The sequence below is a fragment of the Vipera berus genome (genome assembly GCF_964194415.1).
Source record: "Vipera berus genome assembly, chromosome: 2".
Taxonomy (NCBI): domain Eukaryota; kingdom Metazoa; phylum Chordata; class Lepidosauria; order Squamata; family Viperidae; genus Vipera; species Vipera berus.
Genome location: NC_138203.1, coordinates 242,994,091 through 244,147,523, shown reverse-complemented (window position 1 = coordinate 244,147,523; position 1,153,433 = coordinate 242,994,091). Strand labels below are relative to the sequence as shown.

The window sequence follows — 1,153,433 nt, the reverse complement described above, 5'->3', positions numbered from 1 at the left end:
TTGCTCTTCGTACTTCTAACTTTTCGTAAGTCCTGGTTAGTTGGTAGATGTCCTCCCCGTAGAGGTATGATATTTGTTTTCGTAGATTCTCGCGGGTGTCTGTATGTGTAGGTCTAGAGTCTCGGGTTTCTTCCCGCGTTCCTTTCATCTTCAGAAAGTTGTGGCGACGTTTCGACGAAATCCCATCCGCACCCAGAACAAAAACTCTCCCACACAGAAGACAGAACAAGTCAAGCAAAAGTGCTATCACCCAAGCAGAAGAACGCACACACGAACCTGACTGACCCATACCAGAGATGCATGGCGGGTCCTCGAACTCGGAGCCAAGCCAAAGCTCTGGAGGCCACTACACAGCCCACTCCTCAAGACACCAAATCACAACACTCAGGATATTACGACACAACAAAAAACCCCACCCATTCAGAACACACCCCACCCAATCAGAAGACAGCCACGCCTCCAACCAATCGGAAGACAACCACACATCCACTCAATCAGAAGACAACCACGCCTCCACCCAGTCGGATGACACCCCCACCCAATCAGAAAGCAGCCACGCCTCCACCCAGTCGGAACACAGCCCCACCGGCAGTTGGAAGGAAAGGAACAGACAGACCACGCATTGCTCCTGAAAGCAGCAGGAGGAATACTCCGGCCTGATGATGACGGATGGGATTTCGTCGAAACGTCGCCACAACTTTCTGAAGATGAAAGGAACGCGGGAAGAAACCCGAGACTCTAGACCTACATATATATATATATATATATATATATATATATATATATATATATATATATATATATATATATATATATATATATATATATATATATATATATATATATATATATATATATATATATATATATAATATGCTTGTTAACTATTTAGATTACCTTGCTAGGCCCCAAACATGGGACAAATCTTATTTCCTGTTTCAGCCTAACCCAAGGCCATCTACAGGCAGTAGCCACAGCAGTGGCAGCTCATATTTGTGTAAATTTGTGTATATATATAAATTTATTCAAAGAACATATAGTGCAAAGAGATAGAAGACTCAGCTCATGCAAGAAGATTTACAAACGGATTATAAACAATGACATAGCACAATTACCAAAGTGATTCATTGGAACATCTGTCAAAAATTTCATGTGTCAATAATGAAAAATTGGTGGGAACATAGAGTTGAAAAAGTAGTTGAAAATTAGAGAAAATATAAAGAAAATAAAAATTGAAAGATTATAGCATAAATTGGCCATGGTGGTCCTGGGGGTTATGAACTATATCGAAAAATCTTGGATGGTACTTAGAAAATATGTGCATCAGCAAAATTTCCATCTGCCAATCACAAAAGGCCACAGTGCTTGACTCTGCATTCATTACTCCAATACATTGCAACATTGTAGGTTCTTGGAAAGAACTCCATGCATATGAAACACCAACACCAACTAAAGAAACGTCAGCTGTGATTTCACATATTGAGCCTATAATACTAATACAGCAACAAGAAAAACAAGAAAAAGAGCTTGTCTATGGGTTATCACAAAAACGATACATTCTTTCCCTCCTCCAAGAATTTCAGTCATCAGTCTAAAATAGCAGAGGTGGTTCTTCAGATATGGTGGACCTAATGTGTTCAGAGCCTAAATTAATGAAAAGTTGAGGAGGACGCAGACTGAAAGAAATACAATCAAATAAGCCTGTGATTAACCAAAGACATTTCAAATTAGGATTGCAAAAATGTACATGAGCGTTAGAGGATTTTGCCTCCCTTTGGTGCCTAGCAGATTTTTCAGTCCACATACAGTAGCTTAGTCTTTGCATTATTCTAGATTATCTGTGATCTTCAAGGAGAAAAAGAAAGCCTAGTTTTCAGGATTTTAATTACAAGAAAATACTTTTTTTTTCAAACATCAAAACCAACTTTATTTTATCAGAAAGTTACAATTATACTTTTGGGGAGGAAAGGAAGGAGAAGGGATAGAAAGAGCCATCCATTGTGAAATTCCTCAAAACACAACTGACATTAGCACCTATACAGTTATTGAGAAGTTAATGGGACTGTTTGTTGTTTGGGCAAGATTTGCTTTTAATGCACACATTGTTTGAACATCATGACACATTTCAGAAAGAAAATAAAAAAAGATGGTGTCTTTCTTACCCGTCATTCTGAACTACAAAAGATTGTTAGTGAAAGTAATGTTGGTATGCCATAATATATAAAAATGGACGAATATTATCAGCTAAAAGATATATAGTAAGAGTGAAACCCAGAGTGGTAAGAGTGTTAAGGCAGAAGTAATTATTGTACTTGGTTCAAATTCTCATGAAGGGCCATAAGGTTCACTGAATGACCCTGAACTCTTCAAAGAATCATCAGATTGGAAGTGGACCCAAGAGATCATCTAGCCCAACAAAATATACTGAAGTGTTCTGTACTAGATAGTAAGTAAGATAAGATAATCTTTATTGTCATTTACTGTGGGCACAATGGAGCACATCAAAAATGAAATTTAGTTGCCCGCTCTCAAAGTGAGACACATACATGACACATCCCCAAAACATACTACATATGTTTTGTATGTTGTGCCCACAGTAAATGACAATAAAGATTATCTTATCTTACTTACTATCTAATACAGAACACTTCAGTATATTTTATTGTGCTAGATGATCTCTGGGTCCACTTCCAGTCTGATGATTCTTTGAAGAATTCATCAGATTGGAAGTGGACCCAGAGGTCATCTAGCACAACAAAGAGAACTGATGGTTCTCTAACCTCTGTTTGACCTTCAGTGAAGAGGAAATTGCCATTTCATTAGCCAAGCTACCTCACTGATTTGTACCTTAAGAAAATTTCTCCCAGTAGCTAATTTGAATCTAGTTTCCTATATTTTTACCCTTTGTTCTAATCCTGCCTTCCGAGACAAGAAAAGCAATTCACTGTCTTCTGCAAAACAACACTTTAAATAATTCAGCACTTCTATTGTATATTTCCACAGCTTTCTCTTCTCCATATTATATATACCTGGTCTGGCTAAAGTTCTCACACGATATAAATATCATGTTGACAATATTTGTTCTCCAATCTTCTAGGCCCTCACCTGCTCTTGGGAATTATCAGAGATAACTGTTAATAGTTCTTCACTTGAATGTAATATGTCTGGCCCCAGAAACTTGAATTCATTGAAATTTTCTTCTCCTTATCTATTTTGACTTGAACTCCCTTATTTCTACCAATACTACTCTGTATTGAAGTGGGAGGGATTGAAGTATCTTTCAACACCTATGTGATAAACAGCATTTCTCCCTCATGAAAATGTTGCTTCTGTCTGGGCCCATCTGGCAGATAAATTGGCTGGGTGAATTCTAGCTTCTACTGTAGCTAATAGAGAGATTGCTATATTTACCAAGCACAATTTTCAATGAGCTGAGAAGAATCTATCTGTCTGCCTATCTATTTACTGTCTATCTATCTATTAACTATCACCTATCTAACTTTAAATGGTAGATAAAATCAATTGAAACTAGTGCTGATTCCCAATCTCTCCTTCTTCTATCATTTTTCCCCTTGTTGTTGTTAGCTGCGAAGTCGTGTCCGACCCATCGCGACCCTATGGACAACATTCCTCCAGGCCTTCCTGTCCTCTACCATATTCTGGAGTCCATTTAAGCTCACGCCTACTGCTTCAATGACTCCATCCAGCCACCTCATTCTCCGTCGTCCCCTTCTTCTCTTGCCCTCCATCTTTCCCAGCATGAGGCTCTTCTCCAGTGAGTCCTTCCTTCTCATTAGGTGGCCAAAGTATTTGAGTTTTAGCTTCAGGATCTGGCCTTCTAAAGAGCAGTCAGGGTTGATCTCCTCTAGGACTGACCGGTTTGATCGCCTTGCAGTCCAAGGGACTCGCAGGAGTCTTCTCCAGCACCACAGTTCAAAGGCCTCAATTCTTTGGCGCTCAGCCTTTCTTATGGTCCAACTTTCACTGCCATACATTGCAACTGGGAAGACCATAGCCTTGACTATACACACTTTTGTTGACAGGGTGATGTCTCTGCTTTTTAGTGTGCTGTCTAGATTTGCCATGGCTTTCCTCCCCAGGAGCAAGCGTCTTTTAATTTCTTGGCTACAGTCCCCATTTGCAGTGATCTTGGAGCCCAGGAAAACAAAATCTGTCACTACCTCCATTTCTTCCCCATCTATTTGCCAGGAATTGAGAGGGCCAGTTGCCATGATCTTGGTTTTCTTAATGTTAAGTTTCAACCCAAGTTTTGCACTCTCCTTCTTCACCCGCAACAAGAGGCTCTTTAGTTCTTCTTCACTTTCTGCCATTAGAGTGGTATCATCTGCATATCTTAGGTTGTTGATATTTCTTCCGGCAATCTTAATTCCAACTTTTGATTCATCTAGCCCTGCCTTTCTCATGATGTGCTCTGCATATAAGTTAAATAGGCAGGGCGACAGTATACAGCCTTGCCGGACTCCTTTCCCAATTTTGAACCAATCAGTGGTTCCGTGTCCAGTTCTCACTGTTGCTTCTTGACCCGCATATAGGTTTCTCAAGAGACAAATAAGATGGTCTGGTACTCCCATCACTTTAAGAACTTGCCACAGTTTGTTATGATCCACACAATCAAAGGCTTTAGCATAGTCAATGAAGCAGAAGTAGATGTTTTTCTGGAACTCTCTAGCTTTCTCCATGATCCAGCGTATGTTGGCAATTTGATCTCTAGTTCCTCTGCCTCTTCGAAATCCTGCCTGTACTTCTGGTAGTTCTCGATCCACATACTGCTGAAGTCTAGCTTGTAGGATTTTAAGCATGACTTTACTAGCATGAGAAATGAGTGCAATGGTGCGATAGTTTGAACATTCTTTGGCACTGCCTTTCTTTGGAATTGGAATGTAAACTGATCTTTTCCAATCCTGTGGCCACTGTTGAGTTTTCCAAATTTGCTGGCAAATTGAGTGTAGCACTTTTACTGCACTGTCTTTTAAGATTTTGAATAGCTCAGCTGGAATACTGTCACCTCCACTAGCTTTGTTGTTGCTCAGCTTTTCTAAGGCCCACTTCACCTCACATTCTAGGATGTCTGGCTCGAGGTCAGTGACCACATCATTGTGATTATCTGGGACGTTAAGCTCATTCTTGTATAGTTCTTCTGTGTAATTTTGCCACCTCTTCTTAATCTCTTCTGCCTCTGTTAGGTCCCTGCCATTTTGGTCCTTTATCATGCCCATTTTTGCATTAAACGTTCCCTTCATCTCTCCAATTTTCTTGAAAAGATCTCTGGTCCTCCCTATTCTATTGTTTTCTTCTATTTCTTTGCACTGTTCATTTAAGAAGGCATTCTTATCTCTTCTAGCTATTCTCTGGAATTCTGCATTCAATTGGGCATATCTATGTTTTTCTCCCTTGCCTTTCGCTTCCCTCCTTTCCTCAGCTATTTGCAAAGCTTCCTCAGACAGCCATTTTGCTTTCTTGCATTTCTTTTTCTTTGGGATGGTTTTGGTTGCTACCTGTTGTACAATGTCGCGAACCTCTGTCCATAGTTCTTCAGGCACTCTGTCTATCAGATCTAATTCCTTAAATCTATTTGTCACCTCTACTGTATATTCAACAGGGATATGATTTAATTCATACCTGACTGGCCTAGTGCTTTTCCCTACTTTCTTCAGTTTAAGCCTAAACTTTGCAAGGAGAAGCTCATGGTCTGAGCCACAGTCAGCTCCTGGTCTTGTTTTTACCGACTGTATAGAGCTTCTCCATCTTTGGCTGCAGAGCATATAGTCAATCTGATTTCTGTGTTGACCGTCTGGTGATGTCCATGTGTAGAGCCGTCTCTTGGGTTGTTGGAAAAGAGTGTTTGCTATGACCATCGTATTCTCTTGACAAAATTCTATCAGCCTGTGCCCTGCTTCATTTTGTACTCCAAGGCCAAACTTGCCTGTTATTCCGGTTATCTTTTGGCTTCCTACTTTAGCATTCCAATCCCCCATGATGATAAGAACATCATTTTTTGGTGTTAGTTCTATAAGGTGCTGTAGAGCTTCATAGAACTGGTCAATTTCATCCTCTTCAGCACTGGTGGTTGGGGCATAGACTTGGACTACTGTGATATTGAATGGTTTGCCTTGGATTCGAACTGAGATCATTCTGTCATTTTGAGGATTGTATTCCAGTATTGCTTTTCCTACTCTTTTATTGACTATGAAGGCTACTCCATTTCTTCTGAGGGATTCTTGCCCGCAGTAGTATACCTGATGGTCATCTGAATTAAATTCACCCATTCCTGTCCATTTTAGTTCGCTGATACCTAAGATGTCGATGTTCAGTCTTGTCATCTCTTGTTTGACCACGTCCAGCTTTCCTTGATTCATGGATCTTACATTCCAGGTTCCTATGGAGAAAAAATCTTTACAGCATCGGACTTTCCTTTCACCACCAGACACATCCACAGCTGAGCGTCCTTTCGGCTTTGGCCCAGTCGCTTCATTCTTTCTGGCGCTACTAGTACTAGCCCTCTGCTCTTCCCCAGTAGCATATTGGACGCCTTCCGACCTGAGGGGCTCATCTTCCAGCGTCATATCGTTTTGCCTTTTGGTACTGTCCATAGGGTTTTCATGGCAAAGATACTGGAGTGGTTTGCCATTTCCTTCTCCAGTGGATCACGTTTTGTCAGAACTCTCTGCTATGACCTGTCCGTCTTGGGTGGCCCTGCACGGCATAGCTCATAGCTTCATTGAATTACGCAAGCCCCTTCGCCACGACAAGGCAGTAATCCATGAAGGGGATTTTTCCCCTACCTCCCTCTTTTTTATTTTTTCATCACATTGCCTTCTCAAATTGGTTTAGAGTTTGGGATTTTTTGCCATTATTTTTGAGATTTATTGTTGTGAAATTGAATGTTCTTGTTTGCCATTAAACACTTCCCATCATTGTGACCACTTTGACTGAACTTTTTTCTTGATCTGAAACAGCCGTATAGAAATAATTCTTCTTGCAGAATTTAATTGAATGGTCTATTGGCATGGTGATTCTGTAATGAAAAATGAGGCAGTCATAGACATGTTTTAGTTGACTTGCACCTAAGCTTAGAACATGAAGCTCATGCCAATACCTTCTTCTATTATAGAAAAAAAGTCTTTTTAATTAACCCAATTTTTTTGTGAAAAAAATTGCACAAATAATCTTAATACATCATTATTCACAATTATGTTTTGGAATCAAAGCAAAGGTTGTTAGAAAATGAAATGTAAAGGAACGAAGAAGCAGATTATATCACAATCATACTTGTGCTGCAAAGAGACTGTGAATAATAAACCAATACATGGGATTTATCCTGAACAAATAAGGAAATTAAATTCTAATATAAAATGGTGAGTTCAAAGGCAAAAGAGAACTTCGAGATGAATTACTTTACATTCAATTTTTGTATGTACACAATGTGCAACCATTGTAGCAACTTTTAACTTGACAAACCTATCAATGCCTATTAATATTGTAAGGTTTGTTGGCAAATAAAATCTGAGACCCTCACGAGCCAAAAGAGAAACCCAGATGGAGGCTTCAGGAACAGGAAAACAGCTTTTTATTCAGCCGAGTGAAGAAGCTGGGTGGACAACCTCCAGGCACATGGGCAGCAGCATTCTAGGGAAGAGCCACACTCGGAAGGGAGGAAAGGCTTCATTTTTATACAGTGTCTTGCCCAATTGTAAATGCATGGAGCAGCAAAGAAACAATTGATTGGCTTGTTAATGGTAAAACAATCATTACACGTCATGAATTCATTAGGTGTCATCATTTCATATACATCCAGGTACGTGACTCCCTTGTTTAAAGGTAATGGTGTTTCCAGCGCAAGCATAACGTACACAAGTGAGTTAGTGTTAATTTGATCCGGGTCTCGTTCAATAAGTTACAGTATAATACCTTCACATAGGGATTTGTTAAAACCAGATGGATGTACCGTATTTGTTCTTCAGAATTTAACCCAACAAAAGTGAATAATAAATAGAGAAAATTTACTAGAGATTAGGGAGATGACTGGTCATTAAATAATCTCTCTGTGGAACCTGAGGTAACATGTGACATACCCCAGATACAGTAGTAACCAAACATAGTTGTATAGATCTGAAGGACCTCATAGTTCACTGAAGAAGCTTCTTGGATAAGAAGTGAAATGTTTTCAAAGAAAAAAAACAACAAGAAAGTTAAGTTGCCTTTTGGAAAGTCACCTTTGGAATAAAACGTGGACCCATATTAACAACATTTTAGAGGCTACCCTCAAAACAAAATCCCTTTGAAGGATACTTTGTTCATCAAAGGTCTGAACAAAGTACTCCGCTGAAGCAATGCTGGGAACAAATTTGGCATGTCGATTCTACCTAGCATTGTTCACAAGCCAAAGCTGATGAAAGCAGATCAATCCCACTGATATTGTTTACTGAGATAAAACCCTTCCCTTCATAAGTCACCTTAGGGCAGTGACCAATTCGCCTGTAGGCCTAAACATCAAACTCTTTTGGATGAAGTATCCACAGACAATACAAATCTCACTGTTTCCCATGTTGCAATCTTCTCTATCCCCCCCCTCAAAAATTATCTTATGGTAGTTTAGAAAATAAAACAACAGCAACAATGTAAAAGCAGTGGAATAAGAAGAGAAATGAAATACAGGTAGTTCTCAATTTACAACCACAACTGAGCCTAACATTTCCACTGCCAAGGAAGGCCTTTGTTAAGTGAGTTTTCCTCCATTTCATGACCCTTTTGCCACAGTTGTTAAGTGAATAACATGGTAGTTAAGACTATTAGTCTTCTCCTATTGACTTTGCTTCTTGGAAACTGGTTGGGAAGGTTAGAATTTCATAATTTGCTTTCCAATTTTTTTTTTACCATCCTTGCCCAACCTATTGACCTCTTTGAATTCTTAGCCAATCATATGCATTTAAAAAAATGAGGAAGACTATGCCTTAAGCATAAAGTGAACTTAGTGACTTTGGGCGAGTTCATGTTTCTCAGCAAGGAGGTAATGGCAAAAATCTTGCCAAGAAAACTGCAGGGACTCGTCAAGATGTTTTCAGAAGTCAACATTTATTTATTTATTTATTTATTTAGTTACATTTATATACCGCCCTATTCCCTGAGGACTCAGGGCGGTTTACAGGAAATTAAAAAATCCACCATACAAAAGTTAAAAAACCAAATTAAAAAATATTAAATTGACCCTGTATACTTAAAACCCCAATTAAAAATTTCTCCTCAGCCTGGGCCTGAGAGTTCAAAGAGCCAGGTCTTCAGGCCCCGGCGGAATGATCGGAGGTCGGGGGCAGTCCTCAGCTCCACCGGCAGCTGGTTCCAGAGGGCAGGCGCTCCCACTGAGAAGGCCCTATCCCTGGGTGTCACCCGCCGGCAATCTCTCACCGGCGGCACCCTGAGCAGACCCTCCCTGTGGGAGCGCACTGGGCGAAGGGCGTTTGATGCCGGCAGCAGGTGTTCCCTCAAATAGCCCGGACCCAGGCCATGTAGGGCTTTATAGGTGATAACCAGCACCTTGAATTTCACCCGGAGGGCAACCGGAAGCCAATGCAGCTCGCGGAGTAGAGGTGTTACATGGGAGTATCGGGAGACCCCCATTACAACTCGCGCGGCCGCATTCTGCACCAGTTGAAGCCTCCGAGTGGTCTTCAAGGGCAGCCCCATGTAGAGAGCGTTACAGTAGTCCAAACGGGAGGTAACAAGCGCATGAGTAACTGTGCGTAGGGCGTCTCGGTCCAGATAGGGACGCAACTGGCGCACCAGGCGAACCTGTGCAAAAGCCCCCCTGGTCACGGCTCCTATGTGGTCTTCAAAATTGAGCCGTGAGTCCAGGAGGACGCCCAGGTTGCGAGCCCTATCAACGGGGGGTAACACCTCACCCCCCATCATTAAGGATGGAATAACTTGGTTAACCCGAGATGCCGATATGCACAGCCACTCAGTCTTGGCGGGATTGAGACGAAGCCTGTTTCTCCCCATCCAGACCTGAACCGCCTCCAGGCACCGGGACATCACGGAGAGGGCATCGCTGGGTTGGTTCGGGGTGGAAAGAAAAAGTTGGGTATCATCAGCGTACTGGTGATACCCCACCCCGAAACCACGAATGATCTCGCCCAGCGGCTTCATATAGATGTTGAACAGGAGAGGCGAGAGGACCGACCCCTGAGGAACTCCACAAATGAGAGACCTCGGGGCGGATCTCTGCCCTCCTGTCAACACCGACTGCGAGCGGCCCTGGAGGTAGGAGGAGAACCACCGTAAAACAGTGCCTCCCACTCCCAACCCCCTGAGACGCCGCAGCAGGATACCATGGTCGATGGTATCGAAAGCCGCTGAGAGATCTAATAGGACCAGGACAGAGGAACAACCCCTGTCCCTAGCCCTCCAGAGATCATTCACCAGCGCGACCAATGCCGTCTCCGTGCTGTGTCCGGGCCTGAAGCCCGATTGGTACGGGTCCAGATAATCAGTTTCCTCCAGGAACAGAGGGAGCTGATGCGCCACCACACTCTCAACAACCTTCGCCAGAAAGCGAAGGTTGGAGACTGGACGATAGTTGTTTAAAACAGCCGGGTCCAAAGCAGGCTTCTTGAGAAGGGGTCTCACCACCGCCTCCTTCAAGGCGGCAGGGAAGACACCCTCCTTCAAAGAAGCAGTTATTACTGCATGGAACCAGCCTCGTGTTCCCTCCCGAGCCGCATAAGCTAGCCAGGAGGGGCACGGATCCAACAAACAGGTGGTGGTGCTCAGTCTCCCCATGATCCTGTCCACATCATCAGGGGAAACAGGGTCGAACTCAGTCCAGATAACATGCTCAAGACCGCCTGATTCCTCCACGTCAGACTCTGCCCAGTCAGAGTCCAGACCGGTCCGGATCCGAGCGATTTTGTCCGCCAGATGATGACTAAACTCCTCGGCTCGTCCCTGCAAGGGATCCTCTCTCACCTCCTGGTTAAGGAGGGAGCGAGTCACCCTAAACAGGGCGGCCGGGCGATTATCTGCGGACGCGATAAGGGCAGCAAAGTAGTTAGACTTCGCCGTCCTTATCGCCGCAAGATAAGACCTTATAAAGGTTCTTAACTGCAATCGGTCGGATTCGGATCGGCTGGATCTCCAACCGCTCTCTAGACCTCGTCTCCGACGCTTCATCTCCCGGAGCTCCACAGAGAACCATGGGGCCCAACGGGATCTGCGCCGGGTCAGAGGTCGCATGGGTACAACGCAGTCAAGTGCCCTGGTGGCAGCCGTTTCCCAGGCCTCCACCAGAGCATCGACTGGGCTGTGGGTAAGGGTGATAGGTATCGGCCCAAGCGCCCTCTGGAACCGATCCGGGTCCATTAGGCGCCTGGGGCGGAACCACCTGGACGGTTCCGCCGCCCAGCGGCGGGGGGTGGCATGACGGAAAACCAGCCTCAGGAGGTGGTGATCTGACCATGACAGAGGGGTGATGGACGGGGAACCCCCTCCCAGATCATCCAACCACTGTCCAGACAGGAACACCAGGTCGAGAGTATGATCCCCCTCATGAGTCGGGCCCTCAATAACCTGGGTCAGGCCCATGGCTGTCATGGAAGCCATGAACTCCCGCGCCAACTCCGACGACCCTCCCAGTGACGGCAGGTTGAAGTCACCCAGGACTATAAGCCTGGGGAACTCCACCGCCAACCCTGAGAGGGCGTCGAGCAGCTCAGGCAGGGCTGTTGCCACACAGCTGGGCGCCAGGTATGTAAGCAACAAGCCCAACTGAACCCGAGGACCACATCTCAAGAGGAGGGATTCACTCCCGGCCATCTGGACAATGGTGGCCTCCCGGGGACACAAAGTCTCCCGAATAACCACTGCCACTCCACCACCCCTGCCCTGAGCCCGCGGCTGGTGCAGCACCCGGAAACCCGGTGGGCATAACTCGGTGAGAGGCACCCCTCCCTCCGAGCCCAGCCAAGTTTCCGTGATGCACGCTAGATCCGCACATTCCTCCTCGATCAGGTCACGGATGAGGGGAGCTTTGTTGACTACGGATCTAGCGTTAAAATAGACCAACCTGAGCTCAGGGGCCTGATCACCCTCATCCCCGGGTAAGAGGGTGCTAACCGGAGGGTCGGAGCGCGCCACCGCTCGGAGATAGCGGGGGCGCGATCCCAGGTGTTGATATGGCCCTCCGCGCAAACACCTGCTGCCTTTCCCTATCGCCGTGGGGATTTGAAGCCCCACCCCCACATTCCCAGAACCAGCAGCCACCTCCCCCGACCCCGTCCCGTCGGGACCTCTAACAGGTCCAGACTGAATGCCGGTTAAAAATTCCCTCCCTCCCCTCCCCTCCCTCCCCCTCCCTAACCTTTTAAAATAACCGGCTAAAAATTTTATCAGGGGCCTCTTAGTACGTCTCCACTCGAGGCCCCTAGTTAAGCCCAGCCACCTCTCGGAACCCCAGCAACTGGGTCCGTCATCAAGGGGAATATTAGAAAAGAAGGCTGGTCGTATCCAAGAGGGAGAAACCCCTCTGAGGGCGCACAAGTCCGAACCAGAATATTGTAAACGAGCCATGAGATGGATCTGTCTATATGAGCCATTGTTCACAAATGGGGTCAGAAGTTATTAAGCTGATGGGATGTTAGTTCAGATGTAAAGAACATTAAGTCCGGAACGTGTCTTCATCCAGCAGTCTGCCAATCCGGCTCTGCTCTCACCTGAGCCGGTCCAGACAAGAGCTCATGACTGTCCTCTCACCTAGCCATGAGAAAAAAAAAAAAAAAAAAAAAAAAAAAAAAAAAAAAAACATGACCTGAAGATGAATGAATGAATAAATGAATGAATATTTTTAATTGTCTCTGGTAATGTCCAACATGTAGTTTGTTATTTTAATAATCTCCACCTCCAAATCAGTTTGTCAGATGTGAAGGTGTAGTACCTGGCACAAATGTATATAGAAGAAAATGTGAAAAAGCCAAGTTACTTTTCACCAAATAAACACAGTAAATTTAGTGTATTAAATCAGGAGTTTCCCCTTACAGCAGTGGGTCTTCAAACTTGGCCTTTTTATGACTTGTGGAGTTCAACTCCCAGAATTCCTCAGCCAAGGACACTGGCTGAGGAATTCTGGGAATTGAAGTCCACAAGTCACAAAAGGGGCAAGGTTTTTTAAAAAAAAATATAGCAAATTTTATAATTTATAACTTTGGACAAGGTGTTAACGGTCTGAACAATCCTTCTTGTCTTACATCATTTTTGTGTTTTATATACATATATACACTTTATGTACATATCATTTATATACAGTTATAGAATATTCATTCTTATCATTTCGACCCCAAACCACCCCAGTGATGCCCTCGCTGTGATGTCCCGTTGCCTGGAGGCGGTTCGGGTCTGGATGGGGAGGAACAGACTTCAACTCAACCCTGACAAGACTTTTGTACTTTTGTAGTTTTAAGATATGCCCTGTTCACCGCCCTGAGTCCTTCGGGAGAAGGGCGGTATAAAAATTTAATAAATAATAATAAAATAATAATAATAATCAACCACCTTATTCTAGTAATATGTGAAATCAACATCCTGTGTGTTTCTGTTGTGACCTTCCTTTCTGTTCCCGCCATAAATTAAACTTATTCCAAATTTTGTAGTAATCTGACTGATCCTTATTTTTAAGAAGGCTCCCAATTTGAGTTCTTAAGACTAATAATTGCTCCTCTTGTAATGGGAGATGCCTTCTTCCAAGGATTTCCACCTCTGCAAAATGTGATAGCTGCTTTCATTCAGTTATTAGATTTTCCTAAGCCTATTTTATCTGTTCTGCAAAACTATGAATGATCACCAAAGTTAGTACCAAAGAATCACTTTTCCTCTATCCCTCTGTTGTCATCTAGTGATCATTTATTTAGATTTTCCCAGTACACATATGCAGCTCAAAATCTTCTGATTTCTTCAGTTTTGAAATCCAACCATTCTGCCAATGGGGCGTTTCTTCCTCAACCACAGCTGCAGAGGGATAAATATTAACCTCCTGTCTTTCACTTCAGGATATGCCTCCAAGGTCTGTAACTGACTTGTTTTCACAACCCCCCCCTTTTATTTTTACAAACGTTATTGTTCTACACTACTTAATAAAAGAAAAGCACAGAGAAGAAGCAACTCTAAAAATACTATAATAATGAACTACTGTACATGACAAACGTTCCCCCTTTGTTGAAACAACTAACAATGAAAATGTTGTTAAACCACATACATCAAAAATTCACTTCTGGAATTTCTTCCTCAGGTGTTGTACAAAAGCCATGGCTTAGGAAAGAGAAAGTCCTTCTTTGATTCTTCCATAATCTAATAACCAACTGCTGAAATGTACTGACAGATACAGCCTCTCACATACCGTATATTACACTAATATGCCGAGAAACAGTCTGTTTTAACAATGCCATAAATCTTTTTTAACAATAATTCAGTGAAAAAAGAAATTAGTAGGTGAAGCATCCGTGGTGTGAAAATAAAATGGTTAAAAGTTTAACCTGCTTAATTTGCTATTTAAAACTGGTCACATTAATATTAAAGCCCAGAAGCAAAATCTCAGTAAATAACTTGACTATGGCACAAAGCTTTGGGACATTACCTGAAACAAGGCAAATGTTTTACTTAAATTATAATTTCCTCTTGAACAACTCTTCCATCTGAGTTATAGCAACATGATCAAAGAATAAATCCACCTTTCTCTGACATGCTGCCTTAGGGTCTTACAGAATTATTATTTTTTCCCCTTACTTTTCATTTTATCCCATTCTCTGTTGCTTCTATTTGCGAATGATGGCTGGAACAGGAATGGATGCATACATCTTCCTCAGGGCAATGAGATCATATATGGAATGTGTGTTTGCATTTTAAACATGCCATAAACACCGATTAGCAAAATGTTTAACTTACCTCACAAGCTTGTTGCATTGATCAGATACAATAAGATTAAAAGTACTTATAGCCCTTCTGTGCTCCTTAGAGACAAGCTCCAATGAAAATAACATAAATAAGAAATTACATGAAAAAGAGCAAGCAAAAAAAGACGAAAATATCACCCTTTTATAGCCTGAATGAGATAGTTCAACCCCCACAGTTCCTGTCTATTTAATTCTAGATTACTAGCACAGTGTTATCCCTCAGGCTTTTTAGTGAAGTTTGAATTCTTTGTACTTCTTGCCAAAAATATTGTTTTCTTTTGCTGGAGCAGAATGCATAATGTTGGGGTGGTTTGACCTTCCTAGCATAAAAATGGAACCCATTCTCATCCAGAAATGCAAAATGTATGGCCTCCAAAGTCTTCCACTCCACTCTATGCCAACCCCCAAAACACCTTCACCTTCATCCCCTTTTTATGTCTGTGTTCCCTTTCTCTTCTCTTTCTGCTCTTCTCCATGTTTTTTCCCCCTTTTAATTTCTCCCCATTGTCCCATTTTTGTTCCTATTCACCTTTCCTTGGCTTTTTCCATCCCCCAGGAATGCAGCCCTGTGAGCTCAAGATCTAGCCCCACTTCCTGCTTCCTGCTCCCTGAGGAATTCTGGGAGTTGAAATCCGACATCTCAAAGTGGCCAAGTTTGAAAAACACTGATTTATGGCATGCAAGACAGAAGGCTAGGAAAGATTAAAAGAAGACACATATTCTTTTACCCAGGGAAACTTGCTGGCACATTAAGAAACTTTCTATCCTGGGGTGTTGTTTTTTTTTAGATAGGTCAAATTTGGTAGCCTAAAATTATGCAGGCCCCCACACTGAAGCCTTTTGCTGAAAATTAAAATTTACCATTTGCTAAGACCATTTCTTCTTCTTCTTCTTCTTCTTCTTCTTCTTCTTCTTCTTCTTCTTCTTCTTCTTCTTCTTCTTCTTCTTCTTCTTCTTCTTCTTCTTCTTCTTCTTCTTCTTCTTCTTCTTCTTCTTCTTCTTTCTCTCTTCTCTCTTCTATTATTTTTCCTTAATTGGTATTTTTAAAGATTTTTTTTTTATTCTGCCTTTATTACTTTTATAAATAACTCATGGCGGCAAAACATACCTAATACTCCTTCCTCCTATTTTCCCACAACAACCCTGTGATGTGAACTGGGTTAAGAGAGCATGAATGGCTCAAGTTCATCCAGTCAACTTTTATGCCTAAGGTAGGACTAGATCTCACAGTGTCCTGGTCTCTAGCCTGGTGCCTGGTGCCTTAATCATGGGACCAAACTGGCTTTTAATATTTTAATTCTTAAAACTGGCTCTTAATATTTAACTGGAAAAGAACTACTGCACATAAACAAATGACACCTTCCCATCTGAACGTAACTGCCAAACAGTTGCAGTCTACTGCAATATGTAGCATTTGTACAATATACAATATACTATAGAAATAATTAACACTTTGATGATTTAGATGTTAAACTTTTAAAGATGAGGAAAAAGTTTATATCAGTTTTAACTATGATTCTGAGATGTTAATTAACAGGGTTGCTTGAATTGTACAATTAAAATTAAGTATGGCATTGATAGACTTGCAAAATGCATTGAATTATTTTGTAATGTAATAAGGCTTGCTGTATTAAGCCTGATACTTAATACTGAGGTAATATTTTATTAATATTAAAAAGAGAAAACCAAAAGAAAAAATAAATAAGAAAACTCTACTGAAAAAATAAATAACTTTCTCCTTCATTACACTCCAACTGATTTACCATATTTATAAACATTTAGACCCACTAGAAACCATAGTGTAAGTGTTTGCATTTGCCTTGCTGCATGATCCATTGTATGTATGGGAGACATTCTTGCTTAAATTTAGTTAAACATCTGTTGTGGATGTATGCTGTTAATTTTGCTCTTGCTGCTAAATCTCATGTTTTTTTCAACTCTCTTTCTAAAGTCTAGATTTGTGGTCAACTTTGATGAAGTGACCATATCAGCAAAATACGTTCATTTTTGCATGCAGAATATTCATGATGCAATTTCTTTGTTACAATTTCTGAAAAGTTTTTATTTCCTTCTGTTTCTCCAATAACAAGTAAAATACAGTAAAATGTTAGTGGAATCAGATCTGAGGAATGCCGTGTGAGAATATATGTCCCCATATTTTGCTATTCCTCAGAATATATCTGCAATTGAACTGGGCAACAAACATTATGCCCCTAGATACTTGGTTTTCAATAGAATGGAAGGCCCAGCAGATCATGACACTGTTCTGATTTTAATGGGCCCTCATACAGTAAATCAACTATAAAAATATAGATTTATCATCTCCAATCATTTTGCTTTTCATTCTTTCTGGATGAATGACCTACCAACAAAGTGGTTGTAATCCTGGTTCAGTAATGTGGACATACTTTTTCCTGTACCCTGGGGATAGGCTTTGGCAGATTGCAATGGTGAAAAGAGCATACAGAGAGAGAGAGAGAGAGAGAGAGAGAGAGAGAGAGAGAGAGAGAGAGAGAGAGAGAGACAGAGAGAGAGACAGAGAGAGACAGAGAGAGAGAGAGACAGAGAGAGAGAGACAGAGAGAGAGAGAGAGAGATTCTATGTTTTGTCCTATTATACATCTACTTGGTTGCTGTGAACACCAACTGAATGGTACATAATCAATCAAAAGCAATCCTGTTGCGATGAGCGACCGGTCAGGGTTCTGGCTTCAACTCTTAGAGCCCCGTAACAGGGGTGAGAATTTGGAGAAACCCTCGCAAGGGTGGACACCTTGAGTAAGGAAGGATCTTGCCTTTTACCACCGACCAAGTATGCCGGAAGTTCCGACGGTCATACTTGGGAACTGCGATGATTAGGCAGAGTTAGAGACAGAGTAAGACAAACTGAGGCACCAATACAAGAAGGTGAGGGAGCATGGAGTGCTCGGGGTGGATGGTGTGCCCCCCCTAACAGCTCCACAAACCCTCCTTTTATTAAGCTGTTTCATTTGGGAGGGGTGAAGTACACATGAGGAATTAACACAAAGGAAAAACATAACTCATTGCATACATCTGCTAATGAACATATGTGAGGTCAAAGGAAACAATAAAACATAGTTTATGCTAACAGAGAACTGATAATGAAGAGGGTAAAGGTCATTACAGGAAACAATAAAGCATAGCTTATTATATTACAGAGAATACAAGGGTTGTCATAACTTGAAACATAACTTGAAACATATAAAAGACAAGTCTTTGTTATAAATGAAGCAAGGAGCAAAGGTTTATCACAGGAAGGCAGAGGCCCTATCTTGAAGCAAGGACAACTTCAGGAAAACTATATACTGGGCAATTTAAATGAAACAAATCTTTGTTGTATACACATGTGAATCAGAGACAGGAATGTGGTTGTAAATAAGAAAAGAGTTTTATCACCAGAGGCAGAGATGGAATGCAGGAATGTAACTTTGCAAATGGGGGGGAAGGCAGAAGTGTTAAACTCTTTTAATATGGGAATCAAAAAAGGTCTTTTGCAGGCAGAGGAAAGCAGATTTTACACTTGCAGAAATATTATCACTGGAGACAGGAAGGGAGAACCTTGTAATTTTTAATATAGGAATAAAAAAGGTCTTTTGTAGGTCTGGGATATCTACAACTCCTCTTTTTCTGTTTTTTAAAGCCAATTACTGAGAAGGCCCCTCAAAATCCAGAACTTTCTCTTCTAGGATACTTACGCTGGAAAAAGAGAAATCCTCCGACAACTCCTGTGCCTGCGCCAGTATTCCTTTCAAAGAGTGCTGGTGTGAGGGTGTATCAGTCTCTGGGTCAGAAGTGAATTCTAAAAGAGGATGTTTGTATTCACTGTCAGTGTGTTTCATCAACAGAATGTCATCGCTAATGCTGCTCAGCCTTCGTTGTAGAAAATCTAAAAGTTTACCCATAACACATGGGCCAATTGCACATGCAAGTAATAGTAAAATTAAAGGACCAGCTATAGCTGAGAGAAGGGTGGTCAGCCAGGGAGAAAAGTTAAACATTCCTTGATACCAAGTATAATTCTGCCATGGAGTCAAGCACAATCAAAGAAATACTGTTAGTAATACTTCTGATAAAAATAGGCAAGACACAAGGTAAAATAATACATCCTAATACAATCATACTAATAAAAGCTACAATAGCTTGTAAACCAGGTACTTTGGGAAACCAGGAGCCAAGTAATTCCTGAAAGTTGAAACCATTTCAAGTTTGGACAGGAACATGAGCTACAGAGTTCACATAGATGATGATGGTAGACTCGTTGTTAACAACAGGTTGTTCCTTCTGGGTCCATGCGATGGGCAAAAACAGTGTGAAAAGAGTCATTTTTGACTGGAAGTAATGTCAAAGGTGTGAGTCATTGTAAAGAACTGGATGGGATAGCTGATGAAGTGGAGTTGACGTCTGGGGTAAGCTTTCAGATGGAATTGTGTTTTAGTGGCATCAGTCAGTGGTGTAAGAACAAAGCTGAAAAAAGTCACAAACCATGCTGTCATCTTTAATGGGTTCTGCAGTTGTGTTTGTGGAGGCATGATACGGATGAATGTGGCGACCTGGGATCCACAGCACTTTGTCTGGCAGTTGAGCAACTGCGTAGCCTCTTCCCCAAGTGAGAAGGTCTGCAGGGCCTTTCCAAGTTAGGTCTGGAAGTTGGCGATACCAAACTTGTGGTTTAGGGAGATCTGAAGAAGAAGAAGAAGAAAAATGCTGCTCTGCAGCTGTGGTTAAGAGATAGCCAGTCAAGTTAGAAAAGTTTAGAGTGTAGAGGCAAAGATTAAGACTTTCATGCATTGCTGGGAGGTTGGGGTTTCGTTTTCCCCTGTTCTGATTTTTATAATGATCTAAAGCATGTTTCAAGGTTTGGTTAGGCAGGGCCATAATCTGTTTTGAGTTCTTTTGGACATCCCAGCACTGCAAAGGTCCGAATACAATAATTAATGACATGATTAGTGGCTTCACCCCTTAGGGGGGTGGCCATGATGAATCCTGAAAAGGTATCAATTGAAACATGAAAATAAACTGCTTCTGCAAAGCTTTGGAATTTTGATGAAAATATGAATGACTTTCCCAGGGGGTGAGGGGTTGCAAGGAACAGGCTGAAGGTCCGGAGGCAGCCTGATATGCAACATTGTTTCCCACTTGCAAAAAACCTGGAAAAGGCTGATGACTAAGAATGTGAGCGAAAAAAAAATAGGATGTTGGTGTTCAAAAAGCAAATTTTGCAAGGTTAAAAAAAAGTTGTAACAAATCTGGTTGAATGGAGGGGGATAAATAAGATCCATAAATCACTTGCATTGTGTGATAAACATAGGTTGAAAGGAAAAAATTTGACAAGCAAAAATTGAAGCAGCCAGTTCAGCTTTTTGAGCTGACCGCTGGGGTGTTGTTTGCTTGGTTAGTGCGAACAATTTGCATTGCAAACGATAATCGGGTGGTGGGTGGCAAGAAACCTTGCCATGCCAATCAGCTAAGGAAAATTGCAATTCACTTGAGGTTTGAAAAAATGATTCCCAAATTTGCAAAGACATAAAAATCAATTGAGCTAATTGTGCTTCTCTGGTTAAAACAGAAACTTTGGGCGTGTGGGATAAATGAATCCACTCCAAAATTTTCAATTGGTTAAACAATAGCAACATTCGACTCCCATCATGCAACATCTACCTCTCACTTTCTGCTACTTCCCATGTTTCTCCCTATCTATAGTACATTCTTGTTCCTTCAGCATTCTAAGGCTTGTGTTCACAAATCCGTGCAAACCAACTTAAAAACCACTTTTCTGTTTCTCCCTTCTATATCTAGTCATTCACTGCCCTTCTGCCATTCTGGCCTAACTTCTGTCTTTTTTGCTTCCAGCTTCTATCAACGTTCGCATGAGCCAACTGTTTCTCTTAGCTATTAATCAATCCTCTACATTTCTCTTCTCCAAAAGTATTGAAGTTTCCATAATCATATTTGGATTCAGTGTATCTTTATTAACAATCTCAGAGCCTGTTGTAAGGCATAAAATCCACAGGTTAGTGCTGATTAAGGGAGGGAAATTCTCCCAGATATCACCTTCTATCAATGTGTCCTGCACACAGACACAAAAACATCAAAAACAAAACAAAAAAACAACAAAAAAAAACAAAAAACAACTCCACAAAAAGATCAGAGTAATTTCTTTTGGGTGATGTTTAACTAAAACTCAAAGAATTCCAAAAACTTCTTTTGGGTGATGTTTAACTAAAACTCAAAGAATTCAAAAAACTTGTCCAACAAAGAATCTCTCCTCTTTCGAGTAAAAAAAATTGCAAGCTGAAACTGCAAGAGTGGGCATCAAGCTTCACATCCACCCCCCCTTTTTCAGACTGGAATTCTAAGCAGAGAAAAAAAAATGGTTAAAAGGACCAGCCACCCCCCCTTCTTCTGGCTGTCTCTCCCTTTCTGACTCTTAAAGTAACACAGCAGGGTTGGGGGGGAGTAAAAGAAACTTTACAAAAATCTCACCACCAAAAAAAAATAAATAAAAATAGTTTGCTCTCCTTTACATGCATTTACTCTCACACATCATCCATGGCTTTTACAACAATAAAATCTGCAGTTTTCTGTTCCTTTCACACACACTCACATTTACATATCAGCAAATTAACTCATTCACTTCTATTCTGACTGCTTGCATAAACAATTTCACATACAAAAATTTCATTTCATACTTTCTCCAGACAAACCATACATTATTAAATAAGGCCTTTTTGTTTGGTGTTATCAGAGAGGATTTTGACCCTCTTCCAAGTCTTGGAAATAACACAGAACAACACAGACAGACATATATACACAGATACTATTAAAACAACATTTATTTAGACATATGGCTTGTCCTACGAGAGGTGAGAAAAATCATGAGTTGATTCCAACCGAACATGGTTTCTATAGGGCCCTTTAACCATCTCCCATTTTTCTCACCATTCCAAGTCCAAGCTTAATGTTCCAAATGTCCATATATATACATATATATATATATACATACACATAAAACAAAACAAAACACACATATCAATTTGGGGTTTTAGGCCAAAACAATAATCCAAAGAGCTAGATTAAAAGAAAAAGATAGAAAAAAAACTTGATTTTATTTCTTTGATTTTTCTTTTTACAACAACAACTACTTCCTATTCTTTGATTTGATAGACCAGAATGGTCAATTTAGTTTGGCTGGGAGCCTGCAATGGGAAGCTAGATCCCAGAAAACTCCAGGCAGTTGAAATCAACAGGCATGCCCCTGGACTTTACTGAGAACAGCTCGCCCCAAGAGGCTCTTTCAAGCCCCACATAAGCCAATTTTAACAGGAGTTATCCACAAAGTCTGAATAAGCCTGATTGGGATCTTGATAAACTTTTGCAAAACCTTCCTGTATCAAATTAAAAGCCTCCCTTGGGCTTTGAGCCTGTTGGTCATTAGTAATGAATTGTCCCGTGCCAAATAATTGATCCCTATTTACTCCTTGAGGTAATACAGCAAGAATTTTTTCTCTATTTCTTTTTTATTTATATTCAGATTCCCAAACAAGATATTGTGATAGAGTCAAAATCATGTTAGCTTACCTATACTTATTAAAAATCCTTACACATAGTTGATGAAGTCATGATGCAAGGGTAGATTGGTTAACCTCCGGCTGCTGGTGGCGGCAAAAAATTAACAAGATAACAAGATGACAAATCTTCCTCATAAGGAGGGGGAAGTGGAGAAACTGAAAAGGCTTAATGAAAAAGAGAATCATTAAGAGGAAAAGAAATGTCCCGGAGGCATGAGCCATAAGCATAGAGTGAACAAAAGGTGCCTCTTGAGTGAGGAGAGAGATTTGGAGAAGGAGGAGGAGGGAAGGGGGGAGGGGGGGTTTAGAAATGGCAAGAAGCTCAGAGGCTTTTTCCTCTTTGCCAAAGGGAGAGACAGGCACAGCAGGGCAAAAATAAAAGGCAGAAGAAAGATTCTCTGGAGGCAGAGCAGAGGGGGGGACATGCACAGCAATAGGAGGAAGTTTCTCTGATTTTTCATAGGGTGGGGGTGGCACGGATGAAGGCAGAAGATCAGAAGAGCGATCAAGAGGTTTAGAGATAGAAGATGTTAGATGTAAAGGAGATGGCAAGAGTTTTAATGCTGCCATCACGGCTTGCCATGCAGACAGAATGTCAGCAGGCGCCCTGGGATGATTGTGAAGATATTTACGTAGCTTTTCCCAGGTTATAACAGACAAAGTGCCTGATTCTGGATAAGCCAGACAATTTTTGTTAATATATTGTAAAAGTTTTGTTAAAAGTCTCCTTCCTACAAGATGGACCATGGTGCCATTGTGTTTTTGAACAAAATTAGCCTTCTGCATTATATTAAAAAGTTCGTCCCTATGACCTGACAAAACTTTGAAAGGTGATGAGCCCGTTTACTCACGAGTAAAGCCTTCTCCGAGGTGCATGAGAACAGGAATGCAGGTAGCACACCCCTAGACAGGAGTCGTACTATGGAGTTGAAGCTGAGCGATCCAACGGACGAGCCCCCAGTTGTTGCGATGAGCGACCGGTCAGGGTTCTGGCTTCAACTCTTAGAGCCCCGTAACAGGGGTGAGAATTTGGAGAAACCCTCGCAAGGGTGGACACCTTGAGTAAGGAAGGATCTTGCCTTTTACCACCGACCCAGTATGCCGGAAGTTCCGACGGTCATACTTGGGAACTGCGATGATTAGGCAGAGTTAGAGACAGAGTAAGACAAACTGAGGCACCAATACAAGAAGGTGAGGGAGCATGGAGTGCTCGGGGTGGATGGTGTGCCCCCCCTAACAGCTCCACAAACCCTCCTTTTATTAAGCTGTTTCATTTGGGAGGGGTGAAGTACACATGAGGAATTAACACAAAGGAAAAACATAACTCATTGCATACATCTGCTAATGAACATATGTGAGGTCAAAGGAAACAATAAAACATAGTTTATGCTAACAGAGAACTGATAATGAAGAGGGTAAAGGTCATTACAGGAAACAATAAAGCATAGCTTATTATATTACAGAGAATACAAGGGTTGTCATAACTTGAAACATAACTTGAAACATATAAAAGACAAGTCTTTGTTATAAATGAAGCAAGGAGCAAAGGTTTATCACAGGAAGGCAGAGGCCCTATCTTGAAGCAAGGACAACTTCAGGAAAACTATATACTGGGCAATTTAAATGAAACAAATCTTTGTTGTATACACATGTGAATCAGAGACAGGAATGTGGTTGTAAATAAGAAAAGAGTTTTATCACCAGAGGCAGAGATGGAATGCAGGAATGTAACTTTGCAAATGGGGGGGAAGGCAGAAGTGTTAAACTCTTTTAATATGGGAATCAAAAAAGGTCTTTTGCAGGCAGAGGAAAGCAGATTTTACACTTGCAGAAATATTATCACTGGAGACAGGAAGGGAGAACCTTGTAATTTTTAATATAGGAATAAAAAAGGTCTTTTGTAGGTCTGGGATATCTACACAATCCTAATTACTCTATCTTCTATTTGCAAAACAGTCCAACTCTACTCAAATTTACTTGGAAGAAAGCAAAACTCAGCATACTCAGCAGAATTTACTCTGTGAGTAAATATAATGCATTGCATTTACTGATGCCCAAGGTTTTAAGGCTGGCTCTTAGTCTTTTGTAGGCCTTAGACCAGGGGTGTCAAACTGCTGGCACATGGAAAAAAATGTGTCATGATATGTCGCAACACATCACATGACATTGCGAGTTTGATGGGCATTATTATTAGGAACGATATATTTGTCTATGTATCATTCAGCTTTCTAAGTAACATCAATATTTTGAAATCCCATTAAGCCTTATGTATTTCATATCCAAATATTCACACAGTTGCCCTTAAAAAGAGAAGAAGAAACAATGTGAATTTATAAAAGATAATAAAAAAGGAAGACTTTCCCCCTTTTTAAACTAATGTTTTGGAGTACTCTGGTTGGCCAAAATTAATATTATGGAAGATGGTTGGGGAGAAAAAGAAACTGAAAAGTTAACACACTTTCTAGCAGAAATTGCAAGCCATGGACACTTCTTTATGAATATTTCATTAAAAAAACTATAAATAATTCTGTTGGAATTTGAAGATCAGAGAGCGACTACTTGGATGATGTAGGGCATTTATGTAAGATTGGTTTTGCTGTACCTATTATAAGAAGTTTAATTTATGAAGTACAAGTCATAATGTGAACAAAAGCAACACCATCAAATGTCCCAGACTGATTGTAACGTCTTTTGATTTGAATTGAGGCATGCATTAATGTGACACCTCTACCCAAATGGAAGAGGCACAGTGGCTCAGTGGCTTAAAAATGCTGGAGATGGTGTCTATTCTGGTGGTTCAAGTCCTAGCACCGCATGGCAGAGTGAGCTTGCAATAGACTGCCTAAAATGGCCAAATATCCCAAATAATAAATGGACATTACAAATGGTGAGGTTCTGAAACCTATAGGAACAATTGTAAATTATCAGAACATTCTTTGACCTGAGAAGATTTTGTGTGGGTGATCTTGTTTATATATACTGTATATATATGTGTGTGTGTATATATATATATATATATATGTGTGTGTGTGTGTGTGTGTGTGTGCATGTATGTGTATATACCCTAACATATACATATACATACATACACACACATACACACACACTCATAGACACAGACATTAGTTACCTTTAAAGATTCCACATATCTCTTTAGTTTTCATCAAGTTTTTTTCCTTTTAGTAAGGAATTGGTATCTTCTAGAATGTCTCTTTCTATTGCACAGGCCAATCATTAGGGCTACATCAGTGTGTTCCCATTTTGCATCACCTTCTTGATGCAGCTGAGATCATTATCTTTCAGCTTGGTTCTTAAATGGCCAGCTTCTGTTCTGCAACATGTAACTATATCTTCCTAAACTCTATTAATCAGAATAGAGCTGGAAAGGACCTTGGAGATATTCTAGTCCAACCCCCTGATCAAGCAGGAGACCCTATACCATTTCAGACAAGTGGCTGTCCAGTCTCTTCTGAAAAACTTCCAGAAATAAAGCACCCACAAGCTGTTCCACTGGTTAATTGTTCTCACTGGTAGGAAGTTTCTCCTTAATTCCAGGCTGTTTTTCTCCCTGATTAGTTTCCATTCATTGTTTCTTGTCTTTCCCTCTAGAGCTTTGGCAAATAAATTAGCCCCCTCTTCTTTGTGGCAGCCCCTCAAACACTGGAATACTGCTAGCATGTCACCTTTAGTCCTTTTCTCTAGACTAAGGTTCCCCTGCACATGCATGCTAGTCGTTTCCGACTCTAGGGGCCGGTGCTCATCTCCGTTTCAAAGCCGAAGAGCCAGCACTTGTCCGAGGACGTCTCCGTGGTCATGTGGCCGGCATGACTAGATGCCAAAGGCGCACAGAATGCTGTTACCTTCCCACCGTAGTGGTCCCTATTTTTCTACTTGCATTTTTACGTGCTTTCGAACTGCTAGGTTGGCAGAAGCTGGGATGAGTAACAGGTGCTTACTCTGTTATGCAGCACTCAGGATTCGACCCACCAAACTGCCGACCTTCTGATCAACAAGCTCAGCGTCCTAACCCACTGAGCCACTGCGTCCCATTTCTCTAGACTAGCCATACCCAATTCTTGCAGCTGTTCTTCATATGTTTTAGTCTCCAGACCTTTAATCATCTTAGTTGCCCTTCTCAGCACTTTTCCCAACGTCTCTATGATCTCCAAAGAAAATCTATGCAGTGGACTATTTTCCCATGCATGGAAATCCATGCCTCGTCCCATCCTCCATTGCCGGAATACAAATCTTTCTATTAAATTTCACAATTTACCTTTACCTTTCTTAAACAACCAATCAAATAAAACAGCAGTACTGGCAGCCTCCCCTTTGTTTCCTTCCTCAGGAAAACATGAGGTATTAAACTATTGCTTCCTGTCCCAGACTTCCTAGCCCTGGGCTAAAGTGAACCATCACTTCTTCAGCCCCACAAACATAGAAGCTCTACATTACAGCTTACCATTCTGGTTGCAGCTGTAGGGGAAACTGTAAATCTAAGATGCCATGTGATGATCCTAACATTTCATGGGAATTTATATGCTGAAAGTAGGTTTTCTTGAAAGGCAGGCAGCGTTCTCTTTTTATCGACTGCTCAGATGTTTTATGAGTCAGAGAAATTCACACAGTCTACACTGAATGCATGCAACTAAGGGTAGCATTTGTTTCCCTTTCTGTGTTGAGTTTGTTGTTTTGTTTCTCTGTAGGAACTTTGAGGTGGGGGAAAGAGTAACAGACCTAGCAACTATGCTTGTTCTTGCTGCCTTCTCTGAATGCAAAATGTGAACTAAACCTTAGAGAAAGAGCAGGGTAGGGCATGAGATCAGAAGCAGTGATGTTGATGGTGGCTGCTGCTAAGCAAGGCTGGAGTTAAGTGTAGGGAAGAGAGAAATCATCAATTCTGTTTGCTGTTTTTTGTGGGTCTTTTGGTTTGTTTCGTTTTTGGTGCCCTAAACAAATGGATCTGTCATGATCAGTCATCCTCAGTAACACTGCCCGATCAGGAACTTCTCTGCAAAACCACCCCACCAAACATAATTAAAAGACAATGTATCTCTTTACCCTGATGTTAAACCTAAAGAGGAATATATATATATATATTACAGCATTTTGCTAGAGAACTGGGGGACAATTTTTGCTAGAAATTGCATTTATTAGCTAGCTTCCTTAAAAAGCCCAAACAAAAGACTTCGTTTAATTCAGAATAATTGAAAGAAGAGAGAAGGACAGAAAGAAAGAAAGAAAGAAAGAAAGAAAGAAAGAAAGAAAGAAAGAAAGAAAGAAAGAAAGAAAGAAAGAAAGAAAGAAAGAATTAGCTTGTATCCTGCACCTTGTGTTGTTCCGATGTGGATATTAGAAACAAAAGAAATGACTTTTCAAAGTATTCCCAGGCAACAGAGAACTGTTAGGCAGTGTCAGGAAAGGATATAAATATCATCACTCATCTCTATATTTATATTATATTTATATTTATTAAACTTGTTATTAAACTAGGTTTGATGAACAACACTGATGTTATTAAGGGGTCTTTTTAAAGGCAGAGGTGCATCTCCTCATCACTGCCTGCCTTTCTTTCAGCATATTCTCCTTTCCAATGGTATTTTAATTCAGCCCTGTGCCTGCTGCTGCTTGGCCAGTGCGTATCCAATGCCACTGCCATAACCAGATCTTCCCTGCCTACCTGCTAAACTGATGAGACAGTGCAAAGGGAAAATGAGAAGCCTGTTGCCCTGAGATCTCTCACACTTTCTGGTTGAGCGGGTTGATGCTTGTTATAGGTGAGCCCAGAAACACCAAGACAGTCTTTCCTTTCCTTCTATACCAGGAGCCATGATAGCACAGTGGTTAGAATGCAAGTATTGCAGGCTAATTCCGTACACGGCCAGCAGTTCAATCCTGACAGGCTCAAGGTTGATTCAGCCTTCCATCCATCTGAGGTTGGTAAAATGCAGACCCAGATTGTTGGGGGCAACATGCTGACTCTGTAAAACATTTAGAGAGGGCTGTAAAGTACTGTGAAGTGGTATATAAGTCTAAGTGCTATTGCTATTTGCCATCTGCCATGTTTGATGGAAACAAGAGAGAGGGGGGAAGGGGATGGTGGGTATTCACATCTCTTTTGCAGGAATCTATTAGCAATCTTAATCTAGGACTGTGTTTTTGCATGGCCTTCAAATGACAACCTTGTAATGTACCTGGCCAAAGTCATTTTCCTCGTTTCCTGTTGCCACAAGATAGGAGGGGGCGAGAGATGGAAATTTTCTATTAAACTAAACAGTTATCTGTCCCATAGGAACCAAGGTCATTTCTGTTTCCCTCAGCTGGGGAGGATATCCTAGTGTTGGAAAGCCCACTTGGATATGTTATTGGGGAATGTAGTTGATTGCATAGACAGTGGGGTAGAAACTGTAACTTTGTATTACTGTTGATTTTGGGAGGGGATTTTAGTCTCGGTTTCACTTTTGACCGTGCTGATACTTTGTATCCAATAAACATGTTCTCAGAGGAAAATACAAGCCTTGGAGTTTTGTTTTAATTGGCCTCATAGATCGGAACCATGACATCAAATTCCTTTAAATTAGAACAAGCTTAAGAACCAATTTGGTTTGGTTAAATGATGATTACATCTTGGGAGATTCATGTTTAATGGCACAATCTCCATCTGGTTCCATTCTTTATTATGGAAACCCAGGGATTGTCTTTGGCTAACTACTGTCTAGCAACTTACTCTCACAGGTTTCTTATTATGGGAAAAACTGGAGGAAAGAGTTCTATGCAGAATACTCCTAGGGGAAAGGAAGGCTTTGAATCAGATGCCCTTTTTTACCCCTTCTTGCTTCTAGAACTGTGCAAATGGCAAGATTGAAATTAATCTTCTGCAGTGCATGGATCAAAAATATAGAGAACGTGTTGGTGGGACTCCAGTTAAGTATATGCTTCCTACGGAGAAGATTCCACGATTTCTAATTTTATAAACTCCAGATAATATATGGTGGAGATTGAAATCTTAGAAAGCTATAGCCAATCATAGTAATGCATACTGTGTTACAGCGATAATTGAATTGTTCAGCTGTAAGATCCATTCTTATAGTATTTTCCCACTGTCATCTACCTTTCCTTCTGTCTGACTGTATTTCTTTCTGCTGTGTGAGAAACACTTGCAGGTGTCTGCATGTTCTGCTTTGTTTTAGGTGTAAGCTCAAGGCAGTTGATCAGCAAAATGAAGGGAATAGCAAGCCCCAGGGCAACAGGTCCATTAAACTCCATTAGAGTTTCATTTCATGAAAACCTCTTGCGCAGGGAGATTTAAAACATTTATTTCACAAGCAATTGAGAAATCGCTTTTATTTTGGTTTGTTACAGTGGACAATGTAGTTCTCAGTAAGTCAATAAAAGAGGGTGGGAGCATATATTCCTTTCATAACTAGAACTCTTGAATGAAATTCTCTTTCTGTGTCAAAGCATATGGATGATTTTTGGAAGACCATCCTTCAGGTAAAAAGAGATTATGTCTCAGAAGCATGCATGTGTCTTCTGCTTCAGATTGTTTCGCAGTTATTGTAAATAACTAAATAATTTAAGAAATGTGTATGAACAGTACTGGCACAGAATAGTAGGAACATTTCAATAAGTGTACCCCACTTACTGGCTGATTCTGTTTTTAGCTGTATTTGTACATATTTCAATATGGTAAGTTTGTTTATACAGAGTATTTTGTTATTTAACGTTTGATGTATTATAAATTAGGCTAAACTTTTCTATATTTCCCTTAGTTTCTTTACTGAATCTTTAAACTGTGCCCCAGTTAACTATTTGTTCTACAACAGTCAAGAATGGTAGAACAGGGGTCCTCAACCTTGGCAACTTTTAAGACTTGTGGACTTCAATTCCCAGAATTCTGGGAGCTGAAGTCCACAAGTCTTAAAGTTGCCAAGGTTGAGGACCCCTCTTGTAGAATGAATTCTAGCTTTTATTAAGGTAGATTTTTGCCCTTTATTCCTATATAAGAGGAAAGTTTTGCTGTACGCAAGCATACAGTGAGTGAGGTCAGCATTTACACTCTCTTAACTGAGATGCTAAATGAATCAAATCTCGGTTCTAAAACTTTTAGTTTATTATCTAGCTCAGAAAAAAATGAGCACATGGATCTGCAGTATTCTCATTCAATAATTAATTTTGCTTTTTTGTTAAAATACAATCCTTTCATGTGTTTGGTACACATAGCACACCACTTTTGTGGCCTTAAGGAACTCTGGCACAGCTCTATAGCTTTTCCCTTGTTTTGGTCTGATCACTCTTTTAACAATTTCCTGCTATCTTTCTTCCTGCCTTAGCTTATATTGACATTCTGATCATTTTGAATGTTACAAAAGAAACTCAGCTTTCTCTGGGCTGGATGGATTATTGCTTCTTTATTTTCTCTGGATCTGTTTGCAGTGGAATTCTCTGGGCTCATGCATAGGTCAGCTACTGAATAAGAAATGATCAGCAATAATACCAGAAATCTCTAATTTCCAGCAGATTCAGAAATCAAGCTAAACTCTATAGATCTAGGTTTATTTACAGTATCTTCTTTTGTATTAAAAATATCAAATTGGACTATTTTATTATATTTACAGTAAATACAATAAGATATGAAAAAAAATAAAAATAAACAGCTAGAAAATAAAGTAAATAATAAAAACTACTTAATAAAAAATAAAATAGAAAGGCATCAAAGAGGGAAGGGCTAAGGAACCAGATTTGCAATTTATTTTAAATAATTCATAGAGTCATATAATTGAGTTGAATCTCACAATCATCTAGTCCATCCTTCTACTCAATGCAAAAATCCATTCAAACATCCCCAACAGTCACTATTGAAAAACTGGCATTTAGATGAAGTCCTTATTGTTATGCACAAACTATGACACTGCTTAATAGTGCTTTATTTTCTTCCTGGGTCTCTTAACTTCCTATGAAATCTCTTCCTGGTTACATCAGCCAGCCCTGTTAAATCTGGAATAGAGCTCATGCTGTGGGTACCATCAACTAGGGACCTACATTTCATGGGTCCCAGAAGATGTGCCATCTCTGCCATGGCACCTGCCTTATGGAACATTCCTATGGAACATTCATATACACATTATATATGGATTTTTATATTTTTTGAATCTACTGTTTTTATATCTGTTGCTGTATCCAATTGTTGTGCACTGCCCAGATCACCTTTAGTGAGATAGATAATGATATAAACATAATTAATACATTTCTTCCTATTGGTCCCTGTCCATCTCCCAATTTCCACAGAAATTGATTTTTTACACCTTTTTTTTGCACATGATAGGTTTCTAGGTAATTTTAAAATTGTGTCACTTCCCTCTTTAATTTTCTCTTTTGAATTCAAAAGATGTCTGGCTCTTTCAACTGTTCCTCAGATTCCTTAATATTTTCTCTTTGAATTTACTCCATGTCTTCATACTTTGTTAAATTGTAATATCACAATTGGTCCAGTTATTAATTCATGGTATTTTGTGTGCAATGACCCTATTGTTTGGTTGTCCAACCAACTGCAAATCTACTGAACTGTAGTACCATTTATCTTGTCTACAAGGGTATCATGAGAGATCTTGTTAAATGCTTTGTGAGATCAAGCCACACTATATTTATAGTTCTCTGTCACAAAAAGGATTAACATGCTCTGGGGGGATGAGGAAATGGTAGCATTCCTTTCCAAATGTAAGCCCTACTGCTTCATAAGTTGACACAGAGCCTTGACCAATGCATACATAAACTAAGTGATCTGTACTTTCTCAGATCCTCTTTCTTTTGAATTTTGGGACAATGCTTGCTCTTTCCCAATCTTTTGCCACTTTGTGAGTTTTGCAGTTTTCAAAGGTTAGATCCAGTAATTCTGGGGTCACTTCAACACCAGCTTCTTGAGTATCATGCAATATAATTTGGCTGGCCCTTGAGATTTGAATGCATTGAAGGTAGCAAATCTTGAACTATGTCCTGTAGGGGATGATCAGGCTGAGCCAGAGAGAGGGATCAAATGCATTGTCAGTCATGAGTCCCTCATGAGATCTAAGTCCAACCCACCTTGAATTTTTTTTATTCTTAGCTCTCACTATTTTCCCTTGACTGTTAGTAGTTCAGATTCTTGTAGAGCATTTAAGCTTGCAATAAATCTTTATATTCATTTCAACTGCCTGAATCTCCTGATTTTCCCCGATGCTTGTCATGTCCCTCCCCTGCTTTCCTTCATCATATTGTATACCCTTGACTGAAGATTGGGATGGACGTCCTCTTCCACCAAGCGCGCAGCTTCCAGAGGGACACACAGGGAGTGGTGAGGGAGGAAGGGGACACCCACCTAGCCAGCCAGATCAGCCAAATCAACCCTGGTGATCAATGGGGTGACAGATGTCACAGCCAGATTGCCCTCACATCCATCCTTCATTATATTGGAAAATATGCCTCCCTCTTTATAGGTTCAATAAATTGTAGTATTTCATTTACAAATCGTACGATCATCAGATGGAATCTGAACACTTTTCGTATTTGTTGCAAAGCAAATGAAAAATAAGCACACATTTTTTAAAAATATATTGGCAGCAGAGCTATGTCATCCTTTTGTTAAACACACCTGGAAATTTCATGGCTTTAATCACAGTTTGTCACCTTGGTGAATTTCTTGGTCCCCTGACTGAAAATATATTCTTGATTTCTATTTTTTGACTCTCCCTATCCCTAGTATTCTTAGACTAATATGAAAGGTAGCTACAGAATCCAAGTGAAAAGGAATGATTTCTTATTCTTGTTTTATTAATTTGACTCCATACTGGGTTACTTGAAAGATTAAGTGTGTAATGCAAGACCTGTTTTCAAATGGGTTCAGATACTTATAACCATCCTTGCTAAATCACTTTTGACAGTTTTCCAGTTGCCTCCATTAATAAATACCATTACTGAACTGAGTTCCACAATCTTGAGGCAAAAGGGAACTATTACCTAGCATACTAATATATACCCAACAAAACTGGTCGGTCATCTAACTCTGATGTCTCATAAAGAGAATGGCTGTGAACATATACACTAGCAAAGAGTAGAGCCATTGATAAACAGGAAAGAAAACAAAGTTTAATCAGGGCACTGTGAGATTTGAAAACTTGTATGCATGAATACTGTGCATATCTTTCAGAAAAGTGTTATGAAACATGCAGGTTTGTGTAGAAATACGTTTCTGAATCTTTAAAGCAAATCTTTCTTTTCCAGACTATCACATAACTGTTTCATCTTAGTTGTCTCTGCCTGCATATCTGTTTTTTCCAAGTGTCAAGGCACTGGTCAAATGGTCTGGCAATTGGTTTTCTTGCATCCAGAGAATGAACACAACAGTGAATGAAGAAATTTTAAGCTGTATTATTACTTCAAGCAAACAAATTTAAAAGCATGACGTGAAAAGCATGCATACTAAGCAAGGTGGAATGACATAGAGTTACACCCAGTGGTGGGATTCAAATGTGTGAACAACTGGTTCTCTGTGTGGATGCTGCTTCTGGAAGTCCATTCTGGGCCTGGGCAACAAAAAAATAGCTACTGGTTCTGCTGAAGTGGTGCGAACCAGCTGAATCCCACCACTGGTTACACCAGAGTTAGCCCATTTCCACAGTACTCAGTCCTAAATTCTGTGCAGAAGCTCCCAGTTTAAGGGCAAATATTATGGCTCTATGATTTCATGTCCATGCTTCTGTAGTCATGAGACTGCAAAACTGACCTTGATCGAGTGGTCCATGACTCTACGACAGGAACTGAAAGTTGTGAGACTGTTACATATAAGAAAGGTTTTTTGCAGGTATGTCAAGAGTCTCTCTCCCTTTTCATTATTCAGCATGCAAGAGTGAAAAAACAAGCATGTTAGCTCAGAATGAGCTCTAAACTTTTAGACTATTTTTAATATGAAGGAGAAATCAAAACATATCACTCCTCCAAATACAATGGTCTTCCACATTGCCACCACAACATCCCCTTCACTTCATATTTTTTTTAAAGTTGTAAAGTAAACACTTTTGAAGGATTTGCACAACCCTGTATATGCCTCTGTGCTTACACACATGCCACATGGGAATGAAATCAGTGGTGGGATTCAGCTGGTTTGCACTGGTTCAGCAGAACCGGTAGCTAATTGTTTGTTGACTTCAGCAAACTAGCTGAAGTCCTAGCCTTTTTTCAAAAGGCCCAGAATGGACCTTCGGAAGTGCATGGATGCCACTTCCGGAAGTCCATTCTGAGCCTTGGGGGTCTGGGGGAGGCTCCCAGGTCCAGAATGGCCCACTGCTTCTGGAAGTCTGTTCTGAGCCTCAGGGGCCTGGGGGATGCCCCCCGGGCCCAGAACGGCCCACTGGAAGTGCATGGACTCTGTTTCCACAAGTCCATTTTGAGCCACAGAGGCCCAGGAGTGGCCTCCCAGACACAGAACAGCCCACCAGAACTGCGTGGACTCCATTTTGGAAGTTCATTCTGAGTCTTGGAAGACTGGGGGAGGCCTTCCAGGTTCACAACAGTGCACTGGAAGTGTGTGGACGCCACTTCTGGAAGTCCATTTTGAGCCTGGGAGGTCTCCCAGGCACAGAACAGCCCATCAGAAGTGCATGGAATTCCAGAAGCAGCACTCAAGACAGGGATGTCCTTTATCCCCATTACTATTTATATTAACCTTGGAAGTATTGAACAGAAATATCAGACAAGATTTTGAGATTAAAGGACTGGAGATAAAGGGTCAAAAATATAAATTGCATGCATTTGCTGATGACTTGGTCTTCATATTGGAAGAACCTCTGGAAACAAGCACAAAATTGTTGGCCACAATAGAACAATATGACGAGATTGCAGTCCTGATAATAAACAGAGAAAAGACTAAAGTTTTGACAAAGAATTTAACAGAAAAAACAGAAAATGCAACTTGCAAGAAAAACAAACCTTCATCAAATAGTTAAAAAAGTTAAGTACCTGGGAATTTACCCAAGAGCAAGATGCATAACAGTAAAAGAGGACAACTATACAAAATTATTAAAACAAATAAAACTGGACTTAGAAAAGTGGAAAAATCTTCAACTGTCAATGCTGGGGAGAAAAGCCACAATTAAAATGAATATCTTACCGAAAATACTTTTTTTAAAATTTCAAACCATTCAGGTAAAATTAGAAAAAGCTTTTTTTGATGAACTGAATAGTATAATATTGAAATTCATTTGGGAAGGGAAAAAAGCACGAATCAAAGTGAAAATGCTACAGGAAGTTAGAGAAAGGGGAGGATTTGGACTCTCAGATTGGAAATTATATTACCAAGCAGCTATTTTAACGTGCATTAATGAATGGATAACACTTGGAGACAAAATACTACTATACCTACTGGGGCATGACCTGCAGATTGGCTGGCATGCCTTTCTGTGGTATGGGAAGAATAAAGTGCATAGGTATTTCCAGAACCATGGTATAAGAAATGCACTCCTCTTAGAATGGGGAAAAATGAAAGAAAAAAATTATATTAAGATACCTGAATGGCTTTCAACAATGGAAGCCTTTGCTTACCAAAACTTAATTAATTATGATAAACTTGTAACATATAAAGATTTACTGGACAATGAAGGAAGATTGAAATCTAGACAAGACTTACAACAACAAGGTATTGACCTAGCATGGTGGCCATATCTACAAATCCAATCCAGATATGAAAAAGATGTGAAAACAATGGGGCTCCACAAGGAACAGACAGAACTTGATTCTATATTGCTAAAAACAGATGAAAAGCTGATTAAAAAACTCTATACATGTAGATTTCTGCTTAATTTAAAGATGGAGGAAGAACAAGTTAAAGAAACAATGATAATATGGGCAAAAAACATTGGACATACTATAGAGCTTGAAGAATGGGAAAAGTTATGGGACAGAAATATTAGATTAACCAAAGCTGTACCATGTAAAGAAAATTTGTATAAAATGTTTTATAGATGGTACATGACACCAATCAGACTAACAAAAATGTTTAAAAATACTTCAAATGTGTGTGTGAAATGTAATCAAAGACCAGGTACTTATTATCATATCTGGTGGTCATGTCCTAAAGCTAAAAGGTTCTGGCATAAGATACACGTATGGTTGGAGAAGATGATTAAAAAACAAATAGAATTTAAACCAGAATTGTTTCTGTTTGGAATGATAGGTCCCAACTATGGCAAGGAGAGCAGATACCTAATGTTACATGTATTAACAACAGTGAGAATTATGTATGCCCATTACTGGAAAAATGAAAAGTTACTGACTGAAGAAGTATTAATTAAGAAAATATTGGATTGTGCAGAAATGGATAGAGCATTCAGTTTACTATAGAACTTGGAATATATTTTATCAATGGCTAGATAAGCGAGTTAGAGAGAAAGGAATGTGATATGTAATTTTGAATTTATTTGAGTAAGAAAAATACTACACATTGAAAATTTAGTATTGTTTATGATAATTTACTATAGTTATTATTGTTATCAATTATTACTTTTACCATTTTTATGTAAATATATTTACCCAGACAATATACTGTTTGCCAAATATTGAATGTTATTGGGGGAAACCCCAACCTTTACCCCAAGTTTCCCTCTACCTTAACCCTAATTTCCACCCCCTTACCCCCCTCCCCAACCCTATAAAACTATTTTTTTTTTCAAAAAAGAAGAAGAAGAAGTGCATGGGCTTCCAGAAGCAGCACCCATGCAAAGAACTAGTTGTTCAGCTATTTGAATCCCACCACTAGATAAAATATATAGCAACACCCATAAAGCTAAGCTGCATCTTTTTTTCTCCTTGTCAGTTCACACCTTCAAAGTAATAATAATAATAAACCTTTATTGTCAAAGTACAACATGTATACATTGAAATTTAAAGGAGGAAACTCTCTCTACACAGTTCTCTCTGGTGTAAAGTGGGGCAGGTTCCTCCTTTTTTCTCCGGAAGTCTAACACCATCTCTTTCGTCTTACCGATGTTTAGGTGCAAGTTGTTGTTACTACACCATATGGATAGTTTTTGTACCTCCACCCTATATGCTGTCTCATCCCCACCTGTAATAAGACCCACCACAGTTGTATCATCTGCAAACTTGATTATCGCAGTGGATGGGTCAGATGATACACAATCATAAGTGTATAAAGAGTACAGGTAGGGGCTAAGCACACAGCCCTGTGGCGTGCCGGTGCAAAGCTTCAGGGGGGTGGACAAAGCAGAGCCAACCCTCACTGTTTGTAACCGATCCCTAAGAAAGTCTTGAATCCAATCGCAGATGGCGGGGGAGAATTTCAAGTCAGTCAGCTTCTCGATGAGAATGCTTGGCAAAATGGTGTTGAAAGCTGAGCTGTAGTCAACAAAAAGCATCCTGACATAACTTCCAGGCTTCTCGAGATGACTTGCTACAGAGTGTAAAGCAGTAGCTATGGCATCGTCTGTCGACCTATTTCCCCTGTAGGCAAATTGATGTTTATCAAAGTCCAGTGGGAGGCATGTCCTAAGATGTTGGAGAACCAATCTTTCAAAGCATTTCATGACTACAGACGTTAATGCAATAGGTCTTTAGTCATTCAGGCACTCAACTGCAGTTTTCTTGGGGACTGGGACAATGGTAGCTGCTTTCAAGCACGATGGTACACATGTCGTTTGCAAGGAGATGTTAAAAATCCTTGTCAGGACCCCTGCTAATTGATCGGCACAATTCCTGACCACTATCCCCAGCACCCCATCTTGGCCTGCAGCTTTGATGGGATTCACAGCCTTCAATACAGCTCTCACTTGGTGTTCACACAGGGTGAGTGGCTGAGAGTCAGAAGGCTGGCCAGCAAAGGCTACGGGGTCTGGTCTTTTAACCTCGTAGCGGGCAAAGAAGATATTCAGCTCCTCAGCCAACGAGGCATTGGTGTTTGCCATGCTCCTCGTGCTGCCCTTATAGTTGGTTAAGTGCTGCAGTCCCTGCCATACTTGCCTCGGATCGTTGATCGCTAAATGGTTCTCCACCTTTTGTTTGTATTGTTGTTTTGCCATCCTAATGCCTCTTCTGAGATTTGCCCTGGCCTCTCTGTATCTGTCCCTGTCCCCCGCCTTAAAGGCAGAATCCCGGGCTCTCAGGAGGATAAAAAAAGGCAGGATAAAAAAACCTTTAAGAAAATAAATAAATAAAATTTGTTGCATATCTTTCTAAACATATTGGTTTCTGTGAAGGGTTAAATTGGGGTCTGAACATCTGTTGATGTGTTCTTGCAAAGTTTTCACTTTAAATGCATTCAGTTGGCTAACTCTCCCAGTTTGTATGCATGGGAAAAATGTTTGAAACAAGAATCCATGAATTACTGTAAATTTGTGTTTGGCATTCTAAAGCAGGATATACCAATTGATGGGGGTGAAGCAGGGAGGACCCACAAACATTTTACCTGCGTCAATGATTCTGGCAAAATTTGACTCAGCTATGAGAAAGGTGTTTATATTTTCCTTCAAAGGAACAATTATGTGTATCCCCTTTTTCTTTCTACCCCAAACCACCCCAGTGATGCCCTCAACGTGATGTCCCGTTGCCTGGAGGCGGTTCGGGTCTGGATGGGGAGGAACAGACTTCAACTCAACCCCGACAAGACCGAGTGGCTTTGCATACCTTCATCCGGGTCTATTCGGATATTCCATCTCTTTCTATGGGGGGTGAATTATTACCCCCCCCGTAGATAGGGCTCGCAACTTGGGAGTCCTCCTAGATTCGCGGCTTACCTTGGAAGATCACATGGTGGCTGTGACTAGGGGGGCTTTCGCCCAGGTCCGCCTGGTGCGCCAGTTGCGGCCCTATCTAAGCCGGGATGATTTATGCACGGTCACTCACGCGCTCGTGACCTCTCGTCTAGACTACTGCAACGCTCTCTACATGGGGCTTCCCTTGAGGACCACCCGGAGGCTCCAACTGGTACAGAATGCAGCCGCGAGGGTTGTGTTGGGAGTCTCCCGATACTCCCATGTGACACCTCTGCTCCGTGAGCTGCATTGGTTGCCAGTTGTCTTCCGGGTGAGATTCAAGGTGCTAGTAATGGTGTTCAAAGCCCTCCATGGCATGGGGCCGGAGTACCTCAGGGAACATCTGCTGCCGGCATCAAGCTCCCTGCGCCCTGTGCGTTCCCACAGAGAGGGCCTCCTCAGGGTGCCACCGGTCAGAGAATGCCGACTGGTGGCCCCCAGGGGGAGATCCTTCTCTGTGGGCGCCCCGGAGCTATGGAACCAGTTACCGGTTGAGCTCCGGACGGCGCCCGATCTGCGCTCCTTTCGCCGCGATCTGAAAACATACTTGTTCGAGCAAGCCGGCCTGGCCTGAGGGGGGATTGGTGTTTTTTTTTTATCATTTTTATTGGGGTTTTTACTATGTATCAATTGTATTTTAATCGGGCATGCATTTAATTATCTTTTAGTTTTTGTAAATTTCTGTGTTTTATTCTTGCCCTGTACACCACCCTGAGTCCCCCGGGAGAAGGGCGGTATAGAAATATTAATAAATTAAATTAAATTAAATTATTATAGCTGTTATTATTTTCTGCATATTGGTTCAACAAGTACAACGTTCCACAATTTTATGAACAAATGTGGGAGACTTCTAATTTCCAGCCTTAATCGATTTCTTTCTTCCCTTGACCTTGCCTTAGCCAACCTATCTCACATAATAATTCTTGTTCCAATCATATATGAACCTATAAAATAAAAATACCCCAAGCTAAATACAGGGGTAGTTCTCTCCTGTTTTGTTCTTTGTTTTGCTTAATATATACTTGTAACACCCTTGCTGAAAGATGTAATGCAATGTAGCCAGGGGACATCAGATTGGATAAAGTCTACCTTAAGACCAGAGTAATCTTCAAGGGTTAGGGTTAGGGTTGTTCATACTGTTCTCAAGTATTAGAATTTGTAATAATAATCTTTTCAAAAAAAATCATCATTTGGATCTGGTGGCCCTTCTTTTTTTCACAGCATGGCCATCTTTAGTATGGACAATTGCAATGTGTTCTACATGGGGCTATCTTTGAAGAATATCCAGCAGCTACAGCTAGAGCAGAATGTGGCCATCTGAGCAATCTCCCAAAATGGTGCATGTTGCTGCAGGAAATGCTTTAGGTGCTGGTTTGCTTCTGGGTCCAATTCAAAATATTGGTTACACCTTTAAGTCCCTATATGGCATAGGGACACATTACTGGAGGAAACATGTCACCCCTGTCCCATCAATCTATCCCACCCCGTCAGTTAAAAATAACAGCCTTCTACCCTATTGCCTCCATCCTTTGGACTACTCTCTCCCTAGAGGTGAGATGGTTAAATTTTATATGGTTTTTATGCTTTTATCTGTCAACTGCACAGAGCCACTCTGAGATGGGCAGTCTATAAATTTGATTAATTACTAAATTAATTTCACTTTGAAATGTTTGCATTGCTAATGTAACATCAGTTATAAATAGTAGAATGGGCAAAGCAAACTGAGAAAGAGAAAATATAATTATACGGACAGCTTTGTTTGACAAATATAACATCAATGTAGCAGAAGTGTTGCTCTTTTTCAACATGAGTCATTGTATCATTTGTTGCAGTGGGCTAATGTCTCCTTAAGTAACACCAGCTGCCTGCAATTAGTGCAGGTTCGCATCCCACCAGGCTCAAGGTTGACTCAGCCTTCCATCCTTCCGAGGTAGGTAAAATGAGGACCCAGATTGTTGGGGGGCAATTAAGCTGACTTTGTAATAATGCCGCTTGGGGTGTGTGTGAAAGCCCTAACAAGCAGGCATATACATAGAATGAAGGCTACTGCTAAGCTTGTAAGCCACCCTGAGTCTTCGGAGAAGGGCGGGATATAAATGGGATTAAAATAAAATAAATAAATAAATAAATAAATAAATTACTAAGGTACTCTGCCAAAAAAGCACCTTATTACCATGGCCTTTACCAGTGAGGACAATTAACCAGTGGAACATATTGCCTTCAGAAATCGTGGGTGCTCCATCACTGGAGATTTTTAAGAATAGACTACAGTCACTTGTCTGAGATGGTATACATTCTCCTGCTTGAGCAGGGGGCTGGACTAGAAGACCTCCAAGATCCCTTCCTGCTCTATTCTATTCTATTCTATTCTATTCTATTCTATTCTATTCTATTCTATTCTATTCTATTCTATTCTATTCTATTCTATTCTATTCTATTCTATTCTATTCTATTCTATTCCAATTCTATGAAAAAATCTTCCTTAGCAGCAAATGTTACAAAACAAAATGAGAATATTTGAAACTCATATCCAGTCCATGATAAATGAATTATATTAACTAAAGAGTTATGGCAAAGGAATTTTAATTGTTTATTTTTTGTATGAAGCTGGTTGCGTTATACTGTATTAACATTAGCCATTTTGATATTTGGATAATTCAGATCTATGCAGCAGACATTAGAAGCATATAAATAAACCAACAGATATTAATTCCTCTATGTATCTTTTCCCAAAAACTATAAGATTCTAAAGGCAACATAATTAAGCAAGCTTATTTTGAATCATGCATTGACCAGGGAGAAGGAGTTTAAATAGTGAGAAATGATTAATGTATTTTTGATCTCTTCCATTTTTACATTAACCTGGCTGGGACACAGGGGATGCAGTGGCGCAGTGACTTAATGATGCTAGAACTGCCAGCCAGAAATGGTCTGCACTCCAACACTTTGAGCCAGGCTCCATACAACAGAGTGAGCTCTCATCGCTCGATCCCTAGCCCCTACCCAGTGGTGGGATTCAGCCAGTTTGCACCACTTTGGCAGAACTGGTAGCTAATTTTTTGTTGCCCAGGCCCAGAATGGACTTCCGGAAGCAGCATCCACACAGAGAACTGGTTGTTCACCTATTTGAATCCCACCACTGTCCCTACCCATCCAGCAATTCAGAAGCATGCAATAATGTGAGTAGATAAATAGATACCACTTTGATGGGGAGAAATCTAGCTGCATTTGTGTACATGGAGAGCAGAAGCCAGTGCTGGATATGAGGCAATGCAACATGAGGCATTGGTACACCACTGTGGTGTACCAAGGACAGGCACTCAAGCACCGAATAGAATGAACTAGCAATTTAGTTTGCTAGGACTGCATTGTGTCTAGCATTTGTAGATTTCCCTGACATTGTATGCCATACAATCAATCAATCAATCAATATAAAGACAGAAATGTGAACTATTTTAACATTTTTTCAAAAGACACATTGGAATGTTTGTATCCTAAGATATGCATTTTGAACGAATTTAATATGATAAATATTGTGTGCTTCGTTTATTTGTGTGTTGCAGTTAACATCATGGGGGAAAAAAAGTATTTCCCTGTGTTTTCTTACCCAATTTGATTAAAAGAATTTGCTTTGAAAGCAGTATTGTGTTGTGTATTTTCAGCTTGTTCCTTAGCCAATGGGGACATTTCATTGTACAAACTCTATAAACTATCCCTGGTGTCTCTCATTTCAGTCCTACACAAGGATTAGGTTACATGAAGTTACAAGCATTTTATTTCATTTCTGTCTTTTATGCCATCTAAGCAAAAATGCCCATCATCAGAAACTTTAGATCACTATTTTGTGAATCCTGCCAAAAAAAGAAAGAAATTCTCAAGTCCTAGGGGGATTTCTCAGAAGAAACAGAAAGAAGATATTTGTTGAGAAAAGGTAATAGGCAGTGCTAGGATTTATACAGCACAGATATTATGCATCTCTAAGGATGAATGGGATCAGGAAAATGTCCATCAACAGCAGCAGCATTGGATCTTTGAGCCTTCAGTGACAAGAAAATGGACTCAGCAAGCAAGAAGGCAGAAACGAGGAGGCAAGAATCAACAATATCACTGTGATGTCAGCTGAGTTAATGGAGATGTGCAGTCCTTGGAGTGAAAGCCTAATAGGCAGTCATAGTAGTCCTAGGAATTTATGCCAGGGTGTATAACTCTATCACTCTACCCAATTTACAACTTTCACCAGTGTAGCCAAATGCCTGAACTGGCTTGTTTTCTACCCTAGCATACACAAAACTCTGAGTATGATTTTTTTTTAAAAAAGAATAATAATGTTCAGAATACCTCTGTGAACAATTTCTGACTTATCTGATTGTAAAAGAAGCTAACATTTTCCTTTTATTTGTTTTAGCTTGGCTACCAAAGGCATTGAATAACGAGAATAATATCTTGGAGAGAAGCCTTGCATTGTTTCGTTCTTTTTAAATGTGTTTTCATAGAGTTAGGAATGGCGGGAATCCCTGAGCAACAGTTCCATGTATTATAAATAATAATATAGTGGTGAGTTTAATTTTTAATAGGAGGAACCGTTTACTGATTTAAATATGATATTGTTCAATTAATTGCATATTCTTCCCAATTTTATGAAGCAAAAAATAAAACAAAATGTAGTATTACAGAGGGAGGGAACCTAACAGCTAACTTTGGGAACAAGTTTTTGTCTATACCAGCCAAAATCATACACATTTCCAGAAGGTATCTGACATTTAGATGAAACATTGGAGGAGAAAAGGATATGAATTTTTATGTAAATCAGGCTATCTGAAAGACTGTATTGTATTATCTCTTGCACTTGCTTCAAGGATGTCAAGAGAGATGCTTCAAAGCATAAGAAGCAATGAATGAACTTGACAACTTGAAATTTTGGAGAGAATTACTAATCATAGGGCTACATTTAACTGACTCCAAAATGAGCAAAGGAGGAGAGGGGTTTTTGCAGAGATGCACCTTAAAAATACCAGGGCTGGAAATAATAACACTGTGCAATCTTAGCTGACTTCTGAATAGCATGAGCCATTCTTGCAGAATAATAGTCAGGTTATTAGTGAGCATCACCTTACCAGGTATATTCCACAGAGAACAAAATCAGCTCCGAACCAGGAACCACCCATGTGCAAACAAGCCCTTTTTTTCTGCCACTCAAGGAAAGAGCGAGATAGCAGCCACTTTCATTATTGCTAGGTTGCTGAAGGCAACTAAATAAATTCAGAGATGAGGAATGATGCAAATCAATTGGTGCAGCCAGTGCGTATCAGGTGAAAAGTGCCCTGGGACCCATAATTATCTTCTTTGTCTTCCATATGCCAAAAGAGTAAAAGTGATATTTATATTGCTTCAGTGAATCAATCATTCACTCAGAGCAAAAGGTGTTGATCCTTGCCGAATATTCTTACAGCAGTAAATAAGGTATGTTGTACAGACATTTTGCTTTTGAATAAACAAATGGGCACAGTTAACAGGAGTTTCCCAGGATAATTTGAAAGGGAGATATTTTTCCCCCTTTTAGGTCTAATTTTGTATTTGGATTGATTTCTGATTGATGGAACATTTAACAAAGTGTAATAGAAGCCATTCTATGGTGAGCACCTTAAGAGGCCAAAGTGAAGATGAATGGACAGGGGTCTGTACTTGCAATGCTTTGGACATGGTTATCTGCCTACCGTTTTTATTTTTATTTTTTGTCTGAAAGATAGTCATGGCAACTGGACTTCTTTTTGTTTTTGGTTTGAAATGTTTTGCTGCTTATTTCAATAGCTTCTTCAGTCTGAGCTAGTTTATTAAGCGGACTCCGTATTTGTCCTCCATAGTGGTTTCATACCTCATCTAATCCGAATAGGCTGCCTAGGTGAGTAGGCAGAGAGTCTTTGGGATGTAAATGTTTCAGCTCCTAAATCCTTGGGCGAGTCATATAATATGTAATAAAATTATTTTTATAATATAATAAAGTAATATTTCCATGAATAATAAGAAATAATTTGACCATAAACGTACAGTATCTCTTAAAATACATATCGAAGTTATTAAAATTTCAGATTATCTATTAATATCAAAATATATCTCAAAGTCTTCTTTCATAAGGTGTATATTTTAGCAGCGATGTTTTTAAAGACTATTTTGAACTAGTATAATGAGTTTTCCTCAAAACAATTGATAATGCTAGTGAAATATTATTTGGTTCATAATGTTACTATTACAATTATTTACCTGATTATCTAAAGAATGACATGATGGTTAAGATACAACAGAAATGGTGGGGAGTTGAAACAAGCAAAAACCCAATGGTCTGGTTGTGTCAGGACCCACCCCAAACCACGTCTTAGGAAAACAAAAACTCTTGGAGTCAGTTCTAGTCCAAAAGGAATCTTTACTAGGACATGCTTGGTTGTGGGGATACAAGACAGGACTTAGTATTGTTTTACAAATTGAAATTTTATAAAGGGTACCCAGTTCAACCCCCCTTCCCTCAACCCCATTTGGTCAGCTCCCATCCTTCTACTTTGTGTCATCCCTGTCTTGGGAAAAAAAAGGAACTTCGAATCTTTATGGTTATTGTCTTCTTCCTCTCCAGAATTAAAAGAAGACACAAGCCAGAAGCCTTCTCCTCTAACCCTCCCTTTTATTTCCCCCAGTTCAAAAGGTTCCCTTGGCCTTTGAAATAACCTAAGGCAGGTTGAATCCACATATGCTCCTCCTTCCACGGGAGATGGCAGAATCCATAGGGGGGGATAATGTTTTAAACATATATTTATGAATGTGATATAAATGGATTCTGACAGGTTGCAATGAATCCAAATGCCTTCATATATCTAGCAAGTTAAGTTCTTGTAAATAAATTTGAAGCACATTCCATACACAATGCATTCAGCAAGTTTACTTCTGTCAATTTTAAGGGAAAGCTGAATGAAGCTGAGGGTTGAAGGAAAGCTGAATGGAGCAAGGTACAGGGATATCCTCAATGAAAACCTGTTCCACAGTGCTCAGGATCTCAGACTGGGCCAAAGGTTCACTTTCAGATTTTTCTTTTAATAAATCTACATACATTTCTAAAATTCTCTTTTGACTTTGTCATTATGGAGTACTGAGAGTAGATTAATGAGAAACAAATAGAATTTTAACAACCAGTATCAGGCTGCAGCATAACAAAATTGACAAAAGTGAAGGGGGTCAGAATACCTTCTGAATGCACTGCATGTGATCAGAATTTGTTTGAATTAATACTAATCTTTATAAAAAGCTCCGATACGTCGTGTGACATCACGTGATGTTGCGAGTTTGACATGTCTGATATATATATATATATATATATATATATATATATATATATATATATATATATATATATATATATATATATATATACACACACACACACACCAAACTTTGCAGAAGTTGAGAAAGAACAAATCATTAGACTGATTTATACAGTATGATTTATACTGGCCATGCAGTTAAGATTGCAGTCTTAGTCATTTTTTTTTAATTTGCATCTGTATTTGGCTAGGAAAACAACCTGTCTATTTGTGAACTGCCATCTGTTCAGGTGACATAAATCAGCCTTTAAGTGAAAGCTGTTATGCAGATTATACCTTATGTCTTTAAAGTTCTTAAGAATTTCACTAGAGCACTGCTTATTGTTCAGATCGTGCTTTATTTTCTGGATAGCAATCCACTGTATACAAAATTAGACATGTTAATAGTGAAGATGATGAAAGAAGATACTGTCAAAAATGTTCCAAGCTTGTTTTGGGGGGAAGATTGCCTCATTTTTTTATATTATAGTTCCAGTAACTTTATTGATTTTTTTTTTGGAAATGAAAATTTGGAGATAGAACCTCCTAATGGTGAGCCTAAAAAATGCATCCCTGATAATATTTTCCATACACAACTATCCCAATTAGAACCATCATGAATAGAAATAAGTTTAACAGACCAACTGTCACAGATAAAACTTTGGCAGCTACATGCATCTGTGTTTCAACTTGCCTTTAGAGTAAGGGTGTGGGAATTGTTACTTTCGAGAGGGTTAGATGGAGAAATGAAACTTCTATGATTCCACTGAAGAACATGAGAGCCTAAAATCTTTTCAAGGACACCATAACAGGTGTGGATTTGAAACAGACAGTTCCAATAACAAAGTGAACTTGTTTATATGGACTATATAAGAAGTTGGGGGTTTGGCTGGGAGAATTATTGTTTAAGTCCATGAATTGGTGTTGAGATCACAGAGTTAGTTTTGCTTTGATGTGACCATGCAGTGTATTCAACAAACAGTAAGATTTTCAGAGATGAAATGAACCTCAACATTTATTTGGATTCTCAAATTGAATGTTGACACCAACTTAATAACAGACTGAAAATTCCAAAATCAAGAAGTCAGGAAGAGAAAGTTATAATGTTACAAGTACATCTACTTTCTTTCTTTCTTTCTTTCTTTCTTTCTTTCTTTCTTTCTTTCTTTCTTTCTTTCTTTCTTTCTTTCTTTCTTTCTTTTTGATGTTGTTATGCTCTATTCAGTAATAGATATGTAAGCATCACTTAGTCAACTATTCCATTTCATAACACCTTTAAACATAATGGCCTTATAACAACAAAATAATTGGGCATATTTTTGTAGCTACTAGCAATGAACCAAAGCTCTTAAAATAACAAGAAGGAATTTACAAAGAGAAATCTCCTTTTTATAGCCTATTTTATCATTTCAAAATGTATTCTTTTCCCTGTAGTTAGCAATGCAAAGTGAAAAATATTCCTCTGAAATATGAATCTTGTATTGATTATCCAACCAAATAAAATTATAACTGGCAGGGAGGAAATAATGACTTAGAGATAATAGTGGCTGTGAGTCAAATGAGTTATGCAAATGTCTTATCCCCCAGTAACAATCTGATTTTGTCGAGATTCTTTTGAGCTTTCACTGGTGGATGACACAACAACAAAAGACATTTATTTGTTTGAAAAGGGAGGAAAAACATTCAGCTTTTTCTTCTGAAGGCTTTCATATATTATAGGCATAAATGAAGAACAAACATTCACCTCTGAGGCCCTGTCAGGGGAGAAAAAGAAACTCCCAAAGCTTCACAATTAATTTCCTTCATTTGAACTTTAATTATTTTTACCCTCAAATGTCTGACTGTGTTTAAAACGCTAGAAAGATGAAATAAGGGGTAAAGAACCATTTAGGCTACCTTTAGTGCTTTGGAGAAAAAAGGATAATAGAAAAACAATTGATTAAATGATCAATTAAAGAAAAGGCTAGGTTTAGCTGGCATAACAAGCCTGTTTAAAATCTTCTTTAATCTAATTAAAAAAGATGTGGACTCCCAGCTCTTTTCTCCACTTTAGATCAAGCAACATTAAACATTTTGGGTACACCTATAGCTCATGGCATAAAGCCTTTTAGAAAGTGGTTGTCTCATCCGAACAAGGATGGGGGATGGAAAAATCTGTTTGGAGACAGGGGGAAAAAAGTAAAAAAAGTTTGAAACAGATTTTTCCTCAGTTGCATAGTTTACAAGCATATTGTTGTGAATATTAATTTCCTAGATGTGAACAATTTCAATTATTTATTTTTATTTATTTGTCACACTTCTTAACTGCCCATCTTCCTCTGCTTTTCATTCCCTGTTAGTGATAGTTAACAAGGGCTTTTGTAATACTAGGACCCAGCTGGCCTAAAGTGATGCAGAGAGGTGTAGCAAGTTGGTACAGGTGATACACACTACCCTCCTCTTCTATTATTTTCATGCCATCTGCTGTCTCCCTGTTGACCAAGGCAAGCTCCTTCAAGTCCTAGCCAGTCCAAAGACACAAAACTGGTTCAATGTCTGCACAGGTTGATGGCAGGAGAAGAAATACCATTTGGCCAAGTTACTCCTTTTTTTTTGCTATTACATGAAACAACTTACCACCTGCAGTGAATCTGAAGTAAAATTTCTACCTGAACTGACCTGGGGCAGAGATAAGAGATATGCCACATGGAAAGTCATGCATTCTTTTAGGGAGGCAAAGATACCCAGCATGAGTTTCTTTCATTGTTCCAGAGCTCCTACCTACAGCCTGTCAGCATGGCCTCAGATTCTTCACCTCTCCTCTTCCTCAGGTACATTAGTTATTTAGGCACCATTTTAAGGTATATTGAAATATATTTCCCAGTTGGTTCATGAGCTGAGCACATCAACTGTATGGAAAGAAACCCTGGTTTAAAATAACAATGGTCTTTGGTTATGGAATCAGCTGGCTAGTTAGCAGAATGATTCTCTGAACTGCCCTGATAGGGGTCAATTAGGGAGGAGGAGGAGGAGGAGGAGGAGGAGGAGGAATGAAAACGGTGAGGAAATACAGAAAACTGAACTCTTTTATTGGAAGAGACCACAAACTCTAACATATCTCCCCCCTTTACTAAATAGGTTTAGAAATGAATGTGTTTTACTGTAGGTTTGAGAGGAAAACATTGTCACCTCTCTCCACCACCCCCATCTGGATACACTAACAACAGACATATCTCCTACAACTGACCCCATCCCATTGGGTCTCCCACCTCTGATGATCACAGAAAATGATCTGCAAATCTATTTCACAGACAAAACCCTGGAAAAGCACCAGGCCCAGACAAGATTACTCCTTCTTGCTTGAAAGCTTGTAAAGCTGATCAATTGGCCCCCATCTTCACCAGAACCTTTAATAAATCACTAGAGATGTGCTATGTTCCTTCTTGCTTCAAATGCTCTACTATCATCCCAGTGCCAAGAAACCCTCCATCAAAGAACTGAATGACTACAGACCGGTTGCTCTGACATCCGTAGTTATGAAAACCTTTGAAACGTTAGTAGTGCTGGCCCACCTGAAAACCATCACGGATCCCTATTAGACCCCTTGCAATTTGCCCACCGAGCAAATAGATCAGCAAATAATGCTGTTAACATGGCTCTGCACTACATTCTACAACATCTTGAATCTCCAAAGACCTATGCACGGGTCCTTTTTGTAGATTTCAGTTTGGCATTCAGTACCATCATTCCAGATATTCTTCTCACTAAACTAAATCAGCTAGCCATGCCTGACCACACCTATAAGTGGATCATAAGCTTTCTAACAAACAGGAAGCAGCAAGTGAAGCTAGGCAGAATCACATCAGATTAGTACAATTAGCACAGGGCCCCACCAGGACTGTGTGCTCTCTCCACTTCTCTTCTCTCTCTATACCAATGACTGCATCTCTAAAGATCCCTCTGTTAAAGTACTGAAGTTTGCAGATGATATAACAGTGATTGGCCTCATTTGAGCCAAGAACGAATCGGCATACAGATAGGAGGTTGAACAACTAGCCTTGTGGTGTGGCCGGAACAATCTTAAACTGAACACACTCAAAACTGTGGAAATGACAGTAGACTTTAGGAGAAACCCTACTATTCTACAATCTCTTACAATACTAGACAACACAGTATCAGTAGAGAACTTCACGTTTCTGGGTTTTATAGTATCTCAAGATTTAAAATGGACATCTAACATCAAAAATGTAATGAAAAAAAGCACAGCAAAGAGGGTTCTTCCTGCACCAACTCAGAAAGCTCAGACTGCCCAAGGAGCTGTTGATACAGTTCTACAAAGGAATTATTGAGTCTGTCATTTTCACCTCTATAGCTGTCTGGTTTGGCACAGCAACCAAACAAGACATAGTTAGAACTGCAAAAAAAAATGCTACCAGCCAGCCTTCCACTGAGCACCTGTATACTGCACGAGTAAGAAAGAGGGCTGTGAAAATATCTACAGACCCCTCACATCCTGGACATCAACTTCTTCCCTCAAGACGACACTATAGGGCATTGCACAGCAGAACGACTAGACATGAGGACAGTTTCCCCCCCCATGCGATCACCTGCTTAACAACTAATTCCTACAACACTGTCAAATTACTTAGTAAAGCTGTATTACTGTGATACTCCTCATCTTTCCTATTACTTATTCTTATCTTCTTATGACTATAACTTTGCTGCTTGTATCTTACTATTTATATTGTTTGTTTTTTTGTACCCTAGTATGATTTATGTTGTTTGCTTAGCTAGTACTCTATGACTATCACTAAGTGTTGCATCTTATTATTTATGATGAATGTATTTTCATGTTGTATATGATCATGATTATCACTATTACTTGTATGTACACTGAGAGCTTATGAACCGGAAACAAATTACTTGTGTGTCCAACCACACTTGCATTCTAACCACTGCACCACCATGGCCCTTAACTATCCACCAGAGTCCATCATATGTCTTCCATTATGACACTTACAATCAGATTCTGCTTACTAAAAGCAATAATCTTACATATGTTCACTCAGTAGGGCTTACTTATAGTTAACTAGGTAAGCACTGAACTACAATGTGTTTCAAGAAGTGACTGATAACTTCTTTCTCTTAAAATTCTGCTCTATGTTTTCACCAAGAACAGGTACACAAAATATAAATGCTATAACCTTTAAAGAAATCCAGCTTGGAGGTGTAGAACACTAAGCCGGTTTAATAACCTCCAATTTCAACAGAGTTATCATGGTGGCAGACCCCAGTTTGAAACACCTCTGAGACAGGACTCTCAATACACCACTTAAAATTTGTGGACACTATTTGTGTTCTTTTCTTCCAGGTATATCTCTAATAAAAACACTCTGTGAACTTGTTCTGAGCATCTGGAGGGGAGAAAAATTAATTATGTCATTCTCTTCTTTCCCATATGTCACACTGCTAGTTTTCATAAAGTGTCATGTGAAAAATTAGTCTTTGAAGAATGCTTCCTTTGACACATTATGATGGTGTAATGGTACTTATTTTTTTTTTTCACATAGTAAGATAATTATTAAATGTTACATATTTTCAAAAGAATTACCAAATCCAGACATGTTCTTTGATGGCTTATCTAATTAACATACACATTTAACATTCCTGTGATTACTGTTATAGAATGAACATTAATTTAAATTATAAAGAATGCTATGCTTCATTATAATATAAGCATTTATGAACTATGTTTCAGCTGAGAACTGTACAAAGTGTTCTTTCTCTGTGTGTGTCTGTCTCTCTGTCTCTCTGTGGTGTGTGGGTGTGTGAGTGTGTATGTGTGTGTGTGTGTGTGAGAGAGAGAGAGAGACAGACAGACAGACACACACACACACACACACACACACACAAAGAGAGAGAGAGACAGACAGAGAGAGATTACCAAAGAGGAAAACTGCAAGCAATGAGATGAGAGAAAAATGAAACACAAAAGTATATCCTGTGAAACTTACATTAAAGCTTCATAATAGTATCTATTTATCACTTCTGACAAAGAAAGGGATTCTGAAAGTCAAAAAGCAAAGGGGAAATTCCTCTTCCCCCTACTAGCTCTTTGCACACTCTGCCCCATGAGTGGATTGACTCTGTGGTAACAGAGCAGTTATCAGAAAATGGGCTTATTGAAAAGTTGTATTGAGTGAACATAAATTTATTAGTTTTACTCAAACTTCCTGGAATAGAGAGATTACCAAAGAGGAAAACTGCAAGCAATGAGATGAGAGAAAAATGAAACACAAAAGTATATCCTGTGAAACTTACATTAAAGCTTCATAATAGTATCTATTTATCACTTCTGACAAAGAAAGGGATTCTGAAAGTCAAAAAGCAAAGGGGAAATTCCTCTTCCCCCTACTAGCTCTTTGCACACTCTGCCCCATGAGTGGATTGACTCTGTGGTAACAGAGCAGTTATCAGAAAATGGGCTTATTGAAAAGTTGTATTGAGTGAACATAAATTTATTAGTTTTACTCAAACTTCCTGGAATATATCAAGAATCTACTCAGGGCACAAGGCAGAGGAGGAGACATTTCTCTGCCTTGTGTCCTGAGTAGATACTTGATATATTCTAGCAAGTTTGAGCAAAACTAATAAATTCCTCAATGGTCTTTGGAAATCTTTGCAAGCTAAGAAGAAATGGCATTGTTTCCAAAAGGGGAGGATGAGAAGCCACTGTCCTTGAGAAAATCAAGGACTTTATAGAGAAGCTAAAAGAAATTGGTATAAATCAAACCACTTGGAAGGAGAAATGCTGAACAAGTAAGAAAGTGATTAAAGAAAGACAGAAAAGGAAAAAGAACTGTGCAAAAAAAGAAGATTTCCTAGAATATAGGCTGAGAAAGAAAATAATAGGCTTCTAGAAAGAGTTGCAACTAAAACTTAATTAAAATAAAAATAGATTTGTTGGTAAGTTTGTATGTAAGTCGATGAATTCCTAAAAGAGTAAAGAAATAAGATCTAACAATGTAGCAAATCAGAATTCATAACGGGTTATCTAAGCATCTAGTTCATTTTTTTTATTTTGGTAATAAAAGCTATGTATCTTTAGAAAGAACCTACTGTACCTACAGAAGTAAAGATGGAATTCAACTGGAATCTGTTGACATTCCTTCTTGGTATTATGTGGTCTATAATTGAGTATCATCAGCATTGTGTGTATCATCTCCACATTCTGTGTATCACTCCCAGTCTCATTTCCAGATCTTACTATTGCATTGTTCTTGAAGCTGTTGTTTCCCTCTCACACAAAATTTAGTTTCAAACCTTCCAGATAATGTTTGCCAAGTACTTTCCAAGCATCATCTTTCCAGCTTTCCTAAAAATACTGTGGACAACCAAGAAAACATATCAATGGATCATTGAACAAATCAACCCAGAACTCTCACTTGGGGCACAAATGATCAGAATCAAGTTATTCTACTTTGGGCATATTATGACTCAGGTCATTGGAGGAGGCTCTAATGCTGGAAAAAGCAGAAGGAAAAGGAAAAGGGCAACCTACAGCAAGGTTGGTGGACTTTATTACATAACCAATGAGTAAAATATTTGGAAGACCTAAAAGACCAGGTTAGAGACAAGCTTTGGAGTAAATGTATATACCTGATCACTATGAGTAAAAAATGACCTGATGGCATATGTTCAATCAAATTAGCCTCATTCTTAATTGAGCATGACAAAAAATATGTACATAAATGTGTTTATTTTGGGAGATGTTACTTTTTAGTGGGTGTGAGTTTTATTTTTATTTTAAAAAAAAACATTTAAAGGATTTTTAAGTCATGAAGTATTTTAAGGCTCATCAGGTTAAGGTGCAAAGGAGAAGTCAGGTCTCTAAGAGGAGATTATATTCGCATTGGAAGCAGCATACATACAATTTTTTAAACCCTTTGAAAAAGAGAATGCTATTCTATTATTTACCATGGCAACTGCCTATAAAACCAATCTTTCTTTTTCTTTCTTCCCTTAAATTTGCCACCTGAGAATTGGAGGTGGACTGAATATGTAAGGTCATTTTGTTTCAGCTGTAGAATGTATTATTCAAACTAAAGTAATATCTTATGGAGATAAGAGGTGATCCTTGGTTTTACTTGGTTTAGGGTTTAAACTGAACTCCTACTATCTTACTACCCTACTTCTATGTCATGATTTTATGATTCCTCAAAATAATGCACTAAAAATGTGTACACAGTTCTCTTAATATATGCATTTTGGCACACACTTCCTCCTAATTTATATAACTTCATACACATTACCTGTCACCTATAATTCTTTGCAAAACTTGAATTAATTTTGATTCAACAAAGTTTGAATGAAATTAAAATGTAGGATCCTTGGTGCTATCTGAGCTCAGTTGTGTATTTACATATGTTTCATTATCCAACTAGCTAACACCTTCAGATTTAGAATGGAACGAGGTTTGTTCTCTGTTTTAATATAGTGCTTTGACAGTGTTGGTGAGAGTGTTTTTTTCTCCTTACTGATAATTTCTTGATTAGGCTGTTGTTCATTGTTTGATAATTTGTCTGAGATGGTATTTCCTTGATTAGGGTACTGGCTACTGTTCTAAGTACTGCATGTTTACTGACATTAAAGTAGTGTAGCAATTGCATGAATTGATGTTAGGGCCTGCAGGAAAAGTAGCAAGCTCTGAATTGTTTTGTAGCCATTTAAACTACTGAATACAACCTACAGTATAGTAATTTATATATAGAAGGAATAGCACAGGGGTGTTAAACTCTCAACGTCACGTGACATGAAGTGACATATTGTGACTTTTTTCCCCGTCGGCAATGGGGTGGGCACGGTTTCGCCATGACGCAAACTGCCGTGGGTTGGCAGTTTGACACCCCTGGAATAGTGGATGATATGATGTGATATGATGATCTGAGTGATGTGACAGCTGTTTGACACTAACATGAGCAGTCAGTCAATGTGTTTTATCACCTCATTAAAATCTGTGCCTAGCAGAGTCCTTTCGGATTGCTTTGTGTTTGATTCACTTTTTTCTATTAAAGTTGCTCTTTTCTGTGCTAATGACAGGGTCCATGTCTGTGTTGGTGCCTGCCAATGCAGCTAAGACAGTATTTTTAACCTTGGCAACTTTAACATGTTTGGACTTTAACTCCCAGAATTCCTCAGCCAGTAAGTTCAGGTTCACACATCTCAAAGTTGTCAGGGTTGAAAGAAAAACTAAGCTAAAGGATTGGATCATTTCTCTGAATCTGAATTTGGGTTCCAAGTAGAAAAGTCTGGTATACATTCTTGGGTGAAAGCTTTTACATTTTGCATGATTGGGGCACATTTACTACATTTGCTATTTATTTAATCAATATCAGGCTAAAACCCACAGGTCCTGACCTAAACATGCATTGTTTTCAAGGATCATGGGTGGCAAAGGTATGCATGCTACAGTATTTGTTCCATGCCAGTTTCTTTCTCCCATGTCCTGCTAACTCTGTGGCAATACATCACATTGTCTCAACTTGGTTCTGCTACTCTGATGATTAACAGCACTATTTCTTTAGCACCATACGAAGGCTGGCATAATAGAAAAGCAATTGGAAAAGTAAGAGCTTTTTAATATAGTTTGTAAATGTTTTTAATTTTAAGTTGGGACAAGGCACTTTCTGCATTGGTTCAGCTCACTTACTTTAACCTTGTTACTTTGCTTAGTAGAGTGGACATATATTTTTTTTTTGTGGAAAAATAAAGATATTCACCTGCAACTTGACAGGGCCAATGCCTTCTAAAAAAACTACAATCTCTACTGATTTTATCTCATTTTGCCCCAAAGACGAAGTAGCTGCAGACATTCTGGTGCTTCTCTGTTACAGGCAATAGACAAGTTTGCTTTAAACTAAATCTCAAAGGGTCTCAAATCAAATCTGTTCTCAAGCCTCGTCCGGAGAGCAGGAAAATCAAGCAACCGAGACGAATGCTGAGTTCTCAGGAACGTTTTATTGAGCAGAAGCAAACAAACTCCAAAAGGAACAAAGCCAGCGTTGGCTGCTACCCGCATCCAACGCTGTTAAATACACGTTGCATGTACACGCCCACGGCCCACCCAACCGCACCCACATCCGCCCATCCCTTACTTAACGCCCGTTCCTCCCAGGCACCTCCCTTTGTGACACGTCCCGACACCCGGCACCCTCCACCCCCCAGGTGAGTTCCCTCGCACACGCCCGCCCCGTCGCCGCCAGACGCCACCCCCACACCCGTCCCCAGAACCGGCACCTCCCTCCCCGACGCTTCAGACGCTGCTCCATCCTGCTGCTCGCCCCCCTTCGCAGGACCGGTGAGCCCCTGGCCGTATTGCCTCAGAGATGGGCTTCGCCCCCCCGTTTCGGCAGCCCCCGGGGCCCAGTCTGGTGTGCCTTGTCCGCCAGCGCGCCGAGAGCCTGGTCCACAGCTGTTTTGGGCCCAAGGCCCTGCGAGGCCACCGTAGCCGGCAGGACGAGGCCAGGCCCAAGACCCTGCGAGGCCACCGTAGCTAGCAGGGTGAGGTTGGGCCGCAGAGCGCACGCGCACACCACCGAGGCTCCAGCCGGCTCAGCTCGCACGTGTGCAGGTGCGCGGTTTCCAGCAGGCCGCCGTCGCTGCCGCAGCCGGTGGAATGTAAACGTGGCCCGGGCCCCGCCGAGGACATCGGTGCAGGAGAGGAGCATTGGAGCAGGTGCCGGTGAGTGTCGCACCCGTGGTGCCGGCGAGCGTCGAGCCCATGGGGCACGACATGCCTCCCCTTCTACCAGGGCCCCTCCTGCAGGGGAAGACATAAGAGGTAAGCAACTGTCCACCTGGTTCACGGCATCCACCCGTCCCCCCCTTGGTTTTCCAGGGTGTACTCGGTGGAAAGCCCGCACCAGCCGAGGGGCATGTACATCAGCTTCCCCTACCCATGTCGCCTCCTCTACGGCATATCCCTTCCACCTGATTAGGTACTGGACACACCCCCTACGGACCCTAGAATCAAGGATCTCTTGAACCTTGTAATGCTCGCCGTGGGTGGGCCCAGGCCCTCCCTCCCCTACTGCTGTTGAGGCTGTGGTAGCAGGCTTCAGCAGGCTACTGTGGAACACCGGGTGGAGTTTGCCTAGGATCTTCGGTAGTTGTAGCCGTACCGTTACGGGGTTAAGTACCTGTACCACCCGGAATGGCCCGATAGATTTGGGCCCTAGCTTCTTACAGGGGACGTGGGCACGTAGATACTTGGTGGACAGGTAGACCAAACCCCCCACCTTTGGGACTGTGAACGCTTTTCGTTTTTTATCGGCCTGCTCCTTATACGTTACCGCAGCCTGCTCTAGCACCTTTTTCGCCGCACCCCAGGCCTCCTCAATCTGTCTCATTCACTCCTGAGGCTGACAGGGGGCTCCGTTCCCCGGGCTGCACTCAGGGATGGGACGAAATCGTTGCCCGTCACCACTTTGAAGGGGGAAAACCCCATACTACTATGAACAGCGTTGTTATATGCTACTTCCGCAAATGCCAGGAGGTCCACCCAGTTGTTTTGCTGGTACGACACATAGCAACGTAGATAACGCTCAACAGCGGCATTGGCCCATTCCGCTGTGCCATTGGTGCTAGGGTGGTATGCTGTGCTGAGCCCCTGGGTTGATCCGATGAATCTAACAAATTCCTTCCAGAAATGCGCCGTGAACTGCATACCCCGGTCCGAAATGATACGGCGCGGCACCCCATGTAAACAGTAGATGTGAGTTACAAAGAGCCAAGCCAATCGACGTGCCGAAGGCAATCCTTTGCAAGGAATAAAGTGGGCCTGCTTAGAAAACAAGTCCACCACTGTCCAAATGACATTATGGCCTTTACTTTCAGGCAATTCGACAATGAAGTCCATGGCAATGTCTTGCCACGGACGGGTAGGGTCGGCCACTCTCTGTAGGAGGCCCAAAGGTTTTCCCACCATGGGTTTAGTGGTAGCGCAAACGTGGCATCGCCGTACATAGTCCTCCACCGTCTTCGTCATGTGTGGCCACCAAAATTGCCGACGTGCCAAATGCAGGGTTTTCAAAAATCCATAGTGCCCGGCTTGCTTGGTGTCATATAGCACTCGTTCCCGCAGAGTGGCAGGTACATAGATCCAGGTCCCGCGCCAGGCCAAGCCATCACGCATGATCACGAGCTCTGGGTGAGTCTGCAGCCAGTCGTCCCCCTGAAGGGCTTTCCGGAGGTCCTCACAGAGCTCGTCCTGTGCTGCTAGGGCAGCATTCCCCTCCCGAGCCGGACCTTCGGTAGGCACAAGCGCCTGTACTACATCCTCCCTCTTACCTTCAAACTGCAGCATACGCGACAGTGCGTCCGCCAGGAAGTTTGTCCCCCCCGGAACATACTTTAATGTAAAGCGGAATCGCCGAAAGTACAGCCCCCACCATACATGCTTGGGCGAGAGCCGTCGGGGTGTCTGCAAAGCCATCAGGTTTTTGTGATCTGTCCACACATCAAACGGGTGGACAGCCCCCTCCAAGTGATGTCGCCAAAGTTCCAGTGCCCAGCGTACCGCGAACGCCTCCTTCTCCCATATCGCCCAGGCGCGCTCTGCGTGAGACAATTTTTTAGACACATAGGCACATGGCTGAAGCGCCCCATCCTCGTTTCACTGAAGAAGGACGGCTCCGAGAGCGACATCGCTCACGTCTGCTTGGACCACGTAGGGCAGGGCAGGGTTTGGGTGCCGTAAAACCGGTTCTTTAGCAAAAAGAGCCTTGAGTGTATCAAAGGCCCGTTGGCACTCTGCAGTCCACCCCACCCGTAATCCGGGACGTGGTTGTACTGTCAGCTGTCGTGTACGGAGGAGGTCCGTGAGCGGCAGGGCTATGGCCGCAAAACATGGTATTAATTGGCGGTAGAAGTTCGCAAAGCCTAGAAAACTTTGCAACTGATGCCGCATCCGCGGAGCCTGCCATTGCTGGATGGCCTCTACCTTCTTTGGGTCCATTTCCACCCCCCCTGCGGAGATCCTGTACCCTAAATAATCGAGCTGTGTTCTGTGGAACTCGCATTTGGACAGCTTGACAAAGAGCCGTGCGTCCCGCAACTTAGTCAACACCCGCCTGACCAAGGCGACGTGCTCTTCCAACGTCTCTGTGTAAACCAGAATGTCGTCCAGATAGACCAGAACCCCGCGGTATAAGAATTCATGCAAGACTTGGTTAATCAGTTGCATGAAGACAGCAGGGGCTCCCTGTAGCCCAAACGGCATCACCCGAAAATGGAAACTCCCCAGAGGACAGTTGAATGCCGTCTTCCACTCGTCCCCGGCCTTGATTCTGATTCGATAGTAGGCCTCTCAGAGGTCCAGTTTGGTAAAGATCCGGCCTTTAGCCAGATGGGCCAGTAGGTCCGTCATTAATGGGAGCGGGTAAAGGTTCTCAACGCACACTGCATTCACACCGTGATAGTCCATGCACAGCCTAAGCCCACCGTCCTTTTTCTCACGGAACAACACTGGCGCCGCCATCCTAGACCATGCTGGCTGAATGAACCCCCGCTCCAGGTTTTTGTCGATGTACCGCCGGAGTTCCTGCATATCTTTCGGGGACATAGTGTACATCCACGTCCAGCAGGTCGGAGTAGTCTCGGGGTACCTGGGCCTCTTGTGCTAACCCACCCAGGCAGGCCCTCTCTCGTTCCCCCATGTGTAGTGGTCCCAGGAATGTGTGCTCCTGCGGAGGCTGTGGGCCCAACCCCAACCGGAGATGGCGGCAACCCCCCTCCCACCAGATCGTAGGGCCCCACCGGTCCAACCATGTGAGCCCCAGGATGACTGCCTCGGTCATGGATGGTACCACTATAAACCGCAAAGTCTCCCAGTGATTGCCCATCTCCAACCGGATCGGTTCGGTGACGTGAGTGATAGGTGCCCCCCAAGAGAGACCCATCCACCTGTTGGAAGCGTAGGGGGTTGGCCAGCCGCCTTATCGTGACCCCCAGTCCAGCCACCACTGCTTGGCTCATAAGGCACCGGGTGCTACCCGAAGCAACGAGGGCCTTATACGCCTTCTTCTGACCCGTACGGGGACTGACTAACACCACAGGGAATACAAAGGGACAAACCAGAGCACTCACCATTGGGTCCTCATCTAGGTCCTGGTCCTCCGGACTCTCGTACTGTGCAGGCTGTGTTTCCGCCGGCGTCTCCACCCGGACAGGAGCGGTTGGCCTGGAGACATCCCCGCCTAATTGGTGAGCAGCTCGTGTCCGCTCTGCGGACCTCCGGGTTCCGGTCCCTCATGCTGAGGAAACAGAGGGGGCTGGCCGGGCAGGAGGCAGTGGGCAATCGGCTGCCTGGTGTCCCGGTTGATCGCACCCGAAACACCTCAGGACAGCCCCTACTGGCTGGGAGGGAGGCCGCGTAGACGCCCCCAAGGGCCGCTCATCCGCTTTTGTCTTCTCGTTCGGCCGTCGGCTTCCAGAGGGAGGTTCGAACCGTCCCCGCACGTCCCCCGTCCAGCTCCATGGCCACACGGTACCACTCTTGCAGCCACGCCGGGACGCCGCGTACCACACAAGCCCGGCGGAGAGCCCCGTCCAGGCCAGCCCTAAAAGGGTGGACGAGGAGACGCTCCGGCCATGAGCGCAACTTCCCGGCCACCTTACGGAACTCCCTCACATACTCTACCGCAGGTCTGCCTCGCTGTCGTAGGGAAAGGATGTCGGCTTCAGCCCGCTGCACCTGGGAGATGTCCTCGAAACGGGCCCGTAACGACTCCAAGAACAAGCCAACATCCCCAAGCTCCCGAGCGTGGTCACTGTATAAATCGGCCGCCCAGGCCGCTGCCTCTCCTTGCAGGCAAGCTGTTACTGCCACCACCATAGCCCACTGGGACACGTAAGCCTGGTCATAGTGGTCCATGTGACCTATCACCTGGCCCAGGAACATCGCCAGGCGGTCGGGGTGTCTGTCGTAGGTAACTGACAAAGGTGGTGGTCCCCATACCACTCCGGGTCCCCATGAACCCACCTGCGGCCCCAAAATGGGAGAGGCTCCAACTAGCCGTGTTGTTGGTTGGCCAGGCCTGTCGTCCGTCCCTGACCACATCCCCACAACACCTCGGCCGAGGCCTACAGGAGCAGAACCCTCACGGGGCACGCCAAGACCAGGTTGGTTCTTGAAGGTTGGCGCATCCAGAGGTGAATGGGTCAGCCCCGCCCGTCCTGCTGGAGCCCCAGCAGGGGACCATTGGCCTGGCTCCTGGCCACCAGCCTCCCCAAACCTGGTCCGCAAAATGTCCATAGTCCGATTGCCTGGGGTGGTGGAATAACTCCACTCCTCCCAATCGTCCTCCATAAGGCACCGCTTCCTCCAAACTGATGAGGGTCCCCTCGGCTGGGGTTCGTGGGCCTCCTCAAAGCCTCTGTGGCCCAGGGCAGGGCCCAGCCACCATCCTCTGCCGTGGCTTTGGCTTCCTGCCTCCCTCGACTCCACTGCACAGTCCTCGAGTAACGACAGCCACTGTCTAGGCCGAACGCCGGAAGCGCAACCTCTCCCACATCCACCGTCCTGGAGGAGGCTGTACCAGCCCCGGCCCCCATCTCAAGCCCGACCTCCTTTTCAGGATCAACCGCTGGGGCGGCCCCCTACAATCCCTCCGCCATGACAACTCACCCACTTGTCGCTCGGAAGGCAAGATGAAAGGGTGTGAACGCTGGCTTTCTCTCAAGCCTCGTCCGGAGAGCAGGAAAATCAAGCAACCGAGATGAATGCTGAGTTCTCAGGAACGTTTTATTGAGCAGAAGCAAACAAACTCCAAAAGGAACAAAGCCAGCGTTGGCTGCTACCCGCATCCAATGCTGTTAAATACACGTTGCATGTACACGCCCAGGGCCCACACGACCGCACCCACATCCACCCATCCCTTACTTAACGCCCGTTCCTCCCAGGCACCTCCCTTTGTGACACGTCGCGACACCCGGCACCCTCCACCCCCCAGGTGAGTTCCCTCGCGCACGCTTGCCCCGTCGCCACCAGATGCCACCCCCACACCCGTCCCCAGAACCGGCACCTCCCTCCCCGACGCTTCAGATGCTGCTCCATCCTGCTACTCGCCCCCCCTTCGCAGGACCGGTGAGCCCCCGGCCGTATTGCCTCAGAGACGGGCTTCGCCCCCCCGTTTCGGCAGCCCCCGGGGCCCAGTCTGGTGTGTCTTGTCCGCCAGCGCGCTGAGAGCCGGGTCCACAGCTGTTTCGGGCCCAAGGTCCTGCGAGGCCACTGTAGCCGGCAGGACGAGGCCGGGCCCAAGACCCTGCGAGGCCAACGTAGCCGGCAGGGCGAGGTTGGGCCGCAGAGCGCACGCGCGTACCGCCGAGGCTCCAGCCGGCTCGGCTCGCACGTGTGCAGGCACGCGGTTTCCAGCAGGCCGCCGTCGCTGCCACAGCCGGTGGGATGGAGACGCGGCCTGGACCCCGCCGAGGACATCGGTGCAGGAGAGGAGCGTTGGAGCAGGTGCCGGTGAGTGTTGCTCCCGTGGTGCCGGCGAGTGTCGAGCCTGCGGGGCGCGACATCTGTTTGACCATGGATCACAACTCAAATTGTATCTTCCCCTCTTCAAATCTCAACTTTCTAGTTTGAATCAAATCACAATTGATCTAAACAGCCTGTCTTATGCACTTCTTAGCAAACATTACGTTTGCAAGCAGTTTCCTTTCATACATTATGTTTTTTGACTGCATTTGGTTCAATTTTGTGAATTGTACCACAAAACCCCAAAACATATTATTTATACATGTAATGTGCAAGTACAGCAAGTATGAACTAGATATGTTCTTGTTTAAAAAAATGCATGTTTGACTTATTCCTTTTCTTCACTGCTAGTAGTTCTTGACTTACAACTATAATTGTACAGCCAAAATTTCAGTTGCTAACTGGTATGCTCACTAAGTGAGTCATCATGTGACTGTATCCAATTAAGTGAATCACATGATCATTAAGTCAATCCATCTTCCCCAACTGATGCTGCTCATTGGAAACCCGCTGGGAAAGATGCAAATCAGAATGACATGATCACAGGATGTTGCAACTGGTCATAAACATAAGCTAGTTGCCAAGCAACCAGATTGGATTCACATGACCACAAGGATGGTGCTGTGACAGTCATTACTTTGAGGACAGGTTGTAAATCACTTTTCTGAGGCTGTTGTAATTTGAAATCATTATTCAACAAATGGTCGTAAGTTGAGGTCTACCTGTAATAGATCTGTGGTATGCAAAAGAAGTGAAAGTCCACTACAGTAAGGGGAATACATTTTAATAATTCCAAGCCACCTATTAAAACACAGTGCTAGAAGAACTAACATGTAACTTCTGCTTTATGAAGATATACAGTGAATGATACTTTATAATCATTTGCCTCCCCCCCAATGAAGTAACTGTGATGTTTATTCCTGAGCATATACATTTCTTAAAATACAGGCATATCTGGGCTCAGTTGAGCTTTTTGTCTGACCTGAAGCCCAGGGATTGCCAATAGAATTGTTTGGGCTTACACCACTGAGGTGCTTTAATCTGCCAACTGATCCCTTAGTTTCTGCATCTACTCAAGAATCCCATTAATAGGGGGCTTCCGGTTTGCATGTGCGGCACTTCTGGACATGCAGGAACAGCCTGCTTCCTGCCATCCGTTTCTTGTTTGGAGGACCCTGAAAAGGGTCAAAAATCGCCCTGGAGGGGCGATTACCGAGAGGAGGACTTTCCTGCGATTGCAGAAGGGTGGCAGCCCTCTGCTGGAATCCGGAATCATCTCCTTTGGCCCGAAAAGAATAGACCGGTCATAAAGATGGCCGATCATTAAGCTGCTCCCTGCCAAAAGCCAAAGCACTACCTAGCACTAAGAAGCAATTTGGAGGACCTGGGTGAGCTTTTACCTTTCTTCTTCCCTAACCATCTTCCTATGGGACTTTCCTGAAAATCTCTTTCCCCATCTTTTGAGAAAACGGTGAATATTTACTTTGGGAACAAATCTTAAAGCCTCAAAGCTACAAAAGAACTTTATATAATTCAGCAAACAAATTAAGTTATTTCATCTGTATTTACTAAAAAGCTTCTATTTGTTGCTGAGAATCCACTACCTTATCTTCTCTCTAAGCTGTGAATTAAGAAAAAAATTGGACTAATCCTACAAAAGTTGTATATTAATTTGGAAAAAGAAAAGAAAATTCTTACATTGCATGTTATATGTTACTGATGACATCTTGTGGCGAAACCTGGTACAGCAAGTAAATTTCCTTTTTTGTTGTTGTTGTGAGAGCTCACTGAATAACAGAGCTGTCCTTTACACTAAGATAAGGGTGGGAACATCTGGCACTGAATACAACTCTTCAGGAGGTGGAAAATCTTTGACTATTATTAAAACAGCCTCAATGGAAGATTTAACTGCAAACAACGCAATGGATGAATACATCCCACCACTTGATTATAAACTGATACCAGACACGATTTTGGCAATGACAGAGCAAATTAAAGCCAAATTGCAAGAAATATCTGACAACTTAAAGCCACCAAATCAAATTTTGACTTTAAATGAGGAAAAGATAACCCAAAATCAAATAGAAGTGGAAACTAACACTAAAATAGGAGATTTCAAAGAACAAAAAAAGCGACCTACAGAAGACCTTAAAGTCCAAACTTTAATGGAAACTACAAAACTTGCAACCCCAAAAGCAGCAGCACCTGAAGAATACAACACCATGACTGAAGACACTAAAGGCCTTCAAATACAATATATTGAGAATTCAATTAATCAAAGGACAATCATAATACCAGCTACTACTTTGTACCTAAACCAGATAGAATTGGAAGAACAAGAAGATCTGACTGATTTAATGACAACTATATTATATCAACCAGCAAAAACTGAATTATCAAAGCAAAAATACGATGGTTACAGAGGGGGACATCTTCCTTGCAAAACTGACATTTGGATACACTCCCTGGATTCAGATAAGGGGTATAGGAAGAAAGGAAGATACATTTGAGATTTTAAAGGTGCCAAAAGGGAAGCATGATTGGCACAAAAGGAAGGCAAGAGTTAGAATTTTTTAAAAAAACAAAACAAAACTGAACTTGTTTTGCTTTTGGAATTCCTAAAGATAGACTATAAAAATATCTTTTTTATGGATTAAGGGGAATCCCTAAAAATATAACTGATTTTACATTTAGCTTTTAGATCTGTAAAGGAAAACAAATGTAAGCTTTCAGAATATAACTCCAAACTATATTTTAGAACCTGGAATGACCTATCAAAAGATAGTATTTTAATAATTGATGTATGGTTAAGATGACTTATAGAATATTCAGTGGTTACTTTTGAACCACAGTATAGAATTTAGAATTATATATATATATATATATATATATATATATATATATATATATATATATATATATATATATATATATATATATATATATATATATATATATATATATATATATATATATATATATATATATATATATATATATATATATATATATATGATAGTATTTTAATAATTGTTGAATGGTTAAGGCAAAAACATACTTCTAATAACTGGTGATTTGTTAAGATGAAAATTAGACTTTAATGGTAAAACATAAGAATGCTTTGTAATGGACAATATAAGTTTTGTAGACAAAAAATTATTCTTTATTGAAATAGGGAATTGTGGGTTACCCAAAATCAAGCTTTTTCCTATATACTATAGGCCATTTTAGAATATTCTATTGCAATTAGATAAAATTTAAAAACAGGATATTGATATGTATTACTGAAAATATATTTTAAGTTTTGTTGATTGACTAGGTTACAACTAAAAATGTACTAACTTGCCTATTTTGACTATGTAATAACTAAGGGAAGTAGAGAGGGCATCTCTGTTGATGTAACCTGAACTATTTACAACTGGTTATTTCTTATTTTAACTACCCAACCACCATATTGTTTTACAAATACACGTATATGTAAATACTAAAAAATCAATAAAACTTGTTTTTTTTAAAAAAAAGAATCCCATTAATAGGGATCCCTAAGGACACTAAAAAGCTGGTAATATTTTTATATAAATATATCAAATGAAACAACTTAAAGCCAGCTATGTAAATTTTTTAGGACTAAAACTTCTGTTTTGTGCACAACAAGCAACAAGGTAAATACTTCAAATCTGTCAGTAGAAGAAATGGAACGCAGAGAGATTTTCCCTTTCTTTTCAGGAAAGAGATAATGAAGAAGATTTATAATGTCAAGCAAAGTCCACATGCAAGAGTGTGCAAGTATGCCTTATACATTTGAAAGAAAGAGCTTGCGTTTAAGTAAATTTGGCACTTTCTAGTTTAGTATGATAAATTCTACATAAACAGGGAAAGCATGTTGGTAAGAGCTTTGTCCGTCAGATATGTGATGAATCCTTGAATGTGAAATAGTCACTAAGGAAACTTGGATTCCAAATATTCAATTAACACAGCCCTGGAAGAATAATGATGCTAAAGCATTTGTCCTCTGCCTTGGAGTTCAGAATGAATGACATCATTCTTTTAGTGTATCACTATTTCTCACTGCTTCTATTGTAAAGTCAGCAAGCGCTTTATAGGGAAAAAGTATAGTTTGTGAAAATAGCTATTTAATAAGAAATATTGTAGAAAGAGAGGCAGAAAAGCAGAAGCCCAAGAGAAAAGCACTCACACAGTCCATCAAATGTCTATATGCATTCTAAAGTGCATTTGTACAAGAATGTAAGAATCCTTTTTTTTAATAGGGGTCGCTGTGTTTTATGTTTTCTTTTCTTTTTTGTTTTCATATTGTGGTTTTAGTGGGTGAGACATCCATAACTAGTGTAGTTGAATTAATTACCCTTCTGCCATTGAGACTGGGAAGCTGGGATGCCAGGAGTGGGAGATGGGAAAAAATATATATAATGACAGGCAATTTTATGGTCTAAGAATATCTGATTCCATACATTTTCTGAAGCTGGACAAGTTCAGAAACTAGATGATTAGAAATTCAATACAGAAATTGGAGTAACGTTACCCTTTTGATATGATGATGTTTGCTTATTTAGTTAGGGTGCATATGCTGGTCTTTCATAAATTTCCAAGATCAGACTTCAATAACATTCAGTGGAAAACATACATTTGCTAAAATGAGTATTTAAAAACTGCAAAGCAACAACTATGAAGCAGCAAACTACATTTTCCCCCCCATTTAATATGGAGTCAAGAAACAACTTAAAAAAAAAGATCTAAAACAAGATCTTCAAAGAGCAGCATAGTTACTGGGTAGTTTGTCAGTGCACTTCTGCATCTTTGCCATTCTGATAAGTTCAGCCTATCTAGAGTATATTTTAAGTATTATTAACAAGTAGAAATTATGTTCCATCAGTTATTTTGCCACAAAAATGGAAGGATGCTTTGTGGTCTTTCAAAACAGCAAGACATTTATTATAATTAAAGTATCAGAACAGCAACAATTTATTAATTAGTGTAATGGAATCATGTTTGAATGTGAAAACAACATGCCAAAAAAGGGAAAACAACAATGAAAAATATGGTTTTTAGGAAATTATGTTTCCATAAAGTCAGTAGCAAGCAATGTTATTTTGATAGCATGCTTAAAATAAAGAAGCTAAGTAAAATACTTTTCTTAAATGTAGGTGCAAGTGGCAGTAAGACCTATGTACAACTTCTTACTATGCACCACTCCTAGATCGAGAGGCTTCTTTCATGGTCACTTATGCCCTGCTCACCTCCTATGTAGACTACTGCAATGAGATCTACTTGGAGTTTCCCTTGAAGAGTATCCAGAAACTTCATCTGGTTAAAAATGTGGTGGCATAAGCAGTGTGATTTTGGTAGAACACACATTACACTTTTGCTTCATGAAATGGTCTGGTTGCCAGTCTCTTTCTGGGTCCAATTCAAGATACTGGTGTTGTGCTTTAAACCCCTTCATGACATGGGGCTGGATTATTTGAGGGACTGCCTCTCTCACATTTCAACTACCCATCTCACTAGATCCAGCAGAGAGGGCGTTTTATGGGTCTCATCGGCATGCCCTAAGTGGTGCACCTTTTCTATGGTGGTGCCCACATTATGGAATATTATCTCTCCTCCCACAAGGTAAGATTGGTTTCATCATTTCTAAGCTTCTGATGGTCCCTTAAGACCTGGTTAGGTCAGCAAGCCCTGAGGACACCAAGGGATGGGTGAATTTGTGACTTTGCTCTATTATTATTAACATCCCTTTATCTGTTATATCTTTGTTTGTTCTGTTTTATAGTTTTTTAAAAAATATATATAATTATTAATGATGTACTTTTATGTACTTTTATTCATATGTTTTAGCTTTTGTATGCTGTCCAGAATTGCTTTTGGTTAGATAGGCAGCTGTATAAATTGATAGATAGATTGATTGAGAGAGAGAGAGAGAGAGAGAGAGAGAGAGAGAGAGAGAGAGAGATTAGCTAGATAGAAATACATGATAGATGATGATGATGATGATGAAAATCGACAGATAGACAGATACATAATAAATCTAAAACTCCATCTTTAACCACTGAGCCATTTCCCCCTCCTTTTAAAAGAAGTGATACATGTAAATAAGCAGAAGATATTAGTTGATCTATTTTTAGATATCTTCTAATTGGGAAATAATCAAGACTGCTTAAAATGTAAAAGACAGTGGTTGCAGGATACAATTCCACACAGATCTGACTCAGTGCATATCGTAGCAGAAATGCTACAAGTGCTCAACACATTACCTAATGGTACAATCTTTCCTAGAAGTATGTGCTATTGAACTTAGAGGAAATCCATGTATGTAAATTTACTAACAAAGTGTGTGTGCTGTTACACAACACTATTCCTCCCCCCTAAAGGCTTGAATGCCAAAAAAAGTTTGACATATTCTGCAAAATCTTTTTCAGTCATGAATAGACAATATTTGGTCATACCTTTTCTGTCAAAATTATTGTGATTGACACTGATGACATAGGTAATTACTTCATTTATTGATCACTGGATCTTAAGCAAAGCAGTTTATGAATGAGACAGGCTTTTCAGAACAAAAGAACCAAATAACTCAAGTGGGACTAGCATTTTAAGGAGCTCAGCTCTCTTCTGACTAGCTGTGCTCACAGTTTCCATAGAGTTCAAAATCTTTGGGATTTAAGAGTTTTTTTGCCCTAGCAGTAGCATGGGAAAGCTCCCAGTTTGAGAAGCCAGGCCGCTTCTAATGATTATAGTGGAACATGGTCCCAGCAAGTGAATAGGTGCCTTGAAGTCCCTCTCTGGATAAAAGGGAGGATCGCTCATAAGTGTTCCACACAAAGGCTACCTAACAGGAGACTTTAAAACAGCAGTCTTCAGCAGATTTTAGAGCTCTGGGAACCGGGGAGTCAGCTTTGGCCAAGCCATGGTTTGAAACCTTCATATCAAATCCAACATTGGATTTGCTTAATCACGTCTTGAAAAGACTTATTAATTGATTTTTGGACATTAAAACTTTCAGAATGATAAGTTTCATTATACTGGATGATTCTGTATCAATCAATAGCAAGAGAAATTATATGTACATTTAAGACCTTTTTTTAAAAAAAGTGAAATAAACAGCAAAAAGGTAATTAGAACATTAATTATGGAAAGTTACGAATAGACTAAAGGTGGAAATAAGATTTTAAAAATGGCTACCAGAATAATTTCTGTGGATTATTTAAAATCCTACTAAAATATGAAGATATTGAAACAAAGTATAAGATATTTTCTCATTGGAAAATGTTATGGATCAAAGAGAAACTGTTGGAGACTGGCTGAACCAGAAGGAGGTGTCAAGTAGGACATTAGTCTGGAATCCCTACATGGGCACAAGAGGACAAAGTCTGACCTCCCCTGCTTGAATGCTGTAAAATCTTATATAGTCTTACCCAGTGCTTTTTACCCAAGTATCAACCTTCAGTCTGAAAAGATTCCTGTGTATAAGTTTGAACAATAAAACAGCTGATTGAATTCTTCATGTGTGAGTCTGATTAATTGCATCTGACAAAAACATGATAAGAGAAGACTTTGAGGGCTGAACACTAGAAGCGATCAGTTACACAGTTTTACACTCTGACATTCCTAAGTGGTGAAAAGCTCAGCTTTAATTTGGTTATATTTACTTGTAGAAAAAGTGAGAACATGGAAGATTTAATGCTACTTGAGCAGGCATTATCATGCTTAAAAAGCACCAAATGACATATCATCTAGTATATGTTGTATAGCCAATTTGAAAAAATCACTACCTACATCATTCACTATCCAGAAAATCAGGCAGATTGAACTGTGGGAGTTACAGTCAGTATTACTTCTAGGTAACTGTAAAATATAGTGATAAATTTTGTGAGGGAGCTGGCTTAGATAATAGTTAATATCTAGAAAAGTTGTGTTTCAAAACAAAGCAAAATTCCTTTCTTTACTGTAATAAACAGGACCCAGATTGTAGGGGGCAATAAGCTGACTTTGTAAAAATGCCGCTTGGGCCCCCCGAAAGCCCTAATAAGCAGGTATATACATAGAATGAAGGCTATTGCTAAGCACATTGTGCTTTAGATTGTAAGCCGCCCTGAGTCTTAGGAGAAGGGCGGGATATAAATGGGATTTAAATAATAATAATAATAATAATAATAATAATAATAATAATAATAATAATAATAATAATAATAATAATAATAATAATAATAATAATAATAAACCTTTATTGTAAAAGTACAACATGTGTACATTGAGATTAGCTGAGCCTCCCCCCCCCGTGCTCTCTCCCCCCAACACACAGTGACAACAAACCCTCCATCCTACCACACCATGTGAACCAACTACACCACACACCGGCCTCCCAAGTCAATTCTGCATAAGTTCACAAAGATTATATCCCATTTAAAAGCCTAACAGCCCATGGATAAAAGCTGTTCTTCAGCCTGTTGGTACGGCTGGCTATACTCCTATATCTCCTACCGGATGGTAGGAGAGTAAAGAAATACCGTCCAGGGTGTGAGTCATCCCTGAGAATCTTCCTCACTCTTCCAAGGCAACGAGCCCTGGCGATGTCATCCAGTGGTGTCAGGGGACAGCCCACAATGTCTTGTGTCTTGTACATATCCAGGATAACTTATTTTAGGTACAGTATTTATAAAATTGCTTCATCATATCATCATCAGTATTTTACTATGAATATTCTAATATTGTACATAGTTTGTATGATTACTGTTAACTGCTCAGGCTCTTTGAATAATACAGAAGAACATAAATTAAATAAAAATAAACAGGGTAGGAGTACTCCAACCATTCATTCCTCTTCAATCAATCAATTTATAGGCCCACCTTTTTTGTAACATCCCATCAGGCAAAATCTGAAAAAGGTATTTTATTTAGGTTATTTGAGTTGGAAACAAAATCAAGAGTCAATCTAGTCTAGTGGCTTTGAACTAAAAACCAGGAGATTGTGAGTTCTAGTCCTGTCTTTGGCATGAAAGCCAACCAGGTGATTTTTGGGCCAGTCACTCTCTCTCAGACCACAGGCTTGGGTAATCAATACCTTTCCAAATCTTTTCACACACACCCCCACTCCCCCCAAAAAAGTGGACCTGACACTTGCAGCAAAAATGCTAGGAACAAGAATTGGGTTGGAAAGAATCAGAATGTGTGTATCTGCCTAAGCATTCAGGCATATGATCTAAGAAAATGTAATTAAGAATTATAAATTAGTAATAAGAGTTGGAAGCTTAATTATCTGGAATTTATATGTGGTTCCTTTGTCTTTGTCTTTATTTCTGCTTCAGGATTATACATTTCCCCCCTTGTTTGTATAAACATATTTATCTCAGTGCTCACAAGATATGCTCCAGGCAGCTGCAACTGAAGTGTAATTTTAAATTTTGGGCAAAATAATAATAGTAATAATCCTACGAACATTTCAGCTTCATCAACTGAATATATAATTAGCAACATTGCCCTGTAGCATTTCCTTACAATTTCAATTTTGATCTCATGGATGTTTGTTTGTTTGCAACTGTTAAAATAGCCTTTTTGCTTTGTTTCAATATCCTGCCAAGAGTTTTAATATAATCATGCCAGCTGAGGATTTCTACGAAGTCAACCTGGCTGAGGCACGTTCTGACTCTGGAAGAATAAATTCTTGTTAGCACCTTGGAGAGCTCCATAGCTGGAAGCTGCAGACTGGTTTAGCACTCAGTCGGGGTCCGCAATTGCAATGAATCCTCCCATTTGGCTTATTCCACGGAAACATTTGCAGATGGCTGCATTCTGACCAAATACATTTCAATCTTCCGTGTGTTGCTGAACCAAGACTCGAAATATTCTGAGTATTTTGGCCATAGGGAACAATGGAAACACTAAAGAAACTTTTTGCTGCCTTCATTTTACCCTCGGTTCACTAATATAGATGGAGTTTTGTTTCATGCGGAATGCTACCAGTGAGTCAGCTTTAGTGGGGAGGGGGACTAGCAGAGAAAAGAAAATTAAAATACTTTTGAAATCTCCCATTGTGGATGCACTTGTTGCGCTGTCTTCCTAAGCTGCCTTCACCTGAAGTCAGGTACTGATGTATTGTTCTTCTTTTGCCATGGGAGTAGGCAGACTGAAAGGAATGCAAAGAGAAATTACTAGGCACTCTCTTCCTACCTTTTAAAGAATCAGCTACTTTAATTTCTCACACACTCTCCAAGGAGAAGAAAAAAAATCTAGTCAGTCTATTTACACAAATTAATTCTTTCAAAAAAAATGTTTTAAAATAGAACTGCCTTAATCTAAGCTGTCTATGCCTAAATTTAATCTTGCAGTCAACAAGAGACCTGACCTGACTCTTCTCCCTTCCCTTTATTTTAAGGGTTAAACTGCAAGATCTCCACTTTCTTCTCTACCTCCTTCACAACTTGGCTGCCAAAAAAAGGGCAACAAGAACAAAAAGAATATCATTTTCTACCAAGTAAATGAGAATATTTCCCAAAGAAAACAAGAGCTGCTGCTTGGGAGAGATGCCTAGAAAAAGACAAAAAAAATCTTGCCTGCCATGAGACTTGTAATCATGAGTTACTGTATGCATATACCCTTGCTTGGTAAAACAATTCATCTTTTTTTATACCCGAAATATAAAATGGATCAAGAAGCTGTAGCCAACGGGTGAAGCAAGAAGTTCAAATGTACTTCTGCAGAAGGAGTATGGCTTATATCCATGGTGCTCAGGAGCACTAAACTGACTGAATACAAATGTCTTTTTCATTTTTAAATACACTCTGAAATGGCCACCAACAGAAGGGAAAAATAAAATGCATAAAGCCTTTGAAGATGAAGACTAACTGCATTTCTAAAAGCTCAACAATTTTACATGCAAGAAAAAAAAGGATACAAAGAAATGTTTTCTCATCTTTATTATAAATAAAATAAAATAAATGAAATAAATTATAAGTAGAATTGTAAATTTTATAATCTGTCCTAATTGTCAAAATGATCTCAAGTTCATTTTTTTTGTTTTACACAAAAAGTCCAAAAAGGACTTTTCAGTCAGCAATAAACATAGATGTTATCATTTATCTAATCAAGCAGGTCAATTTGAGGATCTCAACATCATCCCAATCATTCCTCCACTGTAAATATTGCCATATCTTTCGAACCTGGGCCAACTGCGTCTTAAGCAGTTTTTTTAACCCCTAGGCCACAGGCTCTCTCTCTCTCTCTCTCTCTCTCTCTCTCTCTCTCTCTCTCTCTCTCTCTCTCTCTCTCTCTCTTAGCTGAGAAGCAAGGAAGATATGTGTGAAATGTTTGTTAAGCATTCAGAATACACTTGCTTAGTCCCAGACACGGGACAAATTTTATTTCCTGTTTCAGCCTAGCCCAAGGCCATCTACAGGCAGTAGCCACAGTAGTGGCAGCTCATATTTGTGTAATTTTTTTTTGGCTTGCTAACAAAGAATAAAGGGAGACCGATATTTATTTTATTTTATTTTTATTTATTTGACTTATATACCGCCCTATTCCCATAGGACTCAGGGTGGTTTACAGGGCAATTAAAACCATACAATACAAAAGTTAAAATAAATTTAAAACAATTAATTAAATTTAAGCCCAAAAGTTAAAACTTTAAAACCCAATTAAAAACCCCTCAGTCTAGGCCAGACAGCTCAAAGAGCCAAGTTTTTATGTCCTGGTGAAATGAACGGATATGTATACACATATACATACATACATGTATATAACCCCTCCAAACCACACAATAAGCAAACTGACACCCACTATAAAAACATGGCACCACCACAAACACGAAGCCGAACAAAAGCAGCACAACTCACCAGTTCAGGTCTAAGGCTGGCAGCTGAGACCAGCCCATCCACTCAAAACACATCCCCACCCAATCAGAACACAGCCCCCATTCAAAACACACTCCCACCCAATCAGAACACAGCTAACCCCCCACCCAATCAGAGCACACCTCCACCCACAGACCACACCCCCTCTGGCAGTTTAAAAAAGAAGAAAAAAACAGCCACTACCACACACTTCTCCCAGAAGAACGAAGCTGAAGCCACCAGCCTGAGGATGACGGATGAGATTTCGTCGAAACATTGCCCTGATACCTCCAATTCTACGTGGGAAAAAACCCGAATGACCAAAGATCTACATACAAGCACCCACGAAAACCTCAGAAAACACACACACATATATATATATATATATATATATATATATATATATATATATATATATATATATATATATATATATATATATATATATATATATATATATATATAATACATATATTAATATTTAAAATGCTCTAAATCAATGTATTTGAACACAAAAACCTCTAGCTCTTTTTCCATGTCTAACAAGCATGATAAAATTCTTCTTCTTTACATTTCCAATATAGATTTGAAGTACCTTTACGTATTATAGATATGTTTTTTGTGAATTATACTAACGGTATATTTTTTATGAAAATGTTATTTTAAAAATTATAACTTTATGTAAATTTCAACCTTTGAAACCACCTATTTAATCCATTTTATCATACATTTTTTCACTTTTTCTTCTGTTGCAAATTTTAATAAAAGTTTATACATTTTAGCAACCATATATTCTTCACTTGTACACGATTATATTTGAAAGTCAGTCTCAGAATATTCAGTACTATAAATTCTTTTGTCTACTTTGAATCTTTTGGATAACTATAACTATAAATAGGAAAACTATTGACAGCTGTCCCTCTGAATCATAAAATGAATTCTCTTGATTTTATGTTGTATTCCCCTTGGTAGAATTCTAGTACCTATGTCAGGTAAACCTCAGATAAACCTCCAGGTGTCCTGAACAAATGTCTAAAAGAATGCAAATGACTAGCTGTCTGCAAGGAGTATAATCCTTCCCTTCCCACCATCCAGTCAGAGCTGAAGAAGCTTCTTGGATGAGAAACGAAATGTCTTCAAAGGAAAAACAAGAAAGTCCAGTTGCCTCGCGAAATAGCATCTTTGGGACAACTATGACCTGGATGACTGAGAATCTCTATAGACATTCCATATTCTAGTTATTAACACTTTTCAGTTGTTCACTGATGTATTTCTATACTCATCTGATATATATGTATGATCTGTCATACATGAAACCTGCATGTTCACAACAAACACTGTCTTTTCCTTCATCCCCCACCACCTCATTCCACTTTCAATCCAATCAGTCTAGTTCACTCTATAGCATTTTATGAAATAAACATAGTTCACAAAAGTTTATGTCCTTTGATAGATATTGTAAATAGGTAGGTAGGTAGGATGCTTCCAGACTCCTCCTGTATTTATAAATATGTAATAGTTCTTTCCATTACATTATCCCAAATATGCTCTCCTGTATTCACAAATCAAAGAATCACATCAAGGTGGGTGCTATTGACCTACTTATGCCTCATACAGGTGTGTGTATGTAGAATACAAAACATGAGAAAGAGAGAGAGAGAGAGAGATGGTGTGCATCAGTAAGTCTTTGAATAAAATATGATGTTATTTTGGATGTACATATTACAAACTATGAAGAGAAGCCTGATGCATTGCTTACTTCATTGATCCATGAATTAAAATAACCTGCTTTGTGACTTGCCATCATTTATTCCACCCAGTACTGCTACTTAAATAGTAGCTACAGCTATTATCCAGATAACTGGGTCTTATCTGACAGCTTCCTCAATCTGATCTCATCCCATTATGTTCTCATCCTTTGCCCTATGAATAGCAGCTACCATTCAGCTCATGTTCACTCTTAGTACATTTTTTGATCCTTATTTTACATTCATTAAGCATCTGCCATGGTTTGAAAGCAAGAAAATGGACACTGTGAAAGATGTTCCTATGGCACTTCATCTAATATATCAGCTCAGTATAAACCAGTTTAATGAAGAAAGTTCTGACAAACATCTACAACCCCATTTGCATAAAGGATGGATTATTTCTCACTGTGGATTCTTTCCTTAATGTTGCCAGCATCTTGTCAGATAATGGTGAAGCATATCTTCTGTTCTTTGAAAGAAGGATAGAAAAGCCTTGACGATTCAGTTATTTCCAGTGCTTTTTTTGTTAAAAAAAAAAGTGCCAGAACTCACACATGTCATACAACCCACCTTGCCTACCCTACAAGGTTTACCTTTGTAGTTGAAAAAAAAACACTTCAATTTTTAGTATATCTAAAAAAATGGATTTTGTTCAAGGTAAGTTAAAATAAATATTAATGTTACCATGCACTCTGTGGCTTTAAATTATAAGAAGGGATTTTATTAATCTTTTGGGACATTTACTACTGGCATACCCATTTAGTTTAATGAGTGGAAATCTCAGCTTTCTATGTGGAATGAAATTGGCCCAATAAAACAAAATTTAGTTGCTTATCAAAGATTGAATTATTTTTAAGAAGTTGTCAAACAAGGTGTAAAAATTTACATTTGGAGTTTAATATGGATATTGACCTGAACAGATTACTTTTAATTTATCTTTAAGTTAAACCCAATTTAATAAATAGATCTGATTAAACCTCATAGGTACTGTAGATCTACCTTTACATCTGACCAATAAATAATTAATATATATTATTAATAAAAATAAAACCTCCAAATCACAAGACATTGGCTTTACTCTCGTTCTTCCCCTCGGCAGTTTGAATATAAAGTATAAAAGATGTAAAAGAGACATGCCAGCCTTTGAACTACCCAAGGAACCGAAACAGCAAAGTTTCACTGTCAGGTAAGCTTCCATGCCAGCCGCCTTTCTTTCCTCTTGCTTCGCCTCTTTTTAACCTCGTACCCCACCTTCTGTAAGGGAAGGCAAAAGGCTCTCTCACCCTCTCGTGAAAGATGGCCTCCGTGTTTATGTGTCTCCCATTGCCACCATTGGGTTCCAAACCACGTGGTCCGACCCAGCCAATCAAGCCACTCTCTGGCTCTGGTGCTCCAGAGCCTCATGGCTCCTCCTAGAGAGGACTCAGGGCAGTTCACAGGGCAGTTAAAACAGTACAAAAAGAGAATAAAATGGAATTGAATTAGTACAAGCCCACAATTCATAATCACAATAAAATTAAAAATTAATTTAAAATTTAAAATTTAAAATTTAAAATCCCTCAGTCCAGGCCAGACAATTCGAACAACCAGGTTTTTAAGTCCCGGCGAAATGAGCGAAGGTCGGGGGCAGTCCAAAGCTCCATCGGCAGTTCGTTCCAAAGGGCGGGCGCACTCACAGAGAACACCCTCCCCCTGGGAATCACCCACCAGCAATCTCTAACCAGCGGAACCCTAAGGAGGCCCTCCCTGTGGGCGCGCACAGGACGATGGGACGCTGATGCTGGTAGCAGGTGCTCCCTAAGGTAATCCATTGAAAAAAAGGTGCCCTGGTTATTTCTGTAACAAAACAGCATCACAGCTCCTCAAAGAAACACTGAAATGAGTATTTTAGTTCCACCAAACTGACCAACAGGGTGGCAACAGGGAGACTGACCTACGAGTGTTAAGAAAATTATATAGTGGATCCTACTGAGACCAGATTTGAGAAACATTGCACTGCATTTCACTGATGAAATGAACAGTAACCAGAATACAGAGGCTGATTAGTGACCACCCTCCCCTGGGACAAGAACTCTTTTATCAAGGCCAGTGAGGGGTTATTTTTACTTTCTAAATGTTCTAATGGTTCAGAATCTTCTATCTTTTTTTTTTACTTTTTCTTTTTTGAAATCCTGGAGTATTTACAGTAGCATTGAACTCTTTCAAAGATAGGGCTTCCTTCTGACATCTAACTATGTAGCAATTTAAGTGCCACAAACAGTTTAGAAAGTAAGGGTAATCTTCCAATAGAAGAGAAGCTTCTAAGTGTAACCTCTCCCATCTCAAGACTGCTTTGGTGAATTTTTGGGGAAAAGCTTCTCTTGGCTGTGACTGGATGGACTACAGCTTTATTTCATTTCCCCTTTATTACTTCCCCCAAACAAAACCTTTGCTATGGCTAGACAGGGTTAGCTTCACCCTTCCTGTTCTAATGAGCTGGCCTACTCACCTAGGATCCCTTGGGCTTACTTAAGCCTTTTCTACCAGTTTCTTATGGCTTAAAGCAGCATATACTGTAGTCCTCATATTAGTTTGCCCACATTGGGAATTTTGTGAAACCTCAACTTGGTTGTTCTTTGTGTATTAGGCAATGCAGGGCAGAGGAGCTGCCAAGCTTCAGGTAGAGTTCCTGCTGAATGTCAAGCTGAACTAACAAGTCGAACTCCAAAGAAGAGTCTAAGAGTTGTGACTGATCCTAGCTGCTGGATGTCAGAGCTATGGTTAGTACCTTTCACTGGCTTTAGAGGGAGCTCTTAACAATAGTTGCAACTTCAACACCATCTTTCTGGCTTCCTTTCTTTGTTAATGATACTTAGTCATTGCTTCCCAGTCTCCCGTTCAATTGCAGTTTTTCCTTCTTTGCTTGTCTTCCCAATCCCTAACACAGCCTCTGGGTTAGTTTCTCCATTTTTATATTGAGGATAAGAAGGGGGCAAGGCAGGCTAAGGTAGCTGGATGTCAGAATATCCTTGAAAGGTCAGGGTGTGGCCAAGCAAACTGGCTATGCATGCAGTTGCACCTATGAAGAAACTGGAGGTGGCTGTATCTGCAAATGGTAGCCAAATGTGGCATTCACTAAATGAGGATTACCTATATGGCCCATAACTTCAAATCCTTTGGATGGATGATACAAACTTTACTATGGTCCTTAAACATTTATGAAGGCCTCCAATCCATGATAGAGAATAGTTCTGTTTTTCTCATAGACCATATTTTGGGGTTCATACACTAGTTATAGACATGAATAGGAGTCCCAAATATTCTGTCTTCCTTCCTTTCTTATTTAATCATTATTCTGCTCTTTTATTTTCTTTGTCTTGCATATAGGTTTCTACCCATCTATGTCACTTTTTGCTCCCTCGTTCACACTTCTTTTCCCATAGAAATACTCAATTTGCAATCCTATCTATGCTATTTATCAGAGCACAAACAGATTTTCTATCACTGTGTAGTCAGCTTTTTTTTTCTTTTGTCCTGGGAATGTGCTATAATTTGCATCCAGTGAATGGGCCATTGATTTTCTAATTCTGGTCTGGGTAGTTCCTATGAAACTTCAGAAAAGTTGGGAACCACAGTTTTAGTTATTCTCAATGACCTCCCCTGTAGAGCATCAATATCTAGCTGGCAGCACCTAGACAACCTTTGCTGAGCTTGGAAAAGCTAAGCCCAGTTGGATATACTTAGTACTTAAAAGATCACTAGGGTATAACAGGACTGTAGGCTAATTTAGTTGGGGAAAAAGGCCCATCCTAGAAATAGGTTATTTCTTGTTGCTGCCAGGAAAACAACATGAAGTCGTTCAGAGTCAAGCTCATTGCAAATAACATTTTAGCTGTTTACTATATCCTGTGATATGGCGATCAGAGGAATGGATAATTATTTTCCTTTCTCCCTGTTATTCATATGATTTCAAATCTCACGTTTTATTACTTATAGAGAAACGTGTAATTTCTTATTTATTTATTTTTTTTAAAAGTGAGTAGAACTATTATTCCTCCATAGAGACTGAATATAACAGGGACGGGAGTCTTCAGCATGGAGAGGAACTTGTGGTACTCACTGCCTTGTATCTATTACAGATTTGGTATCAGTCAAAAATAGTAGCAACTTTAATTAAGCATCATAGATATAAAAAACAAACTGAATAGTTAGGAACCTAAGTAACAGAAAATAGCAAGTAAACATGATCTGCTATCCTGTAACATGATGTCCCAACTATATTTGGAGGATTATAGGTTCATCTGAAAAAGCCTGAAATTGTAGCACATAAGGACTTTTCACATGCAGGAGAAAGGAAGTAAAATAGACCAATGAACTGACAAGAAAAGAACTGGAGTTGTTGGACTTAGGAAAAAGACCAGGGCTGGCAAACTGACAGACTTAGGATGTTTGGTTCATCAGGTTCCAGAATAGACTGAAGACCACCTAAGACTTTTGGAAGGATGGACTGTTACATTTGTTGAACACGTAGGAAGTTTACCTTCAAAAAATGCTGTCTGCTTGACCAGAGAGGGAAAAGAAATCCTGAAGAAAACCCGAGAAGACGATCAATATTCTGCTAGCCACAAAATATTGCTAGTTAAGTGTAATTAAAACCTTTGATTAGCTAATAGAGGGGGAGAATTGGTAATTGCTATATACACTGAGATATAGATTAAGTTAGGCACACATGGACATACGGTAGTAGCAGAAATTATATTTTGCAGGCTGGAAACTAATTAATCACCGGACGATAGAAACATGTTATAACTTTGCTGCTGCATTGCAAAGCCAGCTTTTTAAAAAGTCAAAACCAGAAGGCAGAGGGAGAGACGGTGTCTGTTTATTTGTATGGCTCCTAGAGAAATAACTGTTCCTTTTAGTGGTTGCTGTTGTTGTTTTAATCTTTGAAATATTTAGATAAAACTTTTGGTTATCAAAAAGATCTCTGAATGTCCAAGTTAAGTTGGCTTACTTTATTTAATTGTTCATTTCAACCAATGTATATACCTGCCCAACTTGCACACCATGACTTTAAATATTAATTAAAAGTTAATTAACCTAACACAGTTGCTACGATCACTCACAATGTTTTAATATGTTTGCTAGCAGACGTCATTGAAGGCAGGGACCCTGATTTGTTAAAGCATTGATTCGTTTATTTTGCCGGGACCTGAAAACCTGTCTTTTTGAGTTAGCAGGCCTGGACTGAGTGGGTTTTAAGGTTTTTAAATTCTAATTTTAAATTTTGGGGCTATTGATTTAATTTTATTTTAATTTTTATATTGTATTGTTTTAATTTTGCCCTGTAAACCACCCTGAATCCTTCGGGAAAAGGGCGGTATATAAATTGAATTAAATAAATAAATAAATTGAAACCCACATTCATAGTAGCACTGTGGATCAGAACATGACTTCCCTTCAATCAGGGTGCAGGAAAGGTCTCCTGTTGACCACAGTAGCTGTCGGAATCAAATCAATTCATGCAGAAGTTTCAGTTCTGTAAGTGTTGAGACAGAGCAAATTTCCAATGTGAGGTGCTATCTTGAATTACTGCCACAGTTTGTTTTGGAGCAAAACAAAAGACTAGGATGTCTGTGTGAGAGAAAAGAAGGAGAATCATTTTGTGAGAGGGAAGCCCAGTGGTACAAAACTGCATGTCAGTTGTTGTTGTTGTTTCTGTATTGTTTGTTTTTTATTGTTTAAACCACAGGTGGGTAAATGTATAGAACATAAGAAAAGACACTTAACAAGGGTATAACATCTCTGTTGAAGAATCCCCACATCGGGGGAAAAAATAACTGAAATTCATCCATTGGGTTGAGATTGATCTATAGTTTGGGCAGGAACTGGATTCTTCCCTTAAGGCTCTAGAATTTAGCAGCTTGTCAGTGTTTAGAGAAAAAAGACTTCTAACTTCATAGAAAAGTGTGGAACACATCTGAAGAAGAATTCAAGATAAAATCTGCCTTCACTCACAGATGTTAAGTGTTCTCTGAGGTTTAGTTAACATAATATTTTAAATGCTGAAATTAACGTGGTGCTTGGAAATGCACTGCTAGAAATAAACACAAAGGAGAATATAAGATCTGTTTTCTGTCATGGATATTTATTTGATTATTCCTGGTTAAAGAATGCAATAAAGTGTAACAGAAGATATAACATCTGGAGGTTAGTCTATGTTCTTGAGCGTGGGCTAAATAGGACTGTGCTGATTCATAACTTACAAGAATAGAAGAAAGTATTCTTTAATCCAGTATCTCAAAATTGATAATGGTCAAAGAAAAGCATTTAGAAATTCAACTTTCAACAGAGCCAGTTTGGTGTTGTGGTTAAGTTGCTATCTTACAAATGAGGAGAATCTGAGTTTGTAGTCTGCCTTCCTTAAAGTTGGGTGACCTCAGGTCACTCTCTCTCTCTAAGCCACTGAGGTCAAACTTACCACATCACGTGATATGTCATGATGTATTGCAATTTTTTTTACATTGCCAGAACTGGGGTGGCCGTGGCCTCCGCAAGATGCAACCAGCCTGCAGACTGGCAGTTTGACATCCCTGCTCTAAACCCTTCAGAGGGTTGCTGTTGAGTGGAAAATAGGAGGATGAATGGGTATTAGAATAACAGAATAACAGAATACAGAGTGGAAGGGACCTTGGAGGTCATCTAGTCCAACCTCCTGCTCAGGCAGGAAACCCTGTACCATTTCAGACAAAAAGTTGTCCAATCTCTTCTTAAAAGCTTCCAGCATTGGAGCATTCACCACTTCTGGAGGCAGGTTCCATCCGTTGCTTCTTGTCCTGCTTTCAGGTGCTTTGGAGAATAGCTTGACTCCCTCTTCTTTGTGGCAGCCCCTGAGATATTGGAACACTGCTATCATGTCGCCCCTCGTCCTTCTTTTCATTAAACTAGACATACCCAATTCCAGCAACCATTCTTATATGTTTTAGCCTCCAGACCTCTAATCATCTTTGTTGCTCTTCTCTGTACTCTTTCTAAAGTCTCAACGTCTTTTTTACATTGTGATACATGAACATTAGGTATGTTCATCACCTTGAGTTATTTATAAAAAAAATAAAGATGAGGTAAATATAAATAAATTTCCCAATTACAACAATATATAAACTTTAATCATATTATATACTGTAAATTTAATCATGTGGCTAATGCTACAATGAAAAGCAACAAAAATTATGGAATAGAATTAATTTGACACATCCCAAATACTCATTTTTAAGTAAAATACCATAACTGACAATAACTTTTAATCTTGCTATTTAACTCTAATGAAACTCGCAACAGTTTTCACAATTAGAGACATATTAAAAATGATGCACTATACACTGGGCATGAATATTGATTTCTATCAGCAAAGGGTTTTATAACTTCTTAATTTACATTTTAATTTAGTTTTTCTTTTATTTGTGTTTCTTCTCTCTACTGAAGCTGACAATAAAACAATTCATCCCCAAATAATTTATTATCAGATAATTAATATATGAAAAGATTTTAAATGGAAAATACATAGCTAGACAAAAGGACAACATTCTAACTTTTGTATTAATGATAACTATTTATCCAATCAATTAATTGTTCAATCGCTTTCCATTAATTGGGAAGTGAAAACAAAGAGGGGGATCCATTATTTTTATATGAAATTCTCAGAGATGGTTCTTTATGGGATAGGATGCTATTTGCCAGAATGCATATGTATGCCCAAACATTTCATTCAGAAGTCTTTTTAAATTTTTTGCACCCTGTAAAAAATATATTTCCCTTTACAAAAAAGAAAAAAATGAAAGAAAACTGTTAGCAATGAAGAAGCAAATCAAATTCTTCCATTTGAAAATTTTTGGTATAAGTTCTAATTAGCACAGAGTTTGGTATTAAGAGAAAGGGAAGCTATCCAGCCTGCCAGCTTTGAAGTAAACCCAAGATGGGCTCAATTACCAAAAACAAAAATTATAGTGGAAAAAAAAAACTCAATTAGAATTTAGTATATGTAGATTTATCTAACTCTGTCAGCTTTTAAGTCCTCAATTAACTCATTGGTGCTGAGTCTGGTTTCCTCTTGCTCAATTATTCAGTGAATTATCTACCTGCTCTATCTTCTGAGCATTCATACATAGACTTAGAATGGAGAAGAAACCCCTTGGTTTGCCTGAAACTCGAGGAAAGATCGCCAATGTTTTAACAGCAGTAGACAAGGTAAACCAATTTTTCTGGCTTTCTATATGTCAGCTTCCAAATTCATTTTCTAAGCAGCACTCTTCCACAGACTTTCATCTACACAACAGTCATTCCAGTCACACCAAGTCCCTTTTCATTCAGGAATGCATGCCTTGGAAGTTGCACATAGGTTTACTGATTTGCGTCACATTGCAATATGCTGATTTTTGTGGTGTTAATATTAGGTGAGGTTGTACCTAAAATAAGTCAACATAATATAAAGAAAACAAGTGACTGACAGTCAAAATGGATGCACTTGTATATGTGCAAGCTTGTATATTCAAAATTACATGATATGTAGAGAATATTTGTAGCTCAGGGTTGAGAACCTAAGGACCTCACACAGATATCACTGAATAAATGCAATGGTAAGAATGCTTTTGCCAGTCTGAATATGACTCTTTCTTGTCATTATCCTTGTGCCTGGTACAGAGTATTACAGAGCATTACAGGTTCAGAATAGAACACAAATTCCTATATTAGCATTATTATGACAGAGCATCTGACATATTCTCCTAAAAATAGAAGGCATTTTACTGGTTTAAAAAGAATGGAATTTACTTTCACAGATATTCAGATAGGCAGCCCATTATTCTCATAATAAGTTCTCAAAGAGCAAATGGGTTCATTTAAGATTGTTATTTCAAAATGCTAAGTTTAGCTAACCACAATGTTATTTGTCTTTTGCAATTGAAATGACTGTTGCAACCATCATACCACAGTCTTCATTTAGCAACTGCCTTACGTAGTGACCATTTCAAAGTACAATAGTGATGAAAAAAAATAACTTTACAACCAGCCTTCACATTTGTAACCTTGGCATATTTGTAAAGCAAAATAAGATCATAAGGATAATCATGGTTTCATTTAACAACTGGTTCCTGTATTGACAAAGTGACTTGGTCCCACTTTTGATTCCTAAAAAAGAAACTACCTTGAATGCATGTTGGATGGATAGCAACTGTTGTTTAAAACCCTCATTAATTAAATGCATGCTAATAAGTCTCCACTCTTAATGAGCAAAATATAGATTGAAATGGCATTAATCAATATATAAGATGTAAAAGAAAAAGCAATATATATTTTCCTTCAATCTGTCCTAAGAAGAAAAGAAAGATAGAGCCAATTAGTTATCCACATGCATGTTTTTTTTCTTTTAAAAATATACCTGCAGAAATAACTGGTGAGATATCTCTGTCTCTGTTATAAATTCCTCTTTGGGGATTTATAACATCTGACAAGGTATTGTTGTTGTATGCCTAACAGAAGAAATATGTCAAGTCAAAGACTTACATGCAGGCTCTTAAGACTTAACTTTGGTAGCAAATACATTCTTAAGACTTTGGAATAATTGGATCAGATCAACAATAAAAAAGTCTTTTTTTTAAAGTCCATCAAATTATATATGATGTGTGTCATTGTTATCTTGTTAATTTAAATATTTGCAAAGTTGAATATTATGATTCTGTTTTTCCATGATGATGACATAATTTCTTTTATGTGGTGAGTTTCATGTAGAAAAACTATCAATCTCAAAACAACATCAAACTGAATCTAAAAATAAAACTTGCATATATGCCGGCTCTAAGGAACACTTATCTATCAAATACCTAGAGTATTATGCTATTGTAATAAACAATTGTGCAGTTGTGATGTGCATTAGATAATCCCTTCCTTCCTTCCTTCCTTCCTTCCTTCCTTCCTTCCTTCCTTCCTTCCTTCCTTCCTCCCTCCCTCCCTCCCTCCCTCCCTTCCACCAGACCCTATCCTAACCTACCCTACCCTACCCTACCCTACCCTACCCTTCCTCTTACTTTTTAACAGCTGGAGACTTGCTTTATGATTTCTGTGATGCTGTTTTGATTACAAAAAGGCTGATCTGACTATTCTAAGCTCAGAACAAAATGGTATTCCAAAATGATGTCAGAAATGTGATACAATAGAACCTCTGGGATATTGTTATACTAGCATACAAATGGACAAGGAAAAGCACACAGGACGAGATTTTGATCATTATATCAAGGAGAATATAACATCAATCATTACTAGAATGTATTAGAAGTCCAGATGTCTCCATAGAGTTATTAGATCTGGGATTAATATTCTTCCTCCTGATCAAAAGCTGAATGTGATCTTGAGTTGGTTACCAGTGAAGTCTAGAAAGGAAATGTTCTTGTAATAATGGAGTATTAGAAGACAATAGTAATGAACTGAGTATATTCTTTCCAAGTCTCTCAACCTCTCCCATTGCCCCTCATTCCCCCCCCCGTGCTCCTTACCTGAAGCTCCCATCACTTCTGACTTAAAAACCTATGTCTTGGTTTACAGTGCCAAAAGGCACAGCTGAGATTGATCACTAAGTAATGCAGTCACATGTCATCACACTTTATGGCCACATCACTTAGTAACAGCAGTCTTGCCCAACCCCAAAATGCCATCATAATCCAAGGACTACTATTATAGCAGGAAACCTAAAAAATGAAATTAAAAAGGATTAAAATAAACAACAGAAAGTAAGTATAAAACTGTAATCTAAAAATCTAAAAGAAAATTTAAAATGAAAAGCTTGACTTAAAAATGAAAGACTTCTTGGATATAAATGAAGAAATCTGTCCATAAACCTAGGACTAAATGTAAATGGTATCCAGCAAACCCTAAGAAAGCAGATTCAATTGTTTTCAGTTTGGACATACCTTATTTTATAATTTAGAATAGAATAGAACTGGAAGGGAACTTGGAGGTCTTCTAGTCCAGCCCCCTGCTAAAACAGGCGAACCTATACCATTTCAGATAAGTGACTGTCCAGCCTCTTTTTAAAAATTTCCAGTGATGGAACACCCATGATTTCTGAAGGTTAATTGTCCTCACTGTTAGGAAGTTTCTCCTTAATTTTACCTACAACTATAGAGACTCTGGCTACATTCTGTTATCTCAGGCTTAGTGTCAACTATCAGACACTGTGCATATTATTGGATTGTAAATCTTATAATATTATTCAGTGATGGAATAATCAGGGCTCTGTGAAGCACCTATAAAATTGAAAACAGAGAAGGACATGCTCAATAGATTCAATGTGTCCTAAATTGTAGAGCTAAGGCTGGTAGGAAGATTACTGAAAACCTGTATATATTCTTCACATCTATCTTTTCTACAAAAGATAATAGGACAGATACCTGAGCCTTTATTGATCTTTTTTTCCCCCAGGGAGAAAATTAGAACAACCAAAGCAAATTGAGATAACAAAAGAAGATATTCTAAGATATCTTTGAGACACTGCACAGTAACAAATCTGAGTCCTGATTGCACTCATTCAAGAGTTCTTAAATATCTCAAACACAGAGTTGCTGATTTTCTAGATACAAATATTGTACAATGGTTTTTTGTACAATGTGGACTCTGTGCCAGGAATATGGAACCCAGCTAATACAATGTCCACTTTTAAAAGGGACCTTTCAAAATGACTATTCATTTGGACAGTCTTCAAAAGAGATTGAGTATATTAAAGGGAAACAGGTTTATCAAGAACTATTCTGAGTTTCAGTACTACTCCTAGATTGTAGCAGCATGTGTCCAAATACTATCCAGTGGGGCATAAGGACAATATGAGGTATTTACCACTTGCAAGCATCCATAGAAGCATATGGTTGGCTGCTGTGAGAATGTGAAATTGTAATTTTAAACCTCTATTATATCATTTTACATGCCCACAGTAATGGTGCAGATATGTAATGGGTGAGTGGTCACTTGCCTCTGTAAAACAATATGAAAAACAAATTGTTGAACTAAAATGGGGTTTAGTTTAATCCAACAGGTTATTCTCACTTTCTAATGAAAGTGAGAATATACAAATTTAAATCTATACAAATTTAATAAAAGTAAAGTAAAGTAAAGTAATGTGGGCGAGTCTAGTCCTATTCTTTTGTGCTGTTGTTATTTGCTTTCAGAGTGCATTTAAAAATGGCTTGAACTAGTCAGAGGAACGTTGGTGCATTTGTACACAGATTGGCCATGCTTGTCTTGTTGTAATGTTAGTATCATTCCATTAAAAAGCTCTTCACTCTCATTTTGGCAGTCGTCAACCACCCTTTTGTGTAAGCAGAACTATCAGTGAAGATCAGCACAGTGGCTTTTGCCAGGTTCAGAAAATTAAGCCAGATTCGCCGCTTGATCATTCTAAGTAGGTGGAGTGGCAGTGCCTAGAATAAAATTGGCCATAAGGATGATGTTTTAATTTTTGCTTTGGAGAATAATAAGAAAAACCTCATAGGAGTGAAATTAATTACTGTTTGTGCCTGCCTATCTACCTTGTTTATTTATCTTTAGATGAAAAGAGGGGCTGTTGGAAAGATACGTTAAATGATTTTTTTTTCTTGCTGTTAACAATGTGGTTAGCAATGCAGGATTTATTTAAAGAGCAAAAATGACTTCCATACTGCTATAAGAAGCAGGCAGTGCCAATAACAGATGCTAATATAAACTAAGTTATTCTTCAGTACCTGACAACTAATATAGAGATTTGTTTTATTTTTTTAAAAAAATGTCTGGATTGGCTAATATTTCTGCAAGGTTGTAAATGTTATTCCTTTGGAAAACAGCCAATCTCACATGTTTTTTGTGGGATGTTTTAAGATGAATTCTTTTGTCCTGAACTTAAAGCATGTTTTCTGCTTTGTGCAGATCTTTAAGCTCAATATCTCTGAATGAGCAAAGCACAGAGTTGTCACTCAGCCCTCTTAAGCTATTTGAGAGTATAATAAATTCTGAAGCAAAATTGGGAAGTTGCTTCTCAGGAGAAATAACAAGGACTATGTATTCCTACTTGACAATCTAGAAACAGTCTAAACTAAGCATTGTTCCTAATAAATATTAATGGCTCATAGGAGGAATTTGTGCTTCTCTGTTTGAAATCCCTACAACATTAAAGCAGAGAGTTTCTCAGCTTCTGCATAGTTGAATACCAGATAATACTTTAAGACTGCTGTGAGAGCCAGCTTGGTGTAGTGGCTAAAATACCAACTTAAAAACTGGGAGACTGTTCATTCTAGTCCCACCTGGATAGCCAACTGGGTGATCTTGGGTCTCTCAGCCCTAGGAAGGAGGCAGTAGCAAATGAAAAACCTCACTAAACTTCAGAGATTATTCCAAGCAATAATAACAATAACAACATCAACAACAACAACAACAACAACAACAACAACAACAACAACAACAACAACAACAATAACAATAACAATAACAATAACAATAACAATAACAATATGATTTAAAGACATTAAAAACCCCTCCCACTCCTGCTAATGGCCATTAACTTTACATGGGTCTAAAAGCTGCTAGACAAATATTTGGAGGCTAAGGTTAGAGTTGATAACTATATGCACTTTCATGATTGGAAGCAGCAAGCCTTTCAATACCAATGACTGGAAATAATTTCAGAAGACTGTTGGCTGTTTTGGATGATATAACATTGGCATAGCTTCACTATCAATTTCATCCAGCAGAGATTTTATGAAATTATGTTGAGTGCCAGACCTAGATACCCTGCTGGTAATTCACTATATTTAATCCAATATTGTATATCAAAGTGACTTCCAAGGAAGCAATGGCAAACAGAAGGTGGCTTCGCTTTTTGCAGAGCTGGTAACAGTGATGGTACAAGGAGCTCACAAAGAGATTGGTGCCTCAAAATTCCTCCCTGGATAAAGGGGAGGACCTAGGTTCACCCATAAGGGTCCCATACTAATGCTTCCCATAAGGAGACTGTAAAACAGCTGTCTTTGATGGGTTTTATAGCTCCAGAGGTCAAGTGAAAGTCAACTATGCCTAAGTCGCAGTTCAGACCTATCAAACAGGCACTTGCTCACTTCTTTTCTTAATTACTTCTGGAAATGGCTTGTTAACTGCCTTTTGGAAATTAAGAAACTCCATAATAATAAATTCCATTACACTGGGTGATTCTCCTTTGATCCTTGGTGAAAGAAGTTCCGTGTAATTTTAAGAACTTATTTTTTTATTCTGTAATAAACTGCAAAAGGGTGATTAGAACTGTAATTTTTAAAGTTTCAAATGGACTAAGGGGCCAGATGGATTGGAAATAATATTTTGAAACTAATTATAAGAATATTTCCTATGGGTTGTTTAAAAATATATGAAGATTTTGAATCTAAGTGTAAGAAATCTTCTCATGGGAAAATGTTATGGATTGGAGAAAAACATGGTAAAAGGAGACTTTGAAGGCTGGACACTAGAAGAATTCAGAAAGAGCTAAAAATATGATTAAAGGAGAAGAGATCCCATAATGTAGAATGGAACAATGTATTTTAGCTTTGGAAGAATTCAAGAATATTTTGCAACAATGCATTCAGAAAATTCTCTTAAGATTGTGTGCTACTATAAAACTGGTTTAAAAAGAGATAAAGGAAGATACAACTGAGAACCTGGTTGTTTTGGATATGGGTTTAAAAATAATAAGATAGAAGGATAAAATGATAACATATGCTGCAGGTAATCCTTGATTTATGAATGGCCTCTTAGTAACCACAAATTTACTTAAGACCCAATTTCAAATGTATGGTGGCTGAACACACACATATCCCTGTGGTCATATGATTGCATTTTAGGTTATTAACAATCAGCTCACCTGTTTATAATGTCCAGCAGTCATTTGCCCATGATTTTTGACAGTTTCAGGCATTTATTTCTGGTTTCTGCCAAAAATGCCCATTAGGTAAAATGAGTTCGCTTCATGATCACTGCAAAAATATAAAAATCAGCTCCAGTCATAGGGCAATGCCCTTAATGACCAATGAATTGCTAATATTATTCAGAACTCAATTACAGTTGTAAGACAAGGACTAGGACTTACAAATGAAACTGGCTGATGATTTAAAAAGTAAAAGGGGTACACAATAACATTAGAAGTGTGACTTGGAAAAATTTCTTGGACTTACAAAAGATAACTCCTGGTTAACTTGATGGAATGGATAGATGTAATTGGGAAGAGGATAACATGACACCATGTCATGTAGGACTTTACAGATCATTACCAGAACCTTGAATTGGACCCAGAACCAAACTGGTAAGCAGTGCAGCTCACAAAGTAGAGGTCTAATGGGTGTCCTTCTAGGGAACACATAGCTTACCATGCTACTGCATTTTGCACCTAAAGCTTCTTGATACTCTTCAGACTAACCTGTAGCTTGCTTTGTCAAAAGAACCATTAAGAAAAAAGTAGCTTTTTTTGAAGAGGGAAAAATAAGTAAATGGTTGGAGATACTGAACTCAGTGGGGATTGAGAAACTGGTCCTACTTTTTCCCCTTCACTTAAAAGTTGGAAACACTTCTTAAAGAAGTGTTATAAGGAACAGTTGCTGGAACTGGGTGTGTCCAGTTTAATGAAGAGAAGGACGAGGGGGGGGGGACATGATAGCAGTGTTCCAATATCTCAGGAGCTGCCACAAGGAAGAGGGAGGAAAGCTATTCTCCAAAGCACCTGAAGGCAGGACAAGAAGCAATGGATGGAAACTAATCAAGGAGAGAATCAACCTAGAACTAAGGAGAAATTTCCTGACAGTTAGAACAATTAATCTGTGGAACAACCTGCCTCCAGAAGCTGTGAATGCTCCAACACTGGAAGTTTTTAAGAAGAGACTGGACAGCCATTTGTCTGAAATGCTACAGGATTTACTGCCTGAGCAGGAGGTTGGACTAGATGACCTCCAAGATCCCTTCCAACTTTATTATTATTGTTGATGTTGTTATTAGCAATACATGTATATTCAAGCAATAATGTGCACCATACACATTCAAACAATTCCACTGTCCTTCCCCTTGCCAGCACCCCCAAACCTTGGCAAGATACCAAAGCCTTGTAAACATGTTGTTGAGCAATTTCTCACCCTTTTCCTCCTCCTGGTTCTGCTGAATATGTCTTCCTCTAGCTGCCCATCTGAAACTCCACTCTGTTTCTCTTCCTCCCTGGCTCAATCATCCAAGATATGCTTTTACCTGACGCACATGATTCTCTTCTTTCCCTTGACCATCACTTAGCCAAGATGTGCCAGGCACACTTCTACATGGAGAGACCTGGCCCACAGAATCACCAAGAGTTGGACACAACTGAATGAATGATATCATCATCATCATCACCATTATTATCGTCATCATCACGACCACATCTGTGAGGTATAAAAAAAGTCAATATTGTGGTTGTGGCCAGTCCAGTCAACACCCCACCGCCCTGTGCGCTCCCACAGAGAGGGCCTCCTCAGGGTGCCACCGCTCAAGGAATGTCGGCTTGTGGCGCCCAGGGGGAGGGCATTCTCAGTGGGTGCGCCAGCCCTCTGGAACTGCTTACCAACTGAAATCCGGATGGCCCCCGACCTCCGCACCTTCCGGCGCGACTTAAAGACTTACTTATTCCAGCAGTCCGGCCTGGCCTGATAACTCTGATAGCTCTAATTGGGGTCCCAGTTTGTTTTGTTCTGATTATTGTTTTCAATACTGTTTCATTTTGTTGCCTATCTTACTCTGTACACCGCCCCGAGTCCCTCGGGAGAAGGGCGGTTTATAAAAACAAACAAATAAATAAATAAATAAAATAATTGAAGGTTCATGCCTCAGTAGACCATAGGTGTTGACATACATATTAAAAGGGCTGGCCCTTAATCAAACATTCATGACTGTCACCTTTTACTTTTTGATACCTTTCCACACTGCCTGGACATTCCTGGTGTGAAAGGTTGTCTTTCGTATTTCCCTCTTTATTCTGAAGTAAGCTTTTTGCCTCTTTCACTTGAAATTTTTGATTCTGTGTACCTCTTATCCTTAAGCCACCTCTTCTAGGAAACTGTTTTCTTTGTTTCTCCTTTTTCTAGCCGTTGCTTTCAGGCTAAGTTTCGCTTCTCTTCTTTCTCTATCCATGTTCAGCATAATCCTTGTGCCAAGTGCCTGGGACCTATCGTTTTTATATCCTTTCTCAATTAAAAGTTTTGTTTCTCTTAAACTCTTGGGGACAATTTTTCCCCCTATCATTTGGGAAGGCAGTTCTGTTTTCCTTGCATGCTAGTAAGAAGCCCCGTATCACTTTCTTGTGAACTATTTATCTTTATTCCTTCCTATTTACCATGTAATATCCAAGGGTCCTATTCTGACACCTTCCCTTTACATTTCTTGCTACAAGGAGTCCTATCACCTAAGTTTTCTCTTTTTTCGCCTGCCTTTATTATTTTTATAAATAGCTCAAGGCATACCTAATACTCATTTCTCCTCCTAAATTTACCCAGCTGACTTTCATCTTAAGACAGGACTAGAATTCACACTCTAGCCTACTGCCTTCACTGACCAAATTGGCCCTTGCTTTTCCTTGTTTATTTTTCATTTCAAATGTCTACTGGTTTATCCATTTTCCAGTTTTACTGTAAGTGTTTTGCTTTACTCTGTTTTAATTATATTATTTTATGTTCATATTCCATCTATTATTAATTAGAAAAATGAATAAGTTGAAGCTTTTTTAAAGGTGGAATTTCAGCTCACATATTAGGATTTGTGATTGCATATGGAAAAGGTTTATATAAAAAGTATAGTAGAAGTTTTCATATGTCTCAGTCTCCTGATATCCCCCCCACCCCCGCCTTTGCCTTATCTTCCAAATTGGTCCTCACTCCAATCCTTCTTAAATGAAAAAGGAGCTATGAAGACTAAAGACTGATCCTGATTTATATAGATAAGAAGCAATCAAATTTAAGTGAATAGGCAGACTTCAAGGTGAACGAGGACAAAAATGCTAACATGATGCCATTGATAAGCTAACTCCACCAGAATGAAAAATAAACCAAAGAGTGACTAAATTTACGGTGTGGTGGAAATGAAAAAGTAGTAGCAAGAACAAAGGTTGTCAGCAGTAAAGAGGAAAAAATGATATAAGGTATTTGCAGAAACCTCTGGTGTTACATATGAATTATAGCAGAAATTATTTGCTTCATATTAGGGCTTGACCTTTCTTCAACCGTGGACATACTGAATCTGTGCTTCTGAAGGTAAGTAATAAGCTACAGTTATCTAACTGACAGTCATTCTCAGAATTTGCAAACCTGAATATTAATGAAGGCAAGTTACACATTTATTTGTATTTTTCTGAAAAATAACCAGGAAAGCTAGCAGCATTGAACAGATCTGGGCTGATCTTGAAAAAGCTAAGCAGGTCTAGAACTGGTTGATAATTGAAAGGGATTCCACCAGGAAAACCCAGCTTTACACTAAACTGAGCAATCTAGGAAAGATCAATGGAAAATCACCTCTGTGCAGCTTCTAAGAACACCTGGAGTTAATCCTGACTCAAGGAAGTCTTTACATTTTTTTTTAAAAAAATCCCTACTACTATCCCACATAATTTTGGAATATTTTCATTTGTTTTCTTGCTTTATTTCTTAATTTATTTATCCAGTGTATTTACTATCAAGTCCATAGACCCTCATTAGGAATATTCAAGAATTTATTTTCATTCCAATGTACTCTTTGTTTTTATAGCTGCATCATGTTAATTAAATTTATTTCATTTTTAATTTGTTTTTTTAACTTGCACATGTTTTATTTGGGTGCTTTCTTTTTCTTTCTACTGACATTTAAAATATTTGTAATAACAAAGCAGATATAATGAATGGGGCACAATCTCATACAATTATTTATAGAGGCCTTAGCTATGAGAGTAAGCCCCACTGAATTCAGTTGTGTGCTTTCTATGATTAGATGCCCTCTATAATTAGAATGTCTTCTCTGATTAGAACCAAGATCTTGCAAAGCTTGTAAAGCTAAATGATAACTCCAAAGTTCCATCTATGATGGTACACAGACAATATTTTTTTCCATTCTATCACATGACCAAAGTTTTAAAAAATAAGCCCAGTGTTATTATTTAGAATCCAGAAAATTAAAACCGTCACCATCATAATAAACATACTTTTGCTACTCTCAAAATATACACTATTTTTTATGTAAAATTCATTTTCACACAAATATAAGAATATTTTCATCCATTGCTTTATATATCTTTTTATCTTAAAGATATATTTTGAAATCTTTGTTTTCTTCAGAATAGTAATCCAAGTATTTAATAATTTTGGGACAATAAAAATAAATCCATTACAATCTTTGAAAACTTATTTAGGTAAGGACAGATAAATTGTGAGAAACTAAGTATAAAATACATCATAGTTATAAGAAAAGAAACCAAATGCCATCTGCATGCAAGCAATATCATTCTAAAATTCAAGTAAAATCCCTTTGATTTCACATGTTTGTTTTATTAGGCATGGCAGTAGTTCTAATACCAAATTAAAGGAGATCAGAGGTATCCTTGATGGATATATTTCATTATGTACATGATAGATAAAATGCAATCCTCATTGCGTTTTAATTACTGGTGAAATAATTTCTTTAGTACAGGGCTTTTCAACCTTTTCACCCATTGTACCACTTTTAGGATATGGCAACCACCAGTCACCTAGCAAGGTGTCAAAAACTTGATGACCCCCCTCCAAAAAAAGGGGAAAAAAAGTGATGAAGTACAGGTAGTCCTCAACTTACAACAGTCTGCTTAGTGACTGTTTGAAGTTACAATGGCACTGAAAAAAGTGCCCCCCAAGCCACTGCCGAGCAAGACACCTGCCTGCCCGCTTGGCGGTACTCTTCCTCCTGTCCGAGGTTTCATTGTTGTGAGCATTTCTGTTGAGGATTGGCAGCGGGGGTGGGGTGGTGGAGGTGTTTGGTTTTTATTCCCCCCCATCTGCTGGGTGGTTGCAGCAGGTTTTGGTCACTTCACATGACCCTGGGATACTATGACCATCATAAATATGAATCAGTTGCCAAGCATCTGAATGTAAATCACAAGACCCTGGAGATGCTGCAACATTCCAGCTGATCGGCGCTTCTTCTGGGCTCAGAAGTGCCAGGATCAGCACTGAGCTCCAGCTGGAGCCTGGTGCTGATCCTGGCACTTCCACTGAGCCCTGACAGCCCCGAAGAACTGCTGATCCTGGTGTTTTCGTTGAGCCCTGACAGCCCTGCAGCACCAGCCATCTCTCGCTCAGGCTTGTGCAGTGCTGCCACCACCAGCTTCAACTGGTGCAGAATGCGGCCGCGCGAGTTGTAATGGGGGTTTCCCGATACTCCCATGTAACACCTCTACTCCGTGAGCTGCATTGGCTTCCGGTTGCCCTCCGGGTGAAATTCAAGGTGCTGGTTATCACCTATAAAGCCCTACATGGCCTGGGTCCGGGATATCTGAGGGAACACCTGCTGCCGGCATCAAACGCCCTTCGCCCAGTGCGCTCCCACAGGGAGGGTCTGCTCAGGGTCCCGCTGGTAAGAGATTGCCGGCAGGTGACACCCAAGGATAGGGCCTTCTCGGTGGGAGCGCCTGCCCTCTGGAACCAGCTGCCGGTGGAGCTGAGAACTGCCCCCGACCTCCGATCATTCCGCCGGGGCCTGAAGACCTGGCTCTTCGAGCTCTCGGGCCCAGACTGAGGAGAAATTTTAATTTGGGGTTCTTTTTAATCGACTACAGGGTCAATTTAATATTTTTTAATTTGGTTCTTAATTTTTGTATTTTGGATTTTTAATTCCCTGTAAACCGCCCTGAGTCCTCAGGGAATAGGGCGGTATATAAATATAACTAAATAAATAAATAAATAAATTCCCCTCCCCCGCTACCACTTTTCTAGGATGGTCACGTACCACCTGCCAGGTGCCAATGTACCACAGGTGGTACCCATACAACTGGTTGAAAAACCCTGAATTAGTAATTACTGTGTACAAGAGAAGGATTTAGATTTTTTTTTATAATCCAAAAACACATTCTATGGGAAATCTAAACTTCTTCAATACTAAAAACTTCATTTGAACTATGTCAAAAACCATTTCTGCATCCAACAAAGTTAACCACAGATTGTTGTCTATCAGCATATACAACTATTATATCAACCAAGGGTCTTATGTTATCTGATGCTTGACATCCTTTCATGAAATCATATTGTGTAAGATGAATTATTGCCAGTAATATCTCCTGAAATTTTCACACCAATATTGCTGTTAAAAAAAAAAAACTTAGAATCAACATTTAACAGAGATATCAGGTAATAACCTGTAAAATGGATACAATCCTTTCCAGCCTTCAAAATTACAGTGATGAAAGCTTCATAACTTGAAGCTGACTGGACTTGATTTTCATAAGATGTTGGAATATTTTGAGATGTATAGGAGCTATTTTCATATTTCCCTATGATTTATACCGGTCTATGGTTATTTCATATTCTATGATTTATAGCTTTTATTATGAAGCTTTTATTAATCTTACTGCTCAAGATTCTAGTTTAATTAAGTCTAATTTACAAATTTATAAATAAAATCAACTTGTTGCTGTTTGATTTTCCTCTCTTAAATAAGCCTATATTTACTTAATGCAATGTGTTATATTTCACAAGGAATATTTAGCAGGATTCCACATCTATTTTTTTTCTAGTCATAATTGGTTATATAATGACAACTCTTTATAGCAATACAAGAAAACCTGAAGATAGACTAGAAAGAATGAATAATGTCTGGGGAAAAATATATCTCAATGCTTTGCTCCCAATGTTTCAATGGTACAGAGGTAGAGGGGAGATGAGATGAGAGTTCCAAGTGTTCCTGAAATGTCCAAAGTGAATGATGGGGTCCCATCTATCTTTAAATTTTAAGAATCTTAAAATTCTTTAAAACAATGATGGCCTTGCTGATAACAAATCTCTCAGTCCAGAACATTTTTCTGCCTAATATTTGATGAAAAGAACAGAACAGCATAAAATAGAATAGAATAGAATAGAATAGAATAGAATAGAATAGAATAGAATAGAATAGAATAGAATAGAATAGAATAGAATAGAATAGAATAGAATAGAATAGAATAGAATAGAATAGAATAGAATAGAATAGAATAGAATAGAATAAACAGAGTTGGAAGGGACCTTGGAGGTCTTCTAGTCCAACCCCCTGCTCAGGCAGGAAGTCCTATATCATTTCACACAAATGGTTGTGCAATCTCTTCTTAAAAACGTCTACTTGTTCAAGCATTCACAACTTCTGGAGGCTGGTTGTTCCACTGATTAATTGTTCTGTCAGGAAATTTCTCCTTAGTTCTAGGTTGCTTCTCTCTTTGGTTAGTTTCCATCCATTGCTTCTTGTCCTGCCTTCAGGTGTGTTGGGGAATAGGTTGACCTTCTCTTCTTTGTGGTAACCCCTGAGATATTGGAACACTGCTGTCATGTCACCCCTCGTCCTTCTCTTCATTAAACTGGACACACCCAGTTTCAGCAACCATTCTTCATATGTTTTAGCCTCCAGACCCCTAGTCATCTTTGTTGTTCTTCTCTGCACTCTTTCCAGAGTCTCAACTTCTTTTTTTTTTACATAGTGGTGATCTTAGTAAATTAAATTTTAATTAAAGATCAGTATAAAAAATCAATTCAAAAACTTCCCAGATATCATGGATCTGCCCCCAGGCCCCTTTCCAGACATGAGTTCAGAGGAGGAGGATGAATTTGAGTCAGCAGAAGAAAGATAGGAGCCAAGTGATGGCCTGGGTCATGGCTCAGAAAGTGCTAACCTGAAAGAGCAGTCTAGTTGGGTCGATCAGATGAGTATCAGGCTGAGGCTGAGTTAAGTGAGGCACAGCTGTAGAAAGTTGGCCAGGAGGCTTCAGGAGAGGACCGGGAACAGTAGAGTCCACACATCCTCCTGATCCAAAAACACTTAGGGCAAAGAGGAGACAGGCACAACACCAGTCAGCTAACTCATGAAGAGGCAAGCTCGCATCTTGTGAAAGGCTGCACTGACGTCGCCTACTTAATCCTGCCCTGAAGACCATTGCTGGAGCAATGTGCCCAGTTCTAAGCCTTGTGTACTCCTGCCGTGTATCCTGCCGTGTTTGACTCCTGGACTGCTTTCCTGGACTTTGTATGTGCCTATTGGACTTGGTTACCCAGTGACTCTGTCTGTGCTAAGTTCAAAATCCGAAACTCTGCAACAGGAATGCTTTCTGAGGAGCTGTTTGGAGGGTTTGAATAAACACCTGTAGGACTCTTGTTGTACTTGTCTGTGTGTGTGAGAGAGGGGAGCAGAGCAGCACACCAGAATAGGCACTTAAATGAAATAGACTATGAATACCCTCTCTAACGTATTGTTGAGATATTACTGTTAGGTCTCTGATGAAGATAGTAATATAGATTGTTTCATTTTGTTTAGATATTGATTTTTTTTTAAAAAAAACCTGATTCATACAAACTTAAATGAGAAATGGTTTGTAGTTAACAAGCCCTATTCCTATTTTATTTAGGAATAGTACAAAGCATTATTTGATGATTTTTGAATTTACCTTTATCTCAAAAATTGCCATACATTTGGCTTACAAACTCAGCTCATGACTACTAAAATTAATGTAATTTCAGAATTATGTTTTTATGCATTCAAAGTTCTACTTGAGATGATTTCGTTTGAAAAGCATTATACTGCAGTGGAATGAATTGAACAGAGCTTTCAGACCTTTGTGACAAGGATGAGTAATTAAATTCCAACATTACAATTGGCACAATAAAAGTATTAACTAGCTATTAATTATGCCAATTCAGAGAAAAAGGAGGATTAATTATGAAGAATATGATATAAATTTATTGCAGCCATTAATTGGTTCTGAAGTATCTCTTGTATCAATTCATGCTTGATTATTAAGAAGTCTTCCACCAAGTGAATGTCTTCCTTTATTGCTATTAAATTTATTGGTTAGAGTAGGTATCAGTTCTGCAGATACTGTTCCAGTTATCTAACCTATGCCTATATCAATTAGAATGCTTAAAGTCACAGTTCAGAAACACATGGAATGTTCACAAGCTCCCCATTTTTGGGTTAGAGGCTATTTGATTGCATATCTATCTAAGTTTGATATGTGCATATGTATGCATACACTCACAGCCACACATGTAGCTGCTGAATCCTGGTGGCCTAGGAATGTATGCATTTCTTTATGTGAATTGCCATTTTTAAAAGATCAAGAAATGCCTTTATTTATTCTTCACTTAGGAGATTGAGTTGTGTGAATGGGAAAAAAACTTGTGGCATTTAGTAGCAGGGTTGATGTAATTAAGTGTTTTGTGTTTAGTTATTGGGACAGGGTAAAGAGTTCATAGGAGCTGTTTCAAAATCTTGTGGTTAGGGTTGCATGTCCTTTAAAGGAATGAGATGTTGAGGGGGATACAGCTTTTATACCAGGGGTGTCAAACTCAATTTCATTGAGGGCCACATCAGAATTGTGGTTGCCCTCAGGGGGCTGGGTGGGCGTGGCCAGGGTGGGCATGGCCTGCTGGGTGGGCGTGGCTAGAGTGTGTATGGCCTACTGGGTGGGCATGGCCAGCTCTACATCGTTCGCATCAAGGGTGCCTATGGGGGCCTGGGCAGGAGTGGGACAGAACTGAGGGTCTCTGGGCCAGGGCCAAGGCAGTGGGGGCTGTTCCCTCACTGTTTCCAGGATGGCTTCGCAGGCCACATGAAACCACTTCGTGGGCCAGATCCGGCCCCCGGGCCTTGTGTTTGACATGCCTGTTTTATACCCAAAGTCTGAGCAATAGTCTGTCCTGCTTGAACTTAAAAAAATCTCTGCTGGATTTAGCAAAGTTGCAGAATGGAATTAATTCAAAGCAAGATGTCCTTTCTCTGGGGATTCCCCCTATTATGAATTATAGTGCTAGCTAGCTATTCTGTGAAAAAAACCACCTATGGATGATGCCAAACTGAATTTGATTGTGATACGCCTAACCATTGGTTTGATTCCTCTGGTTTTGTTGTCTTTCCCCTTCAACATGTTACTACCTACACAGTGGGAAAATATCTGCCAGTCACAGAGCTGCAGCCCACAATAAATGGGTCTGCCTACAGGACTCTGTGGATCACGTCTAAACTCCTTCCCTCCTTTGCTTTTCCTCCTTCATTCTATTCTATTGAGCAGCAGTTTGAATCATGTTAAAGAGCAAGCATAGATCAGAGTCATGAGTCAAGAGTTGAGTCACGAGAAACCCTTTTATTTAGGACTTCCGTCCCCTTTCTTTCCTTTTTTTTAATTTAAGCAAAAGATACTTCCTTTCTTTTTGCTTCATGCTTTGTTGGGAGGCAATAGGAAAGGGCTGAATCCCCAGCCCTGCACAGACCTATAATTGAGTAGATATCCTCTTATATTTGTGGTTCTTCAGTAATTCAGACATTTCTGTCTCTTTGTGATCAAATCATTTTGCCAAGACAGTCTGATCACATTTTGGTGTTAGAGTTAACTTGCTTTTCTATACATTTTCCTGCTGGATGTAATTATAGGGAAATTAAGATTCTTAATTCATGCAAGGACCTGGTACCAAGTGTTCAGTCTTGCAGTTGAAGGGAGGGTGAAAGTCAGATGTATAAATCATATTGAGAGATTGATTTTTATCTCAAATGCTATGAATAGTACAACTATATTCGGTTTATCATTCCAGCATCAAAAGCTACTTATCACAGTGGAGGAGACTGGAACAAGTAAACAAAGCAACAGAGAAACTTGGTACAGAACAGACAGTGGAAAGAAGAGCTAAACCACAACATGTCATGAAAGAAAAAGAAATCATTAGGAGAAGAAAATTTCCACCAGGTAATAAGTGATTGTACAAAGAAGCAGATCAATGTCAGACATGGGACTCTGCGGGAAAAGAGATGCTGAACACATTATTTGGACTTTCCTTCCAATAACACAAGCCACCTAGGGATGAAATGTGCCCTCACTGTTGGATCCTTGAATTGTTCAATTTCTGGTACTATGAGAAAACCAAAGACTGGAGGCAGTGGGCAGAATAATGAAGAGTCCAGTATGTCATAAATAGTATTTGAAAATATGGCAGTAGAAATTCTTTTAGAGTCAGGAGAACAGATATGTTTAATATAGGGCTCATTGTTGAAGCATTTCTGTCTTTTAAACATATGCAAATAAGGATAATAATAGATTCTTTATAATTATTCTGTTCAGAACATCTTTCACAGCACTTAGAATCATAAAATTCTGATATGCCTTTGTCTACGCTGTGTGTGTTCTAAATTATGGAGGAGATGGTTTGCTCTGAAATTAGCTGTGTGCTTTCAGACATTTCATTACCTGACTAGGTAACATCATCAAGGCAAATAAGCATGGAATTTGCTCACAGTTTACATGCAATAGTTTGCCCTACAAGCTTTTGGGTGTGTGTGTAGTTTTATCCTTGATTGCCTGATGTTTGGCTTGTTTGTTTGTCTGCTTATCTGGGTGTTGGCTACTGGAAGGGATATGTTCTGGTCTTTTTCTTCTTAGCTTATTATTATTATTATTATTATTATTATTATTATTATTATTATTATTATTATTATTATTATTATTATTACATCTAACTGTGATTTATCTTTATATGTTTATTGATGGATGATTTGTTCAAATGCCAAGTTTTCAGGAAATCCCTAGAATTTTTGGATTTAGTTTAATTTAGCTTCCCAAATCAAACTCTGATAGAGTTTGTCAGTGGTATGCTGACATACCACTGAAGAAGTCAACTCTGGACCTTGCCTGTTAGAGAATTATTGGCCAGTTTTCAATCTTTCTGGCAAAAGTTGGAAAGGGTGGTTGGACAACAGCTAAAGAGATTCTTGGAGGAAATGGATTATCTGGACCTGTTTCAGTCTGGTTTCAGGCCAGGATACAATACAGAAACCAAGTGTTGGTCACATTTGCTGATGTGAGCCAGGATAGGGGTGGTGCATCCATCCTAGAGCTCCTTGATCTCTCTATGGTTGAAAGCCACTGAGAGAGATCAAAGACATTACGATGGATGCACCAGTCCTATCCTAGTTCTAGTTCCACTAATATATTGGATTACGGCAAAGCAGTTCCCAAAAATATTGCCAACAAAATTACATGGACTTGTCCAGGAAGTCATCAGCAGTTAGGATTGATTTGAAGTCTAAGTATAAAAAAACACACACTAACTGAAGGTGGAAAAATAAGGAAAATCATAGACATTTATGAAAAAGTTAAGAGACTAAAATTTTTGTAGTGAACATGCATTTTGCAGCATTCTAAGTTCTATAATTATTTGTGGTGCTCTTTAATGCCATTTAAAAAGATTTAGCTGACAAGCTGCAATTCAATTGTCCATTTTTTAAAAAAGAACACATTCCAAAAAGCCTGTTATACTATAGATGCAACAACAAATATTTTTAAAAATTCTTGCTGAATATTTAAAGTGTCTAACTGTTGAAAATCAGTTCTGTCACATAGAGCAAAGGTGCTACCATTCTTATGAAACCTGCTTGCTTCAGATAAAAATCACTCCAGTTTCATCAGATTCTGTCCTCAGGCAACTAAGTTACCCATACTGTTGAAATCAAAGGAAAAAAAAAAAGAGAACAGAACAGAAAAGAAAAAAAAGCACTAATATCAATGAAATTTGACAGCTTTGACATTGTCATAAATATCTAATTTGCATACAATTTCATACTTTTCTATTCAGATACAAATAGCAGCAGCATCAACATCATCATCAACGACACTTGTACTTGTGCATGTTAGGTAATGATTTGGATAATTTCCAAAGCTTTGGATAAGGCCAACAAACAGATTTGTGATCCAGGCGAATGGAATGGAATGCAATGGAATGGAATACTTTATCTGGCCAAATGTTGTTAGACACACAAGGAATTTGTCTCCATTGCAGAAGCTCTCAGTGTACATGTAAAGCAGACATGTCAAACACAAGGCCCGGGGGCCGGATCCGGCCCACGAAGTGGTTTCATGCGGCCCGCGAAGCCATCCTGGAAACAGTGAGGGAACGGCCCTCACTGCCTTGGCCATGGCCCAGAGACCCTCCTTCTGCCAGAGACCCTCAGATCTGTCCCACTCCTGCCCAGGCCCACATAGGCACCCTTGATGCGAACGATGTAGAGCTGGCCACGCCCACCCAGTAGGCCATACGCACTCTAGCCACGCCCACTCAGTAGGCCATGCCCACCCTGGCCATACCCACCCGGCCCCCTGAGGGCAACCGTAATGCTGATGCGGCCCTCAATGAAATTGAGTTTGACACCCCTGATGTAAAGCAACAGAGTAATAATAATCATACTCATGATACCAATAAGAGGAGCTAGTAGATGAGAAGGATAATAATAACACTACAGCTGTACAACAAGGATATATATTTAGATATAAGACAATACTTATATTGGATTAGGTGTTCGGCAGAGTGATGGCAGAGTGATGGCACAAGGGAAAAATATTGTCTAGTTGTTTTGGAATGCAGTGCTCTATAACAGAGTCCTGAGGGGAGGAATTGAAAAGTTTATGTCCAGAATGTGAGGGGTATTGTAGTTATTGAAATATTATTCAAACATAGAGATAAATATTTCTCATTAAAAATGTATATCAGTGAAATTGTTTCTTTTTCTACTAAGTTCAAGAACAGTTTATTAACAACTCATGAATATGTTATGAATGTTTCAATGCATGCTTTATAGTATTTAGGATACTAATTTTATAAAATTCAGTCAATTGGCAGTTTGTTACAGAAATATTGAAATGATTTTACGATAATCATGCATAAATTAAATGCAATATCAGGTGATAGAGATCGTGTTATAACACAACTTCATTTGAAAGTGCAGATTCTTTTATTGCTAGCATATTGTTTTTACGCCAGCTACTCTGTTATCCTTTCTCTGTCTTAATTTGGATTTTTGCCACTCGGATTGCCACAAACCTAAACTTATTTATTGTTTCAGGTGTGCTGAAAAGCATGCAAAGCATTCACTTGGTCAATTTGGGGAAATTTGATTTATTTGTAATCTCTGTTGATTTCCCCCATTTATGAAACTGACTGGCATACAATTAGGTTAGAAAGACAGGTTAGAATCTCTCACCCAGTGGTGGGATTCAAATATGTGAACAACCTCTTTTCTGTGTGGATGCCGCTTCTGGAAGTCCATTCTGGGCCTGGGCAACAAAAAATTAGCGACCGGTTTTGCCGAAGTGGTGCGAACCGGCTGAATACCACCACTGTCTCTCACCCCATTTCTCATTGTTTCTGCCACCATTGCTATAGACACCATTGTCTTTTCAACTGCTTCATTTTTCAAGGAGTCCCTTTAGATTGGCACCTCAGCAGAGACCTCCCAGGAGCAACCTCATCCCATGTTCTTGTTCTCTTCACACTCGGGGGATCAAATTGAGACTCATGTGTCTTGTTCCCTTGTCTGTCAGTTCATCGGTGACATTCACAATGCTCTCCTGACATGATGATGACATAGATGATTACTAACAAAATTATTTGTTTTTTGCCAGCCAGAAACAAATAGCAGAAATGTCAGTTGAGGCCAACTGTTCTGAAGACACATGAGAGAAAAGGGAAAGGTGCCAAAAAGAGTAGTTTCAAGGTGAACAGGAAAGCACCTGGTAGAAACATGATTGTTTGATAATTCCCTCCCCCCCCACACACACAGAAGAGTGCATTTGTTTTTGTGGAAAATGCATTTTTTTAAGACTTAGAATTAATTGCCTCTTGCAACTGACACTTTACTGTCAAGCTCCCCACTTTCAATATAATTTTGCTTGAAGTCCTGGGAGTTTCCAGATCATCATTGTCCGTGATAATGATTTGTTTTCCAGACCATGCTGAGCAACATATTCTAGAACTTTACTATTTTTGCTCATTTAAATTCAAGAGGTTTTTTTTAAAAAAATAATATTGCAATTTATATGTTGCTATGTTCTAATCAGCTCTGGGCAGAATATAACAAGAACAATAACAACAATAAAAGATCAAAGACAACAACAGTGTCACAACACTGGTTTTATCTACCAGCATAGTCCCAAATTTAATACCCCCAAGTGTTCCACCAAACAACCATGTTTTCACAGCCCCATTGATTTCATCAGGGATGTGGCAGTTAGGGTATATTGAGGTAGATTGTGTATGTCTGGGTCTTCATTACTTGACTCCTGGCAGCTAAACAAGTCCTTGCATTTTCTTGGCAAGATTTCTGAAGTAGTTTGCCCTTGTCTTCTTTCTAGGGTTGAGGCAGGACTACAGCTCATGGTCCCCTTGTTTCTAGCCTGGTGCCTTAACCTCTACATCAAACAAGCCTTCATGCTAGATTAAACAAGTGCCATTTTCTGATTTACAGTATCCGTAATTCAAAAAGATTTTAAAATGCACCTTCCCTACCATCACTTTGCCTACTTTATCTCCCAGCATGAATCCTCCAGGGTACGTTATGTCAGATTCATCCCTCAGCAGTGATCTAAGAGCCTTGTGACACTTTTCAACTCCTTAATTTCTCCCTAAACTGCAGGGAGTGCAAGGCAGTGATGGGCCAGAAGAGGCTGCTCAGGCACAGTCCCATCCAAGGCCTCAACCACCTCTTTATTTCAGACAGCAATCAGGACCTCAGCTGGATCAGGCAGCAGAGGGTCAGGAAAAAAAACCCAGTTCCCTCTGGAAACCTTGTCAGGTCCATCAGCCTCCAGGGGTGCAACCAGGTTATTTTGTTGTTCCCTATTTAAAGAAATTCAATATAATTCTGGGCTGTCTGATCTCCTCAGGGTACTGCGAGATTTCATATGCAGTTGGTATTAATAGTAAGAGAAGTTTTCAGATTGCAGGCAACAACAACAAAGAAATCTATTTTTTAAAGAAAGAGAGAGTGCATTGCATCTGTAGAGATTGATGATGATGATGATGATGATGATGATGATGATGATGATGATGGAAGGGAACTTGGAGGTCATCTAGTCCAACCCTTTCCTCAGGCAAGAAACCCTATACCATTTCAGAAAAATGGCTGTCCAGTCTCTTCTTAAAAACTTCCAGTGCTGGAGCATTCACCACTTCTGGAAGCAGGTTGTTCCACTGGTTAATGGTTCTAACTGTCAGGAAGTTTCTCCTTAGTTCTAGGTTGCTTCTCTCTTTGGCTAGTTTCTATCCATTGCTTCTTGTCCTGCCTTCAGGTGCTTTGGACTCCCTCTTCTTTGTGGCAACCCTGGAGATATTGGAACACTGCTATCATGTCACCCCTCGTCCTTCTCTTCATTAAACTAGACATACCCAATTCCAGCTACCGTTCCTTACATGTTTTAGCCTCCAGTCCCTATTAGCTTTTAAATAATTAATTGAAAATTGAATGCATACTTCCAATTAAAGCTGATTAGAATAATTTTATTATGTATAATACATCTCTGCCTAGCCTTTTTTCTCTCTTGAACACACATAATGTAAACCTGTTATAAAAAATATAGTTATGACCTGTGATTAACACAGAGAGTTTATTACAAAATCTGGGTGGGTGTACGAGAAAGAGAACAAGCATGAGATTAAATAGAAATAAGCAGGAAAAAAAGAAAGACACTGCTAGCTGATCAGGATGGTCTATCAGTAATGAAAATGTCACTTTGCTTCCTTTAGAGATCTTCTGAACAATTAAAAAAAAACATTTTAGAATTGCAACAACCTCTGATTCATATTTGCCTCTTGTGATATATTTCTGTTCACACTGGGTTGCACTAGTAGCCTCCTCAAATACAACAGACTGAGTCAAAAGTGCTTGATGCATATTTTATTTGAAACAGCTGGGAATTTGGTTGCACTCTATGAAACACGATTCGGGCTCCATGAATTACTTGTCACTTCAGCAGTTTTTCTCTCAGGTGAATCTGTAGGAAGGTCTAATTCCATCTTTGAGTTCCTGTTTGGAACTTGTCAAAGTCTTCAATCAGCAGTTCAGGTCAGAGGTCTATGACACTTATTAGCAGCAGAGTTGACTTCTCTTATTCTGTTGATTCTCGATCAATACCCAGTGAAGCTTTACTCCATCAGCAATCATTGGCAAGTCAGTACTAATATATGACATGGGTTTTGTTTTTATCACCTTACATTTATTCAACAAAGTTTGAATGTTTCTTAGGTGGCGATTTTGCCTTCTGATCCTTCAACTTACTGGCATGCCAGCCTTAATTGGATGAATGTATTTAATGAATATTTGAATTCCATTTTCTGCCTTTGGATAATTTCCTTTATTCAATTCTTGTAGGGTAGGCAAGGCAGGTTGTATGACATGTGTGAGTTCCGGCACCTTTTTCTTTTACAAAAAAAAGCACTGGTTATGTTCATGTAGATACTTTGAGTCAAGGAACTCTTATCTTTATATTCAATTAAAGTTATATTCAATAAACTTTAGTCATCAACAGAGAATTATGATTTTAACAATAAACATGAGTGACATCAGATTTTGTGATTTTTAACCTTAAAATCCATGAAGCTATGCTAACCCATAATGAGGTTTGACTTTGCTTCATGGATTTTATGAACCCAGAAATTATGGCTTATTCCAAAAACCATTGTCAACATTATACTGAGAAACCCACGTCTTAGACTTACTTTAAGCAGACAAAACATGTCAGGAACACACTTTTTCATACATATAAGTCCGTTGACATTCTAATTGACTAATTCATATCAAGTTGGACTTACTAAAAATTAATAACCCAATAAGTCACAGTATGATTCATGCAGGTAAGAGGTCTTTATTGCTATCCTAGAAAGTGTTAGTCTAAAATATATTTCTTGACAGCTGATTCTGGTACTATTGATAGTCAAACTTAATAAGCAGAAGCTACCTGCCATTTCAATATCTTAATTGTCAGTTCTAAGACTACTTGCTATATCTGCTTTCATTAGTATGGTCTCTTTATATTTAATCTTGGACACATTTTTTCCCCACTCTGCTACTTAACTTTCATTACTAGAACTTGTAGCTCATTTGCCTTTTCAGCTATCGTGTCATCAGCATAGAACAGGTTTCTGATGTTTCACTCTCCAATTTAAAATTATTTTATCTTCTTCCAATCCAACTTCTCTCAATATATATTCAGCATATAGAAGAGTATACTATACAGCCCTGGCTCACTTCTTGGTGGACTTTGAACTAGTTGGTTTTACCATGTTCTGTCTAGAGTAGACAGTGGCTTCCTGTCCTATTTACAAGTAGAACAGTGAAATATTCTGGGTTCCTACACACAGGCAACACCTTGATATAGCTGACTAAATCAAGTGCTGTTCTAAGAAAAATGAAGCACATACATATTTTTCTTTGGTACTCTGGCTTTTTTAATTGTACAGTATGGATCAGCATTGTCTCTTTGTTGTCAGACTTTTTAAAAACCAGCTAGAACAGGGGTGTCAAACTGCCGGCCTGCGGGCCGGATGCATTATGCTGAAACTGTGTCCACCCCAGCTCCGGCAATGGGGAAAAAGTTGTGATACATCACAACATGTCACGTGATGTGGAGAGTTTGACATCCCAGAGCTAAAACATCTGGCAATTCTCTTTCAATTTTAGACTGAAATCTCCACTGGCTAATCCTAAACGTTATTTTGTTAGTCTGTGAAATTAAAGATATTGTGTAATAGTTTGAACATTCTGTTAAATCTTCTTCATTTGGTAGTGGTATGTGACTTTTTCCAATCTGTTGTCCACAGTGTCATACTTGAGGCTTGCAGCAGTTTAGTTTCATAGCTAATTATAAATATAAAATTTAATTGGATACATTTTATCATCAAATCACATTAATAATATGCTTCAAAAAACATAAGTTTGAAGATGCAAACTGTTCAATTGTATCTGCTTTTTCCCCTAATCAAAAGCATATTCTTCTTTTTTTATATATAAAAATATAATATAAAAGTATTAAAGTTTCCTCCTGGCTGAAAAAGAAAAGGAAGGAATCTGTTAGCAGCAGTTAGTGGATCCCATTAAATTAATTTAGCCTAAGGAACTGAAGCTTAATAGATAAAATGCTCACACCTTGTGTAGCATGAGTGCTTTATCTGTGTTTTGGTTTGGTTTGTAGTAAATCATCCTGAACAGTATGGATTTTACAATTTAACCAAATTACCTCTTACCACAGAACATTTAATGGCTATGAATAGGTCAGCTATAATGTTACATTCAGTTTCCAATCTAATCATAGATAGTGCTCTTCTTAATCATAGAAAATACAGCCCTCAAAACATTGGTTTCATGAAGGTGCATAATACATATCAGTTATAGCCTAAAATGTTAGAGGTTGTACATAAAAAAGATAACAGTAGTTCTTAATTCTTCAACGATTACTTCTAAATTATGTAGTCCTTATCTATGCTGCATTTATTCATGAGCACTCAGGATTTATTTATTCTTTTTTGGGGGGAGGTGGCTGGTTTACGTGACAAATCTGTCATGCAGAAAATGGCTTACATCAGGCATTTCAAACTCGTGACGTCACGTGACATCGCGTGACGTATCGTGACTTTTTCCCCATTGCCAGCAATGGGGTGGATGTGGTTTCGGCATGATGCATCTGGCCCGTTTGACATGCCTGGCTTACATAGTGACTCTACTATAACATAACCTATCTTTCACATGTACATGCTGTGTTGTTTAGTGTGCTGTTCCATGATAGAAATTCAGTGATGAAGATCTAAGAATGTATAGTTTCTGTTTTGTTTTCTTTAAGTAAAGATGCCATTCATCTAAGTTTGATAATCTCCCTTCATTTGTAAAAACAAAAATCCTAATTCCAGTATTGGAATATACAAATTTATGCCATGGCAATGGTGCATTACTTTCAGAATTAGTTATGTTATCTGTTTTTACTAATGCCAGTCTTTGTGGTTTGAGGCCAGCGTGTTTCCTAAATCTATCTAGGGAATTGAGTAATTATGCTGGGAACTTTCTGAATGCAAATTAGAAGCCCTATTCCTGAACTATATCCCTTTTTCTTGTCTTGAAAACACTGACACATTTTTTATTTGTTTGTTTGTTTATTTATTTAATCTCACCTTTTATTATTTTTATAAATAACTCAAAGTGACAAAGATGCCTAATACTTCTTCCTCCTATCTTCCCCACGAAAACCATTCTGTGAGGTGAGTTGGGCTGAGAGAGAGTGGCTGGCCCAAACTCACTCAGCCAGCTTTCATGCCTAAAGTGGGACTAGAACTCACTGTCTACTGATTTCTAGCCTGGTGCCTTAACCACTAGACTGAATTTGCTCTCCCAGTCTGTGAAAAGTAACACTGGAGTTTGTAGAAACTGTCATTGCAATAGAATACAGAAAAATGTTTATATCTCACCAAAGTTTGGGAGTTACTTTATTTTTATTTATCCTGTCATATTGCATAGTATATATTTTGTATTACTTGAATTTTCTATTGCCCCAATGCTCTTGGAAATGCACATTTTTCGTAAGGTTGAAGATTTTGAGTCTGGAAATATTATTAGTGTTAATAGTACCAACAGCTTCTGATCCTGTTTGAAAATTGTCTACTGTTTCTGGAATTTGTTAGAAAAATAGATAAAGCTGTGCCCACTTCGGTAGCACATATACTAAAATTGGAATGATACAGAGAAGATTAGCATGGCCCCTGCGCAAGGATGACACGCAAATTCGTGAAGCATTCCATATTTTTTAAAAAAGAAAAATAGATAAAGCTGTCCAGATATTGTTTTTCCAACCGTGACAAAAAATCATCAAAAAGAAACCATTCAAGAAACCACACATGTCAAGTGATATATGATATCTGCCACGAATAGGAGAGAATAGGAGAGAAACAGATAATGACTAAACTATAGATAGGGCAGTTTTTACCAAAAGCCACCTCAAGGAATTGCTGATTGTCTCTGAACTCTTCTGGAAGAAAAGGTAGAACAGAAAAGTAATAATAGATACTTGCAAGAGAAGCTGTTTCTGTTAAAGCAAATCAGCTGATTGGGGCAAATAAATCCTTCCTCTGTGCTTTGCAGAGGTGTCCCTATTTGCCTCTATGATCATGTGTGGTACCTAATCAAAGAGCATCAACCACAAGTTGCTCAGACCTAAGGTCTATGGCAGTGGATTTGTATTATGAAGATCCAGATTCATAAATTCATCGGGGTGATCCAGATTCGAGGCCTTTCTTGATCCCCTAACTGTTGTTGTTATTTCCCTAACGCCCTTCAACTGTAATGCTACTTGGACTGTTGTGCTTGCTAGAATAACAAATGAAGCTTGGGTATCAAATATGAAAACATGTATGCCATCCTGCTTTAATACCAAAGTGTGCTTTAAAACAAAGTAAGAGGTTCTACTCAGGAAGGAACAGATATAAAGCCTTGCTTAACTAATTATAAACTAGAAACGTATCTACTTTTTAATAAATTGCATTGCTACCACAGTCTACCATCTCTGGGTCTTGAATCCAGTCTGTCAGCTTACATTCAGTATATCTCATCCTCTTGTAGAAGCAGGCATCATTACTGATGTTGATATTATGGCTATTATTTTATGACTCAATTCTTCAAAAGCCTTCTTCAATATTTTTGTTGTTATAATGTCTTGTACCATTTTGTACACTTAAAGATCTTTAGATCTTTCTAGTCTCCAGTTTTAAAAATCATGACATTGTTTATTTTTATTGTGTCTGGCAAAAATTAAAGCATTCCCAATTTACCTGGACCCTTAGTCTTTTTAGAACTCTGCAAAGATCAAAACCTTATTGAATTTTTTGCTGTTCATTCTTAAGCTTATGGTTAAAAATCTACTTTTGTTCAGGATTGAAGGCAAACTCACTTGACATTTTCAACCTTGTCATCCCTAAGGTCTCTAATAGCTTAGAAGCAGTTAAGGAGCAATGTCTGAAAGTGTTTAATAATTCAGATGAGCAAATTTAGTGTCTTTTAAAAGGTGCCCACAATGGCTGCGAGCAAGATGGCTAATCTTGTTGTTTCCCAGCACCCAAACCTATCAGAGACCATTATGTGAGAAGCAGTCATTCAAAGCACATGCAGGTGATCTCATCTCTGAATCAGGACAGGTTCCAAATACCCGGTGTTCTATCCCAGCCTACGTATGTCTTTGTTACTTCACAAAGACAAACCCCTCTTTTAACAAGTAGGCTGGAAAACCAACCCCTTTTATTTGAGTTACAGACCTGCTAAATTGTCCCAAAAGCAAAAGCAACAGAACACATTTTCCAATGGAGAATTGTTCAAAACAAAACAGAACATGAGTCAAACAGGAAATAGTTCACTAGCAAAGGAAACAAAACATGATCTCTTGAAACTGGAGTCCTTTGCAAATGGTTGCCTTTAGCAACCAGCCCTACCCAAGGTGTGGCTTTTCAATGCCTTCTCCTCCTCCCTTGGAGTTGCCCCATTTCCTCCCTCTGTCCTACTCATGTGGCCTGTCTGCATTTACTAGTCATGCCGGCCACATGACCACGGAGACGTCCTCGGAGAAGCGCTGGCTCTTCAGCTTTGAAATGGAGATGAGCACTGGCCCCTAGAGTTGGAAACGACTAGCACACATGTGCAGGAGAACCTTTACCTTTACCTTTTTATAATGTCCTCCAGCTGTGCATCCTCAAACTCTGACACAGCTTCTCAGCACAGCCGGTTCTCATCCTGAGCATGAGTGGAGGGGCCAGGTTCTTCATCACTTTGTAAGTCCTGTAGCTCATCAGAGCCTTCCTCTGACTCTGATGGCTCCCCAGGCCCCTCCTCCTCCTCCTCCTCTGATTCCCCGAACTCAGCTGCTGGGATCACAGGCTGGCACAGAATCACAACACTCGGTGTTGTGTACATAGTTATGGGAGTGGTTTCCATTCGGCGGGAAACCTGAGTGCAATCATTGGCTGCTACTTCCCGCCGGGAGATTCTAAGCCGGGGATTGGTTATGTTTGAATGGAGTTAGTATTTAAGGCAGGGTTCAACGGCTGCTAGCCAGTTGACCCATGTGAGTTCTAATAAACGTTCCTTGTGTGACTTCGCTGTCTCCGCTCGTCATTCCGGACTTAACAGTGGCGACGAAGGTGGGATCGACGGCAGAACAGCGAAAGAACCGCGGAAAGCCGACAGAGCGAAAAGCGGGAGATTTGAACCACAGTCAACCGAGCAGCAAGCAAATTAAAACAACAGAATGGCGCAAGTCGGATCCCTGAAAGAGTTTGACCCTAACTACCCTGAAGACTGGGAAGAATATGTCGGACAAGTCGAGGGGTACATGCTGGTCAACGGGATCACCGAGGACAGGAAGAAGGCGGCAGCGCTACTATCAGCGGCACGCCGGTTTACCGGGTGGCCGTCGGCCTGTGCCAACCCCTGCCAGTCTCCAGCGTATCGTATGCCGACCTGTTGGCGAAACTGAGGGTCCACTTCACCCCTAAACGGTCGGAACTGTTCTGGTGGAGGATATTTGAGAAGAGGAACCAGCGGCCGGGCGAATCAATACAACAATTTGTGGCAGCAGTCCGAGAAGCAGTCTTGCGCTGTAAATACGACAATCTCGAGATTCGCATCAGGGACCGAGTGGTTTTGGGGCTGCGAGACGAACAATTGCAAAACCGAATCATCTCGAAGCCCACCGGCAACCTCCAAGAAGTCTTAGACGAGCTACTCACGTACGAGACTACAGGCAGACGCGACCCCCCCTACAACAGCTTGGCCGCCTCAGCCGAAATGAACCAGGAGAGCCATGTGGACGGTGGGGAGGTGGACTACCAGTGGGAAGCCGAGATTGCCGAAGTAGCCAGAAGGTTCGGGAAGATGGCGCCGAGACCGCTACGAGCCGAAGGCACAGATCCGAACAGAAGGCAACCACCACCAGCGCCGCAACGACCCCAGAGGGACAACCCCGCCAGACCTCGAGACCCAGAGACCCGGTGCGGAAGCTGCGGCGAAATCACCAACGATCGACTTGCCGATTCCGAAACACCAAATGCCGAGGGTGCGGGAAAACGGGCCACATCCAGGCCATCTGCAGAAGCCGACCGCGCGACAACCGCCTCCACGAGCTCGACGCTTGGGCCTCAGGTGAGGTAACCCCCGAACGGAGTGGCGGAGAGACCCCTAGGCCCAAGGCACGCACTTCCAACCCGGGGACTGGGGCGGGGGTCAACCACGTGGGGATCCCTAGACGAAAATACACCCCTAGAGTCAATCACATTTTGAGGCCTAAATTAAGAATCGAAGTCCTATTGCAAAGTGTCCCTTGCAAAATGGAAGTGGACTCCGGGGCCTCAGTATCTATAATTTCTAGGGACACCCTTAGATACATCGAAACCAGAAGCGGCCAGAAAATTCCCCTTAAACCCACCAAATTACAATTAGCCGACTTCCAGAAATCACCCATAGAACTAGTGGGAGAGGCTACCATCAACGTTAAATATAAGGGGTTCAGTGGAGTATTAACTATTTTAGTCACCGAGGGCCAGAGAACTAGCCTTGTAGGCCTTAATTGGTTCTCGGCCCTAGGCATTTGGGTGGGGGGAATTAACACCATTCAGAATAAAACCCTAAAATCCGTCTGCGATAATTTCGCAGACGTATTCGACGGGTCATTAGGGAGGTACAAGGGACCCCCCATTAATTTTAACTTAGACCCCGAGGTCAGGCCCATCAGGCTTAAGGCCCGGAGGGTGCCTTTCGCCCTCAAACAAAAAATCGAGGCCGAACTAGATAAGCTAGTAGGCCAGGGCGTCTTAGAACCGGTAGAAGGGGGCCTGTGGGAGACACCGATCGTCACACCCCTGAAACCGAATGGGGATGTGAGGATCTGTGCCGACTATAAAGCTACCCTGAACCTCGCTATGAAAAAACATGCTTACCCGGTCCCGACGGTGAAGCAGGTCCTCGCGACGATCCAGGACGGCGCCATTTTCGCCAAGCTCGACTTGGCGCAGGCGTATTTGCAACTTACCGTGTCTAAGGAAGCCGCCGAGGCTCAAACAATAGTTACCCACAAGGGGGCGTTCCGCGTTCACAGGCTTCAGTTCGGGATAGCTGCAGCTCCAGGCATCTTCCAGGAGGTGATGGAGAGAACCTTGAAGGGCATTCCAGGTGTATGCCCTTACTTTGACGATGTCCTCATCGCTGGAAAAACTGAGGACATCCTAGCTGAAAGGCTAGAACAGGTACTGGGAAAATTCAGGGAGGCAGGATTGAAATTAAAAAAGGATAAGTGTTGCATAGGGGTAAAATCAACTGAATTTTTAGGGTTTAGAATTGATGCATCTGGCATCCACCCTACAGAAGGAAAAATTAGAGCCATAAAGTTAGCCCCAGAACCCCAGAATAAGGCGGAACTACAAGCTTTCCTTGGCTTAATTAATTTTTATCACACATTCCTGCCTCACAAAGCAGCTATTGCTGAACCCCTACATAGACTTTTAGATAGGAAGACCCCCTGGCAGTGGCAACAAAAACACAGGACCAGCTTCCAAACTTTAAAGGACATCCTGTCTAGCAATTCTACAGTTACTCACTTTATAGAGAACAAACCCATATTCTTAGTGTGTGATGCTTCCCCTTATGGAGTGGGAGCAGTTATTAGCCACATGGATGAGCAAGGGCAACAGAGGCCTATAGCATACTATTCCAGGACCTTAACAAAGGCGGAACGGAATTATGCACAGATTGACAGGGAAGCATTGGCCATAGTGGCAGGCGTAAAAAAGTTCCACGATTATCTGTATGGTAGGGACTTTACTATTTACACTGACCACAAACCCCTGCTAGGGCTATTTACCACCGATAGACAGACTCCACAAATAATGTCGCCCAGGATGCTACGATGGTCAATTTTCCTTTCCGCTTACACTTTTTCAATCAAACACAGGCCGGGCAAGGAGATGGGGCATGCTGACGCCCTCAGCAGGTTACCCCTAGAGGATACAGGTACAGACCCCGCACCTGTGGGACAAATTATGTCCCTACAAGAACTCTCTGAGTGTCCCCTAACTGCCAGGGACATTGCAGCTGCCACCAGGAAGGACCCCATACTCAGCAGAATAGCAGCATGGGTACAAGGTGGGTGGCCTAGCAAAAGCCCTGACCCCAAGTTCACACCATATGTTAGAAGGAAGGACGAACTATCATCACATGTTGGGTGTCTATTGTGGGGCAACAGGGTTGTCATACCAGAGAGGCATAGAAACACAGTAATTGGGGAATTACATGATGGGCACCCGGGAATTGTGCGTATGAAGGCCCTAGCTAGAAGTCACGTATGGTGGCCAGGGTTAGACACAGACATAGAGGATAAAGTTGCAGGGTGCTACCAGTGTCAGCGTTCTAGACCGGAGCAGGCACACACAACGGTACACAAGTGGGAAGAGGCCAGGAACCCGTGGTCTAGGATACATATTGACTTCGCCGGCCCTTTCCAGGGCCTCACATTCCTTGTAGTAGTAGATAGCTACTCCCGGTGGTTGGAGGTCGTGCCCGTTAAGTCCATGACATCAGCAAAAACCATACAGGTCTTAAGGGGACTCTTTGCCACTCATGGGTTACCTGACGTAATCGTCTCTGACAATGGGCCACAATTCACATCTAATGAATTTCAGGACTTCCTCAAGGCCAACTGGATTAGACACGCGACTTCAGCACCCTTCCACCCTTCCTCTAATGGCTTGGCAGAACGGAACGTCAGAACAACCAAGGACGCCCTCAGACGAATAATCCATGGTGACTGGCATCAGAGACTGGCTCAGTTCCTGCTGGCCCAACACACCACACCATGTGTGGCCACAGGGAAGAGTCCTGCTGAAATGAGGTGGGGCAGGCGATTGATAACAAAATTGGACAGACTACACCCTGACAGACTACCTGCTGAACACGACCCGGTTACCCCAACCAGGTCTCTGAACATTGGGGACATGGTGTGGGCTAGAAATTACGGACAGGGGGACAAATGGGCACAAGGGGTCGTGATAGAGAAAACCGGTCCCTTATCTTATTTAATTGAGGGGGAAGGGAATCAGCTGATTAGGAGACACATCGATCAGTTAAGGAAAAGGGCCCCTGAAGGTGTACAAGCCAACACAGAGAGGGACAACGCTACAACGAACTCTACACCTTCCCCAGCCAAGGGTAACCAAGCGCCAGGGGGGAAAGGGAGGAGAATACATTTCAGGGCAATTGAAGCAAACCCCCAGAATTGTAATGCAAACCCCCAGGATTGTAACGCAAGGATAGAAATAGCGCCCCCTGACAGCACACCAGGGGCATCCAGTCAACCCAATGTACCCCAACAACAGCAGTCACAACAACAGCACAATCAGGAAACACCACCTGGGCCATCCACACTCACAATAGGGTCAGAGGAGGTAGTCACCGGTGGAACCGAAGGAACCCCAGCAGTTAGCATGGCCAGCAGATATCCAGTCAGGCAACATAAACCCCCAAGCTATCTGAAGGACTATGTCAAATAGTAATTTCATCCAGGGGGGAAGGGGTGTTGTGTACATAGTTATGGGAGTGGTTTCCATTCGGCGGGAAACCTGAGTGCAATCATTGGCTACTACTTCCCGGCGGGAGATTCTAAGCCGGGGATTGGTTATGTTTGAATGGAGTTAGTATTTAAGGCAGGGTTCAACGGCTGCTAGCCAGTTGACCCATGTGAGTTCTAATAAACGTTCCTTGTGTGACTTCACTGTCTCCGCTCGTCATTCCGGACTTAACACTCGGTCTACTTCCCAGGTTCATCATTCTTCACAGTAGTCATCAGCTTCACTTTTACTGATGTAAGGTCACTGGCCCTTGATTAAACCTGAGATATAATGAGATCCAATCATGAAAGACTCAGGCAGAGGCTTCTTAAAGAGACAGTACTTTTGATTTGATCAAATTAACTCCTGGGTGAAAACATAATCTGAACATTGGCAGCAGTTGCGTTCAGAAGTGCTATACCTTAGAAAATTAATGGCATCACTTTATAAACTTTGTTAGCCAATCAACATCAGACAATAGAGTTATTGCCATACAAGGAATACATAAATCCTTCCTGTACACTCCCTTATTCCCTCCTCAGTACATCACATCCGTGGACTTGTTTCCCACGCTTGCATGAAATTGGTCCCTGACACAAACACTGATTACAGAAATGAGATAGCAGCAGTTAGGCTAGGCTACACAATTTGTTTCTTTTTCTAGTTCCAGTTACAAAACCCTTACACTGAGATATCTTCAGTCTGGCATTCCTCCCCCAGAAATCTCCCCTATCGTACCCTTCAAACTTTCACAGCCACACTCAACTTTAGTTGAATGTTTGTAATTGTCCTTATGCTTGACTTTAATTTGCATTTAAGAAAAAAAATGCCTTGTCATGATGGGAGATTAATGTTTAAAAGTTTGATTTAAAGATGCTGACTGATATATTTGTTTCCATCTCGATATTTGAGAGTATAATTTTTGAGACGGCGCATCATTGCTGGGCTGTACTTAAGACACCAACTGGCCTTAATCTGGGCCTGGTTTGGTCTTTGATTATATGGAGAGTAGGGCAGCTGATATAGTTTCATATGAGCAGTAATGTGAGTACACCTCCCTTTCAGATTTCTGCTGAATGTGCAGGTGGTCAAGGAAAAATAGGCACCTACATCCTGTTTTCTGTTCAGGGTGAACATTCAAAACATTCAGTGGAATGTTTGACTATAGTGCTATAGTTATAGTAGGAACTAATGGCAATCCTACCTGGACACCCTCTGGACATCTACAAGGCTGAAAGGACAATATCTGGATTTCCTCCTTTTATTGATTTGTTGTAAAGTCATCAGGCAAACAGCTGAAGCAGTGATCAGTTTTCAAGCTGAATTGCCATGATCTAGTTTTTCCATTTCTTTAGCGTCTCCGGCTGGCATCTTCAGAGGGAGAGTGAGCTACTTTGTATTTTACCTCTTGGCAACTCATAGGCAAGTGAAGAGGGACTCACAGGCCTCTTGTATTTGAAATTAGCACGGTGGTCCCTAATTTGGACCATGTCATTGGAGTCTAAGAAGGCTCATTCCTGATTGTTCCTCTTCCTAGAAGCCATGTAGATTTAGATTACAAATTTGAACATTTTTAAAGTTTGGACCATGCCCTTAAAATGTACTTTTTACAATGTGCTATCTTTGTAGAGTTTTCCCCCCACAGTTATAAGTAAAGGAATGAATATATTAATATATGTCTTCATAGGAGCTTTATCCTCATTTCATCTTTTGCACATTCCATATTCATTTAAAAGTCCCTTTTGAGAAGTATATTGGATGCTGCATGATAAATTTTCTTATTTCATGTGATAGGTCATATGAAACAAATCAAAATAAAACCCTTCAAATAGCACTTCTTCAAGTAACTTTCTTTTAGGAACTGTTAGAAGCTGTGTTTGGTTTTTTGTTAGGATTTTTTTTAAAAGAGAATATAACTGGAAGGCTGATGGAGTAAAGGACATGAGTTCAAAATAGCTCAGGCTATTATAATGAAGATATGAGAAAAGTTCTTGATATTTTTCTTTCATTTTATTGTAGTTATTAGCAACTTAATTAACAGTGAACTTCGGAATGAAAGGCTACCTTGCAAATTGTATGAGACATGCTTATAAATGAGGAGCCCCTTAAGAAAATTATGAAAAAAAAATAAAAGTCTGCCAACAATGAACTATAAGCAGACAATGGAGAAATAGACATGCTCTGATTTGTAGGCACAAAGAAATGTGACAGGAAAGATCTAGAAGTTAATTATAGAAAAATCTTCCTAGTGGAGGCACTGTGGGTCTCCATTTTGTTTCTCTGCATGCTTCAGGTATACCTACAGATGTTAAATGAGACTTTTGTTGGACTACTATCACTAATATGAATGTAGGCCCAGACAGGGTTTGAAGTAATTGTGCCAAGTAAAGTCTGGATCTACCATGGTCTCCTCATATTTAGTATATCATGAGCACAACTGCAGACATGAAAAATAAAAAAGGGACCTTGGAGGTCTTGTAGTCCAACCCCCTGCTCAGGCAGGAAACCCTATACCATTTCAGACAAATGGTTGTCCCATCTCTTAAAAACTTCCAGTGTTGGAGCATTCACAGCTTCTGGAGGCAGGTTGTTCCACTGGTCAATTGCTCTAACTGTCAGGAAGTTTCTCCTTAGTTCTAGATTGCTTCTCTCTTTGAATTAGTTTCCATCCTTGTCCTGCCTTCAGGTGCTTTGGAGAATAGCTTGACTCCCTCTTCTTTGTAGCAACCTCTAATATATTGGAACACTGCTTTCATGTCACCCCAGTTCTTCTCTTCATTAAACTAGACATTCCCAATTCCAGGACCGTTCCTTATATGTTTTAGCCTCCAGTCCCCTAATCATATTTGTTGCTCTTCTCTGTACTCTTTCTAGATTTTCAACATCTTTTGATGAGTTTCCCATCTATATTGTCATCCAAATCATTGATTAAGATGTTGAAGAGCACTGGGCCCAGAACAGAGCCCTGGAGCACCCCATTACACACTTCCCCCCCCCCCATGTAGATGCAGTTCTATTGAGGACCACATGCTGAGTATGGCCAGTCAGCCAGCTGTGGATCCATCTGTTGGTGATGCTGTCTAATCCACATTTTTTTAAATTTTAGCAAATAGTAGGTTGTGATCTACTTTATCAAATGTCTTACTGAAGTCACAGCATTCCTCTGGTCTACTAATTTTGTTACCTGGTCAAAGAATGCAAAAAGATTTGTTTTTGGCATGATTTGTTTTTGTCAAACCCATGTTGGCTTTTGGTTATGACTTTGTTTGCCTCTAGGTGTTCACTGATTCATTGCTTGATTATCTTTTCTAGAATCTTCCCAGGTATTAAGGTCAGGCTGATAGGTCTGTAGTTTTCTGGATCCATTTCCCCCCCCCCTTTTTTGAAGATGTGAACTACATCAGCTCTTTTCCAGTCCTCTGGTAGTTCCCTAGTGCTCCAGGATCTTTGAAAGATATAGTTCAGTGGTTCTGAGATCACATCTGCCAGTTCCTTCAGAACCTTGGGGTCTAGTCCATCTGGTTCTGGTGATTTGAACCTATCTAGGATGGGCAGGTGCTCACTTACCATTGTTTTGCCTATTTTAACTTGTGTTTCTAATCTGTTTTTTATGGTACTGTTTTTGATAGGTTGGACTGTTTCTTCCCTTTGTGTAAAGGGATTATTTATAAAGGGAATTCATTTATGATAGAATGTTTGTGATCCTAAAAGTAATTGCCATAACCTACAAATTCTTGAAAATAATGTCTTCCTCCATGCTCAATCTTTGTTAATTTTGAGACCAAGCATTTGACCATAAATTGAATGAGCATCATTGTAGGATCTGTTAAATGTTATGAAAATTCCACATTAAGCCATCAGTTAAAATGGTTAGGGACTTCTCAGTACTGTAATCATGATTCCCTTCTAACTATTCTATTTTATCTATTATAGAAAAGAAAGAATTAATAAGTGAGACAAGACCTAGTTTCACCACCTCCACCACCAAATATCATGAATATCTCGTAAATGCAAATGGAGAGGGGTAATAGTATGAAAACCTGAAAGACTTGCATGAAAGCATATGACTCCAAATTATGGGAGCTGTCTGAATCTCTCCAGAGTGATGGTGCCATATGAGCTACAGATAGTCCTTGAGATATGACCACAACTGAGCCCAAAATTTCTATTGCTAAGTGAGACATTTGTTAAATGGCCTTTCTTGTCACAGTTAAGTGAATCACTAGCACTTGTTAAATTAGTAACATGGTTGTTAAGTGAATCTGGCTTTCTCATTGACTTTGCTTGTCAGAAGGTCACCAAAGGTGATCCTATGACCCTGGGACATTGCAGTCATCATAAATATTAGTCAGTCGCCAAACATATGAATTTTCAGCATATGACCATGGGGATGCGGCAATAGTCGTAAGTGTAAACAATGGTCCTAAGACACTTTTTTCAGTATTGTTGTAAATGAACTGTTGTAAGTTGACAACTACCTGTACACTGGGTACAGAGAAATCAGATTTAATAATTGTTAAAAGTTATCTTGCAGATGAGGCTCATCAGACATATACTGTATACATATATAATTCACAGCTGAGTGTGAATTCTTTCTGTGCTGTTATTCTTTTTTCTGGTCATGAAGCTAATATTTCTTAGGGAAATGTGGGGTGAGGGTGCTGCACAATTGGGTGAGTTCCTGTTACTTACCCCAGCTCCTGTCAGCAGTTCTAAAGCATGCAAATGTGGGTAGTTAAAAAGATATCACTTTGCTGAGAAGGTAACAGAGTTCTGTGTGGCATACAGTCATGCTTGCCAGAAGACCACAGAAATGTCTTCAGACATCGCTGGCTCCCTCTGCTAAAGAACAGAGATGAGCAACCCCCCCCCGAGTCTGAAATGGGCAACATAATTCTTAATTCAGGGGTGCAATGTGTATGAACGAAGATGACCTGCGTAGAGTAGGAAAGATAAATATTTGAAAAGAGGTGAAATTTGATTAGGAATGAATATATGGTATTGGTGTCATTTTGGTTCTTGTTGGTACTTAAGTCAAGGCTGGATCTAACTAAAGGAGGCTTCCACATTGCACAGATATATGGATTTACATACTCCTGTTGAATGCACTGAGGTCAGGGAAAGAAAAAGCAGCACCCTGACCTCTATCCGTGATGGCGCAGTGGTTAGAATGCAGTACTGCAGGCTACTTCTGCTGAATGCCAGCTGCCAGCAGTTTGACAGTTTGAATCTTACCAGTTCAGGGTTGACTCAGCCTTCCATCCTTCCGAGGTCCATAAAATAAGCACCCAGATTGTTGGGGTCAATATGCTGACTCTGTAAATCGCTTAGAGAGGGCTGTGAAGCAGTATATAAGTTTAAGTGCTATTGCTATTGCTATTACTCCTTCATGCATTTATTTTATTTCATTGCAAGCCTTGAATATTCCTGTCCTCTTCTCTCTTCTTCCTTGTCCAGAAAAGAATGGCTAATAATGTGTTGTTTCTTAGCTAAGATTGGCTTACGCTCCCATACACACAAAGCCCAACGAGCAATGTTTTAATTTAAACATACAGTGCAGTGGTAAAGGATGTTTTGTGGAGTCTTGTGTGAACAGATCGGTGCACTTACATCAGAAGTTTTTTTTTTTTTATTTTTGTAAATAAAATCTGCAGACTAACCACAGCTTTAAAAAAGCAACAGACACATAGTTATATTAAGCTGCAGCAAGAAAAACAACCATCTTCTGATATCTTAAGGGCTAAATTTATTAGTCTTCAAAGTGGTAGAATCCTTTGTTGTTTTAGTAACAGAGTAACATACTCTGGCTGGTCAGTGCTGAATGCTCTTTCAAGAACACCAGTTAAAAATGAGAAATATTAAAATTGGATGCCACGGAAAAGGATCTAATATTAGATTTCTTTCTGATATATCAGCTTTGGGAGTTGCAGAGCTATTTGTTTCCTTCCAAGGGAAATAATTCAGTGACACAGATCCACGCCTGTGGTCTGGAATGACAGTCTGGCCATAATTTTATCACCTCATATTCTGTTGTTGTGACATAGGTCATGCATTCAGAATGACAGAAATTTAACTGCTTACATATTTGATGGCTGCTGATTTTTGTTTCCTTGTTACACTACATATAATGTGCTGATATGCATGATATACCTTAATTCATTCATCATATTGGGAGACAGAGGAAAACAATCTAACCTTGCAGCTTGACATCCAGTAGACTTTTCAGGCTGTTCGGTGAAAGACACATATGTTAATGCCAGCCTGGAGATGACAGCTATCATTATCTATCTCTTGAAAATGACTTTGAGGCACAGCATTTCAAAGCCTTCTGCAGTCTTTTAATGCTTTGAACCATGAGAATCAACTTCCCCCACACACACAATTAAAGCAAATCTTACGCACATTACCATAAAAAGGAAATAAATATTTGCCCATTTCTTTCTTTCTATATTTAATAAACTGATTCAAGTTGTGATCTATTCATAATTTCCTGGAAATACATCTTTCTGGGCAATTAAGAAAAAAACAAGAAAATTTCTAAATCAAGAATTAAATCTGCACTAGTCAAGAATTAAAGCTGCAAAACTGAAAACAGAGTCCTGCAAATTAGCATAAGCTGAAAAAATGCAATAACCTATAGCCCATAGCTAATTAAGACATGACATAAAACAAGACTGGGGAGCATCAGGATTTCAGCCCTCACACAGGCTTAATATAATGTGTACAGTTTACAACAGAAGAATGCAGACTGCTTTTAATGGAGAAATGATTGATTCCAAGGAGTCTGTGAACTTTTGCTATCTCTTTTCAATTACTTTTAGTCCTCTTATAATTTCCCTTGATAATGATATTTGGAGGTTGATGCCAAATATCATGTAACAAAAGGTTGTGGAAGGATAAACTGCTCTGAAATAAGAAAATATTGTGAATGACTGTCAAGGTCAATGTTTTTTTTTCTCTCTGTAATGATCTGAATGTTAGATACACAGCTTAAGCATATGGGCAATAGCAGAGAAAAGGGGGGGGGAGAATAAAATGAATCACAACTTCCAAACTGGTGAGTAGGTTTTGAAAAAAAAGAAATACATATATGAGAAGCCGGAGCAGTAGATAGAAAGAGATGGAGTATCTTCTATGTTGGGCAGAAAATGCTCCTGGAATGAGGGGTAACCAGATGGGACATGAAATTGAACAGGCAGGGACTGTGTAGGAGACGAGCAGGCTGAGCCAAGGGAGGGATTAAATGCGTCGTCAGTCTTGTGTCTTTTCACGCCCACAAGACATTTAAGTCCAGCCCACCTTGAATTCCACTGACTCTTATCTACCACCAATTTGCTTTGACTGTTAGTAGTTCAGATTTTTGTAGAGAGCACACGCTTTCAATAAACCCTTATATTCATTTGAACTGTGTGGACTTCTGATTTTCCTGTACCATCATTCCATGGTCAGTAAAATGTGGATTGTTGGGGGCAATATGCTGACATTGTTAACCACTCTGCGAATGCTGTAAAGCACTATAGAGTGATTTATAAGACTAAGCACTATTGCTATTGCTGTTAAGAAGAGACACTGAAATCTGTTCTGAAGATACATAAGTGTGGGAGAGTAAAGAATATATCAGACAAGTGGCACAATAAAGTAAAGTGAATCACACATCCACTAAATACATTTTACAATAAGCTTGGGTAATAACAAACACCACTGTGCACGCACTGTTCATACACTTGCTTGCTATGTATACTTGTCTGGTATAATTTCTATTTATTTTGACCCCAAAGGATGGCTTCTACTCACAAGCAAATAATCATGGTTTCATACAATTATAATAGTGACAATAATATCTGGTGCCAACAATGAAACAGCAATCAAATCCCAAAGGCCTTTTTGAACAGCCACTTTGTCATAAGCTTCTGAAAGACTCTGAATATGAGGACTACCCAAAGAAGGAAGAATGAACATTTTCAGGTCTTCTCATAAACAAAGACCTCCATCAGCTTCCTCTTTCCCTAGAACTGGCTTTATACAATATGAAAAGTCAAAATAAACAAAATATAGTGGCTTAATTGGATGATCTATTTAACACAAATTGCCAAAACATAATATGTCTTGGTTGGCTTTGCTGTTGTAGTTTATGAATCATTTTTACAGTTTATTGGAGATAGCTGACCTTTTTAGCTTAAAGTACTCCAAAGTCCTTTGTCAAAACAAAATTAGGAAAGAGGAATATTATAATCAGTGATCTTGGAAGAATGGCATAATTGAAATCTGATGATGTGATTATGAAATCATGGATCTGATAATGCCTGAGCCAAGAACTGAACAGCTGAATGGGGTTGAAAATTGTTTATTTCTTTAAGAGATATTTATTTAAGTTCCCTCAGCTTCAGTCAAAGGTTTTTATTTGCAGAGAATACTTCCACTTTTAAATTAAATGTTGGTTCAATATAAGGCAATTATATCAATTACTTAATTGCCATAATAGGAACCTTATGTGCAGACTTATCTTGGAACTGCCATGATTCCAAAGATGGTGTGAAGCAGCTGTTAGATTCATAAATAGAAAAGAAAATAAATATTAATAACTTATTGATATTTGAGACTTTTTAAAAAAGTCTTGGTTGTGAGGAAATTGATTTTTTTTCTTTACTAAAATCATTATTATATGGAGATTAGATCAAAAATAGGTAAACAAAAAGCTGAGAATGTTATCACTGGCTATTCTAAAATGAAAATTAAATGTCTGTGGCAACTTATTAATAAAGATAATTTCATGATGCATTTATAATGTGCATTAGATTCTTTTTAATCAATAGCAATATTTTGGTTTCAAACTAAATGTGAAAAGTGAGCAGATGGCTTTGGAATGAAGATATTTATTGGGGATATTTAATGAATGAAAAGAATTTTTCCTGTTTCAAGATAAATCCACATGGCATAATGGCTAATTCTCATCAAGACTAGGTATATTCATGGATTTAAAGACCTATCTATCTATTACTGTAGGCTTATGTTGAATTTAGTTCACCTGGTAAAACCCAAATTCCCTAGCCAGGTCAAGCATCAATGAGAAAAATGATAAATCCCATGATCCTTTCTCTTCTTTTGTCTTTAAAATAGATATAGATATAGATTCCAGTGAATTAAATGATATGATGAAGAATTTCTCTCTCATACTATATAATGGCTATGAGCCAAGGCTGAATTATAAATTGAACAGCTATCATTATCTATAATTAGTGACATGGTTTATGCATTGTCCTTGAATTTGATTGGGGATAATACATAGGTATACTCATGCTGTTTTTTTTGTGTGCCAACATCATGGATATTGTTTGCTTCTGCCTTCTTTCAAGACGTGGTCTTCCTTCCTTCCTTCCTTCCTTCCTTCCTTCCTTCCTTCCTTCCTTCCTTCCTTCCTTCCTTCCTTCCTTCCTTCAGGTTTCCAGTGATGGGCCTCTCCTCAAAATATTAACCTTGCAAATCTCTTACAGCTTGAAACAAGGTGCATATATAAGCAAGGAATGATTTGTGACAAAAATGGTTTGAATATGAAGATGGAGGATTCTGTAAAAGGGTCCTTACAATTCATTTTAATTCATACTTACTATGACAATCCCAACTTAATAGAATAACATGAGCACTAAAATTACTGCACTGGTTTCCTGTAGGTTCCATGCCTAATTCAAAGCACTGTTGATGACCTACAAAGCTCTCTGTGAAGTAGCAGTGTGTCATCTCAGGCATTGCTTGTCAAGGTTGAATCTACCACACCAGTAAGAGCACTGTGAGAAAGTCATCTAGAGTTCCCATTCTAAGTGAGCTGCTGTGGTTAGAATGCAGTACTGCAGGATAATTCTGCTGACTGCCGGTTGCCTGCAATTCAGCAGTTCGATTCTCACAGGCTGAAGGTTGATTCAGCCTTCCAAGGTCGATAAAACGAGGACTTTGATTGTTGGGGGCAATATACTGACTCTGTAAATAGCTTAGAGAGGGCTGTAATGCACTGTAAAGCGGTATATAAATCTAAGTGCTCTTACTTGCTATTGCAAAGTGAGAAAAGGGTGAGGGGGTAAGGCAGAGATCAGATAGGACTTCTTGATAGCTGCCCCTACATTTTGAGACTCCTTGCTGCCAGATGTTCAAGTAGTTCATTACCTCCTGCACTTGTAGAGCTATTAAAAAACAAACAAACACTGTTCCACTGTGGGCTTAATGTTTATGTGACCACCTGAGGAATTTTTATTCTTTATTAATTGTACAATAATTAATTAATCCATTTTTGTTTTTATACTGCATTTTTATACTGTATTTCACTCCTATCATAAGCCAGACAAAGTCTGAGAATTGAGCTGTATTACAAACACTACAAACTATGTGACTAAAAATGAATGAATGGGGATTATTTACATCTGGGGGTTTCAATGTCTCAGTACTCTCTTAAAAGGCCAGGTGTGCTGTAATGGCATGAATTTATATCTATGCAGAATTTTATTTAAACTGGGTTTTTATAAAGGTGCTGCAATGAGTAACAGAGCTCAGCTATTGTTTCCTTACTGTGCTTTGGCTGTATCTCTTTTCTTTTTTGAATTAAATGGTTAACATTTACATAAAGCTGTTGCAGTCAATGTAATACTATAATAAATGTTGAATTGTTCATCTTTCTTTAGTTGTTGTAAGTACAATGCAATAAGAAGTAAAATAATCCAGAATTTCTAGCATCCCTTTACACTTGTGATAACACAAAGTTACAAAATAGTCTTGTCATTTCTCTAACGCAATTCAAGACACGTACAGGTATTTTAGAACAAACATATATCTACATATTTGGATTTAATAAATTATGTTTGATACCCTGAATTAGAAAAGAGACACAACAATTGGTATTCCGCCCACAATTTTATGTGTGCAGAGAAAAAGAATCTTTTGACACCATTAGATGATATTTAATGCTGGAACAATCCAGATCCATGAAAAACCTCACTAATTGGAAATTAAAACTAAACAGACCATGGAATTGGACGAATTCTTATTTATGACTCAGAAGTGATAAGTCCCTAGCTGTATTTTAATGGAGGTGAAAACAAGTGAGATTGTCACTTAAGATTTCACTTCTATTGATGCTGGAAGAGATAGGTGGCCAAAACAATATTTGGGTGTTTATGTGTATGTGTTGGTGTACATGTGAAAACTAGAAATTATTACAAAAGAGAGTGCCAAAATCACACTGATCCCAAGATCAATGCCGGAAACTTAAAAGTAAGAATGGGGAAAACTAATACTATGTTTGTTATTGTTGTTGTTAGTTGTGAAGTCATGTCCGACCCATCGCGACCCCATGGACAACATTCCTCCAGGCCTTTCTGTCCTCTACCATCTGCAGTCCATTTAAGCTCATGCCTACTGCTTCAGTGACTCCATCCAGCCACTTCATTCTCTGTCATCCCCTTCTTCCCTTCCCCTCAACCTTTCCCAGCATTAGGCTCTTCTACAGTGAGTCTTTCCTTCTCATTAGGTGGCCAAAGTATTTGAGTTGCAACTTCAGAATCTGGCCTTCTAAAGAGCAATCAGGGTTGATCTTCTCCAGGACTGACCGGTTTGATCACCTTGCAGTCCAAGGGACTCACTGGAGTCTTCTACAGCACCATAGTTCAAAGGCCTCAATTCTTTGGCACTCAGCCTTTCTTATGGTCCAACTTTCACTGCCATACATTGCAACTGGGAAGACCATGGCCTTGACTATACACACTTTTCTTGGCAGGGTGATGTCTCTGCGTTTTAGTGTGCTGTCTAGATTTGCCATAGCTTTCCTTCCCAGGAGCAAGCGCCTTTTAATTTCTTGGCTTCAGTCTCCGTATGCGGTGATCTTGGAGCCCAGGAAAATAAAATCTGTCACTACCTCCATTTCTTCCCCATCTATTTTCCAGGAATTGAGAGGGCCAGATGCCATGATCTTGGTTTTCTTAATGTTAAGTTTCAAGCCAACTTCTGCACTCTCCTTCTTCACCCGCAACAAGAGGCAGGGTGACAGTATACAGCCTTGCCAGACTCCTTTCCCAATTTTGAACCAATCAGTGATTCTGTGTCCAGTTCTCACTGTTGCTTCTTGACCCGCATATAGGTTTCTCAAGACACAAGATGGTCTGGTACTCCCATCTCTTTAAGAACTTGCCACAGTTTGTTGTGATCCACATAGTCAAATGCTTTAGCATCATCAATGAAGCAGAAGTAGATGTTTTTCTGGAACTCCCTAGCTTTCTCCATGATCCAGCATATGTTGGCAATTTGATCTCTAGTTCCTCTGCCTCTTTGAAATCCTGCCTGTACTTCTGGTAGTTCTCGATCCACATACTGCTGGAGTCTAACTTGTAGGATTTTAAGCATAACTTTACTAGCATGTGAAACTAGTGCAATGGTGCGATAGTTTGAACATTCTTTGGCATTGCCTTTCTTTGGAAATGGAACGTAAACTGATCTTTTCCAATCCTGTAGCCACTGTTGAGTGTTCCAAATCTGCTGGCAAATTGCGTGTAGCACTTTTACTGCATCGTCTTTTAAGATTTTGAATAGCTCAGCTGGAATACTGTCACCTCCACTAGCTTTGTTGTTGCTCAGCTTTTCTAAGGCCCACTTCACTTCACATTCTAGGATGTCTGGCTCAAGGTCAGTGACCACCTCATCGTGGTTATCAGGGACGTTATGCTCATTCTTGTATAGTTCTGTGTAATTTTGCCACCTCTTCTTAATCTCTTCTGCCATTTTGGTCCTTTATCATGCCCAGTTTTGCATTAAACGTTCCCTTCATCTCTCCAATTTTCTTGAAGAGATCTCTGGTCTTCCCTATTCTATTGTTTTCTTCTATTTCTTTGCACTGTTCATTTAAGAAGGCATTCTTATCTCTTCTAGCTATTCTCTGGAATTCTGCATTCAATTGGGTGTACCTCTCTTGCCTTTCGCTTCCCTTATTTCCTCAGCTATTTGCAAATATTCCTCAGACAGCCATTTTGCTTTCTTGCATTTCTTTTTCTTTGGGATGGTTTTAGTTGCTACCTCTCATACAATGTTGCGAACCTCCATCCATAATTTTTCAGGCACTCTGTCTATCAGATCTAATTTCTTAAATCTATTTGTCACCTCTACTGAATATTTGTCAGGGATATGATTTAGTTCATACCTGAGTGGCCTAATGCTTTTCCTCTACTTTCTTCAGTTTAAGCCTAAACTTTTCAATGAGAAGCTCATGGTCTGAGCCACAGTCAGCTCCTGGTCTTGTTTTTACTGACTGTATAGAGCTTCTCCATCTTTTGCTGCAGAGCACATAGTCAATTTGATTTCTGTGTTGACCATCTAGTGATGTCCATGTGTAGAGCCATCTCTTGAGTTTTTGAAAAAGAATATTTGCTATGACCATTGTATTCTCTTAACAAAATTCTATCAACCTGTGCCCTGCTTCATTTAGTACACCAAGGCCAAACTTGCCTGTTATTCCAGTTATCTTTTGGCTTCCTACTTTAGCATTTCAATCCCCCATGATGATAAGGACATCATTTTTTGGTGTTAGTTCTGTAAGGTGCTGTAGGGCTTCATAGAACCGGTCAATTTCATCCTCTTCAGCACCTGTGGTTGGGGCATAGACTTGGACTACTGTGATATTGAATGGTTTGCCTTGGATTCAAACTGAGATCATTCTGTCATTTTGGGGATTGTATCCCAGTATTGCTTTTCCTACTCTTTTATTGACTATGAAGGCTACTCCATTTCTTCTGAGGGATTCTTGCCCGCAGTAGTATACCTGATGGTCCTCTGAATTAAATTCACCCATTCCTGTCCATTTTAGTTCGCTGATTCCTAAGATGTCAATGTTCAGTCTTGTCATCTCTTGTTTGACTACATCCAGCTTGCCTTGATTCATGGATCTTACATTCCAGGTTCCTATGGAGAAAAAATCTTTACAGCATCGGACTTTCCTTTCACCACCAGATACAGTACATCCACAACTGAGCGTGCTTTTGGCTTTGGCTGAGTCACTTCATTCTTTCTGGTGCTACTAGTACTAATCCTCTGCTCTTCCCCAGTAGCATATTGGATGCCTTCCGACCTGAGGGGCTCATCTTCCAGCGTCATATCGTTTTGCCTCTTGGTACTGTCCATAGGGTTTTTATGGCAAAGATACTGGAATGGGTTGCCATTTCCTTCTCCAGTGGATCACGTTTTGTCAGAATTCTCTGCTATGACCTGTCCATCTTGGGTGGTCTTGCACGGTATAGCTCATAGCTTCATTGAATTATGCAAGTCCCTTTGCCACGACAAGGCAGTAATCCATGAAGGGGAATACTATGTTAATGCATATAATTAACTTTTTTTCTCCCCTGACCCTTTCTGGAAGAGTGGAGGAGCATGTGTGAAAAGTATGGAGAATCTTTTGTGAGGCTCGCTTGTTCTTGCCTTTTTATTTTAAGAACCTTGTATGATGAAATATGGCATGTGTTATTTGTCTGGTTTTGTATCTTGGTCTCCCCTTTAACTAAAATGAGGAAGGTATTAAGCTATGCAAGGCAGTTCTCACTAAGTCAGATGCAAATGATTTCAAACCGCAGTCCTTTGTTCTCATAATAAGGGGCAGGAATAAATTCATGCTTAGGGCCATCGTAGCATCCCTGCGGTCACTTGATTGCCATTTGCAATGTTCCTTGTTTCTCACAAACAAAATTAATGGGAAAGCCAAAGAGAAGTTGAAAGCCACAGTCACGTGAAGTCCTTGTAGTGCCAACAGAAGTGAAGAGTAGAAAGCTGAAAAGCAAATGCACATTTGTAACTATTATTATTTTAACCTTAGGACCTCCCCCCTCTTTTTTGATGCATCTAACAGTTTTCATCTGCTCCTGATTAGCATGAAATAATCAGAACATATCAATTGTATAATATTTCACCCACTTGGTTTACGATATAATATATATATACATGCATTAGCTCTGTGCAAGCATATAGGTTTTGCTTCTGAAGGTCCTTGCCTCCATGAAGACAATGCTATTCACCTACTGAAGTACAGTAGTGGCCTGATTCATCTCAGTGAGGCCCTGTACATAGTTTCAGGGGGATATTTCAGCATTGTTAATAGTCAGAAGAATCAGAGGAGGATGCTATGCTTATGTTTCTCCTACCCTTTCATACCTCTAGAAGCTCACAGGAACTGTCAGAGGAAGCTCAAAAGTAAAACACCTTGTCTGTGCTTTTAGGAGCTCAGGGCTGCATTAGTTTGTAAAGCAACTTCAAGAGGATATTTTGCTCAAAGGACTGTAGAGAAACATCCTGTAGAAACCCTGCAGGTTTCTATAAATATTATATCTCAACAGAGAAAACAATAGATTCACCCAGTTCTTAATTAGCTTTTAAAAAGTGGTTCTTGCCATTGCTGCATGCATTGTAGTATATGCATATCCATATGGAGTTTAATGGCAAGTATCAACATAATGATGAATTAGGTTTTATAACATTCTTGTACTTTATTCAGTTCTATAAATTCTGAATGTGCAAGGCATACTGGACTTTCAAGACAACTGGCCTTATAATGGATCAATGTGAAGGGAGTTGGTAGGTTACATCATGAGAAAATCTTGTATGTCATTTTTCTATTGTAACTGGAACCATCAGATCTGTCCTGAATAGGGAAAATTACTGAAATGTAGAGCATAAATATGTTTATTACTACAATAGAGAAGATTCTTTGAAGTTTTGTGTTAAATAAAAGGCTACTTGTTCTTCTCTGGATTATAAAAATATAAACTAATTTACAGAAGCTTATGCATTACAAGTAGTCCCTGGCTTAAAAGCACAATTGGGACTGGCATTTCTGATGTAAGGTGGTATACTTGTAAAATGAGTCATCCCTTGACCAGACCCAATTTTATCATACTTTTTATAGCAGTCATGAGAACTACACAGTTAAGTGAATCACTTGCTTATTAAGTGAATCTGACTTCCCCAATTGACTTTGTCAGAGGCACCTGAGAAAGTTACAAACAGGGATCATATGACCACAAGTTACTGCAAACAAATGAAAGCCTGTTACTAAGCACCTGAATTACTTTATTATTGAATTACTTTATTACTGAAATACTGAAATACCACTTTATGATGTCTTGGCAAGGAAACAATTGGAATACTGCATCCAGTTTTGTCCAGAAAAGACCAACAAAGATGATCAGGGGACTGGAGGCTAAAACATATAAAGAACGGTTGCTGGAATTGGGTATGTCTAGTTTAATGAAGAGAAGGACAAGGGGGGACACTATAGCAGTGTTCCAATATCTCAAGGGTTGCCACAAAGAAGAGGGAGTCAAGCTATTCTCCAAAGCACCTGAAGGCAGGACAAGAAGCAATGGATGAAAACTAATTAAAGAAAGAAAGAAACCTAGAACTAAGGAGAAATTTTCTGACAGTTAGAACAATTAATCAGTGGAACAACCTGCCTCCAGAAGCTGTGAATGCTCCAACAATGGAAGTTTTTAAGAAGAAACTGGACAGCCATTTGTCTAAAATGGTATAGGGTTTCCTGCCTGAGCAGAGGGTTGGATCTCCAAAGTCCCTTCCAACTCTGTTATTCTGTTCAATTCTATACTATTCTATTCTAAACAACAAAATCAAACCTTATCATGGTTTAATTGGCCAATAGCTATTTACATTTGCTTATAATCACTTCTACATGGCTGACACGATTACAAAACAGGCCTGTAATCTGCTGGAACTATTTATAGAATATTTATAATTACATTATCAACCCACTCTGTTATCTATACCGTATATAAAATAACCACATGTATTATTAATTATCCTATTACTGAGGTGTACAAATATATTGCAGATGAACGATGGCACTGCAGTGTTAATTGGAATCTCCAGGAGTGTTATGGGACTTTAATGGCTCATTAAAATGCAAATAAATAAATAGAAAATTGCATATAACCTTATGAGGAATAATGGGTATTTTGCTTGTTTATTGGTAACTAATTTAGTGTGGATATAAAGGAACACTCCATCATAATTATTCTATAGTTATATTCAGGGTATTCCCAAAACCCTCTTTCAAATTTTACTCTTCAGTTTTTCATGTTTAGTGAAATCACTTTGATTTCATCAAAGTAGATAATGATGTATTTATTCTGCTGTGAGGCTTTTCAGGCCACCCAATCTATCTTACAAGCCTTTACAATGTACATTGAAAAGAATTCAGAATGCTTATGAGCTCTGAATACTGGCAATAGCTGTTCTGCACTATAATCATAGCCAGTCCCTATAGAACATGCAGAATCATTGTCCAGTGTTTTTCCCCCATCCTTCTGACCTCCAAAGTAGCCAATATCTGAGTGTCCTTTAAGCTTTTCTGCAGTGTATATAGTATCTGTCCCTCACCCATGCATCAGATTGCAAATCAATAAATATTTGTCCAGTCTCCACTCCAAATGATTTCTACCCCACATTATCATAATTAGCACCCTTGCCTACCTGTCTTATAATCTATATTTTGATGATTTAAGAAGTAAATTGCTACTTAAAGATGAAGAGATGGTGATATCCATGATGACAAGCGTTAAAGCCTTCTCTGAGTCGAGTGGTGGAAGGGAAAAATGAAAGAAAATTGGTGGTAGGAATACATGAAGAAGCATCAAAATTGGATAGTGGATGAGGCATTATGTGGTTAACCGAAAATGATGCCTAGAAGGGCTCTTTATTTCATATTTCCCTTTTACTGGTTTTAAGCAACTAGAAAAAAAACTAAAGCTGCATTATAGGAAGGCTGTTGCACATACAAAGTATTTCACATATATAAAAAGACCAGTGGTGGGATTCAGCCAGTTCGCACCAGTTCGGCAGAATTGGTAGCTAAGTTTTTGTTACCCAGGCCCAGAGTGGACTTCCAGAAGTGTCATCCACACTGAAAACCGGTTGTTCACATATTTGAATCCCACCAGTGAAAAAGACAGTACAATGTTCATAAAAGGCAATATTAAGAGGAGTACAAAGACCTATGTTTAGAAAAAAATAGGTTATGAAAAGGCACACTAAAATAGATTTTAATGCTTTAATATTTTTATTGACTTTTTTTAGTCATATCTCTGCATCCCATTGTCCAGGAAACTTCTTTCATTTTCACTTCAGAGAAATATGTACACGTCTTTATAAAAGGGGCAAACAGGACTTGGGATTTGTTTGAAAATATAAATATGAGAAAAGTCAAAACTGGTAGATTTATCATTACTTAAACAGCCCCAAAAGTACAAAGTGATCTAATAGATATATCACTGGTAAATGACTGAATAGAAAATTATAAAAAAGACCTTTTGAATATTTGTTTTTTTAAAAAAATATTCAGTCATTTTATTATTGGATCAATAAGATCCAGTATAAGTTCAAATACTCAAAACTAGTGGACCTTATTTGAAAATAAATGTGGATTTCTTATCCAGTAGTAGAAAGACTATGAGACATTGTTTATGAAAATTTTACTTAGTATATAGGTTGTATACAGATTAGTATGTAAATTACCATAGCATTTTCAAAGTATGCTATTTAGATTATAAAATAATGGTTAATATGGAAGAATCTTGACTGCACTAAATGTTCCGATGATAACTTTCTATCACCTGCTAATTTTCCTAAAACATGAAAAGTGTGTATCAGTAAATAATTTGGTTTTCGTATCAATCCTATAACTCCATTTCAGAGATATGTAATAATTATTGGTCATCATTTCATCAACTAATATAAGAATGAACCTTTCTATCTGGTTATAACTATAAATTAATGTTTATCTTTGTTTCTTGTACTGGGCTGTAGAAATTTTGCATTTCCAGATGTGCTGTAATGAAAATAGAGACTATGCTACTTGAGGTACTGAAGAGTATTTCAGCAACAACCAAAGAGCTTCTGAAGGCTTCCCATCCTACATGTACTGGATGCAATTCACGATATCACAGTATGTCCACAGAACAAGTCTTTTATGTCAAATCTCACAGCAAAGTAGCTTATGCTTCACTAGGAATTTTTAAAGTATTTACTTCAAAATGCATATTTTTTTAACAAATGTTGTATTTTGCAATAACTGTGTTGGTGCCATAAATTTGCCTTCTCCAGTTTGTGCCTTTCAGATATTTTGGAGTTCAATTCCCATTAATCTTCCAGCCAAGATGGAGCTTGAAATCCAACATATCTAGAGGCTACAGTGTACGGGAAAGCTGATAAAATTCATCAATATTTCACTTACTTAGTTCAAGGAAAGCTAGCAAAACTGAGAAATCCAGTTCCTACGTGAGGCAAAAACTAGATATAATTGGCAAGTAACCTTTAATATTTGAAAACCCTTGTATGAAGATGAGAAAATGGAGAGGCTTTAAATATGTAGAGCTAGTAGATTTTTAAGACGGTGTAGAAACCCTATTACACAGAGAGAGAAAATGTAGAGGGAGGGAGATTGTGTGTGATCTTTAGGAACTAAATTATGAGATTTTATTGACTGCATAACAAAATAATATTTTAATGTAGACAAAAATAAATGAATGGAATAACAGTGTTTTTCTCTGCATACTTGCATAAGGAATCTGTACTTGCACACACCCACATACAGACACAGCCAGCAAGTCCTGCTAATTCTTCTCGTTGTAGCAGGGGATTGTTCCTGGGAGGGATGCATGAAGAATGCAGAGAGAGAATGTCAAGAGTATATACTCCAGTAGGGTCACCCAAAGAGTGAAGATCATACCAGCTGTCCAGCTAAAGTAAGAGGCACCTATATAGGGCAGCAGTGCTAATAGGAAGCTGCCAGAAGCAGATGATCATTTTAGTAACAATGGCAAAGGCAACAATTTATTTGGCACAGAAGAAAGCAATGGGAAATGACTCTGTATTTCTTCCAAGAAAACCACACAGATAGAAAATATAAAATGATTGATGATATAGTGCCGGATGGTAGGCCCCCTTAGGTCAGATGGCACTCAACATGCCACTGAGGAAGAGCTGGGGATCTTTCAGAGTATTAATGGTGTTTATAACTTGGCTAGATTAAAGCATTTGGGATATCTAATTGCTAATGTTGCCATGCAGAAAAAGAAAATATGAAGCTGCAAGGACAGAATATGAATGTGTGTGTGTGTGTGTGTGTTTGAGATGTGTTTAAATATTAGTAGCTTGGGTTGGTAGCTGGGCTGTTGGTTTGATTTTTGGACTTGGTAATTAGGTTGCAAACGTTTTGTCTCTGTTTGGGGGGACATCTTCAGTGTGGTTTGAATTATCAAAACCTAAAGAGCCAACAGAAACAAATCAAAGAACAGGCATCATATACCAAGTTCAATGCAACAACTGTGAAAAGAACTATGTGGGCCAAACAGGAAAAAAAGCTATCTACCAGACTCCAAGAGCACTCCCTGCCTATCAAAACATATGACCCATTTCCCTCATGTCTGTCCACAATTATACTCAAGCAAAGTCAAGAAGAGAAAGAGAATTCCTTGAGGCCTGGTTTTCCACCAACCAATCAGTGAACAGACACATTGACATCAACCCTGCCTTTGACATCAAGCCATTGATGTCATTGACATCAAGAACCATTTTAAAAATCCGAGTCCCAGGTACGTATATTTATGTAAAAAAGAAGACATAATGATCTCCGGGACAGAAAGTATATTTCGCACTCAGCTTTCATTAGCCACTGCTAACATTGTCAAACAGTAAGCTAACATTAGAGACACATTGTTTTTATAGCCCTTTCACTGTCAATAGTTTAGCCATCGAGCGTGTGATAGGTCCATCGGTTTGCCGCCCGCATGTAATTGGATACATCACTTCCGGCTCAGCTGAGTTGTTTAATGTATTCATAGCCCTCATCGCCCCACCCCTGCCACCTGCTTCCTAGGCAGTGTGCACCTGTCCCGTGATGTCAAACTGTCCAGCATTATCCCACAATGGCCCCCACTACCATGGTCTGGTGTGCTACTGCTTCCTCATGCAACTGGTCTTGCTGGTAGCCTCATGGTCACGTTCACAGCATCAGTCATGCTGGTTTGTTTTGATCTCATAGCTGGTCTGATCCATCTTTCCATATCACTAATTGTCATAGCCCCCAGGTGTTTGGCTCTGTCAGTCAATCCATGACAAGGATCCACTATAATCTTTCCATGGTTTGTCAGGCTGTCCTGAGTATCACAAGGGAGAGGTATTGTCGATTCTCACATTCTGGCCTCTTATGTGATTTACCGTGATGCTATAGTGACTGGTATGCGGGCAGCAGATGTGATATGGAGGGATAGACCGGACCGGCTACGAGATCAAAGGGAACCAGCTCAACTGATGCTGTGAACGTGACCATCAGGCTACCAGCCAGACTGGTTGCATGAGGCGGCAGTAGCACACCAGACCACTCTTTGACAATGTTAGCAGCAGCTAATGAAAGCTCAGTGCGAAATTCCAATTAAAAGTCAATAGACATTAATAGATGATTAGGGACCTAACTTCCTACTCTCCTCTGAATATGATCATAGTAAACATAATGAACTCAATGAAATATTAAATGAATTGATTACACACTGTCATTTAAGACATTCCTGACCTGAAATGGACTCCAATTGGACACCTACAGTTAGAAGATTATACTGTTTACTATCCAAATAAGAACAATATTTAACTACAATGCAATCAATGTCTGAGTTACTGTATATCAACTAGACTTAGTGGAAATGAAGTCTTGAAAAATTTGGTTGCTATGATGTGTCTATATCTACAAATATCAGAAACATGTAAGGAATACTTTTCCCTGTGATACTCCATGAAACAAAAGTTGAATTTTGAAGAAGCAGGATAGGAAGATTATTGATGTCTTTGAACTTTGGTGTTGGAAAAGATCTCTGAGAATACCATGAATAGCCAAGAAAACAAACAAATGGGTCATTGAACAAATCAAACAATAATGTGCCTGAAATGTGATAATTTGAACTCTCAATCATGGTAGGCTCAAATTATCATGTTTCAGCCACAGTATGTGGCTCTCTGAGTTTTTAGAATTTTCTAATGCTAGGAAAGAGGGAAGGGAAGAGGAGAAAGAAAATGGAAGGATTCAAGTGGCAATGAGTATGTCATCAGAAGACCTGAAACACCAGATTGGGCATAGATCCTCCTGAAGAATTAAGTCTCTAGGTTATAAAGAATCGACACTGACTTAATGACTCAATCAATCAAAATGACATCCGAATCTGGGACCAACCCTGTTTAAATGATGTTGGACTATTTGTAAGTATAGGATGAAGTACTACTAAGGATATTATAACTTGCCTTAGAAATTTGATAACAAAGATGTGAAAATAAATACTGCTTTCTTGTATGTTCCGTGCTGTGTCATTTTAAGCTGTTTGAAGATTCACTGCTGGAGATGCTCCCATTTATATTTAGTGGGACTAACTGTCAAGTAACTCAGATTCAGAAAATCCCTGATGTTTTAATAGCTACATTGGCAACGGTTGCTTTTCTTTTACTGTGCCGTTGCTTTGATTTGACAGGATCCACAGCTTTTTTATAACTAAATACAGCTGAGTAAAATGGGGGGGGGAAGAGGAAGGGGGAGAATAAAATAATATGCAAGATGCGCATCAATCATCATTCAACAGCGTTATTATAGTCTGATGATTCTGTATGTCAGTAGGTGTCAGCATTCAGTTACAAGTAATTGAACAGTATGACTTAAAACTTGTGGCAGCATTGCCTGTAGAATTGATGCCAAGCTCCATGCATACTACGGTTTAGAACAGGATTTGGCAAACTGGGGGATGCTAATCTACAATGCATTCTTTTTAAATAGTTCTTTCATTCATGATCACATACACGGTTTATCCACATTAAAATAGTCAACTTTCTCTGTTGTACTATTGCCTAGCATCCATTTATGGATTTTCACTTGGTAAAAGAAGTTCAGCTTCTATATTTCACTATAATTAATGACCAGGCAGAGTGTAATAATATATATATTATAGCTCAACCTACAGCAGTTCATTTAATGATGGTTCAAAGATACAACGGCACTGAAAACGATTTATGACTGTTTTTCACACTTGTGGCATCCCCATGGTCACATGATCTAAATTCTTGGCAAGTGACTCATATTTATGATGGTTGTAGGGTCATATGATCACCTTTTGCAAACTTCTGACAAGCAAAGTCAGTGAGGAAGCCTGATTCACTTAACAACCATGTTAATAATTTAACAATTGCACTTAACAGCTGTGACAAAAAAGGTCATAAAATGGGGCAAAACTCACCTAACAACTGTCATTCTTAGCAACAGCATGTTGGGCTCAATTGTGGTTGTAAGTCGAAGACTACCTGGAACTTATTATAATATTGTGCTATGCCATGCTATGCTATGCTACCCTATACTACACTACACTATACCATAATATACTACACAATACTATACTATACTACACTATACTATAATATACTATGCTACACTATACTATTATATACTGTACTACACTATACTACACTATACTATAATATACTGTACTACACTATACTATACTACACTATACTATAATATACTATACTGCACTATATTATTATGTACTGTACTACACTATACTACACTACTCTACACTACACTACACTATACTACACTATACTATACTATAATATAATATAGTAGAGGATGTTGTGCAAACCATGCCTCAGAATTTCATAAAGGTGATGAAGGGGTCTGTCATTACTACCCACTCCCCTTTTCCATCTTTGCAATAATAAGCAGGTTGCATGGGCTTACACACCAGACTGGAGTAACTGTAATTAGTATTTTTCAAGGAACAAGAGTGTCGCACTTCCTCACATTATAGCACAATATGTGAAAGCATCTGTTAGCAAGAACAATCTAATTTCTTCACCATTAAAAAAAAAAAAAACAGCCACCACCTCTCCTTTCACTCTGACCTGTGGCTTCATTCTACGACACACAGATTTGTTTTAAAAATGCAGTTACCAAGTGGCGGTTCCAATTGTGTTTACACATCTATTGCATCCAGCAGTGGCAACTGCTGCTTGTGAGCAAACACATAGAAGGAAAGAAGGGATGCTGTCAAGCTTGCTGATTTGAACACAAAGGATGTCTCTGTTTTGCAACGCTTCCCCCTAAGTATAAATCAAGACAAAGGGGTTTTGGATTCAAAATTGTTTTTTATAACAGTGGGGTTTCCTTGAACAGTGACAAGCGATGAACAAAACAGTTTAATTTAACCAAGGCTCAATCTGGTTTTAGAGCGGTGTGTGGCTCTACAGAGAATGGATGGCACTAAAGAAAGGGAAAGAAGAGTGTCAGCATTTCCATTTGAAAAGTGGATGTTATTATTAATTTGCAGTACACTAAGCTTGAAATAATATAACTAATGCTCTCCTCTTGAAGGGTCTCAGAAAATAAAAATGTAGCTTCTTTCTCCCCCATTTCTACAGATTTTCTTCCAGCTCCTTTTACAGTGCTGATGCTCCAAGACAGAAACTCCCTTTATTCTCCAGGACAGTCTCAACTCCTATGTGCCGTATTCTCCTTCCCTCCTGAGGCCCTCAGTTGTCCCTAGATTCTAGAAATTGGCTCATTGAGCACATTTGAATCCCTAAATAATGACTTCATTTGCAACATTAGTGCTCTTTGTTCCAACTTTTTTTAAAAAAAAAACTAACCATCTCCAAGCAATGTGGCAGTAAATGGAAATCCATTATAAGCTACTTTAAATCTGTTGTATACTAGACAGTGTCAAGTTCAGCTTCCATGGTACTTATTTTTTTTTAAAAAAAATATTTAACACAGGAGTTAAATATCAGGTATCTCACCACTTCCTAAATATCAGGTATGCCACCCTTATCCCATCCAGGATTCCTTGCTGAAATTCAGCAACAAATTAAAAAAAAGTTTATCAAATTTATTTCATGTTTGGCTGTCCAAAATTAAATATGCTGATTTCTGGCTAAACATTTTACACCTACTTTAGTGACCCCAATTTTCCAAAATGCCAAAAAGCGAGGGGGAGATGATTCTAGCCATGCCTGTTCCAATGATGATTCCAGGTCACTATAAAATTTATATTTGTCTTCCTTGCCCCCCACCTCTCCCCCTTTGTGTCTACACCTTTGAGGCACTATGGACTCATAGGGTTTACTGGGAAAGTCCCTACAGCTATTTTGAGAAGGGATTTGTCATTTCTTTGGGTTAAGAGAGAGTGACTCGCCCAAGATCACCCAGCTAAGAAAGAACTAGAACTAGATCTCCTGGTTTCCAATCTGGGTCCTCAATCACTGGCTCTCCTTGCCTGTTGCAGATCCTGATTTTTAAATTGTTCGTACAGTAATCACCACTGATGATATAACAAAATCATTTTAAAATTATGCCTAGTGTTCTTTTATTTTAAAAGCTGTCTCAGAAGTGGAAGCTATACATTGCTCAGTGACAAATTTTGTGCAAAGCAGAATTGATCAATACATTCATTCCCAACATAAGGTACCTGGTGGCTGTGAAGTATCCTTTTGGATTGCTGATACAGTGTGATTGATCCATATGTGCAAATGCTCTTTTTTTGCTTTTGTTTTTACTTGAAATGTAGTGCTTCAGGAATTGGACATGCTCAGTGTTTTACATTCAGTAACTATATTCTTCCTTTGATATTCTGGGGGATACATTTTTTTTAAGATTACCAGTGTGATTTTAAAAAGTATTGAGCTTCATGGAATTCCTCTTGGAATTTGTCAGTACTCTTTATTCTTATCCCTGGAAACAGCTGGCCAAAAGGAAAATAAATTGCCAACCTACACTGGATCCAGAAATAACATGAATTCATCAGCCACATGTTATTGCAGTGATATCATGAAAATGATTTTTTTTTGCTCTCTTTCTCAAATCGCTTCCCTTTCTATGTTTCTTCTTTGCATCTATGTTATTTTTTTCTTCTTTCTGCTTTAGAAACCAGCTTTCCTCAGCAAGATCCCTAAAAGCCAATTCTATAAGATTCACTCTCTAGAATCTAGAGGATTGTGGCCTTGGTACCTTTTCCCTGCTTTGCATAAAGAGATTATGAACTCATAGCCATTTGACTTCCTCAGCATCCCATTTATATTTCAGTTTTATCAGCTGATTTACTCCTTCCAGACTGAAGATGAATAGCTGGCTTTGTCTATTTTAAAATCAAAACAGAGTAGAAACGCTGGATTAATCATATTTTATGCCAACCCACTTATCTTCATCACCTATAGCTTGGCCCTGTCGGGAGTGATATGTGTGCAATATCCTATCAGCTGGCACTCCCTCACAGCACAACATTATAGGGGTGTTGCTTATTCATGAATTCAACCTTGTTTTTATAACAAAACAGTGCAGGTTGTTTTCAGCACCAGATCAGCTGTCTATATCACAAGCCTGACATGAATAAAAGAGAATCACAAAAATATCTAGCATCTAGGCCCAAAGCTTTATATTCAAGCTTTATATTAAATAAAGAACTTATTTAAGCTGATGCCACACAATTTACTATGTATATGAACACTATATAATAAACCCAAGCAGTAAATTCTCAAGATTCTTCCAAACTCTGCAAATCAGCAGCAACAATAACATAAAAAAATGGCTAGCAACACTTGTTTCAAAGTAGCTAGCAACACTTGTTTTCAAAGTGCATTAAAATGTACATTAGATTTAATTATATTTTTACAAATCCAGCTCTTTCACAAGATTTATGGGGAAATTGCCATTTCATAAGAAGAGTAAAGCTCAAAAATGAGATTTTGAGGGGACAATGTGATGAACCCTGATGGCGCAGTGGTTAAATTTCAGTGTTGCAGGCTAACTCTGCCCACAGCCTAGAGTTTAATCCTGATGAGATTTGAGGTTGATTCAGCCTTCTGTTCTTCTGAGGTCAGTAAACAGAGACCCCAGATTGCTAGGGGAAATATGCTGACATTGTAAACTGTGAACAAAAAACTCAAAATGGTGTGTGTCTCTCTGTGTGTGTCTGTGTGTGTCTCTGTGTGTGTGTTTGTGTGTGAGTGCGCTATAGCTATTGCTATTATTCTCAAGGATCTTAGTGACAAACCCTTCAACCTGGAATGACAAAATCATGTCCCCTAGAATACCTAATACATGTTCTGAGACCTAAAAGGCTTGAAAAATGCAATTTTGTTTCTCAGAAGAATTTCTCCCATATAATCCCTTTAATACAAATCAAACTGGTTAAAATAAAAACCAGATGGATTTTTTTTGGCATAGCAATATGTCAACAATCATTCTACGCTATGTGTTACTGAGATGTTATGCTAAAATCATACAGAATTGGCTAGAAATCAACCATCTTCCACAAAGATTGAGTTCAGTAACAGCTGGTACCACCCAGTTATTGAAAAACAAAGATTTCACTGAAGTTTTCCAATTCTCTGCCGATCACAAATCCAACCACTTGCTAAAATCTGATTTTTCGTTTGTTTTCCTTGATGAATAACATTTCAACATTATTTTGACATAACTCAATTAAGCAGTGCCACTTGTTACAATTGTAGCTCAAAATACCATAATATTAAGATAAAAGGCATTGCTGAATGCATTCTACTAATTAACCAGCCCCATTCTCATATGAGCTATCCTATGAATTAGGATCAAAATGATTCATAATAAAACAGTTTCCTGGAGATTAGGTGAAGGAATAAAACAGAAGATACAACAACAGTGGTTGGTTTGAATTATATGTGCGTGTGTCTTTGGCTTCTAAGGTTCCACTCTTTGTCCAACTAATACAAATCTAATTCTACTGGCAAAAATTATTTAATTTAATTAGTAGTTGTTCTCACTAGTCAGAAACCAAAAATATATAGAATGCTCCCCTTTAAAAAATATATTCAGCATTATAGTTCACACTTGGCAAGTTTCACTGAATTTGCCACAGGATTTGTAGATGACATCTGAAAAAAATCACCAACTTTATCACAAACAGAATCTCTCACTATTCAGTGCTTCAGAAAAATAGATGTTCTGCTTAAGGAACTTTAAGGGTCATTGATATGTCCTGCTTAATCCAGAGCAAAGATGGTCCACTCTTTGTCAGGAATGAATTGCCCCATCCTCAACCTGTCCTCAGTCCACTAGGATAGCAACTTCTGCCCATATTTTTTTTTTTGCAGGTAGTGTTTTTCTGATTTTTTTGCCAGCACAAGTGGTGCTGTGCATTGCTGAACTTCATTTTGTAGTAGACAAATACTTCTATTTCAGTTAAGGATAGTGCACTGTGGCTCTGATGCCTCTTCTCCTCCAATTACTGATTATAGTCCTCCACGGTCTCTCCATCTTGAGTTGTTTGCCCTCTTCTGAAGAGACTACCCTACCTTCTACAGTGGGCTGGTGAAATGCAGGACATTTCCTTTTATCTATGTTAACAGCTTCACCAATGCATTAGTGAAATTCTGGACTTTTAAAGTTATTTGCATTATAAGCTTATCTGCAAGTTCTTTACAAATCCAGCTGTGAAAAGATAGATCTTTCTTCCTTTCTTCCTTCATTCCAGGTGAAACTGACAACAATTCTGACATTTTCCCCTTCCAGGTAGAGTGCTAGAAAAGAAGAAAACCATGGATCTTTCTTTCTTTCTTTCTTTCTTTCTTTCTTTCTTTCTTTCTTTCTTTCTTTCTTTCTTTCTTTCTTCCTTCCTTCCTTCCTTCCTTCCTTCCTTCCTTCCTTCCTTCCTTCCTTCTTTCGTTTCTTTCTTTCTGGACAACATTTTCTTAAGCATGCTACATTTGCAGACAATTTCAATATAAGAGAAAAGGAGCTTAAGGGTACCAAGCAGAAGAATACTTAGTTTGCAATGTTAAGCACTAGTCTTCCTCCGATAATGTCTTGGTAAGGCCACACTTGGAGTACTGCATCCAGTTTTGGTCACCACGATGTAAAAAAAAGATGTTGAGACTAGAAAGAATGCAGAAAAGAGCAACAAAGTTTATCAGAGGACTGGAGGCTAAAACATATAAGGAACAGTTGCTGGAATTGGGTATGTGTAGTTTAATGAAGAGAAGGGTGAGGGGTGACATGATAGCAGTGTTCCAATATCTCAGGGGTTGCCTCAAAGAAGAGGGAGTCAAGCTATTCTCCAAAGCACCTGAGGGCAGGACAAGAAGCAATGAATGGAAACTAATCAACCTAGAACTAAGAAGAAATTTCCTGACACTTAGAACAACTAACCTCCAGAAGTAGTGAATGCTCCTACACTGGAAGTTTTTAAGAAGAGACTGTAAAGCCATTTGTCTGAAATGGTATAGGGTTTCCTGCCTGAATAGGGGATTGGACTAGAAGACCTCCAAGGTCCCTTCCAATTCTATTATTATTGTTATTGTTTAATGAAAATCCTGAGATTTCCAGTTCCAACACATTTGGAAGTGAGGGAAAAACATTGTATGTACTTATCAAGTTGCTCAGTAATCTGTTTTTTAGTGGTCTGTTTGGCATATTGTACTGTTAAATTATGATACATTCTTGGCATTTTATTTAAATTCTCATTTTTCCCTATGGATATCCAGAATAAAACTGAAATTTTGATAACGTTGCCCTTATCCCAATCGTGATGATGGCCACAGAACAGCCATTATATTGTTTGATATCATATCTTTAAGTATTATTCACATCAAAATATCAGATGATCTGCACAAAAACTATAATATCACATCAGGATTTAACACTTCATAGCACAATTTCAGACAATTCATTGAAGATTTAATGTCTTACACAATTACAGAATTAGCTTTATGATAGTTGAAAGCAAAGTTCTGTATTCATAAGAACTTCAGGCTAAAAATCTTCAGATCTCTTTTATTTTCATTTTTTTATTAAAGAGTTTTACAAAAACAAGATTTTACAATACATCCCCAAATCCCACCCACCCCAAACCACCCCCTTCCCCCCCACTTCCCAGAGCTAAATACAGGGTTATAGTTATAATAATCATATTCTAACTAAAGATTATCCATAATATAAAATTAACCAAATTCATAATGTGCTTTAACTCCCCTTTAACATAGATACATACAAAGTACTAACACTAAAATTAATAACAATATCCCTCTAAAATCTACTCATAAGCTAAATGGAACTTTTTAGTCCCATATTTATTCTGAATATAATCTATCCATCTCCTCCAAACTGAAATATATCTTTCTTGTGAATGATCCTTCAAATAAGCAGAAATCTTAGACATTTCTGCAAGATTCAAAACTTTAAACACCCATTCTTCTATAGTAGGCAAACTATCCTTCTTCCAGTATTGTCCCACCAGTAACCGTGCTGCTGTTATCAAATTCAACATCAAATTGGTTTGTTTAACATCACAATCTACAACAATACCCAATAAAAACAATTGCGGAGAGAACTTTATCTTTCTCTTAAAAATCTTTTGAATGTTCCACCAAATTTTAACCCAAAAAGCTTTTATATTTCTGCAAGTCCACCACATATGAAAATAGGTGGCTTCTAAACTACCACATCTCCAGCATTTAGACTGTAAGTTAGGATACATGTTAGACAACCTTTTGGGGTCCACATACCATCTATAAAACATTTTATAAAAATTTTCTCTTAAATTTTGAGCCTGAGTAAATTTAACATTTCTAACCCAAATTACCTCCCAAGTATCCAGCGGAATTGGTTCCTGAATAGGACAAGAAAACATAAGTTACTCTTGGTTTCAATATACTCAATTGAAAGTTAGGTGGAAGTTGGATCAGAAGGTTGGCATCACAATTACAGATGAAAATTTAGTAAAACAAATTAGAGATTTAAATCGTGCACATATAAAGAGGATATATAATGTTTTAATTGAATTGGACTCGGAAACGGAATTAGTTAAAGATTGTATGATAAAAGTGGGCACAAAATATTCAGATCTCTTATAAGGTAAGTGATAAAATATTCTGTAAGGATTTGATCTGCTCTACCTGGAGCTGCCCTTGAAGACTATTTGATAGTTTCAACTGGTGCAAAATGTAATGATGTGGGCAGTTATATGTGGCCCTGGAATGGCACACATTACAGCTGTGCTCCATGAGCTACACTGGTTATCAGATTGTGTCCAGGTTCAGTTCAATTCTGGTAATGACCCATAAAGCCCTAAATGACATAGGCCAGTTTATTTGAGGGACTGCCTCTTCTGGGTTACCTCCAACCTTCCCAACAGGACCAGAAAGAGAGGAATGTGACCCCAAATTTAAAAATGAAAAAAAATACTGATTACTTCTCAACCACCGGTCCTGCTAAGAACTGAATATATAATTTTTTAAATAAAAGATTAATAAGATGTGAGTTCCAGCACCATTTTTCTTACAAAAAAGCACTGTATATTGTTTTTTTATGATAACAATCTTTAGTGCTCAATAAACAGCGTGTTGTCTGGGTTCATATATTTAAAAACAATAATAATTAATTTCTATAATTCAATAGTCAATATATTAGTCAATAGTATATTTCCTTGATCTTCTCTTCTTCCAGTAGTATTCTCCTTTGTCAACATTAAAACAAATATAATTCTTAATATTTTTAATCCACACAAGTTTGGATATAAACATTTTCTTGTATTTATACAGATAACAATAACATGCATATATAACATGTTTTCTGCTTGACTTGTGTTTCAATTGTATTTGTAAAAGTCATCTTATTAAGTCACTATGTATCCTGTTTTTAAAATTCTTATTTAAGCTTAATTTCCCCTCAGTATTCAAATCATTCTTATCAGTCATAATTTTCTCAAAATTAAAAGGTAAAGGTAAAGGTTCCCCCGCACATGTGTGCTAGTCATTTCCGACTCTAGGGGCCGGTGCTCATCTCCATTTCAAAGCCAAAGAGGACATCTCTGTGGTCATGTGGCCAGCATGACTAGATGCCAAAGGTGCACAGAGCGCTGTTACCTTCCCACCGTAGTGGTCCCTATTTTTCTACTTGCATTTTTACATGCTTTCGAACTGCTAGGTTGGCAGAAGCTGGGACGAGTAACAGGCGCTCACTCTGTTACGCGGCACTCAGGATTCGACCCGCCAAACTGCCGACCTTCTGATCGACAAGCTCAGTGTCCTAACCCACTGAGCCACCGCGTCCCTTTTTCTCAAAATTAATTATCTTTAAATGTCCAAACTTTTCATTCACATACATCATCCCAATATTTTTACATTTACTATATTATAAGAAATACTATACTACTTATATATCATATCCCTCTTACTGTAGGGTCCTTTTACAACCAAAATTTATCTATTCTTTTAACCATATTCAAACAAGTGTTTACCAGTACTCCATCTGGTAAGTCAAATCAGATCTCTTGAATCTAATTCTAGCCTTCTTCTTTTGTCAAGTAGCTTTCCAAGTCGGTTTATTCCTCTTGCCAGGAGGTTCTTGTATTTTTGTGAGTTTTGTTGGAAGTAAGAAAAACAAGTTGAGTGGGATGTACGCTTTTTGTCTCCCAGACTCTAATGATTCTCCTGGCAGCTCTATAATCCATTTTGTTGGATCTTCTTTCTTATCCTCGAATTTGTTTTGAAATCTTGAAAGATAAAATATCTTCCATTTTCATTGTTGTGGCAAACTCTTGTAGATTTTCTTCTGTTTTTGTTAAGTTGTAGTTCTCTTTATTTGTAGCTTCCCTATTTAAGTCACTTTCTTCTGGTTTGTATTCTATTATCTGATTTGTTTATGCATTCTTTATTGTCATTTTCTGATGTACAGTGAATATTGCTGCTGAATGATTTGATTTTCTGTTCTTAAATTGATTATGGGTAGCTTTTTATGTTTGTATATCGATTTTTAACTTCTTTTTAGTGGATTGTTTTTGCCTGCTGTGAGCTTCCCAGAGTAACTTAGATGAGGTGAGTGGCCAAAGAAATAGAATACATCATCATCATCATTATCATCATCATCATCATCACCACCATCCTGTCCTGAGTTTCAGACTGACCCCATAATAATCTTCCAGCCAGCTGAATTGTTACTTCTTTTACTATTTTAATGCCATTTGCTTTATTTTATGCATGCTCTAAACAGATCACATGTAATGTACAGCACATAATCAAGGGACTGTCACACAAAGGAAGGCACTTCACACATCTCTCCTAAGGGAACAGGACCAGATTTAATTTCTTATGTTATAGGAGCTGGAAGGTACACGAATAACAGGATAAACTTTTTATCTAGTTTTGCAATAAAATAAATTATACATGGCAGAAGGGCTTTCTCATGCTGGAAGATTTTGTGCACAGTTTGGATAGCTATCTGCTGGCAATGGTTTAGACTTGTATGTTCTGTATCAGGCTAATTTAGCTAGACAGTTTATTTTACCCTTCTCATTCTCTGATGTGATTAGATTCGATTAGAAATAGTCCATGAAGCACTCATCTGAAATCAGTCAGATGGTCATCAAGGCAATATTATATTATATTATATTAAGCAGAGATATCACCCTGTCAACAAAAGTGCGTATAGTCAAGGCTATGGTCTTCCCAGTTGCAATGTATGGCAGTGAAAGTTGGACCATAAGAAAGGCTGAGCGCCAAAGAATTGAGGCCTTTGAACTGTGGTGCTGGAGAAGACTCCTGCGAGTCCCTTGGACCGCAAGGCGATCAAACCGGTCAGTCCTAGAGGAGATCAATCCTGACTGCTCTTTAGAAGGCCAGATCCTGAAGCTAAAACTCAAGTACTTTGGCCACCTAATGAGAAGGAAGGACTCACTGGAGAAGAGCCTAATGCTGGGAAAGATCGAGGGCAATAGAAGAAGGGGACGACAGAGAATGAGGTGGCTGGATGGAGTCACTGAAGCAGTAGGCGTGAGCTTAAATGGACTCCAGAAGATGGTAGAGGACAGGAAGGCCTGGAGGAATGTTGTCCATGGGGTCGCGATGGGTCGGACACGACTTCGCAGCTAACAACAAATTATATTATATTATATTATATTATATTATATTATATTATATTATATTATATTATATTATATTATATTATATTATATTATATTATATTATATTATATTATATTATATTATATTATATTATATTATATTATATTATATTATATTATATTATATTATATTATATTATATTATATTATATTATATTGATACCATAACATGCTATTTAAATTGCATTCTGTCAGGAAGTCTCAGTGTTTGTACTCTTCAATGTTACATTTTATTATTAATTCTAACTAAAATGTGCTTTTTAACTGAGCACTTTGAAATCTCACTGTTTTTACTGTTGTGTCATTGAAATTGATCTCTAGACATATGCTTATTTATTCTCTGTAACCTCTGCCTTGTGAGAAGAGCAAAATTTTGCACTATATCATATTCAGGCTCATCCTGTTATAGAAACATTTGGTAGAAATTATGCAGGGAAAAAAGTGTTGGATGATATTTTTTAGAGATTTACACAAATTAGGACCAGAATATTTGATGATCTGCCTTTATTATTGTGGTTGGTCACACAGTAGTCAGATGTTTAGGCTGGATTTGGTATTTTTGTTCACTTATTTAGTTCACTTCCTGTGGCATAGGCAGATGTTGTTTTTTGATGGTGTTAATGGTACCATCACAGGATGTAAGCTGTTCCAAATAAAGCTGCCTTTTGCAATTGACTGATGGTGATTTTGTCAATGCCGCTGGTATCCAAGTGGTGCTCCAGATGTTTTACAGTCAAAGCACCTATCACTATTGGATGTATCTTTGTTTTCTTTTGCCATAGTTGTCTATTTCTATTTGCTGGTCTTTGCATTTTGTGATTTCCCCAGTTCTTTCTCTTCTATTCTGATGTCTCCAATACTGCCACATCCAGTAGGCAGACTATTTTTGAGCCAGGTCTCACCCAATCTGTACTTATGCATTTGATTTTTCCTGCCTAAATGTAAAACTGCTTTTCTCCACATTAAAATTCATTTTGTTGGATAGGGCCTATTATTTAAGTTTGTGAGATCTTTTTTGAATCCTGAGCTTGTCTTCTGGGGTGTTGGCTATTCCTGCCAGTTTAGTGTCATCTGCAAATTTGATGAGTTCTCCATCTATTCTCTCATCTAAGTCATTTATGAAGATATTGAACAGTACTGGGCCTAAGAAGGAGCCTTGTGGTACCCCACTTACTTCTTTCCATGTGGATGTAGTACCACTGAGGATTACTCAATGAGTATGGTTTGTCAGCCAGCTACAAACACATCTGGTGGTCATGAGAACTGTTTAGCTCTGGCACTATATTTAATTCTTTCCATTCCTCCCGGCTGCCACATGTGTTTGTGTATGTGTGCATGTGTGTATGTTATCCTCATTTGCCTTATCACTTGCTTCAAAGTATATATGCTGCAATTTATCTGTCAGAGGAGACCAATTAGCAATATTATCATACAGTAAACACTTCATTCATCCTTACATGGAAGCAGGACTAAATCCTGTTCTGTTGATAGGACGATCACCCACCCATCCACAAAATACTTTACCGTAATTTTAAAGGTAGGAGGTGGTTACTGATAATAGAAGATGTTGAAAACAAAGGAATCAGCTGAAATGCATATGGCTGCAGAACTCCCAGCTGAAAAGCACAGATGCTTTTGAAGAGTAACCTGAAGATTTACAATCTCTTGGGAGGGTTTATTTCTCTGGTGAATTATTCCTTTTGAACTTTATAAATATGTCTTTTCTCTTTCTCTTTCTGTAGCTATATCTTTCACTTATTGTATCTTGATCCAGTTGTTGTCCTTATTTGGTTTTTCTTTCCATTCACTTTTTAGCTGGCAATAAGCAACAATAAGCAGAACTAATCAAGGAGAGAAGCAACCTAGAACTAAGGAGAAACTTCCGGACTGTAAGAACAATTAACCAGTGGAACAACCTGGCTCCAGAAGCGGTGAATGCTCCAACACTGGAAGTTTTTAAGAAGAGACTGGACAGCCATTTGTCTGAAATGGTATAAGGTTTCCTGCCTGAGCAGGGGGTTGGACTAGATGACCTCCAAGGTCCCTTCCAACTTTACTATTATTATGATGATTAAAAAAAGGAGATATATGTTTATTTTCCATTTCTTAGGGAATTTTCTGCTAAGGGTTTTTCTCCTAAGGGGGATCTAGTATTTGGGGGAGTTCAAAATAAACTGGAATCATGTAATAAAAAGATATTTTTTTTGTTTCCCCTCTCCCCATGATCAATAAATCTTTAATTCTTCCTGTAATACATTCCATATTTTTATTATATCACTCAAAAACAAATTTACAAGTTTAAAATACATTTATTTTGTAACATTAACAATTTTATGAATATCAAACCAACAACGCAGTAATGGGACAAACACAGAGTATATGAACTTTCACCCATTGTTATCCTAACAATAGAATATATATTTTTTACCAACTCTTTTTCAATATTCTTTGAGGTGTCCAATAATCATGAAAAAGGTGTCTGAAGCTTTTAGGAAATTTATTTAAGATTCTTAGCAACTGATTGATTATATATGAACTATTTCAAATATTTATTCCTTTAAGTAATAAATTTAGCTGCATTTTACTAAATAATGGACTTAGAAAAACTATATAGTCATATTCATTTTAAATCCATCTTTTTTATTTTTTGAAAAGTATGTACAGTGAATTTCATGAGTTTTAGATGCAGCTTTCAGGGATCTCACAATGAGCTAGACTAGAAACTGCTATGAATAGACTTCCAAGGACACAAGCTCTTACAGGAAGATTTATTTTGGAAAAGCTAATGTAATCATTACAAAAGAATTCCGGCAACTGCTGTTTATCAAATACAAACCCTATTTATAGTGAAATCAAGGTTAAATTCTTGGGCTTATTTTTCTCTTGCTTATGCAATGAAATTTGAAGTCATTTGTTTTGGGACATGAAGAACACTTTCCTTTTGTTTCTTGATATGCTAATGCATAGTCTGGTTTCAGACTGTTTGCTCATGGTCTTCTAAGGACCAGCTCTCCCAGGTGAGGGTAAGGATAAGGATAAGGATAAGGATGGACATGATATCATCCTTTTTGTAGGCAAGGCATATATACAGGTAGTCCTCAACTTAAGACCACAACTCATTTCAAATACCTGTCGCTGAGTCAGACATTTGTTAATTGAATTTTGCCCCAATTTACAACCTTTCTTGTCACAGTTGTTTAAGTGAATCGCTGCAGTTGCTAAGTTAGTCACACGGTTGTTCAGTGAATCTGGCTTTCCCATTGTCATTGCTTGTCAGAAGGTCGCAAAAGAGGATCCACATGACTCCGGAAAACACTGCAACCATCATAAATATGAGTTGGTTGTCAAGCATCTGAATTTTGATCAGATGATCATGGGGATGCCGCAGTGGTCGTAAGTGTGGAAAATGGTCATAAGTCACTTTTTTCAGTGCCGTTGTAACTTTGAATGGTCACTACATAAACCACTGTAAGTCGACGACTACCTGTACTTCTCTAGCCTCCTAGTCATCCCCCTAAGACTCTGTTGGGGTGAGTTGGAGAAGAAGGACAGTATCCACTCCATCCTAAGGGTCATGGGCAAAGTCATGCCTCCAGAAATCGTGGGCGCTCCATCACTGGAGATTTTTAAGAAGAGGCTAGATAGTCACTTGTCAGAGATTGTATAGGTCCTCCTGCTTGAGCACGGGGCTGGACTAGAAGACCTCCAAGGTCCCTTCCACCTCTATTCTATTAATTTTCAATTCCTCATGACCCCATATAGAGATTTTCTGCATGATGATCTATCCCTAACTTTTTCCTTTCAAGTTTCCCAATAGTGTACTCATTGCCACTGTACCTGAGTCGATCAAATTTGCTGCTGGTCATCCTTGTCTTCTCTTTCCTTCCATTTTTCACAGCATTAAAGCCTTCTCCAGACAGTGGATCTTTGCATGACATGACAAATGTAGGATAGTTTGAGCCTGGTCATTGGTGCCTTGAATGATTTGTTTCCTTGGTTTGTTTCCTTGGTTGTTCGCAGCATTCTCTAGAACCTTCTGCAACACCAAAATTCCAATAACATTTCTATCTTGCTTCTTCAAAATCCAACTTTTGCTCTGTTGAATATTACAGGGGAAAAACTTTCTGATCTTAGTAGGTTCAGAAACATCATGCCATTTGAATATATTTCCAAGACCTTCATGCCTTCTCTACCAAGTGCTAGTTTTTACTGTTTTTCTTGATGCTTGTTACATTATCACTGATGGTTGATCCCCAAAGTCAAAAACTATCTACCCACAATTTTAACATCTCCACTGCCAATTCAAAGGCTGGTTATTTTACCTGTTGTCATTAGTTTGGTCTTCTTTACAGTATATGTAAATATAATTCCACTTTTTCACAGTGCTCTTTGGCTTTTAGTAGTAGAGCTTGCAATTCTTTTGCATTTTTGACTATCAGGGTCAACACTTTCTCCTTTTCGATAACAGGGATATGTGACAGTCATTGCTTTTCTCTAGACATCTGAAACTTCATCCTTCAGAATTTCTGAAAAATATTACATAAGGATTTCACCAAACATCAGTTACTTCCTTCAATATATCTTGGATGCAGTTAGTTTGGCTTTGGAAATTTACAATCATAAATAATTCCCTAATCATCAGTGTTAGATTTCCATCTTACGCTTTCATCCCACTCTTCACAATTTCTTTGTGTTACACATAGTTTTGTTAGATAACCTACTTGGTTTCAATGTTTTACTGTTTTTTTTTCTTTTCTGTTTGCTAAACATTTTGCCTCTTTCATTGAGCAACTGGTACACTGATTCTTTTCTTTAAAATATTACATTTGTTTCATGGATGATGCATTGGTTGCCCATTTATTTGGAACATATTTAATGAAAACTTTTTTTATTCTTAGCCTCCTTTGCTAACCTCAATTCACTCTAGATTTTTACTTTCCTGACAACACCTCTATAGCTCCATGCAGTGGTAGGATTCAGCTGGTTCATGCCAGTTCAGGAGAACTGGTAGCTAAATTTACCTGAATTTGGAGAACCGGCTGGCTTCTGGAACTCCAGTCTAGGCCTTGGAGGCCTCCCAGGCCTAGACCAGCCCACCAGAAGTGCATGGATACCACTTCCAAAAGTCCATTCTAGGTATTAGAGGCCTGGAGGAGGCCTTCAAGGCCTAGAATGACCCACCAGAAGTGCATGATGCCACTTCCAAAAGTGTGTTCTAGGCATCAGAGGCCCAGGCCTGCATCACATAATAGAACCGGTTGTTCAGGTATTTGAATCCCACCACTGGCTCCATGCCATCTAATATTGTCATCTGGCCTTCTTTATACTTTCTGTATGTGCCTTTTTTTTCATTTTCAGATCTTCACTAAGTCCAGGGTACAGTTTGAAGTAAAGCTCAGTTTCCTTTATTTGTTTTTTAAAAAAAACACATTACAATATTACTTGGTCACTTTATTTCAATTTTTCTGCATCTTCTATTTCCTCAACTAAGTCTTGTATCAATTCAGTGACAACTAATCCTTTGTTACATTCCTCTACCACCTAAAGAAGAAGATTGTCAGCAAGTAAAGTCAAGACCAGGTTTGGCAGATCTTTCCTCCCAACAGATCTTTGTGTAATCACAATCTCTCACCACTATGACCTGATGCTGTTTTGAAGTACTCGCAGTTTGCTTTGGCGAACATCGCCTCCATCTCTCTCTTAGTCCAGACGGTGACAGTAAATGCCAACAACAGCATTGATTTTATTTATTCCACCACTTATTCCATTCCAGATGCTCTCTGTAGCATTGCCAATTCACTCATTTGTTTGGAGGCTGTGAGAAATTGGATAGGAAGGGACAGGTTGAAATTAAATCTGGCAAGACAGGAGTGCTGTTTGTCCAGAAATTATCTGATTGTTTACTCTGCTTGTTACACAGCTTGGAGTTACACTTGAAGGAGCAAATCTGTGCTTTCTTGAGGTTGTCTTTAGCTAGGCAGTCTTTGTTCATCTATAGTTGGTGTGCTACTTGTGTCTCTATTTATTACAGAATGCCCTGGCAATGTCCCTATTACCTTTAAGATGGACTACATCAATGTCCTCTGTTGGGCTGCCTTAAAAAAGAATACAGAATGCTGTACTTTACTTTACTTTTTACTTTTATTAAATTTGTATGCCGCCCTTCTCCCGAAGGACTCAGGGTGGTTAACAGGGCATATATAAATAACAATACAAAAATTAAAAAGGAATTAAACAAGTGCCCAATTAAAAATTACAATAACAATAAAAGACCCATTAAAAACCCTAACGTTCCCCATCAGGCAGTAGTCATTTCCTTTCAGGTAAAAATTGCTGGACTCATATAACATAGTTCATAATTTTTTGGTTGCCCATAAACTTTGGATTATAATTCAAAATATTAGTTATTACTTACAAAGCTGTACATGGATTGACAACTAGGTGCATGCAGGACCATTACTCTGAGTCATCTCATCCACTGCATGCTTCCTACTAGGGATGTTGAAAATCTGCCCATGTGAGATTCAGGGATTCTGGATTCAAGAAAATAATATTATTATGGTTTGTCACACAGTCAGCCAGATGTTCAGACTGGATTTGACATTTTTGTCTACCTATCAAGTCCTTTCCAAGGATCTGGGATAGGCAGATCTGGATGTTTGATAGTGTTACAGATATCGTCGCAGAATGTAAGCTATTTTGAGTAAAGCTGCCTTTTGCAATTGACTGATGGTGAATTTGTCAATGCCAATGGTGTTCAAGTGGTGCTCCAGGTGTTTGGGGATTGCATCCAAGACAGCTATTACTATGTTGGGAGGAACTCCCCCATTCAGGCTGTTCTAGCGGGGATTTTTGCAAGAGGCATGGAGAAGAACAAATAGAACATGAAGCTAGCTAGCCAGGGATTCATGCTGAATTGTCACTCAACTTTAATCTCCCTGATTAAACCTCTCTTTCTGATAGCTGGCTTCACATTCTATTTGTTCTTCTCCACGCCACTTGTGAAAATCCCACTGGAACAGCCTGTATGGGGGAGTTCCTCCCAACATCACCGCTATTGATACTACTTTTGCTTGCTTTTGTCACAGTTGTTCTATTTATATTTGCAGGTCTTTTTATTTTATTATCTTCTCCAGTTCTTTCTCTTCTCTTGTTCTGTCTGCAGGTACTGCCACATCCACTATTCAGACTTTTTTTGTCTTTCTTATCGATAATTATTTAATCAGAATGCTGTCCTCACAGTTCTGGCTTTGTATGCATTTGTTCTTAGAGCTTGGTCTTATGCAGCCAGAATTAGCCCCTCTGTCTCTTTCTTCAACTTTTTTGTTCTTAGCTATTGCCAGGTCTTGTTATCATCTGCTTTCCCTGCTATTTTTTTAAACATTTATTGGCCACGTAGTACTTTGTCTTTCCATGCTTCCATTCTGTTATTCATTGTTTTTTTTCTTGTAGGCCAGTTGGAACGGTTTCTTGTAGGCCAGTTTGGAACACCTTTACCAAATAAATTCAGTTTTCATCTCTTTGATTATTAATTTATTTATAGAATTTATTTGCTGCCCAACTTGTAACAAAATGCCTCTTGGTAGCTCCCAACATTGAAACCCTAACTAATAAATATCTCTAAAACAATAAAAAATAGTAATCCAGATCAAGAAAAAAATAAAGTTAAAAGATGGGAAGGGAGGGAACTGAAGATTGGTCTGAAATGGTATAGTATTTCCTGCTTGAGCTGAGGGGTTGGACTAGGAGATCTCCAAGGTCCTTTCCAACTTTATTATTCTGTTATTCTTCCAGAAAAAACCCTATTTATTGCAACATTATATTTTTACTAGGAAAGAGAAACCAAAACATAGTGTTTCTCCACTCTGCCCTATTCATTATGGGAATGGATCATATTATAGAACAGGGCTTTTCAACCAGTGGTATGGGTACCATCTGTGCTACCTTGGCACCTGGCAGGTGGTATGCAACCATCTTAGAAAAGTGGTAGTGGGGGAGGGGAATGAGCTGAACTGGTGGCAGCACCACAAAAACCTGAGCAAGAGACGGCTGGAGCTGCAGGGCTGTCAGGGCTCAGCGGAAGCGCCAGGCTCCAGCTGGAGGTCGGCACTGATCCTGGCGCTTCTGCTGAGCCCAGAAGAAGCGCTGTTCAGCTGGAATGTTGCAGCATCTCCAGGGTCTTGTGATTTACATTCAGATGCTTGGAAACTGATTGATATTTATGATGGTCACAGTGTCCTAGGGTCATGTGAAGTGACCAAAACCTGCTGCAACCACCCAGCAGACAGGGGGAATAAAAACCAACCCAACCCCACCCCACCCCTGCTGCCAATGCTCAATAGAAATGCTCACAACAATGAAAACCTTGGACAGGAGGAAGAGTGCCGTCAGGCGGGCAGGCAGGTGTCTTGCTCGGCTGTGGCTTGGGGGGCACTTTTTTCAGTGCCATTGTAACTTTGAACAGTCACTAAGCGAACTGTTGTAAGTCGAGGACTACCTGTACTTCATCACTTTTTTCCTTTTTTTTTTGGTCATCAAGTTTTTGACACCTTGCTAGGCGACTGGTGGTACTCGGATGTTGCCATATTCTAAAAGTGCTACAATGGGTGAAAAGGTTGAAAAGCCCTGTTGTAAAGCACTAAGGAATGGTATATAAGTCTAGGTGTTCTTGCTGTTGCAAGAACACCTAGACTTATATACCGTAGTACTCGGATGTTGCCATATTCTAAAAGTGGTACAATGGATGAAAAAGTTTTTTTATTTTTATTTTATTTTATTTTTTTAATCCCATTTATATCCCGCCCTTCTCCGAAGACTCAGGGCGGCTTACAATCTAAGCACAATCAATGTGCTTAGCAATAGCCTTCATTCTATGTATATGCCTGCTTATTAGGGCTTTCGCCCCCACCCCAAGCGGCATTATTACAAAGTCAGCTTATTGCCCCCAACAGTCTGGGTCTTCATTTTACCTACCTCGGAAGGATGGAAGGCTGAGTCAACCTTGAGCCTGGTGGGATGTGAACCTGCACTAATTGCAGGCAGCTGGTGTTACTTAAGGAGGCATTAGCCCACTGCTCCACCAAGGTTGAAAAGCTTTGTTATAGAAAATATGATAAAGAAACCAAGGGGTCTATTTTATTCAGAAAACAGCAATATTAGTGCATAACAATTTCTCCAAGTTGATTTCTGCCACAATACAAACTTATAATGCTTAGGTGTTATATGGAAGGATCGTTATACAGAAGATCAGTATGATTTTTATTTCGACCCCAAACCACCCCAGTGATGCCCTCGACGTGATGTCCCGCTGCCTGGAGGCTGTCCGGGTCTGGATGGGGAGGAACAGGCTTCGACTCAACCCTGACAAGACTGAGTGGCTGTTCGTGCCGGCATCCCAGGAAATTCCGATTATTCCATCTTTGGCCATGGGGGGTGAGCTATTACCCCCCGTAGATAGGGCGCACAACTTGGGGGTCCTTCTAGATTCACAGCTCTCTTTAGAAGAACATATCGGAGCTGTGACTAGGGGGGCCTTTGCCCAGGTTCGCCTGGTGCGCCAGTTGCAACCCTATCTAGACCGGGATGCCTTGCATACAGTCACTCATGCACTCGTGACTTCTCGTCTAGACTACTGTAATGCTCTCTACATGGGGCTGCCCTTGAAGTCCACTCGGAGGCTCCAACTGGTGCAGAATGCAGCCGCACAAGTTGTGCTGGGAGTCTCCCGATACTCCCATGCTACACCTTTGCTCCGCGAGCTGCATTGGCTGCCGGTTGCCCTCCGGGTGAGATTCAAGGTGTTAGTAATGACTTATAAAGCCCTACATGGCATGGGTCCGGATTACCTACGGCAACACCTGCGGCCAGCGTCAACTTCCCTCCATCCAGTGCACTCCCACAGAGAGGGCCTCCTCAGGGTGCCTCCGATCAAAGAATGCCGATTGGTGGCCCCCAGGGGGAGAGCGTTCTCTGTGGGCGCGCCAGACCTATGGAACCGCTTGCCGGTTGAGCTCCGGACGGCCCCCGACCTCCGCTCCTTCCGGCGCGACTTAAAAACATATCTATTCGAGCAGTTCTGACCTGGTCTGATGGGTTAGGGTTGGGGTTTTAATATGTTTTAATATTGTTTTAAACTGGGCTAAATATTTAATCGTTTTTTAACTTTTGTATTCTGCTTTTTTATATTTATTGCCCTGTACACCGCCCTGAGTCCTTCGGGAGAAGGGCGGTATAAAAATATAATAAAATAAAATAAATTTATTTTCAGGACAGTTCCGTGAAAATATTTTTTTTGAAATCTAAAAATAATAAAACCTTTTCATTGCTACAAGAAAATGGACACTTAAGAAGCTTAAGAGTTATTATCTAGAGATACCAACTGCAGGAGAATAGAAAGACACATTATTTGTTTTAATAATCATTTTTGGCATTAGACAGTATTAAAAGACTCTCAGTAAAAAGTCTCTTAAAAGACTCTCAGTCTTAAAAGACCCTCCATTCAGATACATTAAGTGTGTGTAATTGATACATGGGGAAAAATAAGTATGGGGCAATGCAAATAAGTATGTCTACTCCAAGGAAGCTCCATCACAATATTGAAACTGTTATAGCTGTATGAGACTTCTCAAATGTGTTTATTAAAATATACAGTAAATTCATGTACTTATCCATATCATCCTTGGTGTACAAACAGCACAGTTTTGTAGAGCATCACAAACTCATATTACCTGTTATAAACATTGTATTTTATTCTTTGTATAAAATATAGTAGAATTGCCTCCAAGATACAAAATAATCCAATGTCTTCTCTCTTTTTAAATCCTCTTTCTTCCATCTTTTTAATCATGCAGCAAAGCCACACAGGGATGCTGTCTGTTTGCCACTGCGTGTGGTCTTACAGACATATGAGTAATTGTTGAATAAATCTTAGATCAGAATGTGTAAATGTTTCTGAAACTTTCGTTTATTTGAAGTTTGAGATGGGAGTGGGGTGGGTGTGGCATGTCAATTTATTTAGAGACAAAATGCACTTCCGTTGTTTTTCTTTCCACCCTTTACAAATCAGTTTCTTGCACAGAATTACCCAGTGCCTTGTCCTATGAGATTCTTGCAGACTAATAAGTTGTACACAACTGTTTTTCTTGTACTTCAACTGTCTCCAAAATATCCCCTGCATAAATCTGAGAAATATCCAATACACTGATAGCTAAATTCAATTCAGATTGTACTTCAGCATTTTAGAAAGCAGGTCATTCCCCCCCCCCCCCCAAAAAAACACACTACTTAGAATACCTCTGTTTCAACCCAAATTTCAATCAGGCTGTTGGCTGGAGAGGTATGGTTGGGGGAGATTGGCAGGGGTCATTGGTCTGATGTTCCATTCTTAACCTTTTTTGTTCTGTTGATTCTTAGACTGCATTCAGGGAACACATTTATTTTTTATGGTAGTAAAATTTTATGAAGTTTCTCCTAATTGTGAAAACATCTGCTTCCCTTGAAATTAATCCAAATTTTTATTCTCCTGATACAATGAAGATAGATACAATGAAATCCACATCTGGGCTGTCAGCCAGGTAGGCACTAGGCTTAAGTAATAAGCACAATTATCTTACTAATAAACATCAACCACCTTGTTGGCAGATATACAGGGTAGTTAAATGTAAAGTAGTATTAATTACTAACTAGAAAAGATTCTGTCAGAGATGGATAGAACAATAAATCACTGTGCACATGTTCAATATCACAGTGATCTTTCCTTGTGTGTTTTGTCCTGGGTTTTGTATTTTCATTCCCTCACAATCTGGCAGATACAAAAGACTAAGCCAGTTTTCACAAATATACATGTAAAGTTTAAATAGTTATATCCAACAACAGTGAAAACCTCTTACATTTCTTTGTATTCCATCATCTTGTCAAGTTGTGGGACTTATAGTAGGAAAGGATTATCTTCTGATATTTGTCCCTTAGGTGTATCATTCATCCCTCAAGCTGATTCTCTATGAAGGGAAAATCTAGAGGTCAGAAACCCACAAAAGAATGTGGTGAAATGTGGTCATAGAGAAGCAATATTCTCAGCCTTGGATAATATTCTAGTCACATACTTACATTCTGCTCACCACAGGATAATAATAGCTTGCTAACTGTAAATAAGGGTTAGGTCTCTGACATTACTTCTCATTACATTACTCAGACAATCTGAAGTTTTTTCTGCTGTTAAAGTAGTCTTTTCTCCCATACCAATTCTTGATGTTCATGCTGGTTGTGATGTACAGTAATCAAGGGTAAAAATTGGCCCATCTCCAAATGGTTGCTGAAGTCCATCTGCTTCAGATATATGCCCACTGCTTGTGTAACATTTTACAGTGATATATATTGTGGGGAAAAGAGAAGGAAGAAGGAGGATTGTATGTGTTGAGTTATTTATAAGATAACAAAGGCGCGTTAAAAAATTAAATTGAAAACAAATGAACCCACAGGTTTCTTCAGAAATATTGCCAATAGTTTTTGAAATTCACGCCTTCCAGATCTATCACCCAATGTATTCCATATTCTAGAAATTCACACTTCAGCCAACTAAGGGCATACTGAACTAATTGCATTGTTCTTTGTTTCAACTTTGGTCCATGAAATCTGCCTTTTCATCAAAGTGTTCCCTTTGAGGTTTGCATTTCAAATGGAGGTGATCAGACTCTCCACTTCCATTGGGAGGCAGATACTTATGACTTTGACCCCTTTGGACTGATCATTGGCAAAGCCTTACAAAAGATCTGGAGACGTAAGTATAAGGCAACTTATCTCAAAGCTTTGTATTTCATTATAATTGGAATCAATCACTCTGCTGTGCTGTATAGAAAAATGCAAAATAATATTAATTAGGCCGTAATGTGTTAATGGAAGGACAGTCATTAAATAAGTAGAACATTTCTGTAAAAAAGCCAGAATATAAATAATAGAGGAAATAATACATCTCAGCCCATAATTTTGGTTAATTTTAATTAAAGGTAAAATACATAGAATGAGAACTGGACAGAATTAAAGTTAATATAGTAATTAGTTTTGTTAGTTTATTGATTTGTCAGATTTGCAAATAAATAAAAATAAGTTCACTGCATGGTGCAGTGATCTTTTTAAACCATCATCAAAGAGTACAGAGAAGAGCAACAAAGATGATTAGGGGACTGGAGGCTAAAACATATAAGGAACGGTTGCTGGAACTGGGTATGCATAGTTTAATGAACAGAAGAATGAGGGGTGACATGATAGCAGTGTGCTAATATCTCCAGGGTTGCCACAAATAAGAGGGAGTCAAGCTATTCTCCAAAGCACCTGAAGGCAGAACACGAAGCAATGGATAGAAACTAACCAAAGAGAGAAACAACCAACAACTAAGGAGAAATTTCCTGATAGAACAATTAATCAGTGGAACAATCTGCCTCCAGAAGTTGTGAATGCTCCAACACTGGAAGTTTTAAAGAAGAGATGGACAACCATTTGACTGAAATGGTATAGAGTTTCCTGCCTGAGAAGGTGGTTGGACTAGAAGACCTCCAAGGTCCCTTCCAACTCTGTTGTTGTTGTTATTAATTAAACATGAAACTCAGTCAACTGAACACTCAAATTGACTGGCACTAATGGATGACACGGGTTGCTGCCAGCATCCTAGATATCAACCAGGTATCTCCTTAAAATGTAAGATGTTCTGAGTAGTGCAGGTTTTTGTAGCTTTGCTGGAGTGATTGCAGGAAGCTGCAATTTCTTGATGTATTTTGCAAAGCTTTTGGACATAGTTCCCAGTGCCCCGATGACAATGGGTATCACTGTTTCATTCATAATCACACAGTTTTAATGGCCAGGTCATGGTATTTCATAATTTTTTCCAGTTCTTTTTCTCCTACTCTGGCATCTCCTGGTACAGCAATATCAATCAACTGTACGCTTCGGTTCTCTCCGACTGTGATATCTGGCGTGTTGTGTTCCAAATGGCAATCTGCCTGTATTCGGAAGTCCCTCAAGATCTTCACCCTCTCATTCTCAAAAACAACAACAACAACAACAACAACCATTATTATTATTATTATTATTATTATTATTATTATTATTATTATTATTATTATTATTATTATTATTATTATTATTATTATTATTATTATTATTATTATTATTATTCGCATAGTCAGCCAGATGTTCAGACTGGATTTGGCATTTTTGTCTACCTATCGAGTTCTTACAAAGGACCTGGGATAGGCAGATGTGGATGTTTGATGGTATTATAGATATTGTCGCAAGATGGAAGCAGTTCCTAGTAAGGCCACCTTTTGCAATTGACTAATGGTGAATTTGTCAATGCCATTGGTGTTCAAGTGGTGCTCCAGTTGTTTTGGCATTGCACCCAATGTGCCTATTACTATTGGTACTACCCTTGCTTGCCTTTGCCACAGTCTTTCTATTTCTATTTGTAGGTCTTTGTATTTTGTTATCTTCTCCAGTTCTTTTTTGTCTATTCTGCTGTCTCCAGGCACTGCCATGTCCACTATCCAGACTTTTTTGTCTTTTTTATCGACAATTGTTAAGTCCAGGGTGTTATGTTGCAGGTGCTTATCTGTTTGAATTCTGAAGTCTCAGAGCAGTTTAACTTTATCATTTTCTATGACTTTCTCTATTTTATGATCCCACCAGTTCTTGCTTACAGGCAAATGATATTTTTTGCAGATCTTCCAATGGACCATTGTTGCTACTTTGTCATGCCTCTGCTTGTAGACAGTCTGTGAGATCTTCTTGCAGCAGCTTACCAGGTGTTCCACTGTTTCTTCAGCTTCTTTGCATAGGTGGCACTTACTGTCTGTTGCTGTCTTCTCAATTTTGACTTTGTATGCATTTGTCCTTAAGGCTTTGTCTTGTGCAGCCAGAATTAGTCCCTCAGCCTCTTTCTTCAACTTTCCTGCTCTTAGCCATTGCCAGGTCTTGTTATTATCTGCTTTCCCAGCTATTTTTTTAATGTACTGGCCTTGTATTGCTTTGTCTTCCCATGCCTCTCTTCTTTTCTTCATTTGTTCTTTCTTATAGACCAGTTTGGTCTCTCTGGTAGTCAGTAAGCCTTCTTGATATACTAATTTTAGTGTATCTTCATCATTGTCCTTCAAATATTCTTCCAAAGCCATTTTTTCTTTTTCAACCATCTGATGTACTTGCAGCATTCCACGTCCACCTATTTGCCTTGGTAGATAGAATCTGTCAATGTCACTGTGTGGATGAAGGGCTTGATTCCTTGTCATTATTTTTCTGGTCTTCCTATCCATTGCTTTTAGTTCTGCTTGAGTCCAGTCCACTATTCCAGCTGTGTATCTAATTACTGGAATTGCCCAGCTGTTGATTGCCTTCATAGTATTTCCTCCATTGAGTTTGAACTTTAAGATCTTCTTCATTCTCTTGATGTATTCACCTCTAATCTTTTTCTTGAGTTCAGTGTGCTTAATGTTGTCAGCTTGAAGGATACCCAAGTATTTGTAGTAATCTTCCTCATCCAGACTCTTAATGTTATTTTCGTGGGGCATCTTAATTCCTTCAGTTTTCACTATTATTTTTTGTTTGATAGTAAGTGTGGCACATTTGTCCAAGACAAACTCTGTCGCAATATCTGGGCTATATATATGGACAGGAGCAGCAATTCTATTTCAGATTATGTTTTTCCAGCTTCAGATTATCCATGTAAAGGAGGTGGGATAGTCTGGCAGATGTTTTTGATGTTTGATAGCCATGTCCTGAGTTATTCAGTATTGTTGACAGAGGAAACAGTGCAATAACAAATAGTAGTGGTGATAATGAATCCTCTTGAAATATTCCTCTCTTGATATTAACCTCTTCCATTCTCTCACCTTGACCTGAAACTGTATCTTCCATTGTGCCATCAATCTTTGTACAAATTTTCTGATGTTTCTACTGTTATTTCTAGGCACTTGATTATCCATTCATGTGGCAGAGAGTCAAATGCCTTTTTGTAGTCAATCCATGACACATTCAGGTTGGTCTTCCTTTTCTTGCAGTTTTCCAAGATCATTTTGTCTATTAGGAGTTGATCTTTTGTTCCTCTGCTATTGGGGCAGTTTCCTTTCTGCTCGGGTGGAAAGAGATTGTTTTCAACAAGATACTATTGTACTGCATCAGCTACCACATCAGTTAGCAATTTGAAAGTTGTTGGTAAGCAGGTAATTGGCCTGTAGTTTCCTGGTGTTACCCCTTTTGCTGGATTTTTCATTATTAGGTAGATTTTCCGAGTTGTTAGCCATTTTTCAATTTTCCCTCCTTGTAGTATATTGTTGAACTGCTTGGCAATGAGTGGGTATATAACAGTTAGATATTTCAACCAAAACCCATGCAGTTCATCTTCACCTGGTGCTGACTAATTTTTTATCTTCCTTGCTCTTTTTTCTACCATTTTTGTTGTTATTACTAGTGCTTTCATTTCAACTTCTGTTTTATTTGCATCCACCTCTTTTAACCAAGCCGCATCCTTGTTGTGTTTCTTTGGGTTATCCCGTATCTGCTTCCAGAACTGCACTGTTTCTTCCTTGTCAGGTACTGACTGATTCAGTTTCTCCATTGATGGATTGGTAGAAACATTTCTGATTGGATTGAAATTGGAGGTTCTGCCTATAATTTGCAATTCGAGCTTCATATCTACTGATTTTCCTGGCTATAGCTGTTATTTGCTGCTTTATTATTTCCAGTGCTTCCTTGATCTTCCTTGTTTCTAAGTGGTATTTTTTGATTAGATATTCTTTGGACTTCTTGTTTTTCAGCTTCTTTTCCTTCATCTGTTCTAGCTTGCTTGCGTCTGATCTTAACTTGCTGATCTTATTTTCCAGTCTAACTTTCCATTTTTGTGGGGCATTGTTTGTTTTTCTTCTTTGTTGATTTTGCATCCCAGGTATTCAGTTATAACTGCAGCTGTGCTGTACATTAGTTGGTTTGTTTCTTGCAGTGAATTGGTGGTTATACTTGATATTGCAGTATTTGCATCTTTTCATGCTTGTGTTAGCTGTTTCTTTGGAACAAGCTTCAATGCAGGCAGCCTTATTCTGATGTTTTTGTGCTGTTCTAGATGCTCAGTTATTCTTTGTTTCAATTTTTTTTATTTCTTTAGTTAGGATTAGGATTTATTAAATTTATATGCCGCCCTTCTCCCTAAGGACTCAGGGTGGCTCACAACAATAAAAATTAAGAGACATAAAATACAAAAATTAAAAAAGAATTAAACAATGAATATAAGAAATACGGGACAATTTAATACAATAAAAACCAAATTAAAAACCATGGTCAGTCCAGGCCTGCTTGTTGGAACAACCATGTCTTCAGGTCACAGCAGAAGGATCAAAGGTCAGGGGCTGTCCGCAGCTCCGGAGGCAGTTCATTCCAGAGGGTCAGTGCACCCACAGAGAAGGCTCTCCCCCTGGGGGTCGCCGGCCGGCATTGCCTAGCCAACGGAACCCTGAGGAGGCCGACTCTGTGGGAGAGAGCTGGGCGATGGGAGGTTGACATTGGCAGCAGGTGGTCTCGCAAGTACCCCAGACCTATAATAAGAGATTATTATTTCTTTGTTTTCAATTACTGTGTATTTGCGATGGGTAAACACCTTTTCTTCCAGTAGTTCTGCAGCTGCTTGCCCTGGTTGCTCAGCCAACAGTCCTGAGTTCTGTAACTCATTTTTTCACCAGATATCCAGGAACTTCAACATCTAGCACGGACCTTGTTAACCCGGGTGATGTCCTAGCTGGTATGGCATTCTGAAATTTACGTCCCACCATACTTTTTTATGGGAGAGACACTCTTTGTCTGACTCCTCTGATGAGACCTGTCCAGTATGGTTGAACCTCTGACATAGCTCTCATCTTCCTCAGAGTATACAAGCCCCACAACCACATCAAGGTAGTGCCTCATTGGGGGATTATTATTATTATTATTGATCATCACACAGTCAGCCAGATGTTCAGACTGGATTTGGCATTTTTGTCTACCTATCGAGTTCTTACCAAGGACCTGGGATAGGCAGATGTGGATGTTTGATGGTATTATAGATATTGTCGCAGGATGAAAGGAGTTCCTAGTTGTTGTTGTTATTATTATTATCATTATTGTTATCATCATCATCATCATCATCATCATCAAATGACATAATATCCAAATCATGGGACAAGAGTGTGACCTTTAAAACCCCCTAACATATTTCATTGCACAGATGATACAAACTGGAAAGAGCCTCCTGGATGGGTACTTATGCACAAATTCCCTTCTCTCCCCTCCCCTTTCATGGAGGGAGTGAGGAAGGAAGAAATAGGGAGGAAGAGGAAGGGAAGAGAAGAGAAGGGAAGGTATTGGAAGGGGAGGGACGGACAGAGGGACGGAGGGACGGAGAAAGGAAGGAAGGAAGGAAGGAAGGAAGGTAGGAAGGAAGGAAGGAAGGAAGGAAGGAAGGAAGGAAGGAAGGAAGGAAGGAATCATAATACATAGAATAGTCCCTCTTTCCACAAGTCCTGATGTGCTGCCACACCATGGCAGTGGTGGTGTAGGAAGTGTGTGTTCCTGTGAGGAATGATTGAAAAACACTGGGAGTGTGTCGAGTGTGCATATTCCTAGCAGGGTCACCAAAGGTATGAAAGTTATCCCAGCTGCCTGGATAAAGCAAGCAGATACCTGTATTAGACAGCAATGATATAAGAAGATGCTGGAGGCAGCTATTACTTAAGTGACAGTGACAAAGTATACAATCAGGTTAAGGCCAGATTGTCATAGGCAAAAATCTATGTGGTTGCTAAGATTTTTTTAAAAAAAATATTGCAAATTTTATTATTTAAAACTTTGGACAAGGTGTTAACAGTCTGACATTCCTTCTTGTCTTACATCATTTTTGTTTTATATATATATATATATATATATATATATATATATATATATATATATATATATATATATATATATATATATATATATATATATATATATATATATATATATATATATATATATATATATATATATATATATATATATATATATATATATATATATACACATTTTATGTATATATCATTTATATACGGTTATACAATATTTAATCTTATCAACCACCTTATTCTAATAATATGTGAAATCAGCATCCTGTATATCTCTATTGAGACCTTCCTTTCTGTTCCCACCATAGGTAAAACTTATTCCAAATTTTGTAATAATCTGACTGATCTTTATTTTTTATTTCCAAAGTTAACTTGTCCATTTCTGCGTACGCCCAAATTTTATTTATCATTTCACTCTTGTCAGGTATTTCACTATTTTTCCATTTCTGGGCGAATGTCATTCTCGCTGCTGTGATAATGTGTGTCATTATATGTAACTCTTCTTTGGTATATTTCTCTGTTGTTATGCCAAGTAGGAAAAATTCTGGTCTATAATGTACTCTCCGTCCTGATATTTCTTCTAACCATATCCATATCCTTTGCCAATACTTTTGTGGCTTGTTACAGAACCACCAAACATGAAAATAAGTACCTAATTCTTCGGAACATTTCCAACAACTAGGGGATATTGTTTTGTACATTTTGGCTAATTGGGCTGGAGGGAGATGCCACCGGTAAAACATTTTATATAAATTTTCTTTATAAGCGGAGGCCCACGTTATCTTTTTATTTCTATCCCAGAGAGTTTGCCATATATCAAGATATATACAGTGTCCCAAATTTTTAGCCCATATCAGCATTGGTTCTTTAACTTGTTCCTCAATCATTTTATACCCCAATAGCAGACTATACAATTTCCTTATTTGTTTCTCATGTGGCCCCAATAAGATTTTATCCAATGCGGTTTTTTGCATATTTATCCCCCACTCTTTATCTTTCCCATATCGTGTTTCTATCTGTAAGTAAGCCCACCATTCCAATTTTATCCCTTGTTTTTCTAGTTCCTGTCTGGATTTCAATTCACCCACATCATTCATAATATCAGTTTTTTCCCTTGCCATATAAAATTTAATGTCAGTTTGTTTAGGTTCCCGAAAAATTTTTGATCTAGTTGTATAGGAATATTTTGGAACAGGAATAAGATTTTAGGTAGTACATTCATTTTTATGACAGCAATTCTCCCTAACAGTGAAAGACTCAAGTTTCCCCATCTTTCCAGGTCTTCTTTTATTTGTTTCACTATTTTGTCGTAATTGTCTTCTTTGATTGAAGTGCATCTGGCCGTAATAGTAATTCCTAGATATTTTATCTTCTTAACTATTTGTATATCCATAATCCTAGCCAAATTTTCTTTCTGTTTATTTGTCATATTTTTAACAATCATTTTAGTTTTACCCTTATTTATTTTCAGCCCAGCGGCTTCCCCATATTTATCTAGTTCTTCCAACAGTTTCGGTCCCAATTGTGGATCCTCCATAATAAAGACCAAATCGTCCGCAAATGCTTGAAGTTTAAACATTTCTTTTTTAATTTCTAATCCTTTTATATGTGGTTCATTTCTAATTATCCTCGTTAGGACCTCTAGCATCAATATAAATAGTAATGGGGATAAAGGGCATCCTTGTTGTGTTCCTTTTTGTATTTGAAATTTCCTGGTTACTTCCCCATTTATTATTATTTTAGCTTCCTGATTAGAATATATTGCCCTAATTATGTTTATAAATTTTTCACCCATACCCATATACCTAAGTTGTTGATGTATAAATGACCACTTAACGTTATCAAAAGCCTTCTGGGTGTCTAAGAATAATAACGCCATTTGTTGTTCACTATGTATTTTGTAGTATGCTAACGTATCCAATATTATCCTAATGTTGTACTTAGTTTGTCTTTTGGCTAGAAATCCATTCTGATCCACATGTATAAAATCATTTAAAAACCTTTTTAATCACTCAGCTATAATTGTTGTAAATATCTTATAATCAGAGTTAAGTAAAGATATTGGTCTATAGTTTTGGACTGATGTATGGTCCATGTTATCTTTTGGGATCAGAACAATATTCGCCTCTGACCATGACTTTGGGATTTTTGCTTCATCCAGGACTGTGTTAAACACATCCAATAAAGGTTGTCCTAAGATGTTTTCTTGTTCCTTATAAATTTCTGTCAGGAGGCCATCAGGACCAGATGCTTTATTATTTTTTTGTTTATTAATGGCCGTAATCACCTCTGGTTGCTAAGATTTTACAACACCTTGATGGCACATAATCAGCCAGCCAGCCAGTCAGTTGGTCAGTCAGTCGGTCAGTCGGTCGGTCGGTTGGCCATCCATCCATCCATCCATCCATCCATCCAGTCAGCCAGCCAGCCAGCCAGCCAGCCAGCCAGCCAGCCAGTGATCAAGTCACACAGAATATCCTGCTAGTTTACATCAACTTTTTATCTGGTAAAAGAATTACTACTTGTTATACAACAGGGAATAAAGAAGTATTGGCAACTGCTTATTTTATGTATTCAAATGACCTGCAGAAGAACTCAGTAATCATTAGAGATGATACATATGAGCAACAGTGCTTAGATAATATAGAGTAATTGCTAGGATTATTTTACCCCTGGGACAAAAAGTGACAACCCAGTGTTCTTTAATCTCACTGGGCTGCAATGAACTCTGAGATAATAACTATCTTTTGTTCAATAGAACTATTTAGGCAGTGGGTCAGCATTCATTTTTTGTCAATTACCCATAGTATGTTTCCTGGTTTACAAACATCAATCTCTGCTGCTAAGAAAATCATGACGAAAATATTTAATAGTCTGCAATAGATTTTTTGAGGTAGTTTCTTTCAGATGCTCTCTGAAAGCACTGGCTATCAAGGTTTTCTTCCTTTAAAGTAACTTTTGAAAACACTGAAGAATTATTTGGCTTGTTCACATTAATTCTTTTTTTTATTAAAGAGTTTTACAAAAAAAAAAATACAATACATATCCCCAAAACCCACCCAACCCAAACCACCCCCCTTCCCCCCACTTCCCAGAACTGAATACAGGGTTATAGATATAATAATCATATTCTAACTAAGATTATCCATACATTAATTCTTGACTCAACAGTGAAATGTTCAGATCAAATCATTCAAAGCAGAAGGAATTATCACTAGTCTTAATCAAACTGACTAGAGATTACATGCATGTGGAAATAGGCACCTAACAGTCAGTATTTCCTTTCTCCTGTTTTGAAGCACTTTTTTTTGAACTCCAGCAGCAAACTTTACTTGGGACTCTTCCCAAGAAGGAGTATGTTATTAAGAACGCCTGCTATGTTTAGAAAACAATCACAATTGTTTTCAGTATCTTTCATTAAGAATAAAGGTAAAGGTAAAGGTTCCCCCGCACATGCGTGCTACTTGTTTCCAACTCTAGGGGCCGGTGCTCATCTCCATTTCAAAGCCGAAGAGCCAGCACTTGTCCGAGGACGTCTCCATGGTCATGTGGCCGGCATGACTAGACGCCAAAGGCACACAGAACGCTGTTACCTTCCCACCATAGTCGTCCCTATTTTTCTACTTGCATTTTTACGTGCTTTCGAACTGCTAGGTTGGCAGAAGCTGGGACAAGTAACAGGCGCTCACTCTGTTACGCGGCACTTGGGATTCGGCCCGCCAAACTGCCAACCATCTGATTGACAAGCTCAGCATCCTAACCCACTGAGCCACCGCATCCCTATTCATTAAGAATACAAGTATATAGAAGTCCAACAATTCCTTTTCCATCCAATGATTTTGTTTCAATTGCCATTTGGGTAGCATTGCATTTAGGCACAAGAGGAGAAGAGTCCTATTGGTAAGTCAACAGCTGACCCAATGGAGCTTTGCATGCCCATGTGGAAAAGACTGAAAGGGACTATGGAAGCTGCACTTCCTTCTCCATTGACCCACCCTGCACACATATCGATATGCCCCAGTCAGTCATGAATGCCATGTAAAATTATGCAGTCCTAATTCCTCAAGTGTCTACCCCTTAGTTAATATGTGGCTGTAGTTTGCTTCCATATTTTTTGCCAGTTTGTGTCAACTTTAGAATGAGCATGGCAGCAGCCATTTTTTCCTTCTCATTTCTAGTTGACACATAGCACAGAGAGAGAGGGGTTGCTAGCTGATGCGCTAGACAAAACAGACTTTCTATTTCGGACTTTCTCTCATGGGAAACAAGGTCATTGGCTGCTCCCGAGACTGCAGACTGGGCGTTTCATTAAAAGGCCACCAACAAGCTGTATGGGGAAACGTAGTTTCTTGCATAGCCTTAGGGGTGAGATTTCTTAACTTTGTATTGGGGAATTGTTATGCACCCCTTCAGACTTGGTTTCACTTTTGAAGTGCCGATACTTTGTATCAATAAACATGTTCCTTGAGGAATTGCAAGCTTCAGATTTCTGCTTTGTTTGTCTCTGTCTGTCGGGACCATGACAGTTTGTTTGCATGCACAGCACGCTAGACACAGTCAAATTTGAGTTATTTCATACATGATTGATGGTTTATGACAGATTTCAATGATTACATATGAAAATGCAGGATAGGAGAAGGTAAGATAGACCAATATTTGGGGATTACTAAAACACTAAAAAAATAAAAAATATGCAAGTGAGAATCCAGGCTTTCATTGATTATTGGGCAAAGTCAGGTGATTGCTGGTCACTGTGGCTTTTGGCCTTTCTTCAAATGGTTAAGCACATTTTTTAATTGTACAGCATTCTCAGTAGCATCTACAGATGTTGGTTTATCAAAATGCCTGAAGAGTATGCATATTGCCATATGTATTAACTCTGACAGTTATGTAAGCTTCTTGTTGGTTCTTCAGGAGCTCAGATAGACAGTTCAGTCTTTCCCTCTTTGTTTCCTGTCATTATTAGTATGAATATAAGTAAATCAAATGGTAATTTATCCCTCTGGCTCTGTGAAGAATGATTGTAGAGGAGGTATAATTTGGCAGCTATTACAATGATACTAATATCAACAGCAACAATAATTATAATAAACAAGAAAAGTTAAACAGTAACACAATATAGAATAAAGTTGGAAGGGACCTTGCAGTTCTTCTAGTCCAAGTCTCTGTTCAAGCAGGATATCATACACCATTTAAACAAGTGGCTGTCCAGTCTCCTCTTAAAAGCCTCCAGTGATGAAGCACCCACAACTTCTGAAGGTTAATTGTTAATTGTTCTCACTGTTAGGAGTTTCTCCTTAATTCTAGCTCTAAAGTGAAACTTTGTAGTATCACTTCTTGGACCTTACTTCTTACACATATGTGACCAGAAATGGCTGTCCTGCCATTTTTTTGGAAATCAAAACAGAAGCATCAATATTATGAGTTTAAAAAATATATTAAAAATAACAAAAAAGATGTACCTTTAGTGACTAAAATGCCCAAGCAATCATACCTGGATGGAATAAAGTATTTAATCCTGATACTCACAAATAGCTTCTAAGCTATTAATTTAAGGAGATTGGATACAGATAAAAAATGAACAAGACCTAACGGAGAAAAAAAATTAAAATGGAGCAAGGCACACAGACAAAAGGAGTTGGGAAAAAACTTATGGCATTTGTTTAGTTATTTATTTGGCTGCCGAACACACAAATTGCAACTGTGGATTGCTAAGGTAGGATTAAAAACATGAACAGGCTATAAATATAAAAACTGTACAGCAAAACATAAAACAGTGCAAACTGAAGCCTAACCCAACATGATCAACAATACAATCCTTTTACCAGACAAGCACATTTAACCTCGATGCTCAGAGGGGGAAAAAAAAGCCTTATGGAAGATTTCACAAATCTTTGGAATATGCCACTAATTGCAATTGCCAGATGGTGGTGGTCAAGAGAAGATGGAGGAGACCAAAACATGAGTGATCATGAGCAGATATTCCTGATCCAATTGGTGAGCAAAACAAAGTAGCGCAAAGATCCCCTTGGACCAAGTTGCCACCAGCAGACTGTCAACGAAGAAGCAAAGCTAGTCAAATCCACACCACTGCAACTGTGTCTCATAGCTAAATTTAGCTCTTCAATCAGTTGGGAAATTATCAAATGTGGAAGGGAAAATACTTTATTTAATTGGAATAAAAACAGCCATATTTGGGGGGAAATATTGTATTAGCCAAGATTTCTGAACAGTTGTTCAATTTCTATTCTTCTCTGAATTATAGGCAAGGGGATGGTTATTATCCATGCCCAGATTATCACTTTGGAAATGGCACCTGATTATTCACAATTTAAAAGAGCGTTTATTTGCTCCTGTGATATTTCATTAAACATTTAAACAATTCTTAAATATGAAATCATATTGAAAGCTCTGCTTCTCACATATTGTTTCTAAGTATGACTTGTCCCCCACAAAAGGGTGTTTATTTATTGGAATCTTGTGGTTTCTGGGGCAATTAAATTCATTTCAATTCCAAATTAGGAATTGAAGAAGTAAACTAGCTGAGCTGAGAATACAGAAATATGGAAATCAAGACAGTAAGAAGAAACTTCAGAAACAAATCCCATTACTGCTTAATAGAATTTATCCACGGTTCAGTCCTTCAACTTGCTGAAAAATGAACCCCTGAAAACGTAGTACCGGTAATTAAAGTGAATGAAATGCACTTTACACACCCACCATATTGCTCTAATCTTACCAGGGAAAATACTGTACATGATTTTAGATATTATATTTACTTAACAGTCTGAGAGTAAAGGACTACAGTAAAAGAATATGAAACAGTACAAGGTTAGAAAAGGGAAGATCATTGCTGTCTCTGCTCTATAATTTAGCAACTGCTGTTTTTACACTTCACAGTCAGTGATGAGTGAATTTACAAATCATATATGAAGAAATCAGAAAATAGCTTAGTGTTTCACTTTCAGAGTCTCAGTCCTTCCAGATATAGAAACTCTTTGTTTCACCTGAAACACAAAATGATTTATAGTCAGTCTCTATCTCCTTACCATTAATAAATACTTAGACCATTCCCCCATTTCACTTTTTCTTTCTTTTGAATTTAACTTACAAAATAACCCAAACTAAAGTCATTCTCTCTCTCTCTCTCTCTCTCTCTCTCTCTCTCTCTCTCTCTCTCTCTCTCTCTCTCTCTCTCTCTCTCTCTCTCTCTCTCTCTCTCTCTCTCTCTCTCTCTCTCTCTCTCTCTCTCTCTCTCTCTCTTGCTTTCTCTCAGTTAATACACCCTGGAAATGCAGGATGAAATATGACAGAAAAGGCTGCCTGGTCTGACTACTATCAATAGGGAAATAGATTAAAATCAGATTCAGGTTCACAAGAACTAGCTCAGTTATTATTATATGCTTCACTATTTGGCAAGGAATGTATAAGATTCATTTTAAAAGTATTGTGCTGCAAAAGGCATGCTGGATTTGTCATTAAGAAATCATCTTCAGGATACTTCAATATCTTCAGTTTGCTTTCTATGAAAACAAAAAAGTCTGCTGTGGGGGAAAAAAAACAAGAATGGGACATTCACCTCCATCACATAATTCAAGAGTTTGCAGTGAGGAGGAAATCTGCACACCCAATGTAGGAAAACCTCAACATTCATTCACCAAATTTTCATTAGCTTCAGCATTCCCTTGATTTCATTGCTTCCCTCATGCAACTTCAGCACTTAACTATAACTTAAAATATGACATGAGACAAACTCTGCACTTTCAATAGCTCATGGTGGACATTGTATCAGTTGTTGAAGCTACTGCTTCAAAAGAAGCATTATCTCTGATTCCAGGCTTGGGCCAAATGACTCAGACACATTTCAAGAAAACCATTTGCTGTAGAAACAATACAATTCTCTTCATAAAAAGGAAGAGGAAGATTTGCCCCAGTGAATTGCTTCAGGCCTATGCTTTGAGAAAAAAATCCCCCCTCCCTATCTGCATTGTTGCCATAAGCTCAAAAGCCATTGTTGCAAAGCAACTCACGTCATTTCATTGTCCATTCATCCAACTCCTGATTGATTTGGATTACAATTATAATTCATGTCAATATCAGACATCAGATATTGGAAGTGACTCCTGAACAAGAAGCCTTTACATTTGCTGTGAGGATTTTAATTATCTTCACTCGTGTGTAGATTAGTTATGTTTATAATTCTTTCCCATCTTTATCATCATCTCAAAGCTAGACTATAGCATGACAAAATTATTTGTATATATGGTGCCTTATTTTCATCATAGTCTTAAATAACTTCAATAATTAGAGTTTTTTCAAAGTAAGAAAGTCCTAACACATCCCAACATAATCTTAGCTGGGATTCTATCCCATCTTTATCTTTCTCTATTTCTCATCAAAGATAATGCAAATTCTCTATTTCTCTGTTTATGCATTACATTTTATAGAGGGAGATCTGTAGAATGCCATGAAAACCACTATGAAGTTTAAATGGGAGCATGAAACTCCCACCCTTTAAATCAGACATGTCAAACACAAGGCCCGGGGGCCAGATCTGGCTCGCGAAGTGGTTTCATGTGGCCCGTGAAGCCATCCTGGAAACAGTGAGGAAACGGCCCCCACTGCCTTGGCCCTGGCCCAGAGACCCTCCTTCTGCAGAGATCCTCAGATCTGTCCCACTCCTGCCCAGGCCCCATAGGCACCCTTGATGCAAACGATGTAGAGCTGGCCATGCCCACCCAGTAAGCCATACACACTCTAGCCACGCCCACCCAGTAGGCCACACCCTCCCAGGCCATACCCACCCAGCCCCCTGAGGGCAACCGCAATGCTGATGTGGCCCTCAATGAAATTGAGTTTGACACCCCTGCTTTAAATCCTGGTTTCCATCCCACACCCCTAGCTAAATGCTAAATGAAAACAACAACAACAACAACGATTCACATAGTTTACATATTCTAGGATCCTGTATACTGAAATACTAATACTTCAAAAAGTAGAAGTTAGAGTTCATGAATTACTGTCTTCTTGTGTTGAAGGAGCTTGCATATTTCAATGAAGCTATGAGCTATGCCATGCAGGGCCAGCCAAGACGGACAGGTCATAGCAGAGAGTTCTGACAAAACATGATCCACTGGAGGAGTAATACCTCCCTAAAAAACCTTGGTCCAGCTGGCCCGGCTGGTAGCACCTCATAAGGGCCCCTTTCCAGGGTTACAGAAGAAGATGGTCAATGGTTTTGAAGGCGGAAGAGGGTTCTATGCCCCAATGGCAGATAAAATGGCAGAACCATCTTCTAGGAGAAGGGAAACTCTGATTTCAAACCTCCACTGCCTTGTGGCTATATCTACTACTAGATATAGGCTTCAGGAGTCAACCTCGAGGTAAAATCTGGAGCCGGAGACCGGAAGCAGTTCGTGACTGTGTACAATCACATTCTGGTAACTCCTGCGATGCAGCTGGAACTAATCATATCAGCTTCACCATTCCATTGAACTATTTCAGCGATGTGGAGAGGGGGGATCTGCTGCTTGGGTAACAGTCTATCCTCCATATTAATCTACCCAGGCCTTGTGCTTTGGAGAGGACACTACAGCTTTGTATACAGCCTTGAAACAACATGGGAAGTGGCAGTTACCAGTTATAAGACTTTGCTTGATTGGCATAGAGTGTGACGCCAGGGGCCAATTTCGACAGTGGGAGAGGTCATTGTACCTCACTGGGCAGCTACCGCCTGCCTTAAGCTGGGCAGCCCCCAGCCAGTAAGGTGCTGCTCTGCCATGGTCTGTTAACCTCACAGGGTACATGGGGTTTAGGGTCAAAGCCGACAAGCAGATCAATAACTGCACCAAACATAAGAAAATTTTAGCCCTAAGGTTGGGTACTTGGAATGTTTGGACAATGACCCCCAGCCTTTCTGATGATTTGCACGAAATAGGTGACATATGTAAGACAGCTGTCATTGACATGGAGCTGAGCAGACTGCAGATGGACATCAATGCCCTTCAAGAGACAAGGCTGTCAGATTCAGGATCTGTTAAGGAGAGAAACTTCTCATTCTTTTGGCAGAGAAAACCATCAAATGAGACTAGGGAATATGGGATTGGCTTTGTGGTCAGAAACACCATACTAGGATTCATTACTCCACTTGCTGCAGGAAACGAAAGAATTCTGTCCCTGCAGCTCCACTCATCAACAGGGCTGGTTACTTTTATTAGCACATATGCACCGACATTATCAACTTCAGTAGAATCCAAAGACAAATTCTACGACGATCTGGCTGCTACTATCAAGAAAACCCCTGAGAAAGAACCACTGTTTATCCTTGGCAATTTTAATGCCAGAGTTGGAGCTGATTATAGTTCTTGGCCCACTTTTTTAGGTGACAAGGGGGGCTTTTCCCCAGGTTCGCCTGGTGCGCCAGTTGCAGCCCTATCTGGACCAAGATGCCCTATGCACAGTCACTCATGCTCTTGTGACCTCCCGGTTAGACTACTGCAATGCTCTCTACATGGGGCTGCCCTTGAGGACCACTTGGAGGCTTCAACTGGTGCAGAATGCAGCCGCACGAGTTGTTATGGGAGCTTCCCGATACTCCCGTGTAACACCTCTTCTCCGAGAGCTGCATTGGCTTCCAGTTGCCCTCCGGGTGAGATTCAAGGTGCTGGTGATGACCTATAAAGCCCTAAATGTCTTGGGTCCAGACTATCTAAGGGAACACCTGCTGCCGGCATCAACTTCCCATTGTCCTGTGTGCTCCCACAGGGAGGGCCTTCTCAGGGTACCGCTGGTTAAGGAATGCCGGTGGGTTATTCCCAGGGGGAGGGCGTTCTGTGTGGCTGCACGAGCCCTATGGAACCAACTACCCACAGAATTTAGGATTGCCCCCGACCTTCATTCATTTTGCCAGGAGCTGAAAACCTGGCTCTTTGAGCTGTCTGGCCCAGACTGAGGGGTTTTTAATTTTTAATTGGATTTTAGATTTTAATTTTTATGGCTTAAATTTAATTAATCATTTTAATCTGATTTTAATTTTGTATTTTATGTTTTAATTACCTTGTAAACTGCCCTGAGTCCTACGGGAATAGCACGGTATATAAACTCAATAAATAAATAAATAAATAAATAAATAAATAAATAAATAAATAAATAAATAAATAAATAAATAAATAAATAAATAAATAAATAAGGTCAGTTCATCATTGGGAAGATGAACGAAAATGGCCAATGCCTGCTGGAGTTTTGCTGCTACTATGTAATTGCTACTAGCAATACATTCTTTAAAACAAAGTCTCAACACAGAATCTCTTGGAGACATCCAAGATCGAAGCATTGGTACCAGCTCGACTTGATTCTTACCAGGCGCTCCAACCTTCCCAGTGTTACAATCACACGCAGCTACCAGGGTGCTGATTGTGATACAGACCACTCCTTGGTGTGCAGCAAAATAAAACTGAAAACAAACAGATTGCATCACTCAAAGAAGGAAGGAAGACCACGAATTGACATCAGGAAGACCCACAATCAGGGCAAAGTGGAGGAATTTGCACAAGCATTCAAGAAACTCTCCCAGGCCCAGCTGAAACAAATGCATCTGAACGATGGGAATATTTCAAGAATGCTCTTTATAACACCGCCTTGTCAGTATTTGGTAAAGAGATCAGAAAGACAGCAGATTGGTTTGAAGCCCATTTGGAGGAGCTGATGCCAGCCATCGAGGAAAAAGGGGGAGCTCTAATTGCATATAAAGCCTGTTCCAGTGAGCACAACCTACAGGTTCTGCGAGCTGCTCATAGCAAAGTCAAACACCACCAGGCGATGTGCTAACGACTATTGGCTGCAGCTTTGCTCTTGGATCCAGATAGCAACTGACACAGGCAACATCAAGGGGATGTATGATGGCATCAAGCAGGCCTTACGTCCAATACAGAAGAAATCTGCCCCTCTGAAGTCTGCTACAGGCGAGGTTATCCAGGACCGAGCACAGCAGATGGCATGCTGGGTGCAGCATTACTCTGAGTTATATTTCAGAGAAAATGGGGTAACTGAAGAAGCATTAAATAAAATTGAGTGCCTGCCTGTCTTGGAGGAGCTTGACAGTGAACCAACTTTAGAAGAACTAAACGCAGCCCTGGATTCCCTTGCCTCCAACAAGGCACCTAGGAAAGATAACATCCCTGCCAAAATTCTTAAGTGCTGCAAAGAGAACATCCCCACCGAACTGCATGAAATCTTCTGAATTTGTTGGAGGGAAGGTGGAGTACCACAGGACATGAAGGATGCAAATATTGTCACACTGTATAAGAACAAAGGCAACAGGGGTGACTGTAACAACTACTGTGGCATCTCTCTTCTCAGTGTTGTAGGGAAGTTGCTTGCCTGTGTCATACTGAAGAGGCTCCAGGTGCTTGCAGAGAGAGTCTACCCAGAATCACAGTTTGGATTCCAAGCCAACAGGTCCACTAGTGACATGGTATTTTCCCTTAGACAGTTGCAGAAGAAATGCAGGGAACAAAGACAGCCACTTTTCATAGCCTTCATAGATCTTACAAAGGCTTTTGACTTGATTAGTAGGGATGGCCTTTATAAAATTCTCCCCAAGATTGGATGTCCACCTCAGCTCCTCAACATCATCAGGTCCTTTCATGAGGAAATGAAGGGCACTGTAGTTTTTAATGGCTTAACATCAGATTCCTTTGACATTCGAAGTGAAGTGAAACAGGGCTGTGTCCTCGCGCAAACTTTATTCGGGATCTTTTTTGCTGTCATGCTGAAACATGCTTTTAAAACTGCAACAGAGGGTATTTATCTCCAGACCAGATCAGATGGAAAACTCTTTAATCTCTCTAGATTGAGAGCAAAGTTTAAAGTCCAGCTGAAATGCCTATGGGATTTCCTCTTCGCTGACGATGCTGCCATTACTGCTCACTCTGCCGAAGACCTTCAACAACTTATGGACTGTTTTAGAAAGGCCTGCCAAGACTTTGGACTAACAATCAGCCTGAAAAAAACACAAGTCATGGGTCAGGACGTGGATTCACCTTCCTGTATTATAATCTCTGCACAGTAACTGGAGGTCATCCATGACTTTGTGTACCTCGGCTCAACCATCTCCAACACTCTCTCTTTAGATACTGAGCTGAATAAATGTATTGGTAAAGCAGCCACCACATTTTCCAGACTTACAAAGAGAATATGGCTTAATAAGAAGCTGACAAAACATACAAGGATCCAGGTCTATAGAGCCTGTGTCCTGAACACACTTTTGTACTACAGTGAGACTTGGACCCTTTACGCACACAGGAGAGAAAGTTAAACACCTTTCATATGAGCTGTCTCTGATGTATTCTTGGCATCACCTGGCATGACAAAGTTCCAAATAGTGCAGTCCTGGAGTGTGCTGGAATTTCTATCATGTATACACTATTGAAACAGTGATGTCTATGCTGGCTTGGGCATGTCATGAGAATGGCTGATGGTCAGATTCTGAAAGATTTCCTGTATGGAGAAGTAGTGCAGTAGTATAAGGATATCTGCAAGAGTGATCTAAAGGCCTTGGGAAGGGACGTTAACAGCTGGGAAAACTTGACCTCTGATTGTTCAGCCTGGAGGCTAAAGACACAGCATGGCCTTCTCCAATTTGAAGAGACACTTGTGTGGCAGGCTGAGGCAAAGAGGCAGTCCCGGAACCAGCAAAACCTGGGGGCTGGATAGGGGACAGATTATATCTGCCCTCATTGTGGAAGGGACTGCCACTCTCAAATTGGCCTTTTTAGCCACACCAGATGCTGCTTTAGGACCTCTTTCCAGAGCACCATACCATATTCTCTTGAGACTGAAGGATGCCAATGATGAGAAGTTAGAGATGTAGCGATAGTTATCAACAAGACTGAATAAACACATGGCTTCTTCAAGAGATGGATCATCATTTCTCTTTCAAGGCTGGCAGTGTCATGTCCTCTCTTAAAACAAACCCTCATCAAAACAGTCTTTATTAATAACCATAAGGCCAGAAGTCAAAAATAGATAAAATATAAACACACATATGCATATCTAAATGAGTCCTGCGGGAGAAGGGCGGTATATAAATAAAATTATTATTATTATTATTATTATTATTATTATTATTATTATTATTATTATTATTATTATTATTATTATTATTATTATTATTATTATTATTAAATATAACAAGATAAAAATAGAAATTAAAGGAAAAAATCCACAATTTTTCAATCACAAGGCAAGTTGGATGGTATATATAAGGACAAAATTGAACAACTGGGAGGATATATTTGGATTTGTCAGAGGAAAAACAATAAAAAAATAAAAATTGTGCTCTCTATCAGAGAATTTCTTCAGGATACATTCATAAACGTTATCTGGGATTTGCTGTGCAGAGAGTGGGAAAAGAGTACATGGTTCAGGGATTTTACTGAGCTATGCCCACAGAGATAAACACCCTGATGGACAGAAGACATTTCACCTAACTTGGCTTAAGTAAAGCCATAACAAAATAATTGAGGAAAGATAAGAAGCTGGTCTGTACCATTTTTGGAAAATCCTACAAGGTATGAGACTGGAAATCAGGCTTAGATTGATTTGGAGTTTTGGAGATTGATTTGTTCTAGATACTCATTCAATACCACTTTGTTTTGTTAGCTGCAAAGTCGTGTCTGACCCATTACAACCCCATGGACAATGTTCCTCCAGGCCTTCCTGTCCTCTACCATCTTCTGGAGTCCATTTAAGCTCATGTCTACTGCTTCAGTGACTCCATCTAGCCACCTCATTCTCTGTAGTCCCCTTCTTCTATTCCCCTCAATCTTTCCCAGTATTAGGCTCTTCTCCAGTGAGTCCTTCCTTCTCATTAGGTGTCCAAAGTATTTGAGTTTCAACTTCAGGATCTGGCCACCTAAAGAGCAGTCAAGGTTGATTTCCTCTAGGACTGACCGGTTTGATTGCCTTGCAGTCCAAGGGACTCGCAGGAGTCTTCTCCAGCACCATAGTTCAAAGGCCTCAATTCTTTGGCACTCAGCCTTTTTTATGGTCCAGCTTTCACTGCCATACTTTGCAACTGGGAAGACCATAGCCTTGACTATACGCACTTTTGTTGACAGGGTGATGTCTCTGCTTTTTAGTGTGCTGTCTAGATTTGCCATGGCTTTCCTCCCCAGGAGCAAACATCTTTTAATTTCTTGGCTACAGTCCCCATCTGCAGTGATCTTGGAGCCCAGGAAAATAAAATCTGTCACTACCTCCATTTCTTCCCCAGGCAAACACTTTAATCTACCCCTAATCAATGCAAAGACACTAAATGGAGCATAGATTGAGCAGCAGTCATGATACATTTGCAGATCAGCAGATATATTTTCCTTTCCACTTTCTTAACAGTGTGAGATATTATTCCACATGTCACTGTTAGTCCTTGTCCAAGATCCCATCCATATGAGTATGAATGATGTTGCTGCTGAAGAATCTAGAAAGTATATTATTTTCTTCTTGTGCCATATCCGTTATCAGACATTGGCAGTCATGTTGGCGATCCTGTTTTTATCATCAGCTGCACCAACAAGTGCTGCTGAGTTTTGTCCAAACCAGTCCCTTAGATTTTGAAGCCATTATGTTCTTCTCCCTGGACTTCATTTTCCTTCAGTCTTTCCCAGGAGGATTAAATGGAGTATGCCGTATTTTTCTGGGTGTGGAATCAGATGTCCGAAATATTCTAGCTTTCATTTTTTAAATTTTTTTGATTATTTCCCTTGGCTTTCCCAGGCAGCTTATCACCTCCTCCTTTCTGATTTTGTCAAACCAGCTTATACGTAACAGGGCCTGTAAATCCACATTTCAAATGCTTCTAGCCTCTTCAGGTGGCCTTCTGTCAGAGACCAACTCTCTACTCCATAGAGCAGGATAGAAAAAATATAACATCTGACAAGCCTGATTTTGATTTCTTAGGCTTATGTCAAGACTGCAGAAGACCTTTTTTCATTTTGAAGAATGCTGTTCGAGCTTTCTCTATCGTTGCATATTATGTATATTCTTTTAGCCATTCTTTCTCATCTTTTTCCTTCTAAGTCATATAATTATGCAAGCAGAATAGTTTTGTTGATGCTATTTCCCTGAAGACATAGTGTCACATGTATGTGTGATTATAGATACAGTATTTTCTAGTTCCCAAATAGTATTTTGAATTTCATGTAAACTGATGAAGGATCAAGACTCAAATTATGACATTCACTTAGCATGGAATCTCAGCCAGAGACAAGTTTAGTCCCAAGACGGCATTTCCATCAATGAATTACATGACTGAACTTATGTAAAGTGGTGTAGCCCATTGCTGGCTGAACTCATTCCCCTGCCTGTAAACCAGAGGTCCCCAACCTTTGGGGCACCAGGGATCGATGCCATGGACCAGAGGGGGTATGGTTTTGAATACTGCCTGCATCCTGAGGATGGAGTTTTGCTTGTTTGTGCGGCCCACTTGCTGGCCTGATGCAGACCGGTGCCGGTCCACAGACCAGGGATTGGGGTCTCTGCCTGTAAACAGTCACTTCTCATTTTGGAGGCTAAAATTATGCAGCATAGGTCCAAAGGCTGGAGTTAGTCAGATTTTGAGAAAATTTGTATGCCTTGTTCTGCAGTGTTCAGATACATACTCTTTCTTGCCTGCTTTCACTATAAAGGCAGAAATTGTAATCCTTTTCTGTTGTTGTTTTTCCTGATACAGACTTTATAATTATTTTTAAGGTAGTAGGATTAAAGCTGAAATCTTGCACACAACTATAAACCCCAATAAGGCTTACTTCTACATAGACATCCAGAGAATTATTGTTTATTAAAAAAAAACATTATCCTACCCTATTTTTTTCTTCATCATCACTCTTTGACACTATTTTGTAGGTTCGAATGGCTCTTTGGTTAATAAAAGAGAAAGCAATTGACACACAATCTGGGGAAATTCAGTTTCTTCATTTCTACTGAAGAAATTAAGAGGCATAAAACATAGAATAAAAACTGATTTATTGTACCATTGAAATAGAATTTAGTTCCTAGGAAATAGAAAGTGTCTAGACACAATTTTCTTCACTGTAGTTAGGAAATGAACATCCCTATTATTAACATTCATAATGGAATGAATGGAAATTAGGTGTTTTGTTGGCTGTGACCTTCACTGAAAGTCAAGAACCTAGTTGCATTTAGTGTCATTGGAAACTTTTCCTGAAACCTTCTGCAATATTGAACATATTGTTTATTCATTTCTGTCCTGAAAAGAGGTCAAGATCATGAACTCTCAGATAAAAGAGTAATTAATGAAGAGATACTTAACAGCATGACTGTTATGTATTAAATGTTATACTGTTATGTATTGAGTGTTATACGATATGAAAGTGTAAATAGTCATGAGGTAAAAGCAGGCGGCAGCTTTTGACAGCTGTCAAAAGCTGCCGAGAGCAAATACGCATGCGCGGTGGCTTTGACAGCTCTTAGCTGTCAAAGCGGCCGACAAACTGCGCAAGCGTGGCAACCCGTTGACAGCTCCAAGCTGTCAAACCAGCTGCCGCTGATTGGACCGAGCTCTGCAGCGGGAAAAGGGCGATACGCGGATTGGACACCAAGCCTCCAGCTGGGGTATAAAAGAGAGGTGCCACCTCACTGTCAGCTGTCCGGTTCCTCACCAATAAAGGTTGACAACTTAGCCAGCTGTCTCAGCGTGGTCCTTGCCAGACACTTCAATGACATGTTTAACTCTTATTTAAATTATTTTATTTCTTCATGATGAAAGCTTGATTCTTTGATTCTTCAGAAGGATGGAATACACAAATCTTTCATTGTGGAACTGAATGTGGCTGAAAGATTTATCTCTAGCATATATCAAATTTATCATATTATTATAATGCAGACTTCAATAGTACACAAGAACATAAGCACTCGTATCTTACCTTCAATTGCCAAAGCTGCATACACTTCACCTTTACTAAATCTGTGTTCACAAATAACCCCTTGTTTATTGAAATATATGGAATCTGAGCACAATGATTGAAAGTGGAAGTGAAATCTCTGTGTTGACTTTTATTGATGACATTTTTTTTCAATGGAGTAGTGTTTCTAAATAACCTTAATAGGCAATATAAGGATTTGGAAGCTGCAACTTTCTTACTCAGATAATACCAATGAGGGGAAAAACAACCTTAGGATTTTTCATTCCATAAATTTTGCCAGTTTTGACAGAGAAACTGTCAAATGTCTTGTTATGAGTCAGAGATTCATGAGTGCCTACTTTATTTTCTAATGTATGTGATTTTTCTGCCAGAGATTACCATTCTAATCAATAACAAACACAAGTAGACTGACCAATATTTTTTCCTTTTTTCCCCATTTTTTAAATCTTAAATTTGATTTTTATAAATTTGAGATTTAAACAAAAACAACACATGGAGATCTAACAGACTTTACTTTTAATAATGTGTTTGCTAAAAATGTTGTTTATTACCCACCTAGTAAGTTCTTTGAAAAGTACAATAGAAATTCCCATGGAATTTCCTTATTTAGCACAGGTTCCCTGGTAAGGAGAAGGTAATGTGACCAATTAAATCTGATCTTGACTCCATCCTCTTCTAAGAACCATACGACAAAGAACAGGGAGATCCCTTTTTGGCAAAGACAAACAAATTGGAAGAATATAACTCCAAATAATATCTGTAGGCACTCAGATACTGAAAGAATATCTGGTGAACCCTTCTTGTGCAGGAAAGTTAAGGAATTAACTTTCCTTAACCATTGTTGTTGTGGTTCTTTTTTTAATGAGGATTACAACACAAGGGAAAAAAAAAACCAGAATTCTGGAAGTCAACAACTGGCTACCAGAAATTAGGATCAAGAAGGGTTTGGATTCTGTTACTGTAGTCTATGCTATTTTACAAATGGAAGAAACAAGATACATCTAGTAAACCTGGAAGCTGGGAGAACACGAAACAAGAATGTAGGTGTCAAAGAGTACTCCTTCAGCATTACCTTCTAGATACAGCTAAAAGGATGGATTAAAACCAGTACAAATACTTCTCCTAAGGCTAAATCCCAAAATGCATCCAGAAGAATACCATGGTCAACATAATCAAAAGGAAGATGCAGGAGAATTAGCAAGGCTGCACTCTTACTATTTATTTTAATTTAATTTAATTTAATTTTAATTTTAATTCCATTTATATCCCGCCCTACTCCGAAGACTCAGGGCGGCTTACAAGCTTAGCAGTAGCCTTCATTCTATGTATATGCCTGCTTATTAGGGCTTTCACACACACACCCCCAAGCAGCATTATTACAAAGTCAGCTTAATTGCCCCCAACAATCTGGGTCCTCATTTTACCTACCTCGGAAGGATGGAAGGCTGAGTCAACCTTGAGCCTGATGGGACGCGAACCTGCACTAATTGCAGGCAGCTGGTGTTACTTAAGGAGGCATTAGCCCACTGCTCCACCAAGGATTTTATTTATAAAATATAGATGCTGTCCATCTCACTATCCAAGGGAATCTGTGCACTTTTCCACATGATACACACCAATATATGGTGTGTATCATGTGCCAAAGCAACCAAAACAATGAGTCTGGAAAATCAATATATTTCAGATGTATTTGAGTTACAAGGTTACCATATCCAGAAAGCCTACTAACCTCATATAAACGGATACATATACCTTCATAAAATACAAGATGATATTTCTTTCTGTCCACAATTCCTTGGATCAATCATTGGGGGGGGGGGGAAATAAGCATTGTCTCCAAACCTTCAACAAAGCAAAACCTGTTTTTGAAATATCCATTGTTCACTTCCCTCCTCATGCCATTATTTTTCTTCATGTAAAGATGAATAACATATCTCTGCACTCCAAAGCATCTCTTTGCCAAAGCAGAGCTGCTACCATATGAAGCTTCCTCTTTTAATCTACGGTATGTATCAGGTCAGAGGTATAAATGAGGCCAATCCTGTCCCCAGCCCACTTCTCTCAGGTAATCATGTAACATCATATATGGCAAAGAGGTTCTGAGCTTTCCTCAGGGACTTCAAGTGACCTAGAAAATATCTACCTGAAATAGAACTAGTTCACATAATAACAAGAAACTAGATCGCTTCATATCAACAAAGCTGCTTTTAAAATATCATTTCAAACCTCAAACGAGGTAGCTTTATTTCCACATTATATGGGATGTGGTCTCAGAGAATAAAGTCTCAGCTTCTTGAAAACTTTTTTGGTCTTAAATGGGCTTTCCTATGCTGGTGCCACTTTCTCCTTTTTTTTAACAAAGTAATTGGACCAAAAATGAAAGATTGGCTCGTCACTTTCATATAATTCCATTAATGTATTGTCAGGACATCATCATATTTTCTGTCAGCTTTGATTCAATTCAATTTCCACCTTCACATGGATCAGTGAAGTTCTTGACAGCTTTGGTCATTGTAGTTGAAGAGATGGCTCAGCAGCTATGGATGCCAAACTGTGGAATATCATTTTCTAACAATGTATGGTATCTAAGTGTGTAATTGGCTTCCAACCTCCAGTGCTCCATTTTTAGGCTTATTCTCAGCTCTCCAGACTAGTTGTTTTAATGACTGAGAAACCACCTATCACTTGTTTTGTTTTATTATTACCATTCTTTATTTACTTTCCACTGTTTCTGGAACATTGCACTCTATTTGATATTTTTTTAATAATTATATCAATGAAAGGTCTGCTTGTAGAAATAGATTTTTCCTGAAAAACACCCTGATTTGGCATTACCGATTTTTCTCTCCCTGCCTATCCATCTACACAGGGCTACCCTGACAGGCAAAATTTTGGAAAATCTCACTTTATGCTATCGGTGTAAAAATGTGCTATGATCTGACCCAGAAAATGGAAATTCTGTTGATGACCATGGAAGATATTTGTAAATGAGAGAATGGATTAATGAATGAATTAATTTAATGGAGATCGATGAGGCTTCAACGTGATGTATTTGGGGCAGATCAATCCTTAATCTGGAAAACAAAAAGAGGGGGGGGGATTTTTCAGCAGAGGCCTCATAATTTTGGAATGAATCCTTATCACTTGATGGTCAGGTCTTTTTGTGGACTTTCAGGAAAGATCTGAAGTTCCTTTTCTTATCAATGGAATTTTCACACTGTATTTCGCTTTCAAAAATGCTACTTCTTTTGATTGGTTTCTGTTGTTGTTTTATTGATTTATTTCATTAATTTTGTGCTCTACTTTTGAAAGCTTCTACTTTTAATTCAGTATAGAAATAATCAGGAAATCATGTATCTATGAGGTATTTGTAAAGATGCCCACTTTCTTATGTTTTGCATTAGACTTCTAATTTATTTGGGTTACTTCCATAAATCAATGTACAATTCACTCTTGCTGGGATGAGGTAGGAACAAGAAAGGCATGTATTACTTCAACAAAACCTAGATGTTTTAACTTACTCACTAGAATAAATTTTCCCTTAGAATTATATCTGCTATTTTATGAGTGGATTTTCTCTTGAAAAGGTTTTAATTCAATATTTATACTGACCTGATTGGTCTGCTCCCTCTTTTAAAGATTATACACCTTTCCCTTTCTTACGCATCCAGTCAATCCCAATTGTCCAACTTTTTTCATTTTTTCAAAAATACCTGAAGATGCCAACTATGAAACTTTCAAGATGTCATATTTAATGTGGTTCCTCTTCCTAATATTTAAAATGAATATTTAATTTTGTACAAAGTGCATCTAGAGGTTAATCTCCCACTAATGTTGCTGCAGTCAGGGAAGAATTGAAGGGATATAGGAAATACTCCTTCAATTCAACGATAGCAACATTTTCTAAAATACCTAATACAGGTAGTCCTTGACTTACAATCCTTGATCTAGCCACCATTCAGAGTTATAACAGCACTGAAAAAAGTGAGTTCTGAATGGTTTCCACACTTATAACCATTGCAGTTTCCCCATGGGACAAAATTTGGGTGCTTGGCAACTGGCATATATTTATGACAGTTTCACTGTGCAGAGGCCATTTGATCACCATTTGTAAGCTTCTCAGCCAGCTTCCAACAAGCAAAGTCAATAGAGGAAGCCAGATTTGCTTAACAACTTCATGATTCTCTTAACCACTGCTTAACAATTGTGGCAAAAAAGCTTGTAAAATGGGGCAAAACTTTTGGCTGAATTGTGATCATAAGTCAAGGACTGTCTGTAGTATCCTTTGCATTTATGCAAAATCTTGATACACTGAAATCATCTTCTGCTCTCTCTCTCTCTCTCTCTCTCTCTCTCTCTCTCTCTCTCTCTCTCTCTCTCTGTGTGTGTGTGTGTGTGTGTATGTGTGTGTGTGTGTGTGTGTTTATTGCACATTTGATACTTACACATTTCATTTATGCATGGCTTCTGCATAAAGGGCAATAAAGGGGGAAAAAGAGCAATGTATCAGATTCTGCCTTGTGTCTTTCGCTTTTATTTCTAGTAGGTGCTCTTTCAATGCCAGGATTGACAAATTATCTAATAACAGAAAACCAAAGGCAATCCCCTGCATTCGATTTCCTCTGAAGCGTAGATACAAAGCATCCTAGGGCTGAATCATTAGTACATAGCAAAAATGTTGTGACTACTGCTTCCTTTTGTGTTCTGCTAAAATATCAACTATGTAACAGAAGGAAGACATTAAGACAAATGAGGTTTTGCCAAATGGGAAACGTAATAAAAAAAACTTAGGGGAAAAAAACCCTCAGCTCATACTTTTAGTAGTGAACTCAGATAAAGATTCACTTTCCAGTTATTATCTTTCAGCACTGCATGATATTGCTTAGGGAGCATGGAGAAGAGTGTGTGTGGGTGTTGGGTGGTAGTTCTATGGATATGGGAAAGTAGCTTCCTAAACTGAGCAATCTCCCTGTGTCCAGGGAGGGGACACAGTTGGGGGAGTATATTGTTGAAAAACTAATTGGATCCACCATGACTGCACTGTCTACCTTAATCAATAAATTCACCCAAAAGTCCTATGGTCTTTCCAGTAATTCTGAAATAACAAAGACCAAAATTGTGGGAAGTTAGATTAACAGGTCTTGTTAAAACTCTTTAGCTATTCTCTGAAATAACCATCAAGTCGGTGTTCATTCTCTGTCACTCTACATAGATTTTCTCCAAGAGCATCAATCCCTAATTTATATTTTCCAGATGCTTGAAATTCTTTATTGGCCATTTCTGTACATTTCTTTGGTGTGAGTAGCTCCCATTACATTTTGCAGCATAACAGTGCCACTTGTTCATGCTTCCACTTGACAAACTCATGCACTTGTTATAAGATATTGCCTTTCACTGCTCCTCTACCCAGAACTGTGTTTTCCCATCCCAGACAGGTAGAGTTACCTGTCTAAAAGGGAGATATAAAGAGTGAAGAAACTACACGTTATTGAATACTTTGAAAAATGTATGCTCAGTATTTAACGGATTTTATAGACATTTCAGAAAATAGATGCCTGATTTTATAGAGAAATAATTTTTTTTGTTTTTTTTTTGGAAACGGGGGAATTCAGCTCAACCTAACAAGCCCTGACTAAGACATAGACTTAACCTCATAATAGATTTTGAGTCATTTTTGAGCAAACCAAGCTCAATGTAGAACAGAATTCATTGGAATTCTGTTGCTTTTTAGAATTTGATTTTTGTTGAAGGGATAAAGAGCCTTGGTGGAGCAGTAGGCTAATGCCTCCTTAAGTAACACCAGCTGCCTGCAATTAGTGCAGGTTCGCATCCCACCAGGCTCAAGGTTGACTCAGCCTTCCATCCTTCTGAGGTAGGTAAAATGAGGACCCAGATTGTTGGGGGCAATTAAACTGACTTTGTAATAATGCCGCTTGGGGGGGGGGGTGAAAGCCCTAATAAGCAGGCATATACATAGAATGAAGGCTACTGCTAAGCCTGTAAGCCGCCCTGAGTCTTCGGAGAAGGGCGGGATATAAATGGAATTAAAAAATAAAAATAATAATAATTCCAGAGCTGAATGCAGAAGACAAGTTTCATTTCTCTGCAACAAACCAAATTCTTTTTTCTTCTGTTTCACAACACGTTACTGAAGAATCTAGCAGATTCCCACCCCGCTTGCCAATCTCTTCAAGGTGACTCTTCCCATAATTACTTATCAAAATATAATTTGTCAGCAGAGCAAGGGAGTAGTCCAAATGTTCAGTTCCTTATCCATTTAACAGCATTGTTTGTGTAATAATGCAAACATGAAGAAAAACCTTGGGTGGTAAACCATACATTGATTTCTTCTTGAAGCTTTGATAATGTCATTTGCTGCAGATTCTCATAAAAGGCAGGCAGCGGAACCATTTGTATTTGCCATGGTAATGTTTGGGGCTAAAAGAAATATTGCCACTCCTTCCCTCCTCCACCACCAGATCATCATCAGTGCTTCATCCAACACTCAAGATTTGGCCCCTTCTGTTAAGTATGGCAAACATTCTTACATTTTGCTGTTGCTTGGCTTTTGGGTATGATTTTCTTTATACTGTAAAGCACCTTTCTGCATTCTGAAGTATTTCCCAAACCACCAAGATTATATATTCAGCATGATTGAGTCACAGGTTAAAAAAGTACTCTATAATCATTGGATCGTCTTTTATACAATGCAGTTTCAGTGTAGGGAAATCAAACTGTTCTTTATCAGATTATAAAATTCTACAATACATACGTCTTTGTTCTTAATCAAGTCAGACTGCTTATCAATATTGTTCTAATGCAGAAGGCTTCTGTTCTAAGATGGCAGCGCCTGGAATGGCTGCAGCTGCATTGGCTCTTGAAGGCGAATAGTTTTGGGAGGGATAGTAAGGGCTGTAGGCCACATGATCAGGATGATTTAATGTGTTTGAGCAACATGGTGGAAGTAAGGTAACATACGACATACGACCAACAATCTTTGCTGGCATGGGCTGTTTCCAGGGGAGGCAGAGGAGGAGAGGACCTGGAGCTTATGCAGAGAAGGAACTGGATGAGGCTGTCGGCAGGCCCAGAGGAAGAGAGAGAGGCTTTTGGAGGAGTTGGTGGTGGCGGAGGCAGCGTGCTCCATGGGCGAAAAAAAGCAAGGCCTCTTTAAGGAAAAGGTGGAAGAGTCAGGATCAGAAAAAGGAAAGAAGGCAAGGTTGTCAGAATACAAGCTAACTTGAGGGCTAATCCACATGGAGCCCCATTTCCATCTGTCCTGTTTGCCATTGTTCACTCCCTAGAGACTAAAATGGAAAATGTGAAATTTGAGTGGGCCACGAACAAGGAGTATATATCGGAGGTGGTGACCCTTTGAGAGCTGTATGCAACGAAATTTCATTTTGATGTATGCCGATTGGTGTACATTCAAAGTGACAATAAAGTTAACATTATCATTATTACTATTTATGACAATTTACAAAACAGGAAACATTTCTTTTGAATAATATTTTGCAAAATATTTTTTTTTCCTTTTAATGTATGCATCTAGCCACTGATTATTTCTAGTTTGGGTAAAGGCTAAGCTCTTTATGATTTTATTATGTTCTTGCTTAGGTTGCCTGTGATTTATGTAAGATTATGCACATTCTACAAATGATTCTTCCAGAATGACTTTGAATTTGTAGGATGTGTTCATTTGAGAAGTAACTCCACAAATTTTAAACAGCAGACTCTACTTCTGGGAGGCAAATCACTATACCATTTTCAAAAAAAAAAAAGGAAAGTTTTTTTTTGTGTGTGTCTGTGTTTTTTTTTAAATTTCTTCTTATTTGAGAAATGCTTTACTCAAAACTGTAAAAAATATACATTTAAAAATGATAAAATGGTACATTGCACAAAATAGGGAAACTGTCTTATCAGTGACATTTATTTATTTGTTACTGACACTTGTACCTCAAATAAATGCCACAGAGCATTAGCTCCTTTGTCCCTGCCTGGCCTTAAGAAAATTTAATGATTAATTTTAAGGGAAATTATTAGGGCAGGTACCGTAATTCTTCTCACTGGCTTTTTAAATGCACTACATTTATTAATGACTACATTTATTAAGTTTGTTGTCAGCCCCCAGTGTTATTATCCAAGCGGGATCCTGCTCCAGGAGACTTATGCCATTCTTAATTTATTAAGGGAACATATATTTTTGTTCTAACAATGTTAATGATATATGTAAAACAATGTATGCTATGCTATTTCTGGAGCAAAGAGGTATGTTTAGTCCTCAGGCAGGTTATTGGAGTTTGTTTTCAGAAACTGTGATAGCACCAAATGTTCTTTGTGGCACACACCTAAAGTCACTAGCACCAACATCTTTCAACAGTGAAAATATCATATCTAATTTCTTGCCAGCTGAAATAGGTTTGAAACAGCTGGGAGAGAGAGAGAGAGAGAGAGAAGTAATAAAACATGTTTTCATGCCATTCTCTCTCCATTGGTAGAATCCCATTGCAGAAACACAAATATGCTTTCATGATCTCCCCCCTCCCTCTCCCCAAATCTTTACTTTTCTTTTTAAAGCATGTCATCAAAAGTTCTTTAGAGTTGGGTGGCCTTTAAATTTAAATAAATAAATAACCAAACTAAAAAAACAACAAATGCCCTTCCTTCCTTCCTTCCTTCCTTCCTTCCTTCCTTCCTTCCTTCCTTCCTTCCTTCCTTCCGTCCTTCCTTCCTTCCTTCCGTCCTTCCTTCCTTCCTTCGTCCCATTTTATTCTCAACCATACCAACCTTGAGTTAATTCCCCATGTGATCTGGGTGGTTTTCTAACAGCCTTTCCAGGCATAGGAACCACTAGAGAAGTGGGAAGATTTGTTAGAAAGTTCATACTTTGATCTTCCTAACTAGATATTTTGGCAGTCTTATTCACTACACCTTTAAGCAAATGCTAAATTGCAGAAAGCTGCCCTGTAGGAATTCTTGGATTCCTACAGAAGAAGAATTGCTTAATTATTTTGTTGCTGACTTCTTGACATCACTTAAGTCAACATTCAAAGCCAGGATGTGAATCTCAAAGTCTGGTGAAAGTTTTTATGCTAGGCCTTTTCAGGCTTTGAGGAAAAGAAAACACGAAGCTGAACTCCCTTCATCTCAACCTCCTAGGTTAACAGGGAAGATCTGAAGTGAGGATGTAAGCATATTTATATCACCATAGTTGTATTCTTTGTGATGTTGTATGATTAGAATTGCATAAATTTTTAAGAATGGTCAAATAAATACAATTCAAACCATAACTCTAATTTCAGAGCAGCTGATAAAAGTCATTGGTTGGGAAGACACAGAAAAACTCTTGATCTCGTATGAACCTGATTCTATGTTAAGATCTCCTTGTGATTCTAAAATAATATCAGTACTAACCCAAGATAATGCAATTACAGATACTGATGTCTGAATAACTTTCCTCTCTTCCTGTTTGTATTCTCACATATGCAAGTTTTTTCCTGCAAATAAGCTTTGATTAAGGAATTTTAGCAAAAAAAAGGAAAAGAAAAGGAAGAAACCCAAATCCATCCACTCACAATATATATTCTGCCTCTTGACAAATTTCCCCTGCCCATCCAGCCCCCCCACACACACAAAGGCAGCTTCCACTAAAGATTCTTATTTCTCATTTCCTAGTCTTACAGGATCGAAACCCAGATTGTACAGATTATCCAGTGTAATTTTTATTACCACATTTATTCGAATCAATTTCCATTCCAATATGATATGTTCTCTCCAATTGGGTTATTAAATAGTTTTTGAGAGGGGGCAATAAAAGATTGAGATTACATCTTTCACTGAAGAAATAGCAAAGTTAATGGAGCAATCAAATGGTGGCAAGAACAGAAGGAGTATACTGTATTTTTTATGGCTGTGTCCTATTGCACTGAGATGTCAATAATCATCAATGAGCTTCCATGAAGAGTTATAATGATGTCTTAACCTATAAAATTACCCACACAGCAAGGGACATATAAACTAAGCCTGAAATTTAGAATTGTGATTTCCATATTTGATCATATTTTTGATCATTGAAAATTCAGTAATGTTACATATGCATATGCGTGTCTGTTATGTATGTATAGTGTATGCTGTGTAGTGTGTGTGTGGTATATATCTGCCTGCCTATTATCTATCTATCTATCTATCTATCTATCTATCTATCTATCTATCTATCTATTTATCATCTATCTATCTATCTATCTATCTATCTATCTATCTATCTATCTATCTATCTATCTACCTATCTACCTACCTACCTACCTACCTACCTACCTACCTATCTACCTACCTACCTACCTACCTACCTACCTACCTACCTACCTACCTACCTACCTATCTATCTATCTATCTATCTATCTATCTATCTATCTATCTATCTATCTATCTATCTATCATCTATGTATATGAGAAACAGAATGTATGTATGTAGTGTTTATGTATCTTGTCTGTGGGTGTTCATGTGGGTGTGCGAAAGTGTATTTTAAAATTGTCTGGGTATTGTGAGCACATGCCCATGTGCCTTAACGTTATTACTCCTACTACTTTTTCTGAGACCTCCTCTTCTGTGTTGTTTATGTAATTGTGTAAAATTATGCTTTTTTCCTGGTACATTTTTTAAAAATAATTCTCCTTTATGAATCTCCAGGAGAGAATAGCAAAGAGGAGGCAGAAATGAAGCAACCTTTTGCTTACTTCTTTCAGAGACTGTTAAGATTACAGCAGGATCTCTACAACTCCCAGGAAAGCCATACGATCATAATAGGGCCTATTAGGACATAAAACAAAAGCTAATATTAGATGAAAACAAAATGAATTGCGTTAAAATGAATCCCAATGATAATGAGAAGAACATATAACTCACTACTATCACCACTTTTCTCATTAGATTCCACTGTTTTCATGTTGCTTTACGAGTAGAAGATATGACCCATGTCCCTCTCCCAGAAGTATATAGACTAAAATAGACACAGAAAAAGGAAGGAAGGAAGGAAGGAAGGAAGGAAGGAAGGAAGGAAGGAAGGAAGGAAGGAAGGAAGGAAGGAAGGAAGGAAATATGACAATTTTTGAGTAAGTACTTTACTTGCTGTTAATGCTAAATCAAGTTTAGTGTCCCAAGCAGATCCACCCATGTATCTCTCTATCTCTGTCTGCAGATATAGGTATAAAATAGGCATGGATATAAATTATAGAACTATCTTTGTAAAAAAGTGAGAAAGTGTAATATCAGAAAGGGTTTAGTTCTGGGAGATTAAGCACCAGAAGAGACACCTGAAGATTTGTTGGAGAAAGGGACATATAAACTAAGCCTGACTGGACATGGGTAAGGACCTATATTAGGGATTATCTCATGGCATTAAGGGTACTAAAGCCTCAATATTTCCTACACTTTTTGAATGCACTCCTTCCCAGGAGCAGTGCCTAACTCTGGAATGAGGATTCAAATGCTGGTGTTTCAAAGGGCCATTATAGCAACAGCAAGAACACCTAGACCATCTGGATTTGTGATCTTTACCATTCCTTAGTGCTTTACAACAGGGCTTTTCAACCTTTTCACCCATTGTAGCACTTTTAGAATATGGCAACATCCGAGTACCACCCGTCGCCTAGCAAGGTGTCAAAAACTTGATGACCAAAAAAAAGGAAAAAAGTGATGAAGTACATGTAGTCCTCGACTTACAACAGTTCGCTTAGTGATTGTTCAAAGTTACAATGGCACTGAAAAAAGTGCCCCCCAAGCCACAGCCGAGCAAGACACCTACCTGCCCACCTGACGGCACTTTTCCTCCTGTCCAGGGTTTTCATTGTTGTGAGCATTTCTATTGAGGATTGGCAGCAGGGGTGGGGTGGGGTGGGGTGGTTTTTATTCCCCCTGTCTGCTGGGTGGTTGCAGCAGGTTTTGGTCACTTCACATGACCCTGGGACACTGTGACCATTATAAATATGAATCAGTTTCCAAGCATCTGAATGTAAATCACAAGACCCTGGAGATGCTGCAACATTCCAGCTGATCGGTGCTTCTTCTGGGCTCAGCAGAAGCGCCAGGATCAGTGCCGAGCTCCAGCTGGAGCCTGGTGCTGATCCCTGACAGCCCTGAAGAAGGGCTGATCCTGGCGCTTCCGCTGAGCCCTGACAGCCCTGCAGCTCCAGCCATCTCTCGCTTAGGTTTTTATGGTGCTGCCACCGGTTCAGCTCATTCCCCTCCCCCGCTACCACTTTTCTAAGATGGTCACGTACCACCTGCCAGGTGCCAAGGTACCACAGATGGTACACATACCACTGGTTGAAAAGCCATGCTTTACAACACTCTCTGAGTGGTTTTCAATCTCAGCATATTGCCCCCAACAATCTGGGTCCTCATTTTACTGACCTCAGAAGGATAGAAGGCTGAGTCAATCTCGTGCCAGTCAGGACTGAACTCCTGGCAGTGAGCAGAGTCAGCCTGCAATACTGCATTCAAAACCACTGTGCGCCCATGGCTCTTAAAGTTGTGGCTCTTTACAGAGGCCTTTTCTAAGGGTGATTGAAACCCCTTTGCTTCGTTTTTTCTTTGCTCACATCTGGATTTGTGATCTTTACTATCTTTATTCCTTTATGTTTTGTGTAGTTTTCTGGTTCTTTGTATTGTTCCTTGTTTTATAAAGTTTTTAAGGATTTGGAAAAAGGCAAGTGTCACAGCATATAAATTTAATAAATTATTACTATGGTTCACTACACAGTTAGTCAGATGTTTATACTGGATTTGGGATATAAACAAATCCTTCCCAAAGACCTGGGATAGTCAGATATCACTTGATGGTGACACTGAATTCAAATCCTAAAAAGGGATTAATAATTAACTAAGGATTGTCAGTCTACAACACAGTCCTCTCAACAGTTCCAAAAGGCTGCACACCCATTTGCACTACTAAGGTGACCCTGACAGCACAGCTAAGTCTCCAGGTGGCATCAATGACTCTCTAAAAGAATGCAAATAACCAGCTGTCTGCAAGGAATATAAATCCCTCCATTCCCACCATCAAGTCAGAGCTGAAGAAGCTTCTTGGATGAGAACTGAAACATCTTCAAAGAGAAAAAAAAGAGAAAAAAAGTCCAGTTGCCTCTTGAAAAAGCACCTTTAAGATAAGGATTAAGAATGATTAAGATAGTGTCTGAGAATACAAGCAGTCCCAAATGGTATTTATTTTGTAGATTTAAGGTGTTCAGGTCTGATAAAATCAAAATTTCCTAATATTGAGGGAATGTTTTAGACATTGCTCCAATCATGATTGGTATAACAGCAGATATATTTTTTTTTAACATAAGAGTTCAACTTTGAATTGCAAGTCCAAGCATTTTGGATTTTTTTTGCTGATTGCTTTCTCTCATTCTTAGCATCATCTAGAATAGTAACATCAATGAACTGGCTTTTTTATTTCAATTATTATATCAGGCATGTTAGGAACAAGTCACATGTGGGAGAATTTCCAGGGCAAAAGTGCTAGACCTTAGCAGCCTTCTATGACCACGGAGACGTCCTCGGACAAGCGCTGGCTCTTCGGCTTTGAAACGGAGATGAGCACCGGCCCCTAGAGTCGGAAACGACTAGCACGCATGTGCGGGGGAACCTTTACCTTTTATTATTAGGATGGGAAGACACTTAATTGCTTCTTGCCAAATTAACTGAGGCATGCAATTAAGGTAAACATTTGTATCAGAAGGCATTTCAGCCTCTCAGAAGAAGGAAATGATATATCTGTAATGAAGTATATTTAATGCTTTAAAAATGTAAATATCTCATTCTTTGCAGAGTTTAGTTTTCTGGTTTCTCAATAGAGGTCTTATTTGAAATGGGAAAAAATGTATCTGGCTAGAGAAAAGAGCTAATTAGCTCTTTAGTATTAATCTGCTATAATGTTTGAAGTTCATTTCATCAAATATAGCTCACCCATGATATAAAACCCAGAAAGTAAGCTCTGGGCTCAAACAGTCCATTGAGTCATAAAATGATTAGTTTAGATTCAGCTTAACATTGTCTCACCCAGTAATTGGTTTAACTCAGGCTTGGTATAACATGTGAACATGAGTTCTGCATGGACATGCACACATGTTCCATGTATACATGTTCCATGTATGACAGATGCCACTTGGTAGAGACAGATATATATTCTGGTGAAAGAGGAGTTCCCTGAGGATGGGCTTCAGCACAAGTCCAAAAGTTCTGGAAGACTAAACCTCTGGTCCTGGTGACCGACACAGATTGGATCCTGCAGATACCCGTTGAATTATGTAGGCTGACAAAAGACTCCTGTCACCAACACTGGGAATCCAACACTAAAGAGTAGTAAGTAATACCAAATCTCATTCCAAATACAAAACTCAATTTCAGATTGAGTTTTATAATTAATGATGACTGCATCACTCTCTCTCTCTCTCTCTCTCTCCACAAAATGACCAAACGTTTATTGGGAGGATCTGATCTTCATTTTCTTAATGTTTGGTTATTCTTCATGAAATGACTTTTTTTTATTCATCCTTCCCCACAGATAGACCTGCAGATTGCTCAGCATCTTTTTGTATTCTTCATACTTGTGACCCTTTGTCTCTCAAAAGTTTCTAATTTGGGCTCAGGTAGTCATCTTTTTGAATGACCCAGTTCTTCTGTTTTTAACTGCTGCCTGATATGATTACATTTTAGGTTATAGTTTTGTTGGCCTACAAATATAAGAAATCTCTCTCTCTCTCTCTCTCTCTCTCTCTCTCTCTCTCTCTCTCTCTCTCTCTCTCTCTCTCTCTCTCTCTCTCTCTCTCTCTCTCTCTCACACACACACACACACACACACACACTAACTCAGTGGGTATTCAGCAGCTGAACAATGTAGTTGAGATATGATGATGGAGTTTCTCCATGTTACAGCAGAGGCTGTGGAATTCATTTCAATAGAAATCACTTAGTGCTCACACTGAGCTTACTATGTGATAGCATCTGCCACACTGAGCAATTTTAAAAGTGATCTCCACATGGTAGCCATAACAGATCAACTCGAATTTAAAATGTGCTGGAATTGGTTGTTACCTGGAATGCACTGTTGGGCTTTTCCCTTCTCTGGCTTTAATTTCTGCCACTTACTCTAGTTTCCTAGAGTAAGACGGATATGCTTAACCTTTCTCCCCAACCCATTATTCCTAGTGCTGCATAACTAACCTAAATAAATGATATTATCCATCTTTCTTCAGAAACACAGAGATATAAACTTTGTTCTAAGCATATAAATGTCTATTTGTTTTATATTCCCTGAATACATACATAATTCACCAATCTCAGAGCTTTGTATCTGTAAATATGAAGCTGACACACTCCAACTACACAAAGAACAGATGGTTATCTAGTTTACCAGACAAAACACTTTGGTGGGTTACTTAAGATATTGTGACAATTTCATGGAATGATTTTCTCTGCATGTGAAAAGGAATATATACAAATATTGTGTGTGATTATATACATTCATACATACATACAGCAACTGCCCTTTTTTAGGTAGCACATGTTGTTCTTAGTTCTTGGGGCCTGAAACCCAAGATTGCTTAAGTTCTAGGTAACCATGGATATAGTTTGCCACCCAGTGTCAATTGGATTGAGATGGGAAACTATAGAAATTGAATTAATTAATTAATTAAAGATCAAAGCATGTTTCATTTAAAACAGGGGTCCCCAATTTGGCCCACAGGCTGGCCAGTGTGTGCTCGGACTAATGCCAGTGGACCCATTTGTGCATGTGCATGGGGCTAGTGGTGGTAGCTAGCCCCTGCACACCTGCACAAATGGGGCTGTTAATGCACACAGGGGTTGCACACCTGATTTGTGCAGGTGCTAGCAGCAGTGGCTAATGGCTGCACACATGCACAAATGGGTCTGCTAGTGCCTTGCAGGTTTTGCAGTCCATTTGCACATTTGCGCAGGGGCTAGTGGTGGTGGCTAGCACTTGCGTGCATGCACAAATGGGGCTGCTAGCACAGCATGGGTTGTGCGGCCCATTTGCGTATATGCATGGAGCTAGCAGAGGCAGCTAGCACCTGCATGCTTACACAAACAGGGCCGCTAGCACCATGTGGGTATGCACAGTCCTGTCTCCACCCACACATGCATGCATGCACAAATTTCCCAGCTGCTCCCTTTCCCTCCAGGCCACCAGCATGAAAAGGTTGGTGACCTCTGATTTATAACCACCCAGAATTACTTAGTAGAAAGACAGGTTGCATATTAAATAAACAAACAAACAAACAAGCAAATACAACTTTTCCGGGCTAATTCACTAACTAGCTTCTAGAATAATGGCTTGCTTAACTTAATCCAGACAAGACTGAGTGGCTGTGCGTACTGGCGTCTCAGGTTGTCCATTCTATTCCATCTTTATCTATAGGGGGTGAGGTGTTACCCCCCATAGATAGGGCTCGCAACTTGGGCGTCCTCCTTGATTCACAGCTCAATTTTGAAGATCATATAGGAGCTGTGACCAGGGGGGCTTTTGCCCAGGTTCGCCTGGTGTGCCAGTTGTGGCCCTATTTGGACTGGGATGCCTTACGCACAGTCACTCATGCACTCGTGACCTCTTGGATAGACTACTGCAACACTCTCTACATGGGGCTGCCCTTGAATACCACTCGGAGGCTCCAGCTGGTGCAGAATGCAGCCGCGCAAGTTGTGATGGGGGTTTCCTGATACTCCCATGTAACACCTCTGCTCCGCGAGCTGCATTGGCTTCCAGTTGCCCTCTGGGTGAGATTCAAGGTGCTGGTGATAACCTATAAAGCCCTAAATGGCATGGGTCCGGGTTATTTACGGGAGCACCTCTTGCCGGCGTTAACTTCCCATCGCCCTGTGCGCTCCCAGAGAGAGGGCCTCCTCATGGTGCCATCAGTCAAGGAATCTCGGCTGGTGACCCCCAGGGGCAGAGCATTCTCTGTGGGCGCACCTGCCCTCTGGAATCAGCTTCCGGTTGAGCTCCGGATGGCTCCTGACCTTTGCTCGTTTCGCCGCGACCTGAAGACTTGGTTGTTTGAACAGGCCGGCCTGGACTGAGGGATTGGATTTTAGTGTTTAAATTTAAAAAATAAATAAATTTTAGATTGTATTTATTACTTAGGGCGATTGATTTAATCTTATTTTAATTTTTATACCTTGCGTGTTGTTACTGTTTTAATTGCCCTGTACACTGCCCCGAGTCGTTGGAGAGGGGCGGTATATAAATCTAATAAAATAAAAATAAAAATAAACTAAGAGACAAAAATTTCTGATTTTCTTTCATATCATCAAAAAACAGGATTGAGGAGGATTGAGTAAATCCAAGAAGCCTAACCATGTAACAAACTCACTTGAATAGTGATAAATCATTAATCCTACAATGGCAGAACCAAACCAAAATAAATTATTTTTGTTGTCTGTTGTTTGGAAATCAGTGCTGCTATCCCAGATTATTGAGTAAAAGTAGAATTCACAATATCTTTATAGGTTTCTACTAGCTGAAGAAACAACCTCAGCTATGTGAAATGATACATTTAAAGTAATGTATATACGCTAAACAGGAAAAAAGTGTATATAATAATCCACTAGCTTCACAACCATTGAAAAGTAACTTCAGATTTATACTGGTATGTTTCCACCACTTGTCACTAGTCTGATTAGAAGAGGTTCATTTGGCTCTTGTGGCTGGATCAATAAAACCAGGGATCCATCAATTGTTCTAACTTGGGCATTTTTAAGGCAGTTAGGGGTGTACTATTACATGTCCAGTGTATATTACAGAGGAAAGAGGTAACAAAATGAAACAGAAAGAATAAGTCTTCCTTGAAGCATATGTGAGTATAGATTTTATTATTATTATTATTATTATTATTATTATTATTATTATTATTATTATTATTATTATTATTATTATTATTATTATTATTATTATTATTATTATTTATTAAATTTTTATACCGCCCTTCTCCCGAAGGACTCAGGGCGGTGAACAGGGCATATCTTAAAACTACAAAAGTACAAAAGTTAAAAAAGAATTAAATTATTGCCCACAATAAAAACAATAAAAAATATATATAAATATTAAAACCCTAAGTGATTCCCCATCAGGCCAGGCCAGCTTGTTCAAATAAATGGGTCTTTAACCCGCGCTGGAAGGAGCGGAGATCCGGTGCCATCCGGAGCTCAACCGGCAGCTGGTTCCACAAAGCTGGAGCACCCACAGAGAAGGCCCTCCCCCTGGGGGCCACCAGCCGACATTCTCTGACTGGAGGCACCCTGAGGAGGCCCTCTCTGTGGGAATGCACGGGGCGGAGGGGAGTCGATGATGTTGTAACACTCTCCATGATAGATGACGAGGAAATTTAAAATGTGTCCCAATCTATATCATCTTCTCTGTTGTCTTGGATTTTAGGTAATGGTGGAGTTTAGTTATATAAAACTGCTATTGAATCCACATTTTGAGGAGGTCCACGTGATGGAAGTGAGAAGGTGCTGCTTTTCTATGGCCAAGATCAAGCAAGCGCCTTCCTTGCTAACATTTCAGAAGCTTTTAAAGACTAAATTCTTCCAGAGAACCTCTTCTGATTTTATCAAGCCGTCTGTATTTCCTATTTTTATTGTTTATAGTTTTTTATGGGGTGTAATGGTAAATATTTGTATTTTTTTATTCGGTTTTATATTTATATAAGTTTTTTTTATTACATTTATATCCCGCCCTTCTCCGAAGACTCAGGGCGGCTTACAAGCTTAGCAGTAGCCTTCATTCTATGTATATGCCTGCTTGTTAGGGCTTTCACACACATCCCCAAGCGGCATTATTACAAAGTCAGCTTAATTACCCCCAACAATCTGGGTCTATATGCATTACAGAAAGGTAAAAATGTGGTAAATAAGTGAATATGTACTGTCAATAATAAATTAAAATGCACGTTGACAGTGGAGATTATATGCACATGTGCACACATGCACGCACACATACATATATACATATAAAATCAGTGCAAAAAGAGGAATATGTGTGAGTGTGTATATTCCACAAAACTAAACTATGAACTCTATTATCACAGAGGAAGGCTTTAAAGAGGAATTCAACAAAGTCATTGAGGAATGGACAAACATCAAATATTTTTATGATAGCTAAATGTTCCAAAATAAGAAGCAGAATGATTCTCATGGGGATCTAATTGGAGACTATGGGTGCCAACTGATGGACTAAATCAGGCGTCTTCAAAGTTGACCCTTTTATGACTTGTGGACTTCAACTCCCAGAATTCCTCAGCCAGGGTGCCTGGCTGAAGAATTCTGGGAGTTGAAGTCCACAAGTCACAAAAGGGCCAAGTTTGAAGACCCCTGGACTAATAGACCCTTGGGCCTCTTCATATATTCTTAATCATACCACATTGAAAGAATGGAGACAAATTCAAATATGTTCCATTTTAGCTCACTGAAAGTCCCCTAGCAATCCACACAGACATTAGATTTACTTCGGCACTAAACAAAATTTCAGTGTCTCCAAGCTGTCTCCAAGTTGTTTCTGCTTGGGCACATCAGATATTCTTGTCATGTAGTATCTGATATGAATTCAGTATTGTTCTTGCATTAAGCCTATGGCAGTTCACACAAAAAGATAACCGTGACAATTGTTTGTGCAATAACACCTGAACTAAGAAAATGTTCTTCGCTATGTTTTGGGAATGACATTGCTAGCATTTCTTTCTGTTTCACTTCGAGTCAATCATCTTTCAGATAAATAGGATTGCAGACTGTATATTATTGCAAGACAAGATCAGAAAGCAGCCGGATTTTCTAATTTGGAGAGATTGCAACAAATTTATGGGAAACACGCTTAAGGTCGATCACCTTAAAGCTATGGAGGCGTATAGTCAGATCACTGAATCCCATCTTAGCACCTTCCTTGATCTGCAAAATATGAGACCTGAGTTCAGGAAAGTTGTGTTGGCTTTTCCATAGTTTTGATTTAACATTAGGTTATTTGACATTTATTCTTCAACAAGGAAACTGTCCAAAGTTCTGACTATTTGATCTCTTTATCTGTGCGGTTATAGTACACATACTTTTAGATATATATATTCGACATGTAGGACAGAAATGGAACCTCTCATATTTTATTTTCCCCAGTATCTCCTGGCATGTGATCAGTTGCAAATAGCCCCATGTAAGGACAAATTTTAAAATGCTTTCTCTTGCTCTTATTTCAAAGATTTTATTTAACAGGATAATAATATTTCCAAGTTCCACTTGAGTCCATTCAAAGTTTCCGCATCCCCATGTCTGAATTCTCTTTTCATTTGGTGATTGTTTTTTCCCCCAGCGTCTCTTAGTGGCACTCTCTCATGTTTACTCCTATACTCACTGCTCATCTTTTGCATAATTCCCTTTGCTCTATTAATAAACAGCATCTTCTACAATGGCTCTTCCTCATTTTACATTTTTCCCATTGTTAACCAAGACTGAATATGTTTTTAAACTAATTGAACAACTTGATGTGTGAAGTACTTTGCAAAAACTTCTCTGTGTTCTCAGTCCACCAGTCACTTGCTAATGTTAATGCAACACACTCTCAGCATTTGAAAAACGACTTGTGGGCATCCAACCAGCTAAAACTAAAATTCCAGAAATGTAGCTGATCCTGTGTTTCTGCCTATTTCTAACCTATCTTCTTGAACTTTGGTTTACAAGGTCACTCTGGAGGGAGTTTTTTAATTGTGCTGCTTTCTTTGAAGCCAGCATATTATTACCTGGGCTTTTGATAGAGGATTGACTTCAGAATGACATGGAATGCCAACTGCAAGCAATTCCTACACTCACCAAGCTGGAGAGCAAATTTTACTAGTATAGGAATAACCCTGGCAGTCGTCTTACATTAACACAAATACAATAAGCTTTGGTGTAGTTCCCCTTTTCTGCCAATGTAGGATAAAATAAAGGCAATGTAAAGGATTCCCTTGTCCATTCATCTCTGACTCTAGGTGGTAGTACTCATCTCCACTTCTTAGACAAGGGAACCAGCGTCATCCAAAAACATTTCCGTGGTCATGTGGCTGGCACAATGTTATGATTCCTCGCCAGCCAGTGGATCCGGCAGCTGAGTCTGAGGAATCAGATGAGGAGGAGGGGCCTGGAGTGACATTAGAGTCAGAGGAAGGCTCTGAGGAGCTCCAAAACTTAAAGTTGGATGAGGAGCCTGGCCCCTCTACTCGCACTCAGGCTGAGACACAGGCTGTGGTTGGAGCCTGAGTTGGACAGTGATGAAGAACAGTTGGGACAAATCCCAGATGCACGAATGCACATGAAAGAGAAGCGAGTAAAACAGAGGAATACAATGGGGCGGCTCCAAAGGTAAAGGAGAAGGCATTAGGAAGCCACGCCTTGGCTGAATTATAAAAGGAAAGATGTGGGAGGGGGCGGAGCCAACTGTCAGAGCGGGCGGCTGTGTGAACGGAGCTCTCTCCACACACAACCTCTCACCCAGTGTTCGCGGGGGCTTTTCGGAGCTTCAGGAGGTCCTGTAGGGACATCCGAAGTTGCAGGCAGCCCGGAGAACCTTCATGAGCGGCGGTTCGTGTTGAAGATCCGGAGAAAGTCTGATGCGAGCGAACCGGGGAGAAGGAGGCCAGTAATGGCCGACATGAAGATCTGACAGAGGGACGGAGCTAGCACGTAAGCAGCGGGACAACGGTAGAGCGGAGCTGATGGAGAGTGTATCCGAATATTAAATAGGAAGCGCTTGTGAAAGAGGTACTGGTTCGAAGTGGGAGCCTCACGGAGAGGGAATAAGCGGCGATAGAAGTCTTGAGGGAGGCGTTTGGCAAAAACAGCAAGGGAAAGAAAGCCGAAGACTATATGACTGTATCCTAGCTGGAGATAAGCTACAACAGGTCAAAGTCTGAGCTTTGGAGCCTTAGAGACTGAACTCTGGATTGTCGGGCGTGGAAAGCGATCAGCTTGGTCTAGTCTGGTTTATCCTGGTAAATTTTGAATTTGTGAACTTTTGAAACTTTTGAAATTCTACTCTACTTGTCACGGGCGGCCATTTGATATAGCAATTTAGTAACTGGAGGTTTGTTTAGTGGGACACCTACTGGTCTTTGACAGCAGAGGAAGACGGAAAAGGTGCCAATTTCTGCGCCGGAAACGGGGGGGAAAAAAAGAAGAAGAACGTGGCTTTGAATATATTCATACTATAGAATTCTATTATATAAATTGCTTAGTTGGTAATAAGTATCTGGTGGTAACTGTTTTATATATCTTTTGTCATAGAGTTAAAAGGTTTATATAAGACTCAGGGTATTACACATTGATAAAACGCTGTTATAATTGGGGAAACATGACAAGTATCTCGGGAGCAACTAAGCCTAGCGCTGGCAAAAAGGCGGCAGCACAGGGACAGGGGATGGCCTCAAGTCCCTCCAATCAGAAATCTATAGAGGATATGCTGCAAAGGGAAAGATCTAACTCGAATTCCTTTAAAGATTTACATGCCCTTTTGCAAAACCTACACGAGGCAATGGCCAAAAACCACGAGGAGATGAAGAGAGAAATAGGCCAAATAAGAAACGACACTGGTGAATTAAAGGGGAAAATCCAAGCGATAGATGATAAATTTGAAGGGATTCAACAACAATTAGTCAAAAATGAACAAAGACTTCAAGATATGGAAGCTAGAATGGAAAAAGAGGAAAAGAGAGTAGATGATTTAAATGAAACACTCCTTCAGGCTAATAAGGAGTTAGAAACAACAGTCATTTTTCTGGAAGCAGAAAAGGCTGCTCATTATCTTCGCTTCCAAAACGTTCAAGAAAAAAGAGGGGAAGATCTGTTTGTCATGATGGCAGAACTGATGGCAAAGGCACTCGGTGTAGGGAAGGAGGAAATGCTGGCGGAAATTGATGAAACATACAGGGTCCAAACTAATTATGCGAGAAGGCACAACCTCCCAAAAGAAGTACATGTAAGGTTAGTTAAAAAATCAATTCGGGATGAGCTTCTGCATAGATCTAGAGAGGAACCATTAGAATTTCAGGGCCAACCAATCACCATTCTTAAACAGATACCTAAAAGGATGAGGGATCTGAGACGCGGCTATCAATTTTTAACATCTAAATTAATAAGAGAAAATGTAAACTTTAGATGGCTAACTCCAGAGGGTATTCTAGTTACGTGGCAGGATAGAAGGCATAGACTGGACACGATAGAGAAGGCAGAAGATTTTTATAAACGTCACTTCCATAGCCAAGAGGAAGCAGATTTAGAAGATCAAGATGGAAGGGAGGTAAGAGAAAGAGATACAATACGTGTGGCAATGGATGGGAAGATCTTAGCTACAGAGGATAGAAGGAACAAATCCGGTGAGTTAACAGAGAAACATGGAACCAGAGACAAGGAAGAGAGAGAGCCCCGAATCACGAGATCCACAAAAACCAGAAATAAGTAAGATGAAGGGAGGTGAGTGTAGTATTATGTCTGTGAATATTAATGGATTGAATTCGCCAGTGAAAAGGCGGAAATTTTTTAATAGGCTTATCCACCAACAATTGGATATCGTGGCAATACAAGAAGTCCATATAAAGGAACAACAAAAATATTTGTTAGTACAACCAAGAATAGGGAACCTATTCGTTTCCTTAGACCGACACAAGAAAAAGAGAGGAGTGGCACTATATGTAAACCCAAAATTGACTGCAAAACAAATTTATAACGATAAAGAGGGTAGAATACTGATAGTCGAGGTTATAATAAATCACAGGAAGGTCATGATGGTAGAGATATATGCCCCAAACCATAACCAAGAACAATTTTTCAAAACACTTCACAATAAGATATGTAGCATTGATTATGAGGAGATTTGTTTAATAGGAGATTTTAATGCTATCCTAGATATAAATTTGGATTATATGGGAAAGACGCTTAGGAAAAAGAAGAGAAGAACTCTACCGAGATCTTTTCTCAATTTGGCTGAGGAACTAAATATCCAAGATGTCTGGAGGGAAAGAAATCGTAAGGCTAGACAATATACATATTACTCCAACCGACATAATTCATGGTCTAGAATAGACATGGTATGGATGACGAAAGAAATTAGTTCAGAAATAGACGAGGTACATATAGCGACAGGTACTTGGGCAGATCACAATCCTATTAAACTTACCTGGAAAGGCTCCAAAAAAATACCCAGATGGACGCTTCAAAGAGCAATTTTAAAAGAAGACGAATTCAAATCTAAGATGGAGAGAGAACTAAGTTTTTTCTTTAAGGAAAATAAAGCTATAGACACCTCAGTACAAAACAATTGGGATACAGCTAAGGCAATGATGAGAGGGGTAGCGAGGGCATATATGGTATATAAAAATAAGGGGAAAAGACAACAACGGGAAAGATTAGAAGAGGAATATAAGAGCTTAGAAGTTACACTTCAACAAGATCCACAAAAAGAGAATATCAAGCAATCTATGGATCTGATTAAACACAAACTTAACATTCTAGACAAAGAGAAATTGGCACAACAATTGAGAAACACGAAACAAAATTTTTTTGAAAATGCAAATAAACCGGGCCGGTGGCTAGCATACAAATTGGGAAAACAAAAGGGGAAAAACTGGATTCACGAATTACGAGATGAGGAAGGGAGAATATTCCACCAGGAGGAAAAAAAAAAAAAATATAGCCCAGGAATTTTATGAACGTTTATACAAAGAAGATAGTCAGGCAAGTGTGGAGAAAATGGAGGAATATTTTCAAAGAGCCAAACTACCCAAGGTCACAGAAGATACCAGAAATATGTTAAATGAGGAAATTCGACTATCTGAGGTGATAAAAGCTATTAATGCACAAAAGAATAATAAAGCATCGGGACCCGACGGTCTTCCATCAGAAATTTATAAAGAATTACAAAATATCCTAGCTCAACCCCTAGTGGAGGTATTTAACGCAGTATTAGAAGGCGCAAGGATGCCTAAATCTTGGCTAGAGGCAAACATAACCCTTATCCCGAAAGATAACACGGACCATACATTAATCCAAAATTACAGACCCATATCACTTCTTAACTCGGACTACAAGATATTTACATCAATTATAGCGGAACGATTAAAACGATTTCTGAATGATTTCATACACGCAGATCAGAATGGTTTTCTTGCTAAGAGACACACTAAGCACAACATTAGAATAATATTAGATACATTGGAGTACTATGAATTACATAGCGAACAACAGATGGCATTACTTTTCTTAGACGCCCAAAAGGCATTTGACAATGTTAAATGGTCTTTTTTGTGCCAACAGCTTAGCTTTATGAATATGGGTGAAAAATTTATAAATATAATTAGGGCAATTTATGACAATCAGGAAGCAAAAATAATTATTAATGGGGAAGCATCTAGCAAGTTTCAAATTCAAAAGGGAACACGGCAAGGCTGCCCCTTATCACCATTGCTCTTTATATTGACTCTTGAAGTATTAACGAGAACTATAAGAAATGACCCAAAGATAAAAGGATTAACCATTAAAAAGGAAACCTTTAAATTGCAAGCTTTCGCGGACGATCTGGTTTTTATTATGGAGGATCCATGTCAGACGGGACCAAAGCTATTGGAAGAACTATCTAAATATGGTGAGGTTGCCGGACTGCGAATAAATAGAAATAAGACCAAGATGATTGTTAAAAATATGACCAATAAACAAAAAGGTAATCTGGCCGGAATCATGGATATAGAAATAGTCAAGAAAATAAAATATCTAGGGATTAACATTACGGCTAGATGCACTTCACTCAAAAAGGATAATTATGATAATGTAGTGAACCAAATAAAGGGTGATCTGGAAAGATGGGGAAACCTAAAACTCTCATTATTGGGAAGAATCGCTGTCATTAAGATGAATATTCTGCCTAAAATCCTGTTCCTGTTTCAGAATATCCCAACTCAACTCGACTCTAAATTTTTCCGAAATTTGGATAAATTATCACTAAGTTTTATTTGGCAGGGGAAAAAACCAAGAATTAAATTGAAATATTTACAGGACACGAAGGAAAATGGGGGTTTTGGATTGCCAGACTGGGAATTATATTACCATGCCGCGGCCCTGAGCTGGATTAGAGAATGGGTAATCTTGAGAAATAGAAGACTATTAACTTTAGAGGGTCACGATTTGCAATATGGCTGGCATGCTTTCCTATGGACGGAGAAACAAGGTCTTTTCTCGCATTTTCAAAGACATCGGATCAGGCAAGCGCTACTTAATACTTGGAAAAAAATTAGATCTCACAATTACACCAAAATACCGGTCTGGCTATCCACCCTTGAAGCGATAGTTTACCCAAATCTGTTTGATTTGGGTAACATAATCTCATACAAGGATATTCTGAATGAGGAGGGGGAATTGAAACTTAGGAATGAACTAGAATTACAAGGTATAAAACTCGATTGGTGGGCCTACTTACAAATCCAATCGAGATTTAGGAAGGATAAAAATGAATGGGGGATATATACCTCTGAAACAGCATTGGACAAAATATTATTGGGACCGGACTCTAAACAAATAAGGAATTTTTATAAATTACTTTTGGGATATAAGCTGTTTGAAGAGCAAGTGAAAGACCCCATGTTGACCTGGGCTAACAATTTAGGACATAACATCGACCTCGATACTTGGCAAACAATTTGGGATAGAAATAAAAGGATAACACTGGCCTCATCGTATAAAGAAAATTTATTTAAAATGTTTTACCGATGGCATCTTCCCCCAGCCCGCTTAGCAAAAATGTACACAACAGCATCTCCCAAATGTTGGAAGTGTTCTGAAGAGATAGGCACATACTTCCACACGTGGTGGTCTTGCAGTAAAACACAAAAATTTTGGAGAATGATTTGGATTTGGCTGAAAGAAATATTGAAACAAGATCTGGAGTTTAGTCCAGAACTTTTCTTGTTGGGAATCACGAAAGAGAAATATCCTAAAGATGTGCTATACTTAATGATCCATATTATCACTGCAGCTAGAATATCATTTGCGCAAAAATGGAAAAAGAATGAGATCCCAGGACAAAAAGAGGTTATTAGGAAAATTTGGGATTGCGCTGAAATGGACAAATTAACTTTGGAATTAAAGAATAAAGATCAATCAGACTATTATAGAATCTGGAACAAATTGTATCTTTGGATGGATAAAAAGAAAGGTCTCTATTAGGTTTTACAGACTAGCTCACTGTTTTAAATATTGTGGTATTTCATCGATTTGTAATCTAAGTGTATTTAAGTGTATTTTTGATGTACATATATACATGTATATATATATATTTAAACATTGTAGACAAAAAGGTTTGTCAGCTCGCTGGTACCGTGTCCAATGTTTTTAAATAATAAAATTAATAAAAATAATAAAAAAAAAAAGGAAAGATGTGGGAGGTGGGTTACCAAAGGCAACCATTCATGTTGAGGATCAAGTTTCTGTGGACTGTGTTTGTTTGCCTTGGACATTGACTCAGGTCTGTGAGAATAAAAGGGGTTGTTTTTTCCTTGCAGTTCCTGCCTGTTTCTTGGAGGAGAGTTTTCTCCTTGTGAGCATAACAAGGACTCATGTAGGCTGGAATAGAACACATATACCAAGGCACACAAAATGCTGTTACCTTTCCACCAAAGTGGTACCTATTCATCTATTTGCATTTGCATGCTTTCAAACTGCTAGATGGGTAGAATGGGACATGATGGCTCAGTAGTAAAAGATGCTGAGTTTGAGACCCGAACACAGCATGATGGAGTGAGCTCCTGTTACTTGCTCCAGCTCCTGCCAATGCAGGCTAGTGTGATAAAACTGAAGGCATTTATTTTGATCCCATAAGTATTTATTTTTGAGGATAGCAGAAAGCTTTCAACAATTTCCTGTTCGCATTCTTCAAGATATTGTTTCTAATATAGAAGCCTTTTTTTTCCTTGGGGTACATGCTTCGAAATGCTTCCTTTCCAACCTAAAAAAAAATCTTAAAATTCTTGACTTAAAAATAATATGCCACTGGAAAGCAGGGCTTTGATGCCTCTTAGCCAGCTTAACTCTTTGTAACAACTGACATTTCAACTTATCTTTTGGTAAAGAGTTCGCTATCTGTCATTTGCAATTAAACCAACAGACAGTTTTCTTACAGCCCTTGAATGGTCCAATGAAGAACTTCCACTTTCATCTTTCAAAAAAGAAATAATGTCATTTAAGGTGAAAAACTGAAGAAACAGATATCCTGTGAGATATCCTTTTTTCTTTAAATTAGCATTTATATGTACTTTTCTTCTGATATTAAACTTTGCCATCTTTTCTCTGTGGGTATGGTGATATATCTACTGTGGATTAAATTTGAGATATCTTTTTTTATTCTTCTGTGGAATATTCATAGTGCTGATTTCCAATACTAGGGATATGCACTGGATTTGGCTGGATTTTGATCTGATGCTGAGCTGTCTCTCTGTGGGATGGCAATATTCCTTCAAAATAATAAGAGTGAAACTTCCTAAAATTTTTGTGAACAGCTATGCTTGCAGACTTAACATTAAGAAAACCAAGATCATGGCATCCAGCCCTCTCAATTCCTGGCAAATAGATAGGGAAGAAATGGAGGTAGTGACAGATTTTATTTTCCTGGGCTCCAATTTATTTATTTATTTAGCGTATGGCTGGTCACACACAGAATTAAAAGCATTTCATATTTACAAGTTAGAACAGTTAAAACATTTTTTTTTAAAAAAAGAAGCAGTTATAAAACCTAAGAGGAAAACAGAAATAACATTTCAGAGTTTAATGTCAAGTTTGGAGATCCAGTCAGTAGCTGCCGTTGTTACGCAGAGGAAGTCCTTAAAATCTCCTGGGTATCTTCTATTAGTGCATTCCCTCACTATATGTTGGATAGTCTGTCGGGGAGCCCCGCAATCAGATTGTGCTGAAGGTTTCTTTCCCCATTTATACAGAGAATCGGCACACACCCCATGAGTCGTTCTAATTCTATTGTATGTCACCCATATGTGTCGGGGTAGATTAAATCCTGAAGGTATACTATTAGGATTAATATGCTCAGAAATATCTTGGGAGGTATAGCTACTCCATGCTTCCATCCACTTTTGTATAGTGCTCTGATGTTCAGCCAGCAGCTTAAGCGCTGTGAGGAGTGGTGGATTTCTTGACTTTAATCGACATCTTAAGAGATGTCCTGGGCCCCAAGATCACTGAAGATGGAGACTGTAGCCAAGAAATTAAAAGACACTTGATCCTGGGGAGGAGAGCCATGACAAATCTAGACAGCACACTAAAAAGCAGAGACATCACCCTGTCAACAAAAGTGCGTATAGTCAAGGCTATGGTCTTCCCAGTTGCAATGTATGGGTGTGAAAGTTGTACCATAAGAAAGACCAAGTGCCAAAAAATTGAGGCCTTTGAGCTATGGTGCTGGAGAAGACTCCTGCGAGTCCCTTGGACTGCAGGGTGATCAAACCGGTCAGTCCTAGAGGAGATCAACCCTGACTGCTCTTTAGAAGGCCAGATCCTGAAGCCAAAACTCAAATACTTTGGCCACCTAATGAGAGGGAAGGACTCACTGGAGAAGAGCCTAATGCTGGGAAAGATTGAGGGCAATAGAAGAAGGGGACAACAGAGAATGAGGTGGCTGGATGGAGTCACTGAAGCTGTAGGCGTGAGCTTAAATGGACTCCAGAAGGTGGTAGAGGACAGGAAAGTCTGGAGGAACATTGTCCATAGGGTCACTGGTCTGTACCAGCCTGCTACTGGCCCTGCAGAAAAAGCAGGGACAACCCCTTTTACAAGAAGGCAAGAGGCTGGAATTACGCCTGCCAAATTTATTGATACAAAAACAAATAGAACAAGACACAAACCAAGAAACAGGAGCTTTTCAAGCGGTTGCCTTCAGCAAACCAGCCCTCCCACGCATTCCCCCTTTTATACAGTTCAGGGCATGGCTTCTCTCTGCCTCCTTCCGAGGAGCCCCATTGCCTTCCTCTGTTTACTCCTGATTGACTGCCTCCTGCGTCGGGCGTCCTTGAACAGGGCCAGCTGTGGGTCATCTTCATCCACGCTGTCAGGCTCACACAGCTGGGTCTGCATCATGACCAGGTGAGAGGGGCCTGGCTGAGGGCTCTCATCAAGCTGTCCAACCCCCTCAGCAAGCTCTTCAACACCCCCCTCCTCCTCCTCCTCTGAGTCGTCCGACCCAACTGCCGAACCCACAGGCTGACCCTGAATCACAACAGTCGCAATGGGTTGGACACGACTTCACAGCTAACAACAACAATGCTTGCAGGGCTGCAAAATGAAACATGAGGTGTTTCCAAACATTGCTTTTATTCTTGCTGTTTTCCACACATGTTGGGGCTAGATCAGGGGTAGGCAACCTTGGCTCTTTTATGACTCATGGACTTCAACTCCCAGAATTCCTAAGCCAGCTGTTGGCTCAGGAATTCTGGGAGTTGAAGTCCATGAGTCATAAAAGAGGCAAGGTTGCCTACCCCTAGGCTAGGTGGTAAAACAAACAACACACGTGCACACACATTTTGTTATTGAACTATATTAAACATTATAGCAAACATCAAGTAACTATATAAAATACAATTTACAGAGAAATAAAATATAGAAAAAATTATCTATTGAAGTGCAGTTAAAAAAAAACAAGTCTTAAACAAATTTTTCCATATATTAAAAACATAACCACATTACACTGCATTATTTTGGAAATTAACTATAAAATTTATCGAAATTTGATAGAATTATAGCTCCTGCCTCTGATTTCTCATTGCTTTAATTAAATCTCATGCCCACCAAAACATTTACCAACATTACCAATTGTAATGGAGGTCTTGTGTATGTCAGAAGAAAATGTAGCTGTCTTCCTTGTGGCTATGAGAAAAGGAAAAACAAACGAAAAACAAACAAAACAATTTTTGATGCAGAGCACAAAACTCTTGCTTTTTCAGTAGGCTAAAAATAGATTAAAATTTCCCATCCAACATGGTTGGTGTTCTGTCCTTGTTCTGGGACAAACACAAAATGTGGATTAGCCCATTGTCAGGCCCTGCTTCTAATATATCCTGCTCTGGGTAACACAGCCCAAAAAGTATGTCGATAAAATGGAGGGTCTTCAGAGGAAGGCTATCAAGGTGATGAGTGAAGTGCAAACAAGAACAGGGGTGTCAAACCCGATTGCATCGTAGACTGTATCGTGACATATCGGGATTTATTTTGCCCTTGTGGGGCCAGGGTAGGTGTGGCCTGTGTGGGCCGTATCTGGCCCATGGGCCGTGTGCTTGACATGCCTGTTCTAGAAGAATTACTTATAGGAATTGAGTATATTTAAACTTTAGGGGAAAAGGGCTAAAGGCAAGTAAAATAGAAGATTTCAATTATCTACAGAGAAGAGAATGGACTTGTTCTTTATTGCCCTTGGGGGAAAACCCAAAAGTCTGAAATTACAGGAAGTAATTTTCAGATTAGTAATTAGGAGGAATTTCTTGGCAGTCAATCAGTGGAAGGGATTGCTTTAAAAGATGTATCTTCCTCTTCCTGGATCTCTTGAAAGAGGAACTATATAGCTATGTGTCTGAAATGCTTTAGCAATACTAGGTGTCCTCTGAAGGTATGTTTCCAACTAAAATAAAGGCAATTTTATGCCAGTTTCTTCATTTCTATAGGTCCCATAACTTGAAATACCAGATACACAATACATGTATTAGATATAAGTGTTCAATATATGCTCTAAAGTGTATTCATAGGGCTATCCAGCTATGAAGATTCAAAACAGAAAAGATGGGTGGCAAGGATCGTTGGATATGCTCACTGCATATTTAAAAACAACAACATGTTTTTCCCCTTGGTTCAACTGGTATATAGCAGGTGTTTAGAAACTGCTAAGAAGGCTGCAACAGGATGTGACCATTTGTTGCATCCTGGCAGGACCTCCTTCATTTTTTTTTATGGCTACAGGAAGACTAGTTTCAATGTGACTCTGGCCTAGCTCCTTTAAGGACATAAAGGATATTTTCTCTTTTGATTCAAATATCTGCACATCTATTTATTTTTTTCCTCTTTGGATTCAAATATCTGCACATCTATATATATTTTTTGTGTTCTGATTAATAGACTCCTTGGAGTCCTGTTGAATTCTAGGGAGATGTCTTTGATTTACATATTTCTATCCTGAAGACTTTGGTGGCTTACATAGACAGATAACATAAATGATTTGTTTGTTGGTTGGTTTCTTTTTTATAAATGATGGAGGAAAGAAAAACTAGATTATTGATGAGCTGAACATGGAAGCGGTCTCAGAATACAGTTGTGCTGTTTTCTAAAGGCTTGATAATACCAAATCGATCCTGAATCAAACAATCACTATTTTAATGAACTATTTAAACAATGGTTTCTTTAGACAGAAAGTACATATCCTTGTTTTTGAGTATTTGCATCTTCATTTTGTTAGTTTCTTAGGCTTTACTCATTTGCCTAGATTTACAGCCCAATTACTTTGGTGGTCAGAGTGAGTAATAACAATATGAAACATATAATTAATAAGTTACTTGATTAAAATCTCCTTCTCTTCATTAGCAAATAATTTTGCTAGGAATATGAATGAGTATGCAAGTTTTCTAACCAAATAAAAGTTATTAGTACAAGTCAGAATTAAAATGACTAAGAAAAAGAGAAAAGAGAAAAAAGATAATGAGAATTTTTTTTGTTAAGTCAGGCAATCTTTTCAATCTTCCTATATTATTGTCTCATTCTTTATACCATCTGGGAGATAACAGCAAGAGCAAGTAATAAAGAAAATGTAAAGACATTTTAACTGGAATATTTATTTTCATCCAGCAGATTGCTTTTGACCACAGTAGAAGATGGGATACTGTACTTTTAAAATTAACTTTGGATAAGTTATTATTAATATTATTAATAGATGCAATAATATTCAAATCATTTTTAAAGCAAGACAACAAAAAATTTGAAAAAGATCAGACATGGCAATGCATTTGTCCTAGTTTTTTAGTCCACTCCCATTTCAAGGAAAAACAAGAGACATAATAACTGTGATATGCAAACTTGGAAGGACAATTCCATACACATAAGTTAGTCTGGGATTGTTTACCTTTTCCTAGAAATTGGAAATGTTCCCCTGCCACCATATTGTGACTAGATTAAGGATTTTTGAGCCTCACAGCAGTTTGAAATTGAGTTGTTAGTTTTCAACAGACATGACCTGAGTGGCTAAAAGAGATGAAAAAATGGAACTTGGGAGCTGCATTCAACATTGAAAATACAAAGATCACTTCTAAAGAAAAATGTAATCTATGTGGAGCCATGTTAAACCATGAGTAACTGGATGGGGAAGGCTTGGTGGAGTCTATAAGCAGGCTTAGGTGATTGTGGCTATGCATAAATTGTGAGGGGAAATGCATGAATGATTGATGGTATGAATATCTTGGCTTCAGGAGCCAGGAGTGAGAGGGAACAAGATAGGGAAGAGAAAATCAGGAAGGATATTGGGACTGTGATGGGAAAGGGAATCTGGGACAGGCCACACCTGGGGCCACGGAGGGCCTCTTTAAATGAGTTCCTGATATCCAATCTCTATATCAGGCACCCAGATACTTGGAAGCTCTAGGTTCTGAATGTCTCCTCAATGTACAATAAAACTGTTCTTATTGCGGATGAGGTAGTGATCTAACATGTACAGCCAAAATTTGGGTGGAAAAGTTGTTCTCCTCATAGAAATGTGCCTACCTAGGTGTCAGATTTAGCATCATTTGAGGGCTTAGGGGAGGGAGGTAAGATACAGTAGTTATTGTTTCCCATATATCACTGTAGGCTTTCACAGGGTGTGCTCTGCAGATAACTAGATGTGAGACCGTATGGTTGAAGCTAGGCTTTAGGGAACAGTTGGAATTACTGCTGTTGTACCATTCTACAACATAGTACTGTACTTCTCCAATGCCTATGCAACAGAGACTAGCTTCATCTCACCATTATTGTATAAATACTTAGGAGACACAGGACAATTCTACATCTCCCTGCTGTGCTTAGATACCAACCTTGCCACGACATATAATGTTGTCAGGTTCTGTACAACTGCACTTAAAATTTTCAGAAGATGACCTGTGCCATAAACTAGTTTTAATGAGCACTTAGCCTGTCATTACAGAGTGCTCTGTATTCTGATAGACTATGTTTGCCACGTTCCCCTACATCTATCTACTGTTTCTACCTTCCTTTTAGATTCCATTTATACTTTTTAAATATTATTTTGAATTTTTGTTTTTAGTTTCTTAGCTGCCTGGAAGTGTTAGAGTCTGGCAACCTCTCTTCCCCCATTACACACACACACACACACACAGAGAGAGAGAGAGAGAGAGAGAGAGAGAGAGAGAGAGAGAGAGAGAGAGAGAGAGAGAGAGAGAGAGAGAGAGAGAGAGAGAGATTCTGGCTTCATATTTTCCCTAGCCATGTAGGAAATGAGAGAGAGAGAGAGAGAGAGAGAGATTCTGGCTTCATATTTTCCCTAGCCATGTAGGAAATGGACGGTGCAAGCTATAAGATCAGGTGTTCCCATTTCCTTCTATCTTTAGGACTTCATAATGACAAAGATAAGTCTAAAATTGCTAAATGTAACAAGACCAACAGTGAAAAATGATTATAAGTATCAAGAGCCTTGGTGGAGCAGTGGGCTAATGCCTCCTTAAGTAACACCAGCTGCCTGCAATTAGTGCAGGTTCGAGTCCCACCAGGCTCAAGGTTGACTCAGCCTTCCATCCTTCTGAGGTAGGTAAAATGAGGACCCAGATTGTTGGGGGCAATAAACTGACTTTGTAATAATGCCACTTTGGGGGGGGCGAAAGCCCTAATAAGCAGGCATATACATAGAATGCAGGCTATTGCTAAGCACATTGATTTGTACTTTAGATTGTAAGCCGCCCTGAGTCTTTGGAGAAGGGCAGGATATAAATGGGATTAAAAAAAATCAGTATCAAAATATTTTAAAATGGACCTCTTGGTCATGCTGCATTCTTAGAAGACTGATCAGTACTGAGAAAGTCAACTGAATGGATTAACTGAAGAATCTGCTTATTTCTCTAAAACTGGAGACATTTAGAACAGTGGCCTTCTGTTCTTGTTTAGATCCATAACAAGTCAAATGTCATTCCTTCACTTAGTGATTTCCTTCCAAATGTACTGTTTAAAGATCCATCTGTGCGAACATACATGCCCATCACACAATTCCCTTTGGGAGTAATGTAAAGCACACAGACATACAAGTAGGCAGTATTTAGTAAAATAAAATAAGGGCAGCAGATGAAAGGAGATCTAATTAAATAGGTTTACTTCAGCATTCACACTACCACTCCATTTTAACAGCATGTATTATTTCCTTTTCTTCATTTTTTCTTCTTGAGCACTAACATTCATGGTATTTACCTCAATACAACTCTTCAAACTTACTAACTCTTCAAACTTCAAGGTCTTCAAACACTTCAAACTTCCTAACAGTGAGGCCAATCAACCAATGGAACAGCTTGCCTTCAGAAATTGTGAGCACTCCATCACTGGAGGTTTTTAAGAAGAGACTAGGCAGTCACATCTGAAATGGTATAGATTCTTCTGTTTAAGCAAGGAACTGGACTAGAAGACATCCAATATACTATTCTATTCTATTCTATTCTATTCTATTCTATTCTATTCTATTCTGTTCTGTTCTGTTCTGTTCTGTTCTGTTCTGTTCTGTTCTGTTCTGTTCTGTTCTATTCTATTCTATTCTATTCTATTCTATTCTATTCTATTCTAAATACCATTGTAATTTCCAAAAATAACTATAACAATTTTCCTGCATTTCCCCCCATCAGTTTAATTCCAAATAATTTTATCACTTTAGTTTTTAATTCAATCTACATAGCCTTTTTATTCTGTTCCAAAACATGCTTTTATTTCCATGTTCATACTTTAATGTTAACTATTCCTGGATCTCTGACTATATTCTTTGCAAGTATCATTTCCCTGTCTGAATATATTATACAATATACTTCTTTCATCCTCATTTTTATAGATGATGATGATGATGATGATGATGATGATGATGATGATGATGATGATGATGGTCTTTTTATAGAACCCTGCTATTCTTGATGACATTAAATTCCTATTGCAATTATTATTCATTCCAGATTTTAAATAATGGCTACTACCAAATGATTGAAGATACTCATTGTCTACCACATTTATCTCTCTCAGTGTCTTTAAAAAATCAACCTATATATCTTGGGAAAAGGTTATAAGCCAAATGGATAGTCAATATAAAATGTTGCAATGCAACAACCATGGTGACAGTTTCATCTTTTAAAATGAACATGTGAGCAGGACTATCTGCAAGATGTAGTTTAAAAAATCAAGATGGAAGACCTATTGGTACAGCCAGTTTTTATATAGGTCCATTGTATCTAGAACATCTTCTAATCATACCCTGCAGATTCTCTACAGTGAATGGGACCACTTGGCCTTCATAGTGCTTCAGATCTGATTCTGAAACAGTTTATGGGATTTTTCCAAGAAATAATCAAACTGTACAGCAGGCAAGGAAGTAAGGAAATAAAATCCTCAAAGAAGACAAGGTCCAACTATTTTGATACCATTGCCAAAAGACATTATGGTTGTACAGGTAATCCTCAACTTATGACCACAGTGGAGCCCCAAATTTCCATTGTTAAGCAAGACAGTTGTTAAGCAAGTTGTGCCCCACTTTACAACACTTTTTTGCCACGATTGTTAAGTGAATCACTGCAATTGTTAAGTGAATCATGTGACCATTCAGCAAATCTGGCTCTTCCCCATTGACTTTGCATGTCAGAAGTTGGCTGGAAAAGTTACAAATGATGATCACATCACCTGGGACAGTGACGGTGTCATAAATATATGGCTGTTGCCAATGCCCAAATTTTGGTCATCCATGGGGATACAGCAATGGTCATAAGAGTGAAAACTGGTCATAGCTCACTTTTTTCATTGAACAGTCACTAGATACTACCTGTATCTGAAATGTTTCTGGAATTCAGGTTCAGCTTGAAGGAGAGCAGACTGTTCCTATTCTTCTTTTAAAATTGAAACACAAAGATATAACAAGGTATCCATAAACAGCAAAGCCACATTTTTCTAAGGCAGGCCTAGCTGAGTGAAAATAGGCAGCATTTTCATCAAAGAAGGCAGTGACAAATTTCCCCAATAATCTTGAAAAGTATTTTTGAACCATCCATTGCAATTATTCAGTTAAACATGCCACAGTCAGAATCTCAGTTATAGAAGCTTCAAGTAATGAAACTTTGATTTCAGTAGAAACATCTGTCTGCCCTTGCTAAAAAGCCTTGACTTTCCCTACTGGGTAGGTAATAGAGAAATATAAAAACAGATGAGAAGGATGATACTGGTGAGAAATTAATAACCTATTAAGCACTGATATCTTCAGTTGATTTACTATTTACGTAAAAAAAGCATTTTGGATTGTATCTCCATTCCTTGAATCTTCCCCAAATGCCATTATCATTAATTAGAGCTATGCCCATTTTTTCCCCTCTTTGTTTCTACCCTTCTCATTCAGTTTCATCAAGGAGAATTTGCCCTGATGATATTTTTTAAAAGACAGTAGAATTTCAGTGACGTTCCCAAAGGCAGAATGCAAAGCTCCTGCATTTATATAGATGCAAAAAGGTCAAGAACGAGAGCTGCATGCATATCCAGTTCAAGGGCCCCATTTTAGAGTATACATTACAATTTTCAAAGGTGAGCTTACCAGCAGTTATTGTAGAATGAGGATAAAGTGAATGAACTTTATTGGGGAAGGATAGAAGAAACCTTAAAATCACTTGGAAGGAAGTGGAAATTAGCCATTTCATTTGATTTCCAGGAGAAAGTTGTGCTTGCTCAAGGCAAACATTTTTTTAACCCAATCAGCCAATGACTGTATGATAATTATTGTTTGTTTCTAATGAGTATAAGGTAGCCAATATGACAAAAGTTCTTGCTTGCCTGCCATTTCTTTGTCTCTTGAATGAAAATGCCCTATTATCACAGGGCCCAATGAAACAGGTTCTGTAGCTCTCTCCACTTGTTGATGTGCAGTTTTGGGGATTAGCAAAAATTCTCCTACATTCTTTCATTGGGTGTTCTGAGTAATATCCAGTCTCCCTGGTTTCCCACACTTAATGCAATGCCAAAATAGAACATGAAGGAGCACTTCCTATGGGGATTTTTCAAATGTGAATAGCTCAATGCAATATAACAAAGGCTTTATATCAGAGTTGTTTCAGAATAATATAATATACCAGCAGTAGCAGCCTCCATCACTTCCAACAACAATGGAAGCTGGAAATATAAGTGAAATTAAAAATAACTTCCCCAAGAAGCCTCTTTCAAAGGGAAACTTTTTGAAAAGTTGCAAAGGAAATTTTGACGCAGAACTACAGTAATGCCATGAAACATCATAATCAAGAGAAAATGTGAGCGTAGGTACATGTTGCTGGCAAAAGTACTAACAGAAAATTGAAAGGTTGGGAAGACTATGTCTCCAACTGGGCAATGAATTAAACCTGACCTTTCTCAATATGGTTGAAATATTCATTTAAGTATTAATTGGCTGTTGTGATTCAACTGCTCCATTCTAATCTCTGTCAAGAACCTGTATACAGTATATTTCCTAAATGTGATAATATAACTGTATCAGCACATGTAATGGAAGGACAGACATTGCATAAAAAATTCTTCTCTTCAGGTGGAACATATCTGTAGAAGTCTCTTATTTTAATTTATATTAAGCATTTATTGACAGTCTATTAGCCACTTTCATCATTAGGTAACAAAGAGAACTGATTTTTAAAGAAGATTTATTTCTCTCCTTTTTATCTTTTTTGTTCTAAATCAGGTCTAGAGGATGTACTGCATATTTTTTTTAGTTTGCCCTGTTTTTTTTTTACTTCCTTTTTTCCTTGAAGCCTTTTGATAAATATTGCTTAGATCTCTAGGGACGACAACTCAGGGGGAATCTTGCGGGTGACAAAAACAAGCAAACAGAACATTACAAAATGTGAAATTCTGGATTATTCATTATTTATCTTAATACCTGGATTGAAAATTTACATAGTTACAAGTGGTATAGATTTATATACTGTAGCTTTAATTTTTTTTAATGAATATAATTTCAAAGCCATGGGGTCAAAGATAGCGAATAATATAGATGCAAGGGGAAAAAAAGCTAGTTTGCTTTTCTCAGTATAATTATTTTATGAGAAAATAAAAAGCCCATTTTTTCTGACATAGTTAGCTATTAGCACAGAATGCAATTGCTGATTTACTCTCTCCCCTCCCCAAAAGGAAGAACTCAGCAACATACAGTACTCTGAACCTTGAATACTCTGAAAAGTCTCACTACATGCTTTCCTTTTAAAGTTGAAGTTAAAACTTAAAGTTTACCATTTCTGTGAAAGTGTATCTGAAAAACCAAGCAATATCTATTCTAGCCCAGCCTCAAGAGAAAAGAGGCTAGCTGAATTTCAATTAACAACTTTGTTGAAGTCCTTGGAGTCAGTTGCCCTGTCCAGTTATCAAGTACTGAAACCATTCCAATATGAACAAACAATATTAGAATAAAGAGGGAAAAGTAAAGGTTTCCCCTATCCATTCATGTCTGATTCTAGGAGGCAGTGCTTATCTCCATTTTTTAGCTGAGGGAGCCAGCATTGTCCAAGGACTCTTCCATTGTCATGTGGCCAGCATGGCTATATGCCAAAGGCATGGAACACCATTACCTTCCCATTGAGGTGGTATCTATTTATCTACTTGCATTTGCATGCTTTCAAACAGTAAGGCTTTCAGGAGCTGGGGCTTAATGGGACCTCACCCTGTCACGTGATATTTGGGTTTTGAAATGCCAACTTTCTAATCAACAAACCCAGTGTCTTAGACCAGGTTAAACTGTACACATAATTAAGCAAGTGGTGTAACATAAGGCTCAGTCCTAGTTCCTATTTGGTTCAATGTACTTGTAAGTACATTTTTTAAAAAAGTATTAGCCAAAATATTGCACATTCTTGTCAGTTAAAGCAATTAAAAGGAAAAGGATTCTAAATTGAATATAAGTCTTACTGAAATCCTATTAAATGGGTATTATGTTCAGGTATCATATTCTGGCTTGAGCTTAGAGTTCATATTCATGAAGTAAGAATGTATGAATGAAAAAATAATTTATAACAATCATTCTTCAGAACTTGAGTTGAGACTCCCTTTTACTGAATTAGCATTGTTCTGAGCAGGATATTGGTCTTGATGACCTAAATGGCATCTTCCAATTCAGGTGAGGTTCTATGATATAAGTCTGAAACATTCACTGACATTTAAATTGGTAACAATGGATTATTGTTTAACATTTTTGCACATAATAGAAAGGCATTCTAAGATGAGAATTGTGTTAATCTATGATGGCACAAAACTGTAGCATTTTTTCTAACAAGTTTTATTAAAAGGCATGCACTTTTTCTGAGTTCTGATGTCAAACCTGTGTCCACTAATTTTTGTACAAACTTTATCATGTTTATGCTATCAAAACAATATAATATCACAGTATTTCAAACTCTCATGACACTATGGAAGACCTCAAAGTGGCTATTTTGGAAAAATGGGGACCTCATCCTGTTGAGCAGGAAATTGCTGAACTCAGATACATTAATAAACTGAACAACAGAGACAGTGAGTTAATTGATACAGAACATTCATGTCCCCAGCAATCTAAAAATTATAGGGTTATCAGTGCATGTATCATAGAGGGGTGTGTGGACAAGAATATCAACATAAATGTCAAGCAAAATCAAGCTGTTAATAGTGAGTGTCACACCAAGTGCACTAATCAAACAGGTGGTAAGAAAATAGGGGAACTCAGGCACCACACAGGTTATGTAGAAAGTAAACACAGAGTCAGTCATAAAGGGCTCAAATGTCTATAAACCAATGCACAGAGTATGAGCAATAAACAGGGTGAACTAGAAATTCAGATAAATGAGGGGAGATATGATATTGTTGACATTACAGAAACATGGGATGAAACCCACAAATGGAATACACAGCTAGAGGGATTTAAATTATTTAAAAGAAAAATATCAAATAAAAGAGGAGGTGGACTTGCTCTCTCTATAAGAAATAAATACATCACTACAAAAGTAGAACACAACAATGATGAAAACTGTCTTGAATGCATTTGGGTCAATATAAAAGGGGGAAAAATGACATTGTCATAGGTGTATAGTAAAGGTCACCTAACCAAACTGGGAAGTAGATGAACTTTCTGCTGCTCAGCTAACTAAGATATGTAAGAAGCACCTCACAATAGTAATGGGGGATTTTACTTACCCTGACATCAACTGGGAGACAAACTCTGCACCAAGTGGAAGATCAAACAGATTCCTGACAAACTTAGCAGACAACTTTATCTGCCAAAAAATAGAAAAGGGAACTAGGTGATCAGCCATATTGGACCTAATTCTCACTAACAGAGATGAAATGATAGAAGGTGTTGAAGCCACAGGAACCTTGGGCGGGGAGGGGGGAGAGTGATTATGCAATATTGGAATTCAACATTATATAAGGACAAGCAATAGAACATAGTCAAGCTAGAGTCTTGGACTTTAAGAGAGCTAATTTCAATAAACTTAGAGACAGCTTGGAAAGAATTCCATGGATGAGAATCCTCAAGGAGAAAACAACTCAAGAAGCTTGGGAAATTTTGAAAAGTGAGATTATAAAAGCCCAGTCTAGCATAATACCAACAAAGAATAAAAATAACAGCTCTCAAAAGAAACCAACATGCCTGCATAAAGAACTCTCTGATAAATTGAAAGACAAAAAGGACAAGTATAAAAAGTGGAAAGGGGTACATAACTAAGGCAGAAAATCAGCAAATAGCCTGAGCCTGCAAAGATGAATAGAGGAAAGCTAAGGCTCAAAATGAACTAAGGCTTACGACAAAAGTAAAAAATACAGAAAAAAGCTTCTTTCAACATATAAAAAACAAGACAAAAGTCAATGAAATGATTGGTCCATTACTGGGAGAAAGTGGCAAGAAGGTGACAAGCAACATCATGATGTAAAAAAGATATTGAGACTCTAGAAAGAGTACAGAGAAGAGCAACAAAGATGATCAGGGGACTGGAGGCTAAAACATGTAAGGAGCAGTTGCTGGAATTGGTATGTCTAGTTTAATGAAGAGAAGGACGAGGGGTAACATGATAGCAATGTTCCAATATCTCAGGGGTTGCCAAAAAGAAGAGGGAGTGAAGCTATTCTCCAAAGCACCTGAAGGCAAGACAAGAAGCAATGGATGGAAACTAACTAAAGAGAGAAGCAAACTAGAACTAAGGAGAAATTTCCTGACAGTTAGAGCAATTAATCAGTGGAACAACCTGCCTCCAGAAGCTGTGAATGCTCCAACACTGGAAGTATTTAAGAAGAGACTGGACAGCCATTTGTCTGAAATGGTATAGGGTTTCCTGCCTGAGCAGGGGGTTGGATTAGATGACCTCCAAGGTCCCTTCCAACTTCTTCTTCTTCTTCTTCTTCTTCTTCTTCTTCTTCTTCTTCTTCTTCTTCTTCTTCTTCTTCTTCTTATTATTATTATTATTATTATTATTATTATTATTATTATTATTATTATTATTATTATTATTATTATCATCATCATCATCATCATCATCATCATCATCATCATCATCATCATTATGTTTCAGACAATTTTGAAAGCAGAGTGGGCTTCAGTGCATTACAGTTGTTAAGTGATAAGCCACAACTGTCTCATGTGTCATTCATATTGGTAAAACCACCCTGTCTTCCCCTCTCTTTTACCCTCCATCTCATCCCATTTTAATTCATGCCTCAGTCTCGCCATGCTGTGCCTCTCATAAAGTAAGTTGCAGCTCACCAAAGTTTATCTTTTTAATAAAATTATTAGGTGGAAAGGGGCTTCCAGATTTCTTCTGATAGTTGAAAGGATAGATTGCTTTTAGGGAGGTGCATTAAAACATTCTCCCTTTAGATTATTACTGCTATTTTTTTCCAAAGTTTAATACAGTCTTGTTTTGGAAAAAGAAAATCACTTATGAGGTTGAGTAAGGAAAGATGGGTGGCAACATACTTTGTAGTGAACTAATGACAGATTGAAGAAAGCATTATGTGTTTATATCCTCAAGAAATGGTTAGAAGTGCATTTTGCACTGGACCAATTGAACTAGGCAGGTAATTCCTCAGATTACCTATATGTACAGGTACAAAGTTTCTTTGTTTGATCTGATTTTACCATCTAGTTTAATTGTGTGTCAGATTTCATTTGTCTGAAATGGTATATCTATCTGAAATGATATAGTGTTTCCTGCTTGAGCAGGGGGTGGGATGGACTAGAAGACCTCCAAGGTCCCTTCCAACTCTGTTATTCTATTCTACTCTATTTTATCTGTGACAAAATGATAAGGACATTATGTTCCCTAACCCTTCCAACTCTGTTATTCTGTTATTTTAGCCTGAAAAATGTCAAAAAGAAAGCATTTGTCCCCCAAAAACTTTGGATATTTTCTACACATTGCTTCTAGTGTCTTCCTAATACTGCTACTTAACAATGTTCTAAACTGTTCCACTGTTGAAGGAAAACAGTAATCAACCCAAGTGTTTGGCTAAGTACTTTAGGTGTTGGCAACACTTCCCAATGAAACTCATTCCTAGATAATTGGTTTATTAATAGACAAAAGTAATTTAAGATAACTTCCTAAAGCTGCTAAGTCTTCATAAAACTGTACATTTTTTCTTAAACACATCTTGTTTCCACAAATCTTGTTTAGTGTATAGGATGCTTTTCTGCCTCTGGGTCTGCTGTGCAAATGAAATAATTTCCCTCCTCCTTTATTTTAATATATATATATATATAATTATCATTTAATGTGATGGGGAAAAATCCGCAGTAGAAATTTTTTTCATGGAAAAGAGAATCTGAGAGACATTCTCATGAGACAATTGTAGGGTTCATGCATTTATTGAATGATGATCAGTAATCTATGCAGCAACTGCAGACTTTCTTTCTTCCCTCCTTTCATTTCAGTGACAAGGTAAGACATGTCGGGGAAAAAAATTCTTGTCCCTGTTGGGCTTGTTGAGTACTGGGCTGTGATCAATGTTAAGTTCAATCAATTACACCAATCAATCAGAATAGAGCTGTAAGGGACCTTAGAGGTCTTCTAGTCCATCCCTCTACTCAAGCAGGAGACCCTACCCCATTTCAGACAAGTGGTTGTCCAGTCCCTTCTTAAAAACCTCCAGTGATGAAGCACCCACAACTTCTGAAGGCAAGCTCTTGCCCTGATCAATTGTCCTTACTGTTAGGAAGTTAGGAAGTTTCTCCTTAATTCCCGGTTGCTTCTCTCCTTGATTAGTTTCCATGTACTGTTTTTGACTTTGAGAAATTTTCTGATGAATGTCTCTTGGAAAAATGTAGAGAAATCATTGACATTTCCCCTGTCCCAAACCTTGGTGAATATGTTTTATACTTTATTCGTATAAAACAATACCACCACCCCGCTTTCTTTTTAATTAAACCATTTAGGACTAGGGCACCCTTAATCAAGACTTCTGGATCCAAAGAAGGCCACTGAAGAAAGATGGAAGAAGTTTGTGTCATGGTAACTTAACCAAAATGCAGAGAGATCATTCAACACGAGATCATATTCTGGAGGAAGATTACCAAACAAACCTTCACCACCAGCCTGAGGAGCTGTCTGCTAAGTCTAATGAACATCCTTGCTTAACTTTTAAGAAGGGGACTGGTGTGTACACTTACAGGCTAGAAGCAGTCATTTCCTTAGATATATCTGAGCCACTTTCCATTATTATGAAGAGAACCTGCTTATCTAAATTGGCTGATAATTATATTATTCGTTCTTTATTCTTGATAAAAAAAACTAAGAACCAAGGAAAACTTTAGCCAAAGGTTTAGTGTATGCTGAGGTTATTAGTTATAACTATGAACCCAAAATTTCTGTGACAATTCCATATAGGGAAAGAAACCACAAAATACTATCACATTTTTTTTAAAAAAGCAACACATCTCCAGGCTGATTTATACAAAGATAGATGTTATTATGAAATTCTCCCTTTTTTATTAAATAATCCACAATGATAATGACATTTTTCTTTGTACCAAATATTTTATTCACAAATATTAGATTAAGCAAGTGGATATTTTTTTTATCATACTCAGCACTGGAAATATTTCAAAACAGTGAAATAAATCACATTAATAAAACATAATATGGAAACAATTAAATGGAAAATTTACTGTTGCCACATAAGAAATCCATGAATTGCAACCCATTGGGATTTCAGCACATAGCACTTTTTACATAGATAAATTGTTTCAGCTGTAAAGACATAGACAGTGAATTCCTTAGGGTATAAAACTGTGCAAACTGTCAGAATATATTGTCTCTCTCAAGTTTCCTGCTTGCATGCATCATGAGACATACTTGATAGCCATGTGCTTTTAGTATTCAGCTGCATATCTTCTTCACTTTGGGATATGCATAGAAGCCAATTAAAATATATAGCTCCTTAAAGAAAAATTATATTTCGTTTATATTCCAATGTAAAATAGAATAGTGTAGTTTATAATCTACCAAACAAAAACAACAACAAAAAGTGGAACAGAAAAGAACCCCATTATATGGATATGGAAGTGTAATCTGCTAATTTGTCATAAACCAGAATAAATCATGATCATCCATCATCAATTTACATACACACTCATCATGTTATTCCCCATCATGTTATTGTTTAGGACAAGCAAAATTATTCAAAGTCATAAAAAAGGAATAATAAATGGCAGGACAAAGAAATTAAAGATGTGAGAGAAAGCGAAAAGTCTCATTCCTACTGCATTTTACTTACATTTATCTACCTCCTAACAACCCTACTACAATACCATAGATATGGAGAGAGGGTGAGGGCAGAAGCATATTCTTATGGAGAGATAGTTTTACTTCTTTCAACATTCTTTCCTAACAACAGACCACATTTTGCCTATTAATAGTCTGCAGGCATTTACAACATTTTAAAAATTCTCTTTCCATCTTTTCATCTTTAGTAAACATTCCACCAAGATTCACACATTCATCTGCTTCCTTTAGCTTTTACCATTTATGTATACATTCAATCCCCTTCATGGATTACTGCCTTGTCGTGGCGAAGGGGCTTGCGTAATTCAATGAAGCTATGAGCTATGCCGTGCAGGGCCACCCAAGACGGAAAGGTCATAGCAGAGAGTTCTGACAAAACGTGATCCACTGGAGAAGGAAATGGCAACCCACTCCAGTATCTTTGCCATGAAAACCCTATGGACAGTACCAAAAGGCAAAACGATATGATGCTGGAAGATGAGCCGCTCAGGTCGGAAGGCGTCCAATATGCTACTGGGGAAGAGCTGAGGGCTAGTACTAGTAGCGCCAGAAACAATGAAGTGACTGGGCCAAAGCCAAAAGGACGCTCAGCTGTGGATGTGTCTGGTGGTGAAAGGAAAGTCCAATGCTGATTTTTTCTCCATAGGAACCTGGAATGTAAGATCCATGAATCAAGGAAAGCTGGACGTGGTCAAACAAGAGATGACAAGACTGAACATCGACATCTTAGGAATCAGCGAACTAAAATGGGCAGGAATGGGTGAATTTAATTCAGATGACCATCAGGTATACTACTGCGGGCAAGAATCCCTCAGAAGAAATGGAGTAGCCTTCATAGTCAATAAAAGAGTAGGAAAAGCAACACTGGGATACAATCCTCAAAATGGCAGAATGATCTCAGTTCGAATCCAAGGCAAACCATTCAATATCACAGTAGTCCAAGTCTATGCCCCAACCACCAGTGCCGAAGAGGATGAAATTGACCAGTTCTATGAAGCACTACAGCACCTTATAGAACTAACACCAAAAAATGATGTCCTCATCATCATGGGGGATTGGAATGCTAAAGAAGGAAGCCAAAAGATAACCAGAATAACAGGCAAGTTTGGCCTTGGAGTACAAAATGAAGCAGGGCACAGGCTGATAGAATTTTGTCAAGAGAATATGATGGTCATAGCAAACACTCTTTTCCAACAACCCAAGAGATGGTTCTACACATGGACATCACTAGACGGTCAACACAGAAATCAGATTGACTATATGCTCTGCAGCCAAAGATGGAGAAGCTCTATACAGTCAGTAAAAACAAGACCAGGAGCTGACTGTGGCTCAGACCATGAGCTTCTCATGGCAAAGTTTAGGCTTAAACTGAAGAAAGTAGGGGAAAGCACTAGGCCACTCAGGTATGAATTAAATCATATCCCTGTTGAATATACAGTAGAGGTGACAAATAGATTTAAGGAATTAGATCTGATAGACAGAGTGCCTGAAGAACTATGGACAGAGGTTCGCAACATTGTACAAGAGGTAGCAACTAAAACAATCCCAAAGAAAAAGAAATGCAAGAAAGCAAAATGGCTGTCTGAGGAAGCTTTGCAAATAGCTGAGGGAAGTGAAAAGCAAGGGAGAAAAAGAAAGATACGCCCAATTGAATGCAGAATTTCAGAGAATAGCTAGAAGAGATAAGAATGCCTTCTTAAATGAACAGTGCAAAGAAATAGAAGAATACAATAGAATAGGGAGGACCAGAGATCTTTTCAAGAAAATTGGAGAGATGAAGGGAACGTTTAATGCAAAAATGGGCATGATAAATGACCAAAATGGCAGGGACCTAACAGAGGCAGAAGAGATTAAGAAGAGATGGCAAAATTACACAGAAAAATTATACAAGAATGAGCTTAACATCCCTGATAATCACAATGAGGTGGTCACTGACCTCGAGCCAGACATCCTGGAATGTGAAGTGAAGTGGGCCTTAGAAAAGCTGAGCAACAACAAAGCTAGTGGAGGTGACAGTATTCCAGCTGAGCTATTCAAAATCTTAAAAGACGATGCAGTAAAAGTGCTACACTCAATTTGCCAGTGGGAGCACCTGCTGCCGGCGTCAACTTCCCTCCATCCAGTGCGCTCCCACAGAGAGGGCCTCCTCAGGGTACCACCGGTCAGAGAATGTTGACTGGTGACCCCCAGGGGGAGGGTGTTCTCGGTGGGCGCACCAGTCCTTTGGAACCGCTTACTGGCTGAACTCCGGATGGCCCCCGACCTTCGCTCCTTCCGGCATGATCTAAAAACTTATCTATTCGAACAAGCCGGCCTGGTCTGATGGGTTTGGGGTTTTAACACCATTTTTAACTAATTTACTGCATCGGGCACAATCATTTAATTTTAAATCTTATATTCTGTATTCTTATATTTATTGCCCTGTACACCGCCCTGAGTCCTTCGGGAGAAGGGCGGTATATAAATCAAATCAAATAAATAAATAAATAAATAAATAAATAAATAAATAAATAAATAATAAATAAATAAATAAATATGGAAAACTCAACAGTGGCCACAGGATTGGAAAAGATCAGTTTACATTCCAATTCCAAAGAAAGGCAGTGCCAAAGAATGTTCAAACTATCGCACCATTGCACGTATTTCACATGCTAGTAAAGTTATGCTTAAAATCCTACAAGCTAGACTCCAGCAGTATGTGGATCGAGAACTACCAGAAGTACAGGCAGGATTTCAAAGAGGCAGAGGAACTAGAGATCAAATTGCCAACATACGCTGGATCATGGAGAAAGCTAGAGAGTTCCAGAAAAACATCTACTTCTGCTTCATTGACTATGCTAAAGCCTTTGATTGTGTGGATCATAACAAATTGTGGCAAGTTCTTAAAGAGATGGGTGTACCAGACCATCTTATTTGTGTCTTGAGAAACCTATATACAGGCCAAGAAGCAACAGTGAGAACTGGACACGGAACCACTGATTGGTTCAAAATTGGGAAAGGAGTCCGGCAAGGCTGTATACTGTCGCCCTGCCTATTTAACTTATATGCAGAGCACATCATGAGAAAGGCAGGGCTAGATGAATCAAAAGTTGGAATTAAGATTGCCGGAAGAAATATCAACAAGTGAATAAGAACTAAAGAGCCTCTTGTTGCAGGTGAAGAAGGAGAGTGCAAAACTTGGGTTGAAACTTAACATTAAGAAAACCAAGATCATGGCATCCAGCCCTCTCAATTCCTGGCAAATAGATGGGGAAGAAATGGAGGTAGTGACAGATTTTATTTTCCTGGGCTCCAAGATCACTGCAGATGGGGACTGTAGCCAAGAAATTAAAAGACACTTGCTCCTCGGGAGGAAAGCCATGGCAAATCTAGACAGCACACTAAAAAGCAGAGACATCACCCTGTCAACAAAAGTGCGTATAGTGAAGGCTATGGTCTTCCCAGTTGCAATGTATGGCAGTGAAAGTTGGACCATAAAAAAGGCTGAGTGCCAAAGAATTGAGGCCTTTGAACTCTGGTGCTGGAGAAGACTCCTGCTAGTCCCTTGGACTGCAAGGCGATCAAACCGGTCAGTCCTAGAGGAGATCAACCCTGACTGCTCTTTAGAAGGCCAGATCCAGAAGCTAAAACTCAAATACTTTGGCCACCTAATGAGAAGGAAGGACTCTGTTCTGTTCCCCCCCAGGTACAAACAAACAGACAAGCAGGTACGAAATAAAAGGGCTAAGTCTTTATACCACAATATAATTGCTGTCTGATAAAGTCTTGGCAGCAAGCTACCCACAGTCAGCCAAAATAGGCTAGTTATCTCAAACGTTCGCTGACATGAGATAACTGCCAACAAGAAATTCCAAGAAAGTCCAGACAAACAAACCAAAAAGCAGAGATGAAGAAGCATAGGCACAAAATCCAGACCAGGGTTCACACAGGTAGAGAAATCCGACAGACGTGACCAGAAGCTGTGGTGAATTAAATTGTTCATCACAAAGTTCTGAGAGCAGCCACAGAACTTTGGGGTGTGGCTCAATGACTCAGCTACTCCCTGGCCCTCCTACACAACCTATGTTGCTGCAAACACTTGGCCCTGCGTCTTTCTCAAGGGTCTAGCCATGAGTCATCTTCACTAGACTGTATTTGCTGCAGCTGCTCGAGCTCCCTCCCAGCCTGGCTACTCCCCAGCTGCTCCTCTCGGCCTTCAGATGGAGATGGAGGCCTTGCCAGAGAGGAGGGCCCTGGTGAGGGAGGCCTTGCCAGTTCCTCCCCATCATCCTCAGAGTCCTCTTCCTTGGTTAGGACAGGTGCGGGGGTCGGGGCCACAACAGACTCACTGGAGAAGAGCCTCATGCTGGGAAAAATTGAGGGCAATAGAAGAAGGGGACGACAGAGAATGAGGTGGCTGGATGGAGTCACTGGAGCAGTAGGTGTGAGCTTAAATGGACTCCAGAAGATGGTAGAGGACAGGAAGGCCTGGAGGAACGTTGTCCATAGGGTCATGATGGGTCAGACACGTCTTCGCAACTAACAACAACATACATTCAATAGACATTCTCTCTGTACTTTGGTCTTTGATACATTAATTTTCATAACCATATACCCTATTCCATCTTTATCTAACATTCCCTATAAATCATTTAGATTCTCACAACATAGCATCATCTGAATACCAAAACAGACGTACATTCATCTCTCCGATCTCTAATGTTTTTCTGAGCAAATATACATCAAACAAACACAACTAGCATGGGATTCTCAAGTATATTTTATTTTATCTCCTTCTCATCTATACATTTAAGTCACCTAACAGAATATTTTTTCCTCCCTTGGATTACATTCATTCACTATGTTGCCACGCGCTATCGAGAGTTGCCTTATTGATGAGAGGGGCAGCATGTAAATTAAAACAATAAATAAATAAAAAAGCAAGCAAGCAAACAAACAAACAAATAAATAAATAAATATTTTCCCTCAGTTTCATCCCTACTTCTTTCATTATAATAAAAGGTAGCATTAGCGGTATGGATTCCTACTTTAAAATATACTCACAACAACATAGATGGTGTTAATTCCTTCATTCTGACATACATTTTAGCCTTTTGTTTGAGGTTACATCAAACTCTTTATTTCTCTACATGCATTCACATCTGCTAGGCAAGATCAAACCATCTTTTCAAACAGCTACTGCATCCATCCCTTTCCTTAGTTTCATAGTTATATATAAAGAAATATTGCTTCAAGAAATTAGATTGAGAGAAGACATTTATAATATATATAGGAAAAAAAGATAACTACAGAAGATATAATTAAAGAAAGCAAGGAATGTTCAAGATTAAAAGCAGCGAAGAAATGCAGAGTGATTTTGAAGTGAATTTTAAAAAATGAGTTGGGAGCGAATGAAGAGTGCTAAACTAGAAGCCACCAGCTGTGTTGATAGGGTTAAAAATTGCAAGTATAGAAATGATATGGCATTAAACCAAAGTAACGGAAACTTAAAAGGAGTTATTAGGAATCATTAATGAAACTAAGAATAATATGTCAAAGTATAGAAGTGAAACAAATGCTTAGCTCTCATAACCCACTGCAGATTTGTACCTCATATCTTACCCTATGCAAGGAAAATCTCATGTCGGCTGCTGGAGATGGCTTCCAGTGCTGGCATATGGTCAGTAGCGAATGGGCCATAATGTGCCACAGAATCCAAATGCTTCTTTGATATCTTGCTCCAGACAGATTTTCTTTTTCATTTGTGTCAACAGTGGAAGAAAGCCATATCATTATGGACATTTGATCTACTGCTTGCCCACTTCCCAACTCTGTTTCACAATCTTAGAAAGCAATTTGAACATACAGGGTAGGAGAAAAAAGGAGGATAGCTAATCTTCTGGAGTATGCCGAGGAACATCTATCTGCTATATGTTATTTCAGTGGAAAGATGACATCCACACTGCTTTCTCTTGGAAAATCTGTACATTGAAAAGACATAAGAAGTTCCTGGATTGCTGGGGAGAAATAGTTACTCAGTAGTTGCAATATAGACAGACTGAACTCAGGCAGAGAGAAATTTCTGAAGGTGCTCCCTATAAACTCGGTTCAATTCAGAATGCATCTCAGATCCACTGGTAATGAGGTCACTCTGACAGAAAAGTACAGTGTACTTCTAGTGCTTTGGGAATGCTACACAAGCAACATGAGTGTTGCTGTAGCAAAGCTCATTGTCTAAGGGATCCTCAGTACCTATTCATCAGCAATCCTCTCACTAGCTGTACATTGCAGTAAGGAATTACATTTCTCTTAGCAGGGAAGCACAAGCTAATATACAGGGGGGAAAAACATCTCCATTGTGTAATCATCGCAACTGAATACAGCATATTGTTTGTCATCTTCTATTTTCTGCTGAGAAAAACAGTTACAATAGTAGCTGAAAGGTAAAAGTATTATTTTCAGTGCTTTTTTTGTAAAAGAAAAAGGTGCCGGAACTCACACATGTCATACAACCCGCCTTGCCTACCCTACAAGGTTCCATCCAAAAAAGGTGCCGGAACTCTGTTCTGAGCGTTCTATGAGAAAAAAAGCCCTGATTATTTTAACTGCTTGACAGGTACTAAATACCTGTTCTGGAATGTTTCAAGGCCTGATTCTGAATCTGTAGCCCAGTTGTTGAATTAGAACTGGACAGTCATTAGGATTATGCCATGAAGAAAGATCAGTCAATTTATTAAAGGTACCTGTCAGTCCCTGAGAACTGACTCTTTTTTCCAGGTTTGGATTCTCTCCTTGTTACTAAGACATGCTTCCTTTCCAGACAAGGCATTTTGCATCCCCTGCTGACTAAATAACAAGCAAATTGCAAACATCATACAACTTTGGAACTATAGCAGACAGAAAAACTCTGAGCCAAACTTTCTATCTACTGTATAATTGTTTTCCTCTAATCCTCACATCCAGCTGCAATAAAAGTGGCTCTAAATCAAAAATAGTCAGTACTAAAATGGTATGCATGTGTGTAAATTAGCTAGATGTGAACTTCTCATAAAGACAGTCTAGAAAACTTGTAGGATCCATTATAGCAGGCATGTCAAACACACAGCCTGCAGGCCGAAGGCAGCCTGCACAGGCCATGCCTACCCTGGGCTCCACAAAGGCAAAAAAAGTCATCATATCTCACAATATGGCCCAGGATGCGATCGGGTTTGACACCTGTGCATTATAGCATTCATTGCTGCCATAATTCAGGTCACCTGCTACTTGTCCTCTTATTCTCTTTCCTTCCACCCTTCAAAACATTGCAGACCTTTCAAGAGAGTTAGGTCTTCCCATAATATGCCCAAAATATGATCATTTAAGCCTGGTCATATGAGTCTCAGGTGAGTACTTTGGATTGATTTATTCTTATCTCTCTACAATATTCTCAGGAATCTTCATATATATATACAGTGCTTGGTGACGGAACTCACACGTCATACAACCCGCCATGCCTACCCTACAAGGTTCCATCCAAAAAAGGTGCTGGAACTCCGTTCTGAGCGTTCTATGAGAAAAAAAGCCATAATATTGGCAGAATCTCCTGAAATATCCCACTGTTCATTCTGTGCCAGGAACCTCTCAAATGAGGCAGTGGTTGTAAGAAAAAAATATATTTTAAGAGATATTGTCAGGAAATATCTAATTAATAATGTATTAATCTGATTAATACATATAAGTGAAAGAAACGTGTAATGTTAGATACTGGAGAAAGAATCTGATCCCTATAAGTGACAATGATCATTAAGCAAGAGGTTTTATTTTCTTCAGAACATTAGGAGGCAGAAAAGGAACAGCCAGGCAAAGAGAGATGGGTTAACCTATTCAGAATGGTTACAACAAGCACATGAAAATATAAAATGAAATCAAAAGGTCAATTGACTGCACATGGGTTTATTTTTCAATAGTTTCCAAATACACAGTTAAGAGAAAAATTTCAGGTAGAGAGCAGGACATTTGATATCTCAAGTATGTAAAAGACAGAATTTGAAACTGAACTACACAAATGATGAACATCTAATTGCTAAAATGGTACATAATTAATAAAACATGTCTCCGGGGATTGGGAGTGGGAGGCACCGATTTATGGTGGTTCTCCTCCTACCTCTCGGGCCGTTCACAGACGGTGTTGGCAGGAGGACAGAGGTCAACCCCGAGGCCCCTTGATTGTGGGGTGCCCCAGGGGTCGGTCCTCTCTCCCCTCCTGTTCAACATCTATATGAAGCCACTGGGCGAGATCATCTGTGGCTTCGGGGTGAGGCATCATCAATATGCGGATGATACCCAGCTTTTCATCTCCACCCCGAACCAACCCAGTGATGCCCTCGACGTGATGTCCCGTTGCCTGGAAGCGGTACGAATCTGGATGGGGAAGAACAGGCTCCAACTCAACCAGGCCAAGACCGAGTGGCTTTATGTATCGGCATCTCATGTAGTCCAAGATCTTCCATCTTTGGTTATGGGGGGAGAGGTGTTGCCTCCCATTGATAGGGCACGCAACTTAGGCGTCCTCCTGGATGCACAACTCAGTTTAGAAGACCACATTGGAGTCGTGGCCAGGGCGGCATTTGCACAGGTTTGCTTGATGCGCCAGTTGCAACCCTATCTGGACTGAGATGCTTTACATACGGTCACTCATGCGCTCGTCACCTCCCATGTAGATTACTGCAATGCTCTCTACGTGGGGCTGCCCTTGAAGACCACCCAGAGGCTTCAGCTGGTGCAGAATGCGGCCGCGCAGGTTGTGATGGGAGCATCCCGATACTCCCATATTACACCCCTCCTGCGCAAGCTGCATTGGTTACCGGTTGCCCTCCGGGTGAGATTCAAGGTGCTGGTCCTTACCTATAAAGCCCTACATGGCTTAGGCCCGGGATATTTGCAGGACCGTCTGCTGCCAAGAATGATTTCCCATCGCCCTGTGCTCTCACACAGAGAGGGCCTCCTCAGGATGCCGTCGGCCAAACAATGTTGGCTGGTGACCCCCAGGGGGAGGGCCTTCTCTGTTGGGGCACCTACTTTGTGGAATCAGCTCCCCCGAGAGCTCCGGATGGCCCCAGACCTACGGTCCTTTTGCTGTGACCTTAAGACATATATTTTCCAACAGGCTGACCTGGACTGATGATAATGGGGTTTTAATTATGATTTTAAATGTTTTTATTGGTTTTAGTGGGACTTTGACATAATTTAATTCTTTTTTAATATTTGTATTTATTGTATTTTATTGTTAGCCGCCCTGAGTCCTTTGGGAGATAGGGAGGCATACAAGTCTCATTATAAATGAAATAAATAAATAAATATAAGCAAAACATTGCAGTGCATGCCAGTTTCACATTTCTATTTAGTTTATTTCCAATTTTTAATAACTACTACTGAGTTTTGATTAGGATAGTGGAAAATACACTTACAAGTCATTTTTACAACTGAAACACAGTCATTCATAAATTAGAGACTTAATGGGACTTCGGTCACAATAAGATATTTTCACCAGAATATCCTTGGTGGTAATGATTTAGAATGATCTCTGGATGCCTGGACTTTTGTTTGCCTCATAAAGAGCTGGTGGGTCATACTCACAAATGCACTAGGCAAACAGCAGGTGTTAGCACATTTCTTTTGTTATTATTCCCCATTGTGTGCCTGTTTACTCTCTTGCCATCCCTTCCTCTGCAACAAACCAATTTTTTTCTTGCTAATTATTTCAGTGCCAGGTTAATCATTTGATCTTCTGAGTTCCAGAAATCATCCTGCTGTTTCTTGTCAAACTATGAACCTTACTGTCTTTAGGACCACCATCGTGCTGCTAGTTTGCCAACAATTATGGGGGAGGGTGAAGAAAGAGTTTGGGATTCACAGGTGCTCCCTATTAGCCTGAGAGCCAAAACCATTGAGAGAATGAAACTGAAGTTTCTTCTCATAACAATTTCTGAAAGATTTATTGGACGATGATGATGACGATGATGATGATATCTGACTCTTGGTGAGTCTATGGGCCAGGTCTCTCCATGTTTTCCGATCTTGCACACATTTTTTGAGTTGTTGTATTGTCTGTGTGGTGCATGAGTTCCCCTACTTCCTTACCACCTGTTTGATTAGTCTTGGTATGGCACTCACTATTAAAAGCTTGATTTTGCTTGACAGCAAGGTTGATATTCTTACCCACACAAACATCTATGTTACATGCACTAATAACCCTATTAGTTTTAGATAGCTGGGGACAGAAATGTTCTATATCAATTAACTCAGAGTCCCCATTGTTTAGTTTAAATGTTTCTCCAGAAAGTCTGTGAATTTAATGCCAAGTAACTAAATCACTTTCTCTGATGGATGCAGACCATCTCCTTTGTACAGTTTTTCATTGGAGCAGCTGCAGACATTGCAGACTAATATAACCAAAGCCTTCCCCTTTACGCCACTCCTTTAGCTACACATTGATTTACACTATATGCCTTTTCCTTTTTGTTCCTTATATACTGGTAAAATCTCTGAAAACGTAAGCCTACAGCCTATCCTACTAAGTTCCTGCCCAAAATTCTGGAAATCATTTTGCACAGAGAGTACATTTTTTGGGGACAGATCATTCATGCCAAGATGCACAATAGCATCAACAGACAAGTCCTTACTGGCACTCTTGAGTATCTTAAAAATATGCCTCTTGTCTCTGCTGGCAATAGCACCTGGCAGACACCTAACGTCTTTCAAAAGTAAAATCATAAGCACAGTTGCTATCATGTGATTTTCCACTTAGCAACCATTTCACTTAACAACTGACTTGCCAGTTCCAATTGCCTTCCCAAATGAGGCCTACCTGTAGCAACTGTGGATTTTTTAAAAAAAAAATCCATCTTGCTGGACATGCTTAAGATGTTACCTCGATAATTCCTAGTGTCCTGCCTTGAACCTGAATTTTTCAAAAATACCAGTCAAACCTGTGATTCATTTTATTTGTTATTCGATGAGTAAAACTCTTCCTCCTCTTGTCCTCATGATAATATCAGGTAAGGCAGCAGAACTAACAGATACTAAGAAAAGAGGTCTGAGGCACATTTTCCTATTCAAAATTCAAAGGTCAAAGTGTGTGTGTGTGTGTGTGTGTGTGTGTGTGTGTGTGTGTGTGTGTGTGTGTGTGTAAACACCCACTACACCGAAGTGGCTTTGTTATTCATTTTCTGTCTCACTTGACAATAAAGCATGCCACTGTTATTGTTTTGTTCTCTCTTTTTTTCCTAGAAAGGAAATTTTTGACAGGAGAAGGGTTCAGAGAAAAGAGAGAGAAGAGGCAGGTCTTGACAAGCTGTGAATAAAATGATAAGAACAAAGAAATGTTTTATGAAAAAGCAAGTACACTGAATGAAAATAGAACTGAAGAGCTAGCGAAGAATGAGGCTGAACATGTTAACTGGAGGTGGGATGGGAAGAACCTTTAACATCAGATATAATTTGTCTGTATTTGACCTAGGTCTCTATAAATAGCTGCACAGAAGGTTTTCTTTTCTACTGTCCTTTGCCTGGCCTTAACAGGCTTAATAAAGTTTTTGATAAGCTTCTTTATGTTACAAGGGAGCACTGAAGAATCTCATTTAATCTTAAGAAAGAAACAGAGGTACGATAGCATTTTCAAGTACCTGAAGAAAACTGAAGAAAGCTGTGTTCTCTCCTCTATCATTCCAGAGTGCTGGTCACAGTGCGGTAGTCATAAATTGCAGGAGTGGGCATGACTATTAAGGAAAATATATGAAAGTACAAGCAAGAATTGTGGAAATGGAGCCAATATCTTGGTGAGCGGGTGGGTTTCTCTTTATTCTTTACATAATAGCTGACTAGTCATTATCAAGAGAGCTTTATTTTGGAGTGGTGCACTAAGTAGACTGCCCTTTGGAACCAAGAGGTAAGCAGTATTGCGTAGTGTTGGTTCTCTTACTTTCTTTGGGTTACGTTCTGGTCAGTATTCATGGGGGAAAGAGGTCCAGACTTATTTACTATCTATATGAAGCTTCTTGATGGAATAATAATAATAATAATAATAATAATAATAATAATAATAATAATAATAATAATAATAATAATAATAATAATAATAATAATAATAATAATAATAATAAGAAGAAGAAGAAGAAGAAGAAGAAGAAGAAGAAGAAGAAGAAGAAGAAGAAGAAGAAGAAGAAGAAGAAGAAGAAGAAGTAGTAGTTGGAAGGGACCTTGGAGGTCATCTAGTCCAACCCCCTGCTCAGGCAGGAAACCCTATACCATTTCAGACAAGTGGCTGGCCAGTCTCTTCTTAAAAACTTCCAGTGTTGGAGCATTCACCACTTCTGGAGGCAGGTTGTTCCACTGGTTAATTGTTCTAACTCATGGGTCTTCAAACTCGGCCCTTTTATGACTCATGGACTTCAACTCCCAGAATTTCTCAGCCAGGCATGCTGGCTGAGGAATTCTGGGAGTTGAAGTCCATGAGTCATAAAAGGGCCGAGTTTGAAGACCCCTGTTTTAACTGTCAGGAAGTTTCTCCTTAGTTCTAGGTTGCTTCTCTCCTTGACTAGTTTCCATCTGTTGCTTCTTGTCCTGCTTTCAGGTGCTTTGGAGAATAGCTTGACTCCCTCTTCTCTGTGGCAACCCCTGAGATATTGGAACACTGCTATCATGTCACCCCTCACCCTTCTCTTCATTAAACTACACATACCCAATTCCAGCAACCGTTCCCTATGTTTCTGGATGAGGTTTCTCAATGTTTCTAGATGAGGTGTCAGTAGTATGCAGATGATACCCAGTTATATCTCTCCATCTCAGGCTGAGTGATGCCAGTGTCAAGAGTCATCTCAAGGGGTCTAGATGGAGAACAACAGGCTTTGACTCAACCCTAGCAAGATTGACTGGCTCCAGGTTTTAGGCTATCTGAGTCCTGGGGACATTCCATCTCTTGTTCTGGAATGGGTACTACTGCCCCAGACAGACCATATGGATAATTTGGGGCTCCTGGTGGATTATGGATCCTGTTCAAATAGAAGGTGGGATGCATGACCAGGTGGGCCTTTGCACATCTTCATGGGGTGTGCCAGTTGTGTCCATTCCTGGTTTGGACTGGTTGTGCCTGGTCCTGTCACGTGGATTTTTTTTCAGTTTTAACTTTTAGCCATGCAGAGTCATGTACTGCACATGAGATGGTCAATCTATAAATTTATTAAATAAACAAATAATAAATAGGTTCAATATCCTGGATGGACCATGACTGTGAATTTTTCATAAATGATGAGGAAGAAGTTGTATATAATACAAAATCTCTCTATTATGCATTAATACTTGCCCTTTTCTCCAATTCCTTTATGAGCCTTAAGATGCTGTTGCTTTAAGGAACTTGGCTCTTAAAGAAGCCACAACTTTTTTTTCAGCTCACAAAGAAGAAAAAAAAGAGGTGTTTGCCAGTGGAAGATACCAAGTAATACTTCCAAATCATTTTTGAAGCACAAATAGCCCTAATATAGGTTTTCTCATTCTGTGACTTTACAATTATCTTTCTAAAATCTACTTGACTTCACAGATATAATTTGAGCAGTCAGGGATGTGAGTTACACTAGTGGCTCTCAACCTTTTCTTTATCACTGACCCCTTGTAAATATCTTTTGTGGCCACACACCATGGCTACAGACCACCAAGACTTAACTCAAGATTTAACTCATAACATTTCTTCAAGCCTTCGCAGACCCCTTGTGATGGCATTGCTGTCCCCCCAGGGCCCCGCAGACCACAGGCTGAGAACCACTGGATTACACAATAGCTAAAAAGCATTAAAATAATCTGTTTGATCAGATTTTACCATATTAAAGTTTAAATCATGTCTATGGAGATCCTCAGTCATCCAGTTCATGGTTATCCCAAAGGTTGCCTTTTGAAAAAGCACCTTTGGGACAAGATTAAAACATATTTGCTCACCACCATCATTATTAAAAAAAATAGGCCAGGGCAATCAAATATAAACCAAGCAGAATGAGTTTGGCTAAATATATGCTTCAGATGTTGTGAGCAAATGTTGACTATCTTGTTGACTTCTGTGTATTCATATTGATACAGAGGTGAACACTACACAAATGGAGTTTCACATACAGATTTACTAGACAGTTGCTAAATATGCGGTTGGAAAGGGTACCACTATGTCAGCCAGAAAAGCCCCTTCTGATATCTTTTTTGATGTATGAGTGTGAAGCACATTATTTTGATCCAAAACAGCTTTGGATTTTTTCCTACAGGTACTCCATTGAAAATTAAAAATCTGGAAAGTAGGGCAGTGGCAAAGGTAACATAATCAGTAGAAGGTAAGGCTGAAATTGCCATTTTGCTTCAAAATCTGAGCTTGGGTAGACCTTTTTACTGAGAACTAAATTTAAGCTATGCTAAAAAATGTTCAGTGTTGGAAAGAAAAAAATGGGCTCAAGCCAGAAGCACTAACCATATGAGATTTTCTTTCTTATGGCACTTAGAATAAGCTGCTGCTTAGAAAAAAGTATGATCGTCACTTCAAAACCTCTTTCAAACTAAGGTTTCTATCAATCACTCACAGTTTTATTTAAAAATCAGTCCTCCATAATACACAAGCAAAAGTAGGCATGGATAAAGAAACAAACAGAAGACTAGCACATAATAAAATGATCACAATCAATACCTTTAGAGCACCAAGCTGAACAATCTGAACATGCTACTATTATTCACACTTTTTTCTCCTAACAAGATACAGGCCATGACCTTCAAAATCACAAAGGCAAACTCATTATTAAAAGGGAGAGTCCCTTTTGAGCTACACTGTGACTTAATGGACAAGTACAAATAAAATAGTTTTCTTGGCCACAGCAAGGAAGTGGTGTGCCAGTATATTCTTTGGCACATTTTCCCCTGACATTTTAGTGAAGTCAAGTCAACATCCTGGGATGTTTTTGGTGCCTGTCCACTTACTAATAAGTCTGGCCCTCCTTAGCTTTAAAGATCTGTCAAAGATTAGGTGCTTGCCAGCAAGCTGGGCTTTATCCTTTTAGATCTAGTTATCACCTTTCAGCCATCACATGGCCAAACAATTTCCATCTGGACAAGTTGTTTTTGTAGTATATTAGCTTAGCCAGAAGCCAAACACAACCATTTCCAAGGCAAACAATAGCAGTATACTCATAATATTTTCACTGAAAAACAGCTTAAAACACCTTCATTATCTAAATTGAGCAAGTATACCCATATTTTAGTAATAGCACTATTTAAGGTCTAGCCAATCTCATCTTTTCCCCTAGCTCCCCAAATTTAAAATCTGAGAATGTGAATAAAAACAATCATGTGCAAGCAAAGCCTCTTACCACCAAATATTTATGCTTGCTGCTGAATTCTGGTGGTGTGCATATGAGGTTCCCTGCAAAACTACACATCCCTGACACCAATCAACATTGCCTCTGACAGCTACTTATGAAAATGTATGCTCAGTTCAGTGATCTTATTGAATTTCATACCATTTTTGTTCTTTGCTTCGCTCTGTATTAATATCTGATACTTGCAAATTCAAGGCCTTTGCAATCCTTTTCACAGTGTCGCAAAAAAAAAACACCAATGAAGCAAAGAGAAGAGTGGGTTATTCTGTGGTTTCTATCCAGTTTGGTTTAAACCCAGCATACTCTAAGTCAATCCCTGTATTCAGATCACAGCAAACACTGAAATCACTCAGTAAATATGAATAATCCAGTTAACTGGCAAAACAAGAATAAGAGATATATCAAAGCAAGGAACAAGAAAGAGACATGAACAAGAGCCAAGAATTTATATTAACTATATAGCTTGCTCTCTCTCTCTCTGCATGTGTGTGTGTGTATATATATATATAAAAGGTAAAGGTTCCCCTAGGGGCCGGTGCTCATCTCTGTTTCAAAGCCGAAGAGCCAGCGCTTGTCCGAGGACGTCTCCGTGGTCATGTGGCCAGCGTGACTAGATGCCAAAGGCGCACGGAACGCTGTTACCTTCCCACCGTAGTGGTCCCTATTTTTCTACTTGCATTTTTACGTGCTTTCGAACTGCTAGGTGGGCAGAAGCTGGGACGAGTAACAGGCGCTCACTCTGTTACGCGGCACTCGGGATTCGACCCGCCAAACTGCCGACCTTCTGATCGACAAGCTCAGCGTCCTAACCCACTGAGCCACCGCGTCCCTAATATATATATATATATATATATATATATATATATATATATATGTATGTATGTATGTATGTATGTGTGTGTGTGTGTGTGTGTGTGTGTGTGTGTGTGTAAATTTTTTAGATTACACAAATTTACACAAATATGAGCTGTCACTGTTGTGACTACTGCCTGTCGATGGCCTTCGGTTAGGCTGAAACAAGAAATAAAGATTTGTCCCATGTTTGGGGCCTAGCAAGGTAATCTAAATAGTTAACAAGCATTTAACATATATATATATATACTCTTTTATTTTATTTATGTAATGACAACAGAATAGGGATGGAATACAAGACACCAGGTGACCCCTCCTCTATTCAGTACTTTTAATGAATGGTGATAGTGTATCCAACAATGAGAAGGAGAAACATCTAAAGATTTCTTGGGCTGATGCAGAAGGTCTGCATGTAGGGTATCAAATTTCCAATTCCATGAAGGAACCATTTTCAGAGAAATGTGGAATGCCTCTATCTGCAAACTTTCCTGCCAACTTAGAAAGATCAAAGTGGAAAATGCCATAAAGTATGCTTTTCCATCTCTTCTCAAAATACTCTTTCCTGAAGAGAGTTTTTCCATAGCCAGGGTACGACGTCTCTCTAATTTATTTTGGAATGAAAATGTTTGAAATGTCAGCAGCAATGTTTGGGAGAAATTATTAGCTGTTCCATCAAAGAACAATCGGGTTTTTATTCTGAAATGTACCCACTCTATTTATGCTAATGCAAAATAAAGCTTTATATTTCGGCAAAGAAATTGTAACGGCAGTGCTGCAATTTGCCTAAGCACATCTCTTTGCCATTGCCTGTACATTTTAAAAATCCATTGTGGTTTGTTTTTTTTTAAAAAAAAACAAATTGCATACCTCCTCCAGCAAGAGGGAGGGTGGGAAGGCAATGCAAGTCAGAAAGTATTTAACATAAAGCAATTAGGAATGGAGGAAAATCACAAGATAGGAACATGAGACCAATTATACTAAGAGAATAGGGTTCCTAGAAAACTGGAAAAAAAATATTTATTTTCCTTTCTTAGGGTCAATGGCACAGTAATAATATTTATTTCTGTGAATCCATTATAATCTTTCATTTACCACTCAGTGCAAACTTGATATAGTTAAAAAATAAAATGAGCAACAGCCTAAGATTTCACAGCATGATAAAGAAAGAAGAATGTGGTTCAGTTTCTAGTAACATCAGTGGCCCAACAAACATCTAGTAGTAGCCTAAAAGGGTCAGAATATGGTATGACAGGGGTCTTCAAACTTGGCCCTTTTATGACTTGTGGACTTCAACTCCCAGAATTCCTCAGCCAGCGTGCCTGGATGAGGAATTCTGGGAGTTGAAGTCCACAAGTCATAAAAGGGCCAAGTTTGAAGATCCCTGGTACAAGACAACTATTGTAAACCAGTTCCCTTCAAATCGCATCATGTCAGAAACAGAAGGGCAACAGTTCCATTTATTAAAAGCTGTCCTGAGGTACAAATATTCTTTTCTGTTGCAAGCTATTAACTTTGCAAATATATAAATCAAATAAATAAATAAATAAATAAATAAATAAATAAATAAATAAATAAATAAATAAATAAATAAATAAATAAATAAATAAGTAAGTTCAGGTGGCCCTATCAAATAATCTGGGACTGAAAAAGAATGAGAAACATATTTATGGACATGTAAGTCTTCCAATGACTAAAAATTGCAAGTTTTGCTTGGAGAAACAACAAAGAGGTAAATGGCACTTGTATAGAGAAGATAATCATGGCTGTTACATTAAAGAACAATTTGGCATCTGCAAGTTAAGCCAGCAACACCAGCTTCAGCATCGGTTTGATCTTGATAAGAATATTCACCATAGCAAAACTAATCAAGACAAAAGAGCAACACAAGGGAAGCATTGGCATCATTTTCTACCAGAGGTTGTTGCTTACCAAAATTAAAAGTTAGCTGAATGTTGCGCAAGAGATACTACATATGTAATATCCTTGAGAGAAATGTGGACTATAGAAACAATTAATGTCCATTGTTGTAATAAAAGTCCATTTACTAAATACATTGGAAGGAATTTCTATACTTCAGTTGATGACAATGATTAACTATAAATGTTAATGATTGGAACCTGAGACTCATTGATTGCATTTGTCTTTGACTGATGTGGATAAGGCTTATTTCAGAAATGGAGGAAGATCATGCAGAATTCCAAGCCACCAATGTTCTATTTCACATCACTGTTTTTTGTTCTTTAGCTTTTTTTCACTCTCTAATGGTAATTATCATACATGTTAGAATAATATAATATATTATTATTAATATATTATATTCTAATATATTATATTAGAATAATATAAAATGTGTTTTGAATTAACCTTATTTTGAATGCCTCTGGTGAGCTAACTTCCAACTAATAACCTATTCTGTGTTATTCCTGGTGAAACTAAGTGTAAAGAATGAAGATCTCCTTCACTGAATATGTTTGAAATAGAGACTGGGCAGCTGCCTTTCATTTAGATTCCTGCAATGACCAAGATCTTAAACTACCCTTCCAGTTCTATGAATCCTGCTGCATTCAAAATATACTGCTCAAAAAAATAAAGGGAACACAAGATAAGACATCCTACTATTAAATACAGTACATTGTGTTGTTTAAGTGTTCCCTTTATTTTTTGAGCAGTATATACTTGTAAATATGTCTATTTTTTAGTGAAGAAACACTAAATGGCTATATCTGATGTGTATGTATATCTCTCCCTGTGTCATAGGTTCTATTGTAGAAGCAATAATCAAGAATGGTATTTTATTGGATTATTTCGTCAAGCAGAAAAAAAAAGTCTTATTCTTCTGATTTAGTTTGCATCTGCTTAAGTTTTTCAGTATGAGTGAACAGAAGCATTTAAAAAGAACTCAGTTTACAGGTAGGCAACCTTCATTTTACACATGAGCACCATTAAATCTCCAGGCTCTTTTAAAACAGCTGTGTTTCCTTGGGGAAAAAAAAACCAGTCTGAATGCAAGCATGCATCAGTAACCTGGTAGTGCTTTCAGCCCCTTATCCAGTTTTTGGTTCAGAATCTTTTATACCAAGCTGCCTGTCCTAAAGATAAAGTCCAGATAGGTAAAATAAACCAAGTTGGATTGATGAAAGGAGAGGAGAAAGAGAGAGAGTCATGATAATGCTTAATGAAAAGAAGCAAAAAAAGTGATGGGAATAAAAAGAATTGTCTTACAATTGCTAAATGCTCAATTCATCTTCTGTTTCAAATTAATTCTCACCAGGAGCCAGTATACTGTGAATTATAAAGATGAGACACTGAATTATTTCTACTAGAAAATTCTTTTGTTGCTTCTTAGGGTAGTATTCTTGATGAGTTTTTGCTGTTGGCATGTTTCAAATATCAAAGTTGAATGAATATTTCTCTTTTCTGGCAGATTAAAAAGGTGTTTTTAGCACCTGTTTCCCAGTAAAGACTGTAATATTTATGAATTCTAGAGACATTGAATATGACTCTTGATTGTTATGAGTAGTGATTCTGAGATCATTAGCTATGCTGGTCAAACAGAGTACATAAGAAAGGGTATACTAATTTTTTTATCTTCAGAATATATCAATAGTATTATAGCTTGCTTCACAGCTGAGATTTTCTTACTAGACATAAGGGTTACAAACCTGTTGCCAATTTAGAAAGCTAAACAACTTGGAAGTTTTCTTCATGATTTTCTCATTGCTGATTCAAGGTGGAAGAAGCTGGAAGAAGCTAAGAAGTGAGGCCAAACAAAGTAATCCAGATGTTTTATTGTACTTTTCAAATTGTGGTAATCCATAGGCACATATAGGGAAAGAAAGAAGGCAAATGGTTGACCCAATGAAAATTTAGTTTTTTTTATACATTTATATGCAATGTCATGATCTAAGTAGAATAAGACAAAGTAGAGTAAGACAATAAAACATTGTGATACCTCAAGATATGTTCCACTGCTTTGGCATTATTGTACTTGAAGGATGCACACAACATCCTCACAATTTATTATGAATCCATTTTAGTTCCCAAATTATTGTAACAGTGCTATATATAACCATTCAACATTTTTGAGAGGAGAGGGTGCCTGAGATGTGGAATCTGCCAGGAGATCCAAGGGATCATTAATGGTAGCATAGTGAGCTGGAGATTGCAGGGATGGTTGGGAGCACATACTATTGAAATAGTAGGCTTACTTTACTTAGCTGATTTAATTTACATAGTTGCGCTCATACTCTTTAGGACTAGCAATCAAGCATTTGGGGAGCTATGGTTGCTGTCTATCTAGCATGAGACAAATATCCCTTTGCTTTCCTGGTATATTAAGAACCTACATTTCTTGCCAACATGCCCTATCTAGCAAGATCTGCGATGAGAGTCACCTATCTCACTAACAATACGTCTGGCCCTTTTTCATTTATTTCAATTTTCCAATTGTATCACAGAGGGATAATACATTGGAAATGGGACCAGCTGAATTAGTACCACTAAAGATAGGTCAGAGACACTTGCTTGGCTTCTACTTTATTGAGTACAAGGAGGTGAGTGGTTAAATGAATGAATGACAGAAAAATGCTACTAGCAATCAGACCAATATTTTTTAGAATAGAATAGAATAGAATAGAATAGAATAGAATAGAATAGAATAGAATAGAATAGAATAGAATAGAATAGAATAGAATAGAATAGAATAGAATAGAATAGAATAGAATAGGGCTTTTCAACATTTTCACCCATTGTACCACTTTTAGAATATGGCAACATCTGAGTACCACCCGTTGCCCAGCAAGGTGTCAAAAACTTGACCAAAAAAAAAGGAAAAAAGTGATGAAGTACAGGTAGTCCTCGACTTACAACAGTTCGCTTAGTGATTGTTCAAAGTTACAATGGCACTGAAAAAAGTGCCCCCCAAGCCACAGCCGAGCAAGACACCTACCTGCCCACCTGACGGCACTCTTCCTCCTGTCCAAGGTTTTCATTGTTGTGAACATTTCTATTGAGGATTGGCAGCAGGGGTGGGGTGGGTTGGGTTGGTTTTTATTCCCCCTGTCTGCTGGGTGGTTGCAGCAGGTTTTGGTCACTTCACATGACCCTGGGACACTGTGACCATCATAAATATGAATCAGTTTCCAAGCATCTGAATGTAAATCACAAGACCCTGGAGATGCTGCAACATTCCAGCTGATTGGCGCTTTTTCTGAGCTCAGCAGAAGCACCAGGATCAGTGCTGAGCTCCAACTGGAGCCTGGTACTGATCCTGGAGTTTCCGCTGAGCCCTGACAGCCCCAAAGAAGGGCTGATCCTGGCGCTTCTGATGAGCCCTGACAGCCCTGCAGTTCCAGCCATCTCTCACTCAGGTTTTTGTGGTGCTGCCACCAGTTCAGCTCATTCCCCTCCCCTGTTACCACTTTTCTAGGATGGTCGTGTACCACCAGCCAGGTGCCAAGGTACCACAGATGGTACCCGTACCACTGGTTGAAAAGCCCTGGAATAGAATAACAGAGTTGAAAGGGACCATGGAGGTCATCTAGTCCAACCCCCTGCTCAGGCAGGAAACCCTATACCATTTCAGACAAATGGTTGTGCAATCACTTCTTAAAAACTTCCAGTGTTGGAGCATTCACAACTTCTGGAGGCAAGGTGTTCCACCAATTAAGTGTTCTAACTATGAGGACATTTCTCCTTAGTTCTAGGTTGCTTTTCTCCTTGATTAGTTTCCATCCATTGCTTCTTGTCCTGTTTTCAGGTGCTTTGGAGAATAGCTTGACTCCCTCTTCTTTGCGGCAACCCCAGAGATATTGCAACACTGCTGTCATGTCACCTCTAGTCCTTCTTTTCATTAAACTAGACATACCAGTTCCAGCAACCGTTCTTTATATGTTTTAGCGTCCAGTCACCTGATCATCTTTGTTGCTCTTCTCTGTACTCTTTCTAGAGTCTCAACATCTTTTATACATCATGGTGACCAGAACTGGATGCAGTATTTGCTTGACCTAACTGTGTACTGACACCAAGACTCATTATAAATCATATTTTGAGCCTTATCTTGTCTACTTCAGGTTTCCATTCAGTCCATTTAAGTTCTTTTTTAAAAAAAAAATAAAACCATACTCTATATCTTCACAGCAGCTTAAAAGTGGTACAGTTATCATCCATGAGGAGGGGTAAAAAAACTCCTCAAAATGTTGGTCATGGCAGCACAATAAAAAAAACCTACCCCTTTGTATGTGGATTATTATTGCAAAGCACAATGTTAGGCACAAACATTCAGAATGACACTGTGAGCTGAACAGAGTTGTTCCTTTATTGTTGCTAACATATTTACAAGAATCTTGCCAGATTGACTTCAATCTCTTGAGAATAGCCAGATAAAGACTTCAGAGGTGTTCTTTTTGGTGGAGAGGGAAATCTGGCCTCTATCACTTCCTTTCCTGCAAGGACTCCCAGCTCTTCAATCTCTTCACTCTCCCCAACCCCAAGCTGGAGATTCCACAAAACACAAAGAAGCAATTTATTATCTTGATATTTTTTATCCTTCAAAACATCGCTGACTAGAACTATAAAGGGACCTTGGCGATACATCCTCCAATAGGTCCTTTGCATTTCAGGAGGTTTAATCATCCCTACTGAATTGGAATGGCAGTCAACAATTTGACATTGATTCAATGTCTTTCTAGAACCTTTTGGGAAATTTGTGTATAGGACAAGGCAAAAAAATTGATATGTTATAAACTGGTTTTGGGGAAAAAAAATGCAAAACAAATGTTTTAAGTAATTGTGCACATTAAAATAAAGAGCTGTGTGGACTTGGATATCATAAATTTATGGCAGCTTTCACTCATAGCATTTTTGAGATATAAAAATGTTATGTGTATTCCTACTTATTATTACACAGGTATAACTGATGCTTTACTGAAGTCAGGTTAAATATAAAATAAAAAGCAATTGCATGATTCCTTAAAGCTTTCACTACTGACTTTAAGGTCCAATTCAAGGTACTCTGAGAAAAGCTCTTTTCTACTATCTTGTCTCCATTAATAAGTCACAGTTAAGGTCACAGGTTTGTGATAATTAGATCCATAATGCATATCCAGAAGCATTTTTGTTCTCTGACCAACCCTAAACATTAACTTACTGCAATGCACAAGTATCTTTCTTTTTCCCTTTGAACTACTTAAACTGACAGTACTATCAATAGAAAAAACAGTGGGGAAAATTCTTTCAGTTCTAACCCTGTAGCCCCATCATTGATCTTCAGTGGCTATGGCTGTAGGAAGCCTACTTTTGGATTATTCAGCTGGACTTCCTATGTGTATGTGTGCGTGCATGTGTGAGAAAGAAAGACAGGGGGAAAAAACCCACTTGGTTAAATCTTTCACACACTCACCCTGAAATAGGTCTATGTATGTGTCATTTCCACATACACAAATACTGAACAACGCATGAAAAGAATCCTAGAGGCATTCTTGTTTCAGCAAATGCCCATAATTAATATTATAAACATATAGTTCAAATGAAGAAAAACAGATGCACAAATAAGGAGCTCATTTGCATTTTGTTTCCTACTACTAATTGACAGGAGCAGGCCAAAAAATCAAAATATTTGCAATAGCACATTGAAGCTTCTCCCCTTTGTTCACACATACAAAAAGGGTAGGGCTTCACTCATCATATTGCAACTGAGATTTTGATGTTTTGATGTTTATTGAATTAAACTATTCTAACAACTCCAATACAGAGTTAGCATTGGACAAAGTAAAATGGCATCCATTACCAAAATACCAATTTAGCCCTAAAAAGTGGCAGTGAGAAAGAAACTCAGGTATAACCTACCTTGATTCTTTTGAGTATAAAAGGGAGGGAAAATGAATCTGTCAGGCTTTCAAGATTTTTTTTTATTGAAGATCAAAGAGGTTATTAATCTGTTAAGAGGACAATTTGATAAGTTGATGGCTGATCAGGTGGCAACTAATTTACGGTTTGCTAGGCACAATACTTTTTGCAATGCCAATAAACCAGGCAGATGGTTAGCTTACAGGTTAAGGAAGAAGCAAAGGGCTTCTAACATAGATAAAATAGAACATAAGGGTAAGGTTGTGTATCAACAGGATCTTATCAAGGAAGCCTTTCTGGACTTTTATTCTAAATTATATGCTAAAGATAAGATTAATGAAGCAGATATTGATGTATATTTGAGAAATGCTAACATCCCGGTTCTTACACAAGAACAAAATGAAGAGATTAATCAACTGATAACAGAAGAAGAAATCCTTTTAGCAATTAAACAATTGAAGATGGATAAAGCGCCAGGCACGGATGGACTGACTGTGGTGTACTACAAAAACCTACAATTGGAGATGATAAAGCCACTAAGGGAATTGTTTCAGACAATTCAAAGGGGAGGAAGGGTGCCTCCGTCTTGGAGAACTGCCTTTATTTCTTTGATTCTGAAGGAAGATCAGGACGTCACTCAAGTAAGAAATTATAGACCAATATCACTTTTGAATACGGACTACAAGATATTTGCTAAGGTTTTAGCTAACAGATTGATGAGGGTTCTGCAACAGATAATTCATGGGGACCAAACTGGGTTTATCAGTGGTAGATAAATGAAAAATAATGTGAGGCATATAGTAGACTTGTTGGAATTTTTGGAAAGGAACAACCAGATCCCTGCGGCGCTGATCTTTTTAGACGCCGAAAAAGCCTTTGATCAATTGGATTGGCAATTTTTGATGCAAGTTTTAGATAAAATGAATTTTGGGGATAAATTCTTACAACCAATTAGGGCATTATATCAAAAACAAACAGCCCGAATAATAGTAAATAATAGTTTGACTGAAGTATGTAATATTGAAAAGGGCACAAGACAAGGGTGTCCGTTGTCACCTTTATTATTTATCTTAACATTGGAGATATTATTGATTAAAATACGAAATTCGGAAAAAATTAAGGGAATTCAAATTAGAGATCAAGATTATAGACTGAGGGCGTTTGCAGACGATCTGGTTGTTACGGTGACCCAGCCAAAAAATTCTGTTGTGGACCTGATGGAGATAATAATGCAATATGGGAAGGTTTCTGGATTTAAGGTCAATATACAAAAAACTAAAATATTAGCCAAAAATATGACAGTATCGCAAAAAGCCCTTCTAGAAGGGTTAACTGGATTTGAGATTGCTAAAAGGGTTAAATATTTGGGGGTGTATTTGTCACCCTCAAATGCAAAGTTATATAAAAATAATTATGAAAAGTTATGGGGAAAAATTCAAAAAGAATTGGAGAGCTGGGAAAAATTGCAGTTGTCTCTACTGGGAAGAATTGCAGCAGTGAAAATGAATGTTTTACCTAAATTTCTATTTTTATTTCAAATGATACCTATTCTTAAAAAAGACTCAAATTTGGAGGAATGGCAAAAGGGTATCAATAAATTTGTATGGGCAGGGAAAAGGCCACGAGTTAAATTTAAGATTATGCAGGATACGCATGAAAGAGGTGGTCTTAAAATGCCCAACTTTAAATTATATTATGAAGCTGCTGCGTTGTCAGCGATAAGTGATTGGATTAATTTAACACAAGGGAGATTATTAAATCTGGAGGGCCACTACTTGTTATTTGGCTGGCATGCATATTTATTGTATGATAAGAAGGTAGATAATGTGTTTAAAGTGCATATTTTAAGACAGGCATTGCTGAGAGTTTGGAAAAAGTATAGACATAAGCTAAACTACAAGATACCTTTATGGGCAATTCTGAAACATGCAATAGAAAACATAAATGTTGGCTTCAAACATGATGTGACTACATACAAGGAGATCTTAAGTTTGGAGAGGAACGTATGGTGTTTGAAGCCGTATAATTTTTTACGAGATGAGAAGATTGTTCAAACTTGGTTTCAATATGGTCAATTATGGGCCAGGTGGAAAGAAGACCAGAAAATTGGTTTCTCAATGATTGATGAAAATTTGGTAAAGCAAATTAGAAATCAGGGTCCTCCACATATCAAACGGATATATCTTGCATTGATAGAAATTGACTCAGAAACAGAACTTGTTAAAGATTGTATGATAAAGTGGGCTCAGAATATTCAAGAAGTTATCACAATGGACACTTGGAAAAAGATTTGGGTGAGGAACGTAAAATTTACACAAGCTCAAAATGTAAGAGAGAACTTTTACAAAATGTTTTATAGGTGGCATTTAGATCCTAAAAAGCTTGCAAGTATGTATCCGAACTATCAACCTAAATGTTGGAGATGTGGTGGCGAAGACGCAACATATTTTCATATATGGTGGACCTGTAAAAAGGTTAAAGATTTTTGGATTAAAATTTGGTGGAATATGCAGAAGATATTTAAGCAAAGGATAAAGTTTTGTCCGCAATTGTTCTTATTGGGCATAATTACAGATACTACTGTTGTGGACACCAAGTTGATGCTGAACTTAATTACGGCAGCAAGACTTTTAGTAGGTCAATATTGGAAGAAGGAGGAACTGCCGACTATAGAAGAATGGACTCTAAAAGTTTCTGACCTGGCGGAAATGGCAAAGATTTCGGCTTATTTGAAAGACCATTCGCAACAATGTTATATTATGGAGTGGAAAAACTGGATCGATTATATCCAGAACAAATATGGGACCAAAAAGTTTCATTTAGCATTTGTATAAGGTTTTTTTATGTGATATTAGTATTGCTTGTAGTCATTTCATATGAGCTAGAGTGCGATAGACTTAATAGTTTATTGTTGTTAACATATGGTTGTTTATGATTGTTTCTACTTTTATACCTTGTATTTAGCTCTGGGAAGTTGGGGAGGGGGGAGGGGGAAGGGGGGAGGGTTAGGGAGGGTTAGGAAGGGTTGGGTGGGGGGAGGGGGGAGGGATTGTTAAAGATAAAATGTATTGTAAAACCTTTCAATAAAAAAAGATTTTTTTTATTATACCGTGTAACAAAAAATGCATTAGTATCTGTTTTGGGGCCTAGCCTTCTTTAAAAAGCTGAGGTACCTCTTGGATACCCCAGCACCAGAAACTCTTGAAGGCCATAGCACCCATGTGTTTCTGTTTTCTAAGGCAAATGGTAACTTTGCTTGTAATATAGGTTCCAAACATGAAATATGTATAATTTCCATAATCAGCTGTCATCATGTTTCATAACTTTTTCTAAATTCTATTTAGTAACACTGAGATTAAAGATTATCCTATCCAAGGATAATTTCCAAGTTATCTGTTCTAAATTAACTATCATATGTCTGAATTTGAAGGGGCAAGCTTGACTTAGAGCACTCCTGGCTATATGCAGCACACCTACCAACAAATAAATTCAAGTGGCAACAGCTGTAGAATCCTGGAGTGGAGGGATATGTTTGGTTTGAAGGAATCTAGATCAGGGGTCTTCAAACCTGGACCTTGGCTGGCAGAGAAATTCTGGGAGTTGAAGTCCACAAGTCATAAAAGGGCCAAGTTTGAAGACCCCTGATCTAGATGAATATGAACACCTGAACCATCTTTTCTCTTTCACACTTGAGTTGCTGTCCCACTCTAGTAATTAGAAGTGGCAGGATCTTACCTATCTTGACCAGGTTTTTAAAAACCTAAAATGATTAGATCTGGTAACTTCCCAGATCAAGCAATTCCAGGGTTATCAGCTAGACTGAGTATATGAAAAACCACCATAGAATCAAGCAATGTTGCCAAGTTAGTAACATGGATGAGGAATGGAGCTGATATAGAAGGAATCTTTGGCAGTAAGTGGCAGTAACTATGCAATGTTAGCTGATTTTGGTAGGGCTAAGGGAAATAATATTCCAAACAGAGGCAGTGGGAATTCCCTTTTATACAGTTGTAAAAGACCACTACATCAATATATCTATGCAGTGATTAGGAGTCAAGCTTGACTTGAAGGTAGATTGACCTTTACTATTTCTTTATCTTTTTAAAGATCTATCTCTGTCTCATTGACCCAACCCATCCTTTGCAGTGCTAATTGGAAACTGCATCTTTCCATATGATGGTGCTACTGGATATTTCTTGCTTGTTTCTACATGTGGCATTGAACATTAGCCTCACATTTAATTGCAAGCTCAGTTCTTTGCTCCACAGATGTTTTATATCATTTGAGATTTCTCCTTCTGTTTATTTTTGTTTTTAAATAATGTAGCATTTTTCTTATCCATTCTTAACTATTGTTCTCAGGCTAATGTTGAATACCATCATTATTCAACCATGGAATGAAATCAAGGATTTGTAAAATAGTAATGTGAGAAACAATGCTCTCCAAGGTAAAGTGTTTTCAAAAACACAACAAAGCAGAACTCAAATTAACACTCAGTTTTACCTTGTAATATATTCACCTTAACCTCGAAATTATCAAAGTTATAATAGTTTTAAATTATATGAAAACAAAATTATATTTCATATTTTTACATTATCATTCTTTTTATGATTGGTTCTGGTGTTCTTACCATTTTTTTAAATCTCAGTTCATTGACAGTATATGGGATCCATGTATAATATCGATAAATATATATTGCATGAGACTCTTTCATGGAAGCTACTTTCATAGAATTGAAAGTAAATAAATCACTGAAGAAAAAAATGTTGTTGTTAGTTGCAAAGTCATTTCCGACCCATCGCGACCCTATGGACAACATTCCTCCATGAATTCCTGTCCTCTACCATCTTCTGGAGTCCATTTAAGCTCTCACCTACTGCTTCAGTAACTTCATCCAGCCACCTCATTCTCTGTTGTCCCATTCTTCTATTGCCCTCAATCTTTCTCAGCATTAGGCTCTTCTCCAGTGAGTCCTTCCTTCTCATTAGGTGGCCAAAGTATTTGAGTTTCAGCTTCAGGATCTGGCTACCTAAAGAGCAGTCAGGGTTGATTTCCTCTAGGACTGACCAGTTTGATTGCCTTGCAGTCCAAGGGACTCGCAGGAGTCTTCTCCAGCACCATAGTTCAAAGACCTCAATTCTTTGGCGCTCAGCCTTTCTTATGGTCCAACTTTCACTGCCATACATTGCAACTGGGAAGACCATAGCCTTGACTATACACACTTTTGTTGACAGGGTGATGTCTCTGATTTTTAGTATGCTGTCTAGACTTGCCATAGCTTTCCTCCCCAGGAGCAAGCGTCTTTTAATTTATTGGTATTGCAGTTCCCATCCGTGGTGATCTTGGAGCCCAGGAAAATAAAATCTGACACTACCTCCATTTCTTCCCCATCTATTTGCCAGGAATTGAGAGAGCCAGATGCCATGATCTTGGTTTATGTTGAGTTTCAAGCCCACTTTTGCACTCTCCTTCTTCATCCATATTATCTGCATGGTTCAGATCTGAAGTTGGAGATCCTTTACTAGCTAGCTTTACATCCAAGCTGTAGGCTATAGAAGTTACAAAAAGAATAGATGAGAAGGCAATCTGGTCAAAATCTTATTGATCTTCAAACTTGATTGAGCTTATCTGGCTGACTCAGCCCATTTGTCCTCTTCTCCTGCTACTTCATGAAGAAAGCTAGAAGATGATAGCCAACTCAGCTAGGAATATCATTTTGATCACAGGACTGCAATAAACTGATTTATCTTTGAAAGCAAATCTGTGGTTGTTAACTTATCACATCCCTCTGCTCTCCTGTTAGTCGGGTAAAGTGAGTATAAAGCTAATCTATTCAGTGCAACATATACTTTCCTGATTATTCTGTTTCATCCAGTTTCCAAATCATTTTTGAAGTATGATGGTTGCATAAATTTGGGATTAAACTTTCTTAACTATTGATTTTTTTTATTACTGCTTATGTTAGTACTCTCAATACATATCTACTAAACACATATTTAGTTTTTGTAGAAATGTGGAAAAACTATTCATCTTCCATAAACATTTACATTTCTTAACAACTATGGCACTGGGTGCAAGTCTGCCAACTGAACTTGTACTTTGATTTTGTTTCCATAGTAACAGCACTTCTATTATATTACCTTATATGCTAATCAGCATTTAATTTCAGTATGTTATTTTTAATAAGCTCATTATCAAGACAAGTCAATGTTCAGGGATACCAACTGCTTCCTTGGAGTTAGAGTCCAAACAAAGATTTCTCTCAGAAGGTTCATGTAGATGAAGACAATGTAGGAGACAAGATAAAATCTCATGGAACATCATATGATAACAACCAAGGTGTCAAATACTAGTTTCCTCATCAGAATGTTCTTGATGTATCCTGAAAGTAAGAACTAGAATGGTGGCTGGAAAATTCTGAGAGTTGAAATCCACCCATCTTAAATCTGCAAAGATTGAGAAACACCAGACTAGAATCATTGGACAGTGCATCCAAGACCCAGAAGACATCCAAGGCAGACATCCCAGAAGAATGCTATGGCTGATGATAATAAATCTTTTTAGGTTTTTCCACACCACATGCCCCCAGTTTTGTTTCTGGGATAAATCTTCAAACTAAAACCTCAGGAAAATTCTACCTGAGTTTATGGTAGCTGCCAGTTTAAAAAAAAAATAATCCACTTTGAGATCATCTGCACTTGCAAGGCCAAATATCAATTGGGATAGATCCATAATCCTCAGTTGGGATAGGTCAGAATCCCATGAGGGATTCTGAGCCATTCCTGATTCAACACCTGCAGCATAAACGTTAAAATCCCTTGAGCCAAGAGACCTAAAATAGGTGCCGTATTAGAAATCACCCTGGCAAGCTCAGAAAGAAAGAAAGACTATTGCATAACAGAGTGAACAAGACACTGAATATTTCACACAAACCTGCGTACCTAGATAATATGCAAGCACTCAAGATCAGCAGACTGTTGAATGGAGATTCTGCTCAGTGGAGTTCCTATAGATGCATTACTTTCCTACCCTCCAAACCCAGATTGCTGCATGATAAAGTGGTAGAATATGTTAGGTCAGGGCCATCATTCAGGATTAAATCCTGGATAATTGATATTTTCACCTGCAACTAATATGGTATTAAAAAGCAGGACATTAGCTTGAACAATCTATGTTCCTGTTTCCTAAATTTCTTTGGCTAGACAGCAATCTGAAAGAGAGGGAGGACAGCCAACAGACCATCCACCTTCTATTGCAATGGTCAGGTTGCAATGTCCAATTGTAGTTTCTCCTGCCAGTTACTACTTTAGCATTTGCTTCCAGCCAAACTCTCACACCATCTGCCTATCATATTCTATAATTGCTGACAAAGCATTATATAGATCATTTCAATAAAACTACTTTTATTTCAGCCATGATGCTCAATGACACAAAGCAAGTCCAAATTAAGCTCTATTGATTTGATGCAAAGTGCATATTATTTTTAATTTATGAAACAATGCAATCTGTAATAAATTCTTTCAGTGTTTTAATTTGGTGTCCTAGCATATGCTCTTTGCATTATTTTTTTAGTGCTGACTCCAAGTCTTGGAGAACCTTTAGGAAAAAAAAAATCTCAGTGAAGCAAACTTCCTCTTCATTAGTATGATTAAAATCAATATCACTTTCTCTCACTCTCTGGGCCTAATCCTTACAGTAGGTGAAAGAGCAAGTATGAGGATGTTACTATTATATTGCTTGCAGATCTATGAGATGCAGATGAATAGATGGTGACAGCAGGTCATTGACATCTAAGGGCTTATTCAATAGTCATATGAAATCATAATCATAATAGTAAAGTTGGAAGGGACCTTGGAGGTCATCTAGTCCAACCCCCTGCTCAGGCAGGAAACCCTATACTATTTCAGACAAATGGCTGTCCAGTCTCTTCTTAAAAACTTCCAGTGTTAGAGCATTCACAGCTTCTGGTGGCAGGTTGTTCCACTGGTTAATTGTTCTAACTGTCAGGAAGTTTCTCCTTAGTTCTAGGTTGCTTCTCTCCTTGATTAGTTTCCATCTGTTGTTTCTTGTCCGGCCTTCGGGTACTTTGGAGAATAGCATGACTCCCTCTTCTTTGTGGCAGCCCCTGAAATATTGCAACACTGCTATCATGTCACCCCTAGTCGTTCTCTTAATTAAACTAGACATACCCAATTCCAGCAGCCGTTCCTCTTTTGAGAGCTGTTATTTTTATTCTTTGTTGGTATTATGCTAGACTGGGCTTTTATTATCTCACTTTTCAAAATTTCCCAAGCTTCTTGAGTTGTTTTTCCCTTGAGGATTCTCATCCATGGAATCCTTCCCAAGCTCTCTGTAAGTTTATTGAAATTAGCTCTCTTAAAGTCCAAGACTCTAGTTTGACTGTATTCTATTGCTTGTGCTTCCATAATGTTGAATTCCAATATTGCATGATCACTTCCTCCCAAGGTTCCTGTGGCTTCAACTCCTTCTGTCATTTCATCTTTGTTAGTGAGAATTAGGTCCAAAATGGCTAATCCTCTAGTTCCCTTCTCTACTTTTTGGGTGACAAAGTTGTCTGCTAGGTTTGTCAGGAAAAGACATTCCCTGACCGGGAATCGAACCCCGGGCCGCAGGGGTGAGAGCTCTGAATCCTAACCACTAGACCACCAGGGAAAGAAGCAGTTCCTCACTGTACCATCACAGTATGCATTGCTGAAAGTTTACTAAATTGTTTTGAGTCTGAGCTTCCTCCACTGTAAAATCATTAGGGTTTTTTTTTTCCTGAAATTGAGGCAGTCTAGATTGCCACCACCAAGGCTGAGATAATTATAAGTGTGTTTAGCAATTCCTTTTGAAGTTTCAGTTTGTGACATCCAAAGATGTGGACATGTTTGTACAATCACTTGTCATCTTGATCCCTCTCAACATGGCTTGTAAACTCTACCAGGAAAATTATTGGCGAAGTCTCAGTCAATCATTAATGCCTCTCTGAGAGATAGCAAGGAGTTTGTTTTTTTTATCTTTTGGAGATAGACAGTTATAGGTCATGCACTTATTATGGCAAAGTCAGAAAAAGCGAGGAAGATGCAGGATATAATTTTCAATCAAGCTTCTAATGGGTTATATGAATGAGCCTTCCTTTGTTGGCCAGATGAACGCTCATTGTTTGGTGACTGACAGACAAAATGTAATGTTTTGGTTCTATTGTTTGTTATTCTTCTTCTGCAGGTCCCAGTGGCCCTTGGTACCATGATATTTTTACAGATTCCCTAGAATTTGGGGAGAGGGGATAAGATTTTTTTGTTTTTACAATGGTTCGTGTTATTTGGTCCCTCAGTATGATTTCAAATAGTATTGCTTGGATAGTTGCTTTATGACTACTTCCATTATGTCTCTAATAAATAATAAATAAACCTTTATTGTCAAAGTACAACATGTGTACTGTTTTCTTCTAACTACACCACCTCAGATACACCAACAGTAACTGATTTTCCTCCACCTATCTTCATCCTTTTGGGCCCCTCACCTCTGGCGATCTTAAAAAAAAAAGATCTGTGAGATATATCTCATAGACAAAAGATTGAAAAAGCACCAAAACCAGATGGAGTAAAGCTTGTAATGAACAACTGGCCCCCATCATCACACAGATTTTTAATAAATTACTGGAGGTGTGTGAGGCCCCTTCGTGCTTTAAACCAGGGTTCTTCAAACTTGGCCCTTTTATGACTTGTGGACTTGCCTCAGCCAGCTTGCCTACCTGAGGAATTCTGGGAGTTGAAGTCCACAAGTCATAAAAGGGCCAAGTTTGAAGACCCCTGCTTTAAACAGTCTATCATCATCCCATTTCTTAAGAAATCCTCCATCAGGGAGCTGAATGGCTACAGGTCAGTTGCTTTGACATCTTTAGTTATGAAGAAGATCTTTGAGAGGTTAATGCTTATCCAAGTCATCATTTCCAGGTCATATCTTGTTGTCAGGCTAATTTTTTTTATTCTTCAGGTTTCCTTGCCTCAAATTCCTCAAATTATTTAAATCCAATCAAATGGTGTGTTTTTTAACTTCAGGTGGATTTTCCACCTTGGTCTTCCCATCTTAATTGCTTTATTCTTTCCAATTTTCAAGCCCAATTCTTCAGTAGTAACATAAGCTGCTGCATACATTAGGTGCTTTGAACTAATGTTTCTGTTGGAATAGTCTGGACAGCTTCATTCACATTCTTCAATAATTTAGCCAAATGTCTCTTACTAACTTGATTCAGTTTTGGCAATCAAATTCTTTCCATGTTTTTCATCTGTCTTAATCTTCTCAGTTATTACTGTTGTTGTTGTTGTTTATTATGTTGCTTTGCATGTACAATGAGAGCTTCTCTACTGGAGACAAATTCCATGTATGTCTGGACAAATAAAGTGTTCAATTCAATTTAATTCAACTCAACTCATTCAATTCAATTCAAATAATATTCCTTTGGATTGATTTCCATGTTAGAATATTTCTCTGGCTTTCCATACTAAAATAATATCTAGGATGGTGTTTTATTGGCTTTGGCTGATGTAGCAACTGCACTTTTTCTTTGAAAGAAATGACCTTAAAACAGTGGTGCACACACTAATAAGTCCTAACCTTGATTATTGTAATGTGCTGAACATGGAACTGCCTTTATAAGTCCATCAGTATAAAAATTTGCTGGCAGACTGATTTCTAGGAGACTCAGAGGCCAGAATGAACCTATGTCAAAGTCTTGCACTAGCTGCATTTTATTTTGGGGCAAATTATAAATGTTAGGTTTTACAAAAAAAATGACTTGTATTATACAATTTGTAAGTCATCTGGAGAGGCATCGCTTGTGGACCTGTATGATGGAAGCTCAGGGTCAAAGTTTTCTATAATGACAGCTGATTTTTTTAATAAATATTTTATTCATTTTTTACTATAACAATCTCCAGTGCCTGGTGTACAGCATGTTGTCTTGGTTTATATTTTAACAAGAAAAAAGGACAATAATAATTAATTAACAATCAATAATAACTAAATTTGATAATTCCATAATTAATATATTAATTAATGATATATTTCTTTGATCTTCCCCTTTTCCCATTTGTATTCTCCTTCTTCAACCTTAGTTAAAATATAATTCTTAATATTTTCAATATATAAATAATTAGATATAGGCATTTTTTATATTTCTACAAATAATAATCTCTCTATATAGCACTTTTTTCAGCTTGTATTATTCTCATAACCATCATCTCATTAGTTCAGCATGCACCCTATTTTTATAATTTTTGTTTGCTTAAATTTCCTTATATTCAATCCAATTCTTATTAGTCATAATTTCTTCATATTAGTCATCTAACTGTCCAAATGTTCCCATTTAGGTACATCATCCCAATATTTTATGTCATGCATTATAAAATTATTTGTAATGACAGCTGGTTTTAGGAATTAACTTCTTTGTTGATGAATTTTGGGGACTGACCTCCTTGCTGACCTTTAAAATGGTCCATGAAGATGTTTTGAATAGGCTTAATTGCTAATGGTTAAAAATAATTTTATTATCTATTTTGAATTGTAACATTTGTAATAATCCTATTTGATACTTTTACTGTCACTACCCTGAAAAAAAACAAACAGTAGTTGAAGACATAAAATAATCGTAATCATAAATACAGAAGTGCAGAGCCAGCAAGTTGTGTAGGCCCACCGCTAGTGCACGGACCTCCAGAAATACCTCAAGATGATACAAATCTGTAAGATGAAAATGTAACATTGAAGTATATTCAGACAAATTCATAATCTTTGCACACTACCCCATTGTGTTCTGTAAAACATGTTCTCAATTGAATGACTTTGACTATAAATTTGACAATCCTACTAGTAACAAATGAGTTTATGTCCTGGGGAAAATAAGATAGATTTATTTTGCCCAATAGGCTGTTCTGTCAAATAATAACTCTAAATATAGGCCTTTCATTGAAGCATATAGTCAGCAGTCGAGCAGAAAATGCACAGTATCTTCTCTGTCTGAAGGGGAGGCTCCACCATATATGTGCAGTACATGTTCTCTCATAATATGGCAGTCAGTAAGCTCTCCCATGTTTAGCTTCCCATAGAATCTAATCTCAAATCTCATGCTACAAAAGCTCCATTGAACTTACTGCAAGAAAGTTTTCATTACTAGTGATTTGAAAATGGATTTTAACTATGCTCAACAAAGTTATTTCACCTTACTAAGGACATTTTAAATATTCCAAATGTAAATTAAGAAAATCAGAGTACTTAGCTATAAATAACTGGAGATACCACTTCATTACCAGCATATCCTTAGTGGTACTATGACTTGTCATCCATAGTCAGATACCTAACTGTGGAATAGTCTTCCGATCAGAAGACATGAAAGAACAGAAACTGAATATTCATATGAATTATATGCAGTATTCTTTAGCTGCTCTTCTCTCTCTCTCTCTCTCTCTCTCTCTCTCTCTCTCTCTCTCTCTCTCTCTCTCTCTCTCTCTCTCTCTCTCTCTCTCTCCCTCTCCCTCTCCCTCTCCCTCTCCCTCTCCCTCTTTTCTCTCTCTCTTTTTTCTCTCTCTTCCCAATATAGTGGAATAAGTGCAACACCTATGGTACTAATTCAACTATTTTGGGAATAAACCATATACTATTTCATACTGGAAATACACCATACACTATTTCTTTTTTTCCCCTCTTACATACATTAATATCAATATTATAGAACTATGTTATATTCTTCTTCCTCTATCCTGCTGTTCCTCTGGAATGCAAGTTTTCATTGGAGCCAATGCTTTTCAGAAGGCATTTTCTTAAGATTTCTGAAATAATTGCTTTATTGCATGTCTATATGTAGTAAGAAGGGACGTGGTGGCTCAGTGGGTTAGGATGCTGAGCTTGTCGATCAGAAGGTCAGCAGTTTGGCAGGTCGAATCCTGAGTGCCGCATAGCAGAGTGAGTGCCTGTTACTCGTCCCAGCTTCTGCCAACCTAGCAGTTCGAAAGCACGTAAAAATGCAAGTAGAAAAATAGGGACCATTATGGTGGGAAGGTAACATCGTTCTGTGCGCCTTTGGCATCTAGTCATGCCGGCCACATGACCATGGAGAAATCCTCAGACAAGCGCTGGCTCTTCGGCTTTGAAACGGAGATGAGCACTGGCCCCTAGAGTTGGAAACGACTAGCACGCATGTGTGGGAGAACCTTTACCTTTACCTTATGTAGTAAGAAGTCCACTCTACAGAATATTTATGCAGGGACAGATTTATTTATTTATTTTATTGCATTTATATACCGCCCTTTCCCTGAGGACTCAGGGCGGTTTACAGGGAGTTAAAAATCAACCATACAAAAGTTAAAACCCAATTTAAAAAATATTAAATCAACCCTGTACTATTAAAACCCCAATTAAAATGAATGTCTCCTCAGCCTGGCCCCGAGAGCTCAAAGAGCCAGGTCTTCAGGCCCCGGCGGAATGATCGGAGGTCAGGAGCAGTCCTCAGCTCCACCGGCAGCTGGTTCCAGAGGGCAGGCGCCCCCACTGAGAAGGCCCTATCCCTGGGTGTCACCCGCCGGCAATCTCTTACCGGCGGGACCCTGAGCAGACCCTCCTTGTGGGAGCGCACTGGGTGAAGGGCGTTTGATGCCGGCAGCAGGTGTTCCCTCAAATACCCCGGACCCAGGCCATGTAGGGCTTTATAGGTGATAACCAGCACCTTGAATTTCACCCGGAGGGCAACCGGAAGCCAATGCAGCTCGCGGAGTAGAGGTGTTACATGGGAGTATCGGGAGACCCCCATTACAACTCGCGCGGCCGCATTCTGCACCAGTTGAAGCCTCCGGGTGGTCTTCAAGGGCAGCCCCATGTAGAGAGCGTTACAGTAGTCCAAACGGGAGGTCACAAGCGCATGAGTAACTGTGCGTAGGGCGTCTCGGTCCAGATAGGGACGCAACTGGCGCACCAGGCGAACCTGTGCAAAAGCCCCCCTGGTCACGGCTCCTATGTGATCTTCAAAATTGAGCCGTGAATCCAGGAGGACGCCCAAGTTGCGAGCCCTATCAACGGGGGGTAACACCTCACCCCCCATCGTTAGAGGTGGAATAACTTGGTTAACCCGAGATGCCGATATGCACAGCCACTCAGTCTTGGCGGGATTGAGACGAAGCCTGATTCTCCCCATCCAGACCTGAACCGCCTCCAGGCACTGGGACATCACGGAGAGGGCATCACTGGGTTGGTTCGGGGTGGAAAGAAAAAGTTGGGTATCATCAGCGTACTGGTGATAACCCACCCCGAAGCCACGAATGATCTCGTCCAGCGGCTTCATATAGATGTTGAACAGGAGAGGCGAGAGAACCGACCCCTGAGGGACTCCACAAATGAGAGGCCTCGGGGCGGATCTCTGCCCTCCCGTCAACACCGACTGCGAGCGGCCCTGGAGGTAGGAGGAGAACCACCGTAGAACGGTGCCTCCCACTCCCAACCCCCTGAGACGCCGCAGCAGGATACCATGGTCGATGGTATCGAAAGCCGCTGAGAGATCTAATAGGACCAGGACAGAGGAGCAACCCCTGTCCCTTGCCCTCCAGAGATCATTCACCAGCGCGACCAATGCCATCTCCGTGCTGTGTCCGGGCCTGAAACCCGATTGGTACGGGTCCAGATAATCAGTTTCCTCCAGGAACAGAGGGAGCTGATGCGCCACCACACTCTCAATGTATAGACAAACACTTTTCACTAAAGATTTTAAAACAATGCATTCCAGACCTAATTGTTGTTGTTGTTAGCTGCGAAGTCGTGTCCGACCCATCGCGACCCTATGGACAACATTCCTCCAGGCCTTCCTGTCCTCCACCATCTTCTGGAGTCCATTCAAGCTCACGCCCACTGCTTCAGTGACTCCATCCAGCCACCTCATTCTCTGTCGTCCCCTTCTTCTATTGCCCTCGATCTTTCCCAGCATTAGGCTCTTCTCCAGTGAGTCCTTCCTTCTCATTAGGTGGCCAAAGTACTTGAGTTTTAGCTTCAGGATCTGGCCTTCTAAAGAGCAGTCAGGATTGATCTCCTCTAGGACTGACCGGTTTGATCGCCTTGCAGTCCAAGGGACTCGCAGGAGTCTTCTCCAGCACCATAGTTCAAAGGCCTCAATTCTTTGGCGCTCAGCCTTTCTTATGGTCCAACTTTCACTGCCATACATTGCAACTGGGAAGACCATAGCCTTGACTATACGCACTTTTGTTGACAGGGTGATGTCTCTGCTTTTTAGTGTGCTGTCTAGATTTGCCATGGCTTTCCTCCCCAGGAGCAAGCGTCTTTTAATTTCTTGGCTACAGTCCCCATCTGCAGTGATCTTGGAGCCCAGGAAAACAAAATCTGTCACTACCTCCATTTCTTCCCCATCTATTTGCCAGGAATTGAGAGGGCCAGTTGCCATGATCTTGGTTTTCTTAATGTTAAGTTTCAACCCAACTTTTGCACTCTCCTTCTTCACCCGCAACAAGAGGCTCTTTAGTTCTTCTTCACTTTCTGCCATTAGAGTGGTATCATCTGCGTATCTTAGGTTGTTGATATTTCTTCCGGCAATCTTAATTCCAACTTTTGATTCATCTAGCCCTGCCTTTCTCATGATGTGCTCTGCATATAAGTTAAATAGGCAGGGCGACAGTATACAGCCTTGCCGGACTCCTTTCCCAATTTTGAACCAATCAGTGGTTCCGTGTCCAGTTCTCACTGTTGCTTCTTGACCCGCATATAGGTTTCTCAAGAGACAAATAAGATGGTCTGGTACTCCCATCTCTTTAAGAACTTGCCACAGTTTGTTATGATCCACACAATCAAAGGCTTTAGCATAGTCAATGAAGCAGAAGTAGATGTTTTTCTGGAACTCCCTAGCTTTCTCCATGATCCAGCGTATGTTGGCAATTTGATCTCTAGTTCCTCTGCCTCTTCGAAATCCTGCCTGTACTTCTGGTAGTTCTCGATCCACATACTGCTGAAGTCTAGCTTGTAGGATTTTAAGCATGACTTTACTAGCATGAGAAATGAGTGCAATGGTGCGGTAGTTTGAACATTCTTTGGCACTGCCTTTCTTTGGAATTGGAATGTAAACTGATCTTTTCCAATCCTGTGGCCACTGTTGAGTTTTCCAAATTTGCTGGCAAATTGAGTGTAGCACTTTTACTGCACTGTCTTTTAAGATTTTGAATAGCTCAGCTGGAATACTGTCACCTCCACTAGCTTTGTTGTTGCTCAGCTTTTCTAAGGCCCACTTCACCTCACATTCTAGGATGTCTGGCTCGAGGTCAGTGACCACATCATTGTGATTATCTGGGACGTTAAGCTCATTCTTGTATAGTTCTTCTGTGTAATTTTGCCACCTCTTCTTAATCTCTTCTGCCTCTGTTAGGTCCCTGCCATTTTGGTCCTTTATCATGCCCATTTTTGCATTAAACGTTCCCTTCATCTCTCCAATTTTCTTGAAAAGATCTCTGGTCCTCCCTATTCTATTGTTTTCTTCTATTTCTTTGCACTGTTCATTTAAGAAGGCATTCTTATCTCTTCTAGCTATTCTCTGGAATTCTGCATTCAATTGGGCATATCTATGTTTTTCTCCCTTGCCTTTCGCTTCCCTCCTTTCCTCAGCTATTTGCAAAGCTTCCTCAGACAGCCATTTTGCTTTCTTGCATTTCTTTTTCTTTGGGATAGTTTTGGTTGCTACCTGTTGTACAATGTCGCGAACCTCTGTCCATAGTTCTTCAGGCACTCTGTCTATCAGATCTAATTCCTTAAATCTATTTGTCACCTCTACTGTATATTCAACAGGGATATGATTTAATTCATACCTGACTGGCCTAGTGCTTTTCCCTACTTTCTTCAGTTTAAGCCTAAACTTTGCAACAAGAAGCTCATGGTCTGAGCCACAGTCAGCTCCTGGTCTTGTTTTTACCGACTGTATAGAGCTTCTCCATCTTTGGCTGCAGAGCATATAGTCAATCTGATTTCTGTGTTGACCGTCTGGTGATGTCCATGTGTAGAGCCGTCTCTTGGGTTGTTGGAAAAGAGTGTTTGCTATGACCATCGTATTCTCTTGACAAAATTCTATCAGCCTGTGCCCTGCTTCATTTTGTACTCCAAGGCCAAACTTGCCTGTTATTCCAGTTATCTTTTGGCTTCCTACTTTAGCATTCCAATCCCCCATGATGATAAGGACATCATTTTTTGGTGTTACTTCTATAAGGTGCTGTAGGGCTTCATAGAACCGGTCAATTTCATCCTCTTCAGCACTGGTGGTTGGGGCATAGACTTGGAGTACTGTGATATTGAATGGTTTGCCTTGGATTCGAACTGAGATCATTCTGTCATTTTGAGGATTGTATCCCAGTATTGATTTTCCTACTCTTTTATTGACTATGAAGGCTACTCCATTTCTTCTGAGGGATTCTTGCCCGCAGTAGTATACCTGATGGTCATCTGAATTAAATTCACCCATTCCTGTCCATTTTAGTTCGCTGATACCTAAGATGTCGATGTTCAGTCTTGTCATCTCTTGTTTGACCACGTCCAGCTTTCCTTGATTCATGGATCTTACATTCCAGGTTCCTATGGAGAAAAAATCTTTACAGCATCGGACTTTCCTTTCACCACCAGACATATCCACAGCTGAGCGTCCTTTCGGCTTTGGCCCAGTCGCTTCATTCTTTCTGGCGCTACTAGTACTAGCCCTCTGCTCTTCCCCAGTAGCATATTGGACGCCTTCCGACCTGAGGGGCTCATCTTCCAGCGTCATATCGTTTTGCCTTTTGGTACTGTCCATAGGGTTTTCATGGCAAAGATACTGGAGTGGGTTGCCATTTCCTTCTCCAGTGGATCACGTTTTGTCAGAACTCTCAGCTATGACCTGTCCGTCTTGGGTGGCCCTGCACGGCATAGCTCATAGCTTCATTGAATTACGCAAGCCCCTTCGCCACGACAAGGCAGTAATCCATGAAGGGGTCCAGACCTAATATGAACCTCAAAAATGGCACCCATAATATCCCCCAAAAGAAGGTACATTTTACCAAAGAACAACACCATGAAGATTGGTCAATGGAAAATGGCAACGAGGGAGAAAATAGCAATCTTGGGTAAATAGCATTCAATGTGGAAACAGCCTTTGAAACAATAAACCTTGCTGAGGAAATCAGAATGAGCACATAGCAAACATTCACAAAGTACTGAATAGGGGAGTTACAATCAATAGGATGTGGCAATGAACAGGAAAGTAGTAATCACTTGGGAAATCCCATTTGAAACAGTATTGGGAGAATAACAATGAACAATTCCTGTGCTAGTGACAGGACAGCATGTACAGTGAATACAGAGAAACATTTAGGGAAGAGAGACAGCCTAATATGTGATAATTTCTTTCTTTGGAGAGTGTTTATATGAAAGTTTATGGTAAACAGGGGAAAGGATGTATTGACCCCCACCTTTAACACTAATATTTTGGTGTTCAACCAGATTGTTAGAGGTGTAGAAGAAGGACCACTGTGCCGTTAACCTCCACTCTTCTTATCACAGGTGAGTGGGAAAGAGAGAAAATCTTTTAGGAAATTGATAGAGAAAGACATAAATCTATATCAATAGCTGTTTATTAGTGTTTGGGGGTGATAATAAAAGGAAAGTAGTGAAAGGAAAGTTAGATATAACAAGTAAGAATAAGGAAATAGTTTATTAATAACTTAAATCGTAAATGGCAGCTCAGTCCAGGCTAAAAGAGCTGAGAACAGACTCAGATTGTTCAAACAGACTACCTCTTAACAAACTTTAATAAAGTTAATTTAAACTGGAGTATCTTGAACAAGTATTAGAAATTCTTATTGCAGTTTCCAATATTTTGTACCTTATCCCCGATTACGGCACTTTAAAAATATATAATGGTTCCTTGTTTGCGTCTTGCTGTGAGGATTTCAGAGTTACTTCAGTTCAGCAAGTTTCCTGAAGCTATGATTCACTTGGAACTGGAAATTCAGACCCTTTCAAATGATGAGCAGTCTAATATCACTCCTTTCTTTAAATTGGGCCTAATTGTTTAGGCAAAGTTGTTTGGCTCTTCCAGGCTGTGAAATACACTCAACTGTTCAATAGGATCAGAAAGGCTGTGCTTTTGAAAGGAGGAAATGAAAGCAATATACAGGATGATATACAGTTCAGTTTTTGGATGATCAACTTTTCTGGGGCTTTGACTGTGAAAGAATCCCAAGCAGGCCTCTGCAACTTTGGGGTCACAGTGACTGGAGTTATGTCCAGTTCATTAAAGAGAGTTGACCTTTGGTTTTCGCTGAGATAATCATAGGCTTGCAAGTTGGGGAATTGCTCTATGGTTTTTCCTTGAATGGCTTCAGCTAACTCAACAAAAAAAACAGGGATTTTATATTGCATAAATAATATTTGGATTTAGACAATCCATACTTGTTATCCTAACTTCATCTTGCATTCAAAGTGATCAGCACCAATGAAATCTGTAATTTTATACGTTTTTGTGCCTTTTCTGGATTTGGAGGGTTTATGTAACTCATGCCTTTGGATTACTCTAATGAGCTCTGCATGGGGTTGCCTTGAAGAGCATTTCGGAAGCTGGAACAGGTCCAGAATGTAGTAGTGTAGCACCTATGTTCATATAATACTTCTGCTTCATAAATTACATTGGCTCTACAGAGTCACTGAGATGTCTATCTCCAGATTTAATAATTTACATGCCAACTTTAAGTCACAAACTGAAACCCAGACTGCAACTAAAGAATTTACACTTCAGAATATAACAAAATTGGAAGATATTACTATTGAGACAGAGGAATATAAGCAACAACTATCCAAAGAACCACTAACTCTAAAAGTACAAGGAACTACTACTATGGCAAATAACCTTAAGGACCAACAACAAACTATGGGAAAACTTAATACTCAACTTTTTACTCCATCAAAAGATCCTATAACTTTAGAAGTATACTATGTGCAAGATAGTGATGCTAACACAGAGGACATGGAAGATCAACAAAGACAGTTTCCTGAAAGCCTGGATAGCCAAGCATTAATTACAAAATTGGATAAGACTCTCTACTTAAAGCAGATGAACCCAGGTGGAAGAGGAATCCAGACTGAACTGAAGATAAAGTTTTAGAGCAAATACAGAGATTAGAACTAACAGGACAACAACATAATGATTACAAATGGTTTGGTTTTTGTGGATCACTGATGGCTAGATGGTTTCCTTCAATTCAAATAATATGTATTGGAGCAAAAGGAGACCTATTCAGGAATTCAAAGGCCTTAGTCTGGAAACCTGATTGGCAAAAAAAGAAAGCCAGAGTTAGATTTAAAAAGTCTTAGGGAACCATTAAAAGTAATCCTTTTAGTTATCAGTGATCTATCAGGATCTAAAATAGAAAATGTTTATGAGATAAAACTGGAATGTGTTTATATATCTATTAGGCTTATTTTAGTATTATAATTTGTGCACTGACATAATGGAAATTTGGTTTATAGATCCCATGTTTGATGTTAAAAGACGTTTGATTATTTTGTTTAAGAATTAAGAATTAGCTAAAATTTAAAACAGAATCTTGTTGTGTATAAATAGTTGTAGTTTGATAAACATAGGCTGTGGTCCTGTCAGTAACGTGTGATGTATTAGGATGTGAAACAGACAATGTTTATGAGGTAGAACATAGCTATTCAGCCACTGTGTACATGTAAGATGCTATAGTTTTTGCTGCAATGAAATAAAGGAAATTTGGGTTGTGAATACTATTTGGGATGTTAAAGGCTAAATTTGAATAATATAATTAAAATTAAAATTAGGTAAACTTTAAAAAACAAGACATAGATATATCTCAATGAAATTGAATTGACAAGTTTTTTCTAAATTTCTAGAAATTTATTAGTTTAAACTGGTTGTATGAAATGTTAAGGGAAATTGAGAAGGATGTTTTGATAATGTAACCTGAATTATGTACTGAAAACTCTGTTACTGAATCTCTGATTACCCAGTCATCATGATGCTTTCTAAATATGTAGATTTTAATTGTAAAACCAATAAAATTTGTTTTTGTTTTTTTAAAAAAATTACATTGGCTCCCAATGAGCATTCAAGTGTGATTCAATATGCTGAAGTCTTACATGGCATTGAACAGACTATTTGAGAGTTGTTTCTGCTTGATCCTCTATAAATGACGGGGTGGCCACATTCCAGGGCTTCTCTATCAATATCCTCTTGTTAAACCTTCTCTGTGATGTGCCATGGCTGAGGGGCTTAATGATGCTGGAGATGGTCTCTGCTCCGGAAGCTGGAGTCCTAACACTGCATGAGCTCCTGTCACTTGCCTCATCTTCTGCCCAGCTTGCAGTTGAAAACATGTTCCATGTGAATAGATAAAAGGTACCACTTTGGTGGGAAGATGAGTTGGTGCTCTGTGCAGGCAGTCAATTCCTGCCAACTCTCTAAACCTTCCTGGTTGCAATGCCCTGCTGCGAGGCAGCTCCAGAGAAGGGAGGGGGGTGGCTTGGATGACCCTGCAGGAAGAGTCACTGGGCACACCATGGGAAGCACACAAGCCTGTACCTGACAGAGCTGGTAAACAGGCAACCAAATTACTACTCTGCAATACCATTGTAGTCTCCGGGCTAATGTAACAATACCATATGATAACAACAACAACCTTCTCTGTTATAGATCCAGTGGAAGAGTATCCGTCTGAAAATCCAGATGACACCAATCCTATTCATCTTTTGCAAGTCATTAGGGACCTTACTGTTCCCTCAGACATTTGAGCCAGGTGGTTAAGTGAGCAATGTTGCCTGATTGGTTCTATTGACGGGTTATTTTTTCTCTCTGTGTGAATTGCAAATGATGCTTAGTTGCTTTAATTCTATTGGTGTGTGGGTGTGGGTGTGTGCGCACGCACGTGTGCAGGTGTGTGGATTGGTGGTGTTAATTCTTTGTACGCTGCCCAGAATCTTTAGCTACTGCTAAGCTTGTAAGCCGCCCTGAGTCTTTGGAGAAGGGCGGGATATAAATGGAATTAAAATTAAATTAAATTAAATTAAAATTAAATTATTATGATGTAGGCAGCTATATAAATTCTATAAACAAAGAAAAAGAAGAAAAAATCAATCAACTCTTTGCAGGATGTCAGGGGGACCATAATGTCTTTTAGGCGGTATTTGCATTATGCCTGAGCAAAAGATTACAGCTATAAAGACACAGGGAGTCAAGAGGAAGTAACAGGAGATAACCTCATAGTAACCCCTTACTAGGAAGATTTTTCATCTACCATAAGTCTAAATCTAAACTGGTGCAGTACTGGGAAACTATGTGAAGACCAGTTGAAAAGAAGAAGACTTCTGATCAGTTGGGGGACTCATTACAAAATTCTCACTGAACAGTCATGTCAGTTCCATAAGAAAAGCCAGGATGCAAAGATGCAAAACTATGTCCGAGCAACAACTGAGCAGAAGGAGAGATCTTAGGCAAAGTATTATTGACACGTGATGGTGAGCTTCGCTCTAGAGAAAGTGAGTCTCCCACGGGCAGAACAGAATTTCTCCTTTCCCTGGGGAAATTAAATAAAAAAGTTTCCTCCTGATCATTCCCAGTTTTATGTGTGCTAATAGGGTAAAGAGCTTTGAAATGCTATGCTGAGTATCATTAGTTTTTCTCCCCGAGCATGCCATTTGCTAGAGAGATGAAGATAAAAATGTGTACAGTGATCACATTATACTTTTTAGATCATTAGAAAAAACTGAATAAAACATACATCTATGTTTAGCTATAAAACTAAGCTATGTTTAGATTAAAAAAAAAGATGTTTGCCCTTTCTTCTTGTGGGTAAAAATATAGTTTTAACCATAGTTGCCAGCAAATACTGTAATATAGAGATAAATATGAAAGATCAGCTGCTCTATGACAATGCATGGAAAGTGGGACATACTTACGTGTTCCTGACGTGTGTGTGTGTGTGTGTGTAATTGATATCACATTACTAAATGTCTCCTTAGAGATATTTTTCCCACCCTCTTTATTGTGATCACTCCTTCAACCACATGACTGAATTGCTCCCTATTGTTAGCTTCAGTTTTTGTACATTCTGGGAAAATGAAATGTGGTTGTGTGGTTTGTGGCTTTTCAGTCAGTGTTTGTGTGGCTCCATCTTGTGTTTCTAAGTGAGGCAACTACTGTGGGAGCAAGGCAATAAAGAAGGATAAGGGATAGGATTAAAGACATTTGAGGATAATGTCTGACACTTTCTTTTATGAAATTTTGAAAGGTAAATTTGAGTGCCATTTAGAAGGTTTTTAGAATGCAAATAAAGATGGGGCCAGGAGGTCAGCATTGGCTGGGATGCATAACACAATTCCTTGTCATTTCATTTCTTTCATTCATTCATTCATTCATTCATTCATTCATTCATTCACTCATTCATTCATTCATTCTGACAAGCAGTCTATCTCAACCAAATGGCTCTGGATAGCTTACAATAATAGGTGAGCTCCAAAACATAGGATAAGTTGATCCAATGATTGTAATGTTTTTAATTGTAACTCAATTTGGCCACTTCTTCACAATCATGATAGCATCTGAATCTTCCTTTTACTTTTTATTCTGCAAATAATATCCAGTTATCAAGGACATGCTTAACGAGTACCTGTCAAGTTTCCAATGGATGAGCTCTCCTAAGAACTCTGAGGCATTGTTTACCTTAAAAGTCTTTTATTAGAGCCCTATAACATTGGCAATGCTTGCGGGAAGCTGGAATCTGAATTCCCCTCCCCTTAGCACAATAATATTAAACACAATTCTCCTCCTTAGCGTAAACCCCCCAGTTCTTTCTTATTGTCTCTTGTTACATTCAACCTTGAAACTATTCTGCTACTGTTGTTTATGTCTAACTAATTTCTCATACATTCTTCCTTCCCCCTCCCTTCTTCAACTAACTTTAATTCTAAAAGTGATACACCCGTAGAAATATAAAATATCTACTTCTTCATCTTTTGTCAAAGCAAGAACATCCTATGTTAGCAACATTGACAGTACCATTAGACTGACTCAGAGCTGATAGAAAAGTGAAAAACCAAATCCCACAGTTTTATAAAATTATCCGAAGTAAAAGACAAATTTGAAATGAAATGCAACCTACATGTTCACATGGTCTATACTAGTTCCTAAGTTTTTTTTTTCCTAAACAAACTAGGAAATGATTTCTTTGTGAATTAAGGGAAAATTCTTAGTAGCGGTTGGGCATGTCCCAGTCCTTCTGATTATTTCCAGAAGCATACAGTAAGACTGCAAAAATTATCAAAATAGACATCCTGGCCAGTAATAACTATTGCAGCCATAGCTTCAAAGCAGCTGGAGGATTCTATAGAGGATTCTATATACTCTGCACAATGCACCATACAAAAATAATGGACTCTTCAAGCTGAAATCTTTCTGTGTCCACGATTTATACATAGCCTGTAATGTATTATGCATTTAGTTTCATGAAACTCGTGGGATCATTTTTCTCCAATGTGTCAGCAGCAACTTTGTATGTCCTCACCTGGAAGAAAAAAATATACTAAAATCAGTAAGATTTGTTTTTTAAGCACATGTTATTTTTACAATCTGAGAGGTTAAATCTCTAGGGTCCTTTTTCCATATGAGGTCTGTCAGAGGCAGCTCACCTGGGGATGCTTCATAGATTTGAAAGCAGCTCTGGATCTCCCTGCTTCCATGATGTCAGCAGTGCTGGAGAACTGAGACAATTTATTTTTGGCTCAGCTAAGGTGTAGTTGAAACTGCTAGTATTTCCTTTTGAAAATATTCGAAAGGTTTGCTCTTTGATGACAACTTCTGAATAATCCTGGCTTCTAGGCTGTAGCCATTGTAGTGGATGAGGGTTCCTTGGTACTCTCTGAGCTTGGTTGTTTTCTTGCAGATGTTTCAAGAAAACAACCAAGCTCAGAGACCAAGGACCCCTTATTTCAATCCTGAGCTACAAAGTATTCTCCTTTATTGATTGTAATATCCTTTCAGAGGAATAGTATTTGACAGCTTTCTGTATCCCACTCAGTAGCCTAAGAAATTGTTGATCAATTGGGGAGATGGGTGGCATAGAAACTTGATAGATGATAGATAGATAGATAGATAGATAGATAGATAGATAGATAGATAGATAGCAATAGCATTTAGACTTATATATTGCTTAAACTTATATACCACTTCATAGTCCTTTACAGCACTCTCTAAGCAATTTACAGAGTCAGCATATTGCCCCCAACAATCTGGGTCCTCATTTTACCAACCTCAGAAGGATAGAAGGCTGAGTCAACCTTGAGCCTTGAACAACCTCCTGGCAGTCAGCAGAATAAGCCTGCAATACTGCATTCTAACCACTGTACCACCACGGCTAGATAGATAATAGATAAATTATGTTTTTTTCTACCTTCTCTTCATTCAGTAGCAACCAGCTTTGTGCAAAGGGTCAGGTTGTTTGTACCGTGTGGTGTGTTTTTTTCATGGGGAACAGCCTTTTTAAACTATTTTTATTTCTACAGAATTTGTAGCAAGGAAGAGCAGTGACAGCACTACATCTTTAGCTCCTTTTTCTCACTGTTCTGAATTAATAGAGTCAAGGTGGTGGAAACAGTGGAAGCATTGAAAGTGCAAGACATCTGAGAATAATAGTTTTAGAGATCTAAGAGTATAAAAACAGTTTGCTCCTTTAGGTCATAGACCAACCACTTGTCTGAAATGACATAGGGTTTCCTGTTTGAGCAGAGGGTTTGACGAGAAGATCTCCAAAGTCCTTGTCAACTCTGTAATTCTGTAAAACCATCTGATCCAGCATTTTGTGATACATAGTAGCCAACTGCATAGATTTGGGAAAATTATTTGCTGGGAGAGAAAGGATTAAGAGCTGTGGTGGTGCAGTGGTTAGAATGCAACACTGCAGGCTACTTCTGCTGCCTGCAGTTCAGCAGTTTGATTCTCACCAACTCACGGTTGACTCAGCCTTCCATCTTTCCGAGGTCAGTAAAATAAGGACCCAGATTGTTGACTCTGACTCTGTAAACAGATCAGAGAGGGCTATAAAATACTGTGAAGCAGTAAATAAGTCAAAGTATTAATACTATTGCTATTAGGTACAGGACTGCAAATTAGTGCAGCCTTGTGAATTCTAGGAAACTATGGGCTCATTTAAATTTCTAGGATTTAATTTAAATAACTAGGAATCCTAGCTATTTAAGCCCTATTATTTTTATTATATCCATTGTAACTATGACTAAGAAGTCACCTATTCTTTGCAATGTTCAGTGCCTTTGTTCTTTTCTACCTCATGTGCACTTGTTGTTTGTTGACTTTAGTTTGGTGTTTAACACAATCATTGCCCAGCATCTAGTAGACAAACTGGGCCTTTTAGGCTTAAACACTCTTATCTTATCTTATCTTATCTTATCTTATCTTATCTTTATCTTATGAACGGGAAAACAATCAAATCCCCCACTGCTGGACTCATTAAAAAATAAAAGAAAACATGGAAAAGTAGCTAGCCCAAGAGGAGAAAAGTAAAATTTGCTGTGAAAATGCTTCTGCTCAAAATGACAGTCACTGGGTTCAGTAGTACATAGTCACATTAGCATACATAATTTTAATTTTGCAGGATTTGTATAGCAATCCATCCAAAGAACTGCTTGATCTGTATATTTTAAAACCCCTAAATTCACTGTTCACTTTTTAAATTATTTTTGATAAAATGTTAAACAAAGAACACTATTGGTTTTGAATCGTGAACCTTTTTGTCTGAACCAAACATCCTTAGTTGTTTCATTACTATTATATCTACCTGGGTGTAAAGTCCAGGATGTAAAATACTATATCCTTTGCTTCTGTATGTCATAATAATAAACTGCCTGGGTTTTAAATATACACACAGGTATATTTAAAATCTTGGTTTCAATAATAAAGTACAGTACTTGAATCTTGTTGTATTGCCACCCTGTCCCTTTTGCAGAATTTTAGAGGTGTGAAAGGAAGATTCAAAAATTGTGTACTTCTCTTTGTAAACCTAATCATACCTTCCCCTTTTCCTCCTTTTCTTTTTAACACTGAAAACCCATTATGGAGGGGATAATGGAATAGCCACAACATGTCAATTGACCATAGTCAGCTCCAGCAGCCATCTGTCAAGAAGCAGTGTAGGTACCAAAGATCATGTTTTATGGCAAATACAAAGAAATGCTTTTGCTATGCCAAAGTAATACTAACAAAAAGCAAGAGTCCAATTCAACCATGTTGCAACTCCCAACATGTTTCCTGTGGATGTAGGATTACTGATGATTGTCTGAATGGATGAACCCTATTAGGAGTTGCCAAGCTTGATTTCTTTTCAAGCTACACTCTGAGAGAAAGTCAGGTCAGGAGAAAAAAAATAAATGAATTTGATTCTTAATTTATTCTTTCATTTAATTAATGTTGATTCTGTAGTATTCCATAAACTGGTCTTAGGTTGCAGTTAATGGAACAACACTTCTATAAAAGGCTAAAACCTGATTGCCATGATCTTTGCAAAGTTGCCATCAGTCTATTATGTGCCCAGAGAGTGTTTTCAAGAGAAACACACTAAGATTTTCTCTTAATTTTTTTTATTATTATTTATTTTTAAATAAATTAAGGGTATAAGCTGAAGAATCATACTTCAAAGCAAAATATTAAAGAGTTTCAAATGCAGCCCTTTAAATAATCTGATTTAGCATATATTAATCCAGGTCTTTTCTCTATGTGATTATATTCTTCTTTATTGATTTGATCCTAATTTGGGGGGGGTCTCCAGCATCTCACAGATTGAAAAGTGATAAACTTTGGTTCACATATTTAAGATACTCTATCACAGATTCCTTTTGAGGAAGTGTTCAGTGCTATCAGAAATGTTCTTGATTTTACAACATTTTTCCTAAGTCACATTCCAATAATTTGGCAGGTATAAATATGTTTTGCAGCACTGCAGATGTTTGGCACAGGTGGCCAATTGAAGGTATGCTAAATACATGCCAAATTGGCAGCAAATTGGAATATGTGTCAATATAGAAAGGTGCAAGATACTTGCAGAAGGCTTAGCCTTTTCAATTTGTTCAATCTTAATGCCTCTTTCAGAGCAGTACTAAAACCAGAAGACACAACTCCAAAACTGAGTTTTCCTATAGCTTGAATCTATTCTTGTTTTCATATTTGACAATTCAACATTAGAATGCTTGATTCTAAAAGTAACAAGTTACTACTGCCTGAAAGAAAAAAAATAGTTGTAGTTATTATGGGTTTTCTGTATATTGAAGTCATCCCTTGAGACCACAGTCAACCACTATTGAACTTATCCAAACATGCTACTTACGAATATCATTCTTTGAAATGCTATCTTACCAAAATACTAATTTATACTACTTTATTTATTTCACAAAGAAGTGAAACAAATTTTATTTATTCACTTTTATTTATTTCACAGTTTATTTTACAAAGAAGCTCAAGAAGGTAGTAATGACTCCGACATTTGTATTCATCTTAATTCAAGCTATATGATAATATAGCTTTTTTATTATTTAAATATTACCATTTCGGGTTCTATTCTATGAGTGCCTTATTTAGTTTCTGCTTCTTTATTTCAGTTTTATAACCTCTGAGATTTTTTTACTCTAGTGTGGAATGAGAGAAAGTAATAAAAATGCCTGTAGCTTTGTGTCACTAAAAATGAAGCAGGGAATTTATGTTCATCCTTTGCTAAAATAATAATTTGAAGCCCACATTTGCATAGTATTACATGGCTTTTCTCTATTCACAAACAAAATTAAGTTGCATAATTATTGTAGTTAAAAGCCATAGAAAGCATGCTAATCAAAATGTTTCCATTCCTTTGGGTGAGCCATAGATGCGAGAGTTTAATAGATTTCTTTAATATACCTTTTGTAATTCCTTGCCTGGAAATATTTTCTCTGTCTTCTTTCTTTGCTTCATATTGCATTAGGAAATACAATCATTTTCAATAAATGTTGAGGAGTCTTCAGTTAATGAATAAATAATACCGAAACCCAGAAAATATAAGACAACTGGTTCCCTTCTTCTTTACACATAACTGAACCATTAGAAGGAAGGGACGCTGCAGACAACCTTCTCCGATTGGCAAATTTCTGTCATGGGGTAAATGAGTATTGTGATGTCACAATGCAAGTTCTGTCTCTCTTGTACATGCAATGAGACCTATCAGGCATGTGAAAGAGGCAAAACTTGTTTCACAGTTCTGATGAAACTGTCAGATTCTTTTGATTGGAAGTGAGGTTTTCTAGCTCCTTGGGTCTTCCTTCTGTAGTCTTCTTTGGACAAAAAGGCAAAGATGCCAGATTCAAAACCTTTCCCTAAGCATGTCCCTTAGCAAATGGGAAAGCTACATCATCCTCAAAAATGTTACAACATTTTTCCCCTTCTCACTGAAATCTATGAAAAAAGGGGAAAAAACCATGTCATTTATTCCTGATTAACTTCTTCAACCAAAGGAAGACCTATGGATCCAGAAGCTTCCCTTAGATGGATAGAAAAGTTACTTTATTATATAGTGGACAATCACTAGACAATGAGCCAGCAATGTGCAGCAGCAGCCAAAAAAGCTAATACAATCCTGGGTTGTATAAACAGAGGCATAGAATTAGAATCACATGAAGTATTAGTACCACTTTATAAAACTCTAGTAAGACCACACCTGGAATAGGGCAAACAATTTTGGTCACCATACTACAAAAAAGATGTTGAGACCTTGGAAAAAGTTCAGAGAAGAGAAACTAAGATGATCAAAGGCCTGGAGACTAAAACATACAAAGAATGGCTGCAGGACTTGGGTTTGGCGAGTCTAAAGAAAAGAAGAAATAGGGATGACATGATAGCAGTATTCCAGTATTTAAGGGGTCGCTACAAAGAAGAGGGGATCAAATTATGCTCCAAGGCACCAGAGGACAGGACAAGAAACAATGGTTTGGAACTGATCAAAAGCAAAAGCCTTGGTGGAGCAGTGGGCTAATGCCTCCTTAAGTAACACCAGCTGCCTGCAATTAGTGCAGGTTCGAGTCCCACCAGGCTCAAGGTTGACTCAGCCTTCCATCCTTCTGAGGTAGGTAAAATGAGGACCCAGATTGTTGGGGGCAATTAAGCTGACTTTGTAATAATGCCGCTTGGGGTGTGTGTGTGAAAGCCCTAATAAGCAGGCATATACATAGAATGAAGGCTACTGCTAAGCTTGTAAGCCGCCCTGAGTCTTCGGAGAAGGGCAGGATATAAATGGAATTAAAATAAAAAAAATTAAAAAAAATAAAAAGAGAAGCAACCTGGAATTAAGGAGAAACTTCCCAACAGTGAGGACAATTAGTGGAACAGCTTAGCTTCAGAAATCGTGGGCGCTCCATCACTGGAGGTTTTTAAGAAGAGACTGGACAGTCACTTGTCTGAAATAATATAGGTTCTTCTGCTTGAGCAGGGAGCTGGACTAGAAAACCTCCAAGGTCCCTTCCAGTTCTATTCTATTCTATTCTATTCTATTCTATTCTATTCTATTTTATTCTATTCTATTCTATTCTATTCTATTCTATTCTATTCTATTCTATTCTATTCTATTCTATTCTATTCTATTCTATTCTATTCTATTCTATTCTATTCTATTCTATTCTATTCCTCTTTAATACCCATTGAATTTTAACAGGAAGTGAAAGCAGTGGGGAGGGACATTTCTCCCACTGCTCATTTTGCAGTTGCCATTATAACTTCAAATGGTCACTAAATGAATAGTTCTAAGTTGAGGACTACCTGTATAGTATATTTTGAGCCTCATTATTTGTGCCTCAAATGAGAATTCAGACTAAATTAGATTTCTTTATTTTTATTATTATTATTATTATTATTATTATTATTATTATTATTATTATTATTATTATTATTATTATTATTATTATTATTATTATTATTATTATTATTATTATTATTATGGTTGTTTGTTGTACCAGATGGCACTACTTTGATCTTCTTTAGATTTTATTTTAGCCCCAATTTTATTCACTATGTGCTATGACTTTCCTTGCTAGAGTCTGCGGAACATTTTCTTTCTTCACTATGAAAATAGTGTCAAATCCTAGCACAGGTTATTGATGTCTCTTTCACCAGTTTTAAAACCAAACACATTTTCCATTCCAACTTCCCATAATATATATTCAGCATAGAAACTGAATAAATAAGGGGAGAGTATCCAGCTTTGTCTCATTTCTTTGCTAACCTGGAGCCAGTCTGTTTTGTCCATACTGTAAACCAGCGGTCCCCAACCTTTCCACCTTTTTTTCCTATCCCAGCCTAGAGGTTGTGTGAGTGGCAGGCACACAGGTGTGAGCACAACTCTATTGGTGTGAGCAGCGGGCACACATGCCCTCCATTCATGTAAACAGAGCTTTGTGCATGAGCAGAGGGCGCTGTTACTTGCTTAGAGCTATTCATGTGCAAAGCTCCACTAGCATGAACGGTGAGCTCTAAGCTCATTCATGAAGCTCTACTCGCATGAGTGGAGATTACTTGAGAAGAAGGTGCTTGTCCTTGTGTGTGAAGCTCCACTTACGTGAGCGGACAAGTGTTCCTGTGTGAAGCTCATGTAAATGGAGTTTCACGTGCGAGTGCCCTCTGCTCATGCCTTTTAATCAATGAAACATTTTAGACTTCAGTTTATTTTCTAAAGCTCTTTACTCATTTTTAGATATTTACACTACTATGTTGCTGTCTAATATAACTAGTTTCATTATTGTTTCTTGTTTGCATATATTTTTAGATACTGTTTTTAATAATATTTTAGAATATTGGCTAATCTAGTCTTCAAATAAAATACTTTGAAAGAGCATAAAATTCCATAAATAAACCAAAAATAAAGGACATGAATATGTAAACAAAAATGACATTCTTCTTCTTCTTTCAGGAAAAATAATAAGACAGTATGATACATTAAACACTTGTATTTTAATTAATATTTTTTCATTATTACAAATAGTTCACAGGATAGCTTTTTTAAAAAGGAAATTAAATACACACAAGTAGGCAGGTAAATTTCAACTTCAGTTGCTCATTTCATGTTCTACAGCTCAATTACTCATTCCAGATTTTTCTTGCCCCCTTAACCTTCACGAACATGTACAAACAATGTAGAAATATAGGAACATAATATTGTGCCTTTCTTTTTACAAATACTTAGCCTCTTTCCATTCCAAGCACTCAATGTTCCTTTTTTCTGATGTACTAGATTAAATATCCAACTGTTCCATGATTAGAACATGGCAGGTTATTCTTGTTGGTTTCAATTCAGCAAGAAAAATGTAACAACAGAAACTTAGAGAGGAAAGGGATAGAGAGGCTGAACACAGATGTCTATGTACTAACAATGTTAACTGAAATTTAACTGTTGAATGGAAACTGCTTAGTGTCCCAAATTAAAGGGGAAAAAAGCAAAATAACAATACTGAAAGAGGCGCCATCCTTAACAAAATATAACAAAGATAGCAGATAAATGAGCTGTCCATCAAGAGTTTTCTATTTAAATGTAGGTTACTACATTCCCAATAGTGTTTCATCAGAGTAATTTATTTATTTATTTATTTTATTTTAATTCCATTTATATCCCGCCCTTCTCCGAAGACTCAGGGCGGCTTACAAGCTTAGCAGTAGCCTTCATTCTATGTATATGCCTGCTTATTAGGGCTTTCACACACACACCCAAGCGGCATTATTACAAAGTCAGCTTAATTGCCCCCAACAATCTGGGTCCTCATTTTACCTACCTCGGAAGGATGGAAGGCTGAGTCAACCTTGAGCCTGGTGGGATGCGAACCTGCACTAATTGCAGGCAGCTGGTGTTACTTAAGGAGGCATTAGCCCACTGCTCCACCAAGGCTCTTTATTTATAATGCTCAAAACACTATAACAGAATTTGAACTTCTGGGATTTTATGTGGGCCGGAAAATTCTAATAAACGTCTACACTATTAGTAACTACCAATTGTCCATATTTTTTGTTGTTGTCGCCTGATTCATTTTGTGACCAGCTGCTATTCTATCTATTTTATTCTTTCTGCATTTGTTTCCATGCATTGCTGTATTGTTGACTAAGATATATTAAGGATTGATAGCTGAATAGTTTTATTTTGCAAAAATTGTAGTAAATACTCTTGCTTTTTTTACTAAAAGTAATTCTTTTTAAAAGTTCAAAAATCAGGGCTGTCCACATTTTATAGACCACACAATCTAAGATGTTGATAGGATTGTGAACATTTTTTAACAGTCACTCCCATTGGGGTCCAGCCAAGGAAACAGAAGTGTGGTTAACAGCAATGAAGGGAAGGGAAGTGAAGGGGAAGGGGAAGGGGAAGGGAAAGGGAAAGGGAAAGGGAAAGAGGAAGGAAGGAAGGAAGGAAGGAAGGAAGGAAGGAAGGAAGGAAGGAAGGAAGGAAGGAAGGAAGGAAGGAAGGAAGAAAGTGTAGGAAGTCAGCAACAGCCCCCCCCCCGAGAAGGAAATATAGGAGATATTTTAAAAAGACAGAGTATTATATTTTCCCAAAGGAATAATGGAGAAAAATCTTAGGCAGAAAAGGCCCCAGTCTCCCTTTCCTCCAAGGAGAAACTGAGCAGGCCAGCTCTTTAGAAATGTAGATGTGGTAATCCATTCAAGAAGACTGGGGGGCAGGAAGGCTGGAGCTGATGGGTTTAGAAAAACAAAGGCTCCAAGAACAGGAACATGACCTTTAGGACATAATAGGATTAACCCACCACCATTAGAATACCAAGAGGGAACACTCAAGTTCATGTGAAAGTACTTAGACAGGAACAGGCATTTAAAATACAAAGCCCAAGAAGGTATAAAAACCCACCTACTACCAACCACTTTGTCAGCCACCCCAGAAACATGCAGTGTCACTGAAGTTTCTGGCAACTAAATAAACAAGAATCTTCTTTCCTAAGCAGGTCCATTTTTATTTTCAGTTTCTTAGCCTCCATTTTGTTTATGCCCAGCTTGGAACTGGACCTGATGATTTTTCTTTGGAAGGAAGGAAGGAAGGAAGGAAGGAAGGAAGGAAGGAAGGAAGGAAGGAAGGAAGGAAGGAAGGAAGGAAGGAAGGAAGATTTCCAATGCTCCCTTCCAGCTTCACACAAGGAAACTCAATGGGAAAGTCAGCAGGAAGTCAAAAATTGCTTCTGCTTCCACTACATTTTTATCCACACTTTGTAATTCTGTCTCTAGGTTTAAATAAGGAAATATCTCTGAAATGATGACCTAATAGGACACAGGTTGTCTTGTGTACATATGTGTGTGTGGTTGCGTGTGTTTCTCACATCCACACAGACAGAAAATCGTATGTACATACATATGTGCATATATCAATTTGGTGTACTAGTTAAGGCACAAGACTAGAAACAAAATACCTTGAGGTCTAGTTCCACCTTTGGAACAAAGGCAGGCAGGTGATTTTGGACTGTTATGACTCTCGGTAACCTTCAGGGACTAGTAAAGATCGTCACCAAAAATCAATGCTGATTTTCCATCCAGTTTAGGAGAAATTGAAACCATGAATCATATACTGTTGTATTGTAATTTTTATAGGGACCCAAGGAGATTATTTATTTTACCTCAGTCGTGCAACACGATAGCAGATCTTTACCATACAAAGTTTTTTCTATCTAATTTTAATTGAAACATCATTAACATCGTGACCAAATTTTCCATGGCAGCAGTCAAAACATATCATCAACTAATGTATAACTGCAAGGGCTTGTCCAGGCAGTCTCCAAGACTCAAACATGATTGAACGGAAGAAAATAAAATGTTTTTTTTTAATTTTGTTTTATATATTAATGGGTATAAATTATTGATAATAATAAACAATGTATAAATGTACAGTCATAGCAAAGATCTCCTATAGAAGTAAAACTTCCTGTCTGAAGAAACAAAGAAGTATCTAACCAACCTGTATGATTAAGATAAGACCTCTATGGAGGTCTTGAACACTCACTTTGGTTCTGGAAACTTGTGTTGAGCAGAGAAATTCTGCATTTTTTTCTTCCATCATTTCCTATTCTGTTTGATGAAAGAAAATTTACTTTCATTTTTTTCCCCAATAGAGAAGATAATTTCTGTGACATTCTTAAAGACAGAGCATGGTATTCTTGCAATTACTGTGTTATGAGATAGCCAAAGAATATAAGTGAATTTCCTGAGTTTTATTATATAAATACATTCTAAATGGTTTATGGAGGAAAAATTAGCTAAAAGACCTTCTTCATAATGAAAAAGGGGGGGGGGATGGAAACAGGAATTGACACAGATTTTTACAAGTGAACTGGCTTTGATCTATAAATACAGCTGGCAGTGCCATCTGTGTAACAGTTTTTCAAACCAAGTATCAGTAGAAAATACCTAAGGAATATGGAGGATATTGTGAACAACACCTTTAGAATCATTTTCAGGACAGAGAAACAATTGTTTCTCCCCCTTCAGGCTACTGTTCAGCAAGCAACCATTAAAAAGAATTATTTCTTCAGTGTTTCACTGGAATCAATGGTGGAAGCATAAAGGTCATCACACTCATTTACATAACAGTGATCCAGGGCTGACTGGGATGTGATAATTTTGCAGAAAGCTTTCTTTCTTTCTTCCACAGATGAATTGTGGTTTTATTTTTGGCTATGCACTGTGATAACAAAGGCAATACGATTATTAGACTCTCAGATCTTTTTAAGAGGGAAGCATTTCAGCTCTTTATGTGTGATTCTGCTGTTGGCAGCATTGCTTGTAGAAATAAGATGCAGTTCCTTGCAGTGATCAAGAGGTCATTCACAGACAGGCAGCTCTGTGAGCAGGATGGAACTGTCTCTTTGGGAGAGGGGGGAGGTCTAAAACAAGAAGCCCTTCCAATATGGGGCAGGTGCACAGGCAGCCTTTCGTCCATTTTTGCTCCACTCCACCTTAAGCAGATTTCCTGACAGAGCAATTAATCGGTGGGATGACTTGCCTCTAGAAACCATGGTTTATCCAACACTGGAGGTTTTTAAGAAGAGATCAGACAACCATTTGTCTAAAATGGTATAGGGTTTCCTGCCTGAGCAGGGGGTTGGACTACAAGACCTCCAGGGTCCCTTCCAACTCTGTTATTCTGGTGAGAATTCCTCTTGAGAAGGATACTGTAAGCTATCCACTGTTATCCACAGCAGCAGAGGAGAAAAAAAAGGATAGCTTCAAACTGGGAGGAAAATAGGGAAGGAATAAGGAAGGCAAATATTCAGACCAGACAATCCACCCAAGGAGAGAGTTATTTCACAGCAGTCCTGCCCACTTTAGACATTTTTCCTCATTTCCTCGAGACCTCCTTGTTTTGATTCCTATTTGAAAAGAAAGTAACGGGGATATCAAATATAATGTTATTGTTTTGTTTTTGTTTGTTTTTTTAAAAAACCAAATACATGTAGGGTATTGGCACAACTGGCTTTAATCCATTCGTGAAGATCTTCCCAGGATAAGAACTTACATGAGCTGAGGGCTGAAGCTGAAAAGTTTTGCTTCTTTGCAGGATCCTTGGTGCTCTCTGAGCTTTAGGTCAGGACTTTTCAACCTTTCCACAGATTGTACCATTTTTAGGACATGACAATATTTGAGTACCACCAGTGCTTAGCAAGGTGTCAAAAACTTGATGACTAAAAGGAAAAAAGGGGGGGTTGGGTTGTATTGATTAGATTCATTTGTTGTTATAGATATGGCTAGTTTTTAATATTATGGAAAAGTAAAAAGTTGAGGTTCCATCTTAATTCTTCCTTCTACTGCAACAGAAGAAGTTGGAAGTCAATGCCTTTTCTTTTGTTTTTCCCTTCCCCCCCTCACTTCCCCCCCTTTTCCTCCCCACTGTGTCCTACTATTTGCTTGTGTATTTTATTCTATAATCTAATAAAATGTTACAAACTGTAGGAAAAAAGGAAAAAAGTACCGGTTTTAATTTCTTTGATGGCAGTTCCTTTGCTGAATCACTTTCTTTTTGGACTGACAAATGTATGATGAATTTATCCATATTTATTAATATGCACCACTACAAGCTGGCTGGTCGGCTGTTCTTCCTCTCTCCCTCTTCTCTTCTTCCTCCCTGCCTTCTGAGCTCTCCTTCCACAATGTTGTAAGAATGCACACACACACACACACACACAGTCCCTTCACTGTACCGTTAAAGACACAGGAATCAAACACAAAGCAAGAAAAGCTCACAAAAGCCTCCCAGAATAAAGAAACATCAAAGTCCATGTTATTTTTTAAGCTGCTTCAGATGTGTCACAACGTGAAAGGCTCTGGCAACTGTGAAAAGCAAAGCAATAACCTTAAATTAAGCCTGTTTACCTACAAAGAAAACTTGCTAAAAGCCATAGACAATATCTAGATAAGGGGGTATAAAACTAATTATATTTGTTTAAAGGGATTAAACCTTTAAATCTAGGGGTGTTCACAATTTCACAGCTTTGGAAAGGTTTTTTTTTCCCCTCTCTTTCAAGGTACCTATTTTAAGGGGGGCGGCAGGGGAATCTACTATCTGGACTTTACCTTCCAATAGCTTTTAAAGAATAAACACATTTTCCTAGGAGGCCTGAAGGGAATGGGTGTTTGACATCTTCATGTTGATGTTTTACTTATAGCGTTTTTTACTGCCTGACTCCCAGTGATTTGGGACAGATCACCAAATAATAATAATAATAATAATAATAATAATAATAATAATAATAATAATAATAATAATAATAATAATAATAATAATAATAATAATAATAATACAGTGAAAATTAACTTTTCTACATTACTTATTTTTAAAGAAAAACAGGTGACAAAAATGTCAAAAATCAGACAGGAATGAAAAAAAGAAAAAGAAACAAACCCACCAATTCAAGGCTTGGCAGAAGAGCCAAGTCTTCAGATGCCCCTTTGTTATCTTTTCCATCCTTCCCCACCAGTCAGGGAGAAAAAGCCCCAAAACAATTGAAACTACAGTTTCATGGCCTATATTCATGTGTTGTTTTTTTTGTTTTTTTTTGTTTTTTGAAAAGAGAGCAAAGAATGACAAAATCTAGGGAAATGAAAGTGGTATGAAGTAGCTCTGGATAAAAGGAAAATGAGAGAACTTATTCCTTATATCAGACTGTCCACAAGAATAAAGAAGGATTGAACAATCCTGCATAAGTCACCCATCTGGTGAGATGGACAGCACACAAGTTTAATAAGTAAGTAAGTAAGTCAAGGCCCATTTTAATCCAGCATTTTCTTTCACATAATTGCTAACTAGATATCTCTGGGGAGTTCAAAAGAAAGAAATTTAGTCTTCAGTGATAGTAACCCTTTATAGATCTATCCTCTGTAGATTTCCTTAAACCAGGGGTGTCAAACTGCTGACCCACGGACCGCATGCTTTCCGTGGAAGCCACATCCACCCCAGCTTCGGCAAGGAGGGAAAAGTTGTGATACGTCACGACACGTCACTTGACGTGGTGAGTTTGACACCCCTGCCTTAAACTTTTTAAGCTATCCAAATTAATACCCAGCACTATATTATCTGATTGGAATTCTGGACCTTGTAAGGGAAAAAAGACATCTGCTTCAGAACAAAAAGAATGATCTATCCTGCAACTCAAGACCTCATTATATGAGTATGAACTTTGGACAAAATTTTGTTAAACTAGTAAGATTGATATATGGCTCGTCAATGGTAAAAAGTAATTGTGAATTGATGAAATGTTGTGAAATGTGAAAAGGGACAAGACAAGAATCTCTGCTTTCACCACTGCTGTTTATTTTGGCTCTTGAAGTTTTGAATAAAAATATAAGAAAAGTTGGGGGAAAAGCTGGGGTGAAAGTTTTAAAAAGTATATAAATTAACAACCTTTTTACTTTATATTTGTTTTTTATCTAGGCAAACATTTTTAAATCTGTCATCTATCTATCTATCTATCTATCTATCTATCTATCTATCTATCTATCTATCTATCTATCTATCTATCATATGATGCAACCAATTGGAAATTTTTTTCTTTTTATTTTTATGAAGGGTCTTTGGTGCTCTCTGAGCTTGCTTGTTTCCTTGCAGATGTTTCATTACCCTAACTAGGTACCCTCACCAGTGCTAATAAGGAGTGCTGTTCGCTGTTGGTTTATATTCTAGTGTCTTGCCTGTCTGTGTCTGTGGGGGTGAGCCTAGTGATTCTTTGGTTGGGCTGTTTACTAATGGCTCTTTGGCAGTTTCTTTGATTGGGGTATTGCTTACTTGATTCTTGATCTGAAGTTGACCTTGGAGTTAATCTATGCTGATCTGAGTGCTGATTACTGGTGGGGAGATGCTAGAGTCTTTTTCTCTTTGGGGCTGGTTGATTGTCTATTTTGTATAGTCTAAGATGTTGTTAATGTCTATGTGTCTATTGATGGCTGATTTGTCAGAGTGCCAGGTTTCTAGAAATTCCCTGGCATTTCCGGATTTGGCCTGGGATTGTCACATTTTCCTAATTTTCTTTTTATATTATACTTTTATATTTTTTAGCCACATTTCACCTGACTAAAGGGTAACAATAAATTCAGTAAGGAAACAGGTATTTTAAAGGCTTTCTGTTTGCAGTAAAAGGTGTCTCTGTTTTCAAAAATAAGGAATACAAAATGTTCTATGACTCTGTTTCAATCTAAAAATATACTACAGATGTGAAGTTGAAGGGAGAAATATCACTTCCTAATTAAGTAGTCCACCCATTTCCTTGTGCAAAATTGAATCTAGGAATGATGGGAGACACACAGCCAGTAAATAATTAATTTGTGCTGGATCTACTTAGACACCCACATATTAGGGTAACCATCCAAGAAAGAACACATCACAGCTATGTCTTTGATAAGCTTTTTCAGAAGGGGGCGTAGTTGTGCTACTGCAAGAAATCCATTCAGATTTTCTGGCATATAACAGTTTGATCATATGCCAATCAATGAATAAACTGTCCCAACTGCAAATAATTGTCAGATTTAACATAAGGGTTTATTAATCAAGACTGTGGCACAACTTTAGAAATAGAAACTTTCTATTCATGTTTAGCGCACAAAGTTTTCTTTGAGTTTTGTGATGACATCACCTATAACATTTCACTGTCTATTCCCATACTCACAAATATGAAATTGTTTTTGCACATATTGCATTTGCAAGGACTAGTATAAGGTTCACTTCTTACTGAGATGTGGAAACATAGGATACTACACATCTAGCTGCTTGAACTGGTTAGAGAGTAGCTATGTCTGATTACCCAGTGGGGTTTAAATTATTGCAAATCTTTCACCTTATCTTGAAAGTTCTCCAATGTCGATAGAAACTTTACTTGCAGTACTGTAACAGATAATGAATTAGCTGATTTCAGTTATTTAATAATAGAAGGAACAATATAGCATGTATACACACTTCTGCTAAATAAAGAATACTTGGGTTAGCTGACTAGAAATAGGAAGAGTGTGAATTTTATTCCATTCTGGTATTCAAAATAATAACCTGAGATTAAAATTATTTAATTTAAAGTATATGTATCTACTAGATCTTGGAGTGCTAGTGCAAACCATAGGCCTGGAGCCTGTTCATTCTGTTTCCCAATCCCTCTTCACACTGCTGGCAGTTCACTTAAATGCCTTTCATCAAATAAGAAGAAAGTACCTTGTAGCTTTCACAGGTAGATCAGGCAGGAAATATGATCAGATAAGCTAATTCTACTTTATTGTAGAGCTACAGTAATAGAATCTTGTAAGTCTGAAAGTACAAACCATCCCCCTTACAACTTGAGAAATATACAGGGTCTCTTCTGTGCCTCTCCCTGTAGTCACAATGTATACACTGTGGGCTATGCTGTCTCTTATCTGACCATACCCTAGGCATCATTTTCTGCCACTGCCTCCCAAGGTCTTTCCCACTTATCATTACAGTATCTCGGGCAAGAGCCCCCAACCGCCGGTCCATGGACCAGTACTGGGAGGCAGCATGCCAGCAACCAGGCCGCCTAAACAAGCAAAGCCCCATCTGTGAGATGCAGGCAGCACATAAATGCATGTACCCTCCGGTCCATGGAAAAACCTCTCTCCACAGAACCGGCCCCTGGTGACCCAAAATAATAATAATAATAATAATTTAATTTGTATACCGCCCTTCTCCCGAAGGACTCAGGGTGGTGAACAGGGCAATAAACACTAAAATACAAAGATACAAAAATTAAGAAAAGATTAAACATAATGCCCTATGCAATACAACAATAAATTACAATACATTAAAAACAATAATAAAACCCAAACCCATCAGACCAGGCTGGCTTGTTCAAACAAATAGGTCTTTAGATCACGTCAGAAGGAGCGGAGGTCAAGGTTGGGGACCTCTGGTCTGAGGCATGCTTCCTCCTTTGTTATTCTATTTCAGACATGTCAAACACAAGGCCCGGGGGCCGGATCTGACCCACAAAGTGGTTTCATGTGGCCCACGAACCCATCCTGGAAACAGTGAGGGAACAGCTCCCACTGCCTTGGCCCCGGCCTAGGCAGGCCGGGGGCCAATGTACAATTTTGTGGTGCCATCTATGCTGAAATACATTCAGTCTTAGCTCCACAAGGCTGTCTGGAAACAGCGAGGGACCAGCCCCTGCTGCATCGGCACTGCCCCCTGGGCGCACGCTGGGTAGGTATCACCCTTTGTGAGGAATGAAGAATTGTACCATCACCTGGAAGTGGCCAGCACATGGCCCTGCCTACTTCGGGCAGGCTAGGGCCTGGGCAGCATTGCACTTCTCTTCAGATTCATGCCACCTGGCTCAGCCTCTTGGCACTGTGTGGAGAGCACCCTGCTGCCTGCCAAAATCGGGCAGGCTGGGGGCTGGGCAGCATTGTGCAGGTAATATCGACTCTCATGCTGTTCATGGCATCCCCTCCCCAAAGCCAGATATGTGAAGTAGGCAAGGGCCATGTGCTGGCCATTTCCAGGCGATGGTGCATTTCTTCATTCCTCACGAAGGATAACACTTCCCCAGCTGCATTTCTTCCTTTCAAGGAAGGAAGGAAGGAAGGAAGGAAGGAAGGAAGGAAGGAAGGAAGGAAGGAAGGAAGGAAGGAGAGGGAAGGTCTGAGGGAAGTCCTGCCTTAGACCTTCCCTGCTGCCCTTTCACCATCCCCTTGCCCCCTCCTCCTGGCCTATCTTGGGGGGTCTCCCATCCTATTGCTAAGGAAGCTTTGGATACAAAGCCAGGTCTCCTCATATGGAAAGGGAGTGGGCTTCCCTCTTGACTTTGCCCTCGTACCCATCATGAGCAACCTGGCTAAGGAGAGCAAGTACAGCAGCAGCAGCCTTGAGGAGGAGTTAAGTGCAGCTGGGCACCCCCCTTGGGAAAGTGGGGCTGGGCTTAGTGCCGCGGGTGCTTGAGGGCTGGGCTGGGCATTTGACCTCCGTGCCACCATCCAGCCCCCACCACCACCACCATGGCCTGAGAGGAACAGTGAGGCTCCTCCAGTGGACCATGCCTTGGCACTTGCCCTGGTCCTATCTCCTTCTGCCAGAGACCTTCAGATCTGTCCCTCTCCTGCCCAGGCCCCCACAGGCACCCTTGACACGAATGATGTAGAGCTGGCCATGCTCACCCAGTAGGCCACACCCACTCCAGCCACACCCACCCAGTAGGCCGTGCCCACCCTGGCCACACCCACCTGGCTCCCCAAGGGCAACCGCAATGCTGATGTGGCCCTCAATGAAATTGAGTTTGACACCCCTGTTCTATTTGTATGATAAAGTCATTGACTATAAAAAAAAAGTCAGTATGAATGCTGGTGCACAATTTCTGTTTTCAAGCATGTGGATATACAGTATGACTTGCATGCCATCTTCTTCTCATTCAGAGTTCAGCCAAGAATATTTATATGCTCTCATTTAAATTTATATGTCTTTTATTTTTGTTAAAGTATGCTTTAAGAACGCTTAAATCCTTTGGTGATACCAGCAGTCTTTAAAATTAAGTGCTGTGTTTCATGGACATTAAAACTGTATGTTTATGATTTTGTGTTTTGTCCTAGGATCAAATAATGAGCAGTATACATACATTCTTAAAGAAATCAATACATAAATCAATATAAGCATGCAATGAAAAAGCAGTGAAAACCACAATCTCATCACTTTTTAAACCATTCTAACTATAAATAAAAAGGATGGCAATTTTGTATTTTCAGATATTGATTATGATACATTTTAAACTTTGTTAAGGTAAACCTGCCTTGAGGACTATTCTGAGAAAGAGAAAAGGATATGAATTTCAGAAATAAATAAAATATATAAATATTACAGTCCCTTCTATAGACAAAGTTTAAGTCTTCATATTTTTCAGGTTCTATCTGTATGTCATCATTCATTATTTTTCCCATTATTAAAAAAATGGAATATGCAAAGTCAACTCCACATCTGTTCTGTAATGTTTGCTGCATTTCTTAACAAGCACTTTGAATTCAATCAACATATTTTTGTGTAACAAACACTTATTCATGCATATTTATTCCTCTGGATTTGTGATTCTGCAGAAGCTGCTGTTGCCACAATCACTGCTGCTGTTTCTGCATCTTTCCTCCATCCTCCACTCCTTCTTCTCCTCCTCTTCCTCCTCTTCTTCCTCCTCCTTTGATGGTGCCAATCCAGCAGTTTGCACTTTCATTGTCTATACTATATGCACATTTCTCCTAGTCAATGGGGTTTCAGAGCTAATCAAACATTCAAGGTAAATCAAAAGCAATAGCATTTACTTATATACTATCCCATAGTGCTCTAGGCAGTTCACAGTTGTCAGCATATTGCCCCCAACAATTTGGGTCCTCATTTTACTTCCAACCTCAGAAGGACGGAAGGCTGAGTCAACCTTGAGACCGTCAGGATTGAATTCCAGCCTATGAGCAGAGTTAGCCTACATACAGCATTCTAAACATTGTGCCAACAGAAGCAGAGGTTAGAATGGAGTTGTTGAAACTAAAAATAGGGGTGCAGTAGATGATATGGGGTAGTTAACTCTTTGAGACATGCAGCATTCAGGGGTGGGGGTGTTTATATGGTGTGTTAAAAAGAAAACTCAAGATTGTCACAGTTCTTTCTTCCTGTTGGTGAAACTGCTAAAATGAGTTGGTCACTTTAAAGAGGCAATGGAGGCAGTAGTAGAAGCTGAAACAGAATCAGATAGCTCAACAAAGTTCCCATGAATTGAAGGGATAATTTGGGAACCATTTATTTATTTATTTATTTATTTATTTATTTATTTATTTATTTATTTATTTATTTATTTATTTATTTATTTATTTATTTATTTATTTACTCAAAGCTTGAAAATGTATATATAATTTGCTCTACACGATTTTCATTAATTGGCAAAACTTTTGTATACCATCTCCCATAATTATATCTATCTGTATGCTACCACAACTCTTGTTATCATGATCTTTAAAAGAGTGAAATGATGCACCTGGGGCAATTTTTGAACAAATTACCTCAAATGGGTAATTTGAGAATGTGTGACAAGGCAGGGCAAGGCAGGGCAGAATGAGGCCAGGTGAGGCAAGGCAAATAAGGTAAGGCAAGGCAAATAAGCTACTTCTGGTCTTGTTTTCAACAGTTATAAAGGACGGTTTCTGGTGTTTCTTTCCAGCTACCCACAAAGAAACTTAATGGGGGGGGGATATCAGCAGGAAGTTGGAAGTTGCTCCTACTGTCACTACTTTTTTGGCTACTTACGGTCATTCTGATTCTCTGTTTAGGTAAAGAAATTCTCTGAAATGATGACACAACGGGGCATAGGTTGTCTAGTATCTTAATAATTTTCCTTATATTTCTATTTTTAATGTAACTTTACCTATGTACACTTTTTAAATGGACATTTGAAACTAATGAGCTTTATTTGACTGAAAGACTGCCTGCAAATACTATACTCTGATCTTTTAAAGTTGGAAAAGGAAAGGGAAGGAAAAGAGCGCAGACGGTAGGAAAGAGTTTCTGTGTCATATGCTGACAAATATACATTTGTCAAACCTCAAGAAAGATTAAGACATGGCTGCTTGCCATTATTTCATTTAGATTATTATGACACTATTAATTCATTCCAAATATATTGGGAGCAGGTTTTTTTGAATTATTTTTCTTCAATGAGCCGTGGTGGCGCAGTGGTTAGAATGCAGTGCTGCAGGCTAGTTCTGCTGACTGCAGTTCGAATCTCTCCAGGCTCAAGGTTGACTTAGCCTTCCATCCTTCCGAGGTCGGTAAAATGAGGACCCAGATTATTGGTGGCAATGTATCTGTGAACCGCTTAGAGAGGGCTGTAAAGCACTGTGAAGCAGTATATAAGAAGCACTATTGTTATACGTATGTTGTTGGATATATTTTGTGTAAGTCAAAAAAAATATGTTTTATGTTTTGTTAAAGAGTGAAGTTGAGCCACCCTATTTCACCATCCCAGGCCAACCCTACTAGGTTCCTTCTTCCATTTTACCCCTAGACCTGCCCATTGGGTTCATTTTTTAAATTGGATTATTTTAGTAACATGTCCAGAAACAGCCTCCTGAAGGGCCTAAGATAGGTCCATTTCATAAACTCTCTTCTTTTTAAGGACCCTGAAGGAGAGGACTGAACAGATTGTGGTTGCCAAGCAACTGAAAGATGTTTTTGCTAGCTTCCCTAGACTGGAGCCTATCAGTGGCTTGGGAATATCATGATTTATTGGGTTTTTTTGTACCTGAATAAAATATAGATTCTTGAACAAATTATGAATGAGCTGCACTCTTCTTGCTGTAATCATAATAAAATTTTGCTAATGGCCAGAAACAACTAAAGACATCTATATTAACATAAAGTTGAATTCAAATAAAACAAGCAGCCACACATTTTTTTTACTTTTATCAATGTAAATGGTGTTTTACTTTTTTAAAAATTAGAATTGGAATATGCTGAATGGTCAACATGTGCAAAGTTAATATTCAAACTTTAATAATTTTTTTTTTATATTAAGAATAGATTTTAGAAGATTAGTCTTTAGAAAAAATTCATGTTTATATTGATCTTTCCCAATTTATTCAAATTTTGTTGCTCTTGTTTTTCCTTAATACCTCTAATATGTATTAATGTAATTCAGTAAGATATAGCAATCTAAACTGAATTATATTCTATAAATTATTATTTGACACATTTATATAGCTGCCCATCTTCTAACCGGCTCTGTGCAGCTCCTAATCAAAAGTTAAAACTACATATAAAATCATATTAAAATTATAAAACTAACCAGATTAAAACAGCCAAGAAAGGCCAAAATATAGGAGGTAGAGGCTGCCAAACTACAGAGTTCCATAAAGCAGGGGCTGCCACAAATAAAGCATGCTTACCAGCTCCCATCAGATGACAATATATGACGTAAGGAACCAGGATCCTGCCCATTCTATCTGACTTTGTAGGACTGGTCAATAGGGTCTTCTTCTTGAGCAGGGGGTTGGATGAGAAGACCTCCAAGGTCCCTTCCAACTCTGGTACTCTGGTACTCAGAATAAAAATGTGCTTCTGTTCTGTTCTGTTTCTCAGTTATGTGATATATAAAATGAACCAGTATAGATACCTATGCATGTGCTTCTAACCTCACTATTCAAAGCTGGGGGGATGTCTTTTGCACAGATTCACCTAGTGTGCCAATTACACCCTTTCCTGGACTGGTAGGCTTTGCTTCCCTCTCATCTGGATTACTGCAATGCACTCTACATGGGGGTTGCTTTTGAAGATCACCCAGAAACTTTTAACTGATCCAGAATTCAGCAGGGCACACAGTAATTGGAACCCCTAGGTTTACCCATGTAGCATGTTTGTTGTGTGAACTGCACTGGCTTCCACTTTCTATCCATGTGTAATTCAAAGTGCTGGTCACTTTTAAAGTCTTATATGATACAGGGTCAGGTTATCTGCAGTATTATCTCTCCCCCCCACAACAATCTGGATCCAATACTGGTCAATAGGGTAAGATGATACTGCAGACCTGCTGGCTGGTTGCATCATGTGGAGGCCGTACCCACCCCTGGCTCCCCTGGGCAGGGGTGCTTTAGAACTGGTTCAGCCGCAAATAGTCTTTTTAAATTCTCAAAAGCTTTCTGACAACTCATAGTCCATGCTAGTGGTTGGCCAGGTCACGGTTTCCCCCCTCCCTTGCCCGTTTTGAGTAGTTCTGTAAGGGGTAGAGCAATCTCAGCAAAAGAGGGAATGAATTGATGGTAGAAGCTGGAAAACCCTAGGAAGCTTTGGAGCTGTTTGTGAGTCTTTGGGGGCTGCCATTCAATTATAGTTTTCACTTTGGCTGGGTCCATTTCGATGCCCTCATCAGAAATTCTATAGCCAAGATAATCTAATTGGGTTTGGTGAAATTCACATTTCGACAATTTGACATAAAGTTTGGCATTCAATAGTTTCTTTAATACTTCTCTGACCAGTCTTATGTGGTCAGTCATATTCGTACTGTATATCAGAATGTCATCAAGATACACCAGAACCCCTTTGTATAAATGATCGTGTAGGACCTCATTAATCAACTGCATAAATATGGCTGGGGCCCCCTGCAGTCCAAATGGCATGACTTTGAATTGGTAGCTTCCCAAGGGGCAGTTGAAGGCCGTTTTCCACTCATCCCCCTTCTTTATTCTCACTGGTAATATGCTTCTCTCCGGGCTAAAATTTCCTGTAACATCTGTGGAATCAATGGGGGGATCGGGCCCTATAGGTAGTCCCACAATTCTCATTCCTTTCTCCCACCAGATAAATGACTTCCATTTGTCCAACCAGGCTAATCCTAAAATCACAGTCCCAGTTATTTTGGGGGCCACCAAGAAGCAAATAAATTCCCAGTGCTCACCTATTTCTAAGCATAGGGGCTCCATTAATTGCGGGACTAAAGTCCCTCCCATCAAGGAGCCATCGGCTTGCTCAAACCTCACAGGTTTGGAGAGCAGTTTTGCTCATATGCCCAGTTTCATGGCAAATGGCAAGCTAATGATGCATTGGGAGCATCCAGAATCAACTAGCACCTTTAAATCTACCTGCGTACCCAACTTTAGGGAGTATGAGCTTGGCAGGTAGTAAAAAAGGTGGAACATGTCGGCTCACCATCAGGTCATTCTCTCCTTCATAGTCGCTGTCGAAAGAGGATAGAACAGGGGTGGATCCACCCTGAGTTCCGGCTTCCTCTCATGTGGGGGATGTGACCTGGGCAACAGGTTCCTATGTCATCTGGTTGGATTTCTCTCCCATTAGCTGCTGTGCAGGTTTCTTTCTCACTGATGGTCCTGGTCTGTTCTGCTGTTGGGGGTAGGGGACTGGGCATTTCACTGCTCAATGTCCCTGCTGTCCGCACCGGAAACACTTAATTGCCAGGCCTACAGGTGGCCTGGGTCTTTCAGCCATCACAGTAACTGGAGATTTTCATGGGAGTGATTGCCATTTGGGTAGTTCTGACCTCGGCTTGGCTTCAGGAGGGAGAGGCTTCTTATAACGGGAGAGCTGAACATCTAATCTTACCACTGCCTGGTACCATTCTTGCAACTGGTCAGGTACAGCTCAATATATGCAGGCCTGAGAAAGGTGGTAGTCCAACCCTTCCCTGAAATGATGAATTATGGATTGCTCAGGCCATCTCCCTATCCGACCGGCTATTTTGCGAAACTCCCACACATACTCCAGGGCAGGCCGGCCAGCTTATTTTATCTTGTGGATTTGTTATTCTGTTTTGAGGTCAATGGATGGGTCCTCAAATCTCTCTCTAAGCCAGACATGTCAAACACAAGGCCCGGGGGCCAGATCCGGCCCGTGAAGTGGTTTCATGTGGCCCGCAAAGCCATCCTGGAAACAGTGAGGGAACGGCCCCTGCTGCCTTGGCCCTGGCCCAGAGACCCTCCTCCTGCCAGAGACCCTCAGATCTGTCCCACTCCTGCCCAGGCCCCCATAGGCACCCTTGATGTGAATGATGTAGAGCTAGCCACGCCCACCCAGTAGGCCATACACACTCTAGCCACGCCCACCCAGTAGGCCACGCCCACCCTGGCCATACCCACCCGGCCCCTTGAGGGCAACCACAATGCTGATGCGGCCCTCAATGAAATTGAGTTTGACACCCCTGCTCTAAGCCCTAGGAGGAAGAGGTGGGGGTCCTCAAATTCAGGGGCTTGCTCATTATATAAATTGTTTAACCATTCAGATGCTTCTCCCTGTAGGCTGGATGCAATCACATCGACCATAGCACCTGGGTCCAGATAGAGATAGGCCCAGCGATTCAAATGAGAGCGTACTTGGTTTAGGAAAAAATTCAGTTTCTCTGGGCCCCCATCAAAGGTTGCTCTGAAGGGTGGGGCCATCATTGATTTCTGGGGGGGCCATTGCTGCTGGCCCCACTGGTCCTGCTGTATGTTCAGGGGTTGCACATTTGGGTCCTGCTGCTGCCACATTTGCTGTTGTTGTCCTCCCACCAGCTTCTGATCTCTAGGCTTCTGCACCACCCCCAGCTGTTGTAAGGCCTCTATTAGCTATGGCAAGCTCAGAGGTTATTGGCCTTTCACTTGTGAGAGTTCCCCAACCTCCCATTGCTGCAGAGGCCCCAGGCTGGGGTCCTATGTCTCTGTGGGTCTAGAGGGCCTGGCAGGGGACTCCTGGGGCTGGCAGGCTGTCTGGTCTGCAGACAGGATTTTCCACTCACCCAAATTCTCAGTGGCAGATAGTCTGGTAGGTCTCCAACATTTTGCTTTTGAAGACTCTGGCAGTGCAGTCTCAAGGCATCTGTAGTCTCTGCTGGAGTGGTTCCAGCCTGACGAACACATAGGCTTACTTAGCTCCTGAGGGTTGGAGATCTGCCCAAACTCATCTTCCCAAAGCAAACTGTCTATTACTCCCTCCTCTGAGTTTCATCAGCAGTTAGGCTTCCTCTTCCCATAATGAAGATTCTTCCCTGAATCTTTGCCAGCTTCTCTCCCTTACTAGAGACAGCGGCGAGGACTCAGGACTCCCCAGAATGTTTGAAAGAAAGTAGATTTTGGCATGATGTCATGGTTCCAATTAATGAGACAGATCAAAGAACACTGCATTGTTTATTCCAAAAATGTCTAGAATAATGAGAATGGAGCATCGGCACTCATGGATGGATGCCAGAATCTGAATTCTCCTCCCCTTAACCCATCATATCATACAGAATCTCCCTCCCTTAATTACTTGTCATGAAGACACAGTTTGCTTTATATTTTAAAAATTCTCACACATATCCATGATTCAGTTAAGTCATTAGTGTAATTAACAAGTACTGCACATATTTAAGGATTTTGTCAGTATACTATTTAACTTTCCTTGGGACATGTCTCTCTGGGGTTGTAAATGCACAGTGTTTACCTTTTAAAGTGTTTTCTAAGGCACCCTTCCATTTTTTACCCAAAGTATAATTCTTTCTACAAGTAAAAACAGCAAAAAAATAAAAAAAATAAAATCACATCAAAATTAAACAATTGAATACAGCACTAACAAAATTAATTCATTCACAAATTCTGCACCGAGTCTTGTCAAGAAAGTTGCTTTAATAGGTCACACCAGCATATGTCAGGGTGTAGGAGTCAAAACTGCAAAGAAGCAAGCCTAACTCCTTCTGCATGTCTGTTGATGGTACACACACACACACACACACACACACACACATGAAGGAAGGCTAATATGCAACATCGTATTTGCCATCTTACCAATTCTGACTCCTCAAAAGAATTCTGCAATCTGGACCATGTCCCTATGAAGAATTATAGCTTTCATTTTATATGAAGGCTTCAAATGATTTCCTTTTTTATATTCACTAATATAAATATTTACTGAATATTACTGAATCATATCTCACATTGGATAGATATTTATGAGCAGAACTTGAGATAATGCTATCTTCTATAATGACTCTGATATAATAGATTACCATTTTTAAAAATTATTTTACCTGTCAATATATAACATTAAATCAAAGGTTACTGGCAAAGAAATTAATCATTTTTAAAGAATATAGTTCTTCTGAAGATTATACATGACCAGGCTGTTTAATCTAACTGCACATTTGTATCTTCAGAAAATAATAGATACCATTAAATCTTTTAAAAAGGAAATGCATCCAGGCTTGACGGCTTTTCTACTGAGTGGTATAAACCATATATTGATGGTTTGGGTTCCTATATTGTTGGAGATTTATAAGAAGTTTTTTCTGAATAAAGTTTTTTTTTCAACCTTTTTTTTTTACCAAAGCTTATATAATTACATTTTTGAAGGCCAGTAAAGATTCTGCCAACAGCGTAAGCTGTCAACTTCATTATTTATTTATTATTTATTTATTGCACTCATATACTGTTCCAATTCTTCCAGACTCTATTTGGCCTACATCAATTTACATTTTCCCACTGAGAAACAATGCAAGAACGTCATTTCAAATAAGCCCCCAAACTATAAGAACAAACATAATTTCTACCATAACTATTCCGTAGTCCTTTTGTAAAATCCAACTTTAATAACTTTTCTAAACTCCAGCCAGTTTGGGTCATACAATAGTCAGGAGAATGTTATTCCACTGAAGGGAGGAAGTGGTTGAAAGACTCATTTCCATGGCCTCAGAAGATGACATTCTCTGAGAGAAGGGACTCAGAGGGATCCGCTTCTGCCAGTCCTGAAGGATAAGGAGAAGCACCTGAAAGATATCCAGCTGCTGAGTAATAAAGTAAATGGTAAAATAACTGAAGGGACACTTGTAGAGTGTTGTGATAGTATCTCATTTAATATCTGCAGCTTGTTAATATAGTTTTGGGAAGAATATAGATTAAAAGATGTGTGTTTCTGAATTATGTATTGCTGTGTGAAATGTATCTGCATATGAAGAACTGGATACGGAAAATATGTGTAGCAAGAATATATGATAAGATAACCTTTATTGTCATTTTTTACAGTGAGCACACTGGCTCACATTAAAAATGAAATTCTGTTGCCTGCTCTCCAAAGAAAGTATATATCTACCCATACACACACAAACACACGTACATGTGTATGCACGTACGTACGTATGTATGTATATTAATCACTGTCCATTTTGAATGCAGAGCAGAATGACGAAACTTGAGAATTCACAAAGTTGATGCTATATGGAACAAAACTGTGACTGAATCTAAATGTCCTGTTTTAGATACCATGAAGCCTCTTCCAGAAAGTAACAAGGAAAACAGATTGTGAAATAGGATGTGTAGCAACCTAGACAATACTGCAGACCCTGTTCAAGCATCGCTTATATGCTGTGTACTGGATAGAAGGAAGTGAACTACCAATAATCTTTTCTTCCATCCTTACCACTCTCTGCACCACCTTCCAGTCTAAAGTGGTAACATTAAAGCTAAGCACTTGCTCATCATGGTTTAGCTCATTTAAAAAGACTGTGTCACCCTTACCATACGATGGAGCCACTTATAGTCCGTAATGGCTTAGATGCCTTATCACACATCCCTGGTGTTCATCGGGTCCTGAAAAAAAGTTCTGAACTTTCTGACAGTGGGCTTGCTTTACTCTTTTTATGGTGCTTTTCAAATAGGCTCTGACTGTTCTAAGTGCTGGCATATCACCAGATTTAAAAGCCACATTTCATGCTTTCAGCATCTTGCAAATGTCATCCATGATTTTTCATTAGCTCTCACAACAATGTTTTAAGGACACAGACATCCTCAATGCATATTAATCTGTTAGCATGAAATGACAGTGCCATTTTTATTTACGGTATTAGACTGATGATAAGTGTTTCTCTAGTGTTTATGAAGTGGTCTGTATCAACACAGCAAGAAGCATGAATGATGTATTTCTCTTTCATCAATATTTAAATATGAACAATATTTAAACATATAACATTATGCATGAAAAAACACTTTGTATGTTTATATATGTATATTTGTATGTATACATAAACACACACACACACACACACACACATTGTTGTTGTTGTTAGCTGCGAAGTCGTGTCTGACCCATCGCGACCCTATAGACAACATTCCTCCAGACCTTCCTGTCCTCTACCATCTTCTGGAATCCATTTAAGCTCACACCTACTGCTTCAGTGACTCCATCCAGCCACCTCATTCTCTGTCGTCCCTTTCTTTTATTGCCCTCAATCTTTCCCAGCATTAGGCTCTTCTCCAGTGAGTCCTTCCTTCTCATTAGGTGGCCAAAGTATTTGAGTTTTAGCTTCAGGATCTGGCCTTCTAAAGAGCAGTCAGGGTTGATCTCCTCTAGGACTGACCGGTTTGATCGCCTTGCAGTTCAAGGGACTCGCAGGAGTCTTTTCCAGCACCATAGTTCAAAGGACTCAATTCTTTGGCACTCAGCCTTTTTTATGGTCCAACTTTCACTGCCATAAATTGCAACTGGGAAGACCATAGCCTTGACTATGTGCACTTTTGTTGACAGGGTGATATCTCTGCTTGTTAGTGTGCTGTCTAGATTTCCCATGGCTTTCCTCCCGAGGAGCAAGCGTCTTTTAATTTCTTGGCTACAGTCCCCATCTGCAGTGATCTTGGAGCCCAGGAAAATAAAATCTGTCACTACCTCCATTTCTTCCCCATCTATTTGCCAGGAATTGAGAGGGATGGATGCCATGATCTTGGTTTTCTTAATGTTAAGTTTCAACCCAAGTTTTGTACTCTCCTTCTTCACCCACAACAAGAGGTTCTTTAGTTCTTATTCACTTTCTGCCATTAGAGTGGTATCATCTGCATATCTTAGGTTGTTGATATTTCTTCCGGCAATCTTAATTCCAACTTTTGATTCATCTAGCCCTGCCTTTCTCATGATGTGCTCTGCATATACGTTAAATAGGCAGGGCGACAGTATACAGCCTTGCCGGACTCCTCTCCCAATTTTGAACCAATCAGTGCTTCCATGTCCAGTTCTCACTGTTGCTTCTTGGCCCATATATAGGTTTCTCAAGAGACAAATAAGATGGTCTGGTACGCCCATCTCTTTAAGAACTTGCCACAGTTTGTTATGATCCACACAATCAAAGGCTTTAGCGTAGTCAATGAAGCAGAAGTAGATGTTTTTCTGGAATTCTCTAGCTTTCTCCACGATCCAGCGTATGTTGGCAATTTGATCTCTAGTTCCTCTGCCTCTTCGAAATCCTGCCTGTACTTCTGGTAGTTCTCGATCCACATACTGCTGGAGTCTAGCTTGTAGGATTTTAAGCATAACTTTACTAGCATGAGAAATGAGTGCAATGGTGCGGTAGTTTGAACATTCTTTGGCACTGCCTTTCTTTGGAATTGGAATGTAAACTGATATTTTCCAATCCTGTGGCCACTGTTGAGTTTTCCAAATTTGCTGGCAAATTGAATGTAGCACTTTTACTGCATCATCTTTTAAGATATGGAATAGCTCAGCTGGAATACTGTCACCTCCACTAGCTTTGTTGTTGCTCAGCTTTTCTAAGGCCCACTTCACTTCACAATCTAGGATGTCTAGCTCAAGGTCAGTGACCACCTCATTGTGATTATCAGGGTGTTAAGCTCATTCTTGTATAGTTCTTCTGTGTAATTTTGCCACCTCTTCTTAATCTCTTCTGCCTCTGTTAGGTCCCTGCCATTTTGGTCCTTTATCATGCCCATTTTTGCTTTAAACGTTCCCTTCATCTCTCCAATTTTCTTGAAAAGATCTCTGGTCCTCCCTATTCTATTGTATTCTTCTATTTCTTTGCACTGTTCATTTAAGAAGGCATTCTTATCTCTTCTAGCTATTCTCTGGAATTCTGCATTCAATTGGGCGTATCTTTCTTTTTCTCCCTTGCCTTTCACTTCCCTCCTTCCCTCAGCTATTTGCAAAGCTTCCTCAGACAGCCATTTTGCTTTCTTGCATTTCTTTTTCTTTGGGATGGTTTTAGTTGCTACCTTTTGTACAATGTTGCAAACCTCTGTCCATCGTTCTTCAGGCACTCTGTCTATCAGATCTAATTCCTTAAATCTATTTGTCACCTCTACTGTATATTCAACAGGGATATGATTTAATTCATGCCTGAGTGGCCTAGTGCTTTCCCCTAATTTCTTCTGTTTAAGCCTAAACTTTGCAATGAGAAGCTCATGGTCTGAGCCACAGTCAGCTCCTGGTCTTGTTTTTACTGACTGTATAGAGCTTCTCCATCTTTGGCTGCAGATCATATAGTCAATCTGATTTCTGTGTTGACCGTCTGGTGATGTCCATGTGTAGAGCCATCTCTTGGGTTGTTGGAAAAGAGTGTTTGCTATGACCATCGTATTCTCTTGACAAAATTCTATCAGCCTGTGCCCTGCTTCATTTTGTACTCCAAGGCCAAACTTGCCTGTTATTCCTGTTATCTTTTGGCCTCCTATTTTAGCATTACAATCCCCCATGATGATAAGGACATCATTTTTTGGTGTTAGTTCCAGGGCTTTTTTTTCTCATAGAACGCTCAGAATGGAGTTCCAGCACCTTTTTTGGGTGGAACCATGAAAGGTAGGCAATGCGGGTTGCATGACATGTGTGAGTTCCGGCACCTTTTTCTTTTACAAAAAAAGCACTGGTTAGTTCTATAAGGTGCTGTAGGGCTTCATAGAACTGGTCAATTTCATCCTCTTCAGCACCGGTGGTTGGGGCATAGACTTGGACTACTGTGATATTGAATGGTTTGCCTTGGATTTGAACTGAGATCATTCTGTCATTTTGAGGATTGTATCCCAGTATTGCTTTTCCTACTCTTTTATTGACTATGAAGGCTAATCCATTTCTTCTGAGGGATTCTTGCCCACAGTAGTATACACACACATTAAAACCAACTAAAACAAAAAGGACTAGACACAGGGACAGGTTTTTTCCCCTCAAGTCATCACTCTGCTAAACCAATAATTTTCCAAGTATTGTCTTATGTCTAAGTATATTTACCCTTGTTGTGTGGCTATAGGATTATTATTACCTTTCCCATCTTCTTTACTAACCCGTCTTATTAGTAACATTATTGTGATTATTATTACTTGGCTAATTTGCATGTACATTGAGAGTTTTTGCACACAAATTCCTTGTGTGTCTAATCACTCTTGGCCTATAAAGCCTGTTCTGTTCTGTTCTGTTCTATTCTTATTATCAATATGTATGTATGTAATTTTTGCCCTTCTCTTTTTCTTTTTTATTATTTACTTCCCATCTGAATATTAGAGCAATAAAAGGTAAATAGGACTGTTATGCTATTCCCATTCATTTCAACAGAATTGAGTAAATGTCTAATGTTCTCCACTCTCCCTTTTGAATCAGTAAGATTTCAAAGAGCCCAGGATTTTGAAGTAATTTCAAAATGTCATAATTTATAATTACTACCGATATTAATAGAAGGCACCAAAAATTATATTTAAAATGATATCTTTTAAAATGTTTCTGTCCTTATTTTCTAAACTTTATATACAGTTTTAATCTACTTTTCTCCCTAAACATTCATATCTAGTTTTCCCCATGGTTGGTGATTCAGCCCAATTCAGTAACATTTCTAACATTTCAGTCAGTTATGTTAAATTTATTATCATACATTTTAAATATTTTAAACCCACATTTCTGTAACCTCTTTTAATGTAAAGAACAGGTAATGAATAAATATTTTACAAAAAATCAATGTGGTGATATAGATGGAAGAAACCAATTAATTGTGTTTACTACAGTATTGGGATGTTCTGGCCTTAATATGTTTACATTAAATGTAAAATCAATATCAGCAAAGCACAGTTCTAGCAGTTACAATTCACATTATTTTTCAGGAAAAAAGTCATACAATATAGGTAAAATATCATCATTGCATTTATTCACTGAACTTGTCCTATAATAATACTATTATGAATACATATTTATTTACTAATTTGCTTATCTATTTATACATTGGACTGGCCCCACACTGTTTCACGGAGAGGGTTCTCCAGAGTTGTTATTAAGTCCCATGGAAAAGCATCTTCCCAGGCTTCCAGGTAGACCTGATACTGCTACCCTTTCACAAGGCATTGTCAACCAGGCCTTTGGGTCAAGTGGTTAGGTGACCTCTGCTGCTGTTGATGTGTCTTCCTGGGACTGGAGTCATTGTTTCATCCTTGGGCATTATGGGTTGCATGCTGTGGTTTGGATTTTAATCTTTATGCAGTATGTCACCCAGAATCACTGACAACAACACTGATAGCCTATAAAAGGAGAGGTTTTGGTGGGAAAGGGGAAAAAAGACGACAGGGAAAGAGAAGGGGATGGAGAAGAGGCTGTGGAAGGAGAACCCAGCAGGCAGGGAGGAAGAAGAGACAGGGAGAAGAAGCTGTATTAGGAGCCAACAGGCAGGGAGGAAAAAGAGAGAGGAGAAAGAGAGAGGAAGAAGGGCCGGCCAGCCAGCTGACCACCAAGGTAGTGGTGCATATTAATAAATATGGATAAATTTGTCATACATTTGTCAGTGCAAAGGGAAAGTGATTCAGCAAAGGAACCATCACGGAAGAAATTAAAACCGGTACTTTTTTCTTTTCTTTTTTTTACGCTTTGTAACATTTTATTAGACTATAGAATAAAATATAAAAATACAAAAGCAAATAGTAGGACACAGTAGGGAGGAAAAGGGGGGGGGAAGTGAGGAGGAGAAGGGGAAAAAAGGCATTGACTTCCGACTTCCTCTGTTGCAGTAGAATGAAGCATTAACTTTGAACCTCAAGTTGTTACTTTTCCATAATAGTATAAACTAGCCATTTCTATAGCAACAAATCAATCTAATCAGTAAAACCCAAAATTCCCCTCCTTTTTTTTTAGTCATCAAGTTTTTGACACCTTGCTAAGCACTGGTGGTACTCAAATATCGTCATGTCGTAAAAGCGCTACAATTTGTGAAAAGGTTGAAAAGCCCTATTCTAACTCATTCTATCTTGTCCAGCTAGGGCAGGGGTAGGCAACCTTGGCTCTTTTATGACTCATGGACTTCAACTCCCAGAATTCTACCCCTGAGCTAAGGAGTACTAACAAGAACTTCTCCATTTATCCCAGCTCTAGAAAATAAAATGGATCTTGCTCCTGAACACTCCCAAACTTCCTAAAATGTAAAAGAGAGTTATGCGTAATTGCAGCCTTGCACGTGAGGAAGGTTTTATTGATAAATTAAACCAATGAGGTAAAATCTTTCAAAATAAAGAAGACTGCTTAATTTTAGCCCATGTAGCAAAGAGAATGGTTGGGGAGAGTTCTTCTGGGTCTTAAGTTTGGATGTGATAATAATCCTTCTTGCACCAAAATATAGTATTTGGAATATAAATAAAAGCCAGGCTTTTTAGAGGTATAGTGTTGTTGCCTTGATGAATCATGGCAGATGTTCCACCTTTGATGTCCTGCATCTAGGAGACAAATCTGGAATTATTTAAGGCTAAACATACCTCTTTTTTGATGTGTAATGGCAAAGGTGTAGTATAGTTTTCACCGGTCAAGCCATTATATCACTATGATTATGATGGAAGATATTTGGGGGGAAAATAAAATATCAGTTCTACCCATTCAAGTCTCTCTGCACATGGTCAGCTTACCAGCTACCTCATGAAAAACTAGTTGTTCCCCCCCCACCCCCAGAAACCCACTATTTTGCAAGCCAATATCTGAGAGCAGATTTTGAGGAAGAGTTGCAAGTGAAAAGAGTTACATTCTTTCTGTTATCTTTCTTCCTTCTGTACAAAACAGAACTGAACTATAAATTAAAATCAAACTCATGATAACATTGTGTGTGTGTGTGTGTATACAATTGCATATATAAATGTATATGTGTATGTGTATGTGTATGTGTATGTGTATGTGTATGTGTATGTGTATGTGTATGTGCATATACAGTACACATACACATATACATATAACAGGGGTAGGCAACCTCGGCTCTTTTATGACTCATGGACTTCAACTCTCAGAATTCCTGAGTCAACTATGCTGACTCAGGAATTCTGGGAGTTGAAGTCCATGAGTCATAAAAGAGCCGAGGTTGCCTACCCCTGACTACATATACATATACATATACATATACATATACATATACATATACATATACATATACATATACATATACATATACATATACATACACATACACATACACATACACATACACATATACATATGCTTCTTCTTCTTGTGCCATATCCATTATCGGACATTGGTGATCATGTTGGTGATCCTGTTTTTATCAGCAGCTGCACGAAAAGTGCTGCTGGTTTTTGTCCAAACCAGTCCCTTAGATTTTGAAGTCGTGATGTTTTTCTTCTGCCTGGACCTTGTTTGCCTTCAATCTTTCTCTGGAGGATTAAATGGAGTATGCCGTATTTTTCTGGGTGTCGCATCACATATCTGAAATATTCTAACTTTTGTTTTTTAATTCTTTTGATGATTTCCCTTGGCTTTCCCAGGTGGCTGATCACCTCATTTCTGATTTTGTCAACCCAGCTTATACATAGCAGCCACCTGTAAATCCCCATTTCAAATGCTTCTAGTCCATGAGTTGGCAACCCACAGCTCTGGAGCTGCATGAGGCTCTTTCAGCCTTCTACTGTGGCTCCCAGTCTTCCTCCATCATTTGCACAGAGAGAGAGAGAGAGGCAATTGCGCTTCCCCTCCCTCTCTCTCTCCTTCCAGCAACTCCAGTTGAATAAGAATGTCCTTGATGTGTCAGCTTGTTAGAGAAGAGCATGGGGCCGGCTGGCCAGGTGAAAAGAGCAGAGAGAGAGAGAGAGAGGAAAAAAAACCTAGCTGTGTTCTCATCCCAATCCCCAAACTCATATGCGGGTGAATTTTTTTGGGGGGGGAATCAAAGGGATCCCAGATTCCAGAAAGGAAGAGAGTTTTGGGAGGGAAGGGAAGGAGGCGTGCGAGCCCACCCAGCCTGGGACACAACAGACACACCCAGGCCAAATGCAGGGAAACTCCAAAGCCTTCCGATCCTTCCCAAAATGAAACGAAGGCAATTGATTGGTTGACGATGAGCAGACGGAGGCCCGAGGGATAAAAGGGGATTTCACCCAGGCTGTTTTCACATGAAAACTCCAGAACCGACTCTGCTGCTTCTGTGCCTCTGTGGGTTTAATCTCAGTCCAGTTCTGCTCTGGGAGAAAGAAAGTCCCAGGAGTTTCTTTCGCTCTTGAAACTGACCAGATGGTGGGCAAAGGCTGGAACAGCAGTCTCACACCCAGCTGAACCCGGGAGCCCCAGACACGGAAACTTGAGGGGAGCAAAGCCCGTGAGTGGCAAGAGGGGTTCTGGGATGACCACTGCCCCTCCACCTCCCCTCCCCATGGGTCACATCAATAAAAATGCCACAACTGATGAAGGTGCAAGCTGAAGGCTGCGAGGACAAACTTTGCAGAATGCTGGAAGAAAGAATGCTATGCCTTCCATAATACTGTGTTGATTCAGATATCTTTTTTAAACTAATAATAATAAAAACACTGTTTTAAACACATGAGACAAAGAAAGAAAGAAAATTAAAGAAAAAAGAAAAGAAGTAGAAAAGCTTGATTGGTTCAAGCCAAGGCCCATCTTTCTCCTAATTTTCTCCTGTGTTTCAATCACTTTTCAAAAAGTTTTCTTTGGAGAAAGAAAATTTCTCCTTTTCACTTTCCCTTTTTTATTTATTTATTTTATTTATTTATTTTATTTATTTATTTGTTTTTATAAACCGCCCTTCTCCCGAGGGACTCGGGGCGGTGTACAGAGTAAGGTAGGTAAACATAATGAAACAATACTGAAAAAACAATAGTCAAAACAAACTGGGACCCCAATTAGAGCTATCAGGCCAGGCCGGACTGCTGGAAAAGGTAAGTTTTTAAGTCGCGCCGGAAGGTGCGGAGGTCGGGGGCCATCCGGATTTCAGTTGGTAAGCAGTTCCAGAGGGCTGGCGCACCCACTGAGAATGCCCTACCCCTGGGGGCCACCAGCCGACATTCCTTGAGTGGTGGCACCCTGAGGAGGCCCTCTCTGTGGGAGCGCACAGGACGGTGGGGTGTTGACATTGGCAGAAGGTGCTCCCGTAGGTAGTCCGGACCCATGCCATGTAGGGCTTTGTATGTCATTGTTAGCACCTTGAACTTCACTCGGAAGGCAACCGGAAGCCAGTGCAGCGCACGGAGGAGAGGTGTGATATGGGAGTATCGGGAGGCTCCCAAAAGTGTCCGTGCCGCTGCATTTTGCACCAGTTGAAGCTTCCGAGTGGATCTCAAGGGCAGCCCCATGTAGAGAGCGTTACAGTAGTCTAGGCGAGAGGTCACAAGGGCATGGGTGACTGTACGTAAGGCATCCAGGTCCAGATAAGGCCGTTTTTTGCCTTTGTGACCCACAATATACACAAATAAGCAAAATCCAGCAGAAGATTCAAGGGGGAAAGTGTGAGGTGGCTTCAAACCCCAACAATTTTAGGCAGCATCAACACAAAGAGACATTTTTAAGGAAAGAGCAAAGGACCCCAATGAAGGGCAGCCATTTGCTCCCTATCACTGCCAGAATCACCTGAAGGAAGAGCTTCTCCCCCCGACTGAAGACTGACAAACCCCAAATCCCCCTTTTGGAGCAGGGTGGACAGAAGAGATTTTGGGGGATCTCAAGGGGGAGCTTTGGGGGGATTGGGTGGGAGATCCCCCAGGCCCCCCTCTGCCTGCAGCTGGATGGCCTCCTTCCCAGCCTCAGGAACCAGCCATTCCTGAGGAAGGAGGTGGGGACGGGTCCCACTACCTGATGGCAGCTTCTGCCCAGGATGGTGGGGGCAGGGGGACCCAAATTTCTACAGCCAACTCAATGCTGGACAACTTGCCACAGGATGTGTTTCTTATGACCCGAATTGTAGTTTTAATGTTTGTGGGTGTTTTTGGACTCCCTCCCCAAAATCAGGAACCTTCCAAGGTGTGAAGAGGGAAGCGATTTGGCTGTAGGTGAAGCTGAGTCTGTTAACAAAAGGAGGGTTTCAAGGGGAGCTTTCTCCCAGACCCCCAAAATTGGCTGAATGAAATTTCTTAGCCTTTGAATCAGTTTCTTCTCAAGGCAGAGGAGAGAGAGAGAGAGAAAGAGAAAAAGAGAAGGGAGGGAGAGAGGGAGAGAGAGGGAGGGAGGGAGAAAGGGAGAGGAAGAGATGGAGGGAGGGAGAGAGAGAGAATATGCATATATGTGGTTGTCCTTACTAGACTTTTAGTAAAGAACATTTAATGAAATATTTTGATTTTTTTTTTAAATTAAGAGATGAGGTATGGGGATAATTTTATTATGAGTATTTTATTTGAAAGTAACCTTTGACCCAGCATCTTTTTTTTGGAGTTCAAAATGTTTTTGTTGCATGCAGAAATAAAAATTTGTTTTCTTTGTAGCAGTTCATTGATTTCATAAATGCAACACACTCTAGTTTTTTTATACATAGCATAAAGGTAAAAAATGATATATGCAGTGTTATCTTTATTTTAGATGTCAAAAGGGTTTTATGGCTCCCAGTGTTTTCTTTTTTAGTGGGAAACAGGTCCAAATGGCTTTTTGAGTGTTTAAGGTTGCTGACCCCTGTTCTAGTCTCTTCAGGTGGCCTTCTGTCAGAGACCAACTCTCTACTCCATAGAGCAGGATAGAAAAAATATAACATCCGACAAGCCTGATTTTCAATTTTAGGCTTATGTCGTGACTGCAGAAGACCTTTTTCATTTTGAAGAATGCTGTTTGAGCTTTTTCTATCCTTGTCTTTACTTCAGTGGTCATGTTCCAGCTTTCATGTAAATTAGACCCAAGGTGCATGATCCTTTCAACTTTTTCCATTGGTATTCCTTCCAAATTTATTGGTAGTAAATTAATGGGTTGTTTGCTGATGACTATGATCTTGGTTTTTGAGGTGTTAAGCTTCAAACCATATTTTTCAGATACTTCTGTGATTCTGTTGATGAGGGTCTCCCAGAGGGCAGGGTGGACGTGACAAATACGAGTTATTTGAGGAGGGGGTTTCTTTGCCACTGTGTTTTCTCCTTCTGACTTGTAGTCAGCCTGGCTGACATGAGGTGAGCATGAAGCAGGCACACACATGTTTTCTGTGCTTCGGTGCCAGGCTCTCCATGCTGCAGTGTGGTATGGATAGCCTGGCTGACACAGATGAGCACAAAGCATGAGTGCACATGGACTCCGTTTTTTTGGCATGGCAGAATTAAGTGCTGCTCCCCACCTCCCACTCCTGGTCCTCTCTTACTTACAACTAGGAGGTGGTGTAGTTGGGCAGCAGGGAGGGGTGAAAAGTTCTTGCCAACTCACCTTCATTGCAGACAACTTGCATGTGCAACGTTTGCTGGCCAGGTCTTTTGGCGCGCTCAGCAGCTATTCCTATTGGCTCTCGAAAGCCAGTACAAGGAGTAGCACAGCTTGTGCAAAAGTTGAAAAAATCCATCAAAAATAGCTGCCGGAACTCTGTTCTGAGCGTTCTATGAGAAAAAAAGCCCTGGTTGTTATACTTGTTATCCTTCCCATATCTATATCATCCCTAGTGTCCTCAAAAAGTTCTTTGATATATTTCTTCCATCTTTTTAGTTTTTCGTCCTCATCTAAGATAATTTTCTCCTCTTTGTCAACTAAGTTGTTGGTTTTTTTGTAGAGGCCTGCTGCTTCTTTCACTTTTTTGTGTAAACTGAAATTATCATGCATACGTTCTGTCTCTTCTATTTCCTTGCATCTGTTTGGAAACCTTTTCTTTGGCCAGTCGAATTTTTCTTCTAATTGCTTTCTGCAATTCATTGCATTTTTGTTTGTTTGTTTGTTTGTTTATTTATTTATTTATTTATTTATTTATTTATTTATTTATTTATTCATTCATTCATTCATTCATTCATTCATTCATTCATTCATTCATTCATTCAATTATTTATTTATTTATTTGTTTGTTTGTTTACATATACATATAGATACAATTGTATTATTTGCATCAAAGTCTTGCCTCCGGAGTCTGCTTTTCACAATATACAAAATATAGAGGAAAACATTTCCATCTTCCATTTCCCTGCTATTCTCTCCATAATATTTTACAGAAACATGATTACAAATGTGAATAAATTTAAGTGGATGTTAGTATTGTGATGGATCACCTTTAGCAAACATCATTTTTATTCTTTTGATGCACAGCTTTTGCAAACTTGTGAATAAAAATGTTCCTCTCAAATCTGTTTCCTGGATTTCCTATGAGTTTTTCTAATTTATTCACATGGGGAAAAGATTGAGGTCATCTCCTTGCAGCAAAAGAGCTTCAGTGTCTCAGATGTAGCTGGCTTATGAATATTTTGTTAGAGAAGATATGCTGCAATTCGAAAATCTAAAAACATTCAGTTACCGTGGCACAATCAAGCCTTGACTAATCTTCTCCAGGATACCCACAAGGATGAGGAAAAAACAGGAGGTGATCTTTATTTTAGTTGTGGAAGAAAAGCCAGCAAATGTACGCAATTCTGCTATAATAGTTTTCTAAAATGATCAAACTTTTGTAGGCAAGAGGAAATTGTATTTGCACAATACTGTAAAATAACCAGACCTCCACTGTTTTCCTCTGAGGAAAAGAAGGGATATATTAGTGTTATTCCACTGCACTAATGTTATGAAATGACATAAATGGGTATATCTTATCTTGTCTTGTCTTGCCTTGCCTTGCCTTGCCTTGCCTTGCCTTGCCTTGCCTTGCCTTGCCTTGCCTTGCCTTGCCTTGCCTTGCCTTGCCTTGCCTTGCCTTGCCTTGCCTTGCCTTGCCTTGCCTTGCCTTGCCTTGCCTTGCCTTGCCTTACTGTAGGGTAGTGTAGCTTAGTTTACCTTACCTTACCTTACCTTACCTTACCTTACCTTACCTTACCTTACCTTATCTTATCTTATCGTGCCAAACTTAAAAAAAGGAAAGGGTGAATTACAAATCAAAATTAAAAGTTAATTAAAAGATGGAGGGAATGGAAGTTTTCAGGGCACTAACTAGCTCCACATCTATGGGCAAGGCTACAGAGCCATGTTTCCAACTCTTTCTGAAAGGCCAGAGGGGTGGGGGTAGGGCATCTCATCACTGGAGGGACCTTACCTTTAAATGCAGCAGCCCTGCTCTTCTGACTGCAGTGTCACCAAAATAATGGTGGGTATACCTGGATTGTTATGAGCTATTTGCTAGTTTTTCCCCCTGTATTTGTCAGTTGCAATCATTTTCCACAGTGAGATAAGTTAGGTGGTTACACAAATCTAGTTAGTTTCTGCCATTTCCCTCAGCGGGTCTTAGGCAGCAATCAGTGATGGGATTCAGCCAGTTCACACCATTTCAGCAGAACCGGTAGCTAATTTGTTTTTGCCCAGGCCCAGAATGGACTTCCAGAAGTGGCATCCACACAGAGAACCGGTTGTTCACATACAGTATTTCAATCCCACAACTGGCTGCACCCTATAAAGGCAGTGTTTGCTTCCCTTCTGTCTGGAATAATTTCTCATCTGATGTCTTTTTTAGTTTACATTTTAAGAAAACTGGGATACAGTTAAAGGGTACTATGGTAGGAGAAGATACACAAAACAGTCAGAGAAGGTCTGGCAGAATCCTGAATTGAAACCATTCCATTCATGCTACCATGCTTTGATTGGTGGGTGTTTCCTCCACCAGTGACATGCTGAAGTGGGAAGGCAGCAAAATCTGAGGAAAAATCAATTGCTTTGACTATAATGAGTAGCACATTTGCTAATCACGAAAACAATATTTGGCAGCAGCTCTGAACAGATGCAGCAGAAGTAGGAGAAGGACTGGCAACAAGAACAGCACATTTTATGCAGGCACTTTGTATGCCAGTTCAAGAATGAGAAGGCAACACTTTAACTTAACAGCTAGGAAAAGCTCAAGGACAAAACAAGTGAAAGGTCTTGTCTTGTTTCCATTCCCTAATATTAAAGAAACAGCTTTAAAATGTCTCTCAGTCATCTTCTCTTTAACTGAATCAAATAGAACATTTATTATGGTCAAGGGCCAGCATAAGTAGAGTGGGATAAAAGGTAAAGGTAAAAGTCCCCCTGCACATTCGTGCTAGTCGTTTCCGACTCTAGGGGCCGGTGCTCATCTCCGTTTCAAAGCCGAAGAGCCAGCGCTTGTCCGAGGACGTCTCCGTGGTCATGTGGCCGGCATGACTAGACACCAAAGGCGCACGGAACGCTGTTACCTTCCCACAGTACTGGTCCCTATTTTTCTACTTGCATTTTTACGTGTTTTCGAACTGCTAGGTTGGCAGAAGCTGGGACGAGTAACAGGTGCTCACTCTGTTACGCGGCACTCGGGATTCGACCCACCAAACTGCCGACCTTCAGATCGACAGGCTCAGCGTCCTAACCCACTGAGCCACCGCGTGGGATACAGTCACTTAAAAAAAATAAAAATAATGAAAGTCTAATATAATAATAATTATAAAACTAAAAGATAAAAAAGGCAAAAATGTAAAAAGAATCTAAAAGAATTTTTTTCCTCTTCCTCCACCCTATTTTTAGAAATAATAATAAACCAAGCAGCATAGGCATATTATCACTGCCTTCAAAATACATCTTTATAATAAATCTTAAAACTCATGATCCAGCAAAAGTATCAATAAGAGCTGCAAAAAGGATTTTCAATTGCTCAGTTCTTGAAGTAAGAACAGAAATACTCATGTCAGAGAGTCCCTGAAACAGGAGGGTCATTAACAGTCATCACCACAAGGATATATTGGCTGTTTCTTCTATTCCACAAACATCAAAAAGTTCCTATGAAAACCTTTCCTGTTCTGAAGAGGTTGTTCCCTCATGTATAATGGTCTAACAGGCTCTGAGAAAACTAATTTGGTGCACCTGCCCATGACAAAACCTTAAAAATAATTCAAACCAAAATAGAAGAAATAATTTTTCCCTCTAGTACATCCATTCCATTCATTTACCATTCATCTCTGATCTGTCATTAGTGTTGTTCATGCATTTGAGAAAAAAGTGCAGAAATATCCACAACTTTGCACAAATCTTCCTTAGTTGTGTGACACCTCTTTTTATTCTCCAAAATACCCACATGAGCTGGGATTCAACAGAAGTGAATGAAAAACCCCAGCATATACAGTGCTGTAATGAGACACAAAATTTAATTCACCAAATTGTTCTTGCATCCCCATTAGGACCAATGATCAAGTCTGACAATAAATAAATAAACAAATGAACCAAAAATCTGTATTACTGCTATTTCAGTTTGGACTTCTCTAATCCATTCCAAACCTGACACATTGTCATTAAATCAGCTGATATAATTGAAAGCCAACCTGACAAACAGAAGCTCTTAACAATCCCTCAATGGGAGAACAGAATTGCTTTCCTAAATGCTGCATCCTCTGATCAGTATACAACATACTTAGACACCCACACCCCTACATATACATAACAATAAAATATTAAATACTGTCCATCTTGAATATAGAACGGAAGGAAGAAGCCTGAGAGTTCACAAGGTTAATGTTGTATGGAATGAAACTATGGCTGCATCTGGATGTTCTGCTACGGATACCACGAAGCCTCCTCCCAGAAGGTAACAAGGAAAACAGGTTGTGAAGAGGATGAGTAGTGTCCCAGATAATTTTACGGGCCCTGCTCAAGCCACGCTTTTGTGCTATGTCCTGGATGGGAGGGAGGGAACTGCCGATGATCTTTTCAGCCATTCTTACCACTCTCTGCACCGCCTTCCTGTCTGAAGTCGGGATGCTTCCAAACCAGACTGTGATGCTGTGTGACAGGATGCTCTCGATCGCCCACCTGTAGAAAGTGGTCAGGAAAGGGGAAGGAAGATGAGCTTTTCTCATGCTATGCAGAAATTGGAAATTGGACTTACTCTCTTTTTGCTTAAAGACATTTCACTTCTCATGCAAAAAGCTTCTTCAGTTCTCTTCATGTTCAAGTAAAATGGTTGCTGGAATTGGGTGTGTTTAGTTTAATGAAGAGAAGGACTAGGGGTGACATGATAGCAGTGTTTCAATATCTCAGGGGTTGCCACAAAGAAGAGGGAGTCAGCTATTCTCCAAAGCACCTGAGGACAAGTCAAGAAGCAATGGATGGAAACTAATCAAGAAGAGAAGCAACCTAGAACTAAGAAGAAATTTCCTTTCAGTTAGAAAAATTAATCAGCGGAACAACTTACCTCCATAAGTTGTGAATGCTCCAACACTAGAGGTTTTTAAGAAAAGATCGGACAACCATTTGTCTGAAATGCTACCAGGTTTCCTGCCTGAGCAGAGAGTTGGACTAGAAGACCTCCAAGGTCCCTTCCAACTCTGTTATTTTATTCTGTTCTAAAAACAAAGTAAGTACAGTTGCCCTTTGAAAAAGCACCTTTGGGATTGTTAACAGATCAGATCCTAAACATGTCCCTCTTGCCTGACACATACATCTTCCTGTTACACATACAATTGATAACCACCATCAGAGATCTTTTCATTCACGGAGGGGGAAAACCTCTAAGGTTGTTTTTAAAAAGAGCAAATTCTTTCTTTCTGGAGCCACACATAGCATCAAATCTTCCAGAGACTGTTAAGTTCTTTAAAATCTGCATTATAAGAGTGCAGAGAAGAGCAGCAAAGATGATTAAGGGACTGGAGGCTAAAACATATGAAGAACAGTTGCTGGAACTGGGTATGTCTACTTTAATGAAAAGGACTTGGGGTGTTATGATAGTCATGTTCCAATATCTAAGGGGTTGCCATAAAGAAGAGGGAGTCAAGCTATTCTCCAAAGCACCTGAAGGCAGGACAAGAAGATATAGATGAGAACCAGTCTAGAACTAAGGGGAAATTTCCTGCAGTGAGAACGATTAATCAGTGGAACAACCTGCCTCCAGAGGCTGTGAATGCTCCAACACTGGAAATTTTTAAGAAGAGATTGGACAACCATTTGTCTGAAATGGTATAGGGTTTCCTGCCTGAACAGGGGGTTGGACTAGAAGTCCTCCAAGGTCCCTTCCAACTCTATTATTCTGTTATATACAGTATGTTAATTCTGAACCTTTCCAGCTTATATTCAGCCTGTCCCAGACTGCCCTAACAGACTGCCCAGACTGCCCTAACAGTTTCCTATTGAGATATTGGCCAAATGAATCTCTTAAATCAAGTATTGTATATAGAAGTGCTCTGTAATCATACAGCAGAAGATGATTCTAAATTGGGAGTAATGGAAATATGGTAGTGCTAACTTACTTGCCCATTTTTTTTCTAGATTAGTATAGTGCCTTTGAACATCTGATGGCCCTATGTAGGAAGCTTTTGAGGCTGGAAGAAGCTTTTATTGCGGAGTGTATGGTTCATGTGCAGCATGAGTCATTCTTTTGAGAAAGGTATAGGAAATTGAAAATCTTCTGAATAACACTTTTTAGATGCCTGTCTTCTATAGAATTTGCTTTGACTGCACCTGTCACCTTCTTTTTGTTGCTGATCACTTTATTGTCTGAATGACAGAATACAAAAGGACAAAATGGGACAAGAAAAAAAAATAGTTCAATAGTCCAGAGTCACAAAATACTAATTGCCAGCTAAGAGATCAGGACTATAGGGAGAGTTTCAATGCTTAGCTCACAACTCTTTTCCTCTTACTCTACTGGCTAAAGATGACTGCAGAACCATTGCTTTTTACTAAAAAGTTTGAAAAGATTCATAACCATGATTTTATTTTTTAATATATTTTTTCACATTTTGAACATTCAGAATTAACAAAATAATATTTTATTTTAAAGAAAAAATACTAGAGGCCCCAAGAGAAGAATAATAAATAATAAAAAGTCAAACAAAGAAAGAGGGAGAAAGGGGGAAATTATCTTATATATTATACTTATGAGTAGTCACTGATTCAAAATAAATACACTGCTATAATGTAAATAGAAAATAGTATTGTAAAATATCACAAAATCTCTGCATAATAATATGTATTGCTACATCCATACACACACACACACACACACACACACACTTGAGTCCTAATCATAATTCATCTTTTTTTTTCTTTTAATGACTCTGTAATCCTTGCATAGGGGTGGAGTCAGGGTGACTGAATATAGTTTACTGGCTGGATGCCCTTCCTGACACCTACACAGAGTTCACAGCAGATATTTTCTCTTTACGCCCAGAGAGAGAAATATCTCAAACTCACAGTCTCCTGATTATGAGGCGAGAGTGCCACCTCTAGGCCATCACACCTATGTCTTAACCATAATTCATCATAAACAATCAAATTCCAAAGTTTTGATATGTAATTTAATGACACATGAACATGTTAACTTTTAGATTTTCCTCATAAACTTGAATGTATTTGGGTCAATATAAAAGGGGGAAAATGACATTGCCATAGTTGTATACTATAGGCCGCCCAACCAAGAAGAGGAAATAGATGAACTTTTTGCTAGTCGGTTAACTAAGGTATGTAGGAAGCGCATCACAATAGTAATGGGGGACTTTAATTACCCTGATATCAACTGGGAGACAAATTCTGCACCAAGTGGAAGATCTAACAGATTCCTGACAAACCTAGCAGACAACTTTCTCTCCCAAAAAGTAGAGAAGGGAACTAGGGGATTAGCCATATTGGATTTAATTCTCACTAACAGAGATGAAATGATAGACAGTGTCAAAGCCACAGGAACCTTGGGGGGAAGTGATCATGCAACATTGGAATTCAACATTATGGAAGCACAAGCAATAGAATACAGCCAAACTAGAGTCTTGGACTTTAAAAGAGCTAACTTCAATAAACTTAGAGAGACCTTGGGAAGAATTCCATGGATGAGAATCCTAAAGGGGAAAACAACTCAAGAAGCTTGGGAAATTTTGAAAAGTGAGATAATAAAGGCCCAGTCTAGCACAATACCAACAAAGAAAAAAAAATAACAGCTTTCAAAAGAAACCAGCATGGCTGCATAAAGAACTCTCTGATAAACTGAAAGATAAAAATGGCAAGTATAAGAAGTGGAAAGAGGGGCACATAACTAAGGCAGAATATCAGCAAACAGCCCTTGCCTGCAAAGATGAAGTGAGGGAAGCTAAGGCTCAAAATGAACTAAAGCTTGCGACCAAAGTCAAAAATAACAAAAAAGCTTCTTTCAACATATAAGAAACAAGAAAAAAGTTAAGGAAATGATTGGTCCATTAGTGGGGGAAAGTGGCAAGAAGGTGACAAGCAACAGGGAGAAAGCAGAACTATTTAACTCATTTTTTCCATCTGTCTTTACACAAAGGGAAAAAAACAGTCCAACCTACCAAAACCAGTACCATAAAACACAGAATAGAAACGCAAGTTAAGATAGGCAAGAAAATGGTGAGCACCTGTCCAGCCTAGACGAGTTCAAATCACCAGGACCAGATGGATTACACCCCAAGGTTCTCAAGGAACTGGCAGATGTGATCTCAGAACCACTGAACTATATTTTTCAAAGATCCTGGAGCACTGGGGAACTACCAGAGGACTGGAAGAGAGCTGATGTAGTTTTTTTTATTTTTATTTTTTTAATTCCATTTATATCCCGCCCTTCTCCGAAGACTCAGGGCGGCTTACAAGCTTACAAGCTTAGCAGTAGTTCCCATCTTCAAAAAAGGGAAAAAAATAGATCCAGGAAACTACAGACCTATCAGCCTGACCTCAATACCTGGGAAGATTCTGGAAAAGATAAACGAACAAAAAATCAGGGAACACCTTGATGCAAACAAAGTTATCACTAAAAGCCAACATGGGTTTGTCAAAAACAGATCATGCCAGACAAACCTTATTGCATTCTTTGACCAAGTGACAAAACTAGTGGACCAGAGGAATGCTGTAGATATAATTTACTTGGACTTCAGTAAGGCATTTGATAAAGTAGATCACAACCTACTACTTGATAAGATAGAAAAATGTGGGTTAGATAGCATTACCACCAGATGGATTCGTAGCTGGCTGACAGGCCGTACTCAGCATGTGGTCCTCAATGGAACTGCATCTACATGGAAGGAAGTGTTTAGTGGGGTGCCCCAGGGCTCTGTTCTAGGCCCAGTGCTCTTCAACATCTTCATCAACGATTTGGATGAGGGGATAGATGGGGAACTCATCAAATTTTCAGATGACACCAAGCTGGCAGGAATAGCCAATACTCCAGAAGATAGGCTTAAGATACAGGAAGATCTGGACAGACTCAAACACTGGGCACTATCTAACAAAATGAAATTCAATTGTGAAAATAGTAAGGTTCTACATTTAGGCAGGAAAAATCAAATGCACAGGCATAGTATAGGTGGTACCTTGCTCGATAGTAGTAACTGTGAGAGAGATCTCGGAGTCCTAGTGGACAATCACTTAAATATGAGCCAGCAGTGTGCTGCAGCTGCCAAACAAGCCAACACAGTGCTAGGCTGCATTAACAGAGGGATAGAATCAAGATCAAGTGAAGTACTAATTTATTTATTTATTTATTTATTTAGTTGCATTTGTATACCGCCCTTTCCCTGAGGACTCAGGGCGGTTCACAGGGAATTAAAAATCAAAACATACAAAAGTTAAAACCAGTTAAAAAGCATTAAATTCACCCTGTACACTAAAAACCCCAGTTAAAATTTTCTCCTCAGCCTGGGCCCGAGAGCTCAAAGAGCCAGGTCTTCAGGCCCCGGCGGAATGATCGGAGGTCGGGAGCAGTCCTCAACTCCACCGGCAGCTGGTTCCAGAGGGCAGGCGCTCCCACTGAGAAGGCCCTATCCCTGGGTGTCACCCGCCGGCAATCTCTCACCGGCGGAACCCTGAGCAGACCCTCCCTGTGGGAGTGCACTGGGCGAAGGGCGTTTGATGCCGGCAGCAGGTGTTCCCTCAAATAACCCGGACCCAGGCCATGTAGGGCTTTATAGGTAATAACCAGCACCTTGAATTTCACCCGGAGGGCAACCGGAAGCCAATGCAGCTCGCGGAGTAGAGGTGTTACATGGGAGTATCGGGAAACCCCCATTACAACTCGCGCGGCCGCATTCTGCACCAGTTGAAGCCTCCGAGTGGTCTTCAAGGGCAGCCCCATGTAGAGAGCGTTACAGTAGTCCAAACGGGAGGTCACAAGCGCATGAGTGACTGTGCGTAGGGCGTCTCGGTCCAGATAGGGACGCAACTGGCGCACCAGGCGAACCTGTGCAAAAGCCCCCCTGGTCACGGCTCCTATGTGATCTTCAAAATTGAGCCGTGAATCCAGGAGGACGCCCAAGTTGCGAGCCCTATCAACGGGGGGTAACACCTCACCCCCCATCATTAGAGGTGGAATAACTTGGTTAACCCGAGACGCCGATATGCACAGCCACTCAGTCTTGGCGGGATTGAGACGAAGCCTGTTTCTCCCCATCCAGACCTGAACCGCCTCCAGGCACCGGGACATCACGGAGAGGGCATCACTGGGTTGGTTCGGGGTGGAAAGAAAAAGTTGGGTATCATCAGCGTACTGGTGATACCCCACCCCAAAACCACGAATGATCTCGCCCAGCGGCTTCATATAGATGTTGAACAGGAGAGGCGAGAGAACCGACCCCTGAGGGACTCCACAAATGAGAGACCTCGGGGCGGATCTCTGCCCTCCTGTCAACACCGACTGCGAGCGGCCCTGGAGGTAGGAGGAGAACCACCCTAGAACGGTGCCTCCCACTCCCAACCCCCTGAGACGCCGCAGCAGGATACCATGGTCGATGGTATCGAAAGCCGCTGAGAGATCTAATAGGACCAGGACAGAGGAGCAACCCCTGTCCCTAGCCCTCCAGAGATCATTCACCAGCGCGACCAATGCCATCTCCGTGCTGTGTCCGGGCCTGAAGCCCGATTGGTACGGGTCCAGATAATCAGTTTCCTCCAGGAACAGAGGGAGCTGATGCGCCACCACACTCTCAACAACCTTCGCCAGAAAGCGAAGGTTGGAGACTGGACGATAGTTGTTTAAAACAGCCGGGTCCAAAGCAGGCTTCTTGAGGAGGGGTCTCACCACCGCCTCCTTCAAGGCGGCAGGGAAGACACCCTCCTTCAAAGAAGCAGTTATTACTGCATGGAACCAGCCTCGTGTTCCCTCCCGAGCCGCATAAGCTAGCCAGGAGGGGCACGGATCCAACAAACAGGTGGTGGAGCTCAGTCTCCCCATGATCCTGTCCACATCATCAGGGGAAACAGGGTCGAACTCAGTCCAGATAACATGCTCAAGACCGCCTGATTCCTCCACATCAGACTCTGCCCAGTCAGAGTCCAAGCCGGTCCGGATCCGAGCGATTTTGTCCGTCAGATGATGACTGAACTCCTCGGCTCGTCCCTGCAAGGGATCCTCCCTCACCTCCTGGTTAAGGAGGGAGCGAGTCACCCTAAACAGGGCAGCCGGGCGATTATCTGCGGACGCGACAAGGGCGGCAAAGTAGTTAGACTTCGCCGTCCTTATCGCCGCAAGATAAGACCTTATAAAGGTTCTTAACTGCAATCGGTCGGATTCGGATCGGCTGGATCTCCAACCGCTCTCTAGACCTCGTCTCCGACGCTTCATCTCCCGGAGCTCCACCGAGAACCATGGAGCCCAGCGGGATCTGCGCCGAGTCAGAGGTCGCATGGGTACAACACAGTCGAGTGCCCTGGTGGCAGCCGTTTCCCAGGCCTCCACCAGAGCATCGACTGGGCTGTGGGTAAGGGTGATAGGTATCGGCCCAAGCGCCCTCTGGAACCGGTCCGGGTCCATTAGGCGCCTGGGGCGGAACCACCTGGTCGGTTCCGCCGCCCAGCGGCGGGGGATGGCATGACGGAAAACCAGCCTCAGGAGGTGATGATCTGACCATGACAGAGGGGTGATGGACGGAGAACCCCCTCCCAGATCATCCAACCACTGTCCAGACAGGAACACCAGGTCGAGAGTATGATCCCCCTCGTGAGTACCACTTTACAATGCCTTGGTAAGGCCACACCTGGAATACTGCATCCAGAGACTCTAGAAAGAGTACAGGGAAGAGCAACAAAGATGATTGGGCGACTGGAGGCTAAAACATATAGGGAACGGTTGCTGGAATTGGGTATGTGTAGTTTAATGAAGAGAAGGGTGAGGGGTGACATGATAGCAGTGTTCCAATATCTCAGGGGCTGCCATAAAGAAGAGGGAGCCAAGCTATTCTCCAAAGCACCTGAAAGCAGGACAAGAAGCAATGGATGGAAACTAGTCAAGGAGAGAAGCAACCTAGAACTAAGGAGAAATTTCCTGACAGTTAGAACAACTAACCAGTGGAACAACCTGCCTCCAGAAGTGGTGAATGCTCCAACACTGGAAGTTTTTAAGAAGAGACTGGACAGCCATTTGTCTGAAGTGGTATGGGGTTTCCTGCCTTAGCAGGGGGTTGGACTAGATGACCTCCAAGGTCCCTTCCAAATTATTATTATTATTATTATTATTATTATTATTATTATTATTATTATTATTATTATTATTATTATTATTATTATTATTATTATTATTATTATTATTATTATAAATCTGGTTATATATAGATTAACTCACTATTCTAATAATATATCAAATGATTACATGGTGATATAATTATGGATCAGTGAAATCTCTCTCTTTTTTACATCAACATAAACAAAATCTGATGTCCATCATTTCAAATGCATTCTTTGGGAAGTCAACATATCCTAAATATAATGCTTTTGATGAATCAAACTTACTTTCAGATCCGTAGATAACTTTTTAACATTTTAAGGACATTGATCCATTGATGGGACATTATCAGAGATTTTTTTATAAGTCAAGGTCTATCTGTATTTGATGTATCTCATCTTTTTGCTATTACTAGCACCAAGGAATGCTATTTTAAAAAGAACAAATTAGTTGCAACCGTAGTTAAAAGCAAAAATAGTATAAAAAGGTTGTTCAGTGATTCATACCTTCCGGGGGCATGCAAAGGCACCTGTCAGCATCTTCTTAAGTCAAATGTATTTTATTCCTGAAATCATGTTGAACCTGCAAAATTCCCACCTCCCAAAAAACTTTTTTAACCATTTTAAGGAGTTGTTGACAGATATTACATATGCACCCCTACATACCCTGATTTACCTTTCCCTCTGCAAATATGGATCCTACTTTATAATAGTTATGGATGTGAAATGGAAGTAATAATAAAAATCAAAAATGAACAATTTAAAATGTTAATTTAAACAAGGGTAGATGTTGTTTTAGATAGCAGAGAGAGTGGGGTCAACAAACAAATGAAAAACAACAAGTAACTAAATGAACAAGAATTTTAAAAGTGCATTCTAAGGTTGTGAGAAAACTGGAACTGCACCCCCACCAATATTTATAGAGAGACGGCAGCTCTGATCACGCTTTGCTCGCACAAGCACGAATCTGAAGACACCAGCCTGGAGATGATGAGTGGGACCTTGTTGAAACATCGCCAAGATACTATCAATCTTGGGTCCGGGATATCTGAGGGAACACCTGCTGCTGGCATCAAGCTCCCTTCATCCTGTGCGCTCCCACAGGGAGGGTCTTCTCAGGGTACCGCCAGTAAAAGATTGCCGGTGGACAATACCCAGGGGGAGGGCCTTCTCTGTGGGTGCACCTGCCCTTTGGAATCAGCTGCCTGTAGAGCTTAGGACTGCCCCTGACGTTCGCTCATTCCACCGGGACCTGAAGACCTGGCTCTTTGAGCTCTCTGGCCTGGACTGAGAATATTAATTGGGATTTTAATTGTATTTTAACCGGGGTTTTATTTCAAGGTCAATATAATCTTTTTAATTGATTTTAAGTTTTGTAATTTGTTGTATTGTTTTTAAAAACCTTGTGAACCGCCCTGAGTCCTATGGGAGAAGGGCGGTATATAAATCGAATAAATAAATAAATAAATAAATAAATAAATAAATAAATAAATAAATAAATAAATAAATAAATAAATAAATAAATCTTACATGGGAAAAGACCCGAATACGAGTTTATAAAATTATATCCTGTTCAAAAGCCTAACAGCCCATGGATAAAAGCTATTCTTCAGCCTGTTGGTACGGCTGGCTATAGTTCTATATCTCCTACCCGATGGTAGGAGAGTAAAGATATACAGTCCAGGGTGTGAGTCATCCCTGAGAATTTTCCACACTCTTCCAAGGCACCGAGCCCTGGCGATGTCATCCAGTGGTGTCACGGGACAGCCCACAATGTCTTGTGCTGTGCTCACCACCCTCTATAATGCTTTCCTATCCACGGCTGTCAGACCAGCATACCAAACCACAATACAGTATGAGAGGATGCTCTCTCGTAGTAGACTGGTAAAAGAGGGTGTTTAGCCATTGTTTAGATTTAAGGATTTAGATCTGATAGACAGAGTGCCTGAAGAACTATGGACAGAGGTTTGCAAAATTGTACAACAGGTAGCAACCAAAACCATCCCAAAGAAAAAGAAATGCAAGAAAGCAAAATGGCTGCCTGAGGAAGCTTTGCAAATAGCTGAGGAAAGGAGGGAAGCAAAAGGCAAGGGAGAAAAAGAAAGATATGCCCAATTGAATGCAGAATTCCAGAGAATAGCTAGAAGAGATAAGAATGCCTTCTTAAATGAACAGTGCAAAGAAATAGAAGAAAACAATAGAACAGGGAGGACCAGAGATCTTTTCAAGAAAATTGGAGAGATGAAGGGAACGTTTCATGCAAAAATGGGCATGATAAAGGACCAAAATGGCAGGGACCTAACAGAGGCAGAAGAGATTAAGAAGAGGTGGCAAAATTGCACAGAAGAACTATACAAGAATGAGCTTAATGTCCCAGATAACCATGATGAGGTGGTCACTGACCTCGAGCCAGACATCCTAGATTGTGAAGTGAAGAGGGCCTTAGAAAATCTGAGCAACAACAAAGCTAGTGGAGGTGACAGTATTCCAGATGAGCTATTTAAAATCTTAAAAGACGATGCAGTAAAAGTACTACACTCAATTTGCCAGCAAATTTGGAAAACTCAGCAGTGGCCACAGGATTGGTAAAGATCAGTTTACATTCCAATTCCAAAGAAAGGAAGTGCCAAAGAATGTTCAAACTATCGCACCATTGCACTCATTTCTCATGCTAGTAAAGTTATGCTTAAAATTCTACAAGCTAGACTCCAGCAGTATGTGGATCGAGAACTACCAGAAGTACAGGCAGGATTTCGAAGAGGCAAAGGAACCAGAGATCAAATTGCCAACATACGCTGGATCATGGAGAAAGGTAGGGAGTTCCAGAAAAACATCTACTTCTGCTTTATTGACTATGCTAAAGCCTTTGATTGTGTGGATCATAACAAACTGTGGCAAGTTCTTAAAGAGATGGGCATGCCAGACCATCTTATTTGTCTCTTGAGAAACCTATATGTGAGCCAAGAAGCAACAGTGAGAACTGGACACGGAACCACTGATTGGTTCAAAATCGGGAAAGGAGTCTGGCAAGGCTGTATACTGTCATCCTGCCTATTTAACTTATATGCAGAGCACATCATGAGAAAGGCAGGGTTAGAGGAATCAAAAGTTGGAATTAAGATTGCCGGAAGAAATATCAACAACCTAAGATATGCAGATGATACCACTCTAATGGCAGAAAGTGAATAAGAACTAAAGAGTCTCTTGTTGCGGGTGAAGAAGGAGAGTACAAAACTTGGGCTGAAACTTAACATTAAGAAAACCAAGATCATGGCATCCGGCCCTCTCAATTCCTGGAAAATAGATGGGGAAGAAATGGAGGAAGTGACAGATTTTATTTTCCTGGGCTCCAAGATCACCGCAGATGGGGACTGTAGCCAAGAAATTAAAAGATGCTTGCTCCTTGGGAGGAAAGCCATGGCAAATCTAGTTAGCACACTAAAAAGCAGAGATATCACCCTGTCAACAAAAGTGCATATAGTCAAGGCTATGGTCTTCCCAGTTGCAATGTATGGCAGTGAAAGTTGGACCATAAAAAAGGCTGAGCGCCAAAGAATTGAGGAGTTTGAACTGTGATGCTGGAGAAGACTCCTGCGAGTCCCTTGGACTGCAAGGTGATCAAACCGGTCAGTCCTAGAGGAGATCAACCGTGACTGCTTTTCAGAAGGCCAGATCCTGAAGCTAAAACTCAAATACTTTGGCCACCTAATGAGAAGGAAGGACTCACTGGAGAAGAGCCTAATGCTGGGAAAGATTGAGGGCAATAGAAGAAGGGGACGACAGTGAATGAGGTGGCTGGATGGAGTCACTGAAGCAGTAGGCGTGAGCTTAAATGGACTCCAGAAGATGGTAGAAAACAGGAAGGCCTGGAGGAATGTTGTCCATAGAGTCGCGATGGGTCGGACATGACTTTGTAGCTAACAACAACAACAACAACAGCCATTGTTCTTCCCTGTTCTTCCGCAAGACCCTGAGAAAGTGAAGTCTCTGTTGGGCCTTTCTGGCCACCTGGGTTGTATGACTAGTAGTAGTAATAGTAATACTATGCACAATGCACAGTACTATGTGAAAGTACAGTAGACACACTACAAGCTGACTGTAGAGGTAAAAGAGTTTGATCTGGAAGTTTTTAGCTCATGCAACAAGTGGAAATCAAGTCAAATTAAATCAAATATTATTTGATTTTTGATCAGCCTTTATGGTAAAAGAGAGAGACAGACAGAGAGAGAGAGAGAGAGAGAGAGAGAGAGAGAGAGAGAGAGAGAGAGAGAGAGAGAGAGAGAGAGAGAAAGCTTGACAAAACAATTTGTTATTGGGAAAGGGCAAAAAATAATAGGACAATAAAATGGCATATCTAATTAAAAGTTTTCCACAGTTGTATCACTTGGTGAAGATGTGTTACCTGATATGTTAGTGTGGAGGTAATATCCCTTAAAAATAATAAACATAAACTTTATTAGTTCATCTTAGGGCATCATAAAAAGGACACCCTATAAGGACATGTGACATCATCTGACGGACAAAATCGCTCAGATCTGGGCCAGTTTGGACTCTAACTGGGCAGAGTCTGATATGGAGGAATTGGACAGTCTTGAGTATGTTATCTGGACTGAGTTCGATCCTGTTTCCCCTGATGATGTGGACAGGATTATGGGGAGCCTGAGTTCCACCACCTGTTTATTGGACCCGTGTCCCTCTTGGCTAATTTATGTGGCTTGGGAGGAGACATGAAGCTGGTTCCAGGCAGTAATATCTGCCTCTTTGAGTGAGGGTGTCTTCCCCGCCGCTTTGAAGGAGGCGGTGGTGAGGCCCCTTTTCAAGAAGCCTGCCCTGGACCCAGAGATTTTAAACAACTATCGTCCTGTCTCCAACCTTCGCTTTCTGGCGAAGGTTGTTGAGAGTGTGGTGGTGCATCAGCTTCCTCTCTTCCTGGAGGAAACTGATTATCTGGACCCGTACCAATCGGGTTTCAGGCCCAGGTACAGCATGGAGATGGCATTGGTCGCACTGGTGAATGATATCTGGCGGGCTCGGGACAGGGGTTGCTCCTCTGTCCTAATTATATTAGATCTCTCAGCGGCTTTTGATACCATCGACCATCGTATCCTTTTGCGGCGTCTCAGGGGGTTGGGAGTGGGAGGCACTGTCTTGCAGTGGTTCTCCTCCTATCTCCTGGGACACTCACAATCAGTATTGACGGGAGGGCAGAGGTCTGCCCCGAGGCCTCTCATTTCTGGAGTTCCACAGGGGTTGGTTTTCTCTCCCCTCCTGTTCAACATCTATATGAAGCCGCTGGGCTGATCATTCGTGGTTTCAGGGTGGGGTATCATCAGTATGCTGATGATACCCAACTTTTTTTCTTCACCCCGAACCAACCCAGTGATGCCCTCGACGTGATGTCCCATTGCCTGGAGGCGGTCCGGGTCTGGATGGGGAGAAACAGGCTTCATCTCAATCCTGCCAAGACTGAGTGGCTGTGCATACCGGCATCTCGGACTAACCAGTCCATTCCATCTTTAATGATGGGGAGTGAGGTGTTACCCCCCGTCGATAGGGCTCGCAACTTGGGCGTCCTCCTGGATTCGCGGCTCAGTTTTGAAGACCATATAGGAGCCATGACCAGGGGAGCCTTTGCCCAGGTTCGCCTGGTGCACCAGTTGCGACCCTATCTGGACCGAGATGCCCTACGCACAGTCACTCATGCACTCGTGACCTCCCGTTTAGACTACTACAACGCTCTCTACATGGGGCTGCCCTTGAGGACCACTCGGAGGCTTCAGCTGGTGCAGAATGCGGCCGCGCGAGTTGTGATGGGGGTTTCCCGATACTCCCATGTAACACCTCTACTCCGCGAGCTGCATTGGCTCCCGGTTGCCTTCCGGGTGAGATTCAAGGTGCTGGTGATGACCTATAAAGACCTAAATGGCTTGGGTCTGGGATATCTGAGGGAACACCTGCTGCCGGCATCAAGCTCCCTTCGTCCAGTGCGCTCCCACAGGGAGGGTCTTCTCAGGGTGCCACCGGTAAGAGATTGCCGGCGGACGACACCCAGGGATAGGGCCTTCTCAGTGGGGGTGCCTGCCCTTTGGAACCAGCTGCCAGTGGAGCTGAGGACTGCCCCCGACCTCCGTTCATTCCGCCGGGACCTGAAGACCTGGCTCTTCGAGCTCTCTGGCCCAGGCTGAGAATTAATGAGAATATTAACTGGGGTTTTAATTGTATTTTAATTGTAATTGGGGTTTTTAGTTCAAGGTTAGTGTAATCATTTTAATTGTTTTTAATTTTTGTAACTTGTATTGTTTTTTAAAAAAACCTTGTGAACCGCCCTGAGTCCTACGGGAGAAGGGCGGTATATAAGTCTAATAAAATAAATAAATGTGTGAGAGTTTCTATCTCCTTGGATGCACAAGGTCAAAGCCTCAGCAAATAAGGAATACCATAAAATCTTCCCACCATCAGTAGAGCTGATGGCAGAACTTCAAAGACTCTGGAAAGAGCCCATCAATATTTGCTTAGGGTTCATTTGTACCGTAGAGCAGGGCTTTTCAACCAGTGGTACGGGTACCACCCTTGGTACATTGGCACCTGGCAGGTGGTATGCAACCATCCTAGAAAAGTGGTAGGGGGGGAGAGGAAGGAGCTGATCTGGTGGCAGCACCGCACAAGTCTGAGCAAGAGACGGCTGGAGCTGCAGGGCTGTCAGGGCTCAGCGGAGCTCGGCACTGATCCTGGTGCTTCTGAGCCCAGAAGAAGCACCAATCAGCTGGAATGTTGCAGCATCTCCAGGGTCTTGTGATTTACATTCAAATGCTTGGCAACTGATTCATATTTATGATGGTCACAGTGTCCCAGGGTCATGTGAAGTGACCAAAACCTGCTGCAACCACCCAGCAGATGGGGGGAATAAAAATCAAACACCCCCCACCCCACCCCCGGCGCCAATCCTCAACAGAAATGAAAACCTCAGACGGGAGGAAGAGCACTGCAGGCGGACAGGCAAGTGTCTTGCTCGACTGTGGCTTGGGGGGCACTGTTTCCAGTGCCATTGTAACTCTGAACAGTCACTAAGTGAACTGTTGTAAGTCGAGGACTACCTGTACTGCATGACTTTTTTCCTTTTTTGACACCTTGCTAGGCGATTGGTGGTAGTCGGATGTTGCCATATCCTAAAAGTGGTACAATGGGTGAAAAGGTTGAAAAGCCCTGCCCTAGAGTAGAGGGCTTGCAACTTTCTAACATTTGGTGATAAAATTTAGGGACACTGGTGATATCATTTTGATAATCAGTGTCCCTGATTCTCTCTTTGGCTATTGATTTGGCCTTTTTCATGGTTAATTGGCCTAAATATTCAGGAGAGAGGCCAAGACAGCAAACTTCTGCTATACTGTTACAATGCCAATGAGAATGGTAATTATCTGACAATAGCAGAAACATCCACCTTGTAGGGTCAAACATGATTCGAAATATTTAATCTAGAATCTCGGTCCAAACCTGAACCTTAATATTTAACATGCTAACTTTAAGCCTTAAAACTACATTGGGGGAGCAAACAAAGTGTTAAGGAAATTTGAATAAGCCCCTAGGTTTTGTATGGGCCTGCTTGTATTCTATATAATATTTGGGCAGCTGTTTCAGCCATAAACAATTTAACAGCTGCTAGGATGTAATTTGCCCCCTGTTGCCTATGAAATTTAATTATTGCTTGTGTGCTTTTTTTTGGGCAGTAGAAGTGGCATAATTTACCTGGGCTGTTAATTTATTGGCGTACTGAAATACTGTGACCAAGTATTTAAAACTTTTGACCTGCTGTAATTCATGGGAATCAATTTTCCAGTTGTGTTTTTGTTAGTGAAAACTAGAACTTTAGATTTATAATAATTGATTATTAATTGTTCCTCATTATAGTAGGAGGCCAGAGTTCTCAGTGCCCACTTCATGCCTATAGAAGTCCAAGAGAGAAGAACTGCATCATCAGCACAGAGTAAAATAAAGTGTCTACAGGCTAATTTAGGTGCCTGGATATCAACTCTCTGGAGAGTTTTAATCACATATATGAGAATATACTTGGAAAGGCCCCCTACTTGATTACATCTTACTCTAAGGATAGTTGTGTCAAATAGTTTGTGGATTAGGAACAGAATTTTTTGTCTGTAGCGGATCTGCTTGGAATGTCCCAAATCCCTGGGGCTATTATCAAAAGCTGCCTTGAAATCAATAAAGGCTGCATATAGATTTGTCAGAGTAGTTTCTATATTTATCTGCCAGATGTTGAAGCACTAGGCATTATTCTATGGTAAAACACCCCAGATGAAACCCTGGATTATTTCTTCCTCTGTTCCCCAGATTTGGAATTTGATAAATAGGTACCTGGCATATAGTTTGCTAATGATGTTCAATAGACTATAATTCTAAGTCAGAATATTCCAATCATCCTTTTTGTATAAGAGGACAATAATTAAGAGAGATGGTCACTTTCAATCTTGAGGACTATGGCAAAATGCTTAAGGCAATGGGCCAGATCTCTAGAAATTATTAAATAATCTGTGGTGGATAACCTTTTTGCTGATCAAAGTGTATATTGCCTAGGATAATCATTTTGGACAGTCATGTAACATTTGGAACATTTATGAGATGTAGCAGCCTAAAGCCAGCTAGGTTGCAATTTGTATCTTTGAAGGATCTAGACCAGAGGTAGGCAACCTAAAACACTCAAAGAGCCAATTGGACCCGTTTCCCACCAAAAAGATAACACTGGGAGCCACAAAACACTTTTGACATCTAAAATGAAGATAACACTGCATATATTTTTTTTTACCTTTATGCTATGTATAAAACACTATAGTGTGCTACATTTATGAAATCAATGAACTGCTACAAAGAAAACAAATTTTTATTTCTGCATGCAACAAAAGCATTTTGAACTCCAAAAAAAGAGATGCTGGGTTGAAGGTTATTTCAAATAAAATATTTAAATGTCTATTTGAGTCCTCCTTGTATTTACGAAACAAAAAGCCGGTGTAAACTATAAAAACTACAAACAGAAAAATAGAAAAGAAAAAAATTGTGGGGGGGGGGAAGAAAAGGACAGGAGAAAGAGGGAAAAAACCTTTCTCAATCCCAACAGGTAAAAACAATTTTAGTAGCTTATCTACCATCTTTAAATACAGCATAATTATCCCCATATCTCATCTCTTAATTAAAAAAAATCACATCAAAACATTTCATTAAACGTTCTTTACTAAAAGTCCTTTTTCATTGTTATTATTTTTATTATTAAAGCCTGGATATCAGCTTAAAACAGGTGCCATGGCCCATTTAGGCTTTCATTTTTATTCCCTGCAGAGACATAACCCAGGATTGGTTCAGTTTCTTGGAACCATTGCTTGAGATATTATTTAATTATGGTCAAGGCAAGCTCAGCCTTGGGGATGGAAAGATAAGAAGATAATGATTTTTCAAGAGCTGCTTCTTCAGATAGTCAAGCGACACGAGCAATTTAATGGAGCCCAACTGATAGCAAAACAAAAAAGGATAAAACCTTTGGGGGGAGAGTGTGGGTTTTCCCCTGGATTCAAGCATAATATTAAGAAATTCTCTGATCAGAAAAACTCTGCAAAAATTTCTTTGGTTAAGATTGGAATGAGAAGGCCTGATTTGGTGGTGTGTGTAACCAAGGGTGATGCGTGCATGCACACATCCTTTCTGCAATGGGATGTAAGCTTCTTAACTCAGGGGGTGCTGTTGTACTGTATTGTCTGGCACTCCCCCCTTTAAAACTCCATATATTGACTATATATACACTATATTATGTTATATAATAATTAATCTCCTTTGTACTTTTCATTTTTAGAAGTATAAGTAGTGCAATCTTAGTCATATACAGAATTTGGTTCTAATAAAAGAGAATATTTGTAGCTCAGGGTTGACATGATGGGTCTGTGGTGCTCTCTGAGCTTGCTTGTTTTCTTGCAGACGTCTCTTTAACCAAACCAGGCAACATCATTAGTGCTAGTAGATTAGCACTGATGATGTTACCTGGTTCAGGTAATGAAACATCTGCAAGAAAACAAGCAAGTTCAGAGAGCACCAAGGATCCCTCACAGAATTTGGTTTTAATCCTTGACCTATGGAAATGTTACATGTTTTATCTATAGTTTCTACATTTATATCATCCCTAACACTTAATTTAAATGTTAATGAGTTAAGATGTCTTTCCTTATAAGACATCCAGTCTGTGGACCGGCACTGGTCCATGGCATGCCAGAAACCGTTTCGTGCAAACAAGCAAAGCCCTATCTATGGGATGCAGGCAGCACGTGAAACCACACTCCCTCCATCTATGGAACCGGTCCCTGGTGCCCAAACGTTTGAGGGGCTGCTGTTCCAAGAGACAGATTTTTTTTTTTAAAAAAAGCAAATTAGTAGGATTAAAATCTAAAGTAATTTGTTCCATATTTTTTTTTTAATAAGAAACACATATTTTTTCCACAGAAGAAGGATTTCCTATCAAGGATATGGATGTGTCAAAGACATATATGCAATAAACCTAAAATGATATGGGGTAGTAACTCTAAATAATAAGTCTTCTAAATATTGATGGGATATGATTCAGAAGGATTTTTTGTTATCAGTAATTAAATGTTCCAATAAAAATATGGTGTTTATTACTTACTACAATCTCACTGGAGATCTCCCAGGTATCTTACATAGATGTTTTGTGCACCTTTTCACACAAGCTTTTTGTCATTGCTATGACTGAGAATTTTAACTACATTTCAGATCCCTCAGTGGATCATAGTATACTTTTAAATACATTAAGAGCTATTTCATGGCTACAAGCTATCTGTTGGAATTCAAATTGGTAGATTTATGAAAACTTTTGAATATACCCAACATCAATATGCGTCTTTTTTATTTCACATAATTCCTTATACCAATTTGATTATTTTTAAAACTTCTTGAACCTTAACTTTATCAGATAGACATCTGAAATATAAACTCAATTGCAATTTCTTGTTTCAAATTTTCATTTGATTTTTGTTGTTAATATAATTGTAAATATTTTTTACAGTGACTCTGGTTCAAAGTTTAGCCTCCACAATTTAAATTGATTAAAGGATGAAAACCATTGGATAATATTGTACAAACTCAGATAAGTTGGATTTGGTAGTGGTTTCCCATGGATGCTAAGAAAGCTTTTAAAGCAGTACTGCTTTAAAAGCAGTCAAATTTTTGGAACATTTTTAATTTGAAATTGAATTTTTAATTTTGTTAATTTTTGCCTAAAAATGGGTTATCACCAATGAAATTATTTCTTTACTTACTAGGATGCTACCTGAAACCCATCAGGGATGTCCTCCATTATTTAAATGAAACTGTTGGCCTATTTTGAATATCAGGAGTGTTGGAGTGTTATATGGTGATACTGTATAAATTTTATGTCAATATCAATATCAATATTATTGATAGTTATTTATAATTACCAATATATTTCATCAAAATATATGGAGATTGTACAATGATGACTATAATAGATAACTATAAGTTATTCTAAATTATAAAAGTTATACCAGTAATTGAAAGAAGTCTATAATACTCTTCCTGTTGCTTCTACGTTTATGCTGACATTTGTAAAAAAAAAAAAGGTCCTTACAGTTCGTATGAATTCATTTAACTGAGAAAGACTTTTTTGTTAGTGGAGATTAATATTTCCAATTATTTATTTCAAATTAATATTGATGTGGGTAGATTATTAAAGTCATACTGATTTATGAGAAGAAAACTTGCAAAACTGAATGTTACTCTGAAGCTGATATATGTTATTCTATGGATTCTGATATTTATGCCTAGAAAATATGTTAAGCCATTGATTAATTACTGAGAATTTTTAAATGGAAAGATCAATTTTTCCTTTAGATTTTTTTTATCAAAATTCCATTTTCATATGAAGATGAAGGCTTTCCCCAAATTTTCAATTATACCACAGAGCAACTTCCATTGCTTATTGGGATTCAAGTGATATATTTCAGAAATTATTAAGGCACAACTAGAAAGCACCCTATTAATATATTGGAAAAATCTTCTCTCTGGTTTTAGACATCGTTTAGTTATTTTTCCTATGTTAGGAGCTGCAAGATACATTTGTACTAAGTTGAGTAGATTTAAATTTCATCCAAATTATCATGAAAATTTGATATTATGTGATTATCTAACCCTTAAGATGTCTGGTTAACCATTTTGCTGATGTTCAGTGGCAAAATCATTATTTAAAGAACTAACTAGTACTAAAACATTTGCTTTTTTGCTTTTACAATAGCTAAAACTGTTTAGTGGCAATGCATGCAATTGAAATATCTTTTGACTAGTACAATTTGGGCCTGATGCACAGATGCATCTGAAATTTCTAAACTGTTCATATAACCTGAAATGTTTTTAAATCAATAAAATTGATAATTAATTTTGATTCACAATTGGAAAATAGATATGGGTAACATGCCAATAATTTAGAATAACAAATCAAAATAACCTTTTTAAAATAAATCTATGGGTTATGGTTTTAAAGTACAAAATTGTATAATATTCCATTCAAAGAGGATTAATTGAATGAAATATTATTTTTCAAATATATTGAAACTTCAGAGAATATACAGTAATTTAGTAGGACTGAAAGTTTTTTTTAAGATTATGGTAATATAGACATTTGACAAATAAGTAAAGGACTTATGTTGGAAGTTACTCTTTACTGACATTTATTGGATTTTATAATTACAACATAGTAAATAAGGTGCTCAGAAAAGTAATAAGGGTCATATATGTTAACATGTTTAATTTTCTTCTGAAAATCTGTAATGTACTGAAGAATGTTAGACTGATCATCCATGGCTAACAACTAAGAAGACTGTTGAACTTCAGTAGACAGATTCTAAAATACCCAACTGTATAGAAGCTATGCATTCACCCTATATGAAAATGATATGATTTTTTGTGCCTAATGTTTAATTTGCTTTTTAAGAGTAGATATTATTGAAATGTTAACTATGTAACATTTTATTCAAAATAGATAGATAGATAGATAGATAGATAGATAGATAGATAGATAGATAGATAGATAGATGATAGATAGATAGATAGATTTTTTCTCTAATTATTTTCCAGCTCTTCTTTTTTTGTATTAGTTTATTTATTCATTTTTATATGCTCCATCCTCATGCAATTTCTACATATTATTGCATCTAGTTCTTGCTTTCTTTTGTTATACAGTAGACTAAAATCAGTAATATCTTTTAAAAATAAAAGTTCAACGTGCTATTATTCAAAACAAGGGCTGATTCTCAAAATTGTCACAGATATCGCCCATGTGAATGAGTTGATATGCTGGCAATCAAATGCCAGGTGGAAATGGTCAAATCATATTGGGAATTATCCAAGAGAATGCAAAATATAATTGTTTGAAATAATCATATAGAACCGGATACTATTCATGCCGGACATTTATATCTATTCTTTGGGAACTCAAACTAGTCAGTTAGACATTAAAGCATTTAGTTGAAAAGTTGATTTAAAATCTGCATTTGTTTCTGTATGTTCAAAAGATGGAGTTTGCATCTTCATGTCTTTTGGATGAAATCTCAGTTTGTTGGTCAATATCTCAATCACATATTAATATGATTCTGAGCAGAGTTTCTCAATCTTGACAACTTCAATGAAGTTGAACTACACATGCCTCAAAGTTACCAAAGTTGAGAAACACTGTTTTTGAGACTGTTCATGCATATTCTAACATGAGCAACATGGTTACCCAAAATATTCAAAATGTAGAATTTTCACAGGATATTATTTTGTGGGTCCTTGGTGCTCTCTGAGCTTGGGTATATTTTGGTCTTTTTGTTTCCTATTTTATTGTCTCTTTTAAATCTTAAATACACTGTTAAAATAATAGACGATATGACATGGTCTTACATAGAAATATCTATATTTGGTATTTAGACATCTGTGTCACATCACCTTGAAACCTAACAGCCTGATTCGTAACAAAAACTGGAGATGTTTATACATCTTGTGTAATTCTTGAGTACAGACTATGGCAATATTTCTCAACCTCAGCAACTTTATGCTGGCTGGGGAGTTTGGGGAGTTGAAGCCCATACATCTTAAAGTTGCTGAGGCTGAGAAATACTGGACTATGGTGAAAGCAGAATAATTAAGTAATTCTTAATAGAAAGAATTGAACAGAAAAACTAAAAGCATCTCGGAGGATTAACAAGGAGCAATAATTCTGCAGCATTTACCTACATATTTATTTTAAATAATGAAAGTTAGCTGTTATTCAGTCAAGATATATATAGAGAAAAACCCATTATAATGCCATATATCAAGGACATAGTTGTGCCTCTACAGAGGCTTAGGCAAAATTTAGATAGTTTAGGTCATTGATGACAAACAGGTGTGACAAATAAAGCATCAGATAGTTGGTTACTGACTGAAGTGTTGACTGTTTATTACAGGGGTAGGCAACCTCAGCTCTTTTATGACTCATGGACTTCAACTCCCAAAATTCCTCAGTCAGAATAGCTGACTGAGGAATTCTGGGACTTGAAGTCCATGAGTCATAAAAGAGCCGAGGTTGCCTACCCCTGGTTTATTAGCATCTCATGGGATTAAGATGATGACATCCTGTGATATCTAGCTTCATCTATTTGCCGTGGCTCTTTTATCACAAAGTTTTCCTCATGTTTTTCTCCCCTACCTATTCACTGCTATTTCCATCAGTTGAAACTGTATCCTTTCAAAGCAGTGATCTGTTGCATTTAATTTTTAAAATGCCACATAAGCAGATGACAGTATATAAATATTAAGATTGTTACTTCTGGAGAATTTCATGCTGAAAGCAGTTGATAATTAATGTCTTGCTGGAGGCCAGCATGACTGTGGCTGTTCTCCATTTGATCAGCCTATCAAAATGCTCATGCATAAACTAAGCAACTGTTTAAAAAGAAAAAGAAAAAAAATCTGAACTAACACTAATGCTCAAGAAGCATATCTTAATCAAGGGTGTTTACAGCACAGGCTTTCTTTCTTTTGACATGCTAAAATCAAATGTATTCATTGAGAACGAAGCCATTGATGTTTAGAACAGAAGGAACACAGTCACTCAGTGAGTCAACAGCAACACTTTTGAACACATGGTATTGCCTATTTGAAGTTGCATAATCTATTGTACGTAAATAAATGGCCATAGAACTTTGGCCTCTTCAGTAACTCTTTTGTTTTTGCCCTACATGGCTGGATTCAGATCAGACTGAAGACTGTGTAAAAACCCTGTCTATCATTTCATTTTGGTGAAACAAATAGAGGGTTTTAGGACAGAATTCTTTTTTTTTATTGAAAAGTTTTAACATACAATTTTCCTTTAAAACCCCCCCTCCCCCTCCCTTCTCCCTCCCCCCCTACCTCTCCCCCCTCCCCCCCTCCCCCCCCGACTTCCCAGAGCTAAATACAAGGTATATAAAAAAAACAATCATAAACAACCATATACTAACAACTATAAACTCTAAAATCCATCACTCTCTAGCTTATATAGGATAAAACAAACCTTAGTAATATTAAATATATATAAAAAAAACTAAAAGAAAAAAAGAAAAAAAGAAAGAAGACTCATTCAAATGCTACATAAAACTTCTTAACCCTATACTTGTTCTGGATAAACTCAATCCATTTTCTCCATTCCATAATATAGCGTTCTTGCGAGTGATCTTTCAAATAGGCCGAAATCTTCGCCATTTCTGCCAGGTCGGAAACCTTTAAAGTCCACTCTTCTATGGTCGGCAGTTCCTCTTTCTTCCAATACTGACCTATCAAAAGTCTTGCTGCCGTAATAAAATTCAACATCAACTTAGTGTCCACAACTGTAGCATCTGTAATTATTCCCAACAAAAAAAGTTGCGGACTTTTAGTCCTCAAAAAAAAATCATTAGTCAACAAAATAAAATCAATCCTCGAAAAAGATTGATGTCTATCAGAATAAAAAGTGTAATCCTTTTCCTGCAAGTGTCTCTCACGCCAAATATCTCGCAATTCCAAGTCATCCTTCATTTCAAAAAAAGATTTAGGCAGTCTAGCATGACTTGGAATGCGCTTAAAAGCTCCAGCCTTGTCCATCTGTACATCCAAAACACCATTCCAATCCCCCATAAAAATAAAAGATTTATAATCCAACTGGGTAAGCTTTGTGTGAAGCAAACTAAAAAAGTCAGCTTGTTGTTGATTAGGTGCATATAGTCCAACTAAAAGCGTCTTTTTACCTTCTAACAGCAGCTCTATCATAACGTATCTTCCAAGCTTATCTGCTTCAATTAAGTCTGCTGTTAAGGCACTTTTAACATAAACAACCACTCCATTTTTCTTATTCATTGCAGAAGCGACAAATTGCGTACCCAACCTTGAATTCGATAAATACTTTTGATACAAAACTCTAATATGCGTTTCTTGCAAACATATAACATCTATCTTGAATTGTTTTAAATATTGAAAAACTTTCTTCCTCTTCTGTGGTGAATTTAGTCCATTAACGTTCCAAGTTAAAAATTTAGTTGCCATGCATATCCTCCCAAAGCTCTTGGAGCACTGCTTTGACAGGACTATCTTCTTTAGGCCGTGCTCCTCCCACTGCTTGGCTGTAAGTACGTTGTGAAAGTTCCAAAAACTTTTGCTGGTCTTGTTCTTTTATTTTCTTTGCTCGTTTTAAAGCAGCACGCGTTACCCTTTGCTCTCTAGGATCATCCAAAGAAGTTATAGCTTGATCTCCTCCAGCACCGTTTTCCTCTATTTCAACCTCCTGATGTTCTCCTTCTCCAGATCCCTTTGCAGCTTCCAGAAGTGTTAATGGGGTTGCTTTTAAAACGTTATTGTAGAAGTCACGCGCTTGCTTCACAGTAATCAGCCGATACCTTTTACCTTCATGCATCACCATCAGCCCCTCTGGAATCTCCCATCTGAACCTTATATCTCGTTGCTTGAGCTCTTGCACAAGAAATGTAAAGTCCTTCCTTCTCCTTAAAATCTTTGGAGGAATGTCTTTTAAAACCAAGACTTCTTGATCAGCAATCACAACTTTAGCATCATAGGCAGCTTGTATAACTTCATCTCTAATTTCTCTTTTAGCAAAGTAAACCACCACATCTCTAGGCAACTTTCTCTGTCTAGCAATCCATGAGTTCACACGAAACACTTTATCCATACCTTCTCTTATTTCAGATGCTGGCTGATTCAGTACCACTTCAAGAGCCTCAGAAACCAGCTGCTTTAAATCTTCCTTAGTATTCTCTTTTAAGCCTCTAATTCTAACAGCAAACTGCATCTGGTGATATTGAGCAAGACTTAATTCTCTTTCCATTTTATCTCTTAAATCTTCATTCTCCCGTACTTTTGCTTCTAATATGGCATTCTTTTGAATCAAATCATCCACTTTTTCATCCAAATCTTCCACACATTCCGCCACTTTATGCACTTTGGACAAAATGTCTACCTTCATCACGCTGCACTTCTGTTCCATCCTCTCTTCTATTCTCTCCTCCAGTTTCTCCAATTTCTCCTCCATCTGTGCAAATTTATCACCCATTGATTGGTTAATTGATTCCAAAAGTACCTGGGCATGTTTATCCAGAGCATCTCGTAAATCCTTCGGTGTCAATACATCAGGAGGATGCAACGCCTGTAACGATGATTGTTGCACCGGAGAAGATCCACCACTCCGAAGTGTTTTAGGGGGAGGTTTAGTCGCCATCTTTAACTTTCAATTGTGACGCACTTTCACTTAAAGTTTAAAAAGTCCATCAAGCTCGAGAGTAAAATAAAATAATCCTCTTCACCTTTTCCTCTTGTACCGCTCTGCCTGCTCCTTTTAATCCATAGTCCTTTCTTCAGGCAGGGGTGGTCGCAGACGCCTGGCTCTGCTCCAAGAAATCCGGAGCAGAGACGCTGGCCAGCTGGGAGCAACCCAGGCTTCGGGGGAGTTCAATCCTTCAGCCGCCCAAGCTCCAAGCTCAGGCGGCCCCGGAGAACTCAACCCCTACCTGGGGCCTCACCCCCTCCTCTTCTCCCAAGGAGGGGGCTTCAAATTCGCCCGAACAGCTGATCGGCGCTGTTTCGGGCGAAAAAACACTCAGCTGAGCCGCGGGCAGCCCGGGAAGGCTGTCTCCGTCGCCGCGGAGCCACCGGAAGTCGGTTTTAGGACAGAATTCTTGTCACTTGTCCTGCTTATTGTATCACATCCTGTTCATAATGATTTAAGTCAGGGCTTTTCAACCAGTGGTACGCGTACCACTGGTGGTACGTGAGCAACTGGCTGGTGGTATGCGGTGTCGCCTTCCTCCCCCCCGCCTCCCCCCTGCCTGCCCCCCACTCCTTCCCAGCTCACCTGCTGCAGGAAAACATGCTGCTTGCTGGCGGCCTGCAGGAACCTACCAGAGCCGGCGAAGAGCACAGGTGCAGAGTGAGGCCCTGCCCTCCACTGGGACTCATTGTGCAGCAACCATGTTGTCCTTCCCCCAGAAGCAAGTGCAAGCCTGAAGGGGACAGAGACATCCACTCCCTCGGCAGGTAGGTATCCATCTTCTTTTCCTCCACCCCCCATGAGCTTGCGATACCCCTCATGGTCCTCATGTTGCCTCCCTCCTGGGGCTCGAGAGTTTTCCCTCTCTCCTCTTCTCGATGTGCCCGGCTTTACAGAGGGGAAAGCAAAGCAGCCAGATGCTCCGCACCCTCCCCAAAGACTCATCCCGCAGCAGCAGGAGGGAGTTGAGGCCCACTTTTTTTTCCTGATGCACACCAGGACAGTCAAAGCCATCAGAACGTGGGTGTGGAGGGAAAAATGCACCCGCCTGACTCCCTCCCCCCCACACTATTGGCGACTCCGTACAGCTGGCCCCGACCTCTGTCAACTAGAGCCTGTTGGTGGATGTCGGGGCCAGCCGTACGGAGTTGTCAGCTGATCAGCGGCACTATATGCAGCTTCCTGGGTGTGCGGCATCACGGCAACCTGCCGGGAGCTCTGGCAGCTCCGTACAGCTGGCCCCGACCTCCCCAAGTGGAAAGCGAGGGAGATTGTCAGGAGTGCAAATTGGTGCATGCTGAGAAATGGCAATCTCACACTCCTACAATCTCTCTTGCTCGGTTTCAGCTTGCTTTCTTTTGTGCCGATTGTAGGAGATGGGAGGGAGGGAGAGATGGGAGGGAAGGAAGGGAAGGAGAGAGGGGAGGGAAGGAAGGAAGGAAGGGACAAAGAAGGAGGAAAGAAAGGAAGGAAAGAAGGACAATGGGAGAGAGAGAGGGAAGGAGGGCACCCAACGCAGTCCACCCCCCTCAACTAGAGACCCATGGATTCCCCCCACACACACACACAGGCACCCTGCAACCTGAGGGAGGGAGGGAAGGACAATGGAAGGGAGGAAGGGAAGGAGGAAGGGACAAAGAAGGAGGTAAGAAAGGAAGGAAAGAAGGACAATGGGAGAGAGGGAGGGAAGGAGGGCACCCACCCCAGTCCCACCCCCCTCCATCAGAGACCCATGGATTCCCCCCCACAGGCACCCTGCAACCTAAGTGATGAGTTGCCCCCTCCAGCCATTGACTTCGCTTGTCAAAAAGTTGCAAAAGGTGATCACATGCCTCTGAGACACTGTGACCATCATAAGTATGTATCAGTTGCCAAGCATCCGAATGTAAATCACATGACCCTGGGGATGCTGCAACAGTCATAAGTGTGAAAAATGGTCATAAGTCACTTTTTCCAGTGCCATCGTAACTTTGAACAGTCACTAAGCGAATTGTTGTAAGTCGAGGACTACTTGTACTTTATCATTTCTTTCCTTTTTTTTTGCTTACATTTTTGACACCTTGCTGGGCGACTGGTGGTACTCGGAGAGTGCCTTATCATAAAAGTGGTACAATATAATAATAATAAAATAAACCTTTATTGTCAAAGTACAACATGTGTACATTGAGATTAGCTGAGCCTCCCCCCGTGCTCTCTCCCCCCAACACACAGTGACAACAAACCCTCCATCCTACCACACCCTGTGAACCAACTACACCACACACCAGCCTCCCAAGTCAATTCTGCATAAGATTATGTCCCATTTAAAAGCCTAACAGCCCACGGATAAAAGCTATTTTTCAGCCTGTTGGTATGGCTGGCTATATTCCTGTATCTCCTACCGGATGGTAGGAGAGTAAAGAGATACCGTGAAAAGGTTGAAAAGCCCTACCTATCTTTTGGGTGATTTAGTGTAACCCACCTCATAGGGTTGTTTTGGAAAAAATAGGGGGAGGAATATATTTTGGATATATTTGCCCTCTTAAATTACTTGTAACCATAATAAAGAGGGACACAAATCAATAAATAAAGATGACAAAATAATAATAATGCCTAAGTTGCATTGTGATTCCAGGCACTGGTTTAAGTATTTAAGTCATATGTGCTCTATGGAAGATTTGTTTATTTTCATATTTGCATTCAGAAAAACTAATGATTGTGTTAACTAATGAAGTTATTATAGAAATCCACATTATATAGCTTCTGTATTGCCAAAGTTGCAAAGAATCATTTAAATGAAAGAGGCCATACAGGACACCAAGTCCAGTCCTTGCTAGAATCCAAAATGAGTGTCCATCAACTGCTTGAATACATTCAGGAAATCCAACTTCTCCCTTGATAATTCTTTTCACTGTTGAACCTTTCCAGAGGTTGTGGGTGCTCCAACACTGAAAGTTTTCAAGAAGAAATTGGACAACCATTTGTCTGAAATGTTATAGGTTTTTCTGTTTGAGCAATCTTCACTTGATTGTGGACATTTTGACTTAGCAAAGTTGGACTAGAAGACCTCCAAGTTTCCTTTGAACTCCGTTATACTGTTTTTCTTATTGTATAACAGGTTTATATTATCCCTGTGTAAGGAAAATGTGCACAAGCTGACACTGTCAGCAAGAATAAATATTCCCAAACCTAAGTGATGTTACTGGAAAAATCAAGAGACATTTGGGCCCTACAAAAAAAAGAGATGCACTTCAAATTCAAAGCCAAATAAAACCATAGCTTTTTATTAGACTTTCAGATCAAACTAATTGTACTTTTGAGCTATGTTTTCATTTCTCAGTTTTATAGATCTGTGAAATTAGGAAAATATAGCAAAAGAACCTGACCAAAGGGAATAAATTCATAATCTTGCTTAGTAAAAAAGATAAAGTTATTTTTTTTCTCAAAATGCAACCATCTAAATCCACAAAATATATGACACACCCTTCTCCAAAAGCAATAAAGAGTCTCACTTGAGACCATTAATAAATGAATCAGAAAGAAATAAGTTTCTTTATATAAAAAGGTACGATGACTCTGCATGCCTCTTGGTTTCCCTATAAAATACTTCCCAAGCCCTCCAAGCTTATGAATCACAAAATAAAGCAAATGTTGGTCAAACATTACAAATGATTATAGTCTGCATTTTTATATTAAACTTTTCCATCACTCTCAAATGCTACCCAGCAGATTTATCTTTGTAATTAAAGTTATTGTTATTTACAGCAAAGATATCCAAACAATAACATAATTCAAAGGACCATGAATTATTTCTGAGAATGATTAATTTACTAGTTATTTCTTTTGCTACATTTTAGGAGGTAACACCTCCTGTGGGTAAAGTATGTTCCATTTATTTTGGGCAACTGCAAATATAAGTCTGGCTACCTTATAAGGATAGGATGTTGAGGGTGGAAGAGTGATGACCTTAGGATCTTCACTTGATTGTGGACATTTTGACTTAGCAAAGTTTGTAACAGATGGTGTGAGTTTTTCAAAGTGAATCTCACTCAGCAAAACATTTTGAGGTTGTAATTTTAGGCTATTAGAACTCTCTTAACTCAAATTTTGTTGGCATAACTCTTCATCTAGACAGCTGGTTGGCATTAATTAACATTACCAATCTCGTGTTTCCTTCAGTGTGAAGGTTCCAATACAAAATCCAGGTTAACTGGATTCAAAATCCATCAAACATCTGCGAAATTGGTTGGGAAATAATAGATTATTTAAGAGTTAGATTTTGGAATATTTCCTCATCTCTGTTTAGAACACAACAATTCTTATTATTTTATGATCACCAAGACAGCTTTTCCTACATCGAACAGCATTATTTAAAAAAATAATTCCAACAAAATTTATATTTCTACAGTCTTCCCCAACATGGTGCCCTCCAGATATATTGATTTATAACTAGATTTATTAGCAAGCATACTAATAGCCCTAGTGGTTACGTATAATGATGATGATGATAACTTTATTGTCACTTTGAATAGACCAACATAAGGCACAAGGGTGAAAAAAGCTACATTACAGATATTGCTTCCTTTGTAATGCAAATATCTTTTCATTGAATAAAGTGAGTTAGAGTGGTCAAATTAGAAAGTTAAGTATCTGCCCCAAAAGACTTTAGGGGAAAGAAACAAACTTTTTGTTTTTGATAGTGAATGCAACATTTTTCAAATCCATTTAAAAGCTTCTAGGAGGATTTGGCTGGAAGGCAAAATTGGCAACATGCAGCACAGATGGCTTCAGTTTTCATGATGGTCTAAAAGCACTGGATTTCAGAAAGGGGTCACGTACAATCATCAGCACTGACTACTTTAGAGAAAGCGATTGGATGTCAGGATATCATTTACATCAATTCAATCAATCTGATATTTAGTCTGGTGAGTTACCTCAGCTCCAGAATACATCAATAAACGGAACCATCAAAAAGAGGGTAGATCCTATATTTCCTGAAGGAAATACTTGTTTTGCAACAACTGGTTTCTGTTCTTTCAAGTTTCCATGGTGCATTGCTTCAGTAACATCTGGAAGAAGTGGAAGAGGATACCACTTATTTATTGTGTTAATGTCCCTAGAGGGCAGTTTGATAATAAAATAATCTTAAATTCATACAAAAGGACCATGAAATAGGACTTATCAGAATTCCCTGAGTAAAGGAAATAAATCTGAATTAACCACCAGGAAGCCTATGAACAAGCCTACTATCTTCAGAAAGGGTATGTAACCTGTATTGCCTCCACTGTGTTTTGTGAAATCCACAGAAATGTCAGCCAGAGAATTATTCCCTGTTATTTTCTATTAATTCTCATTCCAAAAAAAAAATGTGATGAAAATTATATTTCTTCAAAAAGTAAACAATGAAAATTATACATAACATCCAAAGTTTGTGTTAAGAAGGATAGTATAGAGGGAGAAGAACATTGAGAATACATAATATCCTGAACAGCAGATGAAGTCTGCAGTTATGCAGTTGTAACCAACAACATGTGTTTTAATTGTTCTCATTTACTGATCTAATTGTATTTTATGCATCATTGGGCCTAAATTTAATTTAACATAATCTTTTTTCAAACAACAGATGCATGTTTAAGTCGGCCACATCCAGTGGTGAGATTCAAAAATGTGAACAACCAGTTCTCTGTGTGGATGCCACTTCCATAAGTCCATTCTGAGCCTGGGCAACAAAAAATTAGCAACCGGTTCTGCCAAAGTGGTGCGAATTGGCTGAATCCCAACACTGGCCACATCTACTAATGCTAATGGGAAGCCATTTTCTGTCAGGATTGAATCAATAGCTCACAGACGTTTCATTAGTAGCTACATGGTTTGTTACCTTCATTATTTCAGTTCACCATTCGTAGTTCGTCTTTGCAAGAAAGACAGGACCCTTTGATTCCGCAAAACTTAGCAATATGGCAAATGTTAGGAAACAGTTAGTAAAATGGATATTTCAGTGAAAGGAGGGCAGAAGAGGTACAACATATTTCAAAGACTTACTTTGGAATAAAATTATAATTGTGCCCAAAACTGCTTCTTCAAAAGAGCATTTCTTTCACTGTGAACCTCTGTGACTGATGCAAAAAATAGAGCTATCATTATCAGGCTGAATTAACCCAGACATCCATCAGATAGCAGCAAAAGGTTAAAGTTTTGTTTTTGTCTACTATTGCCCTCAAAATGCCTTCATTTTTTTTTCCAACTGAGAACTTATGGTTCTAGCAAAGACTTTATTCAAAGTAAGAAAGAAATAGAAAGAGAAAATGCATCAATTTTAATGATTAGAAGAATGCTATTATTGTTCCCAAATATACCAGGAGAAAGATTTGCTAATGAATAAATGAATAAGTTGAATAAATGAATGCAAAAACCAGCAAGTAATTAATTTGTTAAGTGTACTTGGGAAGATATTGGCCTTAATTATGTTTGAAAGCATATAAGTAATAATGGGCAAAATAAATAAATAAATAAATGCACAAAGGCTTTACACCAGGCAATAGATATGTTGATCAGATTTCGATATAGTGCAGAGAAAGTTTTGTATGTGTTTGATTGAGAACAAGTATATGATAAAGAATGGAAAATTGATGGGAAAAAATAAGATGTGAAAATTCTGTTAAAGGTAGTATGGTTTGGTTGTTAGCAATGAAGGTTTAACAAAAGAAGCAAAAATGTATTTTGTGTATAATATTTGAAGTCTGTTTCCATTTGCACTTGTCTTCAGCACCTTGCAGCCAACTGACCACTAGAGGCAGTAAGTTATAGAGAATTTGATTTTTTAAAATGTTCCTTCTGTATCTTGTACTTTACCTGTTCCTTATTTAAGGCTTTGCTAATATCCTTTGTACATTCTGGTGGTTTAATCATATAAAGACAATGAATGAATATTGAATAGCAAAACAAGTCTATAATGGATGAGTAGGATGGGAAAAGGGGAAGACTAAGCAACTGGTTGTATGAGATTAAGGCAATTCCCAGACAGGGAAATTTTAAAAACAACAGGCAGGTAGATGGGTGTGATAGAAGTACAGATTGTTTTTTTTTTTAAAAAAAAAATAAATATAAATACATATACATATATAATTATAATGTTTGAATACAACAAAATATAAACGTTTAAAGGAAAATTAAGAAAAAAGAGAAGGTAGAAAATAAAAGGGGAAAAGAAGTGAAAGACAAAAAGAAAGAAAATATGGAATTATAACTTTCATCCTTCTTTTTGTGAGGTAGTTACCATCTTACTTTTTCTTCTCTATCTTTAACCTTTTTTAATCCCCAAATCCATATATCATCAATTTGGTCATTTCTTCTTTCAGCCAAAAGTCTATATTAGATTTCCAGTCTTTAAGAAATATCTTTTATCTTTTTTTTTTTACTTAATCAAACCGGTTAGTTTTGTAAGTAGCAAAGACTGTTAAGGACAAAGAAATATGGAGAGAGATGTTGGTGTTGATGCAAACTAAGTTTAACCAGGCTTCCCCTTTTCTGCCTTTAATTTCCTTTTTTTGCTATTTTTTACAGTTTTTCTCAGCTCACATAATATTACTTGACTTGAAATGGAATAGCACAATTGGAAGATGGTATTTTTTAAAAGCCTTCAGGACCGGGCAGTATTTGTCATTTATTGTGTGACAAAAAGTATCACTTTGGGTAGAATCCTTCTCAGTTTCATTTATCTTATATAATGATTTGATTTTTAAGGGGTAGAAGGAAATAATAATAACAACAGTAGCAATAATATTTTTGGTAAAATCTCACAAACTGCTTATCTAAAATATCATGATTGAGTTGCCAAAATCATACACTGGAAGCTTTGCCAGAAGTTTAGGTTCAAATGCAGCAAAAATTACTGGAATACCAAATCAACAGTTTTTGAAAATTAGCAGATCAAGAACCTATGGGACTTTTGAATCCAAACAGACAGACATCTGGTCCACAACACACCTGACATCACTATCTTGGAAATGAAAAATGTATGGTTCATTGATATTGCAATACTAAGGGATGCACCAATTGCAGAGAAACAATTAGAAAAAATAATAAAATACCACAATCTGCAAATTGAAGTTGAGCAATTGTGGAGGAAGAAATTAATGGTTGTACCAATAGTAATAGGAGCCCTTGGAGCAATACCCAAAGGGTTGCCTAGATATATGAAAATTTGAACTTATTAGACCTGAACATTCTAACTTTGCAAAACAAAACAAAACACCAACACCTTACTCGGCACTGCCTATATGCTCAGACATTACCTTAACAGCACTTAGATCCTTGGAACTGTTAAGCTGCCATCAGGTAGTGGGACCCGTCCCCACCTCCTTCCTCAGGAATGGCTGGTTCCTGAGGTTGGGAAGGAGGCCGTCCGGCTGCAGGCAGAGGGGGGCCTGGGGGATCTCCCACCCAATCCCCCCAAAGCCCCCCCTTGAGATTCCCCAAAATCTCTTCTGTCCACTCTGCTCTGAAAGGGGGATTTGGGGTTTGTCAGTCTTCAGTCGGGGGGAGAAGCTCTTCCTTCAGGCGATTCTGGCAGTGATGGGGAGCAAATGGCTGCCCTTCATTGGGGTCCTTTGCCCTTTCCTTAAAAATGTCTCTTTGTGTTGATGCTGCCTAAAATTGTTGGGGTTTGAAGCCACCTCACACTTTCCCCCTTGAATCTTCTGCTGGATTTTGCTTATTTGTGTATATTGTGGATCACAAAGGCAAAAAAGGGAAAGTGAAAAGGAGAAATTTTCTTTCTCCAAATAAAACTTTTTGAAAAGTGATTGAAACACAGGAAAAAATTAGGAGAAAGATGGGCCTTGGCTTGAACCAATCAAGCTTTTCTACTTCTTTTTTCTTTTTCTTTAATTTTCTTTCTTTCTTTCTCTCATGTATTTAAAACAGTGTTTTTATTATTATTATTTTAAAAAAAGATATCTGAATCAACACAGTGTTATGGAAGGCATAGCATTCTTTCTTCCAGCATTCTGCAAAGTTTGTCCTCACAGCCTTCAGCTTGCACCCTCATCAATTGTGGCATTTTTATTGATGTGACCCATGGGGAGGGGAGGTGGAGGGGCAGTGGTCATCCCAGAACCCCTCTTGCCATTCACGGATTTTGCTCCCCCTCAGGTTTCCGTGTCTGGGGCTCCCGGGTTCAGCCGGGTGTGAGGCTGCTGTTCCAGCCGCTGCCCACCATCCGGTCAGTTTCAAGAGCGAAAGAAACTCCTGGGACTTTCTTTCTACCAGAGCAGAACTGGACTGAGATTAAACCCACAGAGGCACAGAAGCAGCAGAGTCGGTTCTGGAGTTTTCATGTGAAAAAAGCCTGGGTGAAATCCCCTTTTATCCCTCGGGCCTCCGTCTGCTCATTGTCAACCAATCAATTGCCTTCGTTTCATTTTGGGAAGGATCGGAAGGCTTTGGAGTTTCCCTGCATTTGGCCTGGGTGTGTCTGTTGTGTCCCAGGCTGGGTGGGCTCGCACGCCTCCTTCCCTTCCCTCCCAAAACTCTCTTCCTGTCTGGAATCTGGGATCCCTTTGATTTCCCCCCCCCCAAAAAAAATTCACCCACATATGAGTTTGGGGGTTGGGATGAGAACACAGCTAGGTTTTTTTCCTCTCTCTCTCTCTCTCTGCTCTTTTCACCTGGCCAGCCGGGCCCATGCTCTTCTCTCTCTCTCTCTCTCTCTCTCTGCAAATGGTGGAGGAGGACTGGGAGCTGCAGTAGAAGGCTGAAAGAGCCAAATGTGGCTCCAGAGCCATGGGTTGCTGACCCATGTACTAGCCCATTCACATTGGACAATGCTTGGTCCATGAAGCATCTGCTGTTCTGTTGTATTTTTTTGTAGGGAAGTATGAGTGAAAGTATTCAAATCTTTGTTTTAATCATTTATCACTTACCCTAATGATGAACTTTTCATTAATTCATTAATTTCTTCTAATCTAATTCATTAGATTAAAGATTTGATTTAGAAATAAGGCCTACACAGAAAGGGAACATTTGACATCAGTACTTCACTTTGAGTACTGGTGATGACATCTTCTGCCTTGGATACTGAGTAACATACTTTACCTTCTGACCATTTCAGATTGCTCATTGAGCTTTGAGACAAATGTGTTTTTTTTGCATATGCTCTCCAAATATAAGATTCCTTGTCTCAACCAGATACAAATTATGAGTTGAAGAAGAAGCATTTCCTCTCTTGCCATCAATGCAAATCCACTGACAATTGAAATTGATTCTCACTGAAGTCGAGTCTGGTTGAAATCAAGTCCTCTGAGTTTACAACATTGTCAGATGTTCCCCATCTCTCTGTTCCTGGAAAAGAAATTCTCAAATATCTCTGAAACCTCCCTCTCAAAGATCAAAGGCTAGGATAATGGGAATTTGCCATTTTGTCTTCCCCTGAGACATACCATCAATTCATCTAACTGAAACATCATACAGGTTGGAAGCGGTTTGTCAACTTTTAAAGCAGATCTCTTTCTAACCCAGTCTAGAAGTGTCAGGGAACTGCCTAGTACCTAATTCAGCATGCAACACCTAATGCTGAGCTATTCACCTTACTCAATTACTTTAATTCTTCTAAAATAGACTTTTTTCGTTTGTATTATTTTGAACAATTTTATTTTGGTATGGGTTTTCCATGAACCTTTTTTGTTTTGTTTAAAAGTCTCCATACAAAATCAATTTTAATCCATTTTTGAGCCAAAGAATTGCACCACAAAAATTAGGGGAAGGAGGGGAGAGAGGAAAGTACTGTGGAGTACTTTAGAATAATTCACAGGCACAGGACAATCTGAACAAATTTAAAAATAGTCCATGCATTAAGTTATGGAGCAGGGATGGGTAAACCTATAGTTCAGCTCTCTGGCAATCCATTTCCAGCACTCAGAGGCTCTAGAGACCATGAGAACGTTCAGTGTGCAAAAACCTCAGAGACTTTTTTTTGTTACTATCTTTGTATAGTCCAAAATCTGAAAATTGCATCCTGACTTGCTCTGATATCACCCTTCTGTAAAACCATCAGAAAGGGCAGAAAAAGGAATCCTACAGAGAGAGATACCTGACATGTATAATTCAGTACATTTAGAAGTGTCTGTTTCCTTCAACTAAAAAAAATAGTATTTGTTCCTATAAATATACTTATCTGTAATCCTTTGATATATCCTAGGGCTGAATTTATCTAACCTTTTTTGGTCTGATGAGCTATTTCTGTTTGACCAGAAACAAGTCAATACAAAGGTTGGAATTGTCTGTCTCCAGATCTCTGGCCTGGCAAAGAGCTTTTAAATTCTCTCTCTCTCTCTCTCTCTCTCTCTCTCTCTCTCTCTCTCTCTCTCTCTCTCTCTCTCTCTCTCTCTCTCTCTCTCTCTCTCTCTCTCTCTCTCTCTCTCTCTCTCTCTCTCTCTCTCTCTCTCTCTCTCTCTCTCTCTCTCTCTCTCTCTCTCTCTCTCTCTCTCTCTCTCTCTCTCTCTCTCTCTCTCTCTCTCTCTGTCTCCCACTACCTCTACCTCTCTCTCTTCTAGGAGAAAGATGGGCTGTCTGAGGGTGTGATTATAGTCACTTGAGTGAGCAGCAAATGAAGATCTTGGCATCTAAAATATTAGCTGCTTCTGCTCCATAGCTTCAAGCCAGCTTCACCTTTGTAGAGCTGCCTATAAGTGCTTTGAATTATTTACTGAATACGATACATATCACTGAGTAGCCGGATTTGAAATATAAACCTCCTCCTCCTCCTTCTTCTTCTCTTCCTCCTCCTCCTCCTCCCCCCTAATTTCTCAGGCTGTAAAAAAAGACAGTGGAATGTTTCTACAGGTAGTCCTCCATTTACAACTGTTCATTTAGTAATGACACTGAAAACAAATGACTTATGATTGTTTTTTGCAGCATTCCCTTGGTCATGTGATCAAAGTTTGGATGCTTTGCAACTGCTTCATATTTATGACTGCAGTGTCCCGGAGTCATATGATCAACTTTGCGACCTTCTGACAAGCAAAGTCAATGGGAAAGCCGGATTCACTTAACAGCCATGTTACTAACTGAACCACTGCAATGATTTACTTAACAATTGTGGTAAGAAAGGTCATAAAATGGGGCAGAACTCACTTAACATATGTCCCACTTAGCAAAATAATTTTTGGGCTCAATTATCATCGTGAGTCGAGAACTACCTGTACTAAGACTTATAAGATTCTATCAATGTGCCTTTACAGTAAAATAGAAATAGCTCATTTAATCTTGTTTCCTGTCTGATCTACCTAGGAAGGCAGACAGTGATATAAACATGTGGAGTATTTGGTGGTCTCTGAGCTAGGTTGTTTGCTTGTAGACATTTCATTACCTGACTAGGCAACATCATCAGTGCAATGATGACGTTATCTAATTGGATAATGAAATGTCTGCAAGGAAATGACTAAGCTCAGTTGGTCACAGTTCAACCCTGAGCTACAAATATTTTCTTTTATTGATACAGACATGCATATTCAGAATAAAATAAATAAATAAATAAATAAATAAATAAATAAATAAATAAATAAATAAATAAACAAACCTTTATTGTCAAAGTACAACATGTGTACATTGAGATTAGCTGAGCATTTACATTATTTTATTGCCAATATATACTTTGTGTGGCTCTATTGTAATGCCCTTGCAGAGATCTTTGTAAAATATCTGTGCATCGGTGATAGTAATTATCACTGTAAATTGTTTGTAGATATTTTTCCTTAATAAAGTGTGGAAGATTATCCACAAGGAAAAAAGGGTATCATAAATCAGTGTGATTTCATTTACAGTGTCAATAGCCATAACTACCTGAAAATGGTTCATCACTTTGAGCTATTTGTAAAAAATAGCACAGGTGGGATACAAATAAGTAAAATAAAATGACAAGAAATGTTGTATGTACTTGAAGAATTGCTCACAAACACTTACTGAATAGTCATTTGGATATACTAAATACATAATGGCATATAATTTAAGTCATTAGTGATTTTATTTTGCTACACTAACTATACAATTAGTGTCCAATTTTCAATTAATAAAGAATCTGTTCATAAGAGCCAAGATACTAGATCCTACCAAATGTAAATCTCAATAATAGGAGGCACTGCAGGATGTTAACAAAACTGACATATATTTAAAGCCAAAGAATAATCTGTTTGAAGATAACTGAGTTTTACCCACCACAGGAGACTCATTCTGAGTCAAGGAGGAAGCATGGGTCTTTGAGTGAACTAAGGCAAGAACTCTATAAAGTTTATAAATGATCTTGGGCGAGAGCAAGAAGCTGTATTAAGACTTGCTTTTAAGTCTTCCTCACTGAATTAGGCAAGCCTAACCCAAGGGTAAGCATTTTAAATCCACATAGGCCCATTTAGCTCTCCTGCTGAGTTACAACACTCCATACCATCCAGGCTGACTTCATAGAAAGCCTTGGGGTCTTCTCCAGTATAAGGGCTGGCCTTTAACATGCTGTCCTTATTTAGCAATTCCTTTCCTTCACCAACATGTATTTCTGTCTTTCCAGTAAATACTGATTTCCTTGAATGTCTATGAAGATTCTCAATCATGGTGGTCCCAAAGGTGCTTTTTCCAAAAGGCAACTGGACTTTATTGGTTTTTTTTTCTTTGAAAACATTTTGCTTCAATAATAATAATAATAATAATAATAATAATAATAATAATAATAATAATAATAATAATAATAATAATAATAATAATAATAATAATAATAATAATAATAATAATAAAGTTGGAAGGGAACTAGTGCAACCCCCTACTCAGGCAAATGGTTGTCCAGTCACTTCTTAAAAACTTCCAGTGTTGGAGCATTCACAACTTCTGGATTTCTCTCTCTCATCCACCAGTTCCTCTTAAGTCTCTGGACATGTCACTTCTCTTCATTTTCTTCCTGATTTTGTCCCTATGATCATTTCACTCAGTCACATCTTCCTGCATGAGAAGACAGACCAGGACACAGTCAGATTTCATTCAGATGTTTCTCTTGTCTGCATTTGTATGGTTTTTCCTTTCAGAAACCTGAGATTATTGCCACTCAAGTGAATCAGTAACAGTGAATTGGCTTTGGATTTACATCGTCCTTTACTCTTAAGAGGAATTACAGAGATGGTGTGAGGGAGCATTAGGAAGAAGAGAGAAAACAAGAGCCTCAGAATCAGGCAGCAAGCATTACAGAAGCTTGTTCAGCTGTATAGTTCCCTTTCTCAGTACTGCAGTTTTCTTATACAAAATATGCTAGACATTCGTGTGTGTGTGTGTGTTTTAATAATATGCAATTTTTTTATTTACAATGATATAGATTGAAAGCTGCTTTGGGAAGATTCTTATCCTGAAAATTGTAATAACTTTGTCCCAGGAGGAAGTAGCACCCAGCTAAGCTTGGCTTATCTCAGAAAAGCTAAGTAGCATCAGTGTTTGGATAGGAGACCATTAGGAAATCCCAGGAATATATAATAAATATTGAAATTAAAACAGAACCCCAGAAGAAAGCAATAGCAAATCATTTCCATGTGGTACACAGAGACATATTTAGGTAGTCACCAGGAGCTGAGCCCATCTAAAGGAGATATTTTAATTAATTATAAATATTCATGAAACCCATCTGGATTGCTATACTTCAAGCAAAGCTCTCTCTCACCCTAGGTTCAAAGTTTAGATACCTTTGCCTATCTCAAGCCTTCACAATTGCATCCATTACTGGGTTTTGAGCAGTAAGCACACTAAATTAGTTAGTGACCTCGTATAGGTTTGGACCAATTAGCTTGGTTGTTTAAAAAAGAAAAAAAAAACACCCCCTAAAAATTTTTCTCATTTTTTCAGTCTGCTAAACATACTGCTGAGTTCAAGTTCAATATGATCTAGACATGATCTAGAAGACAACTTAGCCTGCTAAGCAATGTGAGTTGCCAAGTGCCTTTGAGTTCATGCAAAGGCATCCAATTAGGCAGATATTCTTACCACACGTCATCATGGTTGCAACCATCACTTGATGGTTCTCCACTTGGACCTTACTGGTTCCACTGTACAAAACTCATGCAGCAATTTTTCCTTCCCCTTCCCCATCAGAGCCTGAGGCAACACCCACCCACCCCTCTTATGCCCTAGCTGGCTGCAGAGAAACAATATTTTTGTGAGACACAGAATTGGCCATCCTAAATGAAATATTAACATGGAACTGCTGAAATCTGCTGTTAGAAAAACTATAAATTATCCTAAATAGATACTTGGTGTGTGTGTGCGTGCACGCGCACCTGTTTCTGCTATTTGTTTCTGTTAATCTTTTTTCATTAAGCCCATGAAAGCTATTATATATTGCTTACTAAGCAAAGTTTGAGGTTTTAGTATAATTAAAAAGATGATAAACGATAGGTAAGAAGATGCAGGCACCATTTTTTACACTCACAAATAATCTGTTATTATAAATAAATAGCTTTTGTATTCAGCAGCTAGTAACAATTGAACTGTAATAGAATTGTACGGATATGCATTATACACATACAGAAGAAGATAGGCTGTATTTCCTAATACTATCTGCACTTTTAGTTGAACATGGATTTTCTTCTTTGGATTGGGAATGCTTTGAATATGAAGATAGAACTTGCCCTACTATTAGATAGAATAAGTTTGCAGAAAGTATTTAGGGAAAGGAAATAATGGACACTAGTGGGTATTATTTCATTATCTATCTATATATATCAACTGTCAATTTGAGTAGCTTTCATGCCTGGAATAAGAGGAGGAGTCATTATCCTTTATTTTAGATTAGAGAAATTAGGATGAACAGTCCATATTCAGCTACAGATACTACACTAGATTTGTTCTTTGTCAAATTTATTTAAGCTCACCACTTTCTATCAGGTTATCCTACCACCCAGAAGTAATGTGCAGATAAAATTAGAGATGGGAGTACTGTTTCTGTTATTTTGATCCACTGAAAGAAAGACCAGTAGCCTGGTGAGGATCACAGTTGATTTGCCTTAATAAGTTGCTTTATCTGCCAAGAAACTTCGCAAAGCTACTTCAGAAGAGTGCTGTCTTCAAACTTTCATAGATGTCAAGTTATACGAGCTCCACAGCTCAGATAATTTTTATCAGCCCTTTCTAGCTAAAGTCTCTTTCAGACATCCTGCAGAATATGGGGCTAAGGTGGAGGCTACATATACACAGTTTGAGTTTTGTTCTTCCCTTTAAACTTTTGTTGAATTTTGGGGGGGATGGGCAGGGAAGATTAACATATGAACAACCCTTTCAAGCTGTTCTCTTATTGGACTTCTGCAAGTCTCTATATAGTGTGGTTTAGTGCATTAAGCCAAATATTATTTGGGACAAGCTCATAGTTATCATGTAGGCCATCAGACCCTTCCCAGAGTCCTCCACCATCATATTTTGAAATCTCATGGGCAATGGGAAAAATAGACAATCTCCCAACGGCTCTTAAAGAATTCTGCAGATAGGAGACCACATGGTACACAAGCAGCTATTTTATTTTATTTTATTTTATTTTATTTTATTTTATTTTATTTTATTTTATTTTATTTTACTTTATTTTATTTTATTTTACTTTATTTTATTTTATTATTTTATTTTATTATTTTATTATTTTATTTTATTTTATTTTATTTTATTTTATTATTTTATTTTATTTTATTATTTTATTTTATTTTGTTAGATTTTATTTTATCTTCACTTTTTAGCTATTTTTTTGTGTGTGTGTGTTACATGCCACCCACATTAATCAGTCTGGTACATATTTCTCTTGCCCACTTTAACACACTGGCATTACAAGACAGACCTCCTGGAATGGATCCCCTATTCACAGGTAAGGGTGTCTCATAGTTCTAGTTCACAACAACCTCTTCCCAGTCTTGGACTTGAGGCTGCTAAATAACCTAATGTCTTGCACCACCAAGGTTTCATAATGCACAGCAAGTCTGATCACTCCTTTATGATTAAATTGTGGGTGAATGTGGTCATTACTAATGGGCTTACATTAGCACTTAGCAGCAGTTCAGCCACATGGATCCAGAAGTGGAGCATTCAGGCCTGAAGCGGGAACCAGCACTAAATGTTGTTGTCATTTCCCTAAAATGGCTCATCCAATCCATCACCACATCAGCCATACTCCATGACAACTAAAGATGCTCATCTCCTTTCCTTTCAACAAAGTCTCATGGACGCTATGATTCTGAACCTATCCTCACCTGTGGAAGAAAGCATAATCCTGCAAAATGAAAGGAAATTGTAGGGTAGTTGGAGTACAGGGGATTAACTAAATAACATAAAGTTGATATGCAAAAGAAATGCCCAGGTTATAGTTGAACTATAGAGATGAAAGCATTTCAGCCAATTTTTCTTTCTTATGTTCTAGACTAGCTAATTTGTAGTATGAGGGTTAACTGGGAAAATAGATACTTGTATGTGACAAAAATCACTTATTTACCTACTCTTTTCTATCAGTAAAAATCACTTAAGGGAGCAACTACATTCAATGTTAACAATAGAACAAGCATTTTTGTTCCCTAACTGAGCGACTAAACATTTGTAAAATTACCCTTGGCAGCTTCCCAAGTCTTTGTTCCATTTTCTAAAATGAAAAGGATAAATGACCAAAGAGTCAGGTTAATATCAACAGAAAATATGTAAGGGACAGAGTGACAATACGGCTGAACTTCTCTAAGACAAGGGTGTTAATCAGTGGTGGGATTCAGCCAGTTTGCACCAGTTTGACAGAACCGGTAGCTAATTTTTTGTTGCCCAGGCCCAGAATGGACTTTTGGAAGCGGCATCTACACAGAGAACCGGTTTTTCACATATTTGTATCCCACCACTGGTGTTAACTAGTTATTTGAAAAACCATTGTGAAACTTTCTCAAGCAAAAGGAGAAATTGGCTTGTGGATTTGGTAATCCTCAATAAATAACCAAGAGCAAGATTTTTTTCGCTTGTTAAACAAGAAAGGAACATAAAAATCCTAAAATACCGTTAAAGGAACTGTTTCAGACAATTCAGAGAGGGGGAAAGGTGCCTCCATCTTGGAGAACTGCTTTTATCTCTTTGATTCCGAAGGAAGATCAAGATGCTACTCAAGTAAAAAACTATAGACCGATATCACTTTTAAATACAGATTATAAGATATTTGCTAAGGTGTTGGCTAACAGATTGATGAGGGTTCTGCAACAGGTGATTCATGGGGATCAAACTGGGTTTATTAGTGGTAGGCAAATGAAAAATAATGTGAGGCATATAGTTGATGTGTTAGAGTTTTTGGAAAGGAACAACCAGATTTCTGCGGTGCTAATTTTTTTAGATGCTGAAAAAGCTTTTGATCAATTGAATTGGCAATTTTTGATGAAAGTTTTAGATAAAATGAATTTTGGGGATAAATTTTTGCAACCAATTAGGGCATTATATCAAAAACAAACTGCCCGAATAATAGTTAACAATAGTTTGACTGAAGTATGTAATATTGAGAAGGGCACAAGGCAAGGGTGTCCGTTATCACCTTTATTATTTGTGTTAACATTGGAGATATTATTGGTAAAAATACGGAATTCGGATAGAATTAAGGGTATACAAATTAGAGATCAGGACTATAGACTGAGAGCGTTCGCAGATGATCTGGTTGTTACGGTGACCCAGCCGGAAAACTCTGTTGTGGACCTGATGGAGATAATAATGCAATATGGGAAGGTTTCTGGATTTAAAGTTAATGCACAGAAAACTAAAATTCTGGCCAAAAATATGACAGTATCGCAAAAGGCTCTTTTAGAAGGATTAACTGGATTTGAGATTGCTAAAAGGGTCAAATATTTGGGGGTGTTTTTGTCACCCTCTAATACTAAGTTATATAAAAATAACTATGAAAAATTATGGGGAAAAATTCAAAAAGAAATGGAGAGTTGGGAAAAATTGCAATTGTCTTTGTTGGGAAGAATCGCAGCAGTGAAAATGAATGTCCTGCCTAAATTTTTATTCTTATTTCAAATGATACCGGTTCTTAAGAAAGATTCTAATTTGGAAGAATGGCAACGGGGTATCAATAAATTTGTTTGGGCAGGGAAAAGGCCACGTGTTAAATTTAAGATTATGCAGGATACTCGTGAAAGAGGTGGTCTTAAAATGCCCAATCTTAAATTATATTATGAAGCTGCTGCGTTAGCAGGAATAAGTGATTGGATTAACTTGACACAAGAGAGATTATTAAATCTTGAGGGCCATGACTTGTTATTTGGCTGGCATGCATATTTGTTGTATGATAAGAAGGTAGATAATGTGTTTAAAGTGCATATTTTAAGACAGGCATTGTTGAGAGTTTGGAAGAAGTATAGACATAAGTTAGATCACAAGATGCCGTTGTGGGCAATCCCAAAGCACGCAATAGAAAACATAAATGTTGGCTTCAAACATGATGTGACTACGTATAAGGAGATTTTAAGCTTGGAAAGAAATGTCTGGTGTTTGAAGCCGTACAACCTCTTGCGAGATGAGAAGATTGTTCAAACTTGGTTTCAATATACTCAGTTACGGGCCAGGTGGAAAGAAGATCAGAAAATTGGTTTTGCAATGACTGATGAAAATTTGATAAAGCAAATTAGAAATCAGGGGCCAGCACATATCAAACGGATATATCTTGCATTGATAGAAATTGACTCAGAAACAGAACTTGTTAAAGACTGTATGATAAAATGGGCCCAGAATATCCAAGAAGTTATTACAATGGACACGTGGGAAAAGATCTGGGTGAGGAATGTAAAATTCACGCAAGCCCAGAACCTAAGAGAGAACTTTTATAAAATGTTTTATAGATGGCATTTAGATCCTAAAAAGCTTGCAAGTATGTATCCGAACTATCAGCCAAAATGCTGGAGGTGTGGTGGCGAAGATGAAACATATTTTCACATATGGTGGACCTGCAAAAAGGTCAAGGCTTTTTGGATAAAAATTTGGTGGAATATGCAGAAGATCTTCAAGCAAAGGATAAAGTTTGTCCGCAATTGTTTTTGTTGGGCATAATTACAGATGCTACTGTTGTGGACACTAAGTTGATGTTGAATTTAATTACAGCAGCAAGACTTTTAATAGGTCAATATTGGAAGAAGGAGGAACTGCTGACTGTAGAAGAATGGACTTTAAAGGTTTCTGACCTGGCAGAAATGGCAAAGATCTCGGCTTATTTGAAAGATCACTCGCAAGAACGTTATATTATGGAGTGGAAAAAATGGATTGAATATATCCAGAACAAAAATGGGACTAAAAAGTTTCATTTAGCATTTGAATAGGTCTTCCTTTCTATTTTCTTTTTTTTCTATATGAAATATTAGTATTGCTTGTAGTTATCTTATATGAGCTAGAGAGTGATAGATTTAAGAATTTATTATTGGTAGCAAATGGATGCTTATGATTGTTTTTTTTTTTTTGTTTTTATACCCTGTACTTAGCTCTAGGAAGTCGGGGGGGGGGAGGGGGAAAGGGGGGAGGGGTAGGGAGGGATAGGTAGGGGAGGGGGAGGGGGATTGTTAAAGACAAAATGTATTTTAAAACTTTTCAATAAAAAAAAAATCCTAAAATACCAAATTGAAAATGGCGTTAATGGATCCAAAGGAATTTTAGTTCCAAATCAGGAGCTATTAAATAACCATCGTATTTGTAAAACAGAAATTCCTTAAACAGAAATAAAATTTCAGGATTTGCAACAGGACCTCTTACTGAAAGGGAACATCTTCCACCCCAAATACATTTTTCTTATCAGTTCTTTGTTAGATGTGAACTATATCGCAGGGAAGCTACATTAAAACCTTAACATTTGCTGCTATCCATTAACTTTCAGGATGGCTGCAGACATTTCCCTGCAAATGAAATCAAAGATCTGGAACTGATACCCTTTTCCTGCATATTAGGCACTGATTTCCTCAATTATTAAGGTATCTTTTCAGAAACGAAGAGCTTGGAAAGGTGGCAAATGCCCCTTCTGGCACTGGTGGTTCCTGTCAATGCTATCCAGTGTTTGCAAGTTTCACGGGTAGTATAATTCAGTGTTTCTCCACCTTGACAACTTAAAATATTTGTGGACTTCAATTCCCAGAATTTCAAAATTTATTTATTTATTTATTTATTTCTGGGACTTATATGCCGCCCTATCTCCCGAAGGACTCAGGGCGGCTAACAACAATAAAAACAACAATACAAAAGTTAAAAGAGATTAAATAAACAGCCCCAAAATAGATTAACTAAACAATTTAAAAATTAAAACATTTTTTAAAAAACCGTCATCAATCCAGGTCAGCCTGATGAAAAAGGAAAGTTTTGAGGTCGCGGCGAAAGGACCGGAGATCCGGGGCCATCCGGAGCTCAAGGGGGAGTTGGTTCCACAGGGCTGGCGTTCCCACAGAGAAGGCCCTCCCCCTGGGGGTCGCCAGCTGACATTGTCTAGCCGACAGCACCCTGAGGAGGCCCTCTCTGTGTGAGCGCACTGGGCGATGGGAAGTCGTCCCCGGCAGCAGATGGTCCTGCAAATATCCCAGGCCTAGGCCATGTAGGGCTTTAAAGGTAAGTACCAGCACCTTAAATATCACCCGGAAGACAACCAATGCAGCACACGCAGGAGGGGTGTAATATGGGAGTATCGGGATGCTCCCATCACAACCCGCGCGGCCGCATTCTGCACCAGCTGGAGCCTCCGGGTGGTCTTCAAGGGCAGCCCCATGTAGAGAGCATTGCAGTAATCTATCCGAGAGGTAACGAGTGCATGAGTGACCATACGTAGGGCATCTCGGTCCAGATAGGGGTGCAACTGGCGCACCAGGCGAACCTGGGCAAATACCCCCCTGGCCACGACTCCAATATGGTCTTCAAAACTGAGTCGTGAGTCCAGGAGGACGCCTAAATTGCGTGCCCTATCAACGGGAGGTGCAAAAGGAATTCTGGGAATTGAAGTTCATAGATCTTAAAGTTGTGGAGGTTGAGACACAGTGATATAATTGACTAGAGCAGTGAGAATATAGGCAGCAAGGATGTAGGCGGCATAAAAATATTCTATTATTTTTTTTAAAAAAGTAGATATGCTGTGCTACTAATGAACCACATCATAATCAGCCCTTGGATATGAAGATCATGAGTCCAGAACTTACTGGTCCTCTTCTCTCAGCTGGCATCAGGGTGGGCATAGCAGCTGCTGAGTAGTAATCTTGGTGAATTCCCTGTTAAAAATATTTTGAACTCTGAAAAATGCCAATAAAAGATAATACCGGTGTGTTATTGTTGCCTATGTATTTTGTGGGCCTCTTGTTTTTTTAAAAAAATCTGACAGGTTTTGATATCGAAATAGATGAATTATTAATTGATTTTCCTTGAAAAATACTTTAATGTTCTTTTGTGGAAAACTGTGAGTTTGTGCTCAGACTAACAGAAAACCATAAATGTGCTGGTAGATGCTTTAGTATGGTTCAGTTTATACAAATACTAAGATGTTGAATTTGGAATATTCTGTTTCTTCATTTGGAAGAGTTAAATATTCACTGAGGCAGTGGTGTTATAGACTTATTGTAGGAAGCATGCTATAGTGTACTCTGCCTAGCTATTTCTCAAAAGGGTTCTCTGACTCTGAATCTGTTGCAAGTTCATGCTGTTCTCAGAATGCTGAAAAATTTCTGGTCAATTTCTCTTAGTGGCTTTTAAAAATTCCTTTATTATTAGAGGTGGCAGAAGATGTTAATCTTGGTCTTGTTTACTGATACTCTTCTTTCCACTGCTCTGAGGCTACCTTTGTCAATTTGGGACAAAAAAAAGGTAGAACTTCATCTGGGATTTATTTGAATCCAGGTAGTCTGCAGCCCATTGAAGGGATGATTGCATAATAAAAGACAGAGAGTGAAAAAGGACATGAACACAGTCTTGCAAGTTGAAGCAAGCCCCCTGGGGGTCCACATTCCATTTATGAGAAATTGTCTGGAAAGAAAGAAAGAAAGAAAGAAAGAAAGAAAGAAAGAAAGAAAGAAAGAAAGAAAGAAAGAAAGAAAGAAAGACTTAAGCAAAGTGAATGAGAACTGGCAAAAGAAAAATACCAAAGCATGTTTATCAACAGAAGTACTGTAGTTAAGAAAATAGTTATGCTTGTAACTAGGTTTTTCCATGATTTGTCTCAGAACCAGGTTCTTGTTATCTGATCTCCTGATTTCCACTCAGGGGTAGCATTTGCACTTTCCACTTTTTTAAAGTTTTCTTTTCTATTCATCACCTGTGAATTAATCCTCTCTGGTTCCTTTGTCTACACTCTACAACAACAAAAGTATTTCATTTCCTAGATATATGTAGCTCTAAAATAAACAAAGTAAGGATGTGAGTGAAATATTGATCATTCAGAATGAGGTTCCACATTCTTCAGGGAAGTTGCCTTAATTGTCAACCCTCTAATTGCTAATAAGACTGGTGGAGCAGGTTTAATCTTCATAAATATTCCATGATACAACAGAAGCTCAGCCATGATGTCTGTGGAGAAGCTGTGTGTGCTTGGTAGGCTTTATCTCAAAGGACAATTCCTTATCTGAAATGCTTTGTGGGAGAGGCAGATCGATGTTGTCAGATGAGTGGGAAAGGTGGGAGATGAAAAAGGAGATGGCAATTTCACCCCATTTTATCTTGACATAAGGTAGCTTTTTTTAATTAAATGCATGTACCATGTTATGAGTTTAGAATTATAATTAGAAAATTCATTGTTCTGTTTTAATGTTTCCATGTGGGTGCTGTACTATATACAAGCACAGTTACTTAGGTACTTTTGGTACTTAGGTACTTATGGGATCATCATTCTGCTGTTTGCAAATTGTATCTATGATCTACCTAAATGGCTGTTTCAATACCAGTGCAAATTATCAGCACTAATAAGATGGTGACCTTTGACAAGCAGAGATTAAGAGTGGGTGATTCAGATTCAAATGTGTGATGGAACTTGCATTTGCTCATTAAATCCTGACAATATGCAATGCCTTCAGCAAGATGTTAACTCCCTTCTATGCAACTATAGGCTTAGTGGGGAAGCAAACTTCTGTATTATTTTGGTTATTTGACTCCTACAGCCAACGATTTGTTTTGTCAGGAACCTGATCATAGGCTTAATCTTCAATTAAGCTCAAGGAAGTGAATTTGGCTGAACTTTCAAGCAATTCTGCTGTAAAGAAGGAAACGCTTAATATACAGCATTTGTACCATGACTGTATTGATGCTAGATGTCAAGACTGATTAGATGATAAAGATTTCCCTAGCAACCATACACTGCCAAGTATCCCTCTTAAAAGCTTGTTTCACTCGGGAGGACAATCAAAGTTAGATAGCTAGATTAAGTATTTAATGGCTTCCTTTGGCAGGAAGAAGGCAACCCAAACTGACATAGTCAGGCCTTCCAGCCCTGCCCTCAATTCTACAGAAGATTCAGTTTGTTAGAAACAAAAGAAAATAGTCTGGGCAAATCTTCCGATTCTGGGTCACTGCCCTTTCCTACAGAAATGAGCTGAGCAAGCAGCTTGGCTTAAGATCCAATTTAAAAATTGCAAGTAAGGCATATACTTCCTAGTCTGATCGGGACCTCTGGCCCATCAATGGTGACCTTCCTTTTCGCTGGAGGACAACCAAATGAGCCTTCTCTAGGTTCAGAGCATTGACCTGTCGAATAAGGTGTGTGTAGACAGGTATTACTAGTAGTTAGGGAAGACACTGGTTTTTTTAAAAAAAATTGCAGAGAAAAGTGAAGGAGGCAACTTATCTATAAAAGAGAATATCTATAGCTCAGTGTTGAAGACTGGACTTCCTGCTGCTGCTCTGAGCTTGAATATTTGCTTGCAGACATTTTGTTACCCAACTAGTGCTGTTACCTTGTTGTCTGCAAGCAAACAAGCAAGGTTAAAGAGCATCAAATAAATGCAAGGGCTTTTCTTGTGTTACACAAAACTAAACAAAGCACCTGTGATATAGTACGCTTGTGACATCCGTTTTTGATGAATATATGCCACAGTAAATGAATCTTTAGCCTTCCACTTTCATGCTGGTGGCTGGATGTTTTCTGTTATTTTAGAACGGTAGAGAATACAGTTTTAGAACTCTAGAGAAAGTCTTTTCCTCACTTACTCAAAATTAATTGCAGGAGATCAAATCAGGATTATATCTGTAGCACAGAAGAGAGGCACCAAATATGGTTTGATCATCTTCCACCTGTCAAGTGAATCTGCATTGATAATAGCTGCTTGTCAAAGCTGTAATGCCAATGGGAATCGCCTGAGAATTATCCATGTCTCTTCAGCCTCCAAATGTCTTCTTTGAGCTTCCTCTTGGACATCAATAAGAAAACAATTGAAGTTGATGGGAGAATGCAGAGAGGTTCCTTTTTAAGATAACTTCTTCTGTGGAGATAATTTTGATTCCATCATTTTCAAGGATCCTCAGCAAAGAAAAAAACCTCTAGATCTCTCTCTCTTTTCTATTTCATTTCTATCCCATTTTAAAATCCCTGACATGATTTATTGGAAAGCCTTTTTTCCCCCAAATAAAAGGATGCTTACAAATAAAAAACTAGAATCAGCCTTCAAATATTGGAAGTTTTTTGCATTTTAGATGATAAATTGGTATTTTATTTTTGAAGATCATAATCCATATCCTGTCACTACTTGAGTTTTCCCACCTGGTGCCTTCCTTTCCTTTTCTGCAATAAACCTTATAGATGGACCTTTAATATGACTCTGCAATTCTCCTCACTTTGGAATACTTCATTAAGTCAATGAAGAGAAATGAATGAATAAAATGTACTCTTTAATGACTTCCATCAGCAGAGTATATTGTAATATATTAAAATATATGAGAGGAAAGATGAAAAAGGCAGCTCTGGGATTCTTAAAGTCCAAGTGGTGTGAAGAGAATCTCAAGAGGGGAAATCCTTTCTGAACGAATTCTATAACAGAAGAACCATAGTACAGTGTAATTGCTAAGCACATTGGTTTGTGCTTAAATTGTAAGCCGCCCTGAGTCTTCGGAGAAGGGAGGGATATAAATGGGATTAAAATAAAATAAAAAAATAATAAATAATTATTAGCACATCTTTCCATTAAGACCAGACATAACATGCACTGCTTGGCAAAGCTTTTCAAAACGCTTTCCTTGAAAGAGGAGACCAAACAGTAAAGTAATTTTTTTAAGTTGAATGCAGATAGGCAAAACTATTTTTGAAATTGGTATCTGATCTGATTAAGCCTTTGAAAAAAAACTATATATGTTAAAAGTTGCTTGCATTTATGCACATGAGCTCACAATATTTAAGTAATCTCCAGCACCCACTCCCTGAAAATACAAACTTTCAACATCTGTTGCTTGAAAATGGAATAACCATTATATTTACGGTAAGAAGCTTTGTCTCCCCACCACGGAGCTGGTGACTCCAATTCTTTATAGTCCCAATTTATCAATATTTTGTTCAGACATCTGTTTTTCTTCCCCCAGGAAAATATCAAAAAGAGAACATAATGCATTCTAATGCCCACTAGCTGTCTAGGCTAACATTAGGCTTCATTTCACAATTTGGAGTTTGGGAAACTAAATTCCAGGGTATTAAAGGAAGGAATGCAATATTTTCTGGGCCAATGACCATACTTGACCTTTGTCTAGTATCCTGAGGCTGCCCTCCCAAAAACCTCTCCCAAGGGAGAGTCAGGATAAATCTAATATTAATCTCATTTACATTAAGTGTAATTAAAATGTTAATTATTAATCTCTTTTATGTATTTAGTTAGTTTCTCTGTTTTAGTACAATTTTCTAACAATGTTTGCAATATTTCTGGTTTAGAAGGCATGGAGTAAGTTGGCTGACATGCAACCCAGTACCTCCAGGACAAAAGAAATGTGCAATTCAGCAGAAGAAACAGTGGGGGTATCATCATTTTTGCCACTGGAATGTCCCAACAACTCTTAAATAACAAATCTGAGTTAGACACTTCTCTCCACTTATTGATTGGGGTGGGCCTGATCATTGCTTCCCATCTTGTTCAATTTCCCACTTACTTTTGCCAAGAATCCAATAAAAAAGCAAGCTGCTAAGAGAAGGAGTCAGCTTAATGTGAACTAGAACTATGAGTAAAGAACTGCAAGTTTGGGATGTCTCCTGGGTTAGAAAACCAAATTTTGGATCCCTCAAATAGTGAATAATTTGTCATAACAAATATTTCCTACTGTAGGCACTTGTGCTATGGGAAAATGTGTCAATTGTTTATGGAAGAGAACATTTTGATCTTAGGATGACATATGTTCAAAGTGTATTCAGAGACTAATGCAGTGTTTCTCAACCTGAATTCTCCAGCCTGAAAATGTTTTAAGTCCAATGCAGACAAGCAGATTTATTTTTAAATTGGCATCAGATTTTATTAATCCATTGTAAACACAATTTCAAAAAATGTCTACACTATATTGCCACATTGATAATTTTTAAGGAGAAGCCGAATATATATAATGATGTATAATATAATGATGAAACGTAGTCCAGTACATAGATTATGAATCTGAGTTCCCAATCTTTTATTCAGATGAATTTCCTAACTAAGAGGCTTAGAATTCTTGAATATAATGGCTTACAAGTGAAACTTTTTAGACCTTCAATTATCAAGGCTCATTCATTCCTGATGTAATCTTTGCCCAATTATATATATATCCATTATAAAATAATTAATTTTCATTGGAAATCTATCTCAAACATTTTAATGAAGCTTTTTTTTTCCTCCCTGTGTCCTCTAGACATTAATGGAATAGATAATTCCTTTCATTTTTGTACAGGGAGAACTAAGATTGTATATTATAAAGGAATATATTGATTTTAAAGCTTGAAAATGGCAAGATTGACCATAATGTCCTAAGAAAAGATTCCTAACAATATTGGAAAAGGAGATGAGTGATAGATTACCCAATTGTACATTTTAATTACTTTTAGATGTTATTTTCTCTGTTCCAAAGTTATCATTGTGACTCAGAACTGTGCCTAAAACACAAACCATTACAAGCTGCTTAAAAAATAACAAGATATCCAAGTGTAGTGGATATATTATTATTATTATTATTATTATTATTATTATTATTATTATTATTATTATTATTATTATTATTATTATTATTATTATTATTATTATTAAAATTTATATACCGCCCTATTCCCGTAGGACTCAGGGCGGTTTACAGGGAGAATTAAAATACATAGCATACAAAAATTAAAACAGTTAAAAACTATGATTAAATTACATACTTAATAAAGATTAGTATGTCTCAGCATCTGGTTTAGTAATAACTGTGGCATTTAATGTTATTTTTATTTCTAATGTATTCAATTTCTATTCCTTTTTAAAAGGTAAGGACCAGATTTAAACATCATACTCCTTCCACACCAATCATAACAAGAACCTAGCTGGAGCATCCCAAAACTGATTCCATCAGTCAGGAATACCCATCCCAAAACCCAGGTCAGGCTGTAGTTCAATTTCATAAAAGAAGTATGTCAGGAAAATCCAGAGGCATATTAAGCATCTTTCCATTAGGAGCTGTAAACCAAAAATGCTGGATCAGCCTGATGGTATCTGATACTCAGGGCAATCCCCACAGAGGGAATGGAGAAGAGTACTTCAGAACAAACTTTTTTAGAGGTCTTGCTTTGCTTTGGCTTTTCAACTTGCCCTATAGTGGTGTTTTTAAGAGCCTTAAGCCACAGAATGGGAAGAACAGGAGTAACTGTAAATAAAAATATGGGTGCAGTTAGACAGCAGGTGACACATACTGTATATCATATATATGTCACGTATGTATTGGCATCCTTCAGTCTCGAGAGACTATGATATCATGCTCTGGAAAGAGGTCCTAAACCAGCATCTGGTGTGGCTAAAAAGGCCAATTCGAGAGTGGCACACTTCCACACTGAGGGAAGATACAATATGTCACATATACACATACATACATATACATATCGTATTTTTCCATGTATAAGACACTATTTTTGCTGCAAACACCCTGTTCTTATACAAGTGCAGCCTCTTATACACAGAAAAATAATGGTAACCTCTGCAGCCTAGGGCATCCCTGTGTGGGTTGCCATGCTGCCTGGTGCAGGTGTCAAGCCCCTGTGGGCTTGCCACTAATGGGAGGGGGGAGGGGACAAGATCGTTGGCCAGCCAAACTTCTGGATTTGCCAGCTCAGCTGTTCGGCACTCTGCCGAACAGCTGATCGGCACAGAGAAACTTACATGCCAGAGCGTCTTATACAAGGGTGCATCCTATAGACAGAAAAATACAGTACATATACATACATATACATACATACATACATATTTACAGTACAAACACACACACACATATATATGTTGATATATATATATATATATATATATATATATATATATATATATATATATATATATATATATATATATATAAACAACATATATGTGTGTGTGTGTGTGTGTTTGTCATATATATAGGACATATGCAAAATGACTAACCACTTTTTTTATTTTAAAAGCAGAGATGATTATGATTCATATCTAACAGATGCCTTGACTGCTAAATAAAGCTTCAAGGGTTATCTAACAAGGATGTTTTGGCATGGCTATTGTAGGTCCTCCGCAGACTCTGCATTCTAAAATAAATAGTTGATGGAGACAGTTCTGTTTCTACTGAACAGCCTCTCTTGTTGATGCATTTGCCCTATTTGCCTCTCATACAAGGAAGCATTAGTCACATCAATCTGGATGTATCCCTTAATTTTTAGGCAGAGCTTGAGGATGATTCAGAAGCTAGTTATGGAGGTTTGCACTCCATCAGACTACTGCAGCATTTCAAGTACTTATTGAATAATCCCCTTTGGGTTCAAGAAAGTTTTGAAAATGCAATCCAGAGTTTTCAAGTATGACTATTTAAAGTACCCGACCTATTTAGGACACCACCACAACATAAAAACCTTTACTCCACTTCACTAGAACCTTTTCAGAAAAAAAAATGTTTTCTCCTATGGAATGTACATCTGCCTGCTCTTAATGATGGTCTTCCATTTTCTTTCTCACAAACAGTATCTATATTGTAATCTGTGATTTGAAGAAACTTAGAATTGTTTCTGTATAATACAGCTTGATGAGAGCTGAGTGTAGTACCCGTAGCCATTTTGTTTAATAATAAATGAAATTCTCTAGAGCAAAACTGGAGCAAAACCAGGACTAGAAAATAAAATAACAGCATCACTGATCATCAATAAACAAAACTTTGATAGGGACAACCCCCCCTCCTTCCTCTTTCAATTTTTAGGAGACAAACAGGGTTAAATTGTACAAAATCAGAATGTTTATATGTGCCTCATATCTTTGTCCGGTGTTTAGAGATAGTCCTCGGTTTAGAACAATTGATTTAGTGACCATTCAAAGTTACAACAGCACTGAAAAAAGTGACTTACGACCATTTTCCACAGTCGCAACCTCTGCAGCATCCCCATGATCATGTGATCAAAAAACAGATGCTTGGCAACCAGTTCATATTTATGACCATTGCTGTGTCCCAAGGTCTTGTGATCAACTTTTGGGACCTTCTGACAAGCAAAGTCAATGGGGAATCCAGATTCACTTAACTACATGAAATCACTGAAGTTGATGAATTATAATCAACTGTGGCAAGAAAGGTTATAGAATCAGGCAAAGCTCACTTAACCAATATCTCACTTAACAGGAGAAATTTTGGGCTCAGTTGTGGTCATATGTTGAGGACCACCCGTATTCCTCTGTTCCTTCCTAAGGGGTGTCATTAAATGCTTCCAGGCTATCTTTTGCCTCCTTTTCTTCTATCAGTGTGTCTATTAGTGCCATCAATCCCACAAGGCTTTCTTAAAGACCCACAAGGTTTGTTACTAACCTGACCTTTGTTAAGTACTGTTCCAAAGGAGAAGTTGGAACTACATAAAAGACCCATATCTGCAGCCTTGGAAGATGGTAGTCTCTCAAAGATAGGAGTTAAAGGTTGCCTTCCCTACTAGGTTTAATTGGAATACTCTTGCTGAGTAGATAGAAATGGTGAACTGGAGAAAAGAAACAGCAGTTCAAATGAAAAAAAAAGAGTAAAAAATTGTACTGCACAAGTCTTTACTTCTTCAATTTTTTATTCAGCTGTATGCAACAAAATGAAAGATTTCTGGGTTTGGAGAGGAAGTTCGCCCATTTTGGATTGCAACGTGCTTGATGATTTTGTTCAAATACTCATCTAATATATCTCCTTGTTTGATATATCTGAACTCTCAAAGGAATTGTCTCACATATTTCTTTGTAATTGATTGATCCTTCTCTTCTAAAGGCCTGGATAGCATTCAAGGTGATCGCATGTGTACTGATGTGATTTTGAAAGTCATATGAATTATAAGGGTGTGACAGAAGGCTGTAAATGTATTTTGAAAAATGAATATGCATTGTGTAGTCTGCACAAGCTGTTCATGAAAAAAAAAAACACGACATATTTAAATTGGGCTGTTGAAAATTGTTTTCAGGAATACAAATTAATTGTATAAAGTAGCCATATTTTTCCTATCAAATTTCACACAGTAGTCCTTTTATAGAGGCTCCATTAAATTAAAACCATAATGATCACTAACCATAAATCCATACAAAAAGGCCATCCAGGTTTCCTTCAAGTTTCATGTAGTCCCCATCACTAGAGGCATCTGGAGCAAAAGTGAAAAAGTCAATTTGATGACCAGAATGGCACTTTTGAAGTCTACTTTTTTTATATATCAATTCATTTACAAAGCACATTTTAAAAGGTGGGGTTTCAATGATGAAGTCACCTTGCTTCCCTCCCAAGATGCCTCCCCCCTGCAATCCTCAGTTTTTGATGTTATTATCCATGATAGGGTTGGATAATAATAGAGTAGGATTAACAAAGTTATTTTGCTACCTCCATATCCCTTGGAGGCCATTAAAAAAATAGGAAAATAGTCTCTTCATGTTTATTCAAGACTTGATCTAGTAAGCTTTGATAGCGGTATGGTCAGCATATAAATTTAATAGATAAACTTGTAAGTTGCATTTAAAAAAAAACTTTCTCCATAAATGCTATCCAAAAAACTTCGTATTCTGACACACAGCACTCAAACCACGACACACTGCACAGCCAACCACCACAAAAAAGCTAATCCTATCATGCATAAAAGGGTTGTTGGAAATGACAGCCAAAATTCTCCTAGGAATAGCAATAGCCCACAAACCCACAGCCATACTCTGCCAGGATTTATCCAGAACCAAAGACAAGAGACAGAAGGATGAAAGAAACAATGTAATCTACAAAATCAACTGTAACGATTGCAACCAATTCTATGTAGGACAAACATCACATCAATTAAAAACAAGGATCCACAAACACTGGCTGGCAGTCAAACACCACGATCCCAAATCCTTAATCTCTACCTGCACCGACATCAAACAACACCAGTTCAATTGGAGCAACACTAAAATCATCGGCCACGCTACCACCCACCACAGTCATGAATTCATTGAAGCCTGGTACTCCACAAGCAATTCTATCAACAGACACATTGACCTACAAACCCCTCAGAATCCAAATCAACCAAACAGCCAACCAGAGACAGCACCAACCCTCACCAACCCACACAAGCCCCACCACTTCACCTCCCAATGACCTTGGCCTGATGTAACCTCCTCATTATAAGACCCATCACAAACCTCTCAATGATGACTCATACCTGACCCATCACAACAGCCATCACAAGACCCTCACTTGAAACACCCACACCTGAAGCCCAAGAATGCTGACACTGACATCCCCTAAACTCTGCTGAAGATGTTACCTAGCCTGATAATGAAACATTCAGAAACCAACCTATAAACTCGGAGAATGAACCTTCACTCTCATTAAAAACAAACAAACAAACATCTAAATCTCTGGATCTGGAAGTTCAAGTACTGCACAAGTTAACACATCATCATTCCCAGAAAAAAAGAGCCATGCCTTCATGTAAAGGTATGTTTGTTTAAAAATCAAATGCCATGTAGATCAATACTACTTTTACTGTAAAGCTGTAGTAAGAGAATCTTGAAAGTCTGAATGCCCTTCGTTGCTCCCTCCCTTTTTTTTTCAGAGAATTAGGAAGGGGCTTGTGTGTGAGACAATTCTCAAATTGCATTCCTGCTCCCAACTCAGCCCTTTTTAAAAAAAATCTTACCATTGTTTTGGTAACAACCCTTGCTCCTACCCTTCAAGGCCATTCTCTCTGCTTTCTACAGATGAGTGGTGGTGCGAGAATAAGATCAGCAATGAGAAAATGTGGCACCTCTAAAAAAAAGGATAAATTATCCTGCTTAGATCTGTTGAGTGAAGAAGGTAACAAGAGAGACTTAATATATGGTACATTGGTGAAAGACAAGGAAAAATGAGATTCTGCATTGATTTTACTTAATGGGGTGTACATGAATAGATTCTTCTTTTTTTATTTTTCCTCATACGATTCAGGTCTCCATCTGAAAGTCTCCAGGCTTTTTGAACATTCTTGTTCTCACACTGCTCTGCATATATTTCTCCACTAACGCTCATTATAATCCCTTATTATATTATTCTGGATGGATTGACTATATGCATGCTGAGTTTTATAATTTCTTGCCCGGGAAGGCAAAACTTGGCAAGTCATCCTGTTCCCAAGAACTATATCATATACCAAGATATAACCATAGTTTTCAGGCTCTTATGAACTGATTGTAAAACTTTAACTACAACATAAAAAACTGCAGACCACCAACATCCTTGTTCTGTATGAATTCAATGGGTATTTAGCACTGTTTTGTACAATGCTGCTTTGAGCCACAAAGAAAAACATCTGCTTAGTCAGGACTCCTTTGGAGACACTTTACTAATTGTTTTACCACTAAGGTAAAGGTAAAGGTTCCCCCGCACATGCATGCTAGTCGTTTCCAACTCTAGGGGCCGGTGCTCATCTCCATTTCAAAGCCGAAGAGCCAGCGCTTGTCCGAGGACGTCTCCGTGGTCATGTGGCCAGCATGACTAGACACCAAAGGTGCACGGAACACTGTTACCTTCCCACCATAGTGGTCCCTATTTTCTACTTGCATTTTTTATGTGCTTTCAAACTGCTAGTTTGGCAGAAGCTGGGACGAGTAATAGGCGCTCACTCTGTTACGCGGCACTCGGGAATCGACCCGCCAAACTGCGACCTTTTGATTGACAAGCTCAGCGTCCTAACCCACTGAGCCACCGCGTCCCTTTTTTACCACTAGAGGTGGCTAAACATCTCTTTCCTTTTGGATAGAACTGCAAAACTTTATGGCTTAAGGACCACAGGCACACTATTGTTCTCATGTAATATTTCATTATTTATTTGATGATAAATAAATGTAAGTCTTGACAAAAGACCTACTGCTAATTTCATCCAATAAATTAATTATTTATATTTCATCTATTACTGGGAAGATCCTAGAAAAGATAATAAATAACCAGATCTGCAAACAACTACAAGAAAATAAAGTCATAACTAGTAGCCAGCATGGGGTTTGTTAAAAACAGATCATGCCAAACCAATCTTATCTCATTCTTCGATAAAGTGACTAAACTAGTAGACCAGAGAAACACAGTGGATGTAGTATACTTAGATTTTAATAAGGCATTTGACAAAGTAGACCACAACCTACTAATTGAAAAGCTAGAAAAATGAGTTTCAGCATGGAGAAAAGCAAAGTCCTACACTTAGATAGGAAAAACCAAAAGCACAAATACAGATTGGGCGAGGCCCGGCTTAAAAGCAGTAACTGTGAGAGGGACCTTGGAGTCCTAGTGAACGATCACTTGACTATGAGCCAGCAGTGTGCAGCGGAAACCAAAAAAGCTAATAGAATTCTGGGTTGTAAAAACAGAGGAATAGAATCAAGATCATGTGAAGTACTAGTATTGCTTTACAAAGCCCTAGTAAGACTACACCTGGAACACTGCAGCCAGTTTTGATCACCATACTACAAAAAAAAATGTTGAGAGTTTAGAAAAAAATCAAAGAAGAGCAAATCAAAGGCCTGGAGGCTAAAACATATAAAGAATGGCTACGGGAATTGGGTTTGGCTAGTCTAAAGAAAATAAGAAATAGGGGAGACATGATAGCAGTGTTTCAGTAATTGAGGGGCTGCCACAAGGCAGAAGGGGTCAGGTTGTTCACCAGAGCACCAGAGGGAAGGACAAGAAGCAATGGTTGGAAACTGATCAAGGACAGAAGTAACCTGGATTTAAGGAGAAAATTCCAGACAGTGAGGACAATCAACCAGTGGAAGACCTCCAAGATCCCTTCCAGCTCTATTCTATTCTATTCTATTCTATTCTATTCTATTCTATTCTATTCTATTCTATTCTATTCTATTCTATTCTATTCTATTCTATTCTATTCTATTCTATTCCTGTAGAAAAAATAGTCTGACATTATACCATGAATTTTTTATTGTGTATAGTTCAAAGCTCACACTTCGGTGGGAAAGTACCAATGCTCTGTGACATCATGCTGGACACATGACCATGGAAATGTCTTTGGACAGCCCTGGCTCAGTGGCTTTAAAACAGAAACGAGCATTGCCCCCTAAAGTCAGCTATGGCTAGAAAAGTAAAATCTGCAGGGACTCCTTTACCTTTACTTACCTATAGCTCAAAGCATCCAGATGAGGTTCTCCAATTGGAAATGGCCTGAATATGATTAATTGCAATTCATGTAAAACCCAGAAAGCATGGTCTTTGACTGGAAGTTACAATCTAACCTATCTGGAGGGCATCAAATTGGGAAAGGCTGATCTAAATTCTGGACTTTAGTGTTATGTTACTAAACCAAGTGTCTACATAAGGCAATGTTCTCCTACTAAATTGGATATGGTGACTGAGAATGCTGGGAGTTGTCTTCCTCATAGATGTTATACATACCAGACTGAGGCAGGGCATTAAAACTTTGATTTGCATCATCACTGCAGTCTAGAGACTTCAAACATAGCTCTTCCTTCTCCTGGGCGCCACTTGCCCAACATTTTTGAAAAACAAAAGTCCTGTTTCTATCCTGACTTTGTCATGATCTGTCTGTCTATCCACCTGAAATCCCCATTTCTTGCATATTTGAGGACGGTGCTAAAATAGCAGGAATTTCTACTTGTTTTGTTGAAGTCTTCAACTTTGGAAAGCTTTTTATTAAGGGTAAAGAACATAGAATAATGGTTGTTTCTCCCTGAGAGTCAGACAAATTCCTTTTCTCATTCTTTCATAATATTTATTTAGCTTCTGTCTTCACAGGCTCTACAATAGTCATGATTTCTTTCACACTCTTTCCCATTGTTTGGCTCCTGTTGAAGATGTCTGGCAGTTCTGAGTAAATACAGTGGCTACGCTGGACTGTTTGCCAGATGCAATCATGTAGACATACACCCATATACATGAAGGATGGATAAAATAATATGAATATAAAGGAAATAGATATACATGGATTTAGGTGTAATTTCCCCCCTCAAAATTTAGAATACTAGATGGCTGCCTAGTTCATCTGTATGAATGGATGACCTATGAATAGGCATGACCAAGCATTACCTTGTAACTGGGTGAAACATGTATAAGACAAGTGCATACAAACCTAGTAAAAGCCCAACATCCAGTAGCTAAGATTCCCTTGGAGCCATTAATGTTTGTTTTTTTCATGCTTCTGATTTTTGTCTCTGCAGGTGTTTTTCTCTATAGTTTACACCATCCTAAGAATCTTGTTCTTGATCAGATTTTTGCTTGCACAGATGCTAAGATGGCCTCTTAAAGACATCTTAATTATCATGAGATGATTCCGTAAAATAGTAACATCTTTATTAAAGGGTCACACCAAAAGATCAGGCTCTTTCAATGTAATCAGCCAAGTCTGTGCTATATTTGGACACAAGCAAAGTCCAAAGGACTTTTTTTTCAATTATTTTTGAGGTATAGAGAGACCTGATAATTTGTTACTATTTTAATCAGAAATATATCAAAATACAATTTCAAATAATCTCATATATCCCCTTTCCCTCTTTCTCTTTCTTTCTGTTTTCCTTCTTTCTTTCTTTCCTTTTTTCTTTTCCTTCCTTCCTTCCATCCACCCTTCCTTCCTTCCTGTTTTGCTTCAGTAAACTCAAAAGATAATAGCTACACAAAAATAACAGATAAAAAATAATGTCAATAGTGGTACAGAGCTACATATGTCGAACTCTTTTGAGAATTTTGTTGCTTCCTTTCTTTTTTCTTTTCTTGGTATATTAGCAAGATTTTCAATATATTGTATTGCCATTAGACACTGGTATTAATTAAAGCCACATTACAGTTGCTGTTTATGATATTACATCACCATTATTATTATGAGCCTTGGTGGAGCAGTGGGCTAATGCCTCCTTAAGTAACACCAGCTGCCTGCAATTAGTGCAGGTTCGCATCCCACCAGGCTCAAGGTTGATTCAGCCTTCCATCTTTCTGAGGTAGGGAAAATGAGGACCCAGATTGTTGGGGGCAATTAAGCTGACTTTGTAATAATGCCGCTTGGGGTGTGTGTGAAAGCCCTAATAAGCAGGCATATACATAGAATGAAGGCAACTGCTAAGCTTGTAAGCCGCCCTGAGTCTTCGGAGAAGGGCGGGATATAAATGGGATTAAAATAAAAAATTTAAAAAATTTAAAAAAATATTAGGAATGATATTCAGCTGTTGCTATGTTCATTATTCCACATTTGGAATCTTTTTCTGTTTTTAAATTGACTAGTTCTGAAAGAAAGAAAGAAAGAAAGAAAGAAAGAAAGAAAGAAAGAAAGAAAGAAAGAAAGAAAGAAAGAAAGAAAGAAAGAAAGAAAACACACAGGCTGAAAGCATCTCTAGTGTATTGGGAAGAATAGTATGGAATTGGAATGGAAATGATTAAGGGTACAAGCTGTTCCAGCTTGAAAATTAAACTCAGTCCAGTTGGAACCAAGAGTAAGGCCTTCTAAATTTAGGCTTAGGCTTATTTGTTTCGTGGTATTTACAGTCTATTCCAATTGTGGTGGACTCTGGTTAGGTTACAACAAGGTTAAAGCAAACAAATACAAAATATATAACATTAAAACAATTTTAAACAAGCAATGGGTATCATGGGAAACCAGGAAACTAAATACCTGAATTATTTATTTATTTATTTATTTATTTATTTATTTATTTATTTATTTATTTATTTATTTATTTATTTAATTTGTATACTAAGGGGTAAAACTAAGGGGTAAAAGCACTGGGAGTAAAACTGCTTTGGTCAGTTTACAAAATACAGCATGTTCAAGGCCACATGCACCTCCAAGGAAAGAGTATTTTATAAAATGGAGGCTATCACTGAGAAGACTTATCACCTGGCCCATACCCCATGAGTCTCCAAAGGAGAGGAGATCTAGTGCAGGGACAAATTTGATTCAGTCGAGGCACTGCCTAATATATTCTGGTACTGTATCATTAAGGCTTTAGATAATGACCAGTTGTTTGAATTGGGTTTGGAAATCAACAACCAATGCAGACAATGGCTTCAAAATAGGTATTATCCTAGGATAATTGAGTTCTTCAGGCAGGAGTCTTGCTGTTGCATTGTGTATCACCTGTAGCTCCTGGATTGTTTCCTAAGGCAGCCTAGTATTAAACTACATTACAGTAGTCCAAATGAATAGTTTCAGGACATGGCAACAAAACCTTGAGTTTCTCTGTATTGGAGTTCTCAGGGACTGGAATACTAATACTCTATGAATACTGGCTAGAATTCGCACTGAGATAGGAGCAGCATGTGAGAACCACAGCAGAATGTGCCTGCACTTTCAACACGGCAAAGAATGATACATTATTTAATAGATTAAAACCCTACCAAGAGCTCTAATAGAATAAAGAATGGTGCCCTCCTCTATGTGAGTCCTAATGAAACATCAACTAAATTGAACAATGTTATTTCTATCCCATAACCAGGCCTGACACCTTACTGAAAAGGATACAGATAATCCATTTCATCTAGGATCCTTTGTGCTGATTCACTACCCATCTTCTCAACCACCTTTGCTAGAAATGAGAGGTACAGGTCTGTAAAAGGCATCTTCAGAGAAAGATAAACCAGGACCTCCTTCAAAGCAGATGATATTATGTCCTCTCCCAGAGAGACATTGAAAATTGCCTGAGGCAAGTGTTCATATCTCACTTAGCTATCTGTAAAAGGAGAAAAATGAATCAAATCCACAGGTGGCAGAATTTAGATTTCAGAGGACTGTATCCCTTCAAAACAATCCAGATTTTAATACAAGATTCTGTCCTGTTGACCACTGTCCATCTGCTGTCCAACCCTGATTAGATAAGAATGATGTTATTCTCTAAGAAACCCATTTGATATGCCTGTAGATATTATGTCCTGCCTATCCATCTCTATTGCCATGTACTAGGAGCAATCTAATTACTGTCACTACTGTTAGTCATGTAGTTTCTTCCCTGGTTTCAGCCATTTTGACTTAGCAGTGGAGTAAGGACAGTAACAAGATTTCCATATCGCAGCCCATCCTCTCCATTTTGTCAAGTCCCACTGACTGATACTAAAGCATGATCTTCAAGTCCAAAAGGGGAAAAAACCTATTCTTTTCCAGAATGCCTTCTGAATTATAAACACATGTTCATTTTAATGAAGTACATTTTTGGCTAGGACAGATATAAACAACTGGATATCCTCCAGTTGTTTTTTTTTATTTCAAGTCCCCAAAGTCTTGGTCAATAAACTAGTGACAAGAGGTTATCGGAGTTGTACTGTAGTCCTTCTAAAAGGCACCAGACTGAATAATGTACTAATTAAAGAATATGGAAAAGAAGAGAAAGAAAGAAAGAAAGAAAGAAAGAAAGAAAGAAAGAAAGAAAGAAAGAAAGAAAGAAAGAAAGAAAGAAAGAAAGAAAGGGATATATGAGATTATTTGAAATTGTATTTTGATATATTTCTGATTAAAATAGTAACAATTTATCAGGTCTCTCTATACCTCAAAAATAATTGGAAAAAAATCTTTTGGACTTCGCTTGTGTCCAAATATAGCACCACTTGGCTGATCATTAAAAGAGCCTGATCTCTTGGTGTAGCAACTATTAGGCCTGGGCAAATCAGACTGGTTTTAATTCATTGAGTTGATTCAACCAAAATACTGGAATAGAACACCTATATCAAATGTAGTAGGTAATTTACATAAATAGGTAGTTTAAAGGTATGACTTAATTTAATTGGAAAATCTGATTTCAGAAAAGAAAGCCTTCTGCACATGCTCAGAAAACTTACTCAGCATCTGAATCAGATCTGACTGTTCACTGAAGATCACTGAATAGATTTGCTGCATGAAATCTCTGAGTTTATCCAATTCTTGCGTGTGTAGTGCCAGTTGTAATAGACATCTGAGAAGGGTGGAATTCATATATAGGCATACACATCTGGCAAGTGAGATGACACTGCTTATGGGGAGGGGAAGTCAGAGTGTTTCTTCAAAGAGTCTTGGCACTCTCTTTGTACTGTCTAAATCATAACACTGCACTTAGTGTACATCCTGTAGTCTTCTGTTCTTAAAACTGGCAATAACTTTGGATAAATACTCCAACACTGTGCCTTCCAAAGATACTAGATTCCCAACCACATCATCCTTAGACAACATTTTGACTAGAGAGTTGTAGAGGACAGGGTCAAACACTTCTGGCGGGCTCCAAGTTGAAGTAAGCTGGCTGAGGATATTATACTTAATTAAAAACACCTGCTCCCCACTCTTGGTCTCCAGCACACGTTTCCAAAACTCTGTAAGCATATTTGGATGCAAATTTTCCACTGAATATCTGTTTCAAATTAATGGGAGACATATCAGAATCCCTTTGGGCAGTTTTAAAAATGCAATCATGAATTAATCAGCTCAAACCACTTATAATTTGATAAGCCACATCTGCTAGCCTACTTTTACTATAAAATCTTAATGTTGTGGGGTAAAATTTGGCTGAATTAGGATAGATCAAGAGATTCTGTCTTGCTATAAATCCAGTTTATTGCATGTAGCTAATTTAATACACCACTTAATCCTTCTTCTACATGATGAATAAAACACAGAAATTGTCGATGAAGAACAGTTCCAAACAGTCCCAAAATACTTTTTAATGAACTTTGATAAATGTGATAAATCTCAGCTTCAGAAGTGTTGCACCATCACCACATCATCTTATGACCTATGAAGTGATGCTGCTTATGGCCATACACATTTGGAGGTGAGCAGATTGGAGAAGCTATACTAAGAAAACAAGAGAACATGTACTTGAGAAAACATGAGAACAGAGCAAACATAATCATTACATTTTATACACAAATTTACATGGAGAATATTTGTGGCATTTGATATGTCATTTTTGTATGATACCAGTGCTTTTTTTCTAAAAAAAAAAGGTGCCGGAACTCAGAGGTACTGTCACTGGGAGCGATGCCGGTGTCCCTCTTGCTATGGTGTTGCCGCCTGTCTTTTGTACCCCTGTCCCTGCAGCTTGGAGCCACAGGTTGCAGGGATTCCCCTCCCCACAGCCGCCATGGGGATTCCCCTCCCTGCAGTTGCCATGCCACAGCCCATGCTGAGCCCCCACCCGGAGCTGCTCCAAACTCTGATCCAGAGCTGTGTTCCTTGTGGCAGCGGTCTCTGGCGCTGAACAGCTGATGGCCTCTGGCACTGTCCCTGACACCAGCTGAAGACAGCCCGGCCACAGAGCACTGCATTGGGCCGCCTGGCATCTCTGGCACCAAAAACCTGATGGCCTCTGGCCCTGGCCCTGACTCTCGTTCACTTACTGCCCTGTCGCTTCCAAATGCAGTAAGTGAGCGAGCGAGCAAGTGGCGTTTGGAAGCGTTTAGAAGCGTTTAGAAGCAACGGGGCAGTAAGCGAATGAGCAAATTCTTAACTGAAATGTACAAAGAATATGGAAGATCTATGCAAGGACTTAATGTAGTTTTGGGAACACTTCCTGACACATAACGTCAGCTGACATTTAGGGCTGAGTTGATGTCTTTCTTTTTTTTTTAATGTGGCTTGTTTGAACCTGGGACAAATCTGTTGTTCTTTGTTGTTTTTGTCTCCAAAACTTTATTTCTTCTGAACTAATGTATGATTCACTTTTCCATTGGATGAACCATTTCTGTTTCTTGGACTTTTCCTTCTGTTATTTTTCTTTGTGAGGTTTTTGTTTTTTGTTTTTCTTTTTGGAGATATCAACTTTTAAATGCTGTGTGTTAAAACAGTTCAACACGGATTTTTCCTTTGTTACACAATACAATAGCCTCTCATTATAATAACTGAGAGAGCCAGGGTTGCTAGCAATTGTAAGAGCTGAAGTTAATTTAAAGGGATTTGATAAAGTAAATCATAGTCTCCTTTTTGATAAAGTGGAAAAAATGGGCTTAATGGCCCCACTGTGCATGGATTCACAGTTGACTTCAGAGTCATCCTGGTGAGATAGTCAGCATATAAATTTAATAAATAACATTTTTTTTCCAAATGCCCCTATCAGGAATTGAATTTGAATGAAGTTTTAGAAAAGCAAATGTTCTGTGCTGGTGGTTCTAAGCTCCCAAAGATCTAGTATGGGATAAATGAATTCTTCCTAATAAAAATAACTTCCTGCCTTTTTCTAATCATCATTTCTTCCCTACAGCAATTTGAAAAAAAAGTAAAACAAAGTGAAACAAACCACTACTCCCTCTATGCAGGAAAAATTTCCTTGAGTCATACTTGGATATCCTATTTGCAAATAATATCTTACTTACCTAGTTGAGATGGTGTAGTTGGGGAGCAAGGAGGAGTGCAAAGTTCCTGCCTTCACTGCAACTTTCCTGTGCAACATTTGCTGGCCGGGTTTTTTGGCGCGCTCAGCAGCAATTCCTATTGGCTTTTGAAAGCCAATAGGCCAGGGGCAGGCAACCTTGGCTCTTTTATGACTCATGGACTGACTCAGGAATTCTGGGAGTTGGAAGTCCACGAGTCATAAAAGAGCCAAGGTTACCTACCCCTGTAATAGGCTTTCGAAAGCCAATAGCAGCACAGCTTGTGCAAAAGCTTTTTTTTTTTTTTTTGCAAAAAAAGGTGCCAGAACGCCGTTCTGAGCGTTCTATGAGAAAAAAAGCCATGTATGATACTATCTGGAAAACATGTATAAGGCAATTACATGTTATTCTTGACAGAATGACACGATCTTTTTAACAGTAATCTTAACTTGTCTGTATTTCACCTGCACCTGTCTCAGCCGACAATTGTATCAGATATCTTTTACTTTTCTCTAGAATATTTCTTCTGAGGAGAAATATGTAACTTCTTGTTGTTGATATAGAATGGTTGTTCATTTTAGAATTTATTTTTTTGTTCAAAACCTTCTTTATTTTCCCAAAATAAGCCTTTTTATTGTCCCTTAGAATAACTTAGAATAACAAAGCGGGAAGGGACCTTGCTCTGAAAAGTACTAGATTTTCTTTGAACGTTACTAGAAGTAATGAATTTTTACCAAGATGGTAGTTTTTATGATGTTGTGATTATTTCCACTCAGTCTGTCTCAAAGTTCTGTTTTGTAATCTCAATATATTTAGAGGATATGGGCTTAGGAAAACTTGTTCTAAATGCAAGACATTGCACAGATGAGTCACTGGCTTTTAGCCTTGATATCTCTCAATACACAAATAACCTTATACAGCAGTATTGGGCAGACTGGGATAGATCTATTAGCATTTTGTGGTAAATCAGCAGGGTTTACAATCTTCAGTTGTCTAACAATGGCTCACAACTAAAAGGCTCCCTTACTTAAATTGCTAGAAATAATGATGAGAGGGCACCAAAAACTGATTCTTGCTGTGTGTTTGTGTGTATACATTTGGCATTTGATATGCATTTGACACATACACACACACACACAAACACACACACACATGCACGATAAAGACAGACAGGAGAAGGATGAACTTGTAACTTTGGACATGATGCTGATCACAAAGTTCCAGCTTACAAATATGCTTAATAGCATTCTTGTTAATGTGTTTAATGCAGAGTTCCTGAACCTTTCTGGATTGGCAGCCCAGAGGTGGGGAGGGAAGAAATAGAGGATGGTTTGGAGGGAGGCACAGAAGTATGTGTCCACACAGATGCATGAGTACCCATTGCTCATGCAAGTGGGGCTGAGAGCACCTGTGACATTTGCGTGAGTGAGGGTACAGGAGAGACCATGAGTGCCTGCAATGCTTGCATGAGTGAGGTCCCGAGCACCTGCAACACTCACACAAGTGGGGCCACCAGCAACCACAACACTGAGTGAGTGAGGCTCTGAGCACACACGACGCTTGTGTGAGTGTGGCTGTGCACTTGCACACTTGTGCAGCAGCCAACCACTCACATGACCTGGTTATGAATTGGCCACGGACCGGTAGTCGGCCATAGCCCACAGGTTGGGGACCCCTATTTTAGTGCTTAGTTTTTAATGCTAAATGCTTTTAATGCATTTTTATTATTTATGTTTGTCCCTGTTTTGCCTTTAAAATGGGCTCAGAGAGTTCTGAAGGAGCTGGCAGATGCTATCTCAGAACCATTGCACCATATCTTTCAAAAATCCTGGAGCACCGGGGAAGTACCTGAGGATTGGAAAAGAGGTGATGTGGCTCCTATTTTCAAAAAAGGAAAAAAAATCAGATCCAGGAAACTACAGATCAATCAGCCTAACATCAATACCCAAGAAGATACTGGAAAAGATAATCAAAAACAGATCTGGGAACATCTAGAAACAAATAAAGTTACAGTATAATTAGTAACCAGCGTGGGTTTTTTAAAAAAAAGAGATCATGCCAAACCAATCCTATTTCATTCTTTGACAAAATGACTACATTAGTAGAACAGCAAAATCAGTAAGGCATTTGACAAAGTAAACCACAACTTACTTCTTGGTAAGCTAGAAAATAGTAGGATAGATAGCAAATGGATTTGTAACAAGCTGACAAACTGTATTCAATGAGTAGTCCTTAATGATAGTACATCTGCATGGAGGGAAGTAAGCAGTGGGGTACCACAAGGTTTCGTCTTAGGCCCAGTACTCTTCAATATCTTCATAAATGACTCAGATAAGGGAATAGAAGGGGAACTCATCAAATTTGCAGATGATACAAAGCTGGCAGTAACAGCCAACATCCTAGATGATAGGCTCAAGATCCAGATGGATCACAAAAGACGTGAACATTGGGCCCTATTTAACAAAATGAAATTCAATGTAGAGAAAAGTAAAAGAAGAAAAAAAAGTGCATATACAAATTAACTGAAACCTGGCTTAATATCAGTAACTGTGAGAGGGATCTTGGCATCCTAGTGGACAATCGATTAAATAATGAGCCAGCAGTGTGTGGCAGCACCCAAAAAAGCCAATGCAATCCTAAATTGCATTAACAGAGGGATTGAATCAAGATCACATGAGGTACTAGTTTCACTCTATAAAGCATTAGTAGTATGTCAGGGGCTATCACACAGAAGAGAAGGACAACGTATTTCCCAAAGCACTCAAAGGCCGGACAAGGAACAATGGATGGAAACTGATCAAGAAGAGATTAACATAGAAATAAAGATATATTTTTTTCTGATAATGAGAACAATCAACCAGTGGAGCCAGCTTGCCATCAGAAGTTGTGGGTGCTTCATCACTGGAGGCTTTCAAGAAGAGACTGGATAGCCAGTTGTCAGAAATGATATAGGGCCGTGGTGGCAAACCTATGGCATGCATGCCACAGGTGGCACACAGAGTCCTCTCTGTAGGCACGCAGGCCTTCGCCCTAGGCCTAGGCCTTCAGCTGGGTTTTATAAAACCTTTTTGCTTTAGGCCTCTGTTACCGTGTGCAAAAAAAAAAGGTTCAATCAATCAATTTCAACTTCTCAAAAAAAAAAAAAGATCTCTCAAAGTTGGAATTGATGGATTGAACTTTTTAGTCCCACCCAGTTGGCCATTACCACCGCAGCCACGCTCACCCAATGGGCCACACCCACTTGGCACCTGATGATACATAAGTGGGGTTTGGGTTGATGTTCAGGCACTTGGTCTCTAAAAGGTTTGCCATCACTGATATAGGCTCTCCTGCTTGAGCAGGGGGTTAGACTAGATGACCTACAAGGTCCCTTCCCACTTTGTTATTCTAAGTTATTCTAAGGCAGAGGTGTCAAACTCAATTTCATTGAGGGCCGCATCAGCATTGTGGTTGCCCTCAGGGGGCCGGGTGGGTATGGCCAGGGTGGGCATGGTCTACATCGTTCGCATCAAGGGTGCCTATGGGGGCCTGGGCAGGAGTGGGACAGATCTGAGGGTCTCTGGCAGAAGGAGGGTCTCTGGGCCAGGGCCAAGGCAGTGGGGGCCGTTCCCTCACTGCTTCCAGGATGGCTTCGTGGGCCACATGAAACCACTTTGAGGGCCGGATCTGGCCCCCGGGCCTTGTGTTTGACATGTCTGTTCTAAGGGACAATAAAAAGGCTTATTTTGGGAAAATAAAGAAGGTTTTGGACAAAAAAATAAATTCTAAAACTTCTCCCTCCCTTCACTTTTCACACAATCATGGGACTGCACTGCTATTTCACTAATGTATCATTAAGTCTATGTTGACCCCTAGCCACCCTACAGATAGATTTTCTCCATGATGGTCTGGTCTTTTAGGCTTTCCCACATTGTTACTGTAACTGTGTCCGTTGCTCTTGTTGCTGGTCATCCTCTTCTTCTCATTTCATCTTCTTTTCCAACATTAGAGCCTAATTACAGATAAGTCTTCTTACACTGTGTCTGAAGTAGGATAATTTAAGCGTGCTCCTTTGAGCCTCCAGTGAGTATGCTGCGTTGATTTGTTTGAAAATGAATTTGTTTTTGTCTGGCACTGCTGAAGCACCTTACGCTTTGGAATTATTCCTATCACCCTTTTCAAAGAGGCTGGCCGCAAAGTGGAACAAGGAGAGAACACTGCTGTGGTCCATTCAAGGGCCATTTCTGCCGCTTTATTTTATTACCCTTTAGCTTGATTCTTGGTTGTTTTCCTAGGTTTTTTTTTTCTTTCTAATAAGTACTAACATTTGGTATAACTTCTTGTACCTCACTTTAAAAAAAAGATTTGAACACCTCTCTGAAAATAATGTGTCTAGCACGGCAGAGCTATGAAAAATGTGGGTGACAAGAAAAGAGCATAATTATGAAAGAACTGTTAATGTTATTCTTGGGCTATTATAAAACAAACAAAGGTTTCTGGTACAAAAGTACAACACCTTCAGGGATTATCATCAGACATGTATTTAAATCTTTCTATAATGGTGAAGAATATATTTAGACAGGAGAATTGAACCCTGAAATAAAGCAGGATTTGGGATAGGTAGTGCCACTTTAAATTATTGGGAGACAAATAGCTTAGGCCAGGGGAGGCAACCTTGGCTCTTTTATGACTTGTGGACTTCAACTCCCAGAATTCCTGAGCCAGCATGGCTCAGCTTGGAAACCTCTCCCTTTCCCCTCAGCATAGCTGGCTCAGGGATTCTGGGAGATGAAGTCCACAAGTCAGAAAAGAGCCAAGGTTGCCTACCCCTGGCCTAGGCCATCAGCTATAATGGGATATGAGAAAGACCCTGAGAGCCTGGGGGAAAAGATGCAGATAAGTCAGATAAGAGTATGCCTAGAGTTGGATAATGGGAGGGATAAGAGGTTCAGGAGAGACTCTCCCCAATTTATTGGGTTTAAAGGAGACGGGTGGGGGAAAAATTGTACTATCATACTTGCAAGATTCCATCAATGTTGCTTTAGAATTAGTTCATCTGGTTGTCATTCCTGCCTGATTTGCCCCATGAGGCCAACATCAGCAGTGAGGATGATCATTGAATCAGCTTGAAACTCTTTCTAATGCTTTGGGGAGTGAGAAGGATGACTTCTTTCTCCCTGCCCACAAAAGATTACTTGTGTTTCTTAGAAGCCTAAACTAATAACTTGCAGTGGATTTCTGAAGATAGGTTGAGGACTGTGCACATCCCTAGGATTTAAAGCTACCACAGTTGTCTTAGACATTTTGGGGAGTTCTTCCTGGACTTTGCAACCTACATAAGAACCTCGCACATTATGCATCTCTAATGAAGTTCCTCAAATATGTTTCTTGAAGTAGAAAGCTTTTACATGCACTACTCGATTATGCAACATTGCAATTATGCAATGTTCACCCATCTGGGTGGCATGTACAGTACATGTAGGTGGCAGATCCCATTCCCTTCAGCATGTATGGGTAATGGCCTTTCTTTCCTTTACATCTACATTTTTAATCTGTATTATACCTTGGATATCTAGACACCAGGCTTTAAAATAAGGAACAAGAAGCTAAGTCCTTTTCCAAATCAAGATGCCCAAGTAATTTCTCCTAGTTGAGCTTGAGGACCCCTAGACCAGGGGTCCTCAACCTTGGCAACTTTAAGACTTGTGGACTTCAAGTCCCAGAATTCCTCAGCCAACTTTGCTGGCTGAGGAATTCTGGGACTTAAAGTCCACAAGTCTTAAAGTTGCCAATGTTGGAGACCCCTCACCCTACACAATTTAAAGTTGGAAAACATGATATTTATTGTTTTCAATTTTATTTATTTATAGAATGTTTTAAGTTTTATCATGCAATTTTTAAAGACAAAATATAAGTACAATTTTAAATTCAAATTTAGAAAACATAGATTTCCCATCTTTGTATGAAATTGTGCTTTTACAGCACCATCTTAAGCATACAGAAGATGCTTGGGGCTGGTGACATCACAATTGTAGGAATTCTGTTCTTGACAGGTTCCCCCCCCCCCAAATAGTGAGGGAATGATAATTACACATGAAAAAACATGAATTCTGACCGTGAGTGCCATATTATATCACTAAACTTTTTCTGCCTAGAACAGAAACCATTTGCTAATTGTTTCTCTCCAGAATGTTGTTCCAAGTAGCCTTGTGCTGAATAAGTCTGGGGACTCCAAAATTTCAACTATACCATCTATATTCAAAAGAGCCATATTAAATTTGAATAGCATCTTAAGAGCTTCTCTAACATATTATAACATATTATGCCTGCTCAGAAATAACCTACTTTTAATTCACTATATTTGCACCTGATGTGGATAAAAATTATTAATTTTCTGTAAACGTGTCTTTATGGGGGTGAGCAAAAGCCTGGCCAGATTGATTTGCTCAATGGCATCTGGAAAGCAACAGGTTGCCCAAACCTTATCTTCTTCTAGACAAAAAAAGAAGGGCAATTCTGATCCAGAAAGAGAACTTGATTCTATCTAGCTCAGCACATTTTCAAAAATAATTCTGCACCAGAGGTATTTCTTTCAACAGCACTTCTTAATAATTAGGCATGCCACGCGAGTCCCAGGATCCCTTGCAAATTTTGTGCCTTGTGATTCGTTTTGTAGCATTTCAGGCGCTTTTACTCTCATTAAGGCGGTTGGTTTAATGAAAGATGGTTTAGACCTTCATCACCCACATTCAAAGAGGATTCTTTAAAATAGATTAACATTTTGTTCGATTTTGTGACGGCAGGCACTGTGAGATCTAATTATTTGACGGCCAAAGGTGTAACACAAAAATTTAATACCTGAAATACACCTTAGTGGTGCATTGCCCCCCCCCCGGGTCCCAGGTGACTTACATTTTGGGACGTCGCACTACCCCCTTGCATGTTGTGAATTTATTCTCAACCGGACGGAGAGAAATTGGTTGCGGGCGGGCGGGCGGGCAGGGGGAGGGGCTCTCCAGAAGCAATAAGACGAAATTCCTTTCTCGGATGATGTTGTCCAGAATACCAGTCAGATACCTGATTTCTGGGGTCGACTTTTAAAAAATGCATCATATATTAGGTCACAAACGTAGTTTTCGGGCCCAGATATATCTATAAGCTGATAACAGGTGGGTGAGAGAGAAAATCGCGCGACTCCGGGAATGGGGACAGGGGAGAGTCGTTGGATGCCTGCCTGCCTCCGGCGAGCGCGTCGCCGTCCATCCCCGGCTGCCAGGCGCCCCTGAAGCTTCCCCTCCGCCGCCGCTGCGCCTCGCCTTGGCTTCCCCCGCCGAGCGGCGGTTACCTCGGCCCGCATCCCTGCGTAATGACGCGCGGGAGGCAGGCAGGCAGGCAAGGATGGGGAGAGGAGAGGAGAGGAGGGCGAGCGCGAAGGAGGTGGGCAAAGCACGAGTAGAGGAGGCGGAGAGGAGCCGAGCAAGCTTTTAAAGCGACAGCCGAGCCTCCCCTTCGCCCAGTGCTGAGCTGCGGCAGGAAAGGCAGCGCGGGCGGGCAGAGCGCCGACGGTAAGCAGGCGCCGGACTGGACTCGACTCTCTTCCCCGCCTGGACCTTCTCCGCCCCCGGGGGAATCCTCGCCGATCGCAGGGGGGAGGGGGCGCGGAGGGACCCCGCCGGATCGGGCGCTTCTCTCCGCCCAGCCCAGCCCAGCCCAGCCCCTCCAAGCCCAGCCCTGCCCAGCCCAGCCCGCTCCTTGGCGCCCTCCTCCGCCGGCTCAGCCGCCTTCTCCGCTCTCGCCGTGCACCATGCTCGGGCCGGGGCTCCGCGGGGTGCAGCCGCTGACTTTGCCGAAGTTGCCCTGCTGGTGCCTGCTGCTGGAGTGGCTGTGCTGGGCGGGGGCGCGGGGCCAGGAGATGTACGCGCCGCACTCCATCCGCCTGGAGGGGGACATCACCTTGGGCGGCCTCTTCCCGGTGCACGCCCGGGGCTCGAGCGGCGTGCCTTGCGGGGACATCCAGCAGCAGGACGGCGTCCACCGCCTGGAGGCCATGCTCTACGCCCTGGACCAGATCAACAGCGACCCCGAGCTGCTGCCCAACGTCACCCTGGGCGCCCGCATCTTGGACACCTGCTCCCGGGACACCTACGCGCTGGAGCAGTCGCTCACCTTCGTCCAGGCGCTCATCCAGAAGGACACCTCCGACGTGCGCTGCACCAACGGCGAGCCGCCCGTCTTCGTCAAGCCCGAGAAGGTGCTGGGGGTCATCGGCGCCTCGGCCAGCTCCGTCTCCATCATGGTGGCCAACATCCTCAGACTCTTCCAGGTAGGACGCGTGCTCGGGCGGCAGCTCCAGCAGCAGGTGGCTGGCGAGAGCCGAGCGCCGGGCGGGAGACCCCGGGGCTTTGATGGAGGCGCGATTGCACCGCGGAGCAGGAAGAGTTAAACCGAGCGTGAGCAACGGCGTTTCAGTTCACATTTCCGCAACTGCACTGAGCTGTTGGCAGCCTTAGAGCTGATTTCAAGGGGGGGCCTGGAAGTCAGACTGGTTATCTTTTTCTCTGTCCCTCCGCGACGACCTCACTTCTGGGGTGATGCCACTTATTTCTGGGGTAGAGGGTGGAGGAACGCAGGCGGATCGTTGACTTGTTTGCATGCTGTGCCTTGGTCCCCGAGCGCACACTCCTACCTCCGGATAGTTTCGCTTATCGATTTAATTCCCCAGTTTCTCTTTCGCTGGCTTTCCCTTCTCGAGTGCACTCTCCCTGCAAGGACCGTTTTTTTTTTCAGAGGCTGCCTCTGTATATACGATTCCAGTTACAAGCAGTCTGTGGATCAAGAGCACAGAGTGTCCGTTCGGGTCTGTGACTGTGCGGATAGAATGGAGGACAAACGCACGGCAGATGCAAGAGCCTGGATTTACTGGAATTTACAACAGGGGAACTATTGTTTGGTCAGAGACAGCAATCTGGGTACCAGTGGCAGGCTTTGATTTTTAAATTCTGGAGCGTACAAAATGTTGGTAATGTTTTCCTAGGCAATTTCCAGGATTCAGCTTTTTCCCGCCTGCCTATTAATTGTGTTGGAATTGGGGTTGCTAACCCTTCGGAACAAGGGAATGGGAGGGGGGTGGGCATACACAGTGTGACTTTTTTCATTTACTTCGTGGCTGCTCTCGTTTAAATTCCGTGCCTTAAGCAATCTGGGCGCAATCTGTAGCATGAGCGGCGTGTTTGCTGCGTGGAGGCACATTCTGATCCTAAGGGAGGCCTATTCAAGTGTATTCTGCGCAAATCAAAACTGTATTGAGCAGAACAATCTCAACTGGATGCCATAGACTCACGAACAACTGTCGTTTTCTTCCTCTTTCTAGTCAGTCGCAACCATCAAAATGCCATTTAACTCTCAGAAGGCTAAACACATTCCTTGCGATGAGGGATGGATGGAGAACATGGGATTTAAAACAAAGAAACAAACAAAACATAGTGTGCTAGATATGCAGCATGCACATCGTGGGATGTGTGTATCAGCGTGGCCTCCTTTTCTCCTCTCTTCTACGGAAACATCTCCCCATAGCCAGCTTCTTATTTATTATCAGCATTATGTATATACTAGTAAGAACTAATATTCTAATAAGAGCAAGATCTACAACAGCCCCTCCACCCCACCGCTTTCGTTTCCTTGGATGAAACAACTTCCCATGACCGAGATATAAAACTGACTCTCTGGAAGTCAAATGCCTTCTCATCTAAGAAAGAAGGAATACAGACGCCAATTATCTTAAAATCAGTGTTTTTTCGACACCGTGAGAAAACGAGATATGTTGTTGCCATCTCTCCCCTCCCTCCCTCCCTCCCTCCTTCCTTCCTTCCTTCCTTCCTTCCTTCCTTCCTTCCTTCCTTCCTTCCTTCCTTCCTTCCTTCCTTCCTTCCTTCCTTCCTTCCTTCCTTCCTTCTTATTTCCTCGGAGTAAGTCCAAATACAGCTTCATTAGCGCTCTACAAACAAGAAGAGAAATCTACAAACAGTGTTTGTCCGGAAATTAGAGAGAAAAGAAACTTGGTAGTTCGTTCGTGGGGGTGGATCCGGACCCCGACTTGTCTTTCGGGAAAGGTGCGAAGTTTGCGCTGAAGTTGCCCTCAGCAGTCTTCCGAAGAGCCGGCGGAGCCAATGCAGGATAGAGAGGCTGCCGGCGCGTGAGGGGAGGAGCGGATGAGGAGAGAGCGAGGCGCCCACTTGTAACCTGAGCGTGGAGGCTGGGCTGCTCTCCGTAGGGCGCAGTCCGGTTCAGAAGTATTTAATCCGCCCCCCTCCTCCGCCAGGTCTCCGGGCCACTTTTGAGCTTCTCTCTTCCCAGGGCTTCGATCTCGAACCTTTGCCTTTGTCGGGCAGGGCGGGGGGGGGGGGTGGTGGTGGTGGTGAAATAACGAGGTGTGGGTTGGGGGGGACTCTGCGTCTATAAGAGTGGCGGTCTGCCCTGAAGAGAACCCCAAAGGTGCTTTTCCACAAGGCAACTGAGCCTTGGTGGAGCAGTGGGCTAATGCCTCCTTAAGTAACACCAGCTGCCTGCAATTAGTGCAGGTTCGCATCCCACCAGGCTCAAGGTTGACTCAGCCTTCCATCCTTCTGAGGTAGGTAAAATGAGGACCCAGATTGTTGGAGGCAATTAAGCTGACTTTGTAATAATGCCGCTTGGGGTGTGTGTGAAAGCCATAATAAGCAGGCATATACATAGAATGAAGGCTACTGCTAAGCTTGTAAGCCGCCCTGAGTCTTCAGAGAAGGGCGGGATATAAATGGAATAATAAAAAAAAAACCTGGACTTTCTTGCATTTCTTGGAAGACGTTTCGGAACCTTCCCCACCATCCAGTCAGAGAGCTGAAGAAGCTTCTTGGATGAGAAGCGAAATGTCTTCCAAGGAAAAACAAGAAAGTCCAGTTGCTTTGTGAAAAAGCACCTCTGGGATAACTATGAGCTGGGTGACTGAGAATCTCCACAGCCATTTAGCCTGCAGAGAAGCAGCGCCAGAAGTGGCGTTGTCACGTGTCACATCTGTGCTCAGGGGCTTCAAAGCGTCCTCCTAGCGGCCCAGTTTACCCCTCTCTCCTGCTCGGCCCAGAAAGTTAATACCCCCAATCAGTCTCTCTCCCGAGGTGCAACCTGAACAGAGAGCTTCTTAGTTGGTTGTTGGGATTGTCGGCAAGAACTAGATAGATGCGTGGCTAGATAAAATCCTTTAGCAAATTCTTTCGGAGTGGAAGGACGCCTCATCCTTACTTGTTATGTTGGGACTGAAAGACTGAAATACTAAAGGACAGCCCACTGTCACGTTTTCACGTTCCATCTCTTTTTTATAGAGTTTACTTGTGTTGGCTTAGGCCAGGGGTAGGCAACCTTGGCTCTTTTATGACTCGTGAACTTCAACTCCCAGAATGGCTCAGGAATTCTGGGAATTGAAGTCCACGAGTCATAAAAGAGCCAAGGTTGCCTACCCCTCGCTTAGGACGTTATTTGTACTTTTGAGGGGTTGAAATTTCATTCTCAGAAGGATAGAAAAATAACTCATTTTACAAAAGTGCACATTTCCAGGATTGTTTGTACCAAGCTTGCAATGCAATAAAATGATTTGGATTATGGTCTAGGTCAGTGATGGCAAACCTTTCAGAGACCGAGTGCCCAAACTGCAACCCAAAACCCACTTATGTATCATCAGGTGGCCCATTGGGTGGGTGTGGCCCATTGGGTGAGCATGGTTGCGGTGGTAACAGCAGACTGAGTGGGACTAAAAAGTTCAATTGATCAATTCCAACTTTGCGAGATTTTTTTTCCCCAGGTGAAGATGAAATTGAACTTTTTTTTTCTTCCACACAGTGGCCGAGGCCTAAAGCGAAAAGGTTTTATAAAACCCAGCTGAAGGCCTAGGACTGGGGCGACGGTGCGCGTGCCCACAGAGAGTGCTCTGCATGCCAGCTGTGGCACGTGTGCCATAGGTTCGCTACCACGGGTCTAGGTAGTTCCCCAATCTCAGTAACTTCCAGACATGTGGATTTCAAGTTCTAGATATCCCCATGACTATTGCTGGGAATTTTGGCAATTAAAAAAAAACCTAGATATCTAAAAACTACCTTGGAAATATTGGCATTATCAGCTTTAAGATCTGTTGATTTCGACTCCCAGCCAATCTCAATGTATACATGGTTGTACTTTTACAATAAAGGTTCATTCATTCATTCATTCATTCAGTTACTCAACCAGCCAGCATGTTGAGGTTGAGGAACAGTGAAGTTGACTGGTATCTGTGTTCTCCTATCTTTTGTATGGGATTACCTGGTTTCTAAGTTAATAATAAAAAAACCCCACTCACTCCTCATTGGTTATTATGGTTACCCCCCCCCTTTGTCATTGCAACTAGACAAGGTAATTAATAATTACTCTGACTCAAGTTTATTATATTCATTGAATATAAAACATACAGATACATCAAAATATATGACATTATAAAAAAGAAAATAGGGGAATTAAAACTAAAAAAGAGAGAGAAAAGCATATTAAGGCTTCATGGATAATTCTACATAAGTATTGCAATAGGTAGAGGAGACTATTTGTAGCTTAAGGCTAAACTATGAGGTGGTCTCTGAGCTTGGTGGTTTCCTTGCAAACGTTTCATGATCAAACTAGAGAATATTATCAGTGCTAGAAGGGGGTGGAGCTAGAAGAGACTTCAATAAATGGTAGTCATGTTTCATTGTAATTGTCTATAACCTTCATGGATAATTCCATAAGTTTTTTTTTAAATAACTGCTCAAGACCATTGAATACTTTAGGACATATGTTGATATCTTTCAATGTTATAAATAGGACATGAAGAATCCACTTCCTTTGTTTAGATGTCATATTTCAATGTCTTTCAATGAAGTCAGACTTTGATTCAAAATAGTGCCTCATGATTTAAGTGAGGCATTATCTCGCCCATTTTCTTTCTCACAGCAACAGGTGCATTGTGCGGGTCAATGAGGAGAAGGCAGGATGGAATTTTAATAAGAAATCAGTTGGCATTATAATCCATCTAGGGTAGGTAGACAGAAGCTGGTTCCTAAATTCATCTTCATATGGAAGGATATCATAAGATACAGAATACAGGAACAGTTTTCTATGATCATGCCCAGCAATCTCATTTTTCTTTCATGCCTATAAAGGCAATACCTTAACTTGATCCAAGGCAACTGAAAGTTATCCTTAGATGTCCAGTCTTAAGTTGTGGTTTCTCTCTTCAGGAGGCAACAAGGTTCAGCAGTTGTACTGTGGCTGCAGCCCGGCATGTTACTCTGACCATTTGTGCAGTCAAGAACCTCTAGGTAGTTTGACTAGCTCTGAACTGATTTGATGCATGTATGGACACACCTCTTATCTCCAATCCCTACATTCTGTCCTCAAGGGTCATTCTTCTTTGGATACCAAGAGAGTTCTTTTTTTTTCAAATGCATCTCTTTGACTGCCTATTCTCAGAGCTGATCCCCAGCTTTGAGAATGAGATCAGCTGGACCAGGGGTCTGCAACCTTGACAAGTTTAAGACTTGTAGACTTCAGTTCCCAGAATTCCTCAGCCAGCTGTCTGAGGAATTCTGGGAGCTGAAGTCTACAAGTCTTAAAGTTGTCAAGGTTGCAGACCCCTGAGCTGGACTATCAGCTGGACAGCAATGGTGGCATTGGAACATTCTGAGGTGAATTTAGAAAAAGCCCTTTCCACCTTCACAATGTGACCCTGCCATCACACTTGTCAAGTGTTGTTCAGTCTACTTCAAGGGGTTAATCACTGGGTTCACAACAGGAAACCCAACTATTAAAACAGCCAGACTTGACAACTAACAGATTGGGGAAGGAAGGGATGAACAGTGAAGCAGAAACCTTTGCTGAGTTTAGCTCTCTGCCAAAACAGTATGACTGACATAGTGGCCATTTCCCACAAATGAGTTAGAATCCTTTCTCCCTCTTCTTGGCATAAAATAATAGCATTTGTAACATCTGCTGTCCATTTTGCTTATTGCTGATCTGTATCTTTTCTCTGTTGTGTCTGTTGCAATTCTCTTTTTAATAATATTAAACACGTAAACATATTAAATATATAAATAGCAATCTTTAATCTTGGAAAAATATAAATATTGACTACACCAAGTCCATGTCAAGTTATTAAGGGATGCAAGTAGTAATTTTCCATTGGTACCTATAATACTTTTCAGCAAAAAAATAATAATCTCTTGAATTCCATAAATAAATATAAGATAAAATACAGTAGATACAATGATATACTTGAAAATCCAGGAAGGTAAAGTTGTTTCTTCATAAAAAAAAGTTGTAAGTTTGATAAGGAGAACTCATAGACTCATCCATCCCATAAAAAAATTCCTCAACAGTTTATCAGTTTGTGGGGAAAAAATAGCTGTGAGTAAGTAACATAGGGATTCCTTTTGTATCTGTTGCAGTTCCCAGACATATTTTGTTATTCTTATTTGTAGATACAACAATTGTTGTAGGCGCTGACTGGTTTTTCTCCTCTGGCTTTGCTGACATCCCTCCTTGAAGGAAGTTATTTTTTTCCCAGTAAGGAGGATAAATCCTCTTGGAGTTTTTGCAAATTAAAAGTAATGTGAAATGCGGAACCTTGTGGGAAGATGCTTCAATCTATCAAATAAATCAAGCAAGCAAGCAACCCCAAACATAATTTGGATAGCATGTACCCAATGAGACCCAGATCAGAAATGTTCCCAGACTGGAAAAAGAGAAGGGAGAAGGTAGAGAGGGCTACCTTCTGTGCAGTCAAGAACTCATAAAGAACTAGTCATGCTAGTTCTTTATGAGTAAGAGAATGGTTGAAAGTGACAAATACAGAAAAATAATCCACAAAGTCCTAATCACATTTGTTATTATTTTCAGGACATTGCAAAGTGGATCACCAGGGATAAAAGATCTAAATGTAAAGGTCTCCAAAGGTAGCCATTTTGGAATTGAAAAGGTAAAGGTTCCCCTGCACATGCGTGCTAGTCGTTTCCGACTCTAGGGGCCGGTGCTCATCTCTGTTTCAAAGCCGAAGAGCCAGTGCTTGTCCGAGGACGTCTCTGTGGTCATGTGGCCGGCATGACTAGATGACAAAGGCGCACGGAATGCTGTTACCTTCCCACCGTAGTGGTCCCTATTTTTCTACTTGCATTTTTACGTGTTTTTGAACTGCTAGGTTGGCAGAAGCTGGGACGAGTAACAGGCGCTCACTCTGTTACGCGGCACTCGGGATTCGACCCGCCAAACTGCCAACCTTCTGATCGACAAGCTCAGCGTCCTAACCCACTGAGCCACCGCGTCCCTTCATTTTGGAATTACTTAAATATATTGCATCCTCTTATACCCTGAATAAAGAGTGAAAGTCTATGTTTTCCTACCTTGACCTCAGTTGGAAGCCTGTGAACAGCAGGGAAGTGATGAGCATGAAAAGACCTCAGGAAAATAGGTTAACAGAGTGGGTAAATATTGGGAGAGAAATGGCTGTGGCACAAGTTGGCTGGTGTAACCATGCTATAATGGGTGTGAGAGTAACCTTGAGAAACAGCCTAGGACATAGCAGGAATGGAGATAGGGAAAGTACCTCAGAACTGACCTTCCCTAGTTCTCTGGAATGTAAAGGTAGGGTGGGAGGGGAGTGCTGTTAGATTTGCATGATTCTGACGCTGTAATCCAGACATGTCAAACACAAGGCCTGGGGGCCGGATCCGGCCTGTGAAGTGGTTTCATGTGGCCCGCGAAGCCATCCTGGAAACAGTGAGGGAACGGCCCCCACTGCCTTGGTCCTGGCCCAGAGATCCTCCTTCTGCCAGAGACCCCCAAATCTGTCCCACTCCTGCCCAGGCCTCCATAGGCACCCTTGATGCGAACGATATAGTGAATGGCCATGCCCACTCAGTAGGCCATACGCACTCTAGCCATGCCAACCCAGTAGGCCACGCCCACCCTGGCCATACCCACCCGGCCCCTTGAGGTCAAGCGCAATGCTGATGTGGCCCTCAATGAAATTGAGTTTGACACCCCTGCTGTAATCTTACAATAAAATTAATATTAGTATTCCTGGTTGTGGTTTCTTGGTCTCAATTACTTTGAAGGGCTGATACATGCCCAGGCCTCCCAGTGTACTCAAAACATGTATCTAGTCGGAATAACAGAATAACAAAGTTGGAAGGGTCTTTGGAGGTCTTCTAGTCCAACCCCCTGCTCAAGCTGGAAACCCTACACTATTCCAGACAAATGGCTGCCCACACTCTTCTTAAAACCTTTCAGTGATGGAGCACCCACAACTTCTGAAGGCAAGCTCTTCCACTGGTTAATTGTTCTCACTGTCTGTAAATTTCTCCTTAGTTCTAGGTTAGTCACATCTAATCAGGCTACATAATTTTGCCTCCAGAAAGCAAAGGTTATCTCCATCTTATACCTGTGGCAGACATTTTTACATTAAGGACACAGTGTCGAATTCTTCTAGTCCACGCAGTAAAATGTTGGACTAAGGCGACAGTACTGAACTCTTCTAGTACATGAAGGGGCAGCATAACACTGCTTACATAATATGCTGAGGATGAGATGAGATCAAACAGAAAGATTCAGATTGTCAGGGCATTGTGGTGTTACTGTAATCTGCAGGTTGGAATCTTGAAACGCTTAGCTGGTCACAATTAAAGTGGTATTAACTAGGATGGTTCTATGATGGCAGAGAGGTTTCTTCTTTCCTTTTTTTGTTCTACATATGTGTTGGAGAAGGGAGTGACTATGTAGTCTAGTTGGTATGAGTACCATTTCTCTTTAGATGAGGGGTCTCCAATCCCCTGACTGTGGTCCACTACTGGGGCATGGTGGTGGGCCGGCATGAATGCAGCTCAATTTGCTCACCAGGCCGTTTCCCCTCCCCCACCCCACTGGGCCGCCAAGTCACAAAGGTAGGGAACCATTGCTTTAGACCACCCATAGGAATATAGTGATGGAAAGAGAATGGGAGAAAAGACCATGGTTTGTCCTAAAGTCTCTGTTTCACCTCTTTCATTCTATTTTTTTAATACTTTCAAGGGGTTGTTGAGTCTTGAATTCAAATTAACCTTTCTCTTAAATAACAATAACTCTGGACTTTAAGAGTTACAGAATGTCATATTCTATTATTAAATTGAGAGGAAAACGTGCTTCAAGCTTTTAAATAAACCTTTTTTTTAAAAAAAAAGCATAAGATAAATCTTATTCCTGCCACACTCACTTTTCCTAATCCACTCCCACAACAATGGAACATGTTTGCAATGTCATTCTGTGTCATACACAGTGGTGGGATTCAGCTGGTTCACACCACCTCGGCAGAACCGGTAGCTAATATTTTGTTGCCCAGGCCCAGAATGGACTTCTGGAAGCAGCATCTATACAGAGAACCGGTTGTTCATCTATTTGAATCCCACCACTGGCCTTACACAATTGTGCTTTGGTATGAGGCATCATGAGAACCTCCTTTCATGGGAACTCTAAATAAAGTAAATTTATAGAGGCTTAAAATGGGCTCTGTTTTATGTGAATTCAGCTCTGGTCTGTCAAACAAACAAACAAACAAAAAGGTGTCTCATTTGCTCTGACCAGCGATGCATATTTTACAGATTGAATGTGCAAACTTTCAGATTGATGTACTGTTGTTGCTCTAAAACACACTGTTGTCCAGCCTCTTCATTTGAAAAGAAAATTGACACAGCTGGATGAAAAATGTGAAATGTGGCAAAGTTGAATGTTATATTGATCTGTGGGACGAATGGGCATAGGTAGAGAAAAAAATAGTGTTCTGATTTTTTTTAAAAAAAACTATTAAAATTTTAAAAAGACAAAGAACTAATATTTAGAAGAAGGAAGAAGAAACAAGAAAATAAAGCTAAACATGCATAAAGGAAATACAAAAAGGAAAAAAAAAAAATGATTTCTGATGTTCTTTCACAAAAGCTATCAGTATCGTGGTTATAATATTGCTTACATTTTTTTACTTAATCTATTTTTTTTAAATCATCAAAACCATACATCATAATTTCATTTTTTTATGTCATGCAAAAAGTCAAATTGTTTCCAGTCAATATTAGACCGTGTTTTAACTCTAATTACAGCTATCAATTTGGCCTTCTTAGCAAGTTCCATCATCTTCACCATCCATTTCTCCATTGTAGTTAAATCTTTCCACCTTTGTGCAAATAATACTTTTGGTGCAGTGACCACATACAAAAACAAATGTTTTTTTTTTTTTTCCCAACTGTACATTCTCCTCAACAAAATTCTAGGATACCAGTTAACTATTTATGTTTAGTTATAATTTGTCTTCTATAAAATGCTTCCTATAGTTATTTTCAGACACAACATATATCCGTTCTATACTCTCAGTATGACACACCTAACAAATAGTTTTTAAAGTGTACATTAATCTTACTTTTGTCATACCATAAATATCCATGCCACCAGATCTCAGGTCTTGTCTTTCTAAATGTATTTTTTTTTGTCTTTTGTTTAGTTTGGATGAAAGGTTCAGTAAATGAATTAAATATTCCTTCTTTCATCCAAACGTAATAACAACTTGCAAAGTATTATTGCATATGTTTCTCTTACATTTGTTACGCCTTATATTTAAATCAGGGTGGGTTTTTTCCCCCTGACAAACAAATTTAGATGTATCATTGGGCCATTGTTTAATTGGTACATCAGTTCAAAATGAATATTGTCTGAAATGAAAATAAGATTCTAGGCAAAATATTAATTTTAATCACAGAAAGTTCCACAGGAATATCAATTATTTCTTCATCCATCTTAACGTATCTTTTAAAATTTTATTTAAAGTTTTAACATCTTTGTTTAAAAATAACATGCAATTCATATTTGTCATATTAGTGCCTACTATTTTATCTTCTCAACCTTAAAACCCATTTTATTCATCTAATTTATTTGTTCTTGTATTTTCATAGTTTTAGTCAATATCTTTGTCTTCTGCTCGTTGATCTTAAAACCTGCTAATTCACCAACTTCTCTTAATTTTCCCATTAATATTTCAATTTTCCTTAAAGGAACTTCTAAAAACAGCACTAGGTGATCTCCAAAAGCTATTATTTATTTCTTTATTTATTTAACTAGTTCATTTGAACTATGTACCTATTTTCTCCAGTTTATACAATTCTATGCAAAGGTCATATTTTCCAAACTTTTAAATTAAAAAGTCCAGTTCAAATTGTCAAAAGCTTTCTATATTGTACAATATTTTGAACAGCTTCATTATGCTGTTCAAAATATTCTACAATATCCACTACAGTTCTAAAATTATCTTTTAATTTTCTTTTAGATAAAAACCCATATTGATCCTCACAAAATTTTTTGATACAATTATATGCATTCTATCAGCTAAGATAATTGTGAGCAAATCATAATTATTACTAAATAGTGTTATTACTCTATAATTTCTTGTTAAATCCTCTCCTTAAATATTAATGCTATATTTGTAACTTCCTAAATATCACACATCTTCTTCTCTGTAAAATAGAATTCATTATGTTTTTCCAAGATTGTAAAACATTAATTCTCAAAGCATTTATATTAAGAATCCAGTAATCCATTTGTTCCAGACAGTTTTCCTGATTTATTTTTTTAAATAGTTCCGGAAACCTCCAATTGTTATAATTCATAATATATTTTTCTCTGTAATTTTTGACAATTGTTTTTAAATATGTCTATTTTATCCTAAGGGAATATCATGTCCTTTATATAGATTGGAATAATACTGATGAAATGTTTTTTTTCAGCAGCACATAAATTTATCTATTACTTAACTTCTCTTGTTACAATCCTCCTTCAATATTTTCCATCTATCAGAAAGCAAAAGGCATATAGTAATTCCTCTGCAGACATACTGTCTTCCTGCTTTTAGCTCACTGAAGCATCAAAACACTCCTAATGCCTTGAGACAATTCAGATTCAGTTCTGATTACTTGAAAGCAAAGTTTTCTTTACCTCTGGAAGCCACAAAATCTTACAAACTATTTCAGTTTAACTTGGGATGCAGCCAGACCAAATACACATAACGATGCTGAGCTACTTTAATGGACATTTTCCCCCCTGACTGAGTTGATAGCATCATAGATGAAGAATACATACTGTAAAAGCTTATCTAGAGTCCCAATACCTCAGGTATTTCCACCTTGTAAAATATTGGCATGTTGATTTGTTATTCTTTTTGTACAGAAGATGTTATTTTAGAGGAACAAAAAACCCAAAAGTTTGGCCTTATAAATCATTTGTTAACAAGTGGCCTATTATACAGTTTAATACAGTATGTATGAAATGTTAGCACTTAAATATTAATGTTTCCCTGAAAGAGAATGCAAGTGACATGGAGATAGAGGCTCATTCCCATAATCCAAACTTGAAAAGTTCAGAGATTTAAACTAGATAGACTCTAGTTCTCTTATAACATTTAAAAAAAAACTTTTTAGCTAGCATAACCTTTAGCAGGAAAGTGCAACCTCCATCACCTCAAGGACCACTGCAGGCTTTGTATGGCATGACACAGGCCATTCTCTCAAAGGAGAGAGAGAGAGAGAGAGAGAGAGAGAGAGAGAGAGAGAGAGAGAGAGAGAGAGAGAGAGAGAGAGAGAGAGAGAGAGAGAGAGAGAGAGAGAGAGAGAGAGCATATTTTAAGGATGAAATGTGTCTCTAAAATCCCTGAAAGTGGTTTTGCCATTTTGCTCATCAACACTTCATTGAAATAAAACAGAACAACTAGGCTTGAAAATTTGAGCCATACCCACTTTGAGGATATTAAGTTTAAAAATGACATTGGAGAATCATATGCAGACCCTATCAATAGAAGAGAATAGCTCAGGGTTGAATTGTAGTGTCCTAAGTGTTCTTTAAGCTTGGTTGTTTTCTTGCAGATATATCTTTACCAGGTAGGTAATATCTTCAGTACTAAAAGGGAATGTGGCTTGCTCTCTGTTTATATTGTTGTTGTTGTTGTTGTTAGTTGCGAAGTCGTGTCCGACCCATCGCGACCCTATGGACAATGTTCCTCCAGGCCTTCCTGTCCTCTACTATCTTCTGGAGTCCATTTAAGCTCACGCCTACTGCTTCACTCTGTTTATATACAGTAGCTAATTTACATTTTTCTATAGTAGCTAGTCTGCATACCCTAGTCTGGATTATTTGCACAGCTGTCTTGGACATATTTGTGTTTCCCTACCTAGGTTCAGCATCTCAACTATTACTGAACAGAAACTTTGGATAAACTGAATAAATGAAATATCCAATACATCTGCTCTCCTGCAATTTCTCAAAAGTTAAATTGCATTCAGTGGAATGGCATGCAAAATCTGAAAAGTATTTATGAAACAGGATGAAGCAAGTCTTGTTTATTTTTAAAATTGTTAACCTGAAGTGAGACCTATGATGAATAAATTCAGTCATCTCCAGAAGACAAATAGAAGGAAAATATATAAACAGCAGTGCCAAATGAAAGCATATGAATGACAGGACAATTATTACTATTATTGGACAGAAATAGTTGTTATCTCATTGAAGCAAATTATTAGGCTGAGGAGTCTGTATTGTACTTCTCAAAAAAAAAAGCACAAAAGCACAAAGTTTGTGGCTGTGTCAAAAGCAACTGCCTATTGGAATGTGTTTGAATACTTAGCAGTAAGTACAACCTGGAGAAAACTGACACAATAATTATTCATGTCATCAGTGCAAATAAAAGTTATCTTTCAGGCTAAATGGACACATATCAAATGGATGCCACATTTGTACTAAAAGCTTTGTCCAAACACCCAGCTCAGTGCAAGAGAAATCCTTCAAGGCATAGTATTTTGGATGACCCCAAATATATTGCATCCTTTTTACAGAAAGACCCTAAGAGAAACAACACATTTTCTTCAAAACACTTCTGACTTCTAAGTCACAGATTGTCTGAGTGAAAGTGAGTGAAGATTTTTGAGGGGTTGTGAAACTTATTGTTGAAATAAAACTCTTGCATCTCTCAGAAAGAGTTATGGGTAAACTCTGTTGGATAGCCTTTATACAAGGTACTTCAAAACATAGTTGCTATCTATTTATCCAGAAGGGACATATTTCCCCCAATTAATAGATTTCAATCAGAGTGATGATACTATAGACCAGACATGTCAAACACAAGGCCCGGAGGCCGGATGCGGCCCGTGAAGTGTTTTCATGTGGCCCGCAAAGCCATCCTGGAAACAGTGAGGGAACGGCCCCCACTGCCTTGGCCCTGGCCCAGAGACCCTTCTTCTGCCAGAGACCCTCAGATCTGTCCCACTCCTGCCCAGGCCCCCATAGGCACCCTTGATGTGAATGATGTAAGCTGGCCACACCCACCCAGTAGGCCATACGCACTCTAGCCACACCCACCCAGTAGGCCATGCCCACCCGGCCCCTTGAGGGAAACTGCAATGCTGATGCGGCCCTCAATGAAATTGAGTTTGACACCCCTGCTATAGACCCATGTACTTGATCCTTACTCAGTACATAGCAGGAGGTTAAGACAATAGTGAGATGGAAGGAAACTTGAACATTTCCCTGAAATGATTTAGTTAACACAAAACCAAATAAAAGTTTCTTCTTTTGTAATAATAATAATAATAATAATCACCACCTTTAATACTGAACAACTCCCTATGAGAATTTGGAAAGCATTTGGAATAGTTAAGAATAGCCTGCCTCTCTATTGAAGATGATATGTTGGTGCTTTTTTTTCTGTGTAGTGAACTGGAAGCAATTGCATTGCTTCCTTTACAGCGGTATAGGCATTGTTCAGGCAAGTTAACAATAACCTTTAGTTTTTAAAGTTCCAGTCATTCAGCTACCTTGCAGAGTCTGATTTAAGATGCAAACTCAGGCTACACAGGTGAGCTTCCAGTATCTTGAGCAACTGATGATAGAGACATAAAGGAATTAAGATATTATTCTTCAGGCACCATCACCAATAGCTTATAGCAGAAATGGGAACCAACCACTAATCTAAACTTAACCATCCAAATATCAGCCTTCTCTCCCCTTTCCCTGGACTTACAGACACTAAGCGCATGGCTTATCTTGTCATTTAAAACCTGCTGGATTGGGACTGTGGATTAAGAAGGAACTGTGTGTGTGTGTGTGTGTGTTATTTTTTCTTTGGTGTAATAAAGAAGCTTGGTTCCTATCTTTGGATTGTATACAGAAGTATGACCATCTGTGCTGTACAGCACTTTGGAAATAATCCAGAAAAAAAATGTGTTTCCTTGCTGTCTCTGATATCCTGGAGTTCAAATTGTTTTAGATTGGTTGTTTGGTATGGGCATTATAATCTTATCTTGTCACTATGCAAATGTCTTCAAAATGTTCAAGGTTAGTTCTTCAGCATTTTTGGAGTTATTGCTTATTTGATGTTTTTGTTGTTATTGCTGGGTGTAAGCTGGGAAAGCCTAAACTTTGACATCCATTTTTTCCTCTGTATTACAGTATGTTTGTCTGGAAATTCAGTTAATAAGGAATCTAAATAGAGATTTACCTGACTGAATCAGAAGACCTCTTTTCCCCACTATTGGCCAAGTCACTGTCTATAAGAAGTCTTGAATTGAAGGGATATAGCCCAGTATCTAAGTACCTTATATTGGAATATAATGCTACCTTTAATCCTGGAGGTAGAGTATGACCAGCAATATGGCAAATCAGCAGATGAAAATAGAGAACTAAAAAGCAACAGAAGTATATTATAATTGCAAAAGAAAAAAGTCTAGATTCTTCCAAAGTTTGAAAATATAGTGGAAATAGCCAAGTGGCTGTGCAAGCAACTAGCCTCATTAGCAAGTGACTAGAAAGGAAGGCTTTTACGTGCAGGAATATGTATTCATCATGGCTATGAAATGCTTTGCAAATTATTATGAAAACAAAATGTCATTAACAATTTTTTTCCCCATTTTCTTTCCTGGATCACAAGAGGAAATTTATATAATCACTCATTCTGCTCCAGTACAGCTGCTTTAAAGAGTTGCATCAGTGTGATATTTGCATCCTTGCACACTCCAAAAACATTTTTCCAAATTATTTCTGAAACATCACCCAGTCTTTATGCCAAAACATCATTGGAATAATTTTTGAATAGACAGATTGACTTGTACTATTAACTGTTGTGGCCCAAGAATAATTGAGAAATCAAACCAAATCCAAAGATTAAATTTAGAAACAATCTAGTAAAACCTCTTAACAATGGAGTTCTATGACATTAACAACAAATCATTTTGTGAATAAATTGTGTGGAAGTAGGAAGTAGGAAGTAGAAAGACTGATGAAAGGAAAATACAGTCATTGTGATGAAAGGATCCTTTAAAAACAGACTACATTTTTGATAAAAGCAGCATTGATTATGCTAAGGTTGGCACACAATTACATATGCCATATTTTGTGTTTTATGCCAAGAAAATTCTCTGTGCTTGGAACCATTGATCCATGCAAAAAAATGTGCTGTATCATAGTATCAGATGCCATTTCTATTTTTAGCAATATGTGATTAGTCTCAAGAGAAAGAAGATAAGAATATGATAATATTGAGAGGCATGTTCTATCATAAAGTCACTTAAGGACCATACTTGAGACAGTCATCGTAATGGAGATGTAAAGAACATTCTGAACCAAATTGGATGCCAAACAAATGGTTTTTTTTTAAAAAAAGCACTAATTTGATTCTGAAAATGTTAGAGGGTCACACTGCTTATTGACAAGTAAACTATGTTTCCAAGCATTGCAAAAGATACAAGTCAAGATGACCAATATGCAGCTGTAGACATGAATTCTGATTTTAATCTTATTTGCTTAAGAGGAAATGGAAAATGCAATCCTCCTTTGACCAGGCTGGTGAGGAGTTAATATAACCTTGGATACATTTTATTTATTGTGCCACAAGGGGCAAATGCGAAGTAAGATAGCAAAAATAGTTATTTCTGCCATCTTTTCAACAGTGCCAAGGCAACGTGCAGATGTGGGAAACGTCACTCCGTTTTGAAGCACCAGGAAGCACATCCTTACTGCATCCAGTTTTGGTCACCATGATGTAACAAAGATGTTGAGACTCTAGAAAGAGTACAGAGAAGAGCAACAAAGATGATTAAGGGACTGGAGGCTAAGAAGCAGTAGATGGAAACTAGTCAAGGAGAGAAACAACCTAGAACTAAGGAGAAACTTCCTGACACTTAGAACAATTAACCAGTAAAACAAACTGCCTCCAGAAGCAGTGAATGCTCCAACACAGTTTTTAAGAAGAGACTGGACAGCCATTTGTCTGAAATGGTATAGGGTTTCCTGCCTGAGCAGGGGGTTGGACTAGATGACCTCCAAGGTCCCTTCCAACTTTATTATTGTTACTACTACTACTACTACGACTACCACTACTACCTTTCATTATTTGCTGGGAAATCTGGGAAGAGATATCCTTATGAATTATTCTAACAGCTGCCTAAAGAAGATGCAAAATTAATTTGGTTGGAACAGAGGGAAGTTTAATTGTCATTTAAAGTCTCAGGTCTTCTTTCTAGTGTAAGAATCCTAATGGACTCTGAATGGCAGATTTCCCAAAGAATGACAGTGGACATCCATACTACAAGCAGGATCCATCCAAATTATCAGAACAATTACTTGGTTTCAGGAGAAGCCTGAATCAAGCCATCCTATTTATCCTTTCAATCTAATCTTGTCTGATAGGCAGAGAATTTCAAAGATTCTTTTCATACGCAGTTATTTGATCATTTTTAATCTAATGATGCCAGGTTTATGTTTTCCACACAATCATTTTTTTCCAAACAATCTCTGCTTCTTGAGAAGATAGAGTCACCCCCCCCAAAAAAAAAAATCCTTGAAAGTCCTGCTTCTGTTTTGGGACTGTTCACCTACACAGTTAGCCGTATGTTTTGACTGACTTCAACACATATAGATAAAATACGTACCTTGGTATACCAGTCATTTATCAGTGACTCTCTCTTTAAATAAGTAGGACAGATGTTATTTCACTGAAATCAGTATAGAAAGATAGGTGGGTAGAATTTGGCATTTTAAAATCTGGCCCGTTGAAAGTGGCTTGCATAAATACTGGACTCAAGAAGAATTTGGATCTGTGTCACTCTTTTGTAATGTGTAATGTGTGGCGATCCATGAAAAGGCTTTCTCAAGTTTTCATAAATGCTTAACTACAATTCTTATTCTTGTTGTTGTTGCTCCAGGAGACCAGACTGATTAGTTTCCTCAATGTGTTTAGGCATCCGCTCCAGGCAATTTTGATCAGAGATAATGATTTCTGGTTGTTAATATGCAGCTGTTGGTATGTAGTTATTAATTGTAACCTTGCTTCACTGATTTTATGGGTTAAGGGCTAGATCTACTACATATTTGCATTAATTGAAAAGGGATATCTGTACAGATAGATATCAAGACTGAGGGTGAATTCTTTTATACACTTAACCAGGAAGGAGCTTGTGTTAAATTCAAAAGGGAGGGTAATTTTTAAGTATTCTAGGCATGAAGAACAGAGATGAGAAATCTCCAACATGTGGGTTTAATTTGTCCATTTGAGATTTTCCCATGCTCAGGCATAGGTAGGAACACCCTGTCTTCTTCCATTTTCTTTCTGACCATGGGAAAAAGTGGAAGGAGATGAATAAGTTGTGTGCCTCAGCAATACTTTGGTTCTGCCTGCTGACATATTTCCTGAGGTGGGACAGGAAAAATGTTTTCTGTAGTATTACAGGATCATAAAAAAGGAGTTTTATTAGAGGACTGGGTTAGGAGTCACTTGACTATTGTTAGACTCACTATGTATCTAATATAAAAACAAATTGTTTATATGTCTGTGTTTGAAGGGGACCTACACTTTGGCTATCTCGTTAAGATGTATATATACTTAAAGAATATTTAAAATTCTGTTTTTTGACATTTGAGATGCAGAACAGAAAGGGAAGTGAAGATAGCTCCTTCTGGTGATTTGTTACGTTAGGTTTTAGGGATAACTACAAAAATGGAAGAATAGTGATATGGACTAAGGAAGAGAGATGCAACTTTAATTCTTTTTATTCTCTAAGCAAACTAGAATAATCTTTTAATAGTGACATTACAGCAGACTATGTATGAGGCAAACATTATATATGATGAAACATTTATTTTATGGTTATGATATAGAAAATGGCTTCATATAAAAGGTTATTCGTGGGAAATGCAATATTGATGTCCTTGTTATAAGATGGATCTGCTTTTTAAGACATTATTGATGTTTCTTGTCCATACTCACATATGTGTATATATCGCAAATGTCTTCCAGGGAAAAAGGCAACTGTTATTTGGCTGCTTTAACGAGATGGTTTTCTTGCTATTGATCAGCTTGCAAACATTTATTTAGATATTATTTTTATTTATGTGTTGTTCTTTGTCTAACCATGGAGCCAGTTATCAACTTTTCCACCCACGTGGGAACTCAAAGTAATGATTTTTGTCCCTCGTGGGCCATACAATAATATATATATATATATATATATATATATATATATATATATATATATATATATATATATATATATATATATATATATATATATATATATATATATATATACATACACATACACATACACATACACATACACATACACATACACATACACATACACATATATATATATATATATATATATATATATATATATATATATATATATATATATATAAAATATCCTAGCACGAAAACAAGCAAGCTCGGAAAACACCAAGGACCCCTCATTTCAACCCTAAGCTACAAATATTCTCCTTCATTGGTAATATCCTAGCTCAGAGGTCTTCAAACTCAGCCCTTTTATGACTCGTGGACTTCAACTCCCAGAATTCCTCAGCCAGCATGCCTGGCTGAGGAATTCTGGGAGTTGAAGTCCACGAGTCATAAAAGGGCCGAGTTTGAAGACCCCTGTCCTAGCTCTAATTCAGAACAGTTGGTTCTTGTGAAACCATTCATAAGGGGCATGAACCTTGTATACCCACTGACACAACAGGAATGTTATGCTAGGATACTGAATGAACTGTGCAATAACCAAACACTTCTCTACCCCATTTTTCCAAAACATACAGTAACTAATCTAATGGTCTTTAATAATGGCTCTTCTCATTGCTTCAGGTTTTCTTCTAGCAACCTTTCCCCAGCAGCTTCTGTGGTTGTGTGTGGGGGGGGGGCAAAAGAGGCAGAACGATCAAGATAACATTGTAGCACAAGCTCCCCCTTTTTGCATGTCTGTTATGACATGACTGTACAGGCATGGTTGAAAGGAGTGGAGCTTGTGATGCCATAAATCTGCTTTTGTCATTCTAACAAGAACAACAAGCCTCCTGTGGAATCCTCTACAAGCATACAAAAGTTGCCTGAAATTCACCATAGCAGATTTTATCCACCATTATTTCATACAATAATCAAGTATAAAGGTTGGAAAGGGCCTTGAAAGTCATCTTTTGTTTGTGCCCAGTGCTGGAATCCCTGACAGATGGTCTCCTAGTCTCTGTTGAAGCATCTCCAGTGAAAGAAAACAACAACAAAATCACCTCTCCTAAAGCAGTCTGTTCCTCTGTTCAGCCCTTCTTATCATTAGGACATTCTTCTTGATATGAACTAACAATCTTCGTACTTTAAATCAAATCAACATCAATTATCTTTATTATGGTCTTTGACCAGCCTTTACAATAAGAAGAGTACAGGAAAAAGAGAAATAGTTTGACATGACTACATAGCAATAGCAATAGCATTTAGGCTTATGTACAGCCCCTTGGGGCTTTACAGAACTCTCTGAGTGGTTTACTATGTTTAGCATATTTCCCCCAACAATCACGGGTCCTGGGGAAAATGAAAGGTTGAGTCAATCTTGAGCCCTTTCAGGATCAAATTTGCTGTTGGGAAAGAGAAAAAGTAATGGGACAATAAAACAACATACTTAATTAAAAGTTTTGTGCAGTTATATAACTTGGGTGAAGATGTCTGGGCACCTGATACGTGAGTGTGGAGTTAGCATCTCCTAAAAATAATAATCATACATTTGTCTGTGTAACCCTTGTGTTTTAAAATGATTGATATTTTAAATTAACTTTGGACTGGGAGCTTAACTTTTGATTGGGAGCCACCCAGATTTGGTTATAAGATGGGCAACTATATAAACGTTTTATAAACAAGCAAACAAGTAAATGAATCCACTGTTTCTGCAACATCCCTGAATCAGTCTTTTCCATCTCCTCCATGACAACTCTTCTAATACCATTATGTGTTCCTGTAGATTTCTTTTCTCCAAGCGAAGCATAGGCCAATTGTTCTTGTAAGTTATTTTATTCCAGGCTCTTTACCATCATGATTCTCTCTGAACACACTCCAGCTTGTTAAGAGTCCTTCCTAAAATGTGGTACCCAGAGTCAGATGCATTATTCTATATATAATCTGACTAATTCAAAGAAGACAGCACATCAGTTCTGATTATGCTAGCTAGAATGTTATACAATAGAGCATCACATTTTTGGCCCATATTCAACCCAGATCTTGTTTGTAGTACTACCACCCGGTGTGATCTCCCTGATCTTGTAGCCAAGCTTTTGATTTATTTACTGTTCAAATGAAGTAATTTCAATTTGCATATCTTGAAATTGATGGACAAATTAAAATTGATCTTGTTGATTTCTACTTGTTTAGGCCTGGCAATATTCTCCTGAGTCCTGATATTGTGTTTGTTGTTTCCCCGCTCATCTAATTACTTTTTAAATAAGTTGAACAGCACAGGGAATCTTGTGGTGTGCCACTCAATACTTTCCCTGTACCAGTTCAACTCACTGGGTGGAATTGTTCATTCAGCTCTCTACCCATTCAGTGGTAGCATAATCAAGCCTAGTTTGGTAAACTCCTCTACTAGAATCTTATGAGAGACTACGTTGAATGCTTTTCTGAAATTATGAGACACAGGGTCCACTGTATTCTCTTGATCAACTAGACTAGTGACTCTATCTGAAAAAAAATTATGCCCTTGCATGCTTGTGTTCTACGCATGTCTTTCCCCACATTCTATTCATCCATATAGAAACATATGCAACTTGAGGTGTATGACTTGATTTTTTTCCTTTCTACGTGTATTTGCTCCTTATTGGGTGCTTCTTGACTGACTGATTATGTGCTATCAAATAATTGTTGACTTTTTGTGATCACATAGCTTTTCTCCATGATGATCTGTCCTTAACCTGCTTTTTCAAATCTTACAATGCTGCACTCATTGCCACCACCACATAGTCCATTCACCTTTTTTGTTAGTTGCCCTCTTTTTTTTCCCCCTTCCACCTTTTCCAGCATTAGTGCTCTGGAGAGCGAGGTCTTCACATAATGTATCTGAAATAGATTTTGAGTTTGGTCATTTGTGTCTTGATGAGAACTCTGGGTTGATTTGTTTAATGATCCATTTCTTTACTTTTTTAGCTATCCACAATATTCTTAGGAGTTTTCATCAACATCAAAGTTTAAAGCGTCTATATCTTGTTCATTGTCCTGGGGAAAGGATAGTCTTTCTCTTCCATTTTGATGGGGTAAATGCAGAGTGAATGTGGATGTTTACATGCATTTGAAATTTGATTGCCACCTGGGCTTCAGGAGAGGTTTACTATGGAAGAATGCTGTCTACTACAGAATTATAAAGATTAGATTGAAGATGGATATGCTGTTAGATTTTTTTTTTGATCCACTTTTCTCCACTGCATCTGGTTCTTTTCTTGGCTATTGATTTCTTGCTGTATTTGCTGGTTCTTTTAACCATCAGGATCTTCTGCATTGCTTGGCAGAGATTAACTCTTGCTCCTGTTGTTCTAGTGTTTCTTCAATAATTAGTTTGAAAAACTGATTTTGTCATTGCTAATGGCCACTGCTGTATGTTATTCGACTTTGTCATTCATTATACTTATTATATACCCTACAATCTACCTGGAACCACTGTGAGAAATCTTCTCTTCTCTCTCTCTCTCTCTCTCTCTCTCTCTCTCTCTCTCTCTCTCTCTCTCTCTCTCTCTCTCTCTCTCTCTCTCTCTCTCTCTCTCTCTCTCTCTCTCTCTCTCTCTCTCTCTCAAATTTATTGGCCATCCATTTTACCACTAGGTAATTTTGGTAATTTACCAGGTAATTTTTCCTGGTATAACTGTTGAACTATCAATATTTGCAGATCAAGCACAATACAAATCCTCCTTTGCATCCCATGTAAGAAGCTGGGGAGGATGTGAGGGCGATCTGGCTGTGACATCTGTCACCCCATTGATCGGAGGGTTGATTCAGCTGATCTGGCTGGCTAGGCAGCTGTCCCCTTCCTCCCTCACCACTCCATGTGCATCCCTCCTGAAGCTGCGCGCTTGGTGGAAGAGGACGACCATCCCAGATAGAAGGAGTGTACCGATCTTCGGTCAAGGATATAAGAAGCTGGGGCTTGGAGGTCTTATTTGAGATAATGATTAACATTGGAATAGTGGATAATCTGTTTTCTTTTGGGGGGTGGGGGTGGGTGGGGTAGCATATATCTCTTAAAGTGCTTTAGCTTTCGACTTCATACTGCATATTTATGTAATGACTCTAATAAGTAGTGTCTTTGCCCAGTTTAGGATGGGACACAAACTTGAACTATTGTGGAGGTGGGCACAATGGTTTAGTTACATTTAGAATAGGTTTTGCAATGTGCTGCTCTTGGATTACTATTGAAGGAGTCCCTATGAATTTTACTCCACTAGCTGTTGCCGACTATAGGGGATGCTGCTCATTTCCATTCCAAGGCCATTGAGCCAGCATATCTGAAGACATTTCTGCAATCATGTGGCCAGCATGACATCACAGAACACTATTACCTTCCCACTGAAGTAGTATTTATTTGTCTACTGGCATTTACATGCTTTCGAACTGCTAGATTGGCCAGAGCTGGGGGGAGAATGGGAGCTCACCTGTTGCATGGCGCTTGGGTCTTGAACCTGGGCTGCCAACACACCCAGTGTCTTAACTGCTGAGCCACCACACCACCCCCTACTATTGAAGAATGTTTGTAAACTGCTACTGGTGAAGAACATTGCAACAAGGATTCTGGCATGCTGTCATAAGTTTCTAGCATAGACTGTACTAATTATTAGTTTGTTTCTAGACATAAAGCAAATATTGATGATAGCATAGGTAGAAATTTATCTATGATCCTAGACTAATAAAAATAGAAACCAATACAAAGCTTAAAAGTACATAGTGATCCAGGCGTGAAACAATTAATAATAAAAAGAGGATACCATCCAATTTCTGCAAGCCATAAATATTGCTAAAAACTTGGCAATATCATAGTAGTTGCCTATATTTGGTCTTGTAGGAGAAAATCTATAACCCTTTGCCCAGAGAGACAACTAAGTTTTCAGTAAATGGATTTATAAATGCTAAGTGCCATGGGTGATACGATGTACAAATTAATAGTGCATGGTTTACTCTGTGTCTGAACACACAAAAATATGATTATCATATGAGAGACTTGTATATCTGTCTGTTGATGCTATTATAAGGAGTAGCATGCCAAATGGGCTAAGGTAGAACACTTCCTAGAGAAATATGTAAGTTGTTATAAAGGTATCTAGAGATCAAATGGACAGAGGGCAGAAGTTGTGTCATAATGGAAAGGAATTAATTTGAAGATCTAAATCCCAAGTTCTCTGTTTATCCAGCAAAGGCTTTAACTAGGCCAAAGGGTGATACATAGCCAGGAGTGAAAAGCCAGAATTAGTCAAATAAGAGTCAATTTGGCTCCTTAGATAAACCTATCAGAATAAGATGAACTAGCGACACATCTCTCAAATGTATTTCAACTGAAATCTGAAATGCAAACGACTCACACAGACTCCAAGCCAGATTACACCAAGCTCTATCCAAGTACAGGCAATTGAGATGATGAGCAAGGGACACTGAATATAGCTATGGGAAATTTAGACTAAATAGCTTCCAAAGCACTTGGAAAGTGAGCACTTTGATTTTATGGAATTTAGATGTAGAGTTTGCCTTAATGGGTCACATTTAAGAACAATGTTGGGCTCTTATCGAAGTCACTCAGCTGATTATTCCAGAAGGGTGAAGTTTGGGAATAGATGCCTAGATAGTCCTTAACTTGGTCAAAGCAGACTTTTATTAATTTTCCATCAGGCTGGGAATTTCAAACACTTTCTTGAACAGATTAAAATTTTAGTTTTTGAGTAGTGGTTATTTATGAAGGTTGTGAATAGAATGGTCATATCATCTCTGTAAAAAAAGAATTGAAAGGGAGCATGTATAAATGGCTTAATATTAAACCCTAAACTATTATACATTAAATTAGTGCTTTTCAAGAAATCCACATATCTTAAAGTTGCCGTGTTTGAAAAAACACTGCATTAAACCTTCCTTATGGCTCAACTTTGATTGAGCATAGCCTCCAGGATTGACAGGAATAGTGCTTTGTGAGGCATGTATGTTTCATGTATACTCATCATTACATCAAAATCTATGTCATTTGTGAACTCGCACCATAAATATGTGCGATCTAATTTGCTATCCTCGCTCCTGCAAGTCCCATTGACACCTGAAGTTAACAGTGGAATTCTTTGTCTCATGAAACTGAGCTGTCATATTTTTCTTAGTCTTTCACTGCGCAGTAAAAAAGCAATAGAAAAATAGTTTTATTGGAAAAGTATTTTTTTAAAAAAATCTGCTGCCAGTGTTTGATACCCTAGACTGATTTCTGTTTCTTATGTATTGTAAGTATTATCCTACTGTATACTTGATTGTACTTATTATTGGCTATTATGAAATAAATAATTCTCCAAATGAATAAATACATGCTTAAAATTGAAGATTGGTAGGCCTATCCCTTGCTCTCCACGCTGCACTGATTGGATTGGCCTAGTAATGTTAATTAAGGTGCTTTAATTCTTAAATATAATGGTGTGTGTGTGTGTGTGTGTGTGTGTGTACACAAAATATTCTTTCCTTTGGGGACATCAATCCAAGCTGACATCATCATGCCAGTGACATTTGTCACTGAAACGGAAATGGACAAGCAAAGTCACATCCTGTTAGTCACAGTATGTTAATTTTCCGTTTCCAACTCTTTGGTAGATTCTGCAGCATATAGATTTTCTTTAGTGGCTCTGCCTGGATCCATTGGTCTTAGAAAATTACCATTTTGAGTACAGGAAAGCACTGTAAAACCTGCCCTAATCTGTTTAACCAATTTTCAGGCATCAGAGAACCTAGTCAAAACTGACGTATCCCAGCATAGCATTTACCATCTCTGAACTAATACTAAGGTATAAAAATACAGTTCTTCTGGACGTACATAAATCATTGTTCTCTTGGCTCTGGAATATTGGTGACAAGGTTATAAAATGGTCATCATCAAGTGCTGGAAGTCCGACAGCCAGCAATGTGAGGAAAGTTTCTCTCCATCTTCTCCTAACAGTGGTTTCTGAAAGTCTTTTGGTCTGGCTTTCTCCAGGAGAAAGGAGATATCCTTTTCTATCTGAAATGTCTCTCAAATGCTGGTGAGATAAGGAGATTTCTGTGGCATGAAATGAGCTTTTGTTCACACTAGTCTGGTATTTGGCATTTAGGAGGAAAGGGCAAGCTAACGTATGGATCCTTTCCTACTTCTGGTCTCTCTTAACTTATTATCTGCCAGGGAACAGTTGGGAGATCCCAGTGGCAGAAAAAAAAGGAACTTTTCTATATTTTCTGGTCTCTTTCAACCAGATGAGTGGTCTAAGAGGATGCTCTGAAGTCTGTGCTTGTGATACATAGGCTTTGAGAGCCCTTAGTTCAGGCCAAAGTCTTTCTGAACTTGTTCTCTGTATGGTCCGTTCAATGATTTTGAAGTTGTCCATCCTCAGAAGGCTTTCAGACGTCTGCGTACTGCACATTTTGTAGGATTCCCAAGAGTCTACATGGTAGTGCACATGCACAGTCCAAGACTAAATGATCCCTTAGTCAATGCTGCAAGAAAAGGCTCTTCTTTGCCTCCTTTTATGGAACTCATTCAGAAAGGTTCCTCTGATATTTTTCCCTGTTGGATGAGGCTGAGTGATAGTGTTTCCCTGAAAATAAGACCGAGTCTTATTTATTTGTTTACTTACTCACTTACTCACTTGTTTGTTTATCCTCCAAAAGAGGCACCAGGTCTTACTTTGGGGGGATCTCTTTCTCCACTCTGGCACCGACAGCCCCACCCAGCTGGCTCACTTCTTCTTGGGCTGAAGGAGCAGCTTCATGCTGCAGCTGCATTCTGGCCTGCATTTTGCAGTCAAGCCTTTCTGGAAGGCCTCTGCAGATGAGTACCGAGCTATGGATTCAATCCATAGCTTCCTCCTCAGCTGCAGATCTCTTGCAGAACAGAGCTATGGATTGAATCCAAACCTCAATTCTCAGCTGCAGTGACCTTCTTGGAAAGGCCTCTGATTGTGAAGTGCAGGCCTGGCTGAAGAAGACACTGCAGAAGAAGTGGGCCAGCAAGGCCTGGTTGCAAGGTAAGTGGGTGCGGGGTACGTAGGGCAGATCCACCCACACCACCCCCACTCTAGCTTGATTTTTAGGTGTGTGCCTCATACCAAAACTAGGGCTTATTTTGGGGGTAGAGCTTATATTAGGCCCACCCCCAAAAATCAAACTAGGCTTATTTTTGGGGTAAGCCTTACTTTCAAGGAAACAGGATAGGTCTAAAAGGAGCAGCCTGATCACATAACTTTAATCTTAGAAGAAAGGGGACCACTGTTGCCTTGTTTTGAGAAGATGCTTCATTAAAGCTTGATTGAAACTTCACACAGCCCTAATAGAGAAAATGAGCAGTCTCTAGGCTAGATAGACTCTAAGATGGCTTGAGTGAGCCAGGTTACTTATTAGTTGCAACACCATGTCTTATTAAAGTTTAGATGTTTCGAAGGTTCACATTTTTGGCTGATAGTGGCTCAGTGTCCCCAACAAAACTATACATTATCAACAGCAGTACAACCATGTAATTTTAGAACCAAGATTTAAGCTGGTTTTTGCAGAAAAGAATAATATATCTGTAAAGCATAATAATAAATGAGAATCCTAACACCCCAACCACAACTCTGTCGGAGCATGCCTACCTCAGCATGCCTAGGGTGAGCAGATTTATTTCATTTGAAGTATTAATCAACTGCTCCTTTCAAGATGGTAATTTTCCCACCTCCACCCTGAAGTCCAATTGTAATGAAACCATGATTGCAAATGGGTTATTTTTGAACGTAAGCACCCTAAGTGTTCAATGAAATTCGGGCCTTCAGTTCTGTAAGTGCTATTAAGTTAGCTGGAAAAAGAGAACTGTACAATATACTTTGAAAGCCAGAGGGAGAAGAGGAAAAACCACAATATCAGGGCAGGAGAAGTTATATGCCATTTCTTAATAGGCTTGGTAAATTGCCATTTATTTTGTTCTTTCTTTTCTCCCGATCCATGGAAGTTGCAATTGAGGGGCAGTTCTTTTCTTTCACGCTCCAAGCAGTGTTTCTCAACCTTGATATGGCTGGCTGGGGAATTTTGGAAGTTGCAGTTCATACTTCTCAAAGTTGCCAAGAAACACTGCTGTAGAACGTCAATGAATGAATGCAGAACCGTGATACTGATGACACTTCTGGAATTCACCGAACTGTTCCATGCCATCCTATTTGTATTCATTTTATTTTTAAAAAACCTCGTCAGTCTTGTGTGTGGGGTAAAATTCCTACAGTCAAGTGTATTATGCTTGCAAGTTGTACTGCATTCGACTTTTTAGCCAATATAGAAAGTATCGAAAATATGTCTCTAGCTTGGTAAAAAGTCTGAGATTTAAGACTTTCTAGATCTCAGTTGAACCAGCATTGGTTGCAGTTGCAGTCATAATTCGAATACAACGCTGAATGATGCAGGTTTTCTCAAAGGAGCGGAAGCACTAGAAAGGACAAGGAACTCTAATGTATCTACACCTGTTCCCAAATTTGGGTGTCATGGATTCTTTTTTAGGAGAAGCAGACAAAGACTAAAGAAGTGCCTTCTAAAAGGGACATTTTAAGTTTTTATCACACACTAAAAAAAATCTCTATAATACAAAGGTGGTTTACTTTGCTTACTCCCAGCCATTGCTTACCCTTTGTTATTCTATTCTACTCTTTATCCAATACTACTTTATTTATCTTCCTACATTCTATCCACTTATCTCTACAATCTAATCTTCTTTCTTACTATATTAGTTTATTTAAACCGTTCCAATCTATTTTCCATTTGAATTCTGCCTGGACCACTTCTCTTAAGCTTTTCTACATCGCTCTAATCCTTTCGATCCACCTGCCTCACAATTACCCTTATGGCTTGGAGACCAGATCCTGGGTGGAGGCTGGTATCCATGTCTGTTACTTTTTTGTGTCTCAAAAGTTGTAATATAATTTCTGGCTTTCTGAACCATCCTTCCTTCCATCCTCCACTTTTGTCCTATACTGGGGTTCCTGGAGTCAGATGCAGCCTCATAGTGTTATTGCACTTGCTAGTGCCTCCTTGGCAGCTGTTCTGGTTAGGAACAGACTTCATTCTGAGGGGAAGGCCCCCAATTTTCCCCTTGGCTCAAGCTATGTTATCTTTTCTTCTCAGTGTAGCTTCAGATCTCAGGTGGTCTTCTTCCTGTTTAGTTAACTTTAAAGCTGTTTCTCAGTCCTCCAGAACTGAAGTTACAATGATCACCAAAGGCAATATGTGACTGGTTTTATTCTGAAGTTTAGTTTAGTTTAGTTTAGTTTATTAGACTTATATACCACCCTTCTCCCGTAGGACTCAGGGCGGTTCACAAGGTTTTTTAAAAGAAACAATACCACAATTACAAAATTTAAAACAATTAAAATGATTATATTAAACCTTGAATATAAAAATCCTAATTAAAAACCAATTAAAACCCCAATTAATACCCTCAGTCCAGGCCAGAAAGCTCAAAGAGCCAGGTCTTCAGGTCCCGGCGGAATGAACGGAGGTCAGGGGCAGTCCTAAGCTCTACAGGCAGCTGGTTCCATAGGGCCGGCACACCCACTGAGAAGGCCCTCCCCCTGGGTGTTACCCGCCGGCAATCTTTTACCGGCGGTACCCTGAGAAAACCCTCCCTGTGGGAGCACACAGGACGAAGGGAACCTGATGCCAGCAGCAGGTGTTCCCTCAGATATCCCAGACCCAAGCCATTTAGGGCTTTATAGGTCATCGCCAGCACCTTGAATCTCACCCGGAGGGCAACCGGAAGCCAATGCAGCTCGCGGAGCAGAGGTGTTACATGGGAGTATCAGGAAACCCCCATCACAACCCGCACGGCTGCATTCTGCACCAGCTGAAGCCTCCGGGTGGTCCCCAAGGGCAGCCCCATGTAGAGAGTGTTGCAGTAGTCCAATCGGGAGGTCACGAGTGCACGAAGCCTCAGATGTACTTACAGTAACTACATCATATACTATGAGGCTCAAACCTTTTATCAGAAATTGAAATCATGAATCATTTCCCTTTAGAGGACTATATAAAATGCATTATCTTTAAGAGTTATCCAGACTATTAAGCTGGATCTGCTTTATTTTGTTTCTGGGTGTGTCTTTTCTAAGAACTGCTTTCAGTGGGTTTGTTTGCTTGCCTCCTCTCTATTGAACAATGGCTTCAACTGCTGCTCCCTCTTCTGCCCTTCCCCTAATTCTGCTGGAAGGCTGTTGCCCTCCTGCCACTTGAAGAAAACCAGCAAAAAGGAAAAACAAAAAAGGAATGCAAAAGTATGGGAGTTGGCCATCAGCCCTTTCTTTTCTCCTTCCATATGGTAATATTGAAGGGAGCATCTGGGTTGAAATAAGTGGAGGAATAACTATAAGCAGTACTATAATTAGCAGGTAGCATTATCTAATCAACCAAGAACAAGAAGTGGATGATGTCTTCCAAAAAGGAGCTGCAGATCTTTCAAAGAGACAGGAAGCAATAGTGATGAGCCACTTTAATTACTTCAAGATCTATCAATCATGTCATCCCCAGAAATTCCTGACTTATCTAGCTGACAACTTTCCCTTTAAGGGAATGGGAGACTGCACAGGAAGATCAATTATCCTTGACTTGATAGTAACCAAGCAGAAAGACTTACTGTAGTTGAAGAAATGGAAATGTAAAATTCTTGTGTCATGGAAAATAATACGGAGTCTGGGCAAATACTTTATCTTGAGCTCCCTAAAGTTCAAGATAATAATCTTAGAGAACTGAGGAACAGTATTTTGTGCATGGGGACACTAATGGCAAAAAGAGTTTGAGTCATGGCAGAATGGCTTTAAAGAATAGATAATGAAAGCACAACTGCAAAGAATTTCAACAGAAATAGAAGATGACAGAAGATACTAATGTGGGTACAGAAAAAGCCTAGTGAGGATTGCAGAACCCCAAGGACATGTATAGAAGGTGGGAAGAAGGCCATGTCATCAAGAAAGAATGCATAGAGTAAGCCTGGATGTCTAGAGATGGTGTCAGAAAAGCTAAACTCAAGGCAAGTTCAAATTCAGAACATTGGAAAGGGCTTCTTCTGATACTTTCAAAATACAAGGAAGATTAAAAAAAAATCACCAGCTTCTGAATGAAGATAGCAAAATGCTAACTGATAGTAAAGGTGGAGCTACTTAACTCCTATTTTGACACAGTCTTCCCCAACAGGAGAGCACACATTCCACCAGGCGGCTGAGAAGAGGAAATTAATAGGCAGGATGGGTTGAAATTGATAGAAATATAGTCAAGGGATAGCTGCACTATTTACTAGGTGAATTGCATTTTAGGTACTGAAGGAAATTGATGATGGCCTTGTTGAACCTTCTCTTATTTTTGGACAATGGGTACTGCCAGATACCGTAATTGAAAAAGGGTAAATGTTGCTCTTATCTTAAAAAAATAGAAGTGGGGTGGGAGATATTCAAGCAACTTTAGACCATGCAGTTTGACAATGATACCTGAGAAGAATCTAGAGCTCATCATAAAGAGATGTTTCCTTCTTGCTCTGATTCTGTGAGATGGTTTCCTGGCCTTTTCTGTTTCCCTTTTTAATGGAATTGGGCATTTCCAAAGTCTTAATCCAAATGTCACAGAAGATCTCACAAACTTTGTCAACATTTACTGTCTGACAGCTGGGAATGACTCTGAGGATTTGCTGTATTGTGTACTATCTTCAAGGGTTAAGCTATTGCTGAATTGCAAATAAAAAGGTGAAAAGAGCCACTGTTGGTCCTATAAGGACAGGCAAACATGGGAGCAATGGTCATCTTGCGCATATCTATATCTATATCTATATCTATATCTATATCTATATCTATATCTATATCTATATCTATATCTATATCTATATCTATCTATCTATCTATCTATCTATCTATCTATCTATCTATCTATCTATCTATCTATCTATATATGTAAAGGTAAAGGTTCCCCCGCACATGGGTGCTAGTCGTTTCCAACTCTAGGGGCCGGTGCTCATCTCCGTTTCAAAGCCGAAGAGCCAGCGCTTGTCCGAGGACGTCTCCGTGGTCATGTGGCCGGCATGACTAGACGCCAAAGGCGCACGGAACGCTGTTACCTTCCCACCAGAGTGGTTCCTATTTTTCTACTTGCATTTTTACGTGCTTTCGAACTGCTAGGTTGGCAGAAGCTGGGACGAGTAACAGGCGCTCACTCTGTTACGCGGCACTCGGGATTTGACCCGCCAAACTGCCGACCTTCTGATCGACAAGCTCAGCGTCCTAACCCACTGAGCCACCGCGTCTCTCTCTCTCTCTCTCTCTCTCTCTATATATATATATATATATATATATATATATATATATATATATAAAAGAGAGAGAGAGAGAGAGAGAGAGAGAGATGGTTTTCTATCTGAATTTCCAGCTCTGTCACTGAAGCCTCCAGCTCTTTCAGTTACAGCAATAGATCAAGATATACGATTGTGTTATCCCACCCAACTACCTATATAAAGATTCCTCTGAGGCTGGCTTCTCTCCCAGATCCCAAATGAGTTAATCCCTTACTGAGTAAATTCTTCACCTGCTGTCCACTGCCTCTTTCTTTTTCTCTCCTCCTTCACGTCAGCAAATGATGAGTGAGAGCAGTGGGCAGAAAATTGGTGTGAGATCTATTTTTGGGTTGTCTGCTCAATTCACACTGAGGAATGGCTCTTGGGAATCTGTTGAGAGAACACGAGGACTAAGAGAAGAAAAAGCAACTGCCAAGTCTCAACCCTAGTTTTAAGTGTTCCATGCAAACCACTTAACTGTAATGTGGAAACATAGAAGAATGAGTGCCTCTCTGTGTACATTATGCTTTTTACCAGTAATGAAGAATCATGGATAAGTCCTCATCCAAATATTTCATAGCCAGTGTGGGTGTGGAGTAGTCAATAAGCTGCTCTCATCCCCAATGGAGGAAAACCAAGTTTGACTCCACTCTCAGCCCTGATATTATAGTACTAATAGTAATAGGCGCCTTGGATGCGATCCCAAAACAACTGAAGCACTACTTGAACACCATCGGCATTGACAGAATCACCATTTGTCAATTGCAAAAGGCAGCTTTACTTGGAACAGCTTACATCCTGCAACAGTACTTTTAAGACCATCAAACAATATCTGCCTACACCGGGTCCTTGGGGAGGACTGGATACACAGACAAAGAACCAAATTTGGTCTAAACAGCTGGCTGACTTTGTGGTGAACTATAATACTTTTTTTAAAAAATAGGTCATGCTTTAAGGCAAAAGCCCTCCATATTGAAGATTTCGGTTTAAAGAATAGAGAGGATAAATCAAGAAAATGCCAACTGTGGAAACTCTCAATAAACGGAATGGCATCCTATAAACTACAGCCAGCTACAACATAAAATCATAATATCCAAATAGTTGTCATCTGCCTGCTCAACTCACGGTGGGGAAAAAAACCCATACAAATCAGTTACAGCTAAGAAGAAAAGAAACTGGAATAATGAAAACAATCAAAAATGGAATCCATGAATATATTCAGTCTGTTTGTTTATCATCAAGACCAGACCAGGACAACAATTTAAGTGTAGTTTCTGGTAGGCAAATAAGATAACAGTTGATAAGGAAACGTGCCCAACCATGCCAGAGTGCCTATGGTGAAATATCTAGAAAGTCTTCTGAGATCTTGGAAATTGGCTGAAAGTTAGACTAGGCTGTTGCAATGCTAAATGTACACACAGTGTTCCATCCAGCCCCAGGTTCTGGACCCATCTCATACAAAGTACCTTCCCATCTCATACAAAGTACCTTCCCATGTATAGTATTTGCACATCTCATTTTATTGCTGAAAGCACTGATTGCCAGTAATCTTCCACATTCTTCATTCCAGCCTTTCCTAATGTAATTTGGTATTCTATAATCCACACATAGTTTGCTTTGTAAACTACTTTAACAAACAAGTCATAACATCATGGCAAACAAATCATATCCTTCCTGTTCTTAAAATAGATAACTGGATTTATAAACCTGGGCAGCCTCATTTTCCAATTTCATGTCTCAACTGTGCATTGGAAATCCTCACGATCCAACACATCATAAAGAAGATAAAACAAGATTAAAATGTTAAACCAAATAAAAAGAGCAAGCTAGAGGGATATTAGATCCATTCACCGAAGGAAAAGGCATAGCTGAACAACTTACTGAAATGTGACTGTGGAGCAGGTGTTTAATTTCTTCATCCCAACAGAAGGACAGTTTCTTTTAAGAGGCAAGTCAGAAATGACATAATTCCATTTCTGTGTTACTGTAATTCCTCCTAATTCTTAGAGCCCTTCCAGTTATATACCACATATGTGGATGAAACAATATTACCCAGAATTATACAAGATGACCTTATGATTGGGAATTACAAAATGATGATTACAGGATACTGAAACGTGTTTTTTTAATAAGAAAAAAAATATTAGAGGTCACCCAACTGTACAGGATTTAAGATCCCACTGTCTGGATGATCACTTAGGCTGTCTCTTATTCACAGTGCCTTACAAGGAAATGAGAATTTGGGACACAGTGGAGAGATTATCCTCTTTGAGGACGATTATACAATATAAAATATAAATACAGAAGGGTTACAGGTGGGTAAGCGTAGAAGTAAAAAACAAAACAAAACCATCCAAATCCGCTCGAGGACAGAGGCTTGCTGTCTGCCTGCCTGCCTGCGGCGTGCCGTCCATCCCCGGCTGCCAGGCGCCCCTGAAGCTTCCCCTCCACCGCCGCTGCGCCGCGCCTTGGCTTCCCCCGCCGAGCGGCGGTTACCTCGGCCCGCATCCCTGCGTAATGACGCGCGGGAGGCAGGCAGGCAAGGATGGGGAGAGGAGAGGAGGGCGAGCGCGAAGGAGGTGGGCAAAGCACGAGTAGAGGAGGCGGAGAGGAGCCGAGCAAGCTTTTAAAGCGACAGCCGAGCCTCCCCTTCGCCCAGTGCTGAGCTGCGGCAGGAAAGGCAGCGCGGGCGGGCAGAGCGCCGACGGTAAGCAGGCGCCGGACTGGACTCGACTCTCTTCCCCGCCTGGACCTTCTCCGCCCCCAGGGGAATCCTCGCCGATCGCAGGGGGGGAGGGGGCGCGGAGGGACCCCGCCGGATCGGGCGCTTCTCTCCGCCCAGCCCAGCCCAGCCCAGCCCCTCCAAGCCCAGCCCTGCCCAGCCCAGCCCGCTCCTTGGCGCCCTCCTCCGCCGGCTCAGCCGCCTTCTCCGCTCTCGCCGTGCACCATGCTCGGGCCGGGGCTCCGCGGGGTGCAGCCGCTGACTTTGCCGAAGTTGCCCTGCTGGTGCCTGCTGCTGGAGTGGCTGTGCTGGGCGGGGGCGCGGGGCCAGGAGATGTACGCGCCGCACTCCATCCGCCTGGAGGGGGACATCACCTTGGGCGGCCTCTTCCCGGTGCACGCCCGGGGCTCGAGCGGCGTGCCTTGCGGGGACATCCAGCAGCAGGACGGCGTCCACCGCCTGGAGGCCATGCTCTACGCCCTGGACCAGATCAACAGCGACCCCGAGCTGCTGCCCAACGTCACCCTGGGCGCCCGCATCTTGGACACCTGCTCCCGGGACACCTACGCGCTGGAGCAGTCGCTCACCTTCGTCCAGGCGCTCATCCAGAAGGACACCTCCGACGTGCGCTGCACCAACGGCGAGCCGCCCGTCTTCGTCAAGCCCGAGAAGGTGCTGGGGGTCATCGGCGCCTCGGCCAGCTCCGTCTCCATCATGGTAGCCAACATCCTCAGACTCTTCCAGGTAGGACGCGTGCTCGGGCGGCAGCTCCAGCAGCAGGTGGCTGGCGAGAGCCGAGCGCCGGGCGGGAGACCCGGGGCTTTGATGGAGGCACGATTGCACCGCCGAAGAGGGAAAGATTAATCGAGCGTGCGCGGGAGCGCTCTCAGCTCGCATTTCACTGACAGGGTGGTTGGGGAAGGTTGCCTAAGCCCCCCCACTCCTGGCCCCACCGTTCTCTCAGGCGAAAGCACCAACAGTGCAGTGGATCCCCAGGCTACCTGCCTGCAGTGCCAGTCCTCGGTTTGCTTTCGGGCCCACGCTCCTTTCTCCAGGTAGTTTTGCTCGTCGACCTACCTTCCTGATTTCTCTTTTGCTGGTGTTCCCTTTCGAGTGCACTATCCCTGCAAAAAGCCGAGTATTTTGGGTGGGGGGGGGCTGCCTCCTGGACTGGAATTTCCTAGGCGTATGGTTCCAGGTTCAAAAAACGATCTGAACCTTGGCGTTCGCGCGGAATGGAGTTACCGGGGATGGGGACCCGTGAAAAGATACCAAACGATGATGGCAATGTGGTTCGCGTTCGGCTAGCATTAGCACTTGGTAAAAGATGCGACAGTGGTTCTGTCATAGCTTTTCTTCTCGCCACCGAGCAGAGAAGCAACTGCCGTGGTTTCCTTCCGCAGTTTCTAGGGAACAGGCCGCCTTCTAGGGGTTACGGTGCTTAATTGCTCGAAGTGGCTTCAGGAGAACTGAATTCGGCCGTACTTTAAGTTAATGGCGTCGCCTGTTCTCCTTAACTTCCCTGTAAGCATCTGGGGGAGTGGGGAGGGAATAGAAAGTGAACTTCAGTAAATCTCGTCGGCGACGTGTGCTGGGCCACTTCCTCAAGGGGCGTGCAAATTGGTTAACCGGCAGAGCGTTCAGTATATACTCCAATGCACAGACGAAATGATGGCTGGAGCGATCAGGAGAGCAATTAGCCCATTCAAAGCGTCTTATCTAAGAAGACACTTTGTTAGCGGTAGATCTATGGAAATCCAAACCTCTTCACTTCAACGCTTTTCGAGCTTGATCTGTTTCTCTGGCAACGTAGCCAGCTTAGCAAGTTGCTTCAATGAACGCTGGGAAGAAGCGTTCTGCCGCTGCCTGTGATGCCTCCCTCGAAAGGAGCGAACTGGGTGGAGCAGGGCGTGGGTTGCCGGGCGTGTGGTAGGTGGGGCTACGAAACCTTTTATTCCACGTGGCTTGTCTTATTACTGCGGCCGAGAGCCTGTGCCTCGCTTCCCAAAACGAATTCTCCCTCGGGTGCTAAAGATTCCGCAATTGCGTCGAAGCAGTTGCTAAAAAGTAAGCGGTTCTCGGCGTCGCGGTCTGAGATGAAACTACGCCCTGCCCCATACTTCGAAATCTTAAGCAGTTCGAACAACTGTCGACTTGGATTCAGTACTGATTCTTCAAAATCATTTGCTCTTAAACCTATGTTTTGAGTGACGCCACTTTTCATTCTGAATGCGGCTCTCCCCCCCCCCCTCCGCGCGCTCCTTTTTGAGGAAAGATTGCCAGGGTGCGCCGAAATTACTCCACGCTAGGCGGAGAGCGAGAGTCTGACTTTGAGGTCCTTTGAGGAGCAGAAAAAAAGAACCGCTTTGAGCGGACGAGGAAAGGCTGAGGGGCACCCATTTGTGTTGTTGTTAGCTGCGAAGTCGTATCCGACCCATCGCGACCCTATAGACAATGTTCCTCCAGGCCTTCCTGTCCTCTACCATCTGCTGGAGTCCATTTAAGCTCACGCCTACTGCTTCAGTGACTCCATCCAGCCATATGTAGCCTGGGCCGAAAAGCTGAGCTCAGCCGGTAGGGAGCTGTCCAGCTCCAGGGTTCTGAATTCGTCTCGCTCCTCCTCCAAGTCTCTCTTTGCTTTCTCGTTTCCTTTCCTTGCCTCGTTCCTCAACACCTCCCATTGCGAAGAAGAGGTGTCTTGGCCCTATAGAGAAGGAGACTGGTCAACATTGCCATCCCTCGGCTCTTTGTGATCTCCTTGGTACGCTAAAGCAGGGATTTCCAAACGTGGCAATTTTAAGACTTGTGGACTTCAACTCCCAGAGTTCCCAGGCCAGATAGCTGGAGAATTCTGGGAGTTGAAGTCCACAAGTCAAGTTGCCAGTTTTGGAGATCCATGCCCTAAAGCAACAGAGAGAGAGGCTTGAAAGTACTTCCCTTTGCTGCTTGGTCTCTAAGCCTCAGGGTCTGGTGGTCTGTTTGTGGGCATGTTTTCTCAGGAAAATACCTCGGTCAGCCCCATGCCATTACAGCAAGCAATATTTGGAGAAAATAATTTGGTGATCTTGTATTGATCCAAGCAGAAGTTATCTTCCTTAAGCCAACATCCTTGAAAAGAAACAAGTTGTTCAGTGCAAAGCAGGGCTAGAATCTGTGTGGTTGATCTCACACAATGATTGATGGATTGATTATATGCGACCAACTGTCAAGAGGTCTCACAAATATTAATTGCTTAACTAATATCTGACTAGAACAACCGCAGAGATTTAAAACAGGGCCACAAATTTTTAAAATACTTTTTGAGTATTAAATACTTTTTGAGTATTGAGAAGTTCTGTAATCCTTCAAAGAGTCAGAATTACTCAGTCAGATGCCTTGAGACACAACCAAATCTGTTTATAGACTTTGGCCACTCTTTCTGATGTTGAGAAGTTTACATCCTCTCAAGATCCCAGTGACCATTCAGTCTCAAGCCCAATCATCTAAGAGATCTTCCCTACACTATTTGCTGAACTACAAATGAATCAGCCACATTCACATGCATATTAATTAGCCCTGCAAATTTCCAGTATAGAATAAGCAAAGGATCTTAGAACTGCTGTGTGTGTGTGTGTGTGTGTGTGTGTCTGTGTCTGTGTCTGTGTCTGAAAACAGTCAAGGTGACAATTGCAGCTGTGTGATCTAAACTCCATTCTTTTTCTGTGTGCTTTGATCTTGCATGCACCTTTAAAAGGGGCACATTTATACAATGCTAAAGATACCATCACCCTTCGTCTTCCCTCCCCCCATGAATGCTGATATTTGAGGAAAATTTGTCGGGTTTAAATGCAACCAACTAATCTCATACTGAAACAAAAGCAAAAACAGCTCTTCCTCCAGTCTCCGGTTCTTCCCATGTAAAATGAAACAGTTTCACAATGGCCTCAGCATTCTAGATATCACATAATGTAGCTTCAGGTCAAGCTGTTCAATTTCCTGTTCATGAGAAACTTTTGTGCAAAAGATGCTGAGAATCAGCTCTGTTCTCTTTGAGTCCCAGGTTACATTGGTAGAGCAAATGTCATGAAGGAATAAAAAATGCTGTCTGGATTGCTCTGACAGATTATGAATATTTTAGAAATCAGATGCCCATTACTGTAATTGGAGGTTGATGTCTTGTCATTATTCTTCACACTCTGTTCTTGAAACTCTATGCTCTCTTCCCTACCACGTTGCCACATTTGAAAGAAAAATGAGAAATAATTGAGACGAGGCAAAAAGATGAAATGGAGCACTGGTACCAAAGAACAGTTGAGTGTTTAATTGGAGGGGACAAATAGATGTGGAAGACAAAGGACAGATCTTTAAATGGATGTAATTTTTCTATACGCTTTGCTAGCTTTTGGAATAAACAGTTTAGGTAAATATGAAAAGAATTAAAAAACACCGCTCAAATGTAACTTTTCCTTAAAACCATAACTTTCTAACTAGACTTGGGCAAACTACTCAAACTAAACTTTTTTCTTTGAAGATGTTTCGCTTCTCATTCAAGGAGCTTCTTCTAGCTCTAACTGGATAATGGAGGATGGAAGGATTTATACTCCTTGCAGACAGCTGGTCATTTGCATTCTTTTAGCGAGTCATTTATGCTCCTGGAGGCTTATCTGTGTCATCAGGGTCACCCGAGTAGTGCAAATGGGAACTACTTGGAACTGTTGAAAGGACTGTTGTCAACTCTACAACAAACCTGGCTGCAGCCATTTTTTTTCATTCTAGGTTGCCACAAGAAGGGGGAGATGGTATTCCTGGAAGTCTAAACATGAGATACTCTTGTGGGAACCAAAGTTCATTCCCATGCTGGAGAGAAGGAGGAGGATCGCTAAATCAGAAAGTCTGCCAAGGTGTTCCATTGGGTAGTATGAATAGAGGGGTGGGAATTGAATGTGCTAATATGTATCCAATAAACATGTTCTTTGAGGAACTTTCTTGCCTCAGATTTCTGATTTATTTGGTCTTATTGATCAGAACCTTGACAACTCTGTTGTAGACTGGAGATAGATGATGTCATATCCCTCTTCCTTTGTTGAGAGAGGGCTGTTCAATTTTGACATAGATATACAAAATGTGGACTTTGCTGTCTTCAAAAGAGTGGCCTTTGTCTTTTAAAGTACAGATGGACTACTGAATCTTATCCTGATGAGTTTGCTCTCCTATGGTCCTTTTGGACAACCATGACTGAGAATCTCCATAGACATTTACTCAAGCTAAATATCAATTACAGAATCTCTGCAGTTTGGGTATAATATAAAGATCTACATCATCAATAATTTGTGATTCAGTTTTGTCTCTGGATAATTCAACCAGCCAAATTCAATTGGACATCCAAAACCTGATGCACAACTTTTAACAGAATCAAAACTCTAACAGGTAGTACATATAACACTCCAGCCCTACCAGGGGTTACTGTACTGTCAGTATCCATCACACTGTGCTCTGGAGCCTTTATGCTTTCCTTTCCTGCTGTGTATTCACATTTCAAAGAAAAATGAAAAGAAATTGCTAGGAGGAAAATGGTGACATGTAGCACCACCCTTTGAGCAGCTGAATGTTGTGTTGGATACAGGACAAGCAGATAACACGGAAAGAAAGACAATGGTTTTAAATAACAGTATCGCCATATGTTATGTCATAGTTTGGAGTTTAGCTGAAGGAAGGAGCAAAGGAAGTGCCAAACAAGACTGTCTTCCTTTCCCACCTCATTATTTAAGCAAGAAACTCTCACGTAATCTCAAGGCTCTTCTCCATGGCTTGGATATAATGATACTATCTGTAGGCCTTTATAATAACTGGGAGATCTGATGTTGAACAAGGGTTGATACTGCTGAGTGTGACATAAAGCATGCCTATCAGCCATTCTTGGAGATATACATTTGTCATGATCCCATTAAAAATATGTGGTATAAGTAAACAAGTTGGACTAGAACAAATGTAGTTAAAGCTTCCATGTACTTTCCAAAGAAGTGGAGTTGGTCATTCATTCTGCCACAAGTCAAAGACACAAATTTCTGGAAAGGTCTTTTGTTAATGGACTTTTCAATTCCAGGTTAGAGTCTAAGAAAGTTTCATGCTCTCAAAAAGATCACTTGATGATTACACAGTGTATGATTTGTAGCAGAATGAATGACCAACTCTTGTTTGGGACTTCCTTTGCTCCTTCCTTCAGCTAAACTCCAAACTATGACATAACATATGGCAATACTGTTATTTAAAACCACTGTTTTTCTTTCCGCGTTATCTCCTTGTCCTGTATCCAACACAACATTTAGCTGCTCCAAGGGTGGTGCTACATGTCACCTTTTTCCTCCTAGCAATTTCTTTTCATTTTTCTTTTTTTACTGGATATGGGAATGATGATATCTCAGTATAGATCCATATAAAAAGCCCTTCCCATTTTAGCTGTGGATTTGATTTATAAGCAGTTATAGCCTGTCCAATCACATCTCTTACCTGTAGCTATTGTCTGAGACCATATTGCTATTCCAGATTTCCTCAACTTTCCCATTTACAGAATTGATTTTCCTAGCCCAAACCTTTTCCTGCATGTTTTGTTTCTTCACCTTTGTACATTTATGAAAAAAAGGAAAAAACTGATTACAGTAGGGATGACACTAGCAATATAATAAGTCTTCAGGTATCACATTCTTGCATTTCTGTAAAAATCACTTTTGCTTGGATACATAAGCCATAAAATGTATTTGTATTTGTTTTTATTTAGAAAATTGATTACACTAAGGGACTGCAGAGGAGTAAGAATATGGTCCTCTTTTTCCTATTAAATTAAGAGGTGTGCAAAGTCTAAAATTATAGCTACTTGAGAAGTAGAATATGTGATAATCAGTGCACTGTAGATAGAATAGTATATAGTACAAATGTGACATAAGGAAAGTGGGTGTGTTTCAATACTTAATTTAGAAATGTACGTGTGAGATGAGAAGGATGCTTCTTATTAAGTCAAGTATAAGGCACTACTTTCAGGTATTATACAAAAAATTAAGTAGTCATAGCTATGCAGTCAATAGCTGGATAATAAATATGCATATTTCTAGTGATTAAAACTTAGAAGCCTAACTTAGTTATGGACTTTTAAATGTTATGTGATCCTCCATCATCCATTCAGTATGCCCAGGCGGGATATGGAATCTATATATCCAAGTTTGAGGTAGTCAGATCTAGAAAAATGAATTATAAGTAACACCTGTGGCACCCACTCTGTGGAACATCATCCCCTCTCCCAATGAGATTGGCACAATCTCTGCGAACCTTCCAGAATTCACTCAATACTTGGCTGGCCAACAGATTTGTATGTCTCAGGGAAATGGTGGATTTGATGAGATGCTTAGAGTTTAATACCTAATGTTCTCCTCTAGTCTTTAAATAATAATATTAATGTTTTAATAGTAGAATTGCTACCCAGAATCATATTTTCTAAGATGGGTAGCTCTCTGGCCCAGGCTGAGAATATTTTTAATTTTAATTTTAACTGGGTTTTAATTTTCTCAGGGTTCTATTTAATCTCTTTTAATTTGTTTTAACGTTTGTATTGTCTGTTTTTTTAAATGCCCTGTAAACCGCCCTGAGTCCTTCGGGAAAGGGCGGTATATAAATCTAAATAAAATAAAATAAATAAATAATTATAATAGATGATAGATTGATAGATAGATAGATAGATAGATAGATAGATAGATAGATAGATAGATAGATAGATAGATAGATAATAAAGACAGAAAGATAACATGGGACATGGAAAACAAATCAATTGAAATTTGAACATGCCACTTAGATGACATCATAGCCTGAATGATGGAGGAATTGTCTGTGTGGCAGAACTGATGGTGCCAAAGTTCTTTTGGAGCTGATATATATAAATATTGTAATAAATATCCTAATAAATAAATAACACTTGGCATTTTTTTTCTGCATGTTTTGCCAAATTTTGTGAGTGCATTATGGTGTTTTTTTTATTTATTTTTTTGCCAAATTTTGTGAGTGCATTATGGTTTTGTATAAATACCTTTATTATGAATAGATAAGATATGGATGTGGAAGTGACTTGTACTATATCCTCAGTAGTTTAAAGTTCTATTTTTTCCCATCTGAACACATATTTTTAATTGTTAAGCAATACAAATAATCCTCCACAATCACTCTTTGATTCCTTGTGATTCATAGTACAATGTGGTTTCTTCAGCAAATTAAAGTATAACTGTTCTTGCAGCAAATGCTTCTGTCTGTCTGTCTGTCTTTGTCTGTCTGTGTGTCTGTCTGTCTGTCTGTCTATCTATCTATCTATCTATCTATCTATCTATCTATCTATCTATCTATCATCTATCATATAAACTAACAATAATGCAAAGTAATATAAAGTAAAAGAAAAAAGAAATCAAGAAAGCTAAAAGTGCAATAAAGGGGGGGAAGTAAGAGAAAAATAGGAAACAATGAAAAAAGATACAGAAAAGTACCGGTAGTTTCTGATGTTTACAGCAGTTATAAGCATAAATTTTCTCTTACTATTTGGTTACAATACAACTCTTTCTATAATTTATGTTGTCTAATCATCAAAACTATAAATCATATTTTTTCTGTCTATAATATATAAAATCTATAATAGGTTTCCAGTCAGCAATAAATGTAGATATTGTCCATTCCTTAATTAAAGAAGCCAATTTAGCCATCTCAGCAAGTTCCATCATCTTCACCAACTATTCTTCCATCCTGGGTGCTGTTGAATCTTTCCCTCTTTGGGCATACAATAATCTCATTTTATCTTGCCAGTAAACTAACTTTAGTGTAGTTTCCCATGCTATAATTGAATCCCAAAGTAAGACATAGGGAAACTCCTTCCGTGTGGTTACAGAGTGATAGAGTATGTAGTAAAAATCAACAATTGTAGCTTTGGCCATTAGGAGATATATATATATATATATATATATATATATATATATATATATATATATATATATATATATATATATATATATATATATATATATATATATATATATATATATATATATATGTTTCAAATGTTAACTATTTAGACAATTTACACACACACACACACACACACACACACATATATATATATATATGTGTGTGTGTGTGTGTGTGTGTGTGTGTGTGTGTGTGTGTGTGTAAATCTTTTTGGATTGCTACACAGATATAAGCTGTCACTGTTGTGACTACTGCCTGTGGATGGCCTTGGGTTAGGCTGAAACAGGAAATAAGATTTGTCCCGTGTCTGGGACCAAGCAAGTGCATTCTAAATACTTAACAAACATTTAACACACACACACACAGAGACACAGACACAGACACACACAGACACACATATATATGTATATATATATATATGTACTTTGGAAAAAAAATCTAAAGTATTCTAGAAATTAGGTAAAAAATCAAAAGCCTCTTGCACAAGAAATAGTTTCAGAAAAGGGATGACAGAATTCAATGCAAGATTAGGTAGAATGGAAAAGTCAGGTAGCTATGTACTTCAGACAGAACTTATTGGAAACCAAGACCTTTATGTGACCTCTGGGGTGGAAAGGAATTTTTTTTTTTACTTTGTAGCATGTTATGTTGACATTTAGCAAACATCCAGGAGTCTGCATCTCTTATACTACTAAGACAGACAAACTATCAAGGAAAGAAAGTACCAATCAGCATGAAAATTTATAATAATATTCTTTTAGATTGCGCTGCAAACCTACGTTGACCACACTTCATTTTAGACTGAAAGACACCAGCATGTAAGAAATCACAGATGACAAATAGCTTGTGTTTTTCCAGTTGCACTGATTCAGTAAGCCTGACTAATTGTCAAAATCCTCAGTCAAAACCACCCTTTAAGCTGCAAATATTTCCAGTTGCAAACAACTTTTGTTCTGGGAATCAGGAGCATAAATGTCCAAGACAGGTTGACGTTTGGGAAATGATTGCTTACAGCAGACAAATTTCATAATGAAACAATTCATATGATTTTTTTCCAAGTTTGCCATCATTTTATGAAAGGCAGGGAATCCTCCCTCTCCTCCTAAAAATATTCCGTAGCCTACTTACTTAGCCTTGACCATCTGCTTTTAAAATATAAAAATTTCCTTAATCCAAGTTTTTATTTTTATTTTTAAAAAATGCTTTCTTGTGCTTTCTCTTGTTCTGTCCTTCACAAACATATGAATAGTAACATGCATATTACCTTCATTTTACTCTGAAATTGTTTCCTCTAATACACTTTTTCTTAACCTTGGCAGCTTTCAGATGTGTGGATTCCAATTGCCTGAATTCCCAAGCTAGAAATAGGATCTACACATCTGAAAGCTGCTAAAGTTAAAAACGTTGCCATAAGATGTTCTAAAAGTATTTATAATATCTTGCAGCTTTTGAATGGGTTTGCAACTATTTTTGATTAGGTTCTTATTGTGTAGTGGGTTGTGGACCGCATGGCAATGAAAGGACAGATGAGTACCGCATGTCAGCTCTTTATTCGTGGTAGGCGCATACTGAACAAAGGGGGTTACCTGGACCGCTTATATACCTAGCCAGGTATCACTCTGACCAATCCATCCCTCCAAATCTCCTGCCAAAAACCCTTCAGCCAATCCAGCCACAGCACAGCGCCACCCGGTGGTTCTTGCAGAGCTGCTGCTCCTACCCCATACATAATACCCCTTCCCCCTTAAAAAGGAAAAAAAAACATATAGAATACAATTGGCTTGCATGGTACATCACAACACAAATTAATGTCTTCCGCTTTGCCACCCCTCGCCGCTGGGCTGCGGAGCTGACCAGGTGGTTCCGCCCCAGGCACCTAATGGATCCGGAATGGTTCCAGACGGCGCTTGGGTCTATACCTATCTCCGTCACTCACAGCCCGGCTGACGCCTTAGTGGATGCCTGGGAAAGGGCAGCCACCGAGGCACTCGACCTTGTTGTACCCTTGCGACCCCTGACCCGGCACAGATCCCGTTGGGCTCCATGGTTTTCTGTGGAGCTCTGGGAGATGAAGCACCGGAGACGGGGTCTGGAGAGCTGTTGGAGATCCAGCTGGTCCGAATCTGATCGATTGCTGTTAAGAACCTCAACGAGGTCTTATCTCACCGCGATGGAGACGGTGAAGTCTAACTACTTCGCTGCCCTCATCGCTTCCGCAGATAATCGCCCGGCCACCCTGTTTAGGGTTACTCGCTCCCTCCTTAATCAGGAGGTGAGGGAGGAACCCTTGCAGGGGTGGGCTGAGGAGTTTAGTCAGCATCTGATGGATAAAATCGCTCAGATTCAGGCCGGTTTGGACTCAGGAACCCACTTCCTGATTTGATCTACATGACGGCTGATCTGACAATTCCCCTCCACCCCAATAATGTAGGACAATGGCCCAGTTCTGTCAACCACCACCCCCAGAATCCAAAAATGACCTGGCCCATAGTTCCTTGCCCAAACCAAGTCGTTATTGAGAAATTCTCTAGAGACTCTGGGATGCTCAGTCTCAGCAGCCACTCTGTCAGGGTGCAGTCTGTCCAATTTGGTGATGAGCCTCCGGCCCCACCAAAGTTCCGCTGGACTCTTACCAGTGGCAGTGCAGGGTGTGGTATGTTGCGCTAACAGGAATTGTGCCAACCGTTGATGCCAGTCACCATTGATGATGTTCCGCAATGTGTCCTTGGTTGTTCTTACCCTGCATTCTGCTAATCCATTAGACAACGGGTGGAAGAGCACCGATGTAACATGCCTAAATCAAGTTGGCCCTGGTGAATGTCTGGAATTCAGCAGAGGTGAATTGAGGCCCATTATCTGAGACTAATACGTCTGGCAGGCCGTGTGTGGCAAAGAGCCCCCTGAGCACTTGGATGGTTTTGGCTGAGGTCATGCTAGTGACTGGTATCACTTCTAACCACTTAGAGTGGCTGTCTACCACCACCAAGAACAACTGTCCCTGGAAGGGGCCTGCGTAATCAATGTGTACTCTGGACCATGGAGTGTGTGTCTCTTCCCATTTGAATACTGGTGCATGGGGCATCTCAGGTCTGGACCTTTGGCAGTCATAACAACTGTTAACCTGTTCCTCAATAGCCTTATTGAGACCAGGCCACCACAGATAACTTCTTGCTAATGCTTTCATTCTGACTATCCCCGGATGTCCTTCATGTAATGACTTAATGACCATGTTTCTCAGTGTTTCAGGAATGATGACCCTACTTCCCCTTAACAGGCAGCCCTTGTGTGCTGACAACTCATGCCTCCTATTGATGTAAGCCTGGAATTCAGGTCCTGGAGACTTGTCTTGCCACCCCGTGACTACCCAAGACTGCACTCTGCTTAGGACTCTGTCTGCTGCTGTTTCAGCAGCTATGTCTTTTGCCTGCAGGGGGCACTCTGGTAGATCCTGAATGGACATTATCTGGGCTGCCGGTGCTGGATCAGGTTCAGCCTTGTCTAAAGGCAACCTGCTTAATCCGTCTGCATGGCCCATCTCTTTCCCAGGTTTGTGAACTAACTTGCAAGAGTATGCAGATAGGAATATGGACCACCTGAGCATCCTGGGTGATAATATTTGAGGTGTCTGTTTGTCTGTTGTGAACAAACCCAACAGAGGCTTATGATCTGTGAATATGGTGAATTCCCTGCCATAGAGGTAATCATGGAATTTCTTGACCCCAGCCACTATGGCCAGGGCCTCCTTGTCAATTTGAGCATAGTTCCTTTCTGCCCTAGACAATGTACGTGAGTAGTAGGCAATGGGCACTTGGTCCCCATTGTCTTCAAGGTGACTCAGTACAGCACCCACTCCGTATGGGGATGCATCACATGCGATGCATATAGGTTTTGACTCTATGAAGTGGGTGACAGTGGAGTTACTGGACAGTAGCTCTTTCAGCTCCCTGAAACTTTTTTCATGACTCTTTGTCCACTTCCAAACAGCTTGCCTCTCTAGGGCTCAGTGCAGAGGCTCAGTGATGGGAGCTTTGTGTGGAAGAAATGAATGATAAAAATTTAGGAGCCCCAGGAAAGCTTGCAATTCCCCCTTGTTTTTTGGAGTGGGGGCCATTTTTATTGCCGTCACCTTGGATTCAGCAGGATATACCTCCTTGGCATCTATTCTGAACCCCAGGAACTCAGTAGATGTCACCCCTATGCTGCACTTGTCTTTTTTAAGTTTGAGCCCAGCAGAGCGAAATCGGTTTAAAACAGCCTGCAGTCTTTCAGCCAATACCTCCTCAGAGCTTCCAGTGATGAGGACATCATCAAAGTAAGGGCATACTCCCGGAATGCCCTTTAGAGTTTTCTCCATCACTTCTTGAAAGATCCCTGGAGCTACAGAGATGCCAAACTGTAAACGGTTAACTCTGAAAGCTCCTCTGTGCATTACTATGGTCTGCGGATCAGCAGTCTCTGGGGAAACCAGGAGCTGCTGATATGCTTGCACCAAATCTAGCTTTGCGAAAATGGTCCCACCCTGAAGAGAGGTGAGGATGTGGCTGACCGTCGGAACCGGGTAAGCATGCAAATTGAGGGCCCGGTTCACAGTGCATTTGTAGTCAGCGCAGATCCTCACCTCCCCGTTAGCTTTTAGTGGGGTCACTATAGGGGTCTCCCATTCACACCCTTCCATGGGCTCTAACACCCCCTGGTCCACTAGCCTGTCCAACTCCCTCTCAATTTTACCTTTAAGGGCAAAGGGAACCCTCTGGGGTTTGATTCTAATGGGCATAATGTTGGGATTTAGCTTAAACTTGATGGGTGGCCCCGTGTATGTGCCTAGCTTGTCCTCGAATACGTCTGCAAATGTTTTGCCGATGGATTTGAGGCTCATGGCCTGCACCCTATGGATCCCTGAGATTCCTATGCCCAGAGGGCCGAACCAGTCCAGCCCCACTAGACTAGTCCTTCGGCCATCAACTACCAACACATCCAAGTCCCCATGGAACCCCCTGAACCCCACCGACAGTGTGTCCTCCCCCTTAATTTTCATGGGAGCATGCTGGAAGTCGGTTAGTTTTAGGTTAGTTGGTCTTAAGGTAGCCCATTGGTTGCTCTGGCCACACACTTGTTTAAAGGTCTCTTCAGAGATTTTTGAGACAGCGGCTCCGGAGTCTAGCTCCATCTTACAGGGTATGCCCTGCAAGTAGACCTCTAGCATAATTTTGGGGGTGAGTAGCCGATGGACCCCCAAGTGGGAAACAGCCTTAAGATTCACTATGGCATTGGAGGTTGTATTTTGGGGCGTCCCAGTCCCTTTTGGCAATGCGTCCTCATTCCTCTGATGGCTCCGGCAGACCACAGCAATGTGGTGTTTCCCCACAGATTCGGCACTTAGCTGAGTGAAATCTGCAGGTCACTCTTGCGTGGTTCCCCCCTCAGCCAGCACACTTGGGACTGGTCACTCCGGCTCCCGGAATGGTGTCAGTACCAGCCCCACCGGCAGCTCTCTGCAATGCCATCAGTCTCCGCTGAGCCCCCTGGTCTACCCGCGATCACGTTGGTTGTTGTTGCGCTGCCCTCCAGTCTACCGCATCAATTTCTGCCACCTCATCGTCGTCCGTTCCGCCATACGCAGCGCTCTCCTGGAGCTGCTGCTGGGTCGGTGGGTTGTTTGACCATCGCTGCTGGCTTCCTCATGTGCTTGGACCTTGTCCAAGACCTCTTGCAGGCTCATTTTCGGCTTCGCGAGCAGTTTCTGCCGCAGCCACTTGTCACTCAGCCCAAAGGTGATACGATCTCGCAGGTGGTCCTCTAGATCAGGGAACTTGCAGAGATGAGCGGCTTGTCACACGTCTGCAATGAAGTCAGTTGTCGACTTGCCTGGCCTCTGGATCCTCTGGACAAACTGGAACCTCCAGGACATCTCAGACCTCTTAGGCATAAAATGCCCATTCAGCTTGTTTACGAGGTCATGGTAGGGAATGAATGCGATGGGCGTTGGGGCGAACAACCCAACGGCCACATTGTAGATGTCAGACCCGCTGATATACAGTACCGCCACTGCTTTCATGCAATCTTCATTAATTTTGTTGACAAGGAGGTACCCTTCAACCTGGACCAGGTGCGATTCCCATTGCTCGGGCCAGTGAATGTTGAATTCACGAATCTGTGTGATTTTTGCCATGGTCTGACTGGTCCTAGGATGCTGCTTCGGCAAGGATCGAGAAAAAGAATTCTTTGCCTCTGATCCAGTGATTTCAGCTAGTGACTTCAGCTAGTGATTCAGCTCTGCGCAAAACAGCTATCCCACCCTCATCGCCACTATTGTGTAGTGGGTTGTGGACCGCATGGCAATGAAAGGACAGATGAGTACCGCATGTCAGCTCTTTATTCGTGGTAGGTGCGTACTGAACAAAGGGGGTTACCTGGACCCCTTATATACCTAGCCAGGTATCACTCTGGCCAATCCATCCATCCGAATCTCCAACCGAAAACCCTTCAGCCAATCCAGTCACAGCACAGCGCCACCCGGTGGTTCTTGCAGAGCTGCTGCTCCTACTCCATACATAACAGTTCTCTTTTGAGTTTCTCATCATTATACTAGTTTGGCACACTAGAAAATATGCTGTAGCTCAGAATTATATCTTGTCCTAATTTCTAAGCAAGTTTTATTTGTCAGTTTTCCAGTCAAACAGCAATTAAAGGTTAAGAATTATGCATAAAGAGCCATGGTGGCACAGTGATTAGAATGCAGTATTGCAGGCTAAGTCTTCCTACTGCCAGCCGTTCAATCCTGACTGGCTGAAGGTTGACTCAGCCTTCCATCATTCTGAGGTCGGTAAGAGGGGGACCCAAATTGTTGGGGGAAATATGCCACTCTGCAAATGGCCTAGAGAAGGCTGTAAAGCATTGTGAAGCAGTATATAACAAAGTGCTATTGCTATTGCTATAAAGGTAACACTTGCCTGATAACAATGTTTATATTAACTGGCAAATATGCTGCTGAATGAATTATCCCAAAAGCAGGGGTGGAAATGGGCACCTTTGATTTTTCCATTCCTTTGGTGTGTTTTTTTTCTTCCAAAGGATGTATGAAGTTCTAGGAAATTCAGTGAGGCAAATAAATTCTGTGATAGTAATTTAGTAAGTGAAAAAGGCTGTGAAAAGTATTTTTGACTTCAGTAGCATCTGTTTTCCTGCAGTGTGAATAGGCAAATTGGAGGAGATTGAATTATTTGCCAGGGCTAAAAACTAGGACATATGCATTTCTGAAATTACTAATTCTCAAAATTCTCTACTGTATAAAAACTGTTTCCTGTTTTGTTTTATTGCACTCGATGATGACTTTTATTCCTATTTATTTCCTCTGTGAGCAGATAAGAATCTCAGTTGATGCAACAAGCCAGATTGTTGGGGGCAATAAGCTGACTTTGTAATAATGCCGCTTGGGGGGGGGGGGCGAAAGCCGTAATAAGCAGGCATATACATAGAATGAAGGCTACTGCTAAGCTTGTAAGCCGCCCTGAGTCTTCGGAGAAGGGCGGGATATAAATGGATTTAAAAAATAAATAAATAAATACTACAAGGAAAACAGAGACATACATACATTATACATATACATAAGCTCAGAACTCTATTAGTTGGAAACATGCAGAAGAGGCCTTCATCCTGTAGTGAATAGACAATGGCTAATTGTAATGAGGGTTACCATTTATAGCCTTCCTTGTATTTGGACTTTTATTTAATTTCCACAACTCCTTATGTTTAGCACTGCATCTCATGTACAGGAATTGCCACATCTGTTGAATTTCTATCTGCGTTGAAACTGGTAAATTTATAGAAGCCCCAAAGGCAAAAAAAATGGGAGGCAAAATGTAATTTATAGTTCATAGTAAGAAAGAAAAATATTTCCAGTGCCAGAAAAAAATTCTTTTGCTGTTCAAAGTGTATTTACAGTTCAAAAAAACGCAAACCTTTTTGTCTCCTTAATGCATTGTTCTGCTACAATGAAATCAGCAGAACAAACAAAATGTACAATAATGAACTAGCAAACATATTCTGTGCAATATACCTTGAAGGATCTGGAACGGTAAAATTATAGAGGCACATACTTGACTGGCATCTGTAAAATACACTTGTATTAGACTCCATCATTCTGTGAACATTGACCGTATCTCCCAGGATGGTTTATCAGACACAGGCATAAAGTCACAAGTTGTATCTCTCGGAGCCTTATGAAAGTCCAGGGTTGGTTGTGTGAATATCTGAGCATTAAATATGAAGAGTGATGAAATGTAACTTAAGTAAGTCTGTATGCTTTATAGGTAATCCTTAACAAACAACCACAATCGAGACCAGAATTTCTGTTGTTAAACAGGGCAGTTGTTAACTGAGCCACACTCAATTCCTACCTTTTTTGCCATGGTTAAGCAAATCACTGCAGTTGTTAAGGGAGTCAGGCAGTTAAGTGGATCCGGCTTCTCCCATTGATTTTGCTTGACGGAAGACAGCTGGGGAAGATTGCAAATGGTGATCATTTGAGCCCAGGATGTCTTGCAAGCATCATAAATACATGCTGGTTGCCAGGTACCCAAATTTTGATCATGTTACAATTGACTATGACAATTGTAAATGTAAGAACGGATTGTAACTCACTTTTCTCAGTGCTGTTGTGATTTCAAACTATCACTAAGTGAACGGTTGTAAGTGAAGAACTGTCCCCTTTTCTTTTTAATTTATGCAAATATCAAGGCCTTTGCAATAGGGCATCATTCTTTTCTGATGTAAAGGAATCTTGAAACTAAGCCTGAAGAAGACCTCTTCAGATCCAATGCTCTACAGATATAAAAATACCTAGAGGTTTCAGGAATAATCCTACTGATTTTGAAATCTGGAATTTAAAGGCAAGTGTCTCAGTTGTAACCAGGTGGCCCTAAATTCTTAACTACATTTAATGATCTTGTCCTAAATTCTTACAAGATCATAGTAACGGCCAACCTATTCGTCTTTTCATGATGTACAATATTTCCTAATTAAATGTGGCTTCAAACATTTTGCCTATTAAAACTGTTATAAAAATAATGAACCTTTAGAGAGCCCCATAAAAAGGAAGACATTGTGTCTTTTCTTATGAGGATCTTTAGATTTTACTGTTCTTCTAAGGGAAACTCAAGAAGTTAGAAGTTAGCACTATCAAATCAGTCCTATAGTTCACTGAGTTCAATAAAGTACTACTGGAGGCAACTTTTCAGTTTTCATATATGTGTCTCTTCTGCCTGTAGGAAAAATCACTTTACATGTACTGCCGATGTGTTCTGTGATGGAACAAAACTAGAAAGAAACAGAATGTCATGGTTCTGACAGACAGAGATGAATAAAGCAGGACTCCGAGCCTTGAAAATTCCTCAAAGAACATGTTTATTAGTTACAAAGTATTGGCATGGTCAAAAGTGAAACCAAGTCAGAATATACAAGTAACAATTACCCAATTACAAAGTATAATGTCCCACCCACAAAACCATGCAAACAACTACGCGTTTCCCAGTCCCTGGTCGCAGGAGCAGTAGATGACCTTGGTTCCCACAGGACAAAAGATTATTTTGACTAACGAAGCACCTGGGCAATCCCCCTCCCTCCATTCCATGTGGCAACCTAGACTGAGAAGAAAAAAATGGCTGCAGCCACACTCACTGTAGAGTTGACACAGATATTCTGTGCATGTAAATGTATTAGCAGCAGTGTCCACAACAGTAGGCTAAAAATATCAAGATGATGGACATGAGCATACGAACATGGTATCTATCTATTATTTTTAACATTATTTATTCTTTATCCTCCAATCTACCCTGAAATAGACAAATTTTTAGTGGAACATTTTGCGGGATGATGCGAGGGTTACATTGTGAGGAATGGTGATGCTGACTCAGTGGGGACAGCTGTGATTCTGTGTTGCTCCATTTTTAACATTCTTGATGTTGTTAAAGGGTGTTGGAGGATTTATTTTCTTGGCTTTAGCTGTATCAAACAGCTTTAAAGGATATATTTCTATTTTCATACGTACCTTGCCTTTGCATGTAACTCTGAGGATGTAAACTGCCCACTCCATCTCTGCTTAAAGCTGGCTCACTCTGTGTGGGACTGATGTGAACCACTTGCTCTCTCAGTAGGCAGAAAGGATTGAAGATCAGCCTGTGGAGGGGGAAAAAAACACTTCCCTTTGTATTGAGTTTTGCTTTATTTGTATTCTAATCTTGTTCTTGTGATATTTGTGACAGTCTGATACCATCCACATTCAATTGCCCTTGTTTTCTGCCATCTTTGTTTATTTTTATGCCAGGAAAAATTTCTCCATCCTTGGGCCATGCCATCACGAATAGTGTAGGAATTGGGACAATTGTAAAAGGAAAGATGGTAACCTTACCTGGTTATTCTTGGATTGCATGGAAATATGCCAGGTACAGAGGTTCATTCATGAGTGTATTCCCACTGGAATTTCTGTAAGCATGGCATTGTTTGTTCCTTGATCTGGGACTGTTCACAGGAGAAGGTAAGCATAAGAAATTCTGATTAATGCTGAAACCACTAATTGCAAAGGTGGGCATCACAGAACTATGTTTCCTATGTAAAACAACATGGACAACACAACTTTGAAGTATAACCTTGTGTCCGGCAGGATACTGTCTAGGGCACCAGCTTGCTAATTATTGAAAAATGAATTATGTTGATAAATGGCAAGGTAAAAGTTAACTTCTATTTCTTGAGGTATTTTTTCCCACTCAAACCCTGAAGTGAAATCATGGCTTTTAATATCTGTCATACAAGATTAATAAGTTATATTTATTCTTTAATTGACCTGGATATCCAAAAGTGGATTGCAGGGGAAGAAATGAAAAAAAATGCTATACACAAAAAAGTCCCTGACAAGGGTCAAAATGTCTTCCTAGTTATCAGCACCAGGGGGAAATGAAAACCATTATTTTTTTTTGCATATTTATACTCATTACAAACTCAGTTAAAATTCTGCCACCAAAAAGGACCCAAGCAGAGATGAATAATTTAGCTGAATTAGAAAATGAATAATTTATAACGTCAGTTACTTAAGCTTTAAGACTTAAAGGGATGTCAAATGGAAAGGTGCCTGGTGTGTTGTCACATGGTACCCAAAACTCTGTGTTTAAGTCCCATTCCATTGTTGCTTAGTGCTGAAAGACATACTGAATATTATTTCTGCTGGTCCTGCCTACATATTACCTTGAATCCCATTAACTTGTTCATAAAAAATATTTGAGGCTTCTAGTCAATTTATTTTTCTTAACCTTCTAAAGCAAGCTTGTTCCCCAGGTGAAAAAGTTGACATTTTGAAGCAAGAAAGAAAAGACTTATTTTTCCCCACCCCCATAATTTTCAAGCTGAAAAGACTCTTTAAATGAATCATAGGATAGAGCTGCAAATCATATTACATTTCCCTCCCTCTTCCCATGAGATTACACTGGTAAATTGCCCAAACTGAATTTAGAGAACTGTTTTGAGAACTTTTATTTTTTTTGTGAAGAGATCTTGCAGAAACCAACATAAGGGACATAATAAAAAAAACAAAGGCACATATGTTATGGTTATTTCCACCCAACTCTTTTGTCACATAAGGGAGATGAAGGTTTTTGTTTTTAAGAGTGCCGGATTAATGCTTGTAACACTTTTGTGTTTTCCTTCCATTCTTCTTTTTCTTTCTCCAAAAGAAATTAATAATACTGGAAAGGACAGAAGTGGTGCACAATATATTTCAACTGGCAATGCTTGAAGCATTCTTGTGTAGACCACCGAGGCATATGAATGCTGGAAGAAGAACAACTTCTGACTATATATCTTAATGATCTTGTCTTTAGTTGTGTCATCTTTTCTGACATTTCAAGAAGCATAGACCAGGGTTTTGAAACTGGCTTCACAGAACTCTAGGATTCTACAAGAACTTGATGGGTTTCCACAAGATTCTAAAGGATTTTTTTTAAGAAGTTCTCTCAAATTCAGCCAAAGGCATCCATAGCAATTGTTTTAAGAAAAGTCTTCACATCCCAATGGCTGAATATTAATTTATTTCACAAATGTAGGCAAATATATGTGCCCCAAAATCAGTCACCAGGACCAGAGGTTTAGTATTCCAAGCTTTTGGACTCATGCTGGAGCCCATCCTCAGGGAACTTCTTTTCAGCAGAGTGTATGCTTTGGGCTATTCTCTGTGTGGTATTTATATGGTGCCTCTTGTGTGTGGCTTTTTAGATGTTGATTGGGGTGTTGATGGCTGGCTATTAAGTTGTTGGCTGTTGCTTCCTTGTGTTGCCAAGCCCTTGTTTCCTAAAGTACTTGATAAGCTGGTGGTAAATCAGCACTCCTCTATTGACTCAGAAGGGTCTGTTTACCAAGCTTTAATCACTTGCCTTAATTTATTTGGTAAAAAAATTAATATCCCAAGTAATTGTGGAATGAAAACTTTAATCTTTGTACATTTGAGGTGTCATCTTTGCATTTGCAGTAAATAGTTCATATTTTGTTTTGCAAAATTCAAACAACTTTAATATATGGATGTGCATAAATAAATTACATTAGGAACAAATTCCATTGTATTGCCAATTTTCTATCATTAGAGCTTTACTTCTTTTTTTTAAAAAATCCCATTTATATCCCGCCCTTCTCCGAAGACTCAGGGCCGCTTACAATCTAAGAAGCACAAATCAATGTGCTTAGAAATAGCCTTCATTCTATGTATATGCCTGCTTATTAGGGCTTTCGCTCCCCCCCCTCCCAAGCAACATTTTTACAAAGTCAGCTTATTGCCCCCAACAATCTGGGTCCTCATTTTACCTACCTCGGAAGGATGGAAGGCTGACCTTGAGCCTGGTGGGACTCGAACCTGCACTAATTGCAGGCAGCTGGTGTTACATAAGGAGGCATTAGCCCACTGCTCCACCAAGGCTCTTCTTGATCAGAGATTCTGGGATTTTTTTTTTAAGTAAGTTTGAAAGCCCCAGTTATTGATATCAATTTCACAAAACAGATAATGAGGAACTTACACCAAGCACCTACTTCCTCTTGACTTCTTTATTTCAACAGGGCACTGTACCTGCCCTAATTCTACAGTCATTTACTCTTGTATGAATGCCTCATTCTCTCCTGTTGGCTTTAGGTGATGAGTGGGAAAAGAAGATGACAAATTAACTTGAAAGGTTTCTAGGAAGAACCTAATAAAACCTCTAATCTGATGTTCTTCAACCTCTAATCTGGTGTTCTAATCAGCTTTAGATTTCACTTATTGAGTGCATAGGGTGAACCCGTGAAGTTCTGCCAGACATGGGGGCAAGGGAAGTGATTCTTGATTTATGTTCTTGCATCGGCCATCCTGATTATGTACGTAATCATGGGATTTGTTTGATGATGCCACTGTGTATCTTTTTGATGCAGTCATGATGCAAATAAAACCTCTAAGCCACGGGTGTCAAACTTGCCACATCACATTGTGACGTATCACAACTCTTTTTGCATTGCCGGCAATGGGGTGGGCATGGCTTTGGTATGATGAAACCGGCCCACAGGCTGGCAGTTTGACACCCCTGCTCTAAGCCAAGGGTCCCCATCCCTTGGTCCATGACACAGTACCAGGCTGTGGCCCATTGGGAACTGGGCCATGCAAGTGGCAGGCAAGTGCACAAGGACGTAACGCTCCATTTGTGCAAGCAGCAGGCACACCACTGTTCTAAGTTATGGGTGGATTTTTATTGATTTATTTATTTATTTGGGTTTTGGTTTAAGCATGAGGTGCAAACCCAGCCACTGTGATTTGCAAACTATGCATCATGGCTTAATGAAATTTTCATAAACCAAATTACTTCAATAGATAGAGTTTGAAAGAAAACATGAGTATTGAGATGCCAATCTGGCATACTTGGTTAACCTCAAATGTTTGACTGAGTGGAACAGGCAGATACTCAGGTTTAGACTATTATACTAGAACTGTAAAATAAAGAGCTATTTTGGGGATTTGGGTGCATGAAACAAAGGTTTGTGGATTGCTTGCAGAAAGGATGTGGTATTGTTTTGAAAGAAACAATAGGTTGTGTTGATATTGGATGCTTAGAAGATTTGTTTTATAATCCACCAAGGAACAGCTGTTTTTAATTGTCAGGTACACTGCTAACTCTATAAATGGAAATGAGGCAGTATAAAAGTTCCCCTTTAATCATCTTTTGTCTGATATTTCTTTCTGTGTGTATTACAATTTTAGTTTATCCCTTGATGCTCTAAATGTCAGTTTTATAGTTGCTACAACTCACAAACAAAATGCATTGTTTTCTTTCCTTTCAGAACAGATGGTTGTTTGCTGAATTTTCTGACTTCTCTGATTGGCTTCTCTAATGTCTATAACTATAATTATAATTAGTTAACCAACAAGGTTGGTTTCTTTATGCAAGCTCTTAACACATTAAGCTGAACTTTGTTGAGTGTATAAGCCACGCCACAGTTGCATTACCTGTTGCAAAATATGTGAACCAGTTCTTGGACTATATTGCTATTTATATAATGTATATGTGAATGTATATGTGAATGTATATGATTTTTGATCCTGTAAGGTTTGTTTCATCCATGCATTTATTATCTTCATTGTAGTAATCATAATCATAAAAATCATAGCAAGTTTAATTGGTTCCTCAATAATGACTGGTTAATCAATTGGGCTGTATATTAAGTTATTTTAAACATGGTTTATTAAACAACTAGGATATTGAGAATTGCTGTATCTTGTCAGTATAAAAATAACTGTCCATTTATGTATTTATAGTAATACTTTTCTCTTTCAGTTACATTAAGATGCAGTTCAATATCAGCTTAGGCAGAATCTTACAATCATATTCAAGGTTCTCTAGTATACATTTGGGGACTTCTGGGGAAGCAATATCAGACAGAAGATAGTTCCACAGAGAGTGGAGCTGATGACCACAGCAGAAAGGGAATGATTCTGCTCTACAGATTTCCTCTATGGAATAAGAAGGGAATCAGGATTGCCCACAAGTGTTCCATAAAAAGGCTTCCCATGTGGAGACTATAAGACAGTGTTTATGGAGAGTTTTAGATACCTGGTAGCCAGAATAAAGTCATTGTGCTTATGCAACAGTTTAACACCTTCAAACAGATCCTTCCTCCCTTAATAATCTTAGAAAATTGCTTATTAATGGCTTTTTGTGTGTTACGAACCTTCAGAAGGGCAAGTTTCATTACACCTTATGAGTTTTCTTCTATTCTTGATGAAAAAAAGTTTAAGGACTTGAAAAAGAAAATATTTTATTTTTGAATAAGCAGCAAAAAGGTGTCTAGAATGTTGATTTTGGAAAATTATAAACATTTAAAAACCAGATGGACTTGAAAGACTATTTTCTGTAGGTTGTTTAAAATTTTACATTATATATAATGTACATTCTCTATATAAATTTTAAAAGAAACTGTAAGAAATCCTCCCAGGAGAATGTGTTAATTAGGAAAAAAAGCACTTGATAAGTGGAGACTTTGAAGGTTGACTAGAGATAACAAAGATCCCAATTATAGAAGAGATTCATCAATACAATGGAGCAATATTATGTGACTGTGAAAGAATTCAGGGATATTGGGAACAAGATGCAGAAATTATTCTTAATATTGTCTGCTACTATAAAAGTGGATTTAAAAGAAGCTACAAAAGAGGAACAGATTTTACTGAATGAGACACAGACTGAGGCTGACTCAAATATGGATCTGAAAGTGGATTTGAAAATGCCAGACCATAAGAACCATGTGGTAATAAATGCCACACTGGATTTACAAATGAAATTAGATGTTGTTTTAATTATTAAAGTGGACATACACATAATAAATCAGAAGAGAGACTTGGACAGCCTTCTTATCTTGGATTTATAAAAGAGACATGTTACAACAGTAAAGGAGTTTCTGCAGAAAGGCAAAACATGATAAGAAATCAAGACATGGAATATTATTTGAAGAGATTAAGTATCAGGCTTTTAAAAAGCAAACAGGAAGAATATAAAGTAGATTTATTTGATCAAGGTTGAAATGTACTGTATGTGTTGTTCTGCCTGGTAGCTCTTAAGGGGCCCCACTTTTTAAACTGGGATTGAATGAGGAGATTTAAAGTTTTGTTTAGAGATAACAGGTAAGACATGGATAAATATTTATTTTGCTGCATTTTTAAAGAAAGTAGTAAGTTATTATGTTAAAAGGAAAAGAAAGGTATATAAAACAGATTTATGTTATTAAAAATAAAATATGTTATTATATCTTGTAGATCCTAATATACTTTTGCTGATTAGGACTGAATGATGGGATTTTATAATTTGTCTATTGATAAAAAATGAGATATGGGAAGAAGAGATCCTTTACTAAAATATCAGAGAAACTGGTGAGTTACTTAAGTTGTTTGTACTTGTCTGGGGAGGATAAGTAAATATTTTTTTCTCTTTTTTTCTCTGCAGTTTTTAAATTTTTAGTGTATATTATTTTTTTATTCTTATATTTGTATACAATGATAAAATTATAAAAATATTATCTACTATATATTTAGATAATTTACATTTCTTAATTATTATTTAAAATAATAATCACTTATTTTAAATTATTTACATTTATTATTGGCTGGTTCACACAACACACTAAGCTAAAACTAAATGAATTTGTTTATTTATTAGCTTTTAAGGCTGTGTGACTCCCAAAAGAAAATTGGATCACTCTATTCTTAGCATGATATATAATTTTAAAAACATGATTACCCAGGCAAGAAGATATAGATGGGGGAAAAAATTCCAAGGAACTCCGTAAACACCTTAATTCCAGGTCTAAGAACTGAGCCAGGTCTTAAGAGAACTTCTGGAAAACTTCTAGAAAATTTAAAGGATGGGAGAAATTTATATGTCTGGGGAGATGCTATTCCAGAAAGCTGGCATTGCAACAGAGAAGACATATTTTCTTAGTCCTGAAAGGTAGCAATATTAGATTGATGCAAGATGTAGTAGGTAAAACAGCCAATTGAATGCTTGCCATGCAGAAAACCAAGGGAATTTTTTTTGTCTTCTTTCTATGCAATGGCAGCATGACCTTCACATTTTTTATCAGTTGAGTCAAAACAAATTTTCAGTCTTGTGAATATTTTCTATTATTTATTCCATATACTGTGCATGCGTCATAGATGTGGCATCCTTTTTAATTTAATAATATCTTGGAGACCATACTAAAGGAACACTGTATATTCAGCATTGGCCTAACTGTAGGGAGACATTGTTTGTTTACATAAAGAAAAAGCCACAATAGTATTTCCTCAGTTGGCTGAACTTAATCAAACTATTCTATCTAAAGCTTTTTAAAAATCTAGACAATGATTTTAGCAATTATCCTCCCCGATTTTTTCCTGATTTCTATTGACCCATTTAATTGTCTTAGAGATTATCTTCCTTTCCATTTATCTAGGCAGTCTATGTAATAAAATATATTTAATCTTTTTCCATATACCTTTTCCCCAAGCCTTATACTTAAATTTTGTGGAACTATAATAGCAAAACACTTATGCAGCTTTCCAACAACATTACAATTTCAATGGGCATATTGTTGGCACTGTATCAGAAAAGGCTTCAGGCATATAAAAGGCATCTGGCTACAGTTGTGCATTTTATGAAATGCAACAAAGAAGAATGGTACTCCAAAATGTTTATTCAATGTCCAAAGTTTTTAACTGCAATGTATGGATCAAGATTGTTCTTCGTATTAATAGTAATTATAATTACTATAATTCCTTCAAATAGTAATTCTTTGAAGAAAATAAATTAGATTGCTATAATTAATAAAGACTCACTTCTTTAGCTTTGTTTGCATAAGTGTGTGAGTGTGACTCTAGTTGCATAAATAAAAAAACTAGCCTATTCCCTATTCCAATATATATATATATATATATATATTGTTTACACAGGGGAGCCTTTATTTGAATGCAGAATACCTAAAAGAATAGAATAGAATAGAATAGAATAGAATAGAATAGAATAGAATAGAATAGAATAGAATAGAATAGAATAGAATAGAATAGAATAGAATAGAATAGAATAGAATAGAATAGAACAGAACAGAATAGAATAGAATAGAATAGAATAGAATACCTTATTGGCCAAGTGTGATTCACCACACAAGGACTTTCAAACAACATTATAATAAAAAATAATATAAAAACTTTCCCAATGTGGCTATTAGGTACTTGAATATAATAAAGGAGAAAATGGGAGATAAAGTCCAGGAGAAATTGTCAGAGACAGAAGCCATATGTTTCACTAGGGATCATTAGATAGCAGGAAAGAGGCAGTAGTTTAGTAATGGGAAAAAATACATCTACTAAAGATTGGTAAAACTATCTAAAATGTATATGAATTGCATTCAATTTGCTTTATGACAAAAACTAATCAATATTCATAGATTGTGAATATTGTAAAACCTGGATGTGGAGTGAAAAGAGGGATCAGCCTAGAGTCCCTATGTAGCCACAAGCAAATTAAATTAAATCCAACTGTCCATGAATGCTGTTGACCTTTATTTAACTCTAAGCAAGTACTGACTGTTAGTTCGGAAGATTCTTGTGCTTACTGTAGGCTATAGCAAATTATCAGATTTCACATGTGAAATTTGCACCTGACATGACTCCCTAGAACAGAGTTCTCCAACCTTTCCAGGCTGGGGGGGAGGGATGGTTTTGTGTGGGGTGAATACATGCACACATACATGCATGTACACGAACCCCCATTATTCACTTAAGTAGGGCTATGAGCACTTGCGTGAGTGGAACTGCAAATGCCCGTGATGCTGCAGCCCGGTAGTGGGCTGTGACCCACACATTGGGGACCCCTGCCCCACAAGACATAGTCCTGTACTGTTCAAAAGCTACTACTGTAGATGTCCCATGGAGGAATTAGCAAATATTTGTTAAATATTTGGAATGGTTTCAGATTACCGGTAATCATTTAACAATAATCCATTCAGAGGAAGTCTTACCATTTGCCAGGCCCCCAGTCTTAGTGCACAAAAGAACATTGAGGAGGGACTTTTCAGGTAGTGAACCAGTTCATAGTGGATCATTACTTGCCAATGAAATTCAGGTGAGTATTGGTACTCTAGAGGTATGTTTGAGAAATGTTATTTATGATACGAAAACTCTGCTGATTCAAGAAATCTAGGCAATTTTCTCTGGACACTGTGCTTGTTATACCATTTAAATATCATGGTAATTTCCCCTGAACATAAAATTTATTGACAATTATGGTGGTGATATTAAAAGCCCTGTGATTATTTTGCTTCTGTGATATGGAGAATCTTTCCTTGTAATTACAAAGTGACAAGGCAAATGGCAGTGGCATATTGAAATATCATCTTTTAAGTATTGACCTTTTTCCAAAGCTTTGTTAGATGTTTGCAAGTGGAATTCATTAAACTATTTTTAATTTCCTGGCATTAAAATAGAAAAGACTTTGCTCAATGCGCACTTGCTCAAGCAGCCATCATCCAAATGTCCTAGTTTAACAAAGGTTCCTTGACTTTCTGCATTCCAATGAACCTCACTATTGAATTTATAAATCAGCATTAATGCGAATTCTACAAAAGTCAGCATGTGTATATCCTGATGCCTTACAATTTATTAGTGGCTACTTAAATGCTTGTATCAGCTTGGTCTAAAGATATAAAAATTCATTCAAAGGAATTTCAGATTAGAACTTTCCAAAAAGATTGGGGAATTGAAGGAAGCACCCCACTAAGAACTCCAGGGGAAAAATACATTTTTATCATGTACACAATATAGAAACAGAATAAATATTAATATATTTAGTTTCAGGCTGATATTCCAATCTTCACACTTTATGAGCATGTGTAAGTGAATGGAATAAAAAGTCAAATAATTTCAACACACCCCACTGCAAATCCAGAGCATGCAAGCTTGAAATTAAATTCCATTGAAAGCAATGTGAACTAAGGTTTAAGAAGATTCAGGCTGTATACTTAGACACTTATTGAGAGTTAGCCTTATTGAACAGTGATAGTCACTTCTAAATAGATATAAGTAGGAAGGTACTGTAAAACTTAGTATTCTTGAAGTGCTAGAGCAGAGGTCCCCAACCTTTTGGGCACCAGGGACCAGTTCCGTGGAGAAAGATTTTTCCCATGGACCGGAGAGTGTGTGGTTTTGTATGCTGCCTGTATCCCACAGATGGGGCTTTGCTTGTTTGTGCAGACCGGTTACTGGCATGCCGCAGCTGGATACCGGTCCACAGACCGGGCATTGGTGATCCCTGTGTTAGAGAACAGACTTAATACATATTCTATATCTGAGCACTTTGTCCCTACAGATACACATTAAACTGATCTGAACTGTCTAAACACGTAGAATATGTGAACCACAGTTCTCAGTCGGGTTAAAATGAAGTACCATGGAAATAGTTGGTTGTCCTTCCATTAATTTGGCATGACACATTGATTAATGATGCTAACTTTCACAATAGAATGAGCTCTGACATAAAGTACCGTTCAACCAGTTGTGTCTTTGAAGATCACTTTCCTTAATGCTAATTATATAATGATAACAATGTTGAGTCCTGTTTTGGGCCAGGTACTAAAATTGTACAGAAGGTGGAAATGGATGTATTCATATTTAATTGTGTTGAAAACTTGTAGGCATTCCCATGGATTTAGATGGGTTTATTTTAAAAAATGAGCTATTTATTTTTGCACAAGATTTATTTATCATCCATGAGATAGGCAATCATATAACTAGTATTGGATATCCAAGGATATTTTAGGTTTCTTAGAAATCCTTCCATCCAACCTGGAAATCACTTTGGAACTGAGAAGATTTTCAAAAGTGCTTTTGCAAAGCAATCTAGTGGTTTTCTTTTCCCAAAGTGATCTAGGGATTAAATAAAATCATACATTTTTTTCAACTATGTGTACACACCTAAATTTCCTTTTCATGCAACAGTATAGAAGAGTGCGTAGAAAATGAACAAAATATACATGAATGGGGAGATACTGTATTAAAAAGAGATCTAGAAAGTTGGAAAAGAATGCTCTGTTGAAGCAATAGAGAAAGGAGTGGCAAGTAAAATAGATGGAGAGGTAGCTGAAGAATGACAAATCAGGGAAAATAAATGAAGCATTACAGCTTATGAAGCATAGACTTGTTATTAGGTGATCAAAAATGCATTAGGATGCATGATAATTTCTCCTGCTATAAAAGAGAAGATGAATATTAAGACATGTGAAGCTGAAAGTCTGTTCCTTTCAAAGGAGTTTCAGAAGGTGAAAAGCAAATAATCAGGAATCATGTCCTCAATCTCCTTGAATGAGAGGGTGAAAGCTCCCACAACGATTCCAGCTAATAAAGGTATTTCATCTGGGTATAAATGTTGCTGCCTTTGAGTTATGAAATAAGAACATGTTCGATTTGGAGCAGATTATAAGTCATTGACGCATTTGAAAGAAAATCATCTGTAGCTGCAAATGTCTAGAGATGTAGTCTGGTGCCATCTAATTCATTAAAATTTAAAGCACTTTCATTCAGTTACTGTAGATGACATGATTTTGGAGATCTTATGAAAGTTTACCCTCCAACCTATATGAACGCAATTATAATGAGCCATGGTGTTGCAGTGGTTAGAATGCAGTATTGCAGGCTAACTCTGCCCATAGGCAGGAGTTTGATCCTGACCGGCTTAAGGTTGACTCAGCCTTTCATCCTTCTGAAGTCAGTAAAATGAGGACTTGGATTGTGGGGGAAATATGCGGACTCTGTAAACCACTTACAGAGTGCTGTAAAGCAGAGGTCCCCAACCTTTTGGGCACCAGGGACTCGTTCTGTGGAGAGAGGTTTTTCTGTGGACTGGAGGGGAAGTGGTTTTGTGTGCTGCCTGCATCCTGTGGATGGGGCTTTCCTTGTTTGCTGGCATGCTGTGGCCCTGTACTGGTCCACAGACTGGGGGTTGTGAACCACTGCTGTAAAGCATTATAATAAAACAAGTCTAAGTGATAGTTCTATTCCTAGTATCTGTGACCTCCTCCTAGAATTTCTGCATTCCTTCTCACAGAAATGGACAAAGCATTGTTCTCAGCTAGAAAAAATTGTTTCCCCCTTCTCAGGCAACCCCCCACTGACCCTTTCTCCTTGTCTATGACATAATTCTAGCTTCCTGACTTCCTGAATGAACCTTCCCCTTCTCTACTCCACCCTTGACTGCTCAACCCACTCTTTAGTCAAAAGTACTAGAGTACTTTTGTGATCCTTACTATACATACTACATTGTTATAGTACTTACTGTGCATTACAGAATAATGCCCATACTTTGAATGCTTCCTTAAGTGCAGCGCTAATGAGTGTTCTGGTGTGGCTAAAGGACCTTCCCCCTTGATACTTCTCTTTCCTTTGTCTATTCATTTACAGATAGCATTTTACTGAGCCAACTCAGTGCTCTGAGAAAAAAAGGATTTCCCCCCCACCCAATACACTTTCTTTAAAAATGAAGAATTAAAAAGAAATTGAACAGAAATCACAAGGATCAATTTTCTGCAGACTACTGGGTATAGAGTAGTAACAGAAACCCAGAAAAAATATAGAATAAGTTAGTCTAGCATCATCACAGAATTCATAATTTTAAACTTTCTTTTCTACTCCCAGTATGAAGAGTTTTGGAAAATTCAAAAGTTTTCATACCATTTTGTATTATGTTGTTAGTCCAGCTGTAGATTATGGAGGTTCCAACTTAGCTAATGATATGTAGGTTGTCTTATTGGATCACTAATTGAAAAAACAGACAGTACAAATAGATGTGAAATTATTATAGCAGACGGATGTAAATAGTGATAGTGCTGAACATCTGTTCTGGACTACTGTTTTATAAACTGAATGATCTTGAGAAGGCCATATTTGCCTGGGTACCAGCAATTATTCAGTTATTCAAAATGAAATTGTGTGCAAAAAGAGTGTCTCCAGATTGGAAGATATACCAGATAAATTGTTTATAATAGATAATTCAGATTTATCTAATGATATGAAACAATAAACAGTTCAGGACAAACGACCTGAAATTTTAGTATGGTTAAAATGGGGCATTTGTTTCAGAAGTAATGATGTCCACAAAGAGACAAATACATGGAAGATGAAACTAAGCATCATTATAGTCACTGTGGAGAACATAAGCAGAAGCACATTATTATCAAAAATAAAACTTTGGCAGCTGTGTGCCACTTCGTTTCAACTTGCCATTAGAGTAAGGGGGAGAGATTTGCTTTAGAATGGGTTTGATGGAGAGATGACACCTCTACAATTCTGACTGTGAGAGCCTGAAACCTTTCCAAGGACACTGCAGCAGGTGTGGAGAGGAAGCAGACAGTTCCCATAACAAAGTGATATTATTTATATGGACTATGTGAGAGGGTGGGGGTTTGGCCAGATAAATTATTGTTTAATTCTATGAATTGGTGTCTGGGAACCTCAGAGTTAGTTTTGCTTTGACATCACCATGCCATGTATTCAATGAACAGTAAGATTTTTGGAAACAGAACAAACCTGGAGTTTTATTGGGATCCTCAAGCTGAATGTTGACAGTTATAGAACTCCTCTGCTGATTCTGGATTTCTTGCCAGTTTCCTCTTGGGCTCATTAGGAACAATGCTTGGTTACAGGTTGTCCTTGACTTATGATCACAACTGGGATCAGAATTTCCAGTGCTAAGCAAAGGTGATTGTTAATGAATCATGCCCAGTGTTATAACCTTTTTGCCATAGTTGTTAAGCAAATCAGGACAGTTGTTCAGTGAGTCACACAAATTGGGCTTCCACCATCGACCTTACTTGTTGGAAACTGGCTGGGAAGGTTGTAAATGGCAATCACACACCACCCTCATAAATACATGCTGGTTGCCAAATGCCTGAATTTTGTTCACATGACCATGGGGATGCTACAGGGGCTGTAAGTGAGGACCAGCTATAAGACACTTTTTTCAGTGCTGTTATAACTTTGAATGGTCACTAAACAAATTATTGTAAATCAAAGACTTAATTAATTATTGTAATTAATTAATTAAATTATATTAGACTGTGCTATGAAGCAATTTGCCTGAATAGCATCAGACCAAAGAACCTGCAATTAGGTGTTGGGTCTGATGCTATTGGCTCTCCTTATTAATTTGCATAGAATTTTTCCATCCTATCCTAAGAAGTCCTTGAGGTTCATTAAACGCAGAGTTTATGAGTGAACTAGAATTTGAATTCATGATTTACTGTATTCATGTATACAACTGTCCAAAGATAGGGAATAGGTTTTCTCCTGTCAAACAAAACACAGTTGTTGTTGTTTTTTTACTACTATTTGCCAAGCCACTATACAGTACCTGCTCTGAATTTGCCATTTACATCATCTAAGTGGAGCTGCTTTTAACTATATTTTTCATTTGTAATGGGGAACTTTATTTGAAGAGGAGAAAGAAGTTGTTTATGATTAAGTATCCCAGTTGAGTGATTAAGAAAACCTAAAGTGTTTTACTAGCTCAAGTGCCATGAGGACAATAGTCCAAAAAGAAGATTAAAAGGGTTAAGCTCGCTGACAATCAAAATGATGCAGCACATTTACTTTTCAAGCAAGTCTATTTGCTATTGAAATGAGTGTGCTATCAAAGCATGACTTTTAACTGCTCCATGCACGCACAAAATGTCTCTTGTTTTAAGATAGCCTTCTGTCATGTCTCTGCTTTCAGCAAATGGAACGATAATTCAAATCTGCATTTATTGAATCCAGGAAAAAGGAAATGGGCCTGATTTATCATAAAGACTCAAAACACTCAGCAAGCAAGGATAAGCAGGCCTGACTGAAGGATTCAAACCAATCTAATGTGACTCATCTGGACTCATTATAAAGAATTCTTAAAAGACAGAGAGAGCTTGGTATGTACAGTATTTCAGGTGGCAGAGGATTATTAGACTACTATCACAAATATTCAGCTTGAAAGGGAAAGATTGGCTGCTGATGACAAGTGCGGCTTCATTGTCTTGTGTAGTTGTCAAAACAAGGCTGTGATGGAGTTCAGAAACAAATTTCTAGTCCTGTTATGTTTCTTCACCCACAATCACTGGAGAAAAGATCCATATGGCTGATACCAAAGTTAAAAGAAGCAAATGCAGGGTTACAATCAAAATCAAAAGAGAGCACTGCCTTTGCTCCTCTGAGCCTAGGCATTGTATGCATTTTAAAAGAGGATGGAAGTTAATGTTTCCTTTTTCTGCAGATGTCAGTATTTTATCGTTAAAGAGCTCTATAATTGGTTTTTGATACTGTTTTTTTTTTCTTTTCTGTAGCAAGATGACAGAATTGTTTTCGTTGTATGTGTCTCTCTATCATTATGGAGATTTCTGAGCAGCCCAGACAACTTGATTTGAAAATGTATAAATTTGATGAAATCTTCCTTTGGATTACTTATGGAGCCTACAAGTTTTGAACTTGATCTCCAGAACCATCCAAAACTTGTGGAATATAGTATTTAAATAATAACATTATTGAATTAATCATATATTAGTTAACTTTCACTCAGTTTTTTTTTTTAAAAAAATTCTCAGCTGGAAAAATACTTCCTACCCTTGCCTTAATCCCATGGGGCTGAATTGCAGCTCAGAAGATGCTCTGTCTGTTGTATCTATATTTTGGCTACATCGTAAGTAAACGTTATCCTCAGCTCTCTTCCAAAAGGATGTTCTCTGCCCATTTAATGATATTGGCTAGAGGATTGAATGAGAAGAATCCATGCATGTTCTATCCAGGTCGGATGTTTTTAGTATGTGAGAGAGAAAGACATCAATCAGTAAAAGACTAGAAAGGAAAAGATGGAAAGAATACAATGCATTCTGTCTTGGTTCATTAATGGAAGGTGGGTATGCATGCAAATATAATAATAATAATAATAATAATAATAATAATAATAATAATAATAATAATAATAATAATAATAATAATAATAATAATAATAATATAAAGTTGGAAGGGACCTTGGAGGTGTTCTACTCCAACCCCCTGTTCAGGCAGAAAACCCTACCATTTCAGACAAATGGTTGTCCAGTCAATATGGATTAGATAAGGACGTGTTCAGTGATTTGACCCATTCTAATCAAATTAAACTGGCTTAAATGTCATATGGTCTACTTTACAGAAGAAAGTCTTATCTGAATATGCTTAAAGGTAAAGCCCAGTATGAAAAGTCAACAGGGGCTCTCTTGATCTTCAACAGCTTCTGAACTATAGATATTTAGATTCCAATTTCCTTTAGCCTGTCAAGTGATTAATTTACATAGAATGAAGGCTACTGCTAAGCTTGTAAGCCGCCTTGAGTCTTCGGAGAAGGGCGGGATATAAATGGAATTAAAATTAAAAAAAAATATTTCTATATAAATTCTGCTATTCACAAATAGGATTTAAATAAGTCCTCCATTTTTAACATGACATATCTTTCACATTGATTTAAAAGTGTAAGATTTATTTGATATGCTCATGTACAGTTTAAGCAAATCTCTCAGATCTAGGTGAAGGACACAGAAAAAATGCAAAAGTGATTTTCAGCCAGCAATAAAATTGCACGCTCTGAATAGGCAATATCCATTGTTGAGGCACTGTGGTTGAGGCACTGTTCCACAGTGATTTGCTTTTGATATATTGGCTAGGTTAATGGGACCTGGATTGAACTGAAAACATGACAAGTTCATGAAACTGTCTATTTTGCCTTATGTAATAATAATTTGTATGAGTATATATGACTCTATATTGATGTATGACCAGTTACTTAAGAATCATTCAAAGTTATGCTGGACCTCCTTTCAGGTACTTCTAAACCACTTCCAAGGTTATGATGGTTGCACATACATAAAAACCCATGGTCATATGATTGTACTTTCAGTGCGTGGCAATCAGCCCACCTTTTTGGCTATTTGCAGTGTCCAGGAGTCATGTGTCCATGATTTGTGATTTTTTTTGGCCAGTTTCCAATGTTTACTTCTGGTTTATGGCAAAAGTTGCCCATTGGGGTAAATGGATCCATTTAATTACTGTGGCATTTGCTTAATGACTGAAGTATTTGCTTAATGACTGCCACAAAAAATATCAAAAAATTGGGTCCAGTTACATGATGCCTTGACTTATAACTGCATTGACTTACAGTAGTAATTTTGGGCTGCAATTGTGGTTGTAAGTCAAGGATTACCTGTATTCATTTGGGAGGAAGGCCCACTGAAACAGTTGAGCTGGGTGTGATGGACAAGGAAAGAATTAAATTATAAATCCACAAGTCAGCCTTTTAGCTCAGTCTTATTCTTGCCTAAAGCAGGTTTGAGACTAACTTAATGCTAGAGATGGGGCTTTATTTATGCATACCTATCTTCAGCTGCCTCATTCAGGCAAATAACACGGTCTAATATAATTCACTTAGAAAGCTTTAAAAATCAGCTGTTATATTTAATAGTAAACTAGGTCTGAGCATTGTGACTCTTTTGAAAAGCATGATCCTGGGGGAATTTACTGACTAAAAGTCATACTGACACAGATTAAGTTTTCTCCTGATAATGGATGCTAAGAAGTACAGCTCAATTATGTTATAACAGCATACTTGGTGTCAAGATTTGTTTTCTCACACTGTGTTATGGAGTCTGGGACTCCATGTTCAATGACAACAGGGAGATATATTACATTAGCTTGCAAACCAGACCATTTGGGTTGGTGGTGTGCATTCATCTCTATTTTGTACACAGAAGGCATTTGAATAGTGTATGGAAGCTTTCCATGGTGAAAAATGAGCATGAAATTTATGATCCCATTAACTCCATAGCTTCACTTTAGCCATTCAATATGGCAAACTGGACACAAGGTTTTCTTACCACATTTGACAGAAAGTTTAGAAAGCACCATGCTTCGGAAAATGTGGAAATGCAATGCTCCTGTTTGCACAAAGGCTTTTCAGCAAGTTTACTTAAAAGGAATAGTATTTGGAATGGAATGGAATGGAATGGAATGGAATGGAATGGAATGGAATGGAATAGAACTGAACTGAACAGAACAGAACAGAACAGAATAGAGCTGGAAGGGACCTTGAAAATCTTCTAGTCCAGCCCCCTGCTCAAGCACGAGAACCTATACCATTTATAATAATAATAAAAAAGTTAGAAGGTACCTTGGAAGTCATCTAGTCCAAACCCCCTGCTCAGGCAGGAAACCCTATACCATTTCGGACAAATGGATGTCCATTCTCTTCTTTAAAACTTCCAGTGTTGGAGCATTCACATCTTCTGGAGGCAGGTTGTTCCACTGGTTAATTGTTCTAACAGTCAGGAAGTTTCTCCTTAGTTCTAGGTTGCTTCTCTCCTTGATTAGTTTCCATCCATTGCTTCTTCTCCTGCCTTTGGGCACTTTGGAGAATAGCTTGACTCCCTCTTCTTCGTGGCAGCCCCTGAGATATTGGAACACTGCTATCATGTCCCCTCTTGTTCTTCTCTTCATTAAACTAGACATACCCAATTCCAGCAGACCTTCCTCATATGTTTTAGCCTCCAGTCCCCTATTCATCTTTGTTGCTCTTCTCTGTACTCTTTCTAGAGTCTCAACATCTTTTTTACATCATGGTGACCAAAACTGGATGCAGTATTCCAAGTGTGGCCTTACCAAGGCATTGTAAAGAGCCAACACAGTGCTAGGCTCCATTAACAGAGGGATAGAATCAAGATCACGTGAAGTACTAATATCACTTTACAATGCCTAAGGAGAAACTCCCTGACAGGTAGAACAATTAACCAGTGTAATGACCTGCCTCCAGAAGTGGTGAATGCTCCAACACTGGAAGTTTTTAAGAAGAGACTGGACAGCTATTTGCCTGAAATGGTACAGGGTTTCCTGCCTTAGCAGGGGGTTGGACTAGATGACCTCCAAGATCCCTTCCAACTTCTTCTTCTTCTTCTTCTTCTTCTTCTTCTTCTTCTTCTTCTTCTTCTTCTTCTTCTTCTTCTTCTTCTTCTTCTTCTTCTTCTTCTTCTTCTTCTTCTTCTTCTTCTTATTATTATTATTATTATTATTATTATTGTTGTTGTTGTTGTTGTCATTATTATTATTATTATTATTATTATTATTATTATTATTATTATTATTATTATTATTATTATTATTATTATTATTATTATTATTATTATTATAAACCAACAACCCAGATCCCATCTTAGCCATCTTCTAGAGTACATGCCAATGGGGGGGTGTTTAAAAGGAAAACAAAGAAATCTATTGAGAACTGAACTTAGAGAGGCTTGTGACCAAAGTCAAAAATAACAAAAAAGCTTCTTTCAACATGTAAAAAACAAGAAAAAAGTGAAGGAAATGATTGGTCCATTAGTGGGGGAAAGTGGCAAGAAGGTGCCAGGTAACAGGGAGAAAGCAGAACTATTTAACTTGTTTTTTGCATCTCTCTTTACAAAAAGGGAAAAAACAGACCAACCTATTAAAATAGTGCCATAAAAAACAGAAGAGAAACACAAGTTAAGATAGGCAAGAAAATGGTAAGTGAGCACTTGTCCAGCCTAGACGAGTTCACATCACCAGAACCAGATGGATTACACCCCAAAGTTCTCAAGGAACTGCCAGATGTGATCTCAGAACCACTGAATTATATTTTTCAAAGTTTTGGAGCACTGGGGAACTACCAGAGGACTTGAAAAGAGCTGATGTAGTTCCCATCTTCAAAAAAGAGGAAAAAATGGATCCAGGAAATTACAGTCCTATCAGCCTGACCTCAATACCTAGAAAGATTCTGGAAAAGATAATCAAACAACGAATCAGCGAGCACCTAGAGGCAAACAAAGTCATTACTAAAAGCCAACATGGGTTTGTCAAAAACAGATCATGCCAGACAAATCTTATTGCATTCTTTGACCAAGTGACAAAATTAATGGATCAGAGGAATGCTGTGGATATAATTTACTTGGACTTCAGTAAGGCATTTGATAAAGTAGATTACAACCTACTACTTGATAAGATAGAAAAATGTGGGTTAGACAGCATCACCACCAGATGGATTCATAGCTGGCTGACCAGCCATAGTCAGCATGTGGTCCTCAATGGAACCGCATCTACATGGAGGGAAGTGTGTAGTGGGGTGCCCCAGGGCTCTGTTCTGAGCCCAGTACTCTTCAACATCTTCATCAACAATTTGGATGAGGGGATAGATGGGGAACTCATCAAATTTGCAGACAACACAAAGCTGGCAGGAATACCCAACACTCCAGAAGACAGGCTTCTGCTCAATAGTAGTAACTGTGAGAGGGATCTCGGAGTCCTAGTGGACAATCACTTAAATATGAGTCAGCAGTGTACAAAGCCACTGTGTTGGCTTTTTTGGCAGCTGCAGCACACACAGATTTTCACAGAGCTTTACAAATTTCATAGCACAGCTCAGCCCAGCATTATTATTATTATTATTATTATTATTATTATTATTATTATTATTATTATTATTATTATTATTATTATTATTTTAAAAAATAAACATGCAACTTTGTTCAGCTACTGTATCTTTTTCAGCATGAGCTATTTTGACACACACTTACAGCTTTTATCCAGTTCCATTTATTTTAGTACTGAGTTCTCAAATAGAATTGTTACTAAAGAGAGAAGCTGTTTCAACTTCTAGAATTGATGAATGTCTTGGATTGAGGCTGTTTTTCATTTTTCTGGGGGATAGGTTTTTCTAGTAAAAGGAGTACAATTGGAGTATTTTGGGAGTTGTGCTCTTAATTCATGGGCCTATTTATTTATTTATTTATTTATTTATTTATTTATTTATTTATTTATTTATTTATTTATTTATTTATTATATTTTTATACTGCCCTTCTCCCGAAGGACTCAGGGTGGTGTACAGGGCAATAAATACAAAAACAGGATACAAAAGTTAAAAGCGATTAAATAAATGCCCAAGGTTAAAACAATAATTAAGACGTATTAAAACCCCAACCCTAACCCATCAGACCAGGTCAGACTGCTCAAATAGATACGTTTTTAGATCGCGCCGGAAGGAGCGAAGGTCGAGGGCTGTCCGGAGCTCAACCGGCAAGCGGTTCCATAGGTCTGGCGCGCCCACGGAGAATGCTCTCCCCCTGGGTGCCACCAATCGACATTCTTTGATCGGAGGCACCCTGAGGAGGCCCTCTGTGGGAGCGCACTAGACGGAGGGAAGTTGACGCCGGCCACAGGTGTTGCCGTAGGTAATCCGGACCCATGCCATATAGGGCTTTGTAAGTCATTACTAACACCTTGAATCTCACCCAGAGGGCAACCGGCAGCCAATGCAGCTCGCGGAGCAAAGGTGTAACATGGGAGTATCAGCACAACTCGCGCGGCTGCATTCTGCACCAGTTGGAGCCTCCGAGTGGACTTCAAGGGCAGCCCCATGTAGAGAGCATTACAGTAGTCTAGACGAGAAGTCACGAGCACATGAGTGACTGTATGCAAGGCATCCCGGTCTAGATAGGGCCGCAACTGGCGCACCAGGCGAACCTGGGCAAAGCCCCCCCTAGTCACAGCTCCAATATGCACTTCTAAAGAGAGCTGTGAATCTAGAAGGACCCCCAAGTTGCGCGCCCTATCTATGGGGGGTAATAGCTCACTCCCCATGGCCAGAGATGGGATAATCGGAATTTCCCGGGATGCCGGCACAAACAGCCACTCAGTCTTGTGAGGGTTGAGTCGAAGCCTGTTCCTCCCCATCCAGACCCGGACCGCCTCCAGGCAACGGGACATCATGTTGAGGGCATCACTGGGGTGGTTTGGGGTCAAAATAAAAAGCTGGGTATCATCAGCATATTGGTGATACCCAACTCCAAAACCATGAATGATCTCGCCCAGCGGCTTCATATAGATGTTGAACAGGAGAGGTGAGAGAACCGATCCCTGAGGAACTCCACAAATGAGAGGTCTCAAGATTGATCTCTGCCCCCCTGCCAACACCGACTGCGAACGTCCCTGGAGATAGGAGGAGAACCACTGTAAAACCGTGCCTCCCACTCCCAACCCCCTGAGACGTCGCCGCAGGATACCATGGTCGATGGTATCAAAAGCCGCTGAGAGGTCTAAAAGGACTAGGACAGAGGAGCAGCCCCTGTCCCGAGCCCGCCAGAGATCATTCACCAGCGCGACCAATGCCGTCTCCGTGCTGTACCCAGGCCTAAAACCCGATTGGTACGGGTCTAGATAATCAGCTTCATCCAAGAACAAAGGGAGCTGTTGCGCCACCATGCTCTCAACAACCTTCGCCAGAAAGCGAAGGTTGGAGACCAGACGAAAGGTGTTTAATATTTCTGGGTCCAAGGCAGGCTTCTTGAGGAGGGGTCTCACCACCGCCTCCTTCAAGGCGGCGGGAAAGCTACCCTCACTCAAAGAGGCAGTAATCACTGCCTGGAGCCAGCCTCATGTCCCATCCCGGGCCGCATAAGTTAGCCAGGAGGGACACGGGTCCAACAAACACGTGGTGGAGCTCAGCTTCCCCATGATCTTGTCCACTTCTTCAGGAGTCACAGGGTCAAACTCTTCCCAGATTACATCGACAAGGCTGCCCGTATCCTCATCGTCAGACTCTGCCCAGTCGGAGTCCAGACCTGTCTGGATCCGAGCGATTTTGTCCGACAGAAATCGACTAAACTCCTCGGCTCAACCCTGCAAGGGTTCCTCCCTCAACTCCTGATTAAGGAGAGAGCGAGTTACTCTGAACAGGGCGACCGGGCGATTATCTGCGGACGCGATGAGGGTGGCAAAGTGGTTAGACCTTGCCACCCTCATCGCCGCGAGATAAGTTCTTGTAAACGACCTTAGTCATAACCGGTCGGACTCGGATTGGCTGGATCTCCAACAGCTCTCTAGGCCCCGTCTCCGATGCTTCATCTCCCGGAGCTCCATGGTGAACCATGGAGCCCATTGGGATCTTCGCCAGGTCAAGGGCCGCATGGGTACAACTTGGTCGAATGCCTCTGTGGCTGCCCTTTCCCAGGCTTCCACTAGGGCATCGACCGAGCTGTGAGCAAAGGAGGCAGGTGGGGGCCCTAGCGCCATCTGGAACCGCTCAGGGTCCATCAGGCGCCTAGGACGGAACCATCTTATTGGCTCAGCAACCCCACGACGGGGAGTGGCAAAACGGAAGACCAACCACAGGAGATGATGATCTCCTGACAGGGGTGTAATAGTTGGGGACCCCCCCCGAGATCATCTAACCACCGTCCGGATAGAAAAACCAGATCGAGCGTGTGACCCCCCCCCCCATGAGTTGGGCCCTGAATAACCTGCATCAGGTCCATGGCCGTCATGGAAGCCAAGAACTCCCGAGCTAACTCAGATGATCCCCCCAGGGATGGTAGGTTGAAGTCACCCAAAACTATAAGTTTGGGGAACTCAACCACCAACCCTGAGAGGATATCGAGAAGCTCAGGCAGGGCTGCTGCTACGCGACTAGGCGAAACGTACACCAGCAGCAAGCCCAACTGAGCTCTAGGGCCACATCTCAGGAGGAGGGACTCACACCCGACTATCTGGACTATGGTGACAATCCCTATCTACTCACAAAAAAGTTAATTATGTCATGTTTTATGATTGATCATTGTTGATTTGCTTTTCTTGGTTCTGTAGAAAAATAACTTTGGATCTCATGAAATTCCACTTTGATACCTTGATGTTAAATGTTCCATAGCCCTTTCTTTTCTAGTCTCTTCTGAGCCATTGTCTTAACTTACTTTATATTCTAAATTCTAATCCCAAGCTAACTACAAAATATTATGTTAACTGTCTGACTAAAGTTAGGGACCAGAGAAAGAGAGATAAATATACCCTCCATCTGTCTCTGTTATACATCTGTATTATCAATTATACTTAGAGCAGAAGGTGGTACACTTCATTCAGTTTATCCTCATAGCAATAAATCTGTAATATAGGCTGGGCTAAGAAAGTCAACCAGCAAGCTCCATTCTTTATTGGAAACTTAAACATTGGGCACAGTGGCAGGACAGAGAAATAACTCTTTCTCTCTCCAAGCCTCATAAAATGCCTGTTCAAAGTTGTTGCATGCATTTCATAGACTGTCTTCCTGCAAAGTCCTTTTTAGTGATATCCTACAGCAGGAGTAGCCTTGCAGTTATTGTTAGATGTCAGTTCACATTTTCACTCCACTTGTCTTCAGACGTTGTGGAGGCTGGAGGCTTTTATGAAGAGACTGGAAGAGCCATTTGTCTGAAATGGTATAGGGTCTCCTGATTGAGCAGGTGGTTGGACTAGAAGACCTCCAATGTCCCTTCCAACTCTGTTTTTCTATTCTGTTCTTGGGTGAGAAGCAAAACCTTTTCAAAGAAAAAACCCAAGAAAGTCCAGTTGCCTTTTGGAAAAAAAGTACTTTTGGGACAACCATGACCTAGATGATTGAGAATCTCCATAGAAATTTACAATAGCAGTGGTCAGTCAACAACTTCAGACCTTGACTATGAGGATATTGGGGAAGTATAAATGTATGAATTATGAGCTCTGGACTTGCAGTTTTAAAATAGGCAGAATTTGGAAATTTGTCCCGGAGTAGCCTCAATAATAGTATGAAAATATTACGCAAAACTAAATTTCAGGTATTACTAAGAAAATATATTTTATGCACGTTAATTGTATTGACTTCTGTAATGTCTCCATTCTATTTTATTCATATGTTTAAATTATTCACGGATTTCAGCAAAATAATGAGGAAATACTATTCTCCCGCCCAGTGAAAAAATCTCCCTTATGCATACTTGGTTTATAGAAATTTTTGCTGTTCAGTGTTCAGAATTGAGCTTTTAGTAAATTCTCCCTAAAGGACAGGTAATAATAATTGGTGATGGAATTGTCAGTTTGTATTTCTTTGTTATTGAAAAAAAGGATTGATTGCTCACACCTATACTCAAGAATCTAGTCAACTATACTTCAATATTAATTTGGCAATATATAAGGATTTCAAGAGGGGTTAGACTTGGACCATTTGTGGGACTATAACAATTCTAAGCTGATGGCATGCTTAACTCCACCTCCAGCTTTGCCTGCTCTTCTCCTACAGAATGCATTTGCTCATTTGGTTACCAAATTAATCCATGTACTGTGTTTTCCAAGGATGCTGAAGTTTAAATTCACCAAATGGTCTGGGTTCACACAATATCTTCAGTCATAGATATGCTGTTTCAGAAACAAACAAACAAACAAACAAACAAAAACTAATCAAGGTTTAAATGAACCATACTTAACAGCCTTGTTGGACAAATGCAGCTACAGGGATTCTGACATGGAAAAGTTAAATATGTTTTGCCAATGCAGCTATTGCCCAGAGCTGTATATCAGAATCACTTTTCATCTGTAATAATAGGCCCAGGAAAAAAAAATCTGGAACTCAATTAAAAGCAGAAGTCTTGGCAATAAAAGACTAAACATATGTTCTTGTGTTCACTGTTTAATCAATGCAGCTGTTTTTAATAAGAACTTAGTGTTTAAAGATTTCATAGTGTTCTTGCTAGAAGCAGCTTTATTTGAAGTTAACAAAGCAGTGGAAAGTAGAGCTCTCTCTGGACTCCATGTGTCCTCATGGCTTAGAACTTTGCTGTATTAGGAACACAGATAGAGGATGCTCTTCTTGTCCAAGGACAAGAGAGCTCAGAATTGGTTTGTTCAATCTAGGAAAGCTGTCTTTAACACTTTAACTTAAATCTGCCTTGCAATTTTCCAAAAAAATGTCTTCTGTGAAAAATTTGCAGTCTGATTCTCAAGGTGATTAATAATTTCTTTCTACCTTCTTTTGGTAGTACATTGAACATCCATTATTGTTGCGTCTGGAGAACAGGCTACTCTTTCTGGCAATCACATCTCTCCACTGCTGTAAAGTCTCCTGGTCTCCCCATGCTTCCCAATCTGAAAAAGCCCATAGGCTTGGAATTTAATTGGAGAATGTTTGGGATGCCTTTGGGACAAAATTGTTACCTTACTTTTCATGGTGAGAGGAGTGTTTTTATTTTAAATATATCTAAGTAGAATAGGTCTACTCGATTCCCATCTTATTTTACTGCAGGTAAAATGCAATCCTGGACAGACCTGCTTAAAATTAAACTTTATTCATTGCAGTATATACTAAGATAATTATATACAGTATAGGATTATATTCATACCCATAACCATGAAAGTAAACCCACTGAATTCAGTGGTTTTATGGAGGATTAGGATCCATTTTTGTAATACACACACACACACGTGTGTGTGTGTGTGTGTGTGTGTGTGTGTGTGTATTTTGGCTTGCTAACAAAGAATAAAGGGAGACCGATATGATCATTTCAAACTTATTTGTTCTCATCAGTCAGCCATACCCTTCTGAGATTCGAACCTGGCCGACTGCGTCTTAAGCAGTTGTTTTAACCCCTAGGCCACAGGCTCTCTCTCTCTCTCTCTCTCTCTCTCTCTCTCTCTCTCTCTCTCTCTGTTAGTTGAGAAGCAAGGAAGATATGTGTTAAATGTTTGTTAAGCATTCAGAATACACTTGCTTAGTCCCAGACATGGGACAAATCTTGTTTTCTGTTTCAGCCTAACCCAAGGCCATCTACAGGCAGTAGCCACAGCAGTGGCAGCTCATATTTGTGTAAATTTTTTGGCTTGCTAACAATTCTGAATGCTTAACAAACATTTAACACATATCTTCCTTGCTTCTCAGCTAACAGAGAGAGACAGAGAGAGAGAGCCTGTGGCCTAGGGGTTAAAACAACTGCTTAAGACGCAGTCGGCCAGGTTCGAATCTCAGAAGGGTATGGCTGACTGATATATATATATATATATGTAAGTCTTGGCGTATTTGGGTCTTTTCCCCGTGTAAGATTGAGAGTGTCTTGGTGACGTTTCGACGAGGTCCCACTCATCATCTTCAGGCTGGTGTCTTCGACTTCATGCTCGCACATGCCTAAATGTAGAACCTTACTTTTTTCACAATTGAATTTCATTTTGTTAGATAGTGCCCAGTGTTCGAGTCTGTCCAGATCCTCCTATATTTTAAGCCTATCTTCTGGAGTATTGGTTATTTCTGCCAGCTTGGTGTCATCTGCAAATTTTATGAGTTCCCCATCTATCCCCTCATCCAAATCGTTGATGAAGATGTTGAAGAGCACTGGGCCCAGAACAGAGCCCCCAGAACAGAGCCCCTACAAAAAGTCATTCATTATGTCTGCACTTTATAACTTTAAAATAACTATTTAAAAAAAAATGAGTTGATGTTATGAATCCCATGGAAAATTATTTCATGAACCAAAAAAAGTTGCATCTGCAGATACAAACCATTCTAACAACAACAACAACAACAACAACAACAACAACAACAACAACAACAATAATAATAATAATAATAATAATAATAATAATAATAATAATAATAATAATAATAATAATAAAGTTAGAAGGGACCTTGGAGGTCATCTAGTCCAACCCCCTGCTCAGGCAGGAAACCCTATACCATTTCAGACAAATGGCTGTCCAGTCTCTTCTTAAAAACTTCCAGTGTTGGAGCATGCACCACTTCTGGAGGCAGTTTGTTTTACTGGTTAATTGTTCTAAGTGTCAGGAGGTTTCTCCTTAGTTCTAGGTGGCTTCTCTCCTTGATTAGTTTCCATCCATTGCTTTTTGTCCTACCTTCAGGTGCTTTGGAGAATAGCTTGACTCCCTTTTCTTTGTGGCAGCCCCTGAGATATTGGAACACTGCTATCATGTCACCCCTCGTCCTTCTTTTCATTAAACTAGACATACCCAATTCCAGCAGACCTTTCTTATATGTTTTAGCCTCCAGTCCCCTAAGCATCTTTGTTACTTTTCTCTGTACTCTTTCTAGAGTCTCAACATCTTTTTTACATTGTGATGACTGGGTTTTTATTATCTCACTGTTCAAAATTTTGCAAGCTTCTTGAGTTGTTTTCCTCTTGATGATTCTCATCCATGGAATCCTTCCCAAACTCTAAGTTTATTGAAATTAGCTGTCTTAAAGTCCAAGACTCTAGTTTGTCTGTGTTCTATTGCTTGTGCTTTCATAACATTGAATTCCAATATTGCATGATCATTTCCCCTCTAAGTTCCTATGGCTTCAACACCTTATATCACTTCATCTCTGTTAGTGAGGATTAGATCCAATATGGCTAATCCCTAGTTCCCTTCTCTACTTTTTGGGTAACAAAGTTGTCTGCTAGGTTTGTCAGGAATCTGTTTGATCTTGCATTTGGTGCTGAGTTTGTCTCCCAGTTGATGTCAGGGTAATTAAAGTCCCCCATTGCTTTTGTGATGTGCTTAGTTAGCTGACTAGCAAAAAGTTCATTTATTTCCTCTATTTGGTTGGGTAGTATACACGTATGGCAATGTCATTTTTCCCCCTTTTTGTTGTTGTTGTTGTTAGTTGCGACCCATCGCGACCCTATGGACAATGTTCCTCCAGGCCTTCCTGTCCTCTACCATCTTTTGGAGTCCATCTAAACTCACGCCTACTGCTTCAATTACTCCATCCAGCCACCTCATTCTCTGTCGTCCCCTTCTTCTATTGCCCTCAATCTTTCCCAGCATTAGGCTCTTCTCCAGTGAGTCCTTCCTTCTCATTAGGTGGCCAAAGTATTTGAGTTTTAGCTTCAGGATCTGGCCTTCTAAAGAGCAGTCAGGGTTGATCTCCTCTAGGACTGACCGGTTTGATCGCCTTGCAGTCCAAGGAACTTGCAGGAGTCTTCTCCAGCACCATAGTTCAAAGGCTTCAATTCTTTGGCGCTCAGCCTTTCTTATGGTCCAACTTTCACTGCCATACATTGCAACTGGAAAGACCATAGCCTTGACTATACGCACTTTTGTTGACAGGGTGATGTCTCTGCTTTTTAGTGTGCTGTCTAGATTTGCCATGGCTTTCCTCCCAAGGAGCAAGCGTCTTTTAATTTCTTGACTACAGTCCCCATCTGCAGTGATCTTGGAGCCCAGGAAAATAAAATCTGTCACTACCTCCATTTCTTCCCCATCTATTTGCCAGGAATTGAGAGGGCCAGATGCCATGATCTTGGTTTTCTTAATGTTTAGTTTCAACCCAAGTTTTGCACTCTCCTTCTTCACCCGCAACAAGAGGCTCTTTAGTTCTTCTTCACTTTCTGCCATTAGAGTGGTATCATCTGCATATCTTAGGTTGTTGATGTTTCTTCCAGCAATCTTAATTCCAACTTTTGATTCATCTAGCCCTGCCTTTCTCATGATGTGCTCTGCATATAAGTTAAATAGGCAAGGCGACAGTATACAGCCTTGCCGGACTCCTTTCCCAATTTTGAACCAATCAGTGGTTCCGTGTCCAGTTCTCACTGTTGCTTCTTGGCCCGCATATAGATTTCTCAAGAGACAAATAAGATGGTCTGGTATTCCCATCTCTTTAAGGACTTGGCACAGTTTGTTATGATCCACACAATCAAAGGCTTTAGCATAGTCAATGAAGCAGAAGTAGATGTTTTTCTGGAACTCTCTAGCTTTCTCCATGATCCAGCATATGTTAGCAATTTGATCTCTAGTTCCTCTGCCTCTTCGAAATCCTGCCTGTACTTCTGGTAGTTCTCAATCCACATACTGCTGGAGTCTAGCTTGTAGAATTTTAAGCATAACTTTACTAGCATGAGAAATGAGTGCAATGGTGCGATAGTTTGAACATTCTTTGGCACTGCCTTTCTTTGGAATTGGAATGTAAACTGATCTTTTCCAATCCTGTGGCCACTGTTGAGTTTTCCAAATTTGCTGGCAAATTGAGTGTAGCACTTTTTACTGCATTGTCTTTTAAGATTTTGAATAGCTCAGCTGGAATACTGTCACCTCCACTAGCTTTGTTGTTGCTCAGCTTTTCTAAGGCCCACTTCACTTCACATTCTAGGATGTCTGGCTCGAGGTCAGTGACCACCTCATTGTGATTATCAGGGACGTTAAGCTCATTCTTGTATAGTTCTTCTGTGTAATTTTGCCACCTCTTCTTAATCTCTTCGGCCTCTGTTAGGTCCCTGCCATTTTGGTCCTTTATCATGCCCATTTTTGCATGAAACGTTCCTTTCATCTCTCCAATTTTCTTGAAAAGATCTCTGGTCCTCCCTATTCTATTTTTTTCTTCTATTTCTTTGCATTGTTCATTTAAGAAGGCATTCTTATCTCTTCTAGCTATTCTTTGGAATTCTGCATTTAATTGGGCATATCTTTCTTTTTCTCCCTTGCCTTTCGCTTCCCTCCTTTCCTCAGCTATTTGCAAAGCTTCCTCAGACAGCCATTTTGCTTTCTTGCATTTCTTTTTCTTTGGGATGGTTTTGGTTGCTACCTGTTGTACAATGTTGCAAACCTCTGTCCATAGTTCTTCAGGCACTCTGTCTATCAGATCTAATTCCTTAAATCTATTTGTCACCTCTACTGTATATTCAACAGGGATATGATTTAATTCATACCTGACTGGCCTAGCGCTTTTCCCTACTTTCTTTAATTTAAGCCTAAACTTTGCAACAAGAAGCTCATGGTCTGAGCCACAGTCAGCTCCTGGTTTTGTTTTTACTGACTGTATAGAGCTTCTCCATCTTTGGCTGCAGAGCATATAGTCAATCTGATTTCTGTGTTGACCGTCTGGTGATGTCCATGTGTAAAGCCGTCTCTTGGGTTGTTGGAAAAGAGTGTTTGCTATGACCATCGTATTCTCTTGACAAAATTCTATCAGCCTGTGCCCTGCTTCATTTTGTACTCCAAGGCCAAACTTGCCTGTTATTCCAGTTATCTTTTGGCTTCCTACTTTAGCATTCCAATCCCCCATGATGATAAGGACATCATTTCTGGGTGTTAGTTCTATAAGGTGCTGTAGGGCTTCATAGAACCGGTCAATTTCATCCTCTTCAGCACCGGTGGTTGGGGCATAGACTTGGACTACTGTGATATTGAATGGTTTGCCTTGGATTCGAACTGAGATCATTCTGTCATTTTGAGGATTGTATCCCAGTATTGCTTTTCCTTTTTTTTTTATTGACTATGAAGGCTACTCCATTTCTTCTGAGGGATTCTTGCCCGCAGTAGTATACCTGATGGTCATCTGAATTAAATTCACCCATTCCTGTTCATTTTAGTTCGCTGATACCTAAGATGTCAATGTTTAGTCTTGTCATCTCTTGTTTGACCACGTCCAGCTTTCCTTGATTCATGGATCTTACATTCCAGGTTCCTATGGAGAAAAAATCTTTACAGCATCGGACTTTCCTTTCACCACCAGACATATCCACAGCTGAGCGTCCTTTCGGCTTTGGCCCAGTCGCTTCATTCTTTCTGGCGCTACTAGTACTAGCCCTCTGCTCTTCCCCAGTAGCATATTGGACGCCTTCCGACCTGAGGGGCTCATCTTCCAGCGTCATATCGTTTTGCCTTTTGGTACTGTCCATAGGGTTTTCATGACAAAGATACTGGAGTGGTTTGCCATTTCCTTCTCCAGTGGATCACGTTTTGTCAGAACTCTCTGCTATGACCTGTCCGTCTTGGGTGGCCCTGCACGGCATAGCTCATACCTTCATTGAATTACGCAAGCCCCTTCGCCACGACAAGGCAGTAATCCATGAAGGGGTTCCCCCTTTTATGTTGACCCAAATGCATTCATTTTACATTTGATAACTAAAAATGAGAAATTACTTTCACAGTCTAATGCTATGAGTGATGTCATGCCAAAAAATAGAATTCATTTTTTTATTTTAGAGACTCATTTTAAAATAATTCATTTAAATAGCTATGTGGTGCTCTTTTTTTAAAAAAAGATCCTTATGTTCATTTCCTAACTAACTGCACAATACAATGCTAGATTTTAAAGGAATTAAATTTTATGGAATCTATAAACTTTATGCATTCCTGAAGACTACAATTCAAATGTGTGGGCAACTGCACATACGTAGTTTGGCAGTATTACACATTAAAAGTATACAAACTGCTACCAAACTGCTTGAAACCATGGACCAACCCATTGTGAAATCCAGCCATTTGCCAGCCTCCACCACTAATCCAGGTGACCTGTTTCTTTTTCCCAGTAAATATCATTTTGATTCAGAAAACCATCAATACACTTAAATATTTCATCAGCTGTTATTCTTGTTGAAGATGATATAATAAACATAAGATTTTGATAGCAGCTTTCATAAACAAGTCTAACAACAAACATCAAACTGGAAGCATCTTCTGAATCAGTGCTTTCATCAACCTGCACCACAAAAAGTGGGTTATTCAATGGATGAGAGTTTTCTTGATATTTTTTGTCATGCTTTCAGTTCTGTGGTTCACTGATAGTTGAATAAAGATAGTGAACAGAACTCATTTGCTTGTTTTCTTTCATAAATCCAGAATGTAATATTTGTAATTCCAGGAAGTGTCAACCTTTCTGTAATAGCATGTAGATATAGTCTGTCTTGGCAATTCATTTGGAAGTATCATACAAAGCAATATAAAGTTGTCAATGGAAGAACACAGAGAAAGTGCAGTCTTCACTATTATCTTATTAGAACATATATTTTTTTTTCATTTTTATGGAAAAATATCTATGTGTTTACTTATGAATTCTGGATATTTTCATGATGATCCAGTTTTGAGGATTTATACACTAATTAGATTGTTCTGTGTTGAAATGACATATAATGAAAAGTATTGCTATATGGACATCTAAACTCTCTTCAAATATTCAACAAAATACTTGCAGGTCTAAGATATTCTTATCTTCTTTCCCTAGGTTGGATTAGGCTATGCATAATTTGAATATTTGTTGCATTTTCAGGAATATCACCCAACTTCCAAACCACCTGAAAAGATTTACATATGGTCACTAACTGCATTTTTGCATCTCTGTGGTATTGGCCTTTTTGTTATTGCTCCCTTATGTTTGCACAAAATGAAGATGGGTTTTTACATAGGTGTAAAGTAAGACGTTTTAAGATGTAGGTATCCTCTTTGAACAGATAATGTTCAGATTGCAAGTGCTATATTGGAGAAGAAGAAAAAAAGCAATCATTTATAAAGTTTCCAAGGACCTGTGGACTATGTTCTTGAAAATTCTGTTGTGGAATAATATTTTGAAATGAACTTTAAAAAAATTGCACATCTGGTTTTGCAGAGTGGTGAAGGTTTGTCTGTTAAAATCTCAAGTGAAGTTAAAAAATATGTTGCCATTTTGTAATTGCTTTGATTGGGGATTTCAGCTATTAACATAACAGCTCAGCGAGTAAGTGAGGAGGTTGATATGTTAAATGAGTAAACATAATTCAAGGGGGCAAAATTCTCCTTTTTGCAGAGTATATACAACTGATACCTACTGATCTTGTCATAAGCTAGTACTAGGTATTGGTGATCCATTGACACTGATGATTACTAGTTGGATTGGATTCTCTCATAAATATTTCTGGATTATCTCCAGAATCTCCACTGGTGTGTTGTGTAGCAATATAGCCATTATTTTTGCAGTGTCTGTAGAAGGGAAGATAATAAAATGTAGTAAGCATGTTTAATGCTAAGTTCAGAGCTGGTTCACTTAAACTACAGATGTCAGCAGTACATTCTACAATCTGTCTCTGAATTTTAATTAACATGCAAAAAAAGAAGTACAAAACTTAAGCAAGAAGGCTGCAAGCATACAGATTCCACCTCAACAACTTAACTTGTCTGATTCAGGATTTTCTACAGTTGCTTCAGTGTAGGGTAAATATTGATGACAAATATATATATATATATATATATATATATATATATATATATATATATATATATATATATATATATATATATATATATATATATATATATATATATATATATATATATATATATATATATATATATATATATATATATATAATGAAAAAGGCTGCCTTGAAAATGAAACCCAAACTTCATGAATTATGCAAAAGTAAAGGATGCTCATGCATCCTTTGATTTCTTTTTCTTTTAAAATTTCAAATAATACCCAGATGCAGCATTCATTTACTCTTATAGATAGAGTATTTACCTGAAGAAGAGGCATCTTCCCCATTTAAATGGAAGGTCATTGAGAGTATTGTTGTAAGAGCCTTTTTCATTTAATCTGCTCTCTGGGGGATGGTGGTTTTAAGTTCTAAATAATCTTTCTTTTGAGTAAGTTATATATTGGAAACTCCTACCCCTATTTGATTTAAAGAGATCTCTTTACTTTTAAAATAAGCAAACAAACTAAGATTTAAATTTAGTTAGAAAGAGGAGCATCCATTCTGTCCACCTGGTGGTCCCAAGCAATCTATTTCATCTATTACAATTATGATTAAGCAACTGCTATTTACGTCCTGCCCTACTGGCTCCATGGCAGTTTAAGAATGAAGTGATTTTCTGAAAATGAAGTTTTGGTGGAGACGGACCATGTCTGTCTGCCTGTCTGCCTGTCTGCCTATCTCTAGCTGAGTGAGGACATGGGGCCAAAAATGGGGATTTGGCTTAGGCACATAATTTACCTTACCTGAGAGTGGCCCACTACTTAGAATAACAGAGTTAGAAGGGACCTTGGAGGTCTTCTAGTCCTACCCATTGCACAAGCAGGAGACCCAATACCATTCCAGACAAGTGTCTGTCCAGTCTCTTCTTAAAAGCCTCCAGTGATGAAGCACCCACAACTTATGAAGGCAGTTAATTGGCTAATTGTTCTCACGTTAGGAAATTTCTCCTTACTTCTAGGTTGCATGATTAGTTTCCATCCACTGTTTCTTGTCTTGCCTTCTGGTGCTTTTGAAAATAGGTTGCCCCCTCTCCCTTTGTGGAAGGGAGAGGGGCAACAGCCAATGGGGTTGGCCCTAGGTTTCCTGCCGAAACTGTCCAGGCCAACGCCCCCTGGTGGCTGTTGCTATGCAGGTGCCTGCATACATAACCCCCCTTCCCCCTTAGAGAAGACCCACATAACAACAACAACATGCAACTACTATAACTATGAGTATATATATATATATAAACCAGTGGTGTCCTTGTGTTAGGGTCACTTGCACACATAGTCCGACAGGTAGGCTGGTGTCCTGTGTGGACGGGTGGATCGTCTGGGTGTGCTTGGCCCCTGGGCTTGGACCGTGGGTTCCTGAGGCCTTTGTGCAGGGCTGCAAGGAGCCGGCATCAGGAAGTCCTCCTCCTCTGGTCCCTGCCCTGTGACGTCCTCCGCTGGGTTGACCCATCCTGGAGTGTGGTCCTCCTGTTGATCGTGTGCATTGAGTTCAGGGACGTGTGTGACGCACTCAGGGGCATGTGTGATGTGCTCAGGGACTCTTCCTCTGAGCTGATCGATGTGTCGCCTTATGCGTCTGTCCCCCTCCACCCCTACAATGTACGAAAGGGGTCCTGTTTTCCCGACCACTGTCCCCGGAACCCAAGGATGTCCAGCCCCATAGTTTCTTGCCCAGACCAGGTCCCCCAGGTTGAGGACCCTGTGTGTGGGTGATGATGGCAATGGTGATGGTAGTGATGCTGGTGGTGATGGTGATGATGGTGATGTTGCCCTTCCGGTTTTGGCTGCTACCCGGTCTGGGTGTAGGCGGTCCAGCTTGGTGATGAGGCGCCGTCCCCATCGCAGTTCTGCTGGGCTCTTGCCGGTAGCCACGCATGGTGTTGTGTGTTGGGCTAGTAAAAATTTGGCCAGTCTGTGGTGCCAGTCCCCGCTGATGATGCGCCGGAGTGCGTCTTTGGTCGTCCTTACCATCCATTCGGCCTGCCCATTGGTAGATGGATGGAAAGGCGCGGAGGTGCTGTGCCTAATCCAGTTCGCCTTCAAGAACGCCTGGAAATCAGCAGCAGTAAACTGAGGCCCATTATCAGACACAATTACGTCGGGGAGGCCGTGTGTGGCAAAGAGAGCTCTGAGCACCTGGATTGTCCTCCCCGAGGTCATGTTGGGGACAGGGACTACCTCTAACCACTTGGAGTGACTGTCCACCACTACTAAAAATAGTTGACCCTGGAATGGCCCCGCATAGTCAATGTGAATGCAGGACCATGGCGTTTGTGTGGCCTCCCACCGGTGTACTGGTGCATGTGGCACTTCTGGCTTGGATCTCTGGCACGTATAACAGGCCTTGACCCGATCCTCAACCTCCTTGTCCAACCCGGGCCACCAGAGGTAGCTCCTAGCCAGTGCCTTCATCCTGACCACCCCCGGGTGCCCTTCGTGTAAGGAGTCCAATACCCTGGCGCGTAGTGCGGGTGGAATGATGACCCTGCTACCCCAAAGGAGGCACCCCTTGTGTGTGGAGATTTCATCGCGTCTAATGAAATAGGCCTGAAACTCTGGTCCCGGGGATTTGTCCTGCCACCCTGTGCAAACCCATGAGTGCACCCTGCCCATGATGTTGTCTGTGGCTGTGTGGCTGGCAATGTCCTTGGCAAGAACTGGACACTCGGGTAGTTCCTGCAGGGCTAGGATCTGTGTGGCTGGTGCTGGGTCTGGGTCGTGTGTGTATAAGGGGAGCCTACTTAGACCGTCTGCGTGGCCCATCTCCTTCCCTGGCTTGTGCACCAGCTTGCAATTGTATGCTGCAAGGAAGATGGACCACCGGAGCATCCTGGGGGACAGAATCTGGGGGGTTTGCCTGTCTGTGGTGAACAGGCCCAGGAGTGGTTTGTGGTCCGTGAAGACAGTGAACTCCCTGCCATATAAGTAATCGTGGAATTTCTTGATTCCTGCCACGATTGCCAGGGCTTCTTTGTCTATTTGGGCGTAGTTTCTTTCTGCTCCAGACAGTGTCCTAGAATAGTATGCTATGGGGACTTGTGCCCCGTTGGGCTCAAGGTGGCTTAGGACAGCGCCCACACCATAAGGGGATGCATCACAGGCGATACAAATGGGCTTGGACTTGATGAAATGGGTTACTGTGGACTTGTCCGACAGCAATGCCTTCAGGGCCTTGAAGCTCTGATCATGGGTGGCTGTCCAGGCCCATGTTGCCTGTTTGTCTAGCAGCCTATGGAGCAGTTCAGCGATGGCTGCCTTGTGTGGGAGGAATGTATGGTAGAAATTCAGCAGACCCAGGAATGCCTGAAGCTCTGCTTTGTTCTTGGGTGTGGGTGCTAGTTTGATGGCCCTCACCTTGGATTCTGTGGGGTGGATTCCCCTAGCATCTACTCTGAACCCCAAAAATTCTGTGGAAGGAACGCCTATGCTGCATTTTTCCTTTTTGAGTTTGAGGCCAGCTGTGCGCAGCCTTGCCAGCACTTCCCTAAGCCTACCTGCCAGTTCCTCTGCTGATGCTCCTGCGATCAGGATGTCATCAAAATAGGGGCAGACTCCTGGAATGCCCTTGAGTGTCTTTTCCATAACCTCCTGGAAAATGCCGGGAGCAACACTGACTCCAAACTGCAGCCTGTTCACCCGGAACGCCCCCTATGGGTTACTATGGTTTGGATGTCAGCTGTTTCCCTAGTGACCGTGAGTTGCTGGTACGCCTGTGCAAGATCGAGCCTTGCAAAGATGGCGCCGCCTTGGAGGGAAGCGAGAACGTGGCTGACCGCGGGAACCGGGTAAGCGTGCGGGTTCAGGGCGCGGTTCACCGAGCACTTATAGTCGGCGCAGATCCTTATTTCCCCGTTGGATTTGAGGGGGGTCACGATGGGGGTTTCCCCACTCCCCTCCATCTACGGGCTCTAAGATTCCCTGGGCCACCAACTTGTCTAGTTCGCGCTCGATTTTGTGTTTGAGCGCAAACGGGACTCGCCGCGGCCGGACCCTAATGGGGGAGACGTTCGAGTTAAGCTTGAACGATATGAGGGCCCCGGTGTACTTGTCTAATGACCCGTCGAAGACGTCGGCGAACTCCTGGCAAACGGCCTCAACGGAGTCCCCCTGGATTCAATGGATCCCGGATACTGAGATTCCCAGGGCCTCAAACCAGTCCAGCCCGACCAGGCTGGCTCTGCGGCCCTCTACCACTACAACATCCAGGTGCCCTTCACGACCCTTAAACCCCACTAAAATGGTGGCCCCCCCCTTCACCTTGACCGGCGAATTCTGAAAATCGGTCAGGGTTAATTTAGTAGGCCGTAATTTAATCCGTTGCTTGCTCTGGCTAATTATGTGGTTAAGGGTCTCGTCCAAAATAATTGAGACCACTGATCTGGAGTCAAGCTCCATGCTGCAAGGGACGCCTTGCAAACGGATTGCTAATCTAATTTTGGGTTTGAGCAGCCGGCGGCTACCTGTGTGGTTAATGGCCAGCCAGCTCTCGACATAGCCAGTTTTTGTTTTGGTGGGGGCCCCAGTACCTTCGAACGGCGGTTCCTCCGGCTGCAGCTCATGGATCTCCTCCCGGGGGCGGCGGCTACGGCAGACGGCAGCTATGTGGCCTGTTTTCTTGCAGGCCCGGCACGTGGCGGACCGGAACTTGCAGAGGCTGCGCATGTGGTTCCCACCACACCCTGTGCACCTCTGGGGAACGGCGGTGTTGCTGGGAGGCCTGGGCCTGTCTGGGCGTCTGGCTCGCTGGTCGGGGGTCAACTTCCGCTGGAGGAGGTCGATGCTCAGGTCGTCCTCCTCTGTGGCCCCTTGCCGGTGGGCGCTGGTTGCCTGGTTGCCGGGCCGGGTTCCCTGGCAGGCTTGGACGGCCCCGCAGGCCGCTTCGTGGGCTAGGATGGCGTCCTCGGCTTTCTGGAGAGAGACCTCCTCTCTTTCGAACAGGCGCTCCTGCAACCACCTGTCGCGTAGGCCGCAAATCAGCCAGTCACGTAGTCGCTCCTCCAAATTTGTGAACCTGCAAGTGATGGCAGCTTCCCGCAGGGCGGCGAGGAAGTCGGCGCCGGTCTCGTCAGGGCGCTGGTCCCTTTTCTTGAATTGTGACCATGCGGCCACCTTGGAGCGCCGGTGCCTGAAATGTGCGTTGAGCCTGGCCACGAGGTCTCGGTACGCGACGGTGTTGATGGCCTCCTGGGGGAACAGGTTCGCGGCGACTTCCAGCAGCGCTGGTCCCCCAAGGCAGAGCAGGGCGTCCGCCTTTGCACCGTCCTCCGATATCTGATTGAACCGCATGTACAGTTCAACGTGAGCCAGGTAACGGGTCCAGGTTTTGGGGCGGCAGGTCTCGAATTCGTGGGGTTGTCCGGCTCTAGCCATGGCGGCAGTTGGTCATGGATGTGGCGCTTGGCGTTGCCGGTTCGGCTGGCGGTCGTGGGGGGAAGAAGGAAAAATGCCTTTCCCTTCAGCTCACGGAGCGTTTCCCCAGTGACTTCAGCTCTTGGTCGGCAGCAATCCCACCTTCGTCGCCACTATTGTGTAGTGGGTCCGACGCAAGAGAGACGCCAGCCGGTGTGTGAGTTCAGCTCTTTATTGGAAGGGGAAGTGAACTGGGGAATGAGGGCTACCTGGCCTCCTTATATACCTGGCCAGGTAAGCTAACAGCCAATGGGGTTGGCCCTAGGTTTCCTGCCGAAACTGTCCAGGCCATCGCCCCCTGGTGGCTGTTGCTATGGAGGTGCCTGCATACATAACAATCATATCATCCCTTTTCAATAGATGAGACAAATCCATTTCCTCCAATCGTTCTTCATATGTTTTATATTATAAAAGGTTTAACATGTTTAAGGCTATGTTTCACAAGTGGTAGCAAGCTTGATAAATGAAAAAAACAAACAAACAGATTTCACTAAAGTAGATTATGCAGATAAGAAACCTCACTTCATTTGAATTGGCAAACCATCTAAGCATTTCCAAATTAATGAACAAAGTCTGGCCCACTGAAACAACATAATATTTGCATTATTAAAATTCTAAAATAAATATTTTTTGGAAATATTGATTCATAGCAGAGGAATGGCTTTTGTTGCTTCTTGCTTTGAAAATTTATGGGAAATTCTACTAGATTCTAGGCAAAATCTGACAGATCTAGAAATAATAGCTGTCTATTTTAGATCCCCCACCCCTGTCTAAAAGTCTAAAGACTTCTGAAGATCTAAGCACTCTGTAACTACTACGTGGTGTGAATTCATTGGATTTTTCAGTTGTTAGATTCACCACAAAGTATGTAAGTCACTCCTTGGAATTAACTTAGAAAAGAAAGGAGATTGTTTGGAAAGCAAAACTAGTACTTTTCATAGGAACTGTCAAAGGCTAGATATGCAAATTAATATAGCTAACATTGAATTTGCAAGCATGTATAACACTGCACAGAATTTTAAACATTTTCAGACAAATATTAATTCCCAACAATCCCTTCAGTGATGGTCAATCTCTCAGCCCCATGATTTCACACAAACTACTTTTTTTTTTTTTGCAAAATTGGTTCCTGCCCAATTCTTGGCAATTTTTAATCTGATTACTTTTCAAGGGGAAGACTTAACTGTCACAATATTTTCCTCCATTTTGTAAAATTAATGAGTGGTCTCTCTTGTCTTCTGTACAAATTTCTCTACCTGTTTCTTTGCAGTCCCTATTTTGTTATCTGCATGCCATGTCTCCAAAAAGTAAGCTTTAATGATTCCAAATTTAGCACCCGTGGGAAGAGGTTTCTGGGGATTTATGCCATTATGTAACATTTTAATATATTTATATATAGGTTGAGCAAAGTGGAGGTGCAACACAACTATAATATTCTGAAAGACAGCCAGTTGGAGAGAGAGGAAACTGACACCTCATAGTGCTAATTAGTCTACACAACCCATACAAAGCTGTCACTAAGGGCCAATGCACAAATTTAAGTTGCTCCTGTCCTGTACATATACCAGCTTTAAACTAAGTGGTCCTTAAATATATCATCTTTGGACTGAGATATTTTGGCAACAGCTTTTAAGACACTTAATTTGGATTGCAGGCTACCATAACCTCCCATTGGTCAACCCCCTCAATGCAGTGTCCTCCCACTTTCTATTTCAGAAAAGCAATTGTTAATTGCTTAGAATTACATACCTGATGTACGTAGAAGGCAGGTAAGCCTTGCATTGGCATCCCACACCCCCAGGACTTTAAAGTAGCTTGAAGAGTACTGGCCCATACCTGGCTCCAATTATTTATTTATTTTTATTTTATTTTAATTCCATTTATATCCCGCCCTTCTCCGAAGACTCAGGGCGGCTTACAAGCTTAGCAGTAGCCTTCATTCTATGTATATGCCTGCTTATTAGGGCTTTCACACATACCCCAAGCGGCATTATTACAAAGTCAGCTTAATTGCCCCCAACAATCTGGGTCCTCATTTTACCTACCTCGGAAGGATGGAAGGCTGAGTCAACCTTGAGCCTGGTGGGATGCGAACCTGCACTAATTGCAGGCAGCTGGTGTTACTTAAGGAGGCATTAGCCCACTGCTCCACCAAGGCTCTATTATAAAAGGAAAATGCTTATAGCATTTGAATGTTGATAAGCAGTAGAGGAAGAATTGTCTGATGTGGGAGCGCAACCAAGAAAAAAAACTGTAACTGAAGGAGTGGAACAACCATCAGCTTAACAGGGACTGTTGGTGAAGGAGGAGCAGGCTTGGCCTTCAGCAGACCAACTGCATAGGAGCTCAAAGAGGAGACAAAGCCAAACAGATTCACCTCTCCAGCAGAGCAGTGGTGGGTTTCAGCCAGTTCGCACCAGTTTGACAGAACCGGTAGGTATTTTTTTGTTGCCCAAGCCCAGAATGGAATTCCTGAAGCGGTATCCACACAGAGAACCCATTGTTCACATATTTGAATCTCACCACTGCAGCAGAAGTATTGAGAGTCTACAGCTACCCAGTAGCTGGCTCACTCCCCATAAAGACTGCAAAGCCAGGGCTTTAGCAAAGTCAATTGAAATAGTCTGAAAGTCTCAAGAGTTGGTCTGCAAGAAATTGAAATATGCTGTCTGCCATGAACTGGACCACTGGAGGTGACATAAAATAGAAAATGGCACCATGGCACAATGGGGCATGAACTTTGGTTCTCCAGAAACAACTGCAGGCCAGTTGTGGCAATGGGGCAAGTAGGCATTTCTTTTATAAATTTTCAAGAACAATTTTTCATGTTTTAATTATATGGGTAGTCCTCGACTTACAATGGTTCCTTTAGTGACAGTTTGAAGTTACAACTGGAAAAAGGTGACTTACGTGATTTACATTTGGATGCTGGACATATTTATGACAGTTGCAGTGTCCCGTGATCTCCGTTTGCGACCTTCTGGCAAGCAAAGTCAATGGGGAAGCCAGATTCACTTAGCAACTGTGTTACTAACTTAACAACAGCAGTGATTCACTTAACAAATGTGGCAAAGGTCGTAAAATGAAATGAGGCAAAACTCACTTGACAAATTTCTCCCTTAGCAACATAAATTATGGGCTCAATTGTGCTCATCAGTCAAGGACTACCTGTATGTACAACATTAAACACCCAGGTGTTCACTAACATGTTGCCTTATTTATTTTCAAGAATATCCTTTTGACATTTTAATAATAATAATAATAATAATAATAATAATAATAATAATAATAATAATAATAATAATAATAATAATAATAATAATAATAATAATAATAATAATAATAATAATAATAATAATTTGGAAGGGACCTTGGAGGTCATCTAATCCAACCCCCTGCTAAGGCAGGAAACACTATACCATTTCAGACAAATGGCTGTCCAGTCTCTTCTTAAAAACTTCCAGTGTTGGAGCATTCACCACTTCTGGAGGCAGGTTGTTCCACTGGTTAGTTGTTCTAACTGTCAGGACATTTCTCCTTAGTTCTAGGTTGCTTCGCTCCTTGACTAGTTTCCATCCACTGCTTCTTGTCCTGCTTTCAGGTGCTTTGGAGAATAGCTTGGCTCCCTCTTCTTTGTGGCAGCCCCTGAGATATTGGAACACAGCTATCATGTCACCCCTTACCCTTCTCTTCATTAAACTACACATACCCAATTCCAGCAACCGTTCCCTATATGTTTTAGCCTCCAGTCCCCCAATCATCTTTGTTGCTCTTCTCTGTACTCTTTCTAGAGTCTCGATATCTTTTTTACATCGTGGGGACCAAAACTGGATGCAGTATTCCAGGTGTGGCCTTACCAAGGCATTGTAAAGTGGTATTAGTACTTCACGTGATCTTGATTCTATCCCTCTGTTAATGCAGCCTAGCACTGTGTTGGCTTTTTTGGCAGCTGCAGCACACTACTGGCTCATATTTAAGTGATTGTCCACTAGGACTCCGAGATCCCTCTCACAGTTACTACTATCGAGCAAGGTACCACCTATACTATACCTGTGCATTTGATTTTTCCTGCCTAAATGTAGAACCTTACTTTTTTCACAATTGAATTTTATCAGGACATAAGTACCATGTGCAAAGTATTCATTTATTAAATGTGTTATTTCATTATATTTGTAATCAGCCCAACTCCATTGTAATTCTGGGTGGCATAGAATTCACAGTGTGCTTTTCCTTGTCAGCTTGCTTATTTTAGTTTACTTTCAGTCCATTCATAATTAAAATTCTTTGGGGGACATACAAGAGAAAGTTCACCAAAAATATTTTAATACATTCAGTTTTATTAAGTTTTCTTTGCAGATATTCTGTTTGATGATGTGACCAGAATAGGGCTATAGAAGATTCAGTAGAACACTCAGCCTGAAGACAACGAAGGTGCTTCTCTACAAATTGTGGCCCTCTAAAAGTTATGTGTTCCACTTCCCCCCCCCAAATGACATTGGCCTCTAGGGTCCCCCCCCCTCTATCTTGGGTGGGAAGCATGGCCCTTTTATGATTTGTGGACTTCAATTCCCAGAATTCCAGAGCATGCTGGCTCAGGAATTCTGGGAGCTGAAGTCCACAAGTCATAAAAGGACCATGCTTCCCCATCTCTGCTCCATCTTCTCTGGCAGCCAGATAAAACTAGTTATAAGGCATTTTGCCTTCCCAGTAATACTTCCTAGAGTCTGAAATGAATATTTATTGTCAGAAACATTATCTACCTTTCAGTGATTAGATTGTTCAGAAGTGTAAAAGCTCCTATCTTTCACATGATCATGAAGCACATAGAGTGCTTCTATTGTTATTGAATTTTATTGAATTTATTTTGTTATTTATTTTATTGAATTTTTGCTTAGGATAATAGCCATATCTGCAGATACACAATGTCATGAAGAGCTGGATAGAAAGAGATTATATCACTACGAGACAAAATATGTCTGACAAGAATCACTCTGCTATGCTCAGAAGCCTTTCTGTGGTTTCTTTTGGTTATCTCTGCAGGAGGATTATAGCGGCCTTCTCAGATTTGCTATGCAATTACTAAGTTTAAACTCCAGATAGAATGGTTTTCCTGTGGGAGACTCTCTTTTTTAGCTGATCATCACATGCATTTATTTACTTCACCAGATGACAAGCTGCTTGTGCTGCAGTTGGTAGTTTTTCTGCTCATTTTGCTGAATACATTCGGCCTAAGAGGAACCACTGCCTACTTAGCTCGGCTGGCCTGGAGGAAATCAGGTTGACAGCAGCTGGCATGTAATATTTTAGCTAAGTATTGTATGCTAGTTTTTTTATTTATCTTGACTAAACAGCCAAGCCACAGCATAAGGCCCCAAATCAAATAGATTGCAATGGAATTGCATCCTGATATTTTCAAGTAAAGATTTTAACATCATATATATATGTATGGAAGCGGTGGCTCTGTGGGTTAGGATGCTGAGCTTGTCGATCAGAAGGTCGGCAGTTTGATGGGTCGAATCCAAGGTGCTACGTAACAGAGTGAGTGCCTGTTACTCATCCCAGCTTCTGCCAACCTAGCAGTTCGAAAGCACGTAAAAATGCAAGTAGAAAAATAGGGACCACTACGGTGGGAAGGTAACAGTGTTCCATGCACCTTTGGCATCTAGTCATGCCGGCCACATGACCACGGAGACGTTCTCGGACAAACGCTGGCTCTTCGGCTTTGAAACGGAGATAAGCACTGGCCCCTAGAGTTGGAAACGACAACCACGCATGTGCGGGGGAAACTTTACCTTTACCTTATATATGTAGATTTATTTTTATTTATTTATTTTATTGGATTTGTATACCGCCCTATTCCCGTAGGACTCAGGGCGGTTTACAGGGCAGTTAAAACCATGAATACAAAAAATTAAAAACATATAAAACAATTAAATTAAATTCAAGCCCCAAGAGTAAATCTAAAACCCAGTTAAATTAACAACCCCACAGTCTGGACCAAACAGATCGAAGAGCCAAGTTTTCAGGTCCCAGCAAAGTGAGCAAAGGTCAGGGGCAGTCCTAAGTTCTGTGGGTAGTTGGTTCCATAGGGCAGGTGCACCCACAGAGAACACCCTTCCCCTGGGAATAACCCACTGGCATTCATTAACCGGCGGTACCCTGAGAAGGCCCTCCCTGTGGGGGCGCACAGGACGATGGGAAGATGATGCCGGCAGCAGGTGTTCCCTTAGATAGTCCGGACCCAAGCCATTTAGGGCTTTATAGGTCATTACCAGCACCTTGAATCTCACCCGGAGGGCAACCGGAAGCCAATGCAGCTCACGGAGAAGAGGTGTTACACGGGAGTATCGGGAAGCTCCCATCAAAACTCGCGCAGCTGAATTCTGCACCAGTTGAAGCCTTCGGGTGGTCCTCAAGGGCAGCCCCATGTAGAGGGCATTGCAGTAGTCTAACCGGGAGGTCATGAGCGCATGAGTGACTGTACGTAGAGCATCTCGGTCCAGATAGGGATGCAACTGGCGCACCAGGCAAATCTGGGCAAAAGCCCCCCTGGTCACGGCTCCTATATGATCTTCCAAACTGAGCCGTAAATCCCAAGTTGCGAGCCCTATCAATATGTATATATGTGTGTGTGTGTATGAGTGTGTATAAAGGTATATATATATATATATATATATATATATATATATATATATATATATATATATATATATATATATATGCAAATTATTCAAATTGCTAATAAAGAATTTGGGAGGCTAAGATGATCATTTCGAACTCATTTATGTTCTCATCAGTTAGTCATACCCTTTATCTGAGATTCGAACCCGGGCTGATTGTATATCAGGGCCTCCCAAATTCTTTATTAGCAATTTGAATAATTTGCACAAATAATGAGCTGTCATAAGTTGACTAGTTCCTGTGGATAAGCCCTGAGCCGGGCCAAAACAGGAATGAAAGAGTTAATTAGCAAGGTCCATTCAAAAAAGCCTTGACAAATACTTAAACATATATATATATATATATATATATATATATGTTTTCGTAGATTCTCGCGGGTGTCTGTATGTGTAGGTCTAGAGTCTCGGGTTTCTTCCCGCGTTCCTTTCATCTTCAAAAAGTTGTGGTGACGTTTCGACGAAATCCCATCCGTCATCATCAGGCCGGAGTATTCCTCCTGCTGCTTTCAGGAGCAATGCGTGGTCTGTCTGTTCCTTTCCTTCCAACTGCCGGTGGGGCTGTGTTCCGACTGGGTGGAGGCGTGGCTGCTTTCTGATTGGGTGGGGGTGTCATCCGACTGGGTGGAGGCGTGGTTGTCTTCTGATTGAGTGGAGGCGTGGCTGTCTTCTGATTGGGTGGATGTGTGGTTGTCTTCCGATTGGTTGGAGGCGTGGCTGTCTTCTGATTGGGTGGGGTGTGTTTTGAATGGGTGGGGTTTTTTGTTGTGTCGTAATATCCTGAGTGTTGTGATTTGGTGTCTTGAGGAGTGGGCTGTGTAGTGGCCTCCAGAGCTTTGGCTTGGCTCCGAGTTCGAGGACCCGCCATGCATCTCTGGTATGGGTCAGTCAGGTTCGTGTGTGCGTTCTTCTGCTTGGGTGATAGCACTTTTGCTTGACTTGTTCTGTCTTCTGTGTGGGAGAGTTTTTGTTCTGGGTGTGGATGAGTCTTGCTGGGGCTGGTGGCATTTGGGGTTGTTTGTTGGTTTTTTAAATCCTTGTTTGCTGAAATTCGTTTGTCTATCAATGCTGGTTTCCAAATGGCATGTAGGCGGGAGGTGTCGTCTCGCTTGTTCATACTGTCTGGGTGTTTTTCTATTTCAATGGCTTCTCTGATTATTCTGCTATTGAGATGTTCTATTTTGGCGATTGTTTTTGTACCTTCAAAATTGATGTTGTGTCCTGTAGTGTTTATGTGTTGTACTAGTGAAGATGTTCGATTTTTCTTCTGTACCGAGTTCTTATGTTCTTCTACACGTACCTCTATTCTTCTGTTAGTCTGTCCGATGTATGTTGCTGGACAGGAGGCGCATGGGATTTGGTATATGCCCTGGTTTTCCAGTTCTATTTTGTCTTTGGGATTTCTCAGGATGGTTGATATCTTTCTGTCAGTGTTAAATGCGGTTTTGATGTTATGTTTGCGTAGTACTTTACTGATTTTGTCGGTTGTTCCTTTTATGTAGGGCAAGATGGCTCGTCCGTTGTTCTGTTCTTCTTCTTGGATGTTTTTCTGTTTCGGAGTCCGCTGCTGAATTATATTGGTGATTTTGTTTTTTTGGAACTTGTTTGCTGTCAATATGTCTGTCAGGGTGTGTAGTTCTGTTTGTATATGTGTTTCATCTGCAAGGCGTCTGGTTCTTGTTATTAGTGTTTTGGCTACTGAATTTATTTGTGCTGGGTGATGATGTGATTGCGCATTGAGGTAACGGTTGGTGTGTGTTTTCTTTCGGTAGACTGTGTGTCCTAGAGTTCCGTTTTGTTTTTTGTATATAAGTACATCCAGGAAAGGTAACTGGTTGTTTGTTTCAATCTCCATGGTGAATTTTATTTTGGGATGTAGGCTATTCAGGTGTGTTAGGAAGTTTTCTTCCTAACACACCTGAATAGCCTACATCCCAAAAAACCCCACCCATTCAGAACACACCCCACCCAATCAGAAGACAGCCACGCCTCCAACCAATCGGAAGACAACCACACATCCACCCAATCAGAAGACAGCCACGCCTCCACTCAATCAGAAGACAACCACGCCTCCACCCAGTCGGATGACACCCCCACCCAATCAGAAAGCAGCCACGCCTCCACCCAGTCGGAACACAGCCCCACCGGCAGTTGGAAGGAAAGGAACAGACAGACCACGCATTGCTCCTGAAAGCAGCAGGAGGAATACTCCGGCCTGATGATGACGGATGGGATTTCGTCGAAACGTCGCCACAACTTTTTGAAGATGAAAGGAACGCGGGAAGAAACCCGAGACTCTAGACCTACATATATATATATATATATATATATATATATATATATATATATGTGTGTGTGTGTGTGTGTGTGTGTGTGTGTGTGTGTGTATGTATATATATATACATATACACACATACTTATATGTAAGTATATAAGTGTGTATATATATATATATACATATACATATACATATACATATACATATACATATACATATACATAGGTAAAGGTAAAGGTTCCCCCGCACATGCGTGCTAGTCGTTTCCGACTCTAGGGGCCGGTGCTCATCTCCGTTTCAAAGCCGAAGAGCCAGCGCTTGTCCGTGGACATCTCCGTGGTCATGTGGCCAGCATGACTAGACGCCAAAGGCGCACGGAACGCTGTTACCTTCCCACCGTAGTGGTCCCTATTTTTCTACTTGCATTTTTACGTGCTTTCGAACTGCTAGGTTGGCAGAAGCTGGGACGAGTAACAGGCGCTCACTCTGTTACGCGGCACTCGGGATTCGACCCACCAAACTGCCGACCTTCTGATTGACAAGCTCAGCGTCCTAACCCACTGAGCCACCGCGTCCCTTTTATACATATACATATACATATACATATACATATACATACATACATACATACATACATATATATATATATATATATATATGTATATATACATATATATATATATATATATATATATATATATATATATATATATATATATATATATATATATATATATATATATATATATATATATATATATATATGTATACTTATATATACTGTATATATATATATTGTACAATAATTAACATCTTATTAACCAAGTACATCAATCACTCAATACTGGATAAACAGCAAATTTCCTTTACAAAATAATGATGTTAAATTGGAAGTACAACATGGAAGTAATTATATGGTACATGAGTGAATTTAAAAGGATTTTTATCCATTTCCAATTTAGAGTCAGTGTACAGAAGAAACTGATGACACATTTAGAAGGCATCCTTAAAGTCAAGATATACAGAAGATTTGATCCATTTTAGCTGCATCATTCCTAGGTGGTTTCTAATACATTTTCATCATGACACCACTTAAAATTTGACTGCTGTTAAGCAAAGAGATATTAATTCTCATCTTGTTCATGGTTACTTGTGTCCTGGTCACTTCCTGGTGTATTATTACAACTTGCTCTATATGGTGATGCTTTAGTGGGATCTTGGAAGTCTTTTGCCATAACAGCCTCTGCCTCATGGAACATAATTCCCACTGAGATCCAGCAAGGCTTTATCTTCTCAGAGTAGAACAAGTTTTTCTCCTAAGTGTGGGGTAGGGTAAGGTTGGAGCCTGAAGATGTTGACGTTGGTTGCATCAGAGGAAAATGGCTGGAGCTGACAGTATTTTTGTTGGTCAGATAAGTAAGTAAGTAAGTAAGTAAGTAAGTAAGTAAGTAAGTAAGTAAGTAAGCAAGCAAGCAAGCAAGCAAGCAAGCAAGCAAGCAAGCAAGCAAGCAAGCAAGCAAGCAGTATTCTAGTAAACAGCTAGTTGATGTACTGGCTAAACACATTGGACTAGAAAAAAGGGAAACTATGAGTTCTAGTCCTGCTTTAGGCCTGAAGCCAGTTTGGTGACTAAGCCAGTTCCTATGTCAGCTGTAGGAAAGAGGCAATGGCAACCCACCTCCAAATATATAACCAAGAAAACTGCATGGATTTGCTTGGATAGTCCCCAGGAGGGGAGTCCAACATGGCATCATCACCATCATTATGTAATATTTAAATAACTGAACAGTAAGTAAATGTAAAAAGTTAATATACTTTGGAATGGACTAACTTTGGATCCTTGCTAGCTTTCACATTACCTTTCTGCTTGGTAACCCTACACACAAACACACACACACAGACACACGCACACGCACACACATGCTTCTTATTCTCCATTACTTTCTGTGGGACCTCCCACATGGACTTAGGATACTCTAGCCCCCATAGTAATATGGACTAGACCAGCCATGTCACACTGCCGGCCCATGGGCCGGATGCATCATACTGAAACTGTGCCCACCCCATTGCTGGCAATGGGGAAAAAGTTGCCATACATCGTGCAACATCACATGATGTGGTGAGTTTGACATGCCTGGACTAGACCATCCTAAGTCCATATGGGAGATCCCATAGAAGATCACAGTGAGTAAAAAAGCTAAGAGCACGTGAGACTTCCAGGTCCAGAGGGACAGGCAGCTGCTACAATCAAATAGTAGTAGACAAGGACCAAAGCCAATAGTGGTAATTGATGTAGTGGTGCCATCAACCTCAGGAAGAAGGAGTATGAGAAGCTGGAGAAGTATCAGGGCTTGAAGGAGGAACAGGAGAAGACATGGAAAGCAAAAGCCAAAGTCGTCCCAGTGGTGGTAGGAGCACCTGAGGCTGTGACTCCTAAGCTGGGAGAGTGGCTCCAGCTGATCCCAAGAACAACATCTGAGCTCTCTGTGCAGAAGAGTGCAATGCTAGAAACAGCTAAGAACTTATGCAGAACCCTCAGACTCCCAGGCCTCTGGTAGAAGACCCAAGATTAAAGAACACAAATAGCACCCATAAGGGTCAGAAGGGATTTTTAATATATACTCTATATGTGCATTGTCCAAATTGAACCTTAAATTAGCAACTGTTGAAATATAGAACCTAATTTCTCTTATTCAAGACAATGACACTTTGGCTTATGTGCTATGCGTCCCATGCCCAATTAATAAAGCTTGATGTTTCATGCCTAGCTGACAACATTCTAATGTCCTGTTCATAAGTGAAGTCCTAAATCAGCACTCACGAGGCTAATGCATATATTCAACAATGCTGAAGTTTCTAAATAAGGACACCCAGCCATCAAGAGGACTGACAGATTAATAAAAAGAAAGATTTGACACAAACAACTTTAACCCTGCAACATGCAGGTTCTTTAAAAGGGAAAATGTATTCTTTCTATTAACATTGCTCTGCTGCTATGATCTTTTCTGTATTCTTGGATATGTTTGATTGGTCTCTCTTCTCACAAGGTTTCGGGGTCTTGCTTCTAGAGTATTCAGTATCTCAGAACAATGGAAATGGCAACTTATTTCAGGGGAAAATGGGGCAAATGGATCATGGATGTGCATGGATTAGCATGACTGGAAAGTAAGCTTCCTAGGTTTGTCACCTGAAGAGCAACACTTTGCAAGACTTCAGTAAGATGGCTTATTTACATGTTTCTGAGCATAAATAGTACTTTTATCACAATATATAATAAAAATATATAAAATACATTTTGCCTTTCTAAACGTAATGTGACTGATTGTCACTGAAATTAATAATAGTTAAATTAGTTGTGATGACTAACTCATTGATTTCAATAGAATTTTCCAGGAACTTAATTTGAAAATTATCTGATGAAAACAGGAAAAAAAAACAATGAAAGAAATACAGCTTTAAAGAAGCAGAGTAGAGCTGTAAGCAGAGTAGAGCTGTACAGTAATAAAACTTCAAGTAATTTATTTAGATAACAGATTAAAGCTTCTTTTTGCACTCTGCCTCAATGCAAAAAGAAAGAAAACAATTGCATTTCTTATTAATCTGGAATGAATTTTAAAATCCTAAACTAGCAATCCTTCCTTAAGATATGGAGGAAATGGCAAGACTATGCCTTTTTCCTGCCTTGCAATGGCTAGAGTGGATGTTCTGGTTAACATCCTCTTAATTTCCCATAATCCTCTTGTGAAACTTGACTGTGTTACTGTAAATAACTAAAATGGCAGGTGCTTTGCTTTCTTGGCGCAGTCTAGTCTGGATTTTAATCTCCATGTAAGAGGATGATTTGGCTATTTCCAGGAGGTTAAACCAGACATAAACAAAGTACTACCCAGGGGAACCGGCATTTACCTATACCCCTCTCATGCGATCTGCTGTACTCTTAGCATGCTGTGTCTTGGTTTAAATATTAAACAGGAAAGTGACTGTCATTGCTGTAAACATTGGATGTTCCTGCTCTGACAACTGATGAAAATCGCAGCCATTTTCTCTTCACTTTTACCATGCTTTTTTCTTCTATTTAGAAATCAGGTGCAGAAGGGAGATTGGGATGAACGCTTGAGCTCAGCTAGCCATAATAATAATCGCTGCTTGGTGGGAACCCGAGGATGAATTGATAACGTTTTGGTGGGCTGAGGAGCTGGGGAGAAAGCCCGCGTTTCAGGCTAATTGGAGAGCGTGATTTATAACTGCTTGTTGGGGGTGGGAATTGCAATTCATTACTTTGTATCTGAGGGAAGGGAAACTAGTTTTGGGTTCAACTAAGTAGTGCCGATACTTTGTTTCCTGAATAAAATGTTCTTTGAGGAAGAATTCTTGCCCTGAAGTTCTTTTGATGGGTTTCATCTATCGGAACCGTGACATTGGCACATTGTAAATCAAAATGCCAGTCTTTAGCACCTTCTTTATTTATCCGAATGCCTTTAATCCCTCATAAATCTATCAGAGGTCTTGGGAAACAAAAAAATGGTGTGTTTCTTTTGTTTGGAAATGGGGCCACATGCCCTGGAGGAAAAAAACAAAGATCTATTAGGGTGGTAGAAAGCAAGAATGGGAGAGCCAGGAAAGAAGGCTCATCATTTTTCTCTTTTACTAAATGATTTGTAACTTTTTATGCTCATGGGTGATTCCTTTGTGAATGCAAAGCTCCTTGTAGTAGGTATTTTCTCATGTGTTTTCAAAATCTGAAATGAATCGGTCAGCACAAGACATTTGCTTCTACACACACACATTGATTAGATTCTGGTTTATTTCATCCAATTATGTAAAAAATCAACTCTAAAGGTTTCACTATTTTGGACATTTCTAATTGCATATTTCTCTTCTTATCATCTCTAGAGAAGCATATGATAGAAAAGCAAGGTCAGTGACCAGAAAACAGTATCCACAGTCAAACTATGCATGCTATCATGGTTTGCCGCACTTTCAAAAGCATTACCATAAAGTATCCATTTATCAAAAGATTTTCAATATTGCACATTCCTAAAGAATGATCATTTTAGAACACCCCAATTTCTGTATTTGACGTTTTCCCCAAAGGCCATTTTTAATGCTTAAAAAAAGGAGCCAACTTAACTGACAATCTTGGCTGCAACTGAAATTCAGAAGGTGTTGACAGCCGGGCAAAATTTACTGAAGTGCAAAAAATTAGTTGGATTTCTCTGAGGAAATATAGAGCAGCTGAACTGCAGGATGCCACAGATTTCTCTAAGGGCTGAAGATTATGGGCCTGAGTTAGAGAGACAGAAAAAATGCAAATATAGAGCAATTTAGGGGGAGTCCTATTTTCATGCAGACGTATCTAGCTCATGTTTTCTGAATATGTCTAGGAATTTGTTTGCATTCATATATGATAACGTGAGCCCCATCACTTGGGTCTCAGATGGGAACTTTTGGTTTATTTGTTCAATGAGTCCTCCCGGAGGACTCAGGGCGGTATATATCACCTGTATGATTCTGGACTTGGTAGATATTGACACAACTTGGCATAACTTTTCTAAAACCTTTGTTGCTACTCTACCCAGTCCTATGTTTTTGACTCCTGGTTCATTTCCTGTTGGCAGTTGATCTTAGAGGGCAAAAATTATCCACCTCTACAATATTAGCTATTATAAAGTTGGTTGCTGCATCTATTTTCATTAATTTGCATCCTTTAATTTTGGTCCTATTTTTTTCACTGTTCTTGACTTTCATTTTAAGGGCTTACAGATTATTTGCATTTTCTGCTATTGGAGTAATGTCATTAGCAGAATACAGGTTATTGATGTTTCTTCTTCCTTCTTTAAAATTGTATCCATCTTTTTCCCATCCAGTTTCCCTCAGAACATATTTAGCATATAGATTGAATAAGTAAAGGGAGAGTATGGAGCTTTGTGTCACTCCTTTGCCAACCTGGAGCCAGTCCGTTTTGCCATGTTCCATAGAAACAATGGCTTCCTGACTTGTGCGTAGCTTTTGCATAAGGACATGAGAAGTTCTGGGATTTCCATTTTTCTAAATATGTAGTACAACTTGAGTTGATTAATATAACTGACAGCCTTTTAAAAATCAGTGACTTCTTTTTGGCATTCTTTGTTTTTCTCAATTATCCAGTTTGTATCAGTAGTAATGTCTTGGCCTTTTCAAAAGCCAGCTTGTATATCTGACATCTCCAGTTGCATGTAGGGTTCCAATCTGTTTTGGATGATATTAAGCATTATTTTGCCAGCATTTGAAATTAAGTATACTCTATAATAGTTTCCATACTCTATTAAATCTATTTTTTTATATTGATATGTAGACTAACCTCATCCAATTTGCTGGCCATTGTATCATTCTCCAGTTTTTCTTGTGCATTTTGTTTAGAGCTTTTACTGATTCTTTATTGCTTGCCATATTTCTATTAATATTCTATCAATTTAAAAAAATCCAATGTATTAGTGACTAGAGTGCTGACCTAACTTTAACTTTTAGTATTCAGATTTTTTAAAAGTAGGAACATCTTCTAAAGAAGCTTGGATGTTGACATCACTACTGTATAAAGAATTTCAATATATTTATTCAATCTTTCTTTGATCTTTCAAATAGTTGCTATCTGTCAATTAATCTTCTTTAGCATATCAGTTCAAAATTGTAAACACCCACTGGCCTTGGAGATGTTTTCAAAAATTTTCCTTACTTTTCCATGTTTGTTTCCATCTTCAATGTCTTTACAGATGTCATTATAATACTGTTTCTTGTCTTTTCTAATCTCTGAAATCCTTTCTCTGTTAAGTTCTTCTGAAAGCTTTCTTTCTCTCTGCTTTGACTTCCCTTCCCTTTTTAGTAATTTACATTGTTTGTTTTGACATCTAGTTTGCTTTCTTCTGTTTCTCCATCTTTAGCACATTTAGTTTTACAAACTACATTGACTTTATTCCTTAGTACCTTTGATTCCTCCTTAATAAGACTTCAAAATTATTCCTGATGTTCCTCTTGACCATGGTGTGTACATGATGAAGATAATATCATGGAAATTGGCTTGTTCCTCTGCTTTAACTTAACTTGCAACTTCTACATGAACAATTTTTAATGTATTCCAATCAGCTCCTGGCCACATCTTTGCTGTTATAATTGATCTCTTTCATATACTTGGACCAATAAAATTTTGATCTAGTGATATATAAGTATATAGGTTTCATTTTGTAGTTTGTAGACATGTAATCAATTAATATTGGTAATATCCAGTTTAGTTTCCACCAATAATATATATGCAGTCAATCTGTATGTTCAAGAACAAAATACAGCTAGTTTGGTGTTTACGTATGAAACATTTTTAAGCAGCAAAAGAATTAACTTGCTAAAACAGGATAAAAGGCAGGCAAAAGCAGGGAAAGAGTTAGACATAAGCAACAGGCAAGAATTTAAATTGTTTATAAATGTATAGCTATATATCAAAAAGATATAGTTATAACTGGTAGCCAGCACGGGTTTGTTAAAAATGGATCATGCCAAACCAATCTTATTTCATTTTTTGATAAAGTGACCAAATTAGTAGAGCAGCAAAACACTGTGGACATAGTATACTTAGATTTCAGTAAGCCATTGGACAAAGTAAACCACAATCTATTGCTTAGTAAGCTAAAAAAAAGGTGGAATAGACAACATCAGCACCAGATGGATTTACAGCTGGCTGACAAACCATACTCAACAAGTAGTCCTCAATGGCACTACATCCACATGAAGAGAAGTAAGCAGTAGAGTAGCACAACTCAGGATCCAAAAAGATCTTGACAAACTTGAACAATGGGCCCTGTCCAACAAAATGAGTTTCAATGTGGAGAAAAGCAAAGTCTTACATTTAGGTAGGAAAAACCAAAGGCACAAATACTGATTGGGCGAGACCTGGCTCAAAAACAGTAACTGTGAGAGGGATCTTGGAGTCCTAGTGGGCAATCACTTGACTATGAGCCAGCAATGTGCAGCAGCAGCCAAAAAAGCTAATACAATCTTGGGTTGCATAAACAGAGGCATATAATCAAGATCATGTGAAGTATTAGTACCGCTTTATAAAACCATAGTGAGACCACATCTGGAATACTGCAATCAGTTTTGCTCACCATACTTCAAAAAAGATGTTGAGATGTTGTACAAAGTTCAGAGAAGAGCAACTAAGATGATCCAAGGCCTGGAGAGTAAAACATACAAAGAACGGCTGTAGTACTTGGGTTTGGCTAGTCTAAAGAAAAGAAGAAATAGGGGTGAGATTATAGCAATATTCCAGTATTTGAGAGGCTACCACAAAGAAGAGGGGATCAAATTATTCTCCAAAACATCAGAGGGCAGGACAAGAAACAGTGGTTGGAAACTGAACAAAGAGAGAAGCAACCTGGAATTATGGAGGTTTTTAAGAAGAGAGTGGACAGTCACTTGTCTGAGACAATAGGTTCTCCTGCTTGAGTGGGGGGATAGACTAGTAGACCTCCAAGTCCCTTCCAGCTCTATTCTATTCTATTCTATTCTATTCTATTCTATTCTATTCTATTCTATTCTATTCTATTCTATTCTATTCTATTCTATTCTATTCTATTCTATTCTATTCTATTCTATTCTATTCTATTCTATTCTATTCTATTCTATTCTATTCTATTCTGTTGTAGGGCTTTAAAATGTCATTCCAGTTAAAGAATAGTGTATCCCAATATACTTCTGTCATTCGCTTCCTGTCTAACCTAACAGGAAAAGGATCTTCAAATGGATCATGTGACTTATTTTCCTAAAGATAAATAAGCCTTATTTGAAAGGCTGTCCACCCCTAGTTTGTTAATTATGAGCCATTGAGGCAAGTTAAATTTATGGAGACTATATAGACAAATGCTTGCCATTTGGTAATAACCTGTAACTCTTCCAAGAACATTCATGTAATCTTTTCAATCTCATCCATCTTCCTTGCCCATTACCTTCCCTTCTACTTTCCACAATCTTGTCAAGCATAATCAGCTTCCTAGGCCATCATCCGCTGGCATCACATGCCTAAGTATGTGATTTTCTGCTTGCTGACCATTGCCTCAAGAGAGCAATCTATTTCATCCTAGATTGATTGATTGGTTCTGTCCAATCCTTGGGCACTTTAAAGATGAAGAACGCTGTGGAACCTCAAAAGTGTTCATCAGTAGCTGATGGACAGAAGACTTAAGCAGGCACTCAGCTTACCTGGTCATCACCTCCTCTATTAGGGGAGATAAATTGTTTTTCCTCTTTTATGCTAAAGATTTTGAAATGGACATCATCCTTCATATAGGTAAATATATGCAAAGGTTGTATAAATGTGTACGTTTGATTTTCTTCTGTTTTTCTGAGTCTTAGCCATACTGTAGAACTAGGTTATTGTGCTGTAAATCCAATGTTGATTTTTATCCCCTTATGTAGTATTTCCAGCAGCAGAAAAACTGCGTACCATCATTCTACTTCATCCAGGTTTGTGGTTATCACAGTAGCTTTCTTATGTATTGAATCACTTAACAATTGAGATTATACTCAGAGAAAAACAATTGCGGGGAAAACTTTATCTTTCTCTTAAAAATCTTTTGAATGTTCCACCAAATTTTAATCCAAAAAGCTTTTATATTTCTACAAGTCCACCACATGTGAAAATAAGTAGCTTCTAAACTACCACACCTCCAACATTTAGACTGTAAATTAGGATACATGTTGGACAACTTCTTGGGATCCAGATGCCATCTATAAAACATTTTATAAAAAATTTCTCTTAAATTTTGAGCCTGGGTAAATTTAACATTTCTGACCCAAATTATCTCCCAGGTGTCCAACAAAATTGGTTCCTGAATATTTTGTGCCCATTTTATCATGCAGTCTTTAACCAGTTCCGTTTCCGAATCCAATTCAATTAAAGCATTATATATCCTCTTTATATGTGCACAATTTGAATCTCTAATTTGCTTTACTAAATTTTGATCTGTAGGAGTGATGCCAACCTTTTGATCTGACTTCCACCTAGCTTTCAATTGGGTATATTGAAACCAAGAGTAACTTATGTTTTCTTGTCTTAACTCCTCTACTGGTTTAAGTTGCCAATCATTCCCTTGCAATCTAAGTAGTTCCTTATAAGAAACCATATCCATACTCACTCCCATAGATACACCCTCTATCGTGTGTCCAGGAATTCCCCAAATCGGTATTTTATAATTTAACTTATAATAATACTTTTTCCAGACACGCAATAAAGCGCTTCTAAGAATATGGGATTTAAAAGCCCTGTCTACCTTCTTATCATAAAGCAAGTATGCATGCCATCCATATACCAAATCCCATCCCTCAAGATGAAGTATTCTCTTGTTGTAGATTGTGATGTTAAAGAAACTAACTTGATGTTGAACATGATAATGGCAGCACGATTACTGGTGGGACAATATTGGAAGAAGGATAGTTTGCCTACTGTAGAAGAATGGGTGTTTAAAGTGTCGAATCTTGCAGAAATGTCTAAGATTTCTGCTTATCTGAAGGATCATTCACAGGAAAGATATATTTCAGTTTGGAGGAGATGGATAAATTATATTCAAAACAAATATGGGACTAAAAAGTACCATTTAGCTTATGAGTAGATTTTAGTGGGATATTGTTATTGGTACGTTGTTTGTAGTTATGTTAAAAGAGAGTTAAAGCGCATTATGAATTTGGTTAATTTTATATTATGCATAATTTTTATTTAGAATATGATTATTGTAACTATAATCCTGTATTTAGCTCTGGGAAGTGGGGGGGGAAGTGGGTGGGTTTGGGGTGGGAGGGATTTGGGGATATATTGTAAAATTTTGTTTTTGTAAAACTCTTTAATAAAAAAAAGAGATTATACTCAGAGATTGCTTATAGCTCTTGACTGCAGTGGAGGAATGTTTTGTCTGCAATATCTCCGTGGTTATATTGTTGTATCATGTGAGAGATGTGAGGGTTTGCTGTATATAAAATATTGCCCCCATTATAACGCAAGCAAATACAATGAAGTCACAGTTCACGCTACACATGCATTCACTGGATGTGGATAAAATGCTATTAATGTTTATGTTGATCAAAAGAAAAAGCTTCCACAAGTAAAAAAAAAAAAAAAAGAACCAGGATAAATTGTATGCGTGGAGAATGTTGGCATCTTCACAAGATAAGGAAGCCCTCTCCTCTTCCTCCTAACTCTTTGGGAAAATAGGAAGGATAACCCCCTTCAGCACCGACAGCCCCATATTATGAGGTTGTCATTCATTTCTTTACTAGCAAGCAGAATAGATCTTGTCAGTTCTGCTCCACTTCCTAAAAGATTATAGAGGCTATTTCAGTGCAAGCTGAACTGTGGAATTGGGATGTGTTGGAAAATGGAGCATAAAGTTTTTTTAAAGGCACAGGTTGACTTTTAAACAGTCTGGAATGCTCAATCTGTCTCTCAGTTTAGAGCATAGGTACCAATATCTTTCTGGGCTCTAGTGCAGATTTGGAAAGCACAATGTGAGATTCTCCTGAGAGTTTCTGGGTTTATGATTAGAATGAAATGAGAGCATGAGCTTCTGCCTTAGGCAGCCAAAATGTCTGAAGTCAGATTTGCATTAAAATTATTCTGAATATGCTGCGAGTTGAACTGCATTTCATTTGGAAAATATCTCTCTGCTGCTGTGGGTGGTTGATGCATTATAGTTTTTTTAAAAAAATGGCTGTTCTTTAGGCAAAGTAGAACATTTCTGTTTTCCAGGTTGTTGATGTATGTAAATGTTAATTAATGAATATGATCTGATTGGGAGGGAGATGAATTCCCATGAGATTACATTATTTCATTAAATAATTATTTGTAGTTCTTCAAAGTCACTGGGTGAGTGGAGAGCAGACAGATGGCTGTCACAGTGGAGTCCAACAGGAAGAAGTATGGAAGAGGAAAGATTGATGAGACAAATTATATATTCTGAGGGATTCTACAATCAGATCAGTATTGTGGAGTTAAAAGGTCATCTCTTGAATAACTACTGCTGGTAAAGGGTGTAGGTGATGGAGTGACTGAGTTAGTAGCAGCTGTAGGAGAATTATAAGGCAACCAAGTGTTAGATGTGAATTCACTGACAAACAAGAATCTGAAATATGAGTTTGCCAGAGAGCTTACCAGTGTGTCCAGAACTATTTTTCCTTCTAAATTACTGTACTGTGTGTTGAGAGATGAGGAGCCTAAGAAAGGAGCAAGAAGAAATAAGGAATGGTCATACATTAAGAAACAAAAGTGAGACACCTGTTAGGCGTACAGCCTTTTCAGTGGCCCTGCATATTTAGAGTTGTGTATGGGTGTTCTGGTACCTGCAGGATTAAATTAATTGTGTTCATTATGGCATTTCGGATACTGCATGTAAAGTTAGGTGTATGAAGAATTGCAATAGTAATACAGGAGGATCTCAGAAGATCATGAGGATTCATAGCCAGCCTTTGTGTTTGAAGTTCTCTCAAAGAGCCAAGCAACCTAGAACTAAGGAGAAATTTCCTGAAGAACAATTCATCAGTGGAACAACCTGCCTCCAGAAGCTGTGAATGCTCCAACACTGGAAGTTTTTAAGAAGAGACTGGACAGCCATTTGTCTAAAATGGTATATAGGGTTTCTTGCCTGAGCAAGGGGTTGGACTAGATGACCTCCAAGGTACCTTCCAACATCATCCTCATCATCATCCTCATCATCATCATCCTCCTCATCGTCATCATCATCGTTGTCGCTGTCATCGTTGTTGTTGTTGTTGAAGTGGTGACTTCAAGCAGCCAGTTTTGGATTTTTAAGATTATTTTTATGTTGGAGTAGCTTGCCTGGCTGATGAAATAACAAGGCTGCCTTGAATTCTATCTTATCTGACTTGGTAAGGAGTTAGCAGATAAATTAACACATTTTCTGTTAATTCTTAAATCTTGACAGAGTAATATTTTTTAAGAACAGTGTCAAAGTGCAAATTTTAAACTGAAGGGGAAAAAAAACAAATGCATCTCTTTCCTTTCTTTTTGTTTTTTAAATCCCATTTATATCCCGCCCTTCTCCGAAGACTCAGGGCGGCTTACAATCTACAGCACAAATCAATGTGCTTAGCAATAGCCTTCATTCTATGTATATGCCTGCTTATTAGGGCTTCCCCCCAAGTGGCATTATTACAAAGTCAGCTTATTGCCCCCAACAATCTGGGTCCTCATTTTACCTACCTCTGAAGGATGGAAGCCTGAGTCAACCTTGAGCCTGGTGGGACTCGAACCTGCACTAATTGCAGGCAGCTGGTGTTACTTAACGAGGCATTAGCCCACTGCTCCACCAAGGCTCTTCTTATCCATACTGTAGTTATAGTTATGAACAGTGCTTTTTTTGTAAAAGAAAAAGGTGCTGGAACTCACACATGTCATACAACCCGCCTTGCCTAACCTACAAGGTTCCATCCCAAAAAAGTGCCGGAACTCCGTTCTGAGCATTCTATGAGGAAAAAAAAGCCCTGGTTATGAGTATATACACGTCAACTATGTTGAGAGCAAAAATGAATGTAGAATTTTTGCTGTCACTGATTCTGGAAATAGAAGCTGATTAATGAAAGGCTTATTTTCCCCAGGATTTTATGTAGAAGACATCCGTATTGATGAAAAAGAGTTGCACATTTCCTTGCTAGTGGCATTTTAAGCAACATCAGCCCATGTTTCATTCCCTGAAAACTACAAGGTTAGGGCATCCAGCCAAATTGTGGCCAAAGTGGAAATAGACAGATTATAGTTTTGTAACTGTAGATCAGACATGTCAAACACAAGGCCCGGGGGACGGATCCGGCCCGCGAAGTGGTTTCATGTGGCCCGTGAAGCCATCCTGGAAACAGTGAGGGAACGGCCCCCACTGCCTTGGCCCTGGCCCAGAGACCCTCCTTCTGCCAGAGACCCTCAGATCTGTCCCACCCCTGCCCAGGCCCCCATAGGCACCCTTGATGCCAACGATGTAGAGCTGGCCACGCCCACCCAGTAGGCCATACGCACTCTAGCCATGCCCACCCAGTAGGCCACGCCCACCGAGGCCACACCCACCCGGCCCCCTGAGGGCAACCACAATGCTGATGCGGCCCTCAATGAAATTGAGTTTGACACCCCTGCTGTAGATGATGAGCTTTCAGACCTAGGGACAAATATCACTGATTTTTCCTCCTCCTTTATTTATTTTGGTATTATGCTTTGTTGCTATAATTGGTAAATTATATTATCTGAGTATGGTGATAATTCCTCCCCCTGCTTTGCATTTTTGTTTTGTTTTAAGGTTTGATGGTCATATGAAAGGGAACAAAACAGGAAATAAAATAGTGTCTTTTAGGTAGTTCATGATAAAAATACATTCTTACCGGCAACACATTTCTATGCGAGTTGAAATGACACTGTGGAAATAACAATATGGTACTTGGCATCCATGATATGAGGCTAGCTCTGCCTTGATGTTGGGTGAAAATATATGTGTGTTGTGTGTGAGGAATTTGATTTGTTGCTTAGAAATGTGAAGAATGAAGTGCCAGAATTGAGCAAAAAATGCTCCACATTATGTGATCTTGAGCAAGAGAAATTTTCCTGTGAACTGACCCAATTTTGTTTACTGTGAAAGATGATGGTGATGGTGGTTGTGGCGGTGAGGATGATGATGATGATGAATAAATCAGAGAACTTACATCAACCCACATGAATAATGAATACTGCTTTCTGATCAATTGTAATTTTCAGTGTATATTATTCTGTAGAAAAGAGAAGGTGGGGCACCATTCTGACCTGAATTGATTGATTCATTGATTGATTTCCATATCTTTTATTTTATAAAGAACTCCAAGTGGCAAACATACCTAATAAACCTTTCTCCTCCTATTTGTCCCCCAACAACAATCCTGTCAGGTGGCTTAGGCTGAAAGAGAGTGACTGGCACAAGGTCAACCAACCAGCTTTCATTGCTAAGGCAGAAGTCAAACTCATGGTCTCTGGTGTCTTAACCACTCATTTTCTCTTCCTTGCTTCTCTTTAATACAGGGGTAGGCAACCTTGGCTCCTTTATGACTTGTGGACTTCAACTTCCAGAATTCCTGAGCCAGCCATGCTGAGGGGAAAGGGAGAGGTTTCCAAGCTGAGCCATGCTGGCTCAGGAATTCTGGGAGTTGAAGTCCACGAGCCATAAAAGGGCCAAGGTTGCTTACCCCTTCTTTAATATATACATGAAACTTTTGAGTGAGGTCATTTGCAAGCAAGGGTTTAGGTATTACCACTCCACTGGTGATATGGTTGAAGTCAGTGGTGGGATTCAAACATGTGAACAACTGGTTCTCTGTGTGGATGCGACTTCTGAAAGTCCATTCTGGGCCTGGGCAACAAAAAATTAGCTACCGGTTCTGCTGAACTGGCTAAATCCCACCACTGGTTGAGGTTCTTTCTTAGTGCCTGGATGCTTTGGGGTTCTGGGTGAGGAAGAGCAAGCTACAGTTCAACCTAGCAAGATCAAATGGCTTTGACTTTACCGTGCTATAGATCTTGTCTAGTTTAATGAAGAGAAGGGTGAGGAGTGACATGATAGCAGTGTTCCAATATCTCAGGGGCTGCCACAAAGAAGAGGGAGTCAAGCTATTCTCTAGAGCACCTGAAGGCAGGACAAGAAGCAACGGATGGAAACTAACCAAAGAGAGAAGCAACCTAGAACTAAGAAGAAATTTCCTGACAGTTAGAATAATTTATTAGTAGAACAACCTGCCTCCAGAAGTGGTGAATGCTCCAACACTGGAAGTTTTTAAGAAGAGACTGGACAACCATTTGTCTGAAATGGTATAGAGTTTCCTGCCTGAGCAGGGGGTTGGACTAGATGACCTCCAAGGTACCTTCCACCACCACCACCATCATCATCATCATCATCATCATCATCATCATCATCATCATCATCATTATTATTATTATTATTATTATTATTATTATTATTATTATTATTATTATTATTATTATTATTATTATTATCTGAGAATTTTTCATCTGTAATCCCTGAAAGGCTTGTATTTAGGTATCTTTTTGGACTCATAGCTTCTGTTCAAGAAACAGATGCCATTGTGTTTGGAGAGCCCTTGCGCACATTCATTTTGTGGGGGGGAAAATGCATTCTTTTTCTGAATCAGGAAGTACCACTTATGATCAAAACCTAAAGTCTTGCAGGGCAATGTTTCTTTTATTATAAGTTTATAGTTACAGCATCTTGCAAATCTGAATGTGCTCCTCCCTCCCTCTCTTCAGCTTTGTGAGAGTTAGGGAGGAGTTTGTCTGAGAGGCTTTCTCAAATTACGGTTCTATCCCAGAGTCAAGTTTCTTTTATCCGACCACTGGTTTGGTAGACCATTGCTACGTCATTTATTTTATCCTTGAAAACCACCCAGAAGCTGTAGTTAGAGTGAAATGCAGTGGCAGCATGGGTAGCTATATCATTTCTTGGTATTGTCTCCGCTCCAGAAATTGCACTGGTTCCCAGTGTGCTGCTGGGTGGAGTTCAAGGTTGTCACCTATAGAGTCCCCACCATAACATAACATAACGTAATGTTATTTGCTGGACCACTTTTCCCTGGTTATTTCTACCTATCCTGCTAGATCTTTTTTGTGCTTAAAATTTAATTAGTTTATAATATAAAATACAAAATTGCAAAAGAAAATAGTGGGAAAATAAGGGAGGGAGAAGGGAAGGGAGAAGTGTAGGACAAAATGGGGGGGGAGAAAAGGTGTTGACTTCTGACTCCTTTGGTGCAGTAGAATAAGATAATAGCATCAAACTTCTACTTTCTACTTTTACATAACAATATAAACTAACCATTTCTATAACAACAAGCCTATCTAATCGGGAAAACCCAAAATTAAAGTTTCATTTTTTTTCCACCTCAAGCACAAAGTCCAGAAGTCATTTCCAAGTAGAAAGAAAAGTAATTGTGTTTTTTTTTCTTAAATCAAAGCCATCAATTTAGCCATCTCTGCTAACTCCATCAACTTTTGCAACCATTCGTCCATTGTGGAAATCAAAGTATCTTTTCATTTTGTGCATAAAGTATTCTGTATTAAGATGTGAATCCTATTCCAATATTTCTTTGGTACCTGTCCTACTAGGTCTAACAGGAAAGACAAGCTTTGGGTCCCTACGAGTAAAGAATGTTATGCTGTGGGGCCTCAAAAATATACTGTTTCGGTCATAGCATCTGCCCTTTGGAATAGCATATATCCCCAAGATCACACTCTAGTGATCTTTTGGGATGTGGACTCACTCCAAGGCTTGGGATCAGGAGATTAGATGACTCACTGAGAGTTAGAGTCATAGAATCTGTTATGTATTAAGCTTTATTGCAACACCTAAAGCTGTGTATAAGAGTCACCACCAGGAGGCGTTGAACTGTAACTGTTTTGGCGGGAAGCATATTGGCAGGAAACAGAGGTTCAAACCGATTGGTTGGTTGAGTACCTGGCCAGGTACTGGCCAGGTATACATAAGAGTGCAGGTAGCCCCTATTCCCTAGTACAGTCCCTTCACCTAATAGAGAGCTGCTATGCTGTACTCATCGTCTCAGCGTCCTTCCTGCTCTCCAGAACCCACTACACAACATAATCATAGGATCTCTGTTAATCATTTTGTTTGGATTTGTACCTGGCAACCATTTTTTAAAAATAATTAATTATTGCTAATTAATTTTTATTGTTTTAAAGTATAGTGAGCTGTGCAGAGTCACATTCTAGAGATGGTGCCCATATTTCAATAATATTTATTATAAAATATTACTATGCCCTCCACGTGGATCTGTTAATAGGAACTTTGTTTTATACACTGTAAGTTTTGCTTCCTTGAAGCCAGGATATCATCCTATAGTTGACTGGGCTTGTCAGGGGGGGAGTTTCATAAAACATTGATAGAGCTACTTGATAGAGTTTTAATTGAAAAGTGCTTCTCTCCTGCCACAGCACTGTATGGGTTAATGGGTTCACCCAATATGCTGCCTCTAGACTTGCTGCATGAACCAAGTTTATGAAAATTTACTGGAGATATACTTACCACCACTTTTTTTTTACAGGAGAAACTTACCAAATATTGGGAATGACCTTTCTATGAATATTTTTTATCTTAATCATTTTTCTTCCCATTTCCTGCTTATTCAGAGGAACCAACTTCTGCCTATGTTTTGGAGATTTCTTTTTCCTCTTTTCTATCCTCAATTTCCTTCCTCAGCACTCATATATCTTTGTGGCTTCCTTTCTTTTATTACTGTTCTTTTTTACCTAGTGCAATTGTATTTTGCGAGAAGAACCACTTGGGGGATCTGGTCAAAAGTAATAATACTTGAGTATAAGCCGACTCGAGTATAAGCCGAGACCCCCAATTTCACCCCCAAAAACTGGAAAAAGTTATTGACTCGAGTATAAGCCGATCCGCCGTTCTGCAAGCCTCCGCCGCTGGCGGAGGCTGGATCCGCGCTCTGCAAGCCTCTGCTGCCAGCAGAGGCTCGATCCGCCATTTTGCAAGCCTGAATACACAGGAATACCCTGTGTGGCCGTGGCTCTCGGGGAAGCCCTGGCTGTCCGCTTCCTCACTCCACGCTGCCATTCGGGGCCCGCGCGTTCCCCGGGCAAATTGCGGCGCCCAGCAGGCGAGGAAACACGCCCGCTCCAGTCGCCCCCCCTTCCCTCAGGAGACGCGAAGCAAGTGACCGCCCAGAGCTTACCGAGGACTTGCGCGCGGCCGAGGCTTCGGTGCTTCCAGGATCGCGCGCACCTCTCCCAAGCCGCCGCCGTCCGGAGACCTGCCGAAGTTTGGGGAGGTTTGGGGAGGTGCGCGCGCACCTCCCCAAACCTCCCCAAACGTCGGCAGGTCTCCGGACCTCCACGCCCTGCCTGCCTGCTTCTTTCCGCAGCAGAAAGAAGCAGGCAGGCAGGGCGCGGAGGTCCGGAGACCTGCCGACGTTTGGGGAGGTTTGGGGAGGCGCCCAAACCTCCCCAAACATCGGCAGGTCTCCGTTCCTCCGCACCCTGCCTGCCTGCTTCTTTCCGCAGCGGAAAGAAGCAGGCAGGCAGGGCGCGGAGGTCCGGAGACCTGCCGACGTTTGGGGAGGTTTGGGGAGGTGCGTGCGCACCTCCCCAAACCTCCCCAAACTTCGGCAGGTCTCCGGACGGCGGTGGCTTGGGAGAGGTGCGCGCGATCCCGGAAGCACCAAAGCCTCGGCCGCGCACAAGTCCTCGGTAAGTTTTTTTGTTGACTGGAGTATAAGCCGAAGTGGAATTTTTCAGCCCAAAAAGTGGGCTGAAAAATTCGGCTTATACTCAAGTATATAATATATATATATATATATATATATATATAAGCAAAAAAAAAACCATATAACTTATTTCAGTGTTTATCTTGGCAGAAGTGCAGAGAACAATGCTGAACACTACAATTTATACATATAAACTCAGAAAAAAGTCTCACTGAGTATTAATGAGGTTCACCTCTGAATAAATATCAAAAGATTAAAATACCTTTCCCTAATTTATATCAAAGTAAATAAATAAATCTAGTCATAGTTTGTTTGTTTTTCTTTCATCATCTACAATACTTTCATAGTCTAGAAATATGATCTGTTTCTAGAAAGCCGATCAGGAAACCAAGTTTCATCATGTTCATGACTCAGGATTCCCATCTTGGGACTGGATTCTGCAGACAACTATAGGGTATGATACACTCTTACAATAAATAAATAACATTAAGTAAAAAGTGTTTTTTTTCCAGATCAAGCAGAATTACCTCTTACAAGTGCACTACTCAGATCTACTTTTAATATTTTTCTCATGCCAATTTACTGATATATATATATATATATATATATATATATATATATATATATATATGTATGTATGTATGTATGTATGTATGTATGTATGTATGTATGTATGTTTTCTGAGGTTTTCGCGGGTGTTTGTATGTGGATCTTTGGTCATTCGGGTTTTTTCCCGCTTAGAATTGAAGGTGTAGGAGCAACGTTTCGACGGAATCCCATCCGTCATCCTCAGGCTGGTGGCTTCAGCTTCCTTCTTCTGGGAAGGAATAGTATAACTTAGTATAACTAAGACAAACATATCCAAAGCGAGGATCTGTGCTAGCATTGGAAATAAGTGAGCCATGCTCGATATTATGGGGAAACAAGAAGAGGAAATGTTTTATCTTTGCTGAATTTAATTTTAACAAAACCCCAAAACTGTAGATCAGGCAAAAGGAAATACCTCTTGGTACCCATCACTATTGTTTTTGCTAGCTTTCTTCCACAGGAATAACCCAAACTAATGAGAAAAGCTCATTTTATAGACATCTTTTCCTAACATTTTGTACAGTCAGAAAAGAGACACACCATGCAGGTAGCTCCACATTTTCTATAATTTGTTGGTTCATTTGGCTTCATTAAGAAATATGCTAGTTGCTCCGAAATAATCTGTCAGGCCACTATTGTTGCCTTTGATCAGAATAATTGGGACACAATCAAAAACTCCTTGAGAATTGCTTTCTGGGGGAATGAAAAGTAATATATCAAGCACACTAAATACAATAATAGTCTCAATTTCAGGATTGCATGAATGATTTTGAGGACTACAAAGTACCCCCACCATATTGTAGACATTAGAGGTAGAAGGATTAGTAATAGACTAAATTCAGTTAAGAAGGGAGGAATCTTCTGAAAATAATTTTTGCAAATAGGTGGCTATTGACTATTATGCTAGGGGCTCCAATATTTCAGCTGGGTTGATTTCAGATTTCATTCTCTTCTAGTTTTACAATAAACTGCTTATAATAATAAAAGACATTCATTCAGTGACTCCTTTGTTCAAGATTGCATTATTATAATCCAACAGGAGGGCCAGTTATATGGAAACACATCATTTATCCTCTCAACAGGGTGGAAGGCCTGTACAACACTGTGCTGTACAACACTTCACCTCCCAATGAAGGCCAAAATTAAATTCAAACTTGCTTAGAATGGACACATCCACTGAACAGCAGCAGCAGCAGCAGCAATAGCAAAATACGAAGAATTTTTCCTTTTTGTTTCCAGTTCTTAAGTCAATGCCATGTGGTTTGTTACTCTGTTGATCCTGTAAAAGCTGTAAAACTAGGCCTTTGAATTTGTATAAGACCCCAAGCTTTGCTTCTCAAAACCAGAGAACAGCTACAGCTGCTCAGAGACTTGGCCTGGCTCCTAGAGGCCTTCACAGCTCTTTTGATATTGCTGTTGCATTGCCAAGCTTAAGAGCAGTTGTAGCTAAAGACAGATTACGCCATCAACACCATCTTACTGGGGGAAAATTAGAGCCAGCAAGTGAACTATCATACCAATAATGTGATACTACAGTTATTCAACATATATATAATTTACACATCATAGAAAAACAGCATCAGGTATTTTTTTCTGTTAAGCAGATTCCTAGCCCGGAAGCTGGTTCACCCACATGCATAGAAATCCATGGAAATGCCAAGTTAAGTTTGGATCTTCCTGATCTATAGCAAGTAACTTGCAAAAGCATTCCATCTATGTCAATTGGGAATTATTAGTAGAGAAATAAATTCAAGGAAAAGATTGCTGAAGCCTCATGACATATTATTATTATTATTATTATTATTATTATTATTATTATTATTATTATTATTATTATTATTATTATTATTATTATTATTTCCTGTTCAATATCTATATGAAGCCACTGGGCAAGATCATTCGTGGTTTTGGGGTGGGGTATCATCACCCCAGATCAACTCAGTGATGCCCTCTCCATGATGTCCCGTTGCCTGGAGGCGGTGAGGGTCTGGATGGGGAGGAACAGGCTTCGTCTAAATCCCGACAAGACTGAGTGGCTGTGCGTACCGGCGTCTCAGGTTGTCCATTCTATTCCATCTTTATCTATAGGGGGTGAGGTGTTACCCCCCATAGATAGGGCTCGCAACTTGGGCGTCCTCCTTGATTCACAGCTCAATTTTGAAGATCATATAGGAGCTGTGACCAGGGGGGCTTTTGCCCAGGTTCGCCTGGTGCACCAGTTGCGGCCCTATTTGTACCGGGACACCTTACGCACAGTCACTCATGCGCTCGTGACCTGTCGGATAGACTACTGCAACGCTCTCTACATGGGGCTGCCCTTGAATACCACTCGGAGGCTCCAGTTGGTGCAGAATGCAGCTGCGCGAGTTGTGATGGGGGTTTCCCGATACTCCCATGTAACACCTGTGCTCCGTGAGCTGCATTGGCTTCCAGTTGTCTTCCGAGTGACATTCAAGGTGCTGGTGATGACCTATAAAGCCCTAAATGGCATGGGTCCGGGTTATTTACGGGAGCACCTCTTGCCGGCATTAACTTCCCATCGCCCTGTGCGCTCCCACAGAGAGGGCCTTCTCAGGGTGCCATCGGTCAAGGAATGTCGACTGGTGACCCCCAGGGGGAGAGCATTCTCTGTGGGCGCGCCTGCCCTCTGGAATCAGCTTCCGGTTGAGCTCCGGATGGCTCCCAACCTTCACTCGTTTCGCCGCAACCTGAAGACTTGGTTGTTTGAACAGGCCGGCCTGGACTGAGGGATTGGATTTTAGTGTTTAAATTTAAAAAATAAATAAATAAATTTTAGATTGTATTTATTACTTAGGGCTATTGATTTAATCTTATTTTAATTTTTATACCTTGCGTGTTGTTACTCTTTTAATTGCCCTGTACACCGCCCCGAGTCCTTGGAGAGGGGCGGTATATAAAAGTAATAATATAAAAATAAAAATAATTTTATTATTATTATTATTATTATTATTATTATTATTATTATTATTATTATTATTATTATTATTATTATTATTATTATTATTATTATTATTATTTGCATAGTCAGCCAGATGTTTAAACTGGACTTCACATTTTTATCCACCTATCCCACCATCCAGTTGCTACCTTTTGCAATTGTATGATAGTGAGTTTGTCAATGTAAATCAAGGGTCTTCAAACTTGGCCCATTTGTGACTTGTGGACTTCAACTCCCAGAATTCCTCAGCCAGGCACACTGGCTGAGGAATTCTGGTCATTGAAGTCTACAAGTCATAAAAGGGCCAAGTTTGAAGACCCCTGATGTAACTGGTGTTCAGGTGGAGCTGCAGATTTTGGGGGGATTGTACTATTGGTATTACTTTTGTTTTCTTTTGCCACCTTTGTTCTTCTATTTGGAAGTCTTTATATTTTGTGTTCTTCTCCATTTCTTTCTCTTTTCTTTAGCTATCTCCAGGTACTGCAATGTCTGCTATCCAAACATTTTTTTTTCTTTACTATTGGCAATAGTTAAATTTGGGCTTTTATGTGGCATGTGCCACACAATGTCCAAGATCATTTTAGCTTCTTCATTTTCTGTTTTTATTTTTTTGTGGGGGTCTGTTATTTTTGTTGTTGTTGTTCCACTAGTTGCTTGCGGGAAATGATATTTCTTGCAGATATTACAATACATCATTGTTGCTACCTTGTCATGCTGTTGTTTGTAGTCGGTTTGTGTGATCAGATGCTAACTACGTGGTCCACTGTTCCTTCAGCTTCTTTGCAGAGGCAGCATGTCCTGCCAGTAGCTGTCTTTTCAATTCTGGCTTTATATGCATTTGTTCTTGTCTTGTGAAGCCAGAATTAGCTACTCCGTCTCTTTCTTCAGCTTTCCTGCTCTTAGAGCTTGCCAGGTTTTGTTGTTATCTGCTTTACTTTTTTTTTTTCACGTACCAGGCATGTAAGACTTGCCTTGCCATATCTCTTTTTATTTTCTTCATCTTCTTGTAGGTCAGTTTGGTCTCTCAATCATTCATTATATACTAGCTTCAGTACATCTTTGTCACTGTCCTTGTGGTTTTCTTCCAATGGCCCTTTTTATTTGTTAACTGTCTGGTGAATGTGCAACATTCCATGCCCACCTATTTTGCTTGTTAAGTAGGGTCTGCCATTATTGCTGCATGGATGAAGATCATGATTCATTTTCATTATCTTTCTGGTCTTCTTATTCAGGTATTTTAGTTCTGCTTGAGTCCATTATTCCAGCTGTATACCCTAACCCTAAGTCATTAGTGGCATTGTGTAGTTTCTAATTACCTTTTATCAACTTTTCTCTACTGAGTTTGGACTTTAAGGAGGAAATAGACTCAATGTGATTACCCATATAATATGTTTCCCATATTGCCAAAGACCACATAATACCACATTGCATCTGAAAATGTTTTTAACCACTCAAATGAAGATTGATTGATTGTCAATTAACCAGGCTTACAAAACTGTCGTATAATTGCTCAGGGTTAATGTGCAATCAGTGCAGTGTAACAAATGGCGAAACTAAGGTTCCTTCTAAAATGTATAATTTCTCCTCACCTCTCCCCAAAATGGAGCCAGGTTTGGAATGGGATAAGATCATGTCCTTCTGCTGTACTCAGATAAATGAAAAACATTTCCAATGTTGGAAAACAGTACTGATACAAACTACCATAATAGAAATATTTTGATTGCATACCTTGTTTTAATTGCCAGGACAGAGTACAGATTGCTTTGAGACAGTTTTTCCCCCCAAAGTTCTCTCAGTCTGTACTTTAGCTTCTGAACCTGGGAAACCTACGCTCTTAGTTCATTCCAAGCAAAGATAATTTATTACTAGCCTAATTTTCAGTATTCATTTTATTTGAAGTTGTGACAGTGAAATGTGTGAATGTGCAGACAGTAATTCTGAGGAAGTAGGGCCTTCTCTTTTGAGAAAGAGTTAATGAACAGTGAAGTGTATCTGTTCTTAATAGTAAAGCACCTCATTTTGTAAGATAAACATGGAAAGCTTGCAAGCTTCTTTGCAAGGATCAAGTGGCAGTTTATAAGAAGCGTTCTTGCTTGAAAATGTAGAATTGATTCAGATCAGGATCTCCAAAGGGATTAGTATCAACCTCCAAGGGTCGATGGATCTTTCCAACAGGTTGAGAAATGGCTGGTAATGAAAAGGAGGTCAGTAAATATTTGAAGTTCAATAAGTGGTTGTTAAATGATGGAAGGTGAATCGGGGTAAATTAAACTTTTGGGGTTTCCATAGAGCTCCATGCCAGTCCCTAGTCCTAAAAGGGAGGTGATTAATAGCAGTGTTACCCAGGGTTGGATGGTCAGCTGCCAGCAAGAGCAACTATGAGTTGTCTCTTCTCCTTCTCCTTCTTGTTCTCCTGCCCCTTCTCCTGCCGCTTCTCCTTCTCCTTCCCCTTCCCCTTCTTTGTACTATTAAAGTACTATGTTTCAGGGTTGATGAACAATCTAAAGCTTCATGAAACGAGAGAACCTTTTGGTGGCCACATGCCTAATCAGTTTGTTGTAATAACACCAATACATTTTAAAATAAGTATTATAAAAATGGACATCAGCTAGAATATAACTGTTTTTCATCAATTACACTCTAATTAAATAACACTTTTATAATAATAAGGAAAAGATGCTTTAACAAGCAGATTTAACAAGCCCCACTGCAACCCCGAAACTGACACTCCTCCAATTAGTACATATTGATCCCAAGATCAGTCTCTAGTTATATCTTTAGAATCAATCCAAAGACAGGTTATACTTTACATCTTGATTTCAGGTTCTAAAAAAAAATCAGGTTTGTAGAATTCATGAACGAAGAGGGTAGGACATATATATATATTTGTTTTTAAAAAAATGCCGATGGGAGGAGAGTAAGTGTACTTCAGTCAAGGAACAGAAAGGACAGCTCAACCTTCATTTTCATTTCACACAGAGCCATTCTTCAAAGATTTGATTTCCAAACACTGCAGCAAGGGACAAAAATCTCTCTATATTAATGATCCAAGAAAAATTAAAGGCACAGTAATAAAATGACATCCAATAAGGGACTAAAATGAAAAGCATAATACCTGAAATGGTATGGATAATTTATCAGATGCAGAAATTAATAGCTGTTGAGCTGTCTGAAGGGTGGATTTAATGCAGAAATTTACTATATTTGGAAATAGGTATCTGAACAAAAGGGGTTCCACTGAAAAGAAAGTTAATTAAAAACTTTATAGTTCCTACGTCATATGAAAACTTTTATTAGCCAACTTTTCTCTTCCCTTCTTACACAAAAGAAGTATGAACTTTTGGTTGGGAGAGGAAGCCAAGTATTACAGTATATGAACCAGGTCTTGTGTTTTTACAAACTGCTAAGTTTGTAAGCTGCCCTGAGTCTTCGGAGAAGGGCGGGATATAAATGGAATTAAAATAAATAAATAAATAAAAATAAAAGCAGGGAAGACATTTAACAAAGTTTAACAGAAATCAGCAATTCTGCAGCACCCATAGATTTTCTTTGCTTTGTCTTTTCCTGCCCCATAACTTACAAAATTTCATATTGCTGGCGAAATGAAATTGTTACTGTCAACAGTGGAGAAACCTATTTATATATTTGTATTTATTTAATTTATATCCCGACTTTATTTTTTTTTATAAACAACTTAAGATGATGAACATATCTAATGCTCCTTCCTCCTCCTGTTTCCCCCACAACAACAATCCTGTGGGGTGGGCTGGGCTGAGAGAGAGAGTGTCTGTCCCAAAGTCACCCAATTGGCTTTCATGGCTAAGATAGGACTAGAACCCATGGTATCTTGCTTTCTGGCCAGGTGCCTTTAACCACTAGATCAAACTGGCTCTCAAAGAATGTGGAGAATTCCATATTATTCTTTTGCTTTAAGTTAATTTTAATTGAAATACAATTAAATTATATCAAATATTTTGTCTTTTTTTTAAAAAAAAATATGGCCACTAGCTCCCCTGTTGAAGGACAAGTGTGGCTCTCTCCCCTGAAGAAGTACCAGTTCTACAATAATATATAGAAGCTAACTAATGTTCTGAACACTCTATTATGGAGCACTTTTTCCCCATCTGCTTGCATCTCCCTAGGCTCAGCTATGTCTCTTGACAGCTTGTCCTTTTAATTTACATCTCTCCTGAGGCCTGATGAGACTAGCCACTGCTAAAGTGAACAGCTCTTCAGAGTGTGTTCCCAGTTAAGCCACCCATCCAGTGCATATCCTACATACTGTAGGCATTTCAGTACAGATTGAGATGGTCATGAAATCTACATTTAACAGGGCTGCCTTACAGAGTGAGTAGATCCCTTGTCCTTCAGAGTGATCCCTGTAGATCACCAAGATTGAGTACTAATGCAGCAGCCACTGGGGAAGTAGTGTAGGAGAGATCCATTGTATAATGATCTTCCTTTCATTGCAAATAGGATCTTTCTATTTAAAGCAGCAAGTCCTCTTTGACCACCCCTGGGATAGGATCTTCTAATTTGTGGTGGCTCTACTGTTCATACAGGGGATGCAGTGGCTCAGTGGGTTAGGACACTGAGCTTGTCAATCAGAAGGTCGGCAGTTTGGCAGGTCGAATCCCGAGTGCCACGTAACAGAGTGAGTGCCTGTTACTCGTCCCAGCTTCTGCCAACCTAGCAGTTCGAAAGCACGTAAAAATTCAAGTAGAAAAATAGGGACCACTACGGTGGGAAGGTAACAGCATTCCATGTGCCTTTGGCGTCTAGTCATGCCGGCCACATGACCATGGAGATGTCCTCGGACAAGTGCTGGCTCTTCGGCTTTGAAACGGAGATGAGCACCGGCCCCTAGAGTCGGAAATGACTAGCACGCATGTGCGGGGGAAACTTTACCTTTACTTTACTGTTCATACTTCTCCTCTTCTCCATCTTGTTTGCAACCAAAGTATAGATTTCGACTTGGATAAATATGTTGATCCTTCTACACTTAGGAGAACAATGTAATTGGTTGTGGTTCTATGGAACAGGGCATGATCTTTAAACAAATTGCATGGCAATGAAATGATTTGCAGATATCTTGAAAGGCAATAACAGAACCTCACATTAGTTGCAACAGAGTTCTCCATATTGTATTAACCTCAACTAATATATAGTTTTGGACTTCCTGAATTGGTTATACTGTGTTTAAAATGACTTTGTGGGCTCCTGGGGATTTCTCAGTTTTATTGCTAAGAAATAAACTTTTGTAATAATATTGTTTGGGTGAGTTCTCAGCTGGAGAACATTGGACTGCCTTAAAGTTATTTTTTTTTCTATTTTATATGTAAGAAGCATACAGTTTGCATTATGTCATTGTTAGATATGGTTTCTGGCTGGCATCATAATTAACTAGCCATCATTGTTAAGCTTTCGGTGTTCCTAATATGCCTAGCACATGGGTCACCCTGCCTTCAGTGTGAGGTTTTATTGAGATAAAGTACAAAATAAAGTAGAATAATGGCTTATTGTAACTTACAAACCACAATTTAATTAATGAAGCTTATTATAATATTAGCTCTTTTTTCAACCACCGGCAAATTTTCAGTTGATATAATTCAGGTTTATAGCAATTTTGTACTCCTTTATTTTGACCTTTTAATTCTAATGTATCCTAATAAGTTTGGGTAGTTAATCATGATTGCAGAAGTGGTTTTAAGACTGAATTCCTAGATATGTGCACAGCTATAGGTAGTCCTCAACCTACAGCCACAAATGGAACCATAGTTTCTGTCACTAAGCAAGGCGATTGTTAAGTGAATCTTGCCTGATTTTAGAACCTTTTTCTGCCATGCATGCTAAGTGAATTACTGCTAAGTGAATCATGAGCTCATTAAGTGAGTCCAGCTTCCCCCATTGAATTTGCTTGTCAGAAGCCAATTGGGAAGGCCGCATATGGCAATCACATGGTTGCCAAATGTCTGAATTTTGATCCTATGACCATGGAAAGGCTTGATGGTCCTAAATGCGAGGAGAGATATGTCATTTTTTTCCAGGGCTTTTGTAACTTCAAATTTTCACTCCATGAATGGCTGTCAGGGATTATTTGCATTTGTACCCTTCCCTTTGACTTAACATTTCCTTTCCTAGATTGTGACCTCATCAATCTGCCTCACCTGATTCTGCTTTCTTCTCCCTTCTCATCCATTCATTCGTTTCTTCATTACATTTCTATAGCTGCCCAACTCAAGCAAGCGACTCCGAGTGGCTTACAATTTTAAAATTTTAAAACAATTAAAAACATTAAAACAATAAAAAAATCTGTAAAATAAATAAGCACAAATAGCCACCGTGATGATTAATCAATAGGAGTAAAGCCAACTAATGGGGCCGTTATAATCTGAGCACCAAGCCTCGGTATTTAGTCAGGTTTTTAAAGCCTTGAAAAGGGCCAATGAGGCCTTTCTTGGGCCTTTCTCTTCATAGGGCCTTCATCATACATATGGACGGGCTGAGGAATTCTGGGAGTTGAAGTCCATACATTTTAAAGTTCCCAAGGCTAAGAAATACTATCTTAATGGAGATTGTTTAGGCTTTAGAATCTTTTGTTTCTACATTCAAGGACAACTTAGCCTTTCTAATCATTCAGTTTGCTATGGATGGAAGGAGCAGATGGGTTTACCTGACCCTCTCCATCACAATAGTGCCTAAGGATACCAGCCAAGACATGCTTTCCACAACTTTTTTCTCCTCCTAGAAGGACAGTGGCAGAGAGCTAAAGGGTGTTCTTCTGCTTCTCTACACATTGCCTATTGCTTCCTTCATTTGTTCTTCTGACAGCCTGCCAGGATGGGGGCAGTGATGGGAAACATCCTCCCAGGATGCTTCAAAATTTGAAATGGCAAGTGGATTAGTGGCTTGTGACATTTTTAAAACTAAGTAAATTAAAATACAGTAACAAAAATTATTTTAATATTTGGGATTTCCTGGGACATAGACTGTAATGGGAGGAAAAACAGTTGCGGTGACATAGGAGTGAGTAAGGAGTATGCATATGAGAGAAAGTGTGTGCATGAGTGCACAACCATTGGGACCATCATGGCCTGTTTATTTCATAATGTTTCAGTTTCAACTTTCAGATTCTGATGTTTTGTGATCTTTTCCAATTCTTTTTCTTCTAGTCTATTATCTCCTTGAATTCCCATATCAATTATCTACACTTTCTTCTTTTCAATCTGGTGTGTTATGAGGCAAGACTTTATCAGTTTGTATTCAGAAATCCCACAATATTTTAAACTTTTTTTTTTCCATTTTCAACTATTTTTTCAGAAGATGGATGTTCACAGAGGGGAGGGCAAAATCTTGAAGGAAGGAAGCGGGTTAGCACAATTGAATCTCAGCTTCTTTTACATATGTGCCCAGGGACATGATTTTTGTGACAATTCTTTCTTCTCTTTCTACATTTTCTACCTTGGTTGCCTTGAGCTAGTATTTGGAAGAGAACATGACCCACCATTTCTTTCCTCTCCCTTCCTTTCCTCTGCTTTCTCTCTCTCTCCCCCCCTCTCTTTTATTCACATATAACTCCACACACACAACAAATTAATATCTGATCCCTCCAAGATTGGCCTGAAAAGTATAAACTTTTTAAACTTATAAAACTAAAACTGCCAAAACAACTAAACACAAAGATAGTTTTTCCCCCATGCCATCACTCTGCTAAACACCTAATTCCCACAGCACTGTCTCATGCCTAAAAATATTTATTCATGTAGTAAGTGGTATTATCATTATCCTTCTCATCTTCTCATGTTTCTCATCTCATCTTTCTTACTACCTTCTCCTATTGGTATCTTATGATTTATCATTTATTGTTTGTGTCATGATTTATGACTGTATCTTATGATTTATGATTTATGACTTACCACTTTGTTGTTTGTATGTACATGAGAGCTTATGCATTGGAGACAAACTCTTTAAGTCTCCAATCACACCTTGCCAATAGAGAATATTCCTTATTGTTTGAGGCAGGGATGCTTGCATAGATCCTCCCACGTCACTGAGAAAATTAGTCTTTGGAGTTTACAACTATACGTTTTCTTGCAAGTGCAGGGTCTGTGTTTGGTTTTTTTTTTAATCAAACAAGTGTTGATCAGTTTGGTTGGACACAAATTGATTGACCAGCTTGTCAATTGACCCTGACATCCTGGACTGACAAAAAGTGATTAGACCAAAGTCACCCCATTGGTTTTCATGCCCAAGGCAAGACCAAAACTCATACACTCCTGGTGCCTTAATTACTAGACAGACTCTGAAGATAGAAATATATATTTCTATCTTCACACATTGCCATCCCCTTTAGAATTTTTGAGTAAAGATTTCAGATGTGTTTATATATTTCTGATGCAAGATCACTTTACGCTGTTAAAGTATTAATAGCTTACCTGGCATATTAAAAAGGAAATTTCTTGATAAAGGGAAATTTTCCTCAAGACACCTTTACTTTGAGATATTTGCTCACTACCTTTGTAAAGAGTGATTAATTTTAATTAGTGGGGCTGCACTTTAACTGAAAATCATCTCTTGAAATGTCTCTCATTTGGGGGAGAGAGAAAACAACTTTGTGTCAACTTTTTAAAGAAAACTCCTATTGTGGATAAGAAATGGTTTAGATAAAGTAATGTGCATGAATGTCCTTTGAGGAAACAACTTTATCTTAAAAGCAAGACAACCTCCCCCCTTATTTTTTTAAAAAAGGTGATGTGAAATAAAAAGAAATGAGATTCTCAGATTAATCTGATAATACAACAATCTGAATAGAGTGAGCATGGATAGCTGCAAGAAATTCCTCCCAGTTTGGGCAACATCCATCTTTTTCTTAACAAGGGTAGATTTCTGGGTCAAAGTATCTAACAGCTGAAATTCTTCCAGGCCAAACAAAACATTTAAGACAAAAGTTTAAATAATCTTTTTCTTTTCTTCCACAGGCAAAATATTCACCTCTATTATTCAGAAACTGAGCATGGGGGACATCTATAACTATTCAGACTATTTAATTCTATCTATCTATTTTGTTTCTATGAATTGAATATTTAATAAAAACAGCAGAATGTAAAGAACAGAAAGTCCAAAGTCCTCCTCCTTCTTTCTATACTTTATTTTGCCAAACAGAATATTATTTATTTTTATTTTAAAATCTGGACATTTGTAGATTTTCTGTATAATTTTATTTATATACAAATCCATATATTTTTAATCACAAACCTTTTGAATCATCTGTGTAGAGTTGAGAACGTGGGTTTAAAAATTTAGGAGACATAAGTTTTAGTTATTTGTTTTTAGAAGGTGTTCATTTACCATTTGGTCAGGAAGTAAGATGGTGGGAGTTGAAATTTCCACAGTTGCTCAATCAACAGAGTAGATCTTGTTTTCAGGGAGGAATAAACTCAGTTTTATCTTTCACTGGACTGTTTATTTTTTGATGTGACAGTAGTCAGATATTAGTTTGGTCCTGTCTTCTAACATCCAAAATTTGTTCATTGGAGATCTGCAAATGTAAAGATTTCAGAATCCAGAGGGTCTCCCATACATTGAGTTGCCTATGATCAGAATTCTCTATCTAAGTTACCAGAGCAAACCCCATGGATCATTAATTGTACAAATATCTCTTAGAACTCTTTTCCATCTGTTTGGCAGTAATTGTCTGTTCTGCACAAGATGGAACTGGGCATATCCTATCCATCTCAGTTTGATCACTAAGTTGTAAAAAATGAAAGATGGTAATTTTGAAAAGAATTCTCTATTGTAATTCTTAGTATAATAGGAAAACATATCACAGTGTGAATTATTGCAGCTTTTCAATTTAGAGGAATATTGGAAAAAAGAATACCAGTGTTCTCATTGCAAATGCCATTATCTCTACAAAGAAGCAGTTAATTAGCTCCCATATATTAGGAGATCATTTTCAAAATTCAAGGGACACCAGCATTGTAAAAGGGATATATTTACAGCTGGCAAGATAAATCATTTCAAGATATTAATAGCAGCAAAACTCATTTGTGTGAACCATTAAAAAAGGGAAGGAAAATCCACATATTTAGAAGCAAATATATATATATATATATATATATATATATATATATATATATATATATATATATATATATATATATATATATATATATATATATATGTTTTCTGAAGTTTTTGCTGGTGTTTGTATGTGGATCTTTGGTCATTTGGGTTTTTTCCCACGTAGAATTGAAGGTGCAAAAGCAACGTTATATATATATAGCTGAAAAGCAGTTTATTTGGAGCTTCAGAAATAGGTATTAAATATGTGTGTTTGATTTGAGTGTGTGATATGCGCTCATAGCAATGAAGAGGTTTCAAAGCTGAATGACTATCTGTTATAAATATTATAATAGTAATTTCCTGCATCTGCCCAGTGGTTAGACTAGATGATCTCCAATTCTCTTTCATTCATAAGATTCTGTGAATATATGATAAAGTGCCTGATTATTTTATTTTTAAAAATATGTTTTATTATTTTTTTTTACATAATCAACTTAATATTTGGTAAACAATGTGTTTGTCTGGGTTTATATTTAAAAAACAATCAATAACAATTAGTTTCTATAATTCTATAGTCCACATAATAGCTTTGCTTGATGTTCTTTTCTTCCAAAAATGTTCTCTTTTGCCAATCTTTAATTAATATAATTCTTACTCTTTAGATAAATAACAAATATAGACATTTGTTCTAATATTTCTGTAAATAATTGATATAACGCTTCTTTTCTAACTGATCATCTTGATTGCCTTATCATAGATCCTGTTTAAAATTCCCCACAATATTTGAAACATTCTTACTGGTTAAAAGTTTCATTACACTTAAGTATTTAAGTCTTTTTCCTCATACAGGCCATCCCAACACTATTACGTTTCTCATATCTTAAAAAAAGAAAAAGAAAAAAAAACAGAAAAAAGAAAAGAAAAAGATAGTAAACTACTTATAATACATATCCCTTTTAGACTAATGTACATTTATATCCAGAATTTTTCTCTTCTTTTTAACCATATTCAAACATATATTTGATCTTTAAGTGTTCCATTTAATAAATCCAATTATCTAATCTTTTGGATCTAATCAAAACATTTTTATCAATCCAGAGTTCTCTCAAAATCACTTTAGTATCTAAAACATTTCCTTTATATGAACCATCCCAACATTTTTATATTTCTCATATAAAGAAACAAAACACAAAGGGAAAAGAAGAAGAAATACTATATTACTTGAAGGGCTCATCCTTCTTAAACTAAAATTCATTTATATCCAAAATCTTTCTATTTCTTTAACCATATTCAAACAGATGTTTAATTTTCAAATATTCCATCTGATAGATCCCATCATCTAATTTCTTGATTCTCACTTTAGCCTTTTCTTTTTGCCAAACATCTCCTGATCAATATGGTTGTAGATACAAAGGGCAAATCAGATGAGATGTTTTAATAGGAAGGTTTTGCCCCTTCATATTCATTGAATTCTTTCCCCTTTCTTTCTCTATTAATTTCTCTTATCATTTTTTGTCTCTTAAGTTCTGTAATCCATTTTGTCAAATCTTTTTTTTTGTCCTCAGACTTATTTTGTGATCTTAGAGTATGTTATCTTTTCCATGTCTATTATTTCCTGTAAGTTTTTTTCCCACCTGAGTTGAGTCATACTTCCTTCTGTTGTTATATCCCATCTTTAAATCTCTCCCTGGTTCATCAGTTGTCTGTTTTATCTGCTCACTCTCTATTTTTATTTTCTGAGAGTTTTTTTGTTGTAAAAAGATGATTTTCTTTTCTTTTCTTATTGTCATAGCTGTTCTCTGTTTTTAATACATTGAAGGTCACCAGAAACAAGTTATCTTTTCCTGGGCTATATTGAAGCAACTGCAATATTTTCATCCACCACTAGATGTCAGCACTAGTTTGTTTTTCAGTTTTCAAAATAAACAGTTGTTTTCTTCTATTTTCATGCTTTAAAAGGGAAATCTTAACACATTCCATGAATTTCAATCTTATCCAAATTTAAGCCTTATATTCATTTCATTTCAATGTATTTCTGTCCCCACTTAAAAGTCTAATTTGCCACTTCTGTCTGTAGGAGGGTGGGGCAAAGATCCCCCTCCTGCTCACTTTTGGAGGCTTTTTGCTTCTTGGGGTTGTTGTTTTTTTTCCAGGAAATCAATTATCAAGTAGAAGAGAGAAAATCACTGTTCTTAGCCAGTTCATGTTGTTGTTTATAATCAGCTTAAAATAGCTGCTTGTAACTTGGGCTAGACTCTGAAGTTAAACTAGCCTTTCTCCTGCTGGTTTCTGGAGTGCTTTTCCCAGACCGATCGGATCGACCACCATCTCTCCACACTCGGCGGGACTTCCCTCCTTCCTTATCACCTCTATGGGGTGACTTCAGGCCCATTTAGGGTCCCCTAACAGGCAAAAATTGACTGTAGGGTGCAGAGCCCCACGATCCCTCAAATGCTGTGCTACTGTGCAAAAGCAGAAGCCCAAAGTACCTGATTGTTTTAGGCTATTAGTTAAACCAAAATAACTTTATTGAGGTCACTAACCAGCACTATAGACTATAGACTTGATATTAAGATATCTAAAACAAAATTGATGATACCAAGCTCATTAGAAAAGGTACCTATAAAGAATTTTGTCTCAAAAAATAATATTGAATTAAAAATAGGCTAAGATGCTTGCTTGCACTACACATATACAGCAGAAGGGGAAAGGGATTAAAATTAGCAATCTGAGTAGTATGAACTTTAAAACAGTAATATAAAATAGAAATACAGAAAAGTAGATAAAAGAACAAGACTATAAACTTAGAATAGCTGACATGGCATGCATACACCAAAGCATAAAAGTAGTCAATGGTTAATCCTCAGCTATTTCTGACTGTCCATACTCAGTCAGGTTCACTTGTTTCTTAGTTATTCTTTGCCTGTTTAGCATACCTCCACCCAAAGCCTGGCAACCTTGTGTGTTATGCAGGGTTGGTGTAAGAAAACAAAAATTGCTTATAGTGTTGTTTGGTGAATCCTGTTTTGCTGGTTAGAAGTGAGATAATTAGAACATTTTGAGGTTCTATATAAAGCTGGCAATACAAAAGAATATGTTCAATAGTTGGACCTGTCCTGGGTTTTAGGGGCTTTTTTATAATGAATATGGTATATTTCTACCAGAAGTGCTGAAGGGAAAGCAGTACATCAAGCTAAGATGAAAACCTTTCTCTCATGCAGGATGTTAAGCAGTTGAGATACATACCTGACATCAGATTGTACGTATCTCTGTCATGGGAAGCTGAGTGGTATTACCAGCAACTGTTTGATGATCTATTTTGAAGAAACATTGGGGTCCTTACTGTTCTATGGGCTTGGTTGTTGTCTTGCAAACATTTCATTACTCAACTAGGAAAGATCACCATGATAATGTTACCTACCTGGGTAATGAATGTCTACAGGAAAACAGCCAAACTCAGATAGCACCAATGAGCCTTCAGTTCAACCCAGAACTACAAATATTATGCTATATTAGTACAAGCATTGCTAAATATGACCCTTGCTTGTTTGTAGCCCAGAAATAATAAGTAAGTGGAGGAAAGTCCTAGGAAACAGAACTTTTTGTAAACTGCCTATTTCCACCTATTAGTTAAACATTCAACAGGTGGGAATTTTCCTAGGCAATTTCAAATGTCTGAGTAATGGTAGGGTCTATTGCCCCCTCCCTGTTATTCAAAATATGTATACAATGATTGCTATTTTAACTCCTACTCTTAAAATGAAATGACAAACTCTACAGTGGCAGTTATTCGGGTTTATTAACTACAAATAGGGAGCATGACTTCCTGGGTGCTACTTACAATCTTTTAATGTATATATGCACACATTGTAGAAAAAAAAATGTGAAAGAAGTTGAACAGGGAATAAATCATTGTGGGGAGGGGAGAGAAGAGGCTGCTGCATGCTTATTTTTAGAAAGGTACTTGCAAGATGGGAGTTATTTTTATTTCTTGAATGCATTAAATTTCCAAGTGTCAGAATTCTGAAGTGTCAGGATCTTTAATATATGCCTGGAAATTACTTGTCTCGAAAAACCACTGTTTAAATGAATTGGCTACTTCCTTCAACTGCATGGAAGATATGCTGATATTTTAAACTGAAAAATATGCCAAAACTGGTGTTGGCAGGTAGGTTGTGCCCCTGTCAAACTGAAACCCTCAGTGCATTGATATGCTGTTATAGTGGGACTGAAATGGAACTGCCTGAAATGAATAAAATTTAATGGGAATAGATAATGGAATTCACTATCGCCAACTGCTTCTGTGTGCTTGTATATTAGTGGTAATTAATGATGTCCATTTAAGATTTAAATGGATTCCTGCAGCTTTTTTGAAATGTCAACAAAAATAATACCCTGTAATTGAAAATCAATTCAAAGTCATTCCAATTAATAATTAACCTTCTTTTTGCAGTTTTGATTAATATCTCTAATGCAGGGCAAGTAGAAAAAGAGGCTGAGAATTTGATTAGTCTGTAAATTCCCAGGAATTCATTCTGGAAGGGAAAAAATGCCTAGCTAATTTAGTTTTCCATTATATATTCAGTGCATTTCTAGTCTTCTGGCCACTTACTGGAGTTGGATTCAGCCAGATTTCTTGGTGGTTGGATATTGGCTTTCTTTTTCAAGATCTGAAATGTTTGTCTTACTCAGTATACCTATTTTATTCCTTAACTCTTCTTGAATCTCCCTCAGAGGACTCCTGATGTTTTATAAGGAAAATGAAGCATCATGCAAGAACAACAATAAAACAGAGTAACACATTTTTGGTATCTCATAAGTTATAGCATTCATTATATTGTTACAGGGTATTCCAAAACTTAGAGTTCACCATTCTTCTCAACAGCCTAGTTTTAACTTCTTCCTAAACAGCAGAAACAAGGGTATCATCAAGAAGAAAGTTTCTAGAAGCTGGTGCCTGAAAAGCACCAGTTGTTCTTTCTGGACATTATATTACTCAGGAAGGATCTGTCAGCATTCCTATCCAATATGCATCTATTGCAATGTTTCCTACTATGGCCATTTCTCTGTGTGTGTCAACGTCAACTCTCAGAATTCCAATACCAGCAGGTGATTGGTAAGAATTCTGGCTATTGAAGCCCATATTCTTGGAAATGGCCAAGGTTGGGGAATATTGGTCGTTTGGATGGGTAGATTCTATTGGAGCAGGCAGTCTTGCATATACTCAGGTGCCAAGAATTATAGAACTTCACCAGCACTGAATTGTACCCAGAAGCTTATTGGTAATCTATCTAAAGCAAGAAGTTTCTATATGAGTAGCGGGTGTCACTAGCTAACAGGCAAGGTATTACATCTGGGATTAACTATAGTTTCCAAGTACTCTTGAAGAACAGCCCTATGCAGAGTGCTGTGTAGTTTGGAGAACAGAGAATAGCAATGTGAAATTAAAAAATATACTGCTCAAAAAAATAAAGGGAACACAAGATAAGACATCCTACTATTAAATACAGTACATTGTATTGTTTAAGTGATCCCTTTATTTTTTTGAGCAGTATACTTTTTTTCTGAACATTCAAGTATATTTTAATAATTCAAAACAGAATATGGTCTGATGTTGATTTCTTTCCCATACAAACTAAATCCACTGACCAGTACATCAGTCCATGGAACTTTTGTACTATGATAACTATATTGCTTTGCTTATACTTCTAGTCCTTACCTTATTTTTGATTTTAGTTCTTATGAAATCTGTTTAATGAACCAAGTGAAGTAGTTTATGGCCTTAGACACTTCGCTGCACAACAGTTAGCCTCTAGATTATTTTCATATTTACTCTTCAGTTTTATATTGTGGAGCTATGCTGGAAATTGTACATCTGAGTACACAGTAAGGAGTTTATGTAATATCACCATGTCCTAATAGAGAGCAGAGCTCACTACTTGCTACCATATAAATTTACTTGTGAATAAAATTCTTTCTCAGATATATCTCAAGAAAGCATTGGAGCAGACATTTGTCATAATATTCCCTATGTTATGGCATTTCTTCTCTAAGAAAATGTATCTAACTTATTATAAACTTGTAGATGCAAGGTGAGGCTGAACTAGGAGTTTGACTCAAGGTTAGGGGAAAAAAAACCCAACAGGTTCCACACCCCATCTCTCCCAATACATATTTCCACACATGAAAATCACATAGCTATCTTTGAATCCCGAGTCAACACTGGAAAAGAGACTTTGTCTTCCACATCTGTTTTAAACCCAGCCAGGGTGAGGATTTAAAAAAGTCAAGATGATGGCCTTGATCTCACACCTGAAACCCTCCCTCTGTGGATAATGAACAAAAAAAGTGATGGAATCTAAATGATCTGCTCATGGTCATCATCTGGGCTTTTCAGACTCAACCCTGCAGAGACCTCTAACCAGGTCTGCTCTCCCCACTTATATATATATATATATATGTTTTCTGAGGTTTTCGCGGGTGTTTGTATGTGGATCTTTGGTTATTCGGGTTTTTCCCCGCATAGAACTAAAGGTGTAGGCGCAACGTTTCGACGGAATCCCATCCGTCATCATCAGGCTGGTGGCTTTAGCTTCCTTCTTCTGGGAGAAGCATGTGGCTGTTTGTTCCTCTTTTTTAAACTGCCAGAGGGGGTGTGTTCTGTGGAGGTGTGCTCTGATTGGGTGGGGGACCAAGTGTGTTCTGATTGGGTGGGAGTGTGTTTTGAATGGTGGGTGTGTTCTGATTGGGTGGGGGTGTGTTCTGAGTGGATGGGCTGGTCTCAGCTGCCAGCTCCAGACCTGAGCTGGTGAGTTGTGCTACTTTTGTTCGGCTTCGTGTTTGTGGTGGTGCCATGTTTTTATAGTGGGTGTCAGTTTGCTTATTGTGTGGTTTGGAGGGGTTTAAAGTGGCTGATGTTGCAGCTGTAGTTAGGTTTCTGTTTTGTGGTTGTGCCTCGTTATCATTGTGGGTTCGGATTTGCTTTTTGAATGGTTGTGTGGTGGTGATGTCATGTGATGTTATCATGAGTTTGGGTCTGGTATCATTCTTGGTGGTTGGGCCTCATCTGTCAATCAAGGCGGGTTTCCAAATGGCTGGTAGGCGAGAGGTATCATCTCGTTTATTCATGCTGTGGGGGCGTTTTTCTATCTAAATGGCTTCTCTGATTATTCTGTTGTTAAAATGTTCAATTTTGGCGATAGTTTTGGTTTTTTTAAAATCAATTTCATGTCCCGTGGCTTCCCTGGTCCAACACTTTGAAGCCACGGGACATGAAATTGATTTTAAAAAAAACAAAACTATATATATATATGTGTGTGTGTGTGTGTGTGTGTGTGTGTATGTATATATGTATATATGTATATATGTGTCTCTGTGTGTGTATGTATGTATGTATGTATATGTATATGTTTTCATAGATTTTCACAGGTATAGGTATGTAGGTCTTGGCATATTCAGGTCTTTTCCCATGTAGGATTGAGGGTGTCTTGGCGATGTTTCAACAAGGTCCCACTCATCATCTTCAGGCTGGTGTCTTCGGTTTCGTTCGCTCACACAAGCACGAAACCGAAGACACCAGCTGAGTGGGACCTCGTCGAATTGTCGCCAAGACACCCTTAATCTTACACGGGAAAAGACCACTGAGTATTTCCTCCCTTCACAGAGATGAATTAGAAGTAGGGAAAGGGCAATTAAGAAGCTGATTTTGTTTTGTTTTGTTTTTGCACTGGCAGCTAACCTATTGACAATAAATGAAAAATAAGTCAGGGTAGGGCAGTGTTTTCTCCACCTAACACTAAAATCTTGAAAATGGTTTGGAGGGCTGGATTATAGTTGTGTGGGATGTCAGAAAGAATGCTGGTGTTTAACAAGAGTTGCCCAAGGTAATGCCACAAACTAGTTGCAATATCTCTGGTTAGTTTGTTGCTGGAGATTGCCATGGTGGTCTCCATTACATCTCCACCATTCTGTGTCTCTTCAATGAAAATAGCTGGCAGATCGATTTGCTACAAAATTGTTTTGTAAAAGGCAGACTGAAGTGGCCTTTGCTACTTTGGGTAATAATCTGTTGGTTGAGTATATTGAAAGATACATAAAAAGGCAGTTTTATTACCTGGTTTAGAAGTTACCTTTATTTGAGAAGAATGAGGTGAGGCACTTCCCAGAGCTGAAACAAAAAGCAGAAGCAAATTCTAGCACTGTTGGTGGGATAGAACAACATCCCAGTACACTTGAGTATCTGTGAAAACAAAGACTTTGAAATAAAGTTCCAACCACCACCACACTTTTAGAAATGTCATTGTCTCTATACTTTGGCATAGAGATAAAAGAGCTAGAGCAACAAAGGATGGAAACTAATCAAGGAAAGAATCAACCTAGAACTAAGGAAAATCCTCCTAAGAGAGATAACAGTTAAGTAAAATGGCTTGGTTTCAGTGTTTCATCACTGGAGGTTTTTAAGAAGCAACTGGACTGTTACTTTTCTGAAATGGTACAAAGTCTCTTGCTTAAGCAGAGGGGTGGACTAGAAGAGCACCAAGGTCCCTTTCAACTCTATTATTCTGTATTTTGTAGGTTGGGTATGGAAGTAGACAGGTTTATTGAGTAATCTAGTCTTGGGAATCAATGCCAACTGGTCTTATCCCAAAGCTGGTAGCTTTCTATATTTAATTACTCACCCAAATACAGTATAATGCTTGGGAAATACTCTACCACAAGCCAACTTTGAATATTTTGCATCTTGGTTCAAGCTCTGAAGATTGACTTTGATCCTTGTTGGAACTGACAATGTGAATTTCCTTACCCTTGAACTGTAGTTATTGACAGTTTGATGAAAAGCATTATCTATGAGAGGGAAAAAGGGAACACCCTAGTTATGATACCAGCAGCATTCACAGTTTAGTGTTCAGTCAATGGATATTGGATGCCTCTACAGTATACTAGAGTCCTGGCTGATCAGAGCTGGAAGAGAAAAGGGGAAGTTCACGTAGTGTAAGTATAAACTGGCTTACACCATCTTCAGTGGTGACTGCAAGCAAGTGTCATGATGGAAACCTCACCTGTTTTGAATATAGAAGCAGGGCTTGCATTGTGACCACAATCAAAGCGACTTTCTGTGACTTAAGGGCATATAAAACAAGATGTAAATCATGCCTATTCAGGTCAAAATCAATCCTAATCCCAATAATTGCATAAAACCACAACATATAATACTTGGGATAAAATAAGAAAAAACACAAACACCAAGAAAGCAAGTCTGCATGTAATATAAACTTCAGAAAATGCCCTCTGGAATAATTCAGTTTCTCAGTGTTTCCTGAAGTCCTCATGAAATGAGTAATGGAATGGACATTTCCTGGGGGAAAAAAGGCCTACTTGGTTTCTTCTGAAAGGATGTTGGCAGGCTTTCACCCACTGTCCTTCCTTACTCTCAGGCAGCAATGACTGAGCCAGCCACCCAGAAGCCAGTAGTTTGACTGTTGGCCTTAGCCTGAATCCTGCTCAGCAATTCTGATGTGAGTCTTAGAATCCAAACCAACAAGTTCCAACTGATCAAAATTAAAACAGAGTGACAGCCAGATAAGCCTTACTAACCCCAAGTCCATACTACTTATTTTTTATCACTGCTTTCAGATTTTGTCCTTCTGAACCTATTTGTGAGCGCGCGCGCACACACACATAGACACACACAAAAAGCCATGACTGTCTCTTAAATAAAATATAGGCCCATGAAAATCAGTTTAGGCCTGCAATACATATTTCATGCTGGATGCCATTCGGAAGGAACAAGTGCCTCTAGGAGATTGTTGGAAGTAAATTGATTTAGTTCTAAGTGAACAGTTTCTGTAAGGATTTTCATTCATACTTGCTTTCTCTCAAAAAGGTATTGGAATGAAAGACACAATTTATGGTTTCATATGTTAGTAGAATTTAAAGCTTTTTATTGATGGGAGAATTAGATATTCTTCCTTTCTTTCATCAAACCAAGATATGCTGCCTTTGAATTGAACCTGAGCAAAGCTTTCCCCATTCATGCCGAAGCTCTATTATTTATTATAAGAAATGGAGATCACAGTTCATGATCTCCCAATATATTAGCATATATGGGATGGTAGAGAAAACTACAAAAACTTAAATTTTCCCAGGGGAAGAGAATGAGACAGGTAATAAAGTTGACTAAGCAAGAAAGAGCTTCTTGCCATACCTATAATTTAAGAAGATTCTTATTTATCTTGCATGGAAAACTCTACAATCATCAAGAAAACCTGAACATATTTTGAGTAGAGTTGCCAGTAGAAACTTGGAATGCTGAAACTGGAAATAACACAGAAACCCAGCAATGATAATGGATGTTTAAAGAACATTCACAGAAGTCTATTGGCAGACAGGAAGGTAAGACATAGGAGTGCACAAATCATCCATTCTTAATCACCAATTTGATTAGCTGGGTCAGTTGAAAAGTCAGATTGATTCTGAATTAAATCAGCAAATCAGACAGCCAAAAAGTGTATGTGTACCTATTGTAAAATCCATTGAATTGTCAGGTTGAGTTGAAGGCACACTTGGTTTCAGTTATTTCAAAGTTGTGATTTTATTGCATCACCTTTTAATTAAATCTTTGTACTTAAACTTTACAAAATGGTGGTAGGCAATGCTTTTTTTGTAAAATAAAAAGGTGCCGGAACTCACACATGTCATACAACCCACCTTGCCTTGCCTTACAAGGTTCCATCCAAAAAAGGTACCGGAACTCTGTTCTGAGCATTCTATGAGGAAAAAAGCCCTGGTGGTAGGAATATTTTACCCTTTCTCCTTCATATTTGAAATAGCAACAACTTTCTTGTATCATCAGGCATGTCAATGTTTCTTTGTTTTTGGTTGGTTGACTCCACTTCCATATTATATTCTGTACATTGTTGGAATTTCTCTTACCCTATTCTGTGAACTTCTGGAATGGATTCTGCATCCTAACCAACATCTTTCTGACTGTTGTTGTTGTCCCCAAACACTATTTAATAATGTATATGAACAAACTAGATATGTCCTCCTGTCAGCTGATGAAGAAGATGCCTATTGATGAGATAGCTTAAATGTGTCCACAGTTTTGGAAGTTCTGTATATTAATTGCTTATTTATGATGTTCCACATTGATAGTAAACCCAGCCTTCAAATGGTATAATGTAAATTGCTTCAGAAATAGTTCTACCAAGCTTGACAGTTTATTTACAGAGACTGTCATCTTGCAAAGTTCAAGCAAAAATATTCTCCTCTCCTCCTACGATTCTTGTTAGATGTAGTATCTGAATTAATGTATAGGGAAGTAGAGAGCCAGTCTGGTGTAATGATTAAGGCATCAGGCTAGAAATTGGGCAACTGTGAATTCTAGTTCTGCCTTAGACATGAAGTCAGTTAGGTGACCTTGGGTCAGTCACACCTTCTCAGCTCTAAGAAGGAGGCAATGTCAAACCACCTCTGAACTCTTCCAAGAAAACTGCAAAGACTTGTAATCATCAGGAGTCAAAACTGACTTGAATATCCACAAATGTCAGTCATCTTCCCTAGTTACTTTAGCATTTAATTTTGTGATGGATGTTACTCTTTGAAGAATTGAGTAGAATATAGGATTTCCAAATTGGATTGGAAAAGACTAAAAACTGCTGAGTTTCTGCCAGCCAGTGAATACTGATCTAGAAGGATTCATGGTTTGAATTGGCAGGTTTTATTATTATTATTATTATTTTTACATGTAAGTATATTTTAAAATGAAAACATTCTGCAGGATTCAATCTGGGCAGTCACTGGGAGGTTTAATCTTCTGAGCTTTTGGACTTGTGCTGGAGCCCATCCTCAGGAAATGTCTGTCTACTGGAATGTGGGCTTTGGGCTATTCTATGCGTAGTATTTATGTGGTGCCTGGTTGGGTGTGATTTATTATTGGTTGATTGGGGTGTTGATGGCCAGCTATTGAGTTGTTGGCTGTTATTTCCTTGTGATGCCAAGTCTTGGCTCCTAAGTTCCTAATACGTTGGTGGTAAATCAGCACTCCTATTGATTGATAAAGAACCCATTTCCCAGGCTTCAATAATTTCCCTGGCTATCTTTGTACCTGGCATGACCAACAATCTTAGTAGCTGCAAAACTGAGTGTATGTCCTTGTTCATTGCAGTGTGAGGCTACCCATGAGTTTGGGTCTTCTTGTCTGACCCCTCACTTGTGTTCTTGCAATCTAGTGGTTAGCTTCCTTGCCATCTGTCCTACATAGTCACAGGGACATCTACTAGATTACATGAGAAATATCTCCCACTTCCAAGCAATCTTTGCAAAGCATGTTTTGTCCTCATAGTTTGTAGAATGCCTATACCAGTAAGTTGATTAAATCTGATCTTGATCATGTTCAATTATTTCAGCTGATCAAAATTTTGCCATTACTATCAAAATCTCATTGTCTTTGTAAGGAATGAATCCAATTATTCCATGTCAAAAGCCTAGACATGCAGGACAGGTAACACCTTGTAACCTGAACAGCAGATATATCGATTATTTATATTTTTGCAGACACTCTGAGTAATCTAGTTTACTAATACTTTTTAAAGTAGGAGTTACCTCAAGTATTTAAAAATATCAACAATTGAAAGCTTGATGTTTGAAACCCTTCACCTTTATTGCTTGATTTACAAAGATCAGTACTGATTTTGAAAAATAATCCATGTTTGGAACCAAAAATGGAAACAGGAAGAAATGCTGCTGCTACAGGACATCAACCTGTAATCTGTAAATCAATGGGAAAAAATCTTTATTTAATGGCTTGGAAATTAAATGGATGCAATATAATTAACTGTCTTAGCTGTGAAAGATAAATGTGAATTAATTTTTAATACACATATCAGGAGCAAATGAGATACCCACTTCCTCTCTATAGACAAAAGCAGAATGGTTGCTACTCCTTTCTTGCAAATATGACAGAATGAGTTGAGAGAATTTTAGATGGCAGAGTCCATTTGTTTTTATTTTCTTCTTTTACAAATATTCTAAAAGATGTGCTCTTTTGAGGGTCTTTGCAAGATGAAACTCCCTCCTCTTTCTTCTTGCTTATACTCTTCTTACTCCTATTCCTATTCCTACTCATATTCCCCAAGTGTTTCCCTCCCTCAACCACTGTCTTTGTCTTAATAGAAAACTAATATAAGAGTTGCTTCTGCTAGTTTCTTGAAAGCACAAGCTGGGCAAAACGATCAAAGCATAAATTTGCTAGAAAAGAATTAGAAATTGCAAAACCACCAAGTAAGTAAGTGGTGGAGATTCAGATGGTCAGATTCTTATTTTGACAGGAACATCAGGCTGCAAAGTGTTTGAGAGTTAATAGAAGTTGAAATAGCAAAATAAATATACTTAAAAATCCCTTTTCCTTTCCCAAATTTAACTTCACATCTCCTCACTGAATCTCAGGATAGATCAGTTTCTACACTACCATGATTTGGAACTCATTTCATCTAGACTGTAGTAGATGATTAGTTGCCAAGAAGCAGGATAGAAAGAAAAATGAGGTTAACTTTGACTTGGAAAGTATTTCTGAAAATACTGTGGGTAGGCAGGAAAAAAATGGAGCATTGAACAAAGCAACCCAACATTCTCAGTCAAGATAGAAATGATCTGGTAAATAGACAAATGTTTACAAATGTAATTTTTTTTATAAATGGCATTTAGATCCCAAAAAATTAGCATGTATGTATCCAAATTGTCAGCCAAAATGTTGGAGATGTGGTTGTGATGATGCAACATATTATCATGTATGGTGGACTTGTAAAAAAGTTAAAGCTTTTTGGATTAAAATTTGGTGGAATATGCAGAAGATTTTTAAGAAAAAGATAAGATTTTTACCACAATTGTTTTTGTTGGGTATTATCACTGATTGTACAGCTATAGAAACCAAATTGATGTTGAATTTAATAACAATGCAAGACTTTTGGTAGCGCAATACTGGAAGAAGGAGGACCTGCCTACTATTGAAGAATGGACTTTGAAAGTTTCGAACTTGGCAGAAATGGCTAAAATCTCGGCATATGTGAAAGATCATTCGCAACAGAAATATATAGTGGAATGGAAAAGATGGATTGATTTTATTCAGAACAAATATGGGACTACAAAGTATCATTTAGCATTTGAATAGTTATTAGTTATTGTAATTAGAGGCTATATTATTATTATTATTATTTTATGGTTAAGGAGAGTTAAAGTGTGATAGGGTTCAAAGTGTAATAATAGTAATTAGATTATTTTAGAGTAAGATTGTATGATGTAATACCCTGTATTTGGCTCTGGGAAGTCAGGGGGGGGGGTGTTGGGATAGGAGGGATGGGAAGAGGGGTGGGGTGGATGGGGTATATGTTTTAAAAATGTATTTTAAAACTTTTCAATAAAAAAAAAGATAGAAATGATCTGGCTTAAAATTCACACTGTGCAAAGACCTAGGCACTGGAGAAGTCTCTGATGCTGGAAAAAGTGGAAGGAAAAAGAAGATGATAAACAATGGATAGATTCTGTTTCAGTGCCAATGATTGCAATATTGGAATACATGAAGGACCAAATTAGGGACAGATTATAATCAAGACAAATTTATGTGATTTCTAAGAGTTGATACCAACTTGATGGCATATAATCAATCTTCTTTTTTGCAAATTCACATTAGAGTCATGCTGCTAAACTTTATACATTTTTTACTGCAGAAGAAGTTCTATGGAATTCTACATAGCTATTGGATCGCATTTATCAGCAATAAATACAAAAAATGGAATATTTGTTTTAGTTCACAGAATTCTAACGTAACAGACATAATGATGCATCTATGCTTTCTTAGTGTGTTTTGCTTCAAGAATTCAAGTGCATTTTTAAAACATCTGAAAATATTAAATATTATCCTAGAATTGTGCAACATACATATAATTTTTTTTATTGAAACAGCTTGAGTCTTATCAAATTACTGTCCGAAAACAAAATTACATTTCATATTAGGAAAAAGGACTGTGTTTCAATCTATTTCCAACTAAAATGTCAACTTTTTTCTTTCTCATTGTGTTACATAGCTACAAGATAAATGTAACATAATTTGCAAAAGAAAAGAAATGAAAAAAGACAAAAATGTTTGTTTTGTGTATGTTAAGTGAAAACCTTCCTTTAAAAATAAAATCTCTAGTATTAAAGTTATAATTGCTGAATATAACCTGTAAATTCTCTTTTTGAAGACTATTGTCTTTCAGATTTGTTGACTTTCAGCTGTCATAAATTCTCGATCACATAAGGGCCAACCAATCTGGATATAATGAAAATATGAAATGAATAAAAACTGGAAAATGAAAAGCTGCTAAAATTTATATCATATGAATGAAACAATGAAATTAGGATAAAATACATTTTTAAAAAGTCCACATTTGTTTCACCGCTTTGCTTTGTGCTGCTTTCCTTAAACCTTCTATATTAAATGTAAATTAGCCTGTTTGAGACCTTTCATTCTTCTGAGGTAAATAATAAAGGAAGGGGAAGTGGATGGAAAAAAAATTGAAGATGGAAAGTGCTTGCTGGCTTTCATCTTCTCTCTTCAATTTTTGGTATAACATCAAGCACTATTAGATCACATCCAGAAAAGTATCTCTATTAACTATATTATGAGGATTTTAAACAAAAGAACAAAAGGAAGGAAATGACCTCAAAATTAGCAGAAGCAAAGGATAGGGAAAGAATAATAATCAGAATTGCAATATTTTTATTTTTTATTTTTTATTTATTTATTGTGAAGTGGTGGGTGCTCTGTTCTTACAATAACCTTTCTCCCTACGAATGTAATCAAAAGCTCAGTGGATGGAGAAAGAAGGCAGAATGTGCAATTCTTTTGTAACAAGAAAAACAATGGGGGCTATGTCAGGGAAAAATGTCAAAATAGATGTGAGAATTACAGACAGAGCATGAGATGCCGGCTTTTGGGAAGCAATTTCTGGATAGAAACTAAAATTGTGGTGTTGGTGGTGGGACTGTGTGTCTTTGTAGTTAATGTTGAGCTATAAAAGTTGGTGTAGAAACAAAGACATATAGATTAGGATTCAATTCTAAATATTATATGCATGGATATATTCTATGCATACAAATAAGGTGAAGTTGCACTATATGTACCCCGATTAATATTAACTGCTTAGCTATTATTCTCTGCTTAATAACACCCACTTATATTTGCTGGTCTGGTTGGTGTGCATATAATATCACGTATGAGTATTGTCCATGTGGTATTATTTTTTTCTCACTTACTCTGTCATCCGGAACCATCTGCTTCAAGTTTCATATAGTTTCATATAGTTCATATATAAATGGGACGCGGTGGCTCAGTGGGGTTAGGACGCTGAGCTTGTCGATCAGAAGGTCGGCAGTTTGGCGGGTCGAATCCCGAGTGCCGCGTAACAGAGTGAGCGCCTGTTACTCGTCCCAGCTTCTGCCCACCTAGCAGTTCGAAAGCACGTAAAAATGCAAGTAGAAAAATAGGGACCACTCCGGTGGGAAGGTAACAGCGTTCCGTGCGCCTTTGGCGTCTAGTCATGCCGGCCACATGACCACGGAGTCGTCCTTGGACAAGCGCTGGCTCTTCGGCTTTGAAACGGAGATGAGCACGCTCTTAGTGGTTTAGGAACCCTAGGGTTTTGGTTCTTTTGGATTGATTATGAGGGTTCCCCCCCCCGATGTATACTATTTGTTCTTTAAATTTTAATCTGCTCAAAGTCATTAAGGAGTTAGGTAGCCTACTCAGTCTAAATGAATAAATGCTCTTATGCTTTCTCTTTCAAGTTCCATCACATTAGATATTTGTACCTCACCTACTGTTCCCTATTGCAGTAGACATTTCCATTCCTGAACAGTCATGCTGAGATTTCAATAGAAGAGAATATCAGGATGAACTGTGAAGTTCTGGGTACTCTCTGAGCTTGGTTGTTCACTTGCAGATGTTTCATTACCCATGCAAAGAATGACATTATCCATATAGTGAATGATTGCAATGAAACGTCTGCCAGCAAAGAACCAAGCTCAGAGAGCACCAAAGATTCCACATATTGAGATTTGCACAGGGTTATTCTTATGCAAGAACAGTGTAATGCAGTGCTTAAAGTGTTGGGAGTAGGCGGGGGGGGAGACCCAGATAACAGTCACCCCCAACCATGAAAGATTACTCTTTTGTGCAAATTAGTCACAGTGCAGCATATCTGGTTTTCAAGGGGGGAAATGAAAGACAGGATTATAGAATCCTTGGTGTTGTCTGAGCTTATTTCAAGCAGATGTTTCATTACCCTGCTAGGTAACATTTTCAGTGCTAGAAGGTGTTTGCTTTCTGTTTATACGCAGTAGTTTGCTTTGTCAATGTTTCTGGGGTGATCTTTTCTCCATAGTAGTTCCTTTAGTGGGCTGTTGTTAATTGCTTATTTTTTTTTGTTTGAGTTGGTAGTTCCTTGATTAGGGTATTGTTTATTGCTTGATTGTTCATCTGGTATTAAGCTTAGTATTAATCTCTGCTTGACTGGGCTTTGATTATTGACCAGGAGGTGTTCTGGTCTTTTTGGTCTCTTTTTAGCTTTTTTATTGTTGATTTTGAACAGTATGTAAATGTTGTTTACATTTATGTCCATTGATGGCTACTTTGTCTGAATGTCAAACTTCTAGGAGCTCCCTAGCATATTTTGGATTTAGCTTGGTCACAGGTTCTCACAGTTTCCCAGCTGAAACGATGGTTAAGTCTACCCATGTGTGGTGAAATTAAGGTATTTCTGATTACTTGGTAAATTCTATATAGAGGGAGACTTTTGCAACAAATAATAATAATAATAATAATAATAATAATAATAATAATAATAATAATAATAATAATAATAATAATAATAATAATAATAATAATAATAATAATAATAATAATAATAAGTTGGAAGGGAACTTGGAGGTCATCTAGTCCAACCCCCTGCTCAGGCAGGAAACCCTACACCATTTCAGACAAATGGCTGTCCAGTCTCTTCTTAAAAACTTTCAGTGTTGGAGCATTCACCACTTCTGGAGGCAGGTTGTTCCACTGGTTAATTTTTCTAACTCTCAGGAAGTTTCTCCTTAGTTCTAGGTTGCTTCTCTCCTTGACTAGTTTCCATCCGTTGCTTCTTGTCCTGCTTTCAGGTGCTTTGGAGAATAGCTTGACTCCCTCTTCTTTGTGGCAACCCCTGAGATATTGGAACACTGCTATCATGTCACCCCTCACCCTTCTCTTCATTAAACTACTTAAATAAACTAATCTGCAGAATTTGCAGAGAAATAATTCCTTTTGAATGTAAAGAGGGCTGAATTTCATATAAATATCCAAATATTATAACTCAGTTTTATCGGTATTTTAGCTTATTGGAAGCTATGGATCTAGCATACTTATATCCAGCTTTTGTTTATTGGGTTAATAGCAAACCACAACCCATCAGATTTTCTTTGTGACTGTGGTTAGTCCTCAATTTATTACCACAACTGAGACAGGAATTTCTATTGCTAAGGGGTTGCTTAGTGAGTCACAGCTTTTATTTTTTGGGCCACAGTTCTTAAGTAAGTCACTGAACTTATTAAGTTAATCATGTGGTCAAGCGAATCCAACTTCCTCCACTGGTTATGCTTGTTAGAAGCTTGCTGGGAAGGTCTTAGATGGTGGTCATGTGACCTGTGGATGCTGCCATAAACTCATGCTGACTGCCAAGTGTCTGATTTTTTTTATCATAAGACTGTGGGAATGCTGCAGTGGTCGTACGTGCAAGGACTGGACATAAGTTACATTTTTCAGTGCTGTCACTGACCGGTCACTAAATGAATAGCTGTAAACCGAGGACTACCTGAATATAACTTGGTCACTTCATATAAGATTGGAGTCAGAAAAAGCAAAAAAATAATACAGGTTTTCTTCTTTAAAAATATCCTTCTTAGCTTCTTTTTATCTTCAATATATCTGGTGAACCATTTTAGCAAGACAGTGAACTCCACATGTAATCATCAAGGGCACAGTTGACACATTGTCCAAGAATCATATTAAATGTTATCGCCAGTGGTGGGATTCAGCCGGTTCACACCACTTCCGCGGAACATGTAGCTAATTTTTTGTTGCCCAGGCCCAGAACAGACTTTCGGAAGCGGCATCCACACAGAGAACCAGTTGTTCACATATTTGAATCCCACCACTGGATATAGCCATCCATTGTACTTCTTATTATGCATAGATAGTAGTCAGAGTTGAAACCACCATATTAATATCTTTTTTTTTTGCACCTCCCTTCCCACTGCTTGACATTTTCCATATGACTTCCAAAGGTCTAGGTTATATCTTAAATGTCCCAGTACAAGGGATGGTCAGCATTAATCACATCATCATGATAAATTTACCTAGATTAATGCTAAATGAGCAGGATATAGTACAGTGATCACTTCTCCCCTCTCTACTTAAGCAGTGACTGGTCTCATAGTTCAGAAAGTAAAGTGAGCCGTCCGTGAGCCATGAATACACTGAAGAGCCTTTAGATGAATAAATCTGGCATGCTTTGGCAGTGTCAGAGATTTGTAGTTTATGTTCTGGTCTGTTAGATTTGTAGTTTAATCTCCTATTGAGCTATGATTACAATCTCACATAAGCTCCTTCTGAGCATGATATGCAGCTTCTAGGTCGCACTTCCCTGCTTCTCAGTATTGGTTCACGGCAGCTTTCTAATCATAGTTTTAGAGAACCTCTCCTCAAATACCGTCCTGTCCATTTCCTCAAGTGGCCAGCCTTTTCATCTCTTTTGAAGAATGGCAGAAGATTTCACTCTCTCTCTCATTCCCCTTGCTCTGGAATTGCATCATTTCATTGCAGTTCCTTTGCCCTGAATTATTATCATATGTACAAGAGCTGCACCAAATCAAGGGCCATGTATTTTCAAGGCTCACCCTGCAAAGTGGCACTTACAGGTACTTAAATAATTTCTGGGGAGAAAAAAATAAATAAATCACACAAGGGGTAAGAAATTGCTTTCACCTTAACTTCTTTAACTCAAACCTTCCAAAATAATAACCTTACAATCTAGCAATACCAGCAATATCTTCATATTTCAGCTTATTTTACCAAAAAAAAATCACTTGACCGTTCAACACTTTATGGTCAGGAGATCATTCTCAGAAACAAATGAGCCTTTGCTGTAAGTGATTACATACTGTAGATGGAGTAGGGATTTAAACAGAATACAATACTCCCCCCCCATCCTATCACATTTTTTGTTTGTTCTCTTTTAAATCATTCTCCCTGAAATCTTTATAAAAGGAACAAATGACTGGCAAATGGAAAGTCTGGCACCATTACCCCTATTTTCCAATTGGAAATTCATTCTCTGAATGTCAGTTCTTATGTAAATAGATTAGCACCATCCATGTAGAAGAGGACATCAGTCTGCCCAAAACCAAACCCCAGCTTTGGAGATAAACTATGAAGTTTATGGATGTTTGTGTGTAAAAATCTCAACAAGAATTGAGATAGCTCAATGGCTGCTACGGTGCACCAGTTAGAGACTGGGAGGCAGGGGAGAAAGCAAAGTGATGATAAGGAATAAGCACTAAAAGAGATGTAGTGAACTTATTAGCTACTTGACCAAGCCATACTATAGCATCATATTGCATGTTCTATGTGTCTTTCCTACTTTAAGTTGTACTGAGATCTTATGTATCTTTTTAAACTAGCAGTTTAATAATCTTCGTCTCCAACAGAATCAATATCTCAATGCATTCTTTAATCCATCACCTCTTTTCTAATATTCATCTTAAGTTTCAATTTCCTTATAACTCCTCATTTTTACTTAAATCAGGACAGCTGCTTATCTATCCATATATTCATTGTTGCTTCCTTGCATGAATGAGCTTATGTACTTGATTGACGAACTATGACCTGTGATAAAGATGACCCAAAGGATCTCTTTCTTTCCTAATTTCTCCAGAGTGATAGTTGCAGGTAGTTCTCGACTTACAATCGTTCATTTAGTGACTATTCAAAGTTACAACACCACTGAAAAATTGACTTATGACTGTTTTTCACACTTACAACTGTCACAGCATTCCCATGGTCGTGTGATCAAAATTCAGACACTTGGCAACTCATATTTATGAAAGCTGCAGTGTCCCGGGATCACGTGATCACCTCTTGCATTCTGATAAGCAAAGTCAAGGGGCAAGCCAGATTCACTTAACAAGTGTGTTACTGACTTAACCACTACAGTAATTCACTTCAGAACTGTGGCAAGAAAAGACATAAAATGGGGCAAAATTTACTTAACACATGTCTCACTTAACCACAGAAATTTTGGTCGTAAGTCAAGGATGACCTCTGCACCTTTACAACCTGCAAGCTTAAAATGACATAAGCTTTTGTGTATTATAATAATATGTTTCACTGCCTATGATTTCTACGTAAATTATTCTGCTTTTAGCAAAAGACTGTTGATTTTGTTCACAACTGCACCCATATTTTCTGCTTGTTTCAGCCATTTTGCTTTCAGAGTAATTGAGAGCTGTGTGTGCTAGGAAAGCAGAAGATAGTAGTGCCAGAATACAGAAGCTAGCAAGAATTTTAAGTAACAGACTATAGAGGATAAGCTCATTACAAGATGGGTGAACAGGAACAGTGAAACACTTCATCTTTATTTGTGCCCTATATTTTAGTGGATACTGTTGGTATGCTCTTTCTTCCTGTCTTTGTTGTCTGCTTCCTCCCCCTGCCCCCACAAAAAACTTCACACTTCTGTGCTTTGTTTTGCATCCAAATTCTTTCTGCTTTTGGTTTGGCTGAATACAGGCACTAGAACTTGGAACTCTTCAGAATTCACTGATGGTATTCATTCCTCCAGTTGTGTATCAGTAGTATGAGAAATTTTATATCAAAATATATTTTATTCTTTATACTGTTTCCATCTTCCCTTTAAACATTAATAGAATCCACAATGGACTGAGAATCGGCGACTCCAATAGACAATTGACGATCAAGCTGAAACTAAATTAATCAAGTAAAAATAGCAATCATTACTCAAACTTCCTCAAACCCCCAAATAAGTTACCCAGACCTAATCCACATATTGAAAGTTAAGGCCAGCAAAGACAAATAGAGTTAATTATTTGTCCAGGCACACCAGGACTAGGTGTCCTATAAAAGTCTATCACTGTACCCATTTCTCTGCAGCTGCCCTGTTTGCTTTTAGGAATAAATATTTCTTCTTTCTCCACAGCTGTCTAGATCTCATTTTTATTTATTCTTGTTTAACCTCAGCTCGAGTTGGAACCCCAAATTATTCTTCTGATAATAGATAGACCTGAAAATTTCAGATCTTTCTCATTGTTCCATCCCCTTATATGGCTGCAGGTGAGAGGGATGGGTGGGGTGGATTAGAGATGTTTACTGAGATTGGGCATTATAGGACCTTCCTAATGTCATTGATATGTGAAATTTTAAAAGTCAGGAAAAAGTCAATTCTTGCTACATGACTCATAGTCCATTCCAATAAATATTTGCTGTGGAATGGATATTTCACCGAGCTGTGTTCAGACTCTTCCTCACTGCAAGTTCTTTATGTTGACTGGAATTTCATTGTATAAAAAAGGGCAGGATGTGCACATGGTTGAAAAGCCCATCACAGTTCTTTGGTCTGATTTTTAAAAAAATGCAGAATTATGCAGGTTCTTTCAAGGTGATCTCCATATGGCGGGTGCTTCTTCTAAAGTCTTACTATCATATGGCTTCTTATCATATGGGCACGTGATGATGAAAGTACCTGCAAAATTACAATAATGCAGAGACAAAAAAGACATACTTTTTAAAGGACCTTTTCAAGCTCAAAGCTATTTTCTCTTTATACTTCCCTGAGTTAAAAATAAGCATTGTATAAGACACGCAATCAGCAGAGCTTCTGGAAATAAAGATCCTTAATGTGGTGGCCCAGATTTGTCTATGGGATAACCTCCAAAAGAGGCATTTCTGTTGTGTCTTTTTTAGTACCCCCAGGAGGAGTGTTAGCCACCTTTTCAAGAACCTGGTTGAATATTCTTAACTTTTGAAATGAAATATGACTAAATTTATAAAGTAATTATGTAATCTTGTATAAATATTTCAGGAAAGTACAGAGCAGCATAACTTTGCATTAATATTCTGATAACCTGCTAAGTGCCCCTCTCTCTCTCTCTCTCTCTCTCTCTCTCTCTCTCTCTCTCTCTCTCTCTCTCTCTCTCTTTAGGAGTTGAGTGTGGTGCAGTGGCGTGTAAATGATTCTTGAATCTGAATCTGTAAGTTATGCAGCTATAAAGCGAATTAGCTTAATGCCTGATTTTAAAAGTTGTTTTTTTTTTGCATAGTACAGGGGATAACAATTTAGCTGGAACTTTTTACTTATGAAACATTGTATTAGACTAAACCATTGTGCACATTGTATTTTTCTCCAGAAGCCCTGCAGAGGTAGTTGGAATCTTTATTTAATTAGATGTAGATAAATCAGGAAAGTGACTTATGTGGGTTTACTTTGTATACTAGCATGAAAATGTCAAAATATCACGACAAAAATGTTAAGAAAGTAAAAGTATTCTGAATATTTGGTTATTTATTATTCTGACAACAGAATTTTGCAAAACTAGGCTAAGTATTGAAGAGCACCCCAAATATTACTAATTTACATCAGTAAGGCAGAGGAAAAGAAAACAAATTAAGGCAGGTTGGTTAATAATTAATAGGAGTTTCTAGTGGAAATAAATTATCTAGATAAGTGTGCACCTCCTTAAAACTGCAGTAACTGATGAAAAGTCATAAATATTTTTACATTTAAATAATTAACTTGATGATAATTATGCTTATTTTAACATTTGTTATTTTTTTAAAAAAGAGTTTTATCTTGGTTTGCAGCCAAGATTGAATTCAACTAAGAGATTTAGTAAGGAAGGGAGAAAAACTATACTTGTATCTGTATATAGTGTACATCACAACCAGTCCTTATATGAAATGTACGGGGACAAAATTGGTTTCCCCATGCACAGAGACAATGCAAATTATATATATATATATATATATATATATATATATATATATATATATATATATATATATATATATATATATATATATATATAGTTGTTGTTGTTGTTGTTGTTAGCTGCGAAGTCGTGTCCGACCCATCGCGACCCTATGGACAATGTTCCTCCAGGCCTTCCTGTCCTCTACCATCTTCTGGAGTCCATTTAAGCTCACGCCTACAGCTTCAGTGACTCCATCCAGCCACCTCATTCTCTGTCGTCCCCTTCTTCTATTGCCCTCGATCTTTCCCAGCATTAGGCTCTTCTCCAGTGAGTCCTTCCTTCTCATTAGGTGGCCAAAGTATTTGAGTTTTAGCTTCAGGATCTGGCCTTCTAAAGAGCAGTCAGGGTTTATCTCCTCTAGGACTGACCGGTTTGATCGCCTTGCAGTCCAAGGGACTCGCACGAGTCTTCTCCAGCACCATAGTTCAAAGGCCTCAATTCTTTGGCGCTCAGCCTTTCTTATGGTCCAACTTTCACTGCCATACATTGCAACTGGGAAGACCATAGCCTTGACTATACGCACTTTTGTTGACAGGGTGATGTCTCTGCTTTTTAGTGTGCTGTCTAGATTTGCCATGGCTTTCCTCCCCAGGAGCAAGCGTCTTTTAATTTCTTGGCTACAGTCCCCATCTGCAGTGATCTTGGAGCCCAGGAAAATAAAATCTGTCACTACCTCCATTTCTTCCCCATCTATTTGCCAGGAATTGAGAGGGCCAGATGCCATGATCTTGGTTTTCTTAATGTTAAGTTTCAACCCAAGTTTTGCACTCTCCTTCTTCACCCGCAACAAGAGGCTCTTTAGTTCTTCTTCACTTTCTGCCATTAGAGTGGTATCATCTGCGTATCTTAGGTTGTTGATATTTCTTCCGGCAATCTTAATTCCAACTTTTGATTCATCTAGCCCTGCCTTTCTCATGATGTGCTCTGCATATAAGTTAAATAGGCAGGGTGACAGTATACAGCCTTGCCGGACTCCTTTCCCAATTTTGAACCAATCAGTGGTTCCGTGTCCAGTTCTCACTGTTGCTTCTTGACCCGCATATAGGTTTCTCAAGAGACAAATAAGATGGTCTGGTACTCCCATCTCTTTAAGAACTTGCCACAGTTTGTTATGATCCACACAATCAAAGGCTTTAGCATAGTCAATGAAGCAGAAGTAGATGTTTTTCTGGAACTCCCTAGCTTTCTCCATGATCCAGCGTATGTTGGCAATTTGATCTCTAGTTCCTCTGCCTCTTCGAAATCCTGCCTGTACTTCTGGTAGTTCTCGATCCACATACTGCTGAAGTCTAGCTTGTAGGATTTTAAGCATGACTTTACTAGCATGAGAAATGAGTGCAATGGTGCGATAGTTTGAACATTCTTTGGCACTGCCTTTCTTTGGAATTGGAATGTAAACTGATCTTTTCCAATCCTGTGGCCACTGTTGAGTTTTCCAAATTTGCTGGCAAATTGAGTGTAGCACTTTTACTGCACTGTCTTTTAAGATTTTGAATAGCTCAGCTGGAATACTGTCACCTCCACTAGCTTTGTTGTTGCTCAGCTTTTCTAAGGCCCACTTCACTTCACATTCTAGGATGTCTGGCTCGAGGTCAGTGACCAACTCATTGTGATTATCTGGGACGTTAAGCTCATTCTTGTATAGTTCTTCTGTGTAATTTTGCCACCTCTTCTTAATCTCTTCTGCCTCTGTTAGGTCCCTGCCATTTTGGTCCTTTATCATGCCCATTTTTGCATTAAACGTTCCCTTCATCTCTCCAATTTTCTTGAAAAGATCTCTGGTCCTCCCTATTCTATTGTTTTCTTCTATTTCTTTGCACTGTTCATTTAAGAAGGCATTCTTATCTCTTCTAGCTATTCTCTGGAATTCTGCATTCAATTGGGCATATCTATGTTTTTCTCCCTTGCCTTTTGCTTCCCTCCTTTCCTCAGCTATTTGCAAAGCTTCCTCAGACAGCCATTTTGCTTTCTTGCATTTCTTTTTCTTTGGGATGGTTTTGGTTGCTACCTGTTGTACAATGTCGCGAACCTCTGTCCATAGTTCTTCAGGCACTCTGTCTATCAGATCTAATTCCTTAAATCTATTTGTCACCTCTACTGTATATTCAACAGGGATATGATTTAATTCATACCTGAGTGGCCTAGTGCTTTTCCCTACTTTCTTCAGTTTAAGCTTAAACTTTGCAAGGAGAAGCTCATGATCTGAGCCACAGTCAGCTCCTGGTCTTGTTTTTACTGACTGTATAGAGCTTCTCCATCTTTGGCTGCAGAGCATATAGTCAATCTGATTTCTGTGTTGACCGTCTGGTGATGTCCATGTGTAGAGCCGTCTCTTGGGTTGTTGGAAAAGAGTGTTTGCTATGACCATCGTATTCTCTTGACAAAATTCTATCAGCCTGTGCCCTGCTTCATTTTGTACTCCAAGGCCAAACTTGCCTGTTATTCCAGTTATCTTTTGGCTTCCTACTTTAGCATTCCAATCCCCCATGATGATAAGGACATCATTTTTTGGTGTTAGTTCTATAAGGTGCTGTAGGGCTTCATAGAACTGGTCAATTTCATCCTCTTCAGCACTGGTGGTTGGGGCATAGACTTGGACTACTGTGATATTGAATGGTTTGCCTTGGATTCGAACTGAGATCATTCTGTCATTTTGAGGATTGTATCCCAGTATTGCTTTTCCTACTCTTTTATTGACTATGAAGGCTACTCCATTTCTTCTGAGGGATTCTTGCCCGCAGTAGTATACCTGATGGTCATCTGAATTAAATTCACCCATTCCTGTCCATTTTAGTTCGCTGATACCTAAGATGTCGATGTTCAGTCTTGTCATCTCTTGTTTGACCACGTCCAGCTTTCCTTGATTCATGGATCTTACATTCCAGGTTCCTATGGAGAAAAAATCTTTACAGCATCGGACTTTCCTTTCACCACCAGACACATCCACAGCTGAGCGTCCTTTCGGCTTTGGCCCAGTCGCTTCATTCTTTCTGGCGCTACTAGTACTAGCCCTCTGCTCTTCCCCAGTAGCATATTGGACGCCTTCCGACCTGAGGGGCTCATCTTCCAGCGTCATATCGTTTTGCCTTTTGGTACTGTCCATAGGGTTTTCATGGCAAAGATACTGGAGTGGGTTGCCATTTCCTTCTCCAGTGGATCACGTTTTGTCAGAACTCTCGGCTATGACCTGTCCGTCTTGGGTGGCCCTGCACGGCATAGCTCATAGCTTCATTGAATTACGCAAGCCCCTTCGCCACGACAAGGCAGTAATCCATGAAGGGGATATATATATATATATATATATATATATATATATATATATATATATATATATATATATATATATATATATATATATATACACACATATACATATACATATATATATATATACATGTATATATGTATATATATGTATATATATATATATATACACGTATGTATATATATATATATATATATATATATATATATATATATATATATATATATATATATATATATATGTTTTCATAGATTCTCGCGGGTGTCTGTATGTGTAGATCTAGAGTCTCGGGTTTCTTCCCGCGTTCCTTTCATCTTCAGAAAGTTGAGGCGACGTTCCCTGGAACAGCCAGACCACACATTGCTCCTGGTAGCAGCAGGAGAAACACTCCGGCCTGATGATGACGGATGGGATTTCGTCGAAACGTCGCCACAACTTTCTGAAGATGAAAGGAACGCGGGAAGAAACCCGAGACTCTAGATCTACATATATATATATATATATATATATATATATATATATATATATATATATATATATATATATATATATATATATATATATATATATATATATATATATATATATATATGTTTTAAATGCTTGTTAACTATTTAGATTACCTTAACAAGTGTGTTACTAACTTAACCACTACAGTAATTCACTTCAGAACTGTGGCAAGAAAAGACATAAAATGGGGCAAAATTTACTTAACACATGTCTCACTTAACCACAGAAATTTTGGTCGTAAGTCAAGGATGACCTCTGCACCTTTACAACCTGCAAGCTTAAAATGACATAAGCTTTTGTGTATTATAATAATATGTTTCACTGCCTATGATTTCTACGTAAATTATTCTGCTTTTAGCAAAAGACTGTTGATTTTGTTCACAACTGCACCCATATTTTCTGCTTGTTTCAGCCATTTTGCTTTCAGAGTAATTGAGAGCTGTGTGTGCTAGGAAAGCAGAAGATAGTAGTGCCAGAATACAGAAGCTAGCAAGAATTTTAAGTAACAGACTATACTTGGCTCAGCTGCAAATCCTATACATCCTTATTGTGTGACTGTACTAGATCACTCTGATAATGTTAAATTACATTAGCTGATATTACTTTTAGTTGGGCAGATGCTACCTTCAACCAATTTATTTATTTATTTATTTATTTATTTTAATTCCATTTATATCCCGCCCTTCTCCGAAGACTCAGGGCGGCTTACAAGCTTAGCAGTATTATTTTTTTATGAACCAGAAATGCCCTTGAAATGGACACCACATATGTCCTGCAGAACACACAACTTCTCAATTATTTTTTCTTTGTTGACGTACTGAATTACTGCTGTCTTGTGAATCATATCGGGAAACTAAAGGATTCCAAATTACAGCCCGGCAGACCTTTGACAGTTGACAGCTGTCAAATGGCTGCCAGAAGCATCTACGCATGCGCGCCGCCCCGCCGGCCGCCATTCCCGATGACAGCTGTCAAAAGAGCTGCCGGGACCAAACACGCACGCGCCGGATTTGACAGTTCCCGGAACTGTCAAATCCGCAGTCCACAATCTGGTCCTCGAACTGAGCTAAGCGCTCAGCTGAGAGGAATTCCCCGGCAGCCGTCGAGCTGTCAAAAATGCCGCTCGTCGATTGGCTGTTCTCCGAGCGGCGGGAAAAATACTGTTACCTGATTGGTTATGATGTTTGACAGTTCTCTATATAAGCCTGGATTGTTTGACAATCTGCTGCCAGGAGCTGAACCGAATAAATTTCTGAAACCTTGCCGATGGTCTCGCTAGTGTCTTTGTAAAGACAATTCACCTGGCGACGAGGGTGGGATCCCGGTACTAGAGAGCTGCCGCTGAGCTAAGTCACACCGCGAAGGAGTTCCGATCCCTCTCGCTGACAAGTCACTACTGAAGCCACTTTCGAGGGTAAAGGAACCCTTCGGCAGCTTGAACAGTACTGTGGACCCAGACCATGGCAAATTTAGGTCACGTCAGAGAATTCGACGTCCGTCACCCCGAGGGATGGGAGTCGCACTGGGGGCAAATCGAAGGCTACCTCGTTGTCAACAAGATAACGGAGGACCGCCACAAAGCTGCAGCTCTACTCTGCCTCAGCGGGCCCGCCGTTTACGACATCGCTGTTGGGCTCTGCAGCCCAGACCCCGTCGCGACCGTCCCCTACGCTGTGCTGACCGACCGCCTTAGCAAGCATTTCATGCCCCGTCGTTCTGAGCTGTATTGGCGCCTCCACTTCGCCCGCCGCCGCCAGCAACCTGGCGAAACGTCCACAGCCTTCGTCGCGGGGGTTCGTCACGCCGCCCGTAGGTGCCAATTTCCAGACCTGGAAGACCGCATCAGAGACCAGGTTATCGCCGGTCTCTCCAATGAGCGGCTCCAGCGGAAATTGGTAGCCAAGGCCACGATGGACCTCGCTCAACTCATACTAGAAATCATGGCCTATGAAGATAGCCACCGTGAGGGCTCCCCAGTGCTCAGAAGCAGCCCGGCCAGGTCAGTCCACCACACCTGGGAGCCGGACATCGAGCAACCAGAGGCCTACAACGGCGTCGACGACATCATGTCCCGTTTCAACAAAATGAGCGCCGACTATGGAAGAAACCGCAAGCCATTCAAACCAGCCGGTCCAGGCCAAAGACCCACCTCCACCGGCCCAAAGCCGAAGTGTGCCAGCTGCGGCGGGGCTCACGCCAGAGCCACATGCCGTTTTAGAAATGCAAAATGCCACGGATGTGGAAAGACCGGGCACATTCGCTCTGCGTGCCGCAGCCTGAACCGGGAAACCCTCCACGAACTTGAGGAAATTCCGGCAGGTAGGGAAAAAGTCCTTTCCCCTCCCACTAAAACTCCCCAGTCCTCAGTATTGTCAATTAGGGCCAAACAAAAAAACTGCACCGTCCACCATTTACAACCTAAAATTAAGATTTGGGTTAAGATTCAAGGGGTGCCCTGCGAAATGGAGGTCGACTCCGGGTCCTCTGTTTCAATAATGTCTTGGGATACTCTCAAAAAAATCGGTTTTAAAAGCAGACGCCGTATTTCCATACAGCCCTCTAAAATACTCCTCGCAGACTTCCAGGGGGCCGCTATCCAGTTAAAGGGACAAGCACAAGTTAAAGTAGAATACAAAAGATTCCTGGGGCACTTAACGGTCCAAATTACAGAGGCACCCAGGACCACCCTCATCGGGTTAGACTGGTTCGAGGCTCTGGGCATCCACCTGGAAGGCACCAACCGCATACAATCCCAAACACTAGAACAGGTCTGCCAAGCGTTCGCGGATGTTTTCGACGGAACGCTTGGCAAATATACTGGCACCCCTATAGACCTCAAACTAAAACCTGAGGTGGGTCCCATCCGCATTAAGGCAAGAAGGGTCCCCTTCGCGCTGAAAGAAAGAATTGAGACCGAATTAGACCGTCTAGTCAGCTTAGGGGTCCTAGAACCAACAGATGGGGGAACCTGGGAAACTCCCATTGTGACACCAGTTAAACCCAATGGTGATGTGAGAATATGCGCGGACTATAAAGCAACTCTAAACCGCGCATTAAATCCCCATGCATACCCAGTACCTGCAGTCAGAGACGTGCTATCAGAAATAGGGTCCGGCTCAATATTCGCCAAACTCGACCTGGCGCATGCCTTCCTTCAGCTACCTGTCACCCGAGAAACAGCTGAAGCCCAAACCATTGTCACACACCGCGGCGCTTTTAAGGTAAACCGCCTACAATTCGGCATCTCAGTGGCTCCTGGTATCTTCCAGGAGGTTATGGAAAAAACCTTAAAGGGAATACCAGGTGTCTGCCCCTATTTCGATGATATACTCATCGCAGGGGAATCGGAAAACAACTTAGCAGACAGGCTACAAGAAGTACTATCAAGATTTAGGAAAGCGGGGCTAAAACTCAAACGCGAAAAATGTTCCATAGGCGTCCCATCCGCAGATTTCTTAGGCTACAAAATTGATTTGCAAGGAATTCACCCCACCAACTCAAAAATCCTCGCTATCAAAGCTGCCCCAACCCCTAAAAATAAAACTGAGCTCCAGGCTTTCCTTGGGCTTTTAAACTTTTATCATGCCTTCCTGCCAGGGAAGGCAACCATCGCAGAGCCTCTCCACAGGTTACTCGACAAAGGGGCAGCCTGGCAGTGGACATCAGCCCACGAAAACAGTTTCAAATCACTCAAACAAATGCTTTCCAGCAACGCCACCATTTCCCACTACAAAGAAGACAAACCTCTCTGCATAGCCTGTGACGCTTCCCCATACGGGATCGGAGCAGTTTTAAGCCATTTAGACAGCGATGGCACTCAAGCCCCGGTGGCTTATTATTCAAGAACTCTTTCCAAAACGGAAAGAAATTATGCCCAGATTGATAAGGAAGCCCTTGCAATAGTGGCGGGAATAAAAAAGTTTCACGACTACCTTTACGGCCGCCCTTTCGTGATCTACACTGATCACAAGCCACTGTTAGGACTGTTCACCTGGGACCGCCAAACCCCCCAAATCTTGTCACCTAGGATGTTGCGCTGGACAACATTCCTCGCAGCATATTCCTACCAACTAGTATACAAGCCGGGGAACCAAATGTGTCACGCTGACGCTCTCAGCAGATTGCCTCTGCCCCACTCGGAACCAGACCCTGCCCCAGCTAGCAACATCTTAGCTATCCAAGAACTCCTGGAATGGCCACTGACAGCGAACGATATCGCTGCCGCAACATCCCAGGACAAAACACTTAGCAGAGTGTTAGCCTGGGTACACACTGGCTGGCAATCCTCCTGTCCAGGCACAGAATTTCAACCATACTTCTCAAAGCAAAACGAATTAACTTCACACTTGGGATGTTTACTCTGGGGGTGCAGGGTAATCGTGCCGCCCAAACACAGACCCAAGGTACTGCACACATTACACGAGGGCCACCCTGGCATCGTAAAAACAAAAGCCTTGGCCCGCAGCTACGTTTGGTGGCCGGGAATAGACCAGGACATAGAAAAACACATTGCTGGCTGTTATTTGTGCCAGGAATCCCGCCCACTCCAACCCAGAGCTCCAATCCACAAGTGGGAACTCACAAAAAACCCCTGGTCTCGCATCCACATCGATTATGCCGGACCTTTCCAAGGGCAGGTCTTCCTCATAGTTGTGGATAGTTATTCCAAGTGGCTGGAGGTTCTCCCGGTTCACAGCACAACGTCCGCCGCAACCATCCAAGCCCTCAGGGGATTCTTCGCAACACACGGTCTCCCCGACGTTATTATATCTGACAATGGCCCTCAATTTACTTCTCATGACTTTCAGATCTTCACGAGGAGCAATTGTATTAGGCACTCGACATCGGCTCCCTTCCACCCATCGTCCAATGGCCTTGCAGAGGTTATGGTGAGGACCACCAAAGACGCTCTCAAAAGAATCATCACAGGAAACTGGCACCGTAGCTTGGCACAATTCCTTTTAGCCCACCACGCAACGCCCTGCTCCTCCACCGGCAAAAGTCCGGCCGAACTCCGATGGGGTCGCCGCCTGGTAACAAGGCTCGACAGACTCCACCCCGACAGACCTGCAGCCGAATTATCACCCAACACCCAGCCAAAAACATTCTCCAGGGGTCAAAATGTTTGGTCTCGAGATTATGGGGGAAGGGATAAGTGGGTTCAGGGGGTTATCCTGGACCAAACAGGACCGTTGTCATATACAGTGGACACTGGGACAGGACTTGCGCAACGCAGACACGCAGACCAGCTCCGACCCAGGTCACCCCCCAACCCCCTTCCGCAATCAATTCTAGGCGAACCTGCGCCATCCGACACTCACGAACCCAACGAACCTTTCCCTCTCCAGGACCCGCAACCGCCTGCGGAATTCCCTTCGGAAACAACTCCACCGGCTCCGCAACCCGTAGAAAGCACCCCCTGCCTCCGACGGTCCAGCCGAGCCAGAAGACCCCCCGCATACCTCGCGGACTTTGAGTGGAAGGGAAACCCGCCAACAGCAAAAGACCCCGTTAATAATACTTGTTTAAAAAGTTTAAATGTTGTTACAAATAACGTACCAGTTCTGGGGGGGGGGAAAGGGGGTGAATCATATCGGGAAACTAAAGGATTCCAAATTACAGCCCGGCAGACCTTTGACAGTTGACAGCTGTCAAATGGCTGCCAGAAGCATCTACGCATGCGCGCCGCCCCGCCGGCCGCCATTCCCGATGACAGCTGTCAAAAGAGCTGCCGGGACCAAACACGCACGCGCCGGATTTGACAGTTCCCGGAACTGTCAAATCCGCAGTCCACAATCTGGTCCTCGAACTGAGCTAAGCGCTCAGCTGAGAGGAATTCCCCGGCAGCCGTCGAGCTGTCAAAAATGCCGCTCGTCGATTGGCTGTTCTCCGAGCGGCGGGAAAAATACTGTTACCTGATTGGTTATGATGTTTGACAGTTCTCTATATAAGCCTGGATTGTTTGACAATCTGCTGCCAGGAGCTGAACCGAATAAATTTCTGAAACCTTGCCGATGGTCTCGCTAGTGTCTTTGTAAAGACAATTCATCTTGCATCATATGATTTGAAGTCTTCACATTTATTTTCCCTGGTGCGTTCATAAAAATTTGCCATATTGTTCAAGCTTCCGAACCCTTACAGACTAGATCAGCTGGGAATCGGTATTTTCTTAGCATTCCCAACTAATTTGCCTGATAACCAGATTAGCAATCCATTTGAGAGGAACTAATACAGTCGATTTGACCTAAACTAATGCCACATTATGAATGTCTAATCTGATGTATTGGATGCCCGCAATAGAGTAATGCTATAATCTTTTTGGTAGAAAGTAAAAAACAATAGCAAATCTTTAATCTGACCACTAAATTTTGGGTATAGCCAAACATGAATATTTATATTTTTAATTTTCTAGGGAATATGCCATAGGGAAGTAGCAGGTTGTAAAACATGTGAGAATATCTTATAAAAGAACAACAAATGCTGAAGAAAAAAAACCCATCAAACAGTTACTGTCAAACAGAGAAGATTGATTTAATGTGCATGATATTGATTGTTTCCTTAAATAGGACAGTATTTGGAATGAAAGAACTCAGAATGATACAGCTCCTCTTCTGATACATGCTCTTTTACATTGGGCAAAAAATGAATGGCCTGTCCAAGGAAATACAGCATCTTTGATAATAATGCCCAATGATTCTATGAATCAAAAGCTCATTCCAAAACTTCCATTAAATATTTAATGATCCATGCAGAAATAAATATTGAAACTTATGTTCCCACCAAATTGGATTCTGATCCAGCCCCACCTTTGATCCTATTTGGGTTTTGCGTCTTCTTCAACAAAATGAATATATGGACATTGGGAAAATTAAAAAAAAACACACACACTATTGCAACCCCCATGTTGTCTACCAGCTTGAGGAATTCTTTGTAAGAGGCATTTGTTTTAGAGATCTGCACAGAGTGATTATTTTTTCTGAGGAAAGTTCGTGATGATTTTAATTATTTATGATTAATCTATTCTACCTCAGACTTGACCCTGATCCCTTCATTTGTTTAAATCATAGTAACTGTCTTATACGTACGTACATTTCTGAGGGAAGTATGTGTGATTCCACGCTTTTTAATATTTACTTGACATTCTGAAAGCAATGCTATTGAATTTAAGCTTTGCACTGTATTCCTGGGTAGGAGGGGAAAAGGGGAAAAAAGATTTATTTCTCTATTCAGATGAAAAACTGCAAACACTCCATTTTAAGTAAACTGGGCTGGCTGGTGATACATTTATTACTGTACGAACAGATGCTTGGCTGGTAGCACTTTGTAATAAAAAAGGAACTTTGTTCTGAATTATGGATGTGAAGGCTTACTGAGTGGAAATTGTAATAGGCATAAAGTGAAATAATCATAAAGCTGTAGCAAGGGGGTAAGGGAAGATACTGTGAGCAAATAAATAGGAAAATCATTTGAGATAAATACAAAAAAATAATGCAAAGCTAGAAATTAGTAGCTGGTGATCATGGAAACCAGATTGTTGAAATGTACCTAATTAATTAATTAATTAATAATTAAAAGAATTCTTAAGATCATCCATCCCATCGAAGTGTTGCACTTATGAGTTTATGAATTCTGCAAAATATGGTGCTAACAAGCAATTCCTCTTCAAGTTAGCAATGTGTGGGGCTGGCCCTATGCATTCCAGAGTTCTAGTGGAATTCTTGAACTCTCTCCTTTTGGGTCTAGGTAGCTAATGGAAGAGTGAAAACAAATAATATTTTCAAGAATTTATAAGGGTTTGACATTTCAGCCCAATGGGATGCATTGCTGAGGGGTTTTTTTTGCTTCATGAGTTTTTTTTGCTTCAAAATTCTCATTGAAGTTCTTGTGTTTTTAATTTCTGCATTATCTCACCCTGAAGTCCTGGGGGAATGTGTAAAAATAGTTTGCCTTCAATGGTGCACATTTTGTGATGTTCCTGGCAAATACTCAAGAGGCAAAGTAGGACAGGTCCATGCAAAGATTCCCTCTCTGACAGGAGATCATCTATTGAATATGCTGGAAGATGCTTTCTCCCATGTGACACCCTGACTGTGGAAAAGTTTCCTCCTCAGCCTTCCAGCATTTAGGGGGGGAAAGGCAAAAAGTGATTGTTTCACTAATCCTGTCATTATTAAATTGATTTCAATTCTCTTGGCTCTAATTTGGATTTTAATTGCATGGGTTTCATATTTTGCATTTTATTTTACTGTTATAAGAAGTCTTGAGCATGTACTGCTTGTATAACCAGAAAGATGGGATATAATATTGCGATCATCTGGTTTATCATTCAAAGATGAGAGAGTTCTGTGTTACTCCGGTTCAAATTAGAATTAATGGGTGTACATATAAAGGTCTTCCCAGCATTTCCTAACATTGTAGGGTGTGGATTGAGGAGGGTGGGTCTTTAAGTCAGTCTTGGCTCCTGGCAACTATATGAATAAATCAAGGCACTATTTTTTAAAATGGTTTTTCATGGTTTCTTCCTAGGATTGAGAGAGAGTGATTGGCCCAAAGTCATACAGATGATATTGTGCCTAAGGCAGGATTGGAATTCATGTTCTCTTGTTTTCTAGCCCACTGTCTCCATGCCAGCGTTATGAGAATCTTACAGATAGATTTTATCAAATCTCTTCTGTAAAGAAGACAAAGTCATTTTTTTTTAAAAAAAAAGACAATTCTCCTCCCATACTGCTTTCTAACTTTCTATCTAAACACAATGCTACAACAAATAGAGCTTTTTGAATTTATAAACATTTTTCTTTATAATTTGTGATGAGAGCAATGCACCTTTAACCAAATATTTTTTACAAACTATTTAGAATCAGTCGTAACAAACTCCCAATAAGCATTTGCCTTTTTGGTTTAGCAGGTGCCAATGCATTTTTTTATAGATACTTCATTCTATTTCCTATTAAGATGCCATATTAAACCTTGACCAGGTTTCCCCTTGAGGATTCCCTTGAGGATTCTCATCCATGGAATCCTTCCCAAGCTCTCTCTAAGTTTATTGAAATTAGCTCTCTTAAAGTCCAAAACTCTAGTTTGATTGTGTTCTATTGCTTATGCTTCCATAATGTTGAATTTCAATATTGCACGATCACTTCCCCCCAAGATTCCTGTGGCTTCAACACCTTCTATCATTTCATCTCTGTTAGTGAGAATTAGATCCAATATGGCTAATCCCCTAGTTCCCTTCTCTACTTTTTGGGAGACAAAGTTGTCTGCTAGGTTTGTCAGGCATCTGTTTGATCTTCCGCTTAGTGCAGAGTTTGTCTCCCAGTTGATGGCATAGCCTATTTTATAAGTTCAATAAGGCTTCTTCAACGTGTAGTACTTCAGATGTTCTGAACTGTATAACTCCAGTAGACTCAACAATATGGCCAACAGGTACAAATATTTAAGTGATGTTCAACAATATCTAGAGAGCTATATATTTTGTGCCGTGCTCCAGTATCTGTTGTAAACCACAAGTATGTGCTTTGCTTCAGGACATCATCACTCAAATGGCCATACTTTTCCTTAACTCAAACAAGGATTTTCTTTTCGCCATATAGCTACAGTGCAGTGTGCTCCCACCAGATTTAGCACAGCTCTCCTGGTTTATATCCAAATTCCTGTATGGTATCTGCAGAACTAAAGAAGATTTAAAAAAGAGAGCCACCAATATTAAATGGGCTGAAGCCTATCATGAAAGACTAGAGCACTTAACCCAGGGAATTCTGTTCTATGAAAAGTTAATATTGAGATAAGGACAAAATGATTGCAATACATTTTGGATTTACATTACTGAACAGCAACTAGTTTAGATAATATGTGAATCTAGGGCAGGCATTCTTTCTTCTTTTATGCCTCTTCCTAGTCCTTGGATATGGCCTAAAGAACCATCTTTGATAGAATTTTCAAAGTTACAATTTAAGTGTTTCTGCCCTAATTTGATGTCATTCACACTCCTCTTCTTGCTCCAGAAAAACCATCATTTTTAGCAATTCTGAAAAATTACTGCTGCCTGTGCAATAACTGGGAACACTTCATACTAATTATTTTTTAAAAAAAAAATAATAACCATTATCTCACTGCTGCTCAGTTAACTGGATACAGTTTGAATAACACAATAAAGGTATGGTAGCAGTCATAATTGGTAACATTAGTTTGGATTATTATAGTAATATTCATGTAGTCTGAAAGAATATAGTTCTCCTGAGTGGTCTTTTCTTTTCCTAGGACAGGTTGTAATTTCTTTTGCTTCAAAAGATACTTAAAGTTAATTATTAAGGCATGCTCAAAAAAAAACTGGAGAAGTTTATATTTAATCAGAATATGTTCTTGAGACGTACAGATCATTTACCATAATGTGTTCATATGAGTCCAAAAATGCAATAAAAATAAATTGTAATCCTTGTTTATTAGAAAGTAAGTCATTGCATGTGACAGAACTATGTCTACCTGCTTTTGCCCCCCTCAAAATCTGATCCATTCCTTTCAAAAAGGGCAAAGCTCAACACATTCTATGAGCAGAGTTGGACTACTTCTTGGTGACCATAATTTTCTTACTTCTAACTCCTTGGCAGTGGATTATGTCTGCCTCATCACTGGACTCCTTCCTTCAGGCTGAGAGCTATGTTGGATAATTAATAATAATGTCCCTGCCAGTGGATTGTCAGTCTTAGTCTTCAAACATCATGCAGAACTAGCAAAAATATATTCCTGTCATAATGATATCAGATGTGAACGAGTGGGGAGAAGGAGAAAAATGATTTGCTTTACTTGTGACCAAATGGAAAAGGCACTTCACAGCACTTACATAAAGGGGGCTGTCATTTCAAAATTCTGTTCTCCCCCCCCCCCGCTTTTGTTCCTAGGCTGCTTATAATAGAAGAGTTTAGCATCTTGGAAAGTCCTTTATTTGCAGGACTTCTGAGATGCAGATGGGAGAGTGCGGGGAGATCAGGCCTAATATTTGTTGTGTCTCTGTGAAAAGAAACCAATTGAATTCCTATTCTGAAGTGTTTTGTAAGGTCCTTGATCACTGTGAACCGAGTAATTAATAGCTAGCCTGCAGATTTTGATAACATAGGCGAGTGGAGCTTTTTCCATGGAATGGTTAACTGCAGAACAAAAAAGAAAGAAAGAAATGTTTAATTAGGAGGCATGGGACTGAAAAAGAAAAATGAATCTTTTTCAGGAGGAGAATAGAGAAGCATCTTTTATTTAGCCAGAGCAGTCTTGGTTTTATTTATTTGTTTATGTCATTCGGAGGCCCCTGTTTAGAACAAGTTCTATTATGAGAATTTACAGTCAAATATAACAACTATGTAAACCTTTAAGCTCTGTTCAGGTGTTCAGAGAAATTGTGAGATATTATTCCCGTTCAAGGAATCAGAAAGAAGCACACTAGCCTCTCTCTTTCTCAAATGGCATTCTCACACACGAAGAGCAACAACCATCTTTAATCAAAAGGGAATCTCCAGATGAATGGGTATTTTGATTTTTCATTGTCCTGGTTTGGTAGAAAGCTTTTATTGGCAATAAAAGACATTACATGAACCTTGTTTACTGCATCGATTCCAGAATGCATTTTTCAGAATACACGAGAAGGGTAAAAGTAACATCTTGACCCTATGTCTGGAATGGGTGGGAAATGGGGGCAAAAAAAAGTAGACAAGAGCCAGCTAGAGGTCAGCCCAAATTCAAATTCTCAAGTCATGTGAAGAACAAAATTATGAAGATCTAAAGGCAAACAGAAAAAGAAGAGCTATTCCCCAATTTTGTATTGTGTATTTTGGACCTTGACACCTGTGTAATTCCATAATGCAGTGCTCATGTCTCCCTATTTTAGAGGATGTCACAGGTCATGTTTCACTGTGAGATTTATGAGGTTCTTTATCATCTGTGTAAAGAAAAAACAAGCATAGGGAGAATGTTTTCTTTCTGAGTAGGTCCTTGGTGCTCTCTGAGCTTGGTTGTTTTCTTGCAGTTGTTACATTACCTAAACTAGGTAATATTACCTCGTTTGGATAACGAAACATTTGCAAGAAAACAACTAAGCTCAGAGAGGACCAAGAACCCCTTATTTGAACTCAAAACTACAAATACTCCCCATTATTGTTTTCCTTCCCTTTTCCAATCAGTTATTTCAGGGAAGGTAAAATGGAATTAAAATGGGTTTGCTCCTTTTTAGCTATGGCCTGCCCTAGCAATTTAAATCTATAAATTCAAAATGCTATAAGGTTCTCATTAGCACAGCCATCTGTGCAGTGTTTGCTTCTATGAAAACAGGCATACACTATGGGGAAATCAGGGAGACTATGCATGCAGATGAAACTGAGCCCATAACTAGGCTGGCTCCCCAGAGAAAATTTCTTCAGGTCTCTCATCCTGGTTTCCTTTTAACCGTGTCACTTCTACAACTCACAATGAATGTGACAGAATGAGTTCCATCATATTTGATTAAACTAAATTTGTGAAGAGTGCAGAGTTTCATGGCCTCCAGGGCAACCACAGATTTACCTCAAATAATCTTAGGGTTGATCCATATAGGTGGGCACAAATTAGACCTTTTTAAAATTTCACAGCAGTGAAGAATTGATCTGAATAAGAAGATGGTCAACACTCAATTGTGGTGGTTAGTTTATTTCCTTGTTTAGATGAGATAGATGATCCACCAATTGGCCACATAGGCAAATGGACTGGTTCAGAGGGTCAGCTCCAGGTACTTTATGATCTGGCTGGATCCTGATGGGTACTTGGGGACTTTCCCACTCATCTGGCAGGTCATTTTTTTAGCTGGTACAAAATGTGACTGTGAGAGCACTTTTGATTGCCCCTTTGCTGTAGGAGTTTCATTGGATACTGGTTTGCTTCTGGGTCCAATTCAAAGTATTGGTTAAAACCCTACATGGCTCGGGGTCAGGTTACCTATGGAATTATCTCATTCCCATCACATCAGCCCATCACACCTGGTCAGGTCGGGTAAGTATATGACCCCATCAGCTAAAGAATTTTGACTGGCAAGGTCCAGGAAGATGGCCTTCTTCTGTTGACTCTGTCTTCTACAATACCTTCCTTCCAGAGGCAAGGTAGGCCCTAATTCTCCTGGCCTTCAAAGAAATCTGAAGACCTGGATCTACCAACTTGCATGTGGCTTAATAAGCAATATATTAAGGACCCAGATTGTTGGGGGCAATAAGCTGACTTTGTAATAATGCCACGGGGGGGGGGGGGGCGAAAGCCCTAATAAGCAGGCATATACATAGAATGAAGGCTATTGCTAAGCACATTAATTTGTGCTTAGATTGTAAGCCGCCCTGAGTCTTCGGAGAAGAGCAGGATATAAATGGGATTAAAATAAAATAAAAATAAAATATATAACACTTGGAGTGATCGGTACCTTGATGGCCCTCCTCCCACCTTTTAACTTTTAACTTATTTTATTCTTGTATTTATGTGGTTCTTTTATTGAAGTATGGTATTTTTCATTTTTACTTTGTGTCTTTTTTTTTTAATTGTCCATCACCCAAAGTCATCCCGTAAGTGAGATGGGCAGCATCTAAACTTGACAAATAAATTCTGTCAAGGTATCATTGACAACAAGGTACTAGCAGGTCCCCTGATGAGACTGTATTTGAGCTGCCTCTCTCTGCAGCTATTTGGCTCCTTTTATCGCAAGAAATGAAAGAGCAGAATAGATGCCTGGAATACAAATTGTGTAAGGTGAGAGATGAATCTAGGTGAGAACGGGTATATGCTCATGTTCAGGTCTACACAATGGTGATAAGGGAGGTAAAACATCTCCACATCTCTTGCATCAACAAGACCTCAGCTACTATTTAGGATATCAAACTTTCTTTTAGGAAGGAATTGAAAACAAAATCTTTCCTGGAACACTTCTGCTGAGGTGGGCAATAGAGACTCTGTACTTGCAGGGGACATTGCAGCCCCAAAGCAGCTGGACACAAGATTCAGGCTGCTGATAATTTTCTCTAGAATAAGAAAGATCTTGAGGTCACTCTTCTGTATTTCTGGATTCCCCCCCCCCTTTTTTTCTGTTTGTTTGTTTGGTGAGTTAACAGCAGAAATGGGTGTTATGCAACCACTTGTGATCAAGTGGAATTCATGGATTTCATCATGATCTGAGTCACTCATTTAGACTTTTTAAGGACTCAAAATTCAACCCAAACTCATTTTTTAAATCACCTTATAGTTTAATTTCTGTGGTTGTTGTTATCTCCTTAAATTGAAAATTCTTTAGAACTTGCAAGCTTTCTATTCCCAGGGTGAGTCTCTTTTTAATCATTTTTTTTCAAAAAAAAATAAAAATAAAAAAGTCAAAATTTTCAGTTTTATAACATTTTATTTTTTTGGTAATATATTTCAAAACGATGACCATAGTGCTGTTTTAAAATTTGGATGAACTTATTTTAAAGAAAAGTATGGAGGTTCACTTAAAATATCTCTGCCTGTATGAAGGAGTTTTAGTATTTACAAATTGCTGATAGAAAGACTTTTAAGGCTATCCACTAGAAAGAATTAGATGGGATTTATGATCTGTGAACTCAAGAACTGTGTGAGTTACCTAATCCTATATTGCAACCAAAAAAGTGCTGAAGTAAATAAAATGTTTTTTTGAATAAATGATAAGGATATTATAGAAGGCCCTAAAACTACCTTATAACTTACAAGAAAGAGATGAAAATATTGAGCTGGAGGATTGTGTAAATAATAACAGAGCTGCACAAATAAGTTATCAAATAATTAATGTGGATCACTTTTTAAAGTTGAAATATGAAAGATTTGCTGGACGGGCTACCCTGTAATTACAAATGGACTTTGATAAAAATGACAAGGACTTGGAGACAAGCGGAAGAAAGCAAATGTCACAACTTGATTTCTGGAAGAAAGAACAAATACAAGATTGGTTTGTTTTATTATGCTTACACAATGGGCTGTTACTTCTATTTTTCTTTAAAGGTTATTTTGACTGATTGGGCACTGGTTTAGTTGGTAATATCTATGTTATTCTGGTATATAAACAAGGGATTATTATAATCAAGGTTTATCATCTCTAGTGTTATTTAGTGATATTTGATTGGATAGTTTTTGCTTTGAAAATGTTTTATTGGGAGTAATGGGTTAGTTTGTAATATGTACATTAGTACTTTTGATATATAAGTGAGGGATTATTATTTCTGGTAATGTTGAATATTTTTTTTTAATTTTTGCCATGATCAGTTAATTTAAATTAGATTTTGATTATTACAGAGAGGCATTAGGAGGATTAGGTTTCAAACAGAAGTGAGAATATGTATCAGTGTTGTTAAATATTTTGTTATTGGATCTATGCTAATTAATCAGGTGGGCTGAGAATTTAGAGATGAATTTTATAGGAAAATTCATTTATATATGTGTGGACTCATCATGGGCAAAAATTCAGTGTAATGACAGGACTCTGTAATGCCCATTTTTGTGATCTGTTAGTTGCAAGGAAGTGTATAGTGTCATCTAGTATGACTTCCATCACCTGTGGCCATGATCCATGCCCTTCCTTGCCCTTTCATGATTCCAGGGTGTGTGTGTGTGTGTGTGTGAGAGAGAGAGAGAGAGAGAGAGAGAGAGAGAGAGAGAGAGAGAGAGAGAGAGAGAGAGAGAGAGAGAGAGAGAGAGAGAGAGAGAGAGAGGCACTTAGCAGGTTAGAGAGACTGAAAGACTGATCGGATCCAGGAGTTTGCCAAAACTTTTTGGGGTAGGGGCTGTCAGTGGCCTTTAAAGGGGCTGAATAAAGTGCCTCTGCATCCAATTATTCCTGACAAACTTGCTTATTTGGGAAAAGTTGTTGAGATGATAATGATGTCTCAGTTGTGGAGTACTCCTAGATAAAACAAATTACCCAGATCAGGGGTTCCCAACCAGGTTCCCTGGTGGTGCGAGATGATATTTCAGGGGATGCAAAAACTTGGGTTTTCAAAATTATGGTGCATATGCATAATTTGTTGCCATTATTTTGAACTTTTGTAAGGGGTGCAAGAATATATCAGAAGCGTTGTAGGGGTGAGGGGCATAGAAAAGGTTGGGAGCCACTGACCTAGATCATTTTCAGTCAGGTTTCAGATCTGTGATTGAAATGAGACTGGCTGATTTAATGGCTGACCTTTGTTGGGACAGTCGTCCCTTCAGTGTAGCTTTCAATATTCTCATGGAATCCTTCTGGATAAGCTGAACTGCTCTTCCATGGGACTTTCCCCTTAGCTTAGGGATACCTGATTTGTTGTTGTTATTGTAGTTTCTTATCTCCAATATTTGAAACGTTTTGTTTTTAAACCTATTATGGATGCTTTAATGATAGCCAGATACTATGGTTGTTTTATTTTTTCCTTATTTTAGTCATTTATAAACATATTCGGAAGTAGGACAGAGCAATTTGGAAGGGAAGTTTATTGACTTGGAATGAAACAAACATGCCGTTATAAAATTCCTGGCTTAATCCATTTGTCTATTCTGTGTTACTGCGAAAGATACGACAGCTGCAGTTACAAGTTCTTTTAAAAACCTTAAAACATATATGATAAAATATCATGATGGCGAAGAAAGGGAAATGGAGAAATGGTTTCAGAGGCAGACAAGTCTGTCTCCAGATCACAGTAAATTCTGTAGTCAGCACAATCACAGTTTAGAGGGCTGGATTTGAAAAAAAGATCCTTAATTCCAATAATTTCCCCAGTGGAGCTGTTTGGCATTTAATTTTGACAGGATTTAGTGTCATCTTTAGTCACATCTAATGATGTTAGCTAGCAGTCTGGTCTACTCAGTGGTTTATGTTATGGGTAAAAACAAAACAGCAATTTAATTCTATATACTTCTACTTCAGTTCCTGAAAATTAGTACAGCACATTTGGGAAGGGATATCAAAGTTGTTTATATGCACACCTCTTTCTTTAGGTATAAATCCAAGGGTGTCAATTAGCATCTTGGATTCCTTTCATATGAAATAGGGTCCCCCCCCGAATTACATCTTACCTATTGATGTACTGCATTAGGCTTCAACATATTGCAGAAAATAGACTAGTGGTCAAACAGCAGAAAAATCAGTAGCAATAATAAGAATACACTGAAGAGATTTTGGGATTTGGTTAATGGCAATATCAATGAAAACAGTGGAAAATTCTGGAAAATGAGCTGGGTGGCAGGTAGATGCTGGAAAGATAAGAGTGAATGGGTCAGTTAGAAGAAACTGAGAAAATCAGAAGAGGGGGATAATATTGGTGGCATAAGTGGGGTGATGTCTGGCTCGAGGTCAGTGACCACCTCATTGTGATTATCAGGGACGTTAAGCTCATTCTTGTATAGTTCTTCTGTGTAATTTTGCCACCTCTTCTTAATCTCTTCTGCCTCTGTTAGGTCCCTGCCATTTTGGTCCTTTATCATGCCCATTTTTGCATGAAACGTTCCTTTCATCTCTCCAATTTTCTTGAAAAGATCTCTGGTCCTCCCTATTCTATTGTTTTCTTCTATTTCTTTGCATTGTTCATTTAAGAAGGCATTCTTATCTCTTCTAGCTATTCTTTGGAATTCTGCATTTAATTGGGAATATCTTTCTTTTTCTCCCTTGCCTTTCGCTTCCCTCCTTTCCTCAGCTATTTGCAAAGCTTCCTCAGACAGCCATTTTGCTTTCTTGCATTTCTTTTTCTTTGGGATGGTTTTGGTTGCTACCTGTTGTACAATGTTGCAAACCTCTGTCCATAGTTCTTCAGGCACTCTGTCTATCAGATCTAATTCCTTAAATGTATTTGTCACCTCTACTGTATATTCAACAGGGATATGATTTAATTCATACCTGACTGGCCTAGCGCTTTTCCCTACTTTCTTTAATTTAAGCCTAAACTTTGCAACAAGAAGCTCATGGTCTGAGCCACAGTCAGCTCCTGGTCTTGTTTTTACTGACTGTATAGAGCTTCTCCATCTTTGGCTGCAGAGCATGTAGTCAATCTGATTTCTGTGTTGACCGTCTGGTGATGTCCATGTGTAAAGCCGTCTCTTGGGTTGTTGGAAAAGAGTGTTTGCTATGACCATCGTATTCTCTTGACAAAATTCTATCAGCCTGTGCCCTGCTCCATTTTGTACTCCAAGGCCAAACTTGCCTGTTATTCCAGTTATCTTTTGGCTTCCTACTTTAGCATTCCAATCCCCCATGATGATAAGGACAACATTTTTGGGTGTTAGTTCTATAAGGTGCTGTAGGGCTTCATAGAACCGGTCAATTTCATCCTCTTCAGCACCGGTGGTTGGGGCATAGACTTGGACTACTGTGATATTGAATGGTTTGCCTTGGATTCGAACTGAGATCATTCTGTCATTTTGAGGATTGTATCCCAATATTGCTTTTCCTATTTTTTTATTGACTATGAAGGCTACTCCATTTCTTCTGAGGGATTCTTGCCCGCAGTAGTATACCTGATGGTCATCTGAATTAAATTCACCCATTCCTTAGAAAAGCTGAGCAACAACAAAGCTAGTGGAGGTGACAGTATTCCAGCTGAGCTATTCAAAATCTTAAAAGACGATGCAGTAAAAGTGCTACACTCAATTTGCCAGCAAATTTGGAAAACTCAACAGTGGCCACAGGATTGGAAAAGATCAGTTTACATTCCAATTCCAAAGAAAGGCAGTGCCAAAGAATGTTCAAACTATCGCACCATTGCACTCATTTCTCATGCTAGTAAAGTTATGCTTAAAATTCTACAAGCTAGACTCCAGCAGTATGTGGATTGAGAACTACCAGAAGTACAGGCAGGATTTCGAAGAGGCAGAGGAACTAGAGATCAAATTGCTAACATATGCTGGATCATGGAGAAAGCTAGAGAGTTCCAGAAAAACATCTACTTCTGCTTCATTGACTATGCTAAAGCCTTTGATTGTGTGGATCATAACAAACTGTGGCAAGTCCTTAAAGAGATGGGCATACCAGACCATCTTATTTGTCTCTTGAGAAATCTATATGCGGGCCAAGAAGCAACAGTGAGAACTGGACACGGAACCACTGATTGGTTCAAAATTGGGAAAGGAGTCCGGCAAGGCTGTATACTGTCGCCTGGCCTATTTAACTTATATGCAGACCACATCATGAGAAAGGCAGGGCTAGATGAATCAAAAGTTGGAATTAAGATTGCCGGAAGAAACATCAACAACCTAAGATATGCAGATGATACCACTCTAATGGCAGAAAGTGAAGAGGAACTAAAGAGCCTCTTGTTGCAGGTGAAGAAGGAGAGTGCAAAACTTGGGTTGAAACTAAACATTAAGAAAACCAAGATCATGGCATCTGGCCCTCTCAATTCCTGGCAAATAGATGGGGAAGAAATGGAGGTAGTGACATATTTTATTTTCCTGGACTCCAAGATCACTGCAGATGGGGACTGTAGCCAAGAAATTAAAAGACACTTGCTCCTTGGGAGGAAAGCCATGGCAAATCTAGACAGCACACTAAAAAGCAGAGACATCACCCTGTCAACAAAAGTGCGTATAGTCAAGGCTATGGTCTTCCCAGTTGCAATGTATGGCAGTGAAAGCTGGACCATAAGAAAGGCTGAGCGCCAAAGAATTGAAGCCTTTGAATATGGTGCTGGAGAAGACTCTTGCGAGTTCCTTGGAATGCAAGGCGATCAAACCGGTCAGTCCTAGAGGAGATCAACCCTGACTGCTCTTTAGAAGGCCAGATCCTGAAGCTAAAACTCAAATACTTTGGCCACCTAATGAGAAGGAAGGACTCACTGGAGAAGAGCCTAATGCTGGGAAAGATTGAGGGCAATAGAAGAAGGGGACGACAGAGAATGAGGTGGCTGGATGGAGTCACTGAAGCAGTAGGCATGAGCCTAGATGGACTCCAGAAGATGGTAGAGGACAGGAAGGCCTGGAGGAACATTGTCCATAGGGTCGTGATGGGTCGGACACGACTTCGCAACTAACAACAACAACAACAAAGTGGGGTGATGGTAGGAAGATCAAGGAAAGCATTGGTAAATTTGCTTTTGCCTAATTTAACCATCATTTTTGATTAAAATCCCACAGTGGGATTTTCTATAAGTATCTGAAAGTTGAAAGAATGTCTATGGTAGCTGCAAAATGATCACATCTGATTTTAATGAAGCTTAATTCAAAATCCCATCATTGTTCGTTTTTTAATGAAATAAAGCAGTTATCTCTTCATAAAGCTATAGCTTATCTGCCAGTTACAGCTACTGTACTTACAAGTCTTTTTCATACTAAACTGTAGGAGAATGGAGCTCCATTTTTCTAAATCATGTCTAAACACTAGTCAAATCAGGCTATATGTGCAGTTACATTGTACAGCTTTAATTAGAAGATATTTCCTAGCAGGTTTTGTATTTCGTCATTTCCTTTTTAGTACATTAAAGGTAAAGTTTCCCCCACACATGCGTGCTAGTCGTTTCCGACTCTAGGGGCCAATGCTCATCTCCGTTTCAAAGCCGAAGAGCCAGCGCTTGTCCAAGGATGTCTCCATGGTCATGTGGCTGGCATGACTAGACGCCAAAGGCGCACGGAACGCTGTTACCTTCCCACCGTAGTGGTCCCTATTTTTCTACTTGCATTTTTACATGCTTTCAAACTGCTAGGTTGGCAGAAGCTGGGACGAGTAACAGGCGCTCACTCTGTTACGCAGCACTCGGGATTTGACCCGCCAAACTGCCAACCTTCTGATCAACAAGCTCAGCATCCTAATCCACTGAGCCACCGCGTCCCTTTTAGTACATTAGTGATCCATTATTTCTAAATGCCAAGTACCATTCTAAGCACCCGGCTTCTTCTCTTTATTTTGTCCTTTGTTTTATTGAACTTTATTTTTCTATGTGAAAAAAATGCTGTTATTTAAAGTTTCTTTCTGCTGGCAAAAATATATATATTCAATAAAGCATAAGTACACTGAAAGCTTCTGCACCACAGAAAATTCCTTGTATGTCCAATCAAACTTGGCCAAATAAAGTATTCTATTCTATTCTATTCTATTCTATTCTATTCTATTCTATTCTATTCTATTCTATTCTATTCTATTCTATTCTATTCTATTCTATTCTATTCTATTCTATTCTTCCAATTAAAATCCTCGTATGGAAGCAGACTTAGAATGTACAGAAGAGTTAAGATATGGAACAGATTTTTTTCATGTCATACCTTAGATGATAAATCAACAGTTGCATGCATTGCTTAGAATGATTTTCAGTACTTCTGCTGATAATGTTTCATAACTCCTGAGAAATACAGTTGTGAAAGATGAGGATGTTTTCTTGTGTGGACTGTTGGTTGAGCCACAAAAACATAGCAGAATAATTCCACACTCGAATACTGTACATAGATTTTCTAGAGAAGCAAATTGTTGAAGGCCTCAAATAAGGCTATTCTTATTAGAAAGCTATTCTTTCTAATTCCTGAAACACTATTCAGGAATTAGAAGGCATATTAGGCAGAATGCAGGATGAAGATGAGTAATAAAAGTGCTTGTGAATAATGGAGAGCTGCAAAGTAGGGATTCCAAAATGGATATCCAATCGGGAAGAAATTCAATTGTCTTAAGGCATTTGAAAACTGATATTCAGATTTAGAAGAACAGTTTAAAATGACCACTAGATGGCATTAATGGCCAAGGGGTTTCAAGACATACATACATTACAGGCATTCGTACACATATACAAACAACACATTTCAATCATCATGACATGAAAGTAAATACCCCATTTGAATTAGTTTCAGAAACCACTTACTACTTAAGACTTCTTCCTTGTTTTTATGTTAGCACACTTTTTGCATTTGGCACTTTTGTATTTGTTTGTTGTTTTTGAAGTTATTTTTACAGGGAATTGCTAAGGCAAATAAATGTCACACTGAAGCAAATTTGCAATGTCTGCTGTACAAGGTCCAAGAATATAATAGATAATAGATATATATGGGCCTCTCAGTTTCTGTCTTTAACCAGTGCATTAAACTGGCTTTCTATGCAATTAACAAAAAAATGTTGAAGTTAAATTTATTGAATTTTACTGAAAGGGCTTATGAAAACAATAAGGTAGAAAAATGGCTAAAATTATGAGCTCAATGTAATACAACATAAGCCTTTCTTCAAAGAATTTCACAACATCTCAGTTCATATTTTGAACTCAGATAAAATACAATAAGAACTGAATTCCAGTCATGTCATAATCTAATTTTAAGTTTCAAATAATATAGTGACATAATAATCATTTCCTTTCTGCACTGTGACAACAAACACTGAATCCCCTATTGTGGATTTTTGTTCATTTACAGCAAACAATTACAAGTAAATTTTAAGAAAAAGCCTACACAATTCTTACAGTGGCTAAATATTAATAATCACTCTTTTTCCTCCATTTATTCAACTGATGATGATTATCCTGCTCCTTGTGGAAGAGACGGTATCTCTGCAGTAATCAGTTTGGTGTAACAGTTAAGGTGTTGGACTCACAGCAAGGAAGGCCATGAAAGCCTATAGGGTGATTTTGGCCAAGTCATTTGTGGTTTTCTTGGTAAAAATACAGGAGTGTTTTCCCATTGCCTTCTCCTGTGAAGTAGGAATTGATGCCCTTGCCATTGTTACTAAAGAGGGGTCTTCAAACTTGTCCCTTTTATGACTTTGTGGACTTCAGCTCCTAGAATTCCTCAGCCAGCTACCAGCTGATCTCCTTATATTACAGCTGCCCAATCGAGGTGCCTGCTTGCTTTAGCTGGGCAGCTGGGATGACCTTCGCACCTTGCTGAGAATATACACTCTTGGCATGCACTCTGCATTCTTCACTCATCCTTCCCAGGAACAAATGGGCACCTGTCCCCAATTACATATACCCCAGCCTGCCAGAGCAAGAAAGCAGGGTATGCTGTGGGTTCCATCCAGTGCTTTTTTTGTAAAAGAAAAAGGTGCCGGAACTCACACATGTCATACAACCTGCCTTGCTTACCCTACAAGGTTCCATCCAAAAAAGGTGCCGGAACTCCGTTCTGAGCGTTCTATGACAAAAAAAGCCCTGGTTCCATCTATTAAGGAGATACCTCTTATGGGACTTAGAAGAAGGGCCTTCTGTGTAGTGGCTCCATTCCTTTGAAACATCATTCCCTCAGAAATAAGGTTGGCCGCTTCCTTGTTACTTTTCTAGAAGGCCCTGAAGACATGGTCTTGTCAGCAGGCTTGGAACCCCAAATTGATTCAGACTATATAAAGTAACTTGTATGACTGTGTCTATCACTGCCATGGGGGAGTGTGGTTTTGGGGTTCTTATATTGTTGATTTTTCATGTTGTCTGCCACCTGGCTTCACAGTGTGTGTGTTGGGCAGCCATACAAATCTGTTAATTGATTAATTAAATACCCCAATCAAGGTACCACTCAGGAAGAATCCATATCACTACCAAAAGTGGCAGAGCAAGCTACTATATATGCAAACCACCAATGAACCCAGACGTCCCTTGCTCTGATGATGTAAACTAGCCAGGTGATGAAATCTCTGCAAGAAAGCAACCAAGTTCAGAGAGCAACAGGAACCTCATCAAGAGTGCTGTATATGCTGCCCTGAGCTAATACAGGAAAAGTGGGATGCAACTCTAATAAATAAGCAAGCAAATAATGATACAGTATAGCTGCTTCCAAACTAGGACTCCAGCCTATTATTGGTATTTGTGTGAGAGTGGATGTTTTATGAACTAGTGTTGCCTGTATCTTTTTTGTCATTCTTTTCACAGATTCGTGACAAGTAAGGGCCGTATCTTGTTCGTTTCTTTCAGTTTAAATCCTTGTACATTTATAAATCAAAATTATCCATGCATATGCAACTCTTCAGCTCATTTCTCTCCTCCAAAATGCCTTATGCATGAAGCCTATTATGTTGTAAGTTGAATAGCCGAGTCATATTTTAAGGTTTGTAAGGCTGTCATTGTATTAGCATTTGCTGATTTTTTTAAAAAAAAATATGAATAATTTTGAAAGACTTGTGTTGTGCAGAGGTAAGTGAAAAAAACGTAAAACAGAAAAACTTTTCAGAAGCCTGTAGACATTTAAATATATTGACTGACTGGTATGCATTAAATCAAGGCATCTGAACTAAAGGAAAATTGTCCTAAAAATGCTTTTTCATGTTTCCTCATGTTTAAAATTGTGCCAGTGCTACCTAGGAAGCCACAAATTAGGGTTCTATCTATGTTTGGTATGCAGGAAATTCTTAGGCTTAGTTTGATGGAGTTTTGGTTAAAGGTACTCAAGTCAAGATCCCAGAATGCTGCAGCTAACTTTATTTCCTCATCCTGTGATCTCTGAATGTCCTAAATTATCCAAGAGAAGTTGGACTCTAGCCAGCTGGAGGCCCATGTTTTATATGAATTATTTACAGATCATCCTTGTTCAGTAACTACAATTGAGGCCAACAATTTGGTTGCTAAGCAGAATGTTCACTAAGTAAAACCGCAACAGTATTTATGATCTTACTTCAGCTTTTCCTTTACTTTATGGATCTGTGGAGGTTGTAAATACAAGGACTTTTCCAAAGCATGTTGTAAAGTTAACTTTTTCATCATCAGAATTGTAAACAGTTGCTAAATGAAGCAGTCACTAAATGAGAAGTACTTGTATATTTTATTTTTTTTCCTTCCTTTTTAAACACAAGATAAAGCTGTTTGCATCAAGCATCAGCAGCAAGAGATTTTTGCCCTATTTTACAACTTCAAAAAAAAAAATCAGGAAAACAAAGGAAAACAGGAAATAATCAAATTTCTAACTTTATTGTGCAGAAGTGAGAGGCAGGTACTTTCCTACTTCAAAAAAAATGTAAATAAAAGTTCTGGACAGGAATGTAGCAAGTTTTTTTGCTCTAAAATTGTTCCCCTTGAGTTTGGATATTACAGTCGTGCTATTGAAAGGAATTGTTGTCCAGTAAAGTCCCACATTCAGGTTTCATGTGCACTCTGCAGTCTTCAGTGCAATGTACTTTTGTACAAAGTCAGTTTTCACTTTGATTCAGTGCATTTAGAGGCAGCCTTAAATCCTAGTTTAAGTCTAATCTTAAAGTCTAGAAGAGGTAGCTTGAATAATAAATAAAGTGCCTCACTCTAAGGTTTGGAGTAATATAACAATCCCTTCAAGATTTTTAAAAATATATATTCATACATATCTATTGCCCAATTCTCTTTTGGAGTAAGCAATTATATTCAGAGAATATTCAAAGCATGAAAAGAGGACAGGAAGAAGAAATATGGATAAATTTGTTTACAGCAACATCATTTGCTATATTTTTCTGCATCATCTATTCTTCAACCACATCCATTCACTGTTTCATATAATTTTATTTATTAAAGTTCTCTTCTCTTTTGCAGGATTCTCTCAGTTTCATCTAATCAGATCTTTCTTTCTTTACCCCGTCAAGAGAACCAGTACCTTTTTTTATTTATTACTGTACTTGTTTCATTTATAATTTGTTTTTTTAACCAATAAACAAGAAAAAAAAGGTAAGGTAGTTCTCAACTTATTAAGAATTACAATCTTCAGTTTATCACCATAAGGCATCAGGTGATTAGACCTAATTTTTTGATATCTTTTGTGGCAGTTTTTGAGCAAATGTCACAAACATTACACAAATATTGCCATCACTAAGTGAATGCTACAGAATGTAACTGAACACAAACATTGTTTAACAAATCATTTTTTTTTCTCAATTGGTGATTTTTATCAGTAACCAGTGGTGGGATTCATCTGGTTCGCACTACTTCAGCAGAACCAGTAGCTAATTTTTTGTTGTCCAGGCCCAGAATGGACTTCCGGAAGCGGCATCCATACAGAGAACCGGTTGTTCACATATTTGAATCCCATCACTGTCATTAACCAAAAGTAAAACTGAAAACTGGCAAAAAAAATTACAATTGCATGACTGAGGGATAGAATAGAATAGAATAGAATAGAATAGAATAGAATAGAATAGAATAGAATAGAATAGAATAGAATAGAATAGAATAGAATAGAATAGAATAGAATAGAATAGAATAGAATAGAATAGAATAGAGCTGGAAGGGACCTTGGTGGTCTTCTAGTCCAGCCCCCTGCTCAAGCAGGAGAACATATACGATCTCAGACAGGTGATTGTCTAGTGTCTAGTCTCTTCTTAAAAATTTCCAGTGATAGAGTGCCCACAATTTCTGGGGGTAAGCTGTTCCACTGGTTGATTGTCCTCACTGTCAGGAAGTTTCTCCTTAATTCCAGGTTGCTTCTCTCCTTGACCAGTTTCCAACCATTGTTTCTCATCCTTCCCACTGGTGCTCTGGTGAACAACCTGACTCCCACTGCCTTGTGGCAGCCCTCTCAGATACTGGAATATTGCTATCATGTCTCCCCTATTTCTTCTTTCCTTTAGACTAGCCAAACCCAAGTCCCACAGCTGTTCTTTGTATGTTTTCGCCTCCATGCCTTTGATCATCTTAGTTGCTCATCTCTGAATTTTTTCCAAACTCTCAGCATCTTTTTTTTTTACTGGTGACCAAAATTGGCTGCAGTATTCCAGGTGTGGACTTACTAGGTCTTTGTAAAGTGATACTAGTATTTCATGTGATCTTGATGCTATGCCTCTATTTACACAACCCAGGATTGTATTAGCTCTTTTGGTTGCTGCTGCACACTGCTGGCTCATAGTTAAGTGATTGTCCACCAGGACTCCAAGGTCCCTCTGACAGTTACTGCCTCCAAGGCAGGTCTCACCTAATCTGTATTTGTTCCTTTGGTTTTTCCTGCCTAAGTGTAAGACTTTGTTTTTCTTCAGATTGAAACTCATTTTGTTGGACAGGGCCCAATGTTCAAGTTTGTCAAGATCTTTTTGGATCCTGAGTTTGTCTTCTAGGGTGATGCTGCAAATGGCTGTAAAGGTGAGCTGGTTCTTAAGTCTCTCCAAATATGATCACATGACCATGACATATACAACCGTCGTGACTTTACAAATGGGTGGTTCATTGTAATTTGGAACAGTTATTAAACAACCAGTTGTAAGTTGAGGACTACCTGTAATGTATCCTCCAAGTTAGTCTATAAATAATGGTTTGCAAACTAACCAAAACCAAAGCACTAACCAAAATTACTGTATGATTTAATTCATGAGTATACATTACTTGAGTATGTTGAGAGGAGAATGTTGTGATACATACATACATCAAGTAGTTTATTGTCAGTTTTCCCATACTGAGGTGTTGTGCACTGTGTATGTGTGGGTGTGGGGGGAATAGTTAGTTAATCCAAAGAGAGATAGACTTCTGTCAATTCTATATTTCAGCAGAAACCCTTGTTTGTTTCATGTTTCCCCACAGTCAGCTCTTTGTGTGAAACCTACACATTTATTGGATGCCCATTTGCAAGTTCTGAAGTGAGACCTGTAATTCATACTATTCATGCAGTTGAGCTCCATGCTTTGCTGTGATAAAATATGACAGGTCAATGAATAACCTGGTGTCATTTACTGATTCTTTGAACAAGACTTGGAATTTATTGTGCCAGGTTTTATGGCAGCATGGAAAGGTCATGGCGAATTAATTGGTCAAAAAAGAGTACATGATCAGGGCTGTCATTGCAATAAGTGAACAGAATGTAGTTAAGGGTTGCTAGCCTTTAAGAAGTCCCTGAAGACCTGGATTCTCCTCACCGGGTGCCAGGCCAGGATGGTGAATGGACCTGCTGTAATTATATGAATTATGTGTCTAGTCCCTAGGGCACTATCTTTTACTCTATTAAGCATTATTCTTTGTGACATTTTCCTTTCTATCTGATTTTTTTTTAGCCCTTGTTAGTCACCCAAAGGCTCTTCGAAATATCTGCTGGCAAAGCCTTTCAGAGTTTTCCCCTTTTTATTTAAATCATGTTCAAGGCCAAGATAAAAAAAAAACAATTCTCAGAGAAGCAGAAGAATGTTAATCTGACAGGGTGGGGTGCAGTAGCTATGTGGGTGCCTAGGAAAAATATGATGATATTAATAGAATAAACTGAGAAGACCCAAAGGTCAAAACATGGATGGATGCTCCCATTTGTGAGCAGAGGGTATAGTGGAGGAAATTAACAATAGAGGACTTGTGGGAAAGTGTTTTTTTTAGAATGGATAGCTTAAGAGCATTTTGGAAAGAAATTACCCTCTCTGCTTTAATATACAAATGCTCCCTATTACTGTCTTGATCCTCCATACAACTTGTTGATTTGGACTGGAAATCCTGGCAATAACAACTCTGAAAATAAGATTCTCCTGTTTCTTCCTAAGAAATAATTATTGCAGTGTCATGCTTGATAATTATTAGTGACAGAATGTAGCATGATTTAGTGAGTAAGGTCTGTGAATCCCCAACTCAATTCCCCATTCCACTAACCTGGTGGCTTGGATGATTGCCTCTATCTCGACTCAATCTTAATTGCAGGATTGTTGTTAAGGGGATACAGTTAGGAGAGACCCTTGTGCAAACTGCTTTGAGTTTCATGAATATGCAAACAGTAATAATAATGATCAGAATGACAATATAACATTCAAAGGTCATTTAAGGCCCTTTGATGTAGGGATCCAAATGAAAGTATCTACAGGGGGAGGTCCTTCTCTGTGGGCGCCCCGGAGCTATGGAATCGGTTACCGGTTGAGCTCCGGATGGCGCCCGACCTTCGCTCCTTCCGTCGCGACCTAAAGACATTTTTATTCGAACAAGCCGGCCTGGCCTGATGGGGGATGGGTGGGGTTTCTTTTATTGTTATCTTAATATTTGTAATTACTGTTTTTAGTCGGGCATATATTTAATCCTTTTTAACTTTTGTATTTTTGTATTTTTTATGCTTGCCCTGTTCACCACCCTGAGTCCTTCGGGAGAAGGGCGGTATATAAATAAAATTATTATTATTATTATTATTATTATTATTATTATTATTATTATTATTATTATTATTATTATTATTATTATTATTATTATTATTATTATTATTATTATTAATAGTTTGAACACATCTGTTTAAAGAGTCCCCCACCTCTGGGTCATTGTTTCCACTGTTGATTTGCTTTGACTATTAGATAGTAGTGTTCTCTGTTACATTAGGATATAATTTGTCTCCCTAAAATTTACATCTATTATTCTGTACCCTGCATGGAAACTTTTTAAACTTTCTGGATGAATAATACAAGCCATTCCAGGCTGTTTCAGACTCATATCTTGGGTCTCAACTTTTAACTTTTGGAGCTAGTTTGACATAGCAACAATTACTCCTACCTTGTTTATATCTTAATTAAGCAACTGCTACATGCTACAGTATATGTGGATATACCACTGTACAGCATCCAAAAATTGGTGTTAAATGTAGCAGCTAGGCAGTTAACTGGTACGCAGTACTAGGAATATATCATGCCAACAATGAAAATTTGCTTTGGTTGCCAATTGTTTTCTGGGCACAGTGCCCAATTTTTTTTATTTTATATTCCTGGGTGTTTGAAAGGAGTTTTGAAGTTTTTTTTTTAAGTTTTGTTAAGTCTATTTTGGGATGTATGCTACAGTTTTGTAGTGCTTCCTGTCTTGAAGTCTCATAAAACACTACCAGTTTCCAGCACTTCTGTAAGGAACTCTGGGGTGGAGGAAGGAACTGCAAAATGGGGCTCATTGACTATAACTTACACTAAAAAACCTGAAGCATATCTACCTGAAGGAATATCCATCTCAGTATGAGCCTGGTTATAAGTTATGATTGGGAGGTGAAGCTGTGTAGATACCACCCTTTGCAGAGTCTCATTTTCAAGAATCTACAAAAGGGCTTTCTTCTGTGTTGCTACTAGTGGATCTTCTATGTTTAGCATTGTGATCAGTCTCCAGTGTTTTCAGGAACATGACCTTTGAACAAAAATTTTCATTCAATAACTTGTTTGTTGTTATTGTTGTTGTTCCTGGGTCTATAATAGTAGTGATCTTGGAATCTTTCAGGTTATTCAAGTCCCAGGAGTGTATTCTAAATGGGCTTCAGTATTTCATGGCAACTATAGATTTGTCCAAAATGATTTTGGCTCCATCACATAGCAATAGCACCTAGAATTATATACTTTCCCATAGTGCTTTACAGCATTCTCTGGGTGGCTTACAATGCCAGCATAGTGCCCCCAACACTCTGGGTCCTCATTTTGCCAATCTCAGGAGTATGGAAGGCTGAGTCAATCTTGAGCCCATTATCATCGAACTCCAGGCTATGGGCAGAGTTATTCTGCAATACTGCATTCTAACCACTGCACCACCAGGGAGTCAACTGTTACACCTCTTTTTATATCTGATCAGATGCAAAAAACACACAAAAAAAAACACCACCCTTTTGATCAGCAGGAACTGCATTTTCCAAATACAACATTCCATATTATTTGGCTCTCCAGAGCAAGAGTTTTTCCCTAATAGCTTTGCAGATGAGCAAAACATTTGCGTAGTATATTGTAAGTAATTATGTTAGATTATCTCAACTGTTTATGCAATAATGGGTTTTAAAGGCACTGTAACTACATCACCTGACTCCTTCATATTTTAAAGTACATTTAAGTGCTCTACCCTCCACACTATTTGTTCATTTTATACCAGGAGGCTCTTAGCAATAGGAGTGTTTGTTTATAATTCAGTGGAATGAAAACAGTGAAAACTATGGGCTTTATTCATAATGAATGTGAATTGCAGGAACAGGGGACTGAAAAGGTCAAAGCCACAAATAAAAATGGCTGAGTCACCTATTGACCTTTCTCATAAAAATTCTTGTCAACATATTTTGAACAGAAATTGGATTTTAGTGTTAGCATAAGACGTTTGCCTTACAGTTTTTACATCTTATGCCCCTGGAAATAGTTTGTGTTTTTGTCATTTTGTAACTTGTATTTCCCCATTTGATCTTATTTGTATTTAGTTGTTTATTTCTGTAAAAATACTCTATATTTCCTACTCTAGCAAACATAAAGAACTGTTTATTCTCTGTTATAAATGTATAGCTAAGATAACAAAGCAGGAAATCTGTGATGTGAGCATATAGAATTCTGCCTGAACATAAATAATTTTAGTAGGTGTCAAACTAGGAACAAAATTTGTAAAGTGGAAATCGTTTAAAGTTTAGAAGAATTATTATAAAGAGGATATCACAGGACAGGCATGAATTTCTTTTGAAATAATTATTTTAATATCTATATGGTGCCTTTATTTTGCATAGGCAATATGCCATCTTTGGTGCAGAGTTTGTATAGGTAAGGGATATAAAGTAAAGTAGTATTTTTAAAATCTCTCTTTTTAGTGGGCATGAATCAATGCGATTTTCCCTTTCTTCCTTTTCTTGAAATGCTCCAAACAAGATTTCTGATCTTGGGGAATATCTCAACCCTACAAAGCTGCTGCTAGGATTTCAGGAGCTGGTCAGACATTTGTTTTTCCACCTTTTTTCCTCTGAGAAATAAAAATTCTTTGGGACTAAAGCAAAATGCACAGGTTAAATATCACACTAGGCAGCAAAACATTCTATATTGTTGAACTGGACACATGCTTTGAATGTCACCATCCTGGAATTTCTCTATTCTGACTAAGATTTACAGGCTTTCAAATATAACAATGTAAAGGATGTTAATAATGCAGTGAAGGGTCCTTGGTGCTCTCTGAGCTTGATTGTTTCCTTGCAGACATTCATTACCCAAACTAGTAACATTATTAGTGCTAGAAGGGAGTAGGAATTGCTCTCATTTTATATTCTAATGGCTTGCCCGTCAGTACTGGTGGGAGTGGTCATGCTGGTTCTTTGGTTGGGCTGCTGTTTGTTTGGGAACAAACATGGTGACTCATTTAGGAAGAAGGTTGTACTTTATTGAAAAGGAGAACCAGACAGGAAGATGGCTGGCAGAAAAGAGAAGGGCTGAGCAGATGTAGGGAGTGGGTTTTTATACCTTCTTGAGCCTTTTGTTTGGAGTGATTTCCTGTTCCTGTTTGAGGCTATTTTCTGTGTCATGAACGTTTGACCTGAGTCTCAGTGTGCCTTTCTGGTATTCTGATGGTGATGGGTTAATCCTATTATATCCAAAGGTCATGTCTGGCTTCCTTGGGGCTGGGCTGATGACTCTTTGGATGGGGTATGTAGATTTTAGGCCTTTGTCTTTTTAATCTCCTAGCTCCCTGGATTTACATCTGCTTGAGGGAGGGAGGCCTGGGACTATCAAGAAAAAATGGGCATACTTTCCTGCCTCTTCAAGATCCTTTGAGGAAATATATTTTCCTGCCCTTTTAATATTTCCTTCTCTGGGGAGCTGACTTCCCACACTATTAGCTTCCTTGACTGGATATGGTTTGCTTCAGTGGTGGGATTCAAATATGTGAACAACCAGTTGTCTGTGTGGACTTCTAGAAGTCCATTCTGGGCCTGGGCAACAACAACAACAACAACAACAAAAATTAGCTACCGGTTCTGCTGAAGTGATGCGAACTGGCTGCATCCCACCACTGGTTTGCTTCATGATTATTAGTCTAATGTTAATCTTGGCATTAATCGCTGCTCATCTGGGTGTTGATTGCTAGTGAAGAGGTGTTTTGTTCTTTTTTGTTCTCTTTTTGTGCTTGTTGATTATCTCTTTTGAATGGTATGTCTTTGTTTGTGTCTTGGTGCCTGTTGAAACCCCTCAATCCAACTTTGAGCTACAAATATTGTCCTCTAATAAAGCAGTGCATGTCCCTGGACTGACCCCCATCATGTTATTGGGCATTTAAGAACAGACATTACACATTTTTACTCTTGCTAGCTATCAGTGTACTAGGAATAGAGGTTGTAAACTAATCTTAATTCGGAAGTTTTTTTAAAAAAAGAAGTATTTATTACAGACAAAATGCTAAAGTTTATTATTAAGTAATGAATAAAGAAACTGGCAAATGACATCTCTAAACCTGATATTTAAGCTCTGTCAAAAGAACATTTCTACATCACTATGACTGACTAAAGATGCTAGTAATTCAGAATGGATGGTGTTGATAACCCATCAAGTATTCTAGTGTTTTTGGTGCACAATTTAAACTTCTTCACTTGCTTCTCTTAAAAAACAAAACAAAACAGACATATTTTTTTTCATTTGAGAAAATTAATACTAAATTACATATCAAAAGGTTAGAAATTTGTTTTTGTACGTTTCCCCCTATTGTCTGGAAACTATATCAATAAAATTTAATAGAAAGCTGAAAGTGAAATTAGAGCAAACTGTGCACTTAATAATACCCCAGTTGGATCTCACTAATATGTCAGCAAATACATTGTCTTAATCGCATATAATTCTTCAAGAAATTGCTTTTTTATTTTATATAATGTTTTTGACAACTCTTCTGTTTAAGCTTATTTTATTAAATACCACTTGTGTAATAAAACAAAAGATTAATAGGAAAATTAACTACTATTTTCTGATCTCTGAGTGCCCGTAGTTCTTTGCAAGGAGTGAAGAATCAGAAGAAGAACAGGGCAAAGCAAGTCAGTAATTATTAGGACAAATATTAGAGCCAACCAAGTTGGCTGTATCTGTTGCTTTATCCTGTTTCCACTTGGAAAATTATCTGTCTTTCAGATTTCTCTGCAGTCATGAGATCAGACTACTTTTATTTTTCTTTTTAAAATATTTTGCTTAAACTGCAATGTGCTTAAACTACAATGTGCAGGACATTTTCCCCAAATATTCAAAATTTAATATATATATATAGTCATTTTAATTTCTTATTTAATTTTGTGCATCATCTGGCATTCACTGTAGTTGAGCAGCTATGGAGAAGGAGGAGGAGGAGGAGGAGGAGGAGGAGGAGGAGGAGGAGACATTTGGCACATTGAACTGAAATCAAGTGAGGGATGGGAGATGGTATGAGGATTGATTCACCAATGTTATGAATTTTACATTATTATTCCTGGCAGGAGTGTCCCCTGGGGGATCAAAAAGTCAAGGGGACCACCACCAATTTAGGAAGAATATAAAAAAGGGGGAGATCTTTGATGGACCAACCAACTTGAATTTTTTGACCCCTCTCTGTGGATACTTCTGGCTGTGGATTATTAAAACATGAAATCTTCAGTGTTTGGTTTTTGAACAATATTTTTCTATTACTTTGGAGCACCTTGGAGCACAGACAGATACCCATGTACATACACACATATGTATTTGCCATCAAACAGCATCTATAATTCTAATAGCATTATTGATTGTACAATCGTCTGCAACTGTGTTGTCAGTCTGGAGATGCATCAAGACCTTAAATATCAACAGATAAGTAAAAACTATGTCTGTAATTCAGAATATTTAGTTACATCTGGGGATTGTTATCTCTGTTTATCATGAGGAAGGGGGAACTATCCCATTTTACTTTATTTTAGGGTTCTCAAAAGGGCTATAAATCATGAGTCAAGCATCTCTCTGAAAATTTTTCTCCAGAGTTTTGCTTTCTTCTTTTTGTGAAAAGGCAATGAGAAACCTTTTGATTTCTTTCACTTTGGACTTGAGTTATATTTCACTGCACCTGTTCTGTTGATCACACTGTTTAGAAAATCCTCAAATGCAAGAAATTCAAGAAGAACAAGGGGGCCACCTCAATTGATTCTGTAGACCATTGTACAAAAAATACAATAAAATGTTTATGAATAATGTATATGTATATATAACTAATCCCCTTCATGGATTACTGCCTTGTCGTGGCGAAGGGGCTTGCGTAATTCAATGAAGCTATGAGCTATGCCGTGCAGGGCCACCCAAGACGGACAGGTCATAGCAGAGAGTTCTGACAAAACGTGATCCACTGGAGAAGGAAATGGCAAACCACTCCAGTATCTTTGCCATGAAAACCCTATGGACAGTACCAAAAGGCAAAACGATATGACGCTGGAAGATGAGCCCCTCAGGTCAGAAGGTGTCCAATATGCTACTGGGGAAGAGCAGAGGGCTAGTACTAGTAGCGCCAGAAAGAATGAAGCGACTGGGCCAAAGCCGAAAGGACGCTCAGCTGTGGATATGTCTGGTGGTGAAAGGAAAGTCCGATGCTGTAAAGATTTTTTCTCCATAGGAACCTGGAATGTAAGATCCATGAATCAAGGAAAACTGGACGTGGTCAAACAAGAGATGACAAGACTGAACATCGACATCTTAGGTATCAGCGAACTAAAATGGACAGGAATGGGTGAATTTAATTCAGATGACCATCAGGTATACTACTGTGGGCAAGAATCCTTCAGAAGAAATGGAGTAGCCTTCATAGTCAATAAAAGAGTAGGAAAAGCAATACTGGGATACAATCCTCAAAATGACAGAATGATCTCAGTTCGAATCCAAGGCAAACCATTCAATATCACAGTAGTCCAAGTCTATGCCCCAACCACCAGTGCTGAAGAGGATGAAATTGACCAGTTCTATGAAGCACTACAGCACCTTATAGAACTAACACCAAAAAATGATGTTCTTATCATCATGGGGGATTGGAATGCTAAAGTAGGAAGCCAAAAGATAACTGGAATAACAGGCAAGTTTGGCCTTGGAGTGCAAAATGAAGCAGGGCACAGGCTGATAGAATTCTGTCAAGAGAATACGATGGTCATAGCAAACACTCTTTTCCAACAACCCAAGAGACGGCTCTACACATGGACATCACCAGATGGTCAACACAGAAATCAGATTGACTATATGCTCTGCAGCCAAAGATGGAGAAGCTCTATACAGTCAGTAAAAACAAGACCAGGAGCTGACTGTGGCTCAGACCATGAGCTTCTCCTTGCAAAGTTTAGGCTTAAACTGAAGAAAGTAGGGAAAAGCACTAGGCCACTCAGGTATGAATTAAATCATATCCCTGTTGAATATACAGTAGAGGTGACAAATAGATTTAAGGAATTAGATCTGATAGACAGAGTGCCTGAAGAACTATGGACAGAGGTTTGCGACATTGTACAACAGGTAGCAACCAAAACCATCCCAAAGAAAAAGAAATGCAAGAAAGCAAAATGGCTGTCTGAGGAAGCTTTGCAAATAGCTGAGGAAAGGAGGGAAGCGAAAGGCAAGGGAGAAAAAGAAAGATACACCCAATTGAATGCAGAATTCCAGAGAATAGCTAGAAAAGATAAGAATGCCTTCTTAAATGAACAGTGCAAAGAAATAGAAGAAAATAATAGAATAGGGAGGACCAGAGATCTTTTCAAGAAAATTGGAGAAATGAAGGGAACGTTTAATGCAAAAATGGGCATGATAAAGGACCAAAATGGCAGGGACCTAACAGAGGCAGAAGAGATTAAGAAGAGGTGGCAAAATTACACAGAAGAACTATACAAGAATGAGCTTAATGTCCCTGATAATCACAATGAAGTGGTCACTGACCTCGAGCCAGACATCCTAGAATGTGAAGTGAAGTGGGCCTTAGAAAAGCTGAGCAACAACAAAGCTAGTGGAAGTGACAGTATTCCAGCTGAGCTATTCAAAATCTTAAAAGACAATGCAGTAAAAGTGCTACACTCAATTTGCCAGCAAATTTGGAAAACTCAACAATGGCCACAGGATTGGAAAAGATCAGTTTACATTCCAATTCCAAAGAAAGGCAGTGCCAAAGAATGTTCAAACTATCGCACCATTGCACTCATTTCTCATGCTAGTAAAGTCATGCTTAAAATCCTACAAGCTAGACTTCAGCAGTATGTGGATCGAGAACTACCAGAAGTGCAGGCAGGATTTCGAAGAGGCAGAGGAACTAGAGATCAAATTGCCAACATACGCTGGATCATGGAGAAAGCTAGGGAGTTCCAGAAAAACATCTACTTCTGCTTCATTGACTATGCTAAAGCCTTTGATTGTGTGGATCATAACAAACTGTGGCAAGTTCTTAAAGAGATGGGAGTACCAGACCATCTTATTTGTCTCTTGAGAAACCTATATGCGGGTCAAGAAGCAACAGTGAGAACTGGACACGGAACCACTGATTGGTTCAAAATTGGGAAAGGAGTCCGGCAAGGCTGTATACTGTCGCCCTGCCTATTTAACTTATATGCAGAGCACATCATGAGAAAGGCAGGGCTAGATGAATCAAAAGTTGGAATTAAGATTGCCGGAAGAAATATCAACAACCTAAGATACGCAGATGATACCACTCTAATGGCAGAAAGTGAAGAAGAACTAAAGAGCCTCTTGTTGCAGGTGAAGAAGGAGAGTGCAAAACTTGGGTTGAAACTTAACATTAAGAAAACCAAGATCATGGCATCTGGCCCTCTCAATTCCTGGCAAATAGATGGGGAAGAAATGGAGGTAGTGACAGATTTTATTTTCCTGGGCTCCAAGATCACTGCAGATGGGGACTGTAGCCAAGAAATTAAAAGACGCTTGCTCCTGGGGAGGAAAGCCATGGCAAATCTAGACAGCACACTAAAAAGCAGAGACATCACCCTGTCAACAAAAGTGCGTATAGTCAAGGCTATGGTCTTCCCAGTTGCAACGTATGGCAGTGAAAGTTGGACCATAAGAAAGGCTGAGCGCCAAAGAATTGAGGCCTTTGAACTGTGGTGCTGGAGAAGACTCCTGCGAGTCCCTTGGACCGCAAGGCGATCAAACCGGTCAGTCCTAGAGGAGATCAATCCTGACTGCTCTTTAGAAGGCCAGATCCTGAAGCTAAAACTCAAGTACTTTGGCCACCTAATGAGAAGGAAGGACTCACTGGAGAAGAGCCTAATGCTGGGAAAGATCGAGGGCAATAGAAGAAGGGGACGACAGAGAATGAGGTGGCTGGATGGAGTCACTGAAGCAGTAGGCGTGAGCTTAAATGGACTCCAGAAGATGGTAGAGGACAGGAAGGCCTGGAGGAATGTTGTCCATAGGGTCGCGATGGGTCGGACACGACTTCGCAGCTAACAACAACAACAATATATAACTAATAGCTCACCTGGTTATTGCAAATGTGTGTGTGTGTGTGTGTGTGTGTGTGTGTGTGTGTGTGTGTGTTGGAAAGCATATATATATATTGAAAATCCTTTGAAAAACAAACCTGAAAGTACATTACATGGATAGGGCCCTGCTGCCCAAGCAAAGCTTTGAGTTATATGAAGACACATTACTAATAATCTCTCATTTCTTTTAAAACATTCATTTTGTCTTTTCAATCTTTGTCATTTTGGGGGAGGATTGTTTGAGTTTGAATAGCTAACTAATGAGGAGATTGTTTGGGGTTTATACTGCCTTTGAGTCAGTCTCAAGACTAGTGCCTGCCAGGATAAGTCTCTGAGAAAGACTGACTGACCCAGTGTCATCCAACTAGATTAGTGCCTAAGGCAGGACTAAAAGCTACACTGGCTCTCAACTAATAAGTACTGTCAGAAAAATATATATAGGCCCTCTCCTCCAGAGAGCATTGAGAGAAGATATTACTGCTACTTTTTCCAGTCTTAGACAGTGGTGGGATCCAGCCAGTTTGCACCAGTTTGGCAGAGCCGGTAGCTAATTTTTTGTTGACCAGGCCAAGAATGGACTTCCGGAAGTGACATCCACACAGAGAACCGGTTGCTTACATATTTGAATCCCACCATTGGCCTTAGTCTCTTGTCTTCAGCATAATATGGGTAGGGGTACCAGATATCTGACCAAGCAAAGGAGGAAATGGACAATTGGAAAGAAGGACTTGGAGGGAAAAAGAAAAGACAGTAACTGGAAAAATATATTGCAACCTCCACGTCTATGAAATTACAGGTAGTCCTCATAAACACAATTGAGCCCAATTTTTTTCTTTTTTTTTAAAGTGAGTTTTGTTCCAGTTTACAACTTTTCTTGGCATGGTTGTTAACTTAATCACTGCAGTTCTTAAGTTAATACCATGGTTTTTAAGTGACTCTGCCTTCTCCATTGACTTTGCTTATCAGAAGGTAGCAAGAGGTGATCACATGACCTGGGACACTGCAACCGTCATGAATATGAGGCAGTTGTCAAGAATCTGAATTTTGATCATGTGAGCATGGGAATACCATAATGGTCATAAGTGCGAAAAAGGGTCATAAGTCACTTTTTCAGTGCCCGTTGTAACTTTGAATGGTCACTAATTGAACCTTTGTTAAGTCGAGGACTACCTGTACTTTTTACAGCATCAGAAAAACTCTTTTGCAGTGGCAACATTTTCCCAACAAGTCTTTTCAAGAAAATATAGTATTGATAGTATAGAATCAATTACATTCCTTTCAGATTTCACCATAGAAATGTAGAATTAGTCATGTGATGTTCAGGCTACAGTGATCATAGATCTGAAGGGGCAAGATTGAAGTCGATTGCTGGTATCACAAAATAAATAACATAAATCTAGACTGTCAAGCCTGTTGATGGATGGTGGAAAGAAAGAATCAGTCAATTTACAAGGTCACAATACACAGAAGTTTGAATGACTGCTTTTTGAAAAGTGTCCCCCCCCAAAAAAAAAAAAGAAACTGGGCAATATTTGATGTCTTGCAGGTGGAGAACATGAGGACAAAAAATAGGACTTGTCCCATTTTTCCTGGACTCTAGTAACCCTAGATATGGGAGAAAACCATCTTGCCTTGTGCACTTATTCAGCCTAATAATTATTCCCTATTTATATAAGGAATATTTATATTTATATTTATTAAATTTTTATACTGCCCTTCTCCCGAATGACTCAGGGCGGTGTACAGGGCAATAAATATTAAAATACGAAATACATAAGTTAAAAACATTAAATAATTATGCCCGATATAATACATTAGTTAAAATCCATGTTAAAACCCCAAACCCCAAACCCATCAGACCAGGCCGGCTTGTTCAAATAAATAAGTTTTTAGATCACGTCAGAAGGAGCGCAGGTCGGGGGCCATCCGGAGCTCAACCGGTAAGCGGTTGAGCTCTGGTAGTGTGGCACTGCCACTGGTAGTGTGGCAGTGCAATGTATTTGGAAATGAGATATGACAATGTTGCATATCCCTTAATTTGCCTTCCAAAATAAGGATTCTTATTATGTCATAATTTGTCTGGTTCTGTCCCAGATATTGGCTTTTTGAATTAATTGGTATGTCTAATCTGGCTTCATCATATTTCTCATATATATAGATTCATCAGGCTGGAATTAAACAGGAGACTTTTGAAATCATATGGCTGAAGCTGGACTTTCTAATGTCTCAGGCATATTATTTTTATTATGGTTAGTTTCATAGAGTAGTGGGATTCAAATACCTGAACTACCAGGTCTCTGCGTGGATGCCACTTCCTCAAGTTCATTCTGAGCCCAGGTGGCCTCCCAGGCCCAGAACAGCCACCGGAAGTATGTGGACGCCACTTCCAGAAGTCTGTTCTAAGCCTTGGAGGCCTGGGGGAGGCCTTCCTGGCTCAGAATGGACTCTGGAAGTGGTGTCCATGCACTTCCACTGGTCCATTCTGGGCCTTGCAAAAAAGGGCTAGGGCATCAGTCGGTTCACTAAAGTCAACAAAAAATTAGTAGAACACTGAACCAGTGCGAACCAGTGCGAACTGAATCACACACTGGTTTAATAGCCAGCCAGATGTTTAGGCTTTTTATTGATCATACAAACAGCCAGATATTTGGACTGGATTTGACATTTTATCTACCTATTGAGTTTCCCAAGGACCTAGAAGAGGCAAATATTGTTGATATTAAATGTTGTTGCAGGATATGCACTCTAACCTCTGATAATATTCAAGGTAGCTAATGGAGACGTATCTCCTAATTTTATCCCCACAACTTTCTTGAGGCTGACAGAGGTCATGACTAGTTTTAACGTGACTCAGTGATCAGTAACATCTTTACCATCCTACTATACTGTTTTTGGGTTCCACTAATGATAGCCTTGCAATAACCTTGCAATAACCATTTCTCATATAGAAATGGTTGAGTGTCACTTCCACTTGCCAAGATTTTCATTACAAACCAGTAAGGTATTGCATGAAGGATGGTAACAGCAATAGAAGCAGTGGTTAATTTCTTAAAAAGCCCACACATCTTTCAAAATAGCCATCCCTGTATACCAGTTTTCTGCATTATGCCTTCCACAATGGTCAATGTTCTCTTCTCTTTTTTTGCTTGGGAAATAAAGGAAAAAAAATAAAAGTTCCCTAGACTCTACAGCATTCCTGCAAGCTTATTTCAGAAATTCAGACAAATGTTTATTGAATTTAACACCTGGATTCCAAGTTCTAATGGGTTCAGTTTAGCCAGAACAAAATGCAAATAATAGATATTCTAACTTCCATTTAATTACAGTGCTAGATACTACTTTGCAGCTTTTGAAATTATAATTTATTTGATTATATTCTGATTGATATAATTTGCTCTTAATTGATTTTGTGCCTTTCACATTTTTTAATCTGGCATGCCATGTCCTATTCTAATTTATAAACTACCTCTTCCTAAAACAGGGGAACCTTTGGGTGATATCAAAACACTCCACCTCACAAAAACCATTTTGTGCTATCATGATGCAAGCTGGTCCCCTTATATTGTGTTGTAATCTCAGACAAATGTCCCAAAGAATCAGAGCTTAGTATATTCTTGTAATATTTTAAACAACATTTTTTGCAGGAAAAAACACCTTATCCCTTTACCTTCACAAATAGAGAAGGCAAGCAGGTATATGGAATAGAAGCATTCAGAGCATTTAGCAGACTTTTAGAGTGAAAACGAAATTCATTTTATTGAAGCTTTCCATTAGAATATCACCATGTTTGCTTCTTGGTTTGTTATAATGTTATACCACGTATAGCCTATTCCCTCTTGATTAAAAAAAAAATCCCATACTGGTTATGTGACAATAAAAAAAAGTTAAGTACCTGTAGGCATAAATAGAAATCCATCTCAAACCCTGAGATTTCACTTTCTCTCATCCCTACAAATTTATTTGTACTTTAGCAAATACTGAACTAGCTTTTTATATAAGCTAGAAGCTGTATTTTAAAGGAAAGTGATAAATCAGCCAGCTACAAATTTTCTGTGGTTCTTTCAAGACATCAAAAATTATGGATTTCTCAAGCATGAGAATTGATTTAAAGAATTATTATACAAGCCATCCATGGAACTGTATGTTTCTTGGAAAAAAAGTAGTTTGTTTTAAAGCAAGAATTCTTGATTTACACATATTGACAAACTGGGAACCTGGGAAGAATAAATTGAATTCACTCATACGGCAGGGGCGGGGGAGGGGAGAGCAAGGGATATAAGAACACAGAACACTTTAGTCTACTTCTTTTGTGTTTGTATGGAGATGCTTCCTGTTTTCCATCAAGTAAATAAACTGATATGATTTTATCTTCTTGTAAAAACTATAACTTCCTCTTCATTTTTTTTATTAGTTTAGAGTATAAAATACAAAAATACACAAACAAATAGTAGGAAAAATAGGGGCGGGAAAGGGGAAGGGAAAAGTGCAGAAAAAAAGGGAAAAAGAAACAAAAGGCGTTGACTTCCAAATACCTTTGGTGCAGTAAAATAAATTAGTAACATCAAATCTCAACTTTTTACTTTTACATAGTAGTATAAACTATAATTTTCAAAGGTAAGCTGCTTTCTCCTTTATTTCCATTAAGATGTGGTGGTGCCGGATTTTGTTATCATATCGATTTGGAAGCAAACTCTTTCTGTTTGAATTATTACATGTTAACCTAAATCCCCTATCAAGATCATCTTGGTTGACAGTGTTCCTTCTCATCCTCTGGTCAAGTCTGTTTTGTTTTTCTATTGTCCCTACCCTTCACCCACGTGATCCAAATTTTGCTTTTCAGTGGACAGAAATAAATACAAAAGAAAAGTTAGAAATGATATAATCCCCAAAAGGCAATATTCAGTTTAGTTATGTGTGTGTTTTAAAAGCATCACATATTAATTAAATTAAATTTCAGCAATCCCAGATTAAAAGCTGTTCTATTTTACTCATCTATGTGAAGTAGATAGGACAGGTTGAATGGGTTGACCTCACTAATAAGGCATTTTTCTACTAATCAGAACCCACTGAGGAGGAGGTGGTTTCTTAAACCTACCAGCCAACTTTGTGAGGATCATAATAATTGATCGCAATGGAGATTCTCTCATTTAACATGGTGAATATGTTGCAAATCTGTACTAGACTTGATATCCATGACTTGTTTCATGTAAACTTGGTATAATAATACATAGCTTCATGGCTGACAAATTCAGCAAGAGATTAGAGAAGTGTTGTAGCAACAATACTTAATGGACCTGGCAGCAGCAATGCCTATGGAATAAAGATAGTGGCCATAAATGTTTTGTATGCTATTGTTGGAAGAAAAGTCTTCATCATGGTTCCATCCAAGCTGGGGATAAACAACATGGAGACTACTTTAGGAAGAATAAGTTACAGTTTATTGTAGAGGAAAGCCAGACAGAAAGAAGGACCCAGGAGAAAAGGACTGAGCAGATGGGGTTTTATACTCCCTGGACTCTTTTGTTTGGAGTTATTTCCTGTTCGTGTTTGAGGCTATTTCCTGTGTCACATATCCTGACCTGCGTCCAGGTGTGCCTTTCTGGTATTCTCAATGGTTGTGGGTCAATCCATCCTATTATGTCCTGTCTTAGAGTTTCGGTGGGGTATGTAGATTTTAGGTGTCTTCCTAAGCTTCCAGCTCCAACCTTCCTGATGGTTCACATTTGCATGTCTATAGAACTGGTTTTCTGCTGCGGGGGTGGGGAGAAGAGCAAGGGCTATTAAACCAACTGGGCATGCTTTCCTGGTTCTTCAATATCTTTTTTTTAGGAAATATATTTTTCTGCCCTTTTAATATTTCCTTTTCTGGGGAGCTGACTTCCCTCACTATATTCAATTCTTTATTTTTCAGACTCTCCACAGCCCCTTTGTCTCAACCCGTCTTTTCTCCTCAAACACCATGTACTTGGTGATTCCTTCAGGCTTCAGTTTTCCCCACCCAGTCTGGTAATCTGACCTTAGTAATGCTACTCAAAGAAAGAAAAGCTTTGTGATGAAATCCCTTGAAATGGAAAACAGGGTAAATGTTTCCATTTTTGTTGTTGCAAGGTCAACAAATCTGGGTTCGGCCTTTTCCTGCTGCTATATAGCCATCCTCAAGTCAGCACAATATTACAACATACACATTTTCCAAACTAATTCTGCCTCTTTGGAGTTGGGATTCCATTAAATGGCAAGGAATTCAGAAACATGGAAAAGCCATTAATGCAGAGCCTTTTAAAGTGGGGTAATTGAGGTAATGAACAATGTGTAATTGCTTGTCTTTAAGTCAAGGATCCAGTTTGAGGCCATTACTATAGAGACACTTGAGTCTGGGTTCTGTTTTTGTTATGGTTTTTAAGTTAAAGAAAGGGGATAATTGAGGGAAACATTTTGAGAACCACTGCATTAATGAGTAATTTTGAAACATGAATGTCAAATATTTATCAAACAAATACAAATGTATTTATTAAATGTATTTCCTGTGGCAAGATGGGCGGCAAACAAATTTAATAAATAAATATAAATAAATAAATAAAACGCGTGCACATGCATCAGAAAGTAGGCATGGAAACAGTGCTAGATGTCATCTGTTTCACCATTAAACTATCAAACTAATCAATGGTTGTCAACAGTTTGCAATGTTAACCATTTCTGAAATAAAACAATTATTTAGTTCTAATTATATTGTTCAAATCTTTGGGGAGCTTCACCCTAATTTGTGCCTACTTTGGAGTTTGACAAACCTGTATTTCAACTTCAACTTCAACTTTCTTTCTTTCTTTCTTTCTTTCTTTCTTTCTTTCTTTCTTTCTTTCTTTCTTTCTTTCTTTCTTTCTTTCTTTCTTTCTTTCTTTCTTTCTTTGGGTTACCTCTGTTACCTTCATGAGTATGCACTTTTTGCCTGAGATAGGGAGATCAGCTGAATTCAGCATCGGAAATAAGGATATTTTTTTCAATAAATGTGCATGTTTATGCACACAACTATGTTGTCATTTCCATGTCAAAAGGCACTTGAGAGCTGACTATGCACAGTCCACAGTAGTTCACTAACATAATGCCCAGCAAGATGTAAATTTCAGATTCCCTAAGACTCCCTTTCAGCTTGATTATATTTGTTACACATATACCTGTTTATTTACAGATATGGAGATATGTTTATTTACAGATATGTAGCATTACCTTGGGAACAAATTGGCAGCTTATAATTCATCAGTGACCTGGCTATTCAGGAACTGAATTTAGGGAAAGAACCATATTTATAGTAAGCATTTTAAAAAAAGACTGACTTGACCAGATGTTGTTTGCTTTGTACATTTAAGTTCAGGACTATAGACCTAGGAATGGCAATGTTCCTTCAGGGAATGGAGATAATAAATTATAAACTACAAAGCTGCAAGATGTATTGGAATGAAATGAGAAAAGCAAGAGAAAAAAATAAAAGGATTATAATATTTCTTCCAGAGTCTTCAGTGCTATCCATACTTGTATTCACTATTTTTTTTTCACTAGAGTAAAAGGCAAAGACCTAAAGCTCTGAATGTGATTCTGTAACAATTTAATCATGTATACTTTTAATAAATTTATCTAGCCTCTTGGTAAGCAGTTAAAATATTGTCTGTTAATAATAATAATAATAATAATAAGTTGGAAGGGACCTTGGAGATAATAATAATAATAATAATAATAATAATAATAATAATAATAATAATAATAATAATAATAATAATAATAATAATAATAATAATAATAATAATAAAAGTTGGGACCTTGGAGGTCATCTAGTCCAACCCCCTACTCAGGCAGGAAACCTTATGCCATTTCAGGCAAATGGCTGTCCAGTCTCTTCTTAAAAACCTCCAGTGTTGGAGCATTCACCACCTCTGGAGGCAGGTTGTTCCACTGGTTAATTGTTCTAACTGTCAGGAAGTTTCTCCTTAGTTCTAAGTTGCTTCTCTCCTTGACTAGTTTCCATCCATTGCTTCTTGTCCTGCTTTCAGGTACTTTGGAGAATAGCTTGACTCCCTCTTCTTTGTGGTAGCCCCTGAGATATTGGAACACTGCTATCATGTCACCCCTCACCCTTCTCTTCATTAAACTACACATACCCAATTCCAGCAACCGTTCCCTATATGTTTTAGCCTCCAGCCCCCTAATAATCTTTGTTGCTCTTCTCTGTACTCTTTCTAGAGTCTCAACATCTTTTTTACATCGTGGTGACCAAAACTGGATGCAGTATTCCAGGTGTGGCCTTACCAAAGCATTGTAAAGTGGTATTAGTACTTCACTTCATCTTGATTCTATCCCTCTGTTAATGCAGCCTAGCACTGTGTTGGCTTTTTTGGCAGCTGCAGCACACTGCTGGCTCATATTTAAGTGATTGTCTACTAAGACTCCGAGATCCCTCTCACAGTTACTACTATTGAGCAAGGTACCACCTATACTATACCTATGCATTTGATTTTTCCTGCCTAAATGTAGAACCTTACTTTTTTCACCATTGAATTTCATTTTGTTAGATAGTGCCCAGTGTTCGAGTCTGTCCAGATCCTTCTGTATCTTAAGCCTATCTTCTGGAGTATTGGCTATTCCTGCCAGCTTGGTGTCATCTGCAAATTTGATGAGTTCCCCATCTATCCCCTCATCCAAATCATTAATGAAGATATTGAAGAGCACTGGGCCCAGAACAGAGCCCTGGGGCACCCCACTACACACTTCCTTCCATGTAGATGGGGTTCCATTGAGGACCACACCCTTGAGTACGGCCTGTCAGCCAGCTACGAATCCATCTGGTGGTAATGCTATCTAACCCACATTTTTCTATCTTATCAAGTAGTAGGTTGTGATCTACTTTATCAAATGCCTTACTGAAGTCCAAGTAAATATATCTACAGCATTCCTCTGGTCCACTAGTTTTGTCACTTGGTCAAAGAATGTAATAAGATTTGTCTGGCATGATCTGTTTTTGACAAACCCATGTTGACTTTTAGTGATGACTTTGTTTGCATCAAGGTGTTCGCTGATTTGTTGTTTGATTATGTTTTCCAGAATCTTCTCAGGTATTGAGGTCAGGCTGATAGGTCTGTAGTTTCCTGGATCTATTTTTTTCCCTTTGTTGAAGATGGGAACTATATCAGCTCTCTTCCAGTCCTCTGGTAGTTCCCCAGTGCTCTAGGATCTTTGAAAAATATAGTTCAGTGGTTCTGAGATCACGTCTGCCAGTTCCTTGAGAACCTTGGGGTGTAATCCATCTGGTCCTGGTGATTTGAACTCGTCTAGGCTGGACAGGTGCTCACTTACCATTTTCTTGCCTATCTTAACTTGCGTTTCTATTCTGTTTTTTATGGCACTGGTTTGGGTAGATTGTACTGTTTTTTCCCTTTGTGTAAAGACAGATGCAAAAAATGAATTAAATAGTTCTGCTTTCTCCCTATTGCTTGTCACCTTCTTGCCACTTTCCCCCACTAATGTACCAATCATTTCCTTAACTTTTTTCTTGTTTTTTATATGTTGAAAGAAGCATTTTTTGTTATTTTTGACTTTGGTCGCAAGCCTTAGTTCATTTTGAGCCTTAGCTTTCCTCACTTCATCTTTGCAGGCACGGGCTATTTGCTGATATTCTGACTTAGTTATGTGCCCCTCTTTCCAATTCTTATACTTGTCCTTTTTATCTTTCAATTTATCAGAAAGTTCTTTATGCAGCCATGCTGGTTTCTTTTGAGAGCTCTTATTTTTCTTCTTTGTTGGTATTGTACTAGACTGGGCCTTTATTATCTCACTTTTCAAAATTTCCCAAGCTTCTTGAGTTGTTTTCCCCTTTAGGATTCTCATCCATGGAATTCTTCCCATGGTCTCTCTAAGTTTATTGAAATTAGCTCTTTTAAAGTCCAAGACTCTAGTTTGGCTGTGTTCTATTGCTTGTGCCTCCAGAATGTTGAATTCCAATATTGCATGATCACTTCCCCCCAAGGTTCCTGTGGCTTCGACACCTTCTATCATTTCATCTCTGTTTGTGAGAATTAAATCCAATATGGCTAATCCCCTAGTTCCCTTCTCTACTTTTTGGGAGAGAAAGTTGTCTGCTAGGTTTGACAGGAATCTGTTTGATCTTCCACTTGGTGCAGAGTTTGTCTCCCACTTGATATCAGGGTAATTAAAGTCCCCCATTACTATTGTGATGTGCTTATTACATACCTTAGTTAGCTGACTAGCAAAAAGTTCATCTATTTCCTCTGCTTGGTTGGGCGGCCTATAGTAGGGGGTTGGGGGTCATGTAGTCCAACCCCCTGCTCAGGCAGGAAACCCTATACCATTTCAGAAAAGTGGCTGGCCAGTCTCTTCTTAAAAACTTCCAGTATTGGAGCATTCACCACTTCTGGAGGCAGGTTGTTCCACTGGTTAATTGTTCTAACTGTCAGGAAGTTTCTCCTTAGTTCTAGGTTGCTTCTCCTTGACTAATTTCCATCCATTGCTTCTTGTCCTGCTTTCAGCTGCTTTGGAGAATAGCTTGACTCCCTCTTCTTTGTGGCAGCCCCTGAGATATTAGAACACTGCTATCATGTCACCCCTCACCCTTCTCTTCATTAAACTACACATACCCAAATCCAGCAACCATTCCCTATATGTTAATCTAGACGGACTTTTTTTGATAAATTTGAAACAAAACAGTTTGATTTGTTACTTGGAATCAGGACCAATGAATCTGAAGGGATTTATTAGTTAGCATACATACATATGTACATACATACATACATACATACATACATACATACATACAGCAATAGTACTTATATACCACTTCACATTACTTTTATAGCCCTCTCTAAACAGTTTACAGAGTCAGCATATTGCCACCAACAATCTGGGTCCTCATTTTACTCACCTCAAAAAGATGGAAGGCTGAATCAACCTTGAGCCAGTGAGATTCAAACTGCCAAACTGCAGGCAGCTGGCAGTCAGCAGAAGTAGCCTGCAGTACTATATTCTAACCACTGCACCACCACAGCAGATACATACATACATTAATTAATTAATTGGGAGGCTCTCAGAGTTGGTTAGAAGACAAGCAACTATATAAATGTTTTAAATAACTAAAAATATTAATATAGTAGTATGGCAGTGAACTTCCCTCTCCATTTCATAGCGTTTTGTGTTTATATGTCAAAAATTCAGGGAATCTTTCTTAAATTTGTGGCATAGGGATATTGTTGGGGAAATATTATTGGATAAAGGCTTCCTTTTTTCAGTAAAAGGCAGAGAAAAGAACCCCATTTATTGTGTTTAAAACACCTTAGGATTTTGCTATACTTCCCTGTGCCACTTTCCTACCTGAGCCAAAAGAAATTTATTCATTAAGCAACCCATTTTTCTTATTTAAGAATCAAACTGCTCCTTAAAGTTGTTCTGCCTCCCTAAGTGACTGGAGTTTGGAGAGGCATCATGCTGGAGGTGACAGTGTCTGATTAACTGGATTTATTGTTATTGTTGACAACAGTTACTAATGAAATGGATGATAACCAGTGCAAAGTGATGGTAGCATATAGTAGCCTGAGGAAGTTCAAATATCAAATCACTACAGATGTTTAAAGTTAGGGGCAATTCATCCAGGACAAGACTGATTCAGCAGCTGTATTTACCTCATATAGACTTATCCTTCATCAAAAACAAGTTAATGTAATTTTGGGATTCAAGGCTGATTGAAATAATACTAATTAGCATTCCTACGATGAAAATTATTTGAAAGATAACTTCATTGATTTTCACTTAAGGGCTGATGAAGATAGAAAGTAACAGATGAGCACCTGGAAGGCTAATTGTATTACCTCTCAAGCTAATGGTGTTGTACATGTGTTGAGTTTATCAATTCATAAGTCTAATTAACTGTTCTTTTCCCCCATAGATACCCCAAATCAGTTATGCTTCAACTGCACCAGAGCTAAGTGATGACCGGCGCTACGATTTCTTCTCACGGGTTGTTCCTCCAGATTCCTTCCAAGCACAGGCAATGGTGGACATTGTAAGAGCTTTGGGATGGAACTATGTTTCCACCTTGGCTTCTGAAGGCAGCTATGGTGAAAAAGGCATGGAATCTTTTATACAGATTTCCAGAGAGTCAGGTAGGTGAGGAATCATCCTGCATGTAATTTAATATTATGTAAATTAAAATTATAATATTTTATAAATAAATACTTCAGTTGTGTCTGTTAATGTGTATACATGTGTGCTTCAGAATACTTTTTTAACAGTTCTATATTTTATAATTTTGTTTCAAAGGTCCTTCAGATTGTTCTTGACTTTTGTAAGAATTTTCAGATATAACTTAACTTAGGGGTCTAAAGACTAAATGGCATTAATACTCTGTTAGGAAAAGATAGAACAGTGAAATTGAAGCAACTTTCTGATTCCCCACTGTTAGAAATCTTATATTTTGGAACAATGTTCAAAGCAAAGCTTTGAAATAAAGACATATTGAGTCTTTATTTCTTCAAGTCAGAAATACGTCTGAAGCTGGTAATTTCTTAGACACAACTCTGTGTCAGATAGTTCTTGTATATTTTTCAAGTAGCTTCACATTTTTTATAATTGGATGGGCTATCTTAAGAAGGAAATCTTTTGCTTCTGATAGAGGGATCAAATGTTATCACTTCAGAAATAGTATTGAAATAAACCTGAGATTTGTATTTTGGAACCTAAAGAGATTCAGAATCTTGCACTTTATATTCAATGACTGCATAGATGTCCATGAAGGTACTCTCTCACTACTCCAACATTTTCAAATAAAACTATGATTTTTAAATGTTTTTTTTTTGCTTGGAAATCTTCTGGCTTTAAGGAACTTCTCCTACATTTTATTAAAATGCTGAAACAAGTTTCTGTAGCACATTCTGGAATTAGTATACACTCTTTTACAGATGTATACTATAATCTAGATCAGTAACTATGTGAAAACTCTATTCCATCTATGTTTATCTGTTGTTGTGAAGATTCTCACTGATAGGTCCCTGACAAATTTCCAAACAATCCCAGAATACTTTGGAACATAATTTGAAAGACACTAATATAAAAATATGCAGTCTGTTTCTCTAGAATAGAATATGTCAGTTATTTAATGTTTGTGAAAGAGATGATTTTGGAACATCCCAGGGTACGGGAAAGCTGGTCTTTTGTTAGTTCAAATTCTTAAAATATTTGATAGATTAACAAATAAGGATAAATGAAAAGAAGTTATTTGAGTGAAAGGCTTTTGCTGTGGTTATTTATTATTGCCTTACTAGCTTGAGACAACAATAGGATGCATTTTGATTAAATAATTCATTGTATCCATTGTGTACTGATAATATTGGAACAATAATAATGACAGCAGTTGAAATAAAAAAGAAAATGTTCACAGAAAATAATCCAAAGTTGGCATTGTTCACTAAAATATCACAATAATGGTGAAATATACACAAAACACATTCATTGTGTTGTTGAGGGTGCATTGTATCACATGTAAGATCACAATAATTTAGTGGGGGGGAAACTCAATCCTAATATACAGTACCTCTCTAATTTTGCTTGTTCCTTAATTACAAGGAGGACAAATAGAATTAGATCAAGTGCAGGAAACATCATATAGTATTGTGCTTATTTGCCATTGTAATCCAGTAGTAATCTAGATGGGAAGCCATTCACCTGCCTAAACTGGAAAAGAGGTTATGCCCAGTTTAGTCAAACCCAGGGTCTTTGAAAATGATTGACGGATATAAGATATAAATGACTGAGAACCATTGCTATACAACCGATTTGTGACTGAAACATATATAAATACATTATTCTCAAGACTAGAGATAGGGAACTTCCCATTGTCACCAAAATGCAACATTCAGCATTACGCATTTTTGGATTAGTTGTTCTGAAACATTCAGAAGGTGACAGGTTTTCTACTCCCAATTGAAAGCCTCTGAAAAAAATGATGTTAACTAATTTCTTTGGCTAAAGATTTTGTGCTAAAATGAACTAGATTAAGCAAATACATGGTATTAGATTACAAATTCCTATTAAATATTTATCAGATAGATTTGTTGTTGAATGAGATTTTTTAATTTAAAACAGTTCATATGAAACAATAAACCATGCAATATCTGAATAAGAGATTATTCAATTTGACTGATTATTTAGATTAAATGATCAGTCAGATAGCAACAGAAACTAATTTTTTGGTCTGCCTATATTATCCTTATATTAAAGAGCACCTCCATAATTACTAGTGCTATAAACTGTCACTGAGTAATTAAAGATATTCTATTCTTCATTGTAATCCATGTAAGAATTGGCTTTTGTGGCAGTGTTGAAATTTAAAGCAGAATTCTTTATGACAAAGATTCTCTATGCTTGTAATCAATAAAATGTAGGTATTTACTTGCATTTCCTATTTGTCTGGATGCATATTTATGTAATATTAGATAGGGAAAATTTCTGAGATTCAATGTCACAGCAATGGATGAAACCCAAATGTGGATTAATAATAGAAATACAAGTTTATCCATTTCTAAAGCTAAAATTATAGCTTTTGCATTGATGAGTTGTGCACATGTATAGCAATTGCCAATTGATTTAAGATATCTATGTAAAATTATCAACATATCCTTGGTGGAGCAGTGGGCTAATGCCTCCTTAAGTAACACCAGCTGCCTGCTAAGCTTGTCAGCCGCCCTGAGTCTTCGGAGAAGGGCGGGATATAAATGGAATTAAAAAAAAAATAGTGTAGGTTCGCATCCCACCAGGCTCAAGGTTGACTCAGCCTTCCATCCTTCCGAGGTAGGTAAAATGAGGACCCAGATTGTTGGGGGCAATAAGCTGACTTTGTAATAATGCCACTGGGGTGTGTGTGAAAGCCCTAATAAGCAGGCATATACATAGAATGAAGGCTACTGCTAAGCTTGTAAGCCGCCCTGAGTCTTTGGAGAAGGGCGGGATATAAATGGAATTAAAAAAAAAAATCCAATAGATCAGGGGTCTGCAACCTTGACAATTTTAAGAATTCTGGGAGCTGAAGTCCACAAGTCTTAAAGTTGTCAAGGTTGCAGACCCCTGCAATAGATGCTGATATAAATGATTCAACCATATTTTCAATATGCATATTATTAATTTATTTAGATTGAAACAATGCTGATAATTGTTAGAAAAAATCAGTTTTAAAAACATAATCTTCCTGCTTAAAATAATTAATGAAACACTTATAATAGTTAAGAGTTCTAGAATATTTGGATCCTACAATTTTTAAATGAAATCAACATCTGCTGGCCTCTAATTAATATTCCAAGTTTCAGCTTTGATTTTTTTTTAAAAAAAATCGCTATTCATTGTCCCATTATATTGTCTGGGCTCACACACAGCACTTATGTCATCTGTATTTGGTTTCATGCCACTTGTGATCTTTCCAATTGTGGCTTAGAACAGGCTCCTATAATTTGTCCCACAAAGCAGAATTAAATATGCTGTTTTAGTGTGATATGTGAATATGGGTATTGTTCTTCTTTTCTAGTGATTTTATCACACTTAATGGCTTGGGAGATTAGATATGTATTATGGGTTAGGGCACAGTTTCTCCTTATTAGATTATACATGGATAACCTTGCTTCCCATCCATGAAATGTTATTCCACAAATTCCTTCTCTTCCAATAGGTTTTTCAATGAAAATTATGATATACAGAAGTACAATTGTTATACATCATGATCTGAAAACTCATTCCAGATTTGTTTCTAATTAGAGACTTTATCCCAGTTCAGATTGATGATGTGATGATGTTATACATTCAGTGGTGTCCAGTTCTTGGCAATTCTATGGGCCAGGTCTCTCCACGTCTTCCAGTCTTGCACTACTTCCAGTCCAGACTGGTGTTGTCCAATGTTTCCTCTTGGGTTGGATAGAATGGCACACTTAGGGAATTACACAAATCATGAAGTAGAAAGGGGAAAAAAAGTTACATGTGAAAAGTGCAAGAGCTGATACTTAAGCAGTAAACTCTAGATCAGGGGTGTCAAACTGCTGGCCCGTGGGCCGGATGCATCGCCGGGAAACCACAGCCACCCCATTGCTGGCAATGGCAAAAAAGCTCCGATACGTTGCACGATGTCACATGATGTCACGAGTTTGACATGTCTGCTCTAGATCATTTGTAGATATACTGCCATCTTCCATGGTGATGAAAGACTTTTATGGTGGCATTTTCTCTATAACATTTACTTCTTTTAATTCTTTTCCCCTCTGAACATTCTTGGAGGATTATTTCCAGAAAAGTATCCTTGGCTCAAAAATCCTGACTTGTATTGGGAAAACTTAATAGATTTCTTGCACTATCATTCATATATATCAGATAATAAATAGAAATGTAATAGCTGCACCTTCTGTTTTCTAGTGAATTAAAAGGTTAGAGGCTGCCCTCTCCTTTAATCTACATCAAGAGTCTTTATTCCTTGAATAGGATGGGGGGGGAAACACCTCTGTTTTCTGTCGATGGACAGATTGGAGGGAGATTAAACTTATCTCCATGCTGGCTTCAGGCCTATTTTGACAAAAATGGTTCCAACCAGTATAGAATCAGTTTCCTCTGGCAGTAATCGTTAAAAAAAAAGCATAATACCAAAAGAGCTACTTGTGAAATTTGTAATGTTGTATGTAACAGCAAGCTGCTATAGAAAAACCAATTATTTAAAGGGATAAACTATTGCAATTTCCTTTCTAATCTAACAATGCAATAAATAGTATTTAATATGTGAGATCAGGGCTGGATTAGAAATGTTGAGACAGTGTTTTTGTACAATATCCTTAACAAGAATGTAGCCTAGTTTGTGGAAAAAAATTGGATTAACCATGGATAAGCATGTCACACGTGAGCTTCAGCAGTGAAACTGGAACTGCATCTACCATACTAGGAAGTAGAATGAAATGGGCAGAAATGGATATAGAATAGAATTAGTTTCTATTGAGACTTTTCTGAGGAATTCCAACTATTTCAATGATTAGGATGAATGTTTCTCAGTGGATGCTTTTATCTGTCTAAATCTGCCCTATTTATTGTTGTATTCAATAAACTGTGGATGGTACCAACAAGAATTCAGAGCAGAGTGGAGCAATTTGGGATTTTTGAAAATTAAAGTTGACATAGAAATCTTTCTCTAAATTGCCTTACGACTCTTTCAAAATCCACAAAGCTACTGTGCCACTCTATAGCAGCTGGGGATGTACTGAATGAAAAGGAAGCATCACCAGTCGAACTAGATAAATAGATTGGTTTGTTATATGTTGTTATGCTTTTTCTATCCATGGGCTGTCAGGCTCCTGAACGGGAAATAACCCTATGTATGATTGACTTGCAAGGCCGGTGTGTTGTGCAATTAGCTCACATGGTGTAAGAAGATGGTGGGTTTGTTGTCATTGTGAATTGTTGGGGTGGGCACGAAGGGAGGCTCAGCCAATCTCACTGTACACATGTTGTACTTTGATAATAAAGGTTTATTCATTCATTCATTCATTCATTCATTCATTTGGCTTCCTGGTTTTATGTAACACTTTTATGGAAGTGGTGGGTTCAGTATCTGACAGGACCGCTTTGAAATCATTGTAATCAGACTGCCATCAGCTGCTCTGATCATAGCACCCTGAGGACAGCAGTGGAGAAAACTTGAAAGAACTTAACTCTTTGCTGACCTCACTTTTTTAGGTTTAGACAATTATTTATTGCTTTATTACCATTGGTATTCTGATATTGTTGTGTTTATCTACTTGATTGGCTTAACAATTACATTTTCTATTCTCTTGGAATAGAAGGCCTCAGAGTAGGCCTTATCTGTACATTTATTTCTTGCCACAGTCGCTTCCTTTTGTACTCTCCCTCTCTCCATCTATTGCAGACATTTCAAACTCATGCAACTTATCGGGAGAGTTTTGCCATTGCCAGCAATGGGGTGGGTGAGGTTTCCAGATGATGTGTCCAGCCCGTGGGCTGGCAGTTTGGCAACCCTGATCTATTGCATGGCTGTCAAACTCGATTGTGTCATGTGATGTATTGTGAGTTTTTTACCTTTGCAGAGCCGGGGTGTGCATGGCCTGTGCATGACGCATCTGACCCATGGGCTGCCAATTTAACACCCCTGATTTATTTGTTTGAAAATAGCTAGAGAAACTTCTTAAAATAGGATTTTGGGCAGGTGGAAACTGTTTTGTTTATCATCTGCCTGTTTACCTATCTAAATTAGGCATGTGTAAAATGTAATTTTCAGTGCAATATGGCATGCTTCTTCCACTTACAATATGCTCAGTTTTTTGCAAATGTCATCCGATCTTAATAAGAGAAAATCCAACTTACAGGCATTTATAACTATTTATTTAAAATAATTTATAAATTATAAGTTATTTATCATTTATTTTCCCATCATTTGGGCTGTGAAATTCAGTTGATTGCACTATTCAGCAGGCAATGTAAGATGCACTGTACTATCTTTCCAAGAATGGATCCAGATTTGAGACAGGTCAGGTATCTTTGCACAACCAAAGCAGTGCAAATAATGAAAAAATGTCGAGTCTTATGCATTTTTATTTTTTATCCCGTTACATTCTTTTTCTTACATAATTAACCTGACAAATGCTTATTCCTTTACAAACCCCCTTTATTTAAATGCAGGATAGACCTGGTATACTTTTTAAACACAACTTTCCTGAAAGTGCACTAATTTTGTGAACTTTCCAATGATACTGCTGAATTACAGCCAAATTGATCACATAGGTGCTGCTTCTACTATCTATCTATCTATCTATCTATCTATCTATCTATCTATCTATCTATCTATCTATCTATCTATCTATCTATCTATCTATCTATCTATCTATGAAGAGCCTTGGTGGAGCAGTGGGCTAATGCCTCCTTAAGTAACACCAGCTGCCTGCAATTAGTGCAGGTTCGCGTCCCACCAGGCTCAAGGTTGACTCAGCCTTCCATCCTTCCGAGGTAGGTAAAATGAGGACCCAGATTGTTGGGGGCAATTAAGCTGACTTTGTAATAATGCCGCTTGGGGTGTGTGTGAAAGCCCTAATAAGCAGGCATATACATAGAATGAAGGCTACTGCTAAGCTTGTAAGCCGCCCTGAGTTTTCGGAGAAGAGCGGGATATAAATGGAATTAAAATAAAAAAATATATCTATCTATCTATCATCTATCTATCTATCTATCTATCTATCTATCTATCTATCTATCTATTCATCTGTCATATGAATCATGGTGGTGCAGTGGTTAGAATGCAGTACTGCAAGCTTCTGCTGACTACTGACTGCCTGCAGTTCGCTTCTTACCGGCTCAAGGTTGATTCAGCCTTCCATCCTTCTGAGGTCGGTAGAAAGAAGTCCCGGATTGTTTGGGGCAATATGCTGACTCTGTGAACTGCTTAGAGAGGGCTGTAAAGCACTGTGAAATGGTATATCAGTCTAAGTGCTATTGCTATCTATCATTTATCTGGATAGCCATCTCTCTCTCTCTCTCTCTCTCTCTCTCTCTCTCTCACACACACACACACACACACACACACACACACACACACAAACACACACACACACACACACACACAAATATTATAGTAAAACAATAAATAACAACCACAATAACTTTGCTACCTGACACCAAACCAACCATACTATTATCGTCCTGACTAAATCTTCATTCTAGCCCAACACTTAGAGGAACAACCAGAACTTTCCAGCCTTCTGGAATGCTAAAGGGGTAGGGACAGCTTGAATCTCAGATGACAGGCTATTCCAAAAGACTGGACAGCTACAGAGAAGGTACACTTCCAAGGTCCCATCTGATGACAGCATGTAAAGGAGGGAGCCTGGAGCCCTTCCACTCTATCTGACCTGGTGGGATGAGTATATGCATCAGAAAGAAGTAGCTCTACAAATAACATTTCCTGAGCCATGTAGGGCTTTTGCGGTGATAATGAACACCTTGAATTGAATACAGAAAGCAATTGGAAGCCAGTGTAGCTCCCAAAGCAATAGTGTAACTTGGGTGAATTTCAGGGCACCTAAAACTGTGTATATTACTGCATTTTGGGTCAGTTGCAGCTCCTGGATAGTCTTTAAGGTGAGCTCTTTGCAGTGCATTGCAGTTACTGAGCCAGGAGGAAACTAATGCATGAGTGACCAGGAACAAGGTCCCCCAGTCCAGAAATGGTGGAATTGACCGACAAGATTTGTACAAAGCAATAACTGTCATCTGCTCTTCCAGCAAGAGCCATAAGTCTAGGAGGATCAGGCAATCAAGAAGATACCATGTAAAATGTAGGCAAATAAATAAAAAGTGTGCTGAATTCAACTACATAGAAATGTCAAGTGGTATGGATTTCAAACAGTTGGAATTGAAAAGTTGAAGTAGTTGCGAGTCTACATCACATTCTGCAGAATGTGCAGAAGGGTTATATGGTAATTGCAGTTGAGATTCGTTTTGAATACACCTTTTGCAACTGAAAATGAATCATGACACCACTGTTTTGCTCTCTGAGTTTGTCAACCACATGGATGTAGCCTTTGGTTAAAATTCTTTTGTTTTTGTAATATATTTTATTTTATCCAATCATTCTGGTTGCCTTATCATAGATCCTGTTACAGTCCTTATTTTAATTTGTTTCTCCCACCAAATTCTAGATATTCTTACTGGTTAAGATTTTCTCAAAAATTAATTACTTTTAAAAATTTAACTCTATGTTTCCATATGAACCATCTCACACTTTTACACTTCTTAAGGAATAGATAAAATAATGAAAAAGAAATGAAGGGAAAGCAAGAGTAAAGAAATTTTAAAAATAACATACTACTTAAAATATATATCCTTCCTAAGCTAATATATATTTATATCCTAAATTTCTTATTCTTTTTAATCATAATTAAAATATGTTTAATCTTTAAACATTCCATTTAGTACATCTAGTCATCTAGTCCTTTAACTCTCATTCAAAACATTTTTATCCATTATAATTTTCTTAAATTCAATCACATGTAAGTATCTAAAACATTTCCTTTATCTAAGTCATTTCAACTTTTTTACATTACTCATATCAAGAAAAAGAACAAAAAAGGGAAAAAGCATACTATATTATTTAGGGAATTCATCCCTCTTAGAATGACATATATATTCCAAAACTTTTCTATTTCTTTAACCATATTCAAACAAATGTTTCTTTTTTAAGTATTCTCTCTGGTAAGTCCCATTGTCTATCTTCATGTTTTCTCTTTAGTCTTTTTCCTTTGCCCAGTATCTTTCTTAATCAATGTATTTTTCCTGAATCAAAAAGGGTTTCTTTATGTTCATAAATGTTGCTGTAGGCATAAAAAGTAAATCAGGTGAAGTGTCTTTGTACCGGGCTTCTGCCTTTCCATGTTTGTTGAAAATCTTTTTTTTCCCTTTCTCTCCGCTTCTGTTATCATTTCCTTTCTCTCCAATGTTCCTGACATCTCTACAGTCCATTTTATCCAATCTGTTTTCTTGTCCTCAGATTTATTTTGTAGTCCTAAGGGCTAAATTGTTTTTTTCCAATTCTTGTGATTTTTCCTCCACTAGGATTAAATCATGTTTCCTAGTTTTGTTAAGTTCCATCTTTAAGTCTCTATTCTCAATTCTATATCCATTTATCTGTTTTATCTGCTCCTTCTCTGTTGTCTTCTAGGAGTTTTTTTGTTGTTGTAGAGTTAACTTAGAAATAGATTGATTTATATTTTCAAAGTTATTTTGGATTTCTTTGTGGTTTAAGGTCATTGTTGTTTGAATTAGTTGCAATATATCTCTTTCTGTGAAATATTTATATTTTCTTGATATGTTCTCTCTACATGTCTCTGATCCATGATGGCCAAGAATTTGAGTTTTTCTCTTCCTTTCTTTTCTGTGCAAATAGCTTTAGAGTCCCAATTAAATAGATATTTGTAATCCAAATAGTTCAAAAAAGATTTTTTTTCCTGAAATTTATAATTCTTTTTGTCTACAGCTCAGATTATTGTCTTTTTTGTCACAGCTGTTCTTTATTGTTAAAACTTTGAAGGTCACAAACACAGATTAGCTTTTCCCAGGTTTTGCCAAGTCTTATATTAAAGTCATAGCTGTCATAGTCTTCATCCATCACTAGGTGTCAGCAACTATTTGTTTTTCAATTTCACATATTTTGATCCTCCATAAAAAGATTAATTTGCCACTTCCGTCAGTGTAAGGGTGGGTTGGAAATCCCCCTCATTCCCTTTCCAAGGTATTTTGCTTCTTGGGGATCTTTTCCAGGAAATTAAATGTAGAATAGAAAAGAGAAGATCAAATTCCTCACCCAGTTTCAAGCACGCTGTTCAGAGTTGTGCTGGTTAGTGCTTTTGGACTTGGGTTGCAAGTAGCTTGGGCTGGTCAATGCAATATAGCCAGCCTTTCTCCTGTTGGGTTAGAAGGCTTTCCCCAAGTCGAACGGAATGGCTGCTGCCGTTCAAGAATTGCTGGAGCACCCTTCTTTCTTCATCACCTCTCCAGGGTGACTTAGACCCAGGCTGGGCGAAATTAGCCACGGGGGTGCGGAGAATCTGCAAGCCCGCAACTGGTCACTACCACACAAAACCGAAAGTCCTGGTTACAACTCTTATGTGCCAACATTTTCTTAGTGTTTGAAACAAGAAACACTGGATTAGCCTAAATCTGTTCATTTCAATTAAGGTTGGAGTTCATATAGATGCTTACTATATATGCATTAAACAAATTATTTGCAAGTACTCTGTTCCTGCATGCACTTATAGGCACACTCTAACCATGTAGTATTTTTCATATTCAACTATCTCACCTGCTATTATATGTGTAGACTGACATGGAAAATCCAACTAATCACATTTTGCCAAATGTAGTGAAATAATTTCTCCAGGACTAACTATATAACATTGTTGTGTCACCAATGCTGAATTTTAGAAAATACAATCTTAGAAAAGAGGTGCATAAATTCTGTCATTCAGTCTCTATTTTCTTTCCAATGTCTAGCGTGCAATTTGGTTGCAATTGGCCAATTATAGATTCCCTTGGAAGTGGCTATTTTCTCAAGAACAAATTTTATTCTGACTTCCTCTGCTTCATGTATAAGAATAAAAGAAATGGTGAGGGCACATGGATAAAGGGAAATGGTTTTCATGTCTGCAGATTCAGAAATGCTAATAAAAATTCACTGCTATACCCTGAATTTTGATTAACATTCTTCTTTCCTTTTTTATTTACCAATTTTAGGAAATTATCACAAGGCCATGTCCTGTTTCCATTCTATTTGCATTCTACTTCGTACTGTGATTTGGCAGTATAATTCTAAATACCTATGTTGATTAAATCAAAGTTAAAAATATGATGCAATTATGCATCTGAATTAATATGCCTTTGTATACTTGTGCATATTGGTAAGCCATAGGGGAGAAAGATAGCAAGTGATGTGACTACAAATCTATTGCAAATTACAACAGCCTCAGTTTTGAAATTCAGTTGATTTATTCTCCACAGCAGAATAGAAAGGGTAAAATAATTTATTAACAATAAAATAAAAAATTATTGGCAATAAAATAAAAGAATAACCCTGTACTGTATTGGATAGAATAAACAAAAGCATAATTGGTATACAACCTCTCCTTCTTACTGTATAATGAGCTGTTTTATTCTTGCCCATGTAGTATACTTATTTTTTTTTTCTGATCCACAGTTAAAGAGGAACCTAATTACAAATTATCATATTGTTTACCCATTGTATTCTGAGGAGATACTATATCTCCTTAGGAATAATGGAACTTTCATGATTACATGCATATTCTTGTGTTTGTGTAGATTGTTTTATATTTCAATTATTTTTAAAAGTGATTTCTCTGTATTGATTCCTGAATGTAGGTATAGAAATCTAAAAGTACTCATTTATTTGGAAAATTTACTATTTAGTGAAGTCTTAGTTTACTGGACTCAGTACAATGGATTTGGCCTACAATGGACCAAATGTGCATGGAGATTTACATCATTATGCAAATGTTACCAATGATGACATTTATATTAATAATTTCATGACACATATGTCATAAATAGCTGTGGTGATGTAGTCTCTGGATAACTGAATGATTTAGAATAATAGATTTCCTATTCCTTGGATGGTCCATTCAACTGAGATTTTATTGTATAAATTTCCCCAGAAATAAAATCTATGTTTGGTAAAGCTTATCACTAAGTAAGAAGGCATATGTGCCACCTTCTATTTATTGTTTTGGTTTTATTGTACACTGCACAGAGTTACATCTCATGAAATGGGTGGCTTTAAATTAGGTAGATAGATTATTCTGATACTGGTATTTGCTCTGATAGGACAGATCCAATTATCATTGCTGAATAAACTTTTTTCTTTACTTGTTGATCTTGCCCATTCCTTGAGCATGGAATCTTTATTCCACAATAGCACATTGCTGACCATATAATCTTGGTTCATCATGCATGGATACATAAAAAGAGGTCTTAAATTATAATGAACAAAGTGAATATGGGTCTACTAACATGGAGTTTTAATCCTCCATGTAAGTGTAAAGCAAGAAGAGCAACATGAAACTATAGTTTCTGAGACCCGGATGACCAATCAGGATAAAACAGTATTGAAGTAATTCAAATTATTGTTGAAAGGAAACAAAATCAATTTATGAATTAAAGCTCCTGACAGCAACACTTATTTTATCCTAAGCCAACTTTTCATGATGATGTTGATTAAGAAGATGCTAGTGACTATGATGGTTCGCATTTAGAAAAGGATGCACATTTGACTATCAGTAAACGGGAGATCAAAATTTGACTGCTTCAATCAAAGAGGACATCATGTTCCAATATAATCTCTTTATTCTACAAAGAGCAAGCAATCTAATGCCTCCAGTTATTTTGGACTTCAGCTCCAATCGACCCAACTTGTGTATACTGCTTTTCTGGAAGAGATTTTTAGGAAACCTGCTAAAGGCCAATTTGCCTCCTCAGGTCCTAGAATAAAAGGAATGTTTTTACTTAAAAGAGCAACCAATCAATCCTTTTTGCCAGATAATACATACAAATCTAATAATAATTTCAAGAGATGGTAGAGGATTTCCAAATCTGATTATTGGAATATATGAATACTTGTTGACAGATTCAAGAAGCAATATTGCCTTTCATTTTACTACTGCTGTGTACAATAAACAGAAAAACAACACCATGTCTGAGACACATTACAAGAGACAGTTTTTTATTATGGTAATCATACAAATCATGCTCTGAAAACTGAATGAAAAGACAATGGAGAAAGTCGGACCTGTGACCCAGATGCGCCATCTAAAGTGGCTTATTTTGATGGGACTCAGCCACTACCATAAAGCCAGAAGAATATTTAGATTAAAATCAAGAAGAAAACTTTAACTGGATTTTACACTAGATGTAGCCCACAAGAGGCTTCTTCTTATGATGATGAGATTCAACTTAATAGAAGTTGAAGCAAAAGTTTAAGTTTTGCATTTATGAACTGTGATCTATGATTAGCTGCTCTCCAACCAGAAATTGCATTTCCACACATACAATAAAGGATTTCAATGTAACTTAGCATCAATCTCATGTTTCATTCCTTAAGTAAGTTTTGTTTCTCCCATAAACTCCACAATCCATGTAGCACTTCCAATACATAACTTTTATAACATTTCTTCATTTTTCTTCTTTGCCTATGGATCTTATGATAGCAGTAAAGTTTCCATTCTGCTACTCTTAAGTCTACCTTTATGGATAAGTTAAGCCTTTTTTTCTGCTGCAGCTTTTATTTTAGACAATTAATGAATGTTGCACTTAAACAATGGAACATGAACAAGCAAGTGATGATTTATTTCAAAATGAAGTGGTCCACTTCATTCTATCTTGCTTACATTAGACATGTTCTCTTCAGACAGATTCCCCATGAGTTCAGTCAGTTTGTGAGTATAGAATGAGCTGTATTTAATAATGTCATTTCTTAGTATCATGTTATTAGTACCTTTCAATGTATTTATGTACAGAGATCATATCCATCTACAGTATGTTCAGGATTGTGACAGTGTGAAAAATGTACAGATTAGATCCCTGAAGTTTAGTCTTGAATATTTTCAGTCAAAATCTACACAGGTCAGGGGGAAAGGCTACTAAATGCAACACACTTGATCAAGCTTCTTGGATGAGAAGTGAAATATCTTCTTCCTGAAGCCCACCCCCACCCCACAACAACCCAACATAGTCTAGCCTTTTGAAAAAAAAAGCACCTTTGAGACAACACACTTTACATTATTTCAAAGAATGCTATTATTCTAGTTGTTGTGTTCCCTTTATAAAATCAAGTTTATGCAGTTGTCATACGTGACAACTGAAAGCTGTACCTTTGAAACCTTTTTGCATATTGATACAAAAGTTTTCTGTTTGGTCAAAATTGAAGCGAAATGAATATTTACAATGAAACAAGGCTACTTTTTCCCTATTTTGCTTTAGCCACATCTGGTAGTGTTCCTTATTAACACCAATATTTGGTCTACTCCTCTGCATTGAAGTGCCATTGTCCTTGTGGGGTGCCACAAACTGGCACCTTCCTTTTTTATTTCCCTTCCTCCTAGTTTCCATCAATCTGTCATTCTAGTTTTCTCACACTTTACTTATTTTGTCCACTGACAGGAACATGGAGCAAGGTTGCTTTCTTTTTAAAAAAAAAAAAAAAATCCTTGGTAGCTGAAATGTATGTGCAGTATCACTGTAGGCCACAGAAGGCCTTCAGACCAGAGGTCCCCAAACTTTTGAGCACCAGGGACCAGATCCTTGGAGGAAGGTTTTTTTGCAGACCGGAGGGGGTGTGGTTTCATGCACTGCCTGCATCCCGTGGATGGGGCTTTGTTTGTTTGAGCAGCCTGGTTTCTGGCATGCTGCGGGGCCCGGTGCCGGTCCATGGACTGGGGGTTGGGGATCCCTACTTCAGGATACAGATTTGGGAAATGAAAGCAGCAGCACCTGATTAATTTAGTGGCAGATCAGCAGACGTATGTCTGGAATAGTAGTAAGTGACTAATTCAGACATGTCAAACAGAAGGCCCGGGGGCCGGATGCGGCCCATGAAGTGGTTTCATGTGGCCCGCGAAGCCATCCTGGAAACAGTGAGGGAACGGCCCCCACTGCCTTAGCCCTGGCCCAGAGACCCTCCTTCTGCCAGAGACCCTCAGATCTGTCCCACTCCTGCCCAGGCCCCCATAGGCACCCTTGATGCGAACGATGTAGAGCTGGCCACGCCCACCCAGTAGGCCATACACACTCTAGCCACACCCACCCAGTAGGCCACACCCACCCAGGCCATACCCACCCAGCCCCTTGAGGGCAACCACAATGCTGATGCAGCCCTCAGTGAAATTGAGTTTGACACCCCTGGACTAATTAACAGGATAAGGAAGTTGTAGTTGCTGAGTAAAAATTTCAGCCACGATGCAGGATTCGGACTATGATTCAACATGGAAAGTACTTATTTTGTTGTATAAATGATTATAGCAATGATTCTTTGGAACATTATTTTTGCTAATATCATCATTGTTGTCATTCCTGCAAGGTAGACCATTTCAAGAAACAGATGCTGAATTTTTTTTTTTTAAAAAAACTTCATTAACAGAATTCCCCAAGTCTGTATGTCTTTCTCCTATTACCTTAGAGAGATGCTTGAATTATGTGTTTTTGTAAGCCAAACTCAATATTAACTGCATTTGCATTAACGTACAAATTGAACAAATGTTTTCCTTACCCCTATATATAATCATATTGGAATTGTAAAGCTTTAGAACTACAAAATTCATAGTGAAATACAATTCTAAACAATATAAACATGTTACTCTAGGTCCCTAATAGTTAAAGTAAAGAATATATTATATTTGGTCAATGGATATGTAGTTGAAACCACAAATTAAGGCTTGAATTTCTGTGTTGATATTGTTCAGCAGAATAGTGAAATTAAGTTGAAGAATAACCTTCAGATTTGCACTTGCATAGTTAGGCTTCAATCAATAAGATTTGTCAAAAATCTGAACAGTTGGTAACCTGTCTCATTTGTTTATAGTCCTGGCAATGATAGAGATTATGTTCATCAAATCCTCTTTACTTGTAATCAGATAGCTTATTGCTTTTTAAAACCTTTATAGCATAATTCATTAGAAGTAAGTACCACTGTTCTGAGTGATGCTTTCTCCGAGGTACGTTTGTACGGAACTGCAAACTTGCAGAGACTGATCTTTAATGTTGAAATGTTTCAGGGAAGGTAATATATACATGGTAATCATGGAAGCATTTTAAATATAACTTTTGGGGAGCTGGCAAGATCTCGGCAATAACCTTTTAAAAGAGACTAATTATTGTTCCTTACAATTGGATAGTCTATTGTACCAATGTTCTGTAAGATGTACTAAAAAGCAATTAACATTTCTGAGTACTTTGCAAATTTTTTATTAGTTCTGAAGCTCTTGAGGATGGTTCTTTCATATAATGCAGTTGTACTGAGAATCTCTTTGATGTGATATTCTTTTCCTTTCTTGTTCCAATGTAATAAATTGATATCGTTAACAGTGCATTAAATCCAGCATTTTCAGCTATGAATAATATATCACAATCCATTACTTGTAGTAACTCTTCATTGTAAGAACATTATCTGAACTATGCTGCTTAGAATACAATAGGTGATATATACCTCCAACAAGTATTGTTGATAAGAAAACTTTAAACCTGGACCTCTTTGTGCTATACCAGCTTTTGGGATTTAGAAATTCATATATGAGAATATTAAAAAATCTGGTCACCACCTGCAATCAATATGGGACGTATTTGTTCTATGACTAAAACATTGGGCTTCCATACCAAGCTTCAGTGCCATCTAGCTTTTGGAAAAGGATTATCATCTGTGGCATGAACATTACTTTTTACATGTTGCCCATTAACTAGAATCACTAGTTCATCCTAGAAAAGTTAAAACTGTATTTCTGCCAGCAAAGCTTTGAATTTAAGAATTCTTTGAAATCCTCTTGAAAAACACTAGTTCTCTGAGTTTCTGCTTCAAGAAGTCCCTTTGATTTCAATGGACACTTTAAGAAGATGCTTATAATTCTCTTGTGTTGAATCAATTGGAGTTAAAAGCACACACTTCTGCATCATGTAATAGTATTTTGTGTTTTAATTATCTGGAAAAATAACCTGTGCAGACTCCTGTACATAAGTCTGAATGTGATCTGAGGGTTAATAAAAATAGAATAGGTGCCTGGCTTGAAAAAAAATGAAGGCTCTTACTGCATTTCTTCTACTTGAAGAAATAAATTATAGTTCCTCCCAGTCTGCTTGGACTATTCCTATTATATCTTAAGAGTCGTGGTAGTGTAGTGGTTAGAATGCAGTATTGCAGGCTAGCTCTGCCCATTGCCAAGAGTTGACTCAGCCTTCCATCCATCTGAGGTCAGTAAAATGAGGACCCAGATTGTTGGGGGCAATATGCTGGTATTGTAAACCATTCATAAGTGCTGTAAAGCACTATGAAGTTCTATATGTCTATGTACTATTGCTATTAAGGATGGAATCTCTCTGCTAGCCAATCTGATCCTCCAAATATCAGATTACAAGTGTGACATTAATTCTGTAAGAGAAGTACTTCCTTGAATTGGGAAGGGCTGGGTGGCTTCTCCTTTCCTCCGTATTTCTGAAAAATAAGTGGCATGTTGTTCTATTTGGGACTGTAGGATGACAACTTCCACATCCTAGTAGAAAATGCCTACTGTAAGATAATGCCATGCCATAAACTCAAGATTTTTTCCATATCTCTTTTCACTTTGAGAAAACAATAGAGAAAAGGAGGGGAGGTTAGGCCACCACAATCTATGAGAGTGCTGGAGTTTGTTTTATCTTTTCTTGGGGTTGAGAGGACCAAATTGCAGGATACTAGAAGAAGTAAAAGAGAGATAAGTTGAAATAAAGACAAGGAGAGGAGAGCAGAGGAGAGGAGAGAGAAGCAAACTTATCCAATTTCATGTAGTCCCATTAATTTCAGTGTTTGAGAAGATATGGAACAAAACCTGCTATATTTTCAGAAGAATCATCTGTTTGTTCACCCCTGCCTAAATTATAGTCCTAGAATGCTGTATAAATTGAAAAATATAAGCCCTCCCAACTTACAATATTCATTTGGTACCCCTTCTCCCTTCCATTTGCAGGCCACGCATGCCTTGTGGGATGTGTTTTGCACATTTGATTTGTGCTTAGATTGTAAGCCGCCCTGAGTCTTCGGAGAAGAGCGGGATATAAATGGGATTAAAATAAAAATAAAAATAAAAAAAACCCATCCTAGAAAGTGAGTTCTCAAAACTAGTAAATACCATAGACTAGCAGAAGTTAAACATGTTCCTTACTCCTATCCTGAGGAGCATGTCAATAACAAATGAGATTGTTGTGAAGAGTCACTACTGTATGAGGCTATCCTAGATATTTTTTTGCATTCCTGCCTAGTATGATCTATATATAGAACTATAGTTTAGAGCATCACCCATGGAGACCAATGTTCTCCATGTCTGGGGCATTGCTTGAACAATTGCAGATATCATGGTCCTATAGCCTTATCTCTGAAACGTTTTTTGGAGGGGGGATATATATTTTTTTCCATCAAAGTACTTTAGATATTTTCATTTGAGGAAGAAACTCCAATAAGTTCACTTTTAACAAAGATTAATGTCAGTTGAATATAAATATGACCTTTGTAATATATATATATTACATATATTTTATATTTATATATATATATATATATATATATATATATATATATATATATATATATATATATATATATATATATATATATATATGTTTTCTGAGGTTTTCGCGGGTGTTTGTATGTGGATCTTTGGTCATTCGGGTTTTTCCCCACGTAGAACTAAAGGTGTAGGAGCAATGTTTCGACGGAATCCCATCGACGGAATCCTCTTTTTTAAACTGCCAGAGGGGGTGTGTTCTGTGGGTGGAGGAACAAACAGCCACATGCTTCTCCCAGAAGAAGGAAGCTGAAGCCACTGTTCTGAACCAGCCCTCTTCTCGCAACCCCTATTCAAAAAGAAGAGACTGGAAAGCGTCCAAGGCTAAAAGGCTTCTGCCAAGATTTAATTACGCAGCTAACAAAAAACACTAGAGCTTGTCTTCTCAAGCGGAAAAGTTGCTTTCAGCAACCAGCCCCTCCCCAAACACTCCTTTTATAGAGAGCTCAGGGCGTGGTCTCCCTGTGCCTCCTCCCGAGGAGTCCTGCAGCCTTTCTTTGTTTGTTCCTGCTTGACTGCCTCCTGCGTCGGGCGTCCTTGAACAGGGCCAGCTGTGGGTCATCTTCCTCCGCACTCTCGGGCTCACGCAGCTGAGAAGAGGTCCCCGGCTGAGGACTCTGCAAAGCCTCCAAACCATCATCAGCCGGTTCGTTTCCCTCCTCCAAACCATCATCAGCCGGTTCGTTTCCCTCCTCCCCCTCAGAGTCATCCGATACATCAGAGCCGGCTGTCGGACCCACAGGCTGGCCCTGAGTCACAACACTATCCCGCACCGCAGGGCCCTTCCCCCGGGTCTGCCGATCCGGATGCGGTCGGGATGGAAACTGTTCGTGAAAAGCAGTCACCAATGCAGGGGCATGAACGGCGGTCGCGTCTTCCCATGTGAAGTCCTCCGGCCCGTACCCTTTCCACTCGATCAGGTACTGGAAGCGACCTTTCAGCCAGCGGGAATCCCTGATGCTGGCGACCTCGTACTCGGGGGTGCTGCCTCCATCACGAGTTCCTGATGGTGGAGGTTCCGCCTGGCGAAGTGGACAGGCCGGTTGTTCGGGGACCAGCAAGGACCGATGGAAGACGGGGTGCACGCGCAGGGAACGTGGCAGAGTTAAACGATAGGCGACCGGGTTGATGACGGCCTCGACTGGGAACGGTCCAAGGTAACGGTGGTCCAGCTTCCTCGCCGGCCGAGTGGATGGCAGGTTCCTGGTGGACAGCCAGACCCGATCCCCCACCGATAGTGGAGGCGTATCCCTTCTCGACCGATCGGCGAACCTCTTGTAGTCGGCCTTGGCCTTCTCCAGCTGCCGTCGCACCAACCGATGGATTGCCTGTAACTCCGCCATGAATTTGTTCGCTGCCGGCTCCGGTGAGTCCACGGGAGAAAGGGGGAAAAACCGGGGGTGATAACCCACGTTGGCCAAGAACGGTGTCATCTGCGTGGAGGTGTGCTGCGAGTTGTTAAAGGCAAACTCGGCTATGGCCAAATAGTCCACCCAATTGTCCTGCTGCAGGTTAACGTAGCAGCGCAGATACTGCTCTAAGATGCCGATGACCTTCTCGGTACCCCCGTCGGTCTGAGGATGATGCGCGGACGAGAGGCAAACCTTAATGTCCAACGCCCGCATCAACTCCTGCCAGAAGCGGGCTGTAAACTGGGCCCCCCTATCGGAGACGACTCTATCGGGAAGGCCGTGCAGCCGGAACACCTGTTGGATGAACATGCGACTAGTGGCGCGAGCTGACGGTAAGCCGCGACAGGGGATGAAGTGCGCCATCTTGGTCAACATGTCCACCACCACAAACACTGTCGTGAAGCCGGAGGATGGGGGTAGATCCGTCAGAAAGTCCATGGACACAGCCCCCCAGGGTCTCTTGGGCGTTGGCAAAGGCTGCAGTAAACCAGGCGGGGCCCCTGTCGCTGACTTGGCCTGCCTGCATGGGACGCAGGAGGTGACATAAGACTGGACATCGTGTCGGACTCGGGGCCACCAGAAGGTACGGGAGACCAGGTTCAGAGTCTTGAACAGGCCAAAATGCCCCGCAGCCGGGTTATCATGACATTGGCTGAGGACGAGTCCCCTGAGTGGCCCTCCTGGAACATAGAGCCGGTCACGATAATACAGGAGTCCATCCGTGACCGACCAAGGCGAATCTGGCCCCACCTCTTCCTTCCGCTGAGCCACCCACGCCTCCTGCTGCTGCGCCTCCCGGATCCGAGCCCGTATATCCACCGGCTCCCGCACCGCAGCAAAAGACTCGACGGGGATCACTGTCCTGGGCGGAAGCTTGTCTTCCACTCGGGTGTACTCGGGCTTCCTGGACAGAGCATCCGCTCTCTGGTTGTGCCCGCTTGGTATGTACCGCACCCGGAAGTCAAACCTCGCAAAGAAGAGGGACCACCGGATCTGGCGTTGGTTCAAATTCCGAGCGGTCTGCAGGCTTTCCAGATTCTTGTGGTCCGTCCGGACCTCGATCTGATGCCGCGCCCCCTCCAGATGATGCCTCCAAGCCTCGAACGCTGCCTTGATGGCCAGCAGCTCCTTCTCCCAGATGGTATAGTTGCGCTCCGAGGGGTTCAATTTCCGAGAGTGATACGCGCAAGGGAAAAGGGTACCGTTGGGCGTCGCTGCCTGGAGTAACACGGCCCCAATGGCAATGTCGGAGGCGTCCGCCTCCACGACAAACGGCCGTTACGGATCAGGATGCTTCAAGATGGGCTCCTTCATGAAGGCGTCCTTCAAAGCTTGGAACGCCTGTTGTTCGGGGGCGTTCCACTGGAACCGAGTCTTCTTCTGCAGGAGCCGGGTGAGGGGGGCTGTCAAGGCAGCAAAGCCAGGGATGAATGTCCGATAGTAGTTGGCAAATCCAAGAAGTCGCTGAACATCCTTCACGCGACGCGGGGGTTGCCAACTCTGCAACGACTCAACTTTACTCGGTTCCATGGCGATGCCCTCAGGAGAAATGCGGTGGCCCAAGAAATCAATGGTCACCTGGTAGAACTGGCACTTCTCCAACTTGGCAAACAGCCGATGTTTCCGGAGGCGCTGCAGGACCTGACGGAGATGCTGATGATGCGCTTCACGCGACGGGGAGTAAATCAGGATGTCGTCCAGGTAAATCACAACAAACTGGTCCAACAGATCCCGAAAGATGTCGTTCATAAAATGCTGAAACACAGCGGGGGCGTTGGTCAGGCCAAACGGCATCACCGTGTACTCGAAATGTCCATAGCGAGTACCAAACGCCGTCTTCCACTCATCACCCGGCCGAACCCTGACGAGGTTGTAAGCTCCACGCAGGTCCAGTTTTGTGAAGATCTTAGCCTCCCGGAGTCGGTCCAAGAGCTCGGGGATGAGGGGCAGCGGGTAGCGGTTATGCACCGTGATGGCATTGAGTTTCCGGTAGTCACAGCAAAGTCGTAACTCGCCCGACTTCTTTTTGACGAAGAGCACAGGCGCAGACACTGGCGAGGACGAGGGCCGGATGAAACCACGAGCCAAGTTCTTTGTCAGGAAGTCCCGCAATGCAGCCAACTCGGGCTCCGACATGGAGTACAAACGCCCCACTGGGAGAGGCGCATCAGGGACTAGGTCAATGGAGCAGTCGTAGGGCCTGTGCGGGGGTAATTGGTCCGCCTCTGACTCGCTGAACACATCAGCAAAGTCGGACAGTTCGGGAGGCAAAGAAACTCCTGAGGAGCCCTCCACCTGGCCGGCACAGATATGGCGGGTGTGGTCCACGCACTGCAAACTTGGGAAGGTGACCAAGTTCTGAGACCAATAGATCTGTGGATCATGCGCCCGGAGCCACGCCAGTCCCAAGACCACGGGGAAGTGCAGATCCGAAGTGATGTAGAACTGGATGGCCTCCACATGGGAACTGATGGCCATACACACGGGTTGCGTGGCGGCCGTAATAGGCCCGGACAGGAGCACTCGACCATCAATAGTCTCCACTAGCATGGGCGGATCCACCGGACACTGGGGAACAGCCCATTTGGCCACGAAGGCCGAGTCCATAAAGTTAGTGGTAGCCCCAGAGTCAATTAAGGCATGGACCGGAATCCCCTCTGGCTTGCCAGGAAGGATCAGACGTGCCTCCAAAATCAAATGCCGTGGAGGTTCACAGGCACCGTCGGAACGGCGTCGCTCGGCGTGGTCGTTGTGAGTCGCCCGATCTATCACACCGTCTAGATCGGGCTCGGGCCGTTTCCCGACAGCAAAGCAGGGGACTTTCTCAGGGCCGGCTTGGTCACTGACGCCCGCTGACGCTTCTTCGGGCAAGAAGCAGCCAAATGTCCAGGGTCCCCACAGTAAAAACACAACCCCTCCGATCGTCGTCTGTCCATTTCCGTCACCGATAGACGGGACCTGGCGGCACCCAGCTCCATTGGCTCCTCCCTCTGGACTGGGGGCTCACGCACAACAGGGGCGGCAGGGGTCTGTGGGGTGGCACGGCGACTCTTACGCTGCTGCAGCCGGGCATCGATCCGCAGACAAAGATGGATCAGCCCATTCAGGTCTGAGGGAATGTCCACGCGGGCCAGCTCATCCAACATCTCCTCTGACAAGCCATCCTGAAAGGCATCCACGAGCGCAGCCTCATTCCAGGCGGAATCCTGGCTAAGCAGCCGGAAATCGCTGATATAGGCCTGTAGAGGGCGCTGACCCTGCCTCAAAGCTTTCAGGCGTCGGGTGGCAGTCTGCGCCTTAATCGGGTCCTCGTACATGAGGCGCATATGGTCACAAAACCCCCCAAAGTTATCCAACAAAGGGCTAGGCTGTGCCAACAGAGGCGTGCCCCAACGAGCTGCATCTCCCGACAGAAGGCTCAACACGAATCCTTATCTCGGTCAGTGGGGAAATCAGCTGCTCTCACGCTGATATAAAGCTGGCATTGTCCCAGGAAGGCAGGAAACAGTTCTGGTTTACCAGCAAATTTATCCGGCATAGCTATCTGACATTTCCTCCTGGGTGGGGGGGGCAGCATGTACCTGAGCCTGCAGTTGTGCCACCTGAGTGGCCAGCAAGGTGAGTTGCTGGTTGAGCTGGGCATTCTCGGCAAGAAGCTGCTCCATCGAAGTAATAAGGGGTGGGTGGCTGAAAGCAAACTGTTCTGAACCAGCCCTCTTCTCGCAACCCCTATTCAAAAAGAAGAGACTGGAAAGCGTCCAAGGCTAAAAGGCTTCTGCCAAGATTTAATTACGCAGCTAACAAAAAACACTAGAGCTTGTCTTCTCAAGCGGAAAAGTTGCTTTCAGCAACCAGCCCCTCCCCAAACACTCCTTTTATAGAGAGCTCAGGGCGTGGTCTCCCTGTGCCTCCTCCCGAGGAGTCCTGCAGCCTTTCTTTGTTTGTTCCTGCTTGACTGCCTCCTGCGTCGGGCGTCCTTGAACAGGGCCGGCTGTGGGTCATCTTCCTCCGCACTCTCGGGCTCACGCAGCTGAGAAGAGGTCCCCGGCTGAGGACTCTGCAAAGCCTCCAAACCATCATCAGCCGGTTCGTTTCCCTCCTCCAAACCATCATCAGCCGGTTCGTTTCCCTCCTCCCCCTCAGAGTCATCCGATACATCAGAGCCGGCTGTCGGACCCACAGGCTGGCCCTGAGTCACAACAGCCACCAGCCTGATGATGATGGATTGGATTCTGTCGAAACGTTGCTCCTACACCTTTAGTTCTACACGGGGAAAAACCCGAATGACCAAAGATCCATATATATATATATATATATATATATATATATATATATATATATATATATATATATATATATATATATATATATATATATATATATATATATATATATATATATATATATATACTTGCTAGGCCCCAAACATATATATTTGTGTGTGTTTGTGTGTGTGTGTGTGTGTGTGAGAGAGAGAGAGTGTGTGTCTTGGTGACATTTCGACAAGGTCCCACTCATCATTTTCAGGCTGGTATCTTCGGCTTCATGCTTGTGCGAGCAAAGTGTGATCGGATCTGCCGTCTCTCTATAAATATTGGGGGGTGGGGGTGGGGGGTGCTGGCTTTGTTGCTGTAAGTGGGTTGGTTGGCTGTGTTGTTACATGTTGATTGGTTGATGGGGTTATTGTTTGTGGATTAGTCGGCTGTTTTGTAACATCCTGTGCGGCTGAGGTGTTGGCTGTGTGCCCATTATTCTTGTAACGACCTGGATAATGGGCTGTGTGATGACATCCTGAGCTCTTGTTCTGTGTTGCAACATCCTGGGTGGTTGGCTGTGTTGTGACATCCCGAGCTTTAGCATTGTAACCTCCTGAGTTCTGTGATGTAATGTCCTGAGCAGAAGGCTGTGGTGTAACATCCCGGGCTTTGGTTTGGCTTCGAGTTTGCGGTCTGGCCTTGTGTTCATGGCATGTGTCACTTTGCTTTGTGTGGGGGTAGGGGGGGTTCAGCAGCTGGAGATGCCATCGTAGTTTGGCTTCTGGATGGTGGTTGCATTTTGTCTATGGGGTGGGTTTGGGTTTGAGTCTGGTGAGGAAGATTGGTGGTGGTGCCCTGTGTTGTTGTGGGTCAAGTGTCGGTTTTCATGGCTGGGACTCGTTTGTTTACTAGTTTCCAGATGTCTGGTAGGTGGGAGGTATCATCACGTTTATTCATGTTGTGGGGGAGTTTCTCTATTTCGATGGCTTCCATAATTATTCTCTTGTTGTAGTGTTCAGTTTTGGAGATTAATTTCATTCCTTCAAAGTCAATTTCATGTCCTGTTGCTTTAAGGTGCAGGAAAAGGGAGGAAGTTTTTTTCTTCTTTTCTGACTGCGTTCTTCTGTTCTGTGATGCGTGCATTTATTCTCCTATTAGTTTGTCCAATGTATGTGGCTGGGCAGATTTTGCATGGTATTTCATAGACTCCTTGGTTTTCAAGCTGGATCTTTTTCTTTGGGGTTTCTTAAGATGTTGGCTATTTTTCGGTCGGTGCCGAAGGCTGTCTTGATATTGTGTTTGTGGAGAATGTTGCTGATTTTATCTGTGGTGCCTTTAATGTAGGGGAGGAGGGCAATGCCGTTGTCCTGTTCTGTGTCTTGGTTCTTGGGGGGGTGTCTCCCTTTGGATTAGGTTGGTAATTGTGTTTCTTTGGAATCCATTGGAAATTAATACATTTGTGAGAGTGTGTAATTCAGTATTCAGGTGGTCTTTGTCGGCTAGGCATTTGGTTCTGGAGATGAGGGTCTTGGCTACGGAGTTGATCTGTGCCGGGTGGTGGTCGTTTCAACACAAACGTTTTTCTAGTTCTACTTGATTTTTTTCTCTTTGTAAAAGCAGGATAAATTAATGTTGAATTTTATTTTACTCAGCAAAAAAAAAAACATGTTGCATGAAAATTGCATGCGGAAAGTTTCCAATGAGGCGACATATAACTGAGTTTAAATGAATTCCACCAGAGTTACATACCAGAAATGCTCTCTTTGCTGTATTCATTCATTTTTAAAATAAAAAAGAGATAATGGAAAATAAGAAAACAAAATATACTTTTTTTCTCTGGAATATTGCTTCTTGGAAATAGACCACTGAAAAATTATCTATTAAAATTTCTGTATTTTTGGAATATTCATATCACTAACTATGCTAAAGAAGATGATGAGACTTGAAAAAATATCCAGTTTTAGACAGGTTGATGAATATTATATGTGAAAATGTGTGGTTTCTTCTTCAAAACACAGACTGAATGGGCTAAGAACCAGGGATACTGTGCAATTCCATTAGTGATGCTGTTTGATGCATTTCATAAAAAGTATGTTCTACTTAACAGAAAAAGGCAATAAATTCAGTTGGTGTTATATCCTTCTCTGAATCCCTGAGTTTCATTTAAAGCCTGCTGGCTTTTAGAATGATTTTAGCTCCAATCTTCTCATAATTTTGCACTCAGATTTATCAGCTATTTAGCCTATGGAGGAGAGATAGGCAACCTCCCTTGATAGTCACTAGTTTCCATGATTTTTTTTTTTTGTAATAAAGGTGGACTATTGCAAAGCAAAGCATTGCTTCAAGCACCCTCTTTATTTGCAGTAATGTTGGGTCCTATAAGCAGTCTAAGAAAAGAAAAATAAAAATGGTGGGAAGATGCTGTAACTCCTCAAAGCTCCTTATGATACAACATAGCCACTTCTATGAGAGAAGCAAATCAATTGCACTGTTCTGCTTTGCCTGCTTTGCTTAGTTCCTCTGGCATTTATAATAACCAAAAATATGCGCCAAAACTTCTACCAGTGTTTGCAAGTGTTTGCAAGGAAACTACAAGACAAGCACATTACCTCTTCCCCCTCAAGGAAGTAAATCAGAACACTTACATTGTGCAAAGCCCCTTATTGTCACAATCTTTAGGTAACCAGTTGAATCTTTCCACACTGGTTCTGAATGTGCATATGAAGACATTAAGTGAAATGAAGGCTGCTTCTGACTGTATTTTTTTCCTGTCACCTTGCATGAGTAAATATATAATGCATACAAGCTTATGGCTGTGATAACAAATTTTACACAACCCTGGAAAAACACACTGTGCCAACAATGTCTGAGTGAGAATTTAAATGAGAAGAATATGCAGCAGTGTATTTGTGTATGCGTGTGTGTCCCATCCTATGGATTGTGTGTTGTCTTCTTCAATTCTGAGTCCACCTCAAGAGGCCTGGGATTTTGAGAGTTCTGCACAATATCTTAGCTGTTCCTAGCACTGCACAATTCTTTGACAGAGAGCCTTGATGTTGTTCCTGGGTTCTGTTGGATTCACTTTCCCAACAGCCCCAAGGGCTTCTACTACTACTAGAACCACTTTGGCCTTTACTTTCCATAATATCTTTAGTTCCTTCTTCAGGCCCAGTTTCTCACGCTCTTTCCTGATGTTGCTATCACTACATCTATTACCACTGCTGTCTTCTGGTCCTTGTCTACTGAGATATATATATCTCAAAAATGTAATTACATTTAAGCAAAAATAGCTTTTTCTATTACATATTACACAGCAAAATAAATACAAACCCTATGCTTTTAAAAGTTTGCACCAACAGAGAGTGCAAATTGGTTGTACAAAATGGGGAGCAGTTAGGTATTAAATACTTATATTATTTTATTTTATTTTTTATCATTAAATATGTTGTATTTTTAAACATTTATAAATAATATAGTGGGGCCTTTGGCATTAAGCTCAAAAACTGTATTTCTTTTTCGTATCATAAAAATAATGTACTTTATTTGGTACCTTTAATGTAACATTGAGGATTAATTCTATAATTTCAGTAATTATCTCTCTTTTATAGATATTTTTTATCATTTAGTTTTAAATACACAGTTTGTTTTCAATATTTTTTTTAAAAAAGAACTGGTTGGTCAACCACCCATTAAAAGTAGAACAGAATAGAATAGAATGGAGCTGGAAGGGTCCTTGGAGGTCTTCTAGTCCAGTCCCCTGGGGCTAGAGATAGGGGTGTGTTTTTTTTTTTTGGGGGGGAGGTTTTCTAATCATTTTTGTTGCCTTCAAGTTAGTCCTCACTAATAGCAACTGGCCGAGTAAGCCCCTGAGGTTTTCTTGACAAGATTTCAGAAGTGGTTTACCCTGGCCTTCTTCCTAGGTCCTTAAAGGCAAAAAGGAAAGGAAAAGAAAAAAAAAGAAAGAAAGGGAAAGGGAAAAGAAAAGAAATTGAATAATACAGGACATTGGGAGCAGGAGTTTATGAGATAGACACAGTGTGTGTGCTCAGAAGGAAATGGTAGGGAAAAGCTTCACGAGCAGAGTTAAGGACAAATGCAGAATGAAAGATGAGTCACCTTACATCAATTTGGATCTGTTAGTTGGTGCCCGGAGAATCAATGACCTGGAGAATCAATAAAGCAAAACAAAACGGGTTAGAACAAAGTTTATCCTTGATTGTGTAAAAGAAAATAGGAAGATAGAGAAAGAAAGGACATATACTGCATGTATGTAGTACAGAAACCAAAAGTAACCAATTAAAAGTTAATAGATTTCCTATGTTGACTTCAAATTCCTAGCAAACTTTTGACTAAATGTGATACATTTCTTAAATCTTTTCTTCATCCTCTCTTTAGTCTCCTTATCAATTCTGCTTGATACATCCTTTCTCATAACTTTGTTGCAGTCCTTCTCAACTTATTTGGCTCAATAAACAAAGCCTTATCTTTTGATGAATCCATAGTAACAACACAGAAATAATCATCTTTGTTCCTTTCATTGTACTTATCCCATCCATCAATATATAAAATATAAATAAAATTCATTTAATAGAAATAGGAAAAATGAGAGGAACATTCAGAATGTATAAACATTTTTTTTTTTAAAAAGATTGAGATTAAATCCAATCTGTTCAAAAATAATAAAAAATATGATGGAACTCAACAGTAACAGAAAGAAAGAAGTCTTAAGTAAAAGTCAGGGAAGATTTATTTCTTTAATTCCATATGGTTGCTAGGCAATAGCTATGCAGAGCAGCTTAAACTACACAACCTCTGCTATATTTTAAACTTCTAAGGATAAGTGACCACTTAATTTACAGCAAAGAATAGTAACCCTGTCAGCAAACGCTGCCTCTGAAAAGAAGCTGAAGCTGACGAAACAGTTATTTACTAACATCTAGTTAGCTGCTCTAAGACACCTCACAGACTGACTACAAACAACAATATGACAGTAGCAACAATGATGCATTGGAATATCTGCAAGCAAGCAAGAACTTTTGGGACCACAATTAGACAAAATCATAGAAAATGAAGTAGCTAAAATGCTTTGCCACACAACACCCCAGGCTTAGCAAGGTTGACTCAGCCTTCCATCCTTCCGAGGTAGGTAAAATGAGGACCCAGATTGTTGGGGGCAATAAGCTGACTTTGTAATAATGCTGCTTGGGGTGTGTGTGAAAGCCCTAACAAGCAGGCATATACATAGAATGAAGGCTACTGCTAAGCTTGTAAAGCCGCCCTGAGTCTTCGGAGAAGGGCGGGATATAAATGTAATAAAAATAAATAAATAAATAAAATAAATTGTTGATAAAAAAAGACAATAATGTCTAAGTGGTGGATGTGGCAATACCTAGAGACAGCAGAAGAGAAGAGAAAGAACTGGAGAAAAATTACAAAATATAAGGACCTGCAAATATAGTAGAAGGACAATGACTATGGCAAAAGAAAGTAGATACAGTACAAATAGATATAGGGACCTTGGGTGCAATCCCAAAACATTTGGAGCACTACTTGAACACCATCAGCACTGACAAAATCACCATCAGTCAATGGCAAAAGGCAGCTTATGGAACAGTTTATATTCTGTGACAACACCTTAAATACCATCAAACAACAACATCTCCTTATTCCAGTCCTTGGGAAGGATTCAATAGATGGATAGAAATCCAGTCTAATCATCTAGCTGACTGTAGATGAATCATAATTTATTAAACAGTATGCCATCTGACTCTAAATGACTCTCGGCAACTCACAATAAATTACAATAAAATCAATAAAACATAAAATAAAGATAAAAGATGACAAGCATGATGAAGCAACTCACTCTCTCGCTGAAGGCCTGGGTGAACAATTGGATCAGGTAGGCTAATTTTCCAAAAAAAAAAAGTCTCTATTTGAACAATTCTGGGCTTAGAGGTAGCTTTAGATCTCAGTGTTTGGCTGTTGAGCACTGTGGATAATCGTTGCAGGGGGTTTCTCCTTTGCTCTCATTTCCTGCTTCAAGTGAAGTCCTATATTCATATAATATCTAACCAGTAGTTCATTGAATTAACTAACTCAGTGACCTTAGTTTATATGCATTGTCTGCTTAATGTAAGTCCCCTAGGACCAGACGGTAATTTTACAATATTTGATTTTCAAAACATTTTTAATTAAAGCCACATACTATAGCAAGTTACCAAACATGAAACTAAATATTTATAATGTAACTTAAGTGACCTAGTTCAAATTTAAAGCATCCTTTGTCCAAAGATTTTGCTTTTAACCAGATGATTAACTAGCTCCTGAGGTTGAATATAACAAGATAATGACAGCTGGTAAATTTGAGTTTGAAGCTTAAACTCAGAGAACTGATTCCCCTTCTGCTTAAAACGCAGCTATATATACTTATTTATAATCTGCTTGAATTAGCTCATTAGCTGTTTAACCCTAATAATTCTTCTACACTTGCCCATCAGATCAAAGTTTTCATCTGCAGCTTGTCTTAAAAAGGGATTCTACCCTGAGAGGATTTATGTAAGCAGCTCATGTAGCATCAATGCCCAATTTACCAGAACTAGTAAATGTCTTATATGAGCCCAGCCTGTGTTGTTCAGTCACAGCAAGGATATTGTACCAATTCACTATGTCCATGGCTGAAAAATCCCTTTTGGACATGAGACAAGTGCCAGTCAAAAATGGAGCAAGTGATGAATACACCATTACTTTTCATAATTTGGATGGTTCAGCTTTTGGTATATACCAATTTCCTCACATGGCTTCTCTTATTAGAAAGTTCTTCGGTGTCATTTTTCCAGAATCTCATCTGTTTCTCTTAGAATCTTTGCTTGCCTTGCTTTTTTAGGAGACCTCTTCAGTGTTTCACTGCTTCATCTCTCCTTTCTTTACCCCCAGTCCAAAGTTTAGCTATTGAGGCTGAAATGGGGTAGCCCAGATAAGAACAAAAGAGAAGAGAATAACAGAGCTGGAAGGGACCTTGGAGGTCTTCTAATCCAACCCCCTGCACAAGCAGGAGACCCTATACTGTTCCAGACAAGTAGTTGTCCAGTCTCTTCTTAAAAGACTGCATTGATGGAGTACCCACAACTTCTGAGGGCAAGCCTTTCCACTAGTTAATTGTTCTAAGAGCCGCGGTGGCACAGTGGTTAAAATGCAGTACTGCAGGCTACTTCTGCTGACTGCTGGCTGCCAGCACTTCAGCAGTTCGATTCTCATTGGCTCAGAGTTGACTCAGCCTTCCATTCTTCCGAGGTCAGTAAAATGAGGGCCCAGATTGTTGGGGGCAATATGCTGTCTCTGTAAACCATTACCATGTAAATATGAAGTGATATATAAGTCTAAGTGCTATTGCTATTGCTGTCGTGAAATTTATTCATATTTCTAGGTTGGTTCTCTCCTTGATTGGTTTCTATCCATAGCTTCTTGTTCTGTCTTCTAATGCTTTGGAGAATAGATTGACCCATCTTCTTTGTAGCAGCCATCTAAATATTGGAACACTGCTGTCTTTCACACCTTGTCCTTCCTTTCAGTAGACTAAACAAACTCAATTCAGATTCACTCAAAGGAATTCACTGGAAGCACATTTAGTAGGTTTGGGCTGCACTCTGTAAAGTGCAGAGATAATTCCATACCCTGAAGTCCAATCTCAGAAGAAGAAGATTTTTTTATCAGGTTTAGGAAACAAAAGCACTCATTGTGAACATTTATTATGGAGCCTATTTTTGTCCTCTGAACTCAGGCAAAAGCAGCAATACTGCAGCAAACAAAAACAAAGAAGTCATTATTGTAACTGATTGAATGTTAAATGGTTTATAATTATAATTAATACAATAATGGGCAACACTGTGATATGATTATGTTGCTTGCGTGCTCTGACAAAGATGAGAGTTATGCCAGAGGTTCAGTCATGGCGGTCACATTAGTCAAAGAGAGTGTCTCTGACTTACAATGTGGTGAGAAACTTCTATACAGAAACTTCTATAGTGTTGGTCATCACCTAAGTCAACAATGACCATGCTAGGTGTTAGAATTCTCAGACATCTGGTGAAATTAGCTTAGGGGACTCAGAACTGTTAGCTGAGTAACCAGGGCCAGCAGTTACAGCACTATTAGAAGAGATATTATTTATCTGTCCCAAATATACATAGATAGAAAACAAAGAAATAATGATCTGTTATTATAAATGAAGTCATCAAGAAGTGGATACCTGAAAACCTATAGTAAGAAGCACCCTGAGTACACTCCCAAGACATCTGAAGCATCACGTAAACACTATCATCATTGACAAAATCACCAGCAGTCAGTTGCAAAAGGCAGCTTTACTCAGAATAGCTTACATCCTGCAGTATCCCTTTAACACCACCAAACAACATCTGCCTACATCAGTCATTGGGAAGGTCCCAGAAGGTAGCTAAAAATGCCAAATCCAGTCTAAACATATGATGGTCTGTGCAGTCGACCATAAGAGTACTAAGAGAGCCACATGAAGTGTTTAGCTTAATTCTGCCTGAAGCAAGACAAATAGGAACAACAGCTTTGTGGATTGTGGATGAACAAAATAGTCAGTCTATATTCTTGAACTAAATTTCCAAGCAATCATATAGCAGTTAGGAGGAAGCACGAGCAGCTTGTGTTTGCTCAAAAACGTGAATGTGCAATCTTCATGATTTTTGAAATGTGAAATGTGGCATTCAAGAGACTTCTGAAAATTTGATGGATTTGATGGAGCATTAAAAAATGGATGTTGTCACGTAGCATTAAGGATTTGAATCTGAAATGTTGCAAGATTACTTTCTCTAGTACACTGTGGTAGTAAACCATACGTATATCATTTCTGTAAACAAAAGAAAGTCCAAATCTAAATTATATTCAGATTCACAGGAGAGACTGAAGTTCTTATGTTGACGGATAAACATTGTAGACTTGAGATTAAATTAATGCTTTATTTTTATGTAGTCTTTTTTCTTCTTCTTTACTTTGGGGGGGGGGGGAGAGAAAGCAACATTTAGATTTTTTAAAAAAATATCCTGTCCTTAAAATATGGTGGGAAGCACGAATGCTACCGCTTACTCATAGAAAAAGTGTCCTTAAGCATTTGTATTGTCTTTCCCCTGCATTTTTGAAGACCCATGTTTATATTTTAAGTGAAAAAGGTGTTTGCTGAAATATGTTACATGATTTTAGCGGGAAGAAGATAGGTTGTTTGAGAACAGTTATCATGCAATGGAAATATTTTGTGTACTTGGGTTTTCATCACAATATCCTACAGTTTATAAACTACCAAAACTAGAAATAAAGGAAATATGCAGCTATATTTTGCATCAAAAGAACAACAAGCTTTTAATTCATCTACCTATAATTAAAATTTACTTCCTTCAAAGAAAGCAGGAAGTAAAAAGTTGGACATTAGAACAAAATCATGACAAAAACTAAATACAGAGACACATTTATTTAACTAATGCTGTCCATGCATATATGCATGTGACAAATGCAGAAACCTGCATCAGTTTCACTGTTTGAAACACATATTAAGGTTTATTTTATTTACTATTTGAAAATATTACAGTATGGAGCTTTGTCTAAATCCTTATTTTGGCATCCTTCTGTTTAAAAGCTAGGGACCTGGCTGGCTGTGCTGTTGATAATGATGTTGATAATGATTTATTAGTATGATAGTGACATAAATTATGTGCCTGGAGCTATGTAGAGAAAACGTGCTTAGAACTATGTTATGACTTTCTGTCAAGTTTGGTAGAGAAAATATTTGTGTTACTTTTTTCTTCCCAAGTTTTAGCAGTGTTAATGAGAAAGAAATGATTCATTCCAGTCTATGGGTAAAAAGGAGTGATGACAGATAAGGCCAAGTTAAGATAAAAAGGAGAAGAATATTAACACATATATTTATATTATCCTGATATTTAGTTCCTGTCCTCTGGTTTGCACTCTGTGAAGTAGGACCAACAGCAGGCAGGGCTGGCAGCATTACAAAATAGTAGCTGGATGGGACTTTTCACTAGGGTACCACAGAACTAGATTTTCTTTCAAAGCATCATGGGCCTGCTTTGAATCAGATCAGTATTCCAACTGGTGGTAAACCTCTGCTATATAATAGTTACATCTGAGTTATAGATTGGTTTCTTGGCTACAAGTAAACTTTGACTTACAATTGGCTGTTTAGGAACCATTCAAAGTTACAATGGACCTCCCTGTAGGTACTTATAACCTAGTTCTAAAGTACTGACGGCTGCTCTTCTCACAGACATATGACTGCATATTGAGCACTAGGCAACCAGTCCCCAATTATGGCCTTTTGCAGCATCCCATAGGCCATGTTTTACAATTGTTTTGCCAAATATTAGCATTTACTTAGACTTTTCACCAAAACTGGCCCATAGTGATCCATTGGGTTGCTTAATGACTGTGGAGCTCACTTAACAAACTCTGCAAAATGGTCATAAAAACAGATCGGTCATGTGAGCGACTTGTTTTATTACTGTCATGACTCACAACCCTGATGTTCAAGCTCCATTACAGTTGTAAATTGAGGAGTACCTGTATCTCCCCATGTCCTCTCCCCCCCCCGCTTTTAATGAAACTACTTTGCACTCCAGTGAGAGAGGACTTATGGAAGTGACAGTTCTCTAAGAGTGGGCTGGCTCTTTATTCCTATCTGAATGGCAAACCAGATAATGTAAACAGAGATTCAGGACCCTGAAGAAAGAGGGCATCAGCCAGGGCAGCTGGAAGCCAGCAAAAGCCTTGAATTGTGTAACATTACCATCTTCTGACCCTTAGAAATGCCACACTGCCATATAAGAGCCGTGGTGGCAGAGTGGTTAGAATGCAATATTGCAGGCTAATTCTGCTGCATACTGATTTCCAGAAGTTTGGCAGTTCGATTCTCACCAGCTCAAGGTTGACTCAGCCTTCTGTCCTTCCAGGGTTGGTAAAATGAGGACCCAGATCGTTGGGGGCAATAGCCTGACTCTGCTGCAGTCAGGGCTGTAAAGCACTGTGAAGCAGTATATTAGTCAAAGTTCAATTGCTATTGCTATTTCTATATGAACTTTGTGGTCTCTCAGAACTGCCAGTCTAGTGGGGGAATCAATGGACACTTCCACGTATCTTCTGAGACACCTTTTAATGGAGCAATATATGCTATCTAAAATAACTGAGGTATTTGTGCACTGGCTTACTTTCTTTCCTTTCCTTTTTTAAATCAACAGCTTTGCAATATTGTCTAATTTGTAGGCACAGTTGAAACCTAGGGCACCAAATAGGACAGCTTTTTTTTTTAAAAAAAAATTCAATCCAAGAATTTATTTGTTTTTAATTTGTGAGAAGCATACTCTTCAGCCCCTATATTTTCCCATTTCCCCTCTCCCTCTTTTCCTACTATCTGTATCATTTATGTTGTAAAAAGCAACCTATATTATTCTAAGGTGATAGAGTAGACAATATAGATGTATGTACTTAGATTTGATAAATGGATGAGGAGTTATAAAGTATGAGTTCAATTATTATAAGCAAAAAGAATACCTTGGAGTTTTATTTTATGTATAATTTAGATACTCTCAGGATCAACTCTGAAATTTGACCCAAGTCAGGACAAACTGAACCCATGTTAGAGTTCTACATAAGCCTCCCTTCACTCTCCCCTCTCTCTCATTGTCATCATCATCATCATCACCATCATCTTAGCCATTGACTATCCACTGCAGGATGAGGGCCTCTTCCACATATTTCCAACCAATATGGTCCTGAGCTTTCTTTTGCCAATTGAACCTCTCCCTCTGCTTCATTTAAAATAATCACAATATATAGTTTTTAAATGTGATTTATCTTAATTGAATTAGAGCCTAATTTATCCAAATTGGGATTATATACCAACTCACTAGAAGGCTTTTTCCAAAAATTCATTTTGCATTCATAATCATGCTAAATTATTGCATTTCTCATTGACCAATGGCAGAAAAAAATGCTGTAGAAAAATACTGTGTTAAAGGTGTTATGACAATCTGCTCTTTATAACAAGCCAATCAATATCCACAATGCTGCTGGTATGTGCCATTGTTCACCCTTTTTCAGCTGAATAAACAAACAAAACTTCCTGGAATTACTTCTCAGCTCATTATTAACTTAACTAACTTAACTAACTAACTAACACCTTAACTAACACCAGCTGCCTGCAATTAGTGCAGGTTCGCGTCCCACCAGGCTCAAGGTTGACTCAACCTTCCATCCTTCCAAGGTAGGTAAAATGAGGACCCAGATTGTTGGGGGCAATTAAGCTGACTTTGTAATAATGCCGCTTGGGGGGGGGGGGCGAAAGCCCTAATAAGCAGGCATATACATAGAATGAAGGCTACTGCTAAGCTTGTAAGCCGCCCTGAGTCTTCGGAGAAGGGCGGGATATAAATGGATTTTTTTTAAAAAAAATTATTAGTCGCACTTACGTTATGTTCATTTACTTGGAAACCATATTTGAATGACAAATTAATATTGTGCCCAAATTTCTTTGCTAAATGTGGTCTTATCCGTGAAAGACCTGTTTGGTTTTCTTTATAACATTTTGTTACTGAAATTCATCTTTTTTTCTCTTCCATTACTTCTTTTCCCCCCCAAATCTGTGATCTTTCCAGATGCCTTGAAGAAAAATAAATTAAAAAATGGCATTATTCCCATTAAGATCTGTTGTCTTTAGCAGTTTGTTTGTTCAGTCATCCATTCGGTTTCAAGGCTGCTCAACTCTTCAGTGACTCTTGGTGGCTTGCAGTTAAAGAGAAAATGAAAATAACATCAACAAAACACATAAATACAGATAAACAGCTGATCAGAAGCTAAGTAATATCACAGAAAAACCAGAAATATAGGGCTCCTCAACCATCTTATCCTCTGGTGTTTTTTTTTGGGGGGGAGGGAAACAAGATTTTAATGTTTACAATTATGTTTACAATTTTTAATTTATTTTTAATTTTTAATTTTAATTTATTGCACAGATGATTTTAATTTTATTTTATCTTAATTTCTGTACTTATTATATGTTATTGTTGTTAGCCGCCCTGAGTCCTTCGGGAGATAGGGCGGGATATAAATCCCATTAATAAATAAATAAATAAATAAATAAATAAATATTTTTCAGAAGGTCATTATGTTGGGAGAAATACAGATTTCTGGGGGGATGTCATTCCAGAAAGCAGGTGCCACCACTGAGAAGGTACATTTCCGTTTCTGGGGAAGAAATAGTGAACTGAAAAGAGCTCCATAGAAAAGGCAGTATGAAGAGCTAGTAAACAGCTCTAAAAAGAACAGTTGCTCTTTTAGAAACTTACTGTATGAGATAATCAGGCTGAACCTGAGGGAGGGGTCAAATGCATGATCAGCCATGAGTCCCTTCATGCATACAAGAGACCTAAGTACAGCCCACCTTGAATTCTTTTGACTCTTACCTGCTGCCAAATTGTTATGACTGTTAGTAGTTCAGATTCTTACAGAGAACTTAAGCTTCAATAAATCTTTATGCCCATTTCAACTGCCTGGGTCTTCTGATTTCCCTGGCACTTGACACTTACAAATGGAATAAAAGTCCAACTGATTTTTTTTTTTTTAAATCCCATTTATATCCCGCCCTTCTCCGAAGACTCAGGGCGGCTTACAATCTAAGCACAAATCAATGTGCTTAGAAATAGCCTTCATTCTATGTATATGCCTGCTTATTAGGGCTTTCCCCCCCCCCAAGCGGCATTATTACAAAGTCAGCTTATTGCCCCCAACAATCTGGGTCCTCATTATTATATTATTATATTTGATATAATATTTTTCAATTAATGATAAGAATCCTTTCTCTGGAAAAAATACTTTTGTTTTAAATTCTTTTCAAAGGAAAATAAAACATGGTAGGTTGAGTTATTAAACTTTGGACACTAGAGGGAAATAAAAAGTTCAACTTGATTTACTAAATATAGAGTGAAGCAAAATATCATAACATTGAATGTATTAAAGGATATTTTTGAACAATGGACTCTGAAGATAATTTTTAAGATGGTCTACTTCTATAGAAAGGTTGTGTTTAAAAGATGCTGTGGAACATATATTACCTGACAAGGCTGAGGCTGATTTGAAAGTGGATTTAAAAATGGCAGGCTACAAGAATTATATGAAAAAAAATGTTACACTGGTCATACAAAAGAAACTAGTGGATGTCTTAATAATTAAAGACAAGTCAAGATGATTTTGGATGATTTTCCTATATTGGATATAGAAAATAAGCTTCTTAAAGCTTTACAGAATTTTGTGAGAAGGGAGAAAGAAACAATGAAAAAAAGTCAAGTTCTAGGGAATTATTTGAAGAGGATTGTTAAAAATGAAAGGAAGGAAAAGAAAATTTACTTTATCAAGGTTAAAATAGAAATGTTGCTATCTCTGGTAACCCTTAAAGCAGGGGTGTCAAACTGCTGGCCCGCGGGCCTGATGCGTCACGACAAAACCAAACCCTCCCCATTGCCGGCAATGGGGAAAAAGCTCCAATATGTCACGCGACGTCACATGATGTCGCGAGTTTGACACCCCTGCCTTAAAGGACTTTTTCTGATATCAGGATTGAAATGATGAAATTTTATGGAGTTGCTTATGGATAGAAATAGGATATGGGAAAAAGACTTTTTTTAAGAGAAAATGATAAGTTACTAAAATTGTTACAACTTGGGATGAAGAGGTGAGTTACTTCTTAACATACTTCTTTTTAAACTCTTTGTTCTTTTTCTATTTTTCTGTACTTTCTATTTTTTAATTTTATGTTTTTTAGTTTGTATTAGTGTGTTAAGTGTTTGTTAAGTATTTAGAATACCTTGCTAGGCCCCAAACACGGGACAAATCTTATTACCTGTTTCAGCCTAACCCAAGGCCATCCACAGGTTGTAGTCACAACAGTGACAACTCATATTTGTGTACATTTTTTGGATTGCTAACAAAGAATTAAAGGGAGGCTGATATGGCCATTTCAAACTCATTTGTTCTCATCAGTCAGCCACACCAGCAAGGTATTCGACAGCAAGGTATTCTAAATACTTAACAAACACTTAACACATATCTCCCTTGCCTTGCAGCTAACAAAGCGAGAGAGAGCCTGTGGCCTAGGGGTTAAAACAACTGCTTAAGATGCAGTCGGCCCAGGTTCGAATCTCAGAAGGGTGTGGCTGACTGATGAGAACAAATGAGTTTGAAATGGCCATATCAGCCTCCCTTTAATTCTTTGTTAGCAATCCCCCCAAATATATATATATATATATACATACACATACACACACACACATACACACACACACACACACACATATGTATATATATATATATATATATATATATATATATATATATATATATATATATATATATATATATATATATACATACATATACATACATAGGACACTGAGCTTGTCGATCAGATGGTCGGCAGTTTGGCGGGTCAAATCCCGAGTGCCACGTAACAGAGTGAGCGCCTGTTACTCGTCCCAGCTTTTGCCAACCTAGCAGTTCGAAAACTCGTAAAAAATGCAAGTAGAAAAATAGGGACCATTACGGTGGGAAGGTAACAGCGTTCCATGCGCCTTTGGTGTCTAGTCAAGCCGGCCACATGACCACGGAGACGTCCTCGGACAAACGTCCTCTTTGGCTTTGAAATGGAGATGAGCACCGGCCCCTAGTCGGAAACGACTAGCACGCATCTGCAAGGGAACCTTTACCTTTATATATATATATATATATATATATATATATATATATATATATATATATAGTAAGGGACGCGGTGGCTCAGTGGGTTAGGACGCTGAGCTTGTCGATCGGAAGGTCGGCAGTTTGGCAGGTCGAATCCCGAGTGCCGCGTAGCAGAGTGAGCGCCTGTTACTCGTCCCAGCTTCTGCCAACCTAGCAGTTCGAAAGCACGTAAAAATGCAAGTAGGAAAATAGGGACCACTGCGGTGGGAAGGTAACAGCGTTCCGTGCGCCTTTGGCGTCTAGTCATGCCGGCCACATGACCACGGAGACGTCCTCGGACAAGCGCTGGCTCTTCGGCTTTGAAACGGAGATGAGCACCGGCCCCTAGAGTCGGAAACGACTAGCATGCATGTGCGGGGGAACCTTTACCTTTACCTTTATATATATAGTACATAGTACATAGCACATAGCACATAGCACATAGCACATAGTACACAGACCTATATACTTTGTAGACACTTCATGCAAGTTATATACAAGAATTTCACCTAACCTTTATTTTCCTTCAAAGAAGAGGGGGGAAAAACAACAGCCTAAAAACATTTCTTTTCCCTGAAATTGAAAGGAAATGGTCAAAGATGCAAAAGTAGAAAAATAATCCACTCTGAGAAATGTATGTGAACAGCAGCAAAAGCATTCATTGATCTCTCAGTGTTGTAGAGTGGCATAACACAATTCTGCTGGGGATTGTGTGGTGCTCTGATGGTATTTACAGTATATGTTGTAATTTGTATTTGTTCCCATCTACTCCTAGCATTTTTTCTTCAGAATGTCTTTTTTATGAGAAAAGTCTACATGATCAAGAAGATCAATTCAGCCTTGATACCATTAGTACAATAATATGACAGATTATTGTTATTATTGTAGTCATGGATGGAAAAAATTCCATTGCTATAAATCACCAACTTTTAAAAGCTATGACTGAGAATCAGCTTCCTAGGGTACTTATTCAGTCCAAACATCTCCACATTTCTATGTTTATCAGATGTATGGTATGTAGCTGGAATAGCATATGCAACTATGAATTAAGGAATTCATTGTCAGTGTGCCTTGGCATTACCACTTCAGCAGTCCAGGGATTAGGACAGCTCCCTAGGTTTAAGAATTTTAGAATAGCTCCAATGTCCATAGAAACACCAGTACATATAAATTTCCCTTCACAATTTTTTTAAGTAAATGCCAGGTTATCAACTATCATCTCTCACTAATGGCCAAATCTTTCATCATTATATAATACACATTTGTTTATTTATTCGATTTATAAATTTATTCCTGGTAGCTTTTTTAAAGGTTTTATGGATTCGCTGAATAGAATTTATTTCTGTTATGTATAGTTATTATTAATATAACTATGTCAATTTTATTCCTATTTTTAAATGTTAACACAGTCAACAAACTAAAGAATGGAGTCTGTGTTTTGCTACAAGACTTTCTATACAAATTAAATTAGCCACAATGTTTACTGCAATGTTATTCTACCCTGCAAAATGGCTTCCGAATACATAAAGTTGTGAAATTTTTAACTGGATTGCCAAAGAATCACTTGAAAATCTTCTTATTTGTCATTTTGTATAATTTCTCATCTTTACCATTGAATTATGGAGTCAATTGTTTCAATCAGATATTTTTCTTTTGTAAATTATTTAGTTTGATTATAGGGATGTACTGTATACTTTTAACTGTGCACAGTATTAACTTAGTTTTGATTATCCTGGTTTGCCATATAAGTGGCTTCATTACTGATATTTCAATTATACTCTTCCTTGAGTAAGCAGATGCTGTGATTTAAGGAGGCTTAAAGACCAATACTACAGTTCTTTTTTTCTTGTAAGGATGTATACAAAAAATTAAAAATAGGAACTAATACAATCTAGTGAAATAAGGATACATATATAGAATAGAAAAGCATGAAAGAATGTCCTCTTTACTATAATATGTTAATTATCATCTTTAGAAAGATTATCCTTGACAGTTCTACCCAGCACTCAAAATTAAAGATCTAGTCTACATTCAAAATCCCACTCTTAACCTACAAAGCTTTAAAGCTTTCAGGATTAAGGTATTTTACCTTCACAGGTAAAGAGCTGTGGTCACACAGTGGTTAGAATGCAGTATTGCAGGCTAACTCTGCCCACAGGCGGGAATTCAATCCTGACTCTGTTCAAGGATCAGCTCAGCCTTCTATTCTTCTGAGGTCAGTAAATGAGGACCCAGACTGTTGGGGGCAATATGTTGACACTGTAAAGTACTCAGAAAGTGCTGTAAAGCACTATGGAGAGGTATGTAAGTCTAAGTGCTACTACTATTGCTATAGTGCTGCCTTTACATTAAGTAGTATATCAGATCTCTTTCTCTCTGTCTCAAAATGTTTCTGAAGTCTTCAGCATAAGAAATGGGGCCTTTTTGCTACTGGCCTCCAAACAGGTAATTTCCTTTTGGGATAGCCCTGTTTTCTTCAGGTGAATATTAAATAGCTTCATGTTTGAAGCTTGCTTGATGTGACCTCACAACTGGTCTGGCATTTAAAGCAGCTTAGCAAAGTATTCTGCTCATCTGTATTAGGACACTATTACTGTAAATCTTATATTTGGTTGGTCTTGTTTTTTCATAGATCAGTGTTTGGAAGGGACATTGGAGACATCTCCTACTTCAACCCTCTATGTATTCCATTACATGAAGCTATAGCCATGCAAGCAGCTAAAATGATTGAAATAACCAAATACTGAATTTGAGCTCACAGACCGTGAGTTAAGCTCCAGGTGATCTTTCCTATCCAGGGTGGAAGTCAGTTTTCTATAACTCATTCAAAGATAATTCACAATTTGGAAAATCTCTTTTGCAGCAGATGAGCTTTCCAAAGCTATACCAACACAAAACTCCATAAGGCGTTTTAGTGCCCCACTCATCATTTTATATTGGATTGTAAATACACCAGGAAAATGCTGCAGGATTTCTTTGCTCACACATAATATACTTTCAGTCATGTGGAACATAACTGCAGGGGCATAGCTGGAGTGTATCAATAGGTTCTGGATCAGTGCACAATTCTGAAATTTTCGACAGGCGTCAGCAGGCCATCTTCAGGTCTGTATTCAGATACTTCTATTTTTCATATATAATGAAGAGTTCAGTGCATTGCAAAATTATGCTGAAAGAAAAAAAAGAGCTTCTTAAAGAAAGAAAAAAGGGAGAAAAACCTAATTTGACTACTCATTTTGGGAAGCATAAACTGCTAAGATCTAATTTTCTCCCGTACAGTAATCTAGAAATTTAGCTTTTATGTTCATATTTTTCTGTTGGGACTTATCTAAATGATGCCATGCTGACCTTATGAAAAGAGAGTAGCCTTTTTAAAGACAAACTCTTTTTTAGAGGAAAGTATTTAGACGGAAAGAAAGAATAATAATTTTTCAGCTAAGTTTTTTCCTTGACTAGTTTTTTAGAGCAAGAAAAAAAAGTCCCCAAACTTTGTTTTTTCTCTTCCTGTAGCAGCTTATATCAAAAGAAAGCAAACAGACAAAAAGAAAATATTAATCTAGTGTTTATGCTATCAGTTTGGTTTGTTTGAAAATGGGTTTCTTAATGTTGTTGTTTCATTACTGTGCCTTTGCAAGATGTCAAATACAGAGTTAGATATTTTTTAAAAAAATGTTTGCTTCCTGAAACAGAATCCAAATAAAATTCTCTCCCTGCTGGTTGAATATTTCAAACAAAGTTATGATATATTGCAACATAAGTTCTGACTTTGTCTGTTTTGTGGCTGATCCAGTTCTAATAGCTTTGCTCTGAATCAGTGTTTAGTTTTTATGAAATCTGCTGCAGTAGTCTAGTTAAGATTCTGACCTGCAATGATATCCAAAACTATAAGGAAAAGTAAAATTATTATTATTGTTAAGGAATTTGTTGTGCAGAGGTCTCCTTGTGCTACCAAAGAGTTGCACAGACAAGGAAGGGTACTGAGAGCAGTAAGAGTCACAGTAAACACAAGAGTACACTGAGTTGTAAAAGCAAAAAGTAGTTTACTTGAAGGTGGTGTAAAATAAAAAATGCACAGTCAAAAATAAACAGTCCAGGTCATACACAATAGCAACGGTCCAAGAAGTAATCCAAAATACAAAGTCTTCTTACCGGTCCAGAGGTCAATACACAGTTCACAGTAACAGAGCAAAAACAGTAATAGTAGAGAGCAGTGAATTCAGAGAGAGAGAGAAGCTACATTACTAGCTCCCTCTTATGGCCATGAGAACACTTACACACCCATTGGCCAATTAACATCTTAAAGACATAACATCTTGGTTAATATATTTTCAACCCAACATTGTAGGCTAACACCATATGCCTAATATTCTCCCCTTTGGGTAGAATAATATACAACCCTTACAATCTTATGCACATTCTTTCACAATTAGCATTGTGTCTCACAGCACTTTGTACCTTCGTAAAATGGTCTGCAATATTTACATCAGATGAACAATACTCTAGCTGTATTAATTTATCTTTGACACATTGTCTGACATTTAAATAATGAAGATCAGTATGTTTGGATCTTGTTCTTACTGCAGCAATTATTATTATTATTGTTGTTGTTTTTGTTGTTGTTGTTGTTGTCAAGAATGAGAGGGTGAAGATCTTGTGGGACTTCTGAATACAGACAGATCACCATTTGGAACACAACATGCCAGATATCACAGTCACAGAGAACCAAAGTGTACAGTTGATTGATATCGCTGTACCAGGAGATGCCAGAGTCAAAGAAAAAGAACTGGAAAAAAATTACGGAATACCGCAACCTGGCCATCGAAACCGTGCAATTGTGGATGAAACATGTAACAGTGATACGCATTGCCATCGGGGCACTGGGAACTATGTCCAAAAACTTTGCAAAATACATCAAGAAATTGCAGCTTCCTGCAATAACTCCAGCAAAGCTACAAAAACCTGCGCTACTCGGAACATCTTACATTTTAAGGAGATACCTGGTTGATACCTAGGATGCTGGCAGCAACCCGTGTCAACCATTAGTGCCAGTCAATTTATTTATTTATTTATTTATTTATTTATTTATTTATTTATTTATTTATTTATTTATTTATTTATTTATTTATTTATTTGATTTATATACCGCCCTGAGGGACTCAGGGCGGTGTACAGGGCAATTAAAATATAACATACAAAAGTTAAAAATAGATTAAATTAAATTTAGCCCCAAACAAATAAATTAAATTATGAAATTTAAAACCCCCAATCCCTCAGTCCAGGCTGGCAAGCTCGAATAACCAGGTTTTCAGGTCACGGCGAAAAGAGCGAAGGTCGGGAGCCATCCGGAGCTCCACAGGCAACTGATTCCAGAGGGCAGGCGTGCCCACAGAGAATGCTTTCCCCCTGGGGGCTGCCAGCCAGCACTCCCTGACTGATGGCACCCTGAGGAGACCCTCTCTGTGGGAGTGCACGGGGCGATGGGAAGTTGACGCCTGCAGCAGGTGCTCCCATAAATAATCCGGACCCATGCCATTTAGGGCTTTATAGGTCATCACCAGCACCTTGAATCTCACCTGGAGGACAACTGGGAGCCAATGCAGCTCGCGGAGAAGAGGTGTTACATGGGAGTATTGAGAGACCCCCATCACAATTTGCGTGGCCACATTCTGCACCAGCTGAAGCCTCCGAATGGTCCTCAAGGGCAGCCCCATGTAGAGAGCATTACAGTAGTCTATTCGAGAGGTTATTTGAGTGTTCAGTTGACTGAGTTTCCTGTTTAATGAATAAAAGTTAGATGATGATGATGAGGATGATGATGATGATGATGATGATGATGATGATGGAAGGGACCTTGGAGGTCATCTAATCCAACCCCCTGCTCAGGCAGGAAACCCTATACCATTTCAGACAAATGGCTGTCCAGTCTCTTCTTGAAAACTTCCAATGTTGGAGCATTCACTGCTTTTGGAGGCAGGTTGTTCCACTGGTTAATTGTTCTAACTGTCAGGAAGTTTCTCCTTAGTTCTAGGTTGCTTCTCTCCTTGATTAGTTTCCATTTGTTGCTTCTTGTCCTGCCTTCAGGCGCTCTGGAGAATAGCTTGACGCCCTCTTCTTTGTGGCAGCCCCTGAGATATTGGAACACTACTATCATGTCACCTCTCGCCCTTCTCTTCATTAAACTAAACATACTCAATTCTAGCATTCGTTCTTCATATGTTTTAGCCTCCAAACCTCTAATCATCTTTGTTGCTCTTCTCTGTACTCTTTCTAGAGTCTCAGCATCTTTTTTACATTGTGGTGACCAAAACTGGATGCAGTATTCCAGGTGTGGCCTTACCAAGGCATTGTAAAGTGGTATTAATACTTCATGTGATCTTGATTCTGTCCCTCTGTTAATGCTGCCTAGCTCTGTGTTGGCTTTTTTGGCAGCTGCAGCAAACAGAAGGCTATGTGCTAGTTCAGTCTTTTTAAAATAAGTCACTGGTTAAATAATGATCCAGGATCTTGACTCTCTAGATTCTAAACCAGGGGTAGGCAACCTTGACTCTTTTATGACTCATGGACTTCAACTCCCAGAATTCCTGAGCCAGCATGACTCAGCTTGGAAACCACTCCTTTTCCCCTCAGCATGGCTGGCTCAGGAATTCTGGGAGTTGAAGTCTATGAGTTATAAAAGAGCCAAGGTTGCCTACCCCTGAACTATACCACCTCTTTCTTAATCTCTGGTTTTTTAAATGTTGTGTTCCAGTTAATTTGCTCCTTCAGTTCCAAAAAGTAAGGCCCATTAATAGTAATGAAGACCTTATATTATATTTATACATTGCGTATAACATCTTTTCTACCAGTTAACCATTTTAATTTTTTCCTTACGTTTGTTACTGTTCATTTCCCTGTTCAATGAACAAGCAGGGAAACAAGGCAGCAACATGAAAAAGTACGTGTTCAGAGAACCTGTTTATGAAACACGTAAAAGGACAGTAAGAATGAATTAGCAACAATATGTTGATGCCTTGCAGTCCTCATTCTTGAACAAGCTATGATTGTGGGAAAATACTGCCAAAAACAATGATGTAAAGTTTGTTTCCTGTTGCCAGTATCAAGCAGGAGAGCTGTGGTAGATATAAGTAGATAAAATAATAGCTACAATGCTCATGAATGAATTTAAGAACAGGACAATTAATGCAGCAATTTTATAGCCTACTAATGATGGGGACAATAACACAATTTATGTGTTTTTGAGACCTGCATTTTTCAGTTTTTTTGTTTTTTTTGCTGTATTTTTGTGATAAATGTGATAAATTTACCAACCATGTTGTAATGATAAAATCTTGTTAACAACTGTGAGAAGTTTTATATCAAAATATATTTTACTCTTTGTAAAAATGTATACTTTATACATCTTCCCTTAAAATATTGATAGAATCCTGAATGGTCTGAGAATCAGTGTTTCCACTAGATAATTGATGTCAAGCTGAAACTAAATTAATCAAGTAAAAATAGCAAAGGGAAAATCCCTTTCTTAATCTTCTTTAAACCCCCAAATAGGTTACCCAGACCTAATCCACATAGCAAAGGTTAAGGTCTGCAAACATAAACAGTTTGTTAAATTAGGTCTCTCAGAGGAACTGCATGTTCATAAGAATAAACATACTCTCTCTCTCTCTCTCTCTCTCTCTCTCTCTCTCTCTCTCTCTCACACACACACACACACACACACACACACACACACACACAAACACACATCCCTCAAGTGTCACCCTAGAATCAGCATGCAGATACTTCAAGCTCCCCCTATAAAAAATTGCTGCTGTATCCCATTTCTCTGCAGCCTGTCCCTAAAAGCAAACTTTTAGAAATTATAATGAAACAACATTTGGAAAGAAGCTCATTTTTCCACTGCAGAATAATTTCTAACAACATTCATGAAGCAGTAGAAAATGTTTTCTCATATATGAAACAAAATGGAGTTTCAAGTTCACTTCTCGTGATACATTTTCCTACGTATTATACTTCATTTTTATTATAAAAATATTTTCAACTGATAGAAGGTACAATTAATTGAAATAAGAACAACAACAACAATAATAACAACAACTTTGAATATACATGTTCAGAACCAGTTACATCCACAATAACTTCCATTACTTTGTTTCATGGATGAAGTTTAAGCTGAGATACCTAGGATTTGTTGTTCTTGATGATGATGATGTTGCTCCTGCTGCTGTTCATATTATGACTGAACTGGTTGGTCAGAGGCCTAATCAGCCATGATATGAACAATTAATGGTTATTTTTTAACATTTAAATCACTTTTGCATGGGCCACAAATTGGACTGAAACTACCATAGGCCTCTGTTTACTAATTTATGTACTTTTTAGTTGTGGCAGGAACAGCTTAGTATCACCTTGATAAAGCAGTTCAGGTAGAACAGCAGTGCAATTCTCGTTATAATAAAGCAACGAGAGGGTTATCCTTGATTATGTGATTTGGTTACCTTGAGCTCTTACCCTGAGTTCTGCCCTTGAATCACATATGTCAGAAGCCTCCTCCAGCAGCCAGCCAGAAGCTTTGGAAGTGATGCATAGCAAGAGGAACTTGTTGATTTGTGAAATTAAAGAAAATCTGGGTCTATGGAGATAACAGAGTTGTTATGAACAGCCATAGAAATTTAGTGTCAATTGATCAGTCAATCAATAAAGCAAGAGCTTGAGGAAGTTCTATATCTAGGTGAAAAAAGTGATATTTGTGAAAATGCAAAATTTAGGGGGCAGAGTTGGGAAAGGCTGGGTGAAGGAATGAAGGAAGCACATAGACAAGGAGAAACTGGCTCCTTTGTAGAAAGCTGGGCTAACCCTAACATAGCTGATTATTTAGCCAAAGTGTGAAGGTGATGCCAATAAAAACGTAACATATAAATGCATGTCCTCTAAGCTGCCTTGAGTTGCCATATACAAGTAGGCAGCAATATAAATAAATAAATATAAATAAATAAGTATTTTTTTTAAAAAATGCATGGGTGCAGAAGACAGGCTTGAAACTAGGAGACTGTGAATTCTAGTCCTGCCTTAGGCACAAAAACTGGCTGAGTGACTTTGGACCAGTCACTCACTTTCAGCTCAACCCTCTTTATCATTGTAGAGAAAATAGGAGGAGGAGTATTGTGTAAGTTTGCCACTTTGAGTTATTTTTAAAAAATAATGAGGGGATTTTTTAAAAAATAAAATAAAATAATAAAACAAAACTTAATTTATCTAATCAACTCAGTAATGATGGGGAGGAAGGAATAACTATTTAATACTGTAGAAAAAGCTGTCCTGCACACTATGATACTGATCTTATTTTCTGTCACCATAATTGTTAATTAAAATTATAATGATATGCATATTAATTGCTTGTTTGTCATTAATATCATATATAATTTATTCCTTACCTATAGTATCTTTAATGAATTTTATGATGATTGTTCTTGTCCCTTCTTTCACAGTCCTTGTGAGTCTTTAGGATAATAGAAATCTACATAAGCAAAACATGAAAATAACCTTCACAAAGCACTGAGCTTATGTATCACTAAATACAGAGAAAAGATTATAGTAATTATACATTCATTCCTTCTAATTTTTGCCTGACTTGCCTCTTTAATAATGTTAGCTAAATTCCAAACACATTTTAGTTTTCAATGTTACAGTGAAAATCTTTGTGACTGAGACAATTAAAATTTGTCAGGCTTCTCCAGTTCATTATGATTGTCCAAGTCTCAAAGTTAAAAATTGTGTCTTCAAGCACATTTATAAGAACCAAAAGTTTTGGGACTTCCGGGTGGCAAGGCGTTGCCGCAGGCAGCCATTCTGGCTGTCAGCCCCGCCGGCTCCGTAGAGCCGCCGAAAACAGCGCCGATCAGCTGTTTTGGTTGCTCGGAAGCCCCCTCCTCGGGAGAAGAGGAGGGGGTGAGCGCCCAGGTAGGGGTAGAGCTCTCCGGGGCCGCCAGAGCTAATAGTTTTGGCGGCTGAAGGATTGAGCCCCCCCGAAGCCTGGGTATGCTCCGGACTGCGGGGCGCCTCTGCTCTGGGCTTTTTCGAGCAGAGCAGGGCGTCAGCAACCATCCCTGCCAGCAAGAGAGAACCTTTGAGAACCGGGATGCAGGCAGAGCGACACAGGAGATCTAGGTGAAAGGGAATTTATGATCTTTAACTCAATGGACTTTGCGGAGTTTGAAAGTGAAAGTGCGTAGCAGGCAATAGTGGGTGAAAATGGCTACCAAATCCTCTAAAGCTCTTAGAAGTGCCGGGGTTTCTCCGGTGCAGCAGTTTTTGTTACAAGCTTTATTGCCCCCTCCTCCTGTACCTGTACCTGTACTTGCATCAACTTTTACAGTTAAAGACTTACAGAATGTGTTGCAAGAGGCTATGGAAAAGCAATCGCAACAATTAGTTGAGCTTATGGATAAAAAGTTCACAGAGCTTCTGGATGAGAAATTAACAGAAATAAGGGCAGACATCTTATCTGCATTTCAAGGCATGGCTATATGTATTGAGCGTTTGGACGAAAGAGTGGAAGATCTCAGCCAAAATAATATTAGACTAGATGTAAAAATGACAGAAACTGAAAATGTGGTGGAGAAAATTGATTGTGATTTGACCTTGGTACAGTATCATGAGATGGAGTTTGCTGTGAGAATTAGAGGCTTAAAAAGGATCCTAAAGAAAATTTGAAGAAAATAGTTTCTGAGGCTCTGGAAGGGGTGCTGGGGCGACCAGCATATGAAATTATGGAAGATATAGACAAAATTTTCCGTGTGAATTTGTGGATTGCAAGACAAAGGAAATTACCCAGAGATGTGGTGGCTTAATTTACAAAGAGAGCGATCAGAAATGAGGTTATTCAAGCCTCCTACAATACTAAATTTGCAATTGCTGAGCAAGAAGTCTTGATTTTAAAAGAGATCCCTCCAAGAATTTCAAGGAGAAGGAAGGAATTTGCTTTTTTGGCACAAGAATTAAGACGACGTGATATTAAGTTCAGATGGGAGATACCAGTGGGTATGGTGGTGACGTATGAAGGTATGAGACATCGTCTTACTACAGTGTTGCAGGCACGTGATTTTTATAGTAATGTTTTAAAAGCAGCCCCCATACCACTTTTGGAATTTACAAAGAAGAATGGTGAGGGAGAGTCTCAACGACGCAGAGAGAATTTACAAGGTGCTGAAGGAACAATGCAGATAGATGAGAAAGTTACAGGAGTGGATCAAATTTCAGTATCATCGGAGGAGGCCAGAAACCAGAGGATGACGTGCATTGCTTCTAGACGAATGAGACGAGCCTGAAGATTTAGTTGTAGAACTGAAGGAGATAATAATGCAATAAGGGAAAGTTTCTGGATTTAAGGTTAACATATAAAAACTAAAATGTTATTTAAGAATATGATAGTATCATAAAAGGCTGTTTTAGAACAGTAAACGGGAATTGAAATTGTTAAAAGGGTTAAATATTTGGGGATATATTTGTCACCCTCAAATGTAAAGTTATATAAAAATAATTATGTTTTGTAATATTTTATGTTGCTTTAATTTTAAAATAATTATGAAAAGTTAACTGGGAAGAATTGTAGTAGTGAAAATGAATGTCTTGCTGAAATTTTGAAGGCCATGATTTGTTATCTGGTTGGTATGTATATTTATTGTGTGATAAGAAGGTGGATTATGTGTCTAAGGTATATATTTTAAGACATGCTCTGTTGCGAGTTTGGAAAAAGTATAGACATAAGTTAACTTGTAAGCTACCTATATGGGCAATAATGAAACACGCAATAGAAAATATAAACATGATGTGACTACATATAAGGAAATTTTAAGTTTGGAAAGGAATGTATGGCATTTGCAGCTGTATAATATCTTAAGAGAAGGAAAGATTGTATAAATTTGGTTTTAGTATGGAAAATTACAGGCCAGGTGGAAAGAAGATCAGAAAATTGGTTTTTTAATGACTGATGTAAATTTGGTAAAGTAAATTAGAGATTGTTTTGTCTGTAATTGTTTTTATTGGGCATTATTATTGACATTACTGTTGTGGACATTAAGCGGATGTTGAATTTAATTACGGCAGCAAGACTTTTAGTAGGGCAATATTGGAAGAAGGAAGAACTGCCGACTATAGAAGAATGGACTGTAAAAGTCACCAACCTGGCGGAAATGGCAAAGCTCTCAGCGTACTTGAAAGACTAATTGCAACAGAGATATATTGTGGAGTAAATATGGGACTAAAAATATCATCTAGCATTTGAATAATTATTGATGTGATATTTATACTGCTTGTAGTTATTTTATAAGAGTTAAAGTGCGATAGATTTAATAGTTTATGGTTGTTTGCATAAGGTAGATTATGATTGTTTGCATTTTTATACCCTGTATCTAGCTCTGGGAAGTCGGGGTAGAGGGAGGGGGAAGGGAGGGAGGGGTTGGGGAGGTCTGGGGAGTGGGAAGGGGTGGGGAGGGGTTGTGTTTTGTTAAAAATAAAATGTATTGTAAAACTTTTCAATAAAAAAAAAGAAAGAACCAAAAGTTTCACTAGACTTTGCATTTAGCATGCAGATGACTCCAGAAGCTGTAATATATTGTTTCATTATTTATTTCTGTACAGTCACAAATACTATTAAACATAATGTATAATTCATCATATACCATGTTATGAGGCAGCAGAAAGTATGTTTAGGCCAGTCTCAGTAATCAAGTCCTGCATTTATTCCTTATTTTGTGTCATTATTTCCTATTATGGTTGGGAGAAATGTACACCAGAGTGTCTTTCTATTACTCATACTGTATGTACTATATATTTACTTTTTCAGAATGACATCTTCTGAATTGATCAACTGATGCTTCTAACATAATAAATAAATAAATAAATAAATAAATAAATAAATAAATAATGTAATTATTATTAACATAATATTATTCAATTAAAACTTGAAGAAAGATCATAGATCAGTCCCAAAGGTGCTTTTTCAAGAGGCAACTGGACAGCCTTTGTTTTTCCTTGAAGATGTTTCGCTTCTCATCCAAGAAGTTTTTTCAGTCCAGACTTTTAATGTTATCTTCATGGGCCATCTCTATTCCTTCAGTTTTCATTATTTTTCCTTGTTTGAGAGTAAGTGTGGCACATTCGTCCAAGCCAAACTCCACTGCAATATCTTGGCTATATACCGTATATACTTGAGTATAAGCCGAATTTTTCAGCCCACTTTTTGGGCTGAAAAATTCCACTTCGGCTTATACTCCAGTCAACAAAAAAACTTACCGAGGACTTGTGCGCAGCCGAGGCTTTGGTGCTTCCGGGATCGCACGCACCTCTCCCAAGCCACCGCCATCCGGAGACCTGCCGATGTTTGGGGAGGTTTGGGGAGGCGCCCAAACCTCCCCAAACGTCGGCAGGTCTGCGCGGAGGAACGGAGACCTGCCGACGTTTGGGGAGGTTTGGGGAGGCGCCCAAACCTCCCCAAACGTCGGCAGGAGGAACGGAGACCTGCCGACGTTTGGGGAGGTTTGGGGAGGCGCCCAAACCTCCCCAAACGTCGGCAGGTCTGCGCGGAGGAACGGAGACCTGCCGACCTTTGGGGAGGTTTGGGGAGGCGCCCAAACCTCCCCAAACGTCGGCAGGTCTCCGTTCCTCCACGCCCTGCCTGCCTGCTTCTTTCCGCTGCGGAAAGAAGCAGGCAGGCAGGGCGCGGAGGTCCGGAGACCTGCCGACGTTTGGGGAGGTTTGGGGAGGTGCGCGCGCACCTCCCCAAACCTCCCCAAACTTCGGCAGGTCTCCGGACGGCGGCGGCTTGGGAGAGGTGCGCGCGATCCTGGAAGCACCGAAGCCTCGGCCGCGCGCAAGTCCTCGGTAAGCTCCGGGTGGTCACTTGCTTCGCGTCTCCTGAGGGAAGGGGGGGCGACTGGAGCGGGCGTGTTTCCTCGACTGCTGGGCGCCGCGATTTGCCCGGGGAACGCGCGGGCCCCGAATGGCAGTGTGGAGCGAGGAAGCGGACAGCCAGGGCTTCCCCGAGAGCCGCGGCCACACAGGGTATTCCTGTGTATTCAGGCTTGCAAAATGGCGGATCGAGCCTCTGTTGGCGGCAGAGGCTTGCAGAACGGCGGATTGGCTTATACTCGAGTCAATAACTTTTTCCAGTTTTTGGGGGTGAAATTTGGGGTCTCGGCTTATACTCAAGTCGGCTTATACTCAAGTATATACGGTATGTGATTCTGTTTCAGATGGAGTTTTTCCATACAGCTTCAGATCATCCAAGTAAAGAGGCAGGATAGTCTGGTAGATGTTTTTAATGTTTGATAGCCGTGTAAAAATGATAGCCACGTAAAAATGCAAGTAGAAAAATAGGAACAACTACGGTGGGAAGGTAACAGCATTCCGTGTGCCTTTGGCGTCTAGTTATGCCAGCCACATGACCACGGAGATGTCCTCGGACAAACGCTGGCTCTTCAGCTTTGAAACGGAGATGAGCACCGGCCCCTAGAGTCAGAAACGACTAGCACGCATGTGCGGGGGAACCTTTAACTTTACCTTTTTTAGCCATGTCCTGAATTATTCAGTATTGTTGACAGAGGAAACAATGTAATGACAAATAGTAGTGGTGTCAGTGAATCTCCTTGAAATATTCCTCTCTTGATATTAACCTCTCCCAATCTCTTACCATTTGACCTGCAACTGTGTCTTCCATTGTGCCATCGATCTTTGCATAAATGTTCAGATGTTTCTACTGACTCCTGTTATTTCTAGGCACTTGATTATCCAGTCATATGGCAAAGACTCAAATGCTTATGTAGTCAATCCATGCTCTTCCTTCTCTTTCAGTTTTCCAAGATCATTTTGTCAATTAAGAGTTGATCTTTTGTTCCTTTGCTATTGGGGTGATTTCCTTTCTGCTCAGCTGGAAAGGAAAGAGACTGTTTTCAACTTGATGGTGTTGGACTGCATCAGCTACTACACCATTTAGAAATTTAAAAGTTATTGGTAAGCAGGTAATTGGCCTGTAGTTGCCTGGTGCTGCCTCTTTTGCTGGATCTTTCATTACCAGGTAGGTTTTCCCAGTTGTTAGACACTCTTCAATTTCACCTCCTTGTACTATATTGTTGAACTGCTTGGCAATGAGTGGGTATAGACCAGTTAGGTATTTCAACCAAAAACCATGCAGTTCATCTTCTCCTGGTGCTGACCAATTCTGGATTTTCATTGCTCTTTTCTGTACCATTTCTTATTACTAGTTCTTCCATTTCAACTTCATTCCCCCCCCTGCATCTACAGTACCTCTTTTAACCAAGCTGTATCCTTGTTGTATTTCTTTGGGTTATCCCATATCTGTGTCCAAAACTGCACTGTTTCTTCTTTGTCAGGTACTGACTGGTTCACTGCAGTTTCTCCATTGATGGATTGGTAGAAATGTTTCTGATTGGATTGAAACTGAAGGTTCTGCCTATAATTTGCAATTCAAGCTTTGTATCTGCTGATCCTCTTGACTATGGCTGTTATTGTTGCTTTATTATTTCCAGTGCTTCCTTGATGTTCCTTGATTCTAAGTGGTATTTCTTGATTAGGTATTCTTTGGTCTTCTTGTTTTTCAGCTTCTTTTCTTTTATCTGATCTAGCTTCCTTGCATCTGACCTCAATTTGCTGATCTTATTTTCTAGTCTAATCTTTTATTTTTGTGGTTTTCTTTTTTGTTGATTTTGCACCACAGGTAATCAGTTATAATTGCAGTTGTTATCATTGCTATACATTATTTGGTTTGTTTCTTGCAATGAGTTGGTGCTTATACTTGATATTGCAATATTTGTATCTTTTAACACTTGTGCTAGCTGTTTCTTTGGAACAAGCTTCAATGCAGGCACCCTTATTTTGATGTTTTTGTGCTGTTCTACATGCTCAGTTATTCTTTGTTTCAATTCTTTTATTTTTTGAGTTAGAGGGCTTTGTCTTTCCTGAGGAAGAGGTGCCTGGTTTCCAAATGAAACAGTTGTATATCTGTGTTGGATTCCTCTACTGGCAACTCCCCCTTGTTTGCCCCTACATTCTGAGTAACTTCTGGCAAGGCTTTGATTCCTTTGCCCTAGTAAACCTTTGCAGTTCATCCAATTCTGTTTTTGTGAATACTTTATTTCATATTGTAAATTGACACTGATCTGCTAGTCTGGTATGTGTCTTCCTAAATCTCAGGTCCTCCGCAAGAGGCCTGGAAGTTTGAAAGTTCTGTGTAGGATCTTAGCTGTTCCTAGCACTGAACCCGTCTGGATAGAGAGCTCTGATGTTGTTGCTGGGATCTGTTGTGGCTAATCTCACAGTTTAGGAGTCACAGTTCTATCACCAGTGCGACCACTTTGGCCTTTATTTTCCTCATCCTCTATAGTTCCTCTATAGTGCATCTCCAACTTCTCATATTCCTCCTTCCTGATGTTTCTGTCACACCACTACATCTATCACCACTGTTGTCTTCTAGTCCTTGTCTATCACCATTATGACTGGTTGATTGCAAGTACCTGCCTGCCTGTTTGTCTGGATCTTACAACGTTAGCTACTTGGTTGTGCTGTTCATTGTATGCTGTACCTTTCAAAACATTTATGAAACAAATCTGGATGATCCTTTGTATGGCCATAATAAGTAATATATGGAATAGTGTTCACTCTCTAGTATTAAAAATATCCTGTAAATCACTTATTTTTTTGTTCCATTATACATTTTGAAGATTTGTTTATTAGCATTATTATACCTTAGCAGGTTTTGATTTTATATTAATATATACTTGTCCAATACATCTATTTCTTTTGTGAAGCCCCTTTTTCTTGTTGAAATATATGATTTTCTGACAAAAAAGCCCATTCAAATTGAAATTGCTCAATTTATGTGTCACTATGGATTTTTTAAAAAGAAAAAAGCCATCTTTTTTATTTTCTTTACTGCTATTAATTTAATATCTTATGTTTCTGCACCATTTGTGAAGTCATATTTGGGAAAATATATTATTTTTTGTATGATATTTCAGAGTTCCTACTTGCCAAGATAATTGCAGGATATGGGCTTTTATACTTAATGGAAATGAAAGCCAACATGATACACAGTATATATCTCATGCTAGTATTAAGGATGCAGGGGGAAAATCTATATATTCTCTATAAATTTCTTTCTCAGCTAGAATCAAATTCATCTGATACATACACCCCAGGAAAAGTTGCTTGAAAACTCTAACTTCTCAGGAGCTCAAGAACTGAAGAGGTGAGATTAAAAGGCAGATATTTCTCAGTCACAGACTTAAGTAACAGAGCAATATTCCTTGAAATTTTGGCTGATCTCATAACTTTCCAAAAGGACTGTTTTTCCTGAAAGCTTTTTATTTTCTTTTTTTGAAAATTTACCTCAGTAGATACCAACTTGTGAATTTTTCCTTTATGTTGTTTTGATTTTAGATTGGATTGATTTTATTTTATGTTTTTTAAAAAAATATTTTTTACATAATGGATAGAATATTTCTTATTATTTTATTTATTAATCACATTTATTTGGCTGCCATTCTCACAAAAAAAGTGAGTCTGGGCTATGTTGGGCTTTGGGCTTTACCATGTTTTACCTGTTTCTGCATATCCCTGAGAGTATACAGATCAATAAATACAAAACTAAAGAGTGAGTGAACTAGTTCAGGATTATGAGGAATGTTTAAAAAAGAATTAAAGGATTTCTATGAAGTAGATCCAATTATAGGTTCCTTCATCTTGAGTGTCTTTATTTACTTTCCAAACCGTGTCTGTGTTGCTTGTGTGTGTGGCACACTGTTTATCAGAATTTTCAAGCTGAGTAAGCCTTGCTTCAGATAACTAGATTACTATGGTGCTGATACTCTGTAACATTCTAATCTAATGTACCAAATCTCTGATTTATCCCTTTGAAGTTCAGTTAAACATCATACAAGACAGTTTTTTTCCTGTATAAATTTTAACATTCTAGAAGACCGCTAATGATATATTTACATTTTGTTTAGTTTTTCTTACTTTTTTGCTTCTTACATAGTAAAGCAATACAAGTATACTACTTATAACTTATCAGGGCTTGGGGATAGATCAGACTAGGAATTCAATGTCATGTAGGGCAGTACTATTTTTATTGTACAACTATAGTAACAGAATCTTGCAGGTCGCAAGACACTTCTTGCCTCCCTCCCCTTTCTTTATTTTCATAAGAACTAGGGAAGGGCTTGTCTGTAACCTTTATTCATATTACATTCCTAGCTCAGACTCAGATTCTCTTCTCTGACCATTGTCTTGGTAGCTCCTTGTATGATATGAAACTGAACTTCAAAGAGATAAATCAGAGATTTAGTAAATTAGATTAGAACATTGCAAAAGTACCAATGCCATAGTAATCTAATTATCTGAAGCAAGGTTGACTCTGCTTGAAAATTCTGATAAACAGTGTGCCACAGACACAAACAGCACAGATACTTCCTCCTGTCATTCAAGGCCATTTCCTCTGCCCTCTACATAATCTGGCAAAAGTAGCAAAAATATTATCTCAGGTTGAATAGGCCAATCTTGTGCTTGGAAATAATTGGCAAATTTAATGAGTGTTCACACTTTCCACACATTTCTGATTAATTATTTTCTTATTTCCTATGTGTAGGCTATGGTCCCTGTGAGTGCTGCATGGATAATCTTTGGTCCCTATAGTTTTTTTTTCATATTTGTAAACATTTGACTTGAATCTCACCATGAATTTCCTTGAGTTGAAGTATAGAACTCCTATCAAATGTTTTGTTTTACTTCTTGGAACAATATTCAGGAAGGAATTGGAACGAGAAAAGAGAGAAAGAGTACCAGCATAGAAATTCTCAGAAATTTAGTATAGCTCAAATCTTATATACTTATTTTATTCAAAAGCAGTCCACAAATTGGATTAAAATTCATCTTGCTAGTAGGCTATCCACTCATTTGCATTGCCCTGTTATAAATGCAAGGCCTAATTCCTCTCTCTATGTTGTAAAATAATGCATACCTTTATTAGAAATTTGTTTCAAAATTTATAAACAGTTGACTTTATTAGATTACACAAGGCTGAAAAAGATAGCAAATGAGTATGTAATCTGCAAAACCATGTTTTAGAGGGCATTTCTTTCTTTTTTTGGTGACATTGAAGATGGTGAAGCCAGTGGTGGAATTCAGCCAGTTCGCACCACTTCAGCAGAACCAGTAGCTATTTTTTTGTTGCCCAGGCCCAGAATAGACTTCTGGAAGCAGCACCATGCAGAGAACCAGTTGTTCATATATTTGAATCCTACCACTGGGTGAAGCTAATTTATTACTTTGCCAGCCAAGTAACACTGATAATTAGGGACCTTATATAATTTGATCCATGCAGATGACAAAACCTGAGTTGGAAGCTGGCTGGTTGCAACCTCCACCATGAAGGCTTCACTTTTAGTGGTACATAGTGAGAGACACCACGATGGTCATGAAAGCAGACAGCAGATTACATTCCAAGTTTCATTTGTGGAAGTGAAGGTCTAACATGCAATATGTCATGTCTGATTATTTAATTTTAAAGAAAAATGCTATTTGTTGTTATGGTTGCTGCTCTGTGATTGTCAGCAATTCCCTTCATTTTCCATTCATAAATTTAAACTACTAAAGTAGTTTTGCATTAATCTGAGCCACTGTAAAAGAGCACTTTTATCACTACACCAAAGGCTACTCCTGTAGTGTTGTTAACAAAGTATAAAAAACTACTTTGAATTTCTTTTGGATGACGTACTGTATGCTATAAGTTTAACTGGCAGTCCTCACAGATATTCCATAGCTAAGTAAAATGTCAAGAATACTGAAAAAAGCCACTTTTGATTGGATAATTTTTGGAATAATATCTCAGTTCAGAATTTAGTAGAATAAATAAATTTAGAATTTATATATGCAATATGAACTGGTGTTTGTGCAGTTGTTGTTGTTTTTAATAACCTTGGTCGCATTATGACACAAATAAAGTCCATTGTCCATTCTTTTTATTTCCTCTTCTAAAAGAAAGAATATCACCTCATAATGATCAAAGAAGCAAGAAACTGAGGAGATTTAATGTAGCCCATTGCAGCACATATTTCTCAGGAGGAAAAAAAAATCTTATTTCTGCTCTATAGCTTTAATACCATCAATTTGTCTTGGTAGAAATACTACTTTCCTGATTAATCTGCACAGTCAGTACACACGGTTATTTTAATCAGAATGGTCTCCAAACCATTCATACTCATCCATTGTTGTTTCAGCTATATAGTGCCAGATATTTTGGTGACCAGTTGGAAATATTCTGCGTGATAAAATGTAGATGTAAAATGTACATTTTTTAACTTTAATTTTTACATTCCTTGAGGGGCTGTCACAGAAAAGAGGAGCATCTACTTTTTTTCCCCAAAGCACCTGAAGGCAGGACAAGCAGAAATGGGAGGAACATCATTAAAGAGAGATTCAACCTAAACCTATGTTCAGCCAAGAAATTTCCTGACAGTGAAAACAATCAGTGGTATAACTTGCCTTCTGGAGGTGTGGGTGCTCCATCTTTAGAGGTTTTCAAGAAGAGACTGGGCAGCCATTTGTCCTCAATTATATAGGGTCTCTTGGTTTAGAAGAAGGTTGTTCTAACAATCAACCATGTATCAAAATTAGTTGAACCATGCTACAGCAAGGCAACTGGATTGCTCTTTTATAGTTGTCACCATACTCTATGAGACCTTCAAGCCATCCTCTGTTTCTTTCTGTTGAATTTAAACTTTCTGGTATGAATGTTTCTACTGTCTGCTATATGACTACTATTCTTCATATTGTTATATTACTTTGCTAGAGCAATATACGTTGTACCATCTAATTTTTGTATGTTTTAAATCTGACTTCTCAGCATTGAAAGAAGAAAGCTGCCTTGTAAATGTTCCCAAAGGACCACAGTCGGTGCATATTCACAGTTAATTTATCTTAAATGGGTATCTTATTCTTTCCTTCCATTTTTTATGGGGAAAAATATTAGCATTAATGGCTGCCCCCTATACGTGAATGCTCCCATATTCAGCAGAAGCCATCTTGTATTCAGAACACATGAAAAGGTTTAGCATCATTCTAATTCTGCATCTGGGTTAGCTGCAAAAATATGGGTTATGGGTACAATTGTTTATTTATTTATTTTATTTATTTGTATTGAAAACCTCTGCATCCTGAACTTGATATAACCTTATTTGCATATTACCTTTTAAATATGGAAAAGTGAAGAATGACTCATGATCAGCTGCTACCTGGTTGTTCATCCTCCTGTTTTCAAACGTTAGTTTGAACAGGACTGGAAATTGTGCTGGGAGACAGTATGTTCAAAATGAACACCCCCATATTTCTCTTAATGACTTATTTTTCATACACACATGTTTTTTTAAGCAGTACAAAAAATCCTTGCTGCATCATTTCTAGGTAGTTGTCTCTTTCCTCTTATGATCTGGTTTCTCAGATTGATCAGGATGAAGATGGACAAGAAACTGTTTGCACCCTATGTAGTTCACACTTTATGTAAACTCACCAGCTGATATCTCTGAGTTACTGTTGGTTTTCAGGAGATGACAGCAAGTGACCATTCATGTCTCATGAAGTTATGATGCAAAAGCCCCAAATAGCATACTTGTGCCAGACATCAGGACACACATATCTATGGATTATGGAGTTTGAATTATGGTAATATCACAAATATCATTTTTTATGGAATTTCGGCTTGCTGCAAGGATCTCTGGGAGTAACTACAGGTAGTCCTTGACTTATGACCAGTATCTTAGCAACCATTCAAAGCTATAGTGAACTTTCCTGGGGAGATACTTTTGAGCCAGTTTTGATGTTCAGAGAGCTGCCTCTCCAACAGTCAGCAATACTTCAAGTCAGTGGTGGGATTCAGCCAGTTCGCACCACTTCAGCAGAACCGGTAGCTAATTTTTTGTTGCCCAGGCCTAGAATGGACTTCCAGAAGCAGCATCCACACAGAGAACTGGTTATTCACATATTTGAATCCCATCACTGCTTCATGTACTCAGTAACTGTCTTGCAATTATAGCCATTTGCAGCTATGGGCCTGTTTTGCCAAAAAGTGGAAGTAAATGCTGGCTTTCAGCAAGTCATGTGATCCCAGTCACATGACCACCTTTTGTAATGGTTTCATTGAAAACCAGCATTTGCTTTCAGTTTTTGGCAAAATTGGCCCATAATGAACCATTGTTAGTTTAATGACCATAGAAATCACTTAACCACTGCCAGAATAAAAGTCATAAAATGGAAAAATCCTGTAGGTCAGGCATGTCAAACTACCGGCCCATGGGCCAGATGCTTCACGCTGAAACCATGCCCACCCCATTGCCAGAAATGAGGGGAAAGTCCAGATATGTCATGTGACATCACGTGACATCGCAAGTTTGACATGCCTGCCATAGGTGACCCAATTTATGACCATCATGACTTACAATTGTAATGGGCAGGTTCCACTGCGGTTATAACTTGAGGACTACCTGTACCACTAGCAAGCCCATGAAGAGTAAAAGCAAAAACACTAGTTATTGGGGATCTATAAAAATAAATATCTAAACCTACAGAATATTGTGGGAGCCAAGTATGAGGCTAGGTTGCTAGGAGAAAGGTATCGGGGATAGCAAAAGAAAGAAGGAATAGAGAATGGGATATTTTGGAAAGTATACAATCTATTCACAATTAATACGCACAAAATTAAGACCGAAATCTGTTTATTTGAATTTATTCCTTTTACCAGGCAAAGTGATCTCTCCTGCACTGCAGAATTGTTAATTGGAGATATTGAATGATCAAAGAATGAAGTATGCATCTAACTTTAATGCAATTCAATGTTATTATTAAAAATATTAATATTTTGTAAAAGTTTCCTACTCACATAGAATTACTTAAATGGCAATAGAGAGCTATTTGAGCCTGCTGGATTTCTACAGAAGTCCAAACTTTTTCTCATATTGATCAGCATAAATCTTTCCTAGGCTAGGACTCATCCAGCTGCTACTTATACTGTTAACCTTTTATAGGTTTCAGCAAATTCTTTAGCTTCTAATCTCCATTCTTTTGGAGATTTTGCTGTTCCTGTTACACTTTTTTCATATTTCTCGTTGACCTCATTTATCTATAGGTGCTTTGTATGAAACTTTACAAACATCCACTTTTTCGTTTCCCCCCTCTTATTATTTTCTAATAAATCTTCATTCATGCATTTACTTTCTCTGCATTTAACTAGGAATAATTATCAATGCAAATAACATCCACTGATATGGATATACTGGTAGTAATGATCAATAAATATCTGCAATTACAGAAATTAGAATAAAACACGTAGCTAACAAGTATTAAACCAAATTCTAAACAGGAACAATTCACATTGAAGGACTTTGGCTAAGTCAGGTACTCTTGAACATAACTACTTTGACACTTTCATTACAGTGTAAATTAGGGGTCAACAGCCTTCCTAGGCAATAAAATCCTCTCCTTCCATGGTTGTATCTGCTGTTTTATACATTCAAATCCATGCTGTGCTCTAAAGTCTTTAGGAAACATTGCAGCTGGTTTTCTGTACAATGTAGAAAGGCAGCCTGCTGCTTTGTAATTATGTTCTCTCCCTCCCTCCCTCCCTCCCTCCCTCCCTCCCTCCCTCTCTCTCTCTCCTTCCCTCCTTCTCCCTCTCTCTCTCTCTCTCCTCTTCTCGCCCCCCCTTTTTTGGCTGATTGAATTTTGCTTGCCTGAAGGGATGCAAACTCATTGGTTATTTATTGTTTGAAAATAATCAGGAAAAAATATCAAAGCTCACCATTAACAATAATCCTTTGTGCTTATAACCTGGAAAGCACTAATACAATTTTGCAAGGAAGATCAGATAGAACCAAAAAAAAAGAAAAAAAAAATCAAAGCAGTTGTCAAAATGCCTAGGAACCACTCCTGAAGGATAGATGGTCATGGGAATGAGCCTGCCTCTTGTTTCAAATAGCAATAGCAATAGTACTTAGACTTATATACTGCTTCATAGTATCTTACAGCCCTCTCTAAGCAGTTTACAATCTGGGTCCTCACTTTTACCAACCTCAGAAAGATGGAAGGCTGAGTCAACCTTGAGCTGTTGAGAATCAAACTTCTGGCAGTTGGCAGAATTATCCTGCAATACTGCATTCTAAGCACTGCACAACCATGGCTCTTACCTGGGGGTTGTCCTTCATTTTGCAGCAGTAGGAAAACCTATGCGGACTATGTTGCTGAAAATGCTCAGAGGAGCTCATCTACCATCTTAAATTTCTCAAGACAAGAGGTGGCCAATATATATCTGCAGCACTCAAATTATTCAAAGCCAAGTCTATAGCCCCTCCTCCAGTTTTGCTTCATTAGAATTTTTACAATCTAATTTTCTAAGATCACCCCCTCAAGCTTCAGGTATATTTCCAATGCTTCTCTGAGCCTAGAAACAGACATTATGAAAGTATAAGCTAGAGTGTCGGTGACTATCCTCAATTACTGGCTCAGACTATCATTTTTCTCTCCACTTGGTCATGCCTAATCAATTTTGAGTAATAATTTCTAATCCATATGGGAAAAGCTGAAGGCAACCAAAATCTCATTCTTGGTCTTCTTTCCAGGTCTTCTACTGGGCATGGGGTAAATGAGGCCAAAGAACGTATTGTACAATGTGTAGCAGGCACAGAGAGTCAATTGAGTCTACCTAGGACCCCAACCTTCATGCCAGTGAACCCAACAGATACTCTGCCTCCCTTATGGCATACTTAATTAAACTTGAAGTACCTGAACCCCAGAGGGTCTTTACTCTGACATGATGTCATGCCCTCCCTTCGGCAATCCTTGAAGGCCAATACAGGAAGATTTCTTACCCATTGTTGTGATTCAGGGTCAGCCTGTGGGTTCGGCAGTTGGGTTGGACGACTCAGAGGAGGAGGAGGGGGGTGTTGAAGAGCTTGCTGATGAGAGCCCTCAGCCAGGCCCCTCCCACCTGGTCACGACGGAGACCCAGCTGTGTGAGCCTGACAGCGTGGATGAAGATGACCCACAGCTGGCCCTGTTCAAGGATGCCCGACGCAGGAGGCAGTCAATCAGGAGTAAACAGAGGAAGGCAATGGGGCACCTCGGAAGGAGGCAGAGAGAAGCCACGCCCTAAACTGTATAAAAGGGGAATGCGTGGGAGGGCTGGTTTGCTGAAGGCTCCTGTTTCTTGGTTCGTGTCTTGTTTGTTTTTGTATCAATAAATTTGGCAGGCTTAATTCCAGCCTCTTGCCTTCTTGTAAAAGGGGTTGTCCCTGCCTTTTCTGCAGGGCCGGTAGCAGGCTGGTACAGAACACCCATGGAGACAATGTCCCTGTAACTTTGGACACACAGAAACAACAGAGTATATTTTTCTCTAGTGCCTGTATTACAGAGACATCTGTTCTAGCCTCATTTCACCAATACTGCACAAATACCTAGGGTGCACAGGGCAATTCTACACCTCCTTGCTGTTTTAAGATATCAACCCTTCTACAATATACAGTGTTGTCAGGTCCTGTGCTGCAGCACTTAAAATTTATCAGATGATGACCTGTGCTATAAAATTGTCTTAATGAGCATCTTGTTTGCCAAACTAAAATGTTCTGTAATTTGATAGATACAGCCTTCCACACAGTAACCTTCATGTTCCTCCTACAGTGATCTAATGCTCCCATCCTCCCTTTGAGATTCTTTTAGACTCTTTTTCATATATTCTATTTTAATACATCTTCTAGCATTTTATAATTTTTATACTTTTATACCTTGTAATTAACTGTAGCCCACCCTCCTTATGCTGGTCCATGACCATAATAAAGACCTGAGTGATTGATTGATCGATTGATTGATACAACTTGGAAAAAAGCTAGCACTAGGACTGGGGAAAATATTTGACTGAAAGCAAAGCTCTGAACAATCTCATAATTACAGCGTGGCATTCCAACAATCAGTTCAGAAAAATACAACAATGTCACAGAGCATAACATTCTCCTAGCATGCAGAGATCACCAGAAATTGCTTTGGGCAACAGACCAAATCAGCATGGGAAAGTATTGTTCAGGAGTTGGTTGCAACCAATAATTCCAAGTAATGACTGCTAATCAAACACAGGAAGAATAGGCTGACCTCTGTCTACTCCCTTGATTATACAGTGAATTTCTCTCAAAGGCAACTGAGAAGGAAACTGATTCTTTATTCTTTTTTTTTCTTTTTTAACATTTTTTTCATACTCAATCTTTTACAACAATATATGGTTTTATTTTGATTGCTACGGTTTAATCACACCCTTTTAATCATATAACCCATGCCCTATACCTGTAAGCATTCATTCTCCACCCATGGGAGTCACTTCCTGATTAGCTATTTGCAAAATAATCACATTCCCATCTGTGGCTTTTCCCTACAGAATCCTTTAGTAATGGAAATCAGACACATCCTTCCGATGAAGTACAGATGGTTTACCATAGGAATGGAACAGCAAAAGCAAATCTACAGTAAAAATGACAATCGTCTCTAAAGAGTTGGGTAAATTAGAATAAGTATATGATTGGATATGTGAGCAAGCATTTCAGAATAACAGAATAACATAGATGGGAGGGACCTTAGAGGTCTTCTAGTCCAACCCCCTACTAGAAGGCAGAAAAACCTATACCATTTCAGACAAATGGTTGTCCAATCTCATCTTAACTCCCCCTCTCCAGGGTTTGACCACCCACAACTTCTGGAGGCAAGTTGTTCCACTGATTAATTGTTCTGTCAAGAAAATTAGTTCTAAGTTGCTTCTCTCCTTGATTAGTTTCCATCCATTGCTTCTTCTCCTTTCTTCAGATGCTTTGGAGAATAGCTTGACTCCTTCTTCTTTGTGGCAACCCCTTAGATATTGGAACACTGCTATCATGTCACCCCTAGACCTTCTCTTCATTAAAGTAGACATACCCAATTCCAGCAACCATTCTTCATATGTTTTAGCCTCTAGTTCCCTAATTTCATTGGGTACAGCAACATAAATCATGTTTAGTGAAGTGATGATTGTGAAGTAATTGGGATGGTGCTACAAACACAATAATGCATTAGAGCAGTGGTTTTCAACCTTTTCTTCACCACAGATCCCTTTAAATAACTTCTGTGGCCATGGATCATGGTCATGCCCCCCCCCTTAAGGCTTAACTCAAGATTTAAATCATAACACTTCTTCAAGGCTTTGAAGAGCCCCTGTTATGACATTGTGGCCCCCTCGGGGGCTCGGGGACAACAGGTTGAGAACCACTGTATTAGAGAGTGCATAGGCTATGTCATCTTTCAACTAGTTACTGTACTTTCTAATGTTATCCTCTTCTCAATGTTATATTCTAACTTACACTAGAATGTTAAGATATGCATTTCTTTGAAGAGAAAATAAAACTGCACAAACATGAAGAATCAGATATTTTCCTGGGTTCTATGCATAAGGATAATCTAGTAGACTGTGAAAATGGATTGGACAGGACAAAGCTCCAGTGGAGCTCAGGGAAAACATACAAGAATGATGTCAAACTACTGTACCAGGGAATGTGCCCACCTTATGAGCTTACTCATGTAGGGAACAACTCAGCTTTAATACACCAGGGGGCAAGAGGGGAAAGCAAACAACATTTAATGAATTTCCACTGTTTCTACTATAGAATTTGTTCCAAAGTAATCATGGGGGAGTTGAGATAGTCCTTTATTGCAAAGGAGTCCTAATGAAACCCAATTCTCAGTCCCATAGCTTTTTGGAGAGTCTTACTATGCTTATGCCAGTCCTTTAGAACAGAAGTCCCCAACCTTTTGAGCACCAAAGACTCTTTTGAGCTTTTTCCATGAACCAGAGGGGGCGTGGTTTTGTGTGTTGCATGCATCCTGCAGATGGGGCTTTGCTTGTTTGTGCGGACTGGTTGTTGGCATGCCGCGGCCTAGTCCGCTTCTTTAAAACTCCTTCCCCCTATAGGAGACATTCAACAAAATGCCACTACAAACTTTAGAACAAGGATCCCATCATTAAATATAGATGGAACATTCATGATCATAGTTGACAAGTTAAGAGGTTTGGTAAAGTCTATTTTTAGATCAGAATCAACACATCAAGAAAAGCTATTCTATCTTTTTCATCACTTCGATAATTATCATTTACACCATTCTTAGCATTCAATTTAGTCTTCCAGTGGCTGCCTTGATTTTGGTATATTAAGGAAGCTTGATTTAACTGTCATAATAAAAGCAAGTCTTTGAGGTGATAAAATGCACTAGGGAACCACATTAAAAATGCACCAGAATTACAGTGACAACTTTAATAGAATAAAGTTCTTAATTAACTCATCTGTGCTAGACATTTTTAGTTTCTTTGCCAATTTACACACTATGCTTCTGTTTAATTTTGTTTTAGAACTGGGGGAATAAACACAGACAAATCAGCCAATCAGTAAACAGAGGTACATTTAAAATAAAACTGTATGAGCAAATTCCAAAGGAATCTTAATTCTCATTCTGCATAGATATTTTGTATGAAAATAAATTATGCTTGAAATGCACATTATATTTATATCTATTATGAAACTGTAATAAAAACTCATATTTTGCTACAGTCATTGCAGTGCAATGTTATCTCATATATCTTCCCATGCTAGAAATATAGCACTGTTATGGCAAATTAAGGATAAACAGTTTTTCTCTCCCTCTTTCATTTCATTGTTCAGTAAGGTTTTTTTTCTGTCCTGTGTTTCAATCTTTCTAAATTCTTCAATTAGGAATAATTAATCTAAATGATTTGGGAGATAATAAGTGAGGCTACCTGACAAAGTAATAATACTTGTTTTTTTACAGTATATAGAATAGTAGTTGATATGAACTGAATATTAATCTGGTGAGTAATATAGCTGCAAAAATGCAACTGCAAATTAATGTGTATCAAGAGAAGTCTTAATTTCTAAATGTTGGAAAATAATCATTTTCATTTTATTTTGTTTTGGTCAGATTTCACTTTGAGCACCCTTCCCAAATCAGACTTTGGGAAGAATTATTTGAGACTGGAATAGATGCAGAGAAAAGCACCAAAAGTTCATTAGAGGAATAGAATCTGGGCCCTCCAAAGAACAATGAGTACATTTGCCTTTGAGAAAAACAACTGAGAAAAGATATGGTAGTCCTTTTTAAGTACTTAAAAGCATACCACACAAAACTCTCTTTTTTCAGGGCACAGAATAATAGATTAAGTTTCAGAAAGGCTGAAAGGATAGTTCAACCATAGGATCAATTTCCCTGAGAGGTGAGCACCTCACTGGATATCCTGAAACAAAATCTGTGGATTCTTTAAATTGGATTACTATGCTGAGTAAACATTGTTGTAGAACAGCCAACTTAGTCCATGGTAGCAAAAAAAAAAATAAAAATCAAAAGTGTCTGATAAAATATTTTCTGATTGATTGATTGATTGATTCATTCATTCATTCATTCGTTCGTTCGTCCATCCATCCATCCATCCATCCATCCATCCATCCATTCATTATGTACTATCAAGTTCGTGTCAACTCTTAACAACTACATAGATATTATTTGTGATAATCTGTCCCTAACATAATCCTTCAGATATTCCAACAATGCACTTGTTGCCACAGAGTCCATCTATCTAGTAATCTTCTTCTTCAAAGAGCTGCTTCTTCAGAGATATTCTCCACAAAGCTACACTTTCACATAATGTATCCAAAGTAGGATAATTTGTGCTTTGAGTGAGAACTTTGGGTTGATTTTTTTTTGATGATCCATTTGTTTGTCCTCTTGGCTGTCCATAGTATTCTCAAGAGTCTTCTTCAACATCAAAATTCTAAAATATCAATATTCTTTCTATTCTGATTCTTTAACGTTCAACCTTTACTTCCATAAAGTGCTACATAGAATTTTTAAAATTAGCATTTTTTATTTAAAGACATATCTTTTGCTAGCCAGAAAATTAGCTACAGAGCTCTTCCTTGAACTGTTGGACTCAATAATCTAAATTACCCCTTTTCAGGTATCTCTGCATCCAGTTTTGGTCACCACGATGTAACAAAGATGTTAAGACTCTAGAAAGAGTACAAAGAAGAGCAACAAAGATGATTAGAGGACTGGAGGCTAAAACATATAAGGAACAGTTGCTGGAATTGGGTATGTCTAGTTTAATGAAGAGAAGGATGAGGGGGGACTTCCAATATCTCAGGGGCTGCCACAAAGAAGAGGAAGTCAAGCTATTATCCAAAGCACCTAAAGGCAGGACAAGAAACAATGAAGGGAAACTAGTCAAGGAGAGAAGCAACCTAGAACTAAGAAGAAACTTCCTGACAGTTAGAACAATTAACCAGTGGAACAACCTGCCTGCAGAAGTGATGAATGCTCCAACACTGGAAGTTTTTAAGAGGAGACTGGACAGCCATTTGCCTGAAATGGTATAGGGTTTCCTGCCTGAGCAGGGGGTTGGACTAGATGACCTCCAAGGTCCCTTCCAACTTGATGATGATGATAATGATGATGATGATGATGATGATGATGATGATGATGATGAGTGGGTTAGGATTCCATTTACAGTCAAATGTATCCTTGCAAGAAAAAGTTTCCAAATAAAGCAAATACGTTTTTATTCTACGTAAGGATTAAAAAGTGATGATGTTTGATCCTACAGAACATTTAACTTGAAATAGAAAGCAAATTGCCTTGTTTGGGAGAAAGGATTGCATGGGAGGATGGAAATTATATATAGCAAGTATATTTCATGGGTTGTATCTTCTATTAATAGAAGATTCTGCTATAGAAGAAGCATAGGTCAGTGGAAGAAGAGGGACAGGATTTTCAGTTCCTAAGAATGTTGGGGACCACAGAAATTGGCTCAAATGCTTTTGAAATTTTTTGAAATAGTATGGGAAATGAAGACATTTCTGGGAGATGGGTAGCATATAAGTTATTATTATGGTTGGTCACAAAATCAGCCAGGTTTTTAGACTGTATTTGCCATTTTTGTCTACCTACTGAGTCCTTCACAAGGACTTGAGATAGGCAGATTTATTTATTTATTTATTTAATTAAATTTTTATACCACCCTATTCCCGAAGGACTCAGGGCGGTTTACAGGGCAGCATAAAATACAATATAAAAATAGTATAAATTAAAATAGATTAAATTACTTAAGCCCAACAATTAAAACAATATTAAAAGCTAAAACCCCTTCAGTCCAGGCCTGATAGATAAAAAAACCAGGTTTTCAGATCCCGGCGAAATGAACGCAGATCGGGGGCGGTCCGAAGTTCCACTGGTAAATCATTCCAAAGGGCAGGCGTGCCCACAGAGAATGCCCTCCCCCTGGGGATCACCCGCTGGCACTCCTTAACCGCCGGCACCCTGAGAAGGCCCTCCCTGTGGGAGCGCACAGGACGATGGGAAGTTGATGCCGGCAGCAGGTGTTCCCTTAGGTAATCCAGACCCAAGCCATTTAGAGCTTTATAGGTCATTACCAGCACCTTGAATCTCACCCGGAGGGCAACTGGAAGCCAATGCAGCTCACGGAGAAGAGGTGTTACACGGGAGTTACACGGGATGATGTTATTTGATGCTGTTAAAGGTATTAAATGCAAGCCATTTCAAATAAAGCTGCTTTTGTAATTGACTGAGGATGGTTTTCAATGCCAATGGTGTTCAAGTGGTGCTCCAGACATTTTGGGATTGCACTCAGGGCATGTGTTATTATTGGTGCCATCTTTGCTTCCCCTCCAGGGGGAAGCAAAGTCATTCTACTTCTATCTGCAGGTCTTTATATTTTGTGATTTTTCTCCAGCTCTTTCTCTTCTATTCTGCTGTCTCCAGGTACTTCAGTGCTCCAATGACTGTTGGGACACTGGGTGCCATACCAAAGAATATTGGATGGTACTTAGAAAATCATTGTACATATAGATTTACATGGCTGCCCAACTCAAACTATATGGTTCTGGGTGGTATACAATATGCAGAGGTTTCTTTTGTGTTTACTTCATTTACTGTGGTAAAAATTTTTATTCACTCCTTAGAAAAGGTTTGTATATGTCTCAAACCAGTTAAACCATTTAACGGTAGTAAAATCATATACAGAAAGAAAAGCCATGAGTTGTGTTCCTTGAATGGATACAAAACAGATTGCTATCCATTTTAGAGTGTGAACAGAATTGTATGAAAGGAGGCAGTATATGGATACAACAAAGCCTAATATTTATTGAATTAAATTATAATATCTAGCAGTATAGAATCTTGATAGTATGAAGGAATGCAGAGTTGCCATTGTAAAATCATCCTATTTTCTTTTAATTAAAGGTGTTCTCGTGTAGAAGTCATACTAAGATTTACAATTAAGTTTAAGTTTAAGTTTAAGTTTATTATATTTGTATACCGCCCTACTCCCGAAGGACTCAGGGCGGTGAACAGGGCACATATAAAATACAAAGTACAAAAATTAAAAGAGAATTAAATACAGGGCCTGAGCTAAAACAATAAATAATAATATAAAACCACAATAAAAAACCCCAACACATCCCCCATCAGGCCAGGCCGGCTTGTTCAAATAGAAAGGTCTTCAGATCGCGTCGGAAGGAGCGCAGATCGGGCGCCGTCCGGAGCTCAACCGGCAACTGATTCCATAAATCCGGGGCGCCCACAGAGAAGGCCCTCCCCCTGGGGGCCACCAGACGACATTCTCTGACCAGTGGCACCCTGAGGAGGCCCTCTCTGTGGGAACGCACAGGGCGGAGGGAAGTTGAAATTAAAAAAAACTTCCCTATGTAATGTAACAAACTAAATGTATATAACCTGTAACCTTGGGGCTCTTCTACAGTTGTTTGGTGGGGAACCCAGTGTTCACTGTCAGCTGTGCATTCCAGTAAAACATACTTGGTTGCATCAGTCTCCAATCTTGTTATTCCTAATTTAAAATAAGCAATTCTCTCACAACAAAAACTATAAACTGAGTTCATCATTTTATGAAAAAAGAGAGCAGTTGTTTCCTCTTCTATCAATCATATATCAGTGAATACAACTGACTGTGTTACTAACTTAATACATAATATAGAAAATATAGCAATAACAAAGTAGCACATTAAGTTTACTTCATCAGATGATATGGAAACAAAAGATTTGAGGAGAATAATTGTGCATCAGCAATACACTTAAAAGTGCCTAGAAAAGAAAATCATGGTAAACATGTCCCCATCCAATCTTATTTCTTTGGTCTATATCGCTTAAGTCAGGTACTCTTGAACATACAGTAACTAACTCGACAGTTTCATTATAGTGTAAATTATGGTCAAGAACCTTTTCAGACAGTGGGCACAATTTTGTGTGATTTTGTGGGCATCAAAAATATATATAAAAAAAAAAACAGAAGGAAAACAGATCAGTAGTTTCTGTGGAGATTTACTGTAGGAATCCAGATTAAAGGTTCCTTGACAAATGGTTGTCCAGCCTAGATTTGAAGGGGAACTTATCATCTTACTTAGTGATATGGTACCGTGCCAAACTGTTTTTACCATTGGAAGTGCTCCTGTAGCATTTAATTGGAATTTGACTCCCCTTAGTCCATGCCATGTACTCTTATATTAGAGCATTAATTCAGTGACTTCTTCCTGAGGAGCTCTAACATCTCCACCCCTTAGCCAGTTAATCTTCAAGATAGAACACACCAGTTACCTCAAACATTCCCAATTGAACTCCATTCCTAATCTCCTCATTATTCTCATCAGCTTTCTTTATACCTGTTCCAGTTTCTCTGAATCTTTTAAAAATGCAGTGCCCCAAACTGGCTGTGTTCTTCAGGTGAATTCTGAGCAATACAGATTACATCTGAACTTATTACTTTCTTTAAATTAGAAACTCTGCTTTTTCCATCAACCAAATATCCCGTTTGCTTTTTTTTTTGGTAGCTATATCATTTCTGTGAGTTCATTTTTAAATATACATCCAAGATTATTTTCACATGTACTATTCTTGAGACAGATGTCTCATGCCTGTGAATAAGACTGTGATTTTCTTTTCTTTTTTCCCCTTTGCATTTTCCTCTATTAAACAGAGTTCTGTTCCTTTCTGTTCCTGCCTCTAATTTATTTGAATCAAAGGCAACCACCAGCTGATATATGCTTTCTTCTCCCCCACCTTCCTTTCTCCTCCTCTTGTCCTTCTCCTTCTTCTCTTGTGCCACTACTTTTTATAAGCCATCGGACATTTTGTGATGTGCACTCCACACTGATGGTGTTCTACAGTTACTGTTTGATAATGGCATTGTTCTATTCTAAAGCCCTCAAGAATACCACGTTTTGCCAGGATAAAGGGCATCTTGCTTCATTTTGATGCTTTGGTTGCCCGTTCTGGGACATTTCAGGTTAAATGTTTTTGTGTCTCTGATACCTGTAAGTATAGCCAGGGAGAGAGAGTGCTGGGAATATAAATGACTAGGCCAATTCAGAAGCAATTGGATCTGTCTGCCAAAGAGACTTGAGCCACAGGGGAAAGTAGTAACTATAAAATTGGGCAATTTTCACAATATTGTTTGGGGAAATAGATTTTACTATACTCCCTCCTCTCTTTTTTATGGATCACTCTGATGCTTTAACACCATAAGTTGAGCAGAGTCTCAACAGGAAAGTGTCACAGTTATCTTAGATCTTTGTAGTGTTATTAATATGCCTTATGTTACAGTCCAAATGTTTCCTGGTTGTGACAGGCAAGTCATTAGAATAAAATCCAATGTATTGTTAGGTAGAAATGATGACATTTAGAAACTTCAACAAACAGAGACTTTGCTCAGAATAAATTATTGGATTTTTTTTTAAAAAAATACGTAACTCTGGCAGAATGTTGCCTTTACAGTATACACAGATGCATCAAATGCTATATCACCCAATATTAGATTAATATATTGAAGATTTCTAAAAGTAGTTTCAGGGGTGATTAATCACTTATTTTGCATTTATGTTAATTTAATGCCACTCTTCTCAGAAGGGCATAGATGATTTTGTCCCACCCATTTTTAGAGCTTCTCCATATCCCTCTGTGAACACCCTCAAACTCCTAGAGGCATTCTCAGAATATCCACCAATTTAATATACTAAAGCCACTGTGCAGACAGCCTGAGTTAACCTGCATTTCCACCATCTCAGCCATAAATCAACACAGAAATCATTCTCCAGTCTGCACTCTCAAAATTTCTGTTTCTGGTTCTGTTTGTAGCAAGCAAAACAAAGAAACTAGTCTGAATTTAAAAAACAACAACCAGAAACAGTACAAACAATGGAAGTAGGGAGAGTCATGGAAATGGGAAGTAAACATTGTAGTGAGGTCCCATCAGTAGGAAGGTGATTGACCCTGAACCCTCATTGGGGCTCAAGTGTCTCCAAGTAAACAATGGAAGGCTTGTCATTTGAGGTTTCTAGCTTAGAAGAAAACCTCAGATAAAGGCTTTTTTCAGAGGAAAGTGCTCTTCTGTTCAAAGGAATGTCTTGAGATAGTTAGCCCTGAGGGTTGTGATTGCCTCAATAAAAGCCAACAAGTTGGGTCTGGAAACAGGATTTTACTGGTTGAACACATGAAATTAATAAGAATTCATACTAGTTTGTGGTTTAAAATAATAAACACAAAATTAATAAAAATAAGATTATAAATACTACTGTGATATGTTTTTGAGCACCTGTTCCCTTGCACTAAATAAAGTACTGTAGTTAGATTCTATGTTCAAAAAGCTTTTCTTTAAAAAATAATGCAGTATTCCACTAGCATGCTATTTTTCTTCAGAACAATTTGCAAAGGTGGGAAATGGAGTCGGTACATTTCTTATCAAGGGACTGGCTTCTTTATTTGCAGGGTACTCTGGGAACAGCCAACTGTTTCAAAGACTTTTCAGTCTGAGTCTAGATGAAAGAGAAGCAAAGCAAAACAAGGAGCTAAAGTTCCACAAATTTTTGTTGAGCATACTGATAGAATACAACATTTTTCACTCTGTTAATGCTTATTACATTCTAGGAAAATATGTGTAATATTTTCTAAATCTATATCTATGGATATATGAAAATTTTATCCTCTCTTTTTAAAATTCATTCCTTCTCAGTCTCTTTGCTGGGCTGATGTAGAAATGATGTATGGAAGTATGGAATAGATCTGTCATTCCAAAGGATGTTAGTTATTGCATGCAAAGGGTTAACTTTCCTGGAGGCAGTAATTGCAGAGCAGAATTTTATATTGAAAATGTTTCCTTTGCACTATACGTCAGTTTGATTTTCATGAAAATCTGTATTTTCTTCTTTGAAAGCACAGTACCTTCTCATTTTGTAATTCCATGTCAGGAAAAGTTTCTAAAGAGATATAGTTTAAGTGTTACCATTCAGCATGGAGCTCCATCCCAGGTAGAGTAGACAACTGATTTTCCTGTGATGGAAAATGACCTAATTTTGCTGGGATATATAATCTGTCACAAGAGGGGATTTGAAAACAAACCACCTAGAAACAATATCTGAGCTTTTCGTTGACATGGAAGACATCAGGTTCTCTTGAGTGGTCCTGGACTCCCCTCTTTATTATTTTGTGATGGTGGATATAATGAACCAAATCCATGCTGTGGACTTTCCACGAGAGGATCCAAGCAGTCGGTAAAACCAAGGATAGAAGACATAAAATGCAGTCAGATACTTAGAATATTTTTTTTCAGATTTTGAGAGGCATCCACCAAGGACTCAGATGGGATAAAATCTGAGAAATGTAATAAAAACTTAATTCTGAGTACAGAAAACGCTAAAGTCCAATTATTTGTACTTGTTTATTTTTTTTAGTTTCCTGTTTTCTTTTTGTTTCTGATGAATTCTAAGCTAACTGAGGAGTAATCAGACACACTCAATTGATTGAACTATAAAAGTCCAAAAATCTTCCTGTAGAGGCACGTAAAATTTTAGAGCCACATCCCATATACCAAATTAGGCCAAAATCCGTTTTTCATTCTTTTCTTTTTAAGTCTATCTTTAACTACTTTTTTCTCCCAATTTTCTTTCTTATTTTTTTTCCTGATTTACAGATTTTAGCATATTGTCTTCTTTTTTTTCTGTTAACAGGTGATCTCTGCATTGCCCAGTCATTGAAAATCCCACAGGATCGCAAAAACAAGACCTACGAATTTGATAAAATTATCAAGCTGCTTCTAGATACACCCAGAGCCAGGGCTATCATTGTCTTTGCCTACGATGAGGATATAAAGTAAGGATGCCTGGAGAAATTAACTTGTTTGCATGTAATTAATTCAAGCAAGATGGTTTAGAACATACGAGAACTTACCTTTATACAGATGTGCATGAATACATAGAGCAGGGAGACTGAGCTGAAAACTAGTTATAACACAATTTGTGGCTTGCGTTGCCTGAATGCATATTTTATGGTATCCACATTCTTAGGCTTAAGTCATCATCTGAGCAATAAATGAGGTGATAAGCATGTTCTTGGGTAGTATAATTTCAGATTAAAGGAGCAGGATTTATGGATGGATTTTTTTCCCCTGGTAGAATAAAAACTCCCTGAATAACATTCTAGCAAGCTGGCAGAGAATATCAGGAAGAAACTTTCCCATGACAGCAAGTACAATATGTTTGGTTACGTAAAACCTCAGCTGCTGTAGTAATGGTAAAATCTAGAAATCGTTTCCAAATACCTTCTGTGTGAGCTTGGTTACAATATGTTTTGTGTGCAACAAATGCTGCTGTAAAAAAAGGGGGGGAAAACAGCTATACCTCCAATCAACTGCTTACCTTCCAGACAGATTTCTCTTTCCACACTGACTTTTGAAGCTCATTATTCTGCACTTTGAAGTCTGCCTCCTCTCATCTGTTAAAGCAAGAAGGAAATCAGAAGCTTGGGAAGCGGAATTGGATGGATGGATGATAAGGTCACTGGCCTTGTGATTCTGTCTCTTCCACCTTAGCTCTAGAGCAGGCATCAGGAACCATCCTTGGTGGTAATTCAGTTTTGGGGAAAATAAGTTTGCAACAAGGCTAAGCTACAAGGCAAAACGTTTTGATTAGGTATGCTAGTTATTGGACATTAAGATTTGAAAGGACCAAACACGCAAAACATTTGAAGAATTCTATGCAGATTCAGAAATATAGACTTTATAAACCTAAACTGGTTTAATAATGCAGATCGAATGTGCTACAGCAGACTTGGGAAGAGATATGGAACTAAAACTGCCCATAATAGAAAGGAAATATTTAATCTGTCATACTGCCTGAAAGTATTTAGATATAAAGAACTTTAGCAATTTTCTTTTCAGCACACATTTAAAAATAACAGTAAATTCCAGCCCCATCTTCTTGTTCAGAGAGGATAGCTGAGAACTCAGTAAAGGGGAGGGGGGAGAGTTACTATAGCACCAGCAACCGATAGATAGTGAGGGTGACAAAAGTGGTACCTTTGACTAAGGGGAAGAAATTGAATAGTATTAGTCATCTAATAGTATAGCAAACTAGTTTAGTAACACCTGTTAAGCATCATCTGACATAAAAATAGCCAATTATGGGAATGCTGACCACATTGCCTGAGTATGCATAGGAGATTCAGTTTAATAGACTGCCTCTGGTCTCATGCTCAGAGCTTGAGCAAAATATGTGAGGGAAATTGCATGAGTGGCTGTGTGCCTTAATATTAACTTGCAATAATTTATATAACTGTGAAGCAGGAGTGCATGCATAATCAAGCAACCCTGCTTCAAATTATTACCCATTTCTAAAGTGGCACACTTGGTAATTTAAAGGAGAGAAAGAGAGCAATTGTAAACTATATAATTTATTAACACCATGTGTCTCTAGACAGAATGGATTATACCTATTATCCTTCACTTATATTGGCTGCACATCTGGAGGGTGCCAAGTTGAAGAAAGTTGAATTACATAGTGATGACAGTGGTCTAGAAAAGCCTGCAAGAGTGCAATGCTTGGGACATGGAGGTGTGTTGCTTTCTATGTGACTAATGAGAAAAAAATATCCAATAAGAATTTGTATTTCTTTTCTCTAAATCACCCATGAACTGACATCATGTGGAGAGCCAGTGAGAGGAGCATTTCTTAAGTCCTGTGAAGAGAGATAGTATTAAGAAGGCACTCAGGCTTAGTCATCCCTGACTCACTGGGATAGAAAAGGGAGGGGAGAAGAAACATAGTCACATTTGCAAGATTCTGTTATTACAACCTATCTCAATAAAATATAGATCTAGTCTTCTGGTGGACTTTGTTTCCTGATCTGGGTTACCTCAAGAGGCTGATACATTGCTACTTTTATTTGGGTTCTTATGAGAAATTAACATTTGCATACTTTTAGTCATCTGTACTCCTGAAGTACAAATTATGGTCTGGAGAGATCAGCAAGTGAGACTAAGCTCAGAAGAGAATTAGCAAGTAGCAGTTTCCAAAGGAATTATTCTTTCATAAATTAAATAGAAACTCTAACATATTTTCTCGACAGTTTCCATTCCTCTTCTGAGTCAAAGAGATAGCAGATCACTCTGCAATTGGTGGACAGTCACCTCTCTTCCCTCTTTCAGCTTGGTTACTCAATTTGTTTATTCTTTTCTCACAATTCTAGTTTTGCAGCTCTAAGGCCAAGAGGCTTAGAATCATGTCTATGTATTTTCCATTGGCTTCAAAGACAGGAATCTGAAATACTATAGCATCAAAGAATTGTTAACTTTCAGAACTTTCCAGGAAAAAAAAAAATATTCTAACAAAATGAAGTCATGAAAAGAAACAGTAAAAGAGAGGTCCATGGTAATAAAAGTAAAGCACTTGTCAATATAGCCATTTTAGTCAGGAAACCTGACCCGTTTTTTCTATGACACTGGCCTATATAAAGGATTGAATTAAAGTGCTGTGATTCTCCTAATAAGTTATGCTGCTTTAGATTTTGTTTTGCAATGCAGTGAAAAAATAAAAGACAAGCAGTTGGAAGACTTGAAACCATCAGAGCCACAGAAGCTTATTGATTAGAAAGGCTATAAAAGTGTGCTGACTATAAAAAAAAAGCTGCTGACCTTACAAGGTTCATAGCAGCCAATCCTGCCTCTATAGTCTGCGATAGATGTGTTAGTTATCACACAATAAATTAAGTTTTGCTTCCATAACCCTAACTATAGATTTTCCATTAATCTAAAGAAGGAAAACAGCAAAAACAACAAGTTTATAATTTGAAGTTGAATATTAATATTTGCTTTTAATCCACTGCCTCTACTTTTCATAGCATGTCAAAATAAAGATTGCCCATGATCTGAATTTCCTTTTATGGATTTTCTCTCTGAATTCTTTCTGCAGGCAAAATCCAGTTTGACATTATTTCCCCCAAGTGTCAACCATTGAGTTAGAATACTGGAATTCAATTTCCAGTTTTGACTGGAAGGACAAATGCAACTAACAGGTCTCTGTTTTGATATAATAAGGTTTATTTGAAATCAGTAGACTAGGAGGGAAAAGGGAAGAAGGAATATTTATGCACAAGGCTTACAGCATGGGTGTCAAACTCCATCACATCGCATTGTGAGGTATCATGACGTTTTGTTGCATTTGTGGAACCAGGGTGGGCATAGCACAGCCAGCATGGATGTTGATGAGAATTCTAAAAATTAAAAGTCCACATTCCATAATGGTAGTCTAGTAAAAAAGATTGCAAAATATGAGCTGGTCAGTTATACCAGTAGACAGATATACAATCCCCATTTAATACTTTAGAGATCAATTCTCAGCCTTGTGTTCTTGAAATATTTATAGATGACTTGGATGATAAATCAGAAAATATAATTATCAAACTTACAGATGAAAGATGGATTGCAAGTCCTTGGAGGAGAATATTAAAATTCTAAAGGATCTTGACAAACTGGAACATTGGGCAGGAGGAATTAAAACAAGGACATGTATGCAAAGTCCTACATTTGTTTGGGAGGAATAAAAGTTGTGAGTAGGAAATGGAGGGAAAAATATTATCAGGCAGCAGTAACACAAATAAGAGCGGGTAATATTGATTGATCAGCAGCTGAATCTGAGCCAACTATACCATATAGCTGCAAGGAACAGGCAAATGCTCAGCAGCATCAGAGAGGTATAATGTCAAGATACTGTAAAGATAAATTATGATTTCATTCTATTCTGCATTGCTCAGATAGAACCTAAAATCTTTGGTCTGTTTCAGGTTTCTGCATTTTAGGGATGAAGATAAGCACACAGGAACAGATCTAGAAAAGAACACTTAAAATGAATGATAAGGGGGCTAAAATAGAAGAAAACTTGCAAGAAATGGTTGGAAGAACTCTGGAGAAGATTATTTATTTATTTCATTTTTATTTATTTCGTTTTTATTTATTTATGCATGTATACACACACACACACACACACATATATCTCTATCTCTATCTCTATCTCTATCTCTATCTCTATCTATCTATCTATCTATCTATCTATCTATCTATCTATCTATCTATCTATCTATCTATCTATCTATCTATCTATCTATCTATTTGTTTTCTGAGGTTTTTGCGGGTGTTTGTATGTAGATCTTTGGTCATTCGGGTTTTTCCCCACGTAGAATTGAAAGTATAGGAGCAACGTTTCGACGAAATCTCATCCGTCATCCTCAGGCTAGTGGCTTCAGCTTCGTTCTTCTGGGAGAAGTGTGTGGTAGTGGCTGTTTGTTCCTCTTTTTTAAACTGCCAGAGGGGGTGTGTTCTGTGGGTGGAGGTGTGCTCTGATTGGGTGGGGGGTTAGCTGTGTTCTGATTGGGTGGGAGTGTGTTTTGAATGGGGGCTGTGTTCTGATTGAGTGGGGGTGTGTTTTGAGTGGATGGGCTGGTCTCAGCTGCCAGCCTTAGACCTGAACTGGTGAGTTGTGCTGCTTTTGTTCGGCTCCGTGTTTGTGGTGGTGCCATGTTTTTATAGTGGGTGTCAGTTTGCTTATTGTGTGGTTTGGAGGGGTTTAAAGTGGCTGATGTTGCAGCTGTAGTTAGGTTTCTGTTTTGTGGTTGTGTGTCGTTATCGTTGTGGGTTCGGATTTGCTTTTTGAATGGTTGTGTGGTGGTGATGTTATGTGATGTTATCATGAGTTTGGGTCTGGTATCATTCTTGGTGGTTGGGACTCGTCTGTCAATCAAGGCGGGTTTCCAAATGGCTGGTAGGCGAGAGGTATCATCTCGTTTGTTCATGCTGTGGGGGCGTTTTTCTATCTCAATGGCTTCTCTGATTATTCTGTTGTTAAAATGTTCAATTTTGGCGATAGTTTTGGTTTTTTTTAAATCAATTTCATGCCCCGTGGCTTTAAAGTGTTGGAACAGGGATGAAGTTTGTTCTCCCTTTCTGAGTGAGTTCCTGTGCTCTTCAATGCGTGCACTTATTCTTCTGTTGGTCTGTCCGATGTATGTGTTAGGGCAGGTGGTGCATGGGATTTCGTATACTCTTTGGTTTTCTAACCCAATTATGTCTTTGGGGTTTCTTAGGATGGTGGGTATTTTTCTGTCTGTGTAGAATGCTGTTTTGATGTTGTGTTTTTGAAGGATCTTGCTGATTCTGTCTGTGGTCCCTTTTAAGTATGGGAGGAGGGCTTTTCCATTTTCTTGTTCTCTGTCTTGGGTTTCTGTGGGTGTCTCTCTTCGGATTAAGTTGGTAATCATGTTTCTTTGGAATCCATTGGCTGTTAGTACATTAGTGAGAGTGTGTAGTTCGGTTTTTAGGTGTTGTTCGTCAGCTAGGTGTTTTGTTCTGGAGATGAGTGTCTTGGCTACGGAGTTGATCTGTGCTGGGTGGTGGTGTGAGAGTGCGTTCAGATAGAGGTTTGTGTGTGTTTTTTTATGGTAGATAGTGTGTCCTAGGGAGCCGTTGGATTTCTTGTAGACTAAGACATCAAGGAAGGGAAGTTGATTGTTAGCTTCTGTTTCCATGGTGAATTGTATTCTGGGGTGTAGGCTATTGAGGTGTGTGAGGAAGTCATCCAGTTTTTCTTTGCTGTGTGGCCAGATTACGAAGGTGTCATCTACGTATCTGAGCCAGAGTTTGGGTTTGTGGTTGGATTTTTCTAGAGCGAGGGTTTCAAAGTGTTCCATGTAGAGGTTTGCGATGACAGGTGAAAGGGGTGATCCCATAGGTGCTCCTTCCATTTGTTTGTATCTTTGTCCATTGTAGATGAAGTATGTGTTTGATAGGCAGTGGTTGGTCAGATCTAGGATGTGTTTTGGGGGGTTGTATTTATTTAGGATAGCTGTCAAGGCTTCTTTGATTGGCACTTGGGTGAAGAGGGATATGACATCGAAGCTCACAAGTAGGTCACAGGGCTGTAAGTTTAGTTTACTTATGATCTCTATGAATTGGAATGAGTTTTGTACGTGTGAGGTGATGGAATTTACGTAAGGCTGTAGTTGTTTGGCAAGAAATTTGGCTAGATTTTGTAGAGGTTTTGTAGAGCCCTGTGACCTACTTGTGAGCTTCGATGTTCCAAAAAAACAGAAGAAGAAGAAGAAGAATTTTACATTACAAGCAGGTAGATTTGGTGAGATATTTAAAAAAATCCTAACAACAATGGCTGTATTGCAATGGATTGCCTTATATATTGGCAAGGGCACTCTTCTTCTGAAGCTAGGTGGTAACTTGTCTGAGATGCTTTAGTAGTAGATACATGCCTGGATGGAGGCTTAGAGTAAATGATTTCCAAGGTTTCTTTAGTTTGTTATTCTTCAATAGAAAGCAGCAGAGTTAGAAAAGCAGATAAGCTGAAAGGCAAAAGAGAGATATAGAGGGATAGCACAGCTAGGACTGTTGCCATAACTTGATGGGCCATTTGCTGTAGGGCCATTTGCTGTAAAATGCATGAACTCAGAAGGAAGGGAGGAGATTCATATTTCAAAGCCTGCATAACAAAGATAAAGGAAGAGGGAGTGTGGCTAGGTGGGACTCCTTTCAATGTAGAAAGCATGAGCTGACTGTCAGATATATCATGTGAGACATATTACTAAGATAAGGAATAAGGCTAAGACAGAGTCAACAGAAGATGCCTATTAACTTTTAGGAATAGGGTTGAAGTAGAGCCAATAGAATACCTGTTAGATAACTTTTGAAGTGTTTATTGGTTAAGACTTAGAAATAGGGATGGTGTGGAGCCAAGAGAGGACCCTTTAAATATTTTTTTAAAAGCCTATTAGACAATGTTTCTTTATCCTGCCTTGAGAAACTGTATAAAAGCTTGTTGAATCCTTTGTTCTGGATCCTGGCACTTTGCTGGCTGGGACCCATTTTTGCTGAAGCAAAAGAAGATCAATCCTGCACCTCATGTCTGATAGTCTTCATCAGCATTGGCACCAGGCTAAGACCCAAATTTGGGGACAACAACCTGTTCTTGGCTCTTTTATAAATGGCATATTATGCCCTAAGAGCAAGGAATGAAGCTGGTCGGTTTTCTCTTCCCCCAATTCCATGATTCTAAGAATACAATGCCAGGCAGGCCTCACAAAGTTACTTTTTTTCTGCCCCCGAGTCATTCAATCAGGTTAAGAGAGAATTTTCATATTGGTTATCACTGGGAAATAAATCCCCTACTTAATGCAAAATTTCAGGGTATTTTCATGGTTTCATATCTAATGCATCGCAAGGCCACATGTTGCCCTCACATAAGAGAAGACTTGCCTAATATTGGTTTTATTGTGTATAGTTTGGATATGTTGCTATTGTGATATTTTATGATTTTGTTGTATCAGTTCCATTTGTATATCGTCTTGATATACTAGGATAAAGGAAAAAATCAAAAAAATATTTCCAAGAATAGCAAAAACAAAAATAAATATTGCCGTACTCTATAATCACACCATATTGGTGCTCTCTCTCTCTCTCTCTCTCTGTGTGTGTGTGTGTGTGTGTCTTCAGGCCTGGCACTATTCTTTTTAAACAGTTTTGTGGATCACAGAAACAATTTTTCTCTTGGTACACTCATTAATATTCTGTTTTCTTTGTAACCAATGAATTTTCACTGCTTTGTTTCAGGATAGCATACAGGAAATTGGTAGGAAGTTAGGGAATGTGATCTTTCCCCCCCCCTTTGAATTAGCAAGTACCTCAGTCTGTTAGAATATAATATATATTGAAGATTTTGTTTTGAAGAATTATATGGGATCATTCATCTGACATTTCTGCATAGTATAAGGAGGTGGGGAGGAGGGAAATATAATGCATTCAAATATTTTCATTCATTGCCTCTTTGTTAACACCAGGGTAGAACTGAATGGTGTATTAGTTCAAATAGAATGAATGCCTGGACTCGTGTAGTTATTCCCAAATTTACTCATTCCGTTCTTGCTAGATGCTCAAGCAATGTTTCTTGTGTTCTCATTTCTGAATTACAACTCAGAAATGAAACAAGAGTAGTCATTATGCTTGATTCTCTTTCTAAGAATCAATAGTGCCCCTGAAAATAATTTTAGATGGATCAATGAACAGTAATTTCATAAAAAAAATAGTATGTAGGAAAATGGGATTCTGCTAGGTTTGGAAACAATGTTTTGGTTGATTGAATAATCTTCCAGGCTGTTTGTGATGAAGAAGTGAGAATTATTCAAGTGTAATTTTACATATGTGATGAACTTCATTAGACTATTGCAATAACTTGGTTGAATGGCATCTTCCTGCTGCATTATTTTTTTTTTTACCAAGCAAATTAAACCACATTTTTCTTTCTTGGCCAGTGAAAATCTCATGGATTAGTAGTATCTAAAAGTATATCTTTGAACAAATTTCTGACTGAGAATACTCTGTCCAATTTTTGTCTGGTCATGGCTATAAATAATTGTATTCAGTGTTACACATTTATTTTTCCTAAGTGGAACAATGATTTCTACCTCCATTAGCCTGAACCAAATGCAGTTTGATCAATCTTCCTCAGGTGTCTCTAACTTGATTAAATTAAAAGATTATGCTTAGTGACTCGTATTCTAGCTCATAGACATAACTGTTATCCTTAGCTACGTGGTTCACTTCACTGTACTTGAAAAGAATCTTTTAATTTAAAACATATAGGAAGATGACTTGCTGTGAAGCAAACATTACTCTCTTTATTATCAGAATAGTTCTGGATCCAATACAGAATATATAAACATATTTAGAAAATAAAATTAGTGGTTCTATGTGGAAAGCTTGAGGTAACCATGATCAATAATGGGCAATGGGAAAGAACTTCAGCAGTTTGCCTCCACAAAAAAACAACAACGGTACAAGTAGTCCTTGACCTATGACCATAACTGAATTGAAAATTTCTGTTGCTGAGTGAGACAATTGTTAAGTGAGTTTTTCCCCATTTTATGACTTTCCTTGCCACACTTGTTAAGTGAATCTCTGCAGTTGTCAAGTTAGCTGTCAACGCTGCTAACATCGAATGTTATTGCTTGACAAGAGATGAAGAAGTAGCTATTTCATATGTTAAACTTGTGTATTGCTTTAGACATTTAGTTTAAGGTTGGGAAGGGGAACTAGTAGGATTGCACCTTTGAAGGCCATCTCTAACTAAAAAGATAAGGCCTTGGCGGGTCTTCTAACAGAAGGGAAACTGATTCTTTAAATTAATTGGAGAATATAATTAATGACAAAATTAGAAAGGAGGAGAATTGTGTTTTAATATATTGTGCAAGGGGCAGAGATTTCAGATTTCAGCAAACATTTGCCGGTGTATTAGGCTAATAAAGGACTTTTAAGGTAAACAATGCCTCAGAGTCACTTGAAAAGCCCATACGTCAGAAACCTGACATCAAGCTGGAATCTGATAGACCTATTTTCAAAACAGGCTCACTTTATTGCCTGCAAAGGACTTCCATCGGCTCAATGCTTGACTAAGTTGTTCCTAAAACATATCTATCGACTACATGGTGCCCCAAGCGAATAATTTCGGACAGAGGGGTGCAGTTCACAGCAAAATTTTGGAGAAACTTTCTTAAATTAATTGGATTATCTCAAGGTCTATCAACTGCTTTTCACCTGGCTACTAACGGAGCCGCAGTATCCACCAACAAAATGGTGGAACAATACCTTAGATGCTACGTCTCTTACCAACAAATGAACTAGACCGACCTCCTCCCTTTTGCAGAGGTGGCTTACAATAATTCAGTACATAGCAGCGCCGGCTACACTCCTTTCTGTGTAGCCACAGGGAAAGAATTCAACCCCATACTGGAATACCCTCAGTTACCCTCCACTTCCCAGACACTTGATCATTGGGTGAGGGGTTGAGAAGAAGTTTGGAAAAATACAAAGGTGGCCTTAAAAAAGACTTTTGAGACCTACAAAAAGCAAGCTGGCAAAAAGAGAGCTCTCCAAAGAACATTCCAAGTTGGGGAAAGGTTTATTTGTCGACCAAATACTTACGCCTTAAACTACCCAATAAGAAATTGGGACCAAAATTCTTGGGGCCTTTCCCCATTGTGAAAATCATCAACCTGGTCACAGTAAAATTGAAACTACCCAGACCTTTGGGGAAAATTCACCCGGTGTTCCATTGTAGCTTGCTGAAACCTTTTTGAACCTCCACTTTAAGACCTCCCACTAAGAAAGCACCTGGACACCTTGTGGTAGCAGGTCAGATCCATTATGAAGTGAAACATATTCTTGACTCTAGAATCTTTAAGGGAAAATTACAATACCTACTACAATGGAAGGGATACCAATTGTCTGAAGCCATTTGGGTGAAATCTACTGATGTGAAAGCTGACAGACTTATCAAGAGGTTTTATGAGAAACACCCCAACAAACCAAAAGCCAGTTCCTAACTTGTGTTTTGTTTACATTACAAGATCTATCCTTTTTGTAAGGGGGGGGGCAGATGTCAACGCTGCTAACATCAAATGTAATTGATTGACAAGAGATGAAGAAGTAGCCATTTCATATGTTAAACTTGTGTATTGCTTTAGACATTTAGTTTAAGGTTAGGAGGGGGAACGAGTAGGATTGCACTTTTCAAGGCCATCTCTAACTAAGAAGTTAAGGCCTTGGTGGATTTTCTAATGGAAGGGAAACTGATTCTTTAAATTAATTGGAGAATATGATTAATGACAAAATTAGAAAGGTGGAGAATTGTACTGTGCAAGGGGTGGAGATTTCAGATTCCAGCTTCCTTAGAGCAAGCATTTGCCAGTGTATTAGGCTAATAAAGGACTTTTAAGGTAAACAATGCCTCAGAGTCACTTGAAAAGCCCACATGTGGGAAACTTGACATTAGCAACCTGGTTGTGTGTCTGGCTTCCCTATTGACTTTGCTTGTCAGAAAGTTGCAAAAGGTGGTCACATGACCCTGGGACACTGCAACCATTATAAATACAAGCCAGTTGCCAAGCATCCAAATTCTGATCATGTGATCCTGAGCATTCTGCAACAGTCGTAAATATGAAAAACAATTACGCCGTTAAAACTTTGAATAGTCACTAAATGAAAAGTTGTAGTTGAGGACTACCTGTACATATATTGTGATGAAACCCAATCCAGCAGCCATTTTATGGATAAATAATCTTCTTTCATGGCAGTCATTTTGTAAGAAAAATATTCAAATTATAATTGGCTCTTATTTCTTCAGCTGAGCCTATGAGAATGAATGTAATTTTATTAGTAGCTAGAAGTGTAAAAGACATAAATTACATTCAAGCTGCTTTGAGTCCAGAATTTGTTTTATTTTATTAAATGCAGACCTTGAGTTGACAGTTGCTTCATATAGATCCTAAAATTTCTTCATTCATGCAACCAGAATTAGTTGAGAAAGCTCATTTGATGCTTATTGAATATTATCATTATTTGGGCGTTAGAAATACTTGGTAATTCATTGTGAATTACTTATATAGTACATCTCTGGTAGGTCCTGATCTATCCTAAGTTCATTCTTGGTCCATCTTGTCCAGCATTTTCTTCCCATGATCATAAATACTGTTGCACTGAAAAGTCCCTTGTTACTCAGCTAGTAATTTGCTGGCAAAGGAAGGAATATATAGTAATTCTTTCTGTCCTGGTTAAAATACTGACAACATTGTGATTTTTGGTGCACTTGAGATTGCTGAAGATTTTCTGAAGCCAGTTCTTCCATCTGATCTAGCTTGTCCCCCATTTGCAGGATATAGTTAATATTGCTTGGAAGAGGTCTGGCCTTTCCTTATTGTCCCTAGCCATCTGAAAGGTTCTCCTGACTTTTTAGCCATATAACAATTCAAAAAGAAAGAATCCTATAGAAATATGAGGAGCTTTCAAGAACCCTCTCAGGTTGAGCAGATGTTGTCCAGGATAAATTCATGTGGGACTCACACCTACTTAGAAAAAAATGTTCATGCCCCTAGTTATGCTGGTACTTTTGCCATAGCATAAGACCTGGATTCACTATCATCCCTTAAAACAGGCATGTCAAACTTGCGACATCACATGACATCATGCAATGTATTGCAACTTTTTCCCCATTGCTGGCAATGGTGCAATTTTGGCATGATGCATCCGGCCCGTGAGCCAGCAGTTTGACACGCCTGCCTTAAAACAAGACCTTGCTCCATTGGGATATGCAATCACACACACACATACCCCTTTAATCAAACTGCTCACAACTGAGTATCTACTTGTATTCCTTGCAATTGATACTAAGGTGACTGTATAGTTTTCAAGACTAATAATCATTAATGGTATTATCTTCCACAAATTTCTTTAGTAGAATCTCAGAACAGAATTCAAACTGGGCTATACTATGAAAACAATGTGTGCTTTTTGTGTGTATTTTCCTAATACACTATTTTACAATGTATGCTTCCTCCTAATAGTCATTTTTAGAAACGTTTATGCTATTGAATTAGCAAATTTTGCATGAACAGGTTTATTGTCCCTTTGCATAGTATGAATTAGTCAGGTTTCAACTAAAATGTCATTTAAGCACATTTCTATCTTTCCTTATGCTAGAAATCCTTCCATCGAAACTAGTACTTTTCCAGAAGACCCAAAGATGAGGATGGAAAGTATATTGCATGGTTTAGCAAGCATCAGTAGTACTAATGAACACTATGCACATCTGCAATATGACTTGATTTATGGAATATGGTGTTATTTAAGAAATAATGCTTAATTTCTAAATTATATTTCTGCATTTTCAACTGTATTAAGTTTCTCAGCTGATGGTACAAGCCACAAGACAATAATAAGCAGTTCTTATTCAACTAAGTTGTTTGTGGGTTGGTTTTTTTTTTAAAGAAATCTGATTTTCCAGTCTGTAGGATTCATTGTTTTGGCTCATTAGATAATTATTTTCTGCTGGTGAATGTTCCACCATATGAATAAATACTCTTTTGCTTTTTCTCCCCTGAGAATGATAACTGTTTTCTCTTTACAGACAAATCCTTGCAGCGGCAAAAAGGGCTGATCAAGTTGGTCATTTTCTGTGGGTGGCTTCAGACACCTGGGGTTCCAAAATGACTCCAGTAATTCAACAAGAAGATGTTGCAGAGGGAGCAATCACCATCCTGCCTAAGCGAGCAACCATTGAAGGTAAGCCCTACTATTCTTTTGGCCTCCATGTATACTTTTTTTCCCCTTACTTACATAAAGGCAGTCTGTACAAACTAAATCCATATAAAGATATTTTTCATACATCACAGTCTTCAGAAAGCTAACATCAAGGCAACCTAGTTGGAGAGGAGCGATTATGCTGATCTGCCTCCCTTCCAAATTCTGCTACTTCTATAAGTAGGGTTGTTTTTTTTCTTTAAACATTGTTTTAAAAAAGGCTTGAGATGTTTGCAGTTGATGCTTTGAATCACTTCTGATGGCACGAAATAAACAGCATAGTAGATATCTGAAGTGCAGGTGCTTTGCTGGGAATGCTATAGTCATATTTCATACAAGACACCAATACCATAAAGTGTGGAGTGCTGATGTAGACTCTTGATGAATGCAGAGTCAGATATATAGCAACCCACAGCAGATTCTCTAACAGTATCCAGGATTCTGTATGCAGATGTCTGCCTGTTTGTCAGGAGTTTTCCTTTTTGTTCCTGGGTGCTTCCCAAGTCTGGTATGAAAGAAGTGTTGGTCATCTGGAGTAGTTGTACTTCAACTCCTCTTGTATTTTGTTCTCTGTTGTTTTTTGTTAAATTTCTCTGCCACGCATTTCCCTTATAAGGTGACTCTGTTTCCAAGTATATGATTCTGTTACTTGCAGGACTACAGCTCCTACCTCAACACCACCTTTGCTGCTTCATTGGTGGTGGTAGAGATGGGGATAAGGACAATGAGCAAAGGATGCTTATGAAATAGTAAACCAGCATGAGGGTATACATGCTTTCACTATGGGGATCACTCCAATTGCCTAGCTAAAGCAAGCAGGAATCTCTAGTAGGCAGCAGCAATATGGGATGATGTTGGAGATAATGACAATAGCAATGGAATTATATTGGTTAGGAGAAAATAATGGTAAATCATTACTATACTATACTATACTATACCAAAAATGACAGGGATAGATAATCTAAAGTGATTAATGACCTAATGCTTGATTATTGAACCTCTCAGGTCAGATGATACTCAATACGTTACTAAAGAACAACTGTGGAACTTTCACAGTACTAATGGTGTTTATGATAGAACTAGATTAAAGGGTTTGGGACATCTAGTTGATGCTATTGCTATGCAGGAAAAAAAAGATGCAAAAACAAAAATATAGAGTGAACATGTAACACAGGAAGCATGTGCATGGGAAAGGTCAATAAAATGAAAGATGAAATGAACTGACTACACATTGACATTTTAGGCATCAGCGAATTGAAATAGAGTGAAGTTGGATCCTTTCAGTCAGAAGATCATACTATTCACTACTGAGAACATAAAAAACAAAACAAAAAAGAAGGATGGCTTTGATTTCATAGGAAAGATATAGCAAAGATGGTATTAGAGTACAATGAAGTCAATGACCGAATAATATCAATTAGCCTTTGCAGACAACCCTTTAATATGATGGTTATCCAAGCTTAGGCTCCAACCATTGAGCCAGAAGAACAGCAGCTTGATGAGTTTTGTGCTCAAGTCCAATCTGAAATGTACAGAATGTGCAAGCAAGATATGTTCTTTGTGTATGAAAAATGAAATGCCAAAGTTCAAAATAGTAATGATGAAAATGAAGTTGGATTGTATGGCCCAAGAAAGAGAAATGAAGCAAGATAATGACTTACCAGTTTCTGCCCATCGAAGGACTTCTTTGTAACTAATACAGTCTTCAAGCAACTGAAGCAATGCCTACATACATGGACATCACCAGAAAGATAACACAGAAGAATAGATGTCTATATTACTGATACAAAGAGATGGAAACACTCAATCAAAATATTAATATATCCAAGGGCAATTATGGAACAGATCATGAATTGTTCATGTGCAAATTTCAAGTTAGGCTAAAGTGGAAGGTTAAAAAAAATGCAAGCAGTTTCCAGGATGAGTATATATCCATCATTTCCAAGTGGAACATGGAAATTTGAAGTCCTGAACAGCATTGGATAGAGACCCAGAGGAATTGTGGAGTGATACCAAAATGTTCATATAGATGAATGAAGAAAACAAATAGATGAATACTGCCAGAAAACAAAAAAAAAAACAGAAGAGAGCAAATCGGATATAAGAACAGATGATGGAAATTGCACAGAAGAAGAAGCCCAAACCTAGAAAGACAAAGATCTCAAGAAGGAATTTCATAAAAAATTACACAGAGCTGATCGATCAGGCAAGAAGCAGTATTACAATAATATCTGTAAATACATTATAGCTGGAAACAAACATAGCAAAATAAACTTTTCCAAAAGTCTCTGAATTCAGAAGGCTGTTCCAGCCTCAAATTGATATGCTAAAGAATACTTAATATTGTATTCAAAGAAGATGAAACATGGAAGGACTGTACTGAGATTCTGTACAATAGGTATGTCAATATCTATTGGAACATGTACTTCTAGAAGATGAGGAGAACAGCATTCTAGTTATTACCTCATCAGAAAGTTACTGGAACTAATGTATTATTTGCAGAAACTTGTCAAGAAGGGTAATCAGTAAAGATTCTAACAATACCAGCAAATCTGGAGAATGAGAATGATACAGTATTCAACAGATTAGAAGAGGTCAACCTACATATCAAAGAAATAAGATTTAAAGTATGCAGACTATTGTATAAAATCCTTAATTTCACATCTTGGAAAAAACATGCTTAGGATCATCAGTTAGGGATTAGAGCCCTGCATAGAAAGAAAAATGCCAGACGTTCAAGCTGATTTTAGAAAAGGCCAAGGAACAAGGATCATTAATCATGATGCATTATAGGTAATTGAAAAAGCCAAAGAATACAAAATCAGAAGTCAAGTACTTCATGCATTAAAAAAATGCATTTGATTGTGTTAACCATGTAAAGTATGGAATGCTATGGCAGTAAAAGATTTATCTCCCACACAGCTCGATATTGCTATTATACACAAACAAGCACAATCTGTTGCTCAAGTAGACTAGTTAATTTAGAACACAAGTTGTTGTCCTAGGTATTTAATTTTTCTTGTGTTTCTCTTTATGTTTACAGTATATATAATGCTGGTGTAAAATGTTTTGTTCTTTCTGTTCTACTCAGTATAGATGCTGTAAAAATACTCATTCCTTTTGGGCACTTTAACCCCTCCACTATATTCCACATGGAAAAGGCATGGAAAAGAAATGGGGGGATGTAATGGTAAAAGGTACCTCCCCATTCACATGTGAGCTGTATTCACTACCAAACCTATGAGATGCCGTCCCCTGCCCCCGCAATACATATGAATTGCTTAAAAAGGTCCTTGTAATAAGACATTAATAGCAAACGTGATTAACCCTGAGTGGCAACAGGGGGAAGAATCAGGCGACTGAAAGGGACCTTGGTGTCTTCTAGTCCAACTTTCTACCCAAGACAGGAGTCCTTATACCATCCCAGACAAATGGTTGTTCAATCTTTTCTTGAAAATCTCCACAGTTCTGTGAGACAAGTTATTCCACTGATTAATTGTTGTCACTGTTAGGAAATTCCTTTGTATTTTCAGGTTGGGTCTCCCTCTGACATGCTTCCACCCATTGCTTCTTGTTTTGCATTCAGGTGTTATGGAAATTAAATTGACATCCTCTTCTCTGTGACAGCCCTTCAAGTATTGGGAGACTGCTATCAAGTCTCCCTAAGTCTTCTCTTCATTAGGCTACATAAACCTAATTCCCTTAGCCCGGTAAACCAATTTTTTATACTCACCGATCATATGTTAAAAATAGCACAGCTAGCATATTAAACTAGTAGGAAGATGTAAATAAGGTCACCCAGATGCCTTTATCAACAGCCCTTCAACATCATACTGTAATGGCCTTTGTCTGTAGGCCAAAGATATATAAACTTTGGTTCTGCATTTGCTTTAGGAGTCTTTAGCAAGCTACCAGTGCTTTGCTGGGACCTTGGTGTACATTGTTGTTGTTTGCGGGCTTAATACATTTGTTTTGTATTTTCAAATTGATTTGACTGTTTTAGGTGAGACAGATTTTGGCCATAGTAATGACCTTAGGAAAATGTACTCATGAAAAACCTATACACAGGATAGGATAGGAAGTCACTGTCAGTTCCAAGTCAGCAAAGGATTGAGATAAAGCTGTACAGTCTATATTTATTCAGCCTATATCCTGAATATATATGGAAGAAGGGTGGATTGGAAGAAAATGACAGTTTTAAAACTAGATAAGAAACATCAGTAACCTGCATTATCCTGATGCCAGTGCAGTGCATCAATCATCTTTAGAGTTAACAAGAAATAAGCAGAAAAGATGCACTTGGTAAGGTAGTTAGGAAGTCCTTAGAAAATGTATTTTGGGTGTCTTGATGTGTTTATACCTACAAGAATTAAAATGCAGGAAATGATTGTCCCTTTGATTCTCTGTGGGAATTAAAAATGGACCTCTGTAGCAGGACAGAAAGAGTATTGGCATTTTTGAACTTTGGTGTTGAAGACTCCTGAGAATACCAATAGATAGCTAAGAAAGCAAACAAATACTGTAGATCTTTGTATAAACTCCTAGCTCACTTGAGGAGTCTGTAGAATCTTAAAATATGGAAGGCAATAAGGGAAGCAAATGTTCAGCGGCAAGATGAATGGGCTTGATTGCAGAAGTGAGGAATACATCTGAAGGGCTAGCTTGTGAAAAGATCATCTTGGAAAAATATCTATGTGGTTTGTTTATTTATTTATAAAACCAATTTACATAAGCATCTGTCTCATAAGCAAGGGACTCTGAGAAGCATACAAGAGAGCTAAAAACAAATAATAAATACATTAAAACGTATAAAACCAAACTAAGATAAAGAATAAGTTGCTAAGAAATGCCATGACAAATAATCAATTAGTCAATTACTACTGTTACCTTGGCAATTGATCTGATGCATATTTGAACACATGAACAGTTTCCCACTCACATGGCTTCTACAGTATAAACTCCTTGTTCACTTGTTGGAACAAGCAGTATGGGAAATATAGCTTGGTATCTTTTTAAACATTCTGTTGGAACTCAAAACAATCACATGGAAGAAAACCTTTCTGTATTTCTAGCCCTGCCAGAAAGGGAAGTAGTACATAAGAGAATCACAGTCTTCTGGAAATGTCATTGAGGCTTTATTGTTTAATCACTAAAGGCTATATAATAGAAAGTCTCAGATGTGCCAAAGTACAAAATCATTATTCCATTTCCTCCTCCATATGTTCAGAATGGCATAAATCATGAAATCAACTAGCTCTTTTCCCTAATAATTACTTTTTAAGATTTGTTTGAACATAAGGATTATTAATCTCTGACAGCATCTTAATCCGAGAGGTCCATTGTTACCAGAAGGTGTTTTAATAGAGGTGGACTTTCCCACCATTCATTATAATCGCTCTATATTTGCCAGATCTTCCTTCTCAAATAAACTACAAGTAAAGTTTGGGGTCTTGTAAAGAAGATAGGACTAAGGACAAAGTCTTTAAAGATGATATAGTTTGGATATAGAAATGGATATGTTCTTCTCAATATTATTAAGATTAGCAGGTAATTAAGAGTGTTTCCAGAAAATGTTTGTTAAAATGTAGTTGTTTACATGAAATTTTCTTCTGATTTGTTATACAGTAACTGAACAATGTTTTATGTAAAAGCCAGGTTCCTAAAGAGTTCTAGTGTTCTACAACAATCTTACAGCTGGTTAGAAATGCAAATCACTCAAATATACCTGGTGATAAAGAATAAATAATCCCGGAGGCTTCAGCTGGTGCAGAATGCGGCCGCGCGAGTTGTGATGGGGGTCTCCCGATACTCCCATGTAATGCCTCTTCTCCGTGAGCTGCATTGGCTTCCAGTTGCCCTCCGGGTGAGATTCAAGGTGCTGGTGATGACCTATAAAGCCCTAAATGGCATGGGTCCGGATTATCTTAGGGAGCACCTGCTGCCAGCATCCACTTCCCATCGTTCTGTGTGCTCCCACAGGGAAGGCCTCCTCAGGGTCCCGCCGGTCAGGGAGTGCCGGTGGGCGATTCCCAGGGGGAGAGCGTTCTCGGTGGGCACGCCTGCCCTATGGAATCAGCTGCCTGTGGAACTCCAGATCGCCCCCGACCTTTGCTCGTTTCACTGGGACCTAAAAACTTGGCTATTTGACTTAGCCGGCCTGGACTGAGGGTTTTTAAGGTTTTAAATTTTAAATTTTAAACTGTTTTGGGGCTATTAATTTTATTTTATTTTAATTTGTACATTGCACTGTTCAGAGCTGGGCAATAAAGAAAATGAATTGACATTATGACAGAACAATGTGGATATAATTGAAGGACTCTAAATCCTTAGTCAAAAAATATTAATATTATGTTTTGTCCTTGATAATTAGGCTGTTTCCTGTTATTTTCTTCCCCTTGTTTTCTATCTGTAACTGAATTATAATAGACAAGGAATAAGCTGATGCCAAATTATCATGTAACATTCTTTTTATGTTTTCCTTCAAAATATTGCTACACTCCCATCCTTTCCTCCTTTCAAAACTAGAGAAACAGGCTATCATACTTATTCTTTGATGGCTTGGTTTTCATGTGTTAGTTGGCACAAGCAAGTGTTAAAGTTTCCAACAGCTATTCCTGACAACTTCTCAGTTTTGTCATTGCTGTTAACTAACATCCATTATTTCTCTCCTAAGCATTTAGGGAAAATGATGGATGAATAATGGTTCTTTTGAGATCCAAATATGATGGTATGGAATCTGCTTTAATAGGCTTCCACTGACTTGTGAGTCTCAAAGGATATGACAAGATTTTGCTTTTGTTTTTGGATGAACTTTAGAAATTTATTTAGTCAATTAATTCAGTTTTCTTGAATCTGTCTATTGCATCTATTTAACACGTACAGTACCTGTCCGTTCATCCATCTGTCCATCATCCATCCATCCAATCAACCAACCAACCAACCAACCATCAGATACATTTTTTCAACACTGACCTCTCCTTGTTTTGTCTACAAAGTTCAGGAAGCAGGATTTGCTTAAATGTGGAGCAAAGCGGTAGTTTTTCAATGTGGACCAGGGGAATCTTTGTTTTTCATGAATGATCACTACTCATTTCTTGGTGCCTACCTCTTTTATAACTGCTCCTTGGTGGAGCAGTGGGCTAATGCCTCCTTAAGTAACACCAGCTGCCTGCAATTAGTGCAGGTTCGCATCCCACCAGGCTCAAGGTTGACTCAGCCTTCCATCCTTCCGAGGTAGGTAAAATGAGGACCCAGATTGTTGGGGGCAATAAGCTGACTTTGTAATAATGCCGCTTGGGGTGTGTGTGAAAGCCCTAATAAGCAGGCATATACATAGAATGAAGGCTACTGCTAAGCTTGTAAGCCACCCTGAGTCTTCGGAGAAGGGTGGGATATAAATGGAATTAAAATAAAAATAAATAAAAAAATTATAGACCAGTGCAAAGGTGATATTTCTGCCAGGGGTAGTTATCAATAGTTTTTTGATACTTGTCATAAGAACCTCAGGGTTCATATCTTAATTAGAAGATTTCAGTCACATTTCTATAGAAGTGTTTATTAAGCCACACTGCTCTTTTTACCTATCTCAACCTTATTGAGGAAGCTTTGCAGAAACATGAATGAAGCTGCCATATTTTCTGTTTTATCATTAGACTGTATATCAAATTGAAATGGGAAGGGACATTTTAAGATCATATATGTATATCCAGATATTCCTGAGACAATATACATCTATATTGGAAGGCAAATAAACCAGCAGTAATAATTGTGAGTTTCCATGTGTTTAAGTCAAATGATGAGTGTTAAACCAAATGATGAAAATATTTTATTATTATTATTATTGCAATGCTGTACATGTTGCATTTTAAATATTTTTAAAAATATTATGGCTTTTGTGTTTATATGGCAATTTGTTTTATACTTGAAGTTTTATTTCATCATTTTTCTTGCTTACGAGCTTTCCAGTGGTTTTACAAGACAAAGTGTGGTAAAACAAGTGACTAAAAATAAGCTCCATGCATACCATACAGATTGGTCCTTTTTTTCTTCTTCAGAAAACTATTTATTATCAGTAAATAAAACATAAATGAGCAGTTACTGTACAACTGAAAATATTTTTCAGTGAAAATAAGTATAATTTTTCAAAGTGTTTATTAAGTAAAATATAAGATTAGCATACTTTATTGTTAAATGTGAGATTTTTTTTCACTCCTCTTCTGTTCACACTTAGAAAAGAGAATAATCTGAGAGTTGAGAAGCCTTTAGTATCAAACTTGCATTCAAAATGATATCTCCAAAGAGTTTTAACGCCATTCTGGATTCTACTGATTTTTTTCCAATCTGCCATATAGAATGACTATACACTTCAGGACTTGTAAGCATAATACATCTTAGAAGCCACTGAGCTTGGAATGAAATTATCTTGAGATGGACAGATATGAAAGATTATGTTCCCTTCAAATTAAGCTCAAATGTTGGTAACTTAGTGGATATAACCAGGTAGTCTTCTTTCCAAGAATATGAAAGTGGCATGACATTGTTTTCTTCTATTTTTTTCCCCTTGAGTTATCCAGTCTAGTCCACAGGCCTAGGCTTTTCTAGTGTTTTCCCATCTAAGTGGTAATCATCCTGTACTGCTTAGTATTTTTTTTTTGCGAGGAGCTAAAACAAATTAGGTCGTATCACTATAAGCCACCCAGAATCACTTGCTTGAGATGGATGGATGGATGGATGGATGGATGGATGGATGGATGGATGAATGAATGAATGAATAAATAAATAAACAAACCTTTATTGTCAAAGTACGACATGTGTACATTGAGATTAGCTGAGCCTCCCCCCGTGCTCTCTCCCCCCAACACACAGTGACAACAAACTCTCCATCCTACCACATCATGTGAACCAACTACACCACACACCGGCCTCCCAAGTCAATTCTGCATAAGTTCACAGAGATTATATCCCATTTAAAAGCCTAACAGCCCACGGATAAAAGCTATTCTTCAGCCTGTTGGTACGGCTGGCTATACTCCTATATATCCTACCAGATGGTAGGAGAGTAAAGAGATACCGTCCAGGGTGTGAGTCATCCCTGAGAATCTTCCTCACTCTTCCAAGGCAACAAGCCCTGGCGATGTCATCCAGTGGTGTCGGGACAGCCCACAATTTCTTGTGCTGTGCTCACTACCCTCTGTAATACTTTCCTGTCCGCGGCTGTCAGACCAGCATACCAAACCACAATACCATATGAGAGGATGCTCTCTATAGTAGACCGGTAAAAGAGCATCATTAGCCGTTGTTCTACCCTGTTCTTCCGCAAGACCCTGAGGAAGTGGAGTCTCTGTTGGGCCTTTCTAGCCACCTAGGTTGTGTTAACTTTCCAGGTCAGATCTTCACAGAGGTAGACTCCCAGAAATTTAAAGGAGGAAACTCTCTCCACACAGTCCTCCCCGATGTAAAGTGGGGCAGGTTCCTCCTTTTTTCTCTGGAAACACCATCTCTTATAAATGAATAAATAAATGAAATAATCAAACTGAGACTGATACTTTGGGATTTTAATAGAAGGCTATGTTACAAATGAAATATACGTGTCCCAGGATAATGTTGCAGGATCCAATTTGGATCAATCACTGGGACCAGAGGTTTAATCTTCGGAGGTTTCAGACTTGTGCTGGAGCCCATCCTGAGGGAACTTCTCTTTCACCAGACACATTCAGAGAAGTTCCTTGAGGGTGAACTCCGGCATGAGTCTGACAGCTCAGAAGACTAAACCGCTGGTCCTGGTGACTCACCTAGATTGAATTCAGAAGGTAACATTTTTGGCAATTAAAATCTCACATTACTGAAGTATCCATAGTTCCAATGCATTTGACTAATAGCAAACAGATGCTGTATTGGTTATTTTGAAAGAATTCCATTAGCATATACCAAGTGACATGCTGGTGGAACATATTTGTCATTGTCCAAAAGACTGATTATCAGTATATTCCTAAATTATGACTTTATATGAGTCTTAATATAGCCTGGTCTTGTGTGATGTAATTATTTGTAAGAAACAAGGAGACAGCACTCATATAATAATCAGTTTATAAGGCATTCTGTTTACAAGCTCTGCTTAATCAGAGCTGCTTAGTATTGACAAGCAATAAACTGTACCCATATTTAACCAACAAAAATCAATAAAACCGTCTGCATTTTCTCCAGATAGTTTTACCAAATCTTATTTAGGGGCAGGAAGATAAATTTAAAAATAGTTGATACAACAGGTTCCCTCCCCCTTTTTGGTGGTGTGTGTGTGTGTGTGTGTGTGTGCTTGCACGCATACTCAAGAAAATTTCTAAATAACTTTTTTTTAAAAAAATCCATACTGAAAGGAATCATGAGAGCATCCTTGTGCAAAGAGGTTGTTCCACATCGTGAGAATGCCTGTGTCTGTGTAAGCTTGTGTGTGAAACAGTACCTAAGAATCAGTCTATGTATGCTAGTATAGTGTTCCAAGAGATTAAGAAAATGTGTTGCAGTTCCAACTATAAGAAACCGTAGATAGCTGGAAATTCTCTTCCCATTTGAGTTTTATATTAGAGTCAGCAATGGGATGCCACCCATAACCTCTTTCTATGCTTCTATAAACTGAGAATAAAAGGAATAAAAACATAATTTTTAAACCATGGTTGAAATCTTGCAAATTCTCACAAGATGTTGATGATCTCATAAGATTTTTGAGATTTTAGCTGGCAATACACACAGTTTCCTTGCTCTGAATGACACAGTATATGAGAGCTTGAAGAAGTTATTTGAACTGATCCTGATGATGACAGGTTAAGGGAGATACAGTGTAATTACATAGAAAGGAAGACTGACAATCTTTGTCAGTTCCCACTTCCAACCCCAAATTCTCTGACATCCAAGTGTTTGCAGGACTGTCTTCTACCTGGGAATATTTTTGTGATATGAGGGAGGCCAAGCACAGGAGATTTTCTTTTCAGTTCTGGTTCTGATCTTTTGACACATTATTATTTTGGAAAAATAATATTAATAAAGGAGACTAGTTTCTAAGGGAACTTTAAGAGACTTCCTTAATATTTTTCTAGAAGACATATAAAGACAGTACTCTTCCAGAAGGTGTTCGCTAGTTAATCTTGATAATCAGTTATTATTACAACATTATTTTTGGTTTGCGGGAATCATGATTATTTTTGGCCTTTTTTTTAAAAAAAAAATGACAGGATGTTTTCATTATTCTTTTTGTAGTATGAACTTTTTAATTTTAAACTACTAAGGACACTTGGCAGATTTAGCAATATACAAATAAAATACTTCAGAACAGTGGTGGGATCCAGCCGGTTCGCACCACTTCGGCAGAACCGGTAGCTAATTTTTTGTTGCCCAGGCCCAGAATGGACTTCCGGAAGTGACATCCACACAGAGAACTGGTTGTTCACATATTTCAATCCCACCACTGCTTTAGAATCAATATTTTATAGAGATGTATTCCACCATCAGTTTAAGTTAAACTGAGAGGCAGAGATTGCTCTTAAATTATTTAGTGACTGTCGTGGTTGAGGGTGGACTTGAACTTTTATCTCTTCAGTCATAATGCTCTACATTCTTAGCCGCTGCTCAGGCTATCAGAGGTGCCACTTAGATTGCTTATTCCTCAGTGTTTAAGACACTCTCTCTGTGTTAGTGTCTCTCTCTTTCTGTGTACTATAACACAAGATCTTTTTATCATGTCTCTGCTTCATTTTCAATACTTTGGGCTTAAATTTATCATCCACATCTAAGTAACAACCACACATGTGCAATGTAACCTCTGTTACATTTCATCAGTTTCTATCTATACATATTTTCCTTCCCTTCTCTGTTGAGACATTTCAGCCCTAACTAGTTAACACAATTTTCTTGTGTGTACAGCATTTGAGTTCAGTGAGGTTTGCTATTAGTTATCACTGATATATTCCCTATCCTAGAATGTAATTCTTCTTGGTTTTAAACAGTTTGACCTTTTAGCTTTTTTCCCCCAAAAAAAATCAGTGGAGCTCATGTGTCCCTCTCTGAATGTGTCCTAAATAACAATAATCCTATAGCAGTTGGCAAAAGAAAAAGAAGGTTTTGCTTCTCTTACATTTTTGTTCACAATAACAATCAACTAAGAGCTAGGCATTCACTTTGGTTAATTGATGCTCCTGTTTCTCATAAGACCAGCACAGTGGTGGGATTCAGCCTGTTCTCACCACTTCGGTAGAACTGGTAGCTAATTTTTTTGTTGACCAGGCCCAGAATGGACTTCCAGAAGCACCATCCACAAAGAGAACTGGTTGTTCATATATTTGAACCCCACCACTGGACCAGCAAAAGGGAAAAAGTCTCTCTCTCTCCCTCCATCCCTCCCTCCATCCCCCCCTCTCCCTCCATCCCAGGGCTCAGATTTGATCTCAGACCCTACAGACCCTGTTTCTGCCCTTCCTCTTTAATATAGGACTTTCCTTGCAAATTCTCTTCCTCTAATCTAAGAAGGAAGATTGCCAAGTACTCAGATGATTGACTTGGGTAAAAATGTAACAGTTTCTGTAAGCAGCTATCTTCCTTCTCTGCAATATAACAATATTGTGTGCTGCAGGGTATGCACATACGTAACAGAGGCCACACTGAGTGCTCATGCAAACAGAAAGTCGTACTCAAATTAATTATTCAATAATTAATATTGAATTCAATAATATTATTTAAAATCCTGGTGTTACATTTTAATCCCTAAAAAAGCAAAGCACTGGGATACATTAGATAAAACTTTGCCAGAATGCAATCTTCCCATCTGGTGTGGTCATCAGTGGAGGCAGTAGTGGGATTCAAATATGGGAACAACTGGTTCTCTGTGTGGATGCTGCATCCCAAAGTCCATTCTATGCCTGGGCAACAAAAAATTAGCTACCGGTTCTGCTGAAGTGGTGCGAACCAGCTGAATCCCACCACTGGATGGAGGGCCTACTTAAAATTCCTTCCCTTCTCAGAAATGAATCAGGAGAAAAGATTGTAGCTCATAGGTTGTCATCCAGGTCATGGTTGTCTCAAAGGTGTTTTTTCAAAAGGCAACTTGACTTTTTTTTTTTAAGAAGGTTTTTGGATGAGAAGCGAAACATCTTCAAGAAAAAAACAAAGCCCAGTTGACTTTTGAAAAAGTACCTTTGGGACACCGGTGACCTGAATGATTGAGAATCTCTACAGACATTTAGCTCATAGGTCATGGATGAGACAGCAGCCTTCTCTATAGCAGCCTCCACCTCCACCTCCGGAGTACTGCTATACTACTTCATTGGATTGGGAGGGATCAGCAAAAAATGTTCGGAATGTAAGCCATGAGCATACTGTATGTTCCTACCAAGTTCACCCAAGGTGTGAAAGTTGCTAAAGCAAACAGGTACTCATATTAGCCATCAGTGATACTGAAAAATGCTGGAGGTGGATGATCACTGTAGTGACAATGGCAATTATATTGCATGTGAACAGGCAATGGTAAACCATCCCTGTATTTTTCCAAGAAAACCACATAGAGTGATTGACAATGTTGGATGATGGGCCTCATAGATTGGATTCAACATACTACTTTCAGAGTGCCAATAGTGCTTATGATGCAGCTACATTAAAATTTGGAGGCATCTAGTAGCTAATGTTGACATGCAGAGAAAGAAAATCAGAAGATGCAAAAACAAAATTACAGTCAGAATATAAAATATAGAAAGCAGGAACACGAGAAAGCTCAACTCAGTGAAAGATGAAATGAACTAATTACACATTGATCTCTTAGGCATCAGCAAATTGAAATGGACTGGAAATAGACCTGAAGATCATAATATTTACTATTTAGGACATGAAAAATGAAGGAACAACATGGCTTTCATAGACAAGAAGGCTATAGTAAAGAAAATACTTCTGTATGTACATTCAGTAACTGAATAATATTGATTAGCCTTTGTGAAAACCTTTATCCAAGTTAATGCTCCAAACACTGACCCCAAAGAAGAGAAGGTTGACATATTTGCGGTCAAGTTCAATATGAAATTGACATACCATGAAAGAAAGATGCACTGCTTGTGTTTGGGGACTTGAATACCAAAGTTTGTAAATATTAAGGAAGAAAATGTAGTTTCCCAGACTATATGATCTGGGAAATAAAAATAAATGTTTTATATGTGTGGTTTCTATCCAACTGATAAAACCACCGAGAGGCATGGTGGATGATAATGGATATGCAAATTTGTTTAATAAATAAATGAAAATAAATAAAATAAAGCAGGAAAACAATCTATCAGTTTCTGCCTATCCAGTGATTTATTGTTATTCACATATATTTTTTAATAAAAGGTTTTTTTAAGAATTACAGGCTTTAGTGCTTAGTAAACAACATGTTGTCTGGGTTCAAATATTTAACATTAACTTCTTCAATATAAATCTGTTCAATTCTACACAATCCAGTATTTTTTTCCCTGATCCTCCTTTCTTTTCCATATTTTTTCCATTTTCCTCTCATTACACAGTTACAATTTTTGGTACTGTTCATGTATACAGAGTTAAATATAAGCATCTTCATCATATTTTACTAATATCATACAAAAAACAATAATATCAATTTATAAATCAATAATGTTAATTCATTAATCAATATCCTGTTTTTTGTGTTCTTGTTAAGGTTTGATTTCCCATCATTAATGGAAATATCTTTATCAGTTATGATTTTCTCAATATTAATTACATTTATATAGCTAAAAGTTTATTCATATCAATCCTCCTCTTATCTTCATATTACCCATATCAAAAAATAGAAAAAAATGCTATCTTAGTTCTAAATCATATCTTTCATTATAAAAGTCTAATTATATCTAAGGGCCATCCATTCTTTTAATCTTATTCAAACAAGTATATAAACATATAATGCCCCCTCTAAAAGGTCAAATCTTCTGTTTTTTTGAATCTAACTCTTTCTTTCTTTTTTTCCCAAGTAGCTTTCCAAGGTAGGACAATTAGATTGCCCAGGAATTTTCTTTCTGTTTTCATAATGCTTGGTATGAGGAAGACAGTTTAGGTAGGGTATTTTTGTTGTGGGAATTCCACCCATTTATATACCTTAAACAATTCCCAGTACCTTTCTCCCTCCATTTCTCTTTTCATTCCCTGTCTCCCAAGTTGTGACATTTCCCCTAACAGCTTTATATTACATTTTTAAAAATCTTCTTCCTTGCCATCAGATATATTTTGCAGACCTAAGGGGTAAAAGGTCTTTTGCATTTTCATTGTTATAGCTATGTCTTGCAGTAATTTGTTTGTATATAGTCATTTATATTTCCCTTCTTTTATCTCTTCCATCTCTAAATCCATTTCTTCTGTTTCATCTTCTGATTCCTGGATTATTTGTTCATACTTTGTAGTCATTATCTGGGAACGTTCTACTTGTAGATTTAATCTGGAGATTTGCTCCTTTATATTGTCTAAATTGTTTTTAGTCTCATTATGATTTCTTTTTATATTTATTTATTTTATTTATTTTTATTACATTTATATCCCGCCCTTCTCCGAAGACTCAGGGCGGCTTACAAGCTTAGCAGTAGCCTTCATTCTATGTATATGCCTGCTTATTAGGGCTTTCACACACACCCCAGCAGCATTATTACAAAGTCAGCTTAATTGCCCCCAACAATCTGGGTCCTCATTTTACCTACCTCGGAAGGATGGAAGGCTGAGTCAACCTTGAGCCTGGTGGGATGCGAACCTGCACTAATTGCAGACAATCCTCTTTGCATCTAACAAAGTTGTAGCATAGAATATATTTCTTTCTGAAAGGTTTTTTTTCCCCTTGAGGCATCATTCCTGGAGATCTTCAGGATCTATCACCAGTCTCAGTAAGAGTAGATCAAAGTTTCCTCTAGTTTTCTGGTCTTTCTATGTATCCTTTATAATCCAATAGATTCAAAAGTATAGGTTCTGTCCTAAAAGCAATATTTTATAGTGATCCTTTGTCTCAAGTATCCAAAAATTGTCAATCAGGCAAGTTTGTAATCCACAATGTCCAAAGGGTTCAAAATGTTCAATCACTCTGAAAACAGCTCAAAGGTCTCTCCCAGCCAGGCATAGTCCAAGGTCATTTTTTTTTCTTTCTCTGCCACTAGCTCTTGAAGATAAAAGTCCAAGCTCAGTAGGTATTTATCATCCGAGAAGGTCAAGGTGATAAGTATTTTTCTTTATTGCCAGTTGTTTTCCTGAGCTAGGAATCACCAAGCAGCCAGGAAGCAAATTATAGTGCTATATACAAATCCAACACTAGATGTAATTAAAAGTCCATTTTCCATTCTTAAAACAAAGGATTGATTTCTTATATTTTGCCTCAATTTTTTTTCCAAAGAGAAAATCTTAACAGTTACCTCAGTTCTCAAATTTATATGTTTGTATGTTTCTGTCCCCCATAAAATTAAAATGCTGCTTCCCTTTACATTCAGAGGTTTTAGCTTCTTGGGAGCCTTTCCCAGGAAATTCAGTTGTAAAGTAGTAAAGAAAGGATCAATATTCTCACCCAGTTCCAAACATGCTGTTTACAATGGGTTAATTGGTGCTTTTTTCTTCTTTGGTTGTCAGCAGCTAATGGCCAGCCACAGGTTTGGAGGGCTTTCCTTGGATCGAATGGAAAGACTTCCATCTCTCCATGATCAGCAAGGCACCCCTCCTCTTCATCGCCTTTTTAGGGCCCGCAGCAGGCAAAATCAGGCACGGAAGGCAGGGCCCTGCCTTCCTGCGTCCCATTCTACTGTGATGCAAACCAGAAGTCTCCTTTGTTATTCACATCTTAGTTACTTCCCATCTACACTACTGCATCATGTTCTATATGGTAGAGTCTTTAATGACCGTTGGGAATCTGTAGCTGTATCAGAATGCAGCATTATGAGCAGTTACAGTACAGTATTGTGATACCAATGCTATGTAAGCTGCGTTAGTTGCCAATAGTAATTTAATAACCCATTTCTGGTGGATTCAAGGTGCTGGCTACCACTTAACCCTAACTACATTAAAAAAGCTGGTTATATGAGGTCCTTATTCTCTTACATCATGTCTTGTAAAATCTGACAGAGTGAGTGTGCTTTATGTCACATTAATTAAGCAGTGTCATTTGATAGGACTTAGGAAGTACACTTTCTCTATTATAGCAATTGTCTTCTGGAATAGCATCAACCTATAGTTTAATCTGACTTGACTCTTGCAAAGCTTTGTATGTTCTTTCTTTCTTTTTCTTTCTGTCTTTCCTTCCTTCCTTCCTTCCTTCCTTCCTTCCTTCCTCCCCCCCTTCCTCCCCCCCTTCTCTTTCTTTCTTGATTTTTTCCCCTAGACTCTAAGATAGTTTGATGATGTACCTATTCATGCATTTTGCTGGTTTGGGTTGTAATATGTGTTTTTCCCATTATGTAATAGTATTTCTGGTCCTTTGTTATTGCTTTCCTTAGGTTTAAGGGAAAAAATATGCCACTCAATGTGAAGTTGGGTTAGTTGTGTAAACTGAAATAACAAGCAAATGCTTCCTTAAATAATGCCCCTTGAGAAATTTTCTTGCATCTTGACCACTGGAATCAGATTTACACACCATAAATGTGTCATATTGGTCAGAGTACAGAGAGTTATTTAAAAATGAAATTTTATTTTTCATAAATGACAATAAATAATATTAAACATTAAGCCCAAAGAACCAAACTTTTTAATATCATAAAATAGTATAACATTACAGTGTAAATAATTCCAGTTTCTATTGTACTTGGCTATTGAAATGAAACAATGTAAAAAGATTGATGCACTATATCTCTTTCACTAAATATAAACTATCACTATATCCTTAAAACAGATAAAGATATAATATGCTATCATATTTGGCCAGATAACAACATCTATCAGTTGTATTATCTTTACTCTTTGGCTTAGCAAGCTTCTAAAGGAACACAATTTCATCACTGCCGTAGAGATTACTGCATGGTACAATTTTCTTCAAGTCTTTCTTTGTCAGCAGAGACCATATACCAGGAGCGTTGAGGTTCATCCATCTTTCCTACCCATGTTTCCTAATATTCTGATCAAAGTTCTCACTCTTTTCTACATTGTGCTTCTAAAAGATATTTGTAAGTTAAAAGCCAGATGAAGATAAGAAATGCACAGCTCCAGGAGCTGAACTATTTGCTTCCTGTGAAGATGTGGCAGTTGATAAATGGATCCCACCAGCTTTTTTGCACAGATGTCATAGCTGCTTGAAGTTGATTATTTTTTTTTAGGACTACATTTATGCCTTAGCTAAGAGCATTCAAATGTTAATTACACAGGCATATGAGTGTGATAATCTCATTGTCATTTTCTCTTTCAGCAATGCAATGTGCATCTCATCTCATGTCCTCTCTCTCTTGTGAACACCTTTTTCTCAGCTTGTCCTCTGATAAAAAAAGGCAAATAAAGCCACAAAGCAGGATAATAACTGTAATTAGAAATTATTCTTCTGTCAAGCAATAGAGAAAATGTTTCAGCTCCTCAACTGATTTACAAAATTAAAGGTGAGGAAATCACAAGCTAACAGAGTATTATATGATATGATTCAGATTTACTCAGACATAAGTCCCACTGAGTTCAGCAGATTCTGGGATAAGGACATGGAAAGACATACCCTACGTATTTACATTAACAACAGCCAGAGTGGTTTCATATGGAGAACATAAGACCTATCTTAAAGAGAAAGGATTTGGCACTTCTGTTCTTTATTTGAACATGGTCTCTTTGACTACCTTAACATACTCTGAAATCAGTTGGGATATTAGCTTGGGTAAAATGCAGTTGTGTCCAGCAATTAGAATCTTTTTTATACCAAATTTTGCTAGTATGTATATATTTTACTAGCATGTACCTATGTATATATTCAGCTCAAAGTGCTGATGCAGTTTTGGTGGCACAGTGGTTAGAATACGGCAAAATGAGAACCAGATTGTTGGGGGCAATATGCTGACTCTGTAAACTGCTTAGAGAGGGCTGTAAAGCACTATGAAGCAATGTATAAGTCAAAGAACTATTGACATTTTACATTGTAGGGCCAGCCTTTCTCAAGGATTATTCTCAGATTTCTAATAGAACTTGCATGATTGAGTGTCCATGAAGTACAGTACAGGAGTTTTGAAATACTTAAAAAAGTTTAATAGAAGCAATTAAAACATATTTGTTAGGATATCTATACATATTCTTCTTCAGTGGAAATTAATGGTTTATAATATTAAGCAAAAACAAAAAAAAATATCTAGCATCCTGCACTGGACTATCATGATTCTTGGTGCACAATATTTAAAGAAGAGATCTTTATCTTGCAGTGGTTTGATTCATGATGGTGATGATGATGGTGATGATGATGTCATCATAATCAGCTATAAAATCAAGTGAACTGGATAAACTACTGTATATTTATAATTGTTAGCTGATGGAGAGAAAAAGGAAAATTAGTATATAAAATGAAGTCTTTGCAGAGTCCTTTATCCTGTATTTATCTTTCTTATTTATTTATACAACTTATGTGGCTGCCGATCTAAACTAGTTTTTCATAGCATTGATCATGAATTTCTCTAATTTAAACTTTCTGAACATGTCAAAAGCTGAGGTCATACATTTAATAGGACTTGGACTGCAAAAACATTTAATACAAGCAGGTACATGTTGAATATTAACAAGCTACTTCCAGATTTCAATAATCATGCTGTTTAATACAGCTAGGCTTGCAAAGGCAATTGGAGTAAATATATTTTCATGCTGTGGCATGTTAATTGATTTTTAATTATTCTGCAGATATCTAAGCATTGGAGAGACTTAAACATCCCTAAAATGATGGGAGAATTTACTGTCTTGCAAATTGACTGTGAGGAACGGCAATCTCTTTCAGCACCTCTTCCCTTAATGGGGGCCCTTATTTTCATTTGCTGGCCCTGGAAATGATTGTAATTGCACTGATGGTGTTTGCAAGCCTCTAGAAGTCACATACTGTATTTGTCTGTGTCTATGTTAGCAACAAGCCAAATGGAAACTGAATCTCAATGTTAGAAACAGTTCTTTTAAGGAAACAAGGTACTGTTTCCATCCTGGCAGCACACCATTTTTATTGCTTTTAACATTTTGATATTTGTTGTGTATATAAAGCAGAATATAGAAGTGCACAGTCCAGTACTGGGATTAGTTCCCATGCAACTGCCTTTGGATAGCTACATACATATGGCAAACCTCTGACAACCTGGGGAACATTCCTAAGATTCCTGCTCAGAATGATTCAGTGCTTAACTTATAAACGTAAAGCAAAGTTTTGGGAAAATTTCAATAAACACAGGAAGCATTACTGCTTAATATGCATGTCTTGGGAGACTAGGAAATGTAATTTTATTGCAGCAACTTCATGTTATCAAATTAATGTAGTTTCTTTCTTCCCTTTAATTCATTTTGGGACCATTCTAGCCTTTCTAACCACAGCTTCTTGCAGCTTGATCTTTTAAAGTCACAGAAATGCAATACACGACTTTATTTTTTGGTTTGCAAAAGCTGAGGGGGGAAAGCAATTCGTACATGTAAACCCATGGTGGTGCAGTGGTTAGAATCCAGTATTGTAGGCTAATTCTGCCGACCACCAGCAGTTTCATCCTGGCCAGCTCAAGGATGACTCAGCCTTCCATCCTTCCAAGGTCAGTAAAATGAGGACCCAGATTGTTGGGAGCAATATGCTGATTCTGTAAACCTCTTAGAGAGGACTGTAAAGCATGGTGAAGTGGTATATACTGTAAGTCTAAGTGTTATTGCTGGTGCTATTTTTCAGAAATTTCTGACAGTGTTCAGTGGGGTTTACTTCTGTATAGGTAACCATCCTAAAATGTACCAAGCAAAGGAAATGATTTAAATTTGAGTAACTAAATTTCATTAACACAGTAGGTTCTCTCTCAGTTACTCAGGCAATGACTGAACTGAAGTTTCCTACTAATTGTCCATCTATTGTGGCAGCAACTGCCCAACGTTGGTTGATTTTGAAATATTGTAACAGGGATGAAATAGCATTAGCAAATGCCAGGTTTGTAGACTCAACCTGGAAGTTTTAGGAAAAAAAAATCCTAGAAGAAGATGATAACAATTAATTCTTCCTTGTTGTCAAAAAACTACATGAATATCTCCATATGGTCACCAGGATCCAAGTTCTGCTAGATTGTGATGTTATCTTATTCACAAAACAATAATTATAAATGTGTTTCTCATTATATATGATTACAGTGAAAACTATGCTTTTGAACATGCTTTGACTTTTAGCAGATCCTAGAATTATATTTGCAGCAGGCGGTTCAAGAATGCTTTATTTGTGATTCCTCACCCAAACGGATAAAAAAGATCCATTTCTTGAATTAATTTTAGTTTCTGAAGTATTGTAAGGCTGCTTTGCCTCTAGCATTCTGTTTCCATGACACACCTGGCAGAAAGCCAAAGATATATACAGGTGTTCTCTGGGCTGGAATGGTACATATTTACATAGAAACTAGTAAAGTTGTGTGGTTTTTAGAGGAGCCATTCAACTGCACAATGGTACAGGACTGTAGTCAATGGTCACCCTGACTGCTTTTGTGCTTTGCCTCTGTGACATTTACAGGCCAAAACGTGTTCATCACTTGGAGGAATTCTGCTTTCTTGTGTCCCATTGTCTACCACTTGCTCCAAATATTAGTCTCACAACCAGTCCCCATCTTCTTGGGATTCTGCATTAACTTCTTTTCTTTCCAATCCTTGATAACTAACTGGAAGGAAGGTTTTCCCCCACTTGGGTGGTCAACACTTACCTAGTGTTTCTCAGCCTCCAGAAATCTTGGTTTAAGTCCACCCATCTTAAAGTTGCCAAGGTTGAGAAACATGGGTCTGCTCACTAATCTTACTGCTGCCAAGCATACATTGATCTATCTCATAACTTCTCTCTTCTGTTCCTAAATATTTCAAATCTAATGCTTTGACACAGGAAGCGAAAGGAGATTTATTTCCTACTCATCAAGAGGCAGAGATGAGAAAGATCCTATTCTGCCTTCCTTGGACCATACATTATTTCACTCTAAACTGACCACTTCCACCCTTCACACATTCTCAGAAATACACCATGAGTTGCTGATCTATCAGCCCTGAAAGATGTCTCTCCTCTGAAAATACTGCAGATGATGATTGTAAAGCCTCTTCTAGGAGAAGGAAATAGACTTGACCAGTCAGGTTTTAAATAACAGTTAAAGTTTTGCTTCCTCAGTCATACATTTGCAGGATAAGAACTGTTTTAGGAGCAGACTGTCTGCAACTATTAATTTCTTTTCTATATTGGGTTGGGAGGGTGTGTGTGTGTGTGTGTGTGTGTGTGTGTGTGTGTAATATTGCTTTGTTGTCCATTGTGTAATTAAATAGTTGCTTTTAAAAAACCAAATATTATTCTGTTCCTCCCTCTCTCTCTCTCTCTCTCTCTCCCTCCCTCCCTCCCTCCCTCCCCCCCCTCTCTCTCTCTCTCTCTCTCTCTCTCCATTACTCTGAGCTTCTTCAGGAGGAACAGTGTGGTGGTGGCTGTGATAATAGTGATAAAATGTTCTTCCTAGCAAATGGTGTTATATTTGACCCCATCTAAAATAACAAATGAACTGCCAGCCTTCTGTTCCTGTCTTCTTTTAATATGATTGGCGAGATTATTCTTTAGTAAAGAATGCAGGTATTAACAGTGAAACCTTAATGTTCATATAAAGCTTCCAGGAACATGGGCTGCAGATATTTGCTTGAATAAATCAACACTCATGTCCTTATACATTCCCTGTAATTGGTTGTTAAAAAACAAATATTCATGGGACAGCCTAAAGCAGTGAAATATTTAGATGTGATAATATCAGCAGAGATTACTATGGGTTTTGTTAATCATATAACAAGAATTTCACACAGTGCAAATCTCCCTCAGTGAGCCTATGAGGGAAGATTTGTTGTTGTTGTTAGTTGTGAAGTCGTGTCCGACCCATCGCGACCCTATGGACAATGTTCCTCCAGGCCTTCCTGTCCTCTACCATCTTCTGGAGTCCATTTAAGCTCACGCCTACTGCTTCAGTGACTCCATCCAGCCACCTCATTCTCTGTCGTCCCCTTCTTCTATTGCCCTCAATCTTTCCCAGCATTAGGCTCTTCTCCAGTGAGTCCTTCCTTCTCATTAGGTGGCCAAAGTATTTGAGTTTTAGCTTCAGGATCTGGCCTTCTAAAGAGCAGTCAGGGTTGATCTCCTCTAGGACTGACCGGTTTGATCGCCTTGCAGTCCAAGGGACTCGCAGGAGTCTTCTCCAGCACCATAGTTCAAAGATTACCATCCTTTAAATAAATTCCCTAACCTGTGGATATATTTTGGGAATTTTTCTTGTGATACAAAAGACTTTGGTAGAACTGTTGAGTATATCTTATGTGGTATTGAATAATCTCTGATTTCAATAAAAAGGTCGCCACAGTGACTCTCAGAAAATAAAGGAAAATAACTTTCTGATCTTAAGTCATACCATGGTGACTCATGCTAAACAATAGCACATTTGGGTTTTTGGGGGGAGGGGATTTCTTTTCTGTTAACCATCTGAGCAAGCAGATATATCATTATAATAAAACAGTAGAATGTAGGAAGGTACTGAAAGAATAAATTAGCTTTTAGACCATATTTTTATGAAAAAAATGTTCATTCTCTGTTTGCTCAGCCTCAGAAGTGCAGGCTACTCAAACTTTATGTATAAATATGTAAACAGTCCATAGCCATCACATTATTCTTTTTCAAGCTATACAACATTGCACAAAGCCTGGAAAGTTAGAAAATTATAACAAATTAAAGAATTAAAGGCAATCAGAAAGGAAGAGAAAGCAGCTAATTTCATTTTACACAAATGCTACTCAATATATATTTCCATATATTTTTGTCTTAGCATATCATCCTTACTGCCCAATTCATACTCCACATATCATCTTGTATTCTGTTCTCACCCTTTTTCTTTAGCATCTCCTCAACTTCATTCAGCCGTATCTTTTTCCACTCTTCCTTTTCTTTTGACTGACTCATTCTTCCTTATATATTTACTTTGCAATATGATCCTCATTGGTTGTCTCTGTATAACTATACTTTTTAAACATAATTCTTTCATTTTGGCCACCAACTTTTATACTGAGTCCAAATTCATTCAACAGCAGATTTTTCTATTACAATTATCCAGTAAAGTATAGAATACAACTATCACCATGCTATGGGTTACTATTTTGTTATACATCTACAACTGCCTAAATGAGACTGCCTAAACTCATACTTTTGAGATACACTTTAGCCCTTTCTTTCATTATTAAGCCTACACTTTTATTTCCTTGCATGTAATAATCATTTCTGTGCCAGCTAATCAATCCATTTTCATTTATATATGTTCCATTCTTATAATTTTGTTTTCTTTGGTTGATAATTTTGAGACACACATCATATCTATTTTCCTTTCTTTCTTTTGTTTCATACTCCTACCATTTATTCTTCTTACATTCCCAGTCATAGTATTCCATGTTCCATAGTCTTTACCAATTCAGGTTATCAGTTCTGACATCTGCTACCCATCATGCTTTGGTTAATTGAAGCTTTCAAGTAACACATTTTAGTAGGATAGAGAAGGTGAAAAACTGTCTTAGCCATACCTGGATGTCCTGCAGCATTTCACAGTAGTAGCTAATTAATTGTATATCTCTAGGTAAAGGTAAAGGTTCCCCCTCACATGTGTGCTAGTCGTTTCCAACTCTAGGGGCCGGTGCTCATCTCCGTTTCAAAGCCGAAGAGCCAGCGCTTGTCCGAGGATGTCTCCGTGGTCATGTGGCTGGCATGACTGGATGCCAAAGGCGCACAGAACGCTGTTACCTTCCCACCGTAGTGGTCCCTATTTTTCTACTTGCATTTTTACATGCTTTTGAAATGCTAGGTTGGCAGAAGCTGGGACGAGTAACAGGCACTCACTCTGTTACGTGGCACTCGGGATTTGACCCGCCAAACTGCCGACCTTCTGATCGAAAAGCTCAGCGTCCTAACCCACTGAGCCACTGTGTCTAGAGAGTCTCAGTTAGAACTGTTCCATTTATTCAGGTGGCTGAATAGGGCATTAACAAAAAAACTAGTGGCCAGAAAAATATTAACATGTACCTTTCGACTTGTGATTTGGCTGCATCTGGAAAACAACATCATGTACTGCTTCAGTGATAAGTTAATTGGACTGTAGTGTGTACCACAATATTATTCTTGTATTAGTATCTTTCCCTGAAAGTAAGACCTACCCTGAAAAGAAGCCCTAGCTTGATTTTTGGGGGTGGGCCTAATATAAGCCCTACCCAAAAATAAGCCCTAGTTTTGGGTTGAGGCGCATGCCTAAAAATCAAGCTAAGATGGGGGTGGGAAGTTGGAGCTTACCATTGCAGCCAGACCTCCCATGGATCGACATTTACCTCACTGGCCTACTTCTTCTGTGGCGGAACAGAGCTGTGAATTCAATCTGTAGCTTGGTTCTTGGCTGCACAGGCCTTCTGGAAAGGCCTCTGATAGTGAAATGCAGGCTGGAGCTCCATTCTCAGCTGCAGAATGAAGCTGGTCCTTCAGCTGCAGAAGAAGTGGGCCGTCTGGTTGGGACTATCGGTGCCAGAGGTGAATAGAAAAGACACCCCCTGAAAATAAAACCTGGTGCCTCTTTTGGAGGCAAAATAAATAAATAAAAATAAGGCTAGGTCTTATTTTTGGGGAAACACAGTAGATGCAGATTCATATGATCATGTAATTGGGAAGCAGAATAATACAAACTAATCTATTGATCTTTTAATCTTATACCAAGCTTTCTCAGCTGGTGCCTTCCAGAATTATGGAATGTTAGTCATATTAGCATGAACACAATTTTATGCTAGCATTGTGCCATCGTTGCTCTGCTATAGATTCTTTCCCACCTTTTTACAAATGTTATATAACAATATTAACATTTTGTCCCTTTGGTATATTCTGATGAGTTATAGACGCAAGCTCATATAAAAATCTATTTTTATTTTATTCATTTTATTTATTTCATTCATTTATAGGCTGCCCCTTTCACTGATAAAGCAATTATTACCAGAAGAAAGCTGAAGGTAGAAATCAGGAAGAAAAGTTGAACAAAAAAATAAAAAGAAAAAAAAAAGATATAAAGAAGTGGCTTCTGATATTCTTCAGAACACTTATAAATATAAATTTTTTAACCTGTCTCTCTCTCCAAAGTTACATCATGTTTTTCTTCTTTCCTGTCTAATTAAAACCATAAATGACAGGTTCTTTTTTCCCCTTTTTTTCTTTTTTATGCAAAATGTCTAGAAGAGGCTTCCAGTCACCAATAAAAAGGTAAAGGTAAAGGTTCCCCCGCACATGCGTGCTAGTCGTTTCCAACTCTAGGGGCCGATGCTCATCTCCGTTTCAAAGCCGAAGAGCCAGCGCTTGTCCGAGGACGTCTCCGTGGTCATGTGGCCGGCATGACTAGACGCCAAAGGCGCATGGAATGCTGTTACCTTCCCACCGTAGTGGTCCCTATTTTTCTACTTGCGTTTTTACATGCTTTCGAACTGCTAGGTTGGCAGAAGCTGGGACGAGTAACAGGCGCTCACTCTGCTACGCGGCACTCGGGATTCGACCCGCCAAACTGCCGATCTTCTGATCGACAAGCTCAGCGTCCTAACCCACTGAGCCACCGCGTCCCTATTACCAGTCACCAATAAATGTACATAATTCCTTTTCCTTAATCAAAGAAATGAAGAGACACATCTAACTGAGGTGTGTGTCAAAAAAGTCAAATGTTTATATCATAACATGTTTTATAAAATTTGCTCAATTTCAGTTCCATGGGAGTCATTGGTCCCAGATTTTGGACACATTCTCTAAGTTAGCCCACTTGAGGTACCTTGGTTGAAAAATTGTTGCCCTATGATGCACTGTTTTAGTAGTATATAGATGGTTTGCTCCATCTTAGTTTGAAACAGATGTTAAACTGACTACCTATAATTTCCCAGATATCTTCTGGATCCCCATTTAAAACATGTGCTTGCATAAGTTGTACTCCCATTCTCTGGCAGTGAGCCAGATATGAGTGAAAAGTTACATATTTGTGTTTGGAGTTTAGCAATCTCATATCTCAGTTTTTAAAGAACTATTGGTTGAATGTCATCAGGAACCAGTGATTTGTTACACTGCTGTCTCTTGAGATGACCTAGAATAACTTTTATTGCTACTTCAACCTGCTTTGCTTGTTCGATTTCTTCCCTGAAAAAAGTCAATACAGGCTCTGATTATCTATCCAATATCTCTTGTACTAAGGACAGATGCAACTAATTCATTCATTTTGTCTGCAATCACCATATCTTCCTTGAGGATCCCCTTTGCTTCTTTTTCAATAGCTATCCAATCTGTATTATTTATTTATTTATTTTTATATGTGCCTGAAATTCATCTTCCTTATTTTTACTTTGTCTCACCTATTTCATCTTATTCTATCCATTTTTTTTCCTACTAAGAGTCTTTGCTTTGGCCATTAATTTCATGAAAAAAGTTATTTCTATTTCATGAAAAAACCCTTCTTTCTCCTACAGCTTATTGGACTCTGCAAGAAATATATTGCTGTCCTCTTTCTGATTTGACTTACATAATGGAACATCAATTATTGGTGAAACATCCATTATAATAATTTAAATAACCTGCAGGCACTATGAATTAATTTGGCCCTCTTAATTTTTTCTTACTTTCTTTCACTATTTGGATAGATAATTGATTTTATTGCTACCTCTGTTTTATCCCAAAGGGGTCTGCTGCCCTATAGCTGAAACCTATTGGAGCTGTGGCATAGCATAATAAACTAAGTAGCACAATAATCATATACACTTTTATGTCTATACTTGAAATGTAGACTCAACACTTTAAGGAACCACTTTACTAAGAAGGAAAAACATGCTTTTGAATTGCTTGAGTGGAGCTGATAAGATGGGCTCACGTGATCTCTTAATTAATGTATATATTGTTGCCTTGGGCAATTACCCACCATATTGCTAGACGTCTGACATCCCAATGATAAGAGGCAAAAAAGAAACTGTAGGTGGCATCGCCACTTTTTTTTTATTAGGAGAGCTGATGGAAAACGTCTGTGCCAAGCTTCCACTAGGCAAATGAGTTTATCCTACAAGAGGAAACATTAAACCTACTAAGAATAATTCAGGTGCTTGGGGGTGAGCTCTAAGGTTGAGCTCTTTTGAAAACATTTCTTACCTTTTGATCCAGTCTTCTTATGAATATACTTGGTTCTCATTCTGGGTTCTTTTCTTTCATTTCAAGACCCCCATTCTTAAGGAAATAGCTAGAATGTTCCCACATCCTTTTTCTATTCTAAATCTATTGTACTGATTTTCCAAAAATTTCCTTCCTTTGGAAAAAAAATATCTTACACATTCTGTGTTGCTATATTTTTTACATTATTTGAAATATCTGGTTGAATTGGTTCTTACTGCACTATTGTAGGGCATCAGAGGATGCTGTTCTCTTGTTTTCTCTTAGTCATCCCTCTGTCACTCCATAGCTTCTCAACTGTCTCCCTTCTGTAACTGGGGAGAAAATAATATGGGAAGAATCCCCCTTCATCTGTTCCCTTGGAATTGAATAGAAATGTGGGAGGGAAAATTGCTGGAGTGAAGATTATACAAAGAAAGGGAGTGTGTTCCTTTGCCATCTAGTTAACTAAAGTAAGGAGACTTCTACCAACTTTGCAACCCAAAAATCACTACAATGTTTGGTCTGCAAATAAATAAATAAACACAAATGATCATTCTCTATTCTTAAACAACGTGGGGTTATTTTCAAAGAGTCCTTCCTTCATCTGCCAGGGATGGAAAAAAAATTCCAACCTTTTAGCACTGCTAAATTGGAGAAAGCTAAAACCTGCTAAATTATGTAAGACAAGAATAAGGACCACATTTTTTCCTCAGATTTTCTGCCACCAGTTATTTATCTGGATAAAGAGGGTGTCCTAACACATAGATTTTGATGGATTTTCTTCAGTTAAATTCATGGCTTCAGTGGGCTTTCTTCTTGGGAAGTAATTGCATATAAAGTCTTGATGGTGCAGTGGTTAGAATGCAGTACTGCAGGCTAACTCATTGCTCATTCCAGGAGTTCCATTCCAAATGCCTCAAGGCTGACTCAGCCTTCCATCCTTCTGAGGTAAAATGAGGACCCAGATTGTTTGGGGAAATATGCTGAGTCTGTAAACTGCTTAGAGAGGTCTGTAAAGGACTATGAAGCAGTATATAAGTCAGAGTACTATTACTATTTAATATATATATGCCACTATTTCTACTTCACAGCCCCTCAAAAGCAGCTTAAAGATGTATATTTTTCTCTCCCATCTCTATTTCATATAAAAGAGAAGTAAAATTGCTTGATTTCCAATCTTTTCTTATAACTTTACTTCCCATTATGCACATTTGCCTGGTCATATATGCCACCATGTCTTTTTTTTTTAAAAAAAAAATATAAGTAAGTTTTACAAGAGACAGAGAATGGGGCGGGGAGAGAAGGATATTAAGCCACCTTTTGACTCAAAATTTCTACTAGGCCAGGGGTGTCAAACTGCCGGCCCATGGGCCAGTTGCATCATGTGGAGGCTACGTCCACTCCAGCTCCGGCACTGTGAAAAAAGTCATGATGTATTGTGGCACATCAAGTGACATGGCAAGTTTGACACCCATATACTAGGCCAACTAAAGTCCAGAAGGCAGCATGAGGCAAGAACCCCTCTGCAAATGGACTGCAGTGTTCTGAAGAAAATGCTGGTTTTGCTGCAGTTTCAAGTACACTGCAGCTGAGCCAGAAATGAACCAACCCAGCTGTCAAACATTGCTGATGGCATCAAATTACAAAGCTCTATAATTCTGGAGCTGGCACACATCCTTCTGTGGAAGTCCCCATACACAGTTAAAACATTTACATATTAGCTCCTTGTTTATGCTTGTCTTCATTTTCTCAGCTTCTTTGTTTTTCCGTGCTGTCATATTGAAGTAGCTTCTTCTATTCTGTAAAGCACCAGACACATTATAGCCACTGATTCAGATCATCCCCTATGTGTGTGAAGAAATAGTCCTAAATGCAGGGAATGAATCAGAATTGTGCATATGTATGTATTTCACTTCAATGCAGTGTTTCCAAAATCAAGCTACTCATGCTAGCTTATTTACATTCATTAAAACAAAATTTAAAAACATCTGCTTAATCCAAAAGCAAAAATCAACAATCCTAACAGACATCTGATGGCACCAAACCAATTTTGGAGAAAGGGCCTGTGGAGTTACTCTGCCTTGGAGGTTGTTTGAAGAGATGTGATGGCATCTCTAACCATATCTAACCACAAATAGGAGATTATTTTGCAGAGATGTCGCCACCACAGAACAAAGCCATTCCCTTTCTCCCCACTAATTTTTCATAGCTCAAGTATCTTCAACATTCCCAACCAAGATGAGTGAGCTGAAGAGGTAAATTATTTCTGCAGGAGGTGGGAGCTACAAGTAGCTAGGAGCCAGGGCATTTAAGACTTTTAAAAATAAAAACCAACACTTTGAAATGTATTTGAAAACCACTGTAAGCTAGTGTAATGACCACAAGGTACAGCTGTAAATGCTCTTAACTCCCAGCATGCAAGGAGTTGCCTTCCTGAAAGGAGTACAGATAACCCTGAAGAAGGAAAGTAAGCTATGTTAATATCAACTAATGAAAAAGAGGAGGGGTGAAAAAATTAAAACCTCAAGATTACCCTGCCTTGATTCTCTTTGGTATAAGAGGGTGAGATAGATTAACTCTGACAAGCTTTCAAGATTGTTATTTTACCAATATTGGAACTATAAACTAGAGCTCAGGAAATCCTTCTGGAATCTGTTTCCTAACCTAACCATTTGGAATGGCTGACACTTCTGCTCCAGTTTCAGTTAGTCCTCAACTTATGACTGCAATTGAACCCAAAATTTCTGTTGCTAAGTGAGACAATTTCACCCTTTTTTTACCTTTCTTGCCACAGTTGTTAAGCGAATCACTGTAGTTGTTCAGTTAGTAATGCTTGTGAAGTGAGTCTGGCTTTCCCTTTGACTTTGCTTGACAGAAGGTCGCAAAAGGTGACCACATGATCCTGGGACACTGCAACCGTCATTGCTATGAGTCAGTTACCAAGCATCTGAATTTTGATTTAGTGACATGGGGATGCTGCAAAGGCTGTAAGTATGAAAAATGGTCATAAGTCTCTTTTTCCAGTGCCACTGTAGCTTCGCATAGTCACTAAATGAATTGTTGTAAGTTGAGAACTCCCTGTAGTCATCAAAGGTAGCCTCATAAAGAGTACATGGAGAGCTTCAGTCACTAAGAGCTTAATTGGTTACAGGAGCTTGGGAGTTGTACAAAGATAGGCACATCAGTATGTGTTGCAAAGAGTAATTAAAATTAATGTTAAAATTAATGTTAATTAATTAATGCTAATGTTAAAAAGCCAAACTCAAAATAAAGGCATTTAGCTTCTTCTCTATGACCCCTCTACCCCCCTCCAGTCCCATAGAGAGTATATTAGCAACCAAGGTGAATGAGAAATTACTTTGGAAATTTCCCTCAGCAATTTTTAAAATGAATAAACTATTTACTGTATATCTGGTAAAAGGAAAAACAGATGTCAGGTTGGATATGCTGATAAAGTCAGGCAAATAACACCAGTGGTGGGATTCAAATATGTGAACAACCAGCTCTCTGTGTGGATGCCACTTCCAGAAGTCCATTCTGGGCCTGGGCAACAACAAATTAGCTATGGGTTCTGCCAAAGTGGTGCAAACCATCTGAATCCCATCACTGAATAACACCCATGTACTTTATTTGCATAATCATCTAATTTTCAGGTTGATAAAAATCCATAACAAGGAGAGAGTTATAGATATGTTGCAAATTATCAGCACTATATTTATTGTTGTTATTTCACAACAAGCATGCTTGTCATGTGATGGTATTTGGAACTTTCATACAGACAGGCTAATCCTTGATGATTAAAGAAACAAAGTTGGGTTCAAATGGAATGGTAATGCACAGTTTTGAAACAGAATCAGATCCATTCAGTGCTCATCTGTGTAGATGGATGAAAGGCAGGAAGGACCTGTAAGATAAATGAGGCTGGATAATTTTACTCTTAGAATCTCATGGACCTATAAGGGTGGAAAGCTGTTTTAATGGAAATGTCTTTCTTTCTTTGTTTATTTATTTTCTTTCTTTGTTTGTTTATTTATTTTCTATAGCTGGCCAGTTCCACCAAGTGACTTATTTCAAATAATTATTTTGAGCTGTAATAATCACTTTAATTATTTTTGAGAGAGCTCTTATTTTGCTCAATGGGTCAAAATATATCTACTGAATGATGAACTTTGACTTTGGAAAGATTACTGGCATGCTTGATTGTGTGTTATCAAGTCAGTGTTGACTCTTGGAGACCACATATATACATTTTCTCCATAAAAAATCTGCCCCTTATCTGGCCTTTTAGGATTTCCAACTCGCCGTGGCCAACTGGCCAAATTGCTGTGGGACAACTTGCTGCAGGACAAGTGTTACACTAATATCGGAGAAAGAGTGGAATAGAATGATGAAAGAAAGGGTGCCAAAGGAGAGACAAAATGAAATGTGAATGACAAAAATTAAAGTTATTTTTAATTATTTTAAATAATTAAATTGAATTGTTGAATTGTCTTACAGTGAGTTATTCTGTGGCGAATTGGCCATGGTAAGTTGTTTTGCAGCTAGTTGGCCGTGGTGAGTTGGCTGTGGAGAATTGGCATCAGTTAAAGCAGAGGTCCCCAACCTTTTGGGCACCAGGGGCCAGTTCCGTGGAGAGAGGTTTTTCCATGGACCAGAGGGAGGCATGATTTTGTGTGCTGCCTGCATCCCATGGATGTGGCTTTGCTTGTATGTGTGGCCCAGTTGCTGGCATGCCATGGCCCGGTAGGGGTCCATGGACTGGGGTTGGGGATCCCTGAGTTAAAGCACAGTATTCCATTGTATAGTAATGGTTCTAGAAGTATCAGGAAAAGATGAACTATTATAAATTATAGCAGATCTGCAGCTGGATCTCAGGAAAGTTAAGGCAGAGAGATGTGTTTTTCAAGAAATATTAATCAGGAAAAAATAATAAAAGACAGTAGCAAAAGTGAAGATGAGAATTGCTGAGATTGAAAAAATTGTGTCCCACTCCCATTTTTGTAGAATCCCAAACAGGAATATTTGCACACATATTTGAACAGGAAAAAGACAAATTTTATTAACTGGAGAGGAGTAAAGGTTTTGCAGTTATGTTAAATTACACTAAGAGCTTTCTGTGATGTTGCTTATTGTTATTCCCTCTGTTAGAACAGCCCAATAGAGTTTTGCTTTGTTGTAATGTAACATTGTTCCCATTGAGCCACTGTATTTTTTAAAAACTGTATTTCCATTTGTAGTCTCTGTCAAAACCCGTCCTGCAGCAAGCAGGGCAGTATGCTGAACACAGGAACGGGAGACAACCGATGCGATCTGCAAACACTTTATTCTTCAAGGCAGCAGCCACAACAGGGAACAAAGCCAGCGTTGGCCGCTACTTGCAGCCAACGCTACTATATACACACCCAAAAACCCCACCCATACTCCACCCAAACACGCCCCCGCCCTCCCACTCTCTATATCTTCCCCACCCCTCCCCTACAAGGCCTTTCGCCCGTCGGCCTGACAGGTAAGCCCCCTCCCGTGTGTTTCCGCCACCGTGCTCCTCCCCCTCACCCACTCCCTGCCGCGCCCAACTCCGTGCCCCCCTGTCGTTGTTCACGCCCGAGGCCCCCAGCCACCCGGTCACCGCAGCGGGGAAGGTCCCATCCCCTAATGGCAGCGCCGGCTCCCAATCCACACAGTCCCGTGCAGGCATGACGTCGGCCAGAGAAGGCGACTGCAACGGCGGAGCCTCTGTAACAATCCGCCGCGAGGCCGAGGCTCCCGAAGCCTCCCAGGCCGCTGGGACGCTGAGCCGGCCCGAGCCTCCACCGGGCAGGCCGCAGGCCAGGGAACCCTGCGCCGACGCGCCGCCGGGCGAGGGCAGCAGCCGCGGCGCGTCCGGAGGCGGTAGATGAGGCGGCGCGGGCCCCGGAGCCTCCGAAGCCGGGGAACCCTGCGCCGACGCGCCGCCGAGCGAAGCCAGCAGCCGCGGCGCGTCCGGAGGCGGCAGAAGAGGCGGCGCGGATCTCGGAGCCCTCCAAGCCGGGGAGCCGTGAGCTGACGCGCCGCCGGGCGAGGCCAGCAGCCGCGGCGCGTCCGGAGGCGGCGGGAGTGGCGGCGTGGATCCCGGGGCCTTCCGAGCCGTTTTGGTGCCGGGTAGGATCGGCGGGAGGGAGGCAGGGTGTGCCGAGGGGGTGGAGGGACCCCCCTTTGAGTGTCGGGCTCCCGAGGCCCGACATGCTGCCCCCTCTACCAGGGGTCCACCTGGAATGCAAGGAGAGAGAGGTGAGCAGTCTGTAACATGACCAGCAATCCCCCCCTGGGTCCCCCCCGGCTTCCCCGGGTGTTTCCGGTGGAAAGCACGGAGAAGGCGTGGTGCGCACACATCCCCATCCCGTACCCAGGTGGCCTCCTCCATGGGGTACCCCTTCCAGAGCACCAAGTATTGCACCCGCCCCCTCCGTTTCCGGGAGTCCAGGATCTCCTGTATCTCATAGTGGTTGCCGTGTATAGGCCCCGGGCCGCCCTCCCCCACCGCCACAGAGGCGGTTGTAGCAGGCTTCAGCAGGCTACTGTGGAAGACGGGGTGTATCTTTCCAAGTAGGGGGGGTAGCCGAAGTCTGACGGTGACAGGATTTATTACCTGTATAACCCGGAAGGGCCCGAGGTATTTGGGCCCTAGCTTTCTACACGGCACCTGTAGCCGCAGGTATTTCGTGGAGAGGTAGACAAGATCACCTACTTTGGGAGGTGCAAACGGCCGTCTCTTCCTGTCCGCCTGCTCTTTGTATGACCCTGCAGCTCGCTCTAGCGCCTTCTTAGCTATCCCCCACACCCCCTCCAACCGGTGCATCCACTCCCCAGGTGTGCAGGAAGCCGGGGCCCCCTGGTCACATCCCGCGATAGGAACGAACTCGTAACCAGAGACCACTTTAAAGGGGGAGAACCCGGTACTGCTATGCACTGCGTTGTTGTAGGCTACTTCCGCGAGGGATAGCAGGTCTACCCATTCAGACTGTTGGTATGAAACATAACAACGCAGGTATCGCTCCACCGCCGCATTTGCACGTTCCGCGGCTCCATTTGTGCTTGGGTGGTACGCCGAGCTCAGGCCCTGTGTTGCTCCGATACAACGCACGAAGTCCCTCCAGAACCGGGCCGTGAACTGTACTCCACGGTCGGAGATGATACGTCGTGGCACCCCGTGGAGACGATAAATGTGTTGAACAAACAACCAGGCCAGCCGACGGGCTGAAGGCAATCCCTTGCACGGGATAAAGTGGGCTTGTTTCGAGAACAGGTCCACTACCGTCCACAAAACGTTATATCCCCTGCTTTCCGGTAGCTCGAAAGTGGGTGAGGGGAGTGGGTGAGGGGGGATGCCGACACCTCCGTCTCGGGACAGGGCCCCAGCCTCCTGCAAAGCATTCCTTCGTGGGTCCGGAGGGGATTGGTGGGCACTACAGGGAACAAAGCCAGCGTTGGCCGCTACTTGCAGCCAACGCTACTATATACACACCCAAAAACCCCACCCATACTCCACCCAAACACGCCCCCGCCCTCCCACTCTCTATATCTTCCCCACCCCTCCCCTACAAGGCCTTTCGCCCGTCGGCCTGACAGGTAAGCCCCCTCCCGTGTGTTTCCGCCACCGTGCTCCTCCCCCTCACCCACTCCCTGCCGCGCCCAACTCCGTGCCCCCCTGTCGTTGTTCACGCCCGAGGCCCCCAGCCACCCGGTCACCGCAGCGGGGAAGGTCCCATCCCCTAATGGCAGCGCCGGCTCCCAATCCACACAGTCCCGTGCAGGCATGACGTCGGCCAGAGAAGGCGACTGCAACGGCGGAGCCTCTGTAACAATCCGCCGCGAGGCCGAGGCTCCCGAAGCCTCCCAGGCCGCTGGGACGCTGAGCCGGCCCGAGCCTCCACCGGGCAGGCCGCAGGCCAGGGAACCCTGCGCCGACGCGCCGCCGGGCGAGGGCAGCAGCCGCGGCGCGTCCGGAGGCGGTAGATGAGGCGGCGCGGGCCCCGGAGCCTCCGAAGCCGGGGAACCCTGCGCCGACGCGCCGCCGAGCGAAGCCAGCAGCCGCGGCGCGTCCGGAGGCGGCAGAAGAGGCGGCGCGGATCTCGGAGCCCTCCAAGCCGGGGAGCCGTGAGCTGACGCGCCGCCGGGCGAGGCCAGCAGCCGCGGCGCGTCCGGAGGCGGCGGGAGTGGCGGCGTGGATCCCGGGGCCTTCCGAGCCGTTTTGGTGCCGGGTAGGATCGGCGGGAGGGAGGCAGGGTGTGCCGAGGGGGTGGAGGGACCCCCCTTTGAGTGTCGGGCTCCCGAGGCCCGACAGTCTCTTCTTCATAAATATTTCCAGCAACAAACTAAAGCAACTTATACTAAAACATTGATTTCTTTAAAAAAATAAATAAATAAATCAATGAAACAAGCAACAAAGGAGGGGGACAGATTGCCGTTAGCATTTCCAGGAAGAGGTTCTTACATTAAAAAGTAAATTAATTAAAATTCAGAGAGCTAAATGAGTAAATCTTTGGCTTTCTCTAAAACAAATAAATGTATATCACCTAACTTTTGATGTAAATACCATCTAATCTAATTTCATCATAGTGGGAAACAGACTGTATAGTTTAGGCCAAACCATCACTTAACAACACTAGTAATGTTCAACAATAAGGAAAATGGTGTTACTGTGTATCTGAAAGTCCCAGGAGTCTAGTTTGTTTTTGTAAGAATCATCATGCTGTGTTTTTCATTTATTCCATCCTTTTTTTCTTACCATTTTTTTTCAGAATCACAAGTCTTCTTTAAACTCCCTTTATATTGCCAGTTGTAGAAAGATACAAATAACCAGCAGGTGCTTGCAATTTACTCTATACTTTGAAAGGGAGAAAAAAGACTTTAGCTTTAGCTAATATTGTTCTCTGTATTGATTTAACCAAAAAGTAACATTGTTCTTTTTGAGATTTGTGCAAAATCTGCTGGGGTTTTTTTCCCCACTTGTTGTCATGATAGCTTGAAAATGCATTTCCAAAAAGAGTGCCATCACTTTTTGTTCATATATGACTTCAGGGGTTGAGGACAAGCAAATTTGTTTGATTATGATTCATAGGATTATAGTTGAATAACCAATTTAAATATTCATAGAGAACACTTGGCAGTATCCTCCATGTGACTCAGGATCTGTGAATAATTGCAAGGGTCATCATTCTAAAAGATCCCTGGGTAAAGGGAGCTTGCTTATCCTGAAATGGCTAGATTCTAAGCCTTCCTCTCATTGATGTGTTCCACAGACAAAATCATTCTTATAATCCTATAAATGACCGGAGTCTTTATTTATGTAACAATTCATAGAAACATACAAATAAGACAGGCCAATAACTCACATTTCCTATGGAAAAACACATTTGCCATCAGTTAATGAAACTTTTGATAAACAAGCTGGAAGGAACACTGTAATCAATACACTTTACCTTCATTACTCTAGTACCAACAATACTACTCTTCTCTTAATGATAATTAGATTGAAATTTTTAGAAAAGTGTTAACAAGATGACATCAATCTACAATGTGAATCCTTCCAAATTCAAAGAATTCAACTGATAACATAATTCAGAGGCAATTTTTTTTTATTTGATTAAGGCATTTGACCTTTGTTTTTAATCTACCTTTATACTATGTGCCTCTGGAATTCTTGAACACTCATTCATTTAAAACAAACAAACAAAAAACACATGCAGTTGGCATCCCAAACAATTGTTGAATGAATTATAGGACTTTTCTGGCTACTTTTAACTTAAATTTATCCTTGGTGGTATCTATTTGAGATGCTAGTATAGTATAAATATTATAGTGTTGAACGTGGCTTGGAAGATCTACACTGAAATCTTTATTTGATCATGGAATTTACTGAATGACACTAAACCATGTTTCTTATCAAGAGCCATCAGTGAACCCAGTCTCTCTGTCTAACATACCTTACTGGCTTTTTACAATGATAAAATGAAGAATTCCATGTGTGCTGCCTTGAACACCTGGAAAAAACCTCAGAATGTAAATATAGCAACCATATAGACATACTGCAGATGTACAACATATTATTGGCAAGTTCTATCATCACTTAATATGGCAGATCTGGCAATCAACTAGGACAGGGGTAGGCATAGCTGACTCAGGAATTCTGGGAGTTGAAGTCCATGAGTCATGAAAGAGCTGAGGTTGCCTACCCCTGAACTAGGATATAGCCTAATCTGTCTTATTCTATGAGTCATTCCCAATGGCTGGAAGATGGAGTTGAGTGCAGATAGTCCTCAATTTATGACTGTAATTGGACCAGAACTTCTTTTGCTAAGTAAGACAGTTGTTAAGTGAATTGCATAGAATTTTACAACTTTCTTTAAAGTTTTGTAAATTTTAATTTGCTATTCCATCGAGAGCCCACATAAACAGGCAGTAGATAATCTGATTTTTAAGAGGTTATCCATCTATAATTAATCTAGAAACTTTAGCATAAAATTGATATTCAAGGGTTCCAGATATCTGTCAATGTGGTGTGGGTAAATAGGGCAGAACCCTTAATTATGATATACTTTCCTTTCTGATAGTTTGCAGTTGCTTTAGAGAGTTTACTAAGGCTAACATCTACATTAGTAGAAAATGCACACATATCATCATGAAGAGAATAGCTGTATTATATATAGTTCTTTTTTTAAAGGATGGTATCAACAATAAAGGGACGCGGTGGCTCAGTGGGTTAGGGCACTGAGCTTGTTGACCACATGGTCGGCAGTTTTGCGGGTCGAATCCCGAGTGCCGTGTAACAGAGTAAGCGCCTGTTACTCATCCCAGCTTCTGCCAACCTAGCAGTTCGAAAGAACGTAAAAATGCAAGTAGAAAAATAGGGACCACTACGGTGGGAAGGTAACAGCGTTCCGTGCGCCTTTGGCGTCTAGTCATGCTGGCCACATGACCACGGAGATGTCCTCAGACAAACGCTGGCTCTTCGGCTTTGAAACTGAGATGAGCACCAGCCCCTAGAGTCGGAAATGACTAGCACACATGTGCGGGGGAACCTTTACCTTTATCAACAGTAAATGAAAAAAGAATGCTTTTTATAATTTAAATATACAACTTAAGCAAAAGAGCTTAGGAAAAACTATAGGCTATTATCTGCTGAGAGGATGAAAATAAGATTGAAAAGTGACGTGGCTGCCTCTGAAAAAGAGGCAGAAAATACTTGTCTGTACAGCCACAACCAATGAAATCAAATCCAGTACAGTTACTGCATGAATGGCCTCCATTGTTCCTGCTTATGTATTAGCTGTACATGAATGCAGTTCATAATACCTGCTGGCACAGATCTTCAGTGAGTACTATTTAATTGGCATTCCAACAGAAAAGGGAAAGAAACACTATATTAAAGTAATGATTTTCCTTCAAGTTTTTTTTTTAAATCAGCTTAAATGTTCCTGTGTCAAAAATGAAAGGCGTGCATTTTCACAGGCACACTGCATTGTGTGTACATTGTGTGTGCAACTTGCTTAACACAAATAACTTTGTTACTCAATACAGAATGAATAAAGAGAAGAATGTGCCTGTGGCTTTCTCGTTTCCTCTGGAAACAATTGAAATCAGCATGGTAGGCAAGAGCCATACTGAGCCCAAACTTTATTTCACATTTATTTTCCCAACTCTTCTAATTCAGTGAGATACTAAGGTTCTTAATGCCATGAAAAGAAGTAGGGGCTTGACTCCATTGTTAATAGCATTTTGTTATCTTTTTGCATTAAATGCCAAAAAACATTTTGGGATGATGTTTGATTGCAAACAATAACTTTGGTCCATGATAATCTTCCTTTATTTCCAGTTTCCATTTGAAAACTGCAGATAAATATTTGTGGGAAAATAAATCACGGGCGGGGAGAGGTATTAATATTTTGAATCATTGCCCCAAATTGTTCAATTGTATATATTTAATTAAAGCATATCTTCATTTTCATAGTTCAGCTTCTTAGAGTCTTGGGAGAAGACTCTGGCAGAAGACTTAGTCGTTTGTGAGAACCCTGGAATAAATCAATGGTACATCTTATATTAAGAAATTAATGGCTGAAATTTAAAGAACAGCAAGGATCTATTACTATCTTAAAATGAATCTAAGAAAGTCATCGCAAAGAAGATGGTATGGGCTAGTCCCATTGTAGTTACTGTTAATATTATCAGGGGAGGAAAAGGAAATAAACTTGCAAGACTGTCTATAGCCTATCTTTAAAGCTTAACTGTAGTAGACTTATAAACCCTGCTTCCTGGTCTGGACCACCTTGAAGAGAGCTAATACAGATTTGTATGCCCAAATTTTTGAGGCATCTGTGTTGTGATGGTGCAATACTGTTTTTCTCATTTTGATGAAAGCATCAGGTTCTGCGAGATGCCTCTGACATGTAATCAATTCAAGAGTGAAACTCCAGCATCATACCTTCCAATAATTGAAAAACAGTATTCTTTTTGCAGAGCCACCCATGCTTGGTAAATCCATCATTCTTAATATAGTGATAAATTCAAAATATTGGGTATATAGTTGACCAGAACATATAAATGAAAAAGCAGCATCACTCCATTGCAACACAAGACCAATCCCTTTTTATGTGTGCTTTTCTATGTGTGATAGATGTCGTTAGGCACATTCACAGGTAAGGGAGCTTACATCAAAATGCTACGTTCACCATTTTACACATACACCCCGCGCTCCCACCCCACACTTCACAAAGGTTTCTCTGACGCTTTCAATATATGAACCATCTCCTCAGTGGTAAAATGGAAAGAATGGCCAAATACTATATAGAATGGTCAGGGTTTAATGGTATGTTAATAACCTGGGCTAAGCAATTTTTGTGATATGCAATATGTTTCTGTTATTTTCTCATTTTCCTTTTTGTTATTCTTGCTTATTTTGTCTTTGTTAAAAAGATCAAAATACACGTGCGGGGAATTTTAAAATGCTTGAGAAATAAGGTAAACAAATGGAATTTTTTTCCCCAGTGGGGTATTTGGCAGACTAATTACATACCATGTGTTCATGTGTCAGAATCAATAGAAATAAATAATCCCTTCATATTATCTAGACTCTGAAAAAAGATCAAATAAATCCCTGAATGCCTGGGTTTCTTATTCCTTGAACAATTCCAAATGGATGATTTCATACGAGTGTGATCTATTTCTAGAGTGAAGCATTTTTATCTTATTATATTCAATTTATATAGGGGACTAAAGAGTAGCTTTGCAGTTCTTCATTAGTTTTTTTTTCTTAAGGATTAATTATATATTCTGCATTCTACAGTGCAGGGTTCTTTTGTTTGTTTGCTTCTGGTATGTTGGAAACACACGCTAGGTAATGATTTTGTGTTAACTCATCTAGGAAAAAAAGTACAATTTAACAATAACAGTATCTCTTGCATGGCATATTGCTGTCAACATCTGCATGACGAAAGGTTGTCATGTCCTCTTTTTCATGCATTTAATCATTTATTTTGAACTATCTCTTTGAGAAAAAGAAACAAAGAAGAAAACCTTGTTCTGTACTTTGATGATTGCCCATTGCTTGAATGTATTCTAAATGTATGACTGTGTATATTTGTGGTTGCAAAAAAGAATGGGCTGTCTAATATGAGCTACTTTAGAGTAATTTCAAAAGCCTGCTGCGGGGTTCAATTCATTTTTCTGACAAACACCATCAGTCTCCTACCCAGTGCTTTTTTTGTAAAAGAAAAAGGTGCCGGAACTCACACATGTCATACAACCCGCCTTGCCTACCCTACAAGGTTCCATCCAAAAAAGGTGCCGGAACTCCGTTCTGAGCGTTCTATGAGAAAAAAAGCCCTGCTCTTACCTAACAGAAGCTTACATGAGGATGAGAGAGAGAGAAAAAAGAAAAGAAAAGAGGATGTTTGAAAGAGAAAGGAGATTTTATAAGTGATTAAAAAAATGTGGATTCATCACTTTTGACTTTAGCTGCTCCCATCAATACATATGCAGTCCATTTTACCGATGAAACTAAACCAAAAGTGATCCTACACAGGAAAAAATAATGTGGAAGCCCCATGGCGTAAAACATCTTAAACACAGTAACTTAACCACAGAGCATAGCACAGCATCTCTATTATTGAAGACAGTAATCAGAGTAATACAAAGTGTTATGGCACTATGTTTATATACAGTGGTGGGATTCAAATATGTGAACAACCATTTCTCTGTGTGGATGGCGTTTTCAGAAGTCCATTCTGGGCCTGGGCAACAAAACATTAGCTATCGATTCTGCCGAAGTGGTGCGAACTTGGTTGAATCCCACCACTGTTTATATCTCACATGTATGTGCCCCATAAAGTGCCTTTTTTCCTCCATTTCTAACTATGGTAGTCTCTATTTATGACATAGCAATTAGTCATTAAAAATATTCAGTAACAGTATTTTTCCTTTTTTTCTTCTTCATTAACCATGGAGGTCTAGAGAGCTTCTGTAAAATATCTTAATAGTTCCAAAAAATGTATGGAGTGTACTGTTCAAATAAGGTAATAAAAATAGGTAGGATGTTCTGGTTTAAAAGACTAAAAATGGATTTTTTTAGTTATCCTCCTATTAATGTTTTCCTTTCAGACTTGAGACCAAACAATACTTCTACTTTGGTTTGGGTGCTGAACAAATAAATGGAGAAAAACTATCAAAGAACATTCAGTTACATTAATCAGAGGTCAGTCATGGTTGCTTATGACATCAATAATCTTAGCCACAGAAGAAAAGCTTGTGCTTTATTTTATTTTTATTTGATTTGATTTGATTATTGCCCATTGCTTTAATGCCATCTTTCGTTCTGAGAAGAGCAGAGGTGAAACAAAATAATAGGTAACAAAAGCTCTAAATGAAGAAGGCCAGCATATTACAGTCACAAGCCATCTTTGTAATGAGAGAGAGAGACAGAGACAGAGAGACAAAGACGAAGAGAGAGAGACAATAACCTGCTATAATCATGTTGGAATGAAAGGTTATGACAGCTCAGATTAGTTTGCAGGATCCTCTCTAAGAGTGTGGATCATTGTGAGTCCTCTGGCTGTCAGAGGGTGATGAAGTGGGTAAGCAATGGCAAGAGACTGACTGGAAGGAAATGAGTGAACCTGATCAAGCACAATTAGAGTTCTTAATTTTTTTTTGTAATATTGATAAAGGTGGTGAAACATTTTTATGTCCATGTTAAATTCATAATGACATGGTTGGCTGGGGAGGGGGGATCATGACTGAAGAAAGCGGAGGCACAGCAGCGGGATTGCTCAAAACAATAAGAGCAGGATGTGCTGCTTGCTCCTGTGCGGCCACCTTATTCAGAGCAATCCTGCTGCTGCGCCTTGAGTGGGAGGACGGGTTTTGCCGCTGGGGCATGCCTAGGCTACGCCCTGCTGCTGCCTGCCAAACTTTGCCTTCACTGCTGGGAAAGCCATGGTGGCAGGGCACTCGGCACGGGGGAGGTAGGAGGGAAAAGTGGCGGCAGGGTGCTCCACATGGGGGAGGTAGGGCGAGAAAGCAGCAGCAGCAGGGAGCTCCATGTGGGAGAGGTAAAAGGAAAAAGTGGTGGCAGGGTGGGGGAGGTCGGAGGGAAAAGCAGTGGTAGGTTGGGGGAGGTAGAAGGGAAAAGCAGTGGTAGGGTGCTCTGCACAGGGGAGGTAGGGGGAGAAAGCAGCAGCAGCAGGGCGCTCTGTGCAGGGGGGGTAAGCAGCAGCAGCAGTGGAGCGGTAGAGTGCTGGGGGGAAACAGCAGGATTTTGTAGCTCCCGGTGTTTACCTTTCTGTGGGAAATGGGTCCAAATGGCTCTTTGAGTGTTTAATGTTGCCGACCCCTGCTCTAGAGGAAAACTGTAACAGTGTTTGGATGAAGTGACACCAACTGCCAGTGGTGCGATTCAGCCGGTTCACACCACTTTGGTAGAACTGGTAGCTAATTTGTTGTTTCCCAGGCCCAGAATGGACTTCTGGAAGCAGCATCCACACAGAGAAACAGTTGTTCACATATTTGAATCCCACTACTGCCAACAGCTATGATTTATAATCACATGTAGCAAGACCTATCTTGCTTAAAAAACAGACTGGTCATGTTCATATACAGATAGTCCTCATTTAGTGACCACAATTGGGACAGCAACTCAGTTGTTAAGCAGTCATTAAAGGAAACTGAAACTGAAACTATGTTTATGATCTTACTTCATTTTTACATTGCCTTACAAACCTGCAGGAGTCATAAATGCAAGAATCGGTCTTCATCACCATTGCAACTGCTAAATGAAGCATTTGCTAAATACTTGTACTTCGATCCAGAAAACTGTAAAAATGTCAATGTAAAAATAATGACAGAATATGTGATGTTGCAACTACAACAAAAGCACTCATACCTGGCAGATATGATCAGATAGCACTTATGAGGACACAGTGTGAAACACAGTGTTGAAGCAACTAGCTGATATTGGCCATTTCAAAACCTAAGACAACATAATTTCATTTCAGTTGAAGGACCAGAGCACCCCAGATTATAGGGATCTCTGCAGGACTTGGTTAAAAAAAATAGATAATAGCTGTGATAATGCAATGAAAGCTCTGTTTTTTTAATGTGCATCCATATCCATATGCAGCAGCAGATTGATTGTTCTTTTTCTCTTTTATTTCTTCCTTTCCTTTATTAATTCTCTTCTCTTTTTTGCATCATTTCTTAAGTTTGTATTGGCTTTTTAAAGCAATTTCTTAAAAAAAAATATATGTAAGAAATTTATATGACCACTCAACTCACTTTCAGTGATTCCAGGCAGCTTACAGTGATACAAACCCTGATTGCATAAGCAATCAGTCAATCAAATAAGTTACTTCATGGGCTCTATCAATTTTCTCATTTTATCCTCACTACCACCCTGTAAAAAAGGCAAGAGTGAAAGATTGTGATTGATTGGCATAAATAATATGCCAAGTTAAATGACTTGGCATATTTTTTCCACTCTAAATCCAACAAAAATCACTATTTCTACTGACTCTGTTAGACTAGAAACTATCTGGAGTATGAGGTTTATTTAAGGAGTTTCAAAAAAATCCACAAAAGCTTAACCTAACAGCTGTTGTCTGATATTTTTAATCTGAGCCATGGCATGAATCTCTGGCTTGCATTTCTAATATGGGAAGAGAAGGTGCTTATGCAGAATCTTCCTTGATGAAATAGCTTTAAGTAAACAGGCACGGCCAGGGGAAAAAAAAAACTATAGTGGAGAAAAATAAAAAAAGAAATAAAGCAAAACCCTCTGGCTCAAAATACATATTGGTTTTTACTGGAATTTACAGTGACACAATCTCTACAGGAAACATTTCCCAATTTCATTTTATGTGCACCAGCTGGAGTCTGAGCAGATTTTATTTCGTGCCAATGTATAAAATGGTGTAAAAGTTTAAAGGAAAATTCATCAGGTTCTCGGTGAGTGGGAAGTGTTAGATACTTTTTGGAGGTTTGAAATACTTATTTTTAGGACTTTCTCCATTCAGAGCAATCTTGTTAATGATAGCAATAAAATATTGATATTACTAACATGTGCATGTGTATATCCGTATTACTTTAAATATTTCCAAAAGAAGATATTTATCTTAGATGTACATTTTATGCACATACATATGCATATAATGTTATGCAACTAGTTTAGGTCTTCATGTATTAAAAATATCCTATTGGTAATACTGAAGAAGAACAAATGTTCATCAATATATTGTACTTTTTGACCCAGCAATTATTTAAAATAGAGACGATTCCCTCCATTTATCTTAAAAGAAGAGTTTAATGGATCATTTAATGTTCTACTAAATCCTGATCAATAATGATTAAACTTCTTCATTTGTTTGTTTATTTATTATTTCCTTTATACCCCATCTGCCTTTTCTCTATATCCTCAAGTAGCATACAATAAAAACTCCATAAAGCAGATTGTTCATAGAAAGATCAAAATCAAGCTGTGGGTTTCATTGTCAATTGTCTGGTGAAGGTTTGAGTGTGAGTATTCTGGGCTGATACTTTAACAATTTTAACAATTATACTATATCTTTGCAGGCTGTACTACCACAAAGAGACAGCCCTCCCCTGATATTTTCTTGTTAAAAATATTTTAATGATGTTGCCTAGCCTGATAACAAACGTTAAGAAACCAACCCACAAGCTCAGAGAACAAACCTTCACCCTCCTATTTTAATGAGTTGCTTCAATCCTTTAAGTAAGCTTCTGTTCCTTAAAAAAAACAAAAAAAAACCCTGCTTTTAATACAGGCTTTATATATGATCTTTAAGTCTGCTGTTAAGAATGGACTTCTTTTTTTTAAGATTGGAAACCTTATATGGACTTTTTGTTGAAAGAAGAAAAAAATAATGATTTTAGGATTTGGGGATTAAAGAGGATGAACAGGCTAGGGAAAAGTTCAAGATAATAATTACTTTGCAGCAAGAAGAGCAGAAGGCATAATTGTGTATCTTTTTTTCTTTTTTTCCCCTCTCTTTTTGTCTGCTTATTTTCTGTCTTTGCTACTGATTGCTGTTTGGTGTATTTTACTACACTGAAAAGAAAATCTGAAATATATTTTGAAAATGGTTGTGGAATGGAAGATCTATTTCTCTTTTCTTATTAAAAAAACCTCCCCAAAGAATATCAAACACAGGTCTCACTCCCACTTCCTGTTTCACAGAATTCCAGAATTCCCATTCTTTTTCTTCTCTTTCCTTAAATGTACCATACTCCAGCAAGGCCAATTTCTGGGACTAGCAAATGGGAAATGTAATTTTCTCAGAGCTGGCTGGTGCATAAAACGATGCTCTGGTTGGGGTGCAAGAAAAAACGTGAGTGCACTAGTGCAAAAGAAGGAGAGTGCACTAGTGCAAAAGAAAGTGGTGCAAAAGATACAGGTCTTAGCCAATACAGTAGTAGCACATGTTGTGATGGTAGGGAGAAGTGGCAGGGAAGTCCACAGCAGCAGGTAAGGGATAGTAAATGCAGGTGGTCCCAAGTCAGCCTGAATTTTGTTCAGGTCAACTCAAGTTGCTGCAATGGGCAGAATTTTGAGGACCAGTTTTAAGTCCTAACTTCAAACAATCACTAATGTCCAATGAACTGACATTAAGCAAGAACCGATTGTACACTTCTCTATGCACCTTTGTTTTGTGTGTGTTCACACAGGGAGACATAGCACATAAGAGAAGAAAATAAACCTCACACAATAAATATTTCATGGTTGCAGTGGGGCAATATTATTGCGCTTTATCTATATTCTACAGCACGCTGTGCTATATTTTCTTCATTACAAAAGCTCCAAATCAAGTGACTGTCCTATAATTAAATGACATTAATAATATAGGCATATATTAAATTAGACCATGGGATGGTAGCCAGGTATAAAAATAATGCAATGAATGCATCCAGGGGTAACATAAATATTTTTTATTAGTGGGAGGTCATAACTATTTATAACCTTTGGAGAAAGAGGTATATTATTGTGCTTCTCTATAATGAGAATGAACTTGAGTTGCTGCTAGTCTATTCTCTACACGAAGGCAAACTTGGAGTGTGTGTGTGTGTGTGTGTGTGTGTGTTTGTCAAGCTTGAAAGAATATTACCCTAAAATTTCCATCAAATTGCTTCAAAATAGCAATATTTTGCCAGAACAAAACTCAAACTTGATGAGGAATTGTGGATTTTATTAAAATAAAACTTGATATGTCTATTATTTCAGTCATGAAAAATGGTAAGCGCTCAGAAAATATCTTTTCCCATCTTCTTTTTTTGACTCAGGTTCACCAATATAGATAGATATGGGTAACTACTAGGTAGTTAAGCTGCTTGTGATAAGTGCTACAAGCAAGCCAGTCTGTAGAAAGTTTCAGGAAAGGTTGCTTTACCTTCTTCTTCCTATGCTGAGACATAACACACACACATGCAAATATACAGTCGAAAGGCAAGACAAGAAACAAAGGAGGGAAACTAACCAAGAGGAGAAACAATCTAGAACTAGGAGAAATCCCCTAATAGTGAGAGCAATCAACCAATGGAATACCCTGGCTTTAAAGCTTGTGGGTGTTCTATCATTGGTGGCTTTCAAAAAGAGACTGGACAACCATTTGTCTGAAATGTTATAGGGTCTCGGTCTCTTGTTTAAGAAGGAGGACCTCCAAGATCCCTTCCAACTGTATTATTCTATGTTCTATGTTCTTTTTGCCTTTTGGTACTGTCCATAGGGTTTTCATGGCAAAGATACTGGAGTGGGTTGCCATTTCCTTCTCCAGTGGATCACATTTTGTCAGAACTCTCTGCTACGTCCTTTCCATCTTGGGTGACACCCGCACGGCATAGCTCATAGCTTCATTGAATTACGCAAGCCCCTTCGCCATGACAAGGCAGTAATCCATGAAGGGGCGTGAGCTTAAATGGACTCCAGAAGATGGTAGAGGACAGGAAGGCCTGGAGGAATGTTGTCCATAGGGTCGCAATGGGTCAGACACGACTTCACAGCTAACAACAACAACAAATGTTCTTTTTTGCGATGGGGATAGGCTAATTGGAAGGAATGCAAGCGAAGATTATTAGTATTTGACACTGTGCTTCTCAAGTCTCACACAAAACACATCCTATTGAATTGAGAGAAAATAAATTTGAATCATTGCATTACTTTAAGGAATTTTTCAAAATAAACATCTTCTACATGTACATCTTGTCTGCTCCTAAATTCTACCTTGCAGATAGTAAGAAACATCCCTTACCTCTCTCCTCTCCAGTATTTAAAGGTTTAGCTGTTGTCTGCCATGTTTTTATTATCTACCTGCCTGCCAAACAGAAACAAAAATAAAGTATTGCTCTTTCTGCCTGGTGGAATGAGAAGATTAGAGGAAAAGAAAAGGAAAGGAACAATGAAAGAAAATAACTGCTTCTTCCCAGGAGAGAATCCCGACCCTGGGAAACAAATAAATCCTTCCCTGATATGGTTGCCAGCATTTACATTTTAAATGTAAAGTATATTTAGCAAAACAAAATAGTAATCATGAGTCGTGTACCTGTCCTTGCTCAGCAGAACAATTCATCTTTTAAAACTTGACGTGCTGAAGGGGGGGGGGAATGGAAGAGCTGCAGAAAAGAGGTCAAACTGACAATTTCAACATGTCTTTTGTACCTGAAAGTACTGTGAATGTCTTCTGCACAAATTGTGCACCTGCACAAAACATATACACTCCTGAGCTTTACCAGCCAACTAGAGTTTTTTGCATTTTTCACGGCACGCTGAAACAACTCATAAACAACAGGGCCTAACATAATGCAGAGGGGAATGATGAATGAACACTGCAACAGGAAGCAGGCTGACTAACTGCAATACTTCTTTGCTTTTTAAATGTGCTCCAACACTCCAAAATAGCCCAAAAAAACCAAAGCAAGCCATCACCTGTTCTTTAGGGCAGGGGTCCCCAACCCCTGGTCTGCGGCCCAGTGCCAGGCTTCAGTCCATTTGGAGCTGGGCTGCAGAAATGTGCTGCATTTGTGAAAGCAGTGCATGCGTGTATGTAAAACCATACCCTCTCTCTACCCCACCCCCCCATCGCTGCCACCGCCTCTGCTAGTCAGAAAGGTTGAGGAATGGAGCGTTAGGGGATGGGTGGCTGGTGGGAATAATTGTACCGATGAATTGCTGAGCTTGGATGTGTGGGGTGCACTCTGGGTCTGCTTTTTTTGTCCTGTTGATTTCAGCCTTCAGAGTATCTTTGAGGATGAAGATACACTCACCGCATATACAAAAGCATCCTGAAACTCAACTGAAAGGTTGCACAGATACTCCAGTTACTTTTTGAAAACCCAAAATATGAATACTGTTAGTATGATTTCGTTTGGCTGGGGAGCAGTATCTATGTAATTTAGTAGTCAATGGCAACCAGCTACAGGTGTTAGCAATTGATAGATTTCCAGGGAGAATTTGAAATATTGTCCACCCTACTGAATGGCTGGTCATCTAATGTTACCACCTATGCACTGGAACACACGGTAACCCCCTTCCACTACTCTTCTACCACTATGCAGGGATCTTATTCTGCTTCAAAGAGTGCTTTTTCTGCTAGATGACAACCTAAACTGAACATAGACTGATGCGGTGGCTCAGTGGGTTAGGACGCTGAGCCTGTCGATCAGAAGGTCAACAGTTTGGTGGGTCGAATCCCAAGTGCTGTGTAACAGAGTAAGCGCCTGTTACTCGTCCCAGCTTCTGCCAACCTAGCAGTTCAAAAGCATGTAAAAATGCAAGTAGAAAAATAGGGACCACTATGGTGGAAAGGTAACAGGGTTCTGTGCACCTTTGGCATCCAGTCATGCCAGCCACATGACCACGGAGATGTCCTCGGACAAGTGCTGGCTCTTTGGCTTTGAAACGGAGTTGGAAACGACTAGCATGCATGTGCGGGGGAATCTTTACCTTTACCTTTACCTGAACATAGACTGGGCTGGAGCTCGTCTCAGAGATAGGCAAACAGGTATATTTATAAATACCACCAGCTATTACAGTAGTCAAGGCACAAATCCATCAGGGAGTCTAAATAGGGCAGGTTTTTCTTCTACAGCTCATTCTCCTCCCTTTTTTTCCAACCACAACCAGATCCAGAATGTCTCCTCTATATTTTCCATGCCTTAAAAACCTACTTGAAATGCCCACCCCAGATCATGTCTCACCCAGACTAAGCCAAAAGCAGCAGAGATATGAGCAAACTCAGCCAGGAGAATTTCAATGATAATGTTCCACACAATATGGAATCATTTGGTTTGATACTGAAATGAAAACATGCAAGCTGTGTTTCATTTCAACCACAAACTACATAGAGTAGATATCCTGAGTTTGAAGTTTCTGGAATTCAAGCTGGGCAGCATATTTTTCTTCTTTTCTGCCATACATCCATACAAACAGCTTTCCTTTTACTGTCAGCTCGCTCCCATCCTGCAGCTCATTAAATGTTGCAATAAAATGGTGGAAATGAGTGTTATTGTGTGACAGCTAATTGAAATAGCCCATTCATCAAATTTGATGTCGCTGATGTCTTTAATCTTTCTAACATTAAGTGAATTCCATTCAATTAGGGCAAAGTTGTGCCAGTTCCCTTCAAGTTTGCACAAAGAAATTGTGTGGTGTGTGTGTCTGTGTATGTGTGTGGTATATTTTCCTCAATATTTAAATTTTATATGCACTTCTCCTTCCATACATATTTTATATTCATTTTTTTGTAATGTATGCATTTTTGCAAGTGATTTTATTTTAAACTTCAGAACTCTGCAGGTATAAATATATAGCTAAAATTGCTTTTTATATACCGTAGGTTTGGAAAATGTAGATAAAACAAAATCTTGTCCTTTTCTGCAATAAGTTAACAGAGAGTCATTTCAGATTTTTATCTAAACTAGAATTAAAATATTGTCAACGCTCAGGCTTATTCTGGGAAAAAACCAGAATAAAGGTATTTATTTATTTATTTTTACTTCAAGCTTACTGAAATCAGCTTTCATGGCTATGGGGATGTCTAAAATAGATTACCCCATTATATTAAGCCCATCCATGTATTATGAATCCAGAATGCCTACTATATGAGAGTGATGGATCACTCCGTTCCTTCCAATATATTGTCATACAGATAGTCCTGATATATAAGCACTGATAATTTGATATAAGCAATAATAACTCTTAAGTGAAACTAAACTGATCTTACTTCAGATCATCTTTGCTTTACAATCTTGTAAACATGTAAATATGAGAACTGCTTGTTAAATCCCTGTTATAACTATGAATGGTTACTGTAAGAAGTATTCACTAAATAAGGATTATCTATAACAACATTGGCTTCTGTTTTTTTTTAAGTTAGATACCAAAGAAAATGATCTCAAAGTAAAGTGTCAGATTGAGTACAGTTAATAAAAATTATTAATAAAGTGACTTCCAGTTTGCATCGTAGCTACACAGCCAAAGGATTGTGGGGCTCCACACCTAATGGCTGATTTTGTCCTGCCAGGGGACTCTAAATTGGTCTAAAGTCACCCCGGAGAGGTAATGAAGAAGGATGGGACCCCCATAGATCACAGAAAGACAGCAGTTGATCCATTTGATCTGGGGAAAGGCCTCCAAATCGGCAGGAGAAAGGCTAGCCACACTTCCATGGCTAGCCCAAGCTACTGACAACCAAAAAAAGAAAACACCAACTAGAACAGATTGTGAAGAATAGGTTTGGAACTGGGTGAGAATATCAATTCTTTCTATTTTATTTCATAACAGGATTTCTTGGGAAAGACTACCAAGAAGCAAAAAAAAAACCACCCCTCCAACCATGAAAAGGAAGGGGGTTGCAGCCCCACCTTTCCATAGGTGGAAGTGGCATTTTATTTTTTATTGGGGACAGAAACATATAATATTGAAGTGGAACTAATATAAAACTACAATTTGGACAAGCCTGAAAACTAAAAAAATTGATAAGATCTTCTCTTTGAAAAAGTATTGGGGTGAAATTACAAGAAAGTAATCTTCTGTTTTAAAATTTGGGAAATAAATATTCAGTGACATCTAGTGGTGGATTAGAGTATAGCACTTATAGCTTCCTTGATTGATGTGAACTGGCAAGATGCCCAGAAATAGATAACAATTCAGTTTCTTTGATGCTCAGTGACTCTTAGCTCAATAGAGAACAGCTGGGAACAGAGGAAAATATGTTGGGCTATCTACCACACAGTGAGAACTACAATTGTTTTGAAATCTGTTGACCTTCTTGGATTACAAATATCTACTGAGGTTTCACTTTTAACCTTGAGAACTATTTACAGAGAAAGAAAAAACTTTGATTCCTTGCTACTTTTGTAGGGAGGAAGCTTTTGGACTGTTCTTAGGTGGTTGAACATTTTGGACTGCAAAGTCTGGCTGATTAATAATTTTTGGACCCCTGAGCAGAAGAACTATTACAAAACAATGTTTTTGCTGGTGGATTGATAACTGGGAATATATTGGACTATAAAGGCTACACATAAAGATCATAAGAACTATACAAGACTTTGATGTATGGACCTTAAGGTTGGTTGTTCTAAGATAGAATATCTAGAGGGGGGAGATAAAATGGATATTTAACCAAAAGTGGCAGGAAACTGCACTTAATAATCCCATTTGAAGCCCCCAGCCTGGTATATCAGGGATCTGCAGTAGTGACACCTCAAGACAAAGCAAATACCTTCCAGGAGGAAATGCATTTTATGTTGTAATTAATTCAAAAGACAATGGTTTCACATAGAGAAGACACAAGAAGAAACCATGATGAGGTTAAAAACAATTTGGATAATATAAATGAGCAAATCTTTAATTTAAGCTCACAACTAAAAAAAAACCTCTCAGAAAATGATAAAGAAAGAACAAACAAATCAGAAAACAGAACACAAACTAGAGGAAAGTGATTTAAAGTTGGAGGCTATAAATGAAAAATATATATAGAGACTGGCACAAGCAAACAGAAATCCTGAAGATTTTGTTATAATATCGGAAATGGAAAAGCCACCTTATCTTTCAGGACTTCAAAATATACCTGAGGATAAGAAAGAAGATCTGATAAAATGGATTTTAGTGCTGTCAGGGGAATCACCAGAGATTGGGAGACAAAAATTGAAAAGAGAAGTTGAGGGAGAAGGAAAGTGGGAGTTATCTAATGAATATAAATGGGCAAAATTCTCCTCCCAAAATACTCTACATAAATTGTTTTTCCCATTTGAAACAAAATCTAGAAAAACACAGGAAGAATTACTTGGTGATTTAAACACACTGACTTGGAAAGTTATTTGGCAAAGGAAGAAGGCTAGAGTTAGATTTAAAAGAACAGAAGATCTGATCCACCAGATGGGCCATTATACGACCAAACATTTGTTTGAAGATGGTTAAAAGCAGTGCTTTTTTTGTAAAAGAAAAAGGTGCCAGAACTCACATATGTCATACAAACCACCTTGCCTACCCTACAAGGTTCCATCCAAAAAAGGTGCTGGAACTCTGTTCTGAGTGTTCTATGACAAAAAAAAAACCCTGGTTAAAAGAATAGATAATGTTTAGATATAAACAGATTTTACAATAAGAAAGATATATTTTATAATTAGAAAAGCATCTTTTTATAATATGGGAAATATAAAAATAAGACTTATATAAATGAAACTTTTGAACAGCCAAATGTAAATAATTTTGAGAAAATCATAACTGAGAAAGATATCTTGAATACTGATGGGAAATTAAATTTAAATAAGAGCTTGAAAAACAGGATCTACATTGATTTAATAAAAAGATATTAATTGAAAATACATTTGAAATATAAGTTGGTTAGAAAAGATGTTATAAATTGAGTTTATTGTCATTTGCATAAACACTAAAAATGTGTATATCTAATTTTGTATATATTGAGGGTAGTAAGAACTGTATTTGTTTAATGTTGGGAAAATGAGAATAATACTGGAAGCAGAGAGGATCAATAAAAATGCAGCACAGTGCAGTACCGAACAGACTTAAAATGAAGAAACTAAGATGTAATATTGAGTAGCAAATGAACCCAGACATTACAAAGCACGCATGATTTGTAATGACATAATAATAATAATAATAATAATAATAATAATAATAATAATAATAATAATAATAATAATTATAATTATAATAATAATAATAATAATAATAATAATAATAATAATAATAATAATAATAATAATAATAATAATAATAATAAGAAGAAGAAGAAGAAGAAGAAGAAGAAGAAGAAGAAGAAGAAGAAGAAGAAGAAGAAGAAGAAGAAGAAGAAGTTGGAAGGGACCTTGGAGGTCATCTAGTCCAACCCCCTGCTCAGGCTGGAAACCCTATACCATTTCAGACAAATGGCTGTCCAGTCTATATTTTTTTTAAAAAAAACTTCCAATGTTGGAGCATTCACCACTTCTGCATGCAGGTTGTTCCACTCATTAATTGTTCTAACTGTCAGGAAGTTTCTCCTTAGTTCTAGGTTGCTTCTCTCCTTGACTAGTTTCCATCCATTGCTTCTTCTCCTGCTTTCAGGTGCTTTGGAGAATAGCTTGACTCCCTCTTCTTTGTGGCAGCCCCTGAGATATGGGAACACTGCTATCATGTCACCCCTCACCCTTCTCTTCGTTAAACTACACATACCCAATTCCAATAACTGTTCCCTTTATGTTTTAGCCTCCAGTACCCCACTCATCTTTGTTGCTCTTCTCTGTACTCTTTCTAGAGACTCAACATCTTTTTTCCATTGTGGTGACCAAAACTGGATGCAGTATTCCAGGTGTGGCCTTATCAAGACATTGTAAAGTGGTATTAACACTTCATGTGATCTTGATTCTATCCCTCTGTTAATGCAGTCTAGCACTGTGTTGGCTTTTGTGGCAGCTGCAGCTCACTGCTGGCTCATATTTAAGTGATTGTCCACTAGGACTCCGAGATCTCTCTCACAGTAACTACTATTGAGCAAGGTACAACCTATACTATACCTGTGCATTTGGTTTTTCCTCCCTGAATGTAGAACCTTACTTTTTTCACCACTGAATTTCATTTTGTTAGATAGCGCCCAGTGTTCGAGTCTGTCCAGATCCTCCTGTATCTTAAGCCTATCTTCTGGAGTGTTGGCTATTCCTGCCAGCTTGGTGTCGTCTGCAAATTTGATGAGTTCCCCATCATCCCCTCATCTAAATCGTTGATGAAGATGTTGAAGAGCACTGGGCCAGGAACAGAGCCCTGAGGCAGCCCACTACACACTTCCTTCCATGTAGATGCAGTTCCATTGAGGACCACATGTTGAGTACGGCCTGTCAGCCAGCTACGAATCCATCTGGTGGTGATGCTATCTAACCCATATTTTTCTATCTTATTAAGTAGTAGGTTGTGATCTACTTTGTCAAATGCCTTACTGATAAAATATGAAATATAAAAAAATATAAAATATTTTTAAAAATATTAATAAAGTCTCAAACATACCATCAGAGAGATCATACTCTAATCAGCTGTGATAAGCCCAGATAGTGGTGAGGAAGGAATTCTGTGGTATTGACTAACAAAGGGTATTATTATTATTATTATTATTATTATTATTATTATTATTATTATTATTATTATTATTATTTGCAAGCTTTGTAGCTTTTCAAGTCTACCACCCCCTATAGTTTTGTAATTGTGTACTTTAATTATGAAAAGGGAAAGTTGTACAGGTAGTCTGCAACTTATGACCACAATTGAGTCCAAAATTTGTGTTGCTAAGTGAGAAGTTTGTTAAATGGCATTTACCCAATTTTACGACTTTTCTTGCCACATTTGTTAAGTGGATGACTACAGTTGTTAAGTTAGTAACATAGTTGTTAAATGAATCTGGCTTCCCTATTGACTTTGCTTGTCAGAAGGTTGTTAAAGGTGATCACATGACTCTGATGACATTGCAACCGTCATAAATATGAACCAATTTCAAGCATCCAAATGTAAATATCATATAAAAATTGGAAAGAGGGCCACATAACTAAGGCAGAATATCAGCAAATAGCCCGTGACTGTAAAAATGAAGTGAGGAAAGCTAAGGCTCAAAATGAACTAAGGCTTGCGACCAAAGACAAAAATAACAAAAAAAAAATCTTCTTTCAACATGTAAAAAACAAGAAAAGTGTTAAGGAAATGATTGGTCCATTAGTGGGGGAAAGTGGCAAGAAGGTGACAAGCAACAGGGAGAAAACAGAACTATTTAGCTCGTTTTTTGCATCTGTCTTTACACAAAGGGGAAAAAAAGACCAACCTACCAAAAACAGTGCCATAAAAAACAGAATAGAAACACAAGTTAAGATAGGCAAGAAAATGGTAAGTGAGCACCTGTCCAGCCTAGATGAGTTCAAATCACCAGGACCAGATGGATTACACCCCAAGGTTCTCAAGGAACTGGCAGATGTGATCTCAGAACCACTGAACTATCTATTTCAAAGATCCTGGAGCACTGGGGAACTACCAGAGGACTGGAAGAGAGCTGATATAGTTCCCATCTTCAAAAAAGGGAAAAAAATGGATCCAGGAAATTACAGACCTATCAGCCTGACCTCAATACCTGGGAAGATTCTGGAAAAGATAATCAAACAATGAATCAGTGAACACCTAGAGGCAAACAAAGTCATTACTAAAAGCCAACATGGGTTTGTTAAAAACAGATCATGCCAGACAAATCTTACTGTATTCTTTAACCAAGTGACAAAATTAGTGGACCAGAGGAATGTTGTGGATATAATTTACTTGAACTTCAGTAAGGCATTTGATAAAGTAGATCACAACCTACTACTTGATAAGATAGAAAAATGTGGGTTAGACAGCATCACTGCCAGATGGATTCGTAGCTGGCTGACAGGCCGTACTCAGCATGTGGTCTTCAATGGAACTGCATCTACATGGAAGGAAGTGTGTAGTGGGGTGCCCCAGGGCTCTGTTCAGGGCTCTTCGACATCTTCATCAACAATTTGAATGAGGGGATAGATGGGGAACTCATCAAATTTTCAGATGACACCAAGCTGGCAGGAATAGCCAATACTCCAGAAGATAGGCTTAAGATACAGGAGGATCTGGACAGACATGAACACTGGGCACTATCTAACAAAATGAAATTTAGTGGTGAAAAAAGTAAGGTTCTACATTCAGGGAGGAAAAACCAAATGCACAAGTATAGTATAGGAGGTACCTTGCTCAATAATAGTTACTGTGAGAGGGATCTTGGAGTCCTAGTGGACAATCACTTAAATATGAGCCAGCAGTGAGCTGCAGCTGCCACAAAAGCCAACACAGTGCTAGGCTGCATTAACAGAGGGATAGAATCAAGATCACATGAAGTATTAATACCACTTTACAATGCCTTGGTAAGGCCACACCTGGAATATTGCATCCAGTTTTGGTCACAACAATGTAAAAAAGATGTTGAGTCTCTAGAAATAGTACAGAGAAGAGCAACAAAGATGATTAGGGGACTGGAGGCTAAAACATATGAGGAAGGTCTGCTGGAATTGGGTATGTGTAATTTAATGAAGAGAAGGATGAGGGGGGACATGATAGCAGTGTTCCAATATCTCAGGGGCTGTCACAAAGAAGAGGGAGTCAAACTATTCTCCAAAGGACCTGAAAGCAGGAGAAGAAGCAATGGATGGAAACTAGTCAAGGAGAAAAGCAACCTAGAATTAAGGAGAAACTTCCTGACAGTTAGAACAATTAATGAGTGGAACAACCTGCCTCGAGAAGTGGTGAATGCTCCAACACTGGAGGTTTTTAAGAAAAGACTGGACAGCCATTTGTCTGAAATGGTATAGGGTTTCCTGCCTGAGCAGGGGGTTGAACTAGATGACCTCCAAGGTCCCTTCCAACTTTATTCTGTGGTATTGACTAACAAAGGGTATTATTACAATTATTATTAATATTATTATTATTATTATTATTATTATTATTATTATTATTATTATTGTTGTTGTTGTTGTTGTTGTTGTTGTTGTTGTTGTTGTTGTTTTGTTGTTTTGTTGTTGTTGTTATTATTATTCTTTTATTCATAAAACATGAAACTCAGTCAACTGAACATTCAAACTGACTGGCACTAATGGTTGACACGGGTTGCTGCCAGCATCCTAGGTATTAGCCAGGTATCTTCTTAAAATGTAAGATGTTCCGAGTAGCGCAATATTTTGTAGCTTTGCTGGAGTTATGGCAGGAAGCTGCAATTTCTTGATGTATTTTACAAAGATTTTGGACATAGTTCCCAGTGCCCCAATGACTATGGGTATCACTGTTACATGTTTCATCCATAATTGCGAGTTTTGATGGCCAGGTCATGGTATTTCGTAATTTTTTTCAGTTCTTTTTCTTCGACTCTGGCATCTCCTGGTACAGCAATATCAATCAATTGTACGCTTCTGTTCTCTATAAATGCGATATCTGGTGTGTTGTGTTCCAAATGGCGATGTTTGTATTTGGAAGTCCCACAAGATCTTCACCCTCTCATTCTCGACAACTTTTTCCACCCTATGTTCCCATGACTTTTCAGACACAGGCAAGTCGTATTTTTTACACAATGCCCAGTGGATTAGTTTAGCAACTTGGTCATGTCTACCTTTGTAATCAGTTTGCGCGATTTGGCTGCATTCACATATTAAATTTATTATTATTATTATTATTATTATTATTATTATTATTATTATTATTATTCACACAGTCAGCCAGATGTTCACACTGGATTTGGCATTTTTGTCTATCTATCGAGTCCTAACCAAGGACCTGAGATAGGCAGATGTGGATGTTTAATGGTATTACAGATATCTTCACAAAATGGAAGTAGTTCCTAGTAAGGCTGTTTTTTGCAATTGACTAATGGAGAATTTGTCAATGCCATTGGTGTTCAAGTGGTGCTCCAGTTGATTTGGGATTGCACCCAAGGCGCCTATTACTATTGGTACTACCCTTGCTTGCCTTTGCACAGTCTTTCTATTTCTATTTGTAAGTCTTTGCATTTTGTTATCTTCTTCAGTTCTTTCTCATCTATTCTGCTGTCTCCAGGCACTGCCACATCCACTATCCAGACTATTGGAAGCTTAAGCTCTTTGGTTTAACCAACCAAATATTGGAAATAATTATTGTTTCTCAAGAAACCAGAATAAAGACCTTAGGAGAAAATAAATCTTATGATAGATTCAGTACAAATCTACATGAACAATTCAGCAAAAATAATTTTAAAATAATTAGTCTACAGTTGGAACCTGAACAGCAGAAGTCTTTGTCACACAACTTAAAATGATATACAATATTCATGTAATTTTCTTATTGCTATTTGATTTTAAACTTGAGATAATAGATGCTTAGAGATTAATACCAAGAATTAATCACTCATGAAAATATGTTCTTTAATAGTTAACTTTCTGAAACTGAGTGCCAACAGCAACTCTTTATAACCTTCAAAAGAAGCTACTGAATTGAAATACTAAATAAATCTGTGGACATAAAATTGTGATTTATCCACATCTTTCTTTACACATTCTTTACCAAAGGAAAAACTTCAGTTCAGCATATACCCTAGCAACAAAATGAAACATTGTTTTCTTCTATCCAACAATCTTTTGCCTCTTTATTGGAAATTAGATTTTAAAAAACTTACAAGACCTTCAGCCACTATGAAATTTTTATAACTTCTGCACTTACCTGATGGGTATAACAACTTCGTTTTTAGCATATATACAGTATATTTAAAAATAATACCTATTGTTATTTTCCTTAACTGATATTTTTACTGTATGTTTTAATTTACATGGGTATCCTATGATTTTAGTCATGAGATCAGGAGAGGAGAAATGGAAGAGGGGGACCAAAATCGGAATCCCTTCCTTCCTTCCTTCCTTCCTTCCTTCCTTCCTTCCTTCCTTCCTTCCTTCCTTCCTTCCTTCCTCATTCATGCAGTTGGGGTGGGTTGTTTTTAGTTTTATTTTTTGCATTATATCTACTTTTTCCCAACCTATATCAAAATTAGTCTTTTCCCTTTATCCATTTGCCATTAAGTAAACTGATTATAGAAGGGACGCGGTGGCTCAGTGGGTTAGGACGCTGAACTTGTCGATCGGAAGGTCGGCAGTTTGGCGGGTCGAATCCCGAGTGCCGCGTAGCAGAGTGAGCGCCTGTTACTCGTCCCAGCTTCTGCCAACCTAGCAGTTCAAAAGCATGTAAAAATGCAAGTAGAAAAATAGGGACCACTACGGTGGGAAGGTAACAGCGTTCCGTGCGCCTTTGGCGTCTAGTCATGCTGGCCACATGACCACGGAGATGTCCTCAGACAAACGCTGGCTCTTCGGCTTTGAAACTGAGATGAGCACCAGCCCCTAGAGTCGGAAATGACTAGCACACATGTGCGGGGGAACCTTTACCTTTTACCTTAAACTGATTATACTACAATGTTATTCTGATGTTGAGAAACCTATATTTTATATTTCATCTACAAGGTGACATGATAAAATAGTCAGCTGAAACATAAATGGCCTCAGTTTTTTTAGAAATGACAAATTTGTAACTGGAAAAATTGCAACCAGGTATTACTATATAATCTACCTAATGAGCAGCTGTTTTTGAGGGGTTAGGAACTGGATGGGTAATAGTGTATTAGTGGATACTCCATAAAAATATGTGAGGTAGCTATTATCTTTAACAACCATTTTAAATTTGATTTAAGATGTGAACACTGCAAAAGTGAAAGATATTTTATTTTATTTTAATGGTAAAGATAGTTACTGTAATTATTGCTCTGATTAATTTTTATCACCCTATTAAGAACACTTCTGAAGTATTTCACAGATGTTTCTTTACCCAGTCAGTAGAACATCAGAAGCCCCACTTTCTGGCTGCTGTAATAAATCTTTCCCCCTTTACAACCTAATCATCAATAAAAGGACTGACCTGGCATATATTACCGAGACCTGGCTGGACCCAGAAGGAGGGATGGTGGCCCTTTTGGAGATGGGCCCAGCTGGGATGGTATCAGCTGAGACTCAAGGGCAGGCATGTATCCTTCAGGTTTTCAAGGGTGCTGATCCATAAGTGACCAGATGTGAGCTCCTTAGCATTAAGTTGGCCTCTAGGCATCAGCTGTGACTGTTGCTGTTATATTCCTTCAAGACTCAGCTTTATCATCAGGTCTGAGGAAGTCTCAGGAAACTGGTGAGAGCCTGAGGTGATTCTGTTAGCAATCAAATCCTGTGTGTGTGTGTTATGTATGACTGTCCACTATTTTATACATACATACATACATACATACATACATACATACATACATACATATATGCTTCCTTCTTCTGGGAGAAGCATGTGGCTGTTTGTTCTTTTTTAAACTGCCAGAGGGGGTGTGTTCTGTGGGTGGAGGTGTGCTCTGATTGGGTGGGGGAGTAAGTGTGTTCTGATTGGGTGGGAGTGTGTTTTGAATGGTGGGTGTGTTTTTGATGTTGTGTTTTTGGAGGACCTTGCTGATTCATAGGTCCTAGTTAGCTGGTGGATTTCCTCCCCGTAGAGGTAAGATATTTGTTTTCTGAGGTTTTCGCGGGTGTTCGTATGTGGATCTTTGGTTATTCGGGTTTTTCCCCGCGTAGAACTAAAGGTGTAGGGGCGACGTTTCGACGGAATCCCATCCGTCATCATCAGGCTGGTGGCTTCTGCTTCCTTCTTCTGGGAGAAGCATGTGGCTGTTTGTTCTTTTTTAAACTGCCAGAGGGGGTGTGTTCTGTGGGTGGAGGTGTGCTCTGATTGGGTGGGGGAGTAAGTGTGTTCTGATTGGGTGGGAGTGTGTTTTGAATGGTGGGTGTGTTTTTGATGTTGTGTTTTTGGAGGACCTTGCTGATTCATAGGTCCTAGTTAGCTGGTGGATTTCCTCCCCGTAGAGGTAAGATATTTGTTTTCTGAGGTTTTCGCGGGTGTTCGTATGTGGATCTTTGGTTATTCAGGTTTTTCCCCGCGTAGAACTAAAGGTGTAGGGGCGACATTTCGACGGAATCCCATCCGTCATCATCAGGCTGGTGGCTTCTGCTTCCTTCTTCTGGGAGAAGCATGTGGCTGTTTGTTCTTTTTTAAACTGCCAGAGGGGGTGTGTTCTGTGGGTGGAGGTGTGCTCTGATTGGGTGGGGGAGTAAGTGTGTTCGGATTGGGTGGGAGTGTGTTTTGAATGGTGGGTGTGTTTTTGATGTTGTGTTTTTGGAGGACCTTGCTGATTCATAGGTCCTAGTTAGCTGGTGGATTTCCTCCCCGTAGAGGTAAGATATTTGTTTTCTGAGGTTTTCGCGGGTGTTCGTATGTGGATCTTTGGTTATTCGGGTTTTTCCCTGCGTAGAACTAAAGGTGCAGGGGCGACGTTTCGACGGAATCCCATCCGTCATCATCAGGCTGGTGGCTTCTGCTTCCTTCTTCTGGGAGAAGCATGTGGCTGTTTGTTCTTTTTTAAACTGTCAGAGGGGGTGTGTTCTGTGGGTGGAGGTGTGCTCTGATTGGGTGGGGGAGTAAGTGTGTTCTGATTGGGTGGGAGTGTGTTTTGAATGGTGGGTGTGTTTTTGATGTTGTGTTTTTGGAGGACCTTGCTGATTCATAGGTCCTAGTTAGCTGGTGGATTTCCTCCCCGTAGAGGTAAGATATTTGTTTTCTGAGGTTTTCGCGGGTGTTCGTATGTGGATCTTTGGTTATTCGGGTTTTTCCCCGCGTAGAACTAAAGGTGTAGGGGCGACGTTTCGACGGAATCCCATCCGTCATCATCAGGCTGGTGGCTTCTGCTTCCTTCTTCTGGGAGAAGCATGTGGCTGTTTGTTCTTTTTTAAACTGCCAGAGGGGGTGTGTTCTGTGGGTGGAGGTGTGCTCTGATTGGTTGGGGGAGTAAGTGTGTTCTGATTGGGTGGGAGTGTGTTTTGAATGGTGGGTGTGTTTTTGATGTTGTGTTTTTGGAGGACCTTGCTGATTCATAGGTCCTAGTTAGCTGGTGGATTTCCTCCCCGTACACACTCCCACCCAATCAGAACAAATCCACCAGCTAACTTTTCTACGCGGGGAAAAACCCGAATAACCAAAGATCCATATATATATATATATATATATATATATATATATATATATATATATATATATATATATATAACTGAACTAATTCTTACTTTATTATAAGGCTTTGTATTAACAGCATCTTGCAAATTTGAAAGTACTGTACCAACGTCTCACCATCACTTTTAACTGCTTGATTAATTAAGGCAGATCCTACATTTTTCTTCCTATTAACCCACTAGGGAATCCTGCCTTCTTTGTATGATTGCAACATCTCTTCCCTTAGTTCACATGTCATCCACACATTCCATTACAACATATAAAGTTTTACAATCTTCCTTCCTTCCTTCCTTCCTTCTTTCCTTCCTTCCTTCCTTCCTTCCTTCCTTCCTTCCTTCCTTCCTTCCTTCCTTCCTTCCTCCCTCCCTCCCTCTTTCTTTTTATATATGTATGTGAGTTGCAGAACTTCATATGTATACATACACACATTATATTTGTGTGTGTGTGTGTGAGAGAGAGAGAGAGAGAGAGAGAGAGCTTTTAATTAATTAATTTGTTTTTCAGTTACAAAGAAGTATATTAACACATTTTTTTTCCTGAAACTAGAAAGTGTTCTAAGCATATATAAGCAAATAAGCAATGGTTATTTGAATTTTTTAAAGTCCAAAACAAACAATTCTCTTTTGTGCACTATACTGACAAAATATTGCAATGTAAAAAAAATAGATCAGGGAACTACCAATACTTTAATTCTTTGGAATGCAATTAATGATTAATCGGACTGGAGATCTATTCTTACATTGCCCTCAAAACAACGAGAAAAAGACTCAGAGCTAGTTCTACAGCTGCAATAAGTGGTTAAAGATTAATATTTGCTTTATGCCAGAAACCTAACGACAAATTATATCAAGCATGTATAGCAGCAAAGGTTAAACATAATGAATCAGAATCAGAATAGAGCTGGAAGGGACCTTGGAGGTCTTCTAGTCGAGCCCCTTACTGAAGCAGGAGACCCTACAGTATGCCATTTCAGACAAGTGGCTGTCCAGTCTTTTCTTAAAAACCTCCAGTGATGAAGCACCGACAATGTCTGAAGGCAAGCTATTTCACTGGAATACTGCTATCATGTCCCCCCCCCTTCATTTCTCTAGACTGGTCATACCCAAATCCTGTAACCGTTCTTCATATGTTTTAGTTTCCAAGCCTTTAATCATCTTAGTTGCTCTTCTTTGCACTTTTTCCAAAGTCTCAACTTTTTTTTTTTTTTTTTTTTTGCAAAGTGGCGACCAAAACTGGATGCAATATTCCAGGTGTGGCCTTACTAAGGCTTTATAAAACGGTAGCAATACTTCATTTGTTTTTATTCTATGCCTCTGTTTATGCAACCAAGAATTGTATTAGTTTTTTTGGCTGCTGCTGCACACTGCTGGCTCATATTTAAGTGATCGTCCACTATGACTCCAAGGTCTCTCTCACAGTTACTGTTTTTGAGCCAGGTTTTGCCTAATCTGAAGTTGTACCTTTGGTTTTTCATGTCCAGGTATAAAACCTTGCTTTTCTCCACATTAAATTTCATTTTGTTGGATAGGGCCCATTGTTCACGTCTGTCAAAACCTTTCTGGATCCTGAGCTTGTCTTCTGGGGTGTTGGCTATTCCTGCCAGCTTAGTGTCATTTGCAAATTTGATGACTTCCCCTCTATTCCCTCACCTGATTCATTTATGAAGTTATTGAAGAGTACTGGGCCTAAGACAGAACATTGAGGTACCCCACTGCTTAGTTCCCTCCCTGTAGATGCAATACCATTAATAACTTCTCATTGAGTATGCTTTGTCAGCCAGTGATAGTGCTAGGAATCAAGAGAGAAAGCTGGAAGGTTAACAACTCATTATTTAAAAAAAAACAATCAAAACAACAACAAAACATATTGGTTGGATATTGTATTATACTTTGCACATTTTCTTTTGTATTGGTATATAGACCAACATTTTCCAATCTGTTGATATCAGCCCTTTGAAGTTGTCCAAATCAGGAAACGGACTCCATGAGAAGGCTAGAATTATGCTTTATTGAAATAGGCTTACTTAGCAGAATCTTGCAAGTCTGATTTGTTTTCTTATACCCCAGTGAGTCAGGGAGAAGCCAGACATCTAAAATTGATTTCTTTTCCAGGGCCCTGCTCTGTTTTTGTTAACAGCTTATGAATATTTCCCTCAAGACCAACATCCAGGTCTGTCCTAAGTTGACTACTGGGTTGTCCTTCAGATTTGCTGGCAAAGCTTTGTTAGAACATTTACTGATTATTCTTCTGTTGCTTGCATTTTTCTGTAGACATTTTTTCAGTGCCTATAGCATTCTGAGTTGGTAAGGACTAGAGTGCTGATCTAACTTCACCTAGTACTAGAGGCTTTTGTATATAGGCAGTATCTTCAAAGGTATTTTGGATGCTGATATACTTGCTGGAGACAACTTCACTATACTCCTTTCATCTTGGTTTGAGTTTCAATCAATTATTATTTGTCCATTGGCATCCATTCACCCACCAATTTGAGGTTGGAGACTTTTTCAGAGTTTGGTGCTCTTCAGGAAAACTTTTCTTTATTTTTCCTAATCTATTTCCACCCTTGATAGCTTTATCATATCACAATACAACTTTTTTTTCTCTTCTAACAGTGCTTTATACTGTAATTCTTGGTTAACTTCCTTCCTGAGTTCTTTGTCTCTCTTGGTTTTGTCTCCCCCCCCCCTTTTTTGGCAATTTTTTGGCATCTTTTGTTCTGACATCCAGTTTGATAGTTCCTGTTTCTTGGTATTTGGGTATTCTATTTTAATATTCATCCTTATCAGCTTATTTGATTTCAGTACTGCTATGAAATTCACTATTTCATAGCAATTCCTGATGTTTTCCTTTAGTAACGGCAGGCATATGTTCAAGATCATAATTTGGAAACTGGTTGGCCTCATTATACTATTTTACCTTAACTTGGTTGATCTCTTCCAGTTAGCCCTTAGCCATGCAATTATATCTCAGTTCTTTCCCCTTCTTGTATCAATCATATAATCATATCAAATGACTGTTCTAGATTCCTGATATGGCTTTGAGGTTAGCTAGGTCATAGAATGCATAATATAAGTACTACTGGATGTCTCCTTTATTTTTAGTGGATAATAGAATCTTGAAAGTCTGTGAGAATTTTCCTCTGCCCCCCATTAATCAAACAGAATCAAGGTTGTATTATACTGAGTTTCTTTCTCACCCCTTTTTTTATTAACCTGCATAAATAAATTAACAGAATAGACTAAAGAATTAAAATTTGTATCGACACTATAAAATACTGAGATATTGAGAAATATTTCTCAAAATATATCATAATAAGTTGTATTAAGCATCTAAATAAGTAGCTACAACTTCAATAAACATAACTCAATGGTTAACATTTCCATTAAGTGTCTGGGGAAAGATTAGTGCTATTAAAATGAATATTACATCAAGATTAATGTGTATTGTAAGAGGGATTCCAATCTTAATCCCTATTAGATACTTTAACAGACAAATATATTGAAGTGAATTACAGCAGACTAAAAACCCTCAACTGTTCTTAGCCAAATTGAGATTACTTCATGATATTGATTTTCAGTTGTATCACTGGCCTTGTATTTAACATAGGTATAATTTTGCAGCAAGACTTAATTAATATTTCACTCTTACTACTTGGTAAGTAGTGTATATAACTCTTCTGAAATGTTAGGAGGTTTTAGGGTCAGATATATTGAACAGGGTTTTTCCCTTTCAGCCTTAGAAATTGCAAGGAATATTTGGTCATTAATAGATAAGAGGTTATGTCTTATCCCAAATCACATGAGAAATGGATAGTGTAGAATAACTGAAATTGAAAATAACAACGGAAGATTTTTTTTGGCTCTTGAGGTACATGTAATTTTAGGATGCATGGCTTGAAAAGAAATTGACAATCAAATTTTATAAGGAATTAAACAAAAAAAACCTAATTATTTATTTGAATAGTGGAATCAAGAACTGAAATATCCAATTTTGAGAAACTATGGCTCTAGGTCAGGGGTAGGCAACCTTGGCTCTTTTATGACTCATGGACTTATGACTCGTGGACTTCAACTCCCAGAATTCCTGACCTATGCTGGCTCAGGAATTATGGGAGTTGAAGTCCACGAGTCATAAAAGAGCCAAGGTTGCCTACCCTTGCTCTAGGTATTAAAAACGTAACACATAACATGACTTTGAAACAGATCTGTAAATATTAAACATTCTTCCAAGAGTGTTTAAAATGATTTGAACATTAGATTTATGGTAGGAATTTGCAGGTTCCTTAAGATATACCATAAGATCTTATCTTGTCCATCTATAGTTTAATTTTAGTTTCAAGACAATTTTGGTGACTGCATTTACAATACATGCCAATACATGGAAAGAAATATTATAGTTAATGTCTTTCCATATGGTGATATACCGCAAATGCTTTAAATTATGTTTTGCAATATTGTGGATATATGAAAGTTGTGTCGTGAAAGATCATTATATCATCAGTGTATTACATATCTATTCTCTAAGGTAACAGTGACTAAAAAAACAATTTGTCATCACCCTCTTTCATAACATTTGAAGTAAAATGTTTGTTTTAGTATAACTTTTTATGACTAAAGGTTTAAGTTTCCCGGAAGGCAATTTATAATAGTTTTAGAGGAATAAATGCTGCTTGCATATAATATGAGAGTTATATAATCTATATTAAAATTTGTATTGAAATCAAATGTATTTTAGTATGGTTTGGGGCAGAAAAACATTTTTAGAATGACAAAATCTATTCTGATTTATGCTTTGGTTAGGCAACTTGTACTAGTACTTAGAAGAATCAGACTTTTCAAATATCCCCAGTTCCTTCCATGCTTAATGGGGAAACATACATGTTGAAATCAAAAGATTATGGTAGACAGAAGGTTGTCCATATGTAATCAGACAATCATATTAAAGCTAGTTTACCTACACTTGAAAGAGAACAAACCAAAAACATATCACTATGAATTCATTTTATATACTCACTGGTGACCTTTTAGAATGATGATGTGGGTTAAGTTTGTGGCCCAACATTTAGAACACCTTTTGGGATGCAGGTAGTCCTCACCTTATGACCACAACTGAGCCCCAAATTTATGTTGTTAAGTGAGTCATTTTGAGCAAGTTTTGCCCCCATTTTATGACCTTGTTTGCCTCAGTTGTTAAGTGATTCACTGCAGTTAATAAGTTAGTAACATGGTTGTTAAGTGAATCTGGCTTCCCCATTGACTTTGCTTGTCAGAGGGTCTCCAAAGGTGATCACATGACATGGTAACAGTCATAAGCATGAACTACTTGCTAAGCGTCTGAATTTTAATCACATGATCATGGTGATACTTCTAAGGTTGTAACTGTGAAAAATGGTCATAAATCACGTTTTTTCAGTCCCATTGTAACTTTGAATGGTCACTAAATGAACTGTTCTAAGTCAAGGATTACCTGTACAGAATAAATAAATTATTTTTTTTCAGTTTTCATGACCTGAAAGACACCTTTTTTATGATAACGAACATAAAATGGCTTGCATGACTTTAATTCAAAAGATTTTTATATGTGGATAATGAAGAAAATATTAAGTGTGCTATGCCAAAAAGAAGCCAATATTTCATGAATGAGAATATGTAGGGTATTTATATTGTCAACAAAAAGAAGCTTTTGAGTGTTAATATTATTGCTGGTTTGGCTAATTAAGCAAACATTAGTAGGCGGATTACAATGGGTTTTTTTATGAAACTAAAGTAAACATTTATCACGGTTCTATTAATCATTCTAATCCAAGTATACATGCATTGTTCTGAAAACCCTCTTGCTTACTTTCAATATTTTTGGAACAACATGGAGGCATTTGGCAAATGTGTTTTTCATTTGAAGGGAAAGGAAGGATTGGCACGTAGAAGAAAATATTACTATTTGGCTGAATCCCAAAAGGAGTATATTTTCATTTGTTTAGCTGTGTTCTTCTGTTTCTTCAGTTCTATGTACTCCTTGTCTCTTTTTATTCCTTGGCATGGTTGCTTACTTCTCTGTCTGGGAAGATGTACAGGAACAAGCAGAAAATTGAACAGGATTTAACCATTGCCTCCTTATGTGTGCCTGATTTCTACTAAGATTGGCATAATGAGTTCTGGACATCAAATGTGCATTGCTGTCACCCAGTGAACAGTTTTAGTTGACCTGATCAAATTTCCTCTTTACCAGATTAATTTGCCTTTTTGTAAATATTGAATCATCAAAATACAGAATGAAGCCTAAAATAGCTTATACACCTGGTCAAGACTACCTCTTATTAAAAATGTAATTTCCTTTTTCTATTTCTACCTGAACAGTACTACATTTCCTAAAGAAAACAAAAACTGTGGTCACACAATAGCAATAGTGTCAACTTCTGCAATGAGCCTAGCTGACGCTATCTTTGTCATACGTTCTCAGTTGCCACATAAAGAAAAGGGGAGGGATCAGGTTGCCATCATTCCCCCACCACAAAGGGCTTCTCAAGTGACTACTAGGCAGCAAAACTCAAAAATAACCCACCAGTCCTGACAGCTGCTTCACCCAGCAGCTCAAAGACAAGTTAAAGTCTGACCCATAGTTCAGAACCAACAGACAAGTATTAACCTATAGAGATGAATTTGCATGGAAGGGATCCAAACCCTACCTTCCTAGCACTCTCAGAATCCAAGCCCTACAATCGAGACATGATGCTGGTCATTTTGGGTTCCTGAAAACCTTGCATCTGATGAGGAGGCAATTTTGGTGGCCAGGGATGAAGAAGGACATTGAAAGTTATATTACGAACTGTGCAACCTGTGCATCTATGAAGAAATGTCCCATTAACTTCCCTGGATTATTACAATAAGTAGAAGACCCTTCCCAACCTTGGGAACAGATAGCAATGGACTTTATTGTAGAACTTTCCAAGAACAGTGGGAATACAATGATTTGGACCGTTATTGATATTTTTTCCCAAATCAAGCTCATTTTGTAGCCTGTCCTGGACTTCCTTCTGCCCAGAAATTAGCCAAGCTGTTCCTGAAGCACTTCTACTGACTCCATGAAGCCCCAAAAAGCATTATATCAGATAGGGGGGTTCAATTTACAGCAAAATTCTGGAGAGAGTTCATGAAATTGATTGGGTCAACCCAAGGTCTTTCCTCGGCATTTCTTCTGAGTATGAATGGAGCTGCTGAATGAATGAATGAACACAATGGTGGAGCAGTACCTAAGATGCTATGCCAACTATCAGTAGACTATCTGGGCAGACCTCCTGCCATTTGCTGAAGTGGCCTACAACAATACCGTGCATACCAGTACTGGACTTGTTCCTTTTAAAGGACATGGAATTTGTTCCCATGCCTGAATATCCTCAAGAGCCCCCCTCCTCACAGGCCTTGACTGAATGGATGACATCATTACAGAGTGCTTGGGCAAATGTTGGGCAGGCTTTAAACCAAGCGGCTAAAATCCACAAGAAGCAAGCCGACAATTGGCGATCTTCTCAAACACCATTTCATGTCGGAGAGAAAGTCTATCTCTCGACTAAATATCTAAGATTAAAGCTACCCTGTAAAAAGTTGGGACCAAAATTTATTGGCCCTTTCCCTATAGTAAAAATCATAAATCCTGTCAAAGTTGAGCTTAAGTTTCCTCAGCTTTTGGAAAAGGTTCATCCAGTATTCCATTGTAGTTTACTAATGACAGATTCAACCTTGAGTCCAATCCCTCACAAAGCACCAGTTCCAATTCTAGTAGAAAGGGAGATCCACTATCAAATAAAATGCATCCTTGATTCTAGACTGCATAAAGGGAAGTTACGGTATCTAGTGGAGTGGAAGGGGTATCCCTTGTCAGAGGCTACCTGGGTTAAAAGTAGTGAAGTAGATAGATTAATACAAAAGTTTCATGATAAGCAACCCCAGAAGCCTAAAGAGCCTCCAGTACATAACTGGTGGAAAGATGTCTAATGTATATAAACTTGTTTTCCAGGAACTTTTTTTCTTTAGGGAGGGTCCAACTGTCAACTTCTGCAATGAACATGACACCATCTTTGTCATTCATTCTCAGTTGCCACATAAAGAGAAGGGCGGGGGGAGGTCAGGTTGTTTTTACTTTTATTAGACTAAACATAGAAAGAAATATTCTCACCAGACCCTGAAGGCAGAGAGAACTGTCAAGAAGACCGCCAAATGCACTTATTGGAAAATGTGATCAGTAGCATAATAAAATGGAGGGAATTGTTACATTTAATTACTTTGAATCTCTGGGGGAAAGTTTAGAGTTGGTTTCACTTTTGATCGTGCCAATATTATGTATTCAATAAATATGTATTTTGAGGAATTCTCAATCCTCAGAGTTCTACTTTATTCGGTTTCATTAGTCAGAACCTTGACCAATATCATTTAGACTTATATACAGCTTCATAGTGCTTTACAGCATTTTCTAACCAGTTTACAAAATCAGCATATTGTCCCCAACAATCTGGGTCCTCATTTTATCAAACCCAATAATTTTTATTGTTCATTATTTATGATTTGGTTTTTGTATTAATGACTTCCCAAAACTTTGATCAACTTATACAGTCCGTGCTGTGTGATCCAACTTACACTTCTCCAAGAAGCATAATCAAGCAGGTGCATAAGTTATTTCATTAATGTGGGAAATAAGGAACACACACGTGTGTGTATGTGCACACACACAGAGAGAGTCAGAGAGAGATAAAACAAAAACAGAATTCCATTTACAGCTCAGTCATATAGATACCTGATACCGAGCTTTGCAAAAGATTTATAATCCTGTAATGCATGAGTTGTGCTGACAGCTTAGTTATCACAGCTAGTCATTGCTCTTTCATGCTGCATGAAGTCCCATTAATAGCTGTCAGTGCCACATTGCCCAAACTGAAAGTTGTAATTTGACACTCCCAACCCTCTGCCACTCCCCCCCTCCAAGCCCTCTTCTCCAGAGAGCTTTATATGCCTTGGGTACAAAGGTCAGCATTCAGAATGTAAGGCTAGGATTTAGCCGCTGCATCTATTGATTTATTACAATGGTTCTTTGCATTGCTCTGAAATTGCTTCTACTCCTGTTCTGTAAACAAAACAGCAGAAGCTCAAGGTATACAGACCACATGATTTATCAGATCAACACACAAATCATCTACTCATAAGACAATGCCAAAAGAATAAAAACTGGACACATCCACTAGAGGGAAGTTCCCTGAGAATGGGTTCTGGCATGAGTCCAAAAGCTTAGAAGACTAAAACTCTGGTCCCAGTGACTGACCCAGTTTGGATCCTATAGAACAGGGGTGTCAAACTGCCGACCCATGGGCTGGAGACATCGTGCGGAAGCCGCACCCACCCCATTGCCAGCAATGGCAAAACCGTCCCAATATGTTGTGCGACGTCACGTGACGTTGTGAGTTTGACGTGTCTGATATAGAATAAAAACTGGTGAAAGTCAATGATTTGGCTTATAGTGTTAGTCTTTTAAAATGTGTGAGTTGGCAGTTGAAGGTAATTTGCTAAAATTGTGATTTTTTTAAAAAAATGTTATTCTGTTTATGCCTTACATTAGGGGAACAAAATGGCTTTTGGTGGAATGACTCATACTTTTTTCATTAATATATTGCTGTCCCATGTGTATAAACTGAGAAGCAACGTTACAACATTTGTGTTATGTTTTAGTGGGAAGAACTGAAGCAACACCCAGAGGCCAAATATAGCTGAATTTATGAATCAATTAATGTAGATCTCCAAACTATATGAATTAGAGTGAGCCAGCTCAGTATGCTCAGCATACATAACTATTTTATTATAACATTCAGCCTTGTTGATTTAAAGAAAGGCATTTGTCGGAAGTACTCTACATAGAATTATGGATATTATACAGAAAATTTCCCCTTTCTCTCCCATCAAAGTAAAACCCGGGATGAGCCTATTAATCTCAACATTAGTATACAGATAATGTGAGGTATTAAAGAGTTCATTTGGTGGATGCTGCCCTCTCTGTCTTTCTTGTAATTACTAATACTCTGTTTCTATTTGTGTCTTATTCCTACTTGGAGACTTAAAATATTCATCTTGTATTCTACTTCTTTTTATAAACAAACAATTTTGTTCTCTCTGTCTTTTTTAGGATTTGATACCTATTTTACATCCCGCACTTTGGAAAACAATAGAAGAAATGTATGGTTTGCAGAATATTGGGAAGAAAACTTCAATTGCAAGTTAACAATTAGTGGGTCAAAAAAGGAAGACACTGATCGTAAATGCACTGGTAATTTCATTTTCATTCTGGTTTTTTTAATATTTATTTGACTTGCATGGGAATGTCTATGTGACTGTTGCGAGGAAACACATCTAGACTGAAAGTGAAAAAAGGAGTGAATTAAAAAGAAAAATGAAATGGACATAACATGCAAGAACAGGACAAATAATTAACTAAAATACATTTATTCCTTTTATCTTGTGATAATTGATATTATTCAAAGGGGGTTTTTGGCTCAAGAAAAGGAGGTATATTTTTCAAGGTTTATTTATAGTTATCGTATGGACTCTTTATAGTTATAGGACTAGGAACTAATGGTTCATCTTCTTATCCTAAAACTGAAATATCCTTTGTGCTTCTTATTGTAATTGTGATAATGATCCTATCAAACAGGTGCACAACTTCTCTTCATTAGAAGCCATTTCTGATCTTTCAATGATATGCCAAGTGGATGAAGCAAAGACCTCATACATTAAATGTTTCAATTCATTGAGATCTCAGTTCATTAAAGGTGCATCTTTAACTGTGTTGGGCTGGTTGGGAGCAGTCCACAGTTTGATAGAAGCTGGGCAACTGCACAGATATTTTATATATAATGAATAAATAAAATCAATAAGTCTACTCTCCAATTATGTATCTGAAAATTTTCAATGAAATCAAGAATTACCATTTCTACCAAGCTTCAGAGGATCTCTGGGAGTTGTGATGTAAGAAACTTACTGCCTTAGGTTGTTCTCTTTTTTAACAGAAAGTGTTTTGAAGGCAGAGATCTATACAATAAATGAATGTCAGGATAGGTAAGTTGAGAGCAAATTAAAATGAGAACAAATCCCACCCCCTACCAGCACTGATGAAATTATCTAGTTTGGGTAATGAAATGTCTACAACAGGGGTATCAAACTCGCAACGTCACATAATGTGTCGTGACATATCGTGACTTTCCCCCCCATTTTCAGCAATGGGGTGGGCGTGGTTTTGCCATGACACATGTGGCCTGCGGGCCGGCAGTTTGACACCCCTGGTCTACAACAAAACAAGCAAGCTTAGAGAGCATAAAGCACTCATCGTTTCAACTCTGAGCTACAAATAGTCTCCTATATCAGCAAATCTACACTTTTTGTTTTCCACAGTGAGAATGGGTTAAAGATGTTCAATGGATAGTTATGAGTAACCTTTTCTTCTATGCATTTTTCTGATCTTCTTGTTTGTAGCTAGAGGCCATGACTTGTTTCTTTACAGCAAGCAATATCACAATTTAACCTCTCCTAGCTCAGCATATTCCACACCTGGTGGATATCAGGTTGGAAAGGTTGCCATATGATAAATCAATTATTTGATAATATTTAGATTTCTTTTGCTGGCCACATAGTTTTCTTCACAACAGGAACAATACCTTCTCTCGTGAGTCTAATTTATGGAACTGGGATTTTCTAATGATCTGCCATGTCAATTATTAATCTTAGATGTCAAACTAATTAATGGCAACATAATTAATGCAATTCTTCTTAGCATTTTGAGATCAGCCAAGTAATACTGGGTTGTAACATTTGCTTCCTTAAACGTTGTTGAGGATCAGGCAAAATAAAAAGGAGAATTAAAAAAATACAGTAGAAGAATGAGATGAAGAAGGAGAGATCAGATTCATCTTCATTGCATAAAGGGAGTGAAGGCTTTAAGACTCTACTTTATACTAAAAATGCCAGATGGGTACTTGAAGCATATGAGTACTCAAGTACTATAATGTTTAATTCAGCAGCACTTCCTGGAGGTAAAAAATAAAACATTCTAAATATGCAGAATTTTTCTGCTAAGGGCATTATCATTTCAATGTAGAAAACAAACAAAAAATAATAATTGTTCAGAAATCTGGAAGACTTCAGGATCACAAAATCTGGCAGGATATCTAAAAGGTGATAATCCTGTAAAATTAAGGTAATTGGGGTATTTGTATAAAATAACTAGTGGGATGGCTTGTGATTACTCAAACTGCAAAAGCAAAATAAAAGTAGCTAGATGAAATTAAGGAAAGCAAAAAAAAAGCTTAAAACTAGATTCTTTTTAGATGTCTTCATGGAGATTTTGCCTTGATTGCTATAATAATAATAATAATAATAATAATAATAATAATAATAATAATAATAATAATAATAATAATAATGAATGATGATAATAATAATAATAATAATAATAATAATAATAATAATAATAATAATAATAATAATAATAATAATTAATAATAATAATAATAATAATAATAATAATAATAATAATAATAATAATAATATCTGACTGTGAGACCAACAATATTTATATTATTTTTAGTAAACAACTACTATTACTTTAAAAAAAAAATATATGCAGTACCAATAGTCTTTGAGTTATGACCACTTATTCAGCAATTATTCAAAGTTACAACTGTGTTGAACAGTGGTCATGTGATCATGATCCATGTTTATGTAATGGATGAAATAAATAACCCTCTCCCTTTTCACTGCATGGAGAAGGACTACTTCTATCACCTCACTTGATGCATTTTCTTTGCACAATGCTAATGAACTGAAAGGGAGGATGAATCTCTTTGAGAGTCTGGTATCTAGATATTATTTGAGGATTGCTAACTCACATGTACTGTTTCTTTGCTGGCATTTGGATTCCTGCATTCAATTTGATAATGCCCTCACACACCCAATTTGGGTGTGGGAGGGTGAGACAGCTATCTCTTTCTCTCCGAATACATCTGCAAAGTGTGCCTACATTGTTCTGCAATGGAGCACCTCCCACACCTTCCTCTTTTATCAGCAGTCCCAAGGCATGGCTTCTCATTGCCTTCTCCTGAGTTGCCTCATTGCCTTCCTCTGTTCTGCTCTGCTAGATTGTCTCCTGCTCCTAGCGTCCCTGAACAAAGCCAGCTGTGGATCATATTCTTCCAATCCCTCGTGCTCACACGGCTGAGTCTGATGAAGAACAAGACAGAAGGGGCCAGGCTGAGAGTCCTGCAATGCATCAGAACCTTCCTCTGACACCAAAGGCTCACCAAACCCCTCCTCCTCCTCCTCTTCAGAATTATCTGACTCAGCTGCCAGAACCACAGGCTGATGCTGAATCACAACAGTTTTATCCACCCCCCTGAAGCTTTGCACCGGCTCACCACAGGGCTGCATGCTGAGCCCCTACCTGTACTCATTGTACACATATGATTGTGTATTGTCTGACCCATCTACTGTGATAATTAAGTTTACAGATGATACCACCATAATGGGTCTTCTTACAGGTGGAGATGAAACAGCATACAGGAGGGAGGTACAAAAACTATCCATATGGTGTTCCAAGAACAACTTGCACCTGAACATTGGCAAGACAAAAGAGATGGTGCTAGACTTCCGGAGAAAAAGAGAGGAACCTGCCCCACTTTACATCGGGGGGGGGGATGTGTGGAGAGAGTGTCCTCCTTTAAATTTCTGGGAGTCTACCTCTGTGAAGATCTTACCTGGAAAGTTAACACAACTAAGGTGGCTAGAAAGGCCCAACAGAGACTCCACTTCCTCAGGGTCTTGCAGAAGAACAGGGTAGAACAACAGCTAATGACCCTCTTTTACCGGTCTACTATAGAGAGCATCCTCTCGCACTGTATTGTGGTTTGGTATGCTGGCCTGACAGCCATGGATAGGAAAGTATTACAGGGGGTGGTGAGCACAGCACAAGACATTGTGGAGTATCCCCTGACACCACTGGGTGACATCACCAGAGCCCACTGCCTTGAAAGAGTGAGGAAAATTCTCAGGGATGACTCACACCCTGGTCGGTATCTCTTTACTTTCCTACCATCAGGTAGGAGATACAGGAGTACAGCCAGCCGTACCAACAGGCTGAAGAACAGCTTTTATCCATGGGCTGTTAAGGTCTTGAACGGGAAATAATTTTATAATTTTATGTATGACTTACTGCGAGGCCATTGTGTTGTGCAATTAGGTCACATGGTGTAACAAGATGGTGGGTTTGTTGTCACTGTGAGTTGTGGTGGGGTGGGGCACGAAGGGAGGCTCAGCCAATCTTAATATATACATGGTTGTACTTTAACAATAAAGGTTCATTCATTCATTCATTCGTTTGTTAAATATGCTTGGCTGTTTTCAGTTGCCTCAAATGGTGGATCCCCTCCTCCTTGGAGTTCTGAAAAGGGAAACTAGTGAAATTTCCCTGAGGTGTTGTCTGGGACTGACCTGGACATTTGTTGGTCCCATGCTCCACTGATTTGCAACTTTTATATCTTATTGTTATGACCATCACTGGCTCTTTTACTGGGCATGACCTGTGGGGAGTTGCAATAAAAACATAGTCCTTGATCTCTTCTTTTGCTTCTGTCTGGGTGCCAATGATCTCCTGGCTACCTTGCTTTGCAAGGGTTGTCCAATGTTGTATTCCAAAGAGGTCATTGGGAGGCATGACAAGCTGTAAGTTCCTTTTCTCCTTCCCAATTCTTCCTTGTTTCAGCCTTTCCAGTCAGGCATGTATGATTACACAACATTGATAGAGCCCTTCCAGGCTATTTGAGGTGCCTTGTCACATCAGCTTATCTCTCAGGCCATTGGCCAGCCTTTCTCTGAACTGGTCAATCAGGGCTAAAATCATTTCACTCTACATCTCCAACAAACAACTTAAAATGCTGTTACTCTTCCTTGTCTCTGCTTGAGCTTCCAAATCTGTGAACTCTGTATAGGATCCCCCAAGTGTCCTTTACGTTTACTCACAAAGCCTTGATAGTTGTCTAGCACTGAATCATTCCCCTCAGTGAATAGTATTGCCCACTTAGGAGCTTGTTTCCTTCCAGAGTGTGAGTACAAAAGTCATTTGGGTGCAATCAGTGACAAATTCCAGCCATAAACATTTAATACCCAGTGACAAACGGAATTGATGGAATTGATTCTGGTTCCCTGCAAACCTCTCTAGAAAGTTTCTTTCGGAAGAGAAGTGCATTGGTTGACCTGCTATCTGTTTCCCAATTGTGGTGTTAGTTGTATCATGACATTCAGTAAGTTGGTCATCTGTACTTCTACTTACTCTTGGTGCTGTGACAGTGCAGCTGCCAGGTGCTCAGTGGTTAGAGGGGTTCCTTGAGGATGGGAAGGCTGATCCTGAAATTCCTCTTTTCAGAAGAGAGTAGGAGACTTGCAAGACTGAGGTCAGCACTTGCAGATAAACCAGACGGGAAACAAGATTAGATGAGGTAAATCTACATTATTATAAAAGTACATTAACGGAATCTTGAAAGCTTGAAAATACAAAACTTCCTGCCGGTAGGTTCTTTTTATTTTTATTTTATTATATTATTTTTTTTTTGTTCTGACTGTAAAGCCACTAATGGCTTCTGCCTCTTTTCCCTGATTGTTTCCTAGGCAGCATCTCTTTCCCCTTTTCCCCAAAGTCACTTCCACATTCCATTATACTTGATTTTGGAGAATTTGTAAATATTAGAAGTTGACATTTTGAGGCAAGTAGTGAAAAGAAGAAATAAAACAGTTTTTGCATGGCATGGAGGAGCCACTCTCCAAAAGATGGGGAGACTGAGGACAACAATTAAAATAAATTATTAAATTAAATTAATTATCGATAATGCTATAATTACTCCACATGTGTTTAATCATTTTCCCTTTATGCCACATTAAAATTTAATCCAGTGGAAAATGGAAACAGTCACAGGGTACAAACAGAGCTTTGGAACGGTGTGTGCATCTTGGAAGCTTTAGATTATGAACTTTGCTTTTAGAAGATAGATTACAAGAATACTGGTAAATTTTTGTACTATGACAAAAGAAAAGAAAAGAAAAAGAAAACCATCCTGGATTAATCCCGATATATTTCAGGACATTTATTTGTTGTCACCAATCATTAATTTGCTATCTCGTGGCATTATCCTTTCACACCGAATGAGAAAATGATCAAAGGCTGAAGAATTCCAATTTACCTGTCATTAATCACTCTGATCAGTCCTGCTGCTCCTTGTGTCTCCAGCAGTAAACCAAGCAACTTTCCTATCAGTTATTTATCATGAAGCAGAAATTTTGGAGTGTTTCGTTCACAAGCCAAAGTCTAAAGACAAAAATAATATAGGATTTCAAACACTTGAATATCCTAGCGTATACTGTTCTGTGTGAATGTGGCAAGCCACTGAAAGAATTCTTTGAGTGGGCTATAACAATTGACCACCAGCCAAACTGGAGTGGTGGATAAAGACACAAGTAACCTTTCAAAATCCTCCAACCATTTCTCACTAGTCTTAAGAGTGATAGGAGGATCATGACTAGAAAACACAACAGAATACATTTTCTTGGGAGTTTCTCTTTGGGTTTCAAAAAAACCCCCATTAAATATGTCTAAGAATGTTACTTTCCATTCAGAAAATTTTCACAGAATTTAAATTTTCATGGAATTCAGTTTTAAGGAAATTTTCATGGAGTTGCTTTTTTGACAAATTGAATGAGAGAGTGCAGTTTTGTTTGTTTGTTTGTTGTTTTAAGCAGGAAAACTTAAATCTCTGTACTAGGTGTGAATGGTCTTATATGTGTCAACTTCCTTGAAGTTTTCCTCTATTTGGGTCCTCTAATAGATGCTGAAACCCTTCCAACTGTACACTGCAGCTTAAATTATTATTTTTTGACAGAAAATATGATTCATACCCACATTTAATCACAAATTTCAACCTGCAAGTTAAAATGACAAATTAAAAGGAAATAAAGAAGGGAAATTAGGAAACATGAAAATTTTTACTAACTGTTCATATTCTGCTTGGCTCAGGCTTAAACCAATAATTTCGGAAGTGGCATCCACACAGAGAACTGGTTGTTCACATATTTGAATCCCAACACTGATTCACTCCTAGTATTGCACTTTACTGGACTAAAAAATAATCAATTCCTAAAGAAGTATTCTGCCTTTGGTAAACTCATTTGAGAAACTACTTACTGAAGAGGCCTAAAATGATATTTACTTAGACCACTCTTTTTCCCTTAGACCCCTCCTTTCTCTGGTGGTGATTGTCCATATTACTTAAAGTGAATATTTCTAGCTTTATGAGCTTCTACCTTTTCCTCCTTTGAAAAGGATATCAATAAACATTTAGTGGAGTGCCTTTTTTGCTCCATCCTGTGTGTTGCAGTTATAGCTTCACCCATATTATCCTGACATCCACTTTGATGTGCATCTCTATGAGATTCTCTAACAATAACAACAACAAAAATCTCAAAACGAAGCTGCACTATATTCGCAGGTGAAAGAAGTAAATCACCCTATAAAGTCTATTCAAATGAGTTTAATATAGCTTCAGGAGACAGTTGAATTTATTTCTAGATAAACAGAAAATAAACATGTTGTATGCAACTTGGTATTACTGGCAAATGAAATCAATACATATACAATTATGACAAATAAATTCTCTAGATAATAAATAATATCCAAATGATATAGATATTATTATGGATTTAGTTTTATTAGTCTGAATGTTCATTTAGGGGCAGTTTTAAATCAATGCCATAAAATCTCAGGAATGTTACAGTAGGAATTTATAAGCTATATTACATTGCTAGATGTTGTTTATATGCCCTATAAGAGTAAAGTCTAGGTCCTACAAATTATGTACCACCATTTTCCAGTGTTATAAACATATGCAAATAGGTATCTCAGCTGAAATAATGAATCAAATGTTCTTATTGTTAAGCTCATATAAATTAGTATAGGGAAAATTCCGAGTAAGAAAAATCTTGAAAACATAGCCAAACCCACTCAAGATCATGTTCAATTGTTAAAATGATCAGTACAGTCTTGATCTCCATTGCAGAGGCATTATGCCAGGAGCATATCATAGACCTTTTTTTACTCAGGATTGGTTAGATTGCATTTAGAAAACTGTGTTCAGTTCTGAGCACCAAACTTTAAAAGGAACATGGAGGAAATAGAGTGTTTTTGGAGGAGATGAGCAACCAGGATGATGATAAGTGATATGGAAACCAAGATCAATGGGAAATACTTGAAGGTGCTGGAAGTGTTTCATTTCCAAATGAGAAAACTAAGTAGAAAAAATATAGCAATCTACAAATAACCTGAATACTGCAATAAGGTGCAAAAAAAATCTAGACTTCTTCTCAGCTGAAACCTCAAGAGCCAGCTAATGACCAATTGATTGAAAGAAAGCTTTAAGATAATGTTAAGATAAATTTTCTAAACAGAAAGACCTGTTTAGCAGTGGAACAGACTGCACATAGCAATCTTGATTGCCTCCATTGGAAATTTTCAAACAGAGCGTGAATGGTCACTGCCAGACAGAGATGTTTTACACTCAGAAGTAGTTGGAATGAGTAATTTCCACTTCGTGCATTTTTTAATTCCTAGTGGTTACTCAAGAAAATAAAGATGGGGACAGTATTATAGGAACCCCTATCTGATCAGCATATTCTGGAGGACATCAACAGCATTCAGAGACCGCTCTATCTGCAGTGGCTTAACAATTCAAGGCACATTTGATATGCTTTTCTCTCTTCAGTGCAATCTAGTATTATTGTTTTGTTTACAATTTTAATGTTTATTCTTCCATTGTCATGGACAGGTAGCTGCCATTTAAGAGCTTCTCTGTCTGCCAACAAATGATCCCAAGGTTCTAGCAATTAGTAAAGTCAAACAACGTTTATTCTTTTTTTAAAAAAGTAGACTATGAAACATCATTAAAAACACAGGTGTGCCTGTACTGTTTCCAATTATAAAAGTTATTTCTCATCAAAACAAAGGATACTTGGGAAAAATACCAGTCTTATTTAACTAAGTTCCTTTCTCCATCTCAATATACCTTCTCTTCAAGCTCTGGAAAAATGCATGCCACAAAAAACAAACAAAAAAAACCAGTAACTGGGGCTGAAGGAATTCTTGCTACTGAATGAGCAATCTTATTCTTGGAAGATACAATCTCAGTTAAATTTATATGGATTCAATGCAGCCTATCTCTTGGCTATCCAATGTAGTCACAATGTTGAATGTGTATCTAATGCAGTCAAAGCTATACTGTATTAATCTTTTGTACTTGCATCCTGTAGTGTACCAAGTTTTATAGTTTATCATTTGTCTTCTTGACCACTGCTTCCCCACCCCCATGGATGCCCCTCGTGGATGCCTATAGCTCCTCTAGCTTTCAACAGTTCAGTTAATACAAAGAAAGAATTCTCTTCACATTTAGGGCAGATCAGAAGTTCCCCTTTAATTCAGGAACACACAGATAACTAGAAAAACTACAAAGTGACAGCAATAAGTGTAATAGAAAACCAAAAATAAATTTATGGTATACAACAGGAAAAAAGGGTCAAAAATGCTACCAGAAAGGAATTTGAAAGAAATTTTAAAACTCTCAGACATTGAAATTTTGCACAGTTTTTGAAGTTCTGTGCAAACAAGAAGAGTGCTGCAAGAATATTGTATTCATCAGCCTTTTGCTACCATATAAGTAGAACAGGCAAATATAAATTGAAACAATAATAAATTAATTCACTGCCTCTGCTTTGTGTACAAATGAGCCAATAAAGAGTTGTTTTATAAAATCCATTGGTTGTTTCTATTTTATTATAGACAAATGTTTTTGATTCTCTGAATGGATCTATTTATTTTACCATGCCAGCAGATAAACTATGTTTAATGAACTGTATCCCTTTGGTCTGGCATGTATACAAACGAAGTCCCAAGAGAGATAGCTGTTTCTTCTTACTACTCACTGTCTTAAATGTTGTCTGGTTATATATAGCAGGACAGAATGAAGTGAGGTCCTGATGACATCATCCTAAGTATCAACATGTGAAATAAAAGACAATTTCTAGAGCTTTTTCAATTATCTGTAATGTACAATTGACTTGGAGGTACAACTTGGTCAAAGGGGCAGACAATGACCTCATATTTGGGCAGAAATTGTCAAAGGTAGCTATTTGGCAAGAGGATAAATACTGCATATCGACCCATCTTCCATTCCCTAGCCTTGAATGGAAAGAAATTTGTCAGAGAAACAAAATACTCTTAATATACCATTATACAAATAATCCATTTTTTATCTTTTTTGACATCAGCTCATTTTTAGCATTTGATATCATATAACAGTAACCTATCAACTAACTAGGTAACATGTCTTAAGAAGGAAATTTCTTCTTAGTTCTAGGTTGCTTCTCTCCTTGATTAGTTTCCATCCATTGCTTCTTGTCCCACCTTAAGGTACTTTGGAGAATAGCTTGGCTCCCTCTTCTTTGTTCCAATATCTCAGGGGTCGCTACAAAGAAGAGTGAGTCAAGCTATTCTCCAAAGCACCAGAAGGCTAGACAAGAAGCAATGGAGAAAAGCAACTCAGAACTAAGGACAAATTTCCAGACAGCTAGAATAATTAATCAGTGGAACAACCTGCCTCCACAAGTTGTGAATGCTCCAACACTAGAAGTTTTTAAGAAGAGATTGAACAATAATTTGTCTAAAATGGTATAGGACTTCTTGCCTGAGCCAGGAGTTGGACTAGATGACCTCCAAGGTCCCTTCCAACTCTAATATTCTATTCTACTCCAATCATAAGTGCCACCTGTCCTTCATTGTAAACTGAATAGATCCTTGTACCTGAGAAAAAAACATAATGCTTCAGAGTCCTAACTTTTTTAAATGTTGAAGTCAACACTTCAAATGAGTTTGTTATGTTGGTATAGGGGTGGGAACAAATGCATATGCAAGCAAGGGCCTATTTGTTTATTTTGGTTTATTTGTTTTAAAGTAAACAGCCAGAGGCACACCTGCCTCTTCTCAATTGGTTTAGAACAATTGGTATAGGCCATTGATACTCACTTTAGCTATATCCTTTGATTCCTATAACAATACTATAACAATATGCTTCTTCTGGCAATTTTCTCCTAAGGTTGTCAACATCCCTTTGTAATTCTTCCCTTTGATATTATTTGTCAATAGGACTTCTTGTAAATAAAGATCAGGAGGGATTTTTTTATGAATATTTTTTTACTTACAATTAACAGTCCCTGAAGACAGAGCTCTCTTACTTTAAAGATTGATTACTGAGAAAATAGAATATAGAGCAGTTTACCTGCATTGCAGTTTCCACATCAGCCCCCTTCATTTCAAGCTGATAGATCTTTTCTTCCATGTGTCTAAACTGTCCTTCCTCATTTCTTCTCTTTTTGCTGTCACTATAAATAAATAAATAGATAGATAGATAGATAGATAGATAGATAGATAGATAGATAGATAGATAGATAGATAGATAGCCTTGTCCATCCCAGTCACAAAAGATCCAATCACTTACCACATCCCAGCAATCTTCTTTCATCTATGAACTATTTTTCTCAAAGCAGCTCCACTACACTTTAAAGGGGGAACTAATCACATTTTTATATATGTAAACCTATGTAAACATGCAATATAGATGTGTGCAGATGGTTTCCAAGTTCTCTATGACCCCAGTACCCTACTACTTTTGTTTGTTAAGTAAAAATGACCAGTGTTTTTAACTGTACAGTGTGTATTCATCTTATGCATCTTTATTTATTTGTCTATTTTGGTGCCTTTGACTCAGTGTCTGACAAATGACTGGGTAAGTCCCTGCTGCTTTCTTGGAAAGTTTTAGAATTGATTTGCCATTGCCTTCTTCCTAGGGCTGAGAGAGAATGATTGGCTCAAAGTCATTCAGTTGGCTTTGGGCCTAAGACAGGACTAGAACTTATGACGTCCCAGTTTCTGGCTATCCTTAACCAACTAAACCAAACCAGCTCTCCTTATTTATCTTATACATATGTTATACTAAAGAACTTTTCCTTCACAGTTTCCCTCTCCCATTTTACCAATAAATGAGAATTCCTACTTAATTTATTTAACACTGCATGATCTGTAGGAAAATATCAGTATTACAAATGTAAATTCTGAATTTTTGAAAGACTTCACAGTTGACTGACTGATTGAATTTTTTTTGTGTGCTACTTCAGACCCAAGATAACTCTGAATAACTTCCATATCTTTATACATAGAGAGTTCAAAATAATTCTTTAAAAGCTGCAACATAATAAATTATAATTACAATTATAACCTCACAATATGGTGTCTTTACCTCGAGCAAACCACAGGGATGCATTAGATAAATCTCTGTTATGGTCCTAAGAATATGGATGTGACTACTCTATGAGGTTCATTTCTATGTGCCTCAGGATTCTGAGGGCTATTTTTAGAGATATTTTTTTTTCATTTGCCTATTGACATTTATCTTAGAGTGTTGACTTTTATTATTTATTGAGGGAGAGAGGTTAAGTCAGTTTCTGCATGCATGGTACATTGCATGGTTTAGTTTGAAAGTGGATTGCTGAGATACATTGTTCCAAAATAAATAAATATATTAATCCTACCTCTAACTCAGAAGCTTTTTTTCTTTCTTTGGGACAAGTAGAAAGATCTTACTACGGCCAATAGATAGCTAAAGGAAGGAGATTATTTTTAAAATCTTCTCATGAACTTTATCCAGGGTGCAAACATCTGAGCTATCTAAATTCTCACATTATTCAAAATGACATTTATTTTAAGGATAGATACGCTAATGTACATTTTCCCATTCATTCACACCTTTTCAAATCAGTTATTTTAATTTATGGCTAATATTGGGGGGGGGAAACATCCCTTGGGATCTTCATTTGGGGCTTCATTTTCCTCTTTTATTTTCACCATTCTGAGTGAGGAGCAAACTGAGAAACTAACTTCTTCATTCAGAATAGACCAATTGTTGCTGATGCATAACATTTAAGCCTCTGTATTTCCCTTTCAACTATTTCAGACAGCTATAGAGCCAATAGAAGGCTATGCATATGACTGAAGTACAATATGATTCAGTTAAGCCTATAATTTTTCTCTATTTTACAAATTTTACAAATTATTAATCTACCCAGGGAATCATCAGATATTATAACTTGAAAGGAATCTTCTTATTTATGTAGCCCTGATCAGTGCAGGTTCAATTTAACCTGAGCAGGGTGAAGCCCAGCTCTGTTCTAGACAGACTCTTCCTCTATTTAACAATTTTTACTATCATGAATTCTTCCAGAAATTCAGCCTGAATCTCCTTACTTTGCTTTCATTGCATTGGACCTTGTCCTTTTCTCATTCTTCTCTTCTTTCACAGGGCAGATTTTATAGAATGTTATCACATCATGTCCCCTTAGTTTTCCTTTTTTAAAATCTGCAACCTAAATACAACAACATTTATGTATATTAGATTTATTAATGGGGAAAAAATATGTCCAAAAAGAAGCAGCAGTCAAAACTCTGAAGCAAATAGAAATAAATCAGACTAGATAGATCCATATTCTTAGGACCATAATAGGGATCTGTCTTATGTAAACTTGTGGTTTGTCTCATGTGACAAATATGCTGATGTCCCCTTAAACATAACACATATATATATATACATATATATACATACATATATATATATACATACATACATGTGATATGTGCTGGTTTCATAACAAGCACTATCTTCCTGATTGCAGAAAGAGGTTTTTGATGAGCAATTAGCCTTTTTAGTCTCCAAGATATCACAAATTTATCATAGATACCCCAGGTGGTATTAGAAGTTGGAATTATACAAAAATATCCTTTTAATGTACATTATAGTAGATAGAAAGCAAAATTATTAGGAGGGAAAATATAATTTCCATGAATTACAAAGAAAATCATGTAAATGAAGGTCAAGTAAAATATCAAAACATCTTTTTCCTGATATGAAAAGCATTACTGGAAGAAAAAAAGTTGGCAATTTCAATCATCTAATTCCCTGAGGAACTTGAAACTAACCTCACAAGTAATTGTTTGTCCGTTGCAGGTTTATATTCAGGCTTACTTTGAGCAATGTTAATGACTTGATTAATGCAAGGCAAATTGCTGATGGCCTTTGTGAATAACATTTATAGAATTATTGAAAAAATATAAGACACTTCTGCATGAGATATCTAAGCCTAACCATATAGGCCTTCATTTAAAAAAAAGATTCCTAAGAATATTCCTGAACTCAATCAGCATTTTAGTGAGAATGGATTGTTGATGTGACAGAATTGGACTGTTAAGACTGGATAGAATTGATACGATCCCTTTTAAGATGGAATCTTGATTCTGGAATATTCAGTTTGATTTTGATAATTTGATACATTGAATCAAACCCAAGAAAAAACTGAAAAGACAGCTTGCTAGCAATACATATGTTTTAAATCATTCTAAATTGAGCATAAGAAAGTCATATCATGTAACTACTGAAAGAAAAACTTAAAGGAGTCCCTTTTATGAGAGGTAATAATTCTATTTAACTCTGTACTAGTGAGACCACAACAAAATATTATGTATTTAAAGGACTTTGACAAACTTGTGGTATCCAGAGAAAATAGATTATGCATCCACCAGGCAACTGTGAAACTAATTCATTTATGTTCAGAGTACCGAAGGAACTTACTGATGGCCTAATCTTGCTCTGTACAATGTAATTTGGATTCATTGTAATAAGTGTAGCAAGAGATTTACACTGAAGAAACTGATTCAGTCAACATAATTTACCTCTGACGACAAAACAAACATAAACCTTTAGTTTAATAAGCACATTAAATACATCAATCAATATGTAATTATTACATATTAATAATTATTACATATGAATAATACATGAAAGGGAACTTGGAGTCCTAGTGGACAATCACTTAAATATGAGCCAACAGTGTATGGCAACAGCCAAAAAAGCCAATGCAATCCTAGGCTGAATTAATAGAAGGATAGAATCAAGATCATGTGAAATTCTACTGTAGTACTGCTTTACAAAGTCTTAGTTAGACCACACTTACGATACTGTGTCAAGTTCTGGTCACCAGAGTAAAAAGGTTGTTGAGACTCCTGAAAGAGTGCAAAGAAGAGCAAAAAGAATGATTAAGAGGCTGGAGTCTAAAACATATAAAGAACAGTTACAGGAATTGAGTATGTCTAGTCTAATGAAAGAGGTGTGGGTGATATGATAGCAATGTTCCAATATTTGGAGGCTCCTACAGAGATGAGGGGGTCAAACTATTTTCCAAAGTACCAAAAGGTGAGACAAGAAACAGTGGTTGGAAACTAACCAAGGAGAGAAGCAGCCTAGAACTAAGAAGAAATTTCCTAACAGTGAGAGCAATCAACCAATGGGATAGCTTGCCTTCAGAGGTTGTGGGTGCTTCATCACTGGAGGCTTTCAGAAAGAGACTGGACAACTAGTTGTCTGAAATGGTATAGGGTCTCCTGCTCAAGCAGAGGGTTGGACTAGAAGACCTCTGAAGTCCCTTCCAACTCTATTATTCTATTTCTATGTTTAATTTGCCATGTTCTAGAGAAGACAAAGAGGAGTGCTCCTCATCATCATTTGGAATGAGCAAGCAAAATAGGAGTCATAAGCCTCTAAATTTGTCCTAAGTTAAATATGAACTATTCCATATTTGGACTATGTTTTGTTTGTGATCCAAAGATTCAAAGGAATAAAGAAATATAAATATATTTGCAAAAGGACTATATTTTTTTAAAAAATGTATATGGTAGTCCTCAACTTACAATCTTTCATTTAATGGCCAAAGTTAAGATGGTTCAGAAAAATGTCTAGTCATACTTATGACAAGTCATCACACTTATGATGTCTCAGCATCCCCATAGTCACATGATCAAAATTCAGGACTTAGCAAGTGGCATATATTTGCAATGATTATAGCATCCCAGGGTCATATGATCACCATTTACAAGATTCCCAGCTGACTTCCAACAAGCAGAGTCAATGGGGAAAGCCAAATTTGCTTAACAGTGACATGATTTGCTTAATAATCACAGCAAAAAGTTAATAATCAGTTTTGACTCACTTAATGACCAGATTTCTGGTCCCAATTGTGGTAGTAAGCTGAGGACTACCTGTACTGATTACCAGATTCAGTTCAGATGTAATCCTATGATTTTTAGAACATCTGATTCAATTGGGATTAGAGTTTTTTGAAGCCACCTGATTCTGCTCAAAGCTCATGTTCAAAATAAGATTCATTGGTTAACATGAGAAAACCACAATGTAACAAGAATTTCGATGTAGAAATTATCTTTCAAATCTCTAAAGCACTTTTTTTTCTTGGCTCTCTTCCCCAGTTTCCAATTTTAGAATTTATGGAGAAACCACAACACGTCACATTTTTTTGCAGACACAGTCTTTCTGTAATGCTTAAATCTCCAGAGACACCCATGTACAGTTCTTAAGTCATTTTGCAGCAATTCCACTTGAATCTACTTTGACTCAACATTTAAACTTCAGGGAAACCTGATGCATAATGTAGTTCTCTCTGATTCATTGAGTTTGAAAGCAACTGATGTGGCACTATTGCTAAAACCGAGTATCTGATCTATTCACACTTATTTGACTATAGGGAGAACAAGGCAATTCTAGGAAACATTGAAAATATATATTTCCTCTTAGATCTTATTTGCAACCAGCCATTCAAGATTTTCACAAGATTCTACAGTTACCGCCTTGAGCAGTTATCTTCTTTCCTATAAAATCCAGTTTGTATTTTTTGCAGATTAGTAAAAATCTTCTTTCATATTCTAAAACCCTAATGTGCATATGAATTGTGTACATGTCATGTTTCTATACAGCTATAACAAAAATAACATTTTATTTGCTAAAACTCAGATTTGTCATAATTTGAAATAAATGTAGTCATCAATACTTTGCTGTGTATACTGCAATTTATTAGAAATTACATTAAGCACTGTAGAGATAAGGAGAGCAGACAAAATAGCTTCAAAATGGTAATCAGATAAAAATATCCTTATCTGATTAGACCAGAAATATTTCCAGTATGAATGCTACTGGGAGGGGCAACTAAAATGGCCACTAAAAATGTTTCATTGTTATTTCTGTATATAAGTTGCAGCTCCCTAGATTTTATCTAAATTAGAAGAAAAAACTTCCAGATAGAGTGGCCCATTCATTAGTGCAACAATTTACCTATGAAAGTTGTGGGGACTCCATCTCTGGAGATATTTTTTTTTAAAGACAAAGCAGTCACTTCTCATGTACAATTGAATAATTTTCATGCATGTGGCAGACGTTTGGACTAGATGTAACCTCTTATAATTCCATGGATCTACATCTAATTCCATTTGGTCTACATGGGAATGGAATTTTATTTGTTTATTTGCAAACAAATCTAAGTGTTAAGGGTGAACGATATAGGAACATGTCTTAGTACACATACTGATAATCTTTATATTGTATATTTATGACACTGTTAATGGTGATATATAACAGCTGAAGTTTTGTGAATCCTTAAATGAGCTCTGAATAATCTGTAGGGAATAAGAAAGATTTCTTTGTTAGAGATATGAAAAAGCTGCTGCTTAAGCAAAGGGGGCTAAAGCAATATTAAGTCTGGAACCCCCAGATGACATTTGAAAGCAGCTTATATAGATACCTACCTATTAATTCAAATGTAAGGAGGAGGAAGAGGTATAGTAGATCAGATTTGAAAAAATCTTTTATTAATCTCAGTAAAAGTAGCTTTCACAATCCTGTGGAGTTGATTTTCCTGTCTGGTCTACTTAATGGGGCTGACAGCCCAATAGTGTGTGATGCGGCTGTAATGATAAGGCCACTTCAGGAGGCAATAATGTGGTTCACTATGGCAGCTTTGCCTTATACATTTTAAAAAGCTTTTCACAGAATATTTGTAAAATAATATTCTCATCAAATTGATGCATATTCTCAATAATAGAAATGTTTATCCAAGGGGATATTTTCTGCTCCAATAGGACTATTAAGTCCAGTTGTACATCAAGAGTAGAAGAGTCAAGAGGAAACACTAACTCTTTTAGATTAAATAAAGAGAAATGAAAAAGAATTAAAACATTGTCTAGAGGAGACAAGTCTTTCTCAACAAATTACACTTCTACAACTGCAATTATCTATATTAAGAGTAAGGGAAATGGAAATAAAAATGAACTCTGTATAGTAAATGTATTGAGTTTGCAAATAAAACAGGGTTATGGCTAGCATATAAATTAAGAAAAACATTATATTGAAATTATAAAAGAGGTACAGTATTACCTCTATCTTGCAGCCATACAAAAAGCATTGTATCAACATTATTCTAATTTATATAATGGAAGTGACATTTTCTGTAGAGAAAGTAAAGACTATCTAAAGAAACACAATTTACCTTGGATTACAGAGGAACAGAGACAGATTATGAATACATCTGTCACTGTACAGGAACTTTCTGAAGCTAAAAAAGAGAAAGGCTCCAGGACCAGATGGATTATCAAATTCTTGTTATCAACGTTTTGATACTTTTACATTCTTTACAAAACACAATTACCTCTGTGCTACAGGGAGGAAAGATGCCAGAGAAATGGAAAAGAGTCAATATGGCATTAATGTCTAAGGAGGGACAAGATTTGATTTTAACAACAACAACAAAAACTATAGGCCTAGATCATTATGGGTTGCCTTCAAACCTTCAAAGCACTTCTCAGGTATCATTCAGTGAGGACTAGCATGGAAGAACTACATAAGATTAAGAATAATAAAAATATCTGACCTTAGCATGACATAGATTCTAATGACTGAAAAACAAAATCACACTGAAACTGCCTGAATCAGAAACTATATCTTACGTGGGACTCTAAATGTATATAAAACTTTTGGTGATCTGGGTCATGACCCAGTCTGTGGTGACCATGGTAGACATGAATTCCCAAGCTGTCTCAGACTCTGTGCCTTACAGAAGTTACACTGAAATTCTCCAGTACCACAGCTCTGAAGAGCTCCACTACCACTCCTGCAACAGTGTTGAATTGTTTGGCAGGATGTCCACTTCAAACTACATTGTTATCTGATCAGCCTTACAGATAAAGTGTATAGCTATCTCTAAAGCAGGGGCCTTCAAACCTGGCCCTTTTATGACTTGTGGACTTCAACTCCCAGAATTCCTCAGCCAGCATGCCTGGCTGAGGAATTCTGGGAGTTGAAGTCCACAAGTCATAAAAGGGCCAGGTTTGAAGACCCCTGCTCTAAAGCAACACCTCAGACAGTCATTGAAAGTCTTGCAAACAAGAATAGCCATTCTATCATCCCAATCCTGGGGTCACGGCTGGTTCTGTATTCAAAAAAACAGATGGAACTTATTAAATATTAGTGTTCAATGAGTTGCATCTTTAGCTTCAGTCCACTTGCAAAATGTTTGAATGTAGAAAATGTATTTTAGAACAGAAGCTCCCAAAATAGCTTAAGAGCATAATAGCCTTTCTTCCTCCCCCGCAAAAGTTTATTATTCTATGTTAAAATGTGATTTAATTATTAACCTTGCAGCAATGCTTTTGGAGAACATGTACGATCTTTAGCTCATTGTCCACAATGATGGATTGCATATTTTACAGATGAATGGAGAATGAGTGACTTTCGTAAAGAAAAGTTGATGAAGTGAATATTTCTGGCCACAAAGGGATCGTGATTTTGATCTTCTGCAAATTATTTCACCGTAACAAACGGTGTTGGTTTTCCTCATGAGATTCTCTATTTAGGAGTGCAACGTAAGGGGAAAAAAAGGAAGTTCAATGTGAATTGCCTACCAAAGCAGAGGAGAAAAGCCATTTAAAAGAAGAATATCTGTGTACATGGAAATATTTCAGTGTTTTCTCCATTTTTGTTTTTTATTATAATTGGTTTTAGAACCAACACTTGTGATATCCAAGAAATGATTGTTACAATTTCCTCTGCAAAGAATGAAGAAATATGGACTGCCTTGCAAATGAACATTTCACTGGCATTTTGTATATCCCACAGCTATTTTATTTCTTCTGGATTAAGAAAGAAAACACATGTACACAGAAATAATTTTGCATTTTGTCAAGAACTTCAGTTAGCTTTTGATTGAAGAGTATACCAAGTGTAAAACTTTGGAAAAATGCGTACTTTGCTAAATGAATGAATAAAAAAAATATCTTTTCAGACAATTTTTTTCTGTTATGATTAGCTTTCTTTCTTTCTTTCTTTCTTTCTTTCTTTCTTTCTTTCTTTCTTTCTTTCTTTCTTTCTTTCTTTCTTTCTTTCTTTCTTTCTTTCTTTCTTTCTTTCTTTCTTTCTTTCTTTCTTTCTTTCTTATCTTGCATGCCGCCTAACTTGCCAAAGGCAACTCTAGGCATTGAATAAAATACAGTATAAAATTAAAGTAAAACTAATATACATTTGACTTTATTTTATTTTCTATTATTTGCTTAACAATGATCCCACAAAGAATTATTGGTTTGAGTATTAGTATGGTTTTTTTTTACCTTTAGATTAGAAAAACTAAATTTATTTTTTGAATATCACATCAAAATTTTCATAAGCTCTTCATGATTAACTCTAGGTTACTGATAGTGCTGGGGTAGATAGATTCCTTTGTTTATTATGTATTCATTCATTTAAATTTATATGCTGCCCTAATGCGGACTTATTCGCCCTCAGGAGGGCTCCTGCCTCCTGGATACGACCTGTCGCCCTTTGTTCTATCTCCCTTGAGGACGGGCCCAACTGTTGGGACCCTGAGAGGTGGTTGGGCATGGATAGGGACCATTGGTTGAAACGGACTAAGAAGCCCCTAATATGTTTTTAGCCAGTTTTATTAGGCGGTTGGGGAGGGGGGAGAAGGGCAGGGTTGGGAGGGATAAGGGGTTTTTATCAACCGGTGGTCAGTCCAGGCCGGAGATGGTTTCTGGTGAGATGGGGATGGGGTTGGGGTCTTCTGGTTCTCCTGGCAGTGGGGTGGGGTTTCAAATCCCCACGATGATTGGAAACGGCAGCAGGTAGTTACACGGAGGGCCATATCAACATCTGGGATCACGCCACCGCTGTCTTCAAGCGGTGGCGTGCTCCGACCCTCCAGTTGACACCCGTCTATCCAGGGATGAGGGAGATCAGGCCCCTGAGCTCAGGATGGTGTATTTTAATGCCAGTTCCATTGTGAATAAAGCTCCCCTTGTCCGAGATTTGATTGAGGAGGAACGTGCGGATGTGGCATGCATTACAGAAACATGGTTGGGCCCAGGGGGAGGTGTTCCTGTGACCGAGTTCTGCCCCCCAGGTTTCTGTGTGCTGCATCATCCACAGGCTCAGGGTAGGGGCGTGGGCGTGGCGGTGGTTATACGAGAGACCTTATGTCCTCGAGAGACCACTGTTGTACAGATTGGCGAGTGTGAGTCTCTCCTCCTGAGGTGTGGCCCTGGGGTTCAGTTGGGCTTGTTGCTGACATACCTGGCACCCAGCTGGGTTGCAACGGCCCTGCCCGAGCTTCTCGACACCCTCTCAGGGTTGGTGGTTGAGTTTCCCAGACTTATTGTTCTGGGTGATTTCAACCTTCCTTCCCTGGGCAGGTCGTCAGAGTTGGCTCGGGAGTTCATGGCCTCCATGACGGCCATGGACCTGACCCAGATAATTCAGGACCCAACTCATGGAGGGGATCACACTCTTGACCTGGTTTTCCTATCTAGGCAGTGGTTTGATGATCTGGGAGGGGGTTTGCCAACTATTGTTCCCCTGTCATGGTCTGATCATTATCTCCTATGGCTTGTGTTCCAGTATGCTACCCCCCACTGCTGGGCTGCAGAACCAACCAGGTGGTTCCACCCCAGGCACCTAATAGACCCGGAATAATTCCAGACTGGCTTGGGTCTATACCTATCTCCCTCACTCACAGCCCGGCCGACACCTTGGTGGATGCCTGGGAAAGGGCTGCTACTGAGGCGCTCGACTGTGTTGTACCCTTGCGACCCCTGTCCTGCCGCAGATCCCGTTGGGCCCCATGGTTTACTGTGGAGCTCTGGGAGATGAAGCGTCGGAGACGGGGTCTATAGAGCTGTTGGAGATCCAGCCGGTCTGAATCTGACCGATTGCAACTAAGATCCTTCATAAGGTCTTATCTCGCGGCGATGAGGATGGCAAAGTCTAATTACTTTGCTGCCCTCATTGCGTCCGCAGAAAATCACCCGGCCACCCTGTTTAAGGTGACTCGCTCCCTCCTTAACTAGGAGGTGAGGGAGGAGCCATTACAGGGGCGAGCCAAGGAGTTTAGTCATCATCTGGTGGACAAAATCGCTCAGATTCAGGCCGGTTTGGACTCTGGCTGGGCAGAGTCTGACGTGGAGGAAACTAACAGTCTTGAGAGTGTTATCTAGACTGAGTTCGATCCTGTGACCCCTGATGAGGTGGACAGGATTATGAGGAGGCTGAGCTCTACCACCTGTTTATTGGACCCGTGCCCCTCCTGGCTGGTTTATTCAGCTTGGGAGGAGACATGAGGCTGGTTCCAGGCAATAATATCTGCTTCTTTGAGGGAGGGTATTTTCCCCGCCTCCCTGAAGGAGGCAGTGGTGAGACCCCTTCTCAAGAAGCCAGCCCTGGATCCAGCGATTTTGAACAACTATCGTCCGGTCTCCAACCTTCGCTTTTTGGCAAAGTTTGTTGAGAGTGTGGTAGCACATCAGCTCCCTCTGTTCCTGGACAAAACCGATTATCTTGACCCGTGCCAATCGGGCCTCAGGCCCAGGTACAGCACAGAGACGACATTGGTTGCGCTGGTAAATGATCTCTGGCGGGCCCGGGACAGGGATTGTTCTTCTGTCCTAGTTCTATTAGACCTCTCAGCGGCTTTTGATACCATCAACCATGGTATCTTGCTGCGATGACTCAGGGGACTGGGAGTGGGGGGCACTGTTGTACAGTGGTTCTCTTCCTACCTCCTGGGCTGTTCGCAATTGGTGTTGATGGGAGGGAAGAGATCCGCCCTGAGGCCTCTCATTTGTGGAGTTCCTCAGGGGTTGGTTCTCTCTCCCCTCCTGTTCAACATCTATATGAAGCTGCTGGGTGAGATCATTCGTGGTTTCGGGGTGGGGTATCATGAGTATGCTGATGATACCCAGCTTTTTCTTTCCACCCTAAACCAACCCAGTGATGTACTTATTGTGATGTCCCATTGCCTGGAGGTGGTTCAGGTTTGGATGGGAAGAAATAGGCTTCGACTCAATCCTGCCAAGACTGAGTGGCTGTACATACCAGCATCTCGGGTGAATCATTTTTGTCCATCATTAATGATGGGGGATGAGGTGTTACCCCCTGTTGATAGGGCTCGTAACTTGGGCATTCTCCTGGATTCATGGCTCAGTTTCGAAGATCATATAGGAGCTGTGATCAGGGGGGCTTTTGCCCAGATTCGCCTGGTGCGCCAGTTGCGACCCAATTTGGACCGAGATGCCCTATGCACAGTCACTCATGCGCTTGTTACCTCCCGGTTAGACTACTGCAATGCTCTCTACATGGGGCTGCCCTTGAGGACCACTCGGAGGCTTCAGCTGGTGCAAAATGCAGCTGTGCGAGTAGTAATGGGAGTTTCCTGATACTCTCATGTAACACCTCTTCTCCGTGAGCTGCATTGGCTTCCAATTCTCCTCCGGGTGAGATTCAAGGTGCTGGTGATGACCTATAAAGCCCTAAATGGCATGGGTCCAGATTATCTCAGGGAGCACCTGCTGCCAGAATCAGCCTCCCAGCGTCCTGTGCGCTCCCACAGGGAAGGCCTCCTTAGGGTTCCGCTGGTTAGGGAATGCCGATGGAGGGCATTCTCTGTGGGCACGCCTGCCCTATGGAATGAACTGCCGGTAGAACTTCGGACTGCCCCAGACCTTCGCTTGTTTCGCCGGGACCTTAAAACTTGGTTGTTTGATCTTGCTGGCCTGGACTGTGGGGGTTTTAATTTTAATTTTAATTTCAATTTTAATTTCAATTTTAATTTTAATTTTAATTTTAATTTTAATTTTAATTTTAATTTTAATTTTAATTTTAATTTTAATTTTAATTTTAATTTTAATTTTAATTTTAATTATTTTAATTTTAATTTTAATTTTAATTTTAATTATTTTAATTTTAATTTGTTTAATTGTGGGCTAGTCTTATTTAATTCTATTTTAAAGTGTACTTATTTGTATTGTTTTAACTCGCCCTGTAAACCGCCCTGAGTCCTTTGGGAATAGGGCGCTATATTAAATCAAATAAATAAATAAATAAATAAATAAATAAATAAATAAATAAATAAATAAATAAATAAGGCTTTGTACTAGATAATAGATGATAGACAGACATACAGACAGATGAGAGAGAGAGAACGAGAGAGAGCATTTTTTTTCTAAACTACAGCTTATTTGGCTTCAAAATCATTTTTTCAGTATTTCCTGAAGGGATCTAAGTCTTAACTTTTGTACACTGTATTTTTATTGTATCTATTGCCCTGTACACCACCCTGAGTCCTTTGGGAGAAGGGCGGTATAGAAATTAAATTAAATTAAATTAAATTATTATTATTATTATTATTATTATTATTATTATTATTATTATTATTATTATTATTATTATTATTATTATTATGAATTTCACGTTATATTTTTTTTAAGACTGTCCTTTTCAAATAATTACTATTTCTTGTCATTCTCACCCATGATTTTTGATATGTATTTAATGCTTTTATCTGATGTTTATCAAAATCTCCCCTGTCTCTGTGTCTATATCCTTAACTATGTAGGACAGGAAAGGATCGGAAAAGACTCTCACTATGAACAGGAGGGTCGAGTGCAGTTTGTGATCGATGCTGTTTATGCCATGGCTCATGCCCTCCATCAGATGAACAAGGATCTGTGCAGTGATTATTCTGGGATCTGCCCAGAGATGGAACATGCAGGGGGCAAGAAGCTACTGAGATATATACGCAGTGTTAACTTCAATGGTGAGTCCGTATTCTTATATCTCCTCTTAACTGGTTAACCAATACTTTATTAACCTAATATTAATGATGTGATGTATTGTAAAATGTGTTGCTTGAAAAGTTATTTTGCTCAGATTTATCAGGGGAATGAATTATTTTGAAACTTTTTGGCATTTATTTTTGTCTAACAACTTTCCTATTATCATATGGCTAATTAAAAATGTAATAGGAGATATATATCCAGTTTGGTCTAGAAGTTAAGGCACCATTCCAGAAACTAGATGACTTTGAGTTCTAGTCCCATCTTAGGTGTGAAAGTGGGCTGGATGACTTTGGGGCTGTCAATCTCTCTCAGCCCAACCCACCTCACAGGGTAGCTGTTGTGGGGAAAATAGGTTGAGGAAGGAGAATTAAGTATGTTTGTCACCTACTATAAAAATAATAAAGGCGGAATAAAAATATTTCTATTCTATTCTATTCTATTCTATTCTGTTCTGTTCTGTTCTGTTCTGTTCTGTTCTGTTCTGTTCTGCTCTGCTCTGCTCTGCTCTGCTCTATTCTATTCTATTCTATTCTATTCTATTCTATTCTATTCTATTCTATTCTATGCTATTCTATGCTATTCTACTCTACTCTACTCTACTCTACTCTACTCTACTCTACTCTACTCTACTCTGTTCGTCTACTTCTAATCTATTCTATTCTATTCTATTCTATTCTATTCTATTCTATTCTATTCTATTCTATTCTATTCTATTCTATTCTATTCTATTCTATTCTATTCTATTCTATTCGATTCTATTCTATTCGATTCTATTCTATTCTATTCGATTTGATTCGATTTGATTCTTAATTATATTATATATCCTCAGTTTTAAAACTCCAAATGAAATGGAGTTTCCCAAGACTGTTTTATAAGATATGTGAATGAATATTAATAAAATAAAATTAATACTTATAACCTATTGGTAATGATTGTACTTTCAAAGCCATGTTGCTTGTAGCTAGTCTTCACTGTGTGGTAATTCTATTGTCATAATATATACATTTACAGTCCTACATGTATAAAACTTATGCAGTTAGTCTGTTGCAGAGAGTAAGGAAGAGGACTTGCAGAAATAGGCCAGATCCTTTGGCAAAGCAGCAATGGGAAAGACATGATTTAAGTCCAAAAGAGGAAGAGGGTATACACAAAAGACTCAGACAGACACTGCCCTAATTCACATGAGTGGCTACTGAGGATTTGGGCAATAAAGCATAGTCAGACTTGCAGAATTCTATTACTATAGCTAATATTAATAACAAATCTATTGTTTAAACATTTTGTGGAACTGATTTCTTGGTTTTGATAAGGAAACGTTGGAGGGTGAAGGAACATCACATGTTAGGGAAAAAAGGTTGGAAAACAGGTGGTGGGAGATGGCAGGGATAGCACTCTCACAGATTAGCTTGCATGAGTCATTATTTGTACTTGAAAAAGAAAAGCAACTGATTGCCAGAAAGGTTCCTTTCGTTCTTTCGGACAGCCAGAGTAGAAATGGGCATGAAGCATGCGGCTGAATCTGCTTTTGCTCTTCCCCATTGCAAACCAAAAGGTTATTCAAAAAGGGATATATTTTTCTGGTAGAAAACACCATTTCTCTGTCAGAAAAATTTTCGTCCAGCTTTAATCTTCTTGGCTGGAGGCTGGCACCAAGATGGAACTCTGTTGTTATTGTTATTAGATACAAACAAGAAGAAAAACAATACTAGAAGTTTTTAAGAAGAGACTGGACAGCCATTTGTCTGAAATGGTTTAAGGTTTCCTGCCTGAGCAGGGAGTTGGATTAGATGACCTCCAAGGTCCCTTTCAACTTCTTCTTCATCATCATCATCATCATCATCATCATCATCATCATCATCATCATTATTATTATTATTATTATTATTATTATTATTATTATTATTATTATTATTATTATTATTCGCACAGTCAGCCAGATGTTCAGACTGGATTTGGCATTTTTGTCTACCTATCAAGTCCTTACCAAGGACCTGGGATAGGCAGATGTGGATGTTTGATGGTGTTACAGATATCGTTGCAGGATGGAAGCAGTTCCTAGTAAGGCCGCCTTTTGCAATTGACTAATGGTGAATTTGACAGTGCCAATGGTGTTCAAGTGGTGCTCCAGTTGTTTTGGTGCCTATTACTCAAGGTGCATATTACTATTGGTACTACCCTTGCTTGCCTTTGCCACAGTCTTTCTATTTCTATTATTTCTATTTCTATTTCTATTTCTATTTCTAGTATTTCTATTTCTGTTTCTAGGTCTTTGTATTTTGTTATCTTCTTCAGTTCTTTCTTGTCTATTCTGCTGTCTCCAGGCACTGCCACGTCCACTATCCAGACTTTTTTGTCTTTCTTATCGACAATTGTTAAGTCTGGGCTGTTATGTTGCAGATGCTTGTCTGTTTGAATTCTGAAGTCCCAGAGCAGGTTAACTTTATCATTTTCTATGACTTTCTCTATTTTATGATCCCACCAGTTCTTGCTTACAGGCAAATGATAGTTCTTGCAGATCTTCCATTGCACCATTGTTGCTACTTTGTCATGCTGCTGCTTGTAGTCAGTCTGTGCAATCTTTTTGCAGCAGCTTTCCAGGTGGTCCACTGTTTCTTCAGCTTCTTTGCATAGGCGGCACTTACTGTCTGTTGCTGTCTTCTCAATTTTGACTTTGTATGCATTTGTCTTTAAGGCTTGGTCTTGTGCAGCCAGAATTAGTCCCTCGGTCTCTTTCTTCAACTTTCCTGCTCTTAGTCATTGCCAGGTCTTGTTATTATCTGCTTTCCCATCTTTTTTTTTAATGTACTGGCCTTGTAGTGCTTTGTCTTCCTATGCCTCTATTCTGTCCTTCATTTGGTCTTTCTTGTAGGCCAGTTTGGTCTCTCCAGTAGTCAGTAAGCCTTCCTGATATACTAATTTCAGTGCATCTTCATCATTGTCCTTCAGATATTCTTCCAAAGCCATTTTTTCTTCTTCAGCCATCTGATGACCTTGCAGCATTCCACGTCCACCTATTTGCCTTGGTAGATAGATGATGATGATGATGATGATTGGACAAAAGCTAACTCCCCCCCAAAACACATAGGACTTTTACATGCACAGACAAACCTACATGTATAGCTAATGTACTTAGGCTGATCGATTCTGCAGACCATTGAATAGTTGGAGCTGTATATTCGTCTTTCCAATACCAAACAATTAGTCAATTAGTTGTAAGTAAGGTACAGAAAATATTATTTCTTACTCAGAAGTCAATTCTCATGTGATTGGATACACTTCAAAAGAATACAAACATCTAAAAGCACAGAATCTCAAAATTTAGTTAAGGCATGCAATTACTTCTTTCCCAAATGGAACAATTATTGAGTGCTATAAAAACATGTATTTAAATAAAGCATTAATTCCTCTTCATCCCCAGCAATCTCACCATTTATACTACATTAAATTAAATGAAGACATTTCTGAAATATTATTTCTTACTGAATTTCAGTGAACTCATTACTGAAAAAAAATCTTATTGAAAACAATGTAATCTAAAACATAGTAAGAAGCTGTGATGATGCAGTATTGCAGGCTAATTCTGCTCACTGGCAGAAATTTGATTCTCACTTGCTCCAGGTTGACTCATCCTCCCATCCTTCGAAGGTTGGTAAAATCAGTACCCAGATTGTTGGGGGCAACATGCTGAGTCTGTAAATGGCTGAGAGAGGGCTGTAAGACAGTGTGAATTTGTATATAAGCCTAAGTGCTGTTGCTATTATTTTGCTGGGAGGCTGTAAATAATTAAAGATATGAATAAACCAGAATGGAAATATTTCAGAAGTCAATACAATTATATAAGTGTAGGTCTGAGTGCTATTGAAGTTTTCAGTATTTTTAACATCTCTTTCTATTACTTAAGTAAAACTTGCAAAGAAAATAAGCAAAAACAAAGAAAAAGAAAAAAGGATATTTTTCTCCCTCCAGGTTTTTAAGAAAAGACTGGACAGTCAACTATCTGAAATGGTATAGGGCAGACATGTCAAACACAAGGCCCGGGGACCAGATGTGGCCCGCGAAGTGGTTTCATGTGGCCCACGAAGCCATCCTGGAAACAGTGAGGGAACGGTTCCCACTGCCTTGGCCCTGCCACAGAGACCCTCCTTCTTCCAGAGACCCTCAGATCTGTCCAAGTCCTGCCCGGGCCCCCATAGGCACCCTTGATGCAAATGATGTAGAGCTGGCCACGCCCACCCAGTAGGCCATATGCAATCTAGCCATGCCCACCCAGTAGGCCACACACACCCTGGCCATACCCACCCAGCCCCCTGAGGGCAACCACAATGCTGATGCGGCCCTCAATGAAATTGAGTTTGACACCCCTGGTATAGGGTCTCCTACTTGAGCAGGGGGTTGGACTCAAAGACCTTCAAGGTCCCTTCCAGCTCTATTCTGATTGATTGATTGATACATGTAAACATACAAATAATGATTATAAAAAAGGAAACAGCTATTTAAAAAGCAGAAAAAACAATAAAGAACAAAACATTATTTTTTAAAACATTCTGATAGCCCCTCCTTTCTTCCCCTCCCTTTCCCCCCATACTTCTACTTGCTGCTTGAATATTTTTGCACTATACTTTAGACATTATTACACATTTCTGTTTAGAGATGATGATGGTCATGATGATGATTGATGGGCTCTCTGCTATGAAGACACAACCTTAGCAAATTGTTATTAGTCATCTTGACAGAGCTAGGAGGTTGTAGGAATGAGACCAGTATTTCTACACTTGATGACAAAGCAAAGGAAGCAAGATTTAATGTTAACATTTGTTAATTATGTAAAAGGGAGAAGTTAAGGCTACAATTGGTTACTTAGGTTACTTAGAAGTAACCTAAGATCAAAGAGTTTTAGAAGGCATTTTTAGTATGAATTTCAAAAGATGCATCTGTGTTTCTATTATCTGAAGGATCTGACACCTTCTTTTCCCATAGTCAGGAATATAATAAAACACACTACATGATCAATGGAGGTCAAAGAAAATATATTTATTCAACCCAGCTTTGTCAAATAACATTGAGTGGCTGTTGTGATGGACTGTTCCTCTGTCTCCCTTCTGATAGAATTTTAGTTTAAAGCTTTAGTCAAGCTTTATCAATAGAATATAATCTGTTAGTTTATGACAATAGTTCTTGCTTTCTCAGTGTGAACATCTGTCTCCTGTGCAATCCTTCCTTTTGTATTCTGTTAAAAATGTTTCACTTTTTATAGTTAACCACAATATCTAAATAAATGGGAATTTTATATTTCTTAAACATTGGTCTTCTGATGAATAACATATACTGTATATTTTCATTTGCATAGATTTTGCTACAGGATGCTCCCATTTATTTAAAAAAGTCAGCATTTTCCTTTTATAAAATGGCTTTATTATGCTTTTACAATCTTTTATCAGTCTTTAATTTACACTTATTGTACAGTACATATATATAAAGAAATTATTCTTGGAGAAAGAGCTATCCAAGAAAGAAATGGTAAACTGAAGATGGCTCCTCAAAAAGTGGAGCTGAAGACTGTGGTGGAATGAAGAGCTGGTAAGTAGACCAGCTCTTCAATAATTCCTCTCTAGACAAGAAGAGAATTTGAGATTGCCCACTTTACTTGGACTTCAGTAAGGCATTTGATAAAGTAGACCACAACCTACTACTTGATAAGATAGAAAAATGTGGGTTACACAGCATCACCACCAGATGGATTTGTAGCTGGCTGACCAGCTGTACTCAGCATGTGGTCCTTAATGAAACTGCATCTACATGGAGGGAAGTGTGTAGTGGGGGGTACCCCAGGGCTCTGTTCTGGGCCCAGTGCTCTTCAACATCTTCACCAATGATTTGGATGAGGAGATAGATGGGGAACTCATCAAATTTGCAGACAGCACCAAGCTGGTAGGAATAGCCAACACTCCAGAAGATAGGCTTAAGATACAGAAGGATCTTGAGAGACTTGAACATTGGACGCTATCTAACAAAATGAAATTCAATGGTGATAGATTGGTTTATATTTTTAAAGTTATTTTGGATTTCTTTGTGGTTTGAAATCATTGTTGTTTGAATTAGTTGCAGCATATCATATACTGTATCTCCTCTTGAAAGGTATTTGTTTTTTTCTTGATAAGTTTCTATAAGTTTCTAATTTTCCATGATAGCCAAGAATCAAGGTTTTCTTTTCTCTACAAATAGCTTTGGAGTCACAGTTAAGTAGATATTTGTAATCCAAAGTGTTCATTTTTTCCCCCTGAAGTCGATAATTCTCTCTTTGTCTATAGCCCAGATTGTTTTCTTTTTTATCACAGCTGTTCTCTATTGTTAGAGCTTTGAAGGTCAGAAGCACAGATTAGTTTTTTCCAGATTCTGACAGCTATGAGAGCCATAGCTGTCATAGTCTTCATCCACCACTAGATATCAGCACCAGTTCATTTTGCATTTTTTAAAATAAACAGTTGTCTTTAAAATGAGAATCTTAACCATTCAGCAATTTCAAACTTATCCAAATTTAGGCTTTATATTCATTTCATTTCATTTCTATATGTTTAGTCCTCCATAAAAGGTTTAATTCACTGCTTCTGTTAGTAAAAGGGTGGAGAAAAGATCCCCCTCCTTCACTTTTGGAGATTTTTTTGCTTCTTGGGATTTTTTCCCCAGGAAATTAGTTGATAAGTAGGTTAGAGAAAATTGATGTTCTTACCCAGATTCAAATGTGCTGTTTACAATTAGCTTAAAGTAATACTTTTTGACTTTGGTTGCTTGAAGCTTGGGCTAGACTCTGAAGTTAGGCTAGCCTTTATCCTGTTGGTTTCTGCAAGGCTTCTCCTGGACCGATGGGGTCGACCATCATCTCTCCGTGGTCCATGGGATTTCCTTCTTTCTTTGCCACCTCTTCAGGGCAACTTCTGGCCCATTTAGGGTCCCCTAACAGGAAGAAATTCAGCATAGGGTGTGGAGCCCCACGATCCCTCAGCTACTGTGCCACTGTGAAAAACCGGAAGCCTTGAAATAAGATTTTGGAGTTAATTATAAAGAAACCTTCCTGTGGGAAATGGTTTTGTTTTTATTTATTTATTTTTTAAATAAAAACATAAGATAAGACTAAACATTGGATACTAAAAGGAGCTAAAATGAACTAAACATTTCAATTAAAGGAGAGCACTCAAACTCGACTTCTAATTACAGAATTAAAAATACTTTAATATTGGATATATTGAAGAATATTTTTGAAGAATGCACCCAGAAGTTAATTTTAATAGTGTCTGCCTCTATAAATAGACTAGGTCTAAAAGATTTTATGAAAGAGGAACAATATTTGACAAGATTAGGAATGATGTAAAGTGGATTTTAAAATGACAGGCTACAAGAATGACATGGAAAAAGTTGTGACACTGGACTTATAAGAGAAACTGGTTGAAACCTTAACAATTTTAAAAATATACAAGCAACAGACCAAGAGGATGACTTGGATAATTTTCCTATACTGGATTTCCAAAAGAGGCCTGTTAAAGCTTTGATGAATATTGTGAGATGGATCAAATAAAAAATGAAAAGAAATCACATTCAGTGACATTATTTAAAGGGACTTAAGATCAGGATTGTTAGAAGTAAAGGGAACAACATAACATTGCTCTATTTGATGAAGGCTAAAATAGGTATTTCATTATATTGGTAACCTTGAACAGATTTTATGATGAATCAGGAGTGAAATAGCAAGGTTTTAGGGATTTGATTATATATAAGAGTTGTAATGTTGGAGAAGATAATTTGTTGCATTTTAAGAGAAAGTTATTTGTTACTAAAATTGTTTATACTAGTCATAAATGTGGGAAGTCATTTCTTTATATCTTTATTTTTCTTTACTATACTTGTATCTTTTTTTCTACATCTTTCACTTTTCCTTTTAATCTTTTTTTTTAATTTCTACTACTTTCTATTGTTGTAATTACACTTTTTTAATCAAATTACTATATTCCAACAGTATCAATGAATAAATAGCAATTTTCAGAAACTGCCAAAATATTAAATTCATGAGTTTAAAATAAGCCAAGCACAAGGATTATTTACTAAGACCTATGTTGTTGTTGTTGTTTTTTCTTCCACAAGTAAGGGGGTCAGTAGAATAAAAACAGATTTTGGAAAATTAAGCTATTTCAGGATGCTGTTCAAGATTTGCCACATCAAGAATATCTTCTGCTGGCTGTTTCTCTGTGAAGCAAACGTACATTTTTTTTCTGGACGGAAAACCCCCAAAATTATATTCTGAAGTTCTGATTTTTATATAAAAAAATTCTTATGTGATAGAATGGAGAAAAGTCATATAACCTGTCCTACAAATGATTTAAAATAGAAACAGGACAGCTACTGCTCTTTTTAAATTTCCTATTAAGCAAGAACCACATGGCTCATGATTATTAATCAAAAACTGATATAGAGGAAGAAAATGGTAGAACGTTTTTAAAAGCCTTGGTGGAGCAGTGAGCTAATGCCTCCTTAAGTAACACCAGCTGCCTGCAATTAGTGCAGGTTCGCATCCCACCAGGCTCAAGGTTGACTCAGCCTTCCATCCTTCCGAGGTAGGTAAAATAAGGACCCAGATTGTTGGGGGCAATTAAGCTGACTTTGTAATAATGCCGCTTGGGGTGTGTGTGAAAGCCCTTATAAGCAGGCATATACATAGAATGAAGGCTACTGCTAAGCTTGTAAGCCGCCCTGAGTCTTCGGAGAAGGGCGGGATATAAATGGAATTAAAATTAAAAATTAAAAGGACCATTTAATACTGTTGATAAGAATTGCTGAGAAAGTTTAATTTCAGTTTAAACTGGCATAACTGATCGGCTAGGCTAAAACAGGAAATAAGATTTGTCCCGTGTCTGGGACTAAGCAAGTGTATTCTGAATGCTTAACAAACATTTAACATATATATAAAACTGGGTTAAAAGTATGTCTCTATTTTTTAATTATTCTTTTCTTAAAGATGCTCTTTTAATGTTATTTTTCATTATTGCTCCAGTTTGTCTTTTATGTTTAATTTATCTATCTATTGCCAAGAGAACTTTGTTACTGGATAGCTTAAAATTGAACAAATGAAGAAATTAATTAATGCTTGTCAGTCATGCTCACAGAAACTAAACAAAGCAAGGATTATTTTTTAAAAAAAGTTTTGCCTGCTTTCTTTTTTCTTTTGCTTCACATCCTTTCTTAGGTAGTGCTGGCACTCCAGTGATGTTTAATAAGAATGGTGATGCACCAGGACGTTATGACATCTTTCAATATCAAACCACAAATACCTCCTTGCCAGGCTACCATCTGATAGGCCAGTGGACAGATGACCTACAGCTCAATGTAGGTCCCCTTTATTTTCTTCTTTGATGATGTTACAGTAAGAAGTATGCTATTTTTTTTTGCCAAATACATGTTGAATATGTCTCCATTATTTTATATAAGTTACTCTTTGGATAATGAGAGAAATCTCACATGAATGAAAGCCTTGTATATTTTATATTCCCATTATGCGCTTGGAACTTATGATGATTCTTGTGAAGTGTTACGATCTTGGGGTTGGGAAGAATCCAAAATGGTTCCAGCAAGTAGACTTACATAGTGTAAGTTTACCAATTGTCTGGATTTTCCTTATTTTTAGAATGAAATCAGAATGTTCCATTCAGTAAAAATGCAGTATGTATTACAGATTCCATTATATAATTTCCCCCTGCAAAGAACTCCCTGACTGATAACTCTGACTCTGTCTGTCTGTCTAATAATATGAAAAGATTTACAGCGGGTGTATGATTTTTCCAAGTGTGCTTGAAACAATATGGTTAATATCTCATTTTGGAAAGCCATTAATTGCATGGCATATAAACATGATAGGAAACTTAATTGCTTGGACACACAAACAAACAAACAGAAAATTCTTCAGGTAATAGACCTAATGCCTGGAGAAAAAGAGTTGATACTGAAATTTTGTTGCAACTGCATTAGCTGAAAAATATCTGAAATCTTCTGTTAATATTGACATCTCAATTGCCATAATTTCCTCAATATTATCTTATCCTAGACATATACGTATTTTGAGCAAAGAGAAAAAATCCACGAAATGTGATCAATGTTTCTGCCCAAGATCCTTGAAAATAAAAATAAATAAATAAAAGGAGGGTGTGTGTAGGTATGTATGTATATATTTGTGGGTGGGTGGGTGTGGGGGTGTGGAGGTGTGTGTGTGTGTGTGTGTGTGTGTGTGTGTGTGTGTAAGACTATACGGCCACATGTTGCTGCTATTCCAAAATATGAGGAAGTGATATTTTTGTAAGAAAAAGCTACAAAAATACCCTGTGAAGGCTGTAAGATACACTTTGAAAAAAACAACAACACAACCATAGATGTAGGTTCCTCTATAAACCTTTTCATGACTGATTTGACACTGAAGTCTGAGCTCCTGTGGATTTACATTTGATTAAATAAAAAAGTGGCTGTATTCTCTGAATATCATAAACGAACAGATGCCTGATTTGATATATATGGGCTGCTATTCAGCTTACAATATGTTGGGATTAAATATTACTCCTTTAGAAAGATATGGAGAAAACTGTCCTTTTTAATGATCTGCTGAAAGAATATGTGCCTGCTTTTGAATTTGTGATGATCATTTAACAGCCTTGTCTGGTATCCCATTTATCAGGGTAAGAATATTTGTCAGTCTCTCTCCCTTCCAAATATTGGGTTTCAATGCCTAAAACCTGTCCAGCTGCTCATGCATTTGCAGGCCATGACATGCTTTACAAAAATGCCAAATTATCTAAATTGCATTAATTTAACGGGAAAGCTTTTTAAAGCTGTGATATTATTGTCCAAATTTATGGAGATGGTTCTGAAAAAAAAGCAGAATGGGTTTTAGCTAAAGGTAGTTCAGGGGGAAAAATAATGATGGTGAAGCATAAAAGAAAATCTGCCTTCTCTTTCCTTGCCTGTATGACTGTGAATGCAGTAAAACAAGGGGTTTTCAAACTTGGCTCTTGTATGACTGTGGACTTCAACTCCCAGAATTCCTCAGCCAGACATGCTGGTTGAGGAATTCTGGGAGTTGAAGTCCACAAGTCATAAAAGGACCAAGTTTGAAGACCTTTGCAGTAAAATATTGTCTTGGCAGAGCTCTGCGGAATTATTCCACTCAGTAAGTTGCTTTAGGTATCAGACTGAAATAGAGAGCAGAGCATTATGTTGAGGCCTCCTGCTTCTTGATACCAAAATCCAAAGTCTGAGATATTTTTTCCTCTTTTTCTGACATATTTGTATCCCAGCTATAGTAATAGTTCCCCAGGTAAACTGAGGATGCAAGGCAGGTAGCTGAGATGGGTGAGAGTGTCATGCATGTTCAAAGAAATGGAAACCTGACTGCATTCCCAATATTCTTGAATTGATTATCTTCATGAGGCAGTTCTTTCTCATGGAACAGCACAGCTGAATTGTTAAAGAAGCAGTCTACTCTTTGCTAAAGTATAACAACTACTATAATAATAATAATAATTTAGTAATTTATTAAATTTGTATGACTCTTGACTCTCAATGACTGTGAGTAACTCGCAACAAGCAAAGAAATTACAATAAAATCATTATAAAATTTAAAATAAAGATAAAAGACGGCAATGAAGTGAGGGGGTCTTGGTGTTCCTCCTCAAAGACCTGAGTGAAAAGTGGGAGGCATCCAGATCTCAGGAAGAACATCATTCTAAAGGACAGTTTCTCCTCCAGAGAAGAGGCAATTCTGGAGTCCTGAGAAATGACATGGTTTAATCAAAGAAATCCAGAATGTACCAAGCGTACAAGATCAAATTGGTCAGGCAGTTGTCAGTTCCCAAATAATGAAGCTCTGTGCTATGTAGAGATTTGTAAATAACCATCAGGACCTTGAATCATACCTGGAAAAAAAGATCAAAACTTGAGAGAGAGTCTGTCTCTATAGAAGAGACTTCCCAAGGCATACAATTTAGTGATGGAAAGAAAAAAAAGTTTGCCCATTTCATGTTACTCTTCCCCCACTGCGTGTAGGGGATATATATTTTAAAAACATCTGCAGAGGGTTCACCTCTGATTCCTTTATTTTTACTTAATCTTCTAACTTTAAAATCCAATCTGTAGATAATTACTCAACTTTCAACTCTTGATTATGACATATGCCTCTCCTGTTTTATATCATGCTTTTTGGTTTAACATTTGTTGCACATTTATTGAACTATATATAATAGTATATGGTGCAATAGAAAAGGTCTAGAAAACAAGAACTTTTTCATGGGCTTTGGAGGGTGGAAAAAAGGAGGCAGATATCAATACTTGCCATGTTATCACTTTTGTAGTTAATCAAACCCAAGTATGTAATAATGGCATTTGCATGTTAAAGTCCCAAGAATAGACAAACAATGAAGCAACTACCGTATATACTTGAGTATAAGCCGAATTTTTCAGCCCACTTTTTGGGCTGAAAAATTCCACTTCGGCTTATACTCCAGTCAACAAAAAAACTTACCGAGGACTTGTGCGCGGCCGAGGCTTTGGTGCTTCCGGGATCGCGCGCACCTCTCCCAAGCCACCGCCGTCTGAGACCTGCCGACGTTTGGGGAGGTTTGGGGAGGTGCGCGCGCACCTCCCCAAACCTCCCCAAACGTCGGCAGGTCTCCGTTCCTCCGCGCCCTGCCTGCCTGCTTCTTTCCGCCTCCCCAAACCTCCCCAGGTCTCCGTTCCTCCTGCCGACGTTTGGGGAGGTTTGGGCGCCTCCCCAAACCTCCCCAGGTCTCCGTTCCTCCGCGCAGACCTGCCGACGTTTGGGGAAGTTTGGGCGCCTCCCCAAACCTCCCCAAACGTCGGCAGGTCTCCGTTCCTCCTGCCGATGTTTGGGGAGGTTTGGGCACCTCCCCAAACCTCCCCAGGTCTCCGTTCCTCCGCGCAGACCTGCCGACGTTTGGGGAGGTTTGGGCGCCTCCCCAAACCTCCCCAGGTCTCCGTTCCTCCTGCCGACGTTTGGGGAGGTTTGGGCGCCTCCCCAAACCTCCCCAGGTCTCCGTTCCTCCGCGCAGACCTGCCGACGTTTGGGGAGGTTTGGGCGCCTCCCCAAACCTCCCCAGGTCTCCGTTCCTCCTGCCGACGTTTGGGGAGGTTTGGGCGCCTCCCCAAACCTCCCCAGGTCTCCGTTCCTCCGCGCAGACCTGCCGACGTTTGGGGAGGTTTGGGCGCCTCCTCAAACCTCCCCAGGTCTCCGTTCCTCCTGCCGACGTTTGGGGAGGTTTGGGCGCCTCCCCAAACTTCCCCAGGTCTCCGTTCCTCCGCGCAGACCTGCCGACGTTTGGGGAGGTTTGGGCGCCTCCCCAAACCTCCCCAGGTCTCCGTTCCTCCTGCCGACGTTTGGGTAGGTTTGGGCGCCTCCCCAAACCTCCCCAGGTCTCCGTTCCTCCTGCCGACGTTTGGGGAGGTTTGGGTGCCTCCCCAAACCTCCCCAGGTCTCCGTTCCTCCGCGCAGACCTGCCGACGTTTGGGGAGGTTTGGGCGCCTCCCCAAACCTCCCCAAACGTCGGCAGGTCTCCATTCCTCCTGCCGATGTTTGGGGAGGTTTGGGCACCTCCCCAAACCTCCCCAGGTCTCCGTTCCTCCGCGCAGACCTGCCGACGTTTGGGGAGGTTTGGGCGCCTCCCCAAACCTCCCCAGGTCTCCGTTCCTCCTGCCGACGTTTGGGGAGGTTTGGGCGCCTCCCCAAACCTCCCCAGGTCTCCGTTCCTCCGCGCAGACCTGCCGACGTTTGGGGAGGTTTGGGCGCCTCCCCAAACCTCCCCAGGTCTCCGTTCCTCCTGCTGACGTTTGGGGAGGTTTGGGCGCCTCCCCAAACCTCCCCAGGTCTCCGTTCCTCCGCGCAGACCTGCCGACGTTTGGGGAGGTTTGGGCGCCTCCTCAAACCTCCCCAGGTCTCCGTTCCTCCTGCCGACGTTTGGGGAGGTTTGGGCGCCTCCCCAAACCTCCCCAGGTCTCCGTTCCTCCGCGCAGACCTGCCGACGTTTGGGGAGGTTTGGGCGCCTCCCCAAACCTCCCCAGGTCTCCGTTCCTCCTGCCGACGTTTGGGTAGGTTTGGGCGCCTCCCCAAACCTCCCCAGGTCTCCGTTCCTCCGCGCAGACCTGCCGACGTTTGGGGAGGTTTGGGCGCCTCCCCAAACCTCCCCAGGTCTCCGTTCCTCCTGCCGACGTTTGGGGAGGTTTGGGCGCCTCCCCAAACCTCCCCAGGTCTCCGTTCCTCCGCGCAGACCTGCCGACGTTTGGGGAGGTTTGGGCGCCTCCCCAAACCTCCCCAGGTCTCCGTTCCTCCTGCCGACGTTTGGGGAGGTTTGGGCGCCTCCCCAAACCTCCCCAGGTCTCCGTTCCTCCGCGCAGACCTGCCGACGTTTGGGGAGGTTTGGGCGCCTCCCCAAACGTCGCGCAGACCTGCCGACGTTTGGGGAGGCGCCCAAACCTCCCCAAACGTCGGCAGGTCTGCGCGGAGGAACGGAGACCTGGGGAGGTTTGGGGAGGCGCCCAAACCTCCCCAAACGTCGGCAGGTCTGCGCGGAGGAACGGAGACCTGGGGAGGTTTGGGGAGGTGCCCAAACCTCCCCAAACGTCGGCAGGAGGAACAGAGACCTGGGGAGGTTTGGGGAGGCGCCCAAACCTCCCCAAACGTCGGCAGGAGGAACGGAGACCTGCTGACGTTTGGGGAGGTTTGGGGAGGCGCCCAAACCTCCCTAAACGTCGGCAGGTCTCCGCGGAGGAACGGAGACCTGGGGAGGTTTGGGGAGGCGCCCAAACGTCGGCAGGAGGAACGGAGACCTGCCGATGTTTGGGGAGGTTTGGGGAGGCGCCCAAACCTCCCCAAACGTCGGCAGGTCTGTGCGGAGGAACAGAGACCTGCCGACGTTTGGGGAGGTTTGGGGAGGTGCGCGCGCACCTCCCCAAACCTCCCCAAACTTCGGCAGGTCTCCGGACGGCGGCGGCTTGGGAGAGGTGCGCGCGATCCTGGAAGCACCGAAGCCTCGGCCGCGCGCAAGTCCTCGGTAAGCTCTGGGCGGTCACTTGCTTCGCGTCTCCTGAGGGAAGGGGGGGCGACTGGAGCGGGCGTGTTTCCTCGCCTGCTGGGCGCCGCGATTTGCCCGGGGAACGCGCGGGCCCCGAATGGCAGCGTGGAGCGAGGAAGCGGACAGCCAGGGCTTCCCCGAGAGCCGCGGCCACACAGGGTATTCCTGTGTATTCAGGCTTGCAAAATGGCGGATCGAGCCTCTGCTGGCGGCAGAGGCTTGCAGAGCGCGGATCTAGCCTCCGCCAGCGGCGGAGGCTTGCAGAGCGCGGATCCAGCCTCCGCCGGCGGCGGAGGCTTGCAGAACGGCGGATCGGCTTATACTCGAGTCAACAACTTTTCCCAGTTTTTGGGGGTGAAATTGGGGGTCTCGGCTTATACTCGAGTCGGCTTATACTCAAGTATATACGGTATGTTTTAAAAGTTCTGTTATATTTTCTATAATATACTAATATGTTCAGTAATGCAGCAGACATTATGGCATTTTAATTACTAATTTCATTACTAACTTTTTTATACTGATATTAAAAGAATATATATATATATTCTTTGTGAGATCTTTTTTTTTTCGGCGATAAGTTGAAATTGATTGATTGATTGAACCATTTTTTTTTGTACACAGCGGTGGAGGCCTAAAGTGAAAAGGTTTTATAAAACCCAGCTGACCGGGGCGACGGCGTGTGTGCCCACAGAGAGTGCTCTGCATGCCACCTGTGGCATGGGTGCCACAGGTTCGCCACCACGGATTTACAGTCTTGATCAAACAGTAGTTCAGCAAACGGAGATATTCTTTATTTTCCTACTGCAAAATCTGAAATTTTTTTTTTAAAAAAAGCCTCTTGTAGATATTTCTTACATAAGACTATACATGTTTCCTAACATGAACATATTTTTGGATGCAGTCCATCGGGCATCACTTTCTCTCAAATTCTTAAAAGGGCTGTCCTGTTTTTGAGGTTTTCAAATGCCTTTTTCCTCAAATAATTTAAAGAATTAATTATGAGGATTCAAAATATGTATGAAATACACAGCTTCATTACAAGAAGCTAAGTGAAAGTAGTTCCTCTTATCATAGAAGCTGCCTTGGGTTAGGCTGAAACAGGAAATAAGATTTGTCTTGTGTTTGGGGACTAAGCAAGTGCATTCTAAATACTTAACAAACATTTAACACATTTCTCCCTTCCTTCTCAGCTAACAAAGAGAGAGAGAGAGCCTGTGGCCTAGGGGTTAAAACAACTGCTTAAGATGTAGTCGGCCCAGGTTCGAATCTCAGAAGGGTATGGCTGACTGATGAGAACAAATAAGTTTGAAATGATCATATCTGTCTCCCTTTATTCTTTGTTAGCAAGCCAAAAAATATTTATTTATTTATTTATTTATTTATTATTTATTTATTTATTTATTTATTTATTTATTTATTTATTTATTTATTTATTATTGGGACTTATATGCCACCCTATCTCCCGAAGGACTCAGGGCGGCTAACAACAATAACATACAATAATACAGAAGTTAAAAGAAAATTAAATTAATGGCCCCTGTAGAATAAATTTAAATTAAAATTAAAATTACAGTTAAAAATTACAGTTAAAAATTAAAAACATAATTAAAATCCCTGTCAGTCCAGGTCAGCCAGGTGGAAAAGGAGTGTTTTGAGGCCGTGGTGAAAGGACTGGAGATCTGGGGCCATCCAAAGGTCAGAGGGAGCTGGTTCCATAGGGCTGGCGCTCCCACAGAGAAGGCCCTCCCCCTGGGGGTCGCCAGCCGACATTGTCTAGCTGATGGCACCCTGAGGAGGCCTGCTCTGTGTGAGCGCACTGGGCAATGGGAAGTCATTCCTGGAAGCAGATGGTCCTGCAAGTATCCCGGGCCTAAGCCATGTAGGGCTTTAAAGGTAAGTACCAGCACCTTAAATCTCACCCTGAGGACAACCGGTAACCAATGCAGCTCACGCAGGAGGGGTGTAATATGGGAGTATCGGGGTGCTCCCATCACTACCCGCACGGCCGCACTCTGCACCAGCTGAAGCCTCTGGGTGGTATATATATAAATACTTTTTACTGTGTGAAATTGTGGAGGAGATGTCAATGTTCTCTAAAATGTTTATCATCTCTCTTTATATATATATATATATATATATATATATATATATATATATATATATATATATATATATATATATATATATACATAATGAGCTTGTCGACCAGATGGTCGGCAGTTTGGCAGGTCAAAAACCGAGTGCCGTGTAACAGAGTGAGCGCATGTTACTTTTCCCAGCTTCTGCCAACCTAGCAGTTCAAAAGCACGTAAAACTGCAAGTAGAAAAATAGGGACCACTACGGTGGGAACGTAACAGCATTCCATGCGCCTTTGGCATCTAGCCATGCTGGCCACATGACCACGGAGATGTCCTCGGACAAGCGCTGGCTCTTCAGCTTTGAAACAGAGATGAGCACCAGCCCCTAGAGTTGGAAACGACTAGCATGCATGTGTGGGGGAACCTTTGCTTTTACTATATTATATATACAGTATATATCCCTAATAATTATGAAAATACAAATCCCAGGCATATCTGTACAGTAGTATAAAATCCTCAAACTCCGGGATGAATACAAAACAACACTACTTCCAAGTTATGCTTCTGGATTATGCAATTCATATTATCATATAACAAGTCACAGTATAAGAGAAATGATTGTATTCAGGTAATCGTATTTCTCTATCATGCTTTATAGAAAGCATTTTTTAAAAAGTCTGTAAGCCAATTATGAATTCATGTGCCCAAGGTTTGATTGGCATTGATATTTCTTCCATTCTTAAAAAAAAAAAATTCCTAGTAGGATATGACTAAAAGTCTGGCTTCATTTTTTAAAACAAATCAGTTCCCCTCCAATCCACAGTTAGATACCATTTCGCCAGTGTAATTAGCTCAAGGCTGTTAGACTGGAATATAAATATAGAAGAGAAATCTGGCTAAATTATTTTTTTTTTTGTTTTATTAATGTTTTTTTATTAGTGTTTATTTGTTTTGACCCTAGGCCATAGCACTACATCATAACAAAAAATATTTTAAAGGTTAAAAAACCCCAAAGGATTAAGAGTAAAATGAACATAAAGCTGAGTACCGTATTTTCCAGCGTATAAGACGACTTTTTAACCCATGAAAATCTTCTCAAAAGTTGGGGGGTCGTCTTATACGCCGGGTCGTCTTATACGCCGGAAAAAAAAAACAAATCAGTCGAGCGTCCCCGTTCTTGCAAAGCCGGGCCGCCCCGCGCAACTGAGCTATCTCCGGCACGGCTCCGTCCTGCCACTGCCCGAGGGGAGGGCCTCACGCCCGCCAGACTCACCTGTCACCAGCACCGCTCTCCCCCTTACGGGGATGCGCTTCCGCTGGGCGGTGCTGGCTGAGACGAGCCAGCAGGCAGCCGCCGTGAGCGTGGTGCTGAGGGGCAGCGGCAGGACGGCCCAGTGCCTGCAGGACGGCCAGCAGCCCCACGCGCAGCAGCAGCCGCTGGCTCAGCAACAGGTCCGAGCGCAGGAGCCGCACCGCCAGGCTGCCAAGGAAAAGCAGCCACACCGAGAGGCTGCACGCCCAGTCCAGCTCCATGAGGGGCAGGGCAGGAAGCCGACCGGGAAGAGGGACCGGGAGCCCGGGCCGAGCGCGCCTCGGCCGACGGTGAGAGGGAAGCGGCACATGAAAAAGAGGCTGCAGGCGGAGCTGCCCCGCCCTGCGCTGAATGGGAGAAGTTCAAGGCCTGGGGGGAAGCAGGAGGGGCGCCGGCCGTGGCAGGGTGGCGGCTGCCCTCTGGCGCTGCCTGCCTCCCGGGAAACGCTGCGCCTCGGGGGCCGGCAGAAGCACGGGAGCAGCGGGAGGGCCGGCGGGGCCAGTCGGGCCTTCGCCTCCTCTGCAACGGACAGGGAGGGCAGGGCATGTAAGTATTTTCCGGCGTATAAGACAAAAAACCTTGAAAAACTTCTTAAAAGTAGGGGGTCGTCTTATACGCCGGGTCGTCTTATACGCCAGAAAATACGGTAACAAAATTTACCAAGGTAATATATAATTCCTCAAAAATTACTGATAGTATTTAGCAGCTGCTATGATAAGAGGAACTACTTTCACTTAGCTTCTTGTAATGAAGCTGTGTATTTCATACATATTTTGAATCCTCATAATTAATTCTTTAAATTATTTGAGGAAAAAGGCATTTGAAAACCTCAAAAACAGGACAGCCCTTTTAAGAATTTGAGAGAAAGTGATGCCCGATGGACTGCATCCAAAAAAGCCTTTTTCCATGTGTTCTCTTGTGATTTTGGATTTAGAAAAATGATTCATTGACTCCCCTCAGTGAGATGGCATAGGTTTGCTACATTTGACCTTGGGATTTTGGGGGTGGTAAGAAGCTAAACTTAGCTGTCATGGCTGGTTAGCAAGCAAAGCCCCACATGGTAAGAATCTGCTCACTGGCAAGTCAGAATTTTGGTTCCTTGAATTAGTTGAGCAGAAGCAGGTACAAATTGAACCATATTTAGAATGCTGAGAGGTGAGTTCAATGTCCTCAGTTCTTCTGTTAGTAGAACTTCTGTAGTAGAACTAACACAAATGTAACATATTATTGGCATAAGAGAGATCCAAGTTCGTTTGTGATTATTCACATCAAAGAAGCTGAGAGCTGAAAAAGGGATTAAAGCACAAAGAAATGTGCTTTGGATCTTACCTCCCCAAAGGTGCTCTGATTAGCAGAAAGTTTAATGAGGAGATAAATCTGTTGATCAGCTGCTCATGTCACTGTCAGAGGGCCCGTCAATCACTCAGCCCCCTCCTTTCTCCATAAATGAAGCTGAAGTTGCTGCATAATATCTTATCTGTAACAATCCCAGAAGCCATAAAAAGTCATTGCATCAGTCAAATGCTTGGCTATAAAATGCTTCAAAATCATCCAATTGATTCATTGCTTTAGAGCTGGTTCCTGCTTCAGTTAATGACTCTGATCAGTTGGTACAGTTAAAGCTTCATCTAATTACTCCACAGCCCTTCAACACATATACTGTAGGCTGGAATGGTAACCTTTTGTAAATATTTAGTAAGACTCTGAAGATTCATCATAGAAATTTGTGCATACTGACTCTTATGGGTCCCAATGAAAAAATTGGACTGACTTTGGAATAATTGCATGCTGTATTTTATTTTTACAATTAAACTTTAAATAGCAACAACAAAGAGTTTAAAAATCATTTCTGATAAATTTTGGTTCGGTTTGATAGAACAGAATACTAATAGGAAAAGACAGTTTAGTTAAATTCATGGAAAACAACTCAATTTAAGTAGGTATCTCTATCAAAGACTGAAAAACTAGAAGATTGAACAGCGACCCCAGATATGTCCTAAAGGACAGCTTCTTGCAAGGCAAGATGCTGGAATGGCTGTTGAGGTTGGGATTGACTGACCCCTTCCTTGTCTTATTTGCCAAGTAAGAACTGTAGGTAAAGAATTTCACCATTGTACTATCATTTATGACAGTGGTCCCCAAATTTTCTGGCTTGGTGGCCCAGTGGAGAAGGGAGATGGGATCATTCTGTGTGAGTGGTAGGTACGTGCGTGAGCACACATAGCTCCATTTGCACAAGTGTTGTACAAATGGAGCTTCACATGTGAGCATAAGTGCCCACGCTGCTCAGTAAGTGGAGCTTTGTGGTGTGCTCGCCCCCCACTTTTGCAGCCCAGTTCTGAACAGGCTCTGGGGTTTGAGGATCCCTGATGTATGATGCTTCAGTCTCAAGATATTGCCAATTTTCTTTTGATGATGGATTCAAACTTACCTCAGTCTAGCAGATGGGAGTTTGCTCTTGTTATTTATAGCTTCGTCTCTCTATCTCTGTCTAAGCCAGGGGTCTTCAAACTCGGTCCTTTTATGACTCATGGACTTCAACTCCCAGAATTCCTCAGCCAGGCCTGGCTGAGGAATTCTGGGAGTTGAAGTCCATGAGTCATAAAAGGACCGAGTTTGAAGACCCCTGGTCTAAGCTTTCTACACTTTCTCTAGCATAGCACTGACTGTTTCAAAATCTGAGCCTCCAAGCAGGAAAAATAAATTCCTTGAAGGGCCATTTAAAAGGCTTCATACTTTTCATTCAAAGCCAGATGAAATTGGTGGTTTTGGAATGCCCTTAATGCCATTCTTGGGAGAGTGAGAAGGAATGAGTGCTAAAAGATTCTTCTGACTTGGATCCCCACGTTGCTTCAGTCTTGTTTCATTTCTTTCACACTCTGGAAAAGTCCTCCTTTTGTCTTTGTTAGAAATATTCTGAGGAGAGCTCCTTTGATCATTTTTCCTAATTGCCTGAAAATTACAATTTTTAATCATAAAATGTATGGAAATGGACATTCCATTTGAGAAACATGAAGAAATAAACACAGAGGGATCCAATACTATTTGCAGCCTTTTGAATATCTTTGTTGAAATGAGAGCAGTAAAATAATTTGAGGGTGAACACTGCAGATTTGAGAACAGGAAATATGTAATTAGACCGCATGTATAAAATAACTGCAGAGAGAAGTCTTCGTCTCTAATGATCATCATCAAGAGGCAGGGTTAGTGAATATTAACCTTTGAGAGAGGTAACTATAAACTAAAAATGATGCCAACTGAACTACTAAAACTATGCTGATGCAGGAATATTGGGCTAGACCTCAATAAATAAATAAATAAATAAATAAATTCCACAACCTTTGTTAAATCAGATTAACTTTTTATTTTCCTCCTCCTCTTCCTCCTTCATATTCATTGCATATTATTAATATCCATGTCAGGTACATATTTGCATTTGAAATATTTTTTTTTTTAAAAAAACACTCTTTTCCTCCTTTTTCTCTGCTCTGGACTGGAATTCTTAAAAAAATAAACAAAAATGTTGAGTCCAAAATTAGTATCCCATCTGAACTATGATCCCTGAAGCTTAATTTTGCTTGTAGAAAGATTAACACTCAGTAAAATTCATCCATGTATCATTTAGAGACTTCCTGCTTCCACAACTCCTGTGATAACTCTAAACAGCTGACAATCTGGGAAATGAACCTATGAAAATAATATTACAACTGAACTGAATAATCCCAGGTTGCCCTTCAGCATCCTTGTGCTTCCGCAGCTCAATATAATATCCCAGCATGCTTGAGAATTTCCATTTCATCAGCAGCTCTTAAATTTATCTAAGTAGCCAACATTAATGATTTTTATTTGAGATTTTTTAAGTCCCTCTTCCATACCAAGTCTCCCAACCCAATGCCTCTTACACAGCATCACCAAACAAGTCAAATGTTTGTCTTGAGCAAAAGTATCTTTTGAAGGAGCAAAGGTAAGAATAAGAGGCTGCAGTGGAGGTAATTTATTCAGGGAATCCCATTAATTTAGGAAGCATACATTTATTTTAAAAGACAACAGATGATTGTTGAAAAATGTTTTGAAACTATAAAGAGCTAAAGATTTCACACTCGGAAGAATAGCTGTTTATTGTTCTATGTGGGTTTCTTGCCTACCTTAATGGAACTCTCCCAGAAGACTAAATAAGATTTAAAGCAGTCCATTTATGTGTCATAAATGGAGAACAGAAGATGTATTTGTATAGCAGTGATGCGAAGACACACAATATCCAAGGCCCTATGTCAATTTCCACCTGCCCAATATGCAAATTACTCATAAGGGTAAGCTGGCATTGTAATAACTTAGGCCAACAATAATATATGGGATTTAATTAAAGAAGCCAAATTAATTCCAAGCAATAAGGATGATTTAATAACATGTGCATTCTGGAGACCAGTTACTCAAAACAGGACATGGCCTTGTTTGGACGAATGGTTATCAGAGCAATTTAGCTTGCTGATAAATATGTTGGTTTAATAGCATGTTTTTGAGATTGTTTCAAAAGAAAAAAAGTAGTAATGTCTTTTAAGAAATAACGCCTTGAATGTTTTCTTAAGAAAATGATTAGGGCAAGGAGTAGACAACGCACAATCTTATGCATTACTATGTTTAATAAGGATTGCTCTCAATAAGTATGCTTTGGATTAAAGCTTTGGACTTAACTGTATTAAGGTAAAATATGATAATTATTTTGTATTTTTTCTAAATAATATAGATGAATTAGTCCAAGCAGTGCAAAGATTTTTGTTTTATTTATGAACAACTTCCAATATTCACGTCCTTATTTTTAATGCATTCTTAATGTAAAGTTTGGATTATTGCTTCAATATAATAAAAAATAAAAGTGTTTGCATGATTATCCACATATAAATCAATTTCAGCAATTTTTTCTTCTAAGAGAACTGAGATTAGATTACAGCCTAAGTTACATCTTCACTATGCTTACTATGTTTTATTTATCTTTACAAAACAATGTTTCCACAGTTTAGGTACTTATGTCATATCACACTGTATTTCACATGAAGAATGGAGCATGTGTACCAAATCTACTAGCTTTTAGTATTATTTAATGATAAATCTAGATGTTCAGTGTCTATAATTCTGCAGTGAAATGAACTTGTTACTTTTGTCTGGAAACTGAGTCATGGCAATTAGACAAATTGCTCAGATTCTACCTGGATGACTGAGAATCTTCATCAACAACTTGTGACTTCTGATTATTCATGGAGATTTGGGGTCTGTCAAAGTATAAAATAAAAAATAACACCTGAATCTCTGGCTGAAAAAAAATGTGAGGGCTCGTGGAATAGAGCAGAGTTTCCCAACCTTTCCAGCTTTGCGGACTGGCCGAGGGTGGGGGGAAAGAGAGGGGATGCTTCTTTATGAGTGGCAGGAAAGCTGGTGTGTGCGGCTCCATTTGCACGAGTGGTGGGCATGCACACCCACCACTCACACAAATGGAGGGTGCGCACGTAGCCCACCATTTCCACACCCTGGTTCTGAAGGGCTCAAGGCTCCTTAGTTAGCCATAGGCCAGGGATTGACAACCAGATAAGGAGGAAAGAAAAAAAGACTTCAGCTAGAGACAGGGAAGCAGGAATCAGAAGAAATTAGAACTGGAAGACCTCCAAAGTCCCTTCCAATTTTGTTATTCTGCACTGGAATATTTTATTTGGACAGGGTGCAGAGAAGAGCAACAAAGATGATTAGGGGGCTGGAGGCTAAAACATATAGGGAACGGTTGCTGGAATTGGGTATGTGTAGTTTAATGAAGAGAAGGGTGAGGGGTGACATGATAGCAGTGTTCCAATATCTCAGGGGCTACCACAAAGAAGAGGGAGTCAAGCTATTCTCCAAAGCACATGAAAGCAGGACAAGAAGCAACGGATGGAAACTAGTCAAGGAGAGAAGCAACCTAGAACTAAGGAGAAACTTCCTGACAGTTAGAACAATTAACCAGTGGAACAACCTGCCTCCAGAGGTGGTGAATGCTCCAAGACTGGAGGTTTTTAAGAAGAGACTGGACAGCTATTTGCCTGAAATGGTATAAGGTTTCCTGCCTGAGCAGGGGGTTGGACTAGATGACCTCCAAGGTCCCTTCCAAATTATTATTATTATTATTATTATTATTATTATTATTATTATTATTATTATTATTATTATTATTATTATGTGTTATTAGACACACAAGGAATTTGTCTCCAATACAGAAGCTGTCGGTATACATGGAAAACAAAATAATAATAATAATAATAATAATAATAATAATAATAATAATAATAATAATAATAATGATGATGATGATGATGATGATGATGATGATGATGATGATACCATTAAAAGGAGATAGTAGACAAGATGAGAAAGATAGTTATTACAAGCATACCACATGGATAAATATACTTAGATATAAGTAAATATAGTTACAATTATGTACTGAAACCCTTCAAAATGTTAGAGTAATAGTAATTACTTTAACATAAAGTTAGATAACTGTATGAAATTTTAAAACAAATTCCTCTCTCTCTCTCTCTTATAACAGTACATTTCACAGATAAATAAGTGAATGGGGTAAGATATCTTTTCCCATTTTCAATGGCCCTTCTGTCTTGCTGTTCTTGCTGCCAGACCCAGACTTAAACATTTTACATCTCATGACAAGTCCCAGTTATTGTGTGCAATGATTTGCTATCAGTTTCTTCCCACCCCAACCCCATATTTGTGCTTGATCAGCCAGGCATGACTATAGTGACTCTTAATGTGGCAATGTGAAATATAATTAATGCTCAATAAACAAAACCTAATTTTCCATGTATCGGCTTATGGAGGATTAAGGATGACTCAAGAAAATGTATTAATTTTGAGCTTTGGTGAAAGACTCCAAAAGTCAATGGCTGAAGTTTTATTTGAATTTTGGGAAGTCAAAGAATTCTGCCATAGGAAATGTAGGCATTCTAGTCTATGAAACACTGCCTTAGTGTGAACAGCAGTATCCCCTGAAATGTGTAAGACTTCATATTTCCCAGATCAAAAATCAGTAATAGTTTATATCCCCAGTAAAGACACACTGGTGAAATATTGGTGAAACTACAGTTAAATAAACAATTTTCCCTGAGTAGTTTTGTATTTCAAGTAATAAAAGTAAGATAATAACCATGTGAAACATGTCCTGGGAAATGTACATTTTACGTATTTTAGGGAGGAATCGCTATGGTTAAAGACCCCATGTTAGAAACTATTGTAAAAACAAGATGTGACATGCCTTTTTACACATCTTTAGAATTTAAATATAAAAGAATTGGGAACACATATAGGAAACATTCTCATTTCTTTCTTCTAGTTCTCTGTTAATGGTTGAGCTGATTGTTTGGAAACAAGTAGTTTAACAGTGGAACTAAGTCCCTTAAAGTGATGTATGTGCCTTTGTTCCTCATTGCAGATTCTATGCTAATTTTGACTGCATGGAGATGGGGTTTAATGATTCCAGCCATGATCCCTGATTCCGATGAAGATTTCCTCTTTCTTCATTAAAGAAAATTCTATACAGTACATAAATGGTACAAACCTCATTCCATAGTTTGGGGAGAATCTAGGAGATTAGCACAAATGGTTTTAAACCCTACATTTTCAGGCCCTGCATTATTGGAGCTTCTACACTATAAAATCAGAGACTGCTGGATGATGATAACATCTGGGGACAAAACTTCAATATTGTAGTGGTCAAAAGGTTGGAACTCCTTTTTATTGATTCTAATGCTTGCCCAGTTCCAGCTACAATTATATACTCTCATTTTTAGAAGAATAAAATATACAGAGATATGTGTTTCCAAAAATAACTGTAATCTTTTCATATTATATAATGAAGTCATGTGAAACAGAAACATGTGTTAATAATCAGAGCTGAAAATCAATATAGACACCAAGAGTCTTATGAAATATAAATGAAATTACTGGAAAAACATGTATTAATGGCAAATAATTATTAGCTAATTATATGATTCTGTAAATGAACTGGCTCAGAAAAGGAAATGAACAGGGAAATTGAAGCATGAGTCCAACTGGAAAAAAAAAACCAAAATTGTTCCAAGGGGAAGGGAGAGATTTGAATGCAATGCTAAATGCATTTAAGAACTTTTCAGCAGACACAGAGAAATTTGAATTTACTAGGAACTTAGTGAATTCAGACCTTAAAAGTGCCTATCCTCAGTCTTGATGCATGTCAACAAAACTAGATTTAAAAATAGAACAAAGATTAAGAAATCATAAAAGAAGCCTATAAGTAGCTAGTAAAATAATTCAGTGAGAAGTGAGGGATGTACAAAACTATTGAAATGAGCCGATGGTAATATAAGTCTCATTTATACATTCCCATTAAGCTAGACAATTTTACCAAACATATAGGAGTTGACAATAGTGAAAGTATTGGAAAAAACCCATTTACAATTGTAGTTTAAAAGTTTGAATGCTGAATATTGTAAAGCAGCAGACATAAATAGCTATTTCTAACAGAATTGTTCTCCTTATTTTAAAACTACATATATTTCTTGGGATTAATTCCAAAGTTCTTGTACCTGATGCACCTGGCAGATTTTTTTTTATAATAACTGTTGTTTTCTTGTTCTTCTTTAGTAACAACTAACATCTGTTGTGTAAAAAAAAAGTCCCCCACATTCTTACTTGCAATATAGTGGTCAGTAAATGCCAGGCATGGTGGTCCTTATGTCTTGAAGATGGAATGAATTTTTATGTGGGAAGAATGCACTTATCCATCAAAGATGCCAGCTTCCATTTGACCAACTTCATTTCACTATAACAAGATTTGCCATGTCACAAACATTAAGGAGTAGTTTAAACAATGTATTATGCACCATAAATTATGATAATACTGAATTTAACACTTTGGTTTCATTTCATTCATCAAAAAACCCTCCTTTAATGAACATTTCAAGAGCAATGTTATGACAATCAAATAGAAATTAATATATGCATTTTTTATTTTTAATATCTGGTGGGAAATTTTAGGCTTTTTTCTGATTTCAGAAGGGATAATTGGAGGGGGGATCAATTGTATATCCAGACTTTGCCTTGGTTTATTTTTTAATTGTTTGAAATATATGAAATAAGAGTCTACCATATATGAAATACCTTGTATGCCACTCACTTTCCTTCATTATTTCTTTCTTAAATCATCCTTGCTTTCACAATTCTCCTTACAAAGTTTCCATTGTTTTTTAAAAATGAAAATGCAATCCTTAGTTTTTAGTAACCAATCATTCCTAGATAGCTACTAGGAGCAAAGAAAAGAGAATCCATGAAGAAATTATAAACTCAAACTTCATAAAACCTAGTCACCAAGGAAAATATACTCCTCCATTTTTCGCATTTCTAGGCTAGAGCTGCCCTCCCAGAAGTAATAGGAAGATAAGTCCTAGGTAAGTTGCTTGTGCACATCAGGTTTCTCTGCAGTAGTTCTCCTTGAACAATAATGATGTAAAATAGCAGGCTCTTCAATGTGTAATACTGCAGCAGCCTGAGATTGAAGTGAATACTCTTATTTCCTTTTCTATAGAAACACATAACTATGGGTTGTTGTTTTTTTGTCTTGTTCTGTTTTCCTCCCCCCCCCCCCGCTTTTAATTACTACATAAGAACAGGGGTTGTAGGAAAGAAGTGTAGGCACTGAAATGATATTTAGGGCAGCCCTTTTTCAAGTATGATTTATCTTAAATAATCTAGACTTGCTGAATTCATCATTTCAAAGGAACACTTGGCAATCATCTTAAACACATGAGTGTCAAAAGGTGTAATAAGTTATAAATCTGTATTTCCTAGCAGTGATAGGGTTTTGGGTTTTTTTTGCTTAGTTTCATGAGACACGTTGGATTAAATCTCATATTTCTATTAAAAAGAATGTGACATGGCTTTCCCATCATGTGGGCAAGCATCTTCTCTGCTAGTCTAGTCTATGATTCATTATTTTGCAGAAAAGAGTTAGTTGTGAAGGAGATGGGCCAAGAGTGATTCATGATAAAAATGACTCAGTTGCATGAAGTTATGACACAAACGGCTACCCCCAAGCAATAGTCAGTTATAGTACCAGGCTGGCTTCACTACAGTCAACCTTGATGGAGATTAGCAGTAGAGACCCATTAATCCATTGGAGAGATGGTATTATTCCTCATCCATCCAGAAATGGATGCCTATCTTTTCTGTTCCTAGGCCAGGAACTTCAGTTACAGCAACCACCTCTTTCTCCTCTTTTTTTTTTCTTTCTTAGCTCCGAAGGAGCAGTGGCTGCTGTGGTTGAAGGAAGAGACAAGAGTAGATGCAATTGAAGATTTTGGCTCTTTAACTGTTGTTGGCCTCATATGGGCATGAGCAGAGTTCCTGATATTTTCATGGCTGCTACTGTTAAGCTGAGCTTATTTTGAGAGCTGGCATGGTGACTCAGCAAGTTGCTGAGCAGCCTGGTGTATATTTCTCCTCATATGGTTATTGAGAGATGTTATGTTTCTTCCCCATAGATCTTCAGTTTGGGCTGAATGTGATTGAGAAATTAAATGAATTATTGTCTTTCCCACACATCCTAAACTTGGTTGTACTATTCACATCTTGGAAAAAGGCTATGTGATAGGCCACCCTGTTGTATGTTTCCATGTGTAGTTAGAGTTAGACCTCTCCATCCACATCTGCTGTCCAAATTCTGAAATGGAAAGTAGTTGACATAAAAGCATGCTTCATGTTCCTCCTTGAAGAGGATTGAAAACGTTTGCTGAGTGGCCTGTTTCGTAATGCCAAATATTGTCAGATTTTTCAAATCATTATTTCATTGGTCAATCCAAATGTCACACAAAAGCGTGTGCACAGTTGCTTGTCTCTTATTGGCCAATAATATTTCTTGGCTTGTCTTTTGAAAAGATTGCCTGCAGTGGCAAACACTATGTACCTCCGTACCACTTATTAATGCCTTTTTGTTGGATTTATCTCTTTAGGGCAAGAGAAAGAGAATGCTGGAGGAGCAGAGGAAAACACTAATCAATTAATTAACCCATGCTGTTACATATAGTTCATTATCATAATCATACAGCTTTTCTGAGCCCTCCATATTGGCAGGTATGCTGTTAGTCTACAGCTTCTCATAAACAGTTGAATGATGATGTACCGTAATTTATGGGGGGGAAAGATTTGTCTATATGTAATTAGAATTATTGCAGAGGTCTAGATTTATTTATTATATTTACTTATTAAATTTATATACTGCCTCATATCTCACTCATATCCAATATTCATCATGGCTATCCCAGGGTTTATTTCCACCTTGGGTTGGGCACTTGTATTACTGATTGATCACAACCCATTCTTAGGTTAAAACTGACCTGAAAGCAAGTGAGCAGGCAGTCACTTTGATGACTCACCAACACTGTAAACAAGCAAACAAACAAATCTTTAAAGGAAGTTTGTTAAGCAACCCTTTTGTATCATAACTATGTTTTTTTGCTGATCTGATATTTATTATTTTATTTCAAGTGCACCCTAATTCCCCATGGACTGAATATGATGGCACTAACCTCTGACCCAGCTATCATAAATAGTCTTCCTTTAAAACCTCAGATGAGCTCTGAGAACTTTCATTCTTCATTCAAGTCCAGTACATTTTCTCCTGCCATGCAATCAGAAAATTGCTTAGCCTGCTTTTTCTCCAAAAAATTGCTTATTATTTGAAATTTGCATTGATGGCACACAATAAAACTGTAGATGTATTCAACTACCTTATTTTCAAGAGGCAGAATGGGTGGAAAATTCAGCCCGGCTTTTTGGCATGCCTTCCTTGTGACTAGCTTCATTTGATGAGATGCCTATACTGAAATTGTATTTAACGTTTTAGCTGCATGTGGAAATGCGCTTCACGTTGTGCTTTAAGATATTTGTAACTTGATGCCACTCCTCCAGCACTGAATGAAAGGTGGTGTATATTCACTATATCTTGGACTGAAGATATAAGTGAACTGGACTGAAAATAAATAGGTGGTGTCCTTCACTGAGCTGTGGGTGGTGAGCCTGTGTTGAAAGTCCAATGTAATGATTAGGACATCATTATTTTGTCAGATATTGTTGAGTATGTGTGTTGCTTTGTGGGTGATCTGTACATTTCTGGGTACAGAAAGAGAAAGAAAGCGTTATATTGGAAGAGTGCTGAAACTGTCTCTCTTTTATGATTGGACACTACTGTCGAGCTATCATTTAATATGTTTATGTGCCCTGCCCAGTTCTGCAGTGATTTCTAGAGGATAAAATTAGATACTGTATCTCTTATAATTCTCCACTCACTATCAAAGCAATATCAGGCTATATTTTTCTCTCTACCTCTAAAGCAGGGGTGTCAAACTGCCAGCCCACAGGCCGGTTGCATCATATGGAGGCTGTGCCCAGCCCAGCTCCGGCAATGCAAAAAAAAGTCACAATATGTCATGACACGTCACATGATGTGGCGAGTTTGACACCTGTGCTCTAAAATATGCTTTTTAATGTTATGTTACCTGCCTGTTTCAGATAGAAAGCTTCAGTTTGTTGCAGGCCTCAGCAGTTCATTGGCTATTTTGCAGAACAAGGAACACTCCTTCAACTAAACCAATATTTACTATGTTATCTTATAATTTCTAGAGGTGCCTTTTACCATGACTGCTATAATAGCACAAATGTTTATCACACTTGGTAAATAAATGGTTGCTGGTTGGTTGCAGAAGGATTATCTTTCAAATAGCCTATAGGTTATTTGGAATCTGAGGATGAAATTGTATTATCTTCAGTTACTGGAAAAACAGTAAAACATTGCTCTACTGAATTTGTTTATTTAAAGGAAGCATAAGGAAAGTTGGAAGCTTGGGAAAAGGGCTTTTCTTTAGAAAAACATTATTTTCTGATTTCTGATTTCATCAACTTTCTTTTTAGAAAGCACGACTTATTCCTATTGTGCTCTTATAGCTCTGAAAGTCATAAGAAAATGATAGGGCAGTAAAGTAAGACCCTTTTTATCTTTTTATGCCTGCTTATTTGGACATTTCAACTTGTATATACAAATTTAATTTAACAACATATATTTGTATACGCTTATCTGTATGATGACTAAGAGTCAACAATGACTTGATGGCACATAATCAAAATTGAATAAAAACTGTCTAGTAGATTTAGATGTAGATATAAATTATATAGTTATAAATATGTACTTATACATATAAGGGTATTTATTTATTAAATTTTTATGTTGCCCATCTTATGTTTTGAGGTGAATTCGAACCTCATATATATGTCCATAAAAGCTCATCTATGGAATGAAAAGTGATTAGTCATTGCTAATTGTGAGATGTGGTCGCCTGTTGTTCAATTTGAGTATCCTAACTCTTCTCAAAGAGCCTTAATCTGAGTATACTTTTCTTAAACTGATTTAATGCATAAACACACAATATACAGGCAGTCTAAACAGTAAGTAGAGATCTGCTCTTGGAAATTTGGTCTGTTTTAAATGATTGGAATGTCTATTTGCCCAATTAATTAAGTTTCTTTATAATTAAGAGAAATAGTGGCTTTTGGTCTGGCTGTCAAGGTGAAGTTCTCAGGCCTTTGGATGCAGCTCTGCTGATTCTGATTTTGTCAAGGCAGGTTGCCTGCTCTTCTATTGCATTGAAAACACAACAGCTTCTATCTGTCAAAGTGATAACTGAATAATGTAGTTGAATAACATCAAGGATGGCTTTCTGGTCTAAACAGAGTCTGTGATATTAATTTAGTGTATCATTCACTATCATAAAAATCTGACTCTTGGGGTCATGTTTAAAGCTGGTGATTATTTTTCTGACTGATGTTCATGTAGAATTGTTTCTCAGTGAAATATGTCACAGTTGCCCTATTCAGAACCAAAATAATTATAGTGCAAGGGACATTGGATGACAAAAATAAAAAATAAATAAAAAATAAAATAAAATAAAATAAAAATAAAAAAAACAGCAGGAGGAGGAGGAAATAATTTATTATTCTATGCCAGAAAAAAATGAACATTATTTTCCATTATTTAAGTAAAAACAATACATTTTGGGCTGAGCTACTGGTTGAATCAGCAATCAAATTAGAATTGTTGTGGTTTATGTATTCCTATAACACTTATGTTTTGTAAATAAGATTCACATTAATTTTTAAAAATGTTCACACAGTCAGTAGCAAGCAATAATATGAGAAATATCCAAATGTGAGATGTAGTGTGCAAGTAGCCTGAAGGAAAGAGGACAAAACATTTGTAGCTCTGTACTGAGAGAGTGATGTGCAGGCTTAAGAAGTAGCAGCTGCATTAAAATGATTTTTTAAAAAAATAAGGGAGATAAAATGTTCTTCAGAATCATATTCCAAATAAATAAAACTGTTGTGACAGAAGACCACTGCAGGTTTTAGTAGTATAATCAATGTTCCTTTGCAATGTAATTGTGGTCTTGGAGGGGTTTTAAAAGCCATTTCTTCTCAATACAGAAACATTCTGACAGAAACCAACAGGAATAGTTCAAATATTGCACCTAATTTCTATGATTCATGGACAATTTGTTTAAGAAGTTCTAGTAGTCTGCTCCTTTAAATGCTGCAGTTCCAATGAGAATCAGATTTAAATTTATGATTTCAAACAAAGTCATGCAAGACAGCAGCATGAAATACATTGACTTTAAAACACACAGAGAAAAAAATATGATCACTTAAAAAGCTTTCTCAAGTTCCTTCTTCACATATTTGCTACTACGTTTCCTAGCCGTCTTCTGGCTAGACCAGGGGTGGGGAACCTTGGCTCTTTTATGACTCTTGGACTTCAACTCCAAGAATTCCTGAGTCAGCATGGCTGGTTCAGGAATTCTGGGTATTGAAGTCCACAAGTCATAAAAGAAAAATATAAAATTAACGTTATCAACGGCATTTAAAGAAAATATGTACAAAATGTTGTATAGATGGTACTTAGCTCCCGCACGAATTTCAAAAATGTTTCCCAATGCAAATGACAAATGTTGGAAATGTGATTCTGCCAGGGGCACTTTCTACCATCAATGGTGGACTTGTCCAAAGGTTAGGCGTTACTGGACCAATATAAAAAATTGGTTATTTCAAATAACAGGATATGATCTTCAATTGGACCCAGCTATTTTCCTCTTGGGGATGAAGCCACAAGAAGTACCAAAAAATGTTTGGTATCTAGTAATACATATTACACCAGCGGCACGTATGATTTATGCGCAATATTGGAAGATGATGGAAATCCCAACAGACTATCAAGTAATAGAGAAATGCGCATGCCCAAGATGGCAGACGTGCTCGGCTGAGCTCCGCGAGCTCCAGCTGCTAGGCGTCCCTTGGGAGCCCCTCACAAGCCTTTAGGCTTTCTGAGATGGGGATTGGGGGTTTGTGGTAAGAGGCAGAGAGGCAACTAGGAGGTTGACGAAGCTGGCAGTGACCTACTTGGACTCCTGTTCTCCGAGCTGCCCGTCTGCTGGCCCTGCTGTCCTCTGGCTGTTTCCTCTCGCTGTTTGCCTTTTCCGGACTGTCTGTGGCTGCTCGTGTCTGGCGCTGGCATTTCCTGCTGTTTCAGGCTGTTCTGGGCCACCTTGGCATTCTCGGGCTGGTTCTGGTCGGCGAGGAGGACGCCCGTCGGCGAGGAGGACGCCCGTGAGTCTGCTCGGGTGGCGGCGATGGCGGTGATGGCGTGGGCGTCGGCTTCGGCGCTGGTTGCGGTGGTCTTTCGGGCCGCACTCGGCGCTGGCGGCGGCCCGAGTCTGGTGGCGACAGCGATGGCGGCATGTTCTGGCCGCTCTTGGCGATCAACAGCTGACGGGACGTTTCTGGGGCCTGCTTTCGGGCCGCTTCCGGCGGCACCGGCGTTTCTGGGACTGTTTGCCCCATTCGCGGGGGCCGGCTGCTGGCTTTGGCGCTTTTTGGGCTTTTGGCCCCTCTCGCCGACGGTGGGACTCCCATGTTGCCCCAGGTCGCCTCAGGCCGCTCTCGGCGGCGGTGTCGCCCTCGGGCCATTTTAGCGGCGGAGAGGGCAACTGCTATTCATCTTGGCGGCGATGGTGGATTCTATCCTGGCTTCAGGCCGCCTTCTGCGGCGACGGCGTCTTCGGGCCGTTTCAGCGGCGGAGAAGACGACCGCGGGTCATCTTAATGGAGCAAGAAACGACATGTGATTCCTGCACCGCTTTTGGACTGCTTCTGCAGCGATGACGGCGACTTCAGACCATCTTTACTATCCTGGCCTGCCTACCCTTTTTGCCTTGAACATACACATTTATCATCTTTCTGCCTACCCCCCTCTCCCCTTGGATTTTGGATTTTGGACACACCTGGGTACTGGCCATGGTGGGAGAGTGGCTTGACTTTTTCATCTGCAGCCCCATAGAGGTGGGAGCTCTATGGGGTATGCCTACCCAGAGTATATCTGGACCACCCCCAGGAACAGAGTGGCAACCCGTCGTGAGAGGGCGGGGGGTGGCCTGTCTCTGGGGGCACCCAACTGAGTGGCAGTGAAGTTGGGTGTGGCTCCAGATATTTGTCTCCATGCTTCAATCCTCCCATGGATACAACCAATGGGATGCCTATCCTGGACCTGCTGGACCCCTATGCGACAATATACCAGCACGGACTTGTACGCCCTCAGGGGTGCCCCCCTCTCCTGGGTGTGACCCGCCTCCTTAAATACTCTTAATCTCAATGACGGGCCCGAGTTCTGGGACCCTGAGAGATGGCTGGGCAGGGGCAGGGGCCGTCAACACAAATTTAATAGGAGGCCCCTGATTACTTTTTTATCGAAATTTTTTATGGGGTTAGGGAGAGGGGTGGGAGGGGGTTGTCTGGCTATGGGGGGTGGTCAATCAACCATGGCTCAGGCCAGACTTGGGTCTGACTGCGTGGGGGGAGAACAGGGTGTGGTTGTCTCCGGGGCTCATGAGCGGGTCATGGGATTACCGATTCCCATGACGGGGAATGGCAGCAGGTGGATAGACAGAGGGCCGCATCGTTACTGGGAGGGCCGTCTCCGCTATTTGCAAGCGGTGAGGCGCTCCGACCCTCTGCCTCTTCCCCGAGGTTCCGGGAGCGAGGATGTGCAGCCTCCTGAGCTCCGGCTGGTGTACCTGAATGCCAGGTCCGTGGTTAACAAAGCTCCCCTCGTTAGGGATTTAGTTGAGGGTGAGCATGCGGACCTGGCTTGCATCACGGAGACTTGGTTGGGCCCAGAGGGTGGGGTCCCTTTGGTTGACCTTTGCCCACCAGGCTTCCGGGTGCTACACCGGCCACGAGCTCAAGGTAGGGGTGGGGGTGTGGCGGTGACTATCAGGGAGACCTTATGTCCGCGGGAGACCACCGTTCCTCAGATAGTCGGGTGTGAGTCTCTCTTTGTGAGACTTGGTTCTGGGGCGCAGTTGGGCTTGCTGCTGGTGTACATTTCGCCTAGTCGCGCAGCGGCAGCCCTGCCCGAGCTGCTCGATATCCTCTCGGGGTTGGTGGTTGAGTTCCCCAAACTTATAGTTATGGGAGACTTCAATCTACCATCCCTGGGAGGCTCATCTGAGCTAGCTCGGGAGTTCATGGCTTCCATGACGGCCATGGACCTGACGCAAGTAATTTCTGAACCAACTCATGAGGGAGGCCACACCCTTGACCTGATTTTCTTATCTGGATGGTGGTTGGATGATCTTGGTGGGGGCTCTCCATTTATTATGCCCCTGTCATGGACCGATCATCACCTCCTCTGGCTGGTCTTCCGTTTTGCCACGCCCCGCCGTGGGGGTACGGAGCCAATTAGATGGTACCGCCCCAGACGCTTAATGGATCCTGATAGATTCCAAGCGGCGCTGGGGTCCCCACCTGCCTCCATTGCTCACAACTCGGCGGATGCCTTAGTGGTAGCCTTGGAAAGGGCAGCCACTGAGGCACTTGACCGGGTTGTACCCTTGCGGCCCCTGACCCGGTGCAGATCCCAGCGAGCTCCATGGTTCTCCGTGGAGCTCCAGGAGATGAAGCGTCAGAAACGGGGCCTAGAGAGCTGCTGGAGGTGTAGCCGATCTGAATCCGACCGGTTGCGATTAAGAACCTATATTAGGTCTTATCTCGCAGCGATGAGGGCGGCGAGGTGTAATTACTTCTCTACCCTCATCGCGTCCGCAGATAATCGCCCGGCCGCCCTGTTTAGGGTGACTCGCTCCCTTCTTAATCAGGAGGTGAGGGAGGATCCCTTGCAGGGTCGTGCCGAGGAATTTAGTCAACATCTGTCGGATAAAATCGCTCGGATTCGGACCGGTTTGGACTCCAGCTGGGCAGAGTCTGGCGATCAGGACACGGGCGGTCTTGTCAATGTTATCTGGGAGGAGTTTGATTCTGTGACTCCTGATGAAGTGGACAGGATTATGGGGAGGCTGAGCTCCACCACATGTTTATTGGATCCGTGCCCTTCCTGGCTGGTTTATGCAGCTAGGGAGAGGACACGAGGCTGGCTCCAGGCATTTATATCTGCTTCTTTGAGTGAGGGTTATTTCCCCACCGTCTTGAAGGAGGCGGTGGTGAGACCTCTCCTCAAGAATCCTGCCTTGGACCCAGCTGTATTGAACAACGTTCGTCCAGTCTACAACCTTCGCTTTCTTGCGAAGGTTGTTGAGAGTGTGGTGGCGCATCAGCTTCCTCTGGTCCTGGATGAAGCGGATTATTTGGACCCTTACCAATCGGGTTTCAGGCCCGGGTACAGCACGGAGACGGCATTGGCCGCTCTGGTGAATGATCTCTGGAGGGCTCGGGATAGGGGATATTCCTCTGTCCTAGTCCTATTAGACCTCTCGGCGGCTTTCGATACCATCGACCATGGTATCTTGCTGTGGCGTCTCAGGGGATTGGGAGTGGGAGGCACAGTTCTTCAGTGGTTCTCCTCCTATCTCCTGGGACGCTCGCAGTCGGTGTTGGCAGGGGGGCAGAGATCGGCCCCTAGGTCTCTCGTTTGTGGAGTTCCTCAGGGGTCGGTTCTCTCGCCTCTCCTGTTCAACATCTACATGAAACCGCTGGGTGAGATCATTCATGGTTTTGGAGTTGGGTATCATCAATACGCCGATGATACCCAACTTTTCATTTCGACCCCAAACCACCCCAGTGATGCCCTCGCTGTGATGTCCCGTTGCCTGGAGGCGGTTCGGGTCTGGATGGGGAGGAACAGACTTCAACTCAACCCTGACAAGACTGAGTGGCTGTACATTCCGGCATCCCGGGACATTCAAAATGTTCCATCGCTTTCTATGGGGGGTGAGCTCTTACCCCCCGTGGATAGGGCTCGCAACTTGGGAGTCCTCCTAGATTCACGACTTACTCTGGAAGATCATATAGTGGCCGTGACTAGGGGGGCTTTCGCCCAGGTTCGCCTGGTGCGCCAGTTGCGGCCCTATCTGGACCGGGATGCCCTGTGTATGGTCACTCATACACTCGTGACCTCTCGCCTACACTATTGTAATGCTCTCTACATGGGGCTTCCCTTGAAGACTACTCAGAGGCTCCAACTGGTACAGAATGCGGCCGCGAGAGTTGTCTTGGGAGTTTCCCGGTACTCCCATGTTACACCTTTGCTCCCCGAGCTGCATTGGTTACCAGTTGTCTTCCGGGTGAGGTTCAAGGTCTTGGTTATGATCTTTAAGTCCTTACATGGCATGGGTCCGGGATACCTCGAGGACAACCTGCTGCCGGCGTCAACTCCCCTCCACCCTGTGCGTGCCCACAGAGAGGGCCTCCTCAGGGTGCCTCCGGTCAGGGAATGTCGACTGGTGGCCCCCAGGGGGAGGGCCTTCTCTGTGGGTGCTCCGGCATTATGGAACCAACTGCCGGTTGAGCTCCGGATGGCATCGGACCTCCGATCCTTCCGTCACGGGTTGAAGACCCACTTGTTTGAATTAGCTGGCCTGATGGGGAATATGGGTTTTTAATTGTTTTTTATTATTCTATCGTTGTTGTATTTTAATTGGGCATGGTTTAATTCTCTTTTAATTTTGTATAGCTATTTATATATGCCCTGTGAACCGCCCTGAGTCCCTAGGGAGAAGGGCGGTATAGAAATCAAATAAATGAAATGAAATGAAATGAAAGTATTACTATGCGCAGAGTCAGATCGAATGACATATATTCTCAAAGGGAAAAGTGAATCACTTTTCAATAAAAGTTGGGACTCCTGGTATTCATGGTTACAAAATAGAATATTTAATCTCAACGGGGGAAATACCAGATGATTGTGTATTATTATTTGAGGTATAGAATCTGGAGATATATACAATTATAGATTTCTAATATTTGGTAATTATTTTTTTTTATTTTTTAATTCCATTTATATCCCGCCCTTCTCCGAAGACTCAGGGCGGCTTACAAGCTTAGCAGTAGCCTTCATTCTATGTATATACCTGCTTATTAGGGCTTTCACACACACCCCCAAGCGGCATTATTACAAAGTCAGCTTATTGCCCCCAACAATCTGGGTCCTCATTTTACCTACCTCAGAAGGATGGAAGGCTGAGTCAACCTTGAGCCTGGTGGGACTCGAACCTGCACTAATTGCAGGCAGCTAAAGATTACTTAGCCTGGGATGCACGAGAAAAAGAAATTAGGGGTAGTATTACACTCCCCGGTCCTGTCTAATGTTGTTGTTTTTGATTTTTTTGGTGTCTAGGATGTTTTGGTGTTTTTCTATTTGATGCACTTTTCAGTACTTTGTAATAATGTTCTTGTTTTTTTATTTAAAATTTGTTTAATAAAATTTATTTAAAAAAAAGTCATAAAAGAGCCAAGGTTCCCTATCCCTGGGCTAGAGGAACCAGCCATGAAAAATATATAAAAAACAAGAACACAAATAACTGATGGATGGGACCCTAGCCATATAGTCCAATAGCAGCCAACTAGTTGCCTAAGAAAGCCTCCTGGTCTCTCAGCAGATGAATTTCAGAGGCAGCCACTCTGCTATCAAGACTAATAGCCATTGGTCTCTATGACAGTCCATAAATTGATCCCGCCCTTTTTTGAACCCAGCCATCAGGTAATACGTATGTTATACTGTATGTTGCATATTAGGGAGTATGTTAAAACAAAACACCTTTTCTTTAATCCTAATTCTTCTAGGATTAAATTTCAGTGGGCGTGACCTCTGTATCTGATCAGAAGTTCATCCACTTTGTTACTGATTTTAGGCATTTTATTAAATGAAGACATCTCAAATGAAAAAGGGTTTTCCCTCTATCAAGGCACATAATTAAATATTATTATCCTTTTCTGTACTAAGTGAATACTAAGTTAACTTTCTACATATTTTTTCTTCTTCTATGCATCTTGGATTTAAATTAATTACTTGTTAATGTTTTTTTTATAGAATAGCAGAGGTGGAAGGGACCTTGGAGGTCTTCTAGTCCAACCCCCTGCTCAGGCAGGAAACCCTATACCATTTCAAACAAATGATTGTCCAATCTCTTTTTAAAAACCTCCAGCAATAGAGCACCTACAGTACAAATTCTGGAGGCAAGTCATTCCAATGATTAATTGTTCTAACTTTTAGGAAATTTGTCCTTGGGTCTCTTCCTGATTAGTTTCTTGTCCTGCCTTCAGGCGCTTTGGAGAATAGCTTGACTCTTCTTTGTGGCAGCCCCTTAGATATTGGAACACTGCTATTATGTCACCCCATGTCCTTCTTTTCATTAAACTAGACATACCCAATTCCTGCAACCATTCGCTCTGAGCTGCCAAAAATATTAGGGCAGGGATGGATTTGACTTTTACTGTAACCAGTGGTCGCTTCAATCTTACTTTCAGGCAGGAAAATTGTTCTGGGGAGGAGTAGCTGTCTTCTGTCATGCTTTCTTGATTGCCAAGCACAACTACATAGCTCTTTCTTAGGAACCTGTTTCATGTTCCAGACAAACCATGAAAAGCAACAGAAGCTGTCTTGCCTGGAAGAAGACACTCTCCACATTGGTTTACACTATATTCTTATTCCCCAAGACAAGAATTTAAATTTGGGAGAAAGGATCTAACCTTTTTTTATTCATAGTAACAATTTTTGAAACATTGCTGTGGTTTGCATTGACAAAATATCATTGATATATTCTTAATTTCATTATCAGTTTGAGCCTCAGATTTTTTTTAAAAAATAATAATTAAATCATTTAATGCATAAAGTTCAGGATCAAAGTAATGAAAACTATCAAGCTCACTATACCAAAAGTCTTGGGACTACTGTCTTAGTAACTGGAGAAAAAATGACAAGATAACAATACATATGAGGACAATTTTCAAGCGACATTTCTGTTATTTCCATTGAACTCAGATTAGGCTAATAAACAACTAAAAGGAACAACTGGAACTGCATGGAAGGAAATATTAGTTTCAGCCATAGTGTGTTAATTAACATAAAATATTTTTTTCTACTGAATTTCATCTAAATTTTAGCTTAATTATATTTTTCTGGTATGACTTTGTATAAAATGAGAGATACTATATGATGATCCTTAGAGCTTCTACATAAGAAAAACTTCAGGTATTCATACAGTACATATAGAGATGGCTATAATAGATTTTCATTACCTTATTTAAAAAGCAAATTCTAGACTTTCAGAAGACAATGTATCATGTACTTTTGCATCCTGGATTGATGATTACAATTGTCTACTTCAGACTTTCTTAAACTTTTTTCCTCTTAGAAACCCTTCCCACTTTTAAAAATTATGAAGATTCCCCAAAGAGTTTCTATTTACTGTATATGGGTTATATCTATTGATATAATAGATTTAGATAAATTAAATGTATCTATACTGTAAGCCAGATTTCTTTATTTGCACCCTGCATAGACTGTTGTGTATGTAGTAATGAGGTTGCCTATCCATCCATCCATCTCCCTAGTGTCTAATGGTGTATCTCCTTCTGAGGGAGGTATTCCTCGATATGACAATTTAAGATAACTATTTGCCAGTCTCCAATCTTCCCATTTCAGAGAAAGCTGTTGAGAAACTACATGACACCTTCAATAAACACATGTATACACTTTTTTTTAATTGAATGCTTCAAACTATGCTATGGAATTATATTAAGACACCTATAAAACTGTAGGGACTTGACCAGGTAGTTTCCAAGAATTGGACAGAGTGAAGAATTTTTTTTAAAAAAAAAATATCTGCTTATGATATTTCCTAATCTAATTATGAAGGCAATTCAGAAATATACCTCTGTTTGGTTATCAATGACAGTCACTTGCAGATGCAGAACCTTTCTTATACACATTAGAAAACTACAATATTACATTACTTTTTGACATAATCGCCATTCAGATTGAGGCACTTGTCATAACATCTTACAAGGTTTGAAATTCCTTAGTAGTAGTCACTCAGTGCCAAATCTGGGGTATGACGGGGTGGGTGAACAAAAACAGACCAACGGAACTGCTTCAAAAGTTCTTGGGTATGTCTAGTGACATGCAGACAAGCATTATCGTGAACCAACACTCCACTGGAAGTCAGCGTGCACCATCTGACTCATCTGAGTTTTTGTAATGTTTCACAGAAGATGTCATGGTTCTGACAGATGAAACTCTTCAAAAGAACTTCGAGGCATTGTTTACCTTAAAGGATCTTTTATTCGAGTAGCATGATATCGGCACTACATAATTGAAGCCAAAAAGTGAATTTCCCTCCCCTGGGCACATAGTATCAAAGCACAATTCCCTCCTCCAATTAACAGTTATAAATCACATTCCCCAATTAGCTTGAAGCGTGGGCTTCCTCTCCAGCTCTCCAGCCTGCCAATTCTTTTTCAGCTCTGGGCTCAATAAACTTGATTCCCATGCTAAGTTTAGTGTTGTTATGTCTAGCTGGACTCATTCACATCCCCTCTCCCAGCATCATCTAACTCTAAAAGCAAAAGGGAAAAGATGGCTATATTTCCATCTGTTGTCAATGCAAAAACATCCAATGTTAGCAGCATTGACAGTAGACTTCTTAATTGATCGTTGAACCACGCCCCATGAACTTTACTAGCAGTACTTCTTTGTCATCTTCACATTTGGCAGTATTTTCTTTAGCACCACTTCCGGTGTGGTGTTGGTTCATGATAATGCTTGCCCGCACACCACTAGACCCACCCAAGAACTTTTGAAGCAATTCTGTTGGGATGTTTTTGATAACACACACACACACACACATAGCCCAGATTTGGCACCAAGCAACTACTACTATGGAATTTCACATCTTGTAAGATGGTGATTATGTCAAAAAGTAATGTAATGCTGTAGTTTTCTAATGTGTATAATAAAAGTTCTGTGTCTGCAAGTGTCTGTCATTGATAACCAAACAAAGATTTATTTCCGAATTGCCCTCATAGAATGAACTGACTGCCATATGTCAGGATTACCATAACTATTAGATGTTACCACCATGGAGTGATAGAGTTTGGGGTTCTGTGCTCAATGCTCCAGCAATGATCTATTGGTTTGGTAATGACTGGCAATACACATATTTCATTATTTAATTACAACACTGAGTAGAGTATAAACAATTTTGATAACTTCCAATCCACTGATGTTAGTTATTCACCCATCCCTATTATTGCTAAATTAATGTTCTTTTTGGCTAATCTGAAGCTTCCTGCCTTTAATCTATATGTGTTGCATTACAATTAAGTAACTATGTACTTGAGAAAATTTCATATAGTCAATATATACCTTTTGTCTATTTTGTTTTGGACTAACAATAATTAAATTATCTATCTGCCTATCTGTCTGTCTGTCTGTCTGCCTGCCTATCTATCTATCTATCTATCTATCTATCTATCTATCTATCTATCTATCTATCTATCTATCTATCTATCTATCTATCTATCTATCTATCTATCTATCTATCTATCTATCTATCTATCTACTTACTTATCTACCTACCTACCTATCCAATTTATATGGCTTTCCATCTCAATTTCATGACTCTGGATGGCTAACAACAATTTGAAATTATATAAGTTATATTTAAGAAAAAAGAAAAAAATATAAAAACCATACAAGCACAATCAGATGCCATGGTACAAAACCACCAACAGCAATGAATGCAGCCACTACCCAAACTCTACTACACATATGGATCTTTAAGCCCTGTGCCAGAACTGCCAGGTCTTTAAGGACTTTCAAAAAGCCAGCATTGATAGAAATTTAGTCAGAGACAGAACTTGTTAAAGACTGTATGATAAAGTGGGTTCAGAATTTTCAAGAAGTTATTACAATGGATACTTGGGAAAAGATTTGGGTGAGAAATGTAAAATTTACACAGGCCCAAAACTTAAGAGAGAACTTTTATAAAATGTTTTATAGGTGGCACTTAGATCCTAAAAAATTAGCAAGTATGTATCCGAACTGCCAGCCCAAATGTTGGAGGTGTGGCAGTGAAGATGCAATGTATTTTCATATATGGTGGACCTGTAAAAAGGTTAAAGCTTTTTGGATTAAAATTTGGTGGAACATGCAAAAGATATTCAAGAAAAGGATAAAGTTTTGTCCGCAACTGTTTTTACTGGGCATTATTATTATTTTTTTATTGAAAAGTTTTACAATACATTTTATCTTTAACAATCCCCCCTCCCTCCACCCACCCCTACCTAACCCTCCCTATCCCTCCCCCCCATTCCCCCCTCCCCCCCTGACTTCCCAGAGCTAAGTACAAGGTATAAAAACAAAGAACAATCATAAACATCCATATGCTAACAACAATAAACTATTAAGTCTATCGCACTCTAGCTCATATGAAATGACTACAAGCAATACTAATATTACATAAAAAAGGGGAAAAAAGAAAAGAAAACTTATTCAAATGCTAGGTGAAACTTTTTAGTCCCATATTTGTTCTGGATATAATCAATCCACTTTTTCCACTCCATAATATAACGTTCTTGCGAATGATCTTTCAAATAAGCCAAAATCTTTGCCATTTCCGCCAGGTCAGAAACTTTTAGAGTCCATTCTTCTATAGTCGGCAGTTCCTCCTTTTTCCAATATTGACCTATTAAGAGTCTTGCTGCTGTGATTAAATTCAACATCAACTTAATGTCCACAACAGTAGCATCTGTAATTATGCCCAATAAAAACAATTGAGGACAAAACTTTATCCTTTGCTTGACGATCTTCTGCATATTCCACCAAATTTTTATCCAAAAAGCCTTAACCTTTTTGCAGGTCCACCATATATGAAAATACGTTGCATCTTCGCCACCACATCTCCAACATTTAGGTTGATAGTTCGGATACATACTTGCAAGCTTTTTAGGATCTAAATGCCATCTATAAAACATTTTATAAAGGTTCTCTCTTAGGTTTTGGGCACTATTATGGATACTACTGTCGTGGACACTACCGTATATACTTGAGTATAAGCCGAATTTTTCAGCCCACTTTTTGGGCTGAAAAATTCCACTTCGGCTTATACTCCAGTCAACAAAAAAAACTTACCGAGGACTTGTGCGCGGCCGAGGCTTTGGTGCTTCCGGGATCGCGCGCACCTCTCCCAAGCCACCGCCGTCCGAGACCTGCAGGTCTCCGTTCCTCCGCGCCCTGCCTGCCTGCTTCTTTCAGCTGTCTGCCCATCAGCTGTCCATAGGGATGCTGCAAAGCTCTCCTTCTCTAGGCCTTGGACTCCCTCCTGGCTGAAGAGTAGATGAACCAAGCCAGCAAGGAGACAAAATGTTTCTGCAGCTGTTTTTCCTCTGAAGGTTTTTTTTTTTTTTTTTTTTTTAAAGTAATCTCCGAAGGTTATGCCAGAAAATGGAGGACGCTGGGTCTTTGCAAGCTTTAGCTGTCCGCCTGGCTGCCTGAAGGCCGCCCTTTTCAGGCAGTCTGACAGACAGCTAAAACTTGCAAAGACCCAGCGTCCTCCATTTTCTGGCACAACTTTTAGGGATTTATTATTATTATTCCTACTACTACTATTACTACTACTACTACTTCAGGAGTAAAAAGTTGCAGAAAAAAATTCTCTCCTTACTAGCTTAGTTCCTCTACTCTTCCATCTGGAGCCAAGGTAAGATTTTAAAAAGGGATATTGGTTGGAAGGCAGAGGGAGAGTTTAGTTTTAGCATCTAAAAAAAGGGGGGGGGGAAATCAGCGAGTACATCCCAACCAGCTTTTTATGTTTTTGTTATTGAAGAAATATGGGGGAGGGGGAGGGGTTCTGGGGTGGGTTGGGGAGGGGATAATATTGTAACTTCAATAAAAATTTTCAATAAAAAAAAAAGAAATATGGCTTTCTGGGGGAAGGTGGGGAGGGCGTTAAGGAAGGAAAGGGTTTTTGGAAGCTCGTCCTGAAGCTGCCTTTTGTGCAAGGGGCCTTTTCTCAAAGCCTAGAGAGGCAGCTTTGTTGCCTCCCCGTAGACAGCTGATGGGCGAACACCAAAAGCTCCAAAAGGCTAGGGAACTAGTCCCAGAACACCTTGGTAGGAGGAAGGGCAGAGGCAGAATTGGGAAAGAGGTAAGACAGGGTTTTCCTTCCCAGATGTTTCTCTTTGGCAAGACAGCCAGCTGTGCTGAAGCCCAGTATCTGGGGGTGGGGGAGACCTGAGGCAGGCGGGCTGGTGCTTGCATTAGGCCTCCCAGGATCCCAGAGGCTTGCAGAGCGCGGATCCAGCCTCCGAGGCATGCAGAACGGCGGATCGGCTTATACTCGAGTCAACAACTTTTCCCAGTTTTTGGGGGTGAAATTGGGGGTCTCGGCTTATACTCGAGTCGGCTTATACTCAAGTATATACGGTAAGTTGATGTTGAACTTAATTATGGCAGTGAGACTTTTAGTAGCGCAATATTGGAAGAAGGAAGAATTGCCGACTATAGAAGAATGGACTTTAAAAGTCTCCAATCTGGCGGAAATGGCAAAGATCTCAGCGTACTTGAAAGACCAGTCGCAACAGAGATATATTGTGGAGTGGAGAAGATGGATTGATTATATCCAGAATAAATATGGGACTAAAAAGTTTCACCTAGCATTTGAATAAGTATTGATGTGATATTTAAATTGCTTGTAGTTATTTTATAAGAGTTAAAGTGCAATAGATTTAATATTTTATTGTTGTTTGCATAAGGTAGACTATGATTGTTTGTATTTTTATACCCTGTATTTAGCTCTGGGAGTCGGGGAGGGGGGAGGGGCAGGGGAGGGAGGAGTTGGGGAGGTTTGGGGAGAGGGGAGGGGGTTGGGAGGGGTTTTGTCTTTTTAAAAAAATGTATTGTAAAACTTTTCAATAAAAAAAGCCAGCAAGGTCAGGGCCAATCTAACCTTCAGGGAAATGATGTATCACAGGGCAGACCCTAAGGCAGAGAAGAGTCTCTTTATGGGTCCTGCCAGACCACATTCCTTAGCAGTTGGAACCCAAACTGTGCCTCTTCTGCCAAACATGATGGGACAGTCAGACTTAATAAGTACCTACCATATAGTGCAAGAATCTTTAAAAAACATCTTTAGAGGTATCCATCTGACCATTTTTCCATTGTTGCCTTGGATTGTGCCATACAACTTCAATTCACTAGGTTTCATTTTGCCCACAGTGAATAATATTGTGTTCTTTTGAAACGCAGACACAGCCAATTTATGTAGAAAAGAACAAAGCAATTTTTGTTCTAGTCATTGTCTCTGTTAGTACAGCCAGATTGTATTATAATGTGACTTAGAAAAAAAGTCTGCACGTACAAAGACATATAAATCCTTATTCTGAAACAGAATGTTCAGTCCATTGTGAGTTCTGAGGAAATCTGGATGCCTATCAATCATCTTTTCAATGTCACTCAATGTAAATTGGTAGCATTGGTATATGTAACTCAGTAGCACTCATTATTTAACATGTAGTAAGGCACTTCAGGAAAAAAGATTAAAAATTTGAATCAGTTTCACTCTGGCTGAGACTAGCATAGGCAGGAGCTATACTAACTGGAGATCTTGTTTGAAAATAAAATCAAAATCCTTGACAGGCTTGCTTGAAATAGTCATGTTAAAATAATACATTTAATATAGATAAGGGATGGGGAGATTTAAACCATACTATCCAGCTATGTTGTTGTCATTCATACCTTTCCAGTGGGGGGGGGGGACACATGTGTCAGGATTCCTGAAAGCCAATGTGAACTTATATCATTGTACATGCATACATCAAAACATGCTGCCAATTTTAATTATTAAACAGATTTACATGGCCACCCAACTGACTCATAGAAGACTCCAGGCTGTTTAGAAAGGGGATAGGGAGCAGGCACATCAGATTTGGAAAATAATTAATTCAGCATATGGAAAGAAGTTATAAAGAAAACTTTAAGAGTCATGCTTATTCAAGCTTCACTGTTCATTAAACTATGGCCACACTTCAAGCAAACTCTATAAAATGGACTAAAAGATTATGCCTGGCTATCTAAGTGTTAGCTCTGTGGTTACAAGAGAAGAATACTATAATAATGCAAGGAATGCTACGCTAATAGGACAAAATGCTTTGTTTAAATTATGTGGGTTTCCATCGAAACTATTTTCATGTTATTTCCCTATGGTAATAACCTTTATTTCCTTTGTTATTTGCTTCTTCATGAAATTTTTGTTTCTATTTCTTACTCCCTCAGTAACAGTTCTCATTTTCTTCTCGGCTGAGTAACATGGCTACCATCACTTTTTTACTCCAGTATATTCATATTCATTTTTCTTTGTTAATCAACTCATCAATCCACTAGGCCTACTTGATAGTTACTTCCAGATAAGCAGTCTTATTTATTCTATATTCTTTTACTCTTAGATGGATGAAATGCAGTGGGGCAAAGGAGTGAAGAAAATTCCTTCTTCAGTCTGCAGTCTTCCCTGTAAACCAGGAGAACGAAAAAGGATTATGAAAGGGATGAGCTGCTGCTGGCAGTGTGAACTGTGTGATGGTTACCAATACCAGTTTGATGAAGTGAGCTGCAAGCTGTGCTCCTACAATCAACGACCGAATGAGAATCGCACTGGGTGTAGCCCTATCCCTATTGTAAAGTTGGAGTGGCATTCACCATGGGCGGTCATCCCAGTCTTTCTGGCCATGCTTGGAATTATTGCCACCATATTTGTCATGGCAACCTTCATTCGGTACAATGATACTCCCATTGTGAGGGCTTCTGGAAGGGAACTTAGCTATGTTTTGTTGACAGGAATCTTTCTGTGTTATATCATCACTTTCTTGATGATTGCCAAGCCAGATGTTGCCGTGTGTTCTTTCCGGCGTATCTTCCTGGGATTGGGAATGTGCATAAGTTATGCTGCCCTGTTGACTAAAACAAACCGTATTTATCGCATATTTGAACAGGGCAAAAAATCAGTGACAGCACCCAGGCTTATTAGCCCAACATCACAATTAGCAATCACATCAAGTTTGATATCAGTACAACTTCTTGGAGTTTTCATTTGGTTTGCTGTTGATCCACCAAACAGTATTATAGATTATGATGAACATAAGTCTATGGAACCAGATCAAGCCAGAGGCGTTCTCAAATGTGACATTACGGATCTACAAATAATATGCTCTTTGGGGTATAGCATTCTCCTAATGGTTACATGTACTGTTTATGCCATCAAGACTCGGGGTGTCCCAGAGAATTTTAATGAAGCCAAACCCATTGGATTCACTATGTACACTACATGTATAGTATGGCTTGCCTTCATTCCAATATTTTTTTGCACTTCCCAAGCAGCTGAAAAGGTAGGTGAAAATAAAGTAATTTATAAAATCATTATATTTTAAAATATGAAGGAGGGTTGAAACCGCCTTCTGGATATGGGGAAAAAATGTTTGGACAAAAATAATTGGTAAATGCTTCAGCTACACAAAAAGTTGTTGCTGTTCCTGTAGTTAGGTGAAGGTTATGATGATGATGGTGATTGATAAAGTGGTAAATAAATCACTAAGAATCATTTAATCCATTGATTTCATGGTTGTAACTATTTCAACCACAACTAGAATGTAGTCATTGTTTCAGTATGAAATGTAGTGTATAGCTTAATCAGCTTTCTTATTCTTAATGTTTGTCAAAAAATATTTAGCTCAGGACCATGTTTTGTAGTTCAGACAAAGTGGGAGCAAAAGATTGTTTATTGCTGTGGTATCAATTCCTCAAATATGAAGTAAATATTAAAAGTCATTGCTGAAATTATAGTTACTGAAACAACCTTATTAATATGTACCAAGCATACCTAAGAATAAGTCTTAACATCCAGCCACCTCTTGTTGCTGCAAAAGAAAAAAACAAAACAAAACACTGTGTTGCATTTCTGGATTTAATAAAAAGAAGGTTAATTTATGCTAATTTCAGGTTATGCCAATGGCATTCCAAGGCTGTTTGGATATTTTTGGGATTTTACTCAGATAAAAATAGTAATAATACTTGAACCCAGTGAAAAAGTACAGCCAAGCATAATATTTTTTTTACTTCAACTATGGCAATTTCAAACAAATTATTACATTAGAAATGTATTAAATTAATTAATAAATGGTTAAATATAAATAAATGTCCAGGTAGTCAAAAGATATGGAGAACCAGGTAGGCAGAAGACCAAACAGAACCATGACCAACCATATATCATTGTTTAATTGAAATGTCCTGACTGGTTTTCTCTGCAAAATTTACATATGATATATCTAAATATGTGTTTCTGTAACATTCCTTATTCTTCCCACCCCTTATTTTGTGATGAATTTCAAGCAATAAAAACAACAATCGTATTAAGGTATTGTATATCCCAAAATCTGAAACTAGGAATTGGGAATGATGTAGCTCCCACTAGATGTCGTATGTTCATTGTAATGCCTTGTATGGGTATCTGCAAGTACAACACAAACATGTACAAGGAAAATGTCATCTGCTAAGTACAGCTATAAATATAAAGGGTACCATTTACCTTATAGCACATATATATGTGAAGGCCTTCTCCCTGTGCTTTACATTCAGAGGTGTGTGTGTGTGTGTGTGTGTGTGTGTGTGTTGTATCTCTCTCTCTCTCTCTCTCTCTCTCTCTATATATATATATATATATATATATATATATATATATATAGAGAGAGAGAGAGAGAGAGAGAGAGAGAGAGAGAGAGAGAGAGATACAACACACACACACACACACCTCTGAATATATATATATATAAATTGTTTGTTAAGTATTTAGAATACTTTGCTATGCCCCAAACATGGGACAAATCTTATTTCCTGTTTCAGCCTAACCCAAGGCCATCCACAGGCAGTAGTCACAACAGTGATAGCTCATATTTGTGTAAATTTTTTTGGATTGCTAACAAAGAATTAAATGGAGACTGAAATGGCCATTTCAAACTTATTTGTTCTCATCAGTCAGCCATACCCTTCTGAGATTCGAACCTGGGCTGATTGCACATTAGGCAATTGTTCTAACCCTTAGGCCACAGGCTCTTTCTCACTTTGTTAGCTGAGAAGCAAGGGAGATATGTGTTAAGTGTTTGTTAAGTATTTAGAATACCTTGCTAGGCCCCAAACACGGTTAGGCTGAAACAGGAAATAAGATTTGCATACATCAAAACATGCTGCCAATTTTAATTATTAAACAGATTTACATGGCCACCCAACTTACTCATAGAAGACTCCAGGCTGTTTAGAAAGGGGATAGGGAGCAGGCACATCAGATTTGGAAAATAATTAATTCAGCATATGGAAAGAAGTTATAAAGAAAACTTTAAGAGTCATGCTTATTCAAGTTTCACTGTTCATTAAACTATGGCCACACTTCAAGCAAACTCTATAAAATGGACTAAAAGATTATGCCTGGCTATCTAAGTGTTAGCTCTGTGGTTACAAGAGAAGAATACTATAATAATGCAAGGAATGCTACGCTAATAGGACAAAATGCTTTGTTTAAATTATGTGGGTTTCCGTCGAAACTATTTTCATGTTATTTCCCTATGGTAATAACCTTTATTTCCTTTGTTATTTGCTTCTTCATGAAATTTTTGTTTCTATTTCTTACTCCCTCAGTAACAGTTCTCATTTTCTTCTCGGCTGAGTAACATGGCAAGATTTGCCCCGTGTTTGGGGCCTAGCAAGATATTCTAAATACTTAACAAACACTTAGCACATATCTCCCTTGCTTCTCAGCTAACAATGCAAGAAAGAGCCTGTGGCCTAAGGGTTAGAACAATTGCCTAATGTGCAATCAGCCCAGGTTCGAATCTCAGAAGGGTGTGGCTGACTGATGAGAACAAATAAGTTTGAAATAGCTATATCAGTCTCCCTTTAAGTCTTTGTTAGCAATCAAAAAAAATACATATATATATATACACATACATATACATATATACATATATACACATATACATATATACATACACACATACACACACACATACATACATACATACATACATACATACATATATATATATATATATATATATACATACATACATACATACATAGATATATAGATATAGATATAGATATAGATATAGATATAGATAGATAGATATAGATATAGATATAGATATAGATATAGATATAGATATAGATATAGATATAGATACTCTAATACTATTTAATTTAAACTAGGAAATGTAATATTAAACAATATAATGCAGGTAATGAAAATCATACTGTCTCTTACATTTCCTAGTTTAAATTAAATAGTATTGGAGTCTGTTCAGTGAGGACCATGAAACCATTCAAGACCCCACCAATATCTATTGGGGTCAAAACTAGGAAATGAGATATCCTCCCTTAAAAATGTACAGTGAACCTCATCCAATATCACTTAATCTATTGTGCCTTATATTTCCTAGAGGTCTTCCAAATTACTTCTGGAGGTCAATCCCATATGCTGGAGCATGTTTTAGAAGAAGAAAAAAAAACCTATTCTCCTAATGATTTCCACTCTTGCCAAGCAGCATTAAATACAACTCCCTGTCTGTTACTGTGCATTTAGATAATTACTAGCTTGCTTAACGTCCCTAGTTAATGTTAATCTTCTTCTTCTCTTCTTTTATATAAGATTAACTTGCTAATTTTGTTTCTCTGTCAGCCTCCAGATCCAATTAGAAATATGGGTGAGGGTATCTACTTTGCAATGAGTTTGTTCTATCTCAGCAAGACAAAATTCTGCAGCTGCCTTGCACAATGTTGGCATTGTTCATTTTGTGCACAGAATAAAGTATACAGTATATTTGGATAGCAAACCAAAATCTATTTTGCAGTCAATTTACTACATTGAACATTCTCTTATCCCAGTATCTCTAATTCTATGGATTGGGTGCTGAGCATGTATTTGATTTCAAACAGCATCTTGTAGAAAGGTGCCAATAGAAGCAAAGCATACGGTTATTCCAATTAACATATGTTACGGGGACACAAACGACCCTCTTCTTAAATGCACTGATCCTTCCTGCTTCAAAAGCAATATAATTATCTCCTAATCTGCACTTCTGCAGTTTATTTGAGTGCATATCTTTTTGACTTCAAAATGCAATTTCTGGTCACGCTTCAATAACACCATCAATTATTATATCTTTTCCTTTCTTTTTTTCTTTTTCTTTTTCTTTTTTTTGATAGAGTCGATAAAAAAGAATATTCAAACAGTTTTTAAAATAACAGTCTGGGCTGCTTTCAATGCATTATTATAAACGGTTGTATTTTCTCATATGCTTCATGGAAAAAAAAAATCTAAAGAAGAATATTTAGAAAATAAAATTAAGTGACTATATATGCAATGAAACTTACACCAGATGTACATAAATCTTTTCTGTTTCCTAAATTAGAACATAATCCTTTCAATGATACTGAATATTCAAAGATAGTGGGAGCAGGGGGCATGTATGATAAAGTATTAGCCCCTAAAATGAAACAGTAACAGTGAAGAAAATTTTTATTCTTTTTAATCTTAAGGATATTTAGAACAAAGTATAAAATGATTCCAAACACAGACTCTTTTTCTCTCAGATATGACTATATAATGTTGAGTCAAAGGTTACTGAGGAAGAAATTGATATATATATATATTTAACAATGTAGCTCTTTTGAAAATTGTACATTGCTAAACTCTTTATCTAGCTTCATCTCTGTCACTGTGGGGCAGAATAGATAGTATTTATGAAAAGAGAAAAAGCTGCCAGTACGATTACATTAATTGGCATGAAACACCAAATAAATTTTTGAATTTTATACTAGTGGAAGTTTATAATGGTTCATTTTTGAGTCACATTTTTCTAACTTTAATGAGGCTTCTAAAACAATGGTTTTGAAGGCTGTTGATTGCTTTTGACCAATTTTCTTGTTAATAGTTAATTCCAAAATGTTGATAGCAACTCCAGCATGTGGACCACTGCCAAAATGGCTTTTTAATTGTCCATTCTGTGCTATTTAATTTAATAAAAGTTCAACATGCTTCAGATGATATTAAATTATTACTGGATTTGGCAGGGATGGTTGTGTTGAACTTATTGACTTTAATTATTTTTTTATTTATGATGCAAGACCACCATTAATACATGCATAATTATATACTCTGTGTGTTTGTGTGTGTGTTTGTGTGTGTGTTTGTGTGTGTGCATGTGTGTGTGTAGCCATATAGAGTTACCAATTAATTGAAGAACTTGATATTTGGAAATTGGAATTATTCCAAGACTTTCACAAAGTTTTGTGGAACTTGCCAGGATTGTGCTTTATCTTCTGTTATATTTAATTTGATCTTGAAACTACTGGCATCTCTTATCAGGAAACTGTAGGATCTCTGGGGCCTAAAGCAGTTGAACACAAATTTTTATTGTTATTATATGTTGTGATGATGTATTAAGTCTTATTGACAATCATGATTGTTTTACACCTATACTTAAATAAAGTATAGCAGCTTAGTTTTAATTTAATTTAATTTAATTTAATTTAATTTAATTTAATTTAATTTAATTTAATTTAATTTAATTTAATTTAATTTAATAATTTAATTACTCTTTAAATAATTTATATTGGAAAAATGTTGATTATAATAATAAAAGGAAGTACAAACTAAATTAAGGAAAAAAAGAGAAATAGAAAGAAATAACGAAAATTTGGTATCAGCAAAAAGTTTGTAAAAAGGTTACCAGAGCTTTATTAAATGGTTGCACAGAGGGCCACATCAGGTGGTTGCACGGAGGGCCACATCAATATCCGGGATCGCGCCCTCGCTATCTTCGAGCGGTGGCGCGCTCCGACCCTCCGGTTAGCACCCTCTTACCCGGGGATGAGGGTGATCAGGTCCCTGAGCTTAGGCTGGTTTATTTTAACACCAGATCCATCGTTAACAAGGCTCCCCTCGTTTGTGATCTGATCGAGGAGGAACGCGTGGATCTGGCATGCATTACGGAGACTTGGTTGGGCTCGGAGGGAGGGGTGCCTCTGACCGAGTTATGCCCTCCAGGTTTCCGGGTGCTACACCAGCCACGGGCTCAGGGCAGGGGTGGTGGGGTGGCGGTGGTTGTCCGGGAGACTCTATGCCCGCGGGAGGCCACCATAGTCCAGATGGCCGGGAGTGAATCCCTCCTCTTGAGATGTGGTCCTCGGGCTCAGTTGGGCTTGTTGCTCACATACCTGGCGCCCAGCTGTGTGGCAACAGCCCTGCCCGAGCTGCTCGACACTCTCTCAGGGTTGGCGGTGGAGTTCCCCAGGCTTATAGTTCTGGGTGACTTCAACCTGCCTTCACTGGGAGGGTCATCTGAGTTAGCTCGGGAGTTCATGGCCTCCATGACGGCCATGGGCCTGACCCAGGTTATTGAGGGCCTGACTCATGTGGGGGATCATACTCTCGACCTGGTGTTCCTATCTGGACAATGGCTGGATGATCTGGGAGGGGGTTCACCAACCATTGCTCCCCTGTCATGGTCAGATCATTACCTCCTGCGGCTGGTCTTCCGTTATGCCACCCCCCACCACTGGGCTGCGGAACCGACCAGGTGGTTCTGCCCCAGGCGCCTAATGGACCCGGAACGGTTCCAGAGGGCGCTTGGGCCTATACCCATCACCCTTACCCACAGCCCAGTCAATGTCCTGGTGGATGCCTGGGAAAGGGCGGCCGCCGGGGCACTTGACTGTGTTGTACCCTTGCGACCTCTGACCCGGCGCAGATCCCGTTGGGCCCCATGGTTCTCTACGGAGCTCCGGGAGATGAAGCGTAGGAGACGGGGTCTAGAGAGCGGTTGGAGGTCCAGCCAATCCGAATCTGACCGATTGCAGCTAAGAACCTTTATAAGGTCTTATCTTGCGGCGATAAGGACGGCGAAGTCTAACTACTTTGCTGCCCTTATCGCGTCCGCAGATAATCGCCCAGCCGCCCTGTTTAGGGTAACTCGCTCCCTCCTTAATCAGGAGGTGAGGGAGGATCCCTTACGGGGACGAGCCGAGGAGTTTAGTCATCATCTGGCGGACAAAATCGCTCAGATCCGGACCGGTCTGGACTCTCACTGGGCAGAGTCTGATGTGGAGGAATCGGACGGTCTTGAGCATGTTATCTGGACTGAGTTCGATCCTGTTTCCCCTGATGATGTGGACAGGATCATGGGGAGGCTGAGCACCACCACCTGTTTGTTGGATCCGTGCCCCTCCTGGCTAGCTTATGCGGCCCGGGATGGGACACAAGGCTGGTTCCACGCAGTAATAACTGCTTCTTTGAAGGAGGGTATCTTCCCTGCCGCCTTGAAGGAGGCGGTGGTGAGACCCCTCCTCAAGAAGCCTGCCCTGGACCCGGCTGTTTTAAATAACTATTGTCCAGTCTCCAACCTTCACTTTTTGGCGAAGGTTGTTGAGAGTGTGGTGGCGCATCAGCTTCCTCTGTTCCTGGAGGAAACTGATTATCTGGACCCGTATCTATCGGGTTTCAGGCCTGGATACAGCATGGAGACGGCATTGGTCGCGCTGGTGAATGATCTCTGGAGGGCTCGGGACAGGGGTCCTGGTCCTATTAGATCTCTCAGCGGCTTTTGATACCATCGACCATGGTATCCTACTGCGGCGTCTCAGGGGGTTGGGAGTGGGAGGCACCGTTTTACGGTGGTTCTCCTCCTATCTCCTGGGCCGTTTGCAGTCGGTGTTGACGGGAGGGCAGAGATCCGCCCCGAGGCCTCTCATTTGTGGAGTTCCTCAGGGGTCGGTTCTCTCGCCCCTCCTGTTCAACATCTATATGAAGCCGCTGGGTGAGATCATTCGTGGTTTCGTGGTGGGGTATCATCAGTACTCTGATGATACCCAACTTTTTCTTTCCACCCCGAACTAACCCAGCGATGCCCTCGCCGTGATGTCCCGGTGCCTGGAGGCGGTCCAGGTCTGGATGGGGAGAAACAGGCTTCGTCTCAATCCCGCCAAGACTGAGTGGCTGTGCATATCGGCATCTCGGGTCAACCAGACTATTCCATCTCTAACAATGGGGGGTGAGGTGTTACCCCCCGTTGATAGGGCTCGCAACTTGGGCGTCCTCCTGGATTCATGACTCAACTTTGAAGACGATATAGGAGCTGTGACCAGGGGGGCTTTTGCCCAGGTTCGCCTGGTGCACCAGTTGCGACCCTATCTGGACCGAGATGCCCTACACACAGTCACTCATGCGCTCATGACCTCCCGTTTAGACTACTGCAACGCTCTCTACATGGGGCTGCCCTTGAGGACCACTCAGAGGCTTCAGCTGGTGCAGAATGTGGCCGCGCGAGTTGTGATGGGGGTTTCCCGATACTCCCATGTAACACCTCTACTCCGCGAGCTGCATTGGCTTCCGGTTGCCCTCCGGGTGAGATTCAAGGTGCTGGTGATGACCTATAAAGCCCTAAATGGCTTGGGTCCGGGATATCTGAGGGAACACCTGCTGCCGGCATCAAGTTCCCTTCGTCCAGTGCGCTCCCACAGGGAGGGTCTTCTCAGGGTGCCACCGGTAAGAGATTGCCGGCGGGTAACACCCAGGTATAGGGCCTTCTCAGTGGGGGCGCCTGCCCTTTGGAACCAGCTGCCAGTGGAGCTGAGGACTGCCCCCGACCTCCGTTCATTCCGCCAGGGCCTGAAGACCTGGCTCTTCGAGCTCTCTGGCCCAGGCTGAGGATTAATCTTATTTTAACTGGGGTTTTATTTATGCAGGGACTAATATATATATATTTTTAATTTGTTTTTAACTTTTGTATTTTGGTTTTTTAATCACCCTGTAAACCGCCCTGAGTCCTTCGGGAAAGGGCGGTATATAAATGTAATAAAATAAATAAATAAATAAAATAAAATTATCTTATTTTAACTTTGGTCAAATATATTCCTTACTTTTACTTCTAATAATCTTGAACTTTAATTCATTCAAATCTTTAACCAGCTTCTGGTTAAAGAAAGTCCTTATCCAGGTAATTCTTTTCTTGTCTGTTTCCATTTTAATTTTATTATCTGTCTTATATTCCATGCTTTTTTATTTTCCACTATTTTTGACTCTAATATGTCTATGCCATTCAATTTTATTTCACTTCTTTATGTTGTAAATGTTTCACAATTTCCATTCCCATCTATCATTCATTCATTAACATCCTTTGGACATAGTGGAACCATAGAAATAGCCATCTTTGTTGACATTATAGCAACTAATTTCTGATTCCATTCTTCAAAATCTTCTGGAATATTTCAGATGTCCTAACATTTTGTTTTATTCTAGTACTAATTTCTGTACTAATAAAGAACAAAGGTCAGGTTTTATTATTTATATATTTATCTGGTATCTTTAGGCTCTTCTAGTGTCCAATTTCTGAATTCATAAAAGTCATGGTAAAGTATGATACTAATGCTTTAGATCAGCTAAATGCCAATCATAATGACAGTATAATGAAGTAATATATATTTGATTTCATTTTTTGCCCAAGATGCAATTCTCAATTTCTATCAGCACTGAAATTCATTTTGAACAATTCCAAATATGTAATATTTTTGTAGATAATTAATTAGTATTCTTAGGATGGAATTTTGAACAAAAAAGTCCTAATGTCACTTATTAACATTACAATAGTTAATAATAATAATAAGTTGGAAGGTACTTTGGAGGTCATCTAGTCCAACCCCCTGCTCAGGCAGGAAACCCTATACTATTTCAGACAAATGGCTGTCCAGTCTCTTCTTAAAAACTTCCAGTGTTGGAGCATTCACCACTTCTGGAGGCAGGTTGTTCCACTGGTTAATTGTTCTAACTGTCAGGAAGTTTCTCCTTAGTTCTAGGTTGCTTCTGTCCTTGACTAGTTTCCATCCGTTGCTTCTTGTCCTGCTTTCAGGTGCTTTGGAGAATAGCTTGACTTTAAAAAAAATATAAAGAATTTTGAGATGAGATTATTTTTTGTGTTTGTTGTATGCTGCAAAGAAAGTTTTAGAAGACTTGACTATCAGTTTCATGACACTTAAGCTGCAAAATTAAAAGCAATTATGTACTTTTAAGCATATGATATGGATCATATATCTTTAAGTTAGTAAATATGATTTCAAGAAGAAGAATATGGTTTAAAAATGTGAGTATGATTTTGAATTACATAGTCCAAATTTAGCATTTATCATCATATGAACAACTAAGGATTCATTGAGGGAACAGGGGGGGAGGAGGAGGAGGAGGAGGAGGAGGAGGAGGAGGAGGAGAGGCACAAATGAAAAATGATACTCTAGATGGAAAAACTGTGATCATGGCTAGATTATGTCTGTTCAGTGTCTGCTTATGAAGTGGTTGAAGGATAATGGAAAAGTTGTCAGTTATGCTGTATAGGCAAAGTTTAATGATGCATTTAAAATGTTTTTATATAAGATATTGTTATTTTTTTGTTTTTGTTTCTCTTTCTTTTCTTTTTTGTATCTTTTCCATTTCTATTTTTTCTTTTTTTCCTTTATTCTTATATAAAAGCTAAATAAGGGGGGGGAAAAACCCTTTTCTCAATCAAGAACTTATAGTGGAAACTGTAGCCCTCATCCTCCTCTGTTGTTCATTAATAGGTCCTATAAGCACCAGCCAATGATGTCCAATGACATAAGGAGAATTAAACATTAATCATATCTCGTAGATTTGAGTATAATGCTAGCTGTTCTGTAGTGAGTGTGTTGTATCACCCTATTTTAATAATAATCTCACCTATTCAGAGATACTGTTATATATTCTGTTGTCAAGGCGACTGTCATTCCTTATGTGCAATTTGCTTCCCAGCTAAGCACCGCAGTGTATCACAGCTTGTTAATTCACCTGTCTAGAAAGGTGATGTTATACAAACAAAACGCTCTTGATAATGTTACCAATATAATTGGCCTTGACTACAAAGCTATTTTAAATTCTCCCCATATTTGTGAATGCCTCATTCAGAAGCAAAGTCAGCTCTCAACAAGTGTTAGACCAATTATAGAAACTATAGGCTGCTGCAGAATCAATACCAAATGGCCCTTGAAAAAGAGCAAAAATGGCCCCTGTAAGGTCAAACAGAGCAGAATGAAATCAATAAACCAAATTGAAACAAAATATTAGTATTGTAAAATGAGAAAGGGAGTAGGTAAGTGAATCCACCAAGTCCAATAGCAAATTATTCCAGTGATTAGCACAAATTAAATGAAATTATTTTCTGGAATCTTCTTTACTTGGGAAATTTCATTTCATTTTTATTTATTTCTATTCTTTGGAGGCTTCCGGAATATGTATATTTGCCGTGAAATATGAAAGCAGTAGAAAACAGGGTGATTTTACTCAAAATACTTTTATGCAGGAAAATATATCTTATCATGCGCACATTTATATATTCTACAGGCAGGTAAAAGCACATTCCTAGGTAGTAGGGTTGTATTTCTCAGCTAATGTCATGTGTACATACATGTACATACAAAAACACTCAAACACACAAACATGTTTCTGCAGAGGCATGGATTAATAGTTAGCTATCCTGGTAAATTAAATGAACAAATCTGAGACAGACCTCATTTGCAGCATGAATATATAGCAAAATGGGTACATTATTTATACAGTAAAATATTGGGGGATGCAGTTCAGATATGTTTGTAATGAAAGATGCCTACCTCTTTTTTCCTTTATTTTCTTTTCTTTTTTCTTTTTCTTCATAATTTTCCGAAATCTAAACTCCTTACAGTGGCCTTAACATCTGACCAATCTAAATGGATACATTAGTCTTTCCAAGATAGATTTATTTTATTTTTAATTTCCAGTATATAAAATAGTATGTGTCAAAATATATTCAGATAAACACAAGGTACCATGCAAACTGCTTTTAAAATATCTGCCAATAATGGTTTGTTCTACTGATTTTTTTTCCCAAGGAAGGTTAATTCATGAAATTTCAGGACCATGAGTCAGAGTAGGTAAATCCACGTTCTTCTGTGCTGTAGCAGATTCTGAACCAGAAATAAGATGCTGGACAATCTTTCAGATCATACTGATTCCTCAACCTTCCTATCCTTATCCTTCTACACCAAGGCTCCTCAAATGTGGCCACTTTAAGACTTGTGGACTTCAACTCCCAGAATTCCCAAGCTGGCTGGCTCGGGAATTCTGGGAGTTGAAGTCCACAGGTCTTAAAGTGGCCACGGTTCAGGACCCCTGTTCTACTCTATCTGGGAATTACCTTAAGTGTGACCTCTTATCTTATACCATGGGACTTAAATCTTAATATATGATACTCCAAAGGACTAGAACACACAATATGCTTCTAGACCAAATTGTAATTTCACAATAGCCAAACAGAAGGCCTGGAGAGATTGAGAATTACTTAGAAAACCATTGGAATGGGTTTCCTAGGATTTTCTTTTTTAATCTTCTGCAACTCCTTGACAAATATATTTTTGTAAGTTATTTCTGGAGATGTTTTCTGAATAGCAACAATGAAAAAGAACTCAGTCTTAGGATAAAATCACACTACGGTGCATGCTTCAATACTCTGTAAAAGAAGTTTTTGTGGTAGATTTCTCCTGTTTAAAAATTGCTGTAATCATGACCTTTATTATGATTGGACCATACATAGCTCCTACTATGTAGGAGCTGAAATAAACTGAAATAAAGGTTTATTAAGTGCAATGTCAACCTATGATATCATAAGAAAATTTTGACTGCAATATGAAACAGTTTTTTGACAACTCTTTGTACCAACAATTAAAGCAGGAATTCATAATTAAGGGAGTGGGAGAAGTAATATTATTATCACATATTCACCAGGGTGGGGTTACATATAATTCAAGTCATCCCTTTTCATAGGGCTTTTTGTTGGAATTTCATATTAGTGGTAATTAATTTATAAGAAGTGCTGAAAAATGTCTGCTGAAATCTTAGTGAGTATTTATTTTATTCTGCTATGTATATTTATCTTTATTTTAAAGTATGAGGAAATTGTGAAAAATAATATCAGAATATGTAAACATATGGACAGGCAGGGAAATACATCTATGAGTGGTGTGCTCTAGCAGAAAAATAAAAGGATTTTGTAATTAAAGAAACAGAAATAATGCATATTGTCAGGTGCAAAGAAACAGGATCATCCATTAAATTGCAGCACAGAAGATTTATTCAAGCTTATAAAAAGAATCTAGTCAATTAAAGTTTACAACTAAATTGGTGCCAGATAAGGGTCAACAGAATTCAGCAAGAGTTGGACTATTTATGGAAACATAACAACTCTAAGCTAATAATACACTTAACTCCACCTGCCCAGTTCTGCCTGCTGCTCTACATATGCAAGATCATATAAACAGTAGCAAGATTTGAAAACTGAGCATTGACTAATGTATGACTTTCTTTGTATGCAATCAACAAGACATTATTAAAGCAGAACATTGATTTTTTTGGGGGGTATCTGTCATGTACATTCAATTTTTTCTATAAATTCATAAACTTTCATGGATCATTGTCAGGTTGTTCAATCCTTAATAATGAATTGAAGAAGCTCTCGCTATAGCTAACTGTGAAGTCTGTTAAGCATCTTCTGGTTTATAGACTATTAAATTTGCATTGTCACATTAATAAAAATAAAAATTGGAAGGGACCTTGGAGGTCATCTAGTCCAACCCTCTGCTCAGGCAGGAAACCCTATACCATTTCAGACAAATGGCATTCCAGTCTCTTCTTAAAAACTTCCAGTGTCAGAGCATTCACAGCTTCTATAGGCAGGTTGTTCCACTGATTAATTGTTCTAACAGTCAGGAAATTTCTCCTTAGTTCTAGGTTGCTTCTCTCTTTGAAAGAACCCCTGAGATATTGGAACACTGCTATCATGTCACCTCTCATCCTTCTCTTCATTAAAGTAGACATACCCAATTCCAGCAACCGTTCCTTATAAATTTTAGCCTCCAGTCCACTAATCATCTTTGTTATTCTTCTCTGTACTCTTTCTAGAGTCTCAACATCTCTTTTACATCGTGGTGACCAAACTGGATGCAGTATTCCAAGTGTGGCCTTACCAAGGCATTGTAAAGTGGTATTAACACTTCACGTGATCTTGATTCATTTATAATGCAGCCAGGCATTGTGTTGGTTTTTTAGCAACTGTAGCACACTGCTGGCTCATATTTAACTGATTGTCCACTAGAACTCCGAGATCCCTCTCACAGTTACTACTATTATTTATTTATTTATTTATTTATGGGCTTTGTATGCCGCCCTATCTCCCAAAGGACTCAGGGCAGCTAACAATTATAAAAACACAAAATACAAACATTAAAAGGTATTAAATCAAATTATCCCATAAATAGTCCAATTAAGAACAAAATAAAACAAAATTAAGAAAACCTCCCTTCCATCAGTCCACGTCGGCCTGTTGAAAAAGCCATGTTTTAAGGTTGTGACAAAAGGAATGGAGATCCGGGGCCATCCGGAGCTCCAAGGGGAGTTGATTCCAAAGGGCAGGTGCCCCCACAGAGAAGGCCCTCCCCCTGGGGGTCGCCAGTCGACATTGTCTGGCTGACGCCACCCTGAGGAGGCCCTCCCTGTGTGAGCACACAGGGCAATGGGCAGTCATTTCTGGCAGCAGACGGTCCTGCAAATATCCCAGACCTAAGCCATGTAGGGCTTTATAGGTAAGAACCAGCACCTTAAATCTCACCCGGAGGACAACCAGTAACCAATGCAGCTCACACAGAAGGGGTGTAATATGGGAGTGTCGGGACGCTCCCATCACAACCCGCGCAGCCGCATTCTGCACCAGTTGAAGCCTACGGGTGGTCTTCAAGGGCAGTCCCATGTAGAGAGCATTGCAGTAGTCTATACGGGAGGTAAAGAGTGCATGAGTGACCATACGTAGGGCATCTCAGTCCAGATAGGGGCGCAACTGGTGCACCAGGCGAACCTGGGCAAATGCCCCCCTTGCCACGGCTCCTATATGATCTTCTAAACTGAGTCGTGCATCTAGGAGGACGCCAAAGTTGCGCACCCTTTCAATGGGGGGTAACACCTCTCCCCCTATAACCAAAGATGGAATATCCTGGATTACCTGAGATGCCGGTATATATAGCCACTCGGTCTTGGACGGGTTGAGTTGGAGCCTGTTCTTCCCCATCCAGACTCGTACTGCTTCCAGGCAACGGGACATCACCTCGAGGGCATCACTGGGTTGGTTTGGGGTAGAGATGAAAAGCTGGGTATCATCAGCATATTGATGGTACCTTACTCCGAAACCACGAATGATCTCACCCAGCGAATTCATATAGATGTTGAACAGGAGGGGAGAGAGGACTGACCCCTGAGGCACCCCACAAGTGAGGGGCCTTGGGGTCGACCTCTGCCCCCCTGCCAAAACCGACTGTGAACGGCCCGAGAGGTAGGAGGAGAAACACCGTAAAATGGTGCCTCCCACTCCCAAACCCTCGAGACGTCGCAGCAGGATACCATGGTCGATGGTGTCAAAAGCCGCTGAGAGATCTAATAGAACCAGGACTGAGGAATAACGCCTATCCCGGGCCCGCCAGAGATCATCCACCAGCACGACCAATGCCGTCTCCATGCTGTACCCAGGCCTGAAACCCGATTGGCATGGGTCCAGATACTCAGTTTCCTCCAGAACCAACGGGAGCTGCCATGCCACCACGCTCTCAACAACCTTTGCAATAAAGGGAAGGTTCGAGACAGGACGAAAGTTGTTCAAATTAGCTAGGTACAGGACAGGCTTCTTGAAGAGGGGCCTCACCACCACCTCCTTCAAGGCGGCAGGGAAGCACCCCTCACTCAATGAAGCATTGATAACCGCATGGAGCCAGCCTTGTGTAACCTCCTGAGTCGCATACACCAGCCAGAAGGGACACGGGTCCAACAAACACGTGGTGGCACTCAGTCGTCTGTCCACTTCATCTGGAGTCACAGGGTCAAACTCCTCCCAAATGGTATCAACAAGACCTGTTGCTTCCCCCACATCAGATACTGCCCATTCGGAGTCCAGGCCGGTCCGGATCTGAGCAATTTTGTCCAGCAGATGCTGACTAAATTCCTCAACCCGTCCCCGCAAAGGGTCCTCCCTTGTCCCCTGATTCAATAGGGAACGGGTCACTCTAAACAGGGCAGCTGGGCAGTTATCTGCGGACACAATGAGAGTGGTGAAGTAAGCACGCTTTGCCACTTCGCAAGGTTCCACCTACTATATCTGTGCCTTTGCTTTTTCTTGCCTAAATGTAGAACCTTACTTTTTCACCATTGAATTTCATTTTGTTAGATGGAGCCCAATGTTCAAGTCTTTCAAGATCATTCTGTATCTTATTCATATTGTTGTTGTTAGTTGTGAAGTCCATCGTGACACTATGGACAACATTCTTCCAGGCCTTCCTGTCCTCAACCATCTTCTGGAGTCCATTTAAGCTCACGCCTACTGCTTCAGTGACTCCATTCAGGCACCTCATTCTCTGTCATCCCCTTCTTTTCCCCTCAATACTGTATTTCCCAGCATTAGGCTCTTTTCCAGTGTGTCATTCCTTCTCATTAGGTGGCCAAAGTATTTGAGTTTCAACTTCAGGATCTGGCCTTCTAAAGAGCAGTCAGGGTTGATCTCTTCTAGGACTGACCGGTTTTTGATTGCCTTGCAGTCCAAGGGACTCACAGGAGTTTTCTCCAGCACTATAGTTTAAAGGCCTCAATTCTTTGGCGCTCAGCCTTTCTTATGGTCCAACTTTCAGAACCATATATTGCAACTGGGAAGACCATAGCCTTGACTATACACACTATTGTTGGCTGGGTGATGCATCTGCTTTTTAGTATGCTGTCTAGATTTGCCATGACTTTCCTCCCCAGGAGCAAGCGTCTTTTAATTTCTTGGCTGCAGTCCCCATCTGCCATGATCTTGGTTTTCTTAATGGTAAGTTTCAAGCCAACTTTTACACCCTGTCTCTTTGGATGATGTGGACAGGATTATGCGTAGACTGAGTGCTACAACTTGTTTATTGGACCCATGTCCCTCCTGGCTAGTTTCGGCCACCGGGGAGGTGACAGGGGGCTGGCTCCAGGCAGTTGTCAACTCTTCATTGATAGAGGGTATCTTCCCCTCCACCTTAAAAGAGGCAGTGGTGAGGCCCCTTCTCAAGAAGCCTGCCCTGGACCCGGCCTCATTGAATAATTATCATTCTGTCTCCAACCTTCGCTTTGTAGCGAAGGTTGTTGAGAATGTTGTGGCGTGCCAGCTCCCGCAATTCCTGGATGAAGCGGACTATCTGGACCCATCCCAGTCTGGTTATAGGCCCGGTTACAGCACGGAAATGGCATTGGTCGCACTGGTAGATGATCTCTGGTGGGACCGGATCAGGGGTTGCTCCTCTGTCCTGGTCCTACTTGACCTCTCAGCGGCTTTTGATACCATCAACCATGGTATCCTGCTGCGACGGCTCGAGGGATTGGGAGTGGGAGTGGGAGGTATTGTTTTACGGTGGTTCTCCTCCTACCTCTTGGGCCGTTTGCAGTTCATACTGGCAGGGGGGCAGAGATCTACCCCGAGGCCCCTTTCTTGAGGGGTACCTCAGGGGTCAGTTCTCTCCCCCCTCCTGTTTAACATCTATATGAAGCTGCTGGGTGAGATCATCCGTGGCTTTGGGGTGAGGTATCACCAATATGCGGATGATACCCAGTTGTTCATCTCCACCCCGAGCCAACCCAGTGATGCCCTTGACATGATGTCCAGGTGCCTGGAGGCGGTGCGGGTCTGGATAGGAAGGAACAGACTCAGGCTGAACCCCTCCAAGACCAAGTGGCTGTGGATACCGGCATCTTGTATTATCCAACATGTTCCATCTCTTTTGATGGGTGGGAGGTACTTCCCTCCAAAGAAAGGGCCCGCAACTTGGGTGTCCTCCTCGATTCATGGCTTAACTTGGAAGACCATATAACTGCTTTCACCAGGGGGGCTTTTGCACAGGTTCACCTGGTGCGCCAGTTGCACCCCTTTTTGGACCAAGATGCCCTATGCACCCCCTTGTCACTTCTCACCTGGATTACTGTAATGCTCTCTACATGGGGCTGCCCTTGAAGTGCACCCGGAGGCTTCAGCTGGTGCAAAATGCGGCTGCACGGGTGCTTATGGGAGGATCTCGATACTCCCACATTACACCACTCCTGTGCCAGCTGCATTGACTTCCGGTTGCCCTCCGGGTGCAATTCAAGGTCCTGGTAATTACCTTTAAAGCCCTACATGGCTTAGGCCCAGGGTACTTGCGAGATGACCTGCTTCCATTGTCAACCTCCCTTCACCTGGTTCTCTCCCACAGAGTCGGCCTCCTCAGGGTTCCATCAGCTAGGCAATGCTGGCTGGCAACTCCCAGAGGGAGAGCCTTCTCTGTGGGCACGCCGACCCTCTGGAATGAACTGCCTCCGGAGCTGCAGACGGCCCCTGACCTTCGGTCCTTCCGCCATGACCTGAAGACATGGATGTTCCAACAAGCGGGCCTGGACTGACTATGGTTTTAAATTAGACTTTTATTGGGTTAAATTGTCATTTATTTATTACATCCATTGTTTAATTCATTTTTAAATTTTGTATTTTATGTTTTTTTTAATATTTTTATTGTTGTGAGCTGCCCTGAGTCCTTGGGGAGAAGGGCGGCATATAAATTTAATAAATCTCAAATCTTATCTCAAATCTCTCTTCACTGCAACAAGGGGCTCTTTAGTTCCTCTTCACTTTCTGCCATTAGAATGGTATCATCTGCATATTATAGGTTGTTGATATTTCTCCCGGAAATCTTAATTCCAACTTTTGATTCATTTAGCCCTGCCTTTCTCATGATGTGTTCTGCATATAAGTTAAATAGGCAGGGTGACAGTATACAGACTTGCCAGACTCCTTTCCCAATTTTGAACCAATCAGTGGTTCTGTGTCCAGTTCTCACTGTTGCTTCTTGACCCGCATGTAGGTTTCTCAAGAGACAAATAAAATGGTCTGGTACTCCCATCACTTTAAGAACTTGCCACAGTTTGTTGTGATCCACACAATCAAAGGCTTTAGCATAGTCAATGAAGCAGAAGTAGATGTTTTCCTTGAACTCCCTAGCTTTCTCCATGATACAGCGTATGTTGTCAATTTGATCTCTAGTTCCTCTACCTCTTCGAAATCCTGCCTGTACTTCTGGTAGTTCTCGATCCACATACTGCAGAGTCTAGCTTGTAGGATTTTAAGCATAACTTTACTAGCATGAGAAATGAGTGCAATGGTGCAATAGTTTGAAAATTCTTTGGCGCTGCCTTTCTTTGGAATTGGAATGTAAACTGATCTTTTCCAATCCTGTGGCCACTGTTGAGTTTTCCAAATTTGCTGGCAAATTGAGTGTAGCACTTTTGCTGCATTGTCTTTTAAGAGGTTGAATAGCTCATCTGGAATACTGTCACCTCCAGTAGCTTTGTTGTTGCTCAGCTTTCCTAAGGCCCACTTCACTTCACATTCTAGGATGTCTGGCTCGATGTCAGTGACCACCTCATCATGGTTATCAGGGATGTTAAGCTCATTCTTGTATAGTTCTTCTGTGTAATTTTGCCATCTCTTCTTAATCTCTTCTGCCTCTGTTAGGTCCCTTCCATTTTGGTCCTTAATCATGCCCATTTTTGCATGAAATGTTCCCTTCATCTCTCCAATTTTCTTGAAGAGATCTCTGGTCCTCCCTATTCTATTGTTTTCTTCTATTTCTTTGCACTGTTCATTTAAAAGGCATTCTTATCTCTTCTAGCTATTCTCTGGAATTCTGCATTCAATTGGGCGTATCTTTCTTTTTCTTCCTTGCCTTTCGCTGCCCTCCTTTCCTCAGCTATTTGCAAAGCTTCCTCAGACAGCCATTTTGCTTTCTTGCATTTCTTTTTCTTTGGGATGGTTTTAGTTGCTACCACTTGTACAATGTTGCAAACCTTTGTCCGTAGTTCTTCAGGCACTCTGTCTATCAGATCTAATTCCTTAAATCTATTTGTCACCTCTACTGTATATTCATCAGGGATATGATTTAGTTCATACCTGAGTGGCCTAGTGCTTTTCCCTACTTTCTTCAGTTTAAGCCTAAATTTTACAACGAGAAGCTCATGTTCTGAGCTGCAGTCAGCTCCTGGTCTTGTTTTAACTGACTGTATAGAGCTTCTCCATCTTTGGCTGCAGAGCACATAGTCAATCTGATTTCTGTGTTGACCGTCTGGTGATGTCCATGGGTAGAGCCGTCTCTTGGTTTGTTGGAAAAGAGTGTTTGCTATGACCATCGTATTCTCTTGACAAAATTCTATCAGCCTGTGCTTTTGTACTCCAAGGCCAAACTTGTCTGTTATTCCAGTTATTTTTTGGCTTCCTACTTCAGCATTCCAATCCCCCATGATGATAAGGACATCATTTTTGGTGTTAGTTCTGTAAGGTGTTGTAGGGCTTCATAGAACCAGTCAATTTCAGCACTGGTGGTTGGGGCATAGACTTGGCCTACTGTGATACTGAATGGTTTGCCTTGGATTCGAACTGAGATCATTCTGTCATTTTGGGGATTGTATCCCAGTATTGCTTTTCCTACTCTTTTATTGACTATGAAGGCTACTCCATTTCTTCTGAGGGATTCTTGCCCGCAGTAGTATACCTGATGGTCATCTGAATTAAATTCACCCATTCCTGTCCATTTTAGTTTGCTGATACCTAAGATGTTGATGTTCAATCTTGTTATCTTGTTTGACCACATCCAGCTTTCCTTGATTCATGGAACTTACATTCCAGGTTCCTATGAAGAATAAATCTTTACAGCATCCGACTTTCCTTTCACCACCAGACATATCCACAGCTGAGCGTCCTTTCGGCTTTGGCCCAGTCGCTTCATTCTTTTTGGTGCTACTAGTACTAGCTCTCTGCTCTTCCCCAGTAGCATATTGGACGCCTTCCAACCTGAGGGACTCAACTTCCAGCATCATATATTTTTGCCTTTTGCTACTGTCCATGGGGTTTTCATGGCAAAGATACTGGAGTGGGTTGTAATTTCCTTCTCCAATGGATCATATCTTTTTCCCTTTTGGTACTGTCCATGGGCTTTTGTGGCAAAGATACTGGAGTGGGTTGCCATTTCCTTCTCCAGTGGATCACATTTTGTCAGAACTCTGCTATGACCTGTCCGTCTTGGGTGGCCCTGCACGGCATAGCTCATAGCTTCATTGAGTTACACAAGCCCCTTTGCCACAGCAAGTCAGTAATCCATGAAGGGGTTTATTCGTATTATTATTATTCATATCTTATCGTTTACATTGTAAATGAGTTTACTTTTGTGGAAAAATGTAAGTGTGAAACATGTGTCCTGCAACAAAACCATGTTTGCATGGATCTTTGTCTCTGCTACATTTTCCTTTGAGAAATGGGAAATTCTTAAGTCCATTTGTTGCTAAATCCACTTTATGTCATTGCATATATGTGTGTGTACATTTCCAGATGCCTTTTCCTTTCAAATAAATAGGGGAATCAGGATGTCCCAGTTCAGTTTGGCAATATATTATTTTACTGTCAGATGTACATATTCCATTTTAGGGCACTGAGAGGAAATACAAATGGGATAGTTTCTGTTTGAATAAAATATCATTTAAATAAAGTCACATTACCAAGTGAACACTCTGCCTACTGAGCATTTCTTAAAACAACAAGATTATCTTCCTTTTCCTGCTATCTACAGCCTTGCTTGATTAACAAAGCTAATGTGTATTTCACCAAGAAAGTGATATACACCTCTGAGAAACTGCATGAAATAGCAGTTGCTATAGCAACAATATATTCAAGAATGTGCCTGTCCAAAGGGTACCATGAAACCATTTGTTAATGTATACATTGTGGAACTAAAAACATAGCTCTTAGCACTCCTAGGGTACTTATGACACTCCATTCCGTTGAATCTAGTTATTCAACTCATCATTCCCATAACTATGATAAAAGGAAACATGTAGATTGTCTGGAATTTTTAATCTTTGTTCTTCTTGTTATCATTCTGTCAAGTCGGTGTTGACTTTCAGTGACTTCCTTGAAAAGTCCCTGCAGTTTTCTCACCAACTGGTTTTAGAAGTGGTTTGATGTTGTTTCCTTCCTAGGGCTGAGAATGAATGACTGGTTCAAGATTTGTACCAACTGGCTTTGTGCCTAAGGCATATCTCCTTTTTCTATGTTGGTGTCTTAATTCTATTTGGTTATTTATTCAATTTCCCATTTTCTCTTTCGTTTCTTCCTCCTTTCCTTTCCTTTCCTTTCCTTTCCTTTCCTTTCCTTTCCTTTCCTTTCCTTTCCTTTCCTTTCCTTTCCTTTCCTTTCCTTTCCTTTCCTTTCCTTTCCTTTCCTTTCCTTTCCTTTCCTTTCCTTTCCTTTCTTTCCCCTTTCCTTTTCCCTTTCCCTTTCATTTCCTTTTGGGGGGGTATCTATATTAGACTGAGGGTGAAAAAGGTAGCTGCCTGCCTGTGGCTATCACTCTCTTCTTTAGTCCAAAAATCAGTGATGTGGCTAGTATGAATAATTATTTTTCCTTCCATATATAATGTTAATAAATTAAAATATGACATTATTGTTTCCCTTACTGTATATTTTCTCTACAATTTGTTAGAATGGTATGGCAATGTGTGTATGTGTGTGTGTATACACACACACACACATACATATACACACACATACATACACACATACATACACATACTTCTGTGAAGAAATATGTCTAAGTAAATTTATTAACATTTATTTAAATAGTTCTTAGCTATATATTCGGGGACGTGGTGGCTCAGTGAGTTAGGACGCTGAGCTTGTCAATAAGATGGTCGGCAGTTTGGCAGGTTGAATCCCAGGTGCCGCGTAGCAGAGTGAGCGCCTGTTACTCGTCCCAGCTTCTGCCAACCTAGCAGTTCGAAAGCACATAAAAATGCGAGTAGAAAAATAGGGACCACTATGGTGGGAAGGTAACAGTGCTCTGTGCGCCTTTGGCGTCTAGTCATGCTGGCCACGAGGGACGCGGTGGCTCAGTGGGTTAGGACGCTGAGCTTGTCGATCGGAAGGTCGGCAGTTTGGCGGGTCGAATCCCGAGTGCCGCGTAGCAGAGTGAGCGCCTGTTACTTGTCCCAGCTTCTGCCCACCTAGCAGTTCGAAAGCATGTAAAAATGCAAGTAGAAAAATAGGGACCACTACGGTGGGAAGGTAACAGCGTTCCGTGCGCCTTTGGCGTCTAGTCATGCCGGCCACATGACCACGGAGATGTCCTCGGACAAGCGCTGGCTCTTCGGCTATGAAACGGAGATGAGCACCGGCCCCTAGAGTCGGAAACGACTAGCACGCATGTGCGGGGGAACCTTTACCTTTTACCTTTTACCATGCTGGCCACATGACCACGGAGTCGTCCTTGGACAAGTGCTGGCTCTTCGGCTTTGAAATGGAGATTAGCACCGGCCCCTAGAGTTGGAAGCGACTAGCACTCATGTGCGGGAGAACCTTTACCTTTACCTATATATTCACATTGATGTTTAATCTGATAAGTAATATGATAAATTTACATGTACAGATGAAAAAAATCCTTCAAATAATTATTTGCAGATTTTTTTAAAGAAAAGCTTAAAACCAGAAATTAAACTACCATAGAAAGATTAGCACCTATTATGTATCTCAAATACCTACTTTAAGGGATCTATTCCAAAATAATAGGGAATGTTGGAGCAAATATAAAAACTAAAATTTGAAATCATGCAAAGTAGCTTTGCTACATAAAAGCACTTTGCTACTTACAATGAACAAACAAAACATTGTTCTCAGAGCAATTTTCTTGAAGAAATCAATATTATTGTAGACTTATTTTAAGGAAATAGAGGTAAAAATGTAGCTGAATATTTCAGCTTGCTTTTCTTTTTCATTCCAGAGTGAGTAATGCTTTGAATGGTATTTATTCAATACACACTGAAAATCTGAAATCATCAAACATTCTGTACTTTACAGAAACCACAGTATAAGCATTTATTTAAGAGAACATACAAGAACATTGATAGAAGATCAGAAAAATACAACAGCAAATATTTAAATAGAATTAGGAACATATCTTCACAACGGAAATTAGCAGTTTTATCAGCTTTTCAAATATAGGAAAAGACTATGACATATTGGAAGAATTGTTATAGTAGTTAACTATATGAATCAATTTACTAATGAGCATGCAATGTTAACATTGATGTACAGGAAATTTTTAGTTAATTTAATGTGTGAACAAATTCAATGTAAGAATTTTCAGTTTTTTAAAAATAACCATTTATTATTCATGATGCAGATTATTTTTTGCTATCTCATCAGTTGATGAATTAGGAATAGATGCTTTTAATATGGATGTGATCCATAAGTTCACAGAAAGGATGACAAAGATCCCAAGATTTTTTAAAAAAAAATCTGGTACCAAAATACTGAAGGATTAAAATTCTACAGCTGAATTTTATATGCACAGAAATATTCCTCATGCTGAATTAAGATTAATATTCCTTTTCCCCTAAAAATTCTTTATCTTTAACAATTACATAATGAAAGGTGCAACTGTACTCTGTATACACGGCACAATTTTTCAGTCCCTTTATTCCTGGGCTATTAAGTATTTAAGGTTTTATTACCACATTGTGTGGCATATTTGATTAAGCCCTATGATTTAGAAATTCAGGTCTCTTTTCATTTACTATTAATACAATAAAATGGTTAAATGTTGGAAATAAATTGACAATATATTCACGTAGCACATAATCAGCATCTGCAGAAGGTTGAAGAAACACATCATAGATGTTGTGAAGTTACTTGGGAGTAGCATAATAAGGCAATTCTTTTTGTATTGTATTTAAATAAAAATGCTTACTTGAATGCATTTTTATTTAAATGTGTGTTTGCCAGCATTTGAGGACTAGATCTTACATTTGTTTGTTTGTTTGTTTGTTTGTTTAAAAATGTAAGTATTATGGACTCTACAGTTTTGTTTTGTTTTTTTTTTTAAAATCATATTACATAAATTACCTAAGGACCTGGCTTTTGTTTGGTCTTGGAAGCTAAGCAAAGTACATGGACCAGAGATGACTGGGGAATTTCCGGAATGAGAGGTAAACTGTGGAATTCTAAAAACATCCCTGAAGATAGCAAGAGCAAAGACAAGCCCATTCTGGATGGTGCTCAGTTTCACTCGGGGATGACTTTACAAATTTAAATAAAGACCCTATATTTTAGGCTTTTAACTGATTAGATAGTTGCAATAACTTTTTTAATGATTTTGGATGACTGCCTCTTTGTGATAAATACATTTCTTCCCCAAGGTAAGAATTTCCCTTGTGTTAATAACAAATAAAATCATGCATAAAAGAGCCAGTCTGGTGTAGTGGTTAAAGCATTAGGCCAGGGGTAGGCAATCTTGGCTCTTTTATGACTCATGGACTTCAACTCACAGAATTCCTGAGCCAGCATGGCTCAGCTTGGAAACCTCTCCCTTTTCCCTCTGCATGGCTGGCTCAGGAATTCTGGGAGTTGAAGTCCATGAGTCATAAAAGAGCCAAGATTGCCTACCCCTGAATTAGGCAAATTAGTGGAAAACCATGAGCTGTAATCACACCTTAGGCACACACCCAACTGGGTGACTTTGGATCAGTCATTCTGTCTCAACACTAGGAAGAAGGTGGAAAGGACAAGTCATTTCTAAAAATGTTGTTTAGCAAATGTGTCTAGACAATCATCAGGAATCAAGTGACTCAAAGACACTAAAAGCAAACAAACCCTCGTCTATATAACAATTTGTTTTTCAAGCCTATCCTCATTCTTTTTCTTCCTCTAGGCTTAGATTGCAAAAGATTATGTAGGATGTTAAAACATACTGTGTTTCCCCAAAAGTAAGACCTATTCTGAAAATAAGTCCTAGTTTGGTTTTTAGAGGTGGGCCTAATATAAGCTCTACTCTAAAGAAAAGCCCTAGTTTTGGGGCAAGGTGCATGCCTAAAAATCAAGCTAGGGCAGGGGTGGTGGGGCTGCCCCTTGTGCCCCGCACCCACTTACCATTGCAGCCAGGCTTCCCATGAATTGACACCTGCTTCACCTTGCTGGCTCACTTCTTGTGCAACACCCCTGGCCTGCATTTCGCTGTCAGAGGCCTTCCAGAAAGGCCTCTGCAGCAGAGAATGGAGCTCCGGATTCCCCCCAGCCTGCATTTTGCCATCAGACACCTTCCAGAAAGTCCTCTGCAGATGACAACTGAGCTACAGATTCAATCCTGTAGCTACAGAGGCCTCTGATGGCAAAATGCAGGTTGGGGGTGGGGCGCCATGTGCATTAATCCAGAACTCCATTCTCAGCTGCAGAGACATTTCTTTCAGCTGCAGAAGAAGTGGGCCAGCTGGGTGGGGCTGCCACCACTGTGAGGTGAGACCATGAAAAAGACAACCCCCAAACATAAGACCTGGTGCCTCTTTTGGAGGCAAAAAGAAAAAAAGACCGGGTCTTGTTTTTGGGGAAACACGGTAATAGTGAAACTGAAAGGTACATAAATGATATATTGTATATTCAAATGTTGCAGAATCTGTGGTTAAAATTTAAGGCTAATCCTAATGATTAACAGTTGCCTAGAAGGTGATAAATCAATAGATTCTGTTTCTTGGAAGTTTGGTGTTAATTTTTCCTATAACACTTGTTGCACTGCAATTTTCTGTAATATATATATATATATATATAAAACATCTATAGGATTTGTTGCAGTTGAGAATTGTGCATCTACTTTGAAATATTAAACAGGAAGAGCTCAAGGCCATAATCCTGCTCTTTATAAATAATTTAGAGTCCTGGATATTAATTTTCAATGACAAACATGCCACCAGCCATTTGGATGGCATAAAAAGTATATGTGTGATGCTGTAATGTTCTGTATTTCTAACAGGAAAATACAGATGGATGCCAAGGCATTATTAATAATAATGTCCTTTGTGGAATGTTCAGTATCTTCACAATGAAACATTAATATAAAAACTTAATTTCATATAAAATTGCTTAATAGTGTTGATATATTCATTTAGTAAAAAATTCTTTTTTTAAAAAAAAATGTCACCTCCAGAGATAGGTCAGCAGTCAGAGAGGAATTTTTTGAAACCAGAAAGTTTTGATACTTTGATATTTCATGCACAAAGTAGGGATTTTTTTTCTTTGCCTTCACTTTGGTGGGATTATTCTGGTTTCTCTCAGCATATGAAGGAATGAAATGTCAGATAAATAATGTACATTAAACATGAAGTTAAATTTACAAACTCCATGGTTTAGAAGGAAGGCAAATGAAAAGATAATGAACTTGAATTTGGTACAGAGGCAGAGAGAGATGCTGAGTGCATGTAACATATATAATATCATATTCTATTTGTATTATTGACCCAAATAAAAAGAAGAAGAAAACTGGTATGGAATGTCACAAAGCATAAATATGACTTATTATTTGTAGAACATTTAATGGATAAAAGATCAAATTGACACAGACAGTAGTTTTTCTTCATTTTTTTCATGGCAATTTGCCTATTTGCCTGTTTGGAAAGTGATATGAGCAGTGTGTGAATTAAATAAATAATAACAATAAATATTGCTTCTGAATGTCTATCAGACCACACCAAGGCATGACAATCATTCCTGACTCTCCAGAACATTCAATTGCATGTTCACGAAAAGAAGAAGCTTCTTAGATTTGGCATGACTAGATAACGCCCATGAAGATCTGGCTACAACAGAACACAAGAATGTATTTATGAGTATGTGCTACATACACATGTCTCTGGCCTTTACATCCCTCATTTCAAGTTAACAAATATTTAGCTGTACTTTTTTCACCATTGGGAGTTGGAGACCCTGGCCCATGTTTATGATTCTGCCATCTTCAGCCCCAACATTACCAAACTGCACTTAAATTTGGGAGCTTAGTTAATAAAAGAAGAAGCAAAGGGATAATTAAGGCTGAATCACTGAGCCAAACTTCAAGGCACTACGTTTGGGGAATAGCAATAAGCCTGATTAGGGCATCTGAATGAGTAGCAAACAGATCAAAATTGCAGTCTCTGGCATTCTTTCTTCTTGCTTTAAAAGCATTTTATAATGGGATGCAGCCCACTAGATATACACAATATTACAGATGCTTATTTTATTCTGTTCACATATTATCTTTTTGAGCAATAAAAGTCTGGATAAACTGAAATGGGTAGTGGGTAGTGCTATGATTTAACTAATTTTAAAGTGCAGAATTTCATATGCAGTTTTCAAATCAGAGCAGACAGATGCCCAGTATACAAGAAACGTTGGAGCTACGGGAAATTACAGAAGGGTGAGGAGATCTGAGGAGAAGAGATGCTAGTTATTCCTTGAAATTGAAAAAAAATATATATGCATGCAGTCATTTAAACAATACCCCAAGAACATTGTTAATTCTAGGGAAAAAATAGTGATTGCATCATTGTGTAAATATATTTATTATAAACAGAGACCACTGCTTTACTGTATGCAGTTCAATAGTAAGGTTAACTGTGGCTTGATAAAACCTCTAACCAGTTTCTTTCTACAGACACAGAGGACATATGTTTACTACGGAGTCCCTGGTGCTGCCTGAACTTGCTTGTTTCCTTACCCAGCTAAGTAACATCACCAGAGCTAAGGGAGTGTGAGGTTTGCTTTCTGATTATATACAGTAGTTTGTCCTGGCAATGATTGTGGGGTGTGGTTTTCTCCTTGATAGTTCTTCAGAAAAAGCTTTCCAAAAAAGGAAAAGTTTTGTATAGATGCTTATGCAACATCTTCCAACAAATTGTATACCCATGCAACTTTATCAAAAAGTGCCTCACCACTGCAGGATAACCAACACAAGCTATGAAAAGGATAACACTACCATATATTAAAAACCTCAAAGAAACAGCCAACAGACTATTACAATCATACAGAATCACCATAGCATACAATCCAGTTAAAGCCATCCAAAAGATATTAACTAAAAAATAGACCTAGTGGTCCAAGAAATAATGGAAGTGTACAATATATGGTGAAAAACACTGTAAGAGCCTTTATATAGGACCAGGGCTTTTTTTCTCATAGAACGCTCAGAATGGAGTTCCGGCACCTTTTTGGGATGGAACCTTATAGGGTATGCAAGGCGGGTTGTATGACATGTGTGAGTTCCGGCACCATTTTCTTTTACAAAAAAAGCACTGTATAGGACAGATAGGCAGAAGACTAGCAGGGTACAACCATGAACACCAAACAGCTGCCAGAAGACTTTATGAAAAAATTTTCATGGTTAGATTCACGTGACAGATTCAACCATAGTTTCAGTTGTAAACATCCTGGACCAAGCTAAATCCAAAAATGCTAGGTAATTCCTGAAAGCTTGGCATTCAGACAAATCAGGCATCAGCAGCCACAGAAATAAACCATATTTCTAAATGAAACAATGAAAAGCTAAAAGAAAACAAAAAGACCAGAACATGTCCTCTTCAGCAATTAACATCCTGATAGGTTAAGATGCTGAGCTTGTTGATCAGAAGATTGGCAGTTTGGCGGGTCAAATCCCAAGTGCCGCATAGCAGAGTTACTGGGAACTCTGTTATGCCTGTTACTCATCCCAGCTTCTGCCAACCTAGCAGTTCAAAAGCATGTAAAAATGCAAGTAGAAAAATAGGGACCACTACGGTGGGAAGGTAACAGTGTTTCGTGCGCCTTTGGCATCTAGTCATGCCGGCCACATGACGACGGAGACGTCCTCAGACAAATGCTGGCTCTTTGGCTTTGAAACAGAGATGAGCACCGGCCCCTAGAGTCAGAAACGACTAGCACGCATGTGCGGGGGAACCTTTACCTTTTTAAGCAGGAATTAACACCAGAGAAACAATCAAGCAGAAAGCAATACCTCAATCAACTACCAAGGAAAAAACAACATACCCCCAACACTGTCAGGACAAGCTGCTATATAAAAACAGAAAACAAATCTCACATTCACTAGCAGTTGGTGATGTTACTTAGTTGAGTAATGAAATATCTGCAAACAAACACCCAAGCTCAGAGAGCATACAAAATTCCACAGTTCAACCCTGACTTACATATATTTTCTTCCATTGGAACCTATATTTATTTATTTTGGTCAGCTTAAAATTTTGTTTATGTTGCTTTAAGTATAGCATCTTCAATTCTGCAGTAGCTAGAAGCTGCAGTCATTTTGCCTCAACTATTTTTGGTTCCTTTTTTCATAACAATACTAGAATAGAATGGAATCTTGGGATTTGTATCTATTGGCACCAGGTTTTTGTGATGCATATTTATCAGGCTCCAGCTAAATTATTTTGCAAGGCATTTAAATTTAAACCAGGCTGACACTCAGCTTCTCTTCCCCTCCTTCTCTTCCCCTACCTTAAATTTAGAAATCATAAAGCCTGTGAGCACAGTTTGAATATCCCTCCTGTGATATTATGTAATCATACAACTGCTAGCTAAAATAACCACAGCTTAATGGAAAATAATTGTCATCCATTTTCTATGATTTAAGCCCAGGAAAATAACATTGTCATGTATGTTTCCTCTTTGATGTCTCTTTTTTATTTTTAAAATGTGATTATAAATAATTCAAAGGAACCATTTCCCACTCTTTCTCATGAAAAAAATTATATTTACTATACTAGTTTAGGCCCATGTGAGACAGCCATGTTTTGCCTCAATCAGGCATGGAGGTGAAGTGATTTGCCTCAATGAGGAATTTCACCCTGCTTCTGGGGCTTCATCTGGCAGTATTTAGTTCCAACAGTTAAAAGCATGTATTTAGGCCTCACAAGTGAGGCACAGCAAAACAAAACCACCGTTTCCATTTTTTAGGAGAAGAAAGACCAGATTGAAAAGTGTTTCTATGAATATTCATCAAAGTGAAGAACTTCAGAACTGCATTTGCACACTTTAAACAGTTTATCCCTGTTAGCTTGATTATTTATGCTGTTAATAAAAATCTCCCCATAATCAAAAAGGAAATCAGGAATATAGCACACACACACACACACACACACACACACACACACACACACACACACACAGAGAGAGAGAGAGAGAGAGAGAGAGAGAGAGAGAGAGAGGTAGTCAGTCCTCATTCAGTGACTACAATTGGGACCATCAAGTCAGTTGTTAAGAGGAGCAGTTGCTAAGTAAACTTTCAACATAGTTTATGATTTTACTTTACTTCAAATTTCTTTTGCTTGATAGACCTGCAAAAATTGCTAATGTAAGGGTTGATCACAAAGTTATTTTTAATTTTATGAATTATCACTGTATGAGGCCATTATTAAATGAGAACTACCTGTACGTACTGTGTATGTATTTGTGCATGTATATGTATATATTTTTATTTTTTTAATCCCATTTATATCCCGCCCTTCTCTGAAAACTCAGGGCGGCTTACAATCTAAGAAGCACAAATCAATGTGCTTAGCAATAGCCTTCATTCTATGTATATGCCTGCTTATTAGGGCTTTCGGGCTCCCCCAAGTGGCATTTTTACAAAGCCAGCTTATTGTCCCCAACAATCTGGGTCCTCATTTTACCTACCTCAGAAGGATGGAAGGCTGAGTCAACCTTATGCATGTATATGTGTGTCTGTCTGTCTGTCTGTCTGTCTGTCTGTCTGTCTATCTATCTATCTATCTATCTATCATCTATCTATCTATCTGAATTAAAATTTCAAAAAAAATATTTTTAGAGAGAGCAAGAATAATTAAGCCCTGTTAAAAAATTAGTTGAAAAGATGAAAGGAGGGCTCCTTTGGGCTCCTCAGATGAAGTTGCAGAGCCATGTTTTAACTCATTTTCAGAAGACCAAGCACATGGGAGCTTTCCTCATCTCTGGGGGTAGAATATTTCATAGAGGTCTTGTAAATCTACACATAATAATTAGGTTCTTGCATACATTAAGGCAAAACAGATGCTTCTGTGCATTATCTTATGCCAGTGGATCATCAAACATATTTTGTTTACCAAGTTTCACAATCAGGATTCAAATATCAAGACAGTGGTGATTTTGGAAAGGAAAATAAATGGATTGTGTAGAGCTTGGGACAATTCACTGAGTGAAAGAGACCATGATGGTTGGTCACATGCACAGATCCACAAGCTTAAACAGCAGTTAGCTTGTATATAGGCTTTTCCCCAGAGAAAATTCATTTGTTTTTGATTGATTGATTACATGCCATCAAGTCACTGTCAATTCTCAGAGATCACATGGATAGATTTTCTCCATGATGATCTGTCCTTAACCTTTTCCTTCAATTCCTTCAGTGGTGTACTCATCAGTACTGTGAGTCTATCTATCTTGCTGTTGGCCACCCTCTTGTTCTCTTTCCTTCCACCTTTCCCAGCATTAGACCCTTCTCTAGAGAGCTAGGGTTTCCCATAAGCCCAAAGATGGAAAATTTGATCCTTTAGTACTCTGGGGTGAAAATTCATTGGTTTGATCAAATCTAAATCAATACTTCTGAAATTATCAGATTTAAATCAAGAACCTTCTGATGCTTAGTGATTTAAACATTTGGGGAAGGTGGGGAAGGAAGAGGTAACATTTCATCTTAAAATATCCATATTGGGAAAATATTAGAATGGAAATATGGAAATAACATTGTCACTGACAACACTGACTTCTAAGCAGATTGAGGGATGGAATGGAATGGAATGGAATAGAATAGACCTTGGAGGTCTTCTAGTCCAATCCCCTGCTCAAGCAGGAGAACCTATATCATCTCAGACAAGTGACTGTCTAGCCTCTTCTTAAAAATCTCCAGTGATGGAGCACTCACGATTTCTGGAGGCAAGCTGTTCCACTGGTTAATTTTCCTCACTGTCAGGAAGTTTCTTCTTAATTCCAGGTTGCTTCTCTCTTTGATCAGTTTCCAACCATTCTCTCTTTTCCTGTCCTTGGATGCTTTGGAGAATAACGTGACCCAGAGGGGTTTTACTAGAGATTGCTCCTTCCTCTACTTGAGACAAAGATCTTGAAGCAATTAACACAAGGTTCAGTCCAAAATTAGGAACAGGAGCGAGAAAATAAATAGGGATATCTGGGATCTACTAGGCTTAGTTGGAAGCTGAATGTGCTATCATCTCTCCTTTTTCTGAAATGTTTCTGTACATTTTTTTAAAAAAAGTCTTTATTGATTTTTAATGTTTATCTCACCTTTCCCCTGTAGACCTTGAGCGGGCTTAGAAAGTAAGGTAGGTCAGCCTGATTAGAACTTGGATAGGTCACCTAGAATGTCATATCTCTAAGCTAGTCAGGAAAATTGAAAACAACTGAGAGAAAAACAAAGGCAAACCACTTCAGCACTGTGGCCAAGAAAACAATATGAATATATTCATGAAGTCACTGTAATTAAACCCAGCTTGAGGGGATGTTATTTTTACACCTGCCCTGATGAAAGCTCAGGTTAGAAGATATTAGACCAGTACTTCAACCCTGGCTTTCCTTATTTGTATGCTACTTTTCTGAAATGTTTCCATGTCTAAGGACAAGTAGATATGTTTCCAATTTCCATGTCATAACGAACAGGTTGGGAGAGGGAAGCGAGTGGAGTAGGAATAATTTATTCTGCAAAAAAAGGGAGGGCAAGATTTTCATTCAACAAAACATACTGCATATTTTTTTCTGAAATGTTCAGAACAATCTGTGTGCAGTATATCATTTTCATCATAACTGCCCGAACAAAAAGAAAATATAATACTGAATATTTGGTAAAAAATCTCTATCTTTAAAAAAAAATCTAGATTTTTTTTTCTTGCAAACTGACAGGTTTGATCTCATCTAAAGGGAGAACTAGCACTGCAGACTTCCTCCAGTTTTGCTAAAAGTTCTTAATCTATCACTCATGGATCTATTTCTCTGAAATTTGGCATGTTTCATTTTCTGTGTCTATTTAATACTACTGGTTGAAATTTGCAGGATATTCAGGCTTTCTTTGTAGCTTCCCTACTCTCTGGAATATCCTTCCCCACTAATCTGGCAGGCCCCATCCTCCTCACTTTTGGAAGACCTTGAAGAGCTGGTTCTCTTCACAAGCACTGGGGCAGGATGAGGCTGGAGCACTGATGTATAGGAGAGAATTTTTCCAGGGTGCCATGACTTTTTTTTATGGTGACTTTTTGTTACTGTTATTTTGATTGTCTTGTCAGCCAAAGATGTATGGGCAGCTATGTAAGACTTTAAAATAAATCCAAGAGAGGCAACAGTCATGCCTATATGTTAATTTCCAGTGATAATCAAGGAGATACAAAGAGCTTTGGAATCTGAAGTGAGATCTGGATTTCAGATCTGATTTTACTTGGATCCTGAGAATGGAGGGAGTGGCAAATGGAAAAAAAAATCTCTGTGTCCAAAAGACTTTTGGATTCTCTGCAGGTGAAAGAGAAGGGGGTAATTATATAAAGACAATAAATTTCACTTTTCCTCCTAAATGGAGACAATAATATATCCGCTATCTGGTGGATTTGCCTGGAAAATCCCAGAAAGAAAACTAAAATTCCATGCTAGAGAAGGTAGATTTTATCTTTTTTTTCTCCATGAACCTTTCCCTGAAGGGATTTTTTGTAATTTGATCCTTTATCAATAGGGCTGATGCATAATGTAGCATTTGCATCTCCTGCTTCTTTGAAGGTCTGATTCACAATTTGTTAAATATCAACCTAAGAATGATGTTTCTCTTTTCATTTTTTTTTCCATTCTGGAGAAAATTTATTTGTAGTATTTTGATCACTAGTCAGGCCAAGTAGAAGCATTATCTTTCTCACCCCTTTTTCCCCCCTATGAGAATAATTGAGCTATTGATACTAAAGGAAGATACATCAACATATGTTTGGCTGCTTTAAAAAAAAGTTTAAATTCGAGAGCTATGTGTGACTGTAATCCTATAACAATCAGGATGACAGGATTACTTCTTTACTCTGAGGCCATTGTATCCTTAGAATAATCAGCCACACTGCTTTGTATCTCATATATTTTCCTCTTGTGTCTAGATGTGTCACAAAGAGAGGGAGAGAAATGGTAAAAAAGCATTTACAGAAGACAATATATCAGTACAGGGGGGAAAAACAGTAATACTAAAACAAATTGGTTGTTGAAACCATGTTATGTTATGTTGTGATTAACAAAAAAAAATATGGTTTACTTCTTGGCTTTAGATAGTTAACATGGGATTCTTTAACAGAGAGATCACCCCCAAAAATAAAAGACCTAAGAATGGCAAACAGCAAAAATTCAGGAGAAAACATGACATTTCAATAAACTCTGACTCTGTATAAAAATCTGCTTGATACCAGAAATGCAAACCTGTTTTGGACTGTTTTCTCCCATGGATATTGATGAAATGATCCAGTGCCAGTTTTCTAGATTTTTGACAAGCTGACAGTCTATACAACTGTTAATTGCCTCTCTGATATAGGAGTTTGTACTTGATTTGAATCCTAGAGATAGGTCAGACTTTTTAACTGACCATAAGCACAGATAGGGGTTTCTGTTTGCAAGGTTCAAATATAACTGTACAGGAGATAGGTTGTGAGTCCGTTGGCCAGAGTATTCTGGCTCGTGGGGTCCAGGAGAAAGGCCTTGTCAGCCATTGCAGTTGCCCACTGGAATATCCTGCCTCCTGGAGGAAGGTTGGCTTCAGCACTTCCAAACTTCCATAAGAGCCTCAAGACATGGCTCTGCCAGTTGGCTTGGAGCTCCAATGGGGAAGAATCACAGTGGAGGTGATTGATCAATTAACAACAGATCCCACCTACCCCCCATCTTGATCCTGCTCTTCCCATCTTTAATTGAGCTGCAGTGTTTGCTTGTGTATTAACTTATTTATGTTTTTAGTTTATACAATTTTTTTTTTCTTTTATGATTGTAAACCACCCAGAGTTACCCTGAGGTAAGATGTGTGGCCAATCAATTAATCAATCAATAGCTGTAGCTGTATTGTATTGTTTCCAAAATCATGTAGCTGTTTGCAGTAGGGAATATTGCACATGTAGACTTCTGCAGGTTCTGCATCCAAAGTCATAAAACATTTTGGAGATGTGTGGATATGCAAAAATATATTAATCTGTAAGATTCTCCACTAACGTGCACATTACAGAGTCAAAATCATAACAACATAAAAGGAAAAAAAACACTTGCACCATCAGGAATGTTCCTCACAGTATGCCCACCACTTATCTTGAAACCATAGATTAAGAAAGTTTGTAAATTAATTATCTCCATTGGACACGTGAGTGGAGCAGGCTGAATCAAAGTTTATAATGCAAAATCCTTCCAATTAACCTGTGCTTTATTTGCATGTTAAGCATTTAACTGATACATGTTCATATGAATTTGATTTTGAATTCAGTGAAATTTGCTTATTTTGTTTCTTTTTGTGATACATAACAATACTGTTGTTGGGAAATATTTGAATAATGTGAGACATTCCTGGTTCAATCTCATAGTTTTTATATAAGTAGAAATCGTCTGTTTGGAGAAAAGTGGGAAAATCAGGAGGTACATAGAAGTATAACCTATATCAAATGTGTCAAACTCGCGACATCATGTGACGTCGTACTACGTATTGGAGCTTTTTCTCCATTGCCGGCAATGGGGTGGGCGCGGTTTCCTGGTAATGCGTCTGGCCCAGGGGATGGCAGTTTGACACCCCTGACCTATATAGTAAACCATCTTTTGAATAGTAAAAATAATTAGCTAATAATAGCTAATTATAAACCAAGATAACAAAGCTGTTCAAAACTGTGACCTTTTTTGCGGGAGCATCTTTAGTGATGGTCACTAGCTTCAAAAAGGTGGGTGCAACAGTAGTGAAAGTTTCATCTAGTTTAATTGTTTCACATGCAAGTTTCACAGGTTAAAAAAAAAGGTCAGGACTTTGATCACTGAATTTCAACCACCATTTTGAAACCAGCAATTATCTTTGCAAAGATAATTGTGCTTACCTCCTGGTTGTATACAGGGGAAAAAACATCTTTTATTTCTGTTTCTTCCATAAGCCCATCTTTGATAACTATAAGACTATTGTTCTCTTTTCTGGGGACATCTATGGATGCTATAGAAAGGTTGGGGTTGATTAGCCAGGTTATGGATTCATTTAGTTTCTCAGATAAAATGATGTAGATGTCAACCTGGAAGGACTAGAAACTTCTATGTGAAATAAACCTCAGTGTTTCATTCTGCTTTCATTGTTTATACATGGAACCAAATGGAATCAGTTGTTCAGAAAAAAGAACACAATATTTTTTGTATAAAATGTAGAAAATAGCTCTATTTACTTTATACTTTTTCTAGATATTGGAACATATTATAACTTAGGAATTTGGCTATCGTTTCTAGTTTTAACCAGCTAGTCAAAGACTTTAATAAAGTTTACCTACCTAATTTTAATATTACATTTTTTTTTCATTTGATTTAAGAAGTAAAAGTGATCCAGTCAATAATCTCACAATATTTCTTTACAGTGTGCTCTTCCCAGAAAAGCTCACTTGCTCATGATACTGAGGTCTCCTCTGCCAGGCAAAATTCTTATCTTCTTTGCCTTTATTATTGTGTTTTAAAATATAACCATCTATATTTAAACATTGACTTATCTTTTGGAAGTGATTATTCTATGCTTTTTGCCTCAAGTTTTTGTTCATTTGTCTAAGATTTTGACTTTAAGGGTTATTTTGTTATTTTGTTTTTTTAATAGTAAGATACCCTTTTTAAAAATATTGAAATGTCTGGCATGAAAGATTTTGTTTAAAAATACATAAGTTGTCATTTAGATTAAACAGTCCTCGGGAAATACATAAGAGCATAAAATGGTCAAGTTGGTAATATTGTTAAGCAAAGAATGAATGTCCCAGGATACACCAAACTTCCCTTTGATATATCTTATAACATCACACAACAGATTCTAAAATATAAATAAGAAACATGAAAACTTTGCTGAATAGTCATACTGATTTTTAACTTGTAGGAAATAGAGAGAACTTCTTAGAAAAATAACTAAATTGATTATCTTCGCATAAAGACACAACTGAGGCTCAGAAGTCATCTTAATGTTAAGAAGTCAACAAGAGATTCTGATTCATCTAAACAGATGTGTTTTGTTTTTTCATGTATCTATTTATTCAGAATATTTGTGTGCCATGTTTTAGTTTTAGAAGAATCTCAAATTAGTGTGCCATAAAACCGATTAAAACTATAACTGATGAGAATACAACTCTACTTTAAAACATATTTGAAATACCCAATAAACAATAACATAATAAAATCAGCAATAGTTTGTATCATGGATTCTTTTTTTAAACCCAGCCCAACTGGACTAACCAAAACTCAAGAAACATAAAAGTACCAGACTCTGCAAAAATGGTTTATTTTTATCTCCCTATAGAAGAGAGGAGATGTTTTATGTTGTAAAAAAATAAAGTGATATATTTCCTATATTCTGTTCTATTTCTATCTCTATGTTATTATGACAATCATTACTGTTACTATGTTGATTACTATATACTGTTACTATTCAATTACAATTGTTGATATCCTATGTTCTATACTATTACTAGGATGCATCAATGTTTCTTAAACCTTCTCTGTCTTAAGTCCCCTCTGAGATTTCATCTTTTTCTATTAATGGCCAGCATGTAGACCTCTTGCACCTTTGTATATTGTGTTTTGTCTTGCTGGGCCTCTGTACTTCTTTTGGACAGTCTACTCCTTCTGAAGTGAAAACAGCTACTTTTGTCTGGCAGCTTCCCTTTGCAGATGGCTGCAGAGCTTCTAAAACATGCATCTTCTCACATTTCCTCTCATACCCTTCTCAAAGTTGAAACTTTATTGGCAAACAATGCCATACTATTGCTGGGCAAAAGGCTGAAATAGGAGGGGAGGAAGGGAGATGCTTGCAATTTTTTCTAAGCAGCCTTCTTTTTCATGGTTGGTTGACACAATTGTTGTTTGGTCATTCAGTAGGCCAGATATCTGAGTTGGATTTGGCATTTTATCCACTTTTTGAGTTGTTCCCAAGGACTGAGATAGGCAGATGTTGTTTGATGGTGTTGAAGATATCATTGCTGGATGTAAGCTGTTCCAAGCTGCCTTATGTAATTGATTGATGGTGATTTTGTCAAAGTGGATGGTGTTCAAGTGGTGTTCCTGTTGTTTGGGGATTATATACAAAGTGCCTATTTATTATTTTTATTAGGTATTGGAAAATTAAAAAAATTTCCTTGTGCTGCAAAGATGTTTGTAAATTCCAGGCATATTTTACTTCACTAAAGAAGGCATTACAATTTGGGGACAACCACTGAAAAGGCCTTCAACTGCATAATCATCCACTATATCACAGTATTATATGATACTCAGAGCAGTTTCTCAAAGATGATCTTAAGATCACTCTGTGTTTGAATAGGAAGGGAGATCTTAAGATCACTTCTGTGCTTGAATAGGAAGAGATCTTCTATCAGATACAGTGATTCCAAGCACTTTATAAGGCAAAGTAGCATCCTGAAATGAGACCAGAAATGAATAGAGAGCCAGAAAAGATAATAATTAATTTTTTTCCTGCCTCATATCACACAATTCCAGCCAGTCCAGTTGCCCAACCTTAATCCAGGTTTCTAACTTCAGAAGGTCAGCCGCATATGATATGAACTACAACAGGGGTCTTCAAAATTGGCCCTTTTATAACTTGTAGACTTCAACTCCCAGAATTCCTCAGCCAGGCATCTGGGTGAGAAATTCTGGGAGTTGAAGTCCACAAGTCATAAAAGGGCCAAGTCTGAAGACCCCTGAACTACAATAATCTAATAGCAGAACAATAAATTGCATGTGTTTTCAATTGTTGACAATAAAGGATTAATCCCCAGATGTTAAAAGTGCTATAGTTTGGCAAAATGTGAGTTGGCCAGGTTTTGTATATTTATTTAGGAGACTTAGAGCTTAATGTGTGTGAACTTTTAATAGGCCTGAGACATATTGTCTTATTTTATAATTAGGAAGATTTATTTCTCTATTGATCTTATAAACAGAAGAAAAGAATGTCTATTACATACTACATAGTAATGAGTTAATTAAGTCAAGTCTAAAACAAATCTATTTTCACAATTCAATATGTACTTTGGTTTACTCAGCTTTAAAGTTCTAAATGGCTAGGAATCCAAATCAATGCTGGATCATATCCACCTGCCCATACTTTTTTAGGAACTTTAATTAGACTGGTTTCTTATTTTTTTCTTTCTTTTTTTTAGAGATATGCTATTCCATCTTCAGAGATGGTTTTTGGCAACTTGATTGTGGAATATCTTGCTGGAGTTGATACCTCCATTGCACTATTATACTGGTAAAAACAGTTTTATTTACCTATGTACTGTATTTTCATTGTTATACATTAATCTCCTATTTTTTTCCATTTTTATTAGAACATAAAACTTGAGGAACAGCATCAAAGATAATGAAAAGTATAGACATGTTTTTGTCGCCAGTCCTCACTTACTGACTGTTTAGTGAGCATTTAAAGTTATGATGCTAGGAAAAAATAAAACCAGTTTTACAACCAGTCCTCACCTTTACAGCCATGTCAGTATCCGGAGTCCATGCGATTATGAATTGCAAGTTTCACAATCAGTTTTCAACAAACAGAATTAATGGAATGAGAAGTGAAATAGCAAGTTGTTCTCACCACAGACATTAAATGCTGTCTCATTTAATGTCTGTGGTGAATTGCTTAAGAACTGGAGAAGAAATGATGTCATATGGGAACATGATTTTTCACTTAGCAATGGAGTTGCTAAGGGGTTAGTAAGTGTGGATTGCCTATATACCGTGTGACCAAATGGGTGAGTAAAATAAAAGAAAGCACAGTGGGACAAGTTTTTAAAAATGAAATAGAATAAATGATCACCAAATTAAATTCAATTTCATTGATATAATGAAAAGCTTAATCATAGAAACAAATGACTGCCTAATATACCTACCTACCAACTTGCCTACATAATAAAAAGAGAGGGAGAGGGAGAAGGAGAGGGGGAGAGAGAGAGAGAGAGAGAGATTCTAACCACATTTAGAAATGAATCTATTGTGGATAATAAAGGCTGAAATTGAACTTGGATCCTAAGGAGTTTTTTTGGAAGGATGGTTTTTTTTTTACTAAGGCTTTGCTTGCATGAACAATTAAATCACAAAACCTATCATTGTGCACTGTTTAAATGCCACATGTGGAGTTTGTTCATTATGTGGTATGTCATTCATATAAAGAAAAATTAATTCCCTGAAATAACTATGGATTACTGTCATGTGAACAGAGGCTCAGGGAACTACCTCCATGGGGCCTTAGGAAGCAAGAGATGTAAAAACACCATTCCTTACATCAGTCACATTATATGTCCATGGATATGCCATTGTAGATTGCAATGACTTAAATCAGCTGAGTATACTTCCTCTCCAAACTACTGCTTTTCTCAGTGAAATATACACTTACTGGGAAAGTATCAAAGTTCCCCACCATTTTATTTTGCCTTATTTAAAAGAAGCAATAGTAATAAACTGGCATATTTTATCACTGGAAGCAAAATCTGAAGTACAGAATGGGTCTTATTCCAAAATAAGGCAATGGTGTTGCTCAGAATGACTTGTGAAGGGGAAAAAGGTGAAGCTCCCCCAATAAAAGCATATTTTGCTTTTAATTAAGAAATAAAACTCTGCTCACATGTGCACACACATGCAAAGATAGAGAGAGAGCACAATCCAAGAATGGAGTCTTTTAAATAATATATTGTTAGCATTCGCCAACCTGGTAGGACTGTGGCAGATTGAAGTGAATAGTTCAAATGTTTTGCTACACACGTACTTGTTAAATCAATATGATTCATTAGCTCCCTTCAATAATGGAAAATGAAAACTGATAATGACTCGGGATAAGAATGAGGAGGCCTGGCCCTTTAAAAATTCATTCTTTGCAATCAATGATGCATTAGCCTCAACTCGTTTGGCACGTGAACCACATTGTCAATAGAGACTGGGTAGAAGAAAATGCACAAACTAGCATGTGGAGTTTTAAGGAACACATTTAATCTGATTTGAAAATGGGCAAGGAAGATTCATTTAGAAGAAAGCAAGGGCCTAGGCTGCATAGCAAATCAAAGGGGGATAATGTTGATGTATAGTTACTCAAGATACAAAGTAGGCAATCAAAACATTGCTCAGCCATACTACCCTGTTTCTTCCACCTCTCTTCTTAAAGGTTGGCTAAAATGGATAGGTTAGAATTTTGTAAAGTGTTTAAAAAGGAAACCTAGCAGAATTTGCAATTTTTCTCAGACAGCAGATGAAAAGAACTTGCATTAAATAACTTCATAAAAACATCGCCAACTATTTTATCTATCCCTACAAATAAAGACTGAAAATTGTATCTCCCTGTTGGGTGGCTGCTGTTCCGGTTTGGAAGTTATATATATATATTTGCACTCAACTTTCATGAGACAGATCAGGGGAGAACAGAGACAGAGACAGAGAGTGAAGTAATAAACTTAAAATAGGGTTTCAAAGAAGCTTACAATAATTGTATGACTATCCTATAACAATCTATGCAGGTTATAACTATTATAGCAGACTGCAGCTGTAAACAATCTATCAAGATCCATAATATAGAAAAATAAAGCATACTCTTAAAAAGCTAAACTTAATATCTGGAGTTGAGACTAATAGATCATTTCTATAAAGTAGGAATTACAATATGCCTATAAAGTAATTTCTAAAAGTATTCTAATTTAGTTGTTTTAGCCACAAGAAGGTTAATAGACTAAGTAACAAGTGGGCTGTCAGGCTCGAAAAACTAAGACACATTGTGATTCCTCCAAGTATCAATCTGGACAAGTATTTATGAGTATATCTCACAAGATTGTAACAGTAATGAAGTCAAATATGAACATATAATCAATTAATGCAATGCATAAAAGGTAAAGGTTCCCCCGCACATGCGTGCTAGTCATTTCCAACTCTAGGGGCCGGTGCTCATCTCTGTTTCAAAGCCGAAGAGCCAGCGCTTGTCCAAGGACGTCTCCGTGGTCATGTGGCCGGCATGACTAGACGCCAAAGGCGCACGGAGCGCTGTTACCTTCCCACTGTAGTGGTCCCTATTTTTCTACTTGCATTTTTATGTGCTTTTAAACTGCTAGGTTGGCAGAAGCTGGGACGTGTAACAGGTGCTCACTCTGTTATGCGGCACTCGGGATTCGACCCGCCAAACCTGCCGACCTTCTGATCGACAAGCTCAGCGTCCTAACCCACTGAGCCACCGCGTCACTTTAATGCAATGCATAGTACAGAGTCTATTCAAGCTGATATTTTTCAGGCTGATATTGCAATATTGGTGGACCGATGGCTCAGTAGTTAAGATGCTGGGCTTGTTGGCTGGAAAGCCAGCAGCCCAAGTTTGAGACCTGAGCATCAAATGACAGGGTGAACTCCCATCCTCACCCCAACTCCTGCCAACCTAGCAGTTAGAAAAAATGCAAATATGAGGAGATAAATTGTCACTGTGGGTTTTTTTGGTTTTGCCAGCTTTGTTCATTTCTGTCTGTACATTTTCCCCTGCTCTCTGCACCTGTGTTACTATCTATCATATAACCATAGTGAATGTCACATGTTCAGCCATGTTATGGTTTTACTCTGTTTTATCCTACTAAGTGCGCATGTCTAGAAAAAGTTTTCTCACTTTTACTTTGTATTCTGTCTGATGAGAGATGTAGTCAGCTAGGAGCTTTTCTTTTGCTTTCCAAGTAAAGTTTTATATACAGTAGAATATGTCTCGGTTTTATTTTTACCATGGGTTAGGTAACAATACTCCATGACATCATGCTAGCCACATGACCTCAGAAATATCTTCAGACAATGCTGGCTCAATGGCTTTGAAATGGAGATGCACACTGCTGGTTACAGCCAGCAACAACTAGTGGAATAAAACCCACAGGGATTCCTTTAACTTTTTTTTACTGCAGTATTAGGCCATTGTCAAGGATGCAGTGTTCAGCTCTAAAGCCAGCTTTCGTCTGCCCATATACTTATGTTCTAAATTATTCCAATGGCCAATTTGCTATGGAGATGTATTTGCATAGAGCTTATTTATTATGCTAGAAGGCTGATGGGTAATAGTTAGAAGGCAGTTCATATCTACTCTTTTGATAAATGGGGAATAGGATGGCTACACATCAGTTCAGTAGCATTTCTGCAATACAATCAGTTTAGGTGAATAGAAAAGCAAATACAGGGGGTCCAACATTCTATATCAGGGCTTTTCAACCTTTTCACTCATTGTACCACTTTTAGGATATGGCAACATCCATGTACCACCAGTCGCCCAGCAAGGTGTCAAAAACTTGATGACCAAAAAAAAAAGGAAAAAAGTGATGAAGTACAGGTAGTCCTCGACTTACAACAGTTCACTTAGTGACTGTTTGAAGTTACAATGGCACTGAAAAAAGTGCCCCCCAAGCCACAGCCGAGCAAGACCCCTGCCTGCCCACCCAGTGGCGCTCTTCCTCCTGTCCAAGGTTTTCATTGTTATGTGCATTTCTGTTGAGGATTGGCAGTGGGGGTGGGGTGGGGGGGTTGGATTTTATTCCTGTCTACTGGGTGGTTGCAGAAGGTTTTGGTCACTTCACATGACTCTGAGACACTGTGACTGTCATAAATCTGAATCAGTTGCAAAGCATCTGAATGTAAATCACAAGACCCTGGAGAACCTGCAACATTCCAGCTGATGGGCACTTCTTCTGGGCTCAGAAGTGCCAGGATCGGCGCCAAACTCCAGCTGGAGCCTGGCGCTGATCCTGGCACTTCCACTGAGCCCTGACAGCCTTGCAGCTCCAGTCATCTCTTGCTCAGGCTTGTGCAGTGCTGCCACTGGTTCAGCTCATTCCCCTCCCCCACTACCACTTTTCTAGGATGGTCGCATACCATCTGCCAGGTGCCAATGTACCACGGGTGGTAGCTGTACCACTGGTTGGAAAGCCCTGTTCTATATTACTGCATAAGGCTTCAGCAGTAATAAAATCTCCTTTGAGCTTCCACATTTTCTAGTACTTCTAGATTACATTATCTAGAAAAATAGATTCCCCCCCTTTAAAAAAATATAAAACTTATCTTGGTAAATCAAGTATTCTACATTTTAATATAGCCATATAGTCTTTCAAAGACCTCCAGGCCCAATTTTTCTAATATATTAAAATATGTTTGAAATATGATACTGATAGTAGGAAAAAGTTCTACTCAAAATAAACACATTCCTTAAACCAGGGGTCCTCAATCCCCAGTCTATAGACTGCTGTGGGTCTGCAGGCCTTTGGAAACTGGACTGTGCAAATGGTGGGCAAGCATACAAAGCTCCATTTGCAAAGGCATGGATTTGGGTTGTGTGCACAAAACCATTCCCTCCCTTTCCACCCCCTCTGACACCCACTGCTGTTGGTGGTGGTCCTTGGGGATGGAAAGGTTGGGGACCACTGCCTTAAACCAATGAAATATGCCATACTTTTTTTAGAAAGATATGGAGCCTACAGTAATTATTCCAGGTAATAAATCCACTATTATACATTTATGCCATGTAATCCTCTGCAGAAGTGAAACCTTTTGATTTAATTAGATTTATTCCAGGTAGGTTTAAGTCTTCTAATGCCTACACTTTAGGGTCCCTGCTCACTGTAGGAGACTTCCTAGTCCTCCTGTGAAATAAGCAATTATTACTAAATATTTAATATCTTTCTATTACCCAAAGTGATTTTTTAAAATAGCTAGCTTTCTATTACTTGCTCCTGAACTAGAAAAGATATTAATGCCTTCAATTACACAAATTTATGTCTATTTGCAGATTTTGCCTGTATAGTAAGTGTAAAAAGGTATTATGCAAAATGTCCTCATCCTGTTGATGTCAGTAGAAATAACCTATACAATTCTATCTCTGAAACTTTGCCAACAACTTGTTACCACAAAAGATGCTTATAATATTTTCATGTCTCAGTAATAATCAACCCACGTGTTTACACACATGACCTTGGTAATAATTCCATTATTTTCAATGTTTTGCTGGATACTTTATTTTTGATGAAGGCTTTTTTTCTTTCTGATGAGGAGCACATACTTTCAGGGATATCCAATATGTGGGGCTAAAGCCAGCAAATAAATTGAAAGAGTATGTGAGCTCACTTTTGCTTTTCTTGACATGTTTTTCATCTTTTCTTCATCTACACATTACATAGGTGTTTAAAATTAGGCCCAAGACAACATGAAATCACCTTAAGGATTTTAAGAAATATGTTTTCAAGTAATGAAATTCATCTGCAGATGTCCAGTAGTTTAAGTCTGCAAGGCAATGTTTTCTTTGAGGATGTCACGTAACATTTATTATTTATTTATTTATTTAATTTCTATACCGCCCTTGTCCCGAAGGACTCAGGGCGGTGTACAGGCCAATAAATACAATAAAACTACAATTTACAAAAGTTAAGATAAGAATTAAATAAAAAGCCCAAATGGATTATACCAAAGGAAGACCAGGAGGCAGCAGGCACAGTTAACGGTTTATTTTGGACTCGGGTCCCGGGCGAGGCACCGCCGGGATTCCCTCTTATTTATACACAAACTTCTGTAACAAAAACCCAATCAGCTGGCGGTGTTCTCCCGCCACACAGCGGCAGCCAATCAGGCGAGATCAGCTGTGGCAGCTGCGGCTGTCAACGAGCTGTTGCTGTGGCCAGCTGGCAGCTTTGACAGCTCCGGTTGTACTGCGCATGCGCGGCCCAGGCAGGTTTGACAGCTGTCAGTGAACTGCGCCTGCGCGGCAGTTTGACAGCTGTCAAAATCAGCCGCTTGCTGCGCCGGTGGGGGGGGTGAGCGGCAGCAGCCCTTTTGACAGCTGTCAACGGGCTGCCGCGTTTTCCTCACGAACGTGTGAGGAGAATGAACTCGTGTTTCCCTCACGAACGTGTGAGGTGTTTAATTAGTTTAACATTCGATATGTAGCACCCCTTCCCCCCTCCCCTTGAAAGTTTTTAACTTGGCTGGGTTTCGCTGGTTCTGCTACCGGCCCATTCGTAGTCGGCTAAGTATGCTGGTGTTTTCCGCGGTCTGGTGGAGCGGCGGAGGTTCTCGCTGGGCTGATCTTCCCTTCCCCCGGCAGTGGAAGTTGTTGGACTTGGAGGTTCGGAACTGTCGGGGACATCAGGGGTGTGCGGCGCTGGGCTTGGCAGCGATTGTGGTGGAGGTGGGTTGAGCAACGTAGTGGGGGGTGTTTGGGGAAGGCGGCTTTGCAGCACTCTAGGTCTTAGCTGGTCGGCGTGTTGTTTGATGTGCCGTCCTCCCCCTAAGTCAATTAGATAGGAGATTGGGCCGGTTTGGTTTAATACTACACCTTGAAGCCATTTGTCGCCAGCCCCGAAGTTCCTGGCCCAGATGAGTTGACCGGGAGGGAAGGTTCTGACAGTTGGTGTGTGGTCTGATTCCGCGGCTTTCCTGTCGGGGTGTAGACGGTCCAGCTTGGTGACCAGGCGGCGACCACAGCGGAGTTCGGCCGGTGACTTGCCGGTGGAGGAGCAAGGTGTTGAATGTTGGGCTAGGAGGAATTGTGCCAGCCGGCAGTGCCAGTCTCCGGAGATGATTTTCTTCAGGGAGTCCTTGGTGGCCTTCACCATGACCTCTGTGAGGCCGTTCGTGGATGGGTGAAAGGGTGCAAACGTGGTGTGCCTAATCAAGTTGTCCCTGGTGAAAATCTGGAAGTCATGAGAGGTAAATTGGGGGCCGTTGTCGGACACTAGGACATCGGGTAACCCGTGGGTGGTGAAAACCCTCCTCAAACCCCTGATTGTGGCTGCGGTGGTCGTGCTGGTGACGGGGATGACTTCCAGCCATTTGGAGAAACTGTCAACGACTATGAGAAAGTATTGGCCCTGGAAGGGGCCGGCGTAGTCGATATGGACCCTGGACCAGGGGTTCTTAGTCACCTCCCATTTGTGGACGGGGGCATGTGGCGGGGGTGGTCTGGTTTGCTGGCACATGTAGCAGGTGGCTACATGGTTTTCAATGTCGGCATCGAGCCCTGGCCACCAAAGGTAGCTGCGGGCAAGCGATTTCATTTTAACCACACCTGGGTGGCCCTCATGGAGGGAATGTAGTGCTTGATGCCTGTGGGGGGTTGGGATGATGACCCGGCTGCCCCATAGGATGCAACATATGTGAGCGGACAGTTCATGCCATCTGAGGATATAGGGTTGGAATTCTGGCCCAGGGGAGATGGACTGCCAGCCTGTTAAGACCGAGGTGAGGACCCTGCCAAGGACCTTGTCCTTGCTGGTCGCTGCGGCTATGTCCTTGGCGGATAAGGGGCGATCCGGCAGTTCCTGGATTGCCAGGATTTGGCCAGCTGGTGCAGGATCTGGCTCGAGAGTGGGCAGGGGCAGCCTGCTTAACCCATCTGCGTGACCCATTTCCTTCCCAGGTTTGTGTTCAAGTTTGAATGAATAAGCCGCTAGGAACGTGGTCCAGCGCAGCATTCTTGGGGACAAGATTTGTGGTGTTAATTTGTCCCAGGTGAAGAGCCCTAGCAGTGGTTTGTGGTCAGTAAAAATCGTGAAGGAGCGGCCGTATAGGTAGTCGTGAAATTTTTTCACGCTTGCCACTATTGCTAGAGCCTCTTTATCTATCTGAGCGTAGTTACGCTCAGCCCTGGATAGGGTCCTGGAGTAATAAGCGATGGGGGATTGTGTTCCATCGCTGTGGAGATGGCTGAGGACTGCGCCTATGCCGTATGGGGAGGCGTCGCAAGCGACGCAGAGGGGCATCTTTTCCCTGTAATGGGTGACTGTGGATTGGCTGGATAGGAGCTGTTTTAGTTTCTGAAAGCTGTCGTTGTGGGACTGAGTCCAGAGCCAGAGGGCTCCTTTATCTAGCAGCCTGTGAAGTGGTTCTGCTATGGTTGCCTTCTGGGGAAGGAAGGCGTGATAAAAATTAAGGAGTCCTAAGAAGGCTTGGAGTTCAGCCTTATTTTTTGGGGGTGGGGCTGCCCTGATAGCTTGGATCTTCAAATCAGTGGGATGGATTCCCTTGGCATCGATCTTGTAGCCCAGGAATTCAGTGGCAGGGACTCCTATGGAGCATTTTTCTTTTTTCAGTTTGAGGCCGGTGGCGCGGAACCTTTGCAGCACCTCCTGCAGCCTATCTGCTAGAATTTCCTCAGTCTCCCCTGCGATGAGCACATCATCGAAGTAGGGGCAGACTCCGGGGATTCCTTTAAGGGTTTTTTCCATGGCTTCCTGGAAAATGCCAGGTGCCACAGCGATCCCAAATTGCAGGCGGTTCACCTTGAACGCCCCGCGGTGGGTAACGATGGTCTGGGCGTCAGCTGTCTTTTCAGAGACTGGCAATTACAAAAAGGCGTGAGCCAAGTCGAGTTTGGCAAAAATGGTGCCCGACTGGATGGATGAGAGCACATCCCTGACAGCTGGGACTGGATAGGCGTGGGGGTTTAACGCACGGTTTAGAGTGGCTTTATAGTCCGCGCAGAGGCGGACTTCCCAGTTGGGCTTAACCGGGGTGACTATGGGGGTCTCCCAAGTGCCCCCTTCAGTGGGTTCTAACACCCCTAGGCTGACTAGCCTATCAAGTTCGGCTTCTATTTTAGACTTGAGGGCGAAGGGAACTCTCCTTGCCTTGATTCTAATAGGAAGGACCTCCGGGTTTAGCTTTAAGTCTATGGGAGGGCCGTTGTATTTCCCCAGAGTCCCGTCAAACACGTCCGCGTACTGGTGGCAGACAGCTTCTAATTGACGGGACTGAGAGTGGTTAATTCCAATGATTTTTATGCCCAGAGCTTCAAACCAATCGAGGCCAATGAGGCTAGCTCGCCTCCCTACTGCAATTTGGGCTGTGAGTTCGCCGTGAAATTGCTTGTAGTCGACCGTAAGTTTGGTTTCCCCTTTTAGTCAGCTAAAAATTTTTTTGAGGGGCTAAGAGGAAACCGGCGTCTGCATTGACGCGCTATTCCTTGCAGTGTGTCCCAGGATAAGATGGAGACTGAGGACCCTGAATCCACCTCCATCTCACAAGGGACTCCCTGTATGCGAATTTGGATTTTAACCTTTGGCCTGATGTAGCTGGTGATTAAGGGCCCCTGGTCTGTGTTAGTGGTCAAGATAGATGACCTTAGGGTTTCCCTGGGCAATTTAGGGGGGGAGTATTACCTTCCGGGGCGACTTCCAGATCGTTGAGGGTCTCGCGGTTCGTGCTGCGACAGGCGGAGCAGATGTGGCCGGTTTTGCCGCACCCGTGGCACTTTGCATTATGGAATTTGCAAGAGGCTCTGGCGTGGTTGCCGCCGCAGCTGGCACATTTGGTGCGGATGGCGGGGTTTTTTGTGCCCCCAGCCTGCCGTTCTGGTATTCTGTCGCTTTCTCGGCGAGCTTGGGGGTTGCCGGGTCTCGGACGGATGGCGTCCACTTCGGCTTTTTCTTCTGGTGCTCCAGGGTTGGGATTCCTGGGGTAGTCTTGGTGGACTGACCCGCTGAAGGGGTTCCCCGACGTGGTCACGTCTTCCCTGTGGCTGTCTTCATAAGCCATAATTTCGATTGTCGACTCGGTGAGGTCCATTGTAGGTTTGGTGACGATCTTTTGGAGTTTTTGATTCCGCAGACCAACGATGACCTGGTCCCTGATGCGGTCTTCAAGGTCCGGGAAGTGACAGCGGCGGGATGCCTGGCGGACCGTAGTGATGAAGGACTTGGCTGACTCGCCCGGTCGTTGGAATTGAAGGTGAAATTCAGTCGCCAGTACAGTTCAGACCGTCTTGGCGAGAAGTGCCGGTTGAGGCGGTCGACTAGTTCGGCGTAGGGCATGGCGGCCATGGGATCTGGGCTGCAGAGTCCTACAGCGACATCATGGACCGCTGGCCCGCTGAGGCAGAGGAGCACCACGGCCCTGGGGCAGTCCTCAAAGATTTTGTTGACGAGGAGGTACCCCTCGACCTGCCCGAGATGCGATTCCCAGCCTTCTGGCGGGGAAACGTCAAACTCCCTGATGTGCCCGAGATTGGCCATGCTGTCCGGCCCACGGGTCTGCTTGTGGGTTGCGTAGGTGGAGGGCTCTCCCTAGCCAGCGAGTGACTTCAACAATGTCGGCTGGTGGGACGGCTTCCCTCCTTCGCTCGTGGCTTCAGCTCAGTGACTTCAGCTCTAACAAGCAGACCCGTATCCCACCCTCGTCGCCAGGTGGATTATACCGAAGGAAGACCAGGAGGCAGCAGGCACAGTTAACGGTTTATTTTGGACTCGGATCCCGGGCGAGGCACCACCGGGATTCCCTCTTATTTATACACAAACTTCTGTAACAAAAACCCAATCAGCTGGCGGTGTTCTCCCGCCACACGGCGGCAGCCAATCAGGCGAGATCAGCTGTGGCAGCCATGGCTGTCAACGAGCTGTTGCTGTGGCCAGCTGGCAGCTTTGACAGCTCCGGTTGTACTGCGCATGCGTGGCCCAGGCAGGTTTGACAGCTGTCAGTGAACTGCGCCTGCGCAGCAGTTTGACAGCTGTCAAAATCAGCCGCTTGCTGCGCCGGTGGGGGGGGGGTGAGCGGCAGCAGCCCTTTTGACAGCTGTCAACGGGTTGCCGCATTTTAGTTTAGTTTAGTTTAGTTTTATTTAATTTATATACCGCCCTTCTCCTTGGTAGGGACTCAGGGCGGTTCACAGGGCATGTATAAAAAAGACAATACAAAAATTAAAAAAGATTAAACCAATGCCCGGTTAAAAACAGTAATACAATTCTAAAACACAATTTAAAACCCATAATCCCCCGTCAGGCCAGACCAGCTAATTCAAATAGGTGGGTCTTCAGGCCAGGACGGAAAGTTCGGAGATCTGATGCCGTCCGGAGCTCCACCGGCAGTTGGTTCCATAATGCCGGAGCGCCCACAGAGAAGGCTCTCCCCCTGGGGGCCACCAGTCGGCATTCCCTGACTGGCGGCACCCTGAGGAGGCCCTCTCTGTGGGAACGCACAAGGCGGAGGGGAGTTGATGCCGGCAGCAGGTGGTCCCCGAGGTAACCCGGACCCATGCCATGTAAGGACTTAAAGATCATAACCAAAACCTTGAACCTCACCCGGAAGACAACTGGTAACCAATGCAGCTCGCGGAGCAAAGGTGTAACATGGGAGTACCGGGAAACTCCCAAGACAACTCTCGCGGCCGCATTCTGTACCAGTTGGAGCCTCCGAGTGGTCTTCAAGGGAAGCCCCATGTAGAGAGCATTACAGTAGTCAAGGCGAGAGGTCACGAGCGCATGAGTGACCGTACACAGGGCATCCCGGTCCAGATAGGGCCGCAACTGGCGCACCAGGAGGACCTGGGCGAAAGCCCCCCTAGTCACAGCCACTATATGATCTTCCAGGGAAAGCCGTGAATCTAGGAGGACTCCCAAGTTGCGAGCCCTATCCATGGGGGGTAAAAGCTCACCCCCCATAGAAAGAGATGGAACATTTTGAATGTCCCGGGATGCCGGAATGTACAGCCACTCAGTCTTGTCAGGGTTGAGTTGAAGTCTGTTCCTCCCCATCCAGACCCGAACCGCCTCCAGGCAACGGGACATCACAGCGAGGGCATCACTGGGGTGGTTTGGGGTCGAAAAGAAAAGTTGGGTATCATCGGCATATTGATGATACCCAACTCCAAAACCACGAATGATCTCACCCAGCGGTTTCATGTAGATGTTGAACAGGAGAGGCGAGAGAACCGACCCCTGAGGAACTCCACAAACGAGAGACCTAGGGGCCGATCTCTGCCCCCCTGCCAACACCGACTGCGAGCGTCCCAGGAGATAGGAGGAGAACCACTGAAGAACTGTGCCTCCCACTCCCAATCCCCTGAGACGCCGCAGCAAGATACCATGGTCGATGGTATCGAAAGCCGCCGAGAGGTCTAATAGGACTAGGACAGAGGAATATCCCCTATCCCGAGCCCTCCAGAGATCATTCACCAGAGCGACCAATGCCGTCTCTGTGCTGTACCCAGGCCTGAAACCCGATTGGTAGGGGTCCAGATAATCCGCTTCATCCAGGACCAGAGGGAGCTGATGCGCCACCACACTCTCGACAACCTTCGCAAGAAAGCGAAGGTTGGAGACTGGACGAAAGTTGTTCAATACAGCTGGGTCCAAGGCAGGCTTCTTGAGGAGAGGTCTCACCACCGCCTCCTTCAAGACGGTGGGGAAATAACCCTCACTCAGAGAAGCAGATATAACCGCCTGGAGCCAGCCTCGTGTCCTCTCCCTAGCTGCATAAACCAGCCAGGAAGGGCACGGGTCCAACAAACATGTGGAGGAGCTCAGCCTCCCCATAATCCTGTCCACTTCATCAGGGGTCACAGAATCAAACTCTTCCCAGGTAACGTTGACAAGACCGTCTGTGTCCTGACTGCCTGACTCTGCCCAGCTGGAGTCCAAACCGGTCCGAATCCGAGCGATTTTATCTGACAGATGTTGACTAAATTCCTCGGCACGACCCTGCAAGGGATCCTCCCTCACCTCCTGATTAAGAAGTGAGCGAGTCACCCTAAACAAGGTGGCCGGGCGATTATCTGCGGACGCGATGAGGGTGGAGAAGTAATTACACCTCGCCACCCTCATCGCTGCGAGATAAGACCTAATATAGGTTCTTAACCGCAACCGGTCGGTTTCGGATCGGCCAGACCTCCAGCGGCTCTCTAGGCCCCATTTCCGACGCTTCATCTCCCGGAGCTCCGCGGAAAACCATGGAGCTCGCTGGGATCTGCGCCGGGTCAGGGGCCGCAAGGGTACAACCCGGTCAAGTGCCTCAGTGGCTGCCCTTTCCCAAGCTTCCACTAAGGCATCTGCCGAGCTGTGAGCAGTGGAGGCAGGTGGGGACCCCAGCGCCGCTTGGAATCTATCAGGATCCATTAAGCGTCTGGGGCGGTACCATCTAATTGGCTCCGTACCCCCACGGCGGGGGGTGGCAAAACGGAAGACCAGCCGCAGGAGATGATGATCGGTCCATGACAGGGGCATAATAAATGGAGAGCCCCCACCTAGATCATCCAACCACCGTCTAGATAAAAAAATCAGGTCAAGAGTGTGGCCTCCCTCATGAGTTGGTTCTGAAATTACTTGCGTCAGGTCCATGGCCGCCATGGAAGCCATGAACTCCCGAGCTAGCTCAGATGAACCTCCCAGGGATGGTAGATTGAAGTCTCCCAAAACTATAAGTTTGGGAAACTCAACCACCAAACCGGAGAGGATATCGAGCAGCTCGGGCAGGGCTGCCGCTGTGTGACTAGGCGAAATATACACCAGCAGCAAGCCTAACTGCGCCCCAGGACCAAATCTCATAAAGAGAGACTCACACCCGACTATCTGAAAAACGGTGGTCTCCCGCGGGCATAAGGTCTCCCTAATAGTAACCGCCACTCCCCCGCCCCTACCATGAGCTCGTGGCCGGTGTAGCACCCGGAAGCCTGGTGGGCAGAGGTCAACCAAAGGGACCCCACCCTCTGGGCCCAACCAAGTCTCCGTGATGCAGGCCAGGTCCGCATGCTCACCCTCAACTAAATCCCTAACGAGGGGAGCTTTGTTAACCACGGACCTGGCATTCAGGTACACCAGCCGGAGCTCAGGAGGCTGCACATCCTCGCTCCGGGGATCTCGGGGAAGAAGCAGAGGGTCGGAGCGCCTCACCGCTTGCAAGTAGCGGGGACGGCCCTCCCGGTAGCGATACGGCCCCCTGTCTATCCGCCTGCTGCCATTCCCCGTCGTGGGAATTGATAATCCCACGACCCGCTCATGAGCCCCAGCGACAACGCCACCCCGTTCTCCCCCCGTGCGATCAGACCCAAGTCTGGTCTGAACCATGGTAGATCGGCCACCCCCAATAGCCGAACAACCGCTATCTCCCACCCCACTCCCTAGCCCTATAAAAAATTTAAATAAAAAAATAATCAGAGGCTTTCTAGATTTACATTGACAGCCCCTGCCCCTGCCCAGCCATCTCTCAGAGACCCAAAACTCGGGCCCGTCATCAAGGTTAAAAACATTTAAGGAGGCGGGTCGCACCCAGGAGAGGGGGGCACCTTTGAGGGCGTACAAACGTGTGCTCGTATATTGCCGCATAAGTATAAAAAAGTCCAAACAGTCCAGGATAGGCATCCCTTAGTTGTCCATGGGAGGATTGAACATGACAGATGTCTGGATCCCCACCCAACTTCACTGCCACTCGGTTGGGTGGCCCCCAAGACAGGCCGCAGCCCGTTCTCTCACAACGGGTTGAGACTCCGTTCCTGGGGGTGGACCAGGTATCCTCTGGGTAGGCAAACCCCATAGAGCTCCCACCTCTATGAGGTTGCAAATGGAGAAGTCCAGCCACTCTCCCACCGTGGCCGATACCCAGGTATGTCGAAAGTCCAAAGGGAGAGGGGGGAGGGTAGGCAGGCAGATGGTAAGAAAGTGTGTCCAAGGCAAGGAGGGTAGGCAGGCCAGAATAGAAATAGTCTGAATCACCGGCGTCACTGCAAGAGCAGTCCGAGGATGATACACGATGCAAGAGCCCCATGTCGTCCTTGCTCCGGTAAGATAACTCCCGGTCGTCCTCTTCACCACCCAAGCGGTCCGAAGACGCCGTCGCCATAAGAGGCGGCCTAAAGCAAGGGTATAGGTCAACCATCGTCGCCAAGGTGAATAATAATAGTCGCCCTCTCCACCGCCAAAACGGCCCGAGGGCGACACCACCACCAAAGCGGGCCAAGGCGGCTTGGGGCCACATGGAAGTCCCGCCGCCGGCGAAAAGATCAAAAGCCCAAAGGCACCAGAGTCAGCAGCCGGCCCCCGCAGACGGGGCAACAGTCTCAGGAACGCCGGTACAGACAAAAATGGCCCTAAAGCCAGCTGGTAAATTCCCGAGCGTCCGGAGCATATCGTCGTCACCGTCGCCACCAAACCCGGGACGCCGCCACCATCGCCATCACCGCCGAGCGCGGCCCAAAAAATCGTCGCGCAGGCTGCTACCGGCGCCAAGGCCGACGCCCACGCCGCCGCCGCCATCATCACCGCCGCCGACCGGACAGCCCTACAGGCCTCACAGGCACACTCCTCACCGACGGGCGTCCTCCTCATCAGCCCGAGCCGGCCCGAGAACGACCAAAGTGGCCCGGACGGCCCGAAAGCAGCAGGGAGCGCCACGCCAGATATGAGCAGCCCAAACGCTCCGGAGAAAGTAAAAAACGGCGGGAGGAAGCAGCCGGAAGGTAGCAGGGCCAGCAGCCAGCAGCCGGTCGCTCAAACAGCACAAGTCCAAATAGACCGCTGCCGGCTTCGTCAGCCTCCGCGTTGCCACACTGCCCCTCGGCAAAACCCCAATCCCATCTCAGCAAGCCGTAAGGCTTGTGAGGGGCTCCCAAGGGACGCCTATCAGCTGGAGCTCGCGGAGCTCAGCCGAGCGCGTCCTCCATCTTGGGCATGCGTAAAAAAAAAAAAAAACGTGTGAGGAGAATGAGCTCGTGTTTCCCTCACGAACGTGTGAGGTGTTTAATTAGTTTAACATTTGATATGTAGCACCAAATTACAATAAAAATTGATTAAAATTAATATTAAAATACCCTAAACCCATCAGACCAGGCCGGCTTGTTCAAATAAATAGGTTTTCAGGTCACGGCGGAAGGAGCAAAGGTCAGGAGCCATCTGGAGCCCAACCGATAAATGATTCCAAATGTCCGGTGTGCCCACAGAGAACGCCCTGGGTTTTAGTAAATCTAAAACCCAGTTAAATTAACAACCCCACAGTCTGGACCAAATAGATCAAAGAGCCAAGTTTTCAGGTCCCGGCGAAATGAGCGAAGGTCGGGGGCAGTCCTAAGTTCTGTGGGTAGTTGGTTCCATAGGGCAGGCGCACCCACAGAGAACGCCCTTCCCCTGGGAATAACCCGTCGGCATTCATTAACCGGCGGTACCCTGAGAAGGCCCTCCCTGTGGGGGCGCACAGGACGATGGGAAGATGATGCCGGCAGCAGGTGTTCCCTTAGATATTCCGGACCCAAGCCATTTAGGGCTTTATAGGTCATCACCAGCACCTTGAATCTCACCCAGAGGGCAACTGGAAGCCAATGCAGCTCACGGAGTAAAGCTGTTACATGGGAGTATCGGGAGACCCCCAACACAACTCGCGTGGCCGCATTCTGCACCAGTTGAAGCCTCTGAGTGGTCCTCAAGGGCAGCCCCATGTAGAGAGCATTGCAGTAGTCTAAACGAGAGGTCACGAGCGCATGTACGCAAGGCATCCCGGTCCAGATAGGGCCGCAACTGGCGCACCAGGCGAACCTGGGCAAAGGCCCCCCTAGTCACCGCTCCTATATGATCTTCCAGGGAGAGCTGTGAATCTAGGAGGACACCCAAGTTGCGAGCCCTATCTACAGGGGGGGGGTAATACCTCACCCCCAATGGTTAAAGATGGAATGACCTGAATTTCCCGAGATGCCGGCACGTACAACCACTCAGTCTTGTCGGGATTGAGCCGAAGCCTGTTCCTCCCCATCCAGACCCGAACCGCCTCCAGGCAACGGGACATCACGTCAAGGGCATCACCGGGTTGGTTTGGGGTGGAAAGAAAAATCTGGGTATCATCAGCATACTGATGATTCCCCACCCCAAAACCATGAATGAGCTCACCCAGTGCCTTCTTGTAGATGTTGAACAAGAGGGGAGAGAGGACTGACCCCTGAGGAACTCCACAAACGAGAGGCCTCGAGGCCGACCTCTGCCCTCCTGCCAACACTGACTGCAAACGTCCCAGGAGGTAGGAGGAGAACCACTGCAAAACAGTGCCTCCCAGTCCCAACCCCCTGAGACGCCATAGCAAGATACCATGGTCGATGATATCGAAAGCTGCTGAGAGATCTAATAGGACTAGGACAGAGGAACAACCCCCATCCCGAGCCCACCAGAGATCATTCACCAGCATGACCAATGCCGACTCCATGCTGTACCCGGGCCTGAAGCCCGATTGGTATGGGTCCAGATAATCAGCTTCTTCCAGGAACAAAGGGAGCTGATGCGCCACCATGCTCTCAACAACCTTCGCAAGAAAGCAAAGGTTGGAGACCAGTCGATAGTTGTTTAAAACAGCTGGGTACAAGGCAGGCTTCTTGAGGAGGGGTCTCACCACCGCCTCCTTCAAGGCAGCAGGAAAACTACCCTCACTCAAAGAAGCAGATATCACTGCCTGGAGCCAGCCTCGTGTCCCCTCCCGAGCCGCATAAACCAGCCAGGAGGGGCATGGGTCCAATAAACACGTGGTGGAGCTCAGCCTCCCCATGATCCTGTCCACATCTTCCAGAGTCACAGGATCAAACTCATCCCAGATAACATCACCAAGACCGCCCATGTCCTCACTGTCACACTCTGCCCAGTCGGAGTCCAAACCGGTCTGGATCCGAGCGATTTTGTCTGACAGATGTTGGTTAAACTCCTTGGCTCCTCCCTCACCTCCTGATTAAGGAGGGAGCAGGTCACCCTAAACAGGGCGGCTGGGCGATTATCTGCGGACACGATGAGGGTAGCAAAGTAATTAGACCTTGCCGTCCTCATTGCTGCAAGATAAGACCTCATAGAGGACCTTAGTCGCAATCGGTCAGATTCAGACCGGGTGGAACTCCAACAGCTCTCTAGGCCCCGTCTCCGACACTTCATCTCCCGGAGCTCCGCAGAGAACCATGGAGCCCACTGGGATCTGCACCGGGTTAGGAGCCGCATGGGTACAACTCGGTCGAGTGCCTCCGTGGCTGCCTTTTCCCAGGCTTCCACTAGGGCATCAGCCGAGCTGTGAGCAAAGGTGGCAGGTGGGGACCCAAGCGCTGCCTGGAACCGCTCAGGGTCCATTAAGCGCCTAGGGCGGAACCATCTTGTTGGTTCCGCAACCCCACGACGGGGAGTGGTGAAACGGAAGACCAGCTGCAGGAGATGATGATCAGTCCACGACAGGGGCATAACAATTGGGGAACCCCCACCCAGATCATCTAACCATCGTCCAGATAGAAAAAATAAATCGAGTGTGTGACCCCTCCATGAGTCGGGCCCTGAATTACTTGCATCAGGTCCATGGCCATCATGGAAGCCATGAACTCCCGAGCTAACTCAGATGATCCCCCCAGGGATGGTAAATTGAAGTCACCCAAAATCATAAATTTGGGGAACTCAATCACCAACCCCGAGAGGATGTCGAGAAGCTCAGGCAAGGCTGCTGCTACGTGACTAGGTGAAAGGTACACCAGCAGCAAGCCCAACTGAGCCCTAGGGCCACATCTCAGGAGGAGAGACTCACACCCAGATATTTGGACAACGGTGGCCTCCCGCGGACATAAGCATCTATGAGATCTATGAGATTATGCTTAAAAATAGACAGGTCATTGTACACTAAATTTTCTAACCTTGTAATCAGTATTGTTTTGGCCTATCTATAGAAGGTTTGGCAGCAATATATTTCCACTGGCTTTACTAGCAGACACTGGGCAGTAAAGTAAGATGCACCAGAAGCTATGAAAATTCATTAGACAGTTTTGAAGAAGGACTCAGAATTTAAAAGCAAACCTTAGGCTATGCAGACAGTTAATTTGAAAACTAAAAAGTGTGCTCGCAGGGCACTCTCTGGGCACTGGGCACTATCTGACATTCCTTAAAAAATTGTGGCTGTTTTCTACTAACACATCTAGTATTATGGAATGAAGATGGCTCAAGTATGCCAGCACACATCAGAGTTTAAGAGATCCTTGTGAGTTAAATGATAGGCTAGAACCAAAACTTTTTTTTAACTGCTTTACCATTTTCCAGAATGGTAATTCTGGTGAGTAGAACTGCAGTATCTGAAATATTGAGAAGTCATTAAATTAAATCAGACCTGTTAATGCACATCATGAAACCCATATGAGGGGTTTGTGCTATGAAAATACGAAAAGCAATTTTCTTGCACATATGGAATCTGATAGCTGAACTGCTTTGAATTATGCTGTTTTAGGTTAAGCTTGATTTCAGAACTTTCACCTCTAATTCTTGCTTCTGGGCCAGTGCATTATTTAATAAACTCAAGTAGTTTGATGCATGTGTAAAGCAATATCTCTAAAACACTATGGGATATAAACACATAGGATGCAGAACAAAATAGACATGTCACAGTGCTATGGACAAATCAATAATTGTACAAATGATTTTTCATTTCCGTCCCACTTAAGGTGAGAAAGTCAAGTTCAATTAAATCAGTAGAACTTCCTACTAAGAAAATTGGACTAAGGCTGACAAGTCAGCTGAAGCTATTATGACTTCCCATTTATTATTTATAGCTTTTTAAATATAAAATTAAAAGGGACGCGGTGGCTCAGTGGGTTAGGACGCTGAGCTTGTCGATCGGAAGGTCGGCAGTTTGGCGGGTTGAATCCCGAGTTCCGCGTAACAGAGTGAGCGCCTGTTACTCGTCCCAGCTTCTGCCAACCTAGCAGTTTGAAAGCACGTAAAAATGCAAGTAGAAAAATAGGGACCACTACGGTGGGAAGGTAACAGCGTTCCGTGCGCCTTTGGCGTCTAGTCATGCCAGCCACATGACCACGGAGATGTCCTCGGACAAGCGCTGGCTCTTCGGCTTTGAAACGGAGATGAGCACCGGCCCCTAGAGTCGGAAACGACTAGCACACATGTGCGGGGGAACCTTTACCTTTACCTTTAAATATAAAATTACCAAATTGGTTGCAATTATTTAGTTTATTTAACTGGTAAATATATATCCTGAGCATGTCAGGACACTGAAAATATTTCCAAACCAGGGCCAGCCCTTCAAGGTAGATGAGACTAGGAAAACTAATGATTTTTTATTATTATTCTGTTTATATTAATAGAATTTTGAAGGTCTGAATGTGCTTTACACTCCCTCCCTTTATCTTTGTGAGAAATAGAGATGGTCTTCTCTGAGATTTTTTCTCAGGTTACAGTTTGATTCTGGACTGAGATTTCTTTTATTTGATCATTGTCTTGCAAGTGGCTTCTTCTCCTATTCCTCAAGGCTTTTCCTTCTATTACATTTGAGCATAATATGTTGCCTTCTGAGTTGGGTTCAGATTACAGACCCAAACTCGTATAAAATAGAATACATGTACATGGAATAATAGAAGGATTGGCTGTGGTTAGGCTTTTGGCTCTTTGGGCAAAGTGTACCAGAACTCACTGAGACTTTTCCTTCCAATAAGCACAGAATGCTGCTTATAGCAATATGATAACTGAGATTGTCACCTGGTCCACACGTTATCTGTCTTTATAATGTTCAAGTTCTAGTTGACCAAAGTTATGATGGGCCCTAAAGGTCAATATCTATGGGCCCATGTGCTGAGGACCATATCACATGAAAAATTCCAACTGGTAATAAAAGAGTGAATTGAAAACAACATGAATTAATATACAAAATGATTTAAAGAGATATGTTGTACGTTTGTGAAGAGTGGCACTTTTAGTGTAGTGGTTAAGGCACCAAGCTTAACCACTCCAAACCAGGAGACCAGTTGAATGACATTGGACCAGTGACCCTCTCTCAGTCCTAAGAAGAAGGAAGTGGTAAGTCACATCTGAAATCTTGCCAAGAAAACTACTGGGAGCTCATCAGGAATCAACAGGGAGGGAGGAAGGGAGAGACAGAGAGAGAGGAGGGGAGAGGGAGAGGGAGAGAGAAATTAAGGCCATCAAAAGGCTGGTCTGCCTTTTAGACTAGTTAATGAATACATAGTGGGAAGCAATTAATTATGACCAGAAGAACTAAAACATATATAAGAAAATTTGAATTATTGCCATCTGGGTTGTCTTGGGTGCACAGGAAAATCAGAATCTATATGTTGGTGATAAATGTGTGTTATCCTCAAATGAATTGTGATAATGGAAGAACTGTGGATTATGGGGGGAAAGTTTGCAACATTTGGAATAAATACAATCCAGGAGAAATATGTTCTGTTTGATGAAATGAATAGACAGGTTTAAGCAAGCTAAGAAAGTATAGAAGAAGAAAGGGACAATTCAGTACCTTCTAACAAAAAGCACAATTTCTTTTTCAAATAGATAGTTTGAGTTTGTTTTTTATGTGGCAAAGAAACAAATGTAAATTTAAAAAGCATAACTGACTAGAGTTGAAGTATGGCTGCTGAATGAAATAAGAATAATATATGGTGGAAATAATGCTTATAGGAGACTAAATGAAAATCTTGGGAATGATTTAGTATTGTGTGATAGTGATTAAGGCAAGGATGTGTTGCATCCTCTTTATGGTGTAATGTGTTTATGGAAAAAATATATAAGAAACTTCGTCGATGTTACAGATGTGTTAATGCGGGATATAAATATGTGTATATTTTTATGCAGATGGTATTCGTTATTGGTTGAGAACACAAATGAGTTTTAATGAATGTTAGATAGAATATATGAGTCTGGAATTAAAGTGTCCAGGATCAGGATAGCTGTGTTGACAGGAAAAATAAAAATATAAACTGTAAGTTACACATAAAAAGTAAAAAAAAAATCGGAGCAAGTAGATGAATGTGTATACCACAGTAGAAATTTTGCCAAGGATAGGAAAAGGAATGGAAAGTTTTTAAGATTTACAAATGCCAGTAAAAAGATAATAGGTAGTATATAGTTTGTTGTAGGGAATAAATGTTTACTGAAAACAAAACAAAACTGTGTATAAGAGCGTATTTCTGACCATTTTGTTATTTGGTAATGAGTTCAGCATGTGAGGAGAAACATAAAATTAAATTGAATGCAGTGGGAATGCAGTGCTTAAGTGTGTGTGTTAAAACATAAAGAGAGAGGATCAAGGGTGAATAGTTGTTGAATGAAAGTAGACTGGTATATAAAAGTCAGTTTCCATGTGGAAAAAAATATTTTGAGATGGATTTCCTTATAAAATTAAACAAAATGTAAGAAAGGCCTTCTTCAAATTAAGCAGATTTCTAATGACTTCCATAGACACATCTAAGCTGTTTTTGAGACTGATATGGAAGTGGTTTTCCATTGCTTTCTTCTAGCATTTTGTGAGAGTCCTTACCAGCCCTGGTCCCACAGATGACAAATGATGGTTGACGAGGTAGCCGGCTAAGCAGGAACGGTCTGACCAGTGTTTAAGTAATGGCAAAACAGCATATAAAGTCAGCGCTGGGAATGAATTGCTCCCAGCACCTTACATACAGGCAATCCCCTCAGCTCCACACCCCCAGCCAGCCAGTCAGCATCCGGCGGCCATCCTTAAAAACAGCAACACCGCCTCTGCCTCCCTCCTCCAGCTGGCTGTGCAATCCCCTGCGTCCCTGTAATCAGCTGTCTGCTGGAAGCACGACCACCCGACTGTCTAGTGGCATTGCAAAACAGGTAGGACTGCTCCCGTCGCTTCTCTGAACACCGCTCCAAACACTTGCTACTGCTAACAGGGCTCCAGCTGGTCAGCAATCAGGATTCAGGGGCTCTCCGGCCATTTGGGCGTCGATGTCGGCAGTTTAGCACTGCGCTGGGAGCCTCAGTTGTTCGGCGGCCGAAAAGAGGGATAGTGCTGGACCTGGAGCCTCAGCTGTTAGGCAGCAAATTGAGGGATTCCCTGGGTGTTCGGCAGTGATGTCAGCAGCTTGCCACCAGGCCACGGGCTCCCTCGGCTGTCTCCCTCCCCCCTCCCTGAAGTGGCAAGCCCACGGGGCTTGACACATTTCTTGAAATCCACACTTGAACTTTCAATTCCCTTACGCTCCAGCCAACTGCCAACTAGGACCAACTCTATTTTCCAAACTCAAAGTCAGTCAGGTACTGCCAACTCCTGGGACAGAAAGATGATCAGAAAAATAAAAACTTGTTTTGTTGTGGGACCTTCCACGTTAAGTATTGAGCTTATTCTATTTTTTCACTCAGCTCTCCAAATCTCCTCAAATTGTGCTCCAGAGAGGACAGGAGAAAGGAAGACAAAGATCAATGGTGTGAACAAAACCTCCCCTCAGATTATTTCATTTTACTCTATCTCTCCATAATTCAGTGTCTTATTCTTGGTCATATCTTCTGTGGTTCACTACAACGCTCTATAGTTTTTTCAACAAATTCTTCATCATATAAAAATGCATCCCCTATTTTTATTAAAATCATAAAAAGGTTTGAGAGGACTAACCAGCATGACTACTGTTTTCATTCATTGTTGCAATAAATGAACTATAAATTGATCAACTGATTTCTACACATTGATACTCTTGCCTGCTATGTGCCAAACTTACTTCACACAATGTTGTGTTTCCAAAATGGAGAGAAAGAGAGAGAGAGAGAACAATGTAGGCAATATTGCTCATTTCTGACAGCTTGAAATAGCTGCAGGTATCTGCTTTATTCCCAGACTTTTCATTGCCATGCCAACAGTGTTTGTGAATTTCTGAGTTGCTGTCGATTGTCAAGCTAAGCTGTCAGTTGTGACTTGCCATTTGACCAAATACACCTGCACTACATATGTCCTGTTGTGAGCTGTTATTGTATTTGTCTATACTGATGAAATATAATGAGGGGAAAGAAAGGCCAAGTGAGACAGGGGTTCCCAGAAGCAAATGTATCTCCATATCTGTCATGGATTTGGGTTAATATTTCTAATTCCTTCCTTGTCCAGTGCTTTGCACAGACATTGCACCCTTCTTGCAACTGAGGCCACCTAGCAAGTCAGAGCTGTATTTCCAAAAGAACATATAGATCAAACTGCAAGCATAGATCAAGGTTTCCAAAGTGCATGATTATGTTTCTTCCAGATCCAGCTAAAGGCTGATGGAGAGCAATGATAATTCTGAGGAGATATTACATTTTAATACAATTATCAAGTGAGACACATATGCTTGTCCCCCTCTAAAGTTCATAATGATAATGTATGCACATCTGACATTTGTTAATACAATGTGGCAAGATGATATCTCAAGGTTATTTATACTGGTATACAGTAGTTAGTGTCCAGCTGATGCTTGCCAGATGCTGCATTCAAAATATAATACCTTCATGTGGTCTGAAGAAGATTTTATGAAAAAGTAGATACTTAGTATGGATAGTTTCTATGAATAACAATTGCCTTTCATATTGGAATAAGCTCCCCAAAATCTTTTTTTGAGGGATTCAATGATGCAGGGCAAAATGGCCCCATAATTCAAGCAGAAATCCACTTATTATTGCATAGATAGAATTAGATTACCTTACCTTGTTGCCAAGGAATGGAACTGATAGTTCATTTAAAGATTGAAGCTCCATTTTTTTCTTTTTTTCTTCCAGATGTATTGGACCAAGTTCTAAGTACTAATCAGTTCTGATCATGCTTAATCTCTTAGATCAGATGAAATTGGTCATGTTTAGGGTGATATGGCCATAGTTTCATTTTTAGTTATTTGTGGATTTATCTAGTGTTTCATGCTGGGTTTTGCCAAGCCAGAATTAAACAGGTCCCAGTTGTATATACATTTAGCTTAAATAATTCTTTTCTAAGTCTCATGAATCAAAGGTACCTTTGAAGACTGCTGTGCACAGAAGTTTGTGTGTGTGCCTGTGTTCTGTGCACATTTATATGTGCACTTGAAAAAGAAAAATCTCTTTCATTTGAACTCTAATCTCTTACCATGGAGAGCATGAATGAAGGGCAAGTAGCAAAGAAGTACGATTTATAGCAGTAGTTCAAATTTGATATTGAATACCACAAAATGCCAAGATTATGTGTCAGTCACTTTAATGGCATATTTGCAGGCATGAAAAATGAAACAAAGTGTTCCATATTCATTTGCTTGAAGAAATAGAATAAGCACACCAAATCCTAGTAGGCTTATCATTCAAAGACTCCAAAATATATAGTTTGTTATTCACCCTCATACATCCTTCAATTATCTCCAGAGAACTCAAGCAGCTGTTCTGTAGTTCATAAATTGTTCGATCCCCATCTCCAAAGGTAGAGCAAATGGAATATCACAATCTAATCCAGCACCAAACACACATTTAAATGCTTACACCACAACACTGTCTGCTATATCTTGTTCATTTTGATGCCTTCCTTACAGATTTAGCTGATTTCCTGCTTGCTCAACATAATTAATAGTTTTCCCTTGTTGTCTTTTTGGTGAAACTGACCTTTGAACATCTTCTGTAGTGGAATGTCTCATATGTCCATCAGGACCACTTCAATAATAATAATAATAATAATAATAATAATAATAATAATAATAATAATAATAATAATAATAATGATGATGATGATGATGATGATGATGATGATGATGATGATGATGATGATGATGATGATGATGTTGATGATGGAGGAAGGGACTTTGGAGGTCATCTCGTCCATCCCCCTGCTCAGGCAGGAGACTCTATACCATTTCACACAAATGGCTGTCCAGTCTCTTCTTAAAAACTTCCAGTGTTGGAGCATTCACAGCTTCTGGAGGCAGATTGTTCCACTGATTAATTGTTTTAACTGTCAGAAAATTTCTCCTTAGTTCTAGGTTGCTTCTCTCTTTGGTTAGTTGCCATCCATTGCTTCTTGTCCTGCCTTCAGGTGCTTTGGAATATAGCTTGACTCCCTCTTCTTTGTGGCAGACCCTGAGATATTACAACACTGCTATCATGTTACCCCTAGTCCTTCTTTTCATTAAACTAGACATACCCAATTCCAGCAATTGTTCCTTATATGTTTAGCCTCCAGTCCCCTGATCATCTTTGTTGCTCTTCTCTGTACTCTTTATAGAGTCTCAACATCTTTTTTACATTGTGGTGACCAAAACTGGATGCAGTATTCCAAGTGTGGCCTTACCAAGGCATTGTAAAGTGGTATTAATACTTCACGTGATCTTGATTCTATCCCTCTGTTAATGCAGCCTAGCACTGTGTTGGCTTTTTTGGCAGCTGCAGCACACTGCTGGCTCATATTTAAGTGATTGTCCACTAGGACTCTGAGATCCCTCTCACAGTTACTACTATTGAGCAGAAGCCTGTCTTCTGGAGTGTTGGGTATTCCTGCCAGCTTCGTGTCGTCTGCAAATTTGATGAGTTCCCCATCTATCCCCTCGTCCAAATTGTTGATGAAGATTTTGAAGAGCACTGGGCTCAGAACAGAGCCCTGGGGCACCCCACTACATACTTCCCTCCATGTAGATGCGGTTTCATTGAGGACCACATGCTGAGTATGGCTGGTCAGCCAACTATGAATCCATCTGGTAGTGATGCTGTTTAACCCACATTTTTCTATCTTATCAAGTAGTAGGTTGTGATCTACTTTATCAAATGCCTTACTGAATTCCAAGTAAATTATATCTACAGCATTCCTCTGGTCCATTAATTTTGTCACCTGGTTAAAGAATGCAATAATATTTTTCTGACATGATCTGTTTTTGACAAACCCATGTTGGCTTTTCGTAATGATTTTGTTTGCCTCTAGATGTTCACTGATTCATTGCTTGATTATCTTTTCCAAGATCTTCCCAGGTATTGAGGTCAGGCTGATAGGTCTATAGTTTCCTGTATCCTTTTTTTCCCTTTTTTTGTAGATGGGAACTACTTCAGGTTTTTTTCCAGTCCTCTGGTCATTCCCCAGTGCTCCAGGATCTTTGAAATATATAGTTCAGTGGTTCTGAGTTCACATCTGCCAGTTCTTTCAGAACCTTGGGATGTAGTCCATCTGGTCCTGATGATTTGAACTCATCTAGGTTGGACAGGTGCTCACTTACCGTTTTCTTGCCTATCTTAAGTTGTGTTTCTATTCTGTTTTTTATGGCACTGTGTTTGATAGGTAGAACTGTTTTTTCCCTTTGTGTAAATACAGATGCAAAGCAATGAGTAGTTCTGCTTTCTCTCTGTTGCTTGTCACCTTCTTGCCACTTTCTCCCATGAATGGACCATTCATTTCCTTAAAATTTTCTTGTTTTTTACATGTTGAAAGAAGCTTTTTTGTTATTTTTGACTTTTGTTGCAAGCCTTAGTTCAGGAGTGTCAAACTCACAATGTCACATGACATGTCATGACGTATCATATTTTTTTCCCATTGCTGCCAATGGGGTGGTCGCAGTTTAAGCATGATGCATCCAGCCTGTGGGCCAGCAGTTTGACACCCCTGCCTTAATTCATTTTGAACCTTACCTTTCCTCACTTCATTTTTGCAGGCTTGGGCTATATGCTAATATTCTGCCTTACGTGTGTGCCCCTCTTTCCACTTTCTATACTTGTCCTTTTTATCTTTCAATTTATCAGAGAGTTCTCTATGCAACCATGCTGATTTCTTTTGAGAGCTGTTATTTTTCTTCTTCGTTGGTATTGTGCTAGATTGGGCCTTTAAACGTTTCAAAATTTCCCAAGTTTCTTGAATTGTTTTCCCCTTGAGGATTCTCATCCATGGAATCCTTCCCAAGCCCTCTCTAAGTTTATTGAAATTAGCTCTCTTAGAGTCCAAGACTCTAGTTTGACTGTATTCTATTGCTTGTGCTTCCATAATGTTGAATTCCAATATTGCATTATCACTTCCTCCCAAGGTTCCTGTGGCTTCAACACCTTCTATCATTTCATCTCTGTTTCTGAGAATTAAGTCCAATATGGCTGATCCCCTAGTTTCCTTCTCTACTTTTTGGGAGACAAAGTTGTCTGCTAGGTTTGTCAGGAATCTGTTTGATCTGCTACTTGGTGCATAATTTGACTCCCAGTTGATGTCAGGGTTTATTAAAATCCCCCATTACTATTGTGATGTGCTTCCTACATACCTTAGTTAACTGACTAGCAAAAAGTTCATCTATTACCTCTGTTTAGTTGGGTGTCCTACAGTATACACCTATGTCAATGTCATTTTTCCCCCTTTTATATTGACACAAATTCATTCAAGACAGTTTTCATCATTGTTGTGCTCTATTTATGTAAAGATGTAGTTATTTCTTATATAGAGAACAACTCCACCTCCTCTTTTATTTGGTCTGTTGTTGTTTTTTTTTAAAAAAAATCTGTCTAGCTGTGTGTTCCATTTTTGGGTTACATCCCACCAAGTTTCCATAATGGCAACAATATCATATCTGCCCTCATTTTTCTGAATTTCTAATTCACCCTGTTTGTTGCTCATGCTCTGTGTGTTGGTGTATAGACATTTGAGTCCTTTATGACTAAGCCTGTGTTTACTTTCTACATAACCTGTGTGGTGCCTGAGTTCCCCTGTTTTCTTAGCACCTGTTTGATTAGTGCACTTTGTGTAGCACTTGCTATTAAAAGTGATTTTGGTTCACATCAAGGTTGATATTCTTGTTCGTTCACACATTTATGTTAATGCACTGATAACCCTATAATTTTTAGATTGCCAGGAATGGGAACGTTCTATGTCAATTAACTCATTGTCCCTGTTCTCTAGTTTAATATTTCTCCAGAAAATCTGTGAATTTATTAAACCTCCTAATGAAGTTGGAATCACCCAGTCCTCCTGAAGGGCTGCACAACATTTTTCCTTCTTATTTAAGTTACACTTAGCTTTTTAATGTCATGTTAGGAGCTAAACTTCTAAAATGCAGTTGACATTAGGAGACCATTGGATGCTTAGATGTAATTTAAGAATCATTCTGTTAATACTTCATTCCATTAGTTAATTAGAGTTTCTTTGATGACTCCCCCTTATTTTCTTTATATCACATGAAGTATTACAGTTGAGTGAGATCTTTTCAGTGTATTTGTGCCAAATTATCACATCTTTGGAAAACTTCTTGTTTTCTTGGAACCCTAGACTATACATTTGTGTCCTAATATCTTTTGGATGTATTTGTGCCAAAGTATCACACCTTTGGAAAACTGCTTGCAATTTTGGAACATTAGACTGTACATTTCTGTCTTAATATAATAAAGACAGGAATAAAATCTGTGTGTGCAACTTAATTATTATTAGCTGTTCACATAGAAACCTATAACTGTCTTTTGCAATAATGAGTATCCAGAGTCTTGTAGGAACTGAAAGACAAACCAATTTATTATAACTTATATGGGTATGGTTCATGCAGCTTCATATGCTTCTCTGTTTTTCCATATTACATCTGAATGAGCTGAGTCAAATTATACCCTGAATTGATGATGCAAATCAGATCAGCGATACCACTTTGATTCTGATTTATTTTTCTATTAAAAATTCCTTTTATTTTCTGCACTGAAGTGGCAAAGAGGAGAAAAATGGAACACTTTAATTTGACACACTGAAGCAAAGCTACTTTCCTTACTGAACTAAAGCACTACAGGTAGTCCTCAATTTATAACTACAATTGAGACCAAAATTTCTGTTGCTAAGCGAGACAATTGTTAACTTTGCCCAGTTTAACGACCTTTCTTACCACAATTGCTAAGTGAACCACTGTTTAAACCACTGTTTCCTGCTGCAGCTGCCCTGGACATACTGAAATTTCATGAATCCCATAACTTGCATAACTATAATATGTACATTTGCCATTGCTCAAGACTTACAAGCAAGAGATTTACATTGAGAAATATTTGTGCCAAGCAGCTTTAGGCAGTGATCAGTGTTATTGTATTTCTTGCTGTTTTTTGCTTCTTTGGTTTATTACTATTGTCAGGCTTTACTATATAGTAAGTCTAGTTTAAGTTCTTTTCTGAAACAAAGAGCCACATTTGTACCAAATGGTATCTCACGATTGTCCTATTAGTTATGTTTCCTTAAATTCCACTATTAAAAATTTCACCACAAATTACATGAGGCCAGTCTTTATTAGCTCCAATCTTAAAAAAAAGCACACTAATGTTTAACAGAGATCATGAATTTCTTATAGGAGAGAAGAACCACGTGGTTTTAAAGGCAAATATTGATGTTAATTTTTACATTGTTTATATTCCACTGCATATAAACAATATAAAATACATCCCTATTGACCTCATACTTTTCCCAGTCTCTTTGTGCTCAGTAGAGAGATCTGGAGAGGAGCTATATTTGTCTCAAATCAATTTGAGCTTATCTCACCCTCAGATGTCATGACTACATAAGCATCAGAGTTAGGAAGAGACAGGGCGAACAAGACCCCCAAAATGAAGTGGTGGTGGGGAATGAGGAAGCACAGTCTGAAGAGGAAGGGATGAATCAATGGTTGCAGGAACTGATGGATGGGGAAATGAATTGGCAAACATGGAGATGTTACTTTTTTTTCCAAAAAGATTAAAATCAGAGGAAAAAAGGAAGGCTATCAAGATTTTTGACCACAACTTGATAGCATCTTTACTGCAGGCATAAAAGAATCTACACACAACAGTTGATTGACAATTGTGAATCAGAAGACCTAAAAGATTTTTATATTCTCAGAGGTTTAAATTTGTGTCATCTTTTAAATTTATTTATTTATTGAATTTATATGCTACCCATTTTACTATCACCTTCTTTTCATTGTTCAAAATTAGTGATACTTGGCATACTCAAGGGGTTGGGAGTGGGAGGCACCGTTTTACGGTGGTTCTCCTCCTATCTCCTGGGCCGCTCGCAGTGTTGACGGGAGGGCAGAGATCTACCCCGAGGCCTCTTGTTTGTGGAGTTCCTCAGAGGTCGGTTCTCTCGCCCCTCCTGTTCAACATCTATATGAAGCCGCTGGGTGAGATCATTTGTGGTTTCGGGGTGGGGTATCATCAGTACGCTGATGATACCCAACTTTTTCTTTCCACCCAGAACCAACCTAGTGATGCCCTCGCCGTGATGTCCCGTTGCCTGGAGGTGGTCCAGGTCTGGATGGGGAGAAACAGGCTTCGTCTCAATCCTGCCAAGACTGAGTGGCTGTGCATATCGGCATCTCGGGTTAACCAGACTATTCCACCTCTAACGATGGGGGGTGAGGTGTTACCCCCCATTGATAGGGCTCGCAACTTGGGCGTTTGAAGACCATATAGGAGCCGTGACCAGGGGGGCTTTTGCCCAGGTTTGCCTGGTGCGCCAGTTGCAGCCCTAGCTGGACCGAGATGCCCTACACACAGTCACTCACGCACTCGCGACCTTCCATTTAGACTACTGCAACGCTCTCTACATGGGGCTGCCCTTGAAGACCACTCGGAGGCTTCAGCTGGTGCAGAATGCGGCCGCGCGAGTTGTGATGGGGGTTTCCCGATACTCCCATGTAACACCTCTACTCTGCGAGCTGCATTGGCTCCCGGTTGCCCTCCAGGTGAGATTCAAGGTGCTGGTGATGACCTATAAAGCCATAAATGGCTTGGGTCCGGGATATCTGAGGGAACACCTGCTGCCGGCATCAGCTGCCGGCGGTATATAAATATAATAAAATAAATAAATAAAATAAATAAATACCATTTGACGGTTTTGCACCCAATGATTGTTATATGCTTACCCAGTCATCTGTAGCTATTCAGCCCCCACAAGATTAGATTATTAAAGCAATCTGCAGATTCCCGGGTGCCTTAGTTCCATTCTCAATTAAGGGTCACCTTACTAATTCATTTATAAAGATCATCATTCCCAATTCAGACTGTCAGAAGTAGACAAACAGGTGTTTTGTCACATTTGCTCCAGGCAAATGTCTTCCTGTTAAAATACTTCATGAAGAGTCTTATGACAGATACTTTGCCAGAATGAGAAATTATACATATTCATGAAAAAGGGATTTTCAGTTTTACTGTGTTGTTTTTGAATGTTGCCTGCATTCATCACCTGCTTATGTCTATTTGGCAGCTAATTAATTTTTCTCAGCCATAAATGTATCTAAGATTTCAGCATTGCTCAGTGAAATTTATTCAACATGACAATTAATACATTGCAAGTTGAAGTCTGTAATTGATAAAAGTAAATTCCATGTCACAAGAGTCTACAGATTACAAGCTGTCTTCTTGGTAGGACTAGCCCAGGAAGAGCAGGGCATCCTCTGATCTTATGAATTTTTACTTCAGGCAGTTTTCAAATAAGCGCAAAAGAACCTTCCATAAGGGTTGGTTTTCTTTTCAGATAAAGATCAGATCTTTTTTTCCCTATTCCAGGAAAGGATAAAGAAATTCAATCAAGAGCAATAATGGCATACATTATTAAAAATAACATTTTAGACATGTGGTGATGATGGTGTATGTCACATGAAAGATAAAAGCACAGATCTGAATGAGGAACTCTCTGTGCAGATTTCTATGGAATAATTATCTGTAGTCTTCAGATAAGTGCTTGAGATGAAGATAATTACTCATATTGCCTTCCTAATTCTCTGCCTTTCCTTTCTTAATTCAATTCACCAAATGCAGCTCAGCTTCGTGTACTAATTATGTATTAAGCTATCCCCATTCTTCACTGTTCTGTAAGGCAGAACAGGTCATTGCTACTGTTTCCAAGCAGCTGGTATCTTTCCAGGTTGATTAATTTTTCCTGCGTTAACCTGGGAGGTAACATATATTGAGATAGAAAAAGGTAGTAAATTTCAGAGATGTCTCAAACTCTTTGCTTATTTTCCATCAAATTAGATTCTAAGTTCTATGCCACTGGTGTTGTCAAACTCGCCGTGTGAAGTGACATGTCATGACATATAGTGACTTTTTTCACATTGCCGGAGCTAGGTGGGTGCAGCATCAACACGATGCAACCGGCCCACAGGCTGGCAGTTTGATAGCCCTGTTCTATGCAACCAGATTTGATACTCATTTCATCTTTGAGTTACATTATGCAGCTTAGCTCAGCAGAATTTCTCCAACTACATCCTCTTCCCCTTGCATAGATCAAATTCTATATTACTATATAATAATTACACAGTGGAATATATTTGAGTGTTTAGCACACTATATCAGTTAACCTCAAACTTTTACTCTGTTTATCTTGTCTATTCCTTCTTGGCATGAAACATCTTCCGTTCTTGGCTATAACTCTGATATAAAGATATCTATGGAGATTCTCAGTCATCCAGGTGATGGTTATCCCAAAGGTGCTTTTTCAAGAGCCAATTGGATTTTCTTTGTTTTTCCTTGAACATCTAGTGGAGCTGGCTGAGAGGCTTTGCGGGACCCTGGCCAGAGAGAAGGAGGTGGAGGCTTGGAGAGCTGCAGCATGGCGTGCATGGATCGGACAGAAGAAGAGAAAAGGAAAAGGAGAAAGGGGGTGGGGGTGGTTGCTGCTGTTGTCTGGCATAGACCAGGTGAAGCCAAGGAGGAGTTTGAGGGTTTTAGCTGATTCCCTCTCTTTAAAGGAGAGGGAAGGAAAGGGAGAGTGAGAAAGCGGAGTTTTATTGCTTGTTTCACAAGGGGGGAATATCCTGAGCAGAGGGAAGAGAGAGTGTGGGCAGAGAGAACATTTGCTGAAATGTTAGATTCAGTTTTTAAAAATAAAGGAAGGGGGAGAAGGGAATTGCTATAGAAAGACCTGGGACTATGAGCATCAACAGAAGGAAAGGAGAGGCTGGTTGCTGTGGTTTCGGAGACCACCGGCCATCTGAACTTTACTTACTACCACCTGTGTGAGTGTGGACACTGTGGGGAGTTGCCTATGTGGAGCAAGTTGTGGCTGCGGAGCTCCCCATTGCTGCCTGGAGCCAGCGGACTTCCCCACCCCTTTTGCATCCCAAACAGCTACTATAAACTACTGACTATTATTCCCATGACTGCCTGGGCTGCTAAGTACTGTCACGCACTGACTGTTGTGGTTGGGGCGGGTCATCTTTGTTCCTGTGAATCCCTCAATGAGAACCTGTCATCTCTCCACTCCACATGAGCTCCTGCTGAAAGGACATTGTTGCCAATGTTTGAGGGTGCAGCTGTGAGCGAGACTGAAGGGGGAAGGCTAGGAGGGCCTGGGCTTTGGCGGCCCTTGACAGGGTAATGCTACAACATGTTTTGCATCTCATCCAAGAATGTCAGAAGTGAAGAAACTTCAAGGAAAAACAAAGAATGTCCAGTTGCGTCTTGAAAAAGTACCTTTGGTGTAAACTAGATACTCCTTATCTTTGGCATAGCCTTTCTCTTGGCATAGGGAGATGCAGACTGTCAAGAATGAGATGAGATGGATGAGATGAGATGAGATGAGATGAGATGAGATGAGATGAGATGAGATGAGATGAGATGAGCAGATGGGCATGTTTATAGGATATACCTGTCCTCCTTGACCTTGGCAAAAATGATCAGTCATGTACAGGTGAGATTCATTATTGACTGTAATCTATATAAACCATTCTGAAATCCCTATAAAATCAGCCTCAGAGCAAAATTAACCTGGGAGGTGCTGCATGCCTGCTCGCTTGGAAAAAGGGTCCATCATTGACTGGGTTTTTGTTTTGGATGGGAGACGTTAGGAAGATGTTATTGCTTCTTTAGGCTTAGTGTTGTATTTATGTAAGCTGTATTTTATTGTTTCTTCATTGTTTCTCATACTGGCTTGTCTTGATTAGCCATACTGGGGTGCTTATTGCCTCTGAATAATAATAATAATAATAATAATAATAATAATAATAATAATAATAATAATAATAATAATAATAATAATAATAATAATAATAATAATAATAATAATAATAATAATAATAAGTGCAGCCAAACAGCATAGGAAGCTATTCAAATGTTTCTTTGTGAACAGGTTTTCCTTTCCTATCCCCCATTTTTGTGAGAAATGTAAAAGTGGTCGAAAACTATAAAAGACTTGCAAATGAAAGAAATATTCTGAAGGCCTATAAATCAAACCTATTAATGGATCATGAGGTCTTACTCAGTCTCTTGTGCCTTGGTCGTTTTCATTTGGATTACTGCAAAGTTTCCTGTATGGGGCTGCCCTTGAAGGCAATCAGAAGCTCCAATTGTAGTTAAGAGTGCCCATTTACCACCTCTGTTTTGAAAGCTGCACTGACTGCACTTTTGAAAGTATAAGCCAGGGAATTCCAGAGAAAAAAGTAGTTAGAAAAGCCCTAAAAATAGTGCTATTAAATTAAAACATCCACAAAGAAAAATAGAGACAGAGGGAGAGAGAAGGGGACACAGAGAGAGATTATTTATATATTCCTACAGAGTTTGTTTTATCTATATTTAATATATGTTTCCAAAAGTAATTTATAAAGATGGAAATATAGATAAAATATTGTCCCTACTTACTAAAGATAATAAGAAGAACCATGACAGCATAGATGAAAAATGGAGCCTGGAAAATGGAAATAATTTCATTAATTTTGAAATCCCTCTATTGAATACAGAGTTCTCTATGTGCCTTTTATTCAGAGGCAGTCATATATCTAAAACTCTATATTTAAGGAGTTATGCAGTCTAAGGGTGAACAAGACAAAAAACAAGCCAGAATTAGAAATAATGCAAATATGATCTTGATGAATATAAAATCACCAGAATGTGATGGATTACATTCCAGAGTTCTGAAGGAGCTGGCAGATGTTATCTCAGAACCATTCCACCATATCTTTAAAAAATCCTGGAGCATCCATTTTTGGTCATCACATTACAAAAAAAGATGTTGAGACTTTGGAAAAGAAAAGCAAAGAAGAGCAACTAAGATGATTAAGCATCTGGAGACAAAAACATATGAAGAATGGTTGCAGGAATTCGATATGGCTCGTCTAGAGAAAAGAAGAAGTAGGGGTGGCATGATAGCAGTATTCCAATATTTGAGGGGCAACCACAAAGGAGGGGGTCAACCTATTTTCCAAAACACCAGAAGGCAAGACAAGAAACAATGGTTGGAAACTGACCAAAGAGAGAAGCAACCTGGAATTAAGGAGAAACAGTGAGAACAATTAACCAGTCATGGTTCCGATAGATGAAACCCATCAAAAGAACTTCAAGGCAAAAATTCTTCCTTAAAGAACATTTTATTCAGGAAACAAAGTATCGGCACTACATAGTTGAACCCAAAAACTAAATTCCCTTCCCCCAGATACAAAGTAATAAAGTGCAATTTCCACCCCCAATAAGCTGTCATGAATCACATTCTCCAATTAGCCTAAAACGCAGGCTTTCTCCCCAGCTCCTCAGCCCATCAAAAAGGTATCAGTTTGTTCTTGGGTTCCTACAAAGCAGTGTTATTATTATGGCTAGCTTAGCTCGAGCATTTAGCACTTCACCTAATTTCTAAATACCAGAAAAAGCATGTTAAGATCAAAGAGAAAATGGGTACAATTTTCATCAGTTGTCAAGAGTGGGAACATTCAATGTTTACAGCATTGACATAACCAATGGAATGGCTTGCCTCCAGAAGTTGTGGGTGTTTCATCATTGGAGGTTTTTAAGAAGAGACTGGACAGCCACCTGTCTAAAATGGTGTAGGGTCTCCTGGTTGAGCAGTGGGGTGGACTAGAAGACCTCCAAGGTCCCTTCTAGCTCTATTCTGATTGATTGATTGAAGATGCATTATGGTGATTTCAGAAACTGTATTTGCTTGTTCAGTAATTAGGCCAGTCTTCCTCTACCAGGCAATTATCCTAATAAACTGTGTTTTATTACTGTTTTATCAGTACTGTTTTATGCTATAAACTTTGTAAGAATTGGGTTTTTAAAAGCAGGATACCTGATACTTTAAATAATAAATAAATATTTCTTTTTAAAAAATCCAATGTTTTAGTAAAAGGTAAAGGTAAAGTTTCCCCCGCACATGCGTGCTAGTCGTTTCTGACTCTAGGGACCAGTGCTCATCTCCGTTTCAAAGCCGAAGAGCCAGCACTTGTCCGAGGACGTCTCTGTGGTCATGTGGCCGTAGATCCCATAAATAGGCAGCTGTTTTAGCTGTTGACTTCATCAAATTGATGGAATCATTAAGAATAAAAAGTAAGCATTCCTTTATACTTCTTTTCAAAGTGTTAGTACAAAAAGTCAGTTGTTCTTTAATGGAAAGAATTGTAAAATGTGACCTTGGAATAGTATTTAAAGCTCTAAAATCCCTTCCGCGTAGAAATGTTTATGTTGAAATAGTGCCAGTATCTGAATAGGATATGACATACTGGAGACATCACTGGTGTTTGTATCTGTCAAAAGAAAGATTAATAAAAACTCAAACTTAAGTCCAATGGAAGTGGCAGAAATGAGGATATGCTCCTGGGGCAGATTCTAATAGTATTCCCCTGATTCTGAAGATTTAAGCTAAGAAGCTGCCACATTCTCCACAAAGCATTCCTCTACAGCAGAGGTCCCCAACCCCCAGCTGCAGTCTGTTAGAAGCGGTGGGCAAGCGTCCGTGCATGAAGCTCCATTTGCGTGACCAGCGGGCGCTTACGCTTGCACGTGAATCTCCACTTGTACAAGTGAACAGCACATGCGTGTGCCTACTACTCACACACACAGAGAGACACACACACACACACACAGACACACACACAGACACACACACATACACACACCATCCCAGGTCACCAAGCTGGAAACGTTGGGGACCACTGTTCTACAGCAATTAATTGTCTATTTTGGGTACTTTCTTTTTCTCATTATGTCCTGAATGACTTGAGCCCTGGTGGTTTGAAGGCAAACCTTCCTGATTCCAAGACATTGTATAGTAAGGTTTAAGGTTTATTAAATTTATATGCCACCCTTCTCCCTGAGGACTCAGGGCGGCTCACAACAATAAAAAGTTAAAAGATATAAATACAAAAATTAAAAGAGGATTAAACAATATAAGAAATAAGAACAATTTAAACCAATAAAAACCAAATTTAAAAACCATGATCAGTCCAGGCCCGCTTGTTGGAATAATCAGGTTTTTAGGTCATGGTGGAAGGACCGAAGGTCAGGGGCCATCCACAGCTCCAGGGGCAGTTCGTTCCAGAAGGTTGGTGCGCCCACAGAGAAGGCTCTTACCCTGGGGGTCGCCAGCCGGCATTGCCTGGGTGACGGCACCCTGATGAGGCCGACTCTGTGGGAGCGAACCGGGCAATGGGAGGTTGACATTGGCAGCAGGTGGTCTCGCAAGTATAACGGTGATTATCAGCACCTTGAATCGCACCCGGAGGGCAACCGGAAGCCAATGTAGCTTGCGCAGGAGTGGTGTAACATGGGAGTATCGAGATACTCCCATAAGCACCTGCGGCTGCATTTTGCACCAGTTGAAGCCTCCGGGCGCACTTCAAGGGCAGCCCCATGTAGAGAGCATTGCAGTAATCCAGGCGAGAGGTGACAAGGGCATGGGTGACCGTGCATAGAGCATCTCGGTCCAAAAAGGGGCGCAACTGGCGTACCAGGCGAACCTGTGCAAAAGCCTCCCTTGTCACGGCAGTTAGATGATCTTCCAAATTAAGCCATGAATCCAGGAGGACACCCAAGTTGCGGGCCCCTTCTGAGGGGGACAATAGCTCCCCCCCATAAGAAGAGATGGAACCTGTTGGACAGTATGAGATGCCGATATCCACAGCCACTCGGTCTTGGAAGGGTTCAGCCTGAGCCTGTTCCTTCCCATCTAGACCTGCACCGCCTCCAGGCACCGGGACATCACGTCAAGGGCATCACTGGGTTGGCTCGGGGTGGAGATAAACAACTGGGTATCATCGGCATATTGGTAGGGGAAGAACACTGAATTAGGGGTAAGGAGACCCAATTTAAATATTCCACCACTAAGCTGACTGGATGATCCTCAGCCAGGTATTTTTTTATGTAGTTCATTGACTCATAGTTTGTTTGGTATCTCTGAATAAAGCTCAGTCCCTAGTATTGGTATGGTATAGTACTTATAATGTTGACCTGCTCTCAGTTGTTAATCTATACTGTAGCAATTCCTACAATATTCTGAAGATGAGTTTGTTCTCAAAAATCTAATTTATCCATTATCCATCTTCTGTGCCCCTCAGTTTTGCCAAACATGGATATTTCTCCCACCTCCTGCATTTTGTACATTGTTGGTTACCCTAAAAGGGAATAGTATGATTGGTATGTACAGTAGATAGATAAATAAGTTTTTCACTTTTATTTTTATAAGTTCTTATGTATCTCAGACATTTGGTACCCTCATTTGATTCCATCTGTCTTCCTATCCAATCATGTCTTTCTTATAATATAGTTCCTAGTAGCCCCAAACTTTCATTCTCCATTTTTTCCTTGCACTTGAAACCTACTAGGATTGCTCTCCAATTCAGCTTTAAGAGAGTGCCTTATCTCTTCCCATAAATCCTCAGGAATTTTATTGCCTAAGATAAGCATATCAACTCCATTTCTTACAGAACTGATATATTTTGACTGCATGTGATTTATTTATTGATTTATAGAAGTTATATGACCACCTATCTCAGATCCTACTCAGCTCAAAAGAATCATTAGGTAACAATAAAACTATCCTTCCCCATAGGCCAAACTGTGTTCCAGACCAAATCTTGCTGACACACCTATTTTGTACTTTTGACAACAATCTGCATGTAGAAGTCTCCTGGCTGATTATACTGAACCTTTTCATTTTGTTTCCTGTGATGTAACTGATTTTATTGCAAATGTTGTATTTCTAAAGATGCTGAGTTGCTGAGTAAATGGTTTGTTACTTAAATGATATGCTGGCAATGAACAAAGAGTTCTCTTAAAAGTCTACAAACATGTACTTGGCATTATTGTTTTTACTTAATCCAAACCTTCCTTTAATTTTAGGTTGCTCCACTTCTTCAACTTTTGCACTGCAACTGCTAATTACAAAGATTATGTCTTTTCTAGCTATTTCATTTCCCAGCTTTTGCAATTAGCTATTGAATTCCTTACTGTTTTTGCAGGATATTATTAGTTATAGAACCATACCTTTGTGTAACATTTGTTGTTCGTTGGACAACCATTAATTCTGATATGATCCTGTCACTTATTTAGTTACAAATCAGCATTTTTATAACAATGCCTTTTTTGAGTAGCATTGCCATTCCATTCATTTCTATGATTTCATGTCCTGAATATTATATAATTATCTGATATAAAGTAGCCCATTCAATCCACCTATATTCACAAATTCCTGAAGCAGCCTGAAGAATTTAGTTCACCTCATCTTTGGATTGTCCATTTCAAGTTTACTTTGGTTCAAACCAAACAAGGACTTCCCATAGTCCCTGGTTCAATAAAGGACCCTTTTAAAAACTGGCACTATTAATAACCAGATTTCCTTGAGGCTTTGGTCTTACCATGTTATCATTTACAAATCTATTCATGAATTTCAGAGATCTTCTCCACTAAACACAATTATACTCCTGGACTGAGGGATTTTTATCATCTAAAAATTACAGTCGGATCTATATAATTTTCTTGGCATGTAGTATTTTGGATATTGACTCTTCTTTAATATTAATTTCCATTTCAGGCACTGAAATCATTTTAAAATGAGTATGGAGGCTACTTTCATCTTACTGTAGCTATTCCAGAGAAAGAAAGAAAAAAGTAAAATTACAAACCTGCTGCTCATGGGAATTTACTCTTATTATGTTAATCTATAATTTCATGTAATATTTGAACAAAGCTATCCTAAAATGCAAAATAGTTCCTAGCCTTTTCTTCAAATTTCAAGGACAGCTATGTTTGAGTTTCATATTCATTTATATATGGAACATGTAGGAATGAATTAACAACTTCTATAAACCAGATGAAAGAATAAATGAGGGACAAATTTTAATCTGCAATTAAAGCATTAGTTGATTAAACTATTAAATAATTTGATGAAGCTTGTAAAACATCATAAAGCCCCTGTGATCTGTAATATGATTTGCTAATTTTCCATCCTTAGTTCTATATGCTTATGCAGGTAGGTGACCCATTCAGGCACTTAATTCTTAGCATATAAGAAGATTTAGAATAGGATTTATTCGACTTGATGGAAGCTAGAATCATGCTTTAGTGCTTGAGTGGTTTGGTGCCCTAGAATGTTCATTTTCTTTTAGAAATGAAAGGGAAAGAATGAATGGCATGAAAATAGGTGGAATTTATTCTTGACACACACTGGGTGTACCTGGGAAGAATTATAATGCATGCAGTTTTGTCATTTTTTTAAAAAAAATAAAATACTGGTTTTCCGTGTGCTGCATCAATCTTCCCATAGCCATTTTGTAACACATTATTCTATCAGAAGTTCTCCAAATGCAGAACACTGTAGGAAGGAAATTTTGGAGCCATCTAATAGCAACTACTGTCCTACACTATGACCATTGTCACATTGGTATTGTCCTTCATGTCAAAGCTCGTCCCCCGCTGAATGTCGGGCCTGCGGGGCTCGACACTTCAGCTATGTGTAAAATAAGAGTAAAAATAACCTTGATGGATATGACCATAGTCCCATTTAGTCTAGCCTTTGTGTTATGTAATGCCCAACTAAATGCATCTGTGAAGTTTGCTAGCCTGGTGAGAGCCCTCCCAGACATAACCAGATTCTACTTTATAATAAGGCTACATTAACAGAATCTTGCTAGTCTGAAAGTACAAATTTCCCAGCACTACATTTAACTGATTGATCCATCAATTAGGTCCTTCCTAATTTTCTTTCTTTGACCATTAAGCCACTGGGGGCTCTTTCCTCTTCCTCTTGTTCCCCAAAGTCCTCCATACATTCCATTACATCTGGACTGGAAGACAAAAGCTCCTTCCCATTTTAAAATATGCTACTTCTCATTCAGGGAGTGCTAAACAGCCATCTGTAGTAATAATTATTGATGGTTTCATCTTTCATGAAGCAACTCAGCCAGTTGGATTCTCATTGCCACAAGTATAAGTAGCCAATTTCAGAGTTTGACCATTTGTTATGTTAAAAAGTAACTTTTTTTTCTTTGTGTAAATAATTCTAACAACACAAAAGAATCCAAAAGTCTCTTTATCTATATTATTTGTGCCATTAGTGATTTTTATATAACCCTGTCATGCCTCCATTATTGCAAGCAGAGAAGCTAATTGCTATAATCTTTCCTTTAGGACAGCTGTGCATGAACTTTAATCATGTAAAAAAGGCAGCTTAAATTCTGGGCTTCTGGCCACCATCTTGACTGTTTTGATAGTCCCACCCCTAAATGCTCCTGATGACTTGTTTGAACTCTTTCCAATTAAATAATTCCTTCTTAAGATACGGTGGTGAGAAATGTGTATAATATTTCATGCCCATAGATAAGGCCAGGATGTCTTGGTTATTTGGTCTTTCACTTGGGGAGTGAGAGAGAGTGGAGGATTGGATTTAAAAATGTTAATTGGAGTAACATATTTTAGGTATTATTCTAATATGGATGACCCAGGTCTCTAATTTTCTTGACAATGAAATTTGGAAGTATGGTTAAAAGGAGATCTGAGAGCATAAAAAGATGGCTTAAAGAGAGTCTAATGAAGAATTATAGGTTGTCCACCTTGCTTTCCTTGATTTCTCAAGAATTAAGACTCATTATTTTGGCTGCAGTTCTCACCTTGAAAACAAGCTGCAAATTTGCTTGCTTTGACATAGTATCCATGGCAGTATCTATCATATTCCCAGTTATGTCTTTAGACAGTTTACAAAGTGGATTCATTTAAATACTGGTATAGTACTTTAACACTTGATGGCTCACATTAAGAAATCCCACTTCCTTGACAGAAAGCACGATCCCATCCCCAACACCCTCAAAAGTCAGGATAAGTAGATGTTACTTCAGGGGTCTGCTCAAAGGGACCCAGTTCTAGTAGCTACATTGAGAATATGCCACTAGTCAGAGGAGACTTTCTAGTAGTGAAGGTTTGTAATATGAGTAATCAGAGTATGAGTCTGTGGTGGTTTGTTTCTCTCATAGTGACAAATGCTGTCTTGATAGGAGATATTATTGGAAGAAGTCATTAGTCATCTACATGTGGGCATTGATAATATGTGGAAAAGTAGTTGGATAGTCAGAGAGGCCAAATTTAGCTTCTTGGATAAGTTGAAATCTAGAATTGCCAAAAGTTTCTTTTTCAGAAGTATGTTTGCACAATGAGACAAAGAATTGTGTAGACTCAATGTGCAGAAGAGATGTTATTGGGAGGAGTGGGTGGTTAGAGTTTTGAAACTCTGGAATATCCTTTTGGGGAAAAACAAATCTGGACAAAAATGCATTTGAACGAGGACAGTATCAAAAAGCTGAATAGAGAGGAATAGACTTGAGCTGAGCCCTAAAATGGATGGCAGTGACCATGTGGACCACTGTTGTGATTCAGGGTCAGCCTGTGGGTTCGGCAGTTGGGTCGGACGACTCAGAGGAGGAGGAGGGGGGTGTTGAAGAGCTTGCTGATGATGGCTTTGAGGCTCCGCAGAGCCCTCAGCCAGGCCCCTCCCACCTGGTCACGACGGAGACCCAGCTGTGTGAGCCTGACAGCGTGGATGAAGATGACCCACAGCTGGCCCTGTTCAAGGATGCCCGACGCAGGAGGCAGTCAATCAGGAGTAAACAGAGGAAGACAATGGGGCACCTCGGAAGGAGGCAGAGAGAGGCCACGCCCTGAACTGTATTTAAGGGGAATGTGTGGGAGGGCTGGTTTGCTGAAGGCAACTGCTTGGATAGTTCCTGTTTCATAGCTCCTGTTTCATGGTTGGTGTCTTGTCTTGCTCTGTTTTATGTTAATAAATTTGGCAGGCTTTATTCCAGCCTCTTGCCGTTTGTAAAGGGGTTGTCCCTGCTTTTGCTGCAGGGCCGGTAGCAGGCTGGTACAGAACAACCACATGAGTGTAGAGATGTTTCATCTTCAGTCATGATTGGGTTGTACTTCACTCTTTGGGACTGATACACAGCTTATGGGTTTTCTTCTTAGGTAGGCCTTCACACAAATCCATTTTGTGCACCATTGGAGTCAATAGCTGGGCTATAAGGCTCTGAGACAATCATAATGCAAACTATTGCAATATGTTGTACATAGTGCTGGCCTTGAAAACAACTTAGAAGCTGAAGCTGTCCTAGGAAGCAGCTTTGGCCGTGTTATAATGTTACTCCTTTTTGAGTGAATTACTTACAAATAGATTTCCAAGGACAATTGGAAAGCCTGTTAAGTGAATCCACAGCTGGCCTGAAAACTGCACTTAAAAAGTTGATCATCAGCTTTCTCATCAAATTGGAGGAGGTATTGAGTTAGTTCTATCGGATTTGGTTCTAAACCTGCTAGTCTGAAATATTCACTGTAATAACGTGGATAAAGAGATGAAAAGTGCTTATGAGATTGTAGATGGCTCAGAATTGAGAGGGATAGTGAAATACGAAAACAAATGTAAAAATTGCTTTAGCAAATTTGGACTGAAAATAAAAGGATGTGTCGTGGAAAAACCCAATGAAAAAGACCAGAGACAGCAACACAAAACAATAATTCTTGCTTTAAGATTCAGACGTTTATTTTGCTGATAATTTGGAATATAGCAAGCATAATAACACATCATCATGTATATTAATAATCCATTGCAATGAGGACCATATGGTATAGCAGAATCCAAAAGGACAGCTATAGGCCACTGGCAAATCAATCAGATCCAGTCCCAAACTTTTATATCCTTTCTTGTTCTAAGACTCTAGTCAGATGGTCTGCTGACTTTTGCTGACGTTTGCTGACCTCTTACTGACTCTCTGCTGACCTACTTTCCACATATACTTTCTGCTGAACATAACTTTCCACATATACCCGTGTACATTGCAATTCACATCCACCAGCTACTTTCAGTTCCCTATTTCTCCCACTGCTACAATACTCATGTTCCAAATATACAAAGACCTATCTACTTTGTAATTTCATATTGCACAAAGCTCAGCAGATCACAAATAGTACGTTCGTATTGTGAAACAGTTAAAGCTTTGTTTTAAATCACTACTCTGGGGGCCTACTTCATGTTTGTACCAACCCTATCTTATTATATGAGGGGGGATTATATTTTCATTTCCCACAGATGAAACAAACATAAAATTATCCATTTAAGTAAAAGAAATCAAATACATAAGTGCAGAATGCATGTATCTGGTTTAGTAAAAGATGTAAAAAAAAGACTCTTGGAAACTAATGTGCATAGATGCTAAAATGGGAAAGCAATTTTAGATGGCATCAATCATAGCATAATTTCCAAATTATGAAAAGTAATAGTTGTGCTAAATTCTGTAGCACTCATGGTAGGAACAGTGTTCATTTGGGGCATTACCTTTCAAGAAAAATTCAGAGACTAGAATAGGTTCAGATAAAGGCAATGAGGATGACCAGAGGACAAGAAACTAAATTTTACAGTGAGAGATAGAAAATTGAGTAAATTTAAACTTGGCAATAGCTTAATCACTGAAAGGAATATGTCAGTGCTTTTCAAATGTGAAGGGATGCTATGTACAGAAAGATTGTTTTCTTTTGTCTCAGAGTATAGGAAACAAAACAGTATTCTTTAATTACATGAAAGCAATTAAATTAAATGTTCTACAAGGGACCCAATTGCTAGGCTATATCAGAAATGCCTTTATTTGTATATCTTCACTGAGAAGGGGATTGAACTCAATGACTTAAATGGCCCTTTTCATGAATTACATAGTTCTTAGAAACTGGTCTGCCCATATATACTACAGGAGCTATGTTTTGAGAATATCCATCAGATTTCCCCCACCCCCCCAGAATTCAGAATGCAAAACAGCCTCTCAAGTTCTTGTCATTAGCAAATGTCCTCTCAGAGGAAGAAGAAATATGGGAAACATTGCTCAAATAATCATTCATGGAATTCACATTGTTTTAGAGTAAGGGGTTCTACAGGCATTGACTTTGGAAATGCTTTTAGGGAAGAAGGGAATTCTCCATTGTAGTCCTTTAGAACTTTGTCAGTCACTCTGACCAAATTCCATTGGTTTATTAAATTTTTATAGTTCACTTATTTATTTATTTTTAAATTCTGAATACCACCTATTTAAGAGCCTTGGTGGAGCAGTGGGCTAATGCCTCCTTAAGTAACACCAGCTGCCTGCAATTAGTGCAGGTTCACATCCCACCAGGCTCAAGGTTGACTCAGCCTTCCATCCTTGCGAGGTAGGTAAAATGAGGACCCAGATTGTTGGGGGCAATTAAGCTGACTTTGTAATAATGCCGCTTGGGGGAGGTGTGAAAGCCCTAATAAGCAGGCTTATACATAGAATGAAGGCTACTGCTAAGTTTGTAAGCCGCCCTGAGTCTTCGGAGAAGGGCAGGATATAAATGGAATTAAAATAAAAAATAAAAAAATAAATGTCAGGTAAAAAGTTATTCACTAGAAAAATACAGGCATATTTGGACAATGCCTAAAGCAGACTTGAAGTAAATGTGTCAGTTTTATAATTGACAGCAAAACCTAAAAAAAAACCCCAATATATATTCACTTATAATATCAAGTTAATTATGAACCAAGCTTAAGAAGAATCTCTGTTATTTTGTTGTTGTTGTTTTCTTTCAGTATGGTCTCAGGTTGATTGTGTAGGTAATTTTTTTGGATCAGAAGTCCATGCATAACCTAAATATCTTGAGCATCTAACAAATTGTTGTTGATGAGGAATTCAGAATACAGCATAAGAGACACCTCCATTGTTAAACTTATTGCATTTACCCACTCCTTGTTTTTCAATGGTGTCTTTTCCTATTCTGTCTCCTAGGTCTATGTACAAACCGCCACCCTTACAATATCTATGAACTTAAGTGCTTCAGTGGCCCTGGGGATGCTTTACATGCCGAAAGTTTACATCATCATCTTCCATCCTGAACTAAACGTCCAAAAGCGGAAACGTAGCTTCAAAGCAGTAGTGACAGCAGCCACTATGTCATCACGACTATCACACAAAACTAGCGACAGGCCCAACGGCGAAGCAAAAACAGAACTTTGTGAAAATGTAGATCCAAACAGTAAGTAGTTTGAAACGTGTTGCTTTTTTTTTTTTGCCCGAGCGTTGTAGAGACTGTGTTGAGAGGAGCCTTATCTTTGAGAACTCATCCCTACTTTGTTCTTACCTTGAAGATTATACAGAAGTCTATCTGAAGCTGTTCTATTCCCATGAAATGCTCTTTTTATAATGTTAATCTTTTGCCCAGGGCTTTTTGATTCTCCCTGCTGAGAATAACTCTCTGGGTTGCTTTAGAATACCACAGGCAATTCTTCCAGATATCTTCCTTTCCTTTTAGGGGTAGCCTTTTGAACATGATGGTATTCTTTGATAATTGATCTCAGACTGACTACTCATTCAGGTCACCCATATCTGATGCTGTTAAATAGACAGGCAACAAATAGGTGTCTTTTTTGCCTATTTTATGCAGCTTACTCATACCAAGAAGTATATGCAATATATGCCTGCACACTTCATGGCATCATTCTTGACCACTGGCCATATTCTTTTGGGGGTGACAGGAATCGAAGTCCAACAATACAGAGGATGCATTCTGGTCTGAGGTCTTTCACTACAGCTACAGACAGAAAATGTCTTAAAATACTACTACTAACAACAACAAGAAGAATAAAAAGCAATCTTGGAGCTATCTGCTTTCAATATGAGGGAAAAACTAAACTTTAAAAAAGTTACATCCTAAATCAGTTGCTGTTTCATGTTCCAGTATGAAATGGTGGTAGATTTCTTTCACCCACAGTGAACACAAAACAACCATGCCTAGTTTGCTTAAAAGATATTTTGATTTCGTGTGAACATTATTCAGATGTTTAGGAATTTGAAGCACTTACCATGCAAATATCCTTGTTAAGCTCTATCCTCCTTTATGAGTATTACTATTTGATGAACTTTCATGGGGAGCAGGGCTTCCGGATTTTGCTGATTTCTAGTTCCCAAGGTTATAGTTGCAATTTATTTTTGATCGCCATGCCCCCAAAAGACATTTTGCTCAAATAATGAGTGTCATGGTTTTCCAACAACCCTCCCCTCCCAAAAAACCCCTATTATTTTAATAACAACAAATTCATTTCCATAACATTAAAGGACTATTATAATTAGAGAGAATATTTGTTAATATGAATATTTATTTAAATAGTTCAATTAAAAGACAGGTGATAGATTAACCATTTTAACTGACAGCCCTAATCATAGGCAGAGGATTCTATTAACTTGAACACAATACATAAAGGGAAATGATGCAAATTATGTAAGGAACAAAGGAATTTTAATACATGATTGTCCTCATTTGCAAAGTTCTCTGAACGGCTTTCTCCTATTTATCAACAATTGGCAAAATGCCATTTATAAAGTAGCTTCAATTTCTCAGAATATCAATATCATTTAGAGTTATATACTACCCCATAGCATTTTAAAGCACTCGCTGGGCAGTTTGCAATGTAAGTATTATTTGCATATTGTCCCCAACAATCTGGCTCCTTATTTTACTAACCCTGGAAGGATGGAAGGCTGAGTCAACATTGAGCCCCATCAGGATCAAACTGTAGACTATGGGCAGAATTTGCTTGTGAAACTGTACTTAACCACTGTACCACCAGGGCTCCTTAACAGAAAAATGAAAATGCTGTGTGGATATTGTGCCCTTGAGATGTGGTTAGTTGAGCTTCTCACTGGCTGTCTTCCTGCCTAAGAAGATAAAAAGCCATTGTAACAGTGATCTTAAAAGGAATGATCAAACATCAGACAGCAGTATGACTTCATTCTTAGATACAATTGGCAACAGTTATCCCAAAAATGCTTTTTCATGAGGCAACTGGACTTTCTTGTTTTTTGTTTGAAGACTTTTCACTTCTCATCCAAGAAACCTCTTCATCTCTGAAGCTTTTTGGATGAGAAGTGAAATGTCTTCAAAGAAAAAAACAAGGAAATTCAGTTGCCTCGTGAAAAAGCACTTTTGGGATAACTATGACCTGGAAGACTGAGAATCTCCATAGACATTTGGCACCAGTTACTTAAAATTCTTTTATTTTGACTTTCTAAATATTGCTGTTGAGTCAAAACACCTTTGCAACTCTGTGAAAATGATATTTAATGGGGAGGAAAAGTAAAATTAAAAAAAAAAGATTATCAGGCCATTAAACCAGTTAGATTAGACTGGGGTGCGGTCAGCAGACTTGTAATGTGCCATGTATGGTCTTCTCCCCTTTGTGAAGACTCTTTGTGAAACAAGAGCTAATCTAGACTATCCTAACCTGTGACACTCTGTATAAATTGGGAATACCATTTCCAGAATTGCCACTCATCAGCCACCCAGGCTGTGGGTCATGGAAGTTGCTGAAGAGTGTCAGGTTGGAGAAAGCTGAGCAGATATCCTGATTTAATGCTTAAATAAGAAAACCATTTTGAGTATTAAGAAATTTGAGTCAACTACATCAACCTGTTGCAGCTTCTGAAAAAGTCCAGAGATGAAGAGTATCGAGGACAATTTCTGGCATAACCCCAAGTCATTTCAACACCTCCTAAACAGTAACTGAGTACTCTTATCCTTAATTTAGATACTAGCTGTTCTGCAAGAGCCATGTATGGTATTCAGTATAGGATTTGCTGTCAGATGTTTTGTGGGATGATAGTGGTTAACAATGTGTTCCTTCTTTTTTTAAAAAAAATACACAATCATGTTATTTTCCTTAAATGAATGCTACAGATTTGTGTACCTCCAAACACCAAGATATTTCTTGTTCCAATAGTAAAAAAAAAGTTAGCTATTGACTTTCTCTCCTTTTTCCTTAATGAAAGGCTTTGGGGGGAAAAAGGCATTGCTATTGTATGCAGATTATTGGCCCATTGCATTCGGAAAAAGGCTATCACAGCATGTGTTAATGAATCATAGGCTGCAGATGAAGCATCATTAATAGGGCATCTGACATTTCAATCAAATATATGCAAGATCATCAGTTTTTGTTTTTTTATTACTCAGTCTTCAGTCATTTTTTTCCTCTTCATGGTCTCAGCACTTGTTTATTCTGGCAGTCATTGTTCTCTAAACTACAGTATTGTTATCTCAGTTATTCTCCATTAAACTGGCAATAAAAAGGAGAGGATAAATATACATGTGGCGGGGGAGACAAATTCAGGAACTTTCACTGAGTGGGGAAGGAAAAATATTTGCTGGTGGTATTTGTAGTTACAAATTGGATTATCAGATGGTCAAAGGGCCTTCTCCTCTCTCCTTTGTACAGTTTAAAAGTGAGACTGTTGCTCATCGGAGTGCTTGCAGGCCATTTATTCTGTGCTTTGAAAAAGAATGGTTCTAGGGAGGTACTATAGTGCCAACCGTCTTTTTTCTTATCCACACAATGTCCTAATAATGATGGCATGTCATCATGGAGTCTATCTTTCAGGGCATTATTGGCTTCATTTTCTGAAATGTACAGCGTTGGTATTGCCAGAAAGGGCCATGGGTTCACTTTTAAATTTGTAGATAGCGGAGAAAAGACCCAATATTTCAATCCATCTTGTAAGAGGTTTTGTAAATGCTCCAATATTTAAAGTACTTCTTCTGAACTTTGAGTAAGTTTGTTCTCTGTGAGGCACCCAGGTTGATGCTTATGGAGGTATAGGTGAAGATTAGCTGCTCCGCTAAAAATTAACAGTAGTAAACTAAATAAAATATTGTGCTGAATGCTTTACAGTGGAGAATGAATTACAATGGAGAGTGATTATCTTCACCTTATACTCTGAGAGTTTTCATATGTGGCGACAGTGGGATACTTCCAGCTCTCTAGTTGTGGCTTTGCATTGGCAAAATCCTACCATCTTATATAACCATAATTAGCTACCAAGGAGGGTGAAACTTATCTTCCAACATTGTTTCATGGATTATAGGTTTTCCTATTTTGATTATCAGGGATGAATTGATTTTTTTTTCTACACAAAAATATAAGATTGGAGTTCCTAGTATGGTGTTCACAAACAATCATTTCCCTGTGAACACCCCCCGCCCCCCCAGATACACTTGTGCCTATCAAACAAATGTCTGCTTGAATTTTTAAATTGAAAACGTATGTATTATTAAATATTTTAAACAGGAAGCCAGCATACTACTGCAACATATTCTTTATTTTCAAGAGGGTCCTTATATTTTGCATATAAGGCATAAGTGATCTTGCAAAATAAAATGGGTCTGCAGTCTACTCTTCTGCTTAACTGGTTAGAATAAAAGAAGGCGGCCTGGGGGTTTTTGAGTATATTTTGTAAGTGGGTAAGCAGCCAACATGAGAGAGTACCATGAAAAGATGCTAGACTTCCAAGTAGTCCTTCCCTCCTCCTCCTCCTCCTCCTCCTCCTCCTCCTCCTCCTCCTCCTCCTCCTCCTCCTCCTCCCAAAAATGGGGATCCCTAATATGGAGTATCAAGGCAGGGTCTTTGAAAAGCCTTAAAAGCCAGCTGTGCAATGTCTACCAACCTACTAATCATAAACACAATTTGCATCAGATGCATGTATGCTCTTTTCATTGAAATGCTTTGCTTTGCTAGTATATGTTTGACTGTAAGTCTGTCTGCTTTTATTGTATTTTAATTACTTTTCTTTTCAGCATCTTATAATGAAGGCAAAACTTGTACACACAGTTTCTTTAGTCCAAAGTAATTTATTCTTCTCATAGTTTCACAGGCTAAATCTCACAGCGTTTAACAAAATCTCTGATTGTGCTTTTATTTGAATAAATGGAATGTTTGTTCTCCTAGTCATGACAACACTGGGGCCAATAGAAGCATCTCAGCTAAATTATTACTATTATTATTGTTTTCATTTAGTGATCTGTGTCTGTTATGGTTAATTTGATACCAAAGCAGATGAAAGATTTGTAATTGTCAGGGGTTATTACTTTTAACAATTCATTTTTAAATAGCTGAGAGATGGATGAATAGTCCAATGACATTGGATACAGAAAATTTGAGACTTCCCCCCCATTTTACATAATGAAGTTAGGCACAGGGTAAGGATTTTCTGTTCTAGCTTGGATTGGAGCTGTACAGCTGAGTATCATCAACTTATTCAATCCAAACTGAAGGATGATTTCTCTCAGGTTTTATGTAGCATACCACATACTACAAACTTGACTGCTCTTCCCCTCCATATTGTGCCTGCTTGGGAAGATTGTAATATGGTGTTTCCAACCCTCAGAGACAATTCAGAGAAATATCACAATTGATTATTTTGAATGCCACAAAGGCTTCTAGTATAATCAGGAAAGCATACTCCGTATCCAGGTCCTCACATAAGATATACACTAGAGTAATCAGAACTGTTTTGTCCCATGCCTTTGCCTGAATCCTGATTTAAAGGGATCCAAGATTGTGGGTAGTTGAAACCTCTCCACCTTCTCTAATATCTTCTTCCAATGTCTCCAAAAGGAGACATTGGAGAACTGAAATTGTCGAAGACAACTGAACATAGCCTCTCCACTTCACTCCACCTCTCTCTCAAACAGACATTATTAATCACTCCCTGTATCCAGCCATATGTATACTAGAGGAGACAGACTGAGAAATTCATCGGGCTTACAAACTGTAGAAATCATGCTCATAATAACCCTATTTATAAATAAAATGAAAGCTAGCTACCTAGCTAGATTGATTGATTCTAAGGCTATCATGAGTAAATAAATGTCTCAACCTTCTGTATTCATTCAATGGTCAACCAAGACATGCAGGATATCTACCTCACATTGGTAACAACATTTTTCAATAATGAAAAATAGAAAATATGAAGTATGGTAGTCATACCTCAGATGTATTCAGCTAAACCTTTTAAAAAGCTACTCATGCTAGTCATCATATTTTGAATAGAATAAAGTGACATCTTAATCAAGGAACTTCTGACATGCTACTGATGTGAAAGATTAGAAGGGACAGAGATACAGAAATACAAGCAGCTTTCAGAAACTCTTTAACCTCAATAGGCTATATGGAGTGAAGGAAGAAGGCTAGTAGTAAGCTGCCTCAGTGAATCTTCTCTACTAGTCAGAAAGGAGGTGTGCCTGAAAGAAACACAGTGGCTCGGAGAAGAGAGGAAGACAGGCAACCAGGCTTCCCTTACACTCTTTCCTTCTCTTTTTCTCACAGTGAGGAAAAACAATAAGTTTAAGCCATGGTGGGATTCAGCCAGTTCGCATCAGTTCGGCAGAACTGATAGCTAATTTTTTGTGGCCCGGCCCAGAATGGAATTTCAAAAGTGGCATCCACACAGAGAACCAGTTGTTTACATATATGAATCCCATCACTGGTTTAAGATCAGTCTATTCTCTCCTGCCAAGGATAACTTAAATTGTTGAGGTTACAGTCAGATGAAGAGTGCCAATAATAAAAGCAGTGAATGTTGGTTTATATATATAGGTGGGCTGTAGTGTATTTGAAGAAGATGAATTTCTTTTTTTCACACAGGGTTTGATACCTGCTCATCAACTAAGGTTCATGACCTATTAATATTTCCCCAAAGCTAGCTCCTTTCTTTCTTTCTTTCTTTCTTTCTTTCTTTCTTTCTTTCTTTCTTTCTTTCTTTCTTTCTTTCTTTCTTTCTTTCTTTCTTTCTTTCTTTCTTTCTTTCTTTCTTCTTTCTTTCTTTCTTTCTTTCTTTCTTTCTTTCTTTCTTTTTCTTTCTTTCTTTCTTTCTTTCTTTCTTTCTTTCTCTTTCTTTCTTTATTTCTTTCTTTCTTTCTTTCTTTCTTTCTTTCTTTCTTTCTTTCTTTCTCTTCCTTCTTCCTTTTTCTTTTTCTTTCTCTCCTCTCTCTCTCTTCTTTCTTTCTTTCTTCATTTCTCTCTCTGTCTCTCCCTTTATCACATATACATATGCGGTGTGATGTATGATTGACATGTCACCTTCTGATCACAAGTTATATTTCAGTAGAAAAATGAAAAGGATGTCTGTTTAATATGCATTAAGAGAGGCTAGGAGTTATTCTCTCTCCTTTCCATGCTACTCCAAAGTGAGTTGCCAAAACACAGTTCATCCAGAGTAGTATAGCATACATATATAAGGTTGAACTCTTCTGTGATTCTCTATTTTTCAGAATAGAAGGGCGTAGGGATACAATGAAATAAAAGAAGGCAGGGCTTAAACGTTTCCATTGGTTCTATATACCTGTTTAAAGAGGTATGAATGATGAATGCATCCTGCAATCTGCTGTACAAATGCTGCTATGCTGGGCTATCTCTTCTGCTTCTTCATCTGTATTAGTTTCTGACATCTTTGGCATGTTGTTGCCTACTTCATCTTTTGAGGGACAGGAGAGATAAGAAAATCAACCTATACCTCAAATTTTTAAGAGCAATGAAGACTGATAGCATTGTGAAAGAGACTGAATTATGGACACAATCTTTAATAAACTGTCTCAAGTCATGCTTATTCTGATATAAGATTTTCTTTTGTGTTTGGAAATACCCAAACCTTTTTGTGAACTGCTTGGTTTCTTGATGGTATAAATGATAAACTGAAACTTGACAGATTACAAGCTTTATATTATGAGTGGCATTAGCTCATAAAAATAAATGATATGATATATGTAAACCCATGGATTATATATACAAATGTATTTACTTTTCCTATAGACTGCATACCACCTGTAAGAAAAAGTGTTCAAAAATCTGTTACTTGGTACACTATTCCACCTACAGTATAGCTCTTGTCTGCTTTTTTAGAAGGTAAGATAAAGATCTAACTTTTACTGCTTCGTTTAACAAAAAATTGCATCAAGTTAAATGTTAAAAATGCATTGACTTTACTGAAGTTGCTAATGAAACTTAAAGTTGTTTGCATTGTATTAATTGAAATAATGAATTATCAAGTCAAAACAAAGCTTGTGAGAAATGTTTTCCAGCTAATAGAAAGCCACAATCCATGATCTGTTGTTGTTTTTTTACCCAACAAAGTACATGAATTGCTGATATTTCATTTCTAATCTCAAAGATTGACTCCCTATGGAGGACTGGATATGGGATAGTTTGAGAGAATGGTTTGGAGGAATGTATGATGTTTGATCTCCCAATAAATATAACCTTTTTCTCTCTCTCCTTTAAACAAAATAGAAGTTAACTTTATAACTGGGGCTAGGGGGGGGAGGAATGAAGAAATCAACTGCAATCTCCAGTTCATGCCACCTGTGACTGAAAGAGACAGGTTTTGGGAACTATAAGCCAGTATGTCTGGGGGGAAAAAAGAATGATGAGAAGGATTTATCATTGTACTCCATAGTTACAATTCACTGTTTATGGTCCTAGATAAAAACACTGTTTATGGTCCTAGATTAAAAAAAACAAAACACCAGTCTTCTAGGTTCTGAGCATCAGGCTGAATGAAGTGCTGAACTTTTTAGCTATTCGTCCTTTTTCTCTCATTCTTTCATTGAACACAAGGAAAAAGGGATTGTGTGAAGACCTCTTATCTGATATGGATCATACGCCCACCTAATAGTTTTATGACTTTCTTTTTGCAACATTTATTGTTTGGTAGATGGGTGAGAGGATTATTTGTTCTAGTAAAGTGATCTACGTATTTGTGGTATCATGAGAATGTTTGTGAAAATTGCTTCCTTATTAAAATGTTAATTAAAGGCTTTGATTGGCTATTGATAAACAACCATTTTTTATCCTTAGAAAGATTGTTGCAAATATCTGCCTCAGCTAAACCAAAAGACATTTGCTCTTATCCTTGCTTAGAATGTGTGATTTTTTTTCCCCCATAAGGGTCCAAGTAATCTAATCTAAAACATTTTCATTTCAGTTTTTAACTTTTTTTCTGAAGCCTTAGAGGGTGCTCTCAGTGAAAACGGCTCCTGGCACTTAGAATCAAATTAATGCTTCCTTAATGGATTTTTTGTGATGGGAAAGACAAACAGAAGAAACAGCAAGAAAAGATTGTAGGATTAGCAACTCAGTGATATGTAGACCCAGATCTCCCTTACAAATCTGTGAACAATAAAACTCTTGCCTAAAAGCATCCAAAGAATGCATTCCTGTCACTTTTATTTTTAAAGAAGACAAAGAGTATGAAAATCAGATCATTAAATAAAGGAAGTGTTCTATTAGCAATAACTGCTGGTACAAGATATATGTCAGTATCTTTATGCAAAAACCTCACCTAGTGAGGTATTTCCAAATGCCAAACATAGATTATTAAATGGCTTGAACAGAAGCAAAACCAGAGAATACCTCAGACTGTTGTTAGGGAAAAAAATGTATTTGGCTCTTTCTGAAGTATTGTACTACAAAGATTTCAGCTTATCAAAGATTCAAGCTAGCAGTACTTCTGTTCTCCATGTACACAGCTTGTTCTATTTTTAAATCATGGCAGATATTTGAAACAGAGTTTAATTATGGTGTTTTGACACAGAGGTCTGTCAGCAAAAAATATTTGCTAATTTTCCACCCAAGTAACCCAAGTTGTAGTTAGTTATTTAACTCAAAACATAGGTAGTTCTTGGATAGTTCTTTAACTGTTATATGACTTTGTTCCTACTATTGAGATCAATCAGTGTTCCAATTCATCAGTTGAAAAACCAGAGTATGTTAATCTCCCTGTTTGATTTTGTTCAGGTTTTCATTTTTTTTTCCAACTGCAAGTTTTGTTTAGTTCCACATTTTGCCTAATGTCTACATTTCTGAACATATTTTTTTTAAGAGTGTGAAGCTTACAAGCAGTTTTCTCCTAGCACAATGCATGGATTTATATTCATTACTATATATACCACTATATAATCCCTCTATATACATTGTGCACTTAATTGACCTATGGGCCCAATCCCTGATATCTGATTTCCAGAGCCCTTTTTATTTTGACAGCTGGAAAAGCAGGGTTCTCCCTCTGTGTCAAAAACTCATCTCTTCCACTTTTCTTGCCAGGAATATTGGCTAGAGAAGAAAAGGATGCAGGTTACATGGCTGCCAGCTCTCCTGGCATCAAACATCCCCATTTCCTTCAAGGACAGAAGAAGGGATGAGAAACAAATCTTGTGTTATCAGCTTCTCTATCCTGTGGGAAGCCATTCCTTCATGCTTTTCTCCTGTTATCTTGTCCTGCTATCCGTAAGTGACAGAGATAACAGAGAAGCAGATATTTTGGATACTTATTCTTCTGGCACCCCAAAAATCTAGTTTACATGGAAGTTCTTCTATGTTGCCACCTGGAGAAGTATTTCCTCCCTTTGTCTACAGCAAAGGTACCCCTTAACTTAGGTACTGCATTGCTTACATGGTGAGGTGGGAAGGTTGCATTTTAAATATAGAATGTGGAAATTTAAATGTGGAATTTCATCTCTATCCATGTGTTGTTTTGATGTCCCAATAGTCTTCTGTAAAATGCTAGGCATATACTTTGAATGAAACTCTCTTCTCAATACTGTGTAGCCAAACCCAAAGGAGGGTACTGGGCTTCTAAATGTTCACATCAGTTGGGAACTGTACCATAGAGGTTTTTCCCCCTGTGAAGTGGCTGCTCTTCCTCACCACTTTGGTAGAAGCTGCAGATAACTTTTTAAATCAGAATTGACTCTTTGGTTGCAATCCTCTACATGTGTAAGAGAGATTGGAGGGACAATTTGTGGAAATAACAGGAGGGACATTAGACTTAAACTGCTAACAGATGGGAGAGGTATTTGCTAATAGTTTATCTCATAAATTGCAGTTTAGCCTAGATTGCTGAAAGCCGGGAAAGTAGAAATTCAAAATGTCCAAGAGACTCTGCTTTAATGAATGAAGGCTGGAGTTTCCTTATCACAGTTTCCAAAGCACAATACTTCTGCCCTAAGTCTTACATGAAAGCTCTTTGTCATTCTTTCCTTCCTTCATTATGACCTGCAATACAGAGCTTGAGTAGATGCCATCAAGCCAATTTCCCAGTTATCATGACTCTGCAGGCTGTATTCCTATAGGAAAAAGAACTCACTTCTTCTCTCCCATGGCTTCCATGGGACTCCAGAAAATTGGCACAGTAATGTATTGGGCCTTTTACTTGAACTGTTTTCACGTGTCTTTGAATGTTGCTTGAGATTGCTTAATTAGGGGTCTGCGTAACGGTCACTGGCTGCCCAGACGTGTAGTCTCCAGGACAATCATTGGTTGGCTCTGGGGTGGGAATAGGTCCTTTTAAACCTATTGGCTGCCGCCTAGTGGCCAACCATATAAGTAGCTGTGTAGAAGCCTCTGTTCTCAGTTCTGTTCCTGTTACTACAATAAAGCAATAAATAAGTTCAATAAGTTCAATAAATAATAAATAAAAGCAATGTTCCTGTTTGAACTCTCTCATCTCGCCTCCTGCTTCCCAAGAATCCACGACACAACAGGCACCTCACCTGAACTTTCACTTCTTCTAAGTTCTCATTGTAGACTAAATCCCTGTCAGTGCAGCTTGGTTGCCCAAGCAGAAAATGGATCCAAACTCCAGTCCACAGCTCTTTGAGACAACATGCCTCTGTGTGCCTGCACTGGTTAACCACACTTTGTGCTATATTGGGCAGTCATGCATCTTATTTCCTGTCACCATATGTCACCCTTTTTTTTTAAGAGCCGTTTACACTATATGGAGGTGAAGCACCCTTCTTGAGGCCCTGTACATTCCTGGTTATCACTGCCAATCATCCTCTCTTGATCCAAAATATCTTAGAGGATATGGGCAGCAGTTTTTCACATACATCTATTTCTGCCAGATACAGATACAAGCTACCACAGTACACAGAAAATGTTACACTGGGAAATGAAAATACACATTACCTTATAATTGTTGCATCCAAATTGCCTACTATAAGATTTTGGCTATTTCTGGCCAGTCATCTTAATAATGTTGTTTTCCACGTTCATTTGATGAAGTTCAGCTCTCTGAATTCAGCTAAGATGTAAGGCTTACATGGAGATTTGATTTGGGGCACATTACATGAGTTGCCGTGTTTAAATGAGACTGATAACAGTTCAGAAAGTTAAACTGGTGCATATGTCTTTGAAGAGATGGAGGTGAGTAGCATGACCCTCCAACTATTCAGCTACATCAAACTGACTAGAGCTTTGTTCCAGCTGGAATTTTCAGGATCAACTGTTTCATTTCCTGATACATTGCTGCAAAATGCCTTTCCATCTGGACAGCAGGGAAACTGTTCATTGCCTGCATTAGTAATTCACATAATTATTGATTACAACATCAGTCCTTGCCGTCTGTAAAGTGTTTCCTAAAGGCCAACTTTGTTATCAAGTTCACATTAGAGAGTATATTAAATTAGTTGTCAATTAACATTTCAACCTTCTGGATGTAGAATCTTTATTTCCATTTGTTAGATTATTTGCTTTACCTTCTGAAAGCCAAAGTAAATATACCAAAGAGACTAATGGAAATCTTGTTAGATTTTAGTCCTTGAAAGCTCCTTGAGATGGATTTTGTACTCACTGAGAGATGGTCTTAAATCAGAATTTTGACCATTCAAGGCATCACATTAAACCCATCTGGCTTGATAAGATATAACAAAAATAGTCATAGCAGGATGATTACTTGAGAGTTTGTCATAGATCTGTGAGAAAAACCAATGCTTTCCTGGATGGGTGAAGGTCTCTTCAAACCAAAGCTGGGACTTGTATCAAAGGATCCAATTATCATCTTTTTTTGTTTACCACACTATATATTCTATAAAGTATTCCCTACATTATGTGTAAACAACCTGATGCTTTACAGGTATTTGGGCACTTTAGATATTTTCAGGCTCAGATCCGATAGCAAGGGATTTGAGAAGTATGAATCAATGCTCAATTTCCACATTTTTACTTGATTTCTTTAACATATATTAAATCTTAGTACTGGTTCACAAAAAAATATAATAAAATTGCAGGTTTAATTCAAGCCTCTCTAGGACCATAGTGACACCAAATAGGTTAATTTGTGACATGGAAAAGTTAATATAAAGGATGTTATTCCCCATACCTTTATGTGAATGGGCTATGAACTGTATGCACAGTAACATATGCTCCAATATCTAAAAGATTACCACCTTAATAATAAAAAAATCAAGTATATTTATAAGAAATTTATAAGATGGAAAAAGCAATATTGGTATCAAAGGTTGAAGAATATTTAAATAACTTGATAAGTGAGTAAATAAATAATAAACCAGGTCTATTATAAACTGCTAAGATATTAACTAAATTGCATTAGCAGTAGATGCAACAGAATAGTGGATTCAACACAACTAACTACTCAAAAGAATGCAGTACTCTGAATATTTAAGATTATTAAGGACATTTATATGCACCTACATACACACATAAATAGACACCGAACCATACGTATATACTACAGGTCTGTTGGATTGATAAAGCACAGTTGAGCTATGGCTGTGATAAGAAGAATATTCTGAAACTATAATAAAATATAGGAGGGTGAGAAACGTGACTGAATTTTGCACAGGCCACATATTAGCAAATGTTGCTTGTATGGAAATAATTGCCATATGAATACAAACTAGTTATAAGGATCAGATTTGCTTTTGATTAACCCCCAAAACTCATTTAAATTCAGCACATAGTGTAATCATACATTAAAGTAGTTCATATACTATTTTCACTTACTTTTGAATAAGGATATATATGTATTGTTGCCATAGCTACTGCTAGTTGATATTATACCTATCATATTTGGAGCCTAAAACACTGCTTGTTCTGTTACATTGCTATGAAGAATATTTTCAGGCTATTTCAGTGAAAGCTGGAAACACAATCTTCAGTAGGATTGTTCCAATATCACTCTAGCCTATGGGTTGTTGTTTTTTTCCCCAATTTAAGATAGAACTAGCTCTTAAAACTACAGATTTTCTTGTTCTAGACTAGCTAGATTGGAGCAAATGTTCTTTGTATCCCTTTGGAACTGAGCCAATTTTACTTTTAAATTAATGAACAGACATAGTCGATGAGCCCAAGGCACATTGCTTTGAATAAGCCATAACAACTGGAAACTGAGTCATGGCAACTGGATTTATTTTCTTTTTGGTGTGAAACATTTTGCTGCTTATCAAAGTACAGTAGCTTCTTTATCCTGGGATAGTAGGGGACTAAATAAGCTACTTAGATAAGCAGGAAAATGTTTCAAACCAAAAAGAAAAGAAAAGAAAAGAAAAGAAAAGAAAAGAAAAGAAAAGAAAAGAAAAGAAAAGAAAAGAAAAGAAAAGAAAAGAAAAGAAAAGAAAAGAAAAGAAAAGAAAAGAAAAGAACTCCAGTTCCCATGACTCAGCTTCCAGATAACTGTACCTGGATGACTGAGAATATTCACTGACATGTCCTTAACAAATACTGCATTCCAGTCTTTATTTTTATAAGGATTGTGTTTGAAAAGCAGAAGTAACAATAACAACAACTTATTAAGCTTCTACGCTGCCAACTTTCAATGATTCTGGGGTGCTCACAGCCATCAAACATTGAAATTACAATAAAACCAATAAGAAATAAAAGATAGCAAGCATGACAGACCAGATGGAATGAAGCAAGGGGCCTCATTCTCCCTCATTGAAAGCCTGGATGAAGATCCAATTCTTCACGGCTCTTCTAAACAACTGCTGAATGGGGGCCATCCAGATCTTGGGGTAACCTTTTTCTACATGGTGTATTTCTGAAGTCCTGATAGATGATGTTGTTTAATCAAGGGAACCTAGAGTGCACCAACCCTGAAGGATTGAATCAGCCAGGTAGTTGTTTTGGGAGACAGGCAATCCCTTAAATAATCAGACCATATGTCAGGTATGGTTATAGAGACAGAGATATGTGCTTCCATCATAGAGATGTAGTACAATAAGGAAACAACTTTTCTGCACCAAATGCTGTTTGTAAGCATGTAGAAGCATGTGATATCCTTCAGAAAATCATTCCAAAATGATTTTAAAAAAAGCTGAGAACAAATCTACACTGAGATAATTGCATAGTTTGAACTAAATATATAAGTGATAATGCAAATAATTCACTGCAAGGTTAACAATAGACCTACCACTATGAGATACAGTATTTCATGAAGAAAGTATTAGAAGAAATTTTTAGTTTAAGATTTTAGATGGAAACATCAGTCGGGGTCCCTGTCTTCTTATTTTTAAGTAGCTGAAATGCATTTAAAAGAGAAATAAGCTAAACAGACAAAATGATCTTGGGTTGCAATAACTATATTTACTGAATTTAAAACTCAGAAATAAAATTGCAGTTAGATAAGGAATAATGGCATCATCCAAAGCAAACTCCTTTAAAAGAATTTACTGAAAGTAATAAGAAGAATGCAGTAAAAAAAATCTGTATTCATATGAGGGGGAAATACACAGAAAGGTATCAGAATTTATTGGAAGAAAATAGCATCAAAGGTAGAAGGAGGCTATTCCGTAATAATAGGTAGCATATAATATTTTAGAGCAGTGGTTACCAATCTGGGGTCTCACAATGACTCATGGTCTATAAATATATTATTGGTAGTTCCTGATTCAGGTTTACTTGCTTACAGGGTCCACAAGCCTTACAGGATTTATTTATGTATTTATTTATTCATTTAATGAATTTATATGATTGCTTATTTCATATACTTGACTCTGGGTGCCTAACAATTAAAAACAAAATGAAAACAGAACAAAACAACCAAAATTAAAAATAATAAAACATCAATAGCATAAAATAGGTGCTAAGAGAATTAATAATGTCCCAAATTTCAATTAACCATGAAACAAATCATTCATAGTGCCAGGGCCCCAGGCTAGATGGAAAAGCCAAGATCTTAATATCTTGCAAAAGACCAAAAGGATTGAGCAATTTTAATCCCAGAAGGGATGGGATAGAGGCAGGCAATCAGAACCACTCCAGAACCAGAATCAATAGGCTGAAATAGATATTTTATTACTGATCACCTATATGATAAGAATCTCATCAGACTATGTTCCTTCCCTATAACACAAGGGTTATAAAAATAAACTTCAGACTTTTCTTCCCCCAAACTGATTCCAAGCTAGAATGTCTCTTTACTCCTACTGGATAGGCCCCCTCCCCTTCAACCAGTAATTCCACCACAGGATGATGTTCCAGAGTGTGGACACCATGACTGAAAAGCCTTGTTTTCTAAGTCCTGCCAGATGTTACTCTTTAAAGGACTGGACCCAGAACAAGAGTTGCAAAATTTGGCAAATCATCTTATAAGATTTTTGCTTTCATTTTCCATAAAACTATATTTTAAGGTTTAATTTGAGGAGTACCATCCATGCCATGTTGCCTAGTGGTTGAATGGAATTCAAGACAGGTTTATATCCTGGTCCCCTAATCTTAGGATGAAAAAGTTATGATCTGCAGAAAAGAGCAAGGTGGGATCTTCTGAATCATCTATAGAAACTGAAAGGCTGCATAGTTAAAGTTAGACCAAGGACTAAATAATATTGTTTTATTTACATAGTGCAAGCCACGTTGCTCAGATATTGTTGTGGATTATCCCACTTTCTCCTTACATAAATCTCAAGCAAGTTAGCTTTCAAGATAAATTTACCTACAGTCTGTAGCTAATCAGGAATTTAAATTTTAGATCAGTTCTGTATTGTGTTGATGCTTATCTTACTGCCTATGGACATGAATGTGATTGAAGATACCTGATCAGTCATCCTTCCTTATTTCTTTTCAACCTGGTTCTTTTAATTTTAAAATGTTCCTGTACTGGGGGGGGGAATTAGAAGCATTACCTGTTTCAAGCAAAATTGGGCAAGCCTTGAGGTTCATAGGCATGACTGGGGAAAAAAAGCTGGGGATGTCTGTTGAAGAAAGAAAGGAAGATAACTTTGAAAGAATAGACTATTACCAAAGCAGAGGAGGGGGGGGGAACTTGCATGATTCTGTTACCTCAGCCAATCTTAATAAAATATTTTATATCTTTAGCTTTTCTGTGGAATTGATTTCTTGATCTGGTATACCTAGTAGGGCTGACATACCCTAGTAGGGCATGTTGGTCTATCTAGCATGTTGACTGGGGAATTTTGGAAGTTGAGGTCCATATATCTTCAAAGCCACCAGAATTGAGAAATGCTTTTGTAGCTACATACTTTGAAAATGGAGCTACTTAAACCTCAAAAGAAGATAGAAGGGAGCTAAGGAATGAAAGGGATTCAGGAAGAGTCATGGGGAACATTCCCATCAATTTGCCTTCTAGTCAATTGATCTTCCTTGAAATAGGAAACATCATAACTGCCATAGTTGCCCATTTGTGACAGACCGACAACACAAAACCATGCCCCCTCCAGTCTGCGGAAAAACCTCTCTCCACAGAACCGGTCCCTGGTGCCCAAAAGGTTGGGGACCTCTGCTTTACAAAACATCAGTATCAAATACTATTCTGGTTGTCATTTAACCAGAAAACAAAATGTTTATAATCTTGCTATGGTGACTTTTTTGGCCTGAAATTCCTTAGATGAACTTTAACGTATAGCTTGAAGCAATCTTATAAGCGAAATCTTACAATCATCAGCCAAATTAATAAATACGCACTAAGCAGGGTTGGTGTTATAAATTATTGAACTGTTCCTGAATAGATACAACAGAACAAGCAAACAAACAGACACTGCAGAAATCAAATTACTTTAACTACCAATCTCACAAATCATGTTCCTGTTGTTCCCTAGTAGGACCTCTTGTTTCTCTATTTTCTTTAATTCTACACAAGCCAGAAATGAATCTTTTCAAAATTATATGAGCAACTGTGTGAAATATTACATCTTGTGGTAGAAATTAGGTTTTCTTTGAACCAGGGGCAGTATTCAGGGTGTAGAAATAAAAGCAAATGTTTGTCTCCCAATTTCAGTCATACTCTTATCTTTGTGTGAGAAACACAGAACTATGAAATGCTGCAACTGCATTGCATTAAATGCACTTAAAAGATTGCATTAAAATTAAACATTCCATGCTTAATTTATATTAAATTGTATTAAACATATATTTTATGCAAAATGGAAAAAAAGATCTAGCACTGATGTTCTGTCTGAAGATGATTTGGTGATGTTGCAGGGTTGTTTATCTATTATTCAACAATAGCCCACATTTTCATGAGAATGAACAATATTCAGCTAATTATAACCTGTTATTTCCTGCTGCAGATGTTAACAAAAATGCCATTATTACTCTGTTCCAAAAACATCTACCTGCTAAACCTGATAGGAGAGGGAAATTGTCTGCCATGAGTATATACTAGAGTCAGCTGTGGTCTAGGTCACCAATGGGTCTATGTCCTTGTAGCCCAGAAGTTTCTTCACTTGGATAAATGAGATTTTTTTAAAAATAAGAAAATTATCATCTAACACCTCCTTAACAAACCTTGCAATTAGTTGCACATAAAAAGGAAGCAACCCAAGCACAATCCAATAAACACAGAGATGAAGACAGAAATGCTTTTAAAGGCATAGCAAACAAAATTGATGGGAAGTAGAAAATGAGTTTGAAGTTAAGAGACCAAGCTACTAGATGTCTGCAAATTATCATGCTTAAGATGTTATTTAACTACATTTCAAAGGAAGCAGACTTTTTAATGTTTGCTTTAGGATTGAAATGAGCTTTTAGCCAAACAAGGAATTATATTCAATTGAATAAGCACTTTCCTCATTGGGAATTGCATACAGTACTATGCTGTTCTCCAGAGGATCTACAGAATACTTTCCCCCCCTAATCAGATCCAAATTCAGGAACAAATTGTAGGATCTAGATTATTACAGTATGACCTGTTATGCTGTGATTGAGCAGAGGATACCCTTAAATACACAAATTCTATGACTCACCAAATCCAACAGCAGAAAATCAATGTTGCACTGAGTCATATTTATGAAATTATTTTTTAAAAACTCCTGTTATTTATGTGAAGTAGCAAAAAACCTGCCTGTAAAAGCACTACCAGCCAATAAAATATAACTGGAAGAATAGTTCTTATAGATTGCAAATTCTGAAGTCTTGTTACACTCTAGTTTTAATTAGAGATTACTTACTTATTCTACTGTTATAATAAAGTCCTTTTTCTTCCTCTTTATTTAAAAAAAATGGTATGGTACCTACTTATTCTCAGTGACTTTGGGTGGCTTACAAAAATATTTGTTTACTACCTATGTTTTTGGTTTTGTTTTACCATATATCTCAGAATACTTGACGCCCAGTTTATATTTTAATAGTTTTCATTCAATTTCAGAGACATTTACTGTAAGGCTGTTGTGATTTGATACCATCTCAACAGAACATGTGTACTGCAGAGTTTGAACTGTGATTCTGAACCTTTCGTTTCATATCACTCACTGCAAAGCTTCAAAACCTGAACTGGATGTATAATCCCTTCTGACCATTTTGTATATACCTTTTATGACATCTAATGAAATTGCTATTATTACTTTCAGGATCTTGTTTACCAGGTGTTCCTATCAAATTAGATTTATGGCATTTTGCAGCAACAGATGCCCAAAATGTTACAGCTGATTTCATTCTTCCCACCCTCAAACCACAGGAATAGTCAGTCTGCAGCTGCTCCAGCACAGATTCAGAAAAGGAATTAAACTGGTGCCTCACCAGGCAGCTTTCCTTTCATTTCACTGGGACTCCTAAATGATGCCCACAAGTGGATCATATAATTCCTCTGTGTGTGTGTGTGTGTAATATGGAATTCAAGCCTGTCTAAATAAATATTATAGAATATTTATATGTGCATATACACAATGAGGTAAAATGTTCTAAATCATGAAAATGTGATATTTTTGTCTCTGAGTTTCATGTTATTGTCTGTGAGATAATTATGTTGACAGTTTCAAATACAATTTATTGGTGGTCATGATGGATAGATAGAAACAAGAGATATAGTCATAAAAAGAAGTGAACGGGGCTGGTATATTAAGTAGCTTCAAAATGTAAAATCTAAACTATTTCAATAGGAGGACTTTTTTTCTAAACAGAATAGAAAGTAATCTTTTATCAATGACACAAAAATCTCTTCTCCAAATGGCAATTAGGGATTCATTATTCTTGGTTTTGGACACTGGATGAACCTTGCTTGAATTTGTCATGCTGCTTAGTTACTAGCAGCATGATCCAGCATATTCAGAAGTAAATTCCATTGACAACAGTGGCTTCATTTCCAGGCATATGGACATACTGTATAACTACAGATCATAGGTCATGTGCCACATATAGTCCTTGGCTGACTTCCCTGTAACCTGTGAACTCTTTACTAAGTCTCAGTAGTTTTGCTCTTTCTTTTCTGCTATGTAGTTGATTGACAATGCAGAAAGCTGCAGAGCTCATCTATTGGCATGCATCTCATCAAGTATTGGAATGAGACTGCATTAGCTCAGATGCCTCCAACAATTTTCAGTTGGAAAATACAGAGCAGGAAGGCACACAGTGGTGATTAAATTTGATAGGGAGGAAAAGATGGGAAAAGATAATGGTGATAGACAAAAATGAGTGAATGCTTGTGTGTTTATGGACATATATAACAATGGAGGACACAGATTTTCTATCCCAAGCTGTGAATCTTCAGCAGCACAGCTGCAATGTTTGTGGAGGAGGGGAGATTGTAATGATTCTCCAAAACACTTTAATGTTGACCCAGAAAATAGAACATGAGCAGCAGAATCTGAAGTTGGATTGTAGGGACAAATTGGGATTCCTGCTTTGTTGCTCAGTGTATTCCCTTCTGAGCTTCTTACCTCATCTCCAACAATTTCTTCCAGTCCACATATTGACAGCTTCCAGACATTGGATCCATATTTCAATTAGGTATCATTGGCATATTAATGATACTTTACCCCAAGCCAGTAAATAACTTTAAACAACTTCATGTAAGTAAAATAGTGGAGAGGGTCAACCCTTGGAGTATCTGATGCCTAAAGCAGAAACTTTCTTTTGCATGGGAGCCGGAGGCCCCTGGCACTCTTCCTCATTCTCCATCTCATAGCACATTCTTAACAGCACCAGGTGTGGGACTTGTTGCTCTGCCCATGATGAGGTGACTACTGAAGCCATCACCAAATGGCAGCTTGTGGAGGTGGTGAGGATTATCTTTAGCTCTCTTATAGTTGGGTGAATATATTTGTTTTGGGGACTACAGATGGATAATTTTGGGTGGTGGTCACATTGAGCCCCTGCTTCATGGTTTTCTCACTCCTGGCCAGCAAGTTTCATCTTCTCTTCCCCACCACACAGAAGCTGAAACTATCAACTCAAGAAGGAATGGAATCACCAGAGAGTGGCCCCTCACCCCACCCCATTTTCACAGTCCAGAGGGATACTGGAGCTGATGGATTCAAAAGTCACCAAGAGATCCAAAAGGACAGATACTACTACCCATCTTAGGCCTTCAGTATGTCATTGATAAGAAGGATCAACATAGTTTCTGTTCTGTACCTTAGCTTGCAAGTTGTCTGGAAGACATCCCTTTTCAGCTGCAGCCATCTTTCAGGGGAGGAAGGGCAAGGATTTTTAAAATATTATTTATATTTTTTTTGTTTCTCTTAGTGCTTAATGTATTGAGACTACTAATCATGAATAAACAAACAGTTACATAATTGAAATAGGATTTTTTAGTTGAAAAGGGCCATTTTTGACAAGAACACTCTTAATTCATATAAAGATCTTCATGCTATATCAGGGCTCATACAACATGTATTGGTCACTGAAATAAGACCTTTTGATTTATTTTCAAAGAAAAAAACTTATAAATTTGAGCATGGACTTCCAGGCTCTGTGAGATGGAGAGGTGAGATGGCCCATTTAAAGATCTCTGTCAATTGTTTTGTTGGTTTTATCCTTGATGACCATTGTTTTTTGTTCTTCTTTGCTATTTTTTTTTTTTATATTTTAACTTGTTAGTCATCGACAAACATTTAAATGATGAAGTAGCCGAAGGACCACTCGGGACGACAGGCTAATAACAACAGATTTATTTAAGAGCAAGGCAAACAAAGAATAACTTGTCCGGCTTTTATAGCCGGCAGCTGGTAGCGAGGACCAATCAGCGGTGTCCATTTTGGCGCCCTGTCAGGCAGGGACCAATCCGCGTCGTCTTTTGTTGACAGCTCCGGCTTCCGCGTGTCTTAGTGTTTTGACAGCCGCGAGCTGTCAGTGGTTGCGCCTGCGCTGTACGGTGGACGCTTTGACAGCTCAGGCTTCTTCGTAGTCCGGCGTTTGACAGCCGCGAGCTGTCAGTGGTGGCGCCTGCGCGGTACGGGGAACTTTGACAGCTGTCAAGTTCCCGCGTGTTTTCCTGTCAGGCTGCGTTTAGTCTATACGCTTGCTGCTGCCGCTTTGATTGAACAGTTAACATATATACATCATATCAAGGGATTGTTTACATATATAACACACCCCTTACCCCTCCCCTGGTGCGTTTCTGCCGTCTTGGATGTTTGAACCTGCCCACTGATAGTCTTTTAGGTAGGTGGGTGGTCTCCGATTCCTGGTTGAGCGGCGAAGGGGTGGAGGGTGCTCAGGTTCCGGGTCTTCGTTTTGGTGTTCTTCTTCCTGGTTTGGAATAGGCAGCATTTCCGGTGGGAGCTGTATGCTGGCATTGGTTGGTTGCCCAGAAGTGTGTGGTGGTTGTCTGGGTCTGAGCTGATCAATATGGCGGCGTATGTTGCCGTGTGCTTGCGTAGCTATAAGGTATGAGATGGGCCCCGTTTGTTTTATTACTGTCCCTTGGACCCACTTGTTTTTATCTGTGTATGATCGCGCCCAAATTAATTGACCTGGGTTGAGTGTGCGGGCGGGGTGGGGGTGCGGTTCTTCTTCTGGATACGTGTCAGGGTGCAGTCTGTCCAGACGTGTTATTAGTCTTCTCCCCCATCTTAATTCGGCTGGTGATTTGCCGGTCGTGGAACAAGGTGTTGTGTGTTGTGCTAAGAGGAACTGGCTGATGCGCCTCTGCCAGTTTCCTTTAACGAATTTTTTTAATGCTTCTTTTGTGGATCGTACCATAATTTCAGCCATCCCGTTTGACGATGGGTGGAACGGCGCCGACGTGACCAACCTAATACAATTCTTCGTAGCGAAGATCTGAAATTCACGAGAGGTGAATTGAGGTCCGTTGTCAGAAACTATGGTGTCAGGTAGGCCGTGCGTAGCGAATATTTTTCGTAAAGCTTGTATAGTGGCTTGGGACGTTGTTTTTCTAAGGGGAGTGACTTCCAGCCATTTTGAGTGGCTGTCTACTACAATTAAGAAACTTTGGCCTTGGATGGGTCCCGCAAAATCTATATGTATACGTGACCAAGGGTTCCTTGTTGTTTCCCATTTATGGATTGGAGCCTGGGGTGGTTCATTCCTGGTCCCTTGACAGGTATAACACCCACCCACGTACTTTTCTATTTGTTTATCTATGCCTGGCCACCACACATAACTTCTAGCCATCGCCTTCATTTTTACAATTCCAGGGTGTCCTTCGTGTAAGATTTGTAATGTTTGGTCTATGTTTCTTTCTGGTATGATGACCCTATTTCCCCACAGCAGGCATCCTCTATGTGTTGAGATCTCATTTTTTCTGTTATAATAGGGTTGGAATTGAGGTTGTGGATTTTGAGCTGGCCATCCTGTTGTGGCCCATTTGTGGATTCTGGCAAGTATTTTATCTTTGGCAGAATTAGTAGCTATGATGTTTGCAGTCAGGGGGCATTCTGGAAGTTGGGAGATTGCTAAAATCTGGCTGGCTGGGGCTGGGTCTGGGTCCCTGGTTTGTATGGGCAGTCTGCTGAGGCAGTCAGCATGACCCAATTCTTTACCTGGTTTATGTATTAGTTGATAGGAATAGGCTGCTAAGAAGGTTGACCATCTTAGCATTCTCGGGGAGAGAATTTGTGGAGTAGTTTTGTTCCACGTGAATATGCCTAGCAGGGGTTTGTGATCTGTAATTATAGTGAATGGTCTTCCATATAGGTAATCATGAAATTTTTTGACCCCTGCTACTATTGCTAGGGCTTCCCTGTCGATTTGGGCGTAGTTTCTTTCAGCTTTGGTTAGAGTGCGTGAATAGAAGGCTATGGGTCTTTGTGTGCCGTCCTTGAATATGTGACTTAAAACAGCCCCGATTCCATAGGGAGAGGCATCGCAAGCGATGCATATTGGGGTGTCCTCCCTGAAAAGGGTGATAGTTGAACTGTGACAGATAATCTTTTTTAATGAATGGAAGCTATTCTCATGTTCTTTGGTCCAGGACCAAGTTGTACCCTTGTCTAGGAGTCTATGCAGAGGCTCCGCAATAGTGGCCTTATGGGGGATGAAGGCATGGTAAAAATTTAACAATCCTAAAAAGGATTGCAGCTCTTGCTTATTCCTAGGACTGGGTGCGGTTTGAATAGCCTGTAGTTTTTCTGAGGTGGGGTGAATGCCCTGGCTATCTATTTTGTACCCTAGGAATTCAGTGGAGGTGACTCCAATAGAGCACTTTTCCCGCTTAAGTTTGAGGCCGGCTTCTCTGAGCCGGCTTAGCACAGCTGACAGCCTGTCAGCTAAGTTCGCTTCGTTTTCTCCGGCGATGAGAACATCGTCAAAGTAGGGGCAGACCCCGGGTATTCCTTTCAGGGTCTTCTCCATGATACCCTGAAATATACCCGGGGCCGCCGATATGCCAAATTGGAGCCTCTTTACCTTAAAGGCGCCGCGGTGGGTAACAATTGTCTGGGCCTCCGCAGTGTCCTCAGTGACAGGTAGCTGTAAGTACGCCTGTGAGAGATCGAGCTTGGCGAAAAGGGTGCCAGAGCGGATGGAAGCAAATACGTCCCTTACCGCTGGCACTGGGTAGGCATGGGGGCTGAGGGCTAAGTTGACTGTCGCCTTATAATCAGCGCACAGTCTCACCTCCCCATTAGGTTTGATTGGGGTGACGATTGGGGTCTCCCAGGTTCCCCCTTCTGTTGGCTCAAGCACCCCTAGTCCTACGAGGCGATCAAGTTCGTTTTCGATTTTTTCTTTAAGGGCAAAAGGTACCCTCCTGGCTCTTATCTTAACTGGTTGGATTGCAGGGTTTAACTGTAAGGAGATGGGGGGACCCGTGTATTTCCCTAAAGTGCCATCGAAAACGTTGGCGAACTTATCGCAAACGGCTTCTAGGCTGGGTGTTAGGATGGTGTTAACCCCTGTTAAAGCGATACCTAGTGGACTGAACCAGTTTAGTCCTATCAAATTGGTGCGGTTCCCTGGCGTAACTAAAACCTCCAGGGGACCCTTGAACCCCTTGTACTGCACTACGACCTTGGCTTTTCCTTCCACCGGAATGGGGGTTTTCTGGAAGTCCGCTAGGTGTACCTGAGTTCGTTTCAGGGAAATTTGTCCTCGGCCCTTCTGACAGATCTCCTGATAGGTTGTTAGAGAAATTAAGGAAACTGCCGACCCGGAATCTACTTCCATGTGGCAGGGCACCCCCTGAATTCTGACCCAGATCTTAACCTTGGAGCTTATGCTGTTTACCCTGTCCACAGTCTCTACCAGGGGCCCTGGGTGGGGTTCTCTGCTGGCCTGGGCGGCTGGCCTACCTGGGGGTTTTGCCTCCACCTCATTGATGTTGTCCCGGCCTTTGCTGCGGCACACCGGCTTGATGTGGCCAGTCTTCCCGCAATTGTGGCATTTCGCGTTCCTAAAACGGCAACTTCCTCGGGCATGATTGCCTCCGCAGCTGGCACAGGCGGCTCGTTGCTCGTAACGCGGTGGTGGCGGTGGAGGGTTCCTGGACCCCCGGCGGTCCGACGTCTTTCCCCTTCTTGGCTGTCTGTGCTCCATTCGGCGTTGTAGGGCTTCTCCGTCGGTGAAATCTACCGACTCTCCGCTGTCGCTGAAGGCTGCGCTTTCCTGGTAGACTGTCGCGGGGGTCTCTGGGGTCGTGTTGGTCGGCTTCTTCTTGTGGCTGTGTTCGTATGCCATGATCTCCCTGGTCAGCTCGGCCAGGTTCATGTCGGGTTTGGACGTCAGTTTTTTTTGTAGCTTCTCGTCCCTCAGACCGATCACCACCTGGTCTCTGATGCGATCTTCCAGGTCGGGGAAGCAGCAGTTCCTTGCGGCATGTCTGACCCCGGCGATGAACTCGTTGGCGGGCTCGTCCTGCCGTTGTTTCTTTTGCGCGAATTGCACCCGCCAGTATAGTTCTGATCGAGCCGGCATGTAGTATTTGCTCAGCTGGTCCACCAAGTCCGCGTATGAGACTTCAGTGATGGGCACTGGGCTGAACAACCCGACGGCTGCATCGTACACCGGGGGCCCGCTGATGTACAGCAGAGCGGCGGCCTTTGCTCGGTCGTCAGTGATCTTACTGACGAGGAGGAATCCCTCGACTTGGCCGAGGTGTGATTGCCATCTCTCGGGATGGCGTGTATCAAACTCCCTCACACGGCCGAAGTTTGCCATGTCGTCCGGTCCTGGGTTGCTCCGATGGAAGTTAAAACTTCCGTGACAGCTCTTGCCGGGAACTCCCTTCCTCGGCCGTGACTTCAGCTCCGGAGCGATCCCACCTTCGTCGCCAGTGAAGTAGCCGAAGGACCACTCGGGACGACAGGCTAATAACAACAGATTTATTTAAGAGCAAGGCAAACAAAGAATAACTTGTCCGGCTTTTATAGCCGGCAGCTGGTAGCGAGGACCAATCAGCGGTGTCCATTTTGGCGCCCTGTCAGGCAGGGACCAATCCGCGTCGTCTTTTGTTGACAGCTCCGGCTTCCGCGTGTCTTAGTGTTTTGACAGCCGCGAGCTGTCAGTGGTTGCGCCTGCGCTGTACGGTGGACGCTTTGACAGCTCAGGCTTCTTCGTAGTCCGGCGTTTGACAGCCGCGAGCTGTCAGTGGTGGCGCCTGCGCGGTACGGGGAACTTTGACAGCTGTCAAGTTCCCGCGTGTTTTCCTGTCAGGCTGCGTTTAGTCTATACGCTTGCTGCTGCCGCTTTGATTGAACAGTTAACATATATACATCATATCAAGGGATTGTTTACATATATAACACAAATGAATTTGATGAATTATAAAATAAATAAGAGTAACAATCTTGTTATAATACATCTTGTAAGCATACTGTATCAGGAAAAAAAATGTTTGGAGAGGCCAAAGGAGGATCTAGCATTTTATTTTCTAAAGCAGCTCATTTTTTATGAAGTTATATTCACTGCCTTTCTAGATACCACTGTGAAAAAAATTACCTTTGTCTGCTGCAATGTGACAAAGTTTTCCAAATGGTAATATGTATATACCATTGCAGAATTTTCCTCAGTTTCTTGTATTCGTGACTGTTTTCTTCTGTTCTTCCCTCTTAGGCCCTGCCGCAAAAAAGAAGTATGTCAGTTATAACAACCTGGTAATCTAATCCGCTGCATCAGACGGAATCATGGGAGGATGGAGATTTTCATCCATTCAGTCACCAAACCTTATGTAGGCCTGTTCCCGAAGCTGCTGAGTATGCACTGCTGGAAGAGTTGAAAGGACAGGCACTCATTATGGAGGATCCAAGTATTCTGAACAGCTGCTCAATGAAAATATTCTTACAATATTCTTGGCTTAATAAGTCACTGGCACTGCCATTAGGCTGTGATGTTGGACCTTTTTCTTTGTCTGGGAGACATTATCTCTGAGCTCCAATCTGCAACGTTGGCCTAGCATCTCTGGGTGGATTGCAATTGGCAAAGGTGACTTTCAAGGGGCTATTTTTTTGTCTTTATATGTATTTCCAAACTGCAAGTTTTTCAACTTTCTGTACAGTTTGTGAGGATTTTCTTCTTTTTTGTGTGTGTGTGTTCTTTTCACATATTGCCATTTACGTTGTTTCCGAGGATTAACAATGGTTTGGAATGCACAGCCTCATGCAAGCTCTGTTCGTTTCACAGCACATTAAGTAGGGAGAAAGAAAAAATGAAGACACCCCCTTCCCCCAAGATTGGGAATAATTTATATTTGTGACATGTATGATCACTATGGAATACCTACAATTCATACAAGTTTTTTATTTATTTATTTAAAAAGGGAGAAAAAAGTCTAAGGCCAAAAACTGTGCTGATTAAGCAAACCACTTCGCTGTTCCTCGCCTTTACCTCCACCTTTCAAAATTCTGATGGCAACGGAAAAAGCAGAACGGTTTGCTGAGCTTTGATAGAGGTCATCTCAGTATATGGAATTGCATGCCAGTAGTGTAATTTGTTCATATTTTATGTTAAGTATTTGTATTTCTACTTTTCTGATTTTTTTTCCCGTTTGTTTTTCATTAAGTATATAATTTTGCAATAATTTCAATAATTCTTATGCTGTTTGGGAGAAAGAAAATGGCTTTTACATGTCTTGAATTTCTTTTCCCCTCTTTGTTGATGCCCTAACTGACTGACTGGTGTGATTAAAAAAAAAGAATTTTAAGGAAAAAAGCATGTATGTTTTATACTGTTTGTAATAAGTAATTTTGTTGATCTTGCTGCTTATGTGCCAATTTAGTGAGAACAAATCTTTGCTGCAAAACTCCCCCCTTTCCATATTCTCAATCCTGTGATATTGTCCAAGAATGTATCAATAAAACATTTTGGTTAAATTTTCTTTATGTATTATAACAATGCCTATTTTCTTGGCATCACATCTGTATTTTGAGAGCTATCAAGATGAGAAAAACAAGCGGATGCATGAATGTGAGCCTTTCTAGCAGGTCTGCTTTCTGTACAAAGGAAGAAAGGATTCTAAAAACTGGAAGCTATCATTTACCCAAAGAAAATTTCACAGATATGTTATTCTGATGCTGGGAAACTTTCAAATTACCATACATGCAATGGTAAAAACAATTATTGCTTATAGAACTACTTGACTATAAACACCGACCATGTAGCAGACAAAAATTAATAATATACTGAAGACTACACACTAACTTCAAAACATAGTAGGTACATGAATCAATCTTTGAATAACTCCTAATCAGAATTTCTGGGAATTTGGCTCAAATAGTAGTAATAAGTGCTTGATATTGTAAGGAAATGAAGAAATTACTCATTCAACAGGAATTACGTATTATTTTTTTTGTATAGTTTACTGATGCCAAATGCTTTTTCTAGGTAGCAAATGTTATGGAATGTCCTGTAAAGAGACATGACACCTACTAGACAACTTGTGATTCATTGGTCATTATTTCAGAGATAAATTGCTTACCTAAACAGAGAATCAGAATGACCATGAATGGACAATATCAGTGGGAGTAGGAATGATTACCTGCCAGCTTCCCCAATGACTTTCCTTGTATGAAACTGGCAGAAAACATTGGAAATGACAATAATGTGACTAGCTGACTATGGCAGTGCAGCAGCATGGCAGCACTGAAATGGCCACAACTTCCAAATTTAAATCCCAGAGAAGTCCTGGGTCCTGGATTTCAGACATATTCTGTTAGGTGTGATACGTTGATTCCAAAATTGTGATGGCTCATTTCACCGCATTGAACGTCAACAAACAACGAAACTACAAGAGTTTTAGTAACATATAGATTACCAAACACAATATGAAAAGAAATGATTCAGGTGTTTGTTTGTGTGTGTGTGTGTGTATGTGTGTGTGTGTGTGTGTGTGAGAGAGAGAGAGAGAGAGAAACTGTTATATGCTATATGTCAACTAAGTATTATAAGGATGTTACAGGTCAGCTGTAAATTACATTTTTAACATGCTGAATAGCTACAGTATTATTTCAGGAAAGCAAATTTTAATTCAGTACAGCATGAAAAAAGAGCTTAAAAAGCTAAATATATCATATTTCTCCGAAAATAAGTCTTATTTTATTTTTTTTGCCTCCAAAAGAGGCACCACATCTTATTTTCAGGGGATGTCTTTTCCCCTGTTTCACCTCGTAGCAGTGGCACTGACAGCCTCACCCTGCAGCTGCTCACCACCACTTGCATGTGTGGCCCCTGGCCTCCATTTTTCTGTCAGAGGCTTTCAGGAAAGGCCTCTGCAGCCAAGAACTGAGCTCTGGATTGCCATGCGCAGCATCCCCTGGTCTCCAGGGGGCACTGCACACATCAATCTGGAGCCCTATTCTCAGCTTAATAGGCCTTTCCTGAAGGCCTCTGATGACAAAATGGAGGCCAGGGGTGATGAACACATGTGATGGTGAGTGGCTGCAGAAGAAGTGGGCCAGTGAGATGAGGCAGGTGTCGGGACATGGGAGGCCTGACTGCAACAGTAAGCGGGTGTGGGGCATGTGGGGCAGCTCCACCCCCCACCTCCACCCTAACTTGAACTTTAGCCATGTACCTTCCCCCAAAACTAGGGCTTATTTTTAGGGTAGGGCTTAAATTAGGCCTACCCCCAAAATCAAGCTGGGCTTATTTTCAGGGTAGGTCTTATTTTCAGGGAAACACAGTATATGATGAAAGGAAAATTGTGGGGCAACCAATATAGGAAAACCAATGTAATTTATTCTGCCTCCAGATGAGAACGCGAATTTGCATGCTAACTTCAGGCAAGGCAGCAATATTTGGTTTCTAATTTGAAGATGATATTCTAAAATATTTATTCCATTTTATCTAAACAACATGGTAAATTAACTGGTGAATGGTAATCAGCATCAAAACAAAATATATGAACACAGAAAAAGGCTAAAAATGAAGGTTTCTGTGTACTCTAACAAATTTGACTGAAAATTTTGATTGCTAACAAAGAATTAAAGGGAGGCTGGTATAGCTATTTCAAGCTGCTTTGCTCTCATCAGCCGGCCACACCTTTCTGAGATTCCAACTAGGCTGCTTGCACATTAGGCAGTTGTTTTAACCTCTAGGCCACAGGCTCTTTCTCACTTTGACAGCTATATCAGGGAGGGAAGAGACCAGGGGAGGAGATATGCTTTGTTAGCATTCCAATTTTTTATTTATATATTATAAATAAAGTATATATATTCTTTGACCTATGTCATTCAATCAAATATTTTTCAATACCACAAAGGATGTTTAGTAAAAGTTGGATGACCTCTCTGATTTGTTAGAATCACAAAATGTATCATCCTTGTCCTTATTTAGTTTAACATTTAAAGGGTTGATTAATATGTTGCCTGGAAGAAAAAACAAGATTTAAGGATGCTAATGTGATATCAAATTATGTATTAAACATTCAGAACTTATCAATGTATGAAGAACACCAGGCTTATTATGCATGGACTATAGGCTCAAACTGTTCTACTTTGATGGAAATACTTTGCCATACCTGACTTAACATCTTGAATTAAAGGTATGTATTCACTCTACACTTATTTCCTCTTTCTTATCTTCCTCTTTGTCTTCCTCCTCCTCCTTTTCTTCTTCCACTTCCTCCTCTTCCTCTTCTCTTCCTGTTCCACTTCTTTCTTTTCCCACTTCCTTTTTTTAAAGGGTTGCAAGAAAAATATTATTCAATATTATTTACAGTGGAAAAACAGTGGTATCCTGGATTTACATTCTTAAACTAATAATATGTTCATTCTCTGCATATGAATTAGCTCTTTGATGAGGTAATGGGAAGACAAAGCAATATTATTCGGTGCTGTCCAAATTCAATAATGTGTTTAAAAACAGAGACATATTTTTACAAAGGGACTTTACCCTTTTCTTATTTATTTTTAGTGTTTTACTGTTCATTTCTTTCATTGTTTGTCTGCTTTTTTTACATCATAGTAATAATTTAAAAATAAAATAAAAATAGAGGTAGAAAAGAAAGCTTAAGTGAATAGAATGATTACAGATAGATTGTTTTGTTTCTCTGAATTTTAAAAAGCCCTTTATTCTCCACTATATTTCAGATCACATAAATATTAATATATTTTCTTGGGATCACATAAATCAGTATGCCTCAGTTTTCAGTGCCTAGGTAATTCTCCAAAGGAGTATTATTTTCTTGAATGCTATCCCACACCATCTTTTTCACATAGACAATAACCAAACTTCAGAAAAACATTTTTCATTTGAATCAATATTATTTCATCAACAAGAGATCTGCAATGTGGACAAAATTATCCCTAAATCCATATTTCCAATGTCCATGACTGCCCATCCTTTCCTTATAAATTAACCAACAATTCAATAGTAATTTCATCCTGTAAATAGTTGCAACTTCTCTCTCTGTCTGTGTGTGTGTGCGTGCGCACGCATGGGGGCATACATGATTTAAGCTAATAGAAATTATAACATTAGATTAAAACTGAAAAACCTGACAAACTTCTATGTTGAAGATTCAATATAGGAATTGAATTTTACTTTTTATAGACCTTGCAATAAGATGTTGTAGTAATCAGACAAAAACTTAGTTTTTAACAATCCTGCAAATGTAGTTTTTAACAACCCAGCAAATAACATTCTTCTTTAAGGTAAGATAAAATTCAGACATTCATTTTTTTTTTATTTTCAGAACATAGATAAGGGGCAAACACAACTTTCTCAAGCAGTTATTTATTTTTAAAAGTCTCTGATCATTGCACAAAACACAAGGCATACTTAGGTTGCTATGCAAGGCATTTCACAGGAAGGAAAGTGGATTTCATTATGATATGGTTGGATATACACAGTACATTGAGTGTCACTAGACAGGCAATTCTTTCCAGAACCAGAAACGCGTAAAATTATTTTAGGACCTCTCCCTTTCACATCTGTATACAGGAGATATGATTTGGCTTGTCCTTCCTAGACAACCATGTTTTCTAGATCAGGATCACTGAGGGATAATCTAATCTTTAGATATTCATATATTCAGATTAGATTAGGTTCCTTCTAACAAGTCTTACACTAGGAACTGGTCTCCATATGGCTTTCTTCATTTTCCAAGCAGCACTGTTTTTTCTACAGACAATCTTCAGGTTTCTTTGTTTATCATATTTAAATAGTTGCCTATCTCATGGACTTGTGACTCTGGGTTGTATACAACAAAGAGCAATAATAAAAAACCATCAATTAAAAAAAAGGAATTAAATTGCAATCAAAAATATCGAGACTGGAGTAGCAGAGAGAATTATTTTAATAGACAATAAAACTAATTCTTGAAATCAAAACTAAGTCTTGAAATTCCCAAACCTGTTGGCACAACTAATTTTTAAGGACTCCCTAAAAGCTATTAAGGATGGGAACAGTTTCACCTTAATGGGGATGATGTTCCACAAGGCAGATGCCATTGCAGAAAAAGCCCATCTCCTTAGCAGTCGAGATCCTCAGCATACCTCTTCTGCCATATGTAATAGAACTGGCAGATGTAATTGGGTGGAGGCGGTCCCTCAATAAACCTAGCTCCATGACATAAATGACTTTAAACTTCAAAACCAGCACCTTGAATGTGACCCAGAAGCAAATTGCTAATCAATACAGCTTATGGAATGGAGGTGTCATATGCTGTTCTAGAAGCACACAAAATTACCTGCACTGCTGCATTTTGCACCACCAGCTGAAGTTTCTAAAGGGGCTGCCCCATATAGAGTGTGTTGCAGTAGTCTATCTGGGAGAAGACCAAGGTTGGGGAGGTCCTGGGAGGCTAAGCACAGGTATACATGAGTGACTCTCTTGTCAGGGGCTGAAAATCCTGCTTGGACTCCCAAGGTCTTCCCCAATGCACACATATAAGGCACTCATTCCTTATGTGGGGTCGTATCCACTTAATCACCCACAATATTGTTTAACAACCACAACTGGGGGTGCAGGGACTGCAGTCATTGAAAAGAAACAAACGTGGTTATCTTGCTTAAGGTCACTTTACTCAACAACCAAGGTTACAGTTTCAATTGTGTTTATAAGTCCAGGACTACTTGTACAGTTCCAGCCTCACACACTCCAGCGGTAGTTTCAGCTAAGAAATGTAGCACAAATGGTAGGTTATAGTCTATAAGGTTATTACCTTCTTTGTTTACATTTTGATATATGGATAATTCATGAGTAAAAGAAAGAAGTTCCAAAGCTTTCATAATTGTATAAAGGGATGCAGCAAGTCATTCTAGTCTATCTATCAGAGAACCGGTTGTTCACATATTTGAATCTCACCACTATATCTATCTATCTATCTATCTATCTATCTATCTATCTATCTATCTATCTATCTATCTATCTATCTATCTATCTATCTATCTATCTATCTATCTAATCTGGCCATCAAATACATCTGGTCACATGTTTATTGGTTTTGTTTATTTCAATTTATACAATCTCCCTTCATGCAAGACAATTCTGGGCAGCAAACAGAAAATTAAAACAACAATATGAATAAAAGATAGCATACAATCAGAGGGGAGAAAATGTCAGCAACAGTAAGCATTTTGAACAAATAGCAAGCACACATATACAGTATGTACAACTTTCCCTGATTTAATGCTCTTGAGAAGTGGTTTTGTAACAGAGCCAGTTTGACTTGGAATTAGGGAATTTGTAGATCCACACATCTGGAGGTTAGCACCAAGTTAGGAAAGACCAATGTAATAGATTAAGAAACCAAAGATACCTCTTTATTTTGTTTTAAAATCACATCTAAATTTTGAATGCTTCATTCAATCTCAACTATTATATTTAATCCGATAAAACATACACACTTTCAAGATCCACATTCAGGTTTACTTTCAACTTAATATAGATGTTTTAAAAAGGGGGGAAAAAACCTACATGGACTCTGTATGCCTGGGGCATTGCCCTTGGCTCTAGCATACAGCGAATCACTCAGAGCTGTCACTGTAAAAATTTGTTTGAAAATGGTGCAAATAGTAGGATGACAAGCATGACCCATGTCTTGTAAAATGATAGCATACAAAGGTTCCAGTATGTGAACTGACACTCTCCTCTGATCTGACATGAAGAAAGAAGGAGAGAGGGTAATCTTGTAGCACTTTTTAAAGAAAGCTCAGAGGTAGAAATGGCAGAAGCATCAGCCTTTTTCAATGGCCTGCCCACTATTTATTTTCTTTGTTTTAATGATTTATTCTGCAAAATTGATATTAGATCTCAGTATTGTGCAATAAAGTAAAGCTTCTATTAAAAAAGGGTAAAGGAGTCCTTGCAAATTTGACTCCACTACTTACTGCCGACAATAGGGAGCAATGTTCATCTCTAGCCATTGAGCCAGAGCTATCCAAAGACATTTTAATGCTTAAATTGAAATGGTATCTGTTTATCTATTTGCATCTGCATGCTTTTGAACTATTAGGTTGGCAGAGGCTGAGGAGAGGATTGGAGCTCACCTCATCATCTGGTGCTCAGCTCTCCAACTGGGGCTGCTGGCTTTTCAGCCAACAAGCTCAGCATCTTAACCACTGAGCCACCGTGCTGCCCTAAAGCTTCTATAAGAATTGTTAAAAATTAGGACCAACTTCTTGCAAGACAAATGCTGCTGAGCAGCAGTCTTTGTTTCTATTACTCCAATGTATACAATAAAACATTAACTGAGGCAACATTCTCAAATTAACCTTATTCTGTGTTGCAGTACTTCTCCAAGACTAAAAAAAATGCTTCTCCTCCCCCCACTTCCAAGCAGAGAACTTCAGCCTGTTAAGTATGTCCGTCTCCTAAATGAGGATTTGGCTATATCTTCTGCTCTTTATAGGAACAATAAACACCATTTATCTCTCAGAGATGGGGGGATCTATTAAGTTTGATTTCACTCAGTTTCTTATTTTTTTTCCCCATCTTTACATTATATGACCCATGCAGTACTTGGGAAATATTTCAGAAAAGATTGTTCAGGACATAAGACAAGGGCACATACAGTATTGATGTTTTAAGATAGCCAGGTCTTCACATGGCAGCTTCCTGTACAATCTCAGGAGAAGACATAGGTTGTTTTTGAACTGTTAGGTGGACAGATTCTGAGGGAAGTGACAGGAGCTCACCCCTGCCATGCAGTGCTAGGGCTTGAACCAACGGAGCTGAGACCATCTCTAGCATTGTTAAGCTATTGAGCCACGTGCCTCCTGACATAACTTGTGAGTCAATAGTACAAGCAAGGAGAATGTGTTCTGCTTTGAACCATCATTTATTCATGAAAACCTTTTGAAAGAGCTGGTGGCACCTTTATGAAAACTTGTGGTAGCCTTGTGAGTGATACATAAAGTACAGACAATAGAGAATTCACATTGGAGTGCATTTTCCCCACCTCATTACCATAGTCAATCCTTATAGGGTCAGAAGGAAAAAAAGACAGGAGAGATGAGTTGGCCAGCTTAATCAAGAGGCAGAGCAGGCTGGTATCTTACCTGGGCTGCTAAGAAGACAAATGTTGCCATTAGTGGAAAGTATCTTATTTTATAGCCCAGCATTAGAGTTTATGTCTAAGCATCTCTATTAAAATTGATTTGGGTAGTAACTGTAAAAAAAGAAAGAAAAAAATTGCAAAGCAGCAAAACAAAGCAAATTAAGAACAGAAATTTGAGAAGAAACTCTGCAGTTATAGAAGAGACACTGGAGAGTCACTATACTTAATGGAACAAAAAAAAATGCATTGTTAAAAACCAAAACCTCAAATTCTTTTGTCCATTAAAGAAACACTCATTGAACACATGAAGCAGTGAGTTCTAGTTTATTGGAGGTCTTCAAATAGCTGTTAAAGACTCTTCAGAAGATCCTGCACTGAAAGGAAGACTTAGACTAAATGATCTATCTGTAAGATGTTACCAACTTTAAAATGAGACAGATTTCAGATCAAGACAGTAAAAATTGCCATAAGTGCAGCACACAGTGTCTGATGGAGCATTAGCATATTTATCACTTCATTTTACCCCCAAGAAGGCAAATAATATATTTCTTTTAAATGAAGATTGAAGCCATATAGTAATATCTATATACTGTAGATATTCTACACTGAATTTGTTTTCTTAGGAACTAGGAATATTGAACTATCAGGAGATCCACTGAGTATTGGACCAAGCTCCCCAAAGCAGAAAATTAAAAACTAAAGATGATGGACATGCATCATAATGGGCTACAGTATAATTAGAGATCTTTACAACTGTCCTTGGTTTGTCAGGGCTATCAGCCCTTCCAGGTAGGCCAGACCAAGAAAGAGGCATGGCAGCAATTCCAGTCATGCTCTTTATTTTCGTAAGGTAAGACAACATAATCTTGAAATCTTGCCTGAGGTTTTCTCTGTCCCATTTTACATTAAACAAAATCAAGGCAGGATTATTTTGAGTTTCTTTCTTATAATTTTCTCCTTTTCAAGATGGTGTAATTTTTTCCCCTGAAAGTCCTTCTTAATGGCTTGTTAATTCTTATTTTTCCCCTAAGGTTAGATGATGGTGATGCCAGATTCCCAGTGACTCCCTTTACACATCCCAAACCAAGGAATAGCTGTAAAACTGGTCTGTATTCCCTGGTCGTGTGCCTTGTAAAGCATCTGAAGGACATTTATATGTTTGCCTATGGCCAACTATTGCTTATACCATAACACTAAGCTGATATCAATCATGGTTTCATTGACCTATGTTTTCTGTCCCACATTAACCTCTTTTTTCCAGCAATTAAGGAACTACTTAAATAGAATTGTTCAGATTTGATAAAGTTAGGAAGGTTGAGTGAAATAAATTTCTGAAATAAATAGGTCTCTAATCAATTCCAAGGAATTTGTGGTTTCCAAACAATTATGAATTAAGCAAAACTCTAAAGACAGGCCAGTAGAGAAAACAGAAACAATTGTACGTGTGCTTCTGTTCTATCTAGATATAGATTCAGGCAATACTTCTACTTCTTTGATTATTATTTCCTTCTCTTTAAATGGTCATGGAAGATGTTTCTTCATTCCATAGCCAGCTGAAGACTTAATCAAAGAGTTTTGAAAAAAATATAAAGTCAAGAGACTAACCCAGCCCTGGAACAGGAATGCTGTGCCAATTCCAAAACAGTTGCAATAATTTTTATTTTATTTTATTTTGTCAGAGCAGCCAAGGAAGAAAGTGGAAACAAAAGTGGCAGCAGGAAACACCATACAGCTAGGGGAGAACTTGCATGGATAGAAACAATAAAGAAAGAAGAATACTGAAAGCCACACAAGAGCATAGCACTATAAATCACAAGGAAGAGTAACGATTCTGCTATAGATATGAAACTAATGATTTTTTTAAAGAATTTATTTATTTATTTATTTAATTAGTTTTATATACCGCCCTATTCCCAAAGGACTCAGGGCGGTTTACAGGGCAAAGTTTAAAAAACAATATAAAAGTTAAAATAGAAATAGAATTAAATTAAATTAAATTAATAATAATAATAATAATAAATAACTACTAGCCCAACAAATTGAAACAAAGTTTAAAACTTAAAACCCCTCAGTCCAGGCCAGATAGATCAAAGAGCCAAGTTTTCAGGTCCCGACGAAACGAACGAAGGTCGGGGGCGGTCCGGAGTTCAATAGGTAAGTCATTCCATAGGGCAGGTGCGCCCACAGAGAACGTCCTCCCTCTGGGGATCACCCGCTGGCACTCCCTGACTGGTGGCACCCTAAGGAGGCCCTCCCTATGGGAGCGCATAGGATGATGGGAAGTTGATGCTGGCAGCTGGTGCTCCCTAAGATAATCCGGGCCCATGCCATTTAGGGCTTTATACGTCATCACCAGCACCTTGAATCTCATCCGGAGGGCAACTAGAAGCCAATGCAGCTCGCAGAGAAGAGGCGTTACACGGGAGTATCGGGAGACTCCCATCACAACTTGCGTGGCTGCATTCTGCACCAGCTGAAGCCTCCGAGTGGTCCTCAAGGGCAGCCCCATGTAGAGAGCATTGCAGTAGTCTAACCGGGAGGTCATGAGCGCATGAGTGACTGTGCGTAGGGCATCTCGGTCCAGATAGGGCCGCAACTGGTGCACCAGGCGAACCTGGGCAAAAGCCCCCCTGGTCACGGCTCCTATATGATCTTCCAAACTGAGAAGTGAATCCAGGAGGATGCCCAAGTTGCGAGCCCTATCAACGGGGGGTAACACCTCACCCCCCATAGTTAGCGATGGACAAAGCTGGTTCTCCCGAGATGCCGGTATGTACAGCCACTCAGTCTTGGTGGGATTGAGTTGAAGCCTGTTTCTCCCCATCCAAACCCGGACTGCCTCCAGGCAACAGGACATCACGTCGAGGGCATCACTGGGTTGGTTTGGGGTGGAAAGAAAAAAGTTGGGTATCATCAGCATACTGATGATACCCCACCCCATAACCACGAATAAGCTCACCCAGCGGCTTCATGTAGATGTTGAACAAGAGGGGAGAGAGGACCGACCCCTGAGGAACTCCACAAACAAGAGGCCTCGGGGCGGATCTCTGCCCTCCCGTCAACACCGACTGTGAGTGGCCCAGGAGGTAGGAGGAGAACCACTGTAAAACAGTGCCCCCCACTCCCAACCCCCTGAACTCAATATCGATAGTTGAGCAGAAGTTTTCTCCCTTTCCCCCTCCTCTCTTTCCCTGCCATATTGCTTGTCTTTAAAGTTAGGCAAATCTCAAGGGAGCAACAAATACAAGGAATCTCTTTGCTCAATCTGGGTCTGAAAGCAGCTGATTGCTCAGGAAGCTTGAAAGCAAATGTTTGGCTCTTATAAAAGCATGTCATCCAGGGCTGCCAAGAAATTTATATATGTCAGGCTGCCTTTGTATAGCAGGAAAAATACAGTTAGAGATGTAAGAGAGAGAGAGATTTTTATAAGTATCTAAAAGGAACCAGGATGATCTTTTTTTGCCTTTTAATAATAATAAGAGCTTGTGCCACTTCAGCCTATAGGTAAAGAAAGAAACATTAGACACTGAAGAATATAACCACTGTGACAATATCTTTGTTGTTGTGAGAATGGTGATTCTTTGTGCCATCAGTTATTTTACTGAAACATCTGCTTTCAAAAAGGCAGAAATAAAATTGTGTTTGGGAAAGCTATTCTAGAAATGCCACCTCTTGTAACTCAGGCTCCAAGGCCTGCTTGGATGAAATGGCTGGGTAGCTTGACAGCCTTTTATGCTGGCAGAATGGCTCCCTTATATTAACACTATTCACCGTGCCACAGACCCAAGCAAATGAGCCTTCTGCCCAAATCATTCATTTCACACTGATGGTTTTGACCTCTCTTAAGCAGCAGCTCTCTGGAAGCACCAATCTAACACGCAGAAATGTTATGGGAAGATTCATCAAAATCTCTACACTGAACGTTCCAAAAGAAGCCTCAAACAAGAGGCAGAGGATTCAGGGTGAACTTTTCTGCACCTGATTTGGAGAAGAAGATAAAAAACCCTTCTCAGCTCCAGAGGATGGCACCCGCTCAAATTCTGCTAGAAGAAACAAGCTTTTTTCATTTACAGTACTGGGGAAGTAAAGAAGGGAAGAAAGTTACTTCTAAGGAAGATTTCTGTCTATATGGTTTGGATGGCACACAGGTGAAGCCCCAGTGTAGTCTCAAAGATTCTGCCTTAATAACTCCGATAGCAGTAGTTAAAACTGAAACAAGAAGTGGTGAATGCTCCAAAACTGGAAGTTTTTAAGAAGAGACTGGCCAGTCATTTGTCTGAAATGGTATAGGGTTTCCTGCCTGAGCAGGGGATTGGACTAGATGACCTCTAAGGTCCCTTCCAACTTCTTCTTCTTCTTCTTCTTCTTCTTCTTCTTCTTCTTCTTCTTCTTCTTCTTCTTCTTCTTCTTCTTCTTCTTCTTCTTCTTCTTCTTCTTCTTCTTCTTCTTCTTCTTCTTCTTCTTATTATTATTATTATTATTATTATTATTATTATTATTATTATTATTATTATTATTATTATTATCATTATTATCATCATCATCATCATCATCATCATCATCATCATCATATTGGCATAGTATATATGCAGATTCTTGCAACTGATAGGTGGAAATTTTCTAAAGTGCTATCTGAGATTTTTTGGTATAGCACCCAGTTTTCTGGTAACCCAGGGGTGTCAAACTTGCAACGTTATGTAACACGATGCATCATGACTTTTTTTTCCATTGCTGGAGCTGGGGTGGGCATGGTTTCAGCATAACACATCCGGCCCGTGGGCCAGCAGTTTGACACCCCTGTGGTAACCAGTTCAACCATCATAGCTGGTTTATGCCATAATCTTTCAATTTCAGTTTGCAAATCTTAATACTTTGTGATCTTCTTCAATTATTTATATTCTTTTCTACTAATCTCTAGTATTCCCAGGCAAGCATATTATTGGCCTAGTTTCCCAGGGTTTTCCTTCTGATTTATTAATTAATCATTTTATTCAATTAATTAATTAAATCAGCTATCTTCATCATCATTATTCCAGTTCTGATAACTACAAATAAAGGGGTGGGGTGGGAGTGAGGCTGACACAGGAGCCCTCTTTCAGCAATGTTATAAGGGGGAGTGATCAAAACGGGGTCATGACCTCACAGTAAAAATGATGCCCACTTATATAATGACATGGAGACAAAAAAGAGGAAAGTTTCAGTGGTGATGCTGTGGCTGCTTTCTTGCCTATTTTTATCCCTTCTATGGATGTTGCTGCCCTTTTCACTTGCCATCTGAAATTGTTCATTCAGTTCTACTTGATCACTCTTTGACTTGTATAAATCAAGCCAAATTGGTCTAGTTCTAGTGGGACTATCCTGAAGAAAGGAAACAATGAAAAGATAGAAAATCAATTTTGATTTAAGATGAAAAATATATTCAGGGATCTCTCATGGATCAGTTAGATTTCCTTGTAAAGTGTGAGGAAGATAACAGATTGATGTAGTAATAGAGCTACCAGATGTCCAGCAAAAGGAGGACATGTCCCCCATCTGGCAGGCATAGCCTAAAAATTAAACATTGCCTTTCTTTTTGAGTATCTCAAATGATCTCCTCCTGAGCATCTTTTTCTGTGGTGCAGTATTACCCTTACAAGAGCTAAGCACAAGTTAATAGACACAGCTCCATGACCTTCATTACTTGATTAGCACCCTCTACCTGCTATGTGAAACTGACAAGACCTCTATCCATTATGGATTGAAGGCTTTTGAAAAACCTGTGATTGAAAAACTAGTCTTCTGATGCTAGGAAAAGTCAAAAGAATATATCATTCTTTCCCTCCTTTGTCTTCCTTTCCAATTGTCTGTGTCATTTTTTGATCATTCTTTTATTTTGTACCCCTGGGTAGAAGAAACCACCATGCAACCCAGAGAGAGTATTACAGTACATGCTGCCAATCTTTCAACATCTGTCCTGAAATATTACATCATTGGAAGCAAAGCACCTGGATGTAGGATGTGGCTATTAGCTGTGTTATTTTTGCCCTTGTGGTTTTTCATTATATAACAATTTGGTACTCAGCTCCTTTGATAAACTGCAGGTATCTAAAATAAAAAGAATACAGATTGTTAAATAGCCGGTTCTTTGGTGCAGGAATGAAGATGCGAAGCTGAGTACAGGATAACTCATTCTTTACTTTGTGCTGGAACTGTACTGGGGAATTGTCTGCAACTAGCCGCAATATATAGTCTAGCCCCTAGGCGGCAGCCAATAGGTTTGAAACAACCATTGCCGCCTGGAGATAGCCAATTGCAGCACAGGAGACTAAAAGTCTGGGTTGCTGGAAAGCCATTAGCTGCTCCAGCAACCCATGTGGTGTTACACAAGAGCCCAGTACATAACACCCCTCCCCTCTTAGATCAGACTATGACAACATCAATTAGTCTCAACAATTGTCAAGACTCATTATCCAAACACAATAAAGTAAAGTTATAATAATAATAAAAAAAACAATGTAGATTACAATGAGATTAAACAACGTCTCAATGAACAGGCTTCACCATTTACACTAGGTTACAATGAGATTAAACAACGTCTCAATGAACAATCTTCACATTTGCTCTATTAGACAGTTATATCATAGCACTAGTTTCTGTAGTATAGTGGCAACAGGTTTTACAACAATATATAGCTCTTTATTTTACAATGTAATCTGCAAAATATGAAGAAGGTTTATGTGCGTTAGAGGAACGTCTCAGAGTTCCCATCACTTTGTGGTCTACCAGCTTACCCAGTGGGCTGGGTAGACTTGTGTCCCTTTGTGCTCTTGAGTCAAGGGGATCCGATGCACTCTGGCTGGCCATACCAGTTTGGCCCACCCCAGAGTCAGACTGATCGGCAGAGTAGGCACAGAGGTTGCTGACGTTCTGTTGGCTTGCTCCTTTAGGGGGTCCATGTTGCACTCCAGAGCTCCCCATTTCTCCCTCTGGTTCCACCTCAGTTAAGAAAGAAAAGTCGTGGTAGTCCATGTGAGGGCTGGCTTGGCTGCATGTCTGAGGACCTTGGGAGGGACTTATGATGCAGTCCTCGCTTAGTGGCCATTCTGGAAACCGTTTCCTGAGCTGATCAATGTGTCTTCTGACAACTCGCCCTCCCTCCACCCCCACTTCATAAGATAGGGGTCCGGATGCCTTGGTGATTTGACCAGGAACCCACAGATTCCCATGACCATAGTTCCTGGCCCAAACCCAATCACCCATGTGCAGCCCCCTCAGGGGATTTGGTCAAGAGGCTTCTGCTGCCACTCTATCTGGATGCAACCTGTCCAGTTTAGTAATCAAACACCTCTCCCAACGCAGTTCTGCAGGACTTTTGCCTGTAGCAGTGCAGGGCATAGAATGCTGGCAGAGTAAAAAATCTGCCAATCTGTGATGCCAGTCACCTGTAACAATGCGCTTGAGTGCTTCCTTCATTGTCCTCACCATGCATTCAGCTTGACCATTAGAAGATGGATGAAAAGGCGCAGACGTTGCATGTCTGATGAGATTAGCTCTAAGAAAGGCCTGAAATTCAGCAGCAGTGAATAGGGCCCCATTGTCAGAAACTAAGACATCTGGCAACCCATGTGTGGCAAAGAGTTTTCTCAGCACCTGGATGATCCTAGCAGTAGTCATGTTAGGAACTGGAATTACTTCCAGCCATTTTGAGTGGCTATCCACTACTATCAGGAAGAGCTGACCCTGAAAGGTCCCAGCGTGGTCTATGTGAACCCTAGACCAGGGAGTATGCATTTCCTCCCACCTGTGAACTGGAGCCTGTGGCATTTCAGGCCTAGATTGCTGGCATGTATAACAACCATGGACTCAAGCCTCAATGGCCTTATCAACACCAGGCCACCAAAGGTAGCTCCTAGCTAAAGTTTTCATTCTGACAATGCCTGGATGGCCTTCATGTAATGAGTGTAAAACCCTGTCTCTTAAGGAAGTGGGAGTTGTGACTCTGTTTCCCCATATGTGCAGATAATTCATGTGTTCAATGTTCCCAGCATGTGTTCAATGTTCCCAGCAATGTTCCCAGCATGGAGGGGAAATTCAGGTATGTCCTGTATGGACAATATTCTAGCAGCAGGAGCCGGATCTGGATCCATTAGTGGCAGTGGTAGTCTGCTGAGGCCATCAGCATGGCCCATTTCCTTGCCCAGTTTGTGAATTAACTTAAAATTGTATGCAGATAGGAAAATAGACCATCTCAACATTCTTGGAGATAATAATTTAATTTAATAATTTGATTTCTATACCGCCCTTCTCCCGAAGGACTCAGGGCGGTGAACAGGGCAATACAATATAAGATAGTATGTGGGGGGTTTGTTTGTCTATTGTAAAAAGTCCCAACAGAGGTTTGTGGTCAGTGTAGACCATGAAATCCCTGCCACATAAATAGTCATGGAATTTTTTTATTCCAGCAACGATGGCTAGGGCCTCTTTGTCAATCTGAGCATAGTTGCGCTCAGCAGAAGACAATGTTCTTGAGTAAAATGCTATTGGAACCTGTTTCCCATTTTTTCCTATGTGACTTAAAACTGCCCCCACCCCATAGGGAGATGCATCACATGCAAGACATACAGGTTTAGACTCTTTGTAGTGAGTTACAGTGGACTTTTCTGACAATAGTGCTTTTAATTCCTGGAAACTTTTTTCATGTAAGTTAGTCCATTTCCATGGAGCTTTTTTATCCAGCAGCCTGTGGAGGGACTCTGCTATTGCAGCCTTATGAGGTAGAAATGTGTGATAGAAGTTTAGGAGACCCAAGAATGCTTGTAGTTCTCCTTTTGATTTGGGCCTAGGAGCCATTTTAATAGCCTTCACTTTAGAATCAGCAGGGTGAATGTCATTAGCATCAATTTGGAAACCCAGGAATTCTGTTGAAGAAACCCCAATACTACATTTGTTCTTTTTTAATTTGAGGCCTGCTTCGTGAAGCCTCTGCAAAACAGCCTTGAGCCTACTGGCCAACACTTCTGGGGATTCTCCTGAAATAAGAACGTCATCAAAATAAGGGCAGATGCCCTGAATAACCTTGAGTGTATGCTCCATGATTCCCTGAAAAATACCCGATGCAACACTAACTCCAAACTGTAAGCGTTTAACTTTGAAAGCCCCCCTGTGAGTCATGATCATTTGAGCCATGGCTGTGGCCTCATCAACCGGCAATTGCTGATAGGCCTGTGCTAAATCAAGTTTAGCAAATATAGTACCCCCTTGCAAGGAGGCTAAAATATGGTTGACCACTGGGACCGGGTAAGTGTGTTGCTTGAGGGCTTTATTTAGTGTTCATTTATAGTCAGTACAAATGCGAACTTCCCCGTTGGCTTTAAGTGGAGTGACTATAGGAGTTTCCCACTCCCCACCATCAACAGGCTGTAACATGCCCTGTTCTACCAGCTTATCAATTTTGGAATCAATTGGACCATGGGCTCCAGCAACCCACGTGGTGTAACACAAGAGCCCAGTACATAACACAGATAATGGGAAATATCCCCTTTTTATAGTTCCTTTGTTAATTTTAAAATTTGACCCTACCACTAAACAGGATCCTGGATCATGGAAAAAGCTAGGGAGTTCCAGAAAAACATCTACTTCTGCTTCATTGACTATGCTAAAGCCTTTGATTGTGTGGATCATAACAAACTGTGGCAAGTTCTTAAAGAGATGGGAGTACCAGACCATCTTATTTGTCTCTTGAGAAACCTATATGCGGGCCAAGAAGCAACAGTGAGAACTGGACACGGAACCACTGATTGGTTCAAAATTGGGAAAGGAGTCCGGCAAGGCTGTATACTGTCGCCCTGCCTATTTAACTTATATGCAGAGCACATCATGAGAAAGGCAGGGCTAGATGAATCAAAAGTTGGAATTAAGATTGCCGGAAGAAATATCAACAACCTAAGATACGCAGATGATACCACTCTAATGGCAGAAAGTGAAGAAGAACTAAAGAGCCTCTTGTTGCGGGTGAAGAAGGAGAGTGCAAAACTTGGGTTGAAACTTAACATTAAGAAAACCAAGATCATGGCATCTGGCCCTCTCAATTCCTGGCAAATAGATGGGGAAGAAATGGAGGTAGTGACAGATTTTATTTTCCTGGGCTCCAAGATCACTGCAGATGGGGACTGTAGCCAAGAAATTAAAAGACGCTTGCTCCTGGGGAGGAAAGCCATAACAAATCTAGACAGCACACTAAAAAGCAGAGACATCACCCTGTCAACAAAAGTGCGTATAGTCAAGGCTATGGTCTTCCCAGTTGCAATGTATGGCAGTGAAAGTTGGACCATAAGAAAGGCTGAGCGCCAAAGAATTGAGGCCTTTGAACTATGGTGCTGGAGAAGACTCCTGCGAGTCCCTTGGACTGCAAGGCGATCAAACCGGTCAGTCCTAGAGGAGATCAATCCTGACTGCTCTTTAGAAGGCCAGATCCTGAAGCTAAAACTCAAATACTTTGGCCACCTAATGAGAAGGAAGGACTCACTGGAGAAAAGCCTAATGCTGGGAAAGATCGAGGGCAATAGAAGAAGGGGACGACAGAGAATGAGGTGGCTGGATGGAGTCACTGAAGCAGTAGGCGTGAGCTTAAATGGACTCCAGAAGATGGTAGAGGACAGAAAGGCCTGGAGGAATGTTGTCCATAGGGTCGCGATGGGTCGGACACGACTTCGCAGCTAACAACAACAACAACCACTAAACAACACATTTATGCTTTAAGATCCCATTAAATAAAAGCAGGGGAAAACAGCAGAAGCAGCGTAGTGGCCTAGAGGCGAAGACACTCATCTCCCACTGATAAGGTTGAGAGTTTAATCCTAGACAGCAACAGATGTTTCTCTATCAGGGCACAAAGAGAAAAATATCTTCTGTGAACTCTGCATAGGTTTCAGAAAGGATACCTGGCCAGTAAATTATCAGCTCCAGTCACCCCGCCCCCCACCCTAATAAAAAGGAATAACAGAGTCATGAAAAGAAAAGAAAAATAAAAGCAAGAAAAAATAGCATCAAGAACCAATGCTAAGAGAAAAGGTCCTTGCAAATGTTAAGACTCTAAAACTTTCAGGCCATCCAAACATACACAACAATACCGGCAGAAGATCTGAAGGTGATACATCTCCTCCTATCTGCACTGAGAAAAAAATCCACTGTGGAATCCAAGAGCTTGCTGTGTATAAAGGATGGAGTGAAGAGAGATTTTTTAAAAAAAGATGAATGGGCCAATAAAAATGCTTTGTTATAGAATGATGAGATACATGGATTGATGAATGAATGCTATCTGGCAAGTGCTGATAATAATAGTACAGAGGGAAAAGGAGTGGATAACTGAATTTCTGTGTTTTGGGGAGGAATCATGTTAGAATTTTAAAACTGATTTTTTTTAGTGTGTTTGAGAGAGGAAGGGGAGGGGAAGAGAGGGAAGGGAAGGGAAGACCAGTGTTTTAAGAAAGTGTACAAAACTGCTCTTTCACTGAATTGACTTTGAATTAAAGGATTATTTTATTTTTCACATAGGTACCTTTCACATTAGATGATTTGTTTGTGAAACAAATGAAGCACACACAAATCTCAGATTTCCCTTATAATTCATTAGGTTCCACAAGGACTTCTGACATCATTCAGTGGGAAAGATACAGGAAAAGTGGGGAAACATATTTTTTTTTCATAGAATGGTAAAGGTAAAGGTTGCCCCGCACATGCATGCTAGTCATTTCCGACTCTAGGGGCCGGTGCTCATCTCCGTTTCAAAGCCAAAGAGCTAGCGCTTGTCCGAGGACGTCTCTGTGGTCATGTGGCCGGCATGACTAGACGCCAAAGGCGCATGGAATGCTGTTACCTTCCCACCGTTAGTGGTCCCTATTTTTCTACTTGCATTTTTACGTGCTTTCGAACTACTAGGTTGGCAGAAGCTGGGACGAGTAACAGGCGCTCACTCTGTTACACAGCACTCGGGATTCGACCCGCCAAACTACCGACCTTCTGATCGACAAGCTCAGCATCCTAACCCACTGAGCCACTGCGTCCCCATAGAATGGTAGATAAAGATAAAAGACCCAAATACATTAGGATGATGTGAACCTTCAAGGCAGTCATTTGATTCAAAAAAGATTAAAGTGAATCACCACTTTTAATCAAATCTTTGAATCTTGAAATTGATTTGAGGCATCAGATCAAATCAGACTTTGATCTGAACTGCTTTGGAAAGATTTAGCAATGATTTCAATATAAGTATGCTTGGAAAGAAAGGGGAAAGGGAGAGACTTGGTCATTTTTGATTGATATGGCCTTCCCCAAGTTGTATTCTTTTATTCTTATCCTTTTCAAAATTCTCTTATCTATCTAACTGATAGTATAATTCCTGTTAATTTCAATCTCCAATCTATTTATAACTGTTTAGTTCCTTCAGTTTCCTATTTCCATTACATTCATTTTCCCAAATGAAACCAAACACTATTTTCTTTATATTACTTATCTGCCACTCTGATATTGAATGAAACAGCCCTGATCACTGCATAAGTAAATATGAAAAAGTATTCTTATGTTAGCTAGCCTATTGTATTCAGAACACATATTATTTATATTATGGTGTATTGTGTATACAATATCTCAAATTTAAAAAGAACTAAAAGGAACCTATCCTTCCCAGAAGTGGACAACCTGCCAATCCAAAAAAGGAAGTGGTTTGTATGTATATATTCTTCAGAGTTCAATAAAAACTTCCTTAGGGATGGTCACAGAAGAAGTTTTTTTTTTAAAAAAAATATAGCCAACTTGCAAGATGGTTGAGCAGTCGATGTGCTATCCCTTTCTAATCACTACTATTTCTGTCTTAAACATGGTATAATGAATAAGAGATCCAGTATGATGCAGTGGTTAAGGCACCATGCTAGAAAACCAGGAACCCTAAAACTGACATCACTAGGAAAAAATATTTATCAAATATTGTATATGAATGTATTTATTGTGCACTTGGAGAGCCAGGCTAAAAACGGGAAGACCCTGAGTTCTAGTCTCCCCCCCCCCTTAGACACAACAACAACAACTGGGTGAGTTTGGACCAGTCATTTTCAGCTCTAGGAAGGAGGCAATGGCAAACCACTTCTGAAAAACCTTGTGTCAAGTTTTGAAGCACGGTTTTGCTGGTGCGACAAATATTACTTCTCAGCTTGCCAATGAACTTGGGAGGAGAAGAGAGGTTTGGAATACAGATTTTAAAGATTAAGAAGCCAGACCGTGAGACCCAATGACATTACACCAGGTGCCTGGCCAGACCTAGAGATGCTTTCTCATAACAATATTTTTTCTACTTGATTGGGCAACGTGACCTGACCCAAAGGGAGGAGGGAGAATTCAATGCTTTTACTATAAAGATTTGGGAGGGGTCTTACCAGGGCTGGTTTTGTTTTCATTAGTGCCAAAGAAATGTATTCAATAACATTTTACATTAATGTCTTAAAGGGATTAGTTTGGTTGGGTTTGTCACTCGGAACTTTGACACCTTGCTAAGAAAACTGTAGGACTTGTCCAACATTTGCCAGGAGTATAAAATGGACTCAAATCCACCCTCCCCCCAAAACATAAAGGTAAAGGTAAAGGTTCCCCCGCACATGCATGCTAGTCGTTTCCAACTCTAGGGGCCAGTGCTCATCTCCGTTTCAAAGCCAAAGAGCCAGCGTTTGTCCAAGGACAACTCCGTGGTCATGTGGCCAGCATGACTAGACGCCAAAGGCGCATGGAATGGTGTTACCTTCCCACCGTAGTGGTCCCTATTTTTCTACTTGCATTTTTACATGCTTTCAAACTGCTAGGTTGGCAGAAGCTGGGACGAGTAACAGGCGCTTATTAAAACATACTGCAAAATACCCTTTATTGAAGTGTAACATGGCTGAAACTACATGGTTGAAATTTGGCCAGGTTCATAGGCTGTAAAAAGCCTACTTTTCCTGATAGTGTCATCCTCTTCTGACTAAAAATAAAACAACTGCAGATATTTAGATATTTAGATAAAGGCTTTATCCCTTACAGTCCAATAAATTGCATTACAACATGAACTTAAATCAGGATGCTTTTAATATATAAATTTGCTCTGGCCATGTCATGCATGCAAATTCATTGCAGATGTCAATGATGCTTGGAATAGTTCATGGAACAAGAAAAAGAGACAAGCAAAGAACACACTGGCTTGATACAAAGATGAACATCCGACAACTGAAAGAAGCTGTGCTTGACACGGTAGCATGGAGAGCATTTGCCTATAAAGTCATCAAGAGTCAGACATGACAGAATGGTAAAAACAACAACAAAACTTACTGCATTGCCTGGTAAAAAAAAATCAGAAGTGGTTTGTCATTGCCTCTTTCCTAGGGTTGAGGGAGGATGATAAAGCTGGCTCAGGGTCATCCAGCTGGCTTTATCTAAGGTAGAACTAGAACTCATGGTCATTTGGTTTCGAACCTGGTGCCTTAAGCATTACACAAAGTTATTTCTCATAGAAAATATGCAGAATAATACCGGTAATAATATTTCAATTTAATATATTCCATCTTGTTTCTGTTCTTTCTTCGCTGTCTTTAAAAAAAGAGGAGTGATTATGTTTGTTATATCCCCAGGAGATTTTTCTAAGGCATCACCAAAAACAAATACTGCTTATTCAGGGTCAAAGCATTATAAAGGAGGTTTGTAAAGAACAGTGGTTATAGTCTATACTACTTTCCTGAATTTATAGCAAATATTGATTGGCCTCTTAGTCTCCATTTCAATATCACTGCATGGTCATGTGAGTGATGGCAAAAATTACTGAGTCAATAAGTCTATTTGTTTTATAACTTCTATCACAACTGAACACCTAAATACATAGTTTAGGAAAATGTTGCCATCTTAGAAACTGCTGATCAAATCTGTATAAATGTCTTGAGTAGAGCTCTTATGCATCAAAATCTCCACTTTTCTAGGAAAAGGCTGAAGAAACCAGAATAAATGATAGAGGAAGGAAAGCGGGTCTAAGAGTTCAGAATTTTAATCTCTTCCATGGCTCCTATTGGCCCCGACTGACCTCAAACACTCAGATTCTCTAGGAATCAAAGACAGATCAATTGCCAATTGCCAGGATGAGAAGTACCAGGGGAGGGGGGAGGGCAAAAAATTATGGGGTGGGATGGAAGAATGTATAGCGAAGAGCAGATCCATAAAATGTCCCTTGTTTAGGTAATCTACTCATTCGATGATTCCCCCCCCCAAGATGTGGCATGTAATCAGCTGCTGAAAACAGTAACATGGATTTATGGGTCTAAACAGGGATATAAATGTCTGTTGGTAGGAGACATTCTCAATGTTCTGGCTATAAATCTAATACCCATAAACTGATATGTCTCAAGATTGTGGAGATTAATCTATTTCTTGGTAAAATAGAGAATTTGATCTGAAACTAATTTCAAACTAATTAAAATTCTAGTTTAGGTGAATGTTTTTACATTTTGATGCATATGTTATTTTGGAACATTTTTATATATTTGTGCATGTGTATGTGTGTGTTTATGCGACAGAGAACATTTTTATTCTAGGACACCTGTCACATTCTGGTAATTATCTTCGTGATACATCAGTTCTCGCACACTGTTAATACAATTTTGTGAGCATAGTTAGGGTGGCAATCTATGCAGTATAAGTAAGTTTGCACTGTCAAAGGTTTATTAACATTGTTAGCAATACAACCCTCCCCCATTCTGTATGGCTTTGCACAGAATTATTAATATGGAAATTATATACACCTGAAATCTTAAAAGTACTTTTCAGTAGGTATGTATGCATGTGCAAATATATATAATAAAGTAATTGGTGCATCTGTGACTAACAAAGTCATTTTCTTTACTTGTACAATAATAACATTCTCTGATACGACCCTTCATTTCCATCTTTAAAGTGGGAGTAATTCTTTCCATGCATAAAATTATCCTGCCTCAATCTGCTGATATGTGCCGCCTACAGCAGAAGTATCTATCCATTATTGCATATTTGTCAAGTTTAATTCTATTGAACATTTTTTTCTCCAAAAAGTAGGGGGGAAATGGAATGGAGAAAAACCTTCCACCTGATAGATTAGTGGTGGCAAACTATTTGGCTCAGTGTTTCAAAAATTTGGAAAATGCCTAACTTGACTCTGACTCTGCTGGTTACACCCTCTCCACCTTTCTCTCTTACACACACCCACACACCTATGCGCACACACACCTTGAACACTTTATTTTTTTTTAAAAAAATACAGATAATCATAATTGTGATACCCAGGATCTGCTGAGCCCTACGTACTTTCATCCCCCTGCAGCCTAACCAAAGGAGCTGAAGGTCCTCATGATGCCTTCATTCTTGAATGCTCTTTCATGGCTTCTGCAGCCTCCAAAAAGTGAACAAAAGCATGCCTCATTCTTGCACTATTTTCAGAGGCTTCAAAGGCTTCCAGACAGTTTGGAAGCCACACAAGAGTACACCCTATTCTCATGTGGCCTCCACAAATCTTTTTTTTATATACAAGTTTTATTGATTTCAATAATAATTGTTGTTAGATGTGGGTGAACTTTGGTGTGTCGCCCAAAATATACTAGTGTATAATCTTTGACACATGTGTCATAGGCCCATCATCACTACAATAGATAGAGTAACTTGACCATCTTCTCATGAACTGCCTTCTGGAACTGTGCAATGTTTACTAATCCTTTACTAATCAGATTGGTTCATTGTCCTTTTTTTCCTTTTAGTGGAACAATCATGATGGACTTCCCACACTTGCAACTCAACCATGTCAGTGTATAAGTTGTTACAAAAACGGGTGCCTGATGAACAAATAGCATTTATTTCCAAGGCTTAACACACATTCAGAAAGTTAGAAAAACTGTGAAAGAGGTCAGGCCTAATGGGCAAGGTCAAATATGTTATTTATAGTCACTAATACGGACATACATATTTCCTAGAAATTTCATCTTCTATAAAACTTACCCCACTTCTTCTTTTTTTAAGATTACAATCTTTTTTTAAGAAACAGGAGCTAAAATTCAACACTGAAAGTGCTGAACTACAACAAAATCTTTAGTTCTTCTTGCCTAGAACAGGTCTAATAAGCATTTTTAGGAAACAAAAATTGGTGGATGGCCATTGCCAACTATTTTGCTTGGAAATCTGCCTGTCCTCTCAGAACAAAAGAAAACAATAACCTAGGATGGCAGGGAACATTTTTGGGACCCAGGCATTACATTACCAGCTTGATCTCATGTAAATGCCTAATTTGTTCACAAAAATACAGCCATGTTTTATGCAGCTTAGATTCTTCCATTATCTTGAAATTTCAAAATACAGTGGTTAACAATTGCCTTTTCCTACATTTTTTTGAAAAAGCAATGACCTGTCCACAAGTAAATTTTAAATTATTAAGTGCAAAGCGTTTCCTAGCAACCAGGATTAAAATCCTGTTGAGTTATATAAAGGCCTTGTTAAGATCTACAGAAAGGGTTAAAATTCCACAACAAAAACTGTTCTTTCTAAGACAGCTTACCAAAAAATTTACAGATGTTATATGTACAGTTTGTTATACTCTGTACTGTCATAGAATCTATTTTAAGTTTCTGTTTTTCTTTCTGTAACATAAGGTAATACTAATAGTAGTGTTGTAGCCAGGGAAGTTGAATCATCTCCACTTTTGTTTTTAAATGTACATTTAATAAAATTTTCTAAAAAAAACCCAAACCAAAACCTGTTCTTTCTAGTTATGTGGGCAAAATTAAAGTTTTAAAGGCACCTACTCTTTTACCAATGACATTTACAATGAGGCAGCTTTCATATGACACTGATCATGATAAAGCTTTCAAATGGAGCTGAACCCTGTACTGCAGAAACAGTGATCTTGTTAGTACAATATAGAGAATCAAGACTCATGCCCACAATCCACATTGTGGATTTTTTTTTAATCCCATTTATATCCCGCCCTTCTCCGAAGACTCAGGGCGGCTTACAATTTAAGCACAAACCAATGTGCTTAGCAATAGCCTTCATTCTATGTATATGCCTGCTTATTAGGGCTTTCCCCCCCCAAGTGGCATTTTAATTAATTATATTTACAATTTTTAATTTATTTTTAGTTTTTAATTTTAATTTATTGCACAGATGATTTTAATTTTATTTTATCTTAATTTCTGTACTTATTATATGTTTTGTTGTTAGCCGCCCTGAGTCCTTCGGGAGATAGGGCGGGATATAAATACCATTAATAAATAAATAAATAAATAAATAAATAAATTATTACAAAGTCAGCTTATTGCCCCCAACAATTTGGGTCCTCATTTTACCTACCTCAGAAGGATGGAAGGCTGAGTCAACCTTGAGCCTGGTGGGATGCGAACCTGCACTAATTGCAGGCAGCTGGTGTTACTTAAGGAGGCATTAGCCCACTGTTCCACCAAGGCTCTTTGAACCAGTGGTGGGATTCAAATATGTGAACAACCAGTTCTTTGTGTGGATGCCACTTCCAGAAGTCCATTCTGGGCCTGGGCAACAAAAAATTAGCTATCAGTTCTGCTGAAGTGGTACAAACTGGCTGAATCCCACCACTGATTTGAACCCTTTTTGATAACACCTCAGTCAGTCCATTTCTTTTTCTTTGAAACATTCTAATTTTATTTATCCATGATAAACTGTGTTCTACTTTTTAATTAAGAAAATAGAAAAAAATGTGACAGCCACCAGGAAAGGGCACTCAGGTGGTCCTGGGAGTACCACTGGAAGATCTAAAGGATTGGGTTGATCATCCTTAAAATAGTTTATGTGATGGCTAAAGAGCTGTTACCCACTTGATGGCACATCATTAATCAATCAATCAATTTTCTATTATTATATCATTTAAAAAAAGTTTACCTGCTGTCAACTGAGTAGATTCCAACAGACTGATGTAGTGTAAACATTTCTCTTAACACCTCTTGTCAACTGGCATCAATACAGCTCAAGAATCCATAGATTAGAAGACTATAGAACTAATCTGAGATATCAATACATTGGAAACATGGATTGATACAACCAATTGCTTGCCAAGTTCTTGACAAAACTATAAAATGATGTCATCTCAGGAAAAAAGTATGTACCAAGTTGGGACACTCAGAATATCTGTTTCAAGCTTGCAACATTTCAAGCTCAGAATATTTTAGCTAATGGCTGTGTTCACCTGGCATATTTGAGTAGGGGATGAGAGAATTGATGAGTAAGTACGGTCAGTGTTAGTGATTGCAAAAGCTAGTTTCAGCCACAAAGACTCTTGGTTCTGGTTTGGGTTAAATCAAATGAAACCAGTTGACTGTGTCATACATCCAACATAAATCAATCATTAGAGAGACAATTCCTCAACACTGCTCACATTTAGCTAGAACTCTGAATGACTGGATAAGTGTTCATAATATAGATTGGCAACATGGGTCAACTAAGTCAACTTCCCTGACTACAAATGCCTCTCCTTACAATCAGAAAGAATTCCCAAATGAGGAAAAAAATGCTTAGCAGAGGAGTTAAATCATTGTATTTTTGCCTAGCTTAGATGGTAAAATGTTTGGACTCCGCTAACCTATTTTCCAGAGCCTACAAGAAGCTTCATGTCCTAATGGCAATGATGTAGCCTTCCCTTTTGCTCTGACCTTGATAAGAATGGTGCTCTTTGTTTTTGCTATTTGCTTTGATGGAGAACTTTGCATTGCTTTCACTATTTCTTCTATTACATGCAACTGCTCTTGGTAGTAATGATAAAGGCTTCTGACCCTGTCCTGGAATCTCTTCTGCCCAGTGCCCATGCCAGTGGAAGCAAAGACAGCACTAGAACATAGAGCCATGGAATTCATAGGCTTATATTTGTACCCTAGAGATACGCTTCCACAGCAAGATGGATTTTGTCCTTTAGAAGCTGGTCTACATAGCTTCTCAAAGCATTTCCAAAGAGGTGCTGCATTTGAAGTGTCATTGGAACTAAATACCCCTTTGGCACTTTGTACAGCATTAATACTTAGGAAAAAAAGGTCATAAATTCCATGCAAGTTTCTCCTGGCTAAGGAGATACTGCAATGCAGCATAAGAATTACCAATCTTATAATGGTAGCTGGCGGTTATTATTATTTTAAAAAATGATACATTTGATAACAACAAACCTGGTATAATGCAAGGTAGTGATATTTCATGTTTACATCAACTTGTAATGCATCTACATATTTTAGCCCCTAAGCAATCAACTTCTAATAAACACTTGAACTAGGAAGCTCCCACTGATTCTCTATATTTTGGATCTGAAATCTTATTAAGGCACATGATGTTCCAGTTGTAAGCTATTTGTGGCTTTCTGATAAATGAATAAGTTTGCTTATGATTAGAATCCATAGGCTTATCTCTGTACACTGGAGATAAGCAGCCATAGCAAGATGGAGACAAATATTGACAAAAGCAGATAAAACATTTGTAATAATGAAAAGTAATTGAATGCTATTTTTAAAAGCCACAGTCAAAATGGACACATTTTGCTGATGGGAAATGTTGAGCTTTTGGGACAGCAATCTACTAGAACAGGCTAGCAACTCTTAAAGTTTTGATTTGTTTTGCCGAGTATTATTCATGGCAAAGTTAGTAATTACTACCTGTACTGAAGTTCATAAAAAGTTGTTTCAAAAGTTGCCACACATAAAATATGTATATTTCGTACATATCTGCTGACTGCCACAAATCCAGATTTAGAAATCAGGTTAATGTTTGACAGCTGCGTAGGTTTCCTTTACTTTGTTGACTACAGTCTTCAACTCTTAATAAATTATTGACTCAAGCTATAAACTTATTTGTCTAGCTCAAGATACTGGAGATTGTGCTTTTCCTCCCATTTCTCTTATTAAATGGACAAACATTTGTCTAATGTCCCATTATAATATTAAAACCTATTTACATTTATTTGTAAGGGTACAAGCTGTTTTGACAAACTGAAACAGCTACTGGTCTTTTTTCAGGTTTCTTTAATAACAGAATTCCAATATTATTAATATTAGCATTCAGATGCTGCCTAGGGAGTGGTCAGATAAGAGACAGCATAGTCCACAGCAGCACAAGGGGCTCAGAAGGCTTTCTCCATATTATCTTGGGCTGCAAATGAAATGTCTTGATAATTGTACTTTCAAGCTTACAAGTTTCTATTAACATAACTCCTTTAGCTTATCTGATCAAGTCTACCTGGTAAAGCTGACAAATAGGGTAAAAAAACTCAAGGTGGCACTTTGGATCATAGCCCCCAACTTGACATTTTTAAGTTACCCCCCCCCCCAATTAAAAAAAAAACATGTTTATGGAAGACAGGAAAGAAATCTCATTGTTGATATTGAGTGATGGGAAAATGTTCTATGATTCTAACCAATCTTTTAATGTTAAAGAGACAGCAATTGAGCTTTCAGGACTATGTTGGGCAGAGAAGGTTAGTAATACTCTTCAAAAATTGGGTGTAATAAGAATAAAAGCTTGCTTGTCCATTATTTTATCTATTTTTATTCTTTCAGTATAAAGCCCTTTCTGCCCATCCTTATTAAATACAATTAATATGACTAGTTAATATCTTAAAAGAATACAGAACCAGCTTTAAAAGGACCAGAGGATGAGGGATAAGACATACAAAAGTCCTAACATTTTATAGGAATAGATAAGAACATATATTTGAAGGGAAAATAGACTTTAAAATGGCTTTCTTGAGACAGATACTTACAAATTCATGATATATATATATATATATATATATATATATATATATATATATATATATATATATATATATATATATATATATATATATATATATATATATATATATATATATATATATATATATATATATATATATATATATATATATATATATATATATATATATATATATATATATATATATATATATACATTTTACTGCTTTAAAAAATGCCTAAATCAAGGAGGGGAAAACACAGGATGGACTTAGGAATGAAAACGAACACAATAACAAAAATGTGTACTTTTTGTCCTCTTCCACCATCTTACCTACTGTGCCATTCTGATTCCTGGTTCAATACTGGTCTGATAATATATCATTTTCTTGGGTAGTTTTCTTCAAGCAAAACTTATTTTGTTGTGTTTTCTTTTCAGTGTCTTGAGATACATTTTCCTGCAATTACTTTGCTGAACCTATGACTAAAATCCTTTTTCACAGCCTTACAAGACAGACACTGTCTCAATTTTTGCCATCATGAGCTGACATGTGATACATTGTGGAAATGAGGCACGGGTACTGCATTTTATTTTTTCCTATACTGGCTCTAGGAAATGGTTTCCATTAGTAAAGGCAATCTTACAGGGAAGAGAAAACAAAATAATCACAGCATGGTGGTCTGGATATGATTGTTGTACTGGGGTAATTATGGCTGTAATCTTATGCACTGATATATTTTATTTTATCACTACCTTGGCCAGAAATGTAATCACTCATAACCATCAAGGAGTTCACGTCACTAAGAGTATAATAAGAAAGAACAGAGTGACATATAATGTAAATTCCTCTTTGCCTGGAATGGCATTGACGTATTTAACCCCACCACCACTGGTCATGTCTCAGATTTTTTAATTGAAGGAAAAATATATGATGAAAGCACCACAACAGCTTTCTGGAACTTGGTGCCCTCTAGATGTATAAGAATTGCAGTACCCAGGGCTTTTTTTCTCATAGAATGCTCAGAACGGCGTTCCGGCACCTTTTTTTTTTTTTTTGCAAAAAAAAAGTTCCCTCTATTGGCTTTAGGAGTAGGCAATCTTGGCTCTTTTTTATGACTCATGGACTTCAACTCCCAGAAATCCTGAGCCAGCCACGCTGAGGGGAAAGAGAGAGGTTTCCAAGCTGAGCCATGCTGGCTCAGGAATTCTGGGAGTTGAACTCCTTGAGTCATAAAAGAGCCAAGGTTGCCTACCCTGCACTAGAGGAGGACATTAAAATTATTTACAAGGTTACTTCTTTAGGAACTAAACTTTTAGAATCTAAAACAGCTAATTCAAAAAAGCCAACAGGAAAGAACCTCAGATTTTTCATCTGCTTCTGTCTTTTGGAAGGTAAAATTAGATAACAAAATAATCTATTTCCTATGTTAATGTCTCTGCAATGAAATCAATAAAGGTAACAGGAAAGAAATGAGAAACACGCCTACAGAAAAGATGGCTGCTCGTAGCTGATCGCGGAGATCGAGGGGAGCGAGTTTGGCATGGGGTCCTGCATGGGGCTGTTGTTCTCTAGCCCGGATGGGTGACAGGACCCTTCGAGGCTTCGGTGGAGCCCCTATGAGTGCTGGAGATGACGGCGGGGCGGTGCTAGAGGGGGCAGCGAGGCAGAGGGGCGGCAAGGCTCCCGGACATGAAATAGCCAAACGGGACGGCTCGGTCGGGCAAGCGGCCGACTTACAATGGCCGGCAATGGCCAGCGGCATCCCACGGCAGCCTGCAAAGCGGCCAACATTGGGCCTGCTGCGGTCTGCGGCGTGCAGCTTATGCTGGCTCGTTCGGGCTGGCAGAAGACATACAATGGCCGGCGGCAGCCGGTGGCATCTTATGGCGGCCTGCAATTCGGCCGGGAAAGGGCCTACTACGGCGCTGGTTGCGATGGCCTGCAACGGACCTGCAATGGCCTGAAGAGGCAGTCCGGTCCTGCAGCGGCCTGGGGTGGAGCTGTAACAGCCTGGGGCAGCCTAGAAAGGTGGTCCAGATGGTGAGGCTCCTGGACTTGTGGCTGCCAAGCTCATCTGCCCATCTGTCAGAGCGGCAAGCTTCCCCCCTGACGGAGGTTGCTTTTTTTTTTGGATGGTGAAGGCCCCGTCTGATGGTTAGAGTGCCATTTGGAACCCTCCTAGACTGCTCTGGAGGGTGGGAACATCTGGGACCACTTGAAGCTAAAAATGGAGGTGGGGCGTTCCGGATGGCGCCCGGGATGGTGGTTATCTCCTCGGGGGTCATACTTGAAATCTCAGATAACCCTCCTCCATTTTCTTTATCCAGAAACCTACTATAGCCCCTTGGTCGCATTGATATCTAGGACATGGAGATGGATGAATTATCACCGTTCATCACCGGAGCTGCGAAGTTCACCACCAATAGACTATTCTACCAGCCATCAGTCTTTCTCTCCTCCTGTGACCTACCCAGGGCTGGATAGTGGTTTCCTGAAATCTTGGTCACTGTGAGAGGGTGACCATGTTTTCAGGAACCACTGTTTCAGCTCTGTGGATTTAATATGCAGTTTGTTCCAGCCAACTCGTTCTTTGCTCCTATTTCTACCTTCTGATGGCTTACACCAAAAATGAGCTACTTGCCCTGAGAGCTTCCTCCCTCTCTCAGATGTGGCCATCCAACCTGTGCTGCCGTTTACTTAATGATGGGTCTTGGGACCCCGAGAGGTGGCATGGCACTAAAAAGAGGCTTTTGGGTTTTCTTTTAAAATTTTTTGAAGGTTAGGGAGGGGGGAGGGTCAGGCCCGGCAGAATGAGAGGAAGATTCTACCAGACCTTTCTCAGTCTAGGTTGGCCGATGGCCGCGGCAATATGGGGGCCGGGGAGAGTCTTGGGACCCAGGGGGCCAGGGTAGGGATAGCGATCCCCACGGTGATTGGGAATGGCGGCAGATGGATGAACAGAGGGCCATATCATAATCTGGGATCACGCCCCCACTATTTTTGAGCTGTGGCGCGCTCCGACCCTCTGGCTCTCACCTGCTCTCCCGGGGAAGGGGAGGGCAGACACCTGAGCTCAGGCTGATCTATTTAAATTCCAGGTCTGTTGTGAATAAAGCTCCCCTCATCCATGATTTGATCGAGGAGGAAGACGCAGACCTGGCATGCATCACGGAAACTTGGTTGGGCCCGGAGGGAGGGGTCCCTCTGATTGATCTATGCCCTCCAGGTTTCCATGAGCTACATCAACCTCGGGCTCAGGGTAGGGGAGGTGGTGTGGCGGTTGTTATTAGAGAGACCCTCCGTCCACAGGAGGCCACTGCCCCTCAGATAGACGGATGTGAGTCCCTCCTCTTAAGGTGGAGTCCTGGTGGTCAGTTGGGCCTGCTACTTGCATACCTCTCTCCAAGCTGCGTAGCAACGGCTCTGCCCAGGTTACTTGACGCCCTCTCGGGATTGGTGGTTGAATTTCCCAGACTTATGGTTCTGGGAGATTTTAATCTGCCTTCCCTGGGCGGTACATCGGAGGTAGCCTGAGAGTTCATGGCTTCCATGATGGCCATGGATCTGACCCAAATTATTCAGGACCCGACTCACGAGGGGGGAAACACACCTGATCTTATTTTTATCTCTGGGCAGTGGCTTAATGGTCTGGGGGGGTTTATTCCAACATCTCAACCCCTTTCATGGACAGACCATTATCTCCTCTGGTTGGGCCTCCATCACGTCACCCCCCGCTGTCAGGAGGTGGAACCGACCAGATGGTTCCGCCCCAGGCGCCTGATGGACCCAGATAGGTTCCAGATGGTGCTTGGATTGATTCCTACCTCCCTCTCCCACAGCCCGGTTGAGTCCTTAGTTAATGCCTGGCAACAGGCTGCCTCAGAGGCTCTCGACCGCATTGTGCCTTCGCAGCCTCTCACCCAGCGCAGGTCCCGGCTCGCTCCTTGGTTCTCCAAGGACCTGCGGGAGATGAAACGCCGGAGAAGGGGCCTATAGAGCATTTGGAGAACCAGTCGGTCCGAGTCTAACCGAACACAGTTAAGATCCTTTTCTAGATCTTATCTTGTGGCAATGGAGGTGGCAAAGCGGACTTACTTCACCACCCTCATTGCGTCTGCAGATAACTGCCTGGCTGCCCTGTTTAGGGTGGTCCGCTCCCTTTTAAATCAAGGGACTGGAGAGGACCCCTTACGAGGACGGGCCGAGGAATTTAGTAAATATTTGGTGGACAAAATTGCTCAGATTCGGGCTGGTCTGGACTCTGACTGGGCAGTATCGGACGAGAGGAAAACGATGAGTTTGGCCGAGAACATTTGGGAAGAGTTTGATCCTGTGACTCCGGATGAAGTAGACAGGATCATGGGGAAATTAAGTGCCGCCATGTGTTTGTTGGACCCGTGTCCCTCCTGGCTGGTCTATGCCTCTTGGGAGGTTACACGAGGCTGGATCCTAGCAGTTATCAATGCCTCACTACTTTCAATGCCTTGAAAGAGGCGGTGGTAAGGCCCCTCCTTAAGAAACCTGCATTGGATCCAGCTATTTTAAATAACTTCCGTCCTGTCTCCAACCTTCGCTTTCTTGCAAAGGTCGTTGAGAGCGTGGTGGCACGGCAGCTCCCTTTGGTTCTGGAGGAAACTGAGTATCTGGATCCGTACCAATCGGGTTTCAGGCCCGGGTATAGCATGGAGACGGCATTGGTCACGCTGGTGAATGATCTCTGGCAGGCCCAAGATAGGGGTTATTCCTCTGTCCTGGTCCTATTAGATCTCTCAGCGGCTTTTGATACCATCGACCATGGTATCTTGCTGCATCGTCTTGAGGAGTTGGGAGTGGGAGGCACTGTTCTGCAGTGGTTCTCCTCCTACCTCTCGGGCCGTTCGCAGATGGTGTTGGCAGGGGGGCAGAGGTCAACCCTTGGCCCCTTAGTTGTGGGGTGCCTCAGGGGTCGGTACTCTTGCCCCTCCTGTTCAACATCTATATGAAGCCGCTGGGAGAGATCATCCGTGGCTTCGGGGTGAGGTATCATCAATATGCTGATGATACCCAGATTTTCATCTCCACCCCGAACCAACCCAGTGATGCCCTCGATGTGATGTCCCGTTGCCTGGTAGTGGTACAGATTTGGATGGGAAAGAACAGGCTCCAGCTCAACCTGGCCAAGACTGAGTGGCTTTACGTACCGGCATCTCGTTTAGTCCAAGAGGTTCCATCTTTGGTTATAGGAGGAGAGATGTTACCTCCTGTTGATAGATCACTCAATCTAGGCATCCTCCTGGATTCACGACTCAATTTGAAGATCATATTGGAGTCGTGGCTAGGGGGGGCATTTGCCCAGATTCACCTGGTACGCCAGTTGCTCCCCTTTCTGGACCGAGATGCCCTACACACAGTCACCCACGCACTCGTTACCTCCCGTATAGATTACTGCAATGCTCTCTACATGGGGCTGCCCTTAAAGACCACCCGGAGGCTTCAGCTGGTGCAGAGTGCGGCTGCACGGGTAGTGATGGGAGCACCCCGATACTCCCATATTACACCCCTCCTGCGTGAGCTGCATTGGTTACCGGTTGCCCTCCGGGTGAGATTTAAGGTGCTGGTACTTACCTTTAAAGCCCTACATGGCTTAGGCCCAGGATACTTGCAGGACCATCTGCTGCCGGGAATGAATTCCCATCGCCCAGTACGCTCACACAGAGAAGGCCTCCTCAGGGTACCGTCGGCTGGATAATGTCGGCTGGCGACCCCCAGGGGGAGGGCCTTCTCTGTGGGAGCGCCAGCCCTGTGGAACCAGCTCCCCCCTGAGCTTCGGATGGCCCAAGATCTCCAGTCCTTTCGCCGTGGCCTCAAAACACTCCTTTTCTACCTGGCTGACCTGGACTGACAGGGATTTTAATTATGTTTTTAATTTTTTAACTCTAATTTTTAATTTATTTTAATTTTAATTTAATTTATTGTACAGAGGCCTTTAATTTTAATTTTATCTTAACTTTTGTATTTATTGTATGTTATTGTTGTTAGCCGCCCTGAGTCCTTCGGGAGATAGGACGGCATATAAGTCCCAATAATAAATAAATAAATAAATAAATAAATAAATAAATAAATAAATAAATAAATAAATAAATAAATAAATAAATAAATAAATAAATATGTCTAATTTAGCTGATGTTAGAAAAAAATAGTATCTTTTGTACACTCTTGAAAACTATTTTGAATCTATAACCATTTATTACAACTAAACCACTTTAAATTAAACAATTCTTAAGAATGAAATATTCTTAATTTGGACTTTACTTTTACTGTTTGGACTGTTGTGTGTTTTGAAAAATAGATTATTTAGAATCTAGATATGTTGCACTTCAGTCTTTAAATAATTAACCTAGTATATACATATTGTATTACATCCAGAAATGCCAACTTTGCAACCAATATTTCTCATCCATAACTATGGCACCCTAAGGATACCTGCATACATGCAAATGCTTCTCTGGTAACACAGCAGGGATTGCTTTTTCCTTCCAGTAACAGATTGCTAGGAAATACCAAACATGGCCTTGAGAATTCCAATGTTTGTTACAAATTTTTCTGATGTGGTTGGAAAGAGGTTGTTTGGTGCCGGAGACCACTGCCACGAGGAACACAGCTCTGGGTAGGGGTTCGGAGCAGCTCTGGGTGGGGGCTCAGCACGGGCTGAGGCATGGCAACTGCGGGAAGGGGAATCCCCACAGTGGCTGTGGGAGGGGAATCCCCATGGCATGTGGCTCCAAGCCGCAGGGGTGGGGGTGCAAAAGACGGGTGGCAATGCCGTAGCAAGACACCAGCATCTCTCCCAGTGACAGCACCTCTGATTTCCAGCACCTTTTTTTATAGAAAAAAAGCACTGGCAGTACCTATTGGAATACTCACTCAGTCCACACTGTGGCTAGAATTCCTCCAGTCTGAGCTGACAAACATTTTATTTTGGCTTGGAAGATTTAGTCTTTATGAATCTTCTTGGCTCATTACAGTAAGTAGCATAATATTAATCTAATAGATTCAGGAAGTTGGAAATGGAAACTTGAGAGAAAGAATGGATCCAACTATTTGGAAGAAATATTTGGGAAGCAGGTCATAAATAAACCTGCCACAGATCCAGAAACTTTGATTATTAACTTTAGAACCTTTCTTGAAAAACTGTCTGCTAAACTAATGAAGACATTTTTGACATGAGCATCTAATTTCAAAGTTTGGTTTTGCCATTGAGATTGCACTGATCACTCTGGTGGCCAGCCTTCTTCTGGATATGCTATCAAAGGTTGGAAAGTGGAAGCACTTGCTCCATTCCAATGTGGACACTTTATTCCAGAAGGTAGTACTTGGTAAATTCTGTTAATTACATATATATTGTGCAATGTCAGAGTTTAGTTGTATCATTAAAGTTTTTTAACAGCCACAAAAACAGTTCATTAAAGTAAATCAGAGTCTTGAAATGAAATGTTATCAGTTTGTGAATGACATCCATTTCTACTTTCGTTAATCAAACTCAGTTGAATGCATGGGTGTCCTAAATTATTGTCTACCAGTGGAAATGGATTGGACAAAGGTCAAAAAAATGATGTTCATCTCATAAGATACTGTGTAAGAATGCTTTGTTGTCTAAAAGAAAAGGAAATAATGGTTTTGCATTCTTTCTAAATTAATATATTCATATTTTGTCTATGTTCATTTTATTCATCTTTGTTCATGTTATATAAACATATCAATTCCATAGCACAGGGTGTTTTTATGAGCTTAAAATCATGCTTCAGATATAATTTTATGTGTATAGAGATATCCCATTTTCAGTGGTCAATGAATCTACAGGTTACTTTAGAATAATCTACACTTAATACACTCTAGTTGAGCCTTTTTTTCAAGATAAGTAAAAAAAAGTCCTCAATTACTTCAAAACACACTGCCAAATTAAATCATCCAATGAATTCACAAAAAGATTTTTGAAGTCCTTGAAAGATTTAGTGGACATTTCTTGTATTTCTGGCTTTGTCAGACTCATAAGCAAATTTGCAACTCTGCTTCTATGTATGGGCCAAGCTGGGTCAAGGATCAAGTAGTGTGATGGACTTTTCATTTTTTGAAAAAAAAAATTGATACAAATATGTGTCTAATGAGCCTCCCAAAACCCAGTCTACCAGAATGCTCGGGGCAGCATTGTCATTCTCTGAGACAGGCAGTCCCTAAGTTTGATGATAGATAGCTAGATAGGTGATGGATAGATGATAGATGATGAAGAAGAAGATAATGAAGGAAGAAGCTAGATAGCTTCTTCTTCTAGATAGCTTCTTCTGCTAGATAGCTTCTTCAGATAGATAGATAGATAGATAGATAGATAGATAGATAGATAGATAGATAGATAGATAGATAGATAGATAGATAGATAGATAGATAGATAGATAGATAGAATGCTTGGGGCAAGATAGTACTCTGAGAGAGGTAGTCTCTAAATTTGATAATAGATAGCTAGATAGATGATTGATAGATGATAGATGATGGCTGATGATAGCTAGCTAGATGTTAGATTGATAGATAGATTGATTGATTGATTGATTGATATGATAGATGATAGATAGATAGATAGATAGATAGATGATAGATAGATAGATAGATAGATAGATAGATAGATAGATAGATAGATGGATGTGCTTCTGCTTTCATATAGAAGATGTTTTTTTTCAGAAGAGGGGCATCTCAGCATTCTCTCCTTTCTAACCTTTCTAACCTCTTTAACTTCATCTCCCATTTCAGAAACAACAGATGTTATGATTTCCCTCATCCAAGATCTATGCAAATATCATTCAAACATGTCATTCAAACAGGCAAATGTGATCCCTATTTTGTTGTCTGTACTCAGTACAGGAGCAAAATCACAAGATCAACCAGGGCTACTGTATGATGTAAAGTACTTAGGCATTTAATGATGCTGCACTTCCTACTGTGTCATTTTTCTGGTAGGCAGCATTAATGGACGGTTACCTCCCCCGCACTACAAATGTCTCCTTCCTGCTGTCCAGAACAATAGGAAAATGTGGTTTGGTGTTCCTCTCAAGTAAATACATTAATATCTTGTCTGTGCTCATTTTATTTATCTTTGTTATTGGATAAATAGATTGTGTCAATAGTGTGAGACAGAACATATTGTAGAACTGAGGATTTCTGAAAGATCAAAGGTGTGGATGAACTATGCAGAGATAGGAATGGAGGTTATGTGTCCTGGTCCAAAAGGTTCAGTGCTTGGTTCAGTCCAGGGATTCTCTTCCTTCCTCTGTGGCTGGTACAAGTCAGTGTTGGTGAGTCAGGGTGAGAGGTCCAGCTCTAGGTGCCTATAATGTAGGGTACCTAAGTATTTGTATTTCTCACTGCTCCTTTCTAATATTTACATGAAAACACTGAACAGGGTGCAATATAATAATAATAATAATAATAATAATAATAATAATAATAATAATAATAATAATAATAATTATTATTATTATTATTATTATTATTATTATTTTATTTATATACCGCCCTTCTCCCGAAGGACTCACTATATTGATGACCTGATTATTCTTCACCATCTGCCAGTGCTGATCTAGTGCCTGGAAACTTTGAGGCCTGAATGGCATATGTTCAACCCCAGAAAGATGCAGTGTCTTAATGCTTTTGCACAACTACCACCACCACCCCTATCTAGTGACATGTTATCTTGAATTTTCAGTAGAGTAGCACTTCCCCCGACAAAACTGGTGCCCAATTTGGGGGTCCTTCTATTTGTACTTCCTGCTTAAGGAACAGGAGGGGTGGGTTATGTGTCTTATGTGTCAATTGCACCTAATTTATGGACTGGGAGGCCCTGCTTATGATCACTTATGCCTTTGTCACTTCCCAGTTGGTCTTTTGCAAAGCAGTCTATTTGGGGCCACAGACCACTTATGTACAGAATACAGCAGCTCTTGGTTTGTCCATGTTACACCATTGCTGTACAAGCTTCACCGGCTTCCCATTTCTTACCATTTGCAATTCATGATGCTGGTTATCATCTTTATTATTATTATTATTATTATTTATTATTTATTACATTTTTATACCGCCCTTCTCCCGAAGGACTCAGGGCGGTGTACAGGGCAATAAATACAAACAGAATATAAAAGTTAAAAACGAATTAAATAAGTGCCCCAAGTTAAAACAATAAAACAGTAATTAAAATATATATAAACCCCAACCCTAACCCATCAGACCAGGTCAGACTGCTCAAATAGATATGTTTTTAGATCGCGCCGGAAATGGCACTGAGCCAAGTTATTTGAGAGAGCACCTTATCCTGAGGTATCTGCCCATCCAACTAGATTGGATGTAGTGGTACACTTCATCTTCCTTCTTAAATGTTGTCATTTAGTGAGACTAGGAAGCATTCCTTTTTTGTAAGAACGTCTGCCTACCTCATTCTGGAAAGGCATTAAGAAGTAGCTTTTCCCCCAGCTACTGTAGTAACAACATTTGTATAGCTGCATTCATGTAGTTGTTGGATAGAGCATCTCAGTTTTTCTTGAGGGGTCCTTGGTGCTCTCTGAACTTGGTTATTTTCTTGCTTGATTGTGCACTTTACTTCCGATACGTGTAACCACAGAATTGGAGGCTATATACCCACATGCCCAGGGCAATACTGGGGACCAAGTTAAAAACAAGAATACAGTGGGAACTCCTGATTGTAGAATGATAGATTCATCCCATGTCATGTGATAGTTTGTTTATGCCGTGTAGGGATGGCTTACAAGACAGGACCTGAAGTTTCATGATAACCAAGAATAGTGGCAACATGGCGTACCAGGTGTCAACCAGTGCACCGTGTTGGTTTATTTTTATTGTTTTTTGCTTGTTTGCAAAAAAAGGTGTCAGGTTATAATCTCTCATCACTGAATCAAAGATTACTGGGGCTTTTCTTGAAAATTTATTCCCTATGATAATATGAAGAAAACCTGTGAACTGGCTTTGCTTCCATAAGTATACTCTTAACGTTCTCATGACTGTTACCTTTAACTGGGTGAAACAGTGCATTAAAGGGCAAAACCTTTTCAACCAAGGTACCTCAAATGGGCTAACTTACAGAATGCTGAGACCCATTATTCCCATGGGAAAGACATTTTAGCAAATTTCTTGCTATTTCAACACCACTGAATTGCTGATGTTTAGCACCACTGCTGCACTGCTGTGGTCATGTGATCTTCATTTCTACAGCATATACCTTGTAAATACATAGACTGTAATATTCCTTGATACTTTCTCGTAAGTCACTGTGGAAGCCTGAAAAGATTACAAGGGGAAAGTTAATGAGGATCACATGACCACAGCTGATGGTGGGAGTGCAGCAGCAAGTTTGGATTTTCTCCAAAGCACCTGAAAGCAGGACAAGAAGCAACGGATGGAAACTAGTCAAGGAGAGAAGCAACCTAGAACTAAGGAGAAACTTCCTGACAGTTAGAACAATTAACCAGTGGAACAACCGACCTCCAGAGGTGGTGAATGCTCCAACAATGGAGGTTTTTTAAGAAGAGACTGGACAGCCATTTGCCTGAAATGGTATAAGGTTTCCTGCCTGAGCAGGGGGTTGGACTAGATGACCTCCAAGGTCCCTTCCAACTTCTTCTTCTTCTTCTTCTTCTTCTTCTTCTTCTTCTTCTTCTTCTTCTTCTTCTTCTTCTTCTTCTTCTTCTTCTTCTTCTTCTTCTTCTTCTTCTTCTTCTTATTATTATTATTATTATTATTATTATTATTATTATTATTATTATTATTATTATTATTATTACATCTTTCCTGGGAAGCATACAGGGAGAAAGTCAATGGAGAACCTTGCAGGGAAGGTCATAGGTTGCTTGGGTAAGTCTCCCATACCTGGGCAATCTTTGCCAGTCCCTTAATCCTCATGAATCTATCTCAAGGAATAACCCAACAGGTGATGGGCTACCTAGTAAATATTTAAAAAGCAAGTCTACTATTGAGGGATAGTAAACACTGTTGTGTGAAGGCTTTAAGTAACTCACAACTCTCTGCTTTTCTTTTTGGCACTAGACCTAGCTTCAACTTTTGGCTGGTCACACTAAGAGACAGTAAATGGCAGTCCAGGTCAGCCTTCTGTTTTCTGAATATAAGCTAAAAGCTGATCATTATGCAATCTTGCGTCAAACCTGTCTGCACCAATTTCCACTTGTCAGCACTGAGTGAATTGTCACAATAAACATTTAACTACTTTTAAGGCTGTGGACTAAAGCTGCAAATGCCACTTTTTCTGTGCCATTTATTTTCTCTATGGCCTGTCTCAATCAATCAGCTCAGTCCCCAAAGCTTACATCTGTCAGCGTGCTTCAGTCTCTTCACTCAATTCCATAACAATCCAGCTGAGCTGGACAAAGTGGAAATCTGCAACAGTTCTAATGAATGCATATGTGTACCCTTGTTTTTCTTCTTTCAAGCTTCAGCCAAAGTCAGTCAGTTCTACCACCTGCCTGCCTTTGCCAATGAATGCCTGTCTGCCTGAATACTTGGGGCAATTACTCAATTGTGAATCGCACTTCCTCTCTGTGTCAAACTGCCTCTGCCAACTTACTTCCACCAACTCCATTGCCAAAGTCTGCTTCCACAACCTGTCTGTACTTATCTTCTCCAGTGACTTCATCAGCTTTTGCAAGATGCTGCAGAACTATCAGTCAAGTTACCAGCCTCTTAGTTACTTGGCTACAACATGGCTACTGGAGAGAGGAAGTTAATTGTTGTGTATTACTAATTGTTATTTACATTAGTTAAACAGAAGTTACAGAACTGAGGTAAAACCGCGGCAGCTTTTGACAGCTGTCAAAAGCTGCCGGGCGAACCGCGCAAGCGCCAAAAGTGACAGCTCAACACGCGCTACAGATGACAGCTCCGGGCTGTCAAAACCAAACGAACCCGATTGGCGGAGACCACGGCGCGGGAGAAGACTCACCCGGGATTGGTCGATCCGCCGGCAGCTGTCAGTATAAATAGTTGTCATGTTCCCTTGTTCTTCGCCTGGTTCAGAATAAAAAGTTAAATTGTTAACTTGCTGTCTCGCCTGCTTCTTAGCTAAAGCACTGGCGACGAGGATGGGATGCTGCTTGCTTAGCTGAAGTCACTACCTAAGGGGAGAAGAGATTTTTTTCCCTTAGCCGAGCTGGTCACTTGCTGAAGTCACTGGAAGTCAAACTTCCATTCAACGCAAGCAGCGGCACCTCAAATACAGACAGCATGACGAATCACGGCCACATTCGAGAATTCGATACCCGCCACCCAGAAGGCTGGGAATCGCATCTGGGCCAGGTAGAAGGGTACCTGGTAGTCAAGAAGATAACGGATGACCGGGCCAAGGCGGCCGCCCTCCTCTGGCTCAGCGGCCCCGCCGTTTATGATGCCGCTGTGGGGATCTTCACCCCGGAGCCGGTCGCCACCATCTCTTATGCAGACCTTACTGAGGGGCTGAATAAATACTTCATGCCCCTCAAGTCAGAACTCTACTGGAGAGTGAACTTCGCTCGGAAACTCCAGCTTCCTGACGAGTCAGCAAATGACTTCATAACCAGGGTCAGGCATGCCGCACGTCGGTGCCGGTTCCCGGATTTGGAAGACCGAATCCGGGACCAGATTGTCATAGGGCTTAAGGACGAACGGCTGAGGAAGAAGCTGATCGCCAAGCCTGAAATGACAATGACCGATGTGGCTAGAGAAGTCATCGCATACGAAGACTGCCACGGAGACGACCGACGGGTACCGGACAGCGGACCACGGGGGTCCGTGCACCAGGAAGACGGCAGGTTCAGCGGTTCTGAGGACGACGACGGCCCCACAGATATAGACGCGGTGCAACGGCGGTTCGAGAAACTGAGGATGCAACGCAACTACAGGGGGGGCCCTGCCAGCAATCAGAGGGGGCCCAATTTTCCGAATAACAGGGCGAAATGTGCCAGCTGCGGCGGAAGCCACCCCAGGGCAACATGCCGGTTCCGCAGCGCCAAGTGCCACGGGTGCGGGAAGACAGGTCACCTCAAAGCCGTATGCCGCAGCCGGAGCCGGGAAAACCTGCACGACCTGGAGGTGACAGCCGAAGGTATGGCCCCACATACACTAAGAGCTAGGCACAGCCCCAGAACCCCAGTGTCTAACGTAAGGGGAAGGGCAGAGAAACATACAGTCCACAACATCCTTAAGCCCAAAATTAAGGTGGACGTCCGGATTCAGGGAATTCCCTGTGAGATGGAGGTGGACTCTGGGTCCTCCGTCTCACTAATCTCTTGGCAAACGTACAGGGACATTTGTAACCGTAGTAAGGAAGGACCCGCCCTTAGACCCACTAAACTCCGCCTAGCCGACTTCCAGAAAACGCCCATTAAACTCCGGGGAAAAGCTTCCGTCTCCGTAGAGTTCAAAAAATTTAAAGGATCCCTTCCTATTTTGGTGACCCAAGAAAACAGAATAAGCCTGCTAGGATTAGACTGGTTTGAGGCACTAGGAATAGCGTTGACAGGTGTCAACGCCATTCAGCTGTCAAAATTGGAATCCGTCTGCCGTCAATTCGCGGACGTTTTTGACAGCTCACTAGGGAAATACACGGGACCGCCCGTATCACTTAAACTGAACCCAAATGTGATGCCTGTCAGAATCAAGGCCAGAAGGGTTCCCTTCGCTTTAAGGGAAAAAATAGAAGCGGAGCTCGACAGATTAACAAACTTAGGGGTCCTCGAACCGGTAGAAGGGGCCGAGTGGGAGACTCCCATAGTGACCCCAGTTAAACCAAACGGCCAAATAAGATTATGCGCCGATTATAAAGCGACCCTCAACCTCGCTTTAAACGCACATGCCTACCTGGTCCCGGCTGTCAAAGACATCCTGGCGGCCATTAAGTCAGGCGCCATATTTGCCAAATTAGACTTGGCGCAGGCGTATTTACAGTTGCCTGTCACCCCTGACACTGCTTTGGCTCAAACAATAGTCACCCACAAGGGAGCATTCAAAATTAACCGCCTTCAATTTGGCATCTCTGCAGCCCCGGGAATCTTCCAGGAAATCATGGAGAAAACACTTAAGGGAATCCCCGGGGTCTGCCCATATTTTGATGACGTCCTAATTGCAGGGGAATCAGAAAATGACCTGGCTGACAAACTAACTAAGGTACTCCTAAGGTTCAGGAAGGCTGGTCTCAAATTAAAAAAAGACAAATGCTCCATCGGGGTGCCCTCAACAGAGTTCTTAGGGTTTAAAATAGACGCTAAGGGAATTCACCCCACGGACACAAAAATTAAAGCTATCAAAACAGCACCGACCCCCAAAAACAAACAAGAACTTCAGGCTTTCTTAGGGTTAGTCAACTTTTACCACACCTTCCTACCGCATAAAGCCTCCTTTGCAGAACCCTTACATAGATTACTAGACAAGGGCAAACCCTGGTCGTGGACCCCTGAGCATGATAAAAGTTTTAACTTCCTAAAAAACTTACTCTCCAGCAGCACAACCGTAGCCCTTTTTAACGAACAGCTGCCCTTATGTCTCGCCTGTGATGCCTCCCCGTACGGCATCGGAGCGGTCCTAAGCCATTTAACTGCAGAAGGAATACAGACCCCTGTAGCGTTCTATTCGAGAACGCTGTCAAAACCTGAGCGGAATTACGCTCAAATCGATAAAGAGGCTCTAGCTATAGTGGCCAGCGTAAAAAAATTTCATGATTACCTGTATGGTCGACCATTCACTATTTATACTGACCATAAGCCCCTATTAGGACTCTTTACAGTAAACAGGCTAACACCACAAATATTATCTCCCCGCATCCTGAGATGGTCTACATTTCTATCAGCCTATTCATACAAACTGGAATACAGGCCAGGGAAAACCATGGGCCATGCAGACGGCCTGAGCAGACTGCCGCAGCCAATTGTTGACCCAGACCCAGCACCAGCTGGAAGGATACTGGCTATCTCAGAACTGCCAGAATGCCCCTTAACTGTCAAAGATATCTCCGCAGCTACCGCGGGAGACAAAATCCTAGGCAGAGTCCTAGGCTATGTCACAACGGGCTGGCAATATGCACCCCAGGAACCACAATTCCAACCTTACTTCTTAAAACAAAAGGAATTATCCACCCATCAGGGATGTCTCTTATGGGGCTGCAGAGTAATCATCCCTGACAAACACAGGCTTAAGGTGCTAGATAGCCTCCACGAAGGGCACCCGGGCACCGTCAAAATGAAGGCTCTGGCCAGGAGCTATGTGTGGTGGCCGGGTATAGACAAACACATTGAGGCACACGTAGCTGGCTGCTATTCCTGCCAGCTAGTTAGAGCAGCTCAGCCACAGGCGCCCGTACATAGATGGGAAACGACAAAGTCACCTTGGTCCCGCATTCATATAGATTATGCAGGTCCGTTCCAGGGACAATCATTCCTAATTGTCGTTGACAGCTTTTCAAAATGGCTGGAAGTGGCGCCGGTAGCCAATACAACCTCCTCGGCCACTATACAAGTTTTAAGGGGATTATTCGCCACACACGGCCTCCCTGATGTTATAGTTTCCGATAACGGGCCCCAATTTACCTCCTACGAATTCCAGAGTTTCACAACGGCGAACTCTATTAGGCACACCACCTCGGCTCCCTTTCACCCATCATCGAACGGCTTGGCAGAGGTGATGGTAAAATCAACCAAGGAGGCCCTGCGCAAGATCATCTCCGGCAACTGGCACCAACGACTGGCACAATTTCTTCTCTCCCAACACACCACGCCTTGCACAACTACCGGAAAGTCCCCAGCAGAGCTTCGCTGGGGCAAAAGATTGACCACCAGACTGGACCGTCTCCACCCAGACAGATCCCCTCCAGACCCAGACCTACCCCTCCATCATAGAACTCTCACCACTGGGCAAGCTGTCTGGGCGAGAAACTACGGGGGAGGAAACAAATGGACACAAGGGGTGGTCATCGAACAAACAGGCCCTTTGTCTTACATCATTGACATCGGACAAAATATACACATCCGCAGACACATAGACCAACTACGCCAACGCAGTCCTCAAACTATAGGGGGAAGGGGTGACGACGAAATACCGACAGAAGCACCGGCGAAAAGACTGGCACGACAGGACTCCCCTGATCGGAGCATACCAGTTCAACACCCCACTCCAATTTACGCAGATCCTGCAGAGCCAAACCCCCCACCCCCGGAACCGACCCAAGAGGCGCCAAGAGAACCAGAACATACTACCGAGGCTACCCCCCGGCGCTCCGAGAGATTAAAGAAACCTCCCACATACCTAAAAGACTATGAATGGGGAAAACCAAAGAAGAAACAGTTGGGGTAAAATCAACTCAATCAGAGGGAGGGGGAAGGGGTGTTGTGTATTACTAATTGTTATTTACATTAGTTAAACAGAAGTTACAGAACTGAGGTAAAACCGCGGCAGCTTTTGACAGCTGTCAAAAGCTGCCGGGCGAACCGCGCAAGCGCCAAAAGTGACAGCTCAACACGCGCTACAGATGACAGCTCCGGGCTGTCAAAACCAAACGAACCCGATTGGCGGAGACCACGGCGCGGGAGAAGACTCACCCGGGATTGGTCGATCCGCCGGCAGCTGTCAGTATAAATAGTTGTCATGTTCCCTTGTTCTTCGCCTGGTTCAGAATAAAAAGTTAAATTGTTAACTTGCTGTCTCGCCTGCTTCTTAGCTAAAGCACTAATGATAATGATAATCAGTTAATGATAATCTGATCTATTTTTGGCTAATTTGTACATCCCTACTATTACATACCAGGCATTCCATGACTGTTAAGCCAAAACCATGCAAGTCACACTGGCCATTTCTAGATTGAATTTAAAATGTTCTTTTAAATGTCTATGTCATGGTACAAGATTCTTAAACCTCAGTCTTTGCTTTCTTGCTTAACATGCAGTATTTCTTTGGATACATCAGTAAAACAATGGCTTCTCAGTTGGTGTGTTATGCAATGGTTTTCTTAGAAAATACTATACTATAAAATTTATTCATACATTTTAATAAACAAACAAATAAACAAACAAATAAATAAATAAATAAATAAATTCTCCCGCTATCAGGCAAATAATTTTAGATTTGGAAATAACTTTTTTAGCCACAAATCATTTTTTTAGACTAGAGGCCACATTTTACTTTTGAGTAGCCTGTCATGTTGCCTTCCATGTACTAGGAGAAGGAAGAGCAAACATTTATTTATTTGGAAAGTTTATATGTTTATCCAGTTTAAACAAATATCTCTGGGCTTACAACAAATATATTAAAATTATATTAAGAAAACCAACCATATACAACAATGTAGAATTCATTTTACTATAACAAGGTGACTCATAACAACTCATAACAACAATAGACATATGAGGTTTCATTAATATCCAGGACCTAATGCCTGATGATGGAAGCCATAAAAAACCCTCACACATGAATTAATTTCAAATGAATTAAAATGATAACACAAATACTGTTTACATGCTTATTTCCTTCCTTCTGGTACATTAAAATTACTCATAGGTAATTTTTGGAGAGTTTTTGTGAATCACATCCAGCAAGAAATACATGCCTGATTCTGAAGTCTCCATTTATACAGGTTGGTACTACAACTACTACTACTACTACTACTACTACTACTACTACTACTAGTAGTAGTAGTAGTAGTAGTAGTAGTAATCTTTTCTGACAGTTCCGATTTGCCTTCCTGGTATATTTTTATATGCTATGTGCTTTTAATACAAACTCTTCATTACATTTCTACTGAACAGTTCATAAATTGAATTTATAAATAATACCCCTTTTTTCCATGAGTAGTTAAGTCCCAAAATAATTCAAGCCATGCACAGCTTTGATAAGACTTTATAAGCAGATACATCATAGCTGGATTAGAAAAATAAAAGAAAGGATGAATCAATATATACAATACATAATTTCAGCAGCCTTTTAAAATGCTACTTTTATCTGGAAGACTTTATTGTATGGCAATTGGCAGAGTAATTGTAGTTATTCATAGATTTACATATATCTATGGTAAGAGTATAAAGATTTCTTATGTAGCTGTGACTTACTTCCTTAAAGTGAATTTTGCCACATTTGAATATCTGGAACTCAGCATTTAGCCTTAAGAAATCATTCCTTTCATGATGAGGATATTAATGAAATGTTAGCTGCCTTGGGACTGAAATACAAATGCCTTTCTGAAAAATAAAATGTGTAAACTGTTATTTTGTTTAGCTGATACATGTGTCCCAATGAATAGAAATTTCAAATCACCCTGAAATTAGATAAGATCATAGTCACTGTAGTGTAGAGAAACTAAGGAAAGTGCATAATGAGGTAAGAGATTTTAAAAATGGTAAATATTATCATGGAAATCTATTGATTTATTTATTTGCAGCAAATCATATGGCTGCCCATCTCACATAACATGACCCTGGGCAGAATACAAACACAACAATTAAAAGAAAACAGAGCCAAACTTAAATCACTGAACATAATTCAAAATAAAAGCATGAAAAGCAAGAGAAGTGACTGAAGCCTAGGACACAGGTCCTTTGACAGGCCACAGGAGTGCTGATTCACCACCAGCTTATCAGGTACATAGGAGCCGAGGACTTGGCAGCACAAAGAAACAACAGCCAATAACTTAGTGGCTGGCCATCAACAACCCAATCAACAGCTACAGGGGCATACAGAACCAGGCACCACATAAATACTATGCATAGAATAGCCCAAAGTACAAATTCCAGTAGAGAGAAATTCAGTGGTGGGATTCAAATATGTGAACATCTGGTTCTCTGTTGGATGCCACTTCTGGAAGTCCATTGTGGGCCTGGGCAACAAAAAAATAGCTACCGGTTTTGGCAAAGTGGTACAAACTGGCTGAATCCCACCACTAGAGAAATTCCCTGGGGATGGGCTCCAGCATGAATCTGAAAGCTCAGAAGACTAAACCTCTGGCGCGGTTGACTGACTCAAATTGGATCCTGCAACATTATCCCAGGACCCACATATTTGCTTTCAGTCATGAAAAACATGAAAAGTCAAGACTGTGAGAGAATAAAAATAATACAAAATCCTATAACTATTTTGCAAGCTCTCCATGGGACCTCCACGGTTGTTGGAAAAGCTATGCTTAAGAGCTTTCTGAAAAGCTAAGGAGGATGGGGTCAACCTCACTTCGGGCAAGAATGATATTCTAGAGAGTGGGAGCCATACCATGTTTTCTGAATCCACCAGGTGGAATTCCTTAGCAGACAGGACCTGCAGCAAATCCTTTCTGCTGAACTCACCTCTAGTGACATATGTCAACTGTCAATTCTGAAGCTGCTTTGAAAGATCTTCAGGCTTGGTAGTTACTTCAGTCAGTTTTAACATTATCCCATCACTTGTTTTTATCATTAATATCCTAACCTACATAATTATCTGTTCCTGAAACAGTATCAATTCTGTTTCCGACTCTATTCTCCATAGCTTTTTGAATATAGAGTAATTGGGTCAGAGTATTTATGTAGTTGTTCTACAGTTCAGTTACCTGAACAGAAATTCTTAACTGTTTTATTTTTTCTCTTTTTAATGCAGTATGTTCAGTCAACTGTTTCTTTGCACATAATTTCTATCAGAAAATAAGACAAAGGATCTGCATAATAATAATTCATTATATCACCAGTTTTTAAAAATTTCTCATACTACACTTAATAAATTGCATTGTTGGATCTCCTTTTGCTGTTGCTGTTTCAAAGATGAAAACACATGCATTCCTCTTTTCCCCTGTTTCTTGTGACATAATAGTCGGTTAGGTGCCATCACTCTGGGTTTGATTATTGATGACTGCTTTGACCTATCAGCAATGGCCAGAGGAACTCTAAACAATTTCATTCAATTTCATTCATGGTGTCTTCTCTTTCTTCTATGTCCATCAAAACTTTCTTCTACTTCCATCAACTTGGCCAAGCATATTATCTATTTAAATTGCATGTCCAGAGTCTTCTAGTTTCGATGGGCTAATAATTTTCCTCAAGACACCCATGTCTTTATATGATTCAGGAAAGATTGATAGGTTCTTCCTGCAATACATGGTTCTTTTACTATGTGTCTCAATCCATAATTACAATAAACTTCAATTTTCTCCTAGTCTTTTCCAGTGCTCAGCTTTCATATACATAACAGCATGGAAAGACCATTGCTCTGATCTCTACTGTAAAATAGTCTTTCGTGTAAATTTTTAGCTATATAATCAAAATGCCTGCCCATCAAGCCAAGCAATATTAGTCCATCCAAACTATCCCTGCATGATTCAATAACAAAATAAGAGTTGGAAGGGCCCTTGGAGATCTTCTAGTTCTTATTTCTCCTTAGTTCCATATTGCTTCTCTCCTTGATTAGTTTCCATCCATTGCTTCTTGTCATGCCTTCATTTACATCTGGAGAAAATGAAATGCAGAGGCAAGTATTGATATAGCTTTGTTATGCAAGGTACAATCTGTCCTTAGCCATCTCCACAAAATTTAAATGCTACAGTAACACATATTCTGATCAGCAACCAGTTTGAAATGCAGTCAGAGATGAGGTGTCTCCTTCCCATTTTCTGTTTATTAGGCTTACAATATCTGCTGGAATTACTTTTGGACATGATTTTTTTTACCCACATATCTTGGAAGAGCAGTAACCTTGCTTCTTAGGACAGTAATCGTGACATAGGAAATGTTCTTTTTACCTGGAAGCTGAATTACTTCTTTGAAATTGATATTTTTTGATATCAAGAGTTATCTAGCTCATTACTGACTACTCGGTACTATAGTCATGGGACTTTCCCAGCCATAAAAGCTATGGAGTCTGCACTTGCATGCAGAATCTGTGCTCAGTGGTTAAATTAGATCCTTCCTAATGATGATGCTTTTGCTAAATGTGTCCATTAATCACATTTACCTTTTTCATTATAACATTCAGAATCAGTGAAATATATATATTTTTTCTTTTTTGCTTTTGCCTATATGAGAAACCCAATGAATATGGAATAAAATGATAAGAAAAGTGTGTGTGGGGGGGGGAGGCCTTTTTAGGACTTGATCATGAAGGTAATGACTGCAGGTAGGAGTAGCAATGTTATACTCACCTGAAGGTTGTTTTAAAAAAACAACATAAGGAGGAAACAGAGCATGAACTTAACTTTTAGGATTGTTTTATCTGTATTATTTCTGGGGATTAATTATCAGGTTTACCATTTTTAATTTCATGCTTCTTTCCCATTGTTTTCTCTTGTACACAATACATCTGCTCATCTGTTAATGCAAAGATATAAAGGCAGCCAGTGGTTTCTGCTACCTCTTATTAAGATTATAGAGGATTAAATGTAAAGTTTGTTGTCCCTGAAACAGAACAAAGAGACTTTGGAATAAAAGTTTCAGTGCCTTCAGGTCTAGATTAATTGACTCGAAATTTATGAAAATTCTCCAATACTTGGTCTAGCATCTATTAGCAATCCTTGGGAATTGGTGGTTTGCAAAAGAATAGAGAGAGGGATATGTTATCCCATTCTTCTAGTAAAAGGAAAGATCTAGGAGTATAATTTAAATGTAAGCCTCTTGGAGTCAGCTATGTGGGAACTGGGTGGCTACATAAATTGGTTTAAATAGTTAGCTAACTAGCTAACTAAATAATCACACCAGCAATTTAAACAAAGCATGGACTTTTGCAAATTGTAAGCCTGATGAGTGTCCTACATCAGAATAGGTACAACATCAACACTTATTCTGCTTTGTAAATACGTCATGGGTTTTATTTTTATCACAATGATCACCATCATTAATTGTACTGTACCAAAGGCATCTATGCATATCTTAGAGGCATACATCTGAATGACCCATAGATGGCATAATTAGAATTCCTGCCATTTATTCATAATCTGAGTGTAGTGTAGCTGCTCAGGGGGTACAACAAAATGTTGGCCTACCTTTTGTGCCTCTTTCAAAAACTTGGCAATGGTGGTTTCCACAACCCACACATTTTGCACAACTTGTCATCAAATCAAATATTTTGATAAAAATATAATAAGATTGTTCAACACCATTTGGAATGATGCTGGAACATTCAACACTGTTCAAAAGAATACATTGTGTTTGTTAAAGTCAAAGGGTTGAACCAGCCTGGATTCTATACATATTCAATATTTACAGATGTAAAACAGCCCTGGGAGGATTTTTTTGTTTTCTGTTGGTTTCAACAAATCTTTTACTACAGAGGAAACCTCCTGCCACAATTATGGGTTGTGAACATTTTACTTGATGTTCTATTTTTGTATTCATTGGTTTGTTTCCCATAAAGAAAAAAATGTAATTATGCCCCCTAGTATATAGTATATGTGTGATACTGTGAAATAACTGTGAAATCTTTTCTTTTCTCTTGGTGTAATACAAAGAGCAAGCAATAAATGCATGCAAACATGCATAAATATACACAATGCAGTCCTTTCACTTCCTCTATCTAATTCTAGTTGTACTCTGTGGTAATAAATGAAGGGATAGATTTTTGTAATGTGGGTTTTACTTTCTGCTGTCCATCAATAACATTGATTGCAAAAGCTTTTCCTTTGCTAGCAGCTAATATGCAAGGGTGTTTCATTATATAATACAATAGCAGATGATGATATAATCACTATTATTCTAAAAAATAATAACACTACCCCACAACTTCCAAGTGCAGACACATAGAATATATCCACAGTTCCTGCTGTCTATATGGTAAGTGTTTATATGATAAGTCATGCATATTACCAGTGAACTATTTCTTTCTAGACCAAAGCTTGGCTTGGCTTTTTTCAATGAGAATGCATAATGTCTAATGATGTCAAAAGTCCGACAGTGGAAAATGAAGAGAAAAAAAAAAGCATTGACTTTTGACTCCTTTTGGCGCAGCAGAATAAGATAATAATATAACATCTCAACATTTTACTTTTGTACCTTACACTTTTCTCTCTTCCCCTTCTCTCCCCAATTTTACTTTCATTTTTCTTTATGTTTTTGTATTTTATGTTTTGTTAAAATGAATAAAACTCTGAATCAAAAAAAAAGTCTGATAGTGGAAATCAGGTTGAATTATAAACCTGATAAGATTTGAGTACTCAATTGATGGTAGAACATTTGATGATAAAACTAAGTTTATATCTGAAAGAATTAACTTCCTTTAATTTATTTTAGAACTTTCCTTTTGTTTGATGATCATTTTCTTGAATGTTAAAACTTTTTTGGGGGAAAACACAAAACTTTATCTCTTGAGACAGTCAGGCACAATGTTTCCAAGTGATTATATCCTTTTTTTCACACAATTCCATCTGCCAGTGTTCTTATACTGAATGGATATGACCAAGAGAAAATCCTATTTTACATCCTGGAACAGGCTGTGATCTCAAGTGCATTATTCCAGATTAGTTATACTACAATTATGTGCTAGATGCTGGTTTGCATAATCCTTCTTGCTACTTAAGCCTTTAAAAAAAGAAACACTATTTTCACGTGTAGCTGTTTTTCCTCCTAGAAGTTCAGATGATACGCACAATTCATTTGTGTTTCTCCCCAATTTTATTTTAACAGCCACCTTATAAAATAGAGTGAAGATAAGTCAAAATTCCTGTATTATTTGTGGTTAAAGAAATATCTCAACTTAGGTTTCCACCATTTTAGTTTGATCTGGCAAGCAATGAGTAGATTACATGGTGTTATCTAAATGCTTTGGAAAATATTTAACCAGCCACAGTAATTAACACTGGCCTCAACATTGGCAATTTGCTAAATATTATGCCATATTCTCTATTCCACTGCAGTGCAGACTTTCTTCTTTTCAATAACTTTGAAGATTTCCCAAATTGATTGGAAAAACAAAATCACGAGTTTCAAAAATCTAATAATAATTTTGCTATTACTACAGTTACTATTGCTGCTGCTGCTAAATACAGTATTAGCAATCTGTATAGGATTTTTCTATTTATGTGTGTTCTTTAAATTTTACACATTGATTACTTTAGTGTTTCTAACCTTTGATTGAAAATTTGAGGCAATTATATTAGCTAGTGCGGTCTGTACAAAATTACCGTAAATAAAATTTAGCATTTAAACAATGTAATAAGATTCCTTTCTCTCAGTGTTCCAAGCAAGGAAACAACGTTACTTATGGTTTCTTCTTAAACTACACATTATTAGAAAATGATTAGAATATGAAAATAGGGACACAAATTAAAAATCAGTAATGTTAATCATTTCATTTTATTGCCTTCCAAGAGGACTGTTATCAATTTATTCTCCTTCTAAATGCTGGTTAACAACAGGGGTTTTGGCAAGGATTTATGCATTAATCACCATCATTACTTTTATTATCAGAGTAAGCAAAGGATAAGGAATTATAATCTCTAAATCATTTTTGTAATTTCTTCTTGAAGCATTCTTGAGCCCACCAATGACAATGTAATGGAGCTGTCATATGGATGCATTCTCTTAAACTACAGAACTGTGTTTCAGTTTCCAAAGAGGCTCCTTTCGATATCAGATATGGTGCTTTTAAAATACTGAAGTTGCACTTTAGACTTGACCCTTTTTCAGGTGTATAACAAAGTGTGTTATATGCAAATGTATGTCGGAGCGCCCATGTACTCTACTTACAGACTCTTTGGCATATACCTAAAACTAAAAGTTGTTCTTTTCAAAGCATGATTTTTAGAGTTCCTTTAGCAACATTTATTGGGAAGAAAGGAATGGAGATACAAGAATTCCACAAATTGAACTTATAAAATGAACATAATTCCCAGAGTATCTGAGGATGAAGGCTCATATATTTATTTCTAACTACCTTTCTGTGAATCAACAAACTGGCAGGTCTCTCCTTTGATAAATGAGGTTTTTGCAGATGGTTATTTACACAATGGTCTCCTGAATCTTTATTAGTCTGGAAATCAACCATTACAACAGCTGTCCACACATCAAGCCAACATGTGCAGGCTGCTGTCAATAAGGAATCATCTAAGACCATACTTGTGCTATTGGAACTGGTGAAATCTTTCTTAAATAAATTGAAGAAACTTGCCAAAAATGTTTCTTGGTTTAAGAATTGAATATGAATGTAGTTCATGAATGGATGCATATCATGAATACATTGGGGAAACCTGCTTATAAAACATGCAAGTGAAAGGAACCCTGCAGATTTTACTCTGCTAGCCATAGATGACTTTAGTGGGAGACACTCATCTCCAGTTCAAAGCCATTGAGCCCACACTCTCTGAAGACATTTCCGCAATCATCTAGGCAGCATGTCAAGGTATTGATTTAACAGCTAACCAGCTTATGTAATGTATGTAATGATGGGAATGGCTCAGCAGGGTCTGTGTCTCTTTAAGAACTTTTGTATAAAGGGAAGGCTCTGCTGATGTGTTCTTCCTTCTTCCATTTTCAGCTGGAACTGTGGTTTGTTGGATCCTGCTGTATTAGCTTGTGTATGTATGTTGTTCCTAGTGTATGATATTGTACATTGTGTAAGAGAGACCACCACTTACTCCTGGGTTAACTTGCACAATAAGACTGTGCACACTCTGAAACAGCATGATGTCATGGACAGCTGTTACCTTCCCACTAAAGTGGTACCTATTAATCTACTTGCATTTGCATGCTTTCTAACCTTAAGTGGGCAAGAGCAGAGACAAGAACAGGTGCTCACCTCATCACATGGCACTCAGGTTTTGAACCTGGGCTGCCGACTTTCCAGCCAACAAGCTTAGTATCTTAAACATTGAGCCACTGCACCATCTATAAAATATGTACAGGTAGAGAAACTGTGTGCATATACAAGTATTAACAAAATCATATACTGTAAAAGATGCATTTAAACTGCATATGTTCAGGAAAATTTCATTCAAAATAAATTAGAATTTTTAATTTGCCAAATTAAAGAAAATTGGATGAAATTGAATGATGATAATCAAGTGCACACGACTCTATCATGAATTGGTTACCGTTTATAGTTTTTACTTACTGATGAAGACATTCCAAGAAATATTGCAAATGATTCTTTCTTTCAGAGGCCTGAGTTTTATTGGTTCCTATAATATTGATTAGTCTGCTAAAAATGTTGATTTCATTGGTATATTAATAGTGATTATTATATGAAAATGTTATATTTATTTTAAAATGTCATGACCAGTTCCATGTCCATTTGATATGTTACAGTAAATACTTAAACATTGTATTGAATAGTTCTCAATGAGAGATTTTCAAAAACAATTTAAGGAATTGGCTAGCCTCTATATCAGGGGTCCCCAACCCCCGGTCCGTGAACCAGTACTGTGCTGTGGCATGCCAGCAACCAGTCTGCACAAACAAGCAAAGCCCCATTCACAAGATGCAGGCAGCACACAAAACCACACACCCTCCAGTCTGCGGAAAAACCTCTCTCCACAGAACTGGTTCCTGGTGCCCAAAAGGTTGGGGACCTCTGTTCTATATTATGTCATGGTAGGCTCTAATTTGGAGTTAGAGGAAGAAACTGAAATCCAGCAGACAGGGTTATCTCCAGATGGGATGACAGATAACAACTAGCCAGCTACAGTACCACCAGACTACCCTCTGAGTAGGCAGAGGAGGTTGGACAAGCCAGTAGTCAGCAAACACAACTGCTGTCACTCTCTGAAAATGAGTGCATGGAATTACCACCGTCTCCCAACACTAGACCTTGATGGGCTGCAAAAACAGAAGAGCAAAAGCATTCTGCAAGACTGCTTGCACAGAAGGAGTCCCATCTCACTTAATGAGCTACACCAGCACTGCTTTTATTAAAATGGACCAGCAAGCTTCAGCTCTCCATTGACAATAACTGCCCATTAACTCCCACTTCCTTGACTTGTGAACCTGACAACTCTGATTTGGAACCTGAACTGGCTGTTGATTCTGCCACCAGCTCTGACTCTCAGACTCTCCTGCATATTCTTGGAAGCCAAACCAGCTGAACTGTTACCCTGAGGTAAGATGAGTAACCAATAAATTTAATAAACAAAGTAAATAAAAGTTTGGGGGAAATTGTCTCTTTACTGGAGGTATGCATGTTTGCAAGCCCTATTTAGTAAAGAAAAAATGAATCATCTCTTTGCAATATTTCTATGTGTGCTTGTCCTGGGACAAGAATGTTTATCTCAAAGTATTGTTCTACCTAAAAATGTTCAACAAATCTAATTATAATACACTTAATTTAAATAACTTTTCTATAGGGACCTTGATTTTTCTAGCCTTTAAACATATAGGTCAAGAGCATTCCTGAATATCAGCCATGCCTGTGTCTTGACCTTACCTATCTCAAAAGGTTGACTGGAACTTTATTGCCTATGATAGCTTTAATATATATGAGAAGTATTCTGGCATTTGTTCTGCTTTACTGATCCAATTATGATATACTTAAAGAAAGCAGTTTTAAGTTAAAGAAAACTACTTGTCCAATACATTCACCTTTGTTAATCTGCTAAGCTGTATTTTATCTTTGTGCACCATGCAAATTGCCTTTTGCCAGCAATTTGTTTCAAAATCACTAAGGGGAGTGTTTGACATGTAGAGTTTGGTTCAGCTGTTGTGGTTAGATGAGCCCTTTTGACATATCTCTTTCTGTACATTTGCAGTTATAGATTAAGGTGACTTGTAATACAACTAATTGGTTTTGCATGTACTGTAGGTGTCAAAAGGCAAGTAAAGCCAAGGACCCTTTTTAGAACTAAAAGACTTACTTTTAGAATAATAGCTGCATGAAGTAATAATAATAATAATAATAATAATAATAATAATAATAATAATAATAATAATAATAATAATAATAACAACAACAACAACAACAACAACAACAACAACAACAAGAACAACAACAACAAGAAGAAGAAGTTGGAAGGGACCTTGGAGGTCATCTAGTCCAACACCCTGCTCAGGCAGGAAACCCTATACCATTTCAGACAAATGGCTGGCCAGTCTCTTCTTAAAAATGTCCAGTGTTGGAGCATTCACCACTTCTGGAGGCAGGTTGCTCCACTGGTTAATTGTTCTAACTGTCAGGAAGTTTCTCCTTAGTTCTAGGTTGCTTCTCTCCTTGACTAGTTTCCATCCGTTGCTTTTTGTCCTGCTTTCAGGTGCTTTGGAGAATAGCTTGACTCCCTCTTCTTTGTGGCAGCCCCTGAGATATTAGAACACTGCTATCATGTCACCCCTCACCCTTCTCGTTAAACTACACATACCCAATTCCAGCAACCATTCCCTATGTGTTTTAGCCTCCAGTCCCCCAATCATCTTTGTTGCTCTTCTCTGTCCTTTCTAGAGTCTCGACATCTTTTTACATCGTCGTGACCAAAACTGGATGCAGTATTCCAGGTGTGGCCTTACCAAGGCATTGTAAAGTGGTATTAGTCCTTCACATGACCTCGATTCTATCCCTCTGTTAATGCATAGGTTTTTTGTATTTATTTTCCTATACTTCCTAGAATTTAATTTAGGGCATTTAAGGCATGAATTTAAGTATGTTGGGCTAGAGATGTGCATACTGATGTGAAGACACTAATGATATTAATTAAAGCTTTGCTGTGTATCCTAGCAGAATAGCAGAAAATGATATTCTTTCTATTGTGCTTTAAAACATAAAGATTTCCAAAGAAAGCTTCACAACATGTGAAAAGCACTCTTGAACAAGTATAATATTCTGAGGAATATCTTATTACCATCCTTAACATGCTAATCGTGTCCGACCCATCGCAACCCTATGGACAACGTTCCTCCAGGCCTTCCTGTCCTCTACCATCTTCTGGAGTCCATTTAAGCTCATGCCTACTGCTTCAGTGACTCCATCCAGCCACCTCATTCTCTGCCGTCCCCTTCTTCTCTTGCCCTCAATCTTTCCCAGCATAAGGCTCTTCTCCAGTGAGTCCTTCCTTCTCATTAGGTGGCCAAAGTATTTGAGGTTCAACCTCAGGATCTGGCCTTCTAAAGAGCAGTCAGAGTTGATCTCCTCTAGGACTGACCGGTTTGATCGCCTTGCAGTCCAAGGGACTTGCAGGAGTCTTCTCCAGCCCCATAGTTCAAAGGCTTCAATTTTTTGGCACTCAGCCTTTTTTATGGTTCAACTTTCACTGCCATACATTGCAACTGGGAAGACCATAGCCTTGACTATACGCACTTTTGTTGACAGGGTGATGTCTCTGCTTTTTAGTGTGCTGTCTAGATTTGCCATGGCTTTCCTCCCAAAGAGCAAGCGTCTTTTAATTTCTTGGCTACAGTCCCCATCTACAGTGATCTTGGAGCCCAGGAAAATAAAATCTGTCACTACCTCCATTTCTTCCCCATCTATTTGCCAGAAATTGAGAGGGCCGGATTCCATGATCTTGGTTTTCTTAATGTTAAGTTTCAAACCAACTTTTGCACTCTCCTTCTTCACCTGCAACAAGAGGCTCTTTAGTTCCTCTTCACTTTCTGCTATTAGAATGGTATCATCTGCATATCTTAGGTTGTTGATATTTCTTCCGGCAATCTTAATTCCAACTTTTGATTCATCATGCCCTGCCTTTCTCATGATGTGCTCTGCATATAAGTTAAATAGGCAAGGCGACAGTATACAGCCTTGCCGGACTCCTTTCCCAATTTTGAACCAATCAGTGGTTCCGTGTCCAGTTCTCACTGTTGCTTCTTAGCCCACATATAGGTTTCTCAAGAGACAAATAAGATGGTCTGGTATGCCCATCTCTTTAAGGACTTGCCACAGTTTGTTATGATCCACACTATCAAAGGCTTTAGCATAGTCAATGAAGCAGAAGTAGATGTTTTTCTGGAACTCTCTAGCTTTCTCCATGATCCAGCGTATGTTGGCAATTTGATCTCTAGTTCCTCTGCCTCTTTGAAATCCTGCCTGTACTTCTGGTAGTTCTCGATCCACATACTGCTGGAGTCTAGCTTGTAGGATTTTAAGCATAACTTTACTAGCATGAGAAATTAGTGCAATGGTGTGATAGTTTGAACATTCTTTGGCACTGCCTTTCTTTGGAATTGGAATGTAAACTGATCTTTTCCAATCCTGTGGCCACTGTTGGGTTTTCCAAATTTGCTGGCAAATTGAGTGTAGCACTTTTACTGCATCGTCTTTTAAGATTTTGAATAGCTCAGCTGGAATACTGTCACCTCCACTAGCTTTGTTGTTTCTCAGCTTTTCTAAGGCCCACTTCACTTCACATTCTAGAATGTCTGGCTCGAGGCCAGTGACCACCTCATTGTGATTATCAGGGATCTTAAGCTCATTCTTGGATAGTTCTTCTGTGTAATTTTGCCACCTCTTCTTAATCTCTTCTGTCTCTGTTAGGTCCCTGCCATTTTGGTCCTTTATCATGCCCATTTTTGCATTAAACGTTCCCTTCATTTCTCCAATTTTCTTGAAAAGATCTCTGGTCCTCCCTATTCTATTGTTTTCTTCTATTTCTTTGCACTGTTCATTTAAGAAGGCATTCTTATCTCTTCTAGCTATTCTCTGGAATTCTGCATTCAATTGGGCGTATCTTTCTTTTTCTCCCTTGCCTTTCGCTTCCGTCCTTTCCTCAGCTATTTGCAAAGCTTCCTCAGACAGCCATTTTGCTTTCTTGCATTTCTTTGTCTTTGGGATGCTTTTGGTTGCTACCTGTTGTACAATGTTGCGAACCTCTTTCTATAGTTCTTCAGGCACTCTGTCTATCAGATCTAATTCCTTAAATCTATTTGTCACTTCTAATGTATATTCCACAGGGATATGATTTAATTCATACCTGAGTGGCCTAGTGCTTTTCCCTACTTTCTTCAGTTTAAGTCTAAACTTTGCAATAAGAAGCTCATGGTCTGAGCCACAGTCAGCTCCTGGTCTTGTTTTTAGTGACTGTATAGAGCTTCTCCATCTTTGGCTGCAGAGCATATAGTCAGTCTGGTTTCTGTGTTGACCAGCTGGTGATTTAATTTAATTTAATTTAATTGAATTGAATTTATATACCACCCTTTCCCGTAGGACTCATGGTGATGTCCATGTGTAGAGCCGTCTCTTGGGTTGTTGGAAAAGAGTGTTTGCTATGACCATCGTATTCTCTTGACAAAATTCTATCAGTCTGTGCCCTGCTTCATTTTGTACTCCAAGGCCAAACTTGCCTGTTATTCCAGTTATCTTTTGGCTTCCTACTTTGGCATTCCAATCCCCCATGATGATAAGGACATCATTTTTTGGTGTTAGTTCTATAAGGTTCTGTAGGGCTTCATAAAACCAGTCAATTTCATCCTCTTCAGCACCGGTGGTTGGGGCATAGACATGGACTACTGTGATATTGAATGGTTTGCCTTGGATTTAAACTGAGATCATTCTGTCATTTTGAGGGTTGTATCCCAGTATTGCTTTTCCTACTCTTTTATTGACTATGAAGGCTACTCCATTTGTTCTGAGGGATTCTTGTCCACAGTAGTATACCTGATGGTCATCTGAATTAAATTCACCCATTCCTGTCCATTTTAGTTTGCTGATACCTAAGATGTCGATGTTCAGTCTTGTCATCTCTTGTTTGACCATGTCCAGCTTTCCTTGATTCATGGATCTTACATTCCAGGTTCCTATGGAGAAAAAATCTTTACAGCATCGGACTTTCCTTTCACCACCAGACACATCCACAGCTGAGCATTCTTTCGGCTTTGGCCCAGTCGCTTCATTCTTTCTGGCACTACTAGTAGTAGCCCTCTGCTCTTCCCCAGTAGCATATTAGACGCCTTCCGACCTGAAGGGCTCATCCTCCAGCATCATATCGTTTTGCCTTTTGGTACTGTCCATAGGGTTTTCATGGCAAAGATACTGGTGTGGGTTGCCATTTCCTTCTCCAGTGGATCACATTTTGTCAGAACTCTCTGCTATGACCTTTCTGTCTTGGGTGGCCCTGCACGGCATAGCTCATAGCTTCATTGAATTATGCAAGCCCCTTCGCCATGACAAGGCAGTAATCCATGAAGGGGATACAAACATTAGATCCCATCAATTATACATACAGTATATCACACTCTTCCTCTAATAGCTCAGTGACTGTATCCCATTGTTTTATCCTTAAAATAACAATATTTGGTAGAATAGGTAAAGAGTGATACTCATTCAAAGACATCCAAAGATACACACATTCCTGATCCAAAATCACTCAATGGATTTCCATTGTTAAGAAAGGATTCTCCCCCATTCTTAAATCACAAAACTGTGCTGCCTTTAAGATCCATGCATTATTTTGAAAGTAATTTAACTAAACTAATTACCATAAAATATCTCCAAAGTATGTCAAGCAATAGTACAGATCCATTAAAATCCAGTGGCAGTTTTAGATTTCAAGTCTGAGCAACAAAAAAAGCAGCAAATGAATAAATAAAATGCTTTTTGTTCTAATGCTGAATTTTAGTTTTACTAAGGGCACCATTATCATGATATTAAAAAAAAATAAGAATTCATGGTTCTGTAAATTATGGGAAAGAACAATATTTGGCAATAAACCAAAACTACAATGAACTTCAATCAGCCAATCAACATTTCCTGATGTTAAATGTTGTCACTCAATTATCTACTGAAGCGGTCAGTATTTGGTGCCTCTGTTTTTGTTCAACAACACTTCTGTTACGATGAATAATGAACTAGAAGGTCCAAAACATCTGTTTTTATCCACATAATTCACTTTTCCTTAGTATTCATGGGCCTTTCTAAACATCACTGATGGTTTTGTTTTTGTTGTAATTAAGAGTAAGCCTGCTAAGCCTGTTTTAGCACACCTATTTTATTTTATTTTCTAAAAACAGAAAATCATAGGCATAATTCTTGATGTTGAACGTGGTCCATAGACCATAGGTGGTCCATCCTGATTTAGGAATTTTAATTTTTTGTTAGCAAAGCCAATGCCAAATGCTGTGCCAAATCATGAACCTTATATTATATTGTGAATATTATTATATGATATTATTAATGTAATGTAATGTAAATATTATAATACAATATTATTATATTACAATGTTATGTTATGTTATCATATATCATATTAATTATATTATTCTGCAAAACCTGGATTCTGAAAAGAGAAGGGTGGATGCCTTTGAACTGTAGAACTGGAGGTGACTATTCCACATCCCATGGACTGCAAGATTAACAAACAAGGAAGTCCTTGACCAAACATCACCAAAAACATAACTTGAAGCTAAGATAGCCAAACAGAGGCTGTCATACTTTAGTCATGTCATAAGAGCTGACTCACTCAAATGGTCAATCATGTTGAGAGTGATCAGCAGAAAAAGGAGAAGGGGCTGCTATAGTACCTGCTGGTTGTACACTATAAAAGATGGCACAGGGATGACCAGGGCAGATGCAAAGGAGGCAGTGCAAGAAAAAGAGGCACAGAGAGTTCTGATCCATGCCTGAGGGTTGGACACAACTAAATGGCTGATGGCTGACTGACTCATAATAGAATTATTTGCTTTTACAGCAAATAATTTCCACAGGAAAGAACAGGGAAATCTGTTTACATATTAAAATTATGTAAAATTATACCTTTGGCTGCATAATTGAATGTTATCACAGAAACATTTCAACAAATGTTGCAGAAGTTTTGGCTAGACACATCAATTGATATCATCTGGTAATAGGGCTATCCCAGGAAGTTTTATAAACTGATAGCTCATAGGAAGAGAACCCTATGCCATAGTAAACGTGTAGGCCACATTTAAAATATACTCATGCTTGCACATATATTTAATAAAACAATTCAGGCATTTATTCTCACTCATCTTTTTTTGTACTTCCATTTTCATATTAACCTGTTCTTTATCAATGGCTGGAACAATTGTGAAAGGAAGGAAAAATTCAACCAAGCATTGACTAACATGTTGTTGTTTTTTTCTAGACTAATAAATACTTTAATTCTAAAAATGAAAGACCAGAGAACACTGACTGAATGTTTGAGTCTGCTGTTCTTTGATCATGTAAAGCTGCCTATCAATTTCCCAATTTCTACAAAAGAAAAAATAAATAAATACTGAACAAATGTTGAACAATCAACAACCATTTGAAGTTTTGGCCAGGTGTTTAAAGCACTTGAGGAAAATACTCAAATACACAATGCAGAAGAAATCGCAAGGGAAGCTCACTGTTCTCCATTGTCAGTCTCGAATTACTACCAACTTCATCATAAAGAAAGGAGAGTTCGAAAGAAAAGATAGCCATGACAAGATTGCTGTAGTAGCATTTAGGTGGAATTCTCCTGTCAAAGAAAAAAGGAACAGAGAAGTAGCTGAATGAGAGAGCTCCAGTGTGAGGGTTGTGTAACAGCGGAGTAATAACACTTGTCCAATGGACAGCCATAACAGAAAATGCCTCCCAAAGAACTTAAGAAGGCTGATAGAATCATGGCTAACTTTTTCAAATGAGAAAATATACTAGGGTGGACAAAGGGGTTAGAGTTGAAAATACAAAGAAAAAGTAAGTGAGCGACACAAAGGAAGCAAAAGTAGTTCAAAGAAATTTTTAGGAATCAATACTCACAAATTTATTTGAGCAAGAATGAAAAGACAGAAAGAAGGCTGGGTGCATCTGGTTCTGTTAAAACATGTTCACATAAAATTCTAGTTCTAATAGAACTTCCAAGCAAGCATCAACTCAAGAAGGGCAAGAGCAGAGGTTTGTGGCCCTCTTTTGTATATTGTGTTGTGCTACTAACATGAATACCAAAAATATTTAGAAACCTTGCCTGTCGCGTCGAGCGACCGATCAGGGTTCCGGCCTCAACTCTTAGAGCCCCGTAACAGGGGTGAGAATTTAGAGGGACCCTCGCAAGGGTGAACACCTTGAATATTGAAGGATTTTGCCCTTTGCCACCGACCCAGTGTGCCGGACGTTCCAACGGTCACACTTGGGAACTGCGAAAGCGCAGGAACAGAATCCTAGGACAAACTGAGGCACCAACACAAGTTTGTTCAAGGTGAGAGAGCACAGAGTGCCCGGGGTGGATGGTGTTGCCCCCCCGAACAGCTTTGCACAGCACTCTTTTATTGAGCAGTTTCATCAGGGAGGGGGAAGTACACACATGAGGAAGCAACATATTGAAGGTCATAGGAAAACATAACTCATTGCATACAACTGCTAATGAAGAGGGCAAAGGTCATCACATGAAACAATAAAGCATAACTTATCGTATACAAATGCTAACAGAGAAGACAAGGGTTATCACAGGAAGGCATAACTTAAGGCAAGGACAATTACAGGAGACAGGAAGCCATATCTTGAGGCAAGGGCAATTACAGGAGACAAGTCTTGTTATATACAATTGTAAATGGAGGAGGCAGAGATTTATCACTAGAGACAGGAATGCAGAACTTTATAACTTTCAATATAGAAGGCAAAAAGGTCTTTGGGAGTCTAGGATAACTACAACTCAGGAATGCAGAACTTTATAACTTTCAATATAGAAGGCAAAAAGGTCTTTGGGAGTCTAGGATAACTACACTTGCCTGCAATATAGGACAGGCAAAGAATGGTTGGAAGGGACAGGTTGTTGTTCGGGGGAAAAAATACAGCAAAGTATTGGTTGTTCTTAAATTGTCTTCCTAGTCTGATAAGGCAAATGACCTATTTATAACACAGATAGCTCAACCTCATGCCATACAGCAAATGAGGATTTATTTAACTATCAAATTGTATACATTACATGTCTTGAAACTGAAATACTGGTTGAAGACAGTTGTGTCCAAAATAATGTGCTACTAGTCAGACCATTATAGGATATTTTCCCAAAGGATTTTTTTTTTCTAAACAGCTTTTCCCCCTCCTTTTGAGGACACAAGAAAGAGATCTAATAAAAGTCTACTAGACAATAAGATCTTTTAAGGAAAACAATCCCTAGGATGGACTTGGAGCACAGTTTCTTGTATTACTCGTTGGTCTCTTTTTCAAAATGGAAGTTTTTAAAAAATGACTACTTTTCAGTCCTTAGCTACAGAAACCAATTGGGATAACAGCTTCATACTTTTGCAGTTCCACAACTGAATTTCTTAAGGAACCCTAGTTACCATCTGGATTCAGTCACTTAGTTATAACTAATTTCTAAAAGGCAATCATTGTTAGCACACTCTTGTCCAGAACACTGCTTGCTTTTCCCTTTTGTACTGTTGAAAGTACATGCCATATATATGTATAACACCTTTGAATAGGATGTAACCCTTGTCAAAACTATCTGCTTATCTAACTATTTTCTTAGCCAAAAATGCATGCAGTTGCACACACCCCCAATGAATAAAGGAGTTGTTCCTTTTCTCCCTGATTACCACTTTTCTACAGTCCTGTGTCTCTCCAGGATTCAGGAGACCAAGGAAAAAAGAAAATTAACAAACAATCGGTGTAGCTCTTCTTCCTTTTGGTTGTACGTTAAGCTCACTCTCATTCAGAACTAAGGGAAAGTGAGCACAAGGGCAGGTCTGTGGTTGAAACCAACCTCTAAAACCAGTTGAGTTCAGATCATTAGAGTTCTCCATTATAGCTTGTTTAGCATTTTCTATAATGAATGTATTTCCTTTTTAAATAATAATAATAATAATAATAATAATAATAATAATAATAATAATAATAATAATAATAACAACAATAATAACAATAATAACAATAATAACAATAATAATGTTCACAAAGCATTGCTTAGCATGCTTTGTGAAATTTTGTATTCTTTTACAATTTTTGTAGCATTGATATTGTGTTTAGATAGAATCCTTGGATGGCCTGAGGTTTTTCTGAGCCAGCCAGCAAACAATATTCAGCACTTTTTTTTAAAAAGAAAATGTGCATAAATAAAACAATAACTGATTTTGTGAATTTAAAAGGCATCCAAATATAATTAAGTTAGTACTCACCCCATCAAGCAGTAAAGAAATCAAGAATCACTCAATTTGAAAGAATATTACTTGATGTCAGAGTGACAAAAGCAAAGTCAGAACAAGTTATAGTAGGGGGGAAAATGCTGATTTGGTCTTAAACATTTGATGTAATTATTATTTGAGAATATTGTACACAAATGCTGGAAATATTATAAATTTAAAGAATATGTGCCAGTGAAATTATTTTTTTTTATTGAAGAGTTTTAAAATACAGTTTTCCTTTAAGAATCCCCCCTTCCCCCTCCCTCCTCCCCCCTCCCTACCTCCCCCCTCCCCCCCTCCCCCCCCCGACTTCCCAGAGCTAAATACAAGGTATATATATAAAAAGCAATCATAAACAATCATATACTAACAATTATAAACTCCAAAATCCAACACTCTCTAGCTTATATAAGATAAAACAAATAATAATAATATTGAATATATATATAAAAAAACTAAGATAATAAAGAAAAAAAAAGAACGAAAGAAGACTTATTCAAATGCTACATAAAACTTCTTAACCCTATACTTATTCTGGATAAAATCAATCCATTTTCTCCATTCCATAATATAGCGTTCTTGCGAATGATCTTTCAAATAGGCCGAAATCTTCGCCATCTCTGCCAGGTCGGAAACCTTTAAAGTCCACTCCTCTATGGTCGGCAGTTCCTCTTTCTTCCAGTATTGGCCTATCAAAAGTCTTGCCACCGTAATTAAATTCAACATCAACTTGGTGTCCACAACTGTGGCATCTGTAATTATTCCCAACAAAAAAAATTGCGGACAAAACTTTAACCTCTGTTTAAAAATCTTCTGCATATTCCACCAGACTTTTATCCAAAAAGCCATAACCTTTTTACAAGTCCACCATATGTGAAAATATGTTGCATCTTCATCACCGCACCTCCAACATTTAGGCTGATAATTCGGATACATACTTGCAAGCTTTTTGGGATCTAAATGCCATCTATAAAACATTTTGTAAAAATTCTCTCTTAAATTTTGAGCTTGTGTAAATTTTACGTTCCTCACCCAAATCTTTTCCCACGTGTCCATTGTAATGACTTCCTGGATATTTTGGGCCCATTTTATCATACAATCCTTAACAAGCTCTGTTTCTGAGTCAATCTCTATCAATGCAAGATATATCCGTTTGATATGTGCTGGTCCCTGATTCCTAATTTGCTTTATCAAATTTTCATCAGTCATTGTAAATCCATTTTTCTGGTCTTCTTTCCACCTGGCCCGTAACTGAGTATATTGAAACCAATTTTGAACAACCTTCTCTTCTCGCAAGAGGCTATATGATTTCAAACACCAAACATTTCTTTCCAAACTGAGAATCTCCTTGTACGTAGTCAAATCATGTTTGAAGCCAGCATGTATATTTTCTATTGCGTGTTTTGGAATTGCCCACAATGGTATCTTGCAACTTAACTTATGTCTGTACTTCTTCCAAACTCTCAGCAATGCCTGTCTTAAAATATGCACCCTAAACACGTTGTCTACCTTCTTATCATACAACAAATATGCATGCCAGCCAAACAACAAATCGTGGCCCTCAAGATTTAATAACCTCCCTTGCGTCAAATTAATCCAGTCACTTATTCCTACTAATGCAGCAGCTTCATAATATAATTTAAAATTAGGCAATTTAAGGCCACCTCTCTCACGAGTATCCTGCATAATCTTAAGTTTAACTCGTGGTTTTTTCCCTGCCCACACAAATTTATTGATACCTCGCTGCCATTCCTCCAGATTAGAATCTTTCTTAAGAATCGGTATCATTTGAAATAAGAATAAAAATTTAGGCAGGACATTCATTTTTACTGCTGCAATCCGTCCCAACAAAGACAATTGCAATTTTTTTCCAACTCTCCAATTCTTTTTGAATTTTCCCCCATAATTTTTCATAATTATTTTTATAGAGCTTTGTATTAGAGGGCGACAAAATCACCCCCAAATATTTAACCCTTTTAACAATCTCAAATCCAGTTAATCCTTCTAAAAGGGCCTTTTGCGATGTTGTCATATTTTTGGCCATAATTTTTGTTTTTTGTACATTAACCTTAAATCCAGAAACCTTCCCATATTGTGTTATTATCTCCATCAGGTCCACAACAGAGTTCTCTGGCTGGGTCACTGTAACAACCAGATCGTCTGCGAATGCTCTCAATCTGTAGTCCTGATCTCCCATTTGAATCCCCTTAATTTTTTCCGAATTCCGAATTTTAACCAATAATATCTCTAATGTTAACACAAATAACAAGGGCGATAACGGACACCCTTGCCTTGTGCCCTTCTCAATATTACATGCTTCTGTCAAGCTATTATTAACTATAATTCGGGCAGTTTGTTTTTGATATAATGCCCTAATCGGTTGTAAAAATTTTTCCCCAAAATCCATTTTATCTAAAACTTTCAACAAAAATTTCCAATTCAGTTGATCAAAAGCTTTTTCAGCATCTAAAAAAATTAGCACCGCAGCAATCTGGTTGTTCCTTTCCAAAAACTCTAACACATCAACTATATGCCTCACATTATTTTTCATTTGCCTACCACTAATAAACCCTGTTTGATCCCCATGAATCACCTGTTGCAGAACCCTCATCAGTCTATTAGCCAAAACCTTAGCAAATATCTTGTAATCTGTGTTTAAAAGCGATATCGGTCTATAATTTTTAACTTGAGTAACATCTTGGTCTTCCTTCGGAATCAAAGAAATAAAAGCTGTTCTCCAAGATGGTGGCACCTTTCCCCCCCTCTGGATTGTCTGGAACAGTTCCTTTAACGGTTTTATCATTTCTAATTGTAAATTTTTATAATAGGCCGCAGTCAAGCCATCCGTACCTGGTGCTTTATCCACCTTCAATTCCTTAATTGCTATAAAAATTTCTTCTTCTGTGATCAGTTGATTAATCCCTTCTTTTTGTAGTTGCATAAGAACCGGGATGCTAGCATTTTCCAAATATATATCAATGTCCTTTTCATTAATTTTCTCCTTAGCATATAATTTAGAATAAAAATCCACAAAAGCGTCCTTGATGAGGTCCTGTTGGAACACAACCCTTCCTTTATGCTCAATCTTGTCTATATTAGAAGCCCTTTGTTTTTTCCTCAATCTATAAGCTAACCATCTGCCTGGTTTGTTAGCGTTACAAAAAGTGTTATGCCTGGCAAACCGCAGATTGGTTGCCACTTGGTCAGCCATTAATTTATCAAATTGTCCTCTTAACAATTTAATAGCCTCCTTAGTCTTCACATCCTCTGAATTCAAAATCAAAGCCTTTTCTTTTTCCTTTATTTCATTCTCCAATTCTTTCCTCCTAGCTTCCACAGCACGTCTATGTTTGTTGTTCATATATATCAACACCCCTCTCATGTATGCCTTGCTAGCATCCCACACCATGTCCATAGAAGTACCTTTGTTCATATTAGTTTCAAAAAAATCCTTCATCCGCTGTTTACATTCTTCCACATTTCTCTGATTTCTAAACAAATTCTCATTTACGCGCCACGAGCGCCTGTCTCTTTTCTCCTTATCAATCTCTAACCACACTGGACTATGATCAGAAATAGTTCTTGCACAAATCTTCACCTTTTTAGTCCTCAAAAAAAAGTCATTAGTCACCAAAATAAAATCAATCCTCGAAAAAGATTTATGTCTATCAGAATAAAAAGTATAATCCTTTTCCTGCAGGTGTCTCTCGTGCCAGATATCTCGCAATTCCAAGTCATCCTTCATTTCAAAAAAAGATTTAGGCAGTCTAGCATGACTTGGAATGCGCTTAAAAGCTCCAGCCTTATCCATCTGTACATCCATAACACCATTCCAGTCCCCCATAAAAATAAAAGATTTATAATCCAACTGGGTAAGCTTTGTATAAAGTAAACTAAAAAAGTCAACCTGTTGTTGTTGTTGATTAGGGGCATACAGTCCAACTAGAAGCGTCTTTTTGCCTTCTAACAACAAGTCTATCAGTACGTATCTTCCATGCTTATCTGCTTCAATTAAATCCGCTGTTATGGCACTTTTAATATAAACAACCACTCCATTTTTCTTATTCATTGCAGAGGCAACAAAATGCGTACCCAGTCTTGAGTTCAATAAAAACTTTTGGTCCATAGCCCTAATATGCGTTTCTTGCAAACATATAACATCTATCTTAAATTGTTTTAAATATTGAAAAACCTTCTTTCTCTTCTGTGGTGAATTTAGTCCATTAACGTTCCAAGTCAAAAATTTAGTTGCCATGCATATCCTCCCAAAGCTCTTGAAGCACTGCTTTAATAGGACTATCTTCTTTAGGCCGTGCTCCTCCCACTGCTTGGCTATGAGTACGTTGTGAAGATTCTGAAGACTTTTGCTGATCTTGTTCTTTTATTTTCTTTGCTCTTTTTAAAGCAGCACGCGTTACCCTTTGCTCTCTAGGATCATCCAAAGAGGTTGTAGCTTGATCTCCTCCAGCACCATTTTCCTCAGTTTCATCCTCTTGATGTTCTCCTTCTCCTTCTCCCAATCCCTTTGCAGCTTCCAGAAGTGTTAATGGGGTTGCTTTTAAAACAGTATTGTAGAAATCACGCGCTTGCTTCACAGTAATCAACCGGTACCTTTTGCCTTCATACATCACCATCAGCCCGTCTGGAATCTCCCATCTGAACCTTATATCTCGTTGCTTGAGCTCTTGCACAAGAAATGTAAAATCCTTCCTTCTCCTCAAAATCTTTGGTGGGATCTCTTTTAAAACCAAAACTTCTTGATCAGCAATCACAACTTTAGCATCATAAGCAGCTTGTATAACTTCATCTCTGATTTCTCTTTTTGTGAAGTAAACCACCACATCTCTAGGCAACTTTCTCTGTCTGGCAATCCATGAGTTTACACGGAACACTTTATCCATAGCTGCTCTTATTTCAGATGCTGGCTGATTCAATACCACTTCAAAAGCCTCAGAAACCAGCTGCTTTAAATCTTCCTTAATGTTCTCTTTTAAACCTCTGATTCTAACAGCAAACTGCATCTGGTAATATTGGGCAAGGCTTAACTCCCTTTCCATTTTGTCTCTTAAATTTTCATTCTCCCGTACTTTAACTTCTAATATTTCATTCTTTTGAGTCAAATCATCCAATTTTTCATCTAAGTCTTCCACACATTCCGCCACTTTATGCACTGAAGACAAAATGTCTACCTTCATCACGCTGAGCTTCTGTTCCATCCTCTCTTCCATTCTCTCCTCCAGTTTCTCCAATTTCTCCTCCATCTGTGCAAATTTATCAGCCATTGACTGATTAATTGATTCCAAAAGTTTATCCAGAGCATCTCGTAAATCCTTCGGTGTCAATACATCAGGAGGATGCAACGCCTGTAATGATGATTGTTGCACCGGAGGAGATCCACCACCACTCCGTAGAGTTTTAGGGGGAGGTTTAGCCGCCATCTTTTACTTTTCAATTATGACGCACTTTCACTAAAAGTTTAAAAAGTCCATCAAGCTCGAGAGTATAATAAAATAATCCTCTTCACCTTTTCCTCTTGTACCGCTCTGCCTGCTCCTTTAATCCATAGTCCTTTCTTCAGGCAGGGGTGGTCGCAGACGCCTGGCTCTGCTCCAAGAAGTCCGGAGCAGAGACGCCAGCCAGCTGGGAGCAACCCAGGCTTCGGGGGAGTTCAATCCTTCAGCCGCCCAAGCTCCAAGCTCAGGCGGCCCCGGAGAACTCTACCCCTACCTGGGGCCTCACCCCCTCCTCTTCTCCCGAGGAGGGGGCTTCAAATTCGCCCAAACAGCTGATCGGTGCTGTTTCGGGCGAAAAAACAACAGCTGAGCCGCGGGCAGCCCGGGAAGGCTGTCTCCGTCGCCGCGGAGCCACCGGAAGCCGCGTGCCAGTGAAATTATTGTTTAACTTCTAAAATAATACAATTTACTGTCAAAAAAGACATCTTGTTGAAAAAAGCAGAACACGTGCATCACAACAGAAAAATGTAATAACTGGCACTCTGAATTAAAACAGAGAAGGAAAAGCTGTAGCCTTGGATACACTATATAATCCTCATATGTTTTTTTGTGATAAAGAGAAAAGTGATTCTAACTGCTTCTATATTTTTACCAATAAAAAAGCAGATGGTTCCTTAAAGGATAATCTCTCCCTTTCTTTTCTCTCTCTCTCTCCCTCTCTCTCTCCTTTAAACACAGGTATTGATAAAGCTTAAAGAGCATTATCTGTTCCCTTATGAGTATCAGAAGATTTTTAAAGGCTTCTATGGTCATTTCACCCTTTTCTAAGATGACCTGATTTTGAAAAAAAAACAGAAACATTTGTAGCCCTTTACTTCCTCATATCAAGTCATCTCAATAGCCAAGCAAATAGAGAGGAGCAGGCTGGCTGGGGCCCTTCAAAAGTCTTCCTTGTAGGCATATAAATAGTGATCACTAACTGGGAAGGGAATTTAACAGCTTACAAAATTGTTTTCTGTAAGACATAAGAAAGTACCATTTAGGCCCTTTCACCTAGGGGTCAACAGAATAACAGAGTTGGAAGGGACCTTGGAGGTCTTCTAGTCCAAACCTCTGCTCAGGCTTGAAACCTTATACCATTTCAGACAAATGGTTGTCAATCACTCTTCTTCAAAACCTCCAGTGATGGAGCACCCACAACTTCTGGAGGCATGTTGTTCCACTGATTAATTGTTCAAACTGTCATGAAATTTCTTCTTAGTTCCATATTGGTTGTCTCCTTAATTAGTTTCCATCCATTGTGTCTTGTCCTGCCTTCAGGTATTTTGAAGAATAGCTTGACTCCCTCTTCTTTCTGGAAACCCCTGAGATATTGGAACACCGCTATCATGTTACCCCTAGTCCTTGTATTCATTAAACATACCCAGTTCCAGCAACCTTTTTTTTTTAATGTTTTAGCCTCCAGTCCCCTAATCATCTTGGCTGCTCTTCTCTGCACTCTTTCTAAAGTCTCAATATCTTTTTTATATTGTGGGGTCCAAAAGTTGATTCAATATTCCAAGTGTGGTCTTATCAGGGCATTATAAAAAGCTATTAACAGTTCACATGATCTTGATTCTATCCCTCTATTAATGCAGCCCTGGACTGTGTTGCCTATTTTGGTGGTTATAGTACACTGCTGGCTCATATTTAAGTGATTGTCCACTAAGATTGCAAGATCTTTCCCAGGTTCTGTAAAGCTTTAAAAATCTGGCTTTGCTCCCCCTGGGGATGATGTTTATAATTTGTTCAATGGCCACTCTTTTATTCTGTTGTTTTTGCTGTCTATTAGATTATTTTCATCTGGCCTGTCAGTGTGATTCAATGTGTTTAGCTGTTTTTATGTTTTCCCTAATTTTGTATACCATCCAGAGTCTACTGAGATGTCAATAAATTTAAACAAACAAACAAATTAATTAATTAATTATATGGAACAAATTTTTCATATCCTTCTTTCATCTAGGTGTTGGCTAGGTGCTATATTCTTCCTATTATTGGCCAATTTTCCTTTTAACCAAAATTGTTTTAAATCGCTCATTTTTAAGCACTAAATAGTCTGTCTTATTTTCTCTTTAAGCAAGGCAAATGAAAGAAATGAGGGAAATAGTTTTTTTTTAAGCTAGGTTAAATCTATTCTATTCCATTCTGGATATTGTGTTGTTGTTGTTGTTTTAAAAAATATCAATGTATTTTACTTATCTCTGACCTCATTTTTTCAGGTAACTAGGGATAATGTCCTAGTTGTGGCAAATGAGAATGGGGTACCAGGGGAGATCTTTCAACTTCAGTGGCAGATTGAATAAGGGGAGCTAGAGAGATGCATCAAAGAAATAAAGGATGCACATTTGGTTCACAGTTTGTTATCCACTGCAAAAGTCTCTATTGTATCAAAAGCCATAGCCTTAATCTTGGGTTCAGCCACATAAACATGGAGCAAGAATCTCCTACTTGGATCTTGTTATTGAACAGAAGACCAACATCTAAACATCAAAGATAGTAGCTTCTGCTTCTAATTATGTTTATTATAATTAGAATAACAGGATTACTGGACCAACTGAACTTAAGCCAGTGTAGGATGTTTTATCCCTGTGCTGACACTAACACGACAGGATACTTCTCAACAATAATTGCATTGATTTATCGAATCAAATTTCCAATGCAATTGTTTTGACTTCCGGTGGCAACGCCGCGCCGAATGGCGGCTTTTCTCTGGCCGCCCATCCTGAGGCTTCGTTAGATCCGCAGAGATGGCAACAATCAGCTGTCCCACGGCTCATAAACTTGCCCCTTGGGAGAAGAGGGGGAGGTGAGCTTTCCTCGGATAGTGGTAGAGCTCCCCAAGACCTCCCAGAATTATCTGGGGGTCGGAGGGTGAGAGGTCCCATGGAGTCCAAAGCTTTCTCCGAGTCCAGGACGCCTTTGCTCCGTGCAGGGGCGAAGCCAGACGCTGCATCCACATCTGCGGATTATAGTGATTTATGATTGCTTTCAAAGCAGACAGAGCTGACCAGGGGGAGTAAAGTTGCAAGTATTCAGAACGTTAACTCGAGTGCTTTAATCTTCTCCATACATAAATTAGATCTTGAAAGAGAAAGAGAAAAGATGGCGCCGAATTTTTTTTTTCTTTTTGAAAGAATAAAGTACGAAGATTTTGTTAAAATTTAAACAATATATTGGATTCCAGAGTTTTAAAGAATTTTGTTTTTCTTATTATTATTAAGGGTTCCTCTTCTTTTTTTTGGACTTTATTTTTATTTATTTTTTGAAGTCCAGAGGGAAAGTGAAAGTGATAAGAGAAAGTGAATTGTAGCAAGTTGGAAAATGGCTTCAAGACGGCAGGCAGTTCCTGTTGTTTCTAAAACCTCAATTTCTTTGCCTGTAGTTCAATCTGCAACACAATCCACTTCAAAGCCTAGATCCCCTCCACCCTCTCCTCCACCACCAGCACTTACACTTAAAGACTTGCAGGATGCTTTGAAGCTGCAGGCACAAGAAACGACTCAACAAATAAAGGAAGAGGTAGCTGATCTTCTTGAATTTAAAAATAGAGAGATGAGAGAAGACATTTTGTTTGCATTTCAAGGGCTGGCTGCACATATTGAATGTTTAGATGACTGTGTGGATGAAGTTGTGGAAAATAGTGAAAAACTTGAAAATAGAATTGCTATAGCAGAAAACAAAATTGATAAAACTGAGGATGAGGTGATTATTTCACAGTATAAAGAAATGGAATTTGCTTTGAGAATAAGAGGGTTGAGAGAAAAACCTTGTGAGGATTTATTGGAAGAGGTGATTAAAGTCATTGCTCCCATCTTGGGATGGGATCCTAAGGAGTTATCAAGGGAGGTGGAAAAAAATTAGGGTCAATTCTTGGATTGCGAGGCAGAAAAATTTACCTAGAGACATGGTGATTTATTTTTCTAAGAGGTCACTTCGAAATGCGATCATCCAGGCCTTCTATCAACAAAGATTTCAAATTGCAGGTCAAGATATTATAATTCTGAAAGAAATACCTCCCAAGATGTTGAGAAAAGGGAAGGATTTTGGTTTTCTGTCTGATGAGCTGAAAAATTGACAAATTCAGTTCAGATGGGAGATACCTATTGGAATAGTGGTGAATTATGCAGGGACATGATACAGGCTTAATACAATTGCAAAGGCAAAAGATTTTTATATGTTATGTCCTGAAAGCAGGTTCACCACCATCTCCATTACCTAAGAGAGTGGAAGAAGATAAACAACAAGTTGAAGGTGCATCAGCACAGTTTGTTGGAGAGGCACAATTGGCTGAATCCACTGAACAGAGTTTGCTGTTAAAGGGTGATCCAAAAGAGCAGAGAATGACGTGTGCTGCGCACAAACGTAGAGAAAAGGAACAACTGAAACAGAAGATGGACTCTGGGTCTATGATACAAGGCCCTGTTACTATGGAGCTGGTGGGAGGGGCACAACCGAAAAGACCAACTGCGGATCTCCAGGTGGCGTTCCAGAGGTTCCAGGTCGCTGAGGATGGTGATAAAACTTTTGACATGGAATGTTAATGGTTTAAATTCACCAAAAAAAGAAAGTGTTTCACTACCTGAAGCAACACAAAAATGATATTGTTTGCCTACAAGAAACTCATATTAGTGTAAAAGATCAAAAGTATTTGACTAACTCCCAGTTGGGACTACATTTTATAGCATCTGCTCCAGATAAAAAGAGTGGAGTGGTTATTTATTTAAGAAGAGACTTATCTGCTACATTAATTGAATCTGATCCACAGGGAAGATATGTTATTATTGAATTATTGCTACAAGGCAAGAAAATTCTTATTATTGGATTATACGCTCCTAACCAACAGCAAAGAAAGTTTTATAAGTTTTTACATGATAAACTAACTCAATTGGATTATAAATCTGTTATTTTGATGGGTGATTGGAATGGTGTTTTGGATTCAAGTAAGGACAAGAAGGGGTCTTTTAAAAATTCTCCTAACTATTCTAGATTGCCTAAAGGTTTTTTTGACTTGAAAGATGACTTGGAACTAAGAGATATTTGGCAGGAACGGAATTTGGAGAACAGAGATTTTACTTGTTTCTCGGACAGGCATCAATCGTTTTCTAGGATTGATTTTTTTTTAAATTACTGGTGATCTTATTCCCAGAGTCAAGAATGTTAAGATTTTTCCTAGAACGTTGTCGGATCATAGTCCTGTATGGATGGAACTATCGAGGGAAAATGGGATAAGAAGATCTTGGAGATTGAATGAAAATTTATTTAGATATGATGTACTTTCAGAGAAATGTAAATATTATTTGAAAGAGTTTTTTGTTTTGAATATGTATAAAGGAACACCGATTGAAATGGTTTGGGATGCCAGTAAAGCTTACATGAGGGGGATTTTGATTCATATGAACAATGGTCATAGGCGTAAGCAGATACAAAATTTTAAAGAATTGGAAGAAGAGATTAAATTGAAGGAGAAAGCTTTTATTTTGAATCCATCAGATAAGAGATTAAGGATTTCAATAAATTTGTTGAAAGAGCAATTTAATATGTTAATGGCGGATCAGGTTGCAACTAATTTGCGATATGCGAAACATAATACTTTTTGTAACGCAAATAAGCCTGGTAGATGGCTAGCTTATCAATTAAGGAAAAAACAGAAGTTACGTACTATAGAGAAAATAGAATATAAGGGTAAAGAAACATATCAACAAAATTTGATTAAAAAGGGTTTTTTGGATTTTTATGAAAAGTTATATGCTAGTGAGAATATACAAACCTTAGATATAGATAAATATTTACAGGAAGCGCATATTCCTATGCTTTCATATGAACAACGGGAAGGGTTGAATTGTTTAATTACTTCTGAAGAAATTATATCAGCAATTAAACAGTTAAAAGTGGGTAAGGCTCCTGGTACAGATGGTTTAACAGCAATTTATTATAAAACTTTACTTGCAGGGATGGTAGAACCTTTAAAGGAACTATTTAATAATATCCAGGCTGGAGGGGAGGTGCCTCCATCCTGGAGAAGGGCTTTTATATCGTTGATCCCAAAGGAGGATCAAGATCTTACTCAGCCTAAGAATTATAGACCTATATCGCTCTTAAATACAGATTATAAGATTTTTGCAAAAATATTGGCAAATAGATTAATGCTAGTCTTGAAACAGACGGTTCATACCGATCAGTCTGGATTTATAACTGGAAGATATATGAAATATAATGTAAGACAAATAGTTAATTTAATTGAGTATTTGGATAAGAATAACCAAGTCCCTGCGGTATTGATATTTTTGGATGCTGAAAAAGCTTTTGATCAGTTGAACTGGCAATTTTTATTGACAGTTGTGGATAAGATGAATTTTGGGGATAATTTTTTGCAATCTATTAAGGCCATATATCAACAACAATCGGCGCAAATTATAATTAATGGGGGTTTAACAGATGCATTTAAAATTGAAAAAGGTACAAGACAGGGGTGTCCCCTGTCACCATTATTGTTTGTTTTAACATTGGAGATCTTATTGATTAAAATTCAGGAATCAACTAAAATAAAGGGAATAAAAATAAAGCAGAATGATTATAGGTTAAGAGCATTTGCGGATGACTTGGTTGTTACATTATCTCAACCGATTCAATTGGTTATAGATTTGATGGAAATCATAATACAATATGGGAAAGTTTCGGGTTTTAAGGTAAATAATAATAAGACTAAAACATTATCTAAAAATATGACTATGAATGAAAAGGATATGTTAGTAAAACTGACAGGTTATGAAATTGTGAAAAAGGTTAAATATTTGGGGGTATATATTACAGCTTCTAATGTGAAATTATATAAGAACAATTATGAGATGTTATGGCTAAAAGTACAAAAGGATTTAAATAATTGGAAAAAATTACAATTATCTTTGTTGGGAAAAATTGCAGCTGTTAAAATGAATGTTTTACCAAAGTTTCTCTTTTTGTTTCAAATGATACCTATATTGAAAAAAAGACGCTAATTTGCATGAATGGCAGAAGGGTATTAACAAATTTATTTGGGCGGGGGAAAAACCGAGAGTTAAACTTAAGATTTTACAAGACGCTCGGGAAAGAGGAGGACTTAAGGTGCCTAATTTGAAATTATATTATGATGCAGTGGTTTTAACACTGGTTAGTGATTGGCTTAATTTAACCAATAAAAGTATACTTTATCTTGAGGGATGGGATTTATTATATAGGTGGCATGCATATTTGATTTATGATAAAAAAAGTTGATAAGGCTTTTAAATCTCATATTTTAAGAAGTGCTTTATTGCGTGTTTGGAGAAAGTATTATTATAAGCTGAATTATAAAATACCAATTTGGGGGATTCCTGGACACGCAATAGAGGGGGTATCTATGGGTGTGAATTTGGATATGATTTCTTATCAGCAACTACTTAGATTGGTAGGGAACGATTGGCAACTAAGGTCAGTAGCTGAGTTAAAGCAAGAAAATATTGTACAGTCTTGGTTCCAGTATACTCAATTGCAAGCTAGGTGGAAGTTAGATCAGAAGGTTGGTTTGACACTGATGGATGAAAATTTGGTAAAACAGATCAAAGATCAAACTGGAGCGCATATAAAGAGAATTTATAATGCTTTAATAGAATTGGACTCGGAAACAGAATTGGTAAAAGATTGCATGGTAAAGTGGACTCAAAATATTCAAGAACCGATTCCATTGGATGTGTGGGAGGTAATTTGGGTTAATGTATAAAAGCTTTTTGGATTAAAATTTGGTGGAACATTCAAAAGATTTTTAAGAGAAAGATAAAGTTTACTCCACAATTATTTTTATTGGGTGTTATTACAGATTGTGATACTAAAGAAATTAACTTGATGTTGAATTTGATAACAGCTGCGAGGTTATTGGTAGGGCAATATTGGAAGAAGGACTGTCTGCCTACTATAGAGGAGTGGACTCTTAAAGTGTCAAATTTAGCAGAAATGGCTAAGATTTCTGCTTACTTGAAGGATCATTCACATGAAAGATACATTTCGGTTTGGAGAAGATGGATAGATTATATTCAGAAAAAATATGGATGGGACTAAAAAGTTCCATTTAGCTTATGAGTAAATTTTAGATTGTTATAATTTATTTTTTTTATATAAGTTGGATATTTTAGAGTGTTTGTAATTATGTTATAGGCGGGTTAAAGTGTATTATGTATTTGGTTATTTATATAGTTGATTAATGTTAGTTAGATTATGATTACTATATATTTGTAACCCTGAAACCAGCTTTGGGAAGTGGAGGAGGGTGAGGGGGGTTTAGGGGGGGTTGGGGATGGGATAATATTGTAACCTTTACAAAACTTTTCAATAAAAAAAAATTCCAATGCAATTTTTCCTTTAATACACTTCTTAATTTTTCCTCCAGCTGCTTGAAGATAGTCACAGTTCAGCACACAGCTTTCTCGCTGGGTGAACAGTATGTTTTCTGTTGTGTTCTTGTTCCAGAGAGGCTGTGTGTTACTCCACAGGGTGAGCACAGAAAATCAGTTCAGAATAACAAATACTTAAGAATTACTTAATCTCACCAATCTCCCTCTATATCATGTCCTCCACATGATAATTTGTCATCACTGGGGGAACCACAAGCAGTCCTGTTCATAGACTGTTATACTGCAAAGCCAAGGCCAACAAGCCACCATTGATACCATAGCAGAGCTGCAGTTGATCCTCTGGAATTAAATGCCTCCCCACACACAAACACAAAACTCAGCATACTATACAAATTCTGTCTTAAAATTTTAACATTCAAAATGTATTGATCTCTCAATCTCATTGGCCTTGATAAAGACTCTGGTTCCCCAGTTCTCATTTCTCCACCTTATACTCATGTGTTACATCCTTCACTAACACCTGTAATACACAATTAATAATGCTTTTGCTTGAGTAGCAATTTTTAATTACAAGTCATCAGATCTACAGTTATAAATTTTCTGAAGTTTGGACTCCAGCATGATTAAAATATCAATATCTATAAATATCTATAAAGCAATTCATCCTCAGTTCAAGCATAAGAAGACCTGGCAACCAATCAAAGTCCCTTTCTGTTGGGTTGAAGGCTAATAGGAAGATATTAGGAATTAGGGTACATCATTGGAAAGAATGTGGAGATGAATGAATAACTCAACTAATTAGTCCCCTTTTATCCTTCTTATATACAGTACCAGCAGAACCAATGTCTACTCAGCCTTATTTTTATTTATTTATTTATTTTAATTCCATTTATATCCCACCCTTCTCCGAAGACTCAGGGCGGCTTACAAGCTTAGCAGTAGCCTTCATTCTATGTATATACCTGCTTATTAGGGCTTTCACAACCCCCCAAGCGGCATTATTACAAAGTCAGCTTATTGCCCCCAACAATCTGGGTCCTCATTTTACCTACCTCGGAAGGATGGAAGGCTGAGTCAACCTTGAGCCTGGTGGGATGCGAACCTGCACTAATTGCAGGCAGCTGGTGTTACTTAAGGAGGCATTAGCCCACTGCTCCACCAAGGCTCCTTAGGTTAAAGCTGGTCCTGGACTGGATCTTTTTTTTTTTTTACTCTGACACAAATCCTTTCATTAGTCATGTCTGCAAATGAATGAAAAAAAAATGTCTTAATTTTTCATTAAACTGATTCTTAGTCCTGGTCTTAAACTAACTTATTGTTTAAGTTATTTTTAGCTCAGATATGGAAGCTTTCTCTGGCTTCGTCAGACTCTGTACGTCCTTCCATATTTTGTTTAATAGTCCAAGACCCATCCAAACCATGCCAACAAAAATCCATAATAGCGGATGGATATATTTTATTTTAAGGGATGCGGTGGCTCAGTGGGTTAGGACGCTGAGCTTGTTGATCAGAAGATCGGCAGTTTGGCGGGTCGAATCTTGAGTGCCGCATAACAGAGTAAGCGCCTGTTACTCGTCCCAGCTTCTGCCAACCTAGCAGTTCAAAAGAATGTAAAAATGCAAATAGAAAAATAGGGACCACTATGGTGGGAAGGTAACAGTGTTCCGTGTGCCTTTGACATCTAGTCATGCCGGCCACATGACCATGGAGACGTCCTCGGACAAGCGCTGGTTCTTTGGCTTTGAAACGGAGATGAGCACCAGCCCCTAGAGTCGGAAACGACTACCACGCATGTGCAGGGGAACCTTTACCTTTACCTTTATATTTTATTTTATTTTACTTTATTACTATTATTTTATGTTACTTTATTTTAGATTTGTATGGCTGCCCTATCTTAGATACAACTATTGAAACTGTACTATTGGAGTTCAGCAATTGAAAGCATGTTTTACTTGTTGAAAGTCTCAGATATGTCCTCTGGCAACTCCAGATGTTCTAAACGTCTGAAACCCTGGAGAGGTAGTGTAGTTATAGACAACATTAATATGCAAAAGCAGCTTCTTCTGTTTCAAAAGCCATGACTGCTGGATATGGGATCTAAGAGGCCAAGTATAAAATGACTTTAAACTTTTTTTTTAAAATGGTGGCTTTATGATGGTAATACCACTTTTCACCTATATAGTTTAGAATATTCTTTTAGAATGGATGAAAATGTCATCTATCAAGTAGCTAATACAGATGGTAGTTCATTGGTTTTGGCTTTATTTTACATCAATCAAAGCTACTAAAATGTCCTGGGTTTTTCAAAGCAACTGTAGTACGTAATTCACTATGAAACATATACATAAAGAATACCCATTTATCAAATCTGCAACCTCTGCAGTGCATTATTCCCTAAATATGCGGATCAGGGCAATTGTTTTATCCTAGACATTGACGCTTAGTCTCTCTGCAATGCTTCCTTATCCATCTGCAAATTTCTTAGAGGGGCTTACACACTTCCATTGCCTTACTTTTTCAAGGCTCTGATTCTATGCTTTACCTTCATTATCCAGGAAAAAAAAAACATCTTCAATCAAACACTTCCTTCCACTAGAAGAGAATGTTTGCATCTCGGGGTTGAACTGTGCAGTCCTTGATGTTCTGTGAGCTTGGTTGTTTGCTTGCACCCATCTCATTACTAAACTATGTAACATCATCAGTGCTACACCTGATTATGTTACCTAGTTGTGTAATGAAACACCTGCAAGAAAAAAACTCAGAGAGCACAAAGGACTCTTCTTCCTTCCAGATTTTCAAGTAGCCTCCCTTAGGAACACTGGACCATCTTTTAAAGGTCCACTGCTATGCTCGGGGACACTTTCCATAGGGTTCCTGCTGGGAAGGGAGGAAAGAAACATGGTTATTAAACATTGTCAATCCTGGTGGGGGAAAAAAAGGATCATTTTAGAACGGTTATGTACTGGAATGTAAAGATGCAAGGCATTGACCCTCGCCTATTGTGGAGAAGCTAAGTAGGCATTTCTTGCCAAGCCGAGGCTAGCCCTCAGGGGCTAGCTTAATGGTCAGTCCTAAAAGTTTCGGTGGAAACATTCGTATTTGGGGCAGGAGAATTCAGGCAGCTAATTGGAGGAACACCTGAGGGCTTACGTATGTGTATAAGTACTGGCCATTACCTGTAGCTAGACAGTTGTTTTCTTGAAACAATAAAGAGATGCTTTGACACTGTGTCGCTCCTTGCCTATCGAAGCAAGCCACTACATAAAAGGAACCATACTACATATGGAGGAAAGTGAGTGAATGAGGTATACATGAAAGAAAATATATTAAGCTCTGATAAGTTCAAGTCTGAAAATAAATGCTTTTACTTTTAATAATAAAATGGAATGTGAGTGCATATTTAAGAGAAAGCGAATAAATATGGAATCATGGTGATATATCAATAATCAAATAACTTTACCTAATTTGAGTTGAAGTCATACCCATTCTTTTTAACTGTTCAAACAAACAAACCTGTATTTTGTCACAAAGACATGTTGCTCTTTCACAACACATAGATGTCCTTTTTGAAACTCAAATACTTTGGCCACCTAATGAGAAGGAAGGACTCACTGGAGAAGAGCCTAATGCTTGGAAAGATTGAGGGCAAGAGAAGAAGGGGACGACAGAGAATGAGGTGGCTGGATGGAGTCACTGAAGCAGTAGGCATGAGCTTAAATGGACTCCAGAAGATGGTAGAGGACAGGAAGGCCTGGAGGAATGTTGCCCAAGGGGTCACGATGGATCGGACATGACTTTACAAATAACAACAACAACAAGAAGATGTCCTTTCAATTTTTTTAGTATTTTTCCCTAAAGTAACAGTTGAGTATGTACAAGCCTCATGAGAAAAATTCTAATGAGTTAAGACTTCATTGTTGCTATAGTAACAACCAGAACTTAGTGAAGACTTTTGCCCTGTATTGCAACAAATATCTGGGAAAGCTAAAAACCAATTAAATTACAGCTAATAAATATCTTACACAATGAGCAGGGCTGGGAGATGGCATAAAGGTTTTCACCAGTAAGTTTCATTTTCTTATTGCTGTCATCATAGAGAAGGGAATATTTCCCAAAGTACACAATCCACTGCTAATTGATGCATTTACTTTTAGGGTCAGCACTAACATATACTTCATGGAAATTTTTGTAAGGGCAATTTCACTCTGGAGAAAGAGCACTTTACAGAAGAAAAATAGAGTTCACAAAGTGCACACAATCACAATAAGTAGACACAATCCATGCTTGAGCTTCAAGCTCATTCAAATATAATGTAATCATTGTCATTTATCTAATACAGCATGAAACAAAATCTATTGGGAGATAGTGGCAGGGCACTGGTTTCTTTTCATTAGATCAGCAAAGATTTCTTCCAGCCATCATATAAAAATAGCAATAGTTTAAAGACTTGCAATATTTTTCAGGTAGGGAGGGGAGTGTAGGATATGGTGACATAAGGCAGAAAGTGATTATAATGTGAAAGGGCATTGGACTTTGTGTCTAAGATTGATCTTAATTTCCTTAAAATTGTTTGTTTGTTCAGAAAGACTTTATATTTTATTTCTAGAGGTGTAGGGAAAATCAGAACCAATGCTCCATCTAGCATATTACAGAACATGTTTCAGAAAGGTTTAATAATATCTTAAATTAAGCCAATCAGATTTAATGTACCCATTAAAAAGAGTCTACATAATCATCACTGGATTGTACTACTACACAAATAAAACAATTAAAGATGTATTGTTCTTGTTGTAATTGATTTAGCACACATTTTTTACTTAATTATAGTTCCAAGAAAAGAGAATAAAAAAGTACTACACAACTGAATACATACAGTGTATTAATGGAATAAAGATGGAACTGAGAAAGTTAAAATATATACACTTTGATCCAATCTGGAACAAAGACTTCTACATTTTGGTCCAGTTAGTAACTGAATTTCATCCTTCTTAGCAAGCAGTTGAACCTCACTGCTTTCCAAACTTGTTCTCTTGAATGAATAGTAAAGTGACAATGATACTAATATTGCAGTAAATTGCAGGATTCTTGCAGATAAAAGCAGTAGGTTTGATCAAGAAATAGTGTTTCTGATATACTGTGAATCAAACTCACAAGAATTGAATTGGAATGTATTTCGTGAAGTTTAATGTAGAAAGACATTAAAGATTACTTTAACAGAATAACAGAATTGGAAGGGATCTTGGAGATCTTAGTCCAACCCCCTGATCAGGCAGGAGACCCTGTACCATTTCAGACAAATCATTATCTAGTCTTTTCTTTAAAACTTCCAGTGCTGGAACATCCACAACTTGTGGAGGCAAGTCGTTCCTCTGATTAATCATTCTAACTGTCAGGGGGGAAAATCCCTATCATTTAATTTTGCTGATCAATAATAAGAATGGAAGAGAATAAATCCAAAAAGACTATAATCTAAGGTTGCTAAAGAATATAGTGCCTTCATTACAGCAAAATAGCAATTACTGTTAAACAGAATTAGATCCAGTCTTTCTCCTGAATGGAATTCTCATTGAGTAGTATTGGTGTTACACATGGAAGTTGTTTGAATGTAGAACTATTGCATTATGGAAAAATTCACAACCAACCATCATTTTCTATGCAGGGAGGTTAAAAACAAAATGCCCCATAACACTGGTAATGAACACCTTTTCCACTGTAATTTCTTCCTTAGAGTTTTAAATGCTTATTATATTTTCCATTTTTCTGGCAGGTTCAGCATGAAGGGATTAAAACTAAAGAGCAAAAAAAATCAAAGCGTTTGACCTTGGGTGTAAAATGTGACTTATATTATGGAATACCACTTGTGAAGAATGCTGAAGATCTCAATTTTCATTTTTACACATGCCATCCATGGAGGTAATGGAAAACAACAGATAACAATTGTAGATTTAGGGCTCAATTGGACCTGCTGTGAAATATGTCATTTGAAGTGCTAGCTGTCAGGGGATAATAGCTACCATTGTGGGTGAGTTTGTCAGGCTGATAGTAGGGGAAGAGAGACCCTCTCACCTTGCAGCATGTTGCTGATGAAAATCGTCCTGTCCATAGCAACAACTTTAGCAGAGAATTGCAGTAATTCAGTGATGTATTTGGTACCCTATCTGCTCTGGCTTTTAGGTTTTTTTGAGGAAACCACAACTAAAACTGGGTACATTTTGTGTGTATACTCCTTTTATTCCCTTTCCCCAGAGGGCCTGAGTCTCTTGGTTATTTGACTGAGAGTTACTCTTCCAGTTGTTGGTATTCAGGAAGGAAGTACTTTGAATTCATTAGCAGCAATTAGTATTAATTTATTAGCATTTAGCATTATTGTTGATTAAGGTAATTGTAAAGGTTTTCATGTCAAATAGGAGAACAATTTTAACCCTTCCCAAAGTTGATTTGTTCCAGCAGAAATCCACTATGCTGTTAGAGAATAGGTCCTCAGGCAGGACAGAATTCTTGAGAACGTTGGAAAAAAAGCACCACAGTCGAAATGTTCAAGAATTTTGTTTGGCTGACAGTGACCTACTTCACAATTCCTGTTGGAACTCAATTATTCCCTGGACACTGACATACATATCTATAGATTAAGATGCTTATGAATGCAACTGTTCAATTGCAGTATAGTGTTGCAATGTGCTGATTAAGATGTTGGACTACAATGGGAGTGACCTTGGTTCAAGTCAAAATCAATGGGAAGGTCACTAAGAAAATTAGGTCAGTCCTTCTTTTTCAGGCCAATGTTTTTGTTACGAAGATAACCTGAAGGGACACCTTCCATGCAACCCCAAAAGAAAGACAGGATCTATAAATAATAATTCATGCCTAATTTGAATTTATAATTTTGGAGAAATTTGATGTGGCAGACTTGAATCATGTACATTTTAAAAATGAGATATAAAAAATGATCTGTCATAAAATGAACGCATTAGAGAAATGCATGTACGCAAATCTCTTAAAATCAATGCTTTTTTTAAAAAAAAGAATTGTATTTTCCATTTTTAGAGTCTCAGAATGATATCCACTGATGGCAGTGTCTGAAATTTACAGACACTTCTGTACATGATAGATTCTTCTACTATTGTCCCAACATGCCACTGGATTGTCAACCAGAACCATGCTGAAGTTACTAATTATCATTCACTTACATTCATCAGAGGGAATTAAAGTTGCTGGAGGAAAAAGAACAGGGAACCCCACACAGCTTTAGCAAGGTAGAAGAGGAGAGGCAACAGTTGCTTATATACCATAAAATCCCCCCTTAGATAGCATTGCTCTATAAGTCAGCCAACGTAGACAGCATGCAATGGATACAAATGGGTCTCCGCTTTTGCAGAAAATATCCCATTCTGTCTGGAATGTAAATACAAAATCAGCCAAAATGTATCCATAAAAGATGGCTCAATTCTTGAGGCTTAGTCTTTAGTCATGTGATTAAAAAAAATACAATCCAGTCATCAAGCTTGGTAAAATCTGTGCAAATATTACTGGAGATGCATAATTTATCATGACCAAATAATATTCAATTTAGATACATGTCAAATATAGAATCAATGAAATACCTTCTCTCCCAATGAATCCAGTAGCATATGTCTAAAGAAACAAGTCCTGAACAAGTAGTATATGACTGTATAATATCAGTTATTCCAGGTTATTGATATAAATCTTCAGAATCAAAAGGGAAATATCAAATGTTTGCAGAAGAGGCTGTAACTTGTTACATGCATATTTAAATTAATTCTAAATAAATTAAATATTTAGAAAATAGGATTGGCTTAGAATTATGGCATTTGTCATCCCAGTATATTTGAAAGACATTTCTAGAATGTGCAAACTTCCCTTTTTCTAACTGATTTCATTTATGTGACTATTTATATGACTTACATATTCTCAAATTTTAAATTGGACTGGTTCTTTCCTTAGTCCAACTTTCCTGCATAGACACAATTATAGAAATATGTAGCATGCAGAAACACCTGTTAGAAAAAAATCACAGATTTTTCTTTTCTTTTGAAACAGTAAAACATTCATAAGTAAAATGTTATAATGTAGGGTCCAATTAATAAAAGACCCCCAATCTCCCAACTGCATATAACACATAAAACCTTCAGACACCAAACTACCGTAGTCAATTATTTGTTCCAAACCAAAAGCTTCTGAGCCAGATGAAACCAACCTCTTTAGAACTATCCCCGAGGGGGGGGAAAATCTCTTCAGAGAGAATTCCCTAAATGAACAGCCAGTTCTTGTCAGTTTAATGATATCTAAAATGAGACTGGAGGCGGGGAATCTGATTTATAAGAAAGCTTGAAAACAGCTTTTTGAATTTGACTCAGAAGCAAATAGGTGTCCAGTTCAGCTGATCTAATAATTAACATATTTTTGTTGACCATATCCCTTCTTGAGATGCAGTCAAGAGGATGTGCTGTATTTAAAGAAATATTACCCCAAAGATGACATCTCAGGCCTTTTTAATGACTTTTGATGCTTCGTCTCCTTTATATCTCTTAACAGAATGCTACTAAGTAAACCTAAATTCTGGATTAGGTAATCCTGTAAGAATCAGTTGCGGGTGGAGAAGAAAGCTTAATAGGTTTTCAGCTCCAAAAAGAGTGTCAGAATTCCATCTGAGGACATCTTAAGTATCAAAGATCAATACTTAGCCATCATTCCAAGCCCACTTTTTTCCATGTAAGAGGTTACAGGAAATACTAAGTAAAATAATTTGCTTTCAAACTATTACTGTACCTCTTCTAAGATATAAAGAGGAGAAAATTGCATTAAGAATGTATTAGGGAGCTCTTTTAGTCACATCATCCTATTGACTGATTGCTTCTGATGGGCTTCCTAAATGACAGAGGCTGATCTCATCTTTTCTTTTAGTACACTGAGATATTTACTCACTTACCTTGAGCAAAAAATAACCACATAAAAAGCAAGTTTTTCTCTTCCTCCTCCTCCTCCTCCTCCTCCTCCTCCTCCCTTAATGCATCTTCATCCTGTCACTTTTTAATTTAAAGATAAAGGTAAAATTTCCCCTGTCCAGTTGTGTCTGATTCTAGGGGGTGGTGCTCAACTCCATTTCTTAGCCGAGGGATCCAGTATTGTCTGAAGGCATTTCCTTGTTCATATGGCCAGCATGACTATATGCCAAGGTACATGGAAGGCTGTTACCTTCCCACTGAAGTGGTACTTATTTATCTACTCACATTTGCATGCATTTGAACTGCTAGGTTGGCAGGAGCTGAGGCAAGTAACATTGCACAGTGCTCAGATCTTGAACCCAGGCTGTGAGCTTTCTAGTTGACAAGCTCAGCATCTTTAACTGCTGAACCATTCCTCCCCCCCAATTTCTGTATATTTATGTCTGTCTGTCTGTCTGTCTGTCTCTCTCTCTCTCTCTGTATTCCATTTATTTATATTGTACCCATCTGTGCAAAACTAATCCAAATGGCAAACAATGGATTCAATGAGGTTCTATTCTTCTTTTATGTTCTTATATTTGCCATATTATTAGAACAACTTAATAGATTTGATTATTTTCTACAGAAAACAATATATCCAGAATCACTTTTAAGTCAGATATATAGTTTAGATATATTCCAAATGATCCTAAGTAAGGAAGCACAAATCATCATTTCAGTTGTGTCATTTCAATGATATTTGCTTACTTAAATAGAATAACCACAGGGTGGAGCAGACAAGATTTCTGATTTCCTACTGACTTTCCCACTGACTTTGCTTGTGGGAAGCTTACCACAAGAAAATCAATGGGGAAGCTAGCAAGGAAGGTTGCAAGTTGCTCTGCTAACATGCACCTTCCCCCAATCCTTTTGTGCTGGTGCTACAACCAGCAATTTGAATACCTCTGCACACCCTCCCCAACCTGTACCATATATTCTCTATATATCATGCTCATTTGTCCTCAGGCAGATTTTTAATGCTTGCTTTTTATCTCATGTTCTAGTATAAAGCCATTTCCAGAGAAGGAGACAGATTTCAGAAAGCAAAGGGTTGGAGAAGAAGTAGCCAGTATGCACCTCAGACACTTACTTTAGAATAAAAGATAAAATGAACATCAGCTGCAACTCACATATTTACACCATACTTCTTTGGCTGCTGATTACTGAAATGGCTTCAGATGTCCACATTGCCTTTTATGGTGTGAGTTTTTAAAAAATTAAAAACCAGCTTACTAAAGTCCATATAGTTAGGAAAAAAATATCTTGTTAACAAAGCACATCAGGTTTGTTTGTTTGTTTGCATATTATTGTAAAGCTGGCAGGAGAACAAGGTCAGAGAAATGTCAAATAGCCAGATGAATGGACAGAACTCATATTCTGCATTCTCAGGCTTCACAACTGCTATTTCATTATCTACTTCTGTGACTTACATCTTTATCCACACAAGTTGGGAATTTTGGACACTGTAATCCAAGACTGAGTGGCTTTACGTACCGGCATTTCGACTTGTCCAAGAGGTTCCATCTTTGGTTATGGGAGGAGAGGTGTTGCCTCCCGTTGATAGGGCGCACAATTTAGGTGTCCTCCTGGACTCACGACTCAGTTTTGAAGATCATGTTGGAGTCGTGGCCAGGGGGGCATTTGCCCAGGTTCGCCTGGTGCGCCAGTTGCGCCCCTATCTGGACCGAGATGCCCTACGTACGGTCACTCATGCACTCGTTACCTCTCGGATAGATTACTGCAATGCTCTCTACATGGGGCTGCCCTTGAAGACCACCCGGAGGCTTCAGCTGGTGCAGAATGCGGCCGCACGGGTAGTGATGGGAGCATCCCGATACTCCCATATTACACCCCTCCTGCGTGAGCTGCATTGGCTACCAGTTGTCTTCCGGGCGAGATTTAAGGTGCTGGTACTTACCTTTAAAGCCCTACATGGCTTAGGCCCGGAATATTTGCAGGACCATCTGCTACCGGGGATGACTTCCCATCGCCCAGTGCGCTCACACAGAGAGGGCCTCCTCAGGGTGCCGTCGGCCAGACAATGTCAGCTGGTGACCCCCAGGGGGAGGGCCTTCTCTGTGGGAGCACCAGCCCTTTGGAACCAACTCCCCCTTGAGCTTCGGATGGCCCCGGACCTCTGGTCCTTTCGCCGTGACCTCAAAACTTTTTTCTTCCATCAGGCTGACCTGGATTGATGATGGGTTTTTAAATATGTTTTAATTTTTAACTGTGTAGTTAATTTAGTCCTGTTATCAAGAATAGATATCCCATTTATATCTAGCCTCTTTCCCCAAATTTGCCTCCCTGCTTAGTTTAAACTAACCCAGCTCAGAATATCAAGCTCCTTTGAACAAATTCATAACAGGCCTTACAGACATACCTTATTAAAAAAAACAGCTTTATAGTCTTTGGGATTTAACAGAAAGCACTTTACTGAACCAGTGATGTATGAGACAAATAGTACTATTCCAAATATATAAGTATATTTTCCATCATTCTGTAAAATCATAAACGTTTTGGATCAATTACAGTGATGAGTTGCATGCCAGAACCAATATATTTCCAGACTGCCCATATATGTGCAGATTCCTGCAAGAACACAACCTGTTTTCTTCAACAAATATTCTTTGACTGCAGGATTCAGGAAAACATATATGGATAACATTATACTCTCTCTCTCTCTCTCTCTCTCTCTCTCTCTCTCTCTCTCTCTCTCTCTCTCTCTCTCTCTCTCTGTGTGTGTGTGTGTGAGAGAGAGAGAGTGAGAGAGGGAACAGAATGGGACAACTTGCTGTGGCCAACTTGCCATGGCCAAATCACTGCAGGACAATGTGCCATGGTCAACTCACCATGGGATAACTTGTCACGACAATTCAATAATTCAATTTAATTATTTTAAATAATTGTAAAAATATTTTAATTTTTGCCATTCACATTTCATTTCATCCTTCCTTTGGCACCCTTTATTTAATGATTCTATTCCACCATTTATTCAATATTAATGTAATTTGTCTCATGGGGAGTTGTCCTATGGTGAGTTGGCCAAGGTGAGGTGTCTCATGGGGAGTTGACCACAGCAAGTTGGCCAAAGTGAGAGAGAAGACCTCCAAGGTCCCTTCCAACTCTGTTATTTTGTTATCCTGAGAGAAAAAGAGAGAGGGAGAGAGGGAAGGAGAGAGGGAGAAAGAGAGAGAAAGGGGGAGAGGGAGAAGGAAGGAGGGAGGGAGAGAGAGAGGGAGAGAGGAGAGAGGGGGAAGAGGAAGAGAGAGGGAGGGAGGGAGGGAGAGAGGGAGGGAGGGAGAGAGGGGGAGATGGAGAGGAAGGGAGAGAGAGGGGGGAGGGAGATATATCTTCTGGTGTATTCCATCCTTTGTTTTACTATCCTTCTAACAGAGTGCTTGTTTCTTTCTAGGTCACTAGCAGCTACCATATGTAATACTTAGACTGTATCTCTTTATAAGTCAATACATCATACAATCCACAACATGTCACTAATTTAGAAATGTGAACCTGCATGTTGGGAAAAAAAGGCATATAAACAATGCACTTTAAGGTAAAAGCTGATTTTTTAAAAAGCTTTTTGTTAAACTAAGAGTATACTGGCATTCAAACTTCCTCTCTTTAAATTTATTATATTGCCAATATTTAATGTACTTTAATATTTCCATCTATCAGACTTTTAAGATATATGCATATAGCTGTATACAAACATTGGAATTTGTTACTTGAAATATATATTATTCCAGACCTTATTATACTGAATCAAGACAATAGTTTCAAGATATCAGAAGAGATAGAAATTGAAAGCAGTGGAATAGCTATATCATATTTCTTGTTTTTAGAAAGCCCTCTTTTGATTGTGAGTTCAGCCTACTTATTTTACATACTCCTAATAGTAAATTGATTTGCTTGTACTATAACTTGTATCGTTTCTCATTTTCTTGGGAGAAATATGAAATGGCATCTGGTTCTTCTCAGAGCTCTTTGGTTCACAGAAGTTATGTTTCAATATACATATTGTTAGCTATAAATTTGAGTCTTCTTATGAATGTCTGTGTCAACATCTTTAAATGTAAAATAATATTCAAGAAATGAAGTGCACCTCTAAAAAATGAACATCTTTCCAAATATTCTGACAGGTCATTTTTAAATTGTAAGTCAAGAAGAATCAGTCTTGATTCTTGATTAGATTTGAATTTCAGATTTTATATTTGAAGAAGGCACAAACTGTCCAGGATCAGTCTTGCCCTGACTGACAGTTTGCAAGTATTAGTGGAAGAAATAGAATTGAGGTGATCCGCAAATACTGCAAATTTGTCTTTAATTATTTTAACTCTTTTATAGTTTTAGAATTGTAAGCTGTCCAAAGTCATTTAAATAAATAAGAAAATATAAATAAATCAATACATAAATAAATAGCAAAAACAAAGTGGTGCTCACTCCAGTTATGTAAATAATAGTTCTCTGCAAAGGGTTTCCAAAGAGTCTACAATAGCTTTTCAATATGTGGAAGAAAAGTCTTGCAGGGGCCAGCAAAAATTCTTCCTTCTTTTTTGTTTTCTCCCCTGGAACGTTAAGGCAGCTTGAAGAAAATTGCACCACACCTGGTTTCTAATATAAAAGGAAAACATGGATAAGTCCCTGAAAGTGTGTGTGTGTTGGAGGATGATTTGTGCTGTCTGGGAGATTAGAAATGAAGAATTTGCAAGTGAGTGAGTGGAGCAGCTGTCAGCTTAGCAGAAAAGTGTGGGTGAAGGAAGAGAAAATCTGGACTTCAACGAACCAGCAGCAGACAAACTGGAAGTAGAAAAGCTCAGCAGAGACATGGAGAGCCTACAAACCAGCCAGCAGCTGGTCAAGCGTCTTGCTTTCCCACCCCAACCCAGAGTGTTGTTATTGTTAGCTGCGAAGTTGTGTCCGACCCATCGCGACCCCATGGACAACGTTCCTCCAGGCCTTCCTGTCCTCTACCATCTTCTGGAGTCCATTTAAGCTCACACCTACTGCTTCAGTGCCTCCATCCAGCCACCTCATTCTCTGTCGTCCCCTTCTTCTCTTGCCCTCAATCTTTCCCAGCATGAGGCTCTTCTCCAGTGAGTCCTTCCTTCTCATTAGGCAGCCAAAGTATTTGAGTTTTGACTTCAGGGTTGATCTCCTCTAGGACTGACCGGTTTGATTGTCTTGCAGTCGAAGGGACTCGCAGGAGTCTTCTCCAGTACCATAGTTCAAAGGCTTCAGTTCTCAGGCTTTCTTATGGTCCAACTTTCACTGCCATACATTGCAACTGGGAAGACCATAGCCTTGACTATACTCACTTTTGTTGGCAGGGTGATGTCTCTGCCTTGTAGTGTGCTGTCTAGATTTGCCATGGCTTTCCTCCCAAGGAGCAAGCGTCTTTTAATTTCTTGGCTACAGTCCCCATCTGCAGTGATCTTGGAGCCCAGGAAAATAAAATCTGTCAACCCATAGTAAGAAACTGCAAAGCCAACAGAAAGTAACTAAAGCCAGCCAACTAAGGGCTAAATACTGTTGGAAAAATTAAATAAACACATAGGGATACCATAGATGTGCAGATACATTTATATACTTACACTAGTATAAGTGTAGTGTAGCACAGCATAGGTTTAGTGATAGGTTTTAGGTCAGATGTTAGGAAAGTTCTTTTTTCTGGGGAAAAAAAGCTTTTTTGAAAAGACAGGGAAGAAAAAAAACAGTCTCTTTGCTGATGGACTGCAGCATTTCCCCAAAGAACCCCTTCAAATAGTGACCCGAGCTGATTCATGACTTTAAAGAAGGCTTCTCTACCCACCCATCCTCTTTCAGTTCCCAAATCTGCTTTGATGGGGTGATTTGAGCAAAGCTTGGTTGAATCAAAGTATCCCTTTGAAACCGATATCTTTCTTCCCTTTTTGTTTTTCTTTATAAAAGATTTTATTTTAAATATGTATGTAGCTGGGAGTCCCTTTGGGGGCTGAAAGAAAATGTGTTTTTAAAAAAGCAGAAATAATTAACACAATGTATAGGTCAGTCTAAAGGCAGTGGAAAAGAAGAAAAATAAATGGGACTAAGAGGCTTCTGTAGAAGATTCAGACATATATATGGTCATGAGACCCAACTGGATAGGCTATTAATCTGCCTAGTTCAGCTTTCTTTTCCCACTGTGGCCAAGCAAAGACCTCTGGGAATCCTACATCTCATAATAGCATTCCAGCTATGAGAATAATAGCTCTCTTACAGCCTCTATTACTCAAGGTAATATAGAGCATTATGTCAAGCAGTCATTCTTCCTCATAACTTCCATTTTAATGGGTGTGAATAGGTTAGCATCTTCTATTCTGGTTGGGCATCAGCTAGGTCATACTGTTTTAGTAGGAATTTTATTGGAATTTTTATATTCTCAACATGTCTCTGAGAACAATTTGTTAACTAATTATAGCTTTCAGTCTAGTTCTTTGAGTCGGGGAATTAAAATTGCCCATTGGGCTAGAATTCAAATTTATATAGTTTGTTGAAGATTGGGAGGAGATCCTGGGACAAAATGTAGTTTGTTGCAGGGTTCCCCAACCCCCAGTACGTGGACTGGTACCAGACCATGTCATGCCAGCTACTGGGCCACACAAACCAGCAAAGCCCTATCAGCAGGATGCAGACAGCACACAAAACCATGCCCCCTCCAGTCTGCGGAAAAACCTTTCTCCACAGAACCGGTCCCTGGTGCCCAAAAGGTTGGGGACCTCTTGTTTATTGGCAAAATCAGAGAATATTTCATAGTTTTCTCTAAAAATAGAGGGAGATCACAAATCTTAGAAAGGGGAACCCTTCTGTTTCTACCACATTTTCCCAAAAATAAGACCGGGTCTTATATTAATTTTTGCTCCAAAAGATGCATTTGGGCTTATTTTACAATTAGGTCTTATTTTCAAAGAAATATGGCTGAAGATCTTAATTGGGGCTTATTTTCGAGATGGGGTTTATATTATGAGCCTCCTGAAAAATCATGCTAGGGCTTATTTTCCGGTTGGGTTTTATTTTTGGAGAAACACGGTATAAGCCTTGGAGTACTAGCTTTAGCCAAGGTCAGAAATGTTGAAAAACAAAGCAAAGTAGGCTATAGATTCAGCAAAGGAAACCTGAGAGAAAGGTAAAAAGAGAAAGACACCTGAAGAAATTAAGATAAAACAAATCTACTGGTATAGAGTTGTGAATGGATTTCAGTTAAAGCAAAGAACAGGTGTTGGTTGATATCAAGTATAAAACAGATTGGTTGAACCTCAAGAAAGCTAGAAAATAATTAGCAATGAGGTCCAAAATTTGACCCTAAGCAAATGCTTGCTGGTGACAGCATAAAATCCAGTGAGATAGAAAGATAGAAATAACTTGATGTGAGACCTACAAATGGTGGTGGGAATGTAAGAACCCTGATTGATCAAATTGATATTATATCTACTGTGGAATAATGGAACCAGAAAGTTAGAAGAAACCATTTAGTCATCACATCTAACCCCTGTTCAGTTCAGGATTAAAGTACGTGTTGTTGTTTTAAAATAACAATAAAAAAATCTTGAATTTCTACTTGAATAAATCCAGAAAAGAGAAGCTTACCATTTCCCTGGGTAATGCTCTGCATGGTCAAAATGTTCTTGTTCTGGAAGGTTTCCCCTCCCCCACAACTTTCAGTTGAAGCCATTTTTCTGTGTCATCCATTTTGGAATGATGAAAAAATGATTCTTGAGCCTAAATCCGTCATCCTTTCCAGAATTATAATGATCTATTATACGTCACCCACTTCCCAAACTCTTTTCTCAAGGCTAGACTTGCCCAAATCCTTGAATTTTTCTTAATAAACAGCAGTTTCTTACTATTGGATACATCATACCCATCTATCAAATTGTTTCTTCATAACACAGAATAGAGGAGGGATCCCCTAGTGTCCTATTTTCTATCTCTATTCTGCTACTCTTATGTAATAAAAGAGTAAATACTGGAACAACCACTTCCTTTGGGACTGTAAATGCTAATTCATTTTTTTTATTGATGAAATTGCTTCAGTCTGGTGTTCAAAAGCTCTGGTGTTTGTTTGTTTTTGTGTCTAGGCAGTTTTTAGGAATTAATATCTGTCTATGTATGTGTGTGTGTGTGTGTGTAATGTAGATTTTTTAAAAAGGAATTTTATTAAAATTATAAAATACAAATGATAAAGATGTAAGGGAAGGTGAAAAGGGGATTAGATGAAGCCACAAAGGGAAAGAAAAAGAAAAATATTGACTTCCAGCTTTTTTATTTATTTATTTATTTATTTATTTTATTTTATTTTATTTTATTTTATTGAATTTATATACCGCCCTTTCCCGAAGGACTCAGGGCGGTTTACAGGGTACTTAAAACATTGATACAAAAATTAAAAAGAATTAAAAGAATTAAATTTAATCCCTGAAAAAATATAAAAAAACCAATTAAAAACTCTGAGCCTGGGCCGGAAAGCTCGAAGAGCCAGGTCTTCAGGTCCCGGCGAAATCAACGAAGGTCAGGGGCGGTCCTAAGCTCCGCAGGCAGCTGGTTCCAGAGGGCAGGCGCACCCACAGAGAAGGCCCTCCCCCTGGGTGTTACCCGCCGGCAATCTTTAACCAGCGGCACCCTGAGAAGGCCCTCCCTGTGGGAGCGCACTGGACAAAGGGAACTTGATGCCGGCAGCAGGTGTTCCCTCAGATATCCCGGACCCAAGCCATTAAGGGCTTTATAGGTCATCACCAGCACCTTGAATCTCACCCGGAGGGCAACTGGAAGCCAATGCAGCTCGCGGAGTAGAGGTGTTACATGAGAGTGTTGGGAAACCCCCATCACAACTCGCGCGGCCGCATTCTGCACCAGCTGAAGCCTCCGAGTGGTCCTCAAGGGCAGCCCCATGTAGAGAGCGTTGCAGTAGTCTAAACGGGAGGTTTAGAGCAATACAGTACAATACAGTACAAAATAAAATTACAACCTCAACTATATTAACTTAATAAATACTAGCCATTTCTTTAACAACAAACTATAATAATCAGTAAAATCCAACATCAAAAGTTATTTTTTCCCTGTCTCAAGCAGAAAGTCCTGAAGTGGTTTCCAAGTAGAAACAAAGCTGAATATGTTTTTATCTCAATTAAATGAATGTATTACACATTTTTTGCCTGTCCTAAACAAATCTAGCAATCAATCTCAGTCATCTTGAATATTATGCTAGTATAATGTTGGGATATAAATATAATAGATAAGCAATTAAATGGATTATCCCTTTAGTAAAGTAAAAACTGGGCGGGGGTTCTATTTTGTCCATTTTGCCCATAATTTTATGATCTATCCCAACACTACTTTTTCTGTCTTAAAATTTATATATATATGTTCTTGCTGTCAAGCAAGAACATCCAAAGTTAGCAGCTAACATTGGATGTTCTTGCTTGGCACATGCCTTTCTTAATAGGTCAGGTGCATCAGGCTCCTGATCATTTTGACCGTCTCTTTTCCGCTTGGAAAGGAGATAATTGACAAGCAAAACTTAAGCATAGAAATCACAAAGGCAAATGTGTACCTTTATGGAAAATTTACTATGACCAGGTACAGAAAGAAGCTCAAATTATTGTCCTGAGCATTTGGTCCATTGGAAATAGCAGGAGAGGGAAATGGAACTTAAATGGTATGGAAAGAAACATCTGTTGGAGTGTGTGTATGTCATCCGATAAGGTAGCCATAATAGTGTGAACAAAGCCCTTACATTTTTTATATGCATGACGGGCATGCCAAATGAAAAACTTGGCAAAGCCTTGATCACATAGGTCTGGCTGCCATCCTCACTTTTTTGACATTGCCGCCTGCAGATACCCTTGCAGAAGAATGAGCCATAAAAGTTTGCAACTTTCCAGTGAGTGTCATGTTAGGAAGGAGAAAGTTCTACATAGGTAGTCCTTAACGTATGACCATAATAGGCCTGGAACTTCTGTTGCTAAGTGATGCAGTTGTTAAGTGAAGTGCACCCAATTTAAAGCCTTTTTTTACTATAGTTATTAAGTGAACCACCGGTTGCTAAGCAAATCACACAGTTGTTAAGTGAATCTGACTTTCCCCATTGATTTTTTCTTATTGGAAGCTCCCTGGGAAGGTTGCAAATGCTGATCACTTGACCCCAGGATGCTGCAACTGTCATAAATACATGCTGGTTGCCAAACATCCAAATTCTGATCATGTGGATGTCCGAATTTTGATCATGTGACTGCATAAATCATACACCCCTTTTTCCAATGCTGTTGTAACTTCAAATGGTCATTAAATGAATGGCTGTAAATAGAGGATTACTTTGCTGTAATAAAAATTTGTTAGCATTTTTTTAAAAAAAGTTTCATTTCCTATGAAAGGGAGCTATATTTTTCCACCTTATTCTCAGAGGGCCTCAGAACCTGTCTTTAATTCATGTAGGAGATGTTTTTAGAGCTATTTGCTTATTGGTGATAACAGCAGTAAGTGCTATTACTAGGACCACTTTCTTTTATACATCTCCCTTCTGTTTTGAAACCTCCTGGCTGTCACACTTCCCAACTGAAAAAAAAAAAGCCCTGTGGGAAAAGTTCACTCCTGATGCCTCCCCTTGAGATTTCAAGGAATTATGGAAAACAAGGAAGAAAAAGTCATCTGTGTAATGAAAAGAAGGGCATTCATACATGCCTCACACTGCACCCAACACAATATCCCCAGAAATCATTTCCTGCTTAAAACAAAACAAAAAAACTGAAATTCTTTTTCATCTAATTGAAAAAGAACCGGGAACAAAATCTCTTTTTCTTCTTGAGGCACAAGATGAGATGTGAGATTGACTGTACAGATGCAGGCTGTATGTAACCCTCCCTGCCCAGAGACATTTAGGCTGGCCTCTGATTGTGATGTTTCTAATAAATATTTGCATTCTGATTGTCGGGCCTCGGGAGCCTGACACTCGAAGGGGGGCCCCTCCACCCCGCCGGCGCACCCTGCCTTCCTCCCGCCGACCTCACCAGGCTCCATGGCGGCTCGGAAGGTTCTGAGACCCGCGCCGCCACTCCCGCTGCCTCCGGACGCGCCGCGGCTGCTGACCTCGCCCGGCGGCGCGTCTGCACACGGCTCCCCGGCTCGGAAGGCCCCGGGACCCGCGCCGCCTCTCCTGCCGCCTCCGGACGCGCCGCGGCTGCTGACCTCGCCCGGCAGCGCGTCTGCGCACGGCTCCCCGGCTCGGAAGGCTCCGGGACCCGCGCCGCCTCTCCTGCCGCCTCCGGATGCGCCGCGGCTGCTGACCTCGCCCGGCGGCGCATCTGCGCACGGCTCCCCGGCTCGGAAGGCTCCGAGACTCGCGCCGCCACTTCTGCCGCCTCCGGACGCGCCGCGGCTGCTGTCCTCGCCCGGCGGCGCGTTTGCACAAGGTTCCCCAGCCTGCGGCTTGCCCGGTGGAGGCTCGGGTCGGCTTAGCGTCTCAGCGGCCTGGGAGGCTTCGAGAGCTTCGGCCTCGCAGCGGACTGCTTCAGAGACTCCGCCGTTGCGGCTGTCTCCTCTGGCCGACGCCATGCCTGCGCAGGACTGTGTGGTTCGGGAGCTGGCGACGCCATTAGGGGATGGGTCCCTCCCCGCTGCGGTGACCGGGTGGCTGGGGGCCTCGGGCGTGGATGGCGAGAGGGGGGTTCGGAGTTGGGCGCGGCAGGGAGTGGGTGAGGGGGAGGTGCACGGTGGCGGCAACACATGGGAGGGGGCTTACCTGCCTGGGCGACGGGCGAAAGGCCTTGTAGGGGAGGGGTGGGGAAATTATAGAGAGTGGGAGGGCGGGGGCGTGTTTGGGTGGAGTATGGGTGGGGGTTTTGGGTGTGTATATAATAGCGTTGGCTGCAGGTAGCGGCCAACGCTGGCTTTGTTTCTTGTTGCGGCTGTTGCCCTGAAGAATAAAGTGCTTCTAGACCGCAGCGGAAGTCTCTCGTTCCTGTGTTCGGCACCTGCCCTGCTTGTTGCAGGACGAGGTTTGACAGAAAGCCAGCGTTTCCATAGCACTGCGGCCTTACTGCCTTTCTGCTGTGTTCCGTTTGTGCGCCATGGCAGAGGGTTTGCAAGGGGCCGTTTTGGAGACTGGATCGGAGGAGGCTGACGTGGCCGGGGCGGAGGCGACATCCCCTGCGGAGAGGGACGTGGAGGACGCCCAGCCAGCTGTGCGGCCTAAAGTGCGGGAAGTGCCACCAGCAGACCCTGCGGTGGAGTCCCAGGGTGCTAGTAGCCAGACCCTGGGGGGGGAGTGGTGGCTGAGCTCGATCCTGGGGCGCACGGGGCTCGAGCAAGGACGAACGGGCCGGCCCGGTGGGGCTCCACTGGGTTGGAGGGAGCGTCGGCTGACCGATGACGACGGCGAGGAATACAGCTATTCAACCGCACCGGGGAGCCAGACTATGGACATGCTGCGCGATAGGTTTGGAGAAGTTGGGGCACGTGACGGCGGTTCCTGGGTGGCCATGGGCCCTGAAGAAGACACGGGACAGTGGTCTCTTGGGGGGGCACCCAGTCAGCCAGCGACGTCCCGTTTCCGACTGGCCAGCCCGAAGTTCAAGGTGCCTGGGGAGGGTGGCGTTCGGGCCCCATCCACGCGAGCACAAGGAGGGCGTGATGCATGGCCAACGCCTGACCGAGGCCCTGGACGTCCGGCACCCAGGTCGGTGGGGGTGTCCCAGGCTCAGACCCGTCCACCTGTTGGGCATTGGGGTCCGGGTGTGGTGTGGGGACCCCCACCGCTCACCATAACCTATGATGGGCATCCCGACCGCCTGGCTATGTTCCTAGGTCAGGTGATTAACCATCTGGACGGGTATGCCCAGGCCTATACATCACAGTGGGCGATGGTGGTGGCGGTCACCGCGTGCCTTCAGGGAGAGGCTGCCACCTGGGCAGCGGACCTTTACAGTGACCACGCCCGTGAACTCGGGGACGTGGGGCTGTTCCTGGAAGCCCTGCGCATCCGCTTCGAGGATGTTTCCCGCATACATCGTGCGGAAGCTGAAGTTTTAGCCATCAGGCAGCGAGGACGGCCAGCAGAGGAGTACGTGCACGAGTTCCGCAGGGTTGCGGGCAGGTTGCGCTCGTGGCCCGAGCGCTTGCTGGTGCACCACTTCCGGGCCGGCCTTGATGGAGCTCTCCGGCGGGCATGTGTGGTGCGGGGGGTTCCTGCACGGCTTCAGGATTGGTTCCGGGTGGCGGTGGAGCTAGATATTGGGTTGCAGGACACCCGGGGCAGGCCAGTAGTGGGCCCTGGAGCCTGGAGGGCCCCGGAGGGGCCGAAGACCGAGAACCGGAAGCCTGGGCCGGCGGTGACACAACCCGGCCCCCTACCAGCGCCCCGTCCAACAATCCACTGCTTCCGATGCGACCAACCAGGCCACCGGGCAGTGGACTGCCCGTTACCTCCGCCACGGCCAGGGCCCAACCCTCCGGTGGCGCGGGTCCCGACCCCCAGGAGAGCTGCGGAACGCTCCAGAACAGCGTACCAGGTGGCCGACAAGACACCCCGAACATCGACACCGGTGCGTCCAGTGGGCCCGGCGGATGGACGGACTGACACATCCGATGGGTCTGAGGATCACGAGTACAAGGAGGACCCGATGGTAAGTGCTCCGGTGTGCCCTTTTGTGCTGCCTGTGGCATTGATAAGCCCACGAACAGGCGAGAGGAGGGAGTGTAAGGCTTTGATTGATACAGGCAGCACGCGCTGCCTTATCAGCCTGGTGATGGCAAGGGAGGCCGGTATCCCCCTCCAGCGGCTCCCCAAACCTCTCCGGTTCCAGCAGGTAGACGGGTCCCTTTTGGGTGGAGCACCCATTACGCATGTAACGGCACCGGTGAGAATGGAATTGGGTACACACTGGGAGACTCTCCGGTTTGTCGTGGTGCCGTCCATGACGGAGGCGGTCATCCTGGGGCTTACGTGGTTGGACAGGTGGGGCCCCACGGTTTGGTGGGAGGGGGGGTGCCGACACCTTCGTCTCGGGACAGGGCCCCAGCCTCCTGCAAAGCATTCCTTCATGGGTCCGGAGGGGATCGGTGGGCCAGAGGGGGCCGCGGGGGTGGGAGCTGGGCTTGAGACACAGGTGCCACGGGAGTACAGCGATCTCGCAGATGTCTTCGATGAGAAGGAGTGTGATGCCTTGCCACCCCACCGTCCCACGGACTGCGCTATCGAACTGGAGCCAGGGGCAAAACTGCTGAAACCCCGCATGTACGCAATGGCACCCCGGGAGATGCAGGAGCTTCGCCAATACATAGACAAGAACCTGCGGAGGGGGTTCATCCAGCCCGCCCGGTCTAAGATGGCGGCCCCTGTCCTGTTCAGGGAGAAGAAAGATGGGACCCTAAGACTGTGTGTTGATTATCGGGGGGTTAACGCGGTATGTGTAGAGCACTTGTACCCCCTCCCTTTGGTGAAGGACCTTTTAGCTCATTTGGCTACGGGCCGGGTGTTCACCAAGTTAGACCTCAGGGAGGCGTACTACCGTGTCCGGATTAAAGCTGGCGATGAATGGAAGACGGCTTTCAATTGCCCGTTGGGGAGCTTTCAGTTCAGGGTAATGCCGTTTGGACTGCAAGGAGCCCCCGCGGTCTTCATGCAGTTGATTAACCAAGTCCTGCATGATCATTTGTACCGGGGGGTCCTAGTCTATCTTGATGATATCCTCATATATACGTCAACGCTGGAGGAGCATGTCGCCTTAGTTCGGAGTGTGCTGACCAAGCTGAGGGACGCCCAGTTATATGTGAAGCTCTCTAAATGTGAGTTTCACAAGCCCCGGCTGGACTATTTGGGATATCGGGTGTCCTCCAACGGGGTGGAGATGGACCCGGGGAAGGTGGAGGCTATCCAACAGTGGCAGGCCCCACGGACCCGGAAACAGTTGCAGAGCTTCCTGGGCTTCGCTAACTTTTATCGTCAATTTATTCCACATTTCGCTTCCATTGCCCTGCCGCTCACAGATCTACTGCGGACAAAACAAATGGCAACATTGCCGCGGCCAGGGCAGAAGCTAGCGTGGACCACTACATGCCAGCGGGCTTTTGAGACGCTCAAGGCACAGTTTGCTAAGGAGCCCGTCCTGCGACACCCGAACCCAGACCTGCCCTACGTAGTACAGGCTGATGCGAGCGACGTGGCTGTTGGGGCTGTCCTTCTGCAACGGCATGCGATGGGAGAACTGCGGCCCTGCGCTTACGCCTCCAAGAAGCTGGCGACCGCGGAGAGGGCTTGGGCTATCTGGGAGAAAGAGGCCTTCGCGGTCCGCTGGGCCTTGGGGACTTGGAGACACCTTCTGGAGGGGGCTAGCCAGGAGTTCGGGGTTTGGACGGACCATAGAAACCTGGAAGCCCTGCAAACACCCCGCCATGGACTTTGTGGTCGAGCTACCGGAAAGCAGGGGATATAACGTTTTGTGGACAGTAGTAGACTTGTTCTCGAAACAAGCCCACTTTATCCCCTGCAAGGGGTTGCCTTCAGCCCGTCGGCTGGCCTGGCTGTTTGTCCAACACATTTATCGTCTCCACGGGGTGCCACGACGTATCATCTCCGACCGTGGGGTACAGTTCACGGCCCGGTTCTGGAGGGATTTCGTGCGTTATATCGGAGCAACACAGGGCCTGAGCTCGGCGTACCACCCAAGCACAAATGGAGCTGCGGAACGTGCAAACGCGGCGGTGGAGCGATACCTGCGTTGTTATGTTTCATACCAACAGTCTGAATGGGTGGACCTGCTATCCTTCGCGGAAGTAGCCTACAAAAACGCAGTGCATAGCAGCACCGGGTTCTCCCCCTTTAAAGTGGTCTCTGGTTACGAGTTCGTTCCTATCGCGGGGTGCGACCAGGGGGCCCCGGCATCCTGCACACCTGGGGAGTGGATGCACCGGTTGGAGGAGGTGTGGGGGATAGCTAAGAAGGCGTTAGAGCGAGCTGCAGGGTCATACAAAGAGCAGGCAGAAAGGAAGAGACGGCCGTTTGCACCTCCTAAAGTAGGTGATCTTGTCTACCTCTCCACGAAATACCTGCGGCTACAGGTGCCATGTAGAAAGCTAGGGCCCAAATATCTCGGACCCTTCCAGGTTATACAGGTAGTAAATCCTGTCACCGTCAGACTTCGGCTACCCCCCCTACTTGGAAAGATACACCCCGTCTTCCACAGTAGCCTGCTGAAGCCTGCTACAACTGCCTCTGTGGCGGTGGGGGAGGGCGGCCCAGGGCCAGTACACGGCAACCACTATGAGGTACAGGAGATCCTGGACTCCCGGAAACGGAGGGGGCGGGTGCAATACTTGGTGCTCTGGAAGGGGTACCCCATGGAGGAGGCCACCTGGGTACGGGATGGGGATGTGTGCGCACCACGCCTTCTCCGCGCTTTCCACCGGAAACACCCGGGGAAGCCGGGGGGGACCCAGGGGGGGGACTGCTGGTCATGTTACAGACTGCTCACCTCTCTCTCCTTGCATTCCAGGTGGGCCCCTGGTAGAGGGGGCAGCATGTCGGGCCTCGGGAGCCCGACACTCAAAGGGGGGCCCCTCCACCCCGCCGGCGCACCCTGCCTTCCTCCCGCCGACCTCACCAGGTTCCATGGCGGCTCGGAAGGTTCTGGGACCCGCGCCGCCACTCCCGCCGCCTCCGGACGCGCCGCGGCTGCTGACCTCGCCCGGCGGCGCGTCTGCACACGGCTCCCCGGCTCGGAAGGCCCCGGGACCCGCGCCGCCTCTCCTGCCGCCTCCGGACGCGCCGCGGCTGCTGACCTCGCCCGGCGGCGCGTCTGCGCACGGCTCCCCGGCTCGGAAGGCTCCGGGACCCGCGCCGCCTCTCCTGCCGCCTCCGGACGCGCCGCGGCTGCTGACCTCGCCCGGCGGCGCGTCTGCGCACGGCTCCCCGGCTCGGAAGGCTCCGAGACTCGCGCCGCCACTTCTGCCGCCTCCGGACGCGCCGCGGCTGCTGTCCTCGCCCGGCGGCGCGTTTGCGCAAGGTTCCCCGGCCTGCGGCTTGCCCGGTGGAGGCTCGGGTCGGCTTAGCGTCTCAGCGGCCTGGGAGGCTTCGAGAGCTTCGGCCTCGCAGCGGACTGCTTCAGAGACTCCGCCGTTGCGGCTGTCTCCTCTGGCCGACGCCATGCCTGCGCAGGACTGTGTGGTTCGGGAGCTGGCGACGCCATTGGGGGATGGGTCCCTCCCCGCTGCGGTGACCGGGTGGCTGGGGGCCCCGGGCGTGGATGGCAAGAGGGGGGTTCGGAGTTGGGCGCGGCAGGGAGTGGGTGAGGGGGAGGTGCACGGTGGCGGCAACACATGGGAGGGGGCTTACCTGCCTGGGCGACGGGCGAAAGGCCTTGTAGGGGAGGGGTGGGGAAGTTATAGAGAGTGGGAGGGCGGGGGCGTGTTTGGGTGGAGTATGGGTGGGGTTTTTGGGTGTGTATATAATAGCGTTGGCTGCAGGTAGCAGCCAACGCTGGCTTTGTTTCTTGTTGCGGCTGTTGCCCTGAAGAATAAAGTGCTTCTAGACCGCAGCGGAAGTCTCTCGTTCCTGTGTTCGGCACCTGCCCTGCTTGTTGCAGGACGAGGTTTGACACTGATCAAGACAGGAGTGAATTATTCTCTGCCAACAGTACCTCAGGAACAGAAGAGGCCCTGTCATCTTTGACTTCCCAAAGGAAAGTGAAAAATGACCCTGATGCCAATCAGAAAAAGGGCTGCTCCTCTGCTTGCCAGAGCAGAAGAGAAACAAATAGATTTGTGCTGTTCAACAACTGAGAGGGACACTGCAACACAGAGAGCAAAGTGCAAGAAAGAGCAGAAATGGGTCTTGTACAATCTTGCCTGAACTTGCTGTAGGGAAAGCGCTCATAAAGAAAACACCCCTGGAGGCTAAAAAAATTGATTCAACAAGATGGTTTCACATTCTTTCTTCACCCAAGAGATGAGCTTCCAATAAGTACAGCATCCTAGACAGATTTCTCATTTTCTGTCATCAATAACTATGTCCTCTCAAGGCTACCGTGCCAATAATCTATGAAATGTTCTTTCTATTGCCAGGAGATTTCTGGAAAAGTAGCTCATCTGGAAGGTATCTGCGTTTCCTCCTTCTTACGAGGTCCCTGCAAATGATAAAATTGAACTCACAAATGGATATTTGAATCAGAAGTACATTGTTTTCAGAAGGACCAATTCACTGGCTTTTTCCCCCCAACTAATCTAAACCTCTGGAGAACGCTCTAATTACCTACATGTTTCAGTAAGTTCCTTTTCCTGGAGGCACTTGGATTTTCATCAATTGCAACAGATTTAATATAGAAACTAGGTCTTTCCCCTCAAGGTTTCACTATTGTGACATCGAATTTTTTTTTTCTTTTAGAAAAAAGGTACACAGTGCAGCAGCCAACCATAGGAAGTATCAGGGGGAAAAAAACATTATAAAAAAAGAAATCACCTGCCTCTTTATTTCATTTGAGAGATTGTATCTAATGTCAGATTTATTTCTCCTGCAATATATTGATTGGCTATATACAAAGAGCTCAAAACATCGGAAGGACCAGAAATATAGTCTAGTTACTTCAAATAGACATCTAAGTAGATCTGAATTAATTGCATAGCATATATAATTGGAAGCAAAAGGGGGCACCTGCTATTGAGAATTTCATGCAGGCTGCCAATCTCTTTCAGAATACACTGAAATACCTGGCAGTATTTCCCAATCTTGGCAGCTTTAAGTGTGGGCTACAATTCTTAGAATTCCCCAGCCAGCCAAGTTGCCATATGGGTAGAACCTGAAGCCCAATCCTTAAGCTACAACTTTGTTGCTGAACCACCTTTTGATTTTATGGGAACATTCAGTCTTTGGGGGTAGGAACCTATCAGCATGGCACATTTTGCCTTGGGAATCTCACCAACAACTCACCAACAATTTCCACCTGTTATCTAAAGGAAAATTATATCTTCAGATCAGCCAAAGCAAAAGAAAATAAGATTAAACAAGCAAATAGACAAAAAAAATTCTTGCAGTAGTTGTATGACATCGTGACACTATTCTCAGCCCTATGATTGCTGAAACAATCTGTCTGAAGAAGTTGAAGTTCTGACTACCCACAAGCCACAATCTGTTCTGTTCACCTCTATCATGATTTCTGCCTTTTTCACCATTCACCATTCTGCAAACATTGAGCATGCTCTATTACAGCAATGGCAAACCTGACATGCATGTCACAGGCGACATACCGTGCCAGTTTTGTTGACACATCAGGCCTCCAGACCCTCTGGAAGTTCCACGAGAAGGACTTGTGCTCATCCAATCCCTGCAGTCTGTGGAAATCGTGAGAGCATTCTTGTGGAATTCTCTGAAGCTCCACAAGCCCCATCAGAGAATGACCCTCTAGTGCAACTTCCAGAATGTCTGGAGAGGAGAGTTCAGAGCAGTGGTGGGATTCAAATATGTGAACAACCGGTTCTTTGTGTGGATGCCACTTCCGGAAGTCCAACAAAAAATTAACTACTGGTTCTGCTGAAGTGGTGCAAATCGACTGAATCCCACCACTGGTTCAGAGGTTCAGAAGTCTGGAGAGGCCTCTTTTGTCCAGTGAGTATGTATGTGAGAGAGACACACCTAAAGAGTGAAAGTAGATAGTTTCTGAATTTTTGAGAAGCTGAGCCCAAAAGGTTCACCATCACAATTCTATCAACATTGTTTTGTTTCTTACAAGAATCCTTTCTGCTTTCCCATCCCACTGCTTTCTCACATGCTGCTTATTCCATAAAGTTCTGCACTTGAGATCTTGGAAGGTGTTTCTTATCTGGTGACTGCATTTTGTACTAGAAATGCAGCAGATGCAATGTTTTGATCTAAACAGAGATGGCCCAATATTTATTTAGTGTATTTTATTTTTATTTATTAAAATTATTAATTGTTTGTATTATCTTGCTCCCATTCACTCCGATTAAAATACACATGGCAATAGCATGCAATGGTAAAAGCAAAGAAGAGATAACACAAACTGGACAACAACCAAAGCTAACCCACAGTATTCAAAACGGAGTTTAATGTACATTTGCATAAATATATAATGAGCACAAGTGTTATTTTATTGCCAGTTTTCTATCACTAGTGTGTCACCTCTTGATTAACAGTTCTGAGATTCCTTTTTTAACTTACAGTTTTTGTAGCTGAAAAAAGCTTGAAAATCCATGTTCTAAGACAATTTATAATGCTCCATGGGACCTTGATATACTAGGAGAGATCTGTAAGTTATTTCTTGCTTCAAAAAGAAATTTTATTATTATTATTATTATTATTATCCCACTGCCTACTCAGAGCATCCCTGTATGGTGCTTGTTGGCACTGATAATGTGCAAGAGAAGAGAGAAGGGCAACAAGCCAGACACAACCAATTTGGGGTTGTTTTTTTTAAAAAAAGCTCACTTTTGCTACATCAATATTTCATGCTGAATTCTAGTGGGAAAAATAATCATCCAGAAGACATGCAGATAATCCATGGAAAACCATCATATTTCACTTTTCTATTTTTTTCCTATTGATTAAGAAAAGAATGCTGTCACCAAAATGTAGGTTGCAATTGTCAAGAAGTTATTTTCTTTCTGATTAATATTCATGTAAAGGTGAAAGCTAGCTTGTCAAAGGACTCCAATATAATGGTATGCTATTGGTAACTGTTTAGTAATTAATCTTAAGATAACAGACGATTTTGTTCTTATAAAGTGCACAAAAACAGACAAATCACAACAGTTCCAATTTTGGAAGTGAGATGAGAAATCATTATTCTCCATATATGTTTGGAGATTTCTATGAAGAATTATTGAAATATTTAGATGTTAGCCCACTTCCACACCAATGTATTTCAATTAACTCTATTGTGGATTTTCATGGTTTGGTTGTACTTTTCATTTCTGAAATGCTCTTCTGGTAAAATAAATGTCAAAACAGTTGTAGGAGGCAGCCAATCAGCGGAAGGCAAGATTTCTGGGGAAGCAATAGCAAATTCAAGACAGCTCCACAAAAAGAAGAGACTATGATTACAGCAGAACAAAGAACTGACAAGTAGGCTGGATCTTCAATAATTCCTATCTGGACAAGAAGAGGGCTTAAGATCACCCACAAGTACTCCAGACAGTTGTTCAAAAGAGGAGGCCATTAGACAGAGATCTCCAGTAGATTTAGACCTCTGGAATATGAAGAAATAACCAACTTGCTCAAACCATGGTACACTCTTTTGAAAGGACATTTTGCACACATCCTTTTTAAATCAGTTTCAGAAAGTGCTTGTTAACTGCTTTTCAGCTGTTAAGAACCTTTGGATCAAAAAATCTGAAAATACTGGATAAGTTTCCTTCAATCTTTAGCAAAAGAAATTTCAACTACAAGCTTAAATACTTATTTTTTTAAAAAAAATAAACATCAGAAGGGTGATTACAAATTTGATTTTAGAAAGTTACAAATGGACTAGAGGTCCAGATAAATTTGAAATAAGATTTTGGGATTAATTAAGGAATCCTTCCTATGGGAAAATTCTGCTTTTAAGAAAAGAGGGAGGCAAGATTGTACAAAAAGATGTTTTTAGGGTCCAGCCTATTTGAAATAAAGTTCCTTTTCCAGAGACATTAACTATATTTATGTTGAATTTTCTCTTTCTAGCTCTGTTACAAATTATTTCAGATCACTTATTTGTAATTTGTGACCTCCAGATGTTATAAAGCTATAATTTTGCTGGTCTTAACCACCAGCCATGCCAATTCAGACTGCTGGGAATTCAAATCTTAGGCAATGAGAGAGCTACCAATTCACCACCCCTATTTTAAATTCTGTCAATGTAGTTTTATGCAGTTGGAATATTGGTCTCTTTTCTCCTTATGCATGCAAAATATAACTCTTCCAGCTGGACTAGACAACAGATTTTGGATCTGAGTGTAAAATGAAGAGACCTGAAGAATAGTTGACCTTTGCTTTTGTGTAGGATTTAAGAAAGAAAAGTGAACTTGAGAAAATTGCCATTGGGAAGCAATGACCAGAATATCTTTAGAAAAAAGATAGAAATTGAAATGAATGAATGAAGGGATGGATAAAGAGTAAAAACAACAGGAAACACACAAAGATTACACTGTAGGAATAAAGGCAGTGGTCAAACCATGAAAAGAGACAAAAAATAGAGTGTGTGAGTCATGGAAGGAACAAAACAAAGAATAAGAGAATGATAATGGAAAATAGGGCAGTGAGAACATTGGAGAAAATATAGGATAAGATGAAAGATTTGCATTATGGTAGCTGGCAGGTCAGGAGAGTTTCTAGCATGAAATGGCTGGTGCAGAAAAAGTCAATAGTGACTTGACTTCCACTGGTTTTGCAGAAATAATTGGGGAAATGTGGCAGGTTTGGGGATTAAATTGATGTATGGCCATATGCTTATGAATGTACTTCAGGAAAATGGATGCCTGATATCCTTGGAATTATATATTCCATTGGCATAATGACTGAATTCCAAAGAATGGTTTTTCAAAAGAATAATTCTCTGATCCCTTAGAACAGGGGTCTTCAAACTTGGTCCTTTTATGAGTTGTGGACTTCAACTCCCAGAATTCCTCAGCCAGCATGCCTGGCTGAGGAATTCTGGGAGTTGAAGTCCATAACTCATAAAAGGACCAAGTTTGTTGAACACCCCTGCCTTAGAATGTTGAACAAATTTGCAATCACAAATTTTATTTTATGCTTTAAAATTGTAGTCCACCCAGATCAAACAGCTCTGAGTGGTTCAGCATCTAAAACAGGAAAACATATGCAATAATAAATGTACAGTATGGCAAATAATGATACAATAATGATAAAAGTGGATGAGAATGAAAAAAGAATATACCCACACAATCATCTTCAGTCATCCTTGCCAAAAGCCTGGACAAAGATCCATGGCTTGGTGGCCTTTCCAGCAGAGTGGAAGACAACATGTAGAAAAAAGCATAAACACTTGGATAACTTTTGAAAACCTTTTTTAAAAAAAAAATCCATGTAGAATCAGGAGAATTAAATATAAGATTGAAAAAGCACTTTGCATTCCTAAACCAACAGATTCATGGATTTCTTTGACCTTTTTCCAACATGTTTCTCTGGTTATTGTTTCCGTTGCCATATTTTGAGTTCATTTTCTTTGGGTTTTATTCTATGCCATTTATTCCTTCTTAATCCTTCATCTTTATTCAGAAATGTAGAAAAACAGGCTGATCAGTTAACTCTGGACTTCAGCTTCAGTTTCTCTCATTAACACTACAAAATGGAGCTATCAGAAGGTGTAATTTAGTAAAAGGTAGAAATCCTTCATTCCACATTATTATGTAAGAAATTAAGTTTTATATTTTTTGCTGTTGCTTCTTAGTTCAAGTCCTCCTCACCCCAGTTTGAATCTGGATTTTTGATTCTACAATGGGGAGGAGGGGTGTTAAAATATTTTTATAAACATGTGTAACAGCAATTTTAATAAAAGATGAAAATGCAATTTACATGATATCCCTTGGACATTTTAAACTATTGCTTATAATAAACCACATGTACCCAAAATAGTTATTGGTGATCTGCTTGAATGATAAGGACACAACTCAGGTGAGGGTTGGTATTTTTGGTTCTTTGTTTGTGCCTGATTCTGATTGGCTATTTTGCTGGTACATTCCAAAAATGATCAATCACAAGCCAGCCAAGGACCATACTCCACCAAAATGACCAATCAGGATCTGGAAAAAACAAAGAATCAATCAATCAACCAACCAATCAATCAATCAGAATAGAGCTGGAAGGAACCTTGGAGGTCTTCTATTCCAACCCCCTTCTCAAGCAGGAGACCCTATACCATTTCAGACAAGTGACTGTCCAATCTCTTCTTAAAATAATTATGTGATGAAGCACACACAACCTTTGACATCAGGCCCATCAGCAATGTTCACCAGTAGGAAGCCAGCTTGGCTAAAGACCTATCACTCTTTGTTTTCCTGTCTATTCTACAAGAGCAGCCTACTCAGTTTTTTTGTGGTCTGCATGGCAAACCACCTCGTCTCTGGAGATGCAAGCCACAGTTCCCAGCAAAACATCAGATACCCTGAAGCTCAACAGGGGGAAGTGGGGAAAATAAATGGCCTGGGGAACAAAAGAGCTGAAGAACTCCAGGCGGACTGAATTTTGTGATTAGCAGGGTTAGGCGAATCAGTGAAGAGTAAGGAATAAATACAACAATAGGAATTTCTAATTTGAGGAAAGATTGACAGTCACAATGGATCTACCATGTTTTAAAAAGGCAAAACAAATCAGTGTCTTTCTGGATTTTTTGTTCCTTCAAGCAAATGTGTTTAAAGAAATTTGAACACTGAGACCAATATCTGTGCAGGTACTCCACAAGAATTGCTATAGCTCATGTATGCACAGGTGATGAACTCAATGGGTGGCTTCTTGTATTAATATCAAAAGCCTATCACATAATTCAACACCGCCTGCCCCTCAGCCCATTTTGTGTCTATGTTTGTTTATGCATGTGGAGGAGGGGGGGAGAATTGCAACCTTTGAACTCAGCAAAGCTGCAAACTATTAAAAAGTCCATTGAATCTCCAAATCACCTTTGAATTTCTGCAAGGCATTCAAAGTCATTTGATTGTGTTTGACCTAATGCTGCAAATAGATTTAAAATACCCAGTTTAAAGGTAGGGTTAAATCAAATCTCCTCTGAGATACAAAGAATAATAATTTTTGAAACTTCACATGAGCCTAATGAGCTTAATTTTATGAGAAAAGTTAGAAATACCTGCAGAGGGGCACAGGTGCAACTGTTGGATTCATTTTAGACTGAGTAAATTTAAATCAACATCAGATATTTCTATATATATATTTTCATAGTGGAATAGAAAAGAAGACTTGAAATACATCTGAAACATTGTAAGATATAACTGAATTTTGAGCAAGCTCATAGGTCACTGCAACTCTGCAAGGAAGAGAGAGATATACCTGGTGGTAGGTCTTCTGTGTTATGGCTTCTGCATTTTGGAACATCTTGTCCCTGGCAGTTTGTGCAGTAGCTTTTCATTTGGCATTTCATGAAACTATTCAAGCAACATAATTCCATCATGATTGTAACCAGGAGAAAATTTTTCTGGTGATCAACTTCAGATTTCCATTAACTGTATGCCTTTCTCTTGGCTTCTATTCTCTATTATACAGAGACCATAAATATAGATGGGTTACAAAAGGTATGAAATGCATGCACAAATGTATAAATAAACCCTTGAAATTAGAGGGCCAAATGCCTCTTAAAAGATGCTAGACAACAGAAGATATTCAAGGAAGTGATAACATTCATTCCTGATGAGAAGGAACCCAACATATCTAATAAGTAATGAAGTTCATATTGCAGGCAATGGCTAGATCAAGAACTCTGGATTGAAATCCTAACAAGCATTTGCTGTCTTTAGCTTGTCAAGATCCATATTTGAGCAATTAATCTATCATTAGTAAATGTGCAGGTGGCCAGGCAGACACAAGCATAAAAGAAGCTCATTTCTTCTGTTTATGTGATTTGTATGCATTTGCAATCAGGCAAATGACAGAACCTATAATAAGCCTACCTACTGTGATGCACAGTTTAATCTTTGTCACTGATTCATCACCTACCTATAAAATAATAAAAAATGCATTCCTTTGATGGAACTGAAATGGCTGCAATTACAGCTGATTCTCGGCTGCTTTGTTAAAACTGTTTATGTTAGCATTTGTAGAATAGGCAGGGAAACAAAGAAGCCAGCATGTTTGCAGGAGAGTAGAACTGTGTATTTTCTATTTCAGAGGTTCTTCCATTTTTAACTTCCTGTGGGAGGTGTTGAAGCATGAAGGGGGAGAGAAGCCTCTTCAAATATGAAATACTTCACTGTGAGCTTTCCAGAATTTATTTTATGAGGTAAAAGAGAGATTCTCATAAATAAGTGCCTGATGAAAACTGCCTTCTCTCCCTCCCTCCTGCTTTGGGCACTTCTCCAAAAAGAATGGAGTGGTCTAAGTTCCAGAAATAAAAGTGCAAGAGAAATAGTGTGAAATTATAGGAGCAAGCACACATTTTGGCAAGGGAAAAATGTATGTTTGCATTTAAAATGACATATTAATAATCTCATTGCCACCTCAGTTATTTATGGCATTGTCCTACCGGTGCCCTGTCTTCTGTGATATTATACATTGCATGAGAAACTTGCTTCATTTCATAACTTGTGAAAATGAAATTGCAGTGCTCTATGTCTGCTCCTTAATCTTTTCCTTAATCCCTTTCTCCCTTAATCTTTTCTGGTTCTATCTCAAGTTCTAGGGAACTCTCTGTTCAGTTTTGTGCTCTAGAACAGGGATCCCAAAGTTGTTGTTTTTTTTTTCAAGAGGCAACTAGAATTTCTTGTTTTTCTTTGAAGATGTTTCACTTCTCATCAAAGAAGCTTCTTCAGCTCTGACTGGGAGGGAATCCAGTCAGAGCTGAAGAAGCTTCTTGGATGAGAGTGAAACGTCTTCAAAGAAAAACAGGAAAGTCCAGTTGCCTCATAAAAAAATCATCTTTGGGATAACTATGACCTTGATGACTGAGAATCTTCATAGACATTTAGAACAGGGGTCCCCAACCCCAGATCCGTGGACTGGAACTGGGCCATGGCATGCCAGCAACCAGGCTGCACAAACAAGCAAAGTCTCATCCACAGTATGAAGGCAGCATGCAAACTCACATTCCCTCTGGTCCATGGAAAAACCTTTATGCACAGAACCAGTCCCTGGTGCCCAAAAGGTTGGGGCCACTGCCCTAAAATGTGACCCATCAAAGGTTCTCCAACAGATTCTTGCACTCTGGTCTATATTACCAGCTCCTGGTAGTGGAAATAGACTCCTGTACAAGTCTCTGCACCTGAGCCCCACAGATGCATGAACCAAACATCCCACAAAGTCCTTGTCTAAGAAAGACTATAAAATTGAAGTGAAGACTTTATTTTTCTTCAGACAGTGCATTTTTCAGAGTTGTATCTGGGATTTATTCAGTGCCTTCAAGTCAATCTTGACTTCTGGAGGTACAAGTGTTTGCAGTTTTCTTGGCCAGATTTTCAGAAATGGTTTGCCATCCTCCTAGGGCTGAGAGACAGTGATTAGCCGAAGGTCACTCGGATGGTTTTATACCTAAGGTGGGACTAGAACTCACAATCTCCCAGATTCTAGGCTTTAACCATTCTAACTGGGGTAAGCTGCATCTAGCCTGACACTTATTTCTTACTCATAGAATAATAGAATGGAGCGGTTAGAACAGGGATGTCAAACTGCCGGCCCGCAGGCTGGATGTGTCACGTTGAAACCATGCCCACCCCATTGCCATCAATGGGGGAAAAGTTCCGATATGTCTCATGATGTCACGTGATATTGTGAGTTTGACATGCCTGGTGTAATGGATTGGGTTTTATATATGTTGTAAGTGTCTGCTGGAGTTGCACTGTTTACTAATTCAATTGCTAACACTAGTTGACGTGTATACTTGTAACGGTTGCTAGCTGGCCTAGACTGGTTGTCTCCAGCCGGCTAAGTAGGTCTTTGGGTGGGAAACCTTAGCTTCAAACCTATTGGTTGCCGCCTATCGGCCAACCGTATAAATAGCTGCACAGCAGCTCCCTTGTTGCTTCTGTTCTGTTCTGACCTTCAATAAAGTATGTTGCTGTTTTGAACCTTCTGTCTCACTCAATGCCTGCTACACAACACCTGGGTTAGAATAATAGTAGAAAAAAGGTGTCTATCCATTCAAGCACTGTGTTTCCAAAAGTAGTTCAATTTCTAAGGCACCTCCAAGCAAAAAGGGAAGCAAACAGTTCTAACTACAACACCATCTCTATATATGTCCCTAAATCTACAGCTTCTAGCAAGCTATCATTATCAGCTGTCAGTGACAGCTTTATCTGCCACTAAATAACCCTCTTTTGGAGCAATCTAGCCAGCAGCTATTAAAGTTGTGTGATGTAATGTTTGGAACTGGCTTTTATAAAAGTAATGGAGAGAGAAAAGGCTACGTACAGCCACCGGAAACCATCCTATTTAACCAGTGTACAAATTCTGAGTATTTATGCAAGAATTAGTTGGACTATCCAAATATCTCTGTGGATATGATTCTGGAGTTTCAGATCATTTTCATCCTTTAAAACTAGATCCAATACACATAAGATTTGATGTAGTAAACTACATTCAAATAAACTCCTGTTTAAAGACCAGGGAAAGGCATACTGACTTCACGCAGTGATCCAGATCAGTCTAAAGTAACTTATACTAAATCTGGCATCAAACAGAGATCTTGATTCTTCTTTCAGTTTCTAACTGAAAATAGGTGAAGGTGAAGGTTAGAAGACTTTCTCTGTACAGTATGTGATCTGAGAGATATCACCAGTTTACTTTTAGCATGCACTAGCTACTTAAACTCTTTTGTGTCTAGAGTTGTTTGAAGATAATGGAAACAGTACTCACAGTTGACATTTAACTGACTTTGGTTCTTCTCATAAGCTAAGAAGGATCATATACCGTATTTTTTGGACCATAAGACGCACTTTTTCCCCCCAAAGTGGGGGGGGGGAACAAGGGTGCGTCTTATGGTCCGAAAAATACGGTACTTAATTCTTGGTGAGAAAACACCAAGGAATACCAGAGCTATTGGGAAAAAAAATCTGGAATCATCAGAAGCTGAGCTTAACTCAAAGGCAACTTTTTAAAAAAGTATTTGGATGGGGAAAAGAGACAGTTTACTGCAGTGGTTGAGGGACCAGGCTACAAACCATGAGACCATGAGTTCTAATCCAGCCTTAGGCACAAAGCCAACTGGAACCACTTCCAAAATCTTGCCAAGGAAAGTGCAGGAATCTGTGGAATTTACTATTACTAAAACAATGAATTCTCCAATTCTCCAATTCAAAACAGTCTAATTATAAACAGAAACTTTTATTTTGATTGTAACTATACATAATATTTGAATCTCATCATAATGTGTAATTTGTTATTTCAAACATTTTAAAATTAAAAATTTGTTAGAGATGTTTATATAAAATAATTGTCATGTGTTTAACATGTAATAAGGTTAATATTCTTACAAGCAATAGTTAGCTAACTGCATAGTCACTAATTTATTAAAATCTTTAACCTTTCTGGATGTGTTAATTATTCATTGCTGACTACTATGACAGATCTATTTTCTGAAGTACAATAATCTGTGATCATGTTCAATCATTGCTATTTTGTCTTGAGATTGATCAGATAATTTAAAGGTTATATGATAAGGACATTTCAAATAGGGGTAGGAGACTTTTAAGTAGTTTTAGCTGCATGAAGAATCTTCTTCTCAAGGATCAATGATGTAAATCACTGTTTTTCAAACCTGGCAACTTTACAAAGTGTGGACATCAACTCCCTTGCTTGCTGGGGAATTCTGGGAGGTGACATATACCAAGAAATGGAGATCAAGAAGATAGAAGGAAGCTGTGCATGCTCAGGAGATTCTACTTCCTGAGCTAGAGAGTGGAGAAATATCTCCACTTCATAGATAGAACCTAAAACAGATTGAAAGGACTGTGAGAAATAAAATGAAACCAGCAAAATGTCTTTTCACATATTGTGGAAATAATTAGCCATAAACAGCACCCTCCCAAGTGGATGGAAATGTTGGTATCGTACACGGCAGGCTTCCAACGACATCGTCTCTGTCCTTTGACTATTAGCAGCAGAAAAATCTCTTTCCTTCTGCAGCATTAGGTAGAATTCCTCTGTCAGATGGAAGGCAAAATGCTTTTATTACTGAAGTCATCAGCACGCTTCTCAATATCATCATATCTGTTTGAAATACTTGGCAATACAATGGAGGCAATAAGAAACCAGGAAAAGATTTATTTCCTGTACTGTCTAGGTCAGGGAATCTTATTTTATGGCTTGCCTGCAAACTGCTTACCAACATGCCAGATCTTGGATAAATAATCTCCCCATTATGTTAGCATTATTACTGTGAAACAGACCAGACAATATGGATGCTGAATCTCTCCTAGGCCCTGATATAATAAGCAGAATGGCACATGCTGAAACATAGTTGTTAGAAAGGGAAGGAAGGCTTTATTACCCCTTTCAGTAATGAAGAGGAATGGCCTGTGTAAGAACTGTGTAAGGTATATATCTGCCATCTGGAACTTTATAAACTGGTCCTGGGTACAATAAAGAGTAAGAAGTACTGATGGGGGAAGTACTTATTCTTTGCAGGCAGAGTTTTTTCCCCCCATTCATAAAAGTGCAATAATGGTTATGTTCACAGGCTGCTATTTAAAGGAGGGAAACAGGGATAGTTGGACTGAAACAAATAACTTTTAAGTGGTCAAAACAACAACAACAACAACAATAACAACCTTACTACTGACTCACCAAGAGACCAGGCTGTTTCTTGTTTTCCCTTCGACAGCATAGCAAAAGAGGCTAAGGGTTTAGAGAAGTTGCATATTCTTTCTAGCAATGTTTGATTGTCTGTCACTCTAATCTCCCCCTTTTTTGTCTATGTATTGTAGTACTTTCATTTGAAGATAATAGCCTTGACCCAACTTCACTCATGGGCATCTAATGGTGCTTGAGCAATACACTGGGTGATGCTATACATTCCCATGCACATCGTCTACAAAATGCATCATTCCAGTTTTGCAAAGCAGACTTCAATGATGCCATAACGATCAGAATGCACGTGTAAAATCCATTTTCAGTTTTAAAAATGCATCAAGTGCAGACAGTGTGGCCAAAAAGAATTTGCTGTACTCTCCATGAGGCATGGCAGGAGCATTTTTTCTCATGAATCAGTAGAACAGGACTGCATTGAACGGGACTGAGACAACTGAAGTAGAGTCCCCAAATATGCTCTTGAATCTCTAAAAGACTCCAAGAAATGGAAAACAAAATCGGTTAAAAGCAGGACCATGCAGCTTTTGGATGGATGAGGGTAGGGCTGGTCTAAAGCACAATCCAACAATGGTGCCTCCAGCCCTGCCATTGCTTAACTTACAAAATATCAAGTTTCAATAAGCACTGAAAATTAACACTGAATATGGCAGTGAATGAATTAAAGCAGAGGAAGGCAACTGTGGCAAATTACCACCTGTGGACTTCAACTCCCAGAATTCCTGAGCCAGCATGGTTGCCTTAGTAGACCACTTCTGAATTAAAGGGATGACAGCCAGGGAAGAAAGCTCTGTGGTGCCCCTCCCCTTCCCTTAGTGCAGACATGTCAAACTCGCGATGTCATGTGATGTCACACAATGTATTGGGACGGTTTTGCCATTGCGGGCAATGGGGTAGGCGCAGCTTCCAGATGATGTATCCAGCCCGCCTGCCTCAGTCCATTAAGCACATATTTATTTTGGTGAATGTTTAATCCTGGGCTTGAAGAAAGGCCATACTTGGTTTTTAGCTATGTGCCTCCCCACACGGAGCAGAGAAGTGGGTACGCCAAAGCAAAGACTTATTTTCTGCAATTAGTTGATTAAATACAATTGCAATGATTCTGCCTAGTGTAGGTAATACTGGTTTCCCTTTTGTCACATTAAACCTTGCAGTTCAGCAGCAGCATTTATTGTAGCTCTGGGATAAGCAGACCACTCTGAGCCACAAGTTGTGAACTACTGTATTAAAACAAAAGGAAAAGCTTGTTGAATACGTTTCTTCTTTAGCTAAGAATTCTGTTTCCCAGACTGGTTAGTGGCTTATGGGAACCCACGAGCAGAATATGAGTTCAATGATTCTCCACCCCACCCCACCCCCCTCAAATTATTCATCAACTACAGGTACTTCCCCAACTTAAGACCACAATTGAATCCAAAATTTCCATTGTTAAGAAAGAGAGTTGTTAAGTGAGCTCTGCCCCATTTTACAACCTTTCTTGCCAGAGTTGTTAAGTGAATCAATGCAGTTGTTAAGTTTGTAACATGGTTGTTAAATGAATCTCATCAAAAGATTGCAAAAAGTGATCACCTGACACTGGGATACTGCAACCATCATAAATACATGCCAGATGCCAAGTGTCCAAATTTTGATCACATAACCACGGGGATGCTGCAATGGCAGTAAGTGTGAAAAACGATCATAAGTCACTTTTTTCAGTACTGTTGTAACTCTGAATTGTAGCTAAACAAATGATTGTAAGTTGAGGACTACTGGTAGCATGGAGAAATAATTCATTGTTTTTCAACAAATGTCCTGAATGACAGGCTACAGCAGGGGTGTCAAACTGCTGGCCTGCCAGCCGGATGTATCACAAGGAAACCGCACCCACCCCATTGCTAGCAATGGGAAAAAAAGTTCTGATACATCGTGCAATATCACAGGTTTGACATGTCTGGGCTAGAGGGACAACCAAGACAGTACATGTCATGAAATCCTTACACAAATGTTATAATTAGATAAACTAACTCAAGTAGTTTGTGCTATGGTGCAATGATGTATGTATCATCATTGTGGCTTCAACTGGATGCCTATGGCCTTATATCCTATATAAATTTAATCTTATCTTTTTTTTCCTAAATCAAATCACTCCAAATTCTCTGAAAGGGAAACTGTTTTATGCTTTTAATTGTTTACTATTTTCTTCAACATGTCAAATTTTACAGATCCTTCTAAGCCAGGGGTGTCAAACTGCTGGCCCATGGGCTGGTTGCATCATGAGCAGGCTGCTCCCACCCCAGCTCCAGCAATGCAAAAAAAGTTGTGATATGTCACAACATGTCATGTGATGCATCGAGTTTAATATCTGTGTTATAAGCTGTGTGTGTGTGTTTGTGTAATGATATATACTTTTTTAAAATCCCATTTATATCCCGCCCTTCTCCGAAGACTCAGGGTGGCTTACAATCTAAAGCACAAATCAATGTGCTTAGCAATAGCCTTCATTCTATGTATATGCCTGCTTATTAGGGCTTTTGCTGCCCCCCCCAGCAGCATTATTAAAAAGTCAGCTTATTGCCCCCAACAATCTGGGTCCTCATTTTACCTGCCTTGGAAGGATAGAAGGCTGAGTCAACCTTGAGCCTGGTGGGACTCGAACCTGCACTAATTGCAGGCAGCTGGTGTTACTTAAGGAGGCATTAGCCCACTGCTCCACCAAGGCTCTTATTAATGGATCATGCAACTCAAATTTACTTAAAAGTATTTTAATATTGTTTTATTTTCTAGAAATCACTTTCCCCTTGAATGGGCCTTTTAGATGATTAGGGAACTGAAGGGTAAAATATATGAGAAATGATTGCAGGAACTGGTATGTCTAGTTTAATGAAAAGAAGGACTAGGGATGACATGATAGCAGTATTCCAATATTTAAGGGGTTGGCCCAAAGAAGAAGGAGTCAAGCTATTCTCCAAAGCACCTGAAGGCAGGAGAAGAAGCAATGGATGGAATCTAAGCAAAGAGAGAAGCAACCTAGAACTAAGGAGAAATTTCCTGACAGTTAGAACAATTAATCAGTGGAACAACTTGCCTCCAGAAGCTGTGGCTGCTCCAACATTGGAGGCTTTTAAGAGGAGTTGGGACAGCCATTTGTTGGAGATGGTATAGCAGAATTTCAAAGTTGCAGTGTCACGTGATGTGTCATGACATATTGTGACTTTTTTTCCATTGCCGGCAATGTGGTGGGCGCCATTTTGCCATGATGGATCCGGCCCACGGGCTGGCAGTGGTATAGGGTCTCCTGTGGTATAGGGTCTCCTGCTTGAGCAGGGAGTTGGAATAAAAGACCTCCAAGGTCCCTTCCAATTCTGTTATTTGTTATTCTTCAGTTGAATTAATTGAGAAGAACAGGAATATGCGTAATAACAGTAATAAGATCAACTCAACTACTCCTGGAGGCCCATCTCTATTTAGGGCCCATTTCTTAACATGCTGGTACAATTGTAGCAGTCGTCTTGCGAGTTATTTGACAGCGGGACTAATCCAGTAGAGTGCCAGAATACATCAGTTAAGGCCAGAGGGCAGTAATGAATGGCAGCATTCTTCTAGCTTTTCAGACAATAATACTTTCTAGCTTTATTTGAAGATGTCAGGGATATAACCTTCAGCTTTTGCAGACAATGCATAGGCTCAGCCCTAGAGCTATGGCTCTGCTTTTATACATCTATAGTAACAAGTTCAAGAAAAGAGACTATTTTACTCATAATAATATCTTTACTAAAGTAAAATCTGCAAAAACAACCAACAGAGAGTTTGGTGCCAACTTAAAGACCAATAAATACCTTTTTATGGCTCATGATCCCCTTTGCCAAATGATAAACAAAACAATATAATTAAATATCTAAGCTATTTATTATTTATTATTATAAAGATATCTACCTACAAACAAAGTGAAGAGCAAAAAGAAACAGCATTTGTTGCTCGTAGATTATAATACAAATGTTCACTATCTAACAGTCACATGGGATTATTGTCACAACGGTAGATTGTTTATCAGAGTCAGTAACAGAGAGCAAGCAATCAAGAACCGATTCGATCGGTGTAAAGATCATAGCACAACTGTGATCCCTTGATAGTTATCAAACACAGGCCCTTGATATCTCATCAGGTCAAGCCAAGCACATGAAGACCGAACCCTGAGGATTAAATAAAAAACCACAGAAATGATAATTGGAAAATGTTTGATAGAAGCGGATACAGAATGTCAGACCAGAATACCTTTGGTTTGGGCAGATGACCCATACTTTGTGATTTTCAAATCTCAGGTTTCTTATAACCTGGAAGCAGCAACAACCAAGATGTCTAACATTCACAAAAGAATCAAGCAAGATCCAGCTTAATAAAATAGGAGTCAGATGGTATAATCAGCTCAACTCAAGATAAATAGGCAGTCTTTCCCCCAAAAATATGGTCAAGACAGGCACACCTGGCATAGGCATGACTTCACAAACCTATAGAATACAGAGTATTTCCAGAGTTCTACAGGCACTTTTACAGATTCTATTTCCTATTTGTCTTCCAAACCCCACAGCCACTCCTTGATTTTATACACAGTACACTGCCTCTCAACCGTATTCAAAAAAAAGAAAAGAAAAATATAAGGGAACACTCTGGAAGGATTGCACAATCATTTGTGACAGACTGGATCAACGGCAGGCACATCAAGATCTTTTGCTTCAATAGATTGAAGTAGATAGATTCCATTCATCTTGGGCAGGGGTAGGAAACCTTGGCTCTTTTATGACACATGGACTTAAACTCCCAGAATTCCTGAGCCGTGTTTGTGTGTGTGTGTGTGTGTGTGTGTAGCATGTGTATATATGTGTTATGTATATGTATGGGTACATAAATACTTTCCCTTGAGAGTAGGAACAGAATTTCATTTTAATGTGTGCCAGTGTGCTCAGTATAAAAATGACAATAAAGTTTATCTTGGCTTGGCTTGGCTTGGCTTGCCTTGCCTTACCTTGTCTTACCTTGCCTTACCTTACCTTAACTCATATCATCTCATCTTATCAACTCATCATCTTATCATCTTACCTTACCTTACCTTACCTTACCTTACCTTATCTTATCTTATCTTATCTTATCTTATCTTATCTTATCTTATCTTATCTTATCTTATCTTATCTTATGATCTTACCATTTTTGGTCTTCTCAGAGCTTCCTCCGTATATCTCCTTGATTGTCATTCCATATATACTTTGCTCTTTTCCATTCTGGTTTATTGACAGAAGAAAATAATTCCACTTTGGACCACACATGTACTAATATACCCCAACATAAATGCACCAGTTCAGGCTGAAACAATACCAAACTTGCTGTTCCAGTTAGTATCCAAAGTTGAAACCTCAAAAAAGTTTTAGACTCTTTGTAATAAACAATTATGGCAAAATCTGAAAAGATTGTAGTATAGTCAGTTAAAGTATGGAATTGTTCATTTGCAAATGTTTATGCTCAAAAGCAGGTTAGAAGACACAGTGTAAAAGAAAGGGAAAAAAGGAAATGCTGGTTTGCTATCACAACAGAGCGATTATTTAAGAACATCTTTACAAATCTGTCATTGAATCAGTGGTGGTGGTGGAGGAGGAGAACTTGGAAAAGTCATATTTTTCAGCTAGTGCAAAAAGCTCAAAATCAAACAATTCAAAATCATATCAAATTGTTCTTGGCTAGTAAGATTAGTTGAAATGGCCTGGAGACTTAATAAATGATTTACTTTCTTGTTTGCTTCCAAGATTTTATTTATTTATTTTACATGCCACCTGTCTCCCTGATAAGACATTAACTGGATAAGACACTAGCCAAAGAGATACCATGCTCTATAATCTGCTACTTTTAAAGCAATAAATGGAGGCAAATGGAAAAGATTAAGAAACTATTTCTTTCCTGATCATGATTTTAGGTTTTAAGGCAAACCATTTCAGACATTATACTGCCTGAAATTCTTACCAGTCCAAATGACAATGGTCTAACAGTAAAATAAGATGAACTGAAGATTGGATTTTTTTTCATTTAGATTCATTTTGTAATATACTGACATAGCAACTATTTGTAAATATATGACCACCCATATTTATGTGGTTTTTGTACTTAAAAATACTTTTTGGTGGCTAATTATGTTTTTGTAATCCTAATCAAGACACATATTGTTTGGAACTTAAGTGTGCATTTTATGGACATTTCATTCTATTGAAAATTTTGAAAGGCTGTCAAAACTGGGCTTTGGGCAAATGTTAATTATACTTCTCTTAATCACATTTCAGTCATGTGACAGATGAAGACCAAGAGATTTGTCAAGCATATTTACAAAAATTGCATTTGCTTGTTTTCATAAAATAATCTTAGGGAAATGCTTACCTTATACATAATGTTTATAATCAGCATTTCAAAGAATTTGGATTTAATTGTAAGGATGAAATGAATGAATTTTGAATTAGCGGACAAGAGTAGAGTAGAACTCAATTGTTTATTTCAAGAATGAAAAAGACTTTCTCCTTGCATAATTGAAGGGGAATTCTTATTTCATGATATGAGAGTTAGATTTGTCAAAGAAACATAAAAACAAGTTGAATGCAATGGGAAGGATGGGTATAGATGATACGTATATACAAAGGAAGAAGAAAGTTAAGAATAAAAGAGTGCTGAATGAATGCATAATGAATATAAAAGTGAATGAACAACGTAAAACAGGGAATAATTAAAATATTAATTTATTAAATGTATATCCCAGTGACAACTGGTCTCTAGTAGTTTGATTAGCATAAAATGAATGAATATTGAATTGGAAAGCAAATATATGAAGGGAAAGGGGATGAGTAGGGGGGAAGAGAAAATTTTTAAAAGTTGTAGATGGATGAAGTTGATGCAAGTCTAAAAAAAAGACAGTAGTGAGAAATTTAAAGAGCAACAAGTGCATATAGTGATTTACACATGCAGTGGTTTTGAAGAATAGAAAGGAATGAAAAGGTAGAGGGACTAGTAAAAGGTAAAGGTAAAGGTTCCCCCGCACATGTGTGCTAGTCGTTTCCGACTCTAGGGGCCGGTGCTCATCTCCGTTTCAAAGCCGAAGAGCCAGCCCTTGTCCGAGGACGTCTCCATGGTCATGTGGCCGGCATGACTAGACGCCAGAGGCGCACGGAACGCTGTTACCTTCCCACCGTAGTGGTCCCCATTTTTCTACTTGCATTTTTACGTGCTTTCGAACTGCTAGGTTGGCAGAAGCTGGGATGAGTAACAGGTGCTCATTCTGTAATGCAGCACTCGGGATTCGACCCGCCAAACTGCCAACCTTCTGATCGACAAGCTCAGTGTCCTAACCCACTGAGCCACCGCATCCTTGTAGAGGGACTAGTTTGATGTAAAGTAGATTTAGCAATACTTCCTTTCCTTTTTTATCTCATCCCTTTTATTTCTTTGGCTTACTATTTATTAGTCCATTTCTATGCTTTGCAAACTGAATAGTATGATGAGTATGTATGTATGTATCTATCTATGTCTCTATGGTACATTTCTATGTATGTATGCTGCCTTTAAGGTAACCATTTTTTTCACTTGAGGCAGTTATTAAATTTCTCCTCTCCCCCCCCCCCCCAATCTCTAGGTTGGTGACAGAAGGATTTTATCAAGAGTAATTCATTTTAAAGTTTCATGAATTTGAAAAAAAAATGTCTTCAGTAATTGAATTAAATGATACCTGCCTCTGTTTTATCTGCTGTTTTCCTTTCTGAGAGATTTTGTAGGCAATCAAATAAAATGTTTGACCAAAAGAATCAGTGGCATTTACGTATTAGTTAATATGAAGAGGTTTGGGTTATGACTGTTCACCCAGAACTATGATATTCTCTATATTTTTTGCATATATTTTTCTCTCTGTCTCTGTCTCTCTCTGTCTCTCTCTGTCTCTCTCTGTCTCTGTCTCTGTCTCTGTCTCTGTCTCTCTCTGTCTCTGTCTCTGTCTCTGTCTCTGTCTCTCTCTCTCTCTCTCTCTCTCTCTCTCTCTCTCTCTCTCTCTCTCTCTCTCTCTCTCTCTCTCTCACACACACACACACACACACACACACACACACACACACACTTTGTGGTGTACAAAATATGCTACCAACTGAGTATATACTTCCTTATAGAAAAACAGATGAGGGCATTTTCTTTGGTCATGGCAGTTATATTTGTTCAACAAAATTACAGCAATGTATTCAAATAGCACTTGCTTTACAAAATAGCTAATTTTATACTCCCTATCAATCAGATATACACTTTTTATTTTTACTGTACTCCCACCTTACTAACTTCATAAATCTAGGGGGCGGGGAAAGAAATATCCCTCTTGACAGTTGAGATTTAAGATTCTGTAAAGAGGATAAGTAGACACTTAACTCTTTGCAAAAATATAAAATAAAAATGTATACTATCCCTCATGCCGAATGTCAACCCACATGCAATTTTTATTTGTCCCTAGACAAGTTCTGGCAAGATGCTATATCTGTTATCTGAAGTACTGGTTTATTAAAATGTATCTCCCTACCTGTAAAATGTGACAATTGCTCACCTTCCAAGTTTAAGTACGAAGGTCTTCCAGTTCAAATATTCTAAATGTCTTTTGCATTTTGCTGCTTTCCATAGATTATCCCCTAAGGTAATTTCTGTCTCTTCTTCAGTAAAGTTACTTTTCTGCAAGTTTTTAATGTTATATTTACAATTGACCATCTGTAGAATTATTCTAAAATTGGGGAAGTTTTTGAAAATTGGAATAATAACAAGAATAATAAAATGAGATGATGTCAGCCTGTCAAGGCAGGCCAGGTCCGGAAGCAGAATCCACAAGAAATAATAGAAGTCTATTGATAAAAGCCATAGTAACAAAATCTTGAAAGCCTGACACCATTTTTCCCTTTCTTGCTCTTGTATTAAAGAAGCTAAAGTCAGAGTTACCAAAGAGACTTATGACCCCTTTCTAATGCCTTCTTATTTTCCCAGGCTTAATTCAATTTTTAAGTAACTGCCACATTTCTTCTCCAAAGTCCACTTTGTGGTTCTCTACAGAGGGGATGTTGTTATTCACATCATTAATAGTTAATATTAATAGTTAATATTTAAATAATTTAATAGTTACCTTAATAATTATAACACTATCTAGTTTCAATATCATGACAAGGATGGCCAAGAAGCCATAGATTCACACTGGGGAAAAAAAGGCTTGCAGAATAAATAAGAAAATCTTACAATAAGAATAGAAAATGTTCCCTCGTATTAAAAATACACACACCACATTCAAAATTCCAAAGTGGATGAACTTGGCAATACTGTAGAAGGCTTTTGATCTGTAAGATCTAAAATAATGAATCAAAGCCATATGCTTGTTGATATCTACTACCACCCTTCAAACTAAGAAAAAGATTACACAATGTCACATAAACCAAATTCCTGTCTTTCAAAGAAAGGTGAAATGAGGGGTTTTAATTATTTCACAATACTTTGACAGGGAAACAAATAAGGATGCTCCTTCCAGGAAATTTTTGACCTCTCTTACCTCTCTTAACAATCTTCTTCTGGAGATGGAAATATCAAGTAACTTTCTTTGACTTGATAGCTCCTAATAGAGAACCAAAAGAGAGAGAGAGAGAGAGAGAGAGAGAGAGAGAGAGAGAGAGAGAGAGAGAGAGAGAGAGAGAGAGAGAGAGAGAGAGGGAAATACTGATAACATTACTGGAGCATTTGATTTTGAAAACTGAATTATTTAACAGCTTAATTACTGAATAATGTAAGCTGAATGTAGTCAAATATGTATCTTGGACATTAAAAAAGAAGAGATTTTAATGAACTCAGAATAAAGTTAAGTAGGAGAAATTAATGGGAAAAAGAGTCAAAGAGGAGTGACAATATCTAAAAAGGGAGATGTAAAAAAAACAATTGCAAGAAAAAATGAAGTACAACAAAAGCCAGTATGATTAAATATTAATCTAGTGACCAACTCAGATTGGATCTTGCAATATTATCCTGGGACACGTATATTTGCCTTCTTTCATATTGAGTACTAAGCTTAGTGAAGATTTGAAAGCAAAACAAACAGATCATGAAGGATGAATGTAAACAGGTAGCCCACAAGTGTGGAGCAATTGTAAAAAAAAATAGTCACAATGAGCTGAGAAAAGTGGAAGATGCTGAAGGCTGCTTCCTTAAATAAAAATGGCTACAAAGGCAGAAAAGGAAAAACAAAGAAAAGGTAGAACTACTTCCCCTTGTAAGTTGTTTTCATCTTCCCCAGTAAGAGGGCATATGTGTTCCCCAGGCAATTGTGAAAAGCAGAACTGAAGGTTTACATGGAATATAAATTTATTTATTTGAATGAGTTTAGGTCTTTGGCATCAAATGAATTCTATCACAACACATTAAAGGAGCCTGTAGATAGTTGGCTGAACCTTTATGTAGTATCATCTAGAAACCCTAAAGTTTGGGTGAAGGGATGAGCAGATTTACAAAAGAGAAAACTAAGGTTCAGGTGAATTAAAGACCATTCAGAATAACATTCAAAGCCCAAATTCTCCTGTTGGGTTTTAAAACAGGGACTTTCTGCATGTACAGTAAATGCTATAATCATAATGCTAATAAGGAAGACATGTTAGCAACAGAAGCAATTCAGAAAAGCAAGGAACATGAGGAAGAGTCCCTACCTCTACCAATAATCAGTGAAATGCAGGGTTGACCGAGAACAGTGTTTCTTAACCTTGGCAAATAGTATACGATAATCCTATTTGATCATGCCCACCATAAATGGCCCCTGGCCCATACTGATTATAGAGTGACCTGCTAATGTCAGTAAGCCTTGGACCATATCAACACTGTTCCCTTAAGCCACTCCTCTGTATTCATGCTGGCTTAACTCTAAACTGGCTTAAAAAAATCTGACTGCACTAAGATAGTTTGACAATGGCTTGCAAGGATTTAGTCCAGACTACTGTCTACCCTAACTCCTAATTTCCCATCCCAGGAAAGCAATTGCCAATCAGAAGCTGAAGAAGGTTCTTTCATGAGAAGTGAAACGTCTTCAAAGAAAAGCAAGAAAGTCCAGTTGCCTCGTGAAAAAGCATCTTTGGGACAATTGCCAATCACTTTTCTTTCTGAAAGTGAGTTTTCCCAGACCTATACATATTTATTTATTTATTTATTGATGGGATTTATATCCCGCCCTATCTCCTGAAGGACTCAGGGCGGCTCACAATAAAACATATAATAAGTGCATAAATCAAGATAAATGAAATTGAGAACATCAGTGCAATAAAAATTAGAGAATTTAAAAATGAATTAAAAATACTAAAATATAAATTAATTAAGATGCCTGTCAGTCTAGGTCAGCTTGGTGGAACAGGTGTGTTTTGAGGCCGCGGCGAAAGGATTGGAGGTTTTGGGCTATCCGAAGCTCAGGGGGGAGCTGATTCCATAGGGTTGGTGCTCCCACAGAGAAGGCCCTCCCCCTGGGGGTCGCCAGCCGACATTGCCTAGCTGACGGTACCCTGAGGAGGCCTTCTCTGTGTGAGCGTACTGGACGATGCATACCAAATATGCATACCAAATTGTGTTATATTTAGATAGGCAAAGGGAAAGAGTAAAAATGTGCATATAGACAAGTACAACAAGAAGCATTTAAAATGGAATTGTGATTATAACTCTATAACTATGCACAATGTTCGAAATGCAGCAGGTTTTATTTAAAGAAAAAATAATTGCTTCTGTGAGCTGTCTACTTTTCTAGGTTTTTTTTTATGTTGTTGTTGTTAATGAAGCCCACAGTGTATTGTTTCATCATTTTGCCAGACATTTGAGGTTAAGGTTTTCAGCCACTATACTCAGCTATCCCAAATGAACCAAAATAATAATAGAAGATGTCAATTATCCTGATATTTGCTGGGAATCTGGTCCACTAAGAATCAGATTCTTGTCCTTGGTTGCTGCCTCCTGCACTTCTCAGAAAGTTGAAGCAAAAAGGGGAGGATGTGTGGGTTTGTATGGACTATATCAGAGGTAGGCAACCTCGGCTCTTTTATGACTCATGGACTTCAACTCCCAGAATTCCTGAGCCAGCCAAGCTGGCTCAGGAATTCTGGGAGTTGAAGTCCATGAGTCATAAAAGAGCCAGGTTTGCCTACCCCTGGACTATATGAACCAAAGAAGAGAATTGGTGAAGATTGAAGGCATCTGGCCCCTTGGGAAAAAGTGAACATGTTGTATTTCAACTTCAGATATTGAGAGATTGAGGAACTAAGTCAAGGCAAGCTGAACACTGGATTTCAGAAGAAAGGTTTTTGATGATCTCTGAGGGAAATTAAAGTAAATCCAACTGCTTGAAACTGTGAAGGAGAAAAAGTCCAAGAAGGAGGGAGCTTTCTACAAAATGAAAGACTACAGTCATAAATAATTCCCCATGGGGAAGAGAGAGGAGAGGGGAGAGAATAAATTGATAGGCCTGCCTTAAATGTCCTTAAAATTATTAAAGGGAAAAGGACCATGTATAGAAATTGGAAGAAGGGAAACAACCAAAATAATAATAAAAAAGCATAGTTTCCAGATATTATAGGAACTCTGTCAGAAAACTCAATGCTTGGGATACCCTGGGGCTTGGAGAGATGCCACAAAGAGGATTAATTGGGGATCAAAAAGAAAATGAAAGCCAAAGAGAACATTGAGGGGAAAAGAAGCAAAGTGGCAAAGTAATATTTTTCAGGGAAAAAGAAGCAAAGTGGCAAAGTTCATATATATGTATGCTGGTCTGACAGCCGCGGATAGGAAAGTATTACAGAAGGTAGTGAGCACAGCACAAGACATTGTGGGCTGTCCCCTGACACCACTGGATGACATCGCCAGGGCTCGCTGCCTTGGAAGAGTGAGGAAGATTCTCAGGGATGGCTCACACCCTGGACGGTAATATGTTTATTGATGCAAAGATATAATATTCCTAAGTACACAATGAAGTCCTGAAACTTGCACAGTTAGTGCTCAATATATTGTTGATGAAGAATTTTCTAATCTCCTTTATTGTAATCCAAATGATCTACAATATCAATAAACATTTACATTTTTTCAGTTATTTGGACAATTATTTTTCTTCTTAAAAACCATACTCCAAATGCTTCACTTTTCCATGCTGCAAAATACATCAGCAAAAGGAAACCCTTCTTCTTTAAATTTAATCAAACTTCTGCTATGTATATATGCTTTTAATTTTGCAATGGCTGTATATTCTTCACCTTAAAGTTTCCAATCTGATATTGTCCGTAACATATCTCATTTCCAATATTGTACTAGGTTTATCCTCATTGCCGTGAATTCATATCTTAGTAAATTGTTGCTATTATGTCCAGTAATAATCCTTGGTTAAAAAATATGGTATCATTTCAAATTTGTTTTGTAAAATTCTCAGATTAGTGCTATGTATTTCTGGGAATTTTAAGTTTTTATATTCCAACACATTTTATGATGTGTAGGTTATCCGGTCCTTGGGTGTTTGAGTGTCTTTCTGTGTCTTATGTGTGATCCATTGTCTGATAAATCTTTTTTTTTCTTATGAGTTAAAGTATGGCCATTGTTTGATCCACCTTGTTTGTTGTTCTCCAAGCCAAACTACAGATAGTAATTCCCAGGGCTTTTTTTCTCATAGAACGCTCAGAACGGAGTTCCGGCACCTTTTTTGGATGGAACCTTGTAGGGTAGGCAAGGCAGGTTGTATGACATGTGTGAGTTCCGGCACCTTTTTCTCTTACAAAAAAGGCACTGGTAATTCCTGTCAATATAATCCAGTTTGTTTTTCAGGCAGGAGAATAAAGATGCTACAAGCACTACAAGTCATGACCTCAGAGTTAGGTCCATTCATTTTTTTACCTTTGTTTATAAGACATTACCAATAAAACGGTATCATGTATTTCTCTTTCCTTTTCAGAGTTTGAGATATTAGGACCACCTTCTTAAATTCCATGATCAAACTCCTGTTAAATTTTCCTCATTATATATAATTATATATACTTTATGTAGTTATATGGACCTCTGCTGGCTGTTTCCAAGAGCACTTAAGCCTCTTACAGGATCATAAAATGCTTATTATTATACAGTATTCCATTCTCTACCCCAAATTTCCATCTATTAATATGCAACAATCCATCTTTGAAAAAATCTGGACAGAACTTAATGTAACATAAATTAATTTTAAAACAACCAGCTCTTTAATCTAGCTCTTCAAACAGGCAGATAAAGGGAAATCATTCATTCTCACTAGCTATCCTTTCATTTCTTTCTGTAGTGTTCTGTAGTGTTTGTTCCTATTTAAATTTATGCTTCATAAGAACAGCTCTTGTGAGGAAATGATTAAATAATTGGACATCTATACATGCCTGAAAGAAACTCGATGTTCTCTTATCCTTCTATCTCTTAGCAACCTAATAACACTCAGAAATAGTGGCTGGATGGAAACTGATGCAGAGAATCTGCATTCCTGCAATTTAGTGCAGTGCAGTTGCTATTTGGTTCTGCTTTGGATTGCAAGTATTCCTTGATTTTTTACAACCACTGCTAACAAGGCAGTTGCTAAGTGAGTCCCACCTGATTTTACAACCTTTTTTGCCACAATTAAGCAAATCACTGCAGTTAAGTGAATCTCACAGTCACTAAGTGAATCCTGCTCCCCCATTGACTTTTCCTGTCGGAAGCTGGCTAAGAATGTTACAAATGGCGATCACATGATCCCAGGATAGTGCAACCATCACAAATACATGCTGGTTGCCAAGCCCCCAAATTTTGATCATGTCACTGTGGGAATTCTGTGAACGGTAGTAAGTGCAAGGACTAATTGTAAGTCACTTTTTTCAATGCTGCTTTAACTGTTGAAAGTCACTAAATGAAAGGTCCTAAGTTGAAAACTACATGCAATTTCATGCCTAACATTTATTTATTTATTTATTTATTTATTGATGGGATTTATATCCCGCCCTATCTCCCGAAGGACTCAGGGCGGCTAACAACAAAACATATAATAAGTACAGAAATCAAGATAAAAATAAAATTAAAAACATCTGTGCAATAAATTAAAATTAAAAACTAAGAAATAAATTAAAAATTCTAAATATAATTAATTAAAATGCCTGTCAGTCCAGGTCAGCCTGGTGGAAAAAGGAGTGTTTTGAGGCCGCGGCGAAAGGATTGGAGATTTTGGGCCATCCGAAGCTCAGGGGGGAGCTGATTCCATAGGGCTGGCGCTCCCACAGAGAAGGCCCTCTCCCTGGGGGTCGCCAGCCGACATTGCCTAGCTGACGGGACCCTGAGGAGGCCTTCTCTGTGTGAGCGTACTGGACGATGGGAATTTGTTCCCGGCAGCAGATGGTCCTGCAAGTATCCCGGGCCTAAGCCATGTAGGGCTTTAAAGGTAAGTACCAGCACCTTAAATCTCACCCGGAGGGCAACTGGTAGCCAATGCAGCTCACGCAGGAGGGGTGTAATATGGGAGTATCGGGGCGCTCCCATCACAACCCGTGCAGCTGCATTCTGCACCAGCTGAAGCCTCCGGGTGGTCTTCAAGGGCAGCCCCATGTAGAGAGCATTACAGTAATCTATACGGGAGGTAACGAGTGTGTGGGTGACTGTACGTAGGGCATCTCGGTCCAAAAAGGGGCGCAATTGGTATATAAGGCGAATCTGTGCAAATGCCCCCCTAGCCACGACTCCAATATGATCTTCAAAACTGAGTCGTGAATCTAGGAGGACGCCCAGATTGCGTGCTCTATCAATGGGAGGCAACATCTCTCCTCCTATAGTCAAAGATGGAACCTCTTGGACTAAACGAGATGACGGTATGTACAGCCACTCAGTCTTGGCCGGGTTGAGTCGAAGCCTGTTTTCTCCTATCCAAATCTGTACCGCTTCCAGGCAACGGGACATCACATCGAGGGCATCACTGGGTTGGTCCGGGGTGGAGATGAATAGCTGGGTATCATCAGCATATTGATGATATTTCACCCCGAAGCCATGGATGATCTCTCCCAGCGGCTTCATATAGATGTTGAACAGGAGGGGCGAGAGCACCGATCCCTGAGGCACTCCACAACTAAGAGGCCTAGGGCTTGACCTCTGCCCTCCTGCCAACACCGTCTGCGAACGGTCCGAGAGGTAGGAGGAGAACCACCGCAGAACGGTGCCTCCCACTCCCAGCCCTTCAAGACGACGCAGTAAGATACCATGGTCGATGGTATCAAAAGCCGCTGAGAGATCTAATAGGACCAGGACAGAGGAATAACCTCTATCTCGGGCCCGCCAGAGATCATTCACCAGTGCGACCAATGCCGTCTCCGTGCTATGCCCGGGTCTGAAACCCGATTGGTACAGATCTAGATATTTAGCTTCCTCCAGGTTCAAAGGGAGCTGTCGTGCCACCACGCTCTCAACGACCTTCGCAAGGAAGCGAAGGTTGGAGACAGGACGGAAGTTGTTTAAAACAGCTGGGTCCAATGCCGGTTTCTTGAGGAGGGGCCTTACCACCGCCTCTTTCAAGGCGGCAGGGAAGTACCCCTCACTCAGTGAGGCATTGATAACTGCTAGGAGCCAGCCTCGTGTAACCTCCCGAGATGCATAGACTAGCCAGGAGGGACACGGGTCCAACAAACATGTGGCGGCACTTAGTTTCCCCATGATCTTGTCCACTTCATCCGGAGTCACAGGATCGAACTCTTCCCAAATGTACTCGGCCAAGTTCATCGTTTTCCTCTCGTCAGATACTGCCCAGTCAGAGTCCAGACCAGCCCGAATCTGAGCAATTTTGTCCACCAGATATTTACTAAATTCCTCAGCCCGTCCATGTAGGGGGTCCTCTCCCGTCCGTTGATTTAAAAGGGAGCGGACCACTCTAAATAGGGCGGCCGGGCGGTTATCTGCGGACGCAATGAGGGTGGTGAAGTAGGCATGCTTTGCCACCCTCATTGCCACAAGATAAGATCTAGAAAAGGATCTTAACTGTGTTCGGTCAGACTCAGACCGACTGGTTCTCCAAATGCTCTCTAGGCCCCTTCTCTGGTGTTTCATCTCCCGCAGGTCCTTGGAGAACCAAGGAGCGAGTCGGGACTTGCGCCGGGTCAGAGGCCACAAAGGGACAATGTGGTCAAGAGCCTCCGAAGCAGCCTGTTGCCAGGCATTAACTAAGGACTCGACCGGGTTGTGGGAGAGGGAGGTGGGAATCGGTCCAAGCGCCATCTGGAATTTATCTGGGTCCATCAGGCACCTGGGGCGGAACCACCTGGTCAGTTCCGCCTCCTGACAGCAGGGGGTGACGTGACAGAGGCCCAACCGCAGGAGATAATGGTCTGTCCATGAAAGGGGTTGTGATGTTGGAGTAACCCCACCCAGTCCATTTAGCCATTGCCCAGAGATAAAAATAAGATCAGGCATGTTTCCTCCCTCATGAGTTGGGTCCTGAGTAATTTGAGTCAGGTCCATGGCCGTCATGGAAGCCATGAACTCTCGGGACACTTCTGATGCACTGCCTAGGGAAGGTAGATTAAAGTCTCCCAGTACCATAAGTTTTGGAAATTCGACTGCCAATCCTGAGATGGTGTCAAGTAGCTTGGGTAGAACACCATTTGTAACCGTCCTCCTCTTCCTCCTCCTCTTTTTTTTTAATACTTCAGAGTAAAAAGGATGAAAAAAAGCAAAATCATGAATCCACTTGACAGAAAATTTGATTGGCATTGAAAGCATTGGCCACTAAAAAATTGTGAATGTCCATTATCAATAGATAATTTACACTGTTCCATCTCCCATATTTAATTTTGACTAAACATCTCTGCATCCTCCTTTCTCCCTACTCTCCAACCACAGTTAAATTGATACTCCTATCTCAGAATGATACTCTGCATATCCAATGAAGTAAATCATAATCCAACACATTTTGGTTGCTATTAAACTGCTGCAAACTCCTTTTGAATTTACTAACCAATGTAGCTGAAGATGATATTCATAGAAATACAAGATTGTTTAAAATGTATCAAAACAATATATATATATATGTATATGTATATGTATATGTATATGTATATGTATATGTATATGTATATGTATATGTATATGTATATGTATATGTATATATATATATATATATATATATATATATATATATATATATATATATATATATGTGTGTGTGTGTGTGTGTGTGTGTGTATGTATGTATGTGTGTATATCAAATGCCCTTCGCCCAGTGCGCTCCCACAGGGAGGGTCTGCTCAGGGTCCCGCCGGTAAGAGATTGCCGGCGGGTGACACCCAGGGATAGGGCCTTCTCGGTGGGAGCGCCTGCCCTCTGGAACCAGCTGCCGGTGGAGCTGAGAACTGCCCCCGACCTCCGATCATTCCGCCGGGGCCTGAAGACCTGGCTCTTCGAGCTCTCGGGCCCAGACTGAGGAGAAATTTTTAATTTGGGGTTCTTTTTAACTGACTACAGGGTCAATTTAATATTTTTAATTTGGTTCTTAATTTTTGTATTTTGGATTTTTAATTCCCTGTCAACCGCCCTGAGTCCTCAGGGAATAGGGCGGTATATAAATATAACTAAATATATATATATATATATATATATATATATATATATATATATATATATATATATATATATATATATATATATATATATATATATATATATATATATATATGTATATATATATGTATATATATATATATATATATATATATATATATATATATATATATATATATATATATATATATATATATATATATATATATATATATATATATATATATATATATATATATATATATGTTTTTCATGGAAAATCATTGGGTACAGCAGTTATAATCACATTTAATATTTTACTATATGTCATATGAGATAGCCTTCAGTAGTAAACTTCCTCAGTTTTCTAGATATATTCTAAAGCTTCCTGCATTAGTCTATATCCTGCAGACTAACAAGTAGGAAAGTTTAGCACAAACTCTAACAATCTAGATAAATAGAATACTTTATTGGCCAACTGTGATTAGGAAGACAAGGACTTTGTCTCAGGTGCAGAAGCTCTCAATGTACAAGCAAAACTACAAAGTAATAATGTTCATATCAAAGTAATCATCATCATCATCATCATCATCATCATCATCATCATACCAATAAGAAAAGGTAGTGGAACAGATGAGAAAGCTAAAAGTAATACAGCGATACTACATGGGTAAATATACTTAAACATAAGACGGTACTGTGGGAATTAGTGTTCAACAGAGTGATGGCACAAGGAAAAAAACCTGTCTCAGTGTCTAGTTGTTTTGACAAGCAATGCCCTATAGTAGCATCCTGAAGGGAGGAGTTTAAACAATTTATGTCCAGGATATAAGAAGTAACTATTTTCTCAGCCCTCTTTCTGACCCATACAGGTCAGAAGGCAATGGAAGGCAAGCTAGATGGATTAGGGTTTTTTTTCTGCAGCCCTAACTATCTGTTGAAGTCTGTAACTGTCCTGTTTGGTAGCTGTACCAAACCAGACAGTTACAGAAGTACAAATGGCACATTCAATAATTCCTCTGTAGAATTGTATCAACACCTCCTTGGGCAGTCTGAGCTTTCTGAGTTGGTGCAGGAAGAACATTATTTGTTCTGCTGTGAAAACAGCAAAAACACTGCTGCAGGAAGAACTCAAGTTTGCCATTGCTCTTTCACCCTACCTTGTTTATTTGGTGACTAATGGTAACATAGTTGTAAGTTTGCCATTAGTCTGAATTTAGACAATCTACTGGACTATTACTAACACAAACTAAGTCCAAAAACTATTGGTACAATTGGTGATTTATATATTGCAATTATAGAAACCTTAGACCTGGGAAACAGGCATCTGCATCATAGAGCCATGGTGGCACAGTGGTTACAATGCAGTACTGCGGTCTAACTCACTGCTCATTGCCAAGAGTTCAATCCTGAGCAGCTCAATGTTGACTCAGCCTTCCATCCTTCTGAGGTCGGTAAAATGAGGACCCAGATTGTTGACTGACTCTGTAAATATGCTGACTCTGTAAACCACTTAGAGAGGGCTGTAAAGCACTATGAAGTAGTACATAAGTCTAAGTGCTATTGCTATTGCTATCTGTATTTCCCTATCCATATTCCAGGTAAGAAGGTGGGACCTCCCTTTTAGAAAAAAATGTGTTTGCACCTTAGTTCTTGATCTCTGGGGGAGCTGTGGATCCAGGAGTTAGAAAATCACAGAAAATGATCTGCAGAATAATATTCTATATTTGTGATAGACTTGGTGGAGCAGTGGGCTAATGCCTCCTTAAGTAACACCAGCTGCCTGCAATTAGTGCAGGTTCGCATCCAACCAGGCTCAAGGTTGACTCAGCCTTCCATCCTTCCGAGGTAGGTAAAATGAGGACCCAGATTGTCGGGGGCAATAAGCTGACTTTGTAATAATGCCGCTGGGGGGGGGCGAAAGCCCTAATAAGCAGGCATATGCATAGAATGAAGGCTATTGCTAAGCATATTGGTTTGTGCTTAAATTGTAAGCCGCCCTGAGTCTTCGGAGAAGGGCGGGATATAAATGGGATTAAAATAAATAAAAAAAAAAAATAGACCACTCTGCTAGAGTAATATTACATAATCCTGTTTGATGTAAAATATATAATATGTTCCTGAAAACATTGAAATTGCTGGGACTCTTGTGTCTAATATTCCCAATATTCAAACAAACCATTTTTATGATTATCAGGTACAAATTTCTTCCAAGAATCCTTGTACCTCAAGTAGCCTTCTCATTTCTGCTAAGTGGAAACCAGAGCTCAGTAGTTTAGTGCTCATACTTTGCGTATATATTCATGACATTCTGACCTAGTGAATCTCTTTTTGAACTGAAACGTGAACTGAAAGTTTTAAGAATATTCTATTGGATCATAGTTTATTTTTCAAACCAACCTTCTAGCCCTGTATCCTATCTTTGAAGATGAACACTGAATGATCAATTATGTAATGGTTTGCCTTTCAGCACTCAGGAAATACAAGGATTTGGGCATAAATTTTGTGCATTAAGTTGCACCTACCTATTTCAATGACAAAAAAATGTTGTAGAATTTAAGAGCTGTATGATTGACTCTACCAGCAGAATCTTTCTGACTCTAATATCCTCTAAATTATTAGGCTGTATAATAGAAAAATATAGTCTGAGGTACTCCCTACATGGAGGAAGTGAAAGGGATCCAAATATACATACTTGAGCTACTAAAGGTTGAACAAAAGCCACAGCTCCCAGAGGAGATTATAAAAAAAAATGCTGCCTTTAGCATTATTCACACTCCAGCAGGCCCATTTTTCTATTTCTGAGTGAAATTGTTACTTGTCAGGGAAAGAAGCTCACACATTTTGTGCACCTAGCTACATTTTTGCCATAAATTAATTACTGTCAGCACATGAAACCTAAGCTATTTCTGCCTGAGGCACATAGGGTGATTTTACCTCATTAATGATCGCAGAGTGCGGGAGATAAAATCACATAGCCAATGTAAAAGGGATGATGAAAATTGCCAATTTTTGATGTGATATTGTTTTAGTACAGGTGCAGTCAACAAAACTTAGAGCTGCAGCAGAAGGGACTCATAGACAATAGTCTGAAAATGTAGAAGTGAAAGAAGAGAGAAAAATAATGCAAGGAAAGAAAAGTACAAGAACCAATGTTAGTTGTGTCCTTAATGTAGCTTCATGTTGGTTGTACACATTCTCCCTCACATTTTGCATATCATATGGGGGATGTATTTGAATGTAATATCATAGAAATGCTTCTAAACATAGAAGCATAATATAGCATACACACTTAATTTTTCGTTGTTGAGCATCATTTACAAAGTAAACAATGTCAGTTTCCTAATGTGTGAATGTATGGGGAAAGATCTAGTCAAAAAACAGATTTGTTGTTTAATGTTGCTTTTAAAAAATAAAGATCATTTTTGTCCATTTAAATTGGGATGTCAGAATTGAGGGTTTTCCAAATTCTGATTTGGACAGAAATGGAGATATTGAATTTAACTAGGTTCTTCTGAAATAGCTCTGTAAACAAAGAGCATTTTAGAGCAGATAAAGGAGAGGAGAGGAAGGAAAAAGGAAACAGAGTTTTGGTGTAACTGATAATTTGGTTTTCTAATCTTAGTAAGTAGTTAAAACAGGACTGTCCAAAAACATGCAGAAATATTAAGGACTGAAACATATTCCAGTTTTCAATATTTTTTACTATTTATTTTTCCCTAAACCAGGAAAGGGAACTAATTTGTGTGAGATCTTTCTGCACTCAGTAAAATATAGCACTGAATGATTGCTTAGAATATCCAGTGTACAGTATTAATATACTACTGCAATGACAGTTTCATTGCCCTTCTGTGTTACTTAACAATGCGAAAGAAATTTGTTTTGTTGGAGTGCAAGTTTACCTGATTTCACATTTTGGAACTAGCATATAATATTAAATTTAATTATCATTCCAAACATTCACTTCTCTCAATTTTACAGTGCAAGTTTTAAAATAATAATGTAATGTATTGATGATGATGATGATGATGATGATGATGATGATGATGATGATGATGATGTAATGTGTTCAGCATAGCTGCAATGAATACCTTGCATGCAAAATCAAGAAGATCAAAGAATACTGGTAGTCCTCAACTTATGACCACAACTGAGCCCAAAATTTCTGTTGCTAAGTAAAACATTTTATTAAGTGAATTTTTCCCCATTTTGCAACCTTTCTTACCACAGTTGTTAAGTGAATGACTGCAGCTGTTAAGTTAGCAACCCGGTTAAGTGAATCTGGCTTCCCCATTGACTTTGCTTGTCAGAAGGTGACTCAGGGACACTGCAACTGTCATAAATATGAATCAATTGCCAAGCATCCAAATTTTAATCAAATGACTATAGTGATGCAGCTCTGGTCATAAGATTGAAAATGGTCATGTCACTTTTTTCAGTGCTATTGTAACTTTGAACAGTCACTAAATGAATTGTTGTTAGTCGAGAACCATCTATACCTGATTAAGGAATATCCGCCTAAAAACAAGGAAAATTAAAGAAGCACTAAGACATAATAAAGTAGCAAATAACAGCTACAGTTTGGCTCCTAACTGAAGGTGATTTTGTAAAATGCAAGAGAAGGAAGATCAACTTGAATGAAGTTTGGATTGATTATAGAAAGGCATTTGGCTCCCTGTCACATGATTGGATAATCAAGTACTTGGAAATAACAGGAGTCAGTGAAAATATCAGATGTTTGTGCAAAGATCAATTGCACAATGGAAGACACAATTGCTGGTCAGTGGTGATAGACTAGCACAGGTTAATATCAAGAAAGGAATCTTTCAAGGAGAATCAATATCACCATTACTGTTTGTCATTGCATTGATTCCTCTGTCAACACTATTGAACAAGTCAAACTATGGCTATCAAACATGAAAAGCATCTGCCAGGCTATCCCTTTTTCTTTCATGGACAATCTGAAGCTGTATGGAAAAGCACATTTTAAAATAGAATTACTGCTCAATATTGTCTGTATATACAGTCAACATATTGAGTTTGGACTGGACAAAACAATAAAAAACTGAAGGGATCAAAATGTCCTAAAGAAATAATATCAAGAGTCTGGATCAAGAAGATCATTATAAATACCTGGACATCCTTCAGGTTGACAACATCAAGCACACTGAAGTCAAGAAGAAGATCAGAAGTGAATACATCATGAAAGTTAAGAGATCTAAAATCCAAACTCAATAGATGAAATATGATCAAGCAATTAACACCTGGATAATTCCAGTCATTAGATACACATCTGGAATAGTGGACTATACTCAAACAAAATTAAAAGACCAGAAAAATAATGAGAATGAAACATCCTTCATCCATATATTGATGTTGACAGACTCTACTTATCAAGGAACATAGATGGGTATGAAATGTTACAAGTGCACTAGATAGTTGAAGAAGGAGAAGAAAAAAAAAGCATTGGAAATATCTCTGAAGTACAGTAAAGAAGATGCACTGAAGCTTGTATACCTTGAAGGCCTACCGAGTACTGGAGAGATCAAACTGACTTAGAAGAAAAACTAAATGAAGAACAGCAAATAGGCATGGGAAGACAAAGCATTACATGGTCAGTACATTAAACAATGTCCAGGCAAAGCAGATAACAACAAGACCTGGCTATATATACAGTAAGATTGAGAAAATTGAAGAAACAAACAGAAGGGCTAATTCTGCTGCACAAGTTCAAGCCTTAACAACAAATGCATGCAAGGCCATAATTGGGAAGACAGCAGCTGAGAGCAAATGCTGTCTCTGAAGAAAAAAAAAAAAGCTGAAAAAGCTGCTGCAAGAAGATTGTATAAACTGATTTTAAAAATGACATGACAAAATAGCAGCAATGGTACATTGGAAGGGCTGCAAGAAATACCATTTGCCTGTAAACAAGAACATGTGGGACCATAAAATAAAGATGTTAAAGTGCTCTGGGACTTTAGAATTCAAACAGACAAGCATCTACCACAAAGCATCCCAATCTTAACAATTGTTGATAGGGAGGACAAAAAAGGTGGACAGTGGATTTGACAATACCTGGAGACAGTAAAAGAGAAGAGAAAGAAGTAGAGAAAACAAAATATATATATATAAAGTTCTTCAAACAGAAGTACAACAATTGCAGTTTAAAAAAAAGCAAAGGTATTATTACATAAATTGTCTTGGGTGTAAGCCCAAAACAACGGGATAAAAATGCCAGAGCTGTGGTATGGGAAGAATAAAAAAAAAAAGATATTTTCAAAATCATTATATAAGAAATGTACTTTTCTTAAAATGGAAAAAAAAACAAAAGTGAAACATTATATTAAAATACCTGGATGGCTTTCAACAATGGAAGCATTTGATTACCCAAACTTGATTAATTACGATAAAGTTGTGACCTATAAAGATATTTTGGACAATGAAGGGAAATTGAAGTACAGACAAGATTTAGAAGAGCAGGGTACTGATTTATCATGGTGGCCATATTTGCAAATTCAAACGAGATATAAAAAAGATGTTAAAACAATGGGATTTTACAAAGAACAGACAGAATTTGACCAGATATTGCTGAAAACAGATGAAAAAGTCATTAAAAAAACTTTACAAATATTTGCTAAGCTTAAAGATGGAAGAGGAACAAGTAAAAGAAACAATGATAATATGGGCAAAGAACTTTGGATATAATATAGAATTAGAAAAGTGGCAAAGCTTATGGGAAAGTGGCAACATATAAAGAAAAATTATACAAAATGCTTTATAGATGGCATTTAAGACCGGTGAGATTAGCTTTTTTTTTTTAAAAAAAAAAGTATAATAAGTGTTGGAAATGTAAACAAAAACCAGGTACTTACTATCATATCTGGTGGTCATGCCCTAAGCTAAAAGATTTTGGTCAAGAATACACATACGGTTAGAGAAAATGATTAAAAAACATATATACTTTAAAGCAGATTTTTTTTTGTTAGGCATAATAGCAGGAAACCATGAGAAAGAATGTATATACTTAATTTTACATGTATTAACTGCAGCAAGAATGGTATTTGCTCAATATTGGAAAAATTAAAACCTTCCAACGGAGGAAGAATTAATTAAGAAAAGATTGTGCAGATTTGCACAATGACAGATTTGCCATTGAAGATAAAAGAGAAAGAAAATTCAGTATACTTTAGAACATGGGACAATATTTATCAAAGCCTAGAAAAATGAGTTAGAGAGAAAGGAATGTGACATGTACTATGTAACATTAAATATGCATTACCATAGAAAGAAGAAGACTATCGGGTGAAATGAATCCAGACCAAAATATTAAGGAATGTTAATATATATTAATGTTAATATATATTCTTACAACATACCTGACCAAATTTCAGATAAAAATACATTTGACTGGAAAAATATTTCCCCAAATACATAAAAATATAAAAACCAATAGAAAGGAGAACATTATACACACATCCAAAGTATGTAATTTTGTTTCTGTATTGAAAAATTATGAAGCTGCTACTTTCAGTTAATACCAAAAACCTAGCTGCTTTTAGAACTTCCTTGTGTGGATCATAACAAACTGTGGCAAGTCCTTAAAGAGATGGATGTACCAGACCATCTTATTTGTCTCTTGAGAAACCTATATGCGGGCCAAGAAGCAACAGTGAGAACTGGACACGGAACCACTGATTGGTTCACAATTGGGAAACGAGTCCGGCAAGGCTGTATACTGTCGCCTTGCCTATTTAACTTATATGCAGAGCACATCATGAGAAAGGCAGGGCTAGATGAATCAAAAGTTGGAATAAGGTGGCTGGATGGAGTCACTGAAGCAGTAGGCATGAGCTTAAATGGACTCCAGAAGATGGTAGAGGACAGGAAGGCCTGGAGGAACGTTGTCCATAGGGTCGCGATGGGTCGGACATGACTTCGCAACTAACAACAACAACAACAGTACAATAACACACTTAACAACATTATAGCTCTATTATTTTTGGTACAGTCTCACAAGGTACATACAACATTATAGCTCTTATTTTCTTACAAAATCTGCTAAATATGCAGGAGGATTTCATGCCCTTGTGGAACGCCTGAGGGATCCATTCACTTTCTGGTCTACCAGCTTACCAGGCCAGTGTCCTTTGATGCAATTGAGTCAGAAAGATTTGGTGCTCTCTGGCTGTCCTCTCCAGGTTGGCCCACCCCAGAGTCAGTTTGTTCAGCAAAGTTAGCACAGCGGCTGTGAAAGTCAGGTTGGCTTGCTCCATCAGGGGACCCATGTTGCACTTCCGGACTCCCTTCCTCTATGGCCAACTCCTCATTGCTTGTGCTGTGAGAGTCTTCAGAGTGTATGCCTGGGCCGGCTTGGCTGTCAGTTTGGGGACCTTGGGAGGGGCTTATGGTGCAGTCCTCGCTTAGTGGCCATTCTGGAAACTGCTTTCTGAGTTGATCAATGTGGTGTCTGACAACTTGCCCTCCCTCCAGCCCCACTTTGTAAGAGAGGGGGCCAGACGATTTAGTATTTTTTCCAGGAACCCACAGATTCCCATGCCCTTAGTTTCTGGCCCACACCCCATCACCCACTTGCATCCCCCTCGGGGGTTTTGGTTGAGAGGCTTCTGCTGCCACTCTATCTGGATGCAACCTGTCCAGTTTCGTGATCAGCTGTCTCCCCCAATGTAGTTCTGCTGGGCTTTTCCCAGTAGCAGTGCATGGCGTGGAATGCTGGCAAAGTAAAAAATCTGCAGCAATTTATAGCCTGGCCCCTAGGCGGCAGCTAATAGGTTTAAAGCAACCTATTGCCTGAATTGGAGGCAGCAAGGACGAGGGAGACGCGTCTTCATTCAACAGCCTTTATTTGACATAGCCCGGACAAAACAGAACGGTACAAACATGCCTTATATAGGCAGCTGTCAAACGGGACAGCAAATCAGGTGCGGGTGTTCTTCCCGCCGAGGGATCGTGTGCCAATAGTCAGCTGGCAGTTTTGACATTTCCCCAGTGATAGCGCAAGCGCGTTAGCTGGGGGAATCCCGTCAGCTGGCTTTGGCGGGCAGCCGGTATTTTGACAGCTAGCTGCTGTCAGAGTTCGCGGCTGGGGCGCATGCGCCAGTTTGACAGTTAGCGGCTGCCGCTGTTTTGAAAGCCCGCTGTTTTGACAGCTCGCGGGCAGGGCGCATGTGCGGCATTTGACAGCTGTCAAACGGCCGCGTGTAGATGGTCTTGACAGGCCGTGGAGCGTGACTGCGCATGCGCGATTCCTTTGACAGCTGTCACTGTGGCCGCGTGGAGCGGCCTGTGACAGCTGTCATTATTATGAATATGCTGCACCCCTTTCCCTCCCCCTTGGTTTGAACACATAACTTTGAACTATACATTCAACTGGTATTGGGGCATGTTGGCGAGCTTCCGGCCCATTCAAAGTCCGTCAGGTACGCTGGAGGTTTCTTCGGTCGTGTGGATCTGCGAAGTGGTGGTTCCACGTTTGCCGCGGGAGTCTCCTCGGGGGTGTCTGATTGAAGATTCCGACCCCCCCAGCACCATTCACCCGGAGGACGTCCCAACTCCCCCTCGGGGGTTTTGGTCGAGAGGCTTCTGCTGCCACTCTATCTGGATGCAACCTGTCCAGTTTCGTGATCAGCTGTCTCCCCCAATGTAGTTCTGCTGGGCTTTTCCCAGTAGCAGTGCATGGCATGGAATGCTGGCAAAGTAAAAAATCTGCAGCAATTCGTCCTCCGGGTGAATGGTGCTGGGGGGGTCGGAATTTTCCGAAGTTGGCTATGGCGTGATGTTGGTGGGTGCTCTGGGCCGAAGTTGTTCGGAGTGCCTTCGCAATGTGAGTCCCCCGCCAACATTGATGGTGTAGGACAGGGGGCTGGTCTGATCGAGGATTACCCCCTGGGTCCATCTATCCCTTCCCCCATAACTGCGAGCCCAGACATTTTGTCCCTGAGTGAATGTCTTTGGTGGCAGGCCGTCTGGCTTTTCTGCTGCTGGTCTGTCTGGGTGCAGTCTGTCAAGACGAGTAACCAGCTGGCGACCCCATCTGAGTTCTGCGGGGGATTTCCCGGTGGTGGACACGGGTGTGGTGTGGTGAGCGAGGAGAAAGCGGGCGAGTCAGAGGTGCCAGTTCCCGACGACAAGTCTGCGGAGGGAGTCTTTAGTGGTCTTCACCATGACCTCTGCGAGGCCGTTACTCGACGGGTGGAAAGGGGCCGATGTCGTATGCCTAATACAGTTGCTCCTCGTGAAGATCTGAAAATCACGGGAGGTAAATTGAGGCCCGTTGTCAGTAATTATTATGTCGGGAAGACCGTGGGTGGCGAAAACCCCCCTTAAGGCTTGGATGGTGGCACTTGTGGTGGTGCTGGAAACCAGGAGAACCTCCAAACATTTGGAGTAGCTGTCTACGATGATCAGGAAGGTTTGACCCTGGAAGGGGCCAGCAAAGTCGAGGTGGATGCGGGACCAGGGGTTTTTTTGTGATTTCCCATTTGTGTGTCGGAGCATGGGGTGGGGCTGGTCTGGTTTGCTGGCAGAGGTAGCAGCCGGCTACATGTTGTTCTATGTCCTTGTCTAGTGAAGGCCACCAAACATAACTACGTGCCAAGGCTTTCATTTTAGTGATGCCCGGGTGGCCGTCATGAAGGGTCTGGAGAACCTTGGTTCTATGGCACGGTGGAACTATCACCCTGCATCCCCAGAGGATGCAGCCTAAGTGGGTGGTGTTCTGAACCAGCCAACTACCGGCCTTGTAATAAGGCAAACCCCTGTTCAAGCAGTAGAGACTGGAGAGCGTCTGAGGCTGCAAAGCGTCTGCCAAGTTTAATTCACAAGCAAAACAACAGAACAAGAAACCAAAAGCACAGGAACTTGAATCCTCAAGCGGAAGGGTTGCTTTCAGCAACCAGCCCCTCCCCAAACACTCCTTTTATTTAGAGTTCAGGGCGTGGTCTCCCTGTGCCTCCTCCCGAGGAGTCCCACAGCCTTTCTTTGTTTGTTCCTGCTCGACTGCCTCCTGCATCGGGCGTCCTTGAACAGGGCCAGCTGTGGGTCATCATCCTCCGCACTATCGGGCTCACGCAGCTGAGAAGAGGGCCCCGGCTGAGGGCTCTGCGAAGCCTCCAAGCCATCATCAGCCGGTTCGTCTTCCTCCTCCCCCTCATCTGAGTCATCCGATACATCTGAGCCGGCTGCCGGACCCACCGGCTGGCCCTGAGTCACAACAGGTGGTGAGCTCGTGGCGCTTTGTAAAATATGGCTGGATGGAGGGGTTGGGGCAAGAAGATTGCCAGCCTGATGAGGCCCAGGATAGTACCCTGCTGAGGGTGGGATCCCTGCTTGTGGCGTGGGCGATGTCCTTGGCAGTCACTGGGCATTCTGAGAGTTCTTGTATGGCCAGGATGCGGCCAGATGGGGCTGGGTCTGGGTCTATTTGAGGCAGAGGGAGCCTGCTGAGGCCATCTGCATGGGACATTTCTTTGCCGGGCTTGTAAATTAGCTGATAGGAATATGCGGATAGAAATGTAGTCCATCGCAGCATGCGAGGGGACAAAATTTGGGGTGTTTGACGGTCCCATGTGAATATTCCTAGGAGGGGTTTATGATCCGTGTAGATTGTGAAGGGTCTGCCGTAGAGATAATCATGGAATTTTTTGATTCCAGCTACTATGGCCAGGGCTTCCTTATCTATTTGAGCATAGTTACGTTCAGCCTTTGAAAGGGTCCTGGAGTAATATGCTATTGGGGCTTGGGTGCTGTCGTTTAGGGAGTGGCTGAGGACTGCCCTGATGCCATATGGGGACGCATCGCAGGCGATGCAAAGGGGTTTGGTTTCGTTGTAATGCGATATGGTGGTATCGCTGGAGAGCAATTGTTTCAGCTGGTTAAAACTGTCATTGTGCAAAGTGGTCCATTGCCAGGGGGCTCCTTTATCTAACAATCTATGGAGCGGCTCTGCTATCGTGGCTTTGCCTGGTAGGAAGGAGTGGTAAAAATTCAGGAGCCCCAGGAATGCCTGGAGCTCCGTTTTATTTTTCGGGGGGGGGTGTGCGGCTTTAATTGCTTGAATTTTGGAATTGGTGGGGTGAATGCCTTTGCCGTCTATCCTATAACCAAGAAAGTCTGTAGAAGGTACCCCGATGGAGCATTTCTCTCGTTTGAGTTTTAACCCAGCTGCCCGGAACCTGGTGAGGACTTCATGCAGTCTGGTTGCTAAGGTATGGGTGGAGTCACCCGCGATGAGGACGTCATCGAAGTAAGGGCAGACTCCTGGGATGCCTTTAAGGGTTTGTTCCATGACTTCCTGGAATATTCCAGGTGCCACGGAGATGCCGAACTGGAGGCGGTTCACTTTGAACGCCCCTCTATGTGTCACTATAGTCTGGGCATCAGCAGTCTCCCTGGTTACTGGGAGTTGCAGGAAGGCATGTGCTAGGTCCAATTTGGCGAAAATGGAGCCAGAGCCAATTTCTGAGAGAACGTCTCTCACTGAGGGGACTGGGTACGCGTGGGTGTTGAGCGCGCGGTTCAGGGTCGCTTTATAATCCACGCAGATTCTCACTTCCCCATTTGGTTTGACAGGCATCATGATGGGGGTTTCCCATGTTCCGCTGTCAGTGGGCTCTAGGACTCCTAAATTGACTAAGCGGTCTAGCTCTTTATCTATCTTTTGTTTTAAGGCGAAAGGGACTTTCCTAGTCTTTATTCTGATCGGTCCTAGCTCGGGTTTGAGCTTGAGGTCGATGGGGGGGCCGTTGTATTTGCCCAGTGACCCATCGAATACATCTGCAAAGTTTTTGCAGATGTTTTCCAGCGATTGGGCGTGGATGCGATTTGTCCCTTCGAGGCGAATACCTAATGCCTCGAACCAGTCCAGTCCGATGAGACTGGTTCTGGGTTGTTTAGTTATTTGGGCTATTAGGTTTCCTGAAAAATTTTTAAATTCGACCTTCAGGTTGGCTTGTCCCTTTAAATCTATTGGGGCGCCCTGGAAGTCTGCCAGCATAACCTTGGAGGGTTGGATGGGGATGCGGTGATTGGATTTTCTTGCTATCCTCTGGAGCGTGTCCCCTGACAGGATGGAAACGGAGGACCCTGAGTCGACCTCCATTTCGCAGGGGATTCCCTGAGTTTTGACCCAGGCTCTGACTTTTGCCCTGGTGAGGTGATTTACAGGGGATTTGGTTAGGGAAAGTACGTACCCTACAGACCCCTGGGGAGGGCGGGGGAAGTCAGTCCTACCTGCGGGGATCTCGTCAAGGTCGTGGAGGTTCTTCCGGTTTAGGCTGCGACAAGCGGAGCGGATGTGGCTGGTCTTGCCACATCCATGGCACTTCGCATTTCTAAAATGGCAAGTGGCCCTGGCATGGCCCCCGCCACAGCTCGCACACTTTGCCCTGAAACCGGTCTGCGGTTTCTTCGTGCTGGGGGTTGCCTGTCGGTCTTGGCTGTGGTTCCCTTCGTGGCTGGTGACCATGCGGTTAAACCGGGAGAGGATTGCGTCGACCCCGGAGTCAGGCTCCGGAGGCCCTTGGTCGAGCTCTCGAGCTTGATGGACGGAGGCGACGGAATTGTCACCGAATGCCTGGGATTTGTCACGATGGCTGTCTTCATACGCCATTATCTCCAAGGTGAGCTCTGCGAGGTCCATTGTGGGTCTTGCCACAAGCTTCCTCTGCAGGCGCACGTTTTGGAGACCGGCGATAACTTGGTCCCGAATTCGGTCTTCCAGGTCGGGGAAGTGGCATTTTCGGGCGGCATGCCGGACGGCAGCGATGAAAGCGGTGGAGGGCTCACTGGGTTGCTGTCTTCGGCGAGCGAAGAAGAGTCGCCAGTACAGCTCCGACCGCCTCGGCATAAAGTGCTTGCTGAGGCGATCCGTGAGCGGTACTGTGGCGACTGGGTCCGGGCTGCAGAGGCCGACGGCGATGTCATATACTGCCGGCCCGCTGAGGCATAGGAGCGCAGCGGCCTTGTGGCGGTCCTCCGTGATTTTGTTCACGAGGAGGTACCCCTCGACTTGGCCCCAGTGCGACTCCCAGCCTTCGGGGTGACGGACGTCGAACTCCCTCACGTGCCCTAGATTTGCCATGCTGGGTCCGTGGTACTGTGGCACCAGAATAGCTTGCTTGCCCAGTCGGTGACTTAGCTCGTGACTTCAGCGGATTCGATTGGGACACCTATGCTTCTGGGCCGTGACTTCAGCTAGTACCGGGATCCCATCCTCGTTGCCAGGTGAATTGGCGGCAGCAAGGACGAGGGAGACGCGTCTTCATTCAACAGCCTTTATTTGACATAGCCCGGACAAAACAGAACGGTACAAACATGCCTTATATAGGCAGCTGTCAAACGGGACAGCAAATCAGGTGCGGGTGTTCTTCCCGCCGAGGGATCGTTTGCCAATAGTCAGCTGGCAGTTTTGACATTTCCCCAGTGATAGCGCAAGCGCGTTAGCTGGGGGAATCCCATCAGCTGGCTTTGGCGGGCAGCCGGTATTTTGACAGCTAGCTGCTGTCAGAGTTCGCGGCTGGGGCGCATGCGCCAGTTTGACAGTTAGCGGCTGCCGCTGTTTTGACAGCCCGCGGTTTTGACAGCTCGCGGGCAGGGCGCATGTGTGGCGTTTGACAGCTGTCAAACGGCCGCGTGTAGACGGTCTTGACAGGCCACGGAGCGCGACTGCGCATGCGCGATTCCTTTGACAGCTGTCAGTGCAGCCGCGTGGAGCGGCCTGTGACAGCTGTCATTATTATGAATATGCTGCATTGCCGCCTAGAGGCAGCCAATAGCAGCAATGGAGATGGGGTGTCTGAGGTTCTGGGAGCCGTTAGCTAGCTCCAGCTTACCAAGTGGTGTTACACTCAAGCCCAATACATTACAGTTCTATTATTTCAACTTGAAGGAATGTATAAAAAAGGTGAATATAACATCTTTTTAACTCTTGGTGACTTAATATCATATTCTTTGCAGTAATATTGAAGAATTTTGCTGCTGACCTGAGCTTTCTTATCTTCTAAACTTATAAAGAGTTGGCAAGTTCCTGAAACAGATATATTCAGAGTTTGGTTATATTTCCCTCACAATCACAGGATACAACATTCTTAAAACTCACCAAGCATCTGATATGAAACTCCATACAAATGTTACCAATTAAAAAAGCATATCAAATTCAAGAAGTAAGTTCTCATTAAGCTATAGTAGACTAGAACAAATGAGCTAATCAGGAAATACCTTAATCTCTTCAGCACCTCATCATTCCCATTTCAAGAGCTCAAACAAGCAACTAATCTGCTGGAAAGACTGGAAATGAACTACTGGTAATAATATATTAATTTAACATGGTTCACAGTTTAAAAAGGGTCTTCCTAGGAGATAAAATGTTTCAAAATCTCTCACTGTTCTTCTCTGCAATGTGATTCCATCTTTAATAGAAAATAACCAAATTTCAGGAATTAATTAATTATAGATAGATAAATGGATAGCGATAGTGATAGAGACAGAATTAGATGATATAACACTAAAACAAGATGATTCAAGTTCATATTTTTATTCCCTAATGCAGGGAAATTTGGATTTTTTCCTAGTTTTGGGACCAAAGGTATTTTAAAAAATAAATAAATAAAAAAATGCATTCTGGGCTAAACAAGAGCTTACAGCCATTGAGTAAGTGGCAATAACATCAGCAAGTATGCCCTATATATAATATTCACTTATATATGACATATAGATAAAACAAAAAATGTTTGCAAAACTCTAAAAAAAGAGTTACAACACAACAATGGGAAGAATTATGGACTAAATCTATAAAATTTATACCAAGTTTTAACGTAATGAAAATGGGCACAAAATGTTTTATGGATAGTATACAACACCATCAATCATATCTAAGATAGGCAAGTCATAAAGTAATAAATGTTGGAAATATCATGAAATATAAGGAGTGTTTTATTACATGCAATAAAATACATGTAGGGGAAATGAAAAAAAACAACTACTACTGGAAAGACATACATAATATTATGGAGAAAATTAGGGAATTTAAGCTGAAACCACAACTTTTCATACTAGGTATAATCTCAGAAAACATCAACAAGAAACATTATGATTTGATGATTTATATGCTTACATTAGTGAGAATAAACTTTCCTTAACCCTGGAAGAAAGACACAATTCTAACAATATCTGCTTGGGAACTTGAATTTAGAAAATATGCAGCAATGGCAAAACTAGCAGTATATATACAAAATAGAAGTTTAATTAAATTTAAGCAAGACTTATTCCCATACGTACAACTCATAACACAGTGTGGCAAATACAATCACATATGGTTTGGCTTCCAATAGTATACAAATGCCTACAAATATTGCAAATTAATATCTGGATAAGGGTTTTCCTCACCTTTTTCTGCAGTTTCTTATTTGATATTGTTAAATTTGCTGCATACATCTTTGTTTTCTTTTCATTCATACATATATATATGTAAAGGTAAAGGTAAAGGTTCCCCTGCACATGCGTGCTAGTCGTTTCCAACTCTAGGGGCTGGTGATCATCTCTGTTTCAAAGCCGAAGAGCCAGCGCTTGTCCGAAGATGTCTCTGTGGTCATGTGGCCGGCATGAATAGACACCAAAGGCGCACGGAACGCTGTTACCTTCCCACTGTAGTGGTCCCTATTTTTCTACTTGCATTTTTATGTGCTTTTGAACTGCTAGGTTGGCAGAAGCTGGGACGAGTAACAGGCGCTCACTCTGTTATGCGGCACTCAGGATTTGACCTGCCAAACTGCCGACCATCTGATCGACAAGCTTAGCGTCCTAACCCACTGAGCCACCACGTCCCTATATATATATAGTGTATGTATAATAATCAGTGATTAACTTAACACCAAAATATTTTTGAATGAAAAAGCCAAATAATTTTAATGCTTGTAATATTGATATTTTAAATTATAATTGATACTGATAGAACAAGTTCCTTGTTTTATTCTTTTTATATTTTGATCTATGAAGCATTAAGCATTTTCAAATACAAATCTGAACATACTTGTACAATTCTGAACCTAAAAATAAAGAAAATCACAATAAGAGGAGTGCAGTCAAATATTACTCATGTATTGTTCAATGCTTAGAGATTCCAATATGCATACCTTCCACAAAAGGTAAGATATTTTGCTTTAAGTCAGCATGCGTACCTTGGCCTATACAGAATTTTAAAGCCTCCAAACTAAAGCCTCCAAAACATCTTAAGTAAACCAAAAGACCCGTTAGTCCAGATATGTCAATCTTGCGATGTCACATGACATTGCGCAACATATCGGAGTTTTTTCCCCATTGCCGGCAATGGGGTGGGCACGGTTTCCTGGTGACGCATCCAGCCTGTGAGCTGGCAGTTTGACACCCCTGCACTAGCCCATGTCAAACAACTACAACAAAAACCCAGGAGTCATCTACAACATACAGTGTAAAGAAACTTACAGCCACTATGTCGGACAGACAGGCAGAAGATTAGCAGAGGATATTCATGAATACCATCTAGCAGTTAGAAGGTACAATAAAAACATTTTAATCACAAAACACATGGATAGATGCAATCATAGTTTCAATTTGGAAACTGAGCACCATAGACCAAGCTAAATTAAAAACACTAGGAAATTTGTGAAAGCTTGGCATTTAGACAGATCAGACATCAATAAACTCATAGAGATAACTTATTTTTAGATACCATTCAAAAGAGAATTTTTAAAAAAAAAATAAGAAGAAAACAGAAATTCCAGAACCATCCTCTGAATCCTACACCAGATAAGAAGGAATTAACATCAGACAAACAATCAAGGAACTACTAAGGATAAAACCACACCCAGGGCAAGCTTCTATATCAATCAAGAAGCAAATTCCAGACTCACTATCACTGATGATGTTACCTAGTTGGGTAATAAAACATCTGCAAATAAACCACCAAGCTTAGAAAGCACCAAGGACACAACAGATCAACCAGGAGCTACATTTTTTTTCTATTCTAATTTACTAGTGTCTAAGAATCTTCTGTCAAGTTAAGATGTTTACTGAATAAGAGGTTTGATTTCTGGAGAGCAGAGATTTACTGCTGTCTTCTGGACTGAAGCCCAACAGTAACTGTAGAAGACCACTGGAGTTTTGGAAGATGTTTAAATATGCTTTGTTGGATCTGATCCTAATTCTCAATTCTCTTTATTTGAATTAATGCTATTCTGCTCTGCCGAGTAGGGTTTTTTGCTCTCCTTAACAATTCAGAATGCCTTTTCCACACATCAGTTCTGCCTTGCATTAAAGATTGGGTTATTTTGGAATTTAATCCATTTATTTCACTGTAAATCCTTTTAAATAGGCCACAATGAGCAAGGTAAATGAGGGCTAGTTTCCATCAAGGAAGGCCTCAGGTCAAAGTGCTTTTTGCCTGACTAACTTTTCAGATCTATTTGACCTATTGAAATCAAAAGTGGCAAGGAATGACCCAGGACTCATTGGCCAGGGGATGATAGTTCAGCAAAATCTCTGCAACATTGTAGGAAGAGCTACATTCTAACTGGCATGCTTCTGCATGGTTCTGAATATCAAATGACTGCAGACACAACTCATGATGTTATGCTGCTTTTATTATGACATAGAGTTTTAAGTTTGGAAGGACTTTGGAGGTCTTCTATTCCATTAGACCAGGCATGTCAAACTTGCAATATCACGTGATGTTGCATGACATATCATGACTTTTTCCCCATTGCTGGCAATGGGGTGGGCATGGATTCGGTGTGATGCATCGGACTTGCGGGCTGGCAGTTTGACATGCCTGCATTAGACATTGAATTTGCAATTTGCATGTTCAACTATGACAAAATCCTTCTTCCCCCCAGCTTGGTGTCATCTGCAAACTTTGTTTCCTTCTATCCTTTCACCTGAATCATTTATGAAAATTTTGAGGAAAATAGGAACTAAGACAGAACATTGTGAGACCCCACTGCATGTTTCCCTCAATGGTGATGTAGCTTCATTGAGGACTACATGTTGAGTGCAGTTGGTCAGCCAGTTATGAATCCATCTGGTGGTGATGCTGTCTATCCCTCATTTTTCTATCTTACCAAGAACTAGGCTGTGGTGTATTATGTCACCTTACTGAAATCCTGTAGGGTGATACAACTTTTGTTATAAAGTGATAGTAATAGAATCTTGGATGTCTGAATGCACCTCCCTGTCCTTCCCTTTATTTTTATGTAAACTATAAAGTAGCCTGTCTGATTGGACTCAGGTTTCTTTGATCTGATTGTTAACTTGGCAGCAGTTCTTCTTCCTGTCCTTTAAGACCATTCCCTCTGCTTTCTAAACAAACACAGATAGTCTCAGAACATCTGGAGCAGTCAAATAACAAAATGTGGAACAGAGAAATAGAATACAACAGAGAAAAGACTCTAAGCAAGGCTGACTGTAGCTTTAGTTAAGAGGCAATGCCAACCCGCATTTCCTTATTGGAAACAAGCATTTGACCTCCTGTGTATTGCTGCTTTCCATTTGGGTAAAAAAATTGAACTCTGACCTTGGACTGGCTAATGAATCTTGATAAACTCCAGGTTGAAGTTTGATTATTCTTCAGTCTGCTTTTGAGGAAAGTGAAATTTATTCAGGCAAACCTCATCTCCAGAATGTCTTATTTATGATTCATTGCTCGTTGGCTATTTGTCTACTTAGCTTTGAGTAAATTGCTTGCTGTTTCCTAACATCTACAGTATGTATGTGTTTGAAACCTGAAACAGGACAGCAGGGGTGTCTGTAGGGTGCAGTTAAAGTAGTGAAGATGATATCCACAAGCATATTTTTGGTTGCATCATCACAGACACCATCTTGATCATACCCTGCAGATAGATCTGAGTGATAGTGGTAGGAGAAACAGTTCAGCTGATGTGCTGAGGAAAGAGGAAAAAGAGAATGTATAGAGCTGCCAGTCATATAAATGGGCACTGAGCTTGTTTGGAGGTTGTAGTAGGAGAGACATTTACCACAGACCATTGACTGAAAAATGACATACTTATTCCTCTAAGCACACCATTGAGGAATGGGCAAATTTAGCAGTGAGGAAGAAAAAGGACACCCATCTAGCCAGCTAGATCAACCAAATTAAATCTGTTTAATCAACAGGACATTGGTCACAGTCACATCAACCTCATTGATAGTTGCTGGTCAGCACTAACTGAAGGCCTGAGGGGAAGGAATTGCATTTAAGTGTATGGAGGGATGATTAAGAAACTAATTTTCCAAATAACATAGCAAACGGTGGTGGGAAGGAAGGAAGGAAGGAAGGAAGGAAGGAAGGAAGGAAGGAAGGAAGGAAGGAAGGAAGGAAGGAAGGAAGGAAGGAAGGAAATGAGCAGTTCACAAATCTTTGATTTTAACGAAGCATTTTAATGGGTGGCAGGAAGGACAGGGAAGGAGAAGCCTAAGCATTTAGCATATTTTCTGTTCTCTCTTTTTCTCTATTGGCAAAGGGAAGGAGTTATAGTACAATCCCTCCTCTATGGTAATGTGATTGTTACTAGAGTTAAAGCAGTCAGGCCACCACAGTTTTATATAGTTCATTGGAGATGCTGCAGGTAATTACAACTGGTACATCTGTAACCCACCATTTTTCACCCAATTGGAAGAAGGCAGTGCCAATGATGATATAAACATAAAGGATAGCATGGGGCCAATGAATTAGAAATAATACAAAATTAATATTTCTGGAGAGAATACATTTTAACCAGCAAATATCCTAGAGAAGTTAGAAAATACATTGATATCCCACAAGCACAATGGAGATTACACAGAATGTCTAGACAGTGTATAAAATCTTCTTGCAATGTGCACTTTCTTCAAGGTCTATTGGCGTGAACACAGAGTGGAACAATAGCACAAACAAATTTAGAGAACAGTCAGCATGAAATCTAATGCCTGCTCATTACGTATGTGAACTCTTCCACTCGTATCACCATTAATGCAAATAATGCAGCAACACACACCATATTCTCTATACAGCAATCCTTAATTCCTTATAGAATTGTGAGTACCTTTGGGAATCCTATAGTTACTTGATGTTCTAATATGGATTTATAATTGCAGGATTTCAATGTTAATTCTAGTGTCCAATCTTTAAAGTCTCATCCTATCATGTTTTTTTTAAAGAGAATTCAAAATAAAAGCATTTTCCCACAGGAAGTATTCTTATAATTAATTCCAAAATCTTATTTAAAATCCTGGACCCTTGGTCAGTTTATAATTTTCCAAAATCAAAGTTCTAATCACCCTTTTGCTGTTTAATCCCAAAGGGAAAAAAAGCTCTTAAACAGTTTTTCAACTATATATATATATAGTGTTTTTTCAATGCACCCTGTCGGCCCAAATATGGGAAGAAGGAATCTTTTGCCTGTATCAGCCCAATCTAGGGCCATACACAGGCAGCAGTCACTACTGCAACAATACTTTTTATGTTAAATTTGGATTGCTAACAAAGAATTAAAGGGAGACTAGTATAGCTATTTCAAGCTGCTTTGCTCTCATCAGACAGCCACACCCTTCTGAGATTCAAACCTGGGCTGCTTGCATGTTAGGCAGCTGTGTTGACCTCTAGGCCACAGGCTCTTTCTCACTTTGTCAGCTGTGTTAGGGAGGGAAGAGACCAGGGGAGAAGATATGTCTTGAGTGTTTTTTTGATGCACCTTCTTCTCATATTTGGGCAATCCAAATTCTCAAAATAATAGCACTTTAGCACAATAGCACAATAGTATTTTTCTTTCATATGGGAAATTTATGTAGCCAAATAAAATATTGATGTAGAAAAATGAACAAATCAAATATAATGTCTCCATAATGTATTCTGGCAATGTATGCAGCATGTTCATATTTTAAACCTGATGTTTATGACTCATAAAGTGTAACAATGGTCCACTGAGCTCACATATATAGGAAATGGATATAATCAGCTAGCAAATAACAAATCAACTATACAAACCACATAAGAACTGTCTGTAGGTATAGTTCTGGGCAAACTGGAACATAGCCATGAATTCCCTATGTACATTTCTGATAAATGATTTTCATTATGATATCCTTTTGCTTAATACCTTTTCATCCAACAGGAAAAATATAAAACCATGAAAGATTGTGTCAATATTATTTTTTCCTTGTAACAGTCATTCCTGAATTGTGCCCGTGTGCAGACTTGAAGAATTTTTTATCAGTATTTAGATCTTCTCTTATAGATTTGGAACCCATTTTTGAAATACTCTATCTGGTTTAAGGTAATTTAAATTAGAAACAAAAGCGTTAATGTCAGGCTATTGGGTTTCTTCAGTTTTACAGATTATCGCCCTGACCTGATCATACACATGAAGACTAATGACGGGAAGAGGAGATCTTAAAGCAATCTCAAAGACACTGAATACCTAGGCAAAAAGGTAAAGAAAACTGGGAGCATAGATTGTTCCAGTGAAATGATGTGATTCACGAAGAGAAAGCAATATTCTAGAAGTGAACAAATGGCTATTTAGATGGTGTCATTGAGAAGGATTTGACTTTCTCAACCATGGATTGATTTACCTACAAGAAGACTACTAGCAAGAAATGAGTTGCATCTAATGGGATATTGGGGGAAAAAACATGTTGACCAAGTGCCTTGCAATGATCATTAAAAGAGCTTTAAACTAATTTTAATAGTGGGAAGATATTAAAACTATGATGGCTTCCCTGGATGCTTCTCTGGATGCCATTTCAGACAAAGAAGAGCCGGTTCTTGGGATGTTGGGGTGAGAGGTGGAGGAACATTCAGAGGTTTCTGGAGGCTTTGAGACAGGAGCTGCAACACTGACCACAGTGAAGTGGCCACAGAAGAAGCAGCTGGATGAGCTAGGGACAAGAGAGGACAACTGCAATTGGGAATTCCAGAGGCTTTGGGTGGAGAGGGAGGGCAGCTGCAGCTGGCCACCAGAGATTAGAAAGAACTGTCTACTCCTCCTCCTGATCTGAGAGCATGTAGGGCTGAGAGAAGGCAGGAGCAATGAAGACCACCCAGGCTACTTGTGATATGGCAGCCTCACCCCTCTTGATGGGAGAAGCTGTTTAGCTCAGCACATGGATGGAAACAATACTGGGAACAACTTGTCCATTTCCCTGCTGTGCGTTCTTCAGCCACTGTGATTGTTGCCTTGCTACTAGGCCTGGATTCTGTACCTTGGGCTTTGGATCATGCCTCTTGAGCTCTGGACAGGACTTGTGTACTTGCCTTTTCTTTGCTGACATGCACATCCTGTGGATTTGTGCTGGGATTTTCCTGGACTAGAGTATTGACCTCCTTAAAGATTGCACTGTTGTTGGCATGAGGAATTTCTGAGGAAGACTATTTGGGAATTGAGAAGCCTTAACAAAGACTTCTAACACCTGTGGCATGCAGGATAGAAACACATGAATTTATGGACCCTGGGAGTCATGTCTTTTCTGCAGCTATCAGGAATAATCTTCACACCAAACCTTAACATACAATTAGACCCAATCCCTCTGACCTTTAAAAAGGTAGTGAAAAATCTGACTCATTCCTCAGCTGTTTGGGTGAGGATGAATAGAGTTCCAGTCTGGAAGTGTGCAATAAATCTCTATATCCAAAGGCTTATCTTCTACAGTTGATAGTTTATCTTGGATTTGACATCTTTGTTCACTGGATTATTGTATGCTGCAATAAGTTACAAATCAGGCAGCCATAGAAATGCTATATTACAGTCCATCTGATGTTCCTCCCCATCAAAAGCATGACTACTCAGAAGGTTGCATGTATTTCTATTGTGCACATATGTCAGCCTTTAAACATAAAAAAAAATGAAGCTGGAAGTACAGCTAGTAGTAGCTTAGTTACACAAAGCTTGACCAATTATTAAAGGATTGTTTTGTATACCATGGAAAAGAGAGCACTAAGTTTTGCATGTACATAATATCAAATAGCATCCTGTGGCTTTTTTGCAGTTTGGGAAACTTTACAACAAAATGGTAGTTTACAGCTTGAAAATGTTATCATAAATCTCGCGTGATCTTCAAGCTGAATAAAATTTACACTCCTGAATTAAGACAAATTATCCTATTTGTCTTTCATTTAATGCCTATTAGGGCATGTTTTAAGCTTAGAACTAAAGAATTATGTTTATTTTTAAGAGCAAATAAAAATAAAGCCTAACACAGTGAAAGACCAAATAAATAAACTACACTTTGACATCTTAGCCATTAATAAATAAAAAATGGACCAGAATTGGAAATTTTCAGGCAGAAGATCATATTGTTTACTGTACTGGATTAAAAAAAAAACCACACAAAACAAAACAAGAAGAAATAGTGTTGCTTTCAAAGTTAGGAATGATATAACAAGAAGAGATATAGCAATGTAGTCAATAACCAAATAAGGTCAATTAAACTTTGCAGACAATTATGCTTCAGTCACTGATGTAGAAGAAGGGTAGGTAAACAAGTATTATGGACAAGCTAATCTGAAATCAACAGAACATGAAAGCAAGAGATTGGAATTCAAAAGTTGGAAATACTAAAGATGAGAATGGAGTTGGCTTTCATGAGCTAGGAAATGGAAATGAAGCAAGAGAATGAGTTAGCAATTTCTGCCACTCAAATGATTTATTCATTGCTAGTACAATCTTCCAATTACCAAAATGACAGCTATATACATGGATCTCACAGGATGAAGTACACAGAAATCAATTTGACCGCCTTATTGGTGCAAAGAGGTAGAATAACTCAGTTATAACAGCAAAGTCATGCCCTGTACCAGTTTGTGGATCAGATGAAGAACTGTCTGTGTGCAAGTTCCAAATCACAGTAAAGTGCAAGAACAAAACCAAACAGTTTCCATCATATGTTCTTGAATATCTAACCACCATTTCTCAGGAGAGTATTAGGAATCATTTTGAAGTCCTGAATCTCATTCATAAGGAGCCAGAGAAACCATACAGTGAAATAAATAGGTTGCTAAAAATGAATGTGAAAAAATACTGTCAAAGATCAAGAAATAGAAGAAAGTAAGCTGGATGTCAGCAAAGATGGAATTGCCAAGAAAAGAAAAGAAGTTAAAACCAAGAAAGGGGGGGGGGGAAAGATCAGGAAAGAATATAACAAGTTACTGTGGACATTATCCTATTCCTAGAATGCAGAAAAAAAAACAATTGCTACCAGCCTGCCTTCCATTGAGAACCTGTATATTGCAGAAGCAAGAAAGAGGGCTGTGAAAATATCTACAGATCCCTTACATCCTGGACAGAAATATTTATGTTGTTTGCTTAGCTAGTACCCTATGACTATCACTAAGTGTTGGATCTTATGATTTATGATGAAGTGTTCTATTTTATGATTTATGATTACTGTATTTTCATGTTGTTTATGGTCATTATTATCACTATTACATGTATGTACACTGAGAGTTTATGCACCGGAGAAAAATTCCTTGTGTGTCCCACCACATATGGCCAATAAAGAATCTATTCTATTCTATTCTATTCTATTCTATTCTATTCTATTCTATTCTATTCTATTCTATTCTATTCTATTCTATTCTATTCTATTCTATTCTATTCTATTCTATTCTATTCTATTCTATTCTATTCTATTCTATTCTAAATTAACTTCAACCTACATTTAGACAACAGGGATTAAATCAGATTCTTAAATTTTATTTTATTTTTTTTGTTTGAACAAGTAATTTGGTTTTGATATTTTTAAAGGCAGCATACATGAAACATGTTACTTTTTTACTAAACTACAAATACATCAAAAAATACTGCAATGCAAAATCAATAACAAAAGTCTTGTTTACTGTCCTGATTTCAGATGAGGAAACCAAAGCAAGTTGAAAACCTGGGTTCATTAGAAGAATAATATTCTTGCTCAACATTTTGTTCTATGGATAACAACAAACCTATTCCTTCTAACTATTGGAATTATATCTCAGTATTACAGTATTTAAACATGGACTTGTGAGTGCTCTTGAATAATCTGTTGGACTGTGGTAAAATTATATACAATATCTATGCAAATTTATCTATGCTTAAAATCCTACTAGCTAGACTCTAGCAGTATGTGGATCGAGAACTACCAGAAGTACAGGCAGGATTTTGAAGAGGTAGAGGAACTAGAGATCAAATTGCCAACATACGCTGGATCATGGAGAAAGCTAGAGAGTTCCAGAAAAACATCTACTTCTGCTTCATTGACTATGCTAAAGCCTTTGATTGTGTGGATCATAACAAACTGTGTCAAGTTCTTAAAGAGATGGGTGTACCAGACCATCTTATTTGTCTCTTGAGAAACCTATATGTGGGCCAAGAAGCAACAGTGAGAACTGGACACGGAACCACTGATTGGTTCAAAATTGGGAAAGGAGTCCGGCAAGGCTGTATACTGTCACCCTGCCTATTTTTTTTAATCCCATTTATATCCCGCCCTTCTCCGAAGACTCAGGGCGGCTTACAATCTAAAGCACAAATCAATGTGCTTAGCAATAGCCTTCATTCTATGTATATGCCTGCTTATTAGGGCTTTTGCCCCCCCCCCAAGCAGCATTATTACAAAGTCAGCTTATTGCCCCCAACAATCTGGGTCCTATTTAACTTATATGCAGAGCACATCATGAGAAAGGCCGGGCTAGATGAATCAAAAGTTGGAATTAAGATTACCGGAAGAAATATCAACAACCTAAGATATGCAGATGATACCACTCTAACGGCAGAAAGTGAAGAAGAACTAAAGAGCCTCTTGTTGCAGGTGAAGAAGGAGAGTGCAAAACTTGGGTTTGTTAGGCATATGGTGTTAGCCTACAATGTTGGGTTGAAAATATATTAACAAGATGTTATGTCTTTAAGATTTTAATTGGCCAATGGGTGTGTAAGTGTTCTCATGGCCATAAGAGGGAGCTAGTAACGTAGCTTCTTTCTCTCTCTGAATTCACTGCTCTCTACTATTACTGTTTTTGCTCTGTTACCTGAACTGTGTATTGACCTCTGGACCAGTAAGAAGACTTTGTATTTTGGATTACTTCTTGGACTGTTTATTCTTGACTGTGCATTTTTGTTTTTACAACTCAGTGTACTCTTGTGGTTATTGTGTGACTATTACTGCTCTCAGTACCCTTCCTTGTCTGTGCAACTCTTTGGTAGCACAAGGAGACCTCTGCACAACAAATTCCTAACACTGGTTATGGGCCCAGGCCTGTACTGAGAGTTAGTACACACAGTATTCCTAGCTGAGTTTGTGTTAGTTATTTGGTGTAAAATGGCACAAGAACAGTTGTCAGGCATCTCCTGGATAACCCAGTTGGATGGGACAAACTGTTTCCTGGTCCACAAAATGCTGCTTGCTTTTGTGCAAGGAAGGACTATAGACTGTAGTAAATAACCCACCTGATACTACTGCTTGGGATGCAAATAACGAAGAGGATGCAAAGAAGATAGATGGCTTTAAAAGAAACAATGAGAAAGCACTTTGCATTATTGGACTAACACTGAATGAGCAGCAGCTTGTCCATATTTGTGGTGAGGAGTCTGCTGCTAGGTGTTGGGGTGTTTTGCGAAGGCTTTATGTTCGAGACAGTGTGGGTGCACATATACACCTTACACGTAAGCTGTTTAGGGCTCGTCTGCAGAAGAATGGAGATATGCTGACTCATTTAAACTACATGAAGGCAACTTTTCAAGAGCTTCATGAAAAGGAGCTGATTTTTTCAGAGTTGCATCAGGTCTACATTATTCTGTCATCTTTGGATGAGAGTTATGATGGGTATGTTTCTTCTTTGGAAGTCCTGACCAGAGAGAAACTGACATCGAGTAACATTACTGGGAGACTGCTTGAAGAGTCCAGAAGGAGGCGTGACAGAGACCAGCTGAGAGAGACAGAGCTACAAGAGGAGCAGCCATTCACCACTGCTTACAACGTCAAGAAATGTTATTCTTGTGGGGCTAGAGGGCATATAGCCAAATTCTGTAGGAAGGGTAGAAAACAGAATGTAAATAGCAGTGGGAAGGCTAAGAAGAGCATTGGTTTGGCTGTTTCTGGTGAACCAACATCCAGAAATAATGAATTGTGGGTTGTTGATAGTGGGGCTTCACAATGCATCACCAAAGTGAAAAAGAGGTTTATTAATATGAAAAACAGCAACCAACATGTTTCACTGGCAAACGGTTGGAAGATGAAGGTCTCTGGTGAAGGTAATTCCTATTGTCCATGCATTGATGAACAGTTACCTATGTTATATATACCTAAACTAAGATTCAACCTGTTATCTGTAAGGGAATTGGTTAAAGTTGGGTTTGTGGTAACATTCAGAGGGGAGCAATGCACTATTGAGAGGAATGGAATCTGTGTAACTGCTAATTTGAAAAATGGTTTATTCATTCTCACAAGTAACCAGGTTAGTACAGTAAAAGCCAATTCAATATATGAGAACAAGAAGCCACATGATGAATGTATACATTTATTGCATAGGTGGTTAGGGCATGTAAACTTTAACTCACTATGTAAAACAGTTGAGTTAGTACAAGGAATAAAACTGAAGCCATGTAGTAAGTATTTGAATTGCAATGCCTGTAATCAGGAAAAGAGTAAGGCAACTCCTGCAAACAGGTTAAACGGCTTCAAAACAACTGTACCTTTGGAAGTTGTGTTTGCAGATTTAATTGGACCCATGAAGCCTAGTTTAGGAGGGTCATATTATATTTTAAGTATACTGGACCATTACTCTCGATATGGTTTGTGTTATCTGCTTAAGTCAAAGGAAGATACTTTCCAACAATTCTCAAACTGGCTCAAATTCATGGAAAGGAAAACAAAGAGAAAGGTTCAGTGCATAATAACTGATAATGGCACTGAATTTACAAACAAGCATTTTGTTGACATGCTAGAATCAGCTGGCATTGAGCATAAACGTTCAGCCCCTTATAGGCCTCAATATAATGCATTTGTTGAGAGACGTGGGCAAACGTTACAAGCCATGATGAGAACCATGTTAAAAGATTCTGGCTTAACAGATAGACTGTTGGGGGAGGCAGCAAAATGTGCAAACCATGTTCTGAATATAGTTGTTAATACTTCTACCGGTAAAATACCATACACAATATGGCATGGTAGAAAACCAAACCTTGATTACCTGCACACGTTTGGCACCCTAGCATGGGTCCACATTCCTGCACAACTCAGGAGTAAAGGCCAACATAGGGCTAGGCAATTATACTTCGTAGGTTACGAAGCTAATCACAGATCCTATCGTTTCTGGGAACAAGGCACAACTAATGTATATAACAGTGCAAGTGCCAAATTCCTTGAGCACGTTGGTTGGGATAGGTTAGAGCGAGAAACTGTTAACACAGATCCTCTAGTGTTTGAGGACTCCTCTGATAACATAACTAGTAATGATAATACATCTCCTGTAAATATAAAAGATGAAGAGGAGATAGGGGAGATTAAAGAGGAATCAGAGGAAGTAAAGGAGTCAGAAATTCAAAGCCCTGTAATTCCTTGGTGTTCAACGCGCATCAGACGTCCACCTGAATGCTATGAAGCCAGTATAATATGTCAAGTTAGTTTAGAACCTTCTAACTATGATGAGATCAGGATCCTAACAGGGTTGAAACTTAACATTAAGAAAACCAAGTTCATGGCATCCGGCCCTCTCAATTCCTGGCAAATAGATGGGGAAGAAATGGAGGTAGTGACAGACTTTATTTTCCTGGGCTCCAAGATCACAGCAGATGGGGACTGTAGCCAAGAAATTAAAAGACACTTACTCCTCGGGAGGAAAGCCATGGCAAATCTAGACAGCACACTAAAAGCAGAGATATCACCCTGTCAACGAAAGTACGTATAGTCAAGGCTATGGTCTTCCCAGTTGCAATGTATGGCAGTGAAAGTTGGACCATAAAAAAGGCTGAACATCAAAGAATTGAGGCCTTTGAACTATGGTGCTGGAGAAGACTCCTGTGAGTGCCTTGGACTGCAAGGCGATCAAACCGGTCAGTCCTAGAGAAGATCAACCCTGACTGCTCTGTAGAAGGCCAGATCCTGAAGCTAAAACTCAAATACTTTGGCCACCTGATGAGAAGGAAGGACTCACTGGAAAAGAGCCTAATGCTGGGAAAGATTGAGGGCAAGAGAAGAAGGGGACGACAGAGAATGAGGTGGCTGGATGGAGTCACTGAAGCAGTAGGTGTGAGCTTAAATGGACTCCAGAAGATGGTAGAGGACAGGAAGGCCTGGAGGAACATTGTCCATAGGGTCGCGATGGGTCGGACACGACTTCGCAGCTAACAACAACAATGCAAATTTGATAGATTTCCCAAGATTTCTCTTGATCTTGCTTCTTTAAGTCATTGTAGTTTAATTGACAATATTTGTGATAAGGTCCCTCCTGGTATTTTGGATAGTTTGATTTTAACTACTCTTCAGATGAATACTAACTTTTAAAGTAGTCATCAAAAACATGTTTATATTATTCCTTACTACATTTAGATTTAGAGTAAAGGTCTAAGAAACATTATCAGCAGCCTATTTAGTATACTGTATAATGTACTGATCACCTGACATTTTTGCATGCTATCCAATTACATCATGAATACACTGGCCCTATGAAGAATCTTTTGCTAGTGCTTCATCTTCCAAGTATCAGTGTTTAAGCACCACATAAATGAGTCATCCCTTCACTATCTTTGTTTCTTCCTGAACCCCATTGTTTAAGAAGAAAAATGGAAATGTGCCAAGCCAGCACAGTAAAAATTGTATGCTGTGATTTAGTAATTTCTTAAATATATGTTGCTGATGTTAATGCAAGTTGGTTGAAACTGATTTAGATCATTAGTTAACCAGCAGAGGAGGAGAAATCTCAAGAGGTAACATTTATGCTGTATGGAGCAATGTTTGCAAGTTAATACATTTTGTTGCTTTTTCCGTTTAAGAAATTAAAACACAGCATAGTAACATTTTTTTTAATTTTAAAATTTGGGGCAATCTGATCGGCTACTAAATATGTTTCCATCATCACTTTAGATTTCACAATCTATAGAAGAGATTATACTTAGCTGATGATTGAACAGTGGAGTACTTGGGGCTCTAGTAATAGCACTTAGACTTATATACCGCTTCACTATGCTTTATAGCACTGTCTAAGAAGTTTACAAAGTCAGCATATTTTCCCCAACAATCTGGGTCCTCATTTTACTGACTTCAAAAGGGTGTGAAGTTGTGTCCGACCCATCGCGACCCCATGGACAATGTTCCTCCAGGCCTTCCTGTCCTCTACCATCTTCTGGAGTCCATTTAAGCTCATGCCTACTGCTTCAGTGACTCCATCCAGCCACCTCATTCTCTGTCGTCCCCTTCTTCTCTTGCCCTCAATCTTTCCCAGCATTAGGCTCTTCAAATTGTATTCTTATGAAATTCTGCATTTGGATGAGAAGAAGATTATATTGTTTATTACATTGGATTTAAAAACATCGAACTCCTGGCAGTGGGCAGACTCAGCCCGCAATATTGCATTCTAACCATTGTGCCACAACAGCTCCTTCTTATGACATCTCATTCCATAATGTGCAAAATCCATAAGTATAATTATTAGTAATTGTAATTTATTTGTGTTTTCTCTATAATAAATAAATCTTTGAACAATAAGAACTACAATAGATTGGAATAACCTTTTCCCCCTACCAATATTTTTATTTTCTTGCATTTTTCTTGATTCAGATTAACATGTCCAAATAATTCTTGATCCCTTTCTTCTTCTCATCTCATCCAAATGCAGAATTTCATAAGAATACAATTTGAAATTAAAAAGAAGAGCAATACATTGGTGTTATCAGTAACAGCTGTTCACCATTCATCAGAAGGAGTTTGTGTATTGGAAGCATGTGCAATACAGAACTAATTATAAATGTTCATCCTCTGTAAAATTCTGGTAATTAGTGACATGAGGGTTACTAATTTAATTGGCAGGACTGAAGTCAACAGAGACATTGGACAAATCAGATTTCAGAAGTTTAATTACAAGGGAAAAGCTGGTATTTTGATAAGCGAGTTATTTTACTTTATCTTTACCTTTGCATCATTTATTGATATTGATACATAGCATTATATGTTTACTAGGACTGCATTCTGATTTGACAAAGAGCTTAAACCCAGATTGGATTAGTTAGTATTGAAGTAGCTGAGATGGAAACAATTACATTAATTTCTCTTGCCCCTAATTTAAAGTTTTCCACGAGGGCCCTGCCTCTGATGTATACCTTAAGTACTATGAAGCTCAATGTTTCTCTTGCATCAGGATTGATTTTGTCCATATATGTATAGTTTTCTTGGTTAAAATACAGAAGTCAATTGCCATTACTTTTTGGATATTTTTTTTTGGACAGTCAAGCCATAGCCCTGAAATATTCAAGGAAATTTCCACTGGAGTTATAAACAGAGTCAAGTAGGAATGGGTGTTGAACAGAAGAGTGTTTAATGGCATAATGTGACTATTCTAAATGTAATATGTTAAACTGGATTGGATATATAGAAAGAAAAAGTGAGAATCAAATTGCAGAATCTTGATGTACCAGATTATGATAAAATGGACTTTGTGTGCAGTGACTTACAGTTCTATATAAATGGCATCCATTGCTGTGATGAATACTTCCAAATGGAATGGTCATTCACAAAGAGCCTTGGTGGAGCAGTGGGCTAATGCCTCCTTAAGTAACACCAGCTGCCCGCAATTAGTGCAGGTTTGAGTCCCACCAGGCTCAAGGTTGACTCAGCCTTCCATCCTTCCGAGGTAGGTAAAATGAGGACCCAGATTGTTGGTGGCAATAAGCTGACTTTGTAAAATGCGGCTTGGGGGTGGGGGGGGAGGCGAAAGCCCTAATAAGCAGGCATATACATAGAATGAAGGCTATTGCTAAGCACATTAATTTGTGCTTCTTAGATTGTAAGCCGCCCTGAGTCTTCGGAGAAGGGTGGGATATAAACGGGATTAAAAATATATATATCAGGCATTCCTTTCCTATAATTAGCCTGAAAAAAAGAGGTTTCACTTGTATTTTATTTCATGGATCAAGAACATGAGAAAGAGAAGGAAAAACATAGTTGAAAGGAACTGATGAAATCCTCACAAAGAAAAATGTGATACATCTAAAGAAAAAAGGCAAAGTACAAAGTGGTTTATGGATATTGGAGCAAGGTAGCTAGTAATCATATTTATGGAGAGGTCAATGGTATTATTAGAAACTAGTTTTAGCCGTGGTTCCTTTCCCTTTTTGATCTCATGATTTAATTTATTTCTTGGCCTATTTCTTACTCCCTTTTTGTATTCTATGTCACATTGCTGAGCTCAACAGTCATTAGTGTCACAGGCATGCAGGTATTAGGGGCAAGGGAAATTAATGTTAATTAATTTCTATATGCAATCAGCACCGGTTGTGAGCTTCCTTTCCTAGAATGTGTTTATTTTTTCTGAAATTTTCATTCATTTTAAATTTAAATCAAAGGTTTTAGTTGTTTACTCATTTGTTCCTTATATTCTAAATAATGGAGAATCCCCTCCAAGTCCAATTAAAATCCAAATTCACACCAATTGGACTAGTGCAGGGGTAGGCAACCTTGGCTCTTTTATGACTCGTGGACTTCAACTCCCAGAATTCCTGAGCCATAAAAGAGCCAAGGTTGCCTACCCCTGGACAAGTATAACCCACTAAATTTTCAAAAAGTGGTTTGATCGGCTTATAGAGCTGAAATATTTGACTTCCAGTCCTTGCAGAGCTCTAAATTTCACAAGTAATTATCCTTTCATACGTCCTTGGAATTCACCACCTTCCACATTTATCATGCCTCTTCATGATATTCTGTTATGACAGCAAGATGCCCAATATCTTTGTTTTCTTTCAAAGTGACTGCCCATTTCTAAATTTTTAACACCCCCTCTTTTTTTTTAAAAAAAAGAGAGAAAATATACTCTGCTCACAACCAGTGCTGATTGAATATAGAAATGTGACATGTACAAACAAAAGTAGCAAAGCATATTTAGCTTGGATACCTTGAGGTTGCCTCTATGCTTCCAAAATACTTTTTCCGACTTTGTATCCAAAGACTGCACACCTCTAAAGGTGTTTTGCCTCTAAAAAGCCTGCCTTATCACACGATAGCCTGCTAAGCATGGGAAAATGACAGATGTTCTGGTAATGGACCTAGCCTCCTTCAAAGCTGCATAAATCCAAAAGCATTCATATTACAGGGTTGTATCAGTTACTACTAACAGCACTTATACAGCTGAACAACTGTTTACATCTTTATCAACCTAGAAATAAGGAGAAACTTTCTGACAGTGAGAACAATTAACCAATGGAACAGATTGCCTTCAGAAGTTGTGGAAGCTTCATCATTGGAAGCTTTCAAGAAGAGACTGGGGACTGTCACCTGTCAGAAATGGTGCAGGGTCTCCTGCCTGGGTGGGGGGTTGGATTAGATGACCTACAAGGTCTCTTCCAACTCTGTACTTATTTTTAAGCTGCATAGTGATTAATTAAAAGAGAAGTGGATCTTCACAGTCATTCACCACTAGGCTATCACAAGAACTGTTAAATGGCAGCAACAATGTCTTAATTCTGTGTTGCTATCTAAGGGTCATCTAGGTTTGTGCAGCCCAGAGAGGGTGATCCTATTCTGCACTATAGAATCTGAGATGGAGGGTGATGTGACAAACAGATGCAGTATTAGCATCTCAGTTGTTTTGAGATAGAGCAGGCAACACATCACTGCTGGATATTTCAGAACCACAGTTTTTTCTCAGCTGAATCAACACCTCCAAACTCACAACCAGTTGCCTAATTGATTGCCACAGAGCTCTAAGACATCCCTCTGATAACCATAGTGGCTATTCTTTTTAATGACAAATAGCTAATTTAGTTTTTCTCTGTAGCAGAGATGTGACACAAATCTACCAGGCTTTTAGTGGGAAGAGGATTAGAGTCTTACTGAGCTTGGAGGTCAAAAAGCACTTCTAAATAAAATGAACAGCTGAATTACCTATTTCTTTATTCTTTCTGTGTTGGTGAAAACCCGGCTCACCTAAAACAAATCTCTTTGAAAATACAACATAATTTCATTTGCTTGCATGCAGGCAATAATTTATTTTATTTATTTTATTTTAATTCCATTTATATCCCGCCCTTCTCCGAAGACTCAGGGTGGCTTACAAGCTTAGCAGTAGCCTTCATTCTATGTATATGCCTGCTTATTAGGGCATATACATAGTATATACAGTATATACTAGACCCTCAGCAAAGCTTTGATACTTTGCTTAGGAGCCAGTAGCAAAAGCAGATCAAGAGCATATATACCTTTGCGCTCCTACATGGCAAAGCAAAGAAAAGCAAAGGTGGAAAACAAAAGGCAGACATAACAGAAACTACAGTATGATGTCAGAATATTTTAGACAAAACTGCCCTTGTAACATTATTATTATTTATTAGATTCAGTCACAGTTTTGTGCCACACAGTATTAAACTTGTGAACACTAAAGCTTCCTCCTTCTGTTATGTATTCAAGATGGACAGTGATTAATAGTTATATATTACTCATATGTAAGGTGTAGGTCTATACATGTGTTGTATATAGCATATTTCAATGTGTGTTATGTGTGTGTATACTTTGAGAACAAGCAACCAATTTTCATTTTTAATGTGTGTCGTTGTGCCCACAGTAAAAAATGACAATAAAGGTTATCTAATCTAATCTTATTACTTCTTACTAGGATACAATCATGTTAGCCATACTATCTCCAATATATTATCAGTGGTTAACTGGGCCACAGGTCTCTGAATGAATCTTCTCCCTGTTGCTATTTAGGGTCATTTATGGGAATGTTTTCTTACAAGAGCATTTTAAGCATTTTATATATTTTGGGGGTGGGGGGTGGGAGAATCTCATAAGTTTCGTAGTGAATGCAGTTTAAATGTGTAAGAGAGGTGCCTTTACCACCACATTTGAAATGTTCTCCATATTTATTTATGTATCTATGAACTTTCTCCACTAACAAAAACTGACTAGATTTTAGGCAGCTTGCAGCCCTTAGAACATAAAACTGCAGCAAAAAAAATCAGAGTAATAATTAATTAACAATTATTAACAATGCTAAAACTAAAAATCTAAAATTATAGAATATAATGCTGGAAACAAAGTTAAAATTTATCAAGCCTATGCAGATTTTAACAATTTTATTCCAACTTTCAACAGGGCATCCAGGAAGGAACATTATTTTTCTTTACAATCACCTGTGAATTTTCTTTAACATTTAGACAATATTGGTGGAGTATTGGTGACAAGAATAACAGATTGTACCTGAATATGAAGTATAGGTCACAGAACAGGAGGACACAAAATGAGTAATATGTGGTTCAGAAGATCAATCAGGCTGTAAAGAGTTTATGGGGGGAAAAACACCCACAGCTACAAATTGTTCTTTAAAAGAGTTCCAGAGGACAAAAAAGAGCCAGTCACTGCTGCATGTGTACTTTGTCTTTTCATTGTAGATGTAATTGAAGATGCAGTATCAATTTTGTTGAGTTATTTTTAATTGGGCTAATTTACTGGAGCAAATTAGGTGTAGCATTGTTCTCAGCAGGAGATATACATATATCAGAGTGAATATATATAAAGATATGCATTCTTTAAAAAGAAAACAATCCCTAATGAAAAATGTCAAAGGCATTCAGTATACTGTAAATTAATTAGTGATTCCAGTCTTTTAAAATTAGATGTAAATTTTAAATCAGGATGTATCAAAATTTCAAAAAAATTATACCAAAATACCTGTCCCTACACTAGGAATGGAATGGAGTAGAGTAGAGTAGAGTAGAGTAGAGTAGAGTAGAGTAGAGTAGAGTAGAGTATTCTTTATTAGTCAAGTGTGATTGGAGACACAAAAAATGTGTGTCTGGCGCATAAATTCTCAATGTATATACAAACATCAAAGTAATATAATCATAAGATTTCAATAGTAAATGCTATAAGATTTCAATAGTAGAAGGTAATAAGAAAGATGAGATTGAAAGAAGTTAAGAAAGCATGCAGGGCATAGGCTCTGGGATTCTTTATCATGAGTGGTATGATGAAGCCTTGTTTATGTATTGTATTATGTAGCTTGTTTATGTATACTATCTGTCTCTGTTTCCCCTCAAGTTGTTATTGTTGTTGTTTGTGTGTGTGTAAAGGGGGGGAGGAGGGAAGGAGAGAGGGCGGGAGGAAGAGACAGAGAGAGAGAGAGAATCACAGGGCTGCTTACTTATGCTACAATCTGATCCCATAATTGGATGGACATAGAAAGGGACATAGTATGAAAACAGTAACGTTAAGAAACACTGCCCAACTGCAGGTAGAATTTTTCTGGAATGAATTTTTCACAAGTCCCTGTCCAGATTTGGAATCTGAACTTTCTTTTTATTCCCCTTTCTTTCATCACATTAAATATTACCGCTACTAAGGGGCATTTCTGATTCCTTAAGCTTTTTCAATACAAAGATTCCTAGGAACACAGAGAAATCAAATCTTCTAAAAGCAGCTGCTCATTAACAAAAAACTACAGAAGATGTACTTATGGGGAGAAGAACTGTAAGGAAAGGCATAGAGCTTTCTGAGGAGCCACATAGACCAATTTTAGGTGAAAGATTCAAGAGGGAGATGAATTATGTCTGCATAATTCATCATAATTCACCACATTTTTAAAAAGATGTTGAGACTTTGGAAAGAGTACAGAGAAGTGCTAACTAAGATGATTAAAGGCCTGGAGACTAAAACATATGAAGAATTGTCACAGGAATTAGGTATGTCTAGTCTAGACTAAAGAAGGATCAGAGGAACATGATGGCAGTATTCCAATATTTGAGGGGCTGCCACAAAGAAGAGAGGGGTCAAACTATTTTCCAAAGGCAAGACAAGAAACAATGGATGTATACTAATCAAGGATAGAAGCAACCTAAAACTAAGGAGAATTTTCCTAACCGTGATAACAATTAACCAGTGGAATAGTTTGCTTTCAGAAGTTGTGGGTGCTTCAACACTGGGAGCTTTTAAGAAGAGATTGGATAGCCATTTGTCTAGTATGATATAGGGTTTCTTGCCTGAGCAGTGGGTTGGACTAGAAGACCTCCAAGGTCCCTTTCAACTCTATTATTCTGTATTCTGCAATCCTAGCGAAGGCTCCAGGTCTTGCTTGTCAATATTGGTCCAAGCAAGAAAACTGGAGGGAAAAAATAAAATATGAAAAAATGAGCTAAAGGCACTGCTTTCTAAAATTTACTTTTTACTGCATTCTGCCTACCCTTTCTCAAGATCAGTAGGTTTCTGTTCCTTACCCAATACCATATTATCTCTTAGTTCTTTCCAAGTTTCCCTTGGCTTCCAATAACTTTGGACACTTCTAACTTTGAACAAGAACCATTCCGTGTGCCTGCAACTTTTTTGAGATGGCAAGAATAACAAAGGGGACCAGTCCCTTTATATAACTGGTTCCACATTCTCTTCCATAATGTCTTGCTTTTCAAATTCTTATGTAGCTTCATGTCAACAAGTGAGAAAAGAGCTAAAGTACTCCACTATAAAGTAACTTATTAAATTTTGCCCAGTAGAAGCTATATTTTTGAAAAAGCACATTTAAACATGCACACAAATATTTTGTAAAAAGCTCTGATTAAATAACAGGGAAAGAGTGAAGAGAGATTTCTGAATCAAGGTGGTTCATTTAATTGTACTGCAGCTATATTGATTTTTAACAACTTTGCACATGTCAAGATTTGTTTTTCACATGTTCTTATAATCCTTCATACTTCAAGAAAAATAATTGCCTTTGAGTTGGTATATGGATTTTTCACAGAAATGAAAGATGCAGCCTAGGCCTCAGATAGAATTTCAGTACTATTTTTAAAATTGCCTAATACAGAAGGAAAATATTTACTGAATACCACATTTTTAATAATTCTGTTAGTAATTCAGCAAAATTTACTAGCACAATCTTTGAATTATACTGCATCCAGGATAGTAAAACCATGAAGCTGTATAAAATTTTATGTACATTATATATATAGGCAGTACCTTAAATTTAAAAGGTATTAAACATTATGTAACTGTGCCACACTCTCAACATGAACAAAACTTATTCATAACAGTGAAACTAAGGACATTTTAATAGGGCTGTTAAAATTTTTTAAAAAAGAACTCAAAACTCAAAATATTGACTCATGTTTCATCTCCTTTTGCTTTACATTTTGGACAATGCAGATTAGATTTTACATGCCAATCTCTTACAGGCTTAAGACACTTGTCCTGTTCTGCTTGTAAAACTGTGACATTTGGTAAAAGGCCACAATTTTGGCTGTTATAACTCTCGTTATTCTTAAAATCACATTTAGATAAAGTGCACTGGGAAAATGAACAGAAGACCTTGGAGAAATAAGCTATGTAAAGTAAAGTATTCATAGCTCATAAGTTGGTTGCATTCACCTTACATGAAGCTCAGGAGCTAGGATAAATTATTCTAATATTAGCATATTTTCAACTAAAATGAAAAGAAATGTTAATATATCTCTGGACTGATCACTATATTTTAAGATACGTAGGTTTCCTTGACCAGATTCTTGGCATTTGAAATCTACCATGGCATCAAAAATTAAAGATTTCTGCCCAGACAATTGCCATATTCCTACAGAAGGTGAAATTTACACTTGATTGTTGGAGAAGAGGTTGTACTGCTGTCAACATTTGAATTAGGTGCTTGTTGCTAAATTAAGGGTGTTTTTCAAGCAGGAATCAAAAAGACATTTTTCAAGCAATATGGTCAAAATTGGGGAGTTCTCCACCTTGTAACCTATTTTCTTTTTAAAAAAAAATACAGTATACAGTTGATATTAATGTGTGTATTATTTTGTTAGTTTATTAAAACGTATGTAAAGTTTATTTTTAAAAACTTTTGTTAGTGTATTAAAAAATTACATATTCTTAATTTATAAAGAAGGACAACTTGATTTACATTAAATAAATGATCTTTGGTCACTATCCATTTGGCCCTGGCTAGCCTTTTAGTGGATGCACTACATCCATGGCTGACTCAGCTGTCCATACCCTGGCTTTTGTATGGTGAACCCCACTTGGTTCCATTCTGTGTTCTTAGGATGGGAGATAGGAATAACTGAAGAAAGTCTTAAATGTTTTGGAGACAAGATGAGCAAATGAAGAAAGCAACAACAAAGGAAGCAGTTGCTACAGCTGCTGGGACAAGATCTGCAAGAAGCAGCAGCCAAGCTAGGAGCTCAGCAGAAGCTTAAAGGCAGCTGCCAATGAAACAAAAGTGTTGTGGCACCCAAGGCAAAGTTTAAAGAATGGACCTTGCTAAACTAAGCTAAGAAGGGTTAAATAGAACTGGGCAATGGTGCTTAAGAACTAAAAGAGAAGCTATGTAAAATCTAAAGGAAAGTTCAAGGAACACAGTTAAATGGTTAAAGTGGCCAATATTATCTGAGCAGCCAACAGGAGCTACCAAAATCAAAATAGGAACACTTGTATTTGAGAAATTTTATTTTAATAGGTT

The 1,153,433-nt window shown here is 39.5% G+C and overlaps 1 protein-coding gene across 2 annotated transcripts; it reads left to right on the top strand.

Annotated features, from left to right (window-relative positions):
• Nucleotides 1-440,415: 440,415 nt before the first annotated feature.
• GRM7 (glutamate metabotropic receptor 7) lies at nucleotides 440,416-972,349 on the top strand (the record flags this gene model as incomplete). 2 transcript variants are annotated; one of them, XM_081320746.1, is made up of 10 exons in its annotated part: nucleotides 440,416-440,934; nucleotides 618,064-618,280; nucleotides 695,639-695,780; nucleotides 708,920-709,074; nucleotides 783,264-783,404; nucleotides 808,040-808,240; nucleotides 817,495-817,634; nucleotides 856,614-857,549; nucleotides 944,785-945,031; nucleotides 952,632-952,702. In XM_081320746.1, the coding sequence occupies 10 exons, from the start codon at nucleotides 440,416-440,418 to the stop codon at nucleotides 952,700-952,702; spliced, it is 2,769 nt and encodes a 922-aa protein (XP_081176872.1). The 2 variants fall into 2 exon arrangements, with proteins under 2 accessions (XP_081176872.1, XP_081176873.1); XM_081320747.1 differs by lacking the exon at nucleotides 952,632-952,702 and adding an exon at nucleotides 972,300-972,349 and having other exon boundaries at nucleotides 440,515-440,934.
• Between the last annotated feature and the right edge of the window lie 181,084 nt (nucleotides 972,350-1,153,433).